Raw genomic sequence first — 924,320 nt, forward strand, 5'->3', positions numbered from 1 at the left:
CAAAAATTCTGGATAAGACCTAGCAAATTGAATATAACAGTACATTAAAAAGATCATTTACTATGATCAAATGGGAATCATTCCAGAGATGCAAGGATGTTTGAATACATACAAATCAATAAATGTGACAAAACCACATTAACAGAAAGAAAGACCAAAACCATATGATCAATTCAGTATATGAAACAAAAGCATTTGACGAAATTCAACATCTCTTCATGATAAAAACTCTTAACAAATTAGGTATAGACGGTATGTAACTCAACACAATAAATGCCATATATGACAAACCCACAACTAACATTACACTGAACAGGAAAAGCTGAAAGATTTTTTTCTAGGATGAGGAATAAAAGAATGCCCACTTTTACCACTTTTATTCAACATATTAATGGAAGTTCTAGCCAGAGCAGTTAGGCAAGAGAAAGAAATAAAGTCATCCAAATTGAAAATGAGGAAGTCAAATTGTCCCTGTTTGCAGATTACATTATCTTAAATATAGGAAACCCTAAAGAATCCACCAAAAACTGTTAAAACTAATAAATGAATTTAGTAAAGTTGCAGTATACAAAATCAACATTCAAAAATTATTAGCCAGGTGCAGTGGCTTATTCCTGTAATCCTGGCACTTTGTGAGGCCAAGGCAGGAGGATCTCTTGAGGCCAGGAATTTGAGACCAGCCTGGGCAACATAGCAATACCCCATCTCTACAGAAATTTTTTAAAAATATTAAAATAATTTTAAAAACATTAATAGTGTTTCTATATGCCAATAGTGAACCATTTGAAAAAGAAATAAAAAAGATAATTACATTTATAATACCTATAAAAAAGATAGCTAGGAATAAACTCAACAAAGGAGGTGAAAACTATAAAACTTCGATGAAAGAAACTGAAGAGGACACAAATAAATGAGAAGATATCCCAAACTGATGGATTGAAAGAATTAATATTGTTAATATGGCCATACTAGCCAAATAAATCTACAGATTTAATGTAATCTCTATCAAAGTACCAATGACATTCTTCACAGAAATAGAAAAAAAGCAATCCTAAAATTCATATGGAACCATTAAACTCCAAATATCCAAGAAATGCTGAGCAAAAAGAATAAAGCTGGAGGCATCACACTACCTGACTTCAAAATATATGTCGAAGCTATAGTAACCAAAACAGTAGGGTACTGGAATAAAAACAGAAAAATAGGCCAATGCAACAGAATGGAGACCCCAGAAACAAATGTATGCACCTATAGCCAACTCATTTTTCACAAAGGTGCCAAGAGCACACATTGGGGAAAAGGCAGTCTCTTCAATAAATGGTGCTGGTAAAATTGGATATCCACATGCAGATGAATGAGACTAGACCTCTATCTCTCACCATATATAAAAATCAACCCAAAATGAATGAAATACTTAAATGAGAAACTTGAAAATATGAAACTACCACAAGAAAACTAGGTGAAACCCTTCATGATATTGGGTTGGTCACCAATTTTTATTTATTTATTTTTGAGATAGGATCTCACTCCTGTTGCCTAAGTGGGAGTGTAGTGAAACAATCATGGCTTGCTGCAGCCTCGACTTCTCAGGCTCAGATGATCCTCCTGCCTCAGCCTCCCAAGTATCTGGGACTACAGTTACATGCCACCACCCCTGGTTAATTTTTTGTATTTTTATTAGAGACAGGGTTTCATCATGTTTCTCAGGCTGGTCTCTAACTCCTGTGTTGAAGCAATCCACCTGCCTTGGCCTCCCAAAAGTTCTGGGATTACAGGTGTGAACCACCATGCCTAGCCAAGAATGTGTAAATAATACATATTCCTGGGCTCTGTATTCTGTTCCATTGGTCTATGTGTCTGTTTTTTATGCCAGTTCCATACCGTTTTGATTACAAGAGCTTTGTACCGTATTTTGAAATCAGGTAGTGTGATGCCTCCAGCTTTGTTCTTTTTGCTCAGTATTGCTTTTGTATTTGAAGTTTTTAGGGGCTCTATATGAATTTAAATTGTTTTTATTTCAATTTCTGTGAAGAATGTCATTGGTATTTTGATACAGATTGCATTAAATCTGTAGATCTCTTTGTCTACTATGGCTGTTTTAATAATATTAGTTCTTCGAATCCATGAATATGAAGTATCTTTCCACTTATTTGTGTCCTCTTCAATTTCTTGCATCAAAGTTTCATAATTTTCAGTGTACATATCATTCACCTCCTTAGTTAGGGTTATTTCTGGCTATCTTAATTTTTGTGCTTACAGGCAACAAAAGCAAAAATAGACAAATTGAATTACATCAAACTAAAAAGATTTTTCCTAGAAAATGAATCCATTAATCAAGTGAAGAGACAACTTACAGAATGGGAGAAAATATTTGCAAACTATACGTCTGACAAGGGGTTAATATCCAGAATATATAAAGAACTTAACAACAATGACAACAAAATAACCTGATTTTAGAAATGTATGGAAGACATTATTAGACATTTTGGAGATGACATATAAATGGCCAACAGGTATATGAAAAAATGTTCAACATCACTAATTATCAGAAAAATGTAAATCAAAACCATGAGGAGATACAACCTCACCCCAATTAGAATGGCTATTTTCAAAAAGACAAAAGGAAACAATGTTGGTGAAGATGCGGAGAAAAAGGAACCCTTACACACTGCTAGTGGGATTGTAAACTAGTAAAACCATATGGAAAACAGTATTGAGTTTCTTTTAGAAATTGAATAACTACCATATTAGCCATCCCACTAATTGGTATGTATTTAAAAGAAATGAAATCAGTATATAAAAGAGATAACTGCTCTCCCATGTTTATTGCAGCAGTATTTACAATAAGAAAGACATAGAATCAACCTGCGTCCAACAACAGATGAATGGTTACAGAAAATGTGGTATATATACACAATGAAATACTGTTCAGCTGTAAAATAATAAAAGCTCATCATATGCAATAACACGGATGAATTTGTAGTACATATCACATGATATCACTCACATGTGGAATCTAAAAAGTAATATGTCGATATGCTAGAAGCAGAGAGTAGAACAGTGGTTACCAGAGACTGAAGAGAGGAGGGAGGGGGGAGAATTGGGAGTGCTGTCAGTTATAATTAGACAGAAATAAATTCTAGCATGCTAGTGCTCAGTAGGGTGACTATGGTTAACAGTAAAATAGTGTGTATTACAAAATAGTTAGAGGAGAGGCTTTTGAATGTTCTCACCCCAGAGCAATGATAAATGCAGGAGGTGATGGATATACCAACTACCCTGATGGATTATTATACAACATTAATATGTATAAAAACATCACATACCCCATAAATATGTGCAGTTACAATATGTCAATTAAAACAATAAATAAATCAATTTACTTAATGGCCCAGAAATAAACCTATGCCTATACCATCAACTGATCTTTGACAAGGGTGTCAAGAACACACAATGGAGAAAAGATAGTGTCTTCAATGCATGGTGTTGGTAAAATTGTATATCCACATGCAAAAGAATAAAATTGGACCCTTCTCTTATACCATTTTAAAAAATCAACTCAAAATCAATTAGAGACTTAAATAGAAGACCTGACACTCTAAAACTACTCAAAAAAATAGGGGAAAAGGGCGTTGACATTAGTGTTGGCAACAATTTCTTGAATTTGACACAAAAGTGCAGGCAACAAATCCAAAATAGACAAGTAGGACTTGTCAAGCTAAACTATATTTTCGCAAACAACCATAGATTATTAACAAAAGCTAGGTTATATACCAGTTAAGAATATTTATGGTTTTTATTCAGCTCCTTTTTTAGTATAAACTTGCTTCTATTTTATCTTCTTAAAAAATCTCATAACTAATTATTGTGAAAACAATTTTATGTACAAAAACAGTTGTTAGTAAATACCCTTCAGTTAAATATAGAAATAGATTGACCGTTAATACAAATATTAGAAGGCTAGATAGAAGTAGTCCTTTTTAAAATAACAAGTATTTATAAAAATGGCAGAATAATTATTCTGCTTGTAAGGCAGAATAATTATCAATATAAAGTTTATCAAAATTAAATATAAGACCGACTAGATTGTTGGAAGCAAAGGTACAACTTCTTTGGTAGCCTTTTTTTCCAGCCTTAGTGACACTTCATTTCACCCTTGGTCAAATACTCCTTAAAACACTAACACAGGAAATTATTTAGGAGTGTGCCTATACCAGATCCAAGATGAGTCAGAACCAGGCTGAGGACTAATGCACTAAACCAAGCAACTGTACATCATTGTCCATATTCTTCAGGAAGTAAGGAACCACAAGCATTGATGTAGCAGCCTCATTCAAGCTTGGGCTAGAGCCTATGTAAAGTACATAAGAGGGGCCACATGACTTGGTGTGAATCAAAACTGAAGGAGCTGTCTCAGGCAAGATGGTGCTTACTCACTCAGCCACCTCTCTTTTTTATTTTATTTTATTATTATTATACTTTAAGTTTTAGGGTACATGTGCACAACGTGCAGGTTTGTTACATATGTATACATGTGCCATGTTGGTGTGCTGCACCCATTAACTCATCATTTAGCATTAGGTATATCTCCTAATGCTATTCCTCCCCCCTCCCCACAACCCCACAACTGTCCTCGGTGTGTGATGTTCCCCTTCCTGTGTCCATGTGTTCTCATTGTTCAATTCCCACCTATGAGTGAGAACATGCTGTGTTTGGTTTTTTGGAACCAACCCAAATGTCCAACAATGATAGACTGGATTAAGAAAATGTGGCACATATACACCATGGAATACTATGCAGCCATAAAAAAATGATGAGTTAATGTCCTTTGTAGGGACATAGATGAAGCTGGAAACCAGCATTCTCAGCAAACTATCGCAAGGACAAAAATCAGCCAGCTCTCTTAGGACCTTGTGAGTACTGAGTGACTAGGGTGTTGAAAACTGTAACTGGTAATTACAAGACCATTGCAATGCTTTTGTAAGCATTCTGTGTTGTTACTTGTCATAAAGTTAGACAAGCTTGATGCCAAATAAAACCTATTTTCTTTCATGATTTGTCTGAACCCAAGAACATAGTTAATAGTAGAGGTGATTTCACAAATTCAAATTCCTAATGATTGCAGAATTATTTAATGAACTAGTTAGTGTTCATAACATTAACCAATTATTCTTTAAAAGCTGAATTTCAATTTTAGTTGTTTGATTCAATTTAGTAAAAGGGTGTTTCAAAAAAAGTCTCATTTGGGAAATTTTCAAATCTTAAGTAAATTAAAACGAGAATGTTAATTTTGCCTCTTAAGGGAGCAACATGACAGACTCTAAAATCCTATAAAACAACATCTGTGATAGATAATCTTCAAGCCAGACATAATAATCTAAATAATAAAAATAATGTTTCAGAGAAAAATTAAGTATTCGTAACACTTTTTAAAATTAAACTTCTCAAACAAAGTCTTGGCTAGAATGCCATGTTACATTTCTAACAAGACAATCGGTCTAGTTTCGAGTCTATAGAAACAGAATTTAAAGGATAATCTGAAGATTGCTATGAGATTCCACCATTTTCAGTAATTCAAGAAGATAAATTTTTAAAGTTTTCGAGCTATGCATTGTAGCAAAAAAATCCTTTTATTTATTTATTTATTGTTATACATTAAGTTCTGGGATACATGTGCAGAAAGTACAGGTTTGTTACATAAGTGTACACCTGCCATGGTGGTTTGCTGCACCTGTCAACCCATCATCTACATTAGGTATTTCTCCCAATGCTATCCCTCCCCAACCCCCCACCCCCAAACAGGCCCAGTGTGTGGTGTTCCCCTCCCTGTGTCCATGTGTTCTCATTGTTCAGCTCCCACTTATGAGTGAGAACATGTGGTGTTTTGTTCTCTGTTCCTGTGTTAGTTTGCTGAGAATGATGGTTTCCAGCTTCATCTATGTCCCTACAAAGGACATGAACTCATTCTTTTTATGGCTGCATAGTATTCCATGGTGTATATGTGCAACATTTTCTTTATCCAGTCTGTCATTGATGGGCATCTGGGTTGGTTCCAAGTCTTTGATATTGTGAATAGTGCTGCAATAAACATACGTGTGCATGTGTCCTTTGGGTATATATCCAGTAATGGGATGGCTGGGTCAAATGGTATTTCTGGTTCTAGATCCTTGAGGAATTGCCACACTGTCTTCCACAGTGGTTGAACTAATTTACACTCCCACCAACAGTGTAAAAGTGTTCCTATTTCTTCACATCCTCTCCAGCATCTGTTGTTTCCTGACTTTTTAATGATCGCCATTCTAACTGGCATGAGATGGTATCTCATTGTGGTTTTGATTTGCATTTCTCTAATGACCAGTGATGATGAGTTTTTTTTCATATTTTTTTGGCCACATAAATGTCTTCTTTTGAGAAGTGTCTGTTTGTATCCTTCACCCACTTTTTGATGGGGTTGTTTGTTTTTTTCTTATAAATTTGTTGGAGTTTTTTGTAGATTCAGGATATTAGCCATTTGTCAGATGGATAGATTGCAAAAATTTTCTCCCATTCTGTAGGTTGTCTGTTCACTCTGAATGCCTACAGGAGAAAGTGGGAAAGATCTAAAATTGACACTCTAACATCACAATGAAAAGAATTAGAGAAGCAAGAGCAAATAAATTCTAAAGCTAGCAGAAGAAAAAAAATAGCTAAGATCAGAGCAGAACTGAAGGAGATAGATACATGAAAAACCCTTCAAAAAATCAATGAATCCAGGAGCTGGTTTTTTGGAAAGATTGACAAAATAGATAGACTGCTAGCTAGAGAATCATAAAGAAGAAAAGAGAGAAGAATCAAATAGACATAATAAAAAATGACAAAGGAGATATCACCACTGATCCCACCAAAATACAAACTACCATCAGAGAATACTATAAAAATTCCTTTTCGAAGACACTACTGAAAAAAATAATTTTTCCTTGACTTATATTCTGCTTTGCAAAACCTTAAAAAATATATTTGTGATATTAAGTGTACTACTCTGAGTCTCGTATTTCAGGCATTTGGACATGCAGGAACAATGTTTGACAGCATGGCATGTTAATAATAAATTCAGTAATCCTTCTGTTTCACTTACTAGCACAGAGATTTCTGGGTCTCACCAAGAAATCAACATGATGAAAGGACAGAAGACATATTTAGAGAACAGAAAACTGTAAAGAAAAGTGACATGAAATTATCATTGACAATAAAACAAGTATGTTGGGGGCTATGAAAAGTTCAGCATTTTGTTAACACTTTTTACATGCAGAAAGTAATTATAGCCCTGAGTAAAATAATATTTACTTGCTAGAGGCAGAAAAACTGTGAGGAAAGAGAAGTGATAAAGTGATAAAATCACTTCTCTTTAGTGGAAAACAAACCATATGACTTAAAAGAGATATAGGACTGCCGGTTCTGTTCATATAAGAGATGTTCAAGCAAAATAGGAAAGAAGATACTGTGTGTGAAAAGGGAATGTGAATGAAGAAAAAAATCTTAATTATTAAGTAACATGAGATATGTTAATAATCAATAATAATTGCTTGCAGATGATGCAATTAGTTGGCTGAAAACTACTGATGAGGTAACTGAGCTAATATGCCTGATAGTGCCTATATTTTTTGCATGATATTTATTATAACATTATTTGATCAAATCCAGGGAAAATGCTCATTTTGTTGAAAAACCAATGTTAACTGAAATGCAGATAAAAATTAATTGAAAATTTTATTATCTTAAAACATATTACTCATTGGTCCATTTCCAGGTTCATAGTTTAAGGATAAATTTTTTTTCAAATAATAATGTGAAGTGGGAATGCAAGAAAATATTAGCAATAAACATTTACTTAATGGCACCAATCTACATCTACTAAAATTTTACTGAAAATATTCTGAAATCATCTTATTTGAGCAGGATGCGAAATGAACTTTCATAATATGTGAAAAATAAAGTTGGCTCATCTGGAAGTATACCTACTCTGAGACTTGAACCTCTCATCTTTATGGAAAAAAGGTTATTTTTTTTGGCAATTTGCAGAGCTCAGTATTAAACTGCAAATATTACATGTAGCTTCTTTCTGTTGCTATGGGTAAGTTACTTGAATGACTTCAACAGATTCTTGAACTAAGCAGAAATTGCTTCCCACTCAGTTATAATTTTACCATGCAGAGGCTAGAAATTGGGAATAAATAATGAAAGAGGTCATTCTGGTTCACATTTAATGCTCTGTGTGGGATGTAGCTGATGACTGGAGAGAAAAACATGACCTGGTGGTAGAGAGTTGTTGCTTTATGATTCGAAAGAAATTCTGTCAGCTCTGACTTTAATTTCACATAAGTAAATGGGAAAAAAAAAACCTGTCATGAAGGAACAAATATGGTTAGTAAAGTTTTACTTTTAAAGTTGTACCCTACAGAAAGAAGTAAATAATTACCATTAAAGAAAAGCATAGAATGTGGATTTCTTACAATCCAATCATACCTGTGGAATCATTTGTCATTTGTTATTGAGATAAACATTGAAGAAATTAAAGACATAAACTATATTTTTGCCAAAAGCAATTTGTATGAAATCCATAGCTTTGTTAATTGATAAAAAATTTGGAGGGTGTATTAGTCAGTTCAAGATAACAAAATACCGTAGACTGGGTGGCCTAGACATTTATTTCTCACATTTATGGAAGGTGGAAAGTAAAATATCAGGGTGCCAGCATTATAGGATTCTGGTGAGACCCCTCTTCTTGGCTTGCAGATGATCATCTTCTTGCTGTGTCCTCACTCTGTCCTCACATGCAGGGGAGAGAGAGAGTGCCCATTCTGGTGTTTCTTCTTATAAAGGCACTAATCACACCATAAGGGCCCCACCCTATGGCCTCTTCTAAACCTAATAGCCTCCCAAAGGCGCCATCTCCAAATGCCATAACATTAGGAGTTAGGATTTCATATGAATTTTGTGAGGACACAATTAAGTCCATAGCAGATGGCCACAATTTCTTGTAACTCTCCTTTTTGGGAAGTGATATTTATTTTCCCTTAGCTAGAATCTAATCTGGCCCTGTGGCTGCTTAAGCAATAGATTGCAGCAAAAGTGGCACTGTGCCAGTTCTAGGCTTAGCCGTTTAGAAGACCGACTGGCAGCCTTTGCTTCTGCCCTCTGGATACCCTGCCATCAAGCTGTGAGAGCATGTGTAGGTGCTGTGGACACAAGCCCCACCGAGAGCCGCCAGCCTTCATCCAGCATCAACAGACAGCCCTGTGAGTGAGCCATGTGGGATATTCAGCCAAATAGAGCCTCCAGATGCTCCCAGATGCTTACTGTGGTTCCAGGTGGTATCACAGGACTAAAACTTCCCAGGTGATTCCAGTCAACACACAGAACTGTGGAGAATAATAAAATGATTGCTTTAAGCTATTAACTTTTGGCTGCTTTGTGATAGAGCAATAGCTAATCAAAATGTGCATTTTGCATGAAGATTATATCAAGTTTTGTTAAAAGCTAAGTATTATAGATGACAGAATGAATAGAAAATTAGTAAATTTGATCTATAGTAACAGTTGTGCCTGCAATCTAATGGTCATTAGATTGTATTAGTCTCTATGGGCATTGATTGCTCGGTAACAGCCCTGTGGAGCCCACCTATATGAAAAGTCATCCCTTCCCATATGCAGGTTTCACATCTCACAAATACCATATTTTTGATAAGCAGTTGGTTGAAAACAGTCCACGTCTAAGTTGACCTGTGCAATTCAATTCTGTTTTGTTGAAGGATCAACTGTATTCAGAACCTTACCTTAGTAAAGATTGCCTGTTTTTAATGAGAGCAGAAGAATGCCAAGAATTTAAATATTTTGACATTAAACTTTTATGTTCTCATCGATATGTTTTTAAAATAGATTAAAGCAAAAAAAAAGCAAAAAGAAAAACTCCAAAAGACAACAAGCCTAGTCACCCTAAAAAGGTTTCTTAGCTTCAATAAACTATAAATAGAAACCTCTATATGTTGAGTTAGTTGTGGTATTAGGTGCCTGAATATTTCTATCCATATTTGGTCGTAATGAATCAGTGATATGAAATTGCATTGGTTTGTCACTGTTAGTTTGTTGGATTTTATCTCAGATCTTAGGGTTGAGTTACATGTAAACATGTGCTTCTGTGGGTTGATTAAACAAGTTTTTCAATCAACTTCACTGAGAAACAGAGTTAGGAAACCTGTCTTCTAGGGGAAGCTTTGAGAAAAAACTACTAGCTATGTTATTTTGAGCAAGTTGTCAACACACTTGCCTCAATATATGACTCAAGAAAAAAAAATAACTATTCTTGTCCTGTTTACATGGAAGGATTTTTCTTCAAAATAAATGATCATATATACAAGGGATATTTATGGAGAAGGCTTTTTAAGCTAAAATAATTGTATTGTCATTCTTAATAATTTTGCTGTTAGTAATTTTGTGTTTTTTCTGTCAATTTTGAAAATTATTTTATTACACTTTTCTGAGGCCCAAAGTTGATCATTTGGTCAATTGTGGTGTCTGCTTGCTTTATTCATAAGGCCTCCGAAGTTAACTGATATTTAGTTGGAACATAAACCATGAACTATTGGGGAGAGATGATAAAAGATAATTATACAAATGTTGAAACAGAGATCATAAGACTGACAGAACAGACTCTTTGTGGCAATAAGATATCAAACTATAAACAAGACCTAAGGCCATACCAGGCAAGGGTTAGGTCACACACCCCTACTCTTAAAGAATAAAGTATGTTCTGGCCGGGCGTGGCAGCTCATGCCTGTAATCCCAGACTTTGGGAAGCCGAGTTGTGTGGATCATGAGGCCCAGAGTTTGAGACTGGCCTGGCCAACATGGTGAAACCCCGTCTCTACTAAAAAGTACAAAAATAATCCAGGCACGGTGGCTCACGCCTGTAATCCCAGCCACTTGGGAGGCCGAGGCAGGAGAATTGCTTGAATCCAGGAGGTGGAGGTTGCAGTGAGCCGAGATCACGCCACTGTACTCCAGCCTGGGTGGCAGAGCAAGACTCTGTCTCAAAAAAAAAAAAAAAAGGAATAAAGTATGCGCAAGGTTTTTGTTTGTTTGTTTTTCTCTTTTTCTCCAGCAACTAAACAAGCACTGAAGCACTGGCCTCAAGATAAGCAACATTCAAACAATTGCAGCTCACTGACCACCATATGCTAACTGAGCCACGTGATCCACAAGCCGTAACTACAGCTTTGATTGAACAAGAGATTGATTTCAATAACTTTCTCCTGATAAGAGACACTGACCATGGACTGGTGCTGACCACTTTACAGTGGTTGAACGCGGTGCCTTTGTGTCTTTGGCTCCACCTTTGCACACATAGGACCTAACTGTAATGAATTTAAATGCTAGGTCTCCACCCTAAGCATTGAACATGGGACACATGTAACATGCATGTTTGCTTACTGCATTTTCATGCATCTCTCCCCTTCATGAATATTCATTTTCACCTATAACTTGTTAAATATGTATACCTCACCAATTCATAGGGCATAAATCTCAGCCTTTCACTTTTTTTTCTCTGAAGTGCCTGCTTTCTGTCTCTGCTTCAGGCTGTGCTTCCAAGCCTGTCAGCATGGCCACCCTGAAGGCTGTAACTCTTCATAAGAAATAAAGCTCTCCTCTCCAAGTTTATAGATCTTGTGATTCTTCAGTTGATACAAAAAATTAGGTGACAATTTCAGGCATCGAAGCCTCTTCTTGTCCTAGCTCTATTTTAATCCATCCAGAACCTATAATATATAGATCCTACCTCCAATTTACCGTTCATCAGTCTCTCAGGTCCTCAGTTTTTCTCCACAACCAACTTAGATTCCATAGCTTATCCTTTTAACCATACCCTTGCTTATACCATTTCTCCCTTGCTTCTCTTTCCTTATATATTTCCCCTGGGAAATGATGTGACTACATAATGCTATGGTTAATTTCATATGTCAACTCGACTGGGCTAAGGGATGTCCAGATAGCTGGTAAAACAATATTTCTGGATGTGTCTGTGAGGGAATTTCTGGAAGAGATTAGCATTTGAATTCTTGAACTGACTAAGGCAGATGGCCATCCCCAATGTAGGTGGGCATTGTCCACTCCATTAAGGGCTTGATTATATAGAACAAAAAGTCAGAGGACATCCATCTTCTTTAGCTGGGACACCCATCTACTCCTAGCCTCAGATATTTGAGTTCCTATTTCTCAAGACTTCAGACTCTAGGGCTTACACAGCATACCCCTGCCAACACTCCAGTTCTCAGGCCTTCAGACTGACTGAATCACACCACTAGCTTTCCTGGTTCCACAGCTTACAAATGACATATCATGGGACTTTCACGCCTCCCTAACCACGTGAGAAAATTTTCATAGTATATCCTCTCTTATATACCTATATGTATCCTATTGATTCTGTTTCTTTGGAGAACATTGACCAACACACAGAATAAGTATTCTTGTCTTGCTTCATTCACTCCAGCTAATGTTTTTATAATTTATCCATGTATGTATCTGTAGTTATTTTGTTCCCAAATGGTACTGCTGAATATATCACAATTTGTTTATTCTTCTGTTTGTTGATTGGCACTTGGGTTATTTCCAATTTTTGCTATAAATAAAGCTGCTGTGTGTGTACAAATCTTTGTATAAGCATATGTTACCAGTTTTCTTAGGTAAATACCTAAGACTAGAATTGCTGGATCTTAGGGTAGGTGTGTGCTTAACTTTACAAGTAACTACTAAACAGTTTTCCATCACCAGTAGGATAAGAGTTGCAGTTGCTTGGCATCCTCTCCGACACTGATATTTATATTGGTTAGTTCATGTTTCATAATAACTCTCTTCCGTAAAATAACACTGATCTATCCAGTTCATTGGAGCTGAATGGCCAAGGCTAGCCTCACTTGTATATTTGATGGTTTAACTTATTATTAAGTGAAATGATGGTCATGACTTGGCCTTGTGTATTTCAGAAGCTAGCAGGGCTCATCCACATGCTAGCTAGCTTACAAAATCAGCAAGAAAAGGCAAGCTCCTGTACATTTTCATTTTGTATATCTCTACTTGGGTTATGTTTGCTAGTGTCTCAGTAGCCAAAGAAAGTCATGTGTCTAGGAACATATTTAGAAGGTGTAGAAATAGACTCCATCTTTATAGGAGGAACTGAAAAGTCCCATTGGGCAGGAACATTGCTATAGAGATAGGAAGTATGTGAGGCCTTTTTGCAGTCTTCTCTTTGACCGCAAATTGCTTTTGTTATTCTCACATGAAAAATATAATCATCCTCATTCCAGTTTCATATCAATAATGGCATCAGACTCAAAGTCTAGGATCTAGTTCTCTAAATCAGATTCAAGTGCAGATGAGGTGCCAGTAAATATAGTAATCAAGGCTTGGTCAGGGAAGCAGAGCTTCAGTGAGTGTTATTAGAATAAGGGATTTATTAAATGCATTAGATTTTATACTCAAGTGAGAGTAGATGGAGTAAATCGGAGAGTTGTTGGATCAGAGTCACTAATGAGTTTACCTGAAAGGTTGGTGCAGGTGGACAAGTAAGATCCTTCAAGAGAATCTGAGAAACCAAGCACATCCAGTGACTGTAGTAGGACCAAGAAGAGGAAGTTCATGGAGAGGTCTATGGGAAGCTGTTGCCTAGGGTAGCTACCATGGCCAACCATCTGATGATAGAACTGGGACTGCTGTTGGTCATGTTGATGAGTGGGACATGTAGCAAACAAGAACTTGCTGTAACTGAATGGACACATTTTCACCTGTCTGACACCCTACCTGACACTGACAAACATTCAAGAGTAATGGCCACTGCTTCATTAGGTGTTTAACTTGTCACTGTTACCTCCTTCACCTGTAAAGGTCTACCCCAAATATATACATGTCCCCTTTTATCACTGTCTTCAGGTCTCTCCACAAATGTCACTATAGCCTTTTACTTCTGACCACTTTATATGAAATAAACCTAAGTCATCTCCTCTGTACCTCCTTCCATCATCCAGTTTATCTGGGTGACCTTACATTTAAGTTTGTACAGGATGTCCCAGCTTATGCCTGCTGACCTGGCATCCTGTCTAGTTTTCAGTTCCTTTTGTTCTAAAAACATGTCCCTATTTAGACAATAAATTACCTATCACCCTACTTTTATCCTGATTCATTTTTCTTCATGACACTTATCAACTAACTGTCATATTATACATTTGCATGGTTTTTTATTTCTAGTTTCCCCTCTTTTAAAGGGATTGTAAATTCCACGGGGCAGTCTTTATGGTTAACTGCTTTAGAACGTGACCCTGCACATAGTACTCAGTAAATAACTCTTGCATTAAATAATTAATAAGTCCACTAGTTGTATGACTTTGGGCATGTCACTTCACCTTTTGAACTTCTGTTTTCTTTTCCCCTTGTTTGTAATGAGGTCCTAGATGAAATGAGATCGTAAGTCTAAAATCCAATAATTGCTTATGAAACCTTCTTCCTTTCGAGGACAAATTTCATTTAACAGTTGCTCTGTGTAGAGGGAGAATATTAGAGCTATGTTTTTAATAAGCTAGAGTAGTCATCTAAAGCAATAAAAGACATTTTTAAAGTATAATTTCATCTAAGCAGCAAGGATTGATTTAAAAATAATAATCACAGTGTCTTTACTTGCATGAAGAAATTAAGCCTAAATCCCTATTAATCATTTTCTGACTTGAATTTTCCCCCAGGTTCTTATAAAAATAAAAATATATTTTATAGCATTGGTAAAGTTATTTAGGGAATTTAATTTATGATGATAATCCCCAAATTTCCATCTCTAGCTCAGATCTATGCCCTGAACTCCAGGCTCATATATCCAACTACCTTCATGAGATTTCTGCTTGGGTTACTAATAGGCATCTCAAAACTAAAATGTTAAAATCTAAACTCCTCATTTTCTGCCATAGCCTATGCTCTCAAAGTCTCTCATTTAAGCAGATGGCAATTGCATTCTTTCAGTTACTCAGGCCAAAATCCTTGCTGTCACCTTGACTCTTCCTTTATCTCATTTTATCTCATACCTCACATCCAATCTATCAGCAAATCCTATTAACTATACCTTCAAAATACACCAAGAATCAGGCCAGTCCTCACCCTCCTATACTTTTCCCCAGCGTAGCCAACATTGCATTTCTCTGAATTACTGCAATAGCATTTTAACTTACTTTCTGTAGCTTCTGCCCTTCTCATCCTGAGCAGCCACCTATGTCTATTTTCAACAAATCATCCAGAAAGATCATTTTAAAGCCTAAGTTAGATCATGTCACTTCTTTGCCCCAAATTTTCTAATTGCTATCATCTGATTCAGGATAAAGGCCATGTTCCTGATAGGGGTGTATAGGATCTGCCATCCTGCTGCCTCTCTAAATTCATCTTTTACTACTTTTCCCCATGCTCTGTTTGTTCTTTTCATGAAGGCATAGTATACATCATGTACCCTCCTATCTCAAAATTTCACTTGCTACTGGCCTTGCCCAGAATGGTCTTACCTTCAGAGGTATGGGTGGCTTGGTCTCTTTCCCACTTCAAATCTTACTTCAAATCTTTCTTCAAATGTCCCATTATTAGAGTGGCCATTCCTATGCCCTTGATGCAATTAATAGCAATTTCCTCCTCAATTTTTCCATTTCCTATTTTCTCTACCCTATTTCCCTTTCCTATTTAGTATTTACCCACTTTTGACATAGTATAACAACATGCATATTATGTGTTTATTATCTTTCTCCCTGTACTAGAATGTAAGTTCACAAGAACTAGGATTTTGTCTGTTTTGAACCCTTCCAGACCCTAGAATTGGACTTTGAACATAGCAGATGTTCAATAAGTTTGTGTTAAATCAAAGAATGGATAAGTCTGTTTATTAGATGAAGCTTTCATTATCCAATGCTCTTCTTCCTCTTATAGCCTTTAACTTTAGCTCCATCTTTTCGACTCCTTGATAAAGCAAACTTATCTTAAATTAGTTGCCTTTAAATTAATGCATATTATAAAACTGTGTTTTAAACTTGGTTATGAAGCTGACAATATGCTCAAATGCAAACAGTGTAAAATGCCTAATCACATTTGAAAGCATCATTCTCTGAGAGAGCAACACATGCCTCGTGTCAAGAGGGATGACAAGGTTGGATGTCAATCCTTTTTAGCATTCCCCTTTTTAGAGGGGAAAGGATTGGCAGAATCAGAGATACTTTGATGCCTTTCTACTTTGTTTCCCAGGCTTCTGCCACTGCTCACTTCTTGCTGTTTTAATTCGGCGAAAAGCCCACCATACATATGTCCTTACACTACCCTCAAATTGTTCAGTTTCCCATAGTGATGCCCTACTCAAGACATTCCTCACCAAAGTATTCTTTAATTCTGGAAGTGCTGGTGTCTATACTAGCACTAATGAGGATCTGGAACATCATCTAGTTCATCTGACCATTCTTTTTTTTTTTCTTTTTTGAGACAAGGCCTGGCTCTGTTGCCAGGCTGGAGTGCCATGTTGCAACCATAGCTCACTGGAGCCTCCGCCTCTTGGGCTCAAGTGATCCTCCTGCTTCAGCTCCCAAAGTGCTGGAATTACAGGCATGAGCCACCATACCCAGCTTACCTGACAATTTTCTAAGTAAGGAAACTAGAACTTGGAAAGATGAAATGACTCATGCAAAGCCAGTCCAGGCCTCCACTTCCCCATTCCTGTTCATCTGTCCTGTACTGTATTTCCAATCACATTAGTTAAATACAGGAATAACCTAAAAGTCCAGTAAGAGGGCAATGGCTAAGTACATCCATGTGAGGCTTACTACACAGCTATTAAAATTTTTATCATGTAGAAAACAATTAAGTGACCTTAGTAAATGTTAACAACAATAGTTAAGTGAAAAAAGTCAAATACTCAATTTATAAAATAATTGCGTACATAATGGGAAGCCTCTGTAACATCAAAATATTGTCAGTGGTTATTTCTGGAAGTTAGGATTAGAGATTTTTTTTACTTGTGCTTATACTTGCATATTTCCAAAATCAACACTTTTATAATAAAAAAATCTAACTTTTCTTCTGCTCCATGCTCCTAATTAAATTTGTCTGCATTTTTAAACACTAGAATATATTTTTAAATGTTACTTTTTTGTATAAATAGCATGTGTGAGATATGATATTTAAATATGTGGAAAATTGAATAAGCTTCATAAATGTAAAGAATTACTAGCAATTAAGTCAAAAGACAGAATGGCATCTAACAACCTTCACAAGGTATATAAGATGAAGATTCTTTGGGGAGACTAGTATACCTTATGATAATCATGAAGCTCTATTTTTTCTTTATAATTCTCATGTTTTAAAATTATACTTCAAATTAATTTTCTATCCTTTTAAAAGTTTTTGGAATTATTTGAAATCTTTATAGATCATCTCAATACAAAATTCTGTTAGTCTCTTCTTTGCAACTTCGGTTTATGCCAAGCTATTTTTGAACCTTCATATAGACTACGTAATGGTTTCTCATATAAGAATGATTGCGTTGTCTTATGTTGTTTCATTTTTGTTTAAAATATGCATCTCAATTGTCACAATAATCAGATGAGGAATGAAGTTTATAACCATTTTTTAGATGAGTAAAATCAAGGTCAGAGAGTCTAAATAGCTTGCCTGTTATCATACATCTTACAAATAATAGAGCTAAGTTGAAACCCAAGTCTAAATGCCAGTAAACTCAATGCTACAATTAGAATCTACCTGTACACTGCCTAAATAGAATCTTCTAAATTAACTTGGTGACATATTGCATAAGTGCAAAAATGGAGAAGTTTGTCTAGTGTTCTTTCATCTGCTCTTGTACTTGTGCTGAAACCTTCAAAACATCACCTTTCACTATCTAGAACTTCTTGCTGCAGCAAGTCACCCAGGACTGCTTCATGATCCAGATCTGAAATGTCACTCCCACCCTCTCACCATGCATCTGTCTTGTGCTTATGCCCATGTGTCTAATCTCAGCTAGAGATTTCTTTCCAGTCACAATGTGCTGTATGACCCCTTCGATGTCCTTCATCAGGATTAACAGCTATTCTATGGAATTCATTGTGTCATTTTGTAAATATCAGTCCTAGTTCCTTGTAGGTTCATAACCCACAAGATTATGAGTTCTTTGGGGATAAAAACCAAATCTTAGTCATCTTTTTAGAAATACACAAGGCATAAAATTAACCTCCAGATAAACTAAACATCCAGATAAACACAATTACATTAAAGAAAAATTAATAGCTGTAACAGATGGTACAAGCATCCAAGAAGGTAGAATTCAACATGTCCTGTAGCTAATAAAAAATAGAGCAAATGAGGAAAACATGTCCTATTAGGAGGAAAGATAATTCAACTGAACCTGACCCAGAAATGACATAGATGTTAGTTAATAGACAAGAACAAGAAATCGGTTATTATAACTATATCTCTTATTTTTAGAGTGGCAACAGCCATCCAGTTTCTTAATCCTTATAATTACTATTTCTCAAAACCTCTCAAAGGCCTGAGATATTGTATCTGTTGGTGCATTCTCTTCTACTATTATCTTGTTGTAATTTACCACAGGTCAAAGTTTAACAGTTGCACTGCAATCCTGCACTAATGAGGAACTCATTACCTGTTGGTCAGCTCCAAAGCTGACCCATTTTACAATGTTTGCTTTAACTGTGGCTTTAATCCATTTGGTTGTGATGCCCCTGGTGTAGTTTTATCATGTTTATTCTGCTTGAAGTTCATTAAGTTTTTTTGATCTATGGATTTATAGTTTTTATGCAATTTGGAAAATTTCCATCATTTTTTCATGTAATTTTTTTCTGTATTCACTGTGCCATCTCTGACCCCAGCCCTCACCGTTCAGGGACTCCAGCTAATCTTTATTAGACAATTTGAAGTTGTTCCACAGTATCCAAATGCTCTATTCATTTGTTCAACAGTTTTTTTCTCTATATTTCACTTGGGACAATCGCTATTGATGTGTCTTCAAATTGGCTAATCTGTTTTTCTGCAATGTGTAATCTGTTGTTAGTTTCATACTGTGTATTTTTCTTTTCTTTTCTTTTCTTTTTTTTCTTTTTGGAGACAAAGTCTCGCTCTTGTCCCCCAGGCTGGAGTGGAGTGCGATGGCACGATCTCAGCTCACTGCAACCTCCGCCTCTCAGGTTCACTTGATTCTCGTGCCTCAGCCTCCTGCGTAGCTGAGATTACAGGCACCTGCCACCATGCCCAGCTATTTTTTTTTTTTTTTTAGTAGAGACGGGGTTTCACCATGTTGACTAGGCTGGTCTCGAACTCCTGACCTCAGATGATCCAACCACCTTGGCTTCCCAAAGTGCTGGGATTACAGGTGTGAGCCACCGCGCCCGGCCACAGTGTATTTTCAATGTAGACATTGTACTTTGCATTTTTAGAAGTTCCTAAAATGAACTTATCATATTCTTTCTTTTAGTTCTTGAACATATGGAGTTCAGTTTTAATAACTGTTTTAATGTCCTCTCTAATAATTCTCTTATTTTTTTCTGAGTTACCTTCAATTAGTTGATATTTTTCTTTTAATGAGACATATTTTTCTTATTCTTTCAGACCTGTTAATTTTTATTGGATATTAGTTATTGAGAATTTTACTTTGTTGGTAAGTAAACAAGGTAAAATTCTTGTTTACTCGGATATTTTTGTATTCCTAAAAAATATTCTTAAGATTTTTTTCTGTGATGCTGTTATTTGGAAATAGTTTGATATTTTCAGATCCTGCTTTTCAGATGTGTTGGTTGAGACTAGTGGAGCATTTCGTCTAGAATGAATTGTTCACTCTCAAGGGCAAAACTCTCTTTGTATTCCAGTCCATACCCTGTGAATTATGAGTTTTTTTCCAATCAGGCAGATGGTAATAGGCACCATTCCCAGCCTACCGTAAGCTCAAAGAAGGTCGCTCCTTCTAAACTTGTTAGGTGGTTTTTTCCCCTGGCCTCAGGGAATTTCCTCACATGAAGGAACAGATAAGCGGTCATGAATACTGAGTCCTCCTCTCTGAAGATCTCTCCTCTGTGCAGTTCTGTCCTCTCCATACTCTGTCTGTGCAACTTCTACTTTCTGGCACTCCATTCTGTGAACGCTGGCTGCCCAGTCTCCCTGGACCTCAGCTCTGTCTCTCCCAATCAGGGCCACCATCAGGCTCTGCCTAGGTTCCCCTTTTCTGTGCCACAACCTAGCAGTAAGATGGGACAATTAAAAGGCTCAGTTTTTTTGGTTTCCATCTCCCAGGTATCACTCTCTTTTATTGTCTGACAGTCAATATCCTCATATATTTTCTTTAGTTTATTAATTATTTCATGAGAGAAGGTAAATTCTCTGTTACTTCATCTTGCTTGGAAGTGGAAGTCTTCCCAAATCCCATTTTAGAGTCTGCTTCCTAGGATCATCCCTATTACTAACACTGTTCCAAGCTAGTTCCCAGGAACCAGGCTCTGGTGCTCTGAGATTTGCATGCATGAGGTTTATTAGTGAGTATTCTCAATAACATCTGTAGGGGAAGCAGGATTGGGGAGAAGGAGAAGTTAAACTGCAACGCAGTTGTAACAGAAGCCTTCATGGGTCATAAGGGAAGTTCTGGAGAGAGAAGCACCTTTCAGAGTTGCCCCATTTATATCCCCTTCTTACATAAACTAGTGGGACACATGTAGCTCTCAGTGCAAGTATACAACAAAGGGTGAGTGTCTCTGTCCAGAAGGGGAAACAGAACCACCCATCTGCTGCACAGATAATTGCAGCATTGTACAAAATAGGTTTGTTTGCATCCTGATGAAGCATTTAGTTACAGTTAGTCATTGCTTCTTCTTGAAGCAGCTTATCAAAATGGAAATTGTTTTTCAACTAATAACTTATTTCCATATCCCCCATTTTTTAAAGAACCTCTATTCAGAATTTCCTTTCACAGGTCATTAAAACTATAAATTCAATTTTTCCCAGAATAACGGGGCTTTCTGTGGCAGGGCCAGCAGGTTTCATATCTGCAGGATCCAACTTCTCCTTAACAGGTGTAGAGACTGAATATTACTGGACACAACTGAATGTCAGTTGTGATTTTTAATACCATTTCCAATGATCTGAAGTAAATATGTTTTGAACTCTGAAGTAGGCAGTGTGTATGTAGCAGAGAGTTTAGGAGCCTGCACTCTGAAACCAAAGTGTTCACCTATGCATTTTGACTCCATTCCCCCTGTGCTTTGGACTTTGGGCAAGTTGCTTTGCCTTTCTAAAGCTCATTTTCTTCGCTATAAAATGGGCAGAGTTTCATACTTCATAGGGTTGTGATCACTGAAGGTGTCAGAGGCAGAATAATGTGGTTATAAAGAGCATGGGTCTAGAGCCATGAGTTTGAATCATGCCTGATCACTTACTAACTTAATTTAGCCACTCTTTGCCTATGTTCCTATTTATAAAAGAGAGATTATAATAGCAAATCCCTAGGGTGTTTGTAAGGATTAAGTGAATTAATACAGAAAAATAGCTTAGAAGAGGGTCAAGCACATAGCAAGTGCTCAACAAATGTAAGCTCTTATTATTAAGGGTTTAGGAGCTTCAAAAGTGTGAATGAATTTGGTAGAAGAGGAGTTTTTGCTTTGAGTGACCCTACAGTCTAGTAAAGGAGAAAAAACAAGGCATAAGTATTAATAAAAACAAGACAGAATATTATAGGAATTTTAAAAGATGAACAAATAAAGTTCTGTGGGAAATAAAGGAGAAGGGTGTAAATTTCCATGGAAATGTGAAAAGAACAGAACTTGAAGTGACAGTTAAATTCAACCTTACACAGAACATGTAGAATGCATACTTTCTCATTTGGCTGGTTAAATTCCAAGTAATTTTATAATTGACCTAATTGCAAAGAGGTAGCTGAGCAGCAAAATATATACAATTCCCTATGGCTGTGGAATCAAGTGTCTGAAGATGGAGTTATGGATTTAAGAAACAGAAATGCTGCCACTCTGCCCACCCCTGCCATCTCCCACCCAGTTCCCTCCATCTAGGATTCCCATTGGTGGAGGGAGAAGTGGTTGCCAATTCTCACTTCCCTATTTAGGCAGATCCTCAAGCAGAGAGACTCCTGCCTGTTTTGTTTCTGCTGATATGGGGAAGTGGGTACCTCTAACCACTTCCCTAGGGAGCAGGCGCTACTGCTGCCTGAAGCCAAATATCTCTTCCCCGAAAAGGAAGTATAGATTAGAGAGAGGCCCTATTCTGGGTAGCTTGAATAAAATATAAGCCCTGTTTCTCAGTCTTTGACAGTTGTTAAATAGCAAGAGTTTGGAAATCCCTAAGCTCAGTCCCAGGGCAATCATCTGTATGGACAGTTAGTCCAGAGAATTGGAGAGAGCACAGGTTATGGAGTGGCCAATCTTCCTCTGCCACCTACCACCTGCTCCATGTCAGGCAAGTCCCATTTCCTGTCTGCATTTCAGTTCTTTACCTGTGGAATAATAACATTAGCTATAATTCTCTGAATGCTTGGGATGAGTCAAGCATATTTGAGGTATTATTCTTCCCTTTCCACAAATAAAGAAAATGGAAGTTAAATAACTCACCCATAATTACCCAACAAGAGTCAGGATTTAAATTCAAGTTTATCTCTAAAGGAGTTAGCACCCTTCCCTAAACCTTGCATGTAGTAGGTACTCAATAAATCACAGCTATTATTATTATTATTCCAAAGTGACATTGACAACAGTTATAAGAAAAATAAAAACAGCAGTAGGACCTATTGTCTTTTTTGCACTGCCACAATAAATATCATGTTAAGCTTTGTAGCTAGAACTATCTTAGAGAGGAACAGATTTGCTCTTATAATTACAGCCTGACCAGAACCTTAGCTCCAGAAAGAAGAGAAATTCCATTTATGCATGTTGCACTCTTAATATAATAAAGGAGAAAGAACACTGGCGTAGGAATTAATAGGCAACTTATACTCGTCACATCTTTTATGATTATCTTATTCCATTCTGGTGACAACCCCCTTACTTTATCCTAATTTAATAGATGTTTAAAAAGCAAGCTCTGAGTGGAGTAGTGATATGTTTGGCTTAAACTGGCAATGCTGACTTTAATGTGTTTAGTCCAAATTCCATCAATAAATAACCCAGCAACTTTTGGCAAGACATTTTGCTTGTCTTCGCCTGGAGTTATTTGTCCATAAAATACCGGTGGGATGTAGATCTTTTGATTTCTAAGGCTTATCTTCCCTAATTCTTTTGGCATCTTGCAGCCATTAACAATGGCTGCAGGATAGCCCTTGTTCAAGAAGAAACTCACCTCTCTGTGGGGTTGGCTGCTTAAAGTTGTGCTGTTTTCAGCCAAGAGTCTTTGTATATACTTATAGCTATAAATTTGATTACTCTGACAAAATTTGGTAGTAAATAATTTTTCTCACCATTTAGTCCTCTACTTTCATTCAAGAGAGTTCTCTGGAAATTTGAATTATGGTATAAACAAAGCAGAATCTTCATGATGTGTTCATTGTCTTTACATATATAGGAGATGTTTGCAGGGCAGTCTTGTAGTCATAATATTAACACTGCTGACTTGGAATTTATTTATTTTGCATATAGAAATACAACGAAGGGGCTGTCTGTCATCTAGGTAACCCCCAGTAGTAATCCAATAGTAATAAGATTGGGATAGTCTGACAAACCATAGGCTATGCTGAGTGGAGAGCCCTGAGCATTCATTTGTCAGAGAAGTTGAAAGATTTTCTCTGCAGGAAGCTGCCTCTTGCCTGCACAGGTGGAACTGTGAGCATGTGCCCAGTCCCATGAGTGGAGGGGATTTCTTTTATTTAAAGATACTTAACTATTTCTAGGCTCATGAAAGACACCAACCAGTAGTAGTGGTCCTAGGCCTAAGGGCTGTGTGTCAGATATCTCTGAAGTGAGGTTATATTGAACCAACACAATATTTTGTTTTGTTTTGATAAATTTGCAAGCTCTTGCAGTCTAAGCATGTCTCAGTTAAGCATAGTATCCACTACTCTGTATTTACCTGGCCAACTTCATTCATTCACGCTGTCTGCTGCTCCTCGAAACCAGGTGGTCTGTCATCTCTGAAAGAGTGGCTCCTATTTGCTGCGCTTTGCATCTTATCCTCAAAACAGAACTGTGAGTTAGGTATAACTCCTATTTATAAGTGAGTAATAGGCATCTCCTATTTATAAGTGAGTAAACTGAGACTCAAAGGGAAAAACTAGCCCAAGGCAAGATAACTAACAAATCACCACTGATGACTGAGCCTTAAGCCTGCGCCCTAATAAGTTTCATTTTACTTGGTTCTGTCTGTGTCATCTGGCCCCTGGACCTTTTCTGGAAAGTCTGCAAAGGACCACCTGAGCCCATGACTTGGACTCACTCTTTCATTCGAACAACAAGACACCTTATTGGTTTTATTACAGATATCATCACCTAGCCCTCAGCGACTCAAGGTGTCATTATTTTGCCTTCCTTACACCCACTGTGTTAATTTCTGGACCCCAGGTTTTCAAGCCATTGACAATTTCAGCGTGTCTGTAATGTCTCCTTAGTAATTATTGAAGGTACTTGTTATATTTAGCCAAGAGAATAACTGGGGTGGTACTAGGATAACATCTACGTTCAAATAGTTGGATATTCAAGAGTCGATATATGTCTATGGTTCCGAAGGGCAAAGCCAGGCAGTGTAGGTCCTGCAGAACTCCAATTAATCAGGGCTGCCCAGTAATCCTAATGCCAAACCCGTGCCCCAGAACCTCGATTTCTCCCCAGACACCAACTCCAAGTTCCTCCACGGGGATGTGGGATTTCAGTTTATGCTCTTGCGTCCCTCTGCAGCCACAGGCCGCAGAGCCCGCCCCCAGGGCCCCGCCCCCGCTCTCCGGGCGCTGGACGCGGGACGCCGTCTCCTGGCAACGCAGACGCGGAGCCGAGCGCGCCCGCAGGCTCTTTGCTCAGAGCTCAGCCCTACATAGATCGGCTTCTGCCATGGCCTCCAAACAAACCAAAAAGAAAGAGGTGCATCGTATCAACTCGGCGCACGGATCGGATAAATCGAAAGAGTAAGGGACCTCTGCCTGTCCGTCCCTCCCCTGGCCTAGCCCCTCGACCTCACCACTAGTTCTGGGGCTGCCTCCCTGCAGCAAACTGTGCCAGGGCAGAAGTTTAGTGGCCTCCTCGCAGCTTGTCTTCTCTGGTAAACCAGATCCTGGAGGTGCTCGCTCTCATCCTTCTCTCTTGCTTGTCTTGACTCACTTCCTTTCCCAGAGCCCCTGATTTTCTTGCTTTGGGTGTTCAGCTCCCATGGGTGAATCTGCCACCCCTCCTCTTCTTCATAGCCCTCTCAGGCAGTTAGAAAGGCCATAGCTTTCCTAAGAAAGAGGCATATCTCAAATACTTCTGGTTAAAGCCACATCTTCATGGCCCCGGAAATGATACAGACAGCGAGTGACAGACAGACATGGACACATTTCACCTTAATGGTGATTTTCTAGTTTGCATCTGCCCAGTCCAACGACTACGATCTTTAATCAGATATAGTCAGACGTAAAGTGGCTTCTAAACCTTAAAACATTATAAATGTATAGTTCATGTTACTAACATTTACTCTGAGAAAGTAAACAGACCCTCGCTCATGGAATTTTTATGGTGCCTTTGTCCTGGGCTGGTGTTAGGTGTTGTGTCTTAGGATGTACTTCCCCATGATTATTATTTTCTGTGGTCTGTTTCCCTAGGGATATCCAGTTATCCACAGCATAGGATTGGGGCTGTTTGAACTTACACCATTTCTAATGTTCATTCCCACTGTGAGAGAATCCCAGCTGCCCGCCCTGCTTCAGTGGGATCATTCATGTTCTTCATGCTCTGCCTGATGGGGAGGGCGATGCAATCAATCATTTCAAATTGAATTCTTACATCCTTGATGCCTGTTTCTCCATTTCCTTCCCTGGCTGAAGAATTCCACATTGGACTGATCCCTATGATTCACTGATCCCTAGGATTTAAACTCTTTTTCTTTGTGAATTCTTCTCCCAGACTCATTCCCATGTCTGTGAATCTCTAGTCCCTTAGTTCTAACCTCTCTCATAAGCAGGTTTCCAGTTACCCGGCAGATAATCCATTCCTTTTACTAGCTTAAATTTTAGATATTACATATATAAGTAATATTACATATATAATTTTATATAAATATTACATATGTAATTTTAATAGGATTGCTTTACTTCTGTGTACCAAAGTCAGGTCTTTTCAGCGTTGTCTAATGGCTTCCATTCCTCTAGGTCCAAGGCCGAGGACGCCCTTCAGAATCAGGCCTGTATTACTTCTCTAAAGTTACCTTCCACTAGCCTTCTCTCCACTCCCTGAGTCATCTCAGGATTGTTCCCACCGCAGGGCCTTTGCACTTGCTGTTTCCCCTATTGGAAAGCTTTTCTGCTCAAATATCCATATGGTTTTCCCTCTCCCTTCCTTCAGGAGTTTACCTAAATGTCATTTTCTCCTGTTAGCTTCTTTGGCCACCTGATTTAAAGTTACAACCTCTACTTCTCTGCCAAAATAAAACAAAACAAAACAAAGCTCCCTGTCTTCCTTCACTGTTTTATTTTTTTATTGACTTTTATTTTTTTGCTCATTTAACATGCTATATATTTCACTTTTTAAAAACTACATTTTTTTTTTTCATTTGTCTTCCCAATAGGGAAGGCAGGGATTTTCCTTTTCTATTTTACATACTGTTGAATTCTTAGTACTTAGATAGTTCCAAGATCATACATAGTAGGCACTCAAAAGTGTTTAGTGAATGAATGAATGACTCTCTTAACTAGGAGATATTAAAGGATTGCAAAAGAATTTTGAGTACACCCCTCCCCCATGCGCACACACACACACACACACACACACACACACACACACACAAATAACTAAGTCACTGATGGTTACAAGTAATGCACATTGAAGGCTCACAACTCTTTAGGAGCTTCGGGAAAATCTTGGACTTTAATGAGTTTATATCCTGAAAGAGATGTGACTGTTAACTCCCATAAAGAAACTTATCAAACCAGACACCATAAAACACATTACTTGCCCTGATCCTTTGATGGTTGTATTACACAATGGAAACTAGATCCCCACTGGTAAGATGCAAACTCTCTTCTTACTAAGACTGTCTATTTCTTTTTGAGATGGTAATAAATGTCTAACATGTTTTTTTTCTAGAAAATATCTGAATTATATCAATAAAAATGTATGCATACATTTATGAAAATAGAAGAGGAAGGGCAAAGAGTTATTTTTAAAAAGCTAAGATTTGTTAGAGACTATTGAGCATCAAACACCAAATCATTAGATTTTTCTGCAACATTAAATAATTGGATGTTAAGTTCATTATAAATCAAGTCTATCCTCTAAGTTTAACTGAAGAACTAATCACAGAACCTAAGCTAACCCATAGATGTAGGACAAAGTGTTACTCAGTATGAGGCGTAGGGATCAAAGTCTAGCAAGGCTCTAGTATGATTGTTATTTAAAATACACCGGGAGATTTAGAGTAAGTTTTTATGTCATTTTACCACACCTTGTGTTTACATATCCAATAAATGCGACCAACTCTAACATGTTCCTGGATATGGAAATAAAAGAAAAAGTCTTCAGAGCCTTGAAAACGGCTATGCAATAGAATCTTACACTCCTAGAGATGCCATCTCTGACATCTCTCTTTTGCCCTAAAATTATGTGTCAGACTGGGAATAAGTGTCATGTTTGGCTTTTGCCTCATATGTCAACTAGCACATAAAAAAAGTCACCATGTGCTTACTAAATGAGCTCATAGTTTTGTTATCCACCTTGGTTTTCATTCCTTCTGAATTTGATCGAAGCCCAATTCTCCTTCTCTTTCCTATTTGATCTGCTATTGGCAAAGTTCAAAAACTGAGATGTTACAACTGATTACGGTAGAATCATCTATGTTCATATTCATAAGTAAATATAACTTTGAATCACCAAGAAAAACTATTCCAGGTAACTAAGCTGTAAGTTTTTACATTAGATTAAACAATTTCTATTTTATCTATTTCCTAGTTCTCTGTATCTGCCAGTATGAAATCACTATTCTAGGGTTCACTCTGGCATCAATTTTTTGACAACGGACAAGTCATTTTCTATTCTGACATTTAGTTTTCACTTCTTTAAAGGGAGGGTCCTTTAATTGAAATTGCTCTTACCCCAGCATGTCCTGTTCTCCCTTCCCTGCTTTATATTTTCCTCCAGTTCTAAACTTCCATGATTCTATCAGATATATTTTTTAACTTCACTGGGTCCATAATAAGTGAGGGGATTTTGTTACAGTAAAATGTTTAAAACCATGGTTTAACTGATTGTTCTGTTATCATCTTTTAACATAACAATTTTTAACGTAAGATAACTTTAACATAACATCACAACTGTCACAGATTATAACTCATTGCCAGTATCTTAGTTTGAGCTGCTGTAACAGAATACCATAGATTGGATAGGTTAAACAACAAACATTTGTTTCTCACAGTTCTGGAGGCTAGAAGTCAACAAGCAGGGTGCCAGCATGGTCAGGTTCGGGGAAGGCTGTCTACGTCAAGGGTCCCCACCCGCTGGGGCTGCGGACCAGTACCAGTCCATGGCCTGTAAGGACCTGGGCTGTGCAGCAGGAGGTGAGAGGCAGGGGAGTCAACATTTCCCCCTGAGCTCCTCATCCTGTCAGATTAGCAGAGGCGTTAAATTCTCATAGGAGCGCAAATCCTATTGTAAACTGTGCATACAAGGGATCTAGGTTGTGTGATCTTTACAAGAATCTAATGCATCCCCCTCTCCATCCATGGAAAAATTGTCTTCCACAAAACTGGTCCCTGGTGCCAAAAAGGTTGGGGATGGCTGCTCTACTTAATTCACAGACATCTGTCTTTTTGTATCCTCACATGCTAGAGAGAGAAGGCTAGTTAGTTCTGTTACTTTTCTTATGAGGACAATAATCCCATCATGAGGTCCCACCCTCATAACCTAATTACCTCCCAAGGGCCCCATGTCCTAATACCATTCCATTGAGAATTAAAATTTTAAGATGTGTATTTTGGGAGAGGAGACACAGATATGCAATCTGTAATATAAACTAATAACAATTAGCAATTATAAACAAATTAAATTAATTGATCAATCTAATTGATTTGAAAACTAATAAGTGCTACAAAGATTCATTCACCAATTAGATGCCGCTGGAGGGATTTGTAGTGATATCAAGACAAAAATTTGATCTTCTTGGAAGTACTAAATATAATTCTTTGTGTATATCATAGACAAGATAACAGAGACAAAAGAAGTCGTGCAGTTTAAGTATTGACAGTATTAATGCATACACTTTATACACTAAAATACTTGGAACCTTAATGGGAAGCTTGAGATAGGGACACAATTTGATGTTTATACTTATAAAATTTTTTTCACTTCCAAAAGGACATTCAAACCAAGATTGAAAAACAGGTAATCTGTTAAACTAACAGGAACCATATAGCCTTGTAGATTTGTAATTATAAAATAATATTAAGCCTTTCAAAAACAGAATGAAATATATTTCATAATTTTCAAGTTAATCTAACTTTTGACTAAAATGAACATCTAAATTTTATAGAATTTTCAAAAATGATCAACATGTCTCTCTATATGAAATTTGAAAATGATACTATTACAAAAGCTGAATTCAAGATTTAATACAATGAAAACAACATAAAATAGAGGAACAAATATCTTGCTGTGTATTAGATTAAGTGAATTCTTTCTTGGTTGTCTGAGGCCCAAGAGAGAGATGATCCAATGAAACTATGCAATAGAGGTTGGTAAGTAATATGTTTCTCTACCTGCAGCGTTCAGAAAAGAAACCTCCCCAGAGTCTGCAGTACACATTAGGGAGGTGCTCTCTGTAACCCCAGGTCCAGTTCACATAGCTCACACCAGAAGGCAGAGCTAAGAAGGTGAAACTGTCAACAACCCAAGGATCAGCTGAGTCTTGTGATTTCCCCAGGTGACCTGTGTGGAGCTCAACAACTATAGTCAATTAACAAATTTAAAAGGTCGGTTGGAGCAAGCATCCCCCAAAGTTCTACAATGTGGCCGAGGACTTTGATTGTACATTGTTCTTTTTTTAATAGTCATTCCAAATATCATGAGATGCATTGTTACAGGAAGTCCCTTGCCCTCCTAAAAGCCACCCCACTTGTCTCTAAGGAGAATGGCCCAGTCCTCTCCCAAGTCCACGCAGGGGAAGTGATAGCATTGCTTTCGTGTAAATTATGTAATGCAAAATTTTTTAAATCTTCGCCGTAATACTTTTGTATTTTGTTTTATTTTGAATGATCAGCCTTTGTGGCCCCCCTTTGTTTCCCCCAACTTGAGATGTATGAAGGCTTTTGGTCTCCCTGGGAGTGGGTGGAGGCAGCCAGGGCTTACCTGTACACTGACTTTAGGCCAGATGAATAAAAGTGCACCTTAAAAATGACAAAAAAAAAAAGATCAACTTCAGTGAAAGAAACTTTCCCAGAGGATAGCTTATTCTTTATGCTTATTTCCCAATTATTTATTGAGAATTGCCCATGCTGAAGTCACTGGTAGGCCCCAGATAATAAGGAATTCTGAAACATGATGCTTTCTGTCAAGGGATTTACACTCTGGGGCCAGGGAAGGGAGGATTCATATAGAAGTAACTAGGAAATATAGAGTAATGCCACACTTGACAGGAGAAACTTGTTGGAAGTCATAGAAGGAATCATGCGTTGGTGTGGGGGTAGAGTAGAGGAATCATGAGACTCCTAAAATGAGGGCTGTAGGAGTTAGAGGAGAGGAAGAACACTTCCAACTGGGGCTGGTTTTTCATTGCTTCTGTCTAATAGCCACTCTTCAATTTCAAAAGGCACAGGTTAGTGGGGCGGTTAGTGCAGGCAACAGGAATGTGGGGACAGGTCATCCAAGTTGAATCATAAAGCATCTAAGATGAGTATCCAGCAGAATGACAGGGATAGATTAAGGAATTCAAACTATATGTAGTGGGGAAATACAAATGGTTTCAAATATCAAAATGGTGATTTATGATGTATAATTTGACAATTGCATGGAATTTATGCTGGATTAGGAATCAAGGTAGCAAGAAATAGTGATGGTCTGAGATAATGGGAGAATGCGTGATTCTTGGTCCTCCTGATGATAGTGAGGAACATATTAAAAGCGATGTGAGTGTGCACTGTGCACAGCAGATCTGTAAGGTGATTGTGGTTAAAGACTATACAAGCCACATTTCCAGCCTCCAGTTGCAGTTTTAATATATGATGATGATGTCCAGACCAGGATGCCATCCTGTCTGAAAAAGAAAATAAAGAATGTGTAAATAAGATTCAGTGACAGATTTCTGAATGCCTCGCCTTATTTATTTTGCATTCTCTCCAGGGCCTGAATATATATTTTATATTATATATTTCATAAATGCATGTGTAATTTAATTGAGTTGAACAGCAAACTCAGTGCAGGAGCTAAACCATAAACTCCCTGACTCAGAACCAGACAGAAACTAGGACAGCCCAGAGGGAAAAGGCCCTGTCATAGTCATCTGCAGCACCCGGGACAACACTTGGCACAGATTTGGACATTTTATGAATGTCAGTTGTATGTTTTTAAGTGTAAAAAACGTAGCAAAATTCCATGTTTAATGAGGATACCCCTTTATTTTTCATAGAGCCTTTAGTTCTCCCTTTGAAATAGTCTCAATCTGAGCACTTGGTTGATTCTATGCCTTTGCTATTGTGAATAGTGCTACAATGAATATACACATGCATGTGTCTTTATGGTAGAATGACTTATATTCCTTTGGGTATATACCCAGGAAAGGGATTTCTGGGTCAAATGGTGGTCCTGTTTTAAGTTCTTTGAGAAATCTCCAAATTGCTTTCTTGGAAATGGCTGAACCAATTTACATACCCACCACCAATGTATAAGCATCCTCTTTTCTCTAAACCTCACCTGCATCTGTTATTTTTTGACTTTTTATAATATCCATTCTTAATGGTGTGAGATGGTATTTCACTGTGGTTTTGATTGGTATTTCTCTAATGATTAGTGATGTTAAATATTTTTTCATATGCTTGTTGGCTGTCTGTTTATGTCCTTTGCCCATTTTAAGTGGGGTTGCATGTTTTTTGCTTGTTGATTTAAGTTCCTTATAGATTCTAGATATTAAACTATTGTCAGATGCATAGTTTGCAAATATTTTCTTCAATTCTGTAGGGTGTTCATTTACTTTGTTGATAGTTTCTTTTACTGTGGAGAAGCTCTTTAGTTTAATTAATTCCCACTAGTCAATTTTTGATTTTGTTGCAATTGCTTTTGGAGCCTTCATCATAAAATATTTTCCAGGGCCTATGTCCAGAATGGTATCTCCTAGGTTTTCTTCTAGGGTGTTTTTTCAAATAGTTTTACATTTTCCACTTAAGTCTTTAATCCACTTCAGTTGCTTTACGTATATAGTGAAAGGAAGGGGTCCAGTTTCAATCTCCTATAGATGGCTGGCCAGTTATCCCAGTACCATTTATTGAACAGAAAGTCCTTTCCACATTGCTTGTTATTGTTGACTTTGTCGAAGATCAGATGGTTGTAGGTAGGTAGCTTTATTTCCATGTTCTGTAACCTGTTCCATTGGCCTGTGTGTCTGTTTTTGTATCAGTATCATGCTGCTTCGGTCACTGTAGCCTTGTAGTATAGTCTGAAGTTGGCAAACATGATGCCTCCAGCTTTGTTCTTTTTGCATAGGATCGTCTTGGCTATTTGGGCTCTTTTTCCGTTCCATATGAATTTTATGACTTTTTTTCCAATTCTGTGTAAAACGACATTGGTATTGATAGGAATAGCATTACATCTCTAAATTGCTTTGGGCAGCATGGTCATTTTAACAATGTTGATTTTTCCTATTCATGAGCATGGAGTGTTTTTCCATTTATTTGTGTCATCTCTGATTTCTTTAAGCAATGTTTTGTAATCCTTGATGTAAAGTTCTGTCATCTCCTTGGTTAGCTATATACTTAGGTATTCTATTCTTTTGTGGCTACTGTGAATGGGATTGCATTTTTAATTTGGATCTCAGCTTAGACGTTTTTGGCATGTGGAAATGCTACTGATTTTTGTACATTGGCTTTGTATCCTGAAAGTTTGATGAAGTTATCAGGTTTAAGAGCCATTGGGCTGAGGCTTTAGAGTTTACTATGTATAGACTCATATAGTCTACAAAGAGAGATAGTTTGACTTCCTCTATTCCTATTTGTATGCCTTTTATTTATTTTTCTTGCCTGATTGCTCTGGCTAGGACTTCCAGAGTGATTTGGAATAGGAGTGGTGAGAGTAGGCATCCTTTTCATGTTCTGGTTCTCAAGGGGAATGCTTCCAACTTTTGCCCATTCAGTATAACGCTGGCTGTAGTTTTTCATAAATGGCTCTTATTATTTTGATGTATGTTCCTTAAATGCCTAGTTTGTTCAGTTTTTAATGTGAAGGTGTAACAGATTTTATCAAAAGCCTTTGTTTAGTATATTGAGATGATCATGTGGTTTTTGTTTTCAGTTCTGCTTATGTGATGAATAATGTTTATTGATTTGCTTTTGTTGAACCAACCTTGCATCCCATGAATAATGCCTACTTTATTGTGGTAAATTAGCTTTTTGATGTGCTGCTGGATTTGGTTTGTTAGTATTTTGTTGAGGATTTTAGCCTCTGTGTCCATCAAGTGCATTGTCCTGAAGGTTTTGTTTTGGGATTTTTTACATTGTGTCTCTACCAGGATTTGGTATCAGAATGATGCTGGCCTCATAGAATGAGATAGGGAGGAGTCCCTCCCCTCGATGTGTTGGAATCGTTTCAGTAGGATTGGTACCAGCTCTTTGTATGTCTGGTAGAATTCTGCAGTGAATCCATCTGGTCCAGAGTTTTTTCTGGTTGGTAGGTTTTTTTATTACTGATTCAATTTTGGAACATGTCATCGGTCTTTTCAGGATTTCAGTTTCTTCCTGGTTCAAACTTGGTAGGTTGTATGTTTCCAGGAATTTATCCATTTCTTCTAGGATTTTTAGTTTGTTTGCATAGAGCTGTTTGTAATAGTCTCTGAGGTTTTGTGGTTTTTTTTTGTATTTCTGCAGAGCCAGCGGTAGTGTGTTTTATTATTATTATTATTAATGTAGCTAACAGTCTAACAGTCTTATTTATTTTTTCTGAAAAAAGAACTTTTGGTTTTGTTGATCTCTTGTATGGTTTTTTGTGTTTCCATTTGTTTCAGCACATCTCTAACTTTGGTTATTTCTTCCCCCTTCTAGCTTTGTGGTTGGTTTGCTATTGTTTTTCTGGTTCCTCTTGTTGTGATGTTAGATTGCTAATGTGAGAAGCGTCTAACTTTTTGATGTGGGCATTTAGCAATATAAAATTCCCTTTTAACACTGCTTTAGCAGTGTCCCAGAGAGTCTTATATGTTGTACCTTTGTTTTCATTAGTTTCAAAGAATTTCTTGGTTTCTGCCTTAATTTCATTGCTTACACAAAAGTCATTTCAGGAGCATGTTGTTTAATTTCCACTTCATTATATGACTTTTAGAGATCTTGGTTTTGAATACTCCTTATAACACTGTGGTCCAAGAGTGATTGGTATGATTTCAAAATTTTTTCAATTTGTTGAGAATTGCTTTGTTGTCAAAGACATGGTTGATTTTACCGTATGTGCCATGTGAAAATGGGGAGAATGTATTTTCTGTTTTTATTGGGAGAAGTGTTCTGTAGATGTCTGTCAGGTCCATTCGGTCATGTGTTGAGTTTAGATGCTGAATATCTTTTTAAATTTTCTGCTTTGATGATCTGTCTAATATTGTCATCGGGGTGTTAAGGTCTCCCAGTATTATTGTGTGGTTATCTAAGTCTCTTCATAGTTCTCTAGGAACTTGTTCAATGAATCTGGGTTCCCCAGTTTTGGATGCATATATATATTTAGGATAGTTAAGTCTTCTTTTTGAACTGAACCCTTTATCGTTATTTAATGTTTTTTGTCCCTTTCGATCGTTGTTGGCTTAAAGTCTGTTTTGTCTGAAATAAGAATAGCAACTTTTGCTCTTTTCAGTTTTCTATTTGCTTGATAGATCTTTCTCCATCCCTTTACTTTGAGCATATGGTTGTCATTGCATGTGATATGGGTCTCCTGAAGATAGCATGAGACTATCTTGAGTCTTGCTTCTTTGTCCAACTTACCACTCTGTGCCTTTTAAGTGGGGTGTTTAGCCCATATACATTCAGGGTTAACAATGTGTGGATTTGATTCTGTCATCAGGTTGTTAGTTGGTTGTTACGTAGACTTGTCTGTGTAGTTAATTTATAGTATCAATGGTAGACCTTATTGTGTAGTTTCTTTATAGTGTCAATTCCATAGTTGATTTATAGTGTCAATGTAGGTGATTTATAGTGTCAATATACTTCAGTGTCTTTTTGTGGTGGCCAGCAACAGTCTTTCATTTCCATATTTAGCACTCCCTTAAGGACCTCTTTTAAAGGAGGTCTGGTGGTAATGAATTCCCTTAGCATATGCTTGTTTGCAAAGGATTTTATTTCTACTTCAGTTATGAAGCTTAGTTTGGCTGGATATGAAATTCTTCGTTGGAATTCCTTTACTTTAAGGATCTTGAATATAGGCCTCCAATTTCTTCTGGTTATAGGGTTTCTCCTGAAAGATCTGCTGTTAGACTGATGGGATTCCCTTTTGGCAGTGAATCTATCTGGGCCAGAGCCTTTTCTGGTTGGTAGATTTTTTATTATTTAGGGGTAGGTGACCTGCCCCTTCTCTCTAGCTGCCTTTAATATTTCTTTCATTTGCATTAACCTTGGAGAATTTGGTGACTATATAACTTGGGGATGGTCATCTTGTGTAGTATCTCTCAGGGGTTCTCTGAATTTCCTGAATTTGAATGTCAACCTCTCTATTGAGATCGGGGAAATTTTCATGGACAATGTCCTCAAACTCTGAGATCATTTCTTTATCCTTGTCTATTCTGCTGTTAATATTACTAATTGTGTTATAAAATTCTTGTAGTGAATTTTTCAGCTCTATCAGATGAGTTTGGTTTTTCCTTAAAATGGCTATTTCATTTTTCAGCTCTCGAATCATTTTACTGGATTCCTTAAATTTGTTGGATTGGTTTTCAACTTTGTCCTGAATCTCCGCAATCTATGTTACCATCCAGATGCTGAATTCTATGTCTGTCATTTCAGTCATTTGAGTCTGGTTGGGAACCATTGCTGGGGAGCTAGTATGGTCATTTGGAGGTAAGAAGACACTTTGGCTTTTATAATTGCTACAGTTCCTGTGCTGGTTCTTTCTCATCTGTGTGGGCTACTATTCCTTTAATCATTGAAGTTGTTGTCATTGGGATGGGGCATTTTTCTTTTATATTCTTTGAAGCCCTTGAGGGTTTGAGCATAGTATAAGTTGAATTTAGTCAACTGGCTTCATTTCTGGATGATTTCAGGGGGACATGGCTAAGCTCAGCACTCCTGAGCTGTATGCTCTAACCCTGGGTGGCTGGGACCAGGCCTGTGATTTTGTTCTCTGGTTCCTTGAGGTTAAGCACCTTCTGCATTGGAGGGGCCAAGATATTCCCAGTCAGCTGGCAACAACACTCCAATGGGGGGTGGTTCACAGTAAAAGCATTTCATTGTGGTGGTGTCACAGTGAGGTCTGCTCATAAATGTGCACTGGTGGTAAGTTGTCAGGGTCCACATGCACGTGCCCATGCTGCTGGTTGCAGGGTGGCAGGATCCATTCACACATGCACGCTGGCATGGACAGGCCAGTGGTGGGGTGATGGGGTCTGCATGTGTGCTCATGCAGTGCTGGCAGTAGGGTGGCAGTGTGGAAAGGTCCACTACACCCACATATACAAGCACATTGGTATGGCAGTCAAGGGAGGCTGCAGGTGAGTGCATGCAGGCCGAGTTGTGTTGCGGGGTTGTGGGCAGGCACATGCTGGTGGGGGCCCATCTGTAGAAGCTCTCTGATGGTTAGACAGGGTCTTTTGGTGAATGAGCTATGGAAGTGGTCACTAGGAAGCACCCCAGTTGAGCATCTGAGGCTGTGCTGCAAGCAGGTGAGGCCGGGCAGGGACTTTTGGAAAGACTGGTAGACAGGGAGGTGCTCAGATTAGATTGTTCCCATTCCATGGGTAACATAACCTTGTTCTGTTCAGGTTCAGCTGTCAACAAAGGCCAAAACCACCTAGAGGAGCATGGGAAGCCTTGAGGGCTGGGCTCCACTGCAGCCATTCCTGTGCCAAATTTTCTGCGCTCCTGACAGGCTGAAGTCCTGTCCTTGCTGCCTCTCTAAGAAGCTCTCCATGCCAGCTCAAATGTCTTTGGGCATCGTGAGGTCTCCTGCAGCTGGGATTCTGAAAGTTCATGGCAAGAGTGGACCACTCCATGCCTATTTATCTCACTGCTTCCCCCAGTAGCTGCTCAGGGCCAGAAACGAGTCCTGGTGTTCGGCAACCCTATGTAGGGTCCCCGGCTTCCACCTCCTTCAGTCCAGAATCTGTGTCCTCCCCCCATCTCCTCTCAGCGCCCTCCTTCTGAAGATCAAATAATATGCCTGTCTTCTTGATGGCCTGGTCTCTTGGGCAAACCTTTTCCTGATGCATCTAGTCAGCCATCTTGGGAATTGTTTTTAAAAGGGATTAGTTTGAGCCTGTACATGTACTAGCCTTTGGGTTCTGCAGATCTATTTTTTTTTATGGATTTTGGTTAAAGTCTTTATGGATACCATTTCATGTATTTGCATACTTCTTATAAATATTAGCTTTGCTGCTGAAAGGTGGCATATCCTGGGAAATGGCAAAAGCTTAAGATCTTAGTGGCCAGCATTACTTTGTTTGAGACCAGAGTAGCAGAAGCAGTCTGTGTCCCAGACTGCTCTCCTGGGTCGTTGTCTCTCATAAGGATTCAGGTGCCTTCAGGGAAACATAAGGCACTGCAGCCCAATCTGGCCTCTTTTACCTTTTCCTGGAGTTTTCCTCTCTTTCCCATCTGCCTCCTGCTTTGTTTTCTGTCCTTTACCTATGAAATCAAGCCATTCTCTGATGGTCTTAGTTTCTCTTCTTTCCCTTTTGATTGAAACAATTATTCTTTATTTAAGATTACTAAATTAACATCTCTGAACCTTATCATGTGATTAAGCTCATGTTCAAGTGGACAAATATATCTGGATGTGCTCCTCTACTCCAAATTAGATCAGTCTAAATGGGAGTCATCCTTTTCTCTCCCAGCTGTATACACACTTCCCATGTTGCTCATTTTAGGGAATGTTACTTCTATCTTCCCTGTAATCTTAACTCCAGAGATCAGTCATCTATGACCTCTCCCTCTCTTTTGTGCATCACATTCACGTGGTTTCTTTGTTCTTTCAGTTGTTCACCTTGGCTCCACATTCATTTTCTTCCCTGCCGTCCTCTAGTTGAGGCCCTTTTAAACTCTAGGTAGAACCACTTGAGAAAACATTCTCATTCCCTTTTCTTTAGTCAAGGTTTTTCTTATCCAAATTACTTTATACGTAGTGCTGTCAGTAAGCTTTGTCATCTACCATTTTGCTGGTAGAATGGTCCTGCTCTTTTTAAAAAAAGAAGAATGAAAGAAGGGAGACAGGGAGAGAGGGAGAGAGAGAAAAAGAGAGAGAATGCTCTCAGCAATCAGCTCTGCAACCAGCTTCAGCCCCTACCTACTCTCTACATCAACTAAATGCTACCATACTATTTACCATTATTCCACTTTTCTACTTCTAACCCTCTTCCCATTTCCTTTTCTATGTTTATAGTAACTTTTTACACTTACTTCCATCCATATCTATGAAGCCATAAAACCAACATTTACTTTCCAAGTTGAAAACAATTTTTCTCTCTCTTCCGTGCTAATAAAGTACTTTGTTTTAAACTTTGTTATAAGCCCCTTCATTTGTGCCTTTGCATTTTAGTTATTGCATTATTTATTCTCATTCATTTTAAGTTATTTGAGAATAGAAACTGAATCTTTGCATTTACTCAAGCACGATGTATTGAAAAAGAAATAAATGATGAACTTTTAAAGTTAAAAGGCCATTTAAATAATTTTTGTAAAACCAAGTGAATCAAACGTAACACAGCATGACTTTAACTATTTTAATTTAAAAAATATTTTAAGATTTTCAATTTGTTTTCCTACATGTTTGATTTTCTGAAGAGTAAAACTCAGAATGCCCTGACCCAAAATAATTCAATTGTGTAATTCTATTCATATTCTGATTCCGTGAGGGTATTAGCTGACACTACTTAAGAAAGCATGCTGGCTGCACATTGCATGAGTAAATTTCCTCCCTCTGTGAATAAAATCATGTCCTTACACTGAACAGCATGCCTTAAGAAAATAATGGCAAAATTTCAGACTCTAATGTTATTGTAATTTTAACATCCCTGTAGTAAACTTACTTCCATGAAATAATCTAATTAAAGCAAATATATGAGTGCATCAGTATGTTTATATGTGCATATAAGCAAGATTCAGCGGTGTTTCTATTGCTTCAAAGTCTGTAGTGGCTTTATACCTTTGCACCAGCTAATGTTTTCCTTAAAGATTTTTACCTCTTGTGCATTCTTTATTGTATTAAATAAACTTTTCAATTGACTTCAGAGTTTCTAAGAAAATCATTTTGTCTTCTTTGCAAAGTATGAAATTAAGTGCTTTTAAGTTTTAAATAATTAATTTATTCATATTTTATTAATAGCAGGTTTATAAATAATATTTTAATAAAATTATAGACTAATTTTATTATGTATAAAGACAATTTTCACCTTTCGCAACTCCAGATTATGTAGGATATTTGATATGCCAAGAATAGATATATATATAAAAATATGTAGACAAAACAAACTTTATTGCATATGACTAGGTAATCAACAGTATAATAGAGTGTCGATTTAAATTTAACTGTGTATGAAAAGTTTAGTAACAGATATTACCGCTATCATGAAGTGATGTTTGTAATTTCCTGAAGTTCCCTTTTATCCCCAAACTTGTTTTCTCTCCCTCCCTCCCTCCCTCCCTCCCTTCCTCCCTTCCTTCCTCCCTTCCTTCCTTCCTTCCTTCCTTCCTTCAACAGTTTTTTTGATATAACATTGATATACAATGCATTGCACATATTTAAAGGATGCACTTTGATAAGTTCTGATGTGCATCTGTACACATGAAACCTTCACCACTATCAAAAAATAAACAGATCTATCATTTTAAAAAGTTTACTTCTGCCCTTAGTAATCCTTTCATCCTGTCCTTTCCTGTTATCAGTCCCCAGCAACCACCCTTCTGTTTTCTGTCACTTTATTAGTTTGTATTTTCCAGAATTTTATATAAACGGAATCAAACCCATGTACACATTTTGTGTGGCTTCTTGTAATCATAATTATTTATTTCATTTTATTTTTATTAATACATAACTGTACATATTTATAGGGTAATGTGATATTTTGATAAATGCATACAATGTGTAATAATCAAGTCAAGGTAATTAGGATATCCATCTGAATTAGGCCATTGTTGCATTGCTGTAAAAGAATACTCGAGGCTGGGTAATTTATAAGGAAATGAGGTTGAATTGGCTCACAGTTCTGCAGAATGTACAGGAAGCATGGTACCAACATCTGCTCAACTTCTGATGGGGCCTTTGGGAAGCTTATAATCATGGCAGAATGTGACAGAGAGCCAGCATGTCACATGGCAAGAACAGGAGCAAGAGAGTAAATGGGGAGATCTCAGATTCTTTTTTTTGAGACAGAGTCTCGCTCTGTCGCCCAGGCTGGAGTGCAGTGGCACGATCTCGGCTCCCTGCAGGCTTCGCCTCCCGGGTTCACGCCATTGTCTTGCCTCAGCCTCCCGAGTAGCTGGGACTACAGGCGCCCACCACCACGCCCGGCTAATTTTTTTTTTTTTGTATTTTTAGTAGAGACGGGGTTTCACGTGTTAGCCAGGATGGTCTCGATCTCCTGACCTCGTGATCCCCCTGCCTTGGCCTCCCAAATTGCTGGGATTACAGGCGTGAGCCACCACACCAGCCAATCTCAGACTCTTTTAAACAACCAGAACTCACGTGACCTGAGTAAGAATTCACTCATCACCAAGAGGATTGTGCTAAGCCATTCATGAGGGATCCACCCCCACAGTCAAATCACTTCCCACCAGGCCCCATCCTTATCACTGGGAATCACATTTCAACATGAGATTTGGAGGGGACAGACATCCAAACCATATCACCAACACCTCAAACATTTATTGTATCTTTGTGTTGAGAACACTCCAAATTTTCTCTTTCTGCTATTTTGATATATACAATAAATTATTGTTAAATATAGTCACTCTACTGTGCTATCAAACACTAAAACTTACTCCTTCTATCTAACTGTGTTTTTGTACCCATTAACTAATATCTCTTTGCTCTCCTTAATTCTTAACCTTCCCAGCCTTTGGTAACCATCATTCTACTCTCTACCTTCATCAGATCAACTTTTTTAGCTCCCACCTATAAGTGAGAACATGGAATATTTATCTTTCTGTGCGTGACTTGTTTCACTTTATATAATGTCCTCCAGTTTCATCCTTGTTGCTGCAGATTACAGGATTTCATTTTTATGGCTAAATAGGACATTTTCTTTATCCATTCATCTGTTGATGGACATGTAAGTTGATTCCATATCTTGGCTACTGTGAATAGTGCTGTAATAAATATGGAAGTGCATATATCTTTTTGATATACTGACTTCATTTCCTTTGGATATATATCCATTAGTGAGATTGCTATATCATATGGTAGCTCTATTTTTGTTTATTTGAGGAAACTCCTTACTGTTTTTCATAGTAGCTGTACTAGTTTACATTCCCACCAGCAGTGTACTAGCATTCCTCTTTCTCAGCATTATTGCCAGCATTTGTTATTTTTTGTCTTTTTGATAACAGTCATTTTTAACTGAGGGTGTAATGGTGTCTTCTTGTGGTTTTGATTTGCATATCCCTGATGATTAATGATGTTGAATATTTTGTATATGCCTGTTGGCCATTTGTATGTCTTCTTTTGAAAAATGTCTATTGAGATAATTTGCCTATTTTTTAATTGTATTATTTGGGTTTTTTTTTTTTTGCTATTGAGTTGTTTAAGTTTTCTATATATTCTAGTTATTAATGGATACTAAAGTAGATGGTTTGTGAATATTTTTGCCCCTTCTGTAGGTTGTCTGTTTACTCTGTTAATGTTTTCTTGTACTGTGCAGCAGCTTTTTATCTTGATATAATCCCATTTGTCTATTTTTGTTTGTGCTGCCTGTGCTTTGGAAGTCTTATTTTAAAAATATATATATTTGCTCAAACCAATGACCTTAAGCATTTTCCCAGTGTTTTTTCTAGTAGTTTTGTAGTTTCAATTCTTACATTTAAATGTTTAATCCGTTTTGACTTGATCTTTGCATATGGTGAAAGGTGGGGGTCTAGTTTCATTTTTATGCATGTGAATATCCAATTTCCCCAGTACCATTTATTAAAAAGACTGTTCTTTCCCTCAATGTATGTTTTTGGTGCCTTTGTCAAAAATGAGTTGGCTGTAAATGTGTGGAATTATTTCTGGGTCCTCTATTCTGCTTCATTGGTTTATGTGTCTGGTTTTGTTGTTGTTGTTGTTTTGCCAGTACCATGCTTCTTTGGTTATTATACTTTTGTAATCTATTTTGAAGTCAAGTAGTGTGATGCCTCGAGCTTTGTCCTTTTCATTGAGGATTGCTTTGGTTATTCTGTGTTGTTTGGGGCTCCATACAAATTTTAGAATAGTTTTTTCCATTTCTCTGAAGAATGGCATTGGTATTTTGGAAGGGATTGCATTGAGTCTGTAGATCACTGCGCCTAGTATAGATATTTTAACAATAATAATTCTTCCAATTTATGAGAATGAGATTTTTTTTCATCTTTTTGTGTCCTTTTCAATGTTATTTATCAGTGTTTTTTAGTTTTCTTTGTAGAGATCATTCACTTCTTTTGTTGCATTTATTTATAGGTATTTTATTGTCTTTTAGCTATTATAAATGAGATTGCTTTCTTGATTTCTTTTTCAATTGTTCACAGTTGGTGTATGAAAATGCTACCTATTTTTGTATGTTGATTTGTGTGCTGCAACTTTCCTGAATTCATTTTTCAGTTCTGTAATTTGGTGGAGTCTTTAGGTTTCTCTAAACATAAGATCATGTCACCTGGGAGCAAGTATAATTGGCTTCTTTCTTTCCAATTTGGATGCCCTTTCTTTCTTTCTCTTGCCTAATTGGTTTGGCTAGGACTTCCCATACAATGTTGAATGAAAGCGGTAAAAGTGGGCATCATTGTCTTGTTCCAGATATTAGAGGAAAGGCTTTCAATTTTTTTTTCCTATTTAGTATGATGCTAGCTGTGGGTTTGTTATATGTGACCTTCATTGTTTTCAGGTATATTCCTTCTATGCGCAATTTATGTAGAGTTTTTATCATGACGGGTTATTAAATTTTATCAAATGCATTTTCAATTATCTATTGAAATAATCATATGGTTTTTCTTCTTGATTCCATTGATGCTATGCGTCTCTTATTGATTTGCATATGTTGAACCATCCAAGCATCCCTGGGCTGAATCCCACTTTATCACAGTATATGATTTTTTAAATGTGCTGTTGAATTCGGTTTGCCAGGACAGTTGTTCTTTGAACAACATGGGGCTTAGAGCACCAACCCCTGCACAGTAGAAATTTGTGTATAACTTTTGAATCCCCAAAACCTTAAATACTAGTAGCTTACTGCTGAGTGAAAGCCTTACCAATAACATAAAAGCTTGATTAACACATATTTTGTGTGTCATATGTATATGTTATATATACTGCATTCTTATAATAAAGTAACCTAGAGATAGGAAAATGTTATTTAGAAAATCATAAAGAAGAGAAAAATATATTTACTGTTTATTAAATGAAATTGGATTATCATAAAGGTCTCCATCATAACACCAATTTGTTGGTTTACAGTTGTTCATAACAGTCTCTAATTATCCTTTGTATTTTTGTAGTTATAATGTTTCCTTTGTTGTCTCAGATTTTATTTATTTGAGTCTTACGGTTTTTTTTTTCTTAGTCAAGCTAAAAGTTTCTCTATTTGTTTTATCTTTTCAAAAAATGAACTTTTTATTTTGTGGATTTTTTGTATATTTTTATTCGTCAGAAATAGCTCTGATATTTATTATTTCTTTTCTTCCACTAATGTTGTGTTTGGTTTGTTCTTGCCTTTCTAGTTCCTTGAAGTGCATTATTAAGTTATTTGGTCTTTCTACTTTTTTGATGAAAGTGTTTATTCATGTAAACTTTCACCTTAGAACTGCTTTTGTCATATCCTGCAGTTCTTGTGTTTCCATGTTTATTTGTCTCAATAAATTTTTAAATTTCCTTTTTAATTTCTTCAGTTACACATTTGTTGATCAGGTGCATGTTGTTTAATCACCATGAATTTTTACAGTTTCCAGCATTCCTTTTGCTTTCATTTTGTTTTATTCCATTATAGTCAGAAAAGATACTTGATATGATTTTGATTTTTTAAAATTTGATAAAACTTCTTTTGTGACCTAACATATGGTCTGTCCTGGAGAATGTTTCATGTGCTGTTGAGAAAATGTGTTTTCTGCAGCAGAGGGATGAAATGTTATGTAAATGTCTGTTAGGGCTCTTTCATCTGGAGTGCAGTGTAACTCCAATGTTTCTTTGTTGATTTTCTGTCTAGATCATCTGTCCAATGCTGAAATCCTCTATTGGATTGAAATCCTCTATTACTCTTGTATTGCTGTCCATTTCTCCCTCTATGTCTATTAATATTTGCTTTACATATCTGAGTTCTCCAGTATTAGGTGCATATATTTTTACAATTGCTACATCCTCTTGCTGTATTTACCCCTTTATCATTATGTAATAACCATATATATATAGATAGATAGATATAGATATATTACAATTCTTGACTTAAAGTTTGTTTTTTCTGAATAAGTATAGCTATTTCTGCTCTTTTTTGGTTTTTATTTGTGGGAATATGTTTTTCCATCTCTACACTTTCAGTATGTATGTGTCCTTATGGGCAAAGTGAGTTTGTCATAGACAGAATATTTGGATCATTTTTTAAAAATACATTCAGCCACTCTATTTTTTAATAGGATAATTTAATCAATTTACATTCAAGGTTATTATTGATAGATAACGGTTTATTACTGCCATTTTGATACTTGTTTTTGGGATTTTAAAATAGATCCTTTCTTCCTTTTCCCACCCTCTTACTGTATTTCTTTATAGCTAAATAAGTTTCACTAGCAGTATGTTTTGATTCTCTGCTATTTATTTTTAGTGTATCTATTATAGGTTTTTGCTTTATGGTTACCATGAGGCATACAGAAAATATCTTACAGTTATAACACGTTATTTTAAATTGCTAATGACTTAATCTTGATCACAGTGAAAGCAACAACAAAAATTCTCAACTTCAACATCATCCCCATCCCAACATTGTGACTTTTTGGTATTTCAATTTATGTCTTTTTCTATTTACTATTTACTAATTAACTGTTGTAATTATTTTTAATACTTTTGTCTTTTAGACTTCCTATTAAAAGTATAAATGGTTTACTTAGCCCAGTTACAGTTTTAGAATATTCTGGATTTCTTTTTTCTTATTTTACCAGTCAGTTTAATAACTGCAGATGTTTTTGTTATATGTTAGCATCCAGTTTCTTCTGTATTGAAAAACTCTCTTTTGGTATTTCGTGTAAGACAAGTCTGGTGTTGGTGAATTCCCTCAGCCTTTGTTTGTCTGGGAAAGTCTTTATCTCTCCTTTGAGTTTGAAAGATTGCTTTGCTGGGTATAATCTTACTGTTTGGCAGTATTTTTTCTTCAGCACTTTGAATATCACATTCCAGTCTCTCCTGACTTGCGGGATTTATGCTGAGAAGCCCCCTGAAAGTTATATTGGGACTCCATTGAATGTGATATTTTTATTTTCTCTTGCTGCTTTGATGATTCTTTGTCTTTAATTTTTGGTAACTTAATTATGATGTGCCTTGGGGAATCCCTCTTCGGGTTGAATTTGATTGGTTATGTCTGAGCGTCCTCTCTTTACCTGAAGGTTGTAATCTTTCTCCAGGTTTGGGAAATTTTCAGCCATTATTTCTTTAGATATGCTTTCTAGGCATTTTTCTTTCTTGTTTCCTTCAGAAATTCCTATTGCACAGATATTAATTCACTTGATTCTCTTGTCCCATAATTCTTGTAGGTTTTCTTCACTCACTTTTATTCTTTTTTTTTCTTTTTGCTCCACTGGTTGGATAATTTTATATGTTCCATCTTCAAGCTTGCTAATTCTTTCTTCTGTTTGAGAATATCTGTTGTTGAAGCTTTCTAATGATTTTTTTCAGGTCAGTTATTTTATTCTGTATTGCTAAGACTTCTATTTGGTTTTTGAAAAATTGTTTCTATTTCTTTGTCGTATTTCTCATTTTGTTTTTAGATTGTTTTCCAAATTTTATTTAGTTTTCTGTCAGGTATTTCTGTGATTCTCTAAACCTCTTTAAGAGAATTATTCTAAATACTCTGCCAGATCTCATAGATCTTCAAATCTTCTGGGTCAATTACTGGAGATTTGTTGGTTTCTTTTGGTGATGTCATATTTCCTGAGTTTTCGCAACTCTTATGTTGATTCCTGAGCATTTGATGAGACAGCCACTTCCAGTTTTTGCTGACATTCTTTGGTGGTTTTAGACTTTTACTACTTAGTATTGACTCTTAAACACTGCTCTACTGTTGCTTTCCATCCTGGGAAGAACTTATGTTGAGCACCAGGACTAAAACACTGCACTATAACTAACATGTTGCCCTGTTACTGTTTCCTCGTGTAGAAAAAACTTACAGTGAGCACCAAAACTTAAACTTAGACCCATAACTATATTGCATCCCTGCCATTGTTTTCTGGTCTTGGGAAGACTTAAGTTGGCACTAGGTATTAATTCTGATCTTTTAGTTTTTTTCCAGGCCAGGAAAATCCAGCTAGGGATTTAGGCATTCCCATGGATTGTGCCATCTGTGGCACATAAAAGAGACTGGCCAGTCTCTTTAATGTGGCACCCCCACTGACTGGAGCACAAAGTAGCTGCCAAAATCCATGCATCAGTTACTGTGATTAGTGCCCAGTTCATCACAGGTAGTTCAGCTTTCCTGGTACACCCAATTGCTCCCCTGGAAAGGAGTCAGGGTGGGCTTCCCATGAAGATTCCAAAAGGTGAGGAGATTGACCGTCCACCTCTCATTTCCTCCAATCACCATGGAAACCACAGGTCTAGAGAAATCCTCTTGAGTGGTTATGCCAGCTTGGGAGAGGGGCTGGCACAGTCTAAAATGACTATTCTAGTCACAACTTCTCTGATGCCCTAATGGGTTTCTCTACTTTCCCTCTGTGCTCTGGTGAATTTAGGGAGATATTCTTGTCTTTTAATAGTTTCAAGTTGAATTTCTGTGGGGGAAGTGATGATGCTTAGGATCTTCTATTCTGTCATCTTGCTGTCACTCATAATTATTTTAATATTCACTGTCCATTGAATGGATATTCCATGATTTTTTTTCATTTACCTACTGTTGTGCATTTTGGGCTATTTCTAGTTTTTAGCTATTACAAACAAAGCTGCTATTCATATTCATGTATGTACATGCACTTTCAGTTTTCTTGAATTATCTAGGAGTAGAATGGCTATATCATATGGTATTATATGTTTAAGCTTTTAAGAAACTATTGGACCATTTTGCAAAATTCTATATTTTACATGGCCACCAGCACTATATGAAAGTTCCAGTTGCTCCACATCCTTTTCAACACTTGACATGGTTTATCTTTTTAATTTTAGCCTTGGTAATAGGTATACAACAGTAGCTAATTTTGGTTTATTTTGAATTTCCCTAATGACTACTGATGTTGATCACCTATTCATGTGTTTATTTGCCATTAGTATTAGTTTTCTATGGCTGTAAAACATTACCAGGAACTTAGTTACATGAAACACGAGCCATTATTTTCTCACAATTCTGTAGCAAAGACGTTCTGGTGGGCTCAGCTAGTTTCTCTTTTTAGGGCTTTACAAAGCTGTATATCAGTGTATCAGCTGGGCTGGGTTCTTACCTGGAGATTCTGGAAAGAATCCACTTTCAAGCTCATTTACGTTTTTATGACAAGATCAGATCCACACAGACAATCTTTGTTATTTTAAGGTCAACTATCCCATATATCATCACATAGCCAACAATGTAATGCCATATTCATAGCTTTGATGATTAGACCAGATCGTATTTGAGGGGCCATTTTAGATACTCTACATGCCACACAACTCACATGTACTCTTATGTTAGAGTATTTGATCAAATAGCTTGCCAATTTTTAATTGGGCTGTAAGGGGTACAAACCTTTTACCAGGTATATACTTTTCGAATATTTTCTCTCAGTTTGTGGCAGTCTTTTTATTCTATTAATAGTGTCCTTTGAAGAGCAGAAATTTTAAATTTTGATGAAATCTTAATAAATTTTTTACTTAATGGAATTTGTCTTTAATGTTATATTCAAGATATCTTTGGCATATCTTAGGTCACAAAGATTCTCTCCTGTTTTAGAAGTTTTATAGTGTAAGTTTTACATTTCAGTATATTTGAATTTATCTTTGTAAATAATGCAAAGCGTAAATTGATGTTTATTTTGCATATGGATATTCAATGTTTTAGCACCATTTGTTGAAAATATTAATATTTCTTTATTCAATTGTTTTGTTACTTTGTTGAAAATCAGCTGTCCATATGAATATGGGCCTATTTTGTTACTATTTTCTGTTCCTTTGATCTGTTTATGTATCTTGATGCCATTACCTTGTGGTGTTAATATGAGACTTGAACTGTTAGTCTTTGAATATGTTTCTCCTGTTACAAAGTTGTTTTGCCTATTCTATTTTCCGTTTGGGTCCATATGAGATTTAGAATCAACTTGTCAAATTCTTTATATTAAAAAAGCCTGCTGGGATTTTGATTGAGATTATCTCAAACCTGTTGGTCAATTTGGGGTGAATTGATGTCTTAACTATATTGAATCTTTCAACATATGTATATGGTCTATCTATTCATTTATTAAGTATTTATTGAATTTAAGTAATTTATTTAATTTCTCTCACCAGAGTTGTATAGTTTCAGTCTACTGGTCTTGAGCAACAAATATGACATCTATTCCCAAGGATCTCTTATCTTTATATTATTGGAAATATTATTATTGATTTTTAATTTTGAATTCTTCTTGTCAGTGCACAAAAGTTCAATTTATTTTTCTATATTACCTTGTATCCTGAAACATGGCTAAACTCACTTATCATTTATGAAAGTTTTAATACATGCCAATAGATTTTCTACATAGTTACAATCATGTCATCTGCAAATGAGAATGTATATTCTTGTCCTATTTCTAATTAGGTGGGCAAAGCATTCAGTCTTACATCACTAAGTATGATGTCAGTTCCAGGTTTCTGTAGATGTCATTTATCAGGTTAAAGGAGTTGCCTTCTATTCCTTGTTTTTTGAGATCAGGATTGACTGCTGGAATTTTTTCAAATGTTTCTTCTCCACATATTTAGATGATCATAATTTTTTTTAGTTTGTTAATAGGATGAATTACATTGATTGATTATCATATATTGAACTAACTATTCCTGGGATAAACTCTAATTGATCATGATGTATTTTAATACACATATTGTAGTATTTGATCTGCTTTATTTGATCTGTCTAGATATTTTTTGCATCTATGTTCATGAGAGATATTGGGTTCCAGTTTTCTTTTATTTTGATGTCTTGTCTGGTTTTGTTTTTTGGGTAATGCTGGCCCATGGAATGAATAAGGAAGTATTCCCTCTTCTTCAATTTTCTGGATATGTTAGTGGAGAATTGGTGCTGTTTCTTCCTTAAATATTTAGTATACTTAACCAGTGAAGCCATCTGGGTCTGGAGTTTTCTTTGTGGAAAGATTTTTAAGAAACAAATTTATTTTATTTAATGGATACAGAGATATTCATATCTCCAATCCAATTTATTTCTTCTTTAGTGAATATTGTTAGTTTGCATATTTCATGGAATTGATAACTTTATAAGTTATCAAATATTTGGATAAAGAATGACTTGTAATTTTTTTATCCCTTTGATATCTGTGGGATCTGTAGTGATGTCTTCTCTTTGATTTCTGATATTGATAGTTGTGTTTTCTCTCCTATATTCTTGATCAATCTGATGAAAGGTTGTTATAAATTGTGGTCTTTGATCTGCTCTATTATTTATATACTCAAATAACTGGATTTTTGGTTACATTTATTTTTAGAGAAAAAATGTTTCTATGTTTTCTAGTCTATTGATTTCTGCTTTAATTCTTATTATTTACTTACTTTTATTTACTTTGGACTTGCTCTTTTTTTCTTACTTAAGGTGGAAACTGCTGTATTATTTTGATACTTGACTAGGTATTTCGTCCTATAAATTTCACCCTATGTTACTGTAGTGGCATTCCACAAATTTTAATTTGCTGTGTTTTCATTTTTATTTTATTCAAAATGTTTTCTAACTTTTTATATCTTTCTTAATACATAGGTTAATTACAGTGTGTTATTTATATTTCAAATATCTTAGAATTTTCCAGATCATTTTGTTTGTGATTTCTAGTATAAATCTCTTTGGTCAGAGAATGTACTTTGTGTGACTTGAATATTTAAAAGTTTATTGAGACATTCTATGTATTAAATTATGGTTTATCTTGATAAATATGCTATGTGCACTTGAAAAGAATGTGTATTCTGTTGTGATAGAGTGTCTTATAAATGTTAATTAGGTCAATTTTGATGATACTGTTCTATATTCTTTATCTTCTATAGCCTTATTGATTTTTGATTGGCTTATTCTATCAACTATTAAGAAAATCATATTGTGATTCTCTACTGTGTTTATAAATATGCCTGTTGATTGTTGTACTTCTGTTGTTGCTTCATGTGTTAAGAAGCTCTGTTATTAAATTCAAGAAGGTTTAGGATTGTTATATGCACCCAGTGAATTTTCCTTTTTGTTATTATGAAATCACATTCTTTTATTACTGGTAATATTCTTTTTTTCTGAAATCTACTTTTTATAATGTTAGTTTTGTTCAGTGTTAACATGGCATATATTTTTTCATTCTTTTATTATTGACATCTTTATAAAGTAGATTTCCTAGAGATAACACATAGTTGGTGGTATGGTTTGGACATTTGTCCTTTCCAAATATCCTGTTGAAATGTGAGGTGTTTGGGTCATGGGAGTGGGTCTTTTGTGAGTTTCATGGTGCCTTCCTTGTGTTAATAAGTGAGTTCTTGCTCTGAGTTCACATGCAATATGGTTGTTTTTAAAAGTGTGGTTCCCCCTCTTTCTCACTCCCTCTCTTGCCATCTGACATGCCTGATACTGCTTTGCCTTCTGCCATGAGTTAAAGCTTCCAGAAGCCAAACAGATGCCAGCACCATGCTTCCTATACAGCCTACAGAACCATTAACCAGTTAAACCTCTTTTCTTTATAAATTACCCAGTCTTCAGTGTGTGTTGCTAGCAATGCAAGAATGGACTAATACAGTTAGATCTTGTTTTTTTTAATCAATTTGACATTCTGTTCCATACAGTGGGTTAAATTACATTTAATGTGATTATTAATATTGCTAAAACTGTTTAAATTTATCATTTTGCTATTCATTTTCTTTTTGTCTCTCTTTCTTGTGTTCTTATCGTTTTATTCCTCTGCTATATTTTGGATAGATTATATTTTAAAAATTCTACTTATCTCCTATATTGGCTTTTTGCTATATCTATTTGTTTTGTTATTTGGGGTATTTCTGTACAGTTTATAATACATCACTTATCACACTCTACCCTCTTGTGATGTTATATCAACTCACATAGAATATAAAAAACATTATAATAGTATACTTATCAACTCCAAGCACTATGCTATTATCATCATATATTTGATGTTATATATATTATAAACCTCGTATTACATCATCCGTTTATGTAAGCAGTTAATTATATTACAAAGATACTTTTAAATAAAATAACTTGTGTATTTTGCCATGTATTTACTACGTAAAATTATCTTTATTTGTTTGGCAGATCCATATTTCCATCTGCTATCATTTTTCTTCTGCTTGAGGCCTCCTTTTATGTTTTTATTGTGTTGACTATTTTCTGCTGATGAATGCTTTTAGCTTTTTTATGTCAGACAAAAAGCACTTATGTCCCTTTTACTTTTAATAGACATTTTCAATAGGTGTAGACTTTCAGTATGACATATTTCTTCTTTTCTTTCAGTTCTTTAAAGATGTTGCCCATTATCTTTTCATTTACATTGTGTTTTAATGAGAACTTTGCTGTTCTTTTCTTTTTTCCTCTGCATATAATGTTTATTTTTTCCTTTAACTGCTTTTAAAATTTTTTTACCACTGTTTTTAAGTTACTTCCTTGTATTGTAACTTGGCATGGTTTTTTTCAGTCTTTCTCGAGTTTGAGTTTTATTGAAATTCTTAACTCTGTAGGTTTATAGTTTTCATAAATTTTTAATGACCATTATTTCTTCAAGTAGTATTTTCTGTCTTTAATCCCTTCTTGGTGACAACAATTACATTTATATTTGACTACTTTAAGTTATGTCAGAATGTACTGATGCTCTGCTTATTTCCAATTTTTTTATTTTGAATTATTTTTTATCTTCTAAAATTCATTAATCACCTACAATGTCTAATCCACCATTAATACTCTTGTTGTGTGTTTTCTTTCCTCTCATTTTAGTTTTTATTTAAGGTATTTGAATCTTTTTTTATCTTCCTTGTCTCTACTTAACATTTTGAAAATATGGAATTCAGATATTAGTTTGGTGCAAAAGTAATTGCTGTTTTTGCCACAACAAATACTTTTTGCACCAACCGAATATAATAACTATATTAGTATGATTGTTAGTTAATTCTAACACCTGTGTCAGTTATGTGTTTAAGTCAATCAATTGTTTCTGTTGTTGTTGTTTCTCTCCATTAGTCATATGTTCTTATTTTTTTATGCCTGGTAATTTTTTATTTTATGACAGACATTATGATTTTACCTTACTGGATGCTGGATATTTTTGTAGCCCTATAAATATTCTTGAGTTTTGTGCTAGGGTACGTTTAGTTGCTTAGAAACAGTCTGATTCTTTCATATCTTGGTTTTAAGATTTGTTACGTGGAACCAGAGCCATGTTTAATGTAGGGCCAATCATTCTCTGAGTGAGGCAAGATACTTCTGCCTCTCTAGGTGAAGCAAGATACTTTTCCCAGTATCCTATGGGGCTGGGCACAGTAATACTAGTTCTGGTTCAGCGTGAGTCCTCAGATTCTCTCAGGTACTTTTTTTCCCCGGCTTTGGGTAGCTTCCTCATGCACATGTGCTAACAAATACTTTGCTAAATATTCGTAGGTGACTCTATTAAGATCTCAGGAGTTTTATCTGTGAAACTCTCTCTTTTTTAGGATCCTGTCCTTGAAAGTATACCTTGCTGTCCCCCAAACACTCATCTCCTTCTGTATGCAAGAAATATGCTGGGATTTGCCTGTGTTACCTTGCAATCTGAAAACTCTCTCAGGGCCATATGTTGTGGTCGTTAAAGGGCTCACATCATTTGTTTCTCATCTTTCAGGGACCAATGACCCGCATCATTTCATGACCATGTCTTTAAAATCAATTTCATGTATTTTGTCCAGATTTTGTGTTGTCTTAGGTGACAAAAATCCAGTCCTTGTGACTCTAAGATGGAAGTGATATTCCTCAGGCTTATTGTTTAAATTTTATATTTGTTTTTAAATATTAAGATGATAGATTTTAAAGTCGTTTTTACAAGCATGTATTCACAAATAATATATCACAGGTTTGGATAGAATTTTTTTATTAAATATGGAATCTCAAATTGAATATAATTGACATTGTATATTATATTTTTAAAAATTATTTTTTTCTTTATTAGAAACATCTCCATATAAGAATTTTCCTCAGAAGAGTGCAACTTTCAGATCTGATGAAAATTACCTTCAATTTTTAAAATTATTATCATTATTATGCTCATTTTTAAGTTGTATTTCAACTTCAGTGTTCCTCAAGCTTTACATTTGGAAACACCAGTAAATATTAAATAATATATATCTAAGAATAAAATGTTTATCTCTATATAATGAGCAAAGTCAACACTGACTAGAAAACAAAGTTCAAACTCCTCAGCAAGGCCCTCAGTCAGGAACTTCCTGCCTACCTTTTGTTTTTTTTTAACCTTATTTCCTCTTCCCTGCATTATACTATAAGCTTGCATAGTACTGAACAGCTTATAGATCTCTGCACCTATTCTGCTGTTTCTTGCCTCTGAACTGTCTCGTATGCTGTTCTTTTCTCCTAGTGATGCCCTTTCTTCCTTTTTTAACTTGGAAAATTTGTAGTTATCCTTCGAGGCATGTCAGATGCTATTTTCCGTAAGAAGTTTCTCTGAATTGCCTCACACTGGGCACAATGTCCCCCTCTTTATCACCTGGGAAAGCATCCATCTCTGCACACATCATTTCATATTGAAATTATCTGTCTACCTGTTTGCCTTCCTAAAAAATTCAGAAAGATTTAGGAACTGGCAATACGGGGAAATAAATGTTACCAAATTTAAGAAAATTCAAACCTGAAATAACAGGAAAATCAGAGTTACTCACAAAGTTAATTTGTTTACATAGCAATATGCCCAGATACTAGTAAATTATTTAATTCATTAAAATTGCAAATTGTATTAAAACATTCAAAAGTAATATATTATAAAAGTATAGGGTTAAAGGCCCTTCCACATACAGTGAGTTTAAATATTGAAATATTTAAATATTGAAAAATCATCTTATTCTCAGAATTAATGAGACCGGAATAATGCACTTTGAATACTTAAAAGATCCCAACTATACTAGAGCAGTGGGTATATTCTGCCAGTGGACTTCAAAGGCAACGGTGCTGAGAGTTTCAAAAGCAGGAGTTTACGTGGTCATTTGAAGTCCACAGTATACTTCACCTAGAGCTGCATTTCAGCTTTGTTTATATTGTGTGTATAACACTGTAGGTGATCTATTGGGCTAGTAGGAGACACCTCTAATGAGAGTCTTTTTAAGTAATCTTCAATATAGATGGACACATATTTGATGCGTTACAAGGAAAGTAGGCCAATTAGAGATAAAGCTTAATAGCTTCAAGGAGGGAGCTGGAAGATTTACTTACACTTGACAGTGAAGAAGCAAAACATAATCTTAGTAAAGCCCTTATATTTAAGAAATGATATCTTCCTTTAAATAAATAGATTTTCAGATTTTTAGCTTCCTGAATGAAGTAATTTTATGCTGGTTTTGATGGACAAAATCACCAATTTATTTTTATCTGTAGGCTTGTGTCAATACTCTATACAACAGAGATATTGTAATATGCTAATTTATGCCTTGATTTTTCAATTAATACTATGAAAAAAGCTTCATTTTTCCCTGAAAACTATTCTAGTCATCCTTACTCCTTTATAATACATTCTTACATGCTACTTAGGAATCCTCTTTAACAATGTATAAATTTTCAGACTTTCTTTTCTAGGATGATAGTAGATTAATATTTTAAAAGAATAACAATACCTATAAATGTGTGTATAAAGAAAAAAGCTGGCTAGGCACTGTGGCTCGTGCCTATAATCCCAGCACTTTGGGAGGCTGAGGCAGGTGGATTATCTGAGGTCAGGAATTTGAGGCCAGCCTGGCCAACATGATGAAACTCCACCTGTACTAAAAATACAAAAATTAGCTGGGCATGGTGGCAGGTGCCTGTAGTCCCAGATGCTCAGGAGGCTGAAGGAGGAGAATCGCTTGAACCCGGGAGGCGGAGGTTGCAGTGAGCTGAGATCGCACCATTGCACTCCAGCCTGGGTGACAAGAGTGAAACTCCGTCAAAAAATAAAAATAAAAATAAAAATAAAAGAAAGAAAGCAAGCTGGGCAGGATCACACATGCTTGTAGTCCTAAATACTTGGAAGGCCAAGGTGGAAGGATCATTTGTGCCCAGGAGTTAGAGGCCAGCCTGACAAAATAGTAAGGCCATAAAAAAAGAAGAGAATACAAATACTTATAAATATGTATATAAAGAATAAAAGCCAGACATGTTGGCACTCCCTGCTACTTGGGAGGTTGAGGTAGGAGCATCATTTGTGCTCAGGACTTAGAGGCCAGCCTGGGCAACATAGTGAGACCCTGCTTCTTAAAAAACAAACAAACAAACAAACAAAAAAAGAATAAGGATCTTCAGGATCCAGAAGTGAAGAGAAAAATTGATGATCAGAGTGCTATGGCTCTGAGGGAAGTCCTATCAGTCTTAAAAAATTGGAATCTTTTGTTTCAATATATACAGTACATGGTCTTGTGCCCAAATGAGGAAAGGAAGTATTCCAATCTTAGGTGAAAATACGGCTTTCCAAGAGTTTAATTGTCTTTAAAGAGATGAATGAGAAAATCCACCTAAGCACAGAAAGATTATAAGAAAGCTAACTTTTCACTGAGACTTGAGTAGGTTTGTGACTTGCTTTTACATTATCTATGGGTTCCTGGATGGCTTATTCATTTGGGGTTTCTGACAGAAGAAAACTCAATGTTATATTGAAAGAACATCTTCTCAACACAGGATTACCCTGGAGGAAAAGGATAGGAGGAGAAGAAAACCCTGATAAGGATAAGCTCATAATTAAAGAATATACAAAATATTGGCAAAAGTCACAACAAGCAAGAGAATCGAAAGTTGAAAATTTAAGATAATAGAAGAATAATCTGTAATATAGCATACAAGTGCTTATAATGATTAAAGATACGAAAGAGGAAATCCAAATCCTAACAGTATAATTGCACTCTTTATTTGAGACAATGCTACAGTATCGAAAAACCAAATCTCAGTGACTTAACACTACAAAGAATATTTCTTTCATACCAGAGTGTGACCAGGTGTGTAGTGCTGGCTTTGCATGTGCTGAATAAGAGTTCCTGACTCCTTTCATTTTGTGGTATAACCATTTTGTAAGGTGTCCTTATAGGACTCAGACAGACATTGAGCAGGAAGAGAGAGAGAAGTATCTCACAGAATGTTTATGAACCCGAAGCTGGAATACAACATAACATAGTGCTAGCCAAACTGCAAAAGAAATGGAAACAGGATCGGTAGGCTTCTGCTCAATCTCTACCTACATATAAAAATTTGACAGAGTTTCAATTAGGTATATCAGAAATGTAAATTACAGGCATTCATTGTTTCATTTCATATAAATAGATGATAGAGATAGATTTATTACTTTGTCCAGGTACCATCCCAGTTACTGGAGATGGAGGAAATGAACAAAAAATCCAATGTTCCTACCACAGTGGAGTTTACAAAATCCTACCTGTGGAGGCACACAGTCAGCACATAAATAAAGGATTAGTGAGAGTACTGAGTAGTATAAAAATGAAGCAATATGAAATGATGCAGAGAAGCACCTTGCTATAATAGGGTGTTCATGAAAGTCCTCCAGCCCTCACCTCCAGGAGGTGATATTTGAGAGATGTTTCCTTGTTTCTAAATTCAACATTTAGTTGTTTTCACTTTATCATTCTTGATCTGCTAGCTGCATTTAGGTCTCCTGCTCATCTCCTCATTAAAAAAAAAAAAAAACAAAAAAAACCTTCACTTGGTTTCCAAGGTATCGCCTTCCAGTGTGTTTTTCCTACCTCAGTGTATTAGTTTCTTATGGCTGCTAGAATAAAATATCACAAACTTAATGGCTTCAAATCACATACATTCATTGACAAATTCATTTGGAATTCTCGAGGTCACAAGTCCAAAATGGGTCTCACTGAGCTACCAACAAGGTTTCAGCAGGGCTGCCTTCCTTTCTGTAGGCTCTAGGAGAAAATCCACTTCCTTGCCTTTCCAGCTTCTGGAACTTGACCACATTCCTCGGCTTGTGGCCACTTTTGTCTATCTTCCAAACCCAGCAATTTTCCCTTTTTGCTTTCTTCAGCAGCCACTTTTCCCTCTAACCTCCTCCGACTCCTTCTTCCACTTTTGAGCACTCTTGGAGTTACTCTGAGATCCCCAGATAATCCAGGATAATCTCCCCATCTCAAGATACTTAATCACATCTACAAGCTCCCTTTTTCAATGGAGGGTAACAGATCCACAGTTTCCAGGGACTAAGATGTGTATGTATTTGAAGTAGGGGTTGGTGGTTATTCTGTCTACCACATTCAGTGACTGCTTTCTTTTCTCAGTGTTCACAGTTATTTCCTCCTTATCTCTCTGACCCTTACATATAGAGTACCAGGGCAGAAATACAGCTCTGTTGATTACTAGAGATTGAAATATTTTTATATTTCTCAGTAGGTAGTCTTAACAATTACCAATAACTCTTGAGTTCCAGACATTTCTGCCTTTTGCCCTAGGTCCCTGACTTTCCCTGAGGACTTTAAATATTTGTTCCTGCTACATAAAATACGGAATAAATGTCTGGCTTAGTTGGAGGCTTTGAAGACACTGACCCAGCATTGTGGTCAGGGTCCATTTAGAATTGTTCTTGCTCAATCTATACCAGCTGTTAGCATCCCTGGGTGTGCCCCTTCCTTAAGTAGTTATTTTCTTGATGATTTCATCCAGTCTTAAGACTTTAAATACCACCTAGATGCTGATGACTCTCAAAGTTTCACTTGTTGTCCAATTTTTTCTCCCAAACTTCAGAATCTGATGTCTAATTACCTACTCAGTATCCTCAAGGCTGTATTTTTGGCATCTAAAGCACAATCTTATTTATCAGCGCACTGCTGCTTTATGCCCCCTGCCTCAATTTTTCTCCGTACCACGGTCTTCTGTCGATAAGGAAATATCAACTCTATCTGCTTTCTCTATCTTAAAGTATATGCAGAATCTATTTCTTGCCTTCTCTTCAGTCACCAAGCCAGTCCAAACCCCCATTAGTTCTCTCCTCTTAATTCAAAGCATTTTACATTGTCTCCCTTCTTCCTTTGGTCTTTTTCAACATAGCAGCAAGAATTATCATCAAATTCTAATAATATCATTTTGGACCCCTGCTCAGAACCCTCCTTTGGCTTCTTATCTCACTCAGAGTAAAGACCCTCCCCCTGCCTTAGATCACCTTGACAATCTTTGCATCTAGTACCTCTCTGCAATCAACTTCCATTGCTTTTCCTCCCACTCACACAGCTTAAGGCACACTGACCTCTGTATTATTCTTAAACTAAGTCAGGATGTCCTCTGCATCTGGAATACTCTTCCTTCCTGTATCTGGAGCATTCTTTGATGGATAGTCACATAGCTTGATCCCTCACTTTCTTTTATTATTTAAATATTGCCTTACTATAGATATTTTCCTTAACCATTGTTTTAAAAATTGAGTACCTTAACTCATCAGTTCCCCTGTACTGTGTTATATTTCCCTTTAGGAGTTTCATGTTTGAATACAATCACACACCTCATAACAACACTTTGGCCACTGATGAGCCTCATATATGAGAGTGGTCATCTAGTAAACTAAGGCTAATTTATTATTGAAGAAAGAAATTGTTTTTTACAAATTTAATGTAGCCTAAGTGTACAATATTTATAAGGTCTTCAGTAGTGTACAGTAATCTCCCAGGCCTTCACAGTCACTCTCAAATCACTGACTCATTAAAAGCAACTTCCTGCAAGCTCCACTCATGGTAAGTGTGCTATACAGGTGTACCATTCTGTTTTAACTTTTATACCGTGTTTTTACTGTATTTTTCTATGTTTAGATGTGTTTGGATACACAGGTGCTTACCATTGTGTTACAGTTGCCTGCAATATTCAGGACAGTAACAGCTGTACAGGTTTATAGCCTAGGAGCAATAGACTGTACCATCTAGCCTAGCTGTGTTGCAGGCTATACCATTTGTGTAGTGTGCTTACTAGGTTTGTGTAAGCACACTCTGTTGTTTGAGGGACAACAAACTTGCCTAGCAACGGATATCTTAGAATGTATCCTTGTTGATAAGCAGTGTGTTACTGTATACTGTATATTTTACTTAATTTATGATATTTAATTTGTATCCAGAACCCACTAGGATATGAGCTGTATAGAGATTTTAGTCTGTTTTTTTTAACTGCTTGTCCCACCCACTGTCTATAGGCAGGGTTTTAGCCTCACAAGGCGTTAAAAACTTGAACATTAAATAATATACCTATTTTACACTTTAAAAATCATGAAAATGAACAAAAAGTAGCATTCAAGGTTTAGCAATATGGGAATTGTAATACACATATATTTAAAGTAGGAAACAAGCCCAACTTTTCAGTAGAAAAATAGTCAAAATCTATCACAAACCTTAAATATGCATACACTTTGGTATAGGAAGGCTCCTCATTAAAATCTATCGTAACAAAATAATGTGAATGTACACAAAGATTTTGCAATAAGAACAACCACCATAGTCTTGTTTATGAAAGTGAAAAATTAAAAAATTTTAAAAATCGACCACCCCCCCAAATTTCCAAATATAGAAGCTTAGTTAAATGAAATAAGGTATATTTATACAAGACGATCTTATACAATCCTTAAATTAGTATTTAGATAAATATTTAGAGCATGAGAAATATTAACAATATGCTGATGAAGTGGTAAAAAGCAATTTATACAAAGTATATGCAAAATGACTTAATTTTCAAAAAAATATATGTAGACTGATAGATATATAGATGGGATTCTATATATCAGTCTGAGAATACAGCTATTTATCAACTATATGTTGCTTGTGTTCATGATATTTGATAATACGGTATATCTTTTTTTAAAATTCTTGCATCAGTAAGTAGGGACTAAGGCTCCACTTTAGCTTATGAAATAAACTCTTTGGGGTTATTTTAGTCTTTAGAAACTTAACATGTAGAAGTTGCCTAGCCACAAGTATGATTGTATTAAAAATGTAGTTAGTATGACTCAGCTGAGAAGACAAATTTATGTTATGCAGTTAATCCAATATTTGATCTCAGAGATTTTAATTAAACCTAACCCACCCACTCTCTGTCTCTGTCTAGTTTCTATCCTTTTGGCAGTAATGTACAATCTGGTTCTACTGAACAAAAGAAGGGGAAATTCCCACTCTGGCCAGAGTGGAGTGAAGCTGACATAAATTCAGAAAAGTGGGATGCAGGCAAAGGTGCAAAAGAAAAGGACAAAACAGGAAAAAGCCCTGTATTTGTAAGTAGATGTAAATGTGACTAGGTTTCATTTTGGTTTTTAATTTTATAATGGAATGAGATTTGTAAACATAAAAAGGTATTCATTCTTCTCCATAATGTGCATTCAAAAGGGAAATTTTTTATTTTTCTATCAGCCCCACCTCCCAACACTCCCACTTTGTCTTTCCAAGCCTTAGTCCTGAGCTTTGGTGAATCATATTTGGGTAAATTGGAAGAAAGAGATATGACCAAAGAATCATAATGATATAAAGGAAAAATTAAGAGATAGGGCAGGTTAGCCAGTCGACATTGGACAGAGTTTGGAAACAGGCATTTATAAAGAGTGGTTAAGAAAATGAAAATCCACAGTGGACTTGGAAGCTGTGACCGGGAGATAATAGGAAAGATAATTTTTTAAAAGAAATGTTAACTGTGAGATGAAAACTGGATTCCTCCTACTATCTCCTCAAGATATGTGAATAAAGATCCTCACTGCTCTTCGTTTACTTTTTGTCACATAAACATGGCATGTCCCTGAGATTGGTGCCAAAATGTAGAATTTCTGCATTTTCCAATTATATTACTTTATGTTATTTTGCCTATTTAAAAATGTTTATTTCTAAAGACTTCAAAGTTGAGGCTATGGGTCTGACTTTCATTTAAAATATGACCTATTTATTGGGTGCAACAATTCATTTAAAAATATTTATAGAAAACAATATAATTTTCAAGACATAAACATAAGTGCCAGAAGGGTTTAGTTGAACTTTACATAAAGCATTCTGAAATAGTAAATCTTAGCATGTACGTTTTGTTCACAAAAGATTGTATCACAAATTGCATGATTCATATTGGTCAATTTGTTAACAAAAGGTACGCAATAAAGGTATTGCTGACTCTGTTAGCACCTAAACAAGTTCCAAATTAGCAACATGTAAGGGAACAAATTCTTTGTACCACATCTAAAATGATTATGGAACTTCTAGATGCAGAGGGCTTTGAATTCTCTGGGTTCAAATGAAAATTGGCATATTCTATGTATTTTTTTCAGTGATTCAAAACTTATGGAGAGAGAGAAAGAGAGAGAGTGTGAGTGTGTGGGTGTGGGTGGGTGTGGGTGTGTGTGGGTGTGGTAAAATCTAGGATAGAACCTTACTTTCCACTTCCAGTCTGTCACAATCTCATCCATAACTCTTGAAGTAGCAGCTCCTTCACTGGAGTGAGTGGTGGACAGTGTCCAAGCCTTGTGATCGCATCTGCATGAAATGGTTGCATGGTAGCTCTTAGCGCTGATTTGCAGCATCCATCTTTTATTAAGATTAATTTCCTTAAGCATCCAAATATAACAAGTATCCTGGGAGTTTTGCAGAAGGCCGCTTCCCTAGACATGAGGCTAGTCATCAGGAAATCAGCCTCAGATGAATTCACCCTTTCCTCTAAGTCCAGAGAAAGGTCTCACTTCTTTAGCTAAGTGATGAGAACTAAAGGATGTGACGGGTGAATCAAATTGTGAATATATTATGCAGTACTGTAAGGTTATTATAAGGGACACTGATAAGAAAAATAATGTGGAAAGATTACCCTTAACTTCTTAATGAGGGAGGCCCAAATCCTGGGGAAAAGGGAACCACAACAAGGTCAGTTCCACATTCACCTTGTTCTTTGTTTATTTATTTTTTCCTCTCTCAAGTACATTTATTAATTCAAGGCATGAAGATTAGGGATCAAGCACAAAGTAGTGTCCTGGGACCTGTGTCAGTTTCTTGAGCTGGAGAGACAGAGGATATTGCCTAGGGCTGCTAAAGCAGTCAAAACTTGAACCAAAACCCCAGGGCTAATGGCAGAGAAGCAATCTGAAAATTTTGCATATAATTTTATTTTAAGATATTTACTCAACTCCTAAACTATGTATGAAGGATAAGCTACGGAGCAAATGAATAAACAGCAGCAGCTTGAAGGCAAAATAAAAAACGATTTAATGGTACTTTGGAGAGAAATTTAGGAACATCAAGGTAAAGGGACCCCAATAAACACTCCAGCTTTTTTAGACAGTGCACCAGACCAGCTATAGCATTCTGTATAAAGTAAGGGCAAACCAAAGTTACACCAGCCCTACCAAATCCTGAAACCCAGTGTTGACTGAGTCAGGTACATCTTGTACTCTGCCTGCCAAAAGGAAATAAATTCTCCTTTCTGGAATAAGACATCATTATCTAGAGCCCATATAATTTTTATACTCAGTGTATATCATTCATTAAAAATTATTAAGCATGTGAATCCTACCAGATGTACAAAGACAAGCTGCTACCATTCTTACTGAAACTATTCCAAAAAATTGAGAAGGAGACACTCCTCCCCAACTCATTCCATGAGAACATCATCATCCTGATAGCAAAGCATGACAGAGTCACAACAACAAAAAAATCTTCAGGCCACTATCATCGATGAACATCAATGCAAAAATCCTCAACAAAATACTTGCCAACCAAATCCAGCAGCACATCAAAAAGCTAATCCACCATGATCAAGTAGGCTTCACTCGCAGGATGCAAGTTTGGTTCAACAGACACAAATCAATAAATGTGATTCATCACATAAACACAACTAAAGACAAAAACCACATGATTATCTCAATAGATGCAGAAAGGACTTTTGATAAAATTCAATACCCCTTGATGTTAACCCTTTTCCCATTACAAAAAAGTGCAGCTCGCTTCCAGCATTCATTTAATTTTACATAAACATACTCTTTGAAGCTGATGCAAATCTGACTGATTTTCAATGTGAAAATAAAACATAAAAAGCTGTTCTTATAGCAAAGACTTGGAACCAACCCAAATGTCCAACAATGATAGACTGGATTAAGAAAATGTGGCACATATACCCCATGGAATACTATGCAGCCATAAAAAATGATGAGTTCATGTCCTTTGTAGGGACATGGATGAAGCTGGAAACCATCATTCTCAGCAAACTATCGCAAGGACAAAAAACCAAACACCACATGTTCTCACTCATAGGTGGGAAATGAACAATGAGAACACATGGACACAGGAAAGGGAACATCACACACTGGGGCCTGTTGTGGGGTGGGGGGGGGGGGGAGGGATAGCATTTGGAGATATACCTAATGTTAAATGATGAGTTACTGGGTGCAGCACACCAACAAGGCACATGTATACATATGTAACTAACCTGCACATTGTGCACATGTACCCTAAAACTTAAAGTATAATAAAAAAAAAACTGTTCTTAGAGTTATTTCTAAACAGAACTTGTCTATAATCTTAATGTAACAGAAATGTATGTGATGATCAGTGTTTAATAATTTTCATCATGTGATAAGTTTCAAAGCACAGCACAACACAAAGTGGAGCATCACCTTCTGCAAAAAAAAAAAAAAAAATGCATTTCTCTCCAGATCGTCTTGCCATCCTTGCTGTTGTGCAAGCCTCAAACTTTGCAGTGACTACTTGGATTTCATTTCATTTCCCTGATATTGGTAATAGGCTTTTGGGCAAAATGTCTTCCAGACAGATGAAGAGGTGTGGCATCACCAGAACATGGGTGACCTTGAAGATGTTGCTGCCCTGGCTTGTGATGCTTTTCCAGCATTTTTTTAATCAACGGGAATCTGAGGTTTACATGGCTAATCATGTGCTCAGGATTGTCCTTCTTGAACAGGATGTAGGAATTCAGTGCTTTGATATTTAGAGGTGGCGAAAGAATTTCTTATACCAAGCATGTTTTATCTTGGGATAAACACTGCAACTGCAAGCACTGCTGGTGAGTATTCTTGGGTGCAAATGGGAAATGGTTAAAAACTCTCCACAAACTAGGTATGAAGGAACATACCTCAAAATAAAAAGAGCCATCTATGAAAAACCCACAGCGAACATTATACTGAATGGCAAGACCTGGAAGCATTCCTCTTGAAAACTGGCACATTACAAAGATGCTTTCTCTCACCACTCCTATTCAACACAGTATTGGAAGTCAGCCAGAGAAATCAGGTAAGAAAAAGGAATAAAGGGCACCCAAATAGGAAGAAAGGAAGTCAAACTATCCCTGTTTGCAGATGACATGATTCTATATCTAGAAAACCCCATAGTCTCAGACCAAAAGCTTTTTCAGATGGTAAACAACTGCAGCAAAGTTTCAGGATGCAAAATCAGTATACAGTGCTCACTTCAGCAGTGCATATACTAAAATTGGAATGATACAGAAAAGATTAGCATGGCCCCTGCACAAGCATGCCTCCTGCACAAGCATGGCACACAAATTCGTGAAGAGGTCCGTAATTTTAATTAAAAATCTAACTTCGCAATTGAAATAATTAGAGAAGCTAGAACAAATTAATCCCAATGCTAGCAGAAGACGAGAAATAATGAAAATTAGAGCTGAACTGAAGGAAATTGACACATGAAAAACAATTTCAAAGATCAACAAATCCAGGAGTTGTTTTTTGAAAAAATTAATAAAATAGGCCACTAGCTAGGCTAATAACAAAGAAAAGAAAGAATATCCAAATAAACACTATTAGAAATGATGAAGGGAATGTTACTATTGACCCCACAGAAATAAAAGCAGCTATCAGAAACTACTACAAACTCCTCTATGCACACAAACTACAAAACCTAGAAGAGATGGATAAATTCCTGGACACATACACCCTCCTAAGACTGAGCCAGGAAGAAACTGTTTTCCTGAACAGACCAATAACAAGCTCTGAAATGGAATCAGTAATAAAGGGCCTACCAACCAAACAAAAGCTCGGGACCTGATGGATTAACAGCTGAATTCTACCAGATGTAGAAAGACGAGCTGGTACCATTTCTACTGAAACTCTTCTAAAAAGTTGAGAAGGAGGGACTCCTCCCCAAGTGATTCTATGAAGCCACCAACATCTTGATAACAAAACCTGGCAGAGACACAGCAAAAAATGAAAACTTCATCCCAATATTCTTGATGAACATCGATGCAAAATTCCTCAACAAGATACTTGCAAATTGAATCCAGCAGCACATCAAAAAGCTAATCCAACATGATCAAGTTGGCTTCATCCCCAGGATGCAAGGTTGGCTCAACATATGCAAATCAATAAATGTGATTCATCACATAAACAAAACTAAAGACAAAAACCACATGAATATCTATATAAATGCAGAAGAGGCTTTTGATAAAATTTGACACCCCTTCATGTAAAAACCTCTTAATAAACTAGGTATTGAAGGATCATACCTCAAAATAATAAGAACCATCTATGATAAACTCATAGCCAACGTTATACTGAATGGGCAAAAGCCAGAAGCATTCCCCTTTGAAAACCACCATAAGACAAGGATGCCCTCTCTCACCACTTCTATTTAACATAGTATTGGAAGTCCTAGCCAGAGCAATCAGGCTAGACAAAGAAATAAAGCACATCCAAATAGGAAGAGAAGAAATCAAACATCTCTGTTTGAAGACGACATAATTCTATATCTAGAAAACCCCACAGTCTTGTCCCAAAAGCTCCTGCAGCTGATAAACAACTTCAGCAAACTTGCAGGATACAAATTCAATGTATAAAAACCACTAGTATTCCTATACGCCAACAATAGCCAAAATGAGAGCCAAATCAGAAAGGCAATCCATTCACAATTGCCACAAAAGGAAGAAAATACCTAGGAATTCAGCCAACCAGGGAAGTGAAACATCATCTATACAAGCAGAACTACAAAACTGCTCAAACAGAAACAAATGGGAAAACATTCCATGCTCATAGATAGGAAGAATCACTATCATTGAAAAGGCTATACTGCCCAAAGCAATGTACAGATTCAATGCTATTCTTATCAAACTACCAATGACATTCTTCACAGAACTAGAAAAAACTATTTTAAACTTCATGTGGAACCAAAAAAGAACCTGAATAGCCAAGGCAATCCCACGGGAAAAAAAAAAAAGCTGGAGGAATCACGCGACCTGACTTCAAACTGTACTATTGTACAAGGCTATAGTAACCAAAGCAGCATGGTACTGATATGAAAACAGGCACATAGACGAATGAGGCAGAGTAGAGAGCCCATAAGTAAGACCACACATCTACGGCCATCTGATCTTTGACAAAGCTGACAAAAACAAGCAATGGGGAAAAGACTCCCCATTCAATAAATGGTGCTGAGATAGCTGACTAGCCATATGCAGAAGATTGAAGCTAGACCCTGTTCTTACACCATACACAAAAATCAACTCAAGATGGAATAAAGACTTAAATGTAACACCCAAAACTATAAAAACCCTGAAAAACAACCTAGGCAATACCATCCTGGACATAGAAATGGGCAAAGATTTCATGACGAAGCCACCAAAAGCAATTGCAACAAAAGCAAAAATTGACAAGTGGATCTAATTAAACTTAAGAGCTTCTGCACAGCAAAAGAAACTATCAACAGAGTAAACAGACAAACTACAGAATGGGAGAAAATATTTGCAAACTGTACATCTGACCAAGGTCTAATATCCAGTATTTATAAGGAACTTAAACACATTTACAAGAGAAAAACAAACAACCACATTTAAAAGTGGGCAAATGACATAAACAGACATGAACTTCTCAAAAGAAGTCATATATGCAGCCAACAAGCATATGAAAAAAAGCTCAATATTACTTATTATTAGAAATACCATTTCACACCTATCAGAATGGGTATTATTAAAAAGCCAAAAAAGAACAGATGCTGGTGAGGTTGCAGAGAAAAAGGAATGCTTATACACTGTTGGTGGGAGTGTAAATTAGTTCAACCATTGTGGAAAGCACTATGTCAATTCCTCAAAGAGGTATAACTAGAACCACCATTTGACCCAGCAATCCTATTACTGGCTATATACCCAGAGCAACATAAGTCATTCTACCATAGAGACACATGCATGCGAGTGTTCATTACAGCACTATTCACAATAGCAAAAACATGGAAGCAACCTGAATACCCATCAATGACAGAATGAATAAAGAAAATGTGGTACATATACACTATGGATACATATACACCATGTGGTACGTATATACTATGAAACCATAAAAAAGAACAAGATCGTGTCTTTTGCGGGAACATGGATGGAGCTGGAGGCTATTATCTTTAGCAAACTAATGCAGGAACAAAAAACCAAATACCACACATTCTCACTTCTAAGTGGGAGCTAAATCATAAGAACTTATGAACACAAAGAAGGAGACAACAGACACTGGGATCTACTTGATTAGGGAGGCTGGGAAGAAAGAGAGGAGCAGAAAAGATAACTATTGGGTTCTGGGCTTAATACCTGGGTGATGAAATAATCTGTACTACAAACCCCTGTGACATGAGTTTACCTGTGTAACAAATCTTCTTATGTACCCCCAATTATAAAATAAAAGGGTTCTTTTAAAAAAATTAACAGACATGAAAAGAAACAGAATCAAGCGACTGAAAACGAAGAGGAGAAATCAAATAATAGAAACTGATCCATGAACATCTTAGATTTTGGCATTGTTAGATAAAGGACTTTACAACAACTAAATATTTGCAATAAAGGAGGGGAAAATGATGTGGGGAAACCCCAGAAGTGTAGCAACAGCTCCTGGAAATTCAGTCAATTTTTCGATGACTCGCTTTTTGAGACTCTTGCCTGGATATTGACGTACATTTTGTCTTCATTCAAATTATTCCAGTATCTTAAAGGTGACAATAAACTACATCTTCCAGATAAACATATATACTTATAATGTTCAAACTGTACACAATGCCCTCAAATATAACCTGTTTCTCAGGCCACACCGGCCTTAGGGTAAAAACGTGATTACTGTGAAAATCACAAAACAGTATTTATTTCTTCCTGTCCTTATTAACTCAGGTGAAACTTAGTCGCTCTTTTTCCTGTATAGATAGTTTATATTCCTCAGGCATTTCGTTTATAACCTGTCAATTTTAATATTATTTTTTGTAAGGACCTTTATTTCCCAGTATCCTATAAATTCTTAGAACTCTTACATAGTACTTGCCCAAAGCATTTTTAACTTACTAGATTGCTAGCATCTGAGAGTACGCATTTGGATATTATTCTTTCTCCAGAGCTCACTAACTGACCCATAATAAGAATTCAAAAATTAGTGAATTAATTGCATTCTTGGGCATTTATCCCAGATAAATGGAAACTTATGTTATGCAGATGTTCACAGCAGCTTTATTGGTAATAGCCCAATCCTGGAAACAGCCCACATGTTCTTCAATAAACAGTTGGTGAACAAACGTCTTTACATGAAATACTACACAGCAATAAACAAGAACAAACTATTGATACCTGAAACAACTTGGATGAATCTCCAGAGAATTATACTGACAGAAGAAAAGCCAATCCAAAAGATTTCATACTTCCTTACAATTATACCACAAATGGTGGGATTTCATCTATGTAACATTACTGAATGTTATATAGACATTCAGTATAAAATGACAAAATTATAGAAATAGAGATCAGAGAAGTTGTTGCCAAGTATTAGGGATGGAGTATGGGATGGGGAGTGGGAGCATAGGTATGGCTATGAAAAAGCATAGGAATGGTACTTGTGGTAATAAAACTGTTCTATATCTTGACTGTCAATGCCAATATCCTGGTTGTCATACTGTATTACAGTTTCACAAGATGTTACAATTGGAGAAATTCGGTAAATGGCATATAAGAACCCATTGTATTATTTCATACAGTTGTATATGAATCTATAATTATCTTAAAGGAAAGAAATTAATTTTAAAATAAATAAATGAAAATCAGGTCAAACATCCAAGTTTTATTTATATATAATCTTGTTTATGATTCTTACAGTTGAAAATTAAATAAATATTTTTAAATCTTCTCCATTCAGGTAAAAAAAATTTTTTCAATGGAGAATGTGGCCATATCTGGCCCATCGTAAATTGCTTTCCTGCCGTATCTAATATAGTTTCCACAGCATCTCATGCTTGTTTAGGCTACCTCCTATACAATCAAAATGCTACTCAACAATCAATGAGCATATTACATGTAATCCATGAGTATATGTTAATTATATACAGTATTGTTAAATTCAGTATTCTTTAAATACTCCATGAATTAGCTCTTACAACAAGAACACAAACTGCTTTGTAAAGGCTTATTGATTGACCAAATCTATGCACTTATTTCTTTTTTATTAAAATTGTTTTTTTATTTTAATAAAAGAATATGCAGAAAAAACTCAATTTATTTTTATATAGCATTTTTTTGAGGACCCTGAAGGAAAGATTGAGTTACCACCATCCTTGAAAATTTATTCCTGGAAACGTCCACAAGATATTTTATTTAGTCAGGTAAGAAAGTTTTTTCTATTAAATAAAATACTTACTATGTGGATGTATTATCCTACTGATAAAAATTTGCATTTTTTGTAATGATTTAGGGTAATTTTCTCTTGTGGTATTCAGTAAAAAAGTAATTGCTTTTTGGCAACTAATCAAAACTAAATGTTTATTAATATAGTTTAATGTTTCTTGTACTGGCTTCTAAGAGATTATTGAATTTTTGTTTAGAACCTTGATTTTTCTTCTTCCCTCCAAAATGCTAACTTATAACTTAAAATGTTGTATGAAGTTGTTCCTTAATTTCTGATTGACACACTTCTTTCTGCTTCTTTGCATGAACATTCATAGCATGGAGGTCTGTTTTCTCTGGTGCTTATTAGCATTAATATTCCAGCCCAAGAGTTTTGCACATAGATACCTCTATTTCAGGGATTCTTGAAGCATTTTCCAGAGAACACTTTTATTTCTGGATCTCATGCCCAACTACGTGAATCATATTGACTGGAATGTCACTCAATAAACTTTCATTTTTAAATAGCACTTATAGAGATTAAGAGATTAAATCTTCAGACACCCTAGTCTATCCTCATAACAGCTATATGTTAGTTTGAATATATTTAGCTTTTCCAAGGGTTTAATTATGACTAATGCCTTTTTTCTTCCTTGAATCTGCTATTACTTTCACCTAATGCATAGGAAACCAGTGGGCTAAATTATTTAGAAGTAGTCAAATTGTTGTAATAAAGCTGATTGTTCTGTACATTTGTGGAATCCATTAAAGCTATGTATCTATATGAAATTTACTTTATTCCTAAAAGTTTTACCCATTAGAACTGCTACTAATTCAAGAAAATATGATATGTCCACCATATTTTTCAAGTACTCTTACTAGTTGAGTAAATCAGATGAATCTAAATTCAAAGATTAAATAAGATGCAAAAATAATATCCTATCAGCCAGAGCATTTTTTGAATGCCTACTTATAAGATATTTGAAATAAAATAAATAGAATATATATGAGCCATGCTTTTAAGTTACTTATAGTAACTTAAAGTTTTAGATAACTTTAAGTTTTAGATAACATTGACATGAAGAATATGAATTCAGTGATATTAATATAATGTATTTAATATTAATGTGTTACTAACAATATTCAGTCTCTGCTCAATATAAGTACATAGCTTACATTTCATACAAATAAAGGGTGTGAATTCCACAAGATGATGATGTTGTAAATTTGGATAAGTAAAAAAGTTTTTTCCCTGAGGTTCCCTTGGTCAAGGAGGTGGGTCTGCCCAGTAATTTGGGGTGGCCTTAGGATGTTACTTTTTAGTATGTATTCCCCCTTTCCTTTTTGGGCAAGATATGCCAGAGGCAGTATCAATGGTCAAGGTTTTATTTTGGCTCATATTAATGTCAGGCTGGTGTGGCTACCTGTGCCAGGCCATCATGTTCTTTGGTGGCACCCCTATAGCCAAGGGACTTAGAGTCAAAAGACTTACAGCCAATTAACCGTTTTAAGCAAGATAGGAATAGAGGTAGACAGGTGTTTATTAAATATTAAAGCCCTCTCAAGTAATATAAGAGCCCCAAACTAAAGTCAAAAAGCAAGGTTACAAAACTGACCTGTCTTTAAGTTTTATTGTGTTGAGCTATCAGCTGTTTAGGCATCTGTGTGCCCAGGAGTCAAGACTCTGTAACTTAACAGCAGAAGGATTAGTTAATAGCACCTGAAAAGAAACCTTTCAGTGGGGTGAAGGTAGTGATACTAGAGTCCATGACCTGACTGGAAGTTGTAAAAAATATTTTACAACCCTGTAGTGATTAATTTTTATAATTTTGATAAGTTTCAGCAACAAATCAGAGGCTGAATTTAGAAGAATTTAACTTCTGATGACATTTGTCAAAGATGTTAAAGGGCTCAAAATATTTGATCAAAACAGAATCACAGGCTGGCTATGGTGGCTCATGCCTGTAATCCCAGCACTTTGAGAGGCTGTGGCAGGTGGATCATTTAAGGCCAGGAGTTTGAGACCAGCCTGGCCAACATGGCAAAATTCCATCTCCACTAAAAATACAAAAATTATTCAGGCATGGTAATGCATGACTGTAATCCCAGCTACCCAGGAGGCTGAGGCATGTGAATCACTCGAACCTGGGAGGTAGAATTTTCAGTGAGCCAAGATTGCGCCACTGCACTCCAGCCTGGGTGACAGAGTGAGAGCCTGTCTCAAAAAAAAACAAAAAACAAAAAACAAAAAACAAACAAACAAACAAAAACACAAAAAACAAACAAACAAAAAAAACCAGATTCCTGGGTCTGATAGTTAAAAGACTTTAAAGGCAATATATAAGGTTACATGGATGTAAAAACCTTAACTCTTTTTAGTCTCAGGGTTTTAAGCAATCAAAAATCTAATAATAATAATAATATAGGAATTATCTTGATAAAATATAAAATCTTGTTTATTTTAAAGCCGGTTGCCCAAAAAGCAAAGAGAAATCTTTTTTAGTGTGACTGATTTTCCTTACAGAAAGCCCATTTAGATAACCTAGAAGTCAAACATGATGAAAAAAAGTACTTGAAGTGAATCAGACACAGGAAGAGTGTGTTCAAGGTTATGAGTATAGTAGGGGAATACATAATTTTTAGTAACTACATGAGAGGTTTTCTGATTTCATTGAAAAATTTAGACATATTAAAAAAGCGAAGAGCACAGAATCAAGTTATAGTTTGGGAAAACATTGTGTTTATTCTGTATTTATTACTTTTATTTTATTTTTAAGATAAAACATTTTAGCATCAGGCCACAACAACAACTAGAACCAGATGAAAAAAGTTACAGGATCTAATGAAAAAGCTGAAGGAGAAAGTTATCATCTTAGTCCTTCTGAAGGGGAGAAAGAGTTGAAAGCAGCAAAACACAACAAAGTTGAATTTTTGAATATGACTCTGATAAGTTTTTAAAAGAAACAAATAATAGAATTTAAATAAAAACTTATAGTAATTTTATTGAAAGAAAATAAATACCTTAAGAAAACCTTTCTTTAACATAAGGTCCAATTTTAGAAAGACTCTAGAAAATAATTTAAAAATATATATAGTCAACTTTATCACATACAAAGGTTTTAAAAATAAATTTCCCTTTATGAACATTGTCACAACTTACACAGACCATATATGACACATTTGGACTTTCTTGTTTTATGTGGTCTTTTTAAAATAATAAGTCATTTTATTTTAGGCCAAACATTTACCATCTGAGTTTTTTACACAAAATTATTATTTTTATAACCTTTTTTAACCAAAAATATACTTTCATATTTATATAAATCTATCTCTCTTTTATTTACCTTTTTTTACTTTATTTTATTTTTAGAGATAGGATCTCACTATGTTGCCCAGGCTGGTCTTGAACTCCTGCACTCAAGTGATCCTCCTGCCTTGGTCTCCCAAAGTGCTAGGATTACAAACATTAGCCACTGTGTTCAGCCACTGTATTAGTCCATTCTCACACTACTATAAAGACATACCTGAGACTGGGTAATTTATGGAGAAAAGAGGCTTAATTGACTCACAGTTCCACAAGCTGTACAGGAGGCATGGCTGGGGAGGCCTCAGGAAATTTACAATCATGGCAGAAGGTAAAGGGGAAGCAAGCACTTCTTCACATGGTGACAGGAGAGAGGGAGAGTAAAGGGGGAAGTGCATATACTTTTATACCATCAAATCTCATGAGAACTCACTCACGATGATGAGAACAGCAAGGAAGAAATCTGCCCCCATGATCCAATCACCTTCCAATGGACTGCTCCCCCGACGTTTGGAATTACAATTCAACATTAGATTTGGGTGGGGACACAGACCCAAACCATATAAGCCACCTTTTTAAATAAAAAACTTTTAAATAACCCCTAAATTATATAAAATTATTTTTAAATAAGAAGAAAATTTATAGAATTATATATTAACTAAAATTTATATTTTTAGTAATGTTAAATTTTCATGAAAACCTAAGCAGCAAGAAATCCTTAACTGTTTATCAGATGTTAGCATTTTATAAATGAAACCATTTTACAAATTTTAGAAACACATATATTATATTAAACCCATTTTAGTTGGAAATGACCCAGATATCCAACAAGCATCCAAAATCATTTTAAGATTTTAAATTACACAAAAAGTCTTCCTACAAGCATTTATCTCATTTTTATGTACTCAATTTTTTATTTTTAACAGTGTATAATAGATTACTTTTGAAAACTGAGATATTAAACAAAGGTAGTCATTATTTAAAGTTTTGTTTTTTTTTTTTTTGCTAAACATTTATGAAGTCTGTAAACATCGGGTATTCACCTAAATAAGAATCTCAAAGTGAAATACGTGGGCATTTTGCTGATAACTCAGAAGATTTATCCATTTTTATTGAAACAACAATATTAAGTTAGTCTTATTTGTTTTAAAAAAAAGTCACACAAAGATTATTTTGTTTTTGGCTGGGTTGATAGTCTCACAATATTTGTGCCAAACTCTGACACCTTAAAATAACTAGCAAAGGCAAACAAACATAAAACTTACCTAGACAAAAATGTATACTGATGATTCTGAAGACATTTTTATTTTTATTTTTATTTTACTAATTTTTTTTTTTTTGAGACAGGGTTTCACTCTTGCCCAGGCTGGAGTTCAGTGGCATGATCACATCTCATGGCAGCCTCAACCTCCTGGGCTCAGGTGGTCCTTCCACCTTAGCCTCCCAAGTTGCTGGGACCATAGACAGACACCACCATGCCCAGATAATTTTTCTATTTTTTGTAGAGACAGAATTTTGCCATGTTTTCCAGGCTGGTCTCTTAGTTCCTAGGTTCAAGCAATCTGTCTACCTTCACCTCCCATAGTGTTGGAATTACAGGTGTGAGCCACCATGACTGGCTTTATTGTACTAATAATTTTAAAACAAGTTTTATTTACCAAAGATTTATATGAACTTGAAAAGCATCTGGACTTATTTTATGAATACTCACTTACTCATAAGCCAGTTTGGTAGTATGTTAGACACAACGAATAGCACAATACACATACATATACCTAAACATATCTAAACGTGTATATGTATTATATATGTACACACACACAAAGATCCAATAGTTTTTATCTAAGAACTCTAGCCATGAGACAGCATCAAAAACTCACTGCCCTATGAAAGATAGCTGGATCCATGTTATTTTTTAGAAAATTGGGACCTGTCCACATGGCTAAACTTTCTTTGCCCTGATAGGTAATCCTATAATAGCTGTGGACCAAAATTTTGGGTAAAGCTGTTGTCATTTTTAAAAACATGTTTTATCCTTTTGTCTTCTGTTTTAAATGAGTTTCCAATGTTTACATTTTAGCCAAAACTGGATGAACTGTATAAGAAAAATAAAATGTCCGAATAACCTTGAAATCATAAGTTTTATTTCAACACCAGTAGCTTAATAACAGCAGATTCAAAACAGGCAGAAAAGAAAAGAGAAATAGAGAGCTTTAGAAGACTCTCCTTAACTCTATAGTTGCAGGTTAAGTATTTGAGCTCTGACTTTTTTTATTGGAATTTGCCCATCAGTTTGTTTCACACAAACAAGCCACAATATGTAACCAGCTGGAGTCCCAGGTAAACTAGAAAATAATTCACATGTTTTTTTTTTTCCTGCACAAAGCTTGACACAGATACAATAAATACTCCTGAGTCCCTCCCACCAAAAAAAAAAAAAAAAAAAAAAAAAAAAAAAAAAAAATCAGGGGCCAGGATTTTGGAAATAGTTTCTCCCCTAGTGAGGAGAGGAGAAGCCTGTTTTGCTGAATTCTGACAATCCGATGGACCTGGTCTTGGCTGGTGCAATTGAGACCATTTCAAAGCACCCTCAGAGGTAGGGGCAAGACTAAACAGACACAAACGCCAACGGATCTGACGCAGACAGAGTGCTCCAAACTAATCCCTGAAAGGGGTTACTGGAGAAATGTCCTCAGACCTTGTCTCAAATGCTGACAGCACCACAGTTTAATTGTCCTGCATTAAGTCCAGATGTCACAGAAGCCAACACAGCAGCACAGATGACATACACTAAGTCTAGACAGCTAGAGAAACCAGATGGCAGCGACAGAGGATTTTTAGGTGCATTCCAGTTGACTTACCCAGTTCTTGAAGCCTGTTGACTTCCCAGATGTTGCTTTCCTCACACAGACAGAGAATGATAGCAAGAGATGATGCCATGAACGTGAGGGAAGGGAAATTCCCTGAGACAAAGGCAGTCTTGGTAGCTGCTGGTCCCAGGTATGGGGACAACCAGCCATGAGCTGCTGGCATTTGCAAGTGGCCCCTGCCCTGCCTGGTAGCATTAACAAATAATCCCTGGCACACTGCTGCAGGCAATTGCTCCACTCATTGGAAACTAGGCGTACAGGCTGAGTCACTTGAAACACACAGTGTCTCACAAAGGGCACCAAATTAGTAACCGACTCAAATTTGGCCGCTCACTGCCCAGAGGCCAGAACACGAGAAACAAGATGTGGTGAAAGGAAAGTAACTTTATTCAAATGCTAGAAGTTGGGGAATGGCCAGGCTTATGCCCTTAAAAGACAATTTTTGCTCTGGGGGCTAATTGAGGGAGTTTAAGAAGGAAAACTTGGTAGGCGAAACATGTACCCGCGGTCCAGGAGGATGCAGGTCTGCAAGTCTCTTCCAATGGCTATCTTGAATATTTGCCCATCTGCAGCTCTTGTTGATATCATTGATATCATCTTGACTTTGGCCTGATAATGGTAGACTAATCGTTCATAACTCCACTTAAGCAGGAGAATTCTGCAGCTGGGTCTCTATGCCTGGTTTATTTCAAAAGTAGCCCCTGGGATTTTTAAGCAAACATGTAATTAGATAAGTGAGCACTGTGCATGGAGATGCCTGGTGGGAAAGGAGGGAAACTAAGTTTTACAGTATATTTTATGGCTAACAGCAAGAAAGGAAAAAAAGTTTCAAAATGCATTTTGAAGCTAAGCTACTCGATTACACTGTTATAAAATACCTTAAAATCCTGACTTTAGGATAGCAGAATAAACATGAGCCCTTCCAACCAAAAAGGTTAACAAGTTCTGATCACAGAGTAACTTACCAGACCTGTTTATTTCTGACAACTAGAAATGAGTGGCCCAGACCCTTGAGCATTGAATGTGTTGAATAGATTAGGATGTCTGAAGATTTATCCTGTCCCGGGTACAGGTATAGGCAGTAAAAGTGTGAAAGTGTGCCATTGTAGAGACCTCTGCCTTAATATTTGTTGTCTCTTACAAACTTAATTTCTACTTTTCACTTGTCAGCAGGAGGCTATCAAGACTAATACTTCAAACTTGAGGTATCTAATACTTATTAATGTATAGCTTATCAACTTTGGTAATCACTGAAGTATAGGGGCATTTGAGAAGCGTTCCATCACAGTCAGTCAAGCCAGAAGAAACTATGTTTATAATTTATGATCTGCAGAGTCAATTCAAGCCTTTAAGGTAGTTTTAGGTAAATTTTTCTCTAACTTTTTTTATTGACTTTTCAAGATGCTGCTTGTATAGATGAGTGAAAGTAATTGACAGTGTTACTTTTCCTAAAAACCTGATTCTCTAATCAAAACTGTTTTCATGTTAATTTGGTATGTTAAATATATATACTTGATATGAATTATAGCTCATTTTAAAAAAGTTACAATTTGTATTTCCCTATTAGTTTTATATTATTATTATTTATTGGTACCTGATTTAGAAGTGTACTAATTAAATAATGACCATTAAAATAATTTTTTAATCTAACAGGATATTAACTTGAACAAGATTTTAAAAAGCTATCACAATCTCAAAAAAAATTTTAACACTAACAAAATAGACAATAATCATTAAATGGGAGAAAAGCTATCATGGCTAATATTAGTCATCCAAGATGAAGATATTTTCCCTCCTATCAGACGTTAACTAAGTTTTCAGGTTTAGCTTCAGTGGTTGATTTAGATTTTAAAGCAGTGGTCCCCAACCCTGGTCCATGGACCAGTACCAATCTGTGGCCTGTTAGGAACCGGGCCACACAGCAGGAGGTGAGCAGCGGGCGAACAAGCAAGGCTTCATCTGTACTCACAGACGCTCCACATCACTTGCATTACCACCTGAGCTCTGCCTCCTGTCAGAGCAGCAGCATTAGATTCTCACTGCAGTGTGAAACTTACTGTGAACTGCGTGTGCATGTGAGGAATCTAGGTTGCATGCTCCTTATGAGAATCTAATGCCTGATGATCTGTCACTGTCTCCAGTCACCCCCAGATGGGACCATCTAGTTGCAGGAAAACAAGCTCAGGGTTCCCGCTGATGCTACATTATGGTGAGCTGTATAATTATTTCATTACATATTACAATGGAATAACAGTGGAAATAAAGTGCACAATAAATGTAATGTGCTTGAATCATCCCCAAACCACCCCCAACTCCTTGGTTCGTGGAAAAATTGTCTTCCATTAGACTGGTCCCTGGTGCCAAAAAGGTTGGGGACCACTGTTTTAAAGTACTTTTTAATCTCTCAGTTTGTGTATCTGTTCATGCTAAGTTTATCTGCATAAGGAACAGAAAATGAAATATCACATGTTCTCACTTATAAGTGGGAGCTAAATGATGAGAATACATCGACACATAGAAGGGAACAACACACACTGGAGCCTACTGGAGTGTGGAGGGTGGGAGGAGGGAGAGGATCAGGAAAAATAACTAATGGGTACTAGGCTTAATACCTGGGTGATGAAATAATCTGTACAACAAACCCCCATGACGTAAGTTTACCTATGTAACAAACCCACACATGTACCCCAAACTTAAAAGTTAAAAAATAAAAATAAAAATTTACCTGCATATATATGTATTTTACTCCTATAGTAAAATACTGTATCTTATTGGCATTAAATTACATTTTTATCACCTATAGCTCTAAGAATTATCTTAAGGAATGTGTTTATTTCTTATTTCTCTGGTTGTGAGAACTGAAATCAGGGTGGCCTATTTCCAGCACCAACCAATTTATGCCTAGTGTTCCATTATTGGAACGCTAAGCATGTGGGAGTTATTTATATCCTACTGCTCAAGGTCATTGCCAAGGTCTGATTGCAAAAATTCAAAAAATTGCAACTTCAGGCATAAATGGATTAAAACTATTTCATTAAATTACTTTTTTATTATTTTTCTTATGGAGTAATATATACATATATATTTTTTTCAGACTCCAGTAGTTGTGAAAAATGAAATCACGTTTGACTTATTTTCAGCAAATGAACATTTACTCTGCAGCGAGGTATGTACAGAAATATGAACTAAAGTCTCACCATGAAATGACTTCCAGTCCTGCTTAAACCATTCCCAGACAGTCGATTTCAACTCTCCCTTGCTCACCTTTAAGTTTTGGTATTATATATATATATATATAATACCAAAAAATATATATGGGGGTGGGTGTTTGAGACAGAGTCTTGCTCTGTTGCTCGGGCTAGAGTGCAGTGGTGTGAACACAGCTCGGTGCAGTCTCAACCTCCCGGGCTAAAAATGATCCTCCCACCTCAGATTCCTGGTAGCTGGGACTACAGGGATGTGCCATCTCCCCCAGCTAATTTTAAATTTTTTGGTAGAGACGAGATCGCACCACATTGCCCAGGCTGGTCTTGAACTCCTGGGCTCAAGCAGTCCTCCCACACGGCCTCCCAAAGTGCTGGGATTACAAGCATCAGCCCCTGTTCCTGGCCAAAAATTGTGTATATTTAAGGTATACAATTTGATGGTTTGATATACATTGTTAAATATTCATCACAATTAAGCTAATCAACATAACCATCAACTCAGTTATTATTGTGTCTGCCAGTTAATATTGTGTATTATTGTGTGTGTTATTGTGTGTGTGTATATGTGTGTTAAGAACACTGAAGATCTATTCTCTGAGCACATTTCAGGTATACAATACAATATTGTTAACTACAGCTGCATTGTTGCAAGTAAATCTCCATAACTTATCTTTCAGAAGTAAAACTTTGTACCCCTTACCAACATCGCCCCATATCCCCCTCCTTCCAGACCCTGGTAACCACCGTTTCTCTATCTGTTTCTCAGACTTTTGTATTTTTAGATTCCACATATATGTGAAATCATGCAGTTATTTGTCTTTGTTTGGCTTATTTCACTTAAGGTAATGGTATTTTACACACCAACATTCAAAAGGGAAATGAAGTCTCTTTAACTGAGTTTAGTGAGCCTCTGTTCTCCTGCCCCTGGTCTCAAAGTAGCTGTATTCTCTCCCTCTGGGCTTTTCTCCTTGAGATCCACATGACCAGCAATGGACATGAAGTGGCTGCCCATCCTGCCCTATGCCATGTCAAGAGGAGGGTACAGTGATGTTGTATGATGTGATAGTGCAAGGGAAATTGGGGTGTACTTGGATTACAATACCTCTTCCAAACCAGCAAGGTTTTCAGCACAGCTGTCCTACTTCCTGTGGGAACTCATCTCCCCACCTCCTACTCCCCACCTCCCTGCCCCATGTTGGGTTGGGATTTATCCATCACAAGCAGGCCTGTTCCACTCCTCTATGTTAATTAAATCAGAAACAAGAACTTTTAAAAATTATTTTCTGCTAAGACTCAGAGGAGTGGGGCATAGTCAATATTGATTAAAATACTTTTTCTTATCTTCAATATCTTGACCCATATTAAAATCAAAATATTATATTTCTTCAACCAGTTATACATATTAGTATAAAATTATCTCCAAATAATTTTATGTTTTAGTATAAAATACACCTATTTAATGAATCCTAATCCCACTTAGACTTTCGCTTTTCATTTTTCAAGGGAAGGAAAGTATAAAATATTCTACAATAAATTTTCCAGATATACAGGATGATATCTGTTTTGTCTTTTTCTACTTTATCAAACATTAAGAATTTCCTAGATAACTCAAATTAAGAGAAACATAAATCTTGCAAGGTCAATATTAAATATTTAATTTCCTTATAAACCAGGCAGTTAAACATGAGATGAATAATTCAGAAAATCAGATACTACTGAGGTAACAATGGCTTCATTGAACACCCACTGTGACCTAGAGATTTCTTACATACTGTTTCTAGTCCTCACAAAAAAAAATGTGAAAAATAGCTACTATTATCTACATTCTACAATGAAGAACTGCAACTTAGAGAGGTGGAAGCAACTTTCCCAGCAGCAGAAGGCTGTGAAGATCTGAAAGAGGATTCAAATCCTGATCTCTGTTTCCACTCTGAAGTCCATCCACCCACTGGGCCTTGCTGCCTGTTAAAAACACTGCAAGGGGACGTTTTACTTAGAGCATTTCAACAGCTACAGATCAACCCATGAAATGTGGGATTTACAGTATATTTATGTGTCTACCCCATTTTAATTCTTTCACATCTCATTCCTTCTCTAATTTGTCCTATTGACATACAAGAGATAATATCCTTATCAAATATCTAACATTTACAAAAGAGTAGCTTGCTCATTTGTCACAATTTTCAGAAGCTTTCTCTCTCTCACACACAAACACACCACTCATATAAATATCAGTGTCAAATAGAAGTCGTGCCAAATCACCCACAGTTTACTTCAGCAGACAGCTTTCTTAGCTGAGTATGTTTAGTATGAGACATTTTAGTTTGTATTGTGACTGTATTTCCCAAAAACAAAAGCAAGACCTATAACTTTATTCTGTAGATCAGAAATGAAAGTATGGAATACATTACATGTATAATTTAATATTATTCTTGGAAGTGGATTTTTTTACTGTTTTTATCCCTAAATTACAGTACCTACAACTGAAAAATAACCAATTAACCCTAATGTTTTTTATCTCTAGCTGATGAGATGGATTATCAGTGAAATCTATGCAGTGTGGAAGATCTTCAATGGAGGAATTTTGAGCAATTATTTTAAGGGGACTTCAGGGGAACCTCCTCTTCTCCCCTGGAAGCCCTGGGAACACATATACTCTCTGTGCAAGGCTGTGAAGGGTCATATGCCTTTGTTCAATAGCTATGGAAAGTATGTTGTGAAACTTTACTGGATGGTAAGTCCATTTTCGTGTGCATAAAAACTCATGAGTCTTTCATATTGAAATATACTTGTCCTGGCATGGTGGCTCATGCCTGTAATCGCAGCACTTTGGGAGGCAAAGGCCAAGGCAGTGGATCACCTGAGATCAGGAGTTCGCAACCAGCCTGGGCAACATGGTGAAATGCTGTTGCTACTAAAAAGACAAAAAATTAGCTGGGTACGGTGGTGGGTGCCTGTAATCCCACCTACTCCGGAGGCTGATGTGGGAGAATTGCTTGAACCCGGGAGGCAGAGGTTGAGTGAGTTAAGGTCTCACCATTGCACTCCAGCCTGGGCAACAAGAGCAAAACTCCAAAAAAAAAAAAAGAAAGAAAGAAAGAGAGAGAAGGAAGGAAGGAAGAAAGGAAGGTTGCCTTGCACACCATTACTTAGGCTAGTACAAGATAATGCAGTTTTTATAGGATATCAATTGTGTAGCTACAGAGAGAAACTGTCCTGCATATGTAATTTGTGATTAATGAGAAACACAGTAGCTTCTCCTGTGATGTCAGTCCCATGGGCACTTTAAACAGGTTCTGCCTAGACCACTGAGGTATGGCCACTCATTGTAGATGCTGGTCCTGCCACTGCCTCTGCACTCTCATGCTGAGGCGAGCGGGGCAGGCAGGTGGATGCACCGGGCTTCCACCTTCCTCTTTCTTCTCTGATGTGGTATCAGGGTCATGGGCAGGAGGCAGTGCTAGCCCATGGTCCAGTCCTCTTCTGGCTTTTGCTGTAGCTGAGGGGCCTGATCCCATCAGTTCTTGGTCCTGAACTTGAGATTTGTTTTCATGTAAGCAAATCTTACCCTGAGACAGGAAGATGTTACCTCTGCCTAAAAGGAAAGCAAATAGAATAGTAGGAAGTACAAACAGAGGATCCAAAACCCCTTATAAATATGGCAAAGCAGACACACACTAAATTAGCAATGCTAGATCATATCAAACTCTTTGGGTTTTTCTTGGCCCTTGTCACTGGAAAAGAATGTCCTCCTTGAACATTTAAAGGAATGGGAAAGTATTAAAAGTTAATAATTCCATTATATATTTATGAAAATGTAACTTTTTCTTTCATAGGCCTGAGCCATCTAGCTTCCTGGGATGGGGAATGTTGAAGGGCCAATAATGAGAAATTGTTAGGATAATTACAATGGGAAGGGCAAAGGGAAAAAGGTAATATAGCTTCTAATATCCAAAATTGGATTTTTGTTTTTTAAACATCCACAGCAAGACAATTGGCCTTGAAATTTTGTTAGAAGAGAAAATAACTTTCTAAGTTACTTTATCTTATTTATTTACCAATCAAGAGGACTATTATCTAGACTAGACTTTAAGTTTTAAATCTGTGCAGAGGAGCAAGCAGAAGGGTGATATTAAAAAGGTGAAAAACCTAGTGGATAGTGTTGAGGGAGTATAGAAAGAAGGTACGCAGAGGAAAAGCGAGGAGATAAAATGCCCTGGTTCCTGTCCCACATTTGTCTAAACTTGAGGTGGGAGGAAGGTCAAAACTATGAAGTGTTTTGAAACATTGAACCAACCCTGTTGATTTATTTCTCATTCTCTCTTTCTGCTTCCTGACATCCCTCCTTGGTTTTCAAATTTCCTCCTGCATAGGAGTTAACATTCATTAACATCACTTTCCATTTTGCAAAGAAAATGTGACTTATTTCTCCTTAATCATACTGATTATTCACAAGCTCAACTCCACTTGATTCAGAAATTTGTTTAAAAATGTATTGAGCCCACTTTGGAAATCTCAGTCTGGTCCAGTCATTTAGCCCACCTCTAGATAATTTAGCCCTTTAGGGAACGATGTGGTAGAGACTGGACCTCAGCTCCACTGGCTCCCTCTGTTTCCTCAGTGGTCTCATCAGAGGAATGCCTACAGAGGATGCTGTGAGCACTGACATACCAGTTCCCTATGAATTATTTTGGTAGGCATGTGATAGAGAGGCAGCTGCCTGGTTTTCTGATTAGTAGAATCTGTTCTCTCTAGGCTTAGGGCAGAAATTTTTATTTCTTTCTACCTGATCCCCAGGTGATAGGGCTGAGTCAATATCTGTGTACATATTAACATTAGTAAGAAGTTAGAGTCAATTCTGTCTTACATGCAAATCCTATGTGGTTGGTTTTTTATCCGTTTCTTTCCTTTCCAGACACACTCAATTTGATTTTGATTTTTTTCTCTTCCAATTCTAGTTGAGCACTTGTACATGTCTGTCATTTGCTTCTCTCTGCAAGTATTTGGGAAACATGTTTATAAAATATGCATTATTACTTCTACTTCTTGATTCAGTACAATACACTACAGATTCATCTTATACCCTACATTTATTTTCTTTCCCGTTTCCCATCTTATGAGACATGATGAGTCTTCTTCTCACTGTTTTTCTTCTTTAGTTTCTTAAAGCTTTCTTACCTTTTTCTTATTGGAAATTGATTTTTCTTCTCTGCCTTATCACAAATATTCTTCTCCCTCATTCACTTTGTCCTGTAAAACATTTACCTTTATCACTTCTTTGAGGCAAACCAACCTCTCAGAGCCTCTTGGCATGACATTTAAAAATTCTGATTTTCACACCAGGTTATCATTTTTTCTATGAAAGTATTTTTATTATTTCCAGTTTGGATTCTAAGTAAATTGTATCAAGTTCTTTGACCTCAGCCAGATAGAAATTTATTGAGTAGCATTAAGAACAGGGTTGTGACACAGAGCAGCTCTCTCCCGTCTTTCACCTGGGAATGATGATACTAATGCTGGGACACATATCATCTCGTCAAGTGCCTTCCAATGGCAGCATTCCTTTGGGCCCCCGAAAGAAGCAGGTTAGCCATTGCTCTCCGCTTGAAATATGTATTGCTGATGGCAGCTTTTCTCTGAGTGTCTCTGTGCTTTCATTTGTTTCTGATAAACAGAGAAAACACACACATTAGGACCAATAATTTTTCCCAGTTGCCATCAATATGTTTATATAAAAATGCATTTGCTTTATTTCTGATTGAGCCTTATACTGCTTAACCACAATGTTATTCTAGAATTCAGAGTTTCCTAATTTTGTGGTACAGAAACCCCCCAACATCAAACTGGCTGTTGTACTTCTTAAACATCCACTTCCCATGCCCCACTCCAGACCTCATGAGTTTGAATTTCCAGGGTAGAGCCTGCAATCCTGCATTATAAGAAAACTCTCTCATCCAGTGACATTTTTGTTCATTAAATTTGAGGAACAATGTTTGCAAGATATAAACTATGACAAAATTATTTTTCTATCATTCAATTACTTTGTTCCAAAATGGAAATGCTTTATTTCATTATATGTAATATTATACATGCTTTTAAAACAGGAAATTCAACTACTGTTAAAATGTTCAAAGTATGCAGTGAAAGTTCCCCGTAATTTTACCATATTTAATCACAGCAAATGATTTATTTATATCCTCCTAAGCTTTCTTCTATTCTTATAAACATACATAAAGCTATTGTACATAATTTATAACAATAGGGTCATAGAAATGTATTATTCTGTACACTATTCTTTTCCCTACACACAGTCATTTTCTATGCTAATATATATTGATCTACTTTGTATTCCATTGTGTGAGATATGTAAATATAATATATATTGCTAATTTGATATTGGTAAACATTTAGGTTAGGACCAGTGTTTTACCAAAACAAACAATGCTGTAAAATTTCATCTTTATGTATATAGTCTTTGCCCATTTGTACGGACTTCTTTTTCTAGGATTTCTACCATATGGAGTTATTCCATCAAAATATTTGCAAATTCTTAATTTTTGATAAGTATATTCAAGTTACTCTTGTATTTTAATTTGTCTGTATAGAACATTTATATTTGATGTAATTGGAATTGAAGTCTGTGATTTTATTCTTTGTTTGTTCTTTGTTACCTTTCTTATTTTGTGTGTGTTACTTTGTATTTATTGCATTCTTAATCCCCTTTCCTTTACTCCTGTATGTTTCTTGGGCATTCCTTAGGATTCCATTTTGATTGACCTATAGTGCTTTCAAGCAAATCTCTTCACTTTATGAATTAAAATATACATGCATAGCTTATCACAGTCAACTAGTATCATGATTTTACCACTTGAATTGGAATATAAATACTTTACCACCATTTAGTCTTCTTTATATTCCTCCTTTTCTAATATAGCTTTCTTTTCCTTTTTCCTTTACTTTTTTTTCTTTTTTTCTTTTTTTTTTTTTTTTTGGAGATAGGGTCTGACTCTGTCGCTCAGGCTGGAGTGTAGTGGCACAATTATAGCTCACTGCAGCCTCCACTCCTGGGATCCAGTGATCCTCCTGCCTCAGCCTCCCAAGTAGCTAGCACTACAGGTATGCCATCATCACGCCTGACTAATTTTATTTTTTGTAGAGACAGGGTCTCACTATGTTGTGCAGGCTGGTCTTGAATTCCTGACCTCAAGTGATCCTCCTGTCTCGGCCTCCCAAAGTGTTGGGATTACAGGTGTGAGCCACCACACCCAACCACTGATATAGTTTTTTTAAACATTTCCTGTGTATATATTGAAAACTTCATCATAAATTTTGCTTTTAAATTCAAACACAATATAAAAAATTTGAAGACAAGAGTACCACATTTAGTCATATGTTCATTTTTTATTTTTTAAGTAAATATTTTAACTGGCATGTAAAATTTTTCCTTTATGCTTTCTCATTCTTGATGTTCCATTTTTCCTTTTATTCTCCTTTCTTTTTATTTCTGAAAAATTTTCTTTCGCAATTCCTTTTGAGACACTCTAATGATGACAAATTATCTTATCTTTCCTTTATCTGAGAATGTGTTTATTTTACTCTTATTCCTAAAGAATATTTTCCCTAGTGATATGATTCTGGGTTAGCAGTAATTTTCTTTCAGCATTTGGTATTTAGTGTGCCATTAATTTTCCAGCCTTCCAGAATTTTCCTCCAGGCCAGCCAGAATTATTCTTCTGGCCTCCCTGGCTCCTGGTGAGCAATCTGTCCTTCCCCTCTAACAGGTCTTTTCTTGCTGCTGGCTTTCAAGCTTTTTTCTTTTGTCTTAACTTTTAAGAAGTTGGAATTCGATCTGTCTGGCTGTAGAATTCTTTAAGTTTATCCTATTTGGTTTAGTCTGAGTTCCTTGAGTTTGTAGGTTTATGTCTTATGACAATTTGGGAGAGTTTTCAGCCATTATTCCTTCAACTATATTTTTTGCCCCACTCTCTCTTTCTCTTCTTTTTTTCAGTGGCAACAATGACATGAATATTATATCTTTTTGCATTATCCGCACAGGTCCCTGAGCCTTATATGATTGTTGATACTATATTTTCCTGTTATTCGTAATTTCTATTGATCTAATGTCCAGTTCACTAATTTCTATGCTATCTGCATTCTGCTATTGATCTCATCAATTGAGAGTTGCTTTTTAGTTTAATTTTAAGCTTAAAATTTCTATTTTTATGCCTTTATATCTTCCATTTCTTTGCTGAGAGTTTCTATTTTTGAATTTGTTTCAAGAGTGTTCATAATTGCTTGTTGGAACATTTTTGTGAGAATTGCTGTAAATTTCTTATTTAATAATTCTAATTTCTCTGTCATTTTGGTTTTGTGGCCTGTCGACTGTATTTTCCCATTGAAATTGAGACTTTTCTGGGTTTTGGTATGATAGGTAATTTTATACAGTTTCCTGAATATTTGTAGTGTTATGTTTTACAACTCTGATTGCTAATTAGTTTTATATTTTAGCAAGTAGTCAACGTGTTTAGATTCAGAAGGCACATCCTGGCTCACATTTATCGGCTGTGTCTCAAATGCCAGTTTAGTTTATAAAGCCTCTGATGTACTATTCTGGTCTGCCACTTTTGTTTGCTACCCAGATAATAAGACTTCATTCCACAATCTTCTTATATATAATATATATATAACTTAATAATGTTATATATTACACATATAAATATATATGTTATAATGTATATAATATATATCTTAATCTTAATAATATATATCTTCATAATTTTATATAATCTTAATAATATAGATCAAAATAATCTTATTATTAAGGTCATATATTTATATAATTATATAAATATGTAATTATAGTATAAATATAATAAATATATAATTATATATATAATTATAAATATATAATATATATTTATTATATATTATATATTATATATAATAATATTAAGGTTTTTTATATATATATAAGTATATATAACCTTAATAATATTAGTCTTGTAACAACTAAGGCTACTATACCAGAATACTATAGACTGGTGACTTATAAACAGCAAGAATTTATTTTTTATATTTCTGGAGGCTGGGAAGTGTGAGATCAAGGCACTGGTAGATTTGGTGTCTGGCAAAGCCCTGCTCCCTGGTTCATAAATGGCTGGCCATTTTCTTGCCATAAAATTCCATGGTGGAAGAGAAAAACTTTGGTTTCTTCAACTTCTTAAAAGGGCACAAATCCCATTCATGAGGGCTTTACCCTCCTTTTTACCTAATTCTATCACTTTGGGCATTAGGATTTCAACACATGAATTTTGGGGAGAAACATTCTGTATGTATACACACATAGACACATGCACGCAAACGTATTTTTTATATGTTCAGGATAGATATGTTCAATATAGATATACATGTTCAGTAATCATACAGTATTTATCCTTTTGCATCTGGCTTATTTCTCTGTGGTTTCTTGTTGATCAAGAAATTAATTAGGAGCAGGAATAATATGAGAATTGGAAGTGTAAGATCAGTGAGGATACATCAAGATAAGCAATAATTACTAAAGTTATATTTGGAGAATTTGTATTTTGACTATGTTAAGTTATTTGATTATGTCCAAGCTTATCCATGGTTGTATAATGTTTTGGTTCTGGTCCTTGAAACACCTCAATTTCCTGCATTATGCAGTAAGGGACTCCCAAGACTTTGTTCACAAGACCTCATAAGTAAAGACAATATTGATATAGACATGGGTGAGCTGTGATTATGCTAAATAAAGCAATAAGCTAACATATTCAACCAGAGTAGTATTGAAATCCAGTATCTCCGTCTTTCAGTGTAAGATGCTAAAATAAAATTGGAAAACGGTAAATAGTAATGTCAGCCACGTGCAATCATTTACGAGAGAAAAGACTGTAAGCCATTGATGGTATTACATTTCTTTCATCTTATTTTTAGGGTTGCTGGAGAAAGATAACAATTGATGACTTTTTGCCTTTTGATGAAGATAACAATCTATTGCTTCCAGCTACAACTTATGAATTTGAACTGTGGCCAATGCTTTTGTCTAAAGCTATTATCAAGCTGGCAAATATTGAGTATGTAATGACACTATCACTCACATGAATAAAAAAAGCAAACAAAAACATTAACTATACATTTGTATTGCATAATTTATTTTTTTAAAATTAGCTAAAAGACAGCTTTTTCCCCTAAACAATGTAATGCTCTAGTATAAAATCAAATACGCCAAAACCACTGATTTTTTCTATTAGGTTAACAATAATGCAAAATTCCTCCAAGAAAAATATACCCAAGAATTATTCTATGTTCAGTGCTGTCTTACTATGAATGGAAATTTGATCATGGAAAATGATGTTTTGTTTAATAGGAGAAAAAATTGTTTTGTGGGAGAAAAATATTGGTTCATCTAAATACTGAATAATATATCCTGAAATCTAGTTAAAGATTTAGGTTCTGTATATGCAGCAATAATTTACTAATCTTGAAAAACCTGAACTTTTCTGAAAGATGTCAATGTACGCTTCATGATTTTGGTAACATTGCTCACTTTTGATACATTCATGATGAAAACTACTCATATTTTCTTCAGTATTCTTACAAAATTGGTTTCTGTCTTATATTCCTGCCTGACTTGTGCACCAACATATATGAGACACATCTGCTATGTGCTATTCCCTCAGCTTACACTTCCAGAGAAAAGGAGTCATACCATCCTGGCCCTAACAATGCAAAAAATCTTTGATGATCGTGTTGGAAATGCATGGCAATTTTGCCTCATTGCTCACTGGAAGATGCTCACATACATTGCACAGGCTGGGATTTTATACACGTCCACCTCCTGCAGTTTGTCAAAGATTCTCGATATTTAACAGGACACACCCACATGCTTTAACAGTACATGTTAGAGATTTGCTCACAGCTCAGCCCCCTCCCCTTCTATAAACATTGCAATGTTAGTCAGAAGTCAGGCCTGCTTTGTGTGGATTTTCTTTAGGCACAGCTTCATTTTTCTCTCCCAAGGCTACAAAACAAAAACAACCACTCCTACTGCCATCCTCTTCATATCTGTTTTTTCCTTACCAGCCCTCAGTTTTCCTTTGGGAATTAGTTTCACCCAGCTTTTAGCACTTAATTGCAATGATTTTCATAAAAACTCAGCCCAGATCTTTGTAGGTAGCTGAATAGCACTAAGTATTCATACCGGTGGCATGTTCATTTATTTGGGAAAAAAAAATGTTCTGAATGTTTCTAGTTCTCAGACATAACTTGAAGTTCTGAGAATCAGAGCTGCTAGAGCAGTGAGGCATTGAATACATGACCTGGATAATTGGAGTGGTATTTTATCTTTCTTAAAGCTGTAGTTCAGTAGAAATTTATAGCAACATAAGTATTAGGGTTATTATTATTGTTTAAAAAATCCAATTAGTAAATAAAGCAACAAGCTAAGTGTAATACATTTCTTGGGAATTCTGGTGGAAAGTTTCCCTACATGGTACAATTTATATTTTTCCATAATTTTTTTCAGATTTTTACAGTACATAGTGATTGCTTTTATATGAGGATTAGCTTACTACATTTTCCAAATTAACACATAGTAATTTCAATGTCAATGTGAGATATGCACAGAAAAGAGCATTATTTCTATTTGATTTGCAAAGTCACTTCATAAATTTGTCCAATGAGGAGTTTAGACTAGTCTGGGATCTATCCCAATAGACACTTATTATCTTTGAAATACGTAGACATATAGAAATTTGTAATCCATAAACAACAAAACAGTGCACATTTTAAAATAATGGCATATGTGACTAAGATAGTAAGATTTCTTTCTGAAGAAAGGCACACATGTGTTGGTAATGCCATTAACACTACCACTGACGGATAGTCAGCTGAAGCCGTGACTCCCGGGCAGAAGGGAGATATGGCATTTTTGCATGTAAATGTAAATAGACTAATAACTTCAGGGAAAAAAATAAGAGGTCTAAATGAGAATAGTGATACTTGGTTAATCATATCCTCGTTTTACTTTATGCTAAGCTGACAGATCCACTCTTCTGTACAGGACAGAACAGATGTTTCTGGTTTCTCCACAGTTATCTAAGGATTTCTGATGCCCATCTTGACTTGCCATAGATGAGACTGATCTAACACACAGCTTCAAAGACATCTTAAAATAATTACTGAAATCAGAATGATAAAAGAGACTGTTCTGTTTTTAAAAGAAGTATACAAAAATGGATTATATTCTAATTATATATTTCATAATATATAATGTGAATATATTTCATGTATATAGCATTAATATTACTTTTAGATCTTAAAAAATAAAGCATATAAACATGCCTTGCAAATACAAATGAAATTAATTATATTATAAATCCTACTTCAGTGTTTTAACAAATAATTTGGCTTCTGGGATAGTATTTTTTAATACAGTCTATAATGAATAATCAGAATATATTGCTGTTTATTAATGATTCCTAGTTCTTATATATCTTTATGTGTTTTCAAATTTTGCTACCTGTAACATTATGCATGTTCTTTTTTAGCATCCATGTAGCAGACAGGAGAGAGCTGGGGGAGTTCACGGTTATTCATGCGCTCACAGGATGGTTACCAGAAGTCATTTCTCTTCAGTATGTTTGACTATTAAATTGCTCATATCTATTTTTTTTATCTTCCCAAGATTTCTTTAAAATATTCCTAGCCTTTAAGAAAATTTCAAGAAAGGTCATGTTTTGCAAAATTTGGGGGAAAATATCGTTTTGTAGTATTATATAAAGTTCCTTGGGAATTTCAGGGTAAATTCTATTTCCTTATGTAGGAGAACAATGACCCCCATAGGTTCTTTGTTGGAACCGACTCCTGTAACAGAAGACACATTAACAAGAGAAAAACACACAGAAGTTTATTACCATGTGGATTTCCATGGGAAATCTACAACAAAGAACAGTCAATTTTTACAGAAGTGACAAGACAAAAGAAAATGACTTTGAGCCTCTACAGGTGGCAACTTGTGGGAAGGCAAATAAATGATAGATAAAGGCTAGTTATGAAAGGCTGTTCATGTAGATTCCTCTGGTACAATTCCTCAGGCCAGTAAGGGTCCAAAGCTGTCTTCAGTGGTTAACACCTGTTCTCTCTGGCACAAGGGAGTGAGGGGCAGGATACCTCTTGGTTTTTGTAAATCTATATCTTGCTTTTAGGCAAATAGAGGGAAAACAGAGTTTCTGTGTATCTGCTTCTTCATAGGGATTGCCTGTAGCTCAGCAGTCCTTCATATTTTGGGGTGGCATGTGCAGGTCTCCCACACTTATATATATACTATGAATTTAATCTTTAAATATCCGATGTACAAATATTTAAACAATGGTAATTATTTATTATGGTAAAACATTTGCAAACTTCCCTTTACACTTATAAACCTGTCACACTTACTTCAATATAGAAACATAACAGCAACTTTTAATTGGCCACATCTATATGGAAATAATCATAAGAAGACAACTATTATGCATCAAGTATTTTAGTATATTACTTCTCGTTTAAAAATCACAGTCCTGAAAGGATAGTCTTATTTAATCATCCATATGACCCCATCAACTAGGTGTACATCATTTCAAATGAGGAAACTAAAGCTCTCAGAGGTTGAATTCCCCCAAACTAGGAACATGTAAGTCTTGCTGGTCCAAAGCCCACAGTCTTTCTTTCATGTGATTCTAGATATAGAGAAATTGCTTCTTTATGTCCAAAAATAGCTATTAGGTAAAGAATAGAATAGAGACATTGCTCAACTTAGTGCTGACTTATAATTTCACGATCGTTTTATTTAATACATAAGGAATATAGATGCACCGTTTTATCATTTTACCATTGACATTTGGAAACAAATCAAGATAAGGTGCATAGAAAAGAATTATAACAATAGATTTGAATATACCCTTAACTCAGATACTGACTTTTACAAGATGATTAAATCTACAGTACAGTTATCAACCTGGACCATCTCTGATCTTTGACTGGTAATAGGAAGCTGCAATTCCCCAGGGGCAATAGAGATTAGAGGAGGTTGAAGACAGGCCCTAGTAACTTGGATTCTGCCATCTTCACCATATTTTCAGCAGGATAAACTTGGGTGTTGCTTTGTTCACATAAAAGTATTTTCAGGGAGAAAAAACTGGAGGGTAGGAGCTGATCTTGTTTTTATCTTAGGAAAGGCCAAGATAGCACTCTTTTATATCTTCTTTTGGAAACTTTTCCTATTATCTAAATGACTTCCTGACATAATGTGTACAATGTTAGTGAGAGAAGTAGAGAGAAAATGAGATTTTAAAAGTATGGAGCTCTATAAATTTTTATACTTAGTGTTGATGGAATGCTTACAGTTTTTCCTGTGCAATTTTCTCTGTGCAATAGTCAGTAGAGATACCAGAGACAGGAAATCATCAGAATTCTACCAGAGGATGGTAAAGAAACAAGAGACGAGAATAATTCACAACTAGAAAATTCATAAAATTTTGCCTCGGAAAATCAAAACAGAGTATCTTCTAATTTTCCATGTAATAATAGAAGCAGAGTCAGTGACATGTCTGAGTGGGAATTAGAAATCCAACCACTTCAAAGGACTCTTGTTGGCACGTGTCTCTGATGCATGGTCTCTCTGTGAACATAGCACTCTGCCACCCTGTCTTTAAGCCTAATCATCCAAGAAGTTATATGGTCTCATTCCGTGGTGTTTGAATAGGTCTTTTTCATAGTGCAGCATATTTTATGTGGTAGATGGGAAATACAACCTAGATTTTGGATTCAGAAAGGTCTGTTCCTATCCTGACTCAATTATTTGCTGGTTGTGTGATGCCATACAACTTAACAACCTCTTAAACATCAGTTAATACTGTATAATGTTCCAGAGCTGTCATGGGATCAAATGAAAAAACAATAAAATGTGCTAAAGGCCACTCTGCTGGGTAGTGGAGATCCAGGGATGAATAGGAGGCAGTTCAGGGAGTCGAGCAGATCAGAGATGCACAGGGAAACCAATTATTATTTTCCAGTCACCAGTTCATTTCCCTTGTTTTCCTCAGGAAAAAAAATCTTAATAAATGAGTGGTTTGTACACACTGTCTTCATCTCCTCAACTCCCCGTTTCTTCTCATCTGACTGTTTGACCTTCCCCGTCCACCACACCAGTGAAATGGCTCTTCTTAAAGTCAACAAAGACCTTAATATTGTCAAATCCAGTGATCACCTCTCCTGCCTCATTTACTTGCATCCCAGTATGTGACCCTCTTAAACAAGTTATTTCCTTTTGCAACACTTGCTTCCCTTGGTTTCCTCAGCAACACACTCTCTGGGTTTTTCTCCTTCTTATTTTCTGCTCTTTCTCAGGCTTCTTGGATAGTTCCTCAACCACAGTACAGCTACTAAGTGATGGTGTGTAGCAGGGCTCCTGTCCTGTAACTTTAAATAACAAACTGTTTGACAATGATTTTCAAGTTTATGCCTGGTCACCATTGCCCGAACTCTAGACTGTATTTATCTACAACTGCCTAAGTTACGTAGCTATGTGAATGTCAAAAGTGTATCTTAAACTCAGAATATCCAGAAAGGAACTCTTGATTCTCAACCTCCTAAACTGCACCATCCCTAGAATGCATCATCTCAGTGAATTTCACTACCAACCACCTATTTATTCAAGCTAAAGAAAAAAACTAGAAGTCATCCTTCATTGCTCATTTTCCTTGCCTCTCACATAAAATCTCTCACTGGCATCTGTCAACAGTACATTCTCTACTTACTCTGAACCTATTTGTTTCTCTACATCTGCATTATTACCATCCTAGTTCAACCACTGATCACATGTAATAGACTTATAACTGGTCTCCTAGAGTCTATTTTACCCTCCTTTAGTTAAGTTGGTAATCAGAAGAATTTTCTAAAGTATAAATCAGATCATATCGTTTTCCTCGCTTAAAACCTTTCAGTGTTTAACTATTACACTTGAATGAAGTTTTACAGTCTTGACCATGATCCTCAGAGATCTACACTGTCTGATTCACACAGTCTCTGACCTCATCACTGACCACATCAATGTCTTGGCAACCATTTACTGGTCACCCAAGTCTTCTTTCTGTTTCTGAAATATAATGAAACTCACTCTACCTTACGGTCCTTACATGGGCTACTCTTATTTTTTTCTGCCTGGAATGACCTTTCATCAGATTATTCACCTAGCTGGGTATGTCACAACGCCTGGGTTTCACCAAGCTTAACCATCAACTCCTTAGACAGGCCTAGTTGAGCATCCAATCTAAGTTATTCCTTCCCCAAGTTATGCCACATTTCAGCTTCCCTTATTTCATTTTCATCATGGAAGTTATCACTGTTGTTATTCTCTGTCTCTGTTTTATCCAACCATTGGATGTAAAGTTGTCCACAAGAACAGGGACCCTCTTTTGTTTTGCTCAATGTAGTGCCTTCTGTGTTTAGAACAGTGACACGGAATGACTGGGATACAGTATGTGCTCAATGAATTGTGTAAAATGAGAATTAAAAAAAAAATTTTTAAAGGCTATACTAGAATACTAGGAGAGCGTAAAAGATTCTTTGGGAACTCAGAACAGAAACCTATAGTTTAATTCCTGCAGAGGATAATACTTGAATTTATCTCAAAGGATTAGTTGAAATGAATGAAGCTGATTGAGGTGGGGAATCCAACTCACAGAAGAAAATATATCAAGGAAATAGAAGAAAGCAGGGTGCATCCCAGAAAAACATGTGGTTCTGCATTATGTGCTATGGAATCCTAGAGGAGGAATAGGATGTGGGAATGGAAAGGTAAATAGGATCTAGATAGATAGGCCTTTTATGCCATGCTGACACTTTTACAACCTCCTTAAAATGATCAGATGTCACTAAGGGATTGTAGACAGGAGGATGACTGTATCAGACTCATGGTTTTGAAAGATTGCTCAGAGCCTTAGAACAGCAAATGGCAGGAGTGGAACAGCGAGACTGGCTTGTGCAGTATTCTTGAGGGGGGTCTTCTGAGGGCTTCTGCCAAGGAAGTGGTGATGAGAATGGAGAAAAGGGGATCCACTGCACTGAGAAAAGGTAGTATCCAACGGACACTGTGTTTTATTTGAAGGGGATTTTAAAGAGAGAGTCTTGGTCATTCTGAATTTTCTGCTTTGAGTACTAAGTAGAAGGTGATGCAGGACATTTTTGTTTACTTATCTTTTTTTATTTGCTTGGGACAAATACCTGTTAGGTGGTTGTATGTGTGAGTCTGGATATCAGGAGAGAGGTTTGAGCTGGAACTAATGATTTAGAGGTGACACACATTTATGGATAAACTCAAAATATGAGGAAATACTATGTAAAATGGCAAGAACACCAAGAGGAGAGCTGTGGGAAAAGAATTAAATTGTCAACAGTGAGCAGAAGAAAGGGAGTGTTCAAAGGAGTCTGCAAGTAATTTCTATGACAACAGAAAGAAAACCAGGAAAGAGGGATGTTATGGAAGCCTCAGGGAAGAATTAAAAGCAAGAAACAACACTGTCACATTCCACAGAGAAGCCTAATAAGATAAGGACCTTCTACATAAGTGATCATGCATGCAAAAGTGTCTGCCACTTAATAGATGCTCAAGGACATGTTCTTTCCCTGTCCTGGCTGTTAACGTGATTAGCTTCCCTACCAGGGCGAGTGATCTCTGAGATAACACCATGGTTTTGGTCGCTTTGTATCAGCAAAGCCCAGCACACAGTAGGCACGCAATGAAAGCTTGTTGAATGTCTAATACATAATGCTGTTCTTTTAACTAAAAATTTGAGTAACAATTGAAATTATTCATTAAATAGCAAGTTGATTTTTCTGTCAGTAATTTCTTGCGAAGTTCAAGGAAAAAAAAAAACATCGTTTGGAAATTAATGTTTTTGTCTTTTCTCTTAGCCCGGGATATATGGACAAAGTTTGGGAGCTCCTGAAAGAAATATTGCCTGAGTTTAAGCTGTCAGATGAGGCCAGCTCTGAAAGCAAAATAGCAGTGTTAGATTCTAAATTAAAAGAACCAGGGAAAGAAGGGAAGGAGGGAAAAGAAATAAAGGATGGAAAGGAAGTAAAAGACGTGAAGGAATTCAAACCTGAAAGTTCTTTGACAACACTAAAGGCTCCTGAGAAAAGCGACAAAGTTCCAAAGGGTAAGATATTTTACATCAAAATGTGATTCAGTATGGACATTGCATATAAATGCCTTACAATTTTATTTGATGTGTTGCTGGAAAGAGTGGTTTTGATCCAGACCCCAAGAGAGGGTTCTTGGATCTCACACAGTAGGGAATTCAAGGCAGGTCACAGAATGAAGTAAGAAGAGATAGTTTATTGAAAGCTCCTCAGTTACAGAGTAGGGCATCTTCAGCAAGCAAAGAAAGGTGCTGTCTTTGTTTTCAGTTTTTCTTTCTTTTTTTTTTTTTTCTTTTTGGGATGTAGTTGCGCTCTTGTTGCCCAGGCTGGAGTCCAGTGGCACAATCTCAGCTCACTGCAACCTTCATCTCCCAGGATCAAGTGATTCGCCTGCCTCAGCCTCCCAAGTAGCTGGGGTTACAGGCGTGCACCACCACGCCCAGCTAATTTTTGTGTTTTTAGTAGAGACAGGGTTTCACCATGTTGGCCAGGCTGGTCTTGAACTCCTGACCTCAGGTGATCCACCCGCCTCAGCATCCCAAAGTGTTGGGATTACAGGTGTGAGCCACTGCATCCAGCCCAGTTTTTCTTATATAGGAGTCTTATCTATGTAAAACCCAAGCTAAGCTAAGCTGTCCTGACAGCGTGACAAAATGTAGTATTCTGTTGATTTAAAGAAAGTTATACTTGGCATTCTAGTGCATTAAGTACATCAAAGCATAACAATAATTATCTTGAAAGCATACTTTTTAGGGGCATTGGGACATATGGACATATTGCTATCAGTATTGGGACATCTGGACATTCTTCTGTTGTAAGAGTGTGTCCCTTGCAGGTATCGTTAGGCTGTATCTTCAGCTATAAACATGTAATGACTGTGAGTCATGACTGGCAAGAAATGTGCCTTGTTATTCTTAAGATGGAGCTGAACTTAAAATGGGGTTTCTCAGGGCCTCTGAGGCTCCTGCTTCCCTAAGAAATGCATCTTTGTTGTCGTTATCCTTTCTTAAGTTTTTGTGACAACAGCCATGTAATTAAGATCTTTCTTTTCTAGGACTTTAGGACTTATAATGGTGTTTACTATATGCTAATTATTATTCCACATTTTGCTTTCTTTAAAAATAAAAAGCAATTCTCTACTTTGATGCTACTAAATTAATCTAGTATTAGCTCTCAATTTCCATTAAACACATATTTTTCCTATTTAAAAAGTAAAAAGTGGCAGAACTTGACAATGATGACTGGTAGAATTCCAAGCTGCAGAGCAAGATAGATGGTGGTACCATTTAGGAGAGATCACAAAATGATTTTGAATATATTGAAATTGAGGTGCCTTTAAGACAACCAAGTGGGTTTTTCATGTCAAGACTCCTAGGCTGGTGATATACACTTGGGAGTCGTTGACAAATTCCTGCAAAATTAAACCAGGAATGATATTTACCAAGGAGACAGTATAGAGTGAGCAGATGAAGGAGGCTGAGACTGAGTCCTGAAGAAGTGGAACATCTAAGAGGTTGGTACAAAATGACGAGCTGCTGAATGAAGAGTAAGGACTGGCCAGAGGAGCAGGGACAACATCAGCAGAGCATTTTGTCATCGGGGCCAAAGGAAAAAGTGTTGCAGGAACCAGAGATTGTATTAAATATTGTGGGAAGATGAACTATGATGAAAATTTAAATTTCTCAATTACAATTTGTGATATGGAGGTCATTGTGCACTTGTGAGTGATAGGAGTAGAAGATACATTGGAGGGGAGTAAGAAGGAAGTGGGAAGTAAAATAATGTATAAACAACCCTGTGAGAAGCTTGTCCTTGAAGAACAGGAAATTGCAAAGTGGAAGCTGATAGAGAAGAATGTGGGAGGCAGACAGAATATATATTTGTGAATCTAGTGAAGGAAAATTGGTTTTTTTTTTTAAGTGATGACTGGGAAGATCCTGCTGAGATGACTGCAGTAGTATATGTTTTCTGAGAAGAAGGAGCAAGTTCCACACCCCAGCTATAAGGGGATTGGGCCAGCCCAGGGAGAGCAATGGCTCCTCCATTCTCATAGGTGGGCACAGGTTATGGGAGAGTGGATACAGGTGTAGGTGGGTAAACGGGTTTGGTAGGAGAAGATGAGGACTTCAGACCAAAGACTTCTACTTTTTGTTTATACACAGCCTAGCTATGAGCTGAAAGTGAGGTGGAGGTGGAAGATGTAGATTCTCACGGAGATTTAAAATAGATGTGGCAAGGTTTGCAGAACTATGGGAGGATTATCTCCAGTGGGACTCAGCTGCCAAGTTTATTCAGAGTGGGGTTTTGCCAGATGGGTGGGATGAAATGACAGAGGAGCAATCCTTATTTAGGGTATTGGCAAAAACACATTTTGGTGAGCACTGTTGTATTCTATCCAAATTTCTATGTGAAACAGTTTGATTTTTTTCTATTTATAATTTTTATTATGTATTATTTTTAAGTCACAAATTCTGAATAGAAGTTTGAAAGCTCTTAAAGTCCTATTTGAAAATTATACATGCACTCAAATATTGCTTCCTAAAATTAGTTTTATTGAATTAAGGTAATATATATAGAAAATTCACAAATAAAATTTTGATAATAAACTTTTTAAAAACAGAAACTTCTTGGTTAAATGTTTTATCCTATGATTGAAGTTATAGTTATCTTTACTTTTATATCTAATTTAAGTGTTAAATCTGCTGAAAAAGCTAAGATATGGGCCGGGCATAGTTGCTCACACCTGTATTCCCAGCACTTTAAGAGGCTGATGCAGGCAGACCACTTGAGCTCAGGAGTTCAAGACCAGCCTGGACAACCTGGTGAAATCCTGTCTCTATAAAAAAGAAAAATAAAAAGAAAAGAAAAAGAAAAATTAGCAAGTTGTGGTGGTGCACACCTGTAGTCCCAGCTATTCAGGAGGCTGAAGTGGGAGAATTGCCTGAGCCTGGGAGGTCAATGCTGCAGTGAGCTGAGACCTCGCCACTGCACTCCAGCCTGGGTGGCAGAGTGAAAGCCTGTCAAAAAGAAAAAAAAAAGCTAAGGTATGAAACATGTCTATTTTGGATGTTCAGAAACATTATAAGTAGATAATGTCACAGTTTTTATTTACGAAAATTTTAAAGATGAGCAACCTGACCAATGATGATTACAAACTTAGCAGATGATGCAGAGAATGAAATGACAGAAATCTATAATTTCTGTCTCAGAATTGAGACAGATTTGTTAGGGAATTAAAAAAATCTTTGAGAAAAGTATTTTAGGTTGAAGAAGAATATGTTTTGTGGATTGAGTATATGAATGAGCATTCAAATGGTGGGAATCGTTCTGGATACAAGAGTTTTATTACCTAAGCCATGTAGGCAATAAGATGCTGGTTTGGGACTTTGGTTGGAATCTGGGCTCCACAAGAAAATATTTTGGAGTCAGAAAACTGTGTTTCCTGTAAGTGGAGGACCCAAATAAGGAAAATCTGAGAGGGCTCTACATTTAGGACTTAACTTTCAGCACAGGCTTTGCTGTGTTTTGTTTTTATTTTTAAAATGAGAAAATTACCTTGATACTATAATCTTATATAAATAAAATATATTCAAATAATTATCTCCATGAAACAAAATTATATACAGTAGATAAAAAGCAATGCTGTATTTATTTCATAATATATCTCAATTTTCAAAGTTCTCCCTGGCTTTATCATGGTGTTTCTAATTAGAGGGGATCATGTTTTGGAGAAATTATGGCATAATTTTACATTAAATAATACTATTATTTTGGCCTTTTTTCTTTAAGACAATGACTGAATAAGAAATATAGTTTGAGATTGTCTAGTTAAAATATTTATTGTGATTTTTTCATATGTTAGAGAAAGCAGATGCAAGAGACATTGGAAAGAAGAGAAGCAAAGATGGAGAAAAAGAAAAATTCAAATTCTCACTTCATGGTTCAAGACCCTCATCAGAAGTGCAGTACTCTGTGCAGTCCCTATCAGATTGTAAGCTCCTAATTTCTTAGAATAATAACTATTTTAGTTGTTTCTTAAAATGCTGGAAAACCTTGGAACATAGAAATACATTTTTTCTTTTGAAATAACTAAATAAACTTAGTCAAGGTTGCCATAAATGTTGGGTTCTCAGATGGGTGGGCGTGTTGGGCCAAGTCCTACCAATGACAGAAGCCTGTTGTCCAAATTACAGTGCAATTGTCACAGAAGAAGTATCCACATGTGGGAGAGGCTTCTGCTGGTCGCTTTCAGGTATTTCTCTAAAAAATACTCAGGTTGAATTTATCATCCAAATTAAGTAAATTCAAAGTTACTTGTTTGTGTGGTTAGATGCCAGCCACCAAATAAAACAAAAAGCCTACATCTGGCTCCTTGCTCACAGTGGGCCTCCAGCTCTTTTACTGTGTTTTAGAAAGTAACTGTGAGGCCGGAGACTCTGGAAGTCATTGTTTATATCACAATACTGACAACCACACTTTTTTGTGTATCGCATTGTGACTGGGTGGATGTACAAGAACTATTTATAATAGCCTCATTGTATAAAGGTCAACTATTTTTGTGAAAATGCTAGGGTTTCTCTATCACTTAAAATCACATTGGAGCTCTTTCATTTTAATTAATCTTTCCAATTTGGACTTACAAATTATTTCTAAAGACCCCTTGGCTACCGCATTTTTGTCCTGTGTACCAGCTAAAACAGTCTAGGTATAAGTAGCCTTTAAACAAATTGTATCAGGTTGAAAGAAAACAAGCTGTAAAAAAATGATACCGCAACCTATTCAGGAGGTTATCAGGAGGAAGACTAGAGTGTCTCTTTTGAGTCTCAGCTTTGGCTCATCTATCTTGGTGCTTCCAGAGTGCAGGTTATCATTTTCACCTCATCCTTTATTAGCTAGTCAAAAATATGTGTTTTTACATCTAGTAGTGTGCCTTATTAATAAATTTTTATCTTTTTTCTTATTATGATGATTTATATGAGGACATTTTAATAATTATGGCTTTTTATTTTTACTGAAACATGTCTAGTGATGTGGATAGAAAAAAGTCACTATTGTATTTTTAATTCTACATTAAAAATCATTTTCTTATATTGATGCCTTAAGCAATATTTTTTGATAGTGAGAAACATTACATTAGCAGATTTACTGATGGTTCTTCATCTTTGTGAAAATGGCTAAAACTTTCTGAGAGTTCTTTCTTTGTGAAAATAAAAGTAATGATGCCTTCCTTCTCCTGCTGAACTTACAGTTAAGGTCATTCCAACACATAGAATGTGGTTCAGTTTGGACTGTGGAGTCAAGCTGGTTGAGTTCAATATCTGCTCCAACACTGAGTGTATAAGTATCAGGCAAGTGATAGAGCCTCTTTAAACTCAGGATCTCTATAAATCAGCATTATTGTTTTGGTGAGGGTCCTTGTGAGAATCAAGTGTTGAATCCAGGTAAAGTGCTTAGCACTTGTTGGTAGAGCTACATTTTAGCATATTTATTGCAAAAGCCTTTGTTAATTCTTACATGTGCTAAAGATACAGTGTTAGAATGAACTCTATTGGAGTCCTTTATCTGGCATAAATATGAGGGTGGCCATGTGAACTTCCTTCTCCCACAGAGTTAAATCTAAGTGCATTTCTGATGGTGTTATAATTCATTTCCTTCAATCAGCTGCTTTGGTTTCACTTGTAAAGGAGATAATGGATAGACAGTAAGTGTTCAAGAGGTAATTGAGTGACAATTCAAACTCATATGGAAAATATAACATGACATTTATATTGTTTGTTTGTTTATTTGTTTATTTGACACAGAGTCTTGCTGTGTCGCCCAGGCTGGAGTGCAGTGGTGCAATCTCAGCTCACTGCAATCTCCACCTCCCAGGTTCAAGCGATTCTTGTGCCTCAACCTCCCAAGTAGCTGGGACTGCAGGCGCATGCCATTACACTTGGCTAATTCTTGTATTTTTAGTAGAGACAGAGCTTCATCATGTTGGCCAGACTGGTCTCAAACTCCTGACCTCAAGTGATCCACCCACCTTGGCCTCCCAAAGTGCTGGGACTATAGGCATGTGTCACCACGCTCTGTCTATATTGTTTATTGATGATTTGATATTAGAGGTGTTGTAGTTAATTCTGATAAGTCACTGAAAATCTAATATAAAGAACCCCTGTTTTATTAATTTTTTCAAAGTAGCATATTTATGACAACGGTCATTACAATAAAATGACGCTCACAGTTTTAAACGCCAAGGAGATTTAGTTTTATAATGGCAGAAGACATGTAGAGATTTATATATATTTACATGTCATCTAATATTATCCAATGCATATCCTAATAATGACTTGACATTTAAGATTTCATTTTGTTATTTTCAAAATAAGTGTATTCATTTAGGTACACTAGCTGGTATGACTAACAAATGATTCTAATGTCATATATATTTCTTTCTCAATTAAAATAAAAAGACTAGTGTTAATCACTGGCAGGAAGTTATTTTCTAAATGGCATTGAAGAGACCCATTCTCCTTCCATTTTATGCCTCTTCTACCTCTAGCATTCTAAAGTTCTATACCAGTGGGAAGAAAAGAGCTTGGAGGATTGCAGGAGCAAGATGTCTGAAATCAAAACAAGCTGTATTGTATATCACTTCTGGTCTCATTCTATTGAAGACAATTCAGTCCAATGGCCACACCTGACTTTAAGAGGAGTTGGAAATATGGAATGTGACGTGCTAAAGATCGCTCATTTCAGGAGAAAGAGGAAACCATTTGGTGAACAATGATCAATCTTTACCACATTCCACTTTCCTGATCACCAGATACCCCTTTCACTCTTCTTCTCACATATATGTTCAATACGTACCAAGAGTCCCAGTCTAAATTATTATCTAGTAATTTCATCTAGTTAAAATATCCAGGATCTCCAAGTCATGTACATGCACACACATGCTTACAGATACACCCATAAGTATCCATTCACATCTCTCATCTACTCTTGAAGAGGAACACAGTAACTGCGATATAAACTCCACTCATAAAACAAAATAGCAGGGGACACACTGTAGTCACTCATCATTCGCAATTCTAAAATTTGGCTGAGAAAGTCCTGTTAAGACCTTTTTCCTGGCATAAAGGGGAAGTTCTTTGGCACTGATTCTGCTCTCTTGGAGGAACTCCAAATTATAAAGTGTAAAGTGGGTTCATAAACCCACAGTCTTACTCCAGAGTTCACACAACTACTATGTTTTCTCTCCTCTCGATATCTATGAATACTAATATTTTAAACTGTAAAACTTATTGAAAACTTTTTTCTCTAAATAACTACATTGAAAATGTAGCTTAAAAAGAAACCTTGATGCAAATAATGACATTAATTACAAATACCGAAGTTCTATAAGAATGAATAAATCATACCCTTCCAATATTTGAGAAAAAATGATTATGAGAAATATTAGAGATTTGAGTTTTGCCAGTAACTTATTAACTATAGGGTAAGTTAGAATTTGTGTAGTACTCTAGTATAGAGTTCAGTATCATAGTAACTTTAAAAAATTGTTTCAAAAAAGCAAAAATCAATAACATTAGAATATGACTCAGTGGAATAGTAAGTTGGATATTTTCTGACTGTGAGAAAAACTGCTAGCTTTTCACAATTTCCTCCTCTTTCTAGGAACACAGTTTTGCTATATTTTCCCAGCCTCTTTTAAGTGAGATGTGGCCTTCTGTATAATTTCTAGCCCACAGGATGTGAAGCAAAGCGATACATACCAGCTGTAGACTGACCTATACCGTGCTCTCAATTACAATTCCCTTTTTGCTAGCTCAATGCTGTTGAGAGCACAGTGTTAAAGATGGCAAAGCCACAAGGATGGACAGAGCAGGAGTATGTGAATCACTACCTGGAGATCTGCCTGCTGGTCAAGAAGGTTCATTTTGTACTTTATATGAACAAAAAGAAACTATATCATGTTTAAGTCATTTTTTAGTGTGTTCCTTATAGCAGCTACAATTACCTCATGATAAATTAACTCCTGCCAGAAGTTGAGTACTAATAACAAGGTGAAAATATGTGGTGTCTGCTTAACAGTAGAGTAGAAGGCAGTGAATAAATGGTATCTCAAGCTTGAGGAAACCTGGAGATCTCCCTCATACAGCAAAATATTTGGTAAAACTGGAACCTGCGACAATTTAGAAGTTAGCCATGTACTCAGTGAACCTGAGTCTCTAAAATAAGTGGTTGAAAATCTGCTATTCTAGGCAGTGTTAAGTTTGTAATATCTACTGTTAGCAAGATATTTCAAATAAGAAATGAGTTCAGGGAAGAATTGTCTGTTTTTCCAAAATAAATGGGAAAAATAGAGAAATTTCTGAGATCACAGAACATACAAAATTGAAAAAGAAGGCTATTTCTTTACCACAATTAATTGGAGATAAGGCTGGTGTTGAAGAGAGCCATGCTCCTCCCTTTTTATGCCTCCTATACTCTAGCATGTGAATTCTAAAGTTCTATACCAGTGGGAAGTAAAAGAGCTTGGAGGATTGCAGGTGCAAGGTGTTTGAAGTAAAAACAAGCTGTACTGTTTATCACTTCTGGTCTCATTCTATTGAAGACAATTCAATTTCATGGCCATACCTAAGTATTTAACAACAAAAGTCCAGGATATATTTTGGATATTTGTCCTCGCCCAAACTTCATGTTGAATTGTAATCCCCAGTGCTGGAGGTGGAGCCTGGTGGGAGTGGACCTGAAGGCAGATCCCTCATGGCTTGGTGCTGTCTTCATGACAGTAAGTTCTTGCAAGATCTGGTCGTTTAAAACTGTGTAACATCTCTCCCTACTCTCTTGCTTGCTCCCATTCTCACCATGTGAGACATCTGCTCCCTCTTTTGCCTTCTGCCATGAGTAAAAGCCCCCTGAGGCCTCCCCAGAAACAGATACCAGATCTAGGCTTCCTGTACACCCTGCAGAACCATGAGCCAATTAAACCTCTTTTCTTTATAAATTATCCAGTCTCAGGTATCTCTTTATAGCCATGCAAGTATGGCCTAATACAGTCCAGTAAAACTTAAACAACACACCTGGTTGTGTCAAAGATTAAGACTGCAACCTCTTTGTTGCAGCTATCTTCAAAGTGGCCTCTATGAAGCAAAGAAGCAAAGAAGTAAATTAGCCTTGGGAATTACACTCAAGAAAGAATATGGACATGTGGAACTGATGAAAGAAATAGATTAGAAGCCCACTAATATATATTATTTTAAAACTTGTATTAAGAAATTATGGACTTGGTATAAAAAGTCTTTTACTTTTCAGCTTTGCATCAAATATTGGACCTGCAAACATTGTCTGGTAGGAAGTGGGCCGGAACACATTCGAGTCATTATCCTCTTTAGATATTGCCACATAGAATCATAGACAATAAAAAATTGCCAGAAAGACCAGGGACTACTTTACACTTCACACTTCTTAATTGTGTAGTGGACATGTTACTTAACCTATCCGTAACTCAGTTTACTTGCCTGAAAAATACTGTTAAAAATAGAATTTATTTCATAGGGTTTATGTGAACTGACTCATATGAAATACCTAGGCCTTAGCACAGAGTAGGCATTCACTGAAAGTTAGCTATTCTAAATTAACTAAATATCACATCTGAAAAAAATCATATATAATCTTTAACAAATACTTCTTATGGATTTATAGTAATTTGGGGTTCATCTCACTGGGACTCAAAATTTCAGGCTGAAATTTTTATAGGTTCAGACAGTAAATGTCTAACATAAAATGAAATCAATGATAAAAGTGGTATTTAAGTAATCTTACGTATTTTATAGCAGTCTTCTGAAATATGCTTATAGAAAGCAAAAAAAGCTGTATCACATGTAAAATAAAACATTTAAATCATACAAATGTAGCAAAAGCTTCTTTTGAGCAATAAAATACATATAATTAGTATGGCAGTTGTAGGCCATATAAGACTCATAATTACTGTACAAAATATTTTAAGGCAGTTTTAGAGACTAGGATGTTAAATTTCATTTCATCATTCAAGAGTATATTTTTTCTTAAATTTCTTTCTCAATTATTAAGCATTATTATATGCAGCTGTGCTAATTCAATACAAAGTTACTCCAACAACTGGAAAGATAAGGAAATTTCATGGTCTGTACCATTCATAGTTCACTGAAAGAAATTATAGAGCCCCTAGATTTAAACATTTGCCTTTAAGATATTCTAAAAGCAGTTTTATTGATATATAATAAAATCAAAATGCATTATGGGTGTTCCAATATTGCAGAATCACACAACATATTTACAGAGAGATAATAGAACAAATAGGAATTATCTAAGGCCCTTTAGACCCTTTACAAATAATTCTTATATTTTCTTGGCTAATAAACTTTTTTGAAAATCTTATGAAAATTTTGAACCTTCTCTCTTTTTTTTCCAAATCCTTTGTAGTCTTGGTTGAATGTGTCTTCTGGAGTCCATGTGCTAGAATTTTGATCCCCAATGCAACCATATTGGGAGGTGGGGCCTAATGAGAGGTAATTAGGCCATGAGGACAGAGGGAATGGATTAATGCCATTATCATGGGAGTGGTTAGGTATCCCAGGTGTGGGTTTGTTATAAAAGGGTGAGTTTGGCTATGGGATGACATGCTTATTTGGCCAGGGGATGACACAGCAAAAAGTTCCTCACCAGGCGCCAGCACCTTGATCTTGGACTTCCCAGCTTCCAGAACTGTGGGGAAATAAACTTCTGTTCTTTAAAAGTTACCCAGTCTCAGGTATTTCATTTTAGCAGTACAAAACAGACTAAAGCAGTTAGTGTGCACACAGATCTGCAGTGTTACATAATAGTTCACTGAGTTCTGGGCCCCTGAATCTCATTTATAAGATGTATAAAACTTAGTTTGAAAATCCCTATTTAATAGCACATTCCTATCCAGCTTTTACAGATTGATATTTAGTTAATAGCACCAGTATAGTGATACCAATATTTATAATCAGCTTCTAGTTTAATTAATCTGTGCCCATGCTATACCACTTATTAAATATTTAAAACTTCACCCTTAACTAAACACTTGTGTTATTTTTTAATATTTCAACATTACATATTACAATCCCATGTAAAATGTGTGATTATCCTAAAATTTGGAGCAAATTTTTTTGTCATCAACATCATTTCTATAATATGTCAAGACCACATTCTTTACTCCAAGTTTCTAAAGTTATTGTTTTCTAAGACCTCACCTGGAATTCCCAGGTTTCCATATATTTTATTACATAATGTTATAAAGTAAGTGAGAACTTTTTTCAAAATACTTGTATCACAAACTTTATTTTTAATATCATAAGGAAAATAAAAGTTCAAAAGACTTATTAAAGATCAAGGACAAAGTACTTAATGTGATAATATTAAATATTAAGCTTTAGAAAATTTTAGGGAAGACATCAAAATTTCTAATGCATAATGTACAAATGTGGGATATAATGTGGACCAAAATACTTTTACACGTTATGATTTTTAAAACAAGATTTAGAAAAGAGCTAATGAAATAGATCAACCTGAACGAGCCATGGGGTGCCCAGACATTTGGTCAAACATTATGTAAGGTGTGTGTTTAACATCTGGAAACTCAGCTGACTTTTTGTAAAGAAGCCCAATCTTGCTCAGTAGCCAGGCTCAGAGAGGAACCCTCACTCTTCTTCCCTCCACCTCTCATGCTTCATACTTTCCTAAGGTGTAGACAGCCAACTGCTTAATCTTGAACCTGGAAAGTACATTTAATCTTATCTTCTTCCTTGAGCAGAAAGTTCTGAAGATAGATTAAAAAAACTGATTTTTAAAATTTTATCCATTTTAATATTTAGCAGTCATCACTGTCAGGAACTTCCTCTCCATAACTGGCCTTCAACTCTCAGCTGACACCTAAAGGCATTTCACAATCTTTCTTTTGATTAGAGGACTTATTGGAGGGCTTCAATTAGATTGATCAGTGAGAAAAGTAACTGGACTGTAAATTACTGGTCACTGCTGAGGGCCATTCTGGTCAATGTGGGTATCTCAAATGGTCTTATCTGATGATAGGAGTGCATGAAAAGTATTTTCATAAACATTCATTCTTTTTAAAAGGAATAATTATTTTGCTGCATCCTTAAACTTAAGATGATTAGTTATGTTTAAAAACATATTATTTCATACAAGTTATCACACAATACACAGTACCTTGTATTCCACAAGGAGTAGGTCAAATTATTAACCAAGCCTCTGCAGAGTTAGTTAATCCAACTAACTTTGGATTAAAAGTTAGTTGGGGAGACAGCGTCTGTGGACATTAGATGATAACTAACATCATCAAACAAATGTAGCATAGATAAATGAGTAATGTAGGGAAAAGGCAATCAATATGTGTTGGCAAGGTGTATGAGAAATGTACAAATTTCAATTTTGAAATGTAAAAGTATGTTTCTCTAAGTTTGGCAGATTTTCATATCTCCATTCTAGACATATACTGGGCTGACAACTAATTTATGTTCTGTGGTCTTAAAGATATTATTCTTTTGTAAACATAGTATCAAATATAGTTAAATGTCAGTATGTACGTTTGTAAAAAAATTTAATTAAATATAAAAAGAGGCTAAAATAAATTGACTTCTATTTATTTGTCCAAAATATTTGCAGGACCAAAAAATACTGAATAAAATAATCAAATAGAATAATTTCAAGGATAAGAAAAACATTACAAACAAATAAGCAACGCTTAAAAGCAAATTCTACCAGCATTAAACATTTCAAACTAAATTATTTATGCCTTACTTCTTCATGGAAAAATTCATTTTACTTATGTTTTCTTTCTTTTTGAAATGACAAAATGACATAGAAGCTCCTGGACTTTCTGTAAGTTCAACATAGAATAAAGATCCTATCTATGAAAGAAAAGAAATGCTTCAATTTAAAAATAATTCCTTTTGAACATTCTCATTTGTGGACCATTCTATGTTGCACTGACGAATAACTAGAGTATATTTATATAATAACTCTTGTTCATGAGGTATAATAAGGTCTTAAATTATTAAATAGTAACAACGTGAACTTAAAATGAATGAGACAGGCTACAAAATAGATACATCTTTGAGATTTAACATCTGTTAAATTCATTTTGCATCCTTTATGTATTTTTCACCAGCCCGAAGATAAATTCATTAAGGCAATTGAACAATCTGGAGTGAGCAACTGACAGACCGATTTTGACTAGAATTTTCACAACATAATGTATGTTTGTTTTACAGGTTCTTCTGCAATACAGACCTCTCATATGGTCGTATATGCGACATTTACACCTCTTTATTTGTTTGAAAACAAGATCTTTTCATTAGAGAAGATGGTAAGCATTCAAGCTTAGGAAACAGTATTATTTATTTTGTGTGTGTGGGTGCACGTGTGTGTGTGATTACTTGCTGTGGTAGAAGGCACATGAAAATTTAATTAAAATTCTATCTGTGGATGTCAGTTTCCTTATCTTTAAAATTAGATACTCGACCTAAGGCATCTGACACATCCAAAATTATCTTAGATGATTGCAATAGCTCTGGCTAATTATAAAAAAGGAAAAGAAAAAATACATAGTCACTTTTAATTTTTATAGATCCTTCTGTTATAATCAAAAAGAAAGATACAGGATTTATGTATTTCAGTGAAAATCATAGAAATTATTCCCAGGTAATAATTAATGACCTTCCCATAAATAGGCCACATGCGTTTTCTTAAAATAAGATGATATTAGTGAATTCACCCTCAGGCTGGAGAGATACTGCTATGACCTTTCTTGTATCACAAAATAATACAAAATAAATGCTAATTGTTTTCTTATACATTTAACAAATTGTAGAAAATTTAGAAAATGTAGTGAAAGGAAATACAATTAAAATATTTATAGTATAAATGGTAAGGCATAGGCCCTATTAACATTTTGGCATATATACTCTGATTTTTCTTCTATATTCTGTGTTTGTATGTGTATACCTTTTTTACTGGAATCACACTTTATGTTACATTTGAAAACCATCTTTTCACTTCACAAGATATTGTTAACATTTTTTTCATGATGTTAAATTTTAATCAATATGTTTAGTGCTTGCGTAGTATTTATGCATTTTCATAATTTTTAAGCTATCTATTGTTCTTGGACAGAAAAACAACTTTTCTCCTTCCCTTGTGATGGTGAAGTCCATCAAGTTATTAACAATTTATTTAAACAAATGCCCTACTGCTTTTGGGGTTTTTGAATCCCAATTCTGTTTGGGAACTGTAGACATCTAACACTTTGTTACTAGGATTTCATAGTCTGAAGTCACTACATTAAAGTATACAACTGCATGATGCAGCAATATGATTACATATGAATGTTCATTTAGTTAGCTAGAAAGAGCTATGTTTTAAAACTTGAATGGAAATTAGCTTGAAACATAAATATTCCAATTGAATGATTATTATACTTTACTATGTGCATTACATTTGTCTTTTAGATTATGCCTGGGGGGCACGTTGCTAACATTTTTCCCTTTCTCTTTCTTCCCATTCTTTCTTCTCCACTTTTTTAGATAAAAATAATTCCTTCCACAAAAATTTTACTATATAACAGTGTTCATAAGAGGATTATGTGCCATCCTGAATATGGCAGTTTCACTATTTTTAATCCAAAGTTAGAAAACATTAGCCATGGTTAAATAGCAGAAACAGCAATTTGGACTGAATATAAAAACCAGCAACATTCAACAATCTAAATGTACTTCTAAAGCCTCTCCCAAGTCAAGCCTCTTGCTAAGATTAGGGCTGGCCTTCTCACGCCTGCCTTTCTTTTAACCTCTTTGCATGCTACTGGCCTACGTGCTGTCTCAGATATGCTAGCGAGTAAATGCTCTAACTCATTGGACTGCTGAAGAATACCAGCAATGCCCCATCAATGATAGACTGAATAAAGAAAATATGGTACATATGCACCACGGAATACTACGCAGCCATAAAAAGGAATGAGATCATGTCCTTTTCAGGGACATGAATGAAGCCGCAAGCCATTATCCTCAGCAAACTAACACAAGAACAGAAAATCAAACACCACGTGTTCTCACTGATAAGTGGGACTTGAACACTGAGAACACATGGACACAGAGAGGGGAACAACACACAACAGGGCCTGTTGTGGGATGGGGTTGAGGGGAGGGAACTTAGAGAATGGGTCAATAGGTGCAGCAAACCACCATGGCACACATAGACCTATGTAACAAGCCTGCACATTCTGTACCTGTATCCTGTTTGTTTCTTTTTAGAAGAAATAAAGAAAATAAAAAAGAACACCAGCAATGCTTTATGGAGTGCCATAGTCTCATGTCTGAGAAGTATTCAAACCCCCTTTAAAACCACAAAGTGTAAGCACAGGATAAAAGCATTACAAAAAGAATGGGGTACAAAATAATCCTTTTGAACTTTTGGTGTGCTACTGAGAAACTAAAATTTAAATACTGTTCATTTTTAAGTTAAAAAACTAAGACTAAAGACTAAAAACTCACATCTGTTTATTCATTGGTTAATTCAACAGATTTTATGAATTATCTATGATATACTATTATACGCTAAACAATATGCTATCTTCTGAAGATACAATGATAAGCAAGATTGACAAAGTTCTCTCCACAAAGCTTAGAGTCTAATGAGGAAGGCAGACAACTGAGTGAACTGCAATAATACAATTAGAACAGAAGGCATACAAGGTGCCTGCCACGTAGTAGGTGTAGGTGAATTAATATTTGTTGGAGGAGTAACCAAGTGAACATATGGTTAAATGAATGAAAAAAAAAATGAATGAAAGACATAACAGAAACATGTCATCCTTTCTAATGGGTAGCCAGGGAAGTCCTCCCTAAGGGAGAACTGTTTAAGCTGAGATCTTAAAGAAGTTAGGCAAGTAAATGGGATAAAGTGTGTTCAAAGCAGAGGAAATCTTACGTTGGAAAGTTTGGAGATGAAGAAGATTCCACTGGGTTCAAGGAACTACTAGATATTGACATCATAAGGGGAGAAGACTTAAAGGCAGCTTGAGGCATGCGTGAGAGCCAAGGCATAAAGATTATTATAAATCCTCCCTTTGGGGAAGTTTAAGGCTTAAGGTGCCCAGAGGTTCTGGAATTAGCCCAGTGTCTGGAACAGTAAGTGACTTCCAAAGCTGTAATGAACTGACTAGTGTGTCACCATCTTCCTGTCTTGCCTGCTGATTCTTTTAGGTTAGCATCCTGTGAGGGTGATCTGGTTTCCCTGGTAAATATCAGAATATAATGGAGATACAATGTCTTAAGAATATACCTATAGGAAACAATTTCTGTCTTAATGAAATTTTGTTAAATGGAGTACATTGCTAAAAGTTACAGCCTCAAAGACAGTAAGATCAGCAGGTAAAATAAAGCCAAGAACTTACATTTATTTAAAGAAGTGGTAAAAAAGAAAAATACACGAAAATCAAGAACAAAACTCGGGAAGGAGCAAGATGTTACAAATTACATTATCCAACTTCTTTCTCCTCTTGGGTATTCTAATGGTTTTAGTTTTATGTAGATCTGAGAGTTTTAATAAAGCCTCTTTCACCTGCCCAAATCCAACTCTTGCATCTGTTAGAATGTTTGAAATGAGCTGAAGTAAAAAGAGTGAAAGGGTCTTAGGAAAGGAAACTTCTAATTTAAGTCTTACACATGAATTATGCAGCATATGTATATTGAGTGCCTAGGAAAAACTCAGTGTTTCAGGCACTATTGTAAATCTCCCTCATCCCCTAATTGTAATCCAAGGAACTTTGAAATCCTTGAACAAACTTTCTCAGCATCAAACTATAACTATTATTAATAGCATTACTTTACATGAATCAGAAGTATTGCTTAGTACATTGAAAATAAAATGAAGTATGTAGAATTGCTGTATTTAAATTTCTTGTGCCAAAATCATGTTAGTACTTTGGCAGATTATTCAAATTATAAATAGGTGCTAATACTGGAATTTGTTGTTTGGACCAGTCCTTTACATTTCCAAATGCTTTAAATCATTTTATTTTCTAATGCTCTACGGTCTAAAAAAAAAGTGTTTTTAGACTAAAATTTGTTGCAATGGCAGGAAGAAATTAACATATGTAGACCAAAAATTATGACTAGTAAAGTATCTGGAACTTATTCAACTTTTAAATACCACTTTGAGTTTGACTTCTATTTTGGATATTATTCAAATGTAACTTTTACAGTAATTCACCTTTTATAACTACTATACCAAGGCATTTTCTTTCCATTGAAAGAATTAGTTTCAGGTGGTGGCTTGACTCATGGAAACTTAAAACTCGACAGGGTTCAAGTTATAGAAAAAGGTTTAGATCTTAGAACATCTATGAAAAAGTTTTTTAAGGCACTCTAAGACATAATTCCAGAGTTTTCTGAAATTTTTTAGTTAAGTTGCTAAAATATACCAAAGGGATAAAAAGAAAATGACAGTTTCCTCCATTTCTTAATTCGGTGACTTAACAACTATTGCATCACTGTTGTCTGTATTTTGAATATTTACAATATTTTAAGCCACTGCTGGACTCACTAGTGCACTGATTAACTCCTTCTTAAAATTATTATCCTGATCTTGGGAAGGACTCTACTATCTCACGGGTCTCCTACCTCGGGGCAGATTGAGCTCTACAGCAGAGTTGTGAGAGCAAGGCAGTTTCCAGTTGAAGTAATAATTTGGAATAGGCTGATAAGTGGGTTTCTGGTTCTAATTTAAGTGTCTGTTTTGTAAATTTGCAATCTGGATTGTGGCTATTGCATAGAAATCATTGAGACAACATAATTAGGAAGAAAAACAGTTATTGACAAAATCGGTCAAAATTGATTTTAATGTTGTTAATATTTCAATTTATTTTACTTTAAATGTTAAAGTAAGCTGTGAACATCAGAATTTGGCTATAGTGTATATCACTTTAACATTCATATACCTTTTTATTTCCTTTGGCATTGTTCAGCCGTAAATCAGTAACGTAAGTTCTACTTAGCTGTTATTCTGAATTATTCCAAAGCAGACTGGCTTCAGGAGATCTAACACTAGAATATGAGAAGTATCTGCCTGGGCAACTCCTTGATTGTAATCATGTGTAATCATGGGGATCTTATGTGGAGGAACACATTGTTAGGGGAAGAGGGGTGAAGTGTAGACAAGACAGCCACTTACCACTGAACACACTCAAGAAAGTAGTATTTAAAAAAATTAGGTAGCAATGGCTAGTTTTTTTTAATTTACATATTAAGCACTAGTGTTAAAGCATTAACCTGTAAAAATAATGGCTGATTAATTTTGGACTAACTGGTGTGCTAAGATTTTGTGCAATCTCATTCATCCTTAAGCTTTTAGAACTGAAAAGTGTATTCTAGTTCCAATCTCTCATTTTGTAAATAAAGAAACAGGGCTCCAGAAAATTTAAAAGATGGAAAGAAATACAAATGATAATAATGCTTATATTAAGAGAGGTAGAGATATTGGGTGATTTTTTTTCTTACTACCACCATATTGCTCTGTTCGTGATAGTATTTTTACATTGGAAAAAGCATTGTTTTGAATGAAGGAGAATGCTTTTCAATTTACTTTCCATCTTCTAGGCAGATTCTGCTGAGAAACTTAGAGAATATGGGCTTTCCCACATCTGTAGCCATCCTGTGCTGGTGACTAGAAGTAGGTCTTGTCCTCTGGTAGCACCACCAAAACCACCTCCTCTACCTCCCTGGAAACTCATTCGTCAAAAAAAGGAAACTGTTATAACAGATGAAGCTCAAGGTATGTATCACATCATCTTCAAATCCTTCTAATTAATGTATGAAAGTCTAACAGTTTCATCTGCGGTGAAAGATGTATGTCAAGGTAAATCACCCAACATTGCTTCTAAAGCCTATGTTTAATATATATATATATATATATATATATATATAAAAATATATATATATAAAAATATATATATATATAAATATATATATATATATATATATATTTTTTTTTTTTTTTTTTTTTTTTTGAGACGGAGTCTCGCTCTGTGGCCTAGGCTGGAGTGCAGTGGCATGATCTTGGCTCACTGCAAGCTCCGCCTCCCGGGTTCACACCATTCTCCTGCCTCAGCCTCCTGAGTAGCTGGAAGCCTATGTTTAATTTTATGCCAAAATTTTATGTCTTTAAAGGATTAATTCTTCACATCTCAGAAGCTAAGGAGTTTGGTTAATGTCTGACTTGACCACATATATGAAGCTCATTCTTTTGAGTTATGGCGATGTTATTATTAGTGTGATAGAAAAGTAGTTTGTAGCAAAGTGCATCTGCTTTTAGGGTTACAAAAACTTCCCAGTTTTTTGTGTTTGTTTGTTTGTTTTTTCCTTCCTTCCTTCTTCCTCCTTCCATCCCTCTCTCCGTCCCTCCTTCCTTCCTTGTCTCCTTCCCTCCCTTCCTTCTATCTTCTCCTTTATTGTTTCTTGAATGGAAGACCAGCATCTGTTTGACACTTGAAAGGAAAACAAAATCCTTTATTTTAAAATGTTATATTTTGGTTAAATTTGCAGAGCTTCTTAAAACAGTTATTCATTCAGGGCATTGAGGAATAGTTGAATGAAAGGAAGAATAGTGAACATGTAGGTAATTTCTGATTTTGCTACTGATTGCTGTGTACAGTCAAAGAAAATTTAGGTATTCCATGTCCTAGTCTCTTTTTTTTCCTAATAATCACCCCTAATGTTTAATTTCATTGTTCACCATGGTAATGCAAGTGCTGTGTCCTTTATTCATTGAGAATTTCTTTCTTCTGGATCAGCCTCAGACTCCTTTAGGAATATCCACAACACCTCTCCTGACCTGCTGCTTTCTTTTTACCTCATGATCATTACTTTGCTACAGTTTTTGTTCTTCCACTGCCGTATTCATATGTTAGTTCACATTTCCTCCTTATATCCTAAGCAATTGTGTTACAGAGGTTAACTAAGGGAACTTTTTTTTTAGTAAAAGACTTTTATAGAAACTCATTCCTGTACTTGAAATAGCAGCAAATACCAAGTAATAATTCTATAAGACATTGCTAACTTTCTCCCTTGAGACTTGTTTCACATAATCTGGAAAGAAAAGAGTAGACAAAAGAAATTGAATACCGTAAAGATCTATAAACTCTTTCAATAAAAGCTTTATGTATGGTTTTACATTCCTATTTCACACTATTGAAATTTGCTGAGTAAATAGTTAATCTATCCAGCACTGTATTAAATGTTAAATTCTGTATGCAATCCTGAAAGATTTTTTTAAATGTACATCATACTTTCTAACTGCTACTTTTTAGAGTTAATAGTAAAGAAGCCTGAACGGTTCCTTGAGATTTCAAGTCCATTTTTGAATTATAGAATGACTCCATTTACAATTCCAACAGAAATGTAAGTATTAACATTCTTCCTCACAAATGTGTCTTGTTAGTAAATACTTTGTGATGTGTCTGGCTAAAGATAACACCAAATGGGAGCATTTTGAAGAATAGTAATTTTAAAATAAGCCCAAATACATGTAAAAACTTTAAAAGGACATTTTCTTGACCTTTTATAGCTTGTAGTTACATTAATCCACTTAATTAACAAATAGTTTTTACTAATTTCTTGTGTGTGTTATGAGCTGAATGTTTGTATGCCCACCAAATTCATAGGTTAAAGTTCTGACCTGCCAGTGTGGCTGCATTTGGAGGTAAAGCCTCTAAGCAAGCAATTAAGGTGAAATGAGTGATAAGGCAGGGGTACTGATCTGAGAGGATTAGTGACCTTCTGAGGAGAGACACCAGAGAGTTCTCTCTCTCTCTGTCTCTTTCTGTCTGTCCAGGCACACACACAGTGGAAAGGCTACGTGAGCACACAGAGAAGGCAGCTGTTGGCAGGCAGGAAGGAGAGTCTTCATAAGAAACAAACCCTGCTGGCACCCATCCTGACTGGTCTCAGACTTCCAGTCTCCAGAAATGTGAGAAAATAGATTTCTCCTATGGTAGCCACCTAACCTGTGGTATTTTGTTACGGCAGCCCGAGCAAACAAATACGGACTTTGGTACAGAGAAGTAGGGTGCAGCTGTAACAAATATCTGAAAGTGTGGAAGTGGTTTCCACATCTTCCTTGTTCTCTTTCAAATAGGCTTTCTCATTTTTCCCAATATGGATAGGCTGAGAATTGTCCAAATCTATTTCTTTTTTCTAGCATTTTACTATAAGGAGTCAAGAGAAGCCACGCCGCACTTTCAACACTTTGCTTAGAAATTTCCTCAATCCAATATTTAATTTCACTGCTCACAAGTTCTACCTTCCGCAAAACACTGGAACACAGAAAATCAGCCAAAGTCTTTGCCTAACAAGGGTGGCTTTTCCTCCATGGCCCAATAACATGTTCCTAATTTCCATTTGAGACCTCATCAAAATGGCCTTTACTATCCATATTTCTACCAGAATTTAGTTCACAGACACGTATATATTTTCTAAGAAGATTGAGGCTTTCTCTATAGCTCTCTTCTTTCCTTTTTGGGCCCTTTCCAGAATCATCTTTAAAGGTCCGTTCATGGCAATGTAGGCTTTCTTTAGCATGTACCTCCAAACTCTTCCAGCCTTTATTACCCAGTTCCAAAGCTGCTTCCACATTTTAGGTAGTTACCATAGCAGCAATCCCACTTGCTAGCATTCATGTTCTGTCTTAGCCTGTTTGGGCTGCTATAACAAAATACCATAGACTTGTGGCTTGTAAATAACAAAAAATTTATCTCTCATACTTCTAGAGGCTGGGAAGTCCAAGAACTGCACGCCAGCAGAGTCAATTTCTGGCAAGGGTCTGCTTCCTCATGCATGGCATCTTACCACTGTGTACTCACCTAGTGGAAGGGGTGAATGAGCTCTCTGGGGTACCTTTTACAAGGACACTAATGCCATGCATGCAGGTTGAGTCACCTCCCAAAGGCCTCACCTCTTAATACCATTATTTCAGGGTTTAGGATCTCAACATATAAATTTGATGGCAGAAGTATATACACACCTTCAGACCATAGCACCTTCCTTCCCCTTCATCTAGCAAGTAGTGTGTTCTGTTGATGTGTTTTGTAAATTCATCCAGTTCTTCCCCTAAAATGAATAATATATAAAACTCCTAAAATAATACATTGCAGCTTTTTTAGCTCCCTATCTACATGAAAAATCTTCAAATATTTGACAACAATTATATATGCACCACTCCATTCTCTTATTATTAGGTTTCTAGATGTGTAAAAAAATACTGTGTAAGTTATTTTCCAGTCCCACTGGACATTTCAGTTACAAAAGCCAGTGGAATTTCTATTCTTATTAAAGCTACTATGAATTAGCCTTCTGTCACTTGGACACAAGCAGTCCTAACTGATACTGCAATATAATAGAAATGCAATGCAATGTTATCAACAGTGTCATTAATTTAGTCAAAATTTGGGCTAAATTAACCACTTGTAATATACACATTATTAATATATTAAATAATGTCTTTCCTTCTTAAGTAGAGCATACTCAAAGCCTTCCTTGCTTCCTGGATGAATCATACTTAGCATTATTACTATACTGTCTTCTAACAGAGGGACCTCAAGGACTTTGAGGAACAATGACCCTAACATTCAATGACCTGAGACTACTGGCTTTTCCGGGGCTTTGTTTCAGTGATTGGCTTAGTTGTAGTTTTAATTTTGCTTTCATAGTACTAATGATGTCTTTATCAGTTCTTAATATTGTCTGCTTCCAATAGCCTTCCCTTCTCCAAATTTGTTTGTAATTTTCTGGGTGTAATGAGTAACATCACCAAATTTTTAGAATTAGTTAACGTTGCTTTGTATATACTTATAATAAAGACATTAACAGTTAGCATATGGGCTTTGTATCTACACTGTAACAATTGGATATTTAACATAGTAACTTGGAAATCATAGGCATTAAGTAAATCATAGGTATTAAGTAAATATTAATTGAATTGATTAAAATATTAAAATATTTTGAAGCACCTAAGTTATTCAGTATTTAAAATTATGTTCTTTCCTGTATGGTAGGCACTAGGCACATGGGGCTATGTAAAATTTTTTAAGTTAATTAATATTATATAAAATTAAAAATTAATTTCCTTAGTTGCATTAGCAACATTTTAAGTTCTCAGTAGTCAAATGTTCTAAGTGAACATTTTCATCATTGCATAAGTTTCTTCTAAATATTAAAAGGAATGAACAAGTGACCTGTCCATAATTGTAGCATTTTACTATAACAGTATTATATTATTTTTAGTTTTTATTATTTTAACCCATATTACTATTCATAGATTAAAATGAAAAGCTCATTCATTCATATAATGCAACATAACTAAGTGGCATTTTCTTTGCCCTATTGAGAAGACCAGTTGAATGTAATTGTCCTAATAGTTAAAGCATTTCAACTTCAACCTTTTAAATCAATTTTATTTAATAAATAAAAATGTATGCTTTCATGACAAATATACTAAAATTTGTGTCATTGCAGTGATTATACAAAAGCAATATTTCTTAAGTTCCCTTTTATAGTAAGAAATACTTTTTTTTTTTTTTCCCGAGATGGAGTCTGCTCTGCTGCCCAGGCTAGAGTGCAGTGGAGCAATCTTGGCTCACTGCAACCTCTGCCTTCCAGGTTCAAGTGATTCTCCTGCATCAGCCTCCCAAGTAGCTGGGATTGCAGGTGTGTGCCACCACACCCGGCTAATTTTTGTATTTTTTGTAGAGATGGGGTTTCACCATGTTGGCCAGGCTGGTCTCTATCTCCTGACCTCAGGTGATCCACCCACCTTGGCCTCCCAAAGTGCTGGGATTACAGGTGTGAGCCACAGTGCCCAGCCAGAAATACTTATTTTAAGATAAATTTTGAATTGGTTGAAATAAGGCCTACTTCAAATGTTCTTTAGCATCATAAAACTTAAAAAAATAAATTAAATGAGCCCCCTTATTCCAAGGATATTTAAATAAAGTATTGAGGGGACACAGAGGATTAACTAGAAAGGGCACTGTTTTTGTGAGGAAAAATGTATTAATTAATCAATGAAAACTCTGACTGTAAAAATAAAGTGATATGAAAATATTATATGTAAAACAAAGATACTATTGAAAAATGCCCTCACTTTTCTCTTTCACATTGTTTGTTTTACTGCTTTGGTGAGATGTCAAAGCTGCTCAAATTATGTTCCTAAAAGGAGTAGACAATGTAAGAGTGCAAGCTGGTGAGAGATTAAAGGTGGTGATAAGAAACTGGGATATTGCCTGGAGACAGAAGAGAGCCAGAGAGGCTTGGTGTATTTCATATTTAGAAGTACTCTAATTTTTTTTCTTGTTTCTAGTAATTATGCTGATGGGAAAATCTGTCTGTCTTTACAGATTTGGCTACTGTTTTAGAACAACAAAAAAGCATCTTACCTACTTTAATCATTAGCACTGATGAATATTTTCGGTTATTACCAGCTAATTAAATTACAAGATTAAATGATTGTCATAGAAATGTGGAAAACTGGGTGTGTCACTCATAGGGAAAAAAAAGACTAACTAAATACAACAGCAAAGACAATGAAGAACAATGAAGAGAAAGGGGGAAGGAGGAGGAAGAGGAACCCACACTCACTAATATTTGAACATCACAATAGGGATAGAAAGAAAGACTGTAAAGCTGGGTCTGAAGTTTTTATTGAATCAGAAGTGACCATGAACTTCACAAATAGCAATAACTGGTGTATTGGGTGATATGAGTGCAGGGTATGATGGTTGCCGTTAAAATTGTGGTAATTTTTAATGCAGCAATAGGTGGCTAATACATGGTTATACACATATATCAAAGACTAGCAAATTTACACTTTGAATTTGTGCAGTTAACTGTACTTCAATTATCCTTCAATAGAGTGGTGAAAATTTAAAAAAGAAAGTATGTAAAGTGGTTTAAAAAATAAAATAGAAATTCTAGAAGCAAGGAGTATAATGACTAAGACCCAGAACTCAATAGATGTGCTTAAGAACACATTAGATACAGACTAAAGGAGAATAAGCAAAGTTGAAAATAGATTAGAAGATAATATCCAGACTAAAGCATGGAGACAAAAAAAATGGGAAAAAAAAGTACAGTTAAGACCTATGAGACACGTTGAACATGACCAACGTACTTGCCAGTGGTTCTCAGAAGTAGGAGATAAAGAGATTTGGAAATAATTAAAAACTCAAATCTTAACGGCCAAAAGAATCCCTAAAGGGAAAAGTTTAAGTCAAGACTCAGGAAGTCCTAAAAAGACTAAGTAATATAAATACAAAGAAAACTGCAGCTAGACACATCATAGTAAAGCCAAAGACAAATATAATGCAATAATATAATGCAATAAAAGTGAAATAAAGACTGCTATACAAAGCAATATGGACAAATCTCACATACACTCACAAAATTTAGACCAAAGAAGTCTGGTACACAAATTACGTGGTTAGTTTTCAGCTATCCTATTAATATACAGTAAGAAAAGAACAATTTTAAAAAGCAATATATGGTGTTGGAAGTAACCAATGTGGTTATCTGTGGTGAGGAGAGTTGGCCATGATTGTGACATGCTTCTGGCAGGGTTTGTGGATTGCTAGTAATATGAAAAATGCTTGATCTGAATAATGGTGATATGACTGTGTTTACTTTGTGATATTTCAGCAAGTGTACATTCATTGTTTAAGAACATTTAAACATGTATTTTAAGCTTCAATAAAACTTTATTAAAATCATTGAATGGTCTGTACCATCGGTCACACATATAATGGCCATTAAATATGGCTTTAGCCTTCTCTTGGATAGACTATAATCTATGATAGGAATATAAGCTGATAAGAGAAAAGCAGTCAAAATTTAGATCTGTACCGTGTTCATTGTGCTTTCCTACTTTTAGATACTCTTTACATCACAGGCAGTTAATTTACACTTTTATTTATTCTATTTAAGTTTATAATACTAAAGATATTCTTCAAATATTTTACCTTTAAGGTTTTGTCAGTTCTATGTATCGACAACTGAACATTGAAAAGTGGGTAGGGAGGGAGCACTGCACAGCACTGCTAGACAAATATTGGCAGTTGGCAATGTCAAGCCATGCGGGACAGCTTTATAACCAGAAAAAAACATTTCCTGCTACTTTCGTTTTAAAATTTTGCTATTGTTGCAAATTAATAAATCTAGTTTTTTTCTCAAACTTTTGGGGTTTTGTTTTGTTTTGTTTTTTGAGATGGGGTCTTGCTCTGTTACCCGGCTGGTCTCAAACTTCTGAGTTTGAGGCAAGTGGTGCCTCTTGCCTCAGTCTCTTGAGTAGCTGGGACTACAGGCATGTTCCACCATGCCCAGCATAAAATTTGTGTTATAATTTCTAATAAATCAATGTAATAAACCTGATCACATTGGTGATCAGGTTTCAACGTCCGAATTTTGGAGGAACACAAACATTTAGTCACACACAGAGTTTTTCTAAACTTAACATAAAAATGTTAATGCTTCATGATTTCTGATTAATATCATGCTTAAGCTACCCATTGTTTTAGTCAGGGTTCTCCAGAGAGACTGAATTAATGCGGAATATAGACATCGACATAGATATAGATAAAGATACAAATATAGATATATGACAGGAGGTTCATTAAAGGAATTGGCTCATTGGTTATGGAAGCTGAGAAGACTCAAGATAGGCTGTCTGCAAGCTGGGGAACCAGGGAGGTCAGTAGCACGTGGTTCAGTCCAAATCTAAAGGCCTCAGAACCCAGGAAGCTGATGGTGTAACTCTCAGTCTGAAGACAAAGGTAACGAGAATCCAGGGAGTTGTTGGTGCAAGTCCCAGAGTCCGAAGGGCAGAAGCCCTGGACTTTTGATGTCTAAGGGCAGGAGAAGAAGGGCATCCCAGCTCCAGGAGAGAAAGTGAATTCACCTTTCCTCTGTCACTTTCTTCTGCCCAGGCAGAAGATGGGTGTAATTTGATGACACCCATCTACATTGAGGGTGGATCTTCTCTCAATCCACCGACTCGCACGCCAATCACCTCTGGAAGCACTCTCACAGACACACCCAGAAATAATGTTTTACTGGTCATCTAGGCAGCCCTCAAGCCAGCCAAGATGGCACCTAAAATTCACCACCACACTCTCTAAGATGATGATTTTGCTATTCAAAATAATTTTTGTTTATCTCTCAGCTAGTTGAGTTTGCATATCAGAGATTTGTGGGTTGTAAGAAATAGAACTGCAGACCTCAAGGACAAATTTTCTTACAATTTGAATAGTCATAGCCAGCCTTTTAGAATCTCTATGCCAATAGGGACCCCAAATGGATTAGTTTCATAACCTAAATTCCCTGAGTTACTTACTTTTTATCTTCTTTCAGCTGTATTACTTGATTAAAGTACATGAAATTCTAATACCCAGATACAGGTGGCTTCATCACCTGATTGGATTCGACTAATCTATTCACTGCTTGAATCTGTTATTAGTTCATTTACATATTCATCTCTGACAGAGCCAAATCAGAGATATGTGGATGGCATTTCATCCTACGTGATAGACATGCCCCTTGTCCTGCTTTGCTGTCGCAGATCAACATAAGAGCAAGCCTGTTTTTTAGTGAGCCTTTGAAAGTGACTGCTATCACAACTTTCTGTCTTAGGAACACTGTCTTTGTAGCAACACTCCAGGTTTACCCATTCTTGGCTCCTGGCCATGTCTGGTAGAATTGGAGACTCAACCAAGTTTGTGCTACCCTCTAGTGGCAGTTTTGTGTAAATCAGAGACGTTTAGTTACAAGTGAATTTTTACAGATCACTAACTGGAAAAAATATCCAAGTTGATGAAGTCTATGTACATGGAATTTATCTTTAAAACACACTTACTTAAAAAATACATATACTACAAAAATGTCTTTACGTACCTATAAAATTCTAGCGATGGCAAGGGCAATTTGGAGTCATATCAGCCAATTACTTGAAAGGAAGACTGTATGCTCGGGTAGCTGGTATGAATGTCACAGTTATAAACTTAAGTGCTCAAGACTCATAATTAAATTTCTGACTCCTAGTTCTGTTTCACTGATACATCACTCTGATAATTAAATCAATTCCACATATCAAATTTCTGTTTTGATCATCAAAATTCAAAGATGACCACCAAAGCTTTGAAACAAATAGTGTTCTAGAATTTTTACATCAATTTGTTGACTAATATACAGTATTTTTAGTAGCATAGAAAGATATCCAATGTTTTAACATGAGGTAAAAAACATTACTGGTAGTAAAAGAATGAGAATGACAAATAGAACACAATCAGAACTTTCTATTGTTGACAAAAATGCAGTTATTTATTAATAACTTTAAACAGAAGATCAAAATAACAGAAGTTTGGGGTTTTGTTTTCCTTTTAGGCATTTTGTGCGCTCCTTAATTAAGAAAGGAATACCTCCAGGATCTGATTTACCTTCCGTCAGTGAAACTGATGAAACTGCAACACATAGCCAGACAGACTTGAGTCAAATAACAAAAGCTACATCTCAGGTGACTATGTTACTCTTACTGTTGGCCCAACTCTTAATGAGACAAGATTTTTTTCCTTACATTGTGAAACATACTATACATACAAAAGAATGTATAACATGGATCTGAACAGTATAAAGAATAGTGTTAAAATAAATCTCTTATGTATCTATCACCTAGGTTAGAAAATAGTCATCTGCTATAGAAGTCCCCTGTGTGTTTCTTCTTGGTTGTATTTTCTGTCGGCCACTCAGATTTTGGTATTAAACAACTTCATATTTTTCTCATTTTGCCAATTATAATGTAACATCTTGTTTGTGAGATTCCTCCCTTTTGTTTCATGTCCTGTTCATTTCACTAACCAATGGTATTTATTGTATAAAATTATGCTACAAATGGTTTTTAGTCTATCACAGTGTTAGTGGCTGTATTAGTTGCTTCTTGTTTCTATTGTAAGAAATATTCTTTCTCACTATTCTTGCTTTTTGTTTCTTACTATTGTAAGCAACGGTACCATGATTTTTCTCAAATGTCCCTTGAAACAGGTACAAGAGTTTCTTTAGTTTCAGGGTTCATAACCCTTTACGTGCTATGGCTCCCCTTAACAATTTTTTAAAACTCTAACAGGTTGAAAACAACTCATCTTTTTCTCCATATTAATTAACTGAGAATTATTGATAAGGAACATAATTAGCACTGTGAGAGAACATACAACTTCACTATTTGGTGGTTGAATGACTACTAAGCATAGTTGCTATAGTTACCTAGCTATATAGGTCACAGGAGTATCTGTAGATGGGGAGATACGACCACATGAAATACAGCAACAGGTCTAATACCTGCTGTAATTTCAAAGTAGTAATCAGCTTACATATTCTTGTAAGATATTTGCAACAACTATAATATAATATAAAATATTGTGACATTTTGTGGATAGGGTCAGTTATTGCTCTCAACATTGTGACTACTTGCCTGTATTGACAAATTTGTAATTGAAAAAAAAATGCTGAGTGTCAAACATGTAATGTCTTTCTAACCATCCACATTAATGGATTTGTGAAATTTAACTATGAGCTTCATTGGATATCATATTAGGAAACCCTGTTCTAGGATATGAATCTAGGAGTCTAGTTAATAGGGCATTCATTCACCTCCTTGACCTTACAATAAAATGCCAAACCATTTTCTGAATGGGTGTAGTAATACCCACACCTGTCAACACCAAGAGTTTTCTTTATGACAGCATTTGATACTGTATGATGTTTGCTAATGTGGTGGGTATAAAATGGTATTTTATTTTTTATTATAAATGCATAATGTATTGACATATTAACCCATATATGCCTGAGGTTGCTATTTTTGGAATTTGAAAAATCAGACCTTGGCAATGACCTTGAACAGTAGGATGCTGAGCTTTCCAATGTAAAACAAATGTAAAGAAATCTTGCCTCCATTTATGTACCTCTCTATCCCATTTTCACCATTCTGCCCTCCGTAGGAAACTTTCAGGATTTTTTAATGTAAATGCAAAGAAACACACACACAATATTTCACAACTTCCTTTTTTTCTACTCAAAATTAAATAATCTTAAAAATACTTAATATATGCTGGAGATAATTCCAATCTACACCTAAAGAGTATCTTCATTCTTAAAGCTTCATAATTTTTTATTATGTAAATGAACTGTAGTTTATTTCTATCAATCTCTATAGATGAAATCTTGGGTTGATTTTAATCTTTTGCTATTATAAATACTACTGCTATGAATGAATTTGTACATGTAGTTGGATTGTTTGGCCAACAAATACAATTCTATTGGAATTTTAAAATAATTATTGCTAAATATACACGATAAGATTACACCCAGGTTGTATGAATATTTCCTTATAGCCACATGGAGTGTGTAGGGATTTTTTAAAAATTTTGCCAATCAGATTGGTAAGAAAAAGTAGTTCATTTTGCTTTTCCATTGAACTGGTTGTTATTGTGACTGAACAGCTTTGTATACATTTACTGCCATTTCTGTTTGTGCTGCTGTGCAATGCCTGCTTATGTCTTTTGCCTAATTTCCATTTGGGTTGTATGTTCCTATTTTACCAATTCATAGATGTTCTTTGTGAAATATGGAGACTTATTCTTTATTAGATATGTATTTCATATGTTCTAAGTTTATCTTTTCAATCTTGTCTTTTTAAAATTTATTTTTAATCGATAAAAAATATATGCATTTATAGTGTAAAACATGATGTTTTGAAATATATATATAGCTGAATAACTAAATTGAGCTGATTAATATATGTATTACTTCACGTTCCTTTCATTTTTTGTTGTGAGAACACTAAAATCTTCTGTCTTATCAATTTTCAAGAATACATTAACTATAGACCCCGTGTTGCAAATCAGATCTCTTGAATTTATCTCTACTAACTGAAACTTTGTATCCTTTGACCAGTATTTTCCCAATCACCCACATCTAGCCCCTGGTAACTACCATTCTACTTAGTATCTATTTTTCTGTGTGTGGCTTATTTAACTTCACATAAGGTCCTCCAGGTTTATCCTAGTTATTGCAAATGATAAAGTTTCCTTCTTTTTAAAGGCTGAATAGTATTCTATTTTGTATATATACCATATTTTCCTTATCCATTCATCTGTGGATGGACAATTAGTTTGATTTCATATTTTGGCTTTGTGAATAATGCTATAATGAAGATGGGAAGGCAGGTATCTCTTTCTTCTTTGACACACTGATTTCATTTCCTTTGGATACACACTCAGAAGGAGGATTGCTGGATCACATGATTGCCCTATTTTTAGTTTTTTTTTTTCAACCTCCATACTGTTTTCTACAGTGGCTGCACCATTCTACCTTCTCACCAGCAATATACAAGGTTTCCCTTATTTCCACATTCTTACTAACACTTATTTTTGTATTCTCGATAACAGCCATTTTAACAGGTGTGAAGTGATATCTCACTGTGGTCTTAATTTATGTTCCTCTGATGATTAGTGATGTTGAGCATTTTTTAAAACACATACGTTGGCCATTTGTATGTCTTCTCCTGAGAAATGCCTATTCAGATTCTTCGCTCATTTTTCAATTGGGTTGTTTCCTTGATGATGAGTTGTTTGAGTTCCTTATATGTTTTGAATATTAACCTCTTATCAGATGTATGATTTACAAATATTTTCTCCCATTCTATAGATTGTCTCCTTATAATTGCTTCCTTTTCTGTGCAAAAAAAAAAAAATTTAGTTTGATGTAATTCCTTCTGTCTGTTTGCAATTGTTGCCTGTGCTTTAGGGATTATTTCTTAAAACTTGTTGCCCAGGCCAAGTTCTTGGAGCTTATCCCTTATGTTTTCTTCTAATAGTTTCATACATTCAGCATACATTCAGGTCTTAAAGTTAAGTTCTTAATGCATTTTGAGTTAATTTTTGTATATGGTATGAGGTGACATTCCTCTTTTGTAAATGGATATCCCAAAATCATTTACTGAAGAGACTCTCCTTTCTTCCATTGTGTGTTCTTGTCAATCTTTTTCGACCATAATAGTTTGAATTTATTTTTGACTCTCTACTCTGTTCCATTGGTCTATTTTTATGGTGATATATGCTGTTTGGGTTACTATAGCTTTGTAGTGTATTTTGAAGTCAGGTAGTGTGATGCCTCCTGCTTTGTTCTTTTGCTTTAGCTATTTAGGGTCTTTTGTGGTTTCACATGGATTTTAGGATGTTTTTAATATATCTGTCTAAAATCTCATCAGAATGTTGGTAGATTACATTGAATCTGTACATTGCTTTGGCTAGTATGTGAAAAATCTCATCAGAATGTTGATAGATTACATTGAATCTGTACATTGCTTTGGCTAGTACAGCCATTTTAACAATATGAATTCTTTCAGTTCATGAACATGGGACATCTTTCCATTTATTTGAGTCTTATTTTATTTCATCAATGTTTTATTTTATAGTATTCAGAATATAGGTACCTCCTTAGTTCAATTTATTCCTAAATATGTTTTGGTAGCTATTGTAAATGGAATTATTTTACTGATTTCTATTTTTGTTTTTTGTATGTTGATTTTGTATCCTGAAACTTTATTGAGTTTATATATTAGATCTAACAGGATTTTTAATGGGGTTTTAAGGGGTTCTATATATGATTGTATTATCTGAAAAGAGGAAAAATTTAGCTTCTTTCTTTCCAATTTGAGTGCCTTTTCTTTATTTTGCCTAATTGCTCTAGCTAGGACTTTAGGTGATATGTTGAATAGAAGTGGTTATTTTCCTTGTCTTACTCCTGATCTTAGAAGTAAAGCTTTCAACTTTTCACTGTTGAGTATGTTAGCTATGAGTTTGTCATATATGGCCTTTGTTGTGTTGAAGTACATTCTTTATATTAGTTGTAAGTTGAGAGGTTTTTTAATCATAAAAGGATGTTGAATTTTGTGAAATGCTGTTTTTCCATCTATTCACATGATTGCATGGTTTTTATCTTTTATTCTTTTAATGTGGTATATCATACTTGTAGATTTGCATATGTCAAACCATCCTTGCATCTCTGGGAAAACTCCCACTTAATCATGGTAAATGATCTTTTTAATGTGCTGTTGAATTATGTTTACTAGTATTTTGTTAAGGATTTTTGCATGTATGTTCATCAGCGATATTGACCTAAGGTTTATTTTCTTATAGTGTCCTTGTCTGGCTTTGGTATTAAGATAATGCTTGCCCTGTATAATTAGTTTGAAATTATTCTCTCTTTGTCAGATTTTTTTGGAAGACTTTGAGAAGGATGGTATTAATTATTCTTTAAATATTTGGTAGAATTCAGCAGTGAAGCCATAAGGTCCTGGACTTTTCTTTGATAGGAGACTTTTTATTTTAAGATATAGGGTCTTTCCCTGTTGCCAAGGCTGGAGTGCAGTGGCATGATCATAACTTAACTGCAGCCTTGAACTCCTGGGCTCAAGCAGTCTTCCTGCCTTACCCTCCCAAGCAGCTGTTACTACAGGCATGCACCACCACACTTGGTTAATTTAAAAAAAAAAAATTACAAATGGGGTCTTGCTATGTTGCCTAGGCTAGTCTCAAACTCTTGGCTTCAATCCTCCTGCCTTGGCCTCCCAAAGTTCTGTAATTACAGGCATAAGCATTGCACCTGGCCAACATGGGACAGTTTTTTGTTTTTTTTTTCTTTTCTTTTTCTTTTTTTTTTCTTTTTTGAGATGGAGTCTTGCTCTGTGGCCAGGCTGGAGTGCAGTGGCACAATCTCGGGTCACTGCAACCTCTGCCTCCCAGGTTCAAGTGATTCTCCTGTCTCAGCCTCTCGAGTAGTTGGGGCTACAAGTGCATGCCACCACACCCAGCTAATTTTTGTATTTTTAGTAGAGACGAGATTTCACCATGTTGGCCAGGATGGTTTTGATCTCCTGACCTCGTCATCCACCTGCCTCAGCCTCCCAAAGTGCTGGGATTACAGACATAAGCCACAGTTTTTATTACTAATGTAATCCCCTTGCTCATGGTGTTCTGTTCAGATTTTATATTTTTTATGATTCAGTCTTGGTAACTTGTATAATATGTCTAGAAATTTGTTTCTTCTAGGTTATCCAATTGGTTGTCATATAATTATACATAGTAGATTCTTAGGATTCTTTGTATTTCTGCAGTATCATTTGTAATGCTTCCTTTTTTATTTCTGATTTTGTTTGAGTCTTTTCTCCTTTTTCTTAATTAGTCTAGCAAAAGGTTTGTCAGTTTTGTTTATCTTTTCAAAGATCAGCTTAGTGTTTTTTTTTTTTTTTTTACTTTTCTTGTTTATTTCTGTTCTGAGATTTATTATTTCCTTTCTTCTACTAATTTTGGGTTTAGTTTGCTTTCTTTTTTTCTAGTTCCCTGAGGTGTAACATTATGTTTTAAATTTGAAATTCTTCTTTAAATTTCCCTCTTAGAGCTTCATTTACTGCATCCTATAAATTTTGATATGTTACTATGTCAATTTTCATTTGTCTCAAGATATTCTAAAAATTTCCTTCTTAATATCTCATTCAGAAGCACATTGTTTAGTTTCCATGTATTTGTGAATTTTCTGAAATGCCTCCTGTTGTTGATTTTTAGACTCATTCCATTGTGGTTATAAAAGGTAGTTATATGATTTCAATCTTCTTTAATTTGTTAAGACTTGCTTTGTGGCCTAACATATGAATATCCTGGAGAATGTTCCTTGTGAGCTTGAGAAGAATGTGTATTCCACTGCTGCTAGATGCAATGTTCTGTATATATCTGTTAGGTCCATTTGATCTAAAGTGTAGTTTAAGTCTGATGTTTTCTTTTGATTTTTTGTCTGGATGAGCTATCCTTTGCTGAAAGAGGAGTACTGAAGACTCCAAATATTATTGTATTGCAGTCTCTCTCCCCCTTTAGATCTATTAATATTGCTTTATACATTTAGGTGCTCTGATGTTGGATGCATACATATTTATAATTATTGTATCCTGTTAAGAAATTGACACCTTTATCATTATGAAATAACCTTATTTGTCTCTTTTTTACCGTTTTTGACTTAAAGTCTATTTTATTTGATATAAATATAGCTATCCCTGCTCTCTTTTGCCTTACATTTGCACGGAATATCCTTTCCCATCTTTTTATTTTCAGTCTATATGTGTCTTTAAGGTGAAGTAAGTCTCCTGTAGGCAGTATATAGTTGAGTCTTTGTTTTTTAAATACATTTTGCCACTCTATGCCTTTTGATTGGAGAATCTAATCCATTTACATTCAAGATGATTATTGGTAGGTAAGCAGTTACTACTGTTATTTCATTAATTTTTTTCTGGTTGTTTTGTAGGTCCTTTGTTTCTTTCTTCTCTTCTGTTTTCCTTTGTAATTAGGTTATGTTTTTAGTGGTTTGCTTTGATTTTATGTATCTACTATAGGTTGTAACTTTATGAATACCATGAGGCTTACATCTTATGGCTGTAACGGCATATTCTAAGCTGATAGCAACTTAACTTTGATCGCATACAAAAACTCTACACTTTTACTCTGTCTCTCTTATGGTTTATGTTTTTGATGTAACAATTTACAATCTCTTATATTGTATATCCCTTGACAAATTATTGCAATTATTATTATTTTAGTAATTTTAACCTTCATACTAAATTTTAACCTTCATACTAAAGATGTAAGTGATTTAAACATCACCATTACAGTATTAGAGTATTCTGAATTTGACTATGTACTTACTTTTACCAGTGAGTTTTATACTCTCATTTTTTAATGTTACTGATTACCATTCTTTTCTTTCAGCTTGAAGAATTCCCTGTAGTATTTCTCATAAAACAGATCTTGTGGTGATGAATTCCCTCAGCTTTTTTTGTTTGGGAAAGTTTTTATCTCCACTTCAGTTTTGAAGGACATCTTTTTTAAGTACAGTATACTTTCTTAGTATTATTTTTATTCAGTACCTTGACTATATTATCCCATTCTCTCCAGGCCTGTGAGGTTCCTACTAAGAAATTTGCTGAGAAATTATAACTCCTTATTTGCTTCATTTCTCTTGCTGCTTTCAGAATCCTCTCTTTGTCTTTGATTTTTGACAGTTTGATTACAGTATGTCTTGGTGCACAGTATTATTTGGATTAAATCTGATTTTGAAGACCTTCTACCTTCCTCTACCTGGATATATATAACTTTCCCCAGATTTGAGAAGTTTTCTGCTATTATTTCTTTAAGTAAGTTTCTACTCCTTTGTCTCTCTTTTGTCTTTTGTGAACTCCTATCACTCAAATATTTGCTCTTTTGATATTGCCCCATAAACTGTGTAGTCCTTTTTCATTCCTTTTCTTTTTTCCACTTTGAGTGCATATTTTCCAATAGCCTGTCTTCAATTTCACAGTTTCTTTCTTTTGCTTGTCTGCTTGATTGATTCTGCTGTTGACCTTCTCTTGCATTTTTAATTTCATTTCATTCATTGTAATGTTCACCTCTAGAATTTCTGTTTAATTTATTAAAATAATTCCAATCTCTTTGTTAAATTTCTTATCTTAGTTGTTCATTGTTTTCCAGATAGCACTTAATTGTGTTTTGCTATTTTTGAAGTTCACTGAGTTTCCTTAAAACAATCATTTCACATTCTTTGTCAGGCAGATTATAAATCTCTATTTCATTAGAGCTGGCTTTTGGTGCTTTATTTTGTTCTTTTGGTGGGGTCATGTTTCCATTATTGTTCTTGGTCCTTGTAACCACGAGTTGGTGTCTGTAAATTTAAGAGTAGTAAATTATTCTAATACTTGCAGACTGGCCTTGTCTGGGAAAGCCCTTCACCAGTCAGATCATCTAGAGATTCCTGGCAGGTTGCCCACAGGCAGGTTTGTTACTGTACTCCTTGAACAGGCTGGTCTAGTGCCTAGATCAGCAGGTGGGCAACCCTGGCACTTGCGTCTGCAGGATTGGGTCTAGAATGTATGTCCTTGGAAACCAGCCTGAAATCTGGTTCCACAGAGGCTAGACTGATACTGGCATAGACCTAGAGTACCAGCTTCTGCAAGGGTGGGCCTGGGGCCTCAGTTTATGGGGGCCAGCCCGCCACCAGGGTCTATTGGGTGGCCTGGACCCTAGGCCTGGTAGGGATCTACTTTACTGCTTTACTGGTCCAGCCTGTGTTTAGGACCAAGGCAAACTCCAGTTCTTACTTCCTTTTCCTTCTCCCAAGTAGAGGGTATCTCTCTTTTCCTGGGATTGGGAGTGATGTGTGTGATGCAAAACTGTCCTTACTACCTTCTTCAATGTGTCTTATTTCTGTGCTACATTCAGTTGCTATAACCTTTCACCAAGTTTCTTTAGCTCTTATGAAGATATTTTCTTATGTGGATTATTTTTCAAATTGATGTTTTTGCAGGGGGCAAATACAGGAAAGTCTTGTTCTTCCATATGACTGCTAAGAGCTCCTGAATATTGTGTCTTTGTATAAACAATTTTTTTATTTTTAATGTGGTTGAATTTATTTATATATTCATATATAAATCTGGTTCCTTAAGCCAGATATAGAAATCTCAATCATATATAATCATATTACATATATATATAAAATCATATTATGATTATATATGATTGAGATTTCTATATCTGGTTTAAGAAATTTGCCCTATTCTTAGGTCATAAAACTATTTTTCTAATCATCTTCTAAAATGTTATAGTTTTACTTTTATAAAATCCAATTAATTGGGAACTGATTTTTGTGTATGATATAAAATGATGAGACCAATTTTATTTTTTCCCATATAGATACACAATTGTTTTTAGAGGAATTCTTATGCAACTTTCAAACGTTATAATAAAATTTTGAGCCATTGCAATATGATAATGCTTGTAAATGTAGTTCTAAATTATAACAATAGATTCTTAGAGACAGAAGGTATCCATAAACTGATGTTCCAAATCATAATGAAACTTTGAAAAACTCCTCTTTAATTGGTTTGGCTCTTATTTGTTGAATGTGATAGCTTATGTGATGGTATAAGATACTCTGGAGGGCACATCATCACATACAGATGAACAAATCTATTAGTGTTAATTAGAAAGCAGAGATTAATAGGTGATTGAGGAGAATGAATATCTGTCAACATTTTTTGAAATTTTAAAAAAAAAATTTAAATTATTGATTGTATTCGTTTTAAAGAGACAAAGATTATCCAGAAGATAATCATAAAAAATAGCCAGCATGCCCTACACCTCCTCATTTTTCAGTCTTCTCCAGAGTCACCTACTTTTATTTTATTTAACTGCTTCTTCTGATACATATCTCCATAATTCTAAATAGTAGGCTTCATGAGGGCAGAGATATTTATTTTATTATATTTTGTTTCTCCCTCGGCACCTGTGAAAATGCCTAGCATATAGCAAACACCATGACATATTTGTTGAATGACTACATGCTATTTTATCTTGATCTGTTAATTTAGACGTTATCTCTTGACTTCCTGTTATGGGAGATAAAGATTTAGCTCACCTGAACTCACTTACTATCCCATATCTACACTTTCCCCTGTCTTCAAGATTTTGTCATTTCATAATTTTTGGTTGAAACAACATTCCTGTTTTGTAAGGATTATTACTGCTGAAGCAAATATGATAACATTTCTTACACAAGGTTTTATACAAGCAAATTACTGCACTTTTTCCTTTGCTCACTTTACTATAGGAAGCATTAGTAGGTCTTTCCAAACACTACAAAAATTATAACCTCTCTATCCATCATTTTCTACATAGTCAAATACATCAAATATTTTATAAATGCCTGTTGTTTTTTTTTTTTAAACCACCCCATGCACTCCTTTGCTGTCTTGCTTCAGTGCAAACTGAGAGAACTTTGCTCCTGGTACCTTTAGACTTCCTTTTGTCTCTCTCCTCTGATGGACTTCCTATTTTTGGTCTCTCTTCTTTCATGGTTTAAACCCTAATTTTAGTGTAGCACATCTTCCAGTACTTCCTAAGAAAAGATGTACAGGAAGTAAAATTTATGAGCACTTGCATGCTTGAAGATGCTTACATTCCATTCTCCCACCTAATTTATATTTTGGCAGGATATAAAATTTCAATTTGGAAGTCATTTCCTCAAAATTGTAAAGGTCTTATTTAATCCTTTGTCTTTTAATTTTAAGCATTGCTCTTGATTTAAAGATGACATTCTGGGCTGGGCATGGTGGCTTACACTTGTAATCCCAGCATGTTGGTAGGCTGAGGCAGGTGGATTGCTTTAGCTCAGGAGTTTGAGGCAGCCTGCGCAAGACAGTGAAACCCCATCTCTACAAAAACAAACAAAAAAAAACAACAACAAAAACCCCAAAAACATTAGTCAGGCATGGCGGTGCATGTCTGTTGTCCCAGCTCTGTGGGAGGCTGAGGCAGCAGGATGGCTTGAGCCCAGGAGTTTGAGGCTGGAGGGAAATAAGATCACACTACTGAACTCCAGCTTGGGCAACAGAGCCAGATCCTGTCAAAAAAAAAAAAAATGACATTCTGATATTCTGATTCTTGATCTTTTATATGTGACTCTTTTAGGACCTTCTTTCCATTCTTAGCATTATGAAATTTCATTATCATTGGCCTTGGTATGGGTTTTGTTTTGTTTTTTTTTGTTTTGTTTGAGACAGAGTCTCACTCTGTTGCCCAGGCTGGAGTGCAGTGGAGTGATCTTGGCTCACTGAAACCTCCACCTCCCAGGTTCAAGTGATTCTCCTGCCTCAGCCTCCCAAGTAGCTGGGGCTACAGGCACTTGTCACCACACCAGGCTAATTTTTTTGTATTTTTAGTAGAGATGGGGTTTTGCCATGTTGGCCAGGCCGGTCTTAAACTCCTAACCTCAGGTGATCCACCCACCTCGGCCTCCCAAAGTGCTGAGATTACAGGTGTGAGCCACCATGCCAGGCCCTGGGTTGTTTTTTTTGTTCTGTTTTGTTTTGTTTTTACATGAATTGTGCTGCATACTGCATGAACCACTTCAATCTGAAGTCAAATTATTTAGTTCTGGAGAATTTTCTTATACCACTTCCTCAATAATTTTCTCTTCTCATTTTCTCTGCTTTGTGGATCTTCTATTACACTACCTTTCTCCCAATTTATTCTCTAATGTACTTGATTTTTTTCTCATTTATTTTAATATATTTATCCTTATTTTAAATATTTTAAAACTGTTTAGTTGTAGTGAAATACACACAACATTTACCATCTTAACCATTTTTAAGCGTGCAGTTCAGTAGTATTGAATACATTTTCACTATTGTATGACCAATCTCCAGAATTCTTTTCATCTTGCAAAAGTAAAACTCTATATGCATTTAAAAGCTTCTGATTCTCCCCTCCCCCCAGCCCATGAAAACCACCATTCCACTTTCTGTGCCTATAACTTTGACTATTCTGGGTACTTCACATAAGTGGAATAATAAAGTATTTCTGTTTTTGTGATTGACTTATTTCATTTGGCATAATGTTAATGTTCTCAGGTTTCACCCGTGTTTGTACGTGTGTCAAGATTTCTTCCCTGTTGAAGACTGAATGATATTCCATTGTATATGTATGTCACATTCTGTTTATCCAATCATTTGTCAATAGATATTGGGTTGCATCAACCTTTTAGATATCATGAATAACGCTGCTATGAATTTGGGTGTACACCTATCTCCTTGAGACTCTGCTTTCAATGCTTTTGGGAATATACCTAAGAGTGGAATTGCTGGATATGGTAATCATTTGAGGAACCACCACACTGTTTTCCACAGTGACCACACCATTTTACATTCTCAACAGTGCCTCTCAAATTTCTCTACATCCTTACCAACATTTATTATTTTCTATGTGTATTGTTTATGGTAGCCACCCTAATGGGCATGAAATGGTGTCTCATTGTAATTTTGGTTTGTATTCCTCTAGTGATTCATGATATTGAGAATCTTGTCATGTGCTGTTGGCCATTTGTATGTCTCCTTAGAAGGGTCTATTCAAATTATTTGCCCATTTTTTAATTGCATTGTTTGGGTTATTTTGTTGTTTTTGTTCTTTTTAGAAATTCTATATATATTCTTGTATTTTCCCTTTATCAGATATGTAATTTGCAAATATTTTCTCCCAGTTTGTAGGTTGCATTCTCACTCTGTTGATTGTATCCTTTGATGTACAGAAGTTTTCTTTTTTTTTATTTTGATGCTCAACTTACCTATTTTTTACTTTTGTTGCCTGTGCTTTTGGAGTCATATCTAAGAAATAATTGCCAAATCCAGTGTCATGAAGCTTCTCTCTATGTTTTCTTCTAGGAGTTTTGTAGTTTGTCTCTGTCTGTATCCGCTTCAGTGCCTAAAGCTTGTATTGTTTATGCCACTTATTCTATTTTTTATTTTCTAAGAGCTCTTTCTTGTTCTTTATTATTTTTGTAGAAGTTTCTTATTTGATAGATGAGTATCCTCTTATTTTTCCAATATTACCAATCTTTTAAAAATTACTCCTCATAATATTGTTTCTGTTTTCTATGAATCTTGCCACCCACAATTGTTAGCTTCTTTCTTTCATATAAGAATCTCTCCTCAATTGTTTGCCAGTACTTTGTTGTACATATATATTTAAGAAATTTAAGGCACCAAAGAGTTGCTGATTAGAAGCAGCTCAATGGCATGGCCAGAGCTTATCAACTGTTGGCTCTAACTTAGGATAATTGAGGATGAGTGAGTTTTATTTGGAGGTGGGGCTGGCTCCCAATGTGCATCTTGTTTTTTTTTTTTTCCCCTGACTCTGGTGAGTTTCTCAGTTAATGGTCCTCTAAAGTTCATCACAGGGAATGGTATATACTTGTCCATCCATGAAGGTCGAGCAGCACAGAGAAGCTGAAAGTCTCAGCACTTAGCTTGTGGACTTTCACTTAATTCCTCTGTTGTCTGTACAGTAGACTCTTCTACTTCCAGAGTATCTGTGAGTTCAGATTAAGAAACTTCTCATTTAATTTCTCCACTTGAAGCAATTTCAAGTGTGCTGTTTAGGCAAAAGAAGACTGGATGCTGAACCAGAAAGATTAGGGAGAAGAAGTGCAAATCCTTCTACAGACATTCAACCCATGTCGGTGTTTTAAGCCCATGTCTCATTCTCTCCTGCTCAGATACCTGCTAATTGCTTCTGAGGTCCTAAGGCATGGATAGGCTTTGCTTTGCACTTAGTATTTAACTATCTCTACTCTGCTATCTCTTCCATCCACTTTACATAATTTTTAAAATATTGTTGACATTACCTGTAATTAGCCTGTATGAGTTTATACCATTTTACTTTTTATATTTATTTTTGTGTTCCAGAACACAATTATTTGATATTAAATAATTAAAACAAAAGTTATACACATGAATTCAACTTAAATTCCTTGTTAAAATTTTCAGGAGCCATTTTTATAATTGAAATCAGCCTTTTTAGGTTCTGTACATTACTTTCAGTCATAATCTTATTAAGTTATCTATATTAATAGCAGATACCTTGTGCCAAGTAATATGTCTACTTAGGGATATTACTGTTTTAATTTAACTCTTGTTACAAGATTCAATCATTTAGTAAATTAACATATTCTGTGTCTTAATGTGACAAGCTTAAATACTCAGTCAATTGTTTAATTCCATTCATGTCCTTTGACATTTAAAGTTAAAAACAAATTTTTTTGGTAGGTTTTAGTAAATTTTCCCAAAAATCTATTTCTTCAAAGTTTAAAAAAACTATATTAGCTCTTTTAGTAACTTTGGTGCTTTGGATAGCTGTAATGTTTTGTTGGATTCAAAGTGTGTTTCTTTTAATTCATAGGGAAATACTGCTTCACAAGTTATACTTGGAAAAGGTAAATTAATAATTTTCCTGTGACTTTTTTCAATGTACATCAAGATACAGAGGGGCATCTCTGCTTCTTGACAGCTTCCCTTCTGGCTCTCAGCAGCCTTTCTTCAGTGTCTCCTTTGATTTGCTGAGTCTAGTCTGCTCTGGGCTTTAAAAAAAGAGATAATTTCAATTGTTAAATTGAAGCTAAAAATAAAAATGAAAGAGAATCTGATTACCCACAAATAAAGTTCATGTGTTTTAATGCTGCACCCTGTGATCGAAACACTAAAACCACTGCAAATTCCTTAGTTCCTAAATAAAAGACTTGGCCAAGAATTGAATTCAAAATTATATATATATTTTTGGATCCAGAAGTCTTTAAGAATGCTATGCCGGCCAGGTGCAGTGGCTCACGCATGTAATCTCAGCACTTTGGGAGGCTGAGGCGGGCAGATCACGAAGTCAGTAGATCGAGACCATCCTGGCCAACATGGTGAAACCCTGTCTCTACTAAAAATATAAAAATTAGCAGGGCATGGTGGTGTGTGCCTGTAATCCCAGCTACTTGGGAGGCTGAGGCAGGAGAATCTCTTGAACCAGGGAGTCAGAGGTTGCAGTGAGCCAAGATCGTGCCACTGCACTCCAGCCTGGACTCCGTCTCAAAAAAAAAAAAAAAAAAATGGTATGCCACATTACTTGGTAAATATAAAATAAGGCTCTAGAACCACTGACTGTGGGGAGTGATTAAATGTGTTACTGAAACACATTTGTTGCACCAGATCTTTCAAGTTTTCATTTCCCTTTCTGTTGTCTGAGCCACCCCCTCCTATAAGAATATGTCCATCTAGAGCAGATTTTCAGTAAAGAATCTAGCTAATTTGTGTTGTAACTTCACAATCTCTAAAGAATCTGTGAGGGCCGGGCGCGGTGGCTCACGCCTGTAATCCCAGCACTTTGGGAGGCCGAGGCGGGTGGATCATGAGGTCAGGAGATCGAGACCATCCTGGCTAACAAGGTGAAACCCCGTCTCTACTAAAAATACAAAAAAAATTAGCCGGGCGCGGTGGCGGGCGCCTGTAGTCCCAGCTACTCGGGAGGCTGAGGCAGGAGAATGGCGTGAACCCGGGAAGCGGAGCTTGCAGTGAGCCGAGATTGCGCCACTGCAGTCCGCAGTCCCACCTGGGCGACAGAGCGAGACTCCGTCTCAAAAAAAAAAAAAAAAAAAAAAAAAAGAATCTGTGAACAAATTCGTCAAAGTAATTCTGAAATTTTTGAACACCCTGATATGCATAGAAATTGTGATTAAATTCTCCTTTGTGTATGAAATGTGTCCCTGTGTGGACCTCCATAAATGTATGAAGCCTGGATTATCTCATAAATATTTTCCCAAAAATAGACTTTGATATTTAAGTTTCCCTTTATCATTTTACATATTTCAATAACTTGTTATTTAACAATATAAGATGTGTTTGACATGTGTGTCTTCTAGGCACAGATGAACAAACAGACTTTGGATTGGGTGATGCTCATCAGAGTGATGGATTAAACTTGGAAAGAGAGATAGTCAGCCAGACCACAGCAACACAGGAAAAGTCACAGGAAGAACTTCCAACAACAAATAATAGTGTTTCTAAAGAAATATGGTTAGATTTTGAAGATTTCTGTGTATGCTTTCAGTAAGTATACCAATGGGATCAATCTGACTATGTCGTAGTGGTTAAACCCTGAGCTGCATTAGTATACAAAGTCACATTAAGATTTATTTTTGCATATTTAATATAGTGGTTATATAACCTATTAATTCTTAGCATCATCCAAAATAAGCCAATAACAGCCTAGTGTTGGTATAATATCAAATAAAATTTATAAAATGGAAAATAAATATATTGATTATCCATATAACACATTAATAGCCAAACCAATCTTAGGCCAGTTGCAGCTTTTCCTCAAAGGCTTGTTTCTTAATTAAAATGAAGAAATCTTATTCACTAGAATCATTCTTGTCCCTTTAGGGCAACTGACCCAATACTGTTGTTATTTTTTAACTTTCTTCCTACAATAATTTGATTATAAGAAACTTAACATGTAGTACTAGTCTTTGCCTATAATGACAATAACCTGTTAAAAATGTCTTTCTTTCAGAAATATATATATTTTCCACAAGCCAAGTTCATATTGCCTTAACTTTCAAAAATCAGAATTTAAGGTAAGTATGTTAGAATCTTTTCTATTCTCTTTAAATTTTTGGTAGAATTGCACCCGTAGAAAACATCTTCAAATTTCTCAAAACATTTCTAAACTTGTAACATAGTTATATTTTTAAAAATTAATTTTTAGAGTCTCTCACTAATCCTTATCCAAGCAATAAGCAAAATTCCACTAGCTCATAACCACAAATGTGATCCATCTGACTATGTTGAATCCTGGCCTGAATTATTATACAAATTCACATTAAGAAAAATTTGAATTATGAAAAAATGAAGGACATGCACAAATAAATTCACTAGATTTGGTTTCAATTAGTATTTATTGAATAGTGTATGTTTCCTAAAACATAAGGACACTCCACCATTATGCCTGCATTTTTTCCCCCGTATCATCCCTCTGCCAGGAGTTTCTGTCCTTTCATCCCTGTTATCCTCATTGCTGTTGTTCAGCTAATGCCTAGAAATCCTTCAGAATAGCACAGATGCCCTTGACACTGTGAGGCTTCCCTTCCCTGGCCATGGAATCTGGGTTAAGAGTCTCAGCTTCACCAGCCTGACCAACATGGTGAAACCCCATCTCTGCTAAAAATACAAAAATTAGCCAGGTGTGGTGGCATGCGCCTGTAATCTCAGCTACTCAGGAGGCTGAGGCAGGAGAATCGCTTGAACCTGGGAGGCAGAGGTTGCAGTGAGCCGAGATTGCGCCACTGCACTCCAGCCTGGGCAACAGAGTGAGATTCCATCTCAAAAAAAAAAAAAAAAAAAAAGGCTCAGCTTCATGTCCTCTGTATGCTCTATGTTTGCCTGGCATTTGCCTCCCACCCTCCCAACTTTCTGATTGCTTCCCTGTGCCCATTCTTCCCCCTACTTACTGTTAGCATCTTTAGAAGAGCTGTATCTTTTTGTTTACCACTTATAAGAACATTCCTGCCATGAGGTAGGAACTCAATTTAAAAATTGTGGATTAAAGTAATTAACAAACCACATATTGAGCAGAATTTTAAGAAAAACTATGACACATATTCCGGGAAACTAAACTGTACCAACATTTACATGTTGTCCTGTCATAGGACAAGGCCACCCAAGCCCCTAATGATAATCCCACACCTCCATGAGCAGTACGCAGAGTTGGAGGAAGTAAAGAGTCCTTGAAACTTTTCCATTGCCCTTGTAACAGATGAAAACGGGCAGAGAAAACCTTTTGAGCAGACCTCAAGAGCTGCTTTGTTGCTGGCTGCCTCCTCTGAAAATAAGAATAGTGACTGGGGGAAAGAAATCCTTCACCTAGTCCTGGAGTATGTGAAAACACCTAGAGGAATACTTTGACTTTATAGAGATAACACAACAATTAATTGGGAATAGTTTAACCCAGAGTATGATATCAGCATAATGTACAGTTTACAGTTTATTTAAGCATATTTCCATATTTAAACTATTGCTAGTGGTAAAATGACAATGGTTTATAGATGTTGCAGGCCCTTAGGTTCTGTATTGCATTCACTCCTCATAGCAAACCCTGTGAAAGAGATACTATTACCATCATTTTACATCTAAGGAAAATGAAGCAGATCAAATGTGAAATAACATATGTAAAACACTTAGAAGAATGCCTATTAGTAAGTAATAATAAATGTTGGCTGCCATTTACTAAAGACAGTTGCATAGAAGCTTTTGGTACACATAACCACCCTAATTTAAAAGTGTATGTGGTAAACTGGTCAACTGTTCTTTATTCTGATCTTATTCTTATGAAGTCATGATAAGCACAGAATTTTTTTTCTTTTAAAAGTCTCAGCTTGGTGAAATAAAATTATGACATTCCTTTTATTTCCCTGAATTTTTTTTAATTAATGGTATGAGAAAATAACTTTCTTGGAAGTCATTGGAATATAATCTTAATGGCATTTAGCATGGCCTGAAAGGAAGGATCAGCTGTGGTCTGAGGCCAGACACTCCAGACCTTAGTGGCCTGCCGAGCTGGGGACACAGAGCCCGAGGCCTGTCCTCAGCACAATCCACAGATGTTCCCTTGGTGCTCAGTGTGAGGTTAGAGCAGGGTCATTTCAATGGTGCCATGTGCTGGCACCAGGGCAGAGGCCCTTTGTGGCCTTCAGGAACACCCCACCCCTCAATTCGCAGGCCCTTGAAAATGACAGAAAATGAGCTCCGGGCAGAAACTCCTCCTCAGGCATGCATGCCAGGCTCACAAGTCCAAGGGTCCTTCATATTTTCAGATAGTGAATGTTTGAAACAACTCTCTATATCAACAACATGTCACAGCTGACAGGATGCAAATAAAGTGTCAAATGAAAACAAATGGAACATAGGGGGAGGAGTAAACATTTAAGTCATGATTGCATTGTATCAAGCATTTCTAGCAATCTTTGTTATAGTTGATTAAATAACAAGGCTTCCCTTTTCATAGCATTGCTACATATTTGTTTTTCATATATTAACTTTTTTTTAATATTGTGGTAGAATAATGTGAAAAACTTTTAAAGTATAGTATAATTCAATTAAGTTAATTGAACACATTTACTGTGTGCCATCCCTCACAATTATGTTGAAGCACTGAGAACTTGAAAGGCAATAATAATGCATTAGTCAAGAGTACCAGCCTTAGAGTCAGGCAGATGGCTCTACCTACTTTTTTCTCTCATCTTTGCTACTACAAACTCTGTGACCTTTGGTAAATAGCTTACCCTTTCTGTGTAATTAGATATACATTAATGTATCTAATTATATTAAGTATTATTAATAAGTACTGTTAATGTATAATTAGATACATTAATAGTACCCATATAGGATGAACCGAAATTATATACATGTAACGTTTATGTAACTATCCTTTAAGGAGAGTTTTGATTTTACGAAGCACTTTATTCCATCTCCAAAACAAAAACCCACAGCCTGCTGTATCAGCAAGCAATGGGTATTGAGTTAGGCCATTCTCACACTGTTATAAAGAACTACCTGAGACTGGGTAATTTATGTAGAAAAGAGGTTTAATTGACTCACAGTTCCACAGGCTGTACAGAAAGCATGGCTGGGAGGGCTCAGGAAATTTACAGTCATGGTGGAAGGCTATGGGGAAGCAAACACGTCTTACCATGGCAGAACAGGAGAGAGAGAGAGACAGGAAAGGGGAAAGTGCCACGCACTTTCAAACAACCAGATCTCCTGAGAACTCCATCGCTAGAAAAGCAAGGGACAAGTCTGCTCCCGTGATTCAATCACCTCCCACCAGGCCCCTCCTTCAACGTGTGGGGATTACAATCTGACATGAGATTTGGGTGGAAACACAGAGCCAAACCACGACAGGTATATATCTGAAGCTCCTGTGGAAAGAAGGAAGAGAGAGCTTATTTCACATACCACCCTGTAAAATAAGACATCCAATTGGCCATTCCCATTCTCTGCCAAAGTTTCTTACTCTATGGCCTTCCTGCCCATCAAAGACCCATGCTTGAGTACTACTCTGCCCTGGGCTCGGCCTCTTCTCTTTCTCATTTCTGGAACAAGCATATCCCTCTTCTGTCCTCATAGAGGAGAGCTCTGCCTCTCTCTGATATGGTGGCTAGTCTAACACAGCTGCTGCAGACCCAGTTTCCACAGACGGTTGCCAACATTCACCCAGTATAGTTTTCTTCATATAATTAGATTCATAAAGTATTTATTGTGGTGCCTACAACACAGTAAGTTTCCTGTAACTCTTAGATGTTATACTATGTTTTCATTAGAAGTGAAATAATAGCATTGATGAACTGATATTAAGTATGACAACTGGTCTAATTTCTTGCAGTTCTCAGAAGAACGAGTGTCCTACTATCTATTTGTAGATAGTCTAAAACCTATTGAACTACTGGTTTGCTTTTCTGCATTGGTACGCTGGGGGGAGTATGGAGGTAAGAGGGCTCTGAGAAAATGATAGCCTTAAAGCCTAGATCATGTTCAGGCTAGGGCGTGGTGGCTCACGCCTGTAATCCCAGCACTTTGAGAGGCTGAGGCGGGTGGATCACCTGAAGTCAGGAGTCCTAGGCCAGCCTGACCAACATGGTGAAACCTTGTCTCTACTAAAAATACCAAAATTAGCCAGGCGTGATGGCACGTACCTGTATTCCCAGCTACTCAGGAGGCTGAAGCAGGACAATCCCTTGAACCCAGGAGGCGGAGGTTGCAGTGAGCCGAGATCGCGCCATTGCACTCCAACCTGGGCAACAAGAGTGAAACTCTCTCTCAAAAAAAATAAAAAAATTTTAAAAATATTTTTAGAAGACCGTGGATGGAGGAACTTCCTCCCTTTCCAGAGTTTCTCCAGAGTCCCACAGGACCACCTACACCACCTCCTCTGATGCTTTTACCCCACAGACACCAGGGATTATGCCCACTGCTGCCACCTGCACCTCTTCTGGTTGTACTATCTGTTCACCTTTTTGGTGTACTCACTCAATCTGTTAGTGTTGTAGTTGTTGACCTATAAATGTCATCATTCTTAATTATTTCAAAATCTATTGAAAAACGAACTATTTTTCTTTGATTTGACATTCCAACAATCTTTTCCTCTATCCCACCTTGGTCCCCTACTTTCATGGTTACCTTGTAGACTTTAAGTTTACCAATTTGGGCATCATCTCAGTCATCTCAATTTCAAGCACCCCACTCCCCGCTCACTGCTTGACTCTCTAGTTCACTCTACAGAACTCCCACTCCTACAATTTTGGAAGCCACTGGGACTTTCATTACTATCTACCCTGCCACTTTTTCTCTGTCCATCACAGAGATAGCCTCCACACATTTGCTCTTTTTACCCCCTCATCTTACTTTCCTGGAAAAACTTCACTATTGGTTAAACTTGATGCATATCCAACCCACAGTTTCAAGAGAGCAGCTGAATGTGATTGGAGGGGAGAAAAACAAACACACTGGCTAGCCCTGCTTACATTTGAGGAGCACAAATCTCAACAAGGCCTTAGGCACTGCCAGTATTTCTGTCATTCTTTTATTCTCCCACTCTTATTTATTCCTGTAGATGACCTATTGCAAACCCTCAAACATTCTCTCTCTCTTCAAATCTTCAACACCTACTCTTACTCTCACTCATGTTCAGATGATGACCTTGCTGCTGATCTCACTGAATAGACAGAAGAAATCAGAAAGGATTTCTGCTTTCAGAATTTGTACCTCCCTTTCCCACAATGAACTTTCTCAAAATCTAGGCCACCTTCCTTCTGTTCTAATGGATAGACAATCTCTGCTCCTCTACAAGGCCAAACCCTTGCATACACACGCACACACAGGCACACACTCACAAAACTTCATTCTTTTATTCTTTGGCCTGTTTTGTTAAAGAATTTTTCTTCAGCTCAAATTAACAGTACATGGCACTGTAAATGTACAATAAGTATTTCCCAAATGCTTAATACTGAATGTTTTGTCAACATGCAGGGCAGGGATTTTTTTTAAACTGAAATATCGTCAATGTTTTGAATGGTGTCTAACATAGAGCAGGTGGCTAGAAAATACTTGTTGTATAATAAACTTTCCAAAATTTAGTGATCTAAATTTAGTGCATCTACCAAACCAAAAGCCCTGAAGCCACACCATGTCCCAGAACATTTAAATTCTATAGGCATGAAGGCATTTCAGGTAATGTTGTGACCTTATGTCCTCAACTCCAGTGTTTTCTGGAAATAGGGGGGAAATTATTTTGCCCTCAGTCATTGATGAACAATTAGCCTATATTATTTATCCATTTTTAATAAAAAACTTGATATTAAATTTAAACTTTGTTAATTGCTTGCTATTTCTACATAATGTCAAAGACTGAATCAAAGATAAAAATTTTGATAAACAGGTTGGGCATGGTGGCTCACTCCTGTAATCCCAGCACTTTGGGAGGTTGAGGCGGGCAGATCACCTGAGGTCAGGAGTTCGAGACCAGCCTGGGCCAACATGGTGAAACCCTGTCTCTACTAAAAATACAAAAATTAGCCAGGGGTGGTGGCAGATGCCTGTAATCCCCGGTACTCCAGAGACTGAGGCAGGAGAATTGCTTGAACCCAGGAGGTGGAGGTTGCAGTAAACCGAGATCGCACCACTGCACTTCAGCTTGGGTAACAGAGTGAGAACCCGTCTTTAAAAAATAAATAATTTTTTTGATAAACAGTGGGATATTTGGATTTATTTTTTACACTATTTTAGAGAAATCTCTTATTTTTCAAGATGTAATATGTTTTCTTCCTTTAAAATTGTATCTAGAAGGATATTGTAGTTATTACCATAGAGATAATAAAAGCGATGCTATACTACAATGAAAAATGTCCTCCTGATTCTAATTTTCCTATTCCTGGTTTCTTCACTTGAGAGGATTGTTACAAGGAAGAATATTGAACAGGGAGGAAGACCTAAGTGTTATTTCTAGTAATTTACCTGGAGTAATTTCTAATGTTTTATGAACATTTTAGTAATATTTCTAATGCTTGATTATTGTTATTTATGTTGTTACTTAATAAAAAAAGACAGTACTAGTGAATGCCAACTACACTTTCATGATCAAACTTTAATACCTTTTTACTTATCTTAAAGCCTTAACAAAAGACAGTCCTCCCATAGAGCCTGGACTTCTCACAGCTGAAACGTTTTCTTGGAAATCCCTGAAACCAGGCAGTCTTGTTCTGAAGATTCACACATATGCTACCAAGGCTACAGTGGTTCGTCTGCCTGTTGGGTATGAAGTGGCTTCATTTTTCCCATAATAAAAATTGTTTGAAGGCTTGCAAATTGTTGGTTACTAAAGAAGTAAACAATATGGACTCTAAGACATTGTTTCTCAAAGCAATTTCTCAAGGCATAGGTCCATGATTATTATTCTTGAGAAAAATATTTCCAAAAAACTACATTGAGAAATACTGTACAATGAATATCCCTTTGGGAGATTCATAATTGTCAAAGATTCTGGGAATATATTTAGTCAACAATACTGCTTGAGCTTGTTTAACCCAGCATTTTCTAAAATTAATTTATAAATATTATACACATAACATTTATAATACTTTAGTATGAATTTTCTCATAAATATTTCTTATAAGTTTTCTCACCAATATAATACTTAGCAAAAACCTTGATTTTATTTAAATGCAAATTGAGAAATATGCATTTTCCCCTACCAATCTAGATTTTCTTGTGGCTTATTTTTGTTAGATATTATTTTTAATTCAGATAAAGCTGGTTAAACACATTAGTTTCAATTTTAAAGAAAATACATATAATGGAAAAGATTTTATTTTGATGAATAAAATTCAAAATATTACCTCAAATTTCAGAAGAAATATTTTCACTAGGCTTTGAAATAAACATTTTCACTAGCTTTTACTTTTTTCCCAAGATCAATCATGCTAATTCTATGTGATCAATGAAAAGCTATGTCTCTTATGCAAAAAGCAAAGCCTCAGCAACAAATGCTAAAATAATTGTGTCAAGCATCTAGTACTTCTACAAAATACTACATTTTGAAACTCTGACATTTCTCACATCTCCCCTTTATACTCCAGCAAATCAAATTACTCTGTCTGAGTGCTTATTCATTTGAGACAACCAAGGACAAGGAATTTAATAAAGATTCTTCTTATATCCGCTTTTCCCCCCACAGAACCTAAACCATCAACATGTATGTTTTGAACATGCTCTAAATCTGCAGTCCCCAACTCCAGAGCCATGGACTGGTCCTGGTCCGAGGCCTGTTAGGAACTGGGCCATGCAGCAGGAGGTTAGCGGTGCCTGAGCTCTGCCTCCTGTCAGATCAGCAGCAGCATTAGAGTCTCATAGGAGCGGGAATCCTATTGTGAACTGCATATGCAAGGGATCCAGGTTGGACACTCCTTATAAGAATCTAATGCCTGATGATCTGAGGTGGAACAGTTTCATCCTGAAACCATCCCCAAACCAAGTCCATGGAAATATTGTCTTTTGTGAAACCAGTCCTTGGTGCCAAAAAGAATGGGGATGGCTGCTCTAAATGCTCAATAACTGGAGGACCATGAATATCCCTGCTCTCACGATACGACAACCTGGTAGAGGAGACACGATTAACATACATGAAATGATGCATTTGTGAGAAAAAGACTAGGAAGTCTACACAGCCCTATACCTGCTTGAGTTTTTCTTGTTGTTAGGGAGAAATCAAGACTAGTCTTCACACCATGACTGCAGTGTGTGGGAGGTCACTCCAGCATGTACTGCAGAGAAGTTTGGTATTTAGCCTAACTATTTTTGTCCTACATAATAAGTAAAGCGTAGATTTCATGATCCCGTAGGGTTCTTATAGAGTGCAAATTCAAAGATCCTTATCTCATCTGTGTTAAAAATTGAACTCTTCCCTAACCTTTTACTTCATTTGAGTTCCAAAGTGTGAATAAGCAACTCACAGGTCAAATGCCACCACCCAGGAAGCACTCGGTTATCATCCGGCATCCCTTCTCTTTAGGAGACACATGCTACTCTTCAACGCATACTCCCCAGTAGGACACTCCATACACATCTGCAGCATGGTGTCATTTGTCATTGGGGATGAACACGTTGTACTGCCCAACTTTGAACCAGTAAGTATTTTTGCAACAGCAAGTTATTTATTTATTTATTTAGAGATGGAGTCTCGCACTGTTGCCAGGGCTGGAGTGCAGTGGCATGATCTTGGCTCACTGCAACCTCTGCCTTCCAGGTTCAAGCAATTCTCCTTGCCTCAGCCCCCCAAGTAGCTGGGATTACAGGTGCGTGCCACCACACCCTGCAGATTTTTTTGTATTTTTATTAGAGACGGGGTTTCACTATGTTGGCCAGGCTAGTCTCAAACTCCTGACCTTGTGATCTGCCCACCTCAGCCTCCCAAAGTGCTGGGATCACAGGCATGAGCCACCGCACCCAGCCACAACTGCAATTTTTATGTGCTTTATTTTCAAAGATTTTGAACTAAACACATTTTTATTTTATACTCAACTTACTTTTTTTACCTTTTAAAACTATTAAGTATACTCTGCAAGAAATCCCCACATGCAACCATGAAGTCTATAATGAAGTCTGAACCCTGTAGGTATACAAGTGAAATATGTATACTTTTCTCTAACAACTGCTCTCACCTCTACTCTGTTGAATCTCTTTTCATATCTGTTAATATCTTAGTTAGATCCCATGGCATCATTGGTTCTTTGGGGTATAAATATCAGTGCAGTCCTTTTTAATAGAGTTTAAAATTTTGGTCTCTTTCTCTCCTTTCATTTCTTCCTTTGCCTAAGGAATCTGGAGCATGTGCCTGGGATTTAGCAGGGAAGGAGTAGCTCAGAAGGTTCTGTCTCTTCACCTTCATCTCTTCTCATTCTTCTTGGTCTCTTCTCCTTGGTTTCTCTTGCTCTTCTGTTCTGACGGGGTCTGAAAGAAGAGATGAGGTCAATGGGACCAGTATGTCCCCTAAAATCTTCCCTTGGTTTTAGATGTCCTTTGTACACATGCATTTGGGACAATATTTGCAGACAGCCTTCCCACTGCATAATTCCTGATGCTTTCTCAGCTCTAACCCTTTCCTACCAAAAAAAAAAAAAAATTCCAAATAGCACAACCTTGTATTGATGGGATTCTCTAAGCCAGCCAGCAAATTTCGTGGCAAGCAGATTGCCCCCACACATGTCACACTCATGCATTCTTCCTTGTCTGAGCAGTGGCTGTGCAAGAGTTCCCAGGGCTGCCTCCTCTGTTTGCTGTGCCATCTCTCACTAGCTCTCTTTCTCTCTTGCTCAACAGCCACAGCAAGATCACACAGATCAGCAAGTTCATTTTAGACACAGATGTCACTTATTTCCCTAACTATGTTTATCTTGCTTATTTCAAGTTGTCTTTTTAAGAAAATAATTCTGCTTTATATGGTATACATTGTCAGTTTGTTGTCTTCCTTTAGATAATTTATCTCCCCAGGTGTTTATTTATTTTGGTCTGTGAGCTCACATTTCCCTGGAGATATTACTTCCTGATGTTGAAAAGATTGTTGGAGCTCAAGTCCAAGAAGCAAAAGAGAATAGACTGACCCAAGGGCAGAGAGACTAATGCTACTTAGAACCATAATTGATCCTATCTAATATTTGACCAGAGAACTTTTCTGGGCATGGTTTCACCTTAGGGAGAAACACCACTGAGATGAAACTTTCTGTAGGCTTTGTGAGGATTCTAAGTCAGTGTGTTCCAGTAACGAGTCAGTTGCATCTGCTTCCATCAGTTTCTCACCCTAGCAAGGCATCTGTGCTTCAGGTGCACTTGCTGGGCCATTCCTCAAAATTTCAGGAGAGAATCGGGAATCATGATTGCACCATGGTGCCCTCTAAGGGGAAAAAAGTTGTTTTGTTTTGTTTTGTTTTTTCCAATTTTACTTTTTTCATGCTGCTTCCAGGCAACTCCAGGACCACCCACCGTACACCAACCACAACAGCTCCAAACACCTCACAGTTTTCTCCAGTTTTTAAAAATTAGTTACTTCCTGAAATTCCTGTCTCCTTCTTGCTTTATGATTTTTTTTAAGAGTTGATAGCAGGAGAGAGCCACCAGCCCATGCTAGGTCACCCTCTTGTCTTTATCTTTCTGGCTTTCTCCCTGAAATCTCTGTTCGTCAGTCCTCAAACTCCACACAGTTTTTTGTCAGACTAATCCTAAATGTCCTCAGAACTAGGTCTGGTTATTAATACGGTGGGGGAAATTTTACGTGATCCCCAATATGAGATGAATATTCCTCCTACAGGTTCCCACTCAGGTAAGAATTGCGTTCCTTGTTTTTTCTGAGACTACAGAATTTAGTAAAGCTACCTTGATATCAAATCCTCTATAAAGAATTATTGAATCATATAGCAGAGATTTCATATTTTAACAGATATTAATTTGTATAAACTAGATGACACTTAAGGATGAGTGAGGATGGCTGCCATGCTTTGTCTTCACAGGAGAGCTGCCGATTTACGGAACAGTCTCTGTTGATTATGAAAGCTATTGGAAATGTGATTGCTAATTTCAAAGATAAGGGTAAACTCTCTGCAGCTTTGAAGGATCTGCAAACAGCTCACTACCCTGTCCCCTTCCATGATAAAGAACTAACTGCACAGCACTTCAGGGTAAGCTTGTTTGGGATACAATGTTCAGAAGAGGAAACTTTCTTTTCAAAATGGTATATCTTCCATTAGGTGACCTCCCAAATCAGAGCCAGAGAAAATATTTTGGATGGAGATAATATATTTGGGAAGTGATTTCAGAAAGCAGAAATGAGGGAGTAAAAAGAATGAAATGAGAAAGAGAAAGAAATTGATTAAAGGACATGACAACTACTGCTGTGGCTTACTGGAAATCAGCTATGCAGGGTGTCCTGAGGAACTATGTGGGACATCCCTTTAAAAGTTCCCACTCAAGGAGGGCAAGATGGTGGTGCTTCTCCACCAACTCTTTTCCCCACTGTTAGGTGGTTGCTCTCAAGGGCTTTGACTTCCTCACACTTACAACGTGTGCCTCTGCCAGGCTGAGCAGCATTCTAGCTTCACAGGCAGCCTTGAGGGGGTGAAGCAAAGAGACTTCCTGGTAACCCCTTCACAAGGCACATATGGACCTGTCCACTGCAGCTGCACTAAAACCAGGTGGGCTTAGGTCTGGCTTTTTAACACTCACACTATTGACATTTTGGGTCAAATAATTATTATTCTCTCTTCTTCAATTTTATTTGGAAGAGATTTAGAAAGATTTGTATTAGTTCTTCTTTAAATGTTTTGTAAAATTCAGCAGAAAAGCCGTCAGGTCATGTACTTTTATTTGATGGGAGACTTTCTCTTTTTTCAAGAGATGGGGTCTTGCTCTGTCACCCAGGCTGGCTTGCAGCAGCATGATCATAGGTCATTGCAGCCTGAACTCCTGGGCTCAAGTGATCCTCCTGTCTTACCCTCCCAAGAGGCTAGGACTACAGGCATGCACCACCACACCTGGCTAATTAAAAATAAACAAACAAAAATTGAAGAGATGGGGTCTCACTATATTGCCTATGGTGGTCTTCAGCTCCTGGCTTCAAGCAATCCTCCTGGCTTAGCCTCCCAAAGTTCTGGGGTTAGAGGCATCAGCATTGCGCCTGGCCAACATGGGATACTTGTTATTACTAATTTAATATTACCTGTATATGTCTAGGAATTTGTCCTTTTCTTCTGGGTTATCCAACTTGTTGGCATATCATTTTACATAGTAGATTCTTATGATTCTTTGTATTTCTGCAGTTCGTTTGTAATGCCCTGTAGGATGTTTAATAGCATCTCTGGTCTCCACCCTTTAAACACCTGTAGATTCCAGTTGTGACAACTGAAAAAGACTTCAGACATTGCTAGATGCCCCTGCAGGGAGGGGTAGCATTGCCAGATTTAGCAAATACAAATACAGGACACCCAGTTAAATTCTATTTTGCGTGTAAACAAACCATATGTGCAATATTTAGGACAGAAGTATACTACTGTCCTAGTATACTTCTAAAATTACTTACATAATTACTTATAAAATTACTTATATAAAAATTTATTTTATCCATTATTCAAACTTGACTGGGTGCTTGGGGTTCTTGAGGAAATATAACTAGAAATAAAATCTCCCAACCTAGATGACCTGTTCACAAGGCAGAAGAAAAGGAAAACAATTTACTGTTGAATGAAGTTTAAGCCAGAAGATGGTGCACATCACAGACAATCTGCTAAGAGATTGCAAAGACAAAAACAAACAAAAAATCTTACCCCAAGCAGATACAGCCCATTTCACACATACCATCAAGATAAGCAATATGTAGTCTTCAAGGAAAAGACTCCATATCACCTCTTGCCACACAACATATTTCATCCCAAATTCACTTGGTATAGGGGTGACCATCTGTGTTAGGTAATTAGCTTTGTCTAAAAGAAAAATACAATTGTAACACCTTCATATCAGCAAGGTACCTACCAATGGTAGTCTCCTACTCTCCCAAAGAAACTTGGAAATACTGGTGCTATCTTCCATGATGATTAACATTTCAAATAAATGGTACTCAGGTCCTGGACAAAAACATTCCTGGGCTATTAAATGGGCAAGAGGCTTATTTAGCTTTTTAGAAAGATGTACTGGCCAACGTGGTGAAACTCCATCTCTACTAAAGATAGAAAAATTAGCCAGGTGTGGTGGTGGGCACCTGTAATCCCAGCTACTTGGGAGGCTGAGGCAGGAGAATTGCTTGAACCCGGGAGGCAGAGGTTGCAGTAAGCTGAGATCACGCCATTGCACTCCAGCCTGGGCAACAGGAGCAAAACTCCATCTCAAAAATAAATAAATAAGATTTACATACATTTCTGAGAGAGAGAGAGAGGAACAGAGAGAGATAACTTATCATTACAAGTGTCCTAAATGTAAATGCTCTAAGGCAAAGGATGTGGGGGAGCAACCTCTTTCCTTATTTTTCGTAGGGAGTGATTAAGCCCCTTACTTTTTAATTTGTACTTCCCCTTACAGTGTAATGTATTTAACTGGCAATGCTGCCTGAGGCGCAGATCAACCCCAGTTGAGAACTACTCACCTACAGCATGAGAGTAATATACAAGAAATATTTGCCATAATTCACCTGTAGAACAAGTCTGATAGTGCCCCCACCCTTAAGTAAACTCTTATCCATTCTTCAAGTTGGTAGCTGGTCACAAGGTCTAAAATTAAACAAATAAATAATTAAATCACCATATGACAAAAAAAAAAAAAGCTATAGTCTCTACAGCTACCACTGGCCTTGAGGCCGCAATCCGTATTCAACACCTGTCTCCTCTACCACCCATTCTAGATGGCCTTGTTTTGCAGCCAGTTCTAGTTGTTTACCTGGTGAGTGATCCAGACTCTCCATCCTGATGGGTGCAGGATCTTGGCTACCTTACTGTAGCCAAGCCATGGTTGCTGCAATTACTCATTTACCATGGAAGCATTAAAAAGTGTCCCAGCAAGTTTCAGACTAAATTCTCCCTGCTCCCTCAATGTAGCAGAAACCCTAATACCTCATGATAATCAATGTGAATTCTCCTCCTACCGTGTTATATTAACTCCTTTTTTTCTGCTTATCCACCAAGATGAGAGGCCCAAAGCAACCACACATATGTCATAGTTTAGTTTTATTGTAAATAATACCATATTCCCTGGTGGAATTATCCCTTGTTTTCTTCCCTCAAGAAATGTGTTCTGAAATCTAGCAAACCCGTTATTGTGGGGGAATCGGGCACGGAGTCTGCAAATGGGTCATGTCAGATGATGGGGAGAGAGGCCAATCTTACTTGCAACTTTTGAATCTCAGGCCTGTGTGTTTTAACTATGCAGATACAGCACCAGATATTGGTCTTTGGTTCCATATGTACGTACTTCAAGTGACATCTCCAGGCTGGCTTTTTAACCGAGCCTCCTATGTGTCATTGCAATCTACCAGGAATTTTATCAATTCTATGTATGGTATATATTAGGACCAACATGTTCCAGACTATTCTCAGTGATTAAATCTTTATAATGCAACTCTTGATCCACGGGTATGTTAGCTGAATCCCATGTTTATAAACCAGATTTTCTATAACCTCTTGGATGCTGGCCGAGGTACCAAGGACACAGAAAGCAAACTCATAGCTGAAGCAGGAGTCAATTCTTGTAAGGAATCGGTGACCCACCTAATGGAAGTCTAGTCCACTGAAAGCAATTTGCCACCAAGTAACTGACTGGACTTCTCAGGGGACTATACCATATCAAAGACCAGAGTCAGTTTCTGCTGCGGGTAGGTTAGATGACTGAGCCTGGATGAAAGAGAGCCCAGGTGGTTGGTTCACCATTTCATGCTACCAAGATTACTCCTCACGGGCTCAATGTAGCTGGCCCTGATTTAATATGTAAGGGGTCTTGGTGAATGAATCACTTATGCAAAAGGAAGCTATTTTGGTAAAAAAAAAAAATCTCCATTTTATACTTAGATAATTACACAACTATGTGACATATGATGAAAAAGCTTTGTTTAAATAAGTCTAAAAGTTTTTTCAATATGAGGTTAGTACTACTATTAAGTGATTAAAAAAACTCTAAGAAACATATTTTCATTTTATGTAGCATATGAAATAATAGTGTGTCTTACAATGGATGGCATCTTAGAATCAATAAAATAAGCTATTTAACTTGCTTAAGCAGAAGGATAATGCTATTTTTTTTACCTTATTCTTTACCTCCTCTACCAGTTTAATGCTGTATTTTCATTGAGTCTATATTATAAACGTTGTAGTGATTACATTTTGTTAAATTAGAAATAATCAAATGATAATTTTGGTCTCTTACTGGGCAGGTGAGACTTCAAAGAATCTTCTGTTAGGTTGCGTGTACATCTGAGAAATGGTTTTTATTTTTTATTTTTAGAGTATCTAAAAATTTTTTAGAGCTTCTCTGGCCAGATGATGGTATTTTCTTGCTATAAAAAAAATTTATGTGTTTCAGGTTTTTCATCTTTCCTTATGGCGTTTAATGAAAAAAGTTCAAATAACAAAACCTCCTCCAAACTTCAAATTTGCATTCCGGGCTATGGTTTTGGACTTGGAGTTACTCAATTCCTCCTTGGAAGAGGTTTCTTTAGGTACCCATGAATTGTATATATTTAATCAAGGAATTCCTAGTTTTAAGTAAGGTAAATAATTTAAGAAATGTGTTTGTGGAGTAAGTGGAATAAGTCTGTGTGGACTGTCATGGAGTTCAAGCAGTGCTCTAAGAGCTCAAGGGGCTCCAAGGACCTGCTGGGGATCCCCTACCCCTAATCCCCACCACATATACTTCTAGGGGAGTGTCTTACAGGGGAGAATTTCCCTGTTTTATTTACTCCTAACCTTAAAAATATGGAAGTCACTAATCTATATGGTTTGATTTGAAGAATTCTGGCAAGATCCTCTGACTCAAGTAACCCTACTTTTCTCTCTTCTTCCCATGCTCTGCTCTCATCATTTTAACATGTCTTTTATTTTTGAGAAAAATCTCTGGCTATATTCACACAGGAATCAATAGTAGTTCACCAATATGTCCCTATTTTGTGTGTTTTCCCTCCTGCAGAATATTTACATTCTAACAAGAACCACCTAGAGCCGGCAATATTAAATATGATGCTAACTCTTGCAATGTAGAATTTTATATGTTGGAGGGCTTTGGCAGCTGAAGGCGTTGAAACTTAGGGAAGGGATTAAATATAACTTTCAGTCCAAAGTTTGTTTTTCCCTTTCCAGTGGAATGGCTGGACGTTAAATATTGTATGCCCACAAGTGATAAAGAGTATTCTGCTGAGGAAGTAGCAGCAGCAATTAAAATTCAAGCCATGTGGAGAGGAACTTACGTTAGATTGCTTATGAAAGCCAGAATACCAGGTATGATTGTCCAAACATTTATAAAATGAACTTGTTTGTATAAGAATAAATATTTATGTGTGTTAATGAAAGTATTTTGGAGTCCCCCACTTTATGGCTAATTAATTTCAGTCCTCTAAATAATGAAATTATTTGAAATCAGGAAGCATGTCCAATGCACCAAGTGTCTTGTTCCCAGGATTGGCACAGTGCCTGGTGCATCATAAGCACACAATAAATACTTGCTGAAAGAATGAGTGAAAAAATGAATGCATTATCAGCTTTGTTTTCCCAATCTATTGCAAGTTCTTTTAAAACAGGGAACTGGTCTTTTTCTGTATATATCCCAAGTAGCTAGCACCTGTGCTACCTCAGTCAGCCTCAGCTAAGTCATAGATATTTTCACATTTCCAGATGATTTTTCAAACAAATGAGTGAATAATTAAGTGAATGAATAAACTAATGCATAATAAAGAAGCCACTATGTATGTCCATAGTGACACACATCTAGAAGGCATAAAATGCATGTTAAGTGTGTTCTTAAATTTATTAAATCAGATACATCTATGTATATGAAATAAAATCTTTTTGCCAATAGGCCAGTTTTATCAGCTTAAAATAAAACATGGCAGATGCAAAACTTATATTCAAGCACTTTGGGAGGCTGAGGGGGGCAGATTGCTTGAGCTCTGGAGTTCAACACCAGCCTGGGCAACATGGGGAAACCATGTCTCTACAAAAAATATAAAAATTAGCCAGGCATGGTGGCATGTGCCTGTAGTCCCAGCTACTTGGAAGGCAGAGGTGGGAGGATTACTTGAACCCAGGAGGTGGTGGTTGCAGCGAGCCTGAGCCAAGATCACACCACTGCACTCTAGCCTGGGCGACAGGGTGAGATCTTGTCTCAAAAAAACAAAAAACAAAAAATATATATTCAATTATTTTCATTCTGTGGTTTTTGCTGACATTTTGATAGGAGAAGCCTTACCTCCAATAGAATTCTTTACATATATTGAAAAACTTTCTTGTAAAAAAAAAAGAATCTATTTAAAACATTTAATGATAATATTTAAAATGTTTAAGCAGTAAAAACGTCAGATACACAATGGTTTAAAAACCCTAAATTACATAGTTTAATGATAGTTGTCTAATTCAATGGGTTTTTTCCTCATTACAAAACATATGCATTCGTCAAACTCAATATAGGATGTCTTGCTTCATTTTGTGCTGCTATAATGGAATACCAAAGACTGGGTTATTTATAAAGAACAGAGATGTATTTCTTACAGTTCTGAAGGCTGGAAAATCCAAAATCAAGGGGTTTGCATCTGGACAGAGCCTTTATCCCATGAGGAAGGTGGCAGGGCGAGAGAGCACATTCATGAAAGAGAGAGAGAGAGATAAAGGAGGGATAGAGAGAGCCAGAACTCATCTTTTTATCAGGAAGCCACTTCTGAGATAACTAACACACTCTTTCGATAATCACATTAATTCATTCATAAGGGCATAGCCCTCATGAGCTAATCACCTCTTAAAGGTTCCACTTCTCAATGCTGTTACTTTGGGAATTAAGTTTCTAACACATAAAGTTAGGGAAATATATTCAAACCATGCATATGGTAAAATATGCTTTTATTGTCCATATATGTTGTAAAAATTTACATATAATGATTTTACTTCCCTTTTTAGAGACTGAAAATATGGGCAATTTAGTAATGTACTTCATAGAGTTTGTGTTCAACTATTCAAAATGTTTTTTAAATGGTGTTTGCATTTTTTTCACTCAACATATATTTATTGAATAACTCTTGATTGCATGGCAATGTTACATATTTTGGCCTTATAGCAGTCAATGAAACAGACAAGGTTTCTACTCTGATGAATCTTGTATTCTAGTGAGAGTAAGCATATAATAGACAAGTAAATATATGAAGATATCAATTTCAGATGCTGGTAAATACTATGAAGAAATTAAGATAGGATAATTAGAAAAAGAATGTTAGTTTCTGATACAGTAAATTTGAGGCTGTTAATAAGGATTCACATTTTCTTGGCAAATTATCTACTTTTAAACCATTTGCAGATAATGCAGTAGATTGAGATCTAATAAAATCCTATTAGCCATTTTTCTTTACAAAAATTGGATGGATTACTTTTTCTGAGATAAGATCTGTCACAAAAAAAGTTTTAGTGTGACAGAGGTCTCCTTATGTAAACACTTTGATGACTATCTTAAATTAGGTCAAGCAATATTCTAAAACTTTAAATTAAAGATGAAGGGAAACAGCATAACACGGTGAGCAGAGCTCTTGACTAGAAGTTTGTAGCTCATATTTTAAACCTGAGTTTTCTGCTAATGAAGCCTATGACTTTGAATACCATCTTACTTGTGAGTTTCAACTTCATTTGTGAAAATGAAGGCTTTGGACAAGATGATCTTTCAGGCATCTTAAAGCTTAACGTTTTTATTATTTATTATTATTTTTAGACACAAAAGAAAATATCAGTGTTGCAGATACTCTTCAAAAAGTTTGGGCTGTATTGGAAATGAATTTAGAACAGTATGCAGTTTCTCTCTTAAGGTAAAGCAGTCAAATGATATTTTTATTGCAGTATATTGTCCTTTTGTCAAAGTCCAGTTTGAATACTACCATATTTGTTGAGAGCGCCCCAGTCACTGCAGCTAGAACCACACCATTACTTCGGACCTTCCACAATATTTTATCTGAAACATTTCTATGGTACTTGCTACTTTTTGTTTATGTTTTAATTGCACATAACTAAAATTCTAAGCAGAAAACCTCTAGGAGCAGAACAAAGTTTCCTTAAATCTTACGGTACTGAGAAGACAAAAATTAAAGTTTAGGACCTGGTAGCGGATGAGATCCCAGTCAACAAATAGTCAGATGAAATCCTTGGAGGACAACACTTTCTAAACAGGGACAAGGCAGAGGTAGATCGAACCTTAAAAAAACTGCATTCTAGCCATAACTCATGTCCAACAGTCAAGCTAACCTGAAAAAAACAGAAAAAAATTACACACCCACTCACCTCCCCGCCAATATATATACACACCATACATTATGGAAAATATGTGGAACCATACCCTCTGGTGATGTAGATTTCAGAGGTGGCAGAAAAAAAAAACCTCTAAACATGACTGTTATGAAAATGAGCAAGAAAATAAATAATAAAAAAGAGAAAATAGATGAAAAGTTTGAGAATTTAATAAAACACAGACAAATGGAAAGTACGTCAATGAACATTTTAATAACCAAAATTAGGAACTCATTGATGAATTTAACCACAGATTAGGCATAGTAGAAGAAGAGTTTAGTGAACTGGGTAATATGTCAATAAAAAGTATCCCAAGTGAAGCTAAGAGAAAATGAATGGAAAATAGCGTAAGGGACTTGTGGGGTATTCTCAGAAATCTTAGTGTGTAAGTAATTGGAGTGACAGAAGGTACAAAGATAACAGGTGAGAACTTTCCAAAACTGATAAAAGACATCAATTTACATTTTCAAGAGACTCTACAGACCCCATGCAGATTACTTGATTAACCTTTACTCCAGAACCCATTTCCTAAAAGGGCTACACTTTTGCCTAAAGTTTTAATTGTATGAATGCACATAAGGAGCACAAACCCTCTTTTCCAACCTGCTTTTGTATTTTGGGGCTACCAGGAGGAGATCTCTAGGTCAGATCCTACACCTAATTTTCATGAAAATGATGTGCTAAAAAGTGAGTGTCCCTATTAGGGAATAGGATCAGTACACCAGGGAGGTGTAACACTAGCATAATACCTTCAGGGGATTGTTGTTCTTCTCCATGTGATCTTTCCACTACAGCCAAGACCATTTCATGGAATCTCAGCTCATATCTGATACAGAGGCCATGCTCTTTCAATGCTTTGAGTTCTACATACACATTTCTTGGACAGATAAAACCAAAAAGTCTGTTATTTAAACTCAAATGCCAGTGGCATCCAAAGCTACCTTATCCTAGCAGGCATTAATTTTATGGTTAAGAACACGTAATTTGACACAAGACCTGAAGCTAACCCCAGCTCTACTAATTATTGTTATCTAAGATAAGATTCTTATCCTCTCTAAACTTAATTTTTATATGTAGCATAGGGATATCTACTGTATAGTACTATTCCCTCATAAATCTGTAAAGATAAATTAAGGTAGACAGGAAAAGTACTTAGCACAATGCCACATATTGAATTATTACAGAAAAGTAGCCACTGTAAACATTGGTATTGTCATTACTACTACATGTGGAACTTTGAGGTTCTGAAGCCTAGCCTTTCATTCTCAACTCTGAAGGGGAAGAACTTCCCCCAAGTCAATTTGGGGAAGACTGAGTTTACCAATTTATGATTTAGTCTTAAGATTGAATCCCATTCGAATCCCATTTCATCTTTTTTTTTTTTTTTTTTTTTTTTTTTTTTAGATGGAGTCTCGCTGTGTCACCCAGGCTGGAGTGCAGTGGCACGATCTGGGCTCACTGCGAGCTCCACCTCCTGGGTTCACGCCATTCTCCTGCCTCAGCCTCCCTAGTAGCTGGGACTACAGGTGCTACCACCATGCCCAGCTAATTTTTTGTATTTTTAGTAAAGACGGGGTTTCACCGTGTTAGCCAGGATGGTCTCGATCTCCTGACCTCGTGATCCACCTGCCTCCGCCTCCCAAAGTGCTGGGATTACCTGGGATTACAGGCGTGAGCCACTGCGCCCGGCCGAATCCCATTTCATCTTAACAATTCAATCCAATTGTGTGGACGCACACAGAGAGAACAGACCCTCTTATACAAGTTGCTTCTGCATTGTGGGGCCTATCATAGGAAAATCTGTGGGTGAGATCTTGCACCCAATTTTCTTGCAAATGATGTCTAAAAAACAAACTCCCCTATGAGGGCATCGTATCAGATAAAAATCTGACTAAATTGAAACTAATTCTTAATTAAGACTAAATCTTCCAACTCAGTCAGGTATATCACCCTGGGTCATTCAAAATATTCTATATAGCTCATCAGGATTTTGATGGCCCTACATTCATTAAACGGGTAGAATGTTTAAGGGGAACAGTGACAGTCTGGGAAGACTGGAAATCACACTCTTATTTTAGAATGGTGGCAGGTCCTGTTACAGTCAATTCCCACTGTGACCAGCTTAATTCCCATGTTGGTTGAGCCAACATCCTTGTATAGATTAGGCCAGCCCTGTGTGATTTACAGGGGTGTCATGCATTGACAGACCTGCACTTTATAGCTCCTACTTAGAATTATCATACCATTGATCATCCAAACTAGGACATTGACAAGAAAAGATGGAGAACTGTTAATAATTAGGCCTGTAATAATTAGGACTGTAATAAATAGTTAATAATTAGGACTGTAAGTATAAACCACAGCTATCCCAGGCAAACCAGGATAGATGGTTACCCTATTATTTGTCTTTGTCACCATTTTAAAAGGCCTTTCAAACCCCTTCCAAGTATAATCCTGTTAGTTTCCTCCTACCAAAAGCCTATGATCAACAAAAACCAATGATAAAATGGAGTATGTGACTTTTGTCTTCCATGAGGACCACCATGGCTTTGCTTTCCACTGACAATCGATGAAAACATCTGCCTTCTGGAAGACAAGAACACCTCTGGCTCTGTCTAGACCTCTAAAAGAGAACCATTTGCTATGGCCATAATGCTTCCATCCCAGCTAATACCTGAGACATCATATAAAGGGCCTTATATTCCCAGTGCTATAAAGGGCACATCCAGTTTCTGGCAGAATAGGAGGGATAAGACCTGGAAAATCCATCACATCATCACTCCCATTATGTTCTGGAATATGTCACAGCCTTCCAGGGGGAAAACGTGGAGAAACCTCAGCTCCATAATTAGTTTAGCAGTGTATGCTCTACTCCCTTATACACTCAGAAATCATGCAGGAGGAAAGCCAGCACTCTCCACTTGCGCATAGCCTTAAATTTTTAAAATCTATTTTTCCAAACGTATTTCTCACTTTAAACTCCATTTCAGTCTCCATTCTCTCTACTTCAATTCCAGGCCCTTCAGTGACTCTCACCCAGTTTTGTTGCTGGTTTGCTTGCTTCTAGTTTTTCTATCCTTATAGCTTCAACTTTGGTTCTGGTTTTCCCCCTGTAAACTTTACTCCCTCAATCATGAATCATGTTTCCTTTGAGAGCCTCAGATAACCTTGGGCACCTTTGACAGACATCTTTTGTGATTAACCTAGAATGGGTCCCCTTCTCTTGGCACCATGTATCAGGGACTACACAGACCCCCTTTGATCAAGATCTCAATCTAGCCAACAATGACTTGCAATATCTTATACTATTTTTTGTCATTTCTTTTTGTAAATAGAGTTTATCTTTAAAGTGGCTTTTGCCATTGATACATAATTTATTTTTATATTTCTAGACTAATGTTTAAAAGCAAGTGCAAGTCTTTGGAATCTTATCCATGCTATCAAGATGAAGAAACTAAGATTGCTTTTGCAGATTATACTGTGACTTATCAAGAACAGCCACCAAATTCTTGGTTTATAGTATTCAGGTGAGGTTGTTATATAGTGACAAATATGTCTCTAAATGGCTTGCAATATCTGTATTTATGAATATTTCTGATAGTAGTAAAGGTATTAGCTTCTGGGTTGCTTTCATAAGTTAGTTAAAATTCTTCCACACTTGGCATTTTAAATGAGATATTATAGAAATTTTTATCTATTCTTTTCATCAAAATATGAAGAATGTTTAGTAATTATTAGAAGCTTTTATGTTCATGATAAAAATACTATAACAAATTAATATGCTTTTAGTATAGAAAAAGATCCTTTAATTTCTAAGCAATAGCATATTTGGTAAAAGTCACAAATTACTTATAAAATTGATTTTTTAATAGAGTTTGCGTTTACTTGACAAAATAACATATTAATAGTAATTTTTAAAAGAAAATAATATGTGTGCCTTTTAGTTATTTGGAACTTTGGATTTTTAAAAAAATTTCTTGGCATTAATGCAAATTTCAAACTTCCTTTAAGAATTCACATCAAGGGAAAGTTCATGCTTTTGTAATTACAGAGAAACATTTTTGGTTCATCAAGACATGATTTTGGTTCCCAAAGTATATACTACACTTCCAATCTGTATCCTACACATTGTTAATAATGACACAATGGAGCAAGTGCCAAAGGTGTTCCAAAAAGTGGTGCCTTATCTTTATACCAAGAATAAGGTAGGTATAAAATTTATTCTCCACATATGATAGAATGGCAGTGAAAAGCTACCAGCTTGTAGAGGGTCCTGAAGGGAGGGTAGAGTTGTTTTTAATCTACTTAACAGACAAATAAGGCCCTGATCTTTCACTATAGAAGTCCCATATATTTAACAGTAGGAGATATTAAATGTAAGTGCTAAAGCATTCTTTACCTCTCAACGCTCTTTCTTCTTCTTCCGAAAGAAAATATGACAAAAAGAAAGCATTAGAAATTCTAATTATTGAAATTTAAGAAACATATAAATGCTTAAAATAGAAATGAATCTAAAGAGCTCCTTTAGCCTTATCCCAAAACCAAATCATATGATTATCTTTGTTTCCCACTGGGTTTTTATTCTACTCCTGTATATTTCAGAAAATTGTAGTTACATAGCCACCAACCATCACCACCTCATTTTGAGAGCTAAATAAATTGCTTTACCAGCCAGAGGTACTTGGGGACCTTACTGTGGCTAAATGATAGACCCTGATCTCTGACCTTCACTCAAACCACATTGCTTCTCTGTTTATTCAAACCTCATATTTGTCTTTTCAGTCATTTCCTCTAAGAGAGAATCACAACAAATGATAATGTATACCTAGCTGGATATGAAGAGGGCTGTTTTAGCTCTGGTCTTCCTTTCTGCAGCTTTATGTCTTTAAACCTCTTCATTTTTCTTTTTGAGTTATGTCTGTACTTGACTTCTGAGATTCATTTCAGCCTATGATTCTATACATTATTTTGTGTAAATTAGAACATACTTATCTCATGAATACTGCTTTTGTATAAATGAAGGATACATTTAAAAATGTATTAACTCCATAAAAATCCTAATAGCTCTTTCATGCTGTCTTAGAGATTTTAGGAAACATTTTAAAAATAAGGGCAATTAAATTTTCGATGAAATTACTTAACCCCATTGATACATATGTGTGTATATGTGTATATTATATACATATATAATCTGTTTTCTTGAAAGATTTTTTACCATTTTATTATAATTAGAAGTTGTATATGTTTCATTAAACCCTTAGCATATTTTTCTATCATTTTTAATAAGACAGATTTTTTATATTACAATCAGATTTTATTAAATTTGATATTATCAAATTGTAACTTAAGCTTAAATTATTTTTATTTTGCATTAAATTTGGCAAATTTAACATTTACATTTTATAAGCAAATCTGATAAACATCAGTATTTTTGTGCAGTTATCTATATTTGGAATTATACACCTAAGCATAATTTTTAAAAACTCACTTGATTAAAGTCAATGCATCAATATATTATTTTTACTTATTGTTTTTGTTAATTACCTTGAAAGGGCATTTACATATCACTTAAAAACAGAATACTTTGCTAATAAAAATTCAATTCCTGTACATCAGACATGTATTTACAAACTTTATTTGACCCACACAATTTCCTTTTATACTATATTTATTCTTCCCCATGTTCTAATAAATGATATCTCTAAACCAAGCTTGTCCAACCTGCGGCCCATAGGCTGCGTGCTGCCCAGGGTGACTTTAAATATATCCCAACACAAATTCGTAAACTTTCTTAAAACACTATGAGATATTTTTGTGATTCTTTTTTTTTTAAGCTTCTGAGTTTAGTTAGTGTTAGTGCATTTTATGCATGGCCCAAGACAATTCTTCCACTGTGGCCCAGGGAAGCCAAATATTGGAAACCCCTCCTCTAAACCTGACCTTTCTGCAGCAGAATGCCTTGGGTTAAACCAAACTACAGAGCTAGTTCTTCACGAACAAATTTGTCCACACACCAGTAGATGATTTTTTGAATGTTTGTTTTTAAAGTTTGAGTTAGACTTCCTTTTGAATAGAAACAGTTTATTTAATTTGTGATTAGAATTCAAAAGTCACAAAGATTAAGAGGAAGAAGATGATTTAATTTAAAGGGAGACTATCAAGGTTATAGATGTCATCAAATTCTAGCAATGAATTTTGTATTACTAGATAAATATACTAATGCTAGTCTTGAATACTTCATTTTGGAAGAGACCTTTAAAGAATATTTGGTTGAACCAAGTACGAATCTGATTATTATTTACATCTAGCATACCTCCTTGGGTTGGGATGGGTTTGGTTTTTGTTTTAGAAACTCCATTGTAGACATCCCTCTCTAGATTAAACTTGAATTTTTCGGATAGTTCTAAGTGATACATTTTGAGTCAACGTTCAGAAGAACATTCCAGCTCCACTTAACTATTATTTTTAAGTTGTAAATTGAGATTGCAGCAAACATACTTCCTGTCTCATATTTTATCTCTTCTGCCCTCTCACTCTAGCCAGCTCTGTTTAGAAAAAAAGTTAAGGCCGGGCGCAGTGGCTCATGCCCATAATCCCAGCACTTTGGTAGGCCAAGGTGGGTGGGTCATCTGAGGTCAGGAGATCGAGACCAGCCTGGCCAACACGGCAAAAGCCTGTCTCTACTAATAATACAAAAATTAGCCAGGCGTGGTGGCGTGCGCCTGTAGTCCCAGCTACTAGGGAGGCTGAGGCAGGAGAATCACTTGAACCCAGAAGACAGAGGTTGCAGTGAGCCGTGATCACGCCACTGCTTTCCAGCCTGGGTGACAAGAGCGAAACTCCATCTCCAAAAAGAAAAAAGTTAAAAGTGGAGAAATGCGGAGGAGTATGTCAAGCTGTGTGAATAGAAAAAGAGCTTAATTGGACCCTTTTGTGCTGCAGTTTTCCTCTCTTCATAATTCTTGATCTTTGAACATTTATCCAAACAACCTTTGTCCCTGCTAAAATGTGGTTCCCAGAACTGAATGCTGCCTCTGAAAGTAATTCTGACCCACAAAACATAAAGAGGTTCATTGCTCCATTGTTTTGTACCCTGTGATTGCATCAGTCTTTGGGTACCTACAAGGCATGTTGATATGGTGGACTCAAGAGACACCTCAAGAGAGAACATCTTTGGCCGACTAGATAATGTCTAAAACTGTATTGAGCAGTTGTATAACTTAGCAATCTTAGGTGGGAATTTTGTGGCTAATTCTGCCCAGCAGGCTCATCCAGAGGCATCCTGACCCATACGAAATTCACCAGAGGCCTTGACATATGCCTGCCCGAAATTCATAAACACCATGTATGCAACTTTTACCTGATGTTGTGTCTTCTAATCTTATGAAAAAAGTAAATAAGTTTTGTTTCCAATAAACTCATGCTGGCTTTAAGAATAGGTTTTATCTTTGAGGTTCACATGAGACATGCTTTTTATGAGCTGCGGCAGAACTTTGATAAGCACTATTATTAAACTTACTAATCTGTGGTTTGCAGAGTATATATTCTTCTTAAGTTTGAAAAATCAGAATTGTTTGCTCTATTTTTTTTCATAAATACTCAAGACCATACACTGTAATTCAGAATACTAGTCTGTGGGATTCCTCGATACTCAGTACTCGATTATATAAATGTTTTACTACTGAATCCATTTAGAATAGCCAAGTTCTGTCCTATAATCCTATCACTGATTTAGCTTTGGATTTTCACTTACCAATATCTAATCCCACCATTTAATAACTTTTTCCTTTATAATCATTCTGAGTCTGAGCAAAAACAAAATAATTTTGCTTTGCCTCTTTAATTCAGTAGTACAATGAACTCAAATAATAATAAAAATATCAATACATATGTGCATTACCCTTTGCCAGTAAAAATGCTTTATTATACATTTTTTTTACTTGCCCCAAACATGATGTCATAAAGTCCTTACTGGTGTTGCAATTCTCATCTCATTATGGGGACTGGAATTCCAGCTAATATTTCTAGATGTGTATGAAACTTTTAAAAAATTCATTCTGGCTTATATATATCTAATTTTTACTTCTGGAAATCTAAACATACCAGAGAGCTATTTGTGGGCAGAGTACAGCTGGAAGACAAATCTATCTTTTTATTCTTTATTAGGGGCATCTGGAATTATAATCTCAGAATTACTTTGAACATTTGCATCTATTATGATATCATGCTTTTGATTCACTGACTTTTTAGTCAGCTATCCAATTATGTTAAACCAAGCTCTTCCCCATCATAAAGTAAGCCATTCCCAGGCTCTTGAGCTGCTCCTTTTCTGCAATCTAAAGAGCTCATCCTCAATCACACATCTGGGTTCTGTGGAATCAAATCAGCTATTAATTTTACAGTTTTACCTGTCATGTCAACAGAATACATTTCTTTGAACTCTTCTGCTTTTCTTACTTCAGTATTCCAGAAAGATAGATCTGGGTTACAGGAAAATCAAGTAAGAAGCTTTTGGGCTACTCTGGGATGGTGCAATGATAAAAATCTGCCATGGGAGGCATTAGAAGAATTAGAAGAGGACATAGTAATCATCTATTGTAGTTAAGCACTTTATTTTATAGTTAAGGAACCACACAAAGGAAAATATCAGAGTTTATTATTTTCCTGAAAACTTTGTAGGATAGTGCTTTCTAAGAGAAATTCCAAACATAATCCTAGTGATTCTATGTTTATTAAGAGATCTTGGGACCTGTAGGTATATCATAATAATAAGACATTTAGCACTATTAGATATTGTACATTCGATAGAATAATAACGACATAATTCATTTCTGTGTAATTTGTCTTTCTTATAGAAGGGATACACTTTTGTGGCGGAAGCATTTACAGGCGACACATATGTAGCAGCCTCACGATGGAAACTGCGTCTCATCGGTTCTTCTGCTCCACTGCCATGCCTCTCTCGAGACTCTCCATGCAATTCCTTTGCCATAAAGGAAATCCGAGATTACTACATACCCAATGATAAGAAAATTTTATTCAGGTACAAGTAAATGACAGAAGGGGAAAGGCATTTTTTAAAAAATATTAATATTTTAGGATAAAAATAAATTCTGCAGTAAAATCCTGAGTCGGTTTTGAATTTCAAATTCCATATTCTTTTTGGAAACAATTAATTGAGTGTGATGTGATTATGTGGGTGTTACGTAAGATTAAGCCTGTATGGCTACATATAATGGTAGTGAGATTTCCCTAAGTCTTCATCCTACTTGACTTTGATTAAAGATTCTTCATGACATGGCTTCCTCTTACTATTTTCTTCTTCTTCTGCTCCATCTCTGGCTAGTATTTTGTGGGGGTTTAATCAACCAACTCAGCCTTCTTTTTATGTTCATCTATGTGCAGTGTTCTCCTTAAATAGCCTAATCATAGATTCCACTCTCTTTCATTAATCAGTCTTCAATGTCCCTGCACTATTTCCAGCCCTCATTATCTTCAGTCTATACAATTGTTTTGTTTCTGGAATCCATGACTCTACTATATTCCCTTTTCTGCACTTAATCAGTTTTTTCTCATTCTCCCTATCCATTTACATACTCATCCTTTACTTCCACAGTAATTGCCTTTCAACCACACATATTTAAATATGTGATTCTCCTGCTTTTAAACCTTTGATAACGTTCCATTGACTACAGATAAACTCCGAAGCACATAGCATGTTATTTAGCATTCTTGAACAGATGCCTAACACAGTGTGCTCTCCTGATGGAACTAACAACCACCTCCTGATATATATGCCCAGAAATTTTATTTTGCTCGAGCATTTCCTCTTGTCCCATGTGTCCTGTCCCCACCTCTCCACTTAAAAAAAAATCATCACCTTTAATGATAATTTTCAATAGTAAACTTTGTGCTTAAACCTTCAAATATAATTAGTTGGCTCTGGTCATGTTCCTATAGTCCTTTGTTCTCTCTGAGACTGTGACATATCAAATTTTATCTAGTTAATTTCACATTGGCCACTGTGAGAATCAACATTGATTGAAGGCAAGAATCATTTATTTTCAATATAGGACCTAACACAGTGCCTGATACATAATTGGCCTCCATTAACAATGTGTTGTTATTCAACGAGTTGTTGGAATACTTATCTTCTCTTTTTAATATACACTTCTCTGCACAGAAAATTTGGAAAATATGTGTATTCCCCAGAAGGAAAGAAACACACCAATAACTAAAAATAGCAATTGTGATAAAATATTTTAACTACTATGATAGAAAACTATCGTATCACATGGCAGGGCCACTAATAGTCTAAAAAGTGAAATTTAACCTACTACCTAAATTACTCCCAGAAGCTGGTATTAAAGTCATCAAGCTGAGTGGTGAGGAAGGTGAAGAGGGAGCTGCTTAGGTAGCATAAGTGAAAGTTCATAAATTAAAGGATATACAACCTTTTCTGGAAACTCAAGACATTGTTTTGTTTGCAAAGTTGGGTTTTGGCATGCTATAGTAAGTAGTAAGACCAGAAAGTCAGCAAAAGCTTTCTGAGAAGAGCCTCACTGGACAAGAAGTATGGATTTTTACATTAGGAGCAAGGGGACTCTTTAAAGGATTTTAAGAAACATTATCAGACTTGTGTTAAAAATTATGTCGCATAGCATGAATTTTTAAAAATATATATATGCATGTGTATATACATATATATATATATGTATTTTTTTTTTTTTGAGACAGAGTCTCACTCTGTCACCCAGGCTGTATGTAGTACAGCGGCACGATCTTGGCTCATTGCAACCTCTGCCTCCCGGGTTCAAGTGATTCTCAAGCCTCAGCCTCCCAAGTAGCTGGGATTACAGGTGCATGCCACCAAGCCTAGTTAATTTTTGTATTTTTTGTAGAGATCAGGTCTCACCATGTTGTCCAGGCTAGTCTCAAACTCCTGGCCTCAAGTGAGGCCACCTGTCTCAGCCTCCCAAAGTCCTGGGATTACAGATGTGAGCAACTGCGCCCAGCCCATTAATTATATTTTATAACAGAAAATATGTTAGAACTATATTATTTTAAAATTATATTTAATCATAAAAGACGTGGAATATGGAAAAAAAAACTTCACTCAAGGCAGCAGTGTGTTGAATGAATGGAAGGGGAGCATAACCAGAGGGAGGGAAACCAGGTAAAAGCTTTGAAATAAACCAGAAGTGAGATTATGGCAGTCTGAATTAGGGCAGCATATTGACCTGTGAGGACTGCCATAACAAAAGTCCACACACTGGGTGGGTGACTTATGCAATAGACATTTATTGTTGCAGAGCTGTGGAAACTATTAACAGAAGTGTGAGATCAAAGTGTCAGTAGGGTTGGTTCCAACTGAGGCTGTGGGAGAGAACCTGTTTCGTGACTTTCTCCTGGCTTCTTGTGGTTTGCTGGTAATCTTTGGTTATCCTTAGCTTTTAGAAGCATCACGTCTATCTCTGCCAACATCTTCACGTGGTATCTTCCCCTGTGTGCCTCTGTTTCCAAATTTCCCTTTTTCTTTAGAGACAATCTCACTTTGTCGCCCAGCTGGAGTTCAGTGGTGCAATCATGGCTCACTAAAAACTAACTCCTGCCTCAAGCAATCCTCTCACCTCACCATAGCTGATACTACGGGCACATGCCACCATGCCCAGCTAATTATTTTTTAAATTTTTTGTAGAGACAGACTCTTGCTATGTTGACCAGGCTGGTCTCAAACTCTTGGCCTCAAGCAATCCACCTGCCTTGGCCTCCCAAAGTGCTGGGTTTATAGGCATGAGCCACAGTGCTCAGTCCTAAATTTCCCTTTTTTTATGAGGACACCAATCATACTGGAGTAGAGCCCACTCTAATGACTTAATTTTAACTTGATTCTCTGCAAAAGACCCTATCTCCAAATAGGTGACATTGTGAAGCACTGGGGGTTAGAACTCCAACAGATCTTTGGTGGTAGGCGGGGACACAATTCAACCCACAACAGGCAGTGACAGTGAATCTGGAGAGAAGAAAAAGGATTTTAAGATATTGAGGTAAAATTGACAGCCTTGCTGGAGTTCTAGAGTTTGGCTTGGAAAATGTTTGGATGATGTCATTTACTTAGATAGAGGGGAGAAGCTCATTTGCAAGGTGGGCCATAGGAAGACAACTGATTCCTTTTTAGTTTTTAAATGTGGTGGTCTAGTGAAATAGCCAAGTGATACTGCATAGGTAGTTCCACTGCAGACATTGATTTGGGAGTCATTATTCTGTTACTGCTCATGGAAGTGCCCAGGAAAGTTTGCAAAATGAGAATCAGACCTAGGACAGAATATGAAGACTCTCTGATGTTTGTGGGAATGTCTGTCAATGGAAGCAAAGCAGCCCCCAAACAGGAGGGAAAGTACAAAAGTTGCTGTGCTCATAGTGGAAGAGTTTTTAAAGGAGGAGGAAATCAGGGTCCAGTCAACACTGTCAAGTTCTCCTGAGAGGTAAAAGAAGATGAGAACTGAAGTTTCTATAGGATGGTGACAAACTCCTTGAAACCTTGGCAAGAGTAGCTTTAGCACCTGGTGTGTTAGTCCGTTCTCACACTGCTATAAAGACATACCTGAGACTCAGTAATTTATGGAGAAAAGAGGTTTAAGTGACTCACAGTTCTACAGTATGTACAGGAGGCATGGCTGGAGAAGCCTCAGGAATCTTACAATCATGGCAGAAGACGAAAAGGAAGCAGGAAGAGTCTTCACATGGCAGAGCAGGAGAGAGAGAGAGAGAGAGAAGGGGGAAGTGCTATACACTTTCAAACAACCAGATCTCATGAGAACTCACTCACTATCATGAGGACAGCAAGGGGAATTCCATCCCCATGATCCAATCACCTCCTACCAGGCTGCTCCTCCAACCCTGATTATCATAATTCAACATGAGATTTGGGTGGGGACACAGAGCCAAACCATATCACCGGTGTTGCTGATGGAGTAGGCACGTGGAAGGTGGTAAGATAAGGAGAGTTGTCTGCTTCCACTCTTCTCAGGTGCTGAGCTGGGAAGTTGGAAATGCAGTAGAGGCTGGACTGCAAAGTGGGCTGAAAGTTTTGTTGGTTTGTTTTTTGCTTTGTTTTAATCTATTTTAAAGATAGGAGAGAACTGTACTTATGCACAAACTAATTTCAAGGAGGAATAAAGAGTGGGGTTTATTTAAGATACAGGAGAGGGGCCAGGTAAGTGGCTCATACCTGTAATCCCAGTACTTTACAAGGCTGAGGCAGGAGGATTGCTTGAGCCCAGGAGTTTAAGAACAGCCTGGGTTAACATAGTGAGATCCTGTCTCTACAAAAAATAAAAATTTAGTTGAGCATGGTGGTGCATACCTGTAGTCCCAGCTATATTGGAGTCTGACGCGGAAATATCACTTGAGCCCAGGAGTTTGAGGTGCAGTGAGTCATGATTGCACCACTGCACTCCAGCCTGTGTGAACTTTTCCATATATATAGAGAGAAAAAAGTGTTGTCTTTTAGTGTCGTCATATATATGAGAGACATGATACTCAGAAAAGCAAATTTCTAGAGAAATTAAAAGTTGATAGAGTCCTAAGCATTTGTGAGGAATCACCTAAAATAAGAACAAAAAGCCAACTCTTTAATTGCATTAAAAGGGGAGCGGGAAAGAATGGATTAGACTGCATGTTTCCAGTCTTTTTGCAAGAGGTTTCCAAACTATTGGTGAGGGGTGAAGGTGGAAGCTAATTTCTCTGTATTTTTGTGATTCACAGAAAATGCTATTATCAGTGAAGCTCCAAAGGCTTCTGCCAGGAGTGCTTTTTGTGTAATAGAGAGGGTTGACGTGGCAGTAGTTTGCAGATCTATTAAGAGGTTTGGTGGCTTTTAGGGCTATCAAGTTTTATATTTGTTTATTTATTTTTATTAAGTTCTGGTGTACCTGTGCAAGATGTGCAGGTTTGTTACATAGGTAAACATGTGCCATGGTGGTTTGCTGCACCTATCAAACCCATTACCTAGGTATTAAGCTCAGCATGCATTAGCTCTTTTACCTGTTGCTCTCCCACCCCCCACCCTCCCGCAACATGCCCTAGAGTAAGTGTTGTTCCCCTCCCTGTGTCCATGTGTTCTCATTGTTCAGCTCCCACTTATAAGTGAGAATATGCAGTGTTTGGTTTTCTGCTCCTGCATTAGTTTGCTGAGGATAATGGCTTCCAGCTTCGTCTATGTGCCTGCAAAGGACATGATCTCATTCCTTTTTATGGCTGCATAGTATTCCATGGTGCATATGTACCATATTTTCTTTATCCAGTCTATCATTGATGTGTGTTTGGGTTAATTCCATGTCTTTGCTGTTGTGAATAGTGCTGCGGTGAACATATGCATGCATGTATCTTTATAATAGAATGATTTATGTTTCTCTGGGTATATACCCAGTAATGGGATTGCTGGGTCAAATGGTATTTCTGGTTCTAAATCTTTGAGGATCACCACACTGTCTTCCACAATGATTGAACTAATTTACATTCTCACCAACGGTGTAAAAGAGTTTCCATTTCTCTGCAACCTCACCAGCATCTATCGTTTCCTGACCTTAATAATCATCATTCTGACTGGCATGAGATGGTATCTCATTGTGGTTTTGATTCACATTTCTCTAATGATCAGTGATGTTGAGCTATCTTTTATGTGTTTGTTGGCCACATGTATGTCATTTTTTGAGAAGCGTCTGTTTATATCCTTTGTAGGGCTATCAAGTTTTATAAGTGACTGCTTATTACATCTAAACAAAAAGTTATATTTTTTATATCTAGGATTTGATGATAATAAAAGTTCTATTTCCTTTTGTTTTACAGTACTATATTGGGATCCTTTGCCAAAGTCTCTAATAACTCCAGTATTTTCAGGATGTTAGTGAACTTTAAAAAGTAGTTTTACTTTTAGGTTATCATATCAGAAAATTAGACAGTTTTCCTTACTGTCTTAGTCTGTTCTTGCATTGCTATAAAGAAATACCTGAGACTGGGTAATTTCTGAAGAAAAGAGGTTTAATTGGCTCATGGTTCTGCAGGCTGTACAGGAAGCATAATGCTGGCATCTGCTCAGTGTCTAGGGAGGCCTCAGGAAGCTTCCAATCATGGCAGAAGAGGAATGGGGAGCAGGTACATCACATGGCCAGAGCAGGAGTAAGAGAGAGAGAAAGGGGGAGGGGGACACATGTTTAAACAACCAGATCTCATGACAACTCACTCACTGTCATGTGAATGGCACCAAGTAGATGGTGCTAAACTATTCGTGAGAAACCTGTCCCCAAGATCCAATTACCTCTCACCAGGCCCCACCTCAAACAGTGAGGGTCACAGTTTGACAGCAGATTTGGGCAGGGACATATATCCAAACTATCTCACTTACTGACTTGAGAGAAAGACCAACATACTTGCTTATAATGTTAACTTTTTTTCTTTACAGGTATTCGGTTAAAGTTCTAACACCACAACCTGCTACAATACAGGTACGCACATCCAAACCAGATGCATTCATCAAGCTGCAGGTCCTAGAAAATGAAGAAACTATGGTGAGCTCCACTGGAAAAGGCCAAGCTATAATCCCAGCATTTCACTTCTTGAAGAGTGAGAAAGGTTTGAGCTCCCAGTGTAAGTGTACCTTTATGAACAGGATAGTTAGATTCATAAATGGATATTTATGTTTTCATGACACTTTAAAAATGAAAATAAAGTAGCAAGTAACCACTTAAATTATGAAACTTCATAGTACAGTAAAATATTACAAGTATAGCATTTGCATGTCAAATTAGGCTCCGAAAATCATTATAGGTTTATTTTAAAGCCTTTTCATCTTGGAGAAAAATTTACTTTCCTATTATATGAGCCTTCTTAATAAGAAGTCAAATTTTTATTATTTTGAAAGAATATTTTTACTTTTTTAAATTCGTAATTCATTATTTTCAGAAAATATTGTACTTACTAAAATTAACAAAAACTAAAGTTACTACTTGCAATATATTATTCTCAATGAGTTATTAAATAAATAAAATAATTTTGGAAATAATGGTTAGCAGTGCTACTCTGAGGTGTATTACGTAGTTATGTTAGTAACTTGATTCTGACTGTAAAAATCACACATTACCAATGTAGCATATTTGGAAAAATAGAAAATTACAAACAAGGGAACAAGAAATGCCTTATAATCGTGCTACTCAGAAAAAAAGTTAATATTTTAGCTTTTTTGCCAAAACACACTAAATATTTTGGCTTTTATGCCTTCATTCTCCGTTTTTGCACTTAGATTTTAAGCAAAACTGAGTTCTTACCTATTTTGCCCATTGATATTTCTTCTTTCTTAAAATAATAACTTTATTTATTTTTTGTGGCCTTGGCTGGGACCTCCAAACCAAGGTTAAATAACTGATGATGACGTATTTCCTTTTCTTAAGGAGGAAAACTTGGGACATTTATCATTAATTATCTTTTTTGGTGGCTTCTAATAATTAGACTTTATGAAACTTGAGAAAGTTCCTTCTATTGATAGCTGTGAATTCTAATATTGAATGGGTTTGGAACATTATTAGTTATTTGTTGTTGTTGTTTATAGAAATCATCAAATTTTACTCCTTTGAGTTTAATAAGTTTAGTTTTAATTTTGAATCACTCTTGCATTCTTAGAATGAAACCTATTTGGCCATGATGTTTTAACATACTCCTATGTTTAGAATATATAATTTTACTCAGTTTGTTGGATCATAATCATAACTTTGTATCTCTATGAGTTTTTTTCTCTATGTGCACCCGTACAATTATTCTTTTCTAGTTCTTAAGCTAAAATTATAATGAATACTTGAAATTAATTTGAGAACTTTGTAGTTTTTCTATTTTTGAGACTTTTAAATTCTCCAGGATTCATTTCTTTTTAAAAAATTTATTATATTTGTCCTCAAAACTTTCTAAATCTGATGTTTTTAGGGGAGAGACATTCATTTGTTTTTTCACTATATAAGAAAATAATTTCCAAGGTTATTTTTTAACTGCCTTTCATTTTTATAGAATATATTTTTAGTGAAAAGTACAGATTCATTTAGTATTTCCAATGTATCTGCATAAATTTGCATAAAGGATTTTTTAAATTTTTAAATATCTTCTCAATGGGTTTGTATAAATATAATGTATTCTTTTTTATTTATTTTTAATTTATTCCTAATCAGACTTTTTTGAATTTACTCTGTATTATTGGTCTTTTCTTAGAAAGAATTGGATTTATTATTCAAACCCGAATGGCTCTTTTAGATTTATAATCTACTTTGTCAATATTTATATTTATCTTTTAAAACCATTTCTCTACTTTTAAAATTTAGTCAAATGCTTTTTCTTCTAGCTTTGCCAGTTGCAATTTTATTTCATGTTTTAAATCTTGTTTTTAAATGGATATACTTAATGCTATACATTTTTCTAACTGGCTACATATGTTTTATTATATTTTATAACTTAGAATGCTATAAAATTTTTATGTAGTGTTATGTTAGCCATGGGCTATGATTTATTTTTTACTTTTTCTTTAACCTTAGCATTTATAACATTTTTAGAATTTCTAAATAATAAAATTGCTTTATTTAGCCTATTTCTGTTAATTTCTAATTGAATTCTGTGGAGTTAGAAAGTGTAGATATATTTTCTACTTTGAGGATTTGACTGGTGTTTTTCCAGTTTCCTGATTCAAATCAAGTTTGATTACTGTCCCACTGAGGTTTAAAAAGAATTCTATTTTGGAGGTAGTTTGATGTCTAAATGCACACATACACTTTCATAAAAGTCAAACTTGCTAATTATGATATTTAAAATGTCAAGGTTGTCATTTATACTTTAACTGGTGTGAAAATTTCTTAGTGATGTGTATTAAGATCACCTATTTTTATTTTTAAATGTGTGATAACATCTCTAACTCTAATATGTTTAGTTTTACATATGTATATGCTATGTTGCTAGTTATGTAAGTTTCATATTTGCTTTATATTTTTCATGTATTATATTTTTAAAATAAACATAAAACAACCTTCTCTTAACTTTAACAGGATTTCTTATCACTGATTCTTCCTTTTGTTATTCTTCCTTTTGCTATTATTTGCCTGTTGATACTGTTCATCTGTTTAGTTTTCCATCCTCTACATGTTTTTGCTGTGAGTCTTTCTCCTGTAAATGGATATTTTTTCTACACAATGATATATGGACTGGCTTTGTGCCCCACCCAAATCTCATCTTGATTTATAATCCAAATTGTAATCTCCACATGTTGGGAGAGGGACCTCGTGGGAGGTGATTAGACCATGGGATGCTATTCCCCCATGCTATTTTCGGGATAGTAAGTGAGTTCTCGCAAAATCTGATGGTTTTATAAGGGGTTTTCTCCCCCTTCACTCTGCACTTCTCTCTCCTGTCACCATATGAAAAAGGATGTGTTTGCTTCCCCTTCCTCATCTACCATGATTGTAAGATCCCTCAGGTCTCTTCAGCCATGCGGAACTGTGTGTTAATTAAACCTCTTTCCTTTATAAATTATCTAGTCGGGCAGTTATTTTTAGCAGTGTGAGGACAGACTAATATAAAATGCAAGATTCTTGTCTCTAAAATGGGGGAATGCAGTCCATTTGCATTAATTTTGATGTGTATGTTTTTGAATTATTCCATCACATTATATTTCTTAATTGATTACATCTTCTAGTTGACCTTTGCAAAGCTATTTCATAATCAGCACCCTTCCTGAACCTTTTCCCCAATAGTGTTTATTTTGATTAAACCTACAAGCAAATTACTAGAAATAACTGTTATTTTTCTATATGTAAAAATCTTTATATCCCTTTTCTACCTAATATCTGTATTTTTTTGTTTGTTTTGTTTTGTTTTAGTTATATAGGTGGGCATTCCAGAGCAATACAGATTCCAGTGGTGACACTGACTTTTGACTCCCTGTCCCTCTCTCTTTAACAACTACAGGCAAATTAGGGAGTATAAGCTGAGCAACAGATCACTGCAAATTGTTTGATATCCCATCATCTTACACAGGCTTCAGTAGTTTGAGTCTCTGTCTTTTCCCAGTCCAGTGTTCTATCCAGGAACTGCTCCTAGCTAGTGGGATGAAGGGTACCACTGAAGGATTTATTATTTACACTAACTTGACTGGAGGCACTCAGTCTATAATACAAATCCTTCCTACCATTCTCCCCAGAGCTTTCTGCAAGATAGACCTTGCCACGTGTGGCTCTACTTCTGAGTATTGTTTCCTAAATCAGTTTTTGGTTTTGATCACTAACGTCGGGTAAGAATCCCATTTCCAGGGAGACAAGGAGTACAGTTCAGGCTGTGACCTTAATCAAGATTTTAACACTGCTTATTTGAAATCTCTCTGTGTTTTTCATTTATCTCATTATTATGATTTATAGAATGTAAAATATTACATATACATACCTCTGATTAGTTTCTCCCTATTTCATTCTTTCCATATTTCTAGTCTGACTTTCAAGTTTCTTCTGATTTTATTGCATAACTCAGTGTAATTGTGCTCGCTAAACATAATTTCCATCCTCCCACTGTACCAATATATTTCCCTTCTAAATGCCCCAATAAATAGTACTACCCACTCGACATCAACATGTTCATCATCATTTTGTTCCTAAATTTTTTTTTTTTGAGATGGAGTCTCACTCTGTCACCCAGGCTGTAGTGATCTCAGATCACTGCAACCTCCACCTCCTGGATTCAAGTGATTCTCGTGCCTTAGCCTCCCAAGTAGCTGGGATTACAGGTGCGTGACACCACACCCGGCTAATTTTTGTATTTTAGTAGAGACAGGATTTCATTATGTTGGCCATGCTGGTCTCAAACTCCTGACCTCAAGTGATCCACCTGCATCAGCTTCCCCAAGGGCTGGGATTACAGGTGTGAGCCACTGTTCCTAGATTTATTTTGAATGCCTGTAATGATTTACCCATAATTCATCAACAAATATGATTGAGGGAATTTGTTAAAGAAAACTCTTTGTATTATATGTTGCATCATTTACAAAATTTAATTTATAAAACATATTTACTTTTACCAAGTGTTTTTTACGATTTATATTTCCCCATTTGATTTATAGTTATCATAAATTATATAAATATTTTCAATATTCAATGATATTTGCTATTTTAGAATAAACCCTAGTTGATTGTGGTGGTTTTTGTTAATAGTAGTAGATTTGGTTTACAATTATTTTATTGGGAATTTTTTACACATTCTAATTAATATGTATAGTGAACAAATATGTTAATAATATATTTATTAAATGCTTATATAGATTGAATTTATCTCTGTTCCTTGACTGTTTAATTCTGCATGGATCTTTGAACATACTCTATCTCTCTTTTAAAAATTGTATATTATATGATATCCATTTGTAGAAAAGTCTTTTGTTCCTGTCATTCTTTTAATTACTAGTTACTGTACAATACCCCAATGGTCTTAGCAGGGAGTTTAACTCCAGCCTTCCATGAATAGTAAATTGAAGCTTACTTGGACAGTAAGATGCACAAAGAAGTAAGGATCCTTCTGTTCTGATCCTTAGAATAATTTTAAATTATTTAAATTTAAAACTTTTAAAATTTAAATTTTTTACTTTAAATTTAAATTTTAATGTTTTAAATAATTTTAAATAAATAAGAATCCTTAGAGTGCTTTTTATTTGGAAAGAAAAATAGAAGCCCTTACAGGAAGGCTGTCTTCATCCTGTCCTATTAACCTTGGAAATAACGTGTGAATTGTTATCATAACCCAGGGATATGCCTTTCCAGTGTGAATAAGACTTTGAGGAGAATTGAAGAAATACCACACTGGGATGATATAATTAGGGCACAAGTGCAGTGTTTAAGTCACAGGGAAGTGGGATATGCATGTACTATATTAGTAGGGTTGAGCTTGGGCAAAGCTGTAGTACTTTCAGTTCTTTTGAGCATGTCTTCTTTCTTCCATCACTTGTCCTTCACCCCTGAATATCTCCTGGGTTGTTTTCAGCACTTAGGCTGCATTACTCCTTTGTGGTTTCTCATTCAAACTTGCCCAACTCCATTTCTAGTTTTTTCTTTAGATATGTTAAGACCATTTATCAGACATGTTTTGTCAGTCAGAATGCTGTTTTTAACTCTTTAAAATGGCTGTTTTCTTTATTTTGATACATTTTACACCGGTATTATAGTTTAGTTCACAGAGGGAACTCAATTCCAAAATCTTAGTGGGCACTTTTGTGCAGCTCTCCTGTGCTATTTATGACCTCATGCTTTTCTTTAATTAGCTAATTACCACCACCAATTTTCTCTGCAATTTTTAGTTTCAAATTCTTGCAGGTAACACTGTTTATAGTTTGTCATCTAGTTTAATCATTATTTCATTGAAAATGTACCATTTATAAGAGAAGTATACATAAGTATTTAAAACCAATTTTTATAGGTTTACTTCTGGCCAAGAAAGATACAGAAAAATTGAGTGGAAGAGTAACTGGGTCAGAGATCAGAAATTGATCCAAAAGTAGAGCCAACATCTATAATGGCTCTTATTTTACATGATATTTCTATTTTACCATTAGTATTTCCAGATGAACTTTAATACAGTTTTTCAAGTTTTCTCAAAACACACAGAAATCACTGTTTTTCTTCTGACTGCCTTGAATATATAGATACTATAATTTAAGGAAACTGACATTGTTACAATATCGAATTTGCATGCAAGGAAAGGCTATTTCCATTTATTCATGACCTCTTTTATTTTTCACAGAAAAGATTAAAAGATTTCTCCATATGATAGAACTATTATTGTACATTAGATAATTTCTTCATTTAGACTTCAAACAGGGTGTTGTTTTTAAATTGATGCTATTAATTTGTGTCTATGTGTGATATAAAAGACACTGAATTTAAAAATAAACACTTTTCCGTGGCTTCTCTTGGAAACAAATCTATTTACATATCCTTTACGGTATGTATTTCTGGAGTACCCCCACATAAATACTAATAGTTGCAAAAAATCTGTGTGTGTGTCTTTACAGGATATCAAGGTACACACTACCTTGATAGGTATTCTGTACACAAACACTCTTACCACATGCTAAAGGAAAGATAAAACTTCATTGCAAGGATGCAGAAGTTCAAAATGAGCCAGTCACAGATCTTATATACAGACTTCTTTATATCTGTTCTGTATCATATCATAGGAATTTACAGAATATCTGTATATCTTATAATTTTTAAAGAATAAAATCTTATACTAATACTTATGGTATAAGGTCAATTTAAAACTTGTAATATTGAATATTTTGTAAAATTTCTAATTTTAAAATTTGTAATTTGGGAAATTTATAATTTTCCATAAAATTTACATTCTAGATAACTGAGTATGAGGAAGCCCTATAGGCTAGGAATAATACAATATTTTATTTCATATGGTTATATTAGGCTCCTACAGAGAGTGATCTGTGATATGCGCAATCTTTAAAATTCAAGGATGAATTTTAACAAATAACCTGTGTATCTAATTTTCTGAATGTGTACATGCATATATATGAAATAAATGTTTAGAAGTAGAACTACTAGGTCAATGAATGGGTGCATGCATTGTTATTTTCTTATACATTGTCCAGTTGCCCTCTACTGGAGTTTGAGTAAATTTATCCTCCTTTATCCATGCTCCCCTGATTGACAGAGTTATATTTCTTGACTTTTGTTATCTGAATGCTACAAATATTAATTTATGTTTCATTTGTCTTTAGTGAGGTTTGAACAAATTTTTATGTGTTATATTTCCTCTTTTTGTATTACCTTCTTTGCAAAATTTTAAGTGCTTTCCCATTTTTTAATTAAAGTTAGCTATTCTTTTCTAGCTGATTTGTAGAGTCTCATACATTAGGGAAATTTGCCCTTTTACCTATGTGTTTCTAATGTTTTTGTAAAAATAATGAGTTATGAATTAATGACTAATGGATGGAAGGAAGTAAAGGACAGGGCCTTTGTGTTATACATTTTTAATTTTTTATTAAAGTATAATTTATATACAGCAAAAAGTATAAATCAATGTTTTGATAAGTACATACTTTAGTATGACCCACACCCCTAACAAGGTATCAAATATTTCTGTTACCCAGAAGATACTTCAGGCCATTTTCATTCAATTTCCTCACCCTCAAAGAGGCAATCACTGTTCACATTTCCATCACAATAGACTAGCTTTGCCTGTTCTAGAACTTCATAAAATTGGAACCATATAGTATTTATCTTTTGACACCGGCTTCTTTTGCTCAGCATAATGTTTTTAAGTTATATCCATGTTATTGCATATAACACTATTCTATTTCTATCTATGTTTCTGAGTATTAATTCCATTGTATGGAGATACCACACTTTGTCTACCCATTCTCCTATTGGACATATGGGTTTATTGGAGTTTTTTGATATGGTGACTCAAGCTGATAAGGACATGCTTGTACAAATCCTTTTTTGGACTTATGTTTTCATTTCACTTGGATCAATATTCAGGAGTTGAATTAGTATGTCAGTGTTTGACATATGTATACATTTATTTTAAGATGGTAAACAGTTTATCAAATGGATTGTATCATTTTACATTCCCGACAAGGTATAAATGTTCTGGTTTCTCACATTTTTTCTTACATTTATTGCTGTCAATGTTTTTAATCCATCATTCTAGCTTATATATTGTACTACTTCTTTGTAGTTTAATTTGCATTTCCCTTATGACTAATGATGTTGAGCATCTTATGTGTGCTTACTGAACATGTGTATAACTTATTGATTGAAGGATTTATTCACACATTACACCCACATTTTTAATGAGTTGTCTTTATTATTATTAACCTGTTCTTCATATATTCTGTATCTTCTGGATACAAGTTCTTCATCAAATGTATGCTTTGCCAATATGATCTTTTAGTCTAAGTTTGTCTTTTCACTTCCTTAACAGCAACTTTAGAAGAGCAAAAGCTTTTAATTTTTATAAAATTGGAGTTGTTAAAAAAATTAGTGCTATTTGTATTTTATCTAAGAAATATTTACCTAATCTAGGATCATGAATATTTTCTTTCATGTTTTATTCTAAAAGTTTTATAATCTTAGCATGCATGTTTATTTCAATGATGCATCTTGAAATAATATTTATGTATGGTTTAAGGTAGGCAGTCAAAATTATCTTTATTCCCATGTAGATATACAGTTTTTCTGGCACTGCGTATTGGAAAGATGATATTTTCTCCATTGAATTACCTTGACATTTTAGTCAAAAGTCACTTAACCATGTGTGTATAGGTCTACTTTTGGACTCTGGATCAGTTGATCTAAATAACTACTCTTCCTCCAACACTGCCTTTTCTTCAAAATTGTAGATTTTAATTGGATTTGGATTGCACTGAACTTGGGGAGCACTAACTTCTTAACAAAACTGAGCTTTCTGGTCCATGAACACAGTACATCCCTCAATTTTATCTTCAATTTCTGTCAGCAACATTTATATTGTGAGTCAGCAGATGGTGCATATACTTTACTATTTTCATATTTAAGTATTTTATTTTTAGTGGTGCTCTACCTAGGACTAAAAATACATACTCTATGCAATTTGATATCTTTATTCATTCTCCAGGACTGCTACGGCAAACTACATAAAGTGGATGGCTTAATAAAATGAACATTCATTCCCTTACAGTTCTGGAAGGCAGAAGTCTGAAATCAACATATTGTCTAGGTCATACTGCCACTGAAAGCTCTAGGAGAGAATCCTTCCTCCTTTCTTCTAGTTTTTGGTGGATCCTGGTATTCCTTGTCTTGAGACAACTTAACTCTGCCTATCTCTGCCAACATCTTCACATGACCCTCTTATTTGTATGTCTCCATGTTTTACCATTTTTCTGTCACCTTTAAGGACACCCATCATTGGATTTAGGGCTCATCCTAATCCAGGTTGATGTCTTCTTAGGATCTTTTTCTTAATTAGAACTGCAAACACCCTTATGTCAAATAAGGTCACATTCTAAGTTATTGGGTGGACATATTTTTTTGGGGGGGTCACTATTTCACTTCCCACAATATCGTACCATGAATCACTTATCCTCTTTTGAAGTTTTTTCACTCTGTGGTTCTATTTCAATCATTTCTATTGCTTGTATTCAAGTTTACTAATCTTTTCTTCTGAATTTGACAAAATGTTGTTCAAGTCTATCCAGATATTTTTTATTTCAGATATAGTCAGATCTGGAATTTCATTTTGATTCTTCATATATTTCATTTTTCTGTGATACTCACCATTTGTTCACTCAGTATGTTCATCTTTTTCCATAAATCCTTAAGCACATTTTAAATAGCTATTTTAAAGTCCTTGTTTGATGAGTCCAACATTTTTATCAGCTTCATATCTATTTCTATTGACTATTTTCTCAAGTTATGGTCACATTTTCTGCTTCTTCATCTATCAAATTGATTGTGTGCTGTATATTGTGCGTGCTACACTGCTAAGAGTCTAGATTATGCTCTTTTAATTGAAAGAGTGTTGAATCTTGTTCTGGCGGGCAGTTAATTTATTGGCAGCTTGATCCTGGTCCTGAGCTTAGTAAGTCAGTTCTAGAGTTGCCATGACTCTAGTGTTAGGGTAGCTCTACTCTTAAAGCTTGGCCTTTCTTGGGTCTCAACTGAATGCTCTGCATATTCACTGAATTCCCTTCATTTTGACAAGTCAGAATTTCAATGTCTCTCAACACTGTGGAACTACCAGAATCTTCATTAAGCTCACAGCCCCCCAGTAGTTATTGTCTGCCTGGTATTGTTGAGTGTTTGCACAAATGAAGTTTAGAATTCAGCTAAAGACTCAAGTGGACACCATGTCTATTTCTGAGCTCCTTAACTGCTCATATACTCCCTTCTGGTATCCTACCTCAAATTTTACTTGTTGCAGGAGCCCCACTCACCCATCTTTGTTTCCTAAACCTAGCAGCACTGCTGTTCACTACTTTGGGCTGTACTTCCCTGTATACAGTTGGGAAGGTGCTTGCAGGCAGAAATCTCTGGAAATCAAGAGGTCACTTTGTATGTTTCCCTTGTCTCAAGGATCACAATCCTGGGCTGTATATTTTCCGGTGGCTAAAAATAGTTGCTTTATACGTTTTGTCCATTTTTATCATTTTTTGTGGTACGAGAATAAGCCCAATGTCATGGCTGGAATTAGAATATCCCTGTGTCAGTCACTTATGTTTTTTCAATACATGTTTGATGAATTAATTAATAACATTCAACATATTTCCATTTTTAAACCTATCAGCAGTACTTATATGATCTGTTAATTAGAAAATAATTGAAAATAAAAATTCTTCACCACATTTCCATTTTTAAACCTATCAGCAGTACTTATATGATCTGTTAATTAGAAAATAATTAAAAATTGAAAATTAAAGAGAAAGTCTTTTATAAGTGTGATAACATACATATGTGGCATTAAACACAGAAAATCAGTGTCTGGCGTTAGCTTAGGGTCATTCAAGTGGCACAAAATAAATGAGAAATTGTTGAACTGTTGTATATACTTTTAGAAATAAGTGGTTACTCAGAATATACATTGCTCTGTGCATGTCACATACTATTATAATAGATTTCCTTAAGAACAATAAACCAAAAACACTGTTTTTTATCTCACTAAAACAAAAGAATTGACCTATTCCTTTGAGTGTTTTATAAAGGAATGTAACTGATTTAGTCAGTAATAACTATGTATATCACATATTTTAACTTTAACTTAGTATTTCTCCTATTCAGCTAGCAAGCACATTCTTTCATTTCACTCTGCATCCAAGAAAGAGCAAGAAGTGTATGTTAAGAAGAAAGCTGCTCAGGGAATTCAGAAATCCCCCAAGGGTAGAGCTGTAAGTGCAATACAAGACATTGGTCTACCCCTTGTGGAGGAGGAAACTACCAGTACACCCACTAGAGAAGACAGTTCCAGCACACCACTGCAGGTATATTAAAAACAATTGTTCAATTGGACTGTTCCTAAAACCCTAACATAAAACAAAACAATCATTTCCCTAAAAATAGTCAATATACAGTGTGCAGTGCTGCCAATGTATAGCCAGAATTGGAGAATAAGAGAGTCTTGAACAGTTTCTCTGTGCCAAGATCTTTAAATACATCTTGGCACAGAGATGTATTTAATATGTACATGAATACATCTTGGCAAATTTAATATGTACATGAACTCTATAATGTACCTGTAATTATCTAATTTTATAGTTGGGTTATAAGAAGCTATATAACTTTGTGGGTCACATATTAATAAATGTCACATATTAAAGGTCATATATTAATAAAACTTAATTTGTATGTGCTTACAATTAAAGGGAAAAAAGATAATGTACATATTTATAAAACAGCAGACAAAGGTATGACCTAGCCATTGGAAACCAAAAAGTAAAATAAGTTTAAATTAAATTAAAGGAATAGAAAAGAAAATGCCAGAAATAAATGTTAATATCACAGAAATTACAATAAATCCAAATAGATCAAATTAATCAACTAAAATGCTAAAATTTTAAAGTTATATAAAAATAAGATCTAACTATTTTAAACAAACTGCTGTAGAAAGTTTCATGATAGAATGTTAGAAAAACATACCTGGCAAATATGAACCAAGAGAGAGCTGTGATGATAGTGTTTTGTTTGTTTGTTTGTTTTTTGAGATGGAGTTTTGCACTGTTGCCCAGGCTGGAGTGCAATGGCGTGATCTCGGCTCACTGCAACCTCTGCCTCCTGGGTTCAAGCGATTCTCCTGCCTCAGCCTCCTGAGTAACTGGGATTTCAGGTGCCTGCCACCACACCTGACTAATTTTCTGTATTTTTAGTAGAGACAGGGTTTCACCATGTTGGCCAGGCTGGTCTTGAATGCCTGACCTCATGATCCACCTGCCGTGGCCTCCCAAAGAGCTGGGATTACAGGTGCGAGCCACCGTGCCTGGCCTGATGATAGTTTTAATACATATAGAAACATTATATAAAAATAAAAGGTAGAATAAATCAAGTAGACATGGCCATAACTAACATATAGGCACCTAATTATCTAGACACAATAAATAAAAAGCAATAACTATTAGAACTACAGAGATAAAAAGATAAGTAAATCATGAATAATTGAAGATTTTTAACCCATGCCTCGTGGAAACTGACAGTTCAAGCTGAAAAACTAAGTAAATAGAATTGTGAGAATTTGAAAAAAAAATCTAAATATAAGCTTAATCATTTAGATATCTATATGGAACACTTTACCCAATAAACAGAGAATATACTTTTTTGGCACACATGAGATTTTTTTAAAATATCATGTAATAGACAATAAATGGAAGCCTCAATAAAATCCAAACTATCCCTATCATATAGTATGTTATCTGAACTTAATGCAATAAAATAGAAACTAATAATTAACAAGGAGTTTTAAATCCTATAAATAATAAAACTAAATAAAATATATTAAATATACTAAATAATTCTTTAGTTTAAAAGAATATTAGAAAATAAATTATGAAATACATAAGATTCAATAACAATCCAAATTTGTAAACAACATCTAAAATAGCATTTGTTTACTACTACTATTTTTAGTAGTAAAAATACAATGCAGCTTCTAGATTAATTCATTAGGAAGCAGGGATGATTAAAAACAAATGAGCTAAGCTATTGAAATAAAAATTCAAAAAAAGAACAGAAAAGTAACTCAAAGATAAAAGAAAGGATTTTAATAATGATGAGAGCAGAAATCAATGAAATGTGGAATAAAAAATAAAGATTAATAAAACCCAGGGTACTTTTAAAGATTAATAAAATACACGTACTTCTAGTAAGACCAACTAAGAAAAAGAGAAAAAGAAGATATAAATTAACCAAATACAGAACAAAAAATTAGGGTGGAGGTGTAACAACAGACAATGGGTTAAAAAAATAAGAGTATTAGAAACAGCTCTGTGCCAGCAAATTTAAAACCTACAGGGTGGTAGGGGTGAGGGGGGCGGTGAGCGCAGTGGCTCACCCCTATAATTCCAGCACTTTGGGAGGCTGAGGCTGGTAGATCACTTGAGACTAGGAGTTCGAGACCAGCCTGGCCAACATGGTAGAGAAACCCTTTCTTTATTAAAAATACAAAAAATTAGCCAGGCATGGTGGCAGGTGTCTGTAATCCCAGCTACTTCAGAGGCTGAGGCATGAGAACCGCTTGAACCTGGGAGGCGGAGGTTACAGCGAGCCGAGATTGTACCACTGCATTCCAGGCTGGGCGACAGAGCGAGGCTCTGTCTCAGTAAAATTAAATTAAATTAAATTAAATTAAATTAAATTAAATTAAACTAAATTAAACCTGGGGGTGAGGGGGAAACACATAACTTCCTGAGGGTGGGGGAGAGGAGAAATCGCAGAGTTGATTCACAAGAAAATAGAAAATCTGAATAAAACAGTAAAGAATAATAAAATTGAAACGATAATTCAAAGTCCTCTAAGTCTTCCCTTTCCAAAAAACCATAGGCCCCCTTTTGGCTTTATAGGATAGGTCCAATAGACTTTTAAAAAGTAATTTCTTACGGAAAACAAACAATATAACTTTTCAATCCTTTTTAAGAAATTAATGTAATCCTGATTTCAAAACCAGATAAAGGTAACACAAAAAGGAATAAAATGTATTTATAAACATAGGTGATAAATTGCAAATAACATAATAGATATCCAATTCTAGCAGTGTATTAAGCAATCAGACAGAATTCTTCTCAGAAATTCAGAAATCTTTTACCATTGGAAAATCTATCAGTATTAGTCACTACAGTAATACACTAGATGAGAACAATCATATAATCCTGAAACATTTGACAAAGTTTAACACCTATTTATGGATTTCTAAAATGTGCTCTTAGCAAACTAGGCATAGGAGAGAACTTCTTCATCATAAATGTTACATGCCAAAAATTTTACACTTAATGGCCAAATCTCATATACAAAACCATTATACTAATGTGGGAAGTGTAAGTGTGTTCCTATTAAAATTGGAATAAGAAAAGAATGCTTGCTATAATTGTTAGTATTTAATGATACTGAACTATTATGATAATGGAAAGCCACAATGATACAAAGAACAAAATAATTAAAAGATTATTCTAAATAATCATTGAATTACTCACAGATAATATAATCATATGCCCAAGAAAAAACAACAGAATAAACAAACTTTAGAACTAAGAGATTTTGGCAAGATTGCCAAAGACATTAATAGTAATAACTAATATATTGACTTACTTATTACTTACTATGCACCTGATACTATGTGCTTCACACATAGATCTTGAATTCTCCCCATCAACTTTTTTCTTTTTCTTTTTTGAGACAGAGTCTCACTCCATTGTCCAGGCAATGGCGTGATCTCAGCTCACTGCAATCTCCACCTACGGGGTTCAAGTGATTCTCTCGTCTCAGCCTCTGGAGTAGCTGGGATTATAGGCACATGCCCCCACACCCGGCTAATATTTTTTGTATTTTTAGTAGACAAAGGGGTTCTCTACCATGTTGGCCAGGCTGGTCTCAAACCCCTGACCTCAGGTGACCCACCCACCTCAGCCTCTTGAAGTAAGTATTCTTATTATCTGTATTTCACAGTCAAGGAACCTGGAGGACAGGAAGCTTAAGTGACTTCCTCAAGGCCAAACAGCTGGTTTGTGCTAAAGCAGGACTTCAACCCAGACAGCTCTAGCTCATGAGGTCATGCCCTTAATCACAATGCTGTTCTGCTACTACAACTTAAACAAAAATCAGTAGTGTTCCTCTACACCGGCACTATGCATTAGACATCAGAATATGATGCCTTTAATAATAGCAGCAACAAAATCAGAAAACACCCAGGAATTAACCAAAAATATATCAGTTTTCCACATAGAAAAGCTTAACACTTGAATAAAGGCTACAGAAAGTAACCCAATCCACTGATGGACACAGATGACTTGAATAAATAGAGAAGCATTTCATGCTTTTCAGCAAGATGGCATAACAGTATAAAGATATGTTATCCTCAATCTGCCTTTAAATTCAATGCAATCCCAATCAAAATTCCCACTGTATTTTTCTGAAATTTTCTAAAGATACTTTAAAATTCATAGGAATGAATAGCAATTCACAAATAGCTAACGGAACTTGGGGAAAAAAGAGCAAAGTGTGTCTTAGTATTTCCAAAGACAAAAAGATATAGCAGTAAAAATAGTATTAATTAATGCATACATAGGTAAATGGAACAATAAGAGAAAGTAAGATAGAAACAGATCCATATTTTTATGAAAATTTCATATAGAATAGAGGCAACACCATAAACCAATGAAGAAAAGATGGACTATTGAGTAGGTTGTACTAGGAAAATTACATCTCCATGGAGAGAAATAAAACTAGATCACTAGCTAACATCATACATAAAGGTGAATTCCAGATATAGTGAACATTTAATTGTAAAATTTTAATCCCTAAATATAATAATAGATAATGTAGGAGACTATTTTTTTCTGTGTCATGATCACAAAGAAGAGAAAACCCTAAAGGCCAACAGCTTTGAAAAAATACTCAAACTTTATAGTAATCTTAAAAATGCAAAATACAATAGCAGTGAGATTTCACTTTATACCCACTGCACTCACAAAAATTATAAAGTTGGGTAGTGGCAGGTGTTGGTGGGGATGTGGGGCTATTAAACTTTTATAAAGTGTAGCGTTACAGAGTTTTGGAGAACATCCAGCATGATTTAACTAAATTATGACTGTCTGATCTGGAAAATTCTGCATTTATCATGTACCTAGCATAATAAATGACATTAGGCACATACCATGTATGTTCTTATCATTTTTAAACACTGCATTTTATTTCACAGAATTACAAGTATATTATACAGTGTTCGGTGTTGTATAACAGTTGGCCTCTCACTGAAAGCCAGCTGACATTTGTTCAAGCACTGAAAGACTTAAAGAAAAGTAATACCAAAGGTATGTCACCCTAAATGTTTAAACATGCACTTTACATTTGAATAAGTTGATATTTAAATATTTAATAATAAATTGATTTAGTCATGAAAATATCATTGTATGATGTTTTATTACACATTATAATTTGTACTCTATATCCTGTTACATTTCCTGTTGTGTTAATTGATTATATGTTTCAATATTTTTACTGCCTGTTTTATAAGGAAAAAATATGATTAGTTAGATGTAATGTAAGCACATTTTGTCTAGTTAATAAAAATTACTAATTGATTATACTTTTGAACATTTCAAAAATGTATGACATTTTTCTATTTATAAAATTATATTTGCCCATATTTTTTGAGAATATATAGCATTAAATACAAGCTTTTAAAATATTTCACAAATTCTTCAATTCCAGAAGAATAATTTTCTAGTGAAAGAGTACTCTGGTTTATTTTTTCAAAATATAAACTACTCTAGTATTCCTGGCCAGGAAGCTTGTTGCTTTCAAAAAAGAGAATCAAAGGGAAATCTCCAACAGCTTTATATCCCATTGGGCAATCTAATAATTGAATCTGAAAGAATGTGTATTTTCTATTTATGTTCTCTTTCAAATTTAAGCTAGATTGCCTAATCATAAAATAATATATGCATGTTATTTTTAAAATAAAATAAACCCATGCAATACAAAAGGGTATAACATAAAATGTAAAAGCCTCCATTTCTTCCTGGGTCCCATTAACCTGAGTTCAAACACTTGATGGTAGCCACCACCGAAGTGGGCTTTGTCATCATTCAGAATTTTTAGTATACATACAACACGCTTATGATAAGACGTAAACTCTTAGTCCTTTTCGTCCTCTAAGAAACAGTAAATTTTATCTATTATTTATATTCCTCTATTAGAATGCAAGCCCCTGAAGAATGAGGAGTTTTGTCCATTTTCACCTGTTTCGTCCCTTGCATTATCCCTAGTTAGATCCCATATGAACAGTAAGCACCCCACAATATTAGCTGAATGAGTAAATGGAAGGATACATGTAAGCTATTCCTATTATTATTACCCTTATTTATTAATTGCCAACAACTCTGTTCAGGCGTTTGCTTGCTTCTATTATCTGCCTGGACCTGATCAAGAAAGAGCTTAAAAAGGTTTGTGTGTACAGAAGTTAAGAGAAAACTGTTATTGCCAGGCTTACTTTATTAGAAGGTATAGATTCTAGTATGTGTCTTAAAATTCAAAGAAAAGCTATAAAAATGTATGACACCAAGAGTTCCCATTTCCACTCAAATGTATTGAGTGTGCTTCCATAGCAACGCATCACACTGCCGAAATTCCAACGGCATCGCACTGTGCGGCCTCTTCTGAGGTTCCTCTCTCATTGGGCAGGGATGTGTTCTTCCTCGGTCTCATCATTGCATCTCTAGCACTAGTGGGAGATGTCAATAAGTGTTTAATGAATGAATGCATGAACATGCCACACCAGTGACCTCAGGTATGTGTAAATCCTAATGGCATCCTGGCCTGCTGTGTGGGCAAGATTCTGAGGCTGTGTTCAGGCTCAACGAGAAAGTTTTGTGATGTTTTATCAATATTCCACGTAGACACAGGAAGAGAAAGTGGTAGCACTGGGGCCACAGAGTCGCCGCCTCTTTGCTGTTCGTGTGTGGTATGTGGATAACTCCAGAGCAGACAATGGGGTGTTCAAACCTTGTTTTTTGAACGAGTGGCTGTGCTACTGCTCCATAGTGTTATACATAAAAACACTTTCGCACATTCCCTGGATAGTCATGGAATATGAATTTTGCCAAAACATCTGCCCATTCTACTTCAACCTCCCCTCCTAAAGCCAACACCCCTAACAGCCCAGCACACTGAGAATGTCTGAAACAGCAGACAAGGCTTCGATCTCATATTCTTGCCTACTAGAAGAGAACACAATTATTCTGTGAGTAAATGTCATATGAAAGCCGCAAATACCTTGCAGGCCACGTCTCAAGCCGAATACGCCCGAATACGCCTGTTGATTCCCTTGTTGTGGTTGCACAGGCGGTTGGCTTTGGCAATCACTTCCTTGCAGCTTGTTCCCGGATGCTGTGTTTCCGGCCCAGTTCCCTTCTCTGGGTCTTCAGCTGTGAAGGTTTCCTGGACCCACCTAATGTTGCCTAACCCTGTGTTATGGATTATCTACTGCTGTGAATTTGAGCCCTTTGATTATTTTGCAGTTGACCACCCACACCCACCAAGTTCTAATGGAAAATAAATGAAAAAAAAAAATCAGTTGTTTATGTTTATTTCTCTTTGCATGTTACCATATTCTCTTTCTCTATATGTTTTTCCCGTCAGGTTGCCACTTTTGTTCTCGCTTAAAGTAACCATTACCCTATTCCTACTTCCCCTGTGGTTCAAAGCAAAATCTCTTAGCTCATACCGTGCCCCCGCCCCTGGCCCCTGGCCCCCACCATTCTCTGTCTTCTTTTTCTCTATCAATTAACAGAAACCTGTTTGAAATAATGGATGGTACAAATCATGTGGTAATTTTGTGTTCCCCTACTGCAAAGAAGTAGATAGAGTATATGCCTAATACCAGTGGAATTAAATATTTTATGCTAAAGATTTAAGTGCAAATAAAATATTCACAATTATAGAAATCAAAGAATAAAGAAACAGCACAGTTTTGTATGAGCTTGTGTGTTCACCAAAGCTATTCTCATTTCCACTTTGTTCTTCAAGTTATAGGACTGGTAGATTTTACATTACATTTCTGAGGATTAAGAATTTCAATGGATCAGAGAATGACAGCCAGTTCTGATTTGTTTTGTTTTGCTTTTTGTTTTGGACAGTGTGGGCTTTTTCATGAGTTGCCTGTAACTCTTTATAATTCTGATTTCTGTATTATAATAGCGTGTTATACCTGTCTCAATAAGCTCAAAATAGTCATGCTACTGTTGTTTATAGCAATTATAAATTATAAACCCAGATCCATATGACAGAAAACAAATAATCTCATCATAAATCATAAAAGGAAAACTACAGAGCAACCTTGCTGAATTCAATTGAAGATCTTGCTCACAAGGAAAACCTGTTTCTGAATAATGTTTAAATGAGATTCATAAAAATGTGCAATCATGAAGAGGTATTTGTGAAAAAATTTTAAGCTTTTCAGGGAAAAATAGCATCACATAGTACAATGCTATTGACTAGAATTGCTTTCTCCCAATTCTCTAAAGTAAACTAATGTCTAATATGGTGCAAAAGAAAAATATCTCAATACTATTAAATTTAGTTAAATATATATATTATATTTATTATATATATATATCACACAGCTGGTTGCTGGCACAGCTGGGAATTCTAATGGAAATTAAATTCCATCAAGGGCATTTGAATGGGGAAAATAATAATATACAGTAGTACTGGTTTCACGTCTTTATTTGTGTCTCTGATAGAGGGCTGTATTATGGTTTTTTCCTATATTAATATGTAATTATATAATATATATTATATATTATATTTATATCATATGAAATATATTTGCCTAAATTTATTTATTATATATAAAACAATATATACATAATTTAAATACCTGTGTATATTTTCTGTGATAACTAGAAATTTGGTTTCAGTACTTATATGTTGAGTGTGTTATGTAAAATTTTGTAAATTTGGGATATTTAGAAAAAAAAATGACACCTTGAAATGTGTGGAGGAAGTGAGGGTAAAATAGTTTGTATTATACAAGAAAGTCTTGAAGGATACCAAGCATGAGAAATAAAGCTTTGCTTTGGAAGTAGAAGTAGCGGGAAGGAGAATGTGTCTCAGGCTATACGCAGGAGCCAGTGCTGGACTCACATCACTCACAGGAGCACTTACTGGGCATCACGTGTGCCTAAAGAGGGACTGATTCCTGCCAGAGAGCACAACATGAGGGACAGAGCAACAAGGAGAGTATCTGCACATAGCTCACTATTCAAGGCCATTCCCATTTCCTTCCACATCAGAAATGGTGGGGAGGAAAGATTCAGAAATGTTTCCTCTCACTTTAGGTCACAGAAATTCATAATTATTAATATTAAGACTTCATAACGTTAGACATTAGTGACCCTAAATTACCACCTCTCTTCAAAAATACATAAATGCGTAGAAGAAGAAAAGGCATACATAGAGAAAAAAAAAAGATCGTACATACCAATTAAAGTAATTAGTTCTGGATGTTGAAATTATTAGTAATTTTACTTTATCACTTGTATTTTATATCTAGAAACAAGTTTTAATGAAAAATATATAAATGGGAAGTTTTAAATGAGCACATACAATTTTAATCAGGAAAAAATATGGTACTTTTTAATTTTTAAACAAGAAAAACTCTGGAGAGACCTAGAAGTTTAATCACTCTAATTATAATTGAGTGCTATTATGTCCATCTTACTCAACTTAGTAGTTTTCATGCATTCTTCTTAATTCTCACAAAAACTTTGGGAAGTAGTTATTACCATCCCAGTTTTACAGATGAAGAAATGAGCCTTAGATGCTATGAATAATTTGCCTAAGTTTGCATAGGTTCGAAGGAGCAGAGTGAAGGTTCTAACATAAGTCTGATTTATTCCAAAGCCCAGAATCTTCCACCATATCATGTAAGCTCTTTAGATACTCTAACAAGTTGTATTGTCATAATAGTACTGGTGGTAGTGGTGATATTGATGGTACTGGTAGTAACTGCTAACATTTATGTCCAAGAAGGGCTTTACATATATTGACCCAATTAATCTTCCCAATAAACTTATGAGGTAGGTGTTATTACTACAGCATTGTCATTTTACAGATGAGGGAACTGGGATACAGACAGTTTAAGAAACTTGCTCTCAGTCACACAGCTAGTGACTGGCACAGCTGAGAATCTAATGGAAATTAAACTCCATCTAGGGCTTTGAATGGAGAAAAGTAATAATATACAGTAGTACTGGCTTCATATCTTTACAGTGTCTCTGAGAGATGTCTTTATCTATATTACTTTAGTGAACACAAAAGTAATATAAAGACGTCTGTCAGATATATATGACCCATATTGTTTTTCCCTGTTAATGGGTAACTATTAAGATTCTAGTGGAAAACTAGATAAAAACATTAATATCTGAAATGAACACAGTAGTTTAATTCATGAAATACAATAATGTAAATATGTAGAATTGGGTAATGGTACAAAATTAATAATATGAGTGAACACTCAACAAAATGGTATTATCATGTATTCCAAAGAAAAAATAAGTCTTCAGAAAATAATTACGTTTTCTTTCCTGATATCACATTTGAAAATTTTATGTGTGAATGACCAGCTGCTAAAATTAAATTACACTTTGGATTACATAGTATGTTTGTTGCTGAAAAGCAGCAAAGAAATTCAGAATTAAATTGTATTTAAAATGAAGTAGGAAAATTTTCTGTTTGAAAGAATATTTTGTTGGGCAATCTTCTTGAAAGTCAAGCAGCTTTCAAATTCAGAATAATTAAGTCTTTAATGTCATGTTTATAAATATTTAGTCAATTTGATTAAAGCATGTCTATATGTCAGCTGCTATGTATCAATTATATATACAACTTAAAATCTACCTGCTCTGATTTGAAGTGCATGATGTATTTCACACATCAGTTACTCCATACATAGAAAAATTACATATATAGAAAAATTCAGTTACTAATGTCTTTAATTTATCCACTTAGCTTACTTTGGTTTTTTTGCAACCTCCTCCTCCTGGGCTGAAGGGATTCTCGTGCCTCACCCTCCCAAGTAGCTGGGATTACAGACGTGCGCCACCATGCCTGGCTAATTTTTGTATTTTCAGTAGAGATGGGGTTTAACCATTTTGGTGAGGCTGATCTCAAATTCCTAGCCTCAAGCAATCCACTCATCTCGGCCTTCCCAAGTTGCTGGGATTACAGGCATGAGCCACCATGCTCAGCCAGCTTACTTTTAAAATATAAAATTTTATATCAAGAAGAAATTGGTTAAGGGTTTTCTGTTGTTGTTTTTTATTAGTACACTGGTGACCTAAGTTAAATTTGATATTCATCCTGAAGTCAATGTTGCCCCACTTATTTATACTCAACATTTAATTTATATGAAAAATACAATATGTAATTTGTGGGGTTTTTTTCAAAAATTCATGTCTTTATAACCCATGATAAGAAAGAATAAGGCTTGAAATAATGGCTATGTACAACTTAGGATATTTCTATTATAAATGTTTAGAAACCTTGGCCTCTGGTTAACATGAGGCAACAGTGCCACCTTTAGTATATTTTAAAACCTAAGTTTTGGTAAAAACTGCTTACTGAGATGGTTCATGGTCACTTAAGAAAATAGAAGGCTAGAGAACCTTGAGCAGATAGTACTTAGTGATGTCACCTGCCTTCATGTATAATTACTGGTGTTGTGATTTTAAATTCCTTTTGCCAATATGTTACAGTTTTGTGTTGCTGGCCTGGATCTTTGAAGTTGTAATCTATTTGTAAAAACAAATATAAATTTGTCATTCTCAAAAATATTTGGTTTCAAGTCTCATTGAATTTTATTAGCAGTATTATAACACTATTCCTTTAACTCTAATTAATATTATACTGTTGTTCTTTATTTGGCACAATGCATGGTGTAGCCAATTCAAGGTCTTTGAGGAAACCAAACATTATTAAATACATGTTATATGTATATTATTTATATATATAAAAAGACTTTTCTGTTTATATTTATCAAGTATAACTGTACTTGATAAATATATACTTTGTTCTAAACAAGTATTCTAGCTTAGAAATATGTAAATTTTCAAATTCCAACCTGATTTTATTTCTGATATATAAACCTAAGCACTGAATTTTAATCATAAAAACAAAACTGAATTTTTACAATTTTTATATGTTTCGTTATCCACTGAAGATTTCTGTCTACTGTGTTCTGGATATATGGAGGATATTGTAAGAGGAGACCTAAAGGCATAATGCTAATGGCCTTTTGAGCTCATTTCATCAACAAAATACTCCCTAAGCACTTCCTCTCTTCCAGGGGTATATTAATTTATTCCAATGGTCATTTCCTCTAGAGGTCTTCTGATTACATAAATATGCAATGTGAAGTAACATGTTTCATAATTCTTGGACTAGTAGAATGTTTTTTTCTTGCATCTTACAACTATATGTACTCCCAACACATATGTATTTCCTGTAAAGCTTTACATATTAAAGTTAAACAATCTGATAATCAGTATATATTATTAGTTCAACATTATACTAAATGAAATTAGGAATTTAAAATGAGGCATATAATGATGTTCTGGCCTTCAAAGAACTTAAAATTTATGTGAGAAAAGGTTACCCTAAATTACGCCATTAAAAATTTTGGAAATTATTTTATTCTGTATATTAAGAATGTAAAGAAGAAGGATGGCACATACCTGCCGTGTGCCTGACATTTTAGTAGGTACTTTGTGTATGTAAACTTGAATATTATATGTGCTAACTTCAGTGGAATCAAATACACCTAAATGTATTACTCAAACACTAAAAACTATGTGTAGTAAGACAAGAAAGCCCCAGAAATGCTTCATGGGGCAGCTTGAGATTCAATTTCAGCTGACATTTGTTAAGCATTTAAAAAACCCAGTGGGTGTATGATACCAGATATGATCCTATTTTAAATGCTCTATATTGATTATTTTAAGCTCTCTGGGCATGGTGCTAGTATCTCCATTACACAGAGAAGGAAACTTAGACTCAAAGGATGTAATAAACCTACAAAAGTTAACCTATTTAGCAGCTGAGCCAGAATTCACCTCTAGGTCATTTGACTATTGGACCAAAGGATTTTCCCCACAGCAAGACTTCTGAGCAGCTGAGATTGTTGGCAGAAGGGACAGTTTCCACTCCTATAGAGCGCTCACAGTCCCTTTGCAGTCTGGTAGGGTGGTTTGTCCCCCAATTTGAAAGTAGCTAATAAATGGGCACCAAGTAATTTATAAATATGGGTTATTTACAATTACTATTTTACATTGCTAATGGGGTGATTTACATGAGACTCCAGTTTTGAAAGGGACTAACAGGTTCTTTGAACTTGTATTTGAGAATACAGATTCAACTCTTATCAGTTGGGAGACTTGAGTAAATTATATAACTTCTCTGAATATACCCTGCTGGGATGCTTGAGACTTAAAAGAGAAGGAAACACAGTAAAGATTCAATAAATATTATTTTAAATAATAAATAAATTATTTAAATATTTTCCCCTCACCACTTCCATATTTAATTGTTAGAAGAGGTTAAAAAAGCATAAAGCTCATGTCCTTCATGTTGGGGAAAGGTAATTATACTCTTCTAAAAGTAAACCAGTGGTTCTCAAAGTGTGATCCTTGGATCAGCTGCCTTAGCACCATCTGGAAACTTGTGAAAAATGTACATTTTGAGGCCCTATCACAGACCTAGCAAATCAGAAACTTTAGGGTTGGTGCCCAGAAATCTGTTCTATGGTAAGCCCTTCAGGTGATTCTGACACAGGCTAAAGTTTGAGAACCACTCTTGTGAGGGTACCTTCAGCTTCTTTGAATCCTAAGTCATTGGCATTCTTCCCTTCAGCCCATCCCTTTGCAGCACTTCTCTGACAAAAGGGAAAACTGTAGCAACTTCTTAAAGCAGTGTTTCTCAAAGTACAACCTACAGGCCACTTGTGTCAGAATCACGTGAGGTACATTTTAAACTGCAGATTTCTGTGCCCCTCACCAGACTACAGAGTTGGAATCTCTGAGAGGTGGGCCTCAAGATGTGCATTTTACAGGTTATCTGTATGATTTCTACACTCACCAAAACTGTGAGTTGTTGTGTTACAATAAGCACACCATTAGCAGCCATATTTTGTGACAACAAACACAGCATTATTAGTAACAGACTTGTCTGGCAGCACGAGGTGAAAATAACGAGTTATTCTAGCTCAGTTTTTATGAGATTGGCTTATCTAAAGTGGGCCACAAAGGGAGCTCTAAAATTCTGTTAATCCCACACTCTATTGGCATTGAGAGCTCTAGGACCTGGATTTTCTTGGGACCAGAAGCTGAAGTTGTAGCTATGGCCAGTGAGGGTGGTTGAAGCCTGGTTACCTCATATTTGGGTTAGGATGAAGGGCTGGTACTGCAACACCTGGAGGCAGGGGAGGCCTGAGGAGACTGAAAAGAAGCAGCACTGAGTTTGCTTTTCTGTGAAGGCAGTGTTTCTGCCACCCCAAAGTTTATGGCTGACAAAAGATGTGAAAGAATGTAGGAGAAAAGGTGTCCTCTGTGGCCTTTCCTACTTTCTATCTTGGGTTTCTGAGAAAAGTTTATTTTAATATGTGGTTTTCTATAAAAATCTTTGTTTTTATTTCTTTTTTTCTTCTTATCCTGATGTTTCTAAATCTCTAATTTTAAGCCTTATCCTTCCTCTCATTTAAACAACCTTATTCTCTTTCTGTGAACTTTTTACTCACTTTTAAATCAGTCAATATTCATTTTTCCTTCCCATCACTAGCAAGAGCTGAACTGCTTAGAGTGTAATCTCACCTTCCTCCACAGAGTGCTCTGTAATTTCATACACTTGTGACAAGGTCTCCAGGCTAGATGAATTTTTCCACTATCCCAGGACCCTATCTCAGAAAAACAGCATGCACAGATCCTCAGAAGGTTTGGATAGAAAATAAATCCTGGAGAATGGCAGTGAAAATGGCAGGGTAAGAACTCTAAAAATTAGTAACTCCATGAAAGCAATGAAAAACCTGGCAAAAAATTATGACAGTCAACTTTTTCAGAACTCTGGAAACTTATAAAAGTCTGCAGCAAAAAAAGTTTGTTCAAGGAAAAAACAGCTGGATTTCTGTAAGAATAGGAAACTTTATGGCATTTTAACTTGTCCCATTCCTCAGCTCAGCAGTAGCTTTGGAAAAAAAAAAAAAAAACAGCCAATATTCCTGGCACATACTGGCGGATGCCAGAAGAAGTAAAATGGAGTTGGATTTATTTCAAGGTCTTATTCCCAAAGACTTATCATTATTTGACTTGTTTGATGATTTCCTGGAAGACTCCACTTAAAAGCTGAATCAAAACTACTGATTGTGCAGAGCTTTCTCCACAAAATGGTAGTCTGAGATTATGCAGTCTGAGGATATAGAATGAAGAAAAAGGAAGAGATCTTCAGAGACTTGTGGGACACCATCACACATACCAGCATGTACATAATGGGAACTCCAGAGGGAGAAGAAAAAGAGAAAGTGGCAGAAAGGCTATTTGAACTAATAATGGCTGAAAATGTCCAGATTTGATGAGAAACATTAACTGGCACATTCAAGAAGTTAAACTCCACATGGGAAAAATTCAAAGAGACCCAGAGCTAGACACCTCATAATTAAACTCTCTAAAGCAAGGAATCTTAAAAGCAGAAAGGGAGAAGTGGCTCATCACATACAAGTGATTCTCGGTAATATTAATAGCAAATTTTTACATCAACATCTAGGGAGACCAGAAGCCAGTGGGAAGACATATTCAAATAACTGCAAAGAAAATTATCAACCAAGAATTTTCTACCCAGAAAAGCTGTCATTCAAAAATAAAGGAGAAATTAAGATATCCCAGAAAAAAAAACAACTGAAAATATTTTTCAATTTATTTTGAAAACAAACCGAAGCAGTTTGTTTTGAAAACAAACTTGCCCTACAAAAGTACTACAGGAAGGTCTTCCAGCTATAAAAAAAAAAAGACACTAGGCAGTAACTTGAAGCTACATAAAGAAATAAAGTGTACCAGTAAAACTACATAGATAAATATGAAAGTCAATATAAATGTATTTTTTTTTGCTTATCACTCTGTATTCTCCTGATTTAAAAGACAACAGCTTAAAGCAATGATCATAAGTCTGTGTTGATGGGCTTTATACATATACATATGTATAAAGATGAAATTTGTGATAATAACAACATAAAGGGGGACAGAAATACGTGAACAAAGTTTTTGTATACTATTGAAATTAAACTGGTATTAATTCAAACTAGATGGTTATAAATTAACATTTTAATTATAATCCCCAAGCAACCACTAAGAAACTAACTCAAAAATCTATACAAACAAATAAAAAACAAGGGAATTAAAAAGTAAACAGTAGTGGAGGAATTGAGAAATAAAAAACAAGGTGTAGTGCATAAGAAATAATAAAAAGGCAGACATAAATCCTATCTTAATAATTATTTTAAATGTAAGTTAAGTAAACTCTCAAGTTAAAAGGCAGCAAATGGCTGAATGGCCAACAAACACATGACCTAATTATATGCTCTCTGTAAACAACATAGTTTCAAAAATACAAATAGTTTGAGAGCAAAAATATGGAAAAAACAATACCATAAAAAGAATAACCAAAAGAGACCTGGAGTGGCTATAGTAATACCAGACAAAATAGGGTCTAAGATGAAAAATGTTAATAGAGACAAAAAAAAGATACTTTAAAATGGTAAAAGGGTACTTCATCAAGCAATAGAGCAATTATAAACATACATAAACCTAACAACAGAATTCAAAATACATGAAGCAAAAACTGACAGAATTGAAAGAAGAAATAGACAATTCAACAATAATCGTTGGAAACTTTAATACCCCAATTTTAATAATGAGTAGACAAACTAAACAGAAAATTAGCAAGGAAATAGAAGGCTTGAACAACTCTGTAAACCAACTTGACCTAACATACCTATAGAATACTCCACTCAACAACAGCAGAATACACATTCTTCTCAAGGGCATATGGAACATTCTGCAATATAGACCATGTATAAATCAACAAAACAAGTCTAAATAAAAGTAAAACTATGGAATATTATACAAATATGTTTTCAGGTCACAATTGAAAGGAAGTAGAAGCAATAAGAAATAAATTGGAGGCCGGGCGCGGTAGCTCACGCCTGTAATCCCAGCACTTTGGGAGGCCGAGGCAGGCGGATCACGAGCTCACGAGATCAAGACCATCCTGGCTAACACGGTGAAACCCCGTCTCTACTAAAAATACAAAAAAAAAAAAAAAAAAAAAATTAGCCGGGCGTGGTGGCGGGCACCTGTAGTCCCAGCTACTCGGGAGGCTGAGGCAGGACAATGGCGTGAACCCGGGAGGTGGAGCTTGCAGTGAGCCAAGATTGTGCCACTGCACTCCAGCCTGGGCGACAGAGTGAGACTCCATCTCAAAAGAAAAAGAAAAAAAAAAAAGAAATTGGAGAATTTCACAATACCCGAAAATTAGACAACATACTCTCTTAACCAATGGAACAGAGAAGAAATCACAAGAGAAATTAAGAAATTCTTAGAAATGAATTAAAAAAAAAAACCGAGGATGCAGTAAAAGTAGTGTTGAGAGAAATATATAGCTACAAATGCTTGTATTACAAAGACGTAAGATCACAAATCAATAACTTATCTTCCATCTTAAAAAACTAGAAAACTAGAAAAAGAAGAGATAACTGTGTCTAAACCAATCAGAAGTAAGGGAATAATAAAGATTACAGCAGAGGTAAATGAGTTCAATATTGTATTACAAGTACTAGCCAACACAATTATGCAATAAATGAAACAAATGGCATCCATATTGGAAATAAATTGTATAGTGGTGATGGTTACACAGTCTTATAAATGTACCAAAGCCTGCGGGTTCATCCACTCACTCAATGGTGAGTGTTTGGTATATGAATTATATGTAGATTTTATGAAAACGAGTCCAACAGGCCTTTATAAAAATCTGTGTGATTGAAAAAATACAAATCTATTAGCTTAACCATATGTCCCTGAGTTGATTCCCTTGTCCCCTGTGAAACCATTTTATTGTTATATTATGACTCACCATTTTTTATTTTTATGTCTCTCTAGCTTATGGTGAAAGACACGAGGAGTTAATTAACTTAGGAAGCCCAGACTCCCACACTATTAGTGAGGGACAAAAATCTTCAGTAACTTCCAAAACAACAAGGAAAGGCAAAGAAAAGTCTTCTGAGAAAGAAAAGACAGCCAAAGAAAAACAAGCACCTCGCTTTGAGCCTCAGGTGGGTGTGGAATTTTTTTTATTTGAGTGACTTAATGATTTTAGGTTCAGTGGATTCCTATTTGCCTATCTCGTCTGAGGACAAAACCGTGAAACATTCTTTCTCCCTGATTCCAGAAACCATCTAGATACTTTGAGGACATTCCTTGGACACCTTCCTCAAGCTCCCTTTTCTAGTTCAGTATCAAAAACTATCAATTAAACCTTTAGTATGTAGAACACTATTCATGGCACTTGGGTTTCTAAGATAAATATGACTCAGTACTAACCCTAAAAGAATTCACAGTCTAATAATGGAGGAGACTGAAGGTAAACTGAGAATTATAATGTTGAATGCTATATGTGCAGTGGTAGAAAGGATAGGTTCTAATACAGCCCCTTCCAGGAGGAACTGAGTTCTGAACCGAGTTAATAAGCAAAGACGTGATGAGGCGAAAACTCAACCTGGTTTTTTGAAGCATTAAAGTATGAGAGATGAGGCTGGAGGGGTCAGTAAGGGTCAGCTGGAAAAGGGCCTTAAAGCGTCATTGGAAGGCTGGGACTCTATATACAGTCCAGAGGTTATGAGTCTAAACTCCTTCAGGGCCAGTTAGAAAATTGCCATGATTAGGGGTAAGGAAAAGGATGTGGATGGCAAACTTGAGGAGTACAAGCACAGGCCTAAAGATTTTCAAGTAACCAAAAAACAGCGCACTCTAAACAAGATACCTATGAGTACAAAATCTTCCCACCATTTATGCCTAGGTTAAGCAGGACTGGAACTAGGGGTATTTAAGAAGCACATTAACATGATCAGATTTACATTTCAGATACCCTAGTGGCTTTTAAGGGTGTGGACTTAAAGGAGAAAAGACAGGAGAGGAAGATAATTCAAGAAAATACTTCAGTAATCTAAGCAAAAGAGTGCAAAGTGTGTCAGGAACAGGAAAAAAGGAAGGATGGGACAGATCAAGAAGTATCTGGAAAACAAAAGGTGGGGTGCAGTTATTAATCCAAAGTGGGTGTTAAGGAACAAGAAGGAACAAAGTATATCTCTCAGGTTTCCAGCAGGAATAGCTGAGTAGGATGTCAGTACCATTAAGAAAATAGACAATAAAGGAAAATTAACAAATAAGAAGAGATGATGACTTGTTGTTTCAGACTCCAGGAATGGTTCCTATAGATTTCAAAGATTTCATTTCTTAGCTGAAGTCTACCCTTAGAAGTAAATAAGATTAACCCAATCCATAGATTCCTACAAGAAGACCTCCCTTAGTACCTTCACAGTGCTCCCTTTCCTGATCAAAATTTGATCCCAGAAAAGTCTCTGATAAATTCATGTATTAAGCAATTTAAAAAATAATAAAAGCTAATATACCCTGTGTTAAAAGGAGGAAATAAAATAATTTCCAATTGTGAAAGTCAATTCTCACCAGAATATTAGGGAAATATTGTAGAAAGCAAGGTCATTTGGTAACACTAAAACCAAACTGCAGGTGGAAACTGTATTCAGTGATTATATCAATCCACTCTTCCCAGCTGCATTATTTATCAGTGATAATTGACATAGCCTCGACCTTATGTAAAGTGCTATGTAACCACAATAGTTTCAATCCTCTCTTCCTACCCAATTGCCACCTATGAGCCTCACCTACGTAAAACTTGTCTCCCAGCCTATGATACATGCAGGTGATCCCATGAGACATTAAAATGTTGTTAATTTTCATGATGAATATGTAGCAAGTATATACAGACCTGGAAATGATCAACTATCCTACTCTCATTTTTATGAAGAGATGCTATGAGTGAACATAATTACAATTTATAATTTAATGTGTACAGTTTTAAGTAAAATTTGCATACATGAAATGCACAAATCACAGTTATAACATTCAGTGAGTTTTGATCAATGTATTCACCATGTAATCCATGACCCTATCAAGATATAAATTATAGATAATTCCCGAGTTTATGGAAATAATCTCAAACTTCTTTGCATTCAATTTTCTAATTCTCACACCTCATCTCCTGGTAACAACTGATCTTTCAGTCACCATAGATTAGTTTTGCCTAAATTGCTCTGGAATTTCATACTAATGACATACAAGACGATGTACCCTTTTGTGTTCGACTTCTTTATCAAAGTATAATATCTGTCTGTGGTGTATATCAATAGTTTATTACTTTTTAATATTAAGCAGAGCCCAATTATATGACTATATTACAATTTGTTTATCCATTCCTCGATTGATAGACATATATGTTGGTTTTTTGTGTGTATTATGAATAAGACTGCAATGAACATTTTCGTACAAGTCTTTTGTGAATATATGTTTTCATTTATCTCTAGTAAATACCTAATAGTGAAATTATGTATCATATGGTAAAATCTAGACCCTTTTGAAAGAAGGAAAGCATGCAAAACCCAAAGGTTTTTATTTTATCAGATATCCACTGTTCACCCTCAACAAGAAGACCCAAATAAACCCTACTGGATTTTGAGGTTGGTCACTGAACACAATGAATCAGAATTATTTGAAGTGAAAAAGGATACAGAAAGGGCAGATGAAATCCGAGCCATGAAACAAGCCTGGGAGACAACTGAGCCAGGAAGAGCAATCAAGGTCACCTGATTTCGAAAAGCTGTCATCTTTTACTTTTCCTCCTTAGGCATGCTCTGAAAAAAATAGTCATGCTGGTAAAAACCATATAGCCTGTCCTTTAGTAATGGTATCTGAAATTTTATCAGACAGGCATTGAATAACTACGTTAGGACCACCTTTGGACACATTGTAAAATGTTACCCTCCTGATTACCCAAAGGACTTGCAAAAACAAAGCACATGGTGGTACCAATTATAGGCCCACACTATGGGTTACCTCATTCTTTCACATAGCCCTGGCTTTCTGCACGTCTGCTCTTAACACCCCCAAGTAAGAAAGCATTCAAATGTTTAATATGTGCTTTACTACACTTTGCGCAGCCTTAGATGGATTAAAAACCATGTGCTGCCCCCTTGTGGAATATACACACCTAGTCTCTAGAGTCTAGAGACCCTAGAGAGTCTCTGACCTATTTCCTGTAAGAGCGATTGCCATAGTGACACTATTACCATGTAAGTGCTTCATGTCACAACTCAGGGTTATTGGGCAGATGAAAAAGATTCAGGAACCACTGCATCTAAGATAGTATGCCCAGAAATGTATTCTTTTTAGGGCTGCTTCTTCATCTATTCTCAAAAATAACTGTCAAAATCATGGATGATTCAGAATTTGAGTTTATCTGATAATGAAGAAGAGCTGGTCTGCTTCATTTAGACTGCCCTATTTAATTCACATTTTCCTGTTTCGTTTTCGATTGAATACCATTAACATGTATTACCTGTACTGGTTGTTGCTTTTGAAGAGCTTTTAAAAAGCTGCTCATGTTTGTTTTTTAGGCTTCTCAGGCTCGTTTGCATTACCTTAGCGGGTTCATTAAGAAAACATCTGATGCTGAGAGTCCGCCTATATCTGAAAGCCAAACTAAACCAAAAGAAGAAGGTGAGTGGATCCTACCACCCCAGCTGCCTCAGAGCACAGAGCTGTGATTTGCACTTCTTAAAAAAATAATCAGTGGGTTGTGCTTGGTGAAAAGGAGACATTTCAGAATCTCGTTTCTTGAGGATTATAAAAAGTCGCACAATTTCAGATAACTATATGAATAGTGCTTCAATTTTCAAATCACTTTCACACATTTTCCCATTTAAGTCCTACATCTCCCCCTTCACACACACTGTGCAAGGAGATGTGATTTTCTCCATTTAACAAATGATAAAACCAGAAAGAATGATGCAACCTAGTTAGAAAGTAGCAGTATAAAACTTGAAGGTAGGTCTACTACTATATTATTATTAGAAAGGTACCAGACTTAAACAATAACAAAAAGAAGTCATTTTTAAGTATATAATATATATTTTAAGTATATATTATATTATTTATATATATTTAAGTTAGTATATATATATATTTAAGTATATATTATATTATATATATTTAAGTATATATTATAATATTATTCCAGTTTATCAATAAGGACACAGGCACCAGAGACCCTCAGTAATAGTCTAAGTTCAGGGCCAGAGACAGAATTGGCCTGCAGACAGGCCCTTCATAATGCCAGTGTCTTCTCACAGCTACTTGACTGATTACATCGATTGCCACACTGAGGTGTCCGTGGAGGCAGAAGGCGTTCACATCCCAAATCATGCTTTTCCATTTTTGTATATTCAGGAATGTAATTCAATAATTGTTATAAAAATAATATCTCTTAACTTTTCATATGAACAGTGTGAATAGCAAGTACCATCCTAATTCTGTTATCCTGGGATAGGCAAAGCATTTTACATTTATTACCTCACTTTAACCTATAGCAACTATGAGGTATGTATTACTTAGTCTACTCATCTTAGAGATAAAGAGACCAAAGCTCAGAGAGCCACCTTATTCTTCCTAAGTCATCCATCTCAAAAGTGATGAAGTTGGGATCTGAAATATTTCTAACTCAAGTACTCACTCCTCTAATAGAGTCTAATGTAATGCTAGGAAAACAAAGGTGAATAGGATTCAGTTCTTGTCTTTTAGGCTATAGATTTATTATTTTTTTTATATTTTGTTTTAATGTATGTGTATAAAATATTACACTGAATACATTAAACATGACCAAAAATAGGGGAAGTCTCCCCTACTTCCAGGCTACTGAAGTAGGAGAGAAAGATTGAATTCAACCGTAGATACAACAGGAACAAGTGGGGAATTAAAACCAACAGTCCAGGTGAGGGAGTAGATGGTAAATTACTAAGAGGAACTTGGTTAGGTGTCAAGGGTCAGGAAAGAGGAACTTGATTTGATATCAAGTGGGGAAGGATTCTGGATAAACTGACTTAGCAGGATTTTTTGCTAAAACTGGGGTCAGCAGGCCAAGGACAAGGCCTAGTTGAGAACAGGGCTCAGAGACCCTGACCCTGTCATAGAACACACATACAATAAAAGCCACAAATTGTAACTGTACAGCTCGATTAATTTTTGCATGTGAATACTCAGTGGCCACTGCTTAGATCAAGATTGGAAACACCACATACTAAAGTCCTCCTCGTTTGTTTCCAAGTCATTTCCTCCCTCAAGGTAACAACTAGTTGACCCCCATCACCATCAAATAATTTTGCCTATTCTTGAACTTCAATTTAGACTCATATGTACCCCGTATGTCTCACTATTTAGTTATTTTATTTCTTACTGTGCCTGGAATAGTAAGCTTCATTTTATAAGAAATTTGTCTATTTTATGTAGGTTCAACTTACTGGAATAAGTTTCCTTTTTACCTTTTTTTCCTCAATCAGTCTTGCTCTAGGGATATATCAACTTTAATAATATTTTTAGGGAATCGACTTTTGACTACTGACTATCTGCCTCTTATTTCAACATTTCTTCATGCTCTTAAGTACTTTCCTATTGCCACCTTTCTTATTTCAACATTTCTTCATGCTCTTAAGTACTTTCCTATTGCCACCTTTCTTATTTCAACATTTCTTCATGCTCTTAAGTACTTTCCTATTGCCACCTTTCATTCAATGCAGAACATAACATGAATTTGGTCACCTGCAATTGATAAATAGGAAAATAATGTCTCTATATAATGAGGAAATTATGGTAGGTTTTACATAGTTTTTCCTAGGCTAGGGATCTGGAACACTGAATAGACTCAGAGTATCAAGAAAAAACTTCCCAGCTTTATGATGTCACAAGAAAGAGCTCTGTTCAGCTCTATTTTAAGACAATTTTAAATAAATGTCTGCATACAGGGATCCCCCTGCAGAGAGGAACACCCTATCTATTATGAAGCATTGTCAGCATAGGGCTAGTTGTACTTCCTCCAGGGCCGACCTTCACAGCATCCCCAATAATTCAAATATCCTATTTCCATGTATGCTGTCCCAACTTCTAAAAGCCTCTATTTTTATGTGACATTTTAATATATGGAGGCAGCTTTCAGACACACTTCCTGCCTGGGTCAGCCTTCTAGGGTGACAGTCATTACTTTTGCTAGTGCTCTGGTTAGAAGTTATAGAGCTTTTGAGTCATCTGCTCTAAATCTGTGCTCCCATCATCAAGCCCTGTTACTGTTTGCATGTGATTTCATGGAACGCCAGCTTTTTCAGTAATGCACATGTCATGTTGTAGTAGAAACAGCTGCACGTGGCGTAAAAGAACCAAACTCAAAGAATTCTGCAGGTTCAGAGAGCAAAGAGATGACACAAACAGGATCAGGGAGTGCGGTGTGGAAGAAGTGGCAATTGACCAAAGGCTTGAGGGATGTGGCAAAATCCACGAGTAGCGAAAGTGGAGGAGTGTCTTCACCAGGGAAAGAAGAGCGCGAGCAGAGCACACGGAAGGAAAACATTCGTAAGTATTGCTGTCATTGGTAACATAAACATGTATTTTCAAATAAAAATTATGGAAAAGATTTTAACTTAAACATCAGTGACGGCTAGGGCTATAGAAGTAGAAAAGATGTCTTTCCGATATATAGATTTTCATTTTACTTAATGGAGTTGGGAATTTGCTCAAGGACCTGACTACTAAATATTAACCAAAAGACAAAAGTGGGCAAAAGCCCCCCTACAGATTTGCAGGTGTATTTTTTCTGTGTATAGGTTTTCTGTGTCTACAAATGCTAGAAATAAAATGTCAGCATTCACACATACACTTCTCGTTAAACACAGATTTTTTTGTGTTATCTGTAGTATGCTACAAGATAGATTTCCTTTTTACCTTTCATAGCAAATTTTAAGAATGTCATTTTTTAAATGTTGAAAAAGAGCAATTTTCAGTGGTGCACAAGTCACCCTGACCTGATTCATTTCTATATGGATTCATATCTGTTCACTAAACTGAACTAAAACCCTGATCAAAGGAAAATGCCTTTCCACACTCCTGGTTTCCATGAATTCCTAAGCAACTCCTCAACTCCTTCTGTCTTAAAGGGAACTAAATGTCCTATTAATGCATTTGGAGAGAATGAATGAGGCTGCCCATGGAAGCACTGCTTCTCTCTCAGGTGTGAGCACTACCTAGACTGTGCTGGAACAGTCAGTCAGCTTCAGGTGATCATGGCCCATTTGTCTCTCACATCAAGCTACATCCTCCGATTAAACCTGGATCAATAGTATAATCTTACTCTATTTTTCTACTTGTTTTGAACCCAGACAGCAAAGAAAGAAATCTTAGAAAGAAGCATTCTCAGAAAAGCCAACAATGGTTCTTTTCTCAAAATTGCTAAACAATTCTGAGAATTTTTAAATTAAGAAGTGTTTAAAGCTAAAGTATGTCCTTAAGTGATTTCCATACTGAGAGGAAAATTCTAAAATTAAAAGGAATCTTTTACTATACTAACAAGAGATTCTGATATTTTTTAACCAATATTTTGAAAGTACATGCCCATTCAATAGGTAATAGCTCACATGATGGTAGCAGTAAAACTCATTAGAACACATTTCATTTACCATTAATATTTAATTTGTAGAGTAATTTTTCCACTCTTATCTCACTTGAGATTCCAGGAATTAGAGAAAGCATATATTGCTATCTCCACTTCTAAAATGACAGAATTGGCAAATAACTCACCCAAGGGCAGGAAACTGATGCAGTTTGGCTAGAACCTGGACTTACACCCAGCTCTTTGGTCTCCATATATTGTGATCTTGAACTGAACACAAACTTTTCCTCATCCTTAGTTAATTTAAAGATCTATAAAATAGAAAAATGTAGCCAAAACAATGCAACTTAAATTCTGATATCAAATTATTTACTTATGTGCTAACAAAGTAATCCTTTTTGAAATTTCATTTTTAATTAACAAATAATTATATATATTTATGGGGTACAATGGGATGTTTTGATACATGTATAGGTTATGGAATGATCAAATTAGGCTAATAAATATATTCATTACCTCAAATACTTATTATTTCCTTGGAGTGAGATCATTTAATATCCACTCTTTGAGCTATTTTGAAACATCCAATAAATTGTTAGCTGTGTTCACCAAGCTATGCAATAGAACACCAGAACCTATTCCTGCTAGCTAACTGAAACTAACTATACCCTTTGACCAACATTTTCCCTTTCCTTGTCCACTACACTATGACCCCCCAGCCTCTGGTAACCACCATCCTAATATCTATATCTACAAGTTCAACATTTTTAGATTCCACATATAAATGAGATCATGCCGCATTTGTCTCTCTGTGGCTGGCTTTTTTACTTAGCATCTTGTCCTCCAGGTTTGTCCATAATGTGGCAAATGACAGAATTTTCTGTTTGTTAAAGGCTGAAGAGCATTCCATTGTGTCTACATACCACATTTTAAAAAATCCATTCCTCTACTGATGCGTACTTTGGTCCTTTCAACATATTGGCTGTTGTGAATAACGTAATGCACATACAAGTACAGACACCTCTTTTACGTACTTATTTTAATTCCTTTGGATATATACCCACAGGCAGGATTGCTGGATCATGTGGTAATTCTACTTTTAGTTTCTTGAATAACCTCCATACTGGTGTTTCAAATGGCTTGTAATAATTCCCAGTACCACCAAAGTGTACCTGAGTTCCCTTTTATTCACACTCTCACCAATGCTTGTTATCTCTCATCTTTTTTTATAATAGCCAATGTAACAGGTATGAGGTAGTATCTCATTGTGGTTTTAACGTGCATTTTTCTGATGACTGGAGATGTTAATCATCTTTTTATATATGTGTGGGTCATTTGTGTCTCTTCTTTTGAGTAATATCTATTCAGGTTCTTTACCCATTTTTTAATGTAGTTATTTGCTTTCTTATTATTGAGTAGCTTAAGTTCCTTGTATGTATTGAATATTAGCCTCTTATCCAATGTATGGTTTGCAAATATTTTATCTCAACCCATGGTTGACTCATCACTTTTCATTGTTTCATTTGCACAGCAAAGGTTTTTAGTTTGGTACAGTCCCACTTGTCTATTTTTACTTTTGTTTCTGTGCTCTTAGGATCATATTCAAAGAAAATATTGCCCACACTGATATCATGGGCTGTTTCTCCTGTTTTTCTTCTAGTAGTTTTATACTTTCTGGACTTATGTTTAAGTTTTTAATCTATTTTTAGTTGATCATTTTTGGTTTTTGTTTTATTTTTAGAAAGGTTGGAGTATAGTGGCTCAATCATGGCTCGCTGCAGCCTCAACCTCCCAGACTCAAGTGATCTGCCCACCTCAGTCTCCTGAGTAGCTGAGACTATAAGCGCATGCCACCATTTCTGGTGAATATTTTATTTTTTATAGAGATGAGGTCTCACTATGTTGCCCAGGCTAGTCTCAAATTTATGGGCTCAAGGAATCCTCCAGCCTCAGCCTCCTAAAGTTCTGGGTTTACAGGCATGAGCCACCCTGGCCTAAGCTGATTCTTATATAAGGGTCCATTTTATTTCTTTTGTATGTGAATATCAGGTTTTCCAAACACCGTTTATTGAAGAGATTTCCCTTTCCCATTGTGTGTTCTGTTCCATTTGTTTTCAGTTTAGTTTTTATTTTGAGACAGGGCCTTGCTCAGTCACCCGAACTGGAGTTCAGTGGCACAATAACAGCTCATTGCAGCCTCAACCTCCTGGGCTCAAGCAGTTCTCCACCTCAGCTTCCTAAGTAGCTGAGACTACAGGCATGTGCCACTGCACCTTGCTTTTTTTTTTTTTTTTTTTTTTAATTTTTGTAGAGATGCAGTCTTACCATATTGCCCTGGCTGTTCTTGAATTCCTGGGCTCAAGCTATGCTCCCACCTTGGCCTCCCAAAGTGCTAGGATGACAGGCGTGAGCCACCACACTCAGCCTCTATTCCATTTGTTGATGTGTCTGTTTTTATGCCAGTACCATGTTGTTTTGATTAGTGTAGCTTTGTAATATGTTTTGAAGTCTGGTGATGCCTCCCTCGTTATTTTTGGTCCAGATGGCTTTGCATATATGGTGTCTTTTGGGGTTCCATACAAATTTTAGGAATCTTTTTGTCTACTTCTCTGAAGAACGACATTAGAATTTTGGTAGGGATTGTATTGAATTCGTGGATTGCTTTGAGTGGTATGGACATTTTAACATTAATTCTTCCAGTCTATGAACACAGGATGTTTTTCTATTTATTTATGTCACCTTCAATTTCTTTCATCAATATTTTCTCCAAGGCTGCACCAACCTACACCCATGCAGTCTGCACTGTGCTCTGAAACTAATAAGGTAATCTTTAAATTGAGAAAATTGACTATAATCATGATTCATCATTTTATACCAGCCCAGGGGCAGTCACAGCACAGACTTTTTTTTTTTTTACCCAGAGTCCCAGACCAGTGTTGTAAGGCATGGAAGCTCAAGCCCCAGTTTCAGCTCATCTGCTCCTAATTTCTTCACACTTTTGGCCATCAGAGTCTTTGGACATTTGCAATAAAGTCTACGTAGTTGTGAACGGGTATACTTTTGCATAGAGAGGAGAAATAAGAACAGGGAGGAAAGATAAAAGTCAGCAGGAAAGGAGGACCTAGACCAAGCAGCCTATCTCCAAGCACAAAATGTCTTCAAGACATTTCTCAAACACTTGAAAACATTTATTATCATTTTAATGTTTGCACCCCGTTGTGTCTGGAGTTGGTTCCTTCCAGTGGGTTCCTGGTCTCGCTGACTTCAAGAATGAAGCCACGGACCTTCGCAGTGAGTGTTACAGCTCTTAAAGATGGCATGGACCCAAGGAGTGAGTGGTAGCAAGGTTTATTGTGAAGAGCAAAAGAACAAAGCTTCCACAACATGGAAGGGGACCCAAGCAGGTTGCTGCTTCTGGCTGTGGTGGCCAGCTTTTATTCCATTATTTGTCCCATCCCATGTTCTGTTTCTGTCCTATCAGATTGCCCTTTTTTCAATCCTCCCCACGATTGGCTACTTTTAGACTCCTGATGAGTGGCGCATTTTACAGAGCGCTGATTGGTGCATTTTACAGAGCACTGATTGGTGCGTTTTACAGAGCACTGATTGTTGTGTTTTACAGAGTGCTGATTGGTGCATTTTACAATCCTCTTGTAAGACAGAAAAGTTCTCCAAGTCCCCACTTGACCCAGGAAGTCAATCTGGCTTCACCTTTCAATCCCCCCACTAAACAGGACACCCCAGCTGCTGCTGGGAATGGGGTGATGACCACTGTAGCTACTTCCTGCTGGATGGGGGCAAAGAAGGGGCCCTGCAGTTGTAGTGTCCTCCAGAGAGGAGCTCTCTAGGCCAGTCAAACAGCCAGTGGGTCGGTCCAGGGGTCCTCAGTAGAAGTTATGAGTTGAGCTCATTTGGGGTTCCATTTGTAAGACCATCTGTAGCTTGATGGCCTTGATCCTGGAGGAAATAAATTTGACAAGGAGGTTAAAAATACAGGGCCCGAAGGCGAGTAATAGCAAGATGGCTGTTATGGTAACTAGAAAGGGGAGAAGCCATGTCACCCAACTCCAGAAGTTGGTATAAGAGTTTGAAAGGTGTTGTCTGATTTCAGAAGCCTTTTCCTGTAAATGCCAGGCAGTGTCTTGTACTATCCCTGACTGGTTAGTGTAAAAGCAACACTCTTCCCCTAAGAAGGTACAAAGTCCTTCTTTCTCAGCAGTGAGGAGGTCTAGGCCTCAGTGGTTTTGGAGAGTCACTGCTGCCAAAGAGTCTATTTGGGATTGTAGAGTAAGGATAGATTTTGTTATTTCTTGCAAACTGTCTGAGAAATCCTTTGAGAGTGTGTGGTAGTAGGATAATGAAGTAGATAAACTGGCTATTCCGGTTCCTGTAGCAGTGGCCATTCCTAACCCTATATGTAGGGGTATTAGTTGTATGGCCCTGTGCTGACAGATTTGAGCTTTGAGGGGCACTGGTAGGGTCTGATTTCCTGGGGTAATGTTAATGTTGGCGATTAGGAAGACTAAGGTACAGGTGCATGTCCAGTTTGTAAGGAGGCAGATATAGGTTGAAGTTCCACATAAGAAGAATATGCCTTGGCTGGGTAGACAGAACTGGTTGTGTATGTTAAAAAGGTTGTGAGTTTATTGTTTTCATTTTCCCATACTCCTAGAGTACTTGCCAAGGTAGCTCCGGTGAGTGGCTGGAAAGGGGTGTTGGGAGCAAACTGAGTGGCTCCCCGTGTTCTATTGTCCCATTGGAGAAAAAACCTTACTGTTTCCTCACAAGTTTATCATGATTTTGTATATTTTTGAAAAAATTAAAAAATAATTTGGATATTATTGTTTTTTATATTTTTTAAAAGTTTGTAGTAAATTACATTTCTGAATGAGTTATAACTTCTAACAAATTATAAATTAAGCAATTTTCAATATTAAATATTACTGTGGCCTATTACAACCACATTTACATGCAAAATTAAATAGTTAAGGAAAGGGGGGTGGGACCTGGGGAATAGGAGAGTGAGAACTTGACACATCCTCTCCCAAAAAAAGCAAGAAGCAACAATAAACTAGAAAAAAATTATTAAAATGTTTCAGAAACCTAAAAATCAACTGAAGGCATAAAACTAAATAAAAAGTAATTACTAAAACTGAGAACCACAACAAAAAAGGAGAGACTACAGAGGGTCCATCTTATCGACTTGTCCTTGTTTGAGTATGAGACTTTAAACCAGTGAAAGTGGGGACAGCTTTGTACACTGCCAGAACTTTGAATGTGTACCCTAAACTACATAAAGGTCTCCTTGTCAAGAGTGGAAGCTTTACTGAATCAAGGAGTTTAAGAGAAATCTTGGAGAAAACATTGTATGACCCCTATTCTGACCCATTGGTGACCCCAAGGAAGCCAGGATTAAAAATAAATAAAAATTAAAGAAAATCATTACAAACATCATTAGCTGAAAATTGCAGGGGAAATAAGACTCTAGAAGCAAATTGCTAAGTAAACAAACAACTAAACAAAGAAAACCCACAATAATCCCTTGGGGAATCAGAATGCAGAGTAACTGCAATGTAGTATATCAATTGCACATGGGAACAGGCAAAAATTTCATGACAAAGACACCTAAAAGCAATTGCAACAAAAGCAAAAATTAACAAGTAGAATCTTATTAAACTTAAGAGCTTCTGCACAGTAAAGGAACTATCAACAGAGTAAACAAACAACCTACAGAAAGGGAGAAAATTTTTGCAAACTATCCATCTGACAAAGTTGTAATGTTCAGCATCTATAAGGAACTTAAACAAATTTATAAGAGAAAAACAACCCCATTAAAAAGTTGGAAAAGGACATGAACAGACATATTTCTAAAGAAGACATACATGCAGCCAATAAGCACATGAAAAAAAGCTCAATGTCACTGATCATTAGAAAAATATAAATCAAAACCACAATGAGATACCATCTCACACCAGCCAGAATGGCTATTATTAATAGCCTGACAGATGCTGGTCAGGTTGTGGAGAAAAAGGAACACTTATACATTGTTGGTGGGAGTGTAAATTAGCTCAACCATTTGATGTAGCAATCCCATTACTGGATGTATACCCAGAGGAATACAAATCATTCTACCATAAAGACACATGCATGTGAATGTTCATTGCAGCACTACTCAGAATAGCAAAGACATGGAAGCAACCTAAATGCCCATCAGTGACAGATGGGATAAAGAAAATGTGGTACATATGCACCATGGAAGTCAAACTCGCTGTTTGCTGATGACATGATTGTATACTGAGAAAACCCTAAAGACTCATCCAAAAAGCTCCTAGATCTGATAAATGAATTCAGTAAAGTTTCAGGATGAAACATCAATGTACACAAATAAGTAGCACTGTTATACACCAGTAGCAACCAAACTGAGAAAAAAATCAAGAACTCAATCTCTTTCATAATAGCTGCAAAGAAAAAAAACTTAGGAATTTACCTAACCAAGGAGGTGAAAGAGCTCTAAAAGGAAAACTATAAAACACTGCTGGAAGAAATCATAGATGACACAAACAAATGAAAACACATCCCATGCTCATGGATGGGTAGAATCAATATTGTCAAAATGACCATACTGCCAAAAGCAATCTACAAATTCAATGCAATTCCCATCAAAATGCCATCATCATTCTTCACAGAACTAGAAAAAACAATCCAAAAATTCATTTGGAACCAAAAAAGAGCCTACATAGTGAAAGCACGACCAATCTGCATAGCCAAAGCAAGACTAAGCAAAAAGAAATCTGGAGGCATCACATTGCCCAACTTCAAACTATACTACAAGGCTATAGTTACCAAAACAGCATGGTACTTTCATGGAAACAGACACGTAGACAATGGAACAGAATAGAGAACCCAGAAATAAAGTCAATTACTTACAGCCATCTGTTCTTTAAAAAGCAAACAAAACAGAAAGTGGGGAAAGGACACACTTTTCAACAAATGGTGCTGGGATAATTGGCAAGCCACACGTAGAAGAATGAAACTGTATCCTCATCTCTCATCTTATACAAAAATCAACTCAAGATGGATCAAAGACTTAAATCTAAGACCAGAAACCATAAAGATTCCAGGAGATAACATCAGAAAAACCCCTTAGGCAAAGATTTCATGACCAAGAACCCAAAAGCAAATGCAACAAAAACAGATAAATAAATGAGAATTAAACTAAAAAGCTTCAGCACAGCAAAAGAAATAATCAGCAGAGTAAACAGACAACTCACAGAGTGGGAGAAATTCTTCCCAAACTATGCATTCGACAAAGGACAAATATCCAGAGTCTACAAGGAACTCAAACAAATCAGCAAGAAAAAATAACAAATAACCCCATCAAAAAGTGGGCTAAGGACATGAATAGACAATCTCAAAATAAGATACACAAATGGCCAACAAACATATGAAAAAATGCTCAACATCACTAATTATCAGAGAAACGCAAATCAAAACCACAATGTGATACTACCTTATTCCTGCAAGAATGGCCACAATCAAAAAAACAAAAAGTAATAGATCTGGGTGTGGGCATGATGAAAAGGGAAGACTTTTATACTGCTGGTAGGAATGTAAACTAGTACAACCACCATGGAAAACAGTGTGGAGATTCCTTAAAGAACTAAAAGTAGAACTACCATTTGATCCAGCAATCCCACTACTGGGTACCTACCCAAAGGAAAAGAAGTCACTATATGAAAAAGACACTTACACACACATGTTTATAGCAGCACAATTTGCAATTGCAAAATACAGAACCAGTCCATCAACCAACCCATCAACCAACCAGCCCATCAACCAAAAAGTAGATAAAGAAAATGTGGTATATATATATACATATATACACACACACACGTATACATATATACATATATACACACACACTGTGGAATACTACTCAGCCATAAAAGGAAATGAAATAATGGCATTCACAGCAACCTGGATGCAGTTGGAGACCACATTCAAAGTGAACTAACCCAGGAATGAAAAATGAAACATTGTATGTTCTCACTTATAAGTGGGAGCTAAGCTATGAGAACACAAAGGCATAAGAATGATACAGTGGACTTGGGGACTAGGGGAAGGATAAGAGGAAGGTGAGGGCTAAAAGACTACACATCGGGTACAATGTACACAGCTGAAGTAATGGGTGCACCAAAATCTCAGAAATCACCACTAAAGAATTTATCCATGTAAACAAGCATTATATCCTGTTCCCAAAAAACCTATTGATAATACATAAATAAATAAATAAACAAATAAGTAAATAGTTGGAGATTCAGCAGTGAAAAAAAAAAAGTTGGATAGAAAGTAATAAAGTAGGCCTAAAGAAAGAAGGAATAAAAAAATTTTAATGAGACAGAAAACAAAGGAAATAAAGAAAATTCATAGAAATTAAGGCAAATTTAAACACATTCACAATAAACAAGCACTTGTTTGTGCTTACTTGATAATTTGTTTCCAGATGATCTGCCTTAAAACAAATACAAAAGGAAGTCCTTCAGGCTGAAAGAAGGTGACATCCAAAGGGAATTCACATTCACAAAGAAAGGTAATTATGTAGGTAAATTTTAGAAGACAACGTAAATAGATTTTTCCATTTGTTTACTTATTTAACAATTATTATAAAACTATATTGTTGGGCTTATAATGTACAAACATATATAAAAATAATGCACGAACAGTGGGAGAAAGAACAAAGAAAGAAACTCACAACAAACTGGTAATACAAGCGGATTTCCTCAGACCGATAAAGGCTAGTTATGAAAAACCTACGGTAAACATCATACTTAAAGGTGAACAACTGAATAATTTTAGCCTAAGGTCAAGAACAAGGCAGGATGTCTACTGTAACCACTTACATTCCACATTTTAATGGAGGTTCTTGCTAGTTCAATCAAGAAAGAGAAATAAAACACATCAATCTTAGAAACGAAGAAGTAAAACTGTATTCTCCGACAACACTCTCCTATATGCTAAACTTCTAAAAAACAGAAAAAAAAAAAACTGTGAATAAGTGAGTTTGGCAGGGTCACATGATGTAAGATTAGTAAACAAATCATTTTTATTTCTACATATTGATGAACAATCAAAATTGAAATTAAGACAGTTTTATTCACAACAGCATCAATAATAAATACACGGAAATAAATTTAACCAAGTGTAGAATTTATGTATTGAAAACTACAAAACATCACCAAAGGAAATTTTAAATTATCTAAATATAGAGATCATTTATGTTTTGGACTATAAGACCTATTGTTCAGATAGTAATACCCCTCAAATTGATCTATAAATTCAGTATAATCTCTATCAAAATCACAGTAGACATTTTACAGAATTTGACATGCTAATCCCAAAACTTATATGGAAATGCAAAAAAAAAAAAAAAAAAAAACAGAAAAGCCAAAATAATTTTGAAAAAGAAGATCCAAGTGGGAGGGGAACTTACTCATCCTGATAAAGACTCTACAAAAAAACCTATGGCCTACATTTTATTAATGGCGAGGAATTAGCAGCTTTCCCACTAAAATCAGGAGCAAGCCAAAGATGTCCTCTCTTACCACTCTTTTTCAACATGTACAAGACTCCTAGAAAATACAGTCAGACAAGGAAATGAACTAAAAAGATACACTAACTGGGAAGAAAGAAAGAAAACTCCTGACCAACGTGATGAAACTGTCTCTACTAAAAATACAAAAATTAGCTTGGCGTGGTGGCACGTGCCTGTAATCCCAGCTACTTGGGAGGCTGAAGCAGGAGAATCGCTTGAACCAGGGAGGCGGAAGTTGCAGTGAGCCAAGATCGCGCCACTGCACTCCAGTCTAGCAACAGAGCAAGACTCTGGGGGGAGAAAAAAAAAAAAAAAAAAGGAAGGAAGGAAGGAATGCAGGCAGGCAGGGAGGGAGAGAGGGAGAGAGGGAGGAAGGGAAGAAAGGGAGGGAGGGAGGGAGACTGTATTTGTTTGCAGATAGTGTGATTTTGAATATATGTACCACTCTGGTAGGGGATGTTAATAATGGGGGAGGCTACAATGTGTGTGTAGGAGGAAGGGGGATATGGGATATCTCTGTATGTACTTCCTCTCAATTTTACTGTGAAACGTAAAACTGTTTCTTTTGTTGTTGTTGTTGTTGTTGTTTTCTGAGACAGAGTCTCACTCTGTCGCCCAGGCTGGAGTGCAATGGTGCGATCTTGGCTCACTGCAACTTCTGCCGCCCGGGTTCAAGCGATTCTCCTGCCTCAGCCTCCCGAGTAGCTGGGATTACAGGCAGCTGCCACTGTGCCCAGCTAATTTTTGTATTTTTTGTAGAGATGGGGTTTCACCATCTTGGTCGGGCTGGTCTTGAACTCCTGACCTCGTGATCCACCCGCCTTGGCCTCCCAAAGTGTTGGGATTACAGGCGTGAGCCACCGCGCCCGGCCCTAAAACTGCTCTTAAAAATAAACTTTTTTCTTTTTTTTTAAATGAACCAAGCAGGGAGATTTTTACTATGTAATTTCAAAATTGGTCATAAAGTTAAAAATAATGATCAAAACACCGTGGTTTGACACTTTCTTTGAAAGTTGAAGAATTTTACCATATGACCCAGTAATCCACTCCTACTTACATAAAATGTCCAGGAAAGACAAATCTGTAGAGACATAAGTAGATTAATGATTGCCCGGAGTTTGTGGTGAGAACACAAAGTGACTATTATAGGACACAAGAGAGATCTTATTTGGATGATGAAAATGTTTTAAAACTGGATTTTGTTGATGGTCACACAACTTGGTAAATTTACTAAGAAGTATTGAATTAGAACCTTAAAATGGTTGAATTTTATATGTGTAAATTATACTTCAGTAGCTTTTTTTTAAAAAAAAAGCAGTGGTCTGGAAATGCTGAAAAGTTAATATCCTAGACTCAAGTCTTTTAAATCTGTTCTTGTGGGCTCGATACTGTTCTATGGATTAAAAAGCTGCTGCTAATTTGATTTTCAGTGTTTATCTTTTATATATTGCCTACTCCACTGGACTACAAGTTTATTGAAGGTAAAATACTGTTTTCAGTATTTCAGTATAAATATGTAAAAAAAATCTATTTATATCCCAAGCCCGGTAGTACTTAGTGTAGCATTTGGGCAAAGCCCAATCTCATTAAATACTGGGCCATTTAACTTGTTTGTAATGAAATTTTGTAACTTAACATAAGACTTGTTCTTATTAATGGAGACTAATTCTCCTCCATTTAACTGTGATTAGAATAGCATTTTTTAAATTTTTCATTTTTGTCATCTCCCTCATTTAACTAAAAGCATAGTAACACCAGCTAGAGGATAAACAAAATATAAGCATATAATTATATATATTATTAACATTATGTTAAATAAGACAAGTCCGGTGAATGAAAATATTTTCTGTTGAAAAACAACCAATTAAAATGAGATATAGTCATTTGGTTAGTCATTATTATTTTTTAAAGCCTAGGTTTTTTGTTGTGTGTGTGTTTTTTTTAAAGAAACAGGACCTCGTACACGATCTCCAACAATTTTGGAAACATCTCCACGACTTATTCGAAAAGCACTAGAATTTATGGATTTAAGTCAATATGTTCGGTAAGTTTTCATAAACATGATTGATGCAGACAACTGTGTGTTTTGTTAAATCGATTATTAAAATACTTAAATGTTTTCTGTAAAGATTTAATTTGAGGCCTGATTAAGGTGAGATGAGCTACAAAAAATTTCTATCACACCTGCTACCATTATTTAATTAGATTCAATTTTTAATAACTAGATGATAGAAATATATTAAGCATATTTATAAGTTTGAAAACATCATCAAAATTATTAGCTGCATAAATTCAAAGGAAAACCTACAAGATATTCTCATAGTTTTGAACACAAGTTTCACAATCACCTCATCAAGTGGTGAATCCAAATTCACTGATATTCTCCAAAATGTTTTCCTAAAATATCAGTGACTCAATAAATGGAGCATAGCATATCTAGAAAACAACCATTTATTTTTTCTATCCCTAATGTTTTATTTGACTCAGACCACCACACTGTTGATATGATTTAAAATTATTTGATGTCTAAAGTGAAGCTTATTCCAGAGTTCCCAAATGAAATCTGTATCTTTTGATGACTTTTGTATCAAGGAAAACAGATACAGATCCTCTGCTGCAAACAGATGAATTGAATCAGCAGCAGGCAATGCAAAAGGCGGAAGAAATTCATCAGTTTCGACAGCATAGGACCAGAGTCCTTAGCATTCGAAACATTGACCAAGAAGAGCGGTTGAAGTTAAAGGATGAAGTCCTGGATATGTATAAGGAAATGCAGGTGAGTCTAAAAGCACATACATAGATTATAGTTGGCAAATTCTTTCGTAACATTAAAAAGAAATTATATAATTAAATAATATTTTGTATAGAAATAAGTCTTGAAAACATAGGTTTCTATTATTCACAACTTCTAGGAAAACATCACAAATTTGATTCTACACATCTCATCTCACTCCCTCCCTAAAATCCCCCTAAAATGCAGTATTGGGAATCTATCCTCAAAGATGGGAAGAATAGGAGAGAAAACAACAACAAAATTATTTGTTCAAGTTGGAAAATAACTGGATGAAGATCATATTAATCAGCTTGAGACATACAAATCCTAAACTGTCAGTGGGAAAAGTCTTTTTTTTTAAGTGTTTTTTAAATAAAACACAATCTTAAAGTTAATGATGATTGGTCTTGGTGGTTCCTAGTGGTAAGTCCTGTCTTATTTTTTCACATAGTATAAATTATATTTTTATGCAGGATTGCATTAAAATCCAGTAGTTCTTAATGTTACCAAATAACCATATAATTCCCAAATGCAGCAAAGGTGAACAATCTACATAGTGCACTTTCACCTCAATGAAATTGAAGCTGCTCCTTTCGGATATTTTTCCACTTCAATGTGAAGCAGATTGTTGGGATTTCATTAGTGGTTTCATTATGTGGCTTTTTAAAAGAAAAAATAGTTTTGATTTCTTCCACAGTTCACAGTTCTCAGACGAGACTTTTTTTGTAAATTACACAGTTCAGGGATGTTTTGAAAAACCAAATCCTCTTTAGTAGATGAAATCTCTCAATGTAACTGTAATAAATAAGCATCTACATCCTTAGCTATATTACCAGTATATCCTGGAACCAAAGTAAGATGGTTTTCCTGTTCCCATAATCCACTTAATTGTTGTTTTAAAATTTGAATATTTCCATCATTTAAAATTTGTTTTGGATGATAGTTCTGACCACCACCTTTTAATGACTGCTTGAAGCCAGTTTAAACCAACTATAACATATTCTTCAAATTTGCTTTTAAGTAGTGACTTTACTAGAAGCAACAAGTCTACACAGCAGCCAAGTGAGATATATTGTTTTTCTTCCTGTAAACAATTGGTGAGCACAGGAAGGCAATCTACCACAACGCCAAGATCTTCTATCCTCAACAAATAAGCTACAAGTTCACTTATACTTCTCCTTCTCCAGAAACTTAAAGCTACATTCAATCTCATATTCCTGCTGAACAAAACTTGGACCATTGTTTCATGGTCCTGAGAAACCTCAGAAAAAAACCCACTATATTTTGATGATGGGCTTTCTGTCTGTGAAGAACCAGAATCACTGGAGTTAACCAAATATGTTCGACTGTCATGGTGTAATTTTTCAGTCTGGTGGCCTGCACAAGCCAGTTCATTTTCTTTATTTGCCATGTCACAGCCCCCACCTTCCAGGGGGCTGTTTTTTTCTGTAACAAAGATTTGGAAAGGGATGATGAACTTTCTTTCTGCGATAGATCACTTTACGAAGTTTATCTGGGCTTTTCACAGTTTGTCCAACTGTTCTATTTATGTAAGCAGCCAACTGTTTTGGAGACTTCTTAACCTCCTTCATGTTCTTATCAGTGAAATTAGAGATCTTTTTTTCTAGGAAGATCAATGAAATGATCCTCAATCTTATTACAAAAGTTCCGTTTTTTAACATTGTGAGTTTCCGATGCCATAATCTCTTAAGTACCGGCGCCTCATGGTACCGCGGCGCCTCAGCCCAGCCTCCGCGCTGACAATCAGCGCCCGGCAGCCTAGAGCGTCCCTCGGCTTCTGGGCCGAGTCCCACTCAGGGCCATTCAAACGCGGCCGCGCGCGCGGCCTGCCGGGATAGCTGGGAAAAGTCTTAACAAGCCAATTAGCTCCTCAGAATGCCTACAGAATCCCCAAAAAGGCTTAGCAATTGGTGGCAGCAGATATGTTAGGAAGTAAAAGTGAAGTAGGAGGAAGATGAAAATAGTTGGGTTTGTTCAGCTTAAGGCTATTTAGGAATTGCAGATCACCACTTCAACTTTTTGCATCCAGATTATTGTCATCCGTTCACCCCAGTAGAAGAATAGGTGTCCTTTAATTAGAGATGACAACAAATGAAAAAAGGATTTCTAAATTGTGGAAGACTATACTTTATTGAAAATGGGAGTATCATACTAGAAAAGGGGAAATTCAATAAATATATATGGATAACTTCCCACTACGGATAATGAGAATCTTTTTTTCTCCCTGCAACACACACGCACACACTCCTACACATCCCCAAAGACACTAAAGCCTATAGGAAATTCTAAATATTTTGGCTACAGTGAGACTGTCATTTCCAGTAATGGCTCATGTGATGAATGTGCCTATTTGACATCTCTTCTTGTTTGTCCAATAGGCACCTCAAACAGAACCTCTCTAAATCCAAATTCAAGAATGCTTGCCCTCCTTCCCATCTCAGCGCAAATATGTCACCCCACCAAGATTCTCCATCTCGGTCAATACCAATTGCATTCTTTCAGTTGCCCAAGCAGAGACTATGGAGATATCTTTGACTTCTGTCACTCCCCACGTGCGATCAATTGTCAGAACCTCTCGACTCTACCTTGAAAATATATCCAACATATATATCACCACCCTAGCCTAACCTGTCATTCTTTCTTATTCAGAGGATTGCTATAGCCCAGTTACTGATCTAACTGCTTCCATCTTTGCCCCTCCACAATGTGGTCTCTGCTTTGCCACAAAACAATTGTACCAATCACGACAAACTAGGCTTATCCTGTGGTAACAAAACCCCCAATATCACAGTGGCCTAACATAGTGTTTGGCAGACTTATTTTCTGTAAAGGCCCAAATAGGAAATATTTATGTTGCATCTACTCAACATTACCATTTTTTACACAAGATCACAGATAATACCTAAATAAATAGGATAATGGCAAAATGAATAAAACTTTACTTAGAAAAATAAGCAATAAGCCAGATTAACTTTACAGGCCTTAGTTCACCAACTCTGGCTAAAAACAGTAAAACGGTATTTCTCATTCTAGCTATGTGTCCAGTGCGGTTCAATAGAGCAACCTTCTTATCAAGATCCCCTGGCTGAAGGAGCTTCCATAGAGACACCTCTACCATGATTATTACAACAGGGGAAGAGAACATGGGGAATTGCACATTGGCTGTGACTATTTCTACCCAGAAATGGCACATTCATTTGCACTCACATTTCACTGACCAGAGCAAGTCACATGGTCACATACAACTTCAAAGAAGGAACCCACCTTGGTGACACCTTGATGCCAAACTTGTAGCATCAAGCACTGTGAGGCAATGCATTTCTGTTGTCTAAACCCAATTTGTGGTTCTTACAGCAGCCCCAGCAAGCTAATAAAGAGGGAGGGCAATGCTACGAGGTACCTGGAAGATAACCAGCAATATTTTGTGAATTACACTAATGGTTATCATAATGCATATTTAAAATGAAGGTAGAATTATTTCACTTCCCTAATGGCTTTACATTTCATTAAGAAATAAACCAAAATCTTGATTATGACCTCCAGAGCTTTCCTCTCTGATCTTTTTATCCACCTTTTGCCTAGGTGACTTTGCCTTTCCACTAACAGCAAGGCATGTTCCCACCTCTGGGCCTTTGACCTCACTCCTCTCTCTTCCTGGAATATTCTTTCCCCAAAGTGTAGAATGTGAAACTTTCCTTTTATGAGATCTCTTATCTAGGGTCACTTATTAGAGAGATCTTCACCAGCTGCTCTTTCACAATTACTACCCTCAAAATTTGTGTAACCGTGCCTAGTCTTATTTTTCTTGAAGGCACTTACCCTGCATGTGCATTTATTTATTGGCATATGAAAATGTAGATATATTATAAATACTATGCTTTCATTTTTGATTGTTCTCTGCTACAATAAAGACTATATGTGGACAGATATTCTGTTTAGATTCACTGTTGTGTCCCCAGACCTTCAGAGGAATGTCTGTTTTGCAAAAGTTTGTTTGATTAATGAATCAGTAAATCAATGAATGGATATTAAAATTGTGTAAGTTCAATTTACCATGTGGGAAATAATTTAGATTAGATTAGAAAACAAAAGGGAATTTCAGGATTGCTGTTTGTGGTTTTTGTGTGTAATAACCAAATAAATGCAGCAGATAGGAAACGGGGAAAAAATACTAAGACAGCTTTGAGTTCACTCCCATTCATTTATGTGAGAGGCACAGAGAGAGCCCTAGTTTTGATTGAAGCCATTTTAAGAGAAACATGATCAATAACATATTTCTTATCAGATAGGAGAATGAATATGTTTTATACTCATTCCTCAAGGGATTACTGATGTATATTAAACTTATTTACACACTTTCTTAAAATGTCTCTCCTGCTCATTCTCTTGCTGTCTCTTTCTCTCTTTAATATGTCACTACTATCTTCTACTTGTGCAATTGGTTTAGTCAATCCAGTTTTATTATGGTAGCTACAGTATTATCTTTTGTAAAAACTTCGGGAATTCTGATTCTGACATCCAGCTTTTCCAACATCTCAATAAAATTAAGCTGGTTGCAAAAAACATGGAAAATGTCTTGATAAATTCAAGGACGAAGACAAAGCAGCCATTTCTAGAAGAGTCTTTTCAGGCTAGCATCTCTGCTTTAATCCTTATTCTTTGATTATATTACTTTTGAAACAGTAAGCAATTCATTTGGCCACTTCCCTTTCAAGAGATGAAGGAGAAAAGGAGAAATCAGTGAAGGTGACTGAATAGGAGCAGCTGGTGAGACAGAAGACAATCTAAGAGCTAAGTGAAATCAGTTGATCCAGGAGGAGAGCGTGCGGTTAAGCAAGAATAAGAACAGTAAATGATCTTGGATTTAACTACATATAAGGCCTTGGTATCCTTGATGAAGAATGAAAGTCAAGCTGACAAGAGCAAAGTAACCAACGGATTTGGCCATACTATTTGGAGCTTCATCATCAAGTATAGCTCATATATTTTGTCAAGGATAGCATACATGTGGGGAACTAGTAATTTCTTGAGCACAGTTACTTTGCAAGAGACATTGGGCTTATTAATATCTCATATAGATTATATTTGAAATAATTTAAACAGAATACCTTTGGTAAAAAAAAGTATGTTTTGACTATTTTTTCTACAACTGTTTTTATTTTGCCGTACTGTGTTAAAATCTCATGAACCCTTTGTTGCTATGTTTTGTGTATTGATAAGCTTTTGAGACCATACACTAATTTTCATCTTCAATCATTTTGCCTATGAATGTGTGGGCATAAGGACAGGCTAAAGGAATTTCATTTTTTTCTTTCTGGGAACGTAAGCCTTTACCAGTGGAATTATTTGTTTGGGGTTTTGCTTTGGAACAGGACTCCTTAGATGAAGCCCGACAGAAAATTTTCGACATCCGGGAAGAGTACAGAAACAAATTGCTGGAAGCTGAGCACCTAAAGCTGGAAGCTCTCTCTGCTCAGGAAGCCGCCATGAAGCTGGAGACAGAAAAGATGACCCCAGCTCCTGACACACAGAAAAAAAAGAAAGGAAAGAAAAAGTAACCAGGGGATGTCCAATACCACCCTGCTTCTGGAGAGAAAAAATTTATTTGTAATGATCTTTAACTGCCTGCTGATAAGATATTGGGCCAACTGAAAATAGAAATTGTTCTTTCTTAGAAATATTTTAATGCTAACTTGTTAGTTTTCCTCAGAAAGCTAGTATTTGAAGCCATTCGAGTTTAAGATGCTCTAATTTCAATAAAATAGCTTCCAAATATTTAAAATGTAATAAAATATATGTTTGACACTCTAAACTGCCTGCATTTTTAATTAGAAGTGAAACAAGTTCATAAAGCAACAGGATTATCTTTGAAAATTTCAGCGATGAGAAAAGTGGCTTTTGTTCTTAGAAGAAATTTAGTCTTAAACTTTAAAAGTTTAAAAATACTAATAACTATGCTTCAGTTTTTTTTTTTTTTTTTTTTTTCTGGAGACTGAGTCTCACTCTGTTGCCCAGGCTGGAGTGCACTGGTGTAATCTCGGCTCTCTGCAACCTCTGCCTCCCAGGTTCAAGTGATTCTCCTGCCTCAGCTTGCTGAGTAGCTCTGATTACAGGCACCTGCCACCACACCCTGCTAACTTTTGTATTTTTAGTAGAGACGGGGTTTCACCATGTTGGCCAGGCTGGTCGCGAACTCCTAACCTCAAGTGATCTGCGCGCATCGGCCTCCCAAAGTGCTGGGAATACAGGCGTGAGCCACCACTTTGGGCCAAATTATGCCATTTTTAAAAACTGAACTTCAAGAAACCTCCTTCATAGACCAAGAACTACCCTGGCTTAGCCCACCCAAAGTGTTAGGACTCTAGATCCTAGCAACCCATCATGGTCACCTGGGTGTAGAGAGCGTGTGATCTCAAACATCCATTTTCATGCTCACCAGTGTTGTGTTTTCTCTAAGACACAGATGAAGTTGTTATACCCTAGTCTTAGAACAATGCAATGAGTGGATTTAACTGAGGCACATAGCAGGAAATTGACTTTCTCCAAAAGCACACTTCTAATTCATGACTATCTCAAAACTCTCATAGTATTTTTTAACCAGTGAAAGCGGTTTCACTTTGGCAGGTGATTTTACTTATCCTTTCTACTGTTAATCTTTGTTATTTAAAATATTTATTTATTGAGACATGGTCTGGCTCTCCTGTCCAGGCTGGGATGCAGTGGCACAATCTCAGCTCACTGCAACCTCTACCTCCTGGACTCAAGCCATCCTCCTAATTTTTTTTTTGAGATGGAGTTTCACTCTTGTTGGGGTGATCATACCCAACACCAGGTCGTGGGGGTGACAAAGTCCAGCGGAGTCAAAGGATTGAGAAAAAGACAGTTTGAGAGAGAAAGCTGGGACCAAGTGGCCATTGCGATCGTGGAGGCCGCGAAGGCCTCGAGCTGTGGGAGCCCACGCTATTTATTGGTAATCAACAAAGAAACAGGTGGTGAGAATGTGGAGGTCAAAAGGGCAGGCGCATATCTACAGCTGTGACGGTTTAGCATTTATGTGGAACATGTTCTGCTACTTGAGATAATGGGAATAGGAGCCTAGGAGGGCTAGAAGCAAGAGGCCAGCAAGTCTAGACACATTCCAGAGGACATTATGTCAGACATGCAAGCCCTGCCTCAGTTTTTGTCCCAACACTCAGCTTTTTCCTAACACTTGTTGCCTAGGCTAGAGTGCAATGGCGCAATCTCGGCTCAATGCAAACCTCCGCCTCCTGAGTTCAAGTGATTCTCTTGCCTCAGACTCCTGAATAGCTGGGATTAGTGGTGCAGCCACCACGCCCGGCTAATTTTGTATTTTTAGTAGAGACGGGGGTTTCACCAGGTCGACCAGGCTGGTCTTGAACTCTTGACCTCAGGTGATCCACCCCCCTCGGCCTCCTAAAATGCTGGGATTACAGGCTGGAGCCATGGCACCCGGCCAATTTCTGTATTTTTTTGTAGAGACGGGGTTTCACCATGTTTCCCAGGCTGTTCTCAAACTCCTGAGTTCAAGAGATCCACCCATGTCAGCTTGCTTCCCAAAGTGCTGGAATTACAGGCATAAACCACCACATCCAGCTTAAAAATATTTAATACTCCCATAAATGATCAACTAATTTTTGACAAGGATGCCAAAAATACACATGATGAAAGAAAATCGTTTCAAAAATGATGTTGGGAAAACTAAATATCCACATGCAAAAGAATAAAATAGGAACATTGCCCTATGCTATACAAAAAAATTAAATAGATTAAAGATTTAAATGTAACATTGGAACTCATAAAATGCTTAGAAGATTGCATACAGAAAAAATCTCCTTGACATTGGTCTTGGCAATTTCTTTTGGAGATGACACCAGAAGCACAGGCAACAAAAGCAAACATAAACAAGTAGGACTACATAAAAATAAAAAGCTGCTGCACAGCAAAGAAAACAACAAAATGAAAAGACAATCTATAGAATGGGAGAAAATACTTGTAAACTGTATATCTGGCAAGGGGCTAATATTTAAAATATATTTAAAAACTCATATAACTCAATAGCAAAAAAAGCAAATAACCTGGTTTTAAAAATGGGCAAAGGACTTGAATAAACACCTATCCAAAGACGACACAGGAATGACCAACAGGTATATGCAAAGGTACTCAGCATCATTAATCATTAGAGAAATGCAAATCAAAACAATGACATCTCACCTCACACCTGTTAAGATGGCTTTTATCATAAAGACAAGAGATAAGTGTTGGGGAGGGTGTGGAGAAAGGGAACCCTGTACACACTGTGGTGAGAATGTAAATTGCAATAGCCGTTACAGAAAACAGTATGAAAGTTTCTCAAAAAATTAAAACTAGAGCTACCATATGATCCAGCAATCCCATTCCTGGGTATATATTAAAGGAAATGAAATCAGTATGTCTATGAGAGGTCTGCAACCCTCTGTTCATGGCAGCATTATTTACAATAGTGATATGGAAACAGCCTAAGTGTCCATCAATGGATGAATGAATAAAGAAAATGTGGTATATATATATATAATGGAATATAATTGAACCATAAAATAGAAGGAAATCCTGCCATTTGCAACAACACAGATGAACATGTAGGGCATTATGCTAAGTGAAATATGCCAGAAACTGAAAGAAAAATAATGCATAATCTCACTCACATGTGGAATTGTGAAAGTTGAACTCATAGAAGCAAAGTGTAGGACAGTGGTTACCAGAGACTTAGGGGTGAGAGAAATGGGGAGATGTTGGTCAGAGTACAAACATGTAGTTATAAGCTGACAAATTCTGTGTATTTCAGGTACAGAATGGATGGTGCCATCAGAATCAATAGTAGTAATTAAATTGATTATATTAATCATTCAGTGTACACATATATCAAACCATCCTGTGGTATACTTCGAACATATACAGTTTATTTTCCAAAAAATTTTTTAAAGTTTACATGAAAAATTAATTTAATATTTTATACATCTGCCCACTTGTATATGTAATGTTACTTAATTTAATAAATGCAAATGTGCATTTTCACATTATCCTTTGCCTACTCTTAGCTTCACAACCTTATGACCCCAGCTCCCAAAATACACACATAGAAACAACCTATTTTGAATGTTTCCATATTTTTCATTCATCTCATATGCTCACACCAATATTTTATATACTGGTTTGTTTTACAAAATGGCATTTTTTAAAGCATAATACAATGTGTCTTGCTTTTTCTCACCAAACAACACAGAATCTCTTCAAGTCACTGGTAATTTATTCTTTTTAATTGCTGTGTAACATTCCATGGTACAAATATACCATAATTTATTCATATATAAATTTATGAATTTTATATATACATGTATGTGTGTCTTTGTGTGTTTATATATATATATATTCAGGATATTCAGGTAGTGTGTGTAAATATATTCAGGATATTCAAGTAGTAACATTATTATATATTCTCAAGTTAGATAAAAATCATTGCAAACAATTTGTCATTACAATTTAAGTGATGTATTTTTGATCAATTACTTTCAGATATTTTTTGCTATTAATTGTTTGATAGTTTTCACTTGCTTTCTTCTTCTTTACTTTTCTTGCTGTGTTTTTTTGTTTTGTTTTGTTTTTGAGATGGACTCTCCCTCTGTCTCCCAGGCTGGAGTGCAATGGTGTGACCTCAGCTCACTGCAACCTCCACCTCCCAGGTTCAAGTGATTTTCCTGCCTCAGCCTCCTGAGTAGCTGGGATTACAGGTGTGTGCCACCACGCCTGGCTAATTTTTTTTTCTATTTTTAGTAGAGACGGGGCTTCACCATGTTGGTCAGGCTGATCTCGAACTCCTGACCTCATGATCCGCCTGCCTTGGCCTCCCAAAGTGCTGGGATTACAGGTGTGAGCCACCGTGCCCAGCCTGCTGTGTTTTTTAAACTATTACTCTTTAAGCTTTTTCTATTTCTGATTTTTGCTATTTTTCCAAAGCTCTGATAGTTTCTTTGTAGCTTATTTTGAATCATTATGTTACATTTTTCTTCTGATCAAAGCATACTTCTCTGGGATGTTTTCATTTTCTGTCTAAGTATTATTTGTTTCATTTTATCTCATTATCTTTAATAACAGATTTTTCCCCATTATTTAAGAGATTGAGTTTTATAAACTATTAGAAGCAGGTTCATATAAATGACAAAGAATCTAAAGGAACTCTCCCAGCTTTATGGATGGAGGACGACCCACAATGAGAGACTGAGGCAAGAGTTTCATCAATGTCTCGAGATTTGTTAAGCTTGAGGGGGTGCCCAAAAAAAAATACATAAAACACGAGTCACAGAAACATCTGTGCTTGTGTTCTCTGAAGGGGTTTTCAGGAAGTTCAATGTTTATACATTTCTTTAAAGGGGGGAAGGCATGTAGGAAAAGGCAGGTAGGTGGTGAGGCAAATGGTTACACATTTCTGTGAGATTTTAATCAGTGCCCATGAAATGCACATTTTATATCAGATAAGGTGAACATTCCAAGAACAAGGGAGTAAAGGAAGAATCAACCATGCAGACATCTCAGGTTAGGTGGAGGAATGATTGATCCCTTCTTGTATGTTCTGCACCTGGGAAGACAAACTTGTTATCGACATTGTCAGCGTGAAATCTAACAGACTTTAGTTTTAGGTGCTAGATTTGGATTGCAGATCTAAAGTTTTCAATGACATGCCCTTGTTTTATGGGAACATACACATTTTTGAAAGGTTTCCAGGCCAGCAAAGAACTTAACTGGGAACAACTTGGACAGTGAAGCTTTTTGCCTTTCTATGGGGTCGGACAAATGTGCAATGCTTTGACACAAGGTTGTGAAGAACAGCTATTCATTTGGGAAAAGAATGGCCGTGTTGCATGACTCAGCCTCCAGGCTCTCCAGGCTTATCTTTCCCTTTGGCGTAATGAGTTTGGGGGATCTGAGATTTTTATTTTCCTTTAGAGTTGTAATCATCAAAATATGGCCTGATTTCCCAATGACCTGTCTCGCAGAAAATCCTGCTTTATGACAGATTGAGTTTTTTGCCTCTAAGCCCCTGTTTACTAGATTTCTGTGGACCTTGCTTTTCAAGACAGTTCTATCTTTAGATATTTTTTCTCTTGCGGTAATCTGAATCCGTGACCCTTTGGTCTCAACATTCTTTCTCCCCTTTCTCCAGCATTTCTCAGTTTGCTTACTTCTTCAGAGTGTTCTCTTACTTTAAGGCATGTTCTTCTGGATATGTCTTAGAGTTTCAAGTGGAATTTCATGGATATTAGGGTCCGTTGGTGGTTTATTGTGTTCTCACCTGTGCCAACCATACAGATCTAAATGCTGAGATAATCCTGCTGGTTGTCTGTATTTGGGCCACAACTACAGATGCAGAAATTTTTTTTCTCGGTCACTTTGTATGTGTATTTATTGGTGTATGAAAATGTGGATATATTATAAATACTATGCTTTCATTTTTGATTGTTCTCTGCTAGAATATAGACTATATGTGGACAGATATTCTGTTTAGATTCACTGTTGTGTCCCCAGACCTTCAGAGGAATGTCTGTTTCGCAAAAGTTTGTTTAATTAATGAATCAGTAAATCAATGAATGGATATTAAAATTGTGTAAATTCAATTTACCATGTGGGAAATCGATTAGATTAGATTACAAAACAAAAGGGAATTTCAGGATTGCTGTTTGTGGTTTTTGTGTGTAATAACCAAGTAAATGCAGCAGATAGTATTTTATCCCCATTTCCTCCCTAACTCAGACAGCTTTGAGTTCACTCCCATTTATGTGTGAGGCACAGAGAGAGCCTGAGTTTTGATTGAAGCCATTTTAAAAGAAACGTGAACATTTTTATCAGATAGGAGAATGAATGTTTTATACTCATTCCTCAAGGGATTACTGATGTATATTAAACATATTTACAAACTCTCCTTAAAATCTCTCTCTCCTGCTCATTCTCTTGCTCTCTTTCTAATATGTCACTACTATCATCTTCTACTTGTGCAATTGGTTTAGTCAATCCAGTTTTATTATGGTAGCTACAGTACTATCTTTTGTAAAAACTTCAGGAAGTCCGATTCTGACATCCAGCTTTTCCAACATCTCAATAAAATTAAGCTGGTTGCAAAAAACATGGAACATTTCTTGATAAATTCAAGGATGAAGACAAAGCAGTCATCTCTAGAAGAGTCTTTTCAGACTAGCATCTGTGCTTTAATCCTTAGTCTTTGATCATATTATCTTTGAAACAGTAAGCAATTAATTTGGCCACTTCCCTTTTAAGAGACGAAGGAGAAAAGGAGAAATCAGCAAAGGTGACTGAATAGGAGCAGCTGGTGAGACAGAAGACAATCTAAGAGCTAAGTGAAATCAGTTGATCCAGGAGGAGAGAGTGCAGTTAAGCAAGAATAAGAACAACAAATGATCCAGGATTTATAGCTACATATAAGGCCTTGGTATCCTGGATGAGTAGTTTTGCTAAAGTGGTGAGAATGAAAGTCAAGCTGACAAGAGCAAAGTAACCAACAGATTTGGCCATACTATTTGGAGCTTCATCATCAAGTACAGCTCAGATATATTTTGTCAAGGATAGCATACATGTGGGGAACTAGTAATTTCTTGAGCACAGTTACTTTGCAAGAGACATTGGGCTTATTAATAACTCATAAATTGTATTTGAAATCATTTAAACAGAATACCTTTGGGGAAAAAAAAGTATGTTTTGACTATTTTTTCTACAAATGTTTTTATTTTGCCATACTGTGTTAAAATCTCATGATTTTGTCGCTATGTTTTGTGTACTGATAAGCTGTTGAGACCATACACTAATTTTCATCTTCAATCATTTTGCCTATGAATGTGTGGGCGTAAGGACAGGGTAAAGGAATTTCATTTTTTTCTTTCTGGGAACATAAGCCTTTACCAGTGGAACTTATTTGTTTGGGGTTTTGCTTTGGAACAGGACTCCTTAGATGAAGCCCGACAGAAAATTTTCGACATCCGGGAAGAGTACAGAAACAAATTGCTGGAAGCTGAGCACCTAAAGCTGGAAACTCTGGCTGCTCAGGAAGCAGCCATGAAGCTGGAGACAGAAAAGATGACCCCAGCTCCTGACACACAGAAAAAAAAGAAAGGAAAGAAAAAGTAACCAGGGGATGTCCAATACTACCCTGCTTCTGGAGAGAAAAAATCTATTTGTAATGATCTTTAACTGCCTGCTGTTAAGATATTAGGCCAAATGAAAATAGAAATTTCTCTTTCTTAGAAATATTTTAATGCTAACTTGTTAGTTTTCCTCAGAAAGCTAGTATTTGAAGCCATTTGAGTTTAAGATGCTCTAATTTCAATAAAATAGCTTCCAAATATTTAATAAAATATGTTTGACACTCTAAACTGCCTGCATTTTTAATTAGAAGTGAAACAAGTTCATAAATTAAGCAACATGATTATCTTTGAAAATTTCAGCAATGAGAAAAGTGGCTTTTGTTCTTAGAAGAAATTTAGTCTTAAACTTTAAAGGTTTAAAAATACTAATAACTATGCTTCAGAATTATGCCTTTTTTTTTTTTTTTTTTTTTTTTAAGACTGAGTCTCACTCTGTTGCCCAACTGCAGTGCAGTGGTATAATCTCAGCTCACTGCAACCTCCACCTCCTGGACTCAAGCCATCCTCCTAATTTTTTTCTTTGGAGATGGAGTTTCACTTTTGTTATTGGGGTGATCATACCCAACACCAGGTCGTGGGGGTGACAAAGTCCAGCGGAGTCAAAGGATTGAGAAAAAGACAGTTTGAGAGAGAAAGCTGGGACCAAGTGGCCATTGCGATCGTGGAGGCCGCGAAGGCCTCGAGCTGTGGGAGCCCACGCTATTTATTGGTAATCAACAAAGAAACAGGTGGTGAGAATGTGGAGGTCAAAAGGGCAGGCGCATCATCTACAGCTGTGACGGTTTAGCATTTATGTGGAACATGTTCTGCTACTTGAGATAATGGGAATAGGAGCCTAGGAGGGCTAGAAGCAAGGAGCCAGCAAGTCTAGACACATTCCAGAGGACATTATGTCAGACATGCAAGCCCTGCCTCAGTTTTTGTCCCAACACTCAGCTTTTTCCTAACACTTGTTGCCTAGGCGGGAGTGCAATGGCGCAATCTCAGCTCACTGCAACCTCCACCTCCTGAGTTCAAGTGATTCTCTTGCCTCAGACTCCTGAGTAGCTGGGATTAGGGGTGTGGCTACCACGCCTGGCTAATTTTGTATTTTTAGTAGAGACGGGGGTTTCACTAGGTCGACCAGGCTGGTATTGAACGCCTGACCTCAGGTGATCCACCCACCTCGGCCTCCTAAAATGCTGGGATTACAGGCTGGAGCCATGGCACCCGGCCAATTTCTGTAGAGACAGGGTTTCGCCATGTTTCCCAGGTTGTTCTCAAACTCCTGAGTTCAAGAGATCCATCCATGTCAGCTTGCTTCCCAAAATGCTGGAATTACAGGCATAAACCACCATGCCTAGCTTAAAAATATTTAATACTCCCATATATGGTCGACTAATTTTGGACAAGGATGCCAAAAATACACATGATGAAAGAAAATCGTTTCAAAAATGATGTTGGAAAAACTAAATATCCACATGCAAAAGAATAAAATAGGAACATTGCCCTATGCTGTATAAAAAAATTAAATAGATTAAAGATTTAAATGTAACATTGGAACTCATAAAACTCTTAGAAGATTGCCTACAAAAAAATCTCCTTGACATTGGTCTTGGCAATTTCTTTTGGAGATGACACCAAAAGCACAGGGAACAAAAGCAAACATAAACAAGTAGGACTACATAAAAATAAAAAGCTACTGCGCGACAAAGGAAACAACAAAATGAAAAGACAATCTATAGAATGGGAGAAAATACTTGTAAACTGTATATCTGATAAGGGGCTAATATTTAAAATATATTAAACTCATGTAACTCAATAGCAAAAAAAGCAAATAACCTGGTTTTAAAATGGGCAAAGGACTTGAATAAACACCAATCCAAAGAAGACACAGGAATGACCAACAGGTATATGCAAAGGTACTCAGCATCATTAACCATTAGAGAAATGCAAATCAAAACAACAATGAGGTATCACCTCACACCTGTTAAGATGGCTTTTATAAAGACAAGAGATAAGTGTTGGGGAGGGTGTGGAGAAAGGGAACCCTGTACACACTGTGGTGAGAATGTAAATTGCAATAGCCATTACAGAAAACAGTATGGAAGTTTCTCAAAAAATTAAAACTAGAGCTACCATATGATCTAGCAATCCCACTCCTGGGTATATATTAAAGGAAACGAAATCAGTATGTCTATGAGAGGTCTGCAACCCTCTGTTCATGGCAGCATTATTTACAATAGTGATATGGAAACAGCCTAAGTGTCCATCAATTGATGAATGAATAATGAAAATGTGGTATATATATATATAATGGAATATAATTGAACCATAAAATAGAAGGAAATCCTGCCATTTGCAACAACATAGATGAACCTGTAGGGCATTATGCTAAGTGAAATATGCCAGAAACTGAAAGAAAAATAATGCATAATCTCACTCACATGTGGAATTGTGAAAGTTGAACTCATAGAAGCAAAGTGTAGGACAGTGGTTACCAGAGACTTAGGGGTGAGAGAAATGGGGAGATGTTGGTCAAAGAGTACAAACATTTAGTTATAAGCTGACAAATTGTGTATCTCAGGCACAGAACGGATGGTGCCATCAGAATCAATAGTAGTAATTAAATTGAATATATTAATCATTATTCAGTGTATACATATATCAAACCATCATGTGGTATACTTTGAAAATATACAATGTTTATTTTTCAAAAAATTTTTTAAGTTTACATGAAAAAGTTAATATTTTATACACCTCCCCAGTTGTATATGTAATGTTACTTAATAAATGCAAATGTGCATTTTTACATTATTCTTTGCCTACTCTTAGCTTCACAACCTTATGACCCCAGCTCCCAAAGTACATACATAGAAACAACCTATTTTGAATGTTTCCATATTTTTCATTCATCTCATATGCTCACACCTCAATATTTTATATTATATCCTGGTTTGTTTTACAAAATGGCATTCTTTAAAGCATAATACAATGTGTCTTGCTTTTTCTCACCAAACAACACAGAATCTCTTGAAGTCACTGTTAATTCTTTTTAATTGTTATGAAATATTCCATGGTACAAATATACCATAATTTATTCATAAATTTATGAATTTTATATATACATATATGTGTCTGTGTGTATATATATATTCAGGTAGTGTGTGTATATATATATTCAGGATATTCAAGTACTAACATTAATATTATATATTCTTTAAGTTAGATAAAAATTCATCTGCAAACAATTTGTCATTATAATTTAAATGATGTATTTTTGATCAATTACTTTCTTTCAGATATTTTTTGCTATTATTTGTTTGATAGTTTTCACTTGCTTTCTTTTACTTTTCTTGCTGTGCCTTTTTTTTTTTTTTTTTTTTTTTTTGAGATGGGGTCTCCCTCTGTCTCCCAGGCTGGAGTGCAATGGTGTGATCTCAGCTCACTGCAACCTCCACCTCCCAGGTTCAAGTGATTTTCCTGCCTCAGCCTCCTGAGTAGCTGGGATTACAGGTGTGTGCCACCACGCCTGGCTAATTTTTTTTTTTTTTTTTTTTTTTAGAGACAGGGTTTCACCATGTTGGTCAGGCTGATCTCGAACTCCTGACCTCATGATCCGCCTGCCTTGGCCTCCCAAAGTGCTGGGATTACAGATGTGAGCCACCGTGCCCAGCCTGCTGTGTTTTTTAAACTATTACTCTTTAAGCTTTTTCTATTTCTGATTTTTGCTATTTTTCCAAAGCTCTGATAGTTTTTTTGTAGCTTATTTTGAATCATTATGTTACATTTTTCTTCTGATCAAAGCATACTTCTCTGGGATGTTTTCATTTTCTATTATTTGTTTCATTTTATCTCATCTTTAATAACAGATTTTCCCCCATTATTTAAGAGATTGAGTTTTATAAACTATTAGAAGCAGGTTCATATAAATGACAAAGAATCTAAAGGAACTCTCCCAGCTTTATGGATGGAGGATGCCCCACAATGAGAGACTGAGGCAAGAGTTTCATCAATGTCTCGAGATTTGTTAAGCTTGAGGGGGTGCCCAAAAAAAAAAAAAAACAAAAAAACACGAGTCACAGAAACATCTGTGCTTGTGTTCTCTGAAGGGGTTTTCAGGAAGTTCAATGTTTATACATTTCTTTAAAGGGGGGAAGGCATGTAGGAAGAGGCAGGTACGTGGTGAGGCAAATGGTTACATTTTTGTGAGATTTTAATCAGTGCCCATGAAATGCACATTTTATATCAGATAAGGTGAACATTCCAAGAACAAGGGAGTAAAGGAAGAATCAACCATGCAGACATCTCAGGTTAGGTGGAGGAATGATTGATCCCTTCTTGTATGTTCTGCACCTGGGAAGACAAACTTGTTATCGACATTGTCAGTGTGAATTCTAACAGACTTTAGTTTTCGGTACTAGACTTGGATTGCAGATCTAAAGTTGTAATTGACATGCCCTTGTTTTATGGGAACGTACACATTTTTGAAAGGTTTCCAGGCCAGCAAAGAACTCACCTAGGAACAGCTTGGACAGTGAAGCTTTTTGCCTTTCTGTGGGGTCTGACAAATGTACAATGCTTTGACACAAGGTTGTGAAGAACAAGCTATTCATTTGGGAAAAGAATGGCAGTGTTGCATGACTCAGCCTCCAGGCTCTCCAGGCTTATCTTTCCCTTTGGCGTAATGAGTTTGGGGGATCTGAGATTTTTATTTTCCTTTAGAGTTGTAATCATCAAAATATGGCCTGATTTCCCATTTCTCTGTCTGTCAGAGAAAATTCTGCTTTATGACAGATTTTGAGTTTTTTGCCTCTAAGCCTCTGTTTCCTAGATTTCTGTGGACCTTGGTTTTCAAGACAGTTCTATCTTTAGATATTTTTTCTCTTGCGGTAATCTGAATCCGTGACCCTTTGGTCTCAGCATTCTTTCTCCCCTTTCGCCAGCATTTTTCTCAGTTTGCTTACTTCTTCAAACGGTGTTCTCCTACTTTAAGGCAAGTTCTTCTGGATATTTCTTAGAGTTTCAAGTGGAATTTCATGGATATTAGGGTCCGTTGGTGGTTTTTGTGTTTTCACCTGTGCCAACCATACAGGTCTAAATGCTCAGATAATCCTGCTGATTGTCTTTATTTGGGCCACAACTACAGAGGCAGGATTTTCTTTTTCTCGGTCGCTTTGCAAGCCAGGGACCCCCAGCCAGTGATGCCCTACCTGGGCCGCTCTCGGGGATGATACTGTGCCCCAGCTCACCTGTGTTATAGCTTGTACTTGTGTTCTGTGGTTCCCAAGATCTTCTACTGCGCCCAAGAAGAATGAAGATGCACTGTACATTGAAGTGTGAGGAGGGTGGAAAAGAATTTTATTGAACGATGAAACAGGTTTTAGCGGAGAGGGGATATAGGGGTGGTTCCCCTATCTGAGGGCAGGAAAATCCCTCCCCTGTTGCTGGCTCTGGGGCCTCTTATGGACTCAGAATGGAGAGTGTGTGCTGATTGGTTTGTGAGTATGCAAAAAAGATTAAAGCGAAGACATCACTCAAATGTGGGCATGACAGTGTAGAAAACCAATTAGGAAAGGGTAGGTATATGTAAAATAGGTGAAGGGTGGGGATCAATCAGAGGAAAGCATGGAGGATTTAACCTGTAGCTTGGCTTTCAGGCTTTAAACTGTCTTTGGCTTCGAGGTGGGGTTTCACCAGGGGCCCGCCCCTATCTGCCTAGGCATTTGGCTGCCTCCTGCCACTCTCAATACCACTCTTGTTTATGGGAATTTCTTGTCATCTAATTTTGCTAGCAATTTATCTGAGTTTTGTTTTTTGTGGGGGGTGTGTGTGTACTTGCTTTGCCATCACAATTGTATTTATAGTTTTCAGGAGTAGTTTTGGGGAAAAGCAAAAATATGACACATCATTATCCTGCCACTAGAAGTGTGTTACTTATTTATAATTTTATTTGCTTATAATCAGACTACACGGTCCCTAGAATTTTTACTTCTAAAAAATTTATTAAGACTTTCTATGTAACTAAGTAGAGGTTTAAATGACATAAATGTGTAGGATGATCGTAAACTTTGCATATATATATGCAATAAGAATTGCTTGAAAAGAATGCAAATTTTAATTTTAGAAAAGCCTCATTTCCAAAATTTAACCGTGTATGTAGTTTTATGGAAAATTATATACAATGTTTTTCAAGTTTATTTTAGTCAAATATATTCATTATTTACTCTCTTTTTTTTAGTTTTAATCCACTTCATTTGTCTAGTTCTGAGAGGTATGTTGCAGAATTCAACAATACTTTTTCTTATTTTTTTGTTTTTGAATAATCTTTATCCTTTCAACTGTGCTATCATTTAAAAATATATTAAGCTAAAAGTAATAAAAAGGTCAGTTACAGCCAGGTGTCTCATGCCTGTAATCCCAGCACTTTGGGAGGCCAAGGTGGGTGGTTGGGAGTTGGAGACCAGCCTGACCAACATGAAGAAACCCCGTCTCTACTAAAAATACAAAATTAGCTGGGCGTGTGTGGCGCATGCCTGTAATCCCAGCTACTCAGGAGGCTGAGGCAGGAGAATTGCTTGAACCCGGGAAGCAGAGGTTGTGGTGAGCTGAGATCATGCCATTGCACTCCAGCCTGGGCAAAAAAAAAGTCACTTACTTTTGCTCAATTAAATAGAAGGATATTTATCTAACTTAATAAAAAGTTAGCATCTCAAAATCTAGAGCAAATATCTCTGTGGTAATATTGCCTTTCCTTCATCATCACAAAATGACTTGCAGCTCCAGCAGAGACATGTACAAGAATATTCATGGCAGCACAATTTATAATAGTCCAAAATTGGGGAAAACTCAAATTTCCATTCATTGTACAATGAGCACATCAACAAATCATGGTGTTTTTATATGACTAAATACTATGCAATAATCAGAATAAAGGAATCTCTGCTATTCTCCATACCATGGATGATTTTAATAAATATTTTATGCATTTAGATTTCAACACCTAGGAAAGCTGATCTGTGGTGTTAAAAGTCATAATAATGGTTAAATTTAAGGAGTAAATGGTATCAGGAATTGTCATTACAGGCCATTCTAGATGCTGATAATAATCTCAATACTGATATGAATGACTGTAACACAGGTAGTTTACTTTGTAAAAAAAAAAAAAAATTTTTTTTTTTTAATTTTTTGAGATGAAGTTTCACTCTGTCTCATGGGCTGGAGTGCAATGGCATGATCTCGGGTCACTGCAACCTCCATCTCCCAGGTTCAAGTGATTCTCATGCCTCAGACTCCCGAGTAGCTGAAATCACAGGTGCGCACCACCACACCCAGCTAATTTTTGTATTTTTAGTAGAGACAAGGTTTCGCCATGTTGGCCAGGCTGGTCTTGAACTCCTGACCTCAAGTGATCTGCCCACCTCGGCCTCCCAAAGTGCTGGGATTACAGGTGTGAGCGCCTGGCCTTCTTTGTAAATATTTATGGATCAGTAAACTTAAAATTTATTTACATATCTGTGTTTATGTATCTTTCAATAAAAAGTTTACATGATAAAATGATCAATGGAAAAGTTAAAACAAAGTATTACTGGATTTAATAACTCAATAATTAAGTTTAATAGCAGATTGTAGTAGTTGAGGAGACAATTATGAAGCTGTAAAGTCATCAAAAAGTAGTTAACTGACAAAACACATCAATCTATATGTTAAACATAAGATTAAATTTAAATGTTAATGGAATAATATTCTAATTAAAAACTTAATATTTAATTAACTAACATTTAATTAGAGACACAGGATTGAGAGATGAGTGCAGGTTGGGGAGTACTTCGTAGTGGGAGAATGAAGCTCAGAGAGATCTTGTGGCTTCTTCAGTTCAGTATGTTAAGGTGCCATATTATGGGGTATCATTTTCTGACCCCCAACAATGCAATGATTTTATTTCTGAAATATTCAATGAACATTAAAATTGTACAAAAAAAATACTTTGACTTTATATGTCTCACAGAATTAGATTCTTTGATTACTAACTTGCTTTTCAACTATACGAATGGTGGGCCATTCAAATCAAATAGAAGGTAAAACAATTCTCTGTTCCATGTGACTCAAAATGCATTTTGAAGACAGTTTTAACACCCCTGTGATTTCATCCCTGACCAAATCAATCAGCAGTTCCCATTCCTTAGCCCCCCAAACACCAAATCATCCTTAAAAACCCTAACCTCCAAATTCATGGGGAGGCAGATTTGAGAGATATTGCCCATCCTCCCCACTCAGCGGCCCTGCAATTATTAAAATTCAAAATGACAGGATGTCTAATAGTCTTGGTCTTCAACTACTAAATAGCAGTTCTCTCTTATTATTGGGACAACCACAAATGTCCCCATGTATTTCCTAAATATTCCCTAGAAGAGGCACTGTCTCCATGGAGAACATTATTCCCATGTAGAAGAATAGTAGAGTGCTGAGAAGCTGAGATAGTAATGTCTATGGATCACAGTTAATAAATGACTATTGGAATACATTGCCAATATACACATGTGCAATCATATTGAGTAAACCAGGGTATGTCTATAAAGCATGTACAGTTCCTACAATCCATAGGCCATTGTCTTTGGCAAAATATCTGGCCCCCCATTCAGTTTCTTTCTCTTTAGCCTCCTACAACCTACCTCTTTTCAGCCCTTCAAGTACTTCAAGATCAAGCTGTCCCTTCTCTGGGCTGGTATAAGGGCAGAGAAAACAGTGTTCTTGTTCTGAAGACATAGGCTTGCCTTTGAGATGATAGAAATAATCCCTGAGGCACAATTCTGGTGATAATGAAGCACCATTATATGGAGTAATTTAACTCCTCATCGCATCCAACAACTCCACTAAAAAATAGATTGTAGCTTCCCCTTTTCCACAATCAAAGTGCCCACTAAAGTGTTTTTGGAAATGTAACTGTCTTCATTTAAATGAATCTAAAAACGGCTGATAGCTTTAATAAACTTTTAACTGGCTTCTAGACATCAAGTTTTCAAACAAAACATTGAATTCTAGTCCTAGAGCCTCTCATTATATTTAGTTTGTTTGCACACAAAAAAATATGTGTGTAAACTCTGATCTGTTAACTGACATTTATCTTGTATTTCTGTCTTATTCAAAACAAACTCTTGCATTCATTTCCCCTTGAAAAACAGGGAAATAAAGAGAGAATTGGCAAAGAGAAACAAAATCCATGTTATGGCCCAGTGAGGTTCTTCTTGCCCACTGCATGGAAAACACCAATACACTGAGACAGTAGATGTTGCAGCAAAGAAATAATTTTAATAATTGCAGGGCCGCTGAGTGGGGAGGATGGGCAATATCTCTCAAATCTGCCTCCCCATGAATTTGGAGGTGAGGGTTTTTTAGGATGATTTGGTGTGTGTGGGGTGCTAAGGAATGGGAACTGCGATTTGGTCAGGGATGAAATCACAGGAGTGTCAAAACTGTCTTCATGTCCTGAGTGACTTCATGGGTGGGAGTCACAGAACCAGTTGAATCAGTTCTTTGGCATGGGTCATGGGTCTGGGTGGCATCAGTTGGTCTACCAGAATGCAAAGTCTGAAAAATATTTGAAAGACCAGTCTCAAGTTTCACAAGTTACCTGTAAGAGCAATTGGTGAAGTTATAAAATTTGTGAGCATTGGGTACAAGAATCCTGAGCAGTAAGCAATTATAAAAAAGCAAGCTAGGAAACAATGACCAGCTATTGTTTAACTATGCCTATATCTTAGCACAGTTCAAGCCCCCAACATAATTGTAACCTGTGGTCTTTCATTAGTCTGATATAGTCACTTTCAGTCCCCAAACAAGGAGGCGGGTAGTTTTGGGACAGGAATTATGCTGAATTCCTCCCATAGTTGGCTTGGCCTACATACAGGAATGAGAAAAGGCAGGTAGCTTGAGGTTAGAAGCAAGGTGGAGTCAGTTGTGTTAGACTTCTCTTACTGTTATAATTTTGCAAAGACAGTTTCACACGCGTCTTGCCACCTCCATCCCCTGGCTTGGGCCCTGCCCTGGGTGGGTTTATTTATACCAGATTAATAAAAGCTTTCAGTAACCTTTATAGAATATCTCTGAAAGTAACATTATGAAGAAACTTTGTTTCAAATTGTCATAAAGTATTTTGTCTAATCAATTATAAAACAGATTTTAGTCATTTTAATTTACATAAAACAGTTTCCAACCACAGATGTGTTTTTATGGAATAGCTTCATTACCTATTGAATGTGCTTAGAACTTTAAGCTAAACATCCTTGTTTTTTACTTTTTTGGTCAGGCACAGATGGCAGCATTACCACATGTATGATTTATTTTTGAAGTGAACTTATATAACAAACAACCCTACTATGCATATGTATATTTTCATAACTTTAAACAATTCTAAATTCAAATAAACCAAGCATTTTTAATTTATTTTGCTAATTATGAAAATTCACTTATCTAATCTGTAAATACCTTTTCCATCTGGTATATAACATAATGATACTCTTTACTGTCACTGTTAATCAAGCTGTTGATTTCAGAATCATCAATTCAGATAGCATCTGGGCATCTTTCATTCCATTGTAGGTGATTGATATATTCAGACAGATACAAAGAAACCTCATAAAAAGCTGTTTGACTTCATGGAAACACTCTAAATAAATATGTCACATAACAAAGACTAATCAGTTAATATTTAAATGACTAAATAATTTAAGTCATGACTATGGCTCATTGGTGACAACGGGCTAACTTTGTTAACATCACTATAACATTTTAAAGAGCTTGGAAAAACATGCTATTTTCACCAGAAAGTTTAAACTTGTGCAAATGTCCAAAACCATATTAGATAAAACCTGATCAATAACCATTACCTTAATAATACAAAATGGTTGCTATGAATTTATTCTAAAGGAACTCTGAAATATTTGTATATTTCTCTATGAATTTAGCTAATTTTTAGCTCAGTTACTCCTGGCGTAGCCTGTGCCCAAAGTCTGCATGTTTTATAATATGATGTGTGCAAAACAACCTTTGGAAAATAATATTAAAGCTTTTCTAAGAACCATCATTTCTTTAGCATATCATCTAAAGTCATTAAATTATTAATATTAGATACCATGAAAATAGTTCTTAGAATAGTCAACTAGAATGTAAAGACTAATTTCCAATTTATGAATCATACAGATTCTTTATGTTTACTTTTCCTTTTTCATTTATCAACATTTAAGTCACCTCATTAGTTATTTCTGGTTCCATAAAGACAAAGATGAAGAAAACATGGGAAAATTCAAAGGGCTGAATTTGTAATTTGCAGATATGATACACACTTTCTTGAAAGAAGTTCACATTCCTAATGAGCTGCTCATAAGTCATTTGCAGATTTCAGTAGCCTTTAGTCTTCAGTACTCTTGGTGCCACAATATTGACTGATAAGTTTTATTTTTTCAATTGTGTCATTATTGTTTAACTAGATTGTCACACTAAAGACCATTTTTATAATACTTTGTAAAAGATTTCATTTTAATGAGCTATAATCTCGAGTGTAAGAAACAACTATATCATAATTGTTAGGTTTCTTTTTTTTGTTTTTGAGACGGAGTCTTGCTCTGTTGCCCAGGCTGGAGTGCAGTGGTGTGATCTCAGCTCACTGCAAGCTCCACCTGCTGGGTTCATGCCATTCTCCTGCCTCAACCTCCCAAGTAGCTGGGACTACAGGAGCTTGCCACCAGGCCCGGCTAATTTTTTTGTATTTTTTTAGCAGAGACGGGATTTCATCTGTTAGCCAGGATGGTCTCGATCTCCTGACCTCATGATCCGCCTGCCTCGGCCTCCCAAAGTGCTGGGATTACAGGTGTGAGCCACTGCTCCCAGCCATTGTTAGGTTATTTTTAATCACGCATAGAACCTAGCCCAAAACCTCACAGAATAGGCTTTTGATAGAATATGGTTGAATATATTAAGTATTTGCATTGTTTTAACTATTAGGCTGCTGTCTAAAAGGGGCTATATCAAAACTTATGATCATTATCAAAAATCCATCATATTGGTCTTCAAGTGAAGATATTGAAAAACACAGTTTACAGGACTTTACAAAAAGATTCACATTCTTAAGAGACTGTGATAATGCCAGATGGCAGATTGTCAACAATGATATTTTACAATGTTTACAGAAGTCATGGATCATATTCTAGTAGAAACAGCTTTATTTTCCAAATAGGATTCTAATTTATACACCACTAAGGCAAACAGGGAGTCACTGATCTGGAAGCTCATAGTCATGCCGTTAAAGTGAGATGGTTCCAAATTTATGACACTTTATATTTTTTACCTGTTCCTTTGGCCACAATGGTGTCCCTTGTTTTTTACCTGCTTCCCCCACACGTATCTAATATAGAATGTTGGACCTGGGAATAAACAACACTTTCATTCAGAAAGGGGAGGAATGGGAGACGGCACTTAGCAGTTCTGAAATCCCTCAGGGTAGACATTGTGAAGGCCTCATCAGGAGGTGGTGACAGGCCTTGATCAGGTCTGATTCCGTATTGTAACAGCTCCTCTCCATTCAGTTGGTCTCCATGCCCCCAGGTCCACCTTCTGAGAATGTCTTCTTGCTGTTATACTCACTGGTTACATTGGAAGTGGCTGTTTGAAAATATGTCCTTGGAGGCTGACCAGTGTTTGCAGCCTGGTTTCTCATAATTCATATAGGTCTGTTGTATGTAGATATAAAGTAATAAGAGGTAGGAGAATAATTGTGGCCACAATAAAAATATCAAAGACAGTTAAAATAACAGAAAGCAGTGGTTTCCATTGTCACCTTCTCAGAAGCCTGTGACTATTTTAACAGACTTTTTTTTGGTTGCCTTCTACTTCACATCCCTTCCACTGTTTTTTTAGTAGCAGAAATGAGATGGAGTAGAGAGTCCCATTTTAGGGCCCTACAGGCCACCCCAGCATAGAAAAGACGGAAAATCTTGAATTCCTTCAAGGGAAATTCCAGGCACCTAGTTAGCCCTGAGAAGTAAATAAGTAACCTGATTAGCAAAACAGCAATAATAGCCTCAAACAATAGCCAAGGAAGTTTGGGTCCAGATGTGTTTGGTTTCCTATAGAAACTAAATATAGCATTTTAACATATGTCCCATAGTTGTCTTTCAGAAAACCAGCCTCCCACCGAGATCCCCATAAACGGATTCACTGGCACATAAACCCTAGATAAGGAGGAATTGAACACTAAGCTCTGACCACTGTAATTTGTTCTAAATTTCTTCCTGAGGAGTTTGGAGGGAGTCACACACCCAGGCTAGTTAACACTTTTTTTTTTCTGCTGACCCCAAATTTTTAAACAAAGCTTCTCTCTTCCTTCACAATTAGAAGTCAGAAAGTTTTTGAATGTACCTACCACCTATAAGCCCCCCTTCAACATATCCCACCCTTTTAGGCCAAAACCAATGTGTAACCTCCATATATTGATTTATGGTTTGGCCTATAGTTTCTGCTTTCCTGAAATTTTCCCCTGCCTTTAAAAACTGTTACTGCCAAGCCATCAAGGAAGTCAAAATTTGAGCATTAGCTGCCTGGTCTTACTTGCTTTGTACCTGTAAATAATAATGCCTTCGTTTCTGTCTCTGCAAAAACCTCTATGTGGATATCTGGTTTTACTGCACCTGGCAAGTGGACCCCAGTTTTGTTCGATAACAGCAACAAAAGAGCCGAAGCTGAGTCATAAGCAGCATCTCAAGGAGGCTGTCCATTAAATTAGTATCACTTCTATCCTTTCTGGTTTGGGTGTTTTTTGTTTTTTGTTGTGTTTTTTTTTTTCCCAAACCTATGATTTACTCAAATATATTTCCAATGGCTTTTTTTTCTTAAGTTTAACCAGAGTTTGTTTCTGTTATATAAAACCAAAGAATCAAAATTGACACACTCAAATCCAACTTTGGTTTCCACTTCCTGAAAATGGTCCACATTAGAGATTTTGAAACTTAAAAGAGACACCTCAAGAGTTCTGAGAAAAAACATCCATACTCCAGAGCAAAGGTTCTTAACCTGGGATCTTTGGATGAGATTCAGGTAGCACCTAAACCTCCCACAATTGTACTTATTTTCTTTTATAGAAATTCATAGCTTTCATCAGGTTCTTTTTTAAGAGGGGTTGGGGGACAGGGTCTCACTCTGTCACCCAGGCTGGAGTGCAGTGGTATGATCTCGGCTCACTGCAGCCTCAACCTCCCAGGCTCAAGTGATCCTCTCACGTTGGCCTACTAAGTATCTGGGGCCACAGGTGTGCTCCACCACCACTCCTGGCTAATGTTTGTATTTTGTGTAGAGACAGGATTTCACTATGTTGCCCAGGCTGGTCTCAAGTTGGGGTCAAGTGGTCTGCACACCTTGATCTCTCAAAGTGCTGGGATTACAGGTATGAGCCACAGTGCCCAACCCTCATCAGGTTCTTAAAGAATATGTAACCATAAAATACTGCTGTTCTGGAAATTTAGTTTTCAAATAGCATAAGGAAGTACAACAATAAAAGATTTTCATCTAGTGAAATTTTTTTTTTGAAGAATGGCTTAATTACTTGGAGAAATTCACTTGGAAATAATTAAAGCTATTTGATATTAGAATGTATCTATAAACCAAAAATAAAATTCTAAGCTCCCCAATCAATTAAATGGAACCCTCCTCTCAGCCAGGGTCATTCTTAACTTAACCTGAAAAGCTAGTTCAGGTCATGAGGGGATATGGGGATCAGACATACCTCATTATATTCTCCTCCCATTGGAATTCAGGCACAGCTGACTAGCATTAACATTAAAACAGAGATGTTAAGACTTACAAAGTCAACTCTTTGTAGCAATAAGATGCCAACATGACAGATAGCAGGCCCTAAAAGAAATCAAAGTATTTTACCCCAAAATATATTTCTTTGGTATATTTTGAAATGGCCCTGCAAAGCTGCCTCTTGTGGGGAAAATCTAAATTCTGTAGTGAATCTTCTTCCCTTTCCAGGTCTTTTTCCAGAAGAGAATTAACTAAGAGTCTGGCACCTTTTTAAGTCTGATAAGAAACATTTGCAATCAATTCTCCCTGAAGCCCGCTACCTGGAGACTTCATCTACATAATAAAAGCCTCCATCTCCACAATTTCTTATCTTAACCCAGACACTCCCTTCTACTGATTCCAGGTCTTTAGAGAAACCCTTTCAACCAATGGCCAATCAGGAAATCTTCAAATTCACCCATGACCTGGAAGCCCATCAACCAGTCCCTCTTTGAGTCCTTCCACCTTCTCAGACTAAACCAACATACATCTTATATGTATTGATTGATGTCTTGTGTCTTTCTAAAACATATAAAACCAAGCTGTAGCCCAACCTTGGGCACGTGTTCTCAGGATCTCTTGAGTCTGTGTCATGGGTACATCCTTAACTTTGGCAAAATAAACTTCTAAATTAATTGAGATCTGTCTCAGATACTTTTTGGTTTACATATCTACAAAAGATATTATGAAATTTATTTCTCTGAAGGTCCTGAAATATAATGTAAATTCTTTGGTTTAAATTTGTCCTCCTTGAAAAGACTGAGTTGGTTATCTTGGGAATTTTGAATACTTTCCAGTCCTATGCTTCAAGATTTCATATTGTGAACAAAAATAGGATGATATGTAAATACAAAATAATTTATCATGTCAGAGCTGTAGGCCAGCAGGTTTTAAGAAGGGAATAAGAGCAAAGAGATGTTCTACAGGGAGCAGGTCTATGCAAACCTACCTCCAAGTCCAAGGAAGCTAAGAAGCTGAAGAAAGAGACTGACATATCCAGTTTCTCAGAAGAGAACATTTAATAAGGATTTACAAACAGAAACCATGTCTGTGTCTCAGATGGCAGCAAGACAAGATAGTGGATTCCTGCACCATTACCCACCCGACTCAGAGTTTATTTGCCATAGAGAAAGAATATGTGATTCAGAAGGGATATGTAGGAGAATTGAAGTACAACAACATCAAGGTTGTTTTGATGTAAGGGCAGTACATTTAGGTAAGTACATGCCCTTACACAAGGAATAATAGATAAACTGGAAATCTTAAAGGCCTTCCCAGAAATGTCATTAAACAGAAGGCAACATGACAGATTAGCATCCAAAATAGAGTTGCTTTGGCCTCCACAGGTATTTAGCTGGAAAGTTTCAATTGAGAAGTAAAGGTGGGGACTCTCTCTTTCTGGAGTAGAACTGTCATGTGGGAGGTTAGAGAACTGAGGTGAGTAAAGATTCATTGGCTCGAATTAGTACACCACCCAAATGTTGCATTTGTGAATGTCAACATGAATTTTTGTTTGTTGTTTAGCAAACAAACCTCTTTATGTTTACAAAAGTGTTAAATAGATCCAAACACTACGGCAAGAAAATAAGCGTGTTTCAATCAGGGAGAAAAATAGAGTGCTTACTCAAATATACAACTTTGCAGGCTTTGGTGTTCTTGTAAATCTGGTGGAATAATTAATTGAAAGGTGTTTTCTGTCCAGGCAGCTTTTGGTAGAACTCACCATCTATCTCAATGTACGCAAATGTTCTGTTCCACAAGTTAAAGACAGAACATGAAGAAAACTGCATGTGATTTACACTGCCAAGAGAATTTGGAAGTTCAGTATACTTATTTAAAATTGGAATTTAGCCCAGACTCTATTCTTGATAAAGGGAAAAAAGAAAAAAAAAAACACTTTAATAAAGTACAAGAACATTGGTTAATTGAGGATATAACACACATTTTCCAAGTAAAATTTCTGTTCAATCCTGCATAAAGGGTCAAGTGTGGCTCTTGATATACCAGTTCACCTTTTACATTTAAATAACAAGTTTCTTACCTTGGTGAAAAAAGCCAAAGCCTAAAATATTTGAAAAGGTTTATTCTGAGTCAAATAAGAGTGACCATGGCCCATAGCCCAGCTTCAAGAGGTCTGGAGAACATGTGCCTCAACTGGTTGAGTTACAGAGGTGGTGGGTTTACAGTGGTAACAGAAGTTACATGTAAAGACATAAGTCAATTCATGAAAGGTATATATTGGTTCAGCCTGGAAAGTGGGTCACTGGGACATCTAAAGGGTGAAGGAGCTTACAAGTCATAGGTGGATTCAAAGATTTTCTGATTGGCAATTGGTTGAAAGAGTGAAGTTTTGCCTAAGAAGTTGAAGTCAGAGCAGAAAGAAATGCCTGAATTAAGATAAGGGAGTTGTGGAAGCCAGGGTTTTGTTATGTAGATGAAGCCTCAGGTAGTAGGCTTCAGAGAAAATCAATGGTAAATGTCTTTTCTTGGACCATAAAAGGTGTTAGATTCTCAGTTAAGTCTGTCCTGGATTAGGAAAAGACCTAGAAAGGGAAGAAGATACTCTACAGTTTTCCTTACAAGAGATGACTTTGCAGAGCCATATCAAAATATGTAAAAGAAAATATATTTGGGGATAAAATACTTTGAATTGCTTCAGGATCTCCTATGTGTCCTGTGATGCTATACCAGTCAGGTCGGACTTCGGTATCTTATTGCTACAAACAGTCTACTTTATCAGTCTTATGATCTCTATTTTATTGTTAATGCTGGCCTGTTGTGCCTAAACTCCAAATGGAGAGGTTATAACAGGCGTGTCCAACTGCCCCCCTTTCCTGTCATAGCCTGAATTAGTTTTTTCAGGTTTCTTTGGCATTCCTTTGGCCAAGGGGAGTCCATTCAATTAGTTGGGGGGCTTAGAATTTTATTTTTGGTTTACATTTATCTATTTGCTTTTCCAAAAATCTATTTGATAGACTCTGACTTCCAATCTGATTTTTTAGCCTCCCCACAAATCACAGTTGTAAATTCTGGAAATGATGCAGCAGAAAACCAAAGTAGAACTCTGAAAAGTGGTAAGAAGGTGAGCTGATTTTAGACCTCATGGCTGGGGGAAAAGCACAGCAGCACGGAGGCTTGCCTTCCCCCTGCCACCCACCCAACACACAAATGCTACCCAGACCTATTGTTTTCTGACCAGCAAAATAGCAAAGGAAGGAAGCCAAGGTAGGTTTTGTTTTCTCCTGCTTAGAATGTGAGTCCTTCTGACAACATCAGGTGAACAGACACCACTGGTAATGGTGATTGATTGACAGCCTTGCCATAAACAGGCAGCCAATGGAAACATTAACGTTCCCTGCCTGTCCTGAGACTCCCTTTTTCCACTGAGAGGTACTGAGCAGGTCAACGGAGCTGGCAGAGGGTACCAAGCTATGGCTGGTGCCTGGTCAAGGAAGCCTATTTGTCCCCATGAACTCAAGATTCTTCTCCCACCTAGAGATACAGATACCAGGCAGGGAAACAAAGAACTCAGTTTATAGCAAGTAGCCCTATATAGGAAGTCTTTTTGTGCCTGCAGCAGGAAAGTCTTCTCCCCTGGCCAGAGATAATAGAGAAGGCAGAAGGCACTGGTAGGGGAATCCCACCATGCCCCATTCCCATTAAGAGACATCCAGCAGCTGGCCTAAAGAAACCCTATTTTGTCCCTTAGGCAGCACCAGTAGAAACCAATGTGAACTCCCAAAGCACCAGATAAACCAGGTGGATGAAAATAATACCACAAAGGCTCTGACAATCAAAATGCCATTATACCTACAACCTACAAAAATAAGCAAAGACCTGTATGCTAAAACTAAGCAGTGAGACAATCCTCTAAAATAAAAGATTAAAATAAGACTCAGTGTTTCCTGACAAAATAGGGGGGAAAGTCTAGAATGAAATTTAAAATAACCTTTCATAACAAGAACCAGAAAATCACAACTTGAATGAGAAAAGGAGTTGATATCAACACTGAGATAAATCAGATGTTGGAATTATCTCACAAAGATTTTATAGTAGTTATCATAAAAATGCTTCAGATATCAATTATAAATTCTCTTGAAACAAATTATAAGTAGAACATATCAGAAAAAAATAGGAGTTATTAAAAAGAGAAATGGAAATCGTAGAACTGAAAATACAATAAAAGAAATAATCTGGCCGGGCGCGGTGGCTCACGCCTGTAATCCCAGCACTTTGGGAGGCCAAGGCGGGCGGATCACGAGGTCAGGAGATCAAGACCATCCTGGCTAACATGGTGAAACCCCGTCTCTACTAAAAATGCAAAAAATTAGCCGGACGCGGTGGTGGGCGCCTGTAGTTCCAGCTACTCGGGAGGCTGAGGCAGGAGAATGGCGTGAACCCGGGAGGCGGAGCTTGCAGTGAGCCGAGATAGCGCCACTGCACTCCAGCCTGGGTGACAGAGCGAGACTCCGTCTCAAAAAAAAAAAAAAAAAAAAAAAAAAAAAAAGAAATAATCTGATGGAAGAGCTCATTGGTAGAGTGGAGATGACAAAGTATAGAATCAATGAATTTGAAGCAGAATAATCAAATTCACTCTTATAACAAGAACCATTGTGAACAATAGGAAGAAAACAGATTCCTTAAAACGTCAAAGCCTCAGGGACCTGTAAGATGATAACAAAAAAATCCATCATTCATGTCAGCAGAGTCCCAGAAGAAAAGGAGAAAAAGTGGGGCTGAAAGAGTGTTTGAAGAAATAATGGCTGACACAAGACACAAACCTACGGATCCAAGAAGCTGAGTGAATCCCAAACAGCATAAACTCAAAGAAACCTATGGCAAAATACCTAATTAAAGTTTTGAATAGCAAAAATAAGGAAAATGTCTCGAAACCAGCCAGAGAGAAATGATACATTATCTATATGGGAACACTCACTTAAAGGATGATAGATTTCTCATCTGAAACCACAGAAGCCAGGAAGAAAGTGGCATAATATTTTCAAATGCTGAAAGAAAAATAAATAAATAAATAAAACAACTGTCAACACAGAATTGTGGTGAAACTATCCTTCATAAATGGAAGGAAAATAAAAACATTCTCACGAGGAGGAAAACTAAAAGCATTATCAGAGATATGGTGGTTAAAGGAAATTCTCAAAAAGAAAGAAAAGGATAAAAGAAGTAATCTTGCAGCATCAGGAAGGAAGAAGGAATAACAGAGCATTTTTCTAATGAGCTTTATAAACTTATTAAAATTACAAATTATCACAGCATCTTGCATCCAAGATGATAATATTTAAAGTTTGGAAATGTAAAGGAACTCAAATGGAAGTGAGGCTTCTATACTTCACTCGAAGTGGTAAAATGTTGATACCAGTAGACTGTTTTATATATATATATATATATATATATATATATATATATATATATATGGGTGTGTATATATATATATGTGTATTATACTATATATGTATATATACACTATATATATGTATACATATAAATATATGTTATATATGTGTATATATACTATATATATATCTAGAGCAACCACAACAAATTATACAAAGATACACATTCAAAAACTCTAAAAATAAATCAAGATAACATCTTAAAAATAGCTCTTCAAGTATCTCACAGGAAAGTAAGACAAAAGAAACAGAGAAACAAAACCAGAACAAACCAGTAGTAAGTAAATAATAAAATGGCAGACTTAAGTGCTTACATATCAATAATTACTAAATGTAAATTATCTAATAGACCAATCAAAAAAGATACATTGGCAAAGTGGATAGAAAAGCACAGTTCAACTGTAGTGATTACAAGAAACTTATTTTAAATTTAGCAACATGGGTAGAAAGGTAAAAGTGGGCAAAATCATGCAAATATTAATATTTAAATAGCATGAAAGGCTATATTAATATAGCAAAGAAACTAGAGACAAAGAGCGATATTACATAATAATAAAGGGATTAACCCACTAGGAAGACATAGCAAGCCTAAATGCATATGTACCAACTAACAGAGTTTCAACACATATGAAACAAAAATTGATAGAACTGAAAGGAGAAATAAGCACAAACATACTAGATTTCCATAGCCTCCCCCAGAAATTGATAGAACAACTAAGAAGAAAATTAGCAAGGACATAGGATATCCTAAAAACACTGTCTATCAATAGGATCTAAGTGACACATACAGGTTGAGTACCCTTTATCCAAAATGCTTGGGACAAGATCTGTTTCAGATTTTGATATTTCTGGATTTTTAAAATACCTGCATTATACTTACTGATTGAGCAACCCCAATTAAAAAAACAAAAACTGAAATTTAAAATGTTTCAATGAGTATTTCTTTTGAGCATTATGTTGGTGCTCAAAAAGTTTTGGATTGCAGAGCATTTTGGATTTGGGATTTTAGATTAGAAATATAAAACCTATATAGAACACTGCACTGATCAACAGCAGAATACAAATTTTTTTTTGAGTGCCCATGAAACTTCACCAAGGTAAATTATATTCTGGGTTATAAAATAAGCCTTGACAAATTTTAAAAACTTGAAATTATAAGAGTGTTCTCTAACAATAATGGAGTCAAAGTACAAATCAGTAACAGAAAGAAAATCAGAAAGTAAATACATGAAAATTAAACACAGTTTAAAATAATTAAATAATATATAGGTCAAAGAGGACATCTCCATTGAAATAAAATAATATAGAGAGCTTATAAGAAGAAAAAACCCAGAACAAACAAAAATAATAAATATAAGAGAAAAACATCAATAAAGTTAAAAATAGAAAAATAATAAAATCAATTAAATAGCAAGGTTGGTCTTCAGAAAATAAATTGATAAATCTCTAGCAAGACTGACAAAAATAAGAGACACAATCACCAACAGGAATAAAGTAGATCCTGGACTCATCAAAGAAAAAAGAAGAAAAAGATAATATTATGAATACTTTTATGCTCACATATTTTACAACTTAGAATAAATGAACTAATTCCTCGATGACAGCAACTACCAAACTCAACCAAGATTAAACTGGCCATCTAAATAGCCCTATGATGATAAATGAAATATAACTCATAATTTAAAAGCTCCTAAGAAAGAGATCTCAGGCCCAGATGGTTTCACTGATGAAATCTTCCAAACATTTAATAAAGTATAAACAACGATTTTACATGATCTCTTCCAGATAATAGAGATAAGGGAATGCTTCTCAAATCATTTGATCTGAAACCATTGATGATATCAAAACCAGACATAGCCAGTATAACCAAGGAAAACTAAAGACCAATATCTCTCGTGAACTTAGACACAAAAAATCCTCTACAAAATAGTAGCAAACAAAACACAACAATGTATATTAAAAAATTAAGCCCCATTATGAAATGGGAATTATTCCAGGTATGCAAGGCTGATTCATCATTCTTAAATCAATGTAATCCACCACATCAACAGAATACAAGAAGAAAATTTACATGATCATATAAATCAATGTAGAAAAAACAATGAGCAATATTCAACACATATTTATGTTAAAAACTCTCAGAATCATAAAAATAGAGGAAAATGTTCAACTTGACTAAACATATCTCCAAAAAGCCTATAGCTAATGTCATACTCAATAGTGAAAGACAATGCTTTCTATCCAAGATCAGGAACAAATACTGATGTTGGCTTTCACTACTTTTATTCTACATACTGTAAGTTCTAGCTACTGCAATAAAAAATAAAAAAACACATGAAAGAAAGAAAGAGATAGAGAGAAAGGAAGGAAGGAAGAAAGGAAGGAAGGAAGGAAGGGAGGGCGGGAGGGAGGAAGGAAGGAAAGAAGGAAGGGAAATCTTTATTTGAAGATGACATGATTACTAATGTAGGAAATCTCAAGAAATCTACCAACCAAACCTTGTAGAACTAATGCATGAGTTGAGAAAAGTCACAAGATACAAGATTAACATGCAAAAATTAACTACATTTCCATACACTAACAGTGAACATATAGAAACCTAAATTAACAACACAATACAATTTATAATCCATTCCACAGAAAATAAAATACTTAGAAGTATCTTTAGCAAATTATGTACAGGACCTGTATGCTGAAATTTATAAATTGATGATAAAAGAAATTAAAGAAGATCCAACAAAATGAAAAGACACACTGTTTATAAATTGGAGGACTCAGAAAAGATGTCAGTTCTCCCCAGTCTAATCTAGAGTTTGAAGATAATTTGAAGATAAACACTTAAAATTTCTCCTAAGTTTTTCTATAGATACACACCAGCTTATTTTAAAATTTATGTGGGAAGGCACAAACCCTAGAATATCTAAAGCCATACTGATAAAGGACAATAAAGTAGGGGGGAGTACTCTACCCAACATTAAGACTTATCATCTAGCTATTACAATCAAAACAGTGGACTATTGGCAGAATGATAGACAATGGATCAATGGAACAGAATAGTAAATCCAGAAATATACCCACACAAATATGCCCAATTAATTTTTGACAAAGATACAAAGCCATTTCAATGGAGGAAAAATAGCCTTTCAGTAAATGGTTCCAGAAAAAGTGAACATCCATGGGAAAAAATAAAAAGAGAAAATAACCTCAACCTAAACCTCACAATTTAGACAATATTTAACTCAAAATGGATCATAGACTGAACTTGTAAAACTACAAAACTTTTAGAAAAAACATAGAATATAGTATTTGGATTAGACATGATTCTTAGATTTGATACCAAAAATCACAATTCATAAAAGGAAAAATATCAATGAATTGGGCATCATCATAATTAAAAATTTGCTCTGTGAAACATGTGGAGAGGATGAAAAGTCAAGCCGCACTAGGAGAAAATATTTGCAAACTACATATCTGACAAAGGACTAGTATCTAGAATACACAAAGAATTCTCAAAACTCAACAACAATCAATACAATTAGAAAATTGGCAAATGACATGAACAGATGTTACTGAAGAAGATATGGGATGGTAAGCCCAAAAAAGATGGTCATCATCATTAGCAATTAGGGAAATGCACATTTAAATCACAATGTGATATCATTACATACCTGTCAGAAGGTCTAAAATAAAATATAGCGACAATACCAAATGCTGTGAGGACACAAAGAAGCTAAATCATTCATATATTGATGGTAGTAATATGAAATGGTAAAACCAGTCTGAAAAACAATTTGGTAGTTCTTTAAAAAAAAATAAGCCTACAACTACCAGATGACCCAGTAATTGAACATTTGGGTACTTATCCCAGAGAAATAAAAACTTATGTTCTCACAAACACTTTTACAAGAATGTTCATAGTTGCTTTATTTGTAATTGCCCAAAATAAGAATCACCTCCAATGTATTTCAATAGTTAAATGACTAAACAAACTGTAGTGTACATATGTATGTGGATGGATGGATGGATGGATGGATGGATGGATGGATGGATGGATAGATGGATGGAGATAGATACATAGACACATACACACACAACTTGGAATAGTACTCAGCAATGAAATGGGATGAACTATTGATACATGCCACAAGTTGGATAAATCTTCTAGGAATTATTTTGAGTGAAAAAAGCCAATCACAAAGGGTTATAGAATGTATCACCCAATTTATATAACATTGTTGAAATGACAAAATTTTAGAAATGGAGGGCAGATTAGTGGTTACCAGGGTTTGGAAGAAGGTGTGTAGTTTAGTCATAAAGGTCCACACAAGGTACCCTCGTCGTGTTGGAAGTGCACAGTATATTGACTGTGGTGGTGGATACACAAACCTACCTAGATGATAAAATTGTATTGAGCTAAATAAACTCACACAAATGAGTTCAACTAAAACTATGGAAATCTGAGTATTATGGAAGGATTGTATCAATGTCAGTATCCTGGCTGTGACATTATACTACAGCAGAATACTGACTGGCTCTCTCCCTGAGGGGCTTGGGCTCTATTGAGATTTGCCCTGACCAGCTATGTTTTGCTTGCTTTATCCCTTGGTATGAATTGAATTATAGCAAGCACAAGGTTGTCAGCAGTCTCCGCTGCTCTCACAATGAGAAGTTCAAGGCACAAACAAGAGCTTAGCAGGGTGATGATAAACCATGAGGATGATAAAGAAACACTTTGAATGGCGAGATTTTCCTTAAAGGCTCAAAAGAAGCACTGATTGCTCCTTGAATTCTCAACCCACATACCAAGCATTTGAAACACATCCTCAATTATTTGAAATCAGTATATTAATCCTGGCTTCCAAAGAGAAATGAAAACTACTTAATTAGCATTCCTTTCCAAGTGACTTTTCCCATCTGTTACACTTTAATTTGGCTGGAATTTTGTGTGTTAAGACACAGAGTGAAGACAAGTTAATTATGAAATCGCTTGATGCTACATTTAAAGATCTGTTGAGGTGTGAAATGATTCCCAGGCCTCAGATGCAATGCTGAGTAATGGAGTACCCAGAATAATCATAATCTGTAAAGACTTAAAACCAAAGAAACCCAAGGAAGAAAAAAGTTTGATGTGGCAAATTAATTTACTTCAATTCCCAGCAAAATTAAATTTCATTATGTAAATTTTTTCATTAGCAAGACAGAAAATAGAGCTGTTTGTATAAATCTGCAGTGACTCAATATCCTCCCCTTAGTTCTCCCATATTCTTCCTTTTACTTTTCACTTCTATCCATCTCCTCCTCACAATTGCTAGAAGACATACACATGCTTATATCTCAAGGAAGGAAGGTCTGTTCACTCTGTGCTCTTTGAATACTTAATTAGACTGCACTCTATCAAAGACTTAATTAGACTGCACTCTACCAAAGAGTGCTGCCACTGGGTAATTCATGAGTCTATCTTGGTGTTATTTTGCTTCCCTTTAACATCCATTAATTTGCCGATGAGCGCCTCCCTGTCTTCGGTCTGGCAGTGGACAGAGGCTTGCTGTCACATTTTCAGGAACTTCCCACTTCACTACTCGGCCTCATTTACCTGTGTCCCCAGAAGGCAGATGTGTGGAACGAATTCAGGGTTTCCACATTAAAGCATTCCCGTGACCCAGTCTCTTCTTCCCTTAAAAATGACAACAAAGAGCAACATAAGAAGGAAACAAGAATTAATAAATGGTAGCTATATATGCGTTAGATGGAGAAAAAAATAGATTCCATTTGTCATTTTAAATTATGATGCACAAAATGAAAAGGCTTACTTTACCTTGGAGTCCAAAACAAGAGAGGCATCTCTATCAGGCAGCAGCAGGAGTGTAGAAACAGAGCTAGTGCTAGACCCCCAAATCTATGGTCCCGTCAAATGAACATTTATTCAGATTTAGTCAAATTTACACATTTATTCAAATTCTCCCACTGGCAGTCATATATAGTACAGGAAAATCTATTCCAAAAGCTCAGCACATCTTATAGCCTTAATTTTTTACAAAGTTAATACATGTTCATTTTAAAAAACTGGAACAAGATAGATGATAAGTTAAAGATAGATGATATATATTAATAGATGGATGATAGATAGAAATAGTAGCTGCAAAGTGTAGGCTATCTACTGTATCTGGCACTATTGTCATTGATTACTACATTTAATTATCACAACGACCCTGTGAAGTAGAATATTCCTGATGTTCAGATTTTTTTTAAGCAATTTTAAGGAGTAAGGTGTTATGTTACTCAAAATCTTATAGTTAACAAGTTACAGAGCTGCGATGTGATCCTTTGCATTGTGTCTCAAGATCCTGTAATGAATGACAAGTATGCAATACAGACCTGGACATAATTGTTATTAATAGGGTCATTTCAGATCAGTCCAGGCCTTTTTTTTTTTTTTTTTTTACAAAAGTGAGATCATACTTATATAATACTCAGCAACTTGCTCTTTCTCACTCAGCAATCATAGATAACCTTGCATGTCATTCTGCATACATCTCCTTAATACATTCATGCTTTGGTTAACAACTTTCCTGCTTAGCAACATACCTGAAACTGTGCCACTGTGTAAAATCATTCAATTGAAAACGATATTTACATCAATTTTAGTGAGAAAAAATATAATTCCTTTCCACCCAACCTAACCTTTCGACCCTATTTTTCTCTATTTTCATGGAGAAAAATAGAATGACAATAAAACCAAGCTCATATAAACAATAAAAAACAATTTGAAGGAAAATAAAGTCAGTTTTTCCTAAATGAAATAAATGTAATAATGCAGTGAAGCCTTAGTGGACTCACTAGGAAGGAAGAGAGTGTGAGTTGTGTGGTGAAGGAAAGGCACAGGGAGTCATTTATAGAAAGTGGAGGGAGTACAGCAGTTAACTTTCAGCCAAGGGAGCAGTATCTCATACCAAGTGGAGTGGGCTGCCATGAAGGATGGCAGAACCTTTCATTCCTTTTCCTTCTTCAGTCCTCTTTTATCACAACCCATCTTTTATTTCATGCTTAAAGTTTTTCCCGCTTTTCTTTCTATAACATTTACTTTTTCACTTTTTGAGACAATTGGGGGCTTGGGATTATCTTTAATTCAATTCATAAAGTTGCAACACAGAATGTTTAAGGCACAGAACACAAGAACACTTGGAAACAGTGCATGCACGTAAAATGCCAGTCATAGAAATTGCTGTCTTTATCCCTCTTGGTCTTGGAAAATGTCTTGGGTTCATACAAATATGACAGCAGTTCAAATCTGTCCCACATCTCTTCTCTGCATAGAAACTGTGTTGAGAAAATTTCTGAGTGTGTTCTTGTCTAAAATAAAAAATATTATTTTTAGATTATATTTAGTTTGTATGTTTTCAGGTGAAAGCATAAACAAGAAGAGTCATCGAAAAAGTGGTATAAATTACCCCAAAAAAGTTATGGTGAAAAGTTACTAATTGAAAAATCATTTTACAGTAAGTCTATGATTTTGGTAACTTATAAAATTACATATAGTGAATAAACTATAAACTGTTTAACCAGTCCTTATTAATGGATTTTTAAATTAGCATGATTTTATACCATTGCAGATGATATTGAAATATGTGCTTTCTTTCTTTTTTTTTTTTTTTTTGAGATGGAATTTCGCTCTTGTCACCCAGGCTGGAGTGCAGTGGTGTGATCTCAGCTCACTGCAACCTCCACCTCCCAGGTTCAAGCGATTCTCCTGCCTCAGCCTCCTGAGTAGCTGCAGGCACCCACTGCCACACCAGCTAATTTTTTGTATTTTTAGTAGAGACAGGGTTTCACCATGTTGGCCAGGCTGGTCTCAAACTCCTGACCTCAGGTGATCCACCAACCTCGGCCTCCCAATGTGCTGGGATTACAGGGGTGAGACACCACAACCCGCTGAAATGTGTGCTTTCTTAAACTTAGCTCCTTCTGCATGTGTATAAGTATTTCTTTGTATGGATTCCCCAACATGGAATTGCTGAATTATAGGACATACATGGATAAAATTTTAATATATTACATCAGATTACTTTCCACAAGGTAACTATATTTTACATTTCCTCCAATGGTATGTGCAACTGGTACCTACTTTTCTATAACTTTGCTGATTCTGAAAATTATCCATTTGAAAAATTTCTATAGTCCTGGTGGGTGAAACTTTTTACTGTTTACTGCTGATGATAAACATCATTGTCAATTTCATTACCACCTGTATAAATATTCTGCAAATATATTTTCTCCATTTTTCTACAGACTTATTGGTTTTTTGTTATCCATTTATTGGAACTCATTTGTCCATTAGGGATATTAATATTTTGTAACATATTTTGTAGTTAAATATGTCATTGTTTTCTTTATGGCAGATCAGTTTCTTTTCTTGCTTAAATAGGGTGCATTTACCATCATTAGTTTATCACAAAAAGGAGCCAATATTTTTTTCTACTGTGGTTACAGTATTCTAATGTATATTTAGATTTATCTGAAACTTATTTTTATTAAGCTATGTATCATAGAACACACTAGTGCCCACCAATATCTGATTCACCTCTCCTGCCTAGGCATCCAGAGATAATACTTCCTGATCTCTAGGCAGATTTTAAAAAGGACTTTTTGTCTAGTTGTGGCAAATGGATATGAATAGATGTGATGCATGTGAGACTTCCATGGTGGAGCAGAAAACAGCTCCTTTGTGATTTCAAATCCTTTGTGTATTAGTCCTGTCTCACACTGCTAATAAAAACATATCCAAGACTAGGTAATTTATAAAGGAAAGAGGTTCAATTGACTCACAGTTCAGCATGGCTGGGGAGGCCTCAGGAAACTTACAATCATGGCACAAGAAGCAAGCATATCCTTCTTCACATGGTGGCAGGAAGGAGAAAAATGAGTGCCCAGCGAAGAGGGAAGGCGTTTATACAACCATCAGATCTCGTGAGAATTCACAATCACAATAACAGCATGGGGGAAAGTGTTCCCATGATTCAATTATCTCCACCGGCTCCACCCCACGACACGTGGGGATTATGGGAACTACAATTCAAGAAGAGATTTAGGTGGGGACGCTGCCATTAGCCTCTTCAAAATCTCATGTCCTCACAATTCAAAACACAATCACACCCTTCCAACAGTTCCCCAAAGTCTTAACTCATTCCAGCATTGACTCAAAAGTCCAAGTCGAAAGTCTCATCAGCGACAAGGCAAGTCCCTTCCATCTATGAGCCTGTAAAATCAAAAGCAAGATAGTTACTTCCTAGATACAGTGAAGGTACAGGCATTGGGTAAATACCAAAATTCCAAATGGGAGAAATTGGCCAAAACAAAGGGGCTACATGCCCCATGCAAGTCTGAAATCCAATAGGGCAGTCATTAAACCTTGAGGTTCCAAAATGATTTCCTTTGACTGCAGGTCATACATCCAGGGTATGCTGATGCAAGAGATGGGCTCCCACAGCCTTGGGCAGCTCCACCCCTGTGGCTTTACAGGGTATAGCTCCCCATCCTGGCTTCTGTCTCAGAATGGCATTGAGTGTCTATGGCTTTTCTAGGTGCACAGTGCAGGCTGTCAATGGATCTACCATTCTGGGATCTGGAAGACAGTGACCCTCTTCTCACAGCTCTACTAGGCCGTACCCCAGTGGTGACTCTGTGTGGGGGCTCCAATCCCACATCTCCCTTCCATACTGCCCTCGCAGAGGTCCTCCTTGAGGGCTCTGCCCCGGCAGCACACATCTGCCTAGACATGCAGGTGTTTCCATACATCCTCAGAAATCTAGGTGGACGTTTCCAAAGCTTAATTCTTGACTTCTGTGCAGCCACAGGCCCAACACCATGTGTAAGCTGCCAAGGCTTGGGGTCCACACCCTCTGAAGCCACAGCACAAGCTGTAACTTGGCCGCTTTTAGCCACAGCTGGAGTGTCTGGGATGCAGGGCACCAAGTCCCCAGGCTGCACATAGCAGGGGGCCCCGGACCTGGCCCAGGAAACCATTTTTCCCTCCTAGGCCTTTTGGCCTGTGATGGAAGGGGCTGCCATGAAGGTCTCTGGCATGCCCTGGAGACATTTTCCCCATTGTCCTGGCAATTAGTGTTTAGCTTCATGTTACTTACGCAAATTTCTGCTGCTGGCTTGAATTTCTCCCCAGAAAATGGGTTTTTCTTTACTACTGCATTGTCTACCAGCAAATTTTTCAAACTTTTATGCTCTGCTTCCTCTTGAATGCTTTGCTGCTTAAAAATTTCTTCTGCCAGATACCCTAAATCATCTCTCTCAAGTTCAAAGTTCCATAGATCTCTAGGGCAGGGGCAAAATGCCATGAGTCTCTTTGCTAAAGCATAACAAGAGTCACCTTTACTTCAGTTTTCAACAAGTTCCTCATCTCTATCCGAGACCACTTCAGCCTGGACTTTATTGTCCATATGACTATCAGCATTTTGGTCAAAGCCATTCAACAAGTCTCTAAGAAGTTCCAAACTTTCCCACATTTTCCTGTCTTCTTCTGAGCCCTCCCAACTGTTCCAACCTCTGCCTGTTACCCAGTTCCCAAATCACTTCCACATTTTAGGGTATCTTTACAGCAGCACCCCACTCTACTGGTGCCAATTTACTGTATTAGTCCATTCTCATGCTGCTAATACAGACATACGCAAGACTGGGTAATTTATAAAGGAAAGAGATTTAGACCTCTCACAGTTCAGCATGGCTAGGAGGGCTCAGGAAACTTACAGTCATAGTGGAAGGGAAAGCAAACATGTCCTTCTTCACATGGCAGCAGAAAGGAGAATAAGTGCCCAGTGAACAGGGAAGCTTCTTATGAAACCATCAGATCTCATGAGAACTAACTCACCATCATGAGAACAACATGGGGGAAACCACCCCCATGATTCAATTATCTCCACTGGGTCCCTCCCACAACATGTGGGGATTATGAGAACTACAATTAAAGATGAGATTTGAGTGGCGACACAGCCAAACCATATCACTTTGCTTCTCCATTGGCAGCAAATGTGGAGACCACATATTGAAATGTCAGAACTATGAGATCCGAGCAGTGTGGATCTCCAAATCACATTTGGAGGCCAATAACTGTGAAGATTCACCTGACCTACAAGGATTTTGTATAAATGAAAAATAAACAATTTGTGTTTATTCACTGAGCTCTTCCAGGTGTGTTATTAACCTTTTGTTATTAAGATAGGCTTCATGTATCCTGGCTAATTTAATAAAATATGACTTCAAAATAAACAGTTGATAGGCAGACAGACAGACAGACAGATAGACAGATAGTGAGATAGCATTTTCTTCCAAAGATAGTTGAACCCAAACCAAAAACTTTAATATCATGAATTTAATGCTGAACAAAATGAAGACACCACAGAATGCATATTGGATGATTTCATTAGTATAAAATTTGAAAACAAAACCATAGTGTTAGAAATTAGAATAGTGGTTACATTTAGGAATTAGAGAGTTTCTCGGGGAATAAAAGTAGAAATATGAGATGATGGTATTAATCTATTTTTAAGTGATGATTATATGAGTTTTACCCATGTTTACCATGGTTTTAAAACTAAATATATACGGTGTCATTATATATCCTACAAAATCATTTTTTTCACTTAGATATATGTTATAGGTATGCTGATATGCAGAGATTTCATTAGATTTAGTTCATCCAAAATTTTAGCTTGCCAAAATTTTAAACTTTATTATGACTTCTTTTTGACTTAGGTATTATACAACAAGGCAAGTAAAATTTACTTTCCAAGATTTTTTCTTCACTAAGCTCTTTCATATTCTAGGACAAATTGGCACTACTTTAGTACAAAACTATTCTTTTTCCTTAAAAACAGTAGCATAACCACACTTGTATTTCTCTGTCACTATTGTTCCTAATACAGTCTTTATTGTAAATTTTAACCAAAATAACTGACTTTCATCTCTCAGAAAAACCTGCAGGGATGTATAATTGAAGACTGTTATATATCAGCATTTTAACAGACTAGCAAGGCTCATGAATACAGACAGCTCAGCTTTTCCTGATATGTTGAAACAATTTCCCTGCTCACTGCATTGTCTGGAATTCTACTCATTTCCTCTGGGCTTTTTTTCTTGTATTAGTATTTAATAAGTACACCCTTCACTAATGATTTCAGTGAGAGTCCACAGTTGCAAGCTTCCTCAGACCTTTTATCACCCTTGAAGGAGAGTTTGACCACGAAGGGAACTCTGGGGAGATGGTTGAATTCCTATGGCCTTTTAAGGATATTACTTCATTGACTTTTGCCATCCATTTTTGCTGATAAGATGCCTGATGTCAGTCTAATCTTGATTGTTTTGTATATAACATGATTTTTTTCTCTCTCTGGCTGCTTTTAAGATATTACCTTCGACCTTGTTCTGCAGTTTCATTCCAATATGTATAGGTGTGAGAGCATTTCTGTTTATCCTGATCAGCACTCAGTATGTGCTTTTAATCTAAGAAATTAGATCTCTGTTTGCTTCTGGAAATTTCTCAGCTGATACCTCTTCAAATAGTGATTTCTTAGGCATTCTCTCAAGTGTCTAGTGTCTGAATTTCTGAGATACATGTTGGAGCCCCTCTTTCTATTCACCGTGACTGTTAACATCTGCTTCATATATATTTGATTTAGCTTGCCATGCCAAGTTCTAAGTAAATTACTCGTTACTACTTCGCTAAATTGTCCTTCAGTTATGTCTAGTTGAAGTTTATCCTCTCTTGAGGATATTTTCTTGACCATCATTTCAAAATATTTACATGATTTACAATTAGTTCTTTTCTATATGCACCTATTATTATTCTTTCTATTAATTTCACAATTTCATATTTTAATTTCATACTTTCTTGTTCTTGTTTATAACTTCTTGATCTTGTTGCATATGTTATTTCTGCACTCACAGTGACAAGTTGTGAGCCCTAGAATTAGTTCCCTAACTTCTCTGTCCTGTATCCCCATTTGTGAGATGAAGGTAATAGTAGCTACTTTATAGTTCTATTGCTTTTATCAAATGATATGATACATGTAAAGTTCTTAAAACAATGTCTATATATTAAACACAATTATGATTATTATTTGAGACAGAGTCTCGCTCTGTTGCCCAGACTGGAGTGCAGTGGTGCAATCTTGGCTCACTGCAACCTCTGCCCCCTGGTTTCAGGTGATTCTCCTGTCTCAACCTCCCGAGTAGCTAGGATTACAGGCGTGTGCCACCACGCCCAGCTAATTTTTGTATTTTAGTAGAAACGGGGCTTCACAATATTGGCCAGGGTGATCTGGAACTCCTGACCTCAGATGATCCGCCTGCTTCAGCCTCCCAAAGTGTTGGGATTACAGGCGTGGGCCACCGCACCTGGCCCACAATTACGTTTTTGTATTATTCAGAGTGTTCTATTACTTGCATCTCATTGACAATAAATTGTCGGGTTTCCATGTTGATTTTGTTGGATGTCTTTCTTAACAATATTTTTCCTTGATAGCCATAGAACTTCAGTTTGCAGGCTTAACTTGAATGTAAACACTTTCGCCCTCTCTCTGCCTTCACTATTCCCCGTGTGGCACTGCTGTTTTAGTTTCCTTCTAAGTGGTCCCAGGTCTTATCCTGTCAGCTTAGTGTTCCTATCCAGAAATTATACCAGAGAGATCAGAGGTCTGTGCTTGGAGGGGGCAAGTGGCTTGTCCCAGTTACTGGTTGTACCACATTCTTCCTCCATACCTTAGAGCTTCCATAAGTCATAGCCCTCGACAGTGAGCAGGCTCCTGTCTAAGCCTAATAAGATGTCGCATGAAGGCGTCTTTTATAGGAGGAAGAATTCCACCCCAGCCTGTAACTTGGGACAATGACTTTGGCTTATATTCCCTACCTCTGCAGGGTGTGTTTGGTCTCTATCATGCCACAGAACTCAAATGCTTGTTTCTGTTCCTCTAAGAAAATATGTCCACAGATTCCGCTCTAGTTTCTACTGTGCGTTTCTGTTCCATTTCTTTCAAAGAAAATCTAAATTTTGAGTGGGAAACATTCTTTTTATTTTAATAAACTTCTTATCCATTTATCTATCATTTCTAATTATTTGGTGATTGGGAGGAAATGGTAGTGGGGACGTGTGGGAGTGCAGTAGAATTTAGCTTAATGCAGCTAAAAAGTAAATGCTAAACACCATCTTGACTAAAAAATACTCAGAAGCTTGTGACTAAGGACTTTTCTTTGTGCGGAAAAAAAAGAAAATTCACACCAAGAAAAGAAATGTTTCATTTCATGAAGCTAAAAATCCTGACATCATCCCAGAACTATATGAACCAGGGTTCTGCTAACAGCATTAGATGCAAATGTGCATGACTTACACACTTGTTTCTTGCCATGTTAATGATTTTCCCCTTTCAGTTTTTTATAGGACTTGGTTACCTGAGACAGTTAACATGATCCTTTACTGAAGATTATTGAGTTTTCCTTTTATAAACAAAAAACTGCTAATTGGCATAATGTTCTACAATGAATTTGGTAGGTCATTTGAAATTGCTTATACATTAGACTTTTCGTTCCTCCTATGTTTTACATGTAAATGAAGTTTTAGGTCACAAAATGAAAAAAAAAACTCTGTTCTTTACTGAGCACTAAAACAACTTAATAGATAATAATTAGACAAATGGGGCTTATGACAGCAGTTTATTAGAGAGAGGACTGAATTGAAAAGCATGAATTGATCTATATCCACAATCAGGTTACATAAAACATCCAACTCCCACTGAGCCTGCCAGCAGCAAATCTCGGGCCTTCCCCTTGCAAGGGCAGAGTGTACCTTAGTAATCATGCTAAGATGAGCAGAGCATGGGGCTTCCCAGAGACAGGATACACATCGAATCTGAATGCACTTCATTCTGAAGAAACAGAGCCCAGCCTCAGCTGAGTCACGCACTCCGATGCAAACTCCTTCTCCCGAATTTGCCAGTCAACTCAATCCATCCTCCCCCAGTGAAGAGAATGTGAGGAGGGGAGAAGAGGGACGATGACTCAGGTTGGGTTTCCTCAGAAACAGACTCAGACAGAATTTAGGAACAAATGATTGATGAGGGAGATGATTCCAGGAAGCACTGGCAGGGGAATGGAAAGAAAGGCACAGCAGGGAAGAAAGTCAATGCAGGCATCTACTGGCAAGTTACTACTGTGGACAAGTGGGGCTCCACCTTGCTGGGACCCCTGCATTACTGTGTGGAGCATGTCTTAACATTGCCCCACACACTAGCAGAGGCAGCTGAAGTACTGTTCAGCCAACCCTTTCCTTTGCTGGAAGAGAGCTGCTCCTGGAAGCTATAACTCACCAGTACTGCTAGGGTGTCCCAATCAGGTGAGCAGGCTCCTGTGGCCAGAGGAAGCTCCCAGGTAGAGAATCACAGTTGTTTGTAGAAAGAAGCAGGAGTACTAAGCAGAACAGGAAGTACTGTGGGGTATCAGTGGGGCATGGGCAGCTTCTGCCAGGCACAGGCAGCTCTCCCTGGTGCTTCCCAAAAGATGAAGTTCCTATATTATGGGTCAAGATAGAACATCAAGATCTTAACTGTGACCTCTCCTGTATGTCAATTTCTGTGAATCAGGAATTTTGGCATAACTTAACTGAGTGGTTGTAGCTTGGGATCTCATGAGGTTGTGGTGAAGACATTGGCAGGAGCTACAGTCATCTGAAAGCTTGACTGGGGCTGGACAATCCATTTTCAAGGTGGCTCACTCAGAGGCTATTGCCAGGAGCCCTTGTTCCTTACCACAGGAACCTCCCCAGAGGGTTTACTGTCCTCAAGACATGGCAACCAGCTTCTTCTGGAGCAAATGATCTAAAATAGAAAAAGAGAGCAAGCAAGAAGTCAAAAGTTCTTTTACCAGCTAATTTTAGAAGTCTCATACATCATTTCCTTTGTATTCTGTTTGCTAAAAGCAATTTACCAAGACCAGTCTATACTCAAAGTTAAGGGAATTAGACTCGACTTCTTAAAGGGAAGAGTATAAAAAAGTTATAGAAATATTTTTAAATTACAGCAGGTGCCAAGCACCCTTGATATTCTAAAGTGAGGTGCTAGGCATCACTTGCAACTTGTATGAGACATTAGGTGGAAAGGTCCAGAGAACTTATCTGAAGTTAGTTTTTGTGTTGTCTGAATCCTTGCAACATAGGGAAAGGGATGAGTGTGTTTGCCCCCACCCCGCTGCTTAAGCCCAAGTGAGAGGGGTTTGAAGGAAACTCTTGAGAGAGTTTGGCCTGTATGTTCTGGAATATGGAGACCATGTGGACTAAATTCTGAGAGATATCTGAAAAGTCAAAAGGTGAGAGGTCATGTGCACAAGCCCCACATAGCAGAATGAGAGGCATTAAAGAGCAAGTTTCCTCTCACCTCAGCAGGGAAAAGGACAGAGATTTTCAGAAGTGTGAACACTGTGAGGTGCTGACTTGACATCATCTGGAAAAAAGACTCACTCATAGGAAATGCCTGGAGCCACAATATGACCCCATCTTAGTCAGCTTGGGCGGCTGTAACAAAATACCACAAAGACTGTGTGGCTTGAACCACAGAAATTTATTTCTCCCAGTTCTAGATGCTGAGAAACCAAGATGATGGAGGTGTCAGAAGATCAGATGTGGTGAGGACCTGCTTTCTGGTTTTCAGATGGCCATCTTGTCATTGCATCCTCACATGGTGGAGAGCAGAGAGGGAGAGCAAGGAGGCAAGCTCTCTTGTGTCTACTTCTTTTACCTCTCTATTCATTTGACTTCATTCGCATTTTATTTTTTCCAGCTTTACTGAGTTATCATTGGCAAACAAACATTGTATACATTTAAGGTGTACAACGTGATGTTTTGACATACATGTACGTTGCCTAGTGTATTAGTCCGTTCTCTCATTGCTGTAAAAAAATAACTGAGACTGGGTAATTTATAGAAAAAAAGAAGTTTAATTGACTCATGGTTCTGTGGGCTGTACAGGAAGCATGGCAGCTTCTGCTGCTGGGGAAGCCTCAGGAAACTTCCAGTCATGGTGGAAGGCAAAGGGGGAGCAAGGCACCCACATGGCAGGAGCAGGAGCAAGAGAGAGACAGAGGTGGGAAGTGCTGCACACTTTTAAACAGCCAGATCTCGTGAGAACTCACTCACCATCTGATATGGTTTTGCTGTGTCCCCACCCAAATCTCACCTTGAATTATAATAATCCTTACATATGAAGGGTGGGGCCAGGTGGTGATAATTGATCATGGGGATGATAACTGATCATCAGTTTCCCCCATACTGTTCTCAGGGTAGTGAATAAGTATCATATGATCAGATGGTTTTATAAATGAAAGTTCCCCTGCACAACTGTCTGTCCTGCTACCATGTAAGACATGACTTTGCTCTTCCCTCATCTTCTGCCATCATTGTGAGACCTCCCCAGCCATGTGGAACTGTGGGTCGATTAAACCTCTTTCCTTTATAAATTACCCAGTCTCTGGCATGTCTTTATTAGCAGCATGAGAACAGACTAATACACCACCACAAGAACAGCACCAAGGGGATGGTGCCAAACCATCCATGAGAATCTGCCCCCATGATCCAATTACTCCCACCAGGTTCCACCTCTAACACTGGGAACCACAATTCAACCTGAGATTTCGTGGGGATACAGATCCAAACCACATCACCAAGTGATTGTCACAATGAACTGAATTAACATATCCATCACCTCTCTTGGTTACCTTTTTATAATTTGTGATGAGAATACTTAAGATCTACTTTCTTAGAAAATTTCAATTATATATTAACTATAGTCACCATGGTACACATTAGACCTCTAGAACTTATTCATCTTATAACTGAAAAAAATGTGTACCCTTTAACAGACATCTCCTCATTTCCTCCAGACCCCCAGCATTCCTGGCAACCACCCTTCTGCTTTCTGTTTCTGTAAGTTTGACTTTTTTAGATTCAATGTATGAATGATACCATACAGTTTTTGTCTTTCTGTTTCTTTTACTTAGCATATTTTCCAGGTTCATCCATGTCATCAAATGTCAGGGTTTTCTTCTTTTTTAAGGCCGAATAATAGTCTGTTACATATATACAATGCATTATATACATATATATGGAGAGAGAGAGCGTGCTTGCACATTTTCTTCATTCATTCATTCATCTCTTTTATGAGGGCACTAATCCCATTCATGAGGACTGTACCTTCATGACCTAATTTATTCCCCAAAGCCCCACCTGCAGATACCATCATACTGGGGAGATTTAGGCTTCCATATATGATTCTTGGGGAAAATAGACATGTAGTCCATAGCAACTGTTAAGAGATGGGTGGAGTACTGTGAGTCCAATGGCTGAGCTGGCCATCACACCCTACTGCCAGATGACAGGCAACACACCTTTCCCACTTCCAGGGAGCTGCAGGTCAAGGACCACCAAAGATTCACAACCAACATCCGACAGGAGAGCTTTGACCATCTAGTTGGCCAGAGGGCACCAGCACTGGATGACATGTGTACCAGCCTCTAACCCTGCACGCTTTCTCCAGATTCATCTGTCACTCTGGACCTAATTCCAGAGGAATTTTTATAAAGTAACCATCAAGTTAGGAAAGATGTGTAGCCAGGAAGTAGGGAGAAAGCCAACTGTGCCTCCAACCTCCCCGCCAGTCTCTTGGGCCTGGTTAGGCCAATGCTAGGGGAAGGAAGAAGCTTGGCATCATATGAGCATCCAGAATTTGTATTATAACAGTGGAAGAATTATGTAATAATTAGACTGAACCAGGCTAATAATTTATGGCAAATGAAAGGATATGTGTGAGTATCTAAGACCTCATCAAAAGTCCCTAGCATCCCCCAGGGTAGAAAAATAACTGTCTTCCAGAACTTTAGCCTTTATCTGACAAATCCAAAGCAGTAAGTAAACCAGCTGTATTTGAAACGTTAGCTAGGGAGAGATTTGGATCTTTAGAATTAGAAAGCAAACCTTTGTGTAGTGGGCAATAAGATATATTGCTTTGTGCCAGCTTTGGGGGGAAGCTCTGTTATTAATTCTATTTTGAATATGGAGACTCTAATAATGAGGAAAGAAACCATGCTAGTTGTCTGTGAAAATTGATGAGCTGAAATCCTGGAGATAGAATTCCTTGAGAGCCAACCTAGTCCTACCCTGTGACTGATTTTCCTTCTGGGCATGACTTAATCACTTGGCTTCTTTATAGCCATATCCTGGCCCAGATGGTTACCACGTTTCACTGTATGAATCTTATACCAATTTGCAAACTCATTGAATTTGCATTCTATCTGTGTTGGTTAATATTTGAGTGTCAACTTGATTGGATTGAAGGATGCAAAGTATTGTTCCTGGGTGTGTCTGTGAGGGTGTTGCCAAAGGAAATTAACATTTGAGTCAGTGGACTGGGAGAGGCCGACTCACCCTCAATCTGGGTGGACACCATCTAATCAGCTGCCAGCACGGCTAGGATAAAAGCAGACAGAGGAACGCGGAAGGACTTGACTTGCTGAGTCTTCTGGCCTTCATCTTTCTCCCATGCTGGATGCTTCCTACCCTCAAACACTGGACTCCAAGTTCTTCAGCTTTTGGACTCTTAGACTTACACCAGTGGTTTGCCAGGGGCTCTAAGGCCTTTGGCCACATACTGAAGGCTGCACTGCAGGCTTCCCTGCTTTTGAGGTTTTGGGACTCGGACTGGCTTCCTTGCTCCTCAGCTTGCAGATGGCCTACTGTGGGACTTCACCTTGTGATCATGTGAGTCAATACTCCTTAATAAACTCCCATTCATATATACATCTATCTTATTAGTCCTGTCCCTCTGGAGAATCCTGATTAATACACTGTCCTTCATTTTTCTGTTGGTTCCCTTCTTGCTTACACTTATTTTAGAAGCCAGTCTCTTCCCATATACTTGGAGAAATAGAAACTTTTCAGAAAAGGTCTGAGAAAGATATTATTTCTGGTCTCAAAGAGTTCACCTTCTAGTTAGAGTGAGAGACTGGACTTGCCTAGACTTCTCACATATGTATTCTTGTTCCTGAGCCTCTTAGGTGGGTTTGTGTCCTGCTTTCTGCAAGTACATCGCAACTTGGTCTCTGCCTCAGTCACCCCAGGGAACTCTGAGTTCCATATGCTCTGTGTGCACAGCAAGGACCTCTGTGTGCACAGCAAGGGCCTCTGTGGGCCTGACTCCCTGAAACAGGGGCAACACTGCCATCCTCTTCTTAGTCAGCTACATGAGTTCAACTACTTCCCCACTCTCTGCCTCCTCCCTGTCCTTCTGTCTTCCAAAGGGAGAATTTTACCAGACCAGTTCCAACAGTAAACACAGGTCCCTTTGAAGCATTTTCCCATCAATGTTGGATACCTTGGCTCATCCCCTTCAGCCTATCCACTGAGTGGTCCACCTCTAGTTTGGTGACTGCTTTTATTGTATGGCTAACTTTTAGTTAGTAATTAATTCATTAATCACAATTGTTTTCTATATTTGTCATAAAGGATTATTCATCTGTGTTTTTCCCTTCTCAGTCTTCATTCATCCATTCATACAGTCACTCACTCATTCATTCATCAGAATTCATTACTGAGTTCCTCCTTTTGTAAGGTCACACCCTACAAGCTGGGGGAGACAGAGATGAAGTCAGTGGTTCTGTCTCGGCTTATGATTATAGTCACCTGAGAATCTTCAAAAAAGAAAAAAAAAAAGATGCATTGCCCTGGCCCCATCTCCAGAGATTCCAAATGAATGAGTCTGGGGCAGCTCCTGAGCATCAGTGATTTTTAAAAGATTCCTGGGTGATCTGAAAGTGCAGCTAAGACTGAGGACCATGAGGAGATGAGGGCACGAATAACATGGATTAAAATGAAAAGGCAAGGCTATCCTGAACACTTCAGAGGGACTGCTCTCAGGAAAGCCTCCCAGCAGGCCTGCACCCTTGGCCTGCACAGGACTGACAGCCCTTCTATCTCTGCTCAGCCCCATTGACCACAAATTTAGCCACTGCTCAGGCGAGAGATGTGGCACATCTGACTCAAACTGAGCAAAGAGAAGACGGTAGCATGACTAACTTTCTCTCAGCTGAACAATAATGGTACCACCTTTCTCGAGGGAGTGTGCATTTTGAGAAACTGTGCGGCTGCCGCCCACCCAAGCTCAGGAGTCCCAACGCTTGGGCAGAGAAGATTTTGAGGCAGGTCTAAATGTCTCTAAAATTTGTATGGCTATAAAAAAGGAGGAGTTCATGTCCTTTGCAGGGACACGGATGAAGCTGGAAACCATCATTCTCAGCAAAATATCACAAGAACAGAAAACCGAACACCGCATGTTCTCACTCGTAAGTGGGAGTTGAACAATGAGAACACATGGACACAGGGAAGGGAACATCGCACACCGGGGCCTGTTGGGGAGTGGGGGACTGGGGGAGGGATAGCGTTAGGAGAAACACCTAATGTAAATGATGAGTTGATGGGTGCAGCAAACCAACATGGCACATGCATATCTATGTAACAAACCTTCACGTTCTGCACATGTACCCTAACACTTAAAGTACAATAAAAAATAAATAAAATAAAATAAAATCTGTATGGCTAGGTGAGGGTAATAGCTTACACTTCAAGGGAGGCCGATGTAATTCTGGAGATGTGACAGGCGGTTGCTGAGATGTTTAAAGGAGTAAGCAGAAAAGAAGGAAATTGAGGACATCCCGGCCTTCTCCGGGTCTTTCTGCTTCTGTGACAGGATGTAGAGTTAAAATCATGAGAGGACTGCAAGCCCTGCCCCTTCACATTCCTCCAAGCACTGAGAAATCCTATCTGGTCCCCTTCTCTGCTTTGTCAGGCTGAGGCCTGGCCTCTCTGTCCTGCAGGTGCACGGGTGTAAGAAAAGGACTGGAGCCCGTGTGAATAAACTGCTGAGAATCAGCCCTTCCTCCCATGGAAATCATATATTGGCTGGGGCTCCAGGGTATGCTTTGTGCTCCAGCGGTAAGATTTATTTCTTTTCCTTCTCTGTAGAAAATTCCCCTCTCATGGTGGCACAGGGAGAAAATAATGTCCTAAAAGTGGAGACAGACTGGGGCAAGCAGATGGCTGCGAAGGCGCCATTTCTCTGTGTGTCCAGCAGGGGGCGCCGATGACAAGCGCGCGGGCTGCGAGGCCGCACAGACTCTTACGCAACGATGAGGGCGCAGGCTCGCGGGCCAAGGATGCTGACGCAGGCCTGAGTCCGGAAAAGACCCGCACATCTGGGGCCCAAGTGGCCCATTTCCCCAGAGGCGAGCAAGGACTCTCAGGAATCGTCATCCTTCCCATGAAATCCTGGAAACTGCTTAGTTGAGTTTCTGGTTGACTTGCGCTGCGTGCAGCTGGCAGCTGCCGGTGAACCCAGTGACACTGGTTCAGTGCTCATGTTTGTTTTCCAAAAGGGGCTGCCCTGATTTTTGTTTTTTTAAGACTAAATAATAATAGTCATCATAGGCACCCTTTTCTGAACAGCCCCTCTATGCCTTCCCGGTGCTAGGGGTTTGATGCTGATTGTGTATGTTCCCCTGCTGTGTGTGTTTCATCCTCTCATCCTGCAGCAAGGAGCCCCACCAGTGCCTCCCATCAGACCTCCCTGCTGTGTTCAATGCAACTTGCTTTTAAAAGGGAGCCAGGGAGAAAGGGACGGAAGGAGGGAAGAGGAGAGGACACCAATCCCTTCCCAGATTCATTCTACCTGTCAAAGCGAGAGAAAGCTTGTGTTTGGAGAATGAACAGGAAACGATGTTATTTGATTGTCTTAAATCAGTTTCATCTTGCTGTTATTTTACTGTTTAAGGCTTCTGTTTGTTCTGTTTCGTTTTGTTTTCAATTTCCCTCAAATGCGTCAGTGATCTCTAGAATATTTCTGTATTCTAGAGAAGATTTGTGCTTAACAGGGAGAGAAAAGGTACAATGGGATTATTTCTGGTAAATAAGGCTGCTTTTTTAATCCCTTTGCTTTCTTAATTTTGTTAAAAGAAAAATTATGAAGTTATTTTTAAAAGAATTATAAGAATTCAAAACCAGGCTTCCTTCACTGAAGACATGTTAACTTAAAAATCTGGAAAATATAGATCTAGAAGAAAAAGCATAAACTGCACTTACAATCTCTTAGCCAAGCAATAATTGTTATTTAATTTAGTATATCAAGTAAGGATCTTTTTCTAATATTCTATATGCTATACTAGAAAGTGTTATAGTATTATACATAGATTAACAATCTATTGTTTTCTTTACTTAAAATATTTTGATAATTTTAAATATTTGCGCAGTGTTTATCATGTGTCATATAAATGTAACAAAATACATTCAGTTAATTTAATAAGGATGGATATTAAAGCTATTTTCACTATTTTTTTCTGTTTTTCTATTGTAAACATCACTAGGTCAATAACTTTTACATACATTTCTATTTCCTTGGGAAAAATCTCTAAAAGAAAAATTGAAGATCAGTGGATATTTAAAGCTACTCAGCATGTATTTGCAAATGGTCTTCTAGAAGCACCGAGCCAATTTGCGTTTTCACCAATGGTTAGGAGCCAATACCAGTAGAGTTCCTTTTCATGTGCTTTGACAATTTTATAGGTTGCAAATAGTATTTTATTGTTGTTCTAATTTGCATTCTTGTGTGTTTTTCTCTTGAATTTTTCAGACTCCTTTAAGGATCTTTCCAAAGGTCTTCAATTTTGATATAAGCAACAAAGAATAAGAGTGAGTAACAGCTAAAGAAACCAGGGAACTGTAGCGGTAGAGTGTAGCAGTGAAAATATTTAAGACTTGATGAAACAATGTCCCTTGCATAGACCGATGCTTTTATAGGCACTCCGGACCTGCAGTGGACTGTTTCTGTTCTCCCAAAATCCATACGTTGAAATCTAATCTTCAATGTGATGGTATCAGGAGGTAAGGCTGGGAGGTAATCAGGTCACAAGAGTGGAGCCCCCATGAATGGGATTAGTGCCCTTCTAAAAGAGGCCCCCAAGTGCTCCCTTGCCAGCTACTGGCTGAGGACACAGTGAGAAGACAGCTGTCTATGAGCCATGAAGTGAGCCCTCACCTGACATCAATTCTGCCAGCACCTTCATTTTAAACTTTCCAGCCTCCAGATCCGTGAGAAATAACTTTCTGTGTTTATAAGCCACCCAATGTATGTTTTGTTTTGTTTTTACAGCGGCCTGAATAGATTTACAGCCAAGAAAATTAGAGAGGGGATCCAGGTTGGAATTAGTCTTCAATCTGATTACTCAATTATGATGACTAAAAGCCCTACTGAGCACCAGAATTCTGGTGATTTTTTTTTCCCAAGGTAGCCTAACATAAGGCAAAATTGTAGCATGAAGGAAGGGGATGACTTCTGAGAAGGCTTTCTTCACCTTGTACAGAAACCCAGGAAGTGGGTTGTGGACACAGGTTTGCACATGTCACCTTGTGGTGTGCATATGTGCGTGCTCTTGGGAATGTCATCCCTCCTTATTTTACCTGCATGTGAAAGCAGCAGGAACCTGTGCTAGAAAACAGAGACAATTAGAAGATAGCTGTGCTTTGGGGAAGCAAGTCAATTGACTGAAAAACAATTTGCCAAATGTCCAATTTGTGAGATTGTAAGGATGTTTAGAAGATTTTCTTTTCCTCTTCACCCTATACTTTCCCTGTCCCTGTCTGTGAAGTTGGCCCAGACTATTTTGTTACAGAGGCAGGGTCATGTTCAGAAGCAGGCGCAGGAATTAAACTAAAACATAAGCAAAAACCCTCAATGAGTCAGTAAATTGGTCATTCATCAAGTTAATTTTAACAAATTGGCTTTCAACAAATTGGCCTGGAGCCCTACTTTGGCACCTTCTTCTGGAAATGTCTTCTTTTCCTCTTTTAGTCCTTTTCCGTTCAATGTTGTACTTCACCTAGACCTTGAGATTATGCCATTCACAATTATAATCTCAACATTCATCACTTGCCTTGGGAGGTACAGACTTAACTGTTGGCTGGCTAAACGTTTATGTGGAATCTTAGAGGACTTGTAACACTATTTAATGAAACACTCAAAACATTCAAAGTCTAAAGGGGGATGGTGATTTGGAAATAACTTCTCTTACCTATTCCTACCTGCCCTCTGGCTTCATTCATGGTCATAGGGCCTCAGTTTTTGGACAGAGAGCACCACCATTTTTGGCCATGCATTCTCTTTTTCCACAGCCCGTTTATATCCATCTGGTCACCACCTGCCAATGAAAAGTAAATAACAATGACTGCTCCCTCCACTGGCTTCTGTCCCTGGGGTGAATGGCCAGGAGTTTGAGCCACTGCTGGACAAGAGCCGTTGATTGCTTGAAGGCTGGCAAGGACAGCAGAGCCCTCATAGTGAACTGGCCTCTGCAGGAGAGAAAAAGGGATAAGCAGACATGCTGCACTGAGATTAGCTTCCTGCCAATTTCTCCTGAATTTTCCTAAAATAAAAGTGCATTTTCTTCCCAGCCTGATTACATTTCAAAAGCCCTCTTCTACTAGCACAGCCTTGGTAGATGCTGGACTCTAGAGAGGATTAAAGGTGGTGGGAATGGTAAGGATGGTGAATCCGGGATTAAAATTGCCCTGCCACACATTGGGTCAGAGCAAATATTTGTGAAGCTTGAGTTATTTGCAGTGCATCATTATGGTTTCTGTATGGGAAATGCCAAGTTATACTTCGATGTGCAGGGAGATAAAAATATATTTACCAACACAGGGTGTTATGTGTTAAATGGTAAGGTGCCAGAATGCTCATAAACTTGACCAGTACAAGGATGTTGTCAGAGGTGGTGTGGGAAGCAAAATTGTGGATCAGGTGCTGAAATGATTAAAGAAGATGGAAGACTGAGCTGACGACAGTATGCATTAATTAATGGAAAGGTATGGCCTGAAATGTAAAAGAGGAGATGTAGTTGAGTAAGAAGTGCAGCATCCTTTCATCTATCACACTGGAAATCCAGCAAAATCTGAGACCAAGTGACTATTTAAAGTCAACTATATAGAACTCCAGAGCTGGGGATGATTTATCTGCAGGAAGAAACCAGCTTTGCTCTGGGCTAAGAGTGAAAGCATATTAAATATGTAGCCTTTTAAAGAATCATATTTCTGTATCATCTATACATATATATATATACACACACACACACACTATTTCATATATATAATGGATTAAAGCAGATCATAACATAATAAATATCAAATTATTCATGTTCCTCTTTTGAGCCTCATTCTGCAGAAGGAACACTTTCACGCTTTAAAAAAGACAGGATCACCTCTGATCTATGAACCATTTTATTTCAAATACATCTTACTGTTACAATTTGGCCTACTGCTTGGTGGGGAAAGGCCTTTCCACGTTTCACTCACTGCAGAGCAATCCAGCTTTCCTGTGATATTCATCTGATGTTTATATCCATCTTTTGAAATATAGGGGCTATTAGATCAGAAATATTCCATGAAGAAGGGAGCAAAGATTCATGTCACTGACAACTGGAGAAGAAACAGAGAAAGGGTAATAATATCGTGGGACAGAATGGAGTCCCTTCCAGATCTTTGGAGGGCTAGCACCATATCCTTCCCAATCATTTATTGCAAGGCTAACTAAGGTCCTGAAGAGTGGGCCCCTTCAGTCTGAGGCCAAGAGGCCGCTGACCTACCCTGATATAGACCAAACTGTGCTTAGTTTCCCTCTGGAAGCACCAGAATAGCTGCACTGGTTGTACTGTGTCATTTCAGAATGCTGACCTCAACCCTTAGCCCATTTGTTTGCTGACACAATAGTTCTTTTTTTTTTTTTTTTTTTTTTTTTTGAGAAAAATAAATCTTTGTACTGCAGTTAGAAATAAAGCTTAAAGAAAAATCACTGGGATTGGTGACATGTTGCTTTAAGTTAAAAAATGGCTCTGCAAGGTGGGTATCCAAACCTTTGCAGCTGTTCTCCATGCAAGAAGAACAACTCAAGAGCAGCATGTCATGGGCAGCTCCCAGGAAAGGAGGAGAGAGGCTGGAGGCACCAAACCCATCCAAGCACTCAGTACTTGCAAAGGCGCTGGTCTCCTTTACTATCCAAACACCTTACACTTTCTAGGAATTCAATACACACGGATTAAAGCCCAACTTACTAAAACTAGTTATTTAGCATTAATAATTTGAATCTTTAAGTTTTAGCTGGTGAAGGACTATATAAGTTTTTATTTGAAAATCAAGCGTGTTTTTCTTTCTTTCTTTCAAATCAGGTACTCATGATGTGTGACAAATGGCATGCCTCCTGCAAGAGTTATGAGTTATGTGCCTAAACAGGAAGGATCATCTCATTGCAGAATTAGGGCATCATCCAGTGGGAAGGGAGTTTCAAGGTCATTTAGTCCAGCCTCCGAGTGATACAGAAATTCTCTTTGCAGCATCCCTATCACGTGGCCATCAAACTTCTACTAGTGTATTCATCCACACCTGGTCTGTCTAAAACCTTGAGAACAGCCCCTTGTATAGTTCAATAGCCCCAGCTGAAGGAAAAGTTTTTGTTATTTTCAGTAAACATATTCTGTTGTGTAACTTTGGTTGATCGGTTCCCCTTTAGCGACCCAGAAAACACTGAGCTCCCTCTGACACCCATGCCCTTTGACTGAAAGTCAGCCATAAAATAGAGCACCAGAGTAACTTTCCAGAGTCCCAGATTTGCCCCTTCGCTCCACTGCAAATCAAATGTGTGACCTGTGTTTCAATTCAATTAGCCTTTTCCTAAGGGTTTCACTGTTTCTGTTCCTGTGAGTTTCTTTTTTAAAGATCTGTATTTGTATATTTCAAGTGGAATTTTTTTTTTTTTTAGCAAACCACAACATTTTATTTTAAATTGAGAGATATGGTTTGATTTTTATTTTTATTGTGGAAAATTTCAAACATACAAGAGTAGATATAATATAGTAATGAATGCCTTAGTATTTGTCACCCAGGTGTAAATATATCAAATTGTGGTCAGTCTTTTTTTTTTTGAGACGGAGTCTCGCTCTGTTGCCCAGGCTGGAGTGCTGGAGTGCAGTGGCGCCATCTCGGCTCACTGCAAGCTCCGCCACCTGGGTTCACGCCATTCTCCTGCCTCAGCCTCCCGAGTAGCTGGGACTACAGGCGCCCGCCACTACGCCTGGCTAATTTTTTCTATTTTTCAGTAGAGACGGGGTTTCACGGTGTTAGCCAGGATGGTCTCGATCTCCGGACCTCGTGATCCGGCCGCCTTGGCCTCCCAGAGTGCTGGGATTACAGGCGTGAGCCACTGCAGCCGGCCAGTCAATCTTATTTCGTCATTACCCTCACCCCTGCTTTCTCCTCCCTGGATTGTTTTGAAGCAAATCCCACATACCATACAATGTCAGCCGTACCTTCTCATATGAACCTGGGAGCAAATTCTCCAAATGACAAAATCAATGGAAGACATTTGGGGGGCCTTGCCCTTATAGTGGGTGCTGGAGTTACAAAGGTGAATACAATTGTGCCACGTTTCGGTCTTTTTGGAAAACACTACCCCTCATGTGTCTGTAAAAATTGACTCTTCTTTTTGTGCTAACACTTCCTTTTTTGGCCAAAATCTTTCTAAAAATAGACAGCAAGCCCCCTCCTGCTGCCTGTTTCTTAAACTTTCCTCTCATGAAGGTGAGCTAGGATTGTACAATTACAATGCTTTGAGAATTTTGTTCCTTTTGAGCTGTCTTTACTTTTCAAAGCCTCTAGTCATGCTATTGGACCTATCTTTTCCTCTAATAATTAAAAAAGTCTCTATATTGTGTTATTCTCTGTCTTTTCATCCCAGTTTACTATGATTAACGTGGTTACCATCTCCCCAGGTTCTTCCCGTTCATTTACCTTCACCATTTCATTTCACCTTGCATTTCTTCCCAGTTGCTCAGACTTCACTTCACAGTAGTAATTTTCTTTTTCTTTTTTTGTACCTTCTGAAAGGGCAGTCTAATGACAAAGTCAGTCGATAATTGCTCAGAAGATCTGTATTCACCAGAAAGAGTCTTTCTGCTGATATTCAGAAGATCAAATTTTAAGCTCAGCATGAACCAAGATCCAGTTACACTGCACACACACAAACGGAAAAACCACCATAGTATGTATGAGGGAAAGATCAGACCATACAATCATTATGTGATAATGTATTAATAATAGATGGTATAATGAACCAAAAATTAGCTTGGCAACACTCCCAGGTACTTTTCATAAAATAATTTCCATAACCTGCTTTGCCTATGAAGAAGGGAACACATTATCCCACAATTACTTGGGGGTGGAATGATTAGCGTGGGTCCAGGACGCGGCCCGGGGACTCTGTGGTTGGCCTTACACCTTTCCAGACAACGTCCTTGGCCTCTCCCCTACTACAGCATGTGTAGCTGTGTGTGGGATGGAGGCTAAAAGCCTGGTTATGCTCCACAGAATGAATTCTTATGTCCCTGAGCTCTTCTCAGAAAACATGCAGGGAGTCTCTGCCAGCTGCAGAAGTTCAGCTCCTAGGAAGAGGGGATGAATTTCTGTGTTTTATTTCAATGGTGTAGCATGAGTGTGCAGAGCCAACAGTATGATAACTGGTGGTCCTCACGTATGTCTTGGCTACATCATCCTGTGACATGGTCCTGAGGCTGACCAGGGGATGGAGCTGACCGTCAGAGCCCCAAATTTAGCATGAGGCATAGCCAATATATGGGACAAAGGTCAAAATTTATGTCACAAAAGGTAACCTGGGACTTGCCTGTCACTGCAGATCCTGCACTCTACAACATAGCAGTGTTTAGTGCCTGTTTAGGTTGTAAGGGTCATCAGGTCTTCTAAGGAGTCACAGCATATATAGCTATATTTTCTGAATATAAATCTATGTGTTAAACGAAATGACACAGGACAGGTCATGGAGAGCATAGAAGAACTGTGTTTGGAGACTCATAAGTGCTCTGGTCTGGGCATCAGAAACTTGATACAGTTTGCATCACATCCAGGAGGAAGGATCATTCAGGCATTTGGATTTCGTTGCATTGCTGACATCTGTCAGAAACCCAGCTAACAGCCATTGGCATGAACAGCACAGTTAAAATGAAATGGATCTATTCCATGAGAAGCTCAAAACTGTAGCTGGTTTACAAAGTGTTTTTGTCTAGCCACATGCATCATCAATTTAATATTTCAATGTTTCAAGTTTATTTCCATGAATGAGATTTCATTTACCCCCACACACTCACTTAACCTATTGAGTGGTTCTAAGTTATTAACAAATACAGTCGCCAAAAAGGTGATTATTTTAGAAAGAACAGAGAAAACCTATCAGTTACATCTTTATTTATCTTAGACTTTTAGGCAGCGCCTCTAGAAAGTGCTGAGCAGAAGCTTAATATGGGAGTGAAGAAAACCAACTTGTTTATCTACCTCTAAGTCACAAAGGCTGTTCTGCACACAGCTATGAACTTCTGGGAATAGAAAAGCCACTTAGCAAGTTAGCAGGTGAGGTCAGAGTAGACGCATATTCTCTGGGCTCATAAATTAGCCAAGGAAGAGACGACACCCTAAATCATCTTTATGGGGCCTAAACTGTAGAGTATCAAAAGCAAATGCATATTTAGATGTAACATATTTGCCAAAATAATTGGACTTTTATTACATTTCCCCTGTGACCTTAATGACCTTGCATATATTTATCTTCCAACTAGACAACATATTTGTGGATACGTGTTACTCACACATAGGTTTCTGTTAACACTCAAACTGAACCACTCAAAAGGGGTGTCATTTGTGAAGTCCAGGGAAAATCATCATAAAGGCAGCTCTTAACACCTAGGTCACAGGGAGGCTTATTTGCCTAAAAGAAATGCTCATGTTACAAAGGGGTCCTTTCTGCCATTTTTGTTTGAAAACAGACTCCTCTAAAATATGCCGATATCTGTAGAAAAGGAGCAAGAAGAGTTCCCCTCCAGAGGCTGCTCCCTGGAGAGTCACAGAGATCCTCGCATTTCTCCCATAGTATTCTTCCCAGGCTGCCCATTTCAGCGCAGCATTGACCAACACGTTTCAAGTCCATAAGCACTTCCAAATGTTGAATTAGAGAATCTCATAATATATCCACAGATTAATCGAACTAATGATATTCATAGGTAGCCAGGATGGGTCACGTTTTTCAGCTTGTAGTTAAATAAAATCACATCTCTTTCTCTTGTATGCCTCCCCTCTCAATTAATTTTTCAGTTCCCACAGTTTGGTTTTTAGAAAAATATCCAGTATAACCTATTCAGGTTCCCTCCTACTGCCTTGTCCAAGAACACTATGGACTTATTCATTCCAAAGGGTTCATTCTGTACAAGAACACTAGGCAGCCGGTTGAAGAGAGAAAAAACTGGAAAGTCTGGTCAGTGTACTAGTTACTGATGCTGACACCAGGCTCTACTGCTAGAAACTGGATCTGCAGAATCTGAACCAGCCCTCCCTGGCTAACACTCAAAGGCTTTTGGTTGCACCAAAGTCACCCGGGCAATTGACCACATTCCTTCTTGTAGGTTTCTCTTTGGAAGACTTGGTTTCCATTCTTGCCAACGGATCTTTAAGTCATCCAGATACAAACTATCCTAACTTCAAACACAAAGTTCAGTCCTCGGTTCCTTGCTTCCCTGAAGCCCCAAGGATTCCACACCATTTATTTATTTAATTAATTAATTAATTTATTTATTTATTTATTTATTTTTTAGGGCACAGAGAGGGAAGCCTTCAAGTAGCAGAAGGCCCTGGTCTATTCTTTTCCCAGAACAGTTGAGTGTCTCTTCAACCTACCTAGGTATCACCAAGCTTTGGGTCACCCTATGCAGAATCAAGAATCCCCACTCCAAGAAACCTCATCATAGAAGACAGCACACTTGGAAAGGATCCTACTCCACTCAATGCCCAGTGACACCTGCCATTCTTTTGCTTTGCACAGATTTCTTAAAGTGAAGGGTGGAAATATCTCTGGATCATGTCTTTGCTCTAGTCTCTGTTATTGTGTTGTAATCTGAGAAAAATCATTTATTTTCTCCATTAAGAGTAGACTAGGAATTTTCTAACTTACCAGTTTAGTAGATCAGAAGTTTTTAAAGCTTTTCTTTAGCCTCAGAATCCTTTTTATTCCCTACATTTTACAAGTATGAACTTTTACTATCATATTCTCAGGTGTTCCTGAGCCATAATCTTACTTTCTGAAAGCAAATTTTATTTATTTTTTAAATGTTATGTTAGGTTCAGGGGTGCATGTGCAGGTTTGTTATATAGGTAAACTTGTGTCACAGGCGTTTGTTGCACAGATTATTTTTTCACCCAGATACTAAACCCAGTACCCAACAGTTATTTTTTTCTGCTCCTCTCCCTCCGCCCATCCCTCACCCTCAAGTAGGTCCCAGTGTCTGTTGTTCCCTTCTTTGTGTCCCTGTGAGTTCTCACCATTTAGCTCCCACTTATAAATGAGAACATGCAATATTTGGTTTTCTGTTCCTGCATTAGTTTGCTAAGGATGATGGCCTTCAGCTCCATCCATGCTCCTGTAAAGGACGTGATCTCATTCTTCCTGAAGCCAAATTTTAACATATGACACAGAACCCCCAATTTTTCTTAGGTAGAGAACTTAATCTAGTCAATCCCATTTAAACCTAATAAATTTTGTTGATGTCTCTATCATGCTGGGTTGAAAAATCAAGCACACTGAAGGCTATTTGCCATTTTCTACTTCCTCACTGAGAGAGGAATTTTATAAAATTAGAGGCAGTATCTCAGAGGAGAGGTAGGACGCTTTATGATTTTATATTTGTATCCCTATTCTAGCAAATGTTCTGGAGTTCGTTTATAGAACCAGCTTCCCCTCTGCACACAGAGGGTCGTGCTCAACCCACCCTTCCAGTTCCCATCTCATCTGTTGCGACTTTGAATGCTTCTTCTAGAAGACCAATTGCCGAGGCCTGTAGGCTCCACTGGCCCAAGGGTAAAGAGACATGGGCCTGCCCCATTCACTCTCTGTATTGCTTTGGCCATTCATCTAATCTCTTTGAGTTTTGGTTTCCTCGCTAGTAAAATAAAGAAATAAGATGGTCTCAAATCTTCTCCCACTTTTAGAATTATACATCTGATGAATTATGAACACTCAGATTCTTGGATTCTTCCAAGTCCTTTAAAGCAAACCCTATTACTCCTTGCAAGTAAATATTAGACAACCTCAACCCCTATCAATTCTGCAATTTACATGCAGTTCAAGTAGCTGAAGCATACTGGGCTTGCTGCCACTTACTCTAACCTGTTACAGTGATCTTTGGACATAAAAGTTTTGTCTGTTTCATTCTAAAATCAACAACATGAGGTATTGCAGAGCCACAGGGTAAGAACCTGGATATGAGAATGGAACAGCACTGGAAGTCAGCCAAGCACGATTTGTATACTAATTCCAGCTCTGAAATGGACTAAACACCCCGGTTTCATCACTCACAACTCCTGTGCCTCATTCTGATCACCTGCAAAGTGGACATAACAATGCGCTCACTACCTCCCTCAGAGGATGGTTGTGAACTACTTAATCCCAGACCAGCCACCAGGTGCCACAGCCAGAAGGTCACCCCCGTTCCAGAAAACTCTTTATTCCTGGTAGGGAGTTCTGACATCACAGAAGACTTTGAAATCCTTTTTTTTTTTTACCACAGCTTACTTTGTGGCTTAATCCCTTGCCTACCTTACAACACATTCTCTAGCATCCATTTGATATAAATATTTATATTTGCATATATATATATAATATGCATATATTTTACCTAGCACTTATCTATGCTTTGTCCATTTGATCTGATGCATATATATTTTACCCAGCACATAGTAAAAATGTAAGTTGGTTATTTTTATTATTACTGAAATTATTTTTAGCATGTTTACACGTTTGTTTATGCCATCGGCTTCTCCTTGAGGTCCTTTTTCTTCAATGCATAATTATCCAGCAAAAATCCATACATCTTTTGTGGGAAAAAGTGAAAGCGTTTGAGCTTCTGTGTTCACAAAACTCTTGTAACAGTTTTCACGTTTACTTTTATTGTGGTTATTTTTGCATGTATTATTTTTCTTACTATACGTATGCCCCTGGGGATCACCACACTGTGTATGTTTATACAGTCCCAAAGCAGCTAGCATGTAACATTTCCCGTATGGAACTCAATAAATACTCAATACATTATTGACAAAGACTTAATGAAAACAGACCCAAGAGCCCAGAAATCATTTCTTGGCTGTGTAGCTTGCTTGATTTGGACTTGCCATGTGGTTTAGACAGGGCAGAGGGTATTTTCCGATCAGCCCAAAGTGGGCTTCATTATGTACCTGATGTCATTAAATCCATAGCCCTATCTGCCCGAGAGTCCATTCCATTTCTGAGTGTGTCTGTTAGGCTGAAAGCAAAAGTCTTTATAATAGGATTAGACATTTTAATAGCCCCTAGAGAAATAAAAGCACTTCATGAAGGTTATTTTTTTCTGAATAAAAGCAGCCTATCCATATAACAGAAAATGTGTAGTAATTAGAAAATATCCTGTTTCCCTGAAATCATAGTACCAATAAATGACATTTATTGGGTTTCTATCTTATGCCACATATCAGATGTGTTATCTTGTTTAAGCTTCACTACTGTGTGGTAGGAATCATTATTATTCCCATTTTACAGATGAGAAACTGTAATTGAAAGTTGCCAAGTAAGTTGCTTAATGTTCACAATTAGCAAGTGATAAAATAATTTGGCCATCACCAGAGCTCTCTATCTAGACATAAATGTTTGGAAAATTTCTGATCAAGATGGCGTCCCTATTCCAGGACTCTCTGCCTTTGCTCTCTAGGATTTCTGAATATGAATATAGAAATAGACAGGAGTTTTCATGGTCACTGTGCAACCTCTGTTCAGTTTTGTTTTGTTTTGTTTGTGAGATGGGCTCTGACTCTGTTGCCCAGGCTGGAGTGCACTGGCATGATCATGGCTCACTGCACTCAACCTCCTAGGCTTAAGTGATCCTTCCATCTCAACCTCCCAAGTAGCTGGGACCACAGGTGTGTGCCAACATGCCCAGCTAATTTTTTTTTGTAGAAATGTGGTCTCACTATGTTGCCCAGGCTGGTCTCAAATTCCTGGGCTCAAGTAACAGTCCTGCTTTGGCCTCCCAAAGTGCTGGGATTATAGGTGTGAGCCATCACACTCTCTTCTCAGTTCTTAAATCTTGATATCTTTTCTCTCTCTTCTCTCCTCTTTTCTTTTCTCTCTCTCTTCCTCTCTCTCGCTTTGAAAAAAAAATAATAAACTTGGCTTCCTCCAACTGTCATCAGTGGTCACTAGAGGGGCTTTCCCAATACTCAGAAAAACACATCCCTGTTGCTTTTTGTCAGAGACTTTCTATGCATGACTTAGGCCTCATCAGCAGTAAAAGCTCAAGCAGTAAGGGTGTCTGCTGCCAGGCTGCACTGACTTGGAGGAGCAGGGGCCGGGCTTGCTGTACTGCCCTACTCAGTGCTGGAGGTTTCACTGTCATTCGTGACAACAAAATTATGTCACTTTCACCTACCAGGACAGGCACCAAAAAACCCATTGGTACAGCCCCTTCCCAACAAGAGAAGCCAAGGGGCAGCAGCTAGTCAAGTCAGGTGCAGGAGAGCAGAGAATGAGAGGGGGATGCATTGAAGGAGGCGGCACCTGGGTAGGTGTTTCAGGGAACAGGCCCCTTCTTCCAATCATGGGGAATTTCCCTTTTTGTGAAAGGGAAATTCAGAATAGGAATTCCTATCAATGACAAGGCCATGTAAGTGGCACAGAAAACATAAGTAGTTGTTGAGCCACTTACGTGGCCCAACATGTGATTGAGTGACTCTTTTTTTGAGACGGAGTCTCTGTCATCGAGGCTGGAGCACAGTGGCACAATCTCGGCTCACTGCAACCACCGCCTCCCAGGTTCAAGTGATTCTCCTGCCTCAGCCTCCTGAGTAGCTGGGATTACAGGCACGTGCCACCACGCCCAGCTAATTTTTATATTTTTAGTAGAGACGGGGTTTCACCATGTTGCTGGTCTCAAACTCCTGACCTCAAGTTATCCACCCACCTTGGCTTCCCAAAGTGCCAGGATTACAGGCGTGAGTCACTGTGCCCTGTCGACTGAGTGACTCTTAAACTATTGCGGCATGAAAAGCTGTCCCTTCTCCTTCTATCACCTACCCTTTCCCTGAGCAGCTGAGGGTTGAATGCAGTGTGTCTACTCTCCAAGTCGCTCCAACGTAGATCACTTGTATTACAATTGATTTTTTTTTTACTATTACCTAACAGCTCCATCTGTTACTAATCCATAACAGATGCAAATTTTTGTACACTTTATGCATTTTATGGACTTTGGCAGCAATGGGCATTTTCTTGTTTATGCCACTCTCAATCAGTTAATGTTTTCTAGGTTTTCTCCCCCTTACTCCAGTTCCTAAACAGATACTCCTTTCTTCTGAGAACACAGGCAAAGCACACAATATTGATCTGATTGCAGAGTAGAACCCTCCCGAAATCCCGAAAGCCAATTACCTCATACTGCACAGTACAGTAAATTCTAGGATAACCTTAGAAAGGGAGTCAGTCAAGTGGTTTATAAGAAAAGAAACTATAAAAAGAGTGCTCTTCAGATTCTTCCCCTGCTATAATCCAGTCAGGTCATATTTTATTGGTGCTCATTATTCAGGCAGACAGTGATAACTGTGGAAACCATGGAAACATATTATGGCCAAATTGATGCTGCTTCGAAACGCCAGTGACTCACGCTGTGGAACACTAACCATGATCCATTAAGGCGCTTCTTGGACTTTTGTCAAGAGGGCCCTCCACGTGTGCATTCTAGGTGCAAGTGCAGCCACAACTCACTTGGAGAGTGAGGGGGCTCTCCAATATAAAAGGCAACTCATCAGACTTTTCCCAGAATGAATAAAAAGATATCACAAGTTGCACATCATCCTGGATCAGTTTTATTCCAATGAATCCCTTAAGTTACAAGGCATATTTGAATACTCCTAAGTATTTAAGACACAGTGTGCACTCCCTAGCACACACTCTCTCTCCTCTTCTTTAAACCTAATTATTTGCCTCTACATTTTAAAACTTCAAATAAGAATATGCATTGTCCTTGTAATTATGCTCATGAAAATGTCAGATTTCCATATTCTACATCTGATAAAAATAAATACATCTCAGCGGATCATTACATTTTGTTAAATTCCCAAAGCTATGAACACTTAAGGCCACATCCCACTTCAGAGAATGCCACAGAGACAGCTTAGATTAAGGATGCCTCTTTTATTTATAATCTTGAACACAAATCCTTTACTAATATATGAGATTAAAGTATAGCATTAAAGAGAAATTTTCATAATGTAAACATTAATGATAGTTTCAAATTTTTTATTTCTTTTTTTAGAATAAATTATGCAATGTGTTCAGTAATGTAAGTAGAGTAGAAATTTTTTAAATTATCAAAATTTATCAAAAACTATCAAGTATTTATCAGCCGTGTACAAGGTATTTCTTATTCATGTGATGCCATCTCAGTCGATGGCAAGGCTAGAATTGTGAAGTCTTGGCTAGTGCACCATCCCTCTGAATATTTTGATCCTATTTTGTCTTGTCATCTTCTAAAATGTACCAATCATTTATGATTGCAGCAAATCAATAATCAGAAGACTGAATTTTCTGACAATGTTAGCCCCGATATGAGGCTGAAGTTTCAATCATGCTTGTATAAGCATAGTTGAAACTGAATAAATTATAACTTTTTTATTTTTGTATTTTAATAACATCTTTTTAAAATAGTTACAAAAGGAATGTATGTTCAGTGCAGATAATTTTAAAAACGGAAAAACTACGGAAGAAGCAAGGATTACCTATGATTCAGCCCTGATACATAATCATCATTTATATTTTGCTATGTGCCCTTCTACTATTTTTGTTTGTTGGTTTGTTTGTATATTATTTTAAAGAAATAGTATTGTACTCTCACAACTTGCATTTTATTATTTGGCTCTATATTGTGAATGTTGTCTCATCAGTATATAAGTATTTTCTGTAACACTTTCAGTGACTAGATCTGATGCTGTAGTAGATACGTAAGAACTTTTATAATCACATTTAGATTCCTTTGAATTGCCTGTTTTATAGATTATGCTGAAAGGAGCATCCTTTTATGTTGAACTTTGGCCCCATCTTTAATTATTTACTTAGGATACATCCCTACAACTACTTCATATAGGAATCATAAGGCCTAGGAAATCTGTTTTCAATTTCCCTTTAGAAGTTTAATTTATTCAGCACTGTATGAAAGTTCTCAATGGCCAAGTGCGGTGGCTCACGCCTGTAATCCCAGCATGAGGTCAGGAGTTCGAGACCAGTCTGGCCAACATGATGAAACCCCATCTCTACTAAAAATACAAAAGTTAGCCGGGCATGGTGGCATGTGCCTGTAGTCTTAGATACTTGGGAGGCTGATACAGGAGAATCACTTGAATCTGGGAGGTGGAGGTTGCAGTGAGCAGAGATTGTGCCACTGCACTCCAGCCTGGGCAGTGGAGTAAGACTCCATCTCACAAAAAAAAAAAAAAAAAGAAAAAAAAAGAAAATTCTCAGTATCTCACACTCCAGCCAACCTGGGGAATTATGAATCATTTTAGCTCTACCAATTTGATACATGATAAGAGAATCTCACTCTTTAAATTTGCATGTATTTGTTATTAATGATCTTTAACATTTTTCATAAGATAGTTTAAAAAATCATCTGTATTAATTGCTTGTTTATTGCCTTTTCCTTTTCAAAATATGTAGGTATCTATCTTTTCTCTGTAGATCTGTAGAATCCTTCCACTCATTTGACACTTTGCCTGACACATTTTTCCCCAGTTTGTGACTTGTCCTTTAGTTCTGAGAATCTTGTTATTGAGGTTCAGAAATACTCATTTTAGCTCACCAAATCTCTTTTGTTTACCTTTATAATTTCTATTTTTCATTTTATTTTTCCAAAGCCTTCCTGGACCCAAGATATTTGTTCATATTTTCTCAAAGTTTTCTTATTGTTTCATTTGCATTTAATTTTTAAAACAATTTCTAATTAATTTTAGTGTATAGTAAAAGACTACTCTCTAGCATATTTTGCATCACAGCGCACATAGAAACATACACGTTTTCATGGCACTCTGGGGTAAACAAATGAGGCTGTTCACAGCTAGGGTTTATCAGCCACCTGGGCAACTGAGATGATCACATCCTAGCTCATCTGTAACCAAGTCCCAGCAAGCCATTGTGCTGTGGCATTTCTGGTATGAGGCAACTGAAGACATGACCTTTTAAAATATAAGTAACCAACCATCTAAGTTATTGAACAATTTGATTCTTTCCCCCACTTATTTGAAGGGTCATTTTATTCACGTAATTAAAACTTCTATACGTGGTATTTTCCTAGTATTTCCACCCTGTTTCATTGATCTGAATGTCCATCCTGACACTAATACCACACTGTTTCATGCTTTATAGATTTTTAATATGTTCTAATCTTTGATAATGCAAGTTCCATCTTATTTTTTTTCAAACATTTTAATTCCTACCAGTTTATTCCTTTAGATAAATTTTAGAAAATTTCTCAAAAATTCAAATGTTTGAAGACTTGAGATTGCATTAAATGTAAACATCATTTAACATCAACAGAATATTGACATCAACAGAATATTTTTGTTTTCCCACTTGGAATGCACTTATTCAAATCATCCATGTGCCTTTCAATGAAGTTTAGTAGTTTTCTCCATATAGCTAAATACTTCTTTTCAGGTAATTCCTAGATATTTGTCATATTTGTTGCTATTTTTAATTCTATATTTTTCCTATTATATTTTCTATATGATTATTATTTACAATTTTCTATATGATTATTATTGGCTTAAAAACTATAAATATTTTATTTCCAGACAGCTATCAGACCATAACATTTGTTTGTCATATTCTGTCTGTAAAGACACTAACTATGGAGGAAAATATTGCTCTGTTACTGTCTTGGAATATGCAGTATAAACAGAAAGAATAATTCCTAATTATTTGAGTGGCTCCTTATTTTTAAAAAATATATTTGTATAAGGGAATACTTTTGGAAGAATCACAGAATATTCTCTGAATTTTCTCAATTTGATTTTAGCTGTCACGTCTAAAAAGTTTACTAAGATGCATTCTTTGAAAACAAAGGTATACAGGCTGAAATATTCAGAGTACTTTCTAATTTACAGGCATTTTGGTTTTTAATAAATCTCTCTGTCAAATTTCCCCTAGTTATTTCCACATTCAATCGTAATTTTACCAATGATGTTTGCGATGGCAATAAAGAGATACGATTAGAGTCAAATGAATGGCTCTCGTAAGCAAATCTTTTCCTACAGTAGTACCAAAGTTTAAGAAAATGAAAGACTTTAATGAAACATTTTAAAGCATAAAACCAAATTCTCAAATTAGAACACAAATGAGAAGAAATATTTTTTCTCCCAAAAGTATGCCTAAAGAGAGAGGCGGGGATGAGAAGGTTGTGAAATGCTTTCACCATCTTGCAGAGCACTGAATACTTTCCACGGCTGCAGGTAAGTATGTTTTGGAGAAGGGGGGATAAATCAGCAGATCTCTGATTTTTTCAGGGACTAAACAGATGTTTAAACCCATAACACTCAGCTATTTCAGATGCATGAAAACTGCTCTTCGGCTTTATTGAATTGCTGGTTAATACACAGGAACTAAATTAGGTCTATAATTTCAGATGCCCTTTTTTAATGACTCATTTTTCTGTCAATAAAATTGACAACAGAGACCAGCACAGTTGCTTTGTCCAACTCTGATCTGCCCTGCTGAGTCATGTGACACAGTCTAGTGTTGCCAGATAGAGGCTGTCACTCTCCCCTGGAGTTTTCATGGAAATAAGATTTGAGAAATGTGGCCTGTGCAAGCCCAGGGAGGTTTTCAACAGACATGAGGGATGGCATCAATCATTCCACAAGGTCTCCCATAGGGCATTTCCATTGATAGTGCAGCCTTTATTTGTGTGTTCAAAGATAAAGTAAGTCCCTTTTTCCGGTGAAAGTCGTCTCCTTTGGCATGAGGCTTCCTCTGCTGACCTCAGAGCCTCCTAAATGATTTAGATAGCTTATCTCACCTCCCCCCATCCTGTGAATAGAGAAGAATTTCTAAGATGAAATAGGGAAGTTAGGTTTGACCGCAAATTTAAGTAACGGAAAGAATTTGTAAATTGCAGAATGTGTTCATCACAAGGGAAAATTTTAAATAATCCTTTTATGATTGTTTTCAAGGGAAAAAAGTGAATAAGCCTCACCTTTATTCTTTATTCATTTTCCCTCATTGATGTCAATCTAGTCATTTATTGGCATATGTGCCCAACCTCTACTCATGAATATTGGACATTTAATGACATTAACAAGGACAGATACATAAGCTTGCCAAAGGAATCATGTAAGTGATATGCTGAATAAAAGCCACGTTGGTGATAATCCACTCCACACACACACTCGCACGTACACACACACACACACACGCACTCCTCCACTTTTAGATGAGAAAAATGAGAAGGCTCGAAGGAAACTATAGGAGGTCAAGTGTTAATGTGTCAACTGTCACTAAGGTAGAAATTATCAATATATTTTAAAGCACTGTTAATAATTTTTAATTAATTTAATTACTCATTAAATTTAAAATAAAATGAGATACTTTTGAAAACTGATTCTGGCTATTCAATGAAACAAATATCAGTGACCCTTAAACATGACAAAATGCTCATTCTCATTCAAAGTAAAAGAGAAAAAGTAAAACACTGAGATAACATTACACATGGATAAAACTGGCAATGACTGTTTTTAAAAGTTAACATGTTTATTGATCAGGGTTTGGAAAAACTGTCACTCCTATCCACTGTTGCTGGAATATAGCTGGCAGAAGGTCTACAGAGAGCAATTGGCCATATCCATCAAAATTACAGATGCGCCCTACCATTAACCCACCAAGTTTCATTTTTAGGAATTGATTCTTTTGATGTACTCATACTCATGCAAAATGTATTTGAGCAAAGATATTAATTGAAGCACTTCTGGTAATACAAAAAAGCCCTAATGTGTACCAGCAGAAGGCTCTTAAATCTATATCTTTAACTTATAAATATGTACAATAAAATACTTAGCATTTAAGAATGGTAAGGCAGATAAATATGTGAAAGTTCATATGGTATAAGTTTAATTATAAAACCATGTTCAGAATAATGTGCAAAATATAATTCTATTTGCTCATGTATGTTTATCAGTGCATAGAATAACCCTAAAGGGATACATAAGAAACCAACAAAAGTGGCTAATATAGGGATAAAAATAGGAAAACTTGTTAATTTATAACATGTGCAGATGTTATCCAGACCAAAGAAAGATAATTAAATAATTCAAGAAAGAAAAAAATCTAGAAAAAGAATGAAAAAACATAAAACAATTTCCTGTGTACAGTCAATTCAACACCACGAGTAAAGCACTTACCATATAAAAGGCCGTAGTAGGCCTTTATTAGTAATTATTTTCCCCATCTTTATAAGATTTTAGAGTTTGAAAGCATTTTCCCCAAATCGATGCCAAAACTTGGACCCATGCTGGCTCCTTGTTAGCTATGGGAAAGTCATTGTATCTTTTTAAACTTTTATATCTTTCTCTTTGTACAGTGACTTAAGACTTCTATCTTCTTTGCAAATCAAATGTAATGCTGAAAGATAAACCACAGAATTGCACTTCTTTTTTTTTTTTTTAGCAAACATGTTTCATAATCTTAAAAATTGTTTCTTTATTTGGGAACCTTAGAAACAGAGTAGAATATCTTAATGTCAATCATCTTAATTCAAAGAACTAATTTTGTAAATCATTTCTTTCTCTTGTATTTTCTCTGATTTAAGTCAATATACAATATTTTAGCTACTTCTCTTCTTATTTGAGTTTTTGTTGACAAGCTGCACAAACAGCATTTATTTAGCTGTTAATGCAGTGAGTTATTTAACTTTGACCTTTACTGATCAAATCCATGTAACTAATGGGTGTGCAGCAGCCACTCCCTGGGTTACCCTGGGCACACTGTCCTCTTATGCTACCAATGTATTTTGCTTTCAGATTCCCACAAAACCAGTTTCTTACTCACACTGTATTAGTTTTGCTGAGGCTAGGAGCTGCTGTCAGCTCTGATTAGATTCTATTTCTCACTACAAGCATATTGTGGAATGTGCTTCCATAATAAAATTTAGTCTGAAATAGACTGTGTGCTAAAGGTCAAACTATCACAGCCTTTGGCTTCCCTCTAGATTCTAAATTAATGTTCCAGTTCATGAATCTTCTCTTCTATATTTGTTGGCAGGGTGGCATAACCTTAGTGGAAAAAAGTTCTCATAATCCACCAATCTGGCTCCATTGTCTTTTGGTGGTGTTACTTGGAATAGGTTAGATTCTGGGAATCTGAAATGCTTGCTACTCTAAAATTAAGTAATCAAGGTCTCTGTATCTCCTTGTCAGCGCTTCCTCTGAGACTTGTCTCTTTATTGGATATGCTATTTCCCTTCCCCTTCGTACACTTCCATAACACTAGTACCACAAGAGAATGGGGAAGCTCTTTACAGCATTGATTTACAAGAGATAATCAAGACCCCATTGAGTTTCCCAAGATTTTAGAATTGACTCTCAATTAATAGGCCTTTATAAAGTACCTATTCTTTAGCTTCAAAGAGTATGTAATGTAGTTGAGGAGATGAGAAATACACATGTGCATAGATAATAGAAAGCAGTAAAGAGTGATGCTAAATAAATGATACATGAATTAAAATGCCATGCGAGAGCATAATCAGATAGCATTCACCTCCCCCTGAGATAAGGATGAAAGGCTTCTTGGACAGTTTCAATTGTGTTTTAAGGGTAGATAGGATTGGGGCAATTAAAGTGAGGGAAGAAACCCTACCAATGGTGGAAAAGGCATACACCGGAGAATAAAAGCAGTAGCAAGATACAAAGATGGGTTTGGGGTGCAGTGAGTACCTGCACTGGCTGGAATGGAGGTGTTTGGGATATGTAGGTCATAGGGCTGCCATACTTAGAGACCTCTCCGTGCTGAGACTATCTAGCCCACAGCCTCTGCTAAAGAATCCCCAGCCCAGCGTTTTTTTGGTGGGGGCAGGGAGTGGGGTGTGGACAGGGAGATAAAGGATCCAAAAGGAACCCAAACTAATTATGACTAAGGTTATGCTGTCCAGGCATGACAGTCTCCACTCAGAAGAGGTGAGAGCACTTAGACAAATTATTTATACCAACTACCTTTGGAATTTGAGGACTGGTCATGTGGCAGGCCAGGTCTCACTAATACAGGCCTCCATAACAACTCTCTCAGCACTGACTGAGGGGGTAAGTCAAATATTAAAAGTGGAAAGAGCCAGCACCCTTCTACAAAGGCTGGAATGTAACAGAAGTCCACCAAGAGTTTTGCCTAGGCCTTTCCTGGGCATGACAAGATAACGAAGCAATTCTTAAGAGGACCGATTTAGGACAAACAAGTTTATTGGGGCTCTGAAGAAACTCCCCAAACCTCCATGATTTAGCCCAAGACAAGATGAGGGTAACCATCTCAGCACTCAGACCCATTTAGATTAAGTAATCTGACTGAGACTCCAGAGGAAGGTCTTCAGGACTCAGATTTTAGTTACAGGTTAGAAGAAGTTAGTCACTTATGTCTATAGATGAATGCACACTTACACGTAGACATAAAGCTTAGAAGGTAAGCTTTAGATATTGGAAAACTCTGTAATTTTGTGTTGGACTGGTGATATTTTCCAGGCCTTCTCCCTGTACCCGGTTGTAGAAATAAACTCCCTTCTTCCCCAGTTCATCTGCATCTTGTTATTGGGCTATGAGAATAAGCAGCCTGGCCCTTGGTTTAGTCTGGGAACAGCCATGTGACAGCAAAGGGAAGCAGAGACATGACAGAAGGCCAAACAGGACATGATCCCTTATCCAGCCCCATTACACCTTGAGTCTTTCTTACTTGCATCCACAAGAAGCCAGGGGTCCCAGGGGTTCACGTATGAGATGGGGAGGTTAAAGCTTTGGGGACACAGCCCTTGACATCCTTTCTTTCCAAAGATTCCATATAAGCACAGTGAGTTCTGTACAATACACAGATTGTTCTTCCAGCCCTTGTCCTTACAAATTTATGTAACAGTCATTTTCATGATTAATATATGATCTGATGGCAAAAGAGTTCTGTTCAAGTATCCTGCTCATTTGAGTATTAAAAAAAAAAAGAGGACTAGAATTGTTTTTTTCTAAGACACTGAGCAGCAGAGAGGGTAAACTATGGTTAGGTAAACTTTGTGTGGAAAGTGGGAGCCCCATGGAAAGACAGCAGTTCCAGGCAGGTACAGCAACCCTGTTCTCCTTCTTCATATAAAATGCATTTGACTGTGCCACACAGCACATTTGGGTTGAGGGAGAATGTTGCAGGGAATGCAATTTTTTCTTTGTAAGAAAAGGTCAAGAGCTAGCAATGCAGAGATTACATCAACGATAAATTTTTGGATTCACTTGTTATTTGAAATTCTCTAAAATAAAACAACAACAAAGAAACAACAGCAATACCTAAAATACATGCCTCAGCAAGCTGACAAGCACCGCCACCACTGTGGCACCAACTCCCTTCCAACCCACAATGACAGGCCACAAACAGGCACCCAGAGTCCCGGCAGCTCAGAGATGGAGAGATAATGTTTCCACAACAAGTCTGGAAAGAAGGAGAAAAACTGGAGGGTAGACATCAGTGATCAGCTGTTTTCCAAAGGTGACTGAGAGTGACAAGCGCTTAAAAGAACACCAGTTTTTAATGCTAATCTGATTTCCAGTCTCACCTAACACCTCAGGCTATAGTAGAACTATCTTTCTTTCCAAGTAGCGTTTCCTCTCTCACATTCTTTCCCCAGCGGGAATCTTCTCTGATTTTAGATCATTTTAGCCTTCTTTGGTTCCCACATGTTGAACACCTAGCAAAGCCTTCCTTCTCAGGCACACGACCCAGCGGGGTGCTCCCCAAACAGCCATTGTCTTTGTCTTAATATCACAACCAAAGCAAGGTCTTTATTTCCCTGAATCTGATCTATCTTAAAAGCCTCCTTCCGCTTCTGGTTTCAATTGCTCACAATCTATTCAAAACACTTGAAAGCATCACTTTGTCATGATATTTCCTTTCTTAGGATCCTACAGTTACTCTTTATTGCTTCCTAAATCCAACTAAAATCTAAGACCATGGACTTTATTGCTTTCCAGCTACTGCATTTCCTATCCTCCCACGTTTGTTTGGACCCAACTGCCATATCTCCTATTAATTTACCATTCTGATGCAATCAGGAAGTTTTGTTATCCTTTCTCTCTTATCACACATACTACATTTTCCATCTGAACACATGTGCCCTGATCCTTGCCTGTATCAATTAAAATCTTCAGCATGATGGTTTTCACTCAAGATTTACCTACACTGAGTTTTTCCAAACAGTAAATCATTTTTCTTCCTTCTCAAACCCTTAGAACTCCATAGTTATAAACATAGAGGATGAGAAGGAGGAAGATGATAACTTGGATGAATACAATAATACGAACAGCTTACATTTGGGCAGAAATTTACAATTTGTATGGCAATTTTATATGCACATGCACACACACACACTACCTTATATTATTTTTATCATTGACGTAGAAGAAACTATGCCCTAAACTCTTTTCTTCCCCACATCTTTCTATATGCCACATAATGCTTTGTACACGTGGAATGAAAGATTGATTGATAAACTCAGTTTTTGATACATGATTTTAGAAAATAATTTCCCAATGAATGCTTCTATTTTCTTGCCTTACAAGTTGTGAAGATAACTAATTTACTACTCACTGACCTCTACCGGGAGAGCTTTGAGGATTAATGATAAAATTATAAAAAGCCTCATTTTACAAGGTCACAAAGAGAAGAAGTGGAATTTAGGAGAATCATGGCCCCCAGAGACAGCCAAAGGAAGCACGTTCCTTCATCTCTTCTCTATTTCCATTTCACCTTTAAAGATGTGAAGTAGGCACAGCAAGAGAAAAAATATCCCAGAACCCTGAAGTGTTTATCCTAAAAATCAAGATAGGCACTGGCCACCAGTGAAACTGACCAGCTGCTTTGGCAGAAATATCTTTCCATGGTATATTATCAGCTGTGCCCAAAATTCAGACCCCTGGGTCAACTTCCAAATAAATGCTCATCATTTCCACAGGCATTAAAACCTATTACCTTGGGGGCAAATGTTCTAAGAAAAGAAAATCATGGTTTTTCATTACTAAATCAGCACTCTGAAATAAATGTCTGTTCTATAACCATATTTATTAAGAAATTAATATTCTGGGCATTGTTTTCTCCAAGCTACTAATTTCTTCCTCTTAATTCTACAAAATATCTAATATGTCACACTATGGGATGCCCCTTGGAGAACAGGACAACCTCGCAGAGCTGCCAGTTATTGCCTTTCCTGGCATTTCTACAACACTCTGCCCTTTTGGTGCTTTCTGTTTTTTCAGAGTCTACTTTTTTTGAGGGCAATATAACTATACCCAAGATATATTTAAATAACCATTAATGAGTGCTTATCATGATAGAGGAAAAGTGAAAAAGTCTAGCACAGGAAAAAGGAAGGAAGAGTAAGAGGTAATCAACATGCAACTAGCACAGACTAGCATAACCTGATATGATGCTAGGTATTTTACTTATAATTTGAAATAATAATGCAATAAAAATTTACATACTCTTCACCTATATTCACTGATTATTACTATGCTGCTTCTTGGCTTTCTCTCTATATAGAAATAGACAATACATTTTAAAGTTGTAAACATCATGATATATCACCTATAAATACTTAAGTATCTATCTCTTAGAAACAAGGATGCTCTTCCACAAAAATCTATGTACCATCATCAGTCTCATTATTGATGTTAAGTTTGATTACTCAGATAAGGTAGTATCTGCCTACTCTCTCAATTGGAAGAGTGTATTTTCTCTTATAATTTGAAAGTAATATGGGGAGTTTTACTTTGAGATTATTCCTTTCTTCAACAATATTTTACCTAACTATTTTTACACCCATTGGTGACCCTGAATCAATTGTTACATTGGCAGTTACTGATAAGGAAACTTAGGCTCCAATTTGTACCTTCCCCATATTAATTAGCTAGAGCATGGCTGAGTCTGGCTTCAAACCTGGTCAGAGTCTCAGACTGATCATCAGCTGCCATTTGGGGTCATACTGAGACAGTCAGGTGGGAAGGGCTCCCTGGCAGAGCCTCCAACTGACCTGTGCACTGGGAGGGTTGCACACTGGGGTGGAGCCACAGAAGTTCCTGCCTATTGCAGTGGGGAGGAGCCTGGGCCCTCCTCTTCCTGGGTGGAACTTGGAATTCAAGCTGCAAGGCAGGAAGTCTATACTAGCAGGATTCTCACTCTGTGGAGAGTCCTTATTTCCCTCTTTTTCTCCTTTTCGCCAATAAATTCCATTATTCTCACCCTTCAAATTGTCTGTGAGCCTAATTTTTTGTGGCCGTGAGCAAGGACCTCGTCTTTAGCTGAACTAAGGAGAGATGAGGGGCAATACTGCCCTGTTAAGCTCATGGTAAGATGGGCCCTCATTCCTATAACAAACCCAGAGAGCACCCATTGCCTTTCTTAAGATTTCTATAACGTCTCCAGGATTACATTCTCATAGATCCTCATGGCTCCTCATGGCTCCACCTTCCTGGCCCTGATGAATGAGTGTTTCCTGTTCTGCACTAACCCAGATGCTTAGCTCAGGGTTTTTCTTTGATTTCTCTATACATAAAAGAGCCTCTATGTGGGCAGTGGACTTCACTGAAGGCTTGTAGAGATGTTAAAGGAAAGAAAAGCCTTACGGCTCCTCTTCACCAAAAATTTAGAATTGAGTATTCGCCATTTTTGTTATTAAAAGTCATTTGTCTTGCCCTATGTTTCCAGCGTCACTCATCCCAGCTCCTCTGTATTCATGCTCTTATGAATAAAAAGATTAACTTCCTCGCATATTTTTATAGAAATAAATTCAACACTCCCCAGCCCTTACACGTAACTCAGCTGTGCCTTCCTATGTGTCTTCCATACTCAGCCAAAGTTCTAAAATTATACATGGTAAAGGTTTGGTTAGGCCTTTAGTTTCCAATTCCTTCCAAGCCTTCTGAGGAGGACTAGGGAGGAAATTATTATATAACATCTTAGAGCAGGCCCAGAAAAATCAATGAGTTAGCCTAAGGCCCTACAATAAGTTCAGAGCTAGGCTTCTCTGCCTTTGAGTTTTCATGGAGGTAAAACATTAACTGGAATTGCTCATCAGGGGTGGTGAGAGGCTGACAGTCTCAGTAAGGTTGATGAAAGTGTTGGGTTTCAGTTTTACAGTCATTAGTTTAGGACTGTTTATGGAGTTATTCCTTTTTATCGAAAAAGTGACCTTTGCATGTCTAAAGAGAATAAGAGAAAGGGCAACTTTTCATAGAGATATTTAAGAGTAAATATAGGTATTTGGGAAGCAGTATCAAACTAAATGAATTATTTTCTACCGTTGAAAGAATCAATACAGGTTCTTGTAAGAAGAGAGGGATAACAAACACTCCCAAATCAGACCAAAACCTGATTTAACATAAGAGAAAATAGTCATTTAAAAAAATAGAAGAATTTGTAATAGCTGCCTTGATATTATAAATATTTTTAGAATGGTTTATAAGATTAGTTATTTTTTGAGCAGATTTTTTTCTTTATCACAAAGACTATAATTCAGAAAAAAATAGCAGAACTTTGGGCAACATCTATGCATGTTTTAAAATTTGTATGTTCATCTAAGGAAATGTTTGTGGGTGTTAAATATTAGATATATTTTATGCAAGTGATATTGCCAAAATGTTCCCCAAACAGGAGCTGTTCTCCCAACAACCAACTTTCCCAAAGCAGCCACTTACTTCAGCTTTCTCTTTTATACTGCCCAGTCCTTGGACATCAGACTATGGGACATCCAGTTCATTTCACACACAATCTTTTACTGCTTTGAAATTGAGAACAACAATGCCAATCTCTGTATTCTGTTTCAAAATGTAAGAAAGCGTGGAAGATTTTCCAATAGGCTACTGTTGTAGGACTTTCTCCTTTGTTCAGCTAAAAATGGGGTCCTTGTCACACTACTCTATCCCCTTGTCATGGAAGAGCAAACTCCAGAAAAGGAACAAGGTCCCTGGTTTTGTCTGCACAAACCTGAAAGATGCTACACCAAGATGTTCTCATCATTGCTACCTGCAGCCTGTTCATACCTCCTGCCCACCTCTCCTCCCTGCTAATTCTCGTATGTCTATTTTCTCCAACACTGACTGCTTTCTGGCTGTGAAAGAGCTCCCTGCCCTGTGAACGGGCTGGTGCCAGGGTTAATAAAAGTTTCTCTACTGCTGAGCCTCTCTGTTGACACTGTCTCAAGAGAAACAACTCCAGTAATGACTGTTCCTCAGAGGAAAAGAAGAGCCAAGGAGAAACAAATGAAATGTAAGGTGTTGTTCTTGTGAGGATCTTCTGTTTTCTGCCAGTATCAAAATGAACGCTCTCTCCCCTCCATGCCCCTCTTCTTCTCTTCATTGTGAGAATCTCTTGTGGACAGACATATTCCATTTTTGCCTCTCTATTTTTCAGAAATTATGTGGACAATAAGGAAATGGCAGAAAAAAGAGTGGTGACAAAGTCCCAGTTGAGCCAGAGGGATGATTGAAAAATTGGAGGAAAGACATAGAGAAATGTGGGTGGTTTTTCAAAGAGGAATTTCAGAAAAAGAATAGGCAGATGTAGCACAAAGCTGGAGAGATACTGGTTTGCTGTTAGTAACAAAATTCAAATGATTCTAGGAAACCTTTGCCAAGCTATTTTTGTTCTTATAAAGGTTATATTTTCTTTACTTTCTTTGTAAAAGGAGAAACTAAAAGAAATTTTGAATATTTTTCCAAAAAATCTCAAAGGAATGCATTAGCCTGATGAAAAGATTCACCTTCTTTTATTACATTTAATTATCAAACTGTGATTCCTATGAAATAATGAATAATTGCTTACAACTTTGTAATGCTTGTTATGAATGAGGCATTACTTAAGCATTTCACTTGGATCACCCCCGTTTTATAGATGAGGAAACTAAAACTTAAAGAGACAAAACAATTTGCCCAAATTTCCAAATTTATATAATAATTAGTGGAACCATGCAAATCTGCACAGCCTACAGGAAAATGCCAAAAGAAATATTTAGGTCCAAAAGGGATCAAGAGTTACACAATCTTAACGTTCTATCTAGGTCTCAATCAGATCCTCCAAAATTAATTTCTAGTTAATTTCATCAGTACTACTTTTAGGGGGACTGTTACCAGAAAGGAATCTTGATCCGGACCCCAAGAGAGGTTTCTTGAGTCTCATGTAAGAAAGAATTCGGGGTGAGTTCATAAAGTGAAAGCAAGTTTATTAAGAAAGTAAAGGAATAAAAGAATGGCTACACCATAGGCTGAGCAGCCCCAAGGGCTGCTGGTTACCTATTTTTATGGTTATTTCTTGATTATATGCTAAACATGGGGCAGATTATTCATAAGTTTTCCAGGAAAGGGGTGGACAATCCCCAGAATTGAGGGTTCCTCCTCTTTTTAGACCATATAGGGTAACTTCCTGATGTTGCCATGGCATTTGTAAACTGTCAAGGCGCTGGTGGGAGTGTCTTTTAGCATGCAAATGCATCATAATTAGCATATAATGAGCAGTGCGGACGACCAGAGGTCAGTTTCACTTTTGTTGTGATTTTGGTTTTAGTGGGTTTTGGCCAGTTTCTTTACCACCACTGTTTTATGAGGAAGGTCTTTGTGACCTGTATTTTGTGCTGACCTCATATTTCATTCTGTGACTTAGAATGCCTAACTTCCTAGAAATGCAGCCCCGCAGGTCTCAGCCTTATTTTACCCAGCCCCTATTCAAAATGGAGTTGCTCTGGTTCGAACACCTCTGACAGAACCAAGCAATAATGTCAAAATGATTGACAAAAAAATGGGTAGTGGAGTTTTCCCGGACCTAGGACATTAAGAAGCTAGCCAGCAATTCTCCCCAGCAATGAATACATTTGACCAAAAGAAATTCACAAAGGTCAGGGAAAGAATGACTAAAAGTTGTTTGCCTGGGATAGAGAGCATTGCAAACCTGCCTGATTGCGCAAATGCTCACTTTGAGAAGGTCCCATTATAACTGCTGCAGAAAGAGAACACAGAACTCTAAGAAAAGCAAAGCTGCCTCCTTCTCCCTAGAGAGAAGGACCTGAGGCACTCCTCGGTGCTACTGCAGGTAGCAAAGAGTCTGGCATTGTAATTGCAGTATTAAAGTGGGAATGCACATGGGTTCTTAATTGCTTGTAAATCTCTGCTTCATTTAAGCCTTGCAGAGTAAGTGACTTGCAGGGTAAGTGACGACACTTTCCAATCAAACTGGCAAATATTTTATCTTTCTGTGGCTTACAGTCAACAGAAAGTTGTCATTGTGTCTTCGATATTTCAGCTGCATCAGTGTTCAGAAATGGGACCTAGGAGAATCAAGGCCCTTCACTTGTGCATTAATTCCTCTGCCTGCCCAATAGCAGAAATAACACTGCACTCTCTAGTGCCTACTGCATAAATTAGCTAATGTCTATAAAGAATAATGAAGATTAAAATGGTGCATGTAGAATTGTCATGAAGAATGAACACACTAGCCATGCAGTACTTCCTTACTCCAAGCATATGTATTAAAGCTTATGACTATGAAACCTGTGACATTTTACTTCATGAAAGGTAGTAAAATGGTAGCCCGTTTGGAAAATGGTCTACTAGCCTTAAATAGGATTTTAAGATAATTTTAATATTTTAAACTCTGAACTATTTATTTAGGCTTCCTTTTTACATAGTCACTCATGGCCTGCCAGGATCATTCTGAGTGTTCTACAAAAGGGTTTCAAACAAAATCAGATTTTTTTTTCAATCCAGCTAGTAATGGCCCTTTCTTCTTGAATCAGATTTCAAAAAAATGGGAATATTAAAAAATAAACTTTAAAATCTGATTTATGGAGCTCTAACCACTCATCAGACCTCTTAAGTCCTCCCGCAGCTGTCATTTACCCCAGCCACCAGTGTGGCCCACCTGGTGTGCTTCTCTCAGCTCAGCCTCCCAGTCAGCTGGCCCCCACTTCACCACCCTAACGCACCCCAATGCAAATATCTGTATCCATGATGAATCATTGAAATTTTGCTTTCTGAATTATGTGACCCATCAACTAATCTATGTGACTGGATTCTAGAATTCCTACACCTAGGTCACACCATCACATTTTTACCATGGACCTCCTAACAGCATTATGTCTGTGGACATAACAGATTTTAGGCACTGTAACTGTCTCCTGGTCTCTCCCGACTGTGGCCCCCTCGGACATAACAGATTTTAGACACTGTAACTGTCTTCCTAGTCTCTCCAGACTGTGGCTCCCTCAGCTCTCGTCACCCCAGAGCCTACTTTATGTTCATCTCCAAACCCTCCCTCTGGGCTTCTTCAGTCCCTTATTTATTGTGGAAACTGTAACTCTGCCGTGATGGTCCCTTGGCACTGTCACTGGATGAGCTTCTTCACGTTGAGGCTGCTAGTTGGGAATTTTATCATTCTGAGAGACAGTCACAAAGGAGAAAGCGAGTGAGAAAGAGAAGCTCCAGTGACTCACTTCTGAACAAAATCCTGAAATAAGCAAGCTTTCCAAATGTGCATAAAATTTCTGCTGCATCTGTATGACCAGCACGCAGCAGTGAGTTGTATGTTCTGCTTATCTCCGGTACAATGCAGCATATTAAAATTGCCTCTAGAGATTCCTTCCCCCATCCAATAATATTCACAATGCCAGTGCAGTGTGGCAGGGCAGGAGTCCTTGTGGAGGTGGACATAGAAGGTCTATGGAGAACAAACTGGAGGATCTACCCCTTGGACACCACTGCTGGGCATTTGCAAATGCAGGGCTAAATTGGGGGCAATGGAGGGGAGGGCGAGGAAAACAAAGCTTGACTGTTACTTACATTTCATTCATGGAGGAGCAAAAAACTTTCCCAAAGAAAATCTCTAGATGGAAAGGATAATCTGGGAAAGATGCTCCTTCCTCCTTAATGGTAAATGACTCTTCTTAAAGAAGAAATTCTTAACCTCAACTCCATGGGGCCTCTGAGGGTTCATGGACAGAGTCCAAGGGGGATAATTCTGCAATTGGAAGCAGAATCACATCGAGTGTGTATGTGTGGGTGTATATGTGCATGTGCACACACATATGTGTATTAGATGAAGAGAATATTTCAGAAATAAGATTCTTAAATGTTATCAGAGTCTCAAAGTATAGTTTATAACCTCAATACATCTATAAACTTGAATAAAAATTATAATCTTAAAGAGGCCCAAGGGAGACATTCTGAATTACTATATGGAGGTAGTTTACTTGGGTATTGTCTTACAGAGCTATGGTAAATGACGGCCAGGGTAAATGAAATAGACCGTTTATTTTTTCTTTCTTGCTATTATTTATGCCCCCCTTTCTTATCCACAAACCCAGTGAAAGTGGGGTACCACGTGGAAAGCAAGGAGCTGGGATCCCAGGAAGTCATGTCAACCTTTGAGCCTCTTTCTTCAACTCTACAAAAGGATTAGGCCTGATGATACTTCAGGTGACCTTTCAACTCTAAATGTCTGTGGCAGGGTCTTTTTCCATACTATGACATAAATGTTTGTCCTCAAATACACATTCAATACAAAGAAAAATTTTAAATAACAAAAAACAAAAGAAAAAAACAACAACCAATTTTTTGCATTCTTCTGAAACCTCTTCAAAAATTAAGACCTTTGATGTCCAAAAACACTTCAGCATAACTACAGAATTTTGGCACTAATTGCTTATGATTTAGTAACAGTCCTTGAAGAGAGACTTGAAGTTTTTAGAATTGCCTATTTCTTGATAACTAAATACTAGCAGTAATTCTTAAACTTTAGTCTGCACCAGAGTCGCCAGGAGGGCTTGTTAAAATACAGGTTATTGGGCCCCACCCGCCAGAATTTCTGGCTCGGTGGGCTGGTGTAGAGCCTAACTTGCAACTCTACCAAGTTCCCCAGCGATGCTGATGTTCCTAGGTCACACTGTACACTGCACTGAGTCTACACTAGAAGGTCGTCTGGGCTCGGGAATAACCTACTTGACTCTCACAGAAAAGGCTTAGATCTATTTGTTTGTTTATCTCTGAAAGTAGATAAATGGCATTTAGAGATTCATGAAAACCTCGCTTCCTACCTGTAGGTATAGGCTCATTCCCTGCTAACTCATCCATTCCATTGACTTATTCCACCCTCTGGGTGGCAGCAGCTCTAATCTCTCCCATTTCCCCAAAGAGCAGAAAAGGGCCATGTAAATGTTTAAAAAAAACAAAAACAAAAACTGTTCCCACAGAGCTCTAGGTCTTGACCAGACAAAAACAGAAGGCCAGGCTTCCATGTCATGGCTTAGGAGGCATGAAATGAATGCTGCCTAGGGAATACCAAGTGATAGAACAGCACATGCTTGGTGTCATAAATTTGCCACCTACTCATTACAACTCATTCAAAATAAATTGGGATTTTTGGGGGTTGTTGCCCTGGGCGTGAACCTAATATTTTCACAGTCTGTGTTATTTAGTTCCACATGAGATGCTACCGCTTCTGAGGAGTCATGAGTGCTAGCAGATGGCGCACTGAGTGTGGGGGACTGCAGACCCAGATGGAGCTCAGGTCCTTGCTATGTGGCTTTTCTGAGTTTGCATTTCCTTGTTGATTAAGTAAGAACTACTTTGACTGACATGAGTCCTTGAGGAAAATTTTCAATTTCCTTTCCTTCCAATTCCCTATAGCTTGATCTTCATTCACCATGGGCCCTATGACCCCTTTCAAGGGTCCCATACAGATCAGAACAGCTTGGACAATACTTAAGCATAAATTTGTCAACTTTCAGAGATTATATAAACTCTACTTTCTTTCCTATTCTAAAATGAAAATCATCATGTTTATATTCTTCAACACACTGCTGAAAGTCTTCATAAAACACCTTCTAAATTTTCAGTCAAAATGTCTGGCTGTTTGACCTATCCAATTATCCAAGTATTTGTTGGGCCTGCTATTTTTAAGGCATTATGCTAGACTATATAGGGCAGGGGTTCTCTGACCGGTAGCATCAGCAATACCTGGAAACTGCTGGAAATGTACATTCTTGGGACTCGGCCCAGAACTACCAAATGAGAAACTCTGGAGTTGCCTTAAGTTGCAGCTGTAAGTTGCAGCTGTATGAGTATGACAGAGCCTGGGAGTTCCCTGGAGGGACAGGGTATGTGGGGTTGCACTATTAGAAGAGGATTCATGGAGGGAATGTGTTAGATCAAGGATGAAAAGATCTTACCATACAGAGAGATGAGGAAAGGTAAACAAATTTCAGGAACAGCCTGAGACAAGCTTCGGCAGGGAAGGTAAGTGTTAATTCAGAGAAGCTCTGGGTGATGAACCAGGAGAGTCAGAAAGGTGCTCCATCATGGAGAATTTAGAACACTGCTAGAAATCTACTCCCAAGAAGTGTGAAGCCATTGTAAGTTTTTGAGGAGGAAAGTTACTCAAGCTGATCTGTGTTTTAAAAAATAACTCTAGCAGCAAGATGAAGGATTTGATGTACAAGGTTTTAGAGGCAGATGATGATGTTACAGCCCCTTCTATGAGTGACTGTGAGTTCTAATTTAAGATCCCCAATATTGTTTTAAAACTGTGTCATTAATATAAGGATTGCATGTTATGATTAAATGAGAAATGTTGGCACTCTGATTGCATTCTGACATACCTCTAAACCACTGGATTAAATTAACACGTTTATTGGAATTTGGGTTTTTTTTCTTATGTTACAAAACAAAATAAATTTTGATTGAATGGTATTTCTCTTCCTAAACTTTAAGCAAAAGTATGCTTTCAAGTTAGTGGTCTTATGCTTATGAGTCAGCCTAACATCCTCTTTTCTGGTAGAATGACCCAGCCTTCCTGTTTATCATCCCATCTGGCTTGTTGGTCAGCTCCTTCCACTCTTCATGAGGTAGGTCTGGTTTGGAGCTTCCCTAGTGTTTGCAGCCCACATGCATCTCCAGGCAGCCCATTCCACACACCACAGGCAGATCGCCCAAGTCCCTGCCTCTGCTTTGCTAAATACCAACCCATCCCAACCCCCAAAAGTCATTCTTCAGGTGAGAAAGAGCTATGTGGCCTGAAGGATTTGTCATTTCAGTGGGACTTGAAGGATGAGTAGGACTCAGGAGGCAGAGGGGGTGGAACACAGGTATCTGAAAAATGTTGGCAATTACATTTGGAAGTTTTTAACTTACTTCCTGTGAGTGGAAATGCTCAGTGTTCAGCCTGTTTTTAAATCTCAGCCCAAGTACTTATTGTGTGATCTTTGGTTTCTCATGTTCCCTCAGTTCACTCATCGAAATGGGGATAATGATGTCTACTCCTTGGGGAGAGATAAGACTAAGATGGTTAGCCCAGGAACTACTATTATCATTTCTGAATTGCTACAAGCAAACTGAAGCCCATTAGCTTAAAAAGAAGTATCAATCTTACCATTAAGTTAATTAATAATGGTGAAGATACTCATGAGTTTCTTTTATAATTCAGTGATACATATTTTATTCCACGTATTTAAAAGTAAGGGGTGTAGTTTGTTTAGTAGATGATAAAAACTTCAACTCTAGCTATGGAGTTGGAGTGCAAGAATTCTTCTTAAATAGCACTATCAACTCATTTTAATTTCTGTGTTTCAAATGAAAGGAATATATCAAGTTACACAGAAAGTAGATTTTATGATTTATTCTTATAAAATGAATGAGAGTCATAATTTTGTTCCAACAATACAATGTTTAAATTCCTTTCAAGTTAAATTTTCCTCTAGAGTCAGAAGACTTTAACCAACACTTCTGACGCAGTAATAACTATTCCACTTCACACTGAAGAAGCTACAGTATCTAACTTTGAGATATACTCAGAAAGAGAAGGAAGTCACTTAAGTTCACATATCCCATGAGTGGGATCTCAAGCAAGCATTAAAACTGAGTCTGTGTTTCCTTAGGATAAAGTTGAGGCTGACTGGACCAAACAGACCCACAAGGATCAAACAGGGGCTTCAAGGAAACTCAAAGTAGACAAGGAAAAAGAGCAGAAAATTTGGTAGGAAGTCAAAGCCTATTGAAGTGACCAACATGGGATTGTAGAACTATTTGTTGATATGTAAGAATATGAATATTAACACTAATTAATAAATTCCATCATAGCATATGCACAATGGCTCACATAATTTCTGACACATGATAAAATAGGCAGATGAGAACTACAGAGAAGAGGTCATTGTGAAATTGAAAATGAGAAACATGTAATTACAAATCAATCTAATGTATAAAACCACAAATCAATCCATAATAAATTATAGCAGATGTATCAAAGTCAGCTTAAAGATCTAGAGTGATTCCCAGGCCCTCGACACTAGACAACAACCTGATCTGAACTCATACTAGACCTTCAAAATGCTCTGTGAGAAGCAGGGGTGACCTTTCATGGAATCAGAGAAAAAGGAATTCACATTTAGGACAACACTGAAAAGACAAGACTGGTGTTGGAGACAATAGAATCTGAATGGCATGAATACACTGGGTTGTTTGCTATTCACCAGAATCATCAGTTGTGAGAGGTAGGAACAGAGAAGCTCTACAGCTACATTGATTGGGGTTTAGCTGGGCAAGTAAAATGAGAAGACAGGCAGGCAAGAACATTGAAAGAGAATGACTGAAGTGCTTGAGGTACCCCTACCATGGGTATCATGGGATCTAACCCCATTAGAAAGAAGAAGGAGTTTGATGAACAGAAAGACAGAGGACTAGTGGAGGGACTGAACTTCTTGACAGGGTGGATGAATGCAATCTGTGGACCTCATAGACTGAGAAAGCTAAGAATGCAGGACACTGATCAGAGAATGGCCTTGGTGAGGGCAGGGCCATAAGAATGAAGAGCTGAAGCAGGGAAGGGTAAAGGTTACTGGAGCCGAGAAGATCATAAATTCAAGCAGCCAGGGTGTTGCATGGGTGATCCATGTGAACAGAAAAGTAGACCAGGATGGTGATGAGGTGTGGGGAGGAGAATAAGGCTACAGGCTTGTTGCTTCCAAAGCATGAGGAGGAGATCTAGGAATCTGGTAAGGGAGTGAGACATGGAGAGATGGTGGTTTAGTGAGCTATCCCAAGCCTCAAAAGAGCAAGGATTTTTGCTTCCGTGAGGAGGACTTGTGGCCTGGAAGTACCTTGGAAGACGAAAAGTGTGCTGAGCTAAGTTACTGGAGCTGAGGAATTGGGCCACCTCCACACGGGGGAAACAATGTCCTCAGAGTGAGAGAACCATCAGCTAAAGCAAGAATGTGGAAGGAATGTTCAGTGAGGCAGCTGAGAGCATAGGAGACTTATAGATACAGGATAAGAAAGGGTATAGAAGAAAACTGTTCTGAGTGAGGGAGTGAAAAGTTGGGCAACAGGAGAAAAAGCAAAGAAGTGTTTGCAAAGAAAGGATGGAAGAGGACAGAGAAAGAGGAGCGGTTGTTTTGGACTGTCACCAGAGTGGGAGGGACAGGAGGCATTGGTTTCTTGGGGAAGTGAATGAAATTGAATGGAGAATGAATGCTGTCCGGGAGCAATGGATAAAGCTCCTATGAAAGGGGCCGGGTATGGTGGCTCACACCTGTGATCCCAGCACTTTGGGAGGCAGAGGCAGGTGGATCACCTGAAGTCGGGAGTTCGAGACCAGCCTGACCAACATGGAGAAACTCTGTTTCTGCTAAAAATACACAATTAGTTGGGCATGGTGGCACATGCCTATGATCCCAGCTACTTGGAAGGCTGAGGCAGGAGAAAGAATTGCTTGAACCCGGGAGGCAGAGGTTGCTGTGAGCCGAGATCGTGCCATTGCATTCCAGCCTGGGCAACACTAGTGAAACTCTGTCTCAAAAAAATAAAAAATAAAAAAAGGCTCCTATGAAAGGAATTATTTATGACCTGTATTGATGGTACTGTGTAGGGAATTGGGGAGGTGGTGTTAGATTTATCTGAGGAGAAGAGACATAAAGGGGAGAAAAGAAAGTTGGATTGGGGCAAGATACGTACCTTATATATGGTCAGACCTCAAATAACCTTTAGCCCAAAGGCGTGTTGAGTTCCATTGTAAGAGAAAGTTTAGCTCCCCTCTTCCCTCCTGAGGTTCACTCAGCTCAGAACATTTCCTCACGTGAGTATTATAAGCAACTTGCATGCGAAAGAAAATACATCAAAGAGCCATGCAAGAAGCAAAGAAAAGTAGGAAGCTCAGAAGGTGTCCATAATGCTGTAAATATTTTAAAGGTCAGCTGCCAGGGTATTCGTGTTTTGAATCTAGGGGAAAAACACAGTGTGTTGTCACAGTGCCCCATGAAAGTGCAAAGCAGCACGTCTTCCTAGATTCTGTTTTAGCGTGCCTTCAAAAAGGTAGTAGTTCTTGCATCTGCTGCGGTTCCTGTCGCCTCTCTGCTTAAAACAATATCTTGCAAACAGCAGAGTTTCTGAGAAAAGATAAGAGGATTTGGGATTCTCCAAATGCAGCCTGTACAGACTCGGGTCTTATCTGTTCAGATTCTCCTTGGCTTCATTAACTATTACATGCTAACCTTTCCTATTTAACAAGAGGAGACTCTAATTTCCACAGCTTGATGAGAAAGATGTGGAGGTCTATCAAGGCCATGCCTTTCACATTTCTGTCTTCTTCAAGGTACCAAAAAAAAAAAAAAAGCTCATTAAACATTTCTAAGCACTGTTCTGACTATATTTGCCCTTCTCTTAACCTGAAGCTGGTTGGCTGAATTTGATGTTCTTCGTATCTGCAGTGCCTGTGTCTGCAGTGCTTATGTGAAATGTTGGAAATAGCCCTTGTAGCAGCTCTGGCCACACAGGGCTGGTAAAGTCTTCCAAGGGACAGTTTGTCTTTGGGGGTGTCAGGGAGTTCCTGAGCTGTGGCTCAGTCAATTGTCCTTCACTTATTTTAGTCATGCATATTTTCCTTTGAATAGTGAATTGTTAAGACAGTCCTAGCCTGGTCATGGAACAGTGTAATTCTTGAGACCAAATGGGGCAAAATCATCTTAGAGTTAGATCTTTTGAGTGGAAGTATTTCTTTACTTTCCAATATTCTGGTTATAATTTTAATTCTTGCAAATTAAGTCTTAAAACCTAGGGCTCACCTAAACAAGAGAGCATGTTAATAATTTGTTGCCTCTTCAAACTAATGTTTTAAAAGTATTTTCCCAGTGTGCATTAAGGAGAGAGGTTATGTGCTGTAGGGTGTGGCAGAAAAGAAGAGCTGCTCTTGGCTGTGCTGAACTGTTCTGAGCAATTTAGTCGGGATCTCAAATGTGCCTAACACTCTGCAAAATATGCCTGCCCTTTCCTGACCAACCATCCTCAGAATCAGGTAGGACATTCCTCACAGTCACCTGAGCCCGAGTCTGGAAAGTCTCTTCTCTTGTTTGTAGGGTCTTATCAAACTAATTCTTCCAACCACTTTTCCCTAGAGGAATTCTGGTAAATATGATTTCTTATACTTGTTATATTCCCATTGATGTCTTTGTAATCAGTGACGTTTAGTTCCCCTCACAGATTGATGCCAAAGGCTGTCTAACCTTTGATTCAGCTCTGTCAATCACTAAGGTCCCAAAATATATATAAATGGCCAATTTTGATACCGTGTCAGGGATTAAAAACACAAGGCAATATTTTTACATGTAACACAGGTACAGCCAAGATTGGAAACAAAACTAATAGAGATCCTGATAAATTCAGAATGTTCTTATTCATTTAATTTGTTAATGCTTAATTCTAACTTGAGGGATTCTGATAAATTTACCACTTAACTGAGAGGAATGTTTTTGAAATCAAGTATTTTGATCTAAGGAAAACACTGGGTAAATTTTCTGTCAAATTGTGAGCTGAGATGGCTAAGACTAAGTATATGCAAGAAGATAATGCTTGGGTATTTTTTTTAACTTTTTATTTTGGAAAATTTCAAGCCCATACAAAAATAGACAGGACAGTAGAAAGGACCCCTATGGACCTGTCATTTAATTTCAACCATTCTCTTCACATGACTTGTTTTGTTTCAGCAGCGCTGTCACCTCCCTCCACTCCTATGAAGATTCAGAAACATCTAGAAAGGCCAGGAAGATATATTGATACTAACAAGATGATATGCTATCAGCATAAATAGAAAAGTCTCCTTTTCAACATTTTTAAATGTATGTCTTTTACGTTAAATTCAGTTGATTTTAAGGACAGAGAACTGGCTTTAAAAGAATTTGTGAGGGAAAGACCTTGAGCGAATGAGCTCAATATAAACCAGTTCTGGAAGAGAACTGATAAACAAGTGGACCATATCTAAGACAGCATGAAAAGTGGGTTTCAGATAAAGGGAGGCACCATGAACTCCTGCCTCATGAACCCCTATCTGAGATAAAATCTTTAACCCTGGACACCACACGATAAGAAAAATGATGTCTAAGCAGACTACTCTGTGAGAGAGAGAGAGAGACAGAAAAGGCGAGGATCCTAAAAATCACCTCACTCACCCAAGGAGCAGATGAAGAAGTTCAGCATGTCTCACTAGGATTAAAAATAATTAAAAACTTGCAGGACAAGAAAATTGCCTTCAATAACCTGAATGTGTGTTCATGGAAAAGAGACTCAGTTTGCCAAATTAAAAATATGATTTTTTTTTGGAGACTCTTTGCAGGCTTCTACTGGTGTAATTTGGTGATAAACCTTAGACTCTCTCCAGTGTCCTTTATTTTAGTAAATGCTACATATGAGGCATACTACAAGCCATCTCCCAAATGCTTCCTGTTTTCAACGGATAAACAGATGAAATCTAGATTCAAAAATTACAGCCGATGGTGTAGATATGAAAAAATTTAAACACTCCTAGTAACTGATGTCATATGATTTTGCTAATGTAGGAAGAGAATTATCCTTAATGAAAAAGAAAAGAACTAGATCCTGGGCACATTGTTCCACAACTTGAACTTTCCAGAAGAGAGGGGTAGGTTGTCAAGAGAAGGAGAAGACAAGCATCGCTTATAACAACGGTATTATTTCCAGAGCCAGGCATCAAGTATGGTGGATGTATGTGCTTCATAAATGCCAGCTGAACTGACAAGACACTACCTCAGGGACTTGTCTCAGGAACAAACACTGGGAAGATTCCTAAAACCCAATACTGTTTTACTCCCACCTTCTCCAGTGTCTGGAAGTTTGACCTTGGAACCCATTCCATTACCTTTTGAATGTTGCTCATGATTAAAATGCAAACAATTCTAGGACAGTTCATCCCCAGGCACGAAGTGGTCACATGGTATATACAAAAGATGGGTTCAGTGTCTATCAGATTTGGGTTTAATTTCCAGCTCTGCTATTTTGTAGTTGTGTATGTAACTTGGACAAATGTCTTCATCTCTCTGCATCTCTTTCATGTGTGTTGAATGTAGGATTTTTATAAGCTCGAACAATAGGAAGTATTGAAGTATCACACATACAGAAGTAATGGTAGCTATCACTGGTGTTATTTCTTATCTGAACATTTTGAGAAAGGTGGAAAGGAAAGAATCTGAGGAAAGCAGATCCCAGGGAGCGGGCCAGGAAGGCGTGCCATCTAGGAGGGGAGGGAGAAGAAGCTACTTCAACTTGGTGCTTGGACCAACAATAGTCTTTTTGGAGCTCCTAGCTCTGTGACAGCTCATCTTCCCCATCCCTTGCCCCTTCCTTGTCACCCGTCATTTTCCCTGTATCATCATAGGCCCCTCCCCCACCCCATCCCACCCCTGTCAAACATCTTCCCTTTGATCACCACCTCTCCATAGAAACCATTTAGCTATAACTATGCTCATGGCAGATCTTTCATGCTGAAATTCTGAATAGCCCTCTAAATGAGTAGTGATTCTTTAACTAATGATGGTTTCATTTATAAGAGATAGAAGGGGCCGGGTGCGGAGGCTCATGCCTGTAATCCCAGCACTTTGGGAGACCTAGGCGGGTGGATAACCTGAGGTCAGGAGTTCGAGACCAGTCTGGCCAGCATGGCGAAACCCCATCTCTACTAAAAATACAAAAATTAACCGGGTGTGGTGGTGGGCACCTGTAATCCCAGCTACTCAGGAGGCTGAGGCAGGAGAATCGCTTGAACCTGGCAGGCAGAGGTTGCAGTGAGCCCAGATCATGCCACTGCACTGCAGCCTGAGTGACAAGAGCGAAACTCCATCTCAAAAAAAAAAAAAAAAAAAAAGAGAGAGATAGAAGGGAGCCAATGAGATAAGAAAACTGGAAAAAAAAAAAGAAGTCAAGAAAAAACAGAACACATTTAACCATTTAACATCATTTTCTTTCTTTTCTTTTTTTTTTTTTTTTGCGACGGAGTCTCGCTCTGCCCAGGCTGGAGTGCAGTGGTGCAATCTTGGCTCACTGCAACCTCTGCCTCCCAGGTTCAAGCGATTCTCCTGCCTCAGCCTCCTGAGTAGCTGGGATTAGAGGTGCCATACCCCCGACCCCCCGATCATATCCAGCTAATTTTTTGTGTTTTTAGTAGAGATGGGGTTTCACCATGTTGGTCAGGCTGGTCTTGAACTCCTGACCTCAGGTGATCCGCCCGCCTCGGTCTCCCAAAGTGCTGGGATTACAAGCATAAGCCACCTTGCCCGGCCAACATCTATCAGTTTTTAAAACAGAGAGCACAAAAGGTGATTTCTAGACCTTAAGAGGAGGTGCACCAACCTAATATTTGGTGAAAGAATAGATGTGTAATAGCGATATGAAATCAGATTCTTTAGCACAACGTAATGATTTTCAAGTAGTTGATGCATTAACTTCAGAAACTATAACTATTCCTTAGCTTTTGAAAATAAGAGAAAAATTATAAAGCCTAATTTATTAAAATATGAAAATCAAAAGAGATTCCACACTGAAATTCTATATATGGACTTATGAAAAGAACATAGTCTGGCCAACTGTTCTTTACAAAAAAAAATGCTAAAAATTCTACGTACGTCCAGATCTGCCCTAACAACATCCTTTCCTCCTGCGCCCACTCTACCTCCTCATTCTCCAACCTTTGAGAGATCCATTTGCTCAGCCCTGCAGCTACTAGGCTTAGGGTACAAAAATATCAAGGCCAGGGCAAGGTCAGGGGTCAAGCTAACTTCACCACTGACCAGGTTGGGCACACTGTTCAGTCCCCTGGTGTGCTTGTTATATGCGCTTGTGAACATTTGGTTAAAGTGATTTTCTTCTTTATAAAATGGGATTTTAATCAGATTCTCTCTCACTGTGGTGAAGAGGTTATAATGAGATTAAATGTGGAGAAGAACCTGCCCCGGCGCCTGGTGCACGGATTGCTGCTTCTTGACATGCCAGGCATAGGCCTGCCACGGGCTCTTTGCTTCACTGATCCTTCTGCCTGAAGTGCTTCTGCCCAAGATATTTCCAAAGCTTGCTCTGTTACCTCCTCCAAATCTTGACTTCAGTTTCCCTTTCTCTGTGAGGCCTTCGCTTGCCACCTTATCTAAAATTACAACATTCTCTCTATCCAAGAGCCTTTCCCCGCTACCTATTTATTTTTCTCCTTAATTCTTGTCATCCTACAACAAATGGTATATTAATTTATTGTATTTCCCTACTAGAACATAAGTCCTTCAAGAGCACGGAGTTTTGTCCATTCTTGCCCGTTTGATCTCTTCCATTATGCCTAGTGTGGGTACCATATAAGCACTCAATAATATTAAGTTGATGCAAAAGTAATCATGGTTTTTGCCATTAAAAGTAACCATGATTACTTTTGCACCAACCTAATATTTGGTGAAAGAATACATGCAAGGATACATGTAAGCTACTTGTACTAGCAATGCCCTTTCTTACTCAATTTCAGAAGCTCAGACATTGTTACCCTTTTCCAATCCTATTTGTCTAATAGTTATTAACACACTTCCTACCCCTATGCTGAGTAATGAGCTTCTATTAGTGAATTGTGTTCATGTAATATTTAGCAGGACTCAGTTTTCCCATGGACTCTCACCACCCCCTGGGATATGAACCTCTATCCTTGATGATGTTTGCACTAGGAAGAAGTAAATTCTCCTTCTTGTCCATATGTACACATAACAGAGTATGAGCAGGCATAATTGTCCATGTGTGCACCTCAGGCAACTGAGCCAAAGGTGCATTACTATAGCTTCTAGGACTATATGTGTAGATAGGGCAGTAGATTGGGATGCCAATTTATTGAGTTGAAGTAAAAACACATGCCTTGGATTCAACTGAGCTTTTGTGCATGGACAGTCGGAGTGTGAACAATGTGATGGGATGACATTGTCGGGAGTGGCAGCTGTAACAGCATCAACTGGTCACAGCCCTAAAACACAGTGAGTCGTTGAGTCTGTTGTCATATTTCTTATAAATTGTAACAACTTTTGAGACTTTTGCCAGAGCTGGGGTCAGTAATGAATGCATTTTCTGATACACCAAAACACCCACTCCCATGAACGCAGTTCATTCCTTAAAGCATATCCTGGCACAAAGGAACAAGACAGTGTTCATGTAGTGGACACTTATTGTTATTTAGGTGAAAAACCTGGAAAGGCAGGAAGAAAATATTTACTCCGAGGAATATTGGTTAGTCATTAAAAAAATGTCTGAAGTACAGACAATTTGGAAAATTTACTGGTAGCTCTCCTCTCCACGAGATGGCACTCATTGTCTTCCTTCCCTTTTATTTAAAGTTTCAATGCATTCATATTTAAGAGTTTGAATATACCTATATGCACATACATATGCACATGTATGCATAGTATAGCTATGTAAATGTGTATACACACATACACATGCATATACATGTGTGTGTATATCTTAGGCTTTATAATTTACCTAGATCATTCATATTCTTTTAACCATTCAGTTGCATTTTTGACAAAACTGTCATTTACTTGGAGCCCTTGGGGACATTCAGACAGACAGTATGTAGGTTGCTGTGTTGGTAGGTGTAGGGGGAGAGTCGCCATCTTCATCTTCTTCACTCCCACCCCTTGTTCTGCTTTGCCAAAAGACAAAAATACAAAGTTGCCTTGGAGCCTGGGCATCTACCCACAATAGGCAAGAATAAAGCCAGTAACCACATAAACAGAGAATAAACAAGAATGTAATGGGATGAGCTATTTATAGAAAGGCTACCCATCTAGGTTGTTAAGGGACTGAGCAGCCTACTTATTTGAAAAGCTGGTAACATTTTTAAAAAAACATTGAGGTTCACTCCCCTCAGGAGGAATCTTGCTCCTGTTAGCATCCAAGGCCTGAGAACAACTGTTTTCTTTTGTTAGTAAGGGCTAATTTTAATTAAAACAAGATCTCCTTTTCTTGAGGTTCTCCCACCATGCATTCCAGTCTTGTGTTCTGGTTAGAATGCTTCATCAATAGCCGACTTCAGTGTGGATTTGGAGGTCTGAGACACAATTACAGTAACTGGAGAATCAATTAGGGCTTTGGATCATTATGCAGCAATTCTATTTTTATTACGTTAGCACTAAAGTGGGGGAAAGATCAGGAACTCAGACTCTATAGAAAGGCAGATCAACTAATCTATAGGGGAAATGCAAGTTTCTCAGCAACAACAACATCAACACACATTAGCAGGCTGGAAATTCAACTCAAATTGACCGTGTGGGCATTCAAACCAAGCGGGCACTTGGAAGACGGAGATGATAAAGGTCCTTAGAGGACTTACTCATTCAACATGCGTTAGACAATAGCAGCCAGTCCCTCCCGCCTTTGCAGGGGTGCCTTCCTCTTGAGGCCTCTTCCTCTCCAGAAGGAAGCGTTGCACTCCCTACTTGCATGTATTAGTTTCCCTCTATGTAAATCCCCGTAGCTCATATTTATAAAGCACTTTGTTGGTTTCACACAGGTGACATCTAAGAATCATCTTTGTTCTTCTCAGCCACAATGGGGAGGAGGTTGACATGTTCATCCTAATTTTACAGATAAGTTCTGAATAGGGGTTCATGATTTGTCCAAGGTCACAAACTATGTAGAATCAATGCCTAAAATAGAGAACTGGTCCCCAGACCTGTAGCCCACACTCCCTTTTACCTGATCACATAAAAAGCCTAAGATTGATATATCATAGGAAATAAACCTTTGTTTTCTTCTCTAGCATATGCAGGAGTATCGTAAGCCAAAGTTCCCAGTGGATATTTTACATGTGACACTTTCTACCCCTAAACATTGTTTGCTATAGCCTTCTTGAGGATGGAGTCATGACCTCAGAGAAAGGGCACAGTATATTTCATTTCTCCTAGTCCCCAGACTGGATTTTCATCACGGCTGGTGCCAGGTTCTTTTTTAGTACTGCACCGGGCGTATGAGAAAGAGCTTATTTTCATGACTAGCAAGGGCATCATTCAAAAGACAATTTGAACGTGGCCTTTTATGTATTTTTTTGCAAAGCTGTTATTTGGATAACCTTCAGGGAAATCCTTAAAACACTGAAAATGAAAACCATTAACAATGTGTTAGACACACATATACAGAAGAGCTGATAATGTTGAGTGCATGTGTATATTCTGTATCCGTGTGTGTGTGTGTGTGTGTGTGTGTGTGTGTGTGTGTTGAGGGAAATAAGAGATTTGTTCTCTGGGAAATAGCTGATCCAGAAACTGTCATTAATTCATAGGCCAAAAAGCCAAACTCCTATTTTGCAGCCCTTTCCCCATGGACTTAAGGAGTCTGAGGATTAAAAAAAAAAAAAAAAGTCTGAGGTATAAATACGATCATAAAGAGACATTCAAATTTGCTTTCTTCAAAGATTTTGCTCTGAGCTACCCACGACTGCCTGAGACATGTCAGATCTTCAAGAAGTGGCTAGCTCTACTCTGAGAAGCTTTCTGTTTCTGCTTGCTACCCAGGCAACCAAAATGTCAGTGTGCACATGTGCATGCGTGCATATAAATATATACACATCTCTCACCATCTTATTCTTCACGTGCTACCTGTCTGCGTATATGTGTTTATATACATGTATGCGTATGTCTGTGTCACATGTACATTTAGAGGTGTTTTTGCTATTTGAATTTTTGCTTCTTTTTATTTTTGAAGACCAATGGAAAAGTGTTTGAAGACAGCAGATTACATTAAAAAATCAGTTTCACCGACTGGCTCTCAGATACTGGGTACATGTATGCACACACACACCTCTTCTACCCCCTCTGATTAATAGATGCTTCCTCTTAAGTCCTTTAAAAGAGGCATTCTTAGGCACATTTCTCTGCCAAAATGTAGTGGATTCCTCTTTGAAGCTGTGACCCTGTTGATTTTGTTCACTGCCAAATTTCACATCATGAAAAAAATAGCTTAATATTGGAGTGATTAACTTTCATGGAGAGCTGACAGAATTGAGTTCTTCAAAACCTAAACTCTGCCAATTTTGATGTCCCTAATTTATTCCAACAACCATTTAAGTCTAAATGCTTCCATTTTAATCACATTAACAGTATATTACAAAGAGACTGAACACCCAGAGGACTCCAGTTGCAAAATGAATTTGGCTCTTCCTTGTCCTCTTTATCTTTAGAATGATCAAATAGCTGCTGGCAAAAATGTTCAGCTAGAGTCAGCCCTCTGGCAATTTCCCATTGAGTCCCTCTGCTTCCTTAGCCAGAGGCCTGAACCTTGGCACTTGCCCAGACATCACAGAGGAAATAAACATACCTATTATCCAAGCAACCACAAAGATGCCTATCTGACCATTGCTGGCATTAGGTTTACCTGGACAGCTGCATTTGACTGGGGCTAAAGAGAGGCAGCTTTGTGAAACTAATCCACATCAATTCCTATCAACCTGGAGGCCTGATTGGCACCACGATCTAACCAGGGAGGCTGCAGCAGTGGCCCTGGGGAAACTGTGTGTTCCTGGTACCCCTTCTGGGTCTCACCAGTTGATAAAGTATCAGGCCTTCAGTGGGGCCAGTGCAGAGATTTGTTTATACCAAGGCTGAGCCATTGCCAGTTTGCCCATTCCTCTGGTACTGTACTCACATAAAGGTGCAGGAAAGCTGAATATTTAATGCAGGTATTTTATTTGAAACCAAGTGCTCCTGTTCTCCAGGGTCTACTTTCTGCCACCAGCCTACATCCTAGGAAATAGAATAAACATTTTTCTGTACTGCATAAGCCAAGCTATTTTCATATTTAGTTTCCCAACAGCCATCAACTGCATATGTGTGCAGACCCTGAAAACTCAAATACCTCCTTACTGTTTTGGCAGTGTTACATGGTGGTTATAAGCTAGGGTGTTCCTGTCAGAGAGACTGTGCTAACCTCTCAGCTCTGTCACTCATGGTATAACTTGCAGCAAGTCATTTCTGCTCTCTGAGATTGTTTTCTCAACTACTAACATGGGTAAAAGAATTGTATCTACTTCACACAGTGCTGCTTTGAGAAACAAGTGAGGTAATGCACAAAATTAAGAATCTGGTCTATAGTAAGTGCTAAATTATGCACTTCATGTAAGTGTATTTTATATATATATATATATATATATATATATATATAAAGTGTTTAACCAGTGTTATTGATATAGGAATATTACAAATATTTTCCACTTTTTAATTGCTTGAATTCAAGATTGCTACTCAGTAACAATACAGAAAAAGAGATGAGGAGGTTACAAGTTATTTCAAGCTTGAGATACGACTTCTTTAGAGGTTTTTGTTATTACTATTGAGCTTTATTGGATTAGAAGATGCTAGCTTCCAGAATTTCTATTACGCTATGGGCTCAGGGACTGCAATATGTTGGAAGAAAAGCTGGGGATTGTCTTAAAGTTGCATTTACATACTAAGCCCACTCATTTTCCTTAGGTTATGTGATCGTTTAAGGTAGCTCTGTGATGACAGGCACTGATGGAGATACAAGGATGCCATCTCTTGGTATCTTCACATTTACATCCCTCCTAGTCTACCCCTGGGTGTTCCATGTCATCCTTATTCTGGCAATTTCATCTCCTCTGGCCATGAACAATTAAGGATATTTTTAAAAACTTATTTTACAAAGTCCCATATTTCCACTTAAAAATCTTTGAAATAAATACATTATGAAAACAGAATTAAACACTTAAACACAGGTTATTTTTGTCCTCTTTGTTAACCCAAGGCAGTATCTTCTAAAGCCAGGGCTCTGTTGATAACTTTGGTTGGTTTCATGACAACTTCTATAGTTAGAATCCCATGTTGAAAGATGAACTGAATGAGACAAATATGAGGTAATTTTCCTCAATCAGACAATAAAAGTGATGGGAAAACAATATATTTTTTAAAGTTTAACTTTTATTTATCAACAAATACTCTTTTTTTCTTTTGAAACAGAATCTTGCTCTGTCACCCAGGCTGGAGTGCAGTGGCACAATCTTGGCTCACTGCAACTTCCACCTCCCAGGTTCAAGTGATTCTCCTGCCTCAGCCTCCTGAGTAGCTGGGACTACAGGCGTGTGCTACCACGCCCAGCTAATTTTTTGTATTTTTAGTAGAGATGAGGTTTCATCATGTTAGCCAGGATGGTCTCGAGCTCCTGACTTCGTGATCCGCCCGCCTCAACCTCCCAAAGTCCTGGGATTACAGGCGTAAGCCACCATGCCTGGCCAATCAACACATACTTTTGAGTGATACAGAGGTGCCTTTGGCATTGTGAAAGGTGAAATAGAATATTTTTTGTACTTTAAAGTAGAGGAAGTGTTCACATTTCTATTCTAGCAGAAAATCTATTTTCCCTGTAGAAACCAGTAATATTCCCTAATATAGTTATTTGTATAAGGACTAATGTTCTAGTTCAATGATTGGAGCTAGAATGGGTTATTTTTGCCCCTAGACAATTGGACCTCCACACAGAGACTCAGACTCAAAGAGAAAGGATGAAACACAAGCAAATATTATAGCCAATCCTCAGCCTCCTGAAAGGGAAGAATCCTTAACCAAAGAAGAGAGTGAAGTGTTCGAGTCTCTCACCTCTCCAAGGAAGATTCTGATGTTTATATTTGAGAAGGGAGAGTAGAATTTTTGGGACACTCATGAGTCTTTGAGAAAACAAAGTCCATTTTTATATGGCTGGAGAAGGGACAACACTTTTGTCGGAACTCAGTAGTGCTAAGAGCTGTAGCCAGTCGTTGGATGTGAACCCTGTTGCCTTCGGCTGCAATGGAATTACAGACACTGGACTTCCTTTCTTTTGGGGCCAAAGAGGTATATCCTGAGTATATTAGGTGTAACCAGGCAGTCAGAGAACAATCGCGCAGTCATTTGAAGGGTAACCAGATATCTGGGTCAGGTTGCGAAAAACATCAATAGTGTTGGGGTATTTCACTGCTGGGGCTCCCTGGGGAAAATATTACTCAATGGTCATCTTTGAAATATAGCTAAAAGCCAGTCATATTTACATCACAGAGCATTGTCTGTATATTATTTTTAAAAGCAACTTCAGTCAGCTATATATCTAAGGCCTATGGGAAATAGTCTGGTAACAGAAAGAAAAAATTCAGGTAGTATTTTCTTGGAGGGTCTTAGGTCCCAGAGATGGAAGCCTAATACATAAGGGAAAATAAAATGTGTCATATGAATAGTATACAACTACAAACCTCTTTATAAAATTTGAGATTCTGAGCAGTAACTTTATGACTTTTTTAAAGCAATCTCTTTTAGGAAGCTGAGGATATTTGGAGGATTCCATTTCCTGCAGAGTAGTTCAATTAAGCACAAGTAATTTCAGTCTATGCACAAAAGGACGTGAGTAGTAACTGGTTACCATTTGATGTTAGGATACATAGTTCAGCTCCCTTGGGACAATCTATAATAAAAATGCAGTAACACCATGAACAAATAGAAGGGGCTTTTCTCATTTACCCTTTATGACACCATTTCTGTCAAGATGGTTTCTTCGTGGAAGTGTGCATGCTGAATTTTTAGTGTTTATTTCCTTACCAATGTTCTTCTACATCCAGACCTGGCTATAGATTGCTCCTCTCAATTTTTACTTCCATCCTCTTGGCACCAACTCTCTGAGATACTGACTGATCGCTCTGGCTTATGAAGCGATATGAAGAGATATGATTCTCTCTGGCTTATGAAGCCTTAGTCATTTATGTGCATTTAGAGATATCTTTGGATGCAGACTTGCTAAATCACAAGGCAGTCTGATGATGAAGTACCTTACCCATTTACACTTGTATAGAGGAATATCATCCAATTATCTACAGTGTATTTCTGAAGTACAGGAAGTTGGAGACTGGTTCCTATGTCGGCCTTTGTGTGCAATTCTCTTTTTTACTCTTGATCATTCTGGCAGCAAGTGCATTTGACATTAAGTGCACTGCACGCTGTATCTTTGTGCATGGTGTCTCCAAGTATTTGGAAGAATCTCAGAGTCAATGCTAGAAAAATAAATGTTTTAACCAAGTTTGAACAGAACAAATTGAAAAGTCAGCTACTTAGAGGAAAGGATGCCCACTTATAATCTGCACATTATGTACTGTTGTGTTTTAGAAATACTTATTTGTAGCAGACAGCACTGCGAGGAAGAAAGATCACAGTCCTCAGAGTCAGTAGACATCAGTTTTAATTCTGCCTATGCATAGTTAATGTTTGACCTTGAACAAGCAGCAACCACTCTAACCATAGTTCTTCCAACCGTAAAATCAAAGGCAGGCCTTGATGATTTCTTTAGTGTCTCATATAGTCATTGGATTGTCCTGAGGGAGCTAAACTATGCATCCTACCATCAAACAGTAACCAGTTACTACTCATGACCTCCTGTGCATAGGCTGAAATTACTTGTGCTTAATTAAGCTACTCCTCAGGAAACAGAGCTCTAAAGCTCTACATTCTGAAGATATTGTTAAACATTTTCCTTTCATGGAATAACCAGAGATAGAAATTCAAAAGATGGGATTTCCAAGTCATGGTGACATTTTGTGTCATATCACGGGGTGATCTTGTGAAAGAAGTGGTTGGCTGTCAGTTCACCTCTCTGGACATGCTTGGGCAACAACACACAACTATTGGAGGCACGAGTGAATAGATTCTGAAGCCATCCAATAGAAGCAAGTTGTTAAGTGGTTATTTCTCAGGCTGGTTTAAATCTACTAAATTCCCATTAAACCACTATAATAAAGGTTTCTAGTATGAACTTGGAGATAAAGGTGTGCCAGGGCCATGGTCCAAGTAAAGCATTTAAATGGCCAAGTGTGATGGCCAACACAAAATCCAGAATATCAAGTCAGCAATGCCTGTCTGCTGGGAGAGAAACTAAATAGTTATAGTGGTCTGAGGAGCAAACATAAATAAATGTACCGACTCTGAAGACCTTGGCACAGACAGTACAATAATGAGTTGTTTTGACAAGTCTAAAAAATGTTTGTCTCTACTCTTTCCTATGACTTGGCAACTATTTTACCTTGTATCGATTTGTTCCTCATTTCCCTTGCAACAAAATTTACCCTCTTGCTTTAAATATGATATTCTTTCCACAAAGACTATTTCTAGCACCTATACCTTCTTCCTAAATGAGTTACTGCATTTTCTTTCTTGCCCTCTGCTAATCCTCCCTCCACTGAAAAGCCAAAACAAAAGGGAAAAATTTCACCAGCTCCAAATAAAATACTGTATATTTTCCCATTATGCAAGGAGTGAAGGCAAAATGGGTGTGGAGTTCTCTGTGGACAGCTGCTTCCCTGTACAAGATGAATACTACCAGTGCTCCTTTAGACTTTAAGTCTTTGTCTCAAAGGCTTTGTCTTCAAGCCTGTCTTGTGACTGGAGTGTTTGTTAATAACTGCTCCTCCTGCACCTCCATGTCTCTGTGTGTCCACACATCCCTGCCTACTGCTTCCCATCCCTGATTCTAGACACCGGTTTAGCTACAGGAGACAAGAATCACTTCCAAAGGAAGATGTTGAATTCAGGCAACAGAATGGTAAGAAAAAAGGCCCATGTCATTGTTGTTGTTTCATTCTTAGCACACACTTTCATTTCTAATGTTTAAATTCTATGCAGTGTTTCCTGATTAGGAGTTCTGTTCCTTTTCAAGGATTCTCAGGGATCCTTTTTTTAAGTTGATTCTCAGGGATAGAGCACGTTACCTTCACCACAGTAAGTTCCTCACAGGTGTAGAGTCCCGTTTGAATAAAAACATGTGTCTTCTCAGACAAAATGTGTGTCCTCCCTGTGGCTTGCACAGCAGGGTGCCATGTCCCTCTCTGCTTTTCCCTCTCCCCTGGAGGGTCATCTTTCTTATGTGGAAATCATGATTTTTGAGAAGCTGAAGCTGAGTTGAACTATTTTCCCCTGATTCTTATCAAGGCTTAAACTATATTAAAGGAGCTACCATTTTAAAAGATCTACTCATTATACTTCTTTTAGTATCATAGTTTTAATACTTGTCATATGTCCTAATCCAAATCCTATGCTTTACAAATAATAAAAATAAGGCCTAAAGGTATAGTGACTTACCCAAGTTTACAGAGCTAATTTGTGGAGGACAGTGGAGAGTAGCCCAGGTTCTGATTTTCTGGTTTTGCATTCTGATTTTACATTCACCGCTATACAAATTTTACATTCACCACCACACAAATGGAAGAATTTTGTTATACTTCCAATAGATACATATGTGAAGATCACACATACCCATTGAATATGTTTCAATCAATCTTGATGTTGGGAATTCTTTCATGTTTGGACCAGGATGGTACTTCCATCAGAGCAGAGTATTCCGCCAAGCTAGGAGGATCTCTTCATCCTCTAGACAGAAAAGACAGCTGACCTCAGCCCAACATTCTACTTCATAAAAGATGTTCATAGTCATGATGTCATTCTATCCTCACTAATCATAAGAGGTTGATAATATTGATAGTTTTACCTTATAGACAAGGACCCCAAGCTTCCTCAGTAGAAATCTAGCCATTAGTTCATGTCACATGACTTCACCTCCAGATAGACCTTGTTCTAGCTTGGAATCCATCTGAAGTGCATTCTAAACTAGGGGAAGCGTCCATACTTTCTTAGCTGGAGTATCCTGAGGGAGAAGAGCTCTAAAGAATAAGAAGAGCAAGGACACAACCTGACATCATGTTGCTGCCCCACCCGGCACACCCAGCCACACATATGTGCCCACAAGTTTTGATAAGAGGGTGCCTTCACGGTCCCCAAATCCTTAACATTTATGATGATGAATTCTGCATTGGGGTAGCCCATTTCTGAAATTTCAATTTGGACTTGAGTGAAAACAGATTTCCTATTAAATTCTTTTTGACAGAAACATCTCATAAACAAACAAGCATATAAACAAATATTTCTAATTTCCTCTTGGTGAATTATTTAAAGAATGCACATAAATCATGGCAATGTTTTTCCTTTGGATGACTTTTATTTATAGTTTTCTGTCTTTAAGAAAAATTTCAATAATTCATAATCACATTTTATAAAGTTGCCTTGCTGCTAAGAGCCAAGATAAAGATACATATGATTTAGCTTCCTAATATTTTATTTCTCTCTTCACCCATAAGAGGTCTGGTTTCCCAAGAGAGCTGAGCTCTGTATCAGAGGGTATTCTAATAATTTCATTGATGTATACAAAATGTATTTCCTTTTCCTAAAATGAAAAAGGAAAGTAGCAAAGGCAGTTTTCATTATACAGATTCATAGTGGTGCACCACAGTGGTCTGTGCTCATCCTGAGAGGAGGCCTGACGTATGGCTGCCAGATTTGAATATAAATGTAAACTCCTATTGCTCCACAGAATCCCATGCAGAAATAAGCTTACACCCAATGCATGGAGAAAATCAATAGTATATTATTAAAAGAGCATTCTGACTTTGTGTAGAGCCATTAAAATTAATCCCATCAGCATTAAGTCATGGGCCCTAGAGAATCACCCAGGAGAGCCATGGAATGATGGCAACCCACACAGATTAGGAAGAGAAGATGACACAGGCAGAACAGAGAAGGAAGTGTGGTCTGGCCCAAGCATTGCCCATGTCCCTTCCTGGCTGCCCTTCTTGTGAACACCTGGGGGTTCTGCATCTACACGTTCCTGGTGCCCAATCCTGAACACCACCCTGTCTCTGCTCCAGCCCTCCCTGTCTCCTGGAAGTGCTGCTTCTGAAGGCAACTGCTCTAAACCTTCTGCTTCTTTAGACAGCTGTCTGATAAAACAAAGCTTTCTGCAGGGTTCATGACTGACAATAGGGTCAAATGATCAATTGCCCCTGATCACAGACTTCCTGTGAGATGCAACACCGTAGCCCAAAGTCTTCACCCAAAGTCACGATAACTAGGAGAGAGTTTTTGACTGATACAGCCTTGTTCATTGTGGGAGAGCATGAAAGCCCTGAAAAGCCAGGAGATCTGGGTTAAAGTCCTGCCTCTACCGTCAAGTAACTCCCCTCACTCTGGGTAAGTCACTTGACCTGCCTGTGCCTTAGTTTTCTCATCTGATAAGTGAAGATTTAAAGGGTGTTTTGTGAGAGCTTAGTAAGATAATGAAAAGGTACATGCAAAGCAACACGGTGCTTTAAAAATGCAGCTATGACTTCATTTAGACATTTTGTGGAACAAACACACAGAGAGATGTTGTAACACAAGGATGTAGGAAAGACAAAAGACAGACTTAATTTATTAATCATTTCCTGAGTGTTTATTGCAAGGTGGGCATTGTTTTATGCACACGAGGTGTAGGAGCGAAAAGACAGATTGTCAATTATCTACATTACTGCTAGCATTACAGGAGTTTAAAATTATCTTTCATCTCTTGTATATTTATTGTGCATGGCATAAATCAGCCACACTAGTATCTGCATACTAGTATTGCTTTCAAACACCAATGATAGAAAATGTCCAAAGCAAATCAGAGTAAATTAATTTTTTTGCATTAATTTCTGTTTCTTTCAAATACAAAGATTCATATATAACTACTATCAAAGGCGTTTTTTGCCTTTACAGATGGTCAACATTTGTTAAAGAAGTCAGGAAAACGCAGACATGCAGGGATTAGGACATCCTTGCGTCATGGGTCTCTCAGCCTTTTCCTTAACCAGGGGTGGCTGCGCTGCACTTGAGGAGGAGGCAAGGGGCAGTCAGGCAGCCTGGAGTTCTCCTGCCCACTCTGCTGGCTCTGCTGGCTCCCCAGCCTACTTCAGCCCCAGCCTCGCAAATTCCAAACTGCTGATTCATGCTCATGATGTGAGCCTAATGACCGCGAACACGCTCTTGTTTTTCTTCTTCAGGCACATTTTCTTGGTAACCAGGCGGATGATATGCTAATGCAAGCTGGCAGACTTGATCTCAAACTACAAAAATACGCTCTGCCACGTGGAGGGGACAAAGGAGGAAAGAGACTTCAAGGCTATCCTTTTGACTCGGGTTTCCATTTTTGTCGAGAAGCACACAGCAAGTGCTCAACAAGGAGATTTGGTATTCAGAGGAGACCCACAGTGACCATTAGGATTTTAAACCACCATGAGCAGTAATTCTTCTCATTTAAAATAAATGTCCTCTAAGCTTTTTTAGTAACACACTTTATGAGACTCCGCTAGTTTCTCGTGCTGTTTCAGACAGCTCTGGGTAAGCAGGAGATGCTGAATCCAGTGAGGCAGAAAAGTCAGAATTTGCCTTTTCTCAAAATCCATCTTGGCCCCAACTTGGCTGCATCTTGCTTCTGAGTCATATAGCAAGGGTTCGTTGAAGGTCACCGCAATGCCCTGGACTACTTTGGAGTTTCAATGTATTGCTGTTGAAATAATTTTTAATCTCTTCCTGTCAGCTGGCCAGATGATACAATAATATTACCCTGTGTTGCCTCACAAGTGATTAAAGAACAAGAGCACAGCAAGTCCTGCTTCCCAGCCCTCTCACAGGAGAGCATAGAGGCTTCTGCAGGGAGAACGAGCCTTCTGCAACATACAGATATTCCCAGAAAGACAATTCACAAAGCAGTTTATTAGTGCCTGTGTTTTCAAGGCACTGCTGAGCGGAATGCCAGGGCCATTGGCTCCTGTTTTATTAAGGTTCTTGTCTATCTGACTCAGACTCACAAATTTTCTGGCCACAGACTTGGAATTTACTGTAAAGTGAGTCATCCGGTATGAACCAATGAAAATTCTCCAGGCAAATTCAGTTCAGACTCTGAGTTGTTATTTTTATTCTAAAATGGTCTTTTTCTTTATTATCTGGAAACTCATCAGTTAGGTGAGTCTGAGTGAGTCTGTGTTAAGAGGCTAAAATTAATAAATCCATCTGGGTAATTTCATGCCAAAAGCCACAACCTTCGGTTGATAAAAAGGAAGATGTTTCATTTCAATTGGAAGGTCACAGTCGGTCTGCTAAGCTGATTTTGAAAACGATATGCTGATAAGCATAGGAAAGGGTAAAGAAATTCCTTACAAAGCAAAATGAAAATAAGAATTTCTTTTTTCATCACACCAGAGGAAGATTCAAATTAATGTCCTCAGAGAGAGGTCACTTTGAGATACAGAGAATCAAAGGTTGGCTACCATAGGTTTAGTTTTTTATAATCTGCTTATAACTAGTTACTTCCTTGATCACTTCAGCACCTACAACTATCTTGAGACAGTTTTTACCACTTTACAATAAAAATACTAGAAATAAACATTTTCTTTTATTTTCAGTACTCTGGAAAGTCAAATTTTATTTGAGCCCAAACAACTAAATTCTGACTCTATCTTTTAAAGTGCTCCAGAGCCAAGACTCTAAGCCATAGAGCCTTATTGCTACAATCATGGTCATCAGATTACCTGTGGAGCTCTTGCTGAATGGTGGAGCCAGGAAGGAGCAGCCACTGCAATCTCTTTATGTCTGTAGAGCTGTTGCTAAGCAGTACTACAGGCAGTGTCTAAAGGCCCATCTCCAAGCCTGGAGTGTTCCAAACAACATCTATAAGAAGTCTCCAGAGCTGTGGCATCCCAGTGAGAATGGCTCTTGCATTCAGGCTCCAACAAAAGTGTCCAGGCAGGAAGTTGAAATGGAGGAAGTTATGTTAGAATGACTATCCTCATTACACAGATGAGAAAAGTGAGTCATGGAGTAAGTCAAACTCCTCCACCTCCCAACAACCAAGGAATAAACTAGAACCCATTTTTCTCTGCCTTTGTGTGTTAAGTTAGACATCCACTGGATTATGCCACTTCTTTTGGGGAAGGGAAGAATAGAAAATTGGATGACCCAGCACAACAGATGAATTCTGAGGGTGAAGAATGCAACAGGAACAAATTTCCATTTTCCTGTTATTTGAAGATGGAAGAGTAGATGTGGGTTCCAGTGAAGAACCAAGAAGCAGTTCCACTGAAAAAGTAGTATTTGACTCAAAGTAACCATTTTGAACAAAATTCTGAAAAGTCGACCTTAAATAGTAAATGACTGAGATAGCAAAGGAATGAAATTATCTGTTCTTCCTCAACAATAAACAGAAAGGGCTAATTCAGTCCATGGTAACTATTTAACCATATCTCAAGTGGGTGAGCAGCAATCAATGATTAGCACAAAAATGGTCAGAATAGCAGCATGTTTCTCATATGCAAAAAAAAAAAAAGCCAAGAAAATTATCATGGATTGAGAGCATTTTTGTTAGAATATGTGAAAATAAAAAAAATGATAAAGGTGAAGATTAGAAAAACGTGGAAGAGATGGCAGTAAGAGAGCACAGGATAGGCCCCTAGCTTTGTCCTGGAAGCATTGACCTCTCTGACCTTGCCGCCCACAATGTTCACCTGTGACCATCTGTGTCCACCTTCAGTGAATGTATTGTTCCCAAAAGGCTCTTGTTCCTATCAGAGTACCACACTAGAGCTGTGGTCCAGCTCTGTTCAGGAATCCACAGCCCCAGTCCAGATTTTAAAAGGAAAACCAACTGCAGAAATGTAACAAATAAAACAGCTTGCTCAATAAGAGTTACTCAAGTTTAACTATGGATGACTGACCGAGATGAGGCAAAGAGCAAGTACTATCTGCCAGATATAATAGCAGGAACTCTTTATCTGTTTTCTCACTGAATGTCCTTAAGAATTATATGAGATGTGGCACTATCCCCATTGCTCTAGACACTGAGAACCAAGGAAGTTCTGTTACTTCCTCAAGGTTGGGATTCAGTTCCAGGTAGGCTTTAATCCTGTATGTTATTTACATCATTTCCAACTAATAAAGATGAGAGTGTAATTTATGCACATATCACACTCAAGTATTTCAGGCGGATGTCAATTAACTAACATCTTTGTTATAAAATTATAACAGGTTATCACAGGCAAAATTTTCCATTAGTGCATCTATACTTTTGAGTACAGTGAAATATAGACAAGTAATTCTCAATGGGAGGAGTCAGGGAAGAGAAGCACATCAGGATTACCTGAGCAACCTGTTCAAGCAGATCTCCCATTACCCTCCCCTCCCCAACCCCCTTCACGCGTGTTAGTCAATGTTATCAGCAGAATGTGTCTGACTCATAAACGTACTGGGCTGGGGAAAAACAACAACAACAACGTTGCAACCTCGTTTTGTGTATTTTCACATCAATGAATGTTTTTCTTTTTTTGTTTTTTTGTTTTGTTTTTTTTTTTTTTTTGAGATGGAGTCTCTCTCTGCTGCCCAGGCTGGAGTACAGTGGTGCAATCTTGGCTCACTGCAACCTCCATCTCCCAGGTTCAAGTGATTCTCCTGCCTCAGCCTTCCGAGTAGCTGGGATTACAGGCACGCACCACCACGCCCAGCCTTTTTTTTTTTTTTTTGGCTTCTTTATTATCCTATTTTAAGTAAAGGAATTTCTAGATAATTTTTCTCACATTATTTAGGTTTTCGTATGTTTTGATAGTTCATTTTCAACTTCTGCCTCCCACAATTTTACATGTAACCAATATTCTCACAAAAATATGAATGACTGACATCTTCCATTTACTTAACTGACTTACTCTGTACATATGCATACACACAGCTTCATTAATGTACTGACTTCTGATCAGATTTAAACTGTAGCAAATTTCTTCATCAGAAAATAAAAACCTCTAAGAACGTTACAGGAAGTGATTTCAATGGATCAGGATGCTTTATCATCTATTCATTAATGCTGTCAACATCCAGGTACTGCTGAGTGCCTACAATATTCCAAGCAGTTGCATTTTACCAGCTAAAGTAGAATATACCCTCTTGTTGAGTTAGCCATTTACTTATGTCGGAGAAACATCCTTCAGAATAAGGATGCCCTGAACTCTTCTGAGGGCATTCAAAAATACCAGAGTCATTGTTAGTTTGCCCTTGAATGACTCTATGTTTGTTGGAGATAAAGCACTCATGCCTTTCAGGTGACACTTTCTAGATGTCAGCAATTAGTTATAATTATTAATAATTTTGGTTACTATAACTTATTAGTAGGCTGAAATTTAGGCTTTGAAGAAAAATGGATTGGTTAAGCCTTAGAAAACATAAACACACTGAATGGGCCCTGTACACTCTAAATACCTTCATACTATTTGAAGGAATTCATAGTAAAACTTAAATCTTCAGGTGAATCTGTACTAGTAGCCACTACTAGATTACTGTACCATCCAGGACACCAGAAAAACTGGAAGGCATGTGAGACTGAGAACCTAAGGCCTGCATCCAAATCTCAGTTTGCAAGTTTTGGAACCACAGATAAATCACCTGATGTCTCTGAGTTCCAGTTACTTCATCTGTAGAGCAGAGAAAATAATGGCTCTGCCCATCATCTCACTAGAATATTATCAAATGATCTAAGGTTTGTAAAAATGTTCCAGTAATTATGAAATATTTTAATATAAATCAGTTTTTAAAAACTGTTTCAGAAACTGTAAAATACTATATTAATAAAGCATTAGTTTTGCTAGACCTCAGAATTTTATCTTTGATTTTATAATCATGCTGAAGTATAATTAATATAATTGTTTATTGTAAATACTTGCTTACATAATTTGACCAATATCTCTCGGCTCGGTTGCTTCTCTGAACCTGTTACTTCATGCGTAAAGCCTATATAACAATATCTACCTTTAGTAAAGGCAATAATATATGCAAAGTACTTAATCCAGTTGCTTATTATGTAGATTCAATTAATACAAATTATTTCTGTTACAAAGTTATCATAGATTTTGTTCTCCCCACTAACCATAGTTACAAATGTTTATATGACTCCAGGACTGTACTAAATTCTGGTAGTTTTGTAGTCTCCTGCTCATTTTTCTTCTTTTCTCATTTCCTCCCAAAAGCAAAGGATTTACAATGACCATAATTATCATGATAAATCATTGGATGTATGATTAATGAGGTAGTGTGACAGTTATTCTTTATGTTAGAGGCTGTGTCCCACTGAGACATCTGAACAGCGAATCTGCTTTAAAAGATGAAGCCAGGGAGGGTCTTGCATGGTCAGACACAGGTTGCTGTCAAGGTGATTCTTGTCAAAGTTATAGCCTCACTTTCATATTTTTTTATTTTGTATTTTTTCTTAAAGCGAGTGTTTTGAAAATATTATCCCACCTGCAGGAACATGGTGATTGGTAACATGAAGGCCTGTTTGAGAAACAAAACACTGCTGCAAAAAATCTGATTTAGCACCATGAATTTTATTCAGTTTTAGCATAGAATTTCATTGCTCATCCAGGGGTAACCTAATCTGTCATACAAAGTTGCCTTCTTTTTCATTTCAGAAAGTGCCCGGCTCTTATTGCCTGTGTGCCTTTGAAAAAAAATCAACAGTTTAGAAGGAAGGGGCCCGATACTCTGCTCTCTTTCCCTGCCTTCTGTCCAAGTTCACGAGATTGGCCCTAAAAATTCCTCTCAGAATTTTACCAATTTCATCCTGCAGACTGTATTAATGAGTGTCATATCTCAGCAACAATCATTTCATATTAAATTTAGAATTAAGCTAATGTGGTAGAATGATCCGCATGCCAAAACCTCTTCATTCCTTTTCCAGTCCTTCACACAACGGCAGACTAGAACCAAATGCTCAAATATCCTTCTTATATAACTAAATGGAGGTGAGCGTTTCCCTGTCTCTTTATCTTCCACCCTTGTTCTCCAACTCCCTTTTTATTTATATAACCAGCTGGAATTATAATTTACCGGTGTGCTAAGGGGACATCAGTGATTCTCCAGATGGCTCAAACCAACCCATGAGAGTACATTTCTTTTCACATTTGATCTTAGAATAGCCAATATGTTCCTAGCAAGAACTAAGCAGTTGACCCATGTATTGCAATAAGTTTCCTTTTACCTGTTTTCTGATGATGAATGCCCATATTCCTTGATATTATCTATCCCCTATGCATCTCTGTATATTTTCCTCTTTAAGATTTTTCTTTATGTTTAATCTGAGGATAAGTAGGAGGGAAGCTTTTAATTTAAAAAAATTATTTGATATTTAAGCCAGCTTCTTCTCCTAGCATATGTTTCAGCTTCTGAAATGCAGGTCTTAAACTTCATGTTGAGAAATGCAGATATTTATTCTAAAAGCATTTCTGAGAAAGTAAAAATATGCCTATAAATAAATGAAGACAAAAGGAAGATGGGGAAGAGAAAGTTATGTATAAAATTTTCTTCTAAAACCTCTGATCAAATTCTCTGCCAAATTGTATAGAATGAAGTTATATAATATCCGTTTGCTTACTGCAATCAAGTGTTCACACCATCAGTGCAGATTTTGCATTTTATTCAGTTTTAATCATCAGAGAAATGCAGATTAAAGCCATAATGCGATAACAACTTGCCTGAGCCAGTATGGCCATTATTAAAAAGTCAAAAAACAATAGATGTTGGCGCAGATTTACTGAAAAGGAAATGCTTATATGCTGCTGGTAGGAATGTGAATTAGTACAATTCCTATGGAAAACAGTTTAGAGGTTTCTCAGGGAACTAAAAGTAGATCTACCATTTGATCCAGCAATCCCACTACTGGGTATCTACTCAAAAGAAAAGAAGTCATTATATCAAAAGGACACCTGCACGTTTATGTTTATCACAGCACAATTCACAATTGAAAATCAACCTAAGTGTCCATCAAAGTATGGGTGAATAAAGAATATCTGGTGTATATATACCATGGAATACTACTCAGCCATAAAAATAATGAAATTATGTATTTTTCAGCAAGTTGGATGGAACTGGAGACCATTAACATAAGTAAAGTAACTCAAGAATGGAAAAACAAATACTGCCATGTTCTCACTTAGAAGTGGAAGCTAAGCTGTGGATATGCAAAGGCATACAGCATGGTATAATGGACACTGGAAACTCAGAAGGGAGCGGGGTGGGAGGGAAGTTAGGGATGAAAAATCACCTGTTGGGTACCATGTGCCCAACTTTTTGGGTAATGGGTACACCCAAAGCCCAAGCTTTACCATTTTATAATTCATCCATGTAACCAAAAGCTACTTGTAACCCTAAAGCTATTAAAAATAATTTTAAGACATAGACACATAGACACTTGAAGACACTAAGCCTAATAAATTCAGGCATTACTATGAAATTCACAATATGATTCACTGAGTAAATTCAAATTTACTTGTTACTCTGTTAAAAAAAATAAAACGTCAAAAAATCAATAAATAATGAAAAGCAAGGATTCTAAAATGATCCTAAGAACTGTAAATAAACTAGCAATGAAAAATATTCATTAGAAATGATAATGTATATATATTATATATAATATATATATATAAAATAAAGAGCCAAAGGAGCAATATATGATAAATGATTCTTATTCTAGTCTAAAACCAACCAGATGCAGCAAAATAACATTTATAGTAAATGAAAATATTCTAAGTTCGTTTCAATTGTCAAAATGACTTTATTGGGCCAGATTGAGAGTAAAGATGTACAACTATTATTAAAATAAAAGCAAAATTTAAGAATATTAGGATGTTTATATTCATATAAAATAAACCATAAAAGCTTTTCACTGCCTATTCTGAATTTTCACAGTAATTCTACTACAGTGTTTATTCACTCATTTGTTCACCCAACATACCCACTGTGTGCCTGTACTATGCATATTTGTTGAGAGTGAGAGTACAGTAAGAAGCAAAAAAATTAAAGAAATGTTAAGGAAATGTCAGCACCCTGCCATTCATGGTGACTGCCTCAGTTTCCCTGCAGCCCAGGAAGAGGGTCGCAGCTAATATAGATGGAGGCAGGATTCAGATGGCTTTCTTTGCTACACTCTGGAACATGGGGTTTGTAAGATGGATTTTGTCCTTTATCCATAGGTAAATGGGAAAACTGATCATTTTGAACAGATGAGGGTCACTTATTATCAAACTTCCTCAGAAACTCACAACGGCAGCAATGTGAAGGGTGTCGTGGGAGGGTGTGAAACTGTAGACCCACATGCGTTAGAAGACCATCAGCAGAATGAGATGAGAGATGAGGAGGGCCTGACTAGAAAGGTGGAGTTTAAGAACTTAGTGATGTAATTTTCAGGACTTAGTGATGATTAGACAACAGGATTGAAAAAAAAAAAAAAAGACACAAGTCTAGTGTGGCTCCTGGCTTTGTGTCATGAATAGCTTGGTGAATTTCTAAAATGAGGACTGCAGAAGGAAAAGTAGGTTTGTGGAAGATGGTGTCGGCTTAGGACATGTGAAGCATCTGAGATGCATCTCAGTGGTAGACAGTTGAGACAGGTAAGTCTTGAGTTCAGGAGAGGCCTGAGCTGGGTAAAAATGTTTGTCAGATTTACAAGTCATCAGCATAGGTGACTGTTGAAACTCAGAGAGTAATAAGCTTGCCTGGAGACAGCTTGTAAGGAAAACAAAAAAAGTCTCAATAGCAGACTCCTGGAGAATGTAAACACCTAAGTTATCATTAGAACAAGAGAAATTAGCAAAGGAGAATTTTAAATAGGAAGGAGGACTACCAGGAGAGAGTCACGATTCAGAAGGGATGGGAAAAAAAACAATTTCAAAATTAAATAAGATAAGGACTGAATGATAACGTCGTCTTTGGCCATAATTATGTCATTGGTAAACTGCCAGAGCAAATTAGTATGGTAAATTGCAGAGGCTATGACCAGTAAAATTTAATAGGCACCAATCTTATCAATGATCATGTCGTCAATTCTAAAAATTACACAGAAATAACTTATTCATTGGAATAAGTTTGTTTTAGAATGAGAAAGTATTTGCATATGCTACATAGAAAATTGATTTAGAAATTATATTTTCTAGAAGAAAATTCCTTCCAGTTAAAAAAAAATTCTGATTAAAGTAATTGTATTTTGGGAATATGAGCCCCCACTTTTGGCCTTCGTGGAGCAATTGATACTGGACTAACCCTCCTGTTGTATACAGCTAGAAAGCTAGACAAAATATGTAAAATAATGTTTTCAGACACTGGAAAATAGGTAGCACAAGGCAGTGATATCTGAAGAAGAGAAATAAAGAAAGATGAGCCCTGTGATCACCCAAGCTTTCTGAGAGAGGCAGAAAGAGGAACCTAGGCAAAGCATAAATATCTCACTCATTAGAGCTTGCAGAGTGTGAGGTATTTGGAAGAGCAGAACAGAAATGGAGAGAAGGGAGTACACAGACAAGCGCTCCAGAAACCTTCACAGGGCTAACCTTGAGTGGTGGAATAAAGCTGTCCATGACGAGGGACACTTAAGACTGAAGTAACTGCCAAGGAACTATAAATTTAACAACCAATGGAGCTTGCACAGAGCTGGACTGCATTCATGCTCCAGCCAACCAGAGTGAAGAGAACTTGATGTACACTCTGATATTCAGTAGAGATTAGAGAATAGCCATGACTTAGGAAAAGGCCCAACCTAACAAAACAATAAAGGATGCCCTGTATCAGCCCTAACTAAAGTTAAAAACAAACACTGAAAAGATCAAGCTGATTCCCAAGTAAGTTGCTTTCTGACCAAAATAAACTTAACACTCTTTAAAAGAAGACAATAAAACCCAGATAGTCAGCAATGAAACATCAAACATGTCCAGCACCCAATAAAAATTTATTTCACGTACAAATAAGTAGGAAATCATAACCTATAATTACAAGAAAAATCAGCCAATAGAAATAAACCCAGATAGGTCAGGCACAGTGGCTCATGCCTATAATCCCAGCACTTTGGGAGGCCGAGGCAGGCAGACCACTTGAGGTCAGGAGTTTGAGACCAGCCTGGCCAACATGGTGAAACTCTGTCTCTACTAAAAATACAAAAATTAGCTGGGTGTGGTGGCAGGCACCTGTAATCCCAGCTACTAGGGTGGCTAAGGCAGGAGAATTGCTTGAACCTGGGGGGCAGAGGTCGTAGTGAGCCGAGATTGTGCCACTGCACTCCAACCTGGGCGACAGAGTGAGACTCCATCTCAAAAAAAAAGAAAAGAAAAAAATAGACCCAGATATTATGAGAGGATGAATCAACAAGCTAGGTTTTTAACTATTAAAATAGGTATTTAAGCTATTATAAATATGTTCAAGGATTTAAAGGAAATCATGAACAAAATAAGAAAATCAAACCTTAAAAAAGAACCAAATTGTATGTCTAGAGCTGAAAAATGCAATATTTGAAATTAAAAATTCACTGGATCAGCTTAAAAGCAGATTAGATGCCTCAGAAAAAGAGATCAGTGAACTTAAAGGCAGAAAATAGACTTTAAAGAGAAACACACTAACAGATTTAGACCAAAAAATCCATTACTTTAGATGAAGTGAGAAAATTCCTTCAAAAACACAAATTGCCAAAGCTGAAAAAAGAAAACAGAAAATCCAAATAGCCCTGTATTTATTAAAGAAAATTTAAAATCTTCCCCCTACACACACACACAAAAATAGGTCTGGATAACTTCACAATATTGTATCAAATGTTTAAAGATGAAATAATTCCATTGTACATAATTTTTTAATAAAATAGAGACATGGGGAACACTGCTCAATAATTACAAAATAATAAAAATCATTCCAACAAAGACTCACAAGAATTGTAAGAGGAAAGATATTTTTCTGAATATTATGGTTGAGAATAGAGCTATGAAGAATCTGAGAGTTAACTTACAGGTAAAGGGTTTCACTAGGCAGATACACAGTCATTCTAATTTGGAGGAATGACATGGAATAATATGAAGTAAAATAGTGTATATGCTTGGGAAGTGGGTACAATTGGACCATCTCATTGGATTCATTTCAGGGACTTTTAGGGCTAGGTTTAGGCTTCAAAAATAGATAATGTCATAACCATACAACAGCTTGCATTCCAAGGAAAGGGGTTTGGATTTTTATTCCGGAAGCAGTTGGAGAGTCAAGGAAAGTTTCTGAGCATGGGAGTGGCACAGTCAAACAGAAATTTTGGAATCTTGATCCGATAAAAGCTATTTGGCTTTTTATCAGAAAGTTTAGGACAAACAAGACAGGACAATCCTGCGGTGGCCTGCTGTTCCTTGGGAATGGAAAGGAGAATGCAGTACTGAGAGACAGCCTCAGGGTAGATTCAAAGGACATCAGCCCCAAAATAATCACATTCACATTCTCTAAGTATCAAGATTTAAAATGAATAGGCTACTGCAGGCTGTCATTTCTAAGCCCCAAATGAACCTCATATGGGGTGAAATTTTATCAGTAGTACCTTACCTGTGTGAGAAAATAAATATTACTTCAATTTGTGCTGTATTCTTGATCTGTTAAAACAAACTAAATATGGCCTGAGAAGGACCCTGTATTTCTAAAAATACAGAGTATGTATGCTAAAAACTAGAATTAGCTAAACATAAAATTACCTGTGCAGCTGCTGAGACTTGTGGCCTTTGGAGAAATACATCAAATGTAGATTATAAAAATTCAGTTGTAGGGGATTAATGAAAAGACATTTAGTCAAGTGAGTAAACTCCTCATCTAGCTCATTCTTTTATCTACTTAATTTTAGGTGGTTTGGATTATGGGGACCCTGGGTATGGAGCATATTCCAAACTCTTGGTTTTATCCTCCCAATAGTCATAATAATAGCCTCCCTGATGCACTGTATTTTCTCAAAGTTTTTAAATGTTTGCATGCAGCCATCTCTAGAACCTCAAATAGTCTCTCTTCAACAGGAATGACAAAAGCTGAAAGAAATGTGTGACCATGAGGACACTGTAAACCATGAATGACATGCTGAAACCGGAAACCCAGGATGATCATAACTGAGAGTGGCGCTAACATCATAAGTTTTAGTCATACTCTCACCTAAGTAAGAACCTGGCCAGAAAACGGGAATATTTTTTAAACAAAATTATGGGAGGCCATTATTTTGGACTGAGCTCATGCACTAGGCCCCAACAAACCAAACTAAAATAGAGTCACTCATGCTAAATATGACATAGTCAAGCTAAGCCTTTAAGAAAACACATAGATGCTAACATGAACAGACCAGGTTTTGTTTTTCTACTGTTAACAGAATGTTCCAGCATAAGGAGGTACCCTCTACTCGGTCCTTATTACCTCTTTGTAAAACTCATTGTTCTACTGTTTCCCAGTGAGTTTCAAAACCATATAAGTACATTTACGATCGTGATAGTAACATCAATGACTAAGGTTTTGGTCAATCTCTCAATGTTGAGAAAATGACCAAAAGGGGAGAATTGTCAGAGCAAACTAAATGTGGTCTGAGAAGGACTCTATACTTCTATAGTTGCGTCCTTGTGGAGGAACTGTAACCTAGCTTAATAGACAAAATTAAAAACCTAACTTATTAGTACATACCTGTAAAAATAGCTGAATGTTGGCCAATCCCGGTGGCTATATTTCAACCACTCATAGACTGTGTAATGTTCAAACTGCACTCAAATAAGGCAATTCCTGAGCTATAATCAGTCTCACTCTTTCTGTACCTCACTTCTGGTTCCTGTATGTCACTTTTTTTGGTCTATAAATTTGTTCTGACCATAAGGCACCCCTGGAGTGTCTGTGAATCCGCTGTGATTCTGGGGGCTACCTGATTCGTGAATCGTTCATTAATCAATTAAACTCTTTTAAATTTAATTTGGCCAAAGTTTTTATTTTATCAGATCTAAAATGACACTTAAATTTAGTCCCAAATATCTGTGCATGAAATCTATTTTAGGTAAGACCCACGAAGCTCTCTGCCACAATTTTTAACACAACACTAAGTTCAAGTAAATTTATAATGGGAAGCAATTATCTATATACATTGTACATATATTAGATTTTCTATTGACTTTAGGAAGATGAACTGATCTTCTGAATTTGAAAATGATCAATGCTGATTAAATCAGATATATTTTATGTCATCTATAGTTTTATTCTTTTGCTTTCAAAATGAAACTGGACTAATGCATGTTTTTCTCTCCTCAATTAACTAAGGTCTATGTCCACATATCTCTGAGGTAGCATCTAATCCTCTACATTTCTCTAGTGAACATTGTCAGGGGACTAAGGCAGACAAGAATATGATATGCTGTGATTTCACAGCAGTAAATAAACCACAGCAATGAAATTAACATTGTGAATTTGTTAACAGGGCAATTGATATATGATGATTTTCATGACAATCATTGTAAAGAAAGACGCTGTTTCCATGCCACTCTACTCCAAGCAAAAAATCAAAACAAACAAAAAGCCCTTAAAATATGAATAGTTCGTGTCGAAGGAAAATTATGAATACTTTAAGTGCTGTTCTTTTGAGTGAATATAGAAAATATTCACTCACCCCTTCATTCATTTGTTCAACCAGCATGTGCTGAGTTTTGCTCTCCCTTGGGCACTGCAGTGGTTTGAAGTGAGTGAGATCCAGAGCCCTCCGTAAGGGGAACAGGGACCAGCACTCACGTAACTCCAGAAAATTACTAAGGTAATATTGTAAGCAAAAGCTCCCCTTAAAACACTTCGCAGGCTTGAAAACAATTTTCAAAAATCATGAAAATGAAAGAATGCATAAAATCCCTCACATTTCTCAAGTCTTACAGCTCCATAAGATTATGAAATTATAAAATATTGTTTTATTTTATAATAGTTTTTAAAGTTTTAAAATATCATCCTAGCAATGTTTAATGCAAAAATACTCTCCTTAAGAAGTCATTTGCACACAATAAGCACTTACTGTCTGACAGACACTGTAACAAGAGCTGTTCCTTTGCTGAAAAAGCTCACAGTCCAATGGTAGGACTCCTATTTGCATGCACCTTACAATTTACCAAGGGATTGTTTTTTAACCCATTTGATTCTAACAACATCCTGTGAATTAGGGAGGCAGGTAATGTGCTATTTTTCTAGAGATCAGCTAGAACACCAAGACCTCACGTTTGTACAGCTGGTAAGTGGTGAAATAAACATGAAACATCTAACTCCTAATCCAGTGCTCTTTCAAATGCAACACACACAAACACATATTCCCTTTCAAGTTTTCTGCTGCACATGGTCGTGAAATTGCGGGTTTACACCAAATGTGAAAATGTTGGTTTACATTTTCTTAAGTGAAATCTCTCACTGTATCAGATTATGACTCCATCATCAGGTGGCTGATGTACAAGGAAAAGAGTAGGCTTTATAATTATACAGGGCCAATTACATGGCGGGTCCTGTCTTACCACAATACATGTATTAAATTAACTAATCCTCAGGATAATCCTAGAAAGTAACCTTCTGTTATCATCCACTGTGTTATCATCCTCATAATAATGGATCTCCTCATATCCATTATTATAATCCATAATAATGGATCCTCATATCCATTATTATGAGGAAATTTGCTTTATATAAGAAACACGAAAGTTAAATAACTTGCCCAAGTTGATATAATTAGAAAGTGACAGGGATTTATTAGGTTGGTGCAAAAGTAATTGCGGGTTTTACCATTACTTTCAATGGCAAGAACCACAATTACTTTTGCACCAATGTAATAACATGACACAATTTGGCTCTAGAGCTAGCCCTATAATATCTCATGATATTTAAGAGAGAAAGGCTATTTTTCTGCTCCAAAAGATACTCATTAGCCAGGTGCAATGTCTGATATATATTTCAACAGTTACATTTTAAGGCAAATATCAGCATGTATCAGTATTCCATACAACTTACATTTCGAACCACTGCCTGATAACATTTTAGCATGAATAATAGCAAGCTAGTTACATAGCTTGGCTATTAGGATTGGGTCACAGGATAGAAATATTTTGAAGGGAATGAATGTAGATTGATCAAAAGCATAGAAAACCTTCTAGAAGGTTAGGGCTGCGTGTGGGCTGGTATAAAGGTGCCCTTGGGAAAAAAGGGGATGCTATGAGAACACTGAATGCTTAAACTGGGGAGGAAGAGGGAATAATGAGCCCAAGAGAAAAAGTCAGTTGTCAACAGACATCCCACAGAGTTCTCACTCTGAGGGTGTAAGTAGACACGTCACCTCATTATACTATAATGAAGCATGTGTTCTCATAAAGATGTGTGCACAGTTCAGAGAAGGTCTGAAAAAACCCTGATTGACTTCACAAGGGTAGGGAGAAAGGTCAGAGAAGAGACATATCTGAGGAGGTAGCTCCTAAGGAATGGACAAAAGATCGCCAGGCAGAAAAGGGGTTACAGTAGGCGGCTATTGTGATGTTTTGATTTCTGGAGCATTCAAACAACAAAATGATTGAAGTATTTTAAATAAGTAGCAAAACATTTTACTTTACTACTAAAGATAACATATTTCAAAATGAGGTAGTATAATGGAATCATCAAAATAACTGATAATAGATTCTTTTCTGTGACAAGTTTGAGTAGATAACAAACCAACCAGAAGGCACTAAATGTCATGAAAAATGGGGGAGAAGGGCCTCGCTACAGGAAGTGGCAGGAGACATAGCATTTAATGAGTTCCTCCTATGTGGTAGTTTTTTGCTTATATCTTTTAATTGTATTTTCAAAACAAATCTACCTGATGTTATGCCCACTTACAATTGAGAAAACAGAAGTCTAGAGAAGTATCTGCCACCAGTAAGTGGGAGACCTAGAATCTGAATCCAGGCAGGTATGATTCTCAAGTTCATGCTCTTTCTAGAGTATCATTTGCTCCATTCTCCCTGCCTTTTTCACTCTAACCTCCTTAGGAAATACAGATGGGAGAGTTCCATCGAGGATCTAAAAAAGCCTCCTTCAGCAATGCCCCAGCAAACCCTTGTTTAGGCCTAGCTAGTGGAAACTTAGAGGAGGAAGAATCGGGAGAATTAGCAAAGCTTTCTTCCTTCTCCTGAATGCTCTTTGCCTTGGAGCAAGGTGTTCCTTTTGTTGCCATGTGTCTTCAGCTCTGGAGATCTGATTGGGGTCAGGAAGACCAGAGAGGACAAAGCAAAGAGGGATACTTAAGACTTGACTATACATAATAAGGCTTTAAAGGAAAGGAGAAAGGATCTTGAGGTTCCTACATTGCCCAGTAGAGTACTGCAGGACAGAAGAGCAGAAAAGGTTTAAAGCAAAAGCCCCAGGTAGGAAAAAGAGTCCAGATGGATTCATATTAGAACCTAAGCACAAATGTAGGTGGCTGGATAAGACACAAGTCTTAGAGAGGTGAAGTTTCCCTAATGTACATGACCAAAGGAGAGAGAGCTGCAGCAACAAAGTTACAGGCAGCCAGTCTTCCCAATTCTTTCTAGCATCATTAAAGGAAATAGAATGGTGGAATGTTCCTGGAAAGGACCTACCCAGCTGTAACATCAGAGGGTAGGAGACAGGGTATGCATAGGAAACATATTGAGTAGAGATCCAAGGAGCTAGTGAATGCCAAGGAAGTTCTCAAGAAGGATGACAATCCCCAGGTAAAGGGTGAATTGTGGTTAACTGTTATCTAGGATCTTCTCACTCTCCTTTATCCAGCACTCCCTTCCCTCTCCTCATATCAGGATTATGACACTGCTCTGAAATCATAAGCAGCTTCCTTTTATTTAGGGAATGATCCACACTTCTCTGGCAGGCATTCAGTATGCTTTCTAATGTGGCCCAACTTCCCTTTCCAACCTGGTCTTCTATTCCTACTATAGGAACCCTCCACCATGTTAAACTGATATATGCCCCATTTCTAAATAAATGTTGTTCTTTCCTACCTTCATGCCTTTTTTCTCTGTATTACCTCTGCCCCAGTGCCCCTCCTTTATTTCCTACTCTCTTGCCCACTCTGAAGCTTATACACAGTATGGAGTGCACAAAAGTTGTCCCATAGAGCCTACATCCAGGTTATATTTCTCTGTCTTATCTCCTTGATACTTTGTAAACTCTTGAAGGCCAATGAAATACCTATTTAAACTATTAATCCAAGGCATAATTCCTTATACACTACGGACAGTCAACATATAACAAATAGATGAAGAAACTAAAAGGAATAATGACTATGTTGACTAAGGAGACCTGGAAGGATTATTTGCCAATATTTAGTCTAATGTCTTCATTTTAGAGATGAGGAAATTTAATTCCAAGGAAGTTGACAATCTTGATCTGTATAATAACCAGTAGAGCCAGAGCCAGGACTAAGAGGAACAGCTAACATAATTTGACTATCTACCAGGCACCAGGGGCAGTATAAGACTACTAATTTCAACTTAATTTATCCTTTCAACAATTCTATGAGGTAGTTCACTAGAAAGAAAGTCACACAGAAAGACTTGTAATTCACACCATATCATATTGCTTTGTAAATGGCAGAATCAAAATTTGAAATATACTCAAACTGGTGGCAAAGTACGCATGTTTAACCATGACTCCATTCAATTAGGGCTTCTGGTAATCTAGCCATCATTTTACTATGCCGTTATATCTCCAGTCTGTTAGCTCAGTAGTTTATTTCATGTGCACAAAGAAGGGGACATAAAAATATGGGCTAACCACAGGTTCTTGCTATAAAAGGAAAAGCTTAGAAAAAAATCACACACGTAGGCATTCACTGATAGCACTAATAAAGCTAATAAATAAAATGAAATTAGTTCAAGCCAATAAGTGATCCCAGTTAAGAAATGAAGTATAGACCCTACTTAAATTTGCTACTTAGTCGTCCTCACAGCAGTAATAAACAGACACATCCTTTGCCGAAACACAAACTTAGTTATTCTGAATCCACAATATCTTCCATTTCTATTGTCATATATTTGAAAGAAAAAAATTACACCATATTGGTAGCATTCATGGAGGTTTTGGAGTTTGTGTTGTTATTGATGATTATGGTATAACGGTAACAATATCTCAATTCCAAGTTTTCTTCATGTACAAGTAAGTTTATTTTCTAGAGCTTCAGAAACTAAAGCCTGTCTCACAGAAATGAATTTTGAATTGTTTTATGCTTAGCTTTCCCTGCTAATTAAATTCCAGTTTATAATTTATAATGGTGTTCCCTTTTATTATTCATTTTATTTCTGTGTGAGCTATCTCTAGATTAGAATTTTGAAATTTTCTCAAGAAAATGTAAATCTTGACTTTCTGTTAATTATAAGAGGAACTGAAAAAGCAAGTGAGCAGTATTTTGATTTTCTCCGAAGTTGTATATTTGTAGTTAAAATCCACAGTTTTGAAGGTTACCCCAACCAGACCCCCACCGATTGGGAGCATCCTCTTTACAACATCTTGGATGGTAGACTCTGCTTTCCCAGCTCAGCCCAATAGATCCTCCCGAAATTCAATTGTGTCCCTGCTGCTGTGCTACTCACAGCCCTTCTGGTTTTTTGTTGTCCACCCTCCTTAACATGGCTTACCCATTCATGCCTTGGGTCCTTCCCACCTTCCAGCCTCCTCTCTCACCCCTCCGGTTCCAGCAGTCTATTTACCACCATGTTGCATTTTTTTGTCACTGAACATCTAGAGAACAAACCTAACACTTCTTCCTCATGACCATCTCTCAAATATTTAAGTACAGCTATTGTGTACAACCTAAGTTTTCTATTATTCAGTGTAATCAATTGCTCCAATTCTGGTCATTCATCAATAATTATGTCCCACTCTGTCCATGTCTTTGATAAAACCTGATAAAGCTGAATACAAGATTTCAATATGGTCTGTTCTGTTCAGAGAATAATGGGCTTTTACATTCTTTGGTCTGGGCACTAAACTTCCATTTATGCAAAAGATATTGGAAGCCTTTTCATCATTCACATCCACTATGTTGTACTGGCCAACTAAAACCTTATACTAATTTCCATTAAGTTAAAGTTTCCAAAATCCGTATTTTGCATTTAATGTTTTAAACATAGGTATGGTTATTTATACTCATTTCTGTTGAATTTCATTAATATTTTATTCACCATTTCACCCTGTTGACAATTTTCATCTTTCAGAAGCCTATGTCTGTTATCATTCAGAAATTGGACAAACTGGCCACCTTTGTCTTCATTCAAGTTATTGATAAAGTTGAAAAGGAAAGGGCCACATACTTTGACGGCTGCTGCCATATTACTATCCTCAAAGTCATATTTCTCCATTTCACTCATGATGAAATTTAGAGACTCAAGAGTATCTAAATAATATTACACGTTCTTGATAAATTCATGTTAGCTATCTGTCATTTAAAAATCCTCATATTCCTTTTTGGAAACACATTAAGCATTGAAATCACATTTATAATCCCAGAATGACCTTTTCTGCTTAGAAAACATAGAAAAAATGACTTATAAACCTCCTCTACTTTCCATATTTTTAAGATAATTTATAATGGTTCTACAATTGTATTAGCAACTTCTTCATTATAAAAGAAATATGCTATAATCATCTCCTTACCTAGGCTGGGATTTGACTTTTTTCTTAACCACAGTGACCCTACTTTTCCTAATGTGAAAATCATTTCTTTTGATAGAAAAGACAGAAGTAAAAAATGAGTTAGAATTCTAAAATATGAGTTGGTTTCCATGTAATTTAATCCATACTTTTTGAGATCACACTAAATAAGAGCTGAAGAATGCTCAAAGTTGTTAAGAAAAAAACCAGCCAGGGACGGTGGCTTACGCCTGTAATCCCACCACTTTGGGAGGCCAAGGCAGGTGGATCACCTGAGATCAGGAGTTCGAGACCAGCCTGGCCAACATGGCAAAACCCTGCCTCAACTAAAAATACAAAAATCAGCCAGGTGTGGTGGTGGATGCCTGTAATCCTAGCTATTCAGGAGGCTGAGGCAGGAAAATCGCTTGAACCTGGGAGGTGGAAGTTGCAGTGAGCCAAGATCACACCATTGCACTCCAGCCTGAGCGACAAGAGCAAGACTCTGTCTCAAAAAAAAAAAAAAAAAAAGAAAGAAAGAAAAGAAAAAAGTATTTTTCTGACTCAGTCACTTTCAGTAGAATTTCAGAGAGCCATAACCTGTCTTCCATCCACTCCAACTTTCCCCAAACTCATTAAGGAAGCCTTGATGGGCCTTATACTTGTGCTTCTGAATGTATGGGTGAATGAGTTCCTTCATTTCCTGGTGGGCAATAGTGCTCCTTTGTCGTGGCCAAGAGCACTATTGTCAAAGCTTTAGCATCCTGCTTTCCATTCCGCTGCTCCCATCTATGGTGTCACAGTCCCAGACTGCCAACCCCAAACCTCCACTCCACTGTTGTGGGCACACTACCCAGGGTTCCATGTCTCTCTGACTCCTGCCCACTCTGATGTCACCTGCTGCTTGCCTGCTGTGTCTCCTTGATACAGAACAGTCACTTTGCTGAAGCAGAGGAAAGCCTTTCACCCATGACCAGCTGTGTGGGGGGTGTTACTTTCTCCTCTTTTCCAAGTTCTAACACAAATTTCTGTAGTTGAGGGTTTTGATAATCTGAGTAATACACCCAGGCATATCCCAGACTCCCCATGCCTTCTGAGAGACCCATTGTTTTCAGCATACTCTTGGACCTAGTCTTTTTGTTACATTAGGATAAGTTATTTCCTACAGGAAACTCCTGTTCCTCATAAAAGAAGCATTTTCCCTATAGCCAAATAGCACCTGTCTTCCTTTTCTTGGGTATATTTGACCCTAGAATTCTACAACACAATTAGAAGATTGTATAATATTTCAGATTTGTGGTAACTTAACACTTTCACAAGAATACACACACACACACACACACACACACAGATACAGTTGAGTCTTATTTACAGTAGTTAAGTTCTAGAAAGTTACATCGATCCCTGAATTAGCAAATACTGAATTATTGCTCCTAGGGGAAATACAGAATTAGTTTCATGTGAGCCTCTAGTGACATTTTTATCAAGTGATCAATATATAACCTTGTTTTATGTGCATTTCTGTAAAAACACCTTATTTAATATATATTACTGATTCATTAACATTGATCTAACAGTCAATAGCACAATAACTCAAGCCTACACTCATGTATTTCTTCTGGGAAACACACCACAGCTTTGTTGCACTGAGGAATGCTAGACAGCACTTCACCACTATGCTTGGGGGCCATTTGAACAGCAAAATCACGAACAAAAAATACAAACATGCAAAAAGGTGCCAGTGAACATACCGTGAAGAGAAAGAACCCTTATTTACACTGTGAGAAATGAAACGAGAAAGCAGAGGGCAGAGAGTCACCTTGTTCCACGTAAGCTGGGAACATGCGCACATTGTGTGACAAATTTTTCATCACCCTGCATATGCCCAAAAATGACCATAAAAGTAGCAGAGTATTGACTTGGGGGTTACAAAATTCAGTGCATATGCAATTTTGTGAATCTGAAATAATGAGGCTCCACTGCATGTGTACTGGCTATATGTATAACCTCATTTTTTGAGGGTTTCAGTGAGTGTAGTGCCAGGGAGAAACCACTCTCCTGCTGGGCGCTTCATCCCCTCCCTTCCTCCCACCTTGCCTTTGAAACTCTAACTCACTTTCCACTTGGTAAACAGCAACCCTCATAACCACTGGGGAGGGGCCCTCTTCTCTGTACTGTTTCCTTCATCTTTCAACCAGTAACTTTATCTCCAGTCCTGGAATTATTCTTTTATTCCCAGTCTAAGTTTTGTTCTTTAAGAATATTTTTATCTTCCTTGTTGGTATTATAACGAATGTTACATAGGCAATATATAAATAAAAGAATGTTCAGTGAATTTTACATTTCCCCCCTCACCGCTGCTCCTAGTCACCTAGTTCCTTTTCTTCTCGGCAGGGGCAACCACTCCCACATTATTTATGTATCTTTCCAGAGATATTCTATTCATATCCAAGTGCAACAGTTTCATGTAAATAGTATCCCTCTGTATAAATATATATATGCATCTTGCTTTTTTCACTTATTGATGAATCTTGGGGGTAGTTCACACCAGTATACGTAATCTGGCAAACATTATATAACCATTATCCTCGTATTACATTGTGCGGGTAATCGATATGTTACACACAATTCATGGGATGTCTTTGATCCTTTGATACTTATGCCATCAGAATAATCATCTTCTGCTTCCATGTAAGACTTGAACAGAGCACATGACTTGATTTATATGCCTTTGATAACTTGAGTCTCAATACAGAAATTAGAATGCCCAGTCCAAGGTATTATTCAAATGCTTGGATCTGCATTCAAAGGTTAGGCTCTCATGCCAAGGCATGATTTTGGTGGCTGCTTGGCTGCATTGAAGCAGAGGTTATGGTGGGTGTTTCTAGCTGCTCCTTTCCCACTGGGGCAGGGATACTCTTCCTCACTATCTGATACTTACAGAAGGATTAAAGCAGACTCTTTCTTTTGATGAATGCTTCCCTGAGTTCCCCAGAGAACCATTGGTGGAAAACTATCTCTTGCATTTCCTTTGACTGAGGCAGATCTGAGTCCTGGGTATAGCTACTGGCAACAGCTTCTGACTCCTTCCTTGTCCACCTTCCTTGCTATCATGTTTCCTAGTCCAGGGGCTATGCAGAACTCCTGTAGTAATTTCCTTGCTGCTCTAACAATGTACCACAAACTCAGTGGCTTGAAACAACACAAATGGAGTATCTTACAGTTCTAGAAGTCAGAAGTCTGACATGGGTATCAGGAGGCTAACATCAAGGTAGCTGCAGGGCTGTGTTGCTTCTGGGGGCTCTAGAAGAGAATCTATGACCTTGACTTTTCTAGATTCCAGAGGCTCTCTGCATTCCTTGGCTCATGTTTCCTTCCATCTTTAAAACCAACAATGGCCAACTGAGTCTTTTTCATGCTGCATCGTTCTGACACTAACTCTCTTGCCACCTTTCACTTACAAGGACCCTTGTGATTACATGGGGCCAAGGATAATCTCTCCACCTCAAAGTTGGCTGGTTACCACTTTAATTCTGCCTGCAACTTTAATTCCCTTTGCCATGTAACTTACATTCACAGGTTGCAGGAATCAGGATATGGATATCTTTGGGAGGTTGTGATCTTGCCTACTACATCCACTATTCAGTCAGTTATATCTGTGTACAGGAAGCCTATGTCTCTCTGTACATAGGTTACAGTTACATTGGCTATCTGTGCAAAAGTTACTCATAACCTATGCACAAATAGCCAATAACCATGCCTTACTTGCTCTGACAAATGTAGTGCCACTGATGTCAATGCAGATACCTTATGGACTGTCACGGGCACTTGAGATTTCTTGAGCATGGCCCAGCACCAAGTTCTTGGAAACACTCAACTTCAAGGAACACATTTCTGAGTGATCCTCTCCAGCAACAGCAAACCTCAAGTGCTATTATCTCTCTGCTTCTCCCTCTCAGCAATAACCATAACCCTTACAGATCCTCTCTCCAATCTCTAACCCTTCCTTATCATTCTTTATCTGGGCTGATGGGTCCAAGAGTCATAAAACCATTTCTATAACATTTCCCTGGTAATCCCTGAACATGGAGATCTGTGTTGTGGTTATTTAGTATCTAAAATTCCCTTGACTGACATCTTAGAAATTTTATTTTTAACAACCAATTCCTGGTATTTTGTTGTTTATTATTACAAATGATTCCGCAGCGAATGTTCTTATACATACATTATTTCATACATGTTCAAGTTGTTAGATAAGATCAAGTAGAATTATTTAATGGTAGAAAGTCCCCATTTTTATTTTTGATGGATATTGCCAAATTGATGTTTATACTAGTTTACATGCCTCTATACAGACATATATACCAAATTACACTGGAGCAAACAACTGAAGGTCACTGTTTTCCCCCGCAACCATTAACAGGACATAATGTCAACCTATTGACTTTGCCTATTAAAGTGATGATATATACTTCATTGCATTTCTCTTCCTCCGAGTAGAAATGAACATTTTATAAACATGAACAATTTGCAATTACAGCTGTTTCCTGTGTGTTTTTATATGTTTTCTAGTAATGTTTAACTGACTTAAAAGCAGCACAAAGCCAAAGTAGGGCTGAAACTAATTTTGAGAATCTTCCCAAGGGAAAGAAATCAGGAAAACTGAATGTTGGGCAACAAGAGCCAATAACCAGAGCTGTGAAGCCCCAGACCCTATTAAATGTTCTAATTCTTCCAAATTTTGTTTTGACCATATGCAGATTGAAGAATAATCATAAAGACCTTCTTATGATTCTCGTACTACCTCTTTCTCTCCCTCTTAAGGGAGGATACAGAAGCAGTGGCTCCATTCCAAGGGATGTAGCAGAAGTCATTCTTTGATTAGAGATTTCTGGAATGAGTGCTCTTTCCTCTTAATCTTTTATACTTAGATAAGTCACCAAAACCCAAGTAGTTATTCACTGAGCTTATGTCAACAAGGCTACAGTGGATAAATCAAGTAATTTTTAAAAAATTATTAAAGCAGGACCTTGGCTTTCTAACTCTTAAACTTCTAGTGAGAGGTTTCATTTATGAAAGACAGTTTTATCTTTGCATAATATTCTCTTAAGATAACTTTTATCTAGGACTTTACAGATAATTTTCAAAAGATTAAAACTCAGTCTTTGCTCAGTTTTATCACAGCAGAGTTAATATCATCTTTTCCCAAATGACCAATCATTCCAATGTGAGGAAACTTCTGTTTACATGTTTTCAATTAGAATTTATTTAAATATTAGAAATGGATGAGAAACAGATGACAAAACTATTTAGGTCTACCTTCAATGTAAAAACATTGAGAATATAAACATCAAAATAATATTGATACTTACTTTGACACCCCTAAATTCTGTGTTCCTTTTTTTAAATTATACTTTAAGTTCTGGGATACATGTGTAGAACATGCAGATTTGCTACATAGGTATACACGTGCCTTGGTGGTTTGCTGCACTCATCAACCCGTCATCTGCATTAGGTATTTCTCCTAATGCTATGCCTCCCCAATCCCCCCACCCCATGACAGGCCCCGGTGTGTGATGTTCCCCTCCCTGTGCCCATGTATTCTCATTGATCAGCTCCCATTTATGAGTGAGAACATGTGGTGTTTGGTTTTCTGTTCTTGTGTTAGTTTGTTGAGAATGATGGCTTTCAGCTTCATCCATGCCTCTGCAAAGGACATGAACTTCATTCTTTTTTATAGTACTCTATGGTATATATGTGCCACATTTTCTTTATCCAGTCTAACATTGATGGGCATTTGGGTTGGTTCCAAGTCTTTGCTATTGTGAATAGTGCTGCAATAAACATATGTGTGCATGCGTCTTTACAGTAGAATGATTTATAATCCTTTTAGCGTATACCCAGTAATGGGATTGCTGGGTCAAATGGTATTTCTGGTTCTAGATCCTTGAGGAATCGCCACACTGTCTTCTACAATGATTGAACTAATTTACCCTCCCACCAACAGTGTAAAAGCGTTCCTATTTCTCCACATCCTCTCCAGCATCTGTTGTTTCCTGACTTCTTGATAATCGCCACTCTAACTGGCGTGACGTGGTATCTCATTGTGGTTTTCATTTGCATTTCTCTAATGACCAGTGATAAGCTTTTTTTCATATGTTTCTTGGCCACATAAATGTCTTCTTTTGACAAATGTCTGTTTATATCATTTGCCCACTTTCTGATGGGATTTTTTTTTCTTATAAATTTGTTTAAGTTCCTTGTAGATTGCAAAAATGTTCTCCCATTCTGTAGGCTGCCTTTTCACTCTGATGATAGTTTCTTTTGCTGTGCAGAAGATCTTTATTTTAATTAGATCCCATTTGTCAATTTTGGCCTTTGTAGCAACTGCTACTGGTGTTTTCGTCATGAAGTCTTTGCCCATGCCTATGTCCTGAATGGTATTGCTTAAGTTTTCTTCTAGGGTTTTTATGGTTTTAGGTCTTACATTTAAGTCTTTAATCCATCTTGAGTTGATTTTTGTATAAGGCGTAGGAAGGGGCCCAGTTTCAGTTTTCTGTATATGGCTAGCCAGTTTTCCCAACACCATTTATTAAATAGGGAATCCTTTCCCCATTGCTTGTTTTTGTCAGGTTTGTCAAAGATCAGATGGTTTTAGATGTGTGTATTATTTCTGAGGCCTCTGTTCTGTTCCATTGGTCTATATATCTGTTTTGGTACCAGTACCATGCTGTTTTGGTTACTGTAGCCTTGTAGTATCATTTGAAGTCAGGTAGCGTAATGCCTCCAGCTTTGTTCTTTTGGCTTAGGATTGTCTTGGCTATACGGGCTCTTTTTTGGTTCCATATGAAATTAAAAGTAGCTTTTTCTAATCCTGTGAAGAAAGTCATTGGTAGCTTGATGGGAATACCATTGAATCTATAAATTACTTTGGGCAGTATGGCCATTTTCACATGAGCGTGAAATGTTTTTCCTATCCATGAGTGTGGAATGTTTTTCCATTTGTTTGTGTCCTCTCTCATTTCCTTGAGCAGTGGTTTGTAGTTCTCCTTGAAGAGGTCCTTCACATCCCTTATAAGTTGTATTCCTAGGTATTTTATTCTCTTTGTAGCAATCGTGAATGGGAGTTTGCTCATGATTTGGCTCTCTGTTTGTCCATTATTGGTGTATAGGAATGCTTGTGATTTTTGCACATTGATTTTGTATCCTGACACATTGCTGAAATTGCTTATCAGCTTAAAGAGTTTTGGGGCTGAGATGATGGGGTTTTCTAAATACGCAATCATGTCATCTGCAAACAGAGATAATTTGACTTACTCTCTTCTTATTTGAATACCCTTTATTTCTTCTCTTGCCTGATTGCCCTGGTCAGAATGTCCAATACTCTGTTGAATAGGAGTGGTGAGAGAGGGAATCCTTGTCCTGTGCTGATTTTCAAAGGGAATGCTTCCAGCTTTTGCTCATTCAGTATGATATTGGCTGTGGGCTCGTCATAAGTAGCTCTTATTATTTTGAGAGAAGTTCCATCAAAACCTAGTTTATTGAGTGTTTCTAGCATGAAGGGTGTTGAATTTTATCAAAGGCCTTTTCTGCATCTATTGAGATAATCATGCGGTTTTTGCCACTGGTTCTGTTTATGTGATGGATTATATTTATTCATTTGCATATGTTGAACCAGCCTTGCATCCCAGGGATGAAGCTGACTTGATCGTGGCAGATAAGTTTTTGTTGTGCTGCTGGATTTGGTTTGCCAGTATTTTACTGAGGATTTTCACATTGATGTTCATCAGGGATATTGTCCTGAGATTTTCTTTTTTTGTTGTGTCTCTGCCAGATTTTGGTATCAGGATGATGCTGGCCTCATAAAATGAGTTAGGGAGGAGTCCCTCTTTTTCTATTGGTTGGAATAGTTTCAGAAGGAATGGTACCAGCTCCTTGTTGTACCTCTGGTAGAAATGCAGCTGTGAATCTCTCTGGTCCTGGGCTTTTTTTGGTTGGTAGGCTATTAATTACTGCCTCAATTTCAGAACTTGTTATTGGTCTACTCAGGGATTTGACTTCTTCCTGGTTTAGTCTTGGGAAGGTGTATATGTTCAGGAATTTACCCATTTCTTCTAGATTTTCTAGTTTATTTGCATAGAGGTGTTTATAATATTCTCTGATAGTTTGTATTTCTGTGGGATCAGTGGTGATATCCCCTTTATCATTTTTTTATTGTGTCTATTTGATTCTTCTCTCTTTTCTTCTTTATTAGTCTGGCTAGAGGTCCATTTTGCTAATCTTTTTTAAAAAAATCAGCTCCTGGATTCACTGATTTTTTGAAGGTGTTTTTGCGTCTCTATCTCCATCAGTCCTGCTCTAATCTTAGTTATTTCTTGTCTTCTGCTAGCTTTTGAATTTGTTTGCTCTTGCTTCTCTAGCTCTTTTAACTGTGATGTTAGGGCATCAATTTTACATCTTTCTCGCTTTCTCATGTGTGCATTTAGTGTTATAAATTTCCCTCTAAACACTGCTTTAGCCATGTCCCAGACATTCTACTATGTTGTGTCTTTTTTCTCAATGGTTTCCAAGAACTTATTTATTTCTGCCTTAATTTCTTTATTTACCCAGTAGTTATTCAGGAGCAGGTTGTTCAGTTTCCATGTAGTTGTGCAGTTTTGAGTGAGTTTCTTAATCCTGAGTTCTAATTTGATTGCACTGTGGCCCGAGAGACTGTTTGTTATGATTTCCATTCTTTTGCACTTGCTGAGGAGTGTTTTACTTCCAATTATGTGGGTGATTTTAGATATTTCTGATATCCTTTCTTCTGCTTGATCAATTCGGCTATTGATACTTGTGTATGTTTCACGAAGTTCTCGTGATGTGTTTTTCAGCTCCATCAGGTTATTTATGTTCTTCTCTAAACTGGTTATTCTAGTTAGCAATTCTGCTAACTTTTTATCAAGGTTCTTAGCTTGCTTCCATTGGGTTAGAACATGCTACTTTAGCTCAGAGGAGTTTGTTATTATCCACCTTCTGAAGCCTACATCTGTCAATTTGTCAGACTCATTCTCCATCCAATTTTGTTCTCTTGCTGGCAAGGAGTTGTGATCCTTTGGAGAAGAGACATTTTGGTTTTTGAATTTTCAGCTTTTGTGCTGGTTTTTCCTCATCGTTGTGGATTTATCTACCTTTGGTCTGTGTTGTTGTTGACCTTCAGATGGAGTTTTTGCATGGTAGTCCTTTTTGTTGATGTTGATGCTATTACTTTCTGTTTGTTAATTTTCCTTCTAACAGGCCCCTCTTCTGCAGGTCTGCTGGAGTTTGCTGCGGGTCCACTCCAGACCCTGTTTGCCTGGGTATCACTAGCAGAGGCTGCGGAACAGCAAAGACTGCTGCCTGCTCCTTCCCCTGGAAGCTTCATCCCAGAGGGGCACCCGCCAGATGCCAGCCAGAGCTCTCATGTATGAGGTGTCTGTCAACCCATGCTGGGTGGTGTCTCCCAGTCAGGATACATGGGGGTCAGGGATCCACTTGAGGAGGTAGTCTGTCCCTTAGCAGAGCTTGAGCACTGTGCTGGGAGATCTGCTGCTCTCTTCAGAGCCGGCAGGCAGAAATGTTTAAGTCTGCTGAAGCTGCGCCCACCGCTGCCCTTTTCCCCAGGTACTCTGTCCCAGGGAGATGGGAGTTTCATCTATTAGCCCCCTACTGGGGCTGCTGCCTTTCTAGATGTCCTGCCTAGAAAAGAGGGATCTAGAGAGCCAGTCTGGCTACAGCTGCTTTGTGGCCCTGTGGTGGGCTACACCCAGTCTGAACTTCCTGGTGGCTTTTTTTACACTGTGAGAGGAAAACCACCTACTCAAGCCTCAGTAACAGCGGGTGCCGCCCCCACTCCCCGCCCCTACCTTGAGCTTCCCAGGTTGACTTCAGACTTCCATGCTGGCAGCGAGAATTTCAAGCCAGTAGATCTTAGCTTGCTGGTCTCTGTGGGGGTGGGATCTGCTGAGCAAGACCACTTGGCTCCCTGGCTTCAGCCCCCTTTCCAGGGGGGTGAATGGTTCTATCTCACTGGTGTTGCTGGTACCACTGGGGTATGAAAAAAAAAAAACTCCTGCAGCTAGCTGGCTGTCTGCCCAAATGGCCACCCCGTTGTGTGCTTGAAACTCCTAGTCTGTGAGTTGTGAAGACTGTGGGAAAAGCATAGTATCTGAGCTGGATAGCACCATCCCTCACAGCACAGTCCCTCACAGCTTCCCTTGGCTAGGGGAGGGAGTTCCCCGACCCTTTGCACTTCCTGGGTGAGGCAATGCCCCAACCTGCTTTGGCTCACCCTCTGTGGGCTGCACCCACTGTCTAACCAGTCCCAGTGAGATGAACTGGGTACCTCAGTTGGTAATGCAGAACTCATCTGCCTTCTGCGTTGCTCTCATTGGGAACCTCAGACTGGAGCTGTTCCTATTCGGCCATCTTGCCCAGGAATCTGTTTGTGTGTTCCTTCTAAAGTTGGATAAAATGATGGCAATATTCTCTGTGTTCATTCAGAGGAATATTGGCATTCAGTGCCCTTTATCATGGGATTTTACACATTCATATACTATATTGAGCATATAATTTATGTCTAATAATATGCTCTCTGAAACTGCTGAAGGAAAAAGAAAGACACTTTCTACTTCTTCCCATGAAAAATATAGGATCAGGAAATGAGAATGCTGACTGCAGGTAAATTGATCTATGTGGAGAATCTCTGATTTTGGGCAATCAAAATGAATGATGTTTTCTGACACCACTTAGTGATTAAAAGTGGCATAAAAAACATTTCAAGGACAGGAAAATTTACCATTTGTTCAAGTGAAACCTTTATTGTTTTCAAGGCAGCACAGCCTTGAACCAGCCAGCCACTACCCCAACCAGCACAGCTATTTTCCTCAGATGATCTTTCCACTCCTCCCATTGGCTTAGCATTGCCTGTAAAATAGTACAAGTAGTCCTAACTTTTCATGGTTGTGCAGGCCCATTATAATGATCCTGCAAGCTGAAACCATACAAATGGATCTTAATAATCTATAAAAAAAAAAGCTACAACTGTTCCATGACCTTTAAATTTTTTTCTCAAACATTAAAAAACTCTTACCATAGTTTATAAATGTATAGAAAATGCAACAAATAGTAAAACTAATATTTATTTGGTACAACAGAAATATATTGATATTACATTTTGATATTACTTTGATAGATCATTTGATATTATTGACATATATTGATTTGGAAATATTTTTATATTAATATATTAAAGCCACAGTGAGTTGAAATTATTTCTTCATATTTTCATCAAAAGTAATTTGAACAGTGTTTGCCTTCTCTCTCTCATCAATGTGTAACTTAAGATACAGAGGGAGCATTGTTTCTGCTTTGGGGAATTACTCTGCTTTCTAAGTTTTGATCAGCTTCAAACGTGTCATCCTTTGTGCTCTCAATGTCATGAAATACCTCTGAGAGTTCTTTTAATGTAAAAATGTCATGTCATCTAGAACAGCTTTATTCTTTTTACCATGACCTCTTTCTTCATTTATGGAGATAAATCCACCTTCATTAAGGCCCTCTGGCGGCAGATCAAAAATGTCTCAAATGGGGGCCAGTAACAACTATTTCTTTTTAGCTCCATTTATGTTCATTCGGTTCACATTCAAATTTTGTTTCTTTGTTACACTTTCGCTTTTGTTGGTCAATTTACTCTGTTGATTATCCATTTGTGTAAAAAGCAACACAACTACACACTTTGCTGTCTGTATGTGATCTGAAAACAGATTCTCAGTAATCAATCGCTGACAAGTTTTGAAAGAAGTGACACGATTGGTCAGTGATCATGATGCACATCTGTCATTTGTACAATGGGTGAGGACAGAAGTGCTAACAGGAAGTTTGTACTTTATGTAATTATCCAGTTAATATACCATGGTAACTGTCATTGGAGCCAAGTTGTTGGAGGACCATCTTAACAAACTGTGGCAACTTAAATTCATGCATTCGGGAACCGTGCAAAGCAAGGACTGGTTTTCTATAAATAGGAATGATGTGTGTATTTATTTGTTCATAAAGACTGCCTTTTGGAAGCATTTAATTCGCTCCTTTTTCTAGGTGTAGTTTAAGAAAATAGGAGAGAAAAGTGGAAGAAAATACTACGATCTGTTGAGAGATTACTCACATGTATGTCTCTGTATGTTATTTGATTTATCAAATCATTTATTTAGTATTTATCATTTCATTTTTCTAAGAGCTTTACAGATACCATCTCATTTAATCATCTTAATAACAATAAGGTAGCTATTGTTACTTTCCCTCTTAAAGATGAAGACATAGGCACAGAGAAGATAAGTGACTTACCTAAGGTTGCAGAGCTTGTAAATGGAAGAGCAAGATTCCAAATCCAAACAGTTGGCTTTGAAGGCTGCACTTCCAACCACTGCACAGTGCTGCCATGTGTAACGGGTCCGTGTTGCTAATTCTGTGAAGTTACACAGTGTCCAGTTTTTGCTCCTCTTGGTAGAGTTAGGCCTACCTCATTTATTATTGGCATTACGACTATAAACACATCAGTACACAAAGCTGGCATCATCTATCACAGAGATTACTAAGTCTCCACAGAGCTTAGGAGAGAGGCCACGCCTTTCTTTCAGAACAGCCATGAATGAAAAGAGAATGTTTTGGAGGAAAGGAAACGCAATTGGTGACATCTCTCAGGGTCTGAATCAATTATTTCAGAGGTCAAAGGTATGAAGCTCTTTATGGAGGTGGACAAAAACACCAATGATAGTGGAATGAGTCAACTGTTTATTCAATTTTACCTATATTTCAAAGGTCTCTTTAGGAAAATATTCAAGCCAACTCTATTGAAATTTAAATGACATAAATTTGACTTTGTCTTGCAAACAACTGTCTACTCCTCTAACCACTAAACCTAAAAATTATAAATTTCAGTGACTCTGACAAATATATTAGGAACAAAAATAACTGTACTGATAAATACAACAGACAGAGTACTGATAGTTCAAAAATAGCATCCCATTTCTCTTGTTAAAAGTCTGTTTGGGAAATACTAGTAATCAGATAACTTAATTTGAATCACTGGAGTTGCAGTTAAAGATTAAAATGCTTGTTTATTTTTTAAATCTTCTTGGGTTTCATTTCCACTTCCCGAATGTCAGCTTAGTGCCTAGCAACAGCCAACCCTCCAATTTTCAGTGCTATCCTTTTCTCTCTTTGTCAAATAAAAAGAAAAAAAAATCAAAAGGTTATGCAGGTTGTTACTAGAAATAACTTATTTCATAAAACAATATGAATGAACTACAGTAAGTCATTCATGAGTATAAGTTCACAAAGAGGACAGTAGAGATTCTATTTCTCATGGACTCTTTCTTTCTAATTCGAGTCCAGTTCCAGTAGTTGTGAACTTCTTTAGTCCCTATAAAGCAGATCTTGGTTCCCAACTGATTTTATTTAAAAAGGGGGGAAAAAAGAGAGAATAATCAATACTAAAGAAAAACTAGTGAAACCGAGCACACATGTTGGGCAGGCAGCACAATAAAAACAGTAGCAACTAGAGACACACACAAAGAGATCTGTGTCCTACACAAGTGAATCAACCAGTGTGGGCACCAGTTTCCATTAAGAAAAAAATAATGTAGCTAATGATAACTAAATTCACTTTAGGTTCAAAATTCAAATAATACCATAAAAGCACTTTAAATTATTTCAAGGCCATCCAATACAGTGTAACATCCATTGCATCATGCCACTCTGCTTAAATGCCTTCATTGCCTACCCATTTCTCTTAGAACCATTTTTATTCTTTGTAGGCCAGATTCCTTAACATGGCCCCGAGTGATCTTTTACCAGTCTCTCCACGATGCACACTACTCCCCTTTCACACTGACCTTCAGTTCTTCTTGTTCCCTAAGCTCATGCTCATCTCTAGGCTTTTGCCTTTCCTTTCTTTCCCTTAAGCCTGGGACATTCCACATCTGAGCTTATTAGGGCTGCCTCCTTCTTGCCCTTCACTTCTTCTTCTCATAGAGGCTTTCCCTATGCCACTGACCTAAGGGAGATTTCCTTCATTTAACCTCTATCACCTAGCCTTATGTAATTTTCTCTATAGCACTAAACACAACTTGTAATTACCTTATTTATTCACTTGCTTATTATTTGTTTTCTCCTATACAAGAGCATAAGCTAAGTAAGGGCAGGAATCTCATCTTTCTTATCTTATCTTACCCACGTTTCTCCTGGAACAGTACCTTGCAAATGGTAGAAACTCAATACTATTTTGAGAATAAAGGAATGTTCATATGTCATTTGCTGATATATCACCAATGCAAAAGCACAATGCTTGGTATGTAGTAATCACTTAGTTAAAAAATCCCTTAATGTAACTGAATAACTCAACCAGATCATCTTCTTCATAGTGGTTGCTATAGTTTAGATTTTTGTCTCCCAAACCTCATGCTGAAATTGATCCTCAGTGTTGGAAGTGGGAGTCAAGGGGAGGTAATTGGGTCATGGGAGCAGGTCCCTCATGAATAGATTGATGCCTTCCCCTTGGGGGTGAGTTCTTACTTTATTAGTTCCTGAAAGAGCTGATTGTTAAAGAGTCTGGTACCTCCCATTCAGAAGTGGAGGTGCTTCGTCTCTCGTCATGTGATCTGTGCATACACTGGCCCCCCTTCATCTTCTGCCATATATGAAAGCAGCCTGAGGCCCTCTCTAGAAGCAGATGCCTCTTGTAAAATTCCAAGCTTCTCATACAGCCTGCAGAGCCATGAACCAAATAAACCTCTTTTCCTTATAGATTATCTAGCCTCAGGTATTTCTTTATGGCAACACTAAACAGACTAAGACAGAGGTGATGGTATGAGTTACTTATTATTTTCTGTATTAGTTCCAATCCTGCTGTAAAAAAATACAAATGTGATGGCTTAAAACAACACACATTTATTATCTGACAGTTCTGATGGTCAGAAGTCTGACATGAGTCTCACTCAGCTAAAATCAAAGTGTCAGCCAAGATACATTGCCTTTCTTAGCTTCTATATGCTGCCTACATTCCTTGTGTTGTAGCCTCGTGCCTACCTTCAAACTCGGCCATGGCCAGTTGAGTCTCATGGTGCATCAGTCTAACACTAACTGGCCTGCCTCCCTCTTCTATTTATAAAGACCATCATAATTATACTGGGCTCATCCAGATAATCCAGGATAACCTCTCCATCTCAAGATACTGAATTTAATAACAGCCGCAAAATGTCATTTGTGATGTAACGTAACATATTCACAGGCTCCAGGGATTAGGATGTGAACATCTGTAGGGGGCCATTATTCTGCCTACCACCTTGTCATTTGGTATGATTCTGAGAACAATTCACCTTTGTCTTATGCAACCCCATGAAAACTCTCTCTCTTATCTTTTAAATACGTGCTACATGATCACATTCTAGAGAGAAATTCCCTATAAGTAAACTTATCTCCCATTTTCCCATCTCAGGAATATGGCCTGAATGTGTGGGTGATGCAATTTTGCATAAATTGAGAAATAGATTTAGACTACTACCTCCTATGCAGACAAACAGCCTGAAAATAAGCAGATGTTGACATCTTTGGACAAGCTCAAAATCCATTTTGGTTGCTTGTAGAAGATAATTACAAGAAGAAAAAACACATTCCATTCTCATCACCAAAATGAGAACAACAGCACTGGGTCTTGTAAGAATATAGAATTCAGGGGGAGCCAAGCAAATTGCATCATTATTAGAAGGATCTATCTTAAACCTGGGGGTAGGGAAGAGAGACAGGATTATGGATTCCCAAATCTGCGTTTAGCTAAGGCAATTTTCTTCATTTGCCTATGGTAAAACAGCCTATATAATTAAGCAAACCCAGGGGCCTAACACATTAACTTGCCATCGATATATTCTATCTGCCTTGGCACCACTAGTGTTTCTGGCATTATTTATGAAGGCACTCTTGCTATATTTGCACAGCATGCAGCATTGTTCATAGCAGGCTGTGGATTATTGTCAATGAATAATGCCCTAGAAGCTCCTAACCCTTTGTTCTTATGTCTAATAACTAAATCAGCAATAGCTGCTTCTCTGTGTTCTGCTTCAGATGATAGCACAGCCATAAATAAGCTACCAGCCACAGGATTCATTTGGCATCAGTGAATACCCTACAAAGCTACAGGTTCACACTGTTCCCTGATACACTATAAACAGTGTTCATCACTAAGAATTTTTTAAAGGTGATGAACCTTAAATATGGACATCAGAATTTTCTGAAATCTCATTTTGCTTGAATTGTTTATCATCCAACATATACCTCAGGTCTTCTTTGGGAATTTACCTGTGAGAGATGGCAAGAACAGTGCCAGAGAAAGAAGAATTCCTCCACAGCCTCTCTTCTGTCTAAATTACTAAGAATTGCGTGGAAAGTCATCTTCTAACATAGGAGGAGGGAGGGTTTTTCCCTCCTGGAAACCTCCATGCCTTGTCGGAGAGCTTCACAAGAGGCCAGTGAATCTCAGACTTGGATTTCACAGCCCAGTTTAGCCAAAAAAACAAAAAACAAAAAACAAAAAACAAAAAAAACAGAGATTTCTCCTTTGCCTTTTCCAACAGGCCACATAAAAGCACTTTACCAAAATTCACAGAACTCGTTCTCCTTTTGCTAAAACGCCATGAGGTCACTGTCTGTGACTAGTACCTACTTCAATGTCTCTAGTGAATATCTCTCAAATTCATTCAAGAAGCAAGCACTCAGAAATATGCACTAACCTCCTTTTCTTAAATGGAGGCACCACTCAATTTAAGACTCATGACTTACAAGGAAGATATCAATCACCTGCTACCGACACCAGACAGGAAGTCAGAGCAAGTTTCCTGGATAGAGCTGTCCTGTTTCACAACCATAGTGATGAGGAACTTTGCCACTAAAAAGCACTGGAAAGCCCCTTTGTTTCCTGGACTTTACCCAGCCTTATCATCTCACCAGGCTGTATTAGTTTCCTGCGTGTGTCTAAACAAATTATCACAACTTGGACGACTTTAACAAAACAGAAAGTTATTCTCTCACAATTTTAGAGGCCAAAAGTCTGAAATCAAGGTGTTGGCAGGGCCACGCCTCCTCTGAAAGCTCTAGCGGGGAATCCTGCCTTGCCTCTTCCGGCTTCAAGTGGCTCCCGGTGTCCCTTAGCTTGAGGCAGCATCATCACTCCAACCTCTGCCACCATCTTCACCTGGCCTTCTATGCTGTGTGCCTCTGTGTCCCAACCTTCCTCACTTTCCTCTTATAAAGACACCAGTCTGATCATTTTAACCCTGACATCCTCAAATCATTACATCTGCAAAAATCCCTATTTCCCAATAAGTTCTCATTCTGAGGTTCCAAGTGGACGTCAGTTTTTAGGGGGTATGGGGGAAGGACACTATTCAACTCACTTCACAGGGAGGGTTTCTCTGCCTGGGCTCGGCTGCTGTGAGAATTTGTAATCCCATGGCCCCCCGCATCCCCCTTCTCCTGCAGCTGCCTGCTCCCCTGGTCCTTACAGGAGATGTAGGGAGCCTGGAGCCTGAATTAATGCAGAACAGAGCACCATACCCACAGGGTATCATTTCCAGCCTGCCACGCATGTGCCACAGCAACCAGGCTTTCTCCCAGCAGAACGACTCCAGGCAGTCAGGCTCCACTCTGTCTCCATCTCCTCTGGGGAGACAGGTCTCTGTCTCTGAGGCTCCTTTCTTCTTTCTGGAAGATTCTTCAACCTTTCACTGAGCATTTAAACAACCTAGAGGAACTCAATTTTTTATTTAAAATATGCTTTTTTCTGAATATAAAGGTAATTCAACTTATAAGATGATTTTTTAAAAAATACATCAGAATATTAAATAGATAAAATCCGCATTGGCCCCACTTCATACAGGAAACCACTCTTCTGTGTATACATATGCCTAAACAATCTTTCCCTATGAAACATAATTTTTAAAAACGGATAGGGCAAGGTTGTACATATTGCCTCCCTTGGATCTCAGGGAATTCACGGAACTGAATCCACTCATTATTATAATTTTATGATATAGTCAACACAATGAAAACAACATTCGAGAATTAAAATTTATTTTTAACTTGCTATTTTTGCATTATCTGCCCTAATCATTTCCTCATAACACTAAATAATCTCTAAAACTCAATTTTAATAGCTGCTTATTATTTCATTATTCATGCATTGCAATTATTTTAAATAACCCTACAGTATGGACATACAGATCAAGTCCAATCTTCAAAAAATAAAGCAATGCATAACTTTACTCCCAAACCTTCTTGAATAGCTCTAATAATTACATTAAAATATATTTCTTAATCAAAAGATAAAGATACTTTACAGTTTTTGATATATATAATTAAACCTCTAAAAAGCTGATAATAATTTATAATTTTGCCATCTCTTTTATCATTCTCTTCAAACACTGAGCATTAAACTGTATGAACATTTACTAATTTGAAGGGCAGGCAATGCTATCTTATTGCATTTTAATTTGCACTTCTTTGGTTACTAGTGAGGTTAGAGATTCTTATGTTTATAAATTATTATATTTCTTTTGTAACTGCTCTTCAAACTATCTTTTTTCTAGTGGGATATTTATCTTTTTCAATAATTCATTTGTTCATTCAACACATTTATATTGAGTGTTTATAATGTGCCAGACAGTGGGCTAGATTGAGGAAAAAGAACATGTGGAGGTGGGGGGAGGCCTGAGAGACAGATAGCTTATTGGTTTCTGCCTTTATGGAAAATTATATTCATTTTCTCATTAATTTACAAAATCTATGTGTTAAAGAGATCTTTTTATTTTATGTACGGCAGCTATTGTTTTATGAAACTTCAGGGAGAAATCATCTATGATTTTTGGAAGGGGTGGATATATACTTTATCCCAAAAATATCCAGCTATTTTTTCATTTGTTTATATTTTTACTCTTTTTGAGTCAATTTTTCATTTGTATTGTATTTTGATAAAGGACATGAGGTTTTAGAATTAATTATTCTCTGAATGGTAATTAATTCTTGCCGTACCATGTATTAATGATGTGTCATTTTGTCATTGTTTAGCAACTCATATTTATCATATAGTAACATTTCATAAACATCAGGCTCTAGGCTTTCTATTCTGTTCCATTGTTCTGTCTTTTCTTAGGTCAATGTCACAGTCTTCATTAAAATTTTATTATATGTTTTAATATATGACAATGGAAATCCTGATTTAAAAAAAATATTGGCTGTTTTCACTATTTTTTCTTTTTTTTTTAAATCCAGGATCACTTTAAGACCAAACAAACCAAAAATTTCCCTTTAGCATTTTGATTGAAATTGCTCTGAGTTCCCTCATCTGTCAGATGAGGTTTCACTCACCTCTATTCCCAGTTGCTAAGCAATTCCTCCTAATTATCTTTTACTCCACAGTCCCTTAACATAAAGTCCTCACCTTACAGGACCACATTAAGCAGATCTGCCAGCTCAGGTCATCTGTCTGAAACTCTGCCTCATAAACCAGGAGAGATGTAGACCAAAGAGGAAGTTACATAGAGGTCAAAAAAGAAAAAATGAAGACTGAGTTTCAAGTCAAAATTTGAGGTCCAAATTAGCAGTGTGAGTAGGTTTAAATATCAGGGTACATAAAAATCTATTTAAATTCTTTCCTTTTTATTGGTTAAAATAATACAAAGCATTTGTATATGTTTTATTGCAAATAAAAAGTGCTTCAGGTATTTTATAATTATTAACAGATTTGTTGGCTAGCTTCGTCCAATATAGCATTGTTCCAGAGAACAGAAATGTGTTTTCTAACATTCTTATTTGAAATTAATTATAAGAGATGCATTGGGTTCAGGTGGCCATCTCCTGTGGCTTTTCACTATGGACATCCATGTAAGCTTTAGTTCTTCCTGGATTCTCTGCTAGTCCACACTGCTCTTGTTCTAGCTTTCTCACCTGCTGTATTTGCCACTTACTTTAGTCATCTTTGCATACCTGCTTACCAAAGACTAGGCTTAAGTACAGGATCACAAGCAAGTATATGTATAGCTGCCTTGGAAAAATTAATAATAAAGTGGTTTGAGTTTTCCAGAGAGTATCAGCAGATAGGAAACCATCTTCACTTCCTATGAACCTGGATAAAACAGGATATTAGATTGCTACATTTATCCAGTTATAAGCCATAACAGCTTGCTTAAAACTTTTTTCAATTTATTCCAAACAACACAACTCACAAAAAGCCATGGAATCCATTAAGTATTCATCTTTTTCCCTCTTGGCACTTAAAAATAGGCCAAATTTCTTACTCAAAGTTCCAAAGAAGCTTTACATACACGTTTGTTTTGTTTTCAAGAACTGGGTTGAAGCATATCAGGTACCACTTAGGTAAAGAATTCAAATTAATTCCAATGGAAAACAAAGGCCTGCACAATCCCTCTGTGGAGTACAGGACAAAGGCCCTGAGACCTGAGTGAGAGCAAGAATTCTGCCCAGCCATGTGAACAGGCAAATGCTCAATGAGTCCTTCTATGTGATGCTATGTACCGTACGTTATATGTATTGATCTCAATTGTATCCCTCTTTTTTTTTTTTTTGAGACAGAGTCTCGCTCTGTCACCCAGGCTGGAGTGCAGTGGCGCGATCTCCACTCGCTGCAAGCTCCGTCTCCCAGATTCAGCCATTCTGCTCAGCCTCCTAAGTAGCTGGGACTACAGGCACCCACCACCACGCCCGGCTAATTTTTTGTATTTTTTAGTAGAGACGAGGTTTCACCATGTTAGCCAGGATGGTCTCGATCTCCTCACCTCATCCTAGCAACTCTGCCCCTTTGCTCATCAGCAATGAGGCTAGCATTTGAAGGCTCCTCTGCAAGAGTTGAAGGACTACCCCAGGGTCTCTGTATATTTCCCTGGAAGCTCTTACAGTAGCACCAGGAAACCTAGCCCCATCCCAGAAGAATCATTACACTAGGGATCCTTCCCTGGGTGTCAGGGCTTGAATATGCCCCTTTCATGGCTCTGAGAGGCCCTTTGCAAATGCCATTGCTGAAAAGATGTGTGTAAGAACTGAAGTTTCTCTGGGAATAGTGCACCCACAGACTCACAAGGGGCCAAGTCCAGAAAAACAGCATGAACCCTGGAGGCATTGGACACCAGGCCTATAGACGCAGCTGGCGTTGGTCAATGGGTTTTCAATTCCGAGTAGGTCTTTTTCAAAATTCCCTTTTCCAGACCTTTTGAAATACATTATTGTTTTCTCCAATTTCAAGTAGAAATTACTCTGTAACTGGATATAATTTCATTTATATGTAAATGGTATTATATTTTCATTTATGTTTCAATTGAAGCTGAAAAAATTTACTATGTCTGGCTGATTAAAAACTAAGAGATTGGGTGGAATGAGTCTTCTTTCATAGACCAAAGATGGAATTCTAAATTATATTTATACTTTGCCATTTAATGGCATGATAGAGTTTTCTTGCTCAGCAAATTTTTAGTCTCTTTTCCTCATTAAAAGCTCTTGAACTCATTATCTCATATTTTCTATTTTCTCATCTCATATTGATAGAATCATCACACATTTTCTCCATGAATTCAGGAGACTGCTCTTTTCAGAACAGACATATTTAATGTAAACTGTACCTGGACTTCATGGAGACATTTACTTTTGATATTGCTTTACTTACGTTAAAAATAATTTTAAAAGTTTTTAATTTTCCCTGGATCTTTTTCATGGAACATTCTCATTCCCCTGGTGTGATATTACAGTAGAAATTGACAAACCTGAATAACATGGAGACTCCAGTGGTTCTGTGTACAGAGTCATGCAATTAAAATAGTTATAGCATGGTTTGATTAAGCAGATACTCAGGAACATATGATTAAGTTAAACCCTTTTATGCAATGAATTAATTTAAAATTGGTGACTTGAGTTTAATGTTAATATAAGCAGTCTAATTAACTTTTACAATAAGTAAAAATATATCCAGAAGTTTATCTGGATCTCACAAGCAAAAATAATATTTACATAGTTTTTGTGATATTGCCAAGCACCTTATGTGTACTTCTCCATTAATCCTTACAACTTTAGATTAGATACCATTATCCCCATTTCACAGATGAAGCAGCTGAGGTACAGGAAGGTTAAGTAATTGGCCCTAAGTTACATAACTAGCAGTGCAAAGTCAGGTTTCAAACTCATGTCACTTGACTCCAAACTCACATTATTAACCAGTGTGCAGTAATGCCCCTAAAGCTTTTTCCAGGTAGTGTCCCATCCAAGTGTTGACCAAGAGTTGCCCTTGCTAAACTTGTACTGCCAGATGAGTTAGGACTAATTTACAGAGCTATGCAAGATGGAATCCACAGAAAGTCTCACAGTAACACCCTAAGCTGCTTCTTGCTTATAATGTAACTGACAGAGAGAAAGTTCTGATTTAAGATTGCCAGATTTAGCAAATAAAAAATGCAAGATACCCAGGTAAATCTGAATTACAAGTAAACCTAAATTTTAACATAATTTTTAAAAATACATAGTCCAATGCAATATTTTAGACATACTTAGACTAAGAAATTATTTGTGGTTTACCTGAAATTCAAATTTCACTGAGTGTCTTATATTTTATCTGGCAACACTATCCTGGGTTGAGTTCATTCTCAAATGTTGTCCACTGAACTAGAAGAGAACACCCATGTGAAAATTTGGCTTTCCCATCTTGTGCCAAATGCCAGGGTGGCCCCAAGAATTATTCAGATTCCAGAGTCACCTGTGGCTTGTGATGTGGTCACGGCCCTACATCACCACTCCTCCCAAGCCAACCACCTCCTCAGGCCCAGTGCACTGAGCAGTGTGAATTAATGAGTTGAGTTACCAGAAACCCCTCTTTCCAAAAGGTTTAATTAATCTCTTTATATGTCCATTGAAGCCTGAGTCACAGAGGGTAGAGTATTCGGATGACAAAGTGTCAGCAAGCATTGTCACAAACTCCCAGTGGTCATTCTTACTCCCACTGTATCCTGGTCTCTAATCCAAAATTTATGAAAACATTCAAAACTTCATGTTGAAAAAAGAAATGTCCTTCTTATTCTACTGCTTTCTGGGTGTTCATTCTCAGTCATAATATGTAAAGACCAGATGAACAAGGTCTTTGAACACCTGAGGACAGAATTTGGTCTTGAATGCTTTGTATCTGACAGTCTTTAAGCTTACACTGGGGATGAGGCCAAAATGCATGATTCCATGTGAAATTAGTGGGTAAGCTTCCCATTACAGAGTTCACAGTGGTCTTGAAAAATATTGTCCTTTGAGGTATGCCAAGTCAAAATCATGCAAAGTGTTATTTAATTGATGCATTGAGTTTAAAAGCAGCCAACTCTATTTGCTTTCTGGGTGTTCATTCTCAGTCATAATATGTAAAGACCAGATGAGCAAGGTCTTTGAACACCTGAGGACAGAATTTGGTCTTGAATGTTTTGTATCTGACGGCCTTTAAGCTTACACTGGGGATGAGGCCAAAATGCATGATTCCATGTGAAATTAGTGGGTGAGCTTCCCATTACAGAGTTCACAGTGGCCTTGGAAAATATTGTCCTTTGAGGTATGCCAAGTCAAAATCATGCAGTGTTATTTAATTGATGCATTGAGTTTAAAAGCAGCCAACTCTATCATATTAGCCCTGTGTTGCTCACATCAGCAAGTGCTCAATAAATAACTTGTTGACTGATTGACTGAGGGGATATTGGAAAAACGTACTGAATAATTCTCTTTGCTACATGACCAGATGTCCTCTGTAAGGGTGAACACAGCAGGGCACAGCAAAAAAAAAAAAAAAAAAAAAAAAAAGCAATCAGAGGAGCTGCTGAAAATTATTCAGTGAGAGCAAAAAACAAGAGAAACACATTATCTGCATTTCATGCTGGATGCATAAGCATTTGAAATGGAGTTGTCACAGCAGTAAGAATAGAGAAAACTGCCCAGGACTGGGAGTTTAGAGACTTGAATTTTGGCCCTCTGCCAATAACCACACGTGAGGCCTTAGGATAGTTAATTTATATTCTTTCTGGAAGTTTGTCTAAATGTTTTCTAAGGTCACTTCCATTCTGTAATTTTCTAATTTTTCTTCTGACTTAGGTTTTCATGCATTTAAGCATCAGAAAATATTAGCCTTCGGACTCTTCTCAAGTATTGATTTGTTGCTTTTATTCCTCAGCTTTTCTAAGCAGATTACGTGGTTGAAAAATGTGCTATCAATTCCTTATGAATATCCTAGCCCTAAGGGAGTTCAGCTAATTAGGTTAATCAGCATAGCCCTAGTGCTGTTATACAATCAACCTTTCTTATATTCATTCATTCTTTTATTCAGTGAATATAAAAATTTTAGCCAGTACACAGTTAATATTTATTTAGAACCCACTACATGCTACTGAACCAGGCGTTGGTGAGAAGTTCCCTACTCTCAAAGGGCTTATAGTCTAGTTAGAGAAACAGGAACGTAAACAGAGAATTTCAACCAATTGCGTTAAGTGCCATAACAGAGGAGTTGGCAAAGAGTTGTGGCAGTCTAGAGGGAAGGTGGCCATGTCCTAACTAAACCAATCGGGAGAGTCCTGGTATATCAGGTTGCAAGAAGAAGTATTCCAAGCAAAAACGATGAGGTTATTCTCCAATAATACATACAACTAATATAGGCTTTATTGGAAAGGGAAGCTAAAGAGGCCAGGTTTGATAGTTTAAAAATCCCAGAAGGAAAAGAGAAATGAGGAATGGAAATAGAAAACAATCATCAAAATGTATAAAATAAGTATGTGTGTTTGTGGGGCAAATGTTTGTTGAATGGAGGTTAAGAACGGAGTACTTCCCTGTGGAAAATCATAGTAAACAGCACACACAGCACCCTGATCTTCCACAGGCAGATCTCTGTAGCAACACATTCTGTCACAGCATCAACCAAAGACAATGTATTGAGTTTCTCATTTTCCCTGCTACTAGTTCATCACAGGCTTACTTTTCATTGACCTCAAACTAAAGTGGCCCTCGCTTCCCCAGTAAGTACTCTCCACTGTGTAATCCTGTTGATTACAACTTGAAAGCACCTTGTCTATCCATCTATTTACTGGCTTTGGACTTGGAAAAAAATACGGTTCCTTCCTGAGGTGAAACCATTTGACTTCATGTTTCCAACCTTGAATAAAGGGTTAATTTCTTGTGGGTCCCAAACCTGTCAGTGCCTAGGGACAGTGTTTGGCATATCAAAGTCTGAAATCTCACATCAGTGTCTTGGATCAAGAACCATATTTTCTCCATATATGGCACTAACCTTCACAACCTCATATTTCCAGTGGCCTTGTGACCCTTCAGTCAAAAATGGTAGAATTTATTTCATATTTGTATTACATTTTTTACATTAAAAAGCACTAAAATTGGCTCCTAAATCCTAAAGAAACTTATCTCTTTCTCTACTAGAATGAGTTAAGGTGCTGGAATAGAAACAGATGGAAAAAAGAGATATAATTAGGAATGAGAAGAAATTGCGGCTCTCTTATTTGTATGGCATGGTTCCTTTCACTGAGTATAATATATGAGCTTCAGTGTAATGTGGTCATCAATTTTAATTTTGCCAGCCTTTCATTTGATGGTTGCTGCCATTCCCATCTTAATCTTCAAAGGGCATGGCCAGGATAATTATCACAGCTACCAGATCTTTCCCCTGTAATGTCACTGAATCTTATCAACCTATTTTCCTTGAAACTTGGGATCACAGGTAGAGAGTTACTGTACTCACTCTGACAATCACATTTCTCCAAAAGCACAGATTTTAGAAGGATCAAAATTGCAATCACATATTCTGTTATATAACTCATTTCAGACAAATATTCTTTTCTAGTCCACATTTAAATGGTTATAGCCCGTAGGATTGCATGACTTTGCCTTTGCTTAGTCAAAGCGAGCTTTATATTTTCAATTGAGACATAAGAAAACATTCTCAAACTTAGCCATTTTATTAAAAAAATCTCACCGATGCTTACATGTTTCTCCTTTAAACAACTGTCTCATATGCATATAAAAGTCAGAAATTTCCTTTTTTCCTTTAAGGTTGAACTTTTCACAGTGCACACAAGACAAGTTAATGCAGGAATTAGTAGTTAGTGATAACATTCATGAATAAATGTGATTCTAGTCAGTTTTTTAGTTTAAGAAAGGTGTTTTTAACACGAATCTATCTGGGTGGTTTTGCTAAATTACCAAGTTCAGCCAGTGGATATTTACAGTTTCAGAGTCCACTTGACATTCCCCAAGAAATACAAAGTCAAGGCATTTTATTTTAAATTGGGCTGGTGGTAATTTCCTTTTCTCTAAAATTTGAAGAAATTTACATAGTGTCTAAATATAACTTTATCATCTGCAAAATGACTTCCCCTTGGGATGGCAAAAGACACAAGTGACTCCAACCGTTATTCCAATGAAGTTATGAGGGAAAACTGTGCAAACTGAGTTCTTGGTTTCTAACAGTAAAGTTGAAGCTAAACAGACAAAATTTCTATATTAGCACTCTTGCTGGCTAATTTTCACTTCACTCATTATTTACAAGCCACTGTTTTTCTCAACTAATTAAGTTACTCATGTAACTCTTAATGGTTCTCATATATATATAAACATATGCATTGCATCATTTGTACTTCTGAGATGAATTCATTAGCAATTAATAACTGTACAAAATCCTCACCTAAATTCATACTCCTGTGAATGTACTTGACGACACATGCCACACAGTTCAGTTCTTTTTAAACATGCTCAGATACATGCACACATACACTAGGAGTTTATAAATAACAATAATTATTATAAATAATGGCATTCGGCATGATAACCAATTATCTTCTGAATAATCAGTGTCCATTAATATTCTCACAGATTATTGTGTTTACAAATCACTGAAGACTAACATAATTGCAATATTCAGAACAGTAAGTTCATAGCATGAGTCCCCAACTAAAATGTTAAGCCTCACAAGTAAGGAATGGTTATTTCTGCTCACCACTGCATCCCCAACACATAGAACAGCGCCTGGATTATAGAAGAGGTCTTTACAAAATATGCATTCATTGTTAAAAAATGAATGAATAAATTATCTAGAAATAAGTGTGAGATTATTTTCCTCCTTCTTAAGTTAATAGCAAAGCAATATAAAGATGGATATATTTTGGATCAAGAGAAAACGTCAATTAGGCCTACACAGTAGCTAGATGGGCAGGATTTAAAGAAAATACTTCTGAACTCTTTTACACCATTGGTGATAATGTAAATTAGTACAGCCTCTATGGAAAAAGGTATGGAGATTTCTCAAATAAAAATAGAACTACCATTTGATCTAGCAATTCCACTACTCGGTATCTAACCAAGGGAAAAGAAATCAATATATCAAAAAGACACCTGCAATTGCATGTGTATTGCAGTGCTATTCACAATAGCAAAGATACAGAATCAACCTAAGTGTTCATCAGTGGATGAATAGATAAACAGAATGTGGTGTATATACACAATGGAATAGTATTCAGCCATAACTGGATGAAATCATGTTGTTTGCAGCAACATGGATGGAACTGGAGGTCATTATCTTAAATGAAACAAGCCAGGCACAGCAAGACAAACATTGCGTGTCCTCACTCATAAGTAGGAGCTAAAAAAATTTGTTCACGTGGATGTAGAGAGTGGAGTGATAGACACTGGAGACTCAGAAGGGTAAGGGGTTGGTGGGAGGATGAAGATAAGTTGTTAATGGGTACAATGTGTTTTACTCAGATGATGGATACCCTACATACTCTGACTTTAACCACTATAAAATCTATGCATGTAATAAAATTGCACATGTACCTCTTAAAGTTGAATACAAAAAAAAATTAAGTGAACACATCCCCTTTATAGAAGAATCTGTAATTACCTAAATGTTGAAAAATCCCAATGATGTGCAGTCACTGAAAAACCTTACATACAGCAAGTTGCATTAACCAAGGAGACCATTTTGTGTGAATTTACACAAGGGCAGAAATGAGTCCAGGAAGGACATGAAACCCTGCATCTGAGGACAATATGTTTATCTACTTAGATCTAATGATCACAGACATCCCCTTGATTAGAAATGGGGAAAAGCATGCAGTATGCCTGGTCCATGGGAAAATATATTCCCCAGGCAGGGTTAACACTTGGCCAGCTATGCATCGGATCCATTACAATGGTGACACCACATTTTCTCTATTATGCTGAAAACTTGTGAGTGCTATTGTCTTTTTTGTTGGGTGTAATCAATATTAAGACAAGATGATGGAAACATGGGGCATGTTCTAACAAGACAACTTCCTATCCAAGTAGTTTATGATACAAAACAAAGAACTAGATGTTCCTGTTTATCCTGCTTACCTGTAGCCTGGCCTAAGTCAGAAGTGTAGGTGAGGCTGACTCTGGAGGTCTGAGCTAACTCTCTAATACATGGCCCTTCTCATTTTATAGGCCCTGCTCTAAGACTCTTGCTCAGAGTTTTGATTTGCTAATAAGAAGTTGTTCTAAATGGGTAAGGTCCACCTTTCCAATTTTTTTATTAAATCAGATAATGTCTGCTTGTGGACTCAAAAATTATGATCCATCACTACTAAAGATTCCTACTACATCTTAGAACATAAAGGCAAATGGGTAGGAAAGAAAAGAAAAATAATGATAAGCAAAGCTAAATAAAATGGAAAAAAAGCCAGAGATTTCACACCTTTGGGGTTTTTCCATCCTCCAAGCTATTTTTTCTTGCTAACTCTGCCATCTATTCATGGATGTTGTGTTGTTGTCTGTCTGGGTGATTTACACAGTGCTGGTCATGCTGCCAGCTCTAGCGTCATCTTCCCTTTGAAGCACAGCCAGAAGGATGTCACTGGAAATGCTGAATTACTGTACATGAAAGACACAAAGGGAAGTATGAACTGGGACATCCAGTCTAGAAGAGGGAAGGCTAAAGAGAAGGTATGTAATGGTATTCAGACAGGTGCAAATGCCTGCCAGGCCTGCTGAACTCTGTGTTGAGTCAAGACTGAACTACGCAGAAACCTGACAATTTTATTGATGAACATGACTTTAGAATTTAATCTGACCTAACATCCTCACTTTACAGCTAAGACATTGATGTTTGAGATACATCCCTAGTGGGGCTAACCTACAAAGGAAATCAATGCACTGAACTAATCTGATAATCCACAGCTAACCTGCAAAGGAGATCAATGCACTGAGGTCATGGCTGAACTGACACTTTCTAGGTCTATTTTCCATTATGCAAGATGACTTTAGGTGGTACAAAAGCAGAGTATATTTTTAAAGTTATGTAATTCTTTTTATATATATTCTTAAAAATAACATGACCACATAAATTTAGTGATATAAAATTTCCTGTAAGTAAAAATAAGCAAATCCAAGTGCCAAAAACAAATGGCTCTCTTAGAAATGTGGTCTAATGGCTTTGATCTTTATTGCACCATCTCAACCACCTCATCAGAAGTACAGTGAGGGTGAGGTGGATGCAACTGGAGCTTTTATGAGAGATCAACAATGGGGGAGCTTTTCCTATCATCAGAGATTTTATTTTCAAGAGAAATCAGGTTAGTCACTAAGGTTATGGGAATTTCTCTGGGTATGTCCCTGGAAAAGATTAAATCCAGTCTTCCTTGAAACTATGAGAAATGAGATGAACTCTTCACATGGTATCCACATCCATAAGCATCTGTGACTATTTAGAAAGTGTAAAAACTGACAATGCCCCCAAAACAATAGCAATATATTTAATACCTAAAATTTATTATGTGGCAAACAAGTCAGGCATAAGTTAAGACCTCAGATTATCTCAAATATTTATCACTGCTTTGGAGTTGGGTACCAGTGAAACAGGAAAGGAATAAATTTTGAAATAATCCAGGTTGGCTTTAATTTGGGGAGTGATTTTTATCATTAGTATTTCTATAAACTATGTGGACCAACATTCCCTCTAAGTCAATGGAAGTTTTAAACTACTATATTTCAACATTGAGTCCCAGCTGTTTTGTGGTTAGAATGCATAGAAGAACAGGTTCATCAGAATTAGGTCTTGTTTCTTTCACCAAAGCTAAGCTCAATCTAGATACAGGTAGTTGTGGCATATTTGGAGACATGGCTCTACAAGAAAACCAACTAAATGGACTGCTTCCTACCACTGAGGGTGGAAAGAAACCTGGTAAATTTGGACCATTCCATTTTATGGCAGCTGTAGTGTCTGTACTACATTCTTAAACCAATCTTTTTCTTCAGATGAAGAGATGCAATGGTGACATTCTGCTTAAGATTCCTCCCTGAGAACTCTTTAAGCTTGGTCAAATTAAATGACTACTTCTTATAAAACAGTATTTGATGGCTGATTTTCATGAGTGAATACAGAACTTTGATTTTTTGCAGTCCTGAGATTGATAATGGGTCTCAGGAGATTTTCAGGTACTCTCAGAATAAGACTATTGGTATGGATTGGACCTGAGTCCCCACCCAAAACTCGTGTCAAATTGTAATCCCCAACATTGGAGATGGGGCCTAGTGGGAGTTGATTGTATCATGGGGATGGATTTTTCCCCTTGGTACTATCCTCACAATAGTGAGTGAGTTCTCCAGGGATCTGGTCATTTAAAAGTGTATAGCACCTCCCCTTTCTCTCTCCCTTGCTCCTGCTCCAGCCAGGTAAGACATGCCTGTTCCCCTTCACCTTCTGCCATGATTATGTTTCCTGAGCTTCCCTTCACTTTCTACAATGATTATAAGTTTTCTGAGGCCTCTTCAGAAGCAAAACCCACTCTACTTCCTGTACAGCCTGCAGAACTGTGAGCCAATTAAACCTCTTTTGTTTATACATTGCCAAGTCTCAGGTATCTCTTTATAGCAGTATGAATACAGACTAATACAGAAAATCAGTACCAAGGAGTGGGACATTGCTATAAAGATACTTGAAAATGTGAAAGCAGCTTTGGAATTGGGTAACTGAATGATGTTGGAAGAATTTGGAGGGCTCAGAAGAAGAGAGGAAGCTGAGGGAAAGTCTGGAACTTCCTAGAGAGTTGTTGAATGGTGGTGACCAAAATAGTAACAGTGATATGGAAAATGAAGCCCAGGCTGAGGAGGTCTCAGATGGAAATGGGGAACTTATTGGGAACTGGAGTAAAGGTACTCTTGTTATGCTTTAGCAAAGCACCTGGCTGCATTGTGCCCCTGCTCTGGGGATCTGTGGAACTTTGAACTTAAGAGTGATGATTTGGGGTATCTTGTTGAAAAAATTTCTAAGAAGCAAAGCATTCAAGTATAGCCTGGCTGCATCTAACAGCATACATTCATATGTGTGAGCAAAAAAAAAAAAACAAAACAAAACAAAACAAAAAACCTAAAACTGAAACATATTTAAAAGGGAAGCAGAGCATAAATGTGTTCGGAAAATTTGCAGCCTGGCCATGTGGTAGGAAAAAAAAAAAGTCCATTTTCAGGGTGGAATTTAATCAGGCTGCAGAAAGTTGCATAAGAAAAAAGGAGCCAAGTGTTAATATTCAAGGAAATGGGGAAAAGGTCTCAAAGGCATTTCAGAGTCCTTTGCAGAAGCCCTTCCCATCACAGGCTGGGAGGCCTAGGAGGACAGAATGGTTTTGTGGGCCAGACCCAGGCCTCCACTGTCCTGCATACCCTTGGAACACTGCTGCCTGCATCCTGGCTGCTCCAGCTACAACCATGGCTCCAAAGGGCCCACATACTCAGGCTGCTGCTTCAAAGGGTGCAAGCCATAAGCCTTGGCAGCTTCCATGTGGTGTTAAGCCTGTGGGTGCATAGAATCCAAAAATTGAGACTTGGGAGCTTCTGCCTAGATTTCAGAAGATGTATGGAAAAGCTTGGATGTCCAGCCTGCTGCAGGAGCAGAGGCTTTAGAAAGAGCCTCTACCGGGGTAATGCAGAGGAGAAATGTGGGGTTGGAGGTCCCACACAGAATCCCCACTGGGGCACTGCCTAGTGGAGCTGAGTACAAAGGGTCACCATCCTCCAGACCTCAGAATGGTAGATTCACTGACAGCTTTCACTGTGCCTGAAAAAGCCACAGGCACTGAATAGCACTTAAGAGCAGCTTCAGGGCTGAACCCTGCAAAGCCACAGAGACAGAGCTGCCCAAGGCTCTGGGAGCCCACCCCTTTCACCAGTGTGCCCTGGATGTGAGACATGGAATCAAAGGAGACTATTTTGGAGCTTTAAAATTTAATGACTGCCCTCCTGGGGTTTCAGATTGCATAAGGCCTGTAACCCCTTTATTTTGGCTGATTTCTCCCTTTTGGAATGGGGGTATTTACCAAATGCCTGTACCCTCATTGTATCTTGGAAGTAACTAACTTGTTTTTGATTTTACAGGCTCATAGGCAGAAGGGACTTGCCTTGTCTCAGAAGAGAGTTTTGACTTTGGAGTTAATGATGAAATGAGCTAAGATTTCGGGAAACTGAGAAGGTAAGATTGTATTTTGAAATATGAGAAAGACATGAGATTTGGGAGGGGCCAGAGGTTGGATGATATGGTTTGGATCTGTGTCTCTGTCCAAATCTCATGTCGAATTGCAATCCTCAATGTTGGAGGTGGGACCTGGTGGAAGGAGATTGGATCGTGGGGGCAGATTTCCCCTACCATATTGTCCTCACAACAGTAAGTTCTTCTGAAATCTGGTCATTTAAAAGTGTGTAGCACTCTCTCTCACTCTCTCTCTGTCTCTCTCTCTCTCACCATGTAAGATGTGCCTGCTTCCCCTTTGCCTTCCACTATGAGTGTTTGTTTCCTGAGGCCTCCCCAGAGCAGAAGGTGCTATGCTTCCTGCACAGCCCATAGAACCATGAACCAATTAAAACTCTTTTCTTTATACATTACCCAGTCTCAGGTATTTCTTTATAGCAGTGTGCAGAATAAACTAATACAACTATCAAAATCCAAAAGTTCCTATATGGTCAATTCTCAAGAAAAACAGTTGCTTTTTAAGATTTATTCCAAGTCTCCTGACATAAGATATGCTGTCATACTATTTTTTTTAATCCTCCCACCTCAGCCCCTCAAGTAGCTAGGATTAGAGGTGTACACCATACCACCATGCCTGGCTAATTTCTTAAGTTTTGGTAGAGATGAGGTTGCACTATGTTGCCCAGGCTGGTCTCAAACTCCTGGGCTCAAGGAATTCTCCTCACTCAGCCTCTCAAAGTGCTGGCATTACAGGAATGAGCCACTGTGCTGACCTTGTCTTTTATTTCTTTGACTTGACACTAGTTGACATAGTTATGCACATAGACTCCAATTCTGCCTATGAATTTTATCTGTTGGGATCTTATATCCACAGTTTCTGAATACTGGAATGCTGTAATTTTTAATTCTTTGGTGATCTCTTTCAGTCCTGTGGCTTTAACTACCAACTACATATTGTCAGCTGGCAGTTATTTGCCCAGCCAGACCTCTTTCTTGAAACACAGACCTATATGCAATTGTTCATGTCACATTTATACATGTATATCAGACATCTCAAATTAACATGGCCAATAAAATGGCCAATATCCATCATCAAACCTGCTCTCCCTGAAGTCATCTCCATCTCAGTTAGTAGCAACTCCATTCTTCCAAATTATAAAACCCAAATCTGTGGTTTTATCTTTGAATCATTTCTCTTACATCCTGAATTCAATTTTTCAGCAAATCCTACCGGCTTTGTCTTCAAAATATATCCAGAATCTGAAAACTTTTCACATTTATTGCTGGCAGGCTAGTCTGTGTCTCTGTTATCCCTTGCCTGGATTATTCCTATAACCTCCCATTTAGATCCCTTGCTTTGCTCCTTATACCTTATGATATTTTCTTACTCTACAGAACTCAGAATAATCCTTTCAGATATACGATTCTCTTTGCCTCAATCTCTTTAATGATTTTCCATGTCATTCAAAGTAATATTCAAAAATCCTGCCATGGTCTAGAAGGTTCTACATTATCTATCTACAAACTCTGCCCCCAACAGTTCTTCTCTGTCCTGTGACTCTAATCATTGCTGGGTTCCAGACATGACAGAGTATAAGGAAGGAGAGGAGAAATAAATAGATCAGAATCACAGTTAAAGTGTTTAGATTCTGTGAGGTTTTCCCCTCAAGAAAAGGATTTGCCTGGCTCATTTGTTTTGACGGGGTAAGCTTGGTTGTGAAGAAAGCAACACAGCTTCCAGCCACAGCAACCATTCACACTTTGCCTCCTACCAGGACAAAGACTGGTTGCTTTCATCTTTTGCATTGCAGAATGCTAATGCCATAACTAACACATAGTAAGAAAATTTAAAAATGTTCATTAAGTGTTACATTGCTAGAGAACACATAGTTCTTTTAATATTATCGGCAAATAGTTTGAAAAATATCACAAAAGGCATCTTTATCAATTAATGATATACCATACTTAATATTGGCTTTCATTACACTCATGCTATATACGAATGCTTTCACTAACAACTCAACATTCCCAGTGCTGTTAGTAGTTTAAGGTTTCTCCGCAATGCCAGGACATTCGATGCCAACATATGTGAGTAGTTTAGTGACTTCATTTCTAGGCTTCATGCCAAGAATTTCTGGATAGGAAACATTCTCAATATGTCCCTTATTTGTGCAGCACCTATACTTTATGTCTTTGAATTTATAAGTAGCTTATTGGTAAAAATTTCTAAGCCTGGGCATCTATACCTTAACAGATTTCCAAGAATTTATTATTTCCCATACTCTATTGACTCAAAAGAGAATTCTTTCCTGCATGTTAAAAATATTATTTGTGTAAATAGCTACTCCTTTAATTTCTGTGACATGAAGTTATGCAAGCTTTTGACTAGAAACTTCCCCTAAGGCAATTCAAATGTCAGATTGAGGAGCATATTAGGGAGTTTCAGCATGAAATATCATATCCAATGTGATCCAGCATCAAGTCATCTAAGAAGCAATAGTAATGGAATGGTATTTGAAAAGGTGGTGCAGTTGTGGAATAGCATAAACATCTATCATTTTATCAGAATATAAAAGTCTCTTTATAAATTTTAACCTCCAATCATCACTGAATGGTAATGGTCAATGGGGTACCTGCAATATCTTAACAGTTTCATAAAAATAGCCACAGTTTGAGAATGGTCTGTATGTAAAGATTTTATGATATATATTTAGGTCCTCAAGACTAACAAGAACATATGCTTTGTTTGTCTTTCTTATTTCTCTCTTTTTTTTTTTTTTTGAGACGCAGTCTCGCTCTGTCGCCCAGGCTGGAGGGCAGTGGCGCGATCTCGGCTCACTGCAAACTCCGCCTCTCGGGTTTACGCCATTCTCCTGCCTCAGCCTCCCGCGTAGCTGTGACTACAGGCGCCTGCCACCACGCCCGGCTATTTTTTTTTGTATTTTTAGTACAGACGGAGTTTCACCGTGTTATCCAGCATGGTCTCAATCTCCTGACCTCGTGATCCGCCCGCCTCGGCCTGTTTTTCTTATTTTTCATGTGCTACTAATTTATTTTCTTCCAGGTAAAATAAAATGAATGCAAGGAAGCTAAATGGATAATCTGACACTTTTCAAAAAGCCCTCAAAATGGCCATTTTTATCACAGCTTCCATCCGTACCATTCCTTGCATATATTATTTTCTCTGTTTCTAATACTTTTGCATCTTGTCCAGAGAATTTCTATGTGTTCAAGGATTAGCTCAGGTGACAATCATTCTCCTGCCTTCTCTGAGGAATCGCCCATTGCAGCCAGCACTAGAGAATCAATCTGCCTTTTCCTTTAAGTTTTCCAAACTTAAAGAATCTCTCATATTTTTGGGTAATATCCATCCATACCTTTCCTATTTGACTGTGACCCTCTGGATGCCAGAGACTATATCTTATTTACTTCCAAATTCTCAATGCAAAGCAAATCAAATATTAAGCAATATTTGGGATTTGAAGGAGTGAAAGCAGCTAACATTGTAATGTCTTTAGATCAGTTACTTAAACAAAGCTTTTCTTTCTCCCACAGAATCTATCCTCTGCATTCCTGAATCTCAAGTAAAATATCATTGCGTCCTTAGCTGAAGTCAGAATGCCTCAGCCGATGAGCATGTCATGCTCACTGTGCATTTTCTGGCATCTGGACTGATACTGTTGTCCAGAATTCTCTACATGTGGATTGTGAAGAGCATTTATAGCAGAAGCTGTCTTACCAACGTTAGTAACAAAGTACCTTTCCTCAAAGTGGAATCATCCTACCTGTTCTTACCTAGAGTTCCTCAAGCAAAATCTCATCCTCATTGAGACATGCAGAAAACATAAAGGAATCATAAGCAGCCCCTTTCCCACCTATTATTTTAAATGACAAAACTACCTTGAACCAACACTATTCAAATCACTGCTGTCCTCAAGTTAAGGCAACTCTTCAGGTGACCAAAGAAGCTTGACCAACCACCATGCTCCCAGAACATACAGCCTCTAAAGCATTTCTTTTATAAGCATTTATCACAAAGGGCTAAAACACTGAAAGAATGGCACTGACTTGAAAAGGAGTGAAAATGAGTCTAACAGGTACAGATGCTAATTTCACTAACCTCAAGAGCATTACATAATTTCAACAAATAAACATGCATAGTAACATGATTCCTTGATTTGGTATCCCTGCTCCATTGGAATTATTTGTAGAGGCCACTAAAACAAGTATTTTGGCAATAGAAAGGAACAGTGGCAATGGCTTCAAAACGCCTACAGCAGGAAGCAGAGAGGGGATCTCTGAGTCACGCTTCAAACTGTAGATTCGTTTTGTTGATGTGGCTCTTGCGTTATGTTATAATTCTATTAGATTTGCTGGGAAGGAGAATACTGAATTTGGGGATGGGTCTTCATATGCTGATACTTATCACCACTGACACTTGAGTGATTTAACACGTTGGAAATTAAGTCTGTGTTTCAAACCCTCTACACTGTGGAACTAAGTGTTCTCAGCTTGTTCTGTTTTTGCCTTTGGACCATTTCATTTTGAAGACACACTTGAAGATGATAGCATTAATTTAGCTAACAATATTCATTTTGTTTTCATTAGTTGTTTTTGTAGTTTCATATTTTGATGCATGATCTGATAAATGCATAATACCCAGAGGGTGCCTCTGTTTGTATTAATAACAGGAACTCATCCACACCTCATCAATGATAGAACAGTTTAGCTTCCCTGTTAAAGGAGCATGAATCAGAGATGTTCATGAGAAAAGGAATATTTGTAATGCAGAAGGAAACTACTGGGAGAGTGGGGATGAAGTGAGCAGGGGGGACAAGTAAACTCTGAAGTGCAAGGCATTGCTTGGGGTTAATAGCTGTGTATTCTCTAAACACCTCAGTGACTTGGGCAAGTTACTAAAGCCCTCTAAATCTCAGTATTACTATCTTGAAAGTGAGTGAGAGTCAGTTTTATCATTAAAAAATTATTCTATAATTGTATACTTATATACATTGAAATTATAATTTTATAAGCTAATTTGTTGAGCAATGATGATCCTTGTGATTCCTTAACAGAAAATTGTATAAGCAAGGATTATGTAACACAGGCAATTTTTGGAGTCATTAAGTAATAATAATAACTACCATTTATTGGATGATTATGGTGGGAATTATGTTTTCCAAATGCATGTTATATGATTAAATTATCACCACCATGGTCTTAGATGGGTATTTCATCCCTGCTTTAAAAATTAATATTTTTATTTTCAAATGGTTTCACGTAACCTTTCACACAACTATTAAATGGCAGAACCAAAAATCAAATCCAGGACTCTCAGACTTTCCAACACATGCATTTATCTACGTGACCTCTAAGTTAAATTCCAAAGCAGTTGTATTTATAAAGTTTCATCTTTCAAGTGCACACTGCAATCACGTTTACCTCTATGCAACAAAAGTGACACACCGTTTTGTTGTCAGCATGAATGTTTATGATATAAAGATTCCCTGCTATCCTACTCTATACAACTGATAAAGCAAGTCAAAAAACATGTAGCTTTACAAATAAAGGCTTTGGGCAATATTCTAAGAATGAAAGAATAAGTATTTGAATTCATTTTGCCAGTAATTTATGAGTGGGCTTAGAATGCCTGTATGCAGAAAAAATTATTTATACTTCTGTTATTATCTTTAGCATATTAAATGAAATCATCTTTACCTGTTTGCTTTCCTTATTAGATTTGATATTTCTGAAAATAAGGAAGCCTTACTTATCTTTAAATTCCCAGTATATAACACAATGTTATATAAAGAATATACAATAAACATTGACTATATATAACTTAATTAATAAGCATTTTCCCAAATCTAATTTATTCTGAAAATTTACCTCAGTATCTCTTCTTTTGTGGGTCTCTGAAAGACAAAAGTTAAAAAGTAGATATTTAATTTTGTTCAAGTGGGAAGGGAAAAGCCGAGACAGAAAAACAAACTGAATATTGAAAGTGTGGTTAAGCATCCACACTAAGGAGGAAAGAGTGCTATCAGCATATACTAGATTCAACCAATAAGACAGGTAGCCTGGAAAATACTTCTAAAAATGCGTATATTCTTTATCTGATATAATTTGTAGGAGAAAAATTCTAATAGTATTTTCTAACAGTGACTTATATTGGCTTCAAGTACTTTACCCAACTATACCAAAGGGGAACGTGAAAAGTTAATATTTTAGACATTCTTAAGATCCAGATGACCCATGGAGAACTGAGCCAAGCAGCAGCTAAAGGAATTTGGTGCTAGAAGACAGAATCAAGTAATTTGGTCTTAAATTTTGGCATGAAATCATAAAGATGTGAAAAGACACTAGCATTAAGAGCTCTGTGGCCTAAGTAGCATCTTTTCCCTTGGTGGTCCTCAGGGGCAGGTAGAGCATCTTGCTCGCATTCTCCTTATCCTCCTTACTTATCAGAAGCCTAAATAATATCCCAATGTAGTCATTCGTATGGAAAAGAAATCTGTAATTACCCCAGGATAGACGTCTCATATATTTAGAGAATATATCCACGTCAGTGGCCATGAGTCATACCAAATCAATGGTCATCACTTTTTAACCATGCTCTTAAAATGATGTACAAAAATAGCCACTTTACTTAAATCCCCATTGAGTCCTTTTGTTGTCTTTGAATGCTGATTCAGACGGATTATTTAGGGTTTAAAATCTTCAATGCCTTATCTCCTAGTCTTTCTCTTATTGTTTTGAATGGAATAAAAAGGAAATCTGCGTCATATTGCCAGGGACTCATATTAACATGAACCATCTTCTTTTCTATATAAATGTTTCTTTTATTAAAAAGGAGAATAAAATCACACTCTTTTCTGCACAATGGGAATTTTGGGTTGGTGCAAAATTGATTGCAGTTTTGCCATTTAATGGCAATCAATCTTGCACCAACATAATAATACTCAATAGTGATTTTTGCATGCAATAATTTCATTTTAAGTGGTAGTGAAATCATTAGCTAAAGTGACTGTCCTTGTATTCCTTCTGTTTTCACTGTGTCATGAAATAGGCTGTGTACTTGATGGTGTCTGAGCTTGTGAAAATCAATGAACAAAACTTTTGTGGTTTCCCTTCAGTTTCTCCCTGCCCCAGATCCTTTCTCCACCCTCTGATGCCTTTCTCTGTGCTCCACATTGACCCGTGTTCACGGCACCGGCCAGGCCCACTTCTGGCTATTTCCTATGGGTCCAGCCCATGGGAGGCTCTGGCATGAGATTGGATAAAGCAGGGGAGCAATAGGCTGGGGAATTATTCCCCTCTCCGTCCCTGCTGTGGGGCAGTGCTGCTCCACAACCAGAGCTTCTGCTTCACAGCTCCTTTGCACCAATCAGTTCTCAGATTCTAGGACCACCATTTTCCCCTGCTCCCCTTTGGGCTAGTGGGTAGTATCAGCAATGTACTATTGCTCCTTTCTGAGTATCCTAATATCCTTTCTGTTTCCTCAGCCCATAAGTAATTCCTTCATTAAACTCTCTTCATTGGTATGGATTCTGTTTCTCACTAGGCCTCACGGATACAATTGTGAACTTGATAGTAGAGCAACTTAAACCTTTCCATTCCAATCCCTTAACTCTGTTGAAGTGTCTACAAAAACATAACCTTTCTTCTCTTGGTATAATTGAGGCTGGAATGAAACAGTTCAACAATAATGTTGGGTTTCTGTAGCCAGAAGGGATGTTTAACCCTGGTAATCAGGAAGCATGGTAGTGTTCACAAATTCTGTACACTGAAGAACCACTTCCCTTGGGACCCACTCTGGAGCCACCCTTCTTGCCAAAAGGAATGCGGTATCATACCTTTTCTTATTTCAGGGAAAGCAGAGACTAGATACAGCAGTACTCACACAGCTCTTAGCCATATGGGCATTTGAGGCAAAATTAAAAGACAGTAACGCTGATCCCATCTTGATTTAAATTTTTTATATTTTTTAAACTGAGGATTTTTTGCATTAATTTTAATTGTAAGTATATTATGTTAAAATTGATTTGTCTTGATTACCGAGATTTGGATGTCCCCTTCCTTTTGTACCCAAGGTGTCTCACTATCCTCCCCCTAGTCAAGTTCCTCTTAGAGGGAGACAGAACATTTAAACCTCTCTCAAATTGAAAGGGAGCCACAGCTAGGTTATGGTGAGTGATTAAAGATGTGAGCTTGGAATTTAGACAGGCCTAACTCTGAATATTAATCCCACCACTTACTGGCTGTTGCCTTGGGCAAGGTTCTTAAGGTCTGTCTCTAAGCCTCCGCTTCCTCCATTGCAAGATGAAGATAATAATGTAGGTAAACAAATGTAATCTGCATTGCAATGTCCAAAATGTTCTTAGAGCCAAAAGACTTTTGGCACAAAAGCATTTGGCACGTTTGGCATACGTTTGACACAAAAGCATCTGGTAGCAGATCCTGACTGAACTAAGATAAGTCAATTCATAGCCTTTATTTATTCCTCTTATAAAGTGATTATTTATGGGGTGCTGCCTCAGACCCCCCTGGAGGTGGTACAAATTAAATATATGGTACATGCACTACACAGCTTGACTGAAATCTGAAAGCTCTGAATTGAAAAATTCATATGACCCTGAGGGTTTGGGATAATTATTGTGAACCATTAATAGCTCTTCCCAGGGATTCAATGAGATGATGCGTGAGAGCCAGGGCACTTGGTGAATGGAAAATTGAGTCTTTCCCAGGACCCTGAAAATCTGAAAGCAGAGATTTGATTCTGGGACATCCAGGCCCTGACACTGCTTACTCCCCTGCTGAAGATGAGATGTTGCAGACCCTGAACTGGGTTCAAGAGGCAAATAGGTTGTTAGACAATTCCATCTAGAAAATGATGGACACCCTGAATATCAAAGGGCAGTGCCATGTCAAGAAAGACCCTTTTGTGCACCTTGAATGGACAGAGCCTCTGGAAGCTGTGGGCTCCTGTTAGATTTTGGGGGCAGCCCAGGAAGCTATGCTGAGATTCGCAGCATCTGGTCTTCTCCTGTGTAGCTACCTCCCTTCTGATTAGGTTTGCATCCTTGGCTAATTAGATCAGGACCCTAATCTAACCTTGCAGTACGTGTGTGTGTGTGCTGGGTGAGGGGGGTCTCTTCCTGTCAATCTGTGACCCGGCTGAAGCACTGCAGTGCTCAATAAACATTGTCCATTAATGTCATTTTAATCATTATGAGTTGCTAACTGGCAACAGGCATTTTTCAGAATTGAAGCTTTCTTAGAAATCAGTTGACTTACAGTATCATCTTTGAGCAATTGCAGATGCAGAGACTAAAAATTTCACAGTAATCATGAATAAAGCTTGATTGAAGAAAGTGAAAATGTCATCCCAGTCTGGGGCGGGATATGAACTGTATCAGCAGAACATGAATGATGAAGAGATATCTAGACTGGACCATAACAGAGACAATTCCCTTAATGATACATGACTAAAGACTTTACCAATTTCCAGTAAGAGTTGGAAGTCCATCTCAAAGTCTACTTTATGTTCTTCAGAGTTCCTTGTTTTTAATTTTGCCTGAATAACTTGAGAGAATAGTATAGAGTTTTTATTCCACAGCATGGGTTTAGACATCTCATTTTTTAATTGTCTGTTCACTGTCTTCGGAAATAGTTTTAGATAATTAATCTGATCACAGCCTCCCTCTGTAATTTCAATCAGAACCTGGTGCCTAGAATGGGAAAGCAGACTGGAGCCACTCTTGACTGTAGCCTTGAATCTGGGGAAGCTACCATGGTAGGAGAGCCAATGGCTGAATATACCGGCATTGGGCTTGCTGATATTAATGAAGAGTGTGTATACCCCCATAGTTCCCTGACAAGATGGGCAAAGAAGAAAATCACTTGACTTCCTGTGTCTCAGTTTCCTCATTTATAAAGTCAGTAAGTTGCACTAGAATATATTTTTTTCAAACTTTCCTTTTGCAAAAGTCTTCCCTCATATTACTTTTTAAACTAGAAATTCCAAAATATGACACAAAAATAGAGGCTTTCCGTGTGAAGTAAGAGTTGAGGTGCAGAGGTCCTGTTTTATTCCTATGTTGTCTGTCTTTAGAGAGCGCTTAAGACTCTGAAGGGTCTTATGAGAATCAATGAGCCAGATGGTTTCCAATAATCCTTTCTGCCCTAGCATTCCCTAATTCCAAAAATCTATGATTCTAATGGCTGCATTTTACTAGGTGTCTAATTTGTGCAAGGCTTAAATTAAGCATTTTGCACACAATATCTTATTTAAGCTTTAGAAAAACTTTACAAGATGGGGACTTTTTATCCTCTTATACAGATTAAGGAACTGAGACTCTAGAATTTAAATAATTTTCCTAAGGTCACACAGCCAGTAAATGTGACTCTAGGATTCAAGCTCAGTTCCGCTGACCCCAAAGTCCATATGCTCACCAGTGTGTCTGTCAAAGGATCCAGAGAGAAACACTAGCCTGCTGAAATAAATAGTCTGGCCTGAAACTAAGATTGAAAAGACTTGGGCTTCATACTGGTGTCTTTTCCACTCTATAGAAGAGCTTTCTCCTCTTCTCTCTTCTCCCCCCATCCTTCTTCTTCTCTTTTCTCCTTTCTTCTCCTCCCTCCAAACCACCTCTCTAGCACTCCAGAAATTTATACAGGAAACAAGGCCACTGACAGCTGCCAAGTTTCACAACTTATACCCCCAGAATCCAGACAGAAAATTCCCAGAGCATTTCCTAGGGGCAGGTGCCCATTACTGGACCATTCCGCCATGGCCTCATTCCAAGAGGCAGAGTAAGGGTATAATACAGCTTTTCCTGCTACAACTGGATAGAGAGAGGTGGAGAGGCACAACTACCCTGAAGAAAATGTTAGAAGCTGGGTTTATTTCACAGAAAGATGCAACTGACTCATTAGAAAAAGATGCCTCTTATTTTTATTTTCTCATTAAAAACTAATTATTGAGTACTTGTGTTTATCATGCTGCATGAAGACATAAAAATCTGGAAGTCTAAGAATGTGTTTTTTTCTAGGGATTTCCACTCACTACTTGGACAATGTTGAGAAAATTACTTCTCTCAGTAGTTCAGTTTGCTTGTAGGTTGGTAATGCTGCTTATTTGTTGGATTTGGGGGTTTTGATTTTTAGGTACAAAATAAAAGGATCATTTCAAAATAGTTCTCAATTGCTAACATTTTCTACCTTGGCAGATCTGTCCAGAAAATATTTCTAATGCCAAATATAAAATCAAGCATTGGGGGAATCAAAACAGAAATGCTAACAACACTAATAACTTTCACGTGTAGTTGCTTGAGGATTTACATTGGCCCTCTTTCTATGACTCTGCAGGACAGTTTGTGGTCCAGATGTCATTATGTCATTATTCTTTTATACAAGGAGGAAACACATCAAGAGGTTAAATAACTTATTCATAATCACACAAACGACACCATGGGGCCTTGAACTGGGGTCTCCTGATTTAGAATCAATACACCCTGGACATTTGTAACAATTTCCCTGGTCATCAGAGACTCTTGATTTTAGTCATTGTCATTTCGCTGTTGTTGGTTCCTAGCTCTAACTAAATGAATACACACTTGACGCTATGGAGGTCTGACAGCCATGTTCTTTAAAGCAATTCACTCAGCATTTTCAGGTGGTGTGATCAGTGGTAGCATCTACAGAAATGCAGCCTCCCTTGTGTTAGAGCAACAGCGTATAGCTACAGAACTTCTAGGGCTGGTCTGCCTGAAAGTCTATAAAGGGAAACTATGAACACCTTATTATATTATGCTCATTGTGGCTTATTGAGTTTTATAGACTTCGGAGCAGGGAAAAAATTAAAAGACCCAAGGTAGGCATTGCATCTTATTTGTAATTTGCTGTTTTCTCTTCTCCTAGTCACCTCTTTTAAACTAAACCAAAAACGTATATATCCTTCTAAACAAGGTTACTTGGGCAGCATACCCAGTGAGATTGTACCTTGTATAATAAATTCTCTGCTCAAGATGGTCCTAATAGTGCAGTCGTTTCAGCTTCCAGGAGAGAAAAATCAGCTTTTGGCATTTTTAAAATTTATTTTAAATCATTTCAGTGTTAATAACTACATACATACGTAAGTCAATTTTTGATCAGCATTTAGGTTGGATTACTAGGAAAGAATATCAGAACAATTAAATAATAGAATAAATATAACAATAGCTCACATGGATGTGGCCCTTTTACTTCTCCCTTTTTAAAGCTTTTGTCCCTACCACTGAAAACTAAAATAACATTATGAAAAGAAATTATTGCCCCCTTAATCATTCAAACTAATGGCCCCTTGATCAGTTTTTGTCATTCTTGAACTCTACATAGCATCTGACTCTAGTGATGATCCCTTCTTAAAAAGCTTTCTGCCCTTGATTTTGGAGGGGTAAGGCTATTGCATTGTAGTTCTTTCACCTTTCCAAAACTGCTGGTATCTTATTCACCTGCTGCTAGGGTTAATTTCCTTTTATCTCTATTCACCTCCTGCCTCAGACAGCAAATCCAGTTCACAGTTTCAAATATAATCAATAGGGAAGACCTTAAATGCAAATAATTGCCAGTTTCTTAGCAGAAACAAATGAAATGGGGAAGAAGAGGGACAGGTGCTGACTAAGCCAACACTGATTGTTACCCACTGGAAAGAGAATTCGTGTTTCCTGGGAAAGGGTCAGACTGACTTAGAGTTTATGAACTGTTCAAATTTCTATTCTTGTTTGTAAAGCTAATAAAAATCGCTTTGTGCTGTTGGATTTTGGAGAAGTTTCTTTAATCCTCTTTACATAAACCTTGCCTCTTTATTTCTCCTTTCCAAAAACAAGAATCTGTATCATCTGGATTTGATATCCATATTTATCAACACAGAAGTTATTGGATTTTGAATAATTTCTCTTCCTTTCAAGCCATGCTACATAGAAACAGACTGTGTACAAAGCAAAATCTAAGCAAAAAAGCTTGCAACAACTACCTTTTGTGAGAAATAATAAAGTGAACCAGTTCATGGTGGTTTCATTGATATCTTCCTCAAACCCTGAAAACTTGTATTGGCATAAAGATTCTCCATTTTATATAAACTGAAATTTCTATGGTTACTTTGAATGAGAGAGTCCTGAGTCAAGTCTCAGGCTCAGACAGAGGTTCCACGACTTACTAGTTCAACCTCAATTTCTTTCTTTGTGAAACAGAATTAGTATAGATGCCTGCTAGGGTTCTTGGGAGGATTAAAGGTAATGATGTAAAATGCCTAGAAACATAGCACTCTTTCAATAAATACTACTGGCTCTTAGAGTAGAGTTGAGGAGAAGAACCCAGAGGCTAAAAAAAATCCAAATGGCACGAAGGAAATGAGTCCGTGATTCTACAAAAACCAGGGAGCTGAGCCTAGTTCAAGACAGACCAAAATACCCTGCATCACACTTCTACTGAGAAGTAGAATAACCTACATAATTACAACTATTATTTAAGTTTTCTCATTTGTTTGTTAAGGGAAAGAGCTAAACAATATGGCAAACTCTAGAAGGATGGTTGAGAGCTCTGCTGAATGTGAGAGGAAAACTTCAGAACTGTAAGGACTACCTAGATGGTTTGTCGCTCCATGCAAGGCTGTCAGATAGGTGCTCGTTTATTTACTTGCTTTTATATTAACTTGGATTATTTGTTCTTAGCCTTATGGAGTATATTAGCTTCTGGGATATTGGAAAGAATTTAAAGGTGGATATGGGCAGAGCATAGTTTAGAGAACCTGACCAATGAGCTTTGCCAGCCTGGATGTGGGAAGTAGGGTTACTTGCTCTGGACTTGCTATTCCTGGTAGTATATGGTATTAATATTAGGCTGCATTTGCTGTACTGCCTCGGTAAGCTTTTAAAATTTCCCAAGTCTCTCTAAAACAAACTTTGAGATGAATACTTTGTGCTCCAGCAGTTCCCTGCAGAAGCCTTGGTAGACCCAGGTCTTCATGCAGTGAAAGGATGCTTCCCCAGCTACAAAAATCAATCACCAAACATAGCAGAGGAAACTTAGGCTTCCTCATATTGGTGTCAAGCTAAAGACAAGAGAAAAGAAATCATCTTACTGTGTGGGGATGAACAATAAAATCCTGGCAACTGACCTCTGACTGAGTTGTTATCGAAAAATGCTCTTTGTTTCCCTCAGCCAATTGAATCATGATACTTCCTGTACCCCGAAAAATATCAACTGCAGTTAGAATGAAAAAAAAAAAAAAGGAAGAACTGAACAGAATGTTTGATTAATTAATGAATTCCTCTTAATCATCTCTTTAGCAGACACCTGAAAGAGTAGGCCTATCACAAAAGTTACAAAACAACTACCGTGTTTTGGATTATTATTAGAAAGCCTTGGACAAATCTCCTAGAAAAAATAATCATAATATGATTTAATCAGTTTTCAATTATCCAGAGGTTGATTATTGCATTTGCAGATGGTTTGTACCTCTATTCTCCTTCTGCTCTCTCAGGCTGAATGCCTTTTAGCTATTATAGTGTCTGTGTGCATTTCCAGGAGAGAATTGGCAGAAAGGGACATCAGCAAGCATATAAATTGAAAGACTCATAAATTGAAGAGACAGTGGGTACTTTGCTTAAACAAGTCTTATGTATTATCTGTAGATCTAAAAATCTCAAGCTCTCCCATGAAATCATATTATGATGCCCTACCAGCTAAGGGCCTTGTATCATCGGCCTTCAGTAAATATTGGTAGAAAGAAGGGATAGCATAGTGGTAAAGAGCCAGGCTGTTAGGTCACCTGTGTTCACATTCCATCTCTAAACTTGGGGCTGATTGATTTACTTAACATCTCCATGACTTAGTTGCCTTATCTGCAAAGAGCATTGTGGTACATTGTATTGCTATCAAAATATGTACTAAAGGGGCAAAGTCTGAAGATGAAGATAAGGCATGAGAGAAAGACTGAATTTCTGACATTTTCACAGCTCCCAATCAATAGCACCAAGGGCAGCGATCCATGGTGGAGAAAACATATTCACCTTCTGAGACAGAAAGTCCGTGAACCATGAAATATTTCCCCCAAGCACTGTCAAACTAGTGTGACAAGTTGTCCCTGAAGAAGGTGACTCCACAACGGATGTGTACATCTCTGGGCAGGAAAGGATTACCTCTATCTTCTCAAACTGGACTCTATTACCATTTTTCAAACATCAAGAAATGTCTCACAGAATTTTACCTAATTACCCAGTTGTGACTGACAAGGTACTCAACTTTCTATCATGCTCAGGCTGCTGAATAACTGAAATATGGAATTAGCTAAATTGTCCAACATGGACTTTAAAGGAAGGAACTTAATAATTCCCTGGAAAATAGGTAGTGATCCCAAGAATACAACCACACTATCACTGGGGAGAAGGGAGATCAAACCTACATGAGCCTGTGTTATTGAAATAAAATAGAAAAGAAGAGAAGATGGAGAAACTATGCAAGAAGAATATTTCAAAATGAGAATATAAATGTAGCACACTGAAACCAGATTAAGAAGTTTGACTCTGGAATATTTTTTTAGGCAGAAAATGCTTTGCACTTGAGAAAATTAAGGGAAACATAGACTTTGCAAAGCGATAGATAAGAGATAAGATTACAGATTGAGATGAATAAAAGAAATAGCAGAACTAAAGAAAAAAGACATTAAAAAAAACTTCTCTTGAAAATGATCTCTCTTTAAAACCACCAGAGCAGCAAAATAATATGAGAGAGCAAATTCCATGCTCAATGAAACTAGGAAATGGATACACTCCAAACAATAAGTTTTTAACAAAATTGAGATAGAGCACAGAGTGCCAATATATCATAATACTTCTAACCCTAAGAAATGATCTGGAGATCAAAAAGGGGAAGGAGATAAAGAAGTAGTTAGTTGTATTGCTGCTAAACAGAGTCAGCTGAGCTGAATAAATAAACACAGATTGTCAAACAAAAGATCTGAATGTACAGGGCTTCCCTCAGCCACTCCTATCTCCCACGCAGCAAAGAGCATGCTCACTGTAGTAGGGCTTTTCTTTGGATTTTAGACTCACCCAATCGGAGTCTTTAGGAATGGCACCCGGGAATCTGCTTTAACAGCATCACAGGGGCTTTAGGAAAAGGGAATTGAAAGATTATGCTGAGTAACATAATAATATAAAATACTAATACATTTTGTATCTATTTGATGGCAAAATACAACATATATATGTTATTAGATACTTTATATATTGCCATAAAAATGGGGAATTCACCATAAAGCACCTGTAGATCATTAGATCATTTAGAAAATGTGATTGTATATTAACGCTCAAGGAAAACATGAATAGATACCAAAAAGTACAAATAATTTATATTTTCATCTAGAATTCCGTAAACTAGCAAGTACTAGCAGAATTGAAATGTAGTAAAAACAACCCAATCTCTTAAAAACGTAAACTCCTTCTCAGAAAGTGTATTATTGAAATAAGTCAAAAGAATAATTACAAAATAATAAAAATGAAAATTCTTAATTTTCAAGTATTGAAATTTGAAAACTAAGACATACGGTCAAAGCTGTACAGAGAGGAAAATTGGTAGTCGAAACACTTACAGCACTGAACAATAAGGTATTGAATAAAGTATTCATTTCAAGAACAACAGCAACAAGAAAATCCCTAAGAAAGGCAAAATGAAAGAATGAATAAAGAAGAACCAGAAATTAATGAATTAGAAAATAGAAATTGGAATGGGTAAATATATGTGAAAGTAAATTGCCTGCAAATGGGTAGAAAAATATTTTAACAAAACAAAGTGGTAGCTAACCACTGATAGTTTTCTAGGAAAATATAAATTATCAAAAGAAATTCCAGAAAATATAGAAAACCTAAACAGACCAAAAATAACAAATGAAATAAAGTTACTCCCCAAAATTGCCAGTTTTTATAAGAAATCTTTGCAAGCCTTTCAAAAATATTCATATGTTATTTAAACATTTCCAGATCATGTAAAGATAAAAATCTTCCTATTATCTTTTTCAAAGCCAAAATAAGACTCATAACATAAACTGACAAAGATGTGTATACACACACAAACACACACACAACAAAGATCACTTTTACTAATTGTCATTTATTTGAAAGAAAATTGTTATATTTCTTCCCACACTATACACATACAAAAATTTCAAATGGATTGAAGACTTAGATATATTTTAAAACCACAAAAGTAATGGAAAGAAAACTTAGAATTTTTTTGTAGTTTTAAGAAAGGGATTTATAAGCATAGACAAGACCCAGAAACATTATTTTTTAAAAGCTAGTAGGTTTTTCTGAACAAAAATAAGGTTCTTCATGGAAAATATACATTAACAAAGAAAAAGACAATAAACTAGGAGAACATGTGTACAACACATAAAGCAAATACAATCAATCATATTACAGTATGTAGAAAGCAAATACAATGTAGCAAGAAAAAGACAGGCAAACAAGTAGAAAAATGAGAAAAAGGTATAAGCAGAAAGTTCATTTAAAAATGTAAATAACAAATATGTGGAAAGGGGCCAATCTTACTAAAAATCAAAGCGTTATCAACTAAAACAAATATGGGATATGTATTTTTCAAATAGATTGGTAAAATCTTTAAAGATTTTCAAAACCCAAATTTGGAGCAGTTTTGGGACAATAAATATAATCATAAATTACTGATAGGAGAGTCAATTTTACCAATTTTTTGCAGAATTTTCTTGCCATATGTTTAACAACATAAATATGTTCATTTTCAAAATTTCTCTAACAGAAGTATACCCTATAAAGACACTTGGAGAAGTGTGCAAAGATACATGTGTAAAGGTGATCACTGAAGCATGATTTGTAATACTGAAAATCTAGAAGCTACTTAAATATCTTGAAGAGGAGGCTCATTAAATAAGTTTTGGTAGAGTCATATATTACAAGCCATTTCTGAAAACAGATTTGTATGTACTAATTTAGATTTATATGTACAAATAAGAAATGCTATCAATGTATTATTAACTGAAAAACATACTTGGCAATATTTAGCAGAAACCTTATGCTAGGAGGTGATTCAGGAAGGGTTTATTTTTCTCCTACAACAGACTCGTTCTACAATTGCTCAAGAGGCTAAAACAGAATGTCAGGAATGCAAGATCTATCTTTGTGCTCCACTATAATTAACAAATAGATCGGCCTTTGTTCTTGTATATGTCACTTCAAAGGCATAAGATGGTGACCACACCTCCAGACTTCACATCTCTCTTTCGGGCAGAAGAAATACCTTCTCTTTTTATTTGGGAAGGGATGCCCTGTTCATGCACTTTTACGTTTGTCTATCTGGTAAATCGATTGCATGTAGGGATCCAGTTTCTCATGCCTCTTATATTTATGCCCTTTGGTTGTGACTGCGAGCTTGGACACGTGCCTTGATTTGACCACCAGGACAGTAGCAAACAACAGAGCAAAGACTTGAAAATGAACTTGCACATTTCTGCTTTCTCTCTTGGACTCCTGGCACTGCCATGGAGTCCCTCTCGCTGCCAGGAACCAGCTATATTCATACAAAAGACACATGAGGAAGAGCTGAATGGTCCCCACCTGCAGCCCCCCAGTGCAACCAACCTCTACCCAGCTCACCAGATGCCCACAGACACACGAATAAGCCCGGCCATGATCAGCTGAGACACGTCCAGATCAGAAGGGTCCAGACACTTTAAATATTTATTTAAGTTACTAAGTTTGTATGCCCTATAGAAATCAGAAACTGAAGGACGCTCATTGTTCAGAATTATATCCCAACATCATTATTTATTGAAGAAAAGTAGAGAAAATTAAATATTTTTACCTAGGCACATTCCCTCAAACAACCAAGTTTCTCTAAATAAGAATTAAGGGGGAAAAATGGCATTAGGAAGACCACTGACAATATTTCCCCCAGACAGGTAAAAAGATAAACGCCAGTGTTTTGATATAAAAAATAAATGAGCTGAGATAAAAAGAGAGACCAAAATGTTGATAGTTTTCTCTAATTCAGGAATCAGGAAAAAAAAAAATCTGTAAAGGGCTAGATAGTAAACATTTGGGGCTTTGCAGGCCTTTTGATCTCTGTCACAACTGCTCTGCTCTACCATGGGTAACACAAAAGCAGCCATAGACACTGTGTAAACAAATGGGCGTGGCTAGTTTGCAATAAAACTTTTTTAACAAAAACACAGTGAGCTGGACTTGGCCTGTGAAATATAGTTTGCAGATCCCTGCTCTATTGCTAAGATCACGAGTGACACTTTCTTGTTCATGCTTTTCTGAATTGAGTGGATTTTTATAATTAGTAAAAAAAGATATATAAAATCATGTGTAACTTAAAAATAGCTAAGACAAAATATTTATTCAAATTCAAAATCTTATGTTTTCAATATTTAAAAAAACACAAATGAACATCCAACCCAAGTAGTTAGAAAACACACACACAGCATAAAGAAATTAATGGAAATAAAGAATAAAATATTGCATTAAAAATAGATAAACCATTGACTTAACAAGTAAACATAAGTCAATGGTTTTCCTAAGAATGTAGGAATAAGTTTCATAACATGAAATATATCCCAAGGTTCTCTTGAAAAGACACTGAAGTATTATCCTCCCTTTTCCCTTTTTTTTATTTCCAACTTTTAAGTTCAGGGGTACATGTGCAGGATGTGCAGGCTTGTTACATAGGTAAACATGTGCCATGGTGGTTTGCTGCACAGAACATCCCATCACCCAGGTATTTATCCCAGCACCCACTAGCTATTCTTCCTGATGCTCTACCTCTTCCTACCCACTACCCTTTGACAGGCCCCAGTATGTGTTGTTCCCCACCATGTGTCCATGTTTTCTCATCATTCAGCTCCCACTTGTAAGTGAGAACATGAGGTATTTGGTTTTCTGTTCCTGCGTTAGTTTGCTAAGGATAATGCCCTCCAGCTCCATCCATGTCCCTGCAAAACACATAATCTCATCCCTTTTGTTGGCTGCATAGTATTCCATAGTGTATATGTGCCACATTTTCTCTATCCAGTCTGTCATGGTTGGGCATATAAGTTGATTTCATGTCTTTGCTATCATAAGTAGTGCTGCAATAAACATACACGTGCATGTATCTCTGATCATATATCTAGAAAACTTCATTGTCTCAGCCCAAAAGCTGCTTTTTTTTTTTCTTTTTTTTCCTTTTTTGAAATGGAGTCTTGCTCTGTCGCCCAGGCTAGAGTGCAGCGGCACGATCTCGACTCACGGCAACTTCCACTTCCTGGGTTCAAGAAATTCTCCTGCCTCAGCCTCCCAAGTAGCTGGGATTATAGGCACCCACCATTACACCCAGCTAATTTTTGTATTTTTAGTAGAGAGAAGGTTTCACTATCTTGGCCAGGCTGGTCTTGAACTCCTGACCTCGTGATCCTCCTGCCTCAGCCTCCCAAAGTACGGGGATTACAGGTGTGAGCCACTGCTCCTGGCCAAGCTTCTTAAGCTGATAAGCAACTTCAGCAAAATCTCAGAATACAAAATAAATATACAAAAATCACTAGCATTCCTACACACCAATAGGCAAGCTGAGAGCCAAATCATGAACGAACTCCCTTTCACAATTGCCACAAAAAGAATAAAATATCTTAAAAATGCAGCTTATAAGGGAAGTGAAGGACCACTTTAAGGAGAACTACTTACCACTGCTCAAAAAAATCAGAGATGACACAAATGGAAAAACATTCCAAGCTCATACATAGGAAGAATCAATATTTTGAAAATGGCCATACTGCCCAAAGCAATTTATAGATTTAAGGTTATTCCCATTAAACTACCATTGACATTCTTCACAAAATTAGAAAAAAACTATTTTAAAATTTATATGGAACCAAAAAAGAGCTCAAATAGCCAAGGCACTTGTAAGCAAAAAGAACAAAGCTGGAGGCCTCACATTACCTGACTTCAAACTATACTACAGGGCTACAGTAACTAAAACAGCATGGTACTGGTAGAAGAACAGACATATAGACTAATGGAGCAAAATAGAAAACCCAGAAATAAGATGACACACCTGCAACCATCTGATCTTCAACAAACCTGACAAAAACAAGCAATAGGGAAATGATTCCCTATTTAATAAATGATGCTGGGAGAACTGGCTAGTCATATGCAGAAAATTGAAACTGGACCTCTTACTTACACCATATACAAAACTAAACTCCAGATGGGTTAAAAACTTAAATGTAAAACCCAAAACTAGAAAAATCCTAGAAGAAAACCTAGGCAATACCATTTAGGACATAGGCACAGGCAAATATTTCACGACAAAGATGTCAAAAGCAATTGGAACAAAAGCAAAAATTGACAAATGGGATCTAATTAAACTAAAGAGCTTCTGTGCAGCAAAAGAAACAATAGAGTAAATAGACAACCTACAGAATGGGAGAAAATTTTTGCAATCTATCCACCTGACAAAGGTCTAATATCCAGTATCCATAAGGAACTTAAACAAATTTACAAGAAAAAAAAACATTAAAAAGTAGGCAAAGGACATGAACAGTCACTTCTCAAAAGAAGACACACATGTGGCCAAAAATCATATGGAAAAAAGCTCAACATCACTGATCATTAGAGAAATGCAAATCAATATCACAGTGAGATACCATCTCACACCAGTCTGAATGGCTATTAAAAAGGCAACAAAAGCCAAAATAGACAAATGGGATCTAATTAAACTAAAGAGCTTCTGCACAGCAAAAGAAACTACCATCAAGTGAACAGGCAACCTACAGAATGGGAGAAAATTTTTGCAATCTACTCATCTGACAAAGGGCTTATATCCAGAATCTACAAAGAACTTAGACAAATTTACAAGAAAAAAACAAACAACCCCATCAAAAAGTGGGCAAAAGATATGAACAGACACTTCTCGGAAGACATTTATGCAGCCAACAGACACATGAAAAAATGCTCATCATCACTGGCCATCAGAGAAATGCAAATCAAAACCACAATGAGATACCATCTCATCCAGTTAGAATGGTGATCATTAAAAAGTCAGGAAACAACAGATGCTGGAGAGGATGTGGACAAATCAGAACACTTTTACACTGTTGGTGGGAGTGTAAACTAGTTCAACCATTGTGGAACGCAGTGTGGTGATTCCTCAAGGATCTAGAACTAGAAATACCATTTGACCCAGCGATCCTATTACTGGGTATATACCCAAAGGATTATAAATCATGCTACTATAAAGACACTTGCACACATATGTTTACTGCAGCACTATTCACAACAGCAAAGACTTGGAACCAACCCAAATGTCCATCAATGATAGACTGGATTAAGAAAATGTGGCACATATACACCATGGAATACTGTGCAGCCGTAAAAAAGGATGAGTTCATGTCCTTTGCAGGGACATGGATGAAGCTGGAAACCATCATTCTGAGCAAACTATCACAAGGACAGAAAACCAAACACTAATAAACTAATAAAAAAAAATTTTTTTGAGTCAAAAAACTACAGAGGCTGGTGAGGTTGTGGGGAAAAAGGAACACTTTTACACTATTGGTGGGAATGTAAATTAGTTCAACCATTGTGGAAGCCAGTGGCAATTTCTCAAAGACCTAGAGGCAGAAATATCATTCAACCCAGCAATCCCATTACTAGGTATATACCCAAATGAATATAAATCATTCTGTTATAAAGATGTATTCTCCCTTTTCAATCTCCAAGTTCTCTTCTTCCTTCCATTATCATAAAATAACAGATTTTGTTTAGAAATAATATAGCATGCTTCTAGAATATATTCTTATCTTAAAATGGATAAAGCTTCATGTCTTAGAATTCAGCTCAGCCAAATTAATATGTCAGCAGACCCACACTAGATAAGGAGGGCTGGCATTCAAAAAGGAGCTGATCTCTTGTTTTCCTGCAGCTCAGTCTAGTAGAAAAGACAAACCTGTACAGACATAAATGCATTTTTAGTGTAGTAAACATGCAGTGATGGAGGTAAAGGGAAAAAACTAATAATAACTAATTGCTTGGCTCCCTACTGAGCTTTCCTCCTCAAGATACTTTATTGTATGACAAGCTACGATAGGGAAATACAAAATGTAAAATAATGTGATTTGAGTTACAGTTATCTATTAATATTGTAAAGCCTTAGAAAAATCTCTTAATCTCTTGGGGCCTCACTTTCCTCATCTTTGAAACTAGGGTAATGACTGTATGTACAGTACTGAGGTCATAGGGGTGCAAGGCTCAAATGACATAATGTTCCTGAAAACCTTTTAAATGTGCTATAATGCAAAAGTTATTTTCATTAACACCATTAGCATCAAAGTGTAAATTATTGTGAATTTCACAAGTCTATTTGAATTTTACACTTATTCCATTTGCACCAGAAACCATCTTCAGTTCACCATTTTAAAAAGTCAACCTAGTCTTAAATGAGTACTATACAAAGGATCTTGATTCACAAACATAACGGCTGCTGTTCTTCATCTGAAAGTCATAGTCATACCCTAAAGTTAAGATCAGTATGTGATCCACAGTGTCAAGTCCTCTGTAGCCTAAATATTGGAGGCTTTTCAGAATATGTTGTATTTACTCTTTCAGACCACATTATTTTTATATTATTTGTTAATAAGGTAATTATAATTACAAAACAGTAGAAGTTCTCCCAACTGACCTCTAGTAAACAGACTCCTCTTGCCTATAGCTATCTGTTAAAGGATGAAAGCTCACAGCTAATATTCTGGGATGTTGACATTCTGTTTCTACCAATGAGTTATATGCTTACTAAGAGTCACTCACGCTTGTTCCTACCTCTTGCATCCAGAAGCGACATAAAATTATTCTTCGTTTTGGCTCAGCATATATGGCCACTGCACTCAGGGTACCTAACTCAGTATTGAATATACAGTAAGTCTGAGTCACTGCATTTTTTTTAATAAACTACTTTCAGGTAACTTTTGAAAATGTAAGATAAAGACTTAAAATCGACATTAATTCCTTTGTCATTTTCAGGCACTTTGCTAGAGCTGGCTACATTTGCAATTTATCTTTTTTTTTCTTTGTTTTGGACTCATCAGCCAATTTTCAAAGCAATTTGAATTCACTTTTTGTATAAGAGTCTTCAGGAAAACATTCTGTCAAGGGCCTTGGGACAATCCAGATAAATGATACCCCTGCATTCCTCTCATACTAATCAACCATTTGTGAATCTGTCTCAAAGAACGCATTCCTGTGCCAAGCTACCCTTAGCACAGCCCTGAAGCTGCTGCTATCCTTTCTGTCCCTGCTTCGTGAGTTATCATTTTATTCTGTCTTGTTCTCCTGCCAAACTGACATTCCTTCTGAGATTCTGTTCTCAGAGCAATTCTGCTCAAAATTTGGGATATCAAGAAGAATGAAATTACTAATCTTTTTTGTCATCCTCCTTACTGTTATCCCCAGATATTTGTATGTTTCTATTTTCCCACTTACAATTTAGATCACTTGTAAACATACATACAATGGAGTTTTGGCAAATTTTGAGCTTACCGTGTGGATTACCTTCTGGTTGCTGTCAGTGTTTTCCAAAACTCACACATAATGTGAAAGAAAAGAACAAAATTGGGTAGCAATCATTGTATGGTCCAGCCATGAAATAATGGGTTTTATAACTTCCTCTAAACTAAACTAGAATAAGAAAAAATCATAAATAAGATTACAATTTGGGGCAACCCACTCGGGTCCCCTTCCACACTGTGGAAGCTTTGTTCTTTCACTCTTCGCAATAAATTTGCAGCAAAAAAAAAAAAAAAAAAAAAAAGATTACAATTTGATTGATAGCTCAGTATCAGTGATATGATAGAAAAGAAACACCAAACAGGAAGACAGAAGCTTTGGTTTTCCAGTAGCTTTTTATATTTGCTGGAACATGAAATAATGAGGGGTTTGTTACAAAATACATACAAGGAAAAAAAACAAAGAGAATCTTTGCTAATCTTGTAACAGGTATAGTCTGGATGTCAAAGGAGAGGAAAGATGATTTAGGGTCCAAGGTCATTTTACTAACAACATTAACTTGTCACTCTCTAGTTAGACAGTCTCTTGCCAATATGATGACTCAGTTCCTCTCTGAGTCTCTACTGCTGGATATTGTTTAGTTTCTGCTTAGTCGTGACGTCTGTACTTTGAACTTGAATGTACTGACAGCCTCTACATATTTATAGCCTTTCATGACGAATGTCATCTTAAAGTCTTTGATATCTGTCTTCTGCGTCGGTTTCAACATCAGCCTTCACCCTTCACTATTAACTGGAACAATTTTATATATATATGTATTTTGCATTGAAATTCTCCAAGGAAGAGAATTTGATGTGTTAGTCACTATCATTTAGCTTTGGCCAAGCTCTTATGCCAAACCATCTTGGGCTCCTGCTAGCCGGGAGGTAGAGCATCATCAATTTCCCAACCTTAATTTGACCTAATCAGCTGCTGCTGCTGGGGCAAAATCATGTGGTAATTGCTAGTGACCATGAGTTCATTGATTCGTCCCTTTTTTTTAAGTTCCTACTCTGTCGGGTATTATTCTAGACGTTGAGGAAACAGCAGTGAATAAAACAGAAAAAAGAAGATAACAAGATTCTGGCAGGAATAAAAATTTACCCCAGATGCTATAAATTAAATGGTTTCGATGAAAGAGCTACTTATATATGGTGGAAAATGTTTAGGAAATAAACAGGGGAAATTGAGAGACCCCAAGACCAGCAACAGTGAGAAGCTACTACCACACCCATTGTTGAAGTGGCAAGCGGTACATGGTACAGAACCCAATGAGATTTTCAGACGTGGAGTGAGAGCTGCCTGGAAGTCACGAGGAATAGAGATACTGTTCAAAGACAAGAACACTGAGGGAAGATACATCCCAATATCTCTCTCCTCTCTCATTCCATTCTCCAACCAGACCTTTCCATTGGCCAACCCAGAGAGAAATATGAGAGCAAGGAGACCAAGGTGATATAGCCTCTGGCCTCTGAGCATATACTGCAGAGCTAAGAAGTGCAGAAAATGGATAGGATGGCATTAACTGAGAAATCATTTCACAGGGACCTTACCATCAAGTGGAGTAAACAGTTAAAAACAATTAAACTGAAGTAACAATATCAAACAATACAATTTGGATGAATATAAGCACAATAATGAAAAAGGTGGGGGAAAGGGGATAGAAAGTGATTTTCAAGAAAAATTATCTTAGAATATTGGAAAAACACCAGGCACAGTGGCTTGTGGCTTATGCCTGTAATCACAACATTTTGGGAGGCTGAGGTGAGAGGATTGCTTGAACCCAGGAGTTCAAGACCAGCCTGGGCAACATAGACAAACCTTGTCTCTACGAAAAAAAGTTTTTTAGTCACCTGGATGTGATGGCATGTGCCTGTATTCCTAGCTACTCAGGAGGCTGAAATGGGAGGATCACTCGAGCCTGGGAGGTCAAGGCTGCAGTGAGCTATGACCATGCCACTGTACTCCAGCCTACGTGACAGCAAGAGACTCTATCTTTAAAAACAGAAATAAAGGAAAAAATAGCACATGTGGACAAATTTTTGTCAATTTAATGGAGATAAAAGATTCGTGTTTCAGAATTTTACATTTGGAGTAGTTGATATGCAAAAAGAATGTATAAAATATGTGCAAGTGATGAACATAAAAATAAAGCAAAAAACTAAATATCAATGCTATTCATCATCCTTTCCTCCTTCCTCACTCTTCATCAGCAGGACCTACCAGCCCGAGTTTTCATTTTTAATCACATCTTTACGTTTCTTTTAAATATATTTTCAGTTTTGCTTATTTTTGAAATTTATAAAATGTATATCTTATATTATTGTGTTTTGTTTTCACTCAATATACTTTTTAATATTCACCCATGTTGATTCACATTGCTGTAGTTCATCTTCACTGCTGAATAGATGTTCCATCATATGAATATTCTATAATATATTCATTAATTTTTCTAAGAACATTGTGTTATTACCAGTTTGTTGCTAATATGATGCTGATACAAATATTCCTGTACCTATCTTTAGATACAAGAGCAAGTATTTCTTTATAATATATAGCACATGCAGGAATAGAATTGCTCAGTTATGGGGTTCATGAATTTTTTTTTTTTTTGAGCCAGAGTTTTGCTCTTGTTGCCCAGGCTGGAGTGCAATGGCACGATCTCAGCTCACCACAACCTCTGCCTCCCGGGTTCCCAAGCGATTCTCCTGCCTCAGCCTCCCGAATAGCTGGGATTACAGGCATGCACCACCACACCTGGCTAATTTTGTATTTTTAGTAGAGACGGGGTTTCTCCATGTTGGTCAGGCTGGTCTTGAACTCCTGACCTCAGATGATCCGCCCACCTCAGCCTCCCAAAGTGCTAGGATTACAGGCATGAGCCACCATGCCTGGCCATGCATTTTCAACCTTACAAAATAGTGCCAACTTGTTTTTAAAAGTATGATTATACCTTGTGTAGACTCTCTCTGGCAACATTTAAGAGTTCCCTTGATTCCCATACTTGCCATCACTACATATGGTAAGATTTTGTATATGAGTAGAGCAAATGTGTAATAATAACTAATTGCACTTTTAAATTGCACTACCATAATGAGGTTTATTGTTGTTTTATGTAATTAATGACCACTGTGCGTCCCCTTCTGTGAAATACCTGTTCATATACTTAGCTCAATTTTCTATTGGATTGTTATTTGAATTTTCTTTTTACTTCATAGGACTTCTTTATATATTATAAATACTAATTCTTAATTTATTTCTGTGTTGCAAATATCTTAGATTGGGGCTTTGTAGTTTTCTTGATGAAATCTTTTGATAAATAGAGATTCTTCTTTTTAATGTTGAATTTATCAATGTTTTATTTTTCAGCTGTGAGCTGTTTTCTTGCTTTCGCTATGCTGAGATTACAGACATTCTCTTGTATTGCCCTCTAAAACAGCAATAAGCAAACTGCAGCTCACATTTGTAAATACAGCGTATGGAAACACATCCACGTCCATTCTTTTGTATAATATCTATGCCACCTTGCACTGGAAGAACAGAGTTGATAGCTGTGACCATATGGTCCACAAAGCCAAAAACTTTTACATCTGATCAGTTAGGAATAAGTGTGCTGATCTGGTTCTAAAAGATTATTAGATAGTCGATCTTTTTCTCCGAGATCTAGTGTGGCAATTGTTATGTATCAAGTTTTCATACATGTGTAGGTCTCTCTATGGGCTCTCTTCTCTTCTATTGGTCTGTGTGTCCATCTCTGTGTCATTTCAACACTGAGTTAACACAGCTTTATAGGAAATCTTGGCATCAGGTAAACCAAATTCTCACACTGTAATCTTCTTCAAGAGTATTTTCCCTTTACTTGGATATTCACTCTTTTATAAAAGTTTAGCTTTAGTTCAGACAGTTTCATGGGAAATACAACAAGTTGTTTTGATTAATATATAGATTAGGTTAATCTGCAGATCAGTGTTGTCATTTTTACTACTTTGATTACTAACCATGAAAATGCTATATGTTTATGTGTTCATTTTTACACACACACGCACATGCACACACATACACGGTTTAATGTCTTTTAATAAGGTTTAAATTTTTCAGTAGGGTTTGCACATCTTTGATTTATTCGTATATATGTTAATTGTGTAATGCTGAATGTTATCTCTTTAATTGACTTTTAAACACCATTGCTACTTTTAGTTATTCATCTTACATCCAAGAACCTTATTAAACTTGCACTATTTCTAATAATTTGCCTGTATATCCTTTTGGCTTTACTGTGTACAAAAGTAATGATAGTTTTGCTTTTTCCTTTTCAATAATTTTAGATTAGATTTCCTTCTCAAATGCACAACTTACAGTGTTACAGACAATAATAGATAGAAGCAGTGATGGTGCTTAATTGCCTCATTCCTCATTTTAGTATTTCATTATTGAATATAAATGCTCACTGTAGATTTTTGATAGATCCGTTTGTCAGGTTAGAAAGGATGCCTTCTATTTCAAAACCTCAGGATTTTTTATTATGAATGAATTTTGTAAAATGTTTTGCTGTACATATTAATCATTTTCCCCTTAATCTGTTAATGTAGTACTTATATTACCTAATGTTAAAGTACATTTGCATGACTGGGATGCATATACAAATTAAAAGTGATATCTTTCTAAACGCACTGTTGGATTTTATGTGGTAATGCTGCATTTATGATTCTGTGCATGTTATGGAGCTTGCCTATAATCATTCTTCTTGCGTTGTCTTTATTTGGACTTGTTGTTACCATTTGTCTAGCTTTAGAAAATGTGGTGAAAGTGTGCCTTTCTTTTTGCTAGGCTCTGGAATAACATATATTATTGCTGGTATGCTTTCTTATTTGTTTTGCAGATGTCACTCAGAAATCATCTTGGCCTTGTATTTTCTTTTTGGAAAGATTTTTAATTATTAATTCAATTTCTTTTATGGTTATAAATCTATTCAAGATTTCTATTTCTTCTTGAATCAGTTTTACATTTTCCTCCTGGATTTGTCTACTCCACCTACAGTTTTAATTTTGAGTTTAAAGTTTTTCAGCATTTTCACTTATCTTTTAACTCTGTTTTGTCTCTAATGAGATACCTTTTTTTATAGTTCATATTGTTTATCTAACTCTTTTTTTTCTTTTTGCACATCAATTATGTCAACATTTGGATAATTTCATTTTTTTTCTTTCCAAAGAAGCAGTTTTTGCTTTTATTAATTCTAAGAGATGTTTCCTTTTTCATTGACTTATACTTCTGTATATATTATATGCTATCCTCTATTGTGAATTTGTTCAATTGTTCTCTTTCAAACATTTAACATGGATTATTCAAAGATTGTTTTTAATTTCTAACAGTGTGGGATTTTTGAAAATTATTCTGTAAATATTGATTTCTTGATTAACTGTATTGTGGTCAAAAATATAGTTTGTATAATTCTGATTTATTAAAATTTGTTGAGACTTACTTGCTCTATGGTGAAAAAACTCTATCATACCGGTCCCCTGATATTTACTGATGCTTGATTTATGGTTTTAAATATGATTTATTTCCAAAAATGTTCTTCGTGGTCTTGAAAAACATGTCTATTTTCCAATAGAAAAATATTTCGCATGTCTGCTAGATTATGCTTCTTTATTGTATTATTCAAATCTTTCATATACTTGCATTGTTCAATTATCAATGACAGGGAGTGGTGGTAAAATGTCCCACTATGATCCTGGATATTTCTATTTTTCCCTGTAATTTTGTCAATTTTTTGCTTCATATGCTTTTAATCTCTGCTATTATATTCTTTGTTGTTGTTGTTGTTGTTGTTGTTGTTGAGACGGAGTCTGGCTCTGTCGCCCAGGCTGGAGTGCAGTGGCGCGATCTCGGCTCATCGCAAGCTCCGCCTTCCAGGTTCACGCCATTCTCCTGCCTCAGCCTCCCGAGTAGCTGGGACTATAGGCGCCTGCCGCCACGCCCGGCTAATTTTTTGTATTTTTAGTAGAGACGGGGTTTCACTGTGTTAGCCAGGAATCTCTGCTATTATATTCTTAAGAAGTATTATATTCTCCTAGTGGATTCAAACTTGCATTAATATATAATGATACTCTTGATCTCAAATGTTTCTGTCTTAAGGTCTTAAGGTCTATGTTCTTATACTATTACATTAGAACAATATGAAATTGTTTTTTTAGGTTAATAAGTGGCAAATTTATAGAGTTCAATCCAATAGCCTTGTCAGTTTTCTCTTTTTTCTCTGTGTGCTTTCGTATTAGGTATGTCTCTAATAAACAGCATGTAGCTTGATCTTTTAAAAGCATCCATACAACAACCTATGCCAGTTCATAGTGTTTCCTGATGTATTTGGATTTCTTATTGCTTTATTTTGTATTTTCTCTTTGTCTCAATTTTTGTGATTTTTTTCTTGTTAAATTAAAAAAAAAAACTTTAGAGAAAATACATTTAACACAGTTTGAGTAGAAGATGATTCATGCATGACGCAGCACTCAGAACCAGAAGGGGTTCAGAGAGCTCAGCTGCAGTAGCATGGGCAGAAGGCTTTGACAGGCTGACATGGAAGGAAGGCAAAGAAAATCTATTTGATGGCTTAGAGTGGAAAATCCCTAGGAAGAGGTTAGTTGGTGGCTTCTGACTGGTAAAGTCTCTAGTTTGGTTGTACTGCTTATATTGTGCATTGGTTTGCTTATGTAAAAATCTAAAATGCTGAGGCTGTATCAGTTTACTGACCCTCCAGTTACAATTGTTTTGGCCGGGCACGGTGGCTCACGCTTGTAATCCCAGCACTTTGGAAAGCCAAGGTGGGTGGATCACAATGTCAGGAGATCAAGACCAACCTGGCCAACATGATGAAACCTGATCTCTACTAAAAATATAAAAATTAGCTGGGTATGGCGGCGTGTTCCTGTAATCCTAGCTACTCAGGAGGCGGAGGCAGTAGAATCGCTTGAACCCGGGAGGCAGAGGGTGCAGTGAGCTGAGATCGCACCACTGCACTCCAGCCTGGCAACAGAGCGAGACTCCATCTCAAAAAAAAAAAAAAAAAAAAAAAAAAAAGAATTTTTCTACAATTGCCGTGTTCTAGATTGATTGGGGTTTTTTCCCCGGTTTTCTTTTTTTTCTAATTTTGGTATATAAACATTCAGTTTTTCTTTCTTAGTGATTACCCTTGAAATTTTAATATGCATACTTAGCAAAGTCTAACTGTGATCAGTATACTTACCTTCAGCCCAAGAACAAAAGAACCTTCTAAGGTAATCCCAATCATTCCCTCACTGTTTGCTGCTGTTGTTTCCCAAACATTTAGCTCTTTGTTGTGTTGTGTCTACTCTACAAGTTGGGCATTATTATTATTATTGATTCATGATTACTTTATAAATTTCTCCTTCTAGAATACTGATTAGATACCTATTTGCCATTATTTCAATTTCTATGTTTATCAACCCCTCTTATTTTCCAACTATTGGCCTCTGCCTTCTGCATTCCATAAAAATTTTCCAGATCCCAGCACTTTGGGAGGCCGAGGCGGGTGGATCATGAGGTCAGGAGATCGAGACCATCCTGGCTAACAAGGTGAAACCCCGTCTCTACTAAAAATACAAAAAATTAGCCGGGCGCGGTGGCGGGCGCCTGTAGTCCCAGCTACTGGGGAGGCTGAGGCAGGAGAATGGCGTGAACCCGGAAGCGGAGCTTGCAGTGAGCCGAGATTGCGCCACTGCAGTCCGCAGTCCGGCCTGGGCGACAGAGCGAGACTCCGTCTCAAAAATAAATAAATAAATAAATAAATTTTCCAGATCTATATTACAATTCATGAATTCTCCATTTAGATGCTTCTATTACACTATGCAACACTTAAGTTTTACATTCGTTATGGTTTTCAATTTTAAAATTTCTAGAGGTGAATGCTTTCTTAATCATGCAGCTTAACCCTTGTAGCCCCAAAACTGGAGTTTCTTCTCCCAGTCTAATAGTGATTTCTACTCAATGTTTATGCTGTGGCCCAGAATGCAATAGGCTCAACACTTTCTACTGCTTTCATTTCCATTTATTTACCCCGCCAAAATACTGGTGTGTAGTCTAACAGATAGTCTGTATTTATTTGTTTAAAAGCAACCCTGAATTATAATTCTAGATAATATTAACATAAGCAAAGGAGATAAAAACTTGGCCTAACGGCTACTAAGAATAACTACGAGTTTATTATGCTAAAAAATGGTATGATATTGATGCAAAAAGCAACAAAGCTGACCTACAGACCAGGATTTCTGTGAGATACATTTATATCTCAGAATTTAATACATAATAAAGATGGCATGCAAATCAGATGGTTCCATAAATTATGATAGGAAAATTGCTCATTATGGAGAAAAATTCACACCTATTACCACATAAAAGGATGGAATTCAGATATATTAAAGAAATAAATCAAGGAAAACTATAAAAATAGAAGGTAATGTGCCCTAGGGTAAGGGAAGAACTTCTTAAAACTCCAAAGACATCAATTAATTGATTTAATCACATCGAAATAAAGAATTTAAGTGAATAAAGTTAAGAGAATGATTTCACAGAGATTTTCTGTATCTAACACCACAAGAAAAATATTATGCAGAATATACATATGAGAGGAAACTCATTTTTTTAAAAAAGCATAGGAATCTCAAATTTTAAAAATAGGGTAAGGATGTTATAAAGTTGATTTCAATCAAAACTTTTTTCTCTTATTTTCTTGTATCCTTTTCTCCACCCACTGCTCGGCAGAATTCATTGCCTCAGGGAAGGAAGAACACAGCAGAAAAGCAGAGAAAAATACTAGGTTGGTGTCAAAAGCACAACTATGAAATACATAACTTTTAGGGCATAAAACATTATATTTGGAAAACCAGATGAAACTCCAGGCTCCCTTGTCCTCAAACTATACAAAGATGGCAGGCATGCAAGGAACAAGGAAAGTCATGGCAGAAACAGAGCTTATGTGATGTCAGGCTCCAGAGCTGGGTGTTCTGTCGGAAAGTCCCACAGAGAATTAGGAATTCAAGACCAGACCAAACTGGGCCCCTATCCCCAGGGGACAATCTGGAGCCAGCAAGATCCCAGTGTTCCTGTTCCTCAGCCTGGCTCCCTAGAACAGCACTACAGACAGGCCTAAGTCTACCTCCCAGTGCACCTTGTAGCCCTACAAGGAATGGGAGGTTCCCTTATGCCTGAGAGCAGAGCAGAGACAGCTGCTCCGAGAGCCCTTAGTCGGATCAAGGTAAAGGCACCAGGGCCTCACGGTCACAGTGGGAATGGGATGCTGTAGATGCGTCTGTGTGGATGCAGAATGATTTCAAGGACCAGCCTCCCTCTTTCCCTAAGTCCTTGCCTTCAATTATGGACAAACCCAGAGAAAGGGAGGGGAACCCCACTAGACTAGCCGTTCTCAACAGGGAATCATTTTGCCTCTCAGCAGATATTTGGCAATGTCTGAAGATGTGTCTGGTTGTTAGAACTGGGAGGTGCTGCTGGTATCTGGCAGACATGGGTCAGGGGTGCTCCTAAATATTCTGTAATACACAGCTTCCCAAATAATTACCCAGCCCCGAATCTCAATAGTGTCAAGGCTGAGAAACTCTGCCTAAACTGAGATTAGGTTTTAATCCTATGGCAAAATAAAGATTTATAATAAAAATTACGTTCATTTATTTAAAAGTAAAGAAAATTGCATGGAATTTTCACTAGTTCATGGAATAAAATGTGCATCCACTTTTTTATGCAAAGGAATCTATTATTTCTCTAATATAAAATAATCAACACTCATCATTTCTGGATTTAATGAAGAGGTTTTTGGGGCAAGAAAAGCTTAAGTAACTTTAAAGGAAGACAAAGTACTACACCTGGCACGAGGAGGAAAGAGAAATGGAAGCAGGAAGGCAGATGCCAGAAGCTTACAACAATATTCTAAGCCGAGGAGAGGAGGAAAGCAGGGGAGAGGGAAGTTTTGTGCAGCTGAGTCATCCGTGGAACATCGTTCAGAGAAGCTGTTTCTAATCAACAACAAGGGGGCCATGAGCATTTTCAGAGAGGTGAGATGGGCTCCCTTCCAAACTCTACACTTAAAGTTTACTAAGAATATAGTGTGAGAACCCCAACCAATGAACTGGCTAGGTTGAATATCAGCAAAGGAAAAAATGGGAAATGTTTTCAAAAATAGCATGAATGAAAGCAAAGGTCAAAATCAACGAAGAGAACACAGAAAGGAGGAAGGAAAGGAGAAAAAGATCTAGAAACAATTACTATGGATAATAAGCAAATCAGTCTTATGTTAATGACATGCCCAAGTGTTCCATTTTTATGCGAAAGGAAATAACTGTGAAGTATCACCAACATAAACACTAATTAAAAGAGATTAAATGTCTTGGGATGAAATGTCATAACATAACACACTGTCAGTTTGTGGTGTTCTCAAAATGTTAATGACCTCTAACTTCAGCTGTTTCCAATACCCACGATCTCAAGGGAAAGAAACCTCAGCTGCAGGACTCCTGGGGGGAGCTCAGAGCTTTGTCCCATTTCCTCACTGTTAGTAGATAAAGTTTCATTGAAAACGAGTCGATGACATTTGCCCATAATTCAGAAGGGACCATGTTTTCTAAAAAGGATTTTTCTCTTCCCAGAAAGTACTAGAGTTTATCTTACCATTTCAATAATGTTCCAGACCTGATTCAGTCAGTCTCAAATACCCTTTGGAATAATAGTCTTCTGTTCTCTAGCAGTGACATTTCTCCAGCAACAGTGGCATCTGCAGAAAATTTAGGAAGTGAGAGTTCATCATTTTATAAATTCATTCTGGAAAAAAAGTGTGAGTCAGGATGAATTTATAACCATTTTACCAGGACAGATCCCAGAATTCTTCCTGAACTGTTAATTTAGAGTATATTCTGAGTGGCCACACCTCCTCATTTACTTTAATAAAAATCATTTGTACTTCTGATTGCCACAATTATTTTTACCTCCCAGCCAAAGAAATTAGGCAAGCACCCTATGGTCATTTCACAGATTAGTCATCCTCTCCTGTCTATTCTACTGACCCAGTTTCTCTCACACAGCCACGACATGTTCTGTCCCATCTAACCAGCAACACTTTTGAACATATGAACCTCTATGTGTATGCATCTGTTGACAATTTTGCCTGCATTTATTTGACAAATGCTTATTGAAATTTTATTAAACACAAGCCCTCAAATAAGTTCCTGGTTTCAGGAAATTTCTAATATTTGGGGATGCAAGATTGGAGACAAGAGCCATAATAGGAAAAGCAATATGGGGCAGTATAGGTAAGTGTCACATCTATGGTCCAATTAAAGTCCTCAGTAATTAACAAGAAGAGGAGTCCTTTAGCCGGAAACATCCGGGAAATCTTCAGGGCAGTGGGTTACACACCATGAACCTTGAAAATGTTTACAGAATGTTGATTGAGATGCACAGAATAAGACATTCTGCCTGTTATGTTAAAGTAACCATTAACCACATGTGACTATTTAACTTGAGCTGAAATAAAAGTAAAAATTCAGTCATACTATTGAGCACATTTCAAGTGCTCAGTAGCCACATGTAGCTAATGGCTACCAAATTGCACAGTATAGAATATTTCCATCATTGCAAAAAAAATCTGTTGGTATGCTCTGTTCTAACTTGAAAAAAATGTGATAATTATCCATAGGAAACTACAGGTGTTTTACAGATACTTGGGCACCAGTAAGCATGCCACATTTGCTGGAGCACAAGGTATAAATAGAATAGTAGTGGAATAAGATTGGAAAGGGAAGTTGAAATCAAATTTCAGTGGTCCTGAATGCATTCATTCAAAGTCAGAGGTTTGTTTAGACCAGAGGACTGAGATTTAGAAGGATTAATCTTTGGTTATGTGTAAAATAATGACCTGAAAAGCAACCAGACAATGGGCGCTCAGCGATGGCTGCACATTAGAATCATCTGGGGAACTTTTAAAGACTTGATTGCCCAGGCCATACCCCAGATGAATTAAATCAAAATCAATGGGGGTCAACTTGTATATCAGTATTTTTTTAAATCTCCCCAGGTAATTCCAATATGCAAAAGTATTTAGAGATATTTGCTGTTTTTATGTGCACAGCATCCCTTCTCCCACTTCTGTCAAGAATAGCCTCTTTCTCCTGATGAATTTCCCCTTTTTCTACCCAATCTTGGTGGACTTTCCAATCATAATAAGCTGATGCCCTGGTCAAAAGACATAGCCTTGGAACCAAATCCTGGCAAATCATAATACCCCAGTTATGCTGGCTATGAGACCACATACCAGGTTTAGACTATAATCCAAATTAGGCAAATAAGAGCCTGTTCTGAGATTTTGCATGCATTTTTCTGGTTGAAAAGTCTATTTCATCTAGGAGGTCACTAAACTAAGATGATGTTAGCCTTAATATTTCTGTGATACATTCTTCTCTCTACCTTATGGCCACCATCATGCCATTGAATGGTATAAAGTCATCAACACAAGAAAATTACAAAATTCACAGATGCAAGCACAGCTAAAACATTTTGCAGTAGGAATGTCAGTGAAGACACAGAAAGAAGACCTCATGACATTCCTTGGGCTCTTGGCAAAGTCCCTGAGGACAGCTCTATCTCTGGATTTCCCAGTTGCCTGAGCCAAGAAATTACCTAACTACTCTTTCTGCTATTGCTTAAATTTGTTTGAGATATGTTTTGGTCCTTTTAGTAGTAAAATATGTATATACAGAGATGTAGAATGTAGCTTTGCCAAACATGTTTGACCATAGACCCCTCTTAGAATACCTATTAACGATTTATAAAACACTCATCTTTTTTCAAAAGTGCTACAAAGAATTGCTGAAACATGAGCACCCTAAGTATGACAACCATAGTGAGACTCACTTGTAAACCTAGAGTGAAAGATAATTGACTTAAGCTAATAGAAGCAAAGAACAACAAAGAGAATGTGTGGGAGCACAGGGGTACCTGAAAGGTAGATCAGAAAGAGAAATGAGCCTAAAGGCAGGAAACAAGGAAGGGTAGTACAAGGAGTTCCACCATCTCCATCATTACCATATCTCCACCATCTCCACATTATCTTAGTGCCTTGTATACAAACATGACCTTAATCTATGTTGACTACACAGTTCAACCTTCAGGGTTATGCAAACAGCCTCATTCTTGTGCCAGAAGAAGGAGGTCTGTCTTAAGTCAAGACCAATAGTAACCTAGACCTCTTTACTGTAGGGTAGAGGTTTAAAGTGAAGAAAGAAGATAGTCAAAGCTCATGTATCCATGTAGTTCATTCTCTTGACTTTTCAGACTTTGGATTGCTGTTTCCTTGGTAATCCCATGGAGCATATTTATTAAGATGAACCCAGGGCCATGTCTAATTCAAAGCGGCATCTTCCCACGTGACAGGACTCACATAGCCTTGGCTAAGTCATTTGGGCCTGCTGACTAAACCAAAACATGTATCTAAGAATAAGGAACCCTAAAGACCAACTCTTACTAAAAAACTTAGCAAGACAGACAAAAAAATAAAAATTCCAAAAGCAAATGCACACTCCAGTCCAGTTCACTACCCCAACTTCTCTTTTTTATATAACTCCCTTTTGAATCTGTTTGAAGAGTTGATCAGGCTTGGGGATTACATCTAGTTCTTGATCTCTTCTTGCCTTAAAGCACAAACAACAACCTACTCAGCTCTTTTGCCCAGCCATCCCCAGATATGAATTAATGGGGCTTACCGTGTTTGGTGTTAATGATCCTGCATAATGACTAGAGGCCAGTGAAGCAGAGAAAATATTAGAAGAAGTAATCATAATTGGCTGGTTGAAAAAACTGGGTGGGGATCAGATCTACTCACAGGAGGGGAAATAAGGCTTTTAACAGGAAGAAAATAGCTGGTAACATAGGCATTCTTTGCACCCCGCAATCCTTCCACTGCTGATATTTCCTGTCACTTTTACTTGAGGATTCAACCTTTACCTTACACTACCTCAGGCATTTTATGTAACTTAACTCAAGCAATTTTCAGATGCCAGTCTCTATAGGATGTGTTCTGTGTTTTAAAGAAATTTTACAATATATTCCCATTTATAGATTTTAAAATGTAGGATTCTATGACAAATGATGAAGAAAAATCTCTTCCCTGGTAGGAGGTTGCTTGAGATGGCCTTTGTAAGACCTCTTCCAGTTCTGATAGTGAATGACAATATTTAAATGTTCAAAGATATGCACATTGTGTGAATGCCAAGAAAAAAAAAATAGAGGATGGAGGATGGAGAGAATGTAAGGGATTTTGCTATTTTGTTTCTATAATCAAAAAATAGTTTTATGCAGCCTCCCTTTGAGTTTGTTGTATAAACACATTTGTGAATAGAAAATTTAAGAGACCTTTAACATTTGAGAAATTCAGCTGTTTCAACAGTCACCATGTCAAGCACACAATGACACTTTGTTTTCACTGAGCCTCATAGAATTGGATTACCCAGCAATGATGCGATGAAGGTGTATGTTGTAAACAGTAATGGGCTACTCGATAATGAGAATCTTACATGTTATCCCAAGTCAGGTGGGTACAGTCAAAGTCAAAGGGATTTGGATGCTCTACTGGTAAAAAAATCTTTCCCATGTAGTCTGTCAATCCATTCATTCAAAAAACAAACAAAAACAAAAAAAAAAACAGGGTTTGAAAAAGTATCCTATCATAACCCTGCGGATTTCAAACTGTCTTTTTCAAGTAGAAGATGTCCAAAATATGGAAATTGGATTTTAAAAAACCTACAGGTGGTAGAAGAAAATAAGAGTTCTTTCAGTTCTCTCTCTAGCCCCTCCATAATCTCAGAGGTTCCAGTAAGCAAGGTGTGAAAACCATGATAGGAAATTCTTTCCTCATTCATTGTCAAGTATGGCACCCCCTGAAGTTTTGCAACATATCAGCCCTGACTGAATGGCCTGAGAAAGCAATTGATTAATTAGAACTAGGAATCTTTTGTATCTTCTAGAGTCTCCTTTAAAAATGTAAATGTTCCTGGGAGGAGAAACATCTTAAGCAATTATGAGAGATTATTTTGTGAATTCAACTTTGCAGCATGGAAGCTTGGCTGATAACAAAGCTTTATAGAATGGGGTACAGATAATGGAAGTTAAACAAACTAAACTAGATGTAACCAAGGAAAAACTTATTTACTTCCTGAGGTTACACAGGGTCCACCTAACAAGATATCAATAGCTTTTTTCATATGACCATAAAGATAATTGTTATTTTCTTTCCAAATTTTATTTTAGGTTCAAGGGTACATGTGCAGGCTTATTACATGGGTAAATTGCATGTTGTGGGGGTTTAGTGTACAGATTATTTTGTCACCCAGGTGACATAGTACCCAATAAGTAGTACCCAACAAGTACTTTTTCTATATTCACCCTCCTCTTACTGTCTACCTTCAAGTAGGCCCACGTGTACTCAATGTTTAGCTCCCACCGACGAGCGAGAACATATGTATGCGTGCCTTTATGGCAGAACAATTTATATTCCTTTGGGTATATACTCAGCAATGGGGTTGCTGAGTCAACTGGTAGCTCTGTTTTAAGTTATTTGAGAAATCTCCAAACTGCTTTCCACCGTGGCTGAACTTATTTACCTTCCCACCAGCAGTGTATATTATTTTTCTCCACAACCTTGCCAGCATGTTATTTTGTTTACTTTTTAATAACACCTAGAGGAATGAGAAAAGAGCAAACCAATCTCAAAGTTAGTGGAAGAAAATAAATAACCAAAATCAAAGCTGAATTGAATGAAATTGAGATGCAAAAAACTATACAAAAGATCAATGAAACTAAAAGTTGGTTCTTGGGGAGAATAAGATTGATAGACTGCCAGCTACATTAGTAAAGAAAATGAGAGAGAAGATCTGAAGAAACACAATTAGAAATGACAAAGGGGACATTACCACTGACCCCACAGAAATACAAAAAACCCTCAGAGACAATTACAAGAACCTCTATGCACACATACTAGAAACCTAGAAGAAACTGATAAATTCCTGGAAATATACAACCTCCCAAGATTGAACCAGGAAGAACCTGAAACCCTGAACAGACCAATAATGAGTTCCATAATTTAATCAGCAACAAAAAGCCTGCCAAGCAGCAAAAGCCCTGGACCAAATGGACTCATGGCCAAATTTGACCAGACATATGAAGAAGAGCTGGTACCAATCCTATTGAAACTATTCCCCCACAAAAAAAAAAAAAATCGAGGAAGAGAGACTCATCTCTAAACTATTCTATGAGGCCAGCATCATTCTGATACTAAAACTTGGCAGAGACACAACAAAAAGATATCAATAGTTTTTAAATAATTATTAAATTGTGAACATTTGAAATATCCTGTGCACCAGATACTCTTCCAAGTCTCACTTTATGTACTAATTTATTTTTTTGTGTTTCTTTATTCCTTTTATGTATTAACTTATTAATGCAGTCTTTATAACAACTATGTGATGAAAGTTCTATTTTATACTCATATTACAAATGAGGAAACTGAGGCATAGGGGAGTGAAGATCACATAGTTAAAAAGAGACAGAGCCAAGATTCAAATCTAGCTCTAGTTCTAAGGCCTGTGATAACCTCATAGAATGTTTCATCTTCCAGGGGAGTAGATAATTATTTCATATCTCCCCCCAGCCCTCCCAAAGAATAGCCCCTTCTGAACTTTAACTCTCTCACTGGTCCTCTCCAGGGTTGTTGATTGCTCCAAAGAAATTAAAATGTTGCATTTTAGAGAGCTATGTGCATATTGAGATGAGAGTTTTCCTCCAGTTTTACAGCCTAAGCTCTAACCAGCTAAATACTTATTTTGCTTAATTGAAGCAGCATGGTGTTTTCAGGTCTGTCATGTACTACAACCAGGGTGTGTCACAAAACTCCAGGCAAATGACACACACAGAAATGCTGATGTGACTATCATCTTCTGGGGCTGAAGTATGAAAAGTGGTGACCCTGGGAGTTTGGCCTTTACCTACATCATTAAAGCAAAATGCTTTATTCTGTGTCCTGCTCTGTATCTTTCATAGAGGTCCCAACATCAGCCACTATGTAACCTGTCCCATCTGACTCTCAGGAGTGTCTTCTAGAGCCCGGTAACCTTTGCATCCTACAAACGGGGGCTCTGCCTGGGAAAAGCTATAGAACCCCGTGGAAGTGATCTAGAAAGGGTCACACTCAAATCCTTCTTTACATAAAGAGAACACTAAGGTCTAGAGAGGTAGATTCATTTACTCAAGATCACAGAGGTATTAGTGGAAAATCCAGAATTTGAATCTAAACACAATGACACTGGGGTTTAGGTTTATTTATTTATTTATGGCTATAAGTTAATATACTTAGAAAGTGAATATAAAAACTATATGATAGGAACCGCCACATCTGGCCATGTTGAAGTAATAGGGACTAGGTTTATCCATCTTCATTAAATAACCAGGAAGTTGGAATAAGACAATGTTTTTTTTTTTTTGTTTGTTTGTTTTTGAGACAGAGTCTCGCTCCGTGGCCCAGGTTGGAGTGCAGTGGCGCGATCTCGGCTCACTGCAAGCTCCGCCTCCCAGGTTCACGCCATTCTCCTGCCTCAGCCTCCCCACTAGCTGGGACTACAGGTGCCCTCCATGGCGCCCGGCTAATTTTTTTTTTTTTTTTGTATTTTTAGTAGAGACGGGGTTTCACTGTGTTAGCTAGGATGGTCTCGATCTCCTGACCTTGTGATCCACCCGCCTCGGCCTCCCAAAGTGCTGGGATTACAGGCGTGAGCCACCGCGCCCGGCCGGAGTAAGACAATGTTTTTTAGACATTAGAAAAGTCAACAGAGGACTATGAAGTAAATACTACCGTAGCCTCACTTATAATCTCAGAAAATTTTCCAAGCTGTGGAGGGAAACCCAAAAAGAACCTGGCAGTCTTGTAGAATTGAGAGGGTAGAATATGGAGTTAAGGGAGGTCAGAGAAGTTAGCTTTTGTAGGGCAAATACTGAAAAAAAAAAGGAAACTGTAAAGAAAGCACTAGAGATATACAGAGGGGGCCTGTCACATCTTTAGCTAAGTACTGATCAGCACACATATTTGAGAAAAGGAACCAGAAAAAGAATCACTAGAACGGAGTAGAGAAAACAATCCCTGAAACTCACACAGGCCTAGGAACCCTGTGAGTTTCCACTAGCCAGAATGGAAAGATTTCCTAGTACAGGGGACGTTAGATGCATTCTTCAGATGGATATTGCCTCAGTAGTGGGGTCAAATTAATCCAAGAAGAAAACCTGCTCTGAATCCACCACAACAAACCTTAAAGGCAAGCTTGAAATGATCTGATTGCAAGTAAACATAACTGAATCCCAAAACAAAGGCCAACATTATTTAAAGAGATACAGTGAAACTCAGCACCTAATAATGTAAAACACACAAGGTCTAGCATCTAACAAAAAATTGTCAGTCATTCAAACTAGCAGAAAGATACCACCAATAATAGGAGAAAATCAATCAATAAAAAGAGACCCAGAAAGAAGACATATGATAGAATTAACAGATAAGAATATTAGAGCGACTATTAAAAATATAATCCATATATTCAAGAATGTACAAGAAACCATACATACGAGGGAAGAAATGGAAGAGTTATTCTGAAAAGACTCAAACCAAATTTCTAAAGATATTTTAAAAACACCTAAACTAAAAAAATACACTGAATGAATGTGGCAACATATTAGAGACTGCTATAGAAAAGATAAGGGAATTTGAAGATTTAGTAAGAGGAACTAAATAAAATGTAACATAGATTTCTTTCAATGGAAAAATAAATAGAGCTTCAGTGAATGAGGGAAAATATCTAACAGTCTGACATATGTGAACTTAGATTTATTTCCAAAAAGAAAGTGGATATGGTAAGGGAGAAAAATAATTGAGGAAACAATGATCCATCTTTTCCAAACTTGATGAAAAGTAAAACCTACAGATCCAAAAATTTAATGAGCCTCCAGCAAAAAAGCATAAAAGGAACAGGAAGAAAACCATATAGTGGCACATTATAACCAATTTTTTAAAATACTGAAAGTTTTAAAAGTAGCCAGGGGACAAAAAGACATATTATACAGAAAAACATACACAGGGAACTACTTATCAAAAACTATACATGCCAGAAGAAAACAGAGGACATAGTTACTGTAATGAAAGAAAAAATGCCCACATTGAATTTTACACTCAGCAAAAAATGTTTCAAAAGTGAAATTGAAATAAGGACCTTTTCAGACAAACAAAAGCAGAGAGAATTCATCTCTAACAGAATGACACTTTAAGAAATGTTAAAGGAAATTCTTCAAACAACAGGAAATGATAGCACATGAAAATTTAAATGTACCCAAAGGAATAAATAACAGTGAAAATGGTAAATGTATAGGTGAATGTAAAAAATCACTTTTTTCTCAATTTTATTAATCTCTCTAAAGAATAATTGATGATTGAAAGCAAACATAATTATTTTTGTGGGCTTTATTACCTAAGTCAAATGTATGGTAATAGCAGCACAAAGTACTACAAAAAATAAAATGAAAGCCTAATGTTTTATATTTCTTACACAAGAAATGTGATATTATTATTTGAAAGTAGACAATGCTGAGTTACATAGTAAATTCTAGAGCAACAACTACTTAAAAAATGCATAACTAATGAGAAAACAATGGGGAAAAAATGAATCATTAGAAATACTCAATAAGTCCATAAGGAGGCAGAAAAATGGGAAGGGGAGGAACATGTGTACCAAATAGAAAATAAATACCAATATGATATATTTAATCAACATTTTATCAATAATCACATTAACTCTAAATAGCCTAAACATTCCAACTGAAAGGCATAAACTTTTAGATTTAATAAAAAATTTTTTAATTTAAGCAAAATTTAACTACCTGCCCTCTAAAAAAAAACTTGCTTTAAATGTAAATACACAAAGTAAAAGAATGGAAAAAGATATGTCATGCAAATATTAATAAAACATAAAGACAATAAATAACATCAGAGATGCAAACTGCAGAGGAAAGAATATTACCGAGGTAAAGAGGGATACTCTATTATGAAACAAAATTCAATTAATCAAGATGGCATAAGATTTCTAAATGTATGTGACCTAGTAACAGAGCTTCAAAGTAAAGAAAAAAACAGGAGAAGTTTCAAATCTACAATTATAGTTGAACATTTCAAAATCTCTACCTCAATAATAGAACAAAATACATTAACTTGTTAATTTTAAGGACATGAACAACAACAGCAAACCACATAACCAAAGTGACATTAATAGAGCACTTCAGGAAACAACAGCAGAATACATATTCATTTCAAATGCACATGGGATATTTACCAAAATATGCCATGTTATATGCCATAATACAATTCTAAATACATTTTAAAAGATTGAAACTACATAAAGTATGGTTTCTAATCACAATGGAATTAAATTAAAAAACAACAGAAAGATGTCTTTTAACATCCCCTAAATATTTGGAAGTTAAACAACATATTTATAAATATCTGTAGTCAAAGAAATAAAAAACATCTTGAAATGAATAAAAACTAAAATACACAATATCAAAATCTGTGTCATGCAGCTACAGCAATGCTTAGAATATTATAGCATTAAACACTAATATTTAAAAAGGTATCAAATTAATAATCAGTCTTTTACATGAAGATAAAAAGCAAACAAAAACCAAAATAAGCCAAAAAAGAAAAAAAAAAAAAAAGAAAGAGCTGAACACCAATAGGCCCTCGTGGACATAGACATAGAAACCCTTGATGAATTATAAGCCAATTGAATTCAACAATATATTCAAAGGATACTTACTATATCATGGCCAAATAGAATTTATTCCAGAAATACAAGATGTATTCAACGTTCACATATCACTCAATGTAATTTACTATGCCAAAAGTATAAAAAAGAAACATGCACATCTTAATGAATGCTGAAGAAGAATTTGGAAAAAATTAAAATGTATCATCATAAAAACTCTTATCAAACTAGGAATTAGAGAGAACTTCTTCAACCTGAAAAAGGGCATCTGTAGACACTTAACATTATACTAAATAGTGAAAATCTGTGACTATATAATGGTTTCCTTTAACATTAAGAACAAGACAAGGATGTTCACTCACACCACACTCATGAAACATCATACTGGAAGTCCTAGATATTGCAATAAGGCAAGGAAAAGATACAAAAGGAACACAAATTGGAAAGGAAGAAATAAAAATATCTGTATTTCAGACAACATGATTGTCTATGTGTATAATCCCAAGTAGCCTAGAAAAATGCTACTATATTTAATAAGTAAGTTCTACAATGTCTCAAGATTCAATATGAAGACACAAATAGCAATTGCATGCCTATAAACTAAGAAAAAATGGAAACTAAATGTTGTAAATGTATTATTTACTAGCACACTTCATATCCAGATCTTATTTCTAATACTATTCTTCAATAAAAGGAATTAGGGCCTGGGATAAACAGCTTATTGCAAGGCAGGTAAAAGAAATATACAAGATGAGTTTGAGTATCTTATAGTGCCATAAAGTAAGGAAATGCTCAAAACAGAACGAAGAAAAAACCAAAACCACACAATGACAGGGTTATGCAAAGGAAGATGGAACTCAAATGAAAGAGCTCCCAAATAAGAACAACTGGACAACAAAATAAAGTAGTATTGGATTATAACCCAAAGAATAAAACAAGTACCCCTGCGTCCATACTGATATAAACAAATGACTTAATAAATAATTAAACCAGAAAAAAGAGACAATTCTGTGCAGAAGAATTCCAAATAATTTATGTATGTTCTCTGCCCTCAAAAATGTGGAATATAACTCCCTACTTTTTCAATATGGTACATAGTGACTTTCTTCCAAAAGGTACATTATACAATAAAGGGGGAAAAAGGGAATAACTTTCTACTGGAAAATCTAACGCTACCCTAGTCAGGTGATCAAGATAAACATCAACAATGTTAGGTCAAATTGATAGAATGTACGTTTGAAATGTTGTGATGAAAATGAACTTTAGTTCTGTGATCTTCCTCCCCAAAACCCATAACCCCAATTTAATTATGGGAAAACCATCAGACAAATCTCAAGTGAGGAATATTCTACTAAATACCTGACCAATACTCCTCAAAACTATCAAGGTCACCAAAAACAAGAAAAGTCTGAGAAACTATCAGAGACAAACAGAGCCTAAGAAGACCTGATGACTAAAGAGAATATGATATCCTGGATGGGATTCTGGAACAGAAAAAGAACATTTGGTAAAAACAGGAAATCTGAATCAAGTGTGGGCTTTGGTTAACAATAATGTACCAATATTGGTTTCTTAACTGTAATAAATACACCATGTTAATGTAAACTGTGAATAAAAGGGGGAAATTAGATGCAGATATATGAAACCTGTACTATCTTCATAATTTTTTGGTAGATCTAAAACTGTTTCAAAAATATTGTATTTTAAAATAACATTACAATAGCATCAATAATATGAAATTTGTCAAAATATGCATAAGAGCTATACACTAAAATGAGGAGGTATAGCATGTTCATGCATCAGAAGATTCAATATTTTAAAGTAATTTCCCTCAACTAATGTAAATTCAATACAATCCAAACTCTCACTGGAAATTGACACTCTGATCACAAAATTTGTATAGACTAGCCAAAAAAATTTGGGAAAATAAGGAAGTTAGAGGGCATACTAAATTTAATTCAAGATTTACTGATAAAGTAAGCTCAGCAATAAAAATAGCAATAATATGGTGTAAAAACAGCCATGCAATGGAAACAAGTAGAGTTTAGAAACAGACATACACTATGTGACTAACTGATTTTCAACAATGGTGCCAAGGTAATTCAGTTGGGAAACAATAATCTTTTCAACAAACATTAAACAATTGGACATCCAATGTCAAAAAAATTAACCTTGACCTTTACCTCACAATGCATTATAGACCTACAAATTTGGTACTAATAACTATAAAACTTCTAGAAGGAAATACAGAAGAAAATCTTTGTCAATCTTTTTTTAGGCCAAGTTTCCTCAACAAGACACAAAAAGCACCACGAAATGACAAACTGAACTTGGTGAAAGTGAAAACTTTTGCTTTACAGAAATATTTTTTAAAAAAATCAAAGACAATTCACAGACTAGGAGAAAATATTTATAAAACCTAGGTCTATGAAATGACTGGTATCAAGAACATATAAGGAATTCTTACAATTTATTAAGTAAACAATCCCCTTTTTAAAATAAATAAAATATTTTAATTGAGAGTGCAACAGTGAAGATATAGAGATGGAAAATAAGCACATGAAAAGATATTCAACATAATTAACCATTAGGGAAATGCAAATTAAAGCCACAGTGAGATACTACACACCCACTAGAATGGATAAAACTTAAAAGGCTGAAATTGTCAGGTATTTGCAAGAATATGAGGCAACCAGAAACCTCATATATTGAGCATGGGACTGCATTACTATAAGGCACTTTGGAAAGCAGTTTGGACCCTTCTTATAAGATAAATATACACTTACTCTATGACCCAGCAATTTCTAAGTGGATTTACCCAAGAGAAAATAAAGCATATGTCTGCACAAACATGTGTGTGCAAATGTTCATAGTAGCTTCCTTCATAATAGTCAAAAATGAAAAGAATCTAAACACCCCTAACTTGATGCATGGATAAACAAAATGTGCATTTTCTCCTACAGTAGAATACTACTCAGCAATAAAAGGAACAAAGTACAGATACTTACAACAATATGGATAGCTCTCTAAGTCAAAAAGCCAAACACAAAGACTGTGTACTCTATGAATTCATTTTTAATTAAATTATAGAAAAAGCAAAATTGTAATGATACTAAGCAAATCAGTTGTTGCCTGGGAACAGGAGGTTAAAGAAGATAATTTACTGTAAACAAACAGTCGGCAATTTTGGTGACACAGAAATGTTCTATATGATGTTGGTTGGTTGTGCTACTGTATAAAATTGTTAAAATTGTTAAAATTTATTAATTGGATACAAAATTGGTGAATTTTATTGTATGTAAAGCAATAAGCCTGAAAGAAACAAAACAAAGATGAAAAAAGATGAATTATTTTTCTGTAATTCTTTATAAAAGAATTATATCCTTTCCAGAAATAGAAAATTAAAAAGCAGACGAAAATTAAGTAATGTAGGGCCAGGTGCAGTGGCTCATGGCTGTAATCCCAGCACTCTGGGAGGCCGAAGTGGGTGAATCACTTGAGGTCAGGAGTTAGAGACCAGTCTGGCCAACGTGATGAAACCCTGTCTCTACTAAAAATAAAAAAAATTAGCTGGGCATGGTGGCATGTGCCTATAATCCCTACTTGGGAGGCTGAGGCAGGAGAATCACCTGAACCTGGGAGGTGGAGGTTGCAGTGAGCCAAGATTGCGCCACTGCACTCCAGCCTGGTTGACAGAACAAGACTCTGTCTCAAAAAAAAAAAAAAAAAAGTAATAAAAAAAGAGGAAAAACTTTCCAAATAATAAACTATAGGTCATCCAAACTAATTAAATTGGCATTTCTCCTCATCAGTTAACAAACAGAAATACAAAACCTATGCCATAACTCTATCATTTTCTAATTTTCAATTTACAGAGACAGAAATTTCCCCTTCAGTGTAAATAAAAAGGTTATTCATTTCTATGTAATTTTAAATTAATTTTGGAGTTACCTAGACAGATTCACTTATTTAGGTACCATTAGCAAGGTGCCCTCATGGAGAAATATGAAAGATACTTTTAAGGTATTATTTTCCCTCCAACTAGCTGCCTGGCTAGTCTTGGAGAGGGCAAGCTCATCACCTTGGGTTCCATCTGTAAAATTCATACAATATCCACTTGACAGAAGTTGGGGGCGGGGGACAGATGCATTAATATGCGTCTAAGCAATTGCAGATCTGGCATTAAAGCATTGCTACCCATGTCCTTGTGCTGCTACACGCAAGGGCTCCTCAGCCAGGCCTTCTCATGGCTGCAGCCTCAGTGTCCTTTATCCCCAGCTCAACCCCAGCCTGAGTGCTGATGGCCGGCCAGTGCTGTCTCTGCACTCTGCTCCAACAAGGACTCCCAGCCAAGCCAGAGACCAAAGGAGCTGTGCTACCTTCCACACCTTCAGCGCTCCCTTTTCAAGGTGGAGGATGCCTAAGAAACCTCAGAGAGCAACAACAAAATTGTTCACATGCAGTCAAAGGTTTCTGTTTCTTGATGCACACATAATAGCAATATTTTTTTAAGTAGCTACACAAAAACCTGTTCTAATATAGAACATTGACAGTCACCTGGAAATGTGCATGGAGCTAAATTTTACCAACAATATTCATAATAACGAGCACGGTGAGTGTTCAAGGCCAACAACGAACACTATGTTATATAATCCTTCCGCCAGCCAACTCACCTACGTAGGGGTTATTATTCCTACTTTACAGATAAGAAACTGACTGGACTCAAAAAAGTTCATGAATGTGTTTACAGCTAATAGAGTCAGGATTTGAGCCCGTGACAGAAAGAAGGACTTTGTAAATTTATTCATCAGTTAGCACCACCCTGTGCACAGCACAAAGGGCTAATATGAATGTCTCAAAAAGGATATTGGGAACAAGTTGTACCTAGAAGAGGACATGAGAAGTAGGGAAGCTTGGCCAACTTTTTCATCTTGAGGCAATGAGCCCACATCATGGCACTAGATAACAACAAAATGAAAGCAGAGAGGGCTGTGCTCTGAGACAAAAAGGGCACTTTCTTCTTCCTTCTCAACACCCCACGCTCCTGGAAGACCTGTTGACACACAGCTTTCATTTCCTGCCATACGTTTCCACCATCTAGAATTCTTAATCTTCTTATGAACGGGTACATCCTCTGCACACAACCTTCTTTGGGAAATTGATTGAGGATAGGTAGGTGGGCTAGGTAGCAAGGAGAAATCACTAAGAAGAAAAGGTGGTAAGTGGGTGGATGGGGGTCACTGGAAAGAAAAGAAATCAGAGATACATTTGTACTTGCTTGGAATAAATGACAAAGTAAAATAAGTGTGATCATTTGAGACAGTCAGTCATTCTGACCTTCATAAAAAGAGCAGGATGATTCCACTTTTCTCCCACTCCAAGCCATTTTAAAGCAATTGAAAAGGGTTCACTTCTACCAGAGAATAGTGCGGTGATACAGAGTTGTTATCTACAAAAAGGGCTTCAGAAGTGTCAGTGCATCCTTTTTTTTTTTTTTTAAAGTATGGGGTGGTGGACTCCAATGAAAATTCATGCCCTTATTCTTGTTTAACTCATCATATAGTAGAAGCAGATATGCAGAGGGAAGAGACCTTAAAGTGAAATTTGAAAGGAATGAAATAGCAAGCTGCTTCCACTTTTTTTTTTTTTTAACCATTTAAGCATTTTATTTCCTGATAACCTCTTGGGGTGGAAGGCAGAGTGATATACTGAGACAGGCAGTAGCCTAATGTATCTCCTCAGCAGTGACCCCTTCTGAGTGAAGAAAGCAGGTGTGACTGTCTCACTTTCTCACGGAAATAGAAGATTCTCATGTAGCATATGCAAAGACGATCAGGTATGAGGGAAATAAAGAACAAAAGTGAAGGCTGATACTTATTCACCTTAAAAGGTGGCTCACGCCTGTACTCCCAGCACTTTGGGAGGCCAAGGCGGGCAGATCATGAGGTCAGGAGATCGAGACCACCCTGGCTAACATGGTGAAACCCCGTCCCTACAAAAAATACAAAAAATTAGCCAGGCATGCTGGTACGCATCTGTAGTCCCAGCTACTCAGCAGGCTAAGGCAGGAGAATCGCTTGAACCCGGGAGGCAGAGGTTGCGGTGAGCCAAGATCACACCACTGCACTCCAGCCTGGGCACAGAGTGACACTCTCAAATAAATAAATAAATAAACAAACAAATAAAGATTTTCATCTCTGAGGTCAGGATTTTGTGATTTTCACCATGTGCAAAGGCTTAAGAGACTCCACAACTCATTTCTGAGAAAAACAAAGGCTCCCCCTGAAGAATCATGTATCTGTCTCCTAAGGCTACTATAATAAAATACCACAAACTGCGTGGCTTAAAGCAACAGAAAGGTATTGTCTCACAGTACTGGAGGCCACAAGTTCAAAATCAAGGTGGCAGTAGGGCCATGCTCCCTCTGAAACCTGGAGGGGAGAATCCTTCCTTGCCTCTTCCAAGATTCCAGAAAAAGCCATTGGTCCTTGGAGTTCCTTGGCTCACAGCTGTATCTCTCCTGTCTCTGCCTCTGTCTTCACATGTTGTTTTCTCCTTGTCACAAGGACACCAGTCATGTTGGATTAGGTCCTACCCTAATGACCTGATCTTACCTTGATTACATCTATGAAGACCCTATTTCCAAATAAGGTCACATTTACAGATACTAGGGGGTTAGAACTTTAACCTGTCTTTTGTGGGGAACATAATTCAATGCCAAAGAGAACCCCAGCCACTCACGCACACATCTTACATTCATTCATTCACCCTCCAAGGGGAAAGCACCTGAGCTGTGTCTGCTGCTTCCTACAGAAAGAGGACCATGTAGTGGGGAGCAAGGAGATGGGAGGCAGGTACAGTTGTTTTCAGGACAGAAAGGCTGGACAAAGAAGGGACAGCAAAAGCCAGATAGGTGAGAAACAAAGAATGAGATCAAGAAATATCAGTTGAGTGTTACTAGAGAACAAAAGAGGAAAGGGAGTAAGTAGCAGTGTCAAATTCCCAGTAAGGTCCAATGTGGCAAGATTTGAAAAGCAGCAGCAGGGTGATAACTTTACCTTCTCCCCCTTTCAGTTCCAAAGTATCTACAGTTTTAATGCAAGTTTTACAGCACATCCTATCAAGGTTCAAATGTTTCCATCAAAATGAAGCTCTGTATATATTACTCTATAGACCTACTCTGAAAAATGTTAAGGTATGTTATATTTTAGAGCAATTGGGCCAGGAAAGATAAATCACCTAAACAAAAGCATTAAACTGTAAAATATTTGAAAGATCTATTTTTTTGAAGATATATATTAATTAAAGTTAGCCTGATATATACTGTCTCTTCTGGGAATATGACTGGTTGAGTTGTTGCAGACTCTACTTTCACTTCAAATATATAGAAACCCCTGATAAATATAACATTTTTAAAATACAAAACTAATCCTAAAGGAAATAACAGAATTATAAATAAAGAAGAAAATGTCAGGTTTGATGCCTTTATCTTTGAGAGGGAAAGAACCCATCAGGTTCCAATATAGATCTTGTTAGTAGAAGGTTAGGCTTTCAATAGCTATCCAGGAACAGAAGACATTGAAATAAAGCCAGGACCCTAATAACAACCATATTTTCCATGAAAATTGGACTAGAAGTGGCAAGGAAGCCTGTAGCTGATTTAAAACACTGGGTAGGGAAAAATTAAATTTCCAAAGAAAAACTAAAACAGTATATCTAACTAGGTGTGAGATCTAAATGTGCAGTATCCAACTGGTGCATGAGACTCAAATCTGCAAAATGAGACTTGAAAAGAAAATTGATCCTAGATCAATGGAAACTAATATTTGTGGCAGAAGTAAACAAGCAATAAAATACACAACTAATTTATAAGAAACCAGATCACATAAGACTCTCACAGATAAATGCTTGTGAAGGTGAGCTAGCTCTGTGAAATTATAAATCATATAAGGAAATGAATCACTGTGAGAATGGGTCAGTAGATACAACAGGGTAATTAGCATGTTAATTCAAACTTTAAAATAGTATATATTAAAAATATTCCAAATTGGGTATATTTCAGTCATTAAAATTATTAAAATGTGAAATAAAGCACTCACAAAATTAATGATACAATTTTAAAAAGCAGATTATGAAAAAGATTAAACATAATTCTAGAATTTTTTTAAAAATTATCACTAAAATCTAAAATGCACAGAATCGATAAAACAGTGCATAAACTCAGCCAAAAAGCAGACAAGTGTACTGGAAAATAGTTTGGAAAAAATTATCAAGAGTACCACTCAGAGCCATCAAAATAGGAAACATGAGTACAAGGTAAAGACAAAAAAAATAGAGAAAATCCAACATATTTTCAAATAGGAGTTTCCAAAAGAATAACAGAGAAAATGCTGGCAATGTATAAATGGAAAGATAATAGCTGATAAGTTTTCAGAACAGTAGATCATTCCACAATTTAAACAAGTATAGCAGATGCTGAGCAGAATTAAAGCATAAATTAGTACCAAGGTACATCTAAATGAAACTTCAGACAACAAATCAAAAAGAAAATGTTAAACACATCTAGGAGAAATGGACATTACCCATAAAGAAATGACAATTAGAGGGATAGCAGATTTCACGTCAGTAAAAATAGAGGCCAGAAGACAATGGAAAAATATACATCAGTCTATCATTTTATACAAGCTAAATAATTATTCAAAAGATTTCAAACAAAAACAAAAGTCCATGGTAAACAAAATAGGTAAACTAAGAGGGTAAAAATTATCCCAAATCTGTAATTAAAAGAAATATAAATGGGTGGCCGGGTGCAGTAGCTCATGCCTATAATCCCAGCACTTTGGGAGGCCGAGGCAGGCAGATTATCTGAGGCCAGAAGTTCGAGACCAGCCTGGCCAACATGTCAAAACCCTGTCTCTACTAAAAATACAAAAAGTAACTGGGCATGGTGGCATGCACCTGTAATCCCAGCTACTCAGGAGGCTTAGGCAGGAGAATCACTTGAACCCGGGAAGTGGAGGTTGCAGTGAGCTGAGATTGCGCCATTGCACTCCAGCCTGTGCAACAAGAGTGAAACTCTGTCTCAGGAAAAAAAAAAGACAAAAGAAATATAAAAGGGTTAAACTTAAGAGCACAGAGATTCTAAAATGGGAATGTTTTTAAAATCACAGCTCTTAGCTGTTTTATAAAACAAAATACTCAAATTACAGAAGTATGACATTTAATAAATAGGAAAGAATAAAACAAGATAATACTAAAGAAACAAAAGGTATTTGTAAAAGCTGTTCGCAACATTAATACCAGCCAATTGAGATTTTAAACAAAAGCCATGTTAGAAATAAAGAAAACTATTACTTTCAATAACATAAAGGACAATTCCTGAGGAGGAAGACCCTGAATGTGCCACATAGCATCACCCTCAAAATAAATAGAACAAAAATAGACAGAAATGCAAAAAGAAATATCCCAGATAAAAGTGAATAAAATATTCTCTTAAAAGCAATTTATATATGAGTTAAACTTTTACAGACATGAAACCTAGTTATGGTTTTAAGACAAATTATATCCACTGTCATCTTATTTACACCATACATTAGCTTCTGACACCAGAGTGTAAAAAATCATTCCCCATCATAAATTATAAATTTTTATTTTATTTTACTTATTTTTTTGAGGTTGAGTCTGGCTCTGCTGCCCAGGCTGGAGTGCAGTGGCGTGATCTCCCACTTACTGCAACCTCTGCCTCCCAGGTTCAAGCGATTCTACTGCCTCAGCCTCCCTAGTAGCTGGGACCAGAGGCATGCGCCACCATGCCTGGCTAATTTTTGTATTTTTTTAGTAGAGACAGGGTTTCAGCATGTTGGCCAGGCTGGTCTCCAACTCCTGACCTCAGGTGATCTGCCCACCTCGGCCTCCCAAAGTGCTGGGATTACAGGCATGAGCCACCATGCCTGGCCTAAATTTTTAAATAAGGAAGCTTAAGTATAAATAGTAAAGCTTCTAACTTTAAACAACCTTTAAAAAAAGCAATAATTCTCTTTTGTATAGTGACTTTCTATGTATAAAGAATTTTCATAAACATTGATGGAATCACACAGAATATTTAATAACTAAGCCTAAGCTTATGCCTTCTAACTATAAAAATCAGAGGGTTTTGGTTGGTTGGTTGTTTTGAGACAAGGTCTCACTCTGTCACCCAGGCTGGCGTGCAGTAGAATGATCATAGCTGAGTGTACCCTCAAACTTTTGGGCTCAAGGTATCCTCCTGCCTCAGCCTCCTGAGTTGCTAGGACTACAGGCACATCACTATGCCAGGTAAATTTTTTAATTTTTTTTTAGATATAGGGTCTAACTGTGTTGCTCAGGCTGGTCTCAAACTCCTGGCCTCAAGAGATCCTCCTGCTTCAGCCTCCCAAGTGGAAAATCAGTGTTCTTTATGTTACCAGGCTGCCTTTCAAGCATCTTAGAGTTTGTTAGAAAATATAATCATTAATGTATCTGTTTCACCCAGTATTTATTATGTGTGTATACCATCTACAAGGTGTATGTGGTGATGAGTCAGACACAGAGGCTGTGTACACTCAAAAGTGATTCCTTGTCTCTCCATTTGTGGTTTTCTTCTTGTTTCTTGCTGCTACTTCCCGGTCTCCATTGTGGGCTACTCTTTCCCTGCCCAAACCTTACATCATCTCCAAGATTCCATTCTGCTCTGTTGCATTCTTGGTCGACACTCCATGCCTGGGCCATCTCATTCATTACATTTATTTCAGTTCTCAAGTACTGGTCAAACTGATGACTATCAAAATCATACTTCCAAGCCCAGATCTATGTTTGGAACCCAAGAACAGAAATCCATTGCACATCATAAACTTACTGGGATATTCTCTCTACTTCCTCAACTTCTGATTATTACTAAAGTAGATTGTGTGGCTCTGCTTCTTGGATCTTTACAAATTTATTCTCCCCTGTATTTTTTTCCTATTCCTTCCCTATTATCACCTAGTCATTAACACCACTAAAGGCATTGACCTTAAAAAGAGAATTTTCACTGTCAGAGCAGGGGAATGACCTCAGTTACTACTTCACAGAGAACACAGAAGTGACCACATAGAAACTTCCTTGGCTTCCCTCTTGTTCTCTCCCAAATTCCTCACTATTCACCCATTTCCTTTCCTTTTTTCCTGACTCCTATTTTAGAAGTTGAGTCTCTTTTTCTTACAGAGATATTCTAGTAAAGCAGATAGGGGTGTAAGCGAGGTATTCCTTATAACTTCAAGTTTGCATGCTAAGAATGAAATTGAGAGAAATGTAATTAATGAGATCAATCATCTGTACAAGAAATGTCCCTCAGTAATGAAAGGCCAAAGTGTTTCAGAATCATCAGCCTCGGTGCCCTCAGTGTCCTCTTGGAGAATCATTAGCCTATTTAGGACTACAGGTAATCAACTGAATCATAAAGACATAAAATTTGGAGGCAGACATTAGTTTAAGTAATCCTAGTGAAACTACTTTTTGTATAATTTTGTTTAATTTATCTAACTTTTCCATGCCTCAGCTTTCTCATTTGTAAAATAAGTTTGGTGGTATACACTTCACATAATTGTGAAGTTTAAATTAGAGAATTTACACATAACCTATACACAGTAAGTCTCAACAAACAATGATGGCTGAATCTGTAGTTGTAGAAATAGTACTGATTGGGGTCATTGTTGGTTTCACTATGTAAATAAGAACAATTATGAAGCATAGAAAAATGATTCAAAGGGGCAGATTTGACTGTGTACTATACAGCTGTCTACTGACCAATGGATCTAAATTAGCCAGTCTCTTGATAGTTAGATTCCTGTGGACTACCATAGCTCAATACATTAAAATGATTCTATCAACTCTCATTATTCTGATTCTTTCCTCATCAACCAATCTGCTTTTGGTAATTTGACTTCTTAGGTAACTTGCCTCTAGAAAGAGTCATAAACATTCTAGTCCTCTTGCCAAGTATACTTCTCATTTTAAAAATAGATATTCTGGTTTACAACTCTCTTGTGAGTTTAATTGGTAGAGTTCATCCCTGAGAAACAGGATCTGCAGCCATATTGGCATAAAGTTCTTCCTCCAAAGAGCTGATAATCCAGCCACAGCTTAGCCTGACCTCACTGAAGTGATATCTGAGCATCCAGCCAGCTTCACGGGATGCCAGATCTGTGACATCGTCTTCTAAGTGCAACAAAAGTCCCCTTAGACCTGTGATGCCATCCCCATTAGCCCTTCAGTGATTCTCTCTCTCCCTTTTCTTTTGTCAAATTGCCCTTTTCTGGTTCCTCCGCCACTCCTTCCCACAAATAAATTTGTCTCTCTTTTTCTATAAATTATTTTATTTACTAGTTTTCTCCTCAAACTACTTTTCTTTTATCATACATGCTTCTTCATTGCAAACCTTCTTTGAGGAGTAATTTCAGTGACATATGGCTGATTATACACACATGGAAACAAGATACTCTCCTCAAAATATTTAAACATAGAGAAATTTTTTAAAATAAATGCACCTAATTGAGTTCCAAAACCAAAAAGAGAAGCCTCCAGGTGCCATAAACAAAGGTAGATTCCACAGAGGTAAGCAAAAGATAAAACAAAAAGTCTCATGAAAGCTGAGACCACACATGGGCTGTAATTTGGGGGCACTGACAAAAGCAAAAGGCCCGGGAGCTAAGTCTTGCACCTCACAAATAGGGGGAGGCTGAAACCTGCATGCATAGTTAAGTGCCAGAAGACAAAACTGGGCAAGATTTAGAAAATATAAAAGGTTGCCCATTACTATAAATGACAATAAGTCAATAAGTAAAAAACTCTGAATCTGAAGAAATATAATTAGAGAATAATATAAAAAGAACTTTGACAGTAAAATGTTTAAAATTTTCAAAGAGGTCAAAGAGAGACATAAAATAAAATCAGATAATCATGGAACAAAGGCACATTGTTGTAAAATATGAAAATTATGGAAATAAAATAGTGTCCTTTAAAATGAAAATCTCAACAAATGGGCTAAATGATGGACTTAATACAGGTGAAAATAAAGTTAAAAGAGAAAATTGAGAATGTCTCCTGTAGCATTGCAAAGATAAAGAAATGAAAAATGTAGAAAGATGTAACCAATGAGGAGGATAAACTATCACTCATATTTTTCTGATAGGTCTTTGTAAAGTAAAGAGCAGAAGAAATAAAGAACAGATGATACTAAAATAGACTGGCTGAGAATGTTACAGAGCTGAAAAAAAGATGATTTCTCAGATTTAAAAATCCACTGAATGCCAAGGTTCAATGAAGTTTGTTTTAAAATATAGACATCAGAACAAGCTGTAGTAAAATTACAGATTATCAAAGAGGAAGAAAAATTCCCACAAGCTACTGAAGAGAAAGCAAACCTATAAAAGAAATAATAATAACACTGAGAGAACACTCCTATAAGCAACAGTGGATACCAGAAGAGACCATGTCATATACTCAAGGCGCTAAGTGAAAATAAATATCAGTCTAGAATTTTATACCCATTTTTACTGACAAATCAAGAATCCTCTTTTAAAAAAGAAGCATCTAGAAAGTTTATTATCTACAGGTTCCCATAGATAATACCACTAAGGAGATCCTTTACCAAGAACAATCAACCCAATGGGAAAGAACAAGATGTTAGAAGCAGATGTGACCAAATTAATTGATAATTAATGTGTGATAAACCTACTATGTTGACAATCAACTATGAAATTAGCATTTGCAGATGTATTTTGAAACAACAACTATTATAGAAAAAAATGGTGTTGTGAGATAATTCTCTGTCTCTTTTTGTTTCTGCAGGTCTCGTAAGCAGAGACACTGACTACCTTGTACGTGGAGTACCTCTATTTAGAGTAAAGGATAGTTTTCCTTACAGCCTTGGAAGACTGAGAGAGCATCTCCTCCCTAGAAAAGGACATCCATGCTTACTGCCCTTTATAAAAGATTCAAGCTTTCTAAGTTCAGGGTGTTGCTCCCTGTAATGAAACCCACTGTGTTTCCAAGTATCACCTGGCCCTCCCTCTTGATATCCCTCTTTGGGAACTGGGGCTCTAGGAACTGGGAAAGGCAATGCCAATACTCTGGCTATTGCTATTACTCTGAGTAATAAAAGTTCCTCATCTCTGCCCCAGGTTGTGTATTCTAGCATCCATGGAACTGTAGCAAGCTAACTTGTTAGTTTGCAAGTAGAGCGAAATCCAAGGCCCTTCACACATCTTGATACATGGGGTTGGAAAGGGAATTTAGATAAAACTAAGAAGATTATTTTGGGGGAAGAGGAAGAAAATATTAACTTTACAATATCTTGGGAAAATATAGGCATTCTTGTTAATGTATTTAAGTCACATTTCTAACTTTGAGAGTGGTATAGGAAATTAAGGGCAATTTAGTTTTCTAAATTTTTAATAATTTAGTATTTCAAAGGCAAGAAATGCAGGATAAAAACAAAGAGAAGGTAGAATAGAAACATGTGTAAAATAGATTGGCAAAATATACATTCAAACATATAAACAAATAAATAAATGAGTACACCTAAAATAATTGAAGGAATGGGCTTCACTTGGTCCATTAGGAATTTTATTACAGTTAAATATTGCTAACAAGTAGATGATGTCACTATATACATCTAGCTAGCAAAAGCCACTAAAGGAGGTAAAGTGAGGAAAAATCACACTCCAGAAGCTCTCAAATATCTTGGATGAGATGTTTGAAGAAAAAAGAAACTTAAAAGTCACGGATAAAAAGAAACATATTCTTAGATTGTGTTTTACATATCTGGTTACATGTTATTTGCAAGAGCTGGGACTGAAACAAAGTGACACAGAATGTTTAAAATTAAAGAGTCAGAAAGAATATGTACCAGGAAATTAGTAACCAAAAAAAGGTTGGGATAATGGTATTTATGTCAACAAATTACCAAGACTGACTCAAAAATATAGAGAAAACCTAACTATACCAATAACCAGATATATAAATTAAGGCAGTGACCAAAATTTTCCCTTTCTTCCAGCACCCTACAACCCATATTCCCTCGTCAAGGAATCTGTCTCAAAAAACTTCATGGACAAACTTTCAAAGAACGGAGAGTCCCTTCAAGGAACAGAGAGTATTATACTAGCAGTTCCAGAGAAATAAAAATAGTAATAGCCACTCACCTTACTTTATTAAGCCAATAAAACTCTGATATTGAAACTATCTGGCTACAAGAAAATAAATGCAACAGTCAATTTTACTTGTGAAAAAAAAATTCTATCAATGAAATTCATAGTATTAATAGATTAAGGGAGAAAAGTCATATTACCACCTACTTTCTTTTTCACAAGAGGTCATTAAGCAATACCTAAATACATTTTTTAAGTGCAAACATTTAATAAGATTCAATAATCATTCATGTTTTTTTACAACTGTTAACTTACAACTGGAAGGAAACTGTCTTACCCTAAGTAAATATATTTACAAATATCTTTATATTTGTTTAAGGTTCATTATTAAGGATGGAACTTTAGAAGCATTCTCTTTAAAGAGAGCTATAAAAGAATTATTTTAACTGCATTCTATTACTTCTGTCATGCATGTATTTTATTGGATAGACAAGTCAATACAATGATACAATAAAAGTAACAGGATGATCATAATTGTTCTTCTGCTGCTGTTGTTTGCAGGTTGTATGATCACCTTCCCAGAAACCTGTGTGTATATGTGATTAGATGTTATAGAACTTAGAACATTCAACTAGGTTGCTGGATATATAAAAGATACATATATACCTAGACACTGCTTATGGACTGCCCATGGATAAGGCCACTGTGGGAGATAAAAGATCATCCACCAATGTACAACTTACTCATCTACTTCCTATTTCCCCATAGGCTGAGATGGGTCATCTAGCTCATCTGCCTCCCTCACCTGTGTGCCTAACTATTTCAGCATCATTTCAGCCCACTTTACAAAACAGCTGGCCTGAGTGTAGTAACATTCCCAAATTTGGATTTGTGCTTAGAAAACAGGACAGATTATCATTGCCTTTGCTATAAGCTGCACATTTCAAACAAGCCTCATCAGAAGTCAACACAAAGCACATTGGCAGTAACCCAGCTAATAAACAATATCTGGCTTTTTATTTGTCCCTTTTGGAATTTCAAGAGAGAAAGTTAATTAATTGAGACAAATTTTGGCATTTCTTATTATTTCTCACTATAGCTTAGTAGTAACAAAATAACACCTAATGCTCATACATATTAACTTCCTCATGCGCACTCTCATTTTGTTCATGCTATTACCTCGATCAAAACTAAGTTCTTCCTTTCTCAGTCAAGTTTGTTCCTTATAGAGATTCTGTTCAAAAGTATTCTCCTCTGTGTAACTTCCAGATATTACCTAGTTTGAGTCAGCTCTGTGTTCTTATGTATTCATGTTTATGTCTACATCATGTCTACACATCTAGTTCCCCTATCGGATTGGACTGTATGTTTCATGCGGGCAAGAACATGATTTGTTTGTGCATCACTGTGGGGCATCAAGCATTGTATATATAGGAAATATTCTAACTATATCTGTGTGATATTTTGAAGTTGATCCCAGTGCTGTCTAGCAGTATTATTTTCAATTAATGGAAATGTTATACATTCAGTGTTCTCCAAAACTATAGCCACTATCCACATTTGACTAATAAGCACTTGGAATGTGGCTGGTTTGACTGAGGAATTTTAAATTTTATTTTCTTCTAACTAATTTAAATGAAGATAATGGAGTTTGAAAGCTTTCTTATGACAGAAAATGAAGATTATGTTAACTAATACGACATGCTATTTGCCTGAGCTGACAAATAACTGAAATCAAATTCAAATTTATGTCTAATTTTCGTTATCATCTTGGGTGCCCAGTAGCATCCACTTGCTGCTCTTTTTTGATTGTCTGTGTGGTTGGAGTGAACCTTATTAGAAAGGGTAAACTAATGAAGGTTTTGAAGGACTCGTAACCCTTGAATAGTGAGTATTGAAAACGTTCCAGGCATGCTTTATATTTTAAAAAATCAATTTATCTGAGGGAAAATTGTAGAAGATATAGGCAAAGACCTATACTTTATCTTGAACTTTATATCCAATCTATCCCATCTCCAATAATGTATTCAAGGATGTTGCCTAGTATTTTATTTCTTTCTCTGCAGCATTATCAATCATTTCCTCTCTTTATTGATTCCCAGTACAATATAATTAAGCTCTTATTTCTCTGATCATAAAAGGAAAAAAATCTTCTTGTGACTCCTTTTCCACCTGCAGCATGCATCTCGTTTCTCTCATTTTTCAGTGATTGAGCATTTGCTTGATGTTTCTTCAATTAGTGGGTGGCATTGAACACAATTTGTATAGACCAGACATTAGCATGTTGGAAAATTCAGGGTTCAATATTCAAGAACTCTCAGGGAGTTCCCAGTCCCTAAGAAAGCCTTTTGGGACACCATGCCAAGCTCACTTCCCTCCTACCCATCTGGCAGCTCCTTCTTAGTCCCATTCATTAAATATGTCAGACAATTCACCCAAAGAGGTTAACAGCTTGTCAAAAGACCATGATTAAGAATTGGAAGATTTGGAAACCAAGCTCCATTCTCCCTGACTTCCAAGCCAGTGCATATATTAATAATATTAAATACTTTAATAGAACATTGGATAGGGAAGGGCCCAGAAACAGCTATTTTCTATTTGACTGTGCCCCGAGGAAGGGAAAGGACAAGATTAGAGAAAGATTGCTTCTTAGACGCAGTTGCCTCATCTAAAACATTCACTTGACATGCACATTGTGTGAGATTCCCTAGTTCTCCAAATTAATAGCATGTGGTCCATCCTAGGATACAAAAACTTTATTATTGGGGTCATTTGCAATTGACATGGTCCACAGCATCAGAAAACTAGGGGCAGAGGAGAGTCAACTTAATTGAAATGATACTTTCAGGCAAGTGCACAGTGGGACTATGGGACGATTAAGTTCTCATGACCAGTAAATGGTTGTTTCCTCCCAGACATAAACAGAGTTGCAATTACCATATGAGCCACCTACACAAGGATGTAAGCCTAATACCTGACATTTGTTTAGTACTGTTTGCTTTGAAAAATCTTGCAAAATCTTTATTCTTTCATTTAATGTAAATGGCAGTGGAATAAATTGACATGGTAAATATTTACAGCTTGCTCAAAAATCACTTTGAAAATTTCCCACTAGTGTATCAGCTTCACACCTGGCTCCCGTAGCCTGTAAAATGATTTTCCTCCAAGTGAGCATCAAGGTGTTTGTCCTTAATCTGTGTGGTTCTACTAGGCCTGGAGTCTGCTGACTTTACTGTTGTTTTTCTTCCTTTCCACTGATAGAAATTTCTAGAATTAGAGGTAGTGAGTTATGAAACACAGAGTTTGTTCTATAAGGGTAATGGAGCTATGAAATATTTTCTCTTCTGGTCCAAAGCACACAAATGAGCTAGAAGTCTAGGGCATTAGGCAAAGTCCATCTGTTGAGTCAGGCATTTGGCCAAAAAAAGACAAAGATTTCCTTTTTCCTGCATGGACATTTTCTTAAATTTAAGTACTCCTAGTAGAAGAGTCTAAAGCTGAGCGGTGATGATGATATTGAATGTGCTGAAGAATAATGTCTTTTTTTCAGTACTTTATTCCTGCATATTCTCATACTCAACCTCAACCACCACCAAGTCTTCTATGACCTTCCAAAGAGCCAGGCCCATTTTACATGTTTCACAGGGCTAATACAACTGGCTGGCAAGCTATACTACACATTAACAAGGCTGGACCAGGCTGTGCCAGCCATGTGCGCACATAGATGCCTAAGCTCACTCCTTTGCTAGCCATAAATAAGGTGCATATCACAGGCCTCTTAAGAATTATGTTTTAGTTTTCAAGTATATTTTGGAGTTCACCAAAAAAGCATGGAATTGTTAGAGGAACTGGGGTAGGCAGTGAAGATGGAAGTGGGGGTGGGGAACAAGCCTTTACAAACACTGTTTTTCCATAGTTCATTCTATGGTTTAGTTCGTTTATTTTCCTTTTTTCATGTTTTTATGTTTTGCTGTTTTCAATGTTGTGGGACTCCCTATTCAATAAATGGTGCTGGGATAACTGGCTAGCCATATGCAGATAATTGAAACTGAGGTCCTTCCTCCCTTACACCATATGCAAAAATCAACTCAAGATAGATTAAAGACTGAAATGTAATACCCAAAACTACAAAAACCCTGGAAGACAACCTAGGCCATACTATTCCAGACATAGGAATGGGCAAAAATTGCATGACAAAGATATCAAAAGCAATTGCAACAAAAGTAAAAATTGACAAATGGGATCTAATTAAATTAAATAGTTTCTGCAAAGCAAAAGAAACTATCAATAGAGTAAACAGACAACCTACAGAATGGGAGAAAAGGTTTGCAAACTATGCATCTGACAAAGGTCTAATATCCAGCATCTATAAGGAACTTAAAGAAATTTATAAGGGAAAAACAAACAACCTCATTAAAAAGTAAGCAAAGGACATAAACAGACACTTTTTCAAAAAAAGACATACATCTGGCCAACAATTATATTAAAAAAAGCTCAACATCAGTGATCATTAGAAAAATATAAATCACAGGGAGGGGAACATCACACACTGGGGCCTGTCAGGGGGTAGGGGCCTAGGGGAGGGATAGCACTGGGAGAGATACCTAATGTAGATGACGGGTTGATGGGTGCAACAAACCGCCATGGCACATGTATACCTATGTAACAAACTGCACGTTCTGCACAGGTACCCCAGAACTTAAAAAAAAAAAGAAAAGAAAAATACAAATCAAAACTACGATGAGATACCATCTCACACCAGTCAGAAAGGCTACTACTAAAAAGTCAAAAAAATAACAGATGCTGGCAAGGTTGTAGAGAAAAAGGAGTGCTTTTACACTGTTTGTGTGAGTGTAAATTAGTTCAACCATTGTAGAAAGCAGTGTGGTGATATCTCAAAGATCTAAAAACAGAACTACCATTCAACCTGGCAATCCCTTTATTGGGTACATACCCAAAGGAATATAAAATAGTTCTGTCATAAAGACACATGCATATGTATGTTCTTTGTAGCACTATTCACAATAGCAAAGACATGGAACCGACCTAAATGCTTACCAATGGTAGACTGGATTAAAAAGATATGGTTTATATACACCATGGAATACTATGCAACCACAAAAAAGAACAAGATTTATGTCTTTCAGGAACATGGATGGAGCTGGAGGCCATTATTCTTAGCAAACCTATGCAACAACAGAAAACACTTGTAAGTGGGAGCTAAATGATGAGAACACATGGATACCTAGAGGGGAGCAACAAATACTGAGGCCTACTGGATGATGAAGGGTGGGAGAAGGGAGAGGATTAGGAAGGAAAACTAATGGGTACTAGGCTCAATAACTGTTAACAAAATAATCCATACAACAATTCTCCATGACACCAGTTTAGTTATATAACAAACCTGCACATGTACCCCTGAACTTAAAATAAATGTTAAAAAAATATAAAAAAGAAGGGTAGATTAATTACTACAAAAAACTTAGGTACTTTTAGGAGAAGATTTTATTTTGAATAAAAATAACATATTTCAAGGTTTTCTTTATTAAAATATTCTTCATGTAACTGAATATTTATATTTGCCACTGGATTAATTTGTTGCATTGTTTATCTCAATATGTCACAGCAACGGGAATGGTTCCCTTATATCCTCCAACTCTGTGCTCCCAAGGCATCCTGTACTTGTGGTTACCTGCTCAATGAATGTCTTTCCTACCGTACCTACTGTACTGTAAGCTCCAGGAGTACCAGAGCTGATCTGCTCCCCACTGTACACCTGCATCTGGAATAGTACCTGACACATGGTTGACATTTAATACATGAACAGTTTCTTTTTGTGCATGAAGTTTGCTCCTTACTCAATATTGAATGTTCAGTTAATTCTGTCAAAAAAATTCTAAAATTGTATATAAATATTCACAAATGCCACAAGTCCGACTCTTCAAATTTCCAATGCTGATTTTATGACAGAAATGAAGATTAGGTGTAATGCAGCATGTCACAATACCAAACATCATGAGAAAAACCTGAATGCATAATGTGCTGTGTGATTCTGACCATGATGGAACATGAAGATAGATTCACCTCAACTAGAAAGTAGTATTTACCTACAATAACTAGCAGGGCGTAGGCAGTATTTCTGGGAGAAGTAGAGTTGTTACAGATTTGAAACATTAACGATATCAGTTATCACTAGAGGTTATCCAAAAGTGAAGGGGCACAACAGCAATGCTGTGTTTGCAACTGAGGCAGGTGAATTTTGACTGAAAGCTCACCCCACTCACAAACAGGAAAATTGAGCTGATAGAGAGGGAGACAGGGAGGAAAAGAGAGAGGGCGGAAGGAAGAGACAGAGGGAGGAAAGCAGAAGAGGAAAGAGGAATAAAGAACACACGACACAGGAGAAAGGAGAAAGTTATTTCCAAGGCCACTTAATACAAATCTACATTAGCTTCTTGTTACATTAACTAGAACATAATGGCTACTGTATTTCACAAAAGAAGGCACTTTGAGCTAACATATACAGGGCTCAGGAATACTAGTCAACAATAACCTGTAGAATTAGCTCAGACCTAACTTGGGAATGCATTAAGATTTAGTTGTGGAACTCTCAGGACAAATCTGGATTGTGGAACTCTCCTCCAGAGGTTAATTTGCATGACAAACCCAAATCTCTCTTGGGTAGGAATCTGCCCTCAGGCTGAAGCAGAGGAAGCAATTTCAAGTATTGCATCCTCTAGTGAGCACAGCCCCACAAGAAAAACACATCCCCATGAGGATAAGCAACAGTCCTGTTGGTTAAATGCTGCTTGAGCTCTATAAAATAATTTACTTAAAGGAAGCAGGCTCTACCTTTCCTCAGATACACAGATACGTCTTCAGCCTCAGAGCCCGTGAACTTGGCTCAAAACTAGGATAATAATCTTTTAACAGTGTTTTGCAAACAAACAAAAAGAGAAAAATCCCAGCCAGGGGAACTCGCCACCTGCCCACGCTAGTTCCATCCACGCTCAAGACCCGCCCTTAGACCAGGCAGGCAAAGGCCCCCATCACACTCGGCCACTAGTGGGGTCCTGAGGCCAAGAAAGAAACCAGACCCTGTATGACAAGTGGGGTCTTTCAGAACACGACAGAAACAGGGGGGCCCTTGTAATGCCACTCATACTCAGAGCATTATTCTTATTTGGACAGCCAAGGGCAGATCACAGGTTATTGTAGGAATAAAGACTAGTTTACAAAGGAAAAAAAAAAAAAAAAACTAGGATAAATGACTGTGATAAAAGAGAAGTGTCTGACAGCCATCAGGAGCACAAATGGTTCTGAATTGAATCTGGGAAGTATGTGTCCCCAGAGAAAGGAGGAAGCTTTTCCATTTAGTAGGACACCTGGCCCAACACTGGGCAGCAGATTATCTGTCTTCAAAGACAAGAACAGCTTTGGACTTCCCTGCAGCTGTGGCTTTGGCATCCACAAATATTGCAAAGTAGAGTTTTGGCAATGTCAAGGGACACATTTGTAGAAGTTTTCCAGAATCATTCTCACCATCATAACTCAACTGTTCCTCAGCATCCTGAGACACCACTAGAGATTCCTTCAAAGGAGGACTGAGAGCTGTGTAATCCTAGGGAGATGTTGTTAACCAAAAAAAGCCAAATCTTGTAAAAAAAAATTTGAAGAGATTTATTCTGAGTGAAATGTGAAGACCATTGTCAGAGGTGTTTGAGCCAGAACAACTCCATCTTGAATAGGGGCTAGGTAAAATAAGGCTGAGACCTACTGGGCTGCATTCCCAAATGGTTAAGGCATTTTTAGGCACAGGATGAGATAGGAGGTCGGCACAAGACACAGGTCATAAAGACACTGCTAATAAAACCAGTTGCAGTAAAAAAGCCGGCTAAAACCTACCAAAACCAAGATGGTGACGATAGGGACCTCTGCTCATCCTCACTACTGTACTCCCACCAGCGCCATGACAGTTTACAAATGCCATGGCAACATCAGGAAGTTACCCTATACAGTCTAAAAAAGAGAGGCATGAATGATCCACCTCTTGTTTAGCATATAACCAAGAAATAACCATAAAAATGGGCAACCAGCAGCCCTGGACGCTGCTCTGTCTAAGGAGTCGCCATTCTTTCATTCCTTTAGTTTCCTAATAAACTTGCTTTTACTTTACAGACTCTCCCTGAATTCTTTCTTGCATGAGATCCAAGAACCTTCTCTTGGAGTCTGGATCGGGACCCCTTTCTGATAACACCATAACCCATGACACAGCCTCAGGAGGTCCTGAGAACATGTGCCCAAGGTAGTTGGGTTACAGCTTGGTTTTATACGTTTTAGGGAGACATAAGACATCAATCAATACATGTGAAGTAAACATGGGTTTGTCCTAGAAAGGCAGGATATCTCTAAGTAGGGTGTGGGTAGGGGATGTCTTTCAGATCATAGGTGGATTTCAAGTTTTTCTGGTTGGCAATCTGTTGAAAGAGTTAACTTATTATCTAAAGACTTGGAATCAGTAAACATGAGTGTATGAGTTAAAATAAGGTGTTGTGGAGACCAAGGATCTTATTATATAGATTAAGTCTCATGTGTGGCTGCCTTTAGAGACAATAGATGGCAAATATTTTCTATTTAGACTTTTAAGAGGTGCCAGACACTCCAGAAAAGACCCAGTAAGGGAAAGAGGTGCTCCAGAGAATGCAGATTTCTACCGCAAGAGACAGCTTTGCAGGGCCATTTCAAAATATGTCAGGGAAACATATTTGGGGGTAAAATATTTTTATTTCTTTCTTTACCTGTCATGTGATGTTATACTAGAGTCAAGTTGGAATTTGTTATCTTATTGCTAGAGGACTCTGTTCTGTCAGTCTTAGGATCTCTATTTTAATGTTAATACTGGTCAGTCCTGTCTAAACTCCAAGAGAGAGAGGGCATAATGAGGCCTGTCTGACGTACCTACCCCCTTCCTATCACGGCCTGGACTCATTTTTCTGGTTTCTTTGGAAGCCTGTTGGCCTAGAGAGGGGTCTATTCAGTCAGTTGGGGGCTTAGAATTTTATTTTTGGCTTACAATGTGAAGTCAGAGAACACTATTTCTACACTCCTATTAACTCTTAACCAGTGTTACCTGATGAAAAAAAATAAACTGCATATACTACTGAAATAGCTAAATATCTTAACACTTCCAAAAGACCAGTGTAAAACACTTCTTTATTTATATGTTAAATGTTTCTGGTTTTCATTTTCTGAGTCAGTGCCAAGAACAAATCATGCACACATCACATAGGACTATGAAATGAACCACAAATAAGACTTGCCAGACAGCAACTGGTTCAACTACAGACCAGCTTCACACATTACATCTTCAACATACACAGCAGCTGCACCATGAAGAACATGTGCCGACAGAAATCCTAAATAAATGAAGAATGATAACTTTCCTACTAGGATTAACTCGGGGAGATAGCTTGAGTTCCACAGTCTCAGTCTTTAATGGACTCAAAAAAAACTAGTAAATTATTTATATCATGAATGCCCAGGAATTTCATATAATTTTTTTTTAATAAACTTGTTATTTAAAATTGGAAAAGTCAAAATTAAGGTGAATTCTGCAATATCACATTTCCCGCTTACGTGAATAGAAATATCTGAAGAACTCAAGCTTGAATGTCTGATGAAAGGTTAGTGGGGTTTAAGAGTTGATTATCCTATACAGGATCTCTGAATTGCTCAAATGCAGTCTCCAAGATTGTGTAGACCACACATTAGCACCTTTAAAAACTCAGGATACAACTAATAGTGTATAATCACAGCATACAAGAAGGCACCTACAAAATGTAAGTAAAAGCCTATAGTTTATTTTTTAAAGTCTATAATAAATTTTTCCCACTGATTTCGCTAAGTAATATTACTCTAAACTCTGGCTTTGAAATTAGACAGATTTGAGCCTGGGTCCGGGTCTACAGATATCTGTAGTCTCCAGGCAATTTATTATCTTCTTTGAGTAAGTTTCCTGCGTTATAATGGTGAACAAAAACACTTCATAGGGTTCTAAAAGGGTAAATGAAATCATCTACGTATCATAGCTAGCACACTGCTTGGATCACAGTCATAAATGGCAGATATTACTGCTATTTTTACTTATACTGTTAACATCTACTACTTTTACTATTACTATTATTTACCATTAACTGCTACTACTAAGTGATCAAAGACGAGCATTGAAATCACTGGATATGAGAGTAGTAAGTAGAGTTCACTCATTTTCAACTACAGAAATAAAAGAATAAAAGTGACGACTATAAAAACACTGGATGTTGAATCATTCCTACTAAAATTTTCTCTATAAAGTACGTTATGGAGTTAACATTAGCTCTGCATGCTTGCAGCATTCTTTATTAAAATACAGAGGGAACCTCTTCTTTCTTTAGCCATTATCCTTTGGGAAGCCTGACCAAAAGATTCTAGAACATAAGGACCACAAAACAGCTGCAAACAACATTGACTATCTTTTTGAGATTTAAAATAGCTGGTGTTTGGCAATTAGAAACAAGAGACTAAATTGTACTAACAGCATATTTTTAAGCAAAAGTTATATTTATTAAGCTCACAGAATGTTGTGCATACTTAGACTTGTACCAAAGTGACCACCAGTGACATGTGAGGCAAGGTCTCTAACATCAATGAACTTATAACATATCTGACAACATAATATTATTATAGATGAAATAAAAGGAAACCATACAAAATAACACAGCTTCTACAAGCTGAAGATTAGCCAAGGATGAGTTCAGTGAAGACTGAAAGAGTTACCAAAAAAGTTCACTAAAGGAAACCGGGGTGGTGATGCATGCCTGGAGTCCCAGCTACTCAGGAGTTTGAGGCAAGAGGAGGCTTAAGCCTCCTTTTAAGAGTTTGGAGCTGCATTGCACAATGATGGTCCCAGTGAATAGCCTCTGCACTCTAGCCTGGGTACCATAGTGAGACCTCCTTACACCCCAAAAAAAGAAAAAGTTAACTAAGTGGTAAGAGATGTTATAACTAACCCCTGACAGGTAGCAGAGAAAAAGGCAAGACTTTCGAGGCAAGAGCTCCATCATAAACCAAGTCATGAGAAAAGGATCGAGCTTTACACATTTTCAGGAACAATGGATCACTGGTTTGCAAAGCACTTTGCAAAATAGCACAACCTAAAATTGCATACAAGTCAGCAAGCTGGTAACTTGAGAAAATCTCTGTAGGGAAAATTTGTCTACATCAAAATGCCAGGTGATTTGTGGATGGCAAAGACTGCAGACAGGAGAAGTTTGTGGGAGGCTGTGATAATCTACATATGAGGCAAAGAGGGTTTGGGCGGGGGTGATTGCAGAGGAGTAAAAAGGAAGAAGTAATCATAAGAAAGAGTCTGAAGGAAGATGGGCAGGTCATATTAACTCACTGGATATGGGGAAATGTAAGCCTCTGCTGAGTTAAAAAATAAAAATAAAGATTCCAAGGTTTTTAAGCCTGGATCCTTGAAAAGAATCATGAAGCCAAATAGAAACAGGGTCCAGGGATGTAGAGAATGGGACAAGAAGAGGAGAGTCGAATGAAAATTACACCAGACTGGTTGAGATATGGCATGTGTCTGTGGGGAACATTTAGGGATGGAGCTGTTGACTGGATACGACCAGCCTTGATGTGTGTGGGAGCCATCAGAACAGAAGATATCTAGACAAAGGAAAATAAGTTGGTTGTGGAAATAAATGCTTATAACCAGGAGACATTAAAGTCACACAGGTCAGTGGTGAGGCAGAGAAGATGTCTTTGGCACAGTGGCTCATGCCTGTAATCCCAGCACTTTGGGAGGCTGAGGTGGGTTGATCACGAGGTCAGGAGTTTAAGAGCAGCCTGGCTAACATGGTGAAACCCCGTCTCTACTACAAATACAAAAAATTAGCTGGGCGTGGTGGTGCATGCCTGTAATCCCAGCTACTCAGGAGGCTGAGGCGGGAGAATCGCTTGAACCTGGGAGGCAGAGGTTGTAGTGAGCCAAGATCGCGCCACTGCACTCCAGCATGGGTGACAGAGCAAGACTCTGTCTCAAAAAATTAAAAAAAAGAATGTCTCAGAAAGTATCTCTTTGAAACAACAAGCTCCATCTGTTTTCTAAACTACATATATGACGAAAAGGGTAAGATATGATTTATGTAATAAATGTCTATAACATGCCTCTGTGTACCAAACGTGGTCCAGGGAATGGGGACAGAGAGAAGGCCAAGGAATTGGAAATGAGGATATTGGTCTCTGCTTCCTACCTACTCCAGAGTCACTGATGCTTGACCATGACAGCTCTCAGCCCCACTCAGTTCCAAAAAGAATCTAGACCAATGCAATTAGTATCAGAATGACAGAATACAAAATCTGTCTTGCTATGGAAAAGCTAATAACTGATGCTTTGAAGTTGATGCCCAGTTATATCCACAGTCAAAACTTTCCCCCTATCTTCCAAGTTTATCCCCACTCTTTATTTTGATCATACAAAAATATTACCCCTGAAGACACAGCAATTTCGACTACGGCTGAACTTCTCTGAATTCAACCTTCCTCTAACTGAGTTAGCGCCACTTAATCAGGCCCACGTTTCTCTAGGCTCCTTAATGTCCCTACATAATACCATTCAGAGGCATTTTTTTCTTTTTTTTTTTTTTTGAGACGGAGTCTCGCTCTGTCTCCCAGGCTGAAGTGCAGTGGTGTGATCTCTGCTCACTGCAAGCTCCGCCCCCCAGGTTCACCCCATTCTCCTGCCTCAGCCTCCAGCGTAGCTGGGACTACAGGCGCCCGCCACCACGCCTGGCTAATTTTTGTATTTGTAGTAGACACGGGGTTTCACTGTGTTAGCCAGGATGGTCTCGATCTCCTGACCTAGTGATCCGCCCTCTTTGGTCTCCCAAAGTGCTGGGATTACAGGCATGAGCAACTGCTCCCGGCCTCAGTCATCTTTAATGACACTATTTTAAAGGAGACCTGAGGTTAGTAAAGTTATACAAATATTTCTCCTATTTCACATATATCTTAAAAAACATATTCGCTAACAATCTCAGAAATAATCTTCACTCTTTCAATGGAAAGCGCATCCTCAGCTTTAACTTTCTTATTGACAGCTGACCAGGGTAGCAGGTCTTCCCACCTTGAGGGAGGTCCACAGACACTGGAATCAGTGAATTGCAATCCAGATAGCCCTCACAGAATTACATCTTTCTTCCAGCATGGTTTGATTTCTGTGTATATCAGGGCTTACAGTCTTCTGCTCTTAGTAGCAACTGCTCTTTTTAAAATTCCATTCACTCTTTTTCAAAAATAAAATTGCAGCAGAAGTGCATGAAAAGAGATTCAAAAGAGCAAAAAACTTAAATAGTCCCAGAGTATCAAAAACCACATAAGAAAGAAAAATTCCTTCCCCATATTTAGTCAGGATTTAGCCTTGCATTAAGTTTCATAATATTCCCTCAAGCTGCAAATCAGATTGCAAAATTCAAATTCCATTTATTTCATCAGCTGCTTATAGTATTATAATAGCAATGAATTTAGTTTCAGAAGACCAAAAAGTAATATATAAGAGCAATTATTTATAGTTGTGGTTTTGTCAGAAAAACATTAACTTATTCAGCAAATAGTTTTGTTTGATTTTCAGACCTAGTCTGGTTCAAAAGAAATCCAGTTCAATAAATACTTGGGCATTACTAGATACGTCAAGATGAATAAGGTTCCATGGCCCTAATTTCTAGGAGTTCTAACTAGTAGGTCTGTACAGAATCTTAACAAATCAGACACAAGGTTTGGCAGGAATTGAGAATAGAGGCAGAGAGGAATGATGGTGCAAGGAGAATGAATTTTATCCTGTCTGGTTGAAGGAAGGGGTAGGCATTGAACTATTTTAAGCTGGAGCCTGATGCGATCCAATTTGCATTTTAGACAGATCACTATGGTGATGATGGGTTGGAAGGAGTCTGTTTGGGAAGCAGGGAAAATAAGGAGCTGCTGCATCAGTGGCAAAGCAAAGGAGAGGCTGCTTGGAGAGATACATGGTGAGTAGAACCTGGCTGGACATGGGTCAAAAGAAGAGAGACAGAATCTATCTCCTCTGCAAGTTCTTTTATGCTGCCCATAATATTCCCAACACTGAAGGTCCTGCACACACGAGAGAGGAAAGCTTCTCTCTGTACAAGGTACCTCCTGTTTGCCCTTGATGTTCGAAGTCCTAATGGCAGCAGGTATTCATCAACATGAACTGGGATGACCCAACCTTATATTCATGTGCATTCTTGTCGAATTTATATTCACTTTTCTTCACTAAGCCTTATGTAATGGAAAAGATAAAAAACTAGAGAAGTCAGGCCATCCTGGGGTTTTAGTGCTGGCTTTTTTCATAATGAGAGGTGTGACCTTGGGCAAATCATTTACCTTCTCTGAATCTGACTTGGTTGGTAAAATGTAGGGATTATGCCAGCTATAAATAAAATTTCTTCCAGATATGTGTTATTATCTAGTCCAAACAATTCTGCTCATCTATAAACCAGTTATTGGTATATATAGAAAATACTGATTAATCCCCAAAGCAGTTCAGGTTCATCATATACCAGACGGCTTCTTGAAGAGGAAATTCCCTGGACCACATGACAGGTAATGAATAAAAGAAAAAAACAACAAAAAAAATTCTTTAAATTAAAACAGAGACATAAAGAAAGCAAAACAATTCAATAAGATATGATTGCTGGAAAAGTGCTGATCTTGAATTAGATAGCTAAGTATATTGAGAAAATTATCCAGCGAGTTTAACTGTTGAGACTGAAAACTAAGGAGAGGCATGTACCTCTCCCGAACCAGTAAATCTATTCCCTAGTTGCTGAGTTGAACGCCAATTCCTTCCAGCCATCTTGCAAATGGGTTCTTTTAGTAAACACTTGCCATTTTAAAAATTGTTTTGTTTTTGTTGAGTAGGGTTCTCTTCTGAGAACAGCATCCCCCACTCTCTTGGGGAGCTACCCCTTTACTCATCTAAAGTCATGATCTGAGGGCTGCTATCTTACGATGTACCCTTCATTTTCTTGTTGCAATGATTTGATGGCTGTTGGGCTTCTGTCCTAACATCACCAATCAGTGTTCTTTTTTAGGATTTTTCCATTTGGAGCTGAGACATAGACTCCTTTCCTTTCTGATACTAAAGCTGGAAAGATACAGCCTCAAAGCTGTCAGTGGAAGAAGGTGTTCTGCTCAGAGAGAGAGAAAAAAAAAAGATGAGAGATAGAGATGGAAAGAAAAGGAACCTAGGCAGTGTTCAAACATCAGTGCCTGTTCGCTCCCGAGACTCCCAAAACTGCTCTGTTCCTTGCCTTGTAAAAATGTCTTTAACTCTTCCTTTGATCTTTATGCCTAGATTTTCTGCCAAAACTAGCTCAAGTTGGGTTTCTATAATTTGCAACAAAAAGTGTCCTGAACGATATAGTGATTTTTACCATAAGGAAGAAAAGTGGAAAGAGGTAGTTCAAAGCTCACTTCATCATCACTACTGGAAAGATAATTTATGTGCCCAAATACTAGTGGCATGTCAATGATATCATCTTTAGGTATAGCAAAAAACTTATCCTCTGAGTTATAGTACTTGCAGAACCACACAAACATGAGAGTGGACCTTGCCAGTAAAAAAGTACAGTTTATAAGCTTTTGTTTTTGTTGTTGCCATCAAAATGCAATAAGGTTTGAGTTATTTGCAGGAACTTTATGAACTCCCTTATTAAATGTTGATATTCAGTAAAACATGTGGAAAAAAAAGTCCATGTGGTATGCAAAGATGGATGTCTACATAGACTGTATCCTCACAGGACACTTTGAGAGACAGGTAGGAGAGAGGCATATATCTACCCATCACTGAAGGCCATCTGGACTATGTCAATGGAATGCAATCAGGCTAAACCGAGATGGCTATTCTATCTGCTTTTAACTTGACTTTGAGAATGAAAGAAATTAAAATTATTTTGACCTACAGTAAAAATTAGGCTTTAGCAGCTGGAAGGAAAGGGTAGGAGAAATAAAAATGAACATAACTACCAATCACTTTTCATGAGAGTCATTTACTGAACTTGAACAGCTGGGCTTTGAAAGCTCTGGGACATATTCAACAAGCTAGTGCTAAATTCATTGTGTTCTCACTTCGGCTGTATGGTAAACCAGCTTGACCTAAATCATCTTCACAGATTGTTTTATGTATCATCAGATCAAGTGTGTACATTGGGAGAAAGTGAGTTATCAAGAAGACAGGAAGGATAAAAGAAAAACTCTAAAGAAATGTGGAAGAGTGGATTCATGGACAAAGGATTTTAAAGCAGGGCTCTTAACATTTTTGTTCCGTAGACCCCTTTGGCAGCTTTATGAATCCTATGGGGCCCTTCCCTATCTCTATAAAGGGCATCATGATTTTTCCAGTTCTTCATGTCAAACATTCAGAATTCCTTATTTCCCTAAACCACAAGCTCAAGTGTAAGCTGTTAAGTTCTGTTGGCCCTCCCCAGTGCTTTCACCCTAGTCAAACCCCCCTGACCTAGTTTACTGTAAAATCCTACTAACTATCCTGCATCTACTCTTTACCCACTTCCCTATACTCTAATCTATACATAGCAGGAAAAAGAAAACTATTCTGTAAAATTCTAAATCATATTAGATCACTGCCTGCATAAAACACTTCAATGGCTTTATGGTTTAATTTAAATAAAATTGACACCATTGTCCTATGGCCTCCAAGATCCTATGTGATCTGAACCCTGAACCAGTGATACAATAATGATAGCTAACATTTATTGAGCACCTACAATATTCTATGCCCTGTTCTAATTGTTTATTTTCTTATCTTTCAACCATTTCATGAGTTTATAATTATTTATACGTGTTTTAATGATGCGGAAACTGAGACACAGCTAACTTAGATAATTTGTGCAATGACAAATAAATAATAAACACAGGTCTGCAGGTCTGTTATTTGAACCCAGAAACTATAGCTCCTAAGCCCACATTCAAACACTACACCGTTTCACTTCTCACCTCTTCCCGTTTCCTGCTTCCTGTGATCCCAGGTGACTATGTGACAAACACTCCTCTTTCTGTTCCTTGAATGTATTAAGCTAATTCCTGCTCTCAAGGACTTGTACCTGTTGTTTACTTCTCTGAAAATTCTTCCCCCAGATCCTCATATGGTGGATACCTTCTCATTTCTCAGGATGAGGCTTATTACAGGCACTAGCAATTGCCTATCCCAATTATTGGGGACAGGTTCTCAGAAAAATCAACACTGAAACAAAGGATCTCTCAGCAAGGCTAGTTTACTTTCTGCAGAAAGGGTGTCACTCACTAGCAATCTTGTCACAAGAGCACACACGAACAAAGGAGACAGGGTCATTTATAACGTGACGCATCCACCCTACTGCTGTGTCCGGTTTCCATTGGCTGGAACAAGACCTCACATTCTGTACTTGTCCTGATTGACTAGCAATGTAAAACTTCCTAAAAGAGGCAAAGGCAGAGGAGAACAAAGGAAAAGAGGAAGTAACTTGTGGAATGGTGAGAGAGTCAAAAACACTTCCAAATAAGGAAAGAGGAATAAGCTATGACCTAATGCTTGCTTGGACATGTTCAGGCATGCTGGGACAAATATCTAGGCTAAAATGTGGGAGCTAAGAGCACGGAGTGTATTGATTTCTTAATTATGGCTAGCAGATATTTAAGAATATTAGCACAGATCTTTGAGTAAATTTTGCTTCTAAGAGAGGTTACTATCTATTCTCAATAAGTTCCTTAGAAGAGGAATGAACCTCTACTTCATTTTGTACACCAATCTATCCCCTTTTGTGTACCTAATTTTTTAATTGTTTACCCTTCTCTGTTTGTTCTTGTACTTAGGAAAAGTGATGCAAACCCAAGCTCCAGTGACTGACTCTCAATCAGGCTAACTAAAACTTAGACTCTGCACCAGTCATGGTAACATCATTCCCCATGCAAGTAATAGAATTTTGGCCAATATGGTATAATATGAAGTCTGCTGGGAACAAAGATTTCTGATATGGTTTGTCTGTGTCCCTACCCGAATTTCATCTTGAATTGTAGCTCCCATAATTCCACATGTTGTGGGAGGGACTCCGTGGGAGACAATTGAATCATGGGGATGGTTTCCTCCATACTGTTCTCATGGTAGAGAGTAAATCTCAAGATAGCTGATTGTTTTATAAGGGGAAACCCCTTTTGCTTGGCTCTTATTCTCTCTTTGCTTGATGCCATGGAAGACATGCTTTTCACCTTCCACCATGATTGTGAGGCCTCCCCAGCCACATGGAGCTCTGAATCCATTAAACCTCTTTTTCTTTATAAATTACCCAGTCTCAGGTATGTCTTTATCAGCAGCATGAAAAACAGACTAATACAATTTTTTTTGCTGGTAAAAAAAGAGACCTGTGGAAGAAACTGTTTCTTTTTGCCAATGAACTTTGCCTAATGTGGATGAGGACAGAATGTCTAGAAGTGTCATTCCATCTTTTGAGCAAGGTTGCAGCCAGTCCACATGCTGAGATAGGCATGTAAGAACAAATATTTCCTTACACCTTTACCCTCTGAACTATTCCCAGAGCCCTTCTACCTTAAGACATCTTTTGTTTTCTTAAGAAATGGGGTCTGTCTTTGTTGCCCAGACTGGCCTCAAACTCCTAGGCTCAAGCCATCGTCCCACCTCAGCCTCTAAAGTAGACGGGACTACAGGCACGCACCACCATGCCTGGCTTAAGGCATTTTTTATGTAAGATAACAATTCCCCTATTATTTAAACTATTGTGTGTTCAGTTTTCTGTTACATGCCACCGAAAACATTCTGGTGGAACCATAGCTAAACTGTTGCTTCTGCAGAGAGGCCTTCCCTGGCCATCTGATAAAAGGTATTTTCTTCTGCACTTTCTCTCTAGCAAATCCTCATGGTTTTCTTTTCATAGCACATATTCTGTCAAAGTATCATTTTAAAATTCATTTACCATTTACTTTCCTCACTGAAATGTAAACTCCCTTAGAAGAGGAATCTTGCCCATGTTGTCCATTGCTCGATCACCAGTGCCGAGAATACTGCCGCATTCCTCCACTTAAAATGTTAACCTTGGAAAATTCTCTCAATATCTCTGCATCCCAGTTGGACTGTAAAGATCAAGTTAGTTACTTTATGTAAAATGCCCTAGAAAGTGCCTGACACACAGTTGATGTTCAATCACAACAGCTTTTAATGTAACTGTTATTCTAATGTAGGCACTCAATAAATATTTGTTAAATCAATAAAAATATGAAACAATGAATCTCTGAAATGTGATGTGATTGCCCTCTACATTAGAACACGGTAAGGGAAGGATTTGTCTTATTCAAAAGAAACAGATTTTTTAAGTGGAGAAGCAGACTAGTGTTAAAGGTTAAAAAGATTAATGCTGCATAGACATCTCCATTTCCCAAAGGCAGAGCACACTAGAAAGCAGTAAGTAATAACATCACTGGCCATATGGCCCCACCACGATGCAGGAATTAGTGGTGAACAAGACAGGCAAGGTTCCTGTTCTCATCAGCAGTGAGCCAAGATATCAACCAGCCATGAATAGACAAAAAGACTTATCTAGCTAAAAGCCAACTATGTAAAAGGTTCTTGAATATCATTAATGACAATTTAATCTCTAAAACGACAAGGAAATAGCCAGAGGAAACAACCACTTTGGACCTAGCTCTGACAACAAGGGGAACTTATTGATGAAGTGAAAGTAATGTGAAATCTAAAAGAAAGTGACCATGCTATCTTGAATTTTGACTTTTCCAAGGAAAAGAAAACTGGACATCACGAGTTGTACACCCTAGACTAGATGAATGTCTGCAAAATGTTTAGAGAAAAGATATGCATTATTCATGGCATGAGACTCCTAAGGAGATTATGACTCAAAAGTGTTATGATGTTCTCAAAAATACAATTTTGAGAGCAATTGCTAAATGATAAAATGAGGAGGAAAGGGGAAAGAAAACTAAACAAAAATGTAGCTTCAGATATTTTTTAAAGAAAAATACAATTGAAAAGTATTCATGTATTTTGTATTCATCATCTTGGTAATACAGTGCTAGGAACATAGCAAATAGAAAGTATTGTTAAGTGAGTGAAGGAAAAAATGAATGATGAGGATGAAAATGGTAGGGCAAGTTAGATTCACGTCAGAGTCACTAGAGTCCCAAATGAGATGAGATTAGGAGGAGGGAGGATTAAAAATACCAAAATAACTTATGGAGCAAAAGAAGGCCTGTGACTTTGAATTAATGACATAATGGTGATATAAAGATAATGGTGTTCAACCTCCAAAACCCCAGCTGAACATTATTAGGAAGAAATTGAACCCCAATGAGGGTAAAGACTATTGGACAGCACCTATAAGTTCTAAATGAACTCATATCTCCTTATAATGATGAATTATAAACACAGTATAAAATAGTTTGCCATTGAGATCTCTGGGAACTAAGAGCAGCATTAGGAGACCAAAAATGGATGAAACTGAATTCAAAAAGCTTCAGGGAGGTATATTTGTGATGGATTCCCAACAGCATTCCAAGTAGCTAATCACAAAGCAAACATAACCAAGTTTCTTCCTTTGATACTATTATTAATCTGGTAAATCATCTAGATTTATGCAAGAGAATTAACATTGTTTTTTATGACTGATCTGGTGTGGGTATTTGTCCCCTCAAAATCTCATGTTAAACTGTAATTCCCAGTGTTGGAGGTGAGGCCTAGTGGGAGGTGTTTGCATCATGGGGGCGGACCCCTCTTGAATGGCTCAGCACCATCCCCTTGGTGATGAGTGAGTTCATGTGAGATCTGGTTGTTTAAAAATGTGTGGCACCTCCCTCCCCCTTGCTCCAGCTCTCGCTATGTGACATGCCGGCTCCCTGTCACCTTCTGTCATGAGTAAGAGCTCCCCAAGTGCTCCCCAGAAGCCAAGCCATGGCTAGCACCATGCTTCCCATACAGTTTGCAGAACCATGGGCCAATTAGAACTCTTTTCTTTATAGGTTACCCAACCTCAAGTATTTCTTTATAGCTACACAAGAACAGACTAATACAATAACCTTCTTTGAGACACTCTGGAATAATAAGGTTTGGATGCCAGTTTAATGTAGCAAATTAGTGATTGGCTACATTCAAAGGGTAGCTACTGGATTATGTCAACCTGGAGGAAATAGTTGAGTGGGGTGCCGCAGTGCTTTCTTCTTAGCTTTGTCATATTCAACGTTTTAAAATCAATCATTAAAAATGTTGAGGTTGTCATCATTACATTTTCCAATGATAAATGGCTTGGTAGTATTGCAAAAATACTCTTTCACAGAATCGGATCCAAGGGGATGTTAGGAGCTTCGGTTAATGGGCTACATTTGACAAGAGTGAGTTGAATAAGGATAAATGGGTGATCCCTGAACTCAAGTCCAGAATATTAATGACACAAAAGCACGATATAATAATGTATCTAACACCATTTTTTGATATTTGACTACTGCCATACTTTAATCCTCACTCCTCATTCTTTCCCTTTTGCCCCACCTCTGGGAAAGCTTTTACAACAGCCTGGGTGTTTCCTTCTTTGGCTCCTGCAGGAGATACAAACCACACAAGCCCTTCCCCACACGTGGGTACCTTGACCCAGCTCCAACCTCCTTCCACAATATAAATATGGAGCCAGTATCCTTTCCTTGAGAAGCCCATCCTGATTTCTGAGACTTCTATTTTGTAAGTAATAAACCTTTTCATACCCTTGGTGTTGGAGTATAGCATTATCAGTCTTGACATCCAAACTGAATTTTAGTGGGGGTCCATCAGCCTCTGCACAGTGGATATAACCCGGAGGTGGAGGGATGGAGGAGGATGCAGGTTAGGAGTAGCACGCAGGAAAAAGACTCAGAGGGTAGGCTGGGAAAGTCAGAAACAGAAAGCTCAGTACAAGTCCACACTATGGTAGAGCTGCCAGAAGACTAAAGTGATCTTAAGGGGCTTTAGTCCAAGTGGACACGTAGGAGGAGAGGAAGCAGTCTGCCCAGTTCTGTGTGGGTCAACTACCTAGGAGCCCTCACGACTATCTTCTCTTCTCTTACATAACTCTCTCCCTTTTGGTGATAACCTTCAAGCACCTCTATTTAAATCCCATCTCTGTGCGGATAATTCTCACAAGTTTATCTCCAACCCAGACCTCCACTCATGTGGCGATGGGCAGCTCGAACTTGATAGATCCAAAGCTGAACTCCTTATCATCCCCCATCAACCTGCTCCTCACTCCCTATACCCACTCTTCTCAGCTCAGTAAATGGTGACTCAGGCTGAAAGTCTTGCAGTTATCCTTGACACCACTTTTTTCCTTCACAACCCACTTCTGATTCACTAGCAAATCTTATCAGCTCTAGCTTCAAATTATATCCAGAATTCAACTGTTTCTCACAGATTCCACTGCTATGCCAGTCCACATGCCACCATCATGTCTTGCCTACATTGTTGTGGTAGTCTCCTAACTGGTCCTCCTGCTTCACTTTCTATCTAATCAACACCAGCACTAGCAACCGGAGTGTTTCTGCTAAAAGCAATATCAAGTCACTCCTCTGCTCCAAATGTTCCAACAGTTCCTCATTGCTCTCAGGTTCATAGCCAAAGTTCTTAATGATCTAACCCCACTGTGACTTCATCTCCTAATTCTGCTCTAGCTTTTCCTTTTCCACCACACTAGCCTCCTTACTATTTTGTTTTCATTTTCTTAACATACCAGCCTTGCCCCACCTCAAGGCCTTTGAACTTGCTCTTTCGTCTGCCTGGAACTCTCTTTCTCCAAATATCCACAAACTCATTCCTTCATGTTCCTAAGTCTTTACTTAAGACTTATCTCCTCAGTGAGGCATTCCTAGGTCACCTTAGGATTTGTTTAAAGGGACAAAAAAGATCATTTAAGTGATCACCAACAAGAATATGGGCATATTGGATATTTTTTAGTCAATGACAGAACTTCAAGTCATACCGGACAAAGGAAGGAAGAATGAAATGCAGATGCTCAGCCTGGAGAAGAGGAAACATGCAGAAGAGGCAAATGGAGATTGGTTTGACGTGATAGAAAGCTTCAAACTTTTCATAGCTGTATTACGAACGGGCTTATCCTATTTTGTTTGTATTTCTAAGTTACCAATTGGCATAAATAAATGGAAACTACAGGAAGACAAATTTCAACTCAATTCAGGATCTTTTACATAGTCCAAGCTTTCCAATGATATCCTGGGATCCACTGAAGGAGAAGTTTCTCCTTCTTGAAGGCTTAGAATGAGTGAAAAAGTCATAGAGATGATGGTCACACTAGATACACAATTTTATGCCGGTCTATGATACTTTTATTCTGTGAATGAAATTATACGGCTGACTTATACTGAATGTATCATTTGGACAAATGGAAATGGAGAAAATAATTTTTTTTTTTGAGACAGAGTCTCACTCTTTTTGCCCAGGCTGGAGTGCAATGGTGCAATCTCAGTTCACTGTAACCTCCGCCTCCAGGGTTCAAATGATTCTCCTGCCTCAGCCTCCCGAGTAGCTGGGATTACAGGTGCATGCCACCACACCTGGCTAATTTTTGTATTTTTAGTAGAGATGGGGTTTCGCCATGTTGGCCAGGCTGGTCTCAAACTCCTGACCTCAGGTGATCTGCCTGCCTCAGCCTCTCAAAGTGCTGGGATTACAGGTGTGAGCCACCGCCCCCAGCCAAGAAAATGTTTTAAAATTAAGTATGGGACACAACTCAATAGCTTGCAAACCTAAATTTGATTTAGTAATGTTTCCAGTTTTCTAAATCAGTTTAAAATGTTTAAGACCTATAAATATTTCATTCTATTTGAAAATTCCAATTGTCATCTCTCAATTTTCTATACTAATTTTTATGCCCCTCCTTCCTCTCCTTCTTTCTCCCCAATACACACACACACACACACACACACACACACACACACACACTCAAGTTCTAATCACTATAAGCACTACTAGCTCTGATTTTTCTAGAATGTCCTCAACATTTGCTGAGATTCAAGTTAGAAACAGAGGACAAAGGATGCTGCTGGAATATCTCTTGTTTAAAAAAAAAAAAAGCATTGCAGACTTGGAAAGAGTAGTATAGTCATCTAACTTCCTTTCAAAACATAAAATTCCAAGTTAATACCTTCTCTGTCAATAGAAAAGGATCACCACGTGTGAAGTAAACCCTAGATTGCAAAGGCAGAGACATGATTCTTTTGTATATTCCCACAAGACAAAGTGTAATGCCTTAATTGTAACTGGTACTCAATAAATGTCGACTGCCAAATATATACTTCCCTGAAAACCTGGCAGAATATGCATTAGAAAACCTTGAGCTTATCCTAGCTTCTTTACTTTTTAAAGTTCCAAAGGCTTTGTTTAAAGGGACATAAAAGATCATTTAAATAAACCAACTTATTAATAATCATGCTATGAATGGATCTCATAGGATTAGAACTGTTTTACTTCATTTAGATTGCTTTTCATAGATATGGCTTTGCTGTCTACTTTTCTTGATTACAGTTCCATATCTAACACATTCATCAGCTGAGTGCTTCATCCTTTTCCTTAGGTCTTGGTAAAATTGAACTAATTCCCATTCCATATCCTATTGAGAGTCTAATGCAAACTTTAAGAGGGGCAGGGGTGAGGTAGGGATGTGTATTTGGTTTGGGAAGGGTAGGTTCTCATGCTCCATCTGGCTCCAAAACCTAGCTAAATTAACTCAGTATCTCCACAAACTGTTCCTGTTCTGCACAATATCAATCTACCATATGAGTAATATAGCCCCTTTCCTTGATTTCCACCAAAAACAAAAATAAAAGAAACAAAAAGGAGCATTCCAAAATCCTTTGTATGTAAAGCAGACTTTACAAAAGTTTTGGAAAGACAGAAGCAACATACACACACACAACACACACACACTCCTCTAAATAAGAATATAAAATATTCCCATTCTTCTATGTCTCTTTCCACTGTAAGTTCCAGCTCCCAGAAAGTTCTATCTATCTTCCTGCTTTTTCTTCACCCAAAAATCCTTTCTTATGTCTTACACACAGCAGTATGGCAATATTAACATTTCTTAGAAATCCAGTGAAAAAATCTTGAGTCATCTTTGACATTTCCTTTTCTTGCATCCCCTATAACTTAACTGTCCCTAAATCTACTTTTGTCCTTTAGTTGTCACTTGGAATGATCTCCCTAGATTCCCACCATCTCATCCCTAGACCAGCCCTATATCTTTCCAAGTTAATTTCATAACACAGACCTCCACAACTCACAGAAAGCCCAGCTACTATCTGTACTAGACACAACTTCTGTCTCACCTTTTCTCTTGTTATGTTCACATTCTGTAGCACTCTCCTGTAAATCCCTTGTTTATTCAAATCCTACCCATGGTTGAAGACCACCCGCTAATCCCATACCCATGTTGAAGACTTCAAGCCCAAATTTCTCTCTTCCTTTGCCAAATTATTGTTTAGACAGCAGTTAAAAACCTAATCACTTTCAAGTATGCTTTTTGTATGTTTGTTTCTTTTCTGTTTCCCAAATCTGACTTGGATACACAAGAATGCAGAAAATTGTCTTATGTTTAATCGCGTCCTCTTACAGCCAAGCTCAGGTCTGGACAAACAAGGGCTACTTTAGTTTATTGAACAAGATCACGTAATGGTTATGAATGCAGTCTGAGGAAGACTATCACTTACTTGCCATAGGATCTCAGGGCAAATTTCTTAACTTCTCTAGGCTTTGGTTTCCTTGTCTGCAAAATGAGGATAATGTGAGTGACAAGTGTCATGAGGAAATCAAATTTGATAATGCACATAAAGCATAATGTCTGTGACATTTCAGTCTGGCCACTTTTAAGGATCAACTGGAAAGAGCATTTGAGCTCATCTACTCTAACACCTTCATTTTGCAAATAGGAATATTAAGTCCCAGGGAGATTAATTAAACTGGAAGACTAGAGTCTGCTTCTAAGGGAATCTGTTGGTGACTTTCTCAAGGTCCTTCCTGGCTTGGGGCAGATGGAGGACTAGAGTCCCTCCAATTCCTCCCATCTCCCTCAGCCCGATGTCCTTTCTACAGCATTCTGATGCCACCAGAATTAATTTTGGAGGTTAGAAAACCTTCAAGTGATTGAGAAAACTCTAAGTCAGTGGTTGTACTTGAGGTATTATTAGATTCTAGAGGACAGCTTTTAAGACACCTTTAGATTGTTATGATAACAAATTAATTTTAAAATCAATAAAGAATTAAAAGATGTTATCTGTGATTCTAAACAGCAAGAGGATGCTGCTGAATCATTTCTTTCCCTTAGCAGAAAACAAAGTTGATTGTAATATTTATACCCTCAATGCTCTTATACCTAAAAAACCTCTATCGTAAGCTTTTAAAAGTATGTGTGTGTATGTGTACATATTCGAATAAGTCCACACAAGTGTGTGCACATGAGCATATGCATCTGTTGATTGAGGCGGGAAAAGAAATCTACATGACCTTAGAATTGGAGAGGCTCCCTAAGATAGACTGGGAAAATCCAGGCAGAATCTCCAACAGAAGAACCTCCTGTGGCTCACCTTTCACCTGAAAGAATTTCAGAGACAATGGGTGACTTCAAGAGACCATCAGGGAACAAATTCTCCTATAGCACAATCTGTAATGACTAAGCCCCATCAGTCAGCGCACAATGGGGCTTTTTAGTATCTGCTTACATCCAGCTCTATTGTCCCTGCCATCTGTGACCAGCCTTCCTTCTCCCCACCTGAACACATGCCTTCTCATATACACAAGTACAGGCATACACCTCAGGGATAACCACTCTCCTTGTAGAAACTGTACAATGTTTGCTAAAGCATAGTCCCACTGGGAGTTGACTCAATTCCTGGGAAATCCAAGGGATTGTAAACAAAATAGAACCTATTTCTACTAGGACTGAACTAACTGAAAAATTTTGGAAACTAGAATTTGCTGAATACTTCCCATGCTCCATCTACTCTTCTAAGGATTTCCATGAACAGTATTGTTACTTTTGTCATATTTACAACTCTATACCAACTCCTCAAATAACACCCAGTAGATACTAAAACAATATTTAGTGAATGAATTCACCCAAGATCACACAGTAAGTGGTAAAACAAGAAATCAAACTAGGATGTAACTGACTCCAAAGACCATACTCTTTAGCCACTAAACTGCGCCATCTTCAACCCTACGCTACTTCCCCTGAGAAGTGTACTTCTTGTTATGAACTGAATGTTTGCATCCCACCAAAATTTATATATTCAAGCTTTAACCCCCAGCATGACTGTATTTGAAGATGGGGCCTCAAAGGAAGTCATCGAGGTTAAATGAAGCCATAAGGGTAGGGCCCTGATGTAATAGGATTAGCATCATTATAAGAAGAGACACCAGAGTGTGCACTCTCTCCCAACAAGCATACACTGAGAAAAGGCCATATGAGGACATAGGAAGGCGGTAGTTGTATGTAAGCCAGGAAGAGAGCCCTCACCAGAAACGGAATTGGCTAGAACCCTGATCTTGGACTTTGAGCCTCCAGAACTGTGAGAAAACAAATTTCTGATATTTAAGCCACCTAGTCTATGGCATTTTGTTGTGGCAGTCTGAGCAGACTAATATACTTTTAATACTAAAATTTCCCCAGCTCTGGGTTATATATAATTCTTGTGATCTGAGTTGTTCTTGTGCACGCCAGGGTATGTGCCACAAGGAAAAATAAATATGTTTCAAATGAAAAGTATAGGAAACAAAAGACCACCACCCATTTTAATACATAATTGTATGCAGAACCCCAGCATACTTAAAAAGAAAAAAAAACCCTGTTTTTCTGTCAAGTTCTACCCATACCCCCCAAGCAGAAACTTTAATAGGAAACAAAGGTGGGGATATCACATAATATGTAGTTATTACATATTCAAAATAGTTATTAGAACATATTGATGTAGGAATGACTCATAATTCAGATGTGTGAAAGCTCAATATCGAAACAGCAGTATTCTTTTTTACCTCAAGCATTCTTCTTTATTTCTACATAGTATATAACAGAATCTACAAAGAAACATTTATAGCCACACAGCAGAGCATGGAGTTGAGTGAGAGCCCGGAGTCCTATAAAAATGCTGGAGACTTTTCCCTGGAATCTTGGAATCCTGGACAGCTCCAGAAACTGTCCAGAGCTCCTGAGTAGTGATCTCACAGCTCTCTGATGGCCACAGTAGGAAACAGGGTGAAGTCAGACCCCTCTAAAAGCCTTTCAGAATGGTCTCCACCTCAGCAAAAATATTTGAAAGGCAGGTAGCCATAATCTGGCACTCTAGTGGAAAGACTGCCTGTAGTCTGCTGGTGTGAGCCACCGCACAGCCTGCTGTATGGCTATTAGGCTCGAAATTGTTTACCACTATGTCCCTGAAACCAAAATTACAGTAAAAACCCAGTAAATCATCCTTTCCTGCATCAGCAACACCAGACTAATTATCTACATCACAAGAAACCTGCACCTGCGTAGAAAACCCTTCTCCACATTGAAGAACACGACAGTCTGAAATTAGGACCTCACTGAAATGTTTCATCAGGCAGACCTAGTTTTGCTATAAAGAAGCTACCACCCACAGTTATCTGAAACTTATTTATTCCTCCCCCAAATTGCCGGCTGGCCATAATACAGTCATCACTTTCATGTAAAAGGTTTTCAGCACAATAGAGCTCACTCCTATGCATCATCTGAAGCAATATAAGCTAAATAGCCACAAGCCTGTAGAATGTTAAGAGGTGAGAGGCAATAGATATCATCCAGTTCAACTCCTTCATTTTAGAGATGAGACAACTGAAGTCCAGAGAGTCAAAATAACTTAATAAAGTTCACACAAGTGAGTGAATGCATTCTATTTCTCTAGTAATTTTCTTTTTTGTACAAACTCCATCTCTGCCTACCTCCTTTCTCTTCTCTGTTCCTAGCCATTGTCTCACTGTAACCCCAGTAAACTACAAAGGCGGTGACATAACCTAGGCAGCTAACTTTCTGCAAGCAGATTCTCACCGGAAAACTGGCACTTGGTGCTTTGGCAGAGAATGTGATAAAGCAGGAGCAGAAAAGAGTGCACCATCTGGACAGAAGGACGCTTAGTGCCAAGTGGGCCCCAGCCACGGGGAAGAAGAAGGAAAAAGGAAGGGTGTCACCCAACTGCACACATTCATTTTCCCTTTGAGGGGATTTGTTAGTAACCATGCTATTCTGAGTGGAAGCCGTTGTAGGTGGTTCTGATGGCTGACGAATGTGTAGGCAAGGATGAAACAAGGTGAGTGGTAGCCAGGCAATTTGCAAATGATTGTGAGCCAGAAATAGTCGGTGGTGTCTGATTACTATGTATGAATGAAGGGATACGTCTTTGAAGGGTAAAAGTATGTGTGTGTTTTCCCCCACTTACTCTCCTCTTTCTTTTTAGGAAAGTAGCAAGCACAAGATTTTCCCTGACAGTACCTAGAAAAAAATCTTATATTTAACACCACCCACTGACATTTCTCTGCTCTTGCTACATTTTAATCATACTAATATTTTCCTATGCTGTGGCCACGTGTTCCACCTATGAAAACCATACTTGTGTACACAATGGTTTTCAAGTCAATTGGAAGCATCATAGTTGCTTCAGAGGTTCTCCTCTTAGTGATTCTAGCTTTCTATGCACAAATTGCTATCGGCAATAATATGCGTCTTAATTATGATTTTCTGTTTTTGTTATGAAGATGGCTCTAGTGAACTATACCACATTGGAGGCATAAGTATTTTAAGTTACCTTCCCCAGTTTAAGACCAGCCTGTCCAACATGGTGAAACCCCGTCTCTACTAAAAAAAAAAAAAAAAAAAAAATAGCTGGGTGTGGTGGCACGTGTCTGTAGTCCCAGATAGTCAGGAGGCTGAGGCAGGAGAATCACTTGAACCCGGGAGGCAGAGGTTGCGGTGAGCCGAGATTGCACCACTGCACTCCAGCCTGGGTGACAGAGCAAGACTCTGTCTCAAAAAAAAAAAAAAAAAAAAAAAAAAAAAAAAAAGAGTCATGCATGCTAAATTTTCAATAATACATCCACAATACATCATCTCCATTGTTTGGCATTTTAGAGTTTACAAAGCACAACACATATATCGTGATATACTATTTTAACAAGAGTAATCTGATGTTGGTACTTATTCCTACTTTATAGAAATGCTCATAGGCTTGCTAAACAGAACTCAGCCCCTGAGACGCACTGTGGCAGGTGGAACAAGCCCTGACTCTAGAAGCTGATTAAGGTGGATTTGGATCCTGATACCTACTGTGGCCCAGAGCAATTCAGTGGAGACCTCTTAGCCTCAATGGTAGCAACCCCTGCCTATAAGACTCACATGCTTTTAAATAAGATAAATGATGGGAAGATGCTTGGCATAGTGTGGGGGCACCTGTCCATTTCTCTTTCCTTTCTCAACTAACTCCAAGTCTCATGCTTTTCTATTACACAATAATGCCTTCTTGTTCCTCCTTTTTTATCCTCCTATGACCAGTGAGACACACTCTAAGACAGCTGTATGAGATGAGAATAAAACCTATGGTGAGAACACAAGCATGTGAATAGTAAATATAAGGGGGAAAACTATTCTTCAGAATTGAGCTAACTGGCCTGATCAACACTGTCATGAATGTGAAAAACGGAGGGTACATATCAATCTTTAATGTATTGCAGCTGTTATCTCCTAAACTAAATATGTTCACTTTCCTTTAGAAAAAAAAAGAGGGAGAGTAGAGGGCTTTTAGCCCTGTACAGTAAGTCACCAGAATATTTCTTCTTTTTTACAATGATTTAAATTCATATTTAGTAAAAAGTAGGCTACTCATAACAAAAATGTCAGCCTAATAAGCTTCTTCTGAAATGATTTTTATTTTATTTTTCTCTGCAGTAGTATAAAATCTAATGACCAAGCGAAAAACAAATGCATCTGGTACAGCTGATGCATTCAAAGTCTGTGCAAGCTGGAATGACGGCCTCCAGGCAAAACTGTCAGTACTTGGAGTATCCTCCCTGTTCATCAGGATTCAACCTCTGTGACATAAAATTTGATGCCTTCCATAGGTAATTCTTCTGTCAAGGAGAAGTCACTGCATCCCTGATGTTAGGAATCCATTTGTTAGATTGTGTCTTTCTTTGAATACCACCAAGGCTGAATGACCTCATAATTTCATTACTCTTCAGCACAGCCCAAGTGCAATTCATAAACTGCAGGCAGAAAGATTTCCTCCTCTTGGGAGAGGTTGCTTCTGCCCACCCTTAGTATTTCTTTCCATATGGACGGTGCTGCCCTCATGGGGCACTCCTGGCCTCTCTTCTCCTCTTCACTCCCTCAAGGGAGAAAAATATCAATCCCATTGTTTTTTAGGAGAAATTTTGAAAGCATAGTCCAGCCCCACTCCTCCCATTTTCTCTTCAAGAACTGGCCATCTCACTCCATAGCCTAGACTTTGGCAGCCCTAGACTACAGGGGCACAAGAACTGGCATTTAACCATGTAATTCCAATATTTTATCCAAAGGTTACCATGAGCTTTATAGCTGTAGTATTAGCAGTATCTAATTTTTGAAGGGGAGAAAAGTACTCAATATTTAATATATCTTCTTACATATTTATTTCATTGAATAACACCTACTATTTCAACTCCAAAATAGAAAGTCCTGATAGGGAAAAGGCCACCAATTAGAATATTTTTAATTTTTAAAACACATTCACAATATAGCTGCCCTTGGTAAATATATTTATATTTCACTCATCATTATATAGAGATAGATGGGAATTTTGTCTATGGGATTTGAATTTCTACAAATCAAGAAGTCAGATTTTTTGTTTCAATTCTAACTGCCCAGCTGATGTTAATTAAATACAGAGTGAGAGCATTTAAATATCAACCATAAGAAATACAGTTCATTGGTAATCATTTACAAATTTTTGAATGAATATTAAGGTTAAACTTCCAAAGAAATATTTACAAAGCAAAAGAAGTGAGTCACTTTAGAAACCTTTTCATCCCCCTCATGCCTAATACCCAAAATATCCCAGGTGCATGGGTATTATGAAATACATTACTGTAAGCCCAGCACATCAGGCAATGAAAAAAACTAGGCCAGAAATGTTCCCATATGTTTAGGCACCAGCTGTTTTTCATGGGTGGCTGGTGGACATTTCCCTTCCTAGCCCTGGAAAATCACCCTAAATCCAGATCATCTAATCAGCTTCTGCCAAGCTGTCTGCAGGACCTCGGAGGCCACTGGGCTCTGTCCACACTGCTCTTCCTGAATCATTGAACTTTTCTGTGCTCATTGAACTTTTCCCTACAAGGTCATTCTCCCTAATCTTTAACCATCTTTTAGGCATTGTAAGAAACCTTTCCCACATCTCTGTGAATTCCACTTTAGAGTCTCATCTAATTTCCTCCATTTAGGCAGAAAATGTGGAACTTTATTATAGCTTAAAAAAGAAGGGGAAAAACAATGTCTCCCTCATTCTTTTGGAGTATGTAGTTATGAGGTGTTGCACAGATGTAAAGAACATAGCTGGTTGACTAGCATATATCTCAACACTTTGCAAAGAAATTGATTAAGGAAAATGCCGTTAATTCAGACCTTACTTTGTCAGAAATGTTAAAGGGTTTATAGCCTAAGTTTACCTTTATGCTATCTATTTACACACATGCTTTCCACATGTTGATAGGCAGAACACAGTGGCTCAAGCCTGTAATCCCAACACTTTGAGAGGCTGAAGCAAGAGGATCATTTGAAACCAGGAGTTCAAAACTGGCCTGGGCAACATAGCAAGACCCTGTCTCCATAACAATATGAGCATATGCAGGTGTTTTTTAAAATATTTTTTTTTTTTTTTTTTTTTTTTGAGATGGAGTTTTGCTCTGTCACCCAGGCTGGAGTGCAGTGGCGCGGTCTCGGCTCACTGCAAGCTCCGCCTCCCAGGTTCACGCCATTCTACTGCCTCAGCCTCCCAAGTAGCTGGGACTACAGGCGCCCGCCACCACGTCCAGCTAATTTTTTTGTACTTTTAATACAGATGGGGTTTCACCATGTGAGCCAGGATGGTCTCGATCTCCTGACCTAGTGATCCACCCGCCTCGGCCTCCCAAAGTGCTGGGATTACAGGCGTGAGCCATCGCGCCCGGCCAGAATTAATGTCCTTATAAGCAGAGACACTAGAGAGCTCTCTCCCTCTTTCTCTGTCTCTCTGGAAGCACACAAAAAACGGTTTCTCAGAAAATGTAGAGAAAAGGCAGCCAACTACAAGCCAAAAGAAGAAACCTTAGAATGAAACCCACCTTGCCAGCACCTTGATCTTGGAATTCTTAGCCTGCAGAATGGGGATAAATAAATTTCTGTTGTTTAAGCCACTCGGTTTATGATATTTTGTTATGGCAGTTCAAGAAGATTAATATGCTACCCTACCTTCATAATTGCAATAAAGAAAAATATACCTGAAAATATATTAATAAAATATACCTTAATTGCTCTTGTCATGACCTAATGCAGACTGCCTCTGACTTACTACGGCTTGACTTCAGATTTTTCGACTTTACAATGGAGTTGAAAGCCTTACACATTCAGTAGAAATTGTACATCAGGTACTCATGCAGCCATACTGTTTTTCACTTTCAGTAGAGTATTCAATAAATCACATGAGATATTCAATATTTTATAATAAAATAGGTTTTGTGTTAGATGATTTTGCCCAAGCATTAAATGCATTTTTACTTACATTTCAACTTACAATGGGTTATTGGGACATTGCCCCATCATAAGTTGAGGGGAATCTGTTACATTTCTGCTCTTGGTGTGTTTCCCATTTAGAGAGGAGGGAAAGTGAGAGCAAGGACTTTGTCTTATGCATCACTGAATCCACAGCACACACAGCAGTGCCTGACACAATGTAAATACTAAGCTGACATTTGCTAAACAAATAAATGTTAGGTAAATGAATTTTAAAGTAATATTAAGCCTGATGTTTTCTGTTATGTGGGTATCTCATCTGAAATGGCAAGATTTCTCTGAAGCAAGATCAGAGAAAATGTATTTTATGTGTTTCCTAGTTTGTAGTCATGAGACACAGAAAAAATACGAAACCTACTTCTCTAGTGTCCAAAATAGAGCATACCACCACCACCTGTGATATTGAAGTAAAGAATAAACAAAGAAAAAAGAGCAAAAGGGAAGCATGAAGGCTTCATAAGCAAACAGGGAAGCCATTCTAATTTAAAATTATTTTGATAATGTATATAATACACTAGATGGCATGAGAAATGAGAACACAAAAATGCACCATTGCTTGTTATTTTGGAGGGGAGGACAGTTGCATTTGCTCTTGTAATTGTCAAATGTGTTCCTCTTGTGCTGCAAGGATCCATCATAGCCAGCTAGAGACTGGGGGCTGGCAGTTCTATTGATAGACTTGAGCACACACTGCAGTCTGTCAAGTCTCACATTTACATCTTAGGATCTAATCTGTTTTTCCTTCCTTCATGAAATCAATTCTGTAGCAATTAAATAACCAGCCCACAAGGCATTTTAATATCCCAAGCATTTATCTATATATAGCCCAGAAAGGAAAAGGTAATTAGAAGTGACTTACTATCACCGGTGCTGGGGGACACATTAGAAAAATCAGTGCTTCATCATTACTTTAAAGAGGTACCTCTAAATCTACTTCATTTGTGATTCAGTCCTCCTCTGTGACATGCTGCTGAGTCCTTTGATTCCTAGAGGACAGAGACTTTTAAATGGTTGTCATTATATGGGATTTTATTTCATTTTCTGTCAATTTCAGGCAGCACTGAAATAGACTGTTTTTAGCTGTGGGATGGTATCATCACATGCACACAGCATTGGTTCAAGTAAGTTTTGAAAGATGTGAAAAGGCTCAAAGAAAATGACTTTCCATGTCCTCATCCATTTGAGTGTTTTAAGCTGAGTCTTATAGGTTAGAATTTCTTGAGGAGTGATTTACGGGAAAAAGAAAGCAAGGAATTTCCAAAAGATCCAAGCAAATTTTATTGGTCTTCTCTTTGAAAACTGAATTTACCTTTCAGATCAATAGCCTGAACATATGAGGAAGTTATGGCAGAGACTAATGAGCATAGAATTTACCTTGGAAAGACCAACCGTAATTCCTGGTACTGCCTCTTCCAGCTACTAGTAAACCCCTGCAACTAGATTTCCTCATTTACATAATGGTAATAAAATACCCTTGGTGGTTATTAGATGCACATCTCTTTCCATATTAGCAACTGAAATTGAGGTGCATATCACCATGCATGGTTGCTTTCAATACTCCACATCAGTGTTTGGGACCAAGTTGCTGCTTAGGGCTGCCCTGGTATTCCAGAAGTATAAAGCTAAGGAATTGCTAAGGTGAGAACTTGGTAATGTCTCTGTCACCACCTCCAGAGTTCTTCCTAGCTATATGCATAGTCTCTGTTTCAAGCCATCTCTCTGCTGAACCTGGGTATGGAAGCCTCCAGACTGAGAACTCAGGAATTTAATGTGGGATGTAGCAACAAGGTAAATTTCCTTGATCTATTACCTAGTTCTTTTACCTATTTGCTATAATAATGCACCTATTTGAGGCACTTCAAGTCATAAGTCACATGGAATAATTAGGGAATTCATCTATGGCTGAAGGGAAGATTCAAAGCACATTTATAAGAGGCATAAAATAAATTTTATAAGTGACTCAAAGTATTTTGTCATGGTTAAGTAGAATTATTTTTTGCTTTCATAGTGGTACATTTTTAAAGGTGCATTTATAAGCTATGGCATGTAAGATTCATGAAACAGTACCTGCGGCAAGGTCAGATGAGACCATGTGGGTAAAATGGTTTATAAATGACAAAAGTCAGTACAAATGAAAAATATGATAATAATACTCTGCCAGGAATCAGTTGAAGGAAAACCACTCCATAAACGTATTTTGTGGTTTATAAATTATGACTCAATAAAAAATAATAAGCCAGGCATGGTAGCATGTGCTAATAGTCTCAACTACTCAGGAGGCTGAGGCAGGAGGATCACTTGAGGCCAAGAGTTTAAGACCAGCCTGGGCAACACAGCAAAACTCTACCTCTAAAAAATTTAAATAAATAAAACATAATAGAGATAATCCAGCATATTCAGAACACCCCAAAACAGAATTTTATTTTGCATCCCCTAAGGAAATACACATAAAATTTAGAGAAATTCTCAGTATAGAATTTAAAGTTCATCTTTTTATGATAGTATATAAATAAGAGCAATAGAGCATGAATTTCTATATATAACATATGTATATTAGAAACGTTCATTAAGGTAACCACCAAAAGTGGTAGAAGGCTACACTGAATATGAGTTTTGTAAATATGGTTCCCTAGTGGCATCACAAGACGTTTCAAACTCACTAGAATCAACTTAGAGAAGAATAAATCCATATAGCCCAGCGACAAACTGCCAAGGCATTCTGAACACCAAGATCTACCATGAGCATCCACTCCAGAATGTATGTGTTATTCACTCAACATACATCTACCGAGACCCCATTCAATGAAAGCAGAGTGTGAGAACCTCTGCTTTCATTCATTGTTACAGCTCAAGGTATTCATTGTTATAGCTCAAGGACATTACTTTGCCTTTTACAATACTAACATTGAGAGTTCCACACTCTAGGAAAAAGCAAGTGCATTCCAATGAAGTGTGTAATAGCATGCTCACCCAAAGATAGTGAGGACAGATTCCTCATTGATCTCTCTCAGTGCCAACAGGAAAATATCCCAGTATGGTGCATTCTACTAAGTATCTCCTTAGGTGTTTCAAGTGGCTAAAAATAAATCAGTCCAAAGTGACAAGTCATGGTCATTAGTGCCTGTGAACCTTTGCAACTACCATCACTTCTGCCTTTTGTATAACTTCTTAACTCTTGTTCTCATAAGTTTCTACTAAATGACTCATTGCCACTGGGAAGCATTCCCTGAACTTCCCAGCATCAACAACTTCTTCATCTATACTAAGACAGTGTCCAGTTCCCTTCCCTTGTGGGTTGGGTTGGCTGGAGAAAGTGCTGGGAGCTGAAGATGCCAGAGGGGTCACCACCCCATGGCTTCCACTATCACCACTTTAGAGGAAAAGTAAAGTGTTCCAAATAGAGCAGGGCCTTGTGTCACTCTGTCTCACCTGAAAGTTCAGTTCCCTTCTGATTGGTGCACTCCCTGCCGAAAACCATTCATTGCCTGCTAACCACCACAGATGATATCCAATCTCTAGAGCAGGAGTTAGTAAACTAAGGCCTACTGGCCAAATCTAGCCCATGACCTGTTTGTGCAAGGTGTGCAGCTAAGAATGCTCCTCACATCTTAAAGGATGGAGAAAATAAGATAAGATGGGACAGAAATTGTACATGGCCCACAAAGCCCCACTTAAAAGGAAACATTTGCTGGCCGGGCGTGGTGGCTCATGCCTGTAATCCCAACACTTTGGGAGCCCTAGGCAGGCGGATCACGAGGTTAAGAGATTGAGACCATCCTGGCCAACATGGTGAAACTCCATCTCTACTAAAAATACAAAAATTACCTGGGCACGGTGGCGAGTGCCTGTAGTCCCAGCTACTCGGGAGGCTGAGGCAGGAGAATCACTTGAACCTGGGAGGCGGAGGTTGCAGTGAGCTGAGATCGCACCACTGCATTCCAGCCTGGTGACAGCACGAGACTCTGTCTCAGAAAAAAAAAAAAAAAAAGGAAACATTTGCTGACCCCCTATTTAGAGAGTGGTGTCGGAGACGTCTTGATCCATTCCCCCAGTGCCTTTCTGGCCTCATCTGCAGAACCCAATATCCAGCCATAGACAACTCCCTGAGGTTACCCCAAAATGTGTCTTGATTATAATACACCCACAGCTTTAAACATGCTATTTATTTTCCCTACCATAATATGATCAAATTCTTATTTTTGAAGATTAATTCTGTAACTGATTCAAAGGTGAGTTTTTGATGGGTGGTAGGGATAAGGGGTACAGGATTCTGGAGGAAGACCACAACAATGGATCAGGAGAAAGATGACAAAAGTCTGAAAAAGTACAGAGGAGGGTGTAAAATTCGTAGATATGAAACATATAGTAAGGAAATGGATACAGAAAAAAAATAGCAAAGATATGGAACATATTTGTTAGTTGCGGAGACCAAGAAGGAGTCTAGGAAGCCAACAGAGCTCGAAATGTAGTAAGAGGAGGATGCTATTTCCATTCACCAAAAAAAAGAAAAAGGCAGTTCTGGGAAGAAGATAATGGGTTCAACCTCCTAGCTGTTGCATTTTCAGTTTCAGTTTCTGTGTGAAATGTCCACGTGTAAGAATCTTTTTTCTTTTCTTTTCTTTTCTTTTCTTTTCTTTTTCTTTTTCTTTTTTTTTTTTTTTTTTGAGATGGAGTCTCCCTCCATCGCCCGGCTGGAGTGCAGTGGTACAATCTCTATCTCGGCTCACTGCAACCTCCACCTCCCAGGTTCAAGCGATTCTCCTGCCTCAGCCTCCCAAGTAGCTGGGACTACAGGCACGTGCCACCACGGCCAGCTAGTTTTTGTATTTTTAATAGAGACAGGTTTCACCATGTTGGCCAGGATTGCCTCAATCTCTTGACCTCGTGATATGCCCGCCTCAGCCTCCCAAAGTGCTGGGATTAGAGGCGTGAGCCACTGTGCCCAGCCAAGAATCTTGTAGGCAGCTAGAAAGAATATGCTGAAATTCAGGTGAAAGGTCTAAGTTGGTGCCACAGTTCTGGATGCTGGAGTTGGCACTGTGAGAGCAGATGAAATCCTTGTCAAAGCTGGAACCCAAGGAACGCTACCATGCATGGGACAGGAGAAGTAAAACTTGCCAGCAAAGAAGACAGAAGAACTGGTTAAAATAAGAAATAACCAGAACACAATGGTGTTGTGGAAACCACGAGAAAACAGTGCTTCAGGATGCCACGTGCTGCAGAATAATTAAGACCAATAAAGACTGGAGAGTGGCCATGGGATTGGCGACTAGATGATGTCACTCTCCTCTCAGGTTCTGGAAAATACGGAAGTGCAAAGAACAAACATAGGCTTGTCGGGAAACTATACTGCTATTGTTTGAAAGGCTTTAGATTCAGACAAATCTGGCTCTAAATCCTAGTTCAGACACCTGTTTTCTGTGAAGCCTAATTAACCTTTCCAGGTGGCAGTTTCTCCATGGGTAAAATAGAAACTACACTAATTACAAATGACTATTATGACAAATGTCTATAAAATAAAATGATAGAGGTTAAAGTGCTTGATACATAGCCAATATTTAATAATCATTATGAATTATTATTGTTACCAAAACTGTGGCTTTACAAGAAGATAGATAAGATTATGGCTATGGGGGCACAAGCTCAAAAGAATAAGATTGTTTTTCATTTTGAAAAATGAGCCTGTTTACAGACTATAAACAGTGTTTGTATAAAGAGAGGTTATAATTGATCACTCACAGTTCTGGAGGATATAGAAAAGGATGAAATTAAGAGCATAGGTGACAAATTAGAATCGACTTTTTGTGTATGAGAGAGAAGAAGAGAGATGAGTTGGAAATTGAGTTGAAAACAAAAAAAAGAGACAATGGAAGATGAGGGAGTTCCCTCCTGGTTAGTAAAATTATAAAGAAAGCCAGCTTAAAGCTTCTCAGGGGACCAATCTCTACGAGGTATTAGCATGTCACTAGAGAAAATTAGTTTTACTAGAACTTCTCACAGGGAAACTGCAGTATTCTACATGGTAGGAAGGCAAATTCAATTCCTTCTTGAGGTGGAGAAAAGTGAAACACTCTTCCCTCTGCCAAGAAGGCCCATAGTTCCCCCAGTGCCTTTCTGGTCTCATCTGCAAACCCAATATCCAGCCATGAACAACTACTTGAGGTTACCCAAAAATGTGTTTTTATTTTAATATACCCCCAGCTTTAAACATGCTATTTCATTTGCCTACCATAACACGATCAAATTCTTATTTTAGAAAATTAACTCTGGTAACTGTTTCAAAGATGAGTTTTTGATGAGTGGTAGGGATAAGAGGCATTAGTACAGTAATAACAAAAAACGGTTACTACACCTCTTTGTACAAGGGGAGGGGAGGCTCTGCTGATCTGCAGAGCTGTTGCTTTGCAGAATGCAGTGTGCATGTCTGGGGCCATAGCTGAATTGCTTAAAATAATGGAAGAAAGGTTGATCCGTCCCTCCTTTCCCTTTAATAATTATCCAAGCCAGTAGTCCCCAACCTTTTTGGCACCAGGGACCTGTTTCATGGAAGACAATTTTCCCACGGACTGGGTAGGGGGATGGTTTTGGGATGAAACTGTTCCACCTTAGGTCATCAAGCATTAGATTCTCATAAGGATTGTGCAACCTAGATCCCTCCATGTGCATTTCACAATAGAGTTTGTGCTGCTATGAGAATCTAATGCCGCAGCTGATCTGATAGGAGGCGGAGCGCAAGCGGTAATGTTTGCTCAACCTCCACTCACCTCCTGCTGTGTGGTCTGGTTCCTAACAGGCCACAGACCAGTACCAGTCCATGGCCCAGGGCTTGGGGACCCTCAATCTAAACAACATTGGTTTGAAATGTTCCAAACCAGCAGCCTGCCTGGGGTGCTCAAACCTTGGCTCCATTGGAAATGGAAATGAAGTTCCTGGTGATGGGGAGTGGGTCAGGGTATTTGAAGAGAGTGGAAGGGATGATGACAGATTCTGTGAAAAACCTGAAACCAACAGGTATTGAAGATAGAAACTGTGTAAGGGGCTTACAAATGAGAAAGGAGAAAAAATATCAAGTGACTAGAACAGTCTGTGAGGTCACCTATACTTCTCCTTCTTTTCCCTTAACTTCTTCCCTTTTGCCAATTCCTTCTGCTGACTTACTTTGAAACTCTGACATTTTCAATTCCCTCTTTATTTCCCCTCTCCCCTGCCCCACCTCACCCTTGGTCCTTATTCTCCTGATTGTATACTTTTTGGGTAGCACTGCTTTGCCACTCCACAGGTAAATCAGACTTATTTGATCTTATTTCTAGGGTATTATGTTTCCCAAAGTGGTGGGGAAAAAAAGAGAGGATACATAAATTCCAGTTTATATAAAAATAAAATGGAATCTGAAGTACTCATCTACGTTTCCCTTTTTACGCATACATAATTTTTTCATATTTTGCTTTACAAAACTACAATCAGTGCCTCTAATAGACTTTCCCTTATTATAGCCTCTTCAGTCCATGCAGTATAAGAAGAATCAAACTGTTTTAAATATGCATATTCAAGCCAGAGAATTAACTTCAAAATAAGATATTTTCCAGGAATAATTACTGCTGTAGTTAATGACCTGTAGCATGCTTTGGTCCATTAACTCCTCCCAGCTGGTTAATACTCCCTTAGGAAATGCCCAGTGTCTCAATCATTATTGACTAATTAATTGGGCTTTCCTGGACACAGATGTGTTTTTGTAACATCATATCTCAAGCAGGTGTATTTAGTTGTCCACTGACCAAATGCTGTTGTCCAGTTTCAGATTCTTCTAGACCGATATTCATTGATGGTCTAGTTTACATTCATGAAAGTATCAAAATAAAAATGAAATCAGAAAATATACTAATGTGAAACTTCCCAAACAAAATAGGCTTTTTTCTTCCCTAAGAGAACTATGTGCTAGCTCTGTGATACTAAGCAAGTTACTTAACCTCTCTTAAGCTTCATCTTCTCATCTCTAAAATGGGGATAATAATAGCAGCTGCTATCATAGGAGTCTTGCAAGAACGAAGAGATAATGCAGAGCAAATATATAGGATAATGCATGATATCAGTATTCAGGAAGTCATCATTTTTATTTACTATCTTCTTTACTACAAAAGCAGAGGGCAGATTGCATGGGCATAGAATATTTTGCGCCAATTACAAGCTCACCTCAATCCCAATATTTTTGGCCTTTTTCCTAAAACAAATCCTAAAGAGAATTATACAGTACTCACAGATTCTCTGAACTGAGTGAGAATATAAGAAAGGAAGAAAAGAAAATCAGGATAGACTTCTCAGTCACTCTTTGAATGTGAAAATGCTTAGCCACCAAACTCTTGATCATTTTTTAATCAATAGTTTTTTTTTTCGTCAATACCTCCACCAAACTCTTGATCTTTTTTTCATCAATAGCCATCCATCAAGTATAGATAGCAGCAGGAGGCAGACAAATGCCTAGGCAGATAGGGGCAGGTCCCTAGTGAAATTCCACCTCCAAGCTGAAGACAGTGTAAAGCCTGAAAGGCAAGCTACAAGTCAAATCCACGGACCAGATTAAAAAATTGTCTTCCCGTTTGGCACACTTTCCTCTGATTGAACCCCACTCTTCAGCTATTTTACATATACCTACCCTTTTCTAATTGGTTTTCTACACTGCCATGCCCATCTTTGAGTGGTGCCTTTGCTTTAGCCTTTCTTTGCATACTCACAAGCCAATCAGCACATACTCTCCATTCTGAATCCATAAAAAGCCCTGGACCCAGCCACACAGAGAGAAAAACCACCCTGCATCCCCTCTCTGCTGAGAGCTATTCTGTTGCTCAATAAAATTCTTCTCCACTCATTCTCATCCTTCTAATTGTCTGCATAACCTCAGTCTTCTTGGATGTGGGACAAGAGCTCAGGAACCACCAAACACGGGTACAATCTGTAACATAGGTGGGCCAAGTGGGTGGGGTGCCTCCAGTGGCAGGCCCAGGGCCAAGTGAGGCCCAGGCAGGCATGCATCACTGGCCATGAAGGTCCCCAGTTGGCACAGTAGCCGAGAAATATCCTGCATCGTTTCAGCCACTGAAAATCATGAGTGACCCGAATGAGAGTGCAAGAGGTCAAGGTTCTGATATGCTTTCAAACACTGATTTGTGCACTTGAACCAAAGCATGAAAATTGCCTGGTGAGTTTAGGCTGCACGGCTAAAAAGAGGAGGTATAGCAGCTGTTGACTGAGAGCCTCCATGCCAGCTGAGGCCAGGTTTTCACCCATGGATGCCACAAAAGCAGCCATAGTCTCATAGGGACTGAAGCCTTGGGATTGGTGGTGCCCTTGGGAATGACAGTGCCCTTTAGAGGAGAGGAGTTGTCATCTCTGCAGAAGCTCCCTGTGTCCCTTTCCTGCCTGTCTTCTCACTCGCTTTGCCTCCTGAAATCTGGAAGAACAAATAATAACCTAGAAACTGAAAAGTAAGATTCAAGCATCTTTCATCTAATGTGATCTGTTTTGCGAACCATTATAAGTCAATGGCTTGAGCTTTTTTTTTTTAATTTTCAAAATCTCATTACATCCCTAATAGGGTTCTTTTGTGGATAAAAATGATTCAGTGCTTTTAAGTACAAGAGCTTTGCTGCTTATAAATGCTCGCTGGAGTCACGTAAGTGTAGTAAATTATAAATTTGGAAATGTAAAAGTAACAGGCTTCTGATTGAACCACAGGGCTGTATATATTTTTTTAAACCACAAAAAGAAAAATATATAGCTTCTAGTTATTATAAATAAAATCACAATAATTTACCTGTATTAGTCCATTTTCACATTGCTAATAAAGACATACCTGAGATGGGGTAATTTACAAAGAAAAGAGGTTCAATTGATTTACAGTTCTGCAGGGCTGGGGAGGCCTCAGGAAACTTACAATCATGGCAGAAGGAGAAGCAAATACGTCCTTCTTCACATGGAAGGAGAAGTGCCGAGCAAAGGGGGAAAAGTCCCTTATAAAACCATCAGATTGGCCAGGCGCGATGGCTAAGCCTGTAATCCCAGCACTTTGGGAGGCCAAGGTAGGTGCATCACAAGGTCAGGAAATCGAGACCATCCTGGCTAACACGGTGAAACCCCATTTCTACTAAAAAAACAAAAAACAAACAAAAAACACACACAAAAAAAAATTATCAGGGTGTGGTGGCGGGCGCCTGTAGTCCCAGCTACTCGGGAGTTGAGGCGGGAGAATGGCGTGAACCTGGGAGGCGGAGCACTCCAGCCTGGGCGACAGAGTGAGACTGTGTTTGAAATAAAATAAAATAAAATAAATAAAAATCAGATCTCCTGAGAACTCACTCACTATCACGAGAACAGCATGGGGGAAACTGCCCCCATGATTCAACTACCTCCCACAGGGTCCCTCCCATGACACGTGGGGATTATAGGAACTACAATTCAAGATGAGATTTGAGTGGAGTCACAGCCAAAACATAGCATTACCTTTAGTTTGTAATTTCAGTATTTTAAGCCAATGCATTAAAGGAAGAATTTAATGGGTCTCAGAATAATTAATCTAATAGCAAGAGCCTTGATTCTCATTTCAATTTCTATATGGAACTCCTGATGACTTGAAAGAAAGTGAGATCCAAAATAAGGATTGGTCCTTCTAATGGTAACAGTTATGCAGCGTAAAATTTCAAAAAGGGAAATGCATATAATTTACTATTATAAATATTTGGAAAATCAGCATCTAACTTACATGCTTTAGAAAGAAAGAAGACTTGGGGAAGTTGTGCTTTTATGAAGCTTTCTGCATTGCTTATCAAAACGAAGGCCATGCTAAACATGGCCTTCACTGAGAAATACCAGCCCAGGAACAAACTCATTTCTGATAAAGTTGATGCAGCTGTTTGATGCACAGAATAACTCACAAGGATTCCAGAAGCAGGAGTACTGTTTATTCAGTATGCTGGCAGAAAGGAACTTTTCATTTAGAAGCTCGGAGCACATAATGAGATTTATCTAAAAGCAATGGTGGCCACAGAAACTGTTGAGATAAACACAAGGGAATAAACACAAGGGGATTTCATTTTGTATTTAGCCAGGCCTACAACCCATGTAGGAGGCCCATAAAACCAGACTGCTTGTACATTGGAGTGTAAGCATTTCTATGATGAATCCATTGAACTCAGCCTTCCCCATCTAATAATGGACCAACGGTTTCTTCATGTGAGCAAGTCATTTGCTTCTCTATCATTAAGAAAACCGTAGTCACTATTCTAACAGTGGCTTTACTCAACTGGCAAAAGTCTTCTTCCTCTTTTTTGCTTCTTTTCTTAAACAAACATGTGCAGTTGAATGGTATTAGAGGTATATGTGGTCTGATCCATGTAACAAGAGTCCTGGAAATATGTCATGATTGTTCCTGATTTTGATCAAACTGACCATCCTGCTTGGATGACCATGCTGTCTCTTCAGGGTCTGAAATTTGGTATCTTTAACCAAATTTCAAACAAATCATAGGGCTCTAGTTCCCTAGATAGTGGCATGTTTTGTGGAAAATTTATATTCAAGGCTTAGATGAAGAAACAGGCATCTCTCTAAAAGAGTGAATCTTTTCTCTTTATATCAGTATGGCACAATTAAAAGGAAGTCACAAGAGCTTTATTTCTTGGCCTGTACACAGAACTGTAAGGAAAACGATGCCAACGTGTAGGCCAAACTTTGTGGACCAGCACTACTTACTCCTAACCTGTGCCAGGAAGCCCCTGACACAAAGAGCTGGAAGCTTTCTCTAAGGAAGACTTCTGATTGACAGAAAGCATGATAGCAGAGTTGAAGGGCAGAAGCTGCATCTCAACTGCCCTCAAAAGAAGTGACTTATTTATGCGAGACACTCACTAACTCTCTCTCCAGCAAAGTAAGAAGTGAACCAGAACTGCAAAAATGTAAAAAGAGACACAAAGCACATTGTTTGGAAGACATTTGAAGACATTAACCTTTACAAAAAGAAAAATAAAAAGAAAAGAAGGGAGAAAGAAAAAGCTTCCTTTACTCTGCAGGCCTAGAAAATTGTTACAGAAGTGTACCTTGGACAATCAGTCACTTTGAAAAGAAAGTCTCCTTTCTCAAATGAGCTTAAAAATCACCTCTCTGGGGCCAATTTATACTTCATTTTTACCATGACAGAGACCAGAACTTTGATTCTGGCTATGAAAATTTTTCTTAAATCTAATGCAGAGGATGGAAATTGGCACAACAGTATAGAATTTTATACTAATTAAGGCCTCGGACAAAAACTCTGGGCCCATGCAAGGGAAGAAAGTTCTAATTGGCCAATTCTTTGGAGGACTCTTCTAAAGTAAAAAGAGGGAAAGAGGGAAAAAAGAGATGGAGACGGGGGGTGCAATCAACTCAAAAACAATATTCCGAAATCCTCAGAATAAACATTAATAAGAAAAAATATAAAAATAAAAACAAAAGTAAAAGTAATTTTAATTCAAAAACTTTATACCAAAGAGTCACATTTAACAATCACCTTCATTCATCTTAGGCCCTTGCTCACCTGGAGTTCCTCAGAGAATTAAGTCCTCATACTACTCTAGGGCATCCATTGCATATTAATTAAGTTCTCTCCTTGGCATCTAGGATATTCAGGTATGCACCATCCTTGGAAGAACTAAGAAAGAGTGACTTAAACAATTTTCAGTTTTTGTAAAATGAGGAACTCAATCTAAATCTTCAATATAAATAATTTCTTGTAACAACTCCCTCAAAATACATTCTCTTTCTCTCTCTCCTCCACCACCCCCCTGTGTGTGGGGGGTGTCTGTCTCTCTCTCTCTCAAACACACACACACACACCTACACACACACACACACACACACACACACAGACTAAATAAGGCACACTCCCCTTCAGTTCAGGAACTTGGAATTCTGTCTCTTTCTATTCTCACTCTTCTTTAAGGTTTCATCTGCCCAGAAACCTCTCCTGACCTCTCTGAGCTGTTTTACACGCTCTCTGTGCTCCCTGTCCCCCATGGCACCTTTTGCTCACTTCTATTTTTTGCACTCATTGTTGCATTATAATCAACTGTGGATTGTTCCTTTTTCCCCTTCATTGATTTCAAGAAAAGCACCTTAGTATTTTTAAACGCCAAATGCCTAATTTAGTTTCTAAACTAAGAGGTCCTCTATAAAACAGATTGATTTAAACCAATTTTATCTATGACACCAGCCTAAAATTATTTAATGAAAGCAGAAGCCATCATTTTGTTTGATATTCTAAATGCTAAATATCTTTATTATCTATCAAAATGGCTATCAAACTCTATTCCACAGAATGTCAAGATTCCTTGAAAGAATCTATGGCCATCTTCTACACATATTTGTTCAATAAATATTGAATGAACGAACAGATGAATGAGTAAAAAATATAGAAGGAGATATGAAAAATAGCATAATTGATCCAAAGTGTTTGAAATCCTTTTCTGAAAGAATTTGAGAGTATAAATGAGTATAAACAAGGAAAACTTCTTTACTTCATTTTTGTAGTTTAATTGCTTTGTTGTTTTTCATTACAAACTTGTAATTTATAATTTCCCATAATATTTTTGTCTAATAAGACTTTAAGCTCATTCAGAGCTTGGACCATGTTATAGATTATTTAATATCCTGAGAGCTCTAAACCTAACACTTAGTGCAGAGCAGGTGCTTAAGAAATTCACTAAGGCAGAATTACATTGAAATAAATATTAATTCATTTTTAAAAATGACATTGAATAGCTTCACATATAAAGAGTATTTTGCATAAATTATATCTTCAAATCATACTTGCTATTTTGATCATTACAAATAATGCCACATTTAGAAAGTATAAGTACCAGTATTATGAAATTTTTAATTGTTTCCAATACATTGTATTATTTAACATTCTTCCATTAACTTTTTTAAATAAAGGAGACAAAATTGACTGGAAAAGTAATACAATTTTAAGAAAGGCAAAATGGCTTTTAATGAGTAACACTTCAACTGTCAGGTTAGGAAATTTTGTCTTAACTGGAAGCAGGGGAGCAATTTTTAAGAGGCTTTTAAATAATGTTTTGCACAAAATATGTACTTACATTCAGAAGAACCAGAAAAGTTCATTTGGCACCAACATTTCACCTAAAATCCATAAAAACATCAGTTAGCTCTATAGAAATCATAGCACACTTTACTTTCTGAGAACACAGATCTAGAACCACCAAATCCATTTACTACCTAGCTAACCTTGGGAAGGCACTTAATCTCTTGGTGTCTCTATAGTTTCCCCACCTCTAAAATGGGGATAATAAAACCTGCCTCCTAGAATTATTGTGAAAATTAACTGGGATAATATGTTTTAACACATTTAGAAGTGACTAGCCCATAATATGCACACGTAGATGTTAGTAATCAATATCATAGAAGGGACATGCCATCTGAAAACTATTTTTGTATCTAATAGAAGATTAAATTCAGAGGAAAAGAGGATTTTATCATAGGAGGTTCACTGTTATTTTTCCCCAAATGCTTATTTCTCACTTCCTGTACTCTGCAAGGCTGTCTTATCTATGAACCAGGAAAACTTGAGAATAAAAATTGGAATGGAAGATTTTATTTCATGAAATCCCGACAAAAAATTATTCCTAAACATTTATAAAGAAGAAAACGATGGGAAAGCAAAACACAACCAAAATCAAAAAGAAGATCTGCTTAGGACAGAGCATAGAAGAAAAAAATCCATCAAGGTCCACCTCTCCTCCCCAGAGCCCTCCCTGCTGCACTCTCAGGTCAGCATCCAGGCACAGAGCATCCATCTGGAAGCCCACACTTCACAATCCAGCACTGAAACCAGATGGCATGACACGAAGACTCCATTTCTGAGTGCAAAGAATTTTGTAAGTTGAACAGTGAAACCTTCTGAGGAAGCACAACTCCCTACAGAATTTCACACACCCAAGTTTCTGACCCACAGGTCAAAGAAAGTCTCTAAAAATCTGCCATCTTGGTGCACATACTGCACATTTGGTCTCATTCCCAGAACACCCTGGAGAAGCACTGGGCATGACAGTTGCCACAGTAAAAGAAGTTAGCCAGGAAATGGGGAGTAAATATGGAAAGGTTACAGCACAGTATCTCACTGTACACTGGAAAGCTCTAGACAAAGGGATTCTTTCATTAATAAACTTTTTACTGAGAGTTCATCTTTGATGCATAGCATATCCTAGGTAGCATGCAGAGGTGAACAGGCAACCTCTGCCATCACGGCCCTTAGATTCCAGATGAGGGAAGAAACTAGGCTACTAAGTAAATGTATAATATAGCATCACAGCACATGGTGGTTGGTTGTGTCATTCTGAAGATTAAGGGAAGACATAATGTGAAAATAGTGTAGCTTCAGTAGTCAGGGTTTAGAGCTGAGACCACCTAGTAAGTTCATACAAATACAGCAAAGAAAGGGTGGCACTGAAGGAGGGAAATCAGCAGAGAATGTGTCTCAAATGTGAGCAAGCAGCTTTTTGAATAGGGATAGTCCTATTGATATGGTTTAGCTGCATCCCCACAAAATCTCATCTTGAACTATAGTCCCCACATGTCAAGGGTGGGACCAGGTGGAGGTAATCTGATCGTCAGGGTGGTTTCCCCCGATGCTGTTCTTGTGATACTGTGTCTCACAAGATCTGATGGTTTTATAAGCATCGGGCATTTCCCCTGCTTGTACTCATTCTCTCTCCTGCCACCCTGTGAAGAGGTGCCTTCTGTTATTATTGTAAGTTTCCTGAGGCTACCCCAGCCATGTGGAACCCTGAGTCAATTAAACCTCTTTTCTTTATAAATTACCCAGTCTTGGGTATTTCTTCATAGCAGCATGAGAACGGACTAATACACCTATAATCTTTATGTCTGAGCCAAAGTGCCTGGTCAGGCACGAAGCAGCCCTCAATCCATGCTTATTGGATGAATCCATTTCATAAACCCAATCTAAATCATAAGCTTCTTCAAGATCTTCCTGCCCACCAAACACTGAAAAGCATTGAATACATTTTTAATGAATGGCAGCTGGAACACCATTTGGGCATCCCAAATTACGGCCCCCCGCCCAAAAAAAAATGTGCAAAAGTTTTGACTACTAAAAGTTGAGATACCTAAGCTTTCTCTTTCTCATGAGAGAGAAAAAGCTGTCTACCTCACTGGTATATTCACTGTATTCTGTGTCTTGGGTTTTCTTAGTAAGAAATGGAACTGAGATTTCAATCCAGGGAGTCAGATTCCAAAAGCATGACTGAAAAACAACATTAGTAGTAACAAGGTATCTGAGGGAATCTTGTGCCTAAAAAAATAAATATTTAGCCCCAATAAATCAATCAACTCCTTGAAATGCTATGCCCTTGGACATAATGATTTTGCAGCAGTAAGTAAAATATAGGTATATTTAATAAGTAGCTATAAATACTCTCTACACCCTAAACTAAATGATACTGTGTAGCCATAAGAAGCTTGCTTAGCTGAGAAGAAAAAATAACTTTAAAATTTAACAGGGCCTGCAGCAGAATCAAAGACAGCATTAATACTTGAGAAGCCGCTGGCATGACGGGTAAACACTGGCATCAAAGCCAATTCAAAGTAGGTCAAGTGCTGGTGGGGCTGGCCTTGTGCCCCATTGTTGGAGCCATCAACATGCCCGGCACACACCTTGTAAAGGAACACTGTGTCACTAACAGGCAGGTACAAATCCAAGAAGAGAGAAACAGGGCAACCACGCTGCACAGACTCCAGTTGCCTCCAAACTTCAGAGGAGAATGCCCATAAACGGGAACTGAACAAGTGTATCCAGGAAACCAGATTGATGGGAGATTATCAGTAAGGTCTCCTGCAGTCTCTTGACCATCTGTGGTAGGAGAAATTGGTATAGGCAATGCTTTCTTAACAACACAACCAGCCTGCCCCAGGGAGACATCTCAGGGAAATGTTCCATTTGAACTAGTATGTTCTGTCCTAATTAAAAGATGTTTCCAGCAAATCCCTTTGTGGTTCTTCTCATGTAAAGGAAAATAAAACCCAGGGGAGCTGCCTGGCTTCCTCTTCCAAGCAATGGCTACTTGTAACAGTGAGCCTGCCTCCTTTGGACTATGAAGTAAGTTTCATTCGGCATGTTATAGTATATACAGCACTTTCACCTACATTAGGATGTTTCATCTTTCTGATAACCCCATGAAGTTATTTCTAGCTCCACTTTATAAAGAAACTGAGGCCCCAAAATGAGCTAACATGGACCAGAACTCAGATCGGGATCAACCCTTCCTCTTACCAAAGATAATCCTCATGGCCATGTTGATTAAAAATTGTAATAATTTAAGAATTCAAACCAGTTTTATTGTCACTATAGGAAAATCAGCTGACTACTTTTCCTATCCACAAGTTAGGCTAGACTGTGCAGGAACCTCAGAGGAGCAATCATGAAGGAGAGAAGAGAAAGATTTGAGGTAAAGCTTGACAACCCCTAAGAACCACAGCAGAAAACAGAGACAAATTGTGAACCACGAGAAACTGGAACAAACCTCCTCAACATGAATTTGATTTGGCACGGGGCCTCTGACCCTTTCAGATTCAATCTCTGAAGGTCTGAAGGTTCTCTTTGTATTTTTCCATTTTACTTCCTGCTCACTACTTCTCCATCCAAATGAGTCCCTGGTGTTTGATTGTAGTGATTTACCTAAAACTGGCAATAAAAGGTGTTTATGTGCCATATCATTTAGTATATAAAGAACAGTCAGTTATTAGAATTACTAAGAGAGTGCTGATTTCTAGAGCAGTAAGGTGTGAATTCCCTGTAGGGAGCTGCCATTTGCAACCATCCAGGCCAATGAAGCAAAATTTGGGGAGGGGAGTGAGTATTACCTCAATAAAGCAACTCAAAATTGGAATAAACCTACACAAAGTCAAAGCTAAATCCATGAAACTGAATCAGAGCATACTGCATTTGCTTGCCCAGAGAGCGCTAATGAATACACAACCGGACTTTCATGGTGTAAAATTTCACCAGTGCTTTTAAAACAGTAGCAAAACATCTAGTGAATCTCAGAGGAACATCTGGCACAGGATGGGGTGAAAGGGCCACCACAGCTCATTCTGGAATTCTACCTGAGGTCATGCTGAGTTGTAAACAATGAAGTCATGTTCACAGAAAAACTTGGTAAAAGTTAGCAGTGGACAGATGAAATTGGGGGCTTTTTGAAAAGTTGGATAGGCATCTCAATATTGCCATCAATTAGAGGGTCAATGCTAATATCAGTAAGATTTAAAAATCACAATGCAATACTTAAGTCAGTTCTGAAATTCAGCAAGGACTTAAGATTTCTACTGTTTCAAAGAGAAGTTATCTAATGTGAAAACAAGCCATGGCAACAAAAATAACAGAAATGTTGATAGAAACAAAATATAGTTCTCTTCTCAAAAGGCAAGGTTCCCAATACTTTTCAATTTTTTTTTTTTTTTTTTTTGAGATGGAGTCTAGCTCTGTCGCCCAGGCTGGAGTGCAATGGCGTGATCTCGGCTCACTGCAACCTCTGCCTCCTGGGTTCAAGCAATTCTCCTGCCTCAGCCTCCTGAGTAGCTGGGACTAAGGTGCACACCACCACACCCGGCTAATTTTTGTATTTTTGGTGGCCAGGCTGGTCTCGATCTCCTGACCTTATGAGCCACCCGCCTTGGCCTCCCAGTGTGCTGGGATTACAGGTGTGAACCACTGTGCCCGGCCCTACTTTTGAAAATTTTTCATCGGAAAATAACTACTATAAAAATGAAACAGTCAATACTACCTTGTTCAATCCTCTACATGCCCAGCTCCTTAAATTTAGCTCAAACCTTACCTATGCTGCTGCTCCTTCTTCCCTGAATTACCTCCTATAACCCTTATCTCCTCACTCAACTGATTGTTTGAGTCACTCTTTAAAAAATAATAATGCCTTGCTTAGGACGCTCCCAGTCTCTAATGGGCCGAAGCCATATTTTCTAAGGGCCTGGTAAAATAACTTACATGTGGTTTAGTGTTTGAAACGTGTGGACTGTAGATCAAACTGCTTTTATTTTTAACCACAAGGAAATGAAATAAAGATTACAGAGGAACCAGAAGCTTTTGGATTTAGGTTGAAACATTGCTAAGTCAAAATGATGCTTTTTATCCAAAGTCTGCATGTCAGAATGACATTCTCATCTATGATCTACAATTACAGATGTTTGGAGAAACCAAACTACGTTATGATTCCTTTGCCATTCTTGTTCATTTTATTCCCTAAAATATACTAAACTCACTTTCAAATTTAGCATGTTGATCATTGAGATCATGATTTTTTATGGTTTCAAAAACTTCAGGTGTGTTAGAGTCACAGTCCATTCACTTTTGTTGTGTGTGACAAGGTCTCACTCTGTCACCCAGGCTGGAGTGCAGTGACAGGATCATAGCTAACTCCAGCTGTGAACTTCTGAGTTCAAGGGATCCTCCCATCTTAGCCTCCTGAATAGCAGTCCCCGGCTAATTTTCTTATTGTTATTTTTGTAGAGACAGGATCTCACTTTTTGCCCAGCTGGTTTCAAACCCCTAGGCTCAAGCAATCCTTCGACCTCGGCCTCCCAAAGTGCTAGGATTACAGGCAGGAGCCATCACACCTGGCTCATTGACATCTCAAGCATTTATTGAGCCTTCATTCTCTGTGCAGGAGGCTGGATAGAATGACTACTATTTGCACAGCACTTTAGCGCACTTCCCCAGACACCCTCTCCTTTGACCCTCATGGCCACTTTGAAAGGTAGGTAGAGCAGTTATCATCAGTGACATTTTACAGAGTAGGAAAATAAAAAAGAGATTCAATAACTTGGCCAATGTCACAGGATCTACTAACAATAGAAAGAGAATCTAGGCCAGGTGCAGTGGCTCACGCTTGGAATCCCAGCACTCTGGGAGGCCGAGGTGTGCAGATCACTTAAGGTCAGAAGTTCGAGACCAGCCTGGCCAACATGGTGAAACCCCCATCTCTACTAAAAATACAAAAATTGGCTGGGCACTTTGGCGCACACCTGTGATTGCAGCTACTCAGGAGGCTGAGGCAGGAGAATCGCTTGAACCTGGAAAGCGGAGGTTGCAGTGAGCCGAGATCGCACCATTGCACTCCAGCCTGGGCGACAAGAGCGAAACTCCATCTCAAAAAAAGAAAGAAAAGAAAGAGAATCCGAATCTCACTTTCCATTTTGTCTCTGAAGTGTTAAAATCCTTAAGATTTTAAGTGATTGAGTTCTAAGAATTCTAGGAATTCACGACTTTATTGTTTTCACATTGAAGATGTTTTGATTTGATAATTTATAGTGACGTTACCACTTATTGACGACTCACTTAGTGCTTCTTAGGCCTTTTGTGCTGCTGTTTGACAACATTGCTTTATCACTTTCCCTGAGCTGTCAAACATCCTGCAAACCTATTTCTTGCCATGCACATGCATGAATGCTTGACTAGATTCTGTGTGCAAAAGAAGCTAAATAATGAAACATGGCATACAAAGAAGGTCAAATGTAGCCAAACCAAATTATGCCGCATTATTTGCACACTGTCGACTCTGTTCATTTTAATTATTTTCCAACATAAATGTACAGCATAAAGGTCATTGTGGATAGGAGTCATACTCAGCAATCTCTAAAAACTGGTTTGCCTGCATTCCTCAAAAATGACAGCTACATGAAAGTTGTCAGTCTATGGGTGGAGATTGCTTCCAAAAGAAGGACAAGGAGAAAAAGAATAACATGAAGGAACAGATGAGGTTGGAGTGGATATTAACTCCTCACATCCTGGTCTTCTCTTAGTGTCCTATAACTTAAGGAGGATGGCTGTTAGTTCATCCCAGATACACAGTAGGTAATTTTTTTCCTTGTATGATCCTCTCAAAAGCTCAAGAATTCTAGAATTCCTTCAGTAGGCTTTGGCTGAATTCAATAATAAATTGTTATAGGTTTAAAGAACTATTTTTAAGTTATGAGTTACAAGATTTCTATTGAAAACAGTAATTATCAAATTCTCCTAGAGATCACTGTTTGATATTAATTAGTAATTTATACATACTAAAGGAAACATTTTTATTTGGAGAAAGCTACAAAATAATTGATTTTCCTCTGATTTGCCTTCTTCCAATTGGTAGAGTTTGAATCTATAAGATATATAACATATTCAGAAACATTAAAAACTGTGTATTTAACTATAAATAGCAGGCACTTACCACAGTACCACAATATTTTTCTTTGTTTTCTACCCTTTGACTTATGCTTAGAGAGGATAATTTATTGTCAATGCAGCCCATAAACTCCTGGCTCTACTGAAAATAAAATGAACATGACACTTTACTAAGACAACGAATCATGAAAATGTTCTGCATTGTGCTGGGCGAGGTGGCTCACACCTGTAATTGTAGCACTTTGGGAGGCTGAGGCAAGCAGATCACCTGAGGTCAGGTGTTTGAAACCAGCCTGGCCAACATGGTGAAACCCCATCTCTACTAAAAATATAAAAATTAGCTGGGCATGGTGGCGGAGGCTTATAACCCCAGCTACTTGGGAGGCTGAGCAGGAGAATCACTTGAACCTGAGGGGTGGAGGTTGCAGTGAGCCAAGATCGCACCACTTCTCTCCAGCCTGGGTGAAAGAGCGAAAATCCATCTAGAAAAAAAAATGTTCTGCCATAAAGAAAAATTCAACGGTGCTCATATTAAATAAAGAGCCAAATCATATAAGATACTTATAAATACCTAAAAATATGAGTTCAGTTTCTCTTACAAGGCCAGGAAGGTGAGTATGCATACTCTGGCTACTCATGCAGCTAAGCAAAGAACACCAATCAGGAGTTGCCCCATAATCACACATGCACAGACTTAAAAAGCCAGCCAGCAAACCAGAAGGACTGGCTGGCACCTATATGTACTAAGGTCATCCTCCCTCTGAACTCTGGAAACAATTCACCTCTCCTATGGCACTTTGGCTTTCCACCTCCTATTGGAGTGATTGGCAAACACATCTTAGGTCTTGTACTGGATTTTAAGAGCCTTGGAGGCAGGACCCATGTTTAATTCATGTCCATGTCCCCAGCACCAAGCCCAATATCTTGCCCCCAATTTGTGATGAGTGAATATTTGTTGACCATCTGAAGCCTCATATAAAGGGCTTGGGGCTCCTCTTCCAAAGCCTCTCCCAGGTTCTCACTTTTGCCAGTTGGAAGTGAGAAGAATAGAGAATCCCTGTAGTTCTACACAAATTGCAAGCATCTTTCTAAATGAAGCACGCAGTTAGATAAACGTTAAACTGTGTCTCCATTTGTTCACTCTCCACTTCTCCCTTTTCCTTATGAAGACAGAATGGAGGGCAAAAGTCCTCTTCTTCTCAAGATCTGGGTTCCTGTGGACATCAAGGAAGCCAGAAGCACTGAGTGAACAAAGAAGGATGTTTCTATGGTTCCCAGGTCTCTAAATGATTAGCAGAGTGACTCAGGCAATATTAAGTGTAGGGCTCATTTCATTTCTATTACAAATCCTCCTGTATACAAGTTTTAGAGTTTCATAGTTTATCCATGTCGTTTTCTCAAAATTGTAGACACACATGGCCAAATTCTGGTCTTTAATGCATACTCGCAGTTGCTATTACATTAATCAAGCGCTGTGTTCATGCATTTAACTACTGAATTTACTGCCATGGAATATTTCTTAACTTGACGCTACAGTGGCACCTGTCTTAAATACCGCTGAAGCAGGACAAATGGTTCCAGTACAGAAAATATCAAGAAAGAAAAAAACTAGAAACCTAAATCCATGCTCAATTATTTTAAAAACAAATTTACAATTCATCCACAGATGAAGCTGAAATTTCCCTTTTGTATTGCACTTTCCTTAGATCCTGGGAATTAAGAACAAAGACAATTGCTGAGTGTTCTGGAAAAACTCACTTTAAGTTAAGGATAGCAAAAAATTCACTTTAAGTTAAGGATAGTAAACACAGATATTGCTTATCAACCTTTTCTGCTGAATCTCAAAATTGTTCTCAACATAGTGCTCCAAGAATCCACTATTTAAAAATTTACCTTGATGATTAAGATAAAACCTCTCTGCTGCCTTTGCTCTAGATTTGATCTTAGCTTTTTTTTTTTTTGAATCAGGAACACCTGTGCAGTCTATGAACCTTGTATCCAGAAAAATTCACATATGTGAAAAACTATTCTCATACTAAAAATTTTTATACTATTTTAGGTAGTTTTTTGGCAATTCTGAAGCTTGTTGATTAATCTTTAAATCGGTCAACTCATGAGAAAAACCTCTGCGCTAGACCATGTGTTTCTAAGAAAAACCACAAAATTCGGGAAAGTCTAAATCAAGACAACTACTTGATTTCTTACTTTCTTTCTCAAATTTCCCCTCTCATTCCCTTCCCCCTGAAAATATACCTGTATACATATCCACAGAGATATCAGCGTAAACGTCTAAGATATATAGCAATTTCTTTCTAAGTGGTGACCAGTCAAAGAACAAGTCAAACTCTCCAAAAGTGGGTGAGAGTTGCTTACCAATGATATTCTCCGAGGCATCTCTCACAGTCTCATCAGAGGTGGAGGAAACCATGTGGGTGGACAACACAACATGTTTGTGATGTTACAATGGCAATTGTGAATGACCTGGTAAATATCATTCATGGATAACAAAGATCTTTTTTGTTGTTGTTTAAATGCTATCTTAAAATATTTTTAAAATGCAAAGTAAGTGTTACCCTGGATCCAGATTTATCTTTTTTTTTTTTCTTTTTGAGACGGAGTTTCGCTCTTGGTGCCCAGACTGGAGTGCAATGGCGTGATCTCGGCTCACTGCAAACTCTGCCTCCTGGGTTCAAGCAATTCTCCTGCCTCAGCCTCCCAAGTAACTGGGATTACAGGCATGCGCCACCACACCTGGCTAACTTTGTATTTTTAATAGAGACGGGGTTTCTCCATGTTGGTCAGGCTGGTCTTGAACTCCTGATCTCAGGTGATCCACCCACTTCGGTCTCCCAAAGTGTTGGGATTACAGGCATGAGCCACTGCGCCCAGCCAATTTATCGTTTAAAAGTATCATGGCCTGGCGCAGTGGCTCACACCTGTAATCCCAGCACTCTGGGAGGTCGAGGCAGACGGATCACGAGGTCAAGAGATTGAGATCATCCTGGTCAACATGGTGAAACCCCGTCTCTACTAAAAATACAAAAAATTAGTGGGGTGTGGTGGCAGGCGCGTGTAATCTCAGCTACTTGGGAGGCTGAGGCAGGAGAATTGCTTGAACCCGGGAGGCAGAGGTTGCAGCGAGCTGAGATTGCGCCATTGCACTAAAGCCTGGGCAAAAAGAGTGAAACTCCATCTCAAAAAAAAAAAAAAAAAAAAGGTATCACAAGTGCACCAAGAAAATTCAACTGTTTTCATCTTGAGACTTTCATATGACCTTGGACCATTTTCTTGACTCGTAGGTGCTAATTAATCCACTGATAATTTATAGGCTAGCAAGCAAGCTGAGGCTCTATAGACAAGCAGATGTCATACTGTCGTATTGTTAGAATGTAAACTCTGCCAAAAAGGAAAAAGCAAATATGGGTGCTCTTCCTTATTACTAGTATTTTTTTTTTTGTCATAGTGATCTATTAAGTTTCATCCCTATTAAATTTCACATAGGATGCAATACTAAGGTATAGGTTCATGTTAAAAATCTTGACACTGTTATTCATGGGATGTCCTAGATAATATTCTATCTTCCTTATTTTTCTTTCCCTTCTACTGGTGTTCCTTCTCCCTCCTCGTTCCCATTCTTTTTTGTAAATTATTCTTCGGAGCAGATGATCTTTTTGTTCATATTACATTTCAGCAAGGCAATACAAATAATAGTGTGGTAGTACAAGATTCACTATAACTACCAGATTTTCCCTGACTGCCAATCAGTTACTTACGGCCTCTTCTTCCCCTTGAAACTGTCTCCATTGCCTGCCATTACCTCAAAGGATAGATAAAAGACAACCCAGGAATTTTTAATTCAGAGGTGTTTTAAAAATTAAATGAGATTCTAGATAGATTTTGAAACAATCCCAGTAGAGAGTATAGTTTAAGGGGTTGCCATTTAAAAGAGCCAGATATTTTTGAGAAAAAGAGAGGAAAGTTTATTGAATTTATATTTATTTATATGTTTGGCTTTGACAATTCAAGAACGAAATCTAAATTAGCAGGCAAAGGTTTATACATAAGCAATAGAGTTGAAAACAAAGCAGAAAGATTAAAGGGCAGTTTGCCTGTCCAAAATGAGATAATATTGGGAGGATATGGCTTAAGAATAGACATATAGATCAGTGGAACAGAATGGAGTGTACAGAAATAAACATGTACTCATGTCCAATTGATGTTTGATAAGAGTGTCAGGTCTATTCAATGGGAAAAAGTAATCTCTTCAACAAATGATGCTGGGGCAACTGACTTTCTACATGCAAAAGGATGAAGTTGTACCTCATACAATACTCAAAAATTACACAAAACTCAAAATGGATCAACTAAATATAAGAGCTAAAATCATAAAAATTTTAGAAGAAAACATAAGGATAAATGTTCATGACCTGAATTTGGCAAAATATTCTTTGATATGACATCAAAAGCATAAGCAAAAACAACAGAAATAGGTAAATTGGACTTCCTCAAAATTAAAATACTTTTGTGCAACAAAGAAAATTATCAAGAAAATGTACACAACCCACAGAATGGGGGAAATATTTTCAAATCTTAGGTCCAATGAGTTAATATCCAGAATATTTATTAAACTCCTAAAACACAACCAAAAAAAAAAAAAAAAAAGGAAAGAAAGAGAAAGAAAAACAACCCAATTTTAAAATGGGAAAAGGACTTGAATAGATATTTCTCCAAAGAAGATATACAAAAGGCCAATAAATATATGAAAAGATGTTCAACATCCTCTGTCATTAGGGAAAGGAAAATTGAAATCACAATAAGATACTATTTCACATTTACTAGCATGGCAATAGTTTAAAAAACAGAAAACAAGTGTTAGTGAGGATATAGAGGGATTAAAAACTCTCATACATTGCTGGTGGGAATGTAAAATAGTGCAGCTGCTATGGAAAGTAGTTTGGCAGTTCCTCAAAAAGTTAAACATAGAGTTACCCTAAGACTCAGCAATTCAGTTTTAGGTACAATACCCCTGAAAACTGCAAACAGAAACTCAAACAGATACTTGTACGTTGATATTCATTGCAGCATTATTTACAATAGCCCAAAGGTAGAAACAACCCAATGGCTATCAACAGATGAATGTGTGTGTGTGTGTATGGGTTATATATCTGAGTGTGTGTATGTGTGTGTGTATATATATGGGATATATATATGAAATATTTTTCAGGTATAAAAAGGAATGAAGTTCTGATACATGCTACAACATGGATAAACCTTGAGAACATTAAGCTAGGTGAAAGAAGCCAGATAAAAAAGGACAAATATTATGATTCCATTCATATGAAATATCTAAAATAGGCAAATGTATAGATACAGAAAGGATATCAGATGCTGTTGGGTCCTAGGGTAGGAAGTAATGGGGAGTTATTGCTTGATGCCAGCAGAGTTTCTTTTCGGAGTGATGACAAGGTTTAAGAAGCCGATTGTGGTGATGCTTCCACAATAGTGTGAATATAATTAATGCCACTGAATTGAACACTAGAAAATTGTTAAAATGGCAAATATCATGTTATATAATAGTGTTGATAGCAGTGTGGTTGTGACATAGAAGACATACAGTCTGACTACTTATCCATCATCTCTCAGATGCCAGCCTGGATGGATATGAATGACCAAAGGCCAATGGAGACTGCAACTCTCCCTGGAAGCCAAAGTACATGAATGCCTACACAGTGGACCAGACTCCTCTCCCTGATGCCAAGTCCCTCTCCCCTGATGTTCTGACAATACATAATCCTTTCTCTTCTACTTTAGGAGAGGATAGAAAGGAGTGGGTGAGGCAAAACCTAAATTTAACTGAGCATCAAAAATACTCAGAAATGTTAAAAATGCAAAAAGAAAAAAAATCTAATTCTCCTCCCTGGAAAGTACTGAACCATTCCAGCATGTCTAGTTTATGCAATAAGCATTGAGCAAAGCCTAGTCTGGCAGAAGAATGTTGTAAAAGAGCTGCTAAGATTTTTTAAAAGGCAAGATCCTCACTTTTTGCTTTGTGTATAGGAATATTGTGAATAATAATACACATCTTAGTAGGCTTGTGAGGTTTTAAGAAATCAGAAAAGGACAGGGAGGGGGTCAAATTGTTCCTTCAAGAGCCAAGACTTGACTATGTCTCATTGCCAACTTGACCTTGACAATCTGGGGCTCAAAGGTGGGGCCATGACCCTGCAGAAAGGAAGGCTTTGTGGGGAGGACCAAGAGAGTCATTTGCTACCTTTCTGTAAAAGCTGCTGTTCCTCTTTTCTTTTTCCCTGTTAAGAAAGCTGTTCTTACCTTCATGTCTGAGTCACCTAGGAAACCTTGAATCAAAGGAGACCCTTCAGAACAACAGTGCTGCTAGCTAAGAAAAGAGAGAACTTTACCCAAAAACCAAGTTTCCTACCTAACACTTTAATGCCAGGAGCAGAAGATGACATGATCCCACATTCATGTACTGCTGAAACCGCCTTTGCAAAAATTATGGCAGTGAGAAAATTATGATGGTGAAAGAGATCTGATCCAACCCACCTCCAACTTGCCTTTAACTTCCAAACTGCAGTCAGTCATTCCTGAGCATGGGCCAAGTTAACTTTGGGAGAAATTGTTTATAGTTTAAATAACAGCCCTTCTCAAAAACTAAACCACCTTTGTAAAACTAAAGAAAGACCACCAGGTTAGGAGGATGAGGGGAGCTTGTATCCTGCTAAGGTGTCACCTTAAATGATTACCAGTCATTATTCCAAAAGTCGCAAGATTTACAACTTCCCCAATTACTCCTGCAGATAACATCACATATGAAGAACCTAAGATTGGCCTTTTGAGATGTCTTTTCAGATTTTTGCATTTCTCACTACCAATGGCTCCACCTGAACCTGCCAGTTGGTTCTGTGGCCCCACCCAGAAGTGAACTCAGCCCAGACAAGGACCATTTTCCATATCCTTATGATTGCACCACCAACCAATCAGCAGCACTCACTCCCTAGCAACATCCCCTCCTCGTAAGCTATCCTTGAAAAACTGTAGCCTTGGGAATTTTCAGGGAGGTTGATTTGAGGAACAATAAAACTCCAATCTCTGGTTCAGTGGGCTCTGAGTGAATTAAATTCTTTCTCTATTGCAATTCTCCTGTCTCATAAATCAGCTTTTTCTGGGCAGTGGACAAAACAAACCCACTGGGCAGTTACCCTCCCTCATACATGGGAGGACACATCTGGAGAAAAGAGATGCTGGACAGATACTTCAATTCCATTTTCTTGAGTGAATAATGCCTGAATTGGGTGGAAGGGAGTACTCACCCATGTTTTTCACAGGGAGAAAGACATTTAGCATGGAGTTAAGTGTGCAGAAATAAAATTCTGTGAAAACCAGCCATTTTCTTTTCAGCATTTTGCTCATTGTCCTACAACCTTTTACATACTGAATCACTTGGCATTTGTCTCCTTAGTGGAAAGATAGATGTATCTGAGAATATGAGCCAATTTAGTCTATAAATAGATCTTGAAACTTAGAACAAAAACAATAGTTTTGAAAGCTAAGGTGGTTTTGATTTGCAAGAATCAAGCTTTTAAAAAATAGAATAAAGTTTTTTAAGTGCCAGAAGTTTGGCTTTAAACATGAAGAGCCAAAACCCTGACAGACTTGTAAGTGGAGTTGGAAAGATGGTTGTCTCTTCAGTGCTTCCAACCTGTCAGAGAGAAAAGATTTCTGGGCTGCTGAAGAAAAATCTTTGGACATGGAAAAAAGAAATTAATTTAGTTAGCTCCATGGTTCTCCAAGAAAGAGGGTCCTGCTCTGGCCCCCTAAAAAGAGCTGAGCCTAGAGTATGGAAACATAGAAAAGCCAGGTAAGTTTGTGTGTATCTCAGAACAGAGAAGATGTGTGCCTCCCTTCCCAAAATATAGCCTGGAGAGGCTTCAGAATTCATGAAGGAGGCCCTCCATCCAGCATGGTGAGGACTAAACTCTGACCTTTTTCTTTTCTCTTACCCAAATTCCTATCTAAGGGGTCTGGGGAGTCATGTCCTACAAATCAAAAAATCTCATTAGATGGATTTTTGTGAGCCATATATAATGTGGCTTACTTTCCACCCTGACTCTAGTATAGCATCACATCACAGATAGCAGACCCTGAAGGAAATGAAAATATTTTACCCCAAAATGTATTTCTTGACATATTTTGAAATGGCTGTTGCAAGGCCAGCAGATTAAGGTAGGGGAAATTTGCATCTGTAAAGAATCTCCATTCATACAGCCATGCTTCTCTGTTCTATGACTTTCCCAGGTCTAGGAGAGACTGAGCATCTGATGCCTTCAAAAGTTTGAAAAGAAACATTTACCATCTATTCTCTGAGGGTTGCCTCTTATGAAGCTTTATCTACACAATAAGAACCCTGGTCTCCAGAACCCCATTATCTTAAATCAGGCATTCTTTTCTACTGATTTCGAATCTTTAGACAATAGCTTAACTCTGTCAACCATCAACTGACTAATCCCTAAAACCAACCTATGACTTACAAGCACACCTCCCCCCACTTTGAGATGTCCTGCGTTTTGGGGCTGAACCAATGCATATCTTCCATGTATTTATTTATGATATTACCTGCAATTCCTGTCTCCCTGAAACGTATTAAACCAAACCGTAATCTGATCACCACAAGCACACTTTCTCAGGATCTCTTGAGATTGTGTATCCCTGGCCCACGGTCACTCACAGTGTCTCAGAATAAACCTCTTTAAATATATCTTGGCAGAATTTGGTTTTTCCATCATCAGTGGCACAGGAACATTAAAATGTCCATTGTTGACTCAGCAAACTAGACGATGAGCCTGCAAGCTACAAGCTGACTAGCAAAGTCATGGGCACCACTAGAGCATTTTAAGGAAAACAGTTCGCTAGTCCTCTAAGAGGAAGTCCGTCAGGTTGAGAGTGGGTCTTGCATTTCAAGGGAGGAAACTTCAGAGCACTTGGACCTAGCAACCAGGAACATGGGAAATCAGAAACAGATCAACCAACCACAAGAACCAGAGGACATACAAAGCGGACAGAGAACGCTCACAGAGCAGATCTTCCCACTTCATTAATGCAGTGGTCCTCATATAAACCTCCTGGAACTCAAACACAACACAACTCAATAAAGACGCAATAAGGGGAAGCAAAACAAACCTTGAGTTGACAGAGTATATTGACAGATACTCGGTCATGGCTTTGACCAAGTTCACCTGGATGAGAGCAAATTTAGTTTTCTGCTATCTGATGAAAATGGTAACTCATGAAAAAAACCCTCAGATTTCATAGAAAAATTAAAATTAAGTATGGGCTTTATAAATTCAAGTTTTTACCTTTGAAATTTCCACCAATTACATGTACATTTTTTTACTTGTATTTATTTATTTATTTATTTATTTATTTAAGAGACACGGTCTCCCTGTGTTGCCCAGGCTGTTCTCAAACTCCTGGGCTCAAGCAATCCTCCCACCTCAGCCTCCCAAGTGCTGGGATTGCAGGTGTGAGCCACCATGCCCAGCCTATATGTACTTTCTAATCCTAATTATTATCTCAGCCCTGGGATTACATCTCAGATTATTTTGGTCTGCCTTTTGCAATTGTACTTGCAATCTCTTGGTTTACTTCCCCTAACAGTTAATCATATCTATTATACATTGATTTCACTAATTCAGTTTTATAAAGTGTTGCCCAAACTATAAGAGTTATCCATTGTTTGCAATTTTTGTTTAGGATTTTTTGAGTGAAGATGCTGGAAAATAGCTGAACAAAGACACCTTGTGGATAAGCAAAACCCAGGGGACAGAGAGCTCCTCCCTGGTCTACTCTTCTGCCTGCATGACTAGCCTTAAGTTTAAGGAGAGAAGCTACCATATTTGTTTTTTCTTTTTGTTTTTAAGCCTTGCAGTAGGGCCTATAACAATAAATTACATATTATAGATGCTCAATTAATAGTTAAATGTAGGCTGGGCGTGGTGGCTCACGCCTGTAATCCCAACACTTTGGGAGGCCAAGGAGGGTGGATCATTTGAGGTCAGGAGTTCAAGACCAGCCTGGTCAACATGGCAGAACCCCGTCTCTACCAAAAATACAAAAAATGGCAGGGTGTGCTGGTGAGTTCCTGTAGTCGCAGCTACTGGGGAGGCTGAGACAGGAGAATCACTGGAACCCAGGAAGTGGAGGTTGCAATGAGCCAAGATCATGCCACTGCGCTCCAGCCTGGGCGACAGAGCAAGACTCCCTCTCAAAAAAACAAAACAAAAAAAATTAAATGTAGAATTTGTGTGAAAGTAATTGAATTATTCAAATAAATTGGGACAAGTATGACTTGGTTTCACTGCTTTTTGTACTTTGTCACTCAAATAGTATGTGTGAATGATTTACCTTCTCCAAGCTCACCAAATGGGTAAATGGCTAGGTCCAGGTATGTCGGGCATCAAGCTTAAATATTGAATATAAATACAGTGTTTTCAGTGACTTTGCTAGACTCTTAATCTGCAAGTGGCTTCTATATTCTAACCATAGAATTGGTTCCTTGAAGTTCTTTTAGTCCTTGATCTCTTAAATCTTGCTGAGTCTCCTGTGATGTTGTGGATTTTGTAGTAGGTAAAAAGAGTGCACACAGCCTTTAGGGCACCTGTGTTCAAGGTCTGCTTTCCTAAGAATCTGACCTTGAGAAAGTTACTCAATCTCTTTGAGCTTTAAGTTTTTTATCTTTAAAATAAAAATAATATTACTACTTCATTAGGTTGCTGTCCACACTCGATTAAATTCAAAATTTTTTCAAGTGCTTAGCATTTTAATCTGTAAAGTACATGGCAGGACAAGCATTCAAGAGCTGGTAGCTATTGACGGTATTATGATGCAAAAATAAAATGATCAGTTGCTATTCTTTAAATGTCTCAGAGATGAAGATTTTACTTGTCCACCTTTCCTGGGTAGATGTGAAACAAAGGCATTTTTTCCTTCAGTTGTCATATATTTTGTCATATGATATACATCTACACATATCCTATATCTAAAATTGATGGGTTTTATATTCCAAATAATTATCTAAGTGTCCCTAAAGCTATTCGCTTATCATTATGCACCGTATTGTCATCGAGGAGAGTCATTAATTCAGCACACTTTTGTCTATCTCTCTGTGGACAGCACACCTTTGTCCATCTCTCTGCTATGCGTCATGGGTAAGCAGAGAGAAGCCCTGCTGTCTAGTGGCTTCAAACAAATGATCATACTAGTGAACACAGAAATATTTCAACAGGCCGAGCACGGTGGCTCACGCCTGTAATCCCAGCACTTTGGGAGGCCAAGGCGGGTGGATCACGAGGTCAGGAGATCGAGACCATCCTGGCTAACACGGTGAAACCCCGTCTCTACCAAAAGTACAAAAAATTAGCCAGGCATGGTGGCGGGCGTCTGTAGTCCCAGCTACTCGGGAGGCTGAGGCAGGAGAATGGCGTGAACTCGGGAGGCGGAGCGTGCAGTGAGCCGAGATCGCACCACTGCACTCCAGCCTGGGTGACAGAGCGAGACTCTGTCTCAAAAAAAGAAAAAAAAAAGCAATATTTCAACAAACACTAAGTGAATAAGCAAATTTAAAAACTAAACAAGTAGAAAGCATATTAGCATGTATAAGCATAGGACTCAGCAAAGGGAGGTTATCTTCTAAATAGGTCAGCCTGTAGGAAATAAAAACATCTTAACATTCTCCCAGCTGGTTTAGAAAATATGCAAGGAGCAAAACACGTGTGATTTGACTCTACTGAACTCCCTTTAATCCCTCTATTTCAGTTCCAAATACACTGTGGACATTCAAGAAACATGAAGAATAATTAAATAGACATGCTGCTATCACACTAATCATCTTGGAATAAGTGTGCATATTGGCTTTTGTATTTTTTTTTTCTGGGAAAGTGTTGAAACTATGTAAAGCATTATACCAATATGAAGCATTATTATTTTTCTTATTTCATGAAATTCAGCAATCTATATGCACATGCCAGGGGCTAAGAAAGTTTTTACATTCCAGAAACAGACACAGATGCTATTATTGCCTGCTTCTTTGCATACATATCTCTGAGGTTGGCCTCATTTCTTAAATATGGCAGCTACATAATGGCAGAGAAACTATATTAAAAGTGAAATTCATTCGATCTTCCAGATGTTCTCATTAGGTGACACCAAACCATGGAGTGATTGATTGATTAACTGAATCTTTCCTTTCTACTTGAATTTTTGGCATCATGTACCACATACTTAAATTTAATTCAACAGTTTGTAACATCAGCCTTGTATTCTTTCCACAAATTTGAGGTTATCCATACATACTAAAATAGTAGTATCAATGCCACCATTTGGTTAGATACTTGTTGAGGGCATAAAGACCATGACATATTGAAAGGCTGTATTTTTCATCTTTCTTAGTAAAGTGGTGTGTCTCTTTGGGTTAATATCTTCCTGATATTCTGGCAACCCAAACAAGAAAACTGATTCATCTTTGTCACCTCTTCCCCCCATACTCCCTGCAGTGGTTTTGGGCCCCATCCCCATTTTACCATTCTTGTATATAATTTTCTAGTTTAAAATCTCATAATCTCCATCTTGAACTTTTGCCTTGGTTTCATAATTTTAAGAAGCAGTTCACTGTAGCATTTAAGAGTACATATTCTGCGATCAGACAGGATGAAATCCAACCTGAGTCCACCACTTATTTGCTACAGAACCAGTATAGCAGTTCTCTCATCTATAAAATGAGATTAATAACAATATGTACCTTGGATAAAGAAAAGGTGGTACATTTACACCATAGAATACTATGCAGCCATACAAACAGAATGAGATCATGTCCTTTGCAGGAACATGGATGGAGCAGGAGGCCATTATCCTTAGCAAACTAATGCAGGAAAAGAAAACCTAATAGTGCGTGTTCTCACTGATAAGTAGAAGCTAAATGATGACAACTCATGGACACAAAGTGGGGAACAACAGACACTGGGGCCTACTTGAAGGTGGAGGGTGAGAGGAAGGAAAGGAGCAGAAAAAATAACTACTGGGTACTAGGCTTAGTACCTGGATGCCAAAATAATCTGTACAACAAACATCCATGACAGGAGTTTACCTATATAACGAACCTGCACACGTACCCCTGAACTTAAAATAAAAGTTAAAAAAAATAGGATCTACCTCTTAGCATTGCTGTGAGTAGTTAATATGTGTCAAATATTTAGAATGTACTTAGCAAGTAAATATAGGCAAATGGTAGCCATTAAATTATCTTCTTTTGTTGCCATTGTCCCCATTCAATCATTTCTCCAAAATGAATTCAACTATGCTTTCCAACTAAGAAACCTGTGATGACCCCTTGCTACCTATAAATAATGCCAAACTTTTCAGCTCCTTGTCTTCTCCTAACACTCTCCCTGTTCTTCAGCCACATTGGACTTTGCCATATTTTACCAACCCGCATGCTTCAAGTCTCCTAGATTTGCTCACGTGATTCCTTTTGATTAAAATACCCTTTCTTATTCTCTAATGAGTCATAGTCCATGCATCACACAAGACCCAGTTCATAGATCAAGTTCCTGGTGAAATCCTCCCTAAAATAACCCAAGCAGAAAGCATTATCCCCATATGTGTTCTTTCATAGGATTTTGCTCATATATCGGTATGGGACTCATTCTATTGTAAGATAGTATCATTACTTGCTTATGAAATCACTTTTGCCCTTAGGTTTTGTGTTCCTTGGGGACAAAGATTACGTCTTAATGATCTCTATATCTGGACAGTCTAGCATACTGACTGACATAGTCTAGAAGCCAAATAAATATTTATGAGAAAATAAAAGAGGGTTAGCATAATAAATATTACGAATAAGAATCCCTTATCAGAAATCTTTTCTTTCACAAGATTCACATTGAGTCCTGACTCCTTCAAGCAACCTTTCCATCTGTCTCAGCTCAAATGGCTTCCCTGACTTTGAACTTCTCTACTATTTATCTATCTGCCATTTATCTGCCACTTATAATATATTGCATTGTAATTTCAATTTCTTCTTTTCGTATATTGTAACTCAGATGTCAGCTAGATCCTATCTACCCATTAAGATCTATCCGAGTGTGTCTCAAACCCCACTCTTGCCAGTCCTTGACATACCACAAGATTCCAATCAATTCCTGGGGGAATTTTGTGCTCACAGACATCTCTGGCTCTGAAACCCTTCTTCTGTGGACTTAATTCAGATGTGGGTCATCTTCCTCTCCTATGCATGCTGTTTCTATTATGCTGCTATTCTAATTCTGCCTCTGGTCAATCCAGAAGTGGAACTCAGCCCCTTTCCTGATGTCTACAAAACAAAACCAACCAAATAAGCAAATAAACCCCACTCACATAAGCTTTTGTGTAAATGACAAACTTTACCAAAAGTTTCAAAAACAGAAGAGATTTGTATCACAGTTATAAAAATGCCTAGTCAGTTGCTATTTTGTACCATATTGATTCAGAAATATGTACATATATTGTATATCAAATGAGCGTGTATACCTTGTAGTCACAGATCTGGATTGAACAGTCATTACTAAATGAGAAGACACAGCAAGGGTCTACTTCATAGCAATTCAAAAAGAGTAACATAATATTAAAATCTAGGGATTTATATCGGGGGTGTCACAGGCCATTTCACACTTTGCAGCTCCCATCTTTACTTCATTGGTTTCTCTCTTTCTGCTCTCACCCATCCCCATCTGTCATCCTCAATTCCTCCCCCTTCCCTTCTGGAACACCTACTAGAAACTCCCATTTTTTAAAAATTCTATTTGGTGGAGCAATTCAATTCCTTCCAGGTTTTAATCTCAAAATCAGCATCAGCCTCATATTTGCATATGCAAATACATCAAGGTGCTCAGCAAATTAAAATGGTGTCTCATGTAGTAGGATTTATTCTCCTTAGAAAACTGATGTGTTTTAACCCAAGATTTGTTTTTCCTCTGTACATAAGTATGCTTAATTCTGCTAATTAATTTTAAATCCCTTAAGGCTCAAGCTAATCTTTGATTTCTCAAAATGCAGTGTTTTTTTGTTTTGTTTTGTTTTGTTTTGTTTTTTTGAGATGGAGTTTCACTCTGTCACCCAGGCTGGAGTGCAGTGGCATGACCTCTGCTCACTGCAACCTCCTCCTCCTGGATTCAAGTGATTCTCCTGCCTCAGCCTCCCGAGTAGCTGGGACTACAGGCGTGTGCCACCACGTCCAGCTAATTTTTGTATTTTTGGTAGAAATGGCGTTTCACTCTGTTGGCCAGGCTGGTCTCGAACTCCTGACCTCAGGTGATCCGCCTGCCTCAGCCTCCCAAAGTGCTCAGATTACAGGCATGAGCCACCACGCCCAGCCAAAATGTAATACCTTCAAAATTATTCATTCATCTACTTGATAAATATTTGTTAAGCAGTTGCTATGTAAATGGTATTACAAAGTGAGCAATTGCCACTCTGTCTTCAAGATGCTCCTAGTAGGTAGGGTCTATACATGTGGAACAAAGAATTACACTGTCTTGTGGTATGTGCCTTAAGATTGAAGTTCAGACCAGATTCTGTAAAACTACAGAGAAGGAAGCCTCACTATAGTTTTCAACCTTGTGTTCATGCCAACATTTCTGTGATCCGTCACATTCTCCAAACAAGAACAGTAATTCCTTAGAGTGGAGATTCTTATCCTCAGTGGAAACCAGGGGTTTGGAAGGAGAAGACACATTCTTCCTCAAAGGATATAATAGAATAGGGCTGGAGTGTAACCTAGAATTTCCACAAATACCAATGATTCTGAGAAACTTGGTCGAGGAGTGTGCCCTGTGAGAATCAATGGTGTAAAACCTTTAAGATACAATCAAATTAGAACACAATTTTTCAAAAATATATGTATTCCATAAAGTGAGGTGCATGGGATGTATTTGTACATGTGAATATATGTACCAGCAACTAGTGAATATATCTGCATGGCCATCTCTGTGCTGCTTGTTTAACTCACTTGCAAACAGCTTGGAGCAGGTCTGTTTTGGATGTCAATATAATGAGATCTCCAGGGTCTGGAGCTGGAAATGACTAGAGATTTCGCTTCAGAATATACTGAGTTATTGTGAATTGGTTTTGCTTTATGTAATGCTCAGCATGAGATTCGAAAAAAAATAATATTATAGTGATTTTTTCCCAAATGGGAGTACAGTCTCTCAGCTATTTTTAGGTCATTATTTTAAATTCTAAGTACTGTATTATTGATGTCTTTTTCAAGAAGAACCAGACATAGGTTGAAAGTTATTTATTAAATCCTTTCTCAAAAAAAGCAACATGCATATATTCTCCAGAGAATAATTTACTTTCAGATTGATATCAGCTGGTAAAACCATCCAAACCACTGGAGCAAAAGTTTATATTTCTTTTTAGATTATCTTCCTCTGCTTTCTAAAGTAGATCATTGCAAAGACTAGAGAAGAAATCACAATTCAAATCTGGACCACCATTTGGCCATTAAAAGAGGGACCAAGATACAAACAGAAAAGAGCAACACACTTTTGCTTGAAAGAATCTGGCAGATCTTCTGCAAGCTCACAAAGCATGTCTCTGCAGAGGACCACTCTGCTCCTCTGCCTGGGCTTCAAACCAACCACCTGCAGGTGGTAACTCAAAAATAAGTAGCAAGTTAAAGCTATCAGAACATGTATTGACAGTTACTGATTTATGCATACTCATTCTTGTATAGCCAAAAGATATACTAAAATTTTTATTATAAATAATTGCTCTAAAGTATGCAGCCCCTTCAGGCTATGTAATACATGGATAGTAAAGTGAAGAATTGAAACAATTTTCTGAACAGCTCAGATCATTAAAGGGATTTTTTTTTCTGCTATATCCAGAAGAAAGGAGGAGAAACAAAATGTTACCTTGTTATTCTCTCTGCCTGGAATGTTCTTCTCCCCAGAAATGTGCATGATTTGCTTCCTTCTACTTCTTAAATCTTCTCAACTAACAGCTTCTCAGTGAGGACTTTCCCAAGTAGGGCAAATTGCAACCTCCCCCTGTCCATGAGGAAGCTTCTCAGCCTTCCCTGATTTATTTCTCTCCATAGCTCTTACATTTTCTAATAAGCTACATGATGTACATATTTGTTTATTGCCTGTTTATTTTTTCCAATAGAAATAAAATTAGGAATTTATGTTTCTTTCATCCTTCTGCTCTATCTGCAGATCCCCAGCTCATAGTAGGTGCTCAAGAAAAATGAGTAGTATAAATGGGAATGATCGGTGCAACTTAGTTGGGTAAAGTTGCTGTGCCACTTAGCAGGGCTCAAATCTGTGGACTTCTTCCATCTTCCTTCTGCACACACACACACACACACACACACACACACACACACACAAATTTAATCACCCTGTGTCTAATTACAGTTATCCATGAATTCCTATGAACTGCCCTCTAGGGCAACATGCCTTCTTACTGTAACAGATAATGCAGTAGATGAGATTTTCAGAGTAAGTTGGCAGAGTGAAACCATCACAGATTCTCTCCCAGCATAACTAAAGAAACTTATAAATTTTAGGTAAAACAAGACATAAAAAATAAATCAGGGCCAGGCGTGGTGGCTTACGCCTGTAATCCTCGCATTTTGGGAGGCCGAGGCAGGCAGATCACAAGGTCAGGAGTTTGAGACCAGCCTGACCAACATGGTGAAACCCCATATCTACTAAAAATACAAAAATTAGCTGGACGTGGTGGCGCACGCCTGTAATCCCAGCTACTCAGGAGGCTAAGGCAAGAGAATCGTTTGAACCCGGGAGGTGGAGGTTTCAGTGAGCCGAGATTGTGCCACTGCACTCCAGCCTGAGTGACAGAGCAAGACTCCACCTCAAAAAAAAAAAAAAAAATAATCAGTATTCATCAAACAAACGAAGAGATACAGCTTCTGCTCACATTATGAGAAGCATGATCTTTATCCAGAATGTGACTCTTGTAAAGATAGCTTCCCCCTCCATAATGGTAAGAAGCCAACATGTTAAATTTATCAGTGTGTCTCGCTCATTCCCCTAAAGAATGGAGCCATACTAGGAGCTTAGTATTGGCCTGTGCTGTAGATAGGTTTGACACTCAGCAATAGTGGCAGCCAGATTAGCCTTGGGAAGGGGAAGTCCATGCTGCTGGGCCTATGCATAACATAGATATGTGTAATACTTCCAAAGCAGGAATAAGACTAAAGGCATCCAAAGCCAAAGAAAACAAACATAAAAACCCACCAGTGTCTCTCCAGAATCAGTAAAAAAAAATATCCAGAGCTCACTATTTGTGTCTTTTGTTGTTGTTTTTCCTAGCTGAGAACGAAGCTGCAGACAAAACGCAGTCTATTCACAATCACCTAGAGCTAATTATAGCCAACAAAATATATGTATCTTGCAAAACAGAAGATTAAAAACAAAAAAATATGAACAGAAGAGAAATAGAATAAGCACCACTGATGGTGTGAGAGGTCCAGGGTGAGAAGCAACACAAACGACCCCAGTTGCAGTGCTACTCTCTCCCAGCAAATGATAATGTTGTGGGTTCGGCCCTCAAGTTTCACCTATTTTTTGGAAGTAGGAACAGCAGTTGAGGAGACACACGTGAAGAGGCAGAAGTGCATCTTGTCTCTGTGCAAACCAGATTCCAGGCTCCACCCCAAGCTGGGTATCTCCCTCAGCCTTGGACAAGACCTCAAGATAGTTGTAGTAAACTCTGGCCAGGGCTTTAATCCAACTTGGAATAGTGAAAGCAAAGATCAGATTCACAAACCAAGTCCTGATCAATTCTCCTTTTCTTCCCTGCCCCTCTAGCAACAGAAAACAGGCACAACCCACTTTACCCAGCCTTCATGCCAAGTTCTCAATGATATAAGCAGTCTCAAATAAGATGGTAAAGGAGTTAAACAGTTCTCACTCCCACAATATCAGCGGGGGAAAGGTTTTATAATACTTAAAAAGTATTCACTTAAAAAGTGAACATTTATTATTTACTGTGTGCCTGTCACTAGAGCCTTACATGTATTAATTCATTGAGTCCACACAACCACCCAATAAGTTAGGTACTATTATTGGTAAACAATTCCATATTCAAAAACCTTGGAGCCAAATGTTTCTCAAAATTCATTTTTTTCCAGCTTTTAGAAAGGGAATGAGATAGATGTGCTATATAAGACATAAAATTCACAAGTCCTGAAGAAGCCCCCTATATTCAAATATGTTAATTTTTGCAGTGAAGTCTATGAATATTCACACTATGTTGGAAAAATTAATTCTATACATAACTCATATCAATTGAGATCAGGTCAGTTTTTGCCACCAAATGTGTTTGTGCCGAATTTACAAAAATGATAAGGTTTTTGGAGCCTTCCGAATTTGAGACTTATGGATATGAAACTTGGACCTATAGTCACCCAGGCACAAGTGGGGAGGCTAGAGCAGAGAAAGATTCAGGATACGATTCTCCCAGGTCAAATAGGTAGAAAGAAATGGGACCTGGTGAACTCAGACTCGAGTATCTCTCAGTTAATAGTCATCAGTGGGCATTTACCTGCTCAGCAAATAGTAAGCAACTACTGTACACAATTGTGTCTGCACAAATGTCTCTATCTTAAGTCTCAGAATCTCATTTGTTCTCATCCTGGGTTCTAACTTTAACACAAGAGATTTCTGAAAGTTGTGCATTTAACTGGAGTTGGAATTCTGCAACCACATAATTCGATTTTAGGTCTAATCCTTATTCATGTCTGTGCTGCAGCTATAGGCAATAAGGGATTCTCTTAAGGCCTCCATAGAAGCTTTCTGGTTCTCTACTTTTGTCTTGAATTGAAGATAAAGCAATATACTAATATTTGTCTTTACACAAGCTCTCTGGCACAGTCAAGTAACTTATACCACCTGAAACATGTGTCGTCATCATTGTGACAATATCAGGGGTACAACAGTCTGGTGACTTTCCAAAGCCTTGTCCTCTGCTGGCTCTCCATCTCACACCACTAGGATGACCATTCAAGAGACAATGATGCCACATCACATACCTACTGCTAAGTGTTGTGTGTTCTCAAGAATAGAGGTCATCCATGAATTTGCCTAGGGTATTAAGCAACCTTGAGAAATCAGGGTTTATCAGAATTCTATTTTTAAGGTCATTCCTGACCCTGAGTACTGTGTCAATAAGGATTCTGACAGGTAACACAGTTCGACCCAAATACTTCAAATGAAGAAACTTTAATAAAGGCAATGCTTAGAAAGTTAGTCAGGGTTCAAGGAAGAAGGCCTGGTGGGGTATCCAGGGAAGAGGAGCAGTGGAATACCATTAACGTGTTATCAGCATTCAAGGAGCACTGGATCCTTGAAGGAGTGGTCACCTCCAAGAACCATCCTCACAAGGGGTACAGTTACTCCCCAAGACAGGCACCTGAAGTGGGGAGAAATCAGGGAAATAATGCCCACTTCTCTCCTCCCACCCTCTGATTCGCTGCAGGTGCTTCCCATTGGGCAAACCCAGTTGGAAGCCAGTGGGTCAACCAGTCCAGATGATGCCAAGAGCAGAGGTCAGCCTTCCCTCTGGGGTATAGAATGGGGTAGGGCAGGGCTGAGAGTGAATCTGGGGCTGAAATAGACTGGGCCAACAAACAAGAGCACATATAGACTTCCCTGTTTTAAGAATAAAGAAATTCAAGCAAAGTTACTTGCTCAAGGTCACATAGTGAGTGGCAAAGCTAGATTCAAACCTAAGCAGCTCTCTACCAACACTACACTCTCAACAACTACAGTATCCTTAGATGGAGACTGTCAAACTGTTGAGAACTTAGAGGAGAGAGGACCTACAAGTGCTTCTTGCAAAAAAGGATGCTGCTTGATAACCAGGTAAGAGATGACTGGAGAGTCCATGCCAAGGGATTAGCGATGAGCAGTAAATAGATGTGTGCAAAATAGGATTATAAAGGAAATGCCAAATTTAAATAATTTAGCAATATTTAACTTATTCAACAATAGCAATACAAACAACTAAAAATGTGGAGTTAGTGGGAGAAAGCAGTTGAAGTCCATCAATATCTTCATCTTTCTTATGGGCAATCAACAATGATGAAGTTGAGAAGTAACAAAAGTATATTTTTGAATATCACTATAATGCTTTTTTTCCAATGGTATGCATCTTTATTTATTTTTATCTCCCTAATTTGTCATGGGTCAAAAAAGGTGAGTTCGTATTGCATCATCATCCTGCTTTTGTCCATTTCTCCTTACATTTTCTACTTTTCATGCTTTATATACTTTGATGTTACAATAAAAAAAAATTGGGCTGAGTGTGGTGGCGCATGCCTGTAATCCCAGCACTTTGGGAGGCCTAGGTGGGAGGATTGCTTGAGGCCAAAAGTTCAAGACCAACCTGGGCAATGTAGTAGGACCCCATCTCTACAAAAAATAATTTTTAAAAAATTAGTTGGGCACGGTGGCATGTACTTGTGGTCTCCAACTACTAGGGAGGCTGAGGAGGAAGGATTGCTTGAGCCCAAGAGGTCAGGGCTGCAGAGAACCATGATCCTGCAACTATACTCCAGCCTGGACAATAGAGCAAAATCATATTTCTTAGAAAAAAGTTAAAATTCAAAGAAAAATTTGATCATTAAGAACAATATTTTTATTTGTAATGTTTTCAGGGGAGCTCAGCCTTCAGAAAAACTGAGTTTCCTGAATAGAGGAAGGAGCCAATATTCAAAGCAATACAAAATGCTCAGGAAGTTACAGTGTGTTCATTTTTCTCCTTGGTGGTGAAAGGATGTTCTCCCTCACATGATTATCATATCTGCAGGAATTACTGTATATCTTTAGATGTCAGAGATAAAGTTGGTCTCCCATGGGGTCAGAAACTTACAGGAAAGGGCCTCATGGCTTTATTTCTTGAGGAAACTCATTGTTCTTATATTTTGTGGTTTATCTAAGATGAAGCTTTGTGGTTTGGTTTTGTTTTCTCTGATCATGGTATAGGGTATACACACCTCACAAAGATGGTAGAGCCTGATGCCAGCTTTGGCTTCTCATTTTGGTATTTATTGCATACATTTTAAAACAGTTACATCCATTTGTGGATTTTCCCCTTTATTATTCTTAAAATACACTTCAGCGTCTCATTAATACTTTTGCCTTGAGGGTCTGATATTAATATCATAACTCCATCTTTTATTGCTTAGCATTTACTTTCTATTTTCTTGTCTGCCTTTTTAACCTCTTTGAATTACTTTTTTTGAATATGTCTTTTGTATTAAGTATTTAGTTCGGTTTTTTGATCTAATCTGAAAATTAAGTTTATCAGATGAATTTATAGTATTTATATATATGGATATAACAGATAATTTAGTCTTAATTGGTCAAAATTATATTGTCTGATTTTTAATGCTGCCTTTTTTTGTTTGTTTGTTATTGATTAACTGGGAAGGGGAGTGTTTAGTGGTGAAAGGGTAGAAGCATTCTCACTAAAATAAGGAGCAAAAGAAAGATCCTGCCAGCACCACTACTATTTGACTTCTTTAACCATTGTTTCCTGGAGGCAATGAGTTAATGCAGTGAGGGAAGAGCAAGAAATAAGAGTTAAGACAGGAACATCTAAGAGAACCAACTGCAAGAGACTATAAACAATTAGAGAATTCAATAATGTGCCTAGTTAAAAACAACAGACATTAGTTCCTGTTTGTCTAAATGCAAAAAAAAAAAAAAAAGAAGAAGAAAAATGCAATAAAAGGGAAGAGGCCAGTAATAACAGCAACCAAAAAATTAAAATATCTAAAAATAAGTTAACAAGAAATACACAAGACCTATATAAGAAAACCATTTACATGCCACTAAGGAACAAAAATGACTTAAACGCATTGAAAGACAAGTCTTGTTCTTGAATAGGAAGGTTAGGTTCAGCATTGTAAAAATAGCAATTATTCCTAAACTGATAGAAAAATCTCACGCAGTCAACTTTAAAATTCAATTAATTTTTTTCTGAAACTTTACAAGATAATATTTAAAGTAATCAGGAAAAATACACATTCCAGAAAATTCTTACAAAGAATAATATGGTGAAATTAGCCCATTAAAACATATCACAGAGCTTCAAGGCTAATTTGGTACTGTTTTACTGATAGGGTCTAACACAGAGTTCAATACAATACCCAAATACACGTGGAAATAGTTCACATAAAAAGGTAACATTTTTAATCCATAAATGGTATTGGTACACATTGGGAAAGAATTAAAAGCTGGACCTCAATTTTAATGCTTTTACTTCCAAATATATCAAAGCACTTTTTAAAAAAATAGATTTTAAAAACTGTCTTGTTTTTAATGTAACTGCGTTGTTTAGAGATTCTAGCCTCTTTGAATTCAATTTTTTAAAATTGTAGATATTCCCTTGTGCTATGACTTTTTCATGGTCAGTTTTTATAAACATTCAATGTAAACTTAAAAAGAACGCATATTCTTTAATATTGCATAGGAGATTTTATGTACATATGTGTATAATAATCTATACAGATCAACCTTGTCAATTGTGTTCAGATTTGCTAATCCTCATTAACCTTTGGCACATTTAGTTCTGTTTCTGATTGATAGACAGAAGACAGATAGATGGATGTAGATATAGATACAGATATATATAATCCAGTGTGATTGCAGATTTGTCCATTTCTCGTCTAAATCAATTTGTACTTGGTTGCTCAAGACTATGTTATTAGAAGTGTATAAGTTCATGATTCTACCTTTTTTTTAAATTTTTTGTAGAGATGAGAGTCTCACTATCTTGACCAGGCTGGTCTCAAACTCTTGACCTCAAGCTATCGTCCCCCCTCAGCCTCCCAAAGTGCTGGGAGTCCTTACAAACATGAGCCACGTGCCCGGCCTATTATTCTACCTTCTTGATGGAATGTTCATTTTATCATCATTTAAAATCATTCTGTTTCACTATTTATGTCCTTGCCTTAAATTTCTGTTTTTGACTGATACTAATATTGCTGTATCGACTTTTTTAGGTTAGTATATTCATGATGCGTCTCTTTTGATCCTTGTATTTTCACCTTTTTAATATAGTTTGTATTAAGTTTATCTCATAAATTATAGCTGAATTTTTTAAAACCCACTTTGATAAACTCTATATTTTAATAGAAGACTCTGATCTATTTGCATCTATTATAAAAACTAATGTATTTGAACTTATGTGTACTATTTTATTTTGTTTTCTGTTCACCATTTTTTCTTGATTTTTCCATCTTCTTTTTCATCTTCCACTGCATATATAATTTATTTTCTTCATTTTTCTTCCATTAGTTTTGAAGTTATAGATTTTGTCTTTTTAGTTGCTTAGTTTTACTTATCTATATATTTTGAACAAAATCAACAATTATTCTGTTTCCATTCTCATGACTACCTTAGTTACCTGAAGAAAACCAAAGCAGTCCTGGACATCTTGTCTTTGAGCATTTTGGTTTTAGCATTTTTTAAAATAGTTACTTTTATATTAAATAATTAAGACAATTAATATATTTTTATCCATTTCTGTGCTCGTTTTCTCCATCCAATGCCTGGGTTGGCTTATCCATAACATACCATTTAACATACCATTTTTGCTAGTTCTTTGTTGAGTCATTGGCAGAATAAACTCTCTTAATTTACAGAAGTTTAAACTAGTGAGCTATTAATTTAGATGAGGATTAGAGAAGGGACATTTGATTTGTGTCCTGAGAACAGATGAATAGAAGTTTGCAACACTACAAAATGAGGTGAGGTTCCAGGCACAAAAGCAGGGGGTCACAAACTGGCCCACAGAGTGGTTTTAAAATACATGCCAACATTTTAAAACAAAGAGATACCAGTAAGAAATCAGAATTTCTAGCTTCTGATGGAAAAAAAAAAAGTTTAGACAAAACTGGACTTGCACTGCCACAGGGCTGGAGTGGAGTAGTTCTGTCCCTTTCAATAGAGTACCGGCTCTTCTCTCCCTAGGGTCACCTGCATGTCCTCTGTGGGCCTTCGTGTGACCCCTTGCAGAAATTCCTGCAGATTTCAAAGATGCACAGAATGTATTTAGGAAAGGTTGTATCGCGGAAGAATGATAGAGTATGATCTTTGTTTGCACGAAGCAACTCCAGTGGGGCAGTGGGTGGGTGCAGGGAAAGGGAACAGTTTGAAAGCAGAGGAATCAGCTGGGAGGCTGTTGCAATAGTCCGGGAGAAAAATAATCAAGTGCAAAGTGAGTCACTAACAGAACTGAAAGAGAGGATATAGAATCAGATAATTTTTAGAAGCAAAATCAGAAAGAATTGGAAATGGGTTGAATGCTGTTTGTGAGGCAAAGTGTGTCAAAGATGATTCAAACGTTTCTAGCTTTGGGGATTGTGTGCTGCCATCAATTAAGACAGGAAGCTCAAAAGAAAGCGAAAGTTTTGGTGAAAAACCAATTGTGTTTTATTTGTGACCTCTCCAGATCAGAGGCTATATCTTAGTTATCTCTATGTCTTCAGCTCCTAACACATCTCCTGAAAGGGGTTCAATAAATAAAAGCAGAATTGAACTCAATTAAGTGTATCGATTTGTCATTGTTTGTGGGAAGGTCATCCAGGTGGAAATGTCCAAAAGTCAATTTGTCATTTTAGAGCACAAGAGAAAGGTTAAAGCTGGAATATATGTAGGTGTTATCAGCATATTTACTTTCTTGCCTGATTGACACAATTTATATTTTATTAAGGCATACTTATTGATAGTATATCTTAATAAGTTTATGATTTTGTTTTTATGATTGCCACATGTATTTAATAAATTGCAATAAGTAGATACTGATATTTTCATCATCTTTTCTCCTGTGCCTACAGCAGTATATATAACCCGTAATAAAATCTTTTTCACCAGAAGATATTTCTGACAGACTCTACGATAATAAATTTAATTTCTTATAGAGTCATCAAACAACATAGAAATAACTTAAGTAATTTAAAAACTAATATTCAACTTTAATTTGACTTAAGTTTCAAGCAGCAATTAATTTCAGGAAAAGGAGGAATATTCACAATGATATAGGTAACGTTATAAGCAAACATTGTTCACTCGAAGATAGTATTTACACAATGAGTTTTTTAAAAAAGATCAAGTAGCTATTGTTTAAACTGTTGACTTATTTTTTAGCCTAAATTCTTCATGCCCAGGAAAAAGAGAAACATGGTGTCCGTTTTCACATGTACCATATACTTTCTTTCCTGGGATTTCTCTATTCCATTTCCTTTAAGAAGCATGTAAGTGAAAAAACAAAAAAAGAACAAACAAAAAAATAAAAATAAAAAAATCAAAGGTAGACAGCTTTATTCACAGTTTCCTGTGGTCTTCATCATCTTTCACAGTTTCCTATGGTACTTGATAATTCAATACTTAAAAGACCTCAAGGGAGCCCGACCTCATAACTCTGCCGTGTTCCCTGCCTGGAGATGCAACAGAATAGTGTGTTACCTTGGTGACCACTCTAGAGGAAGTCAGCATTATCCAGAGGCAAGCACCATCAACACCTATGATGACATGGAGGAGAAGCAGGAATTCACCAGGGAGGGCTCTTTTCTATTTTCTAATTGATGTTTTTTCTCTTCTTTTACTTCTCATTGACAAAGGAGAGAATACCAAAAAAAAAAAAAAAAAGTAAATTATGCTGTCTCCATGCACCTGTCACCCAGCTACAAAACCCAGCTCTTGGCTCCTGCTTATTTCATCTTTTCTCCCATCTGCTTCTTCCTTTTTCCACAAGTGGAATATTTTGAGGCAAATCTCCACTGTTATACTATTTCATTCATAAATATTTCAGTATGCACCTCAAAAAGATAAGAAATCTGTTTTTAAACACAGTCAAAATATCAGGCCAGGCACAGTGGCTCACCCTTGTAATCCCAACAGTGTGGGAAGATTGCTTGAGCCCAGGAGTTTGAGACCAGCCTGGGCAACACAGTGAGACCCTGTCTCTACAAAGAATAAAAAATTAAAAAATAAAAAAAAGCTGGGCATAGTGGTGTATGTCTGTGGTCACTGCTACTTGGAAGTCTGAAGTGAGAGACTGCTTGAGCCTGGGAGGTCGAGGCTGCAGTGAACTGTGATCACACCACTGAACTCCAGCCTGGGAAACAGAGCAACATCCTGTCTCAAAATTAAAAAAATAAAATAAAATGAAATAAACATAGTTAAAATATCATCATCCTTGCTCCTCCAAGAGAAAGTAATATTTTCTAACATCATCAACTATTCATTCTGTGTTCAAATTTCTCTTACTGTCTAATACATGTTTGTTTGTTTGAGCTGGTTTGAAATTGAATCCAAACCAACCACATATTGCATTTGTTTGACAGTTTTTTATCCCTTTCCATTAAAAGGCCCTCATTCCCTTTTTTCCTGGCATTTTACTTGTTAAGGAAACCAGATCATTGATTTCTGCAGGGTTCATTATATTCTAAGATTTTGTTACTGCCTCTCTATCATGTCATTTAATGCGTTCCTGTAAATTGGTAGTTAGACCTAAGAAGCATGACTTAATTCAAGTTCAAATTTGGGACAGAATATTTTGTAGAGGCACATCATATCCAGTTGTCTCTCTTTCGATGATATTGCTAGCCATCAGTGATCAGTGCCTAGATCTATTATCTCTTGAGAGGTTTAAAATATGGTACTACTTTGTCATCCCTTCATCATATGTTAGCTCACATACACCTGTGGATAGAAATCTATCTTCACCAGCTCTGGTTATTCTGAAGATGTTACTTAGGAAAAGCAAGTTAAATGCTTGATTCTTTCACAAAGTATAAGTTTTTAGAATAATAAGTGGGTTCCCTAGCATCCTCCAAAGTTTAAATATCATTTTGTACTCATGAATTTTAACACGTGATGTGTTTTGATGTGGTTTTAATGGTTTCCTGTTGATGCTCAAATTGTCCCATCTTTGGCCGGTAGGAAGCTTCTTCAAGTTGGCTCCTAAGACTTTTTGATACAAATCCAGTCGTCTTTGTTGATTTCCTTACTCCTTTCTGTAACAAGATAGATATCTAGTCTATTTCCTACTCCAAACTCGGAATCAGACCTTTCACCAAAATCCCCTGGCTTCTTTTAGTGGTATATGGTATTTGGAGATGAGAGTTTGGGTGTAATCTGATTATTAATGCTATAAACTGTGAGAAATACCAATCGTTTAATAAACTCAATATTCTTGATATCACAATTATTTGATGTATACTTAATTTCTATGCTAGACTGTAATATCCACGAGGACGAGAACCACATTGATTTTTGCTCACCATTGTGATCTGAGTGCCACACAAGTGCCTAAACACACACCAACATTTTATAGATGGTTGATTAGTGTACCCCAAAACTCATGTCTGGAACCCCAGAATGTACTTAGTTAAAACGAGGTCACACTGGATTAAGATGGGTACAAAATCCAATGATGATATTCTCATAAGAAAAGGAGAGGACACACAGAGACAAGGGGAATAAGGCCGTGTGGAAATGGAGGCAGAGATTGGAGTTGTGCAGCTCTAACCAAGGAATGCCAGGGATTGCCGGGAACCATAAGAAGCTGCAAAGGCAAGGAAGGGTTTGTTCCTAGAGCCTTCAGAAAGGACAAGGCCTTGCTAATACGTTGATCTCAAACTTCTAGTTTTCCAGAGCTGTGAGACAATGAATTTGTGTTGTTTTAAGTCATCCAATTTCTGGTACTTTGTTATGGGAGCCCTAGGAATGTAATACAGTGACGATTAGATAACATTTTAAACTGCATTGGAAAGTGTGATTTTTTTTTTTTTTTTTTTTTTTTTTTTTTAGATGGAGTCTCGCTCTGTCGCCCAGGCTGGAGTGCAGTGGCACAATCTCGGCTCACTGCAAGCTCTGCCTCCCGGGTTCACGCCATTCTCCTGCCTCAGCCTCCCGAGTAGCTGGGACTACAGGCGCCCGCCACCACGCCCGGCTAATCTTTTGTATTTTTAGTAGAGACGGGATTTCACCGTGTTAGCCAGGGTGGTCTCGATCTCCTGACCTCGTGATCCACCCGCCTCGGCCTCCCAAAGTGCTGGGATTACAGGCGTGAGCCATCACACCCAGCCTGGAAAGTGTGACTGTTTAAAAATCACTGTGTGCCAGGCTTGGTGGCTCACACCTGTAATCCTAGCACTTTGGGAGGCTGAAGCAGGCGGATCACTGCCTCTTCAGTAATGCCTGTTCTTCTACCTCTGGCTTGCTCTTGAATTCTGTCCTGGGCAAAGCCAAGAACTCAGCAGGCTAAGCTGCACTTTGGGGCTTGCCTGCCCTGCATCAATTGTATCATTACACAAAAACATTCCTGCTCCTCATTCATTATTGGAAATACAGTACCCTAAACAGTTAAAGTTTAACATTGAGTAAATCAGTTTCCAGCAGCTAAAAACAAAATATCCTCACCTAAATTGTTTCAAATATAGAATGGATAATATTTAATTTAGAAATTATGCATGGCAACTATAAAGTTTAGTTATGACTTTACGTTAATGCCTTGCTCAGTAAGTGCACAATTGAGAACTGCATACTTCTCTTTGTTGTAAAGGTAGGCCGAAAGTTTTTGGAGTGGATTGTCACTGAAGATCCCACCTCTAACTTTCTCCATGTTTTATATCAGACTTGGCTTGATTGAGAGATTAGCTTCCTGTGCTAGAAACACTACTCAACTTTAAATCATAAGACGTGGATCTGAGCCCTGGCTCTGCTACTCCTAAGCTGTGTAAAACTGGACAGCCCACTTAAGCATGATTAAAAGAGAAAGAAAATGTATATAAGTATCTGAGGTCAGTGCCTGGTACACAGGTGGCATTTAATAAGGATGGGCAAGACATGTAGTTAGATCTACAGTGTAACAATTAGGAGTGAAGGGCTGTGGAGGGAAACAGAACAAGGTTCAAATTCTGATTCTGCCACTTTCTGGTTTAACAGTTGAACGAATTGCTTGGACTCTCTAAGCTTCAGGTTTCTCCTCTGTGGAAAGGAGGAAATAATTCCCACAACCTACAGTTCTCTGCAAATATTAAAAACCATAATCCATAAGAATAATTTAGCATAGTGCTGGCACACTGTACATTCTTAATATTTTTCTGGTTATTATTAATGTTATTTAATGTTTCAGAATAGATGCTTTAACCATTCCAAGTTTTTGGATGTTTTAAATACAAAGATATTGAAATAAAATATTTTTTGGGCTACTTTTTTTAAAATTAAATTCAGAGTAATTCTAAATTATTGTAAGCTAAAACCTGAACTTTAAAACGATAATAATGGTATTAGCAAAAATAAAATGTAAGAAAAGACAATTTTATCACCAGGATTTAATACATAGAAGATGCATTCAACTCATATGCTTTCTCTCAAAGTGTGTTTTATTGGAATACCAAGATAGGTAAAGCACACTCTAATTTATATATATATAAATTATTTTATATTAATATATATATATTCATTTTATCACTTCTGAGGCATTGGGAAATGACCTTCTCCCAGATTATCCCCTGTTCCCTTGTACTCAATAGTCAACCATTAGAGATTTAATCCTTTTACTTAAAAATATATTCCCTGGAAAGAAAACAACAGGCTATCAGATGTGAACATCTAAGTGGAAATGAGGTTATCAGAAGCATTCCAAAAGAGAGCATGGATGCATAAATATTCCAGAAACAGAAATAGCAACTTACGAAAGGGAAAAGAAAGGTGAACAGATGCTGTGAAGATAAACTTCACTTTTTTCCCAGCTAAAACTGTCTCCAAACATTGGCAGAGAAGACCAGGAACTTTTTATAGATAACAACTGCTTTTTCTTTTTTAAATCATATGTGTTCTTGCATTTCTGTAATCACGAGAAACAAATTTAATTTAAAGATGCCAAAGGCTTTAGCCTCCTTTTTTCTTTTATATTGTGTCGGTAATCCAGATATTTCTGATATTTACATTAAAAGAACATGATACTGCTAATAGAAAACTGCCCTATCAAAATGTTTTTATAGTATCTGCTCTGGAGCTATAATTTTACTAAGGGTGACACAATAAAATGACAAACTTTTTAAAAATCACCTATTTTTAGTCTTTTCTTACATATAAAAATACACGTTAGATTGGCAGTTCTGACTTTTGGCAACCAAAAGCACAGCTTCAGAAAAGTATAATTATAAAATCACTCTAAAACTATTTTGTCATGTAGTATGTCAGGTAAATAATGGTTGCTTTAGTGAGAAAGAGAAAAAGAATGAGAGACTATTCGTAATTAAATGAGTCTAAGAGAGAAATGACAACTAAAGGCAATAAGTGATCTTGGACTGAAACTAGAGGTATAAAGGACACTTTAAAAATGGTTGCTTTAATGTGAAAATTATTTTAGTAACTGGTTATGCAAATTTAGGCATTTGTTCAAGTGAAGGTTAAGACTGTGAGAGGGAACGGCTAACACCCCCTGAGAATATTGTTTTTTATTCTCAACAAAGAACAAAGGAGGCATATGTTTCTTTTCTTTTGAGTAATCTAAAACAATTTACTTGTTTTTGGTTTTTTTTTTTTTTTTTTTTTTTGAGATGGAGTCTCACTCTGTTGTCCAGGCTGGATTATGCAGTGGTGCAATCTCAGCTCACTTCAACCTCCACCTCCTGGGTTCAAGTGATTCTCCTGCCTCAGCCTCCAGAGTAGCTGGGACTACAGGCATCTGCCACCACCCCTGGCTAATGTTTCCATTTTCAGTAGAGACAGGGTTTTTTCATGTTAGCCAGGCTGGTCTCAAACTCCCAACCTCAAGTCATTCACCCGCCTTGGCCTCCCAAAGTGCTGGGATTATAGGTGAGAGCCACCTTACCTGGCAACCTCTTTATTTTAAAAGTACTTTTAAAATTTCAAAAGTAAAATGTATTTGTTTTTTAAAAATTCCAGTACACAAAAGTATAAAATAAGAGTGTCCTCACCTTAGCTCCTCTCTCTCAATTGTTTGTCTAGTATTCTTTGCACCTGTGCAGACATTTTATATATAAGGAGGCAACGCAGAGAGAAAGAAATGTTCTTCAAACTTTATGGTCAAGGTTATCAAATACTGACACTGGGGTTTTATAACAGCTAAAGATGGGTCTTTGCAGATGAGACAGTCTTCATAATTGGGGTCTTTTCACCATTTCACATAGAGTTTAACTGAACTGTTTGTATTACGATGAAATCTTTAGCTATTCAAATATGAATCATGGATATTTATAACCCAGTGTTGTCCAATTTAACATTTCATGGTTCTAGCTGCTGAAGCCAGAAAAGAGCATCAGAAGGCAAACCTTTAAATGTCTTCGAAGTTCATTTTAAGTACTGCCCTCAAATTCTGCGTAGGTTTCTAAAGCTTGCTCATTTTCTAAGAGTCTACTACATCTAATGGATGGCAAGAAGTCCAATGAGCCTCTGGATCTGGGTGAGATGAAGAGCCACCTCCTCTCTGTCTGCGGAGAGGGAAGCACTCTGAGAATAGACACTCCTGCAATTTGGCACATTGTTTTCAGCCCTAACTGAAACTAGGAAATGCAGGGAAGTGTGATCATGAAAATAACAGGATCAGAGGAGTGTAGAAATTAGCTGGCTTTTTTCCCCTACAAAATTCATAAAAACAGACTATCTTAAGTGTGGGGTATGATTTCTGGGTTTTATGTAAGAAGAGATGTCTTACAGCTGAAACCATGAAACCAACAAGAGAATATCTTTCACCTCCCTGTGACTCAAGGCACATTGCAAGAATGCTGCGTAGAAGTACATCCAACAAAACTGACCCAAAAGCACAAATGCAGGAGTGGGGCTGGAGATGGTGATTCTTTCTAATTAAAGTCCTGGCTCATGTAGTTGTGGGTATTCTGTGAGACTACATACGAGTATTTAGTGCAATGCCTGCTTTGTGGAAGTGCTCAATACACAGTCATTGGCAGAGTGGTTGTTAAGACTTCATTCTAACTTTCAGAGCATCCTCATGACACTTCATTCATGGAGAGCAGTGTTTCTTTGTTAACAAAAATCCACATAAATCATGGGCAGTTGGGGAAATTTTTCCTTACCATCAGAAACTTTGAAAATGACCTCTCAAGGTAGGAAGGAGACAGATTATATACATGTGTGTTCAACTGTAAATCCCTTGAATGAGTTTTATCTCCCCCCTCACAATGCCCAGCATAATGCGTGACATGACATATAATATGACCTAATAAATGTTGCCATCTAGGGTAGGGGGTAAGAGCATAAACTCTGGAGCCAAGCTGTTTTATTCTTGGCTCTCCTGCGTAGCTATGTCATCATGGACAAGTGACCTAACCTCTTCGTGGTTCAGTATCCTCAACTGTGAGGTAAGGACATGAATAGTTTCTACCTCCTTGGTTTGCCATGAGGAGTAAATGAATTAGGACATGTAGATTGTTCATAATACTGCCTACTACCTTGGTATGCTATCTGTTTGCTATTATTGTTATGATGACGAAGAAGATGATGCCCACTCCCCACCCAAAGCACTAACTTTAGAAATACCTTACAGCTTAAGGACACACCCTCTGCCTCCTTTTCTGGTACTTAGTGACCGTCTAAGAAATAAATATGGTTGTTCTTTTTATATCTGTTAATAGCACGTGATAATAGCTACTAAGTGAAACCCTTTCTACCTGGTTGTAATTTTTTTTTCAAGAAAAAAATTTTTTACAACAATTTTTTTTCAAGATGCCAAGGAAGTTGTCAAGCACCTCTGCTATAATTCTCAACAGGCAAAATTGAGTTTTTTTCTTATTACTTTGTAAGCATCATTTGAAAAATGATTAGAACTCTGATATTTATGCTATATTTAGGAAAATACAACATTTTCTAAATTATTGGGATAACTATATATACTAGTAGTATTGTCTAACCCTACTGGGGCTTTGGAGGGTATCAAATTAGCTTATTCAAGAATAAATAGAGCACAATAAACCTATTCTCTCTAAAAGTCAATATATAATGCTGTTAATTTGCCTTGAGTACTGGATTTGGCAGAATAATTGTGCCAAGAAACTGACACTACAAAAAATCATTATTCTGATAAAAACAGGTAAGAATAAGCCAACGACTGAGCTGCAGAAAGAAAAAATGTGTCAGGAAGTAGTTTCTGCCATGAAATGAGAATCCAAGGCCTGTCATTGGCCTCAGCATGAGCAAGAGCATTCTCTCTTGCAAATTGCCCTCATTGCAGCTGAATGATCATATCTCCACCTGTGCAGCAATTCTTTCACCCAGTCGTTTCCATAAGCAGTGTGAAAACTGCATCTCACATCTCCTTAGTCAACTGTGCTAGTGGATGAAACAACAATGACATCAAACGGAGTGTGTACTAGATTCATTTATCATGTGGACAGGACCATCAACTAATGTCTGGATTATATCCGACCTTATGTTCTAAAATGCTGAAGGAACAGCAGCTCTCTCCTCCGAAAGGCAGTAATTGTTTCCAATTTAAGTTAACAAGTCCCATATAAAGCATCCCTGTTTCTCCTTTGTTTTCTGGAATCTATAACAACAGTTTGAAAGGAATAAGAGTCAAAGGCCAGAGAGAGAAGACTAGGAAGAGATAGAGGCAAAGAAGGGAAGGAGGAGGTGCTGTGGAACCCGGGAGACCTGCTCAGACTACAAGCTTTGCACGTCACAGATGGAACTACAGTGAGCAAATTCCCCTCCCCTCCCCAGCCTCAATTTCCTTAGGAAAAGGGAATGATAAAATCTTTCTACAGTTGTTCTCAGAATTTAATGAAATATTAACCACCTAGCACAATGAATAATAGTATTATTAAAATTATCTTTCAAAATGAATCTTCTTCTTGGCCTTTGCTATGGAACAGAGACCTCATTGTTCCCTTGTGTAAGATAATTGAAGTCAAGCTAGAGTAGACCTTGGAAGGTGAAATGAAGTCATTTGGAGTCCATAGATGACCAGGACACCGCAACCCTGAGTTTACAGGGAGTAAACTCTGGGTTTACTGGACCACTGAGTCTCTATATTGGCAGGGAGATCATCATATGAAATTCAGTCAGGTCAGCCTAGAAGACCCTCCTTATGCTCTCCTATCTTCATCTCCTCTGCTGCTTAATCAAGCAGCATCACAATCTTCACCCCTCTTACCCAAGCCATTGCAAGAAGAGGAAACTATTACATCTAATATTGTGGCTATGGAGGCTTAGCAGGAGACTTACAAAAGAGCTCTTCGTATTGCAAACTTCCTGACAGCTTGGAAGCCATCACCATTACATTTGCAAACCCCTTTTATGGTTACCTTAAATGTAGAGAATGTTAAGAGCCTAGAGAAAGCATGTGCCTACAATGTGAGTACTTGAGGCGTATCCCTATACTTGCATGGGAAGGATGATGTTTTTTATTATTTACTTTGCCAATTGTTATTGTTACAGCATCTGTGCCTAACCTCTGAGTCTGAGGCATGAAATTAATAATCCACAAACCACATAGGGAGAAAAAGGGAAAAAAAGTTTAATTTCCATGTATCCCAAGTTCACATATAAAAAAAAAAAAGAGCAAGAGGGCTAAGTTATAAAGCAGAGGGAAAAAACACACAAAAGTCGGGGTATGTAGTTAGAAGAAAAGAACTCTGAAGTCACACAACACCTTCTTCAGGCGAAGGAGCACAATATGGGATCAGTTCTCTGTCTATCGCCTCTGCCCCAATAATACCCAGGGGACAGAGTTTAGTGCTGTTCTAGGCAGAGAAGAAAAGGCAAGAGAAAGGATTGCTTTTTTCTCTTTCACTTTCTGTCTTGGTTAAGCTCCAAGGAAAAGTGAGCTTCCAGTGGCAGGGAGTGAATGAGACTGCAGAGAGGTTTTGTTTTACTGCTTTAAATTCAGTTTAATAAAATCTCTACCAGAAAACATCCTGACGATGTATCTTCAGCTAAGAGATGGGCAACTCTACCTATTCACCACCAGGCAACCCACCCCTTCTCCAACCCTTCTGTCCTCTATTAAATGCCCAAGAAATACATAAGAAAGGACAGGGAGATGCCATACTGTTCAATCAACGTTTTTTTTTTTTTCAGTTCTTGTGGAAAAATAAACTCACACCAAGAAACATGCCCTAAACACATCTATAATGTACTAGGCTTCATTGCTTTCTTCATTGCATTCCTCGACAACACAGACCCTCATTCTCATTTCATCATCAGGAGATATGGTTGGTACCAAATAATTTCGCACATTACAGTCTTGATTGTATGCTTCATTAAGAGCATAGGGTTTGAACACAGGCAAGAAAATTAAAAAAAATAGATAAATTGAACTTTATAAAATTAAAAATTTTGTGCATCAAAGAACACTATCAACAGAGTGAAGACACAACCCATGGGATGGGAGAAGATATTTATAAATCATGTATCTGATAAGGGATTAATAACCACAATATATAAATAATTTTTACAACTCAGCAACAATAAAACGACTCTCCCATTAAAAAAAAAAAAAGCAAATGACTTAAACAGAACTTTCTCTAAAGAAGATTTACAAATAGTCAATAATCCTTAATGAAATACAAATCAAAACCACAATGAGATACAAATTAGGGTGAAAACTATAAATAAAAACAAAAAAGTCTTGGCCAGAATGTGGAGAAATTACTTGGAATCCTTGTGCATTACTAGTGAGAATATAAAATGCTCCAGCCACCATAAAAAACAGTAGGGCAGTTCCTCAAAAAATTAAACAGAATAACCATAGGGTATAGCAATTCCACTTCGGGGTATATATCCTGCTGTGTTTTGGATGTGGTTCATTTCTGCCAGAACTCATGTTGCAATTTAATTGCCAGTGTAACAGTGATGGGGGATGGAGCCTTTAAGAGGTGATCAGGTCTTTAAGGTAGATTGTCTTTCTTGAAAGACTTGTTTAGTTTTTGAGGAAATGGATTAATTGTCACAGAGTGGATTGTTACAAAAGCAAGCTCGGCTTCCTCAGCTTTCTCGGCTTTTGCCTTTCTTGCATCCTCTCTAGTCCTTTTGCCTCTACCATGTTATGACTGAGTAAAAAGGCCCTCACCAGAAGCCAAGCAGATGCTTGTGCCATGCCCTTGGACTTCCCAGCCTCCATAACTGTAATAAATAAGTTTCTTTTCTTTATAAATTACCCAGTCTATAGTATTCTTTTACAGCAACAGAAAACAGACACATCTAAGAGAATTGAAAGTAGGGACTCAAACAGACATTGAAACACTCATGTTCATAGAGGCATATTATTCATAACAGCCAAAAGGTGGAAGCCACCTATCTATGCCTTAAAAAGGAATGAAGTTCTGATAAATGCTATAACATGGATGAACTCCAGAGACGTGCTAAGTGAAATCAGACAGATGCAAAAGGACAAATAGTATATGATTCCACTTACATGAGGTACTTCGAGTAGTCAAATTCATAGAGACGGAAAGTAGAATGGTGTTTGCCAGGGGCTGGAGGGAAGAGGGAAATTAGGAGTTATTGCATAATAGACACAGTATTTCAATTTGGAAAGATGAGCAAAGTTCTGGAGATAATGGTGATGATGCTTGCAAAACAGTGTGAATGTACTTAATACCATTGAAATCCACACTAAAAATAGTTAAAACGGTATGATATGCATATTTTATTATAAAAAAGTAAGAATTGAATTTTAAAAAGAACATAAGGTATGGAGTCAAAGTTTCAAGGTTGGTAGCCCAGCTACCCTACACACTAATTGTGAAGCAAGTAATTTAACCTCTTTGTGCCTCTGTTTTCTTCTGTAAAATGGGATAATCAGTGTGCCTGTATCATAAGGTTGCTTTGAAGTTTATATGAAATAATGAAAGAAAAATCCTTGTTCATAATGAATGTACAATATGTGTGAATTATTATTGTTGTTATTTTTTTGTATGGATGCTAAACACTCCTTGATGCCATGAAAACAATATCTGTTCCTTTTCTGCTTCTCCCACAGAGAATTTTCTATATATTGCTAAATATTTATTGACGGATTTATGTATTCATACACAAAGGTGAACCTATTGACTCAATATCAGTGGTTGTTTTTCCAACACATAATATAAATTAATATTGATCAATTCATATTCTTGAATAAGTCCCCTTAAACCAAAGATATGCATTTATAGACAGCTGGCTAAAGATGAGCTATTATCTTGAAAAGGACGTAATTCACAGTACTATGTTCCCATGCCAAGGGAATCATAAGATCTTACCCTTATTATTATTGTAACTGACCTATAGAACCAGCCATAGAGTATAAAACCACATAATTGAGACACCACCATCTAAAGAAAGATGCAAGGTAAGTTGAATAGATAAAACCCTTGAGCCCATTAAACAGATAACCTCTTGGATTTTTAAACATCACCAACAATGATTAAGGTGTGAAGGACATAGAAAGCAACACTAATAAACTCTGGCCCTGATGAGGTGTGGAACCCTCATTACATTTAAGGGTAAATGTATTGAGGATGCTGCTAGTTTCAAGTTTTGACAGCATGAAATATTGGGCATTAGCTAATTCTCTTCATTTTAAACCAAACTATTTTTAAATCAATGCCTCTACCCAAAAATTGCTATAATAAATTATTAACATCCATTCTCAAATAAAACCAATTATTTCTTAAATGAACAGCATTTTCACAAGCTTTTCTTAAGACAAATTTTTTTTTTTAAGCCTTGGGTTGATGCTGGCTTCTAAAATCTTCTATTGGAATGAGAGAAAATTCACTTAAGGGATTATTTCTCCAACAGTTTGAGTGACTATTTCCCCCAGATATATTTTTCAGAGCCCATGCCCCAAAGTGTCATAATTCCATTAAATCAGTGCACAGCTGGGCAATTCTTTCTTTGCTCACATTATAGTGATCCCCAGGGAATTTATGTAAATCTATGGAAATTCATTTTAAAGGCAGTGCTTTGAAAGGATGCATCCTCATTAAGTAAACAATTATATCTACAAACAGGCTACAAGCAACATACTGGAGAGCTAAATTAAATTTTCCATCAGGAAAACTAAACCATCCACTTTCACATTTAGGCTTTACCTAAATGCCACCAAAATTGTAAGACAAAGGATTATGAAGTCAAAACAGGTATCAAGGGAAGTGTAACTGAGCCACTGTTGCAGGGCATGGCCTCTAGCCTCCTTTCTGGTCCCACTACCTCATTCCACTTTTGGCAATGCTGTAAAGAAAAGATGGCAGTGTTATAATTTAAGGACTCCTAGGAAAATTTTATCATGTAAGGGTGGAAAGAAATGACCACTTCTACTTCCTACAAAGGGCATTCCAAGTCAACCCCAAGAAACTCTGATAAGACCAGAGAGTCTGAAACATAAAGGATAGGGTCTTGTGTGCCAGAAAGAGGACAAGCTTTATTGTTAGACTTGCCTACATTTCAACTCTAACTCCTTCACTTATTAGCTGAGTGGCCTCAGTTTCATTTGTAAATTGGGGATAATACTACTTCTTGACAGTGTTATAGATTTTTAATAAGGAAAACTACATAAAGTATTTAGTCAGGGGCCTGGAACATGGTTGGCATTCAAATGCCTTTACCTGGACCACAAGGTGAAGAAGGCTGAACAAGATGTGGGCTACAGAAATGAGGAGCTAAGTGGGAGGGAAAGAAACTTCTCTACTTAAAAATGTGGGGTCCTCAAGCAACTTTGTGTCTTCCATCTTAGTAGCTCTATTTATCTTCCCTAATGTTAGAAAAGCAGGACTAAGGCAATCCATGATAACATTGGCTTCAATACCACATCTCTTTCTTCTTAAGCCATTCTAACATTTATTCTTTTTGGCAGAGATCTCCTCACATCCCAAAATTCCGTACTCTATAGAGGTAACATCTTGGTTCTAAAGTCATAATTAAAAGTGAAATTCCCATAACAAATTTACCCTTAAAAACCCCTTTGAAAGGTATAACACTGGAACAGTCTCTCAGTAACGCCACCATAGGCCATTTCCCATCCATTATTGGAACAGATTGCTGATTCTTTGGTTGAGTCCTGGGTGAACCAGCTGGCTTGAGTTTAAGATCTGTATTGTCTCAAAAAATCATATTATATTATATATAAAATCTCTATGTATATAATCTATTATGTATAATAGATTCACATTCCATTTAGCTAGATGCTCATAATCCATGAGTTAAGTGGAACTGAGCCCAACTAAAGAAGCAGACTCCCATCTCCTTGTACACATTGAGTAAAATAATTAGCTTAGATGCTGAAATGTATGTCTGCCTTTGTGTTAGATGTCCATCCCTATTCAATCCCCTTCTGAAAAATGTGAAGGAAATAGCCATGTCTCCTCAGTACAGGCTGAGATATGGGCAGGTGTTTTAGCCTCAGCACCTCAGTAAGCACAGCATAAAGATTTATGTGCTACTATTTTTTATTAAAGAGTGAGTGTAAAAGAAAACAAGGTAGGGAAGAAAGAGAAGCTGATTGGAGAGTGTGTTGCTAAACTAGTTAGCACTAATTTAGCCTTCTTCATGTCATAGAACTTTCCTATGGAAAGCCACATCAACTGTACCTCAAGGCCATAGATAGCTGAGAAGAAAGGGAAAGTATTTATCATTTATCTTATTAGCCATTAGTCCAAAGTTTGTTCCCTGGGACTTAATTCCCTTGAAATTCCAGACCGTGTATTTGTGGGTACTAAGTAAGATTACTCAAACTTCATTTTCAACAGGGGAGTCCTGGATTGAGAGGTAAGAAGCACATGGCATGGCCTTAAAGTAAGGCACTGTCAAGTTCCAAGTGAAATCATTCTAAACCCACACACAGCTGGTTACTGCAGCAGCAGTTGAAACAAAAGAGACATGAAGCTGAAAGACTGTGAATTGGGATATAAGAGGTGTTGGATACAGAATGCAATGATAGACATAGCTCGTTTAGGCTGTAAAGCTTAGCAACTTCATATTTATTCTCAGGGCATAAAAAGAATATTAAATAAAATATTCCAGTAGTAGTAATGACATCATCAGCATTATTATTACTGGCATGTTGATTCCTTCTCTCACCTTTAACTCCTTAAATGCTACCAACACTTAAGTCCCTTAGAGAGTAGCTTTCCTTTCCAGATCAATTCAGCCCTTTTGTCATACCTAGTTAATTGAGAGCTTCTAACCTGGTTTCTCTAATCTTAGTCTCTTCCTAACTGCATTCATATTATTCATAATTGCCATTCTTCTCTAATAGTTTTCATCAAATCATTTACTTTTCTATGAAAAAAGTGATAATTTTAACTTTTTGGATAAATGTAACATTAAATGTTTTCCCTCCCCATCAAGCTAATAATATTAAATACATTTAATACTTTTTAAATAGAAATTCACCCTGAATTCTTCCTTTTCAGAACACAATTTATGGACTTCCAATCTAAAAAGCAGTATTTGATTCCATGTCTTCAACAAATCTGTATTCCTAAAAAATATTAAAATGACCTAAAAAAGGTTAAAGGACCTAATGAAAAATATAATGAAAATAAATGTAATAAAATGTTCTAGATGAAGTAACTAGCAGTTTAGGTATAACTCAAGAGAGAATTAGGAATTTGGCAGATTTCTCTGAAGAAATTACAGAAAGAATAGACAGAAAAAAGAAAATGAAACATGTGGAAGAAAGACAAGTGTACATGAATACTTGAATGAGAAGAGCTCAGACAGGAATACTATAAAGGATGAGTGAGAAGAATATTCAAAGACATTATACTGGAAATTTTTCCAGAATTGATGAAAGTTTCTGGAGAGATACATGAAGGATATCTATGCCTACGCATATTGTAGAAAAATGCAGAATCCCACAACTTAAAGGAAAGTCTTAAACCTAATGAGACAGAAGAGACCATCTATAAAGGAATGACAATTAAAATAAAAGCAGACTTCTCAGTAGAAATCATGGAAGCTAGAAGTGGAATAATTTCTTCAGGAAATTATTTTTTAAATGATTCTTAATCTACTATTTTATATCTAAAAATTTCTTCAAGATTCAGAGTAAATTAAAGATATTTCTAGTATTTTCACATAAAATCTGAGGGACTTACGGAAAGGAAAAGGGTAAGTGAAACAGAAAAATTAACAAGCAGAGGACAAACAGAAAGATTGCAGAAATAAAGAAAAACATGTCACTAATCACAATATTTATATGTATAGACCAAGCTTGTCACTTAAAAAACAAAAAAAAAATTAAAGCAAACCAAACAAATTCAACTATATGCTCTATTTAAGGGACATACATAAAATAAGACAGAAAATGATTTAAATATATGTCCATTCTCACCACAGTTATTCAACACAGTACTGGAAATCTAGAGAGTCTAAGACAAGAGAAAGAAATAAAGGACATCCAAATTGGAAAGGAAGAAGTCAAATTATCCTTGTCTGCAGAAGATATAATCTTATATTAGGAAAAACCTAAAGACTCCACCAAAAACCTGTGAGAACTGATATACAAGTTCAGTAAAGTTGAAGGATACAAAATCAACATACAAAAGTTAGTAGCATTTCTATGTCACAATAGTGAACAATAGAAAAAGAAATCAAAAAAAGTAATCCCAGTTACAACAGTCACACATAAAATTACATACCTAGGAATTAAAGAATTGAAATTGAAAGATCTCTGCAATAATAACAATAATAAAAACTACAAAACACTGATGAAAGAAATTGAAGTGGACCTCAAAAAATGGAAAGATATTGTTAAATGTTCATACTACCCAAAGCAATCTACAGATTCAATGCAATCCCTATCAAAACACCGATGACATTCTTCACAGAAATAGAACAAAAAAATCCTAAAATGTATATGGAACCGCAAAAGAACCTTAATTATACTACAGAGCTATACTAACCAAAACTTCATAGTACTGACATAAAAACAGACACATAGAACAACAGAACAGAATAGAGCTATCTCTGTAGTATAATTTAAAGTTGGGTAACATAATTCTTCCAGTTTTGTTCTTTTTGCTCAGATTAACTTTGGCTATTCTGGGTCTTTTGTGGTTCCATATACATTTTAAAATTGCTTTTTTTAAAAAAATTTCTGTGAAGAATGTCATTGGTATTTTTCATTCAATCTGTAGATTGCTTTTGGTAGTATGGACATTTTGATGAAACAATATTGATTTTTCCAATCCAAGAATATGGAATATTTTTCCATTTTTTGGTATATTCTTTAATTCCTTTTATCAGTGTTTTATAGTTTTTATTATGGAGAGCTTTCCATTTTTTTAATTCCTAGGTATTTAATTTTATGTGTGGCTATTGTGAATGGGATTACTTGTATGATTTTTTTCAGATTGTTCAGCACTAGCATATAGAAATACTACTGGTTTTTGTATGTTTCACAGAGTGACTATAGTCATCAATTATTTAATTGTACACTTTAAGAAAATTAAAAGGGTATAATTGGATTGTTTGTAACACAAAGAATAAATGCTTGAGGGGATGAATACTCCATTCTCCAAAATGTGATTATTACACTTTCATGTCATATCAAAACATCTTGTGTACCCCCTAAATATATATACCTACTATGTACCCATGAAAACTAAAAATAAATAAAAAAAAATTTTTTTTAATTAAAAATAAAGATAGAGCAGGTAAATAATAACTCAACAAAAGCTGGGAAAACTATATCAATATTCTAAAGATAGTCTCTAATATAAAATAGATTATTAGCAAGAAGTGATACTATTTAAAGCTTTAAATATCAGTGAAATATAACAACTAGACATGTAATATGAAGCTAAAGATAACCTCAAATTACACACAATGCAAAACATTTCTAGAACTATAGAAATTAACACATCATTATAAAAATATGAAGATTAAACACACCTTTCTCAATTAACAGTTTAAGCACAAAAAGTATATAAAAATGAAAATTTAGGACAAAACTTTATTTAATGTATATATAAATAGATTAGAGAGATTCCATAGTTTCTCCAACATATATAGTACATTTATCAAAATTGAATAATTGAATATATTAAGGTCTAAAGGAGCAAGTCTCATTTAATTTATATGTATAAGTACATGTGTGTGTATATTTGTGGGAGTGAGGAAGTGTGCATTCTACTTTTTCTGACAACAATGAAATTAAATTAGAAATCATTATCAATAAGATAAATGTTTAACTTTTTTATGAAAATTTCTAACAACTACAGGAGTAGATGAAATAGTATATGGAATGCAAATGTACATTTCAGCTAGCTTCAACAATTATTCAATTCATAGCCAATCTACATATTCATTCCCATTGATATTTCTCTGAAACAAATTCATCCATAAATGTTTGTAACTTTATAGAAGGTCTTTTTGTTTTTAACATAACCAAAATATCATCATATACCTTTATTTAAAAAGTCTCAAACATCTAGTCAGTGTTCAATTTCCCTGATTATCTCATATTTTTGTTTGTTCAAGTCAGGATCCAAATTAGAATCATATATTGCAATTGATGGATATGTCTTCTAGGTCCCAAGGAGACACACTGTTAAGGATACAAATGATCAGAATTTTCTAACCATGTTTCTAAATAACTCATAGAACAAAGGATCAATGGGATGGAATGAAGATGGCCCCGATTCTTTGTTACTAATCTCAGTGGGGAGAGGCGTGATTTCCCTTCCCTGGAATCTTCATTCTATGACTACTTTGGAAAAAAAAATATGGCAGAAGTGATGCTTTGCCAGTTCTATGTCTAGCCTTTAAGAAAACTTGCAACTTATACTTTCTGTTTCTCAGAACATTCTTGGAGCACTGGCTGCAACGTAAGAAGTCTGACTACTCTCTTGGAGAGGACTTGTGGAGTGGCCCTGTGCTGCATGCGTAGAAGGAAAAACCGAGGAGAGTTCAGCCCTCCAGCTGTTCTTACCAAGGCACCAGGCATGTGAGTAGAGCTATTTTAGGCTCTCCAGATCAGACTAGCCACCAGCAAATACCACGAGATAAACCCAGTTAATATCACATGGAGCAAAAGAATGACCTAGGCAAACGCTATCTGAATTTCTGATCCACAAATTCATGAACTAATAAGATCATGATTATTTTAAGCCACTCAGCTTTCACCTACCTTATTAGACAGCAAATGATAAGAGGTGTAAGGAAAGTTAAAATTTTATTTTTTGAAAAGGCTGAAGAATTTTTTCTCTAGTGATATTGACAAAAAAAGAGAAGACACAAATAAAACATTAAAAAGAACTATATTTCAGACATTCAAAAGATAAAACTAATACTTGAAAATAAATAAAACAAATTTCTAGAAAAAATATAATTTACTAAACAAAACTAAGCAGAAATTTTCCAAACAAAATCATATATACATAGATTTATATAACCACTAAGGAACTGAAACCAGTAAATTACATATTCTTCCATCCCTCCCCCAAACAAACAAGAATAAGAACAACAAAAGTTCACATAGCTTTACAGGCAATTCCACCGTAATTCAAGGAGTCACACTTCTCCAAAACAAACAATAAAAACAACAAGAACAACTGCAAAATCCAACAGTTTTACGAAAAATTCTACCATAAATAGAGGAACAGACAAAATTTCCTTTCCAGGAAAAAAGAAAAAGAAGGAATGCTCCAATCCCATCCTTTAAGGCAAGTATGATCCTCATATCAAAACTAGGGATAGTATGAGAAAGGAAAATCTCCTTGGAGACCATATATGTGAAAATCCTAAATAAAAATATCACTAAGTTGAACCCCCATAGTCTATAAAATGATACTATCATGACTATGTTGAGTTGATGCCAAAACTGCAAGTCGTTTATCATTAGAAAAATCTACCAGTGTGATTCACTTCACTAACAGCTTAAGAATAAAAACCATAAAATCATCTTACTAGATTCTTGTAAAGCACTGAATACAAATAAACTAATCAAACGCCTCCTGAAAAGATAAGGTAACATATTATTATATAGTCAATAAAAATATAATATAGCAGTTAAAATTAATTAATTTCAACTAGATACAACAAACATAAAATTGTGAGTCTTGGATTAAAAGAGCAAATGAAAGGAAACAGTCTAGTGCAATATCCCCTTTTGGTATATCCATTGGAGAAAGCACAGGTTTTATAATTCTTTTCACAACATTATTATAAGTATGATACCAAAAGATTTAAACAATAAAACAATTGTTTTATTTAAGCAAATAAGCAATTATTTAATTATTAAACAATAATTAATTAAATAAAACTGTGATACTGACATTAGATCACGCAACAGAATTTTTTAAATTACATATAAACTTTGGATTTCAGAAGCGTGGGGAAAAACACTTGGAAAAATATTCAAATAAATATTTGAATATATCTCACTTCTTAAGTCAAAATAAATTGTAGAAGAAATAAATGAAAAGAAAATCAATGCTGTGAAAAAAAATAGGCAAATATTTATATGATCTTTTGGAGGCTGATGCCAAAAGAAGAAACCATAAAAGAGAACACTAATACACTGTATATGTAAAAAATATGAAATAACATGAAACAAATAAATGAAAGCCATAGTTAAAAGACAAATGGCCAACTAGAACACTAATTAGCATGGTATGTGGCAATCAATTATACCTTACTATAAAAGTAACCCATCTAAATTAATTTAAAAAACAGACCAGCACCCAATAGGTAACTAACTAGAGGATATACATAGTCAATTAAAAGAAGAAATTTGAATTCTAATTGAATAAAATTCAAATATGAAAAGCTGTTCAACATCAGAAGATCTCACAAAAACAACACAAATTTTATTAAAGTACTATTTTTTTCTCTAGCAGTTTGTTATGATTAAAAATTATGCTAATATCCAGTAGTAGCATAGGAGCAGGGAAATACATCTCATTCTTACGACATTATCAATTGATGTATTTCTAGGAATCAGTTTTTCAAAATGTATCAAAATGCTTAAAATAATTTATACCCTTTGACTCAGCTATTCCCCTTCTAGGGTTTTACAATCAGAAAACATCTGATTGTATGTCAATTATATCTCAAAAACTTTGAACAAAATTATTTTCAATTAAATAAAAAACTGAATAAGTGTTCAAGGTTGTATAAACGTGGGGTTTTTTGTTTGTTTGTTTTTCTTGAGATGGAGTCTTGCTCTGTCACCCAGGCTGGAGTGCAGTGGTATGATCTCGGCTCACTGCAACCTCTGCCTCCCAAGTTCAAACGATTCTCCTGCCTCAGCCTCGGGAGTAGCTGAGACTACAGGTGCATATCACCCCACCCAGCTAATTTTTTGTTTTTTTTAGTAGAGACTGGTTGGCCAGGCTGGTCTCGAACTCCTGGCCTCAAGTGATCCGCCTCGGCCTCCCAAAGTGCTGGGATTACAGCCACTGTGCCTGGCCACATATAGGTTTTAATTTATATATAAATTATGTCAGCAAGAAACTGGGAATTGACTACAGTCTAAAAATAGCAAAATGATTAAATGAATTATGGTACAGCCGTATATAGACTTTTATGTAACTGAAATTCAGATAAATCTCTAATTATAATCACAGAAAGATTGTTACACGATATTGTTATGTAAGAAGAAAAAGTTACAAAGTAATATGCAGAATATGCTCCCATTTAAAAAAAAATGTTTGAGCCTACAGGTGAGATTAAAATGTTTTGAGAAAAGACATGCAGAAGATGCTGTAGATAATCTTTTGATCATAGAATTATCCTTTTATTTTTGCTCAACTCTCCTACCTAATGTTTTAACAATAAACATGGATTACTTCTATGATGAAAAAAAAAAACAGTGAGGGTGAGGGGGGAGCAATAGAGAGACAGGACAGAAGAAGGTTTAAAAGGTAAGAAATACTACACCACTAAGAAACATTCTTTGGCTAAGTCCATGGTTTCATTGCCTCTGATTATTCCCTTTCCCGGAATTTCCTTAACTCTTATGCATATGATTTTGACAGCATTACTGTGCATCTGATTTTGTTTTCTGGTTGATTTACTCTTCAAAGTAATATCACCCCACCAGAGTTTTATAAATACTCTTATGCTGTTTTTATATACTATAAAACTCTGCACACATAGACATTTCAAAATGTTGAATAAATTTAACTGAATAACTATCAATAGCCAAATTTAGTTTATAGTCACAAACTTAGCTAAAAGAACAGATCTCAAGAAATGGACAGTACAGAATTTTCAAGATTAGTCAAGGAGGTGATTCTGGATAGAAGCTGTCCAGCAGGATCCATACAGTCTAATGCGATAGAACAAGTATTTGGCTGAGGTATGGATTCTTCTACCAATTAACTTTGGGAAAGTTACTTAAATCTATCAGATCTCAGTTTGGTCAATAAAGTAAAGCTCCTTCTATACATATGATTCCTTGATATTCATGATTTTGCAGTGGGTGCTGAGTCTCTGCTATTCATAGAAGTTGTATTTAGGAAATGGTAGAATTTAGCAGATGGACTACACAGAGTCCAGAAAGTTACCAATATTGCTCTCTTGCTTAAGATAAAAAAAAAATGGGGGCCAACCTGTTCTTTTACAAAACGTTACTATATACATTTAGGACCTTTTCATGTCAATAAAGTGAATAAAAATCTGTTGAATTAAATTCACACAAACACACATGTTTTTGCTAGGAAAAACAAAGGTTACATTAGCTAATTTGATAGGCATGATGTCTATGATGAAAGAATCAATTTGCATTCTTAGATATTCTATAAAACACTGTACACTAAATTCTGGCTCTGAAAAGATGGTTTTGCACCTCATACAAATGCTTGTGCTGCATTATAATGTGGAGCTTAATTGCATTTAAGTGCTTATTCAAAAATATGCCCTCCAACTTCTACCTCACTCTACATTTTTCAAGAGTAACTTAAAAATTTTCTAAGACATAACAAACTGTGTCTTCACTGGGTCTATTCAACATTGAATTGAGCTAATGAGGTTTACAGCTTGTGATATTTTGGCTGATAACTTGGAATGATTGAAGCTTATGAATAGAAAGGTTATAAAGGGTCATAGTTCTCCTTATCAAAATGTCTAGCCTTATTACCTTAGAGAAAATAAAAATAAAAAGACATATCGTGTTTTCACCGTAGTTTCTGGTGTGGAAATTGATTTGTTTAAGTGCCTTTTCAAATCCCAAAATATTCATATCTCATTTCTAAAATCTAGTCTTTAACAAGAAGCCAGAGCAATGGAAATAATGAACAGGCTCCAATGAAAAGGTTAGATCTTTTTAAGAACTGTATCATCAGGATTTGTTTAAAATGTCATCTTAAATTAGCAAGCCCATTTCACTTATTCAGTTGTTTTCTAATGAGAATCAACATTTATATGACACAATTAGAACACATTTATTTTTTAATGTATACAGTATAAACATAAGAAGCATCATACCCATTAAATAGACCATTATGTTAATATAGTTATGTAGATATAGTGACATATTTATGTACAAGTTCTCCATATTCTTACTAAAATTAAGATTAGGACATTAATCTTGTCCTTTACCCATTACTATTTCAAAAAGTAAAAATAAAAAACCCAGCCAGATGCTTTTTAATTTCAAAGTGTCCTTAATATCTTTGTGAGCTAGCTAGATACCTACTACAAAGCATTAGTAATTCCTTTCCTGCCAAGTTATTTTTAGGGTGTTCTAGCTTTACTGAGCTCTCTACCAAATGCAAAACATTAGATATCCTGAATTTTTCTCTGCTCTGTTCATCCTAGAGATAGAAGCTTTCTTGCTTCAAACCTCAGTGCACACATGTAAACACAATTACTCAAAACAAGGCAACAAGTGAGAGGGAGGGTTAAAATAAGAACTCAGGTAATCTGACTCACAATCCAGGATTCAACCCCCTAAAACTTGCTGTTTTCTTTGTCCTCTTTGCTGTGAACCAAGACACTTGTTCTGTAGCAGAGTGTTTCTGCTGCAAATCCAGTGGCTACTGCATTATGCAATGAAGTCAGAAGCCTGAGCTTGTGACATCAATATAGGTTGCTATGGTAACTCTTTCCATAAGTATTACAGGTTCAGTGTAGGCTCAAAAAAGGGGACTTCAGCAAAGTAGCAAAATAACTGGCATTATTTCAGCCTAAATTACAATCATAGTTGGTGCAAAAATGTTTTATAATTCCTGTAATAAAAAAAGTTCTATATTTTATGTCATTATTGAAAGTCATTTTTATAATATATTTAAAAATGAAAGTTCTCCAGTAGAAATAGTAATGCTACTGACCTTCTAAAGCATTCATGTAATCCACAAAGAAGAGAATCTCACTATAACATAGCTAATTATTCCACATATTTAGTCATTCCTTAAGTCAGGTAATGTTATATATTATATATTATGATAAATTCCTAATAACATATCATTCTAGCTTTTCCATTACAAGAATTATAAAAAGATCTCACAAAGTTGCATATATAAAAACAGTTTTAGATGAGAAGACTATTTTTAACAAAGCAATAGTAAAGATCACCTTTTGATCGCACTAGTTCATTATTATTTTCCTAGAACATGTTTGCCAGTGACTCCATTTAAATAGTTAAATCTACCTTCCTTTGTAAGATATGTTTAAAAAGATTCTTTGGCCTTCAAATTTTTTTAACCTGAATTAGAAGCACATGGCTGAATAATTACAAAGGCTGAACTTCTTTATTACACAGCCCCTTTGTTCTTCTCATTTAGCATTCTCAAGAGGATCTTAGCTCAATTCTGTAAACATGCTTGAGCTAGGTGTTGGGGTTACAACAACATGTTGGACATTAGGTACAAGATGCCTAAGACATAATCCCTTCTATGAAAAACTCACAGGTCGAGTTAATAATTACAGCAATAAAAGTGCAAACAACAATTTAAAAATATTTACTGAGTATCCGCCATGAGCCAGACACCATGCTAAAGACTTCACGTAAATTATCTAGATGATGTAATCCTCACAACAATACAAGCAGGAAAGTGGGTACTATTATTCCCATTTTGCAGGTAAGAAAACTGAAGCTCAGAGGGATAAAGTGACTTGCCTGAAGTCACACGGCTAGTTCAGAACACAGCTGGCATTTTAAGTCAGGGCTAACTCCAAATGTTTATGATGTTTAAACAGAAATTAAAGATAATTCCCTGTTGCTCATTGTGACCAAAATTGAAAATTGCATCATCATTCTACTGAGCAAGAATTCCTTTATGTAGAATTCATTGAAGCAGAAAGCAGATAATCCTGTGGCTGACTCCATGAACACTTTTGATGACTGACTTTGCTGTTAGTGTAACATTTAGCAATTCAGAAAATATTTACCTGAAAACATTTCCTTCTTTATTGGTTACAAATGACAATGTACAATAGGAAGATGATAGACTCTTCAATAAATGATGTTTACCTCACTGGATATCCACAAACAAAATAACGAAATTAGACCCATTATTCTTACACCATACACAAAAATCAACACCAAATGATTTAAAGACCTAAACATAAGATGTGAAACTGTAAAATTCCTAGAAGACAAACATAGGGGAAATTTTCCTTGACATTGGTCTCAGCAATGATTATTTGGATTTGACACCAAAAGCACAGGCTATAAAAGCAAAAATAAACAAGTTTCTGCATAGCAAACAATCAACAGAATAAAATGGTAACCTACAGAATAGGAGAAAATAATCTGCAAACCGTACAGTTCGTACAAGACTCATATCCAAACATGTAAGAAACTCATATAATTTAATAGCCAAAAGTCAAATAACCCAATTAAAAAATGGGCAAAGTAACTGAATTGACATTTCTCCAAAGACATACAAATGACCGACATGTATATGGAAAGAAGATTGACATCACTCATCATCGGGGAAATGCAAATCAAAACCACAATGAGATATTATCTCACACTTGTTAGGGTGGCTGTTATCAAAAAGTCAAAAGAAAAAGTGTGTTGTCAAGGATGTAGAGAAATGGGAACACTTGTGTGATGTCTGTGGAGATGGTAAATTGGTATGAATGTTATGGAAAACCACCATTATGGAAAACAGTATGGGAGTTTCCCTTAAAAATTAAAAACAGAACTACCCTATGATCCAGCAATCCTACTTCTGAGTATATATCCAAAGGAAATGAAATCAGGATCTTAGAGATATCTGCACCCCCCCATATCCATTGCAGCATTATTTGCAACAGTGAATAATGAAAACAACCTTAGTGTCTGTCAACATTTGAATAAAGAAAATGTGGTACATATATACAATGGAAGATTATTTAGCCTAAAAAAGTGTAATTTTATAGAATGTCATTTGCAACAATGGGGATGAACCTTGAGGGTGTTATGCTAGGTGAGATAAGCTAGACACAGAAAGACAAATACTGCATGTTCTCATTTACATGTGGAATCTGAAAAGTCAAACTCACAGTAACAAAATGTAGAATGATGGTTACCAGAGAGTTTGGGGGTGGGGAAAAGAGGAGATATTGGTCAAAGGATGCCAACTTTTAACTATAAGATGAATAAGTACCAGGGATCTACTGTACAACACAATTAGTATAGTTAATAACGTAGTGTAAACTTGAAATTTGCTAAGAGAGTAGACTCAAAAGTTCTTGCCACAGAAAGAAAACGTTAACAATGTGCAGTGATGGATATGTTACATGGGTTGATTGTGGTAATCATTTTTTAGTGTATGCATATACCAAAACATCACAATATATACCCTAATAAATGCAATTTTTGTCAATCATACCTCAATAAAACTGGGGAAAATATTGGTTCTACAACTTTTCTTACAGAGTTGCTTTAACATTCTAAAATGATTCAAACATTATATCAATTTCAGCTCAAATAAATATATTAATAATTTAATGTGTATACTGAATGGCAGTTTACATACCATACTAAATATTCATTCATTCAGCAAATATTTATTGAGCAACTATTAGGTTTCAGGTACCATGCTAAATGTTGGATGTGAAACTATAGCAAATAGTGAAATGGTCCACAAATTAAAGGAGCGTATAGTCTATAATGAGAGAAGAACATTATTCAAATGATAACATAAATAAATATAAAATAAATATAAGTATATTTATTTTATATTTATATAAATATATAAGTAAATAAATATAAAGTTCAAACAGTAAAATTCCTAAATTTCCTCATTCTGCCCCACAAAATTCAACCTTTCATCCCAGCTCAAAATCCATTGCCTCATCTTCCTCCTCCAGTCTAGACTTGGCTTCTGTCCATTCTTCCAGATGTGCTTCCTCTCTCATGTGTCTTCACCCTGCCCTCCTCTTTGGCCCTAACCACATTTGAGCTCTCATCGCGTCATGCCTTAGGTGTCTCAATAGCTCCTGGCATGACTCCCTGCTTTAGCTTCTGCCTTAAGAGTTCCTAGGGCAGATCACTATAGCCCTATATCCTGAAACACCTAAGACAAGAGAGCTTGATCACATTGCAGCTCACTCCACCCAAATACCTGTAGCCACTCTCCTTCCTTTAAACCTGAAATCTAACTCCTTAGACTGGCATTCCAAGCTTTTAAAAATCCAACCACAGTCTAACTGTTCAGTCTTGGGATCCATCACTCCTCTGCAGGTATCCCTTCCCAAGCCAAATGGATGAATCACTGGCCTGTAAGTAAGCATTTCACTTTTCCATCTCTGCTTTTATTTACTCCATGTCACCACTGAAATTCCTCATCCCTTTTCCACACCTCTCCTTCCCTTCCCTTTTAGAATTCTAAACACGCTTCTAAGTCCAACATGAATTATTGATTGGATAGTTGTACTGTTCTATTTTTTTTTGTTTGTGTGCATATGCTTTATCTCCTCTGCTAGATTGTGAGCTCCTTAAGGGAAGAGACTGTCTTCTGAATCTGCTGCAGTACAATATACATACGTGGTATTTAGTAATACCTATTGATGTCCTATCCCAGGACAATGAAAGCTTAATCAGGTAGCTTATAAGACAAATATTTGCATCGCTGATTGTGTAATTATGGCTTCCTTTGAAATTACAGATTCAGATCCTTCTGTTTCACTAAAAATCCATGGAGCAAGAAAACATAGAATAAGATTTTGCTACCTGTCTACATAGAGAAAATAATTAACTCTATGTTTGTCTGACTTTCAATGAGAACTTTCAAGCAAAGACAGTAAGAAATGAAACTAATTATTTGTATTAGTTGAGACTCTTTCTGTTGCAAACGAGAGCAATCTAACTTACAATTAGCTTAGGCAAAAATGAAAGGCAATTCATTGGCTCATGTAATTGGGAAGTCCGTGGGTAGATCTGGTTTCAATCACAGCTGGATTCAATGGAAGTCTCACTCTCCCTTTTTTTTTTTTTTGAGAGTTTACCTTATTCTTTATAGCTACAGACAAGCCATTTGTGTATGATAAAGACAAAGCTGGTGATAATTTCAACTTCATATTATACCAGATTGGCAACACCAATTAAATAAAAATCTCTCTTTCATTGTCTCTCTCCCTTCCTATCCATGGAAAAATCTCAAGGAAGACGATTGAATCCTAAACAGATCATACACCTATCTGAGAAAAAGTCACTGTGCCAGAAATAAGGGCATCTGTGAATAACTCAGCCTGGGCATGGACCCATGCCTATGGCCAGAGTGATAACCAGACACCTTAATTGACTGTGCCTCTAGATCCACATGAAATTGAGAAAAGGACCAGTTGTTTTTTCAAAACAAAATAGAAGAAATGAGAAAAAAATAATCATTTCTCCCTTTAAGTCTGGAAAACTCTTAGGGTCCTGAATCATCTAGATTCACTTTAAATTCTGAAATATTAGCTCATACATTTATCCCCAAATATTTGTTTGGCACCTACTAAGTGTCAGGCACTCTGTTAGGCACTGTGAGTGATACAAAGATTATTTCATTTGACTCCTAATAATTAGAAATACATAAAGATAGAGAATTCCAATCCAAAATAGGATATGAAATATGTCACAAAAGTGCTTGGAATCAAAGATAAGGATTTAGGAATAACATATCAAGAGGTGAAAATGTAAGTGGTAGAAATAGATGAAACTGAAATTTTCAAGGTAGAGAAAATAAAGAGAAGAGAGAAATAAAGACTGAGAATAGGAAAGAGAACTTAGACTCTTACATCCATATTCAAGTTGTAGTTCATAAAATACAAACTCCTTAAGAGCAGAACTCATGTCTACTTTTGGGCAACAAAAATAATAAGACTAGAAAAATAAAATAACAGTAATAACACTGAATAACATTTATTGAGTGCTAATTATGTGATAGACATTGTACTAAGCTCTTTCAACAGATTATCCCATTTAATCCTCAAAACAATCTTATGAAATGGATATTAATATTAATATTTCCATTTTAAAATTAGGGCACTGAGACGCAGAAATGTTAAATAATCTGCCAAAGGAAATGGTGGATTTGGGTTATTACCAAGCTGGCCCAAATTCGGAGTGTGACCTCTTTATCAATATGCTCTAGTGAAAACTTTCAGAGGTTCCGTCTTTTCATGAGAGTCAAAGAACAGCTTCGGTATAAGTTGCCCAGAATCACGTGTTTTTTGAGTTTTTAGTTCACTCACACCATCTCAGCCTCTTGCCTAATGTAAATCCCATCCTCATTCTCCCCCAATTCATTCTGCAGGCCAAATTCATCCAGGAAATTTGCTGTTTGAACAGAGAGTAAATGGAAAGAATGAGGAAAAGGACCTTAAGTAGGGCATGGTACAGGCTATTGGCTCTGTGTTAGCAGAATAAACCTCAGTGGTAGAGTTATGGGTTAATTTGTGTCCCCCAAATAAGACATATTGAAGTCCTAGGCTCTAATACCCCAGAATATGACCTTACTTAGAAAGAGGGCCATTATAGAGATAATCAAGTTAAAACAAGGTCACAAGGATGGATCCTAATCCAGTATGACTGATGTCCTTATAAAAAGGGAAAATTTTAATGTAGACACAAACATGCACAGAGGGAAAATCATGAAGGAGACACAAAGAGAAGGCCATGTAAATATGAAGGCAGAAATCAGGGTGATGTATCTTCAAGGCAAAAACACCAAAGACTGCCATCAAAGCACCAGAAGCTAGGTGAGGCGCCTGGAACAGATTCTCCCTCCCAGCCCTCAGAAGGAAGCAACCATACCCACATCTTAATCTCAACCTTCTACCCTCTGGAACTGTGAGATAACAAATTCCTGTTGTTTATGCCACCCAGTTTATGGTACTTCGTTGCAGCGGCCCCAGCCAACCAATGCAAGTACCTTTGAGAAACGTTATGACCAATCTAAGCCTCTTGCTAATGAACAAGGTAATTCCCTCTTTCAGGATGCCATGTGTGTAAAGCCATGGTCATGCCAGTTCACAACAGAATATCTAGATGATTGAAATTCCAGATGTGATTTTATGGCCTCACAGGGAACACTTGCAAATGATTTTACGTAAATATTACCTTTTGTGTTTCCTAATATGTTGCCATCATTTGCTAAAAGAAGGCTAATTTTTTTTTTCTGGAGAGAATGCTTTTCTATCAGAAATCTGATACCAGATTCATAAGTGATCATTTAAATTTTTTATTCTGGGCTTCCAAAACACATCTATATACTCAGAACGAATTGTTTACCCATTGGTTCATAGGTTAAATTCACATTAAAACATTCTCAAATATCAAGAAAGTGTTTTATTTTAACAACAATCAATAATTCATCTACTGGCTAACTTTTAAGGGTTTGATGGGAAGCATGGTGGAAAAGCCTTCTTTGAGGTTTTGTGAAAAGATTAAAAACATGGCATGAATCATAGTTGCAATCTGTATTAATAGCCACATTACCAAAGAAGATAAAGAACTAGAACTTTCAAATTTTACTATGCTCTCGAGTCAATTGGCAATGTGAATAAAATATAATATGCTGAACATCACAGCCTCTTTAGGGCAAAAGTTATGAAATGTGCCCCTCTGGACTTACCTTTTCCAGGGCTGGTAGAACTCAAGGGCTGCTCTGATTCAGCAGAATGTTCGCTGCAGTGCACCCTCTCAAGATAATGCATGACCTTAAGCAGAACCTAACAGAGCGACAGAACCTGTTCCTGCACCTGACATGCTTTCTCCTTCCTTACTCCTTCCTTCCTTCCTTTTTAGTATTAACATATTTTCCTATGAAAGTAATACATCTTTGGAGTTGTAAAAAGTCCCCTAGTTTTATGTACAGAACTATCAAAATATAACACAGTGAAGGAGCATTCTGAAGCAGGCACTATTTCTCTATTCTGAATATGAATTTTGCAGTATAATATACTAGGTTGGACACAAATTTCAAAGCCAAATGGCCCTTGTTTTAAACTGACAAGTCCTTTTCTAAGCTGTATGCAACTTTAGGAGTGACACATAGCCATTCTATGTTTCCTCTTCTGTAAATTAAGGATGATAATTGTACCTCCTGTAAACAGTTGGTCTGAGAATTAAAATAAGATAGTACCTGAAGAACACGTAGCATAGAAAAAGCCACATGGTGAATACTTAATAAATGTAGGCTAGTAACTATGCTGATAAAGAAAAAGACGCCAATTATCTGACATTTTAGAAAAGTCAAAGCTATAGCAATGGGCAAATCATCAGTGGTTTCTAGGTGTTTGGGAGGTATTAGGTGACGGTTGAATTCATGAAGCACAGGGATTTATTCGAGTGGTGAAACCATCCTGTATGATATTGCAATGATAAATACATGACACTATGCTTTTGTCAAAACTCATAGAACTTTTCAGCATAAAGAGTGAACCTTACTGTATGCAAATTTTAAAAATCAAAACCATTTTGGAGATTCGAATACCTCAGGATGGAACACAGAATGTGACCAGGCTGACTGTATTACCAATGTATAAAATAAATCTAATGGTATTAAAAATGTATGAAACACGGCCAGGTGTGGTAGCTCGCACCTGTAGTCCCAGCACTTTGGGAGGCCAAGGTAGGTGGATTGCCTGAGGTCAGGAGTTCAAGACCAGCCTGGCCAACATGATGAAACCCCGTCTCTACCAAAAATACAAAAACTAACCAGGAGTAGTGGTGCACGCCTGTAATCCCAGCTGCTTGGGAGGCTGAGGCACGAGAATCGCTTGAACCTGGGAGATGGAGGCTGTAGTGAGCTGAGATCGTACCACTGCACTCCAGACTAGGGAACAGAATGAGACTCCATCTAAAAAAAAACCAAACAAACAAAAATGTATGAAACAAACTCACTGAATGGGGTGGGAAGGAAAGGTGATCTAAGTAACTTTGGAAATGAGAGAAATGTGTAAGGCTAAAGGAAAAATAAATTGTACATGAGCAGTGTAATCTAGTGAATAATATTGTTCCTCATAGGAATATAGGCAATTCTGATACTGATATATACACACACACACACACACACACATATATACACACACACTGGATATATATACACACTGTATATATACACACACTATATATATATACACACTATATATATACACACACACTATATATATATACACACTATATATATACACACACACACACTATATATATATATACACACTATATATATATATACACACACACTAAAATTGAACAATTAAGTAAATAAGAACTGGATGATACAGTCAGGTTTCTCACTGCTGGCGTGAGATCTTCAGATAAGAAAGGGAAAGAACCAAATGATCCATGTGGTCATGGATTAGAGTTGAAGACATCAATATGAACTCATATTTAGCTTAATGCAGATACAGATGGTTATACATGGGAGCAATTATAGATATGTATATATACATGGGTTAGTATCCACAAATGTATTTCCTTCCTCTGTCAGTGGAGTGGTCCTAGAAGCAACAACATCCCATTACCAACAGCAGACACCTGACACCCAGATCTTGTTTTCTAATACCATTTTCCAATCAAAAGAATCAGTGCTCTTTGGAGAATAGGCTGATCCTAGGATTGGTGCAGAAAATATTTAATATGGGCCTACAGCATCTTATAGTGCTAGAAAGTAAGGAAGTGCTCAAAAAAAGGAAAGAAAGGAACAACAACTCTGGGTTATGGAAGGAACAGAGTAGCCAACTAAAAGACCTACCAATGGTCAAAGCTGGAAAATTTGAACAACAAAATAAAGTAGTATTGGCTTATAATCCAAGGTAAAAAATAAATCTCTGAGTCCATAATGATATTCAACATGAATAAAGTTAGACCCTCCTAGAACTTGATCTTCACTGCCCACTTCATTTTGTCTACAAAGAAATCTTGTGGATGTCAGTGCTTTTATACTCAAAGAGCAGTTCCTAACACCCTAAATACTCCACTACTTTCCCTTTTAACCCATGAAAAGCTACCAAAAGTAAGAGGTCAGTCACAAATTACACTGACTTCCTAATAACAGAAATCCATATATGATTTTTCAATGAAAATAAGATATTACATTACCTAATGCCTCCTGTCGTTAGTTCTTTCCCTTCTGAAGTTAAAATTTACATATTTTATTTTTTTTCAAGTAAATCTGCTAGTAAAGTTCATCATACATAGATTTTATATGTTACTATTTTCTTTTAAAAGTGTGAAGGTATAAATCTAAGCTAGAACAGGGAAAACTGAAAGACATACGTAAATAAATGCAGGTTTTAAGAGTTATATAATAGTTTTTTATATGCTTCCACAAAGTTACCCTTCACTAAACCCTGTAAGATAAATGCACCTTGCTGAGTTGAAGGCTTTTGTGAAGGCTATGCTTTAGGGGCAAGAAGGTGAAGATGAAGCAAGGAGATGAGAAGAAACAATAGAGCCAGGTGGCTGATCTCCCTCTGTAACATTGTACTTGAGGGAGCTGTTTGCACATGAGTGTCTCATCCATCTTTCCTCTGCATGCTCTGAGTCACACACCATAAATCTCCCTCTCAGTCTTCTCAGGCCTTGCATATCTAGAATCTGATATGCATATAATATAACTTAGAAATTTTATGCTTCTTCACAGTGCCCTAAAACACATAGTGACATAATCCTTGACTTAAATGGGGCAGATGGAAATACAGATGAAAGGAGAGAGACAGCAATGTTACCACTTCTCAAGAGCTCAAAGCCATTAAGTTGCAGAACTAAGGTTCAAAGCCAACTCATCTATCCCAAAGCCCAGTGGGCCTTCCCCCAATACCAAATGCCTCTGCATACATACCATCCTGAGCCAGCTTTAACCTACATTTGGAGGTTATCTGCTATTATTGTATTCAGTGTGAGTATCCCCTTTTCCCTTCTTAGTAAAGTATATAGTGTCGTAACTTAGTGATTGGCTCGGTGCTCCTGCTCGGTTCACTGGTAGGAAAAGACTTCCTTTGGTGACTGGTAAAAAGCACTAGCCTTGTGTCCAGACTGAAACTCTGATTTGAAAATTCCTTCCAACCAAAATTCCACCCTGCCAAAATTCCTAGAATGTGTATTCTGAGAGCAATGGAAGAAGCAAGTGGACCCAATTTATGTCCCTTATAGTTATTTAATCTATTTGATAGTTCACACATCTTACAAAACCTTTATGTACCTGAAAGTTTGAGATCTATGGTTGGTTTGTTTTGGATTGGGTTGAGTTGCCTCCTTATAGGTTCTAAAAGTTACTTGCAGAAGGAGGATAAATATTTTTGTGGCACTCAAACTCTTTGAACCATAGCATTTGTGTCAATTGCTATTGCAGGTTTTACCAAATGACATATGGACTTGATAAACTGAGGTTATATACTGTTAAGCTGCTGGGTCTTTTTGAGTCCATAAATGTAATAAATAATAAATGTAAAAACAATATTATATATATTTGAGATGCTAGGTCACCACGGAATGAGGTGACAACATGGTATAGAAGACAACATAGTTTATAGTTTCGTAATACTTGTTTATACATTGCCTCACCTCCAGTTCTGGCAGCTGGCTTGATTCTATAGCCAATCCAGAGACTCTAGATTGGGTCTGGCCTTAGGCATTTTGTTCTATCCCTTAGAAGCCCTCTAAATCTGACTTGACCTTGGTTACCTTCATTCTGAGTGCCCAAGGGATAGGCCAGATTGTTTTACATTCTAACCTCAGGAATGTGTCTGCCCTGGAATAAACCAAGCAATCCATTTAATGCCTTAATTTTCACAACCGTACCAGACCTATCCTAACAGGAACCCTTACATACAAAGTGATCAAATTCTGCTGTCTGAATACAGATCCTTTAAAAGACTTTTACTAGGGAAGTTTGTAGAAAATTCAAGGACTGGACTACTCTGGAATCCTTCTTTCCTCTACCTTCCCAATACTTGGTCCATATTCAACTCCATGATGGTTCTTGACGGGCCTACTGAGTGCAAGATTCAAAATAGAGGCTCAGCAACATTTTCCAAAAATTTTTTTGCAACTTTAGATTAAAATAACGCTATTGGCCAGGCATGGAAGCTCATGCCTGTAATCCCAGCATTTTGGAAGGCTGAGGCAGGCAGATCACTTAGGTCAGGAGTTCAAGACCAGCCTGGCCAATATGGTGAAACCCCATCTCTACTAAAAATACAAAACTTAGCCAGGCATGGTGATGGGCACCTGTAATCCCAGCTACTCAGGAGGCTGAGGCAGGAGAATCAATTGAACCCGGGAGGCGGAGGTTGCAGTGAGCTGAGATCACGCCACTGCACTCCAGCCTGAGTGACGGAGTAAGACTCTATCTCAAAATAAAAAATAAAAATAAACACTATTACTTGTGGTAATTTGTTTGGTTCTCTATGTAACTGAATTCAGTTCACCAAAGTATCCCTTCATAGTTCTAATTGAACTCCTTTATTTTCATTTTTAAATACTACAACCAAAAAACTCTATATAGCCTCTAGGTTTTGCTCTTCAGATGGCTGTATTTTTGGTAGGTGAAGCAATCCTCTACTTATTTCCTCTCCATGTCACAGATTTGATTCTAACACAGTTACTAATACAAGTAAGCTACTTGACTCTTGAGGATTCACAAAATTACCCGTGTCTTTCTGTTTAAACCCTTTAAACATTTAAAATTTTTATCTTCCTGACACATTGTTTTTTATGTCATGTTATTGTTCAGCAAAGTGGTGTTAGGAATGAAAAAGTGATGATAGAAAGGAGCAAGCCTCTCCAAAAAGGGGAAAAGTAAAGGTGATATTGAGGAGTAGGAGATTTTCTTTAAGCCCCAATCTCATGCAGATGTATACAGAAAAATACTCATTCCACTGTGGAGGAATGCTAAGCAAACTGAAGTTTCTGTTTTTTAAAAATTATCTAACACGTAATAAGTTTAGAGAAAAACAGCTGTTGTTTTTATACAGCCTGAGAGTCCCTGTTTTGTTATGAGAAGAAATCTGTAGACTGTCAAGTCCAGGATTGCTGTGAGTTTATTCATTGGCTGGAAGGTAGCATGATGGACGATAGGCAAGGGGTGTCTGGCTTGGGGAAACAGTAGGAATAAGGAACCCCTTTTAAGATTTAGTAGTGACTTTGGGAGGCTGAGGAAGGAGGCCAGGATTTCAAAGCCAGCCTGGGCAACATGGTGAGAGCTCATTTCTACAAAACATAAAATATTAGCCAGGTGTAGCGGTGCCCAGCTACTTGGGAGGCTGAGGTGGAAGGAACATTGGAGCCCTGTAATTTGAGGTTACAGTGAGCTATGATTGTGCCACTGCACTCCAGCCTAGGTAACAGAGCCAAGACCCTATCTCTAAAAAAAGAAAAGAATTCATAGTGAATAATGCTCTATTAATTCTTTCCCTAAAATGACACCTTGCAACTTTTCCTACTCACTCCATATTCCCCTAAATAAATCCTAGTTACTGTATTTTTACTTATTATAAATATCCTGGCTCTTTAGGGAATTAATCATCTTCCCAATCCTTTGTGTTTTTATAAAATTTTAGACTAGTGAAACTTCTCTAGAATAGTAAAAGGTAGAATCATTTTTCCAGATATTGTACATATAATTGTTTTTAAGGTATATGGTCTTGAGCTCATGAAAAAAAGTAAATATATATATATATATATATATATATATATATTTCTCCTACTCAACAGTCATCAAATGTTTATTGAGCACCTACTATATGGCAGGAACTTTTCTCAGCATAGCATAGGTGCTCAACAAACATTTGATTTTCTAGGCATTGGAAATGTACTGGAAAACAAGGAATGGCCCTGACCTCAATATAAGCCCTTATGTTATGGAGAAGAGATATGGGATAAACATGTGGATGGGTAAATGAGATCACTTCAGGAAATAATGAGTGCCATGAAGAAGATAAGTAAGTGTGACTGGCAGGGTAGGTTTAATTGGGTGGTATGGAAAGGTCTCTGAGGAGATGATATTTGACTTGAGACATTAAAATTGAGAAAGAAACTTTTTATCTGAGGAATATGAGCCCATTTCAACTGTCAGGTCCAGAGAGGCATTAAAATGTGATAGCAGTTAACATCTCTCCACCCTTAAGCAAAATAATTTCCTCTTCATTTGCTATGTGAGCTCTAGACTGATGCCAATTAGCCATAAAATGCCCTACACTGGACACCATAATGCATACCTTATGGTTCAACAATGTAGACAATCACTAATCAATGTTACTTCTGTAAAGCAATGAGAATTTCTAACACCTTTATATCGTACACTTCTTGTCTCCTTTCGCCTTTAAAAACCTTTTTGTGACAAAGGCCGAATAGCGCACTTGCTGGTGTTTCCCAGGCTGCGGTCCCCAACCTTGGCCCAAATAAATCCTCTCTATTAATTCGCCTCAGTTTCTTTCGTTAGGTTGTATTTGACCACTCATAAAATCGTATACATATTTGACCATTCACGAAAAGTAATTTGAGATCAGCTTTCCCACAGGGCAAAGTTGCCATGTTCATTTCTGGATCTGGGCCTTACTGCCATACATCTATCCAAATATCATTTCTCTTTTTTCTCCTCTGTCTTTCCATCTAATCTTCTTCCCTTTCCACCTGTCTGTTTATGGGTCTCTCTTCTTGTTCCTTTTTTGTTTCATATTTTCCATTTTCCTCACTTTCTACCTCTTCCTCTCAGGCCTAGTGCTTCCTCTCTGCAATGTTTTCTCTGACTTCTTAGAAAAAGTGCTGCCCTGGCACCTATACCACCTGAGTCTCTGTCACTTTCCCTCTTTCTTGACCTACCTTAAAGCAAACTGAAGCAAAACTTTTTTATCACTTGTGGAATTTAACAAACATAGTTGTATATTTGATATTATAAAGTAGTTATATCTCTCTTCACTTACTCTGGCCTTTGAGTTCTCTTACCAGGGAAAAAGAAATTCAGGTATGCAGTGTTATACCAAGTAAATAATATGTAAATATTTAAAATGTTTTAATCATTTTAATTCTCCTGAATTCATGTGAACTTCATAACACAATGCTATGTTTTATATTTGGAAGAAGCATGAGCTCTATTTATAGGTGAATCTTGACTTTGATCTTTTCAGAAGCAGTGTTTCAGAAGTTATGTGAAACAGAAATGAACTTTCTCCATTTTATGCTTTTAACTGCAATCTAATTGATGTATTTCAATTATTTTCTCTACAATAATAGTATGCAATTATCTACTTTTTTTATTAAAGTCTTAATAGAACTTTTATTAAAACTGGGATCATTTTAGGACAGACTAAAGTACTAAGCAAAAAATGTTATTTCACCATGTCTTGAAGAAAAACGCTATTAAGTCCTTTCCACTTCACACTTCTGGCATAACTTCTCTTTGCCTCCATTTCCTCTGCTCAAAGATGAAAATAAGACCAATCTAATAAAGTTGTGTGTAGACTGAACTGATCAATTAAAACACCTAGAATAGTACCTGAAACACAGCAATAATTCAATTGGTGATAGCTGCTGTTGCTGCTGCTGCTACTGCTAATATTGTTATTGTTGTTATGGTACAGCTTGCGTAGTTTAGTTGTGGTACCTAATGTAGCTCAGAACCTAAATCTGAAACCTATAAGCAACCTAGATGCTAGAAACATCCAGGTTTGTCATCTTAGTAACTCAGATCATTGTCAGACACATTTCATAATTAAACACATCTTCATCCATTTCTAATTCCCCAGAGAAAAAGGTTTATAAGTCTGGTATCTAACATGTTTGGAGCACCCATGCTTTAAAATGATTTAAGGAATATAGAAGATCGACTCAAGTTTTGCTCCTAGTTTTCAGGGAAACACCCAACGTGAGAGACTACTACCATCCATGGACGGTTGCTCAGAAACTATGGGATTTACCACGTAGAATACATAAGGAGAAGTTTGCCCAGTTTGGTAAATTTTTGCAAAATGAATGCCTTAATATTCCTCTCTGCACTCAAGAGTCCCTACCTGTGATGACTCCGGTCCTACTGTGTACCTTGCTTTGGCCAGTGGGATAAGAGAAAATGTGATGCAAGCAGAGGAGGGAAAGGGCCTTGTGTTAGTCAGGGTTCTCCAGAGAAAAAGAATCTATACCTTCTATTCATCTCTGAGACAGGCAGAGGGAGAGAGAAAGAGATACTGATTTATTAAAGGAAGAGCTTCATGTGATTATAGAGGCTGAGAAGTCCCATGATCTGCTGTCTTTCAAGCTGGAGACCCAGGACAGCCAGTGGTATTGCTCCAATCCTAGTACAAGGGTGTGAGAACCAAAAGAGCAAATGGTATACGTTCCTGTCCAGATGCAGGAGAAGACCAAAGTCCCAGCCAAAAACAGGTAGAGACATTAAATTCTCCCATACCCCATCTTTTGTTCTATTCAGGGTTCCAACTGATTGGGTGAGGCCCATCCACAACAGGGATGTCAATCTGCTTTACTCAGTCTACCTATTCAAATGTTAATCTCATCTGGAACCACCCTCCCAGACACATCTAGAATAATGTTTAACCAAATATCTGGGCAGCCTGACATCCAGTCAAGTTGATACATAAAGTTAACCATTACAGTGCATTCTTGTCTTGTTCTTGGTCTTAGAGGGAATTCGTTTAGTCTTTTACCTTGACTATGATATTAGATGTAGGTTTTTGGTAGATGCCCTTAATTGAGAAAGTTCCCTTCAATTCCTAGATTGTTGAGTATTTTATCCTGAAATGGATGCTGTCAAATGTTTATTTTGCTTTGGTTTGGTTTTTGTCTATTGAGATAATCATGTTTTTTTTTTTCTATCTTAATATAGTGTATTACATTGATTTTCATATGTTGAAACTCCCTTGCATTTTTATTTCTGGAATAAAAATCTCACTTGGTTGAGGTGTATATTTCTTTTTATATGTCTTAGATTCAGTTTTCTAGTATATTGTTAAGGATATTAGCATCAACATTATAAAAGATATTGGTCTATAGTTTGCTTTTCTGTCTGGTTTTGGTGTCCGAGTAAGAACAGTCTCATAATGAGTTCAGAAGTGTTTTCTCCTCTTTTCTCGAGGAGTGGAGATGTTTATGAAGGATATGTGTTACCAATTCTTTAAATATTTGGTAGAATTCACCAGTTATTACTGTTGTTTGTTTAGTGATATTTCTGGACTAATTCAGTAGTCTTTATTCTTTGTCACATGTAGCCACTGCAATCTCTACTCAGTTAGCTTAGTGATCAGCTAATGAGTAAACAGTAATTTCTTAAGTACCTGGAACCAGTAAATCCCCCAGTCTTTATAGAGAGGAGCTTTGTATGCATTTTGGGGCATGTCTCCTACATTTAGTTTACAAGTCTGCCTTAACTTCCACTTCCTGCTTGTGCAGAGCTTCAAGGTGAGCCAGAGTTAATTGCTGAGGGCCTTCTCAGATCCTTCCTGGGTATGCACTCAGCCTTAAACATGTGTATGACTTTTTAGATTCCCAAGAATACATCAGAGATTTTCAAAGCCCCTATGGATACCCCATGCCTCGATTTTGTCTTTCAACCCTTTTGAGTAGTCTATTGTTTGCCCCAAGTATCAGCCATCACCTCTGGCATCATGATGTCAAAACACTTGCCTATAAATGTTTTCATCAAATGGTCTCTCTGGGGAGAAGATTTTAGCACTAAGCAAGCTCGAATCGGGTCAATTAAGGACATGCCTTTCCAGTTGGGTCTTCTAGGGAATGAGCAGACAGATCGAAAGATCAAATAACGTTAATTCTTTGGAAATGAAGTTTTGAAAGAGCTCCAGCTCTAGTCTGCTCCTTTTGGTACTGAGAATACGGGTTTTTTTTTTTTTTAAGCTGTTTCTAAGTTAATAAGTGGTAAATGAGACTAAGGTAAGTTTAAACACCACAAACCTTGCTGTTCTTACCAACATTCATCAGCTTTTCTTAAATAAATGCTTCCTGGTTTGCTAAAAGCCTTTGGCTAATTTCCAAAGATCTGAAAAAGTTTATTCTATTTGCCAGGTTTTGTTGTTGTTGTTTATGGAGGGATATATTTTTGGATGCTATTTTTAATACACATCGCTACTAGTAGCAAATTAATCTTACCAAAATTGAACTCATAAAGTACAGTCAGTTCACCAATATTGACACTAATTTTATGAAAACTCAATTTTGCGTGCTAACTGAGGAAAAAACTACTAAAGGAAATTGGGCGTTTCAGCATTTCAACTATGAAACATGACTGCAGGTAATGTTACAGGAAAATCTTCTGCAAATATGAAGAACAATTGAATATGAGCATACATGTACTTGGGTGACTACTCGAGAGAAACACTATTAAATGGTAGCTCCAAGATCTAAATAAAAAAAATCAAAATTTTTAAAATTAGGACAACAAATTGTAAGATACAGCTAATAAATTAATATTAAATTTTACTTGTAAAATTGATATATCGAAATGCAAGCCAAGGGTCTTTATTAAAAACAGGCTGCATAAGAGTATTCACTTTGTACTGAAATACAAAGAGCGTACTTTGTAAATTTTAAGTACAAAAATGTACTTTGTACTTAAATACAAAGAGTATTCACTTTGGACTTAAATTCTCATCCAGGATGATTGATGATAGAAGAAACATTTTGTGACTGTACTTTTACTTGCTGACACTACAAAAAAATAATTCTCTACTCTACAGAGAATGAATTCATAATGGAAAAACACAGAAGCATCTAAATTTGAGAGTATACTACACCGAGAGAAAAACAAACTCAGAAAATGCTAGGGTGAAAAGCAAGTTCATTTGCTAATTATTGTATTGTGATCTTTGCATTTTTTCATCTATCAAGTAGTTTTGTTTTTAATTTCAGTCTTCTGTGGCTGAAATGAGGTTTAAAAAACTCTTATTTTTCATATTTGTCTTCACAGCAATTGATGAGTTAGATTACTTAAATAGAACTATTCTGGGAAAAAAACATAATTCTACATTAAATGATACAGTATGTCATAAAATGACATGGACTAAGTGTTCCTTCAGTTGGATCATTCAGTACTTAAAGGCTACTTTCATTTGGTAACGGAGGCACAGACAACAAGGACATCTAGTTAATGATTGTGCATCATTATAGAGGGCAATTTAGAAGTATATGCAGAGCCAAGCCCTTCCTACAAAGTTGTCATAGTAAAATCTAGTCATCCCTAGATTATACTGAGAGGACTACTATTGTCCTCTAAACCATACCACATGGTTTTCAAAAGTTGTCTATTAAGACAGTGGATTAATCATTAATCTCACCAACTTCCAATTGCAATTACAATAATTTCTACACAAATAAACATCTTATTGTCTTCTATTAGTATTGCATGTTTTAATAATATGCTCCTAGAGTTCTTAAATTTCAGTATCACCCTCTCCTCTTCTCTTCACTCATTTCCGTTTATTCATGGAGTATGCTTGGCCTCATTCCATTTCATTCTAGCTCTCTCCCAGGGAACAAATGCCTCAACTCTTCTCCCTATTCATCTAAATGATGTTGCAACCATAAAACCTTCCTAACTGAAAGTTTTTTAACTTTACACTGGTTTTGAACTGTCTAAATATAATTTTGAGACTTCTTCCTATCTCATTTCTCATCCGTAAAAACTCATTGTCCATTGGGTTGTATGTCAGTAAAGGACTGTCTGTCTTGGTGTCTCCATTTGTCATTATCTAGTCACCGAAATATGAATTCTATCCACCTATTCCACTGAATCAATTCAAACTTTTCAGTCCTTATCTTACTGGAAATTTTTGTAGCATTTGAAATAGTTGGCCGCTCTTGCCTTATAAAATACTCTTTCTTTGGTTTCCTTAATACTGTTCACTCAGTTTTTTTCCCTGCTTCTCTGGACCATGTTTTGAGCCCCCTCATCAAACTCACCTCATATTCCTCCCCTCAAATGCTGATTTTCCTCACTAGATGTCCTGGTGACTCTCCACTTTTTACTGTATATACACTTTCCATAGGTAAATTCATTTGCTCCCTTGGCTGCAAATCCTATCTCTAAATTTATGATTCTCAAATAGTTTTCAGCAAAGAATTTCCTCCAGAGCTTCACATCTCTATAATCAACTGCTTTCTGAACATCTTCACTTGTATGTCTGATAGAGTCCAAAATGCAATACATCTAAAATTGAAGTCATTATTCCCATAACTTCTGCTTCTATATCCCAGTAACTGGTGCCACAGCAGTAGCAAATGTAGTTGGATACCTATCCAAAACCCATCCTTGACCTTTTTTCCCTCTCCCACCACACCCAGAAGAAAACCCAGTTTGGTATAGATTTCTACCCTCCTGTATAAGATCTACAAACTTTTGCCCTGATGTGTCCTGCTTGGTTGAAAGTACTTTAAACCAATAATGTCAGAGTCATTTCCCTTGCCAGTAAGTGGGTTTTCATGTGCATGTGATACAATTCTGGTGAATGAGACACGTGCAGAAGTCTGATGGAGGGCTCTGGTGAAAGGTCTTGCTCTAAATAAAAGATACAGGAAGAATTTGCTCCTTGGTTCTCCTTCAATGTTGTTGGGCTTGGATTGATAACTGAAACTGCTGCAGGCTTCTTGTGTTTTCAGCAGGAGTTTGCCTAATAAAAAAACACATGATATGACGTAAACTGGAATCCAAACAATGGTGGAGAAGCAGAACTCAAGTCCTGTTCCTCAGGCCACTCTTCTTTCGAATGATGTCCCAAATCAGTGGCTCTCAAACTTAGCATGCATCAGACTCACTCACTTTAAAAGGCCTCTTAGAACTTTCTCAGTTCTACCCCTAGAGGTTTTCATTCAGTAGCTCTAGATTACAGCTTACTCTAAAAAAACTTACTCCCAGGTGATGCTGTGCTGCTTAACTATGGGACACACTTTGAGAACCACTGGTGTAAATAATTGACCTACAATGTCCTTACTACTTGCAGCCAAAAGCATTTTAGTGGACCCCATTGTCAAAACCAGAATTTCATCTTAACCTTGTTTCACCCTAAGCTCTCTCTTCTTTGCCCCATACAAGTCTATTGTGAAGTGTCATTCATTCTACCTTCTAAATATATTCCTTATTTGTCTGCCTTTTCTATAGTGAATATCAGTTTCTAGTTCAAGCCACTATCATCCCTCCCTTGGATTACTGCAACAATCCAAATTGATTTCTACTCTCAGGTTCATTTCCTCTGGATGTTCTCCACATTGCCATCAAAGGAAGCTTTCAAAAATCTAAATTTGGTCATTTATTATTTGCTTAAAACTTCACAAGGGCTCCCCAAGCCTGCAAGAATATGGTACCAAGTCTGTACTTTGCTACACATGCTTCAGGCTCATTCCTTGTCACTCCCCATCTTGCACTTGCCTACTCCAGCCTTCTAGCTGTCCTCTAGTTTGTTGACACCTGAGATCACTTTGTTCTCCACTCCTCTGTGTCTTCTCATATGCTCTTTTGTTCTTCCCTAACCTGCCCTCTTCTCCTTTGTTTGGATTACACTTACTTATCTGGAATTGAAATTTTTGTTTGGATATCTCTTCCTCAGGGAAGTTTTCCCTGATCTCCCAAGTGTTGACCTGAGACCCCTCCTATGAGCTCCAAGAACATTCTTTATTTCCCCTACAATAGCATTGATCTTATTGCACTGTAATTACCTTTCTGCTTGTCTATACATCTTGGGAGAGCAGAGACCACATCCACCTCATCCACCATGAGAATCCCACATTTTTGTTATTATCATCTTTTTCATCATCATCCGTCCCATCCTTCTCCTCATTTAGCAAACAACCACTAAGGAGCTTACATGAATATTTTATTTGACATTCTAACTACCACATTTTACATATAAGTAAATTGAGGTTCAGAGGGATCAAGTAATTTGTCCAAGAAGGTCAGCCCAAGGAGAAAGTGGGATTTGAACCAAGGGTATCTAACTCTGGAGTTCACTTTCCATTTCCTCCTTCTCCCAAAAACAGTGTAAAAGCACCTGATTTTCCTCTATAAAACTACTACCCCCTCCACCCGTTCTCACCTTCCCTTTCCTGTTTTCACACCTCATATCACCCCAGCTCCAATAACTTCATGTCCACGCATTCAGAGGCCTGTGGGCAAAGGCTTAATTGCAGCTTGCCAGAGAGGTACAAAGCCTGTTGTTGATCCGATTCCCAGACCAGCCAGGCATCCCCCTCACCATGCTCTGGCTAATGCCTGTGCTGTGATCCTGCTTTCTCACTATACAGGTAAGAACACACACACATTACAAAGAGAAGGGTCCCTTCCAAGTATTTATAGGTATGCCACCAACCAAATTTAGAAAACACTAGGTTCTAAGAGTAGAAATAAAGGTAAAAGTCCTCCTTAAGATCAATAAGCTAAACAAGCAAGCAGAAAAAAGAAAAATTATTCTGAAATGTAAAACTAAAATTGCCACTGTTGGTAAATTATAAATCCCACCTCAAGGCCACCCTGGACACATGTACATTCCTCTACTGCTGCATGAATTACTTCCTTCTCTCCATGACACATGACAAGTTCTTTGAACTCCTGAGCACAAGGACTGTTTTCACCCTTGGGTGCCTAGCATGGAACATGGTCCTGACATAACCGAGGTGCTTAAAAAAAAAGAAAAAGAAATGAGGGCAGTTTACATATTACCCAATGAAGAAAAAACATACATTTCCTTCAAAAGTTTTTCTTTTTTAGCAAGATAGTTTAAAAAGATATCTGGCTGAATAATTTAAAAATTGGACTTGAATCAGTCTGACTAGATGCTATTAGCATTTCAGAACTACAATGGAAAGGTAAGTTGTACTCTATTCTGTCATCTCCAGTGTTCTAAAACAGAGAGTGTTACATAAACTGTCACCCTGCCCCATATTCCATCCAGATTTCACCCTGCTACCGTTCCTGGCCCTTCTTAGCCCATAGTGGCACTCCATAATGGTTCTGTCAATTTCGTCACTCTGGGGCAGCCAGTGTTCAACCTCTCATTTTATACACAAGCAGGCATCTTAACACAATTCAGTGTTTTGTAGGGACAAGGACACAATCCCCCTTATACCATGTAGCAGAGGGAAGGGGCAAGGTGAAAAACAGACCCCAGGGCTGCCTGCCCTCACTCACTCTTATTTTCTCTCCAGGCAGTGGCTGCCCTGGACAATCAGTGTGCAGTTGTCTGACAGCCAGCTGGAGCCATCTATTCTTCAGCCTGATGAATTTTCTCCAGTCAGCACAGTGATACTGTCATGAGTAGACACGTAGCCTCAAAATTGAAGCTTCCTGGGAAGAGAACATCCTGAAGATTGTTTGAACTGTATTACTAAATTTTTTTAATGCATGATGACTCAACCCTGTGTGTTCATTGCAAACACAAACAGGGTTGAATTTTAAGGGTGTGCCTGGTTAAACATCTTGTATATGGCCTCTGTATTAAGACTAACACCTGGCTAGAAGCTGCAATTTATTTTGTGTGGAGTGTTTAGTTTTCACATAGAATAGAAATTGAGAAAGAAGCTGTTAAATCAGGTAAACAGGTGTCACATCAGGCATGTCCTTAAGTGTCATGCATTTTTAATATAAAGGACATTATTGAGAAATTAGCAAAATTTAAATGAGGGTTGAAGATTAGAGGGCAATAATGTGTCATCGTTAACATCCTTATTTTGATGGTTGTATTGTAGTTACATAGGGCACGTGCCATATAAAAAGACTGTGGGGTACAGAAAAACAGCGCAAGAATTACCCCAGGTTGCTTACTGTGTAACAGGAAAGCTATCAGGTGCATGTAAAATATGATGAAAAATACAATGCACAATGTTGTAAGGACCAAATACAAGACAAGAAACTGTAGTTCTCAGTATTTTCTCCATCAATGGTACTGACCTTAACACTTACTCTTAAATAGTTGGACTCAAGGGTTAGACTCAAGTCACTGTGAGCCAGGTGTAATTTCATTCCTTTCTCCTCTACTGAATGGACACTTAATGGAGCAGGAGTAACATTTTTCTAATATTAGTTTTGAATTCATTACAATTTTATGTTAAAAGATAAATGCCTCGCCACCTTAGGACATCATCTCTACTTAATTCATCTCTGAGACAGTTCATTATGTCTCAGTATAACCCAAATTAATAAATTTCAAGTAGGGCTAATTTTTAAATGAGGTAACAAGTACTGTCACTGCTGTCCTCCTAACCCCTCCATTAAGAAGTATTTCCTGCTCATTGTATTCCAAAAATCAGCAACTACAAACTGCCTGGTGCAGCAATTTGGGAATCCTAATGCCTGCTACTTTCTTTGTGGCTCATTCCATATGTACTGATAGCACTGGGATAATAAATTTATGGACAGTTCTCAAGTTCAATATTCATTCTTCTATCACTACAGAGGGTGTAATGCTAGAGGGTAAAAGGAATACAGTTCCTCAAGATGCTGATAGGCTAATGGAGGGAGATAATAAACACAGGTAAACTCCCAAATACATACATACAAAACATGCAAAAAACAATTTGTCTATGGCTAATGATAAGAATAAACTTTCCTCTCTCTCCCAGTACAATATTTGGAATTTCCCGTCTCTCTCCTTCCTTCTCCACTGGCTTGGACCGGAATCTCTTCTCATTCTCCCCCAGCAACCTCAATCCACAAGCACAGCAAAATCAATGTACTGGAGATCCGGTATCTCTACTTTGTGGTGATTGCAGGTTTCCTTGCGTCCCTGAATCTATTTCCATACATATAAGTCTGGAACAAACAAACCTACCACCAAGGTTGGAGTTGGACTTAATGTAATAATGCATTTGAGGCACCCACACTCAGAGACTGCTCCCAGCTCTCTTCTCTGCTTCTCTCAGCACAGGTCAGGTCTAGGAATGCATTGGGAAGGTAGAAGGGAATAAATGGCACAGGAAAGGGAAGAGGAGGGGAATGATAAAGGCCTTTCTCTTTCACCATGGCTTTGCCACTCCTAACCCCAGCTGATGTCTTCATCTTTTGCTCTCAGAGAGCAGACAAAAGCCTCTCTGCTTCCTGTTCTCTGTCTGCCCTCATGGTGTCAGGAGTAGAGAGGCATCAGGCAAACCATTAAGGCCCTTTTCAGCTCCTGCAGTGCCAGAAAGAGCAGGCTAACTCAACTTGGGCTGATACTGATCTTCTGCCTGAGAATATACAGACTGCATTAGAATCTTCTTAATATCCTCTGCATTTAATTCCTTACCCCAGCACTCTCCAGTGCTAGCTTCCAAGCTGTGGTCCAGTGCAAAGAGGAGATTACTTGGCATTTCCTGTCCAGCCAACTGCAGAGCCTAGAACCCCTGACACCCAGCCACCTGCCCACCTGCCCCATCCTCAGCTGCAGCTCAGCCCAGGTGTATAGGCTCTCTACTGGGACTAAGGAGGAGTAAGATGGGATGACCAAGCATCCTTTCAAACTCATCTGCAATCTCCTTTTCTCCATCCATCCACGTTCACCAAACCCAAGAACTATTCCTAAGGCTTTCCAAAACTACTGAACCCTCTGAGTCCTTCTCACTCTTCTCCTCTCCCATCACAAAAGGTAAAAGAACACTCTCTAGATAAACGCAAGGAGAGAGACAGAGACAGAGAGTAGGTCAGGAAGAGGGCAAAAACTGGGAACACTCATGTGATATCAAACTGTGATGAGTCACAAGTGTAACTCTCTCTCTTGGGTTCCACTAGCATCATCCTCAGATCTCCACATGAGCATATACCAGTGCAAGAACGTCCTGTTCCCAGAAGGGCACCAGTAAGGAAGAGTGCATAAATATTCTGGAGTCATTTCCAAAGAAACAGGCTAAGAAGGGACTGATCGAGTAATTATTTTTGCATTCTTCAGAACTTTCTGGATGTCACTTCAGGTATTCCTGGGTGAGGCTTATACATAGTTTTTAGAGGCAGGAGATTCCTGTAATCCAGTGGAACCTCTCTTCAGCTATTTTAAGACCTTGACTCAGATGTCTTGAGCTATTTTAAGGCACTTAAAGAGTTTGGCTTGTAAGAAAAGAAAATCTTCTGTAGGTCTGTGTTTTGGTGGTACATCTCACAAAGCTTATCAATTCTTTATTTCTTGTGTCCCACTAGAAGAAATTTCCAGCATTAAAACAACGTAGAGGATCAATCTGTATAACACTATTTAAGGAACCCTAAACTTAAAGCCCAGGTCCGTGAGCTCTACTACTTACTCTACTACTTGCCAGGCAAATTTGGGGGAACATTGGCTTGTCTCCCTGATAGGGTTCTCATGAGGAGCATAATAGATGATATGTAAAAGTTTGAAAAAATGTGATATGCAATATAAAGATAGGATGTTATATTTCAAGTACTAAAATAAAAACACAAAGCCTGTGAAAAAGAACACAAGACTGCTTTGTGCTTAGAGTTACCTATTTTCTCTAAATACTACAAAAGACCTTTGCAATGGGAAAGTCTCTGAATCTTACATTTTTCTTTTTAAAAGCAGGAAAGTTTCTTCTCCTATCTGACATCTGGATTATAACTATAAATCAACCTAACCCAATAGGTGCTAGATTGTATGTTTGATTAATTGGCATAAATGTTCAAACTACAAATCGAAATTTAAACTATTCTTTGAATAAGTTTATCATTTTTTAAAAAACTATTTAGGTATAAGATCTAATGTAACCAAAAGACTAACTGATTGGCTGACTGAAGGACTAACATCATGAATGTTGAGAGCCTAACTATAAAATTTCAGCTAAAGGCAAATAGGAGGAAGTGAACTCTATTTTCTATTTTTTGTGCATAGAGCTTAGTTCATACAGCTCAGTCTTTCAAGCCAATCAACTAATTCACAAGAGAATAAAGTTCTTACCCAAGAATACAGAACTTTGTTCCTGTAGCACACCATAACCACCTAAGCCTTACATTTAATGTAACGTTTTCTTTTATAAAGTAATCCTAAAATCCATTATTAGAAAATAACCATATATTTTCTTTTGTTCTACATAATCATTATTTGTTATGTGGTGCTTATTTTCTTAGTACTACCTACTGTAACTAATTTTCACAGAAAGAAAAAGTAAAAAGTCTTACACTGTTTATTTTTTTCATTTTGTTATTTTTGTTTGTTTGGTTTTTGTCTAAGCATGGAAGACCAGTTTATCCTAGTAGTACAAGGTAAATGAGTTTCCTAAAATGGAATTTTTCTTTTTTATTATCTTTGCAGACTGGCTAAGAAAATTTACAAATAATCTGCCAAGTCACAAGTTATTTTATTAGTGAAAGCCAGCATGTAGAGCAATGAAAATGCAGTATAAAAAAAAATTAAAGTCTTAGCTGATAGCACCAAGATACTAAGCAAATATACATAAATACAAATCCCATGATCTTGCCCTAAGGAATCTATTTGTCTTATTTTCTTTCAGCTTCTAGCACAGTGTCTGAAAATGGTAGCCACTCAATAAATATTTGTTTAACATATTCTGGTAAAGTGAATAGAAACATTCAGAGAAAATAGCTAGGCTTGAGCGTGGTTAAGGCAAATTTTCTTCATTATTTTCTTTTCTTTTCTAGAAGGCAGAAATGGTTTCCGTTCAGCAAATCCACACCAGCAATCCTCTTACAGCAAATTTCCAAGTAAGTATAAGTTTTCTTAAGATGTTGTGTGGAGAAATCTACTGTTCACAGTCGTTAGAAAGCATTTTGATGAGGCAGACCACAGCTTCTTGAAAGGGATATGAAGTAACCTGAGTTCTGCACAACAAGCTCTTAACTGTACCTAACTGCTTCTTGCAACAGGGTTTTTGGTGAAGAACAATTCTCCAAGGAAGAATAAACATGCAACCATTTTTGCATGATAAGTTCTTCTTCTGATAGTATTTGTAGCATAGACACTTTATAAAACTCTTTAACTCTTCACCATAAACACTTAAAAAATGAACTCTTAAATGCTTCGTTTTCTAGACAAAATATAAAATTGAGACCGGGAATTCAAACTAAACTGTAGGACTAATTCATCTAGTGACACTTTGTAAATTCTTTTTCTTCCCTTCTCCCCCCAAAAATGTGATAAACCGTAATTTTCAACTTGAACAAAGTAAGTTAAGGGGGTGTGGTAGAGACAAATGATAAATTTGAATTAAGACTAAAATACAAACACAAGGTCTGAAAAGCATTGCTGTTTTCTCTCCATTTGTTTAAGTGGATGAGTTGTATGTTGTGAACCCAGGAAGGAACACAGTAAGCAATGTGATCATGATCCAGTTACAATCAGAACCCGGAAAAGCCAGGAGCCTTTGCCAGATAGGTAGAGACAGGAACCACCAACAGGAAGGCTTTTCCAAGCAGAGAAAATGCTGGTGCAAGAAGAAAAGGACTCAAAAATTACTGAGATAGAAAGATCAAAGGTGATAGATCTCAGAGATGGGAATGTGAGGAGTGTGAAAGAGAAAGAGATAGCTTACTGTAGGAAAATAGAGGAAAATTAAACATAAATCTGTCCATTTCAAAGAGAAATCCATGGGACTCAAGACAAGGAATGTAACTACAACATGGCTGGTAGTGGCCCAAAGCCCTCCCATCATATTTTGTAGTTCCTGAGGGCTTATCCTTTCAAAACCTTTTATCCGTTGTCCAGGCATCTACTTTACAGTGTTTATTTCACTCCATGTCAACCTAAACAGGAACACTTGGCATCAAGCATTATCACCAGTTTTCATAAAAATCACACTCACTAAAACATTTCTGAGTTTAGTAGAAATCTAGTAATCATCAGAGCTGACAGAAGAAGAGATGAAAAGATAGAAATCCACACCACACTGCATTTTGCCATTTGACTGGCTTCCTCTTACCTTCCTATCTTCTCCTCCCTTTCAGGAGCAAAACAACAAAACACACTTTCTTATCTTACTCAGAACAACTTATCAACACCATTGAAACCTTTATACCATTAACATTTAAGCCTCTGAATTTTGAAGCTTAAGTATGAATAGAAAGGTTAAGTGAAGTATTGACAAGTTGAAGGAAGGAGAGGATAGTTTTAGAAGCAGCTTTTTACCAGTAATTGTCAATGCTTTCTTCCAAAGTATAATATGTGAATATCATGTTTTTACTTCATTACATGTATCAAATTTCATAGGTATCTTATGCATTCAATAAATTCTTAGTTTCAAAGAATATTTTGAAAATTCTTATATGACAAGATATAAGCTGATGTAATATGCCAAATTTTATAAAATTAATAATTTATATTCTTTAAAATGATTTTGGGAAAATATACTAAAATATTAAAATATCTCTGAATGATGAGATTGTGGGTAATTATTATTTCTTTCTTTAGAATCTTCTGCAAATGTTTTACCATGCAGAAGAGTTGTTTTTTACATCAGAAAGAAAAATACAAGTGCTATTTTTAAAGATGTCTTAGGTCACACTCAGCAAAATTGTTTTGATAATAAAGTGATATCTGGTTAGTTTGACAGAAAGCAAATGAGGGCATTGCAAGTCTTCCTTTAAATGTGAAATACATACTTCACTTGTTCTTTAAACCCAAGCAATTTTTTTTCTTTTAGACACGAAGTTTAATAGGAATTTGATTTCTCCTTGAGGAACTCAATCCTTTCAGAATTTAAGCACACACCTTACAAAATACATTAGGTTAAAGGAAAAAGAGAATGAGAAAGAAATAAGTAATATATGAACTAGAGACACAGCAGCATATTTCTTAAAGTCTTTTAATATAAAATTTTATTATGACAGATTTAATCTAGTTATCTAGTTACGAGGCTTGGCTAAAATCTTTTAGAATTAGGTAAAATGATGAAATTCTACCTAAGAGCCATCTTTTTAAAAGATTGCTTTCTAAAAGCAGGCTGTATTATGATGGTCTCACTTTTATACTTGTTGGTTTGTCTCAGTGAATTTCACAAATATTGATGATGAAAGTATCAACCATAACTTCTCTTCCTATCTCTGAAATTGACATCCTCCATACTCTGCCTAAATCCCTTGCTAATATGGAAATAACTAGCTGGGTATCCTTAATCTTTAAAATAAGCATATTTAGGGTATCATAGTGCCATTGATTCACTTATTCACATGCTCAACAAATATGTATGTTTAATATATGCCAGACAATGTGCCGGGCTCTGACAGTAATGAGATGAATAAGAAGAGTCCCTGCCCTTAAGTACTCCATATTCCACGGAAGACACTCAGCACATTCGTAGGAAACCAAAGCTACACAGTTTCTTGTTTACCTTCAGCCCTTAATTCTACAATTAATGTATACTTTTCACTTAAAAAAAATATTGCTACTGTCTTGAAAGAATCAAGCCTAATTTCTTCCCTCCTCCTTTTCTTTCTTCCTTCCTCCCTTTCTTTCTTGTATAAACTCTATACCTGCACTGTGGGGTATGTTAGCCACTAGCAATTTGTGGCTATTGAGCACATGCAATGTGGGTAACCCAAACTGAGATATACGGTAAGCATAAAAAACATACCTGATTTCTATTAAAAAATATAAAATATCAATAATTTTTTATATTCATTACATGTTGAAATTATATAACACATAGTGGGCTGAATAAAATTGTTAAAATTAACTTCACCTGTTTTTTACATATTTTAGTGCAGCTACTAAACAATTCAGATTTATTTATGTGGCCCACATTTTAATTCACTAGTGCATTGCTCTAAATGCACTCAGTTTGTTACTCGGGGTGGGGTGGGGGGTGGAATAGAGAAGGCTATCTCCTCAAAGCATATTTGTTTAAAGCATGATGACATATGTTTTACTGTTAGTTGTCAGTTATGAGGGTCAGTTCATGTGAACAAGCACACACAGTGCTGCCGGAAAAGAATTGCGTGTGAGTCACTGATAGTTTTCATGTATATTATGATGATTATAAAATACAGCAGAAAGTAATGACTCACCTCCATCTTTTTTATCTTTAGGAATAGGGTGGGAAAAAATTTCTTTTCTGCCTTAGTAACGCATTTCACATTATAGAAAATAAATATTTATAAAACTCATCAACAGATCTACTCTTGTACTTTTTATAATTTGCACTTAATTGGGTTACTTGGTATTTTAAGTACAAATTCTATATATGTCCATATATATCCTTATACCAGAGTATAACTGCTTATTATACATACAATGACCATGAAAACAATAAGAATGAAACATTACTTCTATCTTCTTATAAGTAGAATAAATCAAATTCTCTTCCTATTTGCTGTGATTCAGGGTTAGTATTTGCAGTTTTTCTAGGTTAAATGGATAGAGTTTAATGAAATGTCAAAATCTTTAAAGACTCACAGCACATAAAAAAGGACATTTTCAGCAAGATAATTGAGTAATACATTTTCATTAAATGTATTCAATTTTTATTTAAAAACAGTAAAATTTCTAAACATTTTTTAAAAATGTATAGTGCTTATATTTTTCTCATATATAGTTTATAGCGTTTATAATTTCTGCCACATTATAAAATATCCTGTATGACTTGTACAATGATCATTTCTACAATGGCATGTCTCTAAGATAACAAAGGTGCTTCTCAAATAATTTTGCACGTAACAAAAAAGACCAAAACACTCCTCAGTATCATCTTACCAGAATCTATGCTCATTATAAGTCTCACCTTAAATTACTTTGAAATAAACCATAAGAGCAGGCAATATAAAATATAATCACCTTCAATGTATAAAAGGCACATTTAAAAGGAAATATGTGTGCATACTCTGTTGTCTGATAGAATAATTGTCTTTAATATTAGATCATAATAAGTAAATCTGGTTTTTGTTTTTTTTTTTGAGATAGAGTCTTGCTCTGTTGCCCAGGCTGGAGTGCAATGGCGCAATCTTGGCTCACTGCAAGCTCCGCCTCCCGGGTTCACGCCATTCTGATTCAGCCTCCCAAGTAGCTGGGACTATAGGCGCCCACCATGGCGCCCGGCTAATTTTTTTTTTTTTTTTTTTTTTTGTATTTTTAGTAGAGACGGGATTTCACCATGTTAGCCAGGATGGTCTCGATCTCCTTACCTCGTGATCCGCCCACCTCGGCCTCCCAAAGTGCTGGGATTACAGGCGTGAGCCACCACTCCCAGACAAATCTGTGTTTGTTTTTTTTTTTTGACAAAATCTCTAATTATCTTTCTCTCGAGAAGTCCAAAATGTGATTCAGTCATTGTAATCCTGATCAAAATATTACTTTAATTTGCGTAACATTGAACAGAAAATGACAGTTTATTCATTTTATGTATTCATTCATTTCGAAAATTTTTACTGAGCATCTAAATGCTAGACAGTATGTTAGACCCTCCAGATATAAGGAGCAAAATATTATGATCCTTGTTCTCAAAGAACTTAGAGAAGGGGAATTAGATATTTCACAAATAATCTCACAAATAAGAACATAGCTCCACAACATGAAGAGTGCAATGTGCAGCTTTTATAAGAACGTGGAAGGGAGGGAAAGGGGGTTACTTTAGGATTAGGGAGTTAAGGCAGGCCTCTCTGAGGGCATGACTAGTTTGACTGGAAGAAGAGCAGGATTTAGTGGGTGAAGTGTCAGCATCTAGACAGAGAAAACAGCATATGCAAAGGCCTCCAATGCAAAAGAACCACATGCATTTCAGGTATTGAAAAGACTGTGGGTAGCAGATGCCACCTGAGCCAGGGGGATGATGGAGATAAGGCTGGTGAGATGGACAGAGGCCAGATCATTCATGGTCTTATGTGTAATTTACTGAGACAATTGGCACAACCTGAGTGGGGTCTGAAGATTAGAAGGTAGTAATGTTAATTTAGTGGTGTCTTAATCCATTTTGTGTTGCTATAACAGAATACCTGAGACTTGGTAATTTATAAAGAGAAGAGGCTTATTTAGCTCATGGTTCTGCAGATTGGGATGTATAAGAGACATGGAGCCACATATCTGCCTTGCTTCTGGTGAGGGCATGTGCTAGGTCAAAACATGGCGGGAAGGTCAAAAAGGAAGTGGACATATGTGAGAAGGGAGAAAACATGTTATTATGAAGGAAACTTACATTATAACAACCCACTCTAGTGGGAACTGATCCAGTCTTGCAAGAGTAAAAACACATATGGCCGCAAGAATGGCACCAATTCATTCATAAGGGATCTTCCCCTATGACCAAAACACCTCCCACTAGGCCCGGCCCTGTCACATTGTGGATAAAATTTCAGATGAGCTTTGTGGGGGGCAAACAAACCACATCCAAACCATAGCAACTGTTTTTGATGGTTGTATGTTGTATTTTGTACATGTAGAAGGATATCCTTGTTTGTAGGATATGGGATATATACATTGAAATATTTAGAGTTGATGAGACTTTGTATGGGTAACTTACTTTCAAATCGTTCAGTGAAGAAAAAAAATTTGTATGTTACTTTCAACTTTTCAGTAAGCATATTTCCAATTTTAAAAAGAAACAAAATTGGATAATGAAAGTCCCTTTCTCCTAGTCATCTAATAGTTTTCCATTCCATTTAGAATTAAAACAAAAAAAATCTGAACAGAATCATGTTAAAGTATTTAAGGAAATTTGATCTGTGGGACAATTTATCATCCTTATTAGACACAGATGGGTATGTTTCTCTTATAGCCAGAAATAAGGTATTTGGGAAGAGTTGTTTTTAATCCAGCCTTCTAACTGGGTCTTCCATAGACAGACTTCACTGTGTGATGTCTTGAGACAGGGAAAAGGAAAAACAGGTTCTGATTGGGTGAACAGCTAGAACAGTAGAGGTTGTCTCAGGCTTACCCATAATACTTGTAGAACAATGGAGGCCACTTGCCAAATGTTGGAATAGTTTAAAATTATAAAGTGAGCTAATAAGCTGATAAAATACGTCATATCCTCCTATCCTGACAATATACCATCATAGCCATCGAGAGGGTAAATTTAGAATTTAGAAATAAAAATTCAGAATTCCAACTCCTTAGAATTCCTCTCTGGAATATGGATGTCAAGGGAATGTGGCTCATTCGCCTTGAATTGCCACCTTAGGTTCCTGCCCATGTGTAAAGTCTATCTCTCACCATAGTGAATTATTGTAATTCTATGTTGCCTCTGCATCCATTTTGAATATAAGCTGGACTTTCTCACACAATGTCCAGATCTACACCTCCTCCCAGTTTCTCAATGTGGTTGATCCAGATATCCGCCATATAAAACTGTCTCCTGGTGATCACATACCTATGGGACAGCTACATATAGCCTCCTTGACAGGCCCTGCTGATGCTCACACCCCACATGGACTGGGCAGATATGCCACAGTGACCACTTCTCACAGAGTGACCTCCTGGAACTTGACCCTGATTGCCTTAAACCTACCAATTAAACTCTCCACAGGAAACATGGTTGGATAACAGTGCTGGACCTAAAAAAGGTGTTGGCCCACGAGTGCCTCTCTCTCCCTGCCTGAGCTCCCTGACCAGCATGCGTGTGGCCTCCAGGTGTGTTGTCTACCCCCCAGGACCTGTAAGTGGGAAACATTTTTATTTCCTTCTTGTATCATTCTTAATCATCGAAGAGGTGGCTCTTCATCTTAAAAATCCTAAATTAACACACACACACACACACACACACACACACACACACACGTGGACACCACCACAAAAAAAATAAAAACCTGCTTTCTTTGCATTGCATTTGGGTGTAGGAATAAACTGTATTATTCATTCATTATCCTAGTGATTCTCTTGGGCTTTTCATCATGTTATTTTTTTTGCATAACATTTCAGACCTTCTGATAAATATATGCATTCACATCTAATGGTGTTAAACATAATAAACATTAGATGTTGGCTAAACATCTATAGTACTGTTTAGATAGGTTTTTAATTTTTTATTTTCTTTTTACATAATAATAAATGTGTCTCTTTTCAACTTTTGTTGTTCTTAAGTCTTTAAGTTCTAGCCAACTTTATAAATTTCCTTTAGAAATCATATATATTATGTATGAAAGACTCAGTATACAAATACACAATGGCCAGGCCATATATAAAAACAGAACTCTGGCTCAGCAACCAGCTCAGGAAACCATACTCTTATCTACAGTAACCATCCTGGGAAGCCATTCTATTATCTGTAAGTCTGACTTGTAGGAAGTCAGATGACCATATCTAGCAACCAGCCCCGGAGGCCAAACAATAAGCCCTTTAACAATCAGCCCAAAGCAATTAGGGGTTGATTAATAACTGACAGCTTCCCTAATTTTTGTCCTGGCTTCCAACTTAGGACCAATCAGAGAAAGCCAAATATGCTCCCTTCGCCAATCACAGGGCTGCCCTGCTTCTAGTTAGCCCTCTGACAGCTTCCTCATGCCAGCAACCTCCAATCAGAGCCTAAGTGAAGACCTCTTTCTTCCACCACAATGCTTTCTCACTCCTCTGCCTCCCTTTGAGTCTCTGCCAAAACACAAGTGATGGTTGCTGATTTTTTTGCTATAACAAGCCCTGAATAAATAGTCCCTGCTTATTCTCATTTGGTTGGACTTCATTTATTTCCACATGTAGTAAGCAGGCAATGATAGTTTTCATGCTTAATATCATTTACTGCAATGAAGCAGTTGGCAAATTTAACAGTAACATATGTTTGGTTAATATATATGTATTTATAATTCACTGAAATAAATTAATATTTATCATTTTATCATACAAATTTCAGTTGGACTTGTTTCCTTTATAGAACTCGCTATGACTAGAGTAAAAATGGAATTTAGACTGCTAAAGGAAAATATTCACAAGGCTTCATTCATTTCCAGAGTTAGCAATGAAAGCAAACTTTTCAATAGTAATTCATGCAATTTTAGATTCTTTGGTTTTGCACATAAAGATGAGTCATCACCAAAGAGATTTTTATGTAGTAAAAAAATACATAAAGGCTTTTTATATAATTTTCTTAACAAAAGGGCATTAAATCTGAAATTATAATTTATTACAGAAAAAGCATTTGGTAAGTGGAAGAAAACAGCATGATACTTAGAATCATGGGATTCTAACAGTCAAAATTGAAAAGTGACATGAGTTCCCAGATATCCTCTCAGTCCTTATGGTGAGCTGTTTATGATCTCTGTGACATGAGGACATTTTAAAATTCAAGCCATGAATTAGAAGTCATTCTGAAGAAAAAGTAACTGCTGAATGCTAATTCCAGTGTTTTCTATTTTCTGCAGATAGCAAAGCCATTTCCAAATTGCAGCAGTCTAGCCCTCTCTCCTTAAGTACACGTCTTCTCCCAGCCTTCCAAATCTCTCCGAAGCAAATTTTTTCAACCCCTTCCTACTTCCACTGTGCCAATATTCCTCAAATAATTGATTTTGGCTGTGTACATCAGAATCATCAAAAGGTGCCTGTGAAAATGCAGTCATGGGCTCCATTTCAGTCCTTCTGAATCAGAATCTCGGGGGGTGGAGCTCAAGGAACTGCTATTTTTACAAGCACTCCAGATGATTCTATGCATATCCGAAGTTGAGAATTACCATTTAATGTAATGATCTACCTCAGAAATCTCATAAAATATCTTGGATTTGCAGATAGTCTGATATACTAATGAAAGCAAAATATTTTTTCTTTGGTTTCTTTTTTGAAATTCAATTGGTTTCTCTAACTTCTGATAAGAAATATTAGATAGCTCACCATCAATCCATAGCTCAGGAAGAATAAAACCAAAGTTTTCATATTTGCCACAGATAAGGCTCCTCCCCTTACCTGTCAATCAGTGGCACTCTCTCCTAGTTATCAGCTACTCAAAATAATTTAAATGAATAATCTTTGACTTGGGCTTTCATGTTTTAAATCCAATTAGTCACTAATCACATAAATTCTCCCTTCATTAAGAGGCTGACTGTTGTCAAATCCATCTTTAAGTTGAAAACCATTACCTGAGCACCTACTGTGTGCTAGGAAATGGTGATATAAAGATTAATCAGACATGATCCCTGCTTTGAGATCCTCACAGTCTAACCAAAATGAGATATCATAAATAATCCTCCATGCTAAGTGCTGTGGTACCCACATGTCAAAAATGCTGAGAGTTCACATAGAATGAACCAATTAATGATTCCTATGGGGTCTGTGAAAGGAGCAAAGTGGAGGCAATATTTGAGCTGATATTTTTTAAAAACTAAGTAGTTCACCAAAAAGACAGTGAGAAAAGAACACTCAAGAGAGAAACTAACAGGAATGAGAACACAGGGATTAAAAAAAAAAAAGAGGATTGGACAGAAGGGTCCTGCCTGTGTGCTGGGGAATGACTGCAGTGAAGCCAAGAAGGTGTTCTGTTGCAGACGGTTTTGTGTGGCATGCCAAATTGTTTGAACTTATTCTGTAGGCAAAGGGAGCCACCAGAGGGTTTCATTTTCTTATTTCTAATTAAATTTTTATGTTTATAAAAAATACATACATATGATTTTAAAATTCAAATACTATTGCTGTCCTTAAAATAAAATCAGTATTTCTCTGTTTCACCTCTTTCCATCCCCAAGTCTTTCCTCCCTCAGGCATCCACGGTGTACACTTAAAGCTGTTTTAGTATTTACCTTCACATTTCAAAATAAAATGGAGCACTGAAGAATTTTCATTGTAGAATCAACAAGTGCTTGTATCAAGTCTTTTCTTTTGGCCCATTTCTTCTGCAAAGAGGAATTATCTGGTCTCCCATCGAAGGGCATAAGCCTAGTTGCCAAGAGGAAGGAGACTCAGCTATCCTACTGGGTATATAGACTCTGCCTCTATCAACATACATTCTAGCTACTTGACTTCTCCCTGGACAGCAGTCCCTGATGCTTAACCTATCCAGGAGACTTCTTTTGATCTGAAGTTATAATAAATCATATACTATCAAATAAGCCAAGACATTAATTTTGGCTTTATTCTTTGACGATCCCAAGTTACCTAAATTTTATACAGCACCTAGACTGGTTTCTATCAGTTAGATGAGGAAATTGAATAGGACCAGAGTGACGGTAAGGGTTGGTAAATGCTGAAGTCTTTCAATGCCAGGGTCATTAATCTATAGCCTGTGAGCCAAATCCTATCTACTACCTATTTTTGTACAGCTCATGAGCTAAGAGTGGTTTTTATATTTTTAAGTGACTGGAAAAAAAATCAAATAAATATTTCATGATGCATTAAAATTATATAAAATCCTTATTTCAGTGTCCATAAAGTTTCACTGGTGTATGATCCTCTTTAGTTTTTACATATTGTCTACGTCTGATTTTATGCTACACTTGTGTAATTGAGCAGCTATGACAAAAGAAAGCCACATATCTTGCAAAGTCTAAAATATTTACTATCTGGCTCTCTACAGAAGTTTACCAACCCTTATTCTAGAGCACTTAGTTGGAAACAATGTCAAGAGTCACAGGTGAGCAGCTTTAGGCTAGGTAGTTTGGCCAAAGGTAAGAGTCAGATCCCTAGCAGAGAAATTGAAGGGAAAGAAATCAAATGTGTTTTCTTTCCACTGGATTCTCTTTCATTCTTTTTGAATAGTCATTTTTTATGGTTGATATTAAGCCTTAGAGCATCAAACCTCAGCAAATGTCAAATGCTAATAATTCTCCATGGAACTTTTCATTTCAGTTTCTGATCTCACCGTGGTCTACATCGTTATTGTCTACAGCACTTACCATATATATTTTTAATTATCTGTATATGTATACAATCTGTTTCCTCACATAAATTGTAAGCTCCTGGGTGGCTGAAAAGCAAAACATAAACAAATGATGCCTTACACTGTCATGTATTCATGTATCTCCAAGGCCTAGAACAATATATTTATGCCAATATGCTCACAAATGTTGAAGATGATGATAGTATGTTGTGAATTACCTGTACTTTTCTTTCTCAGGGAAAAGAAAATAAATCCCTACAAAAAATGTTTCCACCTTGTAAGAATTCCAACTATATAGATTTTTGACAGGGCTGAACCTATTAGATACTAGTCTGGGAGTTTGTTAAATACGCAATAAAACATGTGTTTCACTGGTTGAACTGGCTGAAAAAAGACACATTTGGAGCTATTTTGATTTCCTTCTCTTTGGAATTCCAGTCCCACCTCCTCCAACCCCCACATGCATACATGGGCATCTTACTCACTCCATCCAAGTACATTTGAATCACAGAAGAAACTTTTTGATTGTGAAATAAAAGCAGAGAATAGTTTTCAAATGAATATGTGCTGAGCCATAAAGTGAAAAGAAAAAATGCAAAAATACTTCTAGTCAACATAGCTTATATTTCTAATTTTCACCCAGGACACTAGAGGAAAGAGTGAACTGTAGTTTTCATTTAACTCACTAAGACACCAATATGGCAGTGTTAACCTTTTCCCTCTTGTGTCTTCAGTATTATTTAGTTGATACAAATTGTTCTCATTAGGCCGGGCACCATGGCTCACACCTGTAATCCCAGCACTTTGGGAGGCCGAGGTGGGCAGAGGTCAGGAGCTCCAGACCAGCCTGGCCAACATGGCAAAACACCGTCTCTACTAAAAATACAAACATTAGCTGGGCGTCGTGGTAGGCACCTGTAATCCCAGCTACTTGGAAGGCTGAGGCAGGAGAACCACTTGAACCTGGGAGGCGGAGGTTGCAGTGAGCAGAGATTGTGCGATTGCACTCCAGCCTGGGCTACAAGAGTGAAATTCGGTCCCCCCACCCCAAAAAAAGAAGAAAAAAAACCAAATAATTTGTTCTCATTAGGCCGTTAATGGACTTCTGGCTGGTAATCTCAATTGGAACTGGTTGTAGCCATTCACTGTGCAAGTGACCAAGGTGCTGTTTACTGTGGTTTAACATTTGGAAGGAAAGGAAGCAGGCTTATAAATAATTGCTTAATGGTTCTGTCTCAATTGTAATTCTGAAAATTTAAGAGATCCAAATAGTATCACAGATTTCCCTTTTTGGTATTAGATGAAATAATTGAAGATATTATAAAACCTTAACCACTGATATCATCTGTATATTGTGTGAAGGAAGCTTTGGTATACTCGACTTAAAAACACTTCTCTAAATTGACATACTAAAAGTCAAGTTGCAAGGAAGAGAAAGCCGCTAGGCCAAGGGGACACACACCAATTGGACAAACAGCAACAGAGCTTCAAAGGGTCTGAGACAGACTTTGAGGAATAATAGAAGGGGGAAAAGCAAATTGGCAATTTTTCATGAAGATAATCATTTCATTAAAATCTTGCCATCACTTCCCCTTTGGTGCCAGCAGACTGATACTAAACTGCTATGGAGACACTTTCCTAGCATGGGTCACAAACAACATTGAAGGCAACATAAATTTAGGATGCTTGCTACTTTGCTAATCATTTTGGAACTCAAATGTGAGGAAACATTTCTTCATTAATATCAAGAACCCAATTCAAACTTCTAAATATAACAATGAGCACAGAGAGGGTTCTCCATAGTAACGTTGAAAATCCTTCATTGCTTTAATCATATCCCCAGTCAGGTTATAAGTTGCAATAATGAGCTGAGAACCTGGCATGTGGTACACGCTGGTAAATACCTTGATAGTGAATATATGAATGAACCAACGACTAAATACCCGGAGGTTTGGGTATATGACTCCACAGATCCTATCAGTGCAAATGTTTTAAAAGCATAAAGTACTTTGTATATATCATGGACAAAGGTAAACATTTTAAAGTTACAGTCCAAAGCATATTTGGTTATGGAATTCTGTATGGGATAGCTCTTGTTGAACAAGTTTCTGCTTTGAGACAGGATCTCAATCTGTTGTCCAGGCTGGAGTGCATTGGCACTATCTTGGCTCAATGCAATGTCAGCCTCCTGGTGCTCAAGTGATCCTCCCACTTCGGCCTCCCAAGTATCTGGGACTACAGGATAGCGTCACCACACCCAGTTAATTTTTGCATTTTTTTGTAGAGATGGGTTTTCACATTTTGGCCAGGCTTGTCTTGAACTTGTGAGCTCAAGCAATCCACCCACCTTAGCCTCCCAAAGTTCTGGGATGACAAGCATGAGCCACTGTGCCCAGCCACTGAGCACATTTCTAATCATGGTAAAAATAGCAGCAGCACATTAGAGAAACAAGTTTGTCCATTTCTTGTTCGGCAGACATTATGAAATTAGTGTCTATTCTCATGATTACTCTGATGGATACTATTTTTTTTTTTTTTTTTGGAGAATCAGTAATTTTGCATCCTTGGGAGAAAGAGGGATTTGTGATATTGCTACAGAATCTTTTTTCTCTTCATTCTGCTAACATTTTGATCTTCCCTGGAACAGTACACAGATGAAAATATTTCTTTTTATTATTGTGTAGTGTGAATAATAGAACCCAGAACTTAGAAATTACACTGTTCTCCATGAAAGCTGAGAAACTTGCTTGAGGGCACACAGAAAATTAGAAAAGGGCCAGAATTAACTTTTATGTTCCCCATAAAGTCTTAATGTTTTACGTTTTATGTTTTAATCTGTCTCTTATTTCTTTTTTGCTCATGATAATGCTTGGCATTCATCCCTTAATTCCTCTTGGATATGCAGCAGGAATAAATGCCTTTCTAATCTAAAAGCCCCCCTTCCGAAATTCTCTTTTACAAGTTGCAATAATTGCTTTGTTTCCATTTACTCCTTGAACAATGTTTTTGTCCAAGTACCACGAAATCAAATGTTGAAGTGACCAGGCAGGTAAAATACACAAATGAAGTGGAACCCATGTAGATGGGATCGGAGTGACCCTCAACCCATTTCTGGGAGACCAGATGGTGGGGACTGTGGGAAGCTGGTGACACAAGCCCAATGTAAAGGCTCTAATTTTCGGAGAGAACAGAAATTCAGGTTCGTATATAAGGCTTTTAAATTTTATTGTGTTTATTTTGGTAACTAATTAAAATGTAAGATACTATAAAGGCCAAAACTAAAGACCAAACCAGGCTTGTCTGTGGGCTGTCTCTACGACAGCTCACTTCCTTTTTATAGTGCCAGATTCAGCTGCTGGGGGGCATTTCACTCTGTATTTGAACTGGCTTCTAATGTATCAGCAATAAATCACATTAAAGTAAATCTAAGAATGTTCTCAGTAATGCCAACATAGATGGATTAACTGTACAGCCTCCCCGGATGTCCGTTTATCAGGACAACTAATTTTACATTGAAAGGTAGTGTTATATACTAGTTAAGAACATAGCCTACGGAGTCACATTGCATGGGTTTGAATCCAGGCTCTGTTACTTACCAGCTATGTAACCTTGGGCAAGTGATTTAATTTCTTTGAGTCCAAAGTTTTGCATCTGTAAGATGAAGATAATGACAGTTATCATGGCAATTATATGAATATATATACACACATGGATCTATAGTACTTAATATCTAAATTAGCAATATTTAATTATTTGCTATTATTCACAAGTCATAGTGTTGGTGAAAAATAACAAAATTTTACATGTTTATGTCTCACCATATAAGGCCTCAGATAACTTTCTCCTTCAGACAGAACATGTGGGAGAATAAGATCCCTGTGGCAAAATCCCATTCTTTGTCCTTAGCGCCAGATGCCATCACTTCTTGGAAATGTCATCATTGCATATTTCTCTGAGAAGAGATATAGAGTGAATTTTTAAAATACTAAAAATACTAGGAGTTAATAGCATGTCAAGTTATCTTTTTGCTTTTCTCTTTTTGGAGATCATCCATTTTAAAGTCAGGGACATTCTGTTTCAGAGTTGCAAGGCAGAAAAATCAAAGGACTTTTATTTTCCTCTTTTATGGGTTACTGAAGCATGAAACTTATTGACAGATGCTAGCGCTAGATATAAGCTGCCATGCTGTTTTCCCCAAGTTCATTTTCACATTAAGTTATTCTGGCAGTTTTAATTTTTTTAAGGTACCAAGAACCTTTTTAAATGCCTAGAAACGGAGAAAACAGAAGGTCATATCACATCTAAATCTATTTTACTTAATCATATAAGTTTGTAAATAGTAAACGACACAAAATTCATTTTTTGTAGCATAAATATCTTTGCCCACTGATGAAACTCAAGATGTGCTCTGCCCTTCAATGATTATGTAACTTCATTTCCTGTACTCCTACAAATACATAAAATTATAGGACCTGCGCTTTCATTCTACCAAATTCTCTCTTTCCAAAGCAGAAGACCATCATAGGCTCTCAAAAATAATTCTGGTTGATTTTATGAAGATTGAGAAGAACACTTACTTCCATTCTGCTCTCACAAAGTGCTGTTAGGAAGTGGTCTTATGCCCATGCAAAATCCAACCCAGAAGCCAAGAAAAGCAGACATGCAGAAGCACAGAATCTCCCAAGATGGGAAGGCACATTAAAAATAACAATCTATACGCATGCTTGCACACATGCATGCACACACACACACATTTAACAGAATCAAAGGTCAAAGAAATGCTACACAAAATCTGTAACTGGGTGCACAATGGCTCAAACCTAATGTTAACTGATTAAAACAATTTTTCTATCCAGTACTATGTGTTTAGGAGCTGCTAGGCATATATCAAAATTGGATAACTTAGAACATAAACTGTTTTCCTCTCATATCTATTTCAGAATTCTCAGAGTTTCTCAAATATGATGGGTAAACCGCCTGCAGAAAAATCACCCGGGGCCTTGTTAAAACTGGAGATCCCTGAGCCCAGCCCTGCAAGATGGAGAGGAGATTTAGAATTCGGGAACATGTTGTTTTAATTCAGAACTCAGGGAATGGTTATAAATATTAAAGTTTGAGAACCACTGACGATCAGGATCTGTTGTGTACATTAACACAAGTGGAATTACTGTAATAGGGAAAAACACTTCTACTTAATATACCCAAAAATGATATACTTTAAAAATCTCAAACCTGACTTCTTAAGCTGCTTTAAAGAATGGTTTCTCTGTACATTCCAAATGGACTTTCACATATTTGCCCTCAGTGATTTCTCATGTAGCTTTGAATCCTGGAGAACTACCCAATAATTAGTCTTAGAAACCAGTGAAGGTGGCCGGGCTTAGTGGCTCACACCTGTAATCCCAGCACTTTGAGAGGCCGAGGCGGGCAGATCACCTGAGGTCAGGAGTCTGAGACCAGCCTGGCCAACATGGGGAAACCCCGTCTCTACTAAAAATATGAAAGTTAGCCAGGGGTGGTGGCGGATGCCTGTAATCCCAGCTACTTGGGAGGCTGAGGCAGGACAATTGCTTGAACCCGGGAGGCAGAGGTTGCAGTGAACTGAGATCGTACCATTGCACTCCAGCGTGGGCGAAGAGCATTTTTTTTTTTATTTGAGACTGTCTCACAAAAAAAAAAAAAAGAAACAAAACTAATGAAAGCATTTAGCTTATTTTAGGTGTAAGGAGTTGTCTTTTAGTGTGCTGAAAACAGAAGTACAGCAAGCATTTAATCTTGCAGTGTTTCTTAAAAGAGACTTTAAATGCTAGAGCATTTCAAACCAAAAGAACAGCAGAAATTGTCATCTAAAGGTAATGTTTTTGTATCCCACCATTTTTATTACTCTAAAAGAAAAACCATAATTAAAATTAAGCACTAATATAGGTTAGAGTTTAAATTGTATATAATATTTAGAAACATGACAGCTTCTAAAATGCATTGAACCAGGACATGGTGTTTCAAATATAGAAGGTCCACAGATAATCAAGAATTCTAGCTTAAGTTTGGTACTCTTCTTTGTCCTGGGGCCACTATTTCCCATCAGTGACTTTTGGTACAAACCTGGTACTCTATGCACTCTAGAGGTGAATTGGGGGTTTTTTTGAGGTTTGATTTTAAGACAAAAAAAAAAAAAAAACCCTGTATGTTTTAATTTAAAACAATGACTGGTAAATTCTCAAGGATGCATGCCCAGTGTTTCATTACAAGGGTGCTATTTCTTGTTTTCTGAAAATGCATATTACATTGTTCTTGTATTACTGCTATAGGGTACTATCTCTGCATATTATATTTCTAGTATTCATAGTTCATAGTTCGTGATTCTTAATTTTGCCACATTGGAGTTGTTTTCTCAATGACAGCCTTTTAGTCAACTAGATGCCCTGCCTTCTACCATACTCATGATGTCTTACAGGCAATTGTGAATGTATTTGGAACAGCCAAAATTAACTTAATAGTCTAAATAGCAGAAGAAGTTAAATTTATTCTTCTAAATTAATGTCACTAGTCCATTTAAGATACTGTGTATCTGTAGTGTTCATCATACATGTTATCACTTTCCCAAGTATTTCTTGTACACTGTCATGTAATAAATCTATATCTAAAGTCATCTTACATTTTGTTTGCCATTATATTAGGACAGAAGTGGTATTTCAATAATAGCTTTCTGTAAATATTTGTGGAAAGAACTTAAACTAGATAGGGCTGGTTAAATGTATCCTAAATCTGTACTTGATTTGTTCCACAGGTTTCATCAAACCTTTGGTTAAAAAGTCCTGTATCTAAAATTTTGTTGGGAAATGAAGGCTGGGAAAATGCTATCTGATTCACTGACATTTAGCAGGAATTAATGACCAGTAACAATCAATCTCCCAGGAGACAAATGCAAGGAACCAGGTTCTTTCATACCTGGGTCGTTATGCAAAGAGATAACTTGCTGTGAAACTCTACACCTGGGACCACATTTTTACACCTGGTCAGCTTCACACTTCTTACCAGCAGTTCCCTTCTCCAAAGCCCATTCTGGGTCAAAGAACAGAGCTAACATTTACTTCTATATCTAATTTTCTTTGAGCCCTTATTTTGTGCCAGGAGTTGTGCTAAGCTCTTTACAGTACCATTTGCTTGTATAATTATTAAATCCAATTTTACAGTTCAGAAAACTAAGATCCTATGCTTTTAAGGACTGTGGCATATAACTGGAAGCATCCTTTGTTGTATAGACAAAACCAACCACCAGCAGTATAATATCTTTGGAACGACAACTCACTGCAGTCAACCCTTGCCAATAATTCTACTGTCAGATATTGATAAGGTTTTCTTAAATATAAATCCTCAGCATTTTCAAAGTGTACATTTGATTGTTACAACTCCAAGATAAGCATGAAAGAGATTATGATCCTTACTTTAGGAATGAGATAACTGAAGGGAGAATGCCAGTCAATTGACTCACACAAGATTATGTAACTAAATAGCAGAACTGAGTCTAGAACCTTGGCCTTCTGATGACTAGAAATATACAACTATATGGAATACAAAACTGAGCTGAAAGGAAAAGGTAGAGAAACAAAGCAAAAATATGAGCTTTGAACCACATCGTAAACATAAAAGAAAACATTTTCTGAAATACTACGCTTGAGTCCTCAAAAAATTGTAAGGCTGACCTTCAGAAGGCTAGTTGCTAAGTTCCTTGATTTTTTATTTTTATTTTTTTTAAGATGGAGTCTCGCTCTGTCACCCAGCCTGGAGTGCAGTGGTGTAATCTCAGCTCACTGCAACCTCCATCTCCCAGACTCAAGCGATTCTTGTGCCTCAGCATCTGAAGTAGCTGGGATTACAGGCATGCCACTATGCCTGGCTGGTTTTTGTATTTTTAGGAAAGACAGTGTTTCACCATGTTGGCCAGGCTAGTCTTGAACTTCTGACCTCAGGTGACCCGCCCACCTCAGCCTCCCAAAGTGCTGAAATTACAAGCATGAGCCACCATGCCTGGCCCCTAGTTCCTTGATTTAATAATTTATTCAATAACATTATTTGAGACACAGAACACTTTTTCAGCTTATTTTTGCCATTCTATGCTGACTGCAGAAAGAATTGATTTGCATATGATCCTTAGTTATCAGTCACTGTATTCTGGACTGTATATTATATGAAAGTCTTCATCTGAGTCAAAAAGGAAAATCAATGTTATTTTTAATTTTTGAAGTTAAAAATGTACAGAAGACCAGCACCACAATTCCAATGGTTACTTTATTAATCAGTATCATTGGGTTATTTATTATAAAAATTATAGTGAAAAAGAAAGTTAAAGTATGATGTAAACTTTCTTTTCTCTGACATCTACAAAGACTTCTCTACTGAAGTGAATCAATCCAAGCTCAAATTCATGAGACAGCTGCTTCTTGCTCAGTTAGGTTGAATGGTTTGTTCCATTTCTCTCCAAGCATCAGTTCTATTCTTCTCTTTGAAGATTCACTTTTATTGTTCCTGTTTTTTCTATATTCTGTCTGATTTTGCATGTGTAAGCTTTTTTTTTTTGTCTTTTTTCCTTCCTAAGGCATGGACTCTGGACCCAAATTTCCATGCTTTACAAGTCTAGCACCCATATTTACCAGCCATAATTTTGTCTCTTCATTGAAATTTTCAAGACATACCAACTAGTCTCAGCCTAGTCTTTGAGCATGTTCTAATCAGATGTGATAATCATGGTGAAAGATTTACATAAATAATGCCATTAAAGCCCATCAAGTCAGGATAATACCCAAAGAAAAGAATATGAGCCAGGCAAACACCAAAAACATGTCTACTGTTAACATTTATCAAACATTATCCTAGTTACCACAACAAAGAAAAACACAGGATTTTCTGGAAATATACAGAACATACATTTAAACCACAACAGAAACCATCATATAAAGTTTCTAAAGGAGGTAACATAGGAGCTGAGATTTGAAAGATGGATAAAAAGTTAGGAAAAGACAATGAAACAAGGAGTTTCACACAAAGGAATTAACATGCATAAAGATGTATGACACAGTTTGGCATCTTGAAAAAACTACAGGTATTTCAATATACCTATCCATGACTCTCTTCTGTCTCTGCTTGGAGAAAAGCATAGAAGTTTGAGGCCAAATGTTTCCTCTTAAGTGAGGGACAAGTTGCACATAGTCCTAATCATATCATATATGTGAGAACCACCAGGTGTCTATGTCTACTGCAATGGGATCAAGAAATGTAATCCCTAGCTTGCTTGACACAAATCAGCTAAAATTCTATTATGGAAAAAGGAATTTCTAGCAATCCTTGCTATAGAACAGTAGCTGGAGAGGTTAAAGCCAGTGAAGTGTGGATTAGATAACCTAGGAAGAATGAGTAAACTGAGAAGAAAAGGACAAGGACAGAACTCATGTATCTTATTAGTCCTTTTCAGGCTGCATGAGAGACATCAGTTGGATTCCAGATTCCCTCATCTCTTTAAAACATCAGGAGACATATTTCTTACCTTGCTTTTTTCTTGAGCTTTTGGTGACGTGACTCCCAATTGTCTATTTCATAATATATAACACTGTGGTAAGAAATGACCCCAATTCCAGTTATATTTCCAGAATTGTCACCCCCACCACTAACAGCATGCTGCAGCTTTGCCTTCCTGACCTTCTGCTTTATCTGCTGAGGAGATCAGCTGAAGCACATAGAAAGCATATTATAAAACATTTGCATAACAGATGATTTGTAGAGACAACTAGTAGATTGGCTAAACCAGGATTATAGGGGTCTGAAAAGAATGATGGTTTAATATTAACAAGATAAAATTTCCTAGGCATACGTGCTGTATAGTTTTAAAAATCTGAATTCGTAAGAGGTAGAAGATCTTGCTCAACAGTTAATACGAAAAGACCTTGAGTTTTATTTAACCACAAGATCAATATTCCAGAACACTATGATATAATTGCTAAGAAAGTAAAGCAGTCTTAGGCTTTATTAGTTTGTTAGCACATACCACAAAAAACAATGGTACACAAAACATTGTATACTCAGCTCTTAGGCATGCCATTCTCATATTTACAACTTACAATCACATTTGACTTCTTCCCCCTTCCCACCACATCCAATTAATGTCAAGTCCCATTTATTCTAACTTTTTAAAATGTTGTGATCCTTATGGTATTGAACTGGAATTTGAGGCATCAGTATGAATTCATTATGTATAATTACATATTACATACTACAAATATGTATTTGATAGAGTTATAAACGTGTGTGTGTGTACATTTCTTAGCAAAAACAACACAATAGCAATGAGCACATCAAACACTCAGATCTATTTCTAAATATCATTTTTCACTAGACGGGATCAGGGATCCATAAAGAAGTGGCCACATTTAGGGCTGGGGCTTGGAAACTGTAAAAAGAGCCTGGAACATTTTATTGTACAGAAAGTATTAAAACAATAATGGGGACACGTTAAAAAATATATACAGAATCCAGTTTAATGGATATTAAAACTGGTGGATGAAATCATGTTTGATGAGCAAGGAGATATTTAGGAGATATTTACATAGTTTCAGAGTAATCTCTTATAAATTATTAATTACAAAGAGAAAAATAGTAACTTTACAGTAGATTTAGCAACCAAATTTATTTAAGTAATCAAAGTTAATGTCGCTAATAATGAAACAAATTGACATTTTAGGCCAAGCACGGTGGCTCATGCCTGTAATCCCAGCACTTTGGGAGGCCGAGGAGGGAAGATCACGAGCTCAAGATATCAAGACCATCCTGGCCAACATGGTGAAACCCTGTCTCTACTAAAAATACAAAAATTAGCTGGGCGTGGTGGTGCATGCCTGTAGTCCCAGCTACTCGGGAGGCTGAGGCAGCAGAATCGCTTGAACCTGGGAGGTGCAGGTTGCAACACACTACTAACTCCAGCCTGGGCGACAGAGCAAGACTGTCTAAAAAAAATAAAAAAAGAAAAACACATGAGACAAAGTAGCAAATGTAAAAAGTCACGTTTGTTCATTTTTGCTTGCCAAGATAATTTCACAAAGCCGCTGACTCTGGGACGTGCAGATCTCTGAAAAGACGCTTTGAAGACAAAAAAGGATAGATCACAAGACCCCCCCATGTCTCTTGCCTGAATCACTGTATTCTTTAAAAGATAAATGACGCTATTCCTTGCCTCTTCCTACACGAGATAATGTCTGATAGGGTTAGTGATTGTACCTCTGTATTCTATAACCTTTATACCCAGACCTTCATGTGATTCTGCATTAATGTAACTTCTGAGCAAGTTTGATGTGATTTTGCATGTACTGAGACCCCAGCACCTGTGTCTAAGTAGCGGGCTGAAACCCTGTGCTGGAGAAGTCTGATAAAACCTCTCTAAAATGCTGTTCCCAAGGTATAGGCATCGGTAAGATATTTGAATGAAACTAACTTTAATTCTTTAAAAGCTCGTTGTTTTTCCTTAGTCAACCAATACAAACCTGAAGATAATTGCAAGGAAACAAAAATCCAAACTGAAGGACATCCTACAAAGTTACTGGCTTTACTCTTCAAAAGCACAATCATGAAAGAAAAAGAAAGGCTGAGGAACTGTTTCAAGTTCAAGGAAACTAAAAAGACATGACGACTAACACAGTCTGTTATTCTAATTGTATCCAGAATCAAAAAAAGGATATTATAAGAATTTGTGAAATTTGGGTAAAAACTATGAATCATGGCTGGGCACGGTGGCTCACGCCTGTAATCCCAGCACTTTGGGAGGCTGAGGCAGGTGGATCACAAGGTCAAGAGATTGAGATCATTCTGGATAACATGGTGAAACCCCATCTCTACTAAAAATACAAAAATTATCTGGGTGTGGTGGTGCATGCCTGTAGTCCCAGCTACTCAGGAGGCTGAGGCAGGAGAATTGAACTCGGGAGGTAGAGGTTGCAGTGAGCCAAGATCGTGCCACTGCACTCCAGCCTGGTGACAGAGCAAGACTCCATCTCAAGGGAAAAAAAAAAACAAAAAACAAACAAACAAACAAAAAAACTATGAATCTATGAATCACATAACAATATTGTTGCTAGCTGTCCTGGTTTCGAAGGAGGTACTTTGGTTATGTAAGACAGTATTTAGGAAATACATACAGAAGTATTTGTGCAAAAGAGAAGACACCAAGAGAAAGAAACAAATGCTAAATGGGGCAACATATTAAGAATTGCTGAGTCTGGGAAGAGGATATAGAGGTCTTTATAATATTTTTTGCAACCTTTCTGTAAGTAAAACATTATGTTAAAATTAGAAACTAAAAAAGTTTTGAATCTGACCCCAGTAGTTAGCAATAGCTTGTTTCCCGAGTCTGGTAAATACTTCCAATGAAAAATAATAAATCCATAATCCATTAATCTAGCAACTTCCATCTGCTATGTACAAATTTAAAGAACGGAAAAGATTTTCAACTCTTGTTTACTTTAACATGGTTGTTGTTTGATATAATTTTTTATGTTTTAACTTATACCAACCAAGGTGATCGGACCATCATCTAGCAATCACCTATGTAGTCAGCTTTCAATAATGGAATTTCAAAGAGAAAGAAAAGTAGAAGTCTAGATCTAAAAGTTATGTTTTAGGATATTAAATGTGATCCCATATAAGCTAAAAATATGCTATAGGCATGACAATATCTTGGGGCAGTTTCATCCTCAGGACACAACTGCCATAGCTAACATGGAATGCAAAATAATTCTTAATGGAGTACTCTGGCCTTAGCGTTATAATTCAACTACACCAGTCACTAAATGAATTATTTATTTATTTATTATGATTATACTTTAAGTTTTAGGGTACATGTGCACAAAGTGCAGGTTAGTTACATATGTATACATGTGCCATGCTGGTGTGCTGCACCCACTAACTCGTCATCTAGCATTAGGTATATCTCCCAATGCTATACCTCCCCCCTCCCCCCACCCCACAACAGTCCCCAGAGTGTGATGTTCCCCTTCCTGTGTCCGTGTGTTCTCATTGTTCAATTCCCATCTATGAGTGAGAATATGCGGTGTTTGGTTTTTTGTTCTTGCGATAGTTTACTGAGAATGATGATTTCCAATTTCATCCATGTCCCTACAAAGGACATGAACTCATCATTTTTTATGGCTGCATAGTATTCCATGGTGTATATGTGCCACATTTTCTTAATCCAGTCTATCATTGTTGGACATTTGGGTTGGTTCCAAGTCTTTGCTATTGTGAATAACGCCGCAATAAACATACATGTGTATGTACTAAATGAATTTTAAAACATATCACATATATTTAGTATATTTATATTCCTAGCAAGAACTCTACAAAGAAATGATTTTTACCCCAGTTTTACATATAAGGAAACTGAAGCAGAAAGATATTGAATAACTTGTCCACACACCCTGTAAGGATTTGAACTGGGACTTGAACCCAGTGGCTCCTGTTCACAAAAATAGTGCCTACTTGTCTTTGTCCTTCCTACTTACATGTGAATGACAAAGACCTTCAAGACTGCAAACACTCCATAAAAGAGTAGAGGTAATACTAGTTAATGTGGCTAGCCTCTTACCCAAGAGTGCTCTTCTAGAAATCTATTCCTAAGAAATAGTTATCATTGCATATCAAAGTTTATACACAAAAATGTTATTCATATTGGCAAAAATATACTTCAAAGAACCTAAATATCAAATAATAGAGATTGAATAAACCATGGTGCATACAATAGAATATTTTCAGATAATTTTGATAAGAAAATGCTTATTATACAATGTTGAGTTAAAAACAGGAGAATGCAAGGTTAGATAGCATGACTCAAATATACATATCTACAGACATGTACATCTGTGCAAGTATATATAGGAAAAATAGAAGGAAATGAATCAAAATGTTAAATATGTTTATTGTTGGGCCTACATTTGTCTATCTTGTCTTTATTTTCCAAACTTTCCCATGTTAGTTGCAGTTACTTTTGTGATTTTTAAAAAGCCAATAAAAACCATTAAAAAGAAAATTACATGTAGCTTTTGAAAAGGTAAGAAGAAAAATAGATAAGCCAACATAAGAAAGGTACTTGGGAGACTAGTGTCTCGTTGCCTGCAGTCACCAAATAAGGCAGGCAGTGGAGAGAGTTCCACTCTCTCTCTACAAGAAAGTTTCCACTTTGTGGGTTCTATAAAAAAGGGATTTGCGGGTTTGGGAAATTGTTCATTTCACAGCTACATTCACACAGGTTTTCAAGGACACCACTGGTGCCATCTTCTAAGAAATAGAAAAAAAAAAACCACTTTAGGGAAAGTAGAATATATCCACCATTTATAAAAAGATCCAGGAAAAAGAAAATCAAAAGTAATGTACTTGAATGCAGAAATTTAAAATAAATAAAACAGGGCAGTGAAGTGATTCAATATAATACTACAATGGTAGATACATGTCATTATACATTTGTCAAAATCTATAAACCAAACATTAAGAGTGAACCCTCATGTAAACCATGGACTCTAGGGGATAATAATGTGTCAATGTAGTCTCAGTGATGGTAACAAATGGACCACTCTAGTGCCAGACGCTGATAGCAGGGAAGGTCTTTGCATGGTGGTGGGGAGAAGAGGATATATCAGAGCTCTGTACTTTCTGCTCAATTTTTCTGTGAACCTAAAATTCTCAAAAATATAGTTCATTAATTTAAAACATTTTTTAAAAAGTGAAAATGGAATTTTCCTGTAAACTCTAACACAATTCTCTAATCATTTGAAATTTAAGCTATGAAATCATTGAAGAGATTTAATTGGATTAACTTAATTTGGATTAGATTTGATGCAATTGGATTGAAGTGAATTAGAATTTTAATATATGCCTCTATATTGTATGCTTACATTCCTTAGGAGGAGGGAAAATTATTTTTAGGGAATGTTTGTGTGCATGTGCATATGCATGGATAGATGATTGACAGATGGATACAAGATACATAGATACGTGTGTGTGTGTGTGTATATATATGTATATATATATATATATACACACACACACACACATATATATATTCACTATGCATTTAACAGAACACCTGGTCGGACACTGGTGCTAGCTACTAACGATAAAAACAACTAAAGGTAAATTATTGTACTTTAAGAGATTGCAGCCTATCAGAGACACAGGCATGCAAACAGTCAGGAGTACCCTCTACTCACATAGATGCTGTGTGCTGTATTAACTCTGGGGGTCGGGGGTGGGAAGGCAAGGCATCTACTTTGTAGATTAGGGAATGAATGCTATTACTTGGAGTTGCTCAGAAGTCCTATAAGAAGTTACAAAACAAAAAGAAGAGTGGGCTGTGGGGACATTGATGAGTAGGCACCCAGTCTTTAAGGAAATGACAGAGGCATCACGTATCAGATGACACAGGACTTGAGATTAATAGAATGTTAAGAAAGAAGTCATGTTCCAGCACCAGCAAAATCAGGGCTGGGGAAAAGACAGATTTCCATATTTCTAGAAAGTAATATGCAAGGTGAGTAGTAACCCGAGATAAACTAGAGGAGCATGCAGGGACCAGGTGGTGAGAATATAGAGAGTAAAAGTTGTATCCCAGAGGGAGTGAAGAGATGTGAAGAGTTTTGAATAAAGACATGACCTGATTAGATTTTTTTTTTTTTTTTTTTTTTTTTTTTGTGGAGACAGTCTTTCTCTGTTGCCCAGGCTGGAGTGCAGTGGTGCCATCTTGGCTCACTGCAAGCTCTGCCTCCTGGGTTTAAGCTATTCTGCTGCCTCAGCCTCCTGAATAGCTGGGATTACAGGTACCCACCACCATGCCTTGATAATTTATGTAGTTTTAGTAGAGATGGTGTTTCCCTATATTGGCCAGGCTGGTCTTGAACTTCTGACCTCAGGTGATCTGCCTGACTCGGCCTCCCAAAGTCCTGGGATTACAGGCATGAGCCACCGCGCCCAGCCCTGATTAGATTTTTACATTGGATAAATAATCCTTGGGTAGCAAGGAGAGATTCCATACTAGAGACAGGAAGATAAGGAAGTCAATATTGCAGTAATCTAAGTGAAAATAATGAAGGCTCAAACTAGGACAAGTGGTGCAGTGGGGAGAAGAGGAGGAAACAGGCCCTGAGCTGTTGAGGAGTAAGAGTCCTGGGGCTTAGTGACTAACGAATGTGATGGTGAGAGACAAATAGTGGTAGTCTTCTCCGAAGGAGAGAACATAAGGAACATGTTCAAGGGAAGAGATGAGCAGCCTAGTTTTAGACATGTTGACTTAGTGCCTAGATGGCATTCATGTGAAAATGTCCACATGACAATGGGCTATTTAAATCTCACTTCCCTTTCACTGACACTGAAGAACTGGTGACTTCAGGATCTATATAGCCCCCCTATATTTGTATGTGACACATGTCAGGGAACCATGCAACTTGCAGAGGGAAGTGGCCTGGCAGTTCAGGGCCAACTTTCACCAAGGGAGCAGGGAAGACTGACGCTAGCCCTGACCAAGGTGAGCACTGAGCTTACTTACTCTCTTCTAAGGCATCCATCCTTTGCTGTCAGGCTGATTTTCTGGAAAATGCTGGCAGGATAGAGCATGTATCTTCTGATCAGGAGGATGTTTAGCTTGTGTCCTCATATTTGCAAAGAATATGGATGAAGCCAGGTAGGTTTACAGTTAGCATTTGAAAACATCTAATTAGGAAAAAGAAATAAGTACCACCTACCTTCCTATACCAGTATCAAAAGCACATTTATTAAGAATATATTTAGATGAAACTCCCTGGTGGTCATTCCATAAAAATCATTAAACTCTATCCATCATCCATCAGAATTTAGAGAACAGTACTTCAACTGTAAAATAAGCCAACATGAACAACCACCCTCAGGCTAAAGTGATTGAACATGACAAACACAAATATCAAAGTATGTAGTGTGAGAAATGGCCAGCTCAGAGTAAAACATGGAGGCAAACAAATACATATACATGAAGAAATAGTCATTTCCCTATCAAGCTATTAAGAAAAGTATCATTGAAGACAATACTTTTGCTATTTGTAGAATGATGAGCCTGGGTTTCTGGGAATAGAACTTTCCACAATAAAAAAAGTAGCCTGGTAATGGCTTGTAAGAAGGTATAAGATAACCTGATAAAAGGGGAATTGTGTTAATTTGCTTAGGGAGAGGGAACATGTTACATCTTCGAGGTAGAGAATGGGGATCATAGTTGCAACTCTCAATAGGAAGGCATTTTGATAACAGCTACTACAGATCTATTGTCTGCGCTCAATATTAGAAATTGCAATCCAAATATGTAAGTTAGGAGCACATGTGAAACCACCCCATATTATGCCTTGTTAAACAGAAGTAAATTTTGAATTACATGAGTTTTATTATGCAATCTCCTCAGGCTTCATTGTAGTGTTGTGACTTCTATTGTAAGTTTCCAATTTTCAAGAATAATGACAACGTACTTAAGCTTGCCTATTTTATGAAATAATACATTTCTATTTCAGGTGAGAAATAAGCTGCATGATGAACTCCTGAAGAAGGAAATTACATTCATTTCCTTCATTACAATATTTCTGCTACAAAATGTTAGTACAATGAGCATGTTTGTAACTGCAACCAGACAACTTTCACCACTAGTAATTATAGGGGTAGAACAGGTTTCACAAAATGGAGTGAAACAGGACAAAAGAACAGAGCCAATGAGGTTAGGGTCTGACAGCTGGTAGGATATCAGCCTAATGTAAAGTTTTGGTTTGCTGTGCTGGCGCTCAGCGTAGATTTATTAAGAGGGTTCTTTGGGGATGTCAGCCTCAGCCACTGTGACAGCAACATTACTATTACCAGATGATGCTGAGTCTTAGGATTGTTAGAGTCAGTTAAGTTTTCTGACTGTCTGGATTATAAGCAGTGGGAATCTATATAACATTTTCAAAGTTATTGATTTAGAAAAGTCACTGATCAAAAAGCAGGCGAAAATTCAGTGCTAACACCAAAAAAAAAAAAAAAAAATCACAAAGATAGAGATAATGTTAGGAGGAATTATATTTATTCCAGTACTTGGGTAGAAAATCAACTAAAATCTTGGACAAGTGAAATAAAATGAAATACAATGAAAACTGGAAGGGAATAAAACAAATCTCTGCTGAGTGCTTAATTAAACCTAGGAGGAAAGACAAAGTCAAACTGAATTAATAGAATATTTGCTATTGATGCTATTTATAACCTTGATTCAGAATCTTGAAATTTTCATTAATAAGGTATATCCCTAAATTCTAACCATTTCCACAAAGCTACAAACTAACAAAAATTTTACAAAATGCTTTAGAACAATATTTTAAATAATTTTTAAAAAATGGAATGGAAGATTGAAATTGAAATGTGGAGAAAAATAAATAATGCTTACCTGCCATAAATTCTGAGATTTATCCCTACTTACCCCTTTTCCTAGGCAAAATGAGAGGGGAATAATAAGGCCCTGGAGAGGTGAGTGACTTCAGTTCTTTGGAAGGTCATTGCTGTGTGGAGGAGCTGGGTGCTCATACAAAAATGACTGCACTGTCAATTCAAGGGGTATGTGTTTGGTCATTTATGTCAGAGGGGCTCGGTCTGATAATGTTAAGAAGTGAGATGTTAGGCTGGGCGCGGTGGCTCATGCCTGTAATCCCAGCACTTTGGGAGGCCAAGACGGGCAGATCACCTGAGGTCAGGAGTTCAAGACCAGCCTGACCAACATAGTGAAACCCAGTCTCTACTAAAACTACAAAAATTAGCCGGGCGTGGTGATGGGCACCTGTAGTCTCAGCTACTCGGGAGGCTGAGGCAGGAGACTCATTTGATCCTGGGAGGGCAGAGGTTGTGGTGAGCCGAGATTGTGCCACTATACTCCAAGCTGGGAAACAGAGCAAGACTCCGTCTCAAAAGAAAAAGTGAGATGTTACGCTGCTGACAGCATCGCTTGCCTTATGTGAATTCATGACTTCAGACTACCTGCACGACATGTTTTTCCCCTTTAAAAAGAGAAAAAGTGTGGTACTTTTAGAAGTATGAAGGAAAAACCCAAGCTGAATGTGGATAACTAACTCTTAGGATCTTTATAATATTTTAATCTAAAATCAATGAGTTCCTCCTTTTTAAGAGTTTTATAAATTTATGTCACAGTAAAATAAGAATGAGAATGTTACAAGAATGTTGAATATAATGTAATTATGGTAGGATAAGGAAATAGGTAGTAAGGAGCATGATTTTTCTCTCACTCATTGTCCATCCCTCCAACGACCCTACTTGCTTTCGGGCTCAGAGAAGTAGGTCCCTTTTTGGCCCACTTGGAGATCACGAAAACTTTGCTGGCAAACAAAAGGGGCAACGTCTTAATTTTCAATCCTTAATTTAAAATGGAAAGAGTTACGAAGCAGACAAATGTGACTGAGGGGAAAAAAATTGTCTGTTCTTTCTGCCTTCTCTAGGCAAATATGAGCAAGGAAGAAAGGAAGAGAAAAGTTGAAATGTTAGGTGCAAGTGTGGGGAGCTCTATACCTCAAGCCTCCTTCCACAGGTGGATGGAGAGTTGAGGAAGGGCACCTCACAAACATATCTGTCTTAGCTCTGGCTACTATAACAAAGTACCATAGACAGAGTAGCTTATAGACAACAGACATTTATTCCTCACAGTTCTGGAAGCTGGAAGTCAAGATCAGGATGCCAGCATGGTCGAGTTCTGGCAAAGGCCCTCTTCCAGACTGCAGACTGGTAGAAAGAGACAGACATCTCTGGGGTCCTTTTTATAAGGACACTAATCCTATTCATGAGAGCTTCACCCTCAGGACCTCATTTCCTTCCAAGCTTCCACCATCACATTAGGGGTTAGGATTTCAACATATGAATTTATGAACATAAACATTCAGTCCATAACAATATCTATCTCTTCAAGTATCTTCTTTCTCTTTGCCCCCTTTCATTTTGGTGATCTAAGAGTAACCTGTGTCTTCTGTTCTAGGATGTTACCAGCTTCCCAGAGAAATCACCCACCCCACTCAGTTGGCATGGCCAATAAAGTCAGAACATAGCACTACAGTAGGGAGGAGAGGATTGGAGAAAGGCTTCTTGGCCCTAGTGTGGGTCTTACAATTAGATAAAGTATCGTATTAGATGGCTATGTGACGGGCGTTCCCCACTGGAAATCTGAATCCGTGGCTTCATCTCAGCCAAATCTCAGCTGCAGAGTTGAGTAAGCTTCCCAAGACCATCCCTGCCCTTGAAAGGTGGAGGTTCATAACCTGTGCTGAGAACCTGGCAGGATGAACCAAGGCTAAGAAGTCAACACATTTCCATTCACCACCATGGCAGCATTGTGAGAAAGGCAAGAAGCGAACATCTTGAAATGACTGAGTTTAAAACTGGGAATGGCTAAAAAATCCCTTAGCTTACCTGATATGATGAGACTAATTTTCTACATCAAGTTAAAAAAAATGAGTAGGCTTCAAGTTAGAAATTAATGTTAGCATTTGAAAGTGAAAGAAGTTTCACCTGCATGCTGCGAGCTTTGTGCCTGCTGCTATAATAATGTTTCAAACAGGCTGTATGGGGGATCTCTGTCCTTCTCCCTCATTTGCTCCTGGATAATCATTTGGCTGCCACTGAAGCAGCGATCTGAGTTGTGCGGCAGCCAAGAAAATCTCAGATCCTGTGTTTGCTAATTGGACGTAGCAATTCATGCTCAGGGGCAACCAGTAAAATGGGCTTCACTCTGCCAGAATTGTTTTGGCTTGCATTTTTGGGTTAGTCACACTCCCAGTTCTCTGACCCCTGAAGTATCTTCCTGGCCAATAGCATCCCGATTCTCCACCCAGACATAGGGAATGCTCATTGCACTATATCTGGAGATGCCAAGGCCTTCTGTGGAAGATGAGGGTTTGCAGTTGGACAGAGCTTTTGTATTTTTCTGAAACTTGTTCACTTTAGAATAGAGTTAATATGATAATCAATTCACAAGAAACTAGAAGTCATAAACATTAGACAATAATATTCTGGCATATATTTCCACTTTAGAGATAATATAAATCATAGCTTGCAAGTCAAATTAGTGAAACAGGTGGCTCAACGATAAGACTTTAGGTTTAATTAAAATTAAATAACCTTTAGTTATGAAATTATAAAATGGAGGTCCAGATGATCACCTGTGCCTGACCTGTGCAGTGGATGCTTAGATTATTAAAGGATGTTTGGGAAAATGAGAAAACAATTACATTGGATCTTCAAATTACTCCTGAAGATTTACAATTTTTCTCTCTATATAAAGTTTGAAGTAGAGAACATTACCATAAAGAGAAAATTACTCTAGTTATTTAGAACTTTAAATAAGTCAGTTCTTCAAATCAAACATTTATTCAAAGCTCTTTGATTTGAAGGGTATTTATAGTTTTCCTAATTAGGGTATAACAACTAACAAAGTTTACATTTTGATTACTTTTCAATAGGACTTTTTTGGCATTTACTGTTTGATTTCTACAGCATGTCTTACTTTCCTCCATTTTACAAAGAGATATGTGTAAATGGAGGGGTTAAATTACGTGGTAGGTGCTATGTTGGCTACACTGGAGCTAAAAGGAACTCCTGCCTTCTGGTCCAGAGTCTACTGATTCATTTTTCCTCGATCAACTGTCCTCTGCCTCAGGGATGCCACAGAGAAGAAAACCAAGTCCTTTACACATAAACGTATGGTGCCTTAGGTAGTGGTTAGAGCTAAGGGGAAAAATAAGTACAGGCAGGGGGACTGGGGTGAACATGGGAAGTGCCTATGTGTGTGTGTTGGGGGAAGGGAAATTGTATTAGTCTGTTCTTATGCTGCTAATAAAGACAAACCCAAGACAGGGTAATTTATAAAGAAAAGAGGTTTAATGGACTCACCATTCCACATGGCTGGGGAGGCCTCACAATTATGGCAGAAGGCAAAGGAGAAGCAAAGCCACGTCTTTTATGGTGGAAGGCAAGCGAGCTTGTGTAGGGTAACTCCCATTTATAAAACCATCAGATCTCGTGGGATTTATTCACTACAACAAGAACAGTATGGAGAAAACCCACCCCCATGATTTAATTATCTCCACCTGGCTCCACCCTTGACACGTGGGGATTATTACAATTCAAAGTGAGATTTGGGTGGGGGCACAGCCAAACCATATCAGAAATTACTCCTAGTTTATGAGAAAAAGTCAAGGAGTGCTATATTGATGAGGTGACATCAATGTCAGTTTCTCACATCACCAATTTGTCACAAATGGTCAAGGACGAGAAGAAAATGTGGAAATGGATCCTGCAAATATCTAGGGGAAGAGAAGTATAGGCCAGGGATTATCCAGCCCACTACCTGTTTTTGTAAATAAAGTTTCACTGGAACACAGCCAAGCACAGTTGTTTACATATTATCTACGGCTGTATTTGCACAGTTTGTGCAACACTGGCACTGTTGCAATGTGGTTGCAACTTGGGCTGTATGTGGCCCCCAAAACTGAAAATATTTACTATCTAGCTCATTAAAGAAAAGGTTTGCTTACTACTGGTTTACACAGAGGCAATAACAAATGCAAAGCCCCGAGGCTGCTTGATATCATCAAGGAACAGCAAGAAAGCAAGTGTGGCTATGTTGGGATGGGCAAGGGGAGAGGGAGAGTAGGTAAGGACAGAGTAGAGAGTGGGGACTGGATCCTATAGCACCTTTATAGGCCATTGTAAAGAACTTTGACTTTTACTTAGAGGGAGATAAGGATGCTGAGTACAGAACTGACATGACATATTTTAACTTCAGCACTCTCTTTAGAGTAGATGACATGGTTCTAGGGATGGTGGCTCAGGCCTGTAATCTCAGCCCTTTGGGAGACTTGAGGCCATGAGCTTGCACAACATAGAGAGACCTCATCTCTAGAGAAAATATAAAAATTAGCTGTGGTGGTGCATGTCTGTAGTCCCAGCTACTCAGGAGACTGAGGCAGGAGGATTGCTTAAACCCAGGTGTTCAAAGTTGCAATGAGATATAATCACACCACTGCACTCTAGAGTGAGACCCTGTCTCAAATTTAAAAAACAACAACAACAAAAACTTGACTAGGTGAAAGGGGGTTTGTTTAACATATACTGCAATCACCCATATGAAAAATGATTCTGGCCTGAACCAAAGTATGAGGGTGGAGACTGTGAGAACTTGTTGAATTCTGAAAATATTGTAAGGATAGAGCTAACAGGATTTGCCAATGGACTTAAAATAGAGGTATGTGTGTGATGGCCAGGGGTGAGAGGTGAGGAGAGCAGGTGATCAGAGGTTACTGATGTGAGCCTGAACATCTGAGAGGGTAGAATCACCATTAACAGACATAGGAAGATTTTGGGAGGTGTAAGGTATAGATTGAAGTTGGAAGTGAAGAATTTAGTTTGGACATTAAATTTTACATGGCTTTTGGATATAAGCTTCTTATATAAATGAAAAGCATACACAAATAAAATCTGGAGTTCAGGGAAGAAGTTTGAAGTAAACATACAAATTTGGGAGTCATCAATGTTTAGATAATATTTAAGTCATCTTAATATCTTAAGTCACCTAGAGAATGGTTATAGACGTTAAAGAGAATGATTTTATTAGTTATCACTTAATACATGTGACAATTTTGAGCTAGGAACTAAAGTTTGCTATGTAATCTTACAACACTTTACTTAGGTATTTGTATGCTCATTTTACACACGAGGAAATGAAAAGTGTGAAGTGACTTGTCTGACTCTACTTAGCTAGCGAAATGTTAGAGGAGGCAGTAGGCAGACATGAGCAGAGCGGGAGAGGTCCCCCCGACCCAACCTTCCTTCCAGGAATGTCAGGTAATGGGCAGGCAAATTGTTAAACTGTCTCGCTAAAATAATAATTGATTGCAGCTAGTGCTAAGGAAAGGCCATGTCCCAACAGATAGAAAACACCTGAAGATGGTGATCAGCAGCTTCCCAGTAAGATCTCAGGAGTTGGTTGAGTGGGCTCAAACATGCACACTAAGAGGCAAAATAGCAGTGTTTAAGTGGTCTATGGTATATGACGTTCCTTTAGGAACACTGAATGGTAAGGGAAAAACATCTCAGATGAGCCTGTGCACAACTTCAGTAAACACACTGAGCACGCTCACCTCCCAAGTGCTGGCAGGCCACTGTGCACGCGGACAGCCTGCCTCAGGGAAAAATCAAGAGAGGGGAGATGCAAAAGCCCAGAACCATATCAACATGTAAAAGCTCAAGTCAAAGGTCAAACCGGGCACCTGGATCTCTCAAGTTGCCTGTATGGCCCTCTTCAGATTGTTCTTTACTTCCTTTTATTCCTACTCTAAAACTTCTTTTTTTTTTTTTTTGAGACGGAGTCTCACTCTGTTGCCCAGGCTGGAGTGCAGTGGTGCAATCTCGGCTCACTGCAACCTCCGCCTCCCAGGTTGAAGCGATTCTACTGTCTCAGCCTCCTGAGTAGCTGGAATTACAGGCACGCCCCATCATGCCTGGCTAATTTTTGTATTTTTAGTAGAGACGAGGTTTCACCATGTTGGCCAGGCTGGTCTCGAACTCCTGACCTCAGGTGATCCGCCCACCTCGGCCTCCCAAAGTGCTGAGATAGCCACCATACTTGGCCCAAAACTTCTTGATGAACTCCTGCTCAAAAGCTTCCCTCGGTCTATCTGTTTTATGCCCCTCAGTTGAATTCTTTCCTCTGAAGAGGCAAGAACCGAGCTGCTGCAGACACATACAGGCTCACCACTGCTAACAACAGGATCTAGGTATGTCTGCCTTAGCGGTCTGAGACCTCACTGTTATGTCATGACATAAGAAATAGAAATACAAAAGACTGAGCATCAGTAGCAAATATTTGAATAGTTGAACAAAAAAACAAATACTGAAGTAGGTAGCACATTGACACCAATATTGTCACCGGGTGGGTACCTCTCCTCTATGTCTCAATTGCAGTGAGACACCTCTTTAAGGAAACCACTAGACTGGTAAACTATGATAATGTTCTCATGGAACTTCCTCCTCAATTTCCTGAATTTAACAAACCCTCTCATCATGAATAAGCAGAACATTTCTAGCTTAAGAGGCAGCCACTGCCTAGGAATTTATGTATCAATGATATGCACATTTTAGGCAAACTACAGATTACTAAATTTGGATGCTCTTGTAGGTCACTGGACACATCCTATATTAAGTTAGAAAAAACAAACTTCATGACTGAAAAGTAAATATGAATCATTTGAAATAATACAGGGCAGAGAATGTGACTCATTGATAGATGTAACCCACAGTGTCACTAAAATCTTCACGGTGTTTCCTTTACCCTCACAAATCTATTGGCCCTAATCAAAAATGTTTTTGGTTGACTGATAGTCTCAAACTACTTTGTTTTCACTTTCTTCTCAAAAGTGCAGTCATATCCAGCTGCTAAAAAATGATGTGAAGCAAAGAAACAGCCTGGTATCCCTTTTCTTTTTCTTCCTATAGTCTTGGAATGAAAGGATCATTTCTTATTTCATCACAACAAAAATGGAAAGAGGCATGGCACTCCATGCTGAAGGGTGAATAGTGACTATCTTGTATGCAAATGTGAAAACCCCCATTTACTTTAATTATGAAGCCACACCTTGAGGTTATACTGTCATTACGGTTATGAGGAAACCAAGGAAGGGAAGTTGTACTGGGGGCCTGTTGAACAAGGAGATTAAGTCTTGGTACAAATATTTGGGTCATGCTGACCTGGATGAAATTTAGTGGGAGTAGTTAGAGGTTCTGAATGAGTGACAAGGGATTGAATGATTTCAGGGAACTGCCTCCTCCACCCGCCACGTTTTCCAACCCTAAGAGTTCTATCCTTGGAGGCCCATGCTCTGGGACCAAGTACCGTGGTGATGAGTATATGCCCAGTGGGAGAGTGTTTCTACAGAGTGTGAAATGAGACAGAGTAATTATCCTCAGGAGAATAAAAACATGCCTTTGACATTGGGTTTGTCTTACCTTTCGGGGATTCTGCTTCCCTACCACTAAATTGCCATCCCATTGGTTACCAAAACCAAGTTGAATCATGTTTGTATTCCCCACAACATCCAGCAAGATACCTGTCACATAGTAGGCCCACAGTTAATGTTTGTGGGATGAAATACTAATGCTCACCCTGCTGGCAGGTAAACAAACACTAAGATTCAGACTTTTGATCCTCTATCTTGGAAAATGCACTAACACTATTACCTTCCATCCCTCCCTTGCTTTATAGACTTTAATCATTTTGTGTCCCCAACATCACGATTATTTTTTTCTCTCGATTTATTTATGGGCCAGGAATAGATTGGAACTAAAATACCAAAGTGTAAGTAGTTACATTGCTTGTCCTTCCTTTGTAAAGAATATTCGTTCTTTGTGCTTCTGACCTATTCACCATTTTTTCCCTTCCTGATTAGCTAAGGCTATCAGCTGAGTGTCAGGGAGAAGGGAGTATATAGTGCTACATAAGAAAATATATAGAACAGAACAGTCTAGGAGGTGAGATGAGGGGGTATTTGGAGAGAGCAAGTAAGCCATCCAGCAAAGGCTGGGCTTTCTGAGGAGAGAGGGACATGGGGGTGGCGGGGGAGTATTTGAAAAACTGCCCTGAGCTGGGGTAGAAGGTGGTGGGGAAGCTGATAAAAGGGTGAAGAGAACTCAGAGGATGTTTTTCTATGCTAAGTGTTTTATCTTCCTTCAAAAGTGGCCTTAACAGATTAAAACAATATCTAAATTGTTTTCCAAGTCTTTGGAGCTAGGGGTGTGTGTGTGTGTGTGTGTGTGTGTGTGTGTGTGTTTGCATGAAAGAGAGAAAGAGAGAGAGTATGCTGAGAATTAAAAGGCCCAGTTTTATTTGGGGTAGAGTCCATATTTTTTATATTCATTTTACTAACATTTTGGTTTACTAACATTTTGGTTAACTAACATGTTACCAGGTAATTTAATGGAGATTTTGCATTTAAAAAATTGCATTCCTAAAGGAACTTAGTTTGTGCCATTGGTCATAGAATCAGGAACAGTGTGATGGCTACTAAAGGTGGAATTGGGACTAGGGAAGTGTGAAAATAGAATAATAGAATGCCATAAAAAAAGAGCAGCTGATGCGGAAGCCTAAAGGTAGTTAGGAGGCCAGAAATTTACCCCAAAGTGGAAGCTGTTTGACCCGGGCTGGGGGAAGCAGGTACTCCAGTTTTAGGTCTGCAGGTACATTATCTTTGGACCAAGTGTGTAGTGTTTCCTACAAACACATTTTAAAAAATCCATTCTGAGTTTAAAGCTAGATACCTAGTCCTGCTTGGAGGAACTCCATCCCATGGATACAGACTGTGCTTTCCTACCTTCTGCAAAAAACTTCTAAGAGTTAATTAGCATCCTTTGCATGTTTTCATTGTTAGTATTAATATGATTCTCTTGGCTCTGATGGGTCTTTAGAGAAAGTGTTCCCACCCTCCTTATGTTAAGGTTTTTGTTTTGGTCCTTTTTGATTTCTTATGTGGTAATCTTTAGGGTTGACCAGAAAGAAAAGAGTTTGCATCTAAATGTTCCACAGTTCAGTGACTAAGAGGGGTGACACAGCCCCAGAGCCTACGATGGCAGGCACTGTTACATCGGTCTCAATTAACACTGTCTCACTGGGCTGCCCTGTCAGGCAACTCTCTCTGAGGGGAAAAAGCAGACAGTTTTCTATTAGTATGTTGGTGTTTAGTTACTGACCTATTTTTCAGATGAAGAGTACTACTTTGCGTGCTGCATAGTTTTTAATTAAAAAAAAAAAGATGGCCAGGCGCTGTGGCTCATGCCTGTAATCCTAACACCTTGGGAGACCAAGCTGGGAGGATCGCTTGAGGTCAGGAGTTCAAGAGCAGCCTGGCCAATATGGTGAAACCCCATCTCTACTAAAAATACAAAAATTAGCCGGGCATGGTGGCGGGTGCCTGTAATCCCAGCTTCTCAGGAGGCTGAGACAGGAGAATCGCTTGAACCAGGGAGGCGGAGGTTGCAATGAGCTGAGATCGGGACACTGCACTCCAGCCTGGGCGACAGCCCTCAGAATCACACTTGGTGTGCTTGGCCTGCCCTTTGAGAATACTTTTTAGAAGTAATATGATATACGATTAGTCGCTGTCTATATATAAATATATATATAGGTGCGAATCCAGGGGTGGAATGCGGGATGCAGTGGAAGGAGGCAGTGAAGGTGAGGAAGGAACAAAATATTAACTTACACTGCTGTTTCAAGCTTATTTCATTACCACAGTATATTAGCTGTGAGTAATTCCATAAGGAACAAGCTTTATTGCTTGCTCTTTAGTCCACAAATCAAATTTTAATGAGTTATTTGAAAAGAAAAGCAAACCCTTTGGGAAAAGTTTAGCAAAATGTTCAATGTATTTACAATAATATTCAAATCCTAAAATATTAAAATTAAGACTAGTGGGAGCATTATTTCTTACCTCAGATACTCTTCCCATTTTAGAAATACCATTCCCATTGTAGAAACAGCACTTGAAATATATGAAGATGTATCAAGCAATTTCTGATTGCCTGATCAGGGTCTAGGTTTTTAGAATTTGACGTTATTTTTCACTCATATTATATATTAATGCCTACTAATTTACATTTAACTGTACATTTGGTTCTATTAGTTTTGTTTTGCACTTCTGGAATTTTCTCTTCACTCGGACTTTCTGACCCTTGTCTAGACATTTTCGTCTATAGTTTAATTACACCCTTACAAATAATATTAAATATTAAATTACAGAGGTAATCTCTGCAATAGTCAAGGCTCACTAACATCTGCCTGATCTGTTTTTGTAGAAAGGCCAGAGCTTATAAAATATCACAATGGGCCGGGCGTGGTGGCTCACACCTGTAATCCCAGCACTTTGGGAGGCCAAGGTGGGCAGATCACTTGAGGTCAGGAGTTCAAGACCAGCCTGGCCAACACGGTGAAACCCCGTCTCTACTAAAAATACAAAGATTAGCCAGGTGTGGTGGCGCATGCCTGTAGTCCCAGCTACTTGGGAGGCTGAGTCATGAGAATCACTTGCACTTGGGAGGCGGAGGTTGCAGTGAGCCAAGATCACGCCACTGCACTCCATCCTGGGTGACAGAGTGAGACTTGGCATCAAAAAAATAAAAAAAGTTCAAGACCAGCCTGACCAACATGGAGAAACCCCCTCTTTACCATAAATCCAAAAAAATTAGCCAGGCATGGTGGTGCATGCCTGGAATCCCAGCTACTTGGGAGGCTGAGTCAGGAGAATTGCTTGAACCCAGGAGGCGGAGGTTGGGGTGAGCTGAGATCATGCCATTGCACTCCAGCCTGGGCAACAAGAGTGAAACTCCATCTTAAAAAAATAAAAATCATAATATAGTGGATTGCTAGTTCCCAGATGAGTCTTGTGCATTTAGCTAATGATATTTGTTGAGTCCACTGAGGAACAAATGGTAACCAGAAATTAGTCAGGAGTCACAATTGTGGAAATGAAATTGTAGTACCACACTTTGAAGTGCTCAGGCCAAAACTCGAGGCATCATATTTACCTCTCCTGTCTCTGATACCCCCATACCATCAGCAAATCCGTTTGGCTCTACCATTAAAATATAACCCCGAATCTAACCCCCTGTGCACTACAATCACTTTTAACCATTCTGGTCCAAGCCACCAACCCCTTGCTGGATTATTGCAGCCATCTCTTCACTGTAGGAAGAACTGACAGTAGAAGGTAAAAATGGTGAGTGACAGATGGCTGCAATGATCTCTACTTTCTTTTACAATTAGATGCAAGTTGTATCTAAACTGCTATCAGAATATTTGATTGCAAAAACCAGAAATATAACCAAACTACTTAACGCAAAGAAGGAAAGAATGTCTCAAGTTTCCATAAAGCATAAGATTCGGGAACCAGAAAGTCAGAAATCAAGATTCTACTCTCGACCTCCTTGGGTCACTGGTGGTCATTCTCTGTCATCTCTGTGTCTGCTCCATCCTCCCGAGTTCTGTCTAAGAATGGGTACACTCAGCTGTGGTGTGTAGGAAATAAAACACACTACCTAGCCCTAGGACAACATGGCTTCCTCCTCATTCAGATTAATTTGTAATTTTGTAATCCAGTTCCAAATTCCCAGAAGATTATCTCTTGGCTTGCCTTATTTCTGGTTTCAGTCTCAGATCCTAGTGGTTTGGACCAGGAAACAAGGGGACCTGATTAAAATAGAGTTGCCCAGGCCCGTCATTTAGCAGGGGCTAGGGAACTCATTCAGAAAAGGTGGCTTGAACTAGACAAACCAACTAATTAACATCTGTGCTGCAATTTCCAAATAATTTAAATTCAATAGTCTATTAAACTATGTAGTGAATTAATTATTGTCATGCACACAGCCTTCAGGACTCAATAAACTGAAACTAAGTCAATAAAAATGAATGCTAGCAAGTGAGGTAGATTTGTTCTACTTTCCAGAAAGCTTTTGCCATTAAATAATTTCTCATTAAAATGTTTATTTTCAGTTTCTGCCTTCTCCATCTCAATCAGCATCCAGCTTACCTTTGCGATCTGTACCAGGTCCTGCATTAGTCTGGTAACCTTTAAACTGGATAATGAGGACTGATAGATTCAGAAATGTTATGAATTCTTGGTCTTTAGTCTTCTGCACCTGTCAATTTCATATGCTAACATTCTTTTAGTGTATGTGTAGTTTCGTTTTCTTAAAAAGTTGTCTTATTATTTTCATTGTGTTGGCAGAATATTTTTTAGTGCCACCTTGACTCAGCTAAATGTAAGATATATATTTATAATTTGTCAGTAGTATACTATTACATCATCACCTTATGGTCCATTCTTCAAACAGGTAAGAAATAATTTCATTCAGGAGAATGTCACCTAAAGGCAGAAGCTATTGAATTGCTTGAAATCAACATACTTACTCATTCATTCAAATAAAACAAATAAACACAACTTTTCTGAGAAATTATGATGGGTAAAATTCTCTGTTTTGTGCTCAATTTAAAAATGAATAATATAGATTATTTAGTTTAATGTATTTAATTCTAAACTTAAAATGTTTAATTCCAAATAAAATTCTCAAAATTTCAGTTCTAATTTGAAAAAACAAATTGATTAATTCTAACTGACTTATAAGAATTACTGTGAGTTTGAGGATCGATTATTTTACCTTTGCTATAATAAAGGTCGTTATTTTGGGCCATTGTTGGTTTTGGCCATTTGGATTTTCGGATAAGTCCCCGTGTCTCTGAGCACAGAGGATGGACTGCAAGTTCACAAAGGTAGGCTATATCCATCTTAAATTCCAGGTATTCACTAAGAACTGAAATTTTGAGAATGTCAGAATGAGTTCATAACCTGATGGAAAAGATAGAGTATAGAAATAAAAACAAACATTCTAGAGTCAGAAGTAGGAAACTGGCTTAAATTGGTGACTCTTTGAAGTCCCCTTTACCTCAAGGACCCTGATAGAATAGGAAACTGACATTTTTGAGTGTCTACAGAGTACTAAGCAATGCAGTACAAACTTTTCATATTCTTTCTTTTCCCCCTCCAGTTCATGCTCATAAATTTCTAAGAAGGTGGTATTAATCTCATTTTAAACCTGAGGAATCTGATCCCTAGAAAAATTTAAAATTTGCCCAAGATTACACATATTACCATGGCCTGGACTGAAGTTCATGGCTGGCTGACAACAAAGCCTATATTTTCCCACTACACCACAAAGCCTCTCAACAAGAAGTTGTCTTTTTTTTCTAGAAAGTTTTATAATCCAATGATGAAAAATTATCCAATAGATTTATTTTAGACCTAGGTAAGTAAAAAGGCAGATCATACAATTCTATGGGGTTGTGATCTGTCTGTTTTGCAATTTCCCCCTGTGGAATCACATGTACTTTTAAAAAGCTCTCAAGGTAATTCTGAGGCTCTCTTCCCCATTGTCTTCCAATGGTCTTTGCCTCCTGTTCGCTAGGTCTGCTCCTCCTTATCCGGCATGATCTATGGTGGGCGTCACCATGTCCAAGCCTTCCTGGCCAGTTAAGTGGCCCTCTGCCGTCCTCCTTCATTATTCCATCATTGGACTCATCACATCGTTTTACAATTACTATTTATGTTAAAAGTCGTCTCCGTTAGACCGTAGTGAGCTTGCTGAAAGCAAGGATTGCATTTTCGTGTCTTTAGTACCTAGCACACCGCCTGACAACAAAATGTTAGAGAACTAAATTAATAAAAAATTCAGAGCCACTTGGAAATAGTTTAGGAATGTCCTCACATTTGTTTTCTTGGTCGTTGCACCCAGCGAATCAACTAATTCAATAAATATTAAACGACAAATCAAAATTTTGTAGGTTCCAAATGCAAGACATCGTCCTGGGATGCGGAAGCTGCAGAGTGGACTACATTTCCCGAAATCCCTGGGCCCAGTCGTAGTTGGTTCGCTGACTGCTTTTGAATGCTGGTTAACTCAACCAATAGGGTGACGAGAATTTCCCTAAAGGAGAGGGAGCCGACCTCACAAAGAAGAGGGCGGGTGCTTCTGACAGGTTTGGAACTTAAAAAAACCCTTTGTGGCGGTTCCGTGGCTTTTCCGCAGACCAGAGCGCGCGAGGAGTCATTCGCTAGGAACCTGTCCCCCTCTCCCCGAATTAGGATTAGTCTTCCTGCACTTCCTTCCTTCCTTACGTCTTTCCTATTTCCACATCCTTCCTAATCAAGTACCTGTGCTTCCGTCCACCTGTCCTGTTGAACGCACTCTCCGGGGGGTTTCCCCGGCACAATCTCTTGTCTGTCTTTTCCAACTTGAGCCAGGCATTTGTCTCCAAGCATTCACGCGAGATGGGCAGTGCGGCCTCGGAAAGATCTGAGCAAAAACTTCATCCTATCCCCCTTTCCCCGTTCTAGAGTGAAGCTCCCAGGGCATTACTGAGTGGCTCATCAGCGTCAGGGCAGATTGAAGGTTCTGAAAAATAGTGGCAGCGCGGCGTTTCCTGCCACCCGCGCTCCTCCCCGGCGAGGGGCTGGGTGCGGGGTAGTGTCATCGGCCCGGGCTGACACCGGCCCTGGAACCGTTCCCCGCTGGCAGCCTCTTCCATCCCAGCAGCTAACTGCTAAGACCAGACACGTTCCACCAACAGTAACAGCTGTAGGAAAGAACCCGTTTTTTCCCGTCTAGGTTTCTCTCCTTTTCCTAGTACCTAAGTCCATCATCCTCCTGCCACTGACATATCGTTGTCTAGACGCTCTTTTTCAAAACTCAAATCCAATCAAACAAAAACAACGCCCGTCAATAAAGCAAGAAAAATAATACTGCAGCCAGCGGCCAGGAGCGTGCACCCCATTAACGGCGAGAAAGCATCAACCCCTGCTGTAATGACTGAATTGGAAAGAAAGGTTTCCTGCTGCTTGTTAGTCGTCAACATTTTTACTATGCCAGCTGCAAGAGAAGCAGCTGCATACTCTGGCAACTCGACTGGGGTGGGAGAAATTTAGCCAGCGTCTGGGATTTTCGCAGAAGATAATTTAAGCCCCAGCTTCGCTCGGGCTGGGGGGCTGGGGGCCTGCTGGGCCAGGGTGGGGGAACCGGGCTGCGGCGCGCATGCGCAGGTACCGCAGCCCGGCTCCTGGGAGGCCCTGCTGCCGCCACCGCCGCGGCCCGCGCTGTAACCGCGGCTGCCGCTGCTGCTCCGGGCGGGCGTTGGTGCCGTGTGCCGAGGCGCCCTGTCAGGCGATGGGGAGCGGCTGGGCGGGGAGAGCCGACGGCCGCGGCGGCGCCTGAGGAACGCAGCCGGGCTCGGGAGCGGCGAGGGCGGGCCGGTCCAGCGGCGGAGGAGCGAGGCGGGGCGAGGCAGGCGGCGCGGGGACCCACACCAGGCGCCTTGTGTGCGAGGCCGAGCGGCGGCCGCGGACAGAGAGCCGGCGACCCCCGGCAGGAGGAGAAGGAGCCGGAGGACGCGCCGAGGGACTGCGGGGCCGGGGCGGGCGAGCAGCGGCGCGGCCGCGGGCCATGGACGCAGCGGCGACGGTGGCGGCGCCGGGGGCGAGCCGGGGCGGCGGCGCGGCGCAGAGTCCGCCCGCGGCCAGGTGAGGCTGGGCTGAGCGGGCTCGGGCGCCGCCGCCACTGCTGCTGCTGCTGCTGCCGGGCCGCGGAGCGAGGCGGCGGCGGCGGCGGCTGAATCGGCACCACAGCAGCCGCGCCAAGCAGCGGCGGCCTCGGAGGAAGAGGGGTCGCCGCCCAGGTTTCTTGCGGCCGCCGCTCTTGTCGTCGCAGTATTTCCTGTTCGGATTATCTTTTGCTTCCCCCCAGCTGCCTCCTTACCCTCACACTCCCACTCCTCCGTTTCCGCGGTCGAAGCTGCCTTCGGCCCCGGGTGGTCTCCCCCGCCCGGGGACCCCCTGTGCCTCCCCTCCCGGGCTGCGGGGGAGCCCCTCCGAGACCATGAGGAAATTCAACATCAGGAAGGTGCTGGACGGCCTGACCGCCGGCTCGTCCTCGGCGTCGCAGCAGCAACAGCAGCAGCATCCGCCTGGGAACCGGGAGCCGGAGATCCAGGAAACGCTCCAGTCCGAGCACTTTCAGCTCTGCAAGGTGAACGGAGCGCGCAGCCCCGCGACACCGTCATTGAAAAATTGGGGTTGTTTTAAGGGGGCTACTCGGGCTTTACATGGGAATGCAAGGGAAGAGAACGCCAATAATAATAATAATAACTCTAATAAAAGGCTCGCTCCTCCCTTGGCAAACGTTTCTTCGGTGGGTTGTTTTGGAGATTGATACCTTACTCCTTTTCATTGATTTTTCTCTCTCCCCTTTGCACATGCAGCAATCAGTTCAAGGTTGCTTCAAACTATTATCCGACCTTTAATCGTATTCTGACACTGCCAGTAATAACCTGGAAGCTTTTATATTCAAGCGTTTTAATATGATTCACCAACTTCGAAGTTTCCTTTGGAAACGGTGTCTAATGAATGTTGTTTATCAAAAAGCCAAACCTGTTCTACCACACCTTTGCTCATCACTTTTCCCTTAAAATGTGGTGTAAGTGGCTTACGATATGAAATCACAGGGTTCTTTTTATCATTATGTTTGTTAAAAAGTACTGAGATTTTTGCCTGTTAATGGCACGATAATTGCCATAGCGTTCTGTAATTCAGAAAGAATGATGCAGCGAATTAAGTCACCAGCTGCTTAATGAGAAACACAAACTTGCCTCGGTTTTAATACCTGCCTTTCTCATAAATAGCCATGTATTTGTATGTCAGAGTTAATTAAAAGTGTGCATATATATATATATATATATATATATAGGTCTAATGCCCTAAAATGATTATGGCCTTAATAGTAAATTGCAAAAATGTATGTTGTACTCATCTTCATTCTGTTACAAGTGTAAAATGTTGGGATAGAGGTTTGATTATTGCTCTACTGAATGCTTGACTAAAGTAATTATATGACAGCTTTTCCTTAGAAGTACTTGCGTTAGCATCCAAATAAAGTAATGATGAAATGAATACTGCCAAAATAAAGTATGAATTGCATTTAATGGGTTTACAGAATTTTGGACCATTGCAAACTTTAGTCATCTGGTGTCGGATGTAGTAGTATAGAATATTAATAAAAGATTTTCTTCTATGGAATACCAGTATTATGGAAAAGCGAAATTAAAGTATATCACTGGACTAGATTTTTGTTTGTTTCAGGTTCTATGTGAATAACTTTGTTAATGTAGGTTTCACTTATTTTTTCAAAAGCAGTAAGTGCATGTGTATGTGTTTTGCATCAGTGGTAGTGGTTCTAAATTCTAACGCCTCTATTGACTTTCTATTTTAAAATTTCGCTTGCTGCCTTGGTTGCTGTGATGTCACTTGCCCATCCCTAGACTGTTCGCCATGGATTTCCCTATCAACCCTCAGCCCTGGCCTTTGATCCTGTACAGAAGATCCTGGCAGTGGGAACTCAGACTGGTGCTTTAAGGCTGTATCCTTTCTTTAATTTTATTTTTTAACTTCTACTTTGTTCTCCCCAGTCCTTCTGTGTTGCTGATTAGTTCCAAAGAAAGTTTTTATTTTCCTGTTGGTGTGATTAGATATATACTATGAGAAATCATGTGTTGGCTTTTCCCTTGATTATAATTCAGCTTATATACTGCTGTGATGTTTCTCAGCTCCTAGTTTATAGTAGCTAAACATATATCCAAATAGAGGTCTAAAGTTTTTTTATGATAACTATTTTATTTGTAAGGAGATAGAAGTTTCTAAGGAAAAATATATCTGCTTCTATACTATTGGTGTGATGAATGAGGTATGTTAAGGATGAGGTTTAAAGACAATTACTTTTAAAAATATTATGCATGGTAGATATTGAACTTATGACCTATTCTAATAAATTAGAGATTGGATTTCAATCTGAATTTGGTTGTTTTTGGCATGTCCGTGTAGAAAAACAATTAGCAGAAGTGTAGCAAATTAATTTTCTATGAATAGTTATAAATGGTTAATATTTCTACCAGTTTTTAGAGCGTTTTCTTGAAAAATGCATGGGGATAAATTTTTTCTCTTGATATACTTTTTCTCTCATAGTCTACATTTGTTATGTATTTGTAAAAACTGTTAGGTTACTATACATTAAACTAGTAGTATAGAATTACTTTTCCTGGTTGTGTATGAACTATATTAGTTTTATCAAGCATTTTTTTAAATACTTCAAAAGATTTTTTTCAAGATAATTTTTTAGTGAGAACAGTACAGACGACTCACTTTCTATTTTTATGTTGAAATGTGTTTTCTTTTACTGTGACTTTGAAACATACTTAACCTAAATATATTCTTAAACTTAAGATTTGGATTCATCTATCTGTGGGATATCTACCTCCTGCATATTAATGAGTAATGTGTTGGTGATAAATAGAAAAAAAAAATCACTAGATGATTTCAGTAGACATTACTATTGTCAAAAAAAAGAAAAGAAATATACGATAGGGGAGGAGCTTTACCCCTTTATATTTTAGATTTTTCTGGTTCCTGAGAAGGAGTGAGGGAACCTGCATTTGAGTTAAACATGTGCCAGGCATTTTACTTACATTTTAAAGTCATTATTTCAAAGAAGTACTATGTGATACATACAAATATATATATATGTATAGATAGATAGATAGATAATGCCTCAAGTTTTATTTGTCACTTAATGTGCTATCTTCAAAATGCTAATAGAAGTTTTAGGATGGACTATTGAACTGTGTTACTAAGTGAAGTCTACTATACATAGTAAATACTACGCAGTCATACCTTTATAAACGACAAAATCTGACCAGGCTAGATCTGAATCTGTTAATTTCTGAGACGGTGTGTCTGAAGTGCTCTTGCCCAAATATCTAGATAGTTATGACCAGAATGTTTTTTGGCTTCAATTGTTAGATATTTTTATTCCTGAACTCAGTGATCAAGACCATCTAGTTTAGGGTTGTGTGAAGACGGGAATGAAGTTATTTTGTCAGTGTGGGCCCTGAGTGTTCAGCAAAACTCTGTAGTGACGAGACTAGTACAGCGTTGGATCTAGATGCATTCTTTGGAACTGAAAGCAGTTTCTTTTTTTTCCCAACAAGATAATTTCATAACTGGACTAGAAGAAGGAAAGTAAAGTTGAATTAAATCAGCTATTTTTCCCTTATTTTGCTTTTCTGTAAAATGAGTTTAGGTTTTATTGTTTTCCCAGTGTGGTCTCGACATTCTTTTGGTAAATAACCTCTTTTCCTTGTAACATCCAATCTGGCCCTTTTATAATTTAGTATAATTATAAGTGAGTACCACCAGCAAGGCTGATTTTATAAAACCAGATTCTTAGACAACACTTTTACCCTAATGCATTTGTGTAATTAGCAAGTTGGCACAAAAGGTGTAAAGCGTTAGGCCTAGTGTGAATTGCCAATTAAAATCAAGGATCAGGTGGCCAAAATTGTCACTTGTATATAACTTTTGGTGTACTTTCTATAGTTAAATATTATGTGAATAAAAGTGAACCTGTAATTATAGTTTGCAATTATACTCTAAAGTTTTTTTTTAGAACCTCCTTACTAAGAATGAAGTATGGAAAACTGTTTACTAAATTACCTTCTACTTTGCCTTTTTATGAGATTTCTATGGACATTCCAGAGTGCTAAATTGGCTTGCTTGCCAGTAATACCACCTAGTCATTCCTTCTGTTGGGTTTAAGTAGCAGATGAGCTTATGAGCTTTATTTATTATGGTTCTGATTTATAGAAAATGACTAAGCCCTTTTTATTTTATCTCATTTTCCATATATGTGCTTTCAGGTATATGTTAGTGTCTCTTTCTTTGTTATTTTTGAAACTGGACACCTAAATTCCGAATCTCCACATTTGGTTAACGTGCAGATTTACTACAAGTGTGTATATTTTGACTTGGATCTTTTGTATATTTTCCTATTGTAATTGGTTTCTTTTGATCCTTTATTCTCTTCTTGTATTAGACTCTTGTAGTCTGTAACACAGTTATCCTAAAAGATATCATTAGAGCAGAAAATAGACTTCTAGATAAAGTATTTTCCTTGCAGATTGAAAAGTAGGCGATGTTTTCAGAAGTAAGATTAGGCTATTACAATTCCAAATGTGTATGTAATTTGACTGATGAATATCTTCCTAAATGTTAGAAGACTTTACTAAATTGATTTATCTACTCTGGGTTAAAACCAAAAAATCAAAGAAGAAAGATATATCTGATAGCTAATGTTTGTAGACAAGGATTAGTGAAAAATCTTAATCCTTTAATAATACATAACAAATTATGAGGCAAAATAAATTAAATGTATTTACTACATTAATGTATAGCAAATGACATATGATATAAATATGCTGAATGCTAAACCTTCTTGGCTTCTGGAGAGAATATGAGATTGAAGAATGAAGGTATTTTTAATAATGTTACTGTCTTTATCTAGACTTCTGATTTACTACTAAAATTTCAAATTGCTTCATACTTTAATCATGGGTTACCCTGATCTTATTTTTAAAGTAAATTTTTTTTCTAAACACAATGAGGTCATTATATATATGAATATTTCAAGGACTGAGCAGAAAAATGGAATTTCAGGTTTACTGAACTTGTGTAAAAATTTGAGGTTTAAAAATGAATTGTCAAATTATTATCGAAGAACCTCATTCATTGTCTTCTTGACTGGTGGAAAATACAGTGAAATAGACAATCTCTGTTTTGATGAGGCATGGATTGTCTTTTAATGCAGAGTAATGTTGCTGGAGACAGGCTTACAAAGTGATTTTTTTACCTTACAGTTGATTTAACAAGCACTTGAGTGTCAGACAACATTAGATTATAAATTGTGGCCTGAATTCTGGTTCTTCGCTTTCCACTAAATAATTACATGTCCTTGAATTAGTTTTTTTTTTCCTTACTATAAAAATGAAGGTGCAGTATTAAATGATTTCTTCAAGGAAGAATTTTATGATTTCAAGTAGCTATGTATTCTAGAGGAGTAATACAAAAGAAATGAAAATGTGATCCTTCCTTCAAAAAGTTTCCAGTTCTAACCAAAGGACTGGAACTAAATAAGCAGTTGAAATTTGAGAATTATTTGGGGCTCTACTGACATTACACAAAGTCAGGTTACATGTAAATTTGTTGCATTTGATGAACATTTCTATACATTGGTAGATAAGTATTCAGAATGACAGGGAGGAAGGAGTGGGAAAATTATTCTAGGCAAGGAAAACAGTATGGGCAAAAGCATGGAAAAGGGAATTATGCGAGTTTGGAGGAATACTAATGAGGCTAGTTGGAATAATTGAGTTAGCAGGAGAAATAAGGAGGCTGTTGAGGGTCTGCAATTTTAACCTGAGGTATCTGCATGATATTCAGTTAGGAATCATAGTTATGTAATAGGAGATGCTGACAGGAAGAAAGCATGATTTTTTAGCATGATTAGTGGAGTAGTGGTATAGGTGAAAAGAATGGACCAAGTGAACTTCACAGAAAATTATTAATCCATATAGGTAGTAAAGTGAATCCAAAACAGGGGTGGCAGAATGGGAATTGGAGAAGGGCTTGACTTGTTTGTATAAAATCTTAGGGAGTAACTAAAGATGATAAGGTTTTGCAAGTAAAGTAATGAGGCAATTACAAGCGAAGTGAAAAACTTGGCAAAGAAGTGGCAGAGAAATGTTGAGTTTGAAATTATGTTATCTTTAACTTTTATTGTATTATCATTTTGGGAGAGTAGCCTAGACTTCTTATTTTAGTGTGAGAATTTGATATACTTTCACTGTTTTGTTTTGGTTTTTTTTGGCTGGTCCTTGGTGATTTCCAGAATTTTGTTACTGAATTTATATTTAAGGTCATTAGTAGCTGTTTGGCATTGTCCATTTATTTTCTGTCAGTGTTTCTCAAAGTGGTAGCTTTTTGGGCAGAATAATTCTGTGGGTTTGTCCAGCACATTGCAGGATATTTAATATCCCCGTCTCCCACCTACTAAATGCCCATGTTGCCTCCCCTGTCAGTGTGGCAACCCAGACCCTCCAACACACTTCCAGGTGCCCCTGGTTGAGAACCACTGCATTTAGCCCAAGTTCTTCACCAGTTAAATAAGAATAATAACCCTACCTAGCTTGTGAGGTTATTGTCACGATTAAATCTAATAAAATGTGTGTGTGTAGCTTTTACGATCATGAAGGGATATTGTGGTGGATACATGATTATTACATTATTATTATAATACATGATTATTATTAATATGAGAGTTTTTCTGTGGCTTTAATTTTCAGGTCCTTCATTTCTCTCAGCGAATACTGAGTGGCAACTGTGTAGGAAGGACTTCATTTCATTTATTTTTGTAGCTAATACAAACTTTGAGGAAAAGATACTGAAAAGCACTGTTCTTTTCTTTGAGTTTGTTTTTAAAATGGTTGTGTTCAGCCTGGCACAGAGGCTCACGCCTGTAATCCCAGCACTTTGGGAGGCCAAGGCAGGCGGTCATGAGGTCAGGAGTTTGAGAACAGCCTGACCAACGTGGTGGAACCCCATCTCTACTAAAAACACAAAAATTAGCCTGGCGTGGTGGTGCACGCCTGTAATCCCAGCTACTCAGAGGCTGAGGCAGGAGAATCGCTTGAACCCGGGAGGCAGAGGTTGCAGTGAGCCAAGATTGTGCCACTGCATTCCAGCCTGGGCAACAGAGCAAGACTCTGTCTCAAAAAAAAAAAAAAAAAAGGTTGTGTTCTTCTCAACCACAAGTTTTCAAAATTGCTACTTAGATGTAATAATAATGTATGTGAAAGTTTCTCACATATGGTAAATGCTAAATTGATTAATGACTTTCTGTACTGTACTTACAAGATAGCATTAGAATATTTTGACTTGCTACTTAATTTTATTATATAAAACATAATTATACCATGGAAAAAAAATGGAAATGATTTTCATTTGAAATAATTAAAAGTAAAATAATTAGTTTAGAATTTAGCCAGTGTGTTTTGTTTGTTTGTTTATTTTGAGTCGGGGTCTTACTCTGTTACCCTGGCATGCAGTGGCAGGATTATAGCTCACTTCAGCCTCCACCTTCTAGGCTCAAGCAATCCTCCTACCTTGGCCTACCAAGTATTTGCGACCACAAGTGTGTGCCACCACTATTTTGTTTTATTTTTGGCGGAGACAGAGTTTCACCATATTGTCCAGGCTGGTCTTGAACTCCTGAGTTCAACCTCCCAAAACGCTGAGATTACAGGCATGAGCCACCACGCCAGATTTTATCCATTCTTCTCCCTCCCCATCATTTTTGTTCATAGCTACTTTCCTCCTCCTCCATCCTTTTTTGTTCATGGAAGAGTTCCGGTCATTTGGAATTGTAGTTGTGCAGGAGAAACAAGGAGCTTGAAATACTCAGCTCATATCTCAACTGTTAGCTCCTTTAGCTCCTCATTCAAGAGGACATTGCATAAAAGGAAGAATAAGTGCTGTATCAGCTGTAAGTTGTGATTCTTAGCATGGACTACCGCAGCAGGAGGAATAGGCACATTTATTTCAGAACAACCAGAAATGGAATCTGCTTGGAAACAGTTTATTTCGCAGTGGATTTCTTGTGGAAGGAAACAAATGTGATAGAAACCATGGAATTGAAAAGAATATGTTAACTATTGGAGATTCAAGTCCGTGCTTTGTAAGCCTTTCTGCTTTAAGTAAGATGAGTTTTTATCTCTGTTGGATATTCTTTGTTTTCTGTTTGGTTTTCAGTATGATTCATTTGAAATTACAACCTAACTTTGCCATCCTAAAGGAAAAAGTAAAGGCATTTTGGAAGAATTGCCTTATTATTAGGAGATTCTTGTTCCAATAATCTTCAGACTTACCTTGTATAAGTCAACTAAAATCTCTGTGCTTCAGTTTCCTTTCTTGTAAAATGAGGAAATTGGGATGTGTTATTTCCAAGAATCCTTCCAACTTTTGGACCTTAGAATTTCTTTTTCTGTGGGGGGATTTAGGAATTCTTTGGACTGTGTTCCTGTAGAGGGATCTTCTGGTTGATTGCTCTGAGTTCCTGTTAAAGAGAATGAAGTGTTAGACTCCATACCATTGCGGCTCCCTCAGCTTTGTGTCCATTGACTACATTCATAATCCAAGTCAGTAGAAGCACAAGTGTAAACCTTTGTTTACAGAAGGGACCAGGAAAGAGCATGTGAATGAACTAACACAAATGTCTTTCCTTGAAACAGTAGCTCACATTGAATACTAAGATGGTGGTTTGTAGCATTTTCTGTGTATAACAGATAAGGTCTCATTATGAAATAGGAAACCAGGACTTTTTTTTAATACCATTAACAAAATTCACCTTCTTCCTTGGTTGTTAAATGTCAGGATGTAAAATTAAAATAAATTAACTTAAACAAGAATATTGAGTTCCTAATCACATGATCTTAATAATCTTTAGAGATTTATTAATAGAGACTGTCTCTCTTGAATTGCTAGTATGTAATTTGAGTACTAAATTTGGTAATTGTATAGTGTAATAACTTGGAGTAATAATTGCTGGGCATGTACATGTAAGTAACTGGACTATAGGTTTGAGTATCACTAAAGATAAGCTTAATTGTTGGATCAATTTGGCTTTACCTTTATGCACTGGAAGAGGCAATTATTTACAAGAAGAATTTTTTCTTTCTTTTTTTTTTTTGAGATAGGGTTTCTTTCTGGAATACAGTGGCACAATCACAGCTCGCTGCAGCCTAGACCTCCCGGGCTCAAACGATCTTCCTGCCTCAGCTTGCCAAGTAGTTGGGACCACAGATGTGAGCCACCTCACCTGGCTCACATAATTTTATATATGTGTGTGTGTGTGTGTGTGTGTGTGTGTGTGTGTGTGTGTGTGCGCGCGCATATATATATTTTTTCTTTTTCTTTTATTTTTTTCTTTCTTGCAAAGATGGGGTCATACTATGTTGCTGAGGCTGGTCCCCTGGGCTCAAGCTGGGATTAAAGATTATGAGCTACTGTTCCCAGCTACAAGAAGAAAATTAATAATTAGGATATCAGTAGTGTAGCAGTAATAATTAGTAATAATCAGAATGTGTATTTGTTTTCGATGTTTAAATGAAAGTTTCCTGACCTGATTTGCTATATTAGCATCTTCAGAAGGTATACTTGGTATTTTGGGATGGCAGATAAGGAAATAGTTTTTTTGGTTTGACCTAAACAGATGTTTATCTGTTTAAGAGTATAACAGATTGATATAAAGAAAAGGGCATTTCACTATTAATACCTTTTAGATTTGAATTTGAATTAAGATAGATTTTAAACATAATATAGTTCTACAGAAGTTCTTGGGAAGCAAAACAAAGTGATTACTGACATGATTTTTATGAAATAAACCAAGAGTTCATAAAACTATAATAATAAAAAACTGCCAAAAGGTACTTGATACATTTCTCTTCCCTTAGTCATATGCAGCACACATTATTCTAAGGAGAAGTTATGGTGCTTTCTAATTTAGTTACTTAGACTTCCTGTAGAGACATTCAGGTTTCTATACAATACAATTATTTTGCACTTTAATTTGAACGCATTTCTGATGTTTATTAGCAGTAATAAAAATAAGGACTTTTTCATGATCTTCTGTATATCTGTATTATCATTCTTAATATTTCTGAATAAGTATATTGCCATCATCTACTTTCAGATTTAGCAATTCTAGTTGGTTGGTTTAATCTCTTATTTTCCTCATATTTACTTTTAAATAAATTTTGGACACCAGCTCTGTTTACCATGTAACTTATCTTTTTTCTTTTGGCCATGAGTGGAAGGTAAGCTGAGGTGAAGGAGGTAGGGGTAAGAATTGTTGACATAGTTTACTGCTTACTAGTGAGTGTTCCTCAATGGCCATGTGTTTAGTGAGTCCTTAAGTCTAGAATAAACTTTTCTCTGTTTAAATAATTCTTATGTTTAAAACCCAATGTCTTTGTGATATATGTTTTGGTTTGATTCCATCCCAACTTCCATCCTATTTAGCCATCTTTTTCTTAGTTGAGCCTTTAAAATTTTGATTTCCGCATTGCCATTTCTTTATAAGTAATATGTGACATTAAATGTCTAAAAATAGACCTTTTGGAAATTGTAGCTGTAATATGGAATGGCATTTTCTTTTAAAATAAACTACGAAGAATGTTACAGGGTATGAAAAAATACCGTGCAGTCCAAAGTAATGCAAATCAGCAAAATCAGCCAGTATCCTCTCCTTTATCAAGAGTCCGGAAATTAAGACAGTAGGAGTGTATAAATTATAAAATCAAGATGAGGGAACACACAGATTCCTAAATGATCAACTTTATGTCCTTCAGTAAGGATCATAGGGTGGATGAGTATGTGTGTGTGTGCAGACACTTAAAGAAGATCTGAGTCTGTAGGAGTCAGTGAACATTTCCTGTAAAAGACCAGATAGCAAATTATGGTAGGCTTTATGGTCTCTGTGACGGCTACTCAACTCTGCTTCTATATTAGCACAAATGCAACCATAAACAATATCTAATGAATAAGTGTGCGTCAGTAAAACTTTATTTATAAAATCAAGCAGTTGGCTGGATTTGGCCCACAGGCCAAAGTTTTCCAATCTCTGCCTTAGTTTATCAGCCTGACTTGTTTTTAAAGGATATACAGAGAAGAATGTTCAGTAAGAAATACATTTTTAAATTTAAACTTCATTAGTAGCACTTGTTACTAGTTGAAATTTAACCTTTTGTCACAAATAAGAGTCTTAAAAAGAATCAGTAATTTTTTTTTGTTTGTTTGTTTGTTTTGAGACAAGGTCTGGCTCTGTCGCCCAGGTGGAGTATAGTGGTGCTATCTCGGCTCACTACAACCTCTGCCTCCCAGGCTCAAGGGATCCTCCCACCTCAGTCCCCCAAGTAGCTGGGACTCCAGGTGCACGCCACCACGCCTGGCTAATTTTTGTATTTTTTTGTAGAGCCTGGGTTTTGTCATGTTGCTTAGGTTGGTCTCGAACTCGTGAGCTCAAACCATCCGCCCACCTCAGCCTCCTAGAGTACTTGCATTATAGGCGTGAGCCACTGCGCCGAGCCAATTTTTTAATCAGTAATTTTTAATAATACATAGTAACTCTATATATCAAGGTAAATTATTTTTATAGGTTTTTTTTAAATCTTGTGAGAGGTGTGTTATCTCTGGAATTATGATTAGTATAATAATAAAGGTAGCTTAATTAGGCATCCTTTGAGGGTAGTTTAATGATTAGCTCAATTATTGAAGTGTTTAGCTTGACTTCCTAATTTTAATTAAAAATATACTTGCCTTTGTAGCTTTTTCTTAATATCTTTCTTAATATCATATACATATGTGTAGGTACATTTAGATAGATGCCTTTAAAGATAAAAGTGAATGTAAGCATTTTATTAAAATATTGTGACTTCTTTGATGTTACAGATGTTTGTCAAAAATAACCGGGAAAAAACTACCTGAAAAATGAATAATGTATTTTTTAAAAATTCATGGCTGGGCACGGTTGCTCACGCCTGTAATCCCAGCGCTTTGGGAGGCTGAGGCAGGCGGATCACTTGAGGTCAGGAGTTTGAGACCAGCCTGACCAACATGGTGAAACCCCGTCTCTACTAAAAATATAAAAATTTGCCGAGCGTGGTGGCAGGTGCCTGTAATCCCAGCTACTTGGGAGGCTGTGGCAGGAGAATCACTTGAACTTGGGAGGCGGAGGTTGCCGTGAGCTGAGACTGCGCCACTGCACTCCAGCCTGAGCGATAGAGTGAGACTCCATGTCAAAAACAAAAAACAAAACAAAAAAATTCATAAGGCTCCCAGAATAAAATTCAGATTCTTGGCCACTTTCTTTAGAATCAGATATATTACATGCCTCTTGTTGGAAAGAACATATATGGTAATTTCATTGGAAACTGAAATTTTATCTACTTTTTGAAAATATTTTATAGTTGCCCACTGACCACTCTTTGCATTATCCAGTAGCAGTAAATATAGATATAATTTTATTTAGTAAATGAGGCTAATTTTTACTTGATTCCATTTCTCCAACTAGTATTCTTTTGGAAGTATATGTAAAAATATATATATGACAAATAAATGAAATGATAACATGCTGAGCATATTTCTTTATATTTATTGGAGCTATGATTTTAACGTGAGCATTCACCCAGAAAGGTTTTTAAATAAAAAATAGCTGATAATTTTTGTTTTATATTAATCTTCATTTGAAAAATAAGGTTTGCTTTATACAGCTTGTTATTTGTAAGATATATGACGAGTCCTAGAACTCACATGGTAGCTATTGTTAAACAGCAAGTTTTAAACAATTGGAGGTGTTTTAATAATAGTGTTTGGTCTTGTTTTTTATTTTCAAATAAGTGCAGTCTGGAACTTTGAAGCTTTTCCTTGTGAAGTTGTTTGTTGAGTGCTTAATCCTGCTCTTTCTTTAAAGTACGTAATCTTTTCTTGTGATGGCAGTACCTCTGCTGTTTCACAGCAGCTCTCTGTCAAAGGTGACTATAAATCTGGCCGCATCAGCTATTGCAGTACTTTCTGCTAAATGGTTTTCCTTTGTGCGTTTGTCTCTTTTTGTCTTTTGAAAAGGAAAAAAAAAAGTGTTGAAACAGATTTTTCCATCTGTTCAGTCTTTGTACTGTATTTTTCATAATGTGTTGTATTTTTCTTTTAAAATTCACTTAACATACTTGAGAAAAGAACTTAGCCATTAGGCATCTGGGAATGGATGCTGGGATAAAAAGCTGTTTTTACTTATATGTGAGAATTTACATTCTTTCTTGTTCATTTAACCCAGACCACTATTATTTATGACTACGTAGTAAATAGTAGTTTGAGCAAGTGGTTCCTTTAAAAGTATATTTATCTATCAAAAGCCATTCTAAAGAATTGCCTGTGATGACAAATATAATTCATTTTTGCCTCTTCAAAAACAGTCCTAACTCCAAAACAGTGAATATTAAGAATGATTGTTTTCAACCACTCTAATTTGTTCACAAATAATAAAAAATTTCTTACTAAAAATAATAGTGGAAGGAGGTAACTAGAGGCTTATTCCAACCCAGTGAATACTATAATTATGTATTAGTCTGAATGTTGCAATTACTTTTCTGTTTTGGTGCTTGTTTTATTCACATTAAAACAAAAAAGCAGTTGACCGACCTAAATTTTCAGATACTGTTGGACATTTGTAAAATGTTACAGTTGTCTTGACTTAAAGTTTTAAATGTTGATGTGCACATTTTTCATGGCTATTCTTAGCATCTTGTTAAATTTTTACTGCAGAAATAGTTCATTTTGTAGTTTTTCTTAAATGAGATTAGCAGAATATAAGCATTGAGTAAGCAGTAAAAATTAATTTTGCCTACTCTTATCATGATGATGTGGCTATCTTCATTTTTAATATATTTTCTAAATAGACTTCATTTTTTAGTGCAGTTTTAGGTTCACAGCAAAAGTAAGTGGAAGGTACAGAGATATTATATATACTCCCTGCCTGTCCCAAAACATTCGTAGCCTCCTCCATTATCAGCAGAGTGGTACATTGAATCTACATTGACACATCATTTTCATCCAAAGTCCATAGTTTATGATAGGGCTCATTCTTTGCACATTTTATGTGTTTAGACAAATATAATTACATGTCTTTCATCATTATAATATCATACAGAATATTCTCACTCTGCAGAGTTTTGTGCTGTTCTTCGTGTAGATCTTGTACATATTTGTTAGATTTATATTTAAGTATTTCATTTTTTGGGGTGCTAATATAAATTTCAAATAATTTCAAATTAATTATTTCAAATTCCACTGGTTCTTTTCTGGTATATAAGAAAATGAATGACTATGTTTTTTGGTTTTTTTTTCTTTTTTAGAGACAGTCTTGCTCTGTTTCCCAGGCTGGAGTGCAGTGGTACAAACACAGCTCACTGCAGCCTCGATCTCCTGGGCTCGAGCAATCCTTCCACCTCAGCCTCCTGAGTAACTGGGACCACAGGTGCACACCATCACACCCAACTAATTTTTAAATTTGTTGTAGAGACAAGGTCCTGGCATGTTGGCCAGGCTTGTCTTGAACTCCTGGGCTGCAGTGATCTCACATCCCAAAGTGCTGGGGTTTACTGGCATAAGCCACTGTGCCTGGGTGTGAATGAGTTTTGTATGTTAACCTTGCATATCCTGGCCACCTTGCTATAATCACATATTGGTTGCAGGAGTTTTTCTGTTCATTCTTTCTGATAGCTGCATAGTTGATCATGTTATCAATGAACAAAGAAAGTTTTCTTTCTTTCTTCCTAATCTATGTGCATACCTTTTATTTCCTTTGCTCATTGCATTAGCTGGTGCTCCCATTACAGTGTTGAAAGGCGTGATAAGAGGGATATCCTTGCCTTGTTTCTGATTGTAGTGGAGAAGCTTTGAGTGTTTTGCTATTAAGTGTGTTAGCTGTAGTTTTTATGTAGATGTTCTTTATCAAGTTGAGCAACTTCACCTGTATTCGTAGTTTACCGACAGTGTTTATCTGGAATGAGTGTTGGATTTTCTGCATCAGTTGATATAATCATGTGATTTTTCTTTTTTTAGAAAAATGTTTTCTAAATGTTTTCAAATGTTGAACTAGACTTGCATACCTGGTATAAATCCCATTTGGTCATGCTGTGTGATTCTTTTTATACACTGTTGAATTCAGTTTGGTAAAAATTGTATTGAGAATTTTTGCATCCATCTTCATGAGAAGGATTGATCTTAGTTTTCTTTTCTCGTAATGCCTTTGGTATTCATATTAGTGTAATGCTGGGCTCATAAAATGAGTTAGGATATATTTCCTCTGCCTTTATCTTCTGAAAGAGACTAGAAACTTGTTATAATTCACCAGTCAACCCATCTGGTCCTGGTACTTTCTATTTTGGGAATCTATTAATTGATTCAGTTTCTTTAATGTATAGAAGCCTATTCAGATTGTTTCTTCTTGTCTGAGTTTTGGTAGATTGTATTTTTTAAGGAGTTGGTCGGTCCATTTCATCTGTGTCATCAAAATTGTGGGCATAGATTTGTTTTTAGTATTCCTTTATTCTTTTAATGTCCATGGAAATTAAAGTGATGTCTGTCTTTCATTTCTGATGTTAGTAATTTGTGTCCCCTCTCCTTTTTCCTTAGCATGGCTAGAAGCTTGTTTTTTTTTTTTTTTTTTTTTGAAGGAAGCAGCTTTTAGTTTTGTTGATTTTTCTCTTTTGATCTCCTGTATTCAGTTTCACTGATTTCTTCCTTAACTGTTATTATTTATTTTCTTCTGTTTACTTTGGGTTCAGTTTCCTCTTCTTTTTGTAGTTTCTTAAAGCAGAAGTGATTGATTTTACCTGTTTCTTCTTTAATATATATGAATTCAATGCTATAAATTCCCTTTAAGTACTATTTTCTGTGTTTCCCATAAATTTTGATAAGTTGTTTTCATTTTTATTTAGTTCAAAACATTTAAAAAATTCTCTCTTAATATCTTTTTTGACCCAAGTGTTAATAGAATTGTTTTGTTTAATCTCTACATATTTTGGGATTTTCCAGCTCTCTTTTTGTTATCGATTTCTAGTTTACTTCCATTATGTTCCAAGAGCAGACATTGTATAGTTTCTATTCTTTCAAATTTTTTGAGGTATATTTTATGGCCCAGAATATATTCTGTCTTGGTTAATGTTCCATGTGAGTTTGAGAAGAATGTGTGTTTTGCTGTTATTGGATAACGTAGACTGTAGATGTCCATTATATCTAGTTGGTAAAGAATGGTGTTGAGTTCAGCTCTGTTGGCACTTTTTTTCTGCCTGCTGGATCTGTCCATTTCTGATAGAGGGATGTTAAAGTTTACAACTGTAATAGCGGATTCATATATTTCTCCTTGCAGTTTTATGAGTTTTTGTCTCATATATTTTGACACTCTGTTCTTAGGTGCATACACCTTAAGGATTGTTGTGGTTCTTGGAGAATTGACTCTTTTTTCATTTTGTAATGCCCCACTTTAATGACTTTCCTTGGTCTGAAGTCTGTGTCTGAAATTAATATAGCTACTTTGCTTTCTTTTGATTAGTGAAAGCATGGCATATCTTTCTTCATCTATTTACTTTTATTCTATATGTGTCTTTATATTTAAAGTGAATTTCTTGCAGACAGCGTATAGCTGGGTCTTAGTTTTAGATCCACTTTGACAATCTGTCTTTTAATTGGTGCATTTAGGCCATTGAAGTTTAAAGTGAATGTTGATATACTTCAAATAATACCTACCATATTTGTTACTGTTCTCTATTTGTTGCCCTTGTTTTTGTTTCTATTTTTGTTTCCCGTTCTTTTTATGCCTCTTGTGGTTTTAATTGACCATTTTATATGGTTCCACATTTTCTCTCCTTTCTTAGCATATCAGTTTCTTAGCATATCAGTTATACTTCTTTTATTTTTTTAAATAGTTGCTCTAGAATATGCAGTATATATTTACTGTTAATCTGGGTCTACTTTGAAAGAACACTGTACTGCTTCACAGGTCATATGAGTACCTTGTAATAACAAAAAGAAATTGTAATTCTTTACTCTGATCACTTATGTCATTGCTGTCATTCATTTCACCTATATATAAGCATATGTGTTTATATATGTAAACATACATAAACTGGATACATTGTTGCTGTTATTATTTTGAAGAAACTATTACTACTAGATCAGTTAAGAAACAGAAAAGTTTTTATTTTTGCCTCTATTTCTCTGATGCTGCCTTCCTTTATGTAGAGCTGAGTTTCTGATCTATGTCATTTTCTTTAAGAAAAAAACAACTTTGACATTTTTTGCAGCACAGGTCATTTTGTCAGTTTTTGTTTGAGCAAGTTTTCATTACTTCTTCAGTTTTGAAGGCTAATTTTGCAGTGTACAGAATTCCAGTTTTTTTTTTTTTAACTTTCTGCACTTTAAATGTTTTATTTCTCTCTCTTCTTGCCTGCATGGTTTCTTGTGAGAAGTCAGAAATAATTTTTATCTTTGCACCTCTGTTGGTAAGGGGTTTTTTTCCAATGGCTTCTTTCAAGATTTTTTTTTAATCTTTGGATTTCTGCAATTTGAATATAATATGTCTAGGTGTAGCTTTCTTTTTTTTTTTAGCATTTATTCTGCTTGGTATTTTCTTAGCTTCTCGAATTTGTGGTTGGTATCCGACATTGATTTAGAGGAAATTCACAGTCATTATTGCTTTAAATATTTCTTTCTGTTCCCTCTTCTCCTGGTTTTCCTGTTACATGTACGCCTTTTGTTGTTGTCTCTCTGTTCTCAGATACTCTGTTCTGTTTTTTTCCAGTTTTTTTTCTCTTTGCTTTTCAATTTTGGACATTTCTGTTGAGGTATCCTCAGGTTAAGAGACTATTTCCTTAGCTGTGTCCAGACTACTATGGAGTCTGTCAAAGGCATTCTTTACTTCTGTTAAAGTGTTTTTGGATTCTAGCATTTCTTTTTGACTGGTTCTTAGAATTTCCATCGTTCTGCTTATATTGCCCATCTGTTGTTTGGTATTGTGTACTTTATCCATTAGAGCCCTTAGCATATAAATCATGGTTGTTTTAAATTCCTAGTCTGATAATTGCAACATTACTGCCATTTCGAAGTCTGATTCTGATGCTTGCTCCATCTCTTCCAACTGTATTTTTTGCCTTTTAATTTTTTCCTGATATCGGGACATGATGTACTAAGTAAAAGGAACTGCTGCAAATAGGCCTTTGGTAATGGTGTGGGGGGAAGGGAAGTGTGCTATAGTCCTGTCATTAGGTGTCAGTTTTTTAGTGAGTCTGTGCTCTTGGACTGTGAACTTCAGGAGTGCTTCTTAATCTCTTCTCCCCACACTTCCTCCCACTCCCTTTTAGGTGGAATAAGATGGCTAAAGTGGGCTGGAGTTGCGTACTTCTCTTCCTTTACTTGGAAGGCTTGGGCCCACTGGAGTGATTTTTCTTCTCTCAGGTTAGTTGGTCCCTGATAAAACCCCAGCAGGTTAGGCTCTCGTAAAAGTGTTATTTCTGAAGGCAGTCCTTGTTGTTAAGAACAGAATATGCTCTTGCATATTTAAAAATGGTTGCCTTTTCTCTTCCCTCTGCTGGTAGCATGAGGGAATTTTCTCCAATATTCATTGTGAGAACCTGCTCAAGCTTTAGAGGTAAAATTTACAAAGATGTGGGGACATCTCTATGACTGGGTTCCCCTGGAGTTTTTGACTTTCTGACTTGCCTATTTTGAGCCTCCGGCTATTCCTCAGTTACAGTGCTTGCTTCCTTACCCGGACACAGGTTTTCACAGAGGTTTGTGCTTATGGGTTTCTGCTTTCAGCAAGTTGTGATTCTCTGTATCCACCTGTCTGTCTTTCCAGTTTGGGGGCAGTGGTTTTTCTTGTGTCTCACTTCTCTTACAGATCTTTAAGAAGAGTTGTTGATTTTCCAGTTTGTTCAGCTTTTTACTTCTTGTTAAGATAAAATGATTTCCATGCTCCTTACACACTACACTGGAAAAGAGAAGTTGATATTAACTTTTATTGGTGAAAACATAGGTGGTCTTCAAAAAGAGGTTTTAAAACTGACGTTTATCAAGTAGGTGCAACTATGGAATGGGGTACTCTAAAACTGTAATTAATCAGTTGGCAAAGGCTTTGGATTGCAAGCACATTCATAGCCCATAATATACAAAATGAAGTGCTCTTCATTATGTTCATCTTTGGTAAAGACTTACTAAACTGTTGTTTTGAGCATATTTCTATTAAGTCAGTCAGAAGCTAATTTAGATGAGAGTAGAAAATTATTAAACATTTGGAAAATAAGACCTGGGAGGAGATAGGGAATTCATGATTATTCAATTAGAAAAAAAGGAAATCAGAGAAGTTATTTAATAGATTATATGTATATAAATAGATTATTTAGGGAAGGTAATGCTTAATTATACTTATGTCCACAAGGTTTCCCAGTGTTTCTCAACTATGGCTATACATTAGAATAATTTGTGGAGCTGAAAAAACCAAAATGTACAAACAATGCCCAAACATGCTTGGATTTCTTCTTTAGAGCTTCTGATTCAGTGAGTATGGCAAGGGGCATGACATCTGTAATTTTTTGTTTTTTAAATCTTTGTGGATGCTTGTGATATAGAGCCAAAATTGAGAAATACTGGTTTAAGTGTTTGACAGGCTGGGTAGCAGTATTCTTAGGCAGATGGTAGAAAAGAAACATGTTAATTACTGTATATAGAGAGGATGTCGTTTTAAAGCAGTCATAACATCTTGAGATCTGTGGTGTAACCATGAGGAAATACACTGCCTTTTTGTTCTGCCACTGCCTTTGGAGACAGGGCTGTGAAACTGTTACGTGAAATATTTGGAAAGGAACTGGAGTTCCAGGTCTTGAGTTATGGTGTTTTTCCTTCCTAGCAGTTTATCACTGGTCAAGAGAACGAGCAATATAAAAGACCTTGAAGTCTAATTATGGTTGAAAAGTCTATTCTTAAACATGCAGGGCTTGGCCAGGTGCGATGGCACATGCCTGTAATCTCAGCACTTTGGGAGGCCAAGGCAGGCGGATCATTTGAGGCCAGGAGTTCAAGACCAGCCTGGCCAATATGGTGAAACCCTGTCTCTACTAAAAATAAAGAAATTTGCCGGGCATGGTGGTGCATGCCTGTAATCCCAGCTACTGGGAGGCTGAGGCACTAGAATCACTTTCACAGCCGGGAGGCAGAGGTCGTAGGGAACTGTGATTGCACCACTGAACTCCAGCCTGGGAGACAGACTGAGACTGTGTCTCCAGATAAATAAAATAAAATAAACCGAACTAAACTAAACTAAATTAAAATAAAATTTAAAAATTAAGTTGCAGGTGATCCTCACACTGATCAGGTTAAGAATGCAAATGACGTTTCACAGATGAGAAAACTACAGCACAGTTAGATTGTTTTAGTTATTACAGATCATTTAATGTATTTTCATTTTTTCCTGGTAACCTGCTACTTACAGAAAGTTTATTTTTTTATCATTAGTAGGATAAATGTATCATGTACTGCTGCTTTTATTTATTGACTTTCATTTATCCCCCATAACAGTGTGGATGAAGAAATCAAAGGTTTCTGATGATGCTCAATTTTTTTAAATTGTTTTTATGTTCACACAAAATAAAGGACAGTATTGGTCCTAATCTAAAGCTCATCCTCTTTTCACAAATGCTTCCATCAATATTCTTTGATCCCATTACAGTGGTATTTAGATTTTAACTTTGTTATTGAAAAATAATCACATTATGGTTAAATCTCTTCAAGACTTAGGCCATTAAAAGTAAAAATCATCTACTGACTTTTTATTCAGAGTAGTAAGGCAATTCAGAGTAGCAACATTTTGAAGGCATATCAAAATACTTAAAAAGGTTTAAATTACCCTGTTTGCTGAAAGTAAAAGAATGTACTGAAAGAAATGGTAAGAGAGGTTAACCTTCAGTGTTTCTGATGAATTAAAATTGTGCTCTTGGGTTTACCTTTTTTACTGTGGTAAGAAGGAACAGTTTTCCCTTAAATTTTTTCTTGGTTTAGTAGGAGAATATCTACTCAAAGAAATTTACTTTCACAGAATATTATATAATTAAACATATACTATTATAGGATAACTTATTGTCATTTCTAAATGTAGTTCATAGAAAATATCATGATCCTTATTCTTATCTTTAAACTTTGCAAGATATAAATGTATTTCCAGAAACCTCACCGGATATCACAGTTCTCCAGTTGCTTTCTATTTTATGTGTACTCTAGTCTTCCATTCCTAGGTTGGAAATTGAATATGTCCCTTCTGTAGAGATTAGAATAATATCATTACTTTTCTTTGCCTTGTTCCTCATTGAAAATAATTGAAGAACAGATTCTCTGAAAAGATATATAATCTTACAAAATATTAACAATTTATAATGAATATACCAGTTTTGATACTGTCTCATTCTTCATATAAAAGTAGAGGTTGTCAGAATATGTGTGTCAGACATTTTCATAATACACAGTGGTAGTGACGGTAGTGAAAACTTGCCCAGGAGCGATACTCTCAGACTTTATCACTGACTGCGGGCCCATGGCCTGTTTATTTTACTATTTTTTGTTTCTACTTTGCTGACAGTACAAATCCCACAGGGAAAAATAAGCAATAAGAGGAAATATTGTTGTGATTGTAATAACAACCTACAAAAGTCATTGAAGATAAAATGAATGGGCTGGAAATGTAATTTATGGGATTTTAAGGGCTATAATGGATCCTAGAGAAAATCGAGTCCAATTTCCTGATAGTGACAGGATTAGAACGTTTTTCCACTGTTGTATACTTTTTATTGGTTTTCCGAAAAGTGAACTAATCTTACCTAAGAAGATATGACTGGAGCGGACATGGTGGCTCATGCATGTAATCTCAGCATTTTGGGAGGCTTGACTCCAGAAGTTCAAGACCAGCCAAGGAAACATAGCGAGACCTTGGCTCTACCAAAACAAACAAACAAACAAAAAAGCCAGGGGTAGTGGCAAGTGCCTGTAGTCCCAGCTGCTCTGGAGGCTGAGACAGGAGGATCCCTTGAGCCCAGAAGGTTGAGGCTGCAGTGAGCCATGATTGTGCCTCTGCACTCTACCCTGGGTGACAGTGATACCCTTACAAAAAAAAAAAAAAAGATATTACTGGACATAAAACATGTTTCTTAGGTTTTAAGAAAACTCATTCATTCATTGAGTGTCTGCTATGTGTCATACGGTTTTCCAGCCTTTGGGAGTAAAAAGAGCAGATTACCACGTTCCTATTACCTGAGACTGTTTGAAGGCCTTCCACACTCTAGGATGGAAGTATAGCATAGGCTGTCAAACATAGTTGTGTAATTCAGCCAAAGATGGTCCCAACTGAAGGAAAAGGAAGTAGGTACAGAATTCAGTATGACTGTATAATAAGCAAGGAGGGAAAGCAAAGAATGGCATGAACATATAAGAATAGCATAAGACATGCTAAAATTTCAAATGAACTGATGTTTGTGAGAATAATTGAAAAGGTTTTTTTCCAAGTAATATTGTTACCTATGAAATTCTTATCTACTTGGAGTAACTGAAGACCTAACTGTTATATTGCTTTTATAATTCTGTTGCTAAACTTTTGAGATTTGTACCCTCAGTGCCTATTAAAGTTCTCAAATAAGAAAAATTGATGAGTTAAGCAAACATGGTTAAGGAATATCATTCTATAGCTTTGTATCTTTACCTCCTAGGAGCTACTAAATGAGCGAACATGGAGGGTAATTAGGATCATTAGTACAAGAAGCTCTGATTTGTTTCCCCTTAATGTGCCCATTTTTCTTGCCACACAAGTCTGTGTAGTAGTGAATGACAGCAGGTAGGGTTAGAAAGAAACCAGTGGTTATGGGGAAGAGAGAGAGACTAAGTAAGTGGTTTAAAATTCCAGAATGTGAGGGATGAAAACAAGGCTCTCCTGTTGTGTGGATCTAGAGAGAGATCTTGATTCAGGGTTTCTAGTATTAATGGTATAAGTCAGTTAGAGGGATACAGTAACATAATGAAATAAACCCACTAATTCTATGTCTGATTCTGTACTGCTACTTTTCTCCACTTTAGAAACACTCTAAAGGTAACCACCTTTCCAAAGGCATATACATGGTGTAAAGATTAAGTAGTATAGTGTAGTGGGGGCTGTGATGAAAAGAACATGCCCTACCTTGCCCATGCCTACCCCTGCTCCCCAGAAGGATCCATTTAACTGTTTCTGGTCATGTTGCTAACTCTAAATAAAATCTCTTGCCAATGTTTTTTGATTCCTCAACTTTGGAAATTATCAGTTGATTTCCTGCCTTGATAAATGAGCATTTGCCTCATATCTCCCCTCCCCTGTAGTCTTGTCCCTATTTTTACTTTGTTTCCTTGTTACCTTTGTAAATTTCAATAAGTATCTTATAGTTAATTCTGTATTTCTTGCTCTGTCAATTATGCATACTAGCTCTTGGCTCCCCACTTTGTAAATGAGAAAGTTAACCCATCACTTTTCCATGTTTGTTTCCTTTTTCTTCCTCCTTTCCTTTGCGAACTGTAGTCACGTGTAATTAATATAAACTTTTAGTTTGATTCTAAAAGTTGAAAATGGGTGAACAGTACGTATTATACCTTTTTTTCTTTTCCTGTGATGACTTTTTTATTTCAAAGTCAAGTGATATCTTTTGAGTACATTTCCTTTCTTGTACAGCTGCTTTTCTTCCTTCTCCCCCACTTCCCTTATGCATTGGCTGCTGTCATCTCATGCTTAAATGCCTCAGGCTTCTCAAGGATGGAGTCACATCTCTGGAGCCCTCTTGTTCTCATGAACCTGCCTCCAGTGAATACCTCCTTGTTCTTCTCTAAGCTGGGCCAGTGTTGTTTATGTCAACTGTACTGTTTTCCTCCTGGGCTTTTTCATCTTTTTTCTGAGTTGAATTCAGTGTTTATTAGATTCCCTGTCATTGCCTTGTTTTGTGTGTGTGTGTGCATGTGTGTGTCTATGTGTGGTTTACTCTTTCACTTTATTGGAGCATAGTCTTAAATGACTTACAAAAAGAATGATAAGATTTTTGAGGCCCATGAATATCTAAAAGTCTTTGTTCTATAATTAGATCTTGTCAGGGGTTTGCTTGAATATCTTTATAACTCTGGGGACATTACTTCACTGTTTCCTAGCAACTAGCAATTTGATCATTTCTTTGCAAGTGGTCGCTTGTTTGTTTTTTTTTGTTTCTTTTTACCTGGAAGTCTGTAGGAAGCCTTAAGGAACATTTTAGAGTGGTGTATTTAGGTGGGGACTAATTTCGTTTATCATTCTGTGTACTTCCATCTAAGGACCCATGTTCATTAGAAGCTGCGTAAAATCTATTTTCTTCTATTATTTCTTTGATACTTTCTCTTCTTCTTTTCCTTTGTTTTCTCTTGTTGGATGTTACATGTTCTAAAATGATCCTTTATATTGCTTACTTTTTCTTTTATATTTTCTAGTCCTTTATTTTTTGGCTTTACTTTTTTAAAGGGATCTTGGAATGAAATGACAGCATACATGTATGTTCAGTTTGGTATCTTGGACCAAAGACTTCTTTTCACTACTTTTCAGTCATTATAATATCCAAAATTGGGATTTCCTGAGCAATTTTCATCAACATATTTTAGGAATTAATGTAGATTTTAAATTATTAGTGAGAAATACAAATGATTTTAATTTACAAGGGAAAGATATTTTTCTTGGGACTTTTACTTACATGTATTTCTAAGACCATACTATTCTTTACATGATCAACATTCTTATTTGTTTACAAGAATATTGAATTTTCTTTGTTGTTTCTCATCTGTTAAATACGTCTTGTTTTTAAATCGTGGATGAAATAAATTTAAAAAGTCAAATGCAGGACAGAAGGAAGTAAGTAGCTCACTTGCAAAAATGCTAAACCTTTGTCTTGTTTTTTTCTCCTCCTGTGCTGCATTTCATTTAAGTTGCTAAATAGGTTAAATTCATTCACTGCTTATGAAAAATATTTAAATGTTTCAGACAAAAACATATTTAAGAATATCGTATGTTTTAATTTGTTTTCGTGAATAATTCTAGTGTTTGCTTGCCTTAAATTCATTGCCTTTTTTTTATTACCTATTCATATATGGTGTTAGTATTTATCATTCATACAAGCTAATTCTTTTTTTTTAACAGCTTTAGTGAGATATGCTTACATATAATGATATGTAAGTACCAGCTTGTCAATTTCTATAAACAGCTGGGATTCTGATAGAGATTGTTTAGGTTCTTTATATCAGTTTGGTGATTACTGCCATCTTAATAATATTGTCTTTGTTCCATGGATATAGGATATTTTTTCATTTATTTAGGGTTTCTTTCAGCAGTACTTTGTAGTTTTTAATGTTACAGGTCTTGCATTTCTTCGGATAAATTTATTTTTAAATATTCTATTCCTTATGATGTTATTGTAAGTGGAATTATTTTCTTAATTTCATTTATAGATCATTCATTGCCAGGGTATGATTTTTATGTATATTGGTCTTGTATTATGCAACCTTGCTGAACTTTTTTATTCATTCCAGTTTTTTTTAGTGGATTTCTTAGAATTTTCTATATATGAGATTATGTCACCTATGAATAAAGATAGTTCTACTTTTTTTCTTTCTATTCTGAACACTTTTTTTTTCTTGCACATTTCCATGGCTAGAACATTAGATTCCATGTTGAGTAGATGAGTGGTGAGAATGGACATGCTGTCTTTTTCCCCATCTTAGTGGGAAAGCATTCAGTCCTTCACCACTGGGAAGGATGTTAGCTGTGAGTTTTTCATAGATGCCCTTTGTCATGTTGAGGAAATTCCCTTCTATTTCTGGTTTTATTGAGTTGAGAGTTTAATGATAAAAGGGTGTTGATTTTTGTCAGATTTTTTTCTACACCCGTTGAGATATGTGGTTGTGCTCTGTATTCTAACGTCGTGTATGCCATTGATCCCGTATACTTTTTAAAGATGATTGTTTATTTATTTCTATTTCTTATTTAATTTTGCCAAGTATTGGTCCTCTCAGTAGCTGTAGGCTTTAAAATGTTTTTTAGCTGATCATTTTATACGTGGAGATATTCGTAAGGAGGTTTTCTCAAAATTACAACTAGAATTAGAATACAGAATTCTAGCTTTTTGCTTATCTTGCTGGGCCATATTGCTTCATTATTAAAATTAATTTTTAAACATGGTACCCTAAGCTAACATGAAAAATGACTGTAGTATATTATTATTTAAATTAGCATATTGTTTACTATCTAATTGGTGTATGATGTTCATTTACTACAAGTTACATTTGGTCTAGTTTTATAGAATTAGACCAATCTGGGTTTATTAAGTACCCAGTTGTGAAACGTTGATTATAAATATATGTTCCTTTTCCAGTTTTAAGATGATTTATAATAAAGCAGGAAATAACATTTACATGTGAAAATTGGCTCAATATATTTTGCTGTGTGTGTGTGTGTGTATGTGTGTGTTTGCTTGCATGTATGCTATAAGGGTTGGTAATTTATACTGTGGGTTCTGGAATTACACTGCCTTGGTTCAAATCTCAGCTTCTTTACTAACTAGGTGAGTGGCCTTGGGCAAGTTACTTAAACTTTGCGCCTGAGTTTCCTTATTTGTAAAAACAGAGCTTATCGTAGAGAACTATTGTGAGATAATACATATGTAGTAGTATTGTAATTGACACAACTTAAGTGTTCAGTAAATCTCAGCTTCCGTGATGATGCTGGTGATGATGATGGTGATGATGATGGTGATGTACTTAAAGGCCTCCCAATTCTTCATTTATTCCTCCCTTCTCAACCAATCAACCAGAAAAAGCCATTTAGGCAGTTAGAGTGACGCTTGTTTTGAATTTGATATACACTACTGTAAAAAAAAATAAATAGATAAGGTTTTACTGGCTCTGGCATTTGTTTCTGTTCATGTGTCCTGTATACCTCTTCCTGCTTATTCATTAACTGCTAGTTTTATCATGTTTTTTTTTCCTGTGATTATTTCTTTTTTTCCTATTGCTTACATAGAGGGTCATGTCTAAATTACACAGCCTTGTGTTCAAAGACTGTGCTCCTGATCTGTTTTAACTTTGTCACATACATCTTCTCTTCATAAATACGCCAGTGATAATGGTGCTTGTCTGGACATGGACCATGAGTCTAGCTGTGCAGAAATTATCTGACATGTATCATGGGTCAGATAAATTAACTGATTTGCTTTAAAAACAAGAATTACTAGTGGGATTAGGTAGATATCATAGCTGTTAGTCAAGCAATAGAAAAATCGAGAGCAGAAATGTATCTGAGATAGGAATATTGTATTATCTTCAAAAGAATACATTGAAGTTTAGAGTTACAAGCTAAGATACAGTGACAGAAAAATATATTTACCTTTCCCTTATAATTGATGCATACATATATAAAAACAAATATTAGAATAGTAAGTGAATATTTCCTCACTTAATAAATTTGCAAGAATGTTCAGTGTATAATCTTTTGGTTTTTCTTCATTTTAGTTTCAGACGTTTAATTTTTTTCATTTAATTGTGAACATAGCCACAGTAAGTGGAAATCACTTACTAAGCAGATCTTCATTATAGTGTTTGACTATTTCTTAATAAAAATGTTAACTCAGAAATGTCAGTATTAGGAAGAATCATGTGTGCAAGGAATAATAATTATAGATGTGAAAAGATATGAATGTTTTGTGATAAATTCAATGTTGACATTTTCTTGTATTATAATGGTATGTCCACTGTCAGGGAACATTTAGTTCTAGCCAACATAGTGAATAATACATTGTCTTAAATAATAATGGATACCATTTGGTAAGTACACTCTATGTAGTTTAATCCTCACTGCAGTTCTGCAAGCTAGTCTAGATAGGTCTTATATGCATTTTATAGATTAGAGAGTTAAGACCTGTAGTAATTCTCTCCAGATCACAGCATCTAATGGCAGAGCTGGCATATGAACTAACTTGAAAATAGAGGTCTTCAAGTCTCATTGTGCCTCAGATGGTTCCTGTGGCACAAATAAGTAAATAAGTAATAAATAAATGAACAAATAAACAAACAACCTACCCAGGCATCTCCTCTGGAAATTTGGGTGTAGCAAGTTTGCAGTGGGGCCAGAATTCTGATAAACTACCAGGATAGGGAACTACTTGCTCTGAAATTTGTGTCCTTTCTATGTTAGTATCTCAAGATTATATGTAGGCATTATCAATTCTTTAAAACTTAATTTTAAATTTTTTGTTATGGAGTAATAACTTACGAGTTTTTCTTCTACTGCATAGGGCAGTTTTGGTGGTAGGACCCCTTGGGGCTAGCTGCAGCTGTATAATAATACTGCCTTATTTACAGGAAAAGGGAATGAAATAAGTAACTTTGAGAAAAAATCATTTCTCTGAGCCTTAGATATATCGCCTGTAAAACATGAATAATAACTACCTTTCAGAATTACTGTGATGATTAGGTGCAATTATGTATTTAAGGCACAGTGCCTAACCATTTAGTAGCTACTCAGTAAGTGGTTCTTATTGTTTATTAAGAAATTATTTTTATCATGTTAGCTAGAAGTTAAGGAACTATGTTATATCAATTTAAAAGTACATTTTTTTGTTTAGAGTAGTGTCATACATAGCCCAAGAGTAAAACGTCTCTTGACCTCTGTGTAACTGACTCCCTGAATTTATAGACATTTTTCATTCTCTTTGGAGAAAACATTGATTGACGCCCATGGCAATTTGAAGTTTCAACACCAGTAAACTACTTCTTAGAAGGCTCAAATTAGTAGACCTGTTGCTTATTCTTTACTTACCAAGAATCAGTTTTTCTGTATTCCCAATCTGTTTATGTCTATTGTATTAGATATTCTTATCAGGTAGATCACCTTAATATTCTATAAAATGATGAAGTACAAATGCCAAAAGAGACATTTTTAAACAAACATCTAAGATGAATGCGTTTGAAAGACTTCATGAAGGTCAGTCACTTAAAATTTCCCTCCTGATTTGGTGTGCATACCTATAAATGACTGGAAAAGAAATAGACTGTATATGAATGCTGCACTCGTATTGGTTGACATTATCTTTAAAGTTCCTTTTAAGAAGTTAAACTGGAAATCTTATACCTGGATAGTCATAGCTATGTTTTACTCAAGAAAAACAACTCTGATTTTTAGTTAATAGATTCATACTTAAAGAAAATGTCTTTGCCTAATATCAAAAGATTAGCAATATTATGTATGTTTTGTGATAATATTACAGTAAGTATAATTTTTATGATTTTCTACAGTAACTCACTTAAAAAAATCAACTTATTCATTGATTCCGATCTGGTCTCAGAAGAGAGGTTTGACATTCATGTAAAATGGGAATTATAAAATATGCTGATTGGTGCCAGAAAGAATAATTTAGCTGAAGCGATTAGAATTAGACTCACTATACTGGGTAGAAGGGCAGTTTCTTTTTCTGAAAAAATAAATGGGTGAACGGAGATACAGACTTTTCTTTTTTTGGCCTATCACGGTGTGATTTGCACATTGCCAATACTATTAATTTGAATTCTAGTTTCCTGCAGTTGTATTTGAGCAACTGGTATAGCAAAAATACTACTCCTACTACTACTACTACTATTACTATTATGACTACTACTACTACTACTATTACTACTACTACTATTACTACTAACAATAATTCTAGGTGTTTAAAGAGTAGGATACTATGAGCTAAACATACTCAACCTGTTAATTTATAAAATATATAATTAATTGCTAGTAATAAATGGAAAAAACTCTTGAAAATGAATACCATCTAGAAAATTTCTAGAAAGCCAAAGGAAGAAATCATAGCCAATAAGAATTAAACCTATGGCACAATTTTTTCATTAAGAACTTTGTGGCATGTATTAATAGAATATAGAAACAGACCATACCTGAATGTGAATTTATATACTGGCAACTATAATTTTATTAAATCCCACCAAATTTTATTTTTACATTTTGCTTTTTACTTTAGGGTAATAGTTAATAACTGGCAAAATGAGATTAGTTTAGCAGCCAGTTAAAATGACTACCTTCTTGTTTCAAGTTTATGAAGGTAAAATGCATATAACAGTGCCTGGCACATAGTGAGTTCTACAAATGTACAGTTTTTTTTTCTGTTCTGTTTTGATGTTTTTACTCAGCATACTTTATTAATTTAGAGTGTAGACTCTGGAGCCAGAAAGCTTATTTATATTCTATTTTCGCTACTTCTAGTTATGTGACTTGGGGCAGGTTACTTAATTTCTTTGTACTTCAGTTTCCTTATCTGTTTAAGTGGGGGAAAATAACATTCTTCGTGAGTTATGAGGATTAAATGAGTTGATATAAATAACATTTTCATAATAATGCCTAATGTGGAAAATGTTATATAAATATTTGCTGTTATTATTGTATGCCAATTCATTTTAATCAGTATCCATGCCTGTAGTAAAAGATTGACACGTTCATTTGGTGAAACAAAATCATGTTTCAATTAGAAACATAGTTATGTGGTTCTTCATTATATTTTTAGCGTTACTTAAAAATTACACTGCAGAAATGAAAAATGACAGTAAAATCATTACTATTCCTAAAAGCAACATTCCAAAATGACATTTGCCTACTTTTCAGATTTGTTTGCTGACTTCAGCAAAATTGGATGTTCTATAGATCCAACCACCTTTTGTCTTCTTTTTGTTATTTTAAGATGAAGAAAATAATTTGGGCCAGCATAAAATGTATTACCTATATATTATCTTGTTTTAATATGTTGCTGATGTTAATAATTCATTTTCTTCTAATTTGCTTGTTTTGTTTAAACCTGTAATCTCTGAGACTTCTCAACAGAAACTATTAGATTGATGTGTAACAAACCTAACTCTAAATCTCAACTTCAGTAAATGGCCTGTATTGAATATGAGGTCATTGGAATATTTATCAGCCTATTATATAACTTACCAGTTTCTCAAAACCGAACAAATACCATAAACTCCTTAATGGAATTAATTACAGCTTTGGTCGTCCAGGAGTAGAATGTTATTGCCAGCATGACAGTGGAGCTGCAGTAATCCAGCTCCAGTTCCTGATTAATGAGGTTAGTGAATTGTTTTAATCATTTCTACTTATATCCAAAATAGGGCCACTTCTAGTCTTTCAGATTTCTTACATGCATTCACAATTTATTTACATATTTGAACAAAAATTAATTTATAATGGATCAGAAATAGTAGTAATTCGTTTTAAGGTACCGTCATGGACAGTTACATAAATAATGTAAAATGTTTTCTCAAGACAGTGTTGTAAATTGAAAGGCCTAAGGTAAATGTTTTTGGTAAAAGGTGCTGCATTTAAATTCCAGGGATATTGAATACTGTGTAACATAGAACTCTATATTAAAATATTTTTTAAAAGATTGAGCTTATTACAAATCAAAGAGTGTGCTTCTTTAATGAATTGCTTTGAAATACAACCAAGAAACCAGCATTCATTCATTAGAAAGTAGTTTCTGCCCAGAGTTCTTAAATAACACCCAAATGTGTCACTTAATTGCTTTAAGTAATTGATGTTGCCTTTCCTTTTGAAAGTATAGAAGGAGCTAGAGAAAACAGCATTTTATCGGCATAGGAAACACTGTTTTTGCATATTTTAAGAGCATACGAGCAGCTCAGACAATAGATGTTAACTGCAAGTATTGATAGAGAGGGAAAGCTAGTCGTAGAAGGAAGAAAGAGAAATTGCTTCAGAAAAGGCTCTGATCTCCTTAGATATGAGGATAGATTGTGGACATTATTTTAGTCCCTAAACCCTTAGGCTCCGTGGAATAATTTCTTAAATGTATGTGAGAGAAAATAAATTCCTGAATACCTCTGGCTTTTGATAAATGTTATATTCATACCAGAGGATTTAAGAAAGGCATCATGGGTGTAAAAAGATAATTATGACAATGTAAAAACCTCCATAAAACTATAATCCAAATAATTTGCAGTTGTCTAGATTTTTCAAGGTCAGAGGATGTGTTTTTAAAAACTTCAGTATCCTGTATAGAACTGTATATTAGGCATTTTAAGATGTTAAATTTTTTTTAATTAAAATGTAGAAAGTTGTCGAAGCCATATATGAAGACTCAGATTATTTTTCCTCCTTTAAATAATGTTTTATTATGGAATCATTATACTCATGGTTAAGTTTAAAAATAGTTTCAGAGAGAGTCTGTGTACCCTTCTTTTAGCTTCTCCCAATAGTTACATTTTATATAACAATAGTATGATAGCAAACCAGGAAAATGACATCAAAACAATACTATTAACTAGACTATAGACCTTTATTTAGATTCTCTAGTTCATATATGGACTCATTTGTGTGTGCATGTAGTTCAGTTTTATCACATGTACAGATGCATGTAAGGACTACCACATCAAGATACAGGTCAGTTCCCTCAGCACTAAGGGAAAATAAAGAAGTGCCTTCAGCACTAAGGGAATCCCTTTGTAATTGAACTCCTGCTCACCCTCAGTCCCTGGCAACTATTAACCTGTTCTGTCTTTTTTTTTTTTTTTTTTGAGATGGAGTCTTACTCCGTCACCCAGGCTGGCATGCAATGGCGTGGTCTTGACTCACTGCAACCTCCGCCTCCCGGGTTCAAATGATTCTTCCACTTCAACCTCCTGAGTAGCTGGGACGACAGGTGCTTGCCACCACACCGGCCAGTTTTTGTATTTTTAGTAGAGACAGGGTTTCACTGTGTTGGCCAGGCTGGTCTCTAACTCCTGACCTCGTGATCTGCCTGCCTCAGTCTCCCAAAGTGTTGGGATTGTAGGTGTGAGCCACCACGCCTGACCTGTTCTTCATTTTTATACTTGTGTTAAGATTATTTTTTAAATCAACATTTGAGCCAATGTTAATAAAATGCGGTAAATCATTTACTGTAACCTAAATTTTAGAAATCTTAAATTTATGCTATTTTTATTCATATTAAGTATTCTTTTTCTCTTCAATAAGATTGATCATAGACTTCTTTGGAAGGGCCATTTTTTTTGACCTGTTAAATTATAAATACATTATAAATACATAAAGATAGGGTTTTTTTTGTTTTAAAAAGTGGAAATCTGACAATTAGGTGCACCTATTTGCTTTCAGATTTGGAAAACTATATACTGTATAGGTGAAGGAGCCACCATAAGAAGAAGACAGCTATTATTGCTATTTTGGCTCTATGTCTTCTCTTCTTCCTTGAGATTTTAAGATGTGGTAAACATTAAGAAAGAAGATGACATCGCCTGATATTTGATGGAAATAAGAAATAGCAGTACAAATCTTTGACACCCTAAATCCTTTGAGTTTCTCTACTTCAAAGTGATGTAGATAAAACGATGCTTTTAGTGAAATGGAGAGAGTGTGGACTTTATGTATTTCTGCTTTCCAGTTGTCATGTCCTGGCAACAGAAGTTACACACTAGGGTAGCCCTCATAGAATTTTGAAGGTGGAAAGGAGTTGGAGAGATAATTTAATATAAATCTTGTCCTGACAGCTGTTTTAATTCTTCTGAGTAGATGAGAAACTCTTATTTTGAAAGGGGGAGACTTTACAATTTCTTACAATACCCTAAAAGATTGGTCTTGCAAATCTTTTTTGAAATTAATGTAAATTCTGCATGTTACATCTCTTGTCTTATTCTTTCAGTATTGATGATAGATTTCTGAGTCCTTTGAGGAAAAACATTCAGATGTCTTAATAAATCAGCTCTAGTCTAGACAGTCTTAATTTTATTCACAATTATCACATTGCATTCACAATTTAAATCAGAATCATCTCAAAGGTTTTTCAAAATATACTTCCATAGGTCTTTGCTCTGTGTCTTTGGCCATTTTCTGTTGCTACAACTGAATACCTGAGTCTGGGTAATTTATAAAGAAAGAAATTTATTTAACTTTTGATTCTGGAGGCTGGGAAGTCTAAGACTGAGCAGCTGCATCTGGCTGACTTCTGGTGAGGGTCTCATGCTGCCTCATAACATGGTAGAGAAGCAGAAAGGGAAGCTGGTGCATGCCAGGAGAGCAAAGAGGTCAGCCTCACTTTATAACAACTCACTAGCATAAGAACTAATCCATCCTGTGAGGGAAAGAACTCCCTCCCTCCCTGGAGACTGCATTAAACCCTTCACAGAGGCAGATCTTTTATGACCCAAATGAGGGATGGTTCACCACCTCTCAACACCACTTCACTGGCAATTAAATTTCAACATGATGCGTTTTGGCATTGCAAACCACGTCTAAACCATAGCACTCTGGAAATTCTGATTTGTTGGGTTTGGGTGAGAACGAGCCACTTAAATGATTCTCAAATACTGCCAGGCCTTTTCTTCCCTATAAATAATAATATTTAGTTGTATCAGACATTTTAACATTCTAAATTAGTCAGATTTCAAACCTTCAGACATGGAGGTTACAGTGTGCCAAATGCTATGTTTATTTTCCGTACCATTCTAGTAGTAGAATTATGATCTGGGTATAGTACTTCCATAAGAATTTGTCTTAAGCCAAATGAAATGTGGAGGTTACTTCATACCATGTTTTGCTCTGCTAATCAAGGAAGTATGTACAATAGTTACAAAGTAACTTACAGTCTGACCTCTAATTTTAAATAACTAGATCTTAACCATACTAATCCACTAGATCCTAGTATAGTTTTGGCTTATGAGATACTAAATTATACTTTAAAGTATTGAAGAAGTTAACGTATTTACATGCATGTAATACACGTACACTTTTTACATCTGCTGTTTTGAATTTGAATGAGGCAAATGTTTCTTAGATCTAAATCTGTTGGCAGAAAGTTTTGAAATTTGGGAAGGAGATATTTCTGGCAGCTATTGAGTAGACTTCATGTTTATAAAATATATTATACATGAAATGTGTTATACTTGATTTTTAAGGGAGCGCTTGTGAGTGCCTTGGCTGATGACACCTTACACTTATGGAATTTACGTCAGAAGAGGCCTGCCATACTACATTCGCTTAAATTTTGCAGAGAAAGGTAAGAATTCTCCCAGTTATCTTATGTATAGGATATTTACTATTATATTTTCTTGAATTTCAGTCTTTGATTTTTTGTGTGTGATGGACCTTATGCACAATCTAAAAACTGATTCAGAAGCTTCAAAGGATATACAATAAAAGCAAGATTCCTTCTTTTTTAGATCCATCTTACTTTCTTCAGCAACCACATAAATTTCTTTTGTGTCCTTCTGGAAGGATTTACAGTGTATGTATAAAAGAAAAAATCTCTGTATAGCTCCCCTGCTTTTTTTTGCATAAAAGGGAAGCTATTACATATTCTTCCTGTAACTTGTATTTACTTAACATATCCCATAGATTGTCTCATATCAGCACATTTAAATCTTCCTGAATCATTTTCATAACTACATAATATTCTGTTCTATATAAGTGCCATAATTTATTCAGCCATTCCTCATCAGTGGACACATAATCATTTTCAGTCTGCTGTTCATTTTACTCTGTTGTGATGTTATGTTACATATGTCTTTGTCTACATATACAAGTATATCCATAAGATAAATTTGTAGAAGTAGGTTAGCTTGGTCATAGAAATCTCTTCTAATATGACTTGTGAATTTGGGGCTTTGATTGGAAAAACTTTTTCACCCCAATTTGATTAATCATCATCCCCTATATGTTTTTGTGGTACTCTTTTTTTTTTTTTTCTGAGACCTGGTCTTGCTCTGTCGCCCAGGCTGGAGTGCAGTGGCATGATCTGGGCTCACTGCAACCTCTGCCCCCCAGGTTCAAGTGATTCTCATGCCTCAGCCTCCTGAGTATCTGGGACTATAGCATGCACCACAACACCTGGCTAATTTTTGTATTTTTAGTAGAGACGGGGTTTCGCCATGTTGGCCAGGCTGGTCTCGAACTCCTGACCTCAAGTGATCTGCCCGCCTCAGCCTCCCAAAGAGCTGGGATTACAGGCATGAGCCACCAAGCCTGGCCTTTGTAGTACTCTTAAAGTTTTATTTTTTATACTTAATCTTTGATTTATATGGAACTTATTTTGGCACGAAATATGAGTAAGGATATAGTCCCTTCCCTCAATAGTTTTGAGAGACATATATTGTTTATCTTGTATACATGTGTAGTTGTATATATGTATGTATATAATATTTATGTAGTTAGCATTAAAAGCACAATCTTTTTTAATATATATTTTGAGGAAATTTTTAAAATTTTGAATCTTATAGGAATACCAAAATGGAAGTACTTGATTCTTTTATTTTAATTTCTAAGGAAAAGTTGATTTGTTTTCTCAAGTGGCTACTTTTTTCCAGTCAAGTTTTAGTTTTTAATGTCTAAAATTTTGGTTAAAACCTGTTGACAATAAAGGTGGAAGAAGAGAATGTGAGAACAGTATAGTTATAACAACTGTAATAACAGTAGAGGTAAGAAGTGTGAACTTAAAGTAGAGGAAGGAAACCTGTGAGCTCTAGGGTTTTATCTTAGATTGTCTTACTTGATTCTCATGACATTTCATGGAATTAGTGAGAAACGTGGTTTGGGAGAAACGAAACTTGGAATAAGGCAAAGAGTAAAAAGCAAGCATAGAGACTAGAGAGTTGGGAGATGTAAGGAAAGATAGGTATAATCACAGCTAAGTCATGATGAGGTAACTGGTGACTTTTTTGACATAGTAGGTACTTAGTAAGTATTTGATTGTTAAACAGAAAATGGGATATCTTGAAGTTTGTAGTTGTAGTCTTAGGTCTGTCTCTCTATTTCTAACTCTTACTGTATTATGATACCCAAAACAGGGAACCATATCACATTTCTTTGATTTTAACTTGCACAGTTTTTAAATTAACAGACTTTATTTTTAGAACAATTTTAGATTTATAGAATAATTGAGCAGATACTACAGAGAATTTCCATATACCTCATATACCACCCTCATTCCAACTCAATCTCCCCATTCATGGTGTTCTCTGATATTAACATGCATTAGTGTGGTAAGTTTGTTACAGTTAATGAACGAAAATTGATACATTGTTGTTAACTAATGTTCATAACATAATAAGGTTCACTATTTGTGTTGAACAATTCTATGTATTTTGACAAATGCGTAATGTCATGTATCTACCATTACAGTATCATGTGGAATAGTTTCACTGACCGAAAAACCAATATGTGTCACCTGTTTATCCATACCCCTGTCAGCCACTGATCTGTTTCCTGTCTCTGTAGTTTTTGCTTTTTCCAAAATGTCATATATATAGCCATGTGTTGCATAACGATGTTACACTCAGTGACAATTGTATATATGATGGTGGTCCCAAAAGATTATAATGGAGCTGAAATACTCCTATAGATTAGGGATGTTATAGCTGTCATAACATCATAGCATCTTATAGATTAGAGATGTTATAGCTGTCATAACATCATAGCATCTTATAGATTAGGGATGTTATAGCTGTCATAACATCATAGCATCTTATAGATTAGGGATGTTATAGCTGTCATAACATCATAGCATCTTAGTGCAATACATTATTCACATGTTTGTAGTAATACTAGTATAAACTAACCTATTGTGCTACCAGTTGTCTAAAAGTATAGCACATATAATTGTGTACAGTACATAATATTTGATAATGATAACAAATGACTGTTACTGTCATATATTTATTAGAATACACATTTTATTATTTTAGAGTTTATTCCTTCTACTTATTTAAGAAAAACAGCCTCAGGCAGGTCCTTCAGGAAATATTCCAGAAGGCATTGTTATCATAGGAGATGATCACTCAGTGTGTGTTACTGTCCCTGAAGACCTTCTAGTGGGACAAGATCTAGAGGTGGAAGACAGTGAGATTGATGATCCTGATCCTGTGTAGGCCTAGGCTAATGTGTGTGACTGTGTCTTAGTTTTAAAAAAAAAAAAAAAGTTTAAAAAGTAAAAGTAAAAATAAATTAAACATATAAAAAAGCTTATGGAATAAGGATATAAAGAAAAAATTATATAGTTTTACATTGTGTTTGTAAGTGAAGGGTTATTATAAAAGAGTCAAAAAGTGAAAACATTTAAAATGTTTATGACGTAAAGTTTACAGTAAGCTAAGGTTAATTTATTATTGAAGAAAGAAATTTTTAAAAATAAATTTAGCCTGGACTAAGAGTCCAGTGTTTATAAAGTCTACACTAGGGTACAGTAATGTCCTAGGTCTTCACAGTCACTTACCACTGACAGACTCACCCAGAGCAACTTCCATTCCTGCAAGCTCCGTTCATGATAACTGCCCTCTATAGGTGTACTATTTTTTAATCTTTTATACTACATTTTTACTGTACCTTTTTATGTTTAGATACACAGATACTTAACCTTTGTGTTACAGTTGCCTACAGTATTCAATATGTAATACGCAGTAACATGCTTTCCAGGTTTGTAGCTTAGGAGCAATAGGCTGTACTATACAGCCTAGGTGTGTAGTAGGCTATACCATCTAGGTTCGTGTAAGTATGCTCTATGATGTTCACACAATGTTGAACTCACCTGCTGATGGGCTTCTTAGAACATAGCCATCTGTAAGTGACACATGACTGTCATTGGAATCATACATATAGCATGTAGCTTTTTTAGACTTCTTTCACTGAGCAATATGCATTTAATGTTACTAGTCTTCTGGCTTGCTAAGTCATTTCTTTTTATCAGTAAATTTCTTTTACAAATGTAACAGTTTGTATTTCCATTCACCTATTGAAGGATATCTTGGTTTTTGCTTTTTTTGGCCATTATGAATAAAGCTGTTATAAATATTCACATGCAGTTTTTTTGTGGATGTACATTTTCAACACAGTTGGATACCTGGGAGTGCTATTGCTGGATCATATGCTAGACTATCTTTGGCTTTGTGAAAACTGCCAAGCTGTCTTCCTTAATGGCTATACTATTTTGCATTCCCACTAGCATTGAATAAGAGGTCCTTTTGCTCCATATCCTTACTAACATTTGGTATTGCCAGTTAATGGACGTTAGCCATTTTAATACCTGTGTAGTGTTACCTCATTGTTATTTTAATTTGCGGTTCCCTAGTGACACATGATATGGGTTATCTTTTCATATTCTTCTTTGTTTCATGTGCTGCTTTGATGAGTTGTCCAGATTTTTTGCCCATTTTTAAGTTGGGCTGTTTGTTTCTTACTGATAAATTTTAATAATTCTTTGTATGTTTTGGGTACCTTTATCAGATAGGTATTTTACAAATATTTTGTCCTAGTCTGTGACTTTTATTTTTATTCTCTGCACAGTGTCTTTGTAGAGCAGATATTTCCTATTTAATTAAGTTTAGCTTATTAATTTTTCTTTCAGAGATTACACTTTTGGGGTTTATATCTAAAACATCCATCACCAAACTCAAGATCACTACCTAGATTGCCTCCTGTGTTATGTTGTAGAAGTTTTAGAGTTTTGCATTTTACATTTAGATCTGTGATCCATGTTGATTTAAATTTTTTGAAATATATATAAGTTCTATGTCTAGAGTTTTTTTTCTTTTTTTAATTCTTTTTTTTGCTTATGATTGTCCAGTTGTTCCAGAACCATTTGTTGAAAAGATTATCTGTTTCCCATTGAATTGTATTTGCTCCTTTATCAGGGAGCAATTTACTGTATTTAAGTAGATCTATTTCTGGTTGTCTATTCTGTTTAAGATAGATCAATTAATCTATTTGTCTGTTATTTTTCTAATACAATCAGCTTTTTGTATCTATGGGATCCACATCTGGATTCAACCATCAGCAGACTGAAAATATTTGGGGGAAAAATAAAAAGATAATAAAAATAAAAATACAAGATAGCAATCATTTACTTAGCATTTAAATTGTATTAAGTATTAGAAGTAATCAAGAGATTATTTAATGTGCATAGGATGTGCATAGGCTATATGCAAATACGATACAGTTTTATATAAGGGACTTGAGCATTATTGGATTTTGGTATCAGAGGGGTTTCTGTAACCAATCCCTCACAGATATGGAGGGATGACTGATTGACTTGATTACTGTAGTTTTGTAGCAAGTTGAAGATGGGTAGTGTCAGCCCTCCGACTTTGGTCTTCTTGTTCAGTATTATGTTGGCTATTACGGGTTTTATGCCTTTTCATATAAACTTTAGAATCAGTTTGTCAATATCCACACAATAGCTTGCTAGGATTTTGATTTGGCTTTTTGAAAGAGGACTATTGACTGTAGCATTTACTTATTTTGTACTTTTAACATTTTTACGTCTCCGAAATTGCAATGTTTTTATTAATGAATGGTGTCTTATAATTAATTGAAAATGTTTTGTGAATTTTGTTAATACTAAATAAAAATAATGGCATGCCCTAGCGTCAATAGCATTTAGAATCAGTGAAATACAGTTTTTGGTGATTTTGAAATTACATGAAATGACAGTTTGTAATTAATTTGAAGCATTTGTAGTGGACTTTCTGATTATGAGTTTTATGACCTACCAGTGGTTTTCCTTCAACACTTTGAAGTTGTTATTCCACGATTTTCTGCCCTCCTTTTTTGTTTCTATGAGAAATTAGTGGTTGTTTGAATTTTTACTCCCCTGTGTGAAATGAGTCCTATTTCTCTGGCTGCTTTCAAAATTATCACTTTATCTTTGGTTTTTAGCACTTTGGCATTGATATGCCTAGCTATTATTTTCTTCATATTTATACTGCTTGAGGTTTGCTGAGCTGCTTTTTTTTTTTTTTTTTTTTTTTTAGAGGGAATCTTGGTCTGTTGCCCAGGCTGGAGTTCAGTGGCGTGATCTTGGCTCACTGCAATCTCTGCCTCCTGGGTTCAAGCGATTCTTCTGAGCCTCACGAGTAGCTGGGATTACAGGTGCCCACCACCAAGCCCGGCTAATTTTTCTTTGAATTGAAGGCACTGTCTCCAAATACTGTCACATTCTTGGGTACTGGGGGGTTAGGACTTCACCATATAATTGAGGAGGGCAGCACACAATTCAGCTGTAAAACAAAAGTAGGCTAAAACCAACCAGGATGCAAGATGGAATTTTTTTAAATCAGCAAACAAAAGAAAAAGTAAATATACTTTGAAAGTTGAGGAAAAACATACAATTTTAAATATCCTCCTTAATTAGCATGTAGCTTATTATGCCAATTGCCAGACTCAGCTCAGGGATTTGTCTGCTGTATAATTTTTATCACAGGGACAAATTTGCCGATAGTAGTAGCTACAGCATCTCAATCTTCTGTAGCCTGAAAGGAATTGGTAGCAACAGTATGTCATAGTAGAATACTAGGGGTGTGTACTTTACTTACCTGTCCTCTGTTACAGATTGAATTGTTTTCCCAGAAAAGATAATCTTAAAGTCCTAACCCCTGGTACCTATGAATGTGACCTTAGTTAGAAATGGAGTCTTGGCAGATGTAGTCAAGTTAATATGAGATTATTAAGGTGGAGACTAATCTGGTGTCCACATAAGAAGAGTTGAAGATACACAGACACAGAAACTCAGACAATACCATGTGATGAAGGAGGTAGAAACTGAGTGATGCAGCTATAAGCCAAGGAATGCAAAGGATAGCTGCCGATACCAGCAACTAGGGGAGAGGCATGCAACAGATTCTCCCCTAGAGCCATCAGAGAGGGCAGCGCCCTGCTGACACCTTCATCTCAGACTTCTGGCCTCCAGAACTGTGAGAGAATCAATTCCTGTTGTTTTAAGCCACCCATGCTGTGGTGATTTGTTTTGGCAGCTCTAGGAAACACATATCACCTTTGTTCCTCTTCCTTGATATTGGTGAGCCTTGTTAATATGTGCCATTAGGTTTATACATGCAAAAGAGATGTTCTTTGCTCCCATAGAAACTGAGAATTTGATAAGTAAGACAGATAAGTTGCAGTATCAGAATATGTTCCATTTAGCTTAATACCTTGTTTTTTCCTTTAAAGAAGTTTAAATAGGAGCAAGTCGTGGGTTGATCAGCAGCTACAACTCTCTTCTAGTCTTTTTTCATCACCATGAGTTAGTATAGTATGACCAGTATTCTCAATCATGTTAAGTTTTTGCATAAGTTTATAACTAATGATATGTGAAGCTTTTTAAGACTGAAAACTGAATTATATGTGGACTTTTTTAGGACCTAATGTTATTGTTTAATATTTTTACCTCTTGATTTATATAATGCTTTATTGTTTGTAAAACCTTTTCACATAAATAATTATTCTCAGGGGTTAAGAAAATTTCCCTTAATGAAATTTTATAGAATATTTTCCCCTGTAAGTACATTAAACACCAGAAAAGCTGAATCTTGATATTAAAGTTAATATATTTCTAAAGACGTATGTTTTTTCTTTATTCTAATAGTCTGATTTACAGTTTCTATATGACTTTTATTATTTGATGATAGATGCATCATTGTTTAGAGAATAACATAAGTGTGCTTTCATTCTAAAGTAATGAAAGGGAAGGAAAATTATTATATGAAATACATTAATAATCAAGACTTTATAACTTAAATATCAAGGGAGAATTCATGTTCACAGTCCTCTCATGGAAAAAAACAACCGTATGACAAATGAAGTTAATCTGTTCAGATTCCAGCACAGCGAGGGGAGATTTGGTGCTTATAATGTACTGTAGCAATGAGTTGACACCCTAGCATCAGATTTTCCCAGTATCGTAAGTAAATGTATATAGAAACGAAAACTCATTTATTACATTATACTCTTATTATTTTATTACAGTACTGTGCTTTGCATATTTATAAAGCTTGTAATTTGCTTAGTATGCACATTAGTGCATATATTAGTAAGACATAACCTTAGACAGTTATAAAAGAGTGTTTGGCTGAGTACCAGACCCCAAAATATCTATACAGGTCTTAAGATTTTGAATTAACTAATTGCACATGTTGAACAAGGAAAAAATTAATCACAGTATTGAAACAAAGACACAGAATTATAGTTTCTCTGCTAATCGCATAACATTATCAAAATTCGTTTCTTTGAAAACAGCTTAATGAAAAGTGTACAGGCATTAGAAATGAGAGTGATGTGATGGGATGAAATTAAGGACTAGAACATAGGCATGAAATGATGCCCAATCCTGTTGGGAAGATGGGGGATCTGCTACTCTGGACCTAATTCTGATCTACAAAGACAACTGGTTGGTGATATGGAAATGATGAGTCATCTTGGAAATTGTAGGTATAGAGTATCACATATTCAAGCACAATTTTAAAATAAAAGAAAAATTCTCTTAATATTCAGAGGAAAGACAGTTATGATTTGATAAACTTGAAACTGTTAAAGAAAGGATGTTCAGGCAGTATTGGATCACCTCCTAGAATAAAATTATCCATAGTAAGGAGTCTCTTTGAATACCTCTACCCTTTTCCTTGTCAGAATTTCTCCTACAATTCTGCATCTTTTGTTTCAATATTGTGATTAATTTTGTCCTTGTTTAACGTGTGCAGTTAGTTAATTTAAAATCTTTGTTACACTTATATAGATTTTTAGGGGCTGGTACTCAGCAAAACACTCTTTTACAACTTCCTGACAGGAATTTCTTCTGTCAAGGAATAGGGGAAATATATTTAAAGAGACTGTTCTAGTTCCAAAAGGGCCTTACAATGTGTTAAAGGTATAAAAAGATTATATAAAAAGACATTAAAAGATTATATGGAAGGAGGAGGTATATAACCAAAGGCGAATATAAGAAGAGTACTTAGCTCAGCTGGGTGCGGTGGGGTGGCTTAAGCCTGTAATCCCAGCAATTTGGGAGGCCAAGGTGGGCAGATCACCTGAGGTCAGGAGTTCAAGACGAGCCTGGCCAACATGGCGAAACCCTGTCTCTACTAAAAATACAAAAATTAGCCAGGCGTGGAAGTGGGCACCTGTATTCCCAGCTACTCGGGAGCCTGAGGCAGGGAGAATTGCTTGAACCCAGGAAGCAGAGGTTGCAGTGAGGTGAGATCACACCACTGCGCTCCAAACTGGGCGGCAAAGTGAGACTCCATCTCAAAAAAAAAAAAAAAAAACTACTTAGCTCTGCCAATGAACTGATAAACAGAATGAGCTTTTTATTAATGCATGAATAGCTTACATTAAAGTAGAGATGCAAATGTATATTACAATATGAGTGAATGTGATTTTAGAGGTTTATATGAAAACATATGATGAAATAATTGAGTTTTTTTTTAAAGAAGACAAAAGTCAGTCATCAGGAAAATGCAGACTAAAACAACAACTACTCATCAGAATGGCTAAAATGTTAGTTAGATTGTGATGCAGCTGGAGCTTCTCATAACTTACTGATGTGAATTTTAAGTGTTGCAGTCATTTCGGAAGTTTCTTGGGCAGTATTCACATCCTCCATGACCCAGCAATTTTATTCCTAAACAGGTACCTGTGGTAGGCAGAAGTCTAAGATGGGCCCCAAGGTATCTACCCTTTGATGTACACATAGCTATTTCTTGTTAATTAATCAAACACTTAGCTTGGTGAAGACATTTTGCCAGATGTATTTCAGTTCCCAAATTAGTTGACCTTAAAATACGAAGATGATCCTCAGTAGGCCTAACAAGCAGGTGAGCACTTAAGAGACTGGATTTTTCCTGTCAAAAGGCTCAGAGTGTGAGAAGGATCCAGTGGACAGGAGATTGTTTCTTGCTGGCTTCGAAGATGGAGGGGGCCATGTAGGAATACCAGTGGCCTCTAGGAGCATACCCCCTGACAGACAGCAGGGAGACAGGGATTCAGACCTACAGCCACAGATGCTGAATTCAGCTAGCAACCTGAATGAGCTTGGGAGCAGATTCTTTCCCAGCACTTCCAGAAAGGGAGGCAGGAATGCAGCATGGCTGAAATGTGGATTTTAGCCTGTAAGTCCTTGAGCAGAGACCCTATTAAGTGACTGCACCTCTAACCTACAGAAATAATAAATGGGTATTCTTTTAAGCCATTAAATTTGTGATACCTTGTTACAAAATCAGTAAAAAAAAAAAATACACCTGGTATTAGTTTGGTACCTGAAAGTGGAATACTACTGTAACAAATATCTGAATATGTGGAAGTCACTTTGGAACTTCGCAGTGAGTAGAACCTGGAAGAATTTCGAGGAGTATGATAGAAAAGCACATACTGCCCAAAACAAGCTGTTTGTAGGACTCAGTACTTAAGTCTCTTGCTAGGGAGAGGCTGGAGAAAGTGGTTCCTTGTTGTATAGTGGGAGAACAGAATGCTTAGCAGAATTGTCCCCTACACAATAGGTAAGTGATTAACTTGGATATTTAGCTGAAGAGATTTCCAAGGAAAGTGTTGAGGGTGCGAGCCGATTCTTCTTGCTGCTTTATAATAAAATGCAAGAGGAGAGAGAAATTGAGTGAAGAAGTTTTAAAGGAACCAGGACTTGACAATTTGGGGAATTCCTACTGTGATGCAGCTGGCAAAAGAGAGAGATTGTTTCTAAAAGTGTGGCACAGAGAAAAATGTGAGAGTGCAGCTGTATAATTTTTTACTAAAAACCCGTTAAAGATCAAAAGGTCAGAGCATTCAGTCACACAGAGGGCCCTTTTTAAGAGATTAACAGTGTACCCCACAGATCTTTTCAAGAAACCAGAGCATCTAGAAAGTTTTTAAAAGTATCATCCCACAGGCATTTCAGCAGGAGCCAAAATGGAGAAAGGGTTCTCTGAAAAAAGATTTGTGAGTGTGACTTTTGTCTAAAGGAGTAAAACCCAATACAATTTATTTAAGACCTGCAAGTTTCTTGAGAAAATTGCATCAGTAGAACATTGCCAGCTTGGACTGAAAAGGACAGAGAGAGTACAAAATAAAAGGAAGCTGTAGCCAGAAGCAGGCTGATAAAAGAACTCAGCTGCAAATAAGTGGTAACTTACATGAAAAAGGAACAATGATTAAGAGAGTAGAGCTTAGACCCACAGAGAATTAGTCCCTGGTCTTGAATCCTAAGAAAAATCCACCATTTGCCACAACGAATTTCAAGACTGTTATGGACTAATAAACTCCTTTTTACCTTCCACTTTCTCTCAATTTCAATGGGAATTTCTATACAGTCAGCCTTTCATATCTGTAGGTTGTGTATCCCTGGACTCAACCAACTATGGCTTGAAAATATTTGGGGAAAAATACAAAAAAAAATAGTATATTTGCATTGCACTTACATTGTATTGGCATTGTAAGTAATCTAGAAATGATTTAAAGTATATGGGAAGATTTGTGTAGGTTATATGCAAATATTATACCATTTTATATGAGGGACTTGAATATCTTTGGATTTTGGTATTCATGGGGCTCCTGGAACCAATCCCCCATGGATACCAAGGTAGAACAGTAACCAGTAACCTATATCCATCCCACCTCTGCATGCTGGGTGTGTTTGGGAGCAGATAATTTTTTTCTTTGGTTACTCTAGGACAAAGAAATTAATAGAAAAATTGTATCCTATTGTTGGATGTATCATGACAGTTCTGCTGTTTTATTGATATCTAATTTATTAATATCAATTTTTATATCTGTTCTTCTCCCTACTTTATTTTTAACTTCTTGTGTTTAAGATCAAAATTCATTTATTTGCTTAAGAATAAATGCTTTAGGAGAATCGCTTGAACCTGGGAGGCGGAGGTTGCAGCAAGCTGAGATCACATCACTGCACTCCAGCATGGGCAACAAGAGTGAAACCTTGTCTCCAAAAAAAAAAAAAAAAAAAAAAAAGAAGGCCGAATAGAATAGAAACAGCTCCAATCTGCAGCTCCCAGCAAGATCAACACAGAAGGGAGGTGATTTCTGCATTTCCAACGGAGGTACCCAGCTCATCTCATTGGGATTGGTTAGACAGTGGGTGCAGTCCACAGAGAGTGAGCCGAAGCAGGGTGTGGCGTTGCCTCACCCGGAAGCGGAAAGGGTCGGGAAACTCCCTCCCCTAGCCACGGGAAGCCATGAGGTATGGTGCCACGAGGGACGGTGCATTTCAGCCCAGATACTACGCTTTTCCCACAGTCTTCACAACCCACAGATCAGGAGATTCCTTTGGGTGCCTACGCCAACAGGGCCCTCCTGGGTTTCCAGCACAAAACTGGCCGGCCGTTTGGGCAGATACCGAGCTAGCTACAGGAGTTTTTTTTCATATCGCAGTGGCACCTGGAATGCCAGCAAGACAGAACCGTTCACTCCCCTGGAAAGGGGGCTGAAGCCAGGGAGCCAAGTGGTGTAGCTCAGCAGATCCCACCCCGACAGAGCCCAGCCAGACTGCCTCTCTAGATTTCTCCTCTCTGGGCAGGGCATCTCTGAAAGAAAGGCTGCAGCCCCAGTCAGTGGCTTATAGATGAAACTCCCATCTCCCTGCGACAGAGCACTTGGAGAAAGGGGCAGCTGTGGGCGCAGCTTCAGCAGACTTAAACGTTCCTGCCTGCCGGCTCTGAAGAGAGCAGCAGATCTCCCAGCACAGTGCTCAAGTTCTGCTAAGGGACAGACTGCTTCCTCAAGTGGATCCCTGACCCCCATGTATCCTTACTGGGAGACACCTCGCAGCAGGGGTCGACAGACACCTCATACAGGAGAGCTTCGGCTGGTGGGTGCCCCTTCTGGGATGAAGCATCCAGAGGAAGGAACAGGCAGCAATATTTGCTGTTCTTCAGCCTCTGCTGGTGATACCCAGGCAAACAGGGTCTGGAGTGGACCTCCAGCAAACTCCAGCAGACCTGCAGCCTGACTGTTAGAAGGAAAACTAACAAACAGAAAGGAATAGCATCAACATCAACAAAAAGGGCATCCACACAGAAACACCATCTTAAGATTACCAACATCAAAGACCAAAGGTAGATAAATCAACAAAGATAAGGAAAAACCAGCACAAAAAGGCTGAAAATTCAAAAACCAAAATGTCTCTTCTCCTCCAAAGGATCACAACTCCTTGCCAGCAAGGGAACAAAACTGGACAGAGAATGAGTTTGACGAATTGACAGAAGTAGGTTTCAGAAGGTGGGTAATAACAAACTTCTCAGAGCTAAAGGAGTGTGTTCTAACCCAATGCAAGGAAGCTAAGAACCTTGAAAAAAGGTTAGAGGAATTGCTAACTAGAATAACCAGTTTAGCGAAGAACATAAATGACCTGATAGAGCTGAAAAGCACAGCTTGAGAACTTGATAAAGCATACACAAGTATCAGTAGCCAAATTGATCAAGCAGAAGAAAGGATATCAGGGATTGAAGATCAACTTAAATAAAGCATGACGACAAGATTAGAGAAAAAAGAATGACAAGGAATGAACAAAGCCTCTAAGAAATGTGGGACTATATGAAAAGACCAAACCTATGTTTGATTGGTGTACCTAAAAGTGATGGGGAGAATGGAACCAAGTGGAAAAACACTCTTCAGGATATTAGCCAGAAGAACTTCCCCAACCTAGCAAGACAAGCCAACATTCAAATTCAGGAAATTCAGAGAACACCACGAAGATACTCCTCGAGAAGTGCAACCCCAAGACACACAATTGTCAGATTCACCAATAACAAGTTCTGAAATTGAGGCAGTAATTAATAGCCTACCAACCAAAGAAAGCCCAGGACCAAACGGATTCACAGCCGAATTCCACCAGAGGTACAAAGAGAAGCTAGTACTTTTCCTTCTGCAACTATTCCAAACAATAGAAAAAGAGGGACTCCTCTCTAACTCATTTTATGAGGCCAGCCATCACCCTGATACCACAACCTTTCAGAGACACAACAAAAAAAGAAGTTTTCAAGACAGCATGCCTGATGAAAATTGATGCAGAAATCCTCAATAAAATACTGGCAAACCGAATCCAGCAGCACATCAAAAAGCTTATCCACCATGATCAAATCGGCTTCATCCCTGGGATGCAAGGCCGATTCAACATACGCAAATCAATAAAAGTAATCCATCACATAAACAGAACCTATGAAAAAAACCACGATTATCTCAATAGATGCAGAGAAGGCCTTCAACAAAATTCAACACCCCTTCATGCTAAAAACTCTCAATAAACTAGGTGTCGATGGAACGTATCTCAAAATAATGGCTATTTATGAGAAACACATAGCTAACATCATACCGAATGGGCAAAAGCTGGAAGCATTCCCTTTGAAAACCGGTACAAGACAAGGATGCCCTCTCTCCCCACTCCTGTCCAACATAGTATTGGAAGTTCTGGCCGAGGCAGTCAGGCAAGAGAAAGAAATAAAGGATATTCAAACAGGAAGACAGGAAGTCAAATTGTCTCTGTAGACGACATGATTCTATATTTAGAAAACCCCATCGTCTCAGCCCAAAATCTCCTTAAGCTGATAAGCAACTTCAGCAAAGTTTCAGGATACAAAATCATTGTGCAAAAATCATAAGCATTCCTAGACAAATAGAGACAGAGAGCCAAATCATAAGTGAACTCCCATTCACCATAGCTACAAAGAGAATAAAATACCTAGGAATACAACTTACAAGGGATGTGAAAGACCTCTTCAAGGAGAACTACAAACCACTCCTCAAGGAAATAAGAGAGGACACAAACAAATGGAAAACATTCCATGCTGATGGATAGGAAGAATCAATATCGTGAAAATGGCCATACTGCCCAAAGTAATTTATAGATTCAGTGCTATCCCCATCGAGCTACCATTGACTTTCTTCACAGAATTAGAAAAAAAAACTTTAAATTTTATGTGGAACCAAAAAGCCCGTATAGCCAAGACAATCCTAAGCGAAAAGAACAAAGTTGGAGGCATCACGCTACCTGACTTCAAACTATTCTACAAGGCTAGAATAGAACCAAAATAGCATGGTACTGGTACCAAAACAGATACATAGACCAATGTAACAGAACAGAGGCCTCAGAAACAACCCACACATCTACAATCATCTGATCTTTGACAAACCTGACAAAAACAAGCAATGGGGAAAGGATTCTCTATTTAATAAGTGGTGTTGGGAAAACTGGATAGCCATATGCAGAAAACTGAAACTGGACCCCTTCCTTACACCTTGTACAGAAATTAACTCAAGGTGGATTAAAGATTTTAATGTAAGACCTAAAACCATAAAAACCATAAAAGAAAACCTATTCAAAACCATTCAGGACATAGGAATGGGCAAAGACTTCGTGACTATAACACCAAAAGCAATGGCAACAAAAGCCAAAATTGACAAATGGGATCTAATTACACTGAAGAGCTTCTGCAGAGCAAAAGAAACTGTCATCAGAGTGAACAGGCAGCCTACAGAATGCGAGAAAATTTTTGCAATCTATCCATCTGGCAAAAGGCTAATATCCAGAATCTACAAAGAACTTAAACAAATTTACAAGAAAAAAACAACCCCATCAAAAAGTGGGCAAACTTCTCAAATGAAGACATTTACACAGCCACTTTATGCAGACACTTCTCAAATGAAGACATTTATGCAGCCAACAAACGTATGAAAAAAAGGTCATCATCACTGGTCATTAGAGAAATGCAAATCAAAACCACAATGAGATATCATCTCACACCAGTTAGAATGGTGATCATTAAAAAGTCAGGAAACAACAGATGCTGGAGAGGATGTGGAGAAATAGGAATGCGTTTACTTTGTTGGTGGGAGTGTAAATTAGTTCAACCATTGTGGAAGACAGTGTGGTGATTCCTCAAGGATCTACAACCAGAAATACCATTTGACCCAGCAATCCCATTACTGGGTATGTACCCAAAGGATTATAAATCATTCGACTATAAAGACACATGCACATGTATGTTTATTGCAGTACTATTCACAATAGTAAAGACGTGGAACCAACCCAAATGCCTATCAGTGATAAACTGGATAAAGAAAATGTGGCACATATACACCTGGAATACCATGCAGCCGTAAAAAAGGATGAGATCATGTCCTTTGCAGGGACATGGATGAAGCTGGAAACCATCATTCTCAGCAAACTAACACAGGAACAGAAAACCAAACACCACATTTTCTCACTCATAAGTGGGAGCTGAACAATGAGAACACAGAAGTGAACATGATACGCTGAGGCGTGTCGGAGGGTGAGAGGCTAGGGGAGGGATAGCATTAGGAAAAATACCTAATGTAGATGATGGTTTGATGGGTGCAGAGTCACAAAGTCATGAAGCAATCTCCCATATTTAAGGACCTGTAGTTAGACATTGCTGGGTGGGTAGTCAAGAACAAATAAGGCAAGAAAGGTCTACTTCATGAAAGACTTTCTTTGTTCCTTTTTGTTGTTGTTGTTGTTGTTGTTGTTGTTTTTTGTTTAAGGAGGGAGGGTTGGTGCAGTCATGGCTCACTGCTCAAGCAATTTCCCAGGCTCAAGCAGTCCTCCTGCCTCAGCTCAAGCAATCCTCCTGCCTCAGCCTCCTGAGTAGCTGGGACTACAGGCATGAATCTCCAAACCAGGCTATACATTTCTTGTAGAGACAAGTTCTCACTATATTGCCCCGGGCTCATCTTGAACTCCTAAGCTCAAGTGATCCTCCAGCCTTGGCCTCCCACAGTGCTGGAATTACAGGTGTGAGCCACTGTGCCCAGCCATGAAAAGGCCTTCTGTACAATTATAAGAAAGTTAGATTCTCAACCTTTTTTCAACTTTAAATAATTAATCTAGTAACATCATCTTAAGATACATGATAAGCAGGTATTTTTTGGACTGTAGACTATCATACAAATTGCAGATTATTTCCTTGCTGTATTTCAATGCAGGAACAGAAACCACTGCAGATATTTTACACATAAGAGGATTTAACACAAGAACCTAGCTGTTTAAAAGAATGTTTGGAAGGGTACAGACTTACTGAGTTTTAGAACGTATTGCCATAGCTTCAATGCAGGGAATAGGAAACAGGGCTGCTTTCATGATTACCACCTCTCACCACATGAAGCTCATGAGCAGACTTGGAACACTGTGTTTGGTCCCCACTGCTGCTGCTCCATAAGTGTCTTCTACTGTTCAGATCTCTGTAAACATCCTTGTCAGCAGAGATAGCAACAGAAAGATAGTCTCTGCCTCACTTCTGCCTACACATTTCAAACACATCCAATTAGTAGAAATGTAATATCATCTAGAACCTTAGCTGAAAGAAGTATGTTTTAGTTTTCCAGTATCTGCAGTATAGAAGGGCATATAGGAGGAAGTGCAAATCCTGTAATCCCAGCACTTTGGTACTGAGTACCAAGTGACCAAATCCTGCACACTGTGTATCTCTACCCTTTTTTCCCAGATATAGGTACCACAAAATGTCACTGAATATGGTTTCACTAAATATGGTTTAAGAAGCATTATGGTAGAAGGGAGGAAGCTATTAGAGTCTTTCAAGTAGATAATGTGAACTTTCTTGGCTTCGAAAAGATAACTCTTGTGGCAGTTTAGAATGGATTTGACGATCAATGATAATGGTTTAAATTAGGCTCAGGCCGTAAGGATGGAGAGGGAGTACGCTGGGAATGTCTGATTGTTTTATTAATTACTATGATAGGTTCCCATATTTTGTATGGTTTTCTTGCTCATTTAATAAAGACTTACTGAATACTCATTAGGTGTAAGATATTATGATATTTGCTGAGAATATAAATGTGATGACATTTTCTATTATGTTGGGTTAATCTAATGGTTAATTTCAACATTACTTAGGAAGCTGTACATATTCTTCTGTCAAAGAAAATTGGTAATAATAAAATCTTCCAAATTTTGTGCTTGACTACATAATATTTGACAGGCTGCTGTCACAGCTAAATATTATAGCAAATAGGATGTATGTGTTACTCCCTAGTACTTAACATTATAGATATCTTAAATTCCTTAAGCAAATACAGAACTGTCATGTTCCCAGTAACATGATTTGTAAGATATGTTTAAGTCAAGTGCAGTATAGGGATTTAGAATACAAGTTGTATTCTACAAGAATCCCCTCAGTGTGCCACTAAATACAACTTGTATTTAGTGGCATACTGAGGGGATTCAACTTCATTATCTGTGTATTTCTGTTACATTGTTTCAATCATTTTCTTTTCTCTTGGTTCAGCTTATCCATTTTAAGGTAACTTTTCAGTCTCAATTTAATATGCTGTTCTTATAATATTAAAATAAATAACCTTATTAGTGTTTCCTAAGTTTTAGTGTTTCTTAGGTGGGTTTCAACTATATATATTATTAAATGTTACTATTTTCAGTACAATTTTATGTTCTACTAATAGACACCAGCACTACAAAACTTAACTTGGTCTCTTGATATTAGTAAAAGATGTACTTAAAAATATGAGTCATTGTTATTTATTATCATTAATGATCTATATCACCATAAAATTAAAAAATAATCTTTAAGAAAAACAAGTGAAGAGTTGATTTTGATCCACAGCAGTATTTCAGCTTCATGAAACATACACTGTTTGCATTCCTGAAAAGTTTTGTTGGGGTCTTGTTAACTCTAGAACTATAAGAATTTATTTTCCTATATGTTTTTATAGCTTTATTTTAGTTGAGTTTATTTTATTACTAATAGGTCAATTTTCTATTTCTGCATAGAAGAACAACCCCAAACTTAGAGGCTAAAATAACAGCCATTTTGTTGGCTCATAGTTCTGTTGGGTCGGCAACCTGGGTCGGCTCAGCAGGAGTGCCTTCCCCTGAAGTCACTTACACAACTGTAGTTATCTGGCTGCACGACTAGGTTGGATGATCTAGCTTGCCTTACTCGTATGTCTGGTGGTTGGTTCTGGCTATGGGCCAGGCCAGGGTCTCCAACAGGCTAGTCTGGGCTTCATCACATGGCACTTGGGTTCTGAAAGCATTAAAAAAGAGACCAAGCCCCTCTTCCTTGCAAGTACTTTTCAAACTATGCCTGTGGCACAACTGCTAATAATTCATTGGCGCATGCAAGCCACACGATCAATCCTAGAGTCAGTGTGGGAGGGGAATGTAATCTGAAATCTTCTACGTTTGAAATCTGTTTGTCTCAAAGCTGTTCAGTGCCATTTGTTTCATGACTACTTTCACTAAAAAATGTTAGATTTCTATTGCATGTGACTCAAACATTTCCTTAAAAAAAGATTTCTTGTGGATTACTTTCTTAAAATTATTAAATAACGATACCTTCTGTCTTGTCTGTCTCTCTCTGTGTACAAACATGCACACGCATAACACATAGTTTTTTGTTTTTTGTTTTTTGTTTTTTTGAGACGGATTCTTGCTCTGTTACCCAGGCTGGAGTGCAGTGAGTGGATCTCGGCTCACTGCAAGCTCCGCCTCCCAGGTTCACGCCATTCTCGTGCCTCAGCCTCCTGAGTAGCTGGAACTACAGGTGCCCACCACCTCGCCTGGCTAATCTTTGTATTTTTTAATAGAGACGGGGTTTCACCGTGTTAGCCAGGATGGTCTCGATCTCCTGACCTCGTGATCTGCCTGCCTTGGCCTCCCAAAGTGCTGGGATTACAGGCGTGAGCCACCGCGCCCAGCCCATAACACATAATTTTAAGTGCTCTAACACATTACTCCTTTTAAGTAGTCAATATATTTTTAAATGTATTATATAAAATCTTTCATATTATTTAATTATTTTATCATTTAAACCCTCCATAAGGTAAGGATTTTAATATCACTGGCATGGTATTGTTTTGTTTGGTTGCAACTGGAAGTTTAGTTTTTTCACTCTTCTGTTCCTACATGTTCAGAGCCATGACAATTTGCCAGTTAAGAAATTCTTGAGTTCATTGTGATTTAAAAAGCATTAAACTTTTCTCTCTTCTCAGTTTACTTAAATGATGATGGTAGTTATAGAGCAGAGTAATTTTTAAGTTTGGTGGTGCTTTGTACAAATACACTCCCATTATTTATATATTTTTAAAAAAATATATGAGTCATTCTAGAGACCTTATTAAAGTGTTGGTGCTAAACTAGTTAAATGAATGTTTAAGTTTCTTGTTAATGTATTAAATACTAAATATTTTGTTCTTCTCACTTCTGGAAAACATAGTGATGCTTAAAATATCTCAGTCATGTAAGTTAGTTTTACAGTTGACTGAGGAAAAAAAATCTTAGGATGATAGCTAATATTGAGAAAGTGAGCCTTGTGAGTAACAAAGTACTATCAAATCATTTTGTTTATACAGTAGACATGTCTATACTTGGTTAAACTTACATAAATTCTTTAGAAAGAGACCATTATCATATAAAACACTCAACAGAAATTACAAGTAGATGAAGCTTAAGTAATTATCTAACTGAACATTACCTCTAAGAAAGAATGAGAATGAGTTGCGTGTGTATTTATTTGATAAGTGTTTTCATCTTGAAAATCTCTGTAATAAAATTGTGTGTTAATGGAAATACAAAATATTCTGTATGCTTTGCCGAGTGCCTAATGTTAGTATTGACAGGCTGGCAGTCATTATTATCATTTGTGTTATTTTAAGTGCTATTTATTTAAATTATAAAGTCTTTTCTGAGAGACGAAATGGGGGGGTCTGTAGGAAAAAAAATAAGCATTATAGATTTTCACAAGATACCTTTTTTTTTTAACTAAAAATAAGTGCTATGAAAAGGACAAGAGAAAAAAACAGGACAAGACGGTATTCATTCTTTGCCTTGAAATTAAATGAGCCAGTATGAAAACTGTCTGCAGTTGTCAGAATGATGAATTTTAGCAAATGCATGTAAATTATTGTAATTTGTTAATGAAGGCCTGCCATATCATCAGAACATAGGAAGAAATAGTTCAAATATATTTCAGAAACATTGTCTAAGACTGAGTACAGGTGATCTCAGTCCTTCAAAAGGCCCACAAGTTAATGAGAAAGATGGACCTTGACAATCATATAAGGCAAGCCTGATAGAGATACAAAAGTATCACATCAGTTTAAATGCAAGTGGTATTTGAATTGAATCTTTGAAGAGAAGAAAAATATCAAGGAGGTGCATTTTGCCTGGAAGGAGTAGTAACCACAGGTACTGAGATGGATTAATGTGCTTAGTAATGCCTGAGAAACACAGTAGTACTCAGGGGTGATGTAGATGTTGAAATCATAGCTTATGGCCTAAAGGGTAAATGTGTGGTATGCCCAAGGTTACGCAGTTAGTGGAGGACAGCCAGATTTGAAACACATTCTAACTTCAAAATTCATCTTCTATCGTGCCATGCTATCTATTTGCTGTAAGGCCTTATGTTTGATGTATAAGCTGAATTAGCATAATTAAATATTAGTCACAATGAATAGATAAATCTGATGATTATATACCAGTTTTGCTGTTCCTGAATTATATATCATAATCAACCCTCTAATGCAATTAGTAAAATTTGCCATTTTTCAAATTTCTTTTTTGAGTATATTTTTCTCTTGCAGGGTTACATTTTGCCATCTGCCTTTCCAGAGTAAGTGGCTCTATGTGGGCACTGAACGAGGTAATATACATATTGTCAATGTGGAGTCCTTCACACTCTCAGGCTACGTCATTATGTGGAATAAAGCCATTGAACTGTGAGTTTGAACAAATATTTTGTATCTGAAAGCATCAGTTCTATATATAATAATACCGTTACATCATAGCCAATCAGTAAATCTGTATGGAATTAAATATGTGACAGATGTTCTTAATATTAAGTACAGATTTATTAGTTTTTTATGAGTAGTATTTTGACATGGCAATTTGTAAATTTAAATTATGCATATGTATATAGAGATATATGCACATTACATATGTATATATTTACATTTGTGTACACTGTAACACTAGTTTAAGGAAACAGTCATTCCTACTAATGAAAATCATCTAATTTTTTCTGTTCTCTTATCTTCTAATTATTTTTCTTTCAAATGATGGTCATGACCCACAAATGAGTTGCCACCAATGTTTGGAAAACACTGATTTAAACTACTACTTGATATGTTTTAATAATCATCAAATATAATGTTTGCTAAAGTTAATATATTATCAAATTAATTTTGTTTGATTTTACTTAATTTTGATAAATTTTTACTTTTTGATAAATTTTATAAATAATGATTGTTTTCATTTACTAATATTAGTAACAAAAACTAGGTTAAACTATAGGGCCCTAAGGATCTTTAGTGCTAACTCTTCACTCTGTCTTAAATTTTTTGTATCTTATCTCTTTCTACAAGTTTTTTCTTACATTTCTGGGACATAAAAATCAAAGTTTAAGGATATCAGCAAGACCCTTTTGAATGTTTCTTTTTGATTTTAAGCAAATAGTGTTGTATTGTTGCATTCCATGGTATTTACCTCTTTTTGAGATAAGGATAATTCTGTGACGTATCTCTTAAGTCATGTGTTAGTATAGCTGTAATAGTGTATTAATCCTGGTTTTTCTTCTTGTAGCAAGAATATTATCATATATCAGTCCTTTGGTAGGGTGGGTTTTCATGGTCTGTTCTTTGAATTGATCATGACATCTACTAGGTAGGCCTAGTGCAGGTGTCTGTATAGTTTCACAGATGGCTCTCATGAAATGGAGTGATCTGTCAAACTTGGGAGTTTCTGAATTAGGGGTATGCTTATTTTTACTCTATAGGCATCAGTTCAACCATATTCTTATTTGTAGAACTTCTTTTTCTCTGAGCAGATATAGGTGGCATTATTTTTTTTTTAATAGAATGTTTTTCTATTTCTATTGAAACTAAATGGGATGCCTAAATTGGAGGCTAGAATTCAGTAAAATAAGATAGGTGCTGCATTATTCAAAAATAGTAATTTTGAGAATTCTACCTTGACAATAGATTTCCTGTGCTCAAATCTTTGACTAAATTGAAGATTCTTTCCTATGCAGAAAGTGTACTTAATTGTGAATTTTGCTTAGTTATATGAGTCACCACTTCTTCCCTGATCCCTATTTTGATCCATATTAAGAACTATATGCCTATTATTTATCTCTTGCTGAAATCCTTTCTTTCTTTATAAATATAACTTATTTTCTATTTATTTTTATTGGAATGAAATATGTAGCCATATTAAAATTCTTAACTGAAGAGAAAATCTTACTAACTTTTTCTTTTTTAGGTCATCTAAATCTCACCCAGGACCTGTGGTCCATATAAGTGATAATCCAATGGACGAGGGAAAGGTAGAATTTTTTGTAAAAAATTATATATTAAATGCACAAATTTTAGTATTTTTCAATAAACATGCTATTTCAGGATCACACTTATTACAAATTGAGATTACCATTGAAGGTTGTGTATCATATACAGTTAATGCTTATTATTAATTATTAAGAACAAATGAAAGAATTAGAATCATTTACAATTTTAAAGGACAAAACAATACCTTAAAACATAAGTCAAACTTAATGCATATAATTACAGGTTATTAATTTATATTTGGCTTATTCAGACTGTTTTCCCTGATTTTCTGTTAATCCTGGTAAAAAGTTTGCTTTTGGTTTTTGGCTTCTTTTGAACACTTTGTACAATTTTTGTAGCACTAATCACAGATTGCCTTACGTTATAGTTGTCTTGTTACCTCATCTCCCCTAAAATTTTTTGTCATAAATAGTTCTAATTAATAATGTAGAGTTTTTTTTAATGTTATTTAATTTTTAATACTCTGAAACCAGTTTCATATAATCAGTATCTAGCTATTGTTAATTTAGATTATTTAAATCTTTTAAAATAATAAATATTTTTGGATGAATTTTTATTTTCTATTTCAAACCAGTCTTTCAGATAGTTCTATTTAATAATGATGTTTTTCTACCTATATAATTTTATGATCTTAAGCTAAGTAAATACCAGGAAGTTTATTGCTATCAGAAATCAGTAAAGTGAAACCTCTGGATTTTGTGCAGGAGTTTAACCAGGGTTTTCATTTCCTCAATTGTGGGAGAGGTTGAGCTGATATATTGTTTAACACTGTTCTCTTAGTTTGCCATTGGGTAAACAAAAGGATAATTAGACCGTTTGGAGTTAGGTCATAATTATAGCATTGTTTTAAAAGCCAAGCCTTTCAATGGGAGGCATGGTAGGAGAGTTCAAAACTTCCTTTCCATCTCTAATTGGTCATCAAGTCATTTTAATTCTTCCTGTGCCTTTTGCTTTTCTTTTTCTTTCTTTCTTTTTTTTTTTTTTTTTTTAAATTTTTTAATTTTCCTAAAAGTCTCACTATGTTGCCTAAGCCAGTCTTAAACACCTGGGCTCAAGTGATCCTCCTGCCTTGTAATCCCAAACTGCTGGGATTATAAGCACAAGCCACTGTGCCTGGTTTAGACTGCCATTTTAATCTTAGTGTTCTACTCTTTCAAAGCTTTCAGTGGGTCTGTAGTATCTAACAAATAAAATCAGTTTTTCTTGAAATATAGCCCTAGATTTCCTTATTTTTCAGGATATCTTTACCTGAATGTTGTGCTGAAGCAAATAGTTGTATTTTCAGTTATGAACTGCTCTTTGATGTTTCCATACCTTTGTTTAAGTGAGTCCTTCTGTTTGGAATTCTCTTTCCATCTCTCTGCTGAATTCCTATCTACACTTTAAGGCCCAGATTAAATATTTTTTGTTTGTGATTTCTTCCCTGATAATCCTGACAGAAAATGCTTTTTCTTTCTTTCACATTTATTAGTACTTTAGTTATGAAATTTTATGGTATTTATCACATAATGCTTTGTATTAGAAATGTGTGCATATCTCAGCTCCCCTGAATTTGAAACTCGTTAAGCACAAAGGTAATATTTATACAGGTTTCTATTTGCCATAGCATCTAACTTATAATAAAAATACCAACTGCTCAATATACAATTATATGGATTATATATATAATTCATTCCATAAATAATGAGGATGGAGTAAATAAGTTATATATATATATAAAATTTAAAAAATATTAGGGTGCTAGAATAAACTATATTATCTAAACTTTGGTTTCTTTTAGACTCTTTCCTGTTTGCAAAGAACTAGACATTTTGTCATTGAAAAATCATGTAAGGTGACAGGGCAAGTTCCTTCAATGCTAACCTTACCGGTGGATACTGCCACATTAAGTGAAGGTCTTGGCCAAGGAAGGTTAGACATTAGATAGGTTAGACTTATGATAGGAATAGCTACCATTTATTTAATTCTATGTTTCAAGCACTGTGCTTGCCACTTTATATACACGATTTCATTTGATCTTTTCAACAAATTGTAAATTAGAAATTTCCCTTACTTTACAAATTATAAAGCAGAGACTTGGTGACATTATGTGTTCCATAGATACAGAGCTAGACTTTGGCGGATCTGAGATTTGAAGACCAATTTCTTTAATTTCAACCCAGGAGTACTCTCTGTTATGCTAAGCTTTCTTTCTAGATACAGACTGGTTATATACGTTGTAGAGAAATGTATTCATATTCCACATACACACTAATGCTTTTTCAAAGAGAAAAATTAGACGGGAATTAGTCATTAGTATGTAAGCTAATTAACATCTCTATGGGTTATAAAAGATTCTAGTAGGAATAAGCATTGAAGAATTTCCAATTTTAATTAAGTACTCTATCTTTAGTTTTCTATTTTTAAATATTTATTATTCTCTTGCTTTTGTAAAGAAAGGAATTGAAAAGCTGGAAGATTATGGGCATAAAACTCTAACCTGTTGTCACATATTTCTAATATCCTTAGAATACTAGAGCTGGCTAGAGAGGTTAAAGTTTAACCCTCTTAAGTTATTAAGGTCTGGATAGATAAAATTATTTCCTTAAAGTTATATGGCTATTAAGTGGCAGATTTAATACTAGAACTCAGGTTACTTAGGTCCTAAGCAGTGCAGTGCTGTTTACAGTGTATATCAACCCTTACATTTTATTCTTTTTCTTCTCTTTCCTTATTCTCAAATGCTGTATCACATGTCCAAGATATTTGAAAAGACTGGGAAAAGAGAGAGGAAACAAATACCATTTTTTTCCAAAAGGTGTATGTATCTCAGATTGCCTAGGAAAGAAGAGATAAGGTTAGAAAAATTGACTGTATTCTGTACTAAAGTAGGAAAACTTATTTTGTTAGTTTTGATAGTTAGTCCCTCCAGCTGCCCCTGTACTCTGAAATCTTCTAAATTTGTCCTATTAAAATTACTGGTTCTGCCCAAATTTTGTTTATATCCCCAGATTACCCAAACAGATATAGACTAATCATTTTTCTAATTATTAAACAAATATTTATTGTGTGTCTACTATGTATTAGGAAGTGTATTAGATATTAGAGACATATAGATGAAAATGCATGGTACTAGTTTAAGAAAAGGAGCATCTTAATTTGTCTAGAGGAACTGGGTAGACTTAACCAGGAAGCAACACTGAATTTAGACTTAAAATATTAGTAGAGGATTGCTTATTGAATGAAAGGGGAGGAGGTTTTAAGCAGAGGAAATCTCATACTGAGATTTGGAAAATACTGAGGTGGGGCCTGGGGGTACACTGTGGTACACTGTGGGCAGCGTACATAGTTTGTGAGGCAGGAACATGCATTCCATTCTGAAATAGATGCATTTCATAAGAAGTATTTATAACATACCTGGCCCTGTGTGTTACGTTAGAGGTATTGTGGTAAACAAGATAAAAACTAATCCTTGCCCCGATATCCCGGTTTTACAGACTGCACGATAATTCAAATAAGGAAAAGTCCATTATTATATTGTGTGGTGATCCTTCGAATTAAAAAAAAAAAGTACAAAGTGTTATTGGAGCACATAGGGAGGGTATTGACTTACATTTGGTAGGTCACAGAAGGCTTCCCAGAGGAAACGATCACTAAAATGACATCTGAAAGATGAGAAGGACTAGTCAGGCAAAAAGGATGACATTCAAATGGAGTGGCCCAGGTAGCGAGGCAGCATGTACAAAGGTTCAAAGGTAAGAGAGAATATGAACTTAAGAATATACTGTAATGTATTGAGTGGCCATGGTATGGTAAGGGATGGAACTGGAGAGGTAAACAGAGCTCATACCATGATGGAACTTGTAGGTCATATTACTGAATTTGCAATTTATCCTAAAAATAATGGTGTGGCATTTAAAAGTTTTAAACAGAAGCATACATTACCCTGTTCGGTTTGTATTCTAGAACTCTTAACTCTAGCTACAATAAGAAATGGGTTAAAATAGGAGCAAGACTGGAGTCAAGGAGACCCGAAAAGGAATCTTTGTGTCTTGAACCAGGGAAGAGGCCCTAGAGATGGAGAGAAGTAAATTAGATAATAGGATGTAACTTAAATTTACATGGTGATTTTACCTGTTGGAGGAGAGACTAGTTAAGAATGAGCTCCGGGTTTCTAGCTGGTGCCACCGAATAGACGTGATAAGGAATGGTGAGAGACACTGCAACAGGGAATTCCAGAGAAGCAGATTAGAGAATATAATTAATTCAGTTTGGGGCACATTTACTTTGAGGCTTTTGTGTAGATAAGTGGAGATGTGGCCACTGGAATTATGTGTCTGAATCTCACCAGAGGGATGTAGGCTGGGTATGATTTGGAACTAATCAATATATAGTTGGAATAGATGAGATTACCTCATAGTGTGTAGAATTTGAAAAGTTTGTAAACTTGAAAATACATACAAAAGTTTTGAAAAGACTTCAAAATGGTACTGTTTTTGTTTTCAAAAGTCAGTTGTATGTTGAGTCCCTAATCATCAAAGACATATAAATATGCCATACAGTGTTCTCATTTGTCATTTACGTGATTACTAATTAGCAATGCAGATGTTTGTTTATATTATACATTTATACTCAACGCATTTGAATGATAGTAGTTATTTTCATTGTCAGCAAATAAATGTTTTATAATTGATATCATTCCTAGGTAATGTGCCTTTTTCTTTTATCACAGCTTTTGATTGGCTTTGAATCTGGAACAGTAGTTTTATGGGACCTCAAATCAAAGAAAGCCGACTACAGATACACATATGATGAGGTAATATTATTTTTGCTAGTAAAAGCTATGGTCATTTCTCTCATATAAAGCAGTTTCTCTAAAAACTTAATTGGTAATTTTACTTTAGGCAAACTTTGTAATTGCAGTAATACACAATTTATTTTTTACAATAGATAATATGTTCACACAATTCAAAAGATAACAAAAATCTTCTTCCCACCTGCCATTTGGTTATCTAGTTTCCTTACAGGTAGCATGTTACCAGTTTCTCTCATGTTCTTCCAAAGAGACACTGTGCATTTACAAGCAAATTCATAAATATATCTTATTTTTTCTTTTGTACGAATGATAGTATACTATAGACATTTATAATCCACTTTAAGAACCAGTAAGAATTAATTGTGATTGACAGATAAGTCTTTTCTCTCCTTTTGCTCCTCACTTCCCTTCCTTACCTTACCTCTCCTTTTTTGGCATTTATTTGTTGAAGATAGAGTCTTCCAGATGCTGGCTTTTTCTGGCTGCATCCCCATTGTCTTTAACATGTTTTTTTGTTTTTTGTTTTTTGTTTTTGCCCTCAGATTTCCTATAAATTGGATAATTTACTGAGGCTTGATCAAATGCCGGTTTATTTTTCATTTTGGCAAGACTACTTCATAGATGATACTGATACTCATTTAGCTGGTGGAACCTTAGTGTCTATTTCAGATGTTGGAAGCCAGTGGTGGTTGAGGCCGAGATCTGTTACTGTATAGTAGTTGCAAAATAGGAGACATTCTAATTCTGTCTTTCCTTCTCTACTTATTATGTAGGTCACTTCAGTAAAGAGAACCTTCCTCTTATCTGCTATTTGTTTATATAATAGGACAGTTCATATAGCAAAGGCAGGATAAATATGTGGTTCTTTTCCTTTATTTTAGTATTCATCTTAAGGGGTTGTTCTCTAATGGTTTCCATGATGACCAATTTATTCTGACTTTTAGTTTCACTGTGTGCTCAACAACTTAAACATATTTGATATACTTCAATCCACTGAAGTTATTGTTGCTTTTCACATTATCCCAACTTTGGTCAGTGTACCTCCTCCCTACTAATCTGTATATTTCTGAATCAAATTTAGAATAAGGTATTTTTCTATGGAACTATGACTTCTTTCAGTGCCATGTCTGGTGGCCATAATTTAGACATCAGGAGTGTTCATGGTTTCCAATTCAGTGAGTAGAGCTATATCTAGGAAATGTGTAAGTGGTTGTTTAAGATAAAATACATCATAATCTTAGTCATAATCATATTGGTATGTTCAGTTACTGAGACATCAGAACCTATTGAGTAATTATAGCAACATTTGAATACTTTGCACATGTTTGTACATTATCTTTTTAGGCATGACTGAAAGGGAATTCCCTTTGTTTTTATGACTGTATACTTTTTGCTGCTCACTAGTCAGGATCTTCAAATTAAACAAGCATGTTTTGAATAAATACAGTTCCTATCATTTCTGTGTAGTTGTGATCTGTAGTTGTGGTCTGCAGATGAAAGCAGATTTTAAAAATTGAACATTTTGGTTTTGCTTATTATTTTAAATAGTGATCTAGGCTTGAGCCATTATGGAGTCACAGGGACTAGTTTACCTCCTTGCTTTAAACAAAGAAACTGGACAGGATATATTGAACAACAGTTTTCAGCAGTTAGACAGCAGGTCATGTAGAACAGTATTTTTTAGAGAGGAGAAACAAAGAAGGTAAACCCCTCAATTGCTTTAGCTAATGGCCTGAAGAGATTTTCCAGTTCTTGGAACATGAAGAGGGAACCTAGGTGGAAGCTGAGAAGTCTCCCTGAGTTGAAAAGTCAGAGTTGGGAAACTGGGGAAACTAAGACATCTGCAGCTTAGAAGGCAAGGTATTAGAGAGCAAAGAGCTTAGAAAGAGAGTTGTAGAAGTCTACAAAAGGACCCCTGCCCTGAGTCTTCAGTTGAATACTGATTATTGCATGGGTATAAGGCTTGGATAAGATCCACCAAAAAGGAAACAGTAGAACCATTTCTGTAGCACAGACAGGACTGGGAATAGTTCACATTCCCAACAGAGTAGAGAAACTTTGTAATACACAGGGTATGAGAAAGAGTATTCAGAAAGCTGTTGTTGCAGTGGTGGAACTAAACTAGCCCTATACTAAAGGCTGGCTTAAGTTCATCCTAACAAATCTTGAATGCAAACTTTGAAAGGACTGAAAGGACTAAACTGTTTTTAAGTACGTAACTACATCCTAGGAAAAACACCCAAAAACATTTAGAAGAATATGAATAGTAGCCCGATATAAATTTTACAATGTCTAGCATCCAAATAGAAATATATGAAGTATGCAAAAAGCCAGGATATACAACCCATAATGAGAAGAAAATGAAAATAGAAACAGACTCAGAAATGACAAGATGATACCATTGGCATCAAAAATATTAAAACAAGTATTATTAAATAGACTCCATATGCTTAAGAAGGTAGATGAAAGTATGAACATGTTGAAAAAAGACATGGAAGGCAAAAATCACACAAGTGGATTTTTTACAGATGAATGATAAAATAAGGTGAAAAATACTCTGAACAGTACTGCCAAAGGATTAATACGCTTCAGGAAATAGCAGTAGAAGCTACTTGATGTGAAAGAATGGAGGAAAAAAGGACAGATCATTAGTGAACTGTGGTACGACTTCAAGCAGACTAATATGTGTATTTTGAATCCTCGGAGGAGAGTGGAGAGGAAGTATGTTTCAAGAAGCAATGACCAAAAGTTTCAAATTTGATGAAAACTATATACTCAGAGATTTAAAGAGTTGAATGAACTCTAGGCAGAAGAAACACGAAACAAACTACATAAAAGCACAATCTTCAATTCCTACAAACTAGTAATAGAGAAGATTATGAGAAACAATTAGAGGAATTTTAAAAGCCACATTAAGTACAGGGGAGCAAAAATAAAAATGACAGCAGAGGCCGGGTGCGGTGGCTCATTCCTGTAATCCCAGCACTTTGGGAGGCCAAGGCGGGCAGATCACGAGGTCAGGAGATCGAGACCATCCTAGCTAACATGGTGAAACCTCGTCTCTACTAAAAAATACAAAAAATTAGCTGGGCGTGGTGGCAGGCGCCTGTAGTCCCAGCTACTTGGGAGGCCGAGGCAGGAGAATGGCTTGAACCTGGGAGACGGAGCTTGCAGTGAACTGAAATCACACCACTGCACTCCACCCTGGGCGACAGAGTGAGACTCTGTCAAAAAAAAAAAAAAAAAAAATTACAGCAAATTTTGTTTTCTTAGATGCAATGTAAGCCAGAACACAGTGGAATACCACCTTCACAGTACTGAAAGAAAAATTTGTCAACCTAGAACTTTATACCTGGTGAAATTTTTTTTTTCAAAAATAAAGGCAAAATAAACACTTTTATAGACATAAAAATTGAAAGAATTAATCACTTGCAGACCTCAACTATAAGATATGTTAAAAGAAGTCCTGCATGCAGAAGACAAATGTTATGAGATGGAAATTTGGATCTATTCAAAAGAATGAAAGACTCCAGACATGGCAAATATGTGGTAGATATAAAAACTTTCTTATTTTCTAAATCTAAGAGATCATTAATTATCCAAGCCAAATATAATAAAAATGTAGGATTTTTGGCATACATAGAGTTAACAAACAGACAACAATAGCACAATGGTCGGAAGACATGGTCAGAAGACAGAGGACCATTAATAGATTATTATTTTATACATAAAGTAGCATAATATTATGTGATGGTAGACTATGATAAAGATATGTATTGTAAATCCTAAAGGAAATACCAAAGCAACAACAGCAGCGACTCAGAGAGTTAAGCTAAATAGGAAATAAATTGAGATTTTAAAAATATTCAATCCAGAGGAAGGTAGAAGGGAACAAAGAATAGATGGAAGCAACAGTGAACAAACAGCAAGATGGTAGATTTAAATCCAGCTATGTCAATAATCAGATTAATAGTTTAAGCACCCCTTAAAAGACAGCAATTATCATATTGGATAAAAGAGCAAGATCTAACCACATACTGTCTGTAAGAAACCCACTTTTAAAGATACAGATATGTTGGAAAAAAAGATAGATGGAAAAAGTAATATTAGCAGTAATCAAAAGGAAACCAAAATGACTATATTAATATCAACCAAGTAGGTATCAGAGTGTTTCACCCACCAACAGAGTAGACATTCTTTTCAGCTATACACGGAATATCACCAAGACATGCTATATTTAATGTCATAAAATCAATCTCAATATTAATTTTAAAAGGTTAAACTCATATAAAATGTTATTTTACTATGCTAAAATTAGAAATCAGTTATATAGATGGAAAATCTATAAATATTGAAAAGGGAAACAACATATTTCTAAATAACCCATGAGTCAAAGAAGAAAACATAAGGAAAATTAAAGTATTTTGAACTGAAAAAAACGATTTACCAAGTCCTGTAGGATGCAGCTAAAGTATCCATTATAGCATTAAATGCTTTGTATTAGAAAACAAGAATGGTTTCAAGCGAGTGGCCTCAGCTTTCACCACAAGAAACTAGAAGAAAAAGAGCAGATTAAATCTATAGTAAGCTGAAGAACTGAAATAATAAAGAGCCGAAATCAATGAAATAGCTAACAGAAAAATAGAGAAAAGTGATAAAATTAAAAGCTGGATTTGTGTGAAGATCAATAAAATTGATAAACATATAGTCAGAGTGGTGAGGAAAAAAAAGACGCAGATTACCCATTATGGAGGTGAAAAAGGGTATCATTCCAGTTTCTACAGAAATACAGAGGGGCTGATAAGGAAATATGTACTTAATGCCAATAAATCCAGCAATTTAGATGAAATGGAGAATTTCCTTGAAAGATCCCAAATTTCTTGGAAGTACCGACGCTCACTCTGAAAGAAATGCTTAATCTAAGTAGCTCTGTAATTTAAGAATAAAGTTGTAATGAAAATGTTTCCCACAAAGAAAACACCAGGCTCAGAAAGCTTGCTGGTGAATTTTACCAAATAATACCTGTTGTACTTAGACTCTTCTTAAAAATGGAAGAGAAGGGCACACTTTGCAACTCACTTCATGAGGCAAGCATTACCCTTTAACAAAACTGGAAAAAAAATTATAAGGAGACTACAGACCAGTATCCTTGGTGAACACAGATGCCTAAGTCATAAAACTTATTCTTAACACACGTTAATATTCAAAATGAAAATCATGTGTTCTAAATGACGGTGTTAAGTTAGGTATAAATTCTAACTTCTAAATTAACTTGTAATGTAAACTGAGTAAAAATTTCTGGCTTTGTTTCCATGAGTTTGTGCTATTCTGTCATAGAATTTGATTCTCAGTGCCATTTTTGCCAGGTGTACAATTTCAGATATTCAAGAAATTATTATAGGCATAATTCTTCCTCACTAGTGAGGGTTAAAAATTTAAGATTTTGACAAAATACTACCTTTCCCCTCCCCTAATATTTATGTTCTATTCAGTGGTATATTACTGTATTCAAATTCATTTTTATTACACAGGCACAAATGTATTAAATGACATAACAATTTAGAACATTTCTAATATAATTCAAGTTCTACTCAGTACAGCTTTAATTATTTATTTAATCTCTTGAGGGTGATTCAGATGGGTAGGAGTAATGGGAACAGAAATGTATCTTTGCACCCTTGAGCTTTTGTTGCTTTGTAACCATAGTTATTATTTTTTTAATTGACAAACTCTACTCTACTCTCCCCTGGTTGTGTCTCAATGATAGATTTTGTGTGCTTGGATAGCATTCTTAATATTTTACAGATATTTTCTACAGATGATACTTCATCTATATAAAATTTTATCTCTTTAATGGACATTCCATTTTTTTTAGGCTATGATGTATTAAAATATCAAGTATTGGCCAGGTGCAAAGGCACATGTCTGTAATCCCAGCTCTTTGAGAGGCAGGAGCAGAAGGATCAGTTGAGGCCAGGAGATTGAGATCGGCATGGGCAACATAGCAAGACCCTGCCTCTAAAAAAGTAAAAAAAAAAAAATTAGCTAGGCCTGGTAGTGGTAGCATGTACCTGTAGTCCTAGCTACTTAAGAGGCTGAAGTGGGAGGATGGGTTAAGCCCTGGAGTTCAAGGCAGCAGTGAGCTATGATCACAACACTGCATTCCAGCCCTGGTGACAGAGCAAGACCCTGTTTCTAAAAATAAAGTATCAATATTCCTTTTGTAGTAATCAGTGTGGCAGGAAAGAAGTGCAGTATTACTGATATTTTAAGACAATAATACTTATGAATTTCTTTATTTTATGATTATTCTTTGTCATATGTCTAGGGTCATCTGTCAGTGACTTTTGTATTTTGGTTTCATGTTGGTTTTTCCTGGTAGATTGAGAAGCATCAGAAATATTGGTAGTAAAATATGACAAAACAATAATTTGTGCTTTGCTAGCTCTCTGGGCACATTTAAGTCTCAAGACCATCAGAAGCCTTTTAAAAAAAACGTTGATGCCGGGCGTGGTGGCTCACGCCTGTAATCCCAGCACTTTGGGAGGCCAAGGTGGGCAGATCACGAGGTCAGGAGATCGAGACCATCCTGGGTAACAGGGTGAAACCCCATCTCTACTAAAAATACAAAAAAACTAGCCAGGTGTGGTGGTGGGCACCTGTAGTCCCAGCTACTCGGGAGGCTGAGGCAGAAGAATGGCATGAACCCGGGAGGCAGAGCTTGCAGTGAGACGAGATGGCGCCACTGCACTCCAGCCTGGGCGACAGAGCGAGACTCTGGCAAAAAAAAAAAAAAAAGTTGAAATAATATGTTTGCAGCTCACAGCACAGGAATCATAACAGCTTTAAATGAATTTTTTTTTGCACTGTGTATATTCATGGAAGCATTTATTCTCCCTTAAGGGTTTTTTCTCCCATATTTAGACTGGTGCTTTTAAGTCAGCTTATTTTCTGCTTATTTTTACAAACATACACATGCACACACACAAATACACTTTCCCAAAGGTAAAACAGTCCTTAAAACAATGAATAATTTGGTCACATTTTCAAAATAATGGAAGAAAGTTCCACTTGGATTATGCATTCATTCATTCATTCATTCATTCTTCTTTAGAGGCAGTCTTACTCTGTTGCCCAGGCTGGAGTGCAATGGGGTTGGGGGAGGTTATTTTTAATGGAAAGGGCAGTGGTTTCAGTTTATAACTATTTATAATCTTTAGAGAGAAAGGAAAAAAAGCTATAAATCATTTGATGTCCAATGTATAATAACTTTTATCAACTACCTTACAAAATGTATTTTTAAATAATTGTCTCATTTAATTATATAGTATTATGGTTGTCTCCCTTCTATGGTGTAACTATATTGAAAAGTTCACAAGTTTAAAATACTAGGACAAAAGCTGTACAATTTAATGTATTATTTATATGTGTAAGAAATCATATGTGCTATAAGCATGTACTTTATTTGATTATATAAGAATAATAAAACTACAGAGTATTTTCAATATTTTCATGTATTTGCAAATGTTGTAATTTTAAATGAAAGTCTACATTACACATTTTCTTTTGTCATTTTTTGGCATTTTTCTGAGGGCTTTGACAATAATAGATAGTTACATTGGGAATCAATGCAGCTTTTGAATAGAATGTTAAAATAACATCTATGAGAAAAGAAATTATTTTAAAATAATTAAAATTAAGAATATTAATTAGTATATGTGTAATGTAAGAGCAGCTGGATTAGGATTTATTAATATATACATTTACTGTGAAATGATTCTAATAATACTGATGAGTTTGCAAAACCAGTATGTAGAGAATTTATTCAGTTTCCATACAATTTTGAGTTAGTGAATGTAAAATTTGATAGGTAAGCAGTTAGCCTGTTTTGTCTTCCTAGAAAATTATTCTACAAGATGCTGTCTTGTCTAATAAGAATAGCAGAAGGATCATAGGTACTACTTTTGCCAAACCCTAATAATTAAATATTACTCCTTTTGAAAAATGTGTCACAGTAGGCAGTGCTTTTTGTTTTTTCTTTAATTTTATCATAAATGAAAATACTGATGTCAGACTCTTAATTACCTTCATGAACCTTCTCATAGTTACGATTTTTGTCAGATACTACATCTTTTAAAGAGCTTTTAGAATTGCATGCACTGTTGCTTTGTGGATTATGGGAACAGCTATATCATCTGCGTTCATTCTGTCTTCACTTTTTTTTCTCTACCCTGGATTCATCTTGTCCTCCATGGCTTTTGTATGTCTTTTATTTATTGTGTTCTATTTTCCATTCATCTGTCCTTTATTCCTCTTTCTAACATGATCCTGTTATTCATATATATGTATAATTTTCAGGTTTTTTTAAACAAGTAAATATTCTTTTTTTTTTTTTTTTTTTTTTTTTTGAGATGGAGTCTCGCTCTGTTGCCCAGGCTGGAGTGCAGTGGCACAGTCTCAGCTCACTGCAAGCTCCACCTCCCGGGTTCACGCCATTCTCCTGCCTCAGCCTCCCGAGTACCTGGGACTACAGGTACCCACCACACGCCTGGCTAATTTTTTGTATTTTTTGGTAGAGACGGGGTTTCACCGTGTTAGCCAGGATGGTCTTGATCTCCTGACCTCATGATCCACCCGCCTTGGCCTCCCAAAGTGCTGGGATTACAGGCCTGAGCCACCGTGCCTGGCCATAAACAAGTAAATATTCTTAATCACCTGGAAATTTTATATCTTCTCCTTGGAAAAACAGATAAGCCAATTCACACACAAAATTTATCAACCCCAATTTATGTTTCCTACATTATATCTCATATCTTCTCCCATGAATTATTCAGATTTGCTCCTAACCCACCTTGCTTCTGATTTTGAGCATGTGTCAGATTTGCTGGTGAGTTTTGATTTTCTCACTTTGTTTACGTAAATTTCTCTGTCATTTTCTCAAGAATACTAAAGAAAAAGTATAAATTGTATGTTTTATGCATGGTAGATACTGTATACATATTTTTAAATACTTGTAATACTATGCACTACATATATACTTAGTATTAGAAAACACGTCTTGTATTAAGTTGGATTTGCATATAGAAAATTGTATAAGTAAATACTGCATGTTTGTTGCATGTCCATATTTGGTTATTTCTTTGCTTTTTTGTGGGGTGTTTTCTGTTATTTGTTTCTGTTGTCCAAAATAATTGTGAACCACTGGTTCCAGTAATTAGGTAGTATTTGTTTTTGGAATGCCTAATAATTTAATAATATTTTATAAATAGGAGTCACTTTTAAACAAAGATACACATTGTTTTCTTTAGCAAAGTAGAAGTATTTCTCTACATATGATACATATTTATATACATGATATACATTTATACATGATACTATTAAGATGTTTTTATCTATAGGTTCCAGATAGCACTATAGACCTCTTTTGTATTTTCCCTTATGAATTTTTTAAAAAACATTTAAATAGCTTTTTAGCACTGCTCATGTTTTTGCAGAAATAAGTTTACTTGTAAAGGCTACTAAGGGATTGCTTATTTTAAAATTGAGTTTTCAAAATGTCATATGTATATGTCAGTTTATTATTGCTTTAAGATTTTATTTAGAATTTTGTAAGAGATGCAGATGGTCCCTGACTTACAATATTTCTTCAACTTATGATTTTTTTGACTTTACAATTGGTTTACCAAGACGTAATAAGTAAAGGAGCTCCTTAGGAATTAGAATCGATTATGGTTTCTACTGAATGTATAGTGCTTTTGTACTATCTTAAAGCTGACAAATTGCATATTGAACCATCGTAAGTAAGGGATCATCTGCTGTGTTGGTAGCATTAAATGCATTTTTGACTTATGATATTTTTGACTTATGATGAGTTTATCAGGGTATGACTTCATCGTAAATTGAGGAGCATCTGTACTTTGAATAAAAAACATTGTATTAAATATTGTCATTTAGAAGTATAGCTGATTATCTGTATCCATCTGATTTCATACCAAGATATTTTATAATATTTAGCTTAAATTTATAAGTATAGAAAGAACTCAAATAAATAGATGACATGATAGAAAATGTTGGCTTTATATGTGACAGAAGTTTTGAGTTTCAGTTATACGATTTTTGTGCTATACTCTGCAATTCTTGCATTCCAGTAGGGTGGCTTTAAGTCAGTTGACCATTAAGAACTAAAATTGTATCAACTTGAGTTGAAAAGAAATAATTCAAAGGACGCATGGGAGAGTGATTTAAAAAGTTTTTTTTACATACCAAAATTGAAATAATATTAGAGCAAAAAAATGAGGGGTATCATACTTTGGTGATATAAAAATATTTTCCAGATAGTTTTTAAGCGACCCAGAAGTACAAAATAAATTTCTTATCAGAACAGTGTCCCCTGAGATTAAAAATTGCCTCAGTAATTACTGTGAGAGATGAGGAACATGTCTTATAGCTCAACCTGAAACATTTGTATTGATCTTAATTCCAAATCTACATTTTGGCTCTTAGGATCATGGTCAATTAACACATTTTATTCTAATCTTGTCATTGCAACTAGTTTTTCTATTGGGACACTGGTTGTAATAATTTGGTAATTTATGTTTAGGTATTGTTTATGCTAAAAATAATGTAAGAAAACATTTTGTTTCACTGAACTTGTCCGTAGATGTCACTATCATGCCTTCTTTATGCTGATTTAAGGAGTAAAGTAAGTACAGAGAATTAAAACAGTGTTAATATGAAGAAATAAAATCTCATTTGTATTACAAGAGGGCCAAATTATTATGGAAATGTTAAGTTCACATGTTAACCTTAGGAAATAAAGAAAAGTTAAAAATGAAAATTAATAGATGAGATCATTTACAAATAGTTTACTGTTTAAATAGATTTTTTAAATGGTATTTTTCATCCTTCTATAGGCTATCCACTCTGTTGCTTGGCATCATGAAGGAAAACAATTTATTTGCAGTCATTCAGATGGCACCTTGACTATATGGAATGTAAGGTCCCCTGCTAAACCAGTACAGACAATCACTCCACATGGTAAGAATGCATCAATTTTAAATACCACCTAATTGTAACGTACAGTAAACTGTTTTGTTTGAGTTTGCATTCTGATTTGTTTGTTTGATTTTTAGGATAAGGATGGGTTTCCTTCTGTTTTTAGGGAATTAAAAATATTTACACTTATAGAAATAGTATCTAACAACCAGTTAATAAAATTTCAAATTAAGCATATTTACAGTTGAAATTGCAAATTTGAAATTTTAGAAAATGTTATATTATTTTCTGAATATCATGTCTCTAATAGTCCAGAAAATAATAGTTTTGTGAATGAAAATGATGCAGGATTTACATTAAGCTTTTCCATCTCAAAGCTGTCAGTTGCAGGTTGTTAATATATAAATAACAGTGAACTTGAAATACTTGGAACCCTGTAGAAGGTAATTTTATATATCAAAATATGGTGTCAGGAGTCCTCAGAATCACCCTAGATTTAATGATTCACTAGGAAGACTCACAGGACTCAGCATATAGTCATATTCATTGCTGTGATTTATTACAACAAAAAGGCATAAAGCAGAATCTGCAAAGGGAAAAAACACATGAAGTTTAGAGGAAACCAGGCTCAAGCTTCTTGGAGTTATTTTCTTATGGAGTCACACAGAATAGGCTTCATTCCACTAACAAGGAGTTGTTACCACATGTGTGAAATATGTCTACCAGAGAAGCTCACCTGAGCCTTGGAGTCCAGGGTTTTTATTGGGGTCAGTCATGCAGGCATCCTCTGCTTTAGCAGGTACCACAATTCGAGACTCCCAGAAGCAAGGCAGGGGTTCAGCATAAACTATATTCTTTGTACAAACCAATTAGGCAGAGTAAATCATCCTCCTCAGGGAATAATGAGCGTTTTCTTGAAAACCAAGTTCCTAGACATCAGCCAAGGGCCAACCTTGTAAGCAGATCTTTGTAGTGATAGCAGCCACAGACCTGCTGTGTTAACTATTTTCTGCATAAGTAGTACTTAACAAAACTTATAAGAAATTTTTATTATAATATTTATTAGAAACAGATTATGAAGGCCACCTTTTTTGTTTTAGAATTTGTATTTCTTTATTAATCTTCATTCTCCACCCTCACCCTACGAGAATCCTTCCTGGCAAGTTTAGGGAACTCATATTAAAGGAACTGTTCTATAAATTGATAGTATATTCAAGATTGTCCTTGTAGCTATTGCTAGTATTTCATTGTTTGCTTTAAAATTTGAATACCTACTTTTTAAAAAAGCTGACATATTTTGACTTACTGCAATATAGAAATGAAAGAAACAGTAAAATTAAAAACAAGTTTTATCTATCTGTGGCATATGGGATTTTAGGCTTGCTTGTTTTCTGGGAAAAATAACAGTTCTTGAAACCACATATTGTGAAATACTTTACCACTGCTTTGTGACAGCAATCATCTTCTGGGAAAGCACTTACATGAAATTCCCTACACATCTATTTATGAGTGCATCTAGAGGATATTTCTTATGATAGTAGGTTCAAGTTTTTCTTAATGTATTTTGTTCCTTCCTTCTATTAGTATCTAGGTTCCTCATCTCGACACTCCTAAAAATTCCCATGAATCTTAGAATCTCCTAACCCTGCTGGAACCTACGAATTCAGATAAACAAAAAAGTACCAATAAGGTGTGGTTAGTTCAAAAATCTTTCATTTTAAACCCAGAAGAAAATGAAACTCATGTCAAAGATGATAGAAATATGTAATGCTAGTTTTGCAGCTTGAAGATTATCTGTTTTTATCTTGTTTTGTAAGAATAGTACAAAGGATCTTTTTTTCTTTTGATCTGTTTGAGAGTAAGTTGTCAATGTGGTGCTGATTCACTTGCAAATATTCCATGGTCTTTTTTTTTTTAATAAGGACATTTTTCTATATAACCAAGTTTTGCCTTTATTCAAAAGAGTTTTATGTGGATTAGATTTGGTTGTCATGTTTCTTCTCGAAACTGGAACAGTTCCTGAACATTTTGACTTTCATATATGATAAATTACAAAGATTATAGGTCAGTTATTTTATAGAACGTGCCTCAGTATGGTTTTGTCTCATGTTTATTCATGATGAGATTTAGGTTGCACGTTTTTGGCAGGAGTATCCCAAAAGGATTGAGGTGTTCTTTTTGCATCCTCTCAAGTGGAACTCGTTTTTGATTTGTCCCATATTAGTGGTATCTCATATCCTGATCCTTTGGTTAAAGTTCTGTCTTCTGCTAGTTCTCTCCATTATTAAAAAGGTTTTCTTTTTACTTTTGAAATTGAGAAATAAATTTTGTATTTATAATTGTTAAGTATTTTGATTTGAAGGAAGTTCCACAAGACTCTATGAACATATTATACTTCATCAAACTTTTCCCCTTTAGTTTTAGCATCTGTTGATGTTTCTTAGCTGAATTCACTATTACTGTGATGGTTGCCAAATAATGATTGTCTAGCTGGTCTTAATCTTTTTTTATATTACAAGCTTAGGTCATTGAAAGCAGACTCTAGTAAGTGGTATAAATCAGTTTCTACAGTGTTTATATTGTCTTAGCAGAAAAGGGTCACTAGCTAAAATTATTTTTAAATAAAAAAGACAATATGTGACTTAATGTTTTCTCAAAATTAGAATCCAAATGAAATATAAATGGATTTTTTTCTGTGGCTGGTGTTAAAAATTAGGATGGTATTTGTGTAGTGTTAGCAGTCTAATAGTAGATGGCCAGAATTTTATATAAAGTAAGGCATATTTATTTTATTTTATATAAGCTATATGTAGAAAATCTGAATTCCTTTCAAGTGTAATAGGGTTTCCAGCTTTCTTTTTGGCAGTAAAAACTACCAAGTGACAGGTAACTAACCAAAGCTAAATTCATGTTGACTCTACAACTGAATTCATGGCAAAGCTGGAGTACAATGGCGCGATGTTGGCACACTGCAACCTCTGCTTCCCAGGTTCAAGCGATTCTCCTGCACTAGCCTCCTGAGTAGCTGGGATTACAGGCGCCTGCCACCATGCCCGGCTAATTTTTTGTATTTTTAGTAGAGACAGGGTTTCACCATGTTGGCCAGGCTGGTCTCAAACTCCTGACCTCAGGTGATCCACCCGCCTCAGCCTCCCAAAGTGCTGGGATTACAGGCATGAGCCACCATGCCTGGCCAGCTGAGTACATTTTTATACATTAAAGTACAAAACTACATTCTGCATACCATAACAAGGGTATCATCTATTCCATAGAGATCACATTTGTGGTACATCATTTTCATTATATTAACTGTTTCGATGGATTGAAATTTTGTTCTACTTTCTCATTACTATTGTCTGTTGTGGTTTCTTGCTCTTAATTTCTAGCCAAACAGTTATGGTAAATTAGTTTAAATATACTAGCCTTTTACAATTGAGTACTTTTTTACTTTTTCTTATTTAAGTTCATCTAATGGTTGTTCAAGTATCTTAGTCTTAAAAAACATTTACAGTATTACCTTGATTGCCAAGAACTGATTATAATTTAAGTCTCCTACCAGTACTTTACGATGAGTTTTAGTGTTAGGGTGTTTAGTGTTAAAAATAGGTTAAGATATCCTTGAAGAATCTGTTCAGAAGGTATTATGTTGCATTTATATAACATGGGATTTTGAAGCCAGAAGAGTTGTAGTTAAGCACTAATTCCATAGTTTCTGGCTCTGTGACCTTTAGGAAGTCATTTAACATTTTTGAGCCTTAATATTCTCATCCATGAATACAAATAATAATGAAACTTGACCTAGTCTCATACAGTTGTTGTGAGGATTGTATTTACTCATTCTACAAATATTTATTGGTTCTACTGTGTGATAGGCACTTTTCTTAGCTGTGGTTCAAATAATCAAAATGGAAGTGAAATTACCCGGAAATTATGATGTGCTATTCATATATGGCTCTAGGAAGTGTAGGTGTGGAACTTGTTATTTACTTGGTAGAATGGATTAGTGAACCCCCAAAATATATTCCACAAAGACTAGTTTTTCTTATATTTATGATTCGTTTGGTGGAAAAGGTATGTCATAGTGAAAGAAGTTTTAGAAATACTGAATTAAAGATGAGCATTTTTCTTCACTTTAAGATTCAACAGGTTATTTTTGACTACCAAAAACAAACAAAAGGTGATAGGTCCCTTTAATCTCACTTTTATGAGTCTCAAACATTTCCCTGGCAGTCAGACAACCTGTAATCTAATTGTAAGTGCTATGTGTGAAATACCTTGTGGAGATTCCTTTTCTCTGAGACTTAAGCTTTATTACTTGTAAAATGGCAAGATTGAACAGGATTTTTAAGCTACAAAGTTTAGTGAATATGTGAAAATTAAGCAGGATTTGGTTCCATATAATGACTCTGCGGTTATTTCCTTTCAGTGGGCCATAGATTCTGCATCTCTGTATGGTACATCTAGGAGTAAGCTGTTTCTCTTTTGGCTTGTTTCTCTCCCATGGCAGATAGGGTTTCATTACTTAGGAGGGAATAACTTCGACAGTATTGGCATGGCTCAGATTCTTACCCTGAAGCACTCATCTTGGTTTTGTAATTTCCTGGGCCAGGGCCTCACAGGACCTCCCCTGTAGCGCAGGGTTGAGGGTGATGTGTTGCAGAGTAAGATTTTCTGTGATTGTCAGCTTTACCAGAATCAGATGGTTTCCTAAGGAAATGGAGGTGCTAGACCAGGGGTGCCTTCCTATATTAGAAGGAGGAGAATTATCTAGGACCACGCATAAAATACACTAACACTAATGATAGCTGATGAGCTAAAAAAAAAAAATGTCATAATGTTTTAAGAAAATTTTCTAATTTGTGTTGGGCCACATTCAAAGCTGTCCTGGGCTACATGTGGCCTGCAGGCCATGGGTTGGACAAGCTTGTGCTAGACAGTCAAAACCCATAGATTTTTATTATAGGAAATGATATTTTAAATTTAGTTTCTGAAGCTTATTCATCAATGTAATCAATCTACTTATCAAAAAGTAAACCAAGATTGGGGAACTTTTATTCTGTTGAAGGTCACTGAGGGAAAAATAAAATTCAAATTCACCTAAGTACGTCAGCTTAATATGTTAAGGATGAGACGTGTAAAGAATTCCATTAATCTGCTTTTAAGATTCACCTGAAATCTAAAACATTCAGTAAATAATAAAATTATACCTCAGTTCCTTATGATTCATCACAAACCTTTCCCCAGTTTATGTATTTGAAAAGACTTACCAGACTCCACAGAGCATACTCAAACAAGACCATGATTTAAAGGCGAAGGATATGATACAGGAGGAGAAAGAGAATGCAGGCAGGTATTCTGAAACATCCCTCCCCTATGTGAGCTCCCAGTGAGCACTTACACACGAGGATTGTGCTGAGTCCACCTCGAGTCACCAAGATCTGGCTTCTGAAGAGCTCCAGAGAAACTCTCAGGAAGGCCCTTGTAATGATCAAGCCAGTCTTGCTAATAAATCAACTAGGCCGTTTGCCAACCTGCAGCAAAACTATACACTGGTGGTTACCAGGGAAGTTTTGGGCCTTAAACAACACATCATAAATCCCACTGTCCTTTTCTTGGCCAAAAGTAAAAAAACAGATGTTCAGGGGTCCAAGTCCAGCCGTAAATCAACTTTGTACACTCATTTAGGAGGGAACAACCCTCCTCCCCATTGCAGACTAGTATTATTAGCAATGTGGCTCTTCAGTTTGTCTTTTTATTTTCTAGAACATCACTGTCCAATAGAAAGGTAACGTGAGCTGCGTGTGTGATTCTAAATTTGCTAGTAACCATGTTAAAAACAGTAAAAAGAAACAGGTAAAACTAATTTTAATAACATATTCTTTAATCCCAAATATGCAAACTATTAGTTCATGATGTAATCAACGTATAAAATTGAGATATTTTATTCTTTTTTTGTACTAAATCTTTGAAATCTAGTGTGTATTTAGCACATCTTAACTTGGACTAGATACATTTTACGTGTCCCGCTGTCCGTGCATTTTGAGTGCACGGTAGACTTACGGCTACCCTATTGGATAGCCACGCTAGACTGAGAACATAACTGCAGTGTAACAAGCATAACACTTAAAATATGTTCCTCATCCTAACTGGCAAAATTAAAACTTTAGAAAGCAACTGTTTTTGTCAGTAATCTTTATTCATTTTAAATGAATCTTTATTCATTGAATAAACATTGAGCACCTCCTACCTACCAGAGATTAAATACTGAAAATATACTGTCCTGAAGAGCTCATCATCAAGTGAATAAAAATGATCTATAAACTGATAAATATAATACATTGTGATAAGTGCTGATAAAGGCATGTATAACATGATATGGAAACAAATAAGTGGTGACTGGTTTTGGGTAAAAGGTGTTGGACTATTTCACAAATTCAGGGTATATGAACTTGGTCTTAAAGGATGATACTGGTGGTATAAGGTAGCAAAGAGCAGGGCAAAGTTATCTTAGAAGGCACAAAGGCACAAAGACATAAACAAAAGTGGGGTGTTCTTGGAAAACTGCTAATAGTTTAATATGACCAGAGTTTAAAACGCCTTTGGGCAAGTAGCAGGAAGTGAAAACAGAACCATGTACAGAGGCAAGATTATATATCAAAGTATGATAAAAAGTTTGAACTTCATAATGGAGACCTAGTAATTGAGTTTTTAGTGAGAAGCATTAAGTTTACATCTTAAAAATATCACTTTAATGATAGTACATCAGGTGGGCTGGAGGCAGAAGAGGGTGGCTAATTAGGAAGCTTTGCATTAATAAATAATGGAGATTTTATTAGAGGAAATGGGAAGAAATGGACATGTATGAATGAAATTCTGGAATTAGAATCAATAGGACTTAAACCAATTATTTGAGGCTTGGTGGTTTGAGGGGTGGGGAAATAGGCCATAGTAAGAAGGAGAAATCAGATGTGGCATGGAAGTTTATGTGAGTTATTAAGTGAGGTTTTATAATTAATCAGATCTTTTAACTGACTGGTCAAGGTAGTTCACGGATAGTTAAAAGAACAAGCACGTATTTTTGTTCCTCTGGTGGCATAGCATTTAAGAAGTAAAATGACACCTAGTGGTGAAATCCCCTAAATGTCTTTCCATTTATATGTGCTTAAAATCATGGGTAGTACCTTATTATTTGATTTGATTTAGAAAATGCTTAGCCTAGAATTATAGATGAATAAATAAACCTATCTAGACCATAAGCAGTAATCAGAGACATTATTTAAAACATCTTGGTTGGAAAGATATCAGAATATGCAGACCAAGGATTTGTTGGGTTTTTTTCAAGCAAAATTAATACAGGATGATCACTCTAAACACTGCAACATTTTTCATTTACAGAGAAAATGAAACTACTCTATTAACATCCTCTCAGAGGGACAGAAGTAAAAGTTAACTTCTAAAGGAATAGAAATCAGACTGACTTAGACTTGTAAGTCTGAATGTTAGAACACAATAGAGCAATATCAAGGGACTATTGAGCAAGAAGAAAGTTAAGAATTTTGTACCTAGCCAGGTTTTTTGCAAGATATAGAAGCTCAGGCTTGGAAGCGTTTAGCAAATACCATCTAATGTCCTTTAGAATTTGTTCCAACCTCTGAAAGATTGATGTTGAATATTGAAGTAAGTTAAAGGAGTTATTTCTGAATAATTGTTTCACTTCATAAAACAAAATCATGTTTGAACCTAAATGTAAAATTTGTGTCTATAATTCTAAATTCTGTCAGCCTGACTCTCCCACTAGAACTCTGCATGGTAGAAAGAGGATAAAAGCCAGCTGACCTTCTTCAGAGCAAACATTTAAATTTTTTACTGAAAGGTCATATACATCTCTATATAGATTGGAATAGAGGTTGAAGTTCTTAATTTATTCCTTGTATAACACAAGGGACTACTTTTCAGATTTAAGCCTCCTTTTTTCGATACCTTTTATTTTCCTTGCAATTCTCTCTCCCACCTCAACAATCCTTTCCTTTCTTCTGGCAGTTCTTTCCAGTTCCTTGGTCACTTCTGTCACTTCTTGGTTCCTGTAAATTGGGCTGCTAGAGATTCAAGATTCCCTGTACAACCATTTCTTCATAAGGAGGGGAAAGGGATTATTCTCTAGGATCTTAAATTAAGACAGGATTCAATGTTCCATTACCAGTCAGTGTACAAGTATATATTTATAAAAATTTAATATGGGTGATATTTCATACTAGTGAGGAGAGAATGATGGTTCAATAAATTGAGCTGGCAAGTAAATATTTATGTCAAAACTCATCTGATTGTACACTTTAAGTAGTGTACTTTTGTTTAGCAGTTATAGCTCAGTAGAGCTATTAAACTAGCACTCAGATGATTGATAGCTTATTAATTATTAAGAGGAAAATGTCTTCCCTGTATCAAAATACACATCAGAAAATAATTAATGTAATAAATGAATCTATTCTAAATTATAAGAAAAAGCAGATTTATGTGATTTTGGTGTGGGGAAGAACTTTCCAAGCGTAAAACCAAAGAGGGGAGGGACCAAAAAGACGGATAGTTTTTTTCATACACATGTATCATTATACATAAATGAGATCCTATCATACCAGTTCCTTCTCCCTCAGCCTTTTCCCATGTTAGCAGCCCAATCTCCTTTCTTGTCCCACCAGGTAAGCTATGTCAAAAATCTTACAGATATTCTTCTAAAATATAGGTATTTCTAAAATCATGTGTATTAACACATACACACAAATAAACATGAGATTATTTTTCTGATCATTGTTTTACAAAAATTAGGATTATGTTAGTGTTTTTGCATCTTTAAAATTTTTTAAAATTTTTGTGAGTACATACTAGATATATATATTTATGAGGTACATGAGATATTTTGATACAGGCATACAGTGTGAAATAAGCACATCATAGAGAATGGGGTATTAATCCCCTCAAACATTTATCGTTTGAGTTACAATAGGGTGACTATAGTTCAATAATAACTTAATTGTACATTTTTTTTTTTTTTTTTTTTTTTTTTGAGACGGAGTCTCGCTCTGTCGCCCAGGCTGGAGTGCAGTGGCGGGATCTCGGCTCACTGCAAGCTCCGCCTCCCGGGTTCATGCCATTCTCCTGCCTCAGCCTCCCAAGTAGCTGGGACTACAGGCGCCCGCCACTACGCCCGGCTAATTTTTTGTATTTTTAGTAGAGACGGGGTTTCACCGTTTTAGCCGGGATGGTCTCGATCTCCTGACCTCGTGATCCGCCCGCCTCGGCCTCCCAAAGTGCTGGGATTACAGGCGTGAGCCACCGCGCCCGGCCTGTACATTTTAAAGTAACTTTTAAAGAGTGGAACTGGATTGTTTGTAACTCCTTTTTTGCATCTTAATCACTGTACTTTAGGAAGATTCCTCCAAATGTTCTGGCATTTCTTTTATGTTAATGGCTGTGTCAGAGCCAGTTGTTTGTATCACAACTTATTCAGCTATTTCAAATTAATGGGCATTCCCTTTGTTTTCATTTCTTAAACATTGCAAATTATGCTGCAGCTACCATCTTTGTACATATGCCATAGGAATTGGTCCTTTTGTTTCTATGGAATAAATACTTCAGAGTACAATTTCCACCCCGAAATATTGAAGTTTTATTATTTCTAATAAATGTTCTCAAACCATTTTTCAAAAAAAGCTATATTCTTCAGATTTCTACCAGCCATGTATGAGTATCCCTTTTCCAGTGTCCTTGCCAGTGATAGGTGTTATGAGTCATTTTACTTTTTTTTTTTCTTCCTGTTTGCTCAGGATCTCAAAGTCGGCCAGAAATGAGTGACTGGGGCCTTCTCCTTTCCTCACTCTTTCCTGGGCAGGCAGCCTTTTAGACCGCCATGAATGTGTCTAGTTCTCGGAGCTTTTCTTTTAAATTTCTGCCTGAGTTCCATTTGCCTCAACTGAAACTACAGCCTTAGGCAGCTGTAATACTTCCAACAGATTGCTATTGTTCTGGAATGCCCTGGGGGTAGGGATTTTTGTCTCCCATATTTGAGGTCTGTGTCAAATGAGACAGCCACAGCACTTTGGGAATAGAGTTCCAGGGAGCTGCAGGTTCACACAAAATGTTGATTGTGCTGTAGCAAAAGTGGTTTTAACAGAGCTCCAAGAAAACTTCAGTCCTCTCTGTTGGCTGATACTACTGCATTTTCATGGCTAGCCTACCACTGAGCTGGGTAGCTAGGGGATAGAAATAGACCTTCCTTAAAAATACCACAGTCCCCTGTCCCCGAACCCCTCATGTTACTGAAGTTCAGTAGTATCTATTGGGTAGATGATTTTTCATCTTGTTAGTGGCTTGGTCATTCTCCAGAGTTTTAAAATGTTTAACTTTAGTTGTTTTAATAGTACTTTCATTTTTGTGGGAGAGCAAGTTCATCGAGGTCCTCCTGTTACTGGTGGCATATATCTGAGTTACCAGTAGTATATCTGTATGGGTCTGCAGTAACCTCAATTCTTGCCTCCTCAGAAGAAAGAATTCAACTGAGGAGCATAAAGAAAAAAAGAGACCAAGGCAAGTTTCAGAGCAGGAGTGGAAGTTTATTAAAAAGGCTTTAGAACAGGGAAGAAACACTTGAAAGAGATCCAGGTGGGCAACTTGGAAAACAAGTGCAGTGTTTAACTCTGACCCTAGGACTTCATAGGCTTGCCCCTTTCCCATGATTCTTCCCTTAGGGTGTGCTGCCCCTATGTGTGGTGCCCTCCTTACCCTTGGTAGGTGAACACGTGCAGTGTGTTTAGGAATTCGTACACACGTCCATCTGAGGCTTCCCTCTGTTTTCCAGTGGAGTGCCCCCCGAAGGTCATACTCCACCATTTTGTTACTTACTGCCCATGCCTGGGAAGTTGCGTCTCCCTGGCGCTTGCATTCAGTTAACACTTTAGTGCAGCAGGTGTGGACCATCAGGAAATGGGTTCTCCCTGGCGCCGGCTGCCAATATCACTTTTAGTGAGGCAGTGTGATAATTGTCAAACCATCATCTGACATTTCTAGAGCCCTCTCCTGCCCCACTCATGCCTACCTACCTATGATATTCACTGTATCATCTTGGAAGTTGATCTTTTTGGTAGTTTCCCTAGCCATTCATAGACATTTAGTCTACTGGGTGAACTTTAAGATCGCTTTGTCCAAATTCAAGAAAAGCTGTTGAGATTCTAATTACATTACATTTATAAATTAATTTTGGAAGAACCGATATTTTAGGATTTCATATTTTCTTAAATTGCAACATATTAAGGCTGATAGACTTGATTATTTAGATGTGTATTTCTGTACAATTTTTTTTAATTTGTAGGAATTCGCTAGGGAAAATATTTGCAACATACATGATTGACAGAATGTTAATAAGCCTGGACAGTAAAATTTATTTTCTAATACAAGGAAGATGACGTAGAAGCATTGATAAAGAACAGCAAGCTATTTTTTAAAAGAAGTATACATGACCAGTTAGGGATCCAAACACATCAGATTAAAATAAGTTACTCTTTTTATTTAACAATCAGCAAAAAGAAAAAAAAAAACATTGCTAGGGGAGGATATGGCAAAATACGGTCTTACGCTGCTGATAGAACTATAAATTGGCACAACCTATCTAGAATAAAACTTTACCCAGATATACTATATGCCAAACAATGTTTGTCACCAGGGATACCACAACAGAAAACAAATACACTAAAAATGTTCGCTTTCCTGGCCGGGTGCAGTGGCTCATGCCTGTAATCCCAGCACTTCAGGAGACTGCGGCGGGCAGCTCCCTTGAGCCCAGAGTTTGAGACCAGCCTGGGTAACATGGTAAAACCCCATCTGTCATCTCTACAAAAATTTTTAAAAATGTATCCAGACATGGTGGTATGCACCCGTGGTCTAATTACTTGAGAGGCTGAGATGGGAGGCTCACTTAAGCCCAGGAGGTTGAAGCTGAAGTGAGCCATGTTCATGCCACTGTACTCCATCCTGGGCTACAGGAGTGAGACCTTGTCTCAAAAAAAAGAAAAAAAATTTGCTTGCCTAGAATTTACATACATGCCAGTTAGGCAAACAATAAACAAAGAAGGTAAATATAAAGGATACTAGAATGTGACAAGTGCTATGGAGAAAAAATAAAGCTGTGAAAGAGGGTAAGAGGTGTTAGGTTAGGGGTGAGTGTCAGGAATTCCTCAGACCATTCCCAAGTTAGGTGATTTGCCAGAAGAAGTATTATAATGTGGACAGTGGTTAATCTCTGAAATATGGGAAATAAATGTTTTATTTTCTTTATTTTTTACTTTTCCATAGTTTCTACAGTGAACATGTAGAAATAGATAACTGAAATCAACATTTTAAAAAATAATTAGAATTCTTTGGCAAAATGAGTCTCTGACACATTTTATAGAGGTTGGTGTATTTTAGCAGTCTTTTGGGTATTACAGTGGATGTATTTACTTAAGGAGAATAAATATAAATGATTTTATTAGCATAGGGCTTAATATTGCAGCCTGTCACACTGGGGTGAAAATGTGATGTAGATTTATTTTTCTCAAATCTTGCTGTTTTAAAATGAATTCATTTAGCAAGTTGAAATTCTATGTTGCTTATCTGCAATTAAGAACATTGGAAAAACTATCAGTTTCTCCTGCTAGAATTTTGTCACATAAATGTTCTTACTAAGTTATTAATTATATTTGCTTTTTAGCACTGAATTTCAAACGGTAACTTTGCTTGATCATTTAAAAAATATCTTACTGTGTATTAAATGCCTCTTTCAGAATCACTTTAAAATGTTTCATGGTGGATTTCATTATATTTCACTTTCATTTTATAAACTATCAATGTAAGAATGTAGAGTAACTTAGAATTTTAGAATTTAATGCAGGAAAATATATTTTAGGAAAACAGTTAAAGGATGGGAAGAAGCCAGAACCATGCAAACCTATCCTCAAGGTGGAATTCAAAACGACTAGATCTGGGTAAGATTTTACTTCATTGCCAATGTTCATTGTATATAAGTCCTCAAATAGCATGGAAGGCTATTTTATCATTAATTTTGAAGGCCTATTTTAGAATAGTCTACACCATTCTTAAATTTTATGCTTTTTTTATTTAACAAAAGAAGTAAAATTGGTAAATTTAGGATAAAATACTTTTTTGTGTTCTTGTCTTTAGTAGTTTTACACATTATCTTGGAAAGTTTGAATTATTTTTCCTGTTAAACTTCGTGCCTTCTCTAGATCAGTCTTCAGTAGCAATAGTGTTTATTCACTAGTGATCATTGTGGAATAAGCAATGAAGAAAAAAAGATTTAAAATTTAACTTATTTTTACTATATATGTTATGAAAGTTATATGTATTCTTCAGAAATTAAATCTTATATGAGTATCTGCCAATTATGAAAATAAATACAGTTTAATATTAAAGGGAGTTTGTTGGTTGTAGTTGAAGACATTGATTGTCACTATATGAATTACATATGAAAATTAGATTGCTTAAACATTTATATATTTTATGTATATTTTTGTGTCAAATGTTAGATTAAAAAATATAAAGAAAAAAACATAAAATATCTGTGAAGATTCCACATCTCTTTAACTTCTAAAAGAAACTCTTTTATTTATGTTCTAGTTCCCCAGGAAAAGTATATGGTTTTATTTACTATGGCTTTTATTTGCTATAGCTATGTTGGACAGTGAGTATATATAGTATAGTGCAGAGGTTCTGAAATTGTGGTCCCTTTGCCAACAGCATTAGCTGAGAACTTGTTTGAAATGCAGATTCTCAGATTCCACCCTAGATCTACTGAATCAAAAACTCTAGGGTCGGGACCCAGCAATCTGTGTTTTAACTAGACCTACAGGAAATGCTGATGCACTCTAACATTTAGAAACACTGGTGTATTTTTTGTATACCAGTTTATAACCACTGGATATTACAACTGGCCCACTCACTTTTTAATCTCCCCTCCCATTTCAATTCAACTCATTTGAGTAAAGGTACCAGGCTAAAATATATATATAAAAATGTCGTTATCTTTTCCTTCCTTCTTTTTAGGGTTTGTTGAGATCCAACAGATATATTCCAACAATAGCTATATTCCAACAATAGATTAAATGAACTCTAAGAGGTGTATCATCTGTTTGACTCTTGCATCCTTCATTGTGTGACCTGTAGCATAGTTATCTGACTTCTTTGTGGTTCATTTTCCTCACTTATGACATAGATGGATAAAATGTCAGACATTAGTTGTTTAATTGAGATGATAATGTATGTAAAACATTTCAAGCAGTTTCTGGTATATAATAAACTCTATAAATGATTGAGAAGCCATTTTTTTAAGGAAATCCCCTGCCACCAATTGATTTTTATTTGTTACATTTGTCCTATGGCAAAGGAATTAAAATAGGAAAAGCATGGTAGCAAAGAAAGAAAAACAGGAAGAAAATCTGAAAAAAAAAATCTATGATTATAATACAAAATGAATTGGCTAAATATTTAAATTAATAGTGACTAATTAGGTTCTATTCTTATCTAGTTATTTTAACAAATATTGACTGGCAACAAAGGCAGCAGTTCAGGGAAGATTTTTTCCTCTGTGCTTCACCTGTTCCAGTTTTTACTCCTAAATAATGTTAATATTTATGAGTTCAGGTTTCTTCAAGATGGCAGTAATACTTTTCCTTTCATAGAATTAGAAATGAAAATTTAAAATGTTGCTCTTTTGTAGGCATTTGTAAATACAGTCATCCACTACCTAATAGCATCATGATCAGTGGTGGACTGTATATACAATGACGGTCCCAATAAATTATAATATTGTACTTTACTGTACCTTTTCTATGTTTATATACACAAATACTTACCATTGTGTTACAGTTGCCTACAATACTTAGTACAGTAATATGCTATATAGGTTTGTAACCTAGGAGTAATAGGCTATACAATATAGCCTAGATATGTAGTATATCATCGAGATTTGTGTAAGTTACACTCTATGATGTTCATACAATGACAAAATTGTCCAATGATGCATTCCTCAGAAGGTATCCTTTGTTGTTAAATGACGTAGTTATACTGTTAACTGGATCAGTAAGATCACCATTTTGTAACAGTGTTCTCTACTTTCTCAATTTCTTTTGTCACCTAAGATGGGAAATTCAGTAAATTCAACATATTCTTCTTTTCTCTCAGTCCCTGGCCTCTTTCCTTGAAATAGCTTTCCACATTATACTATGCAGCCTAAATCGAGAACTGTGCTACCCACTCCAGCTAGAGCAGAATCAGCCTCTATTCATTAAGCTGGGCAGCACTCATCTTTTTCCTGTTCCTATCAGGTATCATAAGCAGATGCCAACAGAATGTATTGTACAGTTCCTTTTGGCAAGTTACCAAATTTTATAAAAAGCCATCCTTTTATTCTCAGGGTCTTCTACATTTTCTTCTCTTTGCTTAGAAATAATTTGAGGTGGATTCCCTACCATCTTTTGTGGCTCAGCAAAAATATGCAACCTTAAAGATACTCTAGCCTCATTGGCCAGGTTAGGTCCTCCAATAATATACTCTCAAAACATGCAGTACTTTTTCTTTCTACAACCCATACATATCGTTAGTAATGAAATTGTTTATTGAATATATGTCACCCACATTAAACATTCACCTCAGTGAAAGCATGGTGGTGCTGAATGTGAAGAAGAAGATAGGCAGGTGTATTGAAAAGATAGTGATAAAGAGCTAACTATTAAAAGTGCTTAGTTTAACTCTGAGGCAAAGGCAAATTCTGACAAAAAATGGAATTGAGATGTTACATAGCTTTTATTTTCTGATGAGATAAAGCAAATAAAACTTAGATCTGGAGAAACCAGATGTTCTCTAGCATAGGGAAATAAAGTATTTTAGTGGCAGTTTTATTATGGAACCAGTTCTTTCTTTATAAGAAGTTAGAAATTAAATGTTAAGTCAATTCCATTGAAGTTGTTTCTTTGAGAAACTAATGTGAATCAGGTATGAAATCCCATGGTGAATGGCAGTCAGCACAGTGTTGTGTGAACTCCGGAGTCAGACTACTTGGGTCTGAATCCCACCTCAGGTGTTTACTCATTATGTAATCTTAGGCAAACCAAATAAGCCTTCTCTGCTTGTTGCTTTATCTGTAAGATGGGAATAATAATATTGCCTACCTCATTGAGTTGTTAAAAAATTAGATAAATATATAAAGCACTTGTAACGTGCTCTTTATACCAGTTGTGTCACATACACCACTGGTATATGTCTCACACATACTGGTTGTCTCAGATGTTTGATTACCTCTGACAAACACCTAAAATGCAGTTGTTCACTTATCGTGCTTCCACAAAGCAAGTGTACAAGTGGCAAGGTTGACCAAATTTTATAACTGAAGAATCTAGTATTCCTTCCTAAATTGAGAATCATATTTATCTGAAAGAGAAAGGCTGTGATTTAAAAAAGTATTTTAGTCCTTTTTGATGTCAAAAAAAATTTTTAGATATCACATATGATGGTTCATTAGTGGGTTGTGAAAATAGTTTTGCCAGTTGTGACCATCAATTTCTAACTTATAAACTAGAATAGGAAATAGAGAGCACTGCATATTTTAAGGGTAAATATTGATTCATGAAATTTTATTCAGTGGTATATATTTGTCTGTATACTGGATTATGAAGTAAAATGCACTTCTTCCTATGGGGCATTATTAAAATATTTGAAAGTCCCTGATTTAGTAGAAATAATTGGTGATTTGGATTATTAGACTGGGGTCCAAATCCCAGTTCTGCCACTTACTAACTGTATTATCTTTGGTAGGTTACCTAACCTCGCTGACCTTTTTACCTTACCTTAATAAAACAGAGACAATAATTCCCACTTTACAAAATTCTTCATGAAGGACTAAATGAAATAATATATGTCTGGCACATTATAGGTGTTTGATAACTCTAGTTTCTTTTCATTTCTACTTTACACTTTTCTTTTCACTAGTAGACTATATAAGAAGGTGTCAGTGGGGCCAGATTTTCAACAAGAAACAACTTTGGATGGGTTCAAATAGGTACTCAGATGAACTCTAGAGTTTTGAGCTACAGAGCATTAGAAGAGTTAGTTTTCTCCAGAAATGATCACCATTCAAATAATTACCAGCTTTGGGAAAAGCATCTCTTTATTATGGAACCTAAAAGCGAATATTGGGTCCTTGAGCAAGACGTCTGACTAGAGGTGCCTGGTGTTAATCACCATCCCCCCCACACACGCACACACAAAAGGACCAAAAAGAACAGACAACTAAAATTTGACTAGAGCCTCTGAAGGAAAGTGATAGAGCGCAGAAAGCGAGTGGCCAATTCCCCATGGAGTATGGCAACCCAGGATGACGGCATAGAGGGGGAGCAAAACACCCTGACTCTGCTGCCCTGTCTCCCACTTTGAGCCAGGAGGCACTTCCCCTTGTGGGGAAAACGTAAGCCATAGGCCCCCAACAGTCCCCATTACCACTGCAGGCACATGCAGTCCTTCTCTGATAGAATTCTACAGTACTCATAGGCCCTGAGCCCAGTTTGTAGAGCCTCAAGGAATTTCCATGAAGCTGCAATGCTCCAGAGAATGAACAATGTGTGTACCCTCACCACCCCATGACCCAAGCTGCTATAGTATGGTGCCATCTTGAAATTGGAGCCAGTGCTTGAGTGCTCTGCTCAGGGGACCAGTAGCCACTTCATTTGTCCACTCTTGAGGCTCCACTGTCATTCCACCATGCTCACATGGGTGACTACAATGCCATGATCCCAGCTGCTCAGTGCCTGTGGCCAGGAACAGTTGTGGCTCTGGTGCCCACACCCATACAGCATGCTACCCCCCAAAAAAAAACAGATGGTCCTGTACAATGAGGGAGGCAGCCCTGGGCTGCTGCAGTACTACATGTCCTTGCTCCTGACTGGAAAAACAGCCCAGCAGACCCTCACCTGGCAGATGAGTGCCTGAACCAGTTGAACTGGCATGAACCTGTGCCTTCAGTAGGAAAAAAAAAAGCTCAGCAAACCTGCCTTTACTAGGTTCACCCCCCAAGTCAACCTGAAAATCAGCCCATCAAGCCTAAACCTGGCTAAGCTGTACTCCTCTTGCCACAGACGTCTACAACCTAAGCCACTAAGGCACTCACAGACATGGCTGACATGGATTACAGCTGAAGAAATTGCATGGAGACTACATCATGTCTCCACCCAGAACCAAAGCCAACACACCCTACCCAACTAGCATAACACCCATATACAGGAATAAATCTTCCCCTAAAAAGCTACTCCATAAAATTGGAACAGGTGACTATTCAACCAAATGTGCAGATTCAGCATAGGAACACAAATATGAAAAAGCAAGGAAACATGACATCCCCAGAGGAACACAATAATTCTTCAGTGACAGAATCCAAAGAAGAGGAAATTTACAATATGCCCATAAAGAAATTCAAAATAATGGTTTCTTAAAAACAAAACTCAGCAAGATACAAGAGAATACAGTTAAACAATTCAACAAAATCAGAAAAAAAATAGGAAATTCAACAAAGTTAGCATTTTTGGAAAGTGCAAACAGAAATCTTGGAACTGAAGAACTTAAATGAAAAATACAATTGAGAGTTTCAGCAACAGACTACATCAAGCAAAAGAAAGAATTTCTGAATTTGAAGGCAGGTCTTTTGAAATAATCCAGCCAGAGGGTGGAAAAAAAATAAGAATAAAAAAGAATGAAGCAAACCTATGGAACTTAAGAGTTGCATTTAAATATACAAATATTCACATAATATTTATAGAGGGTGAGAAGAGATGGAGGAAAGGCGCAGAAAACATATTTAATGAAATAGTAGCTGAAAATTGCTCAAGTTGGGAGAGATATGTATATTCAGATCCAGGAAGCTCTGGAGTTTCAAATAGATTAAATTCAAAAGGTCCTCTCCAAGACATATTATAATCAAACTGTCAGAAGTCAAAGAGAATTCTAAAAGCAGAAAAAGTGCCTTGTCACATGTAAGGGTATCTTCATTAGATTATCAACGGATTTCTCAGCAGAAGCCTTGCAGGTTAGTAGAGAATGGATGGTATAGTCAAAATGCTGAAAGAACAAAACCTGTCAGCTAAGAATACTGTACCCAGCAAAGCTATCCTTCAGAAATGAACGTGAAATAAACTCTTTCCCAGACAAGGAAAAGCTGAGATAATTCATCACCACTAGATTGGCCTAACAAGAAATGATTATGCTGAGTCCTACAGCAAGAAGTGAAAAGCAGGTAATTACTGTCATGAAAACATCAGAAATTATAAAACTCACAGATAGAGATAAATTTGTAATCAAACTCGTAATACTACAATACTATGATGATGCTGTGTAAATCTTTCAGACCTCAACTCTGAAGGTTAAAAGTCAAAATAGTAATAACTACAGCCACAAGTAGTTGTTAAGGAGCACCCAATAAATAAGGAGATATATAACAAAAATGTTACTTTGTTGAGAGAAGGGTTGAGAAATGTTGAGAGAAGGGTAAAAGTCTAGAATATTTTTATGCAGCTAAAGTTAAGTTGTTATCAGCTTAAAATAGTCTGTTGTAACCACATGATTATTTATGTTACACTCATGATAACCACCAAGAAATAAATCACAGCAGATGCACAAACAAGAAAGAGAAAGGAATCAAAACTTAGTACCATAGAAAAACCATCAAACCACAAAGCCAAACAAGAAAGGAAGAATGTAACAAAGGATACAGAAAAGCAAGAAAGCAGTTAACAAAATGGCAAGAGTAAGTTTTACCTGTCAGTAATTACCTTGAATGTAAGTGGATTAAATTTCCCAATTATAAGAGATATAGCATGAATGAAAAAAGAAAAACTTTATGCTACCTACTATAGGCTCACGTCACTTGTACAGATACACATAGACTGAAAGTGAAAGTATGGAAAAAGATATTTCATGCAAACCGAAACCAAAAATGAGCAGGTTTATAAAATATCAGATAAAATAGGCGTTAAATCAAAAACTGTAAAAAATGACCAAAAAAGTCATTATGTAACAATGAAGGGATCAATTTAGCATGAGGATTTAAGAATTACAAATATATATGCATTGAACACTAGAGCACACAAATTATTACTACATCTAAAGGGAGAGAGAAACTGCAGTAGGTAAGTAGTAGAGGAATTCAACACCCTACTTTCAGCAATAGACACATCATCCAGGCAGAAAATCAGCAAAGAAACAATGGATTTAAATTGCAATGTAGACGAAGTGGATCTAACATACATTTATAGAATATTCCATCCAATAGCTGCAGATGCATATTCTTCTGCACTGTGCATGGAACATTCTTGAGGAGAGATCATATGTTAGGTCAAGAGCAAGTATTAACACATGTGAGAAGATAGAGATCATATCAAGTAGCTTTTTTGGCCACAGTGGTATAAAACTAGAAATGATTAACAAGAGAAACTTTGGAAACTGTAAAAATACATGGACATTACTCATCATGCTCTGAATAGCCAATGAGTCAATAAAGACGTTGAAAATGGAAAATAAATGATTCTTGAGACAACATGGGAAAACACAATATACTGAGGCCTATGGAATACAGCAAAAGCAGTCCTAAGAGGAAAATTTGTAGCAATAAATACTTCCATCAGAAAAGCACAATAATCTCAAATAGACAACCTAACATTGCACCTCAAGGAACTAGAAAAAAGTGAACAAACCCAAAATTGGTAGGAAGAAAGAAATAATAATTATCAGAGCCAAAATATACAAAATAGAGACTAAATAAAAATACAAAGTAGCAATGAAACACAGTTTGTACAAAATAGAGACTAAATAAAAATACCAAATATCAATGAAACACAGTTTGTTTTCTGAAAAGTTAAAATCAAACCTTTAGTAAGATTAAGAAAAAGAGATGACTCAAATTAATAAATTCAGAGATGAAAAAGGAAACATTACAACCCGTACAATAGAAACGATCACAAGAAACTATGATGAATAATTATATGCCAACAAATTGAGTAATCTAAAAAAAAAAAGTGTATGAAGTTCTGGGCACATACAGCCTACCAAGATTGACTTAGGAAGAAATGGAAAATTTCAACAGACCAATAACAAGCGAGGGAATTGAATCAGTAATAAAAGTAGTGTCCCAGTAAAGAAAAGCCCAGACCTGGACATATTCAGTGCTGAGTTTTAGTAAACATACAAAGAAGAATATCAGTCTACCTCAAACTGTTTCAAAAAATTGAAGAGAAGGGAATTCTTCCAGACTCATTATACGAAACCAGCATTATTCTCTTACCAATACTAATTCCTGAAACTATTCTAAAAAATTGAAGAGAATCCTCCCTAACTCATTCTATGAGGCCAGCATCACCCTGATACCAAAACCCAGTAACACACAACAAAAAAAGAAAACTATCAACAGTACCTCTCTGATGAACATAGATGCAAAATTTTTTAACAAAGTACTAGCAAACTGAATTAAACAGTACATTAAAAAGATCATGTACCACAATCAAGTGGGATTCATCCTAGGGAATTTCTTGTGCACTTTCACCAGTTCTGTCCAACATAGTACTGGAAGTCTTAGCCAGAGCAATTAAGCAAGACAAAGCCATCCAGATTGGAAAGGAGAGAGTCAAATTATCCCTGTTTGCAAACAGAATGACGTTTTATTTATATAGAAAATCCTAAAGACTCAACTGAAAAACTGTTAAGACTAATAAGTGAAATTAATAAAGTTGCAGGATAGAAAATGTATGGTAGTCAGTAACATTTCTATATGCTAATAGTGAACTAACTGAAAAAGAAGTCAAGAAGACAATCTCATTTACAATAGCTACTGAAAAAAGATAGCTAGGATTAAATTTAACAAAGGAGATAAAAGATCTCTACACTGATAACTATAAAACATTGAGGAAAGAAATTGAAGAGCACAAATGGAAGTGTATCTTTTTCATGGATTGGAAGAATTAATATTGTTAAAATGTCCACACTAACCAAAATGAGCCACAGATTCCATGTATTTCCTATCAAAAACCAATGACATTGTTGACAAAAATAGGAAACTTTCTAAAATTTATATGAAACCACAAAAAATGTAAATAGTGAAAGTAATATTTATCCAAACAAGTAAACACAAAACACGGTGCTGAAGACATCACACTACCAGACTTCAAAATATGCTACAAAACTGTGGTAATCAAAACAGCATGGTATTGGCATAAAAAGAGATGCATAGACCAATGGTGTGGAATAGAGAGCCCAGAAATAAATCTGTGTATCTATAGCCAGTTGATTTCCAAGAAAGATACAAAGAACAAAAATTGGAAGGACATTCTTTTCAATAAATGCTGCTGGGAAAATAGGATATCCACATGGATAAGACTAAAGCCACACTCCTTTCACCAAACACAAAAATCTGCTAAAAAATGTATTAAAGACTTAAATGTAAGACCTGAAAGTATGAAACTACTGGAAGAATACATGGGAAATGCTTCACGATATGGGACTGGGCAAAGATTTTTTTGGATAGAACCTCAAAAGTGTAGGCAACAAAAGCCAAAATAGAAAAATGGAATTACATCCAATTAAAAAGATTCTTCAGAGCAAAGGAAACAGTCAACCAAGTGAAGAGACAGTCTACAGAATGAGAGAAAATATTTGTAAACTATACATCTAACTAAAGATTAATATACAGAATATATAAGGAACTCAGTTCAATAGCCAAAAAAAAAAAATCTGATAAAAATTGGGCAGAAAACCTTTAACAGACATTCCTCAAAAGAAGAAATACAAATGACCAATCAGGCATATGAAGAAATGTTCGACATCACTAATCATCAGGGAAATACAAATAATACCACAATAAGATATCACCTCACTCCAGTTAGAATGGCAGTTATCAAACAAGACAAAAGATAAAAGTGTTAGTATATGGAGAAAAGGGAACCTATACATATAGTTGATGGAATGTAAATTAGTGCAGCCATTATTGAAAATCATATGGAGGTTCCCCAAAAAGTTAAAAATAGAACTACCATATGATCCAACAATCTCATTACTTTATGCATATCTGAGGGAAATGAAATCAGTATGTTGAAGCAATATCTGCACTCCCATGTTCCCTTTGTGATTATGGCACTTGGTCTTACGTCTGTTAAGAAAAAGTCCACAGGCATATATGTATGTAATTTCATCTAATGAGTAAAGATCTCTTTGAGTCTATGGACTTTTACAATTTGAAGTGCCTCATCAGTTAACCTTACCCTTTTTCATGTTACTTTTGGTATGTCAGTCAAAAAGTTTTAACCTTAAATGGTTGATTTTTGCTTTATCACTGTCTTCAGAAATAGTCATTCTACAACCCAGCCCAGATTTATCTATATTATCTTTAGTCTCTCAAAACTAGAATATTTTCTCCCAGTCTTAATCCCCAAATCTCACACCTAACTATGATAAATTGCCATTCACTTTCTTGTTTTTAAGATAAGATTTTGACTTGCATTTGCTTAGTACAATTCTGATGTCTTCTCCCTACACTGTATAATAAACTAGTGGATAATTCTACCTGTAGTAAGTGGTCAAATACAGGGAGCAATCAAGCCAGCTCACATGGTGAGATTACCACACTGCTTTGTGTTCTCGTGACTTCAGACCTGCTACTGCTGTATTTTTAATCACTTGTCTGGGGAAAGGTGACTATTATAGCTTTGTGTTATAATCCCGTATTGCCAGAAAATTATGTCTACTAGATTGATAACTCTGTCTTTTGACATTAGAACACCTCTTTTAGTAGCTGTGTAAGTATATGCCCAAGATTGGACTTATCCATGACTCAATTTGAAGTGCTAAAATCCTTGCCCCTCTATTTCTAGGCTATTCCCTATATTTGTTTTTTAATTCATCACTGTTGAATTTAAACTGATATTACATATATAATGAAGCCTAATGTTATATGCCTACTGTTAGCACCTACAAAATGATTTCCTGCCAGTTCCGAACCCTTTAGAGTCAAAACTCCCAACACTGGTATTTTGTCTTGAAAGACACCAAAATAAACAAGTAGAAAAGAGGGCTAGGAGATTCTGAACAGGCACACACCTACAAAAAGAAAGCCAGCATAATACGCTCTGAGGCTAAGATAGTTTGGTTTGATAGTTCGGGGCTACAGAACAATTGATGAGAATGATAACAGAAGGAAGGCCAGGAGATATATTGTAGGAAGGATTAATTTGTGAGAGTACCTTATTAGCATCATTTCAAACACAAGCCAGGATGCAGGGACATTAAAAGAAAGAAAAACAAGGCCAGGCATGGTGCCTCATGCCTGTAATCCCAGCACTTTGGGAGGCCTAGGTGGGCAGATCATGAGGTCAGGAGTTTGAGACCAGCCTGGCCAATATGGTGAAACCCCGACTCTCCTAAAAATGGAGAAATTAGCCAGGCATGGTGGCATGTACCTGTAATCCCAGCTACTCAGGAGGCTGAGGCAGGAGAATCACTTGAACCCAGGAGGCGGAGGTTACAGTGAGCCAAGATGGTGCCATTGTACTCCAAATTGGTGGATTCACAAGGGAAAATGCATACTGGCGTATAACATGTATTTGGTGAGATACAGATATCAATTATGTCTTTATTGATTTTTATAATCAGGTTTTTTACATAGTAAATACAAATATAGGAGTGAGTATGCTTTCCTTTTTGATGTCATAGATAATTCAGTAGTGAAAATCTTTTGTTGAGCTATTTCATTATAATGAATTTCCCATGGTGAAATTTTGAAGGAAAGAGGTTTTCCGTGGCTCTCGACAAATTGCCATATTGCTTTTCAGTAGTATCTGTGTATACTTTAAAGAAGTGAGTATAAAATATACCAATTTCATAAATAATCTGATCAGTATAGGATGATTTTTGTTTTGTCAATTTAGTACTGATATGGTTTGACTGTGTTCTCACCCACATCTCATCTTGAGTTGTAGTTCCCTTAATCCCCATGTGAAGTGGGAGGGATTTGGTGGGAGGTAATTGAATCATGAGGGTGGTTTCCCCCATGCTATTCTCATGATAGAGAGTAAGTTCTCATGAGATCTGATAGTTTTATAAGAGGCTTCCCCCTTTGCTCGGCTCTCTGTCATGTGAAGAAGGACATATTTGCTGCACCTTCCACCATGATGGTAAGTTCCCTGAGGCCTCCCCAGCCATGCTGAACTGTGAGTCAATTAAACCTCTTTTCTTTGTGAATTACTCAGTCTCAGATATGTCTTTATTAGCAGCAGGAGAACTAACTAATACAGTAAATTGGCACCAGGAGTGGGGCACTGCTGAAAAGATATCCAAAAATGTGGAAGTGACTATGGAACTGGGTAACACGCAGAAGTTGGAACAGTTTGGAGGGTTCGGAAGAAGACAGAAAGATGTAGGCGAGTTTGCAGCTTCCTAGAGACTTGAAGGACTCAGAAGACCGAAAGATATGGGAAAGTTTCGAACTTCCTAGAGACTTGTTGAATGGGTTTGACCAAAATGCTGATAGTGATGTGGACAGTGAAGTCCAGGCTGGGGTGGTCTCAGATGGAGCTGAGGGACTTGTTGGAAACTGGATCTATGGTGAGTCTTACTGTGCTTTAGCAAAGAGACTGGTGGCTTTTTGCCCCTGTCCTAGAGATCTGTGGAACTTTGAACTTGAGAGAGATTATTTGGTGTTATCTGGTGGAAGAAATTTCTAAGCAGCAAAGTGTTCAAGGGGAAGCAGAGCATAAAAGTTTGGAAACTTTGCAGCCTGATGATGTTCTAGAAAAGAAAAACCCATTTTCTGGGAAGAAATTCAAACCTGCTGCAGAAATTAGCGTAAGTAATGAGGAGCTGAATGTTAATCAACAAGACAATAGGGTAAATGCCTCCAGGGCATGTCACAAACCTTCACAGCAGTCCCTTCCATCACAGGCCCAGAGGCCTAGGAGAAAAAAATGTTTTCGAGGGCCAGATCCAGGGTCTTGCCGCTTTGTGCAGTCTCTGGACTTGGTGCCCTGTGTCCCAGCCATGGCTAAAAGGGGTCAACATAGAGCTCAGGCCATTGCTTCAGAGGGTGCAAGCCCCAAGCCTTGGCAGCTTATATGTGGTGTTGGGTCTGCAAATACTCAAAAGTCGAGAATTGAGGTTTGGGAACCTCCACCTAGATTTCAGAGCATGTTTGGAAATCCCTGGATGTCCAGGCAGAAGTTTGCTGCAGGGGTGAAAGCCTTGTGGAGAACCTCTACTAGGGCAGTGTGGATGGGAAATGTGGAGTCGGTGCCCCCACACAGAGTCCCCAGTGGAACACTGCCTAGTAGAGCTGTGAGAAGAGGGCCACCATCCTCCAGACCCCAGAATGGTAGATCCACTGACAGCTTCCACCATGCACCTGGACAAGCTGCAGACACTCAACACCAACCCATGAAAGCAACCAGGAGGGGTCTGTACCCTGCAAAGCCACAGGGGCAGAGCTGTCAAGACCATGGGAACCCACCTCTTGCATCAGAGTGACCTGGACGTGAGACAAGAAGTCAAAGGAGATCATTTTGGAAATTTAAGGATTAATGATGGCCCTTTTGGATTTTGGATTTGCATGAGGCCTGTAGCCCCTTAATTTTGGCCAATTTCTCCCATTTGGAATGGGAGAAATTGGAATTTACCCAATGCCTGTATCCCCATTGTATCTAGCTAGAGTTACGTGGTTTCAGATTACATCCAGAGTGTGAGGGGGTATGAGGCTTGGATTGAGATCCTCAATAGCATCCTCACATTCCCCCCACAAACCCAGTGATAGAGTAAGTCAAGTAATAGTATTAGAAGTCTCAATTTTTGTGCTAGGCTAGTGTTGCTCAAATTATGGCTGTAAAGAGTTCCTGTGTGCTAAATGATCTAAGACAAGATAAGTACAGAAATCAAGACTGAGTGTAGACACTTGAATGCCACTTGACATTGTTGCAGCATTTACATACGTATTCACAGTTTGTGTTTGTTTGTTTTACAAAAGCATAGCTTTTCAACAAATTTAAAAAAAAATTTAAATACTTCTTGACCACAGTTTGGAAAGCAGTGTTCAAGGCAACATGTATTTAGACAAGTACATCAAATTCATCTTCTGATATTTTCAATTTTATTTCTTTTTTCCTCTCAGCCCTTCTATTAAAGAGATTTTTGAAAATGTTGTTTTGGATTATTTCATTTTGATTTGGTAGATTAAAAAACTTAGTAGAAAAAGATTATTAATATTTTTCGAGTGTCCACAAGTTTGGTTTTTACTCTAACAATTTATGCATATGAACCTATTTTAATTGACATATAATCTGCAAAATAAATCTAAACTTTTTTATTTTGTGTGAAAAATAATTTAATACCAAATAGGAGAGTGTGAATTTCTATTAGACTTTTCAAATTAGGTATTAATAGTTTATGTTTGAAATTTGAGTTAAGAATTTTAGGAATTTGATATAGGGTCTTGTAAAATCAATAATTATTTATTCATTCAGTAAATACATATGTCTCTGGACTTCCTGCTAAGCACTAGGAGTAGAGTGGTAAAGTTTAGGTATTAGTTACCAGGTAGCTCTCAAGAGCTAAGGTATAATTCTGCTTACCAAACATATAGTTATTAAGTGTTCCCTCTAAAATGGAATTGTACATTTCCATTTGAAAAAAAATTGTTGAGGGTTTGGTAAAATCAGTAATGCAGACAATTAGTAATGTAGACAATGTCATATGAGATTGACTAGAGCTTAAATCCCAATTTTTTAAATACATGGAGATATTGAATAATATAGGTACTAATTATGCAGAACAATTATTAAAATGGCACAGCAATTAAATTCCACCCTGCTGTAGGTATGTTCCCCAAATCTGGCCATGTGTGGGAAGCATCTGAAATCCTGGGCCCCATGCTCCAGCATTTCCAGTCCATTAAGTCTGGTGAGGCAGTGATCAGCTCAGCTGTAGGGTTAGTGGTATTTTGAATATTTCTTTGACAAGCACCTTGGGGTACCTAGCTGTGGTTTTGGGGATGCAGAGCTAGAACATGCAAAGCAGATAAACATTGACAGTGAAATGTGGTAATGCTGAGTAGAGGTATACAGAAGGTAGCTAGGAACATGGAGGGGGCCCCCAACTCTGCCAGGGTGGCTGGGCTGGGAAAGGTTTCTCTGAGGAGGTGATGATTGGAATGAGTTTTGAAGGAGGAACAGGAACTGACTAAACAGAAAACGAGGAAAAGTACATCTGTCAATGAACAACTCAACTGAATGCTATCATACAAAAGTAATTGTGGAGATGAAAAGGAGGAGACAGATTCTAGAGATCCTAATGGAGTAAACAGGATGTGTCTGCATGATTTGGAGTCCTTTCACCCATTATCATGTCCTGGCTTACTCACTGTCCTGCAGTCCCAATGGCCTGTTAGTTCCTCAGGTACACCCAGCTCGTTTCTGACCTCTGGTCTTTGTGGTGGCTATTCCTGCTGACTAGAGTGGACCTCCTTCTTCCACAAACCCAGTTCTTTGAATGGCTGGCTCCTATTCATTTAGGTCCCAGCCCAACTGCCATCCCTTCTGGGGACTGTCCTCGTCATGCTGTCTCACTATCGCTCCTGTGGCCCTGCCCTCACAGTCAGCCTACCACTGAGCCTTGTATTGATCTTCATAATATTAATACCTATCAGTGTGTTGTCTGCGTAGACTAGACATAGGAGCACTGCTTTATTCCCTGGAACACAGGTGCTAAAAATACTTCAGTGAATGAATATGTAGTATTATGGAGCTGAGTTTAACAAATTAGTTATACAAATGGCTTTTTGGATAGAAGTGGCACTTTTAAGTGAAGAAGGCATCATATGGAAACATAGCTTCAGCTGAACCTATTGTTAAGGCAGGCCTGGGAAGGTAATCATTGGCAGAAAGCGTGTTTACTCCATCAAGTGTCTAGTTTCTTAAAAAATCTAATCAAACTAGAAGGCTTCCAAACTGACGTCTTTCTAACCTGGCTGTCTTCCAAAATGAGAAGGGTCTTGGTTAACACCCAATATCATTAAAAGGGATTCTACTAAAATTCTACTTAAAGTAATCAAGTAAAAACTATTATCTCTAGACCTTATGACATCAAAAGACTTACCTTTTTATTTTAAAAGAATATTAATATTCTTCACCTTTGTAATTCATGTTACCTAGAAATAGTTGAGATCCCTGGAACTTTTAATACAATTCCAAATGCTTACAAAAACTTTAAATTTTCATAATTTTTGCTGTGAAGTGCTAAAATATTGAACTTTATTTTATCATTGTATTTATGACTAATTTCTTTTTTAAGATAATTATTAATATTTACTCTTCAAGTTTGAGGCATTATAATGAAAAAACATATAACCTGTGAAGGCTCACGGGTTGGATGGTTCTTGCCTGGCAATCAGACAGACAATTTTAAAGAGACAGCACATAAAATAACACAAGTAAAATAGATTTGGCAAATGTTTATTATTATGAAAAGGAAAATTACCTTGGTGACAGGTCAGTTGGCATTTCTTTCAAACTGTTTCTCTTTTGTAAATATAAGTTTAGAAAATAAGTACAGGCAGCCTACAAAGCCACGGAAGAAAAACTTACTTGCCTTCCGAGGATAAACCTACCTAGCTACCATGGTGTCAAGATTGTATAAACTGGTCACCTACCCGGTTTGATCTCCCTGGGTGCTTTGTGGACATTTTATTCTGTAATGTACAGCTATAATCTCTCTTCATTGTTCTGGCATTAATAACACAGTTTAAAAAAACAGGTTATATTTAAAAGCACACTTACCAGCTGTTCTCGAAATATTACATATAGAATACCTGGCTCAAGTCTTCCATTCTAAAAATTTAACAAGTGTTAGTTCCCCACTGGTCCCTTCATCCCTGTCCTTGGATTATTTGAATTCAGTTGTATGTTGCATCTCAAGGTATAGAAGAGTGGAGATGTATTCTGTTTATTCGTTATATGTGATAAAAAGTGGAAGAAAATCAAATATACTTTCCTGAGCACGGTCATAATAATTGCAGTATGCTGAGAGGTTGAAACACTGAATGTATGGATATGGTTCTATTTAGGATAACATTTTAAGCTCCCTAACTGCTATTTAGCTAGAGAAACATTATCCAAATCAATTAGTGCTAAAAAATAAATGATAGTAAGGTAGCAAATGAGTAGTGCAACACACATTTCTACTCATTCATTCCTTTGAAACAATATTTAATTACTACCCACTATATGGCAGGTACTGTTCCAGGCACTGTTGTGGATGCAGCAATGAACAAATCACACAAAACCACTGCCCTCATGAAGCATACATTTTAATGAGAAAAACAGTAAGCAAAATAAATAAATTTGTGTAGTGATAATTGCTATGGAAAAAATAAAGCAAGGAAAGATACATAAGGGTGTAGTTTCATAAAAGTATTATGTACACAAGCACATACATCTATTGCATTGATATTTAAGTTTACTTATAAACTACATACCCATATGATTACCCATCTAATTAAATTTTAGTGAAGTTGATTTACTCTTGTTTTAGATAAAAATAAATATAATTTAGTGGTTTTAATGGGTGTTTTTCCCACACACCATGAAGGGAAATTTTCACAATAGATGATAATGACAATTTGATGATATAATAATTAAAAGTAGGTGACTCTTACTAAGGATGTGCTGAGCCAGGCACTGTCCAGTTTAAGAATTATCTGAGATTAGATACTTATCACTACATATCCATTTTATACATGTAGAAGCTAGGAACAGAGAGGGTAAGCAACATGCCAAAGATCATACAGAAATTAAGCCAGAGCTAAGATTTAAATGCAGTTGGGTTAGTTCCAGAACTAGCACTTTTAACCATTAGATATTATTACGTATGGCTTATAGATGTGAAGACTAAAAATTCTAGAGATGGAAAAGAAGGAAGTAACATCATGAATAATGGGTAAGGAGGAAGATAGATACACTGACCTTAGATTAAGCATTTAAAAACTAAGAAATCATAAATGGAGATACTTAAGAAAATAATATACAGAAAATTTAATTCATCTGTATAATGTACCATAAATAACTTCACCACCAATAAATGGAAAGACAAGTCAAATGCGTGGAAATATACTCAGACCATAATATGTGAAAAAATAAGCATATATTAATAGTTTTTGAAAATGAGTCTAGATAAATAATTTAGGTTTAATAATGACTAATAGAGAGAATGGGAAAATTAGTTATAACAGAGTTATGGGGCTAATTAGAATTATCAGGCTGGCAACTGATAAATGTGTGTATGGGAGCTATGGTTTGAGAATGCATCAGCCAAGGTTCTAGAAGAAATTAAGGCATGATTTGAGTGACTTCGCAGTTCTCTCAAAAGTGATTTGTATTGAGTACAATTCTTGATGCGTTCTTGAGAATTTAATCCATTACCTACAATGGATGCCTCAAGGCATTAAGATTCTCTGTGGGAGCTTCTATTGAGAAGGCCTGGTTAGGATTGGAAGTCAAAGCAATACATTTTAGAGACTTTAATCAGCAGAAAGCCAGAGAGAATTTTATGAAAATTTTATTTAGGAGATAAAGTTTTAGGGAGGTATAAAAGTTAAATTTAGTCAATGTTTATTTTTATTGCAGGTTAATTTTCAGCAATTCACTTGGGTCTTAACTAATCCAATTAAAAATTCCATGAGACAATTCAATTATATGATGTGTAAAAATGTTAGAATTTAAGATTTTGTTATTTCACTAAATTAAAAAATTATGATGTAGCAAGAAAATTATCTTTACTATGCCATTAATAATCTTAATATGTATTTTATTTCCAGGGAGCCTTTTATTATTTTATCAGGAGGTTTGTCATATGATACTGTAGGAAGAAGACCTTGCTTAACAGTGATGCATGGGAAAAGCACTGCTGTGCTAGAAATGGACTATTCAATTGTTGATTTTCTAACGCTGTGTGAAACACCATACCCAAATGGTAAGCTTTGCAACTTTAAAGCTCATTCTCTATAGAGAGCTGATATTAAAAAAAAAAAAAAGACCTAGGTTGTTTAGATAAAACTACTCATCCTATTGTGCTAATTCTTCTGGAGAAGAGCTGCTGCATTCATAATCTACAAACTTTATTTCAGAAGTGGTTTAATAAATTTAATCTGTTTTGAAGAATAAAAAAACGCTATTCATATTAAGAAACATTTTAAAATTCTGTTAAGATAGTAATGTATTAGTAAGGATTCTCCATAGACGCACACACTCATAGGAGAGAAAGTGATTGATTGATTGATTGATTGATTGATTGATTGATTTTAAGAAATTGGCTCACACTGTTGTGGGGGCTGGCCAGTCTGAAACCTGTAGAGCAGGCTAGCAGGCTGGAAATTCAGGAAGGCATTCATGTTGCAGTCTTGAGTCTGAAATCTATAGATTGAAATTTCAGACATGGTTTCTATGTTGCAATCTTGAGGCACAATTGCGTTTTTTTCAGGAAACCTCAGTTTGTGCTTTTAAGACGTTAAACTGACTGAATGAGGCCCATTCGTTTAGAGGGTAATGGGCTTGACTCAGAATCTACTGATTTAAATGCTAATCACATCTGAATATATGTATATATATGTATATTTTTTTTTCACAGCAATGTCTAGACTGGTATTTGACCAAACAGCTGGGGGCACCATATTATAGACAAATTGACACATACAATTAACCATCAGAGCTAGTGTATATAATTCAAGAAGAATTTAAATCTGGACCTTTTTTCACTTCAGTTGAAATTCATTGAGGTGTAAAGATGTAATGTATTTTACAGTTATTGACAGGCACATATGAAACATCCAAGAAAGATAGTATTATAGTAGAACTCTTTTGGGTTCCTGTGAGATTAAATGATAACTGTTCTTGTGTGTATTCAGATTTAAATTTTAGTTTTGTTGTCCATGTGCAGCTTTGAAATTTGCAATGCCATAGAAATTTCTGTCTTACTCATTTTTACAAAAGTAAAATAATTTTGAAATGGTCAGTAAATAGATGATCTCATAAAACTTACTAGCCTTAAATAACATGCATGAAGTATCATAGGATCAGAATGTTAAATACTCAAGAGAATGAAACTAAATAAAATCAAGCAAGAAACATTTATCTAATTTGCTGTCCACTTGCATTTTTGAAACTATAATTCATGCATTGTCCAATTCCAGATTTTCAAGAACCATATGCTGTGGTTGTTCTTCTAGAAAAGGATTTAGTACTTATAGACCTTGCACAAAATGGGTAAGAAATAAAATTTGGTGAGTGATTCTATCAGTATGTGGTTGAAAAAAGATGCCTTTTATCATAGCATTAGCTATTTCATTTCTTTGAAAACTCTACATTTATATCCATAACCTTGACCTCTTTTGAGAGCTCCAGACTCACATATCTACTTACTCAAATTTCTCTATTATGTTGAATCTCATAAAATTTTCATTTTTAGGTAAAAATTTGTTGTAGTTCTGAAATTTCACATGATTCAACCTGACACTTAGATATCCTGGGGCCACACAAAATCAGCACGTCAAAAATTAATCCCATCAGTATTTACCTCCAAAATAAGCTATTTTAGGCTTTCTACGTCTACTCACTCTCAGTTGCAATGTTTATACGTGCTTTTGCCAGATTCGTTTTACACACAGTTCCAATCTTGTACTATCCTCTTCAAACCATGGTTCAGTATTGTTTTTTGATTTAAAAACATCTGCTACTCCAAACAGTAGGAATTCAGGATTTCTTTCCAACCTGATCTCTGTCTTCTCACTAGTGTCTATTCCTTAGGAAAACAGAACTATGTATTCAACAGACATCACATTTCTATGTCTTCTCCTATGTAATTCCCAATACCTGAAACACTAGTTGTTTCACTGCCATAAAACTCTATATAACTTTCAAAGTCAACCTTCTTATCTTTTTCGGGCTTTTCCTATCCTCTGTTTACCAGATGTATTATATCTGATCTGTAACTTCACACCATAGCTTCTTTGTAACTTTTCATGGTATTTGCCATATTCTGCTTTTTGGATCATAGATGATAATGTTTACTTACAAATTATTTGAATGGAAGCACATTGTATTATTTATCTTTGGAGAAAGAATCATTAAGTATGGTTTTTAATTGAGTTTACTCATTCAGTATTGCAGTGTTTCTCAATCAAGGGTGATTTTTGCATTCCCTGCCCCCAGCCCCGCCCTTCTCCCACCCAGAGAATATATGGCGATCTCTGTGGAAACCTTTTCAGTGGGTTTGAGGGTGTTGCGACTGGCATCTAGTGGGTAGAAGACAGAGATGCTGCAAAACATCCACAGTGCATAGGACAGTTCCCTACAGTAGAACATTATCTCGTCCAAAATGTGAATAGTACTGAGGTTGGGCGACCCTGAATTAGGTGAACAGTATCATTTACCTGATGTTTAGGCAATTCTAAATTTACTTTAGTACCTGCTACTTTTACTAATCAATTGTGAGGAGTCTTTTCAAAATAACAAGATAATTTGAAAATATTATTTCTGTCCTAGAATAACTTATTCTTAATATGATTTTCTTTTATTTTTTTCCCTTAGGCAAGTTTTTCAAATAATTGAGACTTTTCACATGTGATCTGTACTGAGATACATTTAAGTCAAAGAAAATACTATGCAAGTAACCTGTGACTAGGCATTTTATTTAGCAAAAGTATCAGTTAAATGTATGGTAATAATAGAATCACTGAGCTAAGGAAATAATGTGTGTTATAAAGAGAAGAAAGTTGCTTGCCGTTTTGTCATTTTATGAATGCATGTTGTTTGTGTTTGGTCCTGGAGGTGGGAGTGGTGATAGTTGGGTTCATTTTGCAGTCTATAAGGGACTATTTGGAAATTTCTCTCTTCTGTTTTAAAAAATTGTCAGTAGTAGACTGATCTAATTTTTGCAAATTAGCCACTTTGCACTTTTTAAATTTTTTAGCCAGTTTCTGGTTTTCCAGACTATTCTCATTCTAAGGACTTTAAAATGAGAAAAGAAATATTTTATATTTAGATAGGATTCTACTTTAATTTCATGATTTTTAAAAGCATTTTTTGCTTTATTTAATAAAGTAACTTCATATCTAGAAAACATTTAAGGTAGAATTTTATTATGTATTATTACCAAAACAAGAAAAATATTCTGAATTAAATATTGGACTAGGTATCATGTTTATGGAGAGAAAAAGAATGGAACATTTGTTAGCTCTGCTGACATAAGGATGAGGTATGTGTTATTCCACCATTTGCTAGCAGGCATGCTTTTGACACATTATTCTCTGTAAGCCTTTGTTCTTCAGTAAAATGCCTATGTCGTAAGTTTGGTGCAAGAAGTAAATGAGATGTATATATTTAAAGCACTTAGTGTAGTGTATGGCATATGGCATGTAGTTGCAACTAGAGCCTTTCTGTTTACTATTCTAATTGAGCAATTTTCATTATAAAAGACTTCCATTTTTAAATATATTTACAAAAATTAAATCAATTTAATCTCTATGATAGAATGTATGTTTTTTAAAGTTTTTATTTTTGTATTAATCATATGGTATAATTCATTAAATTAATAAATACTTTTCTTTTTCTGTTGTTAAAGATATCCTATATTTGAAAATCCCTACCCTTTGAGTATACATGAGTCCCCTGTTACATGTTGCGAATATTTTGCGGATTGTCCTGTGGACCTTATTCCTGCACTTTATTCTGTTGGAGCTAGACAGAAACGTCAAGGTTACAGCAAAAAGGTATTGAACATGAGCTTCAGTATTTAATGTTATATTTCTTATTTATTCTATATTTATCACCTTGGAGTATTTGATAACATTATACCTTTTCTATGGAAAATAGGTTAAAAATTATTTTTGCAAGCAAAATATGTTTTTCACTGGATTATTTACACACACACACACACACACACACACACGGAGGTATGTAGTATGCTTGCAAGTTGCTTTATACAGTCATCTTTTTTTATAGGAATGGCCCATCAACGGAGGTAATTGGGGCTTGGGTGCTCAAAGTTACCCAGAAATAATTATTACAGGGTAAGTAAAAGTCTGTCTTCACCAAGTAAATCTATAATAGCTAAATATAATTGATTGAGACTACATGAATGTTAACTTACTGGACAGGTAGAGCTTTCCTTTATGTCGTAATATAATAAGAAATGTTATTCTTAAGAACCTGCCAGTTTACCCTGATTTTTTTTACCTTTTTACTCATTTTGTTGACTTTTTAATAGCAGTACCCATTTAAAGAAGGAAGAACTGTAATTTTATTCATCACATTCTTAACATTGCTTTTCTTAGGCATGCTGATGGGTCAGTTAAGTTCTGGGATGCTTCTGCAAGTAAGTATTTTTAATATTCATTATTTGTTATATGTTATACAATCACTGCTTTTATGCATCCTGTTTTATAATAATTGCATAACCAATATTTAATTTGAAATGTAGAGGTTATAAATTTAATGCTTGATTTATTAAATACATGAGTTTAGAATTTTTAATATAGTCTTAATATTAGTAAATCAAGAATAATTGGCAACACAAGTATTCAATTTTATTTTTTCCTTCAAAATTTCTTCAAACCTTATCTTCCTAAGTCAGAGTTAGGGGAAGTGGGAATGTGTTCCAAATCAACAGAAATTTCTAGAATAATTTTAATGCCTGACTCTAAATTTGTATCACTAACGTTCATGTTGTCTTTGCGAAATAAATCTGGTGGTTACATAGTAGCAAAAAAAGAAATAATGCCTTTAATGATTAATGTTTCAAAACACACATGGCAAGCATTCAATTGGAATCCAGTTAACTCAGGATATGTTGTGTTTCCTCATGTAGGAATGTTTAATTATATTGGTACTGTATCTTTTCTAGAGAAGATACATAGAAAATCATTTTAGGAAGCAAACTGTGTTGTTTATTATTTTCATGTATTTACACATTATTTTTCCAAAATGTTTTTATTACTCATTTTTTTAAGATTACCTAAAATCCATTGTGATAATAGATTTTTCTTCATGAATACAATGAGCACACTCTTGTTTGGTCAATGAGAACAAAGAATATATTATCTAAATGTTTAATAGACTAACGTAAATTGAGAAATGAAAATATGATGTAGTTAAATATGGACCATTTTCTATACATAGTATGAGTGATTAAATGTTACCTTATGTTTGATCATTTTATATTAAAGTATCTGACATATATTATCTTTTTTCCAGTAACTCTACAAGTATTATATAAGCTAAAGACATCTAAAGTATTTGAAAAGTCAAGAAATAAAGATGACAGGCCAAACACAGACATTGTAGATGAAGATCCATATGCCATTCAGATCATCTCCTGGTGTCCAGAAAGTAGAATGCTGTGCATCGCTGGAGTTTCAGCTCATGTCATTATTTATAGATTCAGCAAGCAGGAAGTAATCACAGAAGTCATTCCGGTAATAACGTCTTAGTTATTTTCATGGTCAAGTTATTTTCATCCACATTTTTAAATTTGTGGATGATTTGGAAGACTTTTTGCAGTCAGTTTTGTGCAGAACTTTTGAAAACACCTTAGTATTTATATTATTATCTCTCTTTTGTAAAAAACAGCATTTTTTGCATATATTTTCACTGATTATTTAAATCCTTAAGTATAGGATATGTTTCCTTTAAGGAAAGCTAATATGAATATGAGTATACTCTAATTTGATATTAACACGAGTACCATACATTCTAAAATCATAATGCACGTTTGTGTGTGTACTCCCTGAGTCAAGAACGTTTTCTTTCTTGCTAAATCCTTATTTTTTGAAATCTTGCTAAATTTTTACCTTTAAAAATCTTCTTGCCACTGAAGTTTATGTAAAGTGTGTGTGTATGTGTGTATAAATTGTGATAAAATGAGCAATAATTATTAGGAGTAAGTAAACTACCTTACTTTTACAACAGATGCTTGAAGTTCGATTATTATATGAGATAAATGATGTGGAAACTCCGGAGGGTGAGCAGCCACCACCTTTGCCAACACCCGTGGGAGGGTCCAACCCTCAGCCCATCCCTCCTCAGTCTCATCCATCTACCAGTAGCAGTTCATCTGATGGGCTTCGTGATAATGTACCTTGTTTAAAGTAAGTTATAAAAAACTACAGAGGAGTTTTGGATATTATCTTTTAATTTATATAAATTGTAAGCATTAGAGCTATGGTAACATTTTCTTTTGATATAGCAAAATGGCATAAGAATGGTTCTTCCTGTGTTTTGCTATGGTTAGTCCAACTCATTTTTCTATGACATCAAGAGGAATATGATTGCATTTCATGATATTATCCTTAAAATATTAAGGTTTAATCTCCAAACATTCTCGTAAAGCAGCAAGGATCTAACCTGTATATATCGCTCAGTCTTCTAAATCCATCAGTGTTTTTAGTCTTGATTTATATGTAGCTTGGATTTATGTTCCGACTGCTTTCTACAACTCTGAAAATTCTGTTTAAGTCTTTTAAGACTCAGTTGTTTTCTAATCATTTTCTTTTTCTGAATCTTCACTAGCACCACCGTATCTTTATTTAAAACGTTTTATTGTTGCATCCTAAATTTAAATATATCTTGCTTTTATACAGAGATAAATTGGATGAAGTTTTATTTTTTCTGTCCAATTTTTATTATTGAGTGGTTAAAATGTTTAAATGATAGAGGCAGAGAAATAAAACAATGAGTAAGAAGTTAAAATCATTGAAAAAGTACATGAAGACTATGTGATTAATAGTATATTTACAAAGAATTCAACTAGGATAATGACGGAAAGGTGGTTCTGGTAGCACTCAGAGAGATTCAGTAGATTGGTAGAGGGCAAAAGCCAGAGTGTACTAGGTTCAAGGTAGAGAGGGTAGTAAGTAAGAGAAATAATTTGCATTTATTAAAAGGACCAGGCTTTGCACTATTTTACTTTAATCTGCTTGAGTCTCTTCTACTGGTAGATAAATAATTTCTGGGAAGAATGTCTGTGTAATGAATAATGCACTCACACCAAAGATAAAACGGATAGATTTTTTTTATATTACAATCATTTTAAAAATACAGAGTTTTAGAAAATTATATGTTTACAAAAATTGAAGGTCATGTAGTCTAAGCTGGTGGCTCTCATTTGCATATGATTTTGTTCCCTAGGGGACATTTGGAGATGCTTTTAGTAGACACAACATGAGGAAGGGAGATGCTATTGACACTTAGTGGGTAGAGGCCAGGGATAATGTTAAATATTCTACAATGGACAAGGCAGTGCACACAACAAAGAATTACCAGCTCAAAACATCAGTAGTGCCAAGGATGAGAACCTCTGATCCAAACAGTATATACCCATTGAGGTTAAGCAGCTACATTTCTCAGAAAGGTATCAAGTTTTTCTTTCTCTCCTCTCCCTCTCTCATACCTGTACTAGAATATACACACTTATAACTGTAGTTCTAGCACATGTTTTAACTAGAATGAGACTTGGGAATACAGAATTCTACACTTTTCCCCTTTATTACTTCTTCAATACTACTTTATACTTAAAATTGTAAATGTTCCGTTAATGCCCTTGTTTCTGATTTCAATGTTTTTTTCCCAAGCCCTTTGTTACATTTAATTTTTATGACATACGTAGTACAATTTGTCTTTGGGGCATTTTTTGTAACGTATTTCTATATTTCTGAAATAGTGTTTTCAACTACTGAAGTGACATTTTAACAAAATAACAATTCCATATAAACATACATTATCTTCAACAGAATTAGAATGATTTATTTAATTTGTACTTCATAATTTCTGATGCCTCCAAGTTTTTTAGGCTTGTGGCCAGAGATCCAGCAGTATAAAACATTAAATTCTTTTCCTACCTGAAGAAAAAACACCATCAATGCACTGCTTTCTCATGACAAGATAGGTCAGAGGAAATAGTACTGACAGGAGAAGCAGTACTGTTTGGACCAGAGTGACAAGACCTCTTACCTTGGCTTTCTAGGTTAAAGTTAAAGGCCAGCCTGATAGGTGAGTCTTTGTCCTCTGTTCTTAGAAAGGCCTTTTTTTTCCAGTTTTTTTACTGACTGAAAGAGCAAGGATAATAGTTAAGGCAGCAACCAGCAGCAGCTGTTAAAACCAGCAAACCAAAATGCAGAGTACAACAGTACCCAAATCCATTTTAAAGGTAATACTGACTTCGTTCTGCAATTATGAGTTTTCTTTATTGTTCATGGACCTGAGATTATGGTATGGCCATCTTTCTTGTTTGGGAGGACTTTTCATACTTGTGATGGAATGTTATGGCACACTATTAATCTTTTGTAATTATTTAATGGAATGTCACTTAATATAAGAATTCCTTTTAAGCTGCTGGTTAGTCCCAGTAGACAGAGAGTCTCATTAGCCAATCCATTAATGATACATGTGAGGAGAGTCCTTTTTGTTGTTGGCATTAATTGTTATCTTTTGTGTATGGATACACTTTGCCAATCCTGGGATATACACGCAATAACATCTTAACAGTTTTTTCTGAATCCTAAAATAACTAATGACTGTGATTTGATGGTTTTTTTTCCTTTTGAATATCACTGTGGAACTCTAGGTATTTTTTATAGGCAATTTGTTTTAACTTACTGAATTTAATCAACTTAACGTGATTTTGTCACAGTTTTCTAGAGGGAGCTTCTTTTAAGTTGGTGTTTGTGTCTTCTTAACACCACCTCAGAACTTTGTGACCATCCTTAATTTCTGTCAAGATGTTCTAGACTTGCTTTGAATACTACTTGCCCTCACAGGGTAACAGACCAAAATATGATCTTTAGAAATGTTTGTAACATTATTTTTAATAAGCAGTATATTGTTATAGTAGACCACCTGGTGACAAGAGCTAAAAAAAATGGGGGGGTTGTTTTTTAAAAAACAGTCATTAAAACTCTTTTATTTTTCATTGAGTTTTTACATTACTATATAATGTAAATAAATAATTTTAAATCTCTTACCCAAACCACTCTTCTCCTATAATTTGATTAGCCTGGAATTATTCCATTTAATATTATTTATCTGTTAACAAAAGTAAGTCCAAAATTGTAGTATTAAAATTACCACTGATAGTAAAACACTAGATGAATAGTAAAATATAACATGACAGCTGTCCTTTAGACCTTTGAGCATATGACAAGTGATTCATAAGGCAATTACATTGTTTTGAGTTACTTTAATAATTTTTCTTCTGTTTTGGTTTTTTGTAGACTAACCTCATGTATAATAAAACTTTATAACAACTAACCTCATGTATAATAAAACTTTATAAATTCATTTTATCTTGAGACTTAATATTTTAAGGGACAGTTCTTTTTGGAAGTAGCGTTTGGTGTCAGATAGAGGTAAACTGCCCTGTCAGTATGTTTTATAAAATGGATGGAACTTTGAAGCAGTTCAGACTTTAAAGACACACATAGGAGATTCAGCCAGAGTCCTGTCACCTGTAATTGCTTACTAGAATCTACGAAGGAGCCCAGTAATTATACTTCTCTTTACCTATCTGGATTCTTTTTTTTTTTTTTTTTTTTTTTTTTTTAAAGAGACAGGGTCTCGCTCTGTTGCCCATGCTGGAGTACAGTGGTGTGATCACAGCTCACTGCAGCCACGACCTCCTGGGCTCAATCAGTCCTCCCAACTCAGCCTCCCATGTAGCTGGGACTACAAGCGCACACCACCTTGCCCAGCTAATTTTGTAGTTTTTTATAGAGATGGGTTTTCGGCATGTTACCCAGGGTGGTCTCAAACTTGGAGGCAATCTGCCTGCCTCGGCCTCCCAAAGTGCTGGGATTACAGATGTTAGCCACTGTGTCTGGCCCCCATCTGTATTCTTAACACATTAAGAAATAAAATAATTTCAGATGGTGACTAAAAATATCACCTTAATTATTGTTAAAGGTAAAGATGCCAACTAGCACAAGAGCCAGGTAGGTTTCCTGGTACTGACTGACCTGTATACAGAGATAGCCTTATCCTCCCAGTCGTGGCAGTATTAAGAACACTGCCTTTGCAGCAGCAGAAAAGAAAATGCATCCCCTGGGCAGACTTGCTCCCAAATGAACACAGGTTGAGGGGAAAATGAGAGGGCTACATTAATTATTTCCATATTTACCGGCTACATAGGGACTCTACCATTCCTGGGATAGAGTTAGAAAGAGGGTAGAGAGAAGCCCAGGAGTTCCACTGACACTCAAGAAAATACAACAGATGTGGAGAAGCAGTCCTGCTAATTTGAGTGTGTGTGTGTGTGTGTGTGTGTGTGTGTGTGTGTGTGTGTACACATGCTTGATTTTTGTTTTTGGCAGCCATGGGGGGTGGTTTGGCTGGTCACATAAATGCAAATTCTTACTAACTTTAATAGATAATGTTATATATTGTTACATCAAGTTATACATTTAAATTACAACATTACTTAAAATTTTAAGTATTGATTTTTAAAACTAGAAATATAAACAAATCATAGTAAAAAATATCATAAAGTAATGGCTCTATTGATACAGTTATGGTTATTTTGATCCTTTTTCTGGATTTTAGAGAAAACCCAAGAACAAGAATGCATGGGAAGATTGTAAACATAGGGATTGCATGATAACTATTTCCTTTTCTTCAGCCATTATCTTAAAATTAATTTGTTAGTAATAATAATTCTCTAGTATTACCTTACTAAAGGACCAATTTTTGGAGACAGAGTCATGAGAGAGATAACTAGTCTTTTAGTAGAATATTGTACAAGCTAGTGAAAGACATAAAGTACAAGTTTTGGACATTTTTGTCTAAAATCTATATATTAGTGATTTTTTTAAAAATCACAAACAACTTATACCTCATTTTTTTCTTTTAATAGTCTTCAAATAAATGCAGGTATTTATTAACTTGACATTGTTTTGGTCCACAGTCCTAGAGGCCAGTTTCTTAAAGTAAGAAGTATAACAAAAATTGATGTTAAAATATAATATTGAGGCTTTTTTCATATAAAATGCCTTTGTTTACAATTGGTTTATTTGAAGAAACATTTTAAAAGCAGCTGTTTAAGACCAAGGAAGGGGATTGATTGAGACCAGGAGTTCAAGACCAGTCTGGATAACATAGTAAGATACCATCTCTACAATAAAGTTTTTTAAAAAATTAGCCAGGTGTGGCGACATCACCTGTAGGCTGAAGTGGGAGGATTGCCTGAGCCCAGGAGTTCAAGGTCACAGTGAGCTATGATCATAGCTGCACTCCAGCCAGGGTGACAGAGTGAGTTTCTGTCTCTTAAAAAAAGAGGTAAAAAAGAAAAGGCAGCCGTTTGACTTGTTTCTTTTAGCAATGAAATTTTATGTTTTTGAATTATTTTTATTGTCCCTTTGCAAGGTACTTGCTCAAACAATCATTTTGAAACTGTGAGGCTCTACGCATCACTTTAACATTTAAAATACGTTTGTACAAATTATGGAACTCTTTATAAAACTTTTTCCTTAAAAAGTAAACAAATCAACTTGAATATATTAAAAACATTAAAATTATACCATAACCATTTAGAATAAAGCATAACACCCTCTTCCCATTTCATATTTTTAAAATGTAACTTACCTGCTTTCATTTCTTGGCTTAGGTTTCTCATCCTTTACCATTTTGCATCATGTTTGGCTGCCTTTTTATTTTTACTTAAGAACGTTTTTTTGTTTCCTTATACTAACTAAAATAAGAATTCCATGAGTTCTGTGTGTCCTGGTCACTTAAATCTTAAATGTGCCCATATATGTACTTCTAAAATTATCCCTGGAATGCCTGGTTCTGCTCTTGAGAATTTGTCGTGCACATTTAATATGCCAGAGGGAGGGAGGACACTTCCTTGACCCTAACCTTCTATACCTAATTCATAGAAGTAGAAGATAGACCACTCAGACCCTTCAGTCTACTCCTGTGTCAAGGCTGACTCTGGGAAGAAATGAAATGCCTCAGTTGTTACTCTGTCGCTTGAGATGGAGAGCTGTAGCTGATTAGTGGGTATTTCCCTAAGAATAATTCAGAAATTTTGCATCAGCCAGTGTAGAGTTCTGAATGCATTGCCTTGCAAACCTTGACCAGCCAGAAGTGAACTGTAGTTCAATTCGTATAAGCAGTGCCCTCAGTGATTCACATTTACCCTGAAGTCTGAACAACTTTCGCTGTTTCCTAGCATGTATGTCATCAAAACACGAGGTGCCATGGTCTTCCACATTAGAAATACCAACTGAATAATTCAGAAGGGTTCTTACCTCTGAGTTTGGTGGCAGGAAATTCAACATCGAGTAGTCTTCCTGCTGTTCTCTCACACACTGTCATTTCAAGGCAGAAGCCTTAAGAATTGCGGAAGTAACCAGGCTTTGCATATGTTTTGCTACAGCAATTACTAGGCAAAGAGTTGTGCAATCAAAAATGTTTTTAACTTAAAGTCATAGTAGAGTTTTTTACAATAAAAGCAGTCACACACTAAAATTGTTCACATTTTTTAAAAAAATGTGCCTTTCAAGTACACTTGAAGTTTTCTGGTACAAGTATAGCAGGTATTGTTTCAGAAGGTCTCACACTCTTTTAAACCCCTCTTTATCTCTTCCTTTCTAAAATCCTAATGACAAGTTTAGTTCAGCATGGATTTAACTATTCATGAGGTTTGGGAATAGGTAGTCATACCTGCTGACTAGTTTCACTTGTAGTTCTCTACCATCATCTCAAACTTAACCCCATGGTCTCCTAAAACTACCTCTTTATCCCTCCCTCCCTCCCTTCCTTCTGTCTGATTGTACATTCACTGTTTCTTCTTTTCTTCCTCTACCCTACCTCTACTCAACCTCCAATTCATTCAGTAAATATTGAGTACCTCTTTTGTGCCAGTGTTAAAAGTATTAATAGCTGCAAGGTTTCTGCCTTCCTGAAATGTAAAGCCTTGTCTGTTCTTACTCCATTAATGTGTTTCAATCTCCCTTTTTCTTGTTTCACATCAGAATCACAGGAACTTCCCAATTGGTGACCCTGTTCTACTTCGTCTTACCTATGTTCACCAAATTAATCTTCCCCAGATATTTCTTATCAACCTTCATTGGCCTTTAATTCTTCTTTTTTTTTTTTGGAGACGGAGATCTCACTCTGTCGCCCAGGCTGGAGTGCAGTGGTGCCATCTCAGCCCACTGCAACCGCTGCCTCCCAGGTTCAGGCGATTCTCCTGCCTCAGCCTCCCGAGTAGCTGGGATTGCAGGTGCTCACCACCACACCCGGGTAATTTTTGTATGTTTAGTAGAGACGGGGTTTCGCCATGTTGGCCAGGCTGGTCTCGAACTCTTGACCTTAAGTGATCTGCCCACCTCGGCCTCCCAAAGTGCTCTGATTATAGGTGTGAGCCACTGCACCCAGCCTGTCTTAATTCTTTAATAATGAAAATATATTACCTTTGTCTAATTTGACCATCTGCAAAGTACTTTTCATAGGCAGTCACAAGTTCCTCACATTGTGACTAGGTAGTAATACTCCCACTTTCTAGGTGAAAAGACAGCTGGTGAGTAACAGAATCAGTACTCAAAGTCCACCTTGCTGAGAGTTCTTTCTACCAACATCAAACCTTTGTGGACAGGACTTGAAGACCCTCTAAAGTCTGGCCCTGGCCTGTCTTGCTGTCTTCTCACTTTTACTACACACTCCTACCACTGTGGCCACACTTAACACTTATCAATCCTTGAACATGGGTTTTCTGTCTGTGTTCTGCAAGAGCATTTTTTGTAGCATTATCCAGCAATTATTAAAAAAGAGTCTCTGCGAACAAAAATACTGTCACCTCAAAGTCAAGGTAGATTTGTTTTACAGTGAAAGTAGGTGCACACACACACACACAAATTGCTCATATTTGTTGTAACTCATTTTTTTAACTTGTTTTTGGACAGTTTTTCGTTATGTTACTTCATGTTTTTAAGTTTTGTGGGGTTTTTTTTTGGTTTTTTTTTTTTTTTTTTTTTTTTTGAGACAGAGTTTCGCTCTTGTTGCCCAGGCTGGAGTACAATGGCGCGATCTCGGCTCACTGCAACTTCTGCCTCCCGGGTTCAAGCGATTCTCCTGCCTCAGCCTCCAGAGTAGCTGGGACTACAGGCACACACCACCACGCCAGGCTAATTTTTGTATTTTTGGTAGAGACAGAGTTTCACCATATTAACCAGGATGGTCTTGAACTGACCTCAGGTGATCTGCCCTTCTCGGCTTCCCAAAGTGCTGGGATTACAGGCGTGAGCCACTGCACCCAGCCATTTTTAAACCTGCTTTTCTAACTTACATTTTTTTCTAACTTGATTTGTTTTTCTCTTCTTAATCCTTGGACTGCCGCTTCTCCTCAGCTTTCTCCCCAGCCCTCCCTGCCTTCTTTCCTTTCTCCCTCTTCTTCCTCCTCACCTCTTATTTTCTCCTTTTCCTTCACCCCTGCTGTCCTCCCCCACTTTATATGTAGAGTTTGCATATGAGTTATTTTTGTTAATTACATACTTAGTCCCTCCAACTAGGTTAAATGCTTCTAGAAAACAGGATTCTGATTTTTATATATTTAAGTATCTAGTATCGTTTCATATAAAAAGTTATTTATAATCATATAGGCCAATAGTTGAAAATGGTTTAAAGATACCATGTTTTCTTTTATTTTAGAGTTAAAAACTCACCACTTAAACAGTCTCCAGGTTATCAAACAGAACTAGTTATTCAGTTGGTTTGGGTGGGTGGAGAACCACCACAACAAATAACCAGCCTGGCAGTCAATTCTTCCTATGGACTGTAAGTATAAGTTACGTTTTTTTCTAAGTCTCTTCATAGTATTCCATATGTCATTTTGTTTTTAAAAATAGAAAGGATGGTCTTTGTTATATCGTCACCTAAAATGGCATTCTACAATTTTGATTTCAGACGAAATTGACTGTTTATTTGGAACATAATTTCATTCTGAATAACTTACTTTGGGTATGCATGCAGTATTTCCTGATGTAAAGTTAAATGCCTCATGGACCAATAAATTATTTGTGATGAAGTTTTAAAGTCAGTATATCCTCTCCTAAATATACTCCCAGAAATAATTTTCTTATTAATAATTACTATAATGGAAATCTAACAATATGAACCCAGAAAACTGTTATAAAACTGATTTTTGTAAATGTTGAAGTGTAGTTGTGTAATTTTTCTTTCTACTTCCAATTAACTTGTATAAATTGTAAAAGCATGACAATAATTAATATTCATTTATACTGTAGTATACTGTTTTATCAATTCATGCCTTCAGCCATATAGTGTTAATTATACATATTTTTATTACAATATGATAGACTTATAAAGCATTTGTTATTTTCTTGTTTCAGAAATCAACACTGCAGTGTAAGAAACTGCTTCCTAACTGTTCAGTCCCAGAGCTATTTATCATGTGTAGTTCATTGTCTCCTTGCTTGATGCTAGCCCTAGGGACTCATTCATTTTTTTTCTTGCTGGTAGCTCCCACCACCTATTCTGTCTCTTGCAGCTGTACAGTTAGCCCTCTGTATCCACGGATTCAACCAACTGTAGATGAAAAATATTCAGAAAATATAACCAAAAAACAATACAACAATTAAAAAAAATTTTTAAATACAATATAAAAACTATATAGCATTTCCATTGTATTAGGTATATGTAAATAATCTCAAGATGATTTAAAGTATATGGGAGACTGTACATTGGTTACATGCAAATTTTATGCCATTTTGTATTGAGGACTTGAACATCCGCAGATTTTAGTATCTGTGGGGGTCCTGGAACCAAGCTTCTGAAGAAACCAAGGGACAACTGTACATCAAACTAACACTGGCTACAGTCTGAGATAGTCTTCTTTCATATCTTTTATTTGCTGCCACACAATGTAAGAGCACAAACTTTCTTCTTTTAAATATTTATTTTCCACGACCATAAAGAAAACATAGGAAATAAGAAAAAGAACCAATAGGAAGTTTCAAAGGAATCTATTACAGACCTCACTAGGCTTACAGTTGTATTTTGTTTGGCCCTTTCTGTGTATTTTTAGAATTTTAATTAGTTACCAAGACTATATAAATCCATACTTAGAGCTCCAACTTAAAAATCTGATTATGTGGCCGTGTCCGTGTTTCTCCATGGCAGCTTCATCTGGAACTGAGTTGAAGCTTTTCCTCATTAGATGTGCCATACAATCTTAAGTAACCATGATGCTTACATGTCCTCTTTTACTTAGTTATATAGCTCTCTATACATGTCAGTTCTCCATTCCTGGCTTAAAAGATCTTAAAAGAATAAATTTCCTTTATTCATAGTTGATTGGTTTATAGTTCCTGACTCATAATTGAGAAGGTATTTAGAACACCCCAAAGGGCCTCCAAGATGTATGCTTTCTACTTTTTATTCTTGACTTGAATGATTACCAAAACTTACCCCAAAGTATAATCTCCTACTTTCCTAATAGAAGGGAATGTCTCCCACCCATGAAGAGCTCAAAATGCCCCCAAGGTAGAAAAATAGATGTTGCGTTGTGAGATGTGAGAGATTTATATCTCTGATCAAGTTTCAACTCCTATGCCAAATATTTTTATAAATAATGCAGTTGATTGATTTAGTGATATTAAATAATGTCTGCAGAAGATCTAAACAGTTCCGTGAGTAGGCATATGTAACCTGTATTTCAGTTCCTATAGTTGTCTTTTGTTTCAAAGAATTTTCTGAAAGACCCACCATGCTTCTTTCTTCAGCCTTATAGACTGTAGTACATTTTTTTGGAATTATTTGTTTGTGCTAAAATGTTTGTTATTTTCCTATTCCCAGGGTGGTTTTTGGCAATTGCAATGGCATTGCTATGGTTGACTACCTCCAGAAAGCAGTGCTGCTCAACCTGGGCACTATTGAATTATATGGCTCTAATGATCCTTATCGGAGAGAACCCCGATCTCCTCGTAAATCTCGACAGCCTTCAGGAGGTAAAAAGAAAAGAAAAGAAAATTCTGAGCTTTAGGATTTCTATAAATGCTGGCTTACTTTTGTGAATATAAGTATTATAGTTAGGTAAATAGCTTGCCTGATTTAGTCTGTATATATAAACTGCCAAAAACTAGCAAAAGTTGTGAGTCTTATTTTTGTTTTCTATAGTTGTGGTTTTGCTTTTTTTTTGAGACAGGGTCTCACTCTGTCACCCAGACTGGTGTGCAGTAGTGCCTTCACTGCAGCCTTGACCTCTTGGGCTCAGGTGATCCTCCCACCTCAACCCTCTGAGTAGCTGGGACCATAGGCACATGCCACCATACCCAGCTGGTTTTTTGTATTTTTTGTACAGATGGAGTTTTGTCATGTTGCCCAGGTTGGTGTCAAACACCTGGACTCAAGTGATCCCCTGCCTCAGCCTCCCAAAGTACTGGGATTACAGGCGTGAGGCACCACACCCAGCCTGTTTTTCTTTTTAATATTCTAGGATTTTATTGCACATTGAGAAAGAACCACGGGATCAAACTTTTCAGCTAAAATATAATGACAGGAATATTTGTATAATTATTATATAAAAAAAGTTACTTTGTAAGGTTTTGCTCCTTTTCATTGTTTGGTTTTTGTAAGACCAGTGATTTATTGTTTAAACGATTTAATTCAAAGGAATCATTCCCATGTGGGAAAAAAAGGAAAATGCAAAAGTAAATTTTATTTCTTTGAAAATATACCATTCTTAGATAGCTTTGATTAAATGTAAGCCCACACTCATTGAGAATTCTCTTTATAGAGTTCTTTTATGTTTGCTAGGTAATTAGTCTTAATTTTAAATGTTCTACTGTAATACCTCAAGGTACACATGTATACTTAGCTATATATACCAGTACTTCTTGCCCTTTTTTTATTTCATGACACACACAAAAAGATGGCATTTGATATATGGCACACAGGGTACACTAATGAGACTTCCAGTTGTAACTGGCCTGCAGAATCCAGTTTCCCCAGGGCCTGTCCTGCCCAACTGGACCAGAGATTGAGGGCAACCTGTTTGAGGCATACTTAACTCATTTGCAGAATACCAGTGTGTATTGAAACACCGTTTGGGAAGCTCTGGTCTGTACTTCCTAACTCAGTCCCCTCTGAATTAAAATTCATTCTGCAAATCATTTTTCAGTTGTGTTCGGTACATTATTAACTAATACTGCAAATTTTACAATTCATGGGGGGTAGAATTAGGGGATATAGACCTTTCTGTTACTTTGGCTTGATGACTGAATTTTTCTTTCCAAAGTTTTGTTTTTCCATTTTTTTTTAATGTGATCATTTTGTCATGTAATATCTTCAGCAGAGATTGTTGTCCCAACCATACCATTCTAGTATTTTTGTCTCCTTTTATTTCTTCCGCTTTTCATTGCTTCACTAAGGTGTGCTGATTGTGACTTCTTGCATGTGCGGCCTTTCTAGCTTATATTCTGAATCTATGAAAAAACTACGTTCTTCTTTTTTAAGTAAGTCATTTATGCCTTGGCATGTTTGTTCTTTGTAAAATCATTGGGAGTTTTTGTGTTCATTTTTAAAAGAGCTTATTAAAACGTTCTATGTCTAAAACACTGTACTCATTACTTAGATTCATCTCATGACATGTATATGAAAACAGCTATTTAAATACTTGTGCCCCAATTCTATTTCTTTGTAAAGCCAAGATACTAGTATTTAATGCTAGAATGTTAGAAAATTATCATGATAGAGAAGAAATATTTTTTGAAGATAAAACCTTTAGTTTATTTTACAAATGTGGTAAAAATTACACTATCCATAAAATTAACCCCTTTTCTCCATTATACCTTATACTAGCTTATGTAAAATTGCTAGAAATTAAATGCCTAGATTTATCTAAGGATAGAGACTGATTTTTACCATCTAATTTTAAAAATATTTTTTAAAATTTATATTTTATTTATATTATTTTTATATTATATTTATATTATTATTTGCTTTATTTTGTTATTGAAGAATTAGCTATTTAGGCACAGGAGAACTATTTGAGTTTTTCTTTATTAGTTTAAGATATTTACTCATTGTTATGTCTCGCTTTGTCAATATTTAGGGTTGTGTTTTAAATAAAAATTAAAATTATATTAAAGTATGTTTTAAAATAACATCTTAAGAATATTTCTGACTCTGATCCCCCCAAATTTATAAATATTTGAAATAAAATTAAATATAGAATGATTGGTATAAAAATTCTTTGTCATGATGTAAAAAATAATATTCTTCCTAACACATGTATTTTATAACATGTTCTTAGGTGTTGACCAAATATCATCAAATTGTTCTTCAGGCTTTTTTTTTTTTTTTTTTTTTTTTTTGAGACGGAGTCTCGCTCTTTCGCCCAGGCTGGACTGCAGTGGCGCTGTCTTGGCTCACTGCAAGCTCCGCCTCCCGGGTTCACGCCATTCTCCTGCCTCAGCCTCCCGAGTAGCTGGGACTACAGGCGCCCGCTACCGCACCCGGCTAATTTTTTTTGTATTTTTAGTAGAGACGGGGTTTCACCGTGTTAGCCAGGATGGTCTCGATCTCCTGACCTCATGATCCGCCCGCCTCGGCCTCCCAAAGTGCTGGGATTACAGGCGTGAGCCACCGCGCCCGGCCTCTTCAGGCTTTTTTAAAAGAACAGTTTGGAGAAATTTTTTTGTTTTCCTACAAATAGATGCTGATATATTTTTATAAAGAATGTAGTTCACATGAATTTTAAGACAAAACTGTTTAGGCTAAGTTTAAATGTGTCATAGCTGTATTACAATACAGTTGCATTATTGAGTAAAATATAGGCTGTGTTTTCGTAATAAAAATTCTAGAACTGTCACAAGGACAAACAGTAATGAAGTATTTCAGCTACCCGTATATCTGCTAAAAATCTGATTCTACTAAAAATGAACTGTAGGATAATATATATATTGTTTTGCTGGTCATTTTATCATTCAGTAGAATGATAAAACTACTAATGATTGTGTGTATATTAAATATACTAATGATTGTGTGTATATTAGTAGAAAGCAGAACTAAGTAACTGAGTGCTACATTAAGAAGAATCGTTTTTTCTCTGGAAAGTATGAAAGCTATTATTATAATAAAGAGAAACTAAATCCTAAGTTCCTTTATGTAAATGAGGCAGACCAAGCAATAATAAAAAGAATATCAAGATAATTGGTGAATTTAAAAGGGATCCCCAGTTGGTGAAGGTCAAACATTTTACATTTCAGCTGATTTGAGGCACTAATTAGTCAGAATTCTAGAATGAGTTGCTATGTGCATATAGAAAATAGAAATGATCAATAGAAGTCAGCAGAAGTTCACTAAAAGTAAGTTGTAGTAAAATCAATTTTACTTTTTTAATCTGGTAACTACATTGATGACTTATGGCAGCCTGTTGACATAATGTTGCCTGAAGTTAATGAGGTATTGATAATTTTACGGTACTTTTGTGAACCAGACAGGTAGAAGTGACCTAAATACCTAGTTCAGTTTAATGATGGAAAGATTGCTTAAATCAAGAGTCAGCAAACTATTGTCTGTAGGCCAAAACCAGCCTAGTGCCTGATTTTGTAAATACAGTTTTATTGGAAAAATACCATGTTTATTTGTTATGTGTTGTCTATAGCTGCTTTTGTGCTGCAACAGAACAGCTGAATATTTGGTTTTGGCTGAAAAAGCCTGAACTATTTATTACTTGGATCTTTACAGAAAACATTTGCCAGCCCTCTCAATTAAACCATGGTACTGGATTAATGTGTAGTCTAATTACCTTGATGTAGTGTGCCTCAGTTAATGGATGTATTGTGTTGAATAACATAGGATTATGTTTTGTTGAATATTTTAAATAGTAAATGTAGCTTCCTGTCTGGACTTTTGAAAGAGAAGATATGCTTATAAGAAGGGTCACTGTTTAAGGGGGAGGTAGCTATTGCATTTGATGGCAGAGTAACAACTCAAAAAGATAATTTATAGGTAGAAACAGTAAATTTAAACCAAAGAATTGAGATTTATCAACAATACATGTTGAGTCCTGAGTTTAGGTTATAAAGATTGATTGTTTACATATAGAACAGAAAACACAGTGAAACATAATTGGAGATTTTGTTTAAGCACATCTAAGTTTAAATCTCTGCTCTTTTTATAAGTTTGTGATACTAGAAAGGATATTTCTCTGAAGCTCAGTGTCCTCATTTATAAAATGAAGGTGGTGACTCCCTCATGAAGTTGGTGTGATTATTAAGTGAGAGGACACAATGTGGCATACCTAATCATGTGAGTGAACATTGCTGGCATTCAGGTGGTTGTTTTGTTACTGTTGACCACAACTTCGTATGTGCCAGTAATGTGGCAGAACTGCTGAATATGTTAATGTGAGAAGTTTAGAACAGTTAAAATTACAGTTCTATGTTTATGTTGTATTTTCCCCTCATTTTTAAATCAGGGCATTATAAAAAGCAGATTTTGTCCTAAAGCATGCAGAGCTTTTCTACCAGTTAAAAAAAAAAAAAAAAAAAAAACACACAAAACTCTAAGAGTGGCAATTAAGTGGACCATTTCTATAAGTACTTAGGTTTTTGTTCCTGTATAAAATGCCTACAACACTCAGTGCCTCAGTTTCTTCTTCTGTAAAATGAGAATAATACTATCTACTTCATTTGCTGCTGTTAGGGTTAAATGAATTAAGCACTTAAAACATATCTGGCACATAGTAAGTATTCAGTAAATGTCACTTAAGACCACTTAGCTAATTGGGTTGAGTGAGATAGGTTTGAACAGAGCCTAGGTAGCTGTATTGCTAGGAATATTTGTTGAAGGGATTCTGGCAGTAACAGAGGGGATGGATTAAGTTACATGCTATGAAATTCTTTCACATGTATTCACTCAACCATTCAACAGATACTGAGGCTTCCATGTGCTATGCACCATTATAGGCAGCAAAACAGACAAAATTCTCTACCCTCATGGAACTCATGTCCAACTGAAAGAGACACACACTTAAGAAGATAAGTAATATACAGTAGATTACATTAATAGTGCCGAGGGGAAAAGTACTTGAAGGAGGATTTGAAATATCAATGATGGAGTGTTAAATTTAAAATAAAATAGAGTGTCTAGATGATTTCAGGTTTAAAGGACGTGAGAGAGCTATTATCCATGAGGATGTCTGGGAAAACAGTCAGTCAAACAAGAAACATTTCATACAAGAGAACAAGCACAATTTGCTCTGAAGCAGTACACCTGGTGAGTTCAAGGAACAATGAGGAGTCAGTGTGGCTGGAGAAGAGAGAGTACCAGTGGTGGGCAAGTCAGTGAAAGCAGCAGATAGTCTGAGAGGTAACAGGATACAGTATACTGTAGGATCATCTACATCACCCAACCAAGTAGGGTTGGACTTTGACTTTTACCCTGAGTGAGATGAAGGCACTGAATGGATTTTTAGCTTATTTAACAGTTGTTTAATTTAATATCTAAACTAAATCCTCTCTATCCACATTCTGTAATTCAACTCCTAAATGTTTCTTCCTAGGCCTTTTTAAGAATGATAACTATATCATATAAGTTTAAGAACTTTTTTAGTCAATAAGTTCAGTAATTATTATATCATAAGGACCCTCAACTCAAACCTCAAAGTGGTTTCCCCTAAGTATAATCTTTAGTAGCAGTTGACAAAAATACCAAGGGGGTAAAATTTCAAATTTTACCATTTTTATTCAGTACTAGTCACGTCATAAAACTGGAGTGTTATCACTACTGTTTAGAGATCCTCTTAGTGTTCTATCAATAAAGAGTACATGTATATAAACAAATATTTTATCAAAGATTAAATGCATACCTATAATTACATCTATCATCTTAGATCTGTAAAAACCAGGTTTTCTTCCAGGACCATTAGTTTGATGAAGATTTTTTTTAAAACTACTAATTCTCAGGCTGGGCATGGTGGCTCACACCTGTAATCCCAGCACTTTGGGAGGCCTAGGTGGGTGGATCACTGGAAGTCAGGAGTTCCAGACCAACCTGGCCAACATGGTGAAACCCCATCCCTACTAAAAATACAAAAAAACTAGCCAGGCATGGTGGGGCGCACCTGTAGTCCCAGCTACTTGGGAGGCCGAGGCAGGAGAATCGCTTGAACCCAGGATGCGCAGGTTGCGGTGAGCCAAAATTGCACCACTGCACTCCAGCCTGGGCGACAGAGGGAAACTCCGTCATAAAAAACAAACAAAAAATATGACTAATTCTCATTCAAGAACTTCCTATCTAATGAAAAAAACTAATATGTGCCTCAAAATGGGAAACTTTTCTTAGAAGCTGAATTCAGTACTCATGTTCTTAGGAAATGTTACTTTGAAAGCTTTCTCAGTGACTGTTGGAAATGTGACATCATGTCTTTTACCAAAGTAATAGAAAAGCAGATACTGGTGATACATACACATCCTGTTCATCCATCGATGTGACACCTGACTTCTGAGGCTTGGACATGTAACTCCTTGCCCAGCTAGTCCAAACTCTTGATGTGTTTTTGTTTATTTATAATGTTTAGACAATTTGCAGGGGTTTTTATAACGTCAATCACCAGGCAAATTTATAACATATTGTTTACTTTGTATTTTATCATAGATTATATTTTTATTTGTTTTAACTGATGAGTGCTGTATTAGTTTGAGGTATTTTAATATAAAATGTTTCTATCTCAAACCCAATGTGCATGGTATCAGTACCACAGTCTGTTAATTTATTGGGTTCTTTTAAATGGACAGTAGTTAAATGTGTACTATAAATAAAAGACAAAACTGCACTTACATAAATGTATGGGTTGATTTGTTTTTTGTTTTTGTTTTGTAGCCGGTCTGTGTGATATTAGTGAAGGGACTGTTGTTCCAGAGGATCGCTGCAAATCTCCAACCTCTGGTAATTTGGTTTTTTTTTATTTCATTAATAATTATGATTTACAAAATCCAAGATAGCATACTAGTGTACATTTTGATAGATATGCATTTAAAATACATCTACGAAAACTTTTGTGTCACGTATTTAGTCTTAAAATCTTAACTGCATTCTTTGAATTCTGATTAAGTGGAAAGAAATGTAGCTTGTGCTAAATAAAAATCCAAAACTTTACCTGCTGAGAATCATGTAATTGTTTATTTAATGTTCTTATATTTACACCTTTTTTAGAGAAAATATATTTTACTCCTTGCCATTGGATCAAATGTCTTAGTTATCTACCATCTTTAAATGTTATGAAAAATGTTTAACACTTATAATCTAATCATGAGTGTAGACAATTAGAATAATTATAGACTAGTTGTATGTATTTTTATTTATGATGAAAATAGTTTCTGATATATTTATAGCTGTATTAAAGCAGTTCTCATTTCTTATCTATAAATGGGTCTTTATGTGACCTGTGTGTATATTAACATTTCAAAAGAATATTAATTTTTATTATCTTTGGAGACCTCTTAAAATTAAGAAGATCTTGAATTTATTTTATTTTGGTGGATTGATCCTTTTCTAATCCTTCATAAAGTTAATATTATTCACCAGTTTTCTAGTGAAGAGATCATTCTTAGCATAAGTAACACTGTTGTTAAGACAGGTTTTGATCCTTCCATAGCTGGTATACTACATCAGAAACAATTGTAAGAATGGGAAATATTGAGAAGGGTATTTTGTTTTACTCCCTCACATTTTAGTGTAATATTTTATTATATCTAAGACTGCAAAAGCTTTTATGTTTGCCTTTTACAATTGCATTTTCCTGATACTAACTAGTCGATTATTTCTTAAAGTTAAAATGTACCTATGCATTTTCTGACTTTCTTGTTCTTTAAACTTCATATTTAAATTTATTCATTAAACTAATAAAACATATGGAGGAATTGGTCACATAATTAATACCTAATAAGGTTTAACATTGGTAGAATTAAGTTTGAATGAATAATATGAAGCAGGAGCTGTTTTCTGTCTCCTAGGACTGTTTATTTCTGAATTTGGAATTTAGAATTGTAATATCTTTTAGTTCTTACTTTCCTTCTAACTACATAAAATAATGTTCTGACTTTCTCATCTTCCCCAAAATCGGTAAATGCATTTGTCAATATGTTAAGGATATAAGCCAGGGTGAACAATTTGGACATGGAACATGTGATATATTACACTTAAATATATTAAATACCATGGGAGATGGGTTTTAATAAGATTCAGCCCAAATAAATTAGTATTCCTTTTTATCCTGGGCCAGACTTTCAAAAAGTGGATACATCTAGCCCTTTGAAATAAACGTGATATTTGTAGATAAGTATATATTTAAATCTAAGTATATGAATATAAAAAGTAGCCGGGCGAGGTAGCAGGCGCCTGTAGTCCCAGCTACTCGGGAGGCTGAGGCAGGAGAATGGCGTGAACCCCAGGGGGCGGAGCCTGCAGTGAGCCGAGATCGCGCCACTGCACTCCAGCCTGGGCGACAGCGAGACTACGTCTCAAAAAAAAAAGAAAAAAAGAAAAAGTAAATAAAGGTTAAAAACCCTGTAAATTCTCAAAACAGAGAAACTCAAACATGGTTCAGCATTTTCAAATATATTTTGCTCTTTGGTCCATGTGAAAAGGAAAGTAATAGAGAAGTTCATATGTCCTTAGATATTTCATTGTTTCTATCTCAGCATGTTTGAAATGCAAAGTAAAAATTGCGACTTCAAAAAATCATTGATAAATCATGTATTCTTATCATTAGATATAGAAACCTTTGTTTAGGCTTTGATTATATTCTGAAAAACATAGGAATTCTCTGAGACATTATGTCGGTTTCTCCATATCAGGAAATACTGTTTTTTTTACAAAAAGTCAAACTTTAATAGGGAATAGTTGTTTCAGATAGCAGGAGATAGCAGTTATGCACAACTAGTAAGAGCATTACAGTAGAAACTAGAGTGAGATTCTGGAAAACTATTTTAATATAAATAATTTTGACACTGCATTTTTATAGCTTGTGTGTGTCTTTCTCAACTTGTCCATGTAAAAATTGTTAATAGTAATTTTTGCCATCTATTATGGGTTAATTGTCTTACTCTGTATATTTGTAACGTTTTTTAACCTTCATTCCTGTTAACATTCTAATAGGAAAATAAAGAAATAATTTATTATTACCCCTTTGGCCAACACATGCAAATTCTACTACTTCACGGTGGTCAAAAAAGAATAACAGATGGGATGAATTTGAAGTGAATCAAAAGAACCACAAGGGGATCATGTTTTAAAAAACATAAAAATTAGTAATTAAATTACAAGCCTCAAATAGTTTCCACAATGAGAATGATATAAAGAGGTAAAATAGTTGAGTGATGCATTATAGATTATTAAAACCGATATAGCTAATATAAAATAAGTTGGTATTTATGGGAAAAGAAGAAATGTATAAAGTGGATTGGGAGTTAAAATGAGTCTCTTGTAAATATTAAGTGGAAGACCAATATAGAAATATAAAGTAGCCATATGCCTTTATCAAAACCAGTAAGTTAATTTAAAATAATTCATATATGAAGGGAAACTTTTTAGAAAACCTTTTAAATCTCATAATCAAGATTTGTGATCTCAACTGTTTAGTTAATTAAAATCAAAGCTATCTTCAGAAATCATCATGAGAAAAATCCATGTAATGCATATAGTTTGCCCTTTTCATTTATTTTTATGTAAACCAGTGGTCCCCCAATAGAGAAAGTTAATTCTGCCTACTGAACATATGCATCCTGAACGAATGAAGGGAAAGACTTTCATTTGATCCTTACATCAAAGAACTTATATTGCTTCACTGAACACTTTAGTATTATTGGAATTTTTTTAGTACTGCATGCAAAGATATATATATATACACATACATAGACACACACACACACACACACACAAGAAGTCATGTTAAAATAAATTTTTAAACTGTTAGGTTATTTCAAGCTGAAGAAAACCCAGGGCCACACATACCATGATGTAAATGGTGCCTTCAAGTGCATTCATGATTTAAATGAAATCATGAAAAAACAATAAGCTGTAGATATTATCTGTGTTTTATTGTAGAAATTTAGTAAATATATTCAAATAGGATAAGCAGAAAACTATTTTGGAGCTTTTGCATGAGCTGTCACAGAAGTTATAACAATCAGTAGTAAGTATTTTTAGTTAGAAGAAAAATAAACCTCCTTGTTTTGTTTACATTACAGCCTATGTTGCCTTCTTGTATTTGAAAATATGAAATATTTTTCTGATTTTATTATGTATAGATATGTTATCCTGCTATTTCTTTGATATGAAATATATCAAAATTAGTATCAATAATACATTTTTGTACATTCATGTGGCTATTTTGTAGAGATAGTGATATTTTAAAATATATATAACATATAACCATTATTTAGAATTAAATTCAGAATTACATTAAAAACAACTATATGTATTTCTGTTCCTGGAAATGTTACTGAGCTCAGTGTTACGTGTGTGATATTTTTTGAAGTGGGATTTATGAGGATCTGTAAATGATGTTTAACAGAAATAACATGGACTTTAAAAAAGTAACCTTCTAAGACCACTATAAAAGTAATGGTTCTGCCAATGCTGGCAGGTTTTACTCGGTCAGAGAAAAGCTGTCAAGGACATTCACCACTTGACCAAGGGAGAGAAGTACAATTTTATTGGAGAGTGTTATATGTGGTGTCAAATTTTGACCTGATTCATTAAGATTCAGTGCTTTTACTGGGATATTTTTAAAGCAGAGAAAGAAAACCTTTTATCTACTTCCAATTACATCGTAGGTATTTGCCTCTGGCAGAAAAGCTTTATGAATTCAGCAGATACTTAGAGAATTCTACATGTAACGCACTCCACTAATCACAAAAGGGATACAAAAATGAATCAAATGTGGGCCCTGCCTTTTGGAAGTTCATTCCAGTGAGGAAGGTCATATGTGCATAAATCTAAAATAATAAGGTATTAAGTGGTTAGCATCATATGAGAAATATATAGATAAAACATTAAGGGAACTCAAAGGAGAAGTGATTTATAGCTGAGGAGACTGAAAAATTGAATGGATGAGGTATTGAGATGTGCCTTTAAAGAAGAGATGTCCAAACGTGATCAACCAAAATACTACTTGAGATCACATTTATAATAAAAGATATGTTATAAATTAAAGAAATACTATGAGAAATTAGAAGTTTTTAAGGAAAAAATTACCCAAAAAATCTTAAAGAAATGTTAGGTAAGATTATATGATAATATTGGGAGTCACAGCCAAAATAAAATTAAATATTTCTTACCTCCATAAATTTAGGTAGACATTTGAACATATCTACAAATATAAGTATTATCTTCACTATTTTAAAGATCCCTTATTGTACATTTTAAAGATTTCTATGATATGTAGTAGAATGAATATATAGTTTTAAACTGTCAGTCTAACTCTAAAATAACAAGTTTTACCAGCAAATTTATAGTACAAGATCTTGGTTCTGCTAGAGAAACCTTATTCAGTTAATACTATCAAGAATTCCAGATTTTTTCGAAGAAACAGTTAAACACTATTTATAGTTTTTTTTAATATATTTTCTAACATCTAATATACCAAGATTTTGCCAAATTGTTGTAGAGTTAATATTTATATATACCAGGGTCTACCATGAAAGATATTGCACTACTTATTACTATACTGTAATAGTATAAGAACTGTTATTTACTTATACATGGCCTCTTCTTGTGGTCACTAACATGATAACTTGTTTTGAAAGTTACCAGATTTTTTATTTGTACATTTTTCTTGTTACAGCTCAGTATTTATGACTGACCATCTACCTATTCCTTCCGTTGTCTTCATTTGTGTAGGTTCTTCATCACCACACAATTCAGATGATGAACAAAAAATGAATAATTTTATAGAAAAGGGTATAGTATCTTGATTTTAAAGTATTTTCTTTTATGTTTAATTTATTTAGTTTACTTTGACTAGATTTTGACATTTTATATCAAAATATTGTTTTCAGTGAAGACCAAAAGCAGAAAGTTTTCCAAGATGGTAGCCAATGATATAGGTAGGAAATAGAAATTTCTATTTTGTTTCTAATCCTTGCTATATGCAGTGCTAACCCAACACCAGAATTATCCAGTGCATTGCATTTTTGTGTAAATTTGTTGTTCCTATGCTAAAAAAATAATCTCTTGGGCTGTGTCTCTTCTAAACTCATTGGGGCAATAATTATTAAAAATCAGTTCAATTGGGTTGCAGTTCTTTCTCTGACTTACAGTGTGAATTTCTCTGTTAATTTTATTTTTGCTTTACTTTAAAATAAAGCAGGGTTCAATTTATGCCGTAAGTAACACAATTTTATACTCCGAAGTTTTGAAGCAATGGTTTCTTTATAGTTTTATTTGTGTTTTTTCTACCTTTATTCTGTCTCTCTCATATTTTCAAGGCCCCGTATTTCAAGGAAATGGTTTTCTAAAAGATTGACTCTTTTAGTCTATAATCTGTACCGCCTTTGGCAAAGTTAAATAGGAATTTTCTAGGACTGCCCCTACTCTCTCACCGCAAGTAAAAAATGCATTGCTTCTTGTGATTGTTTTTGTGAATATATGTTGAGATGAATTGCTCAGTCCAAAGTTCTCAAAGTTTAAAATTAGGGAACAAAATATATAATCAAACTTTGAGGACATAATCAAATTAGGGTTTCAAGGTCACGAAAGTTCAGATGTTCTCCAAAGATTTTTAAAGTCTTGAAAAACACTTTTAGAAAAAGAGGATAAATTTGATCTTTGATTTAAATTCTAAATTTTTATCATACAGTTATTGTATTATTTCCTCCCAAAACCTCTATCACATATTCTTTGAATTCAGTCAAATTAGAGGAATTTCTAGGCAGATGGAATAGTTTTACTTTTTCTCAACTGATAATGTTTTAGATATGCTTAAATTTTCAAAAATTCTTAGAAGTAACATCCATGTTGTCTGTATTTTATAAATTGAACCCTGTTTAGTCATATTAACGGTGGCTGACTGTTAGCCCCTTGTCATTTTTTAAATAAGGTGGTTTATTCTTGGGCAAAGGGCTCTTCATTTATGGAGAATCAATTATTTATCTTTGTATTTGTGGGGTTTTAGTGACTCTTTTGGTAATAGTTAAATCACTGTAATTATGTACTAGCACTATGGCACAATAGTCTTTAACCAATTTCATTTATTGTGTATTCTATCTTAATAGTACATTAGAGGTTCTTTTGTTGTCATATTATGCAAAAAGAAAAGATTTTCCTACTTACATTTTACTAAACAACTTTAAGAATTAAATTACCTAGGGATTTTACCTTGCATGAAAGGGACTTTGTACATAATTAAATTTTTAAAAACAATTTTTCTGTCTTATATTTTGTGCTGGGGTTCTATTTATTAAATGTACTGACTACCTTCCCATTTTTTCTTGTTTTAAATAGAATATGTAACATGTAATACTTGAGCTTGACTATTTGAAAGACTACATTAGAAAATTTATCAGTGTTGATAATGTTATTGGAAGGATAGTTCTTTGATGACATTCTTGCTTTATTTTTATCTTATTGGTGAGTTTTACTTTTTGTCACTCCAGTTTCTGTAGTTATATATTTTGGGGAAAGCATGTTATGTTAACTTCATTCAGCTTTTCAAAATTTTGGTAGTACAGTTATGCATAATTATTTTTAAACCTCAGGAAGCATTGTTATATCCTTTGGCTTTGTTTGAACCTTTCAGTGTGTTTTTTTAAATCACAAGATTTGGGTATACAGAAGGAAAGTTAGTGTCACGTTTTTTTTCTTCTTTCAAAGGGAGACTGCCCCATTTTAGACTGTAAAGTTTTTTTGCATTTGAAAAACTAACACATTAGTTTATCTCCCTACATTAGTATTTAGTTTTGTTATAAGAATTAGCATAAAATATGCTATTGAAAAACATAAAATGTCAATGAAACATTGGAAAAAAACTCATAGATCTTCTGAGGACCTCCCTGTCAAGACTGGTATTTTGTGCATGAAGCTGTGGTGTCAAAAGTATTAGGACTTCTTGAGCATTCTGAACTCACCGTATCATCCGATCTGGTACCTGCTATGAAGTATCCTGAACCTCATGAACTTACCACCTCTTCTTCCTCAATATACAAGCATTTATAGCTTCAACTTATAGGTAGTTATACAGTGGCTGGGAAAACATAAGAATTAGTACCTCCAGGGTTGCACTAGTAAAAGAGCCACCTTGTGTGGAAGGTGAGTAAATAGCTTGGCCCTGAAAGTTTGCCCCTGAGTTTTACCTGTTCTTCGAGAGTAACTGCTGCTGGTGTCAGTTTGTGTGTGTGGGTGTGTGTGGGTGTGTTGTGGGTGGGTGGTACAGGATGGCAGTCACAATTTAATGGTTAACCCAAGCATGGGAAATCAACCACCCTACCTTTTTTTTTTAACTGCCTGACAGTACAGCTGAGGTAGCTGAGACTATAATGATAAGCTTTTTGAATGTATTTAGCCTTTATCTTATAATTTTTCTGGCATGTGCCAGCTTTTTATAAATAATTTTTCTCAATCCACACAATAATCCCAGCGGGTTAGTTACTACTGTTTCCCTGTTTTACAGATAAGGAAACTGAATATAAGTAATGTATTTGTTGGTACACAGCTAATAAATGAGAGCAGGATTTACACCCAGGTAGCCCCACTCCATGGTCTGTCCTCTTAAACACTGTGCTATGTTATCTCTTAATACAATTTACAGAAAACTAAAGGATTCAAAAGCAAATTCATGGTGTGATTAATAACCAGATAATTTGGTTATGGCCCTGTTCTATCTACACAATAATCTGGAAAAAAAAGATTAAGTTCTGTGTTAGAGCCAGATCATGGATGCCATCTTGGTACCCATCACTCAAGTATAATATAGTGTCTGGAAGTCTACCTTCCTCAAAGACTAGACTCAAAGGAAGGATAGCTAGAGCAAACTCTGGAGTACCCTAGCCCATCTACCCAAAGCCTAGCTTCATAGTTTATTTCCTGATTGAAAACTAAATCAGATGAATGATCCTGACAATGACCTTGATCTTGCATAAGAAGAGCAGCCTATAAAAAAATAGTTTTAGTCTTGTGAGTTTGACAGCAAAAACATAACAGAATATAATGTAATTGCAGCATCCACAAAGAAAGCTTCATGCATGTAGTATGTATGCATATGGTAATTTGTTTTGCCTGTGTATACCTTATAAATCTTTATTAGTAAAATCTTGATTACCAACATTTTCAAAATCCATAGTTTTTCTGTACTGCTATAAATCACTTAGAAAATAAGATAGGTTATCAATTTTTTATTTACTTGTTATTTGTTTTACAAAAATTTGAAAGTATAGAGTTTCACAAAGCTTTTTGTTATTTTTAATTTATATAAAATAGTCCTACAATGCATATCTTGGTTAATGTATGAATCAAATTTTTCATGATATCCTTATGAATAAAATACAGCCTACATGCTAGCATTGTTTGATAAATTTGAAACTACATGATTAACCTTTTCTAAAGATTATTCTATTTCATTATGGTTTTGTTTCATGCTAAAAGTAGATTTCTAGCTGGAACCCATAGTCTGTGACCTGGCCTATATCCAGTTTTATTACTAATTTTCTTATGGAAGGAATGATTACCAAATTCCTTCTGGTTACATGAAGTTGTGAGGGGAAAATAATACCAAGGATAAAAAATAATGACTCGAAATTATGGTTACTTAAATGAGTGCTTTGCCGAAAACAAGTAGAAATAATAGCTTCATTTATTGGGCACCTCCTAAATTCTAGACACTATACCAGGTATTCTTTATGTGGTATTTATTAATGGAGGGAAAATTATGTTTCCAAGGTTACTTTTATCTCTCCAATTCTGAGTTAACATAATTATTTAGGTAAGGGTTAACTTACTTAGCAAAAACTGGAATAATTTTTGAATTCAGTTTAAATGACAATAATGTTCTTTCAAGTGCTGTTTTTATTAGTTCTCTTACACATGAATCTCAGTGATTCCTTTTTTAAAGTGTTCCAATATAACTAAAGTCTTCTCTTTGTTGTTTTATTCTACATCACTAACTCATTAACTCACATAATTTTAAAGCAGTTCTAACACCTTTATTTTTCAAGAAAAGAAATTGAATGTCAGAGAAGTTAAGTGACACATCCAAAGTAATGCCCCATGGTAGTGACTTAGGACTGGAATCCAGGCTTCTTGAGTCTTGTTTTACTATGTATAGCATGTTTCACACTTCATACTCAACTATCTGCTTTTGCTTTCTTATGTGATTGCTTTTTCTTGTGTGTCTTCTCAATTCTTTTGTATCTACAAGTTAAAAAATAAATTCACAAAGGTTCATTTAGATCTGTTGCCATATGAATGAAAAAGTGTATATTAAGTCGTATTTTAAGTTATCAAATTATTTTATTCATTGTAAAACTCAAAATAGTGCTAGTATTTCTACTTTACATTCCCCAGTATTCAACCTGAAACGTGGCTATTGAATTTGTAGAATTTAGCTTTTATATTCAATCCACAAGATGGCTATTGAAAGGAGATGCTCAGTTTGAAAGGGATGATTAGTAGTGTACAGTGATACCATTTTTACAGGTGATTTTAATATTTTCTATTTTGAAAGAAAATTATTTCTTGCCCTTAATTGGTCAAGAACTAAATTTTATAGGCAGATACTTCAAAATTATTATATGAGTCTGAGTACTAACAAATTCTTTTTCTTTTTTAGAATGAATAAAAATTGGAAAGTATTGGCATATTGTATATTTAAATTTAAATTTTATTTTTGAATGTATTTTCTGTCAAATTTCTTAATAAAATGTGCTGGAAAGTCTGTGTTTCATATTCCTGTACTTACTGTATGTGTACTTATCCCTCTATTGAACTGTCTTTTTTTACATTAAAAGGATATGCAATGACCTTTCTAGAAATAAACTGTAGTTTGCTTCCTAGCATAAAGAAAATTAGTCTGAGTTAGTCACATTACTGAAATAAACCTTTGTCAACTATTATTTGAACAAAACTATAAATGTGGCAATTTATGTTCTGTCATTACTTATTTTATTAGTTTGTTAGGACAGCCACCACAAAATACCACAGACTGGGAGGCTTAAACAATTCGGGAGGTTAGAAGTCCAAGATCAAGGTGTCAGTGGGTTTGATTTCTTCTGATGCCTCTCTCCTTGGCTTGCAGACAGCTGCATTCTCATTGTATGCCCACATGGGTTTCTGTGCAGAGTACAACCCTGGTATCTGTGTATCCACATTTCTTCTTCTTATAAGAACCAATCAAATTGGATTAGGGCTCAGCCTAAGGGCATCATTTTAACTTAATCACTTCTTTAAAGGCCTGTCTCCTAGTATAGTAGAGGAACTGGGGCTTAGGGCTTCTATATATGAATTTTGCAAGGATACAATTCATTCCGTAACACTGTGTTAGGTTTATGTAATACCTTGTATTCGGTACAGAATTCTCTTTGAGATGTTGCAAAGAGTTTAATTATGATGTTATTTAGACATTAAGTTTTATGAATGCTTGGAAAGCAGATGGGTCAGGAAAAAAATTGAAGACAAAAGCTCTGGGAGTTCAAGAATGAAAAGAACTTGGTATAGTCAAGTGTTTACTAGACAAGTACTCATATCTTTAAAGATTTACCTCTATTTCAGGTAATAGATATAGATTCTATGGGTATTTTCAGAAGTCGTCTTTTTGATTAACAGGTCTGTATTTAATTTGCCCTCTTTTTCACTTTATTTCTTTTCATTTGTGAAGAAATTCATCATTCTATATAAGTAAAATTCCAATGACAGTTTTGGTTCATTTATTCATTGCAATTATTTATTCATTGTGTTTATTAAACACACATTAAATGCTGGAAACAGACATATATAGAGCGTTTACAAGATAAATTCTGTTTCTGAACTCCTGGGATGTTTTAGCATGGGAGATAGACATTGGTATTATTAGTTCTAATGGCTACTAAAATACATACGATACATGACAAGAGAGTTTCTACTTCTTGGTTCCACTTTTCTTCTTGGATTCCTTACTATATCCTGCAAACTTGAGTTTTAATTCCTTTACTATCTCAGTTGTTTTATTTAACACAAATACATTCCAACATTATCCCTTTCAAGAGAGTAGTGTTGGATCTCTGCCTGTGGTGACAAAAGTAATATTGTCATTTTATTCTAATTGTTGAAACTCTCGGTATAAACAAAAATCAACTTGCTTTTATGACAGCTTCATCAGTCATAGTTCTTTTTACCTTTTACCTTTACGTTATTTTTTACTATAAATTTCAGATTCTAAAAAGTGAAGTTATAGTTCTGTTTTTCTTTCAAGAATGCTTGTTTAGAAAAAAGATGTGGACACAGTGGGTAGAAAAACTAAAGGGAAATTACAAAACATCTGTTTAATTTGCTTCTCTTGGACATCATACATCTTTTGTTGGTATTGAAATTTGCATTGCAGACATAATTATTGTGATCAGGTATAACTTCGTTATTCCTACTAAACAAATGCAGCTCTTTACTGTTTATACAACCAGACAGTTTGATGTCCTTATTCAGGTTTATAAGAAGAGAGCAATGACCCACCTTAACAACCTGCCTACACTCTCTGAGACTAGTTTTCCTCAGACTGAAGAAACCTTCTGTCAGAGGCAAGGGTTGAAGAATACACAGTGGAAGAAGAAAACAGAAACAATGTGTCTTTCAATAACTCATCCAGATTGCATGCTTTCAGTTTGAAGGTCACAATAGAAGATGAGTAACTTCAAGACATGAACAGAAGTTTCTTGATAAGTACAGTGAAACGAGCTAGCTGGGTAAATGAGTTTCGTAAGTGATTCTGGGACTCCTGAGAATTAGAAATATGAACATCATAAAATTGTTGGACAAAGTCTACAACCCCATCATCACAAAGTTATACCAGTGTACAGAGTACAAGCCAGGAGGACCGACTGACTAGAGGTTCTCCAGAGATGGGTCTACTTCTTGTAGTGGTCTTGCCATCAAGGAGGTTGGCTAAACAGACCTGAAGCGAGTATATTCCCCAGAAGTCATAAAAATTGAAAGATACACGGCCAGGCGCAGTGGCTCATGCCTGTAATCCTAGCACTTTGGGAGGCCGAGGTGGGTGGATCACTTGAGGTCAAGAGTTCGAGACCAGCCTGGCCAACATGGTAAACCCCGTCCCTCATAAAAGTACAAAAAAATTAGCCAGGCATGGTGGCGGGCGCCTGTAATCCCAGCTACTGAGGAGGCTGAGGCAGGAGAATTGCTCGAACCCAGGCGGCGGAGGTTGCAGTGAGCCAAGATTGCACCACTTCACTCCAGTGTGGGTGACAGGGTGAGTCTCCTCAAAAAAAAAAATACAAACTTTTAGCCAGAAGTTCAACTTTAGGCCTTAGGTTTGGGACTTAGCCACCCACTAAAAACAACTATAAAAATTGGTCAAAAGATACAAACTTAGTATTTCCAGGCATTGAACAGCAGGCTTTCCAGGACTGTCATCCTTGAGAAAATGGAGATACATGAGGTGAGCCCCACGTTTCTCCCACCTTTCTGCTCAGCTTTCTGCGACAGAGCACGTTCCCGTTGCAGCACAAGTGGAGCTGCAGTATCAGAACCTAAGGAGGCAGAGAGTGGAATTCTGGGTTGCTGGCATGACTGGAATATTTGCTAGAGAGGAGGAACTGCTCCAAGAAGTTCTAGAAGTCTCTGGACATTCAAACTAGGTCCTGAGAACTGTATATTTTAAATGCTTGCATTGGAACTGTTTTAAACCAATGATCTCAAGTCTTTGTCTTAAGTTAGAAAAAGAAGGGCAAATTAAACGCCAAGTTAATAGAAGGAATAAAATAGCACAAAGTAGATATCAATGAAATAATACATAAATAATAGAGGTAAAGAGTTTTCAAGGATGAAGGTGAACAGTTTTCAAGTATGAAGACAATAGGCAGACATTTCTAACCATGAAAGAAGCCAAGGAATACAGCAGTCATTTTTAAGAACTACCTCATGATGAAAGTTCCACAATTAAGTACTACAGCAAAATAACCCAAGAGATGGAAAGCCATGGTAGGAAGACTGATGTTGATCTTTAAATCCATTTAAACTTAAAAGCTACACTAAACCTTTGTGCAAATTGTGATTATAATATACCAGTTGTAAAACTTATAAATGTGAAAATAATATAACTAATACAAATCAAGAAGAAGGAATGTTTGATCATAAAAGGAAAAGAGGGCTACTTTCCTGATCTTTCGTAGCTGAGAGCCAATATTTACTGTCTAATAGTTACAGAAATATTTCAACCTCTGAATGTTTTACACAGTGTATTTTCCTGTCCTTGGAGCTTTTAAGAAAAGATACATCTTGTAATAAAAAAAAGTTTGAAATATAGTAGTTCCTTTAGCTTCACTTTAGTTAGATGTAAGGAAAAGCAAATGTTTATTGTATTTAAGCATATAGTATCACAAGTGTCTGCAAATATTTATTAGTGGCTATCTCTATACAAAGGATGATATCAGATGGATGTTCAATTAATTTAATGATTATTTCTGGTTAGCAGGATGTTGGGTGATTGTTTTTAATGTATACTTTTCTGTATTATTTGAATTCTTTATAATAAGAATGAATTATTTTTACAAAAACAGTTTAAAATTTTAGTTTAAATGTTAGTAATGACATTATATCTGGTTAACAATTGCTCTCTGAAGTTTTCCCAGCTTTACACTAAAGTACCTATGAAATCAAAGAAAAACATGGACATTCAGTTTCAGCAGGAATTAGGTAAGGATAAGTGATCACAACCCAAGTCAACATTGCCACTCAAGACAAAGCCTTGGTAGATACTGCACAGTTCTTCTGCCTGCCACTTACAAGCATTTAGATAGATGCCTCTTCATGCAAGGGAAAGAAACCCATTACAGACATCCTAGGATTTAAATCCTTTCCCTCCCTCCCTCCCTCTCCCTCACCTCCTTCCTCCTACTCCCTGTCCCCACCCTGTGAAAGGCATGCATGCAAAATAGACAAGATTCAGAGGTAGATAAGCGATAACTAGTTAACATTTCAGATTTCTCAGCTGCACTCAATACAGTAACAAAATGGACCAACTTCTTAAGTTTTGAGGGGATATAGTTGTGAGCAAAACTTTGACATTTTACCAAAGTTACATATGTTTTTCTTTGTTTTCATCTAAACAGTTTTTGTAGTATTATACTTAATATACCTTTGAAAAAATACTAAAAGCACACTTCAGAGCTCCTTGGAGTTGGGGGAGTAGTACTGGCATTAATTTCCTCCTATAAAACTCTATCCTAAGGAAATCCAAAATATATGCAAAGATTTATGTACAACATTTTTATTCCTGTGTATACTGAAAAATTGGAAAATGCCTAACTGATTCATAAGTGTTCATATAAATATGCAACCATTAAAATATACTGACAGTTAATGACATTAAGAAATGCTTGTTTTAATAGTGAAAAGCAGCAGGATACTGATTTCTTTATATAGTTGATCTCAACTATGTAAAGAAAAGTGGACTTTTAAAAGTGGTAGGAAATATGCAAAAATGTTGCTTCTGACTATGGGCATTAATACTGACCTTTTTTCTGTTTCTTTATTGTCCAAATTTGCTATGAAAACACATAATTCAAAATAACTCAAAGATAAAAAAGCATATATAACATAAGATACAGTAAGAGAATATAATCTGATATAGCCCTCTGAATCTGTTAATTAAGAGGATACATATTTACATTCATTCTGTGCATTGAAAAAAAAATACAAGCTTTAAAATATTTTCAGGAGGAAGCTAAAAAACATCCTGAGTTTAAGACACCTTACACAAGAGTTGATACTGTGATTTCATCAGTATATTGTTGTAGAACAGGCAAAACTGATCTGTACTTAAAAAGCATTAGAGCCTTGGTTATTCCCGGAAATGGGACAGGGATTGATTAGGAAGAAGCATGCATGTCCTTTTTGGGGTGAGTGGTAATGTTCTTTATCTTGCTCGTTCTAACAGTTTGAGTTACAGAGGTGTATATATTGTCAAAACTCAGTGAATATACTTTAAAATTTCTGCATGTGTATGTAAGTTTTACATCAAAAGAAAATATACTGTTAACCAAAAAAGAAATGTTTGGGGAACATCTTGTTTCGTGAAAATGTACAAAGTCTCTCGCTGGTTTTGTCTCCACATCCCATGGTCTTAGATAAGTGTTCCAGACTGAGATAGGGTATAAATCCCATGTACTCCAGTTGACACCTTGTGCCTACCTTTGTGAGTAGTACATACTACATTTTGGAGTTGTTTCATCTAATGTGAGCTCCTGGGAGGCCAGAAGTATATCCCTGCCCTCTGGCACATTACAGACATATGCCCAGTAGATATTTAATAAATGAATATTCACACCTCCACATGTAACAGGTTTTTCTGTACTCATGGAAGGCCTTAACTCTGTATTTTTAAATATTACTTGATAGCTAGAATTAACACAAGTAACAAAAGTTAATCTTCTAATGTTGTCATTTCAAGTTCTGCATTCAAGGAGATTGCTTAAAATTTTATCCAAATATAATAGCAATATGGCTGAAGTATCTGTCAAAGTTGGTGTCCAGGTTGCGGATATCCACTTGCAAACTGTTTTGGGAGAAAATAATAAATTGACTATATTAAAATTTATATGACATTTATAGTAAAATTACTGTATTCAACAATCTTTCCAGTCATTTTGTGTGTGATTTTAACCTCTCAATAAAAATGTTGAAACTAGACTAACTGAGAATTATTTGGAAAGCTGGTTAGTTATATTTAGTATTTTTTACATAATAAATTTAAAATAGTACTAGAAAAAAACTTTTATTCTATGGGAGAGGTTAACTTAAATTTTTAAGAATACTTGAGCTTATATAAAAATTTTTTAGTAGAAATCCTAAGGAAGATCAAAAGCATGCACCTAGAAAATTCAGAAGGAAATTTTCTGCTGGTAAATTTTTTGGCAGCAATGTATGTATAGATGGTGAATGAAAGCATAAATATGTTAAATAAACGTTCCTAATTGATTAAAATATGTATTTAACGTTTAATGTATTCAGAGATGAATTTGTTACTTTTATCTTATAAATCACTGAAGTTATTACTCTTTGTTTAGCCATATATATTTAGTTTTTGAAATGAACTTAAAAGGTTGAGCTTATTATAGTGGTGCATTGCATTCTATACTTTTGTGCTAAATTTTTTTTATGGTTTTGTTTTAGTTTCTTAGAATTTTGCCATAGAATTAGAATGAAGGAACATTAGGTTATTCGCAAGTATAGTAGTAGCTCATCTGTATAGTGTTTTACATTTTATGACAAGTTTATATCTCACCTTATTATTAACAATAAATAATAACATTTATTAAATCATACTATGTGCCAGGTATTATGCTCAGTTCTTTGCTTATGTCATCTTACATAATCCTCTCAGCTATCTATCCTCATATGACAAATGATGAAACTTGAAGTTTAGAGAGGCAAAGTGATTACTAAGGTTACACATGTAGTAGTTAGTTAAAGTGGGTTTGAACCTAGGTTTCAGCTGATTCCAAACCCTGTCCTAACCACTATACTTATTCTTCCACGTTTATTGAGGCTTGTTCACAAAATGTTTTTGGTGGGCCTAATTATATAGACGTACTGGGATTAATAGTTTTGTCTTGGTTACTACCATGAAGTTGCTTAATGTCTAAGGACCTTGCTACTCAAAAGTGTGGTCCACAGACCAGCAGCATCAGCAGCTCCTGGGAGCTCATTGGAAATGTCTCTTAAGCCCTAGCCCCAGAGGACAGAATCAGGGTGTGGATTTTAACAAGATCTCCATGTGACTGGTGTGCACATTCAAGTTTGAGAAGCAAAGGATTTAAAATAACTTATCAAATCAGAGTAGTGATGTCTAGAGAGGCGGCATCCATATCATATGATTTTTATCTAAAAGAGTTACCTTTAGACTGTGCCAAATTTATTTTCTACATCTGATATCATGCACATTGTATAGATACTACTTATCAGTCTAGGTATATTGCACCTATGATATGTGATGAAAATCTCTGGATTTTTCAATGTGTAATGTTGCCTTTTGGAGGACTGTTTTAGAGATACAATATTTTCTAATTTTAAGGGTATTGGATTTCAAGCACAAGAACAACCATGTATGTGACATCAACTAACTGCAGATGTTATTTGGCCATTTCAGTTTTGTATTGCATTTTCTTTTTTAACTGAAATTTTTTACGTTGGTGAAAATGGGGTGACTTTTATAAATTTAACCCATTCTTGTTTGCTAAAGGATACTAATTAAGTTAATGAAGCTGAGAAGTGAAAATTTGATGTCCCTTCCAACCCCCATTCCTTCCCAGTCTGCCTAATGCCTCTTTCCTAACACTGGATTTGTCATTTTTTTAGATGTGGAAGTCATGTATGACTGGATTTCTCTTTGTTTACATGGCGCCCTTATGGACTAGCAGGGTCTGTGCTTTAAATATCTCCTAACAGTCCAAAATTTAACCTAATATATTCATTCCTGTATTAACAAATGCTTTTTGAAAATTTCACATAGGAAGCACTTTTCTTTTACGCATGCACTACCACTAACATAATAGATATAGTTGAACAACGCCTAACTTTAAATCACTTTCTAGATTAAGACAATAACTGATTTTGAGGATGGAAAGTGGATTCCAGTAAGTTTATACATTCATTCTTTTTCCAAGATTACAGAAAAATGACTGTGGTTTGCATCTTATGTAAATACCGTAGTTTTAGATTATGCATGATCTTATTTTGTTTTTCACTAAAATGTAAATAGAAGAGTTAACTTATATCAAGGAGTGGTTGAGTCAGATATTGTATAATGTAATCAAATACTTAAATTTGATTAGATATAAGTTTGGCCTATAAGCTAGAAATTAAAAAGTAATGAACCCAGCCAGGCACGGTGGGTCACTCCTGTAATCCCAGCACTTCGGGAGGCCGAAGCGAGTGGATCACTTGAGGTCAGGAGTGAAACCCCATCTCCACTAAGAATACAAAAATTAGCTGGCAGTGGTGGCTTGCACGTGTAATCCCAACTACTCAGGAGGCTGAGGCGGGAGAATCCCTTGACCCTGAGAGGCGGAGGCTGCAGTGAACCGAGATCACACCACTGCATTTCAGCCTGGCAACAGAGTGAGAATTCGCCTCAATTTAAAAAAAAGAAGAATGAACCCAGTAGCTATGAAGATGATGAGCTGGAAAGATTTTATATCACATACCCAAACTTAGTCTTAGGCCTCTATTCTCTTTATCTGCAACACCTTTCTTCTGAGAAGTTACTGTTTCTCACTCAGAAAAGCCTCACCCTTTCCTGTGAGCCTAAGAAATAATTAAAAGTTAGAATTTAAAAGGCTCCCTTAAAGTAAAAATTTTAAGTACAAAAAGATATTACATCAAGTAAGTAAAAACTTTTAAAAAGTTGGCCAGGCATGGTGGCTCACGCATGTAATCCCAGCACTTTGGGAGGCCAAGGCAGGAGTTTGAGACCAGCCTGGGTAACATAGTGAGACCCCATCTCTACAAACATCCAGAATAGCCAGGCACAGTGGTTACATGCCTGTAGTTCCAGCTACTTGGGAGGCTGAGGTGGGAGGATCACTTGAGCCCAGATGATTGAGGCTGCAGTGAGCCTTGGTCACACCACTGCACTCAGCCTGGGCGATTGAGTGAGACCCTGTCTCAAAAAATTAGAAAATAAAAAGTTGAAAGGATTTACTTTCCACTCCTAATATTACTCATCTTTTATTTATCTCGGCATCTAGATTTAGTAATAAAAGTATTCACTTCTATCTTGAAAATCAGTTGATATTAGTATGAATCAAATATTCTTCAGAATTTTAAAAATGTCTTTTATTTTTCAGCAAAGATGTCAAGGAAGTTAAGCTTACCTACTGACCTAAAGCCTGATTTAGGTAAGTAAAATAAATATTCAAAATAATTTAACTCCCTATAATGGGAAGACAAGGAAATCAGAAAATTTATAGTTACTGTAAGATAGTCATTGGAAAGCAAGTTTAAAATGACTAAGATGCTTAAGGTTTAAACATTCTTTGGAATAGTCTTTAGAATGCTATCTGTAAATTTAAAATGACAATTATAATACAAATTCAAGCAAACCGCAAGAATATATTTTCTTAGCCCTCTCATAGTTTGTCTGAACAGAACTTAGCATAAGATTGAATTTGTGCAATTTTAGATTAATTTTTATTAAAAGTGGTTGTATCCCATTTAACCATGTGAAAACCTATTTTGAACTTTATAAAATTATTTTTATACTAATGAAATACTTAAAATTTAAAATAGATTAACTTTTTTCTGTATTACAGTGAATCATAGCAAGAATCATCGTTACTAACTTTTTGATTATAATAAGTTGGGAAATATTTCTTCCACAGCACTTTCTGTGCAATTCATTTATTATGAAAGCAGGATGAATATATTCACACATTCATTTTGCTTTATATCTAACCCACGAACAGCACCTTGATATCACATAGGGACAAATGACATTTCAAAAAAGATAAAAGTAAGATTTCATGTAATACATATAAAACATGGTATCTTTTTAAACTCATTTTTTATTTAAGAAATTTCTGTTGCCTTTAACTAAATAGGTATGATTGTGTAAGGATGATTTCACCCACCTCTATCTTAGAGATAACTAGGTTTTCTCCCTTGCATTAGCCCACACCCCTCACCACTGTTTATTCTCTAGATTTCTTGACTATGTTTGCTATGCATCATACAAACTTAGGTGTTGGTCCATTTAAACATACTAATTTTAGCATTTCCAAATCATTATCTTACTTCAGTTATGCTGATAGAAAGCATGTGGTTATGAGTGAGTAGGCATACAATATATTCCACTGTCATTTGTAGAAAGTTTCATTCATAGGAAAAACAACTTAGTAGAACCCTATAATATCCCTAGTATAAGGGAACAAGAGTTAATCATAGAATATAGGATAGTAGACATTTTGAGAAGGTCATAGTTTTCTCCACCAAAAAAAAAAAACAGGTATAATTTGAAAACAAGTATATCTGAGGCACACAGTGTGCATTTTTCCCCTATAGCAGAATCCAGAGTTTTCATCAGACTCTCAGAGGCCCAGGATTTCAATAGCATTAAATATTACTAGTTAAAGTGGCTTTGTGTATTTTAGTTTCTTAAAAATCTGGGTAAACACATGTAAATATACTTTTAAAATTATAAAAAATACCATAGCCAATTATTTTTTAAGGCATACTCACATTTACAAATCATGTAAGTAATTTAATTAAAGTATGTACTCCATGCTTTCATAGATTATTCACTTCATGGTTTAGCTAGCATGCCCATGTATGCCCTAAGCCAATTATAACTTTGACTAATGTATACCTGTAACATTCCTGTGTTGCCTAAGTAATGTCCCTCAAGTTATTTTGTTGTTGAACTGTTACTTGGTAGAGATTCTTGGCTGCTAATTTACATTGGTCAGGGAGGCAATGGGGAATAACTCCAACTATATTGATAGGTTCAAACTGCCAGATGTTGGTAAAGCACTGAGGCCAATGAGCTGTTGTGCAGCTCCAGAAGCTTCTGTGCATAGAATTCATTTTTGCTTATGGGGAAATTGTGCAGCACTGTACTTGCACTATAGCTTCACCATCCTGGATTCTGTAACCCAGAAGTCAGAATCCATGGGTGATTTTGTTACACTTATGATTGTCACATTTCAAATGTCAGCCATAGGAGGCAAACATCAGAACCATTATATACTTTGATATGAATTAGTTTCTTACCCTGATTTTTACCTGAACAGATTCAAATCTTGGCATTATGTTTTGATTTGGGAATATAAAAGTTTGTTGAATAAGGCTCTCTGTGGGGAGGAGAAAGTGATACATACAAGTAGCATGTTGTAAGTATACAGACAGTAGCATGAAAACAGTGATTTTATGGCATGATTGTATCAGGTGCAGCTGGATGGAGGCATTAATGACAAATTTTGTCTGAGTTTAGATCAGCTAAAAAGATCACATATTCAAGCACATTTCTGACATCTAAACTAGAACTTTAATTCTCAATAATAACCATAGCGTTCCAGCTGTATGATAGTGATGATATGGCTGTCTGGAGTTGCCTAACAGAAAGTTTTAGACTTGGAGACAGACACAAATTCTGACTCTACCACATACTAGCTTGGTCATTCTGAGCAAGTCACTTAATCTCTCTGAGCCTCTGTTTAATTGTTTGTTAAATTGTGATGATACTACTTTTCAAGGTAGTTATGTAGATTCAATAAAATGATAAATGTAAAGTATTAGTGCCTGGCACATGGTAGGCCTTGCTTAGTGTTAGTTATTTTCACTTCTGCTCTTATTACTAGAGCTACTAAAATTAAACTTTTATTCCATTTATTTACTTTGCCAAACTTGTATAAATAAGCCCACAGAGACCCATAATGCTTAACTTAAAAGGAGTAAGTGGAAGTTGTAATTCATGAATTGCTGAAAATTCTGACTTTTTTTCAAAAGTCTAGGCAGATAATAAAATAAGCAACCTATTTCTATCAGTTTCAAACTTGACTGTTATTCAGGCAGTTCTTCCATTTTGATCTAGCTTTAGAAGTTGCTTTGGTAATCTAATTTTTATAGATAAATTATGTAATAAAAATGCAATTTTAGGTTGTGCATTTTATATAGTATTAGTCTATTAAATTCAAACATTGCTCATTTGACCTATGAGTTAACATTTAAAATATAGGTTGTTGTGAATCACCTCTTGTAATTTTAATAGTTATCAGTAAGAGTTTTTCTACAGGTTAATTTACAATGAAATCTATATTATCTACTTTTTTCATATCATTGTTTTCTATTACTATCACTACATCACAACTGAAAATGTTCATTTGCCTTGTATATGTATGCTTTACAAGTAACAAGTGTATTTATCATTGTAAAATTTTAAAAATGTATTTTGCTAAAATAACTTTGGAAACCATAAAGAGTTAATAAATATTTGTAATTAATATCATTTCAAACTGTATTGAGGTGTTGATTATGGAAAGTTGTTTCATTTATAGTAAGTAGTTCTTTTCTACCGTATCATAATTTGTAAATTATGGAAATGCAATCTCAAGCAAAAGAAAGACATTTTTAGAAACTACAGTTTAAAAAAATGATCCATAGTATTATCATAACTAATAACATTGTTTTCAGAGGCTACCTATAATCAAAGTTATGTTGCATATAGTTATTGGGGATATTTTTAATCTATGAATCTAAATTTGATTGCAAAAAACTTCTTGTAAGGTGTAATTAAGATTTGGCTATACCTTTTTTATTTAATAAAGTACAACTTAGAATTTAACATGTTTTATAGTTTTCACATTTTGAAGAGTCCTTTCTTTCACAATAGCATTGAAAGCATGTGATTTAGGGAGTTATTAGATGTAAGTAGTAGAAGCTACTGAGAATTTTAATAAATCCTAATGGAACAGCAGAAGCGTTGGTTTAGACATTCTCAACTATAAATCTGCCTTCAGCAAGTGTTTATTGAATTCCTTTCACATGCAAGACAGTGTGCGAAATTCCAAAGGATATCAAAACGACACAGTCCTTGCTTTCAAGATACTTGCAGTCACTTTAGAGTGAGGCATGAGAAAAGTCAGAAATAACTACAGAACAAATGTACTCTAAGTGTCATGGGAGAGATACATGGCTATAGGTATGTAGTCAAGAGGGAGAGAAACTATATAGGTTGTAGGAATCAGGAGAAACTTCAGGAAGTTGACAGTAACTGAAGTGGAAAATAAGCAGAATCTTGATAGGTAGGAGAAAAGGCTGATGCAAAGGCACCAATCAGAATACCTCAAGCAAAAGCCTAAAAGTAGGTAAGTGCAGGTTATGTTTGGAGAAAATTGTGTGGCTCTATTTATTTCTCACAATGAACTGAAATAGGGTAGCTTTGGGAGATAAGGCCAGGAGGGTAGATTAAAGATATTTTGTGAAGAGTCTTAAAAACTTGAGTAAGATTATAAGCATGATTAAAAAGGAGCTACTAAGGATTTTTTAGATTGAGGCCACAGAATTATAACTATGCCTTATAAAATTTAATTATGTTGTGTTAGTAGTGAGATGCTGCGGGTGAGGAGATCAGCTGGGAATTGTCTAAGTAAATGGTGAGGAGAACCCGAACTTAGGATAATGGAAGTAGATTACCAATGGAAGGAAGGAAACAAAAATGTGCAATAAAATACCTTAGGGCTTGGCATGCCATCAGATGTATAGGTCAAATGAAAAGGAGAAACCCAAACTGTGGCTCATCTTAAGTGTTTCTCCCTATGAGAACAGAAGTGTCATTAATATAAATAGTGCCATTCGAAGAATTTACTGGTTTGGGGGAAATTATATGGTTTGGTTTTGCATAGTGAGACATAACTGGAAAAAAGTCAAAGAAGTATTTGGAAATGATGTTCCAAGAGAAAAAGGAAAAGGCTAGGGCTTGAGACAAGCTTGGGATTAGCAACAAGGGAAGGTAGCTGAAGATGAGAGACATTTTATTAGTATAATTTTTTAAATGCGCCTGTCATTACAGACAGAGCTGGGTAAAGGAATTTGCCTGGTATCAAGTGTGAGCCAGATGGCAGTTGTACATTTTGGTGAAAATGCCTTAAGTGAATGTGGATTGCAGTTAAAATGGCATTGAAGAAAAGTGGGGAAAAAGCTAAACTTTTATTGATTAAAGGTTTTTATTTGGGCAAATCTGAAAAAAAAAAAGATCCATCATACAGTAAATTAGAAGGTAGTATCAGAGTACTTCTAAATGCATTTTTTAAAGGTAGAAAATGGAAAAGACTCACATTTGTCACACTCTACCAGTCATGGATTGTATTACCAAAGGAAGGCACAGTACCATGAGAAAGAAGGTGCCAAGGGCTAAGCAGCCAGGACCCCAAGGATTGCACATTCAGATATTCATCGGGAGGCACCCGGTTCAGTTCTGAGGAGTGTGGAGTTGTTTGTTTGTATATTAAGAAAAAGGGAAAATTTATTAGCATAAAAGTAAATTGTTTTTGTTTTCAATTGTACTTGACCTTTAAACAATGCAGGTGTTAAGGACAGCAACTCCTCTGCATATAATTTTTGATCTCCAAAAACTTAACTTCTAAAAGCCTACTGTTGACTGAAAGCCTTACCAGTAACATAAACAGTAGATTAACACATATTTTGTATGTTAGATGTGTTATATACTGTATTCATGTAATAAAGTAGGCTAGAGAAAAGAATGTTATTAAGAAAATCATAAGGAAGAGAAAACGTATTTACTATTCCTTAAGTGGAAGTGGATCATCCCAAAGGTGGTTTTTCCATAGAGTAGACTGAAGAGAAAGAGAAAGAGGGAGGGGTTGGTCTTGCTGTCTCAGGGGTAGCAGAGGTGGAGGAAAATCCATGTGTAAGTGGACTTGTGTAGTTCAAACCCATGTTGTTCAAGGATCAACTAAAATGAAGTGAATATTAAATATGACGTAGGTTTTGTCTTCTTGCAGATTAACTATTTGACCAAATTTATATTAAAAAACAACACAAATAACTTCTTTTATAACTTGAGCAATCTCACAACATTTTTAACCATTTCAGATGTAAAGGATAACTCCTTTAGCCGATCACGGAGTTCAAGTGTAACAAGCATTGACAAAGAATCCCGAGAAGCGATCTCCGCTCTTCATTTCTGTGAAACGTTTACTCGAAAGACGGACTCGTCCCCTTCCCCTTGTCTATGGGTTGGAACAACGCTAGGAACAGTGCTTGTCATTGCACTGAACCTTCCCCCAGGGGGAGAGCAAAGACTTCTTCAGCCAGTAATTGTGTCTCCAAGTGGTATGTATTGCTGCTGCACTTAGAGTTACATTACAGGTGTGATTTACTATGATAGAAGCCTTTGTTTTTCATTCTTGAATTGATCTAAGAATTCCAAAATGTAAAGTAAATGGGGACAGTGATGGCCTTATTTATTTATTTTTTTAATTATTATACTTTAAGTTTTAGGGTACATGTGCACAATGTGCAGGTTAGTTACATATGTATACATATGACATGCTGATGCTCTGCACCCACTAACTCGTCATCTAGCATTAGGTATATCTCCCAATGCTATCCCTCCCCCCTCCCCCCACCCCACAACAGTTCCTAGAGTGTGATGTTCCCCTTCCCGTGTCCATGTGTTCTCATTGTTCAGTTCCCACCTATGAGTGAGAATATGTGGTGTTTGGTTTTTTGTTCTTGCGATAGTTTACAGAGAATGATGATTTCCAATTTCATCCATGTCCCTACAAAGGACATGAACTCATCATTTTTTATGGCTGCATAGTATTCCATGGTGTATATGTGCCACATTTTCTTAATCCAGTCTATCATTGTTGGACATTTGGGTTGGTTCCAGCAACCTACTCATCTGACAAAGGGCTAATACCCAGAATCTACAATGAACTCAAACAAATTTACAAGAAAAAAACAAACAACCCCATCAAAAAGTGGGCAAAGGACATCAACAGACACTTCTCAAAGGAAGACATTTATGCAGCCAAAAAACACATGAAAAAATGCTCGCCATCACTGGCCATCAGAGAAATGGAAATCAAAACCACAATGAGATATCATCTCACACCAGTTAGAATGGCAGTCATTAAAAAGTCAGGAAACAACAGGTGCTGGAGAGGATGTGGAGAAATAGGAACACTTTTACACTGTTGGTGGGACTGTAAACTAGTTCAACCATTGTGGAAGTCAGTGTGGCGATTCCTCAGGGATCTAGAACTAGAAATACCATTTGACCCAGCCATCCCATTACTGGGTATATACCCAAAGGACTATAAATCATGCTGCTATAAAGACACATGCACATGTATGTTTATAGCGGCACTATTCACAATAGCAAAGACTTGGAACCAACACAAATGGCCTTATGTTTTAATGAAAGAATACATAGAGCAAGATTTCAGGATGTTGTTTGTTTATACAGCCATTCAATTTTGCCATTTTTTTTTAAACTTTGGGATCTTGTGTAAAATAATTACTATGTAAGAAAATTTTTTTTAAAAGTTACAATAATGCATTCCTAATACCTCAAGCAAAAGAATGCTATAAATTTAGGAGAAAAACAGAAAAGTGCATTTTTAAACATTCTACACATGGTTATTTTTCATCTCCAAGTGTGAAACCTGAGATTATTTTTCTACTTTGAAGTGTTAGGAAAAGGTGACTTGAGAGCAAATTTTAAAAAATAGTACTAGACTTCATATTTTGAAAATGAGATTGGATTTTGTCAAATGTTTGTGGAGTCTGTTAGGTGAGGAGATAACTGAGAATTCTGATTTCTGTTACTACTCATTTATGCCCATCCAGATAGAAACAACCATGATTTTGCTTGTAAATCTATCTCTTGTTTGTGCCGACTTTTACAGTTTTTGGAATTTAGAAGTTAAACTGCATTTATGATTATATTTCTGAGCCATCTTTACATTAAATAATCAGTTTAATTTACTCATTTTGCTCTATAAGTGCTTGAGTATATACTGCACATCAAGTTGTTAGATTAAGGAAAACAGGTTACATAATGATATTCTTACTAATCTCAGTTCTTATTAGTAAATATGTGTATAGGAATAAAATAAACTGGAAAGTTGAAAATCAAAATGTTAACAGGAGTTATCACTGGTAAGTAGGATTTGGGGTTACTTTTATTTTCATTTTTTTACTGATTTGTAGTTTCTAAATTTTCTACAGCAAACATACACCAATTTGTAATAAGAAAAAAATGTTTCCAATAAATGAAAATGACTGAGCGGGATTAAATATAGATAATTTACTGTTAACTACACAAAAAGTATTTAGTATACTTTCCAACTTGCAATAAATCAAATTAGCTGTAAAGTGAATACAAAAATAACTTTCATATGTAAGAAAGAAACTTAGTTTCTTCTCAATGATGGAATCCTTGAGGTTTGTTTTTAATAAGATGCCTATTTAAAAATATATCAGTGACACTCATGTCATCGGTATTGGAGCCCTGAGAAGAAAGAGATGTTTTCAGGCTGATGGGTTTCTGTGCTTCAGAGCCTAAAGTGGTCTACTTTGTCTGCTGTTATTTTTTCTTTTCTTCAAGAGGAAGATTCAACAGTTAACCACGAATCTACTAGGAAACATGCTAAAGTCCCATCAACTATAGGACAAGCATACATTTAACGGTTATTTTAGGCCAGTTTTTTAAAAAATCTACATACTAGAACAATATATGTGCTATAAACAGTTCCCAAATTAGCATGGATAATTCAGCTGACCTCATCAAAACTTTAAAGGCGGAAGGACTCTTTGGGTGGACCAGAATAAAAAATAAGAGATCTTGAAAGAAAAGCTAGCTTTATAATATGTTTGAAATAATAATTAAAACTGTAAGATTATAACTGTCTTGTGTTTCGAAGTTTTCTACAAAGCTGCTTAAAATAGTGAAATTATCTGCTCACCAAACTTGGATGTAGAGTAGGGTTACTAGATTTAGTAAATAAAAATATAGGATGCCCAGTCAAATTTTAATTGATATAACAAATACTTTAATATAAGTGTGTCGCATTGGACAGATATGTAGCTTTTGGGACATACTTATACTAAAAAGTATTCATTGTTTATCTGAAATTCAAATTGAAATATGTGCTCAATAGAAGGCTGCAACCTTACTATTGATAAAACATAAATGCAGAGAGGAAAGGAAAGAATATTTTTTCTTCTAAAATGTTTTGAGAAAACATCAGGAACTCTTTTTCTTAGAAATAAAAGAAAATAATATGTGGAAAAAATACTGCAAGCTATAAAACCTTATATAAATTTAAAACAAAATATGAAAAATCTTTAAGAACTGAATGCTAACTCAGCTATCTACCCTGCCTTCCATTCCATTAATGTTATCACTTAGTTTACTCAGAAGTGAGCATAAAGCATATTTGTACATTATCAAGGATATAGGGGGAAAGGGTACCATTAACTGAAGCAAGTCAAAAAATGTAACCCCTACATTAAGATGATAAACTGACCAAAATAATGCCTTAAGTATATTTGACAGTTGTTGTAAATCATTTAAGAGGAATTATGATTTTAGAGGTAATGGTTGGAAATGTGTGAATTTTTTTTCATTGGCCATCTAGATCAGTATTGTCTATTAGAGATGCAATGCAAAGCCACATAAATAATTTTAAATGTTCTAGCAGTCACATTAAAAAAGTAAAAAACAGGTGAAATTAATTTTAATAACATTTTATTTAGTCCACTGTGTCCCAAATATTATCATTTTGGCATGTAATTATTGAAAGTGATTGAGGCATTTTACATTGAACTTTTTGGAGTGCTAAAGTCTTCAGATGGGGCATGTGCTTGAGTCTCACCATGCGCTGCAGTTGTTCACACACTTTGGACAAGGCGCGTTCCCAGTGCTCTGCAGCCACATGTGGCCCCACACTGACTGCTCCAGGTGCTATCCACTTGCTCTCCTGCTGACTGGTAGTGCACTTACTGGGTATAAGAGAAAACAGTTCCAGATACTCCAGCATGTCGTTTGTTTATTCATTTAAAGATCAGATATGTGTTTGCAAAATTTATCATATGTAATTAAATTGTGAGTGATCATTAGTGGCATTTATCTATTTGGAGCATGTAAGTTGACATCTTTTTCCAGACTCATAAATACCACGCTTAAAGTCCGAATCCTGTCAATGAGCCAGTGTTCAGTTCAATATGCGTTCAGCATATATTTAAGTATCTACTGTATGTCAAAGTTAGAATAAACGTGTTTACTCTGTTGATTAAAATATTTCAGTTATTTACTAGACTTCTATATTTTAGGTACTATATTGAGGTTAAAAGGTGCAATCTTGAGAATGGCATTTCTGGATACCACAGGCTGCTTAATACCACCTGCGTATGAACCCTGGAGAGAGCACAATGTTCCTGAAGAAAAAGACGAAAAGGAGAAATTGAAAAAACGGCGGCCTGTCTCAGTATCCCCCTCCTCTTCTCAGGAAATTAGTGAAAACCAGTATGCAGTGATATGTTCTGAAAAGCAAGCAAAAGTAATCTCACTGCCAACCCAGAACTGTGCTTATAAGCAAAATATTACAGAGACCTCGTTTGTGCTTCGTGGAGATATTGTAGCATTGAGTAACAGTATCTGCCTTGCCTGTTTCTGTGCCAATGGACATATAATGACTTTTAGGTAAGAGTTAGATATGTTTTAAAACACAGATATAGCATTTCCTCCCTCAAACTATACTACAGAATTGTTTAAAAGAAATGCTTTTTGTGTGTGTATAGTCTTATACTCTGAGAATTTATTTTTATTCTGTTAATAGTGAACAAGTATATGAGGAGTATAAACCATTTTTTATCTCCCACTCAAGTATACAAACTAAATCATAAGATTTATGAGGTCTCTGCCATTTTTAACAATGATAGTGTGTTCAAGACTAAAACCTACCTTATTATTAACAAGTTTTTAATTTTTTTCTCAAGTTTGCCAAGTTTAAGACCTCTGTTGGATGTGTATTACTTGCCCCTTACCAATATGCGGATAGCCAGAACGTTCTGCTTTACCAACAATGGACAAGCATTATACCTTGTTTCACCTACAGAAATCCAGAGACTTACTTATAGTCAAGAGACCTGTGAAAATCTTCAGGTAATTAATAAAAATATTACTGTAATTTCTTCAGAGGTAAAGTATTCTCTGAGGGCCCGTATACTGTCTGCCCCTTATTCTCATGGAACTATACAAGTGAGCCTGCTTGGGAAAATCCAGACTGTTGAATTAGACTTTCAGAGCACATGCTTTGAGACTCCCATGATTAAAAGTATCATCTTCAGACATCTGCTATAAGCAGCTTCATCTTACTAATCCATATCGGTCTTTCCAGTGATGGCAGAGAAATATGAACTGGTGCATACATTTTATAACTACTCTCTACATAGAATAAATATCTATTATACACACACACAGTCCTTTTTAAAGAAGTGTGTTAATGTGAAAATAAATGAGTCTATTTTCGGGCAAATTTTGTAATCTCAACTCCTATTCACAAGGATATTTACACAGAAGAAAAAAATGTTATTTGGTAGTTTTCCTCTAGTATGTTGGTTGATCTGTTTTTGAGAGACTATATACAAATTCTTTATATACAGAAATGTGTCCTTTTTTAAGTATTTGAGTGCTGTATGTGCTTCTGTGTGTATTCGAAGTGATCAGTTTAGCTTTACCTTCCAAAGTAAAAGTGCTCTGGAAATATTGAGCTAAAATATTGATTGATATTTGATATTTAGAGGAAAGTACTATCTAGAGGAACTTTATAATGAAAGTTTTTGCAATTATTTAGCCCTATTTTACACATTTGCAAATTTGAATTTGTGGCTTATTATTTTTAGAACATGAGCTTTAGAGTCAAGAAGGCTGAATTCAAGTCCATCTTGCTAACTATACAATTATGTAATCATAAACAAGTTACTCAGTGACTCTAAGCATCATCTTTAAAATTAGCATAGAAGTGGTATCTCAGAGGATATGATATGGATTAAAGGAGACAGTGCATGTAATGTGCTTAGCATAGTGCCCCTGGTACAGAGGGTGCTTAATAAATGTCAGATGTTGTTGTCCTCGTTGTGTTATTATTTCAGTAAGCTATACTATACTGGAAACCTAGTCCTGAGTAGTATTGTAAACTTTGAGAGTAAAACAAAATTACATATCTGACATTAGATTTAAATTCCCATTTATGTTTGGGTGAAAGTTATTTTTCAAAGATTCCTAAGTTTCTGAAGTAAAATTTTGTTTTCTGTCGGAAGGATAAACCTTAAAATTTTCCTTTTAGCATTTCCTTTCACTAGCAAAATGTTATGTTAAGAAATAATATTGACAATTGAATATTAATTCATTTCCATCTGAAATGTGGTCTTAATTCAACTACTTGAAAATCTAAACTTCACACTTTTCTGGGATCAATTTATTCTATCCTTTAGTTGGTGTTTTCTTTAATTATTCTTAAGTTAATAGCAGCCATAGTTTACTCATTTATGTTTAAATGAAATAGTCTTTTAGTAGTAAACTATATTTTAAACTATCTGCTATGTGCCTTCATCATACAGAGATAAACAAAAAATGGACTATCTTAAAGGAACTTGTGATAAAATGTTTTCTTTGGGCAATATTGACATGTTATTTACCTTTGTATTTTTAGTACCCAGAAATAATGCCTTGGTAAAATCTGTTGAAGACTATGATGAACTTGATAAACACTATACCTTGGTTCCCTGAGTACCCTTTTACATTGTGCATTCCTTCAACTTTAGCCCAAAATAAAGAAGATGCCTACAAATATTTATGGAGTTTCCAGTCAAGATGGAATAATAGGAACCAGATTAACCCTCCTTCCTGAAACAACCTAAAACAAAGCAGACAGAACTCATGAAACAATGGTTTTCAAATTACTGGACATCTGGCAATGAAGGAAAGTAATTTCTGACAGATAGGAATCAAAGAAGGTGTCCCAGCTTTAATGCCTTAATAGAGTGTTCAGGACATGGCACAGGGCGAAGGTACTAAGTTAAAGCCTGGCAGACTTCCCAAGTTGAAGAGGCAGGAACAAGAGTTTGGGGACACCAGGTAAATTCGAGAGAAAAGAGCTACAAAGAGAAAGAACCCTGGAGATGTGCAGAGTCCCCCTGAGTATACCATACGTGCTATTCAGCACGTACACGTGACTAAGCTTTCAGAGCAGAAAAAGAACCATCTGAAAGGAATAGAGGATTTGTAGAAACCATTCCAGGAACAGTGCTTGATCCCAACAACCAGACTGGAGAAACCCATAATTTGTGTGGATATTAGTTTCCTGAGGCCACAAACTTGGTGGCTAAAACCAGTAGAAAATTACTTGCTCATACTTGTAGAAGCCAGAAGTCCACAATCAGTTTTACTGAGGCAAAATCAATGTGCTAGCAGGGTCTTGCTCCCTCCAGAGGCTCTAAAAGATAATTACTTATTGCCCCTTTGTTTCTAGGAGCTGCTGGTATTCCTTGACATTGGGCCACATCACTGGAATCTCTGCCTTTATGGCTGCATTACCTCCTCTTCTGGGTGTCAAATCTACCTCTCTTTCTTAAAAAGACACTTGTAATTGGATTATAACCCATTCAGTAGTCCAGAATAATTTCCCCAGAGCAAGATACTTAATCACATCTGCATAGACTCCTTTTCCTTGCCAGGTAATATTTGTTGGTCCAGAGATTAGGACCTGATATCCTTGGATGGTCCGTTATCAGCCACTACTCCAGATATGCCTAACAAATCGCAAAAGCAAGAATCAAAAGGATGAAAATGTTTTCTGTCAGAATGAAATTCAAGAAAACTTAAAGGAAATAAAAACTATTTAGCACCCAGTGAGGTAAAAATCGCAATGTCTGGTGTCCAGTCAGTTACCAGGCATGGAAAGAGACAGAAAAACATGAGCCATCATGAGGAGAACAATTAGCAGAAACCAAACCAGAACTGACATACATACCAGAATTGGCACACAAAAGGATATTAAAACAATAACAACTGCGTTCCATATGTTCAAAAAGTTAGAAACATGAAAGATACAAAAATAAAATCAAACTTCTAAAGATGAGAAACTGTAGTGTTTGAGGTGAAAAATATGCTAAATGGCATTAACAGCAGATTTGACATTACAGAAGAAAAGATAGTGTACTTGAAAGTATAGCAACAGAAAAAAATAACAGTGTTTGAACTTGGCAAACTTATAGCACTAAAACACCTATATTAGGAAAGAAGGAGGTCTCAATGCAATGATGTCAACTTTCACTTTAAAGAACTGAGAAAAGGCCAGGCGTGGTGGCTCACGCCTGTAATCCCAGCACTTTGGGAGGCCGAGGCGGGTGGATCACAAGGTCAGGAGATCGAGACCATCCTGGCTAACACAGTGAAACCCCGTCTCAACTAAAAATACAAAAATTTAGCCGGGCGTGGTGGTGGGTGCCTGTAGTCCCAGCTACTTGGGAGGCTCAGGCAGGAGAATCGCTTGAACCCGGGAGGCGGAGCTTGCAGTGAGCTGAGATCACGCCACTACACTCCAGCCTGGGTGACAAAGCGAGATTCTGTCTCAAAAAACAAAAAAACAAAAACTGAGTAAAGCAAATTAAACCCAAAGTAAACACAAGAAAAAAAATAATAAACATCCAAGTGGAAAACAAAGAAACAATAGAAAAACATCAATGAAATCAAAACTAATAAAATTAATCTCAAGCCATATGAAGAAAGAAGTTATAAACTATTAATATCAGTAATAAGAGAAGTCTCATTACTATATATTCTATAGATATGAAATGGATAAAAAGTGAATATTATGAACAAGTTTATGCCAAAAATATTCAAAACCTTAGATGAAATGGACAAATTTCTTTAAAGACAAATTACCAAGCCTCACTGAAAAAAAAATAGATAACCGAAATAGTCCTGTGTCTATTAAAGAAATTGAAATAGAGGTTAGGAACCTTGGACCAAGAAACTTCCAGGCCTAGATGGCTTCAGTGATGAGCTCTATCAACATTTCAGGAAGAAATAACACCGGTTCACAAACTTTTCCAAAAACTGAATTAGGATTGCTTCCCAGCTTATTCTATGAAGGAAGCATTAACCTGATAACAAAATTAGACCAAGTTATTATAAGAAAAGAAAACTACCTATAAACCAATATCTCTCATAAATATAAAAGCAAAATTTGTTAAAAAAAAAAAATTTTTGCAAATTGAATTCAGCAATATATCAAAGGGATAATACATTATGACCAAGTGAGACCTAATCCCAGGAAAGTAGGATTGACCTAACGTTTGAAAATCAGTCAATGTGATCCATCTTATTAAAAAGCTTAAAAAAGAGCAGTTGACAAAATCTAACAAATATTCCTGATTTTTAAAAATCTCTACAAACAAGGAACAGAAGAAAACTTAAAGGACATGTAAGAAAAACCCACATCTCAAATAATATTTAGTGATGAAATACTTAATTCTTTCTCCCTGAAATCAGCAATTACAGAAGAATGTTCACTCTCACCACTTACATTCAGTGTTGTAGTTAAGGTTCTAACCAGTGCACTCAGGCAAGGAAAAGAAAAGGAAAGCGGCTGTCTTTATTCACAATGACATGATCATCAGTATAGGAAATCTAATAAAATCTACCATAAAGGATACTAGAATTAATCAGTGTGTTTGGCAAAGATGTAGATTATGAGATAAATATACAAAAATAATTTTATTTCTATATATTAGCAATGAACATTTGGAAATTGATATTTTAAAAACCATACCATCTATAATAGCAACAAAAATATGAAATACTTTGGGATAAATCTAACAGAAAATGAAAGATCTCTACACTGAAAAACTATAAAATATTAATAAAAAATTTTTTAAAGTCTTAAAAATTTTTTAGAAAATTTTGTAGGAATTGACAAATTTATCCTAAAATTCATACGTAAATACAAGAGAACTAAAATACACAAAACAGCTCTGAAAAAAATGGAAGGGCTAACACTACCTTATTTCAAGATTATTATAAAGCTGCAGTAATCAGTAGAGAATGGTATTTTTGGCATTGAGATGAATGGATCAGAATAGAATATCCAGAAATAAACACATACATGGACAACTGATTTTTTTAAGGAAGGCGCAAGGCAATGCAATGGAGAAAGGATTGCCTTTTCAACAAGTAGTGCTGGAACTATTGGATATTAAAATGCAAAAAAAATCAGCTTTGATCCACGCTTCACACCATATACCAAAATTTATTCAAAATGTATTATGGACCTACATGGAAACCCCAAAACTACAAAATTTCTAGAAAGAAACTTAAGAAAACATCTGTTACCTTATTTTGGGAAAAGATTTATTAGCCATGACACCAAAAGCAACATCCATAAAAGAACAAATTGATAACTTCAACAAAACTTAAAATTTCTACTCTTCAGAAGACACTTTTTAAAATGAAAAGACAATTTATAGATGGGAAGAAAATCTGGGCAAAACATATATCTAATAAAGGACTTGTCTCTAGAATATATGAATGACCCTTAAAACTCACCAGAAGGAAGAGAAACAACCCAATAAAAACATAGACAAAATATTCAAAAGGAAAGCTCACCATGAAAAGATTCTCAACATTATTTATCATTAGAGAACTGCAAATTAAAACCACAGTGAGATACCATTAAACCCCTTTGAGAGTGGTTGAAATTAAAAAGAATACCATGCCAAGTTTTGGCAAGGATATAGACGAACTACAACTCCATACAATGCTGATGGGAATGTAAAAAACTATAACCACTTTGGAAAACAATTCTGGAGTTTTCTAAAAAGTTAACATTCATGAACCAAAGACCCAGCCACTTTACTCATTTTTTTTAAATTAAAAGAAAAGGAAATTTGTATTCATAGCCGCTTTATTTGTAATAGCCAAAAACTGGAAACCACCCAGATGTCCTCAACAGATGAGTGGAAAAACAAATTGCAGTTTATCATACAGTAGAATTCTAGTCAGCAATACAAAGGAGTAAACGATGCAATCAGCAACATCAGTGAATCTCAGAATAATTATGCTTAATGAAAGGAGCCAAGAAAAAGAGTACATGTTGTTCTATTTATATAAAAACTCAAGAAAATACAAATTATAGTGAAAGAGCAGATCAGCAATAACTTGGATATGGGGTTGTTAAAGAAGGAATGAGAGAAGGTCGTACAAAGGAGCAGAAGGACACTTGAGAGTGATGGATATATTCACAGTGTTGATTGTGGTGATGGTTTCATGCATATATGCATATGGCGAAATTCACCAAATTGTACACCTCAAATATATGCCAGTTTTTGTATGTCGATTATACTTCAGTAAAGCTGTGTAAAAGATTAATGGATTCAGGACTTTTAATTGTCATTGACAGGCAATTAGTCAATGGTATGTTTATAGATTGAAATACTTAAGTTTCTTTTTACAGTATTATTCTTAACTGTACCATAGTGAAAAACACAGAGATAATTTATAATAAACTGTTTTTTTCAAATGGACTATAATATATTCATTTGTGAACCCTAACCAAAATTTGCTATAATCGTAGAGGTGGAACATACCAATTAATTCAGTTTAAAACAACTAAGTAAGTAACTCTGGTAAGCACCTCAGGATTATAATTTATAAACAAAACCCCAAGTAATCACTGTAAACAACTGATGACAGTTGAACTGTTTAGCTTCTTATATATATTGTGTATTCAGTATGAAGTTTATTGCTGTGTGTTTATCCTGGAGATATTTATTTTTTCAGACTCAATACTCTTACAATATAAAGTTTTCTTAAAATGATTAAAATCAGTGATTATTTGATGCACTGTAAAGGACTTTGTAGTGGCATCTAATGTATGGATAACCAAAGCCCATACATTGACCCATTCATGAAATTAGTCCTAAATTTTACCATTCTAACCTTGTTAGCTTACATGCAAGACAAATGATATGCAAGAGTCTAAAATCAGACAAGTATATTTATTTCTGAATATTTATATTTTAGAAGAGTAATTAAGTCCAATGTCTTGTTTCAGAAATACCATCTACTATGAATAGATGTAGCAAGATCACAGAAATAACAAATCTGTTTTAGATTTCACCAACATACACTAGCATTAACATGAATCATTCTAAATAGTAGATTTACTTATAATAAAAAGCCTTATTTAAATAGAAGTGAAAAAATACCTATATATTTTATGTATTTTCCCAAAACCTTTATATTAAGACTGCAGATAATCTAGACTTTAAGAAACATTGAGTTTTCAACTCCCTTTAAAGATGTCTGTTCATAATGTTAACCTGTAGATAAATGACTTGTGTATTTTCTAATTGGTTTCATCTCTATGTGATAGATTTTTCTACTTCTGTACATACACTATTGATGTCTACTCCTGGCACTTTATATGCTCATTATCTTTAATCCTAGTAATGTTCCTGAGAGGCAGTTATCATTATCTCCCCCTTTTAAAGTTGAAGAAGCCATTTCTTTGACAGACTAATTTGACTAAGAGTCTCCTGCTAGTAAAAGGCAGAAATTGAGAATCAAATCCAGGTCCATCTGGTTCCAAAGTTTATACTCATTCTACTACAGAGAATATAATGAGTTTAATCTGGTGTTTTTATATTTCTTACTTTACCCTTGTAAAATTGTAAGCTCATTAAACACCAAATAAGAAATGCAAACTGTAATTCTAAAAATGAGGTAAAATTTTTTAAAAAGCATACCTTTAAACTATCGCTGTTGGTATGTCATATTCTTCTTTTGATTTAGCATGAGACACCCAAATGATAGCTGTGTTGCTGTTATTGATCTTTTTTACGTTGTAACAATTTAATACATATAGTTTAAATTAGGATCTGTGAAATACTGTTTTTAAAAGATTTAAAATATGCCTAAAATTGCCTTTGTTATAGAGTTTAATATAAATTCAATATAATAATAGACATCAGTATATTCTATAGTGGGTTTTAACAAGTTTGATTTATTGAATTCAGAAAGTGTTTTATTCCAGGTTTACTACACTTTATAGAAATCCAGAGGAAGGAAAATAAAAACGTAAGAGCTTCAGTCCACTTCAGTCTTATAAATAAAACTGTTGTGTAATGTTAATAATTATTTCCTCCCATATGCAATCTGGGTGGAGGGATAATGTTAATATGGATATGTCTAAAAGAAAACCTGAACAGCCTTTACCAGCCTTCTTAGCCCAGCCCCAAGGAAGAAACCCTGAAAAATACATACTTTTATTCCAACTATAATGATGTAGTAATACCAGAGTATAGCAGAACTCCTATATAAATGTTACTACCGTCCTTTTCCTTTTTTTTTTTTTTTTTTTTTTTTTTTTTTTTTTTTTTTTTTTTTTTTTTTGAGACAGATTCTTTTGCCCAGGCTGGAGTGCAGTGGTGCAATCTCTGCCCACTGCAACTTCCGCCTCCCGGGTTCAAGCTATTCTCCTGCCTCAGCCTCCTAAGTAGCTGGGATTACAGGCGCAGGCCACCACGCCCTGCTAATTTTTGTATTTTTAGTAGAGACAGGGTTTCACCATGTTGGTCAGGCTGGTCTCGAACACCTGACCTCATGATCCTCCCACCTCGGCCTCCCAAAGTGCTGGGATTACAGGTGTGAGCCACCGTGCCCAGTCACTACCATCCTTGTCTTAGAAAAACTCTTCTTTCCTCTTTTTGTATTGTCAACAAAACCAGTAACATGTCAGCAGTCTTTTCTCCTTTTATCATTTCTGCACTCTAAAAAATATTGACAGTAATTTCAGAAAAATCTGATGATGTACAAGGGAAGAGTTCCCATCTCTCTGCCAGATTTCTGAAATTCCAGGTGTATGTTGGCATAATTCTCTTCCTAGCATGTGTTTATGAGAAAAGAAGTTGGTGTCTAAATTATAAATTTTCTGACTCAGCTAAAAGTTATAATTCCAAAACTACATATCATCATTATTACACTGGACTTTTATACTTGCTGTTAAAAAGTTTTCTTCTTTCTGGCTGGGCATGGTGGCTCATGCCTGTACAGCACTTTGGGAGGCTGAGGTGGGTGGATCACTTGAGGCCAGGAGTTCAAGATCAGCCTGGCCAACATGGCGCAAAACCTGTCTCTACAAAATACAATAATTACCCAGGCATGGTGGCGTGTGCCTGTAATCCCAGCTAGTCAGTGGCTGAGACACAAGAATCACTTGAACCCCAGAGGCAGAAGCTGCAAGTGAGCCAAGATCGCATCACTGCACTCCAACCTGGGTGACAGAGTGAGACTGTCTCAAAAAAAAAAAAAAAAAAAAAAAAACTTCTTTCTAATGTAATTATTAATCCTATTATCAATTGATATGAGTTATATGAAAATTTTGTCTGAAAGATTAGAATCTCCTGACACTCTTAAGCAAAAATACTGTTTGCCTAAAATGCAAACAAAGGGGCAAGCAGCAAATAAGTCATATTTTAGTTTTAGAAACACTGTTTGAATAAATCAGCACGTTCTGTATCTGATCGTAGGACATGTACTCATTAATTGTGAATCTCAACAGGTAATGTTCTGAGCTTAAGTTAAGGAGTTTACAGTGATACTTTTGTTCATTATAGTTTAGTTTCCCTGAAATTTCAACAGTGACAATTTGTTTTGATTTTAAAGGAAATGTTGGGTGAACTCTTCACTCCTGTAGAAACACCTGAAGCACCAAACAGGGGATTCTTTAAAGGCTTATTTGGAGGTGGTGCACAATCTCTTGACAGAGAAGAACTATGTAAGTTGATTTATTTAATTCGGATAATATATCTATAAAACAGGAACAAGCCATACAAAAATTTTTTTATACGTGTAAATTATGTTCACTTTTTTTCTCTTTGTCACAATTACTATTTCCATGTTTTAACAAAATACATAAAATTATTTTCTGTTATTCTATCCCAAATCAGGGAAATACTTTACTCAAGGAAATATCAAAATCAGAATAACTTTTGATTACTAAAAAGTAGTATTCACAACTTTAAGTAAATAATGTAGGAAGTACTTACTTTATGTTATGTTAATGCTATGATTTTCTTTAACTGATAACCTTAACTTTGAAAAAGTTTTTACTTTAACATTTAATCTGTCTTTCAAAACCTCTAAAACTATTCTAGTTCATTTAACCTTCATCATAAGATAAACCTTCTGGTTCATTTAGTACCTTCCACGTAGTTGATACAAGTAAATAGTTTGTCCTTGAATGAACTAATGAATCAGTGAATGCTTGACCTTTCTTATGAATGGCAGCTAGTATCTATCCTTTGATTTTTTTTTTCTAAAATATTTAGAATTGTTTCATGTTTGTTTGACTAATGGAAAAACTGTAACATTAAGTAGCAGTAAGTAGCAGTTCAATGAAATTTTTTTAAACTTACCCAAATGATTGGTCTGTAGTTTTAGTTCAGTTTAAAAAATGAAGACTGTTCAAGTCAGTGGGGACTGATAATTTGGGATAAAATTCTCACTGAGGAAAATTTATAACGTTATATAAAACTCAGAAAACGTATTTCTAAAATTTGTTAAAGACATCAAAGAAGTAATCATATAGTAAGAAGTTTTCAAGAACTATCTGTGGGGAAAGAAGCCCAGAGCGGAGAGCCTGACAACTTGGGGCACTTTGACTCTGCAGTACTTTGCTAATGAGGCTGAGGTACTAAGCTGTGCTAGAGCTAGCAAGATGGGCTCCCCAACCTGGCAAGAGTGGGGACCCTAAAATAACTCCTGCTATTTGCAAAGACACCAAAGGGCTATAATTTAAGAGTAAGGGTGAACTGGGAATAAACTACCCACCTCCCCCCACCACACACACTCACAACTTTCAGCTCAGCTTCAAATATCTGGGTGGCCTGTAAAATCTTCAGTGCTAATTGTTAATTAAGATTTTTCCAGACTGCTAGAGTCCCTAGCTCCTGGCAGAAGCAAATGAAAAAATGATCTCAGAAAGAATATAGTGCATTCCAAGTCCTCAAATTATCTCTACAAATAATTTTTCAAATATGTAGTCATAGATAACCAGGAACATAGATGACCAGAAACCACTCATAGATAACCAGGAACATTAGGAATCAACAGCATGATTAATAAAATAGAAAAGGCAGAAGGATAGATACTTCACATATTGGAATTATCAAACACAGACTACAAAATAATTATCATAATTATAGTGTTCAAGAGGCTCAGTATCATGCCTGAACATTGTATCAGGTAACTGAAAACTGTAAAAGTCAATAGCAGTAGATGTGAAAAAACCCAGAATGAAATTCTAGACCTGAAATACTCAAAAACTAGAATTAAAAACCCAATAGATAGGCTTAACTACAAATTAGACAAAAGTGAAGAAAGAATTATGTAACTTAAACATACGTTAGGAGAAGTCATCTAAAATGCAGCACAAAGAAACAAAATAAAACATGTAGGAGAGGATTAAAAAAAGAAGTTGCTGTGAGAAGATCTAACATAAGTTTAGACTTTCTCAAGAAGGAAATAGGAAGGACTGCAAAGAAGAATACTTATATATAAATATAAATATATATATAAAGAAAGAAGTCAGAAAACTTTTTAGAATTGATACAGTGATCCACAAATTTGAGAAGCCTAATTAATTCCAATGATGTTTTTAAAAATTTTCAATTAACTAATCTCATTAAAATATAGTACACCAGAGACAAAGAGAAAATCTTTAATGTGGCTAGAGAAAAATTATAGATATTTTTTAACAAATAGAGACTGATACATGACTTCTCAACAGCCAAAGATGGTAAGATGATCTTCTGTATATTGACAGAAAATTATATTGATTATATTTAATCCATAATTCTATACGCAAAAATTCTTTAAGAATGAGACATTTTTAGACAAATAAGTAAACCTTGCCATCACACTAAAGGGAATTCTAAAGGGTACACATCAGATAGAAGGAAAATAATCTTGGATGGGATGTCAGAGACACACAGTGATTTGGAACGAAACTGATGTGCATAAATATAATTAATATAATCTTTATGAACTGCAAAATAAAGGTGTATGGCATGTGTGTACACACATACACAGACAATAACATAGCCCAAAATATGTCATAACATTAAAGAGTTTAAAAACAGTAAGTGGATTTAAGGTGATCTGAGATTCTTGAATTTTTTGGGAAACTTGTAAAAAGTATTCATTGGCATTGATAAGGACACATGTAATTTATAGGATAACCTGTAAAACTTAGAAAAATAGAACATAACTTCCAGATGAATAGCAGATAAATCACAGTCATTCCGAAACAAAGCAAAAAGAGAGAGAGAATACAAAGCAGGTGGGATAAACAGATAGTACATAAAGCATGGTAGATTTAGCTTTAATATAAATAATGGTAATAAATGTAGGCAGAATAAATGTTTCAGCTAAAAGACAAAAATGGTTAGACTGAATTTGAAAAGAAAAGGCCAGCGTCGAGTCTCACACCTGTAATCCCAGCACTTTGGAAAGCTTAGCCGGGAGGGTTGCTGGAGACCAGGAGTTCGAGACCAGCCTGGGCAATATAACAAGACCCTGTCTCTACAAAAAATTTAAAAATTTAGTGGTAGTATGCACCTGTAGACCCACTTACTCATGAAGCTGAGGCAGGAGCATCACTTGAGCCCAGGAGTTTGAGGCTGTAATGAGCCATGATTATACTACTGTCATCCCAGCCTCAGTGACAGAGCAAGACCCTGTCTCTAAAAATACATTAATTAATTAATTAAACAGAAATGTACATTGTTTATAGGGGACATATATAAAACATAAGGACACAAAAAGGTGAAATTTAAAAAGATGGAAAAGCATGATCACAAATGAATCAGCTGGTATAACTATATTAATATAAGAAAAATTAGACATTAAGGCATTATTTGAATGTACCTACTATTTTGACTTCAAAATATGTGAAAACAAATATTGACATAGCTAATAGAAGAGACAGTTTCTCAATCATCATCATAAGTTCTAATTGTAGATTTAATAATAAGCAGTTGTATCAATACATTTCAAAGAGTTAAAATAACTTTAGTGTATACAGTTTGATCACAGTGCAGTTATGCTTGTAATCAATAACAAAGATAAGTTTAAATCCTCATGTTTGAAAACAGAAATATACTTACCTTTGGATAACCCTTGTGTCAAAGAATTTATGACCATTGGTATGCAACTAAAGTAATCCTTAAGAGTGAAAATTTTAATCTTAAATATGTATTAGTATTTGAAAAAGAAAACATGAAAATGAGTGAACTCAGCATTCATCTCAAAAAGTTAGAAAAACAGCAAAATAAACCAAATAAAAAAGATTAAGGTATTAATGAAATAGTAAAATACAATTGAAAAATTAACAGAGCTGTCTTAGTTCAGGCTGCTATATCAAAATACCATAAACTGGGTGGCTTTTAAACAACAGAAGCTTATTTCTTACAGCTCTGGAGGTTGGAAGTTTGAGATCAAGGTGCCAGCAGGATTGAGTTGTTTGGGGGCCCTATTCCTGGCTTACAGACAGCCTTCTGGCTGCATTCTCACCTGGGGGAAAGAGAGCAAGCTACCTCTCTGGCCTCTTTTTAAGGGCTGTAATCCCACTGATGAGGACAATACCCTTTTTACCTCCCAAAGGCCCCCACTTCTGACATTACATTAGGGAAGGATTAGATTTCAACATATGACTTGAGGGGAGAGGGTGGGGGACATAACTGTTGAGTGTATAACAAAAGCCAAAGTTGATTCTCTAAGAGTCTAATAAAAATGATAAACCTCTTTTGAAACGAAGCACGAAAAAAGAAATGCACAAGTAGATGCTATTAGGAATGGAAAAAAAAGGAATAACACTGAAGTTAAAAATAAGAGAATGTAATCTATAACTTTATTTTTGACGGAATTTAATTGTTTTACCAATTATAACAATGAAAGTCGACAAAAAGCTAAAAATTCTAATAGTACTGTAACTATCAGACATTGAAGCCATCATTTTAAACTTTTCTACAAGTAAACTTCTGGTACAAATTGGGCTTCACTAATATTTCTTCCAAATATTTAGGGAAAAAATAATTCAACTCTCACACAAACTCTTCCAAAAGATAGGAAACAATAGGTACACTCATCAACTCATTTTGTGTGGCTAACACAACCTTGATACCAAAAACCAAAATAGTATTAGAAAGGAAAAATCAAGACAAATATCATTTATAGATAGAAAATCTGAAGTGAAATATTAAGGTAGCAAATAATATGTAATAAAGATAATATACCAAGACCAAGTTTGGTTTGTACCAGGAATTCAAAGTTGATTTATCATTAAAAAAAAAAAAAAAAAAATTCTTATCCGTTCCTGATAGAGACTCCTAGAAACTAAATTGCAAATGTCACTCTTAATGCAGGAACATTAAATGATATTAAAAATTATTCCTTTGAAATTAGGAATCACACATAGTGCCCACTATTAACACATACATTCAGCATTCTTTTCAAGTCCCTAGAGGGTGTGGAAAGGGAAGAACAAATGAAGTACTATAATACGAAACAGAAAACAAAACAGTCATTTGCAAATGATTGATATGATGACATATTTAGAAGAACCAAAAGAATCTATAGCTAAATTGTTAGAAATAACAGGTTACCAAACTCACTAGATGTAATCATATACAAAAATAAAATTTAATTTATATTAACAGTAATAAAAAATGAAAAACTTTAAATTACTATTTGTGTAGTTTTCTGTTGCTGCTATAACAAATTACCACAAAATTACTAGCTTAAAAGAACCCAAATTTATTACCTTACAATTCCATAGGTTAGAAATCAACACAGGTCTTATGGGTGTTCCCATGGCTGTGTTTCTTGTTGGAAGTTTCAGGAGAGAATCCATTTCCTTGCCTTTTTTAGCTTCTAGAGGCCATCCGCATTCCTTGGTTTCTGGTCCCATTGTCAGTATTCAAGGCCAACAACCTTGCATATCTCTATTTTTCTGAAGCCACATCTGTCTGCCCACAGCTGGAAAAAAAAAAAACTCTTTGCTTTTAAAGACCCATGTGATTAGGTTAGGCTTACCTAAATAATGCAGGATGAACTCTATGTCTGGGTCCTTAGTCACATCTGCAAAGATCCTTTTCCTATATAAGGTGACATATTCACAGGTTCCAGGGATTAGAATGTAGCCATCTATGGGGGAAGGGAGACATTACTCTGCCTATCACCCATAGTATTTCTTTTAATTCACTATCTAGAAATAAATCTTAAGAGAACATGTTCAGAATCTCCATGGGGAAAGTAGAAAATTAGAAAAATTTGTTGAGAGAAGTTAAAGAAGATTCAAACAAATTGATGAGTATAATCCATGAACATGGTATAGAAGATTCAATAAAAGATACCAGTTCTCTCAAAACTGATGTCTGTATGTATATATACACATATACACTTAATATAGTTCTAATAAAAATCCTTCCAAAAATGTATAGCTAATTCTAAATTTTATATGCATATTCAAAGAGCTCTTACCACTTCTATTTTACATAGGAATGGAGGCTCTAGCCAGGGAAATTAGGCAAGAAAAGCAAGTAAAAGGCATGCAAATTGGAATGGAAGAAGTAAAACTGTCTCTATTTGCAGATGTAATCTTATCTATAGAAAATCCTAAGGAATCCACATAAAACTAATTATAGCTAATAAACAGTTTTAGCAAGGTTTCAGGATACAAGATCAATATAGAAAATGAATTGCATTTCTATACACAGGCAATGAATAATTCAAAAATGAAATTAAGAAAAGTTTCATTTATAGCAGTATCAAAAAATAAGCCACTTAGACATAATTTAACCAAAGAAGTATAAGACATGTACAATAAAAACTTCAAAATATCATTTTAAGAAACTAAGATGTAAGTCAGTTGACCCACATCTCATGTTCATGGATTAGAAGATTTAACATTGTTAAGTGGCAGTATCCACAAATTGATCTACACATTTAACACAATTCATATCAAAATCACAACAATTTTTTTTCAGAAAGCAGTAAGCTGTTCTTAAAATTCAAATGAAAATACAAAGAATTCAAAATAGCCACGTACACACACACACACACACACACACACACACACACACAAATATTGAAAAAGAAAAAAGCTGGAGGGACTCAAACATTTCAGTTTCAAAACTTACTACAAAGCTATAGTCATCAAGACAGTGTGGTACTGGCATAAAGATACATAAATAGAGTTGAGACTCCAGAAATAAGCTTATACATTTATGGTCAATTGTTTTTTTTTACAAGGACGCCAAGAAAATTACGTGGCCAAAGAATGGTCTTTTCAATAAGTGATGTTGGAATAACTAGATATTCATCTGCAAAAAAAAAAAAAAAAAGATGTTGGGCCCCAGCTTCACACCACACACAAAAATTAATTCAAAATGGCTCAAAGACCTCAATATAAGAGCTAAAACTGTAACACTCTTAGAAGAAAACAGGTATAAATTTGTGTAACCTTGGATTAGGCAGTGGTTTCTAAGATATGACACCTAAATCACAAGCAACCAAAGGAAAAAAAAAAGATTGATTGGAATTTATCAAAATTTAAAACATTGTGCTTCAAAGAATACTAACGAGAAAGTGAAAAGATGATCCAAAGAATGGGATGAAATATTTGCAAATCACATATCTGATATCAGATTACGTCTAGTGTCCAGAATATATTAAGAACTCTTAAAAACTCAATAATAGAAGACAAATAGACTGATTTTTAGGTGGATCTGTGTATTAGTCTATTCTCATGCTGCTAATAAAGACATACCCAAGACTGGGTAATTTATAAAGAAAAAGACATTTAATGAACTCACAGTTGGATATGGCTGGCGAGACCTCACAATCATGGCGGAAGACCAAGGAGGAGCAAAAGCACATCTTACATGGCAGCAGGCAAGAGAGCATGTGCAGGGGAACTGCCCTTTATAAAAGCATCAGATCTGATCTTGTGAGACTTACTCTCATGAGAACAGCACAGGAAACCCTGCCCCCATGATTCAGTTACCTCCCACTGGGTCTTTTCCATGACACTGGAGGATTATGGGAGCTACAATTCAAGATGAGATTTGGGTGGGGACACAGCCGAACCATATCAACCTCAATAGATATTTATCCAAAGAAAATATGCAAATGACAAATGAGTGCATGAAAAGATCTTCAACATCATTTGTCATTAGGGAAATGCAAGTCAAATCCACAATGTGATACCACTTCAAACTTACTAGGATGGATGTCATCAAAAAGATTCACAATAACAAATGTTGGCAAGGATGTGGAGATATTGGAACCCTCATATATATTACTGGTTGAAATGTAAAATGGGTGCACCCTCTTTGGAAAACTGATGGTTCCTCAAAAAATTAAACATACAGTTATCACATCACCCAGCTATTCTATGCCTAGGCATATACCCAAGAAAATTGAAAACATGCATTTACCCAAACATTTGTATAAATGTTCATAGTAGCTTTATTCATAATAGCCAAAAAGTGGAAACAACCCAGATGTCCATCAGCTGATGAATGAATAAGCAAAATAACACCTTATCCATAAAATGACACGTTATTCATCCATAATAAGGGATGAAGTACTGATGCATGCTACAACATCAATAACCTTTGACGTTACTCTCAGTGAAAGAAGCCAGCTACAAAAGGCCACCTATTGTATGAATCCATTTAAATGAAATACTCAGAATAGGCAAATTTATGGAAACAGAGAGTAGATTAGTGATTGCCAAGAACTGCAAAGAGTGGGAATGGAAAGTGACTGCTAACAGGCATGGAGCTTCTTTTGCAGTGATGAGATGCTCTGGTATTCATTAGTAGTGGTGGTGATTCACATCCTTACGAATAAAGTAAAAATCACCAATGTATTCACTTTAAAGGAGCAAATGTTGTGGTATACGAGTTATATTTAAAGAAAAAGGAAAGAAAGAAATGTAAGCTGAGGAACCAGGAAACTTGAGATCAGCCTTTAAAGAATTTAAGACTTTTGCAGTGATCTAAGTGTTAGGTAAAAAGCATCTGGATAGCAAAGGGAAAGAAAACAGTGAATCGCAAGGTCTTTTGATGGAAAAATGTGATCCATTTGGTAAATGACAAGATAAATGGAGAAAAAGAAAAGAATATAGCATGCCTACAATTTTTGGAGACCGAAATAGACTACTGAATAAAATTCTTCATTTATCTTTACTTCTGAGCCTAAGCACAGTATATTTTTAAGTAAGAGGAAGTGTGGAGTAAGTAAACATAATCAAATCTGTATATTTAAATTTAAATCTGTATATTCGAAGCTAAATATCTTTCGTTTTTTGCACAAAAGAGCAGTTTTTGCCATTATGTAATTGGTAACAATATACCTTTATTTGTTTCATTAAATATTTACCAGCTCCTTTTTAGTATGTCTTGTTGTATGAACTAGTATAGAATATTTAATGTACATTGTGTTTTTGCATGTTTGAAAAAGTATCTAAAAATTATTAAACCAATCATAACAAAAGAAAGCATGTATTAAGCATATTTCACTTTATAATTTTATTTCAGTTGTATTACCACTCAATCCAAAAATTGTATTTTAATGTAGTAGGATTTTATATTAGTAAAATGTTCATGTTTTGAGTTACTCTTTGATTTATCAAATGTGTTCAGTTGGAGAATCGTCCTCAGGAAAGGCTTCAAGGAGCCTTGCACAGCATATTCCTGGCCCTGGTGGCATTGAAGGCGTAAAAGGGGCAGCATCTGGAGTTGTTGGTGAATTAGCACGAGCCAGGCTGGCACTAGATGAAAGAGGGCAGAAACTTGGCGATCTGGAAGAAAGAACTGCGGCCATGTTATCAAGTGCAGAGTCATTTTCTAAACATGCTCATGAGGTACGACTCTCAAACAGATATTTGAACAAAAAGCTCTAGGTAAAGCAAGTGTGAATGTTACTTTATTTTTATAGCTATTGTATTTCTACACCCATGAATTTGCATATATTCATTGTACAATTGCAAGTTCCTGATTTTTGCCACCAGAGGGAACCATTACAGGAATGTATCTCTAATAGCCTTTGGTTTCTTACTATAAGATTATAAATTTTGAAGGAATCTGCCCACCTTCAGGCTTTTGGTAAGCAAAGCTACCAGCTTTGCAACTGTTTCTTAAGGAATGCGATACCAATGTTAATTTTTCTTAATGCCTCAGAGTCTACTACCACTTTGTCCTAGAAAAAGAAATAATTTGCCTCCTTGAGTCTTCCAGATAGATATAAATAACTAAAATTGACAAACCTTTTTATTTAAATAAACAATACTAAGTCCGCGTTGTGGACCAATTCATATGGAGGAGTAGAGAGATGCATTTTGCAATGGTGGACCTAGGAAGTCATGATAGAGCTCAGAAACACACGCTGTAAAGTAGGGATCCCTGACTGGCCCCCTTACACCACATCGTGCTCTTAAAAAGCTGAATTTAAAAGCCTTTACGGGAAATAACACATTTTTCATTTTGACACACAGGCCTGCCTTTCCTTGGTGCTTTACACTAGGTTACTTCACACATCTAGTTCCTAGGCTGGCCCTGGAGGACATTTTGAATTTGTCTGAAGAAACAATTTTAAGGTTGTTTTTATATTTGAGCACCCAATCTGTAGTGGTAGCTCTTTTTTAAATTTTTCAACCAAAAGTCATTTCCTCCTTGCTCAAAAATGCGGAAATCTAGAATGCATGAAGAGGTAACTTGACCTGGAAGATACTTGTCTAGGGCTTCAGAGAGGTTCAGAGATCCTTTATGATTACTTGTACTATACCCAGGCACCTCAGATACAGGCTTGTGGTGGTCAATCTAGGTCAGGATTTTTGTTGTCATAACCCTACACCCGATTGTATGATCTCTACAGCATGTAGCATTTCAGTCAATTTCGGAATATATTCACACTCTGAATATTTAGGAAATATTTAATCTCACACTGTTAACTTTCCCTTCTACCAGTTGTTCTTGAGCCATATTTCAGAGTCTAAGGAAGACAGTACATTGAGGTAGTTACAATCACAGGTTCTTGAATTAGACTGCATGGGCACAAATTCCAGTTTCACTACTGCATTACCTTGGGCAACCCCTAGAAGCTTCAGTTTCATTTATTAAATGGGGAGAAAAACAGTGCCTAGCCCAAGAATGGTTATGACTGAAATCAAGTAGGAAAAGTGTGTCATGCAGTGTCTGGCTCAGAATAGATGCTCAGTAAATTTGAGATGGCAGGAGGAGTAGCATTTTCAACCTTTAATTCGCCAGTTCTTCAAGCATTATTTTTAATTCATAGTACAAAATAAAAATTATCTTACTTTTATATTACTAGCTTAGGTCACCAAATTATGTCACATTTCTAAGAAATCTGTGGAACTTCTAGGCTAGTTCTTAATGGATATCGTATTTTTTCCTCCAAATAGAATAGTTCTTACTGCTTTTAATAAGTTGAAGTAAGCATATAGTAGCACTACAGAATATTGCAGAATGACATAATGTTTTGGAAAAATATAGAAATCACTTATAAATGTTATTGTTCCGGCATTTTAAAAGCATGTTTTTCTTTTTTTTCCCCCTTTAGATTATGTTGAAATACAAAGATAAGAAGTGGTACCAGTTCTGACAACCAGAATCCAATAAGTCCAACTTCAGCCAGAAGGAAAAAAGTTTTCCATTTTTATTACATTCTTTAGGAAAGTTAACGTTAAAGGGATGTTCGTCACTGAATACTGTTCTTTCCTAGCACAGTCATGCACTGTTTTACCTCAGTCATGTGGCTTTAACTGAGGAGTGTTCACACGCACTCGAAATGGAGTATATGGTGTGTGCCAGTTATGAGTTGACCATTTGGGAATTAAACAGGTCACACGTGACAGATGAAGAAACCAAGGGGGCTGCTGAGGAGACCTGGTGCAGGGACTAATCCTGGATCATTCCTGTATTAAACTTTCATATGCCAAAAGGGTTTGTGCCGTTTTATCTGCCATCAGTGTTTGACCTGTTTAGGGCAGAGGCAATAAGTCAGAAGTCTTGAAGTTGAAATAGTTATATGTGTGTCATTGGACTGGATTATAAACAGCTGTCTTGGACTTTCCCTCTCTTAACACTGACTGGTCATCAGTATCATTAGTGAAAAAGAAACAAATTGTTTGTTATCATCTCTTTAGACAGATAAGCTGAATGGTGGGCTTTAAATAATAAAAACATACACATAGTTGACTTGTGTATGAGCTACTCTTGGATTCTTGTTATTATAGACTTGTATTTAGTTCATATTTTGTCAAAAGCAAAACAAGAAGATACATCACTTTTCATTGAAAAGAAAAGTGTAGAGCATGACTGAATTGCTCATCATTCTGGGAGTTTCCATGTAGTGGCTATGCAGTGTGGAAAGTGAGAAAAACCTCCATTGTGGTGAGGAGAATACTTCAATGTCCCTTGTCCTTGTTCTCATTAATTCAGCTAAAGGTGGATTTGACCAAAATAATGCTGGTTAAATTTGTAGAAATGTTGAAATTGGCTGTGTTTTAAATTTTGCTTGAATTTTTATAAAATGTTTAACCAAATGTACCTTTGCATTCTTTAATTAAAATTGCTTAAAAAAAAACTTTCATTATTTCAGTAAAATGCTCAGCTCCCTTTTCAAAATGCCCTTTATTTGCTAACTGTTCCAATACACTCAGGTGATGAGCCAATTAAATGTTAGTGCACATGCTATCGCATGGAAAATTACAAGCATCTGTTGTCAATAATTATATAAGAGTTTAGTCTGATGACCTACAAAATATTTTGTGTAGAAATATACTATAAATCTGTACATATCCTTTCAAGGTTTTAAAAAACCAAAAAGAAAGGAAAATATGTACACTGTGATAACTAAATTATTTCTGTATTGGAATATAATACAATTTGAGACCAGCAATGGACAATGAATGATTGTTTCATAGAATAGCATTACGGGCAGGAAAGAAACCACCTAGTAGATCTAGAAGTAAGCAATCTCAGAATACAGACTAATCTGAGATTATTATTGATTGTTGTTAAAGCAACCCAGCAAAAGCAAAATGGAAGCATTAAAATTAATGTTAATGAAATTTAAATATTGTCTTCTATAAAAAATTCCTTTAAATGATTTTGTTTTTTCATTAAGAGATAATCAGAGCACAAATTGATAGTAAACAGGATGGTTGTTTTTCTATTCTATATGATCATTAAAGGAATATGTAGGACATCTTAACTTTTTCATACAGTCTGTTATGCATATTTTCCTCTACTTTTCATTAATAAAGCTTTTATGTTTACATTTTATAACATGCACTACTAGATGCAAAAGTTTACATCAAAGTTTACTTTAAATATCATTTGGTAGGGACTAAATGTGTGTGATAGAGATAATTGATCAAGCCAAAAGAAATATTTTTTAAATAAGCCCTTTTCAAAAGTTTTTGAATTTATAGAAAGCACCAATGAATAACATATTTCTGTTTCGTTAATGTCAGCTGCCTGAACATTCAGCAGTTTATAAATTGCTTAATTTGTGTTATCTATTATCCAGTAAACCCATAGTTCCATGATATGTCACAGGAATTGTTAGGTCCTATTTTAAAGGTACAGTTTTGTGAATGTCATCAATAAAATCAACAGTTATGGATTTGAAGAAGTTGGGAAAGCATTATGTAGATTAATATACTGGTTGGTTCCCTATCTATGTGGAAGGTCATATTAGCTGCAATTATTTAATTTGCTGTGTTATTTTGTGTTATATAACACAAATATATTTGTATATTAACTTCATTTTTACTGTCATTTTTCCTGTTGTATACAAAATGAACTAATCTTGTAATTATTTTCAAATATAGAAGTATATACATTAGATGGATTTCCAAGATTTTGTAAGAAAATCTTAAATCAGTGTTTTGAGTTATTTAATTTTTAAATTAATCTACAAATTATGCACAACAAACTAGAGACTCAGTTAGGATTAGAAAGCTTAAAGTATGTTTGAGTGTAGGAAATAAGCTTCTCAGAGTTATACTTGATTCTGTCTGTAGATAAGAGACAGTCTACAGTAATAACTAACCCAGGGAATTTACTGTAATTTGAGAGGTAACATCTCTATTTTTTTCTTTTTAAATACAGAAAGTAATAGTCACCAGCAAGCCACGATTTCAGGAAAACTGACTAAAAAAAAAAGTCAAAATAGAAAATATCAGAAAAATGAAAGATTTTTGTGTGCCCTCTCCATATCCTCATTGTTTTTGTTGCATTTGTCCTTGACTCTAAAATCACTGAAGTATTCATGATTAGTAGTTTGTAAGTAGGAAGTGGTTTTTCTGTATGTACCATATATCCAGTTCATTTCAGTTTTCAAACTAAAATCCATATGTATTTGCTGAGAAAGTTATTTGAAATCTTATATTCTGACAAATTCTGTACATTACATCCATTTGAAGTTTTGCATCATCTTAACACTTTTGCTTTGCATTTCAATTGTACAAAGTGTTTCCAAAAAAATGGTTATAGATTCGACTGAGCTATTACTAACTTCTCCATTTGATTTTTTATGGATGTGAAAAATGCTGCTACTTGTCTATGTTATTATGTGTAAGTATATTACAATTTAATTAAGTACAATAGTTTAAAGAACGAAGCAATTTTTTTTTTTTTGGCTTAGAACTTCTTAATTGTAGGTTCCTCTGAAGCGATTTCATGTAGATATGTGAGTGTTTTAAACAAGTCTGAAAGTGTTACATACTTTTAGGTTACAGGGGTGCTGGGGAGACAGCTGAGGAAAGGAAGAATATGTGGAAGACACCACGGAGTTCAAAGTTTTACCCTGAGTTCTATCTTCCATGTATGTTTTGCTTAAGGCATTTCTCATGTGACATTAGAAAAGCTATATCCAAAGGTAAATTTTTTGTGGCAAAGATTTATTTTACACTTTAACTTTTGGGATTTTATTTGTTTCAGCAAAATAAAGAGCACTGAACTTTAAACTTGAATTTTTTCTGCACTTTTTTAGGTAATGAAAACTTTTTATTATCATTTAATCCACATTGCTCAGTTTAAACCAAGTGATACATGTGTATAAAACATACCAAAATCATGAATATGCTGCTAGCTGTACCTTAAATAAACTGATCAGTTTTAAAACCTTTAATAGGGTTTTATATAGATTTAAAAAATAGTAAAATAATCTGCTGTATGTTTCAGTGTTCTTGGTCTTAAATTATTGCAACACTTTCAGATTTGTTTTAAGATCATACAGTAACATGTTATATTTATACATACTGCTAGAAAATATACTTTTAGTTTTAAAATGGAATTTTTATAAATGTACTTTAATTTTAAAATGGTGAACTTGTTAAGTTTAAGTCAAAGTACTTAAAAAGTATGTATATTATCCATACAAAAAGTTATGTTTTACGCTTATAATAAGAAATACTGGTATCTCATATCGAGATACAATTAATTTTAAAAAATCATACATCATTTAAAAATCTTCACACATGAACAGGAAAGATATCATTTCTATGCTTTAAAAAACCCTCTATTGAGCATTTTCAAATATTAATTTTATTTTGGGGGAAAATGCCCACAACAATAATTGCAAGATCTTTCTCAATAGCTTCAGTTTGCTGTTGGATGCCTACCTTAACTATTGTTTTAAAATATAGATATATATATATATATTTAAAATAGTTTTCCAGGTATTTTCTTCTACCTTTTTTAAAAATAAATTTCCAAAAATGAAAACAGAGTTTATGTATTTTTGTCAATGAAGGTTTTTATTTTGTAGTTTATAGAATTTGTTCCTTATCAGTTTGATACTTGATCAACATTCTTAGACTTTTTAATCTGTATTTACTTTGGGGGGAAAAAAGCACTCCTATATCTTAAATGTCCTTCTTTTTTCTTTTCCCTTTTAGGGTATTTGTTCTCTTGGATTGAAATTTATGCCCACAGATTTTTCTTTTCATTTGAAAATGAATGTGAAGATACTGTTTACAGCTTTTGTTAATTGCACTTTTCATCACTCTGATCAATTTCTTGTAAAGTGCTATGGGAATTATTTTTCCTGTGAATATTAATGATTTTACTACTGCCTCCGAAGTTTTAAAAAAGGTTCTGTAGACAGAAAACAGTTGTTGCAACCAAAAACAACCAAAAAAAGAAAAAAAGGGAAAACTGGCTTACCTTTCTCAGATGAATTAAATGATTTTAATAACTTCCCAATTACCAGGGTTATAACATTGCTTTCTTCAGTTATTAATACAGTCAAATTAATTTTAACAATATAGGCACAATTCATTTACAAATTCAGTACAGTAGTCCAGGGCTACATGTAAGTGGTCTCTTTATTTTATTCTTTACATCAGAAAAATCATGAATGTCAGTTTTGCCAGTATTTTACAATGAGGCTTATCGTTTAAAATTTTATAGTGTATGACATGTAAATAAACCAGTATTTATTGTAGGTTGTTTGATTCAGGCATTTCAAATGGATATAGGTTAATGGCAATGGAATCCTATTTATTTGGTAGTTGGTTTTGTTTGTTTTTGTTTATTTACTTTTGCTATTTGTTTTGTATTGTCTAAACTTTGCTTCAACTGAAGACAGTGTAAGGAGTTGAAAATACAATCAACATAGCAATGGAAAGCAATGCAAAGAGGGTAAATCTTGTTTTAATTTTTTTAACTTTTTTTTTTTGTAAATAAATAGTACTGTGATACTTTAGGTGTGACCTCTATTCCACATGATAGTTAGAACCAGAAAAACACTTTTGCTTTCTAGTTATACTATTGGTTCATTGTAAATGCATTACCAAAAGACAATATGAAAAAGAGCAAGATTAAGTTTTTCTAACATTGTCCACTTCAGGGGCAAGCATGCTTGGTATAGAGCTCTAGCTTGTGTATACCTTAAACTGTAACTTGCAGGTGTTTTTCAGTTGCTGCACTTTTTATTTAATCTTGCTCAGTCCCAGTAACTATCTCAAAGGTAATTGCTGGAATATGCATTTTGAAATACGGTTTAAAAAAAATCTGTGTATTGTTTCATCTAAAAAGAAAAGCACTATTGGAAACACTAAAAACGTGTTAAACTTTGTAGTTATTTTGCATTCCTGTACTTTACAAACTGTCATCACAGCAAAAAGTTTAAAATTAGGTAATGAAATATTTTTGTAAATAAATACCGTTAAGCTGGTATTTTAAAAAATGTATTATAAATTAATTAATGTTTCTGGAAAATGTTCATATATATGTATATGAATGTCTCTTTATGCTGAAGGGCTCTGATTGGGCAAAATAAAATACTCTAATCTCTCCTGAAACTAAACAAGCCCTTTTTCCTGGAAAATTTGTTCTAATTTTTTTCTGAATTATGGAATTAATCTATTAATAACCTAAGAAAATAATTGATTAAAAAAATAGATTCCCACATTTACTGAAAGTGAAGCTAATCATATAACTCAGGTAATACCAACTATATTTTTCTTGACTATCTGGAGTTTTTGGTGAAAAACACCTACCCCTGTGTTGGGTGGATTGAGAGTAAAGGAGACAGGGTGAGAGTTAAGGAATAGGAATGAAATCTGAGTGCATGCTTCTTGGCCTTTAGTGTGTACGCGAATCACCTGAGGATCATATTAAAATACAGATTCTGATTCATTGCATTTGAGGTGTGGCCTGATTTTGCATCTCTAACAAGCTTCAAGCTAATATAGATGCTGCTGGTCTTGGAACATACTTTGAGTAGCAAGGATATGGATAGTTTCCACAGAGTGTCAGTGTCCAACTACTTGTACGAAAAATGAGTATCACATTAATGAATCTTGAAAAATGTAAAGAAGACCAAACAGTACTTACCACTGTTTCTGTTGTGTTTTAGAATAAAAGACGTAGTAGTTCTCTTATTACATTGAAGGATTATTTGATTTTGAAATATATATATTTTTTATTGTGACACATGCTTATCCCACATGGTGGCAGTCTCGTCTCACTGTGTGAGCCTTTAGCAAGAAGCGTTGCAGTACAATTTTACATGGGAAAAAAACATAGACTTTCCAAAGGATAATTTTCATGATACTTTTTTATCCAGAAAGTTACTAAACACTCTTAGATATGGAACAGATAATATGTTCCTAAGGTATTATAAAGTTATGTAAATCATTTGGTAGAGTGATCTGGTTTATTATCAAAAAATTTTTCAGTGTCTTTCTAGGAAATAGAGGCATAAAGTGATAAAATTTTAAAAACTGAAGATTGTCTTCATGTCTCCGGTCATGCCTTTTTAAAGAACATTATATTGGGTATGTGCTGTGTAAATAGTACAGTGCTATCCACTGCTTTAGATAAAAATTTAAGTTGTCATTGTAACCCTTCATAGGAATTTACAGGAAGATTCTGATTTTCTAGGAGTTTACAGGAAGATTCTGATTTTCTTCCATTAGTTTAAAAATTGTATGTTTGCCCCATTTTTATGCTTTTTTCAGTTTTTGTACAAAAGTGTTTTGTCCTAGGTACCTTAAGGAAAGCTTTCAAAATGCTTTTTTTAGACTAAAACATCTTTTAAATAAGAAAATACTTACCTGTCATTTTATTTTTTTCAAATTCAGTCTGTCTTTTTAATATCAATAATGTATATTCTGTTAACTTTAAACTTATGGAAATATTCTAACATTTAGTTTTAGTCATTTTATATGATTTTATACTGTTTTAAAAAACAAAACCCCATAGCTTCTTTTTTTAATAACTTTTCAAAAACAGCATGAAAGTAAGATACATATTTAACAAGGTTCCAACAAAATAGAATATTCTGTTAGTAGCAAAGGAAGGGAGTCTGAGGACTTCATTTAAAGTTATTAAGGAGAGAGAGAGAGAGTGTGTGTGTGTGTGTGTGTGTGTGTGTGTGTGTGTGTGTGTGTCCCACCAAACAAGAGACCTCCTTGTTCATCTCTCCCGGGCTGAGTTCGACTCTGAACCTTTCTTTCCACTTCTCTCTGCTGCTTCCATTTCATTTCTGTTCCTGCCCCCCATGCCTCTCACCCCAATTCTCTTTACTCTTTAGTATGTTTTATTTTAGCTAACTACTTTTCTTTGCCCATTTAGCAGGGAAATAATGCAATCCCTCTGTTTCCCAGGGCCCCTCCTAAATACTGAGTAGATTTGTAAATAATGTTTGTAAATACAATAACGCCATCCCTACTCTTTGTTACCTCCAGACACTCAAAATATCAGCAGATAAAGCAAAACACATTAGTACATGGAAGAAATACTGTGCTGAGGCTGAGAATTGTAACTCCCAAGAGCACTGCAGGAGTATGTTTGGATAGAACACACTGCTGCTTCACTAGGGTGTTTATCCAGCTTGCTTTTTTATTTTTTGAGACACAGTCTCACTCTCACACAGGCAGAAGTGCAGTGGTACAATCATGGCTCACTGCAGCCTTGAACTCCTGGGTTCAAGCAATCCTCCTGCCTCAACCTGCCAAGTAGTTTGGACTACAAATGTGCCTCACCACTTCCAGTTAAGTTTTTTATCTTCATTTTTTTGTAGTGACAGGTTCTCACTATCTTGTCCAGTCTGGTCTTGAACCCCTGGGCTCAAGCGATCCTCCTCCCTTGACTTCCCAGAGTGCTGGAATCACAGGCATGGGCCACCACACCCAGCCAGGTGTTTTAGCTTTCAAGATCAAAGATGCCCAGAAATTACAGCATTGCATGAGTACAAAAGTTAGAAGACCACACATTTCAGAAAGTGAAAACCTCCATGTTCCTTTAATAACAATGTGACTGCAGATACCATTAGTCTAAGCAGTGGTTCTCCAACTTGAACATCAGAATCTCCTGGATACACAACTTTTGTGAAAACACATCACTGGATCACATCCCCAGAGTTTCTGATTCAGTAAGCCTGCAGTGGGGCCCGAGGATTGGTATCTTAACAAGTTCCCAGCTGATGCCGAAGGTGCCAGTCTGCAAACCACACTTACTGAGAACCCTGATGTAGAGCAATGCCCTAGAAGCAGTGTCTTCTCTGTATCACATGGTTTAGATGTCTCCGTTACTATCTGGTAATGAAATTATAGATAATATGCTTGCCTATACATTCAATTTTTAAAAATCAACATAGTGTCTGAACTAATGTGCCAGAGATATGAAATGAAAGCAATTTATAATTTTTAAAAAAGTATTTCAATATGCAAATGCTGAGGTTACACACAAGAAGAACAAAGACAAGTCACACATATTTCTAAAACGTTCCGAAGGGGGTATCCCCTCCTAACCTCACTCCCGTTGTAGCCTCACTTTGCCCCTCACACCCTCTGACGTTTGAACCCTTGGGCCAGAGAGTAGAACCTGCAATAGGACCCATCCTTTTTCAAATTTGTTCCCATGCAGTGGGACTGTCACGAATATGTTTATAAATGTTATGCCATAATATATACATGAAAGTATAGACTACTTAAATGCTAGTTTGGAATTTTAGAGCAGTTTGCATTAATTCCTCTTACAAATTTATATTCACTTTCTTATTTAAGCTGTTTTTGAACTAGAGTGAATTAGAGAGCCAAGACTTATCTTTATAAATTTGTGCCTGAAACACACTAATCAATATATGGTATGCTTCTCCTAACAAAAACTCATCTTGACAAACAGAGCAATGAATTCATTCTAGGAAGATTATATAGATTCTTACAGATTATAAACATCTATTATATAACATTAGTATTGGAAACTTTCACTTTTTCTGATAACCAAAACTCAATCTGTGATTATTGGTTAATTATTAAACAAGTCCATTTGCCTAGTATTTAAGTGCATTAAAAGTGGGCATTTATATAGAGCTCATTTCAAATGCCAAGCACGTCTGTCTGAGTGTGAAGACCAGAATTCTGTCCCTAAGTTTACCAGCAATACCAATGACCTTTTCCAAGTTAACCTCTATTTGCCTGAGTTTTGTTATTTATAAAACCGTGATCTAAATACTAGCCTTCCCTACCTCAGCCACTGTAGGGAATGTAATAACGTCTGAAAATCATTAGAAAAACAATTAGCATACACAAAGATTTATGATCTTAAAAATCTTAGTCGTTTAGAAGCTCTGTGAATCAGATATATTTGAATAAGGAAGAACAAATAGCAAGTCTTATATCAGGATCAGCAAATCAGTATTATTACTGCTATAATCAGGATAAAAATTGATACATTATCTTTAATAAAAGAATGAAGATCAAAATGTCTTTGAATTTCATAAGCACCTTTCGTTTCAACTGAATTTTTTCTTTGTTGTGTGTTTACTCCAGGGAGCCAGCTCAGGATGCGTTTATTGCCAGCTATCATCAGGATACAAGATCTTACTGAAATTACTCTGGTTACCTTTCAAAACAGAACTGTAACCAAATCCCAGTACCTGGAAATTTGTTTTTTAAAACAAATGTATTTATATTTGTCTGTTTTCATACTATAAAGAACTGCCAGAGACTGGGTAATTTAGAAAGGAAACAAGTTTAATTGACTCAAGTTCAGCATGGCTAGGGAGGCCTCAGGAAACTTACACTCATGGTGGAAAGTGAAGAGGAAGCAAGGCACTTTCTTCACAAGGTGGTAGGAAGGAGAAATGCAGAGTGAAATGTGGGGGAAGAGCCCTTTATAAAACCATCAGATCTTGTGACACCTCACTATCATGAGAAAAGCATGGGGGAAACTGTCCCCATGATTCAATTACCTCCACCTGATCTCTCCCTTGGCACCTGGGGACTATGAGGATTAGGAGGATTACAATTCAAGATGAGATTTGGGTGGGGACACAAAGCCTAACCATGTCAATATTTAAATTCATATATGCATATTTTTTCCTATCTGGTATAGACAGTAAATACTTTTGGAGGTTTAGTCATAGCATAGTTAACATACTTTTCACAGATTCTTTATAAAATATCTCAATATAAAAATTATCTTAATTTAGAATGTTATCTTCCTGTTCTTTTATAGAGCAGATTGCCTCTCAAAGACTTAATTAAGCAGGTAAAAAAGAGACTTTGGAGTCAGGCCAATGCTGCTTACCAATAGTGTGACTTTAAGTTACTTAAGCTTTTTTTTTTTAAAAAAAAAAAAAAAAAAACTTATTTCCTTCAAATATTAAATAATAGAAACAGTGCCAACTTTGAGATTGTTTGATGGACTCCATGTAAGAATGTGAGTCACATAACTCAGCAGAGCAGCCTCCCTGTGGGGGCACCCTGGGCTCTCCAGCCTGAGACAGCAGAGTATAGGAACTTGAGTGTGGGCTCTTTCCAGACTTTAACTGCCTGCTCCATGATATGCATGGCCTTGAGCAGGCTATGAAACTTCTCTACGCCTCAGTTTCCTATCTGTAAAATGGTAATGATTATGAAGTTAATATAGTACATCTCAAATGCTCAGGATAGTATCTGATGCATACAGCATTGCATTAAACTAAGATGCCACTGAGAGTAATATGTGCCATTATTGGTACTACTAACAAACAAAAACACTGGTAATTTGTGTTTAAAAGACATATCCTGATTTTTTAAAGATTTAAAACTATGAAGATGGCTATCTAGGAATTGGTGATCTGGTAGTAAGCACTCAATGAATGTTTACTGTTATTAGGAGTACTAGAAAATAAGACTCCCTCCCTCTGTCTACTTGTAATCACATGCATTCCAAGAGTAACCACCATGAAGAGGAGGAAAGACCTAAAAATTCCTCTCAAGTGCTTCCCTAGGCACAGGTCTTTTGAATGCTGCGCTACTGAAGCTAGGATTCACATGGTTCCGTCTTAGGTCAGGACTGTTTGTAGGTCCTATTGTTAGGTCCTGTTGTTTCAGGCAGCAGAATACAAAAGATGAAAAGTACTTATAAAGGAATTCCATTCTTTATTGACTCTCTCAAAAGATTCTAAAAGGGACCCAACTCAAAGCCCCCAAAACACTTCTCATAGCCCTTTTCCTTTTGAATTTTTAATTGCCCAGTACTCCCTGAAGACTTTCAAATGTCAAATGTTCCATCCTTCTCTCCCCTTAGACTCTGGCTCCCAGATATGTATTAAGAATGATCTAAGCTTTCACTTGCATCTCAGGTAAGATGCTCTTCTGTGTCCCTCTGGGTCACTAGACACTGGGGGAGCTCTCTCCAGTCCTCAGCTGAACCATGCCATCCAGGTATCTACTCTCATGTGGGGACCGCCTGTGTATTCCAAGGGGAAGTAGAGCCTCAGTCCTCCCACTTATCCTCAAATTCTTCAGAGAGTTCCATCGTTCCTCTCCCCTCCTTAGAGCTAACCCCTGGGGGTCCGGCTCAGAACCCTGTCCACACTCTACCCCAGCCTGTGAGATTATTTTCATCTGCATAGCATGATAACAATTATCTGTATGCCTCTGGTTTAGGCCAGAACCTCAGCTCTTGATGTTTAAACCAAGCTGCCATTTACTCAAAAACTTTTTGCCTGAAAGCTATTGTCTATACCATAATCTCCAAAACTCTCTTTTGAAATTCAATTCCCAGCTTTTTTTTTTATTCAACAAATATTTGTTGGACCCCAGGACGTGTCAGACTCTATTTTAAATATTGGAAATAGAAAAGTGACCGAGACCCTGTTCTGGAACTTGTATCAGTGACAGTGACATTTTTCTTTCTGTTTGGTTCTTCATCAATAGCTCTAACTTCAGGACAAAGAGGAGGAAGTGCCCTAGCTAACCGAGCAAGGAAAAACAAGGTATTTTGTATATGGGATGAGGAAATAAATCATTTAAAACATAAAATACTATCCCACCATAAATATTTATTAAGCACATATTCTCCCTTCCTCCACACTCACATCTAATCAGTTGCCAGTGGGTCCTTTTTACTTCCCACGTGGCTCTCAACTTTCCCTTTTTTTCCCTGCTGCTCAGGGCCTGCCGCTGTTTCTGCATCTTCAGCCTGAATTACTGATACTCCTGATGGGTCTCCCTGTTCAGTCTCCTCCTTCTCCAATGTGTTCTATCCCAGCTCCAATTAGGCTGTTTCCTATTGAAACTTTTCAAAGGCTCCTCCAGTGACCCTAGTGAAGTTCAGCGCTTTAATTTGGTGAGATGTCTCCTTAACATTCTACCTTCCATATTTCATTATTTGGGTATCATACCCCATTCTAAGCTAATTTCCCGCAATTTGCTCTTCCCCTAAACAATATGTGCTGTCAATTCTCTGTGCTTTTGTTCATGCCTGGAATACCCTTCATTTCCTTCTTAGCCTGGAAAAATTCCCATAACCCTTTATGATCAAGCTGCAATATCACTTTCTTCTCTTGAAGGCCGTCCATGCCCCAGGATTAATTGCTCTCTCCTCTCTGCTACACCACTTCTTCATACCATTAGATAAGTCCTTATCACAATGTGGTCTAGCTTGTTGTTCTTGCATACATCTCCTCTCCAGTTTATGAGTTCTTTGAGAAAGGCTGTTTGTCCATCTTTTTAGCTCCAGTATCTGGCATAATACCTGTCAATTAGAAGGTGTTCGTTAATATTGGTTGATAATGTTTTTACATATTTACACACATGCATAAACCATCATATGTACCTACACGCACATATATTTTTAGATGTTTTGTAATTTAATATATCCGTATTTCTGTCCTAAATGTTCAGTAGCTGCTGATGTTTCTTTTGGAACGTATCCATAAATACAAAATTGCCTTTTATTTTGAATAGACTAATATTCTATTTGAAGGCTTTCATAGTTCTGACAGTTTTGACAGCTTGACTGTATCTGAAAGTTTATTATTAATCTGTAACACTTTATATTCTGTACTCTGTATCTATATTTAATATGCTGTTTAAATAAGATTCCTCAGATAGTTAAGAAGACACAGTCAAAAACATGAGTCAAAGGCAAGAACTTAGGCATTGCCAAATCAAGTGATACAATGGTTTGAAATAAGCTATCAGGTTCTCATTCTGTTTCATGATCATTTAATTTCTCAGAGAGGAATATTTAAATTCAGCTTTAAGGTGAGAAACAACAATAGTAAAATCCAAAAGAGAATCGTTTTAGTCTTTTTTTCTCTCATTGTCTTTTTTTTCCTCGTTAGTCCATGAACTAGTATCACCAGGAAAGACCTGGGATCCTGGTTTGAAACTATGAAATAAAGAAAAGTAGAAACTGCAATAGAGTAAACTAATAAGAATTGGGTACTACGTGCTGGGTTAAAGATATATAATAAATAGCTCTACCTTGTCTTTAACAAGACAAAAATTTGCAAGATACTAAACGTATTCATGTTTGTTGGGTTGGGATGAGGGTGGGGCTCATAATACAAGGTAACTTTGGCTGAGTAGAAAAATTGTTCATAATCTTGAGTGTCTAAAAATCTAGTTAGCTTCCTAACAAAGTTATGCTTTGTCTGCACATGTAAGATTGAGCCCTTTATTTATTATCATAATTGGTACTAAACTAAAATCTTAAAATGTAGGTCAGGTATCATTACAACAGAAGGAAGAGGAGCAAAATCACTCTACAATCATGTAAGCATAGAATTCCAAGCTTCCAATTTGAAAAAAAAAAAAAAAGAAAATTTGATGTCAAAGAAGCCAGAGAGCAATGTGCCTAGGTTCACAGAGGCACGTAGTGGCAGTGGTAAGATTAGAATTGCTTAGAGTAAAATCCAAAATTCCCATGGCCTGCAAGACTCTACACACCTGGCCTCTACTTATCCCAGTATTCCCTCACTCCTCAACGATGCTGACCTCATTCCCTTGTCAGTAATTTTGCATTTGCTGTCCTCTTTCAACAGGAACTTTCCTGACTTTTCACGCTGCTGGCTCTTTTGCATCTTTCAGGTCTCAGTTTAAATGTCACCTCCTCAAAGAAGCCTTTTCTGATTTCTGTGTCTAAACTTAAATTCTAAAATAACCTGATCCCCACCCCCACCCATATCAGGCCATCTTCTATTAGAGAAACTTATTCAATTTCTTCAAACACTTATCATAATCACAATTATCTTTTTTATACCCCTGTTATTTTTTTAATCTGTCCGTTTCAATAGAACATAAGTCCCATGACAGCAGGTGTTTTGCCTACGTTGTGCTCTGCTGTGTTCCTAAACTCAGAAGATGGCCAGGCACACAGGTGATCATTAGTTATTGAATGAACTCAGATCTCCAGAGACTTGGTCTGGTTTAACAGGGTTGGGGAAAAGAGCATAAGACTTAGAAGCTTAGAGTTTTAGGCAAGTCACAAATGATATATGATCCTTAATTTTCTCATTTTTGGAATAGGAAACACAATGGGCTGTTTCCTATTCCTCATATAGGGCTGTTGAGAGAAAAAAGTAAACAATATATGTAAAAGTGCTTTATAAATAGAAGCCTATTCCTATGCAAATAAGTGACCCAGAGCAAACTGGCCTCTGTGTTTTGATTTCTTTATCTATAAAATTAAATGATTAGATTAATAACTCTAATGGGTCTTGTAGTTATAAATTTTTAATTCTCTCATTTGATTAAAAAAAAACCTTTAAAAGTCTCTGTATCAGTCCATTTTCACACTGTTATAAAGATACTACCTGAGGCTGGGCATGGCGGCTCATGCCTGTAATCCCAGCACTTTGGGCGGCTGAGGCAGGTGAATCACCTGAGGTCAGGAGTTCGAGACCAGCCTAGCCAACATGGCAAAACCCTGTCTCTGCTAAAAATACAAAAATTAGCTAGGCATGGTGGTGGACGCCTGTAATCCCAGCTACTCAGGAGGCTGAGGCAGGAGAATTGCTTGAACCCAGGAGGCGAAGGTTGCAGTGAGCTGGTATCTTGCCACCACACTCCAGCCTGGATGACAGAGAGAGACTCCATCTCAAAAAAATATATATATATACACTACCTGAGACTAGGTCATTTGTAAACAAAAGAGGTTTAATTGACTCACAGTTCTACATGGCTGGAGAGGCCTCAGGAAACTTAGAATCATGATGGAAGGCAAAGGATTAAGCAAGGCATGTCTTATATGGCAGCAGGAGGAGAGAGCAAGCGAAGAAGGAAGTGCCAATTTTAAGTCATCAGATCTCGTGAGAACTCACTATCATGAGAACAGCATGCGGGAAACTGCTGCATGATCCAATCACCTTATACCAGGTCTCTCCCTCAACACATGGGGATTACAGGTCAAGATGAGATTTGGGTGGGGACACAGAGCCAAACCATATCATCCCACCCCTGGCCCTTCCCAAATCTCATGTCCTTTTCACATTTTAAAACCAATCATATCTTCTCAACAGTCCTTCAAAGTCATAACTCATTCCAGCATTAACTCAAAGGTCCAAGTCCAAAGTCTTATCTGAGACAAGGCAAGTCCCTTCCACCTGTGAGTTTTTAAAATCAAAAGCAAGTTAGTTACTTTCAAGATACAATGGGGTACAGGCATTGGGTAAATGCTACCATTCCAAATGAAATAAATTGGCCAAAACAAAGGGGCCACAGTCTCCATGCAAGTCCAAACCCAGGCAGGGCATTCATTAAATCTTAAAGTTCCAAAATAATCTCCTTTGACTCCGTGTCTCACACCCAGGGCACACTGATGCAAGAGGTGGATTCCCGTGGTCTTGGGCAGCTCTGACCCTGCTGCTTTACAGGGCACATCCTCCTTTCTGGCTGCTTTCACAGGCTGGCACTGAGTACCTGCAGCTTTTCCAGGTGCACAGTGCAAGTTGTCTGTTGATCTACCATTCTAGGGTCTGGAGGATGGTGGCCCTCTAGCTCCACTAGGCAGTGCCCTAGTGGGAGCTCTGTGTTGGGGCGTTCTGCTGCCCCTGTAGCAGACATTTGCCTGGATACCCAGACATTCCCATACATCCTCTGAAATCTAGGCAGAGGTTCCCAAACCTCAATTCTTGACACTGTGCACCTGCAGGCTCAACACCACATGTAAGCTGCCAAGGCTTGGAGCTTGCATCCACTGAAGCAACAGCCTGAGCAGGGCACCAAGTTCCAAGACTGCACAAAGCAGTGAGGCCCTGGGCTCAGCCCAGGAAACCATTATTTCCTCCTAGGCCTCTGGGCCTGTGATGAGAGAGGCTGCTATGAAGATCTCTGACATGCCCTGGAGACAGTTTCCCCATTGTCTTGGTGACTAACATTTTGGCTCCTCATTACTGATGAAAATTTCTGGAGCTGGCTTGAATTTCTCCCCAGAAAATGGGTTTTACTTTTACATCATCAGGCTGAAATTTTTCAAACTTTTATGCTCTGCTTCCCTGTTATACATAAGTTCTGATTCCAAGTTATCTCTATGTGAATCCATAAAACTTATGCTTTTAAGATCACCCAGGTCACTTCTCAAAGGGTTTCCTGCTTAGAAACTTCTTCTGCCAGATACCCTAAATCATCTCTCTCAAGTTCAAAGTTCCATAGATCTCTAGCGCAGGGGCAAAATGCCACCAGTCTCTTTCCTAAAGCACAGCAAGAATCATCTTTGCTCCAGTTCCCAAGAAGTTCCTTATCTCCATCTGAGATCACCTCAGCCTGGACTTCATTGTCCATATCACTATCAGTATTTAGGTCCAAATCGTTCAACAAGTCTCTAGGAAGTTCCAAACTCCCACATCTTCCTGTCTTCTTCTGAGCCCTCAATACTGTGTCAACATCTGCCTTTTACCCAGTTCCAAAGTCACTTCCACATTTTGGGTATCCTTATCCAGTGCCCCACTACCGTGGTACCAATTTACTATATTAGTTACTTCTCACACTGAGACTGGTTAATTTATAAAGGGAAGAGGTTTAATTGACCCACAGTTTTGCATGTCTGGGGAGGCCTCATGAAGCTTAAAATTATGGCAGGAGGCCAAGGCGAAGCAAGGCACCTTCTTCACTAGGTGGCAGGAAGGAGAATGAATGCAGAGGAAACTACCAAACACTTATGAAACCATCAGATTTTGTGATAACTCACTACCGTAAGAACAGCATGGGGGAAATTGCCCCCATGATCCAATTACCTTCACCCGGTCTCTACCGTGACACATGGGGATTATGGGGACTACAGTTTAAGATGAGATTTTGGGTGGGGATGCTGCCAAACCATATTACCTCTTTTGTTTATAAATTACCCAATTTCAGGTAGTATCTTTGTAGCAGTGTGAGAATGGACTAATACAACTTCCCAGCCTCTGGTAAGCATCATTCTACTGTCTGTCTCCATGAGTTCAATTGTTTTAAAATTTACCCCCCATAAATTAGTAAAAACATGTGAAATTTGTCTTTCTGTCCTCAGCTTATTTCACTAACATAATGTTGTCCAGTTCCATCCATTTTGTCACATGTGACACAATCTCATTCTTTTTTATGGCTGAATAGCACTCCATTGTATATATATACCACATTTACTTTATCCATTCATCTGTTAATGGACATTTAGGTTGCTCCCAAATCTTGGTTATTGTGAATAGTACTGCAATAAATATGGAAGAGCAGATATCTCTTTGACATACCGATTTTCTTTCTTTTAGTTATTTATCTGGCAGTGGAATTGCTGGGTCATATGGTAGCTCTTTTTTAGTTTTGTTTTTTTTTTTTTTTTTTTTTTAGGAACTTTCATACTGTTCTCCATAGTGGCTTCAATAATTTACATTCCCAGCAACAGGGTATGAGGGTTCCCTTTTTTCTATATCCTTGCAGCATTTGTTATGGCCTGTCTTTAGGATAAAAGCCATTTTAACTGGGGTGTGATGATATCTTATTGTAGTTTTTACTTGTATTTATCTGATTATCAGTGATGTTGAGCATATTTTCATATACCTATTAGCTGTTTGTATGTCTTCTTTTGAGAAATGCCTATTCAGATATTTTGCCCATGCTTTAATCAGATTATTAGATATTTTTCCTAGAGAATTGTTTGAGCTCTTTATATATTCTGGTTATTAATCCCTTGTCAGTTGGGTGGTTTGCAAATATTTTCTCCCATTCTGTCTCTTCACTTTGTTGTTTGTTTCCTTTGCTGTGCAGAAGCTTTTTAACTTGATGAGATCCTATGTGTTCATTTTTGCTTTGGCTGCCTGTGCTTTTTGTGGGAAAAAAAACACAAAAACTAAAACAAAAACAAAAACTAAAGAGTTTCCTCGATGTTTAATTTTAGTTGTTTCATAGTATGTGGACACATATTTAAGTCTTCAATCCATTTTTATTTTTATATACAGCAAGAATTAGGGGTCTAGTTTCACTCTTCTGCATATGGATAGCCAGTTTTCCCAGCACCATTTATTGAAGGGACTGTTCTTTCCACCAATATATATATATATGTATATATTCCTGGCACCTTTGTTGAAAATGAGGTTAGTGTAGATGGATCATTTGTTTCTGGGTTCTCTATTCTGTTCCATTGTTCTATGGGTCTGCTTTCATGCCAGTACCTTGCTATTTTGGTGACTATATCTCTGTAGTATAATTTGAAGTCAGGTAATATGAGTCCTCCAGTTTCGTTCTTTTTGCTTAGAATAGCTTGTCTATTCTGGGTCTTCTGTGGTTCCATATAAATTTTAGGACTATATTTTTCTACTTCTGTGAAGAATATAATAGGTATTTTGATAGGGGTTGCATTGAATAGAGATTACTTTGGGTAGTATGGACATTTTAACATATTGATTCTTCAAATCCATGAACATGGAATACCCTTCCATTTTTGGTATCCTCATCAATTTCTTTCATCAGTGTTTTACAGTTTACATTGTAGAGCTCTTTCACTTCTTTGGTTAATTCCTAGGTATTTACTATTATTTGTTACAATTGTAAATGAGATTACTTTCTTGATTTCTTTTTCAAATTGCTTACTCTTGGCATGTGCAAATGCTACTAATTTTTGTACATTGATCTTGTATTCTGCAACTTTACTGAATTTATCAGTTATAATAGTGTTTTGGTGGAGTTTTTAGGTTTTTCCAAATATAAGATAATATCATCTGCAACCAAGGATAATTTGACTTCTTCCTTTCCAATTTGGATATTTTTTATTTCTTTCACTTGTCTGATTGCCATAGCTAGGACTTCCAGTACTATGTTGAATAACAATGGTGAAAGTGGGCATCCTTGTTTTTTTCCAAATCTTACAGACCCCATTCTGTTTGATACTAGCTGTGGGCCTGTCATATATGGCTTTTATTATATTGAGTTATGTTCCTTCTATCTTCAGTTTTTTTTAATCATGAAGGGATGTTGAATTTTATCAAATATTTTTTCAGCATCAATTAAAATGATCATATGGTTTTTATCCTTCATTATGATGATATGTGGTATCATGTTGATTGATTTACATATTTTGAACTATCCTTGCATACCAGAGGTAAATCTCACTTTGTCATGATGAATAATTTGTCTAACGTATTGTTGAATTGGGTTTCCTAGTATTTCGTTGAGAATTTTTACATCAATATTCATCAGAGATATTGGCCTGTAGTTTTGTTTATTTATTTATTTATTTTGGATGTGTCTTTGTCTGGTTATGGTATAAGCATAATACTAGCCTTGTAGAATGAGTTTGGAAGTATTGCCTCCTCCTCTATTTTTCAGAATACCTTAAATAGGATTGGTACTAGTACTTCTTTAAATGCTTGGTAAAATTCAGCAGTGAAGCCATTGGGTCCAGGGCTTTCTTTGATAGAAGTCTTTTTATTACGGCTTTGATCTTGTTGCTTGTTATTGGTATGTTCAGGTTTTCAATTTCTTCATGGTTCAATCTTTGTAGACTGTATGTATCTAGGAATTTATGTATGCTTTCTAGGTTTTCCAATTTATTAGCATATACTTGGTCATAGTAGACTCTAATGACCCTTTGAATTTCTGCATCATCCATTGTAATGTCTCTTTTTTTTCATCTCTAGTTTTATTTATTTGGGTCTCCTCTCTTTTTTTCTTTGTTAGTCTGGCTAAAGATTTGTCCATTTTTGTTTATCTTTTCAAAAAACGACTTTCTGTTTTGTTGATCTTTTGTATTTTTTTGTTTCAATTTCATTCATTTCTGATCTGATCTCTATTATTTCTTTATTTCTACTAACTTTAGGTTTTATTTGCTCTTGCTTTTCCAGTTCTTTAAGATGTATCATTAGGTTGTTTATTTGAAGTTTTTCTTCTTTTTTGATTTAGGCACTTAAAACTATAAACTACCCTCTCCATACTGCTTTTGCTGAATCCCATAGGTTTTGGTATGTTGTGTTTCCATTATCATTTATTTCATGAAATTTTTCAATTTTCTTCTTAATCTCTTTATTGACTCAGTAGTCATTCAGGAGCATATTGTTTAATTTCCATGTGTTTGTATAGTTTCCAAAATTCCTCTTGTTAATAATTTCTAGTTTTATTCCATTATGGTCAGAGAAGATGCCTGATATTATTTCCTTTTTTTCAATGTTTTAAGGCCTGTTTTGTGGCCTAATATACGATCTATCCTTGAGAATGATCCACGTGCTCAGGAGAATGTATATTCTGTAGCCATTGTATGAAATGCTCTGTAAATATCCATTAGATCCATTTGGTCTCTAGTGCAGATTAAGTCCGATGTTTCTTTATTGACAGTCTGTCTATATGATCTGTCCAATGCTAAAAGTGGGATGTTGAAGTTCCCAGCTATTATTGTGTTAAGGTCCATCTCTCTCTTTAGCTCTAATAATATTTGCTTTATTTATGTGGGTGCTCCACTGTTGAGTGGATATATGTTTACAATTGTTAAATCTGCTTGCTTAAAAAAAGCCCTTTTTCAACAAAAAAATATATCAATAGAACCAGATTATAATGGGATCCACATGTGAAAACTATCAGACAAGGAATTTAAAATACTATTATTGATATTGTAAAGGCTTTAGGGAAAAAAAACAGAAGGTATGCATGAACAAATAGGGAATTTCAACTAATTGTCGGTAATTATGTGAATAAAAATGAACTAAACACTGCATTCAAAAGGCAGAGATCAGGAAAATAGATTTAAAAAATAAATATAGGCCGGACGTGGTGGTTCATGCCTGTAATCCCAGCAATTTGGGAGGGCAAGGTGGGCAGATCACTTGAGGCCAGGAGTTCAAGACCAGCCTGGGAAACATGGTGAAACCCTGTCTGTACTAAAAAATACAAAAAAATTAGCCGGGCATGCTGGCACGTGCCTGTGGCCACAGCTACTCAGGAGGCTGAGGCAGGAGAAGCGCTTGAACCCAGAGGTGGAAGTTGCAGTGAGCCGAGATTGCACCACTGCACTCCAGCCTGGGTGACAGGCAACAGAGGGAGACCCTGTCTCAAAAATAAATAAATAAATAAATAAATAAATAAATAAATAAATAAATATTGGGTCTCACTGAACTCGCCTGCAGCTCTTGGGGTTTCTGTGTCTTTCTTCATAGTGGGAGCCAGGCCTAGACACCAGGAACCATGTCGAAGGGACCTGCAGCTGGTATTGATCTTGGCACCACCTACTTTTGTGTGGGTGTTTTCCAGCACGGAAAAGTGGGGGTAATTGCCAATGATCAGGAAACCAAACCACTCCAAGCTATGTCGCCTTTACAGACACTGAACGACTGATTGGTGATGCCACAAAGAATCAACTTGCAATGAACCCCACCGACACGATTTTTGATGCCAAACGTCTGATTAGACAGATTTGATGATGCTGTTGTCCAGTCTGACAGAAAGCATTGGCCCTTACTGGTGGTGAATGATGCTGGCTGGGCATCCAGGTGGAGCCCTCGCTCGCCTGGTCAGGGAGTGCGTGTCAGGGGTGGGAGAAGCCATGGATCCCGGGCAGCAGCAACTGCCTCAACCGGCCCCCCAGGGCCAAGGGCAGCCACCGGCGCAGCGCCCCCCAGGGGCAGGGCCCGCGGTCCAGACCAGGGCACCCGGCGCCCACGGCGACCCAGGCGGCGCCACAGGCAACCCCCACCGGGCGTCAGATCCTGCACGCCCGCGGGGACTGGGAGAGGAACCTGGAGGCGCTCTTCAACGCCTTCATGAACCCCAAGATGGCCAACGTGCACCAGACCATGCCCATGAGGCTCCGGAAGCTGCCCGACTCTTTCAAGCCGCCCGAGCCCAAGTCCAACTCCCAACGGGTCAGTACTGAGGCAGGCACCGCAGGAGCCCTGACTCCACAGCACGTTCGAGCTCATTCCTCTCCAGCTTCTCTGCAGTTGGGAGCTGTTTCTCCTGGGACACTGACCCCCACTGGAGTAGTTTCTGGCCCAGCAGCTACACCCACAGCTCAGCATTTTCAACAGTCTTCTTTTGAGATACCTGATGATGTACCTCTACCAGCAGCTCGGGAGATGGCGAAGACATCTTCTGGTCAGAGATACTTCTTAAATCACATCGATCAGAAAACAACACAGCAGGACCCCCAGGAAGACCATGCTGTCTCAGATGAATGTTATAGCCAATCCACCAGTGCAGCAGAATATGATGAACTCGGCCTCAGGTCGTCTTCCTGATGGATGGGAACAAGCCATGACTCAGGATGGATAAATTTACTGTATAAACCATAAGAACAAGACCGCCTCTTGGCTAGACCCAAGGCTTGACACTCGTTTTGCCAGGAACCTGAGAATCAGAGTGCTCCAGTGAAACAGCCACCACCCCTGGTTCCCCAGAGCCCACAAGGAGGCGTCATGGTGGCAGCAACTCCAACCAGCAGCGACAGATGCGACCACAGCAACTGCAGATGGAGGAGAGGCTGCAGCTGAAACAGCAATAACTGCTTCAGCAGGAGTTAGCACTGCGTAGCCAGTTACCAACACTGGAGCAGGACGGTGGGACTCAAAATCCAGTGTCTTCTCCCAGGATGTCTCAGGAATTGAGAACAAGGACAGCCAATAGCTCAGATCCTTTCCTTAACCGTGGCACCTATCACTCTCGAGATGAGAGTACAGACAGTGGACTAAGCATGGGCAGCTAGTGACCCTTGCACCGCAGATGACTTCCTGAACAACGTGGATGAGATGGATACAGGTGATACTATCAACCAAAGCACCTTGCCCTCACAGCAGGACCATTTCCCAGACTACCTGGAAGCCATTCCTGGGACAAAAGTGGACCTTGGAACACTGGAAGGAGATGGAATGAACACAGAAGGAGAGGAGATGATGCCAAGTCTGCAGGAAACTCTGAGTTCTGATGTCCTTAATGACGTGGTTTTGTCGGAACCTAGGCAAATGACCATATTAGTGAATCTGTTCATAGTTGTAGCTTGTGGTGGTTATTGTAGTTGTTTTGGTAAAATCTTCATTTCCTGGTTTTTTACCACCTTATTTAAATCTTGATTATCTGCTCTCTCTTTTATATACATATACACACACACAAATATAACATTTATAAGAGTGTGGTAGCAGAATGTATCCTTTTGTTAGGTTTCCCTGCTTTCCAGTTAATTTTTAAAATGGTAGCGCTTTGTATACATTTAGAATACGTGGCGAGTAGTTTATATTTCACTGGTAGTTTAAATCTGGTTGGGGCAGTCCGCAGATATTTGAAGTAGTTTAGTGTTCTAGAAAGAGCTATTACTATGGATAGTGTCTAGGGGAGTGCTCCACGCCCTCTGGGCATATGATAGGTATTATCTGATGAATTGGAAAGGAGCAAACCAGAAATGGCTTTATTTTCTCCCTTGGACTCCCTTGGACTAATTTTTATGTCTTGGTTGGAAATCACTGAGTAGGTTCATAATGTCCATGACAGAAATAAGCTTTATAGTGGTTTACCTTCATTTAGCTTTGGAAGTTTACCTTTGCCTTAGTTTTGAAAGTAAGTTCTAGTTTGTAGTTCTCATTTGTAATGAACACATTAAAGACTAGATTAAAATATTGCCTTCAAGATTGTTCTTACTTATAAGACTTGCTCCTACTTCTGTGGTGAAAATTGACCCTGGATAGAATATTATAAGGTCATGAGTTAGCTGGAAAAGTGATCAGATTAATAAATGTATATTGATAGTTGAATTTAGCAAGGAAATACAGATAATCATGATTATACCTTTATTTTTACAGGAAGAGATTATGTAACTAGAGTATGTGTCTACAGGAATGATAACAGTTTCCAAAGAGTTTTTTGTTTTTTGTTTTTGTTTTTGTTTTTGTTTTTGTTTTTGAGATGGAGTCTCGCTCTGTCGTCAGGCTGGAGTGCAGTGGCGCAATCTCGGCTCACCGCAACCTCTGCCCACTGCAACCTCTGCCTCCTGGGTTCAAGTGCTTCTTGTGCCTCAGCCTCCCGAGTAGCTGGGATTACAGGCACATGCCACCACACCCAGCTAATTTTTGTATTTTTAGTAGAGACAGGGCTTCACCATGTTAGTCAGGATGGTCTGGATCTCCTGACCTCGTGATCCACCTGCCTCGGCCTCCCAAAGTGCTGGAATTACAGGCGTGAGCCACCGCACCCGGCCCCAAAGAATATTTTTTAAAGGAACAAAATGAGCATGAATTAACTCTTCAATATAAGCTATGAAGTAAAAGTTGGTTGTGAATTAAATTGGCACCGGCTAGCACCTCTATGTTTTAACGGTCTTCCAATATTTCTAGAATAAGCCCTTATTTTCAAGGGTTTATAACAGACATAAAATCTCTTCTCCTGGCAAAAGCTGCTATGAAAAGCCTCAGCTTGGGAAGATAGATTTTTTTCCCCCAGTTACAAAATCTAAGTATTTTGGCCCTTCATTTTGCAGGAGTGCAAAAGTTGGAAGTAAGAAATTTTATTTTAAGTACTTCCAGTGCTCAAAAAAATGCAGTCACTGTGTTGTATATAATAGTTCATAGGCCAATCACTCATAATAATTGACTCTAAGGCTTTTATTAAGAAAACAGCAGAAAGATTAAATCTTGAATTAAGTCTGGGAGGAAATGGCCACTGTGCAGATGGAGTTTTAGAGTAATAATGAAATTCTACCTAGAATGCAAAATTGGGTATATGAATTATACAGCATGTGGTTGGGATTTTTTTTTAATGTGCAGAAGATCAAAGCTTCTTGGAAGGAGTGCCTATAATTTGCCAGTAGCCACAAATTAAGATTATATCTTATATATCAGCAGAGTAACTTTAGCTTAAGGGGAGGGTGGGAAGGTTTGGGGGGTTGTGAAGATTTAGGGGGGCCATGATAAAGAACCTTATAAACTTCTTTCTCTTTAATAAAGACTTGTCTTACATCTTGCTGTCATTAAAGGCAGCTGTTCCTAGAATTTAAATCACTTAAGTACACCCACAAAACAAGAATATGGAGATCTTCATTTCTCCTCGACTTTAATTTGCCCAGTTATACCTCAGTGTTGTAGCAGTACTTTGATATTACGATACTTTCTGTACTGACCTGAAGGAGACCTAACAGTCCTTTCTCTTTTTGAGTTTGAATCACAGCCTTGATGTGGTATCTGGTTTTATGTCCTTGTTCCTGATGTAAAAGTGATTAACTGCTTCTTGGTTGTGTTGGGTAGCATTGGGATAAGATTTTAACTGGGTATTCTTGAATTGTTTTTATAATAAACCAATTTTATAATCTTTAAATTTATCAGCTTTTTACATTTGTGTTCTTTTCACTCAGGGCTTCTTAGATCTACTTACCGTTCATGGAGCACATTGATTTGGAGATTCAGATCTTCTAAAGCACTATTTGTTGTAATAACTGTTTTCTAAATATAATGCCTTTAAAGGAAAAATGAACACAGGGAAGTGACTTTGCTACAAATAATGTTGCTGTTTTAAGTATTCATATTAAATAGATGCCTTCTATATGGAACATGGCAGAAAGACTGAAAAATAACAGTAATTAATTGTGTAATTCAGAATTCATACCAATCGGTGTTGAAACTCAAACATTGCAAAAATGGGTGGCAATATTCAGTGCTTAACACTTTTATAGCATTGGTACATGTGAAAAATGAGTGTTCAGGTGGATTTTATCCTTGCAAGCATGTTTTTATAAGAATTGTGATTGTGCCTATCATAACAGTTGTTTTCTGTATCTTGAAAAAGTATTCTCCACATTTTAAATGTTTTTATATTAGAGAATTATTTAATGCACACTTGTCAAATATATATATATATATATGTAGTACTAATGTTACTTTTTATCTTTTGTTTTAGATGTAAGAGCATGCTCATATGTTAGGTACTTACATAAATTGTTACATTATTTTTTCTTATGTAATACCTTTTTGTTTGTTTATGTGGTTCAAATATATTCTTTCCTTAAACTCTTTAAAAAAAAAAAAAGAAGTGATTGCTAATGGGTTCAAGGTTTCCTTTTGGGCTGATGAAAATATTTTAAAATTAGACAGTGGTAATGATTTAAGAATCTGTAAATATAACTAAAAATTACTGAAAAGAATAAAATTTATATAATGTGAAATATTTACCAAAAAAAATCAAGGAAAATTCTTGAACCACAAAAGACCCCCAAATAGTCAAAGCAACCTTGAACAAAAAGAACAAAGCTGGGGGAATCAGACTATCTGACTTCAAAATATACTACAGAGCTATAGTAACAAAAACAGCATGGTACTAGCATAAAAACAGACATATAGACTAATGGAACAGAACAGAGAGCCCAGAAATAAATTCACACATTTAGTTAATTTATCTTTGTCAAAGATGTCACATATGCACAATAGAGAAAGGACAGACTCTTCAATAAATGGTTTTGGAAAAACTAAATATCCACATGCAGAAGAATGAAATTAAACCATTATTTTACATCATATACAAAAATAAACCCAAAATGGGTTAAACGCCTAAACATAAACCCGAAACTATAAAACTGATAGAAGAAAACATATGAAAAATGCTTCTTGACATTTGTCTGGGCAATGACTTTTGGATATGGCACCAAAAGCACAGGCAACAAAAGCAAAAATAGACAAATAAGACTGTATCAAACTGAAAAGCTTCAGCAAAGGAAACAATCAATGAACTGAAAAGGCAATCTACATAAAGGAGAAAATATCTGCAAACCATGTATAAGTGGCTAATATCCCAAAGTACATACAACTGAGTAGCAAAAAAACAAAAACCTGATGTAAAAATTGGCAAAGGACATGAATAGACATTTCTCAAAAGAAAACATACCAATAGCCAAGTTATATAAAAATGTTCAACATTACTAATCATCACGGAAATGCACAAGGAAATCACAATGAACTATCACCTCATACCTGTTAGACTGGCTATTACTAGAAAGACAAAGACAAGTGTTGGAGAAGATGTAGAGAAAAGAGAACTCTCATACACTGTTGGTGGGAGTGTAAATTGGTATAGCCATTACAGAAAACAGTATGGAGGTTCCTCAAAAAATTGAAAATAGAACTACCATATGATCCAGCAATTCCACTTCCACTTCTGGGTATACATCCAAAGAAAAGGAAATCACCATCTCAAAGAGATATCTGCACTACCATGTTCATTGCAACATAATTCACAATAGCCAAGACATGGTATCAACTTAAGTATCTATCAATAAATAGATGGGTAAAGAAAAGGGAACATATATAGAGAGATATATAGATAAGCACATATATATAGGTGTGTATATGTGTGTATGTATATACACACACATATAATGGAATATTATTCATCCTTAAAAGGAAATCATACCATTTGTGACAACATAGATGAACCTGGAGGACATTATGCTAAATAAGCCAGGCACAGAATGAAAATACTGCATGATGTCACTTATATGTAGAATCTAAAAAGCTGAACTCATAGAAGCAGAGTGTAGGGTGATTGCCAGGGACTGAGGTGGGGAAAATGGGGTGATGTAGGTCAAAGGGTACAAAGCTTTAGTTATGCCCAATGAACATGTTCTGGAGATCTGATATACAGCATGATGGTTATAGTTAATAATACTGTATTATGTACTTGAAATCTGCTAAGAGAATAGACCTTAAATGTTCTCACTACACACTCATAACTATGTGACAGGATGGATATATTAATTAACTTAATTATGATAATCATTTTGCAATATCTACATGTATATCAAAACATCACATTGTATACCTTAAGTTTATAGAATTTTTATTTGTCAATTATACCTCAGTATGGCTGAAAAAATATATACTAGAAATAAAACACAGTAACACAGATGCAGACTACCTTCAATGGGCTCATTAGGAGACTCAGCACAGCTGAGGAAAACAATCAATGAACTTGAATATAGGTAAATAGAAATCACCCAAACTGAAAAACAAAGAAAAAGTAGAAAAAGTTATTTCAAAACTGCAGAGAGAAAATAAAGAATTTTTTAGACTAACAAAAACTGAAAGTCATTTTCTGTAGAATTGCACTAAATGAAATGTTAAAGTTATGCAGAAGAAATATATTATCTGACATAAACTTGTGCCTACACAAAAATTAAAGAGCACTGAAAGCACGGTGCTAAAGCTAAAGCTAAAGCTCATGCCTGTAATCCCAGCATTTTGGGAGGCCGAGGTGGGTGGATCACCTGAGGTCAGGAGTTCAAGACCAGCCTGGCTAACGTGGCAAAACCCCATCTCTACTAAAAATACAAAAATTAGCCAGGTGTGGTGGCTAATGCCTGTAGTCCCAGCTACTCGGGAGGCTGAGGCTGGAGAATTACTTGAACCCAGGAGGTGGAAGTTGCAGTGAGCCGAGATCGTGCCATTGCACGCCAGCCTGGGCATCAGAGCAAGACTCCATCTCAAAAAAAAAAAAAAAGGAAATATAAAATTTGGTTTTTTTACGTATTTTTAATTGCTCTAAGAGATAATTGTGTGCTCTGGTGCTGGGTAAAATGGAGTATGCCTGCTCCACCTTGTCTTTCCAGCTAAATGCAAATATAAGAGCTGGACAGAAGGCAAGGAATGTTCGACAATGCAGGTGTGTTCAGTATGGAAATTATCAAGTTGGAACAACTATATAAGAACTCTGAGAAGGTAATAAGATCAGTCAGGTCATGGGAGAAGCATAGAATTTAAGCTGCTATCAATCTGGCACCATTTTTCCCTGATCTGAATACAAAAATCTAGCATGAAACCTGGAAATGGACACTTAGATAAAGAAAGAAATCTAGGAGTGGCCCTCTAATACTAGCACACAGAGTAGAAAAAAGAAACTCGTAATGCCCAGAGAATGCAGATACCAATAAGCTTTTATTCTGCCATATGATCTCTTATACCACAGCCTTGAAGCAATCCTTTGGGGACAGTGGCAGAAGCCACCACAGAAGATGGTTTGAACCAAATCTCTAAGTGAGGAAATTTTCCCCTCCAATCAGAGAACTCCAGTGGCTTTTTTTCCCCTGTGTCTCTGTCCTTTCACCACTTGACCCCAGATGTGGATGCAATTGCAAAAGTTTCTGAGAGTGTAGGTTAAATAAAGCCCCAGCTTTCTGGCTGTAGGACCAAATAGAGGAGCCCTAGAAAATAAAAAAGTACCAGACATGGAGAAGCTCAGCAAAGCAATCCTAGAAATTTGCTTATAAACACGTGGGCTCACCCCTAAGTAGTACATACATGAATCTGATCATAATCGGTATACAGAAAACTTCAAAAGTGGAGTTAACCTGGGGTCCCAGAGAGAACAATGATTGGTGTACACACAGAATACATGGAAATAATCTCAAAGTCTAGCTGACATTGGAATTGGAGGTCATAGAAGGTGGGTTAGAACTTGCAGCCTGAACTCGGACCTGGTCAATTGCCTCCTAAAACAAAAATATCCACATATTCATAATAATTTTAAAAGGCCCCCACATCTCATAATATTTAAAATGCCTAAAATACAAACCAAAATTACATGCCATTTAAAGATCTGGGAAAATATCAAAAGGAAAATCAACATGTACCAATATTAAGGTAACAAAGATTTAGAATTATCTAATAAAGACTTGAAAGCAGCCAGATGTGGTAGCTTACACCTGTAATCCCAGCACTTTGGGAGGCCAAGGCAGGAGGATCACTTGAGCCCAGGAGTTTGAGGCCTGGGCAACATGACAAGACCCCATCTCTACAAAAAATTTAAAAATTAGCTGAGCGTGGTGGTGCAGATCTGTGATCCCAGCTGCTCAGGAGGCTGAGGTGGGAGGATCACTTGAGCCCAGGAGTTCAAGGCTGCAGTGTCCTGTGATTGCACCACTGTACTACAGCCTGGACAACAGAGTGAGACCCATCTCTTAAAAAAAAAAAGGACTTGAAAGCAATTATTTATTATTATTATTACAGATACTCCAACAAACAATCATGAACACAATTAAAATCAATAGAAAGCTAAAAACAACAAAAAATATTATATAAAGAATTACAAAATGACAATTTAATGACAATAAAATTTAAATTTTAAAATGACATACAAAATATGACAGCAGAAAACTCATTGAATAGAACAAATAGAAGAACACAAGAAGAAAACTGGAGTGCAGCTATTAATATCGGACAAAACAACTTTCAGAGCAAAGAAAATCCCAACAAGGATCGAGAGAGACATTTCAGAATCATAAAAAGTTCAATGCTGCAAGAAGACATTATAATCCCAAATGGGTATACACCTAACAATAGAGCTTCACAGTACAAAAAGAAAAACTGACAAAACTTGAAGGAGCAATGGACAAATCTACAATTATCATTGCATATTTAGACACTCTTATTTCAGTAACAAATAGAACTACCGGAAAAATCAGCAATAATATAGAAAAACTGAACACCATCATCAAAAACCTGGACATAATCGACACTTACAGAACACTTCACTCCATAGCAGCAAAGTGCACATTCTTCTCAAGAGCACAAGAACATTCACCAAGATAGACCCCATCCTTGACTTTAAAATGAACCTTAACACATTTAAAAGAACTGAACTCACACAGAGTGTGCTCTCAGATCCTAATATAACTAGACTAGAAACCAATAACAGGAAGACAACAGAAAATTCCAAACCTTTGGAAAGGAAACAGCACACTTCTAAATTATCCACGATCCAAAGAGGAAACTTCTAGGAAAATTAGCAAATATTTTTAGCTGAACATAAATGAAAATATAACATACCAAAATTTGTGGGATGTCATTAAGGTAGTATCCAGAGGAACACTTCGCCATGTACTTAATGTGGTCAGCGTCATTCTGATTCTAAAGTGAGACAATGACATTCAAAGAAAAGAAAACTATAGACTAATACCTCTCGTGAACATAGATGCAAAGTTAGGAGAGTAAGAGAAAACAAGCTGGTGTCCCCACAGTCCCCTGAAGGGATAGGACCCCACCAAAGAAGAAGGAATTTCTCTGAGCAATCTGCTGTTGCCACTTATAGAAGCAAAAGAACCGAACCAGATCTCCATGCTTTCCTATACATTATTTCCCTTTATCTCAATCAGAGCAATTTCCAAGGGGACCACAGAAGATTGACACTAAACCCAAAAACCAGAGAAGATGGATGGATATGGAGTAGACTATGTTTAAGAACTGCAGGCATATTTAGTATGGAAATCGCTAACTTGAGGGGCAGTGAGTGAACTGACTATACGTTTGATCACTACAGGCCAAAGAGTTCATCAATTTCTGCACAGCTTTAATCAAGGACAGTTCCAAAGGCTTTGGAATTACGCCATGACGGTTAATACTTACGCACCACTTACTTGGGTCAAGCCCCATAATGGCACTTTAAATATACAATTTCACTTAATTGTTCACAATAACTCTACAAGGCTGAGTAATGTTACTATTCCCATTTCACAGATAAGAAAACTGAGGCTCAGAATATTTAAGTAGGAAAATCTTTTGACTCTAAAACCTCCACAGGCTCAACCCTCATAGCTCCTAACACTGTTCTCCACTCACCTCATACCACCCTAAAGAACTAAAGTATATCTTTTACAAGTTTTTTTAATGAGGTGAAATTCTGACTGTCCTTACAGTCCTGCTCTTATAAAATCGCTTAGAGCTATTGTCTAGGCCAAAGAGTAAAATGGAACTTTGTTTTTGCGGTTCTTCTATCAGAAGTGTGCACATGTCTATTCATTGACAGCAAACAAAGCCCCAAGTACTTTGCATGAGGATTAAAATTTCTTTTGAATAAGAATTTTGATCAGTAAAATAATATTTCAAGCATTATGATGTCATTGGTGTCACATACACTGGTGTTTTAAAAGAACTTATAGCTTAAAAGCAAAGCAGAAAAAGCAAATTTTTTAAAATGCACAAAAATTGTTCACTGAAACTTGCCTCTAATTATTATGTGGGGACTTTGAGACCTCTGTAAAATCCACTCTTCCTCTCCCCAGTAATTTTTGAGGCACTCAGTGGTAACTCAAAAACAAGTCACACAACCTCCTTAAAGCACCCATCATGTTTTTCTTTCCAACTTAGATCAACTTGGTGGCAAATGCAAGTGTCCAATATATGCCCCCTAGGCCTCTTCCTAAGGCTAGAGCTAGGCAGGGACCTCTGAGGTCTCCGGGAAGCTGGTGCCACCCTGGGATCTGGGCAGAGTTTGCGGCTGCTTCTCTTGCTGCCTGTTTCTCAACATGCTGAGATGGCAGCCAAGTACTGCCTGTGCCCCAAAGCCTCACAGAATATTTGGTACCAGTGGCTCCCTTCCTTTCTATTTGTAGCCCTAAAGTGCAGGTTCAGGCACACATCTTAGGGCTTGGATGAGGTCATTCTTTGAATTAGACATCTCATTAGCCTTTCTCACCTTCTCCTATTAGCACATACTTGCCTTCCTTCACTGAAACCTTACTGTTTTTCTTTCCTGTTATCCACCTCCCCCGGGGTTTCATAAGCCACCCTTTAACATGAGACCTGGGCTTCATTTGGAAGCTATCACTGCATAAGTGCAAAAGTTCTGATGTTTTCACTGGGCTCTGAAACCCAGAGTGGAGAGGGGGATCCTAGTTGCCTCTACTGTGTGCAAGTGATAGGCTGTTTGTGTAGGACAGCTATCTTCTCAGAGGGTCTTCTATTAAAAGCACATGATTAGAGCATGCACCATCCCACCAAGAATTCCCTAGGAACACTCTCTTCCCTCCAGGTGGCTACTGCCATTGCACGTCCCGTTCATCCTCTAGGGTGCAGAGCCTGTGAGCCATGGCGCTTTTTAGATCTGCTCTACTTTAGGCTTTATGACTGTAGGATGGAAGTAGAGGTTCAACAAGGTTTGCACTCCCCTTTTGAACTCCAAAACTATGACGACAGACTATCACGGGGTTCTGATAGGTAAAATGCAACAGCAACAACGATCAAGATAATTTCTCGTTTTTTAGAAGACAAACTAGAAGCCATGCTGTAATCCTCATATTCAGAGCAATTATGAATATATTTACTTAAGATTATCCAACATCATAATCCAATTCATTTCAGCAGCTCCACGGGAGCCCACCTGAAGGCCGCTTGCCTTGCAGTCATCTGACTGCCAAGCCCTGTATCTTCAGGCCTGTTATGAAGTTTTGCTCTCAGCTCGCTCCTAATTCTCCCCCCGTACAGAGGTCACTCTGACTTGGAACTCAAGTGTGTATCCTGATCAGACCTCCCTTTCTTGCATGGGTTACTCCAGCCTTAATATTTTGCATAGACCCCGTTTCAATTTCACTTTCCCAAATGAATTGCCATGGTTTGAAATATATGTGTATGTTTAGCTTCCTCTGCACAATTGCCTCTTCAATGCCTCTTCCTTCATGCTTCCCTGGGCCTATTACTCATCCTCCTACCTCTGTTCTGGCAGCCGCCCTCATAGCTCCACTTGCTCCACCTTCACCCCTTTCAAACTCATTTGAGAATATCCCATTACCTTTTTTTCTAGTTATTCCTTCTGTCCCACTTGCTCTTTATTTCCATCCTGTTTTTAACAAATGTATCTTTAGACTTTCGTGTTCAAAACAGAAGAGGCAAGCAAACTCACCTTCATTATGTGCCACGGGCTTTCCAAATTTCTCATTTAGTATTCTTAACTATTTTATAAGAGAGAAATGAGGCTTGAGGCTTGAGGTTTATGAAAAGAGGTTTAACATGCCCAGGGTTGCATAGCTGGTAAGGGGTGGGATTTAGATTTAATCAGATGTATATGATTCCCAAACTCCTGTTGTCTTTTCATCACACAACACTGCCTTCAAAACATTATTTATACTAACGAAATTGAATTTTAACCAAAAGTAGCCAGAGACATTGATATGTTTGAGTTCTATTTGTAGTCCAGTGCAGTATTTCAAACTGCACAAAGGTGGTCCCTTAGCAAACAATTTTTTAAAATCCAGGGTCTTAGGAGTGGAAAGGACCTGAGAGACCATTCCATGTCATAGTTGAGGAACTTAGGAACCCTGGGAGATTGCATAGCTTGCACTGCTGAGCTCCAAAAAGTCAGGTGCCCTTAAAAAGTGTATCACAGCTTTTACCATCTCATGCCAGTTAGAATGGCGATCATTAAAAAGTCAGGAAAAAAACAGATGCTGGCGAGGCTGTGGAGAAATAGGAATGCCTTTACATTCCTGTTGGTGGGAGTGTAAATTAGTTCAACCGTTGTGGAAGACATTGTGGCGATTCCTCAAGGATCTAAAACCAGAAATACCATTTGACCCAGCAATGCCGTTACTGGGTATATACCCAAAGGATCATAAATCATCCTACTATAAAGTCACATGCACACGTATGTTTATTGCAGCACTATTTACAATAGCAAAGACTTGGAACCAACCCAAATGCTCATCAATGATAGACTGGATAAAGAAAATGCGGCACATATATGCCATGGAATACTATGCAGCCATAAAAATTCATGTCATTTGCAGATACATGGATGAAGCTGGAAACCATCATCCTCAGCAAACTAACACAGGAACAGAAAACCAAACACCACATGTTCTCACTCATAATTGGGAGCCGAACAATGAGAACACATGGACACAGGGAGAGGAACATCACACCTCAGGGCCTGTCGGGGGTTGCGGGGGTAAGGGAAGGGACAGCATTAGGAGAAATACCTAAGGCATGCAGGGCTTAAAACCTAGATGACAGGCCAGGCACAGTGGCTCATGCCTGTAATCCCAGCACTCTGGGAGGCCAAGGTGGGAGGATCACCTGAGGTTGGGAATTCAAGATCAACATGACCAACCCCTCCTCTACTAAAAATACAAAATTAGCTGGGTGTGGTGGCACATGCCTGTAATCCCAGCTACTTGGGAGGCTGAGGCAGGAGAATCACTTGAACCCGGGAGGTAGAGGTTGCAGTGAGCCAAGATTGTGCCATTGCACTCCAGCCTGGGCAACAAGAGTGATACTCTGTCTTAAAAAAAAAACCTAGATGACGGGTTGATGGGTGCAGCAAACCACCATGGCACATGTATACCTATGTAACAAAACTGCACATTCTGCACATGTATCCCAGAACTTAAAGTAAATAAATAAAATAATTTTTTTAAAAAAAGTGTATCACGGCTTTGTGAGTCCAGGGAGGTGTCTCCTCTGGCTGGAGAGAATCTCACTCAGTGCTCCCACATCTTGAGCTAAAGCCCCTGGAGGGAGCTGAACCAACGGTCTGTTTTCCAAGACACCCTCGGGTCTCTTCCATCACCCTAGCCATCCCTTTTCACTCTGTCACTGCATGATGACAGAGCCAGGTCTCCATCACCACCACAATTCCATTCCCACACTTATTCTCCCATTCCTTTTATAGGTACCCCCAGTCCATGCACACATGCCTTGAGAATTCCTCTGTGCCTCCTAAAAGCACCATCATTAGCATATTTCCCTACTCCTTAAATGGTTCACTTCCTTGACTTAGCTGCTCTAACTATGCCCTGATGACACTTCTTGCTGCAACCCTCAAAGTAGAAGCTACTTTTGTTTCTCATATCCCAACTCCCAAAGGGCCTAGAAAAAGAGTAGGCATTCTGCTTAACTCTGCCTATTTTCTTGATAAAAATAACAATTGGGTGGGAACTCCCTCATCTTCTCAACATACAATGTGCCAGCTCACCTGCATTGGACTGGTCTCTTCTGCCATGCTTCTGTCTCAGCAAGAGTGTTCCGGCTCTGATGGGGACACCTTCCCTGCTTCTGCCTGGGATTCTGTCTTTTGTGCCTCCTCAAGGACTTTGCCTCCAATCTTTCCCTCTCCTTCTATATCATGACAAGCTGCTCCCCTGTCATCAGCACACAAATAGACTCTAATGTCCCCTATATTTAAACAGATACTCCCTTGACCCCGGGCCAAATCTCCACAGTTTCACAATTTCATAGCAAAATGACTTGCGTTATCTGTTCTCACTGTCTCCATAATTTATTTCTCTTAACTCTCACATATCTCACTTTCATTCTCTTAAAACTGCCTGAGTCAAGGCTGAGACAGGAGAATGGCGTGAACCCGGGAGGCAGAGGTTGCAGTGAGCCGAGATTGTGCCACTGCACTCCAGCCTGGGCGACAGAGCTAGACTCCATCTCAAAAAACAAAAAACAAAACAAACAAAAAAAGACTGCTGAGTCGGCCAGGCGCGGTGGCTCACGCCTGTAATCCCAGCACTTTGGGAGGCCAAAGCGGGCAGATCATGAGGTCAGGAGATGGAGACCATCCTGGATAGCAGGGTGAAACCCCGTCTCTACTAAAAATACAAAAAATTAGCCGGGTGTGGTGGTGGGCACCTGTACTCCCAGTTACTCAGAGGCTGAGGCAGGAGAATGGCGTGAACCCGGGAGGCGGAGCTTGCAGTGAGCCGAGATGGCTCCAGCCTGGGCGACAGAGGGAGACTCCCTCTCAAAAAAAAAAACAAAAACAAAAACAAAAAACTGCCTGAGTCAAGGTTACTGATGACTTCCAGGTTGTCAAATCCAATGAGGTCTTCCCTGCTCTCAGCAGCCTTCAAGGTACTTTGTTCTCTTGGCTTCTAAAACACTACCTTCTAGTTTTCTTCCTTATGCACTGGATTTTTTTCTGTCTTTGTTATTAACTCCTTCTCCTATACCAATTGTATGACACATTCTCTATTTACACTAAAACCCTTGGTAATCCCATTTAATCCTTTGAGCTCCATGACTTCCAAATTTACCTCTTCAGCCAAGATCTCTGAATGACAGGATTCCAAATGAAGGAATGCATTTGACATCACAAAGTTAACACATTCAAAACAGAACTTTTATTCTTTGGAACTAGTTAGAGGTGGAGGTTGCACAACATTTTAGATGTACTAAATGTCACTAAATGTTCACTTTAAAATAGTTTATTTTATGTTATGTAAATTTGACTTCAATAAGAAAAAGAAAAAAGAAACAGAACTTGTGATTTCCTTCCTCACCTAAACCTGGTCCTCTTGATAGCACCAGGAGGCAGACAAATTCTAGGCAGATGGGGTCGGTCCCCAGTGAAACCCGACCTTCAAGCTGAAGACAATTTAAAGCCTGGTTACCAGTCCCAGGCAAATCTACCAACCAGATTAAGAACCTGCCTTACCCTTTGGCATGCTTTCCTCTGATTGATCCTCACCTTTCATTTTACATATACCTACCCTTCCCTAATTGTTTTTTTAAACTGTCATGCCCATCTTTGAGTGGTGCCTTTGTTTTAACCATTTTTGCCTAGTCACAAACCAATCATCATGAACTCACCCATCCTGAGCCCATAAAAGCCTTGGACTCAGCCACACAGGAAGAGAGACCACCTGACTTCAGGCAGTCTGACTTCATGTCCCCTCTCCGCTGAGAGCTGTTTCATCACTGAATAAAATTCTTTTCCACCCTTCGACTGTCATTTTTCTTGGATGTGAGACAAGAACTCAGGATCCACCAAACATGCGTACAAAAAAGGCAATAACACTGTAGCCCCCTGCCCTCCTCTGGTGAAGGGCAACCACCTTATGTGGTGGGAAACAGCAGCATGGCTGAGCCAGCCCTGGAGCCCTGGGCCAGAGTGGGGCGACAGGACTGACTGAGCTGTTAACATGCTACCATCCATCTGGCTGCAGACAGCAGGACTAAAAGAGCTAATTAGCATGCTGTAACCCCCCTTCTGGGGCTTCAAGGGTCACAGGCACCCCTATCTGGGCACCACCACACTCCCCTTGTCTGGACACTGCAGTCCACCGTGGGAGTTGCTTGCAACATGCCTGGTCCAGCCACAAGCCCTGCACGGACCCAGCTCCTGTGCCATTGCTTGGAATGGCCAGCCGGACCCTACATTTGCTCACTCGCACACCCCCTACCACCAGGGGCTGAGCGCACAGTTGCAGTGGCCACAGGATCTGTGCCAGACTGCGAGCAAGGCGCAGCCTGGAGGGCCGAGTACTCGGGGTATCTCCTGTGGTGAGTGTGGGCCCAAGCAAGACTGGAAAAGTGGCCAAGAGAAATCCTGCATCACTTTCCTGGTATTCCTTGTCTCAATAAATGGCACAAGCACAGCCACCTTCCTCAACCTCCCGAATCCCCTTAATTTCAAATTGCGCACATGTGCTGTCACCTTCATCTCCAAAGCTCCTCTATAAGCATCTGCTCCTCTTCTTTGCTGTGGAGGCCTCTACCATCTACCCCTACAACTCTGACAGATGCCCTGCTTCCACTCTTGTCTTTCTATAGCATGTTCTCTGTAGCAGTCAACAAGACATTTAAAAAATGTAAATCAAACCACATTACTTCCTGGGGTTCCCACAATACTTAAAATAAAAGCCAACTCCTGACCATGGCCTACAAAACCCTCTGCGATTTGACCCCTGCCTGCTGCTTCTCTGATCTAAACTCTTGGCCCTTTGCTCTTCCCCCAACTATGCCTAAATCACGCTGCTCATCTTTTTATCCTTGAAAATGCCAAGTTCATTTCTGCTTCTTTCGTTAACTTGTGTATCTTTCTTTCTCCTGCTAGAAGGTAAGCTATAGAAACAGGGACTTTACTGGTCTTGTTTAGCCTTGTGTCTCCAGTAACTAAAAAGTCCTAGACACATAATAGGTGCTAAATAAATAAGTGTTAAATAAACAAATTAGGTCCACACTCTTTCTGGCTTTGTTTTTTCTCAATAGCTTCAAAGATATTGTTCAAAGCCCTATTGTTTTTTTAAAAAGCTATAGAAACTAAAACAAAAGTGTAATTTCCAGATGGATTTGGGTTAAATCAAAAGTAATACAGACAAACATAAATAAATATACTAGAAGAAAATGCTAAATATATGTACAATTATTTAATGGTTGCAATTTTCCTCAGCAACAAAGGAAATTAAAGCTACTAAAGAATAGACAGGAATATTTATCTCTAATACACAGAAAATTTTATTATGCAGAATAAAACACACTTAAATTTTAAAAATTATATTGGGAAAAATATTCAGAGTATGTATGATAAGATTAAAAGTAACACTTCTGGCTGGGCGCAGTGGTTCATGCCTGTAATTCTAGCACTTTGGGAGGCCAAAGCAGGCGGATCACTTGAGGTCAGGAGTTTGAGACCAGCCAGGCCAACATGGTGAAACCCCATGTCTATAAAAAATACAAAAAAAATTAGCTAGGTGTGGTGGTGGGCACCTGTAATCTCAGCTACTTGGGAGGCTGAGGCAGAAGATTTGCTTAAACTCAGGAGGTGGAGGTTGCAGTGAGCCAAGATCATGCCACACTCCAGCCTGAGTGACAGAATGAGACTCCATCTCAAAAAAAAAAAAAAAAGTAACATTTCTAATGTACAAGAAGTTTCTACTGTTGGTGTTATGTACATATAAGTTCACTATTTTACTTTATTTCTACTTTGATATATGTTTGAAATTTATGTTAAAAAAAGAAAACAAACAGAATAAGAACAAGAAGGTATTTTACATTGAGATGATGGGTTTAGAAAATTTTATTTTTATTTTTATTTTACTTTAAGTTCTGGGATACATGTGCAGAATGTGCAGGTTTGTTACGTAGGTATACATGTGCCATGGTGATTTACTGTACCTATCAACCCATCTTCTAGGTTTTAAGCCCCTAATCCCCACATGCATTATGTATTTCTCCTAATGCTCTCCCTCCCCTTGCCCCTCACCCCCCGACAGGCCTCACTGTGTGATGTTCCCTCCCTGTGTCCATGTGGTCTCATTGTTCAACTCCCACTTATGAGTGAGAGCATGCGGTGTTTGGTTTTCTGTTCCTGTGTTAGTTTGCTGAGGATGATGGTTTCCAGCTTCATCCATGTCCCTGCAAAGGACATGAACTCATTCTTTTATATGGCTGCATAGTATTCCATGGTTTATATGTGCCACATTTTCTTTATCCAGTTTTTCGTTGATGGGCATTTGGATTGGTTCCAAGTCTTTGCTATTGGAAATAGTGCTGCAAGCCATTGCTATTGTAAATAGTGCCTCAATAAACATATGTGTGCATGTGTCTTTACAGTAGAATGACTTATAATCCTTTGGGTATATACCCAGTAATGGGATTGCTGGGTCAAATAGTATTTCTGGACATAGATCCTTGAGGAATCACCACACTGTCTTCCACAATGGTTGAATTAATTTATACTCCCACCAACAGTGTAAAAGCCTTCCTACTTCTCCACATCCTCACCAGCATCTGTTGTTTCCAGACTTTTTAATGGTCACCATGCTAACTGGCATGAGATGGTATCTCATTGTGGTTTTGATTTGCATTTCTCTAATGACCAGTGATGATGAGGTTTTTCTCATAGTGTGTTGGCTAAATAAACGTCTTCTTTTGAGAAGTGTCTGTTCATATCCTTCACCCACTTTTTGATGAGGTTGTTTTTTTCTTGTAAATTTGTTTAAGTCCCTTGTAGATTCTGGATATTAGTCCTTTGTCAGACAGATAGATTGCAAACATTTTCTCCTATTCTGTAGGTTGCCTGTTCATTCTTATGATAGTTTCTTTTGCTGTGCAGAAGCTCTTTAGTTTATTATATACCATTTGTCAATTTTGGCTTTTGGTGCTATTGCTTTTGGTGTTTCAGTCATGAAGTCTTTGCCCATGCCTATGTCCTGAATGGTATTGACTAGGTTTTCTTCTAGGGTTTTTATGGTTTTAGGTTTCATGTTTAAGTCTTTAATCCATCCTGAGTTAATTTCTGTATAAGGTATAAGAAAGGGGTCTGGCATATGGCTAGCCGGTTTTCCCAGCACCATTTATTAAATAGGGAATCTTTTCCCCCATTGCTTGTTTTTGTCAGGTTTGTCAAAGATCAAATGGTTGTAGATGTGTGGTGGTATTTCTGAGGCCTCTGTTCTGTTGCATTGTTCTATATATCTGTTTCTGTACTAGTACCATGCTGTTTTGTTACTGTAGCCTTGTAGTATAGTTTGAAGTCAGGTAGCATGATGCCTCCAGCTTTGTTCTTTTTGCTTAGGATTGTCTTGGGTATACGGGCCCTTTTTTGGTTTCATATGAAATTTAAAAGAAATTTTTATGATGTCTTCCAAGTCATTGACTAGAGCTAGAGAAATGGGGCTTGGGAGATGATGGCTAAGGATTTCTTTTGGGGGTAATTATAATGTTCCAAAATTGATAGTGGTGATAGATATATATCTATAGTAACTCTGTAAGTATACTAAAAGCCATTGAATTGTACACTTTAAGTGGTTGAATGGTATTATATGTGAATTAATATCTCAATGAAGGTATTTTAAAAGGAAAAAAAAGAAGCTCCTACTAATTATCAAAAAAATGATATACAACTCAAAATAAGCAAAATATGAACAAGCACTTCATAGAAAAGGTGATTCTGGTGGCAGATAACCTAGAAAGACGTTCATCTTCCCCTGCACTCATGAAAATATAAAAAGTAACAATGAATGGCCTGTTTTTTTACCTGTCAAATGAACAATACTTACAAAAAGTTTTACAGAGGGATCCAGGCTGGAAAAGATTCAGGAAAAAAGTTCTCTTGTGTTCATTGATAATGGGATTTGGGGTATATGTGCTCTCCACCCCTCAAATCTGTGCCAGCCTTAAGTGACTTGCTTGACAAACAGAAAATGGAGGAAGTGACTATATGGGGGTTTCAAGGCTGGGTTTCATTAAGCCTGGCTGCTTCCACCTGAGCTCTGGGACTGCCACATTGGAGAGGCCTCTGTTTTGGAGGTGACACAGAGGTCCTGAGAATACATGGACAGAGAAAGCTGTCTGGCCAGCCCTCAACTGTTTTACCCACAGCCATCGCTGTTTTACCCCCAGCCATCCATGCCATCCCTCTCTGGGCCCAGACACTATGTAGAGCCCAAAACAAACCATTCCCCAATTAATTCTGCTCCAAAAGAAGATTCACTGGGAAAGTCCTTAATTGATTGTTGCTTTTAGCCGCTGCTTTAGGGTAGTTTTTTATGTAGCAATGAGTAGCCAAAACAAGACTGACTTGCTACAACCATTACATAAAGTAACCTGGTAACACTTTAAAATTAAAAGCATAACATCCTTCATAGGAGAAATACTACTCCTTGAAATCTATCTCAAAGAAATAAAAGCATCAGTACATAGGATGCTTATTGAAGCACTTTTGTTGCAGAGAAAAGCACAATATAGGAAAGAGATGTAGTCCATCATTAAAGGAATATTGAATATATTACAATCATGTTTTTAAAAAGGAACAGAGTGAAGTTAGTTGTCTTGGACAGATTTCCACAAAGTAAAAGAGAAAGCAAAATGCAGAAAAGCATGGGAAACAGAATCTTGTTCTTGTAAAACAAAGAAAGAAGGAAAAAGCCCCCAAACATACATCTGCCTACCCTATTTCATTAAATCTCAGATGGTAAGAAATTGCAGTTTCAGAGATGTTAAAATGTGAAAAAAATGACGTCTCAGATTTGACGTAATACAGTCTGTATGCATAGTACATCGACCAAATAAAAGCCAAAAGAGACACAACAGTTTACTAACTTAGCTTGAGAAGCCTCGTGTTTAAAGGATGAGAAAGTCCATAGGGAGACTAACAAAAAAGAAAAAAAAAAAGGCTGAACGTAAAAAGCACACACACACACACACACACACACACACACACACACACACACAATATAATGTTTCATTTCTGTGAAATACATGTGTTTACAAGAAACTATACTGAAAAAGAGATATGTCTAAGATTAACTTGTATGAATGTCCATGAGAAATTCTCCAAAATTCTCCAAAATAAATTCTCCAAAATAAATGAACACAGTATGATTCTATCTGGATAAAAAAAAACAAAACACCTGCATATGCTCATATTGTTATGGGCATGAAGAAGATTATGGAAGATTATACTTTAGATTGGGCATAATTATTCTTTATATAGTCCCACTATAGATAAGCATTATTACTTTGTGATTTTATGAAACTAAATAAAATAAAAATAGACAAAAATTGAGGCATCTTGGACATCTTGCCATATAGCTAAAATACATTCGATTTTTTCATTTGTGTTACAATTGTTTCTGCCAAAAACCATTATTATCATCTCAGGACCATAATAAAGGAGGAAGAGATCTGCTAATTCCTCAGTGATCAATGACAAAATTCAACGAGGCACTCCCCATGGTTTATATATCTTAATGTATTGTCAACATTCTTGTCACCCTAATTACTCAGTTCAAACATTTTTTAAACACTGCTATTGATCATGCAAAAACTAAAGGCTTTATTCAGATCATATAGAAAAAAAATAGTTCCATGTTACTATAAAGAAGAGACTAACATGGAAGTAAATCTGCCCCAGGTGTAACTTAATATTTTGTTTCCTGCATTGGGAGGTCACTAAAAGGCCGCTAAAACTAGAGTCGATTGAGGCTGATTCTCGGTTGTCTAGCTTTCCTGCTCTGTGTGCCGCGGGCAAATCTTTGCTCTCTGAGAAGCTCAGTGGGCCCCATCATAAAAGGACAATGAAAATCCTAGCCACACCTATTGAAGTGATCATTATGAAGACTAAATGTGAAAATTGTGAAAATGTGGGTGAAAACATCTTTAATAAGTCTGGCACCTGAGAATACTTGCTAGATTCCAAGAGTCTTTTTTTTTTTTTTTTTTTTTGAGACAGAGTCTAGCTCTGTCACCCAGGCTGGAGTGCAATGGCATGATCTCGGCTCATTGCAACCTCTGCCTCCCGGGTTCATGCGATTCTCCTGCCTCAGCCTCCTGAGTAGCTGAGATTACAGGCGTGCGCCACCACGCCCAGCTAATTTTTGTATTTTTAGTAGAGATGGGGTTTCACCATGTTGGTAAGGCTGGTCTCAAACTCCTGACCTCGTGAACCACCCATCTCGGCCTCCCAAAGTGCTGGGATAACAGGCATGAGCCACCGTGCCTGGCCCCCAAGAGTCTTATTAAGCAGATAGTGGGAAGAGAAAAGGAGTGAGAATCAGAGACCAAAGTGTTTTCTCAGCCACTGTCTCACTGGGTGACTGTGGCCATCTCAGGTCACCTTTTGTGGACTTGATTTCTTCAGCTATAAAATAAGGGGTTGTTCCGATGATCTCTTCTAGTACCTTACTTCTAATATTTATATTAGGTTGGTGCCATTAAAAGTAATGGCAACAACCATGATTACTTTTGCACCAATCTAATAGAAAAAATTCAATTCTCAAATCTGTAAGTTTAGAAAATTTTTACTATTTGTACATTTGTATTTCCTTTTGGGAAGAAAAGAATTCTTAAATTCTTTAACCATCCCCGTAAATCTAAATATTACTTTAGTTGAATGTACTTTATGCACATAAAGTCACCAAAACTATTTCTTGATTACTAAATGATGATGAAAAGTATTTCACAAGGTCCAGATAACAAATGAAGACAAATGTTTCCATAATCCTCTTTCCTTGAAAGTACATAACCTTCATTTATCTTCAGGGATGACATCTATTCCTTTAAAAATATTTCCTTTATTAGATGCATTTTAGTGTCTGTCGGTGCCTCTTCATGATTCTTACATCTATTATAAACTGCTGAGCCCTCAAATCTCTCAGCTGAGATGCGGTTCTGCTGACTTCCCGCATTCCTGTTGCTGATTGATGGGCTTCTTCCTAATGGAGCTGCCAAAAGATCAAAATGCACAAATTGTACTTTGCCCCTATTAGGACTGTGGTCCAATGGAACTCTTGTCAAATACTTTAATTCACACCTGCCTCTGCCCACTGAAATGCAGGTTTTATTTTATAATAAATAACATGTTTTTATATGAATATAGACTATTGCATTTGTGCTAACTTCTGAGTTTTTTCATCTTGTTTTGTTTGTAACTAATTCAGTATCTTTCTTGACACAGCCTTGTGTATATCACTCATCTGTCAAATACATCCAATGGCTCAGGCCAGATACCTCTGTGATCGTTAGTTTTGTGTGTCAATTTCACTGGGTGACAGGGTGCCCAGATATTTGGCCAAACATTATTCTGGGTGTGTCTGTGAAGGTGTTTCTGTATAAGATATATATTTGAATTGGCAGATTCAGTAAAGCAGATTGGGTCTCATCTGATCAATTGAAGACCCAAATAGAACAAAAAGGCTGAGAACGAGAGAGCTTCAAGCCTCGCCACTTGAGCTGAGACATTGGTCTTCTGCCCTGGAACTGGAACTTACCCCATCAGCTCTTCTTGTTCCCAGGCCTTTGGATTCAAGCTGGAACTAAAACACCAGCTTTCCTGGGAATTCAGTTTATAGACTGCAGATCCTGGGTCTTCCTAGCCTCTATAATTCTGTGGTCAATCTTTATAATACATTTTATTTATTTATTTATATATATATGTATATATATAATCTCCTATTTTTTGTTTTTATGGAGAACCCTAAGACAACCTCCACCCAGGTTTCAAGGTCTTCCTTAATTCAACCCCACCCTAACATCCAGTCTCATTTCAAAAGATTAATATTACTATATGAACAGTTTACAGCATGCCAAGCGCTGTGCTAAGGGCTTTATATGCATCATCTCAATTAATCTGTATAACAGTACCCTGAGGTAGGCCTATTTTTATTTCCCTTAAGAGATAAGAACACTTAGCCTCTGAATAATTCTGGGAATTTAGCCCAAGCCTGCCTGACTCCTAAATCTGTATTATTAGTCTGAGTCTATGCTATCTCCACAACCTGACAAATGAGCCCTTCTACAATCATTTGGCTGAAACTTTCAGTTCGTTTTGGTCTCCATGTCTTAGAAAGGTAATTATTTCTAAACTTTGTTGCATAACAGAATGACCTGGGGGATTTTTTTTTTTTTTTTTTAATATCTAAGGTGCTCAGCTCTAACATTCAGAGCCGCAGTTGTTCTGTGGTGTGGTTCAGGAATCAGTCTTTTAAAGTTCCCAGGTGATTCTAGCAGGCCAGACTGCAAGTCAATATTGGGAATAAGGGCCTTAGGGGTTAGACCAGTGGTTCTCAATCTTTAACCTGTATCAGAATCACCTGGAGGTCCTGTTAAAACACAGGCTGCTGAGTCCTGCCTCTCAAAGTTTCTAATTCAGTAGATTTGGGATAGGGTCCAATAATCTGCATTTGTGATAAGTTTCCATGTAATCCTACTACCAGTAGTCCAGGGACCACACTTTGAGAACCACTGGGTAAAGCTCTTCTCCTTGCTTTAAATATGTTCTTTGTACCTTCCTCAAATCCAAATTTCTGCTTATCCTTAAAGCCAACTTCTCCATAAGGCCAGCCCACTTTGGAACTTCCGCTCCTTCCTCTTCCGCTTCCTGCAGCCTCTATTTACCCCGTGTCATCCAAGCTGGCAGGTTCTGGCAGCCCAGGTGAACAATGCATTCTGGCTGTTTTTGTTCTTTCCTGTGATAGCAGGATGTCTAACTTCACAGTTAAAAAGCCCGATAAATCTGTTTAGGAGCTGCCTGGTATGTCGATGTGTACACATGCTCTCAGCCACAGCGGAACCCCCCCTTCCTCTTCTCCCATTTATCTGCCCCAGTCTCTCTGAGGATGCTATGAAGGCTGTCTGGACGTGGCTCAGAAAACTGCTGTGAAGACCGCAGGGAGCACAGGACGGCCGAGTCCCCAGCGCTGCCTGTGCCAGGCCTGGCCCACCTGCTGCTGGCACTAGGGACTCAGCACTTTGCGGAAGCTTGGGTATGACAGCCCTCAGTCGACGTCCCCACTGGCTAATTTCCACACTCTGAACCAGACCCCTCTCCCTGGGAGCGAGGAGTGAACCACAGGTATGCTCCATGTGACAGAATATTGTGTGTCCTGACCCTCAACCCTGAAACTTTTAGGCTGTGACTGATACTTCACTTAGGGTGCATTCTTTCTTACAAGCCACGTTGGTCCCTCTTGCTAATAGAATTCCTGAAAAGACCACCCCACTAATTCTCCAAACCCAGCTACGCATGTCTGAATCAGAGGATGAATAATGCAGCTTAGGCATTTTTTTTTTTTTTTTTTTTTTTTTTTTGAGACGGAGGCAACTCTTGCTGCTAGGCTGGAGTGCAATAGCGTGATCTCGGCTCACTGCAACTTCCGCCTTCCAGGTTCAAGCAATTCTCCTGCCTCAGCCTCCCGAGTAGCTGGGACTACAAGCGTGCACCACCATGCCCAGCTAATTTTGTATTTTTAGTAGAGATGGGGATTCTTCATATTGGTCAGGCTGTTCTCAAACTCCCGACCTCAGGTGATCCACCCACCTCGGCCTCCCAAAGTGCTGGGATTATAGGTGTGAGCCACCGTGCCCAGACAGCTTAGGCTCTTGACGGGACTCAAACCACACATAACGCTTCAGAGTGACTCTTTCAAAAGAAAAGAAAATTCCTTGAAGTTAGAGATTATTCTTTGTAGTGTAAACTTTTTGCTCCTTACATTTGGCCTACAATGCCAAGAATAACATTAAAAGGTGTGAAGTCATCTCATAATCTGTCCCCAGTTTACACCCCAGCCCTCCAACACCTTCCATTACTTTCCCTCCTCCACTCCCCAAAATCACTGCACTTTTCTAATCCTTCTCTTCCAAGGCCAACTCAAATGCCTTTACCTTTATGACACTGGCTCCCCATCCCACACCCAACAGATTTCTTTGCTCCTTGGTCATCAGTTTGGGAGCCTCCTCTATCACTTGGAGCCCAACCTCTTTCTACCCTTCCTCTCCCAACCCACCCTCAACCTCTGCAGACCACGCCTGCCCCACAAAGGAGGCTATAAAGACTGGTCTCGACTCTCAGGCCAGGCTCCATCCTCCTCCTCTCTGAGGTCCTGGGAATGAGCCTATAGCTCAGAGACTTGAGGGTGCAGGCAGGGGATTGTCCCAAGCCAGGGAGAATCTCCACTCTCCTACTTGAGGCCATTGCCTCAAAAGAACTCTTTGGCTCCCTTTGCCAATTGCTAGCCCCTAGAGGCAGAGCCTTCATTCTGGATCAGATGTTTTGCTCTCCACTGCCTTTCAGACCCTTCTTAGGTCCCATGACAGACTTCATTGATCAGGAACCCAAACCTCGAAATCCCCAAACCAAAGGTCATCCCTGTGCCCCTCACCACTGACTTCAATTTAGTTTCATAATTAAAGACATTTAAAATTAGTTTTGCATGGATCTTACCAACACAGTTCAATCCATATTCTTTCTGCTTATATAAACATACAACATACATGTGTATGGCTATGTCAATGTATGTCCAACAGCCAAGAGTTTAGTGTTTGGGTTATTCATATCAGCAGTAGATAGAATATGGTAAGTCTTTCTTTTAAATTGAATTGGGTTTGCATAACTTGTGAACCCTCTTCCTTTACATCATTCTTGACCCAACTATTGCCCTTTTGTTCCTAGGCTAGTAACTGTGTCCAGTCCTTAGACTTATGCTGTGTACTTTTCTGTTGTCTTTCCTCCTCTATCACCAAGCTTTGAAGTCTCTTCAGATTTTAGGTCTCTATTTGTTCTGCAATTATTATTTGAGATGAAGTCTCACTCTGTCACACAGGCTGGAGTGCAGTGACGTGATCTTGGCTCATGGCAACATCTGGCTCCTGGGCTCAAGTGATCCTCTCACCTCAGCCTCCAGTGCAATCATTTTTAATTCACAATTTTGTTACCTGAAATATAACTCCATATTAAAAATCCCTCTCATCATACTCAGGACTCTGACCTTGCATCCTAAAACTTACCAAAGAAAACTTAAAAATACCAACATCTCAGAAGCTCTTTCTTTTTCTTTTACCGTCATTGCACTTGACTATATCAGGATGGGCTGAAGGATGACAGCAGATCTCATAACACGGGCTAGAAATTCAGGGACTGTGCATTCTGGTTGTGGCTTTGACGTTCGCATATTTATAACCCCAGGGAAATTATTTGAGCTCTTTCTCTGGTCCATGACATACTTGTCAAGTCATGTAGGATTTATGATAAATGTCATGTGTGATCTATGCTAGATGCTGAAAACTAAACATGGGCTTATCTTCTTAGCAGGATAAAATAATTAGCACATTCATTTATTAGAGCAGTAGTTTCTCCCAAAATTGCAGCTCTCTGAATCCCAACCAAATCGGATGCATTTGACTTTTAAGTAGGTGTCCTCACGCATAGCCAGGTTTGAGGAAGCTTGGAATTACAGAACAGGCTTGAAAACTGCTTCTGCAATGGAGACCGACCATCCATCTTTAAAAGAAATTAGTTCAAACTTTTGTCCTCCTGCCTAATTTGTCAGTAACTACTGAAAGATGGCCATGTGTGAATCATCGCAGACATGCCAAGTCTTGAGCCCTTGCAGTTCACAGCAAGATCTAGGCTGTCAGCTGCTCATGCACATTCTCGTGGAACCAGACATGAGGGTTTGACTTAACCCAGTTCATTGGTATGCTTTGTTTAAAAGAAAACTATAAAACGAGGAAGAGAGAGTCAGCATTTTCTGTTGTATAGCTTTCTGTTGTATATTTCAAGACCTCAAAAGTTTTGGATACAGTGCAATTTCACAAACTTATTACACCACCAAAAAGAAGAGTCTCTTAAAAGAAAAAGACCTCAGACATGGATGTGTGCCTTTGCATACCAGGTTGTAATGATATTTCTCAGCAAATTCACCACTTCTTAGATAACTGTCTGCCAGAAAAAATAAAAATTACTGATGAAAACAGACTTCCCCAAAAGGATGTATTTTAAAAATGTTTTTCCAGCTGTGCCCACTCCCACCCTCCATCCTGCCCTTTTGTGCACTCTTTTTTTCTGCTTCCTCAAAATAATACTTTGAGCTAGTGGCTTAAAGGACACCAGGACTTTAATGTCTTCTAATGCAACAGAATCATGAGTTCTAAGGAATATTTGTAATTGGCAAATTTTCCTGGGTCAAGTTGCCCAGTCCTTGAAATCCCCCTTCCCAAATCAAGAGTTTATTTTGAAATCTGTGTTCCTCTAATAACTCAGTCAGTTCAGACTGGGACTATAATCTATGTCTTGGCTTAGGAGCAAAACATTTTCTTAGAGTCATAGGACTCTTAATTGTAGTGTTGGGTTCCCTGATTTCTATCTGACAGTTTACTTCCCAAATATCCCTAACATTTGCCTCCTCACCTCCTTTCCCAAAGCTTCTGCTTTGCTTCAGACACCCCACCTGGCTCTTTACAACAGCCTTCTAATTTCTCACTTTTCTTTCTAGGACATCCTGTATGCTACAGCCAAAGTAATCTGGTCTCCTCTATACACATCTGACTGGGCTAGCCTTTCCTTAAAATCTTCTCAAAAACTCCCCAACCTCCATGGCAAAGACTTTCAACATGTTTTATGTTCCAACACATCTAAGGAAAATCATGAAGGAACACATCTAAGGAAAGCCATTATTGCTAATAATGGTGGCTTTATGGTCAACTGAGTAGAGTACAGTCTCCAAGCTGTTCATGAGCTTGTGCTCATTCTCGTACTATGGTTTGAATGATTGACCCCTCCAAAACTCATTTTGAAATTAATTGTCATAGTGACAGTGTTGGGAGTTGAGAGCTTTAAGAATTATTTAGGTCATGAGGGTTCCTCCTTTATGAATGAGTTAATGTCATTACAGCAAGATTAGGTTCCTTACTGAGGGAGTTGGGTTCACCCTCTCTTGCTCATGCTCTCTCCCCTTCTCTTTGTCCTTCTGCAATGTGACGTCCTCTACCATGTGATGATTCAGCAATGCCCGAGACAGATGCTTCCACCTTGATGTTGGAATTCTCAGCCTCCAGAACCGTGAGCCAATGCATTTCTGTCTATTATAAAGTTCCCAGTCTCTGGTATTCTGTCATAGCAATACAAAAGATACTAAGCACATTCCTCCTTTCTAGTCCTCTGTGAGACTCATTTAGCCACTCATTTCTAATAGCTTTCGGGTTGTAGGGGCTGCGCTTGCTGCTATATTGGGGTTTTCCAGGGAACAGTGAGTTGTATTTGAGACTGGGAATCTTTCCCATGGGGAATTCTTTAATGTCAACAGAATAATTCAGGATGAAATTGGAAGATTTATTGTGAGACTGGGAGAAGGTCTTGGTGGAGCTAACTGTGGAGGACTGTGGAGGACTGGGAAGAAGGACATATGAACTTTATTTGGAGATTGTTTTCTTTACACCAACTTTCCATTAAAACAAAAGATTTAAAAATGAGATAAATTGCTAAAATGAAAAACTAAAATAAAGCAAATATAGTGAAAGAGAAAAAGGATAAAATAGATTAAAAATAATAAGAGATTATGTCAAGCAATATCCTTAAGCTGATTTAAATAACTTAAAGTGACCGAGCGCAGTGGCTCACACCTTTAATCCCAGCACTTTGGGAGGCCGAAGTGGGCGGATCACCTGAGGTCAGGAGTTCAAGACCAGCCTGGCCAACATGGTGAAACCCAGACTGTTCTAAAAATACACAAATTAGCTGGGTGTGATGGTACACACCTGTAGTCCCAGTTACTTGGGAGGCTGAGGCAGGAGGATTGCTTGAGTCAGGGAGATGGAGGTTGTAGTGAACCAAGAGCATGCCACTGCACTCCAGACCAGGCGATGAGAGTGAAACCCTGTATCTCATAAATAAATAGCTTAAAGTTACCAACAACTTCTCAGAGGAATGGAGGTTACCAAGTTTCTTGGATGTTTTTAGGGGAGCAGTTGTTTAGTCTGGAAAGTGGGTACTGTTTATTCTTTTTTTTTTTTTTCTGAGATGGAGTTTCACCCTTGTTGCCCAGGCTGGAGCACAATGGTGCAATCTTGGCTCACTGCAACCTCTGCCTCCCGGTTTCAAGCAATTCTCCTGCCTCAGCCTCCCAAGTAGCTGGGAGTACAGGCGCCTGCCACCACACCAAGCTAATTTTTGTATTTTTAGTAGAGACTGCAACCTCCGCCTCCCAGTTTCAAGCAATTCTACTGCGTCAACCTCTCGTGTAGCTGGGATTACAGGCGCCCACCACCACGCCCAGCTAATGTTTGTATTTTTAGTAGAGATTGCAACCTCCGCCTCCTGATTTCAAGTGATTCTCCTGCCTCAGCCTCCCAAGTAGCTGGGATTACATGTGCCCACTACCACGCCCAGCTAATTTTTGTATTTTTAGTAGAGATGGGGTTTCTCCACGTTGGCCAGGCTGGTCTTGAACTCTCCACCTCAGGTGATCCACCCACCTCGGCCTCCCAAAGTGCTGGGATTACAGGCATGAGCCACTGCGCCTAGCCCCGGGTACTTCTTATTCTTTTTGGCTTCTTATTTAGTATGCCTATCAGGCATCTGTATTTGAATAGTACCAGAAGGTAGGCCTGGCTAATTCTGTGTTTGAGCTAAAACAAACTACCATGCTAGGGTAGACTCAGCCTCTCCCTTCGTCCAGGCCACTCAGACACAACATCTGGAAATGACTGCATGTTTCTGAAAAGAATGGAAAGCAGGCCGGCAGCAGACACTAAAGAGCCATTTAAATTTATTCTGGAAGAGTAATCAACTCCAAACTGCAGCCTAAAGCTGTGAGCTATGGGCACATTGAAAGTTGATGTCATCATCTCCTTCCTTTGCATCTATGAACTGAGAGTCTTTCCTTCTATATTAAAGCAAAAAACAGAACACGGGACCCTAAATAGATTTGTGCTATGATCCTGATGGCTGCATGTCATAGTACGTGTTCTCATATGTACTAAAGCACACAATGAAATTATTTTACAAAAATACTACCACTCATTGTGATCAAATTACTGTCTCAAAAATGGTAAGATATAGCAAGAGCATTTCTGCTTTCATCTTCAAACCTATGTCAACCATTTCAACACTGTAAACTTGGGGACTGTTTATCGACAGAAACATAGTAGTGTCATCTTGTATGCAGAGCCCACGACAAGACACCCCAAGGGCACATCTTTTGGGGAAACCAAATTTAACATCTTTCTCAGTCAAGATGACCCTATCCATTGAGACTTCCTTACTTAAGTATCTTAAAAATCGTAGCCTTATATTAAATGTAAACCCTTCCTCACAATTCTAATGCCAAAATCACTCACCAGTGAGACAGCAGAACCAACAAAGGATGCAAGGACCTTCAGAAAAATTGCCTTGTAGAATTGACCAACCCACCTCATTACATTTGAAATGTAAGCATGGGTTGGCATTTAGCAAAACTTTTTTTTTTTTTTGAGACTAAGTCTCGCTCTGTCACCCAGGCTGAAGTGCAGTGGTGTGATCTCAGTTCACTTCAGCCTCTGCCTCCTGAGTTTAAGCAATTCCCCTGCCTCTGCCACCCGACTAGCTGGGATTAGAGTCATGTGCCACCATGCCCGGCTAATTTTTGTATTTTTAGCAGATATGGGGTTTCACCATGTTGGCCAGGTTGGTCTTGAACTCCTGGCCTCAAGTGATCTGCCCGCCTCAACCTCGCAACGTGCAGGGATTACAGGCATGAACCACTGTGCCTGGCCTAGCAAAACTGTTTTTAAAGGACTGCTGGTTTACTAGCTACTTGAATATAGCACAGTTTCTGGTGTGGGGCTGCTCTCAGTGAGAATAAGTAGGCACGTAGCTAGTTTCATAAAAGGGAGGGCCCTGTGGCTCACCGCTCTCCCCAGGCAGCCTGGGGAACAGGACCTGCACCGGCCCACCTTGCGGCTGCTACTAGGAGCTAGTGGAGGGCTTGCTGGGCCTTCCTAGACCAGGAAAAGAAACTTAATTAACCTTTAATTAGGCAAAATATATAGGTGTAAAGTCTTATGCTATAAAGCTTTACTAAGACCAATCACAAGGAGGTCACATTTTCACACAAAATTGTTTGAACTAAACCAAAAAGGAAAACAAAACCAAACCAAAAACCCTGAATCTTCTTGAAATGACAACACTCCTTAAAGGCTAAGTGCCTTGGATGGCCATATATTTGCATAATGACTTGCTTTTTGTTCCTTTGTTTGTTCTCACTAATTGCTTTAGAATACCTCTTTTACTCTGCTCTTTGTCATCTTGATAGAGCCCAGTCCTTTGATATGGACAATGGGATCCTTAAAGGCGCAGTGTAAAAAAGGAAGCCTGGCCTGGCCTGTGGAGCGTGGGAGAACCAGAGCCTGGAGGAGAGGACTAGATGGATCCCTGGAGTTTTCCCTTTAGAGCTTTCTGGTTAACATCAAGAGAAAAGGAGTTAGAGGATTTGGGGAGAACTTAGACCTGAATACTTTTCTCTCTCTGGACTTTAAGGTCCTCCAACTATGAGTGAATAAAATCTCCTAAATTGCCAGAAACCAACTGGTCCCTGACTCCACCAAGTTCCCTGGACATCTATGAGTCTAAGACTATAGTTAGGATGGTTCTAAGACTGGCAGTAACTTCCCACAAATTCCAAATGCAACTGCACTGAGCTCACACAGGCCAGGCCCAGGACATCAAACAATGTTTGCTGAAGAAAGAACTCTTCGTAACTGACGATCTTTTGTCCTAAATTCCGGCCTAAGCCTTGTTATTTTGATATTTGGTTTATTAGTCCATTCTCACGCTACTGTAAGGACATACCCAAGACTGGGTAATTTATAAAGGAAGGAGGTTTAATTGACTCACAGTTATGCAGGGCTGGGGAGGCTTTAGAAAACTTACGATCATGGCAGAAGGGGAAGTAAACACATTCTTCTTCACACAGCAGCAGGAGAGAAAGTGCAGAACGAAGGGGAGGCAAAAGCCCCTTATAAAACCATAGATCTCATGAGAACTCACTATCACGAGAACAGCATAGAGGTAACTGCTCCCATGATTCAATTACCTCCCACCAGATCCCTCCCATGATACGTGAGGAGTATGGGAACTACAATTCAAGATGAGATTTGGGTGGGGACACAGCCAAACCATATCATTTGGCTTCCTTTCCATTGGCCTTGGCAAACCCAGTAAAATCCCCTCTGGCCCTACCTCTCTTGGTTGTATAACTGTCAGGATTGGAGATTAGGCTTGCCTCATTCTTGCTACAGGCTGTCTTGAAGATAAAAAACTATGGCCCTCATCTTGTCTTTGTCCATTATTCCTGTTTTTGTAAGTTCACGAGAAGCCCAGGACTACTTACTACTAGGTGACCATGCATCACCACATGAGTCTGTACATCCCCTTAACCAAACCGTGACCCACACAAACAATATGAATCATATGACACCAGGACATCCTATGTAGACACACTTACTCTCACTGTCTTAGTCTGTTCTGGCTGCTATAACAAAATACCATAGACTGGATGACTTATAAACAACAGAAATCTATTTCTCACAGTTATGGAGGCTGGGAAGTTCAAGATTAAGACACCAGCAGATTTGGTGTCTGTGTGAGGTGGGGGATGCTTTATCGTGGATGACCGTTTTCTCACTCTAATCTCACATAGTGGAAGGGCAAGTGGTCTCTCTGGCCTCTTTTATAAGGCCACTAATGCCATTCATGAGGTCTCTGTCTCCATGACCTAATTATTTCCCAAAGGTTCCACCTCCTAATACTATTACCTTGAGGATAAAGATTTCAACATATGAATTTCAGTAGAACATGAACATTCAGACCATAGCACATACAAACATATCATGTACACATACACACATATACTATGCACACATAGGTACACCACACACACCCAAAACCACACCATTCACATATGACAACACTCAAACACATCCTACATACCATATACACATCACACATAACATGTCTACAAGTACATACCACATGCACACATATGCTTGAAACAACAGATTCATAAAGCTGGACTTCATTCTACTATCCACTCATATTGTTTATGTAATCCTGTTTTATTTTTTAAAACTACTAATCACAATGTGCTAAGTTGATTCCACAAAATGCTAATATGTGGCAACTTGCAGTTGGAAAACCACTGTCCTCATGATGAAAGAAGCCCATTATCAGCAAGAACATACCTGTGTCCATGGCTTCTCTTCACTTTCATCGCACCTGAGCCTGGCTCTCCTTTGAAGACATCATGCTTCTGCCAACACTCTCAAGTGGAGATGGCCTCCTCTTTTACCACCTTTGTTCCACTGCTCCTTGAGGTGTTCCTCTTGTTTCTCTTTGCTGTTTCCAGATTATTCTTCATCTGTCTTCCTTAAAAGCCTCCACTTTCATCCTCACATGTTATAGAGTATACACCCAATACTTTTCTCTTTTGTTTTTGTCATTGTCTCTCCGTTGAAGTTTTCAGCCCTTGAAGATTTTAGCACAGCCATGCAATCTAGGACCTCTTCCATGATAATTCTTTGTGATGTCCATAAATATCTGTTCAATGACTGAGTGAACTGACTTTTTCTTGGTTTGATTTGGGTGATCTCAACTCCATAGGGTATACTGCAAATGAGTCTAGCTGTTACCTGTGGATTTCCTACTCTAAGACAGCCTATCTGAGCCTAAAGGAGTGTTTCCCAAACAAGGCCATATTAGAGCTTTTTCAGTTTATAAAATATGCTCTCCGTGTCACCAGAACTCAGTCAGGCACAATGAATGCTGGGAACTGCAGCAGCAAGTCTAATACCAGATGGCACAAGTCAGCATGTATGACCCTGTGAGCCTTTAACTGCATTTCATTCTTCATGAGGATTAGGTCAGGAACTATGCCAGACAAGTTTGCAAGTGCCAGTCCTCCAGCTGAACAGGATCTGCAAAAGAGCAAGCTTAGTTTTACATGAATCAAGATGGATTTTTCTCTTGGGTTTTTATTTTTGGCATTTTAGGATTATTATTATAAAGGTCAATAATAAGAGCAACTGCCTGTCAGTTACCTGGCACCGTGCATGGCATTTTTCATATATTATGTAATGTAAACCTCTCAATAATGACAGAAAGTAGGAGATTATTATTCTTGACTTAGAAATGGCCAGTCAGTCACTCAAGTAACAGCCTGATTACAGATGTGCTTAGCTGATTAAGGATGTGCTTAGCTTGAACAAAACAGGACAAACAAGGGGCAGAAGGAGGCCCTGAAGGTGAAGGACAAACTCTGCAGTCCTCTACCAGGAGGGACTTGGCAAATGCTAGTGGAAAGAAAGGCAGGAGAACATTTCTTGAAGGCCTTCAAATTCCTGAGGTTCTCCAGTCTCCCTTTTCTAAGTGGGGGACACCTGCTCTCAGCTGTGTGCCACAGGACAGAAGCAAAGCTGGGAAGGTCATGCCTCTGTCTTCCTACTATAAGGCACTCAGGAAGGAGCCCCAGGGTTGGCATTTTAGAAGCCTTATTGATTACCACCCAGATGTGTCTTTACCCTCTCCCAGTGAAACATGCTCACCCAAAATTCAGACCAATATTTAGATATTCATCGAAAATATGCTTGTAATTTTAAGTCTGTAGGCTTTTTTGTTTTTTCTTTAGACAGAGTCTTGCTCTGTTGCCCAGGCTGGAGTGCAATGGTGACATCTCGGCTCACTGCAACCTCCACTTCCTGGGTTCAAGCAATTCTCCTGTCTCAGCCTCCCGAGTAGCTGGGATTACAGGTGCGTGCCTCCACACCTGGCTAATTTTTGTATTTTCAGTAGAGACGGGGTTTCACCACGTTGGTCAGGCTAGTCTCAAACTCCTGACCTCAGGTGATCTGCCCACCTCAGCCTCCCAAAGTGCTGGGATTACAGGCGTGAGCCACTGCACCTGGCCAAGTCTATAGGCTTTTACTAACTTAGTAGTTTGGTGACACTTGAAAGGGATTCCTCACATGATCCCTTGAGCCCAGGAATTTGTCGTGAACTGCATGCTTGTGTTCCCCTCTCCAATATTCATATGTTGAAACTTTAACCCCCAAAATGATATTGACAAAGATGGTGTCCTAGGGAGGAATTAGGTTTAGATGAGGTCATGAGGGTGGGGTGCCCTATGATGGGATCAATGCCCTTATAAGTAAAGGAAAAGAGATCAGAGTTTTCCTCTCTCCACCATGTAAGGATACTAGATGATGGCTGTTTGTAAACCAATAAGGCAGCCCTTACCAGACACCAGATTTGTAGGCTCCTTGGAATTCCAAGGATTGTGAGAAATAAATGTGTACTGTTTAAGCCACCCAGTCTATGGTATTCTGTTATGGCAGCCTGAACTTACTCAGAGAGTATCTCAGGCCCAAAAGGGAGACTCAGTGTTTTTATCTAACTGGATTCCTCATCAGTTATAATGATGGAATTAAAGTTCAGAGCAGTGAACAAGGTTTTTCATGGCATGGCCAATATAAATAGCAGAGGAAAACTGGAATCCACGTACTTTCTGCTGTCACCAGCATAGACCAGCTAGAGCAGGTAACTGCTGAAGATTCTTTGTGTAATTAGATCTTCAAGATTGCTTCATATTTCTCCCTAAAGTAAACTTCCCTCCGGGCGCGGTGGCTCACACCTGTAATCCCAGCACTTTGGGAGGCCGAGGTGGGTGGATCACCTGAGGACAGGAGTTCGAGACCAGCTTGACCAACATGGTGAAACCTCAGCTCTACTAAAAATGCAAAATTAGCATGGCGTGGTGGTGCATGCCTGTAATCCCAGCTACTCAGGAGGCTGAGGTAGAAGAATCACTTGAACCCAGGAGGCAGAGGTGGCAGTGAGCTGAGATCATGCCATTGCACTCCAGCCTGGGCAACAAGAGTGAAACTCCGTCGCAAAGAAAAACAAGATATAAAATAAACTTTCATTTTTGGTGCCAATTAAATGGGTGCAGTTACTGAATCCATCTGAAATAACAATGGATCCTTAAAGAATGCCTTGAGAAATCTTGAGACTTGTTTCTGAAGTTAGGCTTTAGACTATTTCTCCCAGCAGTACAGACCAATCCTTTCCTGGGAGGTTTCTGCACAGTGACAGGATAATGTTAAGGGAAGTGACACAAAAGGGAGAATCTTACATATTCATAAGCAGCTTCTAGCAATGTCAGAGAGGCTGTTATAATCATGCTGGTCTTAATAAGCTTGTTAACGGACCTATAGAAAACAACTGTAGCAGTTATTTTGATCAATTATGGATATACCACATCCAGAGTCTTTTCATCTTGCCCTCCTGGATGTTGGTGAGTGCTTTTATAAATACCATAGTAAGCAGAGGCAGCTGGCTCTCAACTGACTATTGTGTGAGTAATTGGCATCACCAGATACCAGGTGATTTGATCTGTCATGATAATGTCTGTGCACCATTTGAATGAAATGAAGTAGCACATTTACTCAAGGACGGCTTTTTTCTTACTGAATCTTCAAAAACAACGTGGGTAGAACCCTCCATAGCCCAAGCGGGTTGTAGAATGTGTCTAACATTTAAAAGGATGATTGAGGGGATCCTCAGAAGAGTGGGTCAGTAGAGAGTGGAGAAACTAGATGGTTTTATGGAGGAGTTCCTGCTCGGGAGACGTCCTGGTTGGGTAGGTGATGGTGGTGTAGAATGGTGCTGAGGGTATCATCTACCCTGTGGCTGACTGTGCGGAGCATCCAGGCTCTATGCTGAACTTTCAGCCTGTGCCAAGTGTCAGGTGTATCCTTCACACTACTGGACATATGATTCCTGCCTGCCCATCTGCTCCTACACTCATGGGGGCTTGTTGTAGAACAACTGAATTAAACCCTCAAGCCTTGGTTCTGGCAATTTCTAGACTTATCGTCCATACCTTTAATAACCCAATGTACCTCATAATTTAGTCTATATTCCAGAAGCAATACAAAGACCTGGAGCTTCTTACCTTAAAACAAAACAAACAAACAAACAAAGAAGAAGCAAATCCTCAGCATAACTAGAAGATACAAAACTCTTCAAACTTCAAATTACACACAAGTAGAAAATTGTGCACTGAGTTCTCAGCAGTGCCTTCTCTGAAGCTCATGCCACAAACCCCTGCAGAAAGCAAAGGAGAGGGGAGGGTCTGGAAAAACTAGATGGAACAGTGAAGAGAGGGTTGTGCTGAAATCATTCCCAGAAAAAGAAAGTCTACTCTAAGTAGTAAAATAGTGAAAAAAGGAAGGGAGTTACCAATATAGGAAGAATGAAGAGTAGAATGAACACTGTGCTGCAGGATTGGAATTGTCAATATCCAAATAAACTTATGGCTTTTAATGGATGGATAGATAGATAGCTAGATACATACGTGGATAGATAGAAACAAAAATACATATATTAGGTTGGTGCAAAAGTTAATTGTAGTTTTTCCCATTACTGCTAATGGTAAATACAGCAATTATTTTGCACCAACCTTATATATATGTATATATGTATGTATAGTGTGTGTGCATGATAAACACCTACATGTATTTCCTATTTCTGTCCTTTTAGAGGCCCTAGAAGCAGCAATACTCTGACAGCAATTACCATATCTAATGCTCACATTTCGGTTTTAAATACCCTTTTCCACTAAAAGGGACAAGACTTCTCAGCAAAATGACTGAATCCAGGGCTGTGATTGGGAAAGTATAAGATTAATCTGGAATATCTTGTGACACTGAAAAGTAAGTGCGTGCTTAGAGGATGATTGGGGACCAGTCAAAAAGATACAGGTGATAAATCAAAGGCCACATCTGCACACCATGACACCGTGGACAAATGGACACATGGATACACAAAAAAATAATGATAGTAACAGATAATATACCACTGAATAAAATAACTCATGAGTTCATACTCATATAAATGAATATATAACTAGGGAAGAAAGAAAGCCCTTTGTTATTGAAGCTCTTAGATGCCAACTAATAAACATAGAAGGAATGATGGAATTCGAATTTTGCTATTTGACACCATCATAGTAAACATCCTGGGTTAAGAAGTATCAATGGATGTTAAAACCAGTAGGTTAAAGTTTGACAAGGAAGAGAACATTGACATAGTATCAAAGCATCTTCTATAAATTACTTAATAGTTAGAAAGAGAAAATAATAACTTAACAGCAGGGAAACCTGGCTGGCAGACACCACCTTAGCAAAGTGATCAAATCATCATTCCTGAGGTATCCCTGCCAAAAATGCAAAATCAAGAGAAAACATAAGAGAAACCCCAAATGAGGAACATCTACAAAGTAACTAGTCTTTACTTTTCAAAAACATCAAGGTCATAAAAGACAAAACCACATTTTTTAAAGATAAGTAGCTGTTCCTGATTATAAAAGATGAAAGAGACATGACAACTAAATGTAATATATAATTTCAGTTTGGATTCTGGATCAGGAAAATAAAATTATTTTAATTTCTTCTTTTCTTTTTTCTGTAAAGAGCATTATTAGGACTATTGGCAAAATCTGAATACAGTATCTTGTTTAGATGGTGACATCAATATTCATTCTGTAATTTTGATAATTATACTGTCACATAAAAGAATGTCCTTGTTCTTAAGAAATACATAATGACATTTTTAGGGTAAAAAGATAATGAGAACGCAGGTGGGGCAAAATGTGAACAATTGGAAATGATGTACTATTCTTGCATCTTTGCTATAAGTTTGAAATTACTTGAAATTTCAAAGTTATAAAATTGAACAAAAGCTTAAAGATTCCACTACATGTAAAGTGCCTAACAGCAAGGCTGACCAAGAGCTGTCAAGCTTTGGCAAAATAAGTAAATAAGAAAACTCAATTTCTAGTGAAGTAAATAAACATGACGCAGTCATAGAACTAAAGGAATTGCTTTATTTTTTTCATTTTGTTTCCAATTTGATATGTTAGAACAAATAAAATTCTCTTCTCTAGAATACTGAGGAATAAAGATATTAAACCTCTGTGATGCGGAGTATTCCACCCAGGTTCCCTAGGATGTTATCAGAACAGATGTGTTCATTGTCCCGGAGCATCACAATAACTAAAGTGGAAAGATAATCTCCATGCAGGATCTCGGATAAAGGTGACAGAAGAAAGAGATCACAGCATCTCCCATCCTAAACACCTATAGAAGTGAAAAAGAGAAGGGCTCCTCTATCTTGCCCCCAGCCCCCAATTATCAGTAGAGCATTCATAAGAAAAAAGGAGAGACTTACCCTTCAAATTCCAAAGTCTGACAAGCAGAGAAAAAGAAACGTTCTGGCACAGCGGGGCATTCTTAGAACTCCGAAGTGGCAATGAGGAAAGATTCCTTTATAAACCCTTAAAGAATTGTCAAAATACCTTGCCAATTCTACCTGTTCCCCTAGCATGCTCCCACTTCCACACACTCCCTGCAGTATCCTGATTTGTAGAGAAGTAATCTAAAGGGCTAAGTAAGCAGACTGGAGAAAAGTCAATAAAAAAACTTCTAGAATCTCAAAAAAGGTAGGAAGTACTACCCATTCTTCCCAGTTCCTGAGGTTCTTGCTCAACTGGGGACTGTTAAACCTCCTGCATGGATGGGTAGGCACTGGCCCAGGACATCTAACAGCACAGCACAAGGCTTCTAACAAGGAGCACATCCAGCCCCCAAAGAGCCTTCCCTGCCATGTCTTGCACGCTCAGCCCACAATCAAGTACACACAAGTCAGTTCTTCATAAGTAGCTCAGGCTATATGTAAGGTGGGGAGAGATGAAGTTTCCAAAAAAAGGTGGGGAAGGACATCAGGGAGAATTCACCCACATTATGCAAGAGCAAAGCAAAGGTCTGAATACAGCTGCTCAGGTTAAGCAGGAGCAAACTGACAAGAAATGGCACGGCAGCTATGTGAATGAAACCACCCTTGCAAAAGTTGTATCAGTGAGAAACTTAGTAAGCTAAGCTAACCCAACCCCTATCTTGCCTTTCCCTTAATTATTCCTGGGCTACTGGGCCAAGCTAACTTCGGAAGACATTTAGGGTACCGTTTAAATGATAATGTTGTAGGAGTTATTAAGAAATTATTTTAGGCAGACAGAGAGGAAAAGGGGTCCTTGGGAAGTTTCATTTTTAAAGCTGCTCCAGAAACGTTTTTTGTAAAGCCCTGGCTCTTAGAGCCAGGCTGGCAACCTTTGATATGCAAATGCAGGCCATTAGAAACTGGGTCCACCCAAACATTGCGATTACTGCTGCCTTCTTGCCCTTGCCGCACGTGGCCGCCCCCACATTTCCCCAGAGTGTAGAACATCCTGTCGCCCTTCATTTGCATATTAAAAGGCCAGGGTGGGACGGCCAGCTTTTTCACGGACTATGTGAATGACATGCCTATTCAAACCAATCCCCTGAGCCCTATGCAAATCAGACACCGCCTCCTCCAGCCTCTGTGTATATACCTGGCTGGTAACCCTGGCAGGTATGGTTCCCTCTCTCGGCTTTGGAGCCCCCCTTCCTAAGTCTCTGTACAGAGGAGGTTCTTCTTTCTTTCTTCCCCCTTCCTTCTTGCTTGTTAAACTCCCTCCTCCTTAAAACGACTCCACATATGTCCACGTCATTTTTTCTAATTTGACTCGAGACGAAGAACCTAGTGTTCTCCACCCATCAGAGCCGTATCAATGATAGGCCTTGCCCAAAACTCAATCGCTTTTGTAAAGCTAATAGGAGGCCATCAGGCTGAGGGGAGGAGAGGAGCCTGCGTCCTGCTAAGGTGCAGACAAGTATTCCGGAGGTTATAAGATATGCAACTTCCCCCAGTTACTCCTGCAAATACCACCACTGCTGTAGATCGGACTTTGGAGATACCTTTCCAGGTTTTCTGCATGTCTGACACCCATGGCTCCACCTGGAACCGATGACTCCACCTGCAGAGACAACCCCGCTCCTGTGGCTCCACCCTGAAGCCATTCAGCTGGCATGAGGAGAGCATCAACCCCCTATGATTTCGTCTCTGCCCCAACCAGTCAGCAGCAAGCCCCTGTTGCATGGCCACCCCCACCCGTTCCCCCAAACTGCCTTTGAAAAAACCCTAACCTATGAGCTTTGAACAAGATGATTTGAGTAGGAACTCCATCTCCCATGTGGTGTGGCCAGCCTCATGTCTGTTAAACTCTTTCTCTACTACAGCTGGAAAGGAGTCCGGATCCAGACCCCAATAGAGGGTTCTAGGATCTCACACAAGAAAGAATTCGAGGTGAGTCAATACAGTAAAGTGAAAGCAAGTTTATTAAGAAAGTAAAGGAATAAAGAATGCCTATTCCATAGGCAGAGCAGCCCTGAGGGCTGCTGGTTGCCCATTTTTATGGTTATCTCTTGATTATATGCTAAACAAAGGGTGGATTACTCATGCCTTCCCTTTTTAGACCATATAGGGTAACTTCCTGTCATTGCCATGGCATTTGTAAACTGTCATGGTGCTGGTGGGAGTGTAGCAGGGAGGACAACCAGAGGTCACTCTCGTTGCCATCTTGGTTTTGGCGGGTTTTAGCCAGCTTCTTTACTGCAACCTGTTTTATCAGCAAGGTCTTTATGACCTGTATCTCAAGCTGACCTCCTATCTTGTCCTGTGACTTAGAATGCCTAACCTCTTGGGAATGCAGCCAGTAAGTCTCAGCCTCATTTTACCCAGCCCCCATTCAAGATGGAGACATTCTGGTTCAAATGCCTCTGACACTATGCTGTTTATGCAGTGGGCAGGAAGAACCTCTTCAGCAGTACAAAAACATGCCACAGAAATGAATAAGGAGAGAAGGAAACACAGCATGATAGTAACACTACAAATATTATATATGTTTATAATATTTTATATACAGCTTAAAACAACATTTATAAAACTAGAGCTGAAAAATAAGATGATATAATTGAGAAGAAAAACTTTACGGATCATAGGAAACATTGAACACAGTTTTACAAAGTTAATAAATGTATTAAAAACGGAGAAGAACAGATAGACACAACTAAAAATTGAATTCCTAGTGTGGACAAAAGCCATGAGAGAAAAGCACATCATGATTATAAAGTCAAGGAAAATTATGAAAGCGATTAGTAAAAAATGATAGTTCTGGGACTAGAGAGTCAACATAAAGACAATAGTTATATCTGAAGCAGAGAAACAAATAGAACAAAGAAAAGATTTTTTAAAAAGTAATCTGGGGAAATTTTCCTGAAATCAAAACAGACACACTGAATATACAGATTGAATATACAGATTGAAAAAAACTGAATATACAGATTGAAAAAAACACTGTGCACTGTATTTTGAGAAAAACAATAGCCAGATTAAATTATTAAAAATCAAGGATGAAGTAAACATTCTTTAGACATACAGGAAGAAAAAATAATTTACTAACATAAGTGAAACATCAGGCTGGCCTTAGACTTCACAGCAATATTTGGTGGAAATTTCAAAGTTCTAAGAGAAAGGAAAGGTGATCCAAGATTATTATAGACAGTCAACCTTTCATTAAACCAAAAGACAATAGACTTTCTCAAACATGAAAGAGTTCCAGAAATATGATAGCTATGAGTTCTTTGTAAAAACAAAAACAAAACAAATCAAGCAAAAACATAATGAACAAAAACCCCCAAACCCATTGCCTTTACATTGTAATGTCAGTGATGGTCAATATGTGGAGGTGTGACAATATCTCCAGTTGTCTGAATGATCAGACAACTGGGGTAGCTTTGGGTGACAACAAAGAAGAGATAATGTAACCAACAAGGCCAGTCACCCTGCGCATCCAGCCTTGGGAGCCAGCTCCTAATTCTCTACCTCTGGCAGCAGTGGGAAGGGAGCACCAGAAAAACTGAACCGACCAGAGGGCAACATAGTGAAAAGTTACTCATCGTGAGACATAAGAAATACTAATTATCCTAAAACTACAGCTCTATGAGCTACTTACCTCTTTGGCAAAAGAAAACATCTGCAGTTTACAGTAGAAAAGCCACAGAGGTAAAATGACCAGATCAGTCGTGGTGGCTCATGCCTGTAATCCCAGCACTTTCAGAGGCCGAGGAGGGTGGATCACCTGAGGTCAGGAGTTCGAGACCAGCCTGACCAACATGGTGAAACCCCATCCCTACTAAAAATACAAAAATTAGCCGGGTGTGGTGGTGCATGCCTGTAATCCCAGCTACTCAGGAGGCTGAGGCAGGAGAATTGCTTGAACCTGGGAGGTGGAGGTTGCAGTGAGCCAAGATTGCACAACTGCACTCTTGCCTGGGCAACAGAGGGAAACTCCATCTCAAAAAAAAAAAAAAGTAAAATGACTAGAAAGCAAATAAATGCAGAGAGAATGTATAACCCCCTATTGTACATATATGACATCCTATGTATAACAAATATGTGCAGTTGGCCCTTGAACAATTCAGGGGTAGGGTTGCTAACCCCAAACACAGCTGAAGATTCACATATAACTTTCGCCTCCCCCAGAACTTAACTACTAATAGCCTACTGTTGACTGGAAGGCTTACCAACAACATAAACAGTCAATTAACATGTTTTGTATGTTATATGTATTATATTCTGTATTCTTACAATAAAGTAAGGTACGGAAAAGAAAATGTTATTTAGAAAATCATAAAGAAAAGAAAATATATTGACTATTGAGTTTGAAGTGGATCTTCATAAAGATCTTCATCCTCAGCATCTTGATATTGAGTAGCATGAGGAGGGGGAGTAAGGGCCTTCCCTTACTTGTTGTCTTCCCTGGCCTTGTTATCTCAGGAGTAGCACAGGTGAAAATAAATGTACATATAAGTGGACTCGCCCAGTTCAATCCATGTTGTTCAAGGATCAACTATATATGTGTACTTATGCACACAAATACATATTGCAATGAATGTGTACAAGTTCTTTGACTTGTCTTCAAATTATCAAAATCCATATGGCCAAAGAGAAGGCCAGCCATTTCCTCTACTAATAAGAAAACAACAACAACAACAACAACAACAACACACACACACACACACACACACACACACAAGGTAAGTTATTAAGGAGAAGCTATCTATCTGCTTGGTCTGTCACCATGCAGCTTCTGATGAGAATTTACCTGGTTCTGTAAACCTGAAGTGAGCAGCAGAGCCAAGGCCCCCTCTGTTGATGTCTGTTTTCTTGGCCTCTGAGCAAACATAAGATTCCAATGGGATATTTTCCCAAGTTGGAAGGACCATAAAAATCATGCCTCCTCCCTTGCAGACTTTGGAGAAGGCTCTTTCCAAGCCCGTCCATGTAGGAGGTTGTGCAGTGGTGTCTCAAGAGAAATGGCAGGTGCAGCAGGTTTTGCAGGAGGCAACAGTCAAGAAATACAGTCACACAGTTTTAGGAGGTGGCTCTTAACAGCGTTAGCATTAAACACATAAAAAATTCACTTTGTTTTAAGGATGTGTGTTCAAAGGTAAGAAAATGTGGAAAGACCATTGGCGACCAGAGATCATTTGGTCCCATCAACCTGTGCAATCTTCGCATCTGGAGAAAGCCAGATGGGCTGTGAGAAAACCTGCACATTCATTCCACCTTCCCCCAGAATGACTTATATGTCTCTTCCAGGTGTGTATCCACAGGTGCTTGCCAATAACAAAAGGTATCTAAGTCAATGGTCTCCAAAATGGGGCTTCAACTCTCCAGGAAATGTGCGTAACAAAACAAAGAAGGGCAGCAAGAAAATAACAGATTAACTGTGTGCATTTGTTTTTTAAATATCCTGTTTCTGTGACATTTATAAATGTATAAATAAATTTTTTTTTTTTGCCTGGGGTCAGGCACTCCAAAACTGTAGCAGGACAAGCTTCAGACAAAACCCCTCAGACACCGAGTTAAAGAAGGAAGGGCTTTATTCAGTCGGGGGCTTGGGCAAGACTCACATCTCCAACAACTGAGCTCCCCACGTGAGCAATTCCTGTCCCTTTTAAGGGCTCACAACTCTAAGGGGGTCCGCGTGAGAGGGTTGTGATCGTGAGAGGGTCGTGATTGATTGAGCAAGCAGGGGGTCCGTGACTGGGGGCTGCATGCACCGGTAAATTAGAAGGAAACAGAACAGGACAGGGATTTTCACAGCGCTTTTCTATACAATGTCTGGAATCTATAGATAACATAACTGATTAGGTCAGGGAGTGATCTTTAACTACCAGGCCCAGGGTTTGGCGCCAGGCTGTCTGCTTGAGGATTTCATTTCTGCCTTTTAGTTTTTACTTCTTCTTTCTTTGGAGGCAGAAATTGGGCATAAGACAATATGAGGGGTGGTCTCCTCCCGTAAAACTATTTATCAAAGGTGAATGATAAAAAGGATAAGCACTACTGACTCTAAAGCCATTCAGATTCAAAAACCTGACCACATTCAACTTATTTCTGCTGTGAGACTCCTGCACTTTGGGGGTTCCCAGGCCTTCCACGTGACCCCCGCCCCCCACCCCAGCACACCTCCCAGATGCATCCTGTGCACAGTGGATGAGGCTCTGAGGAGCAGAAGCAGCTTGAAAGCATTGGCACAGCCTTATGGTCTCAGGACTGTTCAATTATTAGCAAGGAGGGATTGTGGATTTAAATTAGAATGAAACTGATGCCCTAAATATTGTTAATTAAAATGGTATCTTATTTTTCCCTAGCGTGATCTCTATTTGCCACTTAGTTTTAATAAAATAAAAACATTTCATAGAATTTGTCAACCCATAGCAAACATTTTAAAAAGTAGAAAAAAGTTAAAAAGCCTCACTTCCTGAAGACTGTTTATTACTGACAAATGACTTCACTCAGAGCTTATGCTTAACTTTGATTGTAGTGTGCTTAGTTTTAAAAAAATTTATTAAAACTTTCCTTGCTGCCAATTGTTGCAGCCTGAATTTTATCTCCTCCAAAATGCATATGTTGAAGTCCTAACTCCCATTATCTCGGAATGACTGTACTTGGGGATATGCTCCTTAAAGAGGAAATTAAAGTTAAATAAGATTACTGGAGTGGGCCCTAATCCAATACGACTGGTGTCCTTATAAGAAGAGGATGTAATGACATAGGCAAGTGTAGTGGGAAGACCATGTAAGGAGAAGACAACCACCTACAAACCAAGGGGAGAGGCCTTAGAAAAACCAAACCTGATGACACTTTGGTCTCAAACTTCTGGCCTCCAGAACTTGAGACAATATATTTCTGTCGTTTAAGCTGACAATATATTTCTGTTGTTTAAGCCATCCATTCAGTGGCACTTTGTTACAGCAGCCCTTGCAAATGAATATACCAATCAAGAAACAAGTAAATTTTAGGGACACTATTTCCCCTCTTACTGCATGAACTTTCATCACTATCAGAGCTCAGTGGTCCATAGATTACATCTACAAAAGGTTTCTCTCCATCAGCATTTAACATATGACTTAAAATAGATGATTCAACACATTCGTAAATATGGAACATGTTATTAGTTGAAAACTTTTATTTATCAAATTATAATTTCTTGTTCTAGTAATTCACTCCTTATCATGAATATCATCTTCCTCTTAAAACAATTCTGGACAGATTCTTTTTGCTACAGTGAAAATGTTCAAATATGAATTACATCATTGAAAGAAAATATCTCACTATATATTAGGGTATAAAACAGCCAAGGATTGACTTGATGTCCTGATGAAGAAGGAAATTAGTTGATTCACATAATTAGACGTCCAGGATTAGGATATTCGACAGAGTGGATGTAACTTAGTGGCTCTGTTTCTCCATAGTTTCTCTGACTTTGCAACTCCAGGTACAGATTTCCTTCTGGAGAGAGAAGCCCGATGACTGCAGCATTTCCAGGGTTCACATCTATTCACTGCCACACAGGGGCTTCAATAGGCTCTCTGTGGAAGAGTGAGAAAGAACTAAATGTCCATCGGTGGTAGACTGAATAAAGAAAATGTAGTGCATATACACCCTGGAATACTATGCAGCCATAAAAAAGAATGAGATTATGTCATTGGCAGGAACATGAATGGGGCTGGAGGCCATTATCCTTAGCAAACTAATGCAGATACAGAAGACCAAATACCACATGTTCTCACTTATAAGTGGGAGCTAAATGATGAGAACACATGGACACATAGAAGGGAACAACACACACTGGGGCCTATTGGAGGGTGGAGGGTGGCAGGAGGGAGAGGATCAGGAAAACTAACTAATGGGTACTAGGCTGAATTCCTGGGTGATGAAATATTCTGTACAACAAACCCCCATGATACAAGTTTACCTATGTAACAAACCTGCACACGTTTTAGTAAAGAATATCCAAGTGTACTGTTTTTATTTTACAACTTTTTATAAGTTTGAATTAAAAAAAAAAACTTTTCTAGTCATGACAAATATCACATCACATCTCGATGTGTAAGGCACATGCCTGATCTGGAGACTATAATGGGAAATCAATTACTCTTAGATTAAGTTCTTTCCAGAGGATAAAGTGAGCCTTCTCTGAGGAGGCTTAAGATGAGATATAGTGAAAGTCCAAGACAATCGAGGCTCTGTTATGGAGGAGGAGGAAGGAAAATGCGATAGGGTTGGCAAATTTCTTTGCTCCACACCAGATCATTTCTCCGTGGCACAGGTCAGCGGTGAGAACTCAACCCTTGGAGCTACACTGGCTGGATTTAAATCTCAACTCTTCCCCTTATTAGTGATGAGAACTCTGGCAAGCTGCTTAAACTCTGTATAGCTCCTTTTCTGATTCGTGGGGGGAAAAAAGTAAGATGAACAATACTGCCTACCTAATAAGATCGTGGGAGGACTGAATCAGTTATTATATGTAAAGTATTTAGAACAGGGATTAACACATAATAAACAATTGTCTCCTCAGATATAAAATTCAAATGTAATCATGTTCCATTAAAAACATGAACACCTGGAGATTCTTATGTCCTCCAGTGATCACCAAAAGAATTACTATTTAATTTCTTGAAGAAATATTTAAGTCCAAGTAAACCCATTTCCCCATTCAGTCATTTTATGAGTTTTTATAATCAGAAAGGGCTGATCACATGAGCAGAACCCTAAAGGCATCACTACAAAAGTGACATAATTACCTTATTATGACAATCCCCCAAACAGGGAATTGACCAGGGAAATGACCTCAGTGTTAGTCCGTGATGCCTTCACTTGGGAACTGCCTGAGTGTCTAGCTGCAATCCTACCACAGTTGGTAGTAAGGGAGTAGGGGTTGTCAGAAGAATACCAAGTGTCTCAACTCTGTCTAATAGAGGTACCCTTCAATTGCACAGTGGCAACTTTTTTAAAGCAGGGAAACACTGTATTTCCAATATAAAACCCTACATACGATGCACCACAGATGAAACAAATATGAATGAGGTTTCTCTGGTAAAGTGGGGAGTGGAAGATCCCAGCATTCTTCTAACCCCCCTAATCCTGCACAGAGCTGGAGAAGTGGCTCCAATCTTAAACACAAGCAAGCAAACAAACAAATAAAATGCAGAGAATCCTAACCCGGATGAACAGATTATTTTATTAAGGTTTGGAGCTATATCTTGTGGATGGCAGCAAGTACTCTGTTGTGTCTTTGCTACACTGGCCCTGCTGATTCTTGCTGTGTGCTTGGAATCTGAATGCTACCAAGAGTTGGCTGTAGGTTCTTATGAAGGTCTAAACCATTATCAGGTTGCTTAGGGGCAGTGTTGAAGGCTGATGTTTCAGGAACCAGAGATCTTCTTGAAAGAGTCATAAAGGGACAGAGACCAGGAGTAAAAAGACCACGGTTGGGATAAGGAAAATTCAGCACCTGAATTGATCACATCAGGCAGACTAAACTCACAATTCCAATTTGGCCTATCACTAAAGTGAGCTATAATTTATTGCACAATTGAGGATGCTTTAGAGATTGAAAGGAGTTTAATTACTAATTATGCCAGGACACAGTGTAGCTTGTGGATTCCTGTCCGTTATCACCCCCTACTCCAAGCACACCCTCCTGCACGCCCACATATTCCCATTCATGACTCCGCTGATTTTTTCCCTTGGTCTGAACAACTTTGCATCCTCTTACATCAATATTGAAATCGGGCCCTGTACTGCTAAAATGTTCATATCTTCTTATAGGTAACACTATGGTGAGTTGTCAAGACTTTCTAAATGAATCACAGACCAAAAGGCTTTCTCTTAGCAACAAAAATGCTGATCAGACAATGCATTCAATGATAGCTATAAAATGCTTCATAGAATGAAGACACTCTGAGGTCAAATGGAAATTTTGTTGTGCAGAATAAACCCTTGGAAATCTCTGCACTGAGATTCAGACTTTTTGAGAAAGGCGACTGGGATGTTGGCCCATCTATTAAACTCATACAATTATACCCAAGCTTCTTTGGCTCAGTGGTCTCTGAAATGCATGGCTTTGTTGATTGCTTTTCAGAAACTTTTGACACTTATTTAGTTATATAATAAGTGTGATTTCTTTTTAAACTTTTTTGTATTGCTTCCAAGAAACACTTTCAATTCTTTTTCCCAATGAGCAACAAAAGCCCATCTCTTGAGAGCTCTCATTTTACCTTCTCTATTATTTGCTGCCTAAAATCTCAGATTTAGGTGGAGCAAAACCACCATCGGTTTGTAGGATTTATAATTTCAAGTTTCAGTGCTCTTTTTGCTATCATTATAAGAAAATATAATTTAATTATTTTATCTAGGGTAAATTGAAAATTATTTCATACAAGTAATTATTCCCTCATTTTAATAAACCTTGCATTTCACAATGGATTTTTGCATGTGTCAATTTACTTAATTTTTATAACAAACCCATGATATGGGTTGCTATTATGCCATCTTAAGGCTGAAAAAAAACAAAGGTCAGATAGTTTGAGCAGCTTTCCCCAGATCACACAGTCTGGAAATGTCCGAGCTGAACTTGAACACAGTGGACTTGGATCCATTCCATTTCTCAAGACATCACCATTCACTCCTCACTCTTCCTCTCATGATAAATTACAACACCTGAATTCTGAATGAGCCCATCTACTTTGACTCACACGTGGAAATATCTTCTAATCTCTGAATTGTACTCAAACTACAACCCATTATCTTCTCCCCAGTTCCTTCTGTCTCTTCTTTCCTTTGAATTATATAATTTTTTCTTGCACCCTCATGGCTATTCCTGCTTTCCATCCCATCTTCACAGTTATAAAAGGGAGTTGCCTCTGGATCTCATCAAATAGAGCATTGGACTTATTTTAAGAAGTTTCAGCCTAGAATGCACATTTTCTAGTTTTGGAAAGCACTTATGGAAAATTAAACAATCTCAGAAAATCTGTTTAAAGAGAAAACTCTTTGTTCTTTCTTCTGTCTAACCCCTTCCTCTAAAACTCCTTTTCTAAAGAAAACTAACAGACTCAAAATTCCTTGCATAAAGGTTTGTTTGATTATTTTTCTCCAAAATAAAGGACACAGTATAGTGATATAGTGATCTTCAGCCATCTACATTAATGCAGCCAATTTATAGTACTATTAACCTTGATGTCTTAGTGTTAGCAAAGCTTAACCTACATTAATGTAGCCAATTTGTATTATTAACCTACATTAATGAAACCAATTTATGGTATTGTTAACTTTGATATCTTAGTGATTTCAAACAGATGACCTGCATCAGAATTGCCTGGAGTGTTTGCTTAAAGTGCAATTCTTGGGCTCAATTCAAGATTTACCAAATCCAAATATCAAGGAGAGGAGCTATAAAATCTGCAATTTAAAGAAAGGTGATTCTCAGGTCAAAGTCTGAGAAACGCTGTCTAGGAAGCCAAGGCCACCAGAGTACACAGTGCTACCACCACAGAGTTCTCCCAGAGCTTGGAATTCATGGTACTTTCATGAGTTTAATGGACGGTCCAACATCCCAGTCACCTTCCCAGTCCATTAAACTCATTATGACTCGAGGGACCTCAGTGGGATTATAGTTCAAATCCAATATGCAGATGAGAAAACTGAAGCCCAGGGAACATAAGAAATTAGGGAAAATTTCTTTCTAATATTATTCACAGTACCAAACAAAACAATTTCTGTGAGGCATAGGCACTCCTCCAAGGAGGACTGACCCCATGTCTCTTATTATTATTCATAACTTATATCTTTACAAGTGCTGAGTTTAGATGCGGTGATTAGTTGACATAATTTTATATCTCCTAGATACTTACTCAAACATTTGTTAACATTGATTAATTTGATTTAGCAATTGTCCTTCCAAATATGAAGTCTGTCTTATGTGTCCCATGGATTAAAGATTCCTGGCATCTAATGTGACCTTGGAGAACAATGATTTAGTACAGAATAACTGGTTGTCAGGCAGTGTCTTACAGATCTCAAATCTCAATTTTCAGTTCTCAAATTTTCAGTTTCAGAAATGGCTTAATTCATTGACCCAAAAGTCATCAGGCAAGCACATTGACAAAGACAGTGGTAAAGTGGAAACATAGTAGATAATTTGCAATGAAAAAACAAAATAGTCAATAATTCCCAATATTTATGTCATCAGTGTAGCACATAATCATCTCTGGAGAGAAAATGACTTCCTTAAATTAAGTTGGGAAGTCAGCCTAGTGATTATACATCTGAAAATGAAAAAGATTTCTTCTTTGGATATTTCCTTGCCAGGGAGCGTCTGGCTGTTTTGAATGGATATTTGTGTTTGTAATCCAGGACAGGGTTTTCTAATATTTGATGGGATTGCTGGGTTGTATAATAGTATTTTCAATTTTGTAAAAACCTGTTGTTATGGGCTGAATGTTTTTTTGATGGTTAATTTATGTGTCAACTTGACTGTGGTCTGTGTCTCTGGAGAATTCTGACTAATAAAATTTGCATCTCCCCAAGATTCATGTGTTGAAATCTGATCCTTCATGTGTTGGTATTTGGAGGTGGGGCCTTTGGGAGGTGATTAGGTTATGAGGGCGAAGCTTTTGTAAATGGAATTAGTGCTGTTATAAGAAGAGATGCAAGAGAGCTTGCTTCCTTTCTCTCTCTGTTCTGCACAACATGAGGATACAAGAGAAGACAGCTATCTGCAAATCAGGAAGCAGGACCTAAGGAGACAGTGAATCTGCCAGGACCTTCATCATGGACCTCTCTCACCACTCCCCTCTCACCACTCCTATTCAACATAGTATTGGAAGTTCTGGACAGGGCAATCAGGCAAGAGAAAGAAATAAAGGGTATTCACATAGGAAGCCAAATTGTCTCTGTTTGCAGGTGACAAGATTGTATATTTAGGAAACCCTATCATCTCAGCCCAAAATCTCCTTAAGCTGATAAGCAACTTCAGCAAAGTCTCAGGATACAAAATCAATGTGCAAAAATCACAACCATTCCTATATACCAATAATAGACAAACAGAGAGCCAAATCATGAGTGAACTCCCACTCAGAATTGCTACAAAGAGAATAAAATACCTAGAAATGCAACTTACACAGGATGTTAAGGACCTCTTCAAGGAGAACTACAAACTACTGCTCAAGGAAATCCGAGAGGACATAAACAAATGGAAAAACATTTCATGCTCATGGATAGGAAGAATCAATATCATGAAAGTGGCAATACTGCCCAAAGTAATTTATAGATTCAATGCTATCCCCATCAAGCTACCATTGACTTTCTTTTCACAATTAGAAAAAACTATTTTACATTTCATATGGAACCACCCCCCCGCCCCCGCAAAAAAGAGCCTGTATAGCCAAGAAAATCCTAAGCAAAAACAACAAAGATGGAGGCATCACGCTACCTGACTTCAAACTATACTACAAGGCTACAGTAACCAAAACAGCATGGTACTGGTACAAAAACAGATATATAGACCAATGGAACAGAACAAAGGCCTCAGAAATAATGTCACACATCTACAACAATCTGATCTTTGACAAACCTGACAAAAACAAGCAAAGTGGGAAGGATTCCCTATTTAATAAATGGCGTTGGGAAAACTGGCTAGCCATATGCAGAAAACTGAAACTGGACCTCTTCCTTACACCTTATACAAAAATTAACGCAAGATGGATTAAAGACTTAAATGTAAAGCCTAAAACCATAAAAACCCTAGAAGAAAACCTAGGCAATACCATTCAGGTCATAGGCATGGGCAAAGACTTCATGACTAAACACCAAAACCAATGGTAACAAAAGCCAAAACTGACAAATGGGATCTAATTAAACTAAAGAGCTTCTGCATTGCAAAAGAAACTATCATAAGAGTGAACAGGCAACCTATAGAATAGGAGAAAATTTTTGCAACCTATCCATCTGACAGAGGGCTAATACCCAGAATCTACAAAGAACTTAAACATATTTACAAGAAAAAAACAAATAACCCCATCAAAAAGTGGGTGAAGAACATGAACAGACACTTCCAAAGGAAGAAATTTATGCGGCCAACAAACATACGAAAAAATGCTCATCATCACTGGTCATTAGAGAAATGCAAATAAAAACCACAATGAGATACCACCTCATGCCAGTTAGAATGGCAATCTTTAAAAAGTCAGGAAACAACAGATGCTGACGAGGCTGTGGAGAAATAGGAACGCTTTTACATTGTTGGTGGGAGCGTAAATTAGTTCAACCATTGTGGAAGACAGTGTGGTGATTCCTCAAGGATCTACAACCAGAAATACCACTTGACCCAGCAATTCCATTACTGGGTATATACCCAAAGGATTAGAAATCATTCGACTATAAAGACACATACACACATATGTTTACTGTGGGACTATTCACAATAGCAAAGACTTGGAACCAACCCAAATGCCCATCAAAGATAGACTGGATAAAGAAAATGTGTCACATATAGAACATGGAATACTATGTAGCAAAAAAAAAAAAAAAAAAAAAAAAAAAGGACGAGTTCATGTCCTTTGCAGGGATATCGATGAAGCTGGAAACCATCATTCTTAACAAACTAACACAAGGACAGAAAACCAAACACCACATGTTCTCACTCATAAGTGGGAGTTGAACAATGAGAACACATGGGCACAGGGAGGGGAACATCACACACTGTGCCTGTTGTGGGGTCGGGGCCTAGGGGAGGGAGAGCATTAGGAGAAATACCTAATGTAGGTGTGGGTTGATGGGTGCAGTAAACCACCACGGCACATGCATACTTATGTAACAAACCTGCATGTTCTGCACATTTATCCCAGAACTGAAAGCATAGTTAAAAAAAAAGAGAAGGGTTTCATGTACACTTCTTGGGATAATTTGTGTTGACAATCATATCTTCTGCAAACAGGGACACTGTTATTTCTCCCTTTCTATCAGTATTTTAGCTAGCTAGCTAGCTAGCTGTCTCTGTCTCTCATTTCCTGATTTCAAAAGTTACCACAAAGTTACAATGACAGTGTGGCATAAAGATAGACATGGAAATTCATGGTCTAGAATTGAGCATCTAAAAAAATCCTCACATTTATGGTCTATTGATTTTTCACAACCATGCCAATTTTTGACAAGGATAGCCATCTATCCATCTATCTATCCATTCATCCATTCATCTATCTATCTATCACTTTGCATTATTGCACTAGCTAAGACTTTCTGTACTACGGTCAATAGGAATGATAAGGGTGAATGAACATCCTTGCCTTGTTCCTGATCTTGGTTATTTTCTTTTTTAATTTTAAAATTTCAGCTTGGTTCTTTTTTTATATCTTCTATTTTTTTAAATATGTTTCCAGAATGTTCATAATTACTAGTTGAAGAAAGTGGCAGGTGTTCATTCCATCTTTCCTAGAACAAAAATCCTACATTGATTTTTTTAAACAGCTCTATTGATATATAATTTGCATACCATAAAATTCACCCATTTAAGGTATACAACTAAATGGCTTTTAATATATTCAAAAAGTTATGCAACCACCACCAACATGAATTGTAAGACATTTTCATCACCCCTAGAAGAAATTCCATAGTCATAAGCGGTCATCTCCCATTTCCCCTAACCTGTATATCCCAGCCCTAGTCAACTATTAATCTACTTTCTGTTTCTACAGATTTGCCTGTCTGCACATTTCACATAAGTTGAAACTACAGTATAGTCTTTTGTAACTAGCTTCTTTCAGTTATCATAGTATCTTCAAGGATCCTATGTTATTGCATATATCTGTACTTCATCCTTTTATTGCTGAATAATATTCTACTGTGTGGATATTCCACATTGCATTTTTTTTTTTTTTTTTTTGAGATGGAGTCTTGCTCTGTCACCAGGCTGGAGTGCAGTGGTGCAATCTTGGCTCACTGCAACCTCTGCCTCCCGGGTTCAGGTGAGTCTCCTGCCTCAGCCTCCTGAGAAGCTGGGACTACAGGCGTGTGCCACCACACCTAGCTAATTTTTGTATTTTTTAATACAGACGGGGTTTCACCATGTTGGCCAGGATGATCTCCATCTCTTGACCTCATGATCCGCCTGCCTCAGCCTCCCAAAGTGCTGAGATTACAAGTGTGAGCCACCGCACCTGGCCTCCACATTGCATTTATCCATTCATCACTTAATGGATGTTTAGATTGTTTTCACATTTTGATTATTATAAATAGTGCTCCTATAAACATTCCTGTATCAGTTTTTGTTTGAATATATGTTTTGATATGTATATACCTACAAGTGGAATTGCTGGTCATGTAATGTAGTAACTCTACATTAACATTTTAAGAAACTGCCAAACTTTTTTTTCAAAACAGTTGCATCATTTTGCAATGTCACCAGCACTGTATAAGTGTTCCAATTTCTCCACATTCCTGCCAACGGTTGTTATTATCTGTCTTTTCATTATAACCATCCTATCAGTTGTATATCATGATCATTTCTGTCATTTCAATTGTTCTGATGGTTAATGTTGTTTGTTGAGCATCTTTCCAGGTAATTATTGTGTATTCATATATCTTGTTTGGAGAATAGTCTATTCAAATATCATGCCTTTTAAAAAACTGGATTATTTGTCCTTTTATTGTTGAATTTTAAGTGTTCTTTATACATTCTAGATACTAGTCTTTTATCAGAAAATGATTCGCAAATTTTTTTCCATTCTGTTGTCTTTTTTACTTTTGTGATGTGTCCTTTGAAGTACTTGTTTTTTTTTTAATTTTGATGAAATCCAACTTATCTATTTTTAATTGGTTGTTTTTATGTTTAGTGTCATATTTAAGAAACTGTTAGCTAAACCAAGGTAAAGAAAAGTTTGTGTCTATGTTTTATGTTAAGACTTCTATAGTTTTAGCTCTTCTTCTCTGAGGTATTTGATTGATTTTGACTTAATTTTTGTGTACAGTGTAAAGCAGGGGTTCAATTTCATTCCTTTGCATGTGACTATGCAGTTGTTCCAGTACCATTTGTTGAAAAGACCCCCTGTTGAATGGTCTTGGCATCCTTGTCAAAAATCAATAGACCATAAATGTGAGGGCTTTTTTTTTTTTTGATGCTCAATTCTAGACCATGAATCGCCATGTCTATCTTTATGCCACACTTCACTGTAACTTTGTAGTAACTTTTGAAATCAGGAAATGAGAGTCTTCCAACATTGTTCTTTTTCTTTGCTTTCTGTCTCTTTTTTTCTTCTTTCCTTTCTCCCTTCCTTCCTCTCCCTATTCTTTGAATTTACATATGAATTTTATAATCGTCTTAACAATTTCTGCAAGAAGTCATCTGGAATTCTGATAAAGACTATGTTGAATCTGGATATTAATTTGGGGAATATTGTCATCTTAGCAACACTAAGTCTTCTGATTCACAGACATGTGATGTCTTTCCAGTTAATTAGGTCTTCCTTAATTTCCTTAAGCAATGTTTTACAATTTTCAGAATACAGATTTTTGTACTTTTATTACATTTATTTCTAAGCACTTTATTATTTTTATGCTATTGTAAATAGGAATTTTTTGTAATTTCATTTTTGCACTGTTCATTCCATCAATTAAATTTTAACTTCAATTATTGTATTTTTTTATTACGTAAAGTCCTGTTGGTATTTTTTTCCATACTGGCTTAGTTGTTCATGCTTTAATACTTTTTCTTAGTATGAAACATGGTCAGATCACAAACCTAAATGTGAAACACAAAACTATAAAACTCCTAGAAGATAGCATAAAGTATAAATGACCTTGGATCTGGCAGTGACTCTTTAGATACAGCACTGAAGGCACAATGTATGAAAGAGAGATTGATAAGCTGGACTTCATTGAAATTAAATTTTCTGCTCTGCAAAACACACTGTTAAGAGATTAAAAAGACAAGCCACAGAAAGGGAGAAAATATTTTTAAAACACATATCTGATAAGACTATTATCCAAAATATACAAAGAACATTTAAAACTCAACAATAAGAAAGCAAACAATGCAACTAAAAAATTGGCCAAAGACTTTAACAGGTACCTTACTGGAGAATATGTACAGCTGACAAATAAGCATATGAAAAGATGATCCACATCATATATCATCAGGAAAATGCAAATTAAAACAACAAAAGATACGGGTACACATCTATTGAAATGGCCAAAATCTAGAACACTGAAGGCACTAAATGCTTACAAGGACATGCAGCAACATTGCTGGTGAGAATGCAAAATGGTACAGCCACGTTAGAAAACAGTTTGGAAGTTTCTTACAAAACTAAAACATACTCTTACCGTAGAATCTAGCCATTGTACTCATTGGTATTTACCCAAAGGAGCTAAAAACTTATGCCCACACAAAGTTTATAGCAGTTTTACTCACAATTGCCAAAACTTGGAAGCCACCAAGATGTCTTTCAGTAGGTAAATGATAAGAAAACTGTAGAACATCTAGACAATGGAATATTATTCAGTGCTAAAAAGAAATGACCTATCAAGCTATGAAAAGACATTGAGGAAACCTAAATGCATATCACTAAGTGAAAGAAGCCAATAAGAAAAGGCTACATACTGTGTTATTCCAACCATATGGCCTTCTGGAAAAGGCAAAACAATGGAGACAGTAAAAAGATCAGTGGTTGCCAAGAGTTAGTGGGGAGGGAGAGATAAAGAGGATCTTTGAGGGCAATGAAGATACTCTGTATGATATTATAATGGTGGACACATGTAGTTATACATTTGTTTCAACCCATAGAATGTACAACACCAAGGATGAATCCTAATGTAAACTATAGACTGGATGATAGTGATGCGTCGATGTAGGTTCATCAATTGTAACAAATGCACCATTCTGGTGGTAGTTGGGTGTTGATAGTGAGGGAGGCTGTGCATGTGTGGGTGCAGGAGTATACAGGAAATCTCTGTATCTTCTGTTCAATTTTGCTGTGAACCTAAAACTGCTCTAAAAATACATTCTATTATTTAAAAAAAAGACAGCAGATTCAGACTCGTAGGCACAGAATTTATTCAGTATCTGATCGTTTTAGTATCTGAAGTCTTCACAGGTATATTTTTCTTGTGTTTTCTTTTTACATATCATAGAGGCATAACCTCAAAAGGGTGAGGCTCAGCTTTTGTTTGGTTTCTTGGAACTTTAATTGCAGGTCTGACGTGAAGCTTATTTGAAGGTGTTCAGAGAGTATGTGGCTTTGCTTCTGCCAGATCCTTGGAAATGCTGCCAAGCCATGGTCACTTGGAGCTAAATTTGTAGGTGAAGATTTACCACAGTGGAAGTGCATGCATTCCTGTTCCAAACCCCACTGAGTGCCAGTTTCTTGAAAGGAATCTTCCAGGAAAACCTGTGTTTTTGGGAAAACCCAAGTGTGTTTCCTTCTGCTATTTGAAGCTGCAGGAGCAAATCTGGATGTTCACCCGACACTCAGAGCCAAATTTGACAAAAGGTGAATTTATTAACTCTCTTTCTACTTCACCCTATTGCTGAGGTTATCATCTTTACAGTTGCTGCTTTATGTGGCGGTCAGTTGCCCCAAACCCCACCCAGCTCAGGCTCCAGATTTTGCATGTGGCTCCTTAAGTTCTAGGACTGGAGATCCCAGGGATTGGCAAATACCATGAACAAACACAACTCCAGCATTTATATGCAACTTTCAATTTGTACTTTCTTATCATTTGTGCCCTTCTTATTATTTGTATTTTTCTGCCAGCTCAACCACGCATTGTAAAATATTTTAACACTTTTTACAGCAATTTTCCTTTCTTCTGGACATTTAGTCTACAAGGTGGCCTGCAATGGAACCTAATTAATATCTCTTTAATTTCACTCCAATTGAAGTTAAAAAGTATTGAATTTGATCCTGGTTCTAGCAGTACGACCTTTGGTAAGTCTTTAATTCCCTCTGTGTCTTAGTAACTTCATCTGTGAAAAATGAGGAAGTTAGACCAAATGACCTCTATGGACGTTTCCGGCAATAAATATCCACGACTCTTAGGTGCAATAAGTTTTAATTGGATGGGATCTTTGATTGTTATTAATCGCATTCAGAGAGTTATATCAGTAAGGATGAGATAGTTCTACTCAAACGTATAGCTTTTCTCTGACCTGAGTGACTCATTCATTTTCTCTCAGCTAGTGGGAGTTCTTACACTGGGGCCTGTACATCTGATTAATGACTACTGTAACTCCATTTTCAAATATTATAAAAGTAAAACAAAATATACCAAAGTAAAAGGTTTTTTTTCCTTCTCATGGATTTTAATAGTACCCAGAAGAGGTAAAATAACAATGTATGTCCTTGAAAATAATTCATAACTACTTTTTTCTTTTTAAGATATGGTTTAGGTTTCCTTAAAAGAGTTGTTAGTCATAGAAATTCTAAAATTTCTGATAACATTCAAGATAACTATATTTTCAGCAGATTCAACACTTTCAAAGCCCTTCAGAAAACAACCCATAAATTGGTAGCAGGCATTGAAAAGGAAAAACCCTCTGGCAGCAAATGCTCTGTTGACTGCTGAGAACCCATGAATCATAAAGAACAATATAACCCAAGTGTGTTTCCTTCTGCTATTTGAAGCTGCAGGAGCAAGTCTGTGGCCTTGAAGTAATGAAATGCACTGAGACGGTACAAAAATACATTATTCAGTTGCTTGCTATATAATGTGATTTAAATTGTTTTTCATTCCATTATCCTCGGCTCTTGGGCACTTAAGTTGAGGCAGATTTATGAGTATTTCATAATTAACAAGTGTTCCTCTCTGACAAAGGAAGTAGCCTAATTTGGGAGGAGGATGGGGGTCTTTCTGCTCTCTCTCCCTGCTGAGTTTCTCCTTCAACACCTTTACTTCCCCCCAGTCCATGACTCCATTAACTTTAAAAGCAAATTAGAACCTAGCCTCTCTAACTGTTCTCACTTCACTCAAATCAAAAGGCACTTAATTAGTTTGCTTCTAGGATATATTACAGCAATAACAGGATCTAATATAAACAGTATGTAATGATAGGGTCTAAGACTATGTGGGTTCAACAAACAATTTTGAACCTGAATTATGGTCAATGTTCAAAGGACATTCGGAACAAAGTCTATGACTGTATCCAATACTCGTAACATTTTCATCAGTCTGTAAAACCTTAAAGACCCATTTTGCCATATTTGGTTAATAAGGATTTGACAAAAGTAAAAGTTTGATAGTTTATTTTTCTAAGGTGGTTTTAGTAGAACCTACTTATTCTCAACAAATATGAGGAGCTCTGGGAGGAAAGTGGCTTATCTGCTTTTCTAACCTGCCTCCAACATGCCTGGCACTGCAGACTTGAGACACACAGGAGTAAGGCTGATGTTCTCTAGTCCTACACCTTGTGGTCACTTGGGGGAAAGCCCAGGGCTTAAACTCCTTAAATTCCATCCCTCTTCGCCTAGATTTAGAAAGCATGATATATATGTGTTTTCCTGGATGGTTTAGTGATACAGGAACCAAGAAAAGAAGTATTTCCAGAGGAAGGAGTGGTTAATTCCGTTCTGCTGAGAGAACAGAGAGGAGCCCTTTGGATTGGACAACACAGAAATCATTGGTAACCTTTCAAGAGAGTGGAGAGAAAAGGTGTTTGACTGGGAGAAGTTAAGGAGAGAGGAAAAAATAGGGACTAGATTAAAAATCTCAAGAGTTCTGCTAAAAGAATAACAGGAAAGAGTTTTGTACCCAGAGCAGGCCATAGAGTCCAGGAAGTATTTAAGAAAGGAAATGTTGGAGAAGTTCGTATGCAGATGAGAATAATTCAGTTGAGATAGAGAAACTGATACAGGAAAGAGAAGGTAAAATTGCAGAAGCAGAGTCTTGTAGACAATGGAGGAATGGACTGCTGTCGCTCTGGTGGAGAGGTTGGTGGAGTTCAGGACATGAATGCTTCTCTCACTACAATGGAAGGGGAGGCAAGTGGCCGGGCACGGGGGCTCACACCTGTAATCCCAGCACTTTGGGAGGCCGAGGAGGGCAGATCACGAGGTCAGAAGTTCGAGGCCAGCCTGACCAACATGGTGAAACCCTATCTCTATTAAAAATACAAAAATTCGCCAGGCATGGTGGCACACCTGTAATCCCAGCTACTCAGGAGTCTGAGGCAGGAGAATTGCTTGAACCTGGGAGGCGGAGTTTGCAGTGAGCCAAGATCAAGAAGGGGAGGCAGGTAGCTTGGCAAATTTTGGTAGATGGGAAGGGTCTCAGCTAACTGTATCTATTTTTGCAAGGAATTAAGGGAAGCAAGGTGGACACCTACATTATTTCTGAGCCTTAGTACTTGAGGCTCATAAGATAAAAAAGCAAATTCTACTAAAGATGAGTGCAGTGAAACAACAGTATAAACTAGAAGGATTTTAATTATTAGCTAATATCTTACAAAAATAGAAGGGAACCCATTGGCATATGCAAATGATTGGGAGAATCAAAGAAATGAAGGAATTTGCATTAAAAATAGTAAGATAAAGAGGGTTTGGGGTTTAATACTTCAGGGTGGTCAGTCAAGGTAAACCCATTCCAGAAAGTTTGGGAAACCATTTGAAGAAAAATACAAAAATGCTACTGAAAGTGACGAAAAGAAAAAGTAAGATACACTCTATACTCTACTCCTGAAGTAGAAGACTGATTTAAGGCTATTGTATTCAAAAATATTACATTATAAAAGGAACTTAACAAAATGATTGTGAAATGTACTGGGAAGAATACATAGGCTTGGTTAAAATTTTTTATTTAAGACAGATTCTAAACAGATTAAAAGATAATAAAAATTAAGTTTGTATAGTATGGGCACGAGAACAGATAAGCTAATGAACAGAGCAGAAAACAGTGCAGCAGCAGACCCCAAATTAGAAAATGTTGGCATCACAAACTAGTGGAGAAAGAAGGATCGTCAAACAGATAAGCTAATAAAATAGCTAGTTATTATTTTTTAAACTATATTCTCACTTAACAATATACTATAACCAAATTTAAGATGAATTAAAGGGTTAAGTAGAAAAAATCAAATGATATAAAAGCTAAAGAGGTTCTTTACCTAGTTAGCTCCTCTTTGACTGGGAAATGACTTCTTAAAGCAAAAATAGAGAATAAATGATTTGACTACATAAAATGTTAAATTTTTGTTTCAAAAAAAACTATAGGTAAAATTAAAAGCCAAACTGGGTACCATATCATAAATAAATAAAGCACTCTGTAAAATAAATTTTAAAAGTACCAGTTGGTAAAAATAGACCAAGTATATGAACAAACAGTTTACCAAGAACTGGCCGGGTGCAGTGGTTCACACCTGTAATCCCAGCACTTTGGGAGGCCGAGGCGGGCGGATCACGAGGTCAGGAGATCCAGACCATCCTGGCTAACACGGTGAAACCCCGTCTCTACTAAAAATACAAAAAAAAAAAAATTAGCCGGGCGTGGTGGCGGGCGCCTGTAGTCCCAGCTACTCGGGAGGCTGAGGCAGGAGAATGGTGTGAACCCGGGAGGTGGAGCTTGCAGTGAGCTGAGATCGTACCACTGCACTCCAGCCTGGGCGACAGAGCGAGAGACTCGTCTCAAAAAAAAAAAAAAATAGTTTACCAAGAACAAATGCAAATTATTACTAAACATTTTGAAAAGTGTAACTTGTCTAGTAATCAAAGAGATAAAGGTATAAACAATATTGGTATGTTAATTTTGGTTGTTGAAAAAATTTTTAAATTACTTATATTGCCTAGAACTGAGTAAGACATATGCACATTTGGTGGTGGGGAAACTGGTAGAATCTTTATGGAAAGTAATTTTAGCAATATGTATCAAACACTTTAATGGTGTAATTCCTTTTTTAGGAACTGAACCTAAGAAAATAATCAGAAATGTGAACAAAGGAGAATGTACAAAGATATTAATTATATGTCTATACTAGTGGAAGAAAACTTACATGTTATATTTAGATAGAAAAGTGGGAAGAAAATGTACCAAATGTTAACAGTGTTTATCCATGGTTGATGAGATTATAAATAAGTCCTATTTTCTTCTTTGTCATTTAGTATCTAGATTTTCAACAAAAGTATATATTTCTTTTAACATAAGTTTAAACTTTCCTCTTCGCACCACTTTTGCTGTATTTCAGAAGTTTTGATAAGTTGTGTCACGATTATTATTCATTTCAAATAGTTTTTAAATTTCCACCTTGATTTCATTGTTGACCCCAAACTCATTCAAGAGCAGATCATTTAATTTCCATGTATTTGTATAGTTTTGAGGATTCCTTTTGGAATTGACTTCCAGTTTTATTTCACTGTGATCTGAGAAGACACTTGATATGACTTTGATTTTTTAAATTTATTGAGACTTGTTTTGTGGCCTATCATATCATCTATCTTGGAGAATGCTTTATGGGCCGATGAGAATAATGTATATTCTGTAGTTGTTAGGAAGAATGTTCTGTAAATATCTGTTAAGTCCGTTTGTTCTAGGGTATACTTTAAGTCCATTGTTTCTTTGTTCACTTTCTATCTTGATGGTCTGTCTAGCACTGTCAGCGGAGTACTGAAGTCCCTCACTATTATTGTGTTGCTGCCTATCTTGTTTCTTAGGTCTAGTAGTAATTGCTTTATAAATTTGGGAGCTCCCAGTGTTAGGTGCATATAAATTTAGGACTGTAATATCTTCCTGGTGGACTGATCCTTTTATCATTACATAATGTCCTTCTTTGTCTTTTTTAAACTGTTGTTGCTTAAGATCTGTTTTGCCTGATATAAGGATAGCTACTCTTGCTTGCTTTTGGTTTCTATTTGCATGGAGTATCCTTTATTTTATTTATTTATTTATTTTTTTTGAGATGGAGTTTCACTCTTGCCTCCCAGGCTGGAGTGCAATGGCACGGTCTCAGCTCCCTGCAGCCTTCGCCTCCTGGGTTCAAATGATTCTCCTGCCTCAGCCTCCCAAGTAGCTGGGATTACAGGCACCTGCCACCACAACCAGGTAACTTTTGTATTTTTAGTAGGAATGGGATTTCACCATGTTGTCCAGGCTGGTCTCAAACTCCTGACCTCAGGTGATCCACCCACCTCGGCCTCCCAAAGTGCTGGGATTATAGGTGTGAGCCATCATGCCCGGCCCTGCATGGAATGTATATTTTCACCGCTTTACCTTAAGTTTATGTGATTTCTTATGGGTTAGATGAGTCTCTTGAAGACAGATAATATTTGGTTGGTGTTTTTGTTTGTTTGTTTGTTTGTTTTTGTCCATTCTGCCATTCTGTATCTTTTAAGTGGAGCATTTAGGCCATTTACAGTCAATGTTAATATTGAGATGTAAGGTACTGTTCTATTCATCATGTTAGTTGTTGTCTAGATACTTTGTTTTTTCATTGTGTTATTGTTTTATAGGCCCTGTGAAATTTATGCTTTAAGGAGGTTCTATTTTGGTGTATATCAAGGTTTTGTTTCAAAATTTAGAATTCCTTTTAGCATTTCTTGTAGTGGCAATTTCTTCAGCATTTGTTTGTCTGAAAAAGACTCTTATCTCTCCTTCATTTATGAAGCTTAGTTTTGATTGATACAAAATTCTTGGCTGACAATTGTTATGTTTAAGGAGGCTAAAGATGGGGCCCCAGTCTCTTCTGGCTTGTAAGGTTTCTGCTGAGAAATGTGCTGTACACCAACAATGACTAAGCTGAGAATCAATAAAAGACTCAGTCCCTTTTACAAGAGCTTCAAAAAATAAAACAAAATAAAATACTTAGGAATATACTTAACCAAGGAGGTGAAAGATCTCTACAAGGAAAACTACCAAACACCGCTGAAAGAAATCATAGATGACACAAACAAATGCAAATACATCCCACGCTCATGGATGGGTAGAATCAATATTGCAAAAATGACCATACTGCCCAAGCAAATCTACAGGTTCAATGCAATTCCCATCAAAATAACTTTATCATTCTCCACAGAACTAGAAAAAACAATCCTAAAACTTATATGGAACCAAAAAGCCACCTTCATAGCCAAAGCAATACTAAGCAAAAATTAGCAAATCTGAAGGCATCACATTACCAGACTTCAAATTATACTACAAGGCTATCATTATCAAAACAGCATGGTACTGGTATAAAAATAGGCATGTAGACCAATGGATCAGAATAGACAACCCAGAAGTAAAGCCAAATACTTACAACCAAATGATCTTTGACAAAGCATACAAAAACATAAAGTGTAGAAAGGACACCCTATTCAATAAATGGTGCTGGGAAAACTGGCAAGCTACATGTAGAAGAATGAAACTGGATGCTTATCTCTCACCTTGTATAAAAATCAACTCAAGATGGATCAAAGACTTAAATCTAAAACGTGAAACCATAAAAATTCTAGAAGATAACATCAGAAAAACTCTTTTAGACATTGACTTAGGCAAAGAATTCATGAAGAAGACCCTAAAAGCAAAGGCAACAAAACAAAAAATAAATAAATGGGACCTAATTAAACGAAAAAGCTTCTGCACAGCAAAAGAGATAATCAGCAGAATAAACAGACAAACCACAGATTGGGAGGAAATATTCACAAACTATGCAGCCCACAGAGGACTAATATACAGAATATACAAGGAACTCAAATCAGTGAGAAAAAAACAAAACAAAACAAATAATCCTATTACAAAGTGGACAAAGGACATGAATAGACAATTCTCAAAAGAGAATATACAAACAGCTGGCAAACATATGAAAACATGTTCAACATCACTAATTATCAGGGAAATAAAAATTAAAACCACAATGAGATACCATCTTACTCCTGCAAAATGGTCATAATCAAAAAGTCAAAAAATAATCGACGCTGGTGTGAATGGGATGAAAAGGGAAAACTTTTACACTCCTGGTGGGAATGTAAACTAGTACAACCACTATGGGAAACTGTGTAGAGAGTCCTTGAAGAACAAAAAGTAGAACTACTGTGTGATTCAGTAATCCCACTGCTGGGTATCTACTCAAAGGGAAAGAAGTCATATGAAAAAGACACATGTGCACACATGTTTATAGCAGGACAATTCACAATTGCAAAATTATTAAACCAACCTAAATGCTCATCAACCAATGAGCAGATGAAGAAAATATGGTATATATACACCATGGAATACTACTCAGCCATAGAAAGGAATGAAATAATGTCTTTTGCAGCAATTTGAATGGAGCTGGAGGCCATTATTCTAAGTGAAGTAATTCAGGAATGGAAAACCAAGTATCATATGTTCTCACTTATAAGTGAAAGCTAAGCTAAGAAAATCCAAAGGCATAAGAATGCTATAATTGGCACTGGGGACTCAAGCAGGAAGGAGGGTGAGGGAGTGAGGGATAAAAGAGTACCTATTGGGTACAGTGTACACTGCTTGGGTTATGAGTGCACCAAAATCTCAGAAATCACTGCTAAAAAGCTTATCAATGTAACCAAAAACCACCTGTACCCCCCAAACTATTGAAATTTTAAAAAAGCAAGTTTAAGAAAAGTATTTTCTTTTTAAACAGGTGAATGTATCAAAAGCTTCATCAAACGTGTGCAGATATTATTCCTCATGATAATTATCTCCTAAATATAGTTTGATAAGGAAAAAGAATTCTCATTCATGGATGAAAGTGCAGTATAGTCAGAAAAGACATATGTCTATAAGAGTTTTGACTTTCTATGTTCACCATTTCAAGCAAGAATGTTTATTCCAAAACCTAGTTTATAATTTTGAAGATTAAAAAATAAAATTATAGGCCATTTTTTTAAAAAGAGAATAGCTTGCCTTGTTACTGAACCTGCAAGCATTGCATATGAATGTACAACTCAATCAACTGATTTATGTATATTCACAAAAATTACATTAGGTGTATAAATTATGATAAAATGAAAAGCCTTGTGGTAAACTAAAAGTGTGTGAACCAAATGTTTAAGAAATATTAAATGTGATAATTCTACCATCTTACAGGTTGTCCCTCTTAAAACTTATAACTAGAATCTATCAAGTTGGTGACAAAATAAATGCCTAGAATACAAAAGTGTAATTTATCCTTGGAGATAATTAATTTATTATACACTCTGCTTTGAAAAATTTGAAATAAGCTCAGTCTTTCTTTCACATTTATCTCATAAACTCATTTATATTATAAATGGTCTTGCAAACAACACAGTGGTTTTATATTTAATTTAATTTTCATTGTTATCTTCTAGAACAACTTTTTTCCCTGAAATATTAAAGAAGAAATATATTATATTGGCCATGTAACTTACTCCAACAGCAGGATCTGCTACTTTATTTTTATAAGATATTTATTTTCTTGTATTTTAAAAAATGCACGAGACATTCAATTCATTAATGAAATATTTTCCACATCATCAAAGCACTGGCTTTGTTTCTGAAATTCTGATTATATCCAAATTTATAACATAGGTCTATTATTTTTTTGAGCATTGACCTCTAGTGTGATAGCAGAAAACCAGGCCAAAATCTTTATAATGTAAAAAATACATTAGGCAATACTTTATGAGACTACTATAAGGAAATAACATACTAGATTGTGGTATTATTAAGACTGCTTAGCAATCTACCACACAGAGGGGCTCATTTAACTTTAAGCTCCTTCCTGCCTTTAATAATAATGGCCATCATTTTTTGAGTGCTTAGGAAGTTCTTCAGCTCAAAAGAACTCTCTTTTCACAGTGGATCCACAGAAATGCAGACAGCACATGAGAAGCCATTTATCTCTGCTATTACTATCATTGTTTCTGTTACGTCTCTGGTTTTTACTTTATTTTGACACTTCTTTTCATTTTGACACTGACCATTGGTTTCCTTCCTGTATCTCGACTGCTTCCCTTTACTTAAAATTATTATAGAAGCCCTCCTGTTTGCAAGGTTTTGTGCTATCTCTTTTACTGCTTTTGCACTGCTTTTTAAAAATCAGTTTATTTCAGACACTTTAATAATTTTTGATAAGGATCAATTAGTATGTGAACCTAATGCAGTGAAAAGGGCATATAATTTAGAGCTGTTGGACGTGGAGTTGGTAATCCTTTGTCACTTAATAGTTACATGGCTATTAAGGACTCACAGCCTCTGTGAGCTTTAGTTCCCACATCTTAAAAGGGATAAAAATGCTTATTTCAAAGAGTGAATGAGGCTCACAAAGATAAAGTTCTCGAAAGTGCTTTGTACAGTGAAATACTAACACTATTGTTATTTTAAGACTGAATGTTTCTTTGTCTTCCCTTCCTCCTACTGTCTCTGAGGCTTTCCACATCTATAATTGAATCTGCTATTTTGTCTTTGTTAATATTCTGAGTTTATGCTAAAACCCAGATCCAACCATGCTCTGGAGCCCACACATTAGTACCTCATTCTATTCCAGTTTATCTGTGGGGTACAGGTACAGTTCTAGGCAGAGGAGCATGCAACATGGCACACTGAATTCTGAACAATGAAGCGACGGAGATAAATTAGAAAAGTGTTACAAAGAGCTAGTAAGAAAAAGACCAATTTTCATTTTATTGCAAAGTTCTTTGAAGCTGCTATAATCACACTGCTGTAAATCCGTAAACACGTTAGACACCACATGTATCAAAATAAATTAATTTAGAGGAATAGACCAAGAGAGCCAGATAACTTAAATAGAGGCCTTTTAAAATCATAATAAATAAGTGTCTTTGACTTCTGCTTATGTTTGGGTTTCCAAATAATTGGAGTAATGTTGCTCATTATGTACTTAATGAAAGTATTTTCTTTAATAAGAATTTGCGGAAATTGTACAAACTCTTTCACACTAGTCTGTTAGGTCTAGATGTGCCTTGTGGATTTCTCCACCAAACATGTCTCTCCTGATCTATTTAAGAACATCTACATGGCTAATCACCCCTCATTCACTCAAAAAATATTCATTGAACACTTACCATGTGCTAGTGTTCTAGGCCATGAGTATATAGCAATACACAAAACAGTCACTTTCCTCCCACCCGGAAGAAATCTCTGCTGTCATTGAACCTAGATTAAATATTATGTTAGATGATAGTAAGTTCCAGTAAGAAAAATAGAAGCCAAGAAGGGGCAAAGTGTGTGAGGTGGTGGGGCTAGGGATTTTGTTTATTTATTTGTTTGTTTGGTAATTTAATTAGGGTGGCTAGGGAAAGCCCTTTTAAGAAAAGACTTGAAGAAGGACGTGATACCTGGGGGAAGAACATTCCAGGCAGTGGAAGCAGCAAGAGTAAAGGTTCTGAGGGGGCAGCATGTGTGCATTTGAGGATTAGCAGTGGGACAAGTGTCCCTGTGTGGAATAAGGACGTGAGAAGGTTGGTGGAGCTAGATGTGGTAGCATCTTTTATGGCTTTGTAGAACTTTGTGAGACCATTGGCTTCTACTCTGAAAGAAAAGCAAAAATGGTGGGCATTGAGCAGAAGATAGACATGGCCTGACTTCCATCTTAAGAGGATCACTGTGGCTGCTGGATGGGAACATATGGTACGGTAGGAAGGGCAGAGGCAAGGAGACCAATGAAGAGCTACTGTCATCATCTTGGCAGGAGATGATGAAAGGTCGGGCCAGAACAGTGATTCTGAGGTCACCTAAAAGTGTTAAAACCTATGCATAAGGTACTATAATGACAATCATCCAAAGGAGTGGTAGTTGAGCAAGCAATTCAGAAAGTCTTTATATAATAAGGTAGGAGGAGGAACAGGAATCCTCAGAGCAAACCAAACCTAGCTTCAAAGTTGTGGGAGACGTAGGCCTCTGCTGTACTTAGGAAGAGGAACCAGGAAGCTGTTCTCTTCTCTTGAGGCAGCAAGGCAAGGATGTTTGCTTTCACCCCTTATGTTCAACCTTATACTAGATGGCCTACCCAGAGCAATAAAACCAGAAGAAATGAAATAATTTGCAAAACAAGTAAAGCTTCATTTATTCTCAGGTAACATGATTGCCTATGTAAAAATTCTAGGAAACCTGCAAACAAACAAACAAAAGTCCCTACTCAAACTAAGAAGTGAATTTAGCAAGGCCACAGGAGACCAGGTCAATGCGAAAAAATCAATTGTATTTCTTTATAAGGCCAATAAATTATCAGAAGTTGGAATTTTTTAAAACAGTGTTTACAATAGCTAAATATGAAATACTTAGGAATAAACTTTTACTAAAGTTTACAGAAACTGTACATTGAAGACTACATTTATTGAAAAGATTAATCTTTCTCCATTAAAATGTCATGATATTTTTGTTGAAAATCAATTGGTCATATACGTGTGGGTTCATTTCTGAACTATCTATTCTGTCCCATTGAGCTATATGTCTATATCTAGGCCAATACTAAACTTTTTTTTTATTACTGTTGCTATACGGAAAGTCTTGAAATCAGATATACTTCTGGTTTATTCTTCTTTTTCTAAGTTGTTATGGCTATTCTAAATTTTTTGCAATTTATGTACATGTTAGAATGAGCTTGTCAGTCTCTACATATAATAATAACAATCCTAATAAAGCCTGGATCTATAGATCAAATTGGTGAAAATTGAATTTTAACATATTGAGGTTTTCAATCTATGAGAACCAGGAGCTGTACTGTTTAAAGGCAGGAAAATGATGTCCCAGCTCACGTGGAGTGTGTTCTATTTAGGCCCTCAACAGATTGGATCATGCCCACATTAGTGAGGTGTATATTCTTTACTCAGTTTATTGATGTAAATGCTAATTTCTCCCAGAAACACCCTCACAGACACACCAGAAATAATATTTTCCCAGCTATCTGGGCATCCCTTAGCCCAGTCCAGTTGATGCATAAAATTAACCATCACAGCTGGGCATGATGGCTCATGCCTATAATCTCAGCACTTTGGGAGGCCGAGGTGGGTGGATCACCTGAGGTCAAGAGTTCAAGACCAGCCTGGGCAACATGGTGAAACGCTGTCTCTATTAAAATATTAAAAATACAAAAATTAGCCAGGCATGGTGGTGCATGCCTGTAATCCCAGCTGCTTAGGAGGCCGAAGCACGGGAATCACTTGAACCCTGGAGGCGGAGGTCGCAGTGAGCTGAGATCACGCCATTGCACTCCAGCCTGGGTGACAGAGCAAGACTCCATCTCAAAAAAAAAAAAAAAAAAGTAACCATCACAAGACACAAAAAGTGTGAACCCCAAGGGAAAAACATTGATAAATTAAACAAAATTTAAGAATTTTGTCCTAAAAAAACTATGTAAAGAAAGTGAAAAGACAAGCCATATACTGAGAAAAATTATTTGGGAAGTATAAATATCTGATAAAAATCATGTATCCAGATTTTCTAAGAACTTTTGTTACCACATATTAAAACAACTTGATAAAATAAAATGGGCAAAAATTTGACACTTCACCAAAAAAGATATAAGCACAGGAAAGTATGGTCAATATCATTAATCACGACAGAAATGCAACTACACATCCAGTTGAAATTAAATACATTCAGTGAAAGTTAAAAGGGCTGACAATGGTGAGTGCTGTGGACGATGTGTAGCAAATCAAACTCTCCCACATCACTGGTTGGAATGCAAAGTCATTCAGTCACTTTGGAAAACATTTTGACAGTTTCTTATTCTTATCATATGACTCAGCAATTTCACTCCTAGGTTTTTACCTGAGGTAAATGAAAGCATAGCATCAATTCACAGAAAGATTAGTGCTCAAATGTTCATAGCAGCAGCATTCATAAAAGCCAAGAACTAGAAAGAACATCATTTTTTTCCTTTGGGGTTGACACAAGTGTCCATCAGCTGTTACATGGATAAATAGTGGCCTATTCTTCTTTTTTTTTTAATTATACTTTAAGTTCTGGGGTACACGTGCAGGATTTTTATATAGGTATACATGTGCCATGGTGGTTTGCTGCACCAATCAACCCGTCGTCTACATTAGGTATTTCTCCTAATGCTGTCCCTCCCGCAGCCCCCAACCCCACGACAGGCCCCAGTGTGTAATGTTCCCCTCCCTGTGTCCATGTGTTCTTATTGTTCAACTCCCACTTATGAGTGAGAACATGTGGTGTTTGGTTTTCTGTTCTTGTGTTAGTTTGCCGAGAATGATGGTTTCCAGCTTCATCCACGTCCCTGCAAAGGACATGAATTCATCCTTTTTTTATGGTTCCATAGTATTCCATGGTGTATATGTGCCACATTTTCTTTATCCAGTCTATCATTGATGGGCATTTGGGTTGGCTCCAAGTCTTTGCTATTGTGAGTAGTGCCGCAATAAACATATGTGTGCATGTGTCTTTATAGTCGAATGATTTATAATCCTTTGGGTATATACCCAGTAATGGGATTGCTGGGTCAAATGGTATTTCTAGTTCTAGATCCTTGAGGAATCGCCACACTGTCTTCCACAATGGTTGAACTAATTTACACTCCCACCAACAGTGTAAAAGCCTTCCTATTTCTCCACAACTTCTCCAGCATCTGTTGTCTCCTGACTTTTTAATGATCGCCATTCTAAGTGGCATGAGATGATATCTCATTGTGGTTTTGGTTTGCATTTCTCTAATGACCAGTGATGAGCATTTTTTCATGTTTGTTGGCTGCATAAATGTCTTCATTTGAGAAGGGTCTGTTCATATTTTTCACTCACTTTTTGATGGGGTTGTTTGTCTTTTTCTTGTAAATTTGTTTAAGTTCTTTGTAGATTCTGGATATTAGCCCTTTGTCAGATGGATAGATTGCAAAAATTTTCTCCCATTCTGTAGGTTGCTTGTTCACTCTGATGGTAGTTTCTTTTGCTGTGCAGAAGCTCTTTAGTTTAATTAGATCCCATGTGTCAATTTTGGCTTTTGTTGCCATTGCTTTTGGTGTTTTAGTCATGAAGTCCTTGCCCATCCCTATGTCCTGAATAGTATTGCCTAGGTTTTCTTCTAGGATTTTTATGGTTTTAGGTCTTACGTTTAAGTCTTTAATCCATCTTGAGTTAATTTTTGTACAAGGTATAAGGAAAGGATCCAGTTTCAGCTTTCTGCATATGGTTATCCAGTTTTCCCAACACCATTTATTAAATAGGAAATCCTTTCCGCATTTCTTGGTTTTGTCAGGGTTGTTAAAGATCAGACTGTTGTAGATGTGTGGCATTACTGCTGAGGCCTCTGTTCTGTTCCCTTGGTCTATATATCTGTTTTTGCACCAGTACCATGCTGTTTTGGTTACTGTAGCCTTGTAGTATAGTTTGAAGTCAGGTAGTGTGATGCCTCCAGCTTTGTTCTTTTTGCTTAGGATTGTCTTGGCTATGTGGGCTCTTTTTTGGTTGCACAGGAAATTTAAAGTAGTTTTTTTCAATTCCGTGAAGAAAGTCAATGGTGGTTTGATGGGGATGGCATTGAATCTATAAATTACTTTGGGCAGTGTGAACTGTGGCCTATTCTTACACTAGAATACCACTCAATCTAAGGGTACTAATTACAGATTCACACAACAAAAAGGATGAATCTTACATTCATTTTGCTACACAAAATGTAGCAAATCTTAAATACATTTTGCTACACAAAAAAAGCCAGACACTAAAGACCACATATTTTGTGATTCCATTTATATGAAATTCTAGAAATGGCAGAATCATGTGAGGGAAGCACAACAGTTGTTGCCTGGGGCTAGGGTATGAGTGGGAATTGACAACAAAGGGGAAAGATGAACTTTTTGGGGTGACGGGAATGTTATGTCTTAATCGTGGTACTAGTTACAGGATTATGTATGTATGACAAAATTCATAGAACTATACAATGCAAATGGGTGAGTTTCATTGGATGTAAATTATACCTAAATATACCTTTTTAATATTTAAACATAAGGGAAGTCCTATAAATGTATTTATTTATTTATTTTTTATTATTATACTTTAAGTTCTAAGGTACATGTGCACAACGTGCAGGGTTGTTACATGTGTATACATGTGCCATGTTGGTGTGCTGCACCCATTAACTCGTCATTTACATTAGATATGTCTCCTAATGCTATCCCTCCCCCCTCCCCCCACCCCACAACAGGCCCAGGTGTGTGATGTTCCCCATCCTGTGTCCAAGTGTTCTCACTGTTCAATTCCCACCTATGAGTGAGAATATGCAGTGTTTGGTTTTCTATCCTTTTGATAGTTTGCTCAGAATGATGGTTTCCAGCTTCATCCATGTCCCTACAAAGGACATGAACTCATCCTTTTTTATGGCTGCGTAGTATTCCATGGTGTATATGTGCCACATTTTCTTAATCCAGTCTATCACTGATGGACATTTGGGTTGGTTCCAAGTCTTTGCTATTGTGAATAGTGCTGCAACAAACATACGTGTACACGTGTCTTTATAGCAGCATGATTTATAATCCTTTGGGTATATGCCCAGTAGTGGGATTGCTGGGTCAAATGGTATTTCTAGTTCTAGATCCCTGAGGAATCACCACACTGTCTTCCACAATGGTTGAACTAGTTTACAGTCCCACCAACAGTGTAAAAGCATTCCTATTTCTCCACATCCTCTCCAGCACCTGTTGTTTCCTGACTTTTTAATGATTGCCATTCTAACTAGTGTGAGATGGTATCTCATTGTGGTTTTGATTTGCATTCTTCTGATGTCCAGTGATGATGAGCATTTTTTCATGTGTCTGTTGGCTGCATAAATGTCTTCTTTTGAGAAGTGTCTGTTCATATCCTTCGCCTACTTTTTGATGGGGTTGTTTGATATTTTCTTGTAAATTTGTTTAAGTTCTTTGTAGATTCTGGATATTAGCCCTTTGTCAGATGGGTAGATTGGAAAAATTTTCTCCCATTCTGTAGGTTGCATGTTCACTCTGATGGTAGTTTCTTTTGCTGTGCAGAAGCTCTTCAGTTTAATTAGATCCCATTTGTCAAGTTTGGCTTTTGTTGCCATTGCTTTTGATGTTTTAGTCATGAAGTCCTTGCCCATGCCTATGTCCTGAATGGTATTGCCTAGGTTTTCTTCTAGGGTTTTTATGGTTTTAGGTCTGACATTTAAGTCTTTAATCCATCTTGAATTAATTTTTGTGTAAGGTGTAAGGAAGGGATCCAGTTTCAGCTTTCTACATATGCCTAGCCAGTTTTCCCAGCACCATTTATTAAATAGGGAATCCTTTCCCCATTTCTTGTTTTTGTCAGGTTTGTCAAAGGTCAGATGGTTGTAGATGTGTGGTATTATTTCTGAGGGCTCTGTTCTGTTCCATTGGTCCATATATCTGTTTTTGTACCAGTACCATGCTGTTTTGGTTACTGTAGCCTTGTAGTATAGTTTGAAGTCAGGTAGTGTGATGCCTCCAGCTTTGTTGTTTTTGCTTAGGATTGTCTTGGCAATGTGGGCTCTTTTTTGGTTCCATATGAACTTTAAAGTAGTTTTTTCCAATTCTGTGAAGAAAGTCATTGGTTGCTTGATGGGGATGGCATTGAATCTATAAATTACCTTGGGCAGTGTGGCCATTTTCACGATATTGATTCTTCCTATCCATGAGCATGGAATGTTCTTCCATTTGTTTGTGTCCTCTTTTATTTCATTGAGCAGTGGTTTGTAATTCTCCTTGAAGAGGTCCTTCACATCACTTGTAAGTTTGATTCCTAGGAAATCAATGTATTTTTAAAAGATGGCAACAAGTGCATAAAAAGATACCACTTACCACAATAACTGAACCTATCTTTCCTTTCCACCACACCAATACTAAAAGAAGAAACTTAGATTGGATTAAACGTTTAAGTAATTTTTCTTTTATTCATTGAACAATTATTTGTAACAGACTTTATTGAAAATTAATTGCTAACCAAGAAGGCAAGCCAGGACTTTGAGTCTGGGGCTTTTTTCTCAAGCAACCCTAACAAAATATCCCACACTGGCTGATTTACACAATAAAAATATATTTTTCACAGTTCTGAAAGATGGGAAGTCCAAGACCAAGAGACTGGTAAGTTAGAATTCATTGCAAGTCCTCCTCTCTTGGTTTGTGGATGGCTGCCATCTTGCTTTGTGCTCATGTGACCTTTCCCTTATGCATCATGGAAAGAGTAAGTGGGGTCTCTGGTGTCTCTTCTTATAAGGACACTAACCCTATTGGATCAGGGCCCTACCATCATGACTGCATTTAATCTTAACTATATACTTAAAGGCCTGATGTCAAATACAGCCACACTGGGGGTTTGGGCTTCAACATATAAATTTTGGGGAGGAAACAAACATTCAGTCCATAACAGATGGGATATGGCAAAGGAAATGGGGGTAGAGGAGGGATGGGAAGATGACTGTCTAATGGCAGATTCTACCAGTGGAGAAGACTTGCAACCCTTTGGAATGCAATGAAGAGGTGGAGAACCCCACTCTGAGGACTTTTTGTATTTAGCTGGGACCTATGTACACTGAGACTGAGCCTGGCATTAGAGATGTCACCAGCAGAGACCCCACAAGGGACTGGACAAAGAAATGCAGCCAGGGAAGTCTAGGTGTGGTGGCTCATGCCTGTAATCCCAGCACATTGGAAGGCTGCGGTGGGCAGATCACCTGAGGTCAAGAGTTCAAGACCAGCCTGGCCAACATGGTGAAACCCCATCTCAACTAAAAATACAAAAATTAGCCGGGCATGATGGCAGGTGCCTGTAATCCCAGTGACGAGGGAGGCTGAGGTGGAAGAATCCCTTGAACCTGGGAGGCGGAGGTTGCAGTGAGCCAAGATCGCGCCATTGCACTCCAGCAGCCTGGGTGACAAAGTGAGACTCTGTCTCAAAAAAAAAAAAAAAGAAAGAAAGAAAAGAAAGAAAACGAAATGCAGCCAGGGCAAACCGAAGCCTTTAGTCCTTCTTTTGTCTTTTTCCAATTTCCTGGTGTACAGAGCCTCTGGGTTCTTCTACTATGACAATGACAAAGTTGGAGGGGGTGGGCAATCTTGAGATAGATTTTATCCTTCCTGCCACCTCCAGATCATAAGGGTGGCCCAATTTTAGGAAAACAAAGAAATAAATGTTTCATTCTTTTGAAATTTGTGGAGCAATTCCTAACTGTTGTATGTTTACAAATACCTACTGTAACCCTGAGACTGCTAGATAAAGAATAAAAAAGAATGACACATACCCTTGTTCGCAAGTAGTAGGGCAAACAGACACATAAATAGATAATATACAGTTTAATAAGTGCAATGATAACAGGGGTACATGGCATTATGGGACTACAGGATAAAGGGGCCTTCCCTGTTGTGGCTAGTCTGAAAAAGCAGGAGGGACCCCCACCCAAATTTTGGATCAGATGTCAAGATTGATGATGCCACACACACCCCAAGAGGGAATGGGAAGCTTTATTACTTGCATGACACAGGTCTCTGGTGAGAGCAAGGCAGCCCCCTCCAGCAGGGCCAAAATGACTTGATGAGGCAAGGAAGGAAGACTAGCTCTGGGTTTTTACTGTGGTTAGGGGCTGAGTTTGAATCTCCCACTGGAGCCTAAGGAGGGGGAACTCGGGCTTTCACATGAGCTTGGCTAGTTGTGCCACACAAGGGGAAAGGAATGGGTGAGGCATCAAACCGTCAGCAGTCAATCATCAGAACTGGAGCCAGACTCTCTATTATGGTCTGTAATCCCTTTCAGAGGAGTAGGGTGTGATTAGGAAGCTTTCCTGGAGAAAATTATGCCAGAGTAATATGAATCTTAAGAAAAGAATATTTCTTGCTTTATTATTGTTTATATTTGCTTACAGACCCATGGTAATTGCAAAAAAATTAAAAACACAGCTAAATATAACACAGAAATTAAAATTCACTCATGGCCTCACCATCCTAAGGCAATCACTGTTAATATTTTTCTTCCTTCCTGTCTCGATAATTAGAAAAAAAAAATGAATATGGCCAGGCATGGTGGCTCATGCGTGTAATCCGAGCACTTTGGGAGGTCGAGGTGGGTGGATCACCTGAGGTCAGAAGTTTGAGACCACCCTGGCCAACATGGTGAAACCCCGTCTCTACTAAAAATACAAAAATTACCTAGGTGTGGTGGTGGGTGCCTGTAATCTCAGTTACTCAGGAGGCTGAGGCGGGAGAATCACTTGAACCTGGGAGACGGAGGTTGCAGTGAGCCGAGATCACGCCACTGAACTCCAGCCTGGGCAACAGAGTGAGGCTCTGTTTCAAATTTAAAAAAAGAAAAAAAGAAAAAAAAAAAGGAAAGAAAAAAATTATTTTAAAAATGATAAATTTTTTTCTGGTGTACATTTTAGTAACTTTAGTTACTTTACATGTACCTTTTTGTCCATGAAATCTTGCTACAATCATTCTTTTTAAAGTTTTTATATAGAAAAGTTAACATTCCTATTCAATTTTCCCTTTCATTACTGGTGATGCTTTAAGCCTATTCTGCTTTTTTAAAAACAGAACTGAAACTACTATGCTTTGTAAAATCTTGCAAATCTGTATTTCTTTGTTAGAGAAGTGTTATTTTTACCACATCTATTTTCACTTTGCTGTCAAGAAACTGCTGGAATTCCAACTTGACCTGGTTCAGTGTGTCTGTAGAGCTAAGAATCACCAAGGGAGCAATGGTTCCTACCTCACTCTGCAAAGAATACAATGTACATTTGGAAATCCACATCCTTTTCCCACTTCTATGTTTCAGGTGCTTAAAGAACTTGTTAAATTCAGAAAGAATCACAAACTTTCCTGTCTAAAAATTTTCAAGGAGGTTTGACAATGATGCTTTAAAGACTGATAGAGTGGGATTTATTTATCCCTATAACTGTCACCTTCTCAAAACTCCTTAGTGGTATATTTCAAATGACTTTTTATTACCACCAGTCAGGAGAAAAGAAGAAAAGGAATTATCTGTCCTGTCTTTCCTGTTTCCTAGTCTTCCTTGCTCGTATCTGTTTCATTGTACTCTATATGGTAAATATCAACTCACATAGTTCCACTATAAAATGAATGAAGTTAGGTCTATCATAAGGGAAAGGTAGTCACTGCTGTGGGTGTTGCAAAGAAAGCCTCCAATGTCCAAGGACCTTGAAACACCTTGGTTCTCAAGGTGGTCCCCAGTAAATCCCCTCCTGGCTCATCAAAACAGGGCCGACTTTGGATCATGGAATCATGTGAACATATTTCCACTGCATTTGCATCAGAGACACTTGAGTGAAATAATCAATACAAATGTATCCAGATGGACATTTATTTTTAAAGGGGGAAATGCATTTTGGACCCTTTACTTTGTGGAATCATCAGCTTGAGTATGTTCAGATCTTTGTGCAGAACACAAAGCCTGAAATATTTACTATCTGGTCTTTTACAGAAAAAGGTTGACAATCCCTGCCCCAGTTGCCCAGGTTCACATAGAGAGAATTGTTTATTTATGCCACAATTTATTAAAAGTTGATAGTGGATATGGCACTGTAAGCACTTGAATTAATTAAAAAGTAAATCGTTGCTAGTTACTGATATAAAATAATGTGGTTATGCCCATTATCCATTACCAAAGTGTCTGGGAATTGGGGATATCCTGCAGGGACTGACATTGGAATCATGCACACACACACACACACACACACACAAATCAGAACAAATGACTTTGAAAGAAGTCATGTGGGCCGGGCGCGGTGGCTTACGCCTATAATCCCAGCACTTTGGGAGGCCGAGGCGGGTGAATCACCTGAGGTCGGGAGTTCGAGACCAGCCTGGCCAACATGGTGAAACCCCGTCTCTACTAAAAGTATGAAAAATTAGCCGGGTGTGGTAGCTGGCACCTGTACTCTCAGCTGCTGGGGGGCTGAGGCAGGAGAATCACTTGAACCCAGGAGGCGGAGGTTGCAGTGTGCCGAGATCGCACCACTGCACCCCAGCCTGGGAAACAAGAGCAAAACTCCATCTCAAAAAAAAAGAAAGAAAGAAAGGAAGAAGGCCTGTGGCCTGTTGTATAACATTTTCTTAAGACCTCGTTTGTTCCTACAACTTAACTATATTGTGAAAAACATAGGTAGAAAACTTATATACCATTGGGTCAATACACAAGTAAGTTTCATCTTCACCAACAGATGTTAACTTGGGTTGTTGCTGTGTATACAAAGCTATAAAAGTCTAGTTTGTGTCTTAAGAAGCTTAATAAGTATAATATTCATCAACATTTATGGAGCTTTTACCATGGGCCAGACTCCATTCTGAGTACTTTCCCTGGATTATCTAATTAGTTCTGTGGGCAGCCTGTGAAGCGGGTACCATAAGCACCATTTGAAAGAGGAAATCCCATAGCTCACAGAGGTTCAATAACTTGCCCAGGGCCACGTGACTATATGGATTTAGTCAGGATACTAAACCAGGCAGTGTCACTAAAAGTTCAGATACCTCACCATTCTCTCTGCCATCTCCCCAAAGATTCCAGCCCTGTGTAGTAGGTGCTCCGACAGGGGGATCCATTGTAAAACTCTCTAGGGAGAGTGGGGTTACCAGAGAGACCTTCCCAGAACAGGACTTGAGGGTTGTGGTGGGAGGATACATTTTACCCTTCCAAGTTCTCAGCCACAGCCTAAGACACAGACTTAGCTTGATTGGATCTCTTAACAAATCCTCTTCAAGTTGGAGGATAAATTAAGACCATCGCAGCCTCCATCTCTCCGTTTCTTCTGTCGTATACCCATATTAGAGATGCTACGTTTAAGTTTCTCTTTCTCTACCCTCAGTTCCTTATCGGTGCCTTCTATTCTGAGTGACAAAAGAATGTGTTCTTCCCATCATACAGTCTAACTACTGGATGCTACCCCATGCTGCACAAACCCCATGTCTTTACCTATCCACCCTCCCGTGAACAGCAGGTTGCCTCTGAGGCCCCATCATCACAAGTAACATTGCAATGAATATCCTTATAGACCTTTGCAAGAACATATTTGGGATATATATACATACACACACACATACACATACATATACACATACATATACACATGCTGGAGTGGAACTGTTGAATCTTTAAATGCGTCTTTACTTCACCTCCCAGCAATACATGAAGTCTATCTGTCTGTCTGTCTGTCTAGCTAGCTAGCTAGCTAGCTGTCATCTATCTAACCTACCTACCTACCTATCATCTATCTATATAGTATACTTGGCATTATACTTGGCATTTTATTATACCTGGCAAGGTAATAGCTGGCATTTTCCAGCATATTCTTCACATAGTCATGGCAGCATCTAAAACCACAAGTCACGTAGATCATCTCTACATACAAGATGAAGGCCAAGCTGCTTGGCATGCAATTGGCTAGGAAACCACAGCCCTTCATTCTCATAACCAGCCAAGCATGTGTTCATTGTGTTATCATTAGGGTTTAGTATTTGTGCTTCCCATTGTACAGCAAGTTACTCACTTTTTATAGCAAGAGGGCCTCTCACAGTGCACTCACTACATGGTTGTTGACTCTACTAAAGAGAGAACAGGCCCGATGTGGTGGCTTATACCTGTAATCTTAGCACTTTGGGAGGCCAAGACAGGAGGATCACTTGAGGCCAGGAGTTGGAGACCAGCTGGGGCAATGTGCCGAAACCCCACCTCTACAAAAAATACAAAAATTAGCCAGGTGTGGTGGCACATGCCTGTGGTCCCAGCTACTTGGGAGGCTGAGGTGGGAGGATCACCTGAGCCTGGGGAGGTTGAGGCTACAGTGAGCCGAGATCAAGCCACTGCTCTCCAGCCTGGGCAACAGAGTGAGACCCTACCTCAAAAAAAAAAAAAAGAAAAGAAAGTGAACAGAGGGTTGAAGAATCAGTTTGGGAAGTAAGATGATTATATTTTGGGCAAATGGAATTAAATTATCAATTTAATTGATAGTGAGAGAGTCATGTATATTTTATATTTTTTCTTATGGAAACCTAAAACCTTGGATTTAAAAGCAGAAGAGATAGTTTAGGGACTAAGTTTCAGCTGTAGCTTTTGAGTTGTTACTAGCAAATCAGTGAATTGCATGGGGAGGAAGTAAATTGAGAGCACTACGGAAAAGAAGTTGATTTAGCAGTAAGTGAAGAAGGGTCCTCTTCTGAAGTGGGGCTGGAAGAGGAGGCTCAGAAAAGTCTAGCTGCAAGAGGGAAACCTGTGGATGGTCACCAAGGCCAAGGGGAGGGTGGATAACGGAAAGGATCAGTGTCCTAGACTGCAAGATGTTAGGGTCAGACAAAACCAAGCAGAGGCTGCCGGGTCTGAAAATTTATATTTTATCAGTGTCTTCAACAGAGGCTTTTAGTTTGCATTGGTAGTAGGAAATGCACAACCTCTGTTTTTCTTTTGTCTGTAGAAAATATTTCATTCATCCTTTTTGTCTTAATTGATTGTAGGAAATATGACATGCCTATATGAAGAAGAAATTCTGAATGTAATATATTCAGAAAAAAATGGAATCTTACTGAAATATGGTCAGGTTAAAATATTTTGCTTATAGATTATACTATGCAAGTCTTTTACAAAAAAATTAGCTAATTCCCTTAGTTCATCATATCACATAAGAGTTCCTTTGAAAGTATAGGAGGTATGTGTATGTTTTTAAAGGAGCTGTGTGTATTTTAAAGAAAGGCACAATCCTGTATCTTTCTACCACACACTAACGTTGACACCATTTGCTTCAAAGAAACCTGCCCTTACCTAGCAATTCCATAAGGAACTGCAAGATATGTGCACGTTAAGTTCTTTCAAGGTTATGTAACGTATTGTTGTAGTCTTATTTATCATCTGGTATCTTCCTCAGCAAATTTCCATTTTCATGTGGACCTTAAGTTTTTTGTCAAAAAAAATTTAAACCTTTTCTCTATTAATCTCGTGGAACTTCTTGGAGAACATAGCTTTTTTCAAAGATCTTAAATTTCTACCTCTTCAGAAAAAGTCTACTTTATAGGTTTTATATTTTATAAATCTTTCATGGTGATTTTTATAAGTTATTCCCACTTTTACCAATCAAAAGCACAATCTTTCAGAATTTTCTGGAAAGAAAAAAAAATTGCCTTAAGTCATTTCCCATTATTTCCAGGAGTAGAATTAAATTAATGCAATAAAACTTAAAGAAGAAAATCATCCTTTCATATAGCTTTTGTGCTCATTTCTTTTATTTCTTTTGTACCTGAAATTTATGTCTCTCTGTGCCTACAGTCAGTGACTTGTAAATCGTCTTTGCCCATCTACACCATTGATCTGAGACCCTGGAAAAAGATTTCTTGAGGCCTGTGATTTCCTTTCCTAAAGCATTTTCAGGGTGGTAGGTTATATCAAGGTGATTTTGATTAGAATGTTAAGTTGGGTTCTCTGGAATTCCATTAAGTATAGTCAACTCTTCTTCATCTCTCTAATATCAGGACAGGTACTTCTTTCACTAGTGCAGTAACTGGTGCTCATAACCCCAAGGTGCCAGGGGTCTTCAGAATCATCAAGAAGGTTGCCAGTATGCTTCAAGTAGGTACTTTATCATACTAAATCTTTAAGACTTAAAGAAGTTTATGATCCTTAGCTGGGCACGGTGTCTCACCGCTGTAATCCCAGCACTTTAGGAAACTGAGGTGGGTGGATCACTTGAGGTCAGGAGTTCAAGACCAGCCTGGACAACATGGTGAAACCTCATCTCTACTAAAAATGCAAAAATTAGCTGGGCGTGGTGGCACGCACCTGTAGTCCCAGCTACTTGGGAGGCTGAGGCAGGAGAATCACTTGAACCTGGGAAGCAGTGGTTGCAGTGAGCTGAGATCATGCCACTGTACTCCAGCCTGGGTGACAGAGTGAGACTATGTCTCAAGGAAAAAAAAAAGTTATGATCGTGTATTATGAAGTTTTTATTCATCATATTATTTGGTGAACTAGATAACTCTTCCTTTGCTCTCTGCTGAATAACAGAAAGACTGTTCTACTTCTAAGCTGGTTTGTGTGACTGTTCCAGTTTTTCATTTCCTATGTGAAAATCCTCTCTTGCATTTTACTCTGTGTTTTCTTCCAAATCCAGGTTTGGTTAGAGTAAACCCTCCACTAGCTCTGCACCTGCACCTGAGCATCTTAATGTAACTGAAGGAGAACACACAATCCTGCTGACTGGTCTCACTGGAGCTAATGACCATCAGCCTCAAGTGTGACCTTGGGATTCCTGGCACCCCTGCTCCATTTATCTAGCCCTTCACTCTCCTTGGGATGACTATTTCTGCACCATCTCCAGCTCCCTTGCCCTCCTGCTCTCTCAGCAGATGACCTTGCCTGTGGTCACCAATCAAAACAGAACTTCCACATCCTCCCGTCAACAAATCTACAAACTCACTTTGCATCTGTACTCACAGACTCTACCTTCCCAGCTGTTACAAATGCATGGACCATCTGGGCTCCCACCCAAGGCCAGGTCCTCCTCTCATGCCTTGGATTCCATCCCCTCCCGGCCACCTAAAGACTTTGTTCCTGCACCACCAGCTTCTTCCTTTCTCCTCTATTGTTCCTTTCTGCAGATCCACCTGGGATAATTTTGTTTGTTTGTTTTTGTTTTTTACACAGAACAAGAAATTGTATTATCCCCAATGCTGGTGCATAACAAATAAGCGTAATTAGAGGAGGAGACAGAGGGAAACTTCAGATACCGAGGTAATTTCTGGGCAGGTTTAAAAACCTCGAAAAGTTGATAGAATAACTGTTCATAAGGTATTTTTAGATATAGGGCTTTTTACTTGATAACTTTTATTAACAGTTCTTACAGTATGAAGTCAACTAAAGCCTTTCACCTGTCAAGTTAAAACAGCAAGCAAAACAAAATTTCTCTAGTATATAACAGCGTTAGAAATGGTTTGTTATCTTTGTACATTCACACACATTTAATGTCTAGATTTGAAACTTTTTAATTAAGGATGTCTTAATTTTTGACTTTTACAAATGGTCATGACAATGGATTTTCTTGATTTATAGATCACAGTGGCTTTATAAATGATCAAGATATATGTACAAACGAAATTTCAGATGCTCTTGGAAACACATCTTAAGACATATAGCACAAGTGATACATATTTGAGTTTATTCATCCTTTTGGGATAATGAAGAATACTCCATTTATCTTACACTGAAAATTTAGCCTTTGATAACTATGGCTTGAATAGATCATCTCCCACCATTAGAAGAGACTCTTCCTTTGCTGCTCACCCTTCTCCAGCCCTTGCCCCGTTTCTCATATCCCTCGCAGTATGACTCCTTAGAGCAATTGCTCATTCTACCACCTCCTCTTCCTCCTCTGAGTCTCTCTTGAGCTTGCTCCAGCTGAAACTGCTCCTGACCAAGTCAGAAACTGACCTCTGTGGTGTCCAATTTAAAGTCAATTTCAGTTCTCGCCTCTCAGGAACCATCAGCAGCATTGGACACAGTGGCCCATTCCCTTTTTGAAACAGCTTTATTCACAGATTCTAGATCTCAACCTCACTGGCTGCTCTTTTTCCTTCCCTCCCCTCCTCCCGCTCCTCAGAGTCCCTTTTAGGTTCTGCATGTTGGAGTGCCCTAAGTTTTAGTCTTGGCCTTGTTCAATCTAGTCTGTCCTGTGACTTTCAATACCAACTATATGCTGAAATGGCCCACGTTTATATCTCTGCGACCTGTCTCCCCTAGCTAGACTCATCTGGACAGCTCCATTTGAGGGTTTGTGTTGGAAAGAAATGGCTTGTTCCTCCCCACCCCTACCCCAAAATCACTCATCACCTATCTTCTCTATCTTAGGATGTGGCAGTCCATTCACTCACTTGCTCATGCCAAGAATTTAGAAGTCAACTTTGGTTTCTCTCTTTTTCTCGGTCTGCTTTCAGCGCATATCACAGTGTATCATAAATTCTGTTCGCTTCTTACTAACTGTACCACTATCATCATGCCTGAGTCCAAGTCACTCTCATCTCTTGCCTGGCCTATGAAGCAGCTTCCTAAGTGGCCTCGCTGATTCTGCTCTCTGTCCCTGTGGTCTCTATTCCATGGGGCAGCCAGAGTAGTCCTGTTAAATCATGAATCAGCTCATATTGTTCCCCTGCTCAAAACCCTCCAGTGGCTCCCAACACATGTGGAACAAGCTGCAGCACCCTTACAGTGATTTGGCCCTGTCTCCCCAGTACTGATTGCTGCCACTCTCACTTTGCTCCAGCACATAGACCTTCTTTCTGCTCCCGAAACACACCCTCCTGGGTGTGGCCTCAGTACCCTTGCGTTTGCAGTTCCTTCTATCCAGAACACTCCTTCCTCCAGGTACTTCATGACTTGTTTTATTCCTTTCTCCACTTTATTTTTTTTTTCATCTTTTTTATCTTCACCTGAAATGATATATTTATTTAAGCTCCATGAGGAGAGAAACGTTGTCTCTCTTGGGTACTGCTGCCTCTCTATGCTGAGAGAAGTGCTTGAAATAATAATAGATGCTCAGTAGATATTAAGTAACAAGACAATCAATGGTATAAGGTATTTTCCAAATTTTAAATTCTGATTCCACCCCTTTGGTACACTGGATATTGGCCATATTCTTTTATATAGAGCTCTTGTATTTGTTTGCTTGGGCTGTGTATCAGACCATTCTCACGCTGCTAATAAAGACATACCTGAGACCGTGTAATTGATGAAGGAAAGAGGTTTAATTGACTCACAGTTTCTCAAGGCTGGGGAGGCCTCAGAAAACTTGCAATCATTGTAGAAGGGGAAGCAAACACATCCTTATTTCCATGGTGGCAGGAGAGAGAAGAGTAAAAACTGAGTGAAGGGGGAAGCCCCTTATAAAACCATTAGATCTTGTGAGAACTCACTCTCTGTCTTGAGAACAGCATAGGCAAAACTGCCCCCATGATTCAATTACCTCCCGCTGGGTCCCTTACATGACACATGGGGATTATGGGAACTACAATTCAAGATGAGATTTGGGTGGAGACACAGCCAAACCATATCAGGCTGATATTAGAAAAAACTATGTTTTGTTTTGTTTTGTTTTTGTGGCAGCGACTGGTTGGCTTAAACAACAGAAATGTATTTTTCACAGTTCTGGAGGCTGGGAAGTCAAAGATCAAGGTGACAACAAGAGCCTAGGGAGAGTCTTCTTCCTGGCTTGCAGATGGCTGACTTCTTGCTGTGTCCTCACATGGTGGAGGTCAGGGGGATAGACAGGGAGAGAGAGAGAACTCGAACAAGTGCACTCTCTGGTCTCCTTATAGTAGCAGTAATCCCACTACACACCTAAACCTAATGACCTCCCAAAGGCCCTGCCTCATAGTATATCACACAGGGGGTTAGGGCTTCAACATATGAATTTTGGGGGGCACACAAACATTCATTCCATAACAGCTCCTTTTGTAGTTCTAGTTCCAGGCCTCCTCAATGCTGACCTATACATGACATCTCTGATCTTTGTTATCATCAATTTCACTCCCTGAGAGAGGGTCCATTTTCTGTTTTAACTACAATAGACTATCTTGTGCCTATCTACAGGATTACAGATCATCCCATAGGGCAATGTGGAGTTTTCAAAACCTGTATATTTGTTTAACATATTATGGAAATTTGCAAACACATAAACTAGTAAAGAGAGTAGGATAATGAACTCAATGCAATATCACTCAGCTTCAACAATGAACCCATGGCTAATCTGACTTTATGTATTATGTTATCACTTACTCCCTTCTGGGATGATTTTGCAGTAAACCCCAAGCATTATATGACTTCATCTGTAAAAGTTTCATCTTTAATGTATAAGGAATCTCTACATTTATCAAAAAAGGAAAATGTACATAACTACAAAACCATGATCACAGCTAAACATTCACAATTAGTTTTTAAATATTAACAAATTTCTGGTCAGTATACACATTATTTTGTTTTTTTATAATAATTTTTGACAATGTTTGTGTGAATCAGGTTCCAGAAAAGTTTCACATTTTAAAAATTGGCTGATCTGCCTTTTATGTCTCTTGTGGAATTCTCTCTCCCTCTCTCAGTTCCTCTCTTTCTCTTCTGCACCCATTTTTTTTTTTTTTAAGAAACCAGGTCATTCTTTTCTTCACAGTCTCCCTCACTCTGGATTTTGCTGATTTCATCTCCCACGTGTTCATCCGTTGTATTTCCTATAAATTGGTAGTTACATTCGCAGCTTTGATCAGATTCAGGCTCAGTATAACTTCTGGCAAGACTACTTCATAGGTGGTGTTGTCTACTTTCAGAAGAAAGTAATAATAATGCCTGAATTTCTCTATTTTTTGATGCTATCAGCCATTGATGATATTACGTAGATCAGCAGTTATCAAACTTTTTCTTATGAGCATATTACATTCTTAAAAATTACTGAGTGTCCTGCAGAGCTTTTTTTTAAATGTGGGTTTTATCTATTCATATTTATTATATTAGGAATTAAAGAGAAAGGAGCTTTAAAATATTTATTAATTTAAACTAACAACAAGCCCTATTAAGGTGACAGAAATATTTTTATTGAAAATAATTATTTTCAAAAATAAAAAATGTTTAACAAGAGGGACACGGTTTTAGATTTTTTACATCTTTTTACTTTCTGTCTATTTAATAGTAGACATTTGTATTCTCCTTTCTGCTTCTCCATTCAATCTGTTGCAATCTATTGCTTTAGTTGAAGTATCTAAAGAACTTCAACCTCACAAAGATGTATATTTGAAAGTGTCAAAATTATTTTAGCACTTTTTCGGTTAATTGCACATATTTTTCTTTACCAAAACTTGAGAAATGGTAATTTATTAAAGATTAGTTGCAGTGTATAATCTGAAACCATGTCAACAAACTTTCATTCTGTTACATTAAAATCCCTTGGTTTATCTTAGTCTTTTAATAGATATCTTACCCTTGCCTTATTTTGTGATATTAGTTGGAAAATATTGAGTCACTAATATACGTGATCTTACAATTGTGGAAAAATTTCATTATTCAATGTCAAAGAAACACCACATGCATTAGTAACTATCAATGTTATTAGATAGAAAAGCCTGTCAATATTGGGAAGCTGTCCAAATAATGCTGGCAAATGGAAGTTTTCCAAAATTCAAATTTTTAATTTAAAGCTTGAATCTTATCTTGAGCAGTGAGTACTGTCAGTTTACTTGAAGTGTCAGATTTATTCTACTCATTTTCAAAAACATATCTGCCAGATCCAAATCTGTATAACCATAATTTTTCTGTCGGTCACTTCTTAAAGTGAAAATCATGTACCATGAAAAATGTGGCTAGTTTAGCTGGCAACTCAAACAATCACATGAGTGGTTTTCAAGGAGATGACCAGCATGGGTCAGAATGCAGTACAAGTGCCTCATGTGTTTTTCACATTTTATTACATGGATTTTTTTTAAGTACTCAAATTTCAAGATTCAATACAAGTAATAATTTTTACTGCTCCATGAAGGAAATTCTTACATTAAACTGGCCTTTCCTCCTGCAGCATGTGGTGGTAGAGAATATAACTGCCAGTAGCACAGTTGATGCCACCGCCTTGATTTGTGCTGAGGCACCAGCTTTTTTGTCCACCATTGCTTTTGTATCACCAATATAAATGTGAACAAAGGGAAAAAGGCCAATAATGTTTTAGCATTGCCATGAAAATAATATTGAACTTGTGATTTCCCTAAAAGGGTCCTAGGGATGTTCAGCAGCCCATACCCAGAAATCTGCTGGTTCAGATACTTTATTTTATTAGAAGTTGCATTAGTGATACTGTAATTTACTTAGCTGGAATATGTGTATAAAGAAACCCCTCCTCCTGAATGATTTTGTTTCCTCAGGTACAGATCACATAGAAAAAACATAAAAAGTGTTTGATACACTCCCTATATGTGCCAGTTTTCAGAATAAGGAAGTGGTTCTCTAA

General features: G+C 36.9%; 2 protein-coding genes, 7 long non-coding RNA genes and 3 pseudogenes across 25 annotated transcripts, besides 19 other annotated features; 6 read left to right on the forward strand and 6 right to left on the reverse strand.

Annotated features, from left to right (window-relative positions):
- Nucleotides 1-20,550: 20,550 nt before the first annotated feature.
- ADGB-DT (ADGB divergent transcript) lies at nucleotides 20,551-24,966 on the reverse strand. Its single transcript, NR_125860.1, has 3 exons — nucleotides 24,868-24,966; nucleotides 24,105-24,206; nucleotides 20,551-22,539 (listed from the first exon to the last, which is right to left on the reverse strand). It is a non-coding gene; the product is annotated as an ADGB divergent transcript (long non-coding RNA).
- Nucleotides 24,808-25,102: a silencer, noted in NCBI's record as "tiled region #4102; HepG2 Repressive DNase unmatched - State 4:PromP". NCBI's record gives its function as "represses a minimal TATA promoter and a strong SV40 promoter by Sharpr-MPRA in HepG2 cells {active_cell/tissue: HepG2}" and the evidence as "EXISTENCE:reporter gene assay evidence [ECO:0000049][PMID:27701403]".
- Nucleotides 25,007-241,497, forward strand: ADGB (androglobin). Its single transcript, NM_024694.4, has 36 exons — nucleotides 25,007-25,149; nucleotides 61,410-61,572; nucleotides 70,808-70,900; nucleotides 80,170-80,241; nucleotides 82,806-83,015; nucleotides 90,236-90,375; nucleotides 92,851-92,937; nucleotides 98,255-98,502; nucleotides 102,348-102,476; nucleotides 111,769-111,863; nucleotides 117,151-117,325; nucleotides 118,860-118,950; nucleotides 126,976-127,105; nucleotides 141,417-141,450; nucleotides 142,918-143,104; nucleotides 143,571-143,634; nucleotides 147,438-147,540; nucleotides 150,221-150,362; nucleotides 152,118-152,232; nucleotides 154,609-154,776; nucleotides 159,155-159,290; nucleotides 159,928-160,065; nucleotides 162,533-162,626; nucleotides 166,494-166,628; nucleotides 167,153-167,306; nucleotides 171,957-172,144; nucleotides 178,565-178,749; nucleotides 189,936-190,135; nucleotides 195,055-195,166; nucleotides 208,055-208,227; nucleotides 210,653-210,829; nucleotides 211,645-211,747; nucleotides 214,424-214,645; nucleotides 227,218-227,314; nucleotides 227,863-228,046; nucleotides 241,067-241,497. The coding sequence occupies exons 1-36, from the start codon at nucleotides 25,076-25,078 to the stop codon at nucleotides 241,250-241,252; spliced, it is 5,004 nt and encodes a 1,667-aa protein (NP_078970.3). The 5' UTR covers nucleotides 25,007-25,075; the 3' UTR covers nucleotides 241,253-241,497.
- Nucleotides 65,735-65,858, forward strand: LOC124901517 (uncharacterized; annotated as a pseudogene).
- On the reverse strand, nucleotides 157,276-197,188 carry LOC105378040 (uncharacterized). Its single transcript, XR_943093.2, has 4 exons — nucleotides 197,130-197,188; nucleotides 162,914-163,059; nucleotides 161,332-161,383; nucleotides 157,276-157,353 (listed from the first exon to the last, which is right to left on the reverse strand). It is a non-coding gene; the product is annotated as an uncharacterized LOC105378040 (long non-coding RNA).
- On the reverse strand, nucleotides 227,704-229,859 carry KATNBL1P6 (katanin regulatory subunit B1 like 1 pseudogene 6; annotated as a pseudogene). The gene has a single exon (NR_003954.1). The product of NR_003954.1 is annotated as a katanin regulatory subunit B1 like 1 pseudogene 6 (transcript).
- Nucleotides 255,848-256,615: an enhancer, noted in NCBI's record as "NANOG-H3K27ac hESC enhancer chr6:147150949-147151716 (GRCh37/hg19 assembly coordinates)". NCBI's record gives its function as "activates a minimal SCP1, AML or CMV promoter by ChIP-STARR-seq in naive H9 embryonic stem cells {active_cell/tissue: H9 hESC(naive)}" and the evidence as "EXISTENCE:reporter gene assay evidence [ECO:0000049][PMID:30033119]".
- On the reverse strand, nucleotides 267,423-630,649 carry STXBP5-AS1 (STXBP5 antisense RNA 1). Its single transcript, NR_034115.1, has 11 exons — nucleotides 630,448-630,649; nucleotides 599,850-599,983; nucleotides 599,628-599,682; nucleotides 545,452-545,512; nucleotides 500,840-500,882; nucleotides 427,476-427,578; nucleotides 398,080-398,105; nucleotides 286,653-286,778; nucleotides 276,860-277,366; nucleotides 270,354-270,747; nucleotides 267,423-268,844 (listed from the first exon to the last, which is right to left on the reverse strand). It is a non-coding gene; the product is annotated as an STXBP5 antisense RNA 1 (long non-coding RNA).
- Nucleotides 283,807-283,966: an enhancer, noted in NCBI's record as "active region_25232". NCBI's record gives its function as "activates an Ori minimal core promoter by ATAC-STARR-seq in GM12878 lymphoblastoid cells {active_cell/tissue: GM12878}" and the evidence as "EXISTENCE:reporter gene assay evidence [ECO:0000049][PMID:35858748]".
- Nucleotides 297,024-297,103: a silencer, noted in NCBI's record as "silent region_17645". NCBI's record gives its function as "represses an Ori minimal core promoter by ATAC-STARR-seq in GM12878 lymphoblastoid cells {active_cell/tissue: GM12878}" and the evidence as "EXISTENCE:reporter gene assay evidence [ECO:0000049][PMID:35858748]".
- Nucleotides 306,468-306,762: an enhancer, noted in NCBI's record as "tiled region #4352; K562 Activating DNase matched - State 5:Enh". NCBI's record gives its function as "activates a minimal TATA promoter and a strong SV40 promoter by Sharpr-MPRA in K562 cells {active_cell/tissue: K562}" and the evidence as "EXISTENCE:reporter gene assay evidence [ECO:0000049][PMID:27701403]".
- Nucleotides 318,008-318,302: a silencer, noted in NCBI's record as "tiled region #12413; HepG2 Repressive non-DNase unmatched - State 22:ReprW". NCBI's record gives its function as "represses a minimal TATA promoter and a strong SV40 promoter by Sharpr-MPRA in HepG2 cells {active_cell/tissue: HepG2}" and the evidence as "EXISTENCE:reporter gene assay evidence [ECO:0000049][PMID:27701403]".
- Nucleotides 376,368-376,662: an enhancer, noted in NCBI's record as "tiled region #4624; HepG2 Activating non-DNase unmatched - State 4:PromP". NCBI's record gives its function as "activates a minimal TATA promoter and a strong SV40 promoter by Sharpr-MPRA in HepG2 cells {active_cell/tissue: HepG2}" and the evidence as "EXISTENCE:reporter gene assay evidence [ECO:0000049][PMID:27701403]".
- Nucleotides 470,062-471,261: an enhancer, noted in NCBI's record as "MED14-independent group 3 enhancer chr6:147365163-147366362 (GRCh37/hg19 assembly coordinates)". NCBI's record gives its function as "activates an origin of replication core promoter dependent on BRD2, BRD4, P300/CBP and CDK7 cofactors, and independent of MED14, by STARR-seq in HCT116 cells {active_cell/tissue: HCT116}" and the evidence as "EXISTENCE:reporter gene assay evidence [ECO:0000049][PMID:35650434]".
- Nucleotides 479,199-479,863: an enhancer, noted in NCBI's record as "OCT4-NANOG hESC enhancer chr6:147374300-147374964 (GRCh37/hg19 assembly coordinates)". NCBI's record gives its function as "activates a minimal SCP1, AML or CMV promoter by ChIP-STARR-seq in naive and primed H9 embryonic stem cells {active_cell/tissue: H9 hESC(naive and primed)}" and the evidence as "EXISTENCE:reporter gene assay evidence [ECO:0000049][PMID:30033119]".
- LUADT1 (lung adenocarcinoma associated transcript 1) lies at nucleotides 584,960-607,027 on the forward strand. Its single transcript, NR_132442.1, has 3 exons — nucleotides 584,960-585,019; nucleotides 591,766-591,894; nucleotides 606,764-607,027. It is a non-coding gene; the product is annotated as a lung adenocarcinoma associated transcript 1 (long non-coding RNA).
- Nucleotides 627,911-629,606, reverse strand: LOC124901422 (uncharacterized). Its single transcript, XR_007059803.1, has 2 exons — nucleotides 628,851-629,606; nucleotides 627,911-628,328 (listed from the first exon to the last, which is right to left on the reverse strand). It is a non-coding gene; the product is annotated as an uncharacterized LOC124901422 (long non-coding RNA).
- Nucleotides 629,635-630,054: a silencer, noted in NCBI's record as "silent region_17646". NCBI's record gives its function as "represses an Ori minimal core promoter by ATAC-STARR-seq in GM12878 lymphoblastoid cells {active_cell/tissue: GM12878}" and the evidence as "EXISTENCE:reporter gene assay evidence [ECO:0000049][PMID:35858748]".
- Nucleotides 630,085-630,134: a silencer, noted in NCBI's record as "silent region_17647". NCBI's record gives its function as "represses an Ori minimal core promoter by ATAC-STARR-seq in GM12878 lymphoblastoid cells {active_cell/tissue: GM12878}" and the evidence as "EXISTENCE:reporter gene assay evidence [ECO:0000049][PMID:35858748]".
- Nucleotides 630,155-630,234: a silencer, noted in NCBI's record as "silent region_17648". NCBI's record gives its function as "represses an Ori minimal core promoter by ATAC-STARR-seq in GM12878 lymphoblastoid cells {active_cell/tissue: GM12878}" and the evidence as "EXISTENCE:reporter gene assay evidence [ECO:0000049][PMID:35858748]".
- Nucleotides 630,405-630,594: a silencer, noted in NCBI's record as "silent region_17649". NCBI's record gives its function as "represses an Ori minimal core promoter by ATAC-STARR-seq in GM12878 lymphoblastoid cells {active_cell/tissue: GM12878}" and the evidence as "EXISTENCE:reporter gene assay evidence [ECO:0000049][PMID:35858748]".
- Nucleotides 630,452-816,508, forward strand: STXBP5 (syntaxin binding protein 5). Of its 16 annotated transcripts, none has more exons than XR_007059202.1 (30): nucleotides 630,452-630,717; nucleotides 632,006-632,103; nucleotides 661,285-661,366; nucleotides 665,205-665,305; nucleotides 686,650-686,784; nucleotides 688,325-688,388; nucleotides 693,119-693,202; nucleotides 704,116-704,239; nucleotides 717,129-717,207; nucleotides 736,119-736,273; nucleotides 737,490-737,562; nucleotides 739,919-740,066; nucleotides 740,299-740,366; nucleotides 740,631-740,671; nucleotides 741,550-741,770; nucleotides 742,264-742,442; nucleotides 750,994-751,119; nucleotides 753,160-753,311; nucleotides 754,734-754,817; nucleotides 760,192-760,257; nucleotides 765,214-765,273; nucleotides 765,372-765,419; nucleotides 779,358-779,408; nucleotides 785,119-785,358; nucleotides 789,370-789,739; nucleotides 790,036-790,201; nucleotides 799,766-799,877; nucleotides 808,813-809,033; nucleotides 810,749-814,189; nucleotides 815,097-816,508. XR_007059202.1 is itself a non-coding variant. In XM_047418197.1 (29 exons), exons 1-29 carry the CDS (start codon nucleotides 630,568-630,570, stop codon nucleotides 810,788-810,790), a joined length of 3,540 nt encoding a protein of 1,179 aa, XP_047274153.1. In that variant the 5' UTR covers nucleotides 630,452-630,567; the 3' UTR covers nucleotides 810,791-816,508. The 16 variants fall into 16 exon arrangements, 13 of the variants coding, with proteins under 13 accessions (XP_047274153.1, XP_047274154.1, NP_001121187.1 ...); XR_007059201.1 differs by having other exon boundaries at nucleotides 810,749-813,771; XM_047418197.1 differs by having other exon boundaries at nucleotides 810,749-816,508.
- Nucleotides 770,594-770,794: a silencer, noted in NCBI's record as "peak6197 fragment used in MPRA reporter construct". NCBI's record gives its function as "represses an SCP1 promoter by STARR-seq MPRAs in K562 erythroleukemia cells {active_cell/tissue: K562}" and the evidence as "EXISTENCE:reporter gene assay evidence [ECO:0000049][PMID:32103011]".
- Nucleotides 776,854-777,054: a silencer, noted in NCBI's record as "peak6199 fragment used in MPRA reporter construct". NCBI's record gives its function as "represses an SCP1 promoter by STARR-seq MPRAs in K562 erythroleukemia cells {active_cell/tissue: K562}" and the evidence as "EXISTENCE:reporter gene assay evidence [ECO:0000049][PMID:32103011]".
- Nucleotides 780,934-781,134: a silencer, noted in NCBI's record as "peak6200 fragment used in MPRA reporter construct". NCBI's record gives its function as "represses an SCP1 promoter by STARR-seq MPRAs in K562 erythroleukemia cells {active_cell/tissue: K562}" and the evidence as "EXISTENCE:reporter gene assay evidence [ECO:0000049][PMID:32103011]".
- LOC124901421 (uncharacterized) lies at nucleotides 814,733-847,245 on the reverse strand. The gene is made up of 3 exons (XR_007059802.1): nucleotides 847,089-847,245; nucleotides 836,733-836,813; nucleotides 814,733-823,674 (listed from the first exon to the last, which is right to left on the reverse strand). It is a non-coding gene; the product is annotated as an uncharacterized LOC124901421 (long non-coding RNA).
- On the forward strand, nucleotides 832,861-834,516 carry YAP1P1 (YAP1 pseudogene 1; annotated as a pseudogene).
- Nucleotides 847,246-857,761: 10,516 nt separating the features above from the next.
- On the forward strand, nucleotides 857,762-866,112 carry LOC105378043 (uncharacterized). The gene is made up of 3 exons (XR_943097.2): nucleotides 857,762-858,197; nucleotides 862,126-862,181; nucleotides 866,071-866,112. It is a non-coding gene; the product is annotated as an uncharacterized LOC105378043 (long non-coding RNA).
- Nucleotides 864,740-865,341: an enhancer, noted in NCBI's record as "OCT4-NANOG-H3K27ac-H3K4me1 hESC enhancer chr6:147759841-147760442 (GRCh37/hg19 assembly coordinates)". NCBI's record gives its function as "activates a minimal SCP1, AML or CMV promoter by ChIP-STARR-seq in naive and primed H9 embryonic stem cells {active_cell/tissue: H9 hESC(naive and primed)}" and the evidence as "EXISTENCE:reporter gene assay evidence [ECO:0000049][PMID:30033119]".
- Nucleotides 865,342-865,943: an enhancer, noted in NCBI's record as "OCT4-NANOG-H3K27ac-H3K4me1 hESC enhancer chr6:147760443-147761044 (GRCh37/hg19 assembly coordinates)". NCBI's record gives its function as "activates a minimal SCP1, AML or CMV promoter by ChIP-STARR-seq in naive and primed H9 embryonic stem cells {active_cell/tissue: H9 hESC(naive and primed)}" and the evidence as "EXISTENCE:reporter gene assay evidence [ECO:0000049][PMID:30033119]".
- Nucleotides 873,970-874,736: an enhancer, noted in NCBI's record as "OCT4-NANOG-H3K27ac hESC enhancer chr6:147769071-147769837 (GRCh37/hg19 assembly coordinates)". NCBI's record gives its function as "activates a minimal SCP1, AML or CMV promoter by ChIP-STARR-seq in primed H9 embryonic stem cells {active_cell/tissue: H9 hESC(primed)}" and the evidence as "EXISTENCE:reporter gene assay evidence [ECO:0000049][PMID:30033119]".

This window comes from Homo sapiens, chromosome 6 (assembly GCF_000001405.40).
Source record: "Homo sapiens chromosome 6, GRCh38.p14 Primary Assembly".
Lineage (NCBI taxonomy): Eukaryota > Metazoa > Chordata > Mammalia > Primates > Hominidae > Homo > Homo sapiens.

Excerpts from the sequence above, each read along its gene's own strand:
- STXBP5 (XM_047418197.1), top strand. The coding sequence starts at position 630,568 with ATGAGGAAATTCAACATCAGGAAGGTGCTGGACGGCCTGACCGCCGGC. Across the intron at positions 741,771-742,263 it reads TAATCACAGAAGTCATTCCG|ATGCTTGAAGTTCGATTATT; the intron begins GTAATAACGTCT and ends CTTTTACAACAG. Across the intron at positions 799,878-808,812 it reads TCTTGACAGAGAAGAACTAT|TTGGAGAATCGTCCTCAGGA; the intron begins GTAAGTTGATTT and ends AAATGTGTTCAG.
- ADGB (NM_024694.4), top strand. The coding sequence starts at position 25,076 with ATGGCCTCCAAACAAACCAAAAAGAAAGAGGTGCATCGTATCAACTCG. Across the intron at positions 70,901-80,169 it reads AAGATATTTTATTTAGTCAG|ACTCCAGTAGTTGTGAAAAA; the intron begins GTAAGAAAGTTT and ends TATTTTTTTCAG. Across the intron at positions 83,016-90,235 it reads TTGTGAAACTTTACTGGATG|GGTTGCTGGAGAAAGATAAC; the intron begins GTAAGTCCATTT and ends TCTTATTTTTAG.